This window comes from Lagopus muta, chromosome 12 (assembly GCF_023343835.1).
Source record: "Lagopus muta isolate bLagMut1 chromosome 12, bLagMut1 primary, whole genome shotgun sequence".
Taxonomy (NCBI): Eukaryota; Metazoa; Chordata; class Aves; order Galliformes; family Phasianidae; genus Lagopus; species Lagopus muta.
Window position 1 is genome coordinate 56,455 of NC_064444.1, and position 926,449 is coordinate 982,903.

Genomic DNA, 926,449 nt, shown 5'->3' on the forward strand with positions numbered 1-926,449 from the left:
TTAAAAATGAGTGAGCTGCCCACCCAGCCTTCGTACAATTTCTCCATCAGTGAATCTGTTGTAGGCATCCCACACAAATTAAGAATTACTGGCTTTTGGCAAATAGGGATGATCAGTCCCTATACTGATTTGGAAAAGCCATGCATCTAACTAGGTGACACATTATGTAGAACACTTTACATATGCCATGGGTCTCTGCCCTCACAAGTCCTGCCATTCCCAATTATTGTTTGTTTTTCCTCATTAACTGTAAGCTGTGAGCATTCTCCTCCCTCCAACCTGCTCCTCTTCAGCCATCTCTGCATTATACTGTCCTCTGTACACCTTAACTACCTCTGTTTTTCAGTGCATCAGTTATTGCAGCAGGAAGAAGCAATAAAAGCTTGGAACATGTCAACTGCTATATTCCAAGAGCAATTCTTTCAAAGATCTACAAGTAATGCCGATAGTTTAGTATGCTACCTCTTCCAAAAGCAGAGCTTGTGATCTTTATGCAGTTTTGTCTTCTAATTTTTAGAGCTGTTTCTCAGTTCTACTTACAGCATTTCCTGACATTTTCTAATTAATCAGCTGCAGCATTTCAACACCTATTTTCAATCCCAGAAATCCTATCAAGCAGACTGTAAGATCCCCTGTACAAAAAAGACAGCTGCTGGAGAGGGTCCAGAAGCCACAAAGATGATCAGGGGACTGGAGCACCTCCCCTACAAAGACAGGCTGAGGGAGCTGGGCTTGTTCAGCCTGCAGAAAAGAAGGCTGCGGGGTGACCTCAGTGCAGCCTGCAGTACCTAAAGGGAGCCTACAGACAGGAGGTGAGTCAACTCTTTGAAAAGGTAGATAACAGCAGGACAAGGGGAAATGGCTTTACATTGAGGGAGGGAAGATTTAGGTTGGATGTCAGGGGGAAGTTCTTTACTATGAGAGTGGTGAGGTGCTGGAACAGCTGCCCAGAGAGGTTGTGGATGCCCCGTCTCCGGAGGTGTTCAAGGGCAGATTGGATGGGGCCCTGGGCAGCCTGGTCTAGTATGAAATGGGGAGGTTGGTGGCCCTGCATGTGGCAGGAGGGTTGGAGATTCGTGATCCTTGAGGTCCCTTCCAACCCTGGCCATTCTGTGATCCTGCAGACTTAGCCCAAGTCTTTTAAATGCTGCCTTGTCTTAGTTCTTTCCCTTCCTGAGTATTCATTGACTCACTATGAGACTAAATACGTCCTTAAGTTCACTCAGAAAACAAAGTTTATATTAGCGTTCAGCACCTCTAAAACTGCTTTTAAATTTCACAAGTATTAGAAATAAGCAGTCTACAGTTGATAAGTGCTTTACAAATACACATGAAAACCTTACTTGGAACAATTCTAATTGCCAGGCACAAATTTTAGGAGAGTTAAAAGCATTTGCATCACATAATTGCTCATCTGAAAACTAGCCTGATGCCAGGAATGCAGAACAACTAACTTTATTATAATGCATTTACGTAACGCATTTCAATATTGCATCTGGATAAGAACTGGAAATACTCCAGTCCAGTTGGCAGGTTCACTAGGGGCCTTGCTGATGATTAACTAAGGGAAACGAGGGATGTTAAGGAATAGTTTCTGCAAGACTTCAGGGAAGGACAGAGGTAGATTTCAGAAGCCTAGGAATTTATTGATTACCTCTTTAGTTACAGCACAGGACTGCCGTGGGGTTGCTATTTGCTCACTCACAGTAACTGCTACCACTTCTCAGCAGTTCATCCAGGGCCCATCTGCAGTGGCACCTGGCCATCTTCCAACCTTAATGACTAATACAAATCAACCATTCTGCATAATCTCCTGCCCCCTACAAACACAGAACAGCTCTCCTTTCACCAACTCAACCGGTCTTTCTGGATGTCAGTGCTGGACTTCAGAGGATAGGCTTGCACGCACATAATTCAAGTTGTTAGTCCTTCAACAAAAAGGTAACTATTCTTATGTGAAAAGTCAACTGAAGTATGAAGCAAAATGATCTGCTGTAATCAGTTCTCATGCTGCAACGTGATCTCTGCTACCCACCTTCCAATTCCATATGCAGCTCTGCAGGTTGACAGTAAAAGCTGATTTGAGAACTGCTGTGCCCATTTTTCAAATACAAAACAGTTAAAACACTAAAGAACAAAACACTCCAATAACTAAACAATTTTTAAGTTGTAAATTAATTACTTCTTTCACCCCACCACTGCATTGTCCAAATATTAGGAATAATAAGTTACAAGAGAAAAGGCACAGAAAGTATGCTCAGTATCAGTTATGCAGTCCTGAACTTGCTCACAGACGGCAATAATTTGGACAAAGTTTGAGAATTACCCATTCATCCTCCCCCAGGCAAGCAATGTGGATTGTTCTACCATTCAGATGTTAGTTGTTAATCAAGCATAAAGGAAAAGATTGCCAGAGACTACTTGCTGTCCCCACCTTGGTGGGGCTTTTTAACAAACATTTACCAGGAAACACTGACATAAATCACTAAGGCGTTTCTGCTTTTAATGAAGTATCACTGGAGGAGGAAAAACAAAAAGCAAGAACGACCCATGCTTGAAACACCGAAGTGTATGTAAATGTTTGCCTGGAACTGCACAGAATTAGGAAGTGTCCTTCCTGTACACAGAAGCACAACAAATGAAGGGCACGTGGTGTAGTACTGAAATCATGAGACATGCACAGAATACCATGAACAGTGTTATTTGACAGCTTTATCCCCAGCGCTCTTTTGCTTCTGCTCTGGGTCCTTGTCACAACAGTAGCTGATACAAAGGACTTCCAGAGGAAGACCCCTGAAAACAACTACTTCCAGTTAGGAGCAATGGGCCTGGAGGGACAGAAAATTCTTCCACACAAGTAAAGACAAGAGTTATAAAATATACAACTTACTATACATTAGGTTGTCCCAGCATCACAAGAACAACCTCAGTGTTATGAAAAGTAGAAGAAAAACAAGCACTGAAGTTTCACAGCAGCATCCTCTTCCATAGCACTGCTCCAATTTTAGTTAATGTTACTTCCATTATAGTGGACTCTGATAGATTACAATACCAAGAAACAGCTTCCTTTGTTTTGAATTGTTTCATGCAGCTCAGAATTAAGTATGCAATGATCCTTTCCTATATTTAATAAAAAGGAGGCTTCAGATCAATCAAAACAATGAGTTCTCTAAATTGCTTCCCTTTTCAGTTCTGTCTTCCTTTGGCATAGGAACTAGAGGATATTTTTTGCATCCCTCAACCAGCAGAGGTATCTGCTGTGTTCCACGGCTTACTGCTGGATTTACATAGCTGCTTTTATTCTCATGTGAAGAGCAGATACTCCCGGGCATTCTTGATCCAGCCCAGCAGTGCCTGGCTACGCAGTGCCTTCCAGGCTTCTTGATAATTTAATGCAGCTTCCTTATAGTCCAAGTAGGTTTCCAGAGTCTTCATCCTGACAGAAAACACACAGCAATGACAATTCTTATACTACTCTTTTAGATATATTGTCACAAAATGAAAAAAGCAACCAAACATGTAAGAACACGATAATGTGCTACGAGCTTTTCCATGCCACTAAATGAAATTCTCCTGTTCTTCTAGTCTTCTGAATAAACTGTACCTGCTTTGTAATCTTACTTGGGTTACAGAGTCTGATTCTGCACGTCACTAGGGAAACCTAGAGAGACCAAGGCCTTTAGGAAACCAGTGTTATCAGACACTGTCAGGATTCTTATACAAGAAAAAAAACTTGTCTGTCATGCTTCATACACACTCTTCAGCAACAGAAGTTACCAGTGCCTTTGTGACAATATATTACAGAGAACTTTCATGGTAATAAGAAATGCTGATGCAAAGTAGAAAAGGTGGATAAAGATGGGTGCTTTAATATTTTGCTAGAACAGCTGTGATTGCTGGTTGGCAGGGAAGGGGATAGGGAAGAAGAGTCTTCCAACATAAAATAATGGGAAAGAGCGAGATTAAAGTTAAATATATACACACACACACACACACACACACACACCAAATCATCTCCTTAAAGCGTAAGAGGCTCAGTCTTGGTGCTCTGCTCCCCTTCCTCATGTAGCATCCACTCCCTGCAATCTCAGAACCACTAGCTACTCTGTTGAATGCACCAATTTTCAGAAGACAGAATTACAAGTTCATGGTATCTGATCACTAGTGAGAAAAGAGAACACAAACACCTCTAAAACAGTTTCATCAGGACTTCTTTCATTTCCTTGCACTTTTCCCAGCCTCTTCTCCCTTTGCTGAATGGCATCAGCTGCATGAGACAAAATGTTTATAAATTCAACCCAATATGAAGGGGATATCATGGGCAACACGACCTTCCTCAAGAAAGAGGAGCCAAACTGCTATAAGGAAGCCTAATGCAAGAGGTCTGTGGAGCAGGGCACTAGGCTCCAGAAAAAGTTTTCATGCTTTAAAGCACCACAGTCACCACCACCACCCAAAACACCAGCAGACTGACCAGAAACTATAATTCAGTCTTTCAGCCTTCTGTTATAACAGCGAGATACGCACAGCAAACCATGATATATTACCTATCCTAAAGACCCTAGGGCTGGAAAATGGAAGGCTGTGAACTTGCCTATGTGCCACTGCTGAACATAGGAGACATACAGGTCACAGAATGATTTGGGTTGGAAGGGATTTTCTAAGTTACAGCCCTCTTCCACTAGAGCAGGCTGCCACGGCTCCATCCAGCCTGGCCTTGAACACTCCCAGGGATGGGGCATCCACAACTTCTCTTGTATGCACTCTGACAAACCTGCCTGCACAAACTGTGCTTCAAGGGCATCACTGAAGAGCTAAAAGACCAGCAATTATCTGCATAAGCAGAGCTCAGGAAACAACACAGCTCCAAGGACTGTGGACCTTAACCAGTTCCGATCAGGAGTTGTGTGCTTATACTCCAGGATGATGACCGACGCATTCTTTGGGAAGAAATCATTATACTACCACGCTTCCTACACTTAAAGTGCTTCTAAGATGTTTAAGATTTTGATGCTGTCCTTCATTGTAAATTCAGGCCATGACTTGTATTTGTCCTTTACTCTAGAATAGCTGGTGTCAGATGTTGTTTACATCTTCAGAACAGTTACCTGTACATTCTAGCATGGTCAAAGATCAAAAAAGAATTACAGTACACAGATTTTTGAGCTAACTTAATCTTGTTAAAGGTGAAACACCTATTTTCCTTGCATTTACTGTAGATGCTGATGCATACAGACATATACACATACGTACATATGCATTACACAGACATTTTTCAGTCAGTTGCTAAACCAAGATAAAGATTGATGCCTACCTCATTTCCCTGAATGCTGTTTTGTTCTATTTTTTTTTTTCTTTCCTAAATCTGCTGGCAACTAAATGGTTCTTCAGTACACATCCAGCAGTCTGACCCAATTTAAATAAAACACATAAGGGATTTGTCTAACTTAATTATTCCAATTGACCTCCTTCATGAAAATATTACAGTAGAAAGTAAGAAGAAAACTGAGTTGCTCCTCATGACACATTCTGACCACATTTTTCCATACTCATTATCAAAGGAATGATAACATGAAAGTGATGCAGCAGGTGAGATGGAAGATGGAACCAATAAGAGAACTGAATGAGGCAGCAGTCTGGCTGCAGTAGCAAAAAAAAAAACAAAAACAAAAACAAAAAAAACCCACCAAACCAGAGAGATGGATTTATACACCAGTAATTTCAAGCATTCTGCCTCGAGCAGGCTCTTGGCTTGTTCCAATTTAACACTGCCCATGCTGATCCTCAGAAGAGATGTGAAGAATCAGAGAGAGGGACAAAAAAGCAGAAGCAGATTTACATATAGGAAAAAAGAAAACAAAAGATCATCATAATCACCTACATTAGTTCACTGCAAAGCTTTAACTGCCCCAGTATCTTAGCAGTGAACAAAAGTAAATTAGAGAAGAGTTAAATGAAGTCCTGAAAAAAAAAAAAAAAAAAAAAGCAACTGGACAAGTTGGGTGGTGAGCTAGCACCTCTACTGTACAAACCGAGCTTGTGCAGCCTAAAAATAATGCCACATGTGCAAGTCATCTGCACTTCATCAGAAGACAAGACAGAAAAATAATAAAGGACAAAAATGCCAAAGGAAATTACAAAGCCACTGAACTCAAGAAGAGGCCTGAGGTGAAGTGACTTTATGTAAGGAGCACGTGATCAGCACAAGGAGTCAGCTACTCAACAATGAATCAGGTCATGCTATGTTGGCAGAAAACAGTGATGTAAGCCACAAGCAACTCCTTTGCAAAGGAGAGTGATAATTTTAAACTGAATTAAGAAGAAAATGTGCCCCTCCACACAGCATCATTAAAACCATTTCAACAACATAGGTCATGTTGACATTGAAGCTTTTAAATAAAGACACAGAAGATAACTGCAATCTGTAATTCACAAAACTTAAAACCAAGTAAAACCTAATAATTAAAGATTGAGGGTGCACTTACTATGGCTGAGTTTATCTTCCCTAGTGTCTTAGTGCCAATGAAAGGAAGAGATGGCCTATTTCCCCTGCTCCCAGTCACACATACCTTCTATTTTTACTTATTTTGCATGGGTTCTTTTATTTGCTCCAGCTTTATCTCATCTCACTAGCTCCTGCTCCATCACACGCTTTGATGAACAAAGATTTTCGCATATATTTGACTAAAAAAATTTTATTCAAACTCTTATTAGGAAGGAGAAAGAGATGGCATCTAATATAATTGCTTAAACACCAGTGAGATATCAATAATCACAGAACCATTTGAGGACAGAGGCTTTGAATCCCATGCTGAAGGTAAGTGGTAGCAGCTCACCCTTCCAGAAAATCCTACCTCCTTCCTCTCACCTCCCTCTTTGCTGCCCTTCTCCCAGTTGCTCACTGACATTTGACAAGATTGCTTCGACTCAAGGGGAAAAAAAAATTCTGCCAAGATAACAGCTTGGAAAGGCTTACAGAGGGGTCCAGAAAACAGCACATCTAGAGAATGACAAGGCTCTGTGATCAGAAAAAGAACACATCAGTTCAAAAACAGTAAGCCTTCACACCAAAACAACCTGCAACTTCTTTTCTCTCATTAATACATGAGCTGTTTATCCAACAAGGTAATTTAAAACAAAAAGACTTCCTAACCCATCAGGGATATGACATATTATTCAAGTCTCAAATTTTAACAGTAGATTTATCTCAGGTGACACTGATTGGCAGAGCCTGGGATCAGCAGTGTTCCTGAACCTCATGAAAATAACTTCTCACTCTTAAAGATATTATGAGAATGCATTTACCGGAGAGTGTCTGGTAAGTTCTCCTTTGAAATGCTTGTCACCAGCTTTTGGAATTCATGGAAGAGTTCCACTTTACAGATCTGTGATCTGATGGGAAAAAAAAAAACAACAAGATAAGAAATGCACTTTCACTTATTAGTTCCTTCAGTGTCAGCCCTGTCAGGGCAAAATGCCTCTGCCCAATCCTAAAATGAGCTGGAGATATCACAGCTGAATCTCCCCCCCCCTTAACTCTTCCCACCCCATCTGAGCTGCCCACTAATTTTTTTTTTTTTTTTTTTTTAAACTCTTGATTTAGATGTTACACAAAAAAAAGCTGAATTATCCCAACTGTCCCAGGTAGCACTCTGACAGTTTGCAGAGAACATTTAGCATTATCTAGTAATTATCTAGTATTTCACATGGAGGAAAACAGACCAACAAGCAACATTTTCCACCAATCACTCTGAGATTCCTTGAAGAAGAAATGAGGATAGAAAAACAAAATGTTTATTATTAAGCAACCCCCCTCTAGTAAGTCTACAAATTCCTTATTTGTACCTTTTACTACAAAAGCTCTTACAGAAAGAGAAATCTGCAACAACTAAAGAAGTCCTGCAACAGGCTCGCTTCCTTCAGTCTCTAAAAGTAAAAGCTCTGCTAGCTTTGTCAATAAATAAGCTGTCTTTTAATAAAAAATTATCACAGTTCCACAGCAACACTGTTAATGTTTTTCTTTATTAACAGCGACGAGCAAGACACAGGAAACTTCTCAGCCCCTAAAGCCCTTAAAGAAAGTGAGTTCCTCTCACTTTCCCTCCCTTACACAATATTTACTTATTCCCACTCCTTAAGTTTCTGCTCCAACAATGCATCACACACCACAGTGACCTAAAGGAGAGGCTAAAAGGTAAAATATGTGCATCCAGATATCACAGTATTCTCAAACCTGCTCTGAGAGCTTCCAATCCCCTTCTTTGTAGTTCCTTGCCGAAAGCCATCTGAGGTGACATCCAGAGGTCTCTCTGGAACTGCACTCCAACCGATAGCTGGGAACAGAAGATTGAGAACAGGGGAGACACTCTTAGAAACAAGACTTAACCATTCCCTCAATTTTCTGAGTTCACATGACACCACGCTACTTTCCCAAAGTAATTAAGACAAATAGAAAGAGGACTGTGTTTCTCTTGGGTACACAGGTAAACTCCGATTAGAAAAACAGTAATAAAAACAAATACACACACACTCTTACTCTTCATCTTCATCAGCTCCTTTAAGAATCCATGCCTCTTTAAACATTAAGCCTACAGCTTCACCATTGTCTCCTTTTTAGAGGGATTCTATTCTCTTTGGTACATCCAGTCTAGACAAAGTATGAAGAAACTTCCAAGTTAGATGGCAGCTGCACATCAGTCTGCAAACTACCAGCCTACCTTTATACCTTTACCAGTCATCCTTTGTTTTCCTTATTATTTTGTGTATCCTCTTAATTGCTCTTCATGTGTCATAATTGACACATACCAAATGTACATAGTCATCATCTGTGAAAAAAGTTACTAGCTTATAGTCAAACAAAAATACTTTGGTGGAAGAGATAACAAGTGCCAACAACATTATGCTCTTCCCCTATCCTGACACCTGATTACCATCTTAACCTGTAGTGCTCTGCAGGCTGAAGCTTGGCATGTCCTACCTCACAGCCTTATAAATAACTACCAAACATCAGAAGAAGCACGTTTGCAGAAACAAAACTGACATGCCCAGCCTGCCCCTCTCTAACTGAACAGTAGTATCTTCAACATCTACTGCCTTGAGATAATTTCTGCTCCCTAAATTCTCTCATTCCTCTCTCTTCCTAATGGGTGAAAGAGCTGCATGTACATGAAGTCTAAAGATAATTTTCACAGCTTCTCTTATGATGCCATCCTGCCATTCGAGATACTCAAGAACTACATAATATAAAGCATTATACATTACGCAGACCAGTAATGTATTGTGATTCAGCTATCAGCTACAGTTGCTATGCTCTGCTTGATGTAAATTGTACTTATGCTGTGACTTAGGTGATTTAGTGCTGCAGTACTCCACAAAAGTGAAATCCCTACATAATGTCAAATAACATAAAATACATAAACATTAAACAATCCCTGTATAGAATACCTAAAAAATAAGTTGTCTAGAGGATACCAAACTCCAGAAAGTAGATTAAAACTGACTTGAAATTCAAAACTTTCTCTATTTTTCCCCATTTCTTTCTAGATATTGCAGACTTCAAAATATTAAGTTGAACATGTTCTTCTTAGAAATACTAGCTGCAATGTACCTATCCAGCACATCTCAATATCCAGCTTAAGAACTATGAATTTAGATTTTGATTTTCATTGCTACATGAAAAACTCAATCTAGTATATTTCATATATGCAAAACAGTTTAATATTCACCAACTCCTTACATAGTGACCTAAGTAACCATACAAAAATACTAAAACAACACTTTTTTTTAAATTTAGTACATTTAGACACAGGTTGCCACAGACTATTTTTGCTTAGTTAATTCACACCACTTTTCAATGATGGATTTTATTTCCCAAGTCCCAGTATAAAAATCTTTCCCTTATTGGCACCTACAGGTAATTACAAATTTAGGCATCTGTGAATTCCACACAGGAGCTCTTTATTTCTATGCTGTTTTATCATCAGGTCTGTTCTAATCACAGGGTATCTCCAAGTACAATAGCAGTTGAAGTTTTGAAAAACTGCTTAACCTCACACACACAATCAGTTCCCTCCCCCCTCCTTCCTCCACCAAAAACGAGACCACACTGCTAAATTACAACGTGATTTGCACATTAATTCATTACGATGAAAAAAAAAAAAAGGCAACATCTCAAAGAACTTATAAATAAATAAACTTACAAACTTATAAAACCTTTATTTTTTTTGCTTTTTCTTTATTTTTTCTTTATTTTTTTATATTTTTATTTTATTTTTATTATTTTATATTTTTTCTTTATTTTTCTTTGCTATGCTCTCCTGCATTCCTTCTACATTCAAAAATTTCTGGAGAGTTTAAAAGCACACTTCAATATGGCAAATTTTCTATTGATCGAGAAGAAGGTAAAACTAATTAAAACAAGAAGTCTCAATACTTTTCTTTTCACCCTCAAAATTTTTGAATTGGCTAGTTATTTTTTTGCCTTTCTTTAGATTATATATTCCTACAAATTCTTAGCTCATGCTCTGCCTCTACGTTCCTCTAAGCACTTTCCAGCACTGCCTTCAAATTAGTCTACTGCTGTAAACCACGCTTTGCCTCCAGCACTGCCAGTGAATGATGCCACATTTTAAAGAACATCACCAAATCCACCTAATTTACATTTGAACCTTTGCATACCATTACACAACCAGTCCACGTTCACTCACCTGCACTACAGGGAACCAGTTTTCTTTTGCTGCTCATCTGACCTTGTTGGATGGCCTGACGGCTATGTTCAAACTGAAGGTCTGACTGCAGCAACTGAACCTCCTGAGTGCGAAAACCATCTGGTAACAATGAGATGTGCTGACATCTAAATAAACATGGAGAAATGCAAGCAATTTAAAGAATTGTACTCCAGGACAAGCAGATTCTGCACAATTTAGTTTCACAATCTAAAATGCGTTACATTTTAAAACAGAACTGAATGCAAGCTGCAAAACAGAGGTAAGAAGATCTGGGGACGTTTCCCCCTTCTAAACAGTATCTGTTTAGGCTATGAAAAAAACAGCCACATAGTTTAGTAAGACCTTGTCCACCCTACATAAACTACAATGAACCAATTTTAATGTAGATACAGTTGAAAGCTAGGACAAATCCATAGAAGACAGGCAAAATAAAAACTGCAATATAATTCTGCAATCAAAATGAAAAAAACAATCAGAAATTATTTACACAGTCAACCACACTACATTAACAACATTTTTACAAACCTGAAGGTTCTTAATCAAAGACTAGAAAGTTCCATATACAACCTCAGCACTGTTACCTTCACAAGAACTCAATAAATGTTATTAGAATTTGGGGTTGGACTTGATGATCCCTAGAGGTCCCATCTAACCCATATAATTCTGTGATTCTGTGAATCACTTGAGGAGGAAAAACATTGTGTATGTTTAACTATTGTAGTATTCACATAAAGCAGAAATGAATTAAAGCTAAGGGTCATCTTATCAGATGTACTTTGCAAAGTCAGTTTTCAGACTGTATTTATTAAGTAGCTGATCAGGCACTATTTCTGCAACCTTTAAACATCTGAGCTCTTAAAAATTAGCAGCAAACTCACAAAAATGAAATTAATTACATGGTGAGTGGTCACGTGGCAAAGTCATAGTATTTATTTTCTACTCCTGGGACTAAATAACAAAATGGTGAAAACAGAAACCAACAAAAAAAATATTCCTCAGTATGTTATTTTAAATTCAGCAAAGAAAACTCTGAAAAGCAACATAAAACCAGCACCTTCCTAAAACACCCACATATGAAAGTGTGCAGAAAGTCTACCAAAGTGCTCATTCATTGCCTTGTTAGTGAGACTGTGTAGCAACTGAACAGATCGATACAATGGGAAAGGCGTCACAACAGAGGTTTGATGATGAAAGGACTGGCACAATAGAGGTGGTATAAAGGAAGGGAAGAAACTGCTCGCTGTATCTGAAGATTCCAGGTTCACAGGGGAGAGCTTCACCAAGGAGGCATCTCCAACCAGAGCCCCTTCCCCAGTGGCAGTCGGCACTTCAATGAGGTCTAAGAGCTGCAGCCAGGCTCCGTCCTTCTGGCCCCACAGCTGAACTGCTTCACCTGTGCTCCCAGGGCTGACCGGGTCTTTTCTCCAGGTGCTCAGTGGTTCAGAATGTGACACAACAGTTACTCTACAGACTTGTCTTCAGGACAGAAGTACTTGGGAGCTTAATTTAATTCAAGGAATTCATTATTCAGCCATTTGCAATTTTAGGAATGTATTGAGGACTCTACTATTCAGTTACCTAGAAGAGACAAAAGCTGCTTTTGCTCACCAACTCATCTCTATAAAAGAGGACTTGGGGGATTATTGAGAATATCCTGAGTATAGGCAACTGAATAAATTACAAGCTCTGCTTGACCTTCTTTGAGAAAACAAATTCTGGAAGACAGTGAGAAAAATTCAACTTTACTATGCTAAAAATATCCCAAACCTGTGTTCTTTCAGGCTTTACTTTCTGCTTCTAGAAAAGCTTGGGCAGGTAACAACCTCTCAATGTTCCACAAAGGAATAATCAAGCAGATCCTGAATCTAATGAATTGTTTTGTACACCTTCAAGTCTAATCAGTACTTTGATCAGCAGAAGTCATCTACACAGGGCTACTTTCTTAAGAAGTGAATATTCAAAGTCCACACGTTCTGCAAGTGACTCTGGTGCTCAGTTTGGATATCTGCACAAGCTGTCTTCCATAACTCAATTTCTATACAAGCTACCCAACTTCCAGTGTAGAGCGCATACCTTTCAATAATTGCTCTCTGCATAGCTTCTTGGCTGTATGGACACTTCCCCACTATAACTGCTGACAAATACACTGGATACTGCAGGAAATGCATCAGAAGGGCTCCTTGACATCCCAACACATTCCAGCGAGCCAGTTTATCACTGCAGGACATGGAGCATGTTCTATCCCCACGACCCGGCTTCACCCGTAATAACCCTACACAGTGATACTCTATGCCAGGTATTAGGGTGTCACTCAGCTCTCCAGGTACACATTTTGCTCCAGTTCTATAAACGTCTACTGCCTTCAGTTTGTCAATGCTGGTCTTCTTGTTAGCTGCTTGCATCTCTTCAGAACATTCACAGCACTCTGGACTCACGCTGCTTTCTGGTTCCACAAATACTTGCTGAATAGCCACGTCCTCAGTGATTGTGGAAAAAAATCCACCATCAGCATTCTTCATTCTCTTGATTACATGACTACCTGCCATCTTCTCTGATTTCCTTTTATCTTCTGGGCCCCTATGATCATGGTTACTACTGCACAATACTGATTGTCCAGTTACATCACGTCCATTCACTGATTTAGAAAGATAGTTCTCTGTTCCTCTAATTGGAATAATAGAAGCATCACCACCTAGAGAAGAATGAACATCAAAGTTAGCCAAACAGGTGTCTCATATGAGCTTAACAGATCAAAGCAATGTTATGGCTACTACTAGTTTTCACAAATTTGTACTCAAAAAAAAATTATAATTACTGTAATACAATGATCAGTGTGAAAAATCCGCAGGAAAACCAAATGATACAACCCCCAAAATAATAAAGAAAACACTACCAAATTAGAATGGAAATCATAATTTACATCACTAAAACAAGCTCAAAACCAAAATTCCAGGATGAGTTTAAAGAAAAAAAAAAAAAAAAAAAAAAAAAGCCAAAAACCTGGGAAGCATGTGAGGATAGTAAGTCAGGAAGTTACTATTAAACTTGAAGATAGTAGATTCTGTTCTTATCTTGCATTAATGAAGAAAATAATTACAGCCTATACCAGCAATGACATGAAATTTACAAAAATGTAATGTGTCTGTACTAACTCACTGTTAAATACTGATGGGACATTTAGAGAGTACTCTGCTTTGGTAACAAACTAATGGTTGAAAGAGCACACAAGGAATCTGAACAGCTGAGAAGTGGCATTCCTATGTTTTGCCAACAGGCCTTTATCTCCATTGCGGTGCCATGGTTTTTTGTTTCTTTTCATTCATTAGTTTTGTTGGGTTTTTTTTCCAAACGCTCCAGGAGTGTCTTTTGTAACAAAAGAAAAGGATGCATTCCATTCCGTAAGATGGGTAGAGAGACATAACAGGACAGGAGTATTTATTTATTTACAGGAACTGTAGTAAATGCCCTTTTTTTTTTTTTTTTTGTCCATAGGAATCTGAGTCCAGGAAAACAATTTAAAACATTTAAAGTAAAGTGATCAAGAAATATGACAGGATGTCTAACATTTTCATTACTGGAAGCCAAACATCCCACCATACAGTGAGCAGTTTATTGGGTTTAATGAGTTTTCACGGATCATATCCAGTGAAATAAAATGCCAAACATATCTGTGGAAGCCCAGTCAAGTACCTCTCAGGGCACGTACTGATAGCGTTGACATGAACTACCTACCACCTTACTCCGGAAAGCCTGAAAAAAGTAAAATCTTTTCTGTTTCTTACACTTGGGAATCATGAAATTGGTTCACTCCTAAATACTCACACGGGGTATGACTACAGAAGAAAATAAATACGATATTTGGCTTGAGTTTCCATTTCCCAGTTTCAGTTCCTGGAAGAAAGATGCTGCATTGTTGGTAGGAAGTTGCCAGGCGCATTTGATGGAGAAGATACCTGTTAGACAGAAAGTTTCCAAGAACCATTTATTTCACTTTTGATGCATGGTAAAAATGACAAAACTTGTATGTCCAGTACTGTTTGCTCATTCCTGATCATGTATTTGAGGAGCCAATCAGTTATGCTTCTGTAGTCAGAGAGCATCCTGACATACTCCATAAACAAGCAAACCACTACAACCTTAATGAGAGCTCAAAGGGTTAAATTCAGAACAGTTAACTACCTCCTCACATTGCACAGACAGGACGTACTCCTACCACTCTACTTATTACCAGCCCTGACACTCTATAAGAACCAGTTTAGAAGCAAAAAACTACAAGTCAGATATTTGCTTCTGCCACTTTAGCTCCTTGAACCAGCTTCCTTACGCTTTCCACAGGAAATATCATTGAGCAGATCCCCCTGGAAGGTATGCAAAGGAGTGTGGAAGAAAAGGAGATGACACAGGATACCAGAATTACTTCATCAAGAGCAGGTCCTGCCTCACCAGCCTTGATGTTTTTTATGATATCTAATAATGCAACTAATGCCAAGGGAAGAGCCACTGATGTCATCTATCTAGACTTCAGTAGGCATTTGACATAACCCGCCCATAACACTCTTCTCTCCATATTGGGAAGATATGTATTTATTGGTGGACTGTTCAGCTGACAAGGAACTGGTTGTGAGATCACACCCAGAGAGTGTTTTGTGATGGTTCAATGTCCGCATGGAGACTGGTGACAAGTGGTGTCCCTCAGTACTGGGATGAGGGCTCTTTAACATCTTCATCAATGACACAACAGAATTGAGTGTACCCTCAGCAAGTTTGCAAATAACACCAAGCTGTGTGACTGACATCTCCAAGGGAAGGGACACCATTCAGGGGAACCTAGACAGGCACAAGGAATTGGTCCAAGCGAACCTTACTAATTTCAAAAAAATCAAAGTGGAAGCTGAACATGAGCCAGCAACGTGACCTTGCAGCCCAGAAAGTCAACTGTATCCCAGGGTGCATCAAAACAATTGTGACCAGCAGGTCAAGGGAGGTGGTCCTGTCCCTCTACCCTGTACTGATGAAACCTCACCTGGAGTTGTGTATCCAGATGGGAAGTCCTTGGCACAGGAGAAACATGGACCTGTTAGTGCATGCAGAGGAGGGCCACAAAAATGATCCAAGGGATGGAAAACCTTCTGCTTGAGGTAGACTGAAGAAGAAAGCTCTGGACCAGGCTCTGAGCAACCTGACCTAGCTTTTCATTGCAGTGGAGTTGGACTAGATGACCTTTAAAAATCCCTTCCAACTGAAACTATTCTGTGATTCTAAGCAAACATAGGAATGTATGTGGAAATAGTGAAATGCTACCTTCGACGCCTAGTCATAATGCCAACACTGAAATCACATGAAATAACATCCTACTTCTTTGTAAAGGGTCTCTATAATAACAAGGAAGAAACAAGCATTCTCATTCCTGAAGCTGTCATTTCTGGCTATTTCAGACGTAAGTTAGAAGTTTTTTTTACATCACAACAAACAACCTCAAGCAGCACTGAATAAGAGCACATGTTCATGTCTCACCTCTGGAAGCTCCTTTTGGCCACAATTTCTGCATGACTGTCATTCAGAATGTCTCCTAATGCAAGAACCAAATGAGAAGACACAGTATTAATGAACAGGAGAAAGGTTCAGCAGATTTGCTAGCATTTGAAGGGTTTAACATTGGTATTAGGTTGTTCTAACCTATTTTAAACATCCAATCACTACAAAAGGAGATCAAAACTCCCTTTCAGTCTGTAGCAAGTCCTAAGAGGAAGTCTTAGCAGTAAAGATTGAAGTAAGGAAGGCAATAACTTGACCTTCTTAGTGTTCTGAGTGAACCAGGCAAAATCCATACTATGGATATATATTAGTTTTGTATCAACACAGTTTCAGATTAAAAAATAAAAATTGGAGGAGTCCAGATTTAAGATAACTTTCCTTTTGGGCAAGTGTTATAGCTGCTGTAGCACTACACAGACAATTGGAAATTGTAGCTACTGGATGTCACCTGTCTTATACAGATACTGCAGAGTCATAGAATATATAGAAAAGAAGAAAGAGCTGGCTAGTACCTCTCGTGCCATGCCTTCCTTAACACCGCAAGTATCTTTCGCACTGGACAACAACAAAACTAGACTGCACCAGGTGACAGAAGCACAATAACTTCAGTTATGTTTTGTTCTGCTTTTAGCTATTAAATGTTTGGGTAAGTAGATCTGGGACCTAAACTGCTCTTTTCCACACAAAGCTTATTCACCTTCAAGGCAGCAAATGTTTAAGGCCACTATTTTGTCAAACTCCTGTCTGCTTGCTACGGATAAAGACTGCATTATATCGCCTCATACTTCTGGCTTCAATCCAGAAGACTGACTTCAATGCCTTGAACATTCTTCATTGATTCTATGACATCACCAAGAAGGAAGTTAAGACAAGTAGTCTTGGATTTTACATAATGCTTACCAGTTTTTCTCATTTTGTTTAGTCCAATACATTTTGTTCCAGTTCCGAGAGCAACAACCTCCTTGGTTACTGAAAAAGAAACAAACTGGACAACTATCACCAGAAGCACTGTTCTCATGCACTTATTTTGTTAAAACGGTACAGAAGACTGAATGGGTACAGTAGGGCAACGTACAGGGAGGCAGGCAGCGAGATGTTCCAACTACAGAACTGAACGCAGTAGATACAACCACCAGTGTCATGATCACAAAGTACAGGTACTAGCATCGGTATGACACACTAGGCAACAAGCAGTGAGCAGCAGCAAAAGACTCCTCATATGTCTAAGAAAGAAGTATGAGTTACAATCTGCATTACAGCAACTTCCAAGTGCCAATTAAAGAAAAGAAGATGATGGGGAACAACAGCAGCAGAAAAAGCACAGTGCACCAATGCTTTTACTGCAGGTATCTAGGACCTGCCCAGTCTTTCATCGCTTACTAAATAGCTGAATGCAGGCTTTCACCTTCTTAGTTGCAGTCTGAACAGTATTTCACTGCAACTCTCTTTTTTCAGACAGAAATTGTAAAAGCTCTTACCAGAAGAACTTCACAATAGAGAGAAATGAGACAGGAAAGGGTGTGTTTGTTATTTTAAAATAAATAAATAAATGGGTATCCTGAAGGATAAAAACAAACAAACAAACAAACAAAGAATTATCGCAAATTCACCACTGCCCCTCAGCTTGCAAAGCACAACTCAGTTCTCACCCTGCAGGCTCCCCACATCAGCAGAACCCTCTCCATTAGCCGCAGATTCCACTTTGACCACAGCTGCCAGCAAAGTCCATTCTCTGCTTGGATCTGGCTTTCCCTGCTTAGGGAGTTTGGTCCTATAATGCTCATAACATAACTCAGCAATTTCATCTGCTGACCACATGGCACCTACTGCAAGTGCAGCTTCTGCGCTGGATGCAACCACGGTGACAAGCCCGTCCCCTCAAATCTTGCTACGTTGTTGTACAACACCTTTCTGGGACAGATTCTAAGGTGCTTGCACCTCCCCTTTCCAAACTGTCACGCCAAACAGAAGTTCTCTAGTTTCTCTCAAATTGTTCGGAATAATAATAAACCAAAGCCACGCTGGACCCCGAGCAGCCCACGAGCAGCAGCTGCGGCTGTAAGCCCCCGACGCTCCTATCTCACAGCGCCACTCCCGGCACAGCTCCGAGCTTCCGCCCCTCTTCAGCGGCGGGGTCGCCCACGCGCCCACGACAACAGCTCCGAAGCCCCCACCCCCCGTCAACGGCGCGGACAGCGCACGGCACCGCGCCGCCACCTCCCGCCGAAAGCGCCCAAGGCCGCGCCGCGCTCCGCAGCCCCGCCCCGCCCGCGCGGTCCGCCGGGAGAAGCGACTCTCGCGCAGGCGCAGAAAGAAACAGGCACACGGCAGACACCGCTGCGTTTATTCGTGGCTGCCCCGGGCTTCACACAGAGGTGCCTTCGGCGGGCTGCTCGGGATGCCCCTCCTTCTTCTTGTCCTCCGGTTTCATCGCTGGAAACAGCAGCACCTCCTGCGAAAACGGACACCGAGGTCTGATCGCCGACGGCAGAGCGCAGCCGTGCACAAGTCTCGCGAGACCGCCGCTGCTCTGCCCCGCCCTGCGCCAGACACGGGCGGAGCGGGGCAGGGCGATGCGCCTACGGCTACCGCTGAGCGTGCAGGAGGGGTACGAGGGCCGGCTGCGCTGAGGCGGAGTTCTAAGCCGTACAGCACTACAAACGGCTGTAGGCCCTGCTATTTTGCATCGTTACGGAACCTCATTCCTGTTTTCTGATGCAGCCAGCAGCAGGCACTGCCGCTTCTAATACTCACCTTGATATTACTGGAATCGGTAAGGAACATGGTGAAGCGATCGATTCCCATGCCCCAACCAGCTGTAGGGGGAAGTCCATACTCCAGTGCAGTGCAGAAGTTTTCATCGATAAACATGGCTTCATCATCACCCGCAGCTTTTGCCTATATGAGAAAATAAACAGTAAAGGGTGTTTGCACAGAGCTAGGATAGTACCAGTGCTATTAACTCCTACCAGAAAGGAGGAAGATGTTTGTAGCAGCCATGTCACTGATGGAACTAAGTCCCTCTACAGCCACACAAGTCAGTGACAAAGGAATCTCACACCTGTGAAGTTGTGCAGGTGCACTGTATACGTTTCCAAATCGACCTAAAGTTCAGTTCCCTTATGACCCAGAAGTTTCTTTTCCAGAGTCAGCCTCCTGACTAGCGAAAGCTGTATCTGGAGATGCACGACAGGAGACCGCAATGCAATGAATTGCTTTCAAATGTTTCTCAAGCTCTTCATTGCTTCCGAGTCCCCCTTTAATGCTTGCAGAAACAGTTAAGGACCAGAGTCATTGGAATCACTGCTTTGTTTCATGAAACAAAATTAAGTGATTGTTTATTTTCCTTCAAGAGAAATATTAAAACCCACAACACTGGGATGTTAACTGCTGCTTCTTATGTAAACTTAACAGCCTCCAAATGCTAAAGGTGATAATAATAAATCTTATGTGTAACTATTGAAACAACAAACATTTTGGCTCACATAGTTTCAAGATTCTGCAACAGTTTTAAAGCAAACTACTCCGAGTCTGAAATCCTAAAATATGAATGGACACTCTTCAACTCGATTTCTGCCTTAACATTATATTTTCAGGGAAATTTTCATTCGATACACACAATCAAAGGGCTACAAAGTCTGGTCGTGTTTATAAAGAGACAAGCGCAGCAAACATGCACACAGCATTCTGAAATTTACTATTAACTTATTTAACATAAATTATATTTTCCTGGGCTTGGCAATTTTTTAATCCTCTCAGATATTGCAAAGCCATCAGAAAGAAAAGGAAGAACAGAACTTCTGCAGACTGCACCATCTGACCTCAATCACATGCACACACATGCATCCACGTGTATGCATATGTAACTACTAACAAAACCAGTATAGACATGTAGTTCTACACATTTGTTGTCTTAATAGTTTCCAATATGCAGCTCTATTATGTGAGCCAATTTAAAAGAATTCAGTTCTGAAAATGAGATATGTCATTCCACTCAAACTCTTACTGGACATGGAAAATTATTTAAGAAGCTAGAAGTATCATGTTGTATGACTACACAAAGGCTTTGTTGTGGAAAAATAACTGAATTTCAAATTTCAGGAAGACAGATTAAACTGTCTATCTGCTTTTTTCAATCAGCATTGTAGGTACAAAAAAAAAAAAAAAAAAAAAAAAAGGGGGAAATAAAACCACAGAATCACAAAATGTCAGGGATTGGAAGGGACATCAAAAGATCATCTCGTCCAATCCCTCTGATGGAGCAGGAACACCTAGACCAGGTTACACAGGAATGTGTCCAGGTGGGTTTTGAGGAGAAGGAGACCTCACAACCTCTCTGGCAGCCCATTCTAGTGTTCTGTTGCCCTTACTGAAGTTTTTTCTCATATTTATGTGGAACCTCCTATGTTCTAGCTTGCATCCACTGCCCCATGTTCTATCATTGAATTTCACTGAGAAGAGCCTGGCTCCATCCTCCTGACGCTCACCCTTTACATATTCATAAGCATTAATGAGTTGACCCCTCAGTCTCCTTCAAGCTACAGAGATCCAGCTCCCTCAGCCTCTCCTTGAAAGGGAGATGCTCCACTGCCTTAACCATCTTTGTGGCTCAGCGCTAGACTCTCTCAAGCAGTTCCCTGTCCTTGAACTGAGGGGCCCAGAACTAGGCACAACATTCTAGATGCAGTCTCATCAGGGCAGAGTAGAGCGGGAGGAAAACCTCTCTTGCTCTGCTAACCACAGCCCTTCTAATACACCCCAGGATGCCATTGGCCTTCTTGGCCACAAGGGCACAGTGCTGGCTCACGATCACCCTGCAGTCCACCAGGACCCCCAGACCCATTTTCCCTATGCTGCTCTCCAACACATCAGTCCAACCTATACTGCTACATAGGGTTGTTCTTGTCCAGATGCAAGACTCTACACATGCCCATGTTATATTTCACTAATTTCTCCCTGACCAACTCTCCAGCCTAAGTCTCACTGACTGGCATCACAGTCTCCTGCCATTCAGCCACTCCTCCCAGTTTTGTGTCATCAGCAAACTTGCTGACAGTGCACTCTATTCCCTCACCCAAGTCACTGATGAATAGTACTAATCCCAGTACTGACCCTTCAGGGACTAGATACAGGCCTCCAACTAGACTCTGTCCCACTGACCACAACTCTTTGGCTTCCTTCCTTCAGCCAGTTCACAGTCCACCTTAGATCCAATTGTTCAGACCACGGTTCCTCAGTTTAGCAGCACCAAATGCTTTACTAAAGATAAAGATATTCCAAAGCCTAGAAGTACTACTCGATAGCAGAGGTTAGATTGCTTTCTTGTAAAGGAACTTTGCTGTATGGTAAACAAGTTTTAACCACAGGCTTTCACTTAAGTGAGGAACGCTCACTCTGTGTAACCATAACCCTTTTCATCAGTAGGAACTAGTGACAGATTTGAAAATACTTTTATACATACCTAAATCATTGGTTCCCTATTAGGGAAACATCCTACCTTGGCCTGGTCTTCAAAAAGCTGCCGCTGCTGGAAAGGATCGTTCAGTTCTGTGTATGCATTACACACTTCCTTCTTCATCACAAAGAGCTCAAAGCGTTCTGTTAGTCCCCGTTGAACACGATGCCTATGTGAAAATGACAAATCAACCACACCTTAAATAAAATGGATTTACAAGACTGAAAGGGCATGTACATTACTTTGGGTGCATTACCCATATTTGGCAGCAACAGCTGTCTAGACTAGTCAGCATGAACATACCTCTCCTCTGGATGCTGGGTTTCACAGCTCAGGAACCAAGATCTATATATAGGCTTGTGTCAGAATAATATTTAACTAACATGTAACATCAGTACCTCCAGTTTTTGTTTTTGTTGTTTGTTTTTAAATAAAGTAGGAGTGAAGGACTTAAAAGAATTACATTATGACTGCATATCATACCCTTACCATTTGGCTAGAGGACTCATGATCTGTGGATGATCACAGATGAAAGTTGGGTTGATACAAGTGACTTCGAGAAATTCACCAACTAACTAGGAAAATAAAAGCAAAATACATGTAAAGTACAGCATCACTTCCCAGCACTACCTTCCCCAAACATCCTATTTCCTTTTCTTCACTATAGAAGCGAAAAACTTCAGTAATTCCTGTAAAACCATGAAATGGTTTGAATCCATTTAGCAAACCATAAAAACAAAAAGCTTTAATAATCACAGTAATGTCTTCTTTAAACAGAAAACGTGTCCTAATTGGATAAGAAAAACGAAATTGCAAAACCTGCTAAAAAAAAAAAAAAAAAAATAGTACCATATTTTAATTTGGATATCATAGCACAGGACAATGAGAAAAGCAGCAGAAAAAGCAGCAACTAATGCCACTGATCAAAAAAAAAAAAAAAAAAAACCAACCAAAAAAATGATATTGAAATCTACCATTCAGTAAGGTACATACAAATATATAGTTCTCTTGAACAAAACCAACGAAATTGTCATAAAGCAGATCTGGCTTGGGCCTAAAAGATCCATTTTGCACACTAACATTTTCTAGAGCTCATACTAAGCATGCATCAGTCAACAGCATTTTATTGAACACGACAGGATTTCAACACAGGGAGGTTTCTCATTGTCATGGAGAAATAGCTTGAGTGCATGTCAGTGTTTTCTCACATGCAGCTAAACTTGCTCTGAAGAGACTTCTATTAAGTCAGAATCATTTCAATTGGAAAGGACTTATAGAAATCATTTGTCCAACTTTCCTGCAAGTTAGATCAAGTTGCTCAGAGCCTGGTCCAGGTACTTCTACAGACAGATCCTCAAAGATGACAGCAATACAAGAACAACAACAACAAAAACCAACCAACCGGCAGACAAACAAACCACCTTTACTTACTTTGTCAAGAAGCCTGGCTGTTGTCCTAGGAGGTGGACACTCCACATTTCTCACTGCACAAAGGTCATCAAAGAACCTTCGAGTTTCTGCAATTGTAGACAAAAACTGTAAGAGCCACCCCAGTAACCACATCTTTTCCTTCTGCAAGCTTCAACATGTCTTAGAGTGATTCTCAGGATCTTAATAGTGGAAACATTAATAGCAGAAATCATAACAGAAAACATTAGCTTAAATGTCAATTTCAAACACCATGAAAGTGGTATCTGCTTCTCATCAGTTTACATTAAAAAAGTTATTTTGCATTTTAGAAACCTGAACAAGTTACACAATCTAACATTATTACTGCCAGATATTAGAAAAATTACTGAAAAGTGCACTAATATATTTCCTTAATTCTGAATTCCAAGAATTAAGTAATAGATACACACATTTTCTAGAAATACAAAAATAATCTTATTCCTAACCTGTCATCACAGACATGGAGACTCAACTGCACAAAAGACAGAATAAATAAGAAGTAAAAAGCTGTGCCTCTTCAACAGATCAAAACCTCTTCAGATCATGCCTCCTGAGTATATGGTGTTACATATACTCCACAAAGAAAGAGGCAAGACAGTCAGATCTTGCCTTCATGGCAAGAAGGCTTCACTTCTTTCTGTACTTTTTTGTAAAAGACAAGGCTGGAGAAAGGCAATTCCACATACTGATGCCACCATGAGAAAGTAGGTGGTGGAGTGCAGGCTAAGGGCTTCAGATCTTTACTCCCTTTTTCCTAAGAAAGAATTAAGACATCCATAATCGACATCTAACCTTCAGTTTCAAAAGACTCAGTTGATGGAAATTTCACTCCTAAAGTCTTTTCCAGTTCATCCACCATACTAATGCGCCGGAAGGGAGGCGTAAAATCTACCTCATAGGCCTGTCCATCTTGACCATCTGGATGGTAAGTAATCTTGTAACTTCCAGTAATGTGCTTCACCATCCCTATAAGAGGAAGCTGAAGTTAAGAAGAGAGCATGGAACATAATATGCAATTATCTTTGGAGATTCTTACTCTTTTTTAATTAGTAATGCATATGTAACCTGAAAGCAACTTCTCTGTGATTTCCATCAAATCATGGTAGTCTGCATAAGCCATGTAGAATTCACAGGTTGTGAACTCAGGGTTGTGAGTCAAATCAATTCCTTCATTCCGGAACTGACGTCCAATTTCATACACTCTGTCCAGGCCTCCAACCACCAACATCTGAACAGAAGGAAATGCAAATAAATACTAACACTGTCAAAAGAACAGTGCTCATAACCACTGCATCATCTGACAAATTTGATTCAAGTTTCATTCTGTTAATGCCATTCCAAAGAGTCCACTGTTGCGCAGGAATAATCTTCTCTTCAGTTACACTTATTTTTTTCCCCCCCCCCCCTCCCCCCCCAAAATCACAGAATCACAGAATCACCCGGGTTGGAAGGGACCCCAAGGATCATGTAGTAATGAGAAGTGCCCTTGCTGCTAAGAAGGCTAACATACTATTGTCTGCATTAGGCAGAGTATTGCTAGCAGGTCAAAGGAGGTCATTCTTCTCCTCCAATAAGTGCTGGCGGGGTAACATCATAGGGGGGTACTATGATCAGTTCTGGACTCCTCAGGAAAAGAGAGACATGGTCACATTGGTGACAGATCAGTGCCACAAAGATGAATGACTGAATAGAACGCTTCTCCAATGAGAAAAAGATGAGAGATCTGGGACTGTATAGACTAGAGAAGAGAATGCTCCAGGGGAAATCTTATCAATGTACATAAATATCTGAAGCAATAACTTGAAGACTGAGCCAAGCTCATTTCAATGATAGTGACAGGAAGAGGCAGTGGGCGCAAACAAAAACACAGCAAACTTAATTTGAACATCAGAAAATATTCTGTACTGCACAGTTGACTAAAGAGTGACAAAGGTTACTGTCAGAGGTTGTGGAGTCTCCCTCTGTGGAAATATTCAGAAGCAATTTGGATACAGTTCTGGGTAACCTGCGGTAAGGGTCCCTCCTTGAATACAGCGTTTGGACCAGATGACCTCCACAGGTCCTTTCCAATCTCAACCATTCAGTGATTGTGTGAGATCACAACAATTTGAAGAATATAGGCTTAACCACAAAAGGCTTATATTTTACCTTATGGTAAAGCTCTGGAGCGATTCTCATATACAACTTCATATCCAGCTCATTGTGGTACGTGATAAAAGGTTTTGCCATAGCTCCCCCTGGAATTATATTCATCATAGGAGTTTCAATCTGTAAAATAACAACAAAATAAAGAAAATTAACGTTGGCATAAATGTTTCCAGGCTTCTCCCGCAATAAATGCCCTGCTTTCACCCTTAGGGCATTTTTATTTCTATAGTAGAACTCTATAATACAAGCAAATCAACCAACCACAATTAATTTTAACGAAAATTTTCTGCATTTCATTTATTCTTTGACATATTAGTATATGAAAACAATTCTGAAGGCCACTTCTCCCACGCAGCAAATAAAGACAAGTCACTTAAGCTATTTTGAATTATAGAACATCATAATCATACACCATATAGAAGGGACCCAGGAGAACTACGGTGTCCAATCGCTAACACCACACATGGCAATCTAAGAGTTAAACCACGTATCTAAGAGCGTAGTTCAAATGTTTCTTGAACACAGGCAAACTTGGGGACATGACTGCTTTCCTGGGGTGCCTGTTCCAGTGCCTGACCTATGGCGTAGCAAATAATTTTTTCCTAACAGTCAATCTGAACCTCCCTCAACACAGCTTTAAGCTCACCCTGCAAGGCTTCCTCTACTCTCAAGGGAAATGAAGGAGTACTTAACTCTTGTGTCCAGATCGTTGATAGAAGTATTGAAGATGACTGGCCCGAAAGCTGAGCCCTTGGAAATACCACTAGTGATGGGCTGCCAACCTGGTGCTAACCCATTTACTACACCTCTTTGAGCCCAACCCTTCAGAAAACTATTCACTCATCACCTTGTGAGTGACTCTGTCTAGAAGGATACATTTTGTCTGGAAGGATACAGAGAGAGACAGTACCAGAATTTTTATTGCGTCCATTGCTTTCACTTTGTCTATCAGGCAATGTCATGAAAGGATATTAAATGAGTAAAGTACAGCCTTCCATTCATAAACCCATGCTCATTTTGACTGATGACTGCACTGTGTTTCAAATACTTTTCAGTAACTTGCAGAATAACCTTCACCATAAGTTTATCAGGCACCAAAGGCAAGACTCTGAAAGGTCTGTAATTAGTAGGGCCTGTTTTCTTGCCCCTCTTGGAATTCAGAATAACATTTACTAACTTCCAATCAATTGGGACCTTTTCAGATTCCCAGAATCTTTGATAAAAAACTGAGAGACCTCACAACAACATTGGCCAACTCTTCAGTACCCTGGGTGAAACCCACTGAGCCTTGGAGACTACAACTGCAAAAGCAAAGTCCACCCCAAACCAATATCAACTGGGAGCTTAGCACTTCACCAGACATGGTCCTCCAACCCTGCATTCCAGGGGTTCCAGGGACAATCCCTGGTGTTTAGAGACAGGATAAACAAACAAGACACGTACTATCTCTGCTTTATCAACCCAATTTGTGAGGTAACCAGCCTCAGCAAGTAACAGACCAGTATTTCCTTTAACACTTCTCTTGCTGTTAACACTTGAAAAAGCTGTCTTTGTTATTCAGCACAGTACTGGCCAGCATCAGATGACCTGTGGTCACAGAAATTTTCTCCCTGCAATAGTGAACTGCAGTCTTCCTGTGCAGTCTGACTATGCTTCCAAAGTCCATACTTTTTTTTCTGCCTAAGGTCCAAAGGAGCTCTCTTTTCTGCCTAGGCAGCATCCCAGACAGTACCAGAACCACAAATACAGTTCAACTTCAGAGGACTGAACTGACTGCAAAGTAACAAGCCCTGACAATAAATTGAAGAATAATACAATACTCATGAGAGCATGGCAGTATTTTTCTAAAAATCGAGCGTCTATTTGTCTATAACTTTAAAAAGAAAGAAAAACAACAACAACAAAAAACCTCTCCAGATTCCATTACTGTAAATTAATAAAATACACTGTGCTGAGACAATTGCTCTCACTTCAGAATAACTTGGTATGTGAACTTGAAAACAAAGTATCCCTGAAACTGAGAAGCTCCAGATATGTTTGGTACGCAGACAGAAATAACAAGGAAGTCTTACCTCAAGGAAACCCAATTCATCCAGAAAGCTTCTAATATACGTCACAATCTTCGCACGGGTTATAAATTTCTGCCTCACATAATCGTTAAGAATTAAATCCAAATATCTCTGTCGATATCTAGTTTCCTGAAAGAAATATCTTTAGAACAGGGTAGAGAAAACGGACTGCCAAAAAAACAAAATGAAGGGTACCAATACAAGATGAATGGTTCTTTGCTCTCTTAATATCATTTGCAAACATAAAAGATCATTCAATCAAAACTATCTGTCAAGTCACCTCCAAAAGTGGCAAGTATGACAGGTACCTTATCTTTGAGGCCGAAATGAAGATGAGGCAACATGTGCAGGCATGGGGATAAAAGAGTTACTTCATAAGGAATAATACTCAGTTCTCCTTTCTTTGTTTTCCCAGGATTCCCCACCACACCAATAATGTCCCCACGACGCAGTTTGTTGTTAATACGGAAATATTCTTCCTCAGACTTGTAAAGCCTGTAATTACAAAACTCAGTATAAGCAGTTTTGCTTAAAATTTAACATTCCAGTTGTCTTACACATCTCTTCCCAAGCTAAATTCTTAAAGAAGGTAAGAGGGAAGCCAATGACTGACAACATCCAAAACAAAACATTACTGCCCAAGCCAATCCCAGAACGCAGTTCAGTTTAGAATGCTAATACAAATACTTTTACTTACCTGGAATTCGCCATGACCTGCAACTTGACTCCTTCACCACGAAGATCATAGAAAATCAGTTTTCCTCCAGAGGCACGCTTTGCATGGATACGACCTAAGCAGCAAAACAATGCAGGTCATTGGGAAACGTGTCCCTAAAAGGACGCAGCTGTTGGAGCAGGACCAGAGAAGGGCCACAAAGATGATCAGCGGGCTGGAGCACCTCCTCTGCAAGGACAAGCTAAGAGAGCTGGGACTCTTCGGCCTAGAGAACAAAAGGCTCCAAGGAATGGCCTTCCAGTAACTGAAGGGGGCCTACAGAAAAGTTGGGAAGGGACTTTATATAAGGGCAGGTAGTGATCAGACAAGGAGAAAAGGTTTTAAACTGGAAAAGAGTAGACTAGATAGTAAGAAGAAATTCTTGACTGTGAGGGTGGTGAGACACTGGAACAGGTTGCCCAGTGAGGCTGTGTATGCTCCATCCTGGAAGAATTCAAGGCCAGGCAGGATGGGGCTGTGAGCTACCTGGTCTAGAGGGAGGCGTCCCTGCTTATAGCAGGAAGTTGGAACCAGGTAACCTTCAAGGTCCCTTCCAACCCAAACCATCCTACAGTTCATTGTATGATTCTATGACACAGGAGCAAAAGCCACAATATTACCACTTGTAGAAAAGATCATCAGCCCTGCACTGATCATTAAGCATGAAAGAGAGACAGTTAAAGCCTCAAAACTACTAAGACTGCATAAAAGTTCACACGAGCTTTGGGGATCCTGAAGCCCAAATCACTATCTGATCTTCTGCTTATAAGGAACGTTGCAGTCTGCTCAGTCTGAAAGGGCCTATGTTGAATAGTTCAAAACTGCCCAAGAGGAGCAGCAAGATCAGCAAAATTTGAAAAGAGACCATCCCACTTCTAAAATCAGCTAGAACTTGATTCTATAAAGCAACAGACCATCTTCCTATATCTTAGATAATATCTTACCTGCCACTCTCACTGTGATATCTGTCAGATGATCTCCCGGCTGCAAGTGACTGTACCTCCCTATGAAATCTGAGAGAGATAAGTCTACATGGAACTTGTGGGGGTAGGGATCTTCATTGGTGCCCTTCAGCTGCTGGACTGCATGACTACGGATCTTATAATATTGCTGTCGCAGGAAACAAACAAAACCAAGTGACTTTGTTAGAATTTCAAAATATTTCACAGATTACACATTAAAACACAACTGCTCTGATTTAGGAATATGTAGGTCACTCTCTATTTCAACTACTTATTTCACTGTGAATAAAAATCAAATGTAAATCAGTAACATTTATTTTCAGAACAGTATTAAGCATGTGTCCACACTCACATTTGGATCCAAGCTTTCCTCATCAGCACCAATGTTGTTCTCTGAATCAGCAGCCAAAAAAGGTTTATTTGGATGCTTTTCACTTTGTTCTTTTTGTTTTGCCTCCTTTTCAGCAATTTTTCTCTCAGCCTTCAGGCGTCTCTTCAGTTCACTGTAAAATAAGGAGAAATTGGATGTAGTGCATACCCTGATACTTCTGTAGGAGAGCATGTGGCAAGACTGACAAAAACTGACTGTACAAGCAACCCTATCATCATCCCTCCTCTGCACAAAAAACAAAGCAACGCTTAAGCATGTTTAAGAGTTATCTTTTCTGACCTCTTGGTCTATCCTCTAAAAGATACAAATATCCAGAAAAGGACAAAACCTAGTTGGATACTGTACGAACAAATCTGGAAAAAGTGCCTCTGCGTGCTGACAGATGTCCGCAGGGCCCTCCCTTCCCACGAGCGGTTACGAAGCACGGCTGCCCCACGCAGCACTCACTGAAGGAACGCGCCCTTGCCCCGCAGGAAGCCAGGCGCCACCGAGACGCACGAAGCCGCCTTTACGGCCCGTCCCGCCCCACGTCCCGTAGGCATCCACAGCCCCAGCTCCACCATTCAGGACTTCACGGAGAAAGAGGCGGGGGCGGCCGGACCACCGAGCACCGACCTGCTTCGGCTATGAGGTACCCGGCACCAACGGAGCGCGGGCGCGGCCCTCCAGGCCCAGCCGAAGAGCCGCACAGCAGGGGGGCTCAGCATGGCACGCTCCGACGGATGGTCGAGCAGATTCGCACCCCAGTCAGCCAGGCGCACGGTACGGTACGCTTCACCTCACCTGCCCTGCCTCGCCCTTTCACTCCTTCCCCAGCCCCGCCGGCCCGCCCACCCTCACTTTTTACTGAGGCGCGACTCGGAGTCTGCCAGATCGAGCTCCCGCTCTGCTGCGGCCGCCATCTTCCCGGCTCCTGCTGTGCTTCCGGTATCGGTGCGCTTGCGTGGAGAGCGCGGAAATGGCGGTACCCCCGCGGAAAGTGTTCGTGTGGGAGGACGGCACCCCCATGCGCTTCTACATACGGCCCGGGATGGCCAAACTGCGCCTGGCGCCGCTGCTGCTGGCGGGGGGCGCGGGGCTGTGCCGCGTACAGGAGCCGGGCGCCGTGCACCTGGTGCAGCCTGGGGAGCCAGCGCCTGATGGGGCCGTCTCCACCGAGTACGTGATGGCGTGCGTGGAGAGCCAGCGGAGGCTGCCGCTGGACCGCTACTGGCACAGCGGCCCCGCGCCGCCAGCCGCCTCTCCGCGCGGCCGTCTCCCCTTCACTGAGGCGGAGGATGTAGCGCTGCTGCGGGCCGTGCGCGAGCGGAGCGGGGCGCGGGTGAGCGGCACGGCGCTCTGGAAGGAACTGGAGTGCGCTGGGCTGACGCGGCACAGCTGGCAGGCCATGCGCGACCGCTACCTGCGGCACCTGCGGCCGCTGCACCGGGGTGAGCTGCGGGCGGGGGCCGGGCTGGGGGGTCGGGCGAGGCGCCGTGTGCCGCTGCGGTTCGACGCTGTACGCGCCTCTTCCCGCAGAGCCCCGGCAGACGGAGGAGGCCGCGGCACCGATGGGCATTTTCGAGGCAGCGAATCGGGAGTTTGAGAGCTCCGAGGTAAGCCGGCGTGGAGCGGCTCTGCCGCGGTGCCGAGCGGGATGGTCGCAGAGGTCCTTCCTGGGTGCCGCGAAATGACGGTGAACCGATGCGCAGGACACTTGTGAATTATTTTGTCCTATGATGGCCCTTCCGCTGTGGTGAAGCAGAAGCTTCGTGTAAGCTGTGAAATGCAGTGTATGTGGTGATCAGTGCCTCAGCGCAGCGTGTGGAAGAGGATGCGTGCGCTTAGTTTAATTCCCTACTCAGAGTTACTTGAGGAAAATAACCTGATGTGTTATTGCATGTTAAAAGCTCTATTGGCAGCTTTCACTTGGGGCGTAAAATGTTTATGTATTTTTTTTATACTCAAGTTGTTCAAATACTGCTGTATATTTGATGTTTTTATGTGCTCTTGCAGAATCTTGTTAAGGTGTTGCTTCACTTCAGTCACTGAATTTTGCTGTGTCTCATAATTACCTCATACCTTGTTGAAAGTCATGGTAGAAGATAGTGTTTGCAGTAAAGCAGGAATAAAAGAAGCTTGCCAAAAGCAACCTTGTCTAACTGATGTCTCTTCTTACTTGTAGTCAGGAAGTGACACCACAGACACTCCAGATGAACTTCCTATGCAAAATGGAGGAGGAATGTTTCCAGGTGACACAGCGTCTGGGCAGAAAACTGGACTGGGGAACTGTGCTGTCCCTGCTGCTCAAGAAGAAAATAAACGAACAAACGTTTGTCCTGGTTCCAGCAAGGCTGAAGAAGCAGCACAAATTATTCAGCACTTCATGGAGGAGTTCCACATGGACCTGCTCTCTGTTACACAGGCCTTTCTGAAAAACAGTGGTGAAGTGGAGGCTACTTCATACTATTTGCATGCAGGGCAGCGCCTGGATGGATACCCTGTGTGGAGCAGAGAGGACGACTTAGAATTGCAGAAGGATGATGAAGATGTCAGAAGTAAATTGATAGCAAAATTTGGAGCTGAAAATGTAGCAAGGCGAGTAGCATTTAGGAAAAGTTAAAATAACAAAGTAGAGTAAAATGACTGATCTAGGATCTGTGGCAATAATTTGCTTGTTTTTTTTTTTTTTTAAGTCACTTCAGAATAGTACTTCAGAATTTTCCATCACGCTTGCATTTCTAAAAGTTTCAGAAATGCTTTAAAATAAAGCTTGTAAAAGGTTGTTGTACTGTGTTCAGAATATTCTGAAGTGAAAATGGTAGAGAGGTCCTATCCACTATCAAGTTTTCTCACTGCAAATTTGATTTAAAACTGTATATCTACTATATTTTTTGTGACAGTCTGACCTGTACTTTGCTGTATACAAAGGATTTTGAATGGGGTTGGCTAAATGTTATTCAGTTCTCTAACGAAAGCTTTATTAGTACGCCGTCTGTTACATGTGTCATTTAAGAGTGCTGCAGGCCGCCATGTAAACCCACTCTGCTGGCTGTTTTCATTATCTTTTTGTTGTTAATAGACCTTGATTAGTAGCTGACGTGTGGCAAAGATACCACTGAAAGTTTAGTGGTCCAAAACAAGGGTCAAAAGCATTCATGCAAGAAGACTTATTTGAGGCACTTGGTCTAATGAATCTATGCTGAGATTGGGAATGGCCAAAAATGTTCTCTGGGATGTAGTAATCAGTATCATATTACAGTGGTTTTTTTTTAAGCCAGCAGGCAGTCAATTACCACTTCAATGTGTGTTCTCTAGTGCTAATACTTCAGGATTTGCTTAATAACATTAAATGTGTCATCTGGCATGTTATGATTTTAAAAACAATGATTAGCTCTTCCCTGGCTACAGGTTGAAGAGTCCCAGACTCCTCGATCTAGGTGAAGTAACCTAACATCCATCTCAGACTTGAAGTAAAAAATGTGTTCAAAGTATCAGCTGTGTTGTGTTGGAAGGAGTGAGAAAATAATTTCTAATATATGGTGACAATCTGAAAAATTCTGAAATTGTGCTCTGGACTCTGTTGAAATGTTATTTGAACAATCACTCAAAGCAACAGCTTGTCACTAGTTGTTTATAACTCCTGTAAGTCTGGAATTCAGTCATCCTTTTGGTGAAGTAAAATAAAAGCAGAGGTTGATATTTTTCTACTATTACTGTTATATATTTGTAGCAGTTATATTCACTGTTTGTGCTTATTGCACTGTAGTACACTTTGTAAGATTAAGTTGAATTTGGAAATTGCCAAGTCTAAGCTGAATTCCACATTATCTTGAAAGTCAGTGGTAACTTGGTGCACTGTGACTTCTGCTTCCGAAAATGGATGTCTTGAAACACCAACTGACTGCCTTGTAGTATTGACAAATGTTAACAAAATAAATGCCAGAACTTTAACACTGTGGTGTTTTATTGGACAAGTCATTTCTACTGAACAGTGAGAGTGATACGGCACATTCCTGTTGCTCTGACTAGTTCATTGGGGTTTATATGGAAGACCAGATGGGATTTTAAGAAGAGACTGGAAGATACCATAGCAAATGATAAGTACTGTTTGCTAGATCTTCCACAGCTGGATTCAAAATTCAAGGACTGCTTCTGGCCAGGTTCAATAGCACAGGACTCTTAACCAGAAGCACCTGTTCCAGCTTGTATGGTATATTTCAGCAGTGCCATTACCTCACAGTTCAATGAAATAATCTTGTGGAATCAAAGCTGTTCTAGAACTCAAGATGTATAACACCTTATGTGGCTGCAGCACAAAAAAAGATGGGGCATAAGGCTTGCTGTATCTTATTACTAGTTTTATCTATCTTGGTTGACGTTTCCTGTGAGAATAAGCTCGTCTTTTTCAGGGCAATTAATCATGCCTGCATTGCCAACTTCCAAGACTGCATAAGGTGCTTTTATCTTTGTAAAACTATGTCAAGACGTCGTCTAACGCTGCTAACATTTTAATAGATGCTTAGTGAATTCTTCAGGTATAGGAACTGAATAAGATGACAAAATGAGAAAAAAGCAGAGCTAATGGAAGAAGGATACCTTCTATCTGTTTTGAACTCCTGAAAGGCGCTGCTTGTCCACAGCTGCACTCTTGCGTGTGTGAGCATGTGGCAGTAGCTCTGGTCTCTTTGTTTCACTTTTCCATTAATGGAACTTCGAGCTGTCTCTGTGGTAGGTCAGGTTCACAGCATTTTGTCTCTGCCTTCTTCCATGACAGAAACCCTTTCTCCACTTGGTTTTACTAAGGATACAGCTATGATTCCTCAGCTGTGAGACAGCTTATTTTTCTAAGGTGGTATTGAGGCCCTGAGCTGTTTGTATCAGGAACTCTGCGTAGCCCAAAGAAATACACACCTATCTTCCTTGTTTAACTGGAATAGCTACATTTATAAAGCTGGGAGAGTGAGTAACGTAGCAAAGCAAGTGCCAGAACCTTGAGGTTCAGAATTCTAGGCAGACCATTATCTGGAGTTTGGATATTTCCCACTTACTTCCTTTCATCATTATCAATGAATTCCAGTCTTTCATAACTACAGTGAATGAATTCTGGCCATTGTTAACTAAAATTACCAATGAAAAACAGATTGTATATGCTAGGCTGAAGAGCAACGTGAAGGAGTTTATTTTTAAGTGCCCCTCTGATTATTGAATTTTTCTATCTTAACACTTCATTGCTATAAAAAAGTTTACTCATCTAAAAACTTGCACAATATGAACTTCACATTTGTTTTTAAACAAACTGCACAGATCTTTAGTTATACATCCGCCAACAGATATAGCCAGAGTTTTATCTGTCATGCTCACTGTCTTGAAATGTATTTTTTCCTCCCCCAAAGTTGTTTTTAGTCACCTTTGCTACCACTAATCCAACTGACCACCCTGTATAGTTTTGGTGCTTCCAAAAGAAAAAAAAAAGTCATTATTGTCAGTAGTTGCAGTGGGAAGCGTAGCAGAAGCGTAACAATGAGGCACTGAAATCCATGTTTTTTTTTGTTTTTCCTGAGTTTGCTGAGGAAATGGAAAACAATTTTCTTAACAACAATTTAAGAAAATACATTAAATGTCATTTTATGTCATTTGGTTACCGGAGACTGGAAACACTGAAGTTTTTTTTTTCATCCAACTAAATATTTAATACAAAGAGTCGAGTCCATTGAAAACAAATATGCATAATAAAACTTGTGCTACTCCAGCTAACATTGATCAACGTATAAATGTAATAGTAATGTAGTAATGTACTGAAAAGAGTCTGTGTCTGTGAAGAAACAGGTTTCTTGGCACTTCAACTGAAAAGCTCCTTACTATGACTGCAGTAAAAACTGGCTTCTGAGACTATGCTTTTAGCTGAATGTGTGATATAACCCGTAAGCTAAAGAGATCTTTAGAAGTGCAGCAACTGTGCTCTTCTCTAGTGCTGTATGAATCATACTTCTCTATGCCAGCCTGCCTGCACCAACTTTGTGTAAGTGTCATGTAAAGGAAGGTCTTCACATTCACTAAGAGAATCCCTGGCAGTATCACTCCAATTCTGATAACATACACTATTCCATCCTTTTGAAGAATTAGAACTTTAGTTCTAGGACCACAGATGTCTTCAGTACTGTGGTAATAGTTAATCTGTAAAACTTTTTTACGGTGTGGATGACAGAGCACTGGCACAGGCTTCTCTCCCTGAAGACCCTAAAAGCTGCCTGGACCTGGTCCTGGGCAACCTGCTCTAGGTGTCTCTGCTTGAGCAGGGTATTCGGAGCAGATGGCCTCCAGAGATTCCTTCCAACAGTAGCCATTCTGTGACTGAAGCCTAAATGTTGGGCAGAACATCAGATGTCTCCTCCATGAATCTAGCTTTAAAAGCTTCTTAAAAAGAATACTAGATTGAGATCTAGATCTTCACAATAGAGTCAATATTATTCCAACTTGATGAAATGGAAATTCAGACTTTGGGAAGATACAAAAATATCACATTAAGTTTTTCTAGCCATTAGGAATAAGATCTTAAATTTGATCAACAAAATTTATACTTAGAGAAACCCTGTTTTAGTCATCTCCCGAAATAAACCATGTCCCAGCTGCTTTAAGTTGTTTTCAGTCATGGTGACTGGGGCTGATTGCTTCATCTAGAAGGGAAGAATGATTGGAAGTAAGATTTGGATAGCTACTGCGCCGAAGCAACAATCAACAGCTATAGGACAAACCCAGCATGCATGGCATACTGACCTTGTAATGCATCTGAATATTTCAGTGTGCTAGGCCCTGTCTAGTGGTAAGAGACATGTGGATTCAATGTCAAAGAGCTTCAAAAACAGTGACATTTATCTTGTCCTACACCTGGAAGTCAGGAAAGCCTTGCTAGCCAGTTAATAAGCTAATAAGCTAATAAGTTAATAAGTGGGGTCTGCCCCACACTGCTCACTTACAAGGTATGAATATACACAGAAGTACATGAACAAGCAGAATTTCATGGACAAGAAGAATACTGCAACACTAGCTTGTTAAATCTAAATCATTAGAAATATTTATACTGAGTTACATCAGAAATTGGAAAACACAATCCTCTCTCCAGCTCATATCATCTTTCCTCACTGCTGACAAATTGTACTTCTACCAGATCCCTTTCTGGGCCACTAACTTCCATTTGTCACCTCCTGCTCCACAGTTGTACCTGCAATTTCCTTCCTAACTGCTGCAGGATGGTCTCTTACCTCAAAGGCGTGCAGGATCTGAGACACTGATGCTCGCCTCACTGAAGGTGCCTGCAGAGATGCTTCTGGGATGGGAAGCCATCCACTTCTTTGAGCTTCTACGCTTGGCAGTCCCAGAGCAGACCGTTAACTTCAGATGACTCAGTTTATTCCAAAGTCTAGTCTATGTTGCAGCTACTTTGTTTTGATAGTCAACATAACTGCTCAGCATCTGTGGAAGTACTTTCTCTGCTTTCCTTACCAGAATCAGCACATAATAAAACCTTAATTGATTATCTGTGACAACATCAATAATAACAAAATTCAACTGTAAATTTGACAGAAGAGTCTTTTTCCTGTTATTCGAGATAAGTATCAGTAAGGGTGACTCCTGTCACCCATCAAACACAATACATAGAACCTGGACACTGCTTCTCGCATACACACTTCCAAACATGAATGCAGTCACTAGAGAAGTGCAAAAACAGCTGTGCTCCTAGCAGTGCTGCAAATTAGTACAGGCCTTGGGAAAGTGTTGTAAAAAGAGCAGAGAAGCATTAAATTTGTCCCCACTTATCTTGCATGTGTTAACAGTGTGCCATTTTGAAGATCATGGGAGGAGTTTACAGTTCTCTGTACTCCCAAGATAGAGATGCTTGTAACCTGTCTGTGATTGTTTATTCCTGGTTAACAGTATACATTACAGTAGTAAATTTGCCTAATTAATAAATTTAAATGAGCTGTTGCTTGCCAGTTGGTTTAAGGAAGTGGAGTCAAATTGAGACAGTGTATCAGTGAATTTTTAGACATGGATTTCCCTGCTTCAGACTTTAAAAAAAAAATTAACTAAGCTGAGAATCAATGTTAAAGGGACACTGCAACTTGCGTTTGAAATGGGATCCTCAGAAGGGGCTCTGTGGACATTTTGTTCCACGTGTCTGATAGCAAGATTTCCTCATTTTCTTACAAAGTGCTGTTATAAACAGATAAAAATTCTGTTGTTCAGGTTTAATCTGGATATTCCCATTGAAGATGGAAGAATGACATTTCTGATTGATATAGGAGATAGTGGACAATAGCAAACTCTATGAAATTTTACGGTGATCTTTTTAGGGTACACTTGGATCTGAGAGACAAGATGGCTCAGTAGCAGAGGCAAGCAAACCATGTGCTCAGAGCAGAACAGAGGGTTATGAGTTTTGGTCAACATACACACACTCATACACATACCGGCATCCATTTTTAGATAATCCCTACAACTGGGATTGTCCAATCCCAATTACTCACCAATCCTTGAAAGATGACAAACCACTGAAAAGGAGAGAGAAGGACCATGCCAGCAGGGCATCCCCTCCAAAGGGCACTTTTCCTCTCTCCCACCACAGCTGCTTTCCTTTGATTCTGCTTTGATTCTCCTCAGCGTCTGCAGGGTTTGTTCCACTGCACCCTGTACCCACGAAGCCAGTGTGTGACAGAGCCCAAGAGGAACACCTTGCAAAACAAGTCTTTGCAAAAACAAGACCAGCTACCAAGGTCAGCTCTCTCAACAAAACAAGGCATTTGCAGCCACAGACACAAATATCGGTTCCCTTAAAACTGTCAGGATACTTGTTCCATCCTAGGATCATTCTTTATTCGGGGGCCTTCAGGTCCCTTGCACGTGCCCTAAGACAGGAAATGCTTTCACCAAATAAATAATACAATATAATAATTTATTGTTCTCAACTTTTTTTAATACACTGCCACAAACCTATCTTTCAGTTTCACTATGCATATCAATAGAAACTGTGTTCCTACCCTTTTATAGTCTTAGCACTAGCATGAATTCTTCTCATTCTCACATGAACTGTGAGAACTCCCAGGTCAAGAACTCCTGGTTTGGAAAGCTAGAAGATATAATTACTTCAGCTGAAAAAATCAGTGGGTTCACCCCATCTCAGAAATAGATCCCTATGTGCAGACCTAGGAGTTTTCATTTACAACTATAGCTGGTTTATTCCATTTTTCCCACTATATGGCAAATGAATGAAGACATTCTGCCACCATTGCCATGAATGTTAAAGGCTCAGGCACAGGAATGGAGCTGGGGAGGGGGGGGGGGAGGAGGGAGAGCTTTCCAGAAAACACCATATGCTTATCGTTGTCTCTCTTCCAGCTTTATATGTTCCCAAGTGGCAGCATGACAAAGAATGTTCTCTTCCTTTGGCTTCCATTTATATGTCCTCTTCCATTACAGTGCAGTTGTTCCACATAGTTTCTCCAGTACTTAGCTGTGGCTTGTGGAGGGGTTTGAGCTCTGACACCCAATTCCATTCCTCTGGCAGCCTGTTTGCTTCCATCTACACATAATTCCTCTTTCCCATACACCCCAAACTTAATTTGGATAACAGATTTGCATTACTCCAGCCTGTATTGTAGCTTGAGAGTTACCCTGTGCTGTTGCTGGTAAAACTGTGGTAAGTGCTGCCAGCACTCCTGTAGTACCTGACCTCACCCACCCACCCACTGATATACCTCTACCCTCTTCAGTATAAGTCCACCACCATGCAGCATTCAGAGAGGAGGTACAGAGAGCAGCTTTTCTGCATTCAGAATTTGTTCTGTCCAAACAAAAGATTCAGTGACATGTCTTTCTGTTCTTCTTCAGACTGAACTAGCCGGTACCCCAGTAAGTCCATTGCATCCTTGCACACACTTTGAACTTTTTCTACTTTTTCAAAGGGAAACGTGTTTCTCCAGGCCTCAGATGTGCTCAGTGCGTCTCTGGATCCAGTATCAAATGCTCGTTCTCCTTTTCCCTTCCCATGGGTAATATTGTGCACCCACTTCTGAAGTTCTGGTGTGAAATGGAGTCCTGCAAACCTATACATCTGAGCAGCCTTTCTTAGTGGATCTCTGACAATGTCTTCGTAACGAACTAGCAGGTAACGATCCTTCAGAAAGCTGGGAACAGCCTGGCTGCCTGCCTTGTAAATCTCAACATGGCTTTTGCAGATTTCTTGCATTGTGTTGTAAGGTCCCAGTTCTCCCTTTGCCTTCTGGGACCCCACAACAATGTCACTGTCACGTTTCAGCTCTGCCACTGTATTCTGTCGGGACCTGAACACAGCCCGAGGATCACGGACCAAGTGAATTATTTTGAGGTTCAAGGATGGATCGGTGAGAAGTGGGTAGAGGACCTTCAGGTCAAAGAAGCGAACCTCCTTGATGACAACATGGCTGTAGGTTTTACAAGCTTCTTCCACCTTGCTGAATGAGTATCTACCACAGAGAGTTCTGCAGTTTCCTGCAGAAATTATGTCGCTGCGACTGAAGAAGTCGCAGGCAGGAGGGGAGCACAAGGCTCGGCTTTTCTCCCACTGAAATAAGTCAGACTTTTTCTTCTCGCTAGACATGTAGGCATCAAAAACAGACATATCACAGAGAAAGACTGACCTGACCAGGTCCCGCACCGCCATGTGCAAGACTTTGGCACTGTTCTGGTACATTGTAACCCATACATGCCATGCAGGCTCCATCAGGTAGAAGACACTGGGGTGCTGGCTGAAAAGCTGGCCAGTGAAGGATGATCCTGACCGCCAGGAGGAGAGAATGAGAATGTGGACTGCAGAAGATTTTAATTCCAGGGAGGCACTGTTGCTGCAGGTTAGGAAGTGGAAGCGGATCAGAAGAACAAACAGAACTGCCAGAATCAGAAGCATCTGTATCCTAGGTTTCATCATGGTTGAAAGGAACCTGCAGAGACAGAGAAAGGAAGTTCAGCATCACAGTCATGATGAAGACAACTGCAGTGAATTAGGCTTCTCCCAATCCCACTGCAGGCTCAGCGTTCTGGAAAGCTGCCACAGTACTATGATACTGTGAAAAACTACAGCACATGTTATCCTTCTACAGCCAGATGGAGAAAGAGAGACAGGCCTCCAGGTCTGTGGGGCAAGCTGGAGGCCAGCCCAAACAAAGCAGTGCTGGAGTCCAGTTTCTCACAAAAGTGTACATCACTTTTGTGCAGGCCACAGTTGCGCTGAACTGAGACAGCCATGCCCACATAGATTAGCTTCCTCTTGCTAAAGCAGCAGAGGTCTGAGGCATGACCTAGCTGTCCAGAGTGCAGACACGGCTTATCATGCTCTCTTCTAGGTTCATTACACTACTTAAATATTCCCAGCTAAAATTTCTCTAACCTGCAACCTCCTCCTTATGCCTTGCCTCAATTTCCCTCTGTATGGAAGCCTTCAGAATAATTTGCGTGGAGGCAGGGAGCTGCATCCTCCCATGACTTCAGTTACTGTAGCACTGTGCACATTTCCAAGCGTAGTCACTGCTGCTAACCAACTAGGAACCAAACTTACCTCTCTGTCCAGCATGTATGCATACTTTTTCTTGTCTATCATCTCATGTCCATTCTGTGCACATTTATTGAGGTCAGGCTTCATAGGGCAGCAGTTACCACTTCTCAGAGCCAGGACAGAAATCAGGATTACATGTTATGCTGTGTACTGCCACTATGCACTACCACAAGTTTTATTTTTGTACAGTTAGAAAGGGATCACATTCTTATCAACTCATGGACAAGAAGCCCATTACCTGGTGTAGGGAACCTGCTTTGGCAGCGGGGTTGGACTCGATGATGTCTGGAGGTCCCTTCCAACCCCTACAGTTCATTGATTCTGTGATTCATTTTTTTTGATCATATAAATCACAGACATATAGAATGGTTTGGGACACCTCCCTCTAGACCAGGTAGCGCACAGCCCCATCCAGATGGGCCTTGAATGCTTCCAAGGTGGAGGATTTGCAACCTCTCTAGGTGACCTATTCCTGTGTTCTCACCACCCTCGCAGTCAAGAGTTTCTTCCCAATGCCTAGCCTAAACCTACCCTCTTCCAGTTTAAAATAATTACCCCTTGTTCCGGTCACTACCTGCCCTGATTAAAAGTCCCTCCCCAGCCTTCCTGTAGGCTCCTTCGGGTCCTTGAAGGCCACTATAAGGTCTCCTCAGAGCCTGCTGATTTCCAGGCCAAAAAGCCCCAGCTCTCTCAGCCTGTCCTCATAGGGGAGGTTCTCCAGCCCCCTGATCATCTTCATGACCATCCTCTGGACCTGCTCCAACAGCTCCATGTCTTTCTTGTGCTGGGGGCTCCAGAACTGGACGCAGTGCTCCAGGTGGGGTCTCATGAGAGCTGAGTAGAGGGGTGGAATCACCTCCCTCAACCTTCTGGTCACACTTCTCTTGATGCAACCCAGGATATGGTTGGCCTTCTGGGCTGCAGGCACACACTGCCAGCTCACGTTGAGTCTCTCATCAAACAACACTCTCAAATCCTTCTCCTCAGAGCTGCCCTCCAGCCATTCTCCACCCAACCTGTATCTGTGCTTGAAAGTGCCCCAACCCAGATGCAGAACTTTGCACTTGGCCTTGTTGGACTCCACGAGGTCAGCGTGGGCCCACCTCTCAAGCCCATCCAGGTCCCTCTGGATGGCATTCCTCTAATGTAGGTCTGTAAAGTTCAGTTCTAACAAGAAACATATTTGCATAGTTGTTCAGACCAAGCCTAGTAATAGCTGCAAACAAAGACCATTGTAAAAATAAATCACATATCAGCTTCCTCCTAACAAATGAATACAACATTGTTTACATAAAGCCTTGGCTTCCAAATGAACTTTGATGATATCATTTCCATCTGGCACCAGTAATATCTTTCTTCTAATTCCCAAAAGATTTCCTGGACTATAGTTACATACACAATTAGAAGAAAAAAAAAAAAAAACCAAACAACTTTGTTGAACAAGCATGAACCTTGACCATTAGATACCCAGGCAGATATAAAAGCACAGAAACCACTATTTCTTTGAAAAACTACATGTGAATAGTCTGAATACGTGTAAAAGAGAAAGGAATCAGTTTTGTTGGAAAGAGGGAACGTGCTTTTACTTTCAGCAAAACTAGAGTATGACAACTGAATGTTGTATACATTTCCCCCAACACAAGAAGGACATGGAGCTGTTGGAGCAGGTCCAGAGGAGGGTGAAATAGGTGATCTTAAAGGTCCCTTCCAACCCAAATTATTCCATAATTCTATGATTCACAGCGTACATGGATCATCATTGTGGCTGCTATTGGTGTTTACCTGAAAAACAACCTCAGGCTGCAACCTCAATGGGGAATTTCTTCTCCTATACGAGAAGAAGTGATTAATTTTACCCTGACCAGTCTGCTCCAGAAGGTGAGGAGAAGACCTAAAATGAGTTGTGTGCAGCCGCTGACACAGAATAGAGGAGTAGCAAAGAGAGTTAGAAGTCTAGCAGACATTTCTAGATCTGAAATAAACACTAATCACACACACTTATTTTTCACCACTAGACCTCTTGCTCATGGAATGATGGAATGCTTTTAAACTAAAATCTTAAGCTTAACCACATTATTTTCCTGACAGCAAACATACGGCACCACGAGCAGAGTGATTTAATCCATTTCACCTCGTAGAAGTGAAATATGACGCCCTCACAAAACTGCAGTGTGGAAAGACAAGAATCACTGAGACAATCTCAATTGTAGAGCAAAAAAGGCACACTACTACTGTCAGCTTGCACAGAGATAAGCCAGGATTTGACATAGTAGTGAGAGAGCTGCAAGGCTGGCCCGTGAGTGGCTGCCCCATGCTAGATAAGCAGCAGTTCCAACCTGCTCCAAAAGGGACCTGCTGCCTGCCAGAGCTGAGCCAATGATCAAGATGGTTGCACCTCTATGAGAGCAGGTTTCAGAAAGGGAAAAAACACTGCATGCAACATGGTGGAGTTTTGCTAACTCTAAGCATGAAATCACCACAGCTTTTATGGAAACACACAGAGACATAGGGAGAGCCAGTTCTGACAAAGAAAGAGCATTACAGAAGGCAGCAAGCAGTCCCAAGCACAGGTACGCGTTATAACTGTGGCTGGCACATCTCCAGAATACAGGACTCTGGAATCTATGCATCTGGGAGAAGTGATCATACAGCTCAAACACCTTGCATCATGTGGACTGTGGCTTGGTATTCTACTAAATAAATACCGGGAAAATCTCCAGACCTGCACTGCTACAGTAGCACTGGTGTAGCAATGAGTATCTTGTGCCAGGAAAGCCCCAGAGATGGGTCTTCCATGGCAATGATGGTTGCTCATAGTTTTACTACATCCTTCTTCAATTTGACTTCGTTAGCATTTGCAGAATTAGAATTAGCATCTGCCCATTCGGAGCAGACAATGGCATGGCTGGCACTAGTGGGAGATACTGAGAAGACAGTCTAGAGAAGCAGGAAATACCCTCTAAGACAACCAACAACTTCTGTCTACATGAGGAATCATACAGCACTTCATTTGCATCTATACATCAATAGTACTTGGCAAAAATGATCTCAGACTGCTGAGCACAAACAAAAACAGTTCTGAGCACCACAGCATCTGCATTAGTTACCAAGAAATATTTGAAAATCTCACCTTAGCATATCCTCTTGAAGCACTACCAGACTTGATTCAAGCAACGCTTCCCTGTCATACGTATACTTCAGCAGTACACACTATTTCAAGCAGCCTTACAAACACCTGCACGTGTATATACAGGCACTCAGCCTTCATGCTAGGCTCTCACACACACATGTACTCAGCTCTTATCTATACCTCACGCTACCTCCTCTACCTTTCATTTATGCCTGAGCTCTGAATACTGTGCCTGCCTACTTTTACCTGCCATAAATTATAAGACTCCACCCTCCACTAGAGCAAAGCATGGGAATGGCAGTTTCTTGCAAGAGCACAGAGGTCCACACATTGGTAATAAATGAGAAGAGCTGTGAAATTCATGAGGGCAACTGAAAGCTGATTTTGCTGAGATCTGTTGCAGGCTTCAGAAGAGCCTGTTGTCTTTAAGATGTGGAACAGGATTGTGACCTGCTTGAGTTGATTTTCTGGGAGCTGAAAATTGTCAGAAAGAGGCAGCAGAAAAAGGAGCTGCCAGACTTGTCCTGTTAACAATTCAGAAGGATACTGGAGCTGCAGTTGGGCTGTGCCAGGTAAAGTGGTAAAGAAGAGCAGAGCTGGACTGAGGAAATGCATAGTATTCTGCCACTGTGAGAAGACAAGTCACTTCAGGTAATTCCTATTCCAAGTATAATCTTTTCTTTATGCTTTCTGGTGAGATGTTGACCTCCTGATGGTGCCCTCTGTTCCTGGAGAGCTTACTGTGCTGCTCTGAGGACTGCTGGAGTATAAGAAATAGTAGTAGGAAAAAATACAGGCCTTTTCAGGAGGGAGAGCCTGAACAGGGAAGGGAAGGTCATGTTCACTTTCACTTGCTTCATTACAAACACAGATGGTCAAGCCCTGGTAATTTTGGGTCAGGAAACAAGGCTAGAAGCTGACACTTGTCCAGATACGGCCCTGCAAAGATGAGCAAGCAAAGTTGTGTGCAGTTGGGATTTCAGCTATGTGTTCCTAGTCCCTCACAAACAGCATCTGTAGGATGGATTTGTATGTATCATAGAATTGCTCAGGTTGAAAAAGACTTTAAAGATCATGAAGTCCAACCACGATCTAACCGAACTACCCTAACTCTAACAACCCTTCACTGTACTGTTTCCCTGAGCAGCTAAGTTATGTCCTTAAGCAAAAACGTCTGTAAGAGTTACAAAACTGACATCTATGGTCACACCATTGAGTAGCTCCTCCTGAAGCCTAATTTCTCCCTACTAACACTTGCATGAACAGAGAAACACGAAACTCCTACTCCACCTGTACGTATTTTGCCCAGGACATGCTGGCCCTTTGGCACCAGTATTTAGGCCCCACGGCAGCACTGAACACTGCTGTACAGTGCTCCAGTCACAGAGCTCAGACTTTTCCATTCGCACAGATCACAAGTACGAGCCGCTTGGCTGAGCTTTCCAGAAGGCAGCCTCTGTGCCATAAGCAGTTGCATAGAGGGGAAGAATGTACTCTTCCTTGGAGACAAGGCTTGGGAAGGCACATTGTTCTGGCACTCTGCCCTCCTAGAAACCTGCACATTGTGGAAAGTGAAGGAGAACACTCTGGCATTTGAACAAAAGACCTGCTTCTCCCTGTATGTCTGACTGATAAGCTTTAAGCGACAGATGAAGCAAAGCTTTAAGCGTATAGCAGTCAACGTGTGCTTAATGGCAATTAGCCTCCTACTACTTGGTCTTAAGCAACTTCCTTCCACCTCAAACATGAGGCTGACTGTATTTCTGTTTTCTACTCCATTCCTTGATTAGAAGTGTTTTCTAGGGACTTGGACTTGCAAGCCCTGTGAACTGTCATTTCTTATTTCCCGAAGGAGAAAGGCACACACAGGCACATCTGAACCATTGTAGCAGTAATAGGAATAGAGTGAGAAATAGCATTAAAGGTATGGCCTAGAGATACTTTTTCAGTTCTGTCACTGTAGTACAGGCACCCCAAAGGCATGTCTTTAGTAGTCTGATGAGAGAAACAGACATACTTGGAGAAGGAGAACTAGCTCAGCTGAAAAGCCTGATCAAATTTTGCCCTGTGTTCTTCCATCAAGAGCAGCTGCCCAAAGAAGAGAATATGCTTTCCTCCATGTGCGCTCCCACAGCTGCAGCGAGGTTTGGAGTACTTGATTCACCTATCCAAACACAGATGTTCAAAACAAGTTAGAGTGATGTCCTAGAAGTTCATGTTTCTTTCCATTGACTATGACAAGAGGAGAGGGTGATTTTTTTGAATAGGCATTAGTACTGAAGCTGTGTAATAAAATCAGTTGAGAGTAAAGTGGTCTTTGTATTTCATAGCACCTAGGTTTTTTGTTTTCACTTGTCCAGACATGCTTTGAACTCGCTGGTACTTCTGGCATCTACAGTACTCCCTGGCAATGAGAACATCTGGCTGCACATTGAGAACTACTGCCCTCTGTTTCGAACCTAGCATATTACAACTGTATTTAATAACATCAACATTTTTGTATCAAAAGAGACTAAGAACAATTTCTCCCTATACGCAATCTTTACTGCTAGCCAGAATTTTAGCAACTGCCCTCGCATGCCCTGGAGAACACATTTTCTCTTATTCTGTATTTATATATGAAGCAGGTCATGGGAACAATGCTGCAGAAATCTCTCCACCAATTGCAAAAGGAGCTCTAGTGCTTAAGTCAGTGGAAGAATATTAAGAATACGAACCCTGGAGCCATCTGTCACACACAGGAGCACAGCTTTGTGCAACATACAACTGATGAAAGGCCTTCATACATTCTGTGCCTTTTTCCCCTCTTCTTCAAAACAAACTCCTCCACCTCAAGAGCCGTGCCCTTGGGAACACCCTCCTTTGGAGAAAGCAATGTTTACTTGCTGATAGGATTCCAGGCATGGATGGGAGGTACATTCTTTTTTTAAATGGAAGTTTGTTATCCTGTGTGGCTCAGAATCATGACTTCAACCTTGGAGATTCTCAAAGCTATTGCCTTTTTTTTTTTTTTTTTTTTTTTTTTTTTTTTTTAAATCCTCTTGGCAGAAGGGTGGATTTAGGCTACAAGTCTCACTGTCGTGTTTGCTAATATTTATTTAGAAAGATCAGTTAGTTCATGACTCATGTTTCCTGCATCCCAGATGCATAAAATCAGGAGCTACCATGTGAATCAATGCAGTGACTGTGGACTTGCAAATGCTTGCCACAGAAAGAGATCTCTGTCTCGAGGCAGAGGAAGTTTAGGTGTTCTCTAGCTGAGGTGACTAAGGCTGTAGAGGACAGAGAAAGTTTTTATCTGCTAGATCTGTGACATAAAGCTACAGTGCAGCTGCTCACATTAAGGCCTGCTAACCCCGCTACTGACCACTGGATTTTAGCATTTACAGGGAAAGCCTGGCTCTTTGATACTAGTCGGAAAAAAAAAAAAAAAGAACGAACCTGCACTTCAATTGCTTGATTGCTTGTTGCTTTCATAGGGCTGAGGGCAGCAGAGCAAAGCAGAATTCTTTGGCTTTTGAAAAGAGATATTTTTGGCAGGGATGCTTTATACATCCACTCTCGTTCTCTGGTTGCATTAGAATTGGTTGTTCATAGGAGGTGGAAAGGAATATCTACAGTCAGGCAAGTGCCAGAATGCATAGATGCAATGCCCACACTAAATGCCAGTTAGGGTTGGTTTCTCCTGAGCCAGAGCAGAACCCACTCCATCTGATTTCTAAAATGAGGAACAACAAGGGAGATAACTTAAGTGGTGTCCTACATGAGACATAGCAATTCTCCATAGCAATTCCCTGGCACAGCCTGGTGTGACACTGGATTTCTGTTGCTACAGCTTTTTTCTTGTGTTTGAGATAAACTGTAAAGTTATAATCTGAGTTATAAACAGTTTAAGGTAAATATACAAGCCTGAACTGATACAGTCTAGTCCCAGAAGATAAACTTGATCTTCAGACTTTGCTCCCATTTAGCTCAACTATTTGCCTAAAACGCCAAACAGTTTAGGGAATGACTTGCACCTTACTCATGGAACACTGATAATGACTGGGAGTAGGATTTTGAGGTAATAGGTGCATGTGAGTACAGCAAGCATACAGGAATAATTACCCAGAGTTGCAGTAAGCAAGAGTAAAGATGCTGGCTGATTCTTCCACCCATCCTGCTTCACCCATATGTGAGTGAACCCTTCAGCTGGGTTCTCAGACTGAGGGCTAACGTATAAGACGCAACCACAACCTTGTCCTGAACAGTTGTTAAGCGTAGCTAGCCAGCTTTCAAGTGACAATATCCCTGCTGACAATGAGTCTTGTGTGCTTGTTCGATCAATAGCAAGACTTGGCCCACACTGAGCCTTCCTTTTCCACAGCTCCTCTACTTTCTCATAGTCTGGTTTCAAAATTGCTCCTAGTCACCTTAAGAAAATGCTGTCCCCCGGCCTCCTGCTGCCACTTCCTCTTATACCCATTGTCTTTCCTACAGTCCTGGACACTTCTTGGAATCCTGTCCATATCTCCCTTTGACACACTGAATATTTCCTTCCTCCAATACTCATGGGTAATACTACTGAAGGAGGTCAGCTCATCTGGTGTCAAGTTCTGACAGGGCCTACATGTTCATCTTGGACAAATCACAGAATCACAGAAACACAAGGTTGGAAACGACCTGCAAGATCATCTAGTCCAACCACCCTCCCATTCCTATCAGTGCCACAAGCTACTAAACCATCTCTCATAGCTCCTCATCCAGGCGCCTCTTGAACACTGCCAGGGATGGCGACTCCACCACCTCCCTGGGCAGGCCATTCCAGTGCCTGACCACCCTCTGAGAGAAAAAGTTTCTCCTAATATCCAACCTAAACCTCCTCTGGTATAACTTCTTGCCATTTCCTCGGGTCCTACTATTTGCCTGGGAGAAGAGGCCAGACCCTTTTGCACCACAACCTCCCTTCAGGAAGTTGTAGAGTGCAATGAGGTCTCCCCTGAGCCTCCTCTTCTCCAGACTGAACAATCCCAGCTCCTTCAGCCACTCCTCATAAGACTTGTGTTCCAGACCCCTCACCAGTTTCATTGCCCTTCTCTGGACACGCTCCAGGGCCTCAATGTCTTTGTTGTAGTGAGGGGCCCAAAACTGAACACAGTACTCGAGGTGCGGCCTCACCAGTGCTGAGTACACGGGGATGATCACCTCCCTGCTCCTGCTAGCCACACTATTTCTAATGCACGAGGTTATGTGCCACCCTTTACCTCCAAACAAGCTTTGCACAACCAGTTTCCCCATAGCATTTTGTTCCCCCTACCACTCCTGAGCAATGCCAGGACTTCCTTGGTCATACCTTGATTATCTCTACGCAACTGCCCAGGTTCCAAGACAAACCTAAAAGGATCCAGATGCATTCTGCTTTCGAGTGGAGAGCAGGCTGGTCCAAGACAGTCTCTCACGGTCAAGGGCCATAGCTTCATGGTGGGAGGCACTCAATAACTATTCCAGGCAGCAGCCCACAAAGGAACAGTCAGGACTGCTAGAGGAGACAGTAGATGAGGAGAGTGGGCTGAATCCACGTTCTTAGGGCACCTGGATGCTGATCGCCTAATTGCTGGCAGGTGTGATTGAGCCCAGCCCAGCAGGGCAAATTGTGGTACTCCAGGCAGGTGAGTCTGCTGCCAGCTCCTTTGGAAGCTGAGAACACTTAATTTAATTTCTTCATCTGCCTAGGAGTTCAGAAGTTACTTCATTTCCCTAGGAAGGCATAAGTGTAGCCTAGGCACAAGGTTGCCTCACCGCTTAGGTCTCTGTTTGGCGTTTGTGTTTTCTCCTAAACATGGCTTGCCCAGACAATGTAGAAAAGAGGACAAGCATGCTGCAAGCCTGCCTCAGGAAATACAGCTTGTGCTCCCCAGCTAAGATATAGAGGATGGGTGTGGATCAGCCATTAGAGTGCTGAAAAATTATACCAAAGCACTTGTGACACAAAGGCAGTATTATGTTTACAATAGATGATGGCAATAGAGGAAGCAGCCTTGAAAAATCTAAGTATATTGAGATTTATAAGGAAAAAAGTAAAGAGGCATACGCCTTTGGCTGCTGATTAGGTGCTTGCCGGCCTACGAGGAACCAGAATGACGTTAATCACTAAAGATTAGCTACACGTTAACAGAAATCTCTGGGAGTACTCTGGAGGAAAGAGGATCCATGAAGGAGAAGGATCTGAAAGGAGCAGCTTTGTTTAAAAATGGGAAAACCATTCATTATTAACGGAAATTAAAGCCTCAGAACCCAAGATACTTGGGGAAGAGTTCAAGGCAAACTCGACAGCTGCAGTAGATGCAACACAGTAGAACAATGCAGCAATGTCATGCTGTAAAGGCCTCCTGACCCAACAGACTCCCCATACACCATTCTATTTATCATTTGTCAATTTTTGCCTCAAGCAACTCATGTTATCTGGTTCTATTTTGAGGTCTAGTAACCTCATATCTCCAAAGTTCCTCTCGTTCCCGCACAGCCCAGCTTACCTCTTTTTTTCTGGGATTGCTTTGTTTGAAAGGGAAGGATGTAGCCTGGACCCACAGCTGATGAGTACCTTTTCAAACACTGCTATTTTTCTCACATAGCTTTCTCCTGCATACTGGTACTCAGACTTTGTGCTGGACAGAAGAAGAGTGCACACAACAAAGCAGGAGGTCTGACAGCATGTAATTCAGAGCCAGCCCATTTTTCATACTAGAGAGAAGGCAAAGTCAGCCTGTGAGCTTCACCTTGCCATAAGACAGGTGAAGAGAGATGCAGGTGACAGCATGAAGCACACTGTACATTACTCTTTGAGCCCTGACTACAGCAGTCAGTTTGATGGGCCCATTTTTCCATTAGGCGCCAGGCCATCAGTTCTTTGTACTTTATGGGGCTCACGCATTCAGCCATCAGCAACCTGGGCATGACAGCACATCACAAACATTCACACAGGGAAAGCACTTCAGAGAAGTACCACCTTGGCATTTACTGCCGGAGTGGGAAACACCCACCTTGAATATCTGGAGGTTGGTGCCTGGCCTACATTGGTGCCTACATCACTCTGCTGAGAGCGACTGTAAGGATCAACAAGCAGCAGAGGATGGGGTGAGCTGTGGAGGGGCCCAGCCACCACAGGAAGCTTCTAGGCTCACTGGAATGGGAGCAGTTGGCTCTTGTCTGTACCAGGTTTGCAGGGCCTGTCCTGCCCTGACAACCTGATGAGCACTGCCAGGGTTGAACGGGCTGTCCCATGCTTTGGCTGGTGGTAGGGCAGGCCCCGGTCAGGCAGCTGCAGGGACAGAGACGAACATGGGACACCACAGACTGAACAAGAGTGACCCACTGGGCACAAGCCCTTACTGACACACCATGAGGACTGCCATGTCAGAAGATTTATTAATAAAAAAAGTCACAATAACTTACTCCCTCTGCTGAACAAAGGGCTTGGTATAAAGCACTCTGGCCTCCTAAAGTAAGACAGGTGAGAGGTGTGTGAGTGTCTCTTGTTCTCTGAGATTGTGACCATCTCCTGCCCCAGAGGGGGAGTGCAGGCAGTGCAGGAGCTTCTGGCCACTCAGAGTCAATGCCATGGATCCCAGTGCAGGAGCAGCCAGGTGTCCCTGCCTGTGGCTGGTTTGTGGCCAGCACAGAGACCAGTATGGGGTGCAGATGCAGAGTATATGGAAACCACAGGCATCAGATGCCAGAGGGTGTGGAAGGTGCAGTGGAAAAAGAGAGGTCTGCTTCTTTCTACGGTGCTGAGAGGTCTGTGAAGCAGCAGGACAGCACCTGCCTACAGGCAGGGAGACGTGGTGCTGGGTGGAAGCAGCCCTGCCTGCCACCTCACACAAGGTCTAGCCTGGCAGAGGCAGGAGGTTGGCTGTAGCTACTTGTCACACTCAAGATCCTGGGCCCCCTCAGCACCCTGGTAGTGCATCTCACAGAACTCCTGAATGCGACTGCAGGCTTCCAAGATCATCTCCTCAGGTACAGTGATCACCACACGGAAGAAGTTTGGGTACTCAAAGCACTGAAATGATAAAGAATGAGACTGGCAGATTATTTGGGATACTGTTGGCGTCTCAGAGCCTTGCCCTGGGGCCATATTCTATATCAACAAGTGAAAATGTTCAGCACAGAACATAGAGTGAAGATGGCATGGTTGGACTATCACTCCATTAGATTGTTTCATTCCAAGCATACCTCCCAGCTCCCTCTGTAAAACTTGTTAGTGCAGACATAATGCTGTGCCAGTCACAGGCCAAAGCACTGTATGGACTGTGGAGGAACCATGGAACGGTCCACAAGGAGGTAGGGATTCCTCCCTTCTCTTCAAAGGGTTAGAGAAGGTCAGAACTGGAGAATGTCTGAGGTCCTAGGATTCAATGCAGGATGTAGAGCAGGATGGACATGGGCACAAACATGACTCTCAAGTCTTTAGTCTCTTCCTACAAGTGTGGGGGACTGGAAATGGAGCATGTGAAGGAGCATAGGTGGGAACAGTACCAAGGCCTCTGAGTTACTTCTGCAAGGCGGTATGGGAGTACATACAGTTCAGAGATACAACTCTGCCAACATCTGAAATAAAGAGCAAGTTTGGGACAATCCTGGCAGTCCACACGAGGACTGCTATTGAGTTGGAGCTTCCCAGTTGCCCTCCCTACACTGCACTTGGACCTCACAGGCAGTACATACACACCATTACAGACCATGAACATTACATACTAGATTCCCAGACTGTCCCTAGAGCTCAAGGATGCAAACCCCTATTGCTTCTCTCCTTATGCTTGGGGCTCTCATTGTCAGACTCACTGTAGCTGGCAGGCAAAACACAGACTGCTCCGAGATGAGCCGCTCAGTGAACTCCACATCATTTTCAAATTCAGGAAAATGCTCCATTTCAATTTCAACCTGCAGCAGAATGAAACGTGGCAACCATTACTATATACCATGCTTACCCACATCGCTCAACAATTTCCCAGCTAAGTGCAGCTGTCTGTCCTCAGGAACTTTTGCTCATCATCTGGTCTGAGTTGAACACGAGAGACAAACAGAAACATATCAGTGAAATCCGGAAAATTTTTAAAAAGTGAAGTAAATTTAAAACTAGCTGCCCAAAACTGGAATTTCAGTTTACAACACCTTTATTCAAAAGCTGGTAGCAGGGATACCGGAACCAATTAGAAATGATAAGGGATAAATAAGATAAGGAAAAAAAAGTGTGTGAGAGAATTCTACCCATAATCTACTGGTAATTCCATCATGCAAGAAATCCATAAGGTAAGAAAAAAGGATTGGAGATAAATTAATGAGGTTTTTTTGTTGTTGTTGTTGTTTTTTAAGAAAGCGAGGTCTAGAATCCTATGGAGAAAAGAACTCTTTGTGGTCAAATAGGCGTGGATGATATAACTGGTAAAGTGACAAATAAAATAAGAAATGTTCAGTAACTATTTCTGTGCTGTATTTGGAAAAAAAGAAGACTGTCCCATTATCACATAACCAAAGACTTCTTATGAAAATATTCAATATTCAAATAAAACAGGTGAGAGATAATTTGCATGCAGAAGGTCTGAAAAAGCCAGCAGGAGAAAAATTTTACCAGCTGATTTCATATGGAATAAATGTTTAGATACTATGGAAATACTAGAGGTGTGAACAAGCCTTAGAGCTATCCCTCTGCATAAGCAGCATAGGAATGACTGTCACTCTGGGTAAGACTGGCTACTAGCAAACTGACAAAGATTTATCTATTGAGTATGAGTGAGACTGATGTTGCAGTATATTTCTATTTCTGAGTTGTAGGGTAACCACTGATAACTGGAATGGCATTTCACCCTCCTCACTTACCATGAGGTACATGGCTCCAGCAGGCCGAACAGGGTGGAGGCCTGGGATAGCTGACAAAGCAGCATAACAAAGGTCAGCATTGGACTGAAAAGTAGAAAGGAGAAAGTTCAACAACAGGAGAAATTCTAGGAAGCTGATTAGCAAATGGAAACCAAGTTCTGGACCAGGACTATGAACAAGTTTGCCCACTGCAAATAAAGGGGCAAGGAACACAAACAATATGGGTGATTATGGCCTTGAGTAAGGCAGACATCACTGAGCTGAACTCAGCAAGTCAGGGCTTAATGCTCCACCACCTGGGTCACCAGCTCTAGCTTCAAAGCTGGGCTGCCTGTCATGGCCAGTATTCCTGCCACAACAATAAGCTAGAGAGATACTGATTCCCTCACTCCAAATAATATCTGAGCAAACTACTGACAACCTGATTACCTTGAGGATGCTGAGGGTGTTGTGGTAGAAGTCGGGGGGTGTTCTGTGCAAGATACGTTCCAGTGCTCCTTGGACAATTGTACAGGGTCCTAGGATCCTTTGGCTCAACCTGGTAAGGCCATCCCTGATCTGAAAGAAATATGGTGACATTTGCAGACTATGCTCTGACTGTGTTTCTGTGCTTTTCTAACAGCTCCAAGGCCTACTGTCTGTAAAAGTTCTCTTCAGTAAGCATGGAGTCCTTCAGAACATTTACTTGACTACATGCCAGGTATCTGCAGACTATTTTCACTGTCATTCTCTGTTCCCCAGTTGAAGACTGTAATGCCAGCAGAAATATTCTTTTGAGCTTCCCAGTCTGACTTAAAACAGTTAATATTCTGACTAAATAAAACCAGATCTAATCCAAATACCACTTTACATGTCCGTTAGGTTTGTGCCCACATTCCACACTTCTAAAGTCAACTAGGGAGAATTAACATTAGCTTTTCTGCTCACTCACTGCTGGGTAGAAAGGTCACTGCAGTAGTAGCAGCATTTGCTCTTGTAACATGTATGAATAGCCAAACAAAACACTGGCTACAAGGCTTGGAATTTTGGTCCCACTTTTAAGAGAAAACATATGAGAGCTCATAGACCCCAGAGACTGCTGGATAAACCATGCAGTACCATCAATGAACACGGGAGCTATTTGAGAAGAGAAGAAAGCAGAAGCACACAAAAAAGATGAGAGTTTGGCAAACGAAAGCAAAAGAGCAGTACATGCCTCTATCAGTCTAAGCCCTGCTGATCCACACACTGAAGATAGTGCAGATCTGTTGTCTTGACAGTGACATTTGGCAGTTCTCACCTCGTTACCAAAGATGTCTCTCCTGTCATGGATTAGGATCCAGCCCATCCGCCAGCCTGGGACTAGCCATCGCTTTGCCAGGCCACCACAGGACAAAATTGGCACATTGGTGCTGAGAGTTGCAATGGGTTCATATTTGCAGTCAGCAAACACCTATGACAGGTAACTGTGTTAGGGTTGTCACTGTGTCTCACTGTGAAAACTGGGGGGACTGTGCATGAGACACAAGAAATGAAGCAGGAAATGAAATGTACACCCAGGACAACATATTACAAGCATGGGCTCAGGAACAGTACAGGGAAGAGATGCTATTTGTCACCTCTGAAGAGCTCGCTGCCATGGCCAAAGGGCAAGTGCAGCAGAGAAGACAGGTAGTGTAAGGGTGGAAAGGACTGTGATGGACACTCACCATGTCTCCATAGATCTCATCAGCAAGGATGGGCACACACTGTCTTGATGCCACTGCGGGAGAGAGGGCATTCAGCGTAGTCATCCTGTGTCCTCCAGGGGAACAGACTTGCCTTTTTCTACAGGACCTGGAAACTCTGCTCCAGGGCAGAGGGTTTCTCTTTTCCTCCTACAGGGTGATGATCATTTGGAGGGCCCTTCCTGGCTGAGCCTACTTCTGCTCTCACGTGTAGACCTGCACTGGCAGGCCAGTGCTCAGGAGCCATAGGGCTTCCTATGAACTTTCTGAGGAGCCAGAGTGGAGAAATAAGTGACCCAAGCCACACCGGCCATCTCAGAAATATTGAGACACACATTATATGTGTTCTTGCCCAGAAAAGGCAAACTCTTCATACTGAACAAGCCCAGAGTGCGGTTCAAGGCTGCAATCAGTCATGAGGTAAGAGACAAACCCCTGGACCACTGCACTGCTTCACGTAACACTGTTGTTACATTGCAGAGCAGCAGGCACAGCCTTGCAGAAAAACAGTGATTAAGGCACTGGCAGTTTGGACAAACACCAGTCTGCAGCCAAAGCCCAGATACACACATGCAGTCTTACCTGCCAGGATCTTCTGGAGGTGGCTCTTGCTGAACACCGAGCCACAGGGGTTTGATGGGTTGTTCACAATTACACAAGCTGTTTTCTCATCCACCAGGGACTCCAAATGCTTCAGATCAATTTCCCAGGACTTCTCTGGCTGATGAAAGAAGAAAAGGGGAAGTAGGGTGGAAGAATTGCACTTAATACAGAGAGTGAGGTTTGACAAGGTGCCCAAGGATGCTCAGATCATATTTACGCATTTCCCAGGCAGGGTCAAGATTTTTATTTATTTATTTTTAAGAGGCAGAGGTGTTAGGACTGTCCTCTCCAAGCTTGCTACCACTTACCATAAGATTGTAAAGTTTAACTTCAATTCCCATGGACAGCGCCAGAGTCTTGTAGAGAGAGAAGCCAGGCCGTGGCACCAGGATGTTCTGGCCTGGGTTAGCCAGCACTGCCAAGGCAAGTTCTATGGCCTGGCTGCAGCCACTTGTTAAGATGACATCCTGCAAAGAACACACAGGAATGAGTGGAAAGTGCAACCACTCTGAGGATCCCCAGCCACATGGAATGACTGTGGAGCCTGACTAAAGTTGGGGAACCTCCAACAGTTAGAGAGCTTGACGTCCTTCCAATAAAGGTGGAATAGAATGGTCCAAGGCAGGGAAAGGGAGCAGCAGGTTGGTGTGGAACAAGGCCATGAGCTACCCACAGGTCCCAAGGCTGGAGAGGGAACAACAAGAGGTGGGGCAGAGTCCCCATGCCACATGGTCCAGGCATGGGCAGCAGCAATCTGCCTGTACTGCAGTGGCAGTATCTTGGCTGGACACCGGTACCTGGGCCTCCAATGGTGCCTCTGGGCAGTTGTAATATGCAGCCACTGCTTCTCGACAGGACTGGTAGCCTGTGGAGAGAAGAGCCACAAATGGCAGACAGGTTTTTACAGAACATCTCTCTCTCTCTCTTTTTTTTTTTTTTGCGCTAGGACAAGGTTCCCAGGTGCTTGCCCAGCCAGGGTAAGCCCATTTGTTAATGGCATTGTGTCAGTGTGGCAGAGATTGTTCTGTCTCAGGTCAGGCAGCCTGCAGCCCCAAGACAGGGCCAGGTGTGTCATGAGAGAAGACAGGCCTTGGACAGAGGGGTGGTTTTTGCCCCAGGTGTGCTGGACATGGAACACAATTGAGCTGGGTAGAATGTAGCCAGGGAGATGTTTTTACCCAGTAGGAAACCAAGACTTGTTGCACGACCTTCACTTGTTTAGTGGTGGTACAAGGGCAGCCCTCTCTGCACTGGGTCCTTATTGTCACAGAGAATTCTGTGAGGCAGGTGTGGTCTGTGCTCTGTGTATGCTGTTAGCACTAACTGCAAACAAGGCTCATTCTCTGTAAAGGCAGGGAATGCAAAAGGAGTCCTGGTCAAGGTATACCAGGAGGAATTTGGCTGCAGTCCATGGCCAGGAGATAGTCCTAAGGCTTTCTGTGTTGCTGGAGCCCTGCCTGCTCTAATGGCTCAGGAAGCAAACACAGCTGATTGTGGGAGAATCTGAGCCATGGTTGTATCTCAGGGAAAACACCTTTGTGATGCCTTCTCAACCAGATCATGCAGGGAAGGGCACTCATGGCATCTGAGACATACACATTTGTAAGCTCATGGGACTGCTGAGAAGGGAGCTGCAGAGTGCTACCCGAGGGATGTCTGTGGGCTCCATAAACCTGCTGTGGGGAATGACCTGCCACATGCCTAACCTATATCAGCTTACCTACAGATGGAGCATAACCATTGTAACGTCCTGAGTCCAAAGCCTCCTTCATAGCTCGCGTGACCTCATCATTTGTGGGAAGGTTTCCAAAGACTGTTGGGTCTCCTTTTCAAAGATTGAAAAATAACAAAAATCAGAAAAAGAAAAAGAAAAAGAAAAAAAAATCAGTTCTCGCTAATCTGTGGCAGCCACAGAGCTGTGTGGCAATCTAGCACATTCTGTTGTTCCCCGCTAGCTTTGTGGTTCAGAGCCCTGCAATCTGGCAGCCCCACAGGCCACCTCACTGCTCAGAGGTTTCAGCCACAGCACTGTGCTCACCTAAAGACAAGGAGATCATGGCTTTCTTTGGGTTGGGCTCCACCTTCATGCTGTCTACGATGGCTCTGACAGGATTGAAAGTCTTCTTTGACATTTCAGAAGCCCTGACAGCCCATCTTGGCTTCCGGCCCTTCACCTTTCCCAGTGACATGCTGTTTCCATTGGTCTTGAGATGAATATCCAACAGGGGGACATGATCTCCTTGGCCATTCACTTGGATCAGGTACGAGTCCATCCTGAAAGTTGTTAGTGGTAAATGGATTTCCTGAGCTTGGTTAGTACATGCCAGATGAAGGCTCTGCCTACCTGGGAGGCACTGCCTATCAATCTCCAAAACCAAAACTTCTGAAAGCTGCAGAACTGCCCGCTGTCTATGTGCAAGTCAGTCACTAGCAGCAAGTGAAGTTGTACTTAGGATCAGGAAGGAATGAATCTCCACACACAAATGAGCTCACAATGGAGCAGGAAAGACAGAGGCATTTTCCTGTGCTAGTCATATTGCTTTTTAGTATGAGGGCAATTGCTGTGCCGGAGAGGAGCAGTCCTGCTAAATCATAAATGCATCATCTAGTAGTTAGCAGCATACTGTAGTCATTGCATGGCTGCAGATTCAGTGTTCTGCTGATAGAAGGGCCAGCTATTAACTTGCAGACCCCAAGTTGTAACCAAGTTTGTATGTGTACCACACCCAGAAAGTCCCTCCAGTCTGCAGATCGAAATGTGATACTGTTAAAATTATGCCTTAAATAACAAAAAAGTAGTTCTGATACCATCTTATCAGGATACAGTTAACAGTGTTAGGGTGTAGGTTATGGCAGCACTCCAGTCCAAAACAGACTCCAGACCAAAAGGAAGTGCTTAAAAATCAATGAAGAAATGCTGGTGGGGTCATGAGGGAAATCAAGATGGTGACACAGAATCACAGAATCACAGAATCACAGAATCGAAGGGGTTGGAAGGGACCTCCAGAGATCATCGAGTCCAACCCCCCTGCCAAAGCAGGTTCCCTACAGCAGGTGCTGGGACACCATCCCAGGCAAAGTGCCTGCAATCCTGCCTGAGGCTGGGTAACAAGCAAGGCACAGCAGAGGAACAACTGCCTTCTAGACCTCCGAAAGTCGGCAGGAAAGTGTTGTATGTACTTGAGCATGTATACCCAAATTACCACCTAGTCCAAAACAGCAAAAGCTTAAGAGCTGCTGCTAACCTCAGGAGGAGGTTAGGGACAGCACCAACAGAGATCTCCTTAGCCACCAAGCCTATTCTCAGTGACATCAGAATTGTGTCTTGTAATCCTTTCATCAGCTGCCCATATTCTGTCTCTGCAGGGCTCTTTTTCTCTGCTCCACTAAAAGACAATTCACTGTGACCCATTCCTGATGGTAGTTATGTAGCCCCATCAGCTGTTAGATGCCATCTTCACAGATATTCCTGACATCATAAACAAGGGAGCTAGCTGACCCTCCCAACACTGAAAGGGTTGTCGCATTACCCGGTTCAGGAGGGATTTGCCACATAAACAGATATCTCACTGATTCAGTAAGGTTTGCTCATAGATATGCCCCATGCTGCTGAAGTTACTCTACCAGCAGTGCTTCGTCTTTAAAGCAACTGAGATAGATCTAAGAGGTGGTAGTGATAAAAGAAGACTTAACGTTCCCTACTTATAATGCCTCATGAGTGTCCTTTGTACCAAAAGAAGGGTAACTGAAGAACCACATTGATTCTTCATAACTGCATAAAAACTGAGAAAATAAATGAGCCGCATGTCTCTGTTCAACAGCAGAGATGAGTCCCAGTGTACAATGCACATCTCAGCAGAGCCTTCAAAACACTTTGCAACATGCAGAGGGAAGCTGCATATGCAGGCAAAATAGATGCCTTCAGTGTAGGCAGACAGGGAAACATTCCCCACACATCAGCATCACCAAAGAAGGTACCAGAGGATTGTACTTTACCTTCTAACAGCAGAGAGGGGGAGTCACCAACAAGCTTAGAGGTCCAGTCCCTGCTTTTCATCCAAGACAAATCTTGAGAAGGAATTCCTGCAAATTCTTGCCCATGAAATAAGTCCCCAAACTGGGCGTTGGGACAGAATCCTTTAGCCATTGGCTCACAGAGAGGGCTGCTCTCTCCACCCAAAAACGCCCTCTCCTCTGTAACCACATTCACTGCAAATAACTGGAACATGCCTGCACATTAACTCTTTGTGAGTTAGCCTACAGAGTGCCACAGCTTTGCTTCCTGGAAGCCTTGGACTACCACCCATTTGAATGACTTCGCTCTGCACTGGAAGGCTTGGTGGTAGGGGAAGAGGAAGAATCCCATAGGGCAAAGCCCATATTCCAATCCTAGCATCTTGTAATGCACCAAGAATGGGTTGGTGGACTCTAAAACCAGCAGATAGTAATGGTATGCCCTGCCCCACTTCAAAGGCTCACTTTCTTAATGCTGAGAAAAGACATTATGGCACTGCTACACAGAGGGGATTTTTTTGCCTATAGGATGATGGGAAGGAAAGAAGGCACCAGGAACTGAAGGGTTAAAGGAAGCTCAAGTTACCTTTTGTTGTTGTTGTTGTTGTTGCAATACCCCAGCAAACTCTCATCATTTTGGCAGGTAACAGAGATACTGAAATTCCCTCCCCCCTGATAGAGCTGCAAGAACAAATGATGCCATTACCAGAAGGCCCTTTCTTCTTAAACGATGTAAAATCTATGCTCCCTTTTCCTTTGCCTATTACAAACTGGGGATAAATAAGAAAGTCCATCCACACCCCTCCTGTCTTCCAAGGGCTGCTACAAGTCTTCCTCTACTACCTTGACAGCAAATGGCTGGAGATCAAAGAGCTGCTTAGAGGCAAGAGGCATCCTATTATCTGCTGGTAAACAGACTGCTGACACCTCCATTGCAGAGGTCAGCAGTAACCAACTGTTATTGATTGATTGATTGATTGTGGTCATAGCCACTCTTTTCTTGTGTGGGAGGAAGGAGGACCACCTGTGCTTAGCACATGCCTCCTGCATTACTAGCAATAAGGCTGCATCTCCCCATGTGCTGTGGTGTGACCCTCCCAGCCCTGGTCATGGGTCTGGGGTAAAGCTGCTGGGGAGTTGTGACCTGCTGTTGGCTGCAGTGCTGTACTAGGTGCTGCTGAGGGCACAACAGGGACTGGTGACATAGGTTCTGGAGATGGGCTGTGCCCTGGTGGGTTGCAGCCAGTGGGGCTGGCCAGACACTCCTATCCCAGTTTTACTGGCAGGCCTCCCACAGCAGGTACCCCTAGGGGCTTTGAACAAGGAATAATGCCTTTCAAAAACATCTAACATAGAAATATCTTGTTTTGAAGCTGTTTATATTCTCTTCTGTTGAGAGCTGCACAGCTCTAGTGTTTCTCTTCTTTTTCTGAAGCCTGAAATGGATGACCTTCAGAAGCTCAGGTGTGTCGTCTCCAAGCACGTGCGGGTAATTTTCTCACATCTAGCTGGCCTCATCTCTTGATGTGCTGCAGCCCTACCAGGGTTAAATGTGCTGCTGGGAGGTCTCAAGGACGCTGCTGCATGTTCTGCCTAGCAACAACACTGAACGTGATGCAACCAGAGCTCTACCCATAATTCTGCACACTGCAGTGGGGTGCAGGGGAGGGCATGGTTGGGTGGCCTGCTGCCAAGAGGAGAACGTGGCTCTGGAGGCACAGGTAGACTCAGTTACATAGAGATGAGAACCTGTCCAGACATGGGAAGGACACAGTGCAATGGAGTCAGTGGGTTTATCCTGCTACTGCTATGCCCTTCTCTTCTCCCTGCATGACTCCAGTCCTTATCTGGACAGTCCCATGTCATACAGCCCTCCCCATCACCTTCTGCCCACAAAGCCTCCCAGGAACAAGGCATGAGCACACAGCTCAGCACTTCAAGTTTTTCAAATACAGTGATGCCAATCCACATATAATGTAGCAAAAGAGGTGTCCATATTCTCTGCAGTACATGTTTCTGCAGTAAGGCAGCTGGTGGTACTCTGTACTCCACCAGCCCTCACACACCATCTATTTCTCTTCCTTAGCAGTTCCTCCTTATGGGTTTCTTGTTTTGTCCCTTTTCAGCTCCCTTTTTCTTCTGTAGCATCAGCAATGAAGAAGAAACTGATGATGCTTTGATGGTTCCTTGGCGCTGCCTTGCTCTTGTACAACAACTGCTCCGAAGACAGTTTCTGTGAACAGAGGTCAAACCTACAAAACCAAGCAGTTCCCTCTTCCAAGACGAGCCACAATTATAAAGGAGGACTGACAAATGGCTGCTTGAGTGGAGCATGAATACAACCATTGCTACACTGGCAAATCTATGCCTTCAGTTAGGCTGCAGGCAGGACATGCTCCAATAGAGTTTTGCACATATGCTCTGCACTACCATTCAGGATATGCTGATCCAGGGACAAACACTCAGCTGCTCTGCACAAAAATCTAGTAGGATCAATTACAGGTCAGGTCACCTCAGTAATTACCTCCCTGCATTCTGCTTATCTTTCCAGCAGTTTCTGTCTGCTTCTTTCTGACACTGGCACAGTGTCAGAAACAACAAGGTCAGGAGTGCTCCACTAAATGTCTGTTGCCTAATTGCTGTTTAGACCTTTCTAGCAGTATCAGTCTTTAATAACTAAGCATGTAATTTTTCCCTTTATTTTTTATTTTTAATCAATTTCTTATCAATCTCTCCTATAGATGAACAAACGGCTGTGAAGACTCCTTGGCTCCAGTGAATTTTGTGACTAATTACTGGCTCCCAGGACATTTCTAACTGAGCAAACCAGCAAGTATCCCAGGCTCATGGAGTCAGCAGCACTGGTGACTACAGGCCCAGCAGCCACAGTGAAGGATTAACAGGCCCTCCTAAAGCTGCAGCAAAGAATGCTCCACACTAGTGGCCATGTGAGTGGCTCCTGGGTGCAAGCACCGGGAAGACAAGTACCTTGCCAAGCCTTGTTCTTTGCTTACATCCAGACAAATGTTGCGTAAGTGCATTCCCATGTTTGAGATATGACTTCAGATACTTGTGCTGTTGCATTGTTTATTGAGGCAACTGCCCCATGGATGGCCTTGAAGCCATGCAGGCAAAGACCAGCCAATGAGAATGAGATGGAAAGGAACACGATGGCTCTGTAGGACAAGGGGACAACATGAGCTGGTGGTGAGTGGCGTAGGCAGACTGAGGCACTTTTCTTTCAGAGCACAGAGAGGTCAGCCACTCCCCTGATTGAATATGAGCTCCAGTGATAGAGACCTACAACATGCCCTGCTTAGCTGCTCCAGCAACTCCCCTCCAACTTAAGAAGTGCTGGAAGTCGGGCATGTGTCTTTTTTTCTTCTTTTTTTTTTTTTTTTTGAGGATGCCTAAATCACATCTCTTTTGCTTCAAATTAAGATCACTGCTTCCTGATCATGCCAATGACAGATAGGGAGAACAATGTCTTACCCTTCTCTTGACAGTGTTTTTTTTTTTACAAGTTTGCAGGTTGTTAAAATCCCTCCTTTTTGACCAGCTTGTGAGTTGTTAGCAGGCACTTTACAGGCAAGTGAGAGGACCGGGCTATGTCTTGTTTTGTAGGTTGTATTTCTAGAGCTTTCTTTTGCTGTAGAGAAGTGCAAAAGGGGGAGGAGAGAGCAGAATTTCTTCACATGTCCTACATGTGACATTTATGTTTATACACCCTAGTGATGTTAGCTTTTTTCGCAACAGAATGACACTGTGGACTTGAGTTCAGTTTGTGATTCACAAAAACCTCCCGTTCTTTCCCGCAGCACAGATGCTTTGTCATTGTGCTGCATTCACTGTTTCCATGACTGTTTGCGTGAGATGGTAAATCTGTTTGTGGTGTTCAGCAGGGATTGTGCTGCAGCTCCCAGATGCCTCATGCTGGAGAAGTATGAAGCAGTCTGTGACTCGTTGTTCCTACTTCACCCTGCAAGGTCTCAGGGAGAGCACTGAACCAGGTCAGAGCTCCTGGCCCATGGCAGCCAGGCCTGGCCCTTCCCTCCCCATCACGAGGCAGTAACATCAGGAGCAGCCAGAAACAGAAGAGGAGAAAAAAAAGAAGAAAAAAAAAAGAGAAGCCAAAGCAAAGGTAAACAGAGCTTATTGCTCTCTTCTCTTGAGTGCCACTTCCTGCTTCTTGTTGCTGAGGATAGTAATCCAAAAGGTGTCATTGACCACGTTCAGCTGGTTTACCAACTGTGATAATTGAGTACAAGTGATATAAAACATTTTGGTAACAGTTCTGAATACAGTCAGAGAAACTGAATACAATTGAATCAGATTAGCAATGACCTGAAGTTTGTACCCAGCAGCAAACATTCTAGTAGAACATTGATGTGTCACCAAATCAACAGCACTTCCCAGCTCTGTCTTTTTTTTTAAATAACTAATTTCAGCACATCACAAAATCTGAAGACAGTTTTGGCTCAGGTTGCTGAAGGACCAGCAGCAACACTGCATTAGAAACAACTATTAGTACTCACAGTTATTCAGTTTGGTTGTTCTCATACCTTTCACAGCGATTAACAGCTCTACTAGGCAAAATGGTATTGCCCATGATCCTAAAATTAAATGAAGAGTTGCTGACAACTTTTACCCCCATCCTCTTCCCAGCAGCAAGGTCTTAGTTCTAACATATGAACATGAGAGACTGAAACATGAGAGACTGAAACGAGAGACAAAACATGTGTGAGAGTCTATCGATGAGCATCTGCACAGTCTCTAAAGCCCCCACCCTGGCCTCCACAAGGTTTCTCCATTTCATAGAATCACAGAATCACAGAATGGCCAGGGTTGGAAGGAACCTCAAGGATCATGAATCTCCAACCCTCCTGCCACATGCAGGGCCACCAACCTCCCCATTTCATACTAGACCAGGCTGCCCAGGGCCCCATCCAATCTGCCCTTGAACACCTCCAGAGACAGGGCATCACAGCCTCTCTGGGCAGCTGTTCCAGCTCCTCACCACTCTCATAGTAAAGAACTTCCCCCTGACGTCCAACCTCAATCTTCCCTCCCTCAACTTCAAACCATTTCCCCCTGTCCTGCTGTTATCTACCCTTTCAAAGAGTTGACTCCCCTCCTGTCTGTAGGCTCCCTTTAGGTACTGAAAGGCTGCACTGAGGTCACCTCGCAGCCTTCTTTTCTCCAGGCTGAACAAGCCCAGCTCCCTCAGCCTGTCTTTGTAGGGGAGGCGCTCCAGTCCCCTGATCATCTTTGTGGCCTCCTCTGGACCCTCTCCAACAGCTCTCTGTCTTTCTCGTACTGGGGGCTCCAGACCTGGACACAGTACTGCAGATGGGGCCTCACAAGAGCAGAGTAGAGGGGGACAATCACCTCCCTGTCCCTGCTGGCCACCTCTCTGCTGATGGAGCCCAGGACACCATTTGCTTTCCGAGCTGCAGGAGCACACTGCTGGCTCATATTAAGCTTTTCATCCATCAGGACCCCCAGGTCCTCCTCCGCAGGGCTGCTCTCAAGGGCTGCTCCTTGCAGTCTGTATGGATGCCTGGGGTTGCTCCGGCCCAGGTGCAAAACTGCACTTTGCCATGTTGAACCTCATCAGGTTCACCTGGGTCCACCTTTCAAGACTGTTGAGGACCCCCTGAATGGCATCCCTTCCTTCCACCGTGTCAACCGCACCGCTCAGCTTGGTGTCGTTAGCAAACTTTTCTAACATCACATTGTCCTACAGCTCCTGCCCCCTCTACCTGAACTGTAGAAAAACAAGAATTCATTTTGTTTTGCTTCTGTCTTATCTGCAAACAAGATAGATTTTAAGGCAAGTTTGTAGAGCCCCACTTCATGCAGCAGTGTGAAGTGGGCTGGAGGCTGTTGGCCTGCAGTGCTGAGGCTGCAGCACAGCCCTCTCAGTGTAAGCCTCTCAGTGCTCCAGGCTGCAGATCTGTTGCTGTTTCTCCTGCAAGGACAGAAGTGTAGTTATCTCACTTCGTACAGATGGAGGAAATGCATTTCTGCACCTTTGTGCTGAAACTGGACTTCTCATCATGCATTCAGATACTGAGACCTCCTGGAGTACTGTTTCCTTGAAATTTTCCTAAATACAACAAAAGCACTTCTTTGCAATGCAAACGCTTTTCCAGGCAGCAGTTGGGCGAACCCTGGGAGAAGAGCATTCTCCCTGGCTGTGTTCTGTTCCCCTCTGTGTTTCCCTGTTGCGCCACGTTTATTTTTTTCCCACATACACTCACTTGCCTTCATTCCAGCAACTACCAGCGAACAATGGATCAGTCAGTTTCCTCCCGGCTGCACGGTGACAGCTGCGCTCAGCAGACTCCGGGACAGAGGCAGTCAGTCCCACTGGGCAGCCAGACATTGTTCTGCATGGAAATTGGGCAGCTTGTGAAAATGTCACATTGCACTGCCTGGGGTGGCCTCCAGCAAATAGACACTAATGAGGCCTCTGTGGTTCTGTGTTCATAGATACAAGGTAATGGGACTGAAGAAAATTGCGGGAACACCTCCTGTGGAGTGATGAACCGGAATCCGACAGCAGCACTTAAGGACACATCGCAAGTGCTGACGACAGGCCCCGTAAAAAAGTGCTTTTGTACGACAGGTGGTGAACTTCAGGACCACGCGGAGTTTCGGCGGAACGTGGGTAAAATCCTGGGCCTCGCGCACCGAAGAACAGCGCTCAAGGGAAGGCGGCGCTGCGCGCGGCCCTCGCAGAGGAGCAGGACGACCCCAGGCGGAGGAGCGGAGACGTCCAGCCGCGGCACTGGGCACCGCCCCGCGGTCCTCCACTCCTCCCCCAGCGCTCGGCGCCGCGCGGGGCCATGGCGGACAGGAGTTGCTCTCGAGCCCCGCGGGCGGGCGGGCGGTGAGCGGCCGCAAGGGGATGGGGACGGCCGGGGCTGGGCTCGGCACGGTAGTGCGGGCGGCGGACGTGAGGGACGCAGGAGGGAGAGGAGGGGTTGTGCGGAGAGATTGCGCGGCTCCCGCCGCTGCCGCTCACGCCGTTGTCTGCCGGCAGCGCCGTGCCCGGAGCGGAGCCGCCGCGGGGCCGCGTCGACACGTCGGGGCTGCTGGAGTGCCGCCGCTGCCGCTACCTGCGCACGGGCCGGGGTGAGCGGGGCCGGGGGGAGGCGGGGACGTCTCCTTCTGTCCCAGTGCGGCGGGCGGCCCAACCCGGCCCTGCCTCTGTGCCGGCGCATGGCGGCAGCAGCCCGGCACGCCTCTCCTTGCAGCCTGCTGCCAGCTGGTGGGAGCGCTGCTCGCCGCGCTGATCCTCGTCTGCAGCTCCGTATCCTACGGCTCGGTGGGCGGCTACACGGGCGTCCCCGGCCAGGGCGGCATCTACTACTACATGTACGGCGGGGCGTACAGCGGCTTCAGCGGAGCAGACGGGGAGAAAGCCCAGGAGCTGGACCGGCGTTTCACCCAGCTCAAGATGCCAATAGCCAGGGCGGCGATGTCCGTGGGAGGAGCCCTCCTGGTCTTCTCTTCCGCGCTGATTTTGGTTGGCGTTGTACGGCTACCGTGGCGTTTTCCTGCATGGCTCCTACTGGAAGGCGTCCTGGACACAGTGGTTGCAGGGGGTTTGCTGTTTGCTCTGTACTGTTTCTTCCATCATCTGCTGGGGGTTTATGATTCATCAGTGTGCAAAGACAGAGCACACCTTTACCAAAGCAAAGGCTATCATGGCTTTAGCTGCAGCATGCATGGGGCAGAGATTGCTGCTGGCCTCCTGGGCTGTGCGGCTGTCGTGACATTCCTGCTTGGTGCAGGCCTGGCTGTCAGAGGGTACAGAATAGTTCACAAACTGAAACAGAAGCCAGAACACATGTATAAAGAGTAGAATTACTCCTCTGCTCCAGTAGTAGTCCTGATTTTTGCCAGCCTTGTGGCATGCTTTTACTTTCTTGGGGACAGTGCCTTCTTATTACTATAACAAAGCATTCACCAAAAGCATAGCTCCAAATACAGTGAAACCAAGCTGTTCAAACTTAAATTTGCACTGTTGAATTATTAGCAGACACATACAGATTGTCTTTATCTGGTGGCTGTTCTGCCTCTCCAGCACATATCTGAGAGAGAATGCATTGCTAACTGCTGTTCTTATAAACTCAGTAATGCATAGGCTTTGTCTAAATAGCAAAACTAGTTTTGAATGCTTGCAGCCTAGGAAGATAATTCAGCTTTGGAGAAGCCCTTGTTTCTGAATGTCAATGACTGAAAAGAGAGATCACATACCTGAGCTCTGGGTTTCCAACATCATACCCACATACCCTCCTAGCAGTAGGGTAATTAATGTCAGTAGTCACTCAGAGCACATCAAGTAGCATGGCTAGGACGTGTTGCAGACACATGCTGGTGAACAGCTTCCTACAGCTGAATCTTTTACAAAGGGCCTGTGACTGTCCACTGAGAATGGAACTCTTAAAAGTGAGCATTGAAGCTGATGGTTGCCAATTCCTGCTTTGTAAAGGTCTCTTGGTACTAAAGGGGCAGCTTTAACATGGCATTTATATCGCCATCAGAGACTCCTGAAATAAACTTGTAGGGTGGTCAGCTTAATTTGTGCCTTCTTTTTGCTCCCTTCTGGTGAGGGCACCTCTCTGGATGGAGCACTCTGTTGTGTATACTTGTATACAACCATTTTGCCTAAGAGCCCAGAGTTTGACTCATCAGACGTAAGTTTTAAGAGCTCACAGAGGTGATTTAAGAAGAAGGTGTGTTGTTTGCAAAACATTTTTAGTGTACAAGGTAAGGAAACGAGACTGATTCTGTGTTGTTTATGAACAAATAAAGGTGAATTTTCTCTTCAGAACTTTGTTGGTTTTGTTTGTTTTTGTAGACTCATCAAAGAAGAGAAGACTAGCACCAGATTCAGGTATCATGCTCAGAATGGAAAGCCATTTCAGAGCAGTGCCCACAGAGTGCATTAACCCCGTGAGAATTAATCTCCACTGGTTTAACAGGCCAACTCCATCTCTAGAGGAGAAAAAAAAAATAAAAATCCCCAAAGCAGCATATTAAAAGCATGCTCTGTCATAGATTTACCTCCAGTTTCACCATTGACTAAATCTTCGCAATTTCTGAAGTCATAGAACACTACTGCAACCAGAAATACAAAAGTAAATTCTTCACTGTAACACCTCAGGTGACTGCTGCTTCCTTTTAGCAGCCATATGCACTCAGCATCTGAATGCATGGATTTATGTGGACAGGCCACTGTGGCCCTATTTCTTCTACTGATTCCATACTGCTTGCTTGCTGCACTTACTTCTAAAGAGCTGTGTTATTCACAAGTTCGCAGGGACTCCTCTGGTAGGGTACAGAGAGCTGCCCAATATTTGGTACTGCTAACTCTACTCTCAGTGATCTGCATATACGTTTTGTATGGAAGGCTGACTGAGTAGAAGTAGCACAGAACTCAAGGAGAGGGACCTTACAGCACAACTATGGCTACCTCTATGTGTGATTGGGATATTGCACACACTCCCTCCAGTGCAGTAACAGACTCAGAATATATAGTTAGACAAAAGTAAAAATCTTTATTGCTACGTCATCTGAAAAGTTGATGCAAAAATATTCTTCCTTCCTGAACTACTCTATACAACTGAGTAAAGAATCATCAAAATAATGTTTTCCAGCAATGGTATTTGCCTCTCCAATGCAGTATACACAAAGGCCACATTGCCGAAGGTGCATTCATGGAACAGTCCGTTCCTGTATACTGTAAAAGAGGAATTATTACCACTGCATGCTAGAGTGGGATACATGAAGTGTTTTCCTTTTTAAAACAGAAAGTGTGAAAAAATATTGTAAGAGGAGCGCTGCAATAATTCTTTAACGTGCACTGGGTCATGAGTCAGAACAGCAACTGTTTTAAAATGGAAAAAAAAAAAGGAGAAAAATATACCGAAGTCTTCAGACTGCAATGGAACAGCAGACAATGACTGCCAAAATGCAAGAGGTGAACCTACTGTCCAGGAATGCCCTCTGGCAAGTGACATGAAAGACATCGCCATCCAGGAGGAGTGCAGAAACGTCTGGAAGTCCCAGAGCTTTAACTGTGTCTTCAAATCCCAGGCACTAGAAATATTTCAGGTCTCACAGCAGACCTTCCCACAGAGAGGGAAATACCCACTTCATGGAACTGGATTTTTCCGTCCTGTCTGGTTGAGGACTCTAATCAGATTTCAGCAGTCTGCAGCATCTCCCCCAGGTCTGTTCCAGGCACTGGGCACAACTTTGATGGTATTGCCTTATCCTCAATACTCAAGCCCAAACCAGGCACCAACTGCCTTTACTGGCTCTTTTTGGTAGCTTCTGGTCAGACCAGGGCACACAGGTCAGTGCCTCAGCAAGCCTGTTCTCAATGAGCTTGCTTAGCAATAGGGCCAGAACTGCTCAAGGGATGGAAAGACAAGTTCCACAGCCTAACCTTATTGTGGCCACCTGGAGCACAACAGCTCTGGCAACACTCAATGACCCCACACTGAGAACCTCCAACAGTAAAAAAGAATGGAACATGCTTAGTGGTGTGGCTCTATGGAAATGATGTCATCTGCAAGAGCCACAGAGAATTCAGGGAAGACAGCAGAAGAGGAGAACTGTGAGGTAACACACCTTCTATCCTCTGTTATGAGCCCCCCTGCTAAACTTTCCCATCCACATGTGTTCCCACATATAGCAGTGCCAATCAGAAGCCTGAGATGTATGTCCAGTGTTAATAAGAAAGACAAAGGAAGTTTGCTGTCTTCAGAGAGGCCAAAAAACAAAAGGAGGTGCTACCCAGAATAAGAGCAGCAGTTCACAGTATCAATCTGATTGGAAGCAGTGATGGACTCCACAATTTTACACAACAAGCCATATTCTGCCAAAAATGTTCACACCTGTATAAAATGAGCTCCCTTTCTGCTGCAAAATCAGAAACAGAGCTAGAGAAAAGGCTGAGTAGTGGTTCTATGCATTCCATTTGGAGAAGCAGATCAAAAACTTGCATGCTCTCTTGTGGAGCTTCACTTAATCCTTCCTACTGAACTAGGAGTGACATGTCATGTCACTCATGATGAACTCCCCATGAGACATACCTGTCTCACACAATGCTAACGGTTCAGGCTGGCAAGGACACACTGGATTTTACACATCAGTGCAAGAAGGAGTCCTGATTTGCACTGACATCTACCATTCTCCTAGTGCCAGGTTCACCACAATCTTATTCAGAAAGCAGCTTACATTCCTGTATCAATCCCACACTGAACAGAGCAGGTAGCAGACACTATTGGACTTGACACAGATACTTGGTGACACTGTTGCCAGCAAATGAACTGAAAGTTACTGTCAAATACACTGAGGTGAGCCATTTCTGCATACTTAACATGAGGAGAACCTTAAGAAGAACTGAGTTTTATTCTCTGAAACTTTTCTTTCCTCTGCCTGAGGAATTTAAAATGCTGCTTCTGTGATCCTAAGAGCGAGCATTTCTCTCCAAGTAAAACAGACAATTAAACATGGCCAGAACTCACGACTTTGGAAAAAAGATGGGTTGTTTCATGATTACACCATAACCAGTACAAGGTATATCCCAAAAGGTTGCTCTCAAGTATGGTAAAAATACACCCTTTTTCCCCGAGTGAGAAATTCAAGCAGCTCTGAAGTTTAAGCATAACTCCTGTAGATTTTGTCAAAAGATCTATATTATTGGAATCCCACAGGTTGTCTGCACAGCATCCTTTCAATTCAAAGCTTGAACTTGATCCAAAAATACACAACTCAAGCTCCTCAGAGACCTTGAGAGGAAACTTTCACATTTTCTTCATAAACATAATTAATAAAGAAGAAAAGGCACTAGCCCACATTATAGTCCGAATTATTGCACCAACGCTGTGATGGGGCAGCTGCTGTTCAGCCCTCTGCCAAACAGGGAAGACATCTGCATGCTTTGGAGGCCATAGACTTTTCACAAGATTATTACATAGAGAATCCATTTACCCCTTGCACCAAAAACCTTAGTGGAACCGTGTGGCAGCTGCAGGCTGGGCATTTCATCATTAGTGGGACTGTTTTAAAAACCTCTTCCCCAGTGCTGATAAAGATGTTTTTCAGGTGAAAAGTTGTTTTGTTTTTTTCTCTTTTTTTCCCTTCCTTTTCCATTGAAGACGAAGTAGAAACAGAGATATACTAACAAAGATACACCTCGTTGGTGGCCAAATTTGGCACACATCACAAAATACAGGTTGCTCTGGATTTGGACCATGACTCCTATTTACAGATGCAAGCAAAGACTGTCATGGCTGACAATGCAGTTAATGTTGGTGGAAAAGAGTACTGAAAGCTTCCTCAGCATACAAAGAGCAACCCAACTGCTTGCTAGCCTTAGGGCAATGTACCACTTACACCTCAATTTCCTCTTAGACTGAAACCAGCAGCAACTCATGGTCTCATGTCACATTTTCTGGATACAGGAAGCCTCTACTATGAGGCACACGTGACAAAGGTTGACAAGGTGCTGAGCTGGGTCTGTGATCTGCAGCTAGAAGCAGTAGCTCTATACGTTTCTCAGCCACTAAGTCCAGAGCTGATCCTTCCCATGTTCCATGTAAAATGCAGCAGTAAACACCCACTTATAATCCAGCTGAGTTTTCTCATCCTGCATAGGCTGATCCCATTATAATTCTCACTCTACCCTGCACCAGTGCTCATCAGAACATCTGTACCCTGAATCCTCAAAAGCCCTAACAATACTTACTGGGAAAATCAGCTTCCCCACTCCCTCCCACCTGCTTTGTGGACAGGGTACTGGAGTGCTCTCTCCCCTGGCCCTAATAATAAAGTGCTGTGCTGAAGGGGAAGAGAACAGCTTAAGTGCAATCAATAAAAGTGCTTGCAATTCATGTAGGAAACCATTCTTGGGTCAGCTTCATTCCAACTGGCTGTATTCTTTCAAGAAACAATGAAATCAGGAATTGCCAGGAGGGCCTGTGTCAGAAATATTCAGACTCCAAACACTGCATATTGGCCCCTCAACAGCCTTCCCTTTCCCCCTCCCGCAATACACCAGCCCCTTTCCTGCAGAGCTGGCAGAACCTCAGGCTTTAAGGAGCAAGAGGGAGGCACTGGAATACCTGCCTTCTTTCTAGTGCTTGCATAATTTCCAGACAGTTCTGAACAGAACACAGCTATCTGGGCACTCATAGAACAGACTACAGCAAAAAGTAGACAGCCCAGACCGTAGCACTCCCAGTTTTTTCTCCGCTTGATTAAGGAAGCAACAGATGCCTGTATGCCTTGCAGAGCCCAGGTCCCCTTAGGGGCATGACAGCCCTTGCACGATAGAGCTTCCTGGGACACACAAAGTGGGAGTAGTACTTGTAGGATTACAAAGCTGTGTCAAACTCCTCTGTCAGAGCCACTGCAGGCTCTTCTTTCTGCTCCTCATCTGCTTCATTCTCCTGGTGCTGCTTCATTTGTTCTTTCACTTCCTCCTCCAGATCAGGTGGCACCACAAATTGATCCTCTGGCTCCATCTGAGATGGAGCAGCAAAATAACCTGTCTTCTTCTTGGGTGCCTCTGTAGCTACTTCAATGAGGTTAAGGCTCTCCTCCAAGGGCACTATGGAGCCATTGGAAAGCTTCTTTCCATAGAGACAGCACGTGGAAGGAGATTTCTGCAGTTCACTCTTTTCCTTGACCCCTCCATGTGCAGCTATGCTGTTTATGCTGTTCTGTCTCTGAATGATGAGGACAAGTCCAGAGTCATCCTCTACCCCTGCAGCAGAGGAGCTGTACTCTAAAGCAAGAGGTTCAGACTCCAGACCCTTGCCTTTACAGCAGTGGATGTCCACCTCTACCTCCACTTTACTGCCATTTGACATCACACCTTCCACAGGCTGCTCATCGTCACTATCCAGGCCATTGTCAGACTGGTTACTGGAGAAGGTGGCACTGGAAGGTTGGCGCTGAAAGATGCTTGAGGGGAGCAGAGGATGTAGGCTGCAACGTCGCTCTTGTCGTGGTAGCAAACTGCCATCAAGACCAACAGCATTGTGTTCATCTGAAGCAGTAGAGCCCACCTCACTGCTAACCTCAGAAGCAGACAGTTCACTACTGAACTCTGAAGCGATTCCGCTGCTAGAGGAAGGCGTTGCTGTCTTGGCAGTGGTGGAACTAAATCCCCCAGGGCCTGGTAAAGAGAGACCATGCATCTCACAGGTGCAGTTGTCCTCACTGATGTTCAGATACACCACCACTGCACCTACATTGTCCTGGCAACCGTAGCTTTGGGCTAATGTGCAAAGTTTCTTTGCAGCAGCTAGAGGGTCATGTAGATGGCGCACAGCCGAGACAGCCTCCGTGTAAGAAAGGTGTTCCCACAGTGCCTTGTTCCCTAGAAGCAGCAGCTCATCTTGTACAGTCAGTGGAATGGAACTGACATGTGGCTTGGGCAGGATCCAAGGGTGCAAGTATGTGCAGCCTAGCATCCGAGTACAGCAAGTCACACCATTTACCTTATTGTCCTGCAGACAAGAGAAACAAAGCAGTACAATTAGATCTGGTATTAAATCATTTGGAAAGCACTCTCAACCTGCCCGTGAACTACTTTGGAGTCTTGAGAAATGCCAGTACACAGGTAACATCAGCTACAGTATAGGAGAAAGGGATCCAGGTCCAGGATTCAGTCTAAGTGCTACAGAGTTTAACAGAACACATGGACAGGTTATCCCTGTCAGAATCCCTTCCAGCAGAGAGCCTCTAACCTTTTTAAAGACCCGCAGTGCATAAAGCCAGTACAAATGGCACTGATTTCTCAGTTCTTTACCGACTACGTATTTTCCAGTTCTTTTGAACTTCCCTCTTCCTAGTTTTTAGAAAGTTAACCTTTAAAATGGTTCCTGGAAAATTCTCCAACGTTTTTGCATAAAAAACACTGAACATCTCAGCTTTTTTTTTGTGTAAAACTTCCACCTGTGGCTACCTGATATCCACTTTCATATGGCTCAACAGGCACTAATCCCATAGATGGTCCACCAAGAACAAGAAAGTATGAACAACAGATCACAGATACGTAAAAAACTAATGAAAAGAGAAACAATTTGACCACAGATACGTTAAATGTGACCATGAGCTGGTGTCAACAGAAGAGGAAGGGAAAGTGCCCTATAAGTAACCTTTAGGCTCAGTAAGGACTATCAATATATAATTAACAAGATAGTAATGAGATTGCAGCTACTCCTTCTCAAACCTAGAATCTTCTAGCTCCATCATACACATGTTCAGCAAAGATGAAATAGAGTAACTAATTAGAAACTATAATGATAAATAGTTTTGTAAACAGCTATGCATAAATAACAATGCTTCTACTTTATGCTTGCTTTACAGAAGACTGTCAAACACTTAATTCTGTGCAGAATTAAAACAGAGACGTTCACGTGAATTTTGACTGTGTGCTTACTGTCTATGCACACCAGGCACAAAATCACTCTCTAATGGGAATAACACCTTCAGTGAGTAAAACACGGAAGACATCCAAAGAAAGATATGTGAGTCATGGTTTTCATGACATAGGATAGATCAGATACTTTGAGTTTTGAGAGAAGATGATTTCTCAGGCCCCGTTCTGTTCCTCAGTGGATCTTTTCCACACTCACCTATGTCATGAACAGTATTACGTACCAACCTCCACATCCCCATTTATTTCCAGATATGTTTTCTTTTTTCTCCCCCCTCATCCATGGCATTCTGTACCTGTAATTTTCAGGCTATGATGGGTATTTAAGGAACATGCAATTCTGAACAGCTAATGAGCAAGAGAAACAGAGCATGAAGCAATGGATAAGTCGTCTGAAGACCTTCACACCACCCTCTTTCCTGCAGTGTTATGCAGACTGTGAAGCTCAGAATGGCAAGTACTTGAAACAAGCTTTTACTAGAGGGTGGAAATTGAAGTGAGGGGGCTCCAAACCAACCTCTGTTATAATTGCTTTTTGCTCCTTGATTCTCTTGGCCTCTTCAGTACACTGCTCAAGACTGAAGACTTTGGAGAGGAGCAGCGGTTTTCCACTTCGGCACAGAACAGCTTGGCATGTTCCCACATTGGCCACAGTCAGAGAAAAGGTGCTCGCTGGATCAGCCGTATCATGATGAATATAGCAAAGGACAGCAGAGGAACCCAGCTTCTGCCCAGCCATGCCCAGCTTCCTGTTGAAGGAGAAGATATAGGAAGGCTCCAGACTTCACTACAGGTATTTTGGAGGGCTGCCTCACCCCACCTAGCACATTATCTGATGCACGTATACAGGTCCAAACCAGGACCAGCTTGCTCACAGTCATACCTGTGAGAGACCAAGAAGGTGTTGGACATGAACAGTGTGTCTGACTGCTGAACCTCCTCCAGGAGCACATCAGCCATAGTGCACTGCAGCAGGCGTGGCAGCTCCTCGTTCTTGTCACCATCAAACATGCCATACACAGCCTCCATCCCTTCTGCAAAGCTCCCCAGTGCCAGGGACGACACACACAGCCTGTTAGAAAAGCATACAGGCAAAATTAGTCTGCCTCAGAGGACTGTATGGTCTCCAAAACCACAGCCATCAGTATCTTGCCACGAGTACTGTTCTCACAAAGCAACAAAGCCACTGCCTTGACACCCACCGCCCCACAACATGTTCAGCTGTTGTTTATTACTGGAACACCTGAATTCTCTTTGATCACACTAAGAGAAAAACTGATGTAGTATGCATGCAATAGCAAAAGCATCTGCTAGAGTGGAAAGCCTTGCCCAAGGGTCCTAAGATAGGCATGAGAAACGAGGGTAAGCAACGTTGACACTAAGCAAGAGATACAGAGAGATTAGAATGGATGAGCTACTCAGCAAAACATGTCTGCTTGGATGCTTAGCAATGCACTTCACCTAGCACCTCAGAGACAAAGTGTCAGGGTTCAGCAGACCATGATACTCACTTATTTCTTTGCCCTGCCATCTCAGCTACTCCATGACTCCAAAAAGTAGAAGTGAGAGCTGAGTCTGCTGTGAGGGAGGGCTTAGCATCAATCTTCAGTGTGGTAATGTGACTATGGAGAGAGAAGAAAAAAAATTAATTCTTCTCTCCTAGACGCCATGCTGAACAGCTTGTTCCAAAGGACCATGTCCACTCCAGAATTTTGGACAGCAGCAAAGAGAGGAATTTAAAGTCTTGGCATTCTGAAGATGTCAGAATAAACATGCCAGACACAGCTGGGAGAACTTCCATTTGAGAAGTTTTTTGCCCTGATGATTTGAACCCAGCCCTTTCCCTTACTACAGGATAGAAAGCTTCAGCTGCCTGAGGCAGGGCACACTAAAATGACACAATGTTGTGTAATATACATTGCTATCCCATTTCCTCTCCTGGAAGACTTTCCCTTTCCCATACCTGTCACTACTGGCTTTGCAACTCCATGACTCTCACCTGAAGATATCCAGTGTCTTGTGTTCTAGCACCAGGTTTGCATTTCCAGTCAGGTCTAGCTCTTGCAAAGTAGCTGGCAGTGCCTCAGGGATTAGGATTTCATTTAATTCATTACAACTCAAGTCCACAATCTGAAGTAGAGAAAAAAGAAAAAAAAAAAGCATGATGGCAAAGAACATATTCTCTGTTTTTTCATGTGATCAGTTACCAGGTATTCCAGTGCTCTGTGCTAACATCAGATGATCCCACTACCAATTGTATCCCACAAACAGCTCATGAAAATGATGATGACCTATGAGCCAAGGTCACAGGCAGTGACGATGAATGAGAATTGAGCCATCTTCAGTCAGTTAAAAAAGGCAACAGATCTTGTACATGTTTTTTGTGCCCTCTTCATGAGCTGACTGCGCAAAACATTGAGATCTTCAGTTGCTCTTTTAGCAGTTACTTTTAATTCTCCTACCCAAGCTTCCTCCTGATATCTCATTACCTTTTAGGTAAGAATACCTGTATATGAGGTAAATGCAGGATCTCTGGAAAGATGCTGATGTCATTAGAGTGTGCAATAAGTGTATGAAGTAGCTTGCAGTTTGCCACGGTTGTGGGAATTGTTTTCAGTTTGTTGCCACTCAGATTCAGCTCTTCCAAGTGTTCTAGCTTACTGAGTTTGCTGAAAGGGAACAATAGAATATTGTGTCTTAGAGGCCAGAATTTATCACTTTCTGGACCTGCAGATACAGCATCCACAGAGACATTTCTAATTTCTAATTCATTGGTATGAGACCAAAAGTCATGTGTTTACCTTGCAGGGAAAGTCTGAAGGTTGTTGTTTGCCAGATGCAGGATCCGTAGGTTCGGGTGTCCCACCAAGACAGGGATGCATTGATCTGTGAGGTTGTTATTGGTCAAGTAAAGCAGCTGCAGCATGCTCAGACTCTCCTCCCCTGTACATGCAGAGGGCAAGGACTCCAGGCTATTTGCAGATGCATTCAGGCACCTGAGACTAACCACAGCAAATGCAAAAAAACAAAACAAAACAAAACAAAAAATACCACTTCATCTAAACCACTCCACTAACAGCAGGAAAAGTAGCTATACAGCTATAAAATTGCCTATGCAGATGGAGAAAGAGCAGTAGGCAGGCAGGTCAGACAACAGCGTAACATCCCTAATCACGTTAAGATTTATGAGTCCACAAATGACCATTAGCTACATGTCACTGCAGATGCAGTTTTACAGTAAACAGTGGGTACTGTAAAATAGATGGAGTAAGTGGGTAATAGAGGTAGAAGAAGACTACACAAACTTTTACTCTGAGTCTTTTAAGAAGGGTTGACTCAAGTCTGAATAGACCAACAGCACGGGTCTCTGTTGCTGTTTTTCCTGAGACCTGTTGTATTTCTGCAGTAACATCTGAAAATCTGTACAGCTTTCCTTTGCTCCCAAATTAATAAATTTGTTCTAAAGACAAAACTTGCCAAGCAGTAATGAGACCTTAGAAGCAGTTGCAACTGAAGTTAATACCATGGCTGGCTGTTAGGTTAGGCACATATCTATTTTCCTGTAATTAAATATTAACATGGACTGATTCTCTCACACCAACTGGGTGATTTCTCATAGGACCTGAGTTACCTCATCATAATCTTTCATGCAAATACCAATAAAGCCCACAGCACCTCACAAGGAAAGTCACGCAAATATCTCTACTAGCCTTCACAGCTTCAAAGGCTAACACAGAATACCCATGATACTGTCACTCACTTCAGAGCCTTTATAAAGAGCATCTCGGGGAGTTTAGTCAACAGGTTGTGTTGAAGGTCCAGCACCTCCATTGGAATGTGCTCTAGAAGAGGTGGAAGGCTCTGAAGATTATTGTGCCCCACTGTCAGTTTCCGAAGGCTCAAGCTGCTGAGGATCCTAGAAAGAGAGGGTATGCTAGTTCAGCTTGGTTCAGTCCTCTTCCCCATCCACAGAATGGGAAAAGGGAATATTTAATCACATATTTGACTGTACAGCAGAGAAAAATTGAAGTACGCCAATCCATAAAATACAAACAATGACAAAGCAGAAATATGTAGTAAGATGCTTCAGTCACTCTATGCTCAAAGTGTATCTGCACTTCCCTTTGTGCTACTGCACATAGACTCGAGTTTGTGTGCACATACCCAGCATTCTTTCAGATAGACAAAGAAGAGATGAAAGCCACAAAGTATAGGTTTAAATGCCTCTTTAAACTTGTAGGCAGAAAGAAGCGCTTCCCCTGTGCCAGCTTAGATTCAGAACTTTAATGTACTACTTAGCACTTCTGTAATATTTCTGATGCTGTTACATTTTTCAGAATTATAGTGCTTATTGAAAAGGCCGCGATCCCCATTAAGTAATAACTGATGTTTTCAGAAAGGGCACCTGAACACAATTGGATGCAGCCTAGAACTACCCTGCCTTTTTCAGGGAGGTGATAACTTGGAATTACAACCTGATAGTCCTGTACAGAACAGCTTTGAAGCATTAAATGCCAAAGCTGCATTAGTGCACTGCTCCACATAGGTCAATGAATTCAGCTGCTTTCTGATTTCATAGAATGGTTTGGGTTGGAAGAGACCTCTGAAGCTCACCTAGTCAAATTTCAACGCAGCTAACTACATTGGGCAAAAAGCTATTCAAATGTAAATACACCAATTCCCACACTCAAGCTGACTCATCCAGATCTGGCTTCTCTGTTCACACTGATTGACACCACTTTGGTACAGTTCTATTTTCAGATGATTAAAAGACAACTTTATGGTGATCTATAACCTGTTGTGCAAGGCTTTTTTTATGCTTTAATCTGCTGGATAACCCTGATAGCTCAAAGTCCACGTTAGTGAAGTTGTAACTTGAAACAAGATATACCTACAGTGTTGATGGCAGACACGCAAGGAAGAAATCCCCAGTGGACACAGTAAATTCCAGTACTTAAAAATCTCTAAAAATATTTGAATTTTTAAAAATATGTATTTTGAGTCTGATTTCCACATATTCGTTATGTGTACCACACTTCAAATGTGATCTTTTTTATACAACACGGGAAGGAGCAGCACCTATTAGCGCAGGTCCAAAGGAGGGCCATAGAATCATAGAATCACTCAGGTTGGAAAAGACCTTAAAGATCATAGAGTCCAAACACAACTAACCAGACTACCCTAACTTGAACAACCTTCCTCTAAATCATGTCACTGAGCACCACATCCAAATGGTTTTTGAACACATTCATGGATGGTGACTCAACCACCTTCCTGGGCAGCCTATTCTAGTGCCTTCAACCAATTCCAACCCTTTATGTAGAGAAGTGTTTCCTAATATCTGACTTAAACTTACCCTGGTGCAACTTAAGGCCATTTCCCCCATCCTGTTACCTGTCACCAGTGAGAAGAGACCCTCACTGTAAGCACCTTTCAGGTATTGGAAGAGAGCAGCAAGGTCGCCCCTCAGCCTCCTTTTCCACAGATTAAACAGCCCCAGTTCCTTCAGTCTCTCCTCATAGAGCATATTCTTCGAGCCCTTCACAAACCTTGCTGCCCTTCTTTGGACCTGCTCCAGCACCTCAATGTCCTTTTTGTACTGAGGTGCCCAGAACTGAACACCGTACTCAAGGTGAGGCCTCATCAATGCTGAGTACAGGGCAGGATTACTTCTCTAGTCCTGCTCACCACACCATTCCTGACACAAGCCAGGATGCCATTGGCCTTCTTGGCCACCTGGGCACACAGCTGGCTCATATTCAGCCAACTGTCTATCAGTACACCAAGGTCCCTTTCCATCAGGCAGCCTTCCAGCTGCTTCTCCCCAAGCCTGCAGGGCTGCCTGAGGGGTTGTTGTGAGGACCCAACACTTGATCCTATCAAAATCACCAGGGACTGGCGCATTCTCCTATGAAGGCAGGCTGAGAGAGTTGGGGTTGTTCAGTATGCAGAAGAGAAGGCTCCAGGGAGACCTTACACAGGCCTTCCAGTATTTACAGGAGCCAATAGAAAAGATGGGGAAAGACTCCATCAGGGATTGTAGCGACAGGACAAGTGGTAACTGTTAAACTAAAAGAGGGTAGTTTTAGGTTACATACTAGGAAGAAATTCTTCACTACAAGAGTGGTGAGACTGGAACAGGCTGTCCAGATAATGTGAATTCAGTATTCCTGGAAGTACTCAAGGTGAGGTTGGATAGAGCTTTGGCCAACCTGATCTAGTGGGCGATGTCTCCTACCATGTCACGGAAGTGTGGTAGCACTGGATTATCTCTAAGGTTCCATCTAATCCAAACCATTCCACGGTTCTATCATCCATCAGTAAAGGTAAATTTATACGTTCTCTTGCCTTTGATGCACATAGTCTTGTCTCTTACATCCACTAGAGCATCATTGCTAAGAACATTTCCTATGCCTGCTGCTTTAACTACCTCAACCGTTTGCATTTCTTCACTGTAATCTAGCATCGCATTCACATTTCAACATAGCTGACAAAGACACTCTCATTCATTACAACCACACTCTCTACTAAACACATGCTCAGCCAAGAACATCTGGGCTTTGGTTCTCCCCACAATATCCCTTGTACCTCGAAGAAGTCACTATAAATACAAAACAGTAAAATAAAAAAAATACTATAAAATCATATTCGTTCTTGGCTCCCAGTTACTACTTTGCTGCAGAAGCTGAAATGGGAGCAGGCAGAAAGGAGTTGGCTTATGATGTTTGTGAAAGCTGCCTTTGCTATAAACTACATAGTATCTTCTTATTTAACCAGTGAAAACTCTGGAGTGATATAAGGTATGTTAGTGCTTCATCTGTAAGTTGAGCTTCACAGATGCTACTGTAACACAAAGTTAATTCATAGCAGTGTGTTTTACTTCAGGTGCAAACTTCTGGCAAAGGATAGAACTATTTGGTCTTTGTTAATCAAAATTTGCAAGTCAGTTCTTTCAACACATGAATGCAAAGTACTTTGGAAACTTCACAGAAAAGTTAAGTAGATTCTCTATCTGCACAACAAGGAATAAAGAGGAATAGCACTGCTTCTCTTTTTCCACTCAGCTCCCCATAAAAGGATGTTCAGATATGTACAATAAAATAGTCTGCTGACCTTGATGGGAGCTCCACAAGGAGGTTGTAGCTCATATCCAAAATTTCCAGTTTCTTTGCTTCACAGGCCCAATCTGGAACACACTGCAGCTGATTGCTGAGAAGAGCAAGGGGAAAAAGCTAGATACCAACACCTGATAAGGCATATGCCCTGTCTGAACAGTGCACTGCACTGTTGACAGCTAAATGAAAAATAATAGGCAAAAAATGCACCACAGTATCTGAGCTACTCACACGGCATTTATCTCTTGGCCAGCTGCATAATGCAGTATGATTGGTAGGAATTACTGTTGCAAGGCTCTGATGATCATACTTTTGTTTTCTTTCAAGCACCAATATAGCAGAATCAGCCACCTTATGCTACCCAGCTAACATGCTTCAAATCCAAACTGAGGTGGCAGGTGATCAGATTCCCTATTTTACAGGTCTGACAATCCTGTTACTATAGGGCAGACATAGGAAATGAAGACAGCAGTCATGATCACCAGCACACAGTCTAAATATTTGCCCTGCACATTCTCACCATTCAGCCTAGTAAGTTCTTGCAGGTTCAGTGGTCCTTATTTGGTCTGTCTTGCTGATTATAGCCTACAGCTGAAGGACAGCCAATCACCTAGATAGGTGAAAACAGTTCAGAGGAGCTTCTGATCTGCAACAATTTCATCATTCTTCAGTACTGGGCTTTCCAGTTCTACTATGAAGATGAAATGCCTTTTCTCAATTGCTCTCAACTCTTTCAAAAGCATAACAGTTCCAGGAAATGTCTGCAGAAAATACCAAAATTGTTCAGATATTTGCTTTATATTCTGTGGTGTATAGTCACTTACTGGGCAAGTTCTAGACATGTCAGTTGACCAGGAACCGGATAAACACTGACAGATGTGAGACCTGATGAAATAAAGCAAATAAATATTACCGCAGAGCTCAGAAGGAAAACAGCAAAGCAGCACACAGACTAGCTAGTAAGTGACACTGATAGTCTTTACTCTGCAGACACAATGTTTCTACTCATCTTTTCTAAGACAGAGTTCAAACTTCATACATCTATCATATATCAGCACAGCTTCTCGCTGTCCAGCTCTGTCTGCCACACGAACACCAGAATAAAGGAGAACAGTACTTCTACGTGTGGACTCCCAAACAATTCTCACTGGAAGGCAAATACCTTGGTTGGCAACTCAGCACTATATTCTCTTGCTGTTACACAGCCTGTGTGCATATATCCATAATACGATCCCTATGAGTAGACCTCAGAAGCCCCATCACCTATGCTCTCAGTAATATCAGTAAACATTAGCGTTTTTTGTGAGAGGAGATGTTGTTTCCTTTGTTCCCAGGGCTTGAAGGAAGAAGGCATATGTAGAACATAAGGACACGTACAGTTGTTGTTGGCATACAGAGCCCGAAGGGAGAAGCCACTCAGTGTCAACTCTTTCAGCTTATTCCGCTCGCAGTGCAGCTGCTCCAGGCTACCCAATGAGCTCACATCCAGATATGTCAGTTGATTGTCTCGCAAATCCATGTAAATCACAGAATTGTTCCCCTCCAGAGTGTCAGCTGCTGCTCTCTTCAGGTTGTTCAGCCTAAACACTCAGAAATGAGAGGTAGAGTCAGAAATCAGAACACTGAACACCGTACATGAGTAAGAAAAGAGAAAGGAAGAGCTCCAGCACAGGCTTTCTTCCAAGTACAGCGAGGTGTATGAGTAGCAACAATGGATTTCAGTCTCTAAGCGTGGAAAAAAAACAGTTCCTGTCCACATGGCTAGGTGAAGCAGTTCTACTCACTTCCCAGTGTTCAAGAAATTCTGAAGACCACAGTCTATAAATTTCGAGTCAGATCAACGGATGCTTTCTTAACACTGAGAACATACAAATGCAGAGACTAGATAATACACTGCCTTGTTACAGACAAAAAATTCTTTGTCCCTTTCTGAGAACTCTGCAACTGGCAACCTGGAGGATCTGGAACATACCTCTAGAGAGGAAAAGAAGCAACAGAAGGCTAAGAGAGATCAAAGAGCTACTGAGCTCACAATAACAATATTAAAAGAGGAACTTAGAGTACTAAGTGACATTCTCAAATTCCCACAACAGGGAATTGGAAACTAGGTGATCTTCATGGTCTCTTCCAACCAAAACAATTCTATCATTCAGTAGTTTTGTGCACTGCTCAGCTGACCTTGCTTCTCTAAACAAATCCTGCACATCCTCAGAAATAGAACTCCCTTGAAGTAAAAAGAATCACTAAGTGGGAAAAAAAACCAACATGGGAAAATGTACTACAATATACACAGTTCTCTACTGTAAATAGAAAGTGATGTTCTGTTTCTTTTGTGTACATGTACCTACACACACTCGCTCCTAAATAGATACACAGGTACACACACACTCCCCTACATGGATACAGATGCACACACACACGTTTACTCTTACCTCAGGTCCACGCTTTTGATGTGACTCATGCGGTTCAGCACTGTAAGGTCCAAGTTCTCTAGCAAGTTCCCTGCCATGGCTATTTTGTCTAAAACTGTGAGTTTCTCACAAATCGCTGGCAGCTCACAGAAGTTATTGAAGGAAAGTCCAAGACAGCTGAGCTGCTGTAGACTTCCAAGCTCTTCTGGTAAGGACGTGAGGAAATTCCCATCAAGCCAGAAGCTTTGGAGACTACAGAAGTGAAAGCCAAAACAAAAACCAACCAATCAACAAAAAACAACAACAAAAAAGAAAAAATACATTAAGTAACTCAGTGAAGAATAGTGACTGTCACATTTCATGTTTTCAGTGAGTGGTGTGTGGTTATTTTTTAATGGTACCTAACAGTTAACTTTATTATTGTATACATAAAGTTACTGGAGTGCTTTTATCATTGATATTTTATAGTCATGGAACTGTGTGTACACAATGGCAAATAATTCCTAAATTATAAAGGAGGCAAACTTCTGATTGTGCCAAAATTCAAAAGTTATTTTAAGCAAAATACAAATCTCCACTTGCTTTGTAAACAAAGGATATTTACATAATCATTTGTTTTCTACAAATTAAGAAGAACCCATTTAGCATGCTGTAACAGAACAGGCCTACATGATTGCCCATCCCACAGTAACAACAGAAACATTAAGTCATGGACATCTTCATCACACCACCACTGCAGTTTAATATCACTATTACAGCACTCATTTACAGCAACTGCACCTACAGCACAGCTAAATCACAACTCCTACCACCCTAAAGCTATGCTAACACATTTCTTATACACATTTCCAGCCATTTAGAGAGGAGTATTTTCCAGGGTAGCAAAATAAATTGTTTTGAAATTTGCATAGCTTTTGAGACTCCAATCTCTAAAGTGCAATCCTTTTCTTATGACCATGTTCTAACAAAGAACTTTTCTCAAGAGTGATAGAAAAGCACTCTGAGAATATGATGCGTCCCTATAAAGGATGAGGACTCAAGAGATGTGATGCACATCAAGAAATCATAAGTCACCCCACAACAAAGACAAACCCACAAAGAACTAACCCCACAGAGAGCAGAAAAAGCTTCAACGGAAATATATTCATAGGCTTAGAAGCCTTCAAGTCTAGTTTGGCAAGGTAGCACCTATGATTCAAGACACAGTAACTAATGTAAGTGTCTTCCTAGGCCACTCCACACAGGCAAAATCCATTAGCCATTGTTACAAATCTGGCTTACCCCAGCTATTTTAAAATACTAATAGAATAGAAAGGAAGTCACAAGTGATGACTTGCTATATACCAGTGACTTTTCAAATGACAACCATGTAAACATCTTAACTTTGAAAGAAAAACAAACTTTTCTGTACCTCTTGGGTCTCAGCCTTCCACCCAAGTCAAAACTAGCACTCAGTCTCTGGAACTAACAGGTTGATGAGCACTTAAACTTCTGTAATTAGCCCCTTTACATCAGCTGTGCTACACCAAAACACCAAGGTTTATAACCATAGGAAAAAAAAAGAAAAGAAAAAAGCACTCACTTCAGCAGCTTGCCAATCTGGGTTGGCAAGTGATGAAGTCCGTTACAGGACATGTTGAGTTCGGTCAGAGTAGAGATCTCACACAGCGATACAGGAAATTCCCCCAGTCTGTTATGAGACAGATTCAAGCTCTTCAACTGAGAAAACCTAGAGGCAAGAATTTCAGTTAATTATCAAATATCCGTAGTCTCAAAGCAAACAATCACAAAGGCTTTTGAAGCCTTTGTACACAACGATATGGTCAGCTGAATCGTTATGGCAGTTTTTACACAAATATTATTTTAAGCCACTGATATTTCATATCTCAGTGGTAATGCTGAGAGTGATCAAATACCATGCTTTTACTGCAGAAACAGACAAGAACCTTTAAACCTGATCCCTGACAGACTCTCTCTGAGTGACTATGATTAACTAAAAGAAAGCTCTCAGTTCAAAAAATTTACCTTCCAATAATTATTTGGAGTAACACTCTAAATTTTGAAGTTGCATAATAATACATTAACTGGAATGACTCTAAGAATGGATTAAAAGAGAGGAATACCCATTTAAGGGAAGTACAACAGAAGGCCTGGCAGACCTGTGAAATGGAATGGCAAAGAAGTGCCGACTCCGCACTGAGCAGCCTCAGGATCAGCACCCAGAGGTCCTTGAAAGGATTTCCACACTGAAGTGCCACGTGCTTGGCAGCCATACCATGAGCACAGCTGTGTGCAAGTACTGGGGCGGCTCTCACAATCACTACAGTCCCACACTTGTGCTTAACAAGGTGTTGCCCTCCTATAACTGCCAGGTCCAAATTCATGAAAGAAACTGAGCACAGGCTGGGGCAATATGCAAGAAATTCCCCTCAAAGAGATCCTCCCTCTTTCTAAGGAAAACAAAAGCAGTTTTCCTTGAGTAACAACCTTGCCATCCCAAACATAATCCATCAAAAAAGAATTCATTTAGGAAATTTATAATGTACTCTTCCAAGACAACTGCAAATCTACCACATTGTTGAAAGAGAAACACATACCTCGTTCATAATGTACTTTTTCATGAGGCAAGGCTGGAGCTAAATGACCTTTAAGGATCCTTCCGTTTTCACTTTTTATTTTGAAGTGTTTTCATATAATTAAATAAAACAAGTTTAATTCACCTTCCTTCTTGTGTTGGGGGCTCCAGAACTGGACGCAGTGCTCCAGGTGGGGTCTCACGAGAGCTGAGCAGAGAGGTGGAATCACCTCCCTCAACCTGCTGGTCACACTTCTCTTGATGCAACCCAGGATATGGTTGGCCTTCTGGGCTGCAGGCACACACTGCCAGCTCACGCTGAGTCTCTCATCAAACAACACTCTCAAATCCTTCTCCTCAGAGCTGCCCTCCAGCCATTCTCCGCCCAACCTGTATCTGTGCTTGAAAGTGCCCCAGCCCAGATGCAGGACCTTGCACTTGGCCTTGTTGGACTCCACGAGGTCGGCGTGGGCCCACCTCTCAAGCCCATCCAGGTCCCTCTGGATGGCATCCCTTCCCTCTGGCAGGTCAGCTGCATCATTCAGCTTGGTATCATCTGCAAACTTGCTGAGGGTGCACTCGATCCCCCTGTCCATTTCGGCTACAAAGATATTAACACCAGGCCTAGCACCGATCCCTGAGGAATGCCACTCATCACTGGTCTGCTCTTGGACATTGAGCCACTGACCACAGTGTGATCATCCAGATAATAAACATACTCAATACGTTCTCGTTAAATCACAGTTTCCTTAGATGATTTTGAACCTGATCTTCAATTACAGCAGGCAGATATTCCTTCTCCCAGTTCTTACCTTTGCTACCTTTCATACAAATTAGTTCCATTTTAAGAGATCTAGAGCAGTTCTCAGGTTTTGGAATCAGCAAATACTGGAACTGCTTTCTCAGGAATTCAACGATAGCTTTTTACATGGTACCTGTTCCTAAAATTAAGCAGCTCTTTTTTCTGAGATAAGCAGACTGGTGAGAAATTGCCCTTAAGAGGTAAGGCATTAAATGCAACATCTTAACCAGGTTTTAGAATTCATCCTCCCGCAGTGATATCAAAGCAAACGCAAAGGGGGGCATAAAACTTTCAAAGCTTCCTACTTCTCCTTTTCACCAACATTCTTCACCAGTAAGAGACAGAGGAATGGATTGCTAACCTCTCATTCAAGCTGTATACATGAGTTATTTAGGTGGTAAGAATCCTGAAATCGTGTTCACTGGTTCCTCCCCCCCCCCCCCCCACAGCAGCATAAGAATCAATAATTTCATTTACTGCAGTCATGTTTTCCTTTTATTATGGGTCCTCAGTTCTGGTTTGCGCTCTCGCAGAGCATACTGAGATAACAACAAAGAGATACTGAAACACAGCAACGAAGTCACAATGGGATCTAGCCTCTTTTACAACAGCTCAAACAGGAGCCAGTCTGGGGACAGAAATAGTCCATATATTGCTTTTGCTTGTTTGCAGATTTCAGCTCTATCACCTGACAGAGTCAATGCCAGGGAGAACTGGGTTTCTAACATACCAAATCTATTGTTGACTTACATGCAAGGTCAAGCCCCTTTGCTGATCCTGTGAACTAACAATGCTACATTTTATAAAAAAAGTTCTAGCTCTGTTTTTAACATCATCCAATGTACTTGGAGAAATAGAAAACAAAAGCTAGAATTATTTTCAACAGCTTTTCCAGTAACAATGCATTACAATATATTGAGTATACTTAAGCAAGCTCAGAATTAAAACAAAATTGGACTCTTCTTGGTTCTCAAAGAAATTGCAAAGAATTCCCATAAACAAGCAACTTTTTTCTTACTCATGGATACTTCTTCCTACTCTGTAGGAAGAAAAATGAAATATCCTAGTAACAGGCATTTAGAGATTCAAGATAATATTTTAAAAATTAAAAAAAAAAAAAAAAAAAAATCAGACCTGCAGCTCTGCCAAGTTTCTCCAAATATATTTTCCCTAAAGCACAACGGGATCCAAGCAGCACCATTTGACAGTATTACTGCAGGCTTCCTAATGGTTTTAGAAATTCATTCAGTGACTCCCTTAAATCTTTTTTAAAATGGGCAGTATATAGACATCAACAAACTAATCTTCCTCTGAATTGAGTTTCTCCAGAATTCATTTAAAGCCAATTTAGTAATACTCTTTCACTTACACAATTACAATACACTTCCATGCCATTACACGTTGCCCACTCTCTTAAGAGTCTATTTCAAGTTGCCAAACTAAAACTGGAGCATCGCAGGCCCTCTGCCAATTCCAAACGCACTTTAACAATCAGAACTGAAGTTGGATCTTACAGATCTTCCACAAACTCTTACCAGCAACAGCAGCATTATGCTTTTCCTCACCTTTATTTTGTATCCCTAAATGCTCTCTATTTATCAAGCAGTTTATTAGTTTTTCACCTTACCAGTAGAAATAGAATACCACTCCACAAGGCTCACCTCAGGCAAAATTTAGCATAAATAATTTGTAAAAAGAAATTCACAAATACTGTAAATTGCTGGAAGCTTATACCTGCCTGCACTGCTCAGTCTTGCTTCCTAGTTCCCTCATTTGTTAGAGTTCGCTTAAGATCAATCTTTTACCGTCCCACAACAACAGGCAGTACACTCCCTTCTCTTCAGCCCTGGATGCTCGCATCCAGAACTCGAAATGTAAATAAATAAATAAAAATTCTTTGCGTACCTGCAAAGAGAGCCAAGACTGCCTGCTCCGCTTGATCTCATAAAATTGTGTCGTAGGTTGAGGTAGGTGATGTCTTGACTGTAGAAGAGATGCTCAGGTACTTCCTCAAGACTGTAGCATGAAAGATCAACCATGTTAAGTCGCATAGACACAACCTGAAAGGAAGGAGCAAGAGTTGCAGCTGTGCAACAATTCTTATATGGAAGTTCAATGGAAAACCAAAGACTGCAAGCAGTAAATAATCCACAAAAATGGAAGAATCCCCATATACCCTCCAAACATAGGTAGAGTTCAAGCAGGAAACCAAGTCCAGGGAGTTTGAGTTTATGGGACTTGCTACTCCATGACAAGACGACTAAAAAACTGTATCTGTGGATAAGGAAACCGCTGAGAAAGCAGTCTGACTGCCTTCCAAAGATGTAAACAGCAAAATGAAGCAGCTGACATTGCGGTTCTGCTCTTTATGGTCTACAGAACCTTTCTTTAGCCTACCTATTACTCTGACTTTCTTTTGTTTGCTTGTTCAGGGTATAATATCAGAAATATTAAAAATGAAAAAAGCTTCACATGGTTTTGCAACATTTCAGTCTCTGCAAACATCAGGTCCCCTTTAATTAAATACACTGTCTCAAGGTCTTGTTTCATTTAAGAGTTTACAACCAACTTCAACTTGTACCATATTTCATGGTATATCTTTGAGGTCAAAGAGTATTTCAGTGTTGAGCTATCACCAGCTAATTGTACTTTAATCTGGAATAAGGAAGCAGCTCTGAACAAACTACACTTACCTTGCTGACCTACGATCTCTTGTTTTACTTAACTCAACCCTATCAAGGTAGCCCCAAGTAAGTCTAGGCCACAGGTAATACGGGTATGGTAGTAGAAGCAATTAACAGATCTCTATGGCTGCAGAGCCAGCCAATCCCTGGGGTTTGTTCCAATGAGCTGTGATTAACTACCCTCACTAGGTGCAGGGGGGGTGAAAAGAACGCAGAACTGCTACTCAACACTGCTGTACAGCCAGAGCCCCAGGAGAAAGCTCAAAGAAAGCTTCTGTAATCTCAAGCATATGAGAACTGAAGAAAGCTGGAAAGCATCCCAGGTACTTTCTCCAGCATCACAGTTTAAACCTCTGCCTGCAGACCCAGCCCGTACAACAAATCCCTTCATTCCCTTGGTACCCACCACCCCAACTGCTGCAGTCCCCAGTGCCTCACCGTGGAAGCCTGTCGGTGCCACCGCTGGCACTCCGCCAGTGTTTCGAAGGAGACGTGGTATGTTTGGGCTTGTGCTCCAACAGATGTGAAAGCAAGTGTGTACTGCCGACGTTTCATTTCTTCAACCTGCAACGGGAGGAATGAAAACAAAAGAGTCTACCTAAATTCCAGCAATTACAATGGATCCGAAATCTAGCCTGAAATATTACAACCAGTAACGCTATATTTCAAACAAAACTCTGATATAAGGTTATTTGAGACAAATGCAATGTAGTAAAACCTTCTTAACATCTTTCTGCTGAAGTAGATCCTTTAAGTAATCATCTCCAGGATGCCTAGTCACGCTGGCTAACACTGTGAAAACAGAAGCAAGTGCCTCTGCAAGCATTTTATTAGCCTTAAGACTACCTAGTAGTAGGAAAGGATCATGCAATTCTCCCTGCGCCTGCTGATACAGCCTGGATGAACCCCGTGTGGATAATACCCATCACTGTAACCCCCTTCTTCCTTTCTACGTTACAGGAAGCTTTAAAAAAAAGTCTTACCTTCCCTCCAACAAGAGGCAAGATATGCATCTTCCCTGCGTGGCTATCTTTAACAGAGGACACAATGAGACAGGTACCACAGAGAATTACTAAGCGTTCTGCCCATTTGTGCAACTGAGTCTTCCCTTTGCGTACATTATAGATTCCAGAGAGCAGGATGCGATCTAACTGTTCCATCTGGCAAGGCTTTTCTGAAGAAAAAAGGAACATGAGTGCTTACTCTCCATTTATTCCTTATTTTCAGGTACAAGCACAAATAGCAGCACAGCTGTAACACGCAACAGCAGTTACTGCAAGCAATACATTAAGACAAAACATATAGTAGCACATAAAACAAAAATCTCATGCAGAAAACAAGAGATGTACCTGGGGCAGAAGTGTCTGACAAGCAACCACTGTATGACTTTCACTAAAGTGTTACCACAGTTGCCATGTAGAGCATTTCTAATTTTCAAGTAATTACAGACTGTGGCAAACCTACGCACTTGCTGAGCGTCTGTCCTTTGGATGCGGTAGAAAAGCAATTACAAACTTACTGTTATCTTCAGGGAGGCTGTGTGAAATGCTTTATCTAGACTGTACTGCAGTATGTTTCTCATCTCATTTGGACTTCTAAGACATTTGTCATAACATTAAGCAGAGCAATTGCATGTTCTCCATCGAGCTGTCTTCTCTCCAAGCCACAAAAAGGGTCAAGAGAACTACAAAACTGCTTTTCCTATGATTCTGAAAACTCTTTATTTCAAGAAATGCTTTCTGATATTGTGTGTATGATTTAGCCATCTATGAAGCCAATGACTTGTGCTTCACCTGAGCTCCATCAGATATTTAAAACTGTGGGTACAGCAACAGCATACGTGCACACAAATTCTTACCGCTGTAAAAGCGAATCATACAGCTGAGGTCAGAGTTTGCTGCCTCCTCCTGCATTCTGACAGGGTCATCAAAACCCAACCCAGCCAAGTAGTCATACACCATCTGAAGGGGCTTTTCGGTGGGTTCCAGCCTCCTAGCAAAACACACAAGAAAACAGTTTTACAACTTGAAAAAGATTAAACATGGCTCATTGCAACTGAAGTGCAAGGGATACTGACACATTGCTCTCAAAAAGGTCTGGCAAACACACACCCCTGGGTCTGCGCTTTATGCTTGTTAAGCATCAGTTAAAAACTGCAACATCTGAAGAACTTTATTGCAGAAGGGAAATGGAGAGGAAAAAACTTAAGCCATGAAATCCATGGTTTCCTTTTTGTGACTTGAAATATATCAAGAGGAAACAATGACAAGAAACAATATCAGAAATACTGCACAAAAAATCAGACTCCCAATAATTTAAAAGAAACCCCTATTTTTAGTGACCTAAATATTTAGGAAAACTCTACTTAAATTTCTAAACAAACAAACAAACAAACGTTTCCTGATGTTCAAAAATTTCTGCTTTTGAGTTTGTGCCCACTGCCTCTTTTTCTGCCAGCCCAAACACAAGTTGCTCTCAGTCTTTTTCAGGACCTCTCTTGGGGATGCAGAGGCGTACTTAGAGAGCCAAGCAGTTCTGTAAATATTTAACTGAGGTCTAAGTTATCACAACTTTTTTTTTTCTCCCCAGAAACAGCAGTGAACACAACATAAAACATTAAAAAGAGCTTTCCAGTGTGTTACTGTAAATGAAAAATCTGTGTATCTGTTACCTACAACAGCCAAGCCATTAGAAACTGGAATAAATAACAGATTGCACCAAACAGTGCAGACTTCCAATACAGCAAACCCTGATGTATTGTATAGCCTTCAGAACAGAATTCAAGAGAAATATGAGAGACATGCCTGGATCTTCAAACACCTGGCCTGAGTCTCCTGTGACTACATGCAAACTTTAATACTTCTGCTACTAAAGCCTTGTGCTTGACAGAAAATGGCTTTTCCAGCATGTGACCTGCGGCCAAGCAGCCACAAATCCTTGAGTATCACTAACAAAAAAAACCCAAACAAATAACCAAAAACATTTCAAATAATCTGAAGCTAGCTGTTACACTAAAACAAAACAAAAAAAAAATCACTAAAAAAAAAAAAATATTCAAACACTACATTTTGGTTGCTGAATGAATTGATGTGTTTAGAAGCGTGCACTGAATAATGTAATTCTTGCACATCAAAATTCAGAAGGAACCTTAACTCGTTAAAGGGTAAGCACTTTTCAATAAGCACAGTAATACCATACAGTCACAGAACGGTTTGGGTTGGAAGAGACTTTTAAAGATCATTTAGTCTCAACCCCCTGCTGTTGGCAGGGACACCTCCCGCTAGATCAGGTTGCTCACAGCCCCATCCAGGCTGGCTTTGAGTGCTTCCAAGGAGAGGGCAACCGCAACCTCCCTGTGTAACCTGTTCCTGTGTCTCACCACCCTCATGGTCAAGAATTTCTTTCCAGCATCTAGTCTAAATCTATCCTCTTCCAGTTTAAAACTATCTCCCCTCATCCTGTTCCAACCTGTCCTGATAAAATGTTCCTCCTCAGCTTTCCTATAGGCCCTTCAGGTACTGGAAGGCTGCTATAAGGTCGCCTCAGAGCCTTCTCTTCTCCTGTGGTTGGCCTTTGGCCTTCTGGGCTGCAGGCACACACTGCCAGCTCACGCTGAGTCTCTCATCAAACAACACTCTCAAATCCTTCTCCTCAGAGCTGCCCTCCAGCCATTCTCCGCCCAACCTGTATCTGTGCTTGAAAGTGCCCCAGCCCAGATGCAGGACCTTGCACTTGGCCTTGTTGGACTCCACGAGGTCGGCGTGGGCCCACCTCTCAAGCCCATCCAGGTCCCTCTGGATGGCATCCCTTCCCTCTGGCAGGTCAGCTGCATCATTCAGCTTGGTATCATCTGCAAACTTGCTGAGGGTGCACTCGATCCCCCTGTCCATTTCGGCTACAAAGATATTAACACCAGGCCTAGCACCGATCCCTGAGGAATGCCACTCATCACTGGTCTGCTCTTGGACATTGAGCCACTGACCACAGTGTGATCATCCAGATAATAAACATACTCAATACGTTCTCGTTAAATCACAGTTTTGCAGTACTGAAAACTGTATAGTACAGTAGTATGGTTTACCTTCTTGAAGCAGCAGAATACTCTATTGTGACACACTTATCCCTTTCTCAAGGTAAGATTTAACTCTATTTTTATCCTTTGCATCTTTAAGACCAGGAAGAATTAGTGCTGCAGTGCTGCTGCAGAACTTTAAATGTTAATTTGAAAAAACTAGTATTTTCATTCTTGTCCACTCAAATTAAACTGCAGTGCTCCCTGAAACACCCTTATTTTTGTTTCTCAGTTTACGTGAAAAAATAACGACCAGGTACAAAAAGATCATTTGTAGTAGTATCTATTCAAGCCTAATCCCTGGACCAACATGTCTCTTTCCATAAAAACCTAACTACCTGAAAACAAATCACAAGAGTGTGCTGCATTACTGCACCACCTAGCTTTGGTTGCTGGTGGCTGGAAGGCAAGAGCCTCCCAAAAAATTACGCCTTCAGAATTCTTCAAGTTGACTGCAGAAATGCAGATGCTGTTCCAGTTTTGTTACCTGGCAGAAGTATGTGAGGTCACAGCAGAACCTACAGTTCAGCAGCAGCGCGTCCCTGGGCTGCAACGCCTCGCTCCTCAGGAGACAAAGTGCAGCTCAGTGACATATCCAAGCAAAGTCCTGGTGGGAAGGCTGACGCCTCCCTGCCCACCACAGCGGCTCTCCGGTACCAGGCACAGGAGGGGTGCGCCCAAGGAAACAGCACTGCACAGCCCAGATCTCTCCTGATCACACTCACACGTCCAAAGGGCTTTGTCAATAAAGCAATGAGCAGAAGGGCTTGTTGCTTTCTGATAGTATTCACATCAGGATACAGAGCACTTGATCGTGTGCCTCTGGGGACACTCTGGAGTTGTCACTGGAAAGACTGCCTGTCCCAGTTCTTATCAAGGGCAGTGTGATTTACCAATAAAATCTAAAAGTAGTCTGAAAGCAGGAAACGGAAAACCAAAACCTGTGTATGGAACAAAGGAACATAATGGCAATTTCTATAACAAATTTCTCTGCTAGCATAATCAGAGCTGACAGGTGTGGATGGAGTTTGATGTAGAGAATTACACTTTCCCTTTGAGAAAACACAGTGCACTGTGGAAACCTCAGCTGGCATGTGATCACATTAGAAATGTACAAAATTTACCTTGTACGAAGTGCAATAAATGCTGAGTACTACCACACACAGAGAAAACCACAGCAGGCAAAGCAGCTGCTACCTGGCACAAACAGCCCATGGCATCCACACCAGTATCACACAGTAGGTACTGCCACCTCCACTAAATCAGAGAAGCTGCTCCACTAAGTGAAGGGTGCAAGGATTAACAGAAAGAGAAGCACACAAAAAATCAGCAAGTTTCACAGACTGCTGCAGCTCTTCTTCCTGAGCAACAATCACATTTCCATATCTTCTTAGTTCAAAGTTTTGTTGTCAGGTGTGAGCATCCTAAAGAAAGTAATGAAATTATTTTTATTTAATCTTCTCCTCTGCAATAAAGTACAGTTTCTAAAAAGAAAGAGATGTTCAGAAAGAAAAGCTCTAGCTGGATTACTTAAAGATTCTCAAGGCAATGCTGCACAGGGAAAAGAATGTTCTGACAGAAACTGATTCCCAGTATACGTACTTCAAAGAGAAATGCAGAAATATCACAGGAATCCAACAGTATTGAAAGTTAAAAGGTTTTCTATTATTCTTCTACCTACCGACCAGTTCGTCCAGTCTTCTAAGTCAGGTACCAAATCAACTTTTGCCATGTTCAGGTTTAGAAAGAAAATCACCCACTAGTATTTAGAAGGGAATTCAGTTTTCTGAGAGACAAACATATCAAGTGTAAGATACAATCAGATGCTTCACTGAGTAATTTGTAGTCACAGACTCACTATTAAAGCAGTCAGTAAACTTTTTTTCAAGGAAATTATTATCTCAAGAGGGCGTAGGGATATCTTGAGCGTTCTGTCACCTTCCTGGGGAAATGGAAGCAGATACTACTTGTGATTGCCTCCTACTCCTAACAGAGATGGATACTAAAGCAATACCAATAGGAATTTTTTTCATGGACAGACATCAGAACAGGCTGCACGGGGAGGTGGAGGAGACGCCATCCCAGCAGGTATCTAAGAAACTTGCAGATACTGTGCTTAGGAATGTGGTATAACAGTGGATTTGCAGTGTTAGGTGGATGATTGGACCTGATGATCTTAAAGGCCTTTTCTAGCCTAGATGATTCTACTGAGAACACCCTCACTGGTGATTCATGAATTTATTCTGTGGCAAAGACAACCCAAGAATTACAAAGGCAACAGATGCACAGCAATCAAGAGCTCTCCATAAAATTCAACAGAAGACTTGATTAAGAGTCTAACATAGCAGGAGACGAGTTTAAGGAGCAAATCACAGAATTGCAAAGATTGGAAGAGACCTCAAGAGATCATCGAGTCCAAACCCCCATTAAAGCAGGTAAAGTAAATGTTTGCAACACAACATTCACTTCCAGGACCTGGGCTGCAGGACAAATCTGCTATCTTTGCAAAGACTACCACAAATGAAAGACAGGCTCTTCTCACAGTGTGAGAAGAGAAATTCAGAATTCAAACACAGAAGTCACTTCAAGAACTCAAAAAAAAATTTAAAAAAAAATAAAAAAAAATAAAAAAAAAAATCAAAGCTCCCCTGTCTGAACACACCTACAGGACTTACCTGGTCTTTTTTTTTTTTTTTTTTTTTGATGTCTGCAGTAAACGTAAAGACTTGTTCTTTTCTCTAAACATTAGAAAATCTGTTCTCTGTTATAGCAGCAACAAGCCAGTTGTCTTATAAATACTTCAAGCAACAAATGGAGATATTAGGCTGCCTTCATAAACAAGTGTTAACCTATTCTCCTTTTTTTTTTTTTTTTTTTTAAAATAATAAATCTATCGTAGTTCCTATAATCCAGGTCAGGGAAAGCAAAAAGTTCTGGATAACTTCTTTCAACTGTCATTTTTAACCACGTCACAGAATCACAAAATGGTTGGATTAGGGTAAGGAAACTACCTTAAAGATCACCCAGTTCCAACCCCCCCCGCTATGGCTGGGACACCTTCCCAGACCAGGTTGCCCAGGGCCCCATCCATGGCCTCAAGCACCTCCAGGGATGTGGTAGCATCCACAGCTTCTCTGGGTAGCATAGGCCAAGGCTTCACCAACCTCTGAGTAAAGAATTCCTTCCTGATATCTAAAGCTACCTCCTAACAATTTGAAGCCATAACCCTGTGTCCTACCAGTACTCTCCCTGTCCCTTCCCAGTTCTCTTGTAGGCCCCCTTTCCCGATCCTATTCTTCATACCTCTTTCCCGTTAGTGCTCCTGTCTTCAACCCAATTAAACCTACACTATGTCCTTCTAAACTTGAGATGCATACAATTTAATACTTACATTTCACTAACAAGAAACTATTGCTGCTGTTCAGCTTATAATGTTTCAGTTGCTTAGGCTTCTGAAGAAAGACCGCAGTGATGCCCTTTTCCCTAGCAACTAGAGCCACAACTTCATAATCAAACTTGAAATCCAGAAGCATCGCTACACAGACTTAATGGGAGCTTGTAAAGCTAGAGGAGTCCATAATACACTCAGCATAAAATCCATGCACCTTAAACTCTGATCTGAGGTCTGTTTTCAGCCTTAATTGACTGCAGACATAACACATGCGATACAACACCCACACCCTATGCTTATCTTTATTTACCTCAGAAACTCACAAAAAAAAATTACTAATACAAAAGTACTGTGAAATAACGAACTACTTCTGACTCAGAGAAAACTGCTTACAGCTCCACAATTGTTTAGATTTTCTTAAGATTATAACATCCCTAAAGCAGAATACAATGAAGAAGTATATGAAGAATAGCCTTTACTTACAAAACAAGGCTGTATTTCTGGTTGGAGCAGCCACAAAACCCTCCCAGCTATGCCTTGACTAAGTACAAAAGGCTCAGAACTACTTCATTTTCATGCATTAGGTGGCTGGAAGCTGCATCCAGCTGGCACCTCCTGCCTCTATCTGCTCTGCACACCAACGCGAGTAGGTATGCAGAAGAGCGCTACACGACTAGAGCAAACCCAGCTCCACGCAAACCTCAGCCCTCACCTGACCAGGTCTCCATGAAGCTGCACGAAGAGGTTTTTCCTCTCTTCCCCATCACAGATCTCAGACGCTGGGGTATCCACCGTACAGAGGACCAAGCGCAGGTCAGATAAAGCAGCAGCAGAATCTCCTCCATAAACGTACACGCAGCCTCGTCCAACATCCTCTCTCAGCCAGTCCCTCTCACGGGAACCGAACCGGCTCCTGTTCGGACAGCTCCTGCTTCCGTTGCGCTTCGCGTTTCTCTGCAAAACGGCCAAAACCGGAGCGTCAGTGGCAGTCTTGGCAGTGGCGCCCGCAGTCGGGCTGTGCGAAGGCCCCAGGAGCGGCGGAGCACGGGGGAGCGGAGCGGGGCACGGCGAGACCGCCGCTCCGCGCCACCGGGCGCCGCCTCGGGGCCATTCGCGACGAACGAGTCGGAGCCACCGCGCCCGGGGGGCACGGAGCCGGCACGGAAGGGTCCCAGCCAAGGTCGAGGCGGGCACTGCCCAGACGCGGCGCGCAGTTACTGCCGCGGCCGCCCCCCGCGCCGAGCTGCCGGGAAGGGCCGGCGCGGAGACGCGGTGCAGAACGGCCCCGCTCGGCCCAGGCGCCCTCATCACCTTCAGCACCCGGACGACGCCGCGAGGCCCGGCCCGCCCGCCCCGCGCTCCGACCGCCGCCGCCTCATCCTCCTCGGCTTCCGGCGCCTCCTTGGGCCCCGGACCGGCTTCCCCCATGGCCGGCCGGACCGCGAAACCTCCGGCAGAGGCGGCTGCCGCCCCAGCTCCGCGCGCGCCCCGCCCCGGAAGCGCGGGAACTTCCGTCGGCAGCGGCGCCGCAGCGGCAGCGCGAAGTCGCGGCGTTAAACCGAGGAGCTCCGCGAGCGGTTCGGCGAGTCGGTCCTGACGGCAGCACGGCCTGCGGGCACGAGGCCGCCAGAGCCTTTACCGACCTGCTGTCATCAGTGCAGCGCTTACGAGGAAGGCGGCTGTGTAAATTGGGATCACTTACCCTTCGAAGAAGGAAAACAGCTCTGTACTCCGAAGCCACCCGTCCCAGAACTGCTTTCTCTTGCTTCTGCAGCGTCTCACCAGGAGCCGCCCGAGGCTGCAGCTGCACACGGCGGCTCTGAGCAGCGCTTCGTCCCGCTGGGCGTAGCGCCACCGCGCCGCTTCGCGAGTGCCTGAGACAGCAACCGTCAACGGCAGCCTCGGTCACCTTAATGACCAAAGCCTCGCGCCTGCCCTCAGTCAGCAACGATTCTGGACTTCACACACACCGGCCTGGGGCCCCAGCACAGTTCTCACGCGCTAATTCCTGGCCTTGCTGCTTCCAAACTCTCACCGCCAGCATTCTTTCGTGGCTTAATCCTATTTCACGTTACCTTCAGAAATCTCCCACCTTCCTCCTGGTTTATCTCAGACTGCAGCGCTCTCCGCAGTCAGGACCCGTTCCAAGAAAGGACAAGGGGCTCAGCACCGCCCAGCACAGCAACGGGAGGTGCCTCCGTGCTCTGTCCTGCTCCACGACTTCTGCCTGCAGCTACACACCATCCGCTGACACACAGACACGTTTCTGAATTCCCAAGGAGAGGACCTGGAGAGCTCTCCTATCTAATGAGGAGCTGACTGACAATCAGGCTTACTGTGAAGGTTCCGTGTGTTCCCAGCATGCACCTTCACTGTGCGTGGAATTGTATTGGAAAACACACAGTATCTAAAGTTCCTGTGACTACCATATAGCAGGCAACTATATTGCTTTAACAGATGAGATTGTAACAGTCCTTGTCTCAGTGGCACACGGCATACAAAAGAGACTTCTGAAGATCAGCAAGGGAACCATAACCAACTGCACCTGCAGCCAGCAGGGAAAAACATCTGTTCAGATCTCATCCTATCTGCGTAGCACCTGGACATGTACTGCTGGCAGCAGCTGACAAGCTGTCCCTCAGGGTGGTGTTTGACCTGACCTTTTTTAGGGCTTTTAAACTGCCTGCTCATTTTACTCTCCAAAATTTCCCAAAAGCTTTTCAAACTCTGCCCTTGATAATTTCATATCACTTGACTTTAGCGCTGCCAAACAAGAACTGATAAAGGCTGTTCCACTCTACTTGCAAAAAGCAACAAGGCGCAGTTTTAAATCATGGAATATTGACTCATTTTATTAGTCACTTCGTAATTTGTTTCAACCAAAAGACAGTACACACAGAAGTCTAATGCATTCCATGTAAGTGTTTACATCGGTTATGTAGCTCCTCACTCACCTAAGACTTAGCATTTAAGTTTTTCACATCTCAAAAATAGATTTGTAGAAGTTCGAATGCCACCAGGCTCCCTGCTCAATGGGCATGTTTTTATGTTTAATTTGGTCAGGAGTTGCTGCTCATTTGATCTTGTGGGTTTTTTTGTTTCTTTTTTTTCTGTTCACATTGTCAAGGAGGTGGGATGGTACTCTACGTAAGGGCAGTATTACAACGTAGGAAAAGGAACAAACATGAACAGCGTAAAAGCCCAGAAGAAAGAAGTGCAGTAGGTCCTTCCACTACAGTCCCCAAACAGAAAATGAACATAGAAAGTACACCACCAGACCCACCTCCCAACCCCCACCCTAAAGGAAAGCCATCTTTGCTGCCCCGTCTTGCAGCCAGTGTCAGTGCTGGTGGAAGGATGAAGGAAGTCACCTTTCCCAGCTGCTTCAGAGCCTATCCAACATACTGTATGGGTGGCAGTTCCCTCACTGCTATTGCTTCAAAATGCTGCTCAAGGCCACCCATAAAAAAAATGGACTAAATTAAACCTTAGGATCTTCCCATGCCTCCTCTCCCTTCTGGATCATTACAGCCCACTTTGTCCTTTCCTCAAAATTTATTTGCTTGGAAAATAAACAAACCAAAGGAGACAATTTCTCCAAGCTCCAGCCTGCAGAGCCCACATTATGAAGGTTAGCCACAAATTCTGTATCTTGCTCCTCTTATATCCTCTTTACACTGAAAGAAGAAAACCATTGACCAGACCTAAATTGTTGCATTCCAGTGGAATAAAGGCTCACCTTGTCCCTAGAGTGCTTTCTGAGGCATTAAGTGAGTATTCTCCAGCATGACAAAGCAGCATGAAGGTTGAAAGTACCTACAGAAAGAAGCAATAGTATCTAGCATCGCAAATAAGGAAACATGTAACCTGGCCTTCTTTCTAGAGATAATGTTAGTATTCAATCTCTTAAGAAAGGAAGGTAGAGAGCTCCAAGGACAACAGGAACATTCAGCTGCTAAGTACTTTATGGCCAAGAGACGGTTTCAAGCTGAATGCCTTTCAGGTACACACACCATCTCCCTGAGCTTGACCCAGAAATACGACAGAGTATACTTTCCAAAACACAAAACACATATGTGTACAGGTGGCTGAAGGATCCAAGCATAGAGAAGGAATCTACCCTGAAAGCTTTCCAGAGGCCAACAACAAAATCCACCTGCTCTATAGTACAAAAAACAAACGTAAGAGGGACAAGGTCAGTTGTTTCCAGCCACGCTGCAATAAATTGGCCAGGTGAGGGACCACGTACTTCTTTCTCCCCATCTAATCCTCTGGCAACAGTGCTCTTCTCAGCAAAAAGGAATGGAAAGCTGCAGGTGCACCACCTTTCAATACCACATACAATTCTGAGAAGAATGACACCTTAAGGGTTTTAAGGAACTAAGGCAAAAAACTTCCTGTTAGCTTGATACCTGGGACACCCTCAGAGCCCACTGGGGACTACATTCAAACACACTCACCACTATGGAGTTTGAGCCAGTTGTGTCAAGTAGTCACAGCTGCAGTAAAAAGCAACAAAAGTAAATGCTCAGCATCCAGAAAAGGGCTTTGATTCAGCTGTTTTCTCCAAGACTGCCTGTATCATTATGGTTCCATCTGAGGCACTGCTAGCCCAACCAAGACACTGCAATAACTCAGAATCAGCTTCAAAGAAGTCACACATCACTCTTGCTCGTTTTTAATAACTCTATAATGATGCCAGTTCCAACAGAATAATGAAACTCTTTGGTGAAGGCTCAACCCGGTCCTCTCAATAACGCAGCAAAAAAGCCTTCCAAGAGAAACTAAACTTATTCCACTGGACATATCAAAAATTAAAGTCAGTCCTACTTTATATCATCTATCATGGTTAAAACCAAAGCAGACAGAACAACCTCTAGTGACCTCCCTTGCTATGGATTCAAGGGTAGAATAAGTCTTTGATTTTCCCTAAATACACTGTACACCATGCCTGCAATATTGCTAGCAATGACTGGAACTTAGTGTTAGTACTTTTGCAGACACAAAGGGCTGCCAGAGCACAAAATGATCACCATGTATTTACAGTCCTGCAACAGAAACAGAGCAGATGTGCCATTTGTTTCTTTTGAGAAAGCTTTGCAGCTGGGAGCTGGGGTACCTTCAATTCACCAGCACACTAACGAATGAAGGCTTAAGGCCTATCTTTTCCTCTTTCTCTCTGAAGGGTGCTGAACACCTGAACAGTTTTGTCACTGTGCTTTATATATCCTATACATCACCTCCATGAAAATTCATGGAACTCTACTACCTCAACAACAGTTGACGCTAGGAAGCATAACTGGATACAACTTTAAGCTCAGAAGAGTACCAAACCTTACATCTTTGGATTCAAATACTCCAATAATTGGCTTTTGTTCAAAAAAAAGTTTAGTTCCACTCTCAGTCTGCACCTTAACGAACAGATTTTTCTACAAGGATGAATTAAGTAACAAAATGGGAGAAGGTCTCTTTAAACCGCATGGTCTTTATTTCAGTGCCAATGTTACAGATACAACACAAATATCCCAGTCAGAAGTAAATCAAATGGAACCCAGGGAGTCTACAACAGGCTCTGGAAATTAAACCGGGGAGAAAGTCTGGAATAACTAAGAACAACTCTGCAGCATAGTCTCCGGTGCGTCTCCCAGCAGGCAACAGAGCTTTTGCTCAAAGACTGATCTACAAAATTGAATGTGTCTTTTCTTGCCATAAACCCACAACTAAAGGCTTTGAAATCAACTGTGGTAGAAAACCAGCTGCTTCTTAGATCGCTACATCTCATACATCACCATACCTTCTGGGGAAGCTACAGAAGACTGAATCTCTATGGCTGCAGCCACTGATGGAAAGAAAGAAAATTCAAGTGTAAGGTCTTCATTTCCAAGTACAGCACCAACGCAATTTTAATCAGCCTCACTGGCACCTCTTTCCTGCACTGTCCCAGGTCTGCAGATGAAGTCCCAAGGCCTGACTTGCTCTTGGTAAGTATCACATAACTAAGAGGTGTGTGTATACAGTAATGCACTGAACAGGCCAAAAAAAGCCTCCAGTCCCTTTAGACATGGGGGATACAGTAAGAAAGAGGCAAGGTGACCTAAAATTCTCCAAGTTCCCATTCTGAGCCCCAGATGAAAGTGCCTGAAAATAATCCAGCTAGTAACAATTGAAAACACAACTTGACCATCCCAGGGGAAAAAAAGAAAAAAAAAAAAAAAAAAGACAGCAGAAAGAAGGGGCAGTTGTTCACTTGCTGCAGAGACAGAAAGTTTCCCTGCAAGAAATTCCAGACTTCTCTTCCAACACCAGGCTGCTTTTTCTTTGGGGGTAGAGAGGCAGGGAAGGGAGGGAATGTTGCTTCTGGCTGTGAATGCATGTGTGAGGGAGTGCAGAGTAGCCTCCACAAGCCACCAGCCTCATCAGCAGAGGAGAGGAGATTAGTCTCAACAGATATGCTTCAAAGTCAGCAATCACTTCAGGAAAATTCCTCCTCATCAGCAGGTCTCATCTGTTCCCCATGCCCATGGTGCAGTTTAGGGGACTGCCAAGGATCACAACCTTCTTCCCAGAGTTCTTTTGATTGGGTGGGGTGAGAATAAGAATGGTGCCAGAGCCTCACTGCCAAGACTGAGGGGGGAAGTTGTTGACTTCTGCTAGATCCTGCATTGCTGAGCCCTTGTGATTATATGTCAACTTGATCCGCATACGTAGTTGTTGCTACAAGAGAAAAGGAAACAAACACAAATTCAGGTCTTCAACAAAGGTCAGCATATTTTCCAGCTTCCTGTCCCACATCCCCTGAGAAAACACAACACAGACCCTTCCTCACCACAAAAGCTTGCAGGAAGTATGTGCAGAGTAAGCTATGACAACGCAGATAAATTCTTAATCTAGTAGGATGCTGCTTGCCCACTGTACTTCTCAGATCAAGTAAAGATTTTCTCAGAAAAACTATAGCACAGATTCTGTTCATCTTTCTCTGGGCACTGGCCCTGCTCTCATTAACACCGAGGTCCTTAGATATAACAGTAACGGTCTTGCAATCACAATTAACCATGGAAGAAAGCAGGAGGCAGATCTGACTTTGCTACGCGGCACTTAGGCTTACATGGAGAAAGGTATTATTTCCTGTGCTGCTGACTCAGAGAAGCAGCAGTCTGGAAACTTGCATAGATCAGTAGCACTGGACAAAATAGCCCAAGAAAGACTAGAGATATCATCTCTAACAGTACTTCCTCCTTCTGTGGCTAAATGGCAGAACAGCTCAGACTGCCTTACACTGTTGCTTGGCTGCCACCCAGACACTAGGATGATCTTAATAATAGCCAGAGCACAGCATGCTTCACATTTTCTGTTCTCTTCACTGCTGCGCCCCTTCCCCCCCCCTCCAAAGTCTACAGCAAAATGTGTAGAAAGGGTAATGAAAGAGAGGAAAGGAGGACACAGACAGCTCCAACCAGCCTCTCGCTAAAGAAGTTGTATTTGGTACTGCTCTGGGTAACCAGCCATTGTACAGAGTGCACTGGCCGCTGTCAGAGTATAGCCTTGTTCACCTACTCTGAAGAGTTACACTCTAAGATCTTTCAGTCTGCTCACCATAACTCTTCCCATTTAGTTTCAGTCCAGCGTGACAGACCACAACCACATGACCAGTTTTTACAACACTGAAAAAACACAGAGCTACCTCCTAAACAATAAAGTTGAGGTTGTTTCCTTCAGAATATTTGAGGTAACTTCAACTATCTCATGCATGGGACCCTCGCAAAGCTGAATCTGAGGTCAACAGCAATCTAAAGGACACTAAGCACTGAACACATGAAGAGGCATAAAACAGTGGGAAACAGCAGAGGGCAGCAAAATACTAGCTTGTAGCTCTTTATTCTCAAGGATTCACGGGAGATGGAAGTCCCAACAAGGATGCACATTTCAGCTTATGAGGCCCATATGAGAAGGATACATTCCAACTTCCTGCACTCCACAGGAAAGCTTCTAAATCCCTTATGTTTATAACTTTTAGAACCCACATGGAAATTTATATCAGATTTGTATGAGACAGACTAATTACCCGTATGTCTTATAGAGCCTGAGAGGAGTACATTGCATAGAGACAAGGGGAGATCAGGGCAACTGTGCACAGGAAGACAGTTATTTTGATGAAATCTTTGGCTAAGACTTAAGAATTTCATTTTTTAAAACTTGCACACCAGTCTACTTAATGTCTAGAATAGTGAGTGATAAAGAAATAAATACGTCAGAAAAATGTCAATACTGTCCCAAAAATTGATAAAATTATTTGCACTTTTCTATCTGATTCCACCTCACTGTTAAACCTCTTAAGGAGGACATGTGGGTCATATCCCTCTCTCCTCTCAAGTTTATTTTTATCCTCAGTCTCAGAAACTTACCTATGAAAGCTATAAAACAAACAGAATTATGATAAATAACAGCAAAATACTCTTCCCCTCAACTATCTGAAAATACACTCACAACATATTAAACAACATCACTTAAGAAAATGGACAATCTGGTTAAGATTATGGATTAAGCTATTTTTTGTTATCAACTTTCAAGAAATGCCCCCTGCAGACAGCAAGAAAGAACTTCAAATATATTGAAATCCAAAAAGCAAGCATCTTTCCATTTCACTCCTACACCAAAAAAGACCAGGTTCTGCTCCTCTAGAAAGATCTAGAAACTTGTTTAACAACTATACTGATGCAACAAATATCCACAAAGTCAAGGCTTTTTTAGAGTCTGCTTAGGAAGTACAAACAAACAGAAAGCCAAACCTTTGCCCAGAACCTCCTGTCTTTTACAAATTTTTCTCCAGAATATTTTCGTAGCCCTAAACAAAAACATTCTCACTACAACACAATTTCCCACCACTAAATGCACAACTTCCAGGCAGTTCTCAGGATCACTCACCTTTTGTGGATTCAGGACTTTAATGACCTGTGTAATGGTCCCCGAGTTAAATGCAGGGATGACACTGCTGCTAGGAGACAGAAGCTGCAGTTGGAATGTCTGAAGAACAAAACGAAAGCAAGTTGATGCTTAATCAAGTACAAATATAAACTAATTGATTTATTTGCACTAAAAAAAAAAATTAAGTCCTGCCAGTACACAGACACAAGGAAGCAACCAGTTTTTCAATTCATGATCTGCAAAGAACAAAATATTTGCTGGCCCACCATCTTCCCACACAGAGATCCAGAAGGCACGAGAGATGAGGGCTTACTGCGGTCTATCAAAATTAGCAGTGATGCACTGTTTCAATTTTGACTCTCAGGTGGAACAGCCAACACTGCTCAGCACATCTCTAACTTCAGGAGGCCCATTCTCTGCCTCATTCCTTCCTGTGGCAGGTAGGAAAATTCCAAACTAAAGGAAGAGCATTAGTAAATTCCAGAAGTGAAACTCTGGAAAGTGAATATTTCCCACATTTTAACGCTTCAATCAAGTCCTGCTCTACTACAAACTAGTAGTACCCATCTTCATGTTTCGTGCTGCAGCTAACTCCAACAGGAGACAACTAAATGCCTTAAGGAGAATAGTTAATGATCACTGTGTGGAAGCTCACTTCAAGTTTTACAAGCAGCAGTTCCAAAGGGTTTTCTTTTTTCCATGTATTTATAGCTACAAAGAGTACAGTACATTTCTTAGAAACTAAGAACAAAGAGAAAGGCTTGTCGTGGTTGTTGGTGTGGTGGTTTTTTTTTTGAACCAACATTTTCCTGGGCATAGTTTAGCAACCTTCTAAAATGGTGATTTTAAAGTAAGATTTGATCAGAGCAGATCATTTTAGCCCATCCTCCATTCCATTTATGACTAAACTGAGCATGATGAGAACCTGTTAACAGCTCACCCATGCTGCATGTGTCTGTCTACATTAAAGCACCAATCAGGAAGCACTTGCAGCTGGCCCTCTACCTGTCACTGTAGTTGCCCTAAGTTGCTCTACCTTTGGTACCGCAGCCTGGAAAACAAAATCTGTCATATCCAGCTCTGTGCTGTTGGAGGCTTGTATTGTGATTACGGTGACACTGGGGTTGGTGTTTGACCTCTCAAAACTGAAGTCAATCTTCAGCCCGTTCTTGTTGTATGCAGTAATTGAAGGGATTCCTGTAGAAAGCAAAAAAGTAGCAGACTTGAGAATCTAGACATTGTTCTCAGCATCACAGAACTCATTTCCTTTACCCCAGAACACAAATTCTTCTGTAGATTAAACAACCTCCCCTCCTGCTCCAATGTGTGTGTCACACTTCACAATGAAATCTCCTTTCCGTTACTACCCCTTGTTTCCTCTTCTGCTGTGGCACCTTCAGCTAAGGTTTCAGATGTCCCTAACCTGCAGCAATATCATTGAAGAGAGGCTGTGATGACAGTCCATCAAGCAGGAATGGTGGCTGTGATATCTGGGGTGCAGGGGCAGATACTGGGGAACCTACAAGAAACGTTGGATAATTATTAGATTTTGCTGTCACAGAATGAAGGGTAATTACTCCTCCAACTCAACTGCTCAAATATCAATACATACTATTTCTATATATGAAGCTCTACACATAGCTATTTATGTTATGCCTCTTCTCAGCTTTTATTCAACAAGGTCTGGCTCCTCTTGAGCTAGTAGGCATTCAAACACAGTAATTTCTTGTATCTTATTCTCTCCGTAAATGCTGTGTTCCCAGCACAGAATGGGAAAATACTTAAGTCCCACTGTCTAAACATTGTCAATCTCTGATGCCATCCCCTGATGTCCACCTGTGTGCTAATACAGAGCCTGACAAGAACAGTCATGAAGACAGGGACTTAATAGTGATGAACAAGCCAGCCCTCTCATCTTCAGCGCTCAACCTGACCCACCCCAGGAATGAGGTTACGTAGACTTTCAAGAGATGAAGCCTACTCACCTGTTAGGTTGAGGTCTCCCAGTAGGTCAAGGAGCTCCCCACCAGCAGAGGCTGGCTTGCTTGTAGGTGCAGTGGGGATTACAGGTGTTATATCATTCCCCCCCAGCAAGTCCAACAAATCATTTGCCTAATGAGAAAATAAAAGTTACATATTGTCAACGGTTTATGGGCTGGTCCGTCCCGTTCTTCTCTGACGGACGAACATTCGGCAGATATCAAACCCCATCCCCAGTGCATTACATGATGTTATGGTGTGGAATACTGATGACCAAAAATCATAAAACCATGACACATATTCATATTTCCGCTGATTCCCCCTTACATACAGGATGAATTTCACTTGCCCTCAGATTAAAGGCCAGAGCTGCTGACTAATTAGTAAGGTTCTTAGTTTGGCTATGGTTCCAAGAGATCAAGCCACCGCTTTCTTGGAACCACAGTGATAAGAGTGGGATGGAGCCTGAAGATACAAACAGGCCGGGGAACACATGGATTTATCCCATCATGCTCTTACATTCCCTACAATAACCTCTTCCACACATCTGTTCTTGGCACTAGAACCATCAGAGCAGAAATGTGACACAATTGATCACCAGACCACAACTTACAACGAGGCAGGGACAGGAAGGGAGGCTGCCTCAGTTTACTGTTGAAAAGTCAGTGGCTAGCACTTTGAGCTGACAGGCAATGGAAACTTATGCCAGATTAGTTTCCATTACCTGGCTACCAGGCTGCAATCCAGAGTGTGGAGGTTTGGTTTCCAGTACCGCTGTTTCTGTCTCTCCATTGGTCTGTACAATCTCTGTAGGGCCATTGGTGGTGACTTTCTCCATTACAGGCATTCTCTCAAGCAGGGCTGGCCTGAAAGAAGCTGACATAGTTATACTGTGCCATCTTCTTGGATCCCAATCCAAGCATTCAAAACATTCAAGAGAAGATATACACAGCGCAACCTGCCTCTTCCTTTCAGCTCCATTGCAAGGGCACTGTAAGACTATATGACAGCTGCAGGTGGTCAAAAATGATACCTGACATATTGTGCCAGTGTATATATATTAAATGTCAGCTGACAGTCAAACAATACATCCTTATTTTCTTCCAGTACTGGACAGTTTTCACAGTGGAGCTAGGATAACAAAGCAGATTAAATGACTGAGCAAACGTGGATTAACTGCAGACGCAGGACATCTGACTGCTGTGCTCCATACTCAGTTGGATCAGAAGGTCAGCTGATTGGCTGAAACAGGTAACAAAGTTGGAAAAACAAACCACCATGCTCTCATAAGTCAAATTTAAGTTTCCAGAAAGTGTAAGCTTGGTCCTCAAGAGCACCCTCCTGAAAGCATACAGAAACTGAAGGAGAAGAGGCACAGGACACAGAATCCTGACTTCAACACAACAAAGAAAAAGTCATACAGAGAACACTAGCGTATAATGCAAGAAAAGCCATTACCCTCAAGGACCAGGCCTCAAAGCACTGCATGTAATGTGAATAAGTTACACCGCCAACATCTTTCAGGCTGAATGAGATTTGCAGTGTCAATAACCCCAACAATGGGCTTTCAGACTCTGATAGAATTACCTCAAGTTCAGAGCATAGCTTTGGAAAAAAAAGGTCAGTGGTTCTCTGCACATTTATTCCAAAAGTGTTATAAGATCAGCTTGAACCTAACAACTGGTAAGGTTAGCATGGCAAAAGCTACCTGCAGGCACTTGCTCAGCTAGCACATTTAAGATTCAACACCTAAATCACAGAATTGCTGATGCTGGGAAAGATCATCAAGTCCTACCACAAAGTGAAACAGCCAACTTCAAGCTCAAAATGGGAAAAGCGTTTTGTAAGGGCAAGCCTGTGATCTCAGAACACTTATCACAGGATATACTAAGTTCTTAAAACACTTCGTAATAGACCAGGAAGGGATTGCAGTTCTTGTGTAATTTTACCAGAATATCCAGATTAAGCTCTCTGTATGTACTATGCAGGAGATAAGGGTAGGTTATTAGCCTTTTCGAACACCAAAACTCATCAGTACTTACCTCATGTGATCATATTTCTTGAATAGTGCATTATATTCCACTGCCCTCTGTTGTAGCTCCACATCAATGCTACTGCCGTAAATGGAAACTACCTTCTTAATGCGACTGGGTGGAAAATGAAAGGACAAAAAGAGAAAGAGCACATTGGGATTAGGAGCAAAGAACAAGAAATTAGCATGCGTCATCCAGAAGACACTAACTGACCTACAATAAAGAGGCGCTCTGTGCAACTGATTTGAAATGGTAGTCACTGCTGCTTTCCTCGATTATCTGTGCAACATCACTTCTTCAACTGCTCCTGTTTCTCCTCAGCAGTCAGCAGGTGATCAATATATCACCACAAGGTATACCACACCAAAGCTCAATGACCCACAATCAAGCCATAATACAAAATAAGGCTATTTTTCTTCCCAACAAAACAAATAAAAACGGAAGGAATCCACTGAAAGTAAGGGTTTTCCCTCCCATTAATAAGTTTTCAAGCAAGGATATCATGACATAAATTGCCCACACAGCAGAGGACATCTGAAAACAGTATGAACTGGTGGAAGTCTTTCAGCCTGCAAGCAATGAACTGTAAAAGCCAATAAGATGACTTGACAACAGAAACAGAATATGTCCAAAGAGTAGTTCTACTGAGGCAAACTGATGCCAGCATATTTGCAACAAAATCCTACACAGAACATCAAGGAGAACTCACTTGACAGTGCAGGTGAACCTTGTGGAAAGCTTCATGATGGCAGTAAGAGCGTAGCCTCGTGTAACAGATGCAGACATATTAGATATCAGAACACTTTCTAAAATATCAAGAACTTCATCCTCTGTTACCTGGAAAGGTACAGAAACGTTAGGCTTAGAGAGAAGCTCTGCAGCAAGCCTTCCATGGTAAAAAATTTATCTTGCTTAATGGGCACTTCCTACCTCCCCAGTAACTTTGTGAACATGCAGCATGTATGCAGTATATGAAACAGATATATACAGATGGATGTCTTGCGATATTTTACTTTAAAATAAAGCTCCTGTTTCACATATTTAAAAAAAAGGTTATCAAAATATAGAGTTAAAACCCCAGTTGACACTGTGCAAGCTGGGTTAGAACCAAAAATCACATTACTCTGACTAGCGTAGCTGCATTCTTCAGAGACAAAGCTGGATATGTTTGTGTAGTCCATGCCAGTAGCATGGAAAGGAGCTCACATTCCCAGGTCCACCTCTATCACAGACACCACTAACTGCTGCAAGCAATCCGCTCACATAGCCATCAAACAGATCCAGCCTCAGCCAAGTATACACTGCACCTTCTCAGGCTGTACCTGTATTGGCTCCTCTTCTTCACACTGACCAGACACCAGAAGATCTCCATACTCCCCTATGCACCAGGAGGCCACTTGAACCAGTGGCTGCTGTTGGAAGAATCAATAAACATAAAAATCAGACACCTCAGAGATAAATGCATTCCTGTACAAAAGCCATAAACCACTATTTTCCAGAGCCAGCGTACTCAAATTCTCTATAGCAAAAAAAAACAGAGGTATTTCATTTGATCAAGAATTCCTTAAGAGAAAATTAAAAGAACAAGTCCATAAAGAATACATGTTCACACTGCAATCTGTCACTGGAACTAGACAGCATGATACTGACTTACCTTGATATGTTTAGCAAATATGTTTATTACAGTGTAGTAAGGAAACTTGTATTACGTATTACCTGAGAGTAATCACCAAGGATGGCTTTGTAGAGTCTCTGCACAGTGTAGGCATGCATCTCCACACTGTTAGTTATCAGCTGGATCAGGTTGGGAACAGCATCATCACGAACATAACTTCCTGCCTGCAAGAACATTTATGTATTTGAGAAAAAAAGCAAACTGTTAGGTTTCATTATACAACTACTCAGTAACACCTGACAACTGCTGACATCCTTCAAAGCCACACGATTCATACAGGTTTAAAAGAAAAAAAGAAAAATAAAAAAATCAACCTTATCATCCTCAAGTACTTTGTGACTGACTTTGAGCAAACTCAGATTTGCTGAAGTACAAAACAGCACATTCTCCCAAAGCACTCAGCTATATCCACAGAAAGTCATACTGTAGATAAAAAGAGGATAGGATATACACATAAAAAGTGTTCTATTTCTATGCCACGTAAGAACGAGAACACTATAGAAAAACTTATCTGTTAAATGGAAGACTAAGACAAACTCTGAGGGTACAAAGCAGCTTTTTCATCACTTCTTCAAAACTAGGCTCTATGCCATATCAGCACAGAAATCAGCACTAGTACTAAAGGAAAGATGTACGCTGCTCAACACTTTGTTTTGTTTGGACGCTCCCTCCAGCACTGAAAACATAACCACTCAAAAGAGAAATTAAATGAGCCCAACTAAGTCAATTAAGTGAAAATTCAGCAAGCCAAAACCAGGAGCTGATGCCATATAATTCTCCTAAGTCTGGTAAACTGGATTGGCTACTTACCTGTAAGAGTCTGCAATAGGCAGCCTTGTGAATGTAACTTTATAAATGGTTCTCCCTAGCAGTCGAAGGAATGAAGTTAACTTTAATAAAAGTGAGTCATATGAGAGCAACTCTCAAGGCTTACCAACTTCATATAGAAATCAATTCTATGTTCAGATGAATGCAGGTTTCTCAGTTTCAAGTACCACAACAGCACAGAAAGCAAGACTCACTTTTTAACTTTGCAAATGTAAACACTCATCCAAATAATGTACATCTCCTCCCATTGCCCTGCATCAGAGAACACACTGCCTACCCAAGTTACTAAGCCTTCTTTCATTTGCTGAAACGCTACTCCAGTTCCAACCTCAACTGTGATGTCTGCAAAGAAATTCAGGTAGTAAAAAAGTAACAGTCAGGTAGTAAAAAAAAAAAAAAAAAAAAAAAAAAAAAAAAAAATCAGAAAGCTGCTGTACAGCTGTTACAACGTCACACACAAAAGAGCCAATTTTACTTACTGTTGTTAAGACTCTCATGATCGTGTCTATGTGCCAGCGTTTGGAAGGAGCGTATCTGATAAAAATAAGAAAAGGTTTAGAACAAGAACTACTAGCCTTAACACCAGCAAAAAAACCAACAAAGCCAACAGAACCTCCTCCTGGCCCACCTTTTCCTAGAATAAAAAAAACTTAATCTTTGACCTTTTGTTATTAACATTGACACTGAAATGCTGAATGAATATACAAGCACAGCCATACACCTTACACATACTTAAAAATCAGACTGTTAATTGTAATGACTCAACTTTAATGAGATCATCTCATTTGCACACGTAATCGGGGAGAACACAAGTGGGCATGTGGAAGGGGCAAGGGACCAAGGTGTCAACACAAAACCTGTTCCAAAGAACAGCAAAAATCAATAAACTAGATGGGCTTAACGATATGAGGACTGCCTACAAGGGAACATTAGTGTGCCCCAATGCACTGGTATGTCCTGTCCCTCAGCAGGGGTAAAACAATAACCTCAAAATCAACCCATTCTCCCTTAGGTGTTCAGGAAGGGAGGGGGGCAGACAAGGCAGAAATGCTAACAATTTTGATAACTGAAAAAAAAATTAATCAGCAAATTGATTCCATACTTTTCTGCTGCAAGAAATATTCCTGATGCACAGTCTGCCTTGAACTCCGGCTCACATGAATCTAGGAAATACAGCAACTCCTTCATCATTCCACGAACATTGTTCCCATTAACAAGAGCAAAACTCAGTTCCATCGCACGCCTAGAGTAATGGACAGAAAACAAAGTATATTCTCCTGGTGAAGTAAAATAAATTTGAAATAAAATAAACAAGTCCAGTTACACTCAAATACACTTACCTTTGGGTTAAAAGAGCAATCTTATTATGGAAGGCTCTTCCCACAGGATTAATGGCATTTTCTTGTTCAGGTCAAGAAGCAGCCACCCCAGAAACCATAAACTAGAGTGCAGCTGGGCGAAAGTCCCTAGATACCCTAAGGCTAGAAATATCTTTCAACAACCAGAGTCTGTCAGTGTTAAGGTCCTAGTATTTACAGTTACACGTTGGTCATGTCTGACACAACTCCTCTAAGAAACTTGTACTAGCTACAAGATTTCTTCAGTTTCAGAATTCTTTAAATCCATTTTGTTCTCCATGCATTAAAGTTCTGAACACATCAGAGTTGATAAGCTTTATTACGTCCTGGCAGATGGGCTACGTATCGTTTCCAGAACTCAGGATGGTAGTGCCCTTTTCAAATTCAATTCCTTCCCTGTCACAAGTTGACATCACAATTAGACAAAGTCCTAGCTATCTGACATTACTTTTTGTATATAAACAAAGATCAGAGGCCAGTCCTTGTCCCTCCTATTTGAAGCTTCTGCAGTTGATTGTAGCACAACTCTCCCATCCATTCCACATTTCCTGAAAACTACTGTCTACAAATATTATTTATTCCTGGGCAACCATAACAATTTGCTATGTTAAAATGCATTAAAGCAGCCTCACTAAACAACCTGACTATTGTTTACAATTGAGTAGTCGGTGTAATCCAGAACACAAACACATCAAATATGGAAGGGAGGGAACAACTTTATCAGGAACTTCATTCTCTGCCCATCACTGAGATAGGCTAATAGAATAAGATCCCTGAAGAGCATCAAAAACTTCCAACCATATATTGCTCACATTCAATCATATTACAGGCCTCACTTCCATTACAAAGTTCCTAATAACGCAATTTGATCATATTAAGCTGACAGGTAGCCTTGAAGTAAATGGCAAAGCTATTCTGAATTACACTACACTGACCAAAGTTGTACTTCAATGTTTAAGATGACAAAAAACAGGCCATACTTCACATGTCAACCAAAACCAGGTATGTCTATCTCAAGTTCCAGACCGCAAAACCTGCTGTTTGGGGACTCCGATATCCGGTCAACACATCGCTTCAATGAGAATAGTGCATTGTCAGCAGCACGAGTGTCAGCACAGCAACATCGAGCTCTGCCGATGGATCACTCAAAGGCTTCATCCTCCAACAGCACTCAGACATGAAGCTCTGTTGTTTGCAGCAAGTTTTCCTCAACAGGCATCAGCAAAATGCTTTTGCGGCCTTCCATCCAAAGCCCAGATATGCCTTTGCTGTTCCATAGCCTAACCTCACACTGACTCTGGCACCAAACTACGACAGCCTGACTTGAACATGTAAGATAAAAATTTACCTTTTAGGATAGCATAACATTGTAAAATGGAATTACATTACACCCATTTCATAACTGTTAGAACTAACCTTCCGAAGACAGTTTCAAATTGTTTCCTACTCTACATGTTAGAGTATGTAGTACTGTTGAAAAACCTAGATCTGATTCAGAGACAAATCTGAAGAATGCCTTCTAGCACAAATACCTGCAGCATATCTAATTGGTTAGACAAGGTCAGTATAAGAGGATAAGCAATTCTAAAATAAATAAAATGTGTTCATGATGTAACAAGTTGAATGAAATCCCAGCATGCAATGGTTCCACGCAGTGCAAAAGGGACACAGCAGCCCCTATCACTGACGTGCTTGTTTTATGTTGCACTGGGGTCACCCAGTTACAGAATGAATACTGATAAGGAAGAGGGTATTGAATCAAACATGAGTCTGAAAGACTTGATTTAGACAGTTAAGTGTAGTACTTCACACAGGCCAGTAGAATTGTGATCAACTGATTCAATACTATGAGTAACTGATGGAAACAAGATGCTATGATGAGTGAAAAGAACACAACTGAAGTGATTAAAAGTAATCAGAGGAAGAACTTTATACTGAGGTTTTTGGGGTTTTTTTTTTTTTTTTTTTTTTAAAGAAAGTCTTCCTATAGAAAGATGAATAATGCTGCAAGCTCTCCTACTGTCCAGAGAAGGAATGCAAAACAGGACACAGTTTATAAGCAAATCATCTGAACAATCTAGTAAAATTAAATTCTACCACTGTCTAAATATAATCTAGAATCATTTATTGGAGATTTTAACATTGCTTCAGGATAACGTGACAATACCTGTTTGTCTGGGAAAGAAAAGACCAAGCATGTCAGAGTAGTTTTGATTAGGACCTTAATTTATGAAGGCTGATACTTCTGAGCACACCAGCTCGTCTCTGGGTGACTCCATTTTGGAAATGTTCAGGCAAACGGAAAAATTCTTTCCCCATCAATCCAAGAGGCAGAAAATGTAAAAGCAGCTTCTCAAAGAAAGTGGCTGCATGCTTTCATTACCTTTATTACCTTACATGAAGTAGAAATCAAATGCTGCATTAATACTAGTCTCATTTTCAGCTCTCCAGTACTCCTGTCATTTTCCCATATGTTCTTATCCTGCTCACTCTTCATAGGCTGTCTCTTTCACTGATATTTCAGTTACCTTTTAATGGAGACATCCAAATCTTTCAGGCAGTCCACAATTGTGCTTCTATGTCTCTGTACTGCATTATGGTCTGTCTGCACAGTTTTCAACAGTGATGTCAAAGCCACATATCTGGGATAAGAATATATAAGAAAATACTTAAAGGTAAGCACTCGACTTCACAGAATCACAGAACCACAGAATTGTAGGGGTTGGAAGGGACCTCCTGAGATCATCGAGTCCAACCCCCCTGCCAAAGCAGGTTCCCTACAGTAGGTCGCACAGACTTCTATGCACAAATACACCTACCCACGTTTAATCTTCTTTTGCAACAAAACAGAGCTCTCTTGTACCCCTCAGCAACAAGTGAGGATCTTCCACGAGGCTACCTGGCCTAGCTCCAGTAGGGTTACCATACAAAAGAGTAACACATTTAATGATATCCTGCTGCTCAGACAAGCACCCACCCGAGTTCCTGGGCTCATGCCAGGTGTCTGCAGAATCACAGGAGTTGGAAGGGCCTCGTGGAGACCGAGTCCAACATCCCCTCCCCCCCCCCACTAGAGAAGTTTTGTTACAGTAGGTTGTACAAGAAAGCATCCAGGCAGATTTGAATATCTGCAGAGAAGGACATTCCACCACTTCTCCAGGCAGCTTGCCCCAGTGCCCTGTCATCCAAAAGGAAAGTTTTTTCTCATGTCCTGTCTTCATTTTGAAAAATCAAGGCAAAGTTTAGGCCTCCATATATCACACACAAACTACCAAGCGAGTTAAAATTCCCAAAGCTAGAGCCTTCCACCCATATGATGATTTGTAATACTAATGCCTGCAGATGTGACTTAATTCTGGCAGTTGCAGCAATTCTACGTTCAGATTAAAGAAGTAATGGTTGTGCATTAATTTCTTTGCTGACAGCAATACGCAGACAGAAAAAATAACAAAACAACTCCTTGTCTAATTTGTAAAGTCACCACTGTCCACTCTGATTTGAATGTCATCACTGATCAGATGAAACAAGACAGAATATACACAGAAAACTGAAAAAAAAAAAACAAAACAAAAACCCAACCACTCACCTAGATTAAGAAATCATATTCAGAATTAACTTTACACTCCTAGATTCGACTACTATGAAGGGCAGAGCCATAGTTAAGGTTTTGACAGAGAGAGCACCAAGAAAAGAAGAAAGCTTGTCTGTCACATTCACCCGCTAACAACAATTCCCAGAACACTCTCCTGGAAAGTTCTACTTAGTACAGTCTTAGTGTCATTGCTTCTTAGACATTTTAAGCTGGGCGTAGATGGAGCACAGTTCATGCAACTTACCTAATATTTTTGTCATTGTTTAATAAGAAACGGCCTAGGATGTTAATGGCTAACACCTGCAGAAAAAGTTACAAAAGGTCAGTGACCAAGAAGTCCTCCATCATTGCTTTAAGGTGACTTTAAAGGCAACGTTACTACTGTGCTTCTTGGCCAAAAGCATAACAAAGAACTCTGGAGCCTGACTAAGCAAAGGAAAAACTAAGACAAACATGGTACAGGCTCTCTCCTGTACTCAAGAAAAAACAGTCTTCAGGAAGGTTTTGCTGCCCCTCCCCCAGCCTCTCCTTCCCCTTTTTCTCCCTCATTTTCTTTTTTTCTCTTTTTTACCCTTTTCTCCCCCACCTCCACCCCATAACATTATAATGCGATGGAAAGCACAGCAATAACACCAGGGTAGCAAAGTTCTGGGCTGCAGCAAGTGAGGACAAGCCTAAATTAAATAGTCAGACACAGAAACAATGGAAGAAAAAGCTGCTTACTCTTGGAAGGCCTCAAGTAGGCAGGAATCTTCAGTGAGACACCCTCACCACCACTGCTGACCCTTGAATGAGGACTGGGAAGGGGCTCCAGCCCTTCTGACCACTCAGGTACACTGCATGCACCTGAACTCCCCAGGGCTGGCCCTGCCTTCCCACCAGGTGCTCAATCACTGCTTCAGGCCAGGACACAGTATTTCTGCTACACCCCTTAAGTACACCTTCCAAAGAGGCTATAAGTCTTATCTAGAAGCAACCACAGAGCTTTTTTGCCTCACGTGTCTTCTACAGAAATTGCTCTCACACAAAAAAAGTCACAGCAAAGACAACTTACTCTCAGCCCACTCTCAGATTTTATGTCCATAATAGTCAGCACAGTTTCATAGAGAATGGCATTTCCCACATTTTTACTTGTTTCTGTATTAGTAGCGACCTAGAGGAAAGAAACAAAGTGACTCGATTACCTCTAAAGTGGATCCCCCTTGTCCTGTTCTGCAGAAGAAGCAATGAAACTCAGCAATCCTTAGTGTACCACATCTATAAATACATGCCCCAAGCAACAAAACTCACCCCAGTGTGGCAAGCAGCCACACTGCATATCTTCATCAGTGCTGAATCCAAATGATTAACAAATGAAAAGAGAAAATGTAAGCTGATTAACTTTGCAGGTCTCACCTGTGCAAGTATGTCATTCATTGCTTCACTAGAATCATCATCATTTCGCCCTAGAATCCTTAGTAACCGCAGGATTCGCACCTATGACAGAAATAGAAAAACCTCACTCAATGGAAATCTTTTACAGAAGGGCCATGAAATTCACTGCTTGAGCAGCAACAAAGAAGAAAACAAAAGACTAATTTTCTATTTCAAAGCATAATGCAGATTTGGTTTTATTCTCAGGCGAACACTGTGCTCTTTCTCTCTTCATAGGCCAAAATTGTTACGAGTACATCGAGTGTCAAACCAGGCACATTCCTGCAAGACCAACATTCACTGTTTCTTCTCATTTTGCCACAACTTTGCACAGTACCATAGGGCATGGCAACTTCTTTTTAAACCAGGTGGCTTCCACTAAGGTAGATGAACAGCATTTACCCAGCCTACTCTAACACAACGCCAATCTTCAAATCAACACTGCTGCCTTATGGTAACTATCTTGTCATACTTATGTCTCACAACACAGTACACAAATTAAAACTATCAATGACGACTAGCATCATTTCTTACCTGCAAAAAGGGGTCACTGATCCCAGACACATCATGCTCTGGTGAATATCCAGACATGATAAGGTTCTTCAGAATACGAACTAGTTGGGGAACAAGCTGTGAAGAAGAGAGTTATCAGAAAATGTACCTATTAGCTTGTTGTTCCTTCTGCCCAAGTACAGGTCCAAAAGCAAATCTTGCGTTTGAAAGCAAGTTGTCCTACAGATTCCTCCTTGAAGTTCAGCCTGATCATCTAGAGACTATTATACAAATATCTACAGCTTACATGTTTCTAGTCATTTCCTATCTAAGCTGGAGTCTGAGCACCATATTCCATCTTCAAAGTACTAAATCCACCATAACTTGATAAGCAATACCTAAAAGGAAATATCAATTAAAAAAAAACTCCCATCTTCATGAAAAAGGAGGCTAGGACTGTTGAAGTAGCATTCTTCCAAAACTTTGTTTGGGAGCTTTACCAGGTTAGCTCCAAGTTGATTTTTAGCATACATTCCCATGTAGTATATATCACCTGCTTTCACAGAGCATCAGGCATAAGAGATTTAATCTTTTCAGATACTTATAGGATTACAAGAAGTTATTAAAGATTCCTTTAAGATTGATACTCCATTCACATCAGCCTCACAAGAGAAAAGCTTGGTAATCTGCAACACATTCCCCCACAAGAGAGTAACATGCAAGTGTACTGATCTGCAGAAATGTTCCTGGAGCCCTGATTAACATTTGCTTTGCCTTCTAACATACAAGAATATTATCAGGACTCAGGACAAGGCAAACAAAGGAAAACATTACAGCCATGGAGACTGGTTGAGGGCCCCTTACCAACCTTCTGTACTCAAATTTCACTGACAAAAAACACCAGCAATGGAGTTGCACCCAGTAGTTCTTTGGCAGTGTCGTAAGAACACATACAGGTGGCCATACAATTCTCCTGCTTCCTTCCATGTAAAGGAATTACCCACAGCTGCCCTACATTTAAGGCAACGCACAAAGCCACCAGTGGTAAAGAGCAGTCATAGCTACAGTGTGCATATACAGAAAAAAAAATCCTTCAAAATCCCAAGATGAGGGCTTGAGCAAAGAAGGTTTGTGTTTTGAGAAGGCCACAACAGAGATCCAGGGCTGATATGGGTAAAGAAGCTTATTGATAAGACCAGCACACAAAAAGCACTGAACAAGACAACTGATCTAAGCACACGGCATTAATCACAAACATGGCGTTATCTGGTACTGCATCACGAGAGGCAAACATCACAGACTCAATGTAAGCATGCACCATGTACAAGAATTAAACCTTACCTTTTCGTTCTAACACAGAGCAGGATTCCAAACAGACAAAAGAGACAAAACAGATGAAGCAGGCATTAGGGACAGATCAATGTTATATCATTCATAGCATAAACAACCAAAGAGACTGCTAGAAAAGCAAGTACCTAGGACTTACATTTTGCAGAGGCAGTTTTTTTTTTTTTTTTTTTTTTTTTTTTTTTTTAAACCAGTAAGACTACCACCTATAAGAGAGCAATGGCTCACTCCCACGTGTCCCTAGTCTTTCTTTCATTTTCATTCCTGCTTTGCTGTACACAACCAGGGCAAGAGATGTATGTTGAAGTGGTAAAACGCATCAAGAGGACAAACTGTTTGAAATCCCTAGTGATATACACAAGTCAGTGAAGAACAGTAAACTGGGCATGAAAATAGACAAACCTCTTTGAAACACACGAGAGGAGCAAATGGCCAGTTCTGTTTGATCAGCTTTGATCAATTTCTCCCTTGACCAAAAAATCAGATTAATTAAAAAAATAAACAATGACGTTTTCACAGTCTGGCAGACTTTAATATGGCAGTTATACTGCACAGCAAATTACAGCAATAAATGTTAGGAAATGTGTGGTAAGGTGGAAAATAAGCAAACACTCCTACGAGAGGTTACAGAATTCAAGCGCATGTGCAAGCTTTTTCTGCTTCTTTACAATTAATATACATGCACTTCCTGATGACACTGTGTAATTAGCTATAAAGAGCAAAAAAGCCGAAAAGGAACACCAGCCAAAGAGGGCACTTATTCTTAACTGTAAAGAAAGATTCATACAAACTACACAGTCTTCAAGAGTAATTTTTGTAACTTACCCCTTCTTTGAGAGGGCTAGGCACTCAGCACTCCCTTTTTCTTTATTGTTTTGATAACAAGCAGGTAGCACAATTAAATTCTTCAGTTGTAAGGATTTTATTTTAAAAAGGTGCACACTGCTTTCACTTCAGAAATCAAGCAGCAGCAAAACCAAAACAACACCATGAAAATTAATTCTGCAGTGTTACCAAATTCACACTTACCTTTCTAAAGTGTGCAAGCATGTCTGGGCTTCTCTCACACATCTCCGTGAGGAGAACTACTGATGTGTGTAGAACACCTAAAAGCCACAGGAAAAAGCCTCTTAATTTCATTAGCTCTAGGCAAATAACAAAAATTGCAATTAAATGAAAACAAATCATACAAAACAATCTCCCCTTCAATCTAACACATGCTTCAAAAAAGATGCTTGCAGCTGTGCCCAAGGTAAAGTTGATGACAAAGTGCATGGGTCTTAGATCAGCAACTAAAAGTCAAAAATGGAGACAAACTGGACTTGTATATTGCTTAAAGAAACTTGCATACTAAATACACTGTTAGACAGAAACAAACACGTAAATAAGATTTGAGAAGGACAAACTGTTACATGTTTTGTACGCATTGAGTTTCTCATGCTCCCCAATTTTCTCTTCTGATTTGGATACCCTACCCAGCATTACGTAGTCTGCACTACGCCTTCCTTAGGAGGTCTCAAACCTCAAGTTTGGAGAAAGACTACAGTAGACAGTTTGCTAAAGCCAAACTGTCTATTTGGCAGTCAACTGCCATGTTCTGACTTAGCAGAACTAAGTTAAAACACCTCTGAAAAGTAGTTAGAAAAGCCACGTCAGTTACAAAGCATTTAATTAGATTACAACAGTTGAAAATTAACCACTGGATGTACCGTCAGCAAATCTGCAGACAACACCATGCTGCGTGGTGGGGTCAAGATGCTGGAAGGGATACCACCTAGAGGCACCCAAGACAGGCTCAAGAGGTGGGCCTGTGCAAACCTCATGAAGTTCAATATGGCCAAGTATAAGGTCCTACCACTGGGGTTAGAGCAATCCCAAACCTGAATACAGGCTGGGTGATGAGTGGGACCTGCAGTGGTGGACCTGGAGGCATTGGCAAAGGAAAAAAATATATATATCACACATGGCCTGCTAGTAACGTTTCACTTAACTACTCTGTGTGGAGACAAACTTGCTGTAACATCTACTGTAGGACTCCTAGCACAACCAACTCTTTTCTTAAGGCACATAATCACTGAAGATAAGCAAAAGGACTAAGCCTGTAAAGAGTGAGCACTGCTTGATACAAAATTAACCAAGTATTTTTTGTATTTCTCTTTAAACAATCTTCTGAAGTACTTAAAAAAAAAAAAATGCATTAAAGCAATAACCTAGCAAAAAAGGCAAAATTAACATGAGAATCTATATAATGATCTAAAACAGCACTGAAGGCAGACTCTTTCCTGACAGAGAACATCTCCACTCTGGTAATGCCCACTAAGCAAGTGTCAGATAATCCTATAACACTGCGTTAACTGAAATCACCCAAAAAGCTGAAAAGCACACTCTGAACTTCATTTAGGCAGCGTACTGGATAGAAGTGACAAAACTTTCCCATTGCACCCACTCTGAAATAGGTAAACATTGAGAGTTCCTTTTATCACCTATGCCATATAGGTGCTGCTGATCTGTAGCCATACACGCCTGTCTTCTCAATTACATTTGTTCTCACTGCATAGCAATGGGAAGAAACAAATAATAAAAATATAACTCAGTAAATCCCTCCAAATAAAAGGCTTGTGTGCCATACACAAAAAACAGTATAGTCTTGCTAAGCACGCTCACACATTACCATGGTTCTTTTCATTCAGCAAGTTTTTGGTGGCTGGCAGGAACATCTCCATAAGTTCAGGCACCTTTCTAATAACGTGAACAGCACACAGTGCTGCCTATACAGGAAAAACATTTGATTAGTATGTAGTGCAATGACAAGACATTGAACACCTAGCACAGCAGGAACTACCACAAATTTCATGATATACAGAGGCTTGAAATGTTTGTAGCACATTTTTCCACTCTCTGCTACAAGTGATACTAAACAGCACCACAGAAGAGTTTAACAAAACTTCCACAGTTGAAAAGTAAAAAAGGCATTGAGTTGCAAAGTAACATTTGCACTAACAGCAGTTCATTTGAAAGTTATTCACTTCAGAGCCATGTTAATTGCTATGTGGCTCTGCATTTAATAGGGCTACTTCAACCTGTCTCATTGTTAGGAAGGGAGGGGAATGATAATGCACTGGAAGTGAAAAGTGAAATTTATGTCAAATGCATGGTTTGTTTTCCTTCCTTTGAATATGATCACATTCCCACAAAACAGTTCCCCTTCAGGTAACAGGTCCTATGAAAAACAGAAGTACACTTCAACAAGTTTGCCCATCTTCTCCAGAGAACAGAAGCAAGAGAAAACCCTACTCATTGGAGCCTGAGAATCAAGTGCGCTGCCTCTTCCCAGAATACAGCAATACGTCTCAGCACTGCTGTCTTGCCTAAAATCCCATTATTTCCCCCAACCTTTTCAAGACATAACAACAAAATATATTTAAAAAGAACAAAAGTATAAATACTTTACTGATGCTCTTTCATACTGGCTAACAATTAGAAGTTTGGAGCTAGAGCCTGTGAACAGGCAGGTGCTGGTAATACAATCAATAACCTTAAGGTACAAAGTACCTTAGAAATTACAAACAGATCATCTGTAGAAGGCTAGCCTTCTAGAGGATTACACACATCCTTGCTCCGCAGACATGGGCTTTGGCCTCAACTTGTCTTGCATGCTTGCAAATATTCAGTCAGCATTCCAAGCTGTCTAGCATTCCAGTTATTAGCAAGATATCCCAACCTCAAGTTTTAACACTTAGCAAAACATTAAAAAGTACCTTCTTCCTAAGATAGGAGTTGGATGTTTTGAGGAGCTTTTCAACCTCTCCTGCAAGGTCTCTGCACATTTCTGAAGAGCCCATGCAGCCAAGAGTGCAGAGTGCCAGCCCCTGCACATATTGCGTGCTGTGGTTAAGGTCACTGCAAAGAAGAGGAAAAAAAAAAAAAGGACAGTCAGTATATGAACAAATCCCAAATATGGAAAAAAGTGCATCTGTGTATGGCCATCCAGCCATCTGTACGCATAGCCCAGAAGAAATCTCCAAATTCTAAGCTATTTGGGAATAAACAATATCAGCTTTGAGTTTTCTATTACTTTTATATAGAATCCTCAAAGAAAAAGATTTCAGCAAAACCACCAGGTGAATATCCGGTGCTTGAGCTGAGAGGAGGGAAGACCACAGAGAACTCCATTAAAGCTTACTGTAGTAAATACTGAACTCTGTATTTTGGAATTTGCAAGCAGGAAAGAAATTAACATCAAGTATAGCCTTGCAGAGACTGTGCAAGTTGTCCCAGCATAAACAAGTTGTAGAATAGGCTTTAGCTTCTGGTTTATATGCACTCTGATTTGCAGTTTCTGAATCTTAAGATTTTCACACAGTTTGACTTGCATATTTTTACAATGGCTTTTAATTCTAGTTACCTCCCCTTCCTTCCATTTGACTACTAGGATTAATGAGTGATGAATTGTAAAACTTCATCTGGACTTGGTCGTGAAATAAAACCTTAAAAGGGTAACAGACAATACACATGCTTAATACATTAACCTTAGTATAATGGAAAATAAGAATTTTTGCTAAGACTTACAGGCTGAACAAAAATATTGAATCGGAAGTGGGATTCATATTTACAAACTGAACAGCATTAAAAACAAAATCTATGCAAGATATTCTGGCTCAAGATGGAGGATAACAAAAACAACGTACAAAATAAACAAAACCCACTACTCACAGAGCTTGCAAGTAATCCATACAGAAATGCTGTTAGCCTCTGGAAGTTGCAAAGTGCAATATCCATAAGCAGACACTACTTCTGAGGCCACCCACCAACCATCAACCACTAGGTATGAGACAATACAGCTTCCACACAGCAATTACAACAGCTTTTAAAAACTGACTTCAACCAATTTTCCATCAGAACACCTGGTACTCCTGTCACCACAGCATCCAGGATGCATTCACAAATGTGAAGAACATAAAAATGTGGTTCCTGTTTGGGGGGTGAGTTGGTGACTGCATGACGGGAGGACAGGGGAAGCAAGCAGTACGCAACCAGATTCATACAACATGCAGAAGAGAGAGCATTCTGCATGTAATATATAGAAGTTATGGCAACATGCAAATAAAATAACAGAGTACACCTGCCATTAAAATGGGTTGATTTTTGTTTCCTTATTTCAGCAAGTTTTGGGCAGCAATACGTAACAGTGAATATAGCAAGTACATGCTGCTACACAAGGGTGTCCACTTGTTTTTATGGAAGATCTAGGTTGTGGTGATAAGACACTGATGAAAGCAGACAAAGTGGCAGGCGAGGAAGCAATAAGCTTCCCACCACTAAGTGGGTTGCTATCTCCCAGTTTTGTTTAGCTTCAGCCCGGCTCATGTCAAATTCATCCCACCCTTATCACACAAATTCATTTTAGCATAAGCAATCAAAAAAAGATGTTAATATAGCAGCCTAGTTCCAATGGAAGAGTCTCACAGGTATGACAATTCAATAAAAGAATACTTGACCAAACGTTTGTAGGTCCCAAGGCCCACAGTCTTGTCAAGACTTCCCAAGCACTTTAAGGACACAGTCCAAGCAATCAATCTTACTAATACTTCATTTGCTATTACTCAAGAGGTTTATGTTCGAAAAGTAAGTAAAACCAGACATACCACATACAAGCAGGAAGAAGGATAAAACAACTAGACCCCAGTTGTTCCACTCCTTCTCCCACCCATCTTGAAAAAAGACTGCCCATCATTAGAAACAGACCAATCATCCTTCACTTATCTATAATATGAAACAGTCCTGGTTTAGCAGTACTTCACTAGAAAGATTTTAAAAGTAAAGAAACTGAGAAAAAAACAATCCTTATTTCTCATCCTTTCTTGACCAATTTCAGGAAGGTACCAAGCAGACAGCACATTCCAAGTTGCTGCCTTGCTTCCGAGGAAAATCATACATCAGTACTGTTAGGTCAACCTTAAAAAGAAAGCAGCATACACAGTCTTGACTCCCAAGGTCAAAAACTTCAGAGCTCATCAGCACAAGTAAACAAATAGAACCAGAGATACAGTATTGTAACAGAGGATAACCTGACCTACAGTGTTTTAGCAGTGTTATGAAAATATCCTCTGATTTATTACTATTTAAAAGGTATGTGGACCTTCAGCAATGCTGCATTACTAACTGCATGCCTGTCTCTTTCCTACTTTGTAAGCAGGGAGATCATTTAATTCTTGAATGTGGAATTATACTTGGCACTGGTAAGGTCACACCTCAAGCACTGTGTTCAGTTTTGGGACCCTCACTACAAGAAGGACATTGATGCCTTGCAGCACGTCCAGAGAGAGGCAAGGAAGCCACAAAGGGCCTTACTGAAGAGCAGCTGAGAGAACTGAGATTCTTTAGTCTGGAGAAGAGGAGGTGAGGGAGGAAGGGAGGTGGATCTCATTAGTCTCTGCAACTACCTGGAAGGAGTTGTAGAGAGCTGGGGGTTGGCCTCTTTCCAGATAACAGCAATAGGAAAAAAGGTAATGGCTTTAAGTTGTACCAAGGGAGATTCATATTAGATATCAGGAAAAATTTACTCTCAGAGTGGTCAGGCATTGGATCTGACTGCCCACAGACATGGTGGATTCACCATCCCTGAAGGTTCTCAAGAAAAGAGTAGATGTTGCCCTGAGTGACATGGTCTACCGGGCATAGTGATGATCACAGAATGGCCTGGGTTGGAAGGGACCTCAAGTTCCAACCCCCATCAATGCAGGCAGGGCTGCCAGCCAGTAGATTGAACACTATATCAGGCTGCCCAGGCCCTGATCCAACCTGGTCTTGAACACCTCCATGGACAACCTGCTCCAGCATCTCATCACCCTCTCAGTGAAAAACTTCCCCCAACATCTAATCTAAACTTTCGCTCCTTTAATTCATAAGCATTCCCCCTTGTCTTGTCACTATCTACCCATGTAATAAGCTAAGGGTTGGACTAGATGATCTTACTGGTATTTTCCAACCTGAATGATTCAATGAATGGAAGTTGTGAGGTTTTTTTTGTGGTTTTTTTTTTTTTTTTTTTTTTTTTAAACACAAATGTTTTCTGGTACCCTTACTTCTTGATGCAATTGGTCATAAGAAGATGGACATCCTGTCTCTCATCCAGCAGCAACATGGCACCTAAATACCCAATGCGCTTGTCTGTGAATTTCTGAGAGGCAATGAGCTTGAGGCACTCCAACTGGGGAAAAAAAAAAAAAAGAAAGAATTAGCTGAAACTATTTCTCAACTAGAAGAGAAAGAGTTTGAACTCTGATATTAACTAATTTAGGTCTCTCTCATAATATATTTTTAAAAGTACATTCTATTCCCATTTTGATGATATGGAAAACAAAGGCTGAATGACCAGCCTAAAGATTCCAGCAAGGAAGCAGCAAAATCAATAGTAAGTCTGCTGCCCTGAAATAACAACCCTCTGCTGATCTTCCATTACCTCATACATACCAGATAAGCAGGATCAGAGCACAAAAGAGAAAAATAACACAGATAAGAACTATCAGTTAAGAAAGAAAAAAAAATCCAGAAATCCAGAAAAAAAATCCAAAGATATGCCATGTTTGATAGACCTTGGAATTTTTTTATTTTATTTATTTATTTTGCACTGTAATGGGTACATCTACCCACCAGGGAGAGAATCAGTGCTCTGTTAAGATGTCAACAACAATTTTGATGATTACGATCTGTAACTAAGTAACTTGCTAGGTAAATTTTAGATACAGTCATATATGTCAGTTCCTGCTGTCCTGCAATCTGTAACTTCTGTATGAAGCTCAGAATCTAAAATCACATGCATTGCAGCCACTACAAACATCACATCCCTTCTATCATGTAAAAACGTACCAGCTGTATTCAAAAACATAAAGGAAATTCCTTGGATAACACGCCTAGCTGCCACTTACACTCAGATAACTTCAGAGTTTAGCTGCTAGCTAATTCTTAAACATGTTCTTAGTTCAAAAATACAAACAGTAACATTACTATGCACTGAAGTATCTCACTCTAACCGATAATCAATTACATATATAAGCATATCTCTACTTTCCAGCATGTAACACTATAACACGATGGAAAGTATAATGCTTATAGCAGGGTGGCAAAGTCTCTGACTGCTGCAAATGAGGACAGGCCCAAATGCAGCAGCCTAGACACAGAAACAAAGGAAGAAGATTTACTTACCTTTGAAAGGCCTCAGGTACACAGGGATCTGCAGAAAGATACCCTCACCTCCACTGCCAACCCTTAAATGAGGTCTGGGAAGGGGTGGATCCCGGCCCCAGCCCTTCTCATCACCTGGGTGCATCACCGCATGCACTTGAACTCCCCTGGGCTGGCCCTGCCTTCCCACCTGGTGCTCCATCACTGTTTCAAGCTGTGACTTCAGCATTTCCGCTACACAGACAAAGCAGCAAAAATGGCTTCTCAAAACAGGTAAAAGATTCATCTTCCCACAAGCACACACCCTAAGTTCGTTCTGCAAGTTAGCTAGGGCAGCAAGTAAGCACACAGTGGATATATGGAGGGGATGAGACAAAGCTTCCAATAGATCTACTTTAAAGGACACAAAAAAGGCCCGCATAGGCAAAAATAAAGGGTAGCATGAAAAGGTTTTCACAGTCCTTCACTATAAGGAAGTTTGAACAGAACTGTTTTTGAACAGGGAGATGCGAGAAGTGCACGCGCATCAAGAGAGCAAAGCTATACTGGCTGCTGAAAAACTTGTCAGAAAATTAAATTTAACGTGACAGAGAAAATAAATGCTATGGCCTAGCTACTAACAAGTTCTCACAACTGCACAGAATCAGAACATATAACACTGCTATGCAAGAAGTTGCCACATAATCATCTAGCTTGAGCTGAGTGACCAACTGACAAGGAAAAGATTGAATGAAAGCAAATTCAGTTATCTAAGATTAACCTGGATGAAGAAATACCTCTAAGCAGTAAGATCAGTCATCCAAAGAGATAACTGAACACGCATGAGTGGGCAAGATCAACCAAGAGATAAGGTACATAACACTGTGTATTTACCTCTTATCTTTACAGTGACTGACCCATTTTTTCCCCAGAAAAGTTTAAAAGGCGCTTTCTATATAATGCTCCGCAGAAGTGCAGTGTGGAACCAACGGCCTCACAGCTACAGCATAAGAGCTAAAGAAGGCAAGACAAACAACTAAAAAAAAAAAAACCAGAAGGAAACTAATGACAGATATTTCCAGCACTTTTAAATTTGTATGATATTACTGAAATTTACCCCGCAAAAAGCTGACCAGTTTGCTTCACATGTATACAAATACATGCAAATTAGCTTAGTGCACAGCACTGCTGAGCAACACAATGAAGTGAAGCTCTGTTTAATTAGTAGAAGAATTCTTGATGTCATTATATCCATTTCATTCAAAGGAACAGCAATTAAGATCTGCTGCCTCAGTGCTGTAACAGATACATCAACAAAGCCTGATAATACAGGTCTATCGCCAGATTACAAGTCAAAGTTTTTACTGATATAGACACCTTTCTGACTGGCATTCTTTTGCAGGGGAAATAAAACAAAAAAAAAAGTGGATGCCTAATACCTTCTAATCATAACTCGATTTTAACACGTGCTCAAGACAGTTTGCCATGCACTGCATCTCAGCATGCACTGGCTAAATGTAACACAAGACTTCCTGAATCAAAGTGGAGGAATCCTGTCTTGGAAAGAAGCAGATCAGCCATTTGCTTCTTCTGACACCTTCTCTGACCACTTATTAATGGTTACCTCATTCATAACACTAGCTGAAGTCAAATGTCTGTCTTAAGGATAAAACCAGACAACGGGATCTAACAGCCTGTGGCTCTCCCGTTTTTCATCAAAATGAATTTCCTACTCATTCATGCTGCCACTCTCTGAAACTTCTTGTTTATAATGCTGGACTGCCTATCTTCAAAATTCTACTACTGCTGGAGTGGCATCTGCCTTCAACAGTCCCCCAGCACATTGTTTTGGAGAAAGAATGAGGATCATATAAAATCACCTATATAACACCAGTATCTTGAAAGATTCCTTCCAGTCATAAAAACTGATGACACAAAAGATTTCAACTTAAATAATAATTGCTAAAATCTCTTCTTAGCTTTGGCCAGAAATACAACTGACAAATTATATGAGAACCAAGGCCAGAGGATGGTATGCTACAGTCAGCATAGTTGTTTTCCTGTTACATCAGAGTTGCTACATCTCGAACAACTCTTTTCTCTGGGAGAAGAACCCAACGATGTAGAAATAAGGTGATCCCCCCTAAATTCAAAGTACAGTCCAAACTCAAAGACAATTTGAGGCCCTGGTTACATTATGACTGCAGCAATTGGACAGATCAGCACAATGGAAAAGGCATTACAACAGAGGTGTGATGATGACAGGACTGGCACAATAGAGAGGTGCTATGAAGGAAAGAAGATTGATCACCATTAACAGAAGATTCCAGGTTTGCAGAGGAGAGCTTCACCAAGGAGGCATCTCCAACCAGAGCCCCTTCCCCAGTGGCAGCCAGCCCTTCAATGAGGTCTAAGAGCTGCAGCCAGGCTCCGTCCCTTCTGGCCCCACAGCTGAACTGCTTCACCTGTGCTCCCAGGGCTGACCGGGTCTTTTCCCCAGCTCCTCAATCAGTGCTTCAGGCTGTGACTCAGTTACTGTACAATGACTAATGGGATGTTTACTAACAACAAAAATGAACTGTGCCTCAAACACTAAGCAAAGCTCAACCTGAAGAACATTTTGTAGATCAAGACCCCATCATCTTATCTTTCTTTTCCACAATTTGACTGAGGAACACTACATGGAAAATAAATCAAAACTCACATCAGCATTCTCCAAATCTCTTCACTAAAATGGGGACAAGAAACACCAATCCTTTATTGCTGGGAACAGACCAACTATTACCTGCCTAGAATAAATTACTTCAGAATAAGGAAACTCCTAAATAAGAAACACCTTTAAAACATCTGGCAGTTTCTATCAGGTACACAACTTCAAGATGCCATCCAGAAATACTCATACTTACCAGATTGTAGTTTAACTACTGCTCTGCAAGACACACCTGCAGCAAGGAGCAGACAGCCTGGGTAAAGCAGACTAACTGCAAGTTTCATAACAAAATACATAAGAACAGGTTTCAGACAGGAAGTGTCTTTGTCGTAGTCAAAACTAACTAATGCAGGTTCTGAACATGCACGAGGACAAAACCTCAAAACATCTCAAAGCAAAACTGCTCTAGTTCTGCTCCAAAGCAGCCCACGCACGCAAAACACATGCAGCATACTGGTATACACACACACACTGTAGCAGCAATGAAGACCAACCTACCTGTCCAAAATGTGCAGGGTATCCCAGCATGTGCATGTACAGCAGCTTTGCCACATTTCTGCATCTGTATGTGTTATCTTCCTCTCGGAAGGATGACCGGATAGCAGCACATTCCTTCTGAATCATCTCACGCTCTTCTGCCTGGGTTCTTGCTGTCCGGATGGTCCGGATCAGCTCCCGCAGTCTGATGGGGGCTGGCATCCTCTGGGAGAAGAAAGAGATCCATAAGCCTTCTACTGTACCCAAGAACTTCATAATTGTCTCAGTTCAGCATATTCTTCTTTCTTCCCTTATAATTACATAAATGGAAGAATTTTAAAAAGGCAAACAGCTTCACTAGCATGGTTAAAAGCATACCCAAAGGGCACAGGAATTCAGTGTACCTTCCAGGAACAGAAGTTCTCACAACTGCTTTTCTAGAAGCAGAAACTGCTATGCTTTGAACAAGCTGCCAAGTGAACATAACGTGATTCCCAGTCCAAAATAGATAAGAACAGTACTCAGCAAGGTATGTTCATGTTCTTATCTTCTGCCTCTCACTGAAGAGGTTTGATCCTTGAAATCTCAACAATGTGGGACACAAATCTCCTTTACAAAAAACAATGCTGTTAAATAACTAGCAGAAGTTTTCAGACAGGTACTTCAGAGAGCCACGCTTCATAAATCTCACATACTTGTGCCGTGCATTCTTCTTCCTTTGGGGGGGAAAGACATCAGAAAATGCTGATGGAAGATAATATGAACAGCGTGGTTGCACTTCAGAATCAAAGAGACACCGTACGTTTATTAAATACCAGCCAGAACAATCATTTCTTCAGAGGCAATGTGACAAAGCCTCTCACAGAACTGCATGAAGATGACTTGCTTTTTTTTTTTATTTAAAAAAAAGCACATGCTACTTGAACTTCAGGTAGTTTCATTTTGCCAGGTGATGGGTACTACCTGACCTAGAGAGCATTGCATTCTCCTGAATGTATTTCAAGAGAAAAATGGCTCCCGCCCAAAAAAAGTTTAGGAAGTTCAACTGCAAAACCTAACTGTAGTTTATGCTCAGCAAAGCAGACTTTTGACTTTCATGAGGATAAATCTATGCAAACTTATCTACAGAATTCTTCCATCCATGTTAAACTGCAAGATTAGCTAAGTCATTTTTAAATCACAAAATCACACCAATGTGTAAAAAGTTACTCAACACAGCAGCCCGTCACAGATCATCTGTGTGTCACCATCCTCCTAAATCAGTGCCATAAATTTTAAGTGCTACCATATTAAAGAGACACATTCAGACATTGTGCTGACTGGCTGGCATGGCACAACAGGTTTGACTGCACACTGAATGGGCAGCTGGGAAGCTCACATTCAGCAGGGCAACCCGTGTGCTGCACCAGAAAAACAGACAGACATGTTACAATGAGTAACGGTGGCCTCGCAGACAAGCAGCTGAATGTTGCTCTATGGATCTGAATTATAAACTCAGACTGTTACAGAACTCAATCTCAACACTGCATCTCCTCAGTCAGTCCAACCAAACAGCCCCTCACATTCCAATCGCCCATCTTCATGTCTCAAGAGCTCAAATTCGCAGAGACACAAAGTATTACATTTTGAAAAGTATATGTAGAGATATTTTATCTTCCTCAAAGTACTGTGAAGTGAAGGATCAAGATAACTGGACTCCCCAGTCCTCAGCCTTGCCTCTCCACAAGCTGTAAGATTTCCTCATGTTACTGTGATACAAAACAAATCTATGCTGCCCAAACATTCAGATGCCACACTAATAAGGGTAGGAATGGTGAAAGGGAAGTAAGAAAGCTGCCTCCAGAACAGCATTTGAACATGAGACACAAAAGGCCTTTGAATACTGTAATAACATTCTTTTAATAAGGGCTGTGATGTCTCAAAGGTTTTGAAAATCCTCTGAAAGGATCTTCCTCACACAGCATCACATCCATACAACACAGAGAAATCTTTAATTAGATGGGAATGTTTAAACCCTTAGAACAGAGCGCTGCACTGAACTAACAGAGCTCTGATAGTGGTAGAGCCACAATCTTTCAACAGTAAAGTAAGGCTGTAGGAACATGACAAACAGAATACAAAAACCCTGCTAGGCACCAAGAGCTGCACCTTGATGCACACCTACTGTAATGCCACCTCTGGAGACTGCGGATGCTAAGTGTCATCTTCAAGGAACAGCCACAAATAATTATTCTTGAAAATTGGGAAAAATTGGCAAGAGATTTTCAATACTGCAACAAAATATATATCCTCGAAACAAACAAACTGCCAGCACTCACAAAGCCCCAAAGCTTCTCAAACTAAAGGAAACTTGGTTCTATCCATTTGCCACATCATTTCCTCCTGTTTACATCCACAATAAAATACTTGTTCTATCCCGAGTTAAATATTTTTTAACTACTGTGCAAAAAACCTCTGCCCAGAAACTTGTATAGAAAACTTCAGAATAAGAAACCAAGATTGAACAATTAAAAAAAGGAAAATACTAAGCAAAGAAACAGTTTTAAATGTCTTGTAAAATTAGGTAACTACGCAAGAGTTACTGCAAAGTAAGCTGACATTCCTACTTAGCATGCACTAGATTGCTGGCAGCTGTTGTCAGGATGCACTGCTTTACTCTGCTGTAATTTAGCAAAAAGCAGTAAATATAAGTGCACGATGGCACTGCAGACTGGGCAACTCTGACAACCACAGCCCACTATACAGCCTACTATACAGCCCACCACCTGTCTTTAGGAGCTTATCTTTGGAGGTGAATGTAAATAAAAGCTATGGGATGAGATTTGTCTACCTCAGAATTATTTTGAAGTCAGGTAGGATGCCACCTCTCAAGATTCTATTAAATCTTATAACAACATCTGTTTAGGTTTAGTTTTTGATTTGATGTGTTGTGTTGGTAGAGATCTCTGAGGCTCCTTAAAAGTTCCCCCTAATTAAAGTTGGCCCCTCACTTCTATAGCAGTCTTTAACTAAGATTGCTCTTTGACAAGAACACCATCTACCAACTCTTCAGTGCCCTAAAAGGGCACAGACACAAAGCAGATCAGAAACGCAGTGGCCCTACCAGGTCTGATCAAAGCTCACTCCATTTGATATCCCTGTTTCTCACAGCAGCAGGAGCCCGTGGAAGACTGGAAGAGCCAGGTCAGCACGCATACGTACAAATCTGTTCTACTGCAGACTTCAGCAGCTTGCAGTATAAGAACTTCTAAAGCAAAAAAAATGTCAAGGCCTACAGAGATAAAAATAAAAAGGTAGATCTGTTTTTATTTTGAATCCAGGTGAACTTCTAGAATCAACAGTATTCTGCAAGTCACTACTTAAGTTCCAAGCATAACACATGGAAAGACAGTTCATTCATTTGTTCTGCAGATTCAAGTCCTTATTGCAGTCGATGCTCTCAATAACCCTATGGAGATGATAACAAATTACCTAGTTAGCAATACTATGGAGCTCATCATCTTACACACTTCACACTCCTACCTCATCTTTTCAGTCTGAGACCTGCAGCCCAAAATCGGAGTCATTCCATGACTGGTTACGTTTACTGTTTGTCTGCATGGTCCACAATTCTCCTTCGTCCTTCCGGAAGGACGGGTGGAAAGAAAGCGCCGCGCCCAGCATTTGAACCATGGCTGCGCCACAGCACGTCCTTGTGAAAAAAGGGAAGTCCCTCCTCTTATTTCCCCAGGGACTTTTAGCAGCCTCTCTGGGTAGGGGGTCACTGCAAAGTGCTTTGTTTATGTAACAGTCTGACAAACCCCAAAACAGCCCACTTGAAGCCCTGACCACATCCCATACCCCTTCCCCTTCAAACACCCTTTCAAACTGCTTTTGATAAGCCATGCTTTTGTTGGAAAACAGGGAAGGAACTGAAAATAAAAACACCACTGCAGGCTGTTACAATGGTAAAGATTAACACAGTGGAAGGGCGATACAGGAGTGTAACAACAAAGGGACGAGCACAGATAGAATGGTATTTCAAAGGGAAAGCAGAAGTGCTCATCCATCTCCAAAGATCGAGGCTCACAGGAAGGACTCCACCAAGGAGGGATCCCCAGCCAGAGCCCCTTCCCCAGTGGCAGTCAGCCCTTCAATGAGGTCTAAGAGCTGCAGCCAGGCTCCGTCCCTTCTGGCCCCACAGCTGAACTGCTTCACCTGTGCTCCCAGGGCTGACCAGGTCCTTTCCCCAGCTCCTCAATCAGTGCTTCAGGACGTGACTCAGCAGTTCCCATAAACAGGTATACATCTCTGCAGCCTATAGGCAATAACTTAATCATCATTAATAACAATGTCTCATTAATAATAATCACAGGCTCACTTTGACAGAGGAGACTGATTCCACTCCTTCCACTGCTCTACAGACAGCATGCCTGGGACCCAGCATACCACATGAGGCCATCTGTACATCTGAAAACCAGTGGCATTACTTTCCTCTACTAATGAGAAGCCTTCAAACAGAATAGTTGAGCTTACATGACACAAGGCAGTGTGAGCAGACAGCTCTGGGAGAACCAAGATGGAGCTGGAAAGACGTGGAGCATGGCCTCCTGCACTAAGTCATCCTTAAGTGCAGGACCATCAGGTTACTGATCATCTCAAGCTTCTGCTCCTCAGAACAGAGGAGCTCCCAAACTCTTATCATACAGAGCAATACCAATCTTCTGCTGACCAAGTACGTTTCACTCAGTCTCAAAAAAGCTGAAGTGATTCGAGAGAAAATAGCCTAGATTTTGACAATTCTCCAGGCTAAAGCTAGCTGACCTGCACTTGGAAGAGCCACATTACCCTCAGAAACTTTAATGGCAGCTCTGACACCACTGACTGTATCAGGTGACACATCACAATGGTGTTGACTAAACCTAGAGAGTAAATAATTACAAAATTGGGAGAAAACAAGCCAACAGGGACTGCTAGGGATGACACCGCTACTCCATTCAAAAATATAGCCACACACACAGTGCAGACACATCCGAATGAAGGTGGCAGGGATGCCCTCACAACAGCCATGTTCATGTCCTGCCTGCTTATCTCTGCTAACATTCTGACATCACCAATAGATGTCCCTTGGTCACTGAAGACCTACAGCTTGCAGTGATCAGGAAAGCTAATCTCCGTAAACGCACACCTCGTGAGACAACAAACCAAGCTTCGTGCAGGTATCAAGAGTTAACAAAACCCAAGATTCACATTTCCCACTCCAGACCCCAAGAACTCCTTCAGCATGCTGAGGACGGCACACTTCAGTACTCAGAAAGGTGACCCACGAAGCCATCAACTAAATCCTGTACAATCTCATGTTCCTCTGGATGCCCCCATCCATTAATTTACTATCAAATCCACAATGCGTTGCTTTGCAGGTAGTAAGACATGAGACTGCATACAATTAGCATTGGTAGAAAAAAATCCAAAACAGAAAAGCAATCAGAAGAGCTTGAATGGAGGCAACAAGGTTGCATGGATATTCCTCCAGGATGTGAGACATCCATTTCACACAAGATAGCAACTACCTCACCAGATACACACCTGACCGGTACGCATTTGCAGATGCACAGCTAAGAAAAAAAAAAAACACCCAACTTTTTGAATGAAATGAAAATGACTCCAGTGATTCCCCTTTTCTCGCTTCTTTCAAGAAACACACCTAAGCATCCTCCCCCCTGTAACCAAATCAACACAGAACAACAGGAAACAAACATTTTCCCGCATTCACACTGCCAAGCACTCCATAACTCGAAACTATACCCACTGAGAACAACGACAAGCAACAACAGCAAGACAGGCACAAGGTCTCATGGACTCCATGGATATGCAGTCAGCACTTTTATTAAGGTGCAGTATGACAAAAGGCACAAAGAGAATGAAAGATGACCCCAACAAGCTCCAGAAGATGATTTATTGACAAATACCTCAGATTCCTCCAATAGCGTGAATGAAGGATGGACAACGCGCAGCACGACTGTGCCACGGCCTGTCAAGGCAGCAAAACCTTACGGTGCCAGAATTGTACTGGGATTCAACATGCAAGCATTCAGACTTTGCTGAAGGAAGGAACTGAGGCCATGGATCAGTTGTGTTTACTGACAAGCGCTAATGAAGAACCATACAATCAAAATACGAATAGGATTAAGAATTCAGAACTGTAAGACATAGTAAGCAATGTGCTATAAAATCTGTCTCAATATCAGGAAGGATCTTGAAATTAACACTATGAACCATTTAAAATATTCAGAAAATCAGTCTCAGGTAACCATGAAGCTACTGCATAGCAAAATGCCACTAACAGTAAAGTTGGACAGAACTCCGCATTTCAGAGATGTTTCACTGCACAAGACAACGAACACAGAGGACATCCATATCATCTGGGAATAGCACACCTGAAATTTAACTTTATCTGGCTTAGAACCTCTTTCAAAGTAGCAAGCCTTGTTTTCCAGGGTTAATTAACACTTTTCCTTCCATACAGAACATACATATGTTCTCGCTCCTTCCACGCCAACACAAATAGCTGTGCAAATTATAAAAGCAATCGCCTCTGTAGCAATCGCACAGGTCAACATGACAGGAAAAGGTGTTTCACCAGAGGTGTAATGACAGTAGGATTGGCACAATAGAGAGGTGCTATGAAGGGAAGAAGATTGATCACCATTATCAGAAGATTCCAGGTTTGCAGAGGAGAGCTTCACCAAGGAGGCATCTCCAACCAGAGCCCCTTCCCCAGTGGCAGCCAGCCCTTCAATGAGGTCTAAGAGCTGCAGCCAGGCTCCGTCCCTTCTGGCCCCACAGCTGAACTGCTTCACCTGTGCTCCCAGGGCTGACCGGGTCTTTTCCCCAGCTCCTCAATCAGTGCTTCAGGCTGTGACTCAGTTACTGTACAATGACTAATGGGATGTTTACTAACAACAAAAATGAACTGTGCCTCAAACACTAAGCAAAGCTCAACCTGAAGAACATTTTGTAGATCAAGAACCCCATCATCTTATCTCTCTTTTCCACAGTTTGACTGAGGAACACAGCTGAACTGCCTTCACCTGCGCCTCCAGGTGCTCAATCAGCAGTGCAGGCCCTGACTTCACAGCTCCCATTCAACCTCTTTCCTCATTTTGTTTACAGCAGAAGCACTCCATGCCATTTGTTTGCTACCAATACAGTCCAGAAATCAGGGATTATCCCTGAATACCTGACAAGAACCTAACAGTAGGAACAACAGATTTTTTTTCATACTTTATCAGTTTGAAGGCCTTATTCTTTAAGGCCTGCTTTACCCAATAGCCAGTTATATAAGAAAAGAGTTAGATATCTAACTCAGATTAGCTCCTGTGGCTGGACAATTGGTGCCTAAATTCCTCCCTCTCCAGCTCAGTTAATTCTTCACCAAACCAACCAGGAAGGTATTCCTCCTTCATGCAACTCATTCTTGGTAAACTACCCAAACAAAATAAAAAAAAACAAAACACATCAACCAGCAAAACAAAAATCATAACATATTAAAATCATTTTACTATACATTATGTTTCCAAACAGGTACTTTCTCCTCCCTTGCAGCCCTTTATTAGGTATGTTTGTACTGTTTTAAGTTTGAAGAGTTTACTATCCCCAAAATATTTAAGTATAGAACCTTACTACAAACCTACTTGAGAATACCACAGTATTCAAAGGCAGCTGTTCAGCAATTAACATCTTATGTCTGCAAGCAGCACAAGACCCACGCAAAATACTCAAGTGCTTCAGTCAACCTACATTCAGCTATCAGGAAATTAAGTCTCAAGACCCATGAGCCTTGAACATGCTACCAACTTGAGCTCTACCCCTCTGGAATCTCTTCAGACATGTTAGCCTATGCCTTACTACTAATAAAACCAAGGATTTTTTTTTAATTACTCTTTCACTATATTAATGAACACTCAAAAACAAGCGGTCAGAAAGTCACTGCTTAAGAACTTCTTCAGGACAGAACATCAGTTTTCAATTCCTTAAGGTCTGGCAATGGACAAAGCCCACTGAGGCTCACAGAACTGCCCAGAGCACAATGTGGCTGTCCAGGGGACACAGCCTACGCCTTCTCTTCCAATAAGATACAATCCTGCTTACAGATTCTCCTGTAAGTTGCATTTCCGAACCCAGCTCATCCTACAAAGCAGCCAAAGAATGTACAAGCATGCATTTTCAAACAGATCTACAGTACACAGATTAAGCTGCCCTACCCCCAACTCATGCAATCACACTCCTTAAAAAACAAAATGCCCCATACCCCAGCTTTTGGGAAGTTACATAATTCAAACCTGACCCAACTCCAACTGCAATCAGTAACAGAATTCCCCTACTTGCTTCATTAGAACTGATCGATCCTAACACAAAAAGACAGCAGAAGATATGTCTGGATAGACTGTATGAAAGGAAAATCAGCAGTGGTTGACCAGAACAGACCGCAGGCCTCATCTGTGCAATGCTGCCAGGGGTCTCCACACTACCGTCAGACAACTGAAAAGAAAGTGGCAAATTGGCAGTAAAAAGAGAAATAAAACACTACAAATAGAGATCAGACTGTCGAGAAAAAAATAAGAAAGAGATACTGGCATACTGTTTAGCACTATTAATATTTATACAGAAAACAGCACACTCCTAACCAAGCAGCACCACCATCATCACTAAGGGCAAAGGCAACACACAACAGTTCCTAAAAAGCAACCAACCATACAACATTCAAAGGAGAACATAATTTCTCTTAAGAAAGAACTATTTCCTACAACACAGGGAACTATTAAGTGGAAAATACGGAACATTAGGATAGCAGAAAGAAATTAAAAGGGGGGGGGAGGGGTGCCAAGACAGAATGATAATACAAGGCATTAGAATTACTTCGCATTATACAAAGACCAGCAGGGCCTGGGAAAGAAGTGTGGAAAAACATGACTAAAAACAGGAGCTGAAAAACAATCACAGAGGTTGTAATGGTCCCACGTCCAGCTACACTGAGAAAAACAAGAAAGGCAGCACAAGCACCGTGCAGGCAAGGCAGCATGCGTGCCGCTGCTTTGTGACTAAACCACACACCTTCCCCTACACTGCATCAAAACAAACTGCTGTACCGACAGGTAACTGCCACCTAGAAATGCAGACTTTATCTACAGCACCTCCAAAGCGCCAGATGAAAGCAAATGCTACCAACAGCAGTAATATTAGCAGATATTCACTTGCACTACTCTTTTCAGAGTAACGCTATCATATGTTTGTTTATTAACACCAAAACAACCGATAAAGGAACACAGCTACGTGAGACTGTTTTCCTCAAAGAACATCTCAGTATGATCTAGGACAAATTAACATCACTTTCAGTCAGAAGAGTTTGCCCTCTTATTAAACAAAACAGCTTACCTCTGAAACAGTCTAAAGATGCACATCACCGATTCAAAAATAAGAGCAAACATTCGTGTAAAAGAGGCACGAGGTGCTGTGCTGATGCCTTTAACTTCAGAAGCAATTAACAATTGTATTATACTTTATACTTTATAAAGTATACCTTATACTTTGAAAGTCAACTTTCCAAATCCTAACCCATGCAGTCTGTCTGCGTGTCAAAGAATGGACAGATGCAGCTCCTTTCTGCTGCTCACAGCCTTTTTATTCCATAAATGAACTTACTGATCTCATCAGGTTACAATGATGCTAATTCAAAACTCCTGTCTGCAAAGAGACTATCAGGATTGGGAAGGTTTACCTTTCACCCTCACTCATTGGCCAGGACACTGCCAACAAAAGTACGGAAGAACTCCGCTTCAATTACAGCACCTTTCGGAAAAAAAAAAGGTCAGATCAAAAGTCACAGGGACTTGAGAAAAGAAAGGGAAGAGAATATCCTTCTATTAAAAAAAAAAAAAAAAAAAAAAAAAAAAAAAGAGGGATCCTGAAGGTTATCCCATGCACTAGGGCCAGGAAAGCTGAATGCCCTCACAAACAGACTTTCCTTCCTGTTGTCAGGTCACAGGAATTTAAGTATGTTCCTCTCCTCTTCCCAGGCAGAAGTGAGGGCTCACTACACACTGCCTGCGAGGAACAAAGCCTTCTGCCTTCATTCAGCTCTTGGGTATCCACTGAAATGCACTGTTTGAACACCAAATACGAGCAGGAAAAAGGAAAAGTTTGGTGGTAGAAACGGAGTGTGCAAATAAACAGAGGAAAAACAGTTTACAGAAAGGGGAGGAAGAGCATATAAAAGACCGAGATTCACGCTACTGCATAGAATCAGAGCAGGAAAAAAAAATCTTCAATCTGTCATTTTAAACGCTAGATGAAAGGAGCACTACACAGTGAGAAGCACGTTCTGTTTTGCTTAAGCTGCCGAGTCCCAAATGCCCCTTCGGGTCCTGCACGTGAAACGCCCTTCCGAAGCACTTTCACTTCACTCCGTATTTTTCCGCTCAGACTTCAAGCCTTCAAAACCGAACGCACCACGAAGCACCCGAAAGCGCCGCGGAACAAGCAGCCGTCCCACCATCCCAGCTTCCAAACCAACGCCTACCGGTAAAACAACCGCGGTTTGCCTCGGGGCTTCTGAGGAGGAACACAGAAGGCTCCAAGAAGGATCCGAGCACCGCGCCACCTTCCAGCCGCCGAGCTGAGGCCGTTCCTCGCTAGCGGAACTACCGCAGCGCCGCCGCGTCCTCCGCGAAGCGCCGTGCGGCGTCACCGAGCCCAGCAACGGGGCCGCGCGACACGGCGGCCCGCGCCCGCCACTGAAACCCGAAGGCCGCAAGAAGCGCTGTACCCCGCCTCTCGAAGTCCCGAGACCGCGCGGGCCGACGGCCCGGAGCACCGAGCGGAGGCCGAAGGAACGGCCGCGAGGAAGCGAGGGCGGGCGGAGCACGAGGAGCCGCGGGAGGGCGGCCGGCGGGAGGCTGGGGGGTTCGGCGGGCAGCGCCCCGAGAGCGGCGCGGCGGGGCTCGTGGTCCCGGGCCGCGAGATCCTGCGGGCCGCGAGCGACGCCAACCGAGAGCCCAGCCGGCCGCCCCCGGAAGGAGAGGAGGAACCGGGGAGGGGAGCGGAGCAGCAGCGGGAGGACGGGCGGGGGGACGGGCGCCGCGGCCCCACTCACCGGGCCGGTCCCTGGAGCGGAGGCGGCAGCAGGAACCAGGCATTCAAAATGGCGGCGGATCGGCCTCAGCACCGATACCGCAGGCGGAGGGATCCGCGCGCCGGACCGCTCCTCTCGACCTCCCGGCCTTTGCCGGCGTCGGTTCCGAAAAACGGTCAGGCAGCCCCAGCCGCGGGGGCACCAAGCGAGCGTGAGACTAGCGGCGGCGAGGCAGAAAAGGCCCCGCGCACTATTTTTCCCGGCGGAAGCACACACGGCGTCGGCTCTCGAAGAGCAGCGCGAGCCCCGTGGCAGTCGCTGATGACGTCAGGCGCGGGGCGGTCCCGCGGAGCGCTGCCCCGTGGCGCGGCCCTGTGGGCGGCGCGGCGGAAAGGAGGCGGTGGCCCCGGGGCGGGGCTTCGGGCGGGCGCTGCCGCAGAGTGGAATGCTTGGAAGGTGCGAACTTCACGTACGGGCGGATCGTTCTGAGAGGACGGGACGCGGCGGGACCCGCGTACGCCCTCCTTATGGTGGCGGTCACGTTAAGAGCACGCTCCAGCATTGCCGATGTACCGCGGGTAAATCGCTGTGCCGCCCGTTCTGCCAACAGGAGGGGCCGCGCGACAGCCGAACGTCCCGGGTCGTTTTTGTTTAACGGTTTCGGGGAGAAGGAAATAAAGTGCAACGACTGCACAGCGCGCGCCGGGGGCTGCGGGGAGCGGAGCGCTGCGGAGCCGGAGGGGCTCAGCGCACGGCAACGAGAGGGGGATGTCGGGGGACGCTGAGCTCGGCCCGGCTCTCCCCCACACAGCCTCGGACCTTTTGTCGCCACAAAGATCAATGAACGCCACGAAACGAAGAATGGGAGCCGAGGCAGCACCGGAAGCGGCACCCGCCGGAGCGCGGGGCGAGAAAGGGCCGGGGGGACAGCGACGAATCCCGGAACGGCGATCGGCGCGCGAACCACCCCGGGCCGCCGCCGAACCGCCCACACCGGGGTCGGCCGCGCTCCCGGGACGGTGTTTCTCCTCCGAACCGGCGCCTCACCCGCCCCCGGGCCGCCCGGAGCCGGCCGCGCTCTCTCCCGGCGGCGGTCCGCCCTCGTTCTCTCGGTCGGCACCCTGTGCTCGCCTCCTGTCACCGCGGCAACCGGCGCTACGGGCGCCCCTCGGCGTCACCGCCACTCCCTCCGGCGGCCCATGAGGCGCTTCCGGCGCGCGGGGCCGTGACGTCATCACTGCGCGCGGCGGCGCGGGGAGGGGCCGGGCCGGAGGCGGCCGCGGGCGGCGGTGGGGCCGATGGGGGTCGCGGAGGAGGAGCCGGGCGATGGCGGGTGAGCCGCGGGCCGCGGCGGGCGCCGGGCGGGCCTGCGGAGGTGGGGCGTGGCTGCGACGCCTCGAGCGCGGCCGGGCGGGGCGGGGCGGGGCGCGGCTGGGCTCGGGCGCCCTCTGTCCCCGGGGCCGGAGCTCCGGAGCGGGGCGGGGTTCGGCCCGACCCGGCCGGGCCCGGCGGTTCTCGCTGTCTCGGCGCGAGGCTCGTTCCGTGCTGGCGGCTCGGTTCCGGGTTCGGCGTCGGGTCCGGGGCTTACAGCTCCCTCTGTTCCCGGTGCAGGTGAGGCGGCGGCCGGCGGCGGGGATCCGGGAGCCGGCGTGCGGCAGCCCCTTCGGGTGCCCCCATGAACGAGCGTCGTGGCCGGGGCTGCCGGGACACCGTGGGGCACCATGAGAGCGGGCCACGAGCGGAGCCAGGAGTGCCTCCCGCCAAAGAAGCGGGACCTTCCCGCCGCCAGCGCCGGCCCGGAGGCGGGACGGGCGGGGGGTGCCCAGGCTTCGACTGAGGGCCCCGAGTGGGCCCGGACAGTCGGGTCGAGCGCTGTGGCCCTACGCTATGGCCCCGGGGAGGCGGCGGAGGCGGTAGCGGGGCTGACGGTGGACCAGTACGGGATGCTCTATAAAGTGGCAATGCCGCCTGCCACCTTCTCCCCCACGGGCCTGCATCCCGTGGTGAATGTGAGCCCCCTGACCTCCACCTTCAATGTGACCTCGCCAATAATCCAGCACCCGGGGGTGCCGTACCCTCCCATCCATTATGCGCAGATCCCTCCGACGTCCTTGCAGTTCATCGGCTCGCACTACACGGTGCCCTATGCTGTCCCTCCTGGCTTCCTGCCTAGTCCTCTCCTGTCTCCTTCTAGCAACCTCACCGCCTCTCACATCCCCCACTTTGTGCCATATGCCTCTCTCTTCACCGAAGAAGCTGCTCCTTCCCCCCAGACTACCTCTCCTACCCACAGCTTCAACAAATCTGCTTCTGCAGTCTCTCCTGGCCAGATGCAGCACCATGCTGGGACCCAGCCACTAGATACTGCACCAGGTAGGATTCCTGTTTATTATCAGATGTCTCGCCTCCCACCTGGGTATTCAGGATATGAGACACCTGCAGCAGGTGGAAACCCAGATTCTTCTCAGCAAGACAGTCAGCTGAGTTCAGAGGTAGCTGCCGCCAATGGTGAACAGAGACATCTGGAGCACAATGTGGTGAGGAGGACCAGCGAGGCTGTGGATTCTGCCAGCAGTAAAGCTGAAGACTGTCTGCCAGGGTCTGCAGTGAGATGTGTTGTTGATGGACAGTTTCTTTCAGGTTACCAGACGTTCAGAACAGAGGTTTCTGTGCCAGCACATAGAAGCACGCCAGACGCTGATCTGGAGGTTCAGAGGGTGGTGGGAGTGTTGACCTCTCAGGATTATCATGTTCTGGCAGCCCAGAGGAAAGATGACCTGAGCCCTTTAAACCTTTGCCATAATATCCCTGATCAGCAGGGGGAGTCGAAGGACATTTTGAGGAACACAGTGGAAAGGGGTGCTGCTGAGAAGAGCCAGTGCAGGAGTCCATACGTTGTGTCCCCTGAAGAGACGGTTAGACAAAGACAGTTAACCAAAGGAATGGTGATAGCTAACGGCAAGCCAGTCCTGGTTCCAGCTGGCTCTGAGCCCATCAGGTCTTCCATTTCAGAAGCCCTGGTGAGGCAGAGCCCAATTGTACAGGCTCAAGGAGGCATGCTTGAAAAGGACCTGGCCCAGTTGCAGCCATCCGGCTCCTCTCGCTTGCCTTCTCACTTCATGAAAGGAGCCATCATCCAGCTGGCTACTGGAGAGCTGAAGCGGGTGGAAGACTTGCAGACTCAAGACTTTGTTCGCAGCGCAGAGGTGAGCGGAGGCCTGAAGATTGACTCGAGCACTGTGGTGGATATTCAGGACAGCCAGTGGCCTGGGCTTGTCACACTGCATTTTGTGGTTGGGGAGCAACAAAGTAAAGTAAGCATTGATGTGCCCCCAGAGCATCCCTTCTTTGTGTATGGCCAGGGCTGGTCCTCCTGTAGCCCGGGGCGGACTGCTCAACTCTTTGCTTTGACCTGTCACAGGCTGCAGGTGGGTGATGTCTGCATATCGATCAGTTTACAGAGCATAAATGGCAACTCTGCTTCTCAGGCTAACTACCCTTTCACAGATCAGTTGATATCTACTAGTGAGAGATCTGAAATAACTGCTCAGGGGTCCAGAGAACCATCTGACAGAGCTGCTGAAAGGAAGACGCAGGCAGAAAGGGAAAATGCAGCTCAGAGCTCTAGCGAAGAATCTTCTCAGCCTGAGACTGGCAGTCAGCACAGCTGGACAGCCCCTGGCTTCCAAAGATACAGCGTGCAGGCAGAGGAGCCGCGTCACTCTCTGCTCCGTCCCTCTTTCATTCCCCAGGAGGTCAAGCTGTCTATCGAAGGGCGTTCTAATGCAGGGAAATGATCCCTTTATGGTTGTGAGCTAGAGCATCCCCTGTGGGTGAGCCTTGCCTACATCGGGTGGAGAAATTGCACAGACTTTGTGACAGGTTCACCAGCAAGACTGCTTTCTGCCCCGCAGGACTGGATTTATTCCGGTTCAGTGGCTGACCAGTTCCTCTTGGAGAGTACGAGGGGGCTCCAGTGCCTCAGGAAGCAGCAACAGGCCAGCTGGGGTAGAGAACAGGGATGTGCTCATGAGCTTGCAATGAGAGCATCCAGAGGCTGGGCTTTCTTGCACCTCTCTGAATAACTGATTCCCTGCAGGGCAGGGTCTAAGCATTCAGGGAAGGTAGAGAGATGGGAAAGGCAGACATGGCTTAAGGTAGCAGATAAAATTGCTGAAGATTTTATTCCTCCTTTCTCTTGATGGGGAGAGATGGGTCTCCTTTGGAGTTTAGGGGGCTCTACTCCCACTATCCCCTTTCTTCACACATGCACTTTAAAAGGACCGTTCACCAATGGAGCTCTTGAGGGCAGGACACAGATGCTTCTCTGATGGTTCTGTTTAACGTCTCTTCCACTGAATTCAACTGCTCTTTTTGCAAAGAATGTACAGAGATTTCCACAAATCACAGAAATCAAGAGGAAGGACCAAAAGGATAGATTTGGGTGCAGGTGGATAGAGAACATGAGCACTTGAGATGGGACACAGAATGGGAGACTTCAGTTTCCTGATATGAAATATTTTTATTGTCACCAAAATTATTTAAGTATTTGTCACCAAATCTAATCTTCCTTCCTGTGTTAATAACCTTAAAAACAAAAACCTCTTGGGTGTAAGGCTTTTATGCTTAGTCTACAGGTGAATGGGGTTAGGTTTTTTTTATGTTGTTCTTGTTTTCGGAAAGCTAGAGTAAAACATATTTAGCATTCTCAAATGAAAATGCATCCTTCTACTGTAAGAAGACCGAGACCATTGTGTGATTAAATCAGAAGCAGAACTTTACAGATGGCTAGTTCTTCCCTGCAGGCAGTCTTCTGAATAAACTGTAGACAACGGACGAGTGTTTCTGCATGTGCAGGCAAAGTAGAGATCTGCTAGGGACTCTAAAAATACCACCGCGTCGTAAGGCGTATTTGGGTGTTTTTCTGTTTGTTGTTCTGATGCTGTGGAACTCAGAACAGTCTTTTTCACAGTGAGATTTAACAGAAGTGTTTATTAATACTTTGTCATGGTAATGACACTCCGTTCAGGTGAAGGCTCCTGTAATTACACTAATTTAACCTCTCTGGTGCTGTGATATGACACCGGCTGTAACTGCTTACATAGAATTAGAAAGTCACTATTTTGTTGAGAATAAGAGTCTTCACCGGCTTAGCTCGGGTTTAAGTATTCCTTGTAATACGGTGCCCACGGCTGTGTTAGGTCCGGCTTTTGAGGGTTTCTTTCAGCGTGTGGATCCCTGGAGAGCTGCTCCGGATGTTAGAGTACCATTTTCTGTCTCCCTGTTCTCATCGTGCTGAAGGTTCCTGCCAGGCGTGCTGATGGCAGTGCGCTGCTCCTCTCACCATCTTTCCGCTCAGCTCGCTTGCAGTGTTGGTCCAAATTCCGTCCAGAAAGGTGTCCTCTAAACATCTGGCTTCGGTTGGCTGCATGACGAGAATGTTCTGCACAGGTGCTAGGCAAGCTAGAGAGTCTCCTGAATGGTTCTTCCACAAGTGTGTTTTCCTAGTACATTGCTAGCCGTTTCTATTGCCTTTGAAATGCCTGCATGAGGAAAACAATTTATTTTCAGGCCTTAGTTGAGATATGCTCTGTTCACGCCTTCAGTGTTTGTGCCTCACAGGGTTTCTCCAGAGTGAGGATGCTGCCTGTGTCACGCGTAGCTTTCCCCCAATGACACACAGCTCGTGATCTCATCAGCTGCATTCGAAAATGTACAAAGTCATAGTGATGCTGTCACATGGAGGTTCTGCTTCCTTTGCCTGTGGGAAGGATGTTGTCTTCATGGCACTGTTTGTAAGTGAAATGTCTTGTCTGGGCCCTGATGCCTGGCTGCCACTTTGTGTGATTCACCCTTGCTATTCCTTGAAGTCTTACACAACGGCCTTGGCTAATGCTGGTTAGTATCTCATACTCAGGAAATCCAGGGTGTCTGTGCCAAGACCAGGAGGCAGAGCAGCCCGGGTTCTCTTGCCCTTCTTTGCATGGTGTGTGCAGAGCAACTCAGAACTGTGGTAGGCAGCTGAGGAAGGGATCTTGCATCAAGTACAGCCAATGAATGTAGAAGGGATGTTGCATACTCAGAGTGTTTGCACAGCTGAATGGTGCAGAACCTCTCGTTCAAAGGTTTGGTGAGCCTGCCTTGTTTTTTGTATGTCACTGTACCTACTGCTTGTAGACCTCTAGCTCTGGGCAGCAGTCTGAAAGAGCTGGTGTATGAGGCAAGATGCTGCCGAGCAAGAATAGCTCTGTACTTTGGGCAACTGGAGGGTGGTGCCTGTGTTCACCCTGGTGTTTTCCTGCCACCAGTCTGTTTCTGAGAACCAGTATGGTTCTGAGCTCTTCAGAGAGGACTGAGGTGCGTTAGACCTTGGGGTTTCTATCCAAATTCCCTGCAAGTCCCACTGAATCACACTGCTGTGTGTTTCAGCTGCCAGGTCTTCTACTCTCTGGGAGCAACAGCTGGGGGTGTCTCATGGATGGATGTTAAGATGAGGGATTCTGTCATCTCGGCTGCTTGCCTCAGGGGCTGTTGTCAGAATGGGAATACTAGAGGCCCTCTAGCCCTTCTAAACAGTAGTTGTAATCACTGGAATCTTTCCTTACTGGATTGGGCTGCAACGCTCACCTCCTGCAGTGGTGGTTGTGTCATGTTCAGGCTCTCCCAGGACAGGGAGTGTGAGACAGGCTCTGCTGTGGGCAGAAAGACTGTGAACGAACCCATGGAGGAAGCTTCAGGTTTTTTTAGGTTTACAGGGGTAGGAGAGAGAAAGCCAGGAAGAGATTGTGGAATCAGCTGGTTTTCCAGGCCTTTCTGCAGGCAAAGATGTGACAGGCTTATTAGAGAAATAAACTGTTTTGTTATAGAGAAATAAACTGCTGCTGTTGTGAAGGGAGGGAGAGCTGTGGTCTGTCCTACCTGGAGGAGGAGATGTCCTGGCCTTGGTCTTACCCAGCTTGCACGGAGGTTGTGGGAAGAGTCTGAAGGATGCAATAATGGATGTCTGTAGCCATCTGTTCCATCTCATGAAACATTCCTTGGGCCGGCTGCCCAGCAGAGGCCGGGGCTGCTTCCAGGCCACACATACGTTGTTCCTCCAGGAACGCGAGATTTGCTCCAGGTGACGAGCGCTCATCACTACCAGACTATGCAGAGGAAGCTCTGTCTGGAAAGGAGGAAGGCTGCAGAGGTCCCTCTGCCTCTCCTTTCCAGCAGGTGCACAAGTATAATGCACTTTTCACATTGTGTCCCTGACCCTCCTGTCCCCACCCCACACTTGAAGTCACTTTCCCCAGTAGAAAACTAACAAACAAACTTAGAAAATATTTTAAATGGAAACTACAGCAGCTTGAGTAGCCGAAATGCTAGTTCCTGCCCATAGCAGTACACGTGCCTTTCCCTAGCATCACTCACAACTGCTCTTTGCCTTTCAGGCTGTCTTGGGCCTGAAACTTTGCAGAAGCTGCTCAGATGGCTACGAATGCATATTCTGTACAGAGTTTGGCCCAGGGTGTATTCCATGTAGGGCTTAACACGCTGGTGGTCGAGACTCCTCCGTGATCTTCACGTGTCCACACAGGACAGGACTTTCCCCAACATCCCAGGCTGCTGCTGCTCCACCCTGCCAACGCGCCACGCGCATTTGGGTTGCTTTCTGCCTTTGTGGCACCTCGGAGCCAGGGAAGGGTCTGCCCACACAGATGTGTGGCACTGGGAGACCAGCTGGGCTGCCCTGACACAAGGAGGTCTTTGTAGATAAGTGCTGATCCCTCAACTATAATCCCAGTTATGTAATGGCTGTATTAACATGTAACCAACCGCATTGTATCTAAAGCCTTAGAACTAGTCAGGTGCTCCTCTCCAAACTTGCTCCCACCCCTTTTCTCCTACCTGGTCTTTAACAAAGCATTAATAATTCTAAGGATAATCTCTATTTTGTTGTGCTTTTTTTGTAACTGTTTTAAATAAATCAATTTGTACTGTATATTTGTACTTTTGGTGAGATCCTTTTTCCTGTTTTACCATTTTAAGTCTGTACTTGGCTACACACAGATTGTATTTTTATTGTTAACGCTCTTATGAATATTCCATTTAACTTGTTGACTCTGTAAACACAGTATATATCTATCTATCTATATATATCTATATATAAACCAATAGCTTTTTCTTTGGTGTTTGAGACTTTTTGCTTGTCTGTGGCATCAGCAATCACTTGGATGTGGGTTCTGTGTTCTTACGCAGTGATCTGGGATCTATAGCTTCAGCTATGGTTTGCACGGCAAAACAACACTTCTGCTGGCCAAGCAGAACACACATCACAGAGCAATAGCAACTGCTGCAAAGAGCAGATGGTCAGCTTGGTATAAAAATGGAGGCAAGAATAAAGGTGAGAGATCAGCTCGAAAAACAAGAGGATAGGAAGAGGGTAAGATGGAGCCAAACAGATTCTTGCCAGATCTGGTGGCTTTTTCCAAAGAGAGTGAGGCCAGACTGGCCTCCAGAAGTCATTTCTTTGTGGAGAATGAGAAGTCAAAACAACTTCTGCACACAGATAAAAATGTAAGCTTCAGTAAAATTAATAGCTTTTTGTAGCAATCGCCCACAGGACTGCCTATAAGGTTAGTTTTGTGTCAAGAGAAAAGGAGCACTGTGTACTCCAAATGCAGTTACTGTAAGCACTTAAGTGTGGCCTTCAAAGCGTTCCATCAAAAGTTTTTGAAAAACCAAGTTGTTTCTGACTAGTCTGCCTGAAAGTTTTTGTTCCTTGTTTTACCTTGGATCCCAGGTGAGATTCTTGTGGCCATTTCTGACTTAATGCAGAGACAGCAACTCCGCACTACACAGATGTACTGCAGGCTGTGGCTGGAAATGTCGTCTCCAGGGCACCACATGCAGCTGTGTATCACACCAGTGGCGGGCTGAAGTTTGAAAAGCTACAGCATAAAATTTTAGATGCTCACTCTTAAACCACCATTCTCTTAAATGGAGAATGTATGACCTCTCTGCTCCTTCACTTCCGGTTCTGCGCTACTGTTTTGCCTTTTACAGTTTAAACATACTTAAGTTTAATTTCCATAGCTGCATAGTTTTATAGTTGTAGTAGAAAGGGGAACATTTCCATATAGGTACAAACCACTATTATGCTCTGCACTGGCTGCTTCTGGGCTTAAATTCACTGCTCTCCAGCAGATTTTCCCAGCTCCTCCCCAGTTCAGGACTTCTCTGCATTACTCTCATGGGTTCTGTTACAGCGTAAAAGCAAAAGCAGCTTTCTGTTTACTAACATTTTCCCCAACTGTTCCCATGTGTTACTTGCGGTGATGGCTGAAAGTCATTGTTGGTCACACAAGAATTTTCAACAGGAATGAATTGCTCCATGTGTGACCCATGATCCCAGATGAGCAGCATTACATTTGGCTGTATTAAAACAGAATAAGCTCATTTAATTTTGAAGTCCCAGAATGGCTGAGGTGGGAAGGGACCTCTGGGTCCATCTGGTCCAACCTCTGCTCCAGCAGGGACACCCAGAGCAGCCTAGCCAGGCGGCTTTTGAACACCTCCATGGATGGAGTGTCCACAGCCTCTCTGGGCAATCTCTGCCAGCGTTCTGGCACCTAAAGTACAGAAGTGCTTTCTGATGTTGAGGCAGAGCTTCTTGTGCTTCAGCTTGTGCCCACTGCCTCTTTTCACTGTCACTGGGCAGCACTGACAAGAGCCTGCTCTGACCTCACTGCATCCTCCTTTCAGGTATTCATATTCATCGAATTCCCAAACCTTCTTTAGGTTAAACAGTCCCAGCTCGCTCAGCCTTTCATCACAGGAGAGATGTTCCACTCTCTTAACCACCTTTCTGGCCCTTCGCTGGACTTGCTCCAGTATGTCCATATCTCTCGCTTGCACATCTGAAATGCTGTTTGAATGAAAATTGCCTTGTTTGTAAACTACTAAACTGTTCCCCGCTCACTTTGTCAGCCCTTCCATTACTGAGGTTTCTTAGAATGGGAACTCAGTTTCCTGTTAGCTTTTCCATACTACAAGGAAGCACATAACAAAAAAAAGGGTGTGTGCAGCTATTTCCAGGGAGATTACTTTTTTTTTTCCCCTTGCTTTTTATGGACACAGAATAGTATTTATTCCTGGAGGAATGGTGGACCATCTAAGTCCTTATCTCCGTAACTTATGCTGCAGTAAGCAAGTCTGAGGCAGACTTCTTACCTACAGCAGAACTGCAACAGTCTCAACCCATTTAATGGTGCAAGGGTCCAAGAATAATACAAAGCACAGGAGGTAAAGAAGGGGGCTAAATAAACATGAAACATTAATTTATTTTCCCACTGTCCGAATGCGGTGGCTGACCCTCAGACCGTAGCCCCAGACAGACATCAATCAGCTCCATTCTCCTCCTGTTTCAGAAGGAAGCCAGAACTACCCATGCAGGAGTGACATCTGGGGAGCTACAGCAGCCCCCTCAACACAGAAGCCTGTTGGTTTGCTTGTGACAGACACAGCAGAGATGGCAGTCTCTGCCTGCAGCTCAATGCAGAGTAGTGTTGCTCTGCTCCTCAAAAGTCATTTTGCCCAGCAGTTGGCTCTCCAGCTCCACATTGCCCACTGGCAGCTGGAAAAAGTTCATTTCAGCTGCCAAAGCTGCCATTGCAGAGGGGTCCTGGCCAAACTGCGCCCGCAGCATCATGTCCATTTTCTCCAGGCGCCGCTTCAACCTCTTGGCCTCACGCTCCCGGATGAGCCGGGCCTGTCGCTTCTCTGGAGTTTCGTTGGCACGTTTCAGTCGCATGGCTTCTCGGTCTCGCTGCAGCCGCCGCGCCCGCTGTTCATCCGTCTCCTGCATGCGCTGCAGGCGCTTTGCCTCTCGATCCCGCATACGTCTCACTTCCCGCTCCTCAGGGGTCTCGTTGTCCCGCCGGCTCTTCTTGGCGGTGCGCTCCCGCTCCAGGCGCTGCAGACGCACTTCCAAGGGCTCGTTCTGCCGACGAAGCGCCCACTTTCGCATGCCAGGTGTCTGTGCCTCCAGCAGCTTACGATAAGCAGCACAGTTGTTGCACACTAGGAGGATGCCTGCAGGATACACAGGGCTGTGAAAGGTAATGTCCTTCCCTCTGACACTGGAGGGGCCCTCGCTCTGTGGCACAGGCAGGCGATCTGCACTGAGCACCTCTGTCAGCTTCTCGCTGGAAAGCAGAAAGAGCGGTGTCATACTTGGTACTGACAGAAGAGTCCTCATCTCAGACTACAGGGTGGCTCCTACCAGAGCCTATGACAGAGGCCTTTGCCCCAAAATGTGTCTGAATATCTAAAAATCAAGCAACATTGTATACAGGGGTAGGAATGGGATTTGCCCAGAGCAGTATTTGGATTAGAAGAATGCAAATGCAGGGATTAACCAGCAAGCTGTTCCCCACTTTCATTTCTGTACTTCTTCTTCCAGCTCTATTTGCCTAGTCAGCGTCCTTCCACCAGGCAGGACGTAAATGGAGAACATTTTTGTTTCTGTATGTAGTCCTGCTTTGGAAAAGAGAAGCTGTCTGGGCAGCACAGACCCAGTGTGATGGATTGCTGGGCAAGGGAAATAATGACTGTTCTCTCCTGTGACTAGTGACCCCAGTGCTCTCTGAACAGTGTTACATTTCATACAGCTAAGAAACACCCTTCAAGCAGCAATGATCACAGAGGTTTTAGCAGGTGATGTGGAGCTGCAGGGATGAAGAGATCAAAGGAATCTCAGCCACTGGGGGTGATCACAAACGGTCGCAAGTCGGGCCAAGATATGATTCCTCTGTCATTTAAGGCAATGCACCTAAGCTTTTCTGTGGGTACTCTCACTCACTCACTCACTCACTCACTCACTCACTCACTCACTCACTCACCAGCCAGGATGACCCTGACCTGTTGAATGTGGCGTGGCTGGTGAAGCGTGCTCCACACACTGCACAGTTTGACAGCTGGTCCTCTGAGTGGATCAGGAGGTGTCGCCCAAGGGAACCTGGTGAGCTGAGGGCTCTTCCACATACAGGACACATGTAGCTCTTGGCACTCACCACAGCTGCGGTGTGCTGCAAAACAACCACAGAGCTGTTAGTTACAAATTGCCCAGCTTCCTGCCCAGTCTGAGGTGTGCTCAACGAATAAGGGAAACTAGCTAACTCAACCTCCTGGAACTGGATCACTTAACCAGTAAATCCTCCAGCTGATGGCTCCTAGACTAGCTCAAGACATTTGGGATGTCACAGATCAAACAGCAAGACCTTTCTGCACCTCCACTGCAGTGCGAGAGAAACAAGTAGGGCCAAAAGAGATCATAAGATTTGACTCTTGTTTTCAGAAATGCATCTGAGGAGCTGCTGTTATTAGACAAAGCATGACTGCACTAACAGTAGGCAGCCTCCTGGTGAGGAAAAGTTCACTATGATGGTAGCTAGAAACGATCAGCTTGTACAGTTAAGTTGCCAATTCAGCTCTGCTTTATTCCTTCTTTCGCAGACACAGACGTGCTGTGAAGACTACTAACAACAAAACCTGAGTTCCCACCACAGACTTACTGCAATACTGGAATCATTTCAGAGGAAGAACAGCTGTTCCCACAGGTAGGAACTATGATAAACGGACATAATAAGGAGCTGAATGATCAGCTGATCACACTGAATGGTGTAAGAATTGCTTCCATGTTTAATGTGAAGGAACTGCCTGGTCTCTGTTTGCAATTGCTTGCGAAGATTGCCTTGGGATGGAGCTGTATTCTCCAGATCTGCAGACTGCTGCTTTGCTTATTTTTTTCCCCAGAACTTTCTCTGGACTATCTGCTATAAACTTCAATCACATCCTAGATAGAAGCTCAGTTCTGTGACTGCAAAGATCTGAACAAAGTCAAGCCATGCTCCTTGCCCAGGGTTGTTTCTGACTTTGGGACAGCTGAGGTGCTTAAGGCACAGACATCGCACTACTCAGAACCACCCCCTACCTGGTATACATGAGCAATGAGCTGCTCTCTGCTTTCATACTCCAGCTGGCAGAGGGGACACTTTGACAGTCCCAGAATGGAGTCAGCATTCAAGCTCTCAGGAACCTACAGGAAAGGAAAGCCATTTTGGTGTAAGGCACACTGATCTCCACACAGCCACCCACCCTCCCTTAGCATCTAGCGAGGGACGGCACAATGGCCCAGCCCAGATCGAGTGCAGTGCTCAGTCTTGTTGGGGCTGGTTTGCAGTTCTCACAGTCCAAAACTTCCTTTATTCAGCCTCTTAGCAAAGCTCTTGCTGCCTCAGGAGGAAGAAGCAGAAGCTTCATGCCCTCCACTCGAACCCATGATTTTGCCAGCATGGTGGCTCTAGTGGGCAAGGCCTGCTCTGTAGCAGAAACGAAAGGTACAAGAACTGAAGGAGGCAAACAGACTTCACAGTCATTTTGTCCATGCAGGGGAATAGCAGTTTATCCCTGCTATCTCCTGTTCCTGGCAGCCCATGAACATCAAAACCATCTCCCTTAAACAGGAGATGCTGTTTGGAGGAGATGATTATGGGAACAAGGTATGAAATTAAGGTTACAGAGAGATGTCTAGACAGTGCCCACCCCTTCTCCCTTGGACACTGATGAGACTGCAGTGCGAGTACACACTTGCCTCATTTTCTCTCATCAGCAGGGTTCCAGCTGCAGGTTGGTCTCCATTCTCCAGTTCTTTCTTCACCTTTAGCATTGAGCCATCCTCCTCTGAAGTATGGGAAGAAACTTCATCATGGGTGGTTTCCTCATCATCACTGCCACCTTGAACATAGAAAGCAGTTACTCCAAGTGTCAGGACCTTGACAGCACTAACAGACCTTAATTGCCCTGACCAGCCTCACCTAGGGCCTCCACTCACACTCAAGATCGGGGCCCCATTTAAACTCAGGAGGTACTTCAATCCCCAAAGAACCACGTTAAGTCCCTGGATCTGGCCTGTTTCCTGGCTTTGCTCCATGATCACTAGATTGTCAACAGAGCCTGGTGCTGTCACCATTCTGCTCCGGTGCTGTGGGACTGCACTCTAGTGGTGAGGTTACTGTTCAACCTGCATTGTGGCCATTGGCTCTGGGCTTGTCTTCTCTTAGTGAGCAGTTCTGCTCTTACTGTTGGCTGATAAAGAGCAGTCAGCACAAGAATCAAGGGCTAATTCAGAAGAGAAGATGGGTAAAATGGTCCTCAGAGAATTCCCACCAGCTCTGTAGCACCTAGCCTCACCCTATCAGTTTCTCCAATCCACTACCTTGCAATTACTGGAAGGGGCAGAACTCACTGCTGCTGAAATCACGGTCTTGCAGTGGATGAATAGCTGGCCTTTGGTCCCCAAGAGCTCCAGGAAAGCTGTTTTTCATCATGGCTTGGCGGGCTTGCTCCTCCAGCCCTGCAAAGACTTGCTCCCCTGGCAGCCACAAGGACAAAAAGTCAGATTGGTGCTGTTCCATTATTTCACAAAAGCTTGCCAGAAATGCAACAAGTGTGGGGTTGCTCACCTGCAATGTGCAGACCCTCTGAAGTCACCTCTCTGAAAGCATTTAAATAACCTCTGTGCTTCCCTGCCCTGTAACTCCAGCCTCCTGTATCTGCTAACACAAGTCTAGTCCCCACGTCTCGCTAGCGGTTGTGTATGGTGTCAGGCTGCTCTCTGCACACCCTTTATACACCACTCCAGTCGCATGTAAAAAACCTGCAAGGCTCCACATCTGCCACGTGTGCTCACATGGCTTCCACTTTTACCAGAGGACCAATCTGCCAACAGTGACAGCACAGCTGTAGGTGAGGAAAAGCCACGCAGGGGTGATGACTGTATCCCAAATTGGACGTGTTGCTACATGGCTCTTGTAAATCATTCAGAAGCTATTACAAGCAGCACAACAGTACTGCGACAGGATATTCATACTAATTGCATCAGGGTCAACCAATCACATTAGGGTCTGGAAAGGCACAGACGTTAGTGCTTGCACGATTCCCACATTAGGTTAAACTAAATTCTACATACAGTCTGTTTTTCTCTTTGTAACTATTTGTATCTCGACTCAACAATAGAACAGACAACAAAAAACCTATTAGAAGGCAATTATCTGAGTGCCTCTGAAAGAAAACTTCCTACAACAGTCTCTGCAAGGCTTCCAGTTCCAGGGAATAACTACAGAAGTCAACCACCAATTTTCACATTAAAACAAACAAACGACTTTGTTCTACAGGTAGCGAAGACTTGCTTTTAGCAGTGGATGAGTTACGAGCACTTGGGGCAAGGTGCTAGTTCCCAAACAGCTATAGCTTTTGGATCAGCATTTCTAAGTTCACAGGAACTACTCAAAGCGTAAATGCAGAAATGCAATTTAAGATGCAGTGCAAAGAAGGTCAGAGTGCAGCTTTCAAAGCATTGCCCCTTCTAGGATAGGGCCACAACTGGCATCAATACAGGGAACTGCACTCATAACCCATGGAGACAGCACCAGTCCTGCTACAGGGACAGGTGCATCTCACATGCTGAACTGCTTCAGCCAGCTTTGCCCCGTATTTACACACATACTGCCTTTCTTGTGCTCAGCTCAAAATTCCCAACATTGCTTTAATTTTTGGAAGACTGTAAAGCCCTTCAGAGGCTTCCAAAGTTGTCCAGAGGGGCTGTGGATGCCCCGTCCCTGGAGGAGCTCAAGGCCAGGCTGGATGGGGCCCTGGGCAACCTGACCTCGCGCTTATCTAGCAGCTGGCAGCCCAGCCTGCAGCAGGGGTTGGAACTTGATCATCACTGAGGTCCTTTCCAACCCAAATCATTCTGAGATTGAGTGATTCTACTTCTAACACCAATCACAACAACCAGCAGAGCAATCACGTCTGCCAGAGGCCTTTCATTATAACATACACACAACCACATGAGCACTGATTTAGAGCAATGTGGAGAACCATCCATCAGCTTACAGCCAGAAATGCAAACCGTTAACCAAACCACTAGCTTGTATCCAAAAGGAATCACGGGAGTGGAAAAAACTTTCAAAAGCTCTGTATTTTGCTTATACCAAATTTCTTATTCTACTAATAGCGTTTCTGGAAGAACTTGGAAAAGAGTGCTCAGTTCAGCTACTGACAGACTAGGTCCTACATCAGTAAAGCTTTGGAATTTTAATGTTTGATAGGTACAGGGTTATGTTTTTATTGTCTACACACATGCTCACGTACAAACACACCCCCACCTCCACCCCATTTTGAATACATTTGCATTTCTGTGGAAAGGGAGTAAGACAGGCAACAGCTTTAGGATCACCACTGTCAGAAAGGACATTATGCTCGATATTGACTTCGCAGACTCTTCTCCAGAAGTTTCTTTATTAAATACAGAAAGGGCTGTAGGCTGACCACAACCCCAAAACAAGTCACTGTATTTGTTTCACAAGCAGCTAGAGATGTAGAACAGCGAGAGTCAAACAACTGCCTCTGTTTTGCTTTCCAGTTCTCCTCTCCATAATCTTGCAAATGAGTGGGATGCCAGGAGAGCAGCTGTGGAGGTAGGGGCCAGCCCTGTGGTACTGTGCAACAGGGGCAGTTATGAGTGCTACGATCTGATGGTGTATCAGCTTGGCAGCCAGAAATGATTATTTTCCTTAGCCCTTCCCTTCTTGAACTGTATGAATGCAGGATAACTCTCAGGTGTTCTGGAAAATAAACACATAAACAAACAACCTCACTCCAAAATCCACAAAACAAAAATCAGAATAAACTGCATAATTCCCCTGTCTTCCTTCCTAAACAGAAAAGTCTCTCAGAGATGAGCCACTTCACTCCCTCCTTGTACATCAATTTAACATCCCTGTTCATGTAGGTCTTCTCTGTGTTCCTTTCCTGGACCTGAAATTTGCAAGTCTGTCCACCACTGTGGATCTAATCCACCTGCCCCATCGCTATTCTGGGTTGTCCACACTGCTGTAGCGGTTACTGAAATGAAAAACAACAATTGAAAGTGTTAATAACCGCAGCCCACAGAGCCCTTTAAGAATCGAGGATTTTGATGCAAATAACAACTGTTGCTCAGTTTGATTGCTGGCTGCTATTCTCGAAAGATACTTTCTTTTCAAACTGGGAGTATTACAAGCAGCAGAATTCAAGAAATGCTGAAGAGCACAGAGAGAGAGAGAGAGAGAGAAAGTGTGTGTGTGTGTGTGTGTACATATATATATCAGAGGGAAAAGGAGGGAAACCAAGGATTAATGGGATACCGGGACAACACAGAATAGAGCTAGGAAGTGGTTATTAATTTGATTAACAAATACTGTTCTCAAAAGGTCTAAGCATCACTTGCAAAAGGTAGAAGCCGTAGAAAGAAAAGCAGCTCATGGGATAGCGGAGAGAGGAAACAAAAGCAAACTCTAATACCTGCAGCAGAATTCCTGGCAAGCTCAAGAACAGTGGAATGACCTATAGCTGATGAGTGACATTGCAGCAAAGGACAGGCTTGAAGCAAGATCAGAAGATTAACTGCTTAGAGAGAAGATACTTTTATACTTTAGAGTCTGGAAGAAAATAAAGACCAAATGAATGAAGATACTTCCACAGGAACAATACAACTGCGTGGCATTTTTCAATTCAGTGAGGAATGGGCAATGCAATAAGTATACTTCAGTATTACAAATATATTTCTTACCATATTGTCAGATGAAAGCATTTTTTATGCAGCACATGACAATACAAAAATCAGTTATTAAAAGCCAATTATGTGCTGCACTCTGCCACATGGAAATGACTACAGTGGAAACTATAAGTGGACTGGCAATCACACACAATGACATGCTTATGATAACAGTATTTTTTACTGTTGTTTCAGTAGAATTATGAGTTTCCTTACACATCAAATTCTGTTTGAAGTGGTCTGACTTGTAACCGCACAATTCTGCATGCCAAAGTACTACTGTGCTAAATGGAGACAGCAACTGCTGTTGTGAGAGCAAGGTTAAACGGGGGCCATGCTGAGCCTGGAAAGTAATTCTGGAAAGAGGCAGCACTGAACAAGCCAGGGACAGGAGAATGCAGCTGTTGCTTGCAAAAGTGAATCTGAGAAGGAAGATAACATAGAGCAGCAAGCAAGGAAGAAGTAGGCATCATCCTCTCATGAATTTGTCCTGTTAGATATTCACAGTGGCATTTATGCAAATCCACAAAGCACTTCCCAAGCCCCACAGCCTGCAGATCTGATCCCAATTGCAGACGTACCTGCTGTCCCTTTTATTCCTCTCCTCCCAACAATTTCAGTCCCAAGAAGTTTCAGTAACGTGCCTGCTATGTCTCAGCCTGATTCCTCATTCTGCTGGCTCACCCAGATCTTGGAGATGATGCTCTCTCCGATTTTCCTCGTCATTCACCAGTGCACTGCATGGCAATTCTGGGCCCTCCAGATACACAGCAGGCTAGGTAGACAGAGAAGTCCCAACGATTTGGTGGTGTTCATCATAAGACAGACAAGATTTCCATCCCAAGGAGGAGACATCACCATTGCAATTTTTCATGTATCTGTCAGTCCCCCATTTTCTTCCAATCCTATTTTGCTGCTCTTCATGCCTCCTATCAAATAGTTTATCTGCAGCTAAATATTGCGTGTAAGGTGGTGAACAAGTCCCATGCTTCCTTTCTCTATGGCATACCAGATGCCATACCTCAGCCTTGTGCCAGCTGGTAGCATCTTTGTCGGGTACCTTCTCCAAGACCCAAATTGGTGATACAATCACTTGCATTGCAGATAAAAAAGCAATGATGCGAAAATACCCTGATGACCAAACTCCAAAGCATGTATAGTTCATGTATATAACAATACAAGCTTCTATAGAACATAACTGTTTGCAGTGGAGTGGAGAAGAGAAATTAGCCCACCTAAACACCACGAAAACTCGACATGAACTTTTAAAGCTGTTGTACTCTTTTGTGTCCATAGATGAGAGCCCGTAACCCTACACCAGGGCTGACAGAGTAAGTACATGCTTTATATACATCTAATCTAAACAGCAGAAGCAGTATCTGGGTGCTCTCAAAAGCGAATGTGTGTGGAAAGAAGACGTGTTACTGGCATTGCAGGAGAAAACACGGGATGCATCAAGTTTATCTAATAAAGACAATTCCAAGCAGACAAATCTGTACAAAGCTGTATTCCACCAACTGCTGAACTCAGCACACAGGAAGCAGGAGTGGGAAAGCACAAGTCAGAGCAGCTGCCAAAGTCAGCCCTCAATACTCTGACACTGGCCATCAAGGAAAGCTTTGTCTGCTCTCCCATGCCTAGCATTTGCAGGCTATAGGGCTTTCAAATCAGAAAGAGGTAATTCTCACCAGTACACTCACAGAGGGTGCAGAGCATTAGGTTATGTCAGGATGTATTTTCCTCTAACACAGAGAACAGCATGCATAGATTTCTGTTGCCGTATCCATACAAAAAGGCAGCACAGGGAAACACATAGAGACAGGCAAGCCAGCAGCATCAGCAAAGTGAGGCAGTTGCTACGGCCGCAGCAGTCAGCTCTCCATTCCACAGACCTGACAGTTACCATAGCGGAGCATTTCTTAGGCCTCTCATCTCAATCAGCCTTGCTTTCACATGTCTACAGAAGTGGAGATTTGTTTTTTTTTGTTCAAGCCCAGATTTCAAGCATCTATCCATCCACAAAGCTGGATATATACAAGGGAATAGCTTCGGACTCCCAACTCCCCTCTGTAACCAGCCAAACAAAACCCATGCAGATGCCCCTCTGTAGCTGAACATCCACACAGCTGTCTCCCAGCTACACTAATACCTCACTACAGCCTACCCACAAGAAGCGCTGATGTACAGCACCTTCAGTCCTTTTGCTATCCAACAAATGTTAGGGTCTTGACAATGCTGGAGAAAGACACCTGTCTTCTCAGCTCAGCTCAGCAATGGCCTGACAAATCATATCTGTCCATTATTTGACGTAGCCATTGTCCATTCCCTGCCAGGAAAAGGCAAATGGCTTTATTTACATTATCTGGTGGAAAACTGAGGTGCAGTGAGCTTAAGTGACGCATCCAAGCCAGTCTCTTGAGTCTGCCGCAAAGCAAAGATCAGAAGCCAGGGCTCCCAGACTTCAGTTGTACACTCAGACCACCCTACCTCGAACTTTCTTTGCTATCCAAGAACTGGCCAGAACCTCACTTATGCTTGTGACAGTGTGAACACAAAGCAGAGCTGCAGGCCCTGTGCACACAAACCTGCCTTTACAGAGTTTGTTCAAGCCTATCCCTGTCCTACCTTGTCAGGACACTGCCAGCTCCCCTGGCATACAGAGTTCTTATTACAAGCCCTAGGACAAAACATAGGTAACCATTCCCCCACAAATGGTACCTTTTCATCACTGCCCTCCTCCCCTTCCTCTCCACAACTATCCATCTATGACAAGGATCCCATGGTGCTATGTAACATAATACTCACAGTGAACTTTGTTAGGAGTGGTCTGTTTCCGACGGGACATGTTTCCCTGACCTGGGAGCACAGTGTGTTCGTTCCCTCAGCAGAGGGCTCACCTGAGAAGAGAAGAGCCTGTCACACACACCACTGGGACCTTCTCAGCCACCAGACAAACGCAGCTGAGCGTCTCAGGGTCAATCCCCATCCTCTTGGTTACAGGGCTAAAGCCACAGCCACATTCAGAGCCAGCATCCAACGCAATCCGCAATCATTTTACCACGCACGGGCAGCCCCACCCAACTCAAACTAAGTAATAAGCAATTCTGCACCCGTAATACAAAAAGCTCAGAATGCCCCGCTTCACGAGCGGCTGGGCTCAGCCCAAGTACCCTCCTCCCTCCCATTTGCTTCTACGGCGAACAAGGAACCAGCCTAATGACCTCCACCACCGAGCCGACCCACAGAGGGGCAGAGGAGACGCCGGCCCGGGAGGCCGAGCACCGGTAACCGTCAGCCCCACGCCGGGCACACGAGGGAACCGCCGCCCCGGTGTGAGCGGGCCCGAGCAGCACAGGGACGGGGCACGGCCCTGCAGGCAGCGCGTGCGCGCCAGCGAGGCCGCCCAGACCCCCGCCAGCATCGTCCCTCCGGTACAGCGCCCGGGCGCCGGGGCACACGCCGACACGCCGTCCGGACCCCCCTCGAGCACCACAAAGGGGAAATGTCGGCCCTCACCCTCTGACCGACGGAGGAGAGAATCGATCCCCACGGCTCCCTCGGACGCGGACAAAAGGAGAAACGGAACACATCGGCTGCGGCCGTACAAACGAACGCTGGACACCGCCGGCATCCCTCGACAATCGGACGCCGGCCCGCGGGCACCCCGGCCGCACAGGGCGCAGGCCCGGCCCCAGGCGCACGGACCCCGCTCCCCGACGGAGAGACGAGCGGCGGCGCGCGCCCGCCCGCCCCGCCTCACCCGGTGCCGCCGCCCGCGCCGGGAGCCGCGGACAGACAAAGGGCCGCCGGACAGACAGACGGCAAAATGGCGGCGCCGCCAGAGCGCGCGGCGCGGGCAAGGCCTGGCTGAGCCCCCCTCGCCGCCGCCCGGAGCCGCTCACCTGCGTGCCATGGACGCGCAGCAGGTGCGGCCGGCAGAGCCTCGCTCCGCTCCCCGCGCCTCGGGCGGCGGCCGTCTGATCCCGCCGGGCCTCGCTCCCCTGCAAGGGCAGGAACCGATGTCACGCCGGTCGGAGCGGCGCCGCCCGCGTTCCGAGCTCACGGCCCGCCCGGGGGCGAAGCGCTCCGCAGCGGGGGATCTCAGCCCGCGTCCATTCGCGAAGGCCCCGGGGAGCCCCGATCGGCGCGCGGGGGGGCGCGGCCACGCCGCCCCGGGACGGAGGGATCCGCGGCTGCCAGGGCCTCCCCGATGGCAGCGCGCTGCGCTCCGCCGGGGCCGATGTCGGCGGTGCTTCTCCCGAGGGCTCTCCTCTCTCGCGGACACCCCGCGAGTACGGCCGCCTAGCGCGGTGCAGTCGGCGTGCGGGGCTCGCGGGGAGGGGCGGGGCAGGGCGGGGCGAGGAGGCGGAACGCGACGCTGCCGGAACCTCCGCGCCGGGGCCGGACGGCGGCGGGAGTTCAGCGAGACGTGCGGCGGTGGGGAAAGGAGAGAGTTCCTCCGCCAAGTAACGTAGTCCTTCGGCGCCGCTCTCTCGCGGCCGTCGCCACGTCGCTTTTCCCGGACGCTGCCGCGTCGGTGCGTCGTTCAGCTCTGTTCGGTCTCGGTGGCGGCTGCCGCAGCCCGGCCGTGCCCCGAGTGGGCAGCCGGTAGTCGTCGGCCCGGCAGATCCCTCCGCGCGCAGTGAGACGGTGCTGCGCGCGCCGCCATTTTAGGTGTCTGCAGCCGGCGGGGCAGGGGTGAGTTGGGATGGGGGCGGCGGAGGGGATGGTTGGTGGGTCTGGCTGTTCTGTTCCCACCGCCTCACAGCCGGGGGGAGCCGAGCGGGGCCTTCTGCGCTGCTCTGTGTTCCTTCAGGCGGAGCACCTCTCATGGGGCCGCCCCGGCGGTGCTCAGCCCTGCCCAAGGAAGGTTCACGTCGGCGGGGCGAGATGTTCCCTTAGACGGGGCAGGCGGTGGTGGGAACGGTGTTCTCGGGGGCGAGGACTGGTAGGGCAGCGTGCGGCTCGCGCTGAGGCTTTCTTGCAGCTCTGTAAAGTTATATACTTTATACTATATTTATATATAGTATGTACTTTATATTATATATAAAGTTATATAATATAAGCTGTATATTCAGGTTATGGAAGGGCAGAACTTTTCATTGTGTCAGGTGAATATATAGCAGATTTTTACGTACTGGTGTTTATTTGACTTTAGTGGGCACTGTACGTTGTTGATAATTGCACTGATGTTTGGACAGATTGGCTCAAAGATCTGTATGTACTCTAAATAGCAGTAAATTTATGCAAACTGCTGCCTGTGTGCTTAGAGTTACCATGATCCAAAAGTCTGTTCCCAGTCCATTGGTACAAGCCAGATCTTTCAGTGTTAGTGCTGGGGAAGATTTTTCTTACAAATGTTTCTTGTCACTGTGAAGTACTGTAATTCTGCTTTTTTTTTTTTTTCTAAGTAAAACAGGGACCAGTGTCTTTCTGGTTACTGGTGCCAATGATCTTCCTTTCTCTTCCCCTAGAAACTTCATCATGTTGGGCTCTGGATTCAAGGCTGAGCGCCTGCGTGTCAACCTACGCCTTGTCATCAATCGCCTCAAACTGCTGGAAAAAAAGAAGAGTGAGTATTTGAGGGGGTAGGTGTGACCCCGGATACTTTTGGGGCCCAGGAACCTTGAGGAGAAGATTTATTTTTTAATTTTTTTCCTCCTGGAGTCAGGGAAGTCTTTTTTTTGCTGGCCAAGTATGAAATAGCCTTTGCTATTTGTTGCTGGATCCAAGCCTTGCACTGTGTCTGGGTATGTTGACCCCAGAGGCGTAGGCTGGCCCTAGTGTGGTCTCCATACAGCTTTCTGGCAGGTGTCAGAATATGGTTGACAAGGTGACTGGTGTCACAGCTATGCGCTATATGTGGAAGGGCATCCAAGTTTGCCCAGAAGGTTGTTTCCTGGGCCTTCTGTGCCTACACAGCAAGGAAATTGTGCTGTGGGTGACTCACCTCACTTGGCTGTTCTGCCCTGATTAGACATGGGTAAGATTTACCCTGTGGTTCTGGTTGACTCTACAAGGAAATTGAAGGTGTGGGAGAGTTTCTAGCAGCTAAAAACCTGCTCTCCTTTCTCCTATGAGTTTCCGTGATAGGACTAAGACACAGTTGCTCCACTAAGGTGCTGCTCAGCTTGATGGGGAGAGAGAAGTTGGTGATGGGTGTATGTGTGGTAGGGGCAGTAGCTCTTGCCAGCACAGTAACTGGCCTTGGGGATATGTGCTGCAGCTGAATTGGCCCAGAAGGCAAGGAAGGAGATTGCAGATTATCTGGCAGCTGGAAAAGATGAGCGTGCTAGGATTCGTGTGGAGCACATCATCCGTGAAGATTACCTTGTGGAGGCCATGGAGATCCTGGAGCTGTACTGCGATCTACTGCTAGCCCGCTTTGGCTTGATTCAGTCCATGAAGTAAGCGCTGTCCTCAGGGATATTGTGTGGGAGAGGGTCCAGGCCCCCCTGGGTTGAGGGAGGGGTACTGCTGAGATCAGGCTGGGAATACAGAAGGGCACCTGTTTTTATTTTGGTGTCCTAGGACCTCCAGAGACCTCTCCTTTCCTGGCAGGGAATAATCTGACGCCTAACATGAAGGACTGGGGACATTAGGGCTAAATAGCTGGAGGGCTGCAAAAGTGAAGTATGTGGTGTGGAGATAGGATTTCCTTCTATTATCCTTAGGGAGCTGGACTCTGGCCTGGCAGAAGCAGTGTCTACACTGATTTGGGCTGCACCACGACTCCAGTCAGAAGTGGCCGAGTTGAAGATTGTGAGTAGGGTTGTTTGAGGGTTGTTATGTGTGGAGGGTGGGAGTAGCACTGCCAGCAACCATTGGAAGATTTAGCATTGGACTCTGTCACTGAGGCAGAGGACATTTTTAGGGGCTCTGCAGATGGGGACCTCATACCAGGTTTCACTAGTGCAAGGAATCCTGAAGCCTTGGGAGTGGCTAAGGCTGCTCAGCTGAGTGCACTTGGTGGCAGAAATTTGGGCAAATGGAGGTGGAGAGGGCTGTGGGAACTGCAGATAATGTGGGATATGTGGTGGGGGGAAAGCAAGGATGTATATGATCACAGAGTTTTTCTCCTGCTGCAGGTTGCTGACCAGCTGTGCGCCAAATACAGCAAGGAGTATGGGAAGCTGTGCCGCACAAACCAGATTGGAACAGTTAATGACAGGGTAATGAACTGGTAGAATGGCTAAAGCTGGAAGAACAGATAATCTGCCATGGATTTCTGCCCCTTGTTCATGTGGCTGGTGGCTGATGTTTGTGGCTGACTGTGGAGTTGGGTGGGACAGTTGTGGGGACTGGCTTGCCTCTAAATACAGAAATATGGTGTTGATGTCCCTGTCAGGTGGGACCAAGCTGTCTTGCCTGTGGGTGTAGAGGAGCAGAGCGCTTAGAACCCTGCCTTGTGGCTGCCAAAAGCCTCTACCGTTGCAGTGCTGTGCTGGGTGGAAAGGGCTCCTGAAGACTGTGCTGTGCTCCCCACAGCAGGTGACCCTGGCTGTGACTGAGCCCTGCCATTCTGCACTATTCTTGATGAGCGTCTCCGCACCCTTGTGTTTCAGCTGATGCACAAGCTGAGTGTGGAGGCACCTCCCAAGATTCTGGTGGAGAGATACCTCATTGAAATTGCCAAGAACTACAATGTTCCCTATGAACCTGACTCAGTGGTGATGGTGAGTGAGATGCACGCAAGTCTGTGGTCCCCTTCTGTGTTACAGTGAAATTTCCTGTTAGTGCTGTGGAGCACAAGATCATGGTGTAGCACCAGTTTATGGTAATTTCACTTGGATGTCTTCTAGACAGCCTTAGCATAGCAGGATCCCTTCTACTTCCCGAAGTCCTACAGTTGCTATTGTCTGGTCTCCTTTCTGACTCATTAATAAGGTTATTATCTGTTCTGTCCTTCTGTTCCTGTCCCATCTTTTCCAGTGACAAATGTTGCAGCTAATGCTGTTCAAGAAGGTTGTGATCTGAAAAGTTTCTTCTTTCCTTCCCAGGCTGAAGCCCCTGCAGGCATTGAGGCAGATCTGATTGATGTGGGGTTCACAGATGATGTGAAGAAAGGTGGCCATGGAGGGGGAGGAGGTGGTGGATTTACAGCCCCGCTGGTTGGTCTTGATGGTTTACTGCCTGTGCCGATGCCTATGCCCATGCCGTCAACAAATCCTCCTTTCTCCTATCCACCTCCAAAGGGACTGGTAAGCGCCTTTGTTTTCAGCAGGCCCTTTTTCTCTGGAGAGCTTTGACTGCGATGCCCCACACCTGCTGATAGGAAAGTGTCTGTGCCTCGTAGCTTTATGTGACAGAAGGCCGTCTTGTTACTGTGAGACTAAATGGGATAGAAGTTCTTGGCAGCTGAATGTTAAGCTTCTGGCCTGTCACTTATAATGCTGTGAGACGTGAAGTGTTAGTTTTGCTGTTCTTTAGAATAACTAATAGTCCTGTTAGCTGGTTGCAAGTGACTGTGTCTGACTAATGCCTGAGAATCTTCTCTTAGCGAGCATAAACCATACCAAGTTGGATACTTGTCTGCATGTATATCAGACTTCTACTTTCTCTGACTCCTAGCAGCTGTAGGTGTATTGTGTCCTGTGGAGCCTCTCCCAGATGAATTGGCTGGTATTTGACTATTTAATTTCTCTGTGTACAGGAGAACTTCAACGGCCTGCCAGTGGGAACCTACCAGCCTTTTACTAACATTCATCCACCACCAATTCCAGCAAACCCACCAACATATGAATCTGTAAGTGCCTGAGGTGAATCACCGCTGTAGGCAGCAGAGGGAAACTCTAGAACAGGGCAGTGGTAGCTACAGAAAATACAAGGGTTAAGCACACTGTTCAACTTCTTTGGAGCTTTTGGGGTGGTGCTTGGTATTGATTTTGGCTGAATAGCTGAGTACATGTGATGAGAGAAACTTGCGAAAAGTTCTTTCCTCTGCAGTCAAAACTTGTGAAAGCCAAGACTATTTTTTTTAACCGCATTATTAAAATGATAAGCATTTGACAAGCAGAGTCCACACATCCCATTTTTTGTAACGTGATGGGATTATCACTTCAGTCTTTTTAGGCAGACTTTTCTCAGTCCTTGAGGCTAAGAATGGAGATTCTGGAGTGTTGATTATTTTCTGTATTTTTGTTTCCTGCAGTTTGTCATCATGCCTCTCGTTTTGCTGTTGATGATGCACTTGTTTCTGCAAACCTTGAATAGGAATGAGCATAGCTCAGTATCTGTGTGCACTAGCTGTACAGAAGCCTTTGAGTCCAGGGGATGCAGGCACAGGAGCTGTTAGCTAGGTAGAGATAGGTGGCACTGACCGTCCACCAGTAAGGGAGAGTTCTCCCAGCAAAACCGACCGTGCTTTGGGCCTTTTTCCCACCAATCCAAGACCCAAGATGCCTTTATTTCATCACTGCTGGTCACAAGGGCTTATCTATAGCTTGTGAAAGTAAGCAGTAGCTGTATTATTGTGGGAGAAGAGAACAGTCTTCTCTCGCTCTTGTCCTTGAGAAATATTTTTAAATCTGCTATTGGATATAGTTCATTCATCTGGTTCCGAAATATTGCCAGTGAAGCTGCTTTGATTGACAAAGAGGGAGGGAAATGAAAGCACTGCCTCCTTGGAAGGAGAGTCAGATTCTTCTGAGTGTCCTGGAAATCAGGGTTTGTTTTTTTTTTTTTTTCCTTGGGGGGAGGAGGGGGGAATATCATATGCATCGCTGTGCATGACTGTAGCTGCTGTTGCCTATGAGCTTTGCCTGTATGACTCTGGCATTCTGTGCCCCTGGATGAGAGAGCTATAGTAACAGAGGGTCTTTTTCAGATTGATGAGCCTAATGCTGACAAGGATGCTGCTTCTGCATCGGTGGCAGGTGAGTATGGCGAGGTGTGGGAAACTGGAGGTGGTTTGGGGCTGTGGTTAGCTTGGGGTCTTACTGTCCTTGTAAGTAGGCTTTCCCTACTCGTGGAACAATGTGTACAACTTGACGTATCTTGAGAGCAGAATTTGAGTTTGGAGAGGGTGCTGGTAGCAATGAAGAGTATTTTCTCACACAGGGAGGATCTGAGGAATTTAAGAATTAGAGTTCGACTTTGAAGTTAAACTAGGTTTCTAGCTTAAGCTAACTTGTCAGACCAAATTCAGAAGTTTGCAGAAGAAAATGGGAAAGCAACGGATTTAAATAAGACATTTTTGTAGAACATAAGCAATACATTCTTCAGGAGCAGAAAGAAAAAAGCAGGCACTAAGAGGTAGATAAGTTCGTATTAATGCAGCGGAGCATAGCTGGTGAGAGAGTTGTTCTCTCTCTATCCATCTACCTGAATGTTTGTGATGTGCTTCAGGCACTGTAATTGGATCACAGTTAATCTCTCCAGTCTTGCACAGTGCACTTCTTCTCTGTAAGTTTTGAAAGCATCTGTTACCTCTAGCATTTGATCAGGTCAGAGCAGGTTTTGAACTAAGTTGCCACTTGCTATCTCCAGCAAGGACTCCTGACAATCCTTTGGGAAGTGGTGATGGTGTGTGATGGAGATATGGTTGCAATGGAATTGCTACATCTCTGTTTTACATCTGGGTGATAGGAGCATAAGATACCTTGGTACCTATGTGTCTGGAGGAGGTGGAATTGGAATGGAGTAAATTGGGATGTGCAGTCCAGCTGATATAGGTGTGCAGGAGCTGCAGCTGCGCTGCCCCGCAGCTCACTTGGGGCAGCAGAGTGGAAGTCTGCAGTACGTTGTACGATGGGGTGACCGGCCCCTGGCTGCAGCTCCTTGCAGCCATGTGAACTTTTTCCCCCAGAGTCTTTAACAGAGATGGAGCTGTGTTAATGCTGATCACTGGTACTGCCTTATTGTAGAGCAGTGTTCTGTGTGCCTCTGTCTTTTGGCCTGATTAATGTGATGGTGAGTGGGGTAAAATTGTTGTTTTTTTTTTTCTTTTTTTTTTTCTTTCTTTCTTATTCTAAACAGGGCCTGGACCTAAGCCTGAAGCTTCTCCAAAACCAAGAGTGGGACCTCCTAATACCATTGATAATTTTGTGTTGCCTGAATTACCTTCTGTGCCAGATACACTACCAACAGCATCTGCTGGTGCCAATTCTTCTGCCTCTGAAGACATTGACTTTGATGATCTTTCTCGGAGATTTGAGGAGCTAAAGAAGAAAACATAAGACTGGTTGGGCTATAACTCCAATGAACAGGGCAGGAGCTGTGACTTCTCTCTGAAACACTCTCCCTTCAAATGGTTTCCTGTATTAACCTCAAATGAACACTTCTTTTTGAGCTCTCTTCCTGCTGTACTTAAACCAAATGCTGATGCTTTCCCAGTCCTTTTGCTCCAGGAGTTGAACTGTGGAGACTCTTAAGAGATGAAAGCAGGGAACAGCTCCAACCAATCTAGGTAGCTATAGAGAAAGGCCTTGCTTGATTGACATTCCTGGCTGTTTCTGTGGCAGCTCTGTGCTCTCTTCCACAGAGAAGGGTGATAGAGGTTGAAAGGGCTTTCTCTCATGTTTCTCGTTTCAAAGGGAGTGTTATCTACCAGCTGCCCTGCTCTGCTTTATGGTATGTATGGTCAGGGTGATATATATATATTTCTCTCTGTGGTAAGATTTTTTTAACTAACTGGGGCAGAGGCAGGAATTACTGTTGTGAGTGGACACGGTATTGCCCTTTAGGCTTTGTGCTACCCTAGTGCCGTCCTTCGGCTCCAGCTGGACCTGGTTGCAGTTTGTGTTGGAAACCCCTCCTTCAAACTGGGTGAACACTCAGGGAGCCCACTGCGGCTGTTGCTGTGTTGTGTGCGCGGGGGCTGCTCCACTTTCACACAGGAGCAGCACGGTACTGTTTGCTGCTCCAGTAGTGCGTTCACACAACCTGCTGGAAGTATGTGTGGAGAGAGCAGAGGATGGACCTGCGGGGCGCTGCAGCGTGGGCTGTATCTGCTTCATTGTTGCAGGGTCTCCCAAAGCTGTGGAGAGCTGGTCTTCGGGCATCCGGCGGTGGCAGAGGAGGGTGGCAGGAAGCCTCTGGCGAGATGCAGGCAGAGCTGTTTGTAGAGCGGTGGTTGGTTTCTGTCAGGCGGTGCTGTTCAGGGGCGGGTGCTGCTGAATGCGGTGTACTCTCTTCTGTACTTATCTGTACATAACACACTACTTTTCTTTGAAGTTTTTTTGGTTGATTTGTATCTTAAGATTAGTTCCTAATAAAGATGGGCTGTGAGCAGCTGTAGCTGCGGGCTCCGGCTGCCTTTGGTTGCTGTGGTGCGGCCCTTCTGAGCGTGTGCGCGTCGGAGGGCCCCGGGGGGGAGGCGGGGGCAGGGATGAGTACGTGCGTGTGCGCGAGAGAAGGGTCGGTACCGGCGCGTTACGTCCCGTGGCCGAAGATCCGCCGTCGGGTTCGTGCCTTCCCGTTCTTTCACCCGCCCGGTCTCACCGCCGCTGAGCCACGCGAGCCGTTCCCGCGGGCCCCGCCCCTCGCTGGCGCCGCTTCCGTTCGCTTTCCGGCCGCCCGCCCGGCGTCCTGCTGTGTTTCCATTGGCCGCACGGGCCGTCCTCCGCCAACCGCGCGCTCTGACTGCAGGAAGCGGCTCTGCCGGGGCGGGGTGGCGCCGCGCGCGGGGGGACGCGTGGTGGAGGGCGCGGGTTGGGTGCGGGGCCGCCGAGCTCATGCGGCGGCGCCTGCGGCTGTTGACGGCGGCGCTGGGAGGCTGCGGGCTGCTGCTGCTGGGCTCGGCGCTGGCGGCGGGCGACGAGCGGCTCTACGCCGCGGCGGTGATGCCCGCGCTCCGTGCCGTCCCCCCGGAGGCCGCCCACGGCTTGGCCCTGCGCGCCGCCGCTCTCGGGCTTCTACCGCCCGCCCGTCCCGACAGCCCCACGCTGGTACGGCTCCGTGGCCGGGAGGGCGAGGCGGGGGGGGAGCGGGCGGCAGGGGGAGGCGGCCGAGCCGTGCCCGACGGCGGAGGGTCCTGGCGGGGCTCGTGGGGTGGCCCTGGGTGGGAGGCAGTGAGGGTATCGCGGGGCCGCTACGTGCGGGAGAAACGTCCGGGGCTGCTGCTGCTGCTGCCGCCGCCGTACCGGCGCTTCCCCGCAGGAGGTGCGCGTCCTCGGGCTCCGGTTCCGCAACCCGCTGGGACTGGCGGCTGGTTTTGACAAACACGGCGAGGCTGTGGACGGGCTGTACAGGATGGGCTTCGGCTTTGTGGAGGTGGGAACGGTCACGCCCGAGCCTCAGGAGGGCAACCCCAAGCCCAGAGTCTTTCGGCTGGTGGAGGATGAGGCAGTCATTAACAGGTGGGTTTTTACAAATCGTTGGGAGGGGCTGCTGGTGGTGCGGGAGGCTGAGGGTACCATGGGTGCTCCCGACTGTCACCTGAATGCTGGACTGAGTGTTCTGAGCTCTCCTTGTTGCTCTCTTTTCCTGCCCAGGCCTGCTAAGCACTGGCCTGGCCCTGAGCCTCATTTTTTCTGGTGCAGATATGGATTCAACAGCCATGGCCATGCTGTGGTGGAGCGTAGGCTGCGGGCCCGCCAGGAGGCACAGCTCAAGCTCACAACTGGTGAGACAAGTTTGTAAGGGTTTGCTCTAGGGATTGGCGGAATGGATCTGGGGGACACCAAGCTAGCTGCAGGCCAAAGGAGGTATGCAAAGCCAATAGGGCTCCAGCTGGGCGGTTTCCAAGGGCAGTCTCTCTGAGTGGTCTGTATGGAGACAGTGGTGCTGGGAAATGCTGACTGGGCCAGCTGCTGCAGCAACGCTCCTGTGGCTGGAGGATGGTCTGAGCTCCAGCTCTAGGAAACTCATCCTCACATGTCAGTTTTTAGCTGGTCTAGGACCTTTCTTTGTCCAGTGCTCTGGCCCCTTGGGTGGTGGTTGGTCCCTCTGTACTGGCTCAGGCATGTCTGCATTCCAGTGGGAATGCCTCTTGGAGTCAACCTGGGCAAGAACAAGAGCTCTACAGATGCTGCAGCTGACTACGTGGCTGGAGTCCAGAAGCTGGGCCCCTTGGCTGACTACTTGGTTGTGAACGTGTCAAGCCCAAATACTCCGGGGCTGCGGGACCTTCAGGGCAAGGCTGAGCTGCGGGACCTGCTGACCAAGGTGGGTGAGGAGCACCTGCAGTACAGGGAGGAGAGAGGCTTCCTGGGTTGGTGTGCAAAGCCACCAAGATGTCCTCTGGTCAACTACTGAATCTGTGAGCCAGTGTTGTGTGCTGGAGTGCTCTTCTCCAGGAAGAGGCAGGTGAACAGTGACGCACTGCTCTATGTTCTGCTCCTGCAAGCCACCTACATCATGGCATCACAAGTAACCACAGTTCTGCCTGGTCCCTCAACTCATGTGTGTTGTATACCCCAGGCCCTGTGCTTTTGGGACAAAAGGGCCTGACACTGTGCTGCCTGTGGCTGTGGGTACAGGTGTTGCCCAAAAAACACTGTTCCTTTGTGTCCTGCTGCAGGTGCTGGCAGAGAGGGACATGCTGTCATGTGAGCGTAAGCCAGCCGTGCTGGTGAAGATTGCCCCGGATCTCACAGAGCAGGACAAGCAGGACATAGCTGGTGTTGTGTGTGAGGTGAGGGGATGGGGGCCCAGCACAGTGGTGGTAAGAAGGGGAGGCTGCTGAGAAGCTGGGTGTGTGCACCTCCTGCTCTGCGTGAGCATGGTGCTAGACAGCAGTGGTGGTCCTGGTCACTCTGAAGGGACAGCAGACCTGCAGTTCTGGCTGGCTGGAGGGACAACATTCTGTTTAGCTGTAAGGCTGAGGGTCTGTGTGCATCCCACCAGACTTCTGGGACTGCAGGTAGTGAGAGACAACTGCTGGGTATGTTGCTGGGAAACATCCAGCCTGGCTTGTTTGTTGACCCAGCTGTTCACAGCAGCTGGGACCTTACACTGCTGCCTCCTCCAGGTTGGTGTGGATGGACTGATTGTCAGCAACACCACCATCAGTCGCCCCAGTGGCCTCCAGAGCACACAGCGCCTGGAGTCTGGGGGTCTCAGTGGGAAGCCCCTGCGGGAGCTCTCCACACAGACAGTGCGGGAGATGTATGCCCTCACCCACGGTAGGGGCAGGGCAGGGCTCGGGGTGCATCCTGTCCTCACCCCTACTGTCCTGATTCTGTACTTGCCCACAGGCCAAGTGCCCATCATTGGGGTGGGTGGGGTGAGCAGTGGCCGTGATGCTTTGGAGAAGATCCGTGCTGGAGCTTCGCTTGTACAGATGTACACAGCATTAGTGTACCTTGGGCCCCCAGTGGTGGGGGCCGTGAAACGGGAGCTGGAGGAGCTGCTGAGGTGAGCAAGGGGCCCAGGAAAGGCTGTGGCAGCTGGGTGCCTGCACATGAGCACTGGCACTTTGGGGCTGAGCAGCAGTTCTGGGGCTGCTAGGCTGTCATGCACTGTTTCTGACTAGGGAACAGGGGTTCAAGAGCGTCATGGAAGCAGTTGGAGCAGATCACCGGCGCTGACAGATTGCAGGATCGAGGTCTAGCTAAGAGGAGCCATGGCAAACCAGGAATGGCTGTGATGTTTCCAGAGTAGTTGGGTTGGGACCGAGCCAATGCCCTGGTCCTGGCTCTTGAGAAGGGTCAGTAAGAGGAACTGGGGCTGTACTGGTGGGAAGCTGGGGAAGGGGACTCTGTACTAATGCGACTGCCCAGGGCTATGCTTTTGGCTTTCCTGTGGGCAGTGTTACCCAGCAGAAGCAAGTGGTGGTCAGGTTCCACTGAGGCCAAAAAAGGCCCTGGAGGAAGGCCGGCTGTGGAGTGATAGAACGGTCTTGTGCCCGCCTTCCCCACAGTACTGACCAGAGCCCAAGCAATGTGTTGGGTATCCCTTCTGCCCTTCAGTTCTGGAACCTCTTCAGCTCACTCTGGCTAGTGCTGGGTCACGCACTACAGCCTTTGGAGTGGCATCTCTCCTCGCTTGTCCTCATCTGCTGTCTGTACAGTGCTTTAATAAACCTGTGGGTCCTGATCCTGACCTAGAGTTAATAAACATTTCTCTTACCTTGTCTTGTGTGTTGCTCTGCTGCCACCCCTTCAGCTGCCCAGACTCAAGGGACATGGTTAGCTGTCAGCCAAGGGATCTGTGTGCTGTATTGTATTGTATCCGGGTCAGTGTCTGGCTTCATTGTGATGTTCCCAGCTGTACCTGTACTGGGGCCCTCACCTCCAGGAGATGTCAGGAGCCGTTTTTTCCCCTTGCTCAGACAGCTGTGGTTTTGCTCTATCATTTGTTACGGAAAGGCCCCATTTTCTCACTCCTTTGGAAGCTGCCAGTTATGTCTCTGGGGCTTTTTGGCAGCAACTGCTGATTCACCCTGGACCTCCAGCAGTCTCTTGCCTGTCCTTTAGTGAGGCTGTGTGACTTGGATGTAGTGTTCCCTCTGCAGCAGTTCCCCACCATCCTGTGCCATGGGATTGTATGACAGTGCTGAGCTCCACCAAACCTGTTCATGGTCCTGAGGAGCAGCCTTTCACAAGAGTGGGTATGAGTGCTGACCCATGGCTGTCCGTAACCTTTGCTCTCTTTGGTGCTGTGTACCCTGAACCATTCCCTTTATTTCTCAGATGCCTTGGTTCTGACACAGTGCTGTCTGCAGTTCTAACAGGGATATCTTACCATTGGCTTTCATATGCTGGCTCTGGACGCAATCCTGGGATGCGCTTGTTCACCTGGACTGAAGTTGGTTCTCCTGACTGTGGGGAAGTTGTGTGTCCTACAGTGCTTTTGCCTGTGCTCTGCTGCTGATCTGTGAGAAATGTTCTATGGCCGTGGAGATGTTCTATGCCTTCCAGCTGTGCATTTACCCTGAGCATGGTGGTGCTTGACTATACCAGGGTGTGGGCTGTGATCTGTGCACCCGCGAGCAGACCAGGGCTGCAGCCCATCCTCCGGCCTGTGCTTTCGGCCAAGCCAGCCTCGAAGCAGCCAGACTGGCTCCAGGGCACGGTCAGAAGTCGCTTTGCACCCAGCCGGGATGGCTGCAGAGGGAAGGTGGGACAGCGCTGTCTATTGCTATAATGAAGTTGCACGGCACCTCTCGAAGTACTGTTGAGGCTCACGGCTCCGAGCCATTAGGCCGCGCCGTGCCCTGCACTGCGCTTGGACCCAGTCTGAAGGTTCTCCTGGAGGCGGCCGTGCCGCCCGTCCCACCTGCCCCGGAAGGACTACGCGAGCCGGGGACAGCTGGGCGGCGTCCTGGGCTGGGGCCGCGGCGCCGCCTTTACCTCTCCGAGACGCCGAAGGACAAAGCGCTGCCGGCGGCACGACGAACGGCCGCCGCCCGGGGCCCTTTCCGCCCCTTCCGCTCCGGCCCCGCGTTCTTCCGGTCGCGCCCTCGTGGTGTCGTAGGGTTACCGTGCCGGAAGTCCGCCGAGGGAGCCGCGGGCCGCCCCGTGTAGTGGCGGTTGGACTCTATGGTCTCTGGGACGCCTGCAAGTTCCGCCCGTTCTGTCTATGGTGCACGAGGCCTAGAGAGGTTCTCGCGGACCGCTGTGGGGCGGCCGTGGCGGCGCTCTCGGGGTTGGGTTGCGGTCGCTGAGGCGACTGCTGGCAGGAGGGGGTCGGGTCGGCCCTGCGTGGCGCGCAGCGGCTCCCCGTAGGCCTCATGCGTCCCCGCCGCGGCCCGGCAGCCCGTTCTTCCGCAGCGTGGTAGCGATCGGCGGCGATGGCCGAGGCCGGCGAGGCGTCACTGCACCGGCTGGCCGGGACCGGCCCCGAAGCCGAGGCGGGCGGGCTGGTCCCGCGGGCGCGCAGCGCCGCCGCCGAGCAGCACATCTTCAAGGCGCCGGCGCCGCGGGCCTCGCTGCTGGGCCTGGACGTGCTGGCAGCCCAGAAGCGGCGCGAGCGTGAGGAGGAGGGGACGAGCGGAAAACGGTCCCGGGTGTCCTCCTACAGGGACTGGGAGGAGGGCCGCGACGAGGCGGGCAGCCCCGACGAGGAGGAGGACGAGGAGGATGATCGGAGACGTCGCGGCGCTCGCAAGGACAGGTGGGCTCTCTGCAGGCCGCCGCGCCCTGCTGGTGCCCGGCCGTGAGCGTGGCGGCAGCTGCATGCCGTGTGCTGTGGGGATCTCTACCCCCGGCCCCGGAGAGGGGCTGTGGGATTCAAGTCTCTGGATTTGAGGACGTCTGGGAACGATCTGATTGGTGCCCACCCTGAGTTGTTACGCTAGGAATGTTCTGAGATGCTACCGGGCCTGCAAGCGCCTGTCGCCCTGTGCACGTCACCTCTGCCTCCTGATCTTTGGAAACAGCAGTTTGCTTAGAAGTGCTTATGTCTGAAAGCCAGGATATTGTGTGAGAGAGAGCAATCTCAACCACATGCTTCTACTGTAGCAGAGATCAGGACTAGAATTGCAGGAGACGAGTTAGAAACCAGCTATTCCTCAGCATTGTGGAATGTTTTTAACTTCTGTTCTACCTCTTCTAGGCATTACCGTTCTGTCCATGTGGAAACACCGTCCTACACAGGTGGTGTCAGTGAGGAGTTTTGGGAACGCAGCCGGCAGCGGGAAAGGGAGCGTCGTGAACATGGTGTCTTTGCCTCCTCAAAGGAGAAGGAACGGAAGAAGGAGCACAGTAGGGATCGAGACCATGATCGTAAACGGGACCGTGGTAACTCCTTGAGGCTTTTGTTACTTTCTGCTTAGGTTTCAGTCTTTATTCTCTCTGTTGCCCTTGACTAATGTTCAGTATATTTTTTAGGGCAGATTTGGGAAGTTTGTTTGTACACGGGGCGCCTGAGCTTGTTTTCTGTCCACAGAGGACTGGGACAAAAGTCGTCACAGCAGTAGATCAGAAAGAGATGGCTCATTGGAGCGGAACAGCAGGAGGAGTGAACCAGAGAGTCCCAAGCATCGTCCCAAAGGTAGGAGCAGGACTTGGTAGAGACCTCAGAAGAGATCTAACAAGAAAAGGTTTTTAATTTGAGGGGGGGTTTCTGCTGTTTTTGTTTGTATGAGTGCAAGTGAAGAAGTCCGTGTTTTTTAAGACTTGTGGTTAGAACACACATAAAACTCCATGCTCTTCTAGGATTTTGGGACTGGGAGTGATCTGCCAGGTGTGTGTGAAAATCTGGCCAGTCCTTGCCCAGCGGGGTCTGTTCCGAGTCTGTGTGATAAGAGATGTGGTCCTCTGGCAATTTTCCTTGGAGTTGATGTGTGCAAACACCTTTAGAAGGAGAGCCAATGGGTACCCTCTCTGTGCTCTTTGTTAGGAGGCGTAAAGTGGCCCTAGGTTCTTAGGATCACTGTGTGAACACTTTGTCAAACTCAATCTCCTCTGCTAGATGCAGCCACGCCATCTCGCTCCAGCTGGGAGGAGGATGATAGCAGTTACAGTAGTTCTCGCCGCTCACAGTGGGAATCTCCTTCACCCACACCTTCCTGTCGAGACTCAGAGCGCAGCCACCGGGCATCGCGGGACACGGATCGGAGAGACCGGGACAGGTATCATAGCCGGGTGTGCAATCTATGATCTGGTGATCTGCAGGAAAGGGAAGGGTACATGTAAGATGAATATCTGTCTTTGTGCACTGATTTCTGTCTTGTGCTGTTTTCTCAGGTCTGTAAGGAGCAGGTATTCAGATAAGACACCATTGCCCACCCCGTCCTACAAATATAATGAGTGGGCCGACGACCGGAAACACCTGGGGTCCACACCACGACTGTCCAGAGGTAGAGGTGAGGAGCCTAGAGTGGGCTGCTGAGGCTGGACAGTGACAGAATCCCTGTGTAGCAGAAGGACAGGTTTTGTGAGATTTCCTCCACATGCAACAGCCTGGTGGGGCTGGTGTCCTGTGCTCACCATCTCACCTTCTTCAGGGCGGCGTGAGGATGGAGAGGAGGGCATTGCCTTTGAGACGGAGGAAGAACGCCAGCAGTGGGAGGACGACCAACGGGTAAGAAGCCCGAACAGGGAGCAGGGTGCTCAGTAGACAGCAGGCTCTTGGCTGCTGCCACTTAGCCCAAAGCATCGGCAGGGCCTGGGTCTGCCGCTGGTGTTGCACCTGGTCACGGGTGGTAGTCAGCTTTCTCCCAGTGGCTGGGTGAGGACCAGAGTCTACCCAGCTGGGCAAGCAACGCAGCTGAGTGCTGCATCTCTCTCCTCCTAGCAAGCGGACCGGGACTGGTATATGATGGATGAAGGTTATGATGAGTTTCACAACCCCTTGGCCTACTCCTCTGATGAGTATGTGAAGAAGCGGGAGCAGCACTTACACAAGCAGAAGCAGAAGCGTATCTCTGCACAGCGGCGGCAGATCAATGAGGTAGGGGCAAGATGTGGAGCTGGCTGCTCTGAAAGTGTGGAGGTTGCTTGTTTTGCTGCCTCGAGTGGCCCATTTCTTGGTGGGTTTGGCTAAGAGATAGAAAAAGGTTGTTTTTGTCCTGGTCTGTGTCAAATGAGAGGCTCAAAAAAAACCCCATTGTTATTATGTTCCTTTGGAAAGTGCAGTCCTGCATCTCCTGCATGAGTCAGAATTTATAGTTAGAGAGACTGCAGTAGATGGGTGTTCAGGGCTGCAGGAATTTGGAGGGCTATGCTATATAGGGTGCAGGTGCTACGTTATTAGGACTGTCTGCTGTACCTCCGGTGGACTCTGAGAGCTGCTTCCCTTAGCATAAGAGTAGGTCTGTCTCCAGGCTTTCTAGCATATTCAGCATATGGTAGGGATGTAGATTGTTTACCTTCCATTTCCTTTGAGACAGTTCTGTTGACTGCGTTGACAGTTCTGTGGCCAGTCTCCATTTCCCATACTTGTCTTTAGTTATTTTGTTATTTTAGTTATGTTTCTTTCCTAATGCTTATTTGTGGGCTCTGTAGCCTAAAACCTTCAATGTTGTCCACATTCCGGGCTTGCTTATTTTTCTCTTTGGGTGTCCAAGCTCTTTCCCTTTTGGGGAAGGAAGACCAGCAGATGCAGCATTGGATCATTTCAGTGCTTAAAGCTATGTACCGTAACTGCGGTGTGTATTGTAGTCAGTTACAGATTTGCCTTCAGTAGCTAGCCACTTTTAACTTTCTCTTTTAAGAGTAAGTTAAGCCATCCTCAGTTGGTCACGGTCCTGTAGAGCTTTGCAGCTAGCTGTGTTGCTTGATTTATTGCCTCGGAATTAGTCTGGGTAATGTGTGGTTCTTGGGTTTTGGATAACGGAGGTAATAGTTAAAATCTTCTGATACGTTCTTTCCTGCAGGATAACGAGCGCTGGGAGACAAACCGCATGCTGACCAGTGGAGTGGTTCATCGGATTGAAGTGGACGAAGATTTTGAAGAGGATAACTCAGCCAAAGTGCATCTGCTGGTGCATAATCTGGTGCCTCCTTTCCTAGATGGGAGGATAGTCTTCACAAAACAGGTAGAAGCTGTGGCTAATGGTGCCGACGATGGGGAGCCTTGCAGATGTGAGCTCTGTGCTGAAGCAGTGCCTCTTTCCTCTAGCCAGAGCCAGTCATCCCGGTAAAGGATGCCACTTCTGACTTGGCCATCATAGCCCGAAAGGGCAGCCAATTGGTGCGCAAGCACAGGGAGCAAAAGGAGCGTAAAAGGGTATGCTGAGACCTCACTATATGTGTTATATAATGCCTCACTGCTTTTGTTTGGGCTTTGTAGAATACAAGCTTTGGTGGTAATAGTAAGGTGTTCCCCATATTTGTGTGATCTGATATATGCTGTTAGTCCAGTTCATTCCATTGTCTCACAAGTAGCTGTTGTGACTTTCTTACTCACTGCCTGGGATGTTAATCATTGTGCATTTGCACAGGGGAGTTTGATCCGAAGGGCATTTGGACTGGGGAGAGAAGAGCAAGTGGGAGAATACAGTGTAGCTCAGGCACGGTCAACATTCAGTGTGGTAGCAGGACAGATCTTATCGTGTCTCAGCAAAAGAGTTCTGAGGAAGAATATACAGGAAAGTAGTATATTAGTCTTTGTGGGTGCTTCCCTAGTAGAGGGATTTTCTCTAAAGCTTACATGGTAGTGGTTAGGAAAACATAGATATGTTCATAGTAAACTGAATGTGAAACTGTGAGTGGAAAGGAGGAAGTACTGATATCAAATGTGAGAGAAAACAGAATGGTGAGAGTACCTGTCAAGAGCAGGAAGATTAGCTCTGGTTCAGATTTTTGTATATATAAGTGTAAATTTAATGGAAGGGTCAGCAGCTGAAACAATTGTCTTAGAGGGCTGTTGATCATCCTGTGCTTGTTGTGTCTTTATCCAGACCAATGCCTAAAAAAGTTCTGCCCCAGTTTGCTTGGAAGGAGGAGACTTGACATAGGGAATGGAGTGTGTGTTCTCTCCTTTAGCACTAGGGGATTGAGGCAAACATGCTTATCTAGCCTTAGAAGTAGGACAGGAGGAGAATGATTTTTCAGTCCCCACTGTGGTACTTACACTGCTCTTTGCGCTTCCAGGCTCAGCATAAACACTGGGAGCTGGCAGGCACAAAACTGGGAGACATTATGGGGATCAAGAAGGAGGAGGAGAAGGACGAAATGGTGACAGAAGATGGCAAAGTGGATTACAGGTAGGAGCTTTTGGATGACTTCTGCCTAGCTGGTGGTGTTGTGCCTATGCTGTAGGCAAGGTGTGTGAGGAGACAGCTTCAAGACTTCTCACGTTTCCTTAGGACTGAGCAGAAGTTTGCTGAACACATGAAAGAAAAAAGTGAAGCGAGGAGCGAGTTTGCCAAGAAGAAGTCAATTCTGGAGCAAAGACAATATCTGCCCATCTTTGCTGTACAGCAGGAACTGCTTTCCATCCTCAGGTATGACTGATAGGAGACTGGTCACAGTGCAACCCTGGGGCTTTGGCTTACGTCTCTGGATCCCAAGTGAGAAATTCACCTAGGTATGTGCTCTGTTCGGAAGCTGTACCCTCAGAAAACGGCCTATTGCTTTATGTGATTGATAGCAGCTTTCCTGCCAAAGTAGGACAGCTTTTGGGTGGCCATCCAGAGCTATGAATGAAGAAGCCTGTCTCTGTGGTATATGAATAAATATTGTTTCCCATTCTTCAGGGACAACAGCATTGTGATTGTGGTAGGGGAAACGGGGAGTGGTAAGACAACTCAGCTGACACAGTACCTCCATGAGGATGGCTACACAGACTATGGCATGATTGGCTGCACGCAGCCCCGCAGAGTGGCAGCCATGTCAGTTGCCAAGCGGGTCAGTGAGGAGATGGGAGTGCGCCTGGGAGAGGAGGTGAGTCTGGCAGCATGTGGAGGCGTGCAGCCTCTCGGCAGTGCGTGTGCAGAGCTGTTGAAGACTTGCTGATATCTCTGCCCCCCAGGTGGGTTATGCCATCCGCTTTGAAGACTGCACGTCAGAGAACACAATAATCAAATACATGACAGATGGGATCCTCCTTCGTGAGTCGCTACGAGAGGCTGACTTGGACAACTACAGTGCTATCATCATGGATGAGGCACATGAGCGCTCGCTCAATACTGATGTGCTCTTTGGCCTGCTTCGGGAGGTGTGTGTGAGCCTGGACAACAAGAAGACAGCAACATAGGGCATTTGAGCTGGTATTAGGGCAGAATATTGGCAGGGACAGTGCTTTTCTCCCAGGTCAGAGCAGAGATGATGAACAGAGACTGCCACATCTCTGCGCTTGCTGCTTAGACATCTTGTTCTTTGTTTCTTAAATCTCCCCCTTAGTGTGCTGCCAAAAGTTTGCTGGTATAAAGTAGCTCTAGATACAGAGGTGTTTGCAAGTGTAAGACTTTCTCAGCTGGGGACAGCCTGTCTTTTTAACTGAACAGTGTGTGTTGGTGTACCATGGCATTAGTGGTTAGTGTTTCTAGAGTACAGTGGAAGCTCAGCCCTTTGCTGTTTTTTTTTTCAGAAGTGATGGAAGAAGCCTAGACCCACGTACAAATACCACTTGCTTATTGTCCTTTTCATCTGTTTTCTAGGTAGTAGCACGACGCTCGGATCTGAAGCTTGTTGTCACCTCTGCCACCATGGATGCTGATAAATTTGCCTCTTTTTTTGGGAATGTTCCCATTTTCCACATTCCTGGGCGCACCTTTCCTGTTGATATTCTTTTCAGCAAGGTATGGTCAATATAGTAGGGTTTGTGTTGTGAAGGGGTTGTAAGGGTTGTAACTTAGGTATGTCCCGCTCTGCAGTGATCAGAGAGGAAGGACAAGGGATAGCTATGTTATGATGCAGTCCTATACACAAAGTGTGGCAGGTGGGATTACTGGTGTCTAATGTGAACTGTGTCTTTCAGACACCTCAAGAGGATTATGTGGAGGCTGCGGTGAAACAAGCTCTGCAGGTCCATTTGTCTGGTGCACCTGGAGACATCCTTGTCTTCATGCCTGGTCAGGAGGATATTGAGGTGAGTTGTTTGGCCATGAGCAAGCAGTGTGCCCTTGTGGCCAAGAAAGCTGATGTTATCCTGGGGCGCCTTTAAAAGACGGTGGCCAGCAGGTCATGGGAGGTGATCCTCCCTCTCTACTCTGACCTGGTGAGGCCACATTTAGATTACTGTGTCCAGTTCTGGGCTCTTCAGGTCAAAAAAGACAGGGATCTCCTAGAAGTCCAGCAGGGGGCCACTAGGATGATAAAGGGTCTTTGGGGCATCTCATGGATGAGGAAAGGCTGAGTAACCTGGGTCTGTTCAGCCTGTGGAAAAGGGTTGGACTTGATCTCTTGAGGTCCATCCCAACCCCTGCAATTCTGTGATTCTGAGTCCTATTTTCTTAATCGTATGTTAACACTCCTCTTTGTGTCTAGGTGACTTCAGAACAAATTGTGGAGCACCTTGAGGAGCTGGAGAAGGCACCTGCACTTGCTGTACTGCCCATCTATTCTCAGCTGCCGTCGGACTTACAAGCCAAGATATTCCAGAAGGTGCTGATGTGTTCTCTGATGGGACTGGGCAGAGGTGAAACTAGCACAGGGAAGGCTACTGGGCATGAGGGAGAGGTGCAGAGATGTCTTCTGTGTGGTACTTATAGAGCAAGGGAAAGCATGTGCCCACTTTAACTTCCTAAGAAGTCACCCATGTTGTTGTAAGTTCTTTATGGCTGCTCTGCAGTCTTCCTCAGTGGTGCAGAGGCTGTTGCCCAAGGAATTTGACTGATGTGTGGTATGTTTTCAGGCTCCAGATGGGGTCAGGAAGTGCATTGTTGCCACTAACATTGCAGAGACCTCACTGACAGTGGATGGTATCATGTTTGTTATTGACTCTGGATACTGCAAGCTGAAGGTAAGCAAAGGTTTCCTATACTGTCCATGGATCTCTGGCATTGGGTTGATTGAGCTCTGTGACAGTGACCCAGCCTTTCTCTTTCTTCAGTCTGCTGTCCTTGCGCCCTCCAGGTTTTCAATCCCCGTATAGGCATGGATGCACTGCAGATCTACCCCATCAGTCAAGCCAATGCCAATCAGAGAGCTGGCCGAGCTGGCCGAACAGGCCCAGGTCACTGCTTCAGGTAGGCTCCTTACTGGTGTTTCTATTCTTATCATAATTCATGTCTGGACATCTGGCTACATATTTTTTTCCTCACCGAAGAGCTAGCTGTTCACTGTCTTGAGCCTACTGTGGGTATGAGGTTTCTGGACAGGCCTTGAGGCTTTCTGGTTTGGACCCAGCGTCTCTGCAGAGTATGCTCTCATTTCTTCCCTTGCCAGTCTTCACTTGTGACTCTTTCCATCTTTGCTGAACCAGATGCTTTAATGCTCTCAGGTTAATAGCCAAGTCAAAGGCAGCTTTCTCAAGGCTTTTCTTTGAGGCTGGTTTGCACCCAGGGAAAGACTGTGTTTGAGAGAGGTGTACCTTTGCACTGCAGCCCAGGTGCTCTTATGTGCTGGGGAGGCTGCACGGTGGCCTGAGGAAGAAATTCCTTAGGGTCCTGCTTGTCGGCATGGGTGAGTGCAGAGCTGCTGCTTTGTGCTGTGCCTGGCGGAGTTGGGAATGGGTGGTCATTCAGTGAGGAACACAGTGGCCTGAAGGGGAGGGGAAGGCTCTTGGCATCTTTCCCCCAGGCTCTACACCCAGAGCGCCTACAAGAATGAGCTGCTGACAACCACGGTGCCTGAGATCCAGCGCACCAACCTCGCCAATGTAGTGCTTCTGCTCAAATCTCTGGGGGTACAAGACCTGCTGCAGTTCCACTTCATGGATCCGCCCCCTGAGGACAACATGCTCAACTCCATGTACCAGTTGTGGATTCTGGGGGCCCTGGATAACACAGGTACTGGCTACAGGGGTGGGCTGTCAGCTCACACACAACTGCTAGGACCTGCCCACCTGCTGATTATTACAATATTCCTCCAGGTGGTCTGACCTCTACAGGACGTCTGATGGTGGAGTTCCCACTGGATCCTGCACTCTCCAAAATGCTCATTGTTTCATGTGACATGGGTTGCAGCTCTGAGATATTGCTCATTGTATCCATGTTGTCTGTGCCTGCCATCTTTTATCGGCCTAAGGTACTTGTTTGATCTTTCAGCAGCTTGGCGCCTTCATCTGCACTCTTGACTGACGTGTTCTTTGCTTATTCTTCAGGGCCGAGAGGAAGAGAGCGACCAAGTGCGGGAGAAATTTGCTGTCCCAGAGAGCGATCACTTAACTTACCTGAACGTTTACCTGCAGTGGAAGAACAACAACTACTCTACTCTGTGGTGCAACCAGCACTTCATTCATGCCAAGGCCATGCGGAAAGTGAGGCTGTGGCAATGAGGTTTGGAGAAGGAGCCTTACATGGGAGAGGGACGTGACTGTTGTGTTTCTGTGCAGGTGCGGGAGGTGCGTGCCCAGCTCAAGGACATTATGGTGCAGCAGCGCATGAGCCTTGCATCCTGTGGTACTGACTGGGATGTTGTCAGGAAGTGTATCTGTGCTGCGTATTTCCATCAAGCTGCAAAGCTGAAAGTGAGAGGGGTCTCTGCTCATCTGGGTGATAAGAGACCCTCTCCACTGGGAATGGGTGTGCTAACCTCACTTCTCCTGTGCAGGGCATTGGGGAGTACGTCAATATCCGTACAGGCATGCCTTGCCACCTGCACCCCACCAGCTCCCTCTTTGGAATGGGCTACACGCCAGACTACATTGTATATCATGAGCTGGTCATGACCACCAAGGTAAACTTGAGCTGAGGGCTAGCAGGAAGGGTGAGCTGTGCTCCAAGGGACCTGAGAAGCTTTGCCTTGATAGTAGAATCTAAGAAGGTCCCGTTTTCAGCCTTTCTCATCTCTAGCAACTGGATGTATCTGTGTAGTCTGCAGTGTCTTGTCCCTTTTGTGATGTCTTCCTGGCTTATGTGGGATGTCTTTTAGTCTCACTAAATCCAGGTTGTAGCTTTTGAAGTCAGGAGGAATTGTCCGGAAAGGAGAACTGCCATCAAGAAGTGGAGGAGGGAGGGAGCTGCCATGGCTCTGTCAGTGATGCCCAGGCCCTTGTCATCCTGCTAACTGGATCTTCTGTTCCCGCAGGAATACATGCAGTGTGTCACTGCTGTGGATGGAGAGTGGCTGGCAGAGTTGGGCCCCATGTTCTACAGTATCAAACATGCTGGCAAGTCACGTCAGGTGAATTCTCCTTTCCAGGAGCTAATGGGAGACAAACAGCGGGCTACTACACTGGAAGGGAGAGTGTGTGCCTGGGTGGAGTTCCTGCTGCATACAGCCCCGCTGCACACCTGTTATGGTGGAGGAAGTTGGAGCTAGTTTTTTGTTTTGTTTTTACATAGAGAGATCAGGGTTGTGGGCCTGTGGAAAGTCTGCTGCTGTGCGGGTCTCTACCTGTTCCTGATTTGCTGCTCCTTTACTGCAGGAAAACCGCCGACGTGCAAAGGAGGAAGCATCTGCCATGGAGGAGGAGATGGCTCTGGCTGAGGAGCAGCTGCGTGCCCGCCGGGAGGAGCAGGAGCGCCGTAACCCATTAGGCAGCGCAAGGTGAGTGCTGACACTGTGGGTTTCCTGCTTAAGAGCTGCATGGAGGATCCCAACTTTCCCACAGGTGTTCCTAGTGCAAGAGTTGTTTTCATCTTACACTGATCACCATTGTCCTTTCCTGGCAGATGTACTAAAATCTATACGCCTGGACGGAAGGAGCAGGGGGAGCCCCTGACACCACGACGCACCCCGGCCCGCTTTGGCCTCTGAGAAGGGAGTGCTCATTGCTTCGAGGCATAAAGACTTCCCAGGAGCTGCTGAGTTTTAGGGCTCAGTTCCTCTGACTGCTGTGAGGCTCTCTACAGCCCGTGGCCCAAGAAGGCTTTGATGCTGTGTATTATTTTTGCTACAGAAGAGAAATAATTTTATTTGTTTAAAGGTTGTCAGTCTTTAACCCTTCTGTTGTTTTGTGTCACTTCTCATCCTGGAGGTGAGTTCCAGGCAGAGACAGCCCTGCCAAGTTCTGCAGGGCTCGTGCAGTCAGGTCGTTGCCCTGTAGAGCCTGGGACAAGGCAAAGAATTACATTGACATGAAGGACAAAAACAACCTGTGCCTGACCCAGCTCTGGCCTGGACTACTGCAAAGGCAAGTCTTCCATGACCTGTATCCTGGGCAGGCAGCTGGTGCCTAGCTGTCCCTGTACACAAAAGAGCATCAGCTTAGCACTGTTTTGGGCCAGGTTGACTGTTACTCTCCTCACCTTCATCTGCTCATGATTGTGGTACTGTACGTGTGTTCTAGCCGTGAAGTATGTGTTTTCCACATGCAAGCTGTCTGGTGTGTCTTGAAGATGTCTGGAGGACAGACAGAGGAAATGAGATAAGGTGAGGTGAGGTACTGGTGCAGAGAGACAGCCTTGCTCTGCTGGCCTTGGAGGAACTTGGGTAATCCAGCAGTTCATCTGTCCCATGTACCCCTGTGGGTGGCAGTAAGTGCTCAGACCCGCTCCCCGTGTTCATTACTTACTGGTTTTCGCCTGTGAACTCTGCAGTCTGTTTGACTTGCTGCTGGATCTTGTGGTGTTGTTTCTCATTTGACTGCCTGAAAATGAGATGTAGGCTGAATTAGTTGTGAGAAGGCAGCCATCGGCTCCCCTCTACTTGTGTAAGGCTTCTTACATCTGCTCTTTCACACTCTGGCTGTTATTGATCAGCATCAGATTCCTGTCCTGGTGCAGCCTACTGCTATTAGAACAGGCTGGGGTGTGGGAAGCATGCAGGGCTTTTACCTAAAAAAAACAATACTCTGTGCTGTGTGTGAACTTGTGTGCTCTACTCAGCCTCTACATGCCCAGGGCAGAAGGAAGGTGCATGAACAGAGCTGTGTGGAGGCAGCAGCCTTTGGGGCTGAGCTGTGTCTGCAGTTGCCTGTGTCTTGGTATAGCTGTTCTGGAATGAAGGAACCATTACCTCAGCAGTCTGGACAGAGAATGTCATACTGAGGGCACCTTTCTAGCAACAGAGGAAAGTGGACTACTTAAAGAAGAACAAGATGTTGGCATGCTGCTGCTTACAGACCCACTGCCACCGCCTCCTCCCTTGGTGTTGTCTCTGCAGTCAGCCCACTCGTGGCCTGGCCTTTCCACCTCTGCCCTGCCTGTAGGCCAGGATCTGTCCTTCAGCAGTGCCTGGGGCTCAGGTTGCAATCCTCCTGCCCTTGGGCCGTAGTTCCATCTGTTCTTGGCCTGAGCCTGTCTCATGGCCTTGATGAATTCTTCCTTGAAATCCATCTCTGCGTTGCAGACAGACAGTTCATCTTCCCGTCTAGCCAGAGTTTGCTGAGTGTCCTGGTGCAACTCCTGCCAGTACTGAACTTGGCTGCTCAGCTTTTGCAGCTGCTCCTGGAAGGAGCGGGCCTGCAGTGGCACAGAGGGGTGACGAGACATGCAGGCTTAGCACAGGTGCCTAGTGGGAAGGCTCGGGTCATGCTTACCTCCTGCTGGCTCTGCGCCTGGGCCCTCTGTTGCTTCTTGAGTTCCCTGTGGAGCTGTTGCCTCTCTTCCTCATAACGACCAAGGAGTGGAAGATTGTGGTCTATCTTTCTCTGGGCTTGGGCCAGCTCTGCCTTCAGGGATGCCACTTCCTCCACCTGCATGAAAAAGGGCGGGTCTGGGAGTGGCCAGACAGGAAGATGGAGCTGCACCCCGGGCCAGCGCTCAGGGCTCTGTCCTGCAGCTGAGGCAGAGGGAGCTGCATGGCAGCCGGCTGCATCGTGTGGTTGCCCTGTTCCTGCCATCACCTGCTCTAGCAGCTCTGCCATCTTCTTTCTGCTCGAGGCTGCTTTCTGCTGTAGGTCGTGGATTGTCTGTTTGTGTCTACTGAGCTGCTGCAAGCTTTGCATCTCCCTGGCCTTGGTGGCTGTCAGCACCTCTTGCTGCTTTTCCAGGCTCTGCTGCAGGGTCCGGTTCTGCTCCTTCTGAGCCTTCAGCTGCAGAAAGGTTCCACGTGGGTGGAAGCCACAGTGCTGTGTCACTGCTGCTTCCTGTGCCCTCTCCCTGTGGATTCCAGCTCTGTGCTGCATAGGCTTTGTTGCAGATGCTGGGGTGCCTGGTGCACCAGGCTGAGCCCCCTAGTGCCCGAAACTTGGCTTGCTGCCCTACCTGCTTCTTCAGGGCTTGGAGTTGTTCTTGGCTCTTCTGTAGTTCCTGTTTGGCATGGGCAGCAGCATGCATGTGTTGCAGTGACTGCTCCAGAGTTACCTGCTGCTTCTGCTGCCACCGGCTCAGCTCCATCTGGAGCCACACTGCCATCTCCCTGCAAGCACAGCCACAACTGGAGCAGCCCTGGGTCCCCTCCCTCTACAGCGAGGACGCAGGGCAGGGCTCTGCCTGTGCTGGGGCATGGGATCAGGGCCCACATACCTGCTTTCTGCTACCTCCTGCGGTGCTTGCAGCTCCACTATGCTGCTGTCAGCTGTGTGCTGCATGCTACTCCTTGCACAAGAGCATGGCTGTTCCTCTGTGCACTGCATGGTGCTCCCTGCACTCGTCTGCAGCTGTTCCTCCTTGTGCTGTAGGTGGCTTTGGGCTGCCAGTGACTGTGCTGGGACCTGGGCTGCTTGAGACAGGGTTGCTTGCTGGCACTGCCTCCTTCTGCCCTGAGCTTCTGAGAGAAGAGGAGCAGGACTCAACTCAGCAGCGCAGATCAAGGACACTGAATATCCTCAGAGCTCCTGGGCTGCTTCCTGCAGTGCTCACGGCCCTGTGTGCCATGGGCCATGTGCTACCTGCTCACCACTCCAGAACTGCCTGGGGTAACACTGCCCTGTAAGTGCAACCAGTGATGCCTCAAATGCACATAGACCCTTCTTACCCTTTCCCCTACACTGCACCAGGATATGCAGAGTGCTGCTATAGTATATGAGCATGGCTGCCCTGGGCTCCGTGCTGAAGCTGCCAGAGCAGCAGGCTGCAGGCCTCACTTGTCCTGGCCTCATTAATATAGATGTCTCTCTCCATGCCCTCCTACCTTCCTTAGCAGTACTGTGCCCTGTTGATGTTGTGTCCCGTGCCCAGCACTGATGCTCCTGGGCTTCCCACCTCTGTCTGCAGTGCTCTGTGCCTGCCTGCATGGCCACCTGTGGGAGCAGCACGGTGTTGGGGCATTGCCTGCCAGCTCCTGGCAGTCCGCACGCTGGCACTGTGCCTGAGGCACAGACCTGCTCGAGTTGCTCTGTGTACTTCTCCAGGAGATCATCACTTGCACTGGAACTACTACAGGAATCTGCAGAAGTGGCCTCTATCTGAGCTGTGTCCTTCTGGTCCTGTGGAGAGGTGCAGAGCTGTTTGTGGGCCCCCAGCAGAGTGCACTGCGCCATGCTCTGCCCATGGAAGGGCTGGGACTTGAGATGGAGAAAGCTAAGCTGGGACAGCCTGATGGTAGTGGGCTTTAGAACGGGTTTTTGGTAAAGGGACACGGCCAGCCCCATGGGGCTGCAGCTCCTGGCCCCTGGTCCCTGCCACAGTGCCCTTCCCATGGTGGCAGTATCTCCTGTCTCCCTGCAGCCCTGTGCAGCAGCCCCTAACCCATGTTGGGGTGCAGAGGAGAGCTGCGAGCCCAGCTCCATGGATCCCAGGCTGCAGGTGCCACATAGGGGCTGCAATCATCCAGCTCTGCTCTGTTGAGCAGACAGGCCCACTACAATTGTGTCTGCTTGGAGTGGGAGTGTGGTGCTGCATTCTCACCCTGCGCATGGCAGCTAGAATGTGCCCTGTGCTCTGTGGGCTGGTCACTGCCCTCTGCAGTGCTGTTGGGTAGCAGTGGTGCCTCACTAGGTCTGAGATGGCTGCACGGGACCCGTGGCTGAGGGTGAGGAATTTACACAGCCCAGCCTGTGGCCTTTGCACTGGGCAGCGGTACCTGCTCCATTATTGCCCAGTAATGATGCTTCTGAGAGATCAAGTCCTGGTACTTCTGCTCCACCACATGCTGCTGCAGATGCAGCTGGGCCAGCCGTATGTTGTTCAGGTCCCTGCAGATGTCCAAGTCCACCTGCAGCATCTGTAGGAAGGCTCGTGTGTCCTGCTGCTGTGAGTCCTGGCGTGTCTGTGCCCCTCCATACTGTGGCTCCAGCACTACTGCTTCTCTCTGGCCCTAGGACACAGCGTGAGCAGCAGCTTGTCTGTCTCATGTCTGTGAGTGGTACCCAGCGTCAGCCCACTCTGTAGCCCCTGACAGACACTGGGGGCTGGACAGATGTGCTGCGGGGTCAGGTTTTGGTCAGCAAGCAGCACCGGACTGCTGGGTGCAGACCTCTCCCCAAGTGTGTGTTCAGCCATCTCCTAGAGGTCTCACGCACTATTGCTGCCCAGCTCTGCAGCATGCTGGTGTAACCTGTGGCAACTGTGAAAAATGGTGGCAGTTGCACCAGTGCAGCTGCTGCAGAGCCGGATGCTCCTCCCCAAGCCCTCACACTGTTCCCAAGCCCCAGGGGTGGGCCCTCTGTTGGCACAGGTGATGGCTGCCAGGGCCTCCCCACTGCCTGCCCACCAATCTGCAAATGCACACCCACTGCCTGACACTGCTTACCTGGGACAGAGAGGACTCCATCTCCTGTTGCTGCTGCTGGATGTGGCTGCTCTGCTCTGCCATGGTCACCTCTGCCCCTCGCAGTCCTCCCTGGGTCTCCTTAGGCTGGCATCTCACTTCAGGAACGTCCCTGCATGTGCCATATTCTGGTCACATTCTCTCTGCTGCAGAGACCAGAGCATGGAATAAGACAACACAGACAGCCCTGGGTCCCGTGAAAGGGGGCAGCCAGGGACATCACCCAGGCCTGCTCACACCATTGGTGCTGCAGCTTCCAGGAGCACCTGCTGCCTGTGAAGGGAAGGCACACGGGGCTCACCCAACCCCAGCAGGATCAGTCCCTCCTCTCCAGGGTGCAGGGCCCCAGCGGTGCCTGCAGCTCTCACCTCCCCGCACCACTCTCCTTCCCCTTGCCCATGCTGCATCCCAGGCATGGCATGGCACGCTTCCCACTACAGCCCAGCCCTGGTCTTGTTCTGAGGACAATGCCTAGAACCAGAACCCGGTGACACTGTGCCTGGCCCAGGTTGTTGCACAGCAAACCATCACTGTGCCCAGTGCTGGCAGGGGCTGAACCTTCTGGCAGCCTTGTACCAATCTCAAGTATTCACACCCTCACGTCTCTGTGCCATCCTTGTGCCGCACTCCAGCCACGCTGCCGAGGTGCAGAGTGGAGCTGTGCTTGGTGCCATAGGTGCTGTACCCTGGGATGGCTGCATCCCGGCGTTGCTCACAGAGCTGCACAGTGCTGCCAGAGGAGGGATTGACTGCATCGACAGCGGCTGCTGCTCCGTGCTTCTGTCCAAAAAGGTAAAAGTAACAGGAACAAGTTGTCGGAAATTAAATTTCAATTTCTCCACGCCCTTCCCTGTCTGTGCGGCTTCCCGGCATAGATCAATAGTGTTTAGACAGCCAGGAAGATTTTTTTCCCCTTTTAAAGCACCAGATCAATAGTGGGAAAAAACACAGCACTGATCCCTCTGCTGCACGAGCTGTGGTACCCAAACAGCTTGGGCCTGGCAGCCCCAGCAGCACAATGCCCACAGCACGGGGGTGTGGCACAGCTGCTGGAGAAAATGAGGTCCAAGGGTGCTGAGCACAGCCCTAACACTACTTGGAGGCTCAGGGGTAGGTGTTGTAGCCATGGGTGTGGGAAGGCCTGGAGGAGCTGACCTGATACAGATGAGCTCCCAGCTCCATCTGCCATGCCCTCACCACACTCCGCAGTTCCATGAGTGCTGTTTTAGCTAGGAATTGGCACTGCTGTGCAGAACTGCTGTGCTGAATTTAGCCTTAGTTTCTGCCAGTGCAAGAGAACAGCATTTCCCAGCAGCACTGTACTGTGCCGAGCCATGCCAAACTGTGCCAGGCTGCTTGCCCTCCCTGCCTGCTGCTGGGATAACGTGGGGTTGAAGCAGTTGCTCCGTTGGGTGAGCCGGCACCACATGCTGAGCAGCACTGGGGTTGGAGCCGTCTCTCTTTAATTACTGCCGCAATGTTATTCTTTTCAGTGCCACGTTAATTGAAATTAAACAGCTGCCACATTCTGGCTGGGACAAAAGTGAATCCATTTTCATTCCTCTCTGGTGTAATGAAGACTGACATGCTGTGAGGAAACAAAGGCGATCCAGCTGCTGCCTCCAGCCACACACACACGACAATTACCAGGGTGCCGTGCAGCCCAGCCTGCGCCACTGATGGGCACAGCAGGGAATGCAGTGCCCATGTTCTGGGGGAACCACAGGAACACCGCAGTGAGCCCAGATGCTGAGCCCAGGCCCTGGTTCCGTTTGTTGAGATGAGTTCCAGCCACAGGGCCGTGTGTGGCACTGCCCTTCTGCTTGCCCTTGCTGTCGGGTTCACCATCTCTGCAGGGTTACCCGTCTCGGTGGGCTCACTGCTGGCAGCCCCACATGGCCCCAAAGCCTGAACAAGGTAGGAGCTGAGCAAGGTGTCTCTACCCTGTCCTATTCCTTCTTCTTTTCTAGGACCAAGTGTGTGTTCGTGATGCCATTCAGTACTTTCAGATATGCAAAATGAGGCACTGGTGCAAACCTCATTAACACTCGCCTCCAACATCATTAAGATGTTTCCAAGAAAATTAATTGAGAGACTCATTAAAAATAAATTAAGAAAAATGCGTTGCAGAGCGCCTGCTCCGAGCTCGTAAATCACGGCCCAAAGCTCCCGGCTGCAGCGCAGGCAATTAACAGCGGCCGATTTGTTTTATCCTGACTGCGAAAATTAGAAAGCAGACGTGGAGATTAGATTAGGGACGTCTGTCAAGCGGAACTCGGAGTGAATATTTTAGGATACTAAATAGAAATCGGTAAAACAAAGCCAAGACTCCGTTCATAGCAGGCAGGCAGAGGTGCAGAAGGAGGAAGGAGTGCAGCACAGCATCCCAGGAGTGGCACTGCGGTGCTTCAATGTGCACACACTGCTGTGTGTAGCCACAGCCTGGAGAGCAGCACCCACTGCTCCTCTGTGCCAGCAGGCACAGCCTGCTCTGGAGCTGCTGCACTGCACAGCTGGAACCAATGCAGCGCCTCTGTGCACACAGCCGTCCCCAAAGCCTGGACCTGCGGGTCCCACAGCACTGCTGGACGGTGTGGGGCTGAACGTGGTTCCTCACAGCCATCCTGAGAGAGCGATGTTTAGAACAGTGTCCCTGTTTTTGCTGCACTCTGAAAATCAGGAAAAATCTCTGGATACAGAAGGCATTAAATCATTACATCCTTTGTTGTCTGGTCCCCTTTGTTCAGCCAGGCACAGTGCCCGTGTCCTGAGGTGCAGGTCCAGCTCCCTGCGCACCCTGCAGCTCCAGGCAGTGCTTTAGAAGGATGTCTGTCCATGTATGCAGGACATTTCAGAGCTTAGAAGTCCCCTGCACTTTAACTGCCTTTCTGTGGCAGCTCCTTCCTTGCTGCACCTGCCCCAGCATGGAGGGAATGCTGCCTCTGAGCCATCGCTACTTGTGATTTCAGTTAAATTTCAGTATTTATTGCCTATGCTAATAATGTAATGTCCTGAGAACCCTGTCTGGTTGGTAACCAACTTACTGGCACCAGCGCAGCACACGCACACTGCTGGAAGCACCTTTCCCAGCTGCTGCCTTCCCACCCCTGATCATTGGTACACGGTGCCTTTCCCAGCCCATCCCAGTGCTGCTGCTGGCTCTGCTGGCTCCGTTCTCTCCAGAACGTCTGTTTTGCAGCTAAAATTTTCCATGCTGAGCCTTTGCCTGAAGATGCACTTAATTCAAATGTTTGATTAACCTCCTTTCAACTATTTCTGAGTTATGGAATGAGTGGAAAAATACTCGCATGTAAGAACTTACTGGTGTTAAAAATAACTCTGACCGCAGGAAAAATAGCTGCATTTTTTTCAGCTTAACCAGGCTTCGTCCCCACAGGGCTTCACGCTTCCCCCGGAAACAAACACAGCAGCAACGCCTTTGGGTGTGCTCAGATGGCAAAGCCTCGGCCTGGAAGGGGATGGAGAGAAAAAGGGAAATGGGAAGGGGAAGAGGAAGGCTTGCGAGAAGGGGAAAAGAGAAAGGAAGGGGAAAAGGGAGGGAAGGACTCCCACTTTTTCTCGTCCTCCGTTCCATTTTTTTGGCTCCACTTCATTGATTGCCTTTCCACCTGTTTTACACCTTCCCATCCTTTTTCGGTCTCCGCTTTCAAGCTGGTGAAAAAGGGTGGGGCCAAACTAAAAAGTGGAGGCCAAAATGGGTGGAAGTCCACAGAAGCGCAGACACCGTAAAAGGGCGAGCAGGTGACAAGAGGCTGGAAGTCAGGAAAAGGAGGGAGGATGAACGCGTGGGAGGCCCGAGGCCAGGAGAGGTCTGGGTGAGAGGCAAATGCCAAACAGGACCGGGAGGCCGGAGGGCTTAAGGGCAACCGAAAGGAGCCGACGGGGCGCGGTCAGATCCCCCCGCCCGTCTGTCTGTCTGTCTGTCTGTCTGTCTGTCTGTCTGTCTGTCTGTCTGTCTGTCTGTTCGGCAGCGCCCGGCAGGGGTCGCCCTCGCCCCGCGCTCCCCGCGTTGGACGCGTTGGCGGCGGCGGCTCCTCCCGCCGGGGCGCGGCGCTGCGGAGAGGAGCGCGGAACCTTTGTTCTCCGGAGCCCTCCGGCAGCCCCGCCCCGCGCTCTGCCCGCGCCGCAGCGCCCCCTCCTGGGCCCGCCGGGAGTTGCCGTCTCGATTCGCCGCTCGCGGAGACGGGGCGCTGCCTCGGTCACGGAAAATGCCCGGCGGGAGCGCGGCGCGGCTCAGAGGCGGCTCGCGGCCCGAGCTCGGTACGCTGCGGTAGAGCGCGACGGCGCAGATTCCGTCAACGTTCTCCGACCGTATGGGGCTCCGAGCCGGACTCCGTCCTTCGGATCCACGGGGCGCCTGGTGGGGCCCTGGCCCCCTCACCGGCACACGGCCCGGGAGGGAGCGGCGGTCGCGCGGAGATGTCACATCACATCCCGGGCCGAAGCCGACGGGTGGATGGGAAGGGAATCCCGTTCCATCCGCAGTGCCCGTTGGGTTCGGAAGGGAAAAGAGAGCAGAGTCTCTGGAATCTTAATGAACTGTAAAGGTTATTCCTCTGCCGCTGTAGTGATGATTTGCAATTCTCTGTTAGCAGAAGAGGGTATCGGCTCCAATCACATCTGGGTACCGTCTGGAGCACACTGTGTGTTCGGCTGCTGAGGAATATCAACAAATACAAATTATCAGCAGCGTGGCCAGAGTCTGCAGGGGAGAAATAACAAACGGGGAAGGCTTGCATGGATTTGCATTCTGCAATGAAAATGATCTCATTATTCTTTCCAGAGACTCAGCCAGTTACTTGAAAAATAGGAAAAAAACACCGCAACTCTGGGGAATGAGCCCCTCCAGAGCAGGGAGAGAAAACTGAGCAGGAGGAAACAGCATCAGTGGCAGAAATAGGTGGGAGGCTGGCCCGCAGCATGCCCAGCACCTGCTGGCAGCCAGCACCACTGTGGGAGCAGGCAGAAACACTGAGAGGCATAGGAGTGTGAGAGCAGGTCCTGGTCAGCCCCAGCCCTGCCCAACTGGAGGTGCTCGGCAGCCCAGCCCGGAGCTCCTTGGCAGTGCCCGTGTCCCAGCAGTGCCTCTCCCAGCTGTACGCCATCACAGCGACCACCCCCACCGCTGTTACTGCACTGTGCTTCCGTCTGCCTGTAGGCAGAGAACATAGATAGCCGCACAGGAGCTGCCATGTGTTTCTGTAAGATCCGCATGCTGGAAATAAGCAGAAAGCAGAAATACTGTAGGAAGGGAAAGGAGCAAAGAAAAAGCAGCACTGCTTAGGTCTGGTCACAGAATGCGATGCTTCCTGCAGCTGTAGCCTGCAGAGAGAGGAATGATGCTCCTGGACAGCTACTTCAGTGTCAGCTTTGGGGATTTCCTCCTGCATCAGCAGCAATGAAACAAAAGAGGAACAGGGGTTGAGGGGGACTGCATAAATGGAAAAGACTCCTGCGACAGGGACCAGAGGGAGAGCTCAAACATGAAAGGGGGAGGCAGGTACAGGACTGTAAAAAGAGCCGGAGAGGGATCCTCATGCCTTTCCTTTCTGTAAGGTTAAGTTTCACTCTGACCCTATAGCAGAAATGCTGAGTCACAGCCTGTGATTGAGCACCTGGCGGGAAGGCAGAGCCAGCCCAGGGGAGCTCAGGTGCATGCAATGTACCTGAGTGATGGAAGAGGTGGGGCCAGGATCCTCCCTTGCCCAGACCTCATTTAAGGGTTGGCAGTGGGAGTAAGGTTATTTTTCTGCTGATTTCTGGCTGCTGGTGGCTTTTCAAAGGTAAGCTGTCTGTGGTTGCTGTGTTTGGGCTTGTTCTTGTTTGCTGTAGCATAAGACTGTGCTACTCTGCTATTAATGTTGTACTTTCCATTGTATTATAGCATTGCACTTGCTGGCCCAGGCAGGTGCTTATTCACAGTGGGTTACCTTAAAAAAAGAATTATGTATTGGATAGTCACTGAGACCCTGAGTACACTGAAAGAGGAACTTCTGGGGAAAACCCTGGGGTTCCCTGGTTTCTCCTGGCTTAGCACTGCTTGGGTTATTAAAGAATGGGGACCTATAAGAGACAATGGTTCTGTTATAACTGGTAACTGCTCAGCTACTTGTGTGGCAGGGGATGCTGGCCCCTCTGTAGTAAGGGTCTCCAGACAGGACCCGGGGCCCTGTGTTAGACTGTTTTTTTGGTCCTGAAAGAATATACAGTGAGTTATGGCAGTAGTTGAGAGGGGTGCAGAAACATCAATTATTTGTGGTGATCCAACCACATTCCGGGGAGACAGGGTGGTGATTGGTGGGTTTGGGTGACAGACCATAGAATCATAGAATCACCAAGGTTGGAAAAGATCATCCAGTCCAACCGTTCACCTATTCCCAATAGCTCCCACTAAACCATGTCTCTCAACACTACATCCAGCCTTTCCTTGAACACCCCCAGGGTCGGTGACTCCACCACCTCCCTGGGCAGTCCATTCCAGTGCCTGGCCACCCTTTCTGAAAAGTAGTATTTCCTAATGTCCAGCCTGAATCTCCCCTGGCGTAGCTTGAAACCATTTCCTCTGGTCGTGTCACTAATGACACGAGAGAAGAGGCCGACCCCCAGCTCACTCCAACCTCCCTTCAGGAAGTTATAGAGAGCAATGAGGTCTCCCCTGAGCCTCCTCTTCTCCAGGCTGAACATTCCCAGCTCCTTCAGCCTCTCCTCATATGGCCTGTGTTCCAGACCCCTCACCAGCTTTGTTGCCCTCCTTTGAACATGTTCCAGGGCCTCAATATCTTTCTTGCAGTGAGGGGCCCAAAACTGGACACAGTACTTGAGGTGCAGCCTCAAGTACCATCCTTCTAACCCAGATATGGTTGAGGTTGGGTGTCCCCCCAGCCTGGGAGTATAAGGTGTCTATTGCCCCAGTCCTGGAGTACTGGGCATAGACATCCTTTAGGGTCTGTCTCTCCAGATGACTGTAGGAGAGCTCAGAAAGAGAGATGTGTTAGTATCCTGGCACTGCAGGTGATATTAAGAGGCTGTGCAAAACATGAGCCTATTTGCTTGCCCACTCTGTGTTGGGTTACTAAACCAGTATAGACTTCCAGGGAACCAAGGGGAAATCTCTAGAACAGTGCAGGAACTAGGAAAAGTAGGAATCACAAGATCTGCACGTAGCCTGTATAATTTCCCTGTATGGCCAGTATGGAAGTCAGATGGCACATGGGGAATGTTAGTGAATTACAGAGAATTAAATAAGGTCACACCACCCATTTGTATGCTATACTCAATATTGCCTTCCTGATGGACACAATGAGTCTACCATTCTGTCCTGGACTTGATAAATGCATTCTTCAGTGGTCCCATTCAGGAAGAATCACAAGTTTGCATTTATGTGAGGAAGCAGGCAGTGGACCTTTCAGGTCCGGCTGTAAGGGTATGTGCGTTCACCACCCTACTGACATAACTTAGTGGCACATGACCTAGCAGAGTGTAATAATCCTAATAACATCAAACTGTACCATTCGATTGATGATCTCATGTTGATGTCTGACTCTGTAGTTTGGTCATGGGAAATTATGAAACTGACACAGTGGCCCGAGTCTGATGGATTGAGAATTTACCACCTGAAAATGCCGCCTGTGGGTTTCATCAGAAGCTGCAGCATGCAGGACAAAAGGCAATGTGGGCAGCTGCTAAAGCATGGGGACTGCCCTGCCAGTACAGCTACCTGACATCGTCCAGGTATGCTGAGAATGCAGTGCTTGCTCCAGGAGGAGACCAAGACCGTTGCCTGAAACAACAGCCCATCTTGCTAGAGGACACAGTCCCTTTACAGTGGGCCCTTCCCTCAGTCTGAGGGAGTGAGATATGCTCTGACTTCACTGACACCTGAAGTGGGCTAGTGCAATCCTATCCAGTGCTGAGAGTGAGCCAGGCATATACCATCAAGGCCAAACTTACCAAATTGATGGCTGCCTATGGAACACCTTGTCATGGTTCTATGTTTTTTGTTTTTGTTTTTTGTTTTTGGGTTTCAGTATTCCACATCAAAACATCATGTAGTGTACGGGGCATTAAAGTGTCGCTGCCCCAATCCCAGGTACCTATCCCTGTACATTACAGCAGTCACGGGATCTGGTCCTTCTGGATGGGGGGGGGGCGCTCCCTTGCTGCCTTGCAGTGGGTGCTGGAGGGTGCTTTCCTAGCCATTCCAAGCTTTTCAGGTTTGAATCGGTCCCGGGAACTCTCTCTCTCTTATCTTGTCTGATTTATTAATCTCAATTTCAATTAAATTGTATATATATTGTGTTATCTTGTATTCCATTATTATAGTAAAATAAGTTTTCCTCCATAGATTGTTGCTGCTGCTCTTTTCCTCCCTTCCTTCCTTCCCATTTTATGTCACGGACATAGATTGATCTGGTCAACTCCGTGACACACCTCCAGTCATCGAGAGCGATCAAGGCACTTGTTGCATGAGCACAATGGTACAGTGCTGGGCAAAGGGAAACAACATTGACTGGAGATATTACCTGCTGTATAATCTGACAGGGGCAGGCCTTACTGAATGCTGTAATGGTATTCTTAAGGCTATCCTGAGGACACTACAGACAATGTGGGCATCCCTGCTTAGGATCCAAATTATGGGCACTGATAATTGGGTAAGACCCCAGATTGGCGATGAAAATAATCTGCTCCCTGCTCCTGAAGACCTAGAACCTGTTACCCATAGAATAAAATGGCATAAAGGAAGGACTGCAAGAACATGTCATGATTGTGTTCACCAACAGTGACTTAACTGCAGCATTCATCTGCATTCACTGTTGGGTGTGCTTGTGCTGAATGATAAAAGGTGGGTAAAAGCCACCAGGCTGAGGTCTGCAGGGATGAATCAGCCTCTCAGCGCTGTGGTCATCTGAAGCACATGGAGCAGCCTTTGTGCCACACGGAGCTGTGAGCGGCCCTGTGGCCTGTATAACAGCAGCACTAGTATCTCCCAGAGGAAGGGAAACTGCATCTCAGAAGGAATCCCTGCAGTAAGGGTGACTACAGGAGATGCAGGCGGAGCTGTTTTAGGAGGCTCACTGCCCAAATGCAGGACTGATGTGGGCAGCTCCCCTGCCTGATCTGCGCCTGAGCTTTGCTTCAGCAAAGAGAAGGCTCCCGTGCTCCCCTGCAGTGCTGTGTGGCCTCCAGGGTACAGTGGGTACTAGAGAGCAGATATGCCTGGCAGGGGATGGGGCTGCAGCATTGTGAGGCTGATCTTAATTCATAATGCCTTGTTTTTCAGATATTTAGTAGTTGTCCTTGATTTTGAAGACATGCGACACTGCCAGGTGGTCTTAACCCTGCAAAAGTTCTGGGACATTTGCACTTTGTTTCTTGTGAGGTTTTGCTTGCAGCTCCCGGTACTGTAGCTGTTCCCTCTTCAGGACTAAGTGATTGGGGATAAAGGAAATAAAACCAGATAGAGACTGACAGGGACAGTTCTATGGAAATATTTTCTCAGTGTCCAGGAGCATTCCAAAAGGCAAACTGACTGTTAAAAATTATTAGGAAAATAACGGAGAGCAGATCAGATACATGCCACTGAACAGAGCCATAGTGGAGACTGCATTGTGATTACCATGTGGAACTCTGGTTGGCCTCTCTCAAGAAAAACAGAGTTGGAAGGGTTTCAGAGAAGAGTAACAAGGCAGATCAAATACAAAGAATATCTTCCATATGAGGAAAAGTAGAAAGTCTCTTTAGCCCAGAGAAGAGATGGCTGAAGTGTGACAGGATTATAAAATCAAGTTTGGCATACAGAGTTTGACTGCAGTATGATTTCTCATTGTCCCTTTGATATAAGAACCATCAGTGCCTCCATAAATAAGCGGGTAGTGACTACGAAACAAAAAGCAGATTTTTTTTTTTTAATAAATATGCCCTATGCTGTGTCAAAATGCTTAGCAGAGGATGCGGTGGGTCGTTGAGGTTTATGTGCATTCAAAAAGAGGTTAAGTATCATCATGGGAGAAAAACATCCACCTGCAGTACTTAGATAGAAGACCCTGTTTTTGCTTCTGAGGCCTCTGAGCTGCATGTCGCAGTATTCTGGGCGGTGTGCAGTAGCTGTGTCTACTCGCACCGTCCGAGATGATAGCTCTTGGCCACTGTCGGAGATGAGGTGGGGAGCAATGCATGCTTGCAGCTAATTGCAAACACTTGTTCATACTTCAGTACTCCAGGATCATGTGCAAGGACTGATCCTGACACATCCTGCACTGTCTCTGTATCAGTTTGCTCTCTGCTTCCAAGCATCTGTATCCAAAAAGTCAGGACTTGTAGTGTTGTGCTACTGACCCCTCTGCACTGCCACATCAGGATTCAGTTCAGCCATAGTGCTAGTCCTTTTTCAGAGGGCACAGTCAGCAGTGGCTGAACTGTCTGCAGTGACAAAAGTGTGCGGGGCGGACATAAAGCAGGAGAAACCATGCTGGACTGCATGGTTCCCTGGAGAGAAGGCGGGGACCAGAGGCACTGTGTTCTGCACAGCTAAGGGTTGTGCAGCACGCGCTGCACTGAGCGAGGGCCATCTGAGCCAGCACGCTCCTGAGTTCTGCCCATTGGAGCAGCTCAGAGCAAGGCACAATGCTTAAGCAAGGGTGAGGAAGGCTGAAGTGTAAAGAAACATACAGCAATGGGAAAGCTGCAGTGGCTCTCCATAGCCATTCCCACTCCTGGGCTGGTGGCTTCAATGGACTCTTACGCCCAGTCCTATTCTGACAGCATCATTTGTCAAGTCCTATTATGACACTAGAAACTGCTCTGTTTTTTTCTGCAGCACTGTGATTTCTGTCACGTTTCCCATCTTCATGGGGAATTTGTCTGGGCAGCTACCATTCCCACAAGGGAAGTTCAAATGAATGACTGCATTTCATATTCCATAATCTGATTCCAAATACTCCAGTGCAGATATGCATACTCCAAGAATGAATTACCAAATTGCTCTCATTCTGGAGCAATCCACCATAGGAGAAACTGAAAACAAGATTTTTTTGTAGTCGTACTGAAGCTTCACAGTCAATTTTAAGCCTCTTAGACAGTATAACATTGAATGCAAGTTCCTGCTGAGGGCTATCAACTGCAGTATGTGCCAGGCAGCAGGGACCACCCTGTGCCTTGCCTGCATGTGTCAGAGACTTCCCTCTGCCAGCAGCATGACATAGATCAGAGAGCAGCTTCCTGGGATTTCCCATCAGCATCCTCTAAGATTGCCATCCAGCAGAAGGGATCTGTGCAGTCACAAGGTGAAAGGCAATAGGAAACACATCATCTTCAAAACACACGATGGGATTAGCACAGTCTGAAAACAGCACCATGCTGTCTTCTGCTCAGGTGCGGAGACATGCCACCTGCTGGGACCATGGGGAGGGAGCAGGCTAGGCCTTCAGATGTCACTGTTCCAGGTCAGGTGTGCTTGTAAGTGCGCCCTGGGTAAATCTAAGCGCACATCCTTGCAGCTTCAGTCATTACGTGCCTTCTCACACAGCACCTTCTCTGATGCTGCTGTGGTGTTTCAGAACATCTGCATGACAGAATGGAAGGATATACCTTAAATACTTGTAATTAAAGAAAAGCAGTGGTGTTTTTGTACTCCAAGACCGCAACAAGCCAGGAGTTATTCACAGTCTGTTTGGTGCTGCGGCCGTGTTTTGGCAACATGCCTATGCATGCCGTGCAATGTCTGAATAAAAAGAATAATTTCCATCTTCATCCTGACCTGTGCTTTTGTCTCATCTCCTACTTGCCTTCCACAACTGCTTGCCTCGTGTCAGAGTTATGGAAAACCTCGCAGTGCATGAATGGATGGTTGCACCATAGGTCTTAAGGCATCCAGATGAGTACCCCTTCCATCAGTACAGCTCTTTCTTAAGCTTACCCATCTGCCAACACAAGGCATAGGAGAGCCCAAGCTGATTTGCCCTGGCACCATGCAGAAGAGCTGATCAGCTGGGAGTACAATGGGGTAAGCTTTTGGTGCTGTCCCTTTTGTCAACTAGAGCAGTATCTCTGCTTGGCCACACACTTCCTACTCTGCTGCATACAGTTCTCTGCAGGGGTCTTACACTCACAAATCCTCCATCTTCTTTGCGTGCAGTGATACCCTGACACATTTTTTTATCTTGTGCTGAAAAAAAAAGGCCAATAATGAGCTTCAATGAATATTTATCCAGCATTTTCTGCTTCTTCCTCTGTTAGATTGTCTTGTTTAATGGCAGAGCCTGGTGATCATTCAAATGTCATATTAGGAGCATGATTTTAACAAGGGCAGCTCTGTCCAGGCCTCTTGCATGTGGTAACCTCAGACTCAGCAAGTGGAAAGTGGGGGGAGCATCTCCGCTCTAGCTTGGAAATGCTCCCTTATTTCCAGTTTGTTAGTGCAACATCAGAATTATGGATTCACTTCCTATTTCTTTCCCTCTGATTTGAAGACCGTCTACTGAAAACTCTCACTTAAAAAAACAAACAAACAAACAAGGAACTTTAATATCAAGCAAAAGGCCCAAAGAATGAATTGCTTGTATCAGAAATAAAGCATTTTAGTTCTGTCACAAGCAGAATGTCTCTCCAAAGGCAGCTCTGTGACTCCATCGTTCCTGCTTTCCTCTCATTTTCTTTTAATACACAAAGACTGCATGCTGCAGTGATGTGATTGGATTCCACTTTGGAGCAGTGTAATTGTAAATATTCATTGGAATCCAAGCTAGTTTCCCCAAGTCTCTCTTAAAGGCTCTGCAGCTATACAAACAGCCATGGCTCTGTATTAACCTCATAGCCTGGGGGCTGCCCATTTCTCCACAACCCCAAAGACTTCTCCTTCTCCTGGAGAGAAACCAGCCTTGCAGACCATTTTAGTTGATCCTCTGTCATTTCCTTTATTCCCTCTACCATCTGTGTTGTGGAGCCGGCTCTCAGGCCCAGGTGCCTGGTGTGGTTCCTCCTCAGTGTCTGCACACATTATACATTTCATCTTGCCATGTCACTTTCAGATCCCACTGGCTGTTGTGACTGTGTTTCTAGCCCCATAGAAGCTACTGGCAGTGCCAGGGTGTCTGTGGGAGCTGCTTTGTGTCCTGGTGTATGGTATGCATGCACCAATTCCTCCCTCCTACTGAGGACCTATGATCCAAGTGGCTGCTGCCCCACAGACGGGTGTAGGGCTCTGTGAGCGAGCAGCATCTGAGAAAACTGCACCACTTTTGGTTACTGAGACCAGGTAGGTCAACTGTTGATAGCCAGGCAATTCTACTTCCCCAGCACCACGACTGCACTCAAACACCAAGCAGGCAAAGAGCAGTAGGTTCATACAGCCATCAGGGAGCATAGATGAGACCTTTCCACGGGTCCGACCCACACCTTCACCTTGCCTGGATTCACCACTGCGCAGCAGAACTAAGTGGCATCAAGCTGACCTTGTTTCTAGGTGGTCTTTGATAGCTATTGTGCAACTCATTTGCAAAACAGCACATATAGGAAATTGCACACAGCTAAGAATGGAAATTAAATCCAAAGTTTCTGATAGCAAATCTATACTCCCATCTCTGCTTCATCTACTCATATGTTTATTACCAAGGGTGGAACTGCAATGCTCAGACCAAAGCCCGAGGCACAGCAGCACATGTCTTACAGATGTATGTATCAGAGATTTTGTCATCCATCAACATCCTCCAGGCTCTGCTTGCTCTCTTCAGCATGTGTTAAGGCATGCGTTCTGACTACTGGGTAACCTATGGCCAGATAAGGAGGTAGTAAAAAAGAGAAAATCCAGCTTTCTTTCCACATGCAAGTTCCTAAGAGCAACTCAAGGAACAAGGCACCCACCAGCCCCAGCTAAAGTGTCACAGATAGCTAGATGTATTGCTAACAAGCAGCTCAGAGACTGTCAGCTGTGCAGTTCTGTTGAGCAGCACAATTGCCTAATCCTTGCTTAGTTCAGTTAAGGCCCTGGCACCAAGTCTCAAGCCCACTGCACTGAGGCCCCTGCTCACCCTATGAAACATACGTCTACCTTGGACCATCCCAGGCAGCAGCATGTTTTGGAACACAGGAAGGAGCACCAAGTCATCAACCCAGTATACGTAGGTGAGTGCTAAGGCTTCTGGACAAGGAATCAGGCAGCCCTGTTTGTCCTTCCAGAGAGCCAGAAGAGGACAGACTCTGTGCATTCCTCCAACCCATAGCATCAGTACAAAGAGAACCCTGTACCCTGAGGAGAGAGCTGAAGGAACACCAGTAGTGAGGAAGACAAGCAAGGCTGAATTTACCTGGGAAAACAGCAGTGAGCGTGCTCCTCAGCCAGTCTCCTATGAACAAGCCTGCAGAATCATAAGAATGAGGTTCCAAGGAAGAGGGAAGAATACTCCCACAGATCAATGTTACTATCCAGCACGGGAACATGGGCAATGCATCTCAAGATGGGACACCATTTACAACACAAAGCAGGCACTGAGTCTCATGGAGGTCAGGTGAACCACAGTAGAAAGCAAGCATCCATCCAAGACTCAAGCGCAGTCACTTTCCTAGAAAGAACAATCACCCTGGCAAGTGATATGTTGATAGCACATAAATGCTAAAGGAGACTATGGTGGGGCTTTGAAGAAGACAAATGAGTATCAGGGTATGAACAAAGCTGGGTTTAGAAAATGAGCAAGGCTGGCATGAATCTCAAGAGCTGGATGGCCCATCTTGCAGTTCTATGACAAGGGAACCTATAGGTGCCTTTTCTTCTGTTTGTCTGTCCTTGAAGATCCCCTGTGATGCAGAATCCTTGGGCCCCTGGCAGTCTGTTTGCCTGCTTTGTTCTCCTCTCCATTAGAAGCTGCTCCTAACCTGAATCTTTCTTGATGTAGGATACACCCATTAGTTCTTGGGCATGCCTTCGTGGACATGGAGAACAGTTGGCTTTGTTCTTCTTTCCAGGAGTTTCTTATGTGCAGCTGGTGTTGTGATTTTTCACAGTCACGCTGGAGAGAAAAAGAAAATTCAGCCAGATTAGAAACAAGAGAAAACCTGTCTGGTGGAACTCACCGCCACACAATGAAACAGCAGCTATGAGTGCCCTCTGAGATAAAGTAATGAGGCCTCTGCACAGATAACAGCTCCCAGAGTCAAAACAGCTCTTTGCAGAGAGAAGTGCCTTGTGCTGAGAATGAGCCAATCTCCAAATCAGCCTTTGGAGCGAGCTGCTCTGAACCACCTGCTGTAAATTTCCTGCACCTTTCTCTACAGCTGCTGATGTTGGCTCTGATAAAGACACATTGGCCTAGACAGACACTGTAGCAGATCTTCTTAACCCTTCACAAGAACCTGGCATTGCTTTGGCAAGGAGAAACTTGGACCACAGTTTAAGCAGTCAGTGTGACACATGAAAGCAGGGTGTTCTTGTGAGAGCAGCATGTGATGTGGTGCTCCTACTGCACAAAACTACCCCAGAGCATGTGATGGCCCAGAACAGCACTGTCTCCTCTTGGAGAAACTGTCCTTTCTGTATCCTTCTCCACCACAAAGAAGGACAGCTCAGAGGTAGAGACTGCTCTGGAGAAAGCCCAGCCTTCAACTAAAAAGAATGTACCTGGAAGCCTGGTGCTACACCAGTGCCCGCATGGTCACAAGCTGGGGCTAGATGATGAGACATCCCAGTGGCTTCTTGGAAACTCACCCACTCCCAGGTACAGCAAATTGCCTCTCTACGAGCCACAGTACAATCCGTAACTCCTTTAATGGCTCTCAGGGAAGGGAATGGACCTCTCTAAGACCTGATGCCCAGCCTGGAGCACCAGCAGGGCTCTTGGCATGCTCTAATGCAATGGAAAGCACAGCAGCAACACCAGGGTAGCAAAATCCTAGACTGCAACAAATGAGGGAAAGCCCAAACATAGCAGCCATAGACACACAAAGGAAGAAAAAGCTGCTTACCCATGGAAGGCCTCAGATAGACAGGAGTCTTCAGTAAGACACCCTCACTGCCAACCCTTAAATGAGGTCTGGGAAGGGGTGGAGGCTGGCTCCAGCCCTTCCTTCGATCAGGTACATTGCATGCACCTGAGCTCCCCTGGGCTGCCCTGCTCCCCAACAGGTGCTCAATCACTGCTTCAAGCCATGGCTTAGCATTTCTGCTACATATGGCAATACACCAGTCTTTTGCTGTACAATCCTGGGAAGGAAGGCAGGGAACCCTTCCTTGTACCTATAAACTGAAATCACAGTCCTTTCCCTGCAGCTCCATTTTCCAGAGCAATGAGAGCCATGTTCTTTGGAGCTCTGCTATGATGATTTATCCAGGTCACGGTGAGGACAACTGGCTAACTGAGGTTAACAGCCCTCTCAGTTTCACTTCAAAAAGACATTAGCATGGGGGCTGTTTTAAACAATGACATGCCAAATCCTGATTCATTCACCAGGAGAGCTCATGACCAGGTGGGTGTCTCAGCTGACAGGCAGAGCTGCACTGCCAGCCTTTCCTTAAAGAGCAGGGCTATAATTCACGTTCCTAGTGCTGAATTACAGGTTGCAGACTCCTGGTATGCTTGCCCTGCTACAGGCATCCTGGGACTGCCAGCCCTGGAGCACAAAGTCCCCCATGTGAACAGATCAATCAGCAGCCGCGTTTGGCTCAAACCAGCACATGCAGAAGGGCAGGCCAGGCACATCCTGAGGAGTGAGTTCTGAGAAATATAAAGTGAGGACAGGAAATGGATTTACACACGAGCAGAAGCATGCTGATGGGCCAAAGCTATCTTGGATCATCAGGAATGTGCAGTTAGAAAAGTTCTCCTGGAGAGGGCTACTGGCTCTTGGTACAAGTTGTGCAGGAAATGGAGAAACGTGGGAAAAATTGGCACTACTGGAGGAGATGGGAGAAGAGATCATGCACAGCCAGGTGAGTCTGGAGATGTTTCAGACACCTAGCATAGCCAGACAAGGATGGGGATTGGATGTGATAGACTGGGATAAGATGGGATGAAGAGCTCCCCAGGCAGCTATAGGAACTGGAGTGTCTATCAGCTGGATGGGGTCAGAGGCTGGAGAGAAGCTTGCAACGTATGGGGATGGAGATGGGTGGATTGATGGAAATCTTCAGGAGAATCAGAAAGTGCTTAAGACAGCTCCTGGCACAGCAGGTTGGGGCTGGGTTTGGCAGTGCTTCCTGTACAGCCAGATGGAGACAGAGATGGGACAAGAGCTTTAAGCAGAACTGGATAGAGGCAGAGCAAGTTGTAAGCTGGTGTGGTGGGAAGGACTGCCCTGTTTCTAGTCAAAATCTAGCACTCCCTGAAACTACATAAATAATACAACTGAAAGCAACAGGACAAATGAAAGTATGGTAAAGGCTGACAGAGATGATTTAATGATGCGATTGTTTCCCTAATTAAAAAAAAAAAAAAAAAAGACAAAAAAGACTGGAGCCCTTCTGTGCAGAAGGAGGACAATGGAAAGAAAGCATAAAATTGCAGGTGTCACATAAAAGGTGATTAAAGAATGATTGGTCACAGTCTTTCAATAAAATAACAGTAAACAAAAAGAAGTGACTCTGCATCCCGTGTATGGCTAAACAGTGGAACTTGCTGCTGTGAGACACTGCAGAAGCCACATAATGTCTGGGTTACAAAAATAGTTTGACAAATTATTGATGAGAATTCCTCGAGGGCTGTTAAACACAAAGATTCCAGCCTGGAATCAGGAACCCCTGTAACCACGGAGATAGGAGAGCATCTTTGGGCAACAGTACAGCTTCTCCTTTTTTTCCTCTTTCCAAGGCATGGGCATAAGCTGCTGTCACAGAGCACTGCAGAGCACTGTTCTGACCCAGAAGAATGTTAGACTTTTATGCAACAGAGCTGGATGTGCTTTGATTAAGAATTTTGTAGGAGAAAGGTTAGAACTGTGTTGTTGTATCTGTCACTTTCACACCAAAAGCAAGCAGTTAGACTCACCTGACATCAGCATCAACGCATGGAAGGGATAGGACAGGAAGGGAGTAAGACAGAGTAACTGTAAGAAGAAACAGAAGCATGATTCCTCCCTGCTGTGCTCTCACTGCACAAATCAGTGTATGGATACCAGTATACATATGGAGAAAAAATGTAGGCACACAATGACACACTCACAGATTCATTCATCCTTCACCATTCATGCACACAAGCAGACAAAAGCATGCAAACTGCCAGCAGCAGCCTTCTCCAGCGGACAATCTGAAAACAGGCTTGCAGCATGCAGTTCTGCCCACACGCTGTGCTGTCTCTTCACACACACATACACACAGTGAGAACAAAGGATGACATGGCAGTAAAAGGAACAATATCTAGCTACGTTCCTTCCCATGAAGTGAACGTACCTCACTATCACCAAATCAAGTGAAACAAGCCATTTCCACTTTGAGTAACAAGGAGAAAAGTACCACTCAGATTCTACAATGCTGCTCTCCCTCTGGACAAGGCAGCTGTGCGGAGCTCATTCCGCTGCCCAGCACACAGACCTGATACTCCAGCACCAGTAGCACGTGGCTGATTTAGTCTTCCAGTACACCGAGAATATTGTGCTATCAAGTTTTAAAAATAGACATAATTCTTCTGGTTTAAGGGGTGCTGAAAGAGATTAGAAGCAGGTGTTGTGGAGGAACAATGCAGACTAAGCAAGTAATCCTGCATGGATTTTTAGGATCCACTCTCTTCATGTCCCAGAATCTGTTTGCCATCTGGATCTGATCACAGACTGCGGTCAAAATCCATTAACGACTAAAGGTGCCTGAATGGACATCAGGCAGACAAACACACGGCTGAGCCGACATGTGAGTAGCATGCTCTCCCAAGCCAGATTTGCATGCAGAAGGAATGTGCAGTCTGAGCAGTGTGATTCCTGGCAGCTCTGAAATACAGGGGTTGGAGGAGAGGAGCTGTATGAGGGCAGGGGACCAAGCAGACAATGGCACAGAGATGACAGACACAAACACTGCCCTGCAGGCCTTCTGTCAGGTCTGCAGAGCAACTCCCATTGCAAATGTCTGCTCGTCCTGGAGCAAACTCAGGATTTCAGCTACCCAAGCCTCTATCCTGGCTCACACACATCACTGTTATATAGCTGGGACAGCATGTCCTGCGAGGTGTGGTCTTCCTCCAGCTTCCTACCAGCTGCCCTCTCCCCTTCTCTCTCAGGAGGTGAGCAGCAGGATTAGCATGCAGGACATCCGTGCATTACAGCAGTCACATCTTCAGTCAAGTGCAGCCCAAGCACCTATTCACAGACAGCAGAGCTGCAGCCGTCTCCCCAGTTCCCGGGACTTTCCCTCCTCACTGTGAGTTGACAGACTCCACTTTTGCATCTTTAGCCCTTTGTTATGCTGTCATTTAGACAGGAGCAGCAGATTATTACCACTGCTGTGAATGTATTAAATAGAGTTCCAATACTGGCCTGCCGAGCCAGACCATGCTGGCATCTTCTCCTACCTGCATCCAAGCTTCCTCCTGCAGCTGGTGGTGGCCTCCAGCTCCTGGCTGAGCTGCTGGATCTGGCTGCATTACTGCTCCGGTTCTGCCTGCCTCTGCCTCTGCCTCTGCTTGGTCTGCAGTTGATAGATCCTCTGCTCTTGAGCATCCAGCTATTGACCCGCCCAGGGAAAGAAAGAAAAAATGGAAAAAAAAATCAATTAATACTAAACGGCTTAACAAAACCCTGAACAGCACAGGCCTGATGCTGCTGGGGGTGGGGATTGTCGGGAGGAGACACCCCCCCACACACCAGCTGCAAAAACCTGATGTTCTGGGGACAGGAAGCCAATATGGTAGTTATGATCTGGGTGCACGCCTGTGGCAGCAGGGATATGCCCCAGGAAGGCTGGGAGACAGCTACACAGGATGCCTCCTCCTTGGACATGGGGGGTTGTGTCTGGTGCTCCGGGCCAGGAAGGCACAGAGCAACTGAGCACACCCAAAGTTATAACTGATGGCTTAATAACCAGTGCCTGGTCCAGCCCTGTGCTTCGACTCCAGGCTCTGCCCTGTGCTGAAGGCCCCTCCAGGCATTTCCTGTGTGATCAAAGAAGAAGGGAGTGCAGTGCCTGTGGCTGGCCTGGCCCTCCTGTCCTGCTGCAATAGCAGTGGGCTCGGAGGGCTTGGTATTCTCATTTCTTGGCATTCCCAATTCTTGGCATTCTAGCTGCAGAGAGTTCACACCAGGAGGGAGAGGGAAAGAATCAGGATTGTCAAGCAAAATGCAATTAGCATGACAAGATGCAGATATTGATCCTCCAGAGCTGGCGGTGCTGCTGTGGCCCTGTGACAGAGCAGCTCCCCCGACACTGACCGCTGCCTCCGAGGCACTGCTCCTCTCCACACATGGTGGTGCACAGAGCACAGCAAGGGCACCGCATGGCTCCTGCCCTGCTCACAGCAGGGAGGCAAGAGAAAACAGTGCCCACATGGCCTGAGAATTGGTTTGCTTGGTGCTGCTGGTGGAGGCTATGCCATGCCTGGCCATGAAAAAGGGCCCCAACATGCTGCAGAGCTGTTGCTGCAGGTGAAAAGCACGCTGCTTTCACTTCTCATGGGCTGCAGGAAGCAGCTGAGCTTTCTGGGGAAAAAGACACTCTGCATCTACAGGATCATGAGGATGAGGTAATGTGCGAGGCACAGCACCACATCTTCTTGCCAAGCCTGGTCTGCAAGCAGCCTGGGCAGGAGGAGCACCCCGAGCTCTGCGGGCCCATTGTACTGCACTGAGCCGCGCTGCCTCAGCTCTCCGTGCCTTCTGCTGGCCCTGCTGCCTGTGCCCTCATTGCTGCCGGGCAAGGGGGGCTCTGCCAGCACCGAGGGTACACCACAACAGACACAGCCACTGAGGGCCCTAATTATTGTTCACTAAACCTAGAAATAATTTCGATATTAATTAAATGCTAACTGATCAGTAAAATATATTTATTGAAGACTGTCACGTAGCTGTCAGCATTCAGTAAATACATTAATAATCAGTTTGCATGTAATTAACATTAAATGATTTTAATGTCTACATTAAAGTCATATTGGAGACTGTTATCAGCGCAGTCGCCCGCATTCCTCCAAGCCATACTTTGTATGCATGTAAACCACTCAGCCCCACAGTGAGAAAGGTTACAGCTGTCCAGCATGATGCGCACCAAAAAAACAAAGGAAGCATTTAAATTCTGAGTGGATTTAAGTGTGTGCACATGTGTTTCTGTGTCTGTACTCTGCAACAGTAAAGGACACCTTTGTGTTGAACATGGGATGCTTTCCATAGCTGCTCAGAGGCCTAAAGCTTTACCCACACAGCCAATGTTAGATGGGCTGGAGACGGAGAGGAGCTGACAAGTACTGGGGCCTGACCTGAGGAGTCCTTGACTCCTCATTCTGTTCTCACTTTTGTTTTTTGCATGCACTTCTGCATGAGCACCAGCAAAGCCAGGGGACATTTTAACGTACAGCATAGCATGCAGGAGAAACAGCCCCTGCCAGCTGCAAGGCAGGTGAGCCTGTTCAGGAGGCAGAATAATTCCTGGATGCTCAATGTCATGAGGCTCTCTATCAGCCTTCAAGGAGCAGAAATGACTGCAACAACAGATGTCACACAGCTACATGAAGCAGCATCCGCCTATGGGTCTGAGGTAACTGAAGGGATGCATCCAGCTCAAAGCAATGCTGCCTGTTGGAGCTCACCTCCACACCCCTTGGAGCCAAGCTCACCCTTCCTTCGGCCCCACACAGACCCACAGAGGGCTGTGCTTGCAGCAGGCAGGAGGTGGCATGGGTAGGGAGAACGTCTCCCGCCCCCACTCCTTCTCTCATTTAAGTGGAATCAGTTGTGCCATTTCTGCTTTGCTTTTCAAAAGCAATTACTTTCATGTCATTTCTACAGACATTCACAGAGAGCAAGAGAGTGAGGGCTTGATTATCCCCCCTCCCATCCCCGTCCTGTGGCTTCCGCAGTGGCGGTGAAGTATTAAATTAAATGAGGTGTCTATGGAGCAGCGATGGTTTCAGGTCAGAGGCACTATGGAAAGCTGTATGCTGCACTGCTCCTGTATATGTAAATGGATATATTAAAACCACTGATGTCAACTTGCAGCACTCATCTCCCCTGCTCTCGGGTGATCAAAGCTGATTGCAGAGGCAATTACTGCAAAGGAAAAGAAAATCACGGCCTCCTGCTCATCCCTGAGCTACCGGAGTTTAATTGCTTAGCGTAGCTGAAGCTGCCTCTCCATCTCCCTGGTGTGCACACACACACATGTGGGAGCAGCGCGTGCCTTGAAACACAGACAGGAATGGACGTTTTTGGGGATGGGCGATGAGAGGCACCCCAAGCAAGGGGAGACCACAACATGAAAAATAATGATGCTTAAAAATGAATTAAACCACTACAGCAGGCAAGGCTGTATCTTAGCAAGATGCTCGATCGATAACACCAAAAGAAAGTCAGAGCAGCATAATACATGCCCATAAGCCAGCCTCCCATTTTCTCTGCTCTCTGGTCCTAGATTCACGGTAAGACTTCTTCAGCCTTTTACAAATGGTAGCTAATCAGGCTCCCAAAGCCTTGGGACACTGACCAGCATCAAGTCCCCTGTATTATGGATAGGATGACCCAAACAACAGGTACTGGGGCCTGACCTGAGGAGTCCTTGACCCCTCATTCTGTTCTCACTTTTGTTTTTTGCATGCACTTCTGCATGAGCACCAGCAAAGCCAGAGGACATTTTAATGTATGGCACAGCGCTCGACCAACTCACAGCCCACACGGTTTTGGGAGCCAGCCCAAGCAATCCGGGTGTACCTCAGGTGTCAGTGCTGGTGAGATGTCAGCTCTGGGGGCTGATCTCCTCTGCATTCATCTAAAGGGCTTTTGCAGTGTGGAGAGCGGGGTCAGCTGGCTGTCTCCCTCCATGTGCCCTCCCTTCTGCTGCATACCAGCACCCATCTGTATGCTGGTCCACCACTGAGCAGTGTGCGCAGCTGCCCCAGCACCAGCAGACCTATTGCTACCTCCCGTTATTGCCACAGACCAGTTCCTGACATTGTGCTGTATTCCTGTGGGACTCCCAGGCAGGTATTCGTGCACCCCACGCAGCAGAGGCTCGCAGTGGGTGAGGTGAAGCTAACAAAGGCTGCATCACGCTGACCTGCAGCGAGTTGTGGCTCACGAGCACATGAGGCCATTCAGGACTGTCATCTTGCTCACGTGCCATGTCCACAGCTGGTAACAGGAGAGCTTAGGACACGTAAGAACATACTAGTAAACACATGTTAAAGCTCTGCCTCGTGCCTGAATAGGTACTGACAGCTGTGCTGCTGCTGTGTAAGCATTTATAAAACCACCGTGCTGGCCTGGCCAGATGGAGGTTTTCTGTATATTGGATTAAATCACTGCAGCACCTGATGAAACAAAAAGGCAGCACCCTCACAGAAGCCTTGCTCCCCATATAGCTAACATGACGCTTACTGGAGGATGGGAGTGACAGCCAGAGCTGGCTGCTTTGGAGTGCCTGGCTTGTACCTGCAGAGCCTAGCAGGCTGTCTGGGTGGAGCAGGATGCCTGAGCAGGGAAAAAAAACACCAAAGAGACCTTGCTGAGAAGGAGCACATACTGAAACAAAGCCTGGGCAGTGCGGAGAAGCATGGCTGGTCCTCCCCTGCTGTGGAGCAGCCCTTCCCTCCCAGCTGGGCAGCTGGAGGCATGCAGCTGGTGCAAGGGCTGTGTCTGGCAGCAAAACCACATCTCTGCCTGAGGGGCACGCATCCCTGCAGCTGGGAGACATCTGGAAAGCTGCAGCAAAGAGGGGTGCAGCCAGCAGTGGGCTGTGCTGCCAGCAGAGCATCACAGTTCAATGCCACTGATACTGAGAGGCAAGTTTACAGAGCAGCCCGGAGACACTGCTGCTTCCTTGTGAATTAAGAAATTGGAATCAGCACTGTTAAAGCAGTGTAATCATACTCGCACAAGGCAGACCCCCCAGCAGCAGATTTTTTGCTGTATTTTTATTCTTCCAAATATATGCACACTGCTCCCAGCCTCACTGGGTTCAGTGGCTGTGTGAAATAGCCCTCAACTGAGCCTGGGGAAGGACAGGCAGACCCAGAGAAACAAATGCTGCAATGCATGCCCAGAAATGAAAGCCAGCCACAGCTCCCTTTGCAAAGGCAATGAACTGGAATACCTAATGCTGAGGGCAGAGCAGTCATCCAATGGCATCATTTGGGAACTCTCAGTAGCTCCTAAAACATCAGTGTAAGTGCTATGTTACTTTGTCTTTTGAATTTTAATCCTTTTCCGGTTTTCACTTTAACAATTTTCTCCTGCAGCACTACAAGGTGAGTTAGATTTTATTTACCTTTTGAACAACAAATGAACCCTCTTCTTCCTGCTCGATTCCAGGGCTGGAGCTTCCAGATGCTCTCAGAAAATCCCCAAATCCAGGAGTAAACCCCGTGAGCTGCTCAGGATCAGTGGGAGTTGCCTGCAGTGCCAGCCCAGGGCCTTCCCTGTCTGCCCAGTGGGCTCTGCCACGTGTCTTCCTCCCTTCCTTCCTTCCTTGTGGACCTGTGTTTTCAGCCCAAGGATGCAATTCTGTTGTTTTTTTTTTTGTTTTTTTTTTTACAAGCTGTCTCTTTTTGTTTAGCTGGGAGTGCTCAGAGCCCTTCCCCCACCTCCTCTTCCACTGCTGTTGCTGGTTTTATTCAATTCAACACTTGAGGGAACTGCAGATGAAATGTCTCTGAATCTAAATTGCCCGCAATAGATCTAACAGCCTTTTTCCCACTCCCCCCACCCAAACTCTCCTCAGACAGAACGCTTGAGCTCATTGTCTCTGCCTTACAGCTCTTACTGCTGCAAAACACCAGCACCAGCAGAGGAACTGTGTGACAGGAGCTCAGCACCCACAATCCTTCCTTGTCCAAGCAAAAAGCAGTGTGCACCAAGAGCACTGCCCTACCGGGAAAAGCACAGTAACAAATGGGGCAGAGGTGAACAGTTTCCAAAAAAGCAGCTTGAGTCCAGAAGATCCCTGCGTGTGCCTGTTCTATCCTGCTCACAGCCATGTGTGCAGGGCACTGTGGACAGTGCATTTTGCAGAGCACAGGAACTTGAAACGGCCTCTGGGGTCTTCTGCATGTAAACAACTGACACTCCAAGTTAAGCACAGGCTACTACAGGCTGTCTCAACGCTGCACACAGGCATCCAAAATAAACCTGTGCCCACTGTGTCTGGGGGCCGCAGGCAGGTAGCACACATTTCTGTAGAAGGCACCACCCAAAGCGTGGAGCAGCAAATCCTGGTTGTACCTCTGCAGTCACAGGCAAGGGAGTGCTGTGGCAGCGGCCGAAGGGCAAGGAGGTCATCCAGGCTTAGCAGATAATAGCTCTGGTATCTGCCTGATGAGACAGAAAACATGCTTCTTTAAAATGGAGAACTCTCTTGCTATTGGTTGTACCTTTATGCCAAGCATTGATGTGCTTTGAGCGGGGCAAATGATGCCATGCAGCCAAATGGCATGTGAAAGGACAGGAAGTACACACACTCTTTGTTATGGAGGAATTTAGTACAGTTCTTGCAAAAGAACTATACCGTCTCTGCAGTAAACAAAGCACATCTGCCCCAGCCTTCTGTGAGCTCCTGCAACCTCTGGATATGTCACAAACTGTGCTGGTATTGAAAAGCAACTGCTGCTTGCTTCTGCTGTTGCCCCACTGCTGTCCACCTCCCAGGCTTCACCCTCAACCTCTGCAGTAATGAGTGTGGCACGTGGGATGGTGGAAATGGCACCAGATCCTTTGTTAAGGGAGTTCTGTGGGCCCCTTCCATTCCCATCTGAATGGCCTTTCATTTTCTCCAGTTCGATGTTTGCTGATTGTTCATGCTGTCTGGAGAAGCTTTGATTAAACCTCTTAATTTTCAGCTAAGCTTTTTCTTTCCAAAGGGCAAACCCTTGACCTAAGAGCATAGAAAAGTGGTCAAAAGGAAAAATAACAAGGCAAAGAGGAAGGAGGAGTAAAAGCTGAGAAATGCAGAGGCATTACAAGCTTGTCACTACACACAGAGAGATTCCTGCAGCGGTTCTGGCAAGCAGCAGCCTCTGCAGAGCTCTGGCCACCGCAGGACCAAACACTGCAGCTGCCCACACTGCTGGCGCTGCTCTGCTTGGTTTCCAGGTGCCCCTAAGTCTGCCCCATAGCAGAGAGCTGGTGGATAGCAGTTTCCTTGAAAGGGTGCAGAGGCACTGAGTTCTTCTACCTCCGTGTGCTATCAGTGGACACTTTAGGGCTTGCTTCTGACACTCGGCAGTAAAGTGCACACACAGGATGCTTTGTGGTTTCAAACCATGCCAAGAGGTCAGGCAGTGCAAAGCAAAGACCAGAGAGAGTAACAGCCCTTCAGTCAAGGGCAGATCTGGGTAACTGTGACAGCCACTCTTTGACAAGTTCCTTTCTTGTTTCCTTGACATCCACAAAGCTCTGCCTGGTGATACCTAATCCATTCCCTGAGACTTGGACATAGACTGAATGCAGAACTGCAGTTACAGTCACATGCACAAATGCCATCACCTTCAGTGCTGGGAAAATTAGATGTTTTTTGCCCTTTGGCTGCAGAGAGAAAAATTGAGATATAGGCAGAATATTACTGAACAATAAATATTTTCTGCGTGTAAAAACAGAAAATGCAATGATAACTAAACAAGAATGAAATGCTTCACTAATCTCAAAAGCCTGTTAATCCTGAAACCTAAAGACAACAGTTAAAAAGTGTCAACTTTGCAATTTCTGTGTTATTTGAAAAAAAAGTTTAGACTCTGTTCATTCCACATCTGTGGATGACATCCATTTGCATGCAGATATTAAAAAACACAACTGACCTCTGTCCTGCTCCCCACATCCTCCAGTTTTAACTGAAATTCATTCATAATGCACAGATGGTCAGTATAAAAGTCTCCCTCATGATGAAAGCATATGTTGAGAACAAAAGCAAATAAATGGGGTATAAAAATAAACAAGAGGCACCATGCTGACTGCATTATAGATTTTCATATTTAATTAAAAGAAAATCTGCCTTTGGGTATCTGTCATAGGAACAGAGTCCTGCTTTGGAAGCCACAGCCTATCTCAGATCTGCAGCAGAGCTTGTCGCTGCGGCATCTGCACCCCCAGAAGGGCCTGGGTCACTCGGCCAGTCAAGATGTCACTGCTGTTTGGCCTCTGTGGAGACCTGTGCCTCTCCCCCATGGCAGAGGGGCTGTGGCAGTGTGCAGTCAGTCCACGCGTTGGGGACTCTGAAGCATGACTTCCTACACAAAGTCACGTCATGTAGGAAGACACAACATGAGGTTCAACCAACAGAGGAAATGAAAAGTAGCGTGGATGTGTTCACCGGAAAGACTAAGAAAAGCGTTGGCTTTCCCCTCAGCAGAAGGGGACAGCTATTGAAATGTGATGCCAAGAAGACAGGTCCTTCATAGCGTTTTGTTCCTGTTGATCTTTTAAGATTAACAGCATGCAGAGGGCTATCACAGTTGCTACCAAGTACAGAGATGCAGGATTTCAGACTCAAAACAGGAGCAGAATACAGTTTGATACTTTCGAAGTATCTGGATCTAAGGAGTCCCAGTATAGAGTATGTAAAGAATTGCCTAAAGCAGTTTCAATGCATTTAAGACCTCATGAGCTATTGGAAGACTGACAAACAGCAGTGTCTGGCTATGATAAAGAAGTAGAGGAAAACAAGTCAGAAAATTATAGATCAGCCAGCTAAGTTCCAACTTTTGGAAAACCAGTAACTAAACAATTTCTAAGTACCTGTAAACAACAGGGAGACAGGTAACAACTAACATACTCTCCTGGCTTTCTACAGGCTGCAAGCACAAATAGCTATGGTCATAAATTACATTAGGTAGGAGGTTAAGAAAAACTTTTTAGTGGAAAGGATAGTTAGAACTAGAATTCATCGTCTCAGGCTGCAGATCTGTGAGGCCTCCGTCCTTGCATGCCCTCACTATGACCACACCTGTCAGGAATGGCATACCTGAGACAGCAGGATCGACAGCTAACAGGTTCTCATGTGCCTCTTCTAGCCATGCTTTTCTGTCACCCAATAGCCATTTAAAAATGCTCAGAACAGTTTTGCTGAGGATTGCTGAGGGTTATTCTTCCATGAGAGCTTTCAGACTGGAAAGAGGAGCTGCAAGATAAGAAATACAATTGTAGCTCTCTATAAGGAGCCTGCTATGGGACAGTTACATCACAGGTAATATTTGCAATATCTTTGTCTACACTGTCTGCTGCAAGCTCAAGAAATGCATGCAAACTTAACCAATAATGCAAAAGCAAAGCTAGCGTGCTGCAGTGGAAACTATAGCACAGGGATGGACAAAGAGCTGGGCTTCGTACCTGGACAGCAAGTTTGAGTGCAAAACACAGAATAGTAGAGAGCTCACTAGCTCCTAGGGCTTCCTTCTGCATTTCAAAAGGATGCCCTGGGCTGTTTCAAACCTGGATGATGCAGTTATAGAATTTGTCTTGCTCAAAGATTTGCAGAAATTTAGATGTCTCATTTTGCAGGTCTTTAGGATCTTGCAGCTTGGTGTTTGTTACTCAGGAAGGCTAGGAAATGTGTCCAGCAGTAAGCTCTCAGTTTGAAACAGAAGCTTTAGATTTTGAAGACAGAAAACTTCTTGACCTTTTTTTCCTTCTCCTCCAACAACAACAACAAAAACAACAACAAACTAGTATTTATTTCATCTTTTAGATAAAGGTTTGGAAAAAGCAGTCAACAGGAAACTGATGCAAATCGGAAAGGAATGCATGATTTTAGTAGGCTGAGATGCCTATCACACATCAGTCAGTCTAGCTTTGGCAAAGAACTTAGGAAATTTGGGTTTATGAAGTCTATATATTTTGCACTGAAATGCTGTATCATTTCCCTCTCACTTCAAGCAAAGACCTGAGGAAAAGTACTGCCATTGTCCTGGCAGCTATAGCCATGTCACTATTGAGCTCTAAGCCAGCATGATTTCTGCTGGAAAACAAAAAGATTGACTAAAATAAACTCATTTTGCTAAGTGTCTTGGTTAAGAACACCAGTGAAAAAGATCTCCATAAAAGATCTCCATAAACCAGCTGCTTTTCATATCATTACCAGTGCCATAAGACAATCCTAATTATACAACTGTGTCTCCACGGAAGCAGCTGCGAACTCGTCTGCTGCACTGACTGGCTGTGACTGCAGGCAAGTCGGTCTGTAACCCTGTGCTGAGAGAATGAATAACAAGCAGAAACATCACTGGAAAACCTTCAAGAAAATTGTTATCAGTCTATCTTGAGATTTCCTGAGGAAACAAATTCCCATCTCTTCTCCAAGGAAGCATTTGAGACACAAACATGAGGGAAGGGGAAGATTTGATACACATGGCTGTATCATCCACACAGTTCCAGGCGAGGCCTGTGAAGGCTGATTTATGCTCACTGGAGACCGTGAGTATGCAGGAAAAAAATGAAGGTGGGGTCCATGGCTTTTGAAATTAGTGACAGTGCATTGATGGCTCGCTCTAGGGACAACTGGGGCGTACCTGTCCATACTGAAGACTTCAGGGTACCTGGATGAAAAGGTGCAAAGTGTTGCTGACCACAAACACGGTTTCAGACCCCACTTCTCCATTTCCATGGCTGTTGCTTTAGCAAGAGAACAAAGCTCGGCTCAGTCTCGGGCCAGGCACTAGAGCTGCCTCTCAGACACTGCCCACAGAGCCCAGCGCTTGGTCATGCCGCTGGCCCTGCAGCTCAGCCCTCGTGATGACAGTGCTTCTGAGCAGACAGCACCCCAGCACAAACTGCCACTTATTAAATGCTGCTCTGAGTCCTGCTTGTGCATCTGAGAGAAATCACTTGTCTGGAGGATGACTTGCTGCTGAGATAACATGACTCGAGTGAAAGGAAACAGAGGGGACCCGGAGAACATGAAGACAGATCACAGGAAAAAAAGCTTTAGGGAAACACATTGTAGCAACAAAAGATGCCAGTCTTACCAACACTTTATCAGACCCCCGGGCCAAGCTGAGTGCCCAGGATGAGGAGCTGGGTCCTGCTGCAGCAGCGCCCCCGGCAGCCCTGCATCGTGAGGGAGCAGCTGTGGGCAGCAGCAGCTCTGCAGGCTGCAGGCAGCACCCTGTGCCCAAATGCCCACCCCACTCCTGGGAAGGGCCCAGTAAGGCCCAGCGCTGTGCAGCTGCTCCAGCGCATGTGGCTGAAGGAGTGGGAGATGGCGGCAAGGCCGTGAGTCCCAGCCCACTCCCAGAGCGCCGACGGTGGGGGGGGGGGGGGGGGTTTAGAGGTGAGATGAGAAAATATCGCACCGACAAAATGAGAAGATCGGAGGAAAACCTTAACCTCACTCTGCAAGTCATAACGGCTTTGTCAAAATAAAAGTCAGAGCAAATCCTCCTCCTGCACACCTTCCCACTCTCAGAGCTGTTCAAGCACAGACATTTTCTATTAGCTGCGGACTCTGCATGCATAAGGGAGAGACTCCAGCATAATATCTGCACAATAGCACCTCCATACAAACACTGTGCCAGTAATGGGAAATTTTAATGATGTAAAGCAGCAAGGTCACACGATGTGTCCAGGCAGCCCTTGGAAAGGCGCAGTCTCTCCAGATACTGTGGAGGAAAGCTCAGAATTGCTCTTGGTTCATTAGGCTTTGCCTGAGGGGTTTTCTTCCACTATTAACTACAAACAAGGTTCAGGTTCTTGTTACTCAGTTTCGTGTATGCAATGCAAAAAGGTGAAGGGGAAGGTTTACCAAGAGCCATTTGTAAATATGCTAAAGCAATTCAGAGGCATTGTTTAAATCCATCAGACATCTGCGTAGTAAGTCACCTTAAACAAGAACACGGAGAAAGCTCTGTCAATACAGCAACATCTTTTTCAGCATGGAACTTTTACATAACGTTGGCAAAGAGTCTGCGCATAAATTACGCACAGCAGAACATTTCTTTCCCTCCAGGCGCTGACACTGTGTTCCCCTGCAGCCTGCCTATTCCTCCCAGCTTTATGACCCCAATGAGATGAGCTCTCACTGTTTTTTTTCCTCGTTAGATTTTGATATTTCAAAGCATGGCCTGCTTCTCACTCCCATCTCCCTGCTCCACATTATTAATGAATTGGAAAGCAGACATCATTAGTTTTTGGAGACCATTTCTTTTAAAATTTACAGAACCCTTCATCTGAATCCCTAGAGCCAGTCTGCTGTTCTCATCTTAGAATCTTATTAGCATCATATCTCCTGGATCCTGCCATGCAAACTGCATTGCTATGCACTTTCTAGCACTTGACCCTTTTGCGGACGGAATTAATTTCCTCTTTGAAGATAGAGCAGCATGCTGTTGTGCTTGTTAAAGAATGAAAACTCAAACTGGAAGATGAGAAACAAGCAGATATTCTCAGTTAAATTGTAAGATTTTCTATAGGGGGTTGAGAAACACTGGTCAAGAGAAATCATAGACTGATGATGCTTTATTACCAGAAACATCTCCTAAAAGATCATGCAAATAAACTGATGCTACTCACTGGGATTTTTTTTTTTTATGGTGTGCTCTTTTTTTTTCCAGCATCATTGTTTTTCTCTGTAACCTTTCACATCCTCCACCTGTTTCTGTGTGCAAAATACTGAGATCTTGTTGTTAATGTGAATATTACAAAGAACCAGAATTCACTTCCTGCTTGGGGCAACGAAAAGGTGCTCAAGCTGTATTAAAATGCACAAACAAAAAGAGCCCATGCAAAAACAGGTCATTCTTTACAAGAATAAAATACCTAGCACCACGAATACACTGATACAATGCAGCTAACCCCTCAAAATGCCCAACATTCCTACATGTGGAATAAATTAGAAAATTTAAATTGTTTCTTGCTCAGTTTGCTATTTTTAGTTCCGTAGCTTTCTGTCTATTCAACAATTTTCCCTTCACAATTTTGTTTCTGATGTGCAGTTTTTAGCAGCAATGTTTACTATGACAGTTGTAGAGGAAATTCTTTAGGTTGAAGGCTTAATCCCTTCCATAAGTTCATTAGGAATATGCTAATAAAGAATTGTATAAGTTTATTTTTAAATAATGTGCAAAAGCACAAAACGAAAGAGCACAGAATGTCATAGTAAGGCCTAAGCCTTTACCACCAAAGCTACCAGACTGGACTCGGGAAGCAGAAAGAGTCCTGGATAGCACAAACACGTGCAAGCAGGCTGGGTCACCAGACCACGCTGGGGGCTGAGTGGATTGCTATTTCCCATGGCTTTGCTGTGGTCCAAGTGAAAGGAGCTGGGAGGGATCCACCTAGACTCAGCCACAGCTCCTGGGCAGTAAACCAGGAGTCCCATCAGTATGGTGAAGTAGAAAGAAGAAAACTTTCAAAGTGTGGTGGGAACTGGAGGAAGGTCAACTTATAAGACTTCTGCACGTATCTACTCTGTCCACCAAAGCCAGACCAGAAGCCAGCCCAAGAGATGCTCTTTGCTCTGAAGCTGGGACCTCATTTAGCTCACACAACTGTGAAGTCTTGATAAGTACATCTAGGCACAACAGTGCAAAAACCCTACGTGTTTTTTCACGTGCCACAGTCTGAGTAATGCTGAGTGAATGAGTATCATGTTCATCACCTTATCCACCTCCTCCAAAGGAGCATGAGAACTTCTGGAGAAATGTCACTCTGTGCTTTTGTTTACTACCGGTGTTCTGAAAATGTAGGGGATGTTCATGCAGAGTTCATCAGGCGAATGGCATTAGCAGCAGTAGCACAAGGACCAGACACAGACTGGCAGAGAGCTTATGAATACTACATGAATGATCTGTAGCAAAAGCCATGGGCAAGAGCTAGCCATTAGTCTAGGGCTTAGTAATGCACACTTCAAGTACATTACTCACCAATCCATCAGGCAACCTGCTAAAGAGCTGAGAGATTCCAGCACTTTTAAATTTGTAACACAGTGGCTGGCAGCCTGCACTACATGCCCTAGGTTACAAGGGCATGGAGAAAGACAATTCGTTTTGTGTCATAGCCAGTATTTCTCCTTCTCCTTTTCTGTGTGTACTTAAGAAATGGGCCTTCTATTACCTGCAGATTAATAGCAGAATAATCCTTTGGTATCTCTGTTAACATCAACTACTGAGGAAGGCTTTCAAAGAACTACCAGCCCTTACGGTTTTCATTAGCTGGACTAAGTGTGGAGATGTGCGTGAGAATGGATTTGATTTCTTAATTCAAAAATACTGCCTTAAAGTAGAACAATTACAAAATACTTTCAGAAAATTGGATGTGACAGAGTTTAGGTTGCCAGCATAATTTGGGTCTTACTGTATAAGCATGTAATATGGACTCCAGTTAATGATCATACAGTGCCCTGGATTCAGACAGTCATAAGGTGGATAACGTACACACAAGAAATAATCAGTCAGTATTTCTTTTTCCCTCACACAAAGTGTGTGGCTGAGCTTGTGTTTACTGCACCCTTTTAAAACCTCATACAGAATACTGTTAGCAATTTCCTTGGGGGAATGTCTATGATATTAATCACAACCTAAATAAGACCATTACCAAATCTCAGCACATTCATGAGGGAAGAGTTTTATCATCAACACTTTAAAAATGCAAAATGAATGCGGAAATTCAAGTATTAGATGTGTCCTCTAATTTTAGCTGCTTGAATTCAGGTGTCTACTTCTGATCTGTGAAACACTTAACAACATTACAACACTACAGCATGGACATATTTTGGTTTGTTTTCCTTCGCTGGAGTTAGTCTGGCAGGAAGGAGGAGAGGGGAGAGGACCTGGCGGCATGTGCTGCTGACAACCAGCAAATGGAAATCAGGAGATGAAGAGCAAGTTGCCAGTGACAGTGCAGAAAAAGGGAGAAGATATGAAGAGAAAAAAGGACCCGCAACACTGGGGGATGAGAGCAGAGAGTGGGAGACAGAAAAATGGAAGAATGAATGAGAAATGAGAAAAGAACGCAAGGAAAAGCACGTAGGCAAGGCAGAACTGAAATCAAAGCCCTGTCCAAAGTAAAAACAGCGTCATTTGCGAATCAGTTTAAAATTATTTAACCCAGCTGTTGTAACATCTAGAGCAAAATCTTAATTTGGGTTCAGAGTAGCTTAATTTGGTAATTAATCAATGTGTGCCTCTTTTAAATGACAATAAGAATCTTTAGACAGGATTTCTCACCAGTTAAATATTTCAGTTTTAAAGACAATTCAAGTTTTAAATGGAAGGGTGCTTCAAAAAGAAACAACAGCAAAGACAAAGAACAAAGCACAGAGAAAACAGAAAATTCTTAGTTATAGTAATACAATCAGAAAATCAAAGCTAAAACACTGCAAAAATCCATAAGATTTCTTTCCACCTATTCTAAAGGGTCTGTTGGCCTACAGAATGGGAGGTCTGGGCAGCCCCTCTGCCTGTGACTTGGTTCCTTGCACCCACAGAACGTGCTGATATTGGCACCTTCTGGGTGTTCGCATGCATGGCACAGAAGCATACGCATTCACACCTTGTGCTTCGATGTATAGTTAGCAGCCTACGGCCTTCTTTGCAAGGCCTTAAAATATTCTTATTTAGGACAATTCCAGTAGGTACGTCCACATTTTGTGGGGGTAAATCCCGCAAACGTGTCTGTGTTTGTTCTGCAGCTCTGTGCTGCACTTGGCTGGCTGTGTGCAGGCAGAGCTGCCAAGTAAACCTGAGCAGTGCCTGAGTGCCTGCCAAGCTGTGCCAGACACCTCGCCCTGCCCATGCTGCTCTCTCTTGTCTGAGTTCAGCGCATTTCCTGGTCACTTCCTGTATTTAAAACACCCATCAGTATTTCACCAATTGCTTCTGCATGTTCTCAGTGAAAGAGAAACTGAGGGTGCAAATGGCCACGATCCATCTAATACAATAATCTGCATGGACCTGCATGCTATGGAAAGAAACACCTCAGTCTCGCTTGCAGGACAGATGTGCTTCTGTTGGCTACTGCCAAAGTACAAATTCCTCCAGCCACTTCAAACGAAGGTACCACATTCCTACCTGTAGAGGCACAGCACTCTGCTTCCTCCTGGTCCCAGGCTCTCACTGCCAGAGCTCCTGCACCCCCCAAACCACCTTGTTACAGCCAAGGCTGCCCACAGCTGGGCTCCTATCAGAGCAGCTTGCCTGCAGCTCCACCACCAGCATTTCAGCCATGTCACTGCTGGGGGGCTGCAGTGTGCACCGTGTGTCATCACCTGGGTTCATCCAGGACTGGGCTTCCGTGCACCAATCAAGCAGCTGAGCACAGGAACAGCTACGCTAAGCTCAGTTCACCTGGGGCAGAGACTTGGCACTTCTTTTGCCTTTTTCTGATTGTGATCTGCTTACCTGAATTGAGTATTTGACCAACAAATAAGTTGCTCTTTAAGAAACAACCTGAAACCTCATTTCTTCTTGTTCGATCATTTGCCCTTGTGAGGCTGAAGTAAAAAATAAACCAACCTACTGTTGAAAAAGTACAATGGTAACCTGAATGTGGCCTTGGACTGAGCCAGGTCTTGAGCAGCTACAGAGAAAGTATGTGAGAGCCAGGTTCTGCAGTAGAGCCTTTCTCTGCCCTCTGGCTTATGCACACAACAGAACACAGACTTGAGTCTTTGGTCACAGACCAGCCTGGGATCTTCAGAGAACAGCCTACTATCATCAGACACAAGACTCTCCTGACTGAACCTGTTTGAAATATTCACCACACTACCATCTTGAGGAAAACTTTAGTCCTGCTTCGCCATACTGATCTGGCAGAGAGCTGAATCCAGGCTGCAAGACATGCACTAAGGAGATACTCATGTGTCCTGGAGCACCAATACCAGGGCTGCAGCTGTCCCTACAAAAGTTAGATCACTGCAGCTTGCTTTGATCTGAGCTTGATCTGGTCTTCAAAGCACCAAAGATGCCATTGGCTTTTTTGTCTCTCTTCAGTGAGACACTCAGCTGCCTGCAGCTTGTGCCCCAGATTCTGAGACCAGAGAATAAGAAATGAATTTAACACATGGGCTGCATGTTGGAAATACGAGTCAAAGCAATAGTCGTATCTCCATGTTATAATATATTAATGTTTGCAGTGTGCAAATCGGACCCAGGGATGTAATTTCCACCTTTAAAATTTATTCTGTATCTCTGTTGTCCCTTGCACTTTCTACTTGCTCTCAAACAAGGGAGTCAAAACTGTAAAGAATGACTCAAGATATCAGTAAAGATAGAATTAACGGAAAAAGCAGACCTGGTTTTGTAGAGGACCGTTCCCTAATCAGCCACAGGGTTATGCAGGTTTCCTCCGCTGTGGCAGAAATGAGAAGGGAAGGGCACACAACAAGGAAGCAGGAGCGGTAGGGATTCACCTTGAAGGCTTTCATGCGCATGAACTCACACACACACAGAACAAAAGCAACTCTGCTGTGCCTATGGGGAACCCTCACCCTCAGGCTAACCCTAAAGCGAGCATTAACCTACTTATTGCACCTCTAGGCAATTTGCTGGGTGAGGAAGCTGACAATTTGGGGAGGAAGGCGAGCAGATCTCAGATACTCTCAGCACAGTATTCCCGTCTACTGCTGAAGTACAGCACAGTGAAGGCCTGGTCTGGATCACCTGTATCAGGTCTGTTCTGCCCACCTCACATGTGAGGCAGAGAACAGGGATGTGACCACCTGCCCCGTACAGGAAGCATCCTCAGACTGAAAGAGCAGCACGCCGCCTGTTATGTGGGAGAAGTGCCAAGGGTTCTGCTGTGGAGCTCAGACTCACTCAGGCTTTGCTGGTCAAGCAGCATTTGTCCTTTCTTAAGATTTACACTGTGCCTCTGTACTCAGAAAACCTGCCATTGGCCTGATTGTCACTTTGCATCTTCAGAAACTGCCATTAGTGCTTCCAAGCAGACAAACAACTCCAGATTCAGTAGGTATTGCTGTCAGTTTTAGCACCAGTCATCATGCTGTTGCCCTTGAAACACACATACGTGGATACTGGAGCAGACCATCCCTGTCACTGTCGGTCCGGGGACAGCACCATGACTAGTCAAAGGCAATGACAACACCAAACCACTGAGCTGGCAAGGCAAGTAAGTGCACTGAAACAGGGCACCAGGGCAGACGAAACGTGCGAAAGAGTGACAGCTGGCACGTGGCCCTGGGCAAGCAGGAGCCAGGGCGTGATGCGAGCAGGAAATAGAGTGGGCAGGCAGGTGAGAAGGGAGAGGGCACCAGCTGAGAGCAAGTCCCCAAGCTACAGCAGGAATGCACAACTAAGCTAAGGCTGGCCTTCCCTGGGAGCTTTCTTTCAGCAGCGCTTGTGGCACTGATAGCCAGCACTGTTTATGTACTTTGCACTTGGGATTCCGTGTTTAGAAAAGGAATACCAGGTTCCAAGGAAGACAAACCACAAATAATTCCAGCTAAGAGTGTAATCCTAGTCAATCTGCTCCTTCGGTTACTGAAACATAATGTAAATACTCAGTTGAATTTTATTCCTCTAAGATATTTAACCATTTCATTGCCAACCAGAGTTATGTCTAAACATACAGACCAGTTCCAGTGAACATTGCCTGACAAAGTTTGTAAACAGCACCTTCTGATGTTCAGGACCCATCAGGCTGAACACTGAGAAAGATCCTGATGTTGTTGTCAGACTTCAGCACCTTGCCTTGTTTCTCTCGTGACACCATTCATATAAAACTGCTCAAATTCCTGTCTGCAGTGCATAGACAGTAACTGCCTGTAGCACCTTTGATATTTTTAATCGTGCTGTACAGTGTCATCTCGCCAAAAATTTGTCTCCATTTGAACCCAAGCCCAGTGCCCTGGCTGCCATCCTCCCTTCATCTAGGCCACGAACAAAGGAACTGCATGCTGCAGCCTGTCTCTCTGATCATGTTTTGTTGTACATATTCTCTCTGTCCTACAAGTGATCAGCTTGCTACCATTTAAAGCCCACAGTCAGCTTTAATCTACTTAGCTGGGATTAATGAGAGATTTGTTAAAGATTTGAAAATTTTACACATTTTGCTTACAACTGTTGCTGTCTACAAACATTAGGCAATAAGCCCCATGCAGACAAACTGTTCTTAAAGTCAGGCACATCCATCAGGTGTGTCCAGGCTGGCAAAGCAATGCTGATGGCTTACCTGGTGTTGGCAGACAGGTGCCATTGTGGAACTGTTCAGAAAGCAGTGTTCACACCTCTGCCTGCACCTCATCCTTCCTGTGAAAAAGTGGACAAAGCTGGGATGAAGCTGGCGACTCAGAACATGGGTTACTATGTTGGCTCAAGTTGTCATGGAACTAAAGAAGTGCAGCTGCGGAAAATGAGAAGTGTGTCCAGTGCAGAAAGGTGGAGAATTGTCACTGAAGTCCCTTCCCATTAATAAACATGCAGTAAAGAACGTTAAAGCTTTGCTTAGACTTGGCCTTCTGCAGACAAGACGAGTATAGCGGTCTCTTCCCTTATGATGAGTCTTAAGTATACAAGTCAAGAGGAAAACGATAAGATGGGCTGTTAAGTGGAGAACTGCATACCACTCATCCAACTGTTACTTTCAGTGCAGATGTAAGAGCAGATAATTTAGAAACCCATGGTTAGAGATACATGTTCACCATATCCTTCATCTTTCACACTGGAAACGCGTTCCTCCATGACTAGCTGAGTTTTGCACCGACGCCAACAATAACCATTAATTGTAAAGTAAAAGTTTTAATTATCATGATGCAGCTGAGGTTGTATAAATAAATTCCTCTTAATGAAGAATAGATGCCTTTGATGCACACTCCAGAAGCATTGCACTCATATTTATGTGCTAAAAAACAAACTGCCTAAATGATGCCACGTCAGGAACACATTTCAATAGCAAAATAGATGCCATTTCACCGCCAGCTTGGATCGGTGTGTCAGATGGCATAACTCTATCAAGGTACAGAAAGTAGAACCTGCAGAGAAAGGCCAGTGAAATTCAGTGAAAGCTGCAGTGAGAGGGAGTCCTTCAAATGCAGCAGGTGGAGAACCAGAGATAAGTACTGGAAGGCATGGGAAGAAAACAAGAGTTTGCCAGGTGCACTCTGTTCAGCTGGCAAAAATCACCACCTCTCCTCACTATGCACCCTACCCCTGCTGCCCCCACAAGCACTCCAGGTATTCCTGATGGCCCTGAGCCAGCGCTTTGCACAAGCTCCATGCCAGTCTCAGCTGCCCAGCTAATTGCAGCAGTGTGAACCAGTGCTTCTTCAGTGCAAGAGAAAGGAACCAAAGTGCAGCAGCCATAAGCAGAACAGGCTTTGAAGTCTAGATGTGCTGCTGCCTCTCACTTTGCATGTCAGGATAGAAGACATGCCAGTTTTGCCCTCTCTGTACCTAGTGCTGAGACTCCTTTTGTATCCCCACGCCAGGAATCCCACAGTCGCAGATAAGCACACAGTTTATGAAATCATTTCATTATACTGGAGAAGTTCATTATGACACACACTGTTGGAGTCAAGACCTGTACTCTCCAGGCATACATATCTATTATATAAAGCATACAGAAACACATCTTGTGTTGAAACAGATTGCAAATCAGACAAGCATCAGTTTAGATGGTAACTAAGACACACAAGCACTTTGAAACCAGGGAGATAAACGTGTTGTTTTTACGACTGAAATGCATATTCTCAGGAAAATCAAATCACACTTCTTTGCCCACAAGTCATTTCAGGGGCCTCCCAGAGCTGGGATTCACAACTGAGGACACCTGCCACGGAGTTGCCCCAGCCCCACAGCTCACCCTCTGCACCATGTCCCCACAGAGACTGCCCCTGACTTGCCGCAGCTGCAGTCACAGTGGGGCTTTCCACGTGCAAGCATTATTACTGACCCTCTCCCTGTGCAGATGGCTCAGAGCTGCAGCATCCCTGTATGAAGCGACAGCTTACCTGTGTTCTCCTGATGCTCCTGAGATCTCCAAATATGCAGAACGAACATAAGCCAGACCGGTCTTGGCACCTGTCCTGCATTTCCAGCGTGTTCCAGGGACCCTTTCAGTGCTGAAATAGCCTGCTCAGTGCAGGAAGCTCGAGGTCGCTCTCCAGGGCACTGCCAGCCCTGCGCAGACCTTGCTGCTCTTTGCAGGGTCAAGATGGGTTTCTCATCACAGGTTGCCGTGCATTATGGATGAGCAGCAGTTCCACTGTACTGTGGGAAGCAAACACCTACAACCACTCCCTGCACACACTGCGCCCGTGCAGCCGTGCCTGAAAGGCACAGCCTCCCTGCCGGAAAGTGCCAGAGCGCCCAGACAGATGCAGGGATGGAGCAGACTGCTCAGAGCTGCGTGGCCTTAGAGTCCTGGTAAGAGAGCGGGTCCATCGCCTCCTGGAGAAGTTCAGGGCGAGCGGGTCCAGGCTTGGCAGAGGGAGAAACAGAAAAGAAAACGAGGGGGACGGTGTGGAAGGGCGGGCTGGCTTCTCAGTAAGGAGCATTTCAGCTGCAGGTCTTAAGGAAGACTTTGAAAAGAAAGCGCAGAGCCCTCCTGGCAGGGCAGCTAGCCCAGCTGCCCTCCCCACGTCTCACTTTTTATAAATTCTGGGAAACACTTTTAGACAGACACTGGCACTCATAAATTATACAACTCATTTGCATATTCCAGTCATGAGACATTATGCAAATGTGACCTGATTTGCATAATGGATTCCTCTTGTCGCTTCACTTGCTTCATGCTTTTAAAAAACAAAATGAAATAAAATGAAAGCACAAGAAGGTGGAAGCAATGAGTTCCCAGCCCCGCCGCGTCTCCTCCCAACCGCACCGTCATTCACCGGCAGAGATCGGGGCAAGGGAGAGCGAAAGTGAATAAACAAAGCCCTCACACGGTGCATTTCGCCTGTAATTACGACCATCTAACTTTCCCCCGGTTGAGATTCTTCCCCCCAAGTGACATATCGGAGCCAACTGAGGAAACAAAAACTGCCCTGGAAAATGGCATGAGTAGAAAAGGGCAGCGTTCCCCACGCTCCCCGCCCCAGCACCTCCAGCTCACGCAAATGGGAGCCCTGCCATGCGGCCGAGCTGCCCTCCTGCTGCCCCTCCAGCAGAGCCTGCATCGAGTGCAGAGGGGAGGGAGCACTGGGACTGTTTGTCGCAAAACACGATGGTGACATCTTGGGAAGGATGAGACGGGCGCACATCGGCTTCCCTCCGCCGCGCTCCAAAGACAGAACCTCTGCAGCCACCCAGTTCTGCTGCGGGCGCATCCCTGCCCCCCTGCACCGCACGAGCAGCAGCGCCGTGCCAGGCGGCTGTACCCTGTGGGAAAAGTTAACTGTAATTCTTCAGCTTTTAAAATCAATTAACCCGTGTGTTAATTAACGTCAAGTCGACGGGAGGAGGAGGAGGAGGGGAGAGAGGGAGGGAGGAGGGAAGAAAAAAAAGCTGCAAGGGCGGATGGCAGAAGAGTTGGCACAGTGCCATCCATTCAGTGGCAACGCCACAGTTCCGTGCGATAACGGCAGCGGGTATATGTTACGGGGGCCCTGTGCGCGGGCCAGACAGTGCGGTAACGCTAAGGGAGATTATCCAGACCCCCAGGAGCAAGCGGCGCGCAGCGAGCGGAGGCGCGAGTGCCAGGATTACAGACGAGGCTCTCCGCCGCCAGCCCTGCCTCGGACACGCTCGGCTATGGGCACAGCGCGCCGGCTTCCAGCACGTTTCCCCCTCGAACGTCATTCTGCCGCAGTGGAGCCAGCACAACGGATGCTTTCACACCCCGCGAGACAAAGGCCGTCGTCTCCGCCATGACACCGCGCCGCTCCATGCCGAGGCCGGCATCTTGGAGGCTTCAAAAATAAAGGGAAAACGGCAACGCGGACAATAAGAACAGCAAAAGAAAAAAGCTCGGCAGCAACCCCCTCGTGCCCGTTCTCCGTGCCAGGGGCAACATGGGCATCTGTCGCAGCAGAAGGCGTTTGTGAGGGGCTTTTTTTTTTTTTTTTTTTTTCCTCTCTTTTTTTCGCAAGCTGTTGATGTGTTGCCATTCAGGTTCATTTACAATTAACTCCAAAAAAAGCCCAACCACACCCAGCCCGGGCAACAACAAACAAAAGGGAGCAGCCGACATCCAGAGAGAAGTGCCATCTGAGGCTGCACCAACGCGGGCGACGGACAGTGCCATTCGCCATTCGGACAAGCTGAGGGAGCATTGCCAGCCCTGCGACTTGGGAGGGACCCGAGAGTGGAGCACGAAGGTTTCCAAACAACACACCGAGGGAAGGAAGGAATACCGCTCTCATAGGGCAGGATCACAGCTGCACACAGCCTCTGCTGGGAGGAGAGGGAATGTTTGTAGATAGCGAGATGCCTGTGTATGCACACACACACACACACAGAGCAGTGTGCGTATGGACACACATACACATACACACACAATGCCTCAGATAATTGCAGATAGACGTGTGAGTGTGTGTGTGTGTGTGCAGAGATGTGTGTGTGCTGCATGCACACATACATGTGCGGGGATATATATTTGTGTGCATGCGTGTAATATACCTACACACATGTGAGGAGATGTACGTTTGTGTGCTTGGGAGAGACATTCTCACATACACACACACACACACACAATGTGAGCATACATCCCACTTTTTGACCTAGGTATACACGGAAGACAAAATAAAAATCATACTCCAGCAGCAAGCAGGCAGTCAGAGATTTATCTACATTCACTGCTATCACCAGGGAGATGAATGGGGCCGATCTGAAGCCCTTTGCAAGATCCACTATAGGAGTGAAGGAGGAGGAGGGATGCCACACAGACATGCACAAACTTGAAGACAGAGAGATTTGGAAGGTGCTACTTGTGAAACCCAGGTGGCACTCCGGAGGGTGAGCGAGGGAAAGAGCTGCACACACTCCGCAGGGGCCGGAGGGCTTTTGGAAAAGGGCGTCAAGGGACAGCTGGCTACTTACGTTGTGTTGTCTGCGCTGCTGAGGATCCTGCAAGGTGTTCTGTTGGCACCGGGCGCTGAGCCAGGGAAGGGCACTGGAAACAAAAGGGAGAGACAAAAAATAAAGTCACACAGCGGGAATATTAATTGCCTCTCTTGCGGATTTTACAAAACACACAAAATGTTTTCTTTTTGCTGTTCTTTTTTTTTTTGGTGGATTGGCGCGGTTCCCCTCTGCATGGAAAATACTAGCATGGGATTTACAGCCCAGCTACAGGGCTCGGGATTAACAGTGCTGGCATCTTTTGGGCATATTTTTTCTGTTAATGAATGAGCTTTCGCTGTTAATGAGGAATAATCGTTTGGCTAATGAGCTTTGAAACATTAAGAGAAAAGAGGTTTTTTTTCCCCGTTAATCGCCCTGGTGCGACCGCATGGATGGATTACAAAAGACAGCAGTAGGAATGCAGTACAAAGGGGGGGAAACGTCTCTTGGAGTGGGATAAATGCAGAGATGGGTGATGCGTCCCTGCATCCCTCCTTCCTTCCCTTCCCTCTCTCTGCCAACTGCTATGGGTTTCCATAACTCCGCAATCAAAGTGGATGTTCGGAAAAGATTATTATAGTCAAACAGCGGAGTGTCGGCTGTTAATGTCTCCAGTGTTTAATCATCATACAGTAGAATGGTTTTATGCATATTTCATTTGCATATCATTAAACTGCGTTAGCACGGGACGTTCAGAGCTGGAGAGGTACAAAGTTGGGGGGAGAGAGAGAGCGAGAAAGAGACAGAGGGAGGAAGGTCCCTGTGATGCCTATCTTCAAAAGCAGGGACTTTTTCCATGGTCTGTCTTCTGCTTTTCCTAAAATCATGGTGACTCGGAAACCTTTGAAGTTGGATATAACCTTGGATTCTTCTAATTTCAGCAGAGTGATGTATTAGAAAGGGGTAAACGATGCTGCGTTAGACATTTAAAGGAATACAAGCTCCAGTGGAATGGAAATAGGAGCTCTTTGGGGAACGGACTGGCAGAGCCAGCTGCGGCTTCGACAAACACCACACTTCTTGGTTAATACTAGTGAAGGATACCAGAGTAAAACAAAAGAAATGAAGACAACATATACATTAAGATGGGAATTATATTTCTCTTTCTCTTGCTTTTCTGTTTCTTTTAGAAGACGAAAAGAAGGATGGAACCAGCGGTAATTTACACATTAATTAGCAAGCAGTTGCTTCTTGTGTTTGTTTTCCTTCTCTCTTTATTTTGGAGAGGAGTGTTGTCACCGCCGAAGAGATTAATCAATTATTTGGTAGCTCAGATCCTTCTCCACTGGCACCAATTGGGACGAGGTGGTGGTGGTTGCGGGGGGAGGAACACAGTGGGCTCTTTGTAGATCTTATACATGCACAACATATTAATTGGGGTCTTTATAAAGCTCCCTCAATAGACTGTTTCTTTCGTGGTAAAACAGCAGCTGGTTCGCCACCGTTGGCGACTCTTCAAATATCATTTTTGCTGCGGGCATTTCTGTCGCTGTTTGTTGTTTTGCTTTATTTTCTTTCCCAATGGAGGGGGGCTGCACACACGATGCTTCTGCTGCCCGCTGGTTTTGAATGGCAGACAGACAGACAGTATCGATATCAAGACGATCTCTTGAGCTGAACGCGGAACTTCGCTTCAAAACGAAATGCTGTTTTATATTTAAATTTTCCTCCTCCCTCCCCCATGTTTCTTCTCTTCCAAGTCTTTGTCTCGGTTATGAATATTCAGATGAGCCGTGATGTGATTACACTGTACAATTACTTTCGTCCATGGTAGTAGCTAAGGCACCGAGGAAAGACAGAGCCAGACAAGCTCAGAGCTCATTTGGGGTTTGTTTTCTCCATTTTTGCCCATCTCTGTAGCGCTGTGGCACATGCAGATGTCGCTGTTGTTCTTTATAATTCTTTATAATGATATGCGAAAGCATAACGACCCCATTTGGGTGCACAGCATCAACGATATATTTCTGGGGGGGGCAATCCTGACTGAAGGAATGTCCACATAAATTATTTTTATTTAAATCAGTTGAAGGAGGTGGTGGTGAAGCAGAGGAAGTCACATGAATACATGCATAATGTTAATACGCAGAAAGGTTATTGCCAAGGAGAAGAGTGTTTTCTGCACAGCGCCTGGGACAAACAGGCTCATTAGGGAATAGCACAGCCCACTGCGTGATTTACTTATTTATCATTACTCATACTTAAGCTGGGGCACCAGGCACGCTCGCTGCCTAGAGACTCTTGAGGACCAGGAGCTCGGTGCCTACACCCTTTCCTGCTTCCATTCAGAAATTTCAGCGACATACACGATGGGAGGGGGGCAGGAAAAGAGAAATCGGAGGGAGAATGTGTTAAGTGCCATGCTTCAGTAACAAAGGAGGAGCCCAATGACAGCCTTGCGGGTGGAGTGACAACACGGCAGCGCGTGTTGGTGTTCAGATGCTGCTGCTGGCTCGTGGCAGGCTGCTGTGCATTGCTCCAGGGACAGCAGCAGTGATGCAGCGCCCATGCCCTGCCCTGCCGCTCTGTGTTCTCAGAGGAGCCATCCTCTCCTCCCATCCCGCAGGCACACACCGATGTCGCCAGTATCTAGAAACACTGCTGAGCAGATCCCCAGCTGCCAGACTGAGGTGGTTTCTCTGTCTCTTAATAGTACCTGACAAGGATACGGTATGAGTATCTGTTCAAAGCAGGCTGCAGAGTCCTGAACAAACAGCTACCAGGTCTTCAGGCAGACTCTATCACTAAGGGAGCACCGAGAGCCTCGAAGAGAAGGGGAAGGCTCTCATCTAAGGACTTAACAGGCAGAGGATGCAGCGACCCATAGCGAAGGGGGACTGCTGCCCAATACCGCTTGGAGATTCGTAACTGTGATCTCATCTATTAGTTCTCTGAATCAAGTTCCTTCCTGCATCTCCACAGATGCATTTGTAAAGCACACGCACACACCCTTCTGTAAAGCCACCTGGGAATCTGAGCACAAGGCAAGTCTGCCAGCTCCGATTAAAATTATGACACCAGTACCACCTCTAGGCAAGAATCCTAAATCCAGCCTCTCTGTGCTCACAGTTGAAAACGTGCAAAAATTCAAGGCACAAGGGAAAGTCTGACCATCAGCCTGACTTCGGGTTAGATACAAATATCCTGTCTGTAACCACACAATACTCTTGAAGGCCCTGCTGAGACACGTTACCATCCTGACAAAATGCAACTGGTATGGCAGCCATCCAGACCTCAGAGAGCAGCCCAGCACCTGTGTGCTGCAAGGCACTGAGCTGCTGCCATGAGCCGCAGTGACCTGAGCAGGAGCTCCACCCCATCCACCCGTAGCAATGGCTTCCTGACCCCAGCGCAGCGGACCTCATCAGCCACTCTTTCTATAGATTCTCTCCATTATGTAGCAGGAAGGAGACTACCGATGAGAAAAGTATAGCTTGTACCATGTAAGCAACATGTGTGAAGCACAGTGGTGATGCAGCTTGCAGCAAGAGGCATTGATACTCCGAGATGCCCACACTGCTCTGCATACACTACCAAGGATGCTCTCCCACAGCTTCTGCAGGGCTGTTCTGGCCGTGCAGGCTGCTGCTGCTCTTTAACATGCACAGCTGTGAAATAGGACTACTGCTGTCCCAAACTACTCCTGATTGCAAATCTGCGACCACTGTGAAGTGAATGTCCCCATGAAGACTTCAGAAAGGGGCAGCTGTTATAATACCACAGGAACCATTGCTCTGCTTGTCACTGTACCGAGCACCCTGAAGAAACTGCTGTTTAGAAAAGGAAATTCAAGAATTTATGAAAGATATTGATATTCAAAAAGAAAGAAAAAAAGATTGTTTTGCAAATAGTAGCACTGCTGAAGAGAGGAAAGAAGTGCATCATTCATTTGATATTACACATAAGCAGTTTATTAAAGAATTAAATATTTATAGACTATAAAGCAAGCAGGGCGATGAGTCGCAAACAGCTGCTGAGAAGTATGTTATAAACAATGAGTCTGTCAGTGACTAATAAAGTATGGAGAACACAAATGTTTCATGAGGCCAGCTATCAATCCCCAAAGCTGAGAGGCTGCAAGAGGCACCGAGGTTCCTGCTGCAGTGCAAGCCTGGAGCCAGCACAGGAGGGACAATGACTGACGAGAGATGTGGAACACAGACACATGCTGAGCACTCGTGGGAACACACGTGATTCAATGCCTCAGAGAGATTTAATTTTTCACATTACTTTAAACACTGTTCTATTAATAGGAAATGCAGGAATTTGGGAGTTCAAGGCACTTCCCTCTTCAGTTTTTCCTCTGCATCTACTCTTGCATTTCCAACAAAACTCCAGGCTGTGATTCAGACTGAAATTCCTCTCTGCACAAAGCTCTTTCCTTCCCTCGCAGACATAAAAGGTGCAGACACTTCAGGCACCAGCTTGCCTGTACTGAGTGATGGACAACTCACATTTATAAAGGCATTTTAAAAGAAGAAATAGTTTATAGTCTGGAAAGATAGGAATCCCTTTTTCATTATTAACACTTATTTATTTTTTTTTAGAAGAAGCTGACGAAAGTGTGTACTTCATACAATTTGAGGACATGCCTCATTTCTCAATAGCACACGGACATCAGTCATATTAATTTGGGGGAAAATGCTGCTTTATTACTACTGGAGACGTAATTAAAGTCTCTTCAGATTATTTTTATTTTTCTGGGCCCAGTCCAAGAAATTATTTCTAACGTAGGACAAGCTGACACCTTTGGTCTCTTCAAGGCTGATTCCTATAGCTGTTCTCACAGTTTCAAGTCTGGTAAGATGGCTGAAGCTCCCAAGTGGCCTCAGCATTTGTGACCCTTTAGAATTTACTCTCTTTGCAAGCCAGCAGGATTTAGACCTGCTTCAAGAATCTCAGTCACCACAAATCCCGCTCCTCTGACAATCACTGTGCTGAATATCATCCTCCAAGGCTGCAAGCCAAAGTGTTGTGTGCTGAGACAGCGAGGGGAGAATCCATACAGAGAAAGGAGACAGAATTTAACTGCTGCCTCCTTGCTCTCAAATGCAGTCCCACTGAAGAACCATATTAAATTAACACAGGAGTATGCAGGCTGAGAACCAACTGGGCTTGGAGAGGACAGATTCTGTTTACGTTATTGAAAGAAACTTCATTTTGCCAGCTGTTCTTTCTGTTTTTAGATAAGGTTGTAGATTTTAATCCTCTGAAACATAAGTTACATCTTTTTACTGTTAAAAACCAGTAATTATTCAAGTGTATTTGGTACATCAGACAAAATTTTAGTTTAAAGAGCAACCTTTGCTTTTGTGCGTGGAAATAACTACAGCATGGTTTGGATCTCAGCAGACATTTAGGCTGACAAAGGAGGTATACAGAAAAGCACAGTCCAATCAAAGGCACAAAACCCATTAGTTCCAGATGACTCGTTCGCAACGAGTCCCTCTCTGGAGAGCACAGAGCCTATTATCTTCAGGGATCCCTACAGGCGAGCGAGGCACCTTCCAGAGAGCACCGTCACCAGTCTGATGGAGGACTCAGCCTGCTCCACCTGTCCCAGCACCGTCCTGTGCTGGTGGGGCCCTTCCTATCTTCCCCATCTTCACCAGTTACAGAGCACGGCAAGAATCCGTAAGCGTGTGCTCAAACTACAGCAACACCTGAGCTGGTAAAGGAAAACTCCATTCTACGTTCTCCTTTCTCGCAATCCAGCTCTCATACCTCTTCATACCAGCCTACCGTGACACCATTTACCCCCCAGAGTTTTCTTAACCTCAGTGATCTTAGCTACTGTCTATCGCTCTTCTTACCCACAATTCTAAAACCACGGAACACACTTGGCTTACACGTATCAAGGAGCTTGCCTCCTTTCCATAGACAAGTCTGTTAGTAGGATACAGAGGTCTGTTCCTGTTCCGTCCTCACCTCTTTTGCTGAAGAGTACAGTGCAGAGCTCATCTCCAACTAGCTCAACTCCACCGTGCCACCAAAACGCACCACATAACTCGCTGACCCAGGCTTCGATGCACTTTTCTATTCCATATTCCCTCTGCATTTCTTTGCTCCTCCAGCTGTGTTTAACCTCTGCTTCCAGGCACCCATCAGCACTCATAACTCCAGATCTTTTCCTTTCCCAACTCTTCTCCTTCCACCCAGGCATTTTGGTAGATTTTGAGTTGATTGCAAAACAAGCACTGTTGAATGAAAGCTCCTTACTTCCACTTATTTGCTGTGGCCATGTAACTCCCAAAGGCTGTGGAGTCGCAGGTGGGATGACGGTTAGAGAACAGACAACCTCTGAAATGCGAAGCTTTCTCAAATGTCTTTGGGATTAAAAGCACTGTCTAGTCTCAAGTAGCATGAAGTGCATTACCAAAGGCTCAACAGACCAGCTGGGTCACACCTCCATGAAAACACGTGCTTTGCTGTCCAGTATCTGACATACATCGCTCAGAATATGAACATATTTCAGTGGACAACAAATTGTCTCAAAACACATCATCTCCCATTCTACAGCTCTGAAAGTACCTTATCCCCTATTCTCATGGATTCGGGTATCAAATGCAGAAAATACACAGACACTTCATATATTTTGTTATATATGTTCCCTATGTACATCAAGAGGGCTTTATTTTACTTTAACGGACTCCTTTAAGGAATATTCATCATTCCAGAAGTCTTTGAGTGAGGCTACTGCTGAGCACGTTCCTTCTGTCTGCCCTGCCAGATATATGGCTACAGGATGCTCTTGAAGCACTTGGCACGCATCCCACGCAATCACTGCCTCCCAGCAGAGCACACAGAAGTAAGAGTTCCTTTGTTAACGTGAAGTATGGCTGCCATGTCGCCGGTTGATCTTAACACTGCAATCTTTGATCACTGAGAACAGTTTGAGTCCACCCTGCAGTCCCTGCATCCCAAAGCAGTGCATCCTGAACATCCTGCCCCCTTCATCAAACGCCAGGCTGAGGTTTTACAGTGGCTTTAATCTAATCTGCCTGGATAACAACCGAGGATGGGAAGAGGGATGTCCTGCCTTCCTCCAGCAATGGCATTCCTGCCATCTCCCACATGACATTACCACATGTCAGTTCTCACCCAGATACCTCACTGATGTAGCTGGTGTGCAGCACTAGTACCAGGATGAAGGAGGTGAAAGATCACAAGTTAAAGGCTAGGAAGGGAAGATGACAGGGTTGGAACTTCTCCTTAAACATGGGAGGTCATCTATTTTAAAACAATAGATATTTATTTTAATTTTAACAAGAACATTAGAAAGATCGTTCAGCAGTGGAGAGGCTGCTAATAACTGCCCACGGAGGAACTTTTCTATATCTGGTTGAAAAGATAGCAATTAAGTCTAGTTCATTCCAACCCACCATTTCCCTGTATTCCTATCGTCTGAGACATTTTTGCCTTGCTGGGGTCTTTGAGAAACTCTGAGCAGAGCTTCAGATGTCACATTTGGAAAGAGAACCCCAACGGGTTTGGGGGAGCAGAGGGGTTCATGTGCAGTGGGACAGGCTCTGTGCTCCTGTTACCATGGAGAACATCTGAGACCCTATTCTGGCAGATGGTGACTCAATAAACATCCCTGAGCTTGTCTTCAGTGACAGAGTGTTATTATATAAAAGCTTCCAAATAGAAAATGATCAACGTGCTCTGAGGAGACATTGGAGATGTATCACCTGTACTTGCTAGAAAGAAGAAAGCCAATTTCAGAACCTGCTGTTAAAGCCCGTTGTCCCCTCCACCCTTTTAAACCAACGAAAAGAACATAAAGGACCGACAGGAGAAAAAAGGTAGCTCAGTTAATCAATGGCTTCAGTCCCTTAAAAAATCGTTTCAAACTTATGCTGTAGTTTGGTATGCTATGGTTTCACCTTGCCATTGAAGTGCTCATGAAATACAAAGCAAAGGAACATCAAGGATAAACCAAAGTAAGGTGGGGGGAAATGCTTAATGCTTCAGCTGCTGCCGGTTCTGACAGTGGCTTCCTCTTCCTTGTGGGTACAGAGAAAGGGAATGGTGATACAATAGGAGATGTGGGATTCCAGTCAAGGACTACAGATGGCTGTGTAATAAATAACTCTTCCTCTTCTTCCTCACCTAGCTGCCAGAGAATAAATTCCTAGAAAACAGTGCAAATATCTTCCTGCAACACTCACATTCAAGCCTTTTCTTTGGAGCTGGAATTGTATCTGTGCCTGGTATAAAAGTATTCCAGGTCCTCAACTGCCCTTTCTTGGCTCAGATAATTCTTTCAACTTTAAGACACCCACATTTCACTGGTTTGTCTTCAGCCTTCATTTCTTTCATATGCATTCCTATGTACAAGGTCAAGCTGGGCTTGTGGTACTGTACCCCATCACAGAACAAAGGAAGAGATGAGCCCAATTAACGTGCCTCAGCTTATGGAGATCTAAGTAGTCACTAGAAGTCAGCGCAACTTGTGTAGGACTGCACAGACTCACACCAGGAGCCACACAATCCCAGCATCACTGGGGAAATCGTACAAAGAAGGCCTAAAATTGGTTTCTCCCCTCTTACAAAATGACACCTCTGAGCTCTCAGAAAACACATAATACAAAATCACTGATAATTTAGGGTGGAAGGGACCTCCAGAGGTCATCAAGTTCAGCCTTCCCCTCAAAGCAAGCCTACTCAGATCAGGTTACTCAGGAACTTGTCTGCATACATTCAGCTTTGTCCATGGAGATAACAACAAAAATCTACGTATAAAAATATCACAAAATGAACGATTACTCTGGACTGGTTAAAAGCCCCTGTCTGCTAACACTTAGAGCCAGATGGACCAGAGAGCCTTCGAAAGATCCCCAAGGCTTTACAAACTCCAGGCTCAGGGCAACTGATCTAACCTAGCTGCAATTTAAGCCATAACTTCTTAAACAGAGAAAAGAGATTATTCCCTTCCCCTTGGCAGCAGCTTCTTCATATTTGAAAACTGTTGTCACATCAGCCTTCTCTACTGCTATTATGAAACTTGCACATAAGAGCCAACAGAAGACAGGAAACATTTTGGCATGCTTCCTTTTGTGCTTCTGCTGATTTATCTTGTTAGAAGTATCACACAAGTAACCATTCCAGAAACAATGCTGCATTAGCACCAAAAGCTTTCCCAGGTTGATTCCTAGCCTCCATTTACTTTCACAAGTAAATGCAGAAAATCAGGTTGCTATATTATTACAAAACACCAGGAAAGACCGGTCCAAAATAGCACTTGCCATCTAGCAAAGGGCTCCCGCAGTTTCATTCACGCCTGAGAAATAATCAGTTCTGTTTGCAGAAGGACGCTGAAATGACTTGCTCTCAAGAGGTGAGGTGGATTCCTAAAGAGTTCGACCCTTTGTGATTCATAGTCAACAGATGCTCCTGAACAAGAGCAGGTCAGGTGGTAATCCCCTCTATTTTGTCTGCAGCAGAAAAGCAGCATAAGGTACATCAAGAGTTTGTGCTGAATTCCTGTAGCAAGTGTTTAATTACGTCCAGTCAGATGGCAGCTTGTGAAGTTGAGCATAGGTTTATATCTGCGAATGGTGAAAGCAGACACACGCAGACACAGTACAGTTATGTCTGGCCTGGTTTTAACGGCATGCAATAAAGTATTTTCCTCCAGTACCACGTAAGTAAGCAAGCAGCACATTGCCTTCAAAAAGTCTTGTATGTCCACTGAAGGTCAAAAGGCTTCTGGCTCCTACTTACAGCTCTGTCATATGCTTCCTCTATGACCTGGAACTATCACAGGAGGGTTAAAGGAAGAACCAGGAACTTCAGTAACATTGGGGCATTTCTCAATCGCTTACTAGAAATACTTAGAGGACCTGACTATATGCTGCATTAAAAATACATACATACATATATCAAAGGAAAGGCAGGAAAGTTACAAATTAGCGAAAAAACACATAATCATAATCTCAGAATGAAGAACAGGTGGCTAGCCAGTAGAGCACAAGTGTCAGGGACTCAGCAAGTACAAGGCAACACCAAAGATACACCTTCCAACGTCCAGAACCTTCTGGCTGTGTCCCCCACAGGGGCAGTTGCTGCCCACAGCTGCAGTGCCTGCAGGCTCCCCCTGGGCAGCATCTCAGCTGCCATGGCTGCCATGGCTGGAGGTGGAGCCCTGCACCTCACAGGGCACACATGGCACTGCTTGACCCCGCGTGTCTCCTATATTTACTGTCAGCATCTTTAGTTGGCAAATTATAAATTTTAACATTATTTTTTGTTGTTCCCAATTCTTTATTTTATAAAATACGTGCATATTCTTTGCAGCTTTTTCTGCTCCTTTTTTCATAATAGCTTTAGTACTGCAGTAGGTGGACGTGTCCTGAAAATCAGCAGGTAGAGAAGGAATTGACATTCAGGTGCAATCGCTCAGGGTTCAGCCAGGGCAGAAGGATAAACTGCAATTTCAGTTTGTGCAGATAGAGAGAAGGGTGCCTTTAAACAGATACACTTCTTTCATATTCTAATAGGAAGCAGATCGCATAGAACGTCCCAACTGGGTGTAAAGACCTTGTCTGCTGCCTGCGTCACAAATCTCCATAGGAAGCTGGGACACTAAACAGGGGAGAGCTGCAAAATAGTATTTAAAACACTGAGCGCTTTAAAAACACGCAGCTCCATGAAGATCTGCCGCGTGGTCTCTGTGCTCCCCACAGCTGCACGTTTGGTGTACATGCTCTCACTGATGGCTACTCTCTTCCAGATCAGGGTAGAATGCAGAAAGCAATTCCTCTTCTTAAGATCCACCAACAAAAACAGCCAACCACAGAAATACCAACAGAATTAATATTAAAGCAGAGAAGACAGATACTCAAAGCTCAGAAATGATGAAGACAAGCTGTTTGCATGCACTGCTGTCCCTGCAGGTAAGTCTCAGCTGTTTCCTCAGGTCTCAGCCTTATTCCCTGTGCATGCTGGATGGCTGACAAGGAACAAGCCCACAGGCCCAGGCTGAGTGCCAGTTCTGCCCACAACGAGGCGAGACAGCTGCAGGACAGGACAACAGAAGAGGCAAGGAGCGCAGTGCCGCACCTCAGGTGTCAACGAGATTTTTGACAGGAAAAATAACTGGGAGCACAACTGGTCCTAGACGGGACCTGCAAGCATGTAATCAGATTCTCACTGGTTGAGAATTTCTCCATATTTAGGCGCTTCTTTAACTTCAGACAGTTAACAGCACCCCTGATATTTTTTAGCATGTCTTCCACTATACCTCAACAAAACAAAGGTAACTGAAAGGTCGATGCGCTGGCCTAACTCTCCATGCCTTTTCAGCTGCTTCCTCTGCACTTTGACCAACAGTTACTGCAGTATGCCAATACTTCAGGAGCATAAAGAAAGCGATGATTATGTTTTTCACGTTCATGAAACGACGAGGAAAATGTTGTGATCTTTTTCAGTAGCTGGCCTACGTATACCAAACAATGGATGTCTTCATGTAATAAAAATAGAAGTAATCTGGACTGGAATCTGAAGGTTTGAGGATTAAATCTTGATGATAGTGTAAGGGTGAAAGACTTAACAGGCTTACACTGGAAATCCAGTGTCCATTTCTGGAACAGAAACAAGCAAGTGAAGACATATTTTCTACAAGCAATTTTTACAGTGAAACCTTCATCAAAGCTAGCAGGTGTAGCCAATGGGCAAAAAGTAATGCCAGACTTCAGACAGCTGCTGACAATCTCAGCTTGTGCTGCACAGGTGTGAATTTGATTGCTGAGAGCTCTGTCAAAAAGATGAACACCTTTTGGCACCGGCTTCACTGCAGTCAATGGCAAACTGCAAATCTCGTTACACAGAGGCATGGTAACTCCAAGTAGACTGAAACCACCGCACTGAAGACACAAACTGGTTTGAATGCCTTAGTTCACAAGAGCTTTGAGGGGTCCTATCAGAAAGAATAGCCATTTCAAACTTAAAGAATAAGAATCTGTTAGGAAAGATGAAGAATTAATTATTAATAGCTTTCTTTGATTACAAGTCTTTAATGTATATTTCAAAACACTAGCAGATACGTTCCTGCTGTACGGAAAGTTAGAAGCATAAATAACAATCTAACAACGTACAAGCAGAAACAGGGGAACCACCCTTACCTTTTCCCCAAGCCAGACATCGGAAATGTCATAATCATATCCTACTCTCATCTTGCTAAATTATTGTAAAATAATCTCCAGGGGAAACAAGCATCTCCCTGTAGGCTTCATTCTGTAAGTGCAGTTCTCTGCAAGTCCAGTCATTAACTTAATACATATATTACAAATGTAATTCATCTTTGCCTCTTCTCACTTCCAGAAGTCTTCTTGCCATTCAGATTGTAAATTGGGTGTCATACTCAAAGAGCTGCACAGTTTTCCCAAATCCGTATAATTGCTGGATTCTTTTTGTTCTTTCTCTGTACTATCTCCAAAAGGCATTCCTTCTGTAGGTTTACTTTGCAGTCTTAGATCTCAAACATTGGTTGAATGACCTCCACACCTGTAGCTTTCCCAGGAATCACCCTATTTCTTGGGGTCTGCAGTGGAACTCCCACCTGCCCAGTGTGCCAGCCATGCTGTGACCGTCAGTCCCTCTCTGATGCAGTGCTGAGCTCTGCTGGCCGCATCTCCCCTTCCCCAGGACCACAGGCCATGTGTCAGAGGGAGCAGCATCCCTATGCTGCGTATCCCACTGTGCTGGGGGTGCTGGACACCTGCTGAGGGCATTTGCCAGCCCCAAAGTAAAGCTCTGGGGCTTCATTCTGCAGTGTCCTGAAGTCAGCCCATCCGGGCAGCGCCACCAGCAGTGCTGCTATTGGGGCAGGCTGCATGCCGTGCTGGGCCATGCTTGGGTGCCACGCAGCTCCAGGCCTGCTTCCTACACAGCTCCTCTGTCCACCCAGAGCCAGCGCTGGGCCTAGTTCATCTGTGCCCATCTCAGTCACAGACTGTGAGGAGCCCAGCCATGGCCCCGGGTCAGGACAGTTTCATGCTGCTGACCATCAGATGCTGTGGCCACAGTCTCCACCCGCTGCTGTGCTCTGTGCCTCAGCTCCCCCCTCCTCTCCATTAAGCAGCACCACCTGCCCCATCTGCCAGCAGTGCGCCTTGGCTTCCCCCATTCAGGTGTCTCCAGCTGCCCGCGGCACCTTCTTGCGGTCCATTAGACGACAGACTTCCACAGAACACAAGCACCTCATACACCCACAGAGCCCAGTACAGCCAGTGGGCAGCATGGTGAACACCGTATTTCATCTGCACACTGCTTCAGCTTGTCCTCTCTCAGAAAATTCCCTCTGCTTACGATTTCCCTCAGTCCTACTGATCACTGTTTTAATTTAAAAGGTTTTTTAAAGGATGTGATTTTAATGAGCGCAAGGCTTAGACCAGAAATACTGTATTTCTTTTTCCTGAATGATGAAGTAGGCACTTGGTCTCTCTGCATTGATTTCTAATCTGCCATTTCATACTCTGCCAGTGAGCCCTGTAAACCAGGCTCATTCAGCTGTCCCATGAAGGCTTCCATAAATAAGAATGGCTGATGCTGGTTGAGGTGAAAGGAAGGAACTGATGATCAGAGTCACAACCCTTAATCACCTACGGCTCTTTGCCACAGCAGAGCAGGGTAATGATGATAACAGCAGTAATAATGAGAGAAGATGTGCGTGGACTTACGGAAAAAAAACAAAGCGGAGTTCTGTTCCTCAGAAGCACACACCTCCCCCTTCCCAGGGAGGGCAGAGTGATGGAGAGGCAGGAAATTAAAATGGCAAGGATCTTCTGATAAGAAATGCAAATCCATGGAGCCTTTGCAAGTAGGTTCATACACGACTCATACACAGAAGCACTCCGAAGTGCACATGGATTTTGTCTCATTCACCACGTGCTCCAGACCCAGGGCTGCAGCACAGCAAGCCCATTCCTGCTTCCCGAGAACCCGCACTGTCCAAACAGCACGGCAATTGTGCTCCCTTCAATGAAAACTTCAGATTTCTGGTGAGAAATGTCTATTATTAAAGTGACAAACATCCTTCCTTCCCCAGATGTAAACGAGACATTTATTCCTTGCTACTCTGAAGCAAAATCTGGGTTTTTCATTCCAGGTACCTTTGGTTCAGAGACCATTGTTTAGAATTGTTATCATTATGTTAGCAGAATTCCAAGAATTGTTATTTTCCTTTTCCTCAATGCAGACATGTCAGAGATTTAATTTGCCTGTATTCTGATGAGCCACGTCACACGCACACACCACCCATCTGGGTCTGGCTGTCTGCAGTGCCATCAGAGCAGATCCCCCTGCTCGGCTCTCAGCCACCCTCGCGCCCAACGCGATCATTTTTGCGGAGCCAGAAATGTTCTTTAGATTCATCTACTGCTGTAAAGTCGGAGCTGTAAAGTCAGATCTTTCCCTCTTTTAAATGTGACTAGCTATTTACTCCCTAACAATTCTGCTTCAGAGCTGATTTAGCATTTTTATTGGAATGTGAAAGCTCTTAAAAGAAGAAAAAAAATCTAATCAGGCAGAAGAGATAGAAAACTTGCTGAATTTTTTCTCCCCCCTTCGCACCCCTTCAATCCTATCAAAAGCACATCTTCCATTCATTGCTTCCCGATGTCATTATGACAAGCGGCTACAAATCAATAGCAGAAGCAAAGGCAGGCCTCGCCCGCACTCACCAAGTGATAAAGATTCACTCTCAACCCCGATTTGCTAATAGCACATAATAGCAGCCATTGGCGCCCCGCATTAAATCATACATTTCACTCTGCGTTTATTATGGGATTTTTAAAACTCCTCACCAAATTGGATTTTCTCGACGGTCTCTAATTTCCACATTTATCATTTAAAATTAAACTCCTCAGTGGGGAGGGGGGTTGGGAAAAGGGGAAGGAAAAGAGAAGCTGTGCAGTTCTGTATTTTCCTCTTTCTTTTTATGAAAGCCCATAAATAATCCCAGGTATCATTGCCACCAGCCCTGAAGTGTTATATATATAAAATACCAGAACTTAGGGCTGAATAGCTTTAGGACTCTGCTTACCTTTGAGCGGCTCTGCAAAAGAAGAGGAAATTAAAGAGAAGCCAATAAGGAAACAGATTTTAAGTAAGAAATCCAATAAACAAAATAGTCAGCAAAGCAAGCTGGTATGAAAAGCATTATGGAAAATTACTGCGGGCTTCCTCTGCTGACAGAGCTGAGTAGCAGGGACAGGATGGACCAAAAGATTTAATAACAAACCAACAAATAAAGAGACCAACAGAACCTCAATTCTCTCTTCCAGTTCACAGAAAATTAATCTAGCAAACGAAGCAAAAACTTCAGAAAGTTTCAGCTCAGCGTAGGAAAGGAGCTCAGGCTCCACGAACAGCGCGCAGCCCCAAAGAACTTCCTGCTGCACGAGGGGTGTGGATGACACACCCTGGGGTTTCAGTGATCACACACACGTCGGTAGCACAACACAAGCGGCCAGGGAACTTTCTCTGTTCCCCCTGCCGTGCTCAGTGGATGTGTGAGACATCTGCTGCTCCCACAGCACGCAGAGCAGCAATGCCTGCATTCCTCTGTTGGGGCTGCCCTGAAAGACACATTTGGACTGCAAGGGAATTGAAGCACTGCACGCAGAGACATGAATTTGAATCTAATGTGAACAAAGGAAAGTGACTTCTGAAACAGAAGGCAGCCTGACGATGGCATGCTGAATTAAGCTAGCGCTGCTTGCGACACCCAGCCCTGAGACACAAACCCAGTTGCCCTGCTGTTAGATATCCAGTTAGCATCACCACCACAATTCACACTGCTGTTTTACCAGGACTCTGCTTAAAAGGAGCTGAAGAGTTCTATTTTGGTAAGTTTGGGTTTCCACTGAAGAGCTCCAGAAATAAAATTCCTGATAAGACATTACCAGTTCAACCATCACAAACCGCATCACACAACAACCAACACTCCCAACAACCTCTGGCCTGTTTGTGACTGCACCACTGCCGTTCTGAATCCCAGCTGAATGTGGGAGCAGCTTCTACCTACTCTGAAATTATTCTGTCTTAAAAATATCCCTAATAGTCACAAAATACCAGAGCCTCTCCTGTGAGCTGTTACCTGAGAGCCTCACCGCCAGCTGTTCTAGCCAAGGCTGGCAGTGCAAGCGCTCCCAAGTACAGTTCACCTCTTACAACACAAAGGAACATCCTTGCATGAATTTTCCCTCCTCAAAAATGTTGAAAGCTTTCAGCGGATACAGCGGTTACAGATTTAGAACCTGAGTATTGGCCACCACTCAGTGCAATGTGTCACAGATTGGATCTTCTGTACCTCTATAGAAAGCAATGTCAGAACATGAGCCCTCCCAGTGCAAAAATCAAATCACAACTTTCTGTCTCAAAAGACATCTGTTTAAAATAAGAACACCTGTGAGAGTTAACGTAGGCACAGAGCAGAGGGAAAGAATGAACTATTTCAGGTTAAAAGTTTCTTTAACTTCAGCTGTCCCATAGAGCAAACAGCAAAGACAGGCACTTTCAGTAATTTTAAGGATGTCCTGGGGCCTCATCTCTTTTTTTCCCCGTCTGCTTTTTCTATGGCCTTGCCAATTCGTTTCGAGGTTTTCCATCACCGTTTCATTACTTTTCAGTTGTGTCTACATTCTGGTGTACAAACACCCCAGGTGTTGGGCTCTCTGAACACTCACCCTTCCCATGCCACCCACATATAGCCGTACTGTTTCTTACTGCTCCAGAATCTGAAGTATCCCGTGCTTTATTGATTCATCTAACCATGCTTTGTCACTGATCTTTATCTTTTGCATTCTTCCTGACTAGTGCATCAAAACTGGAAGCGTGCAACACATTACTCTCCAACAGATCTGCAAGGTTTTAAGACCACACAAATTTCTCTCCCAGCCATCATCCCTCTTTCAGTTGCATCGGATGAAATAGCATCCTGAATTCTGTGTTCTGAATTATTACAGTAATGCTGCAGCTCTTGAATACACTGCGCATGGTGACTTCAGAAAATGGCTGCTTCATTCCTAAGCAAAAAAGAGATCAGCTTCTTGTGTGGGAAACTGCTCAACGAGGAACAGTGAACCAATAGTTACTCTGCATAGTCTGACCTCCATCACTGTAGGAACACAGATTAGCCATCACCTGCGAACACTTTGTGTGAGGAGGAGTTCTTTGAAATGGACAGCAAAGTCCAGGGTACCGGGGGCCAAATGGTTCAGAAAAAGAATGCCACAGAAACACGTTTTCCACAGTTCTGATAGGAAATCGCATCCTGGGTTTGCACTTCTGTGGTAAAAATATGACAAAAGAAAGGTGGAACTCGCCATATTATTATAATCAGCAAGAGTTGGAAATTCATCTACAGAAAGGCTAAGCAGATCTATCTCTGCACATGTAAAGAAAAGCACGGACACAGCTTTTGGCCCAAAGAGCACTGCTGTCAGCCAGGGCCAACCATTACCTGGCCCACCTCAGCACAGAGCTGCACTTCCAGCTGGAATGAGCTTTGAGCACTAAAACCTTTTCTCTTCAGGAATCATTCTCCCCAGGAAACTTCCCAGTTACTGTCCGTGCTTGTTTGAACTCCGTTCTCAGACACCTCTCACTTAGAAAAGATGATACACACGACAGTATTTCATACATGTTTTGTGGCAATGAAACCAAACAGATCTGGCTATACAAATGTGAACATTAAAAACAAACAAACCCAACCAAAGGTGATAACATTAACTGGTATTTCAGAACCTCCGGTATTATTAAACCAGTCACAGCTACCATGGGATAGCAAGTGATCTACGCCCAAGCACTGCACTGCCATGCTCAGACATCCCAGATGAGCACTCTGAACATCAGGCCGCACAGGGATGCTTGTGCTCTTTCCTGTTGGCACTCAGGCACTTCATAAAAGAAACTGAATAATCACTGGGCTGATATTATAGCCCAAGGGTCAAAGTAGTACTTGGAACATAAGGCAGCCAAGTTCAAGCCATTACTGCAATGAACACTGAATGACTTACAGAAATGACACGGCTGCCACCAAGCAGACTGCAGGAGGGCATTGAGGGCAGCAGCACCCCGAGAGCCACGCGCAGGATGTGAGGGGCAGCAGCACCGGCCCCGGCCTCAATCAGTCACGTGTGGGTTCTGGCGTCTCAGAGAGACTGGGGCAGCCCTCTAGTTCTTTCACATCTCTGCACTGTGTTTCCACCAGCTGGTACATCTTCTCCATCCACCACTGCCCAAAATCATTTCCCTCCCTCCACTCCTCAGGTGTTCACCTGTCACTCTATAGGTTGTTCCAAAGCCCACACACTGTGTGCAGCACAGCATTCCAGCTGCCCACTGTCAGCAGGTCTTGCTCAGGATTTGGGTCCTGGAAAAGCACATGAAAGGCAAACGTGCCATGTAGACGCACATTCTGAGGTGTACAACAGAAAGAACACAGAACTGAACATATCAGAACCTTAGAGCTTTCAAATTCAAAAGGCGAACAGCCTTTCCAAAACACTTCTTGACTGCAAAACTTAGGTTCAGCAAACATGTAAAATGGTGAAATCTCCCCAAAGTTTGCTTTTATACCTATTTTAAGGTAGCGAGTAAAGGGTTAGACAGAACAGATAAAGCCAAATTCCCATCAGTCACCTTCTTACACTGCTGTTTATGGTATCAGTGGGACAAGGCATGGCAGTCAGCTCTGCCCGTCTCCTTTGGAAGAAACAGAAAAGATAGCAGAAAGTGGAAATTGTAAAACATTTTTCCTTCTCCTACCTCAGGCACCTGAGGCAGTGCCAACAAAGAACGTGCTCGTAACTTACAAAGAGACAAATTTTAAAGCAACCCAGCAACAGCCACGTGTCTGAGTCCTGATGTCTCAGAACACGACGGCTCTGTACCAGGCCTGCGAGGCCAGCAAGCAGACCACCAACAAACGCAGCATCAGCGACACGGAGCACTGAGTTTAACGGGGCACAGCCCGTGATATTCATTAGTGTTTAACATTTCCATGCGTGACCTCAAGGACTGAAGTTTAACACACAAGTAATCAGCTAGCCAGAGGCTGAGATGCTGAGATCCTGCTTGCACTTCCGTGGATCTGAGACAGCCCAGAGACCTGAGCCAGCACACCTTGGCTCCAGCTCAGCCAAGAATTAGACACAGGGCATTTCAGCAACATGTCCTCGCTGCTATAATTTGTTTCTTTCATTCTGTCAGTGCTCAAACTTGTTGACCTTCCAATCATACTTGCCCTTTCTATCCTCATCTTCGCTTTCAGGGAGGATAGCGGTTTTATTGCAGGGCAATTGGGAGTGTTCTCAGTATAGTCATTTGTCTGAGGCAGTTACTGCATTACTGTTACTGATCAAACAGTAACAGGGAGCCAGGACTCAGGTTAAGTGGCATTCCTACTTTTGGAATGCTGAAGGCCAAACAGAAGCACATTATCAGAGCAATGAAAAAACGTCTGCAAATTGAAAGCAACACTGTGCGCCGACTGCCTGCAGGTTCTGGGCAGGGCAAACCTCAATATTAAACACATTTATTGTAAAATGCAAAGAAACCAAAGCAACGGTTGTGCTTTCTGAGAAAGATGAGAAGGCAATCAGGGTAAGGAACGGGGATAATGTTTTATGACTATCTGCCAAAGCAATAGCTTCTGCCATGCCTAAATTTAAACGGATCCTCTGCTGTCTTCTCAATACAAAACTATATACAGACCTCCCAGAAAGCTACAAGATCATCTTCAAAACATTAATCCAGATGAGCTGGTACGAAACTTAGATTCTGGCTAATTGAGAGCATTTTGACGCTTTTAACTGTATGAAAGTTTCCTAGACAATAAGGATTACTTGCATTTTCACATCGTGTATTGCAAGCAAAAAGGTACGGAAGAGCTCATCCAAAAGCGGCATCACTGCGCTGATGCTGTGCCCCAGGAGAGGCAGCGCAGCAGAGGTGCGTGCAGGGTGGGCGCTGCCGCTGCTGTGCGGCTCCGACACCCGGCAGAGCGCCGCTGCCGGCACGGCTCCTCCTGCAGCGCCCCTGAGGGCACGAGAGCTGCTCCCACGGCGAAACAGTGACAGAAATGAAGACCTGTGCCTTTAAAGTTCCTGCGTTAAATCTCTGATGCAGAACTGCAATTATATCAACTTATTCTGCCAACACGGATCCTGGAGATGCATATCCAAACCAGCAAAGCTGATTAGTAGTGCGGGAGCTCCCTGCACGCCGCTTCAGAACACAATTAAACAGAGTTTTATTCAGAGTAACACAGGGGTTACAGGGTCAGAAGAGTTTCCATTTCAAAAGGCAGCAGGATACAAACTAGCAGGAAGGGGAAAGTAAATTACCCAGATTTCGTGCTAGAAATATCACGGGTATTTAAGCAGCTGGGCTTCAATTTCTTACCAAAATTTTATCCTACTGTTTCTAAGGGAAGTAGAATCCAGGGAATCAGTGCAAAGACAAACCTCTCTATGCCTGAGAGATGGTGAATAACTACTGCTCCACCTGCAAGTGCAGATTTTTGCCATCTCACTTCGTACTTCGGGCTTCCTTGCCGCTTCTCACAAAGAAGAGATAACAATCCTTTTGATTTTCTAAATTTTCGAACTTGGAAAGATTAACACAGACAGAATACATTAAAAATCTGTAGAAGAAGCTTCAGCAAATTGATTTCTTGTTCAGCACAGCCTTAAGATACACAGAATGCAGTCTCCTAAACCTACAACCAAGAGCTCATCCCGTTCAGCACCTGGCGTTACTCCACCCCACATCCCGGTCCAGGCGGCCCTTCTGTGGGCTGCAGAGAAGAGCAGCGCTCTGTTAGATTTTATATGCATACGAAATGCAGCAATGTGCAAAGTTTCTGTGAAAAGTGGTTCTGCAAGGATTACCAAAATCATTTAAAATTTCCTTGGATATACTTAGGAGATCAGAGCTGTTGGATCCCACAGAAGCTGTCCAACACCAAAACAACAAACAAAAAACCGCTGCTCTCAAAGAAGAGCCACATTCTTCTCAAAGCAGTTTGCAACAATTCTGACACCTCAGACTAGGTTTCACCACCCACAAAATTACATTCAAAAGGAACATCCCACACCCAGAGTAACTCAGTAGATGCTAAGAGAGAAACTTATATTTTGCAGGAAGTAATCACGTAGTGAAAGTGTTCCCCAGCAAATTCCCTGCACATATTAATTACTGCGTGATATGCAGAATGCATAAATCTCCGCAGTAGTTTCTAAAGAACGGGCCTCATAACGAATGGTTTCCTTTCAGCAGCATCGGCCAGAGCACAGAAAGCAGGATACCCTCAGGTAGGGCTGCAGAACAGCCCCCGCGCTGCTTTCCTCAGCCCCACATTGCCTCGCACCAGAGCCATGCTCGGACGCCCTGCTGGCTAGGCTGCAGCACAGAAGCTGCCTGAGCTGAAGGGACGCCCTTTGTTCTTTGGTTCTTGAAATTTGTCAGCTGCATGGAGACAAACTGGATTTTGCCTTTAATTTCACAGACTCTTCCCTCCCACCTCCTCTCCACAGACCACAACTGCTTTTCCCACGCTTCCTTCCTGAGCTCCAGCCCTTGGGAAAGAGGACAAGAGGCAAAATGTTTACAAGCTGCAGACCATCTCAAGCTGCGCCTTCCCTGAGGTTGGGTACCGACATTCCTGCTCTTTGTTGTACCAACACTGAAGGTCTTCTAAAGTTTGTGGTTTCGAGAGTATTAACTCAGTTTATGTCCATTCGACTGACCGAGACACCCACACCAGAGGCACATCCGTAGGGCCGACGCTGCTTTCCACCCCAAGAGCAGAGCCCATTATAAATAACACTACAACCTTTGTGAAGATGACTGTCCTCTCCACAGCTTGCAGCCTGGAGGCTTCATTATTGCATTGACCATAATTCAATTCATCCCTCGCTAAAAGGTCCATTTCTGCAGCCAACCCCCACCCTGGAAAATACGTCCAACTAATAATTTCCGATTAATGCAGTCAATTACTAACTCTCCCCCAGCCCCTCACTACTACCTGATTGGGCCGTAACGGAAAAGACGCAGCGACTAGCCAGGGAGGAATGGAAACAGGGGTAAAATAGCAATAAAAAGTAATTACATAAAAATGCTAAACATATTACATCTGTTAGTTTGCTTAGCCCGGTGGACTCGACAATTCCAGGTTTTGCTATTGTCCGCCCTCAGACAGACAAGAATAAGAGAAACGGGGAAAGGATCTTTCAATAAGATTATTAAATCAGTGCATGAAAAATAAGTCGTCATTACATTGCAAAAAAGGCAGAGAGAAACTCGCTGAAATTTCTTTCTGCAGATTTGCCTTTGTGATCTGCAAGGTGCTGTTCTCCTGCTTACACTCTGTTACCCTGGCAACGTACTCCTGTAAAATAAAGATTATTAAAGCGCATATGATTATTTGGCTGCACAGTGAATGAGGCAGCCGCTTCTGAAATTCCTTATCAGAGAAATTCAATTTTAGGCCAAATTGTGTTTTCACTGCCTCTCAGCTTCTCCCTCCCCCCGCAATACCAATAAAACCATCATCTCCCCAGCCGTACATGATATTTTGTCACTAACTCTTTCATGCCTTTCCTCTCCCGTTCCAGGTTTTATTTTTATTCTGTCGAAGCAGAATGCTTTCCCTAATTTCTAGACTTTTTTTTTTTCCCCACACTGTTTTTTTCCTGGCAGCTTCAGCCTTCCTCGCACGCAGCCAGCATCGCTCCCACCCGCCCGCACAGCAGCAGGAAGGCGTCGCGTCCTTCCCGTCCGCGTGGGTGCGCGGTGTCGGAGACGAGGGCAGGGATGGGTGGACGGGTCTCGGAGGGGCTGCCGGACCTCTGTGATTTGTGTTTGATCGCGTTCGATCTCGTCTGACCGTTTCCTCACGGCCCGCTCTGGAGGTCCCGGAGGCCTCCGCTCGCGGCTCATCCCAAAAGCGCCTTTGGAGAGCCGCACTCAGCCGGCGGGAACCCCTCCTAGCTACTCTACTAACTGCTAACTGCGCCGTCCCACCGGCCGCCGGCATGGAGCTCCGTTCCGGGCTGAAGGAACCCCCAGCCCCACGCGTGACGCCGAGCGGCCTCCGAAAGCGCCGCTCCGGCACGGCGGCGCCCAGCGACCCGCGCAGCGCCGGGTCAAACGAGACGGAGGGACGAAGGGCGCTGCGGGACAGCAGCGGGACGCGCGGCACCGGGCGCGGGCACTGCGGGGCCTCACTGCTACCATTGCACAAACAGGCTGCAAAGCGCGACGAAGGTCTGAAACGCGCTGTCCCCTCCAGTCTCCCACTACCGTTTTCTCCAGCATCGGCCGGGGCCCCGCACGGTCCGCTCCGCACGCAAACGTCTGAGCGGCCCTCCCCCCCCGCGGCTGCGGGGCTCAACCGGCGCTCACGAACGGACGCCCGGGGCACGCGGCCGCCCCCTTTCCCGCCGCCGCCAACGGCCGCCGCCCGCGCGCCGCCCTCCGCCCGCAGTGCCGCGCGGCGCAGCAGGGGGCGCTGCCGGCCCGCCGGGTGAGCGCAGGGCGGGCCCGGCCGAGCGCCCCGAGCAGCGCCCCGAGCACCGCGCGCCGAGGCCGGGCCCAAAGCGGGGCGGCGGGGCGGCGCGAGGAGCCGCGCGCGAACTGCCAAGTGCGCCAGAGGCGGGAAAGGAGCGGTGCGGGAAGGCGCGGGACTCGGCGCCGTGCTCCTCTCGCTCTGGTGCGGCGCCTCTCCCGGAGCGCCTCTCGAAAGCCGGCTGCTTGCACGGCCTCGCAGCTCGCAGGATCTTTTATTTCCCTTCTGCCGTTTAATTCAAAAACAACAACGAATAACAACGAACCGTTAGGGCAGATGAATGGGAAATGGGAGAGCGCGCTCCTCCCGCAGAGCCCCGCTCTGCACAGAACGGCCCGGGTGCTCCGAGGATTCCAGGTGGTGCTACAAAATCACAGCGACTTCAGAAAGGAAATGAAATCGCTTCTTTTAGTACCGAAGTTGTAATTGTTCCTATTTCTCCCCTCAGTCTTTAATAACTGATCCAACCAATAGTCTCTGTGCAGTGATTGCTGGGCAGCTGCAGCGCAGCCACAAGGACGGAAGGCTTCTGAAGGAAGCAAAGGGAAGATAAAAGCGATTCTCAGAGCTAACGCACTTTACTTTTTTTTTAAAAAACAAAAACAAACAAACAAAAAAAAAACACAGAACAGAGGAGGCACAACAACCCTGGATTCAGAAGATCTGCTGAAGCCCCAGCCTACTGAAGCTTCCCACACCTCCGCTTCTCCCCACCTTAAGATGAGGGGAATAGCCAGCGCCTACCTTGCAGATAATTGTAAGGATGGATACCTCGGGCTGAGAGTTAGTTGATATAACAGAAAAATGCCCAATATTGTCAGCGCTACGTACCCCGCGTCTAGTCTCCAGTTTTGGCACACTCTGCAGAAGATAACTACAGCTAATCAATTAATAACGAGGATGGAATAGGAAAGGAGATCAAAAGGCAACAAGTAGATTTCAACAGATAGAGTACACAAAGTTCCCAGCTTTATGAAGCCAGTGGTTTAGAATAAGTAGTACCGATGGGGAGAGGAAGCTTAAGAAGGGCTATGAGGCAGAGCAGAGTTCCACATCTAATTTATATTAAAATAAATGACAGTGAAGTTCAGCATCCAAATCTAATATCCCTGTGAGGAGCTGACAAGGGTATTCTGGACAGGTGCAATGGACAAAGGGTGCACAGAGCACCAGCAGGACCCCCAGTCTCTCTGAAAGACAGCAGTCTGAAAACTGAACACCCTGCACGTGCAAGGTTGCTGAGCTGCACTTCTTTTGGCCTTCTCAGGTTGTTTCCTGCTGTCAGTGACACACAACACTATTTCCTTGGTTAGCATTGTTCCAAAGAGCCAATAAAAGACCCTTCCTGACACAGGTTTCCCAATACACCACAGTTCCAGAATGAGTGACAGTTAAACAGCTTGCAGTCTAGAAAACCAGTCATGACAGGAGATTCAGAACACAAACTGTACACTTGTATTTCTCAGATGAAATAAAATGAGCTTGTAGTTAAAACTGAATCGGGACTGATACAGTGATACAGAGCACATGTTTTGGTGCTACACTGCCTGTCTTGGGCCACCTCTTATTCACCTGGATTCAGTGACAGTCATGGTCATAGTTTCAAGGAGCCAGTATTACAAAACAGACAAACCCCACAGCTCTACAGGTGATGAACATACCACAGGAGTAAGATAATCTATACAGGATTTACGGAAAAGGGACAAACAGGTGACTGTAAATCCCCCAGCTGCCTATGTTTCTGAGCCTGAACTTTTAAAAGGACACTGGAAAATTGGAGATGGTGCAGAGAAGAGTCATAAAAATTATTTCAGAACTGGAATAACTGCCTCAGAATGAGAGACTTAAGGAGCTCAATCTGTTTAGTTTATTAAAAAGATCAAGAGATGGCTTGATTACGATGTATAAGTACCTTCAAAGGGAGAAAATACCAGGTCCTAAAGGGCTCTTTAATCTAGCTGAGAAAGGCATAACAAGAACCAATTGCTAGAAGCTCAAGCCAGACCAGTTTAAATTAGACATAAGGCACAGAGTTTTATAGTGAGAATGATTAGATATTAAAAAAGCTACCCTATCAAAGGAAGGAGAATTCTTCATCTTTTAATATCTTCAAATCAAGACAGGATGCCTTTCAGTAAAGTAAGCTTGAGTTAAAAAAAAAAAAAATACAACGGGGGGAGGGGCTTAAAATGAGAGTAATTGAATGACTTTTAATGACTTATCACAGGTAAGGAAAGCCTTAACATCTTAATTTGGAATGAAAGCTTGAAATTTGACAGCATACAGCTTTGGCAACAGGTATGCTCCGTTTGCTCTGTGCAAAAACAGCTGCCTACATCTGGCTATGTTATTAGCCTCAGAGAAATATCAGATTACGTATGCCAATCAGAGATTTGATGGCTTAAAAATTGGTATAACTTCTTATTATTCAGTACATTCCATCTCCTATTAGGCCACGTGCTGACCAGACCCATGGCAATGTCACTCCAAACAAACCTGTTGGAGCCCAGAGCCACAAGCATGAAGCCACACTTCGGGCTTGTAAATTAACATTCTGCACAATCAAACAGAATATGGCTGCAGCTGCCATCTATGGCCAAAAACACAGCACCAGCCGTGGGATGAAGTGCTGCCTGCATTTTGTCCCCTTTGCTGGAGCTGGACATTGCAGTTGCCCAAACACTCAGACTAGTTCTGAGACTGAGCTGCTCGCGAGCAGCATTCCCTTCTTTGCACAAACAGAGCACAATGAAATGGTTTTTGGACTTAGAGCTTTCAACAACTCATCTTCCCAAGAATGCTTATCGTTACCCTTGATGGGGCACTCACATTGCTGCGGCAGCCCAAAGCATTTAACCCATCCTAGTGTAAGCTGGCAAGGTAAGTAGATACTCTGTGCCACCCCTGGAGGACAACAAGGCATCTGTCCAGACCTGCCTCATGCAGCTCACTCTGGAGGGCAGTCAGGAACATCCTCAAGTCTCCGATGTGGTTTGGGAAACCTTAAAAAAGTAACCTGTCATCTCACCCCAGGCCTTGCTGAGAAAGCCAATCGAAAGTGGGATCTGTCACAACAGATTGTGTCCCCAAACACCTGAGCCAAGATGGGACTTCTATAGGTAGCAGCGCTAGAGGTAAGGTGGGCTGCTTGAGAACGGTCCACGGAGATCGTCTAAGGATCCAAGTTATGGAGAGAAAATATTGATGATGACATCCACACTTTGTGATAGAAATAGAGTGAGATTATCAAAATCTTTTGCTTCACAGCACTTTGTCACAGGATCTTTGGTGGAAGCTCTAGATTGCCTCAACCGTATGTATAATTGCACTGCAAAAGTCAACTGTAATTTGAAGTCCTTGTCAACTAGCTGTTGTACTTCACCTATTCACAGTATTCTCATAGAAGGATGCTGGCCTGGGCACTGCCAGAAAGTTTTAATGAGACTCACAAGTTTCTGCTCACTTTGGCTGCATTTGGAAGCGCTGTTTGGTCTGAGATACCTAAGATAAGACAACTGTATCTTCTCCAGAAGAGCATGCAGAGAGAGACCACTGAAAAAATAAGCACCATTACAGACAACAGAAGGTACGTTACGACCACTGCAGCACAAAGCAGCCGCACCAATGTTCTTACTGAGGTCTGTATCAGGGCATGCACTGTTCCAGGCTCATTTCCTTGTGGAGATGAAACTCCTTCGAGAATCATGGAGGAGTTGCCTCCAGGAATGGTAGAAAGAAATTCTTTGCTGGTACTAGTGAGCACAGGGATCCAGGGAAATGCATCTGTAGCCACGTTCTCTGATAAAATCTAAATAAAACCTGCTGTCATGACAATACTACTGACCCAAGAGCTGCGGTGAAGCCAGCTGTGGAGAGAGAGGCTCAATAAATACTCAGTTCTTTTGTGCTGAGCATGATATAAGATATGGAATCGAGCCAAAGAAACACTTGGTGCTAGATGCCAAACCATCAGTCTGTTTCAGCTCTGGCAGCAACTGACTCCTGAAAGCAAGTTGCTGAAGGTGAAAAAGAATGGGACCGGTTCCAAGTCTACCACTTAGGCTTTATCACTAGACAATCAGAGCCAGAGTTTTCTGAAGCTGTGCCAGGCACCCAGACTCAACACTTGGGCTTCTGAAGAAGGACTCAGAATCTGGGAGGTCTCTGAGAAAGTAACTGGGAACTACAAGGTGAAATAGCATCGAGATCGTCCTGCCCCAGTTTCTCCCCAGGTTGGTTCTGGGGACAGTAACTGGAAGGACAAGCAGATGGGCATAGAATTTGTGCCACGGGATTCACACACAACCTCATCTGAGAGCTCTGGCGGTTCTCAGCTGGTCAGTGTAACAAAGGCACACTCACTGAGGGACTCAGGGACCGCAATCTGAATTCTCACACCAAGACAGAACCCGGGCATTAATGAAGTCAAGATAAAACTACAACAAATTTTCACTGTGCTGTGGTTTCACCATAGTGTGAAACATCAGGCATATTACAGTCTCTTTTTCAGGGCTGATCTGTTCTACATGCTGTAATGCAATTTCAGTTGACTCAGTGAATGGACTTTTCACCATTTACTTCGTACTCCTGTCATGGTGTGCCTAATAAATCTCAATAAAGGAGGACATTACCTGATACCTGAGACACATTTTCCTTCTTGTATCATGATCACAATACATTTTATTGGCATTATTTAGGCCTTGTCCCAAGCAACTCTTCTCCATGGTTTCTGTTTATGCTCCTCAAATGCTTGTGGACAAGTGTAACACTCTCCATTTATTTTGCCAAGATAAACTTATCTAATTATTTCCACATTTCTTCATAAATCATTACTTCCAGCCCTTAAAAGCATCTTTACTCAGAAAAAATGATTCTAGAAATGATATTGCAGGGTTCCATTTTTACTAATCTCACACCAAGTACTTCATCATTTTTTCCTTTGTATTGGCTTTTTTTTCTTAACCTGTAGATTTTCCCCACATGGCTACTTAGACTGGTAGTTATCAACCTTACACATTTTCTTTCTTCACATTGCTCAGCGCTACCTGAATTCACTTTTGTCATCTCGAATGCAAGAACTAATACCATTTACACTTTGTAGGTACATTTACAAAATCATTTAGTAGCTCACCCAATTTAGCTTACCAGTTGACTCTTTCCTGGTTTGTTACTCTGTCTCTTTTCCCCACTCAAATATATAAGCCATTTCTTCTTTCTTTTTGGCTTTCTGAAGAACTTTTTTATTTATTTTTATTACTGCCCCTCTCCTCTACACTATAAACCTGAATATTCTGTTTTTTGCCCTAATTCCTGGCATGGTTGCAAGTAAATGTCCCTTTGTACCATCAAATCTTGGAGCTACATCAATCACTTCTCCTGTCCTACATCCCCCTCACTACAATAAGGATTACTGAGATGCTCAATCAAATGCAGAGAAGAGAAACAAAATCAGTAAAGAAGCTATAAAACAAGACCTATGAAGGGTGACTAAGGGAACTGGGCTTAGTCTGGAAGAGAAGGCTGAGGGCCAGAGCCCGCCACTCTGTTTAACTACCTGAAATGAGGCTGTAGGGAGGTGGATGTCAGTCTCTTTTCTCACCTTGTAAGCAAAAGGAAACAATAGAAGCACCTCACATTCTGCCAGAGTGCAGCTGTTTAGGAAGCATTGGAACAGGCTGCCCAGGAAAGTGGAGTCCCCATCCCAGGACAGACCGAAGAGATTGGCTGTAGCACTAGGGGATGTGGTTTAGTAACGGGACTCAGTAGGTCAGGTTGAAGGTCTGTTCCAACCTAAGTTACTCTACCTCCTTGCATCAAACAAAACAGCTGTAATGTGCTTACGACATTTCCTGCCTGTTGCAATGCTGTAACATTACGATGTGATGGAAAGCACAGCAGTAACAGCAGAGTGGCGCAATCCTACACTACAGCAAACGAGAACAAGGCCAAACACAGCAGCCACAGCCACAAAGGAAGAAAAACTGCCTACCTTGGGAAGGCTTCAAGCACACAGGGATCTCCAGGGAAATACCCACACCTCCACTGCCAGCCCTTAAATGAGGTCTGGGAAGAGGTGGATCCTGGCTCCAGCCCTTCCATCACTTGGGTACATTGCACGCACCTGAGCTCCCCCGCCTCCCCACCAGGTGCTCCATCACTGCTTCGGGCTGTGACTCAGCATTTCTGCCACACCTGTTTTCTTTATATTAGCATTTGTTTCCTTTTAAAATATTTCTTGCACCTAATTCTGTTTCAGTAGTTGCTGCATTCCTAAAAATGTATTGGAACATTCAGCACAGTGAATTCAAGAATTGTTCATATTCAAAACAAATCCAGAGGCGCTTTTCCTCTGCTCAAACCCCACATTACTTGCGAAGAGCTGCAGTTTCCTCCCTTTTCACTCATCCTTTGCAAATATTCCAAAGTAGATTAATTGTAATGTTCTACCTTCATTTTATTCTTCTGAGAAATTACCCAAAGGATCCTACCAATACAAACTTGGAAGAGGAAAAAAAATCATTTTAATTACCAAGGACAAGATGAATACCAGCACTTAACCTTAAACTTGGATAAAAAGTCATTGTAACATCTTCCATCTCAAATTCCTCATCAGACATTTAAGTGTTCACTAAATTCCAATGAAATCAGGGCTGGGAAAGGTCTGCACTGCTTAAGATCATCTTAAGCGTGGTTTGTCCATTTCTATACAATGAAACGTGTGCAGTGTGCTTTCAGGGATTCTGCAAGAATGTGCTATCATGTTTTATCAACACACAGTACTTACCAAGTGTTGATGCAAAAAGCCCAAAGGAACATGTGTAAACTGACTTCTTCAGAGGAAATCACAAAGGAGACCGGAGGGAGTTCGATATGGACACCAGGAGAAAAATTTGGTCATCAGAAACACTTCCAGTGCTGAACACAGCCAAGTGACTGACATGAATCCGATATGCGCTTGAAAAAGAACGAAAGAATATGAAAGAAATGCAGTGCAGATTCAGCAATTCAGATGAATATCAGGTTGTGCATCTCCATTGCAGCTGAGCACGGATCAGGGATGGTTTGGAGGCTTCACCAGGCTTCAAACCGGCAGTGCTGATGTGTAAGAAGGCACTGAGAATTAGTTAAGGGCTCCTCCTGAGACACATCTTTTTATGTTTTTATTTTAGAGAAGTTTAGTCAAAGACGAATGTAAATAAAACCAAAAAAATCAGCAAGCAAAGCTGAGAGATGAGTGCCAAAAATAGAGAATGGAGTCCTCCAAGAAGCACCTGTGTTATTTCCCCTCAATAAGATTTGTACATTGAAATCAATGCTGCAATGAAAAACATCACAGCTGTGGTTCATTTTGCCTCAAGGATCTCCAGAGTAAATTTGCTTCACCTACAAACAGAAAGAGGATTTTCTCGCCCTCTACCTATGAAATTCTGAAACAAATCCAGTGTTTTCTGGCCCCTTGTAATGCAGTCTCTGCAATCAAAATGCAATTAACAACATTGCTGCTGCTAATGAATAAGCTATGAAAGAATCTACCTCACTCTTACCTAATGTTAATTTTGCAAGGAGAAAAGTGAGAGAGAAAGGCAAGAACAAAAATTACTGTTTTGAGGTCAAAGCAAGCAGTTGCAATACCAACCAGTACGGTAGTTGCTTTTTAAGTGTAATTAGCTGTGGTTAGAAAGAAAATCTCACTAAAGAGAAACAGAGGTCTGCCCAACTTTCAAACTTTCCCTGATTTTAAATTTGACAAACAGATGTCCGTTCTCACTTGCCATTACCACGGTCTTGTTCTGAAAGGCAAGCATTACAATTGTGACAACGAGCAGAGCTTCTGCAGCATTAATGGCACAGAAAACACTTCAAACACGGGAAGGAGGCAGAGGGGCCTGACAGTGCTATTACCAACACCTGTGGGTTGACTACAGACCTCACACAGCTGTGTCTGTGAGGAAACAAGCAACAAAGGCAGGTCAACATGAAGAAACAGCTTAGGAAATATTTTCTATTTGCGCTCAGACATTTTTGTTTGTTTGTTAGTAGCAGCTACAGAATTACAGAATCTTTCCCCATTTTATTCCCAGTATTTTTCCTCAGTTTTGCCTATTAATGCAATCTCTTCCGTCCTCCCAAAATTTGGAAAACAAAGCACAAGCATCCAAAGCAAAATACATCATCTTCTCCTCTCCTCTAGAATAGCACAGGTTGTTCTCAGCATCAGGTCAATAACAACAAAACTAAAAGAGCTTTTCAATATTAATTTTTTAAGTTAGTCCAATTAATGATAACACCTTCAATCTCCATTAAGCTGTATTTTCCAAACATTTTAAAACATTGGATGCAAAATGCTGATGATGAAAGAAGCTGAAAGCTTGCTGCTAAGCCCTGCCAGGAGTGAAAACTTTGTCCCCAGGGAATTGGCTCGCAATTGGCCACGTGATGCAATGTTACATCAACCTTTGTCCTCTTCCAAGGGCTTCCTTTAATCCAATTGTTTAGATACAGCTTGACATTATTATCCCAGATCTCATTACCACATTGCAAAAGAACAGACTGTAAGTCCTGAATCAAGAAAGAAGTGCAGACTGCAAAACATAGAGTCAGTTCTGATATTGGCTAAACTGAAAAAACGGTCTGCTAGCAAAAGCACATCCTTGCTTGGAGCCAAGGGTGGGCAAGAGCAGTGGGAAGAAAGCACCAATATGCTGTCAAGAAATCATAAAGGAAAGAAAGTTCGAAGCACATCTCTGGCTCCAATGTTTTAGATACAATTTGCACTTACCAAAAGTGAAGAAACCAATTCTAGAAGAAAGAATTGAGAGAAAAGAGAGCTTCTGGCTGTGAATGTTCCAGGACTGCAAATGATGTGTTTGGAAAGTGACCTAGGAGACATTCCAGTATGGGAATTTCAAGCTGAAGGCCCTTGGAAAGCAAGGAGCAGTGTCCGTGCTGTCTCCCAGCACACTCAAAAGCTGCGACCCGACAGCCAGCGTAAGTGGGACGACGTGCAGAACAACAGCGTGCTCTTCCATGGCTGCTAAGCAGAAGAGTCATTGCACAACGTTGGTCATTGTCCCTGAAAAGAAGCCTGGGTCCAAGTTTTTAGGTCTTCCCAGCAGTGCAGAGCAGGAAAGGAGGCAGACTGACAAAATCTTTGTAAGATCAAAGATAAGGATGCCCAATGAATCACAGAACAGCTAAGAATAGAAGGGGCCTCTCAAGCTCAGTCCTATCTGCTCTCACTCCCGAGGATCTCGGGACACAAATGATTTCTGGGAAAGATGTGAAGCCAGAGTGAAGATTTTTAGATCTTGCTGGCCTGAAGCCAAGGAAAAAAACACCTAACCTTAAATTTTCCACGCACACATTGTTCTGTTTTCACTGCGTTGGTGCCTAAGTGGTAACTTCAAAAGGCGGCAGTACCTGTCAGTAGCCATCACAGCAGTGCAACCAAACCATTGCTGTGCTACAACTCCTACAGCCCTTTGGAAGTCAAAACACCAGGTCTTCCAAATCATACCCCTGTTTTGACCATGCTCAAATAGCGCAGCATGGATTTTCACAGATGCTCAGAAAAGCTATGGATCAGAAGTGCTACAAACCTGGAACTTTCCACACCAGCAGTGTCATGCAAGGCTAGATGGAAGATTCACATTAGCAAAGATCAAATGGGGATGCCTCCCTCACAGCTGAAATTGTGCTGTGGACCAGATTATCCCATTAGCCCTCCCATGCGAGAAAAACGTACAATTCCCCACCCCTCCTCCAATGAAAAGAACAAAGACCATTGATTTTTCTGTTTATAGAGAAGGAAAAAAACAACCCAGGCAAAGCCCTCAGTCTCTAGCACTTGTTTTAAATAAGGTGTTGGGTTTTTTTTTATTACTGAAACAATTGCATCTCAAACTCTGAAGGCTGAGTGTTCTCTAACTCATACCTGTGTCAGCAGTGACTCCAGGGGACATCTCAGAGTTACAGAAACTTTTCTGGAGGAGGAGGATGTCTGGCATCCGACACAACAGCCTTCTTGAAAGAAAGAGAGGCTGCAAAACTTCACTGCATTAACTGATTTATACTACTGTTCTTGTCTACTCAACTATTTACAGTAAGGGAAAAGTATCAGTCTCTAGGATGCACACAGAGCTGCTGTAGCACCCTGACAACGACTGTATTTTACCATCTTTGAAGCAGTTCTCAGTGCAAATTCTTTACATGAACTGCTGAACAGTTCTTGGTCACTGTGTGAGAGACCTGGCAAAGTACCAGATGGTTTTGTGGAGGTAGAGAGCCTGCAAAAAAGTACAGCTTCAGCTGAACAACTTTCCTTTCAGCAGCACACACAGCGCTATGAGATGCACCGTCAGAAGTCCCTGCAGTCCCGTTAGAGACTGTAGGATCATCCCTGGAGGTGGACAACATCAGGTGACCACGTGGCAGCATTCTATACCTCTGCAAAAGAAAAAACTCACCAATGGTTCCCAACAGTTGTTTCAAGATGAGGAGAACCATACTGCAAAACACTTCTCTGCTGAAGCAGTTGGGTAAGCAGCGTATTTAAAGCTACACTCAGTTTATGCTTAGTTTTACACTTATGCTTAGCCTTGATTTATGCTAACCTAATTTCTCACTGATTTGCAGAACTTGCTCCATTTGTAAATGGAGGCACGAACACTTCATAGGTGTTTCCTCCAGGTTGAGTTTTGCTTCAGTGTTGCAGACCTTCTGGATATTTTCATATTCAGTCTGATGCATCTCAGCATTGTATCACCACAAAGGAGCAAGGTTTGGCCCATCAAGCAAAACTGCCTTCAGCCCATAACAAAGGACCTGAGGTGTTGGGGTTGGGTGGTTTTTTTTTTTTTTTTTTTGGAACTAAGTCAAAACAAATAGAAAAAATTATCGGCAAGTGATTTTCTTGTGGACATCTGAAGTACAGGACAGCAGTTGTGCAACCAGTATTTTGCAATTGCAGAAGTAAATTTGAGCTGTTATTTGTATTTGGCTAAAATTAAACTCTATACTTAAAACAAACAGCTGAAGGACCAACACAAGCGTTGATCTACATTGCAACACAATAAAGACCAGAGTTACCTCAATAAATAACTCAGTGAAGTTCAAAAGTAAGTGAAGTTCAACAAAAAGACCACAGGAAATAAAGGAGTAGTGAGTCAGAACTGCTTTCCTGCAGGAGATACAGGAGAAAACTTCGTCTGTTCCACAAATCTGCTGGTATTGAAATCAAGAAAAAGAAAAGTTTTGGTCAGTTTTAAGAAACTGGCTGCCTCTTTCACCCCCTCCAGTAAATTAGGAACCAAAGCCCAAGGCAGAAGCTAAATAAGTTTGTGTCTGTCTCCATCAACACTTTAAACACGAGATGTGAGAAACCTGAAGGTGGTCGAGGCAGTGGGCACGGCCTCCTGCACGGATACGGGCTTCTCCTTGGAGCCATCAGCAGCACCAGCCATGGGAGGTTCTGTTCTGCAAACAGAACACACCACAACTCAACATGCCATCACATGCTGGGTGCAATCGGTGTGGCATGGCTGATCAAGTCTCATCTCCCTCATTTCTGTTGCCATATCACCCAATGGGAACTTACAGACATGTGGAGGGGGGGGAGGGGGGCATAGGCATCCCTGCCCATGATCCCAGAGATTTCACTTCATATAGATATCCATGATGAAAACGAGTGGCCTTGAGATTCAGCCCTGAGCTGCTTCTGCACATTAATGCCCTTCTGCACACCACACCCCATACTTACAGTTACTGACTATAAGAGCACAAAAATAATATCTACAAAAAAAAAATCTGTCCAGGTTAGGAGCCTCGTGGAAATCATTCATGATTTCACCACCAAGAACTGGAGGCAGCAATGACGCCCCAGTGCACGTGGACAAAGTTACAGGCAGGAAAGCACACAAGAAGTAAATGAACAAACGCAGCCCTCTGGGTACCTGGGATAAGCGCTGACCATAGCACTTAAGGCTCCGTACTCACAACTATTGCATGCAGTCCTCTGCAGTTCAACGGATATTCCTAGATTTGCTTCAGTATTAATTGAATTGCCTGAATTTTAAATTATGGGATACCACTCGTTTCCCATTATTTTGGTGGAGAATTTGGGAATGCAGAGCTGTGCTGTTTGATTCCATCTGCTGGTGTTTCTTTTCTTGCCACTTTACCAAACCAAGCGCGCTCATCACAAGTGCACACGTCACAAGCCTCTCCGCCATCCCACACGTCCCCAGTGAAGAAGGAAGAAATGGGTTGTTGTTTATCTGAGCAAGAGAGACTCTTCTGTTTCTGGATGCAACAAAGACTGAATAGCAGTCTCTTTACATTTTTGTGCACAAACAATATTTCAAAAAAGCTGCAACTGTTTCTAGCAGATTGCACACACCATTCATCCATGTGCAATACTCTCCCATTAGGTGGGACATAAATAGGTTCTACTGTGAATTCCTTCCAAGGAATTGCAGATTAAGCATTCATGCCATACTCACAATGGCAGATAAATATCTGATCTGAAATTTCAGCACTGTGGTGGTTAAAACAGTGAGAGAAAAACAACATTGTTTTGCACTTAGAAACCTGTTTCTAATCAGCTGAGCTACTCCTATGGGGTCAAATAAAAATGATTAGCTTATTAAAAGCATAGCTTTACTATTTAATAAGCAAAAATGATTGAAAATTCTGTTCCAGATCCTGATAATTTTAGTGTTTCTAGTTAAGCCTGCAAAATTGCATTCATTATTAGTGTCTAGATTCATTAACAATTCAATTTATAGATATTAATGCTTATAATGCATGCTTCGCTTGCCAAAACTTGAAGAGAAATTGTTTCAATTAGCTTTCATGGATCATGAATCCTACCGGCTGGGTATTTTTAGACAAAAGATACAAACACATCCCCAAGCAATGCTAATGCACAGCTGGGATTCGTATGTAAGGTCAGCTAGCAGTTTAAAAGGAAAAACAGTAAATGAGTTTTACACAGAAGAGTTAGACAAGAAGAGAACCAATCAAATATTTGCAAGTTGCACTGCTCCTCTAATAAGAGCCAGGATTCCCTGTATTTTCTGCTGTATTTCTAAAAAGTCAGACCAGCAATACATAAACTGACGAGTAGGTTTAAGGATGTTTTCAGCATGTGACTAAGACATAATGGAGACATGTACAGGCCCAAGGCAAATTGTTCCATTCTCATTTTCATTCAGACCAAATAATTAAAATCGGTAAAGATGCACAGAAATAACAGAGAACATGATTTTGCTCACTCCTTTTTTCTTTCCTTAGGTCAGTTACAGTCAGGCAGAGGAAACTCAAATCTGCACATTTTTGCACTGTGCGTGCAACACAAAGGAGCCACAGGGTGACAAAAAGGCACTGGGTTGAGCTGACCAGGTTGTTGGTTCAGGCATATTATGGCCGGTGCTGTGACCTACACACAACCAGAAGGACTGGAAGAAGCCCAAACTGCTCCCAGTTACACTGCACAAGGAAGAGCTGAACTCTGCCAAACACTGAGCACTTGCTCAATTCACTGAAGCACTGTGCATGAACCAAGGAAAGTATGCAGCCCCAGGATAGAGATCAGCGATTTTATCTGAGCACTTAAAGGAAAAGCACCCAGAACGCTTACATCCACATGCTGACCTTATTAATTTAAAAATAAGTTACTATAAGAAGTTTGCTTTTACCATTGCCATAATCCATTAACCTTCATTCTCTTACAACTCTGTAAACACCTACAGAAAAAGAGCGAGATTTTAAATGCAGGTACTCCTAGAAGGTATAACAGGGTAGACCGAATGTCTCTGAACTCAGAGCAAATCCTTGGAGATGAGAGCAGACTTGCTGTTCCTTCCCCCTAGATACTTGAGTATGTGTTGCAAGGACCTCTGCCAAGCAAAAGGCGACAGTCTGTGCCTGCTGCACAGCGCCGAGCTTCTGAAATGGACCATCTGCCAATCCTCAGATGTTGAACCCTCCGTGATCGTTCATATTGCCGAACACCTGAATACGATGCAAAGATGCTGGCTTTGCTTTCATTTTTCTATTTTGGTGGTCCATATCCATTTCCATGGGCATTGTCTCTAAAAATGGTGTTGGAATTTCCAGTTAACTCCCATAGTAATGGAAGCAAAAAAGAGCATAAACCCACAAACCTTAACTTGTACTACCTGTAACCCCAAGTTCATTATTTGACAGCTCTAGCTTGAACAGTTTGTAAAAAGAAGTCAACTAATTGAATAAGCAAAGCGCTTCAAAAATATATCAGAAATGAAATGATAGAGCCAGCCTTACTGCCAACAGCTGTGGTCAGCAATGAAATCATTAGCAATACCACATTACTATTCGAGACCATAACTCATTTGGTTTAGAAAATCCACAGAGGGCCGACTTGCTTTGCCATAAAAAACAGAGCAGATTCCGATTGCGTGAAGATCAGTTCTTTACGTCCCCTGCTTCCTACACACAGACTTCTGTTTGTTTTTCACCAGCCTCGGAGCAGCCTGACTGTTCCTTTGACCATGTGCCCAATCTGAAACCCACAGACCACTCTCCTGTGTTCATCCTAATCTTGGCGATCTCTTTGAAGGTATTTTCAGATTACCAGATTTGCCATAGCTAAGAACCTAAAGTAATCCCAGATAGTAAACATTTTCACTGCAGGCCCAAATTCTGCTATTTTTGAAAATAATTTGTTTCCGACTTTATTTCCCAGGTTCATTTCCGATCTCTATTCCTAAGCACACCCATATCTGAATTGTGATGTTCAGCAAATTCTGTCTGAAACCAAGTATCTGATATTGATGTCTCGTATTTAGAGTTTTGTATAACACCACTCTGCAGCCCACCTAGAAACCAATGGATAAAGATACTCCGAAAGGAAAAGAAGTCTGTATTGTTAGGATTATGGAAAGGCATTGACCAAAAAAAATCAAAACACTTTTGTTGTTGTTTTGTGTTTCAAAACCACCTCTTTCCCTGCGCAAGCCAAGGTGAGATGGTTAAACACAAGGGGGCATGCAAATGACCTCAAACGCTCTAAAGAGGAGTACGGAGTTTTCCCTTCAGCCCTGGGTGAAGAAAAGCAGGGCACGTCAAATTCCGCTCTTATGTAATTGGGCCATCGTGTTCTGACTTCACCTGCGTTTCCAGATGGTCTCAAGATGTTGGTCAATCTACAGCTCCATTCCAGCTGCCTAGCCCTGAAGTGACTAACTGAACTGAGGTCTACATATGAAAGCAACTATACAATTGCATTTCTTTTATTCCGTGCAGATGGGAAAGCAGCACACATGCCATAGCTGTTAAGTACCCAGAAGCAGAATAAAAACTAACAAAACTAAATTAGAAAGTTATGTTACAAGCAACTTGTCCTGCTCCCTTAGAAATCTTTGTATAAACAACTTCCAATCTATCAGCATTATCCTTGTCTATTTCCCATACAATCTCACTGCTGTCAGGTAAGCAATTCCTTTTCAGCAGCCAGCTTGCAGCAATGAAGAGGTAAAGCTCAGAGCTACTGGCACGTAAAACACAGTGACTGATGCAGGGAAAATAAAAAAGAAGACTCAGCCCCAACGGGCCAGTGCTCCCAACTGTTCTGTCCTAACGAGTACTCACTGGGGGACGGCTCCATCTACTGCTAGCACTTCGATGCAACTAAGCTGTCCATCCACCCACAGAAGACCTGGGAAGTGATACATGTGCTGTCCGATTTATCTTCCCCCATGGCAGGGAGTTGGTCACCTAGCAGAACAGCCATCCTACATAGCTGAGACAGCCAGAATCTTCGCATGAAAACAAAACAAGTCATGCACACTGACTGGAGGACAAAGAACTTGTGAACCGTAGCCTGGAAATGGTCCAGTGTCTGCAAAACATCAACAAACTGAAGTATCGTGACACACGAGGGGAGTGGATTGGATCCAGAAGGTGTTTCTCTGAAGCCTACCTCACACAGAAAGAGGGCCAATCCGTGTCCTGCAATACCAGCCTTAGCAGCATCAGAGTTCAGATGGATTTCTGCATGTCACAAGTGATGCATCCCCAGTATTGCAGGATGCAAGTTTCTGCTTGGGGTGTCTACAAATTTACTTGGATTTATTATCCCCAAAATAACAGATGACCATTTCAGACCACAAGTGTTTAAAGCTGGCTAGAAGGAGCAACAAACCCTGCCCTCTCAATCCCAACAAATTGTTTTCTCATGCTCGTTTTAAATATAGTTTCCCTGTTTCCTTTCTTAATCCAGCAAGAATGCAGCTTCCATGATTTACTTCTCTTTATACCACAATTGTTTTTCTGTTATTTTTTCAACTAAAACAAATAGTAAGTGTGACATTCAAGACACAGATGCAATTCCTTACCTTTGGTGAGAACATTCCTTGGTGCTGACTTCCTCCTCCCAGCTCACTTTCTAAAGGAAGGCTGCTGTATGCAGCTTTAATCTTTTCTTCCTCATGCACAGATAGGACAGTTTGAAATACGTATTAAATTTTTCACATCAATTTAATATTTTTCCTGTTTTGCCTTCTTTGGAAAGCAGGAACAAGTTTTAGGCAGAACAATAACACAGATGGAGTTATTAATGAGAAATTATGCTCATAGCTTTTCCGTTTCCAAAGCTACCTCTGTCAACTTCAGATGCTTCTGATACCAAAACACCGTGTTTCGTTGTGCTCACAGTCCTCCCTTGCAGCTGCTGTATCAACCTACTGCTGTTCACTGCGGGGAACACAAAGGGGTCACTTCCACACATTCCCAAGATCTGTAACCATAACTATTTAAAAAGTATTAAAGTCTTTTACATTCCCTTCCTCAGCTTTATCTCACTGTGACTGCTTTGCAGAGAAGATAAGCTGTGCAGAAATTAGAGTGGAATAAACCAAATCTCTCTGCAGAAATGCTCCAAATATCTCTCAAAGTGTTAATTTTAGAATTACAAAGCAACTCAAAATTAAGCCTATTTTTAATACTTTGTTGTTGGTTTTTTTTATTATTATTTTAAATCAAAGAAAAACGTACTTTGAAAGATTCCCATCTCACAAAATCATTGATTTTTAACATGATCAGAAATTCCATTTTTACCTTGTCTCAAAGATAGGAAATGGACATCTTGCAGGAAAAAATAATGATAAAAGTTACTTGTGTTCAGGAATTGCTGCTTAGTTTAAAACAATGACAAACACAACAGAACAGCCACCTTCTGCCCTTCTGCTCCCCCCAGCCCATACCCATGCTGGGGATGCAGGCTCCTTGCTGGTATCTGAGCTCCGGAAAAGGAAGCCACTTCCTCATTAAGACATACCCAACTATGGTCATAACACGGAGAGCCAAAAGTAGTAACAGATTTATTATTACCACAGTTTGGGAATAAAATGGCTTTTTTTCTTTTCTTTTTTTTTTTTTTTTCCTGTTACTCAATCCAGTTAATTATCCATGCAAAGTAAAGTTATTCCTGGCAGCTACAGAGACAAAACCAACTTCAATACTGCCGTGGGTGGAGTGGTTGTTATGCAGGAGAAGAAACAAACTAGTTCAGTAAATTAGCCCAAACAAGATACGCACTGGGATTGGTCTCTAGAGATTCAAAATACTGAATTCAATGCTTTTAGGCTTATGGTACCTTTTATTTAATAGAGAAATGCCTGATCTGGGACTGCTGCACATCCCAGAGATGGTACAAAGAGGTGATTTTCTTCAGAGAGTGCCCTGAGGGTAACAGGAAGAATTACAGAAAGCTTCAAACCATTCCGCTTCCCCAAATGTCCCCGTGCTGTGGATTCTCACTTCGGCAACAAAGCACAACCAGTGAGGAATTTGTGGTGGCTGCTGTCACAAAGCACGGCGCCAGCTCCACACCAGCCCTGCGTTTGCTGGGAGAGCAGGGTCCGGTTTTGGTGAGAGGAGGTCCACGCTCAGACCATGCAGCACCTTTGGGCTCAGCACAGCTCAGGGCTGTGTACCCAACCCACAGCCGGGGCCCTCCGGACGGCCCTGTGACCGCAATGAAAAATTATCTGTCCCAGCAAGTGTCCCCACGGTCACCTTTCACCTCAAAGAGACGTACTGACAACTACCAGAGGATGGAGAGGTGACACCAAAGTCCCACACCTCCAAAAGGCGCACACCGAGCAGGGACTGAAAGCACAGGAAACCACAGAACCCAATGGAAGCACTCGGTCCAGCGGTCCGTGGGCACTGTGATCCCATAAACAACGAACAACGGGAACACAGATGAATACTATGGGAAAAGAAACCTCTTGCATTTTTTTTACTGCAGTAAAGTACAGACCACCAAGAACAGCTTGACTCAAATACCCAGCATTAGTTCCCACACGAGAGTTGTTATTGTTGGCTTCGACACCACGTCCAACAAGAACAGTAAGAACATGCATTCTGCTAATGTTTGAATAACCCTTGCCAACAAATTGATCCCACAGCAGCAAGGAAGTAGGAGATGGTTGCAAAAGATTAAGTGAGAGGTGGAGAGGGGAGACACACGTAGCACTATTCTTTTAGTATAACTGTTCAGTGGGAGCTCTTTTATTTGCTTATTTTAAGTGGTTTGTTTCTTCTCCCTTCTTAAAAAACAAAACAAAAACAACAAAAACAGGGCATTGGTGAGCATCTGTAATTTTACATCCAAGGGAGATGCAACTGCCAGGGAAACAGAGATTCCACAGATGTTAACCCATAGCACAGCCCACATTAAGTAAATCTCTAAATAAGGGCTGGAAGGCACTTTCCAAAGAAAAACAACATTTTTCCAAAGTAGGCAATGACAGCTGTCAGCTTAGCCCCAGTCCAGCAGACAGGCTTCTATATTCGACCGGTTACCCTACAATAAATCCATCCCTTCCATAGGTAAAAACGATAAGCAGGTCACTGAAATAGAGGAAAATCCAGAGTGTCCTCTGTGTGTTACTTCAGTTTTCTTCTCTGAGAGAATGTTTTGGCGTATCTGAATGGTCTTGTAAATGGACCAGTAAACCCAGCTCCTCAGTAGCCCACAGAACCAAGTCGTTGTAGCACTTGAGCATTCGGGGCTCTGATCCTCAGCAGGGTGTGAGGCTGAGCTTCCCAAGCTACCCAAGGGCTCAAGTCTGTGCTCCTGCACAGCACCACACATAACTGCTGTCCCAGTGCCAGTGAACGGAGCTGGAGCGTACGCATCCAAACCTGGTCTGTTGTCTCTTTTCAGTCTGACAAGGAAGCAAACCTGCTGAAAACATAAATTGAACTGTAATTTTATTCTTACACGAACGTTTCTTCTCTAGGAAATAGATAAGCTTCCTTCTCCAGGAACAGGTCATAGCACCGAGGACACTACCGGCTTTTGATTGCTCTCTTCAGGTACCTCCATTCTGCTCCACCCCTCGAGCACATTCACCAGGTTGGCACATGAGCTCCTGAGATGTGTGTGAGTATATGCTGTGCCACAAATGTGAAGAAAACAGAGCAGAGTGAATGATTACAATTACAGTAAGTTTGTAATCATTGTTTTAAACTGGTATGGCCCGATGGCAGCCTGTCACTAAAGAGATTTCACCTTCTCAGTCTTTTACAAACTCTTAACATTAAATGGAGCTCTGTATCTTTAATCGTTGGAGTGATTTTCCAACTCACACAAGTAAACCTTTTCCATAGTACAGTCTCTTTTTAAGTTAAAAATAAAACGCCCAACTATTTTCTTTTTCCCACAGACGAGAACATTAAAACATTGACATTTTAATCTGTTCTATACAAGAGTGAGTTGTGTCAGCACACTGCTTCCAGCTACAACAACAGAAAAACCCAAGTTTAATTAAAGACAGAGTGGAGAAGCTGCCTTATGGTGTCTGAACCACAAAGCTGCAATGCACATTCTTTGTGCACTCACCATCTTCGGGCTCAGCTTCCCTGCGGATAACTGCCTGGCAGAGAAGAAATGATGGCAAAGAAAGGGGAGATGAGAAAAAAGCATCTTTCTCTGAGGAAATCAGAAAGGTGAGAACCATAACTTTCACAAATTTTACCCAGAAAATAGCAATAGCATAGCACAAACACCCTTATCACCAAAACACACTGAAGTTAATCATGCTTGTGTCAGCCCCACCACTTCAGTGCTAGGACTCCTACTGACCCGTGCCTTAACACTGAACGAACGCACATCTCTGCTGACAAGTTCATTTCCCCAGCAAGTTCCACTGACGTCCTGTTTTTAAGACTGGAACCACAAAATCCTGGGTTTCTACTTCCAGGTAAGCAGCAGAACTCCAGGAGACACTGCAAGCAGAACCTGACCCTTCTGCAGGGATCCTCTGGCAGCTCCTGCAGGCTGGAGGCCCTGGGGCTGCAGCAGGAGTTCAGTGGGGCAGCAATGGAGGAGGAAGCCTGAGGAGAGAAGTAGTTCCCTTCCCATCTCCTGCCCGTGAGCTGAAAGACAAAATGTTGGCAAATCTCCGGTTATGTCTACCAGTGCTTCCTCACTACAAACAGGAACACCAAGAGTAAGTTTGCAACATCATCCTTCACTTGCTGGAGAGGATGCAGGGCCCAGCACCATGCTCAAGAAGATGCTTCTTGATCCTGCTCCCAGAACTTAGGCTCTGAAGCAGGACAGTGGCTCCCTCAAGTAGGAGACAAATCAAAATGAGTAGGAGTTGTGTGAACAGCAACAAAACAGAAAGTGGAGATGGAAAACAAGCAAAACCAGGAGAAAAAAGCATAGAAACGCTCTTCTTTACTGAGAGGGTCCACATCTAATATTGTTGGCAAAACTCTGTAAGAGACTATTTCAATTAAAAGAAGATATATCCTGAAAGTGAACCTGGAGGGGCACATATATAAATAAATTGTACTACCAGCCACAGGCAAGTTGTAAGTTATCCTCCGAACTTTGGTTTTTCAGCTGAATAAACAAAATTATAGATGGAAGAGGACAAAAATATATATCAAATTACCTCAAAATTTTATAGATTGCTTTGTGAAATTGTTTCCTGCCCAATTTGTCACAAAGAATAGGAAAGATACGTATATCAAGGAAAATACGTTCACATTCTCAGCCAGTTCCTTGAAAACCAAGCCAAACCACACCACCCGAAATCCAAGCAGTCAAACCCCATTATCACCCAGCTCTCACTCAGACACCTTCAGCATTGCCCAGTTTCCAAATGGTGATGGGTACATGCAGGCTGCCAGGCCCAGCTTCGCTCCCGGGCCGGTGAGGACATCCCTCTGAACAACGTGGAGCCTCTTCTGCCCATGCACACCTTGGCGGACAGAACAGCTCCTGCTGGAATCCCTCCCTGAGGAAAAGATGTTTGCAGTCTCTGCTGGTGGCAGATCTGATGAGTGTGGAAACTGGCTTATACACATACTTTCCACAGCTGGGCATGCTCCTCTGTATTTACATTTCCAAGCGTGTCTACACTGCATGTCAGTCCTGCAATTTTTACTGTGCAGCATCACCATTACCTTAAATCGAGATCTGTGAATGTTGGATTACAAAGAAGAATGTTTTCCCTGTCCTCTTCTTAAGAAAAACAAAATCCTAAGAAAGTCAGTGAATCCAAGCAGAGACTTCAGAAGTCTCCTTTCAGGCAATCAAAGGCAGGATTTTCCAACCAGGCAGCTGTAGTTCATTAGATCCGCCATGGACCGTGAAAGCCACTTGCCAATAGTGTCGAAAGACTATTACTCATTTCAATCTCTCTGAAGAGGACAGCTCTCTGACAAAGCATTAGTGAAAAACAGAGTTTGGGGCTCTGACTGAACAGCTAAGCACACAGAAGGAAGCTCTACACTGAACACGATGCCGAATTTCAAAGGCAGATTGACGTCCCAGCTTTTCGCTTGCAGAGATCAGATCTTCCACATAGATTATAGAGGGAATAAAAATAAGCATGCCATGCGATAATCATCCTATACAACCTGACAGAAGCATATTCCTTAACAGTTTTCTGTACCCGTTGTTAATATCTGCAATTGGCAGGAGGAGAAAAAAGTCAAATCTGCTAAGAACTTCTCATAATCCATAGAAATTAATCAAAAACAATTAAGAAATCTCTGCAAAATTAATAAAAAATTACAGCAAAAAATAATGAGGAAGACTGGAAGACACCCATTTTTTCACTTCCCCGAATTAAATTTCTGCAGAAATAATCAGAAGAATAAGATCTCAAAATGTAGCACATGGCTTTGCCCACCCTCACACTTGGCAACGTCTTCCCCTTTGGTTCTTGCAACGATCTCAGCCCTTACAACTTCTGCTCTTCTGCCTGCAGCTTCCCATTGCTCCTGCAGTGCCGGCAGCAGCACTACTGACATTTTCATAACGGCCTCCCCGGTTCCAGGCAGTCTTTTGCTGTGGCTGCCACGTGCAAGTGATAGATCTTGCACAGAAGACAAGTGCATTTGGTGTCCGGCTGTTACCACAGAGACCACTCCTGTGAATGTTCCAATTGCCACGGCTGAGCACATGAACTCCCATACCTTGTGTGTGATAGCGGCCAGGAAGGGGTGTCAGAAATCCAGCATCTGAACTAGAGGTAAGATGATCTCTCCGTGTTTGTTAATCAAGGCAGCAAACACCCCACCCAAAGCCTCTCCATGTCAGTACAAAATCTGAAGCATTGGGAAGGGCTGAACAAAAATGCTCTCTCCTCATCCCTGAGGAATCAATAACCCACTTTGTGCAGTTCCCTCAGATTCAGTTTTTACAACTCTCTTTTTACAGACCACCAGAGAGAACTCAAATCCCTCTCATTCCTAACATACACCTTACTTCAAAGAAGAAAGTTTACCAAAAAGTGTAATCAGTCATTATGCATATTTGGCAGGGGGGTTGGACTTGATGATCTCTGGAGGTCCAACCCCTACAATTCTGTGATTCTGTGATATTCAGCAAATAGCAAAATCTAATCAAATTACGTGGGGGAATGTTTTGTTAGGATTCCAGAGAAGTGCGGGTTACATCTTACAGGAGAGATGTGCTGCGACACAAGCGATATCGCACACAGATGAAGTTGGCCTTTTCATAATGTTTTTCCCCAACTTAAATACGTTCTCTGAGGAGGACTGACAGTGCGGCCAGCAAGCCAGTAACTGCCCTGCCCAGATAAGCATTGGTGTCCTCTCTGCCTTGGAAAGTATTTTAGGAAAAGCCTTTAAAGAATCTGATGTCACAACAGCTACCTTACATGACCTTGTATACACTTTTTAATAAAGTCGAAATGTATTGTACAGCAGCAAGTAGCAAACAATGATTGCTATTATTGTATGACTGGGCATCAGAGAGAATCCTTTCCAAGAGAGTGCCAGGAAAACTGCATTCGTGGTAAATTTTATGAGAGAAGGATAAAAAACAGGTAGTTCAACAGATTCCTGAAATCCCAGAAGTGGTCAATAAATTGACTTCTGCTTCGCATTATATGAAGAGGCTGTACTTAGCAAATCACTGTGTAAGCCGCCTCAATAACAGCACTCCTGCTATCAAGTTTACTTGCGATGATTCCAACAAAGAAATTAATTTCTTAGATGACAAGAAAAGGTTATCTAGAATGGGGAAGACACACGAGGCAAAAATTTCCACTAATAAAACAAATATCAGACTCTGAACTGAATGTAAAGCTACCTTTTCTTTCTGCTGAAAGCTTTGAAATCCCTATAGCCTCAACACCAGAGCTACAAAGAAAACATCCCTCAAACTGCATTTCTAAAAATAGAAGGGAAGCAGAATGAACCGTCTCTTTCTCAATATATGGCTCACTAGAGCATCCCCTACCCTCAGGAAAGGCCCATAACAAGAAAATAAACACCCACCTGCAATCAAAGTTCTAGACTTAAAAGCAAACGTAACTCAGAGCTACTGTTTAATTTACTCCTTCTCAGTAACATTAGTGCCAGGTAAGGAAAACTCTACACTAAGAACCTTCCAGATTTCAGAATATGCCTCTACCACAACTTATGGCATAAAGGTGTTTCCTAAGACTACAGCCAGTAATAAAGCAGACCCCTTCCCAGTCTCACGTTACTGATTTTGCTCATCTGCTTATTCCCTGGAGATACTCAACAGGTATCCATCACACATCTGATTTTCCATCTGAGTTACCGCATTTATTTTTCATAAATCTTTTCACAAAGGGACACCATTTTACGCCGGGGTCCTCTGTATTCCTCTTACTGAAACACTTCACCTTCAGTTGCTGCTCTCTTCAGGCTTGTCTTATGCGTAAGAACTCAGCAAAATTTTGATCAATGAGCAAAATCGTGTGTGTTTCCAATGCATCTCACCAGGAAGTCAGTTATCAGCACATGAAAACAGGTGTTGACACAGATATGTAAGGTCCTGCAAAGAAGAGCTCTGCCTCCTGCACTGCCCAGAAATGTACTCCCACCACCTCCCTAAAGCTATTCAATCAATTTGAAGGCTAAGAACTGTGTGATCTGGATATCGGTATCAAACAACTAGCCTCAGTGCTAGATGGGTTGGATTACATTTTACTGGAATGATCAACTTCTATAGAGTTGGTTTTAGTGGTAGAATTTGTATTTCTGTATTTCACAGCTGTAAAAACTTACATCAAAATATTAATCAAATATAAACCAATAACATTTTTTTATTTAAAGGAGATACGGTGACTCCGTTAACTATAGTTAATATATAGTTAATCTGGTCGGTCTGACAATGTTCTCAGAGCCACAGAACGGCCAACACAGGGCTCCAGATAAGAAAAAACTGAAGAGAGTAATGTAATGCTAATTACATAAATTTTCGGGAGATATGTTCCTAGATTAGCTTAATTTTTAATCATAAGTTTATTGCTAATTAATAGCACAGATATAGTAGATTTTTATAAGGCAGTTGACTTGATGAAAAATGACATTTGATTAAGAAACTCAAAATCAACATGACACATCAAGTGGGTTAGGGACAGATAGGCCTCAAAACTTATTTGTAGATGAGGCTAAACACTAAGTAAATGTTTCCAGCTTATACCAATTAAATATCAAAACAAAAGAGAATGGGTTATTTTATCCCACCTCTGAGAGCCTGACCATCTCTGTCTGTGCATCAGGGAAAAAGGAGAGTAAGATGATTACTGAACAAATTTACAGACTACGGAATGATGAAAACAAGGATGAGGGATAGAAAGGCATTTAGTTTGCCTGGTAAAGAAGAGTCAAGCAAAGATCATAGTTTTTAATATGGCCAAATGTAAGCAAGCATGTCTAAGCTACACTTAAAGCCTGTCGGCTGTCCTGAAAACAGCGATTCTAAAAGGTCATTGTAGAAGAACATTCAAAAGGAGCTTCAGGGAGATATTGTCAGTGAACAGGACTATGGTGATAACTTCACTTTCAAATTTGCTCCAAAGCTAAAATTACACAAGCAAGGCTTAGCCAGAAAAATAGCACACAACAGATGGCAGCAGATAGGGCCTGATGCAGCACAGAAGACAACAGAGGGCTGGGGGTGGCACAGGGAATAATCCAGAATGTGAGCCACAGAGGTCTCTGCCCTCACTCCCTCTTGGCTTTAAAACAAGCATTGGAGGTTCCAGTTCCCTGCACTTTTCCCTACAGTACACATATACAAATGGAAACAGAAAGCGTTTAAAAACAAAAACAAAACCCACAACAACAACAAAGTCCATATCAGCTCTTCACAGGAGATGCACAGCTGAAGAACATGCTGTTCTGTGTGGGCTGGGACCTAAACCAAAGGAGAATGAGGCAGCACGGATGGGATGACTGGGCTGAAGTCGTGGACACACAGCACATCTGAGCAAAGGCAAGTCTTCAGAAATAACCAAGACAGTGCTCTAATGAGGTACTACCAATAGCATAAGCAGCACATTTCCCTTTAAAATACAAAAGCTTCTAAAATGCCAGTTGCTTCAGTGTCCGCCCAGTCTGGGAAAAGAAGTGGAACTGGCATGGGAAGCATACATCACAAGACACAATAGCCAAAGAAGAACAACCTTTGTGTACTTTGATACATTGCAAGTTACTGTCACCCAGCCACTGCCACTGGCAAGTTCCCTGCCACACACAGCCTTTGATCCCCACTCTGTTAAAGCAACAACCCTCTGCCCCCAGAGCTACCAAGACGTTCATTGGTACAGAAGGAAGGAAGCAGTTGTGCTCCTCCACCCAAGCAGGCTGTTCCATGGGGTGAAATTCAGACACCCGAGAGACAGGGAGGAAGCAGCACGACGGTGTGCCTCTCCGGTCTCATCACACATACACACCCAAGCTCTCCTGCTTCTTCCCTTTGTACAATGCTTTGCAGATAATGCACAGTATTAACATTTCCTTTTTCTGAAAGAAATCTTAAAAAGCCCTATTTAAGAGGAGCAGCTCACATATGGTACAACAAGATGTTCTGCTGTCATCAAAGGAACAAAATTCCACCATAAGTTATACAGCTTTTTTCATCTGATTTATTGAAGTATCATTCAGCACTCCACTGTTCTTCACTGTTACAAACCCACCCGGCTGCTGACAGCCCCACGGCAGGACATGAGACACACCAGAGTGTGTATTGCTTTGGTGTGGCCATAAATGTATGAAAAGGGAAAGAATAACGAAGCCTTAGATGAGTTGTCTGAAATCTCGTTATATCAACAGCACAGCTCCACGGCGCTCTATCACCCAAACCATCCACCTTTATCCATTACAGAAAGCATTTAATACACCTCGCATCAGCTAAACAATGGAAGGCCCGAAACGGTGACCGAGGGAACGCTTGAGATGCACACAGACGTGACAAAGCTGAGAGCTGTACGTGAGCCTCCAGGCACCAGGACTTTAACCCTTCTGTTTGAGCCAGGGGAGCTACACAGCCCTGGGATGGATGGAGCTGCAGAGTGCTGGGCCAGGAGGAGATTCCTCGGGTCTCACCCTGCAACCATTCTCAGCAGGGGCTACAGCCAAACCACATCCAACAGTTCATTGCAATTTCAGCCATTTTCAAACCAACATTATGTCTGCAGCTGTGATTAACCAGCAGTTCCAACACTTTCTGTAGCAGAAATCACCCTTCTGTTAGGAATAGTTGTACACCATGACCGAGCCACCTAGAACCTCCAACCCAGGTTTGTCTAAATGCAGCCAACCCGCCCATGAGCAGGGCTCCAGATGCAGCGATGTTGTGGTTTTCCTGTTACCACCTGCCTCCCTCCAACATCAATATGCTTCAGAGTCCGAAGGGACACTCAAACAAAGCCAGAGGGACAGGCAGGAATCAATGGCAAAACAAAAACAAACAGCTTTCAAATGGTTTCAGACTCTTTAAAAGCATGGAGTTCTTATTTTTAGACTGCATACAAGTCTAGCTCAAGGTGCTTTTTCCTTCATCCCCATGACAGTAGTTAAGTGAATACACCTGCCTCGCCTCCCTCCGTTCTGATGGTAAACAGAAGGTCTTGCATTTAGGGCACAACGTGGAATACTTCAGAGCAGCCCTGTGCCAAAATGGCACATTTCTGAGAGATGCAAAGGTATTCAATAAAAAGCTTTTAAAGGCATATTTTTAAACTTGCAGCAGGAAAGCTTTTCTGTGTCAAGACAGTAATTCTTTTAACAGCATTGATCAAAATGTCATTCTTTTATGAGTGTACAATACCTTTTAATGGCATACAACAAGCCATTAGGGTTATACACCTCCGCATGGCAGACAGCTTACTGGAAAAATGGGAACACCAGCCAAGAGACAGCCACCGGCCTTCATGCTTCTAAGAAGGCAGCTTCCTTCATTTACCCCAGCTCTATTTCACTCCACAAATGAAACGATCCCCAAATTAAGCCTAACTTCTCATTCCTTCCACCAAACAGTTATTTTCACTGTAACCTACTTACTTTCTCCTAAGAAATACCTTCTAAAAATACAATGAATATTCTGGCTTTCTAAAATGGAATTTTATCACCAAGGTCACATCCACTTCTTTCTTCTCTCTGGCAATCGTACTTATCCCCAGATCAGCACTGACTGAGGAATCAAAGGTGGCTGAATTGCACATAATGGCTTTGATTCTCAGCAACAGGAAAAAGAAACCACACGCCCTTTCCTTACACTGAGACTTGGGACAGAATCTGTCTACAAATCATCCAATTCTTTTCAAGTGCACCAACCCTTCAGAAAGGGTAAGAGTGCTGGTGATTGCATTTGCTCTGCTTCAATGGAAGGCAAGCATGGGCTCACCAGATGCATTCAGCAGTGCTTTACAGCCTTATTTTAGTTACCAGGAAGAAAGGGAATGATTTTTTATCAATCCACCTTCAAGGGTTTTTACTGTAAGATGGGAAAATACGTATGGGATTTAATCATCTATGCTAATTGAGCTGTGGCCGCACCAAAGAAACTTTATTTCACTCTTGGAAATATGTATGGATGGTAGCACTACTCAGCTGCTCTTGAGAGCGCACACCTGAGGCACTGGTATAGGCAAATGAAGAACAGTTTCTGACTAAAACTTGGGGAAAGCTGATGAGAAACAGAAAACAGAAGAAATATGAGGCTATGTAAAGCAAAAGCTGGAGCGAATTTAATTTAACCTCAATTAAGAAAAGTTTACCTGGCTGCTGGTTTCTCTTTCATCTCTTCGGTTCAGAAATACGAAGTGCTGCTGTGCCCTGCTGCCACCACACAGCCCTCACTGCCATCGCGTGTAGAGTTTAATACGAGAGTTGGATTTTTCACACCATCTTCAAACATACATAAAGTCAGCTGAAAACAATTTACGCTTCGTAAGATGCCGTCATCTCAAAAGTACCACAAAGCTGACTGGCTTATATCGGCTCCGCATTCATTAATAAGCAGAGCCGAATACAAAGAGGCGTCTCCAGGGGGCTCCCGGGTCACCTAGAAAGAGCGTGACTGTGCAATGGTAATCGGGACCAAAACCCGACCAGAACCACACGAGAGCTGCACACACACAGAACGCGTGTAACAACGCTGCGCTCAGACAGCAGACGGGTCGCGTTCTGGTGAAGGTGATGCTAAGAGCCGAGCTGCAAAACCGCCATCACAGCGTGTGGATGAGGACGGCAGAAGATGGCTGGGATGGGGGGCTGTGCTGCCCATAAGCAGCGCTGAGCACTGCGTGCTCTTACCGCTCTATTTATTGCCTCTGTCCAACCCTTCCCCGCCAGATTCCTCACGTAGTCAGCGACGTGACTTGTAAAAGTGAAATAAAGCTTAGAATGTTTTCTGGAAGGCAATATAACCAGGAATATACAGGACGTCTCAAGCAAGCTGCACGCGCTTTGTGCTTAGCAGGGAAACGGTTTCTCGCTACCACATGCCGTTAATTAGAGCTGCTCTTTCAGCTGCGGTCCAGACAGCGAACGCGTGTCCTGAGCGCGTTTAAAACAAAGCGCGCTGGGTCATTAGATGGGCATTAACTCCTGCACGGCACCTTGGGGTGAAAATTAATTCCTTGTGGAATTACACAAAATTCTATGCAATAAGCACTGCGGCAGGGTAAAATAACCGCCATCCCGGTCACCAACACGAGGGACCTGTCCCTCCTCTCGCTCCCGACGCCGCCAGCGCGGCCCCGACGCAGCGCGCGGCCCCCAGCAGCCGAAGGAGCCGCTACCGTTTGGCGGCGCCCCGCCCAATCCCGAAGAGGGCGACGCGAAGCCCCGCCCCGCGGCACCAGGAAACCAATCAGCACTCAACAAGGGCAGGGGCTTCCCGCCCGCAAATCCTCACGAACCTACTGGTTCCGGACGTGTTGATTGACGTGAGTGTCGCCCAACAGAAGCGCGGCCGCTGGCTGTCGCGCGTCGACGATTGGGCATCGAAGCGAAGGGCTGGCGGCGAAGCTCGGGGGACGCGGACGGAGCGCCGGTTGCCATGGCGACGGGCTGCTCGCGGTTGGCGTCCCGCTGCCGTGGGCCGCAGCTCCCGGCTCGGTGGGCGCGGGCCCTTTGGGAGCTTTTGTAAATGCTGACCTTCTAAACGGCGCGTTGTTGCGGTGGCGGAGAGCAACACAACCGCGGCCCTCGGGGCGGTTCCTCCCACGGCCGGCAGCGCAGGGCCGCGCGGCCGGGCTCGTGGCGGGCGGGACGACCCGGGGCCGCGAGGGCGGCTGAGGCCAAACGCAGGTCTGACCGCAGCCGGGGGCACGCGGCTGTAGGAGGGCCGGGCTGACTCTGTAGCGCCTGGTTTCAGTGATGGGAAGGCGGAGGAGATGGCACGAACGTAGCTGAGGTTCGGGGCTGGGAAACCTGCATGGCTCTATTTATGAGGCCACATAGAAAACCCAATTACCAGAGGGGAACAAAAATGTAACTTACAGACAAATGCTAAATCGTAGGAAACGAATGAGCTCCCTACAAGGCTGCCCCAGCACTCCTGGTAGAGAAGCAGGTATGAATTGAGCTTAGTGGAATCCTAAAGGTGTGAATAATGATGCTGCAGCTGCAGTTCCTTCTGGCCATAGCTCCTCGTTAGCTGGAAGCTCGACTGGGCTGGGGTGTGCTTGTAGTGATGGAGCTGGGAAACAAAGCGAGAGAAAAGCACTGCAGTCTGGAGAAGAAAAGTGATGGAAATTCACTCTCTTTTCCTTCTTCAGAACTGAAGCGTGACAGCAAACCATGAGAATGCCTGGAACTTTGTATTTTCTTTGTAGAGAAATGAAGAACAATTTTGTAATAAAAACGTAATATCCTTTTTGGGGTTTCATAATCAAAGCAGCTTTATAAACTATTTGTGCATGCATACTAACCCCGTGCTAAGCCCACTGGCCTCAAGCACATGAGATGCTTATGAAATAACAGGACAGTTCCTACTGCATGAGATATCTGTTTATTTAGCTCATCAGAAGGCCAAGCAAAAGAATTGTACTTGGTGGATCATCACCAGCACTGCAAGAAAAGAATCCAACAAAAACATAAAAAAAAAAAAAAAAGCTCACCTGGAAAATATTGCTATAAAATAAGTGAGTACATCAGTGAAATACAAGATATTGTATGCATAGGATAATATTGTGGTTCAGTACTGGGAATCAGTTCCTGATTCTTCTTCCATCTAGGATATCACTTTAATGCGTGAAGTCCAGCAATACAGGAAGAAAATAGGAGTACAGTGGGGATTAGAGTACAGTTATGGCCACTGCTGAGCATTAGTCATTACAATAAAACTGCAAAATAATTGCTACTGCACGCAATTGTTTTCCTATTGCTCATAACTTTTCAAAAACTTTCCTACCAGAAACTTTCATATCTTGAAAATGTATTTAGAATGTTTTGATATTCTTTCAGCTGAATTGTTCAAGGGTCAAAAACCTGAAATGAGGCACAGCAGTGATCCACCCCAAAAAGCAAAACCTTCCTCTGTATAGTTTGGCTTTAATTTGCCATTCACGAGCGCATGAAGTTCAGGCTGTCTTTAATAAGCTGACTAAGTCAGGGACATCTGCTGCTATTTGTAGTTGATGTAACTAATGCCTCAGTCAGGAAAAATTCTTTTCTTTCTCTTTCAAGGACACATTGATTTGACCAAGTCTGCAGAAATGCACCATGGACACATCCTGCTCTGGTCACCCACTGCCTGATGTCAAACCTTTGGTGGCCAACCGGTGTAAGGAAGTTCACTAGAGAGCAGCTCCCAGTTTATTTGATTGTGACTAATAGACTAAGCCCCATCACAGTTTGGAATTGAGCCAAGGCCTGAAACTGAAATTGCTGCCTAGTAAGTGATTTGCTCTAGTCAGTGAATCCACAGACTTCCTCCATTCTCCTCCTAGACCTACAGTCTTGACAATGTTAATAAAATAGACCCTTACCAAGGAGAAATGGCAGGAGGCCAGGACGATACATCAAGCTATCTTTCCTAGAGAGTCATCCAGCAGCTTCTCACAGGCACTGTTCCTCTGCCTTTTTGCCAGTCCCTCCTCAGCAGAACCTCAGTGGTTCTGCAGTAACCACAGCAACCTGCCATATGAGCTGGTGATACAGACCCACCTGTCAGCAATCATCAGGTGACGCACAATGCTGGCTTTTTACCACGTGCACATGACTCCACTGCCACAATATGCCCTCACTGAGGCATAACGAGCCCACAGGTGTGGGAAAACCAGCTAGCCAGACTTCAAGCAAAGTGCTGACAGGTGGCAAAAAGCACACTGAAGCAGGTCCGCTCCCCTTGTGCTCCCCCACGTTGGGAGCAGACAGTGCAGAGCTGTACCTGAGGTGTATGCTGGGAATTGCTGCTTGCCAAGAGCAGCTCAAGCAGCAAAACTCCTCCTGGTCTTGGTGCCAAAGGACCATCCGTTATGATGTGTTTGAACCCTGTGGTCAGACTATAGGTGGAGGGCTCCCTGCTGTGACAGCTACACACACACGGGCCATAATAACGTGGGCCCACAGCAGGAAAGGTGCAGGACTGCACAGTGTGCAAGGCTCGACTCACATGGCGGCCAGGAGAGCACTGAATCTGCAAGCTGGCAGCATGCATGAAGGGGGGCGAGGGACTGGGTTGTGCAGGATGAGCAGGTCTGACAGAGCTTAAGTCAGATCAGGAGGGGCCATATTTGGAGCACTTCTCCCCCACACCATCTATCTTTAGTGTTCCAGAATCTTGATGGTTTCCATTTTGAACAAAATCCCCTCAAACTCCATTAGAAAAATACTCCATTACATGAGTAACAGAGTTGCATGGTTGAACACTCACAATGAGAAATGCTATGAAGTCAAGACTGTACACATAGCCCTTAACTCTACCCCTTGCATGTCTGCATAGTTACAAGAGGAGTGATTCCTCACACACAATAGTTTGTAGTCTTTTCAATCTTTTCTATAACCTTGTTCACGTGACACCTTGTAGCACACTCTGTCACGGCAATGCAGCCCAGACAAAGAGTCCATTACAGTAATTTATATGAGAAATATGCAGTAAATCACAATTAGACAACATGCAACTTGTGAAGTAAAATAACAGAATAATAGTGAGGGTAGGCTTATACAGCCACGATTTTAGAATTGGACTACCACATTAACCACTTTAATGCCAATAACACCAGCACTTACATTTCAAGATGTTTTGAAAGCACTGGCCCTAGAGAAGAAGGGAAGTGCTCCTCTCACTTGGGGTGAGCCCTTGGGCACTGCAGATGGGCAATGGCTGCTGGAGCAGCCTGGGGGGAGCAGTGAGGTGCCACACTTCACAACAGAGTGAAGAGCACCTGGATCACAGGATGCACCCGTGTGGAGAGAGAACCAGGTCTAAGCATGGCTGAGCCCTGTGAATTATACACGAGACCTGTGCAACATCCCCTGTCAGGCTTTCTCAAAGGTCTACTTCCACTCTGCTATCTACAGTGAACTAGCTCTTTTTTGTTTGAAAGATTCCACATATTTTCTCTCCTAGCCTGCCACCTGTTTGTTCTCAGGCTGAAACCTGCTTTCCAGAGCACCCAAAAAGCTGCTGAAACACTACAAATGCCTTCACGGGGGACAGAGAAATGATTCTGCAGCACTGGGGCTCCTCAAGGCTCAGTCTGAGCTCTCAGACCCCAGCCAGCTCCATGACAGCATGACCTTGGGGCAGCTTTCTGCAGAGGTAGCCAGAAGCAACTCCACCACCTTCTGTGCTCTAGTGTTTGGGGTAAGATAGAAAGTTGTAATTTCAAGCACTGAAATGATTTTTTTATTTCCCTTCCGCTTCCCGGGGAGCAGTGGCACGAAGAAGAGCATTTGCTGTGATTCCTATGAGGTGTGAGACAGTAACTAATTACTGGAGAAGATGAGATACAGCTCTGTGATTCTCTGGAATATCTGCTAAGCCTCAGGACAGTTTGTATATGTTTGAGCCCCTCCTTGCAAAGAAAAGATAAACACAACGAAAGGCAGCAAGCAAGCAAGCAGCGGCTCTGAGTAGTAACCGGTCTCAGAGTTAATCCAGAACCTGGTAAATAAAGCTGCAGACAGTTAATAAATTGGTCGAATAAAGCCTAGAAATAATATTTTACAGTAGGATTGGTTCATCTAGAGGGTACCTGGTGAACTCATAGGAAACGTGTGGAGAGAGGTAAAAAAGACACTAAATTACCTTCCGCTCTTTAAATTATTTCTACAGATCCTATTGCAGGAGAGAAGGGAGAAATGGCTGCAGAACAAATCATATGAATTCCTGTATCTAACAGTCTGACAGACCCTTTAAAAAAAAAAAAAAAGGGGAGAGAGAAAATGTTAGCATGTGGGGGAAGCAATAAAAGACACATTTCTGTCCCATCCATCAGCATGTCATCTTCAGATGCACGCAAATATTGCTCAGCAGTGCAGAGGACAGGTGAGGATTACCACAGCCCTGCACCAGGGCACCCCAGCAGAGTCGGCAGCAGCCTCGGCTGGCTGGGGCCAGGTGGGTGTGCAGGTGGTGCTCCTGTATGCTGATTGATTTTTGTTTGAGCACAAAGATTTCTAAGTCCTGAGCTGCAATGTCTTCTCGTCTCCTCAGTGTCTCATCTGCTTGATCTGCCATTGCAGAGACTGGCTTAGTAAGAACCCTCGCTGCAGACATGCTGTGTGCAGGCAAGCACTGGTAACCAAGAGCAGGGCCTAGGTGTGTACATAATGTCCTCAGCACTAATTGCTTTGGCAAATGAAGCAGAGCTTGGGGACCCTCCTCCTGCTTTTCATCACCCCTGAATTGAGTGGCAGCACCTGGCACTGCTCTGCACACCTGGACCTGTGATGAGTGGCCAGCAAGACCCCCTGCAGTGTGAGTGGGCACTGCATGCAATTAACGTAACCTACAGATCTAAATGAGGGTGCTTGAAAATGAACACATTCTTAGGAGTCAGTAGCCGTTACCTGGGCTTAGCCAAGGAATGAGAACAGCTTGAGCAGCAGCTGGTCTGATGTGACGGTTCTGGGTACTGAGACTGGGCTGCATACGGTTACAGTCAGCACACTAGCCTCAAAGTGTACAAGAGGACAGTGCATGTGCCTAAACTGTTGGCTAACATATAGCTACCCTGACCCAGAAGCATCCAATTACTGTATTTTAATCCCAAAATACCAGACATGAATATTCAGCCACTGTGGGTTCAAAGCTGCCTGCAGGACATCTCTGTCCCCTGGAAAGCCATGGCCATGGGCGAGAAGTGCAAAGGCACAGCGATAGAAGCCAGAAGAAGGATCCTCTCTGTTGCACCAGTTCTTCCAGCGCCTGCGTTTCCAGTCAGGAGCTGTGCATATCTCCAGGTTGTACTGGTGCCTCTGTAAATTTTTTATGAGAGTGATTTACAGCTCCCTGGAATTATATTGCTTCTCAATGTCATGTCCTGCTTCACGGGACACTGATGCTCCTACCTTATTCCTACGGTGATCTCTCAGGTCTTCAGCAGTTTAACTGTATGTCCAGTGCAATAGACAAAGTGATCCACCTTCACCTGCATCTCTCACACTCGCATGCTCGTGCAATTGCCTTTGGAAAATAATTACAGCGCAGAAGCGGATCCTGTTAGATTAAGACAAATTAAGAATCTAATATATAGGTTTGCTGTCAGGTTGCCAGGGTCAGGGGTCGATACAGTATATTGCAATGAGGCTATAGGTTACCTCTGCCCCAATATTTTATCATAATAAACCAAATGGGGATGAAACACCCAGCAGTAGCCCATAAATCTATTAGCTGTGAACTGTCAATGTCCCATATACCAGGGTAATTTGTTAATTCAGAGCTGGGTCTCTTTTTTCACTAGACCTTGTAAACTCCTTTCTGAAACATCAATAAACCATCTGCTTTGACTTGTTAATCAAACGACTTTATTCAGTCCAAAGCAATTTTTTCCTAATAAAAACAGAGTATTTATCTCCATGGCTATAAAAGAGGATTGTTTTCAACTGTTCACTTATAGTTAAGAAGCACATTTAGTTTGGATTGATTTCCAATGCTTCGGTCATATCTTGTCACTTCCCATCTCTTACACACAGCATCTCAGTTTAGCTCCTCAGCAGGGAAAGCACAGCCTGACCCAGTGCTGCAAGTGGCACTAGAGGAACATGAGCAAGCAGCAAAAAAGGTCATGGAAATCAAACTTTAAAAAGCTAAACACGTGCGGCAGCCCATAGCAATGCTATCCACAGTGCTCCTTGTCCCCTCTGGCTTTTGGGTTGCCCCCAGCTTTCTCCTAGTCTCCAAGCAGACTTTTCTGTGACTGTACCCCTCTGGGCAGTGATGTTTTCATCTCCCCAGTTAGCCCAGACCCTTTTGATGCCATTCTTGCCACATCTCTGCCGGGGCTGATGGGGAGCAGTGCTGCACAAGGGCTGAGGTTGGTGCTGGTCTCTTACCACACTGACAACAGATCGAGGAGCACTGGCTGCTCAACTGCGGACCGCACTCATATATGAATCCACCCCTTCATTCTCCTCTCAGAAGAGTGGGAATAGATGGAATCCATTAGGACAGTTAGTGAAGCATGCAATTCCCCCATGCAGCTCAGAGGGGGAGATAATGGGCAGAAGACCTGGGAATGGGGAGAGGATGCATCAGGGAAGGAGGCTCATGTGAGGTTGTTCTCTCCTCCAGCAGTGTCACAGCTGCAGCACTTACTGAGGTGTTCACAGCCCTCTGGCACGATGCTGCAGTCAGAGCCATTCACACAGGCCTGAGCCCCCTGCTATCACTTCTTTGAGCCCTTGCTCATGGCTCTGGAAGCCTTTGCAAAGCTTTTAGAGGCCACCACAACTCAAAAAGAAGGTGTTTTGCTTCTCTTTGTGCTCAGCACAAGTGAGATGTCTCTGTCCTCATCCCCTTCTCTGTGCCACCTGCTCACCTGTCTGCCAGTTGCGCTCCATCCCACACCGGGTCAGTGCTAGGAGCGGAGGAGGCCGGGGAGCAGCCAGAGGTTCCTTGTGGCCACAATAGGGCCCTTCCCCACCACCAGCCCCATCCTGTCTGCGTGGCACCAGCAGCATCCTGCACTTCTCGTAAGGGCTGCTGCACACAAGAGCAGCATGCAGCTCAGGGAAGCAAGGGCTGAGATTTCTCCTGGGCAGAAAACAAGCATGTTTGCAGATGATTTTCAGAGTTTTCATAGTTTCTAGTGTTCTACCTCCAGCAAGTCCCACAGAAGGGCCTCATGGTGCTCTGCTGCCCTTGCTGAGGAGCTCTGTGCTCCCTGCAGCTGTCCTCCTCTCCCAGCAGCATTGAGGAACCGATGGAAGCCCCTGCCCAATCCATCCTGAGCCTAACCAGAGCCTCCTGTCAAGTGCCTTCCGCTGCAGACTGAGAAGTCCCAGATCCTCCTAATGCTCCCCATGAGCATCTCGCACTGAGCGCAGAGGCGGTTTCTGTGAGTGAAGCTCTGAGCAGCAGCCCTGCTCTGGGTGCAGGCCCTCCATCAGTGTTGGTGCAGCTTCCTCCCCTTGCCCAGCCAGGCAGCGCCGTCTCGAGGCCTCAGGTCTGATCCTGGGGCGGTAAGCAGCCCTGAATGCACGCTGCGAGAACCGCAGCCACCTCAGCACATCTCCGCTCCTTCGTGTGCCACCGAACGTGTGAGGAATGTCCCCTTGAGGCACCTGGGCCGCCGTGCTCTGCTGCGGGCTCAGCCACCGCCTTGGCCCCCATGCGATGCAATGAGCCCCCGTGCCACAGCCCTCGGAGCCCTATGTGGCCCCACATGTGGCTGTGGGTCAACACCCACAGGGGCACAGCCGGGGGCCGTGTAGGCGTCACCCGGTGCTGCTGGGAGCACGCAGGCTGCAGCCAACTTGCCCAGGGTGGGGGTGGCTGCAGTGCTGGGTCCCTGCGGTGCTGGGGGGTTTGCAGCAGCCACGCGCCCTCCTCAGAATGTGCAAATCAGGAGCCCCCCAGCCCGGATCGGAGCACCCCGTAGGGGGGAAGGGGCAGAGAAACAAAGTTATTTATATAATGTGTCTCCCTGCTGAGCCCCTAATGGCTGGCGCTTTTGTTCTGCAGTGGCTGGCTGGCTGTGATGGGCAGGAAGCCGCAGACTCCCTTTGTTCCACGGCCTTATTCAGCAATTTAGATCCATCATAAAAATCAAATATGCATGTTGCAATCGCCTTGCATACAACAGCTCCAATTTTCGCCTTTCTTTAATTTGAACTCCACGGGAGAAAGAGGCAGGGCCAGGAAGCAAGGGGTAGCAGGAGCAGCACTTTGTGTTTTTGTTCAGCAGACTGTGAAAACAGGGAGTAATGAAAATGCAGAATTTTTATCTTTTCCTTGTTACTTAAAAAACTGTGCAGAAATTTTTAATAAAGCTTCTCATGAGGAGGACAGCCTGAGTGGGGAGCTACCTGGATGGCCAGGTAATCCCAGTGCAATGCGCAGCCCGGAGGCTGCGTCACCACGGCTAGGCTGGCCATGAGCTGCCAGGGCATGCGCCATGGTTCCTATTTGCGGGGCTGCTTTCTCCTTCCAGAATGCTGATAATTTTCTGTCCATTCTGATTTGGCTTTGGTCTCCCTGTGACCCAAAGTACCCGCTCTGCAGCCAGGAGGGCGCAGCGGTGCAGACGCTGTGGCTGCAGCAGGTTTGTTTTTCTCCTTGCACATCCAGCACCACAGGGAAAGAAAGGTAGTGACACACTCACCCTGTTGCATGTGTGCTACAGTGAGAATAAGAGATGAAGACCGAACCAGCTGAAGGTCAGTAAACACTAACATCTCCCCAACCTCTGAATCAAAATGCTGTCCAGCGGTGGTGTGGGGCATGGGTTGGCCCTGGTAGCTCAGGGACCAGGTGCAGGAGGGGCTGAGCTCTGTGTACATGCCCACGTCTGCTTGAGCACGTGTGCGCCCGGCTGGGCCGGCAGCGGCTGGCAGAGAACCTCCTCCTTCATGCTGAGAAAAGGCCCTTTTTTGCTGTGACAATTCAATATAATTGAAAGTTTGCTTAGGAAAGAGAGTCTTTTTAACTGAACATGCTCACAGCTGAATCGATATGAATTATACGGCACAGAAGATGCCTAGGGTATTAAAACATTAATTAAGTAACATCATGCTACCATCTAACCAACAGCACAATACCATTTATAGGTACCGCTCTCTTTTCTCTGGGGCACAGAGTGAAGCCTCTTCCATCACCACTGAGGCTGCGGGAGACCCACGGCTCCACCGGTTGCAGCCCCTCCGCCGCCTCCCGGGGGCACGGCTGCGCACAGCACGGCGCTGGCTGCTGCGGGTAGGTGAGGACAGCCTTGGGTTGTGCAGCCCGGAGCTGAGCCGTGTGCTGGGGCCAGGATGGTGGCAGCGCCCGGCTCTGAGCTGCCCCTGTGGAGCGCAGCCGTCTCTGGATTAACTCACCGCATCAGCCCAGGGAACTAATGCACCGATTCTGCAATATACCAAAATAGAAAGTCATTGGAGTGAAATCAGTGTCTTCACCACATCCCCTCTGGCAGAGCGTTAATTAAAATGACTCTCTAGTGCTTTAGATCATCAGGTGTACATTGTTAACGAGCTTGGAGGAGAGAATGGGATCCATATTTGTAGTTTAAGTACTGATGGAGTTAACCCTTCACCACTGCTGGCACAGCCCGCGCCTGGTGGCAGTTTCTCAGAGCATCCATCTGCGTTAGACGAGGCAGCTTTCTTAGAGGACTTCAGATGCCATTTAGCAAAGGTGTTAACACAGGGCCCTACTCAGTTCAGCGGCTGCATCTGCTGCTCTCAGGAGAGGGCCGCTGTCCCTCCAGGCCCAGTGGGCTCTTGCTGCACTCCTGGGCACACGGCAGCCCACGGTGCACAGCACAACTTCTGCACAGCCTCACTGGCAGCTGGTGGAGCGCAAGATTTGTGGGACCTTTTGGCTTTGCCTTAGTCCCTGGGATCAACCTCTCTGTGTCCAAGTCTCCTTCACAAACAAAGCTCCTCTTTGGTTCCTGCACCCGGGGCCAGCCCTGTGCCCTTGCTGCTGGGGGTTCACGCATGAGATTCAGCTCCGTGGCAGAGCCCACGTGGGATTCCGTGGGGAAAACCAGAGGTGAAAGCAGGGACACCCGAGGCATCACTGTGCACCAGATGGCCCTGTGCTGGGCTGTGATGTGGGGACTGCCTGGGCCACCTCTGCAGCACAGTGAGCCCTGCACAGAGCCTCTCTCCTGCATGAACAACAGCAAAGCACCAATTCTGGGAGGGTGAAGAGGCGTCTTCCGGGTGGCAGCTGCTGAAAGCCTGTCCGTAACATTGGTGTCTTCAGTGGCCCAGCGATCATTGCTTCGTTCCTTCTCTGAATCTCCTCCTTGCCTTTTAGGCGATGGCAGTGAAAGGTTATTTGAAAAATCACTCTCGCTCTCCTCTTAACAGAATCGCTGCATGGAAAAACCTTTTTGTTTGTGTCAGAGGTTTGCACGATTCCAGCTGATGCACTGCTCTAAGTTGATCGGCACTCACAGCGTATTTAGTTTGCAGCTACCAGAAGCCATTTACACCTTTCTGAGCATTAGAGAGGTGCTTCCTCAAGCGTAGCTGTTTTAAACTGGAATTCAACCCAGGAATAAATATCAGTTTTACATAATAAACTTACAAAGCTGCAGGTCTGCGAACAACACTGAAGTCATTAACATGGCACAGTGCAAACACCCACACTGGTGACTCCGTTCCTGCTGCAGTCCCATCCTTCTGTAGAAGCTGCAGAATGGATTTTTCCAATTAATGAAAAGGCACGGATCAGCTGAGGCAATCCAGATCCCCACCTGCACAGGCTCAGGGCAGAGAGGAAACACAACGCCTATGCCTGGGATGGGAGGAGGAGGCTGGAGGGTCCTGCAGATGGAGGGTGAGGAGGAACTGCTCACCACTCTCTGCACTGTTCTGTTGGCAGCCGCAGTGCTGCCAAATGCCTGGGCTCAGCACCATCAGCAGAGAGGTGCTCTGTGCCTGGTGACAGACAGCAGTGAGCACAGCCTTTGGCACTTCTTTATCAAGAGCCAAATCCGCTCTTCTCTAAATGTACTTAGTTTTGTCCAGAGTTTTGTCCTTTTTGACCAGTTTTGTGCACCCGTCTGCACCCACGAGCTTTTCTGCCTCTTGTCCCAGCCCCCAGCACGTGCCTGTGTCCACCCCAGGCAGCACTCAGCCTCAGCCACGCTGCTCCCACGTACTCACCGATGTGCAGAAGCCCCTTCCTGCTGTCTGCACCGCTGCATGCCGTGCCAGTCCCTAACGGCGCAGAAGGCAGATGTCCATCTTCTGACGTGGGGAAAAAATCTGGATTTGGTGTGATCTGGGAAGAACAGTGCAGGGCAGAAGGTGCTGAGCACGGTCCCTCCGTGGGCATGGGCAGTGTACTGCTGGCAGCTGCCCATCCTGGAGGAGACGTGTCTCATGTGTGGTTTGCAACTAAAGCTGCAGTGCAGTATTTCTGGCCTGTGCTGGAACATTTAAAATGGTGTCTGACCTACGTCAGCCATTAAAGTTATTGATAACAATTTCCAGTTGTCCTGGAAAAATCTGTCATGTTTCAACATGAAAATGACATTAAAAAACACCCTCCTCCTGGCAACCCCTCCCCCCCCCCCCAAAAAAAAAACAACTGATTTTTTTTAGCACATATAAAGCTGACAAATACGCACCCTCTGTAACTGAACTGACTCATGGAGGGGATGTGTGGTGGGTAGGCTGCACCTCCTGAAATGTCACTGCTCCATGTACCGGAAAAATGGGCCATCCTCAAAAAGCCCCATGCACCTAGCAGTGGAAAAGAGAGCCAAGCTCTTTTGGAAATCTCTGGAAATTATTCAACAAGGAAAAACACACCATCAATGCTGAGCCATTACAGTGCTGCGTGAGCCCACCAAGCTGCCCTTTGCACAGCTGGGGGCCTTTGTCGATGTGTTTGGGTGCGTCTTTCGCTGCCTCGATGGCTGCAGGAGGATCCCCTCCTCGGCCCAGTCTGGGGCCGGGTTTGGGTGACTTCATTGTGTTGGCACCAGGAGTCATCGGGAGTCAATTTCAACTTGCTTTACTCCGTAATTCATGCACTGTTGGAGCCTGAATCCATACAAGTGTTAGTCTCTCTTTTTTTGACATGAAGGTGCTTCAGCAAGCCTATAATAGGCCTCACTGGCTGGCAAGGCGACGTTCTGCCGCACGCACTGCAGTGCCCTCGTGTCCCTGTGGGCTGAGTGAGCCCTGATCTGCGTGCTGGGCTCTATTTCCCCATGGACCAAGGAAGCCCCTTGCAGCCCATCCAAGGACACCTGCATGAAACGGAGTTCCCATCCCACCTGCATTTTTCTTACGTTATTCATTACTGTAGTTATAAATTAGAGATGAATGGTAGCCCCCAGGGCTCTCTGTTGGATGTGGTCCTTATTAACAAATTTCAAATGTTGTCTGCTGCAAGGGGCAATTTTTGGCAAGGAAACTGCAGATTTAACACTCACAGTTTGATGAGTTCCTCCTTGCCAGCAAAAGGATGAGCAGGGAATCAGCTACTCACCTGCCTTACCTTTGCCACCTTTTGCTTTCATAGCGGAAGGAAACAGCTGGCGACTCTAGTTCACTTCTAGCTTACAGGTTTCAAGATGACCCCTACTCATAAAGGCATCGTGCTTTCCCTGCAACTGTTAATTACAGCAGTGCACCCAGAGTTCTTACACAACCATCCAGTAAAATTAAATGCACTCCTATAACGTCTTTTTCATACACAAAGCATCCTGTAGTAGGAACCGCCCTGTCTGGCTCATCACTCCCACTTCCAATTAACGCAGCCCAGCCGTGCCGCCGACCCGCAGTCTGGGTGCTGGGAGGGGAGCGGCCGCACGCCGGCACTGCAGCGGGCTGCACCATCGCGCCCGCCCTGCGCACACCGCCTGCCCCCGACACAGACCCTGCACCGCACCAGCGGGACATTGAGACGAGAGCTTTTGCCCATTTTTTTTTTTTTTTTTTTAATGTATCACAATGAGCAGGAAACATACGTGATGAAATATTTCCAAAGGAGTATATTCAATTACCATCTACAGTCAACTCAACTATGACAACAAAGTCTTTTGTGACAAATTCTTTCCAAGTTTTGAAAGTTCCATGTGGTTTCTGTTTCTGTTCGTCTCCATGAATTTTGGTACAGTTCGAGATCAGCATTGTTACAGTAACAAAAAAAGCTAACAAGACTACATTATAGAAAAACATCAAGAACATCATTTTTGGTTTCACTTGCTCTATTTTTTGTACATTGCAAAGGCTGTTCATACCCCTTTTCACCTCATTTACGCTTTCCGTTCTACCCAAACTCACCCCCCAAAATAAAACCAAAATAAAATATTCAAAGCTTTGTGTTTCACAGTGGGCAGTATCTCAGTGCCAACCAACCAACCGACCAACCAACCAGCCAACCAACCAGCCAACCAACCAATCAAGCATCCACCAAGTAACCGACTGACCAACCAGCCGACAGCCAACCGACCAACCGACCCCATTTCTGCTTCTATTTAAAGGTTTATTTTTTGTTTGCTAAAGCAAAATATATTTCCACGAATGCCGGGTGCGCTGGCGGTGCCGGTGCCTCCTCGCCTGCTCCCGCCCCACCTGCCCCGTGGGCGCGGGCGGCCCCAGCGCGCGCCTTTCACCTTACTGTATTCTCAGTTGCATGAAACTTTGGCCATCTTCACCACTTAAAAAAAAGCTTTTTATTAAAAATAAAACAGAAACCCGCTCAATGCTATGTTTAAAACCGTCTCCTCGCTCCTCGCCCTCCCCGCTCCCGGGCAGATGCAGGGTGTGCTCGGGGCAGGAGGACGCGGCCCCGCCACACGGCCGCCCAAGCGTCCCATGGGCAGCGGCCGCGGTGCGTGGGGCCGCAGTCCGATCCCCCGCCGCGCCGTGTGAGGGGAGGAGGCAGCCTCGCACCGAAAGTCTCTGGAAACATTTACAGAAAATACAAGGAAATGAATTTATAAAACCTTTTAGTGGGTGGGAAGGAGGAGGGGGAAGGAGGAAAGGGAAATTGCACTATGACCAAGCAATATAATTAAAAAAAAACAACAACGAAAACCAACAAAAGAACCAACAAAAACCAAAGGGTTTCAAAGAGACCTCGCAGAACTTGACAGATAAACCTAGTGTTCAACTGTTATCTCGTATCACAGAATCAAAACAAACGAAAAATTTCTATATGGTACAGACAGAGTAACATACAACAGTTAAATGGCAAAAAATATATATATATATATTTCATAGAATTACAAACAAGATAAAATAATGGAAAACCAAAACTGTACAACTTTAGAATTTAAAAAATGTTCATCTCAAACACAGGGAGAAATACAAGAACTTCTGTTGAAAGAAAACAGTTTGTTAAAACAGCGATCGCGTTTCGTGTTCTTGCTTCCGTTTTGACACCTTATGCTACAGCTGATCCTGGCGGGAACGTCGATGTACTCTCTTTAGTATCGTCTACTTAAAAAACAATTAAAAAAAGAATTTGCACTGTGCATTAGCCTAGTCAGAAATATGTACAGCAGTTCGGGATCTGGTCTTTCGTCAAACTAAAACCAAAACTCCGTAAAAACAAAAGAGTCCCGCTAAGAAATGAAAGCCACGTTCGTCTCTCGGGCGCTCCGGGCTCTCGTGGCGGCGATGCACGGCCTCAGCCCGGGGGCGGCGGAGGAGCCCACGTTCACAGTTATCCAAGTTCCCTTTGAAGCAGGAGGAGGAGGAGGATGGCAGGGAGAAGGCTCTCACGCTGTTGGGGCAGAGGACACGGGGGGAAGGACGTCGTTCCTGTTGACGTTTGGCTACACAAGTGGAGCAGCGAGCATCTCTTTATCTCCAGGCTCTGCGTGGTAGCAGCACCGAGTTTAAGTTTCCAAGTCCGGACCGCAGGAGGTGGGGAGCGCAGGCGGCCCAGCACAGCGCCCGCACGCGGCCCCCTGCCGCCCCGGGGCCAACAGCACGGCCGGGGCTGCTGGCGTGCGCTGCGAGTTGTCTCTCTGCTTGCAGAAGAAGCACAGATAACAACCTGGGTACTTTTTTTTATTCTTTATTTAAACTTAGACTTGTTTGTTTAATCAGAAACAAATTCTCAAGTAAAAAGAATCCTTTTTGCTCATTCTGCACCAGTGGTGAAAGGGTATGTCTTTGGATTTTATTTAAAGCATGAATCTTCTTTAGAGAAAAGAATGTAACAAAACCTTGGTTTTTTTTGTTTTTTTTTTTTTCTTTTTAAAGGAGGAACAGAGTGCAGCCTAATTACACAAACGGAAACAAATGCGTATAGTTCAGGAACAGAGTCTTTGAAGCATTTACAAATGAGGAAAAGAAGAGGAAAAAAAAAACAACAACAAAAACCCAACAAGAAGAATGGAAAATAAGAAAGAGATAAGTGCACAAGGGTAACAGACATAGGTAAATCGTATGTATTCGCCTTAAAAAGTTTCAAACCCCCAACAAAAAATATTCTGCAAGGGATCCTACTGACCCCCAAAACCCTTTGAACTTCTTTCTTTAGTTTTTATAAAATAATTATGCAACCACCCTCTAAGAAATGAAGGTAGCAACCATAAGTGGAAGATTACAGGATGGGGGAAGTGGGGATAAAGGTACAAAGGGAGAAAAGCTTGGGCGAGTCAATGGATTGCAATCTATCTGGCTAGGAATGAACAAGACAACATCAAATGAGAAGCCGTCAGCTGGACCATACAAAAGCTAAATGTACACAAAAGGGTTTTTTCTTTTAAATCTACCATACTGCTTCAGTTCATTTCCAATGCAACAATCTACTCAACACCAAAAATGGTCATATCTATCATAAATACAGAAAGTCAGTTGTTTTAAAACTTATTTTTTAAGCTCCGAGTCCTCAACACTCTTTGTGGTTTTTTTTCTGAAAAGTGGGAGTGCTTAACTTTTCCCCTTGAAATTGGCTTCAGCAGAAAAGCTACCCTTAGAATCCCCGAAAAGCTAAAGCAGTTCACATTGTTTTTCTCTTGAATACTTTCTGCCCATTTTAAATTAACAAAAAAAAAAAAAAAAAAAAAAGAAAAAAAAAAGAAAGAAAAAAAAAAGAAGAAAGAAAAAAAAAAATCCTTTTCTGGAACAAAAACAAAACAAAACAAAAAACCCCCAAACAAACAAAAAGAAATTATATATATATATATATATAAAAACAATGATTCTGAAAACAGAACAAAGTGTGAGCGATTGACCTGAGAATAAAAAGACATTACATTTCTTTTTTCTTTTAGCAAGCCATTGGTATCTGAATGCTAAGATAGCAAGAAATTTAAAACTGTAACAAGGTGGGCTGCTTTCCCATACAGTGCATGCCGGCCTCTGCTGTGCTATTGACGTGGGGCGTACTCAGAAGGGGCAATGTACAAGGGGCTTCCGCTCCGAGGACACGACGGAGGCAGCGCGGGCTCTCATCTCCCAGACCAACAGTACCTTCGAAAGGACAAATGTAACAGGTTTGTCTTTTTTTTTTTTTTTTTTTTTTTTTTTTTTAGTTTTATTTTATTAAAAGGAAAGGAAAAAAGAAATGTAAAACCCACCGGCATCGTTATATGGGAAAACAACCCACACTTTTTCTTTTTTTCTTTTTTCTTTTTTTGGTTAGAAGCTTTGGAATTGCAGTTAGTCTATTTTTGAAATTGGTTTGTTATTAACTTTTTTTTATTTAAATTCATTTTCATTGTTCATCTTCAAAGCTTACAATCTGAAGGTGTCCATTCCTACACTAGCTAGACCACTGTCCTTAGGGCAGCCGGGCTCCCGGGGCCCCTCCGCCGGGCTCACCGGTCCATCTGACTTTTGGCTAAGATCCGTGTCAGACTCCTCCGAATAGTCGTCTGTTGGCATCGAGGGCTGAACCCCTGAGGTGCTGCATGAACTTGAGGTAACCGTTGAAGATGAGGAGAGAGGAGGGAAGGGCGGCGGCGGCGGCTTCCCCGGCGGGGCGCGGGGGGCGGCCGGGGGCCAGGGCTTTCTGGAGGCGTGGGGGGAAGCCGGGGGGGGCCGGGGGGGCGGGGGGCTGTCGTTTGAGTGAGCGGCCGACTGCGAGGTAGATGCGGTGCTGGGGTCGGGGGGGCAGGCAGAGTGAGGTAATAGACTGGGGTGCTCTTTGGCGTTTCTTGCTGCTCTTGTGATTGTTCGGTGTTTGTGCGGGGCTGACTCGAGATGCTGACTGAGGGCTTCGTCCCCACACACCGTGCTCTCGCACGCCACGCACTGGTACGAGCCGCTGCCCTGGCCGCTGCCGGTGGGCACGTGAAGCACCATCTCCTGCAGGTTCGCCACAGACTGGCCGAAGAAGCAGAGGGACTTCAGGTGGTCGCTGGCCGCCTCCTGGTCGCCGAAGCCCGCCTGGCACTTGCGGCAGACCAGTTTGTACTGCACCTTCGGGACGATGAAGGGGTCGCAGAGGGAGTCCGCACCCTTGCCTTCTGCTTCGGGCTCCTCGGGGGGGTTGGGCAGGAGGGGGGACACCTCGCGGGGTGCGTTCTTCTGCTCTTCTTGCTTGGGGGGTTCTTTGGCAGGGTCTTTGTCCGGGGTGGCGGCCCCCGCGGGGACGGGGGTTTGGCTTCCTTTGGGCTGCTGCGCTTTCTGCTGCTGCTGCTGCTGCTGCTGCTGCTGCTGCTGCTGCGCCTGCCGCTGCTGCTGCTGCAATGCCTCCTGCAGACTCTGCTGGTATTGCTGGTACTGCTGCAGCAGGGAGCCGGGGGACAGCCCCAGCAGTGCCTGCGACAGCGCGGGGCTGTAGGGAAAGAGCCCCTCCATCCCGTACATGGGCTGCAGGTACCCGCTCTGCAGGGCACCCGGGATCTGCGGGGCGTAGTAGGGGGAGAACCCAGGGACGAAGTAGGGCAGGAACTGGCTGGTCAGCAGCGTGGCAGGGTCGGAGCTCAGGGCGGCCTGCAGTGCCTGGAGTTGCGCCGGTTCCACCGCGTACTCCATGGCAGGCAGTGGGGCTGCAAGGGCACCCGCCGGTGCCTCCCCCTTCTCCTTCTTGGGCCCTGGCAGGGGGTCCCCCTTCCCCTTGGGTGCCTTCTCCTTCTCTTTCGCCTTCTCGCCCTCCTTCTCCTTGCGTGGTGGCGGGGGCTGCTGCTGCGGCTGCGGCTGCGGTGTTGTCGCCGGAGGCTGCTGCGGGGCGATGGCCGTGCCCTGTGCCGGGGTGGGCGAGGTGAGCACTGCCGGGGGCTGCTTATTTGGTAATCCAGAGGTGGGAAGGCCGGGCGAAGGGACGCTTGTGCTGGGCAGGCCCATCAGGTTGGGTTTGGGAGAAGTTAAAGCTGCAAGAGGGAGGAGAGAGAGGTGAGGAGCCAATCAGCACAGGCGGGCAGCAAGCAGCAAGCCGGTGGTCCTGGGCCGCAGGCACAGCCCCTTCCCCACGTGGGGCAGTGCTAGCTGGGCCCTGCAGTGAGCTCGTAATGCTGTGTGTCCCCACTGCCCCACATGCTCATGGCCTCGCACCTGCCACCATGTTATGCACTGCCATGGACACCCGACAGCTGCCCGGCATTGGGCCCAGCAAAGGGTCACTAGCGCTGGTACTTAAAATGTAGGCTGCCCACTCCTCTGTTGCACTCCGTGGTGCTTCTCACTCTACTGCTGGACAAAATGGAGTGCTCTGCAACTGGAAATGGTGTTAAGGAGCCCCTGTCCCAGGAAGGGCAGTCACACTCAGCACTCTGACCCCCAGACCGCCTCTCGGGAGGGAATGGAAGGATACACGGACGAACAGACATCTGCCACCACCCATCAGAGTGGAGTGCCCATGCTCAGATTCATCCTTCAGGAGCTGACTACGCACCCCTCCTGACCTGCAGCTCACCCCACATCCACAATCCTGCTTTCCCGAAGGGACAGAAGGCAGAGGCACATCCCAGTGGGTTCAGTCTGGGGCAGCTGAGCACATCTGGCGAGGGAACAATGCAGATGCATAGGAGGGCTGAAGAGAAGCATGGGGCAGCTCAAGCGTGCAAAGAGCTTTGGAGAAGGGCTGTGGGATGAGAGCTGGTGCTGAGCCCTGGGCAGCCAGGGCAAGGCACTGGGAGGGGACTGCGGATGCAGCTGGGATGTCCCCAGGATGCCTCTCGCTGCTCCCTGAGTGCTCAACTTTCCCTTCCTGTGGCCAGGTGGAGGGCAGCCCATCGTGTCACAACAGGAGCAGCTATACAGAGAATGCCACCTTTGCAAACATGGGTCAGTCATTCACAGCCTGTTCTAGGTGGCCCTGCCTGAGCACAGTGTCTGGACCAGATGACCGCGAGAAGCCCCTTCCAACCCAAACTGTTCTGTGGTTCTGTAAACAAAGGGAAGAAGATCTCCTTATTCCCTACTTCTGAGCAGAGGCACAAGCCCTGCAGAAAGAGCTCAGCACACACAGTGCACCTGGCCTTCTTGTGTAACTTCAGCCAAACTTTCTGAGCTGTTGTCTCCTATACAATGGAGCTGTTCCAGTTCCCTGGGTTGATTCTCTTCAGATGAAAACTTTGTTCCTTTTGTGGAACGTAGCTTGCAACTATGGGTGCCACAGAATGAATTAAACAACTTTGCAAGGATCATTTTCCAAAGCAAATTAGAAGTTGCCTGACTTTAGCTTAGGGGTTTTATTTTCTTTTTTTTTTTTTTTCTTTTTTCTAAACGACGCAGACACAGGAAGGTCTTGATTAGAGAGGATCCAGTGAGGATGGACTTCTTAGGAAACTGAACCAAGTTCTTGTTCTCCTCCACACTTTTCCTTTCAGCTTCCAGCAAAAGCAACTCTAAGTGCTGTCAGCACCAGCAAAATGCAGACACAGAAGAAGGTGCATCATTACCATGAAAGAACAGACACACAGGCTGATAGCAGCAGATAAACGTCACAAGGTAAGGATGGCTTCAAAGGAAACCTATATCTCTAGATTTTCTCTTACTTGAACACTTCCCTGTTCACTCAGACCAGCATTAGCTGGTCTGGCAGAAAAAGCCAGAGACAGCAGAAGGAAACAGAACTGGACCATTTACTGTAAGTGAGACTACAGTTTCCAATTCCTCAAAAATATCTGAAAAACAGTTATTTTGGTACTGATCCCTCTGAAACTCCACAAGGATTAACAGCAGATGTCATGGACAGGTCCTTTTCTCCCACCTGCCCTAAATCGGTGTTCCTCTGGCCACGCATGCAAACAGAAGGGAAATGCTGTGCCACATGGCCCCTAACACTGGTATTGCCAATTTTGTTACAATCTCCATAGACTAGAGAGCGCTGCTCATGGTGACCAAAGTTGGCTGAACAGGCTACATCTAAGGCATTTTGTCCTAGTTGGGTGGTGTTCATGAACCACAAACTCCTAACTAAACCCCATCTTTCTGTAAGAGGCTCTGTGCACACGACTTCTGTTTCAAAATTTGTTGGGGATCTGCCCAACTCCCTGGGGCAAGAACATTGTGTTTTGAGGGCAGTTACAAGCACTGTAAAGCTTCCTCAAGGAAATGGACTTGATTGCTGGAATGTGAGGTCTGCTGGTCCTCCCAGCAGCATCAGACAGCTTCCGGGATTGATTTGTGCTCTCACAGCTGATGGCAGTTGGGACCATAGGAGCCGTCCACCTCTGAAGGACTGGTGCATTACTCACACCCACTGCAGTTGGTGAATGCACTCCCAGAAAGGAAATCCCTCAATATCATTAGGAGAAAACAGAAATAAAACAAAACTTCAATTTTCTCACAGGCACAGCCCCGTACGGCCAATGACTCCACAGCTGGGAACTGCCTGCAGGATCCCACCCCTGCTGCAAATCATTATCACACTTTTGGTCCTTAGAGCTGCAGCACTGGGAAACAGCAATGGCTGCACAGCAACTCCCGCTTTAAGTTGTGCCATTCAGTGAAAGAGGGCAGGAGAGGAGAAGGTTCCCCTTCTGGGCACAGTTTTGAGTGCTGCCGGGAGAAGTGCAGCAGCGGGGCACCTGGGCACATGGCTGGTGTGGGAAGCAAACCCAGCTGCTGCCAGGCTGCTTCACCCTGTGAGCAGCACAAAAGGGACCTGCACACAGCTGGAGCTGCAGCCAATGGTTTGTCTGAGCTGCAGCTGCCCCGTTTATCCCGACGAGGTCTTCAACCAACATCACTCATCCTGAGAACCAAGCACAGGCACCCACAACCCCGTCACACACAGGTCCCGTTTCTGCAGGTGGCAAAGCTGGGGCGGCGCACGATCTGCACAGTGACTGCAATACTACGTGTGCTCCTCTGCCTTCTGGGCGCCAAGCCCCACACTGCTGCCTGCACAGCCGCACTGCAGGAGCCCCTCACATCACCGTGCCCTGTAACACTGCGCTTCTCGTAACATGGCAAAGGAATGACCTCCTCGTAGCATCATGGGTTGGCAGCTAACGGGGACACTGCAGTCTGCAAACCCAGCCGCATGACACCCTCCTGCAAACAGTTCAGTTGTCCGTGGTGTCATCCATACTGCGGCATTCAGCCACAGGTTTTGGAAACCTGTGTGCAGAGCTGGCCTCCTGCGCAAACAGGAGGGGACAAACTTATGTCTCTGTGCAGAGGACAGCCTGGGGAAGGAAGCCAGCAGCAGGGCTGCAGGAAGAGGCAGACCCAGAGAATTCAGTGTGACTGAAGAAAAGCCCTCCTGAAACTTGCACTGCTCTTGATGCTGTATTGAGACAACAGTGATTTGTAAAGGTATAAGTGGGCCTCCACGCAGCAGCCTCACAGATTTCAGATAAGGGTGCATTATGGAGAGGTGCCATTGAAACGGATGTTCCCTAACTGAACAGCCCCGCAAGCCTCGAGCACAGGAGCAGCGGCTAATTCGTAACATTCCTGGATGCACAGCCTTATCTGCTGCGACAGGCTTTGAGCAGAGATGGCCTGACCTTTGGAGCTTTATCTAAAGGCCACAAATAGTCTGTTTGACTTTCTAAATAGCTCAGTCCTGTCTAGGCAGTCACTGATTGCTTTTAACATTCATAGTATGTAGCCCCATCTCCCCAGGACACATCCTGGTCTTTGGAGAAAAATAAAGGCAACAATACATATTGAAGCGCAAAAAAGTAATTTTAGATCTTGTTACAAATTTGGGGTACTAAGTAAACAGTGCAGAGATGATGTGAGATAGCCTGATAATATAATTTGCCCAAGAGATTGTCTTGGCCTATTTCTGGCCACTGAACCAAAACCCTCTGTAAGAACAACAGCACAGAAATATCCTGGCACACCACGATCCCTTCAGGCACACACCTAAGACTAGGACTGAGGAGCAGTAATGGGCAGCAGCCCCAGACAGAACAGCTCACGCAAACTCTTTTCAACACGGCTCAATTACAGTGGACAGTCCTACACCCACAGTGAAGAACTATTTTATCTCTTCATGGGGATGGAGGGAGTTCTATAACTGTGCAAAAAGCCTGTGGAGAACCTAGCTCCTAACAAAGCCCTTCCAGCTAAATTCACTCTGATCTCTTCTGTTTCTGACATGAACATCAGGAACCATTCTACAATGTAATGCCCTCTACTGCTGAAGTAGAGGGAAGGATCATGGCTCCAGGAGAGTGGATCATCTTTGGAAAAGCCAGAACCTGACAAATGCAGTGACTGGACATTTTCCATTTGCCTACAGAAGATATTTTGGAGATAAACTGCGGTGGAGGTAAAAGTGAACACAACCACTTCCAAGGGGAGAGAAAGATGCCTATTTTACACCATGGGTCACTGGTGCTCCCTTTACGATATTACACCCAATGTCAGTGTAACAACACAGTAACTGCAGGCTCTGGTGATGTTACTTACAGTGAGCAGCTCTGCAGTGTAACTAGTCATATCAGCTATTATCCTTTAGTCCAAGGCTTTGATTTGCCTATCCAAAGATTTACCTCCTGGATGACAAAGAAGACTATTTCATTAAAGTGACACCATTGTTTTATTCAGCGGCATCAGCATTCAGTTCCTCAATCTGTTGAAAGAGGAACTTAAGAGATGGCCTGCTGACAAAAAGCATCAGAAAGTCTTCTTGGAGACTGATATCCCCTCAGCTTCCAATTAAGAAGCCAGGAAGATGCTTAGATCGTATTCAGACTTTACAGCATGAACTATAACCCATCATTAGCCTCATCATTAGTACAGTAAGAGAAAGTTATTGTTTCTGGATGCTGTCTAATGGCATTCGATCTGTACCACTACAATACAGAAAACTAAGGCACATGCTGGTATATGTGGTGTAACAGCCCTTCCAGTCTGAGACAGATCAGCCTGTTGCTGAGACAAGACACGGGAATCACTTCCTTGGACATCTCTGCAAACTGAGCAGACCTGGTGAAAGACAACTTGAATAGGGATCATCAGAAGTATGCAGAGAAGTCTGCCATGGGAAAGCAGGTCTGCTAGAGAACATCAACCACTCTGTCACGAGCTGCAGTTCAGATGCGGGCACATCCTGGGGATGACACCAATGCAGCAGGGGTAGAAGGCAGCCCCTGGATCAAGTTTTCAAAGTCTACTGTACTGAACATTACTTCCCACTTCCGATATTTGCTACGTATCACATACTTTCCACCCCTCCACCAGGTACAAGGCAAAACTGCATCCTGAAGAAAATGAAGAAACAAAGTCCAACAACTGGAATTAGGCCATCTGAACAATTAGGCCACATTTCATTGCTATGCACTCCTGTTAAGAGAAATCTTATTAAAATACAAAGCAGATTTATCATATGACTACACCATGTTTGGCTGAGAGAGTATTTGCAGGCAGTGCTCAGCTCGTAGCTCAGAAAACAAGCCACCACCCCACTGGGATTTGTCCTGGAGATCACTACGAGGACATTACATCAAGACACTCCAGATTCTGTTGCCACTACTGCCAGGTACATAACATTTTTCCAATAAACAGTTCAGAATTACTGAAAGCTTGGGATAGCATTACATAAACTGAATTTAATATCAAAAGGAAAGATGTAATGAACAATGCATTCAGCACTTTTGTCCTTTTCACATTCTATTTGGTAAATCAGCTATTTTTAATTTCCTTGCAGACGCATCAGAATTTTTAGTCTTTGCTAATGAAACAGATATGCAGCATGTCTGGATGTTGCTCTACTTCAGATTTTGCTAACAAAACTGAATTCAGGAATTAAAGATGAAATACCCTTTGCTTATTTGCTGTCATGTAAACATGCCTGACTAAGGGGCCACGCACCCTATTATTAGCCATTCTGAAAGGAACATCCGACTGTGGTAAAGATGCATCAAGTTCATCTGCATCTCTGAGCAGTGTGACAATATCCATACCCACCTGTGTTGGATGGAGTGAAGCCTGGTAAGGATGGGCTGTTGAGGCCTGGGAGCAAGACTGGAGGGATGCCCTGTAGTGCTGGATATGCAGCAGGAAGGTTAAGAGCTTGCAGAGGGGTGTTATCGAACATGCCCTGCTGTTGAGCTGCCAGACCAAGAACCTCATTGGCTTTTTTGATCCGGTCCAGCTCCTGCTGAGCCATCAACTGACGTACAGTAGCTGGGTCAAAATACTCCTTTTCCTTATCCAACTGGCTTCCAATGGTTTCTTTAACTTTGGAGATATGCTGTTGAGAGAAGATATGGTCACGTACAGACAGTCGAGCGCTGTACTTGATGCCACACAAAGTGCACTCTGTTTTGGGTCCCTCATAACTTGTTTGGTTTATACCAAAATGCTTGGCCATGCTGAGTTTGGACTTCTTCTCCTTTGCCCTAGCATTCTGGAACCAGACCTGAACAACTCTCTTTGGCAGTCCAATGTCATTGCCCAGGACCTCACACTCCAGCATGGTAGGTGTCCTGTAGTCATTAAAGCACGACTTAAGAACTTTTAGCTGGAGATTAGTCATCTGAGTGCGAAAGCGTTTCTGCCCGGGCCGATCCCCGCTCTCCCCAGATTTGCTGGCCGAACCACTTGCACCAGGGCTGGGTGAGCAGGGATCCGCAAGGCTGGATGTTTCACTATAGTCCACAGTACCTTCATTATCATACTCTTTGCTGTAAAAGCTGGGAGCTGGGCTGACCAGGCCAGAAGACAGCCGATCTTCATATTCAGACATTGCTATCATGGCAGCTTTTGTCAGACCTTCGCTGGGTCCTGATGTCGATTTGGTTTCAGTTACGATCCCTGTTGCGCTGTCGTTGTCCGCGTTCCCTTCGTCTCCTGTTGTAGTGTCTGTGATAGCAGTGTTGACAGAAGAGCAGTCGTCATTGTCCAGTTTTGTTTGGTCAAAGCTCAGGTTGACCGAGGACATGGAGGGACTCTCAAAGTCCTCTATCCCTTCCACCTTGATGGAGGACGGGCTCAGCAGAGTTCGAGGTGACAGTTCCATGCTCTTGTTCACGGGGGAGAGAGGAACGCTCTGACCATCACTGCTAGTTGGTGGCACGTGGGAAAAACTGGTTCCATCGAAGATGTCTCCCTTCATCTGGAGTCCCCCGTCGCAATCTAAGAGCATAGCAGACAACGTCAAGTTGTACCCAGCTCTCTTGGCCTCGTGCCAGTGGCGAGATCGGATGTGAGCTTCAAGAGCCGTCTTTGCTTTAAAGAGAGCTCGGCAGAACGGACACCGTCTGTGGGCTTGGGCAGGCCCCACAGCTCTGAACTGCCCCTTCCTTTCCCGCGCACGGGTGTTCTGAAACCAAACTTGCACCACACGTTTCTTCAAGCCCACTTCATGTGCAATGTGATCCAACATTTTCCGTGTTGGGTTGGAGTCGAGCAAGTATTTCTGATAAAGAATTTCCAGCTGCTCTGGGGTAATCGTTGTTCTTAGACGCTTATCCCTTTGTGGTTCTTCTCCTCCAGTCCCACTGTCATTTTCTCCGGGGCTCGCACTGGCCTTCTCCTCCAGCTTTCTCTTCAGCGTGTTCATTGTGGATGTTGGTGTTGATGGCGAAGTAGCTGAAGTTGCTGAAATCTGTGGTAACGTTCCAGACAGCAGCTGGCTCGCAAGTAGTGGATTACTGGGATCAAAAAGCATGAAAGGCATATCCAGCGTTCTGTCCAGGAATGGAGGATGGATAAACTGGTTTTGTGCACTCAGAAAATGAAGCTGCTGATGCTCCTGCCAGTGCTCAAAGGAAGGAAATGCCAGCTTACACTGGTCGCACTGGTATGGGATTAGCTGCGGAGGTAGGTTTGCCAGCTGTTGAGGGGTGGATGTGTGAATGGGTTTGAGGGAGAGATGTGACAACTGAGATGGACTTGGGCTTGACTGTGACAAGGAACACTGAGGGGGCTGAGGAGGTGGAGGTGGCTGCTGCAGTGAAGAGGGGGAGGATAACTGTGAAATCTTTTGGTGTGCTGAACTTGTCTTCTGTTCTCCTTGGTCCTGTTGCTGCTGAGACTCTTGCTTTGGTTGTACTTGCTTCTCTTGAGTTTGGTTTTGCTGTGTACTTGGAGGTTCAGACTGCTTTGGTTTCTCATCTGTAGCTTCTACTTTAGAACTATAGGTGGAGGAATCATCTGCCTCTGCTGTGAGCTGCAGAAAAGCTGAGGAGGTTGCATTAGCTGAAGATGTAGGCGTGCTGTAAGCTTGTGAGGGCATTGGTGTGCTGCAGGAGGAACTGGCTGGAGTCAAAAGCTCCATTGCATCCATAGAGTCTTCATTCTGGCTATCATCCTGTCCATCCTCATCCTCATCTTTGTAACAAAGCTTTTTCTGGTGTTTAATGAGATCGAAAATGCGCTGAAAGACTAGGCTGCACTTTTTGCACTGGTAATTCAAGTTGCTTGTTCTAATGTATCTGTCATTTGTAAGCTCCCGCCGTTCCCCATCTTTGCCTTCTCCCTGATTCTCATAGTTTTTCCTAGCTTTCTGACGGGCATTCTGAAACCACACCACTATGACACGTGTTGGGAGGTTCAGCAAGTTAGACAGCTGCTCAAATTCATCATCCTTTGGATAAGCATTGGCATCAAAGAAGTCTTGCAGGACTCTGAGCTGGTAGTCAGTAAAGCGTGTCCGGGAGGACCGTTTGCTTCCCCAGTACTCCTGCTTTTGAGGTTCTGGAGAAGGAGGCCGTGAGTCTATCTTCAGTTCTTCCAGGCTGGTAATGGGGGGATTACTGAAGTTGTATGGGGAATCCTTGTTGCGCTGGCGTTCTTTGAAAAGAGTATTTCTGAACCAGTGCTTGATCACCTTCTGGGGCAATCCAGACTTGTCTGCCATCTCTTTGATCTGTTCCTCACTTGGGGAATTGTTAATATCAAAATACTGCCGAAGGACTCTGAGTTGGTCATCGGTGATTCGTGTCCGTGGCCTCTTGTTCTGCTGCTGCTGGAGAAGGCTTGGGTTGAGCTGATGCTGGTATAATTGGGCCAAGTCGGTAGGCAGAGGGTCTACAGGACCAAGCTGGGGTGGCAGCTGAGCAGGTAATGTTTGTAGTGGCATGGTTTGCATCATCAGTGGTGAAAAGATGGGGAGCTCCATTGGCATAGAGAGCTGGGTGAGTGGCACAGATGGCTGGGCTGGTGCAATTGTAGGAGAGGTAATTGGTGGGGCAGAAGTAGGAATGGTAGGAGTAGAAGCTGGCTGAGGAGGTGCTGGAGGCAGTGGAGGTGGGGGTGGTGGAGGCGGTGGCGGTGGCTCTGGGGTCTGAGGCCGTAGTGGGTACATTTTGTCATAGTGTTCTCGGTACTGTTTGGCAAATTTCTCCAACTGCTTAAAAGGAAAGTAATGTTGGTGAACATGCTCTTGGTGGCTCTTCAGGATGAGGATGTTTGAAAAGAATTTTCCACATGTATCACACTCCAGCTTTTCCAAGTTCTCACCTTGCTCTGTCTTGCCATTTTTCTTCTGCACTTTCTGCTTGTTCTCGTTATACTGAATGACAAGCTCAAAGCCAAAGTTTTCCAGCAAGGCTTTTGTGGCATTCCCCCTTGCATCAGATGCAATACGTGGGGGCAGTAAGGAGGGCTCTGAACTGCTGCCTGGTACAAAGTCCTTCTTGTCTTTGGGCTTTAAGTTATCAGGCAGAGACTCCTTAGATGCTGCACTAGTGTCTCCCCTCTCTGCGCTTTCCCGTGGGGTTTCTTTTTCCTTCTCCTTCACTATGGGTTTATTCTTCTTCTCTGAGTGCTGACTCTGCTGTATAAGGACAGAGTGAGGTTGTGACAAGGATAGCTGACCTTGCTGCTGCTGAAGGAGCTGTGGATGGCTCTGTTGAGGGAGCTGAACCTGGGCCTTCAGGTCCTCCAGCAAAGTTGGACCTGTACCGGTCAGTGTCAGTGCACCACTGGTGACAGGCAAACTAACTTCTGGGTTGAGCTGGAACTCAGCGCTGGGAATGTAGAAAGGAAACAAAAGATGCTGCTGTTGTTGAAGCTGCAGAAGGGTCTCAGTGGTCATTGGAAAGTGTGGCAAAAGCGCTGGATTGAAGAGCTGAGACTGCAGGAGAGCAGCTTGTTGCTGCAGTTCCTGCTGCAGGTGGGCCTGGACTTGGGCCTGTGCCTGTGCTAAGGTCTGAGCTTGCTGTTGCTGCTGCTGCTGCTGCTGCTGTTGCTGCTGCTGCTGCCTGGATGCAATCATGTCTGCCAGCTTCTTCCGGTTTACCTCTTTGGGCTCAGAAGGGGAGGAGATATTAGTGCTAACAGGGTTACCTATGGGAGGAATTCCCACGGTGTCACTGGGCGCCTGACTGAGCAGGTTGGGAATGGGAGCGGTGCCCGAATTGCTTGTGTTGGTGGTTGTAAAAGCATTACTGTTGCTAGTGCTCACTGGGCTTGGTGTAGATGAACCCAAGGAGAGACTGCTGTTGCTGCTATTGCCAGCTCCATTACTACTGCCGCTGCCCCCCGCTGCCTCTAGCTTGGCTGCGCGAGCCTTTGTTTGATGTAGGACAGACCTCATATGGATCTCCAAGGTAGAGCTCTGGCTGTAGGCAACGTTGCATGTGTTACACTTAAAGGGTTTGTTGTCGGGGCTACTGGTAGGTTCAGGTTGCCCAGTAGCAGACTCTTGGAGGGCTCGTTTCAGTTTATGCAGATGAGAAACTGAATTGTAATGAACCAGGAGAATGTTCTTTTGCGTGAAAGACTCCTTGCAGACTGTGCATTTGTAAGGGCGAGATGGATCTAGGAATTTCTCCATAGTGAAGTTAGGGCCCTTCCTGAAGGGTAAGGCCCTTTTTGGTTCAGAGCCAGAATCCTCTTGTACTGACCCCGAATCACTCCCTGTCGGGCTCTGCTTATCTTCCAAGTCGCTCTCTTCCTCCTTATCTTCCTCAACTATAATAGTGTGGTCTTCTGCAAGTGAAGGATCACCCATAGCAAGGAGGTCTCCATTGACCAAAAGGCCACCGTACAGCTGCTGAATGTCGGCCTCACTCAGCTCCAGATGGCTGGTTTCCAGGTGCTTCTTCAAGGCCTGAAAGGTTCGGAAGCTGCGCTGGCAGAGGCAGCACATGGTGGCTGCTCGGATCACATGGTACTGGGAATGGAGCTGCAGCTTCTCGATGGTTTTGAATGCCAAGCTGCACTGGTTACAGCGGTACTTGTAGACATGGCGATCAGACACTGGGAGCTGGGGCCGCTTGGCGTGAACTTCATTGAAATGCGTCTGCAGGGCTGCTGAGCTTTTGAACATCTGGTTGCATCCCTTCTTCCAGCAGAGGAAACCGGAGTCCTCCCTGGCAGAGCTCTGATCAGCTGGAGCGGGCTTGGGTTCACCGCTGTGCTCCGTACCTTCCGATGGTAAAAGACTCTTTCCTGAGTCCTCAGAGAGCTCTGTGAAAACAAAATCACAACAAAACTGGAAATTACACTAATGCACAAGGACTGTTTTTTCCCCCCGCTGCAAGACAGGAAGGTATTTCCAACTCTTCACCTCTACCTTCATTCCTTTTAACACCAGCCCATTATCCTCATCACGGCCCAATGCATAAGTTTACAAAATTTACTTTCTTCCCACTTTGAATATCTGAAAATATTCACACATATACGTCTCCTTAGTGCATTTATCACCTTTAATTCTCCCTTTTAAGTGAAGGCCATCCAGCCACCAATCTGTTTTTGCTTTTATTTCTTTGATGTCCTGTCTAACTTCTAGTAAGAAGGTTTCCCCAGCTGAGCACGGTATTTGAATCCTGGTCCCATCAAAGCTAAAATAGGAATGAAATTCATGTACCACTGGTAGCATCTCAAAAGGTGTTGTTTGATGGAGGGAGAAGAAAGAACAAGCACTCGGTTCTCTCTCCAGAGAGAAAATGCACCGAGTGCTTTTCTCATAGTACATTTCTGCCAGAAAAGGCAGTGAGATATTGGCAGAAGCTGAAGAGGGGATCCTACTGCCCAGCGTAGCGTTAGCTGTCCTGCCCACATGAGCACTTCTCCAAGTGGTGCCAACTTCCTGAAAGGGAGCAGTGGCTGTCTTAGCTCCCAGATTCCTCATGACTTGCCAGGAGGGCACAGAAAGTAGACTGACACTGCTTTCCTGCCAACTTTAAGATGAGACGCTTCTGCCCATGCAAAATGTTGTTCTTGGGATGCTCTAATGTCACACTGCAAAGCCACTACTAAACTGCCATTGATTTACAGCCACGTCTTCAAAACACAGCATGGCAATGAGGCAGGTGGGAGAGATCTGAGCTGGACAAGCACTGCAGCAGCTCAGAGCTCCCTGAGAGCAGATGCACTCGAGCTACGGCAGCAGCAGAGGTGTTAGTACAGTCTGCGTCAGCTGCAACCCTTGTGGTTTCCCAACCAGCTCTTTAAGCCCTCTTACCACCTCCTTCTCACTGCTCCCATCTGGTCTCCTTCACAAGGATTTAATACAATTTCCAAGTGAATCGCCATGGTGTGTGAGCTGTGCAGCTCTGAGCTGCCCTGCCTGTCCTGCGCAGGGGCAGCCGGGTGCTATCACAGAAAGGAGACAGCCCCACTGTGCACCGGCCAACTGCGGTCCCTGCGAGACGTCCAGGTACTGGAGATCACCGAGAGGAGATGTCCCCAGCCACAGTCCCCAGCGGGTGACAGGAGCCCGGGGACTGGGGGACACGTGGGCCTCAGCGGCCGCACTCACCAGGCTGCTTCCCCAGCTCCTCGGTGGTGGAGCTCCCGTCCTTCTCCGGAGCGGCTGCTGGCAGAAACATGCTGCTGGGCATCATCACCTCTGGTGTTGTCACCTGCAGACAGGGAGGTGGGGACAAAGGGAGAAGAAAAGCACAGGAAAATATTTTTAACATTTTCAGCGGCAAAATTAGATACCAGCATTGTACAGTCAGAGCATCACTTTGCATAGCTCACTGAAGACTCATGTTTATTAGACAAAGCTCACATCAGTCAAAAGTGTTTCTACAGTTACATTCTGGACATAATTAGCAGTGCACACTTGAAGAATAATCTTATTATTAATATTTTTCCTTTATGTAGAATTCAGACTTTGATCACTGACAATGTTTTGTCATGGGCTGTGAAACTTCTTGTGCAACCAATTAGGTAGATAAGTTGAAAGGCCCACCTTAAGCTGCTGAAAACATAATAAGGCCCCTAATTAAATCATACCTCGTAAAGTACACTGTAATCTTGAACTAGGGAGCATTGCAGCACTGTTTTCAAAGTGTATCGATGCAGGAAAGGGAGGGGCATGAGAAAGAAAAGTACAAATAAGGAGAGAGGTGACAAAGGAAAGGATGAATAAGGAAAGACTAAAAAGACAGCAAATTGTCTGTGGAATAAGAAGCTGCTGGTAACCCTTTCCTTGCTCTGACTGATGTGTTCCCTTTGCTTCTCTCCAAGCGCTGGCCCAGAACGTGCATCATCATTGCTGAACCCTAACCTGAGCACCAACATTTGTGCAGAGCTGGAGACACTGTGGATCTTTGGAAGTCCCAAATGCTTACACTCGTTTTTTTCTGGAAAACCCCCTTTCTTCAGGTCTTCTATCTGGTCACACAAGCACAGCACAAGGCACCCAGCTGGTGGGGCTGTACCTGCACAGGTGGGGATCAGGAGGCCCTGATTCAACTGCACTGGGCACTGACAAACCATGGTGAAACTGCACCTGAAACACTGTACACCTCTGTGGAGGATAGGAAGCCTCCTTTATTGATGTCAGCAATCACCAACCTACACCAGACCTTGGTTCCATTGAGTGAATAGAAGCAAAAGTGGTCTGTGAAAGCCCTCAGAAAGAAGGTTCATGAGTGTCTGCAGCCATCCAAACTGTGCAGTGAGGGATGTGGAGCCACTGTCGCTGCTCACAGGGCAGCATCCCATGCCTACAGCAGCAGCGTGCCTATAGCAGCATTATGCCTATAGCAGCACTATGGCTACAGCACTGCACCAACGGCAACAAAGTGTCTGCAGATGTCTGCAGGGGGGATGGCACTGAGAAATGACACCAAGGGATATTGGGCACACCAAATCCATTCCATTTTACTGTAACCATGAGCACTGATGGCTGCAGGTGGTGGGTCAGGAGATGCCTGAGGTCCCTGTCCATTTGTGGGGCTCTGAGGATGGGGAGAGCCGGGATGCCGAGGAATAAAGGCCCTGACCCTCTCAGCTTTGTCAGCAGGGAGAATGCTTTCCTCGGATCTTCAGGAATTACAAAAAATAGATGATGAGAAATTAAAAAAAAAAACAACCAAAAAACCAACAGAGTAGAAAAAGAATAAAATTATCTAACACCTCAGCTGCACATCATTATAGAGAACTGCGGGCTTTTTACACACATTACAGTAAGGCAGCCATCCCCACCACCAGACTCAGTACGACGGATCAGTAATTGTTTTCATACACTTTAATTAGAAAAACTCAGATGGCTATGAATAATAATGGAAAAGAGAGACTTTTGCACTTGAAAGGTTGAAGTCAATCAAGTGTGAATGACGGCAAAAAAGAAAAAAAAAAAGACACCAATTCATCAGGCCTCTGTTGTCTCGCCGCGTCTTTAATCATAATTCCTGATTGGGATTCAAGAAGGCAGTAAGCAGCGGTTCTTTGTCTGCCTTCACCTTCCGTCAATTAACTCTCCCCGAAATATAATCATCAACCTCACATGCTCCTCTGCATCTTAATCTGGGTCTCCAAACCAATAAGTCCTGCCCTATATGTGTTTAAGTAATTACCTTTATCTACCTGCATCTCTGCAGCCACAGTTCTCACCCTGCTCCCGCCCCTCCCTCCGCACGCACACAAAAAGGCAGAAATAAAAAGGCTGCGGTACATTAAGTGTGCTGCAGGCACAAAAGCCAAAAAGGCGTAGAGGAAAAAGCTTGGAGAGCAGCACAGGGCCCAGAAATGCTGGGTGTGGATGTGGGCACAGTGGTGCAGACAGTGGCGGAGGGCTGCCCTGGGAAGCATCAGCACTGCTTGTTCTGCGGCCGACCTGACTCGACCTGCTGCCATCCTTGGCCCGCAGAGCAGCACCAGCCTTGGCAGCCACACAGCTGCACACCTCCAGCAGTTCTGCACTGACAACGAGCTCCAGCCTCCCAGGTTTGAACCATCTGTCTGTCTGGACTGCAAATATCGTGTCCTGTTTGTGCACGTTGTTGCTGCTTTCAATATAAACAAATAACAAGGCTAGGCAGGGGGCAGGAAGGCACAGTGGGCCACGGTCACCTGGCAGGTAAGAGGAGGAGGGGTGTTCCGAAACACTGTTGTGGTTCAGGGGTACTGAAATCACACCGATGGTTCTGGTGACAGCGAAAGGAGCTCCGTGCTGGGGGCCCTCCTGCCCCTTCACCCGAGAGGCACTGCCAGGGCTGCTCTGAGTGCCCACCCATGGCTGCACTCCGCACTTGCATCCCCAGGCTGAGATTTCCCTCAGCACCAACTGCTCCACCACAGCAGCACATCAGTCCATATGAACTGCTGCTAAAAGAACAGCCCTACAGATCTAAGTCAGGCAAACGTGATTTGTCTCCTTCCTTTCCTTCCATACATACGCTTTCTGCTCTGCTCAGCATTAAGCTGTGCTGCTCCTACACAGCTGCAGCCATGCACTGTAGCCCCTGAGCCACCAGCAAAGCCCTCAGTGCTGACTCCACTCTCACACCACCTTTTCTTTTCAAATGGATCTGAAGGATGGGGAAGGATCTGTGGCTCACTCTTATCTGCTCCTTCCAACGACCCAATGGCTGGGTGTGAATATAACCATCAGGTTCTGTCCATCAGCGCACCAGTGATATGCGTGAGCAGCTTCAGAAATGCATACGAGCTGAGGCCCCGCCGCCCCATTCTGCTCCTGCTGCCCTGCAGCCCATGCCAGGCATGGAGCGCTGCTGAAGAACGGCACTGCCAAAATGGCAGCCTCTGGTGGGACAAATCTCCACCTCCAAGAACGCCATCAGAAATTCAATCTCCTCAAGGAAAAAAGTTCCCTTATGACCACCTACACACTTGGGTACCCCTGTGGTCACTTCTTTGACCAACACAACCCAATGACTTTTTGCCACAAACACCTGGACAGACGCACTGTGTTTCCCTCCCTGTTCTACAAGCACCTCCAGCACACAGTGCTCTGACACACAGCAGACCTGCCAGGCCATGGCTTTGGGAACAACCTGTGAGCCTGCAGATGACACCGTGGCAGTGATGCCCCATCGGCACAGGGTTGCTGAGCAGCGCCACGTCAGCCCCAGGGGCACACAGGCATATTTGTGCCACGTCCAGAAATTTATCTTTGGGTACATGAACAACCAGCTCCATTCACACACCGCATCAGCCTTCTGCTTTCCTCAGAGTGAGCAACCACACAAGTGGCCCTGGAACACCAAAATGGTGCAGCTTTGAAAAGAAAACCTCCAGAAGGGGTCTGAGGAGATACATTACGATCCCCATGTCCGTGCAACCTAGGGGGAAACGCGCCATGCAAGGTTCCCAAACCAGACAAAGGAGGTAATTTCCATTACAAAGAGAGAGAGAGGGTGCTGGAGTGAAAAGCTTCATTAGACTCAGAGAGGCAAAGCGATGGCAGTATACCAAGGTCACTTCTAATTTAGACCATCTAATTGGCAAACATGGCTCCAAATGGCTATCATCTCACAGGGCTCAGAATTAATGAAGCCCGATTATTTTCATTACCTTCATCCGAGATGGAGAATGAGACACAGAGTGAGAGGGAAAGGGGGGAGCGCAAGGGGGCGAGAAGGAGGGAGAGAGAAAAATTGAATGACAACGAAGGGAGAGAGTAATGAGAAAAGACAATAGGAAAAGGGAAAAAATGTGAAGAGGGAGAAGTGCGGACGGCAAGGATGGGAAAGAATCACTGGTGGAGCACGAGAGAGAAGAAAACGATGAAAAGGAAATGCTGGAAACACCGGGAGAGGACTGAGAACAGCAAGGAGAGGAGCGTGCCACAGGCCGAGCCGGGGGGAGGGAGCTCTGGGAAGCCGTCCCTTCTCCCGCTTCAAGCCCATCAGTCTTGTCAATCGACTGAGCCGACGAACTGCACTTCACCCTCATTAAGGGGCTCTCTGCTGGAGCGGTGCGGGCCTGAGCCTGGCGGCGCGGCTGCTGGGTGGGAAGATGGCGATCAGAGCCCAGCGCGGCCAAGACGCCACGCGCTGTAAACCCCGCCACGTCTGTGTGCAGCTGGAGGGGATGAGGGCTCCCGGCCCCCTCTGCACCGCTACACTGCCCCTGGAGCCCTGCCCGGAGCTGCCGGCCGCAGGACAGCCCCCGGGCTGCGCGCCGCTATGAAAGGACAGGGCACGAGCCACACAGATATGAGATGCTGAGCATAAGCAAGTAGCTGTTTCCATGGCAACAGACATATTAGACACTGCAGGTTCCTGAAAGGCGTCTGATAAGGTATTATTAACTGGAGCCTCCTCCAAATGCCAAATGCAAAGACACTGTGTCGAAAGGGACCTTGCTGCCATAGACTGGGCTGCAGTTCACTTGGCAGCACCGAGGCCTGATCCGCACATCAGAGTATGACAGGAACCCACAAGGCAACGCTACGAATGTCACATGCTGCCAGGTTCTGCACAAGACATACGCATCTCACCAAATATTTGCCGTATGAACCCAGAAAGAGCCACACACAAGCTGGATGAGAAGGAGAATCAGTCCTTCTACCCAGACATATCTCTGGGTACAAAGCAAACAGCCAACCAGGGCTACCAAGGCAGAACAAAGAAGGAAGACGACGATCTTCACATTTCTCAGCAGAAGTGCTGCACACTGCAGCAGAAGAATGAGGTCCTACCATAGCACAGAAGATGTGATGACCTAAAAGAGCTGCCACACCACAGCAGTTGCTCTGGCCGTGTCCCTTGGGCACTGCCCTGAGCTCCCAAACAAGAGGCTTCTGTCAGTCTTTGTGTACCTTGGAGGACAAACACCTGTGCAAGCACTAATGCACCAAATCAACGGGTTTGTAGACTGCATGCTCTGCAGACAGCCCAGCCCAAACAAACCATACTCACAACAGCAGAGAAGACACCCTTAGAAAACCAGTTAGATTTACTGGCCTAAGAAAGATGCTCAGCTTCTGTTTACTTATCTCACTGGGTCAAAACATCTTCCTTAAATTTAGTTAGAGGCTAACCAGACTTGTTTACATCCTCAGAAGGTATTTGCACAATTGAGCATGAACAATTAAAATGGATGTAGGTCCCAGATGTCTTTGTGATGGGGCAGTTCCTTTATTTAGATCTATGCAGTGTCCACCAGAGCAGAGCAACCCTTACTTGAGCCTGTGGGTACAGAAAGCTTAGTGAACTGCTCTTGGTCTGTCTTCCTAAGTCTCTTTACATTTTGCTGTTCAGAGGATGCTGTGTGGGACCTGTCACCTTGGCTGGGTTTTTAATGGGTTTTCAGACGTGGTGCCTGCTTGGGTATGTGGGTTTTTCCAGGCAGTTGCAAGCACCTGGTCCAAGAATGGTCACTGTGAGCCTTCACTGCACCATGACTCCCACAGAGCCTGGCAGGCAGAGGGCAGAAAAATGAGAGGATGGGTGGCTCACAGAGCAAAGAGGGAAGACGAGCAGCACAACAGCCTGTGAGGAGACACATGAGGATCAGAATAGTGCTAGAAAGGGAAGACCGAAGAATGGCAAGAGAAAAGCTGGGTAGCGCTGCATTTGCTTGCTTAGTCGATGCCACAGGAAGTGAATTGATAAAAGAATATGAGTATTATGACAAACATGTTGTTATTGCCCTTCGTTATCAGCAATCAGCAAAGAAGGGAGAAACAGAGCTGGAGTGCGGGAAAGAAATCACTAAACTGTCAGGAATTGAAACAAACGCTTGTGTACTTGGTAACAAGTTCTTAAGTGCAGCTACAACCTTGCCTTGAAGACTGCATAAAAAAAGTGCAGAAATCTGACAACACACCCGATGTGTAAGTTCAGAGCGGGTTTTGAAAATGTGTGTTATTAATTCTACCTGTATCTTAACCTGACTAAACACACTAACAAGTGGAAAGCAAACTCGTGTGCAACCCAAGAAAAGAGAACTCATAGAAGAACACGCTGGGCGCCCAAGTGACATTTACAGAAGCAAGCAGACGAGTGCTGTGAATGCAGCCAGGCTCTGCTCAGTGTGTCTGCATCGAGGCGGCGCAGCCACTCGAGGTCAGGCACACAGTGCCCATGGGAGAGACCTGCAGCCAACAGCGTTGCTGGGGCAGAGCACAACACCACCTCTCACAGACGGCAACTTGAACGCCGCTGCTGATTTGCTATTCCTCACTGAGCGCTGGCTCTTGGGATATTCAAACCTCGGCCCCAAGGCAGCACCTGGAGAAGGGCTCCCAAGCACCATGCTGAACCACAATCTGCTGTCTGAAGTTTCTGTTGCCATTAGAAGCAGCACAAGCAGTAACAACCACAGCACAGACACGGGCACAACACTGACAATGTGCTCTAGAAGTGCAGCCCCGGTTCCACCTCCCTTGGGCTAATGTCAATGTATCCCTTGCTTGTTACTCTGAAAAAAGTGAACTGTTACACACAAAAAAAAACACACGTTGCCACTTTGCATGGAGTGATTTCTGACTAAAGTAACAGGTCCATCCTACTTCACAAAATCTTGACAATGATCTTCATTGCGTGAATGAGGTGCCAACCATGGGCTGCTCCACTGGACAGGTTCTCCTCCTGCAGGCGAGGCTGCCAAGCAAAGCCACTCTACTGGTTCTTAAAATCACTTTCTAAGTAGGAACTCGATACCTAATTTCTGTAACGTTACTTTAATCACCCCGGCTGTTCTTCCCAGGAATCGCTAGCCAACTCCTGAATATCTTCCCTCTGCAACACAACCGGCACAGCACATCAGCTGCTGCATCTCCCAGAAGGATCTGTGCAAAATGTAGTCCCATGCAATGACTTCAGCAGTTAAAGGAAATCTGATTTGTTCCAATCTCTTCACAATGAGATTACTCACTCAGCACTGAAATATTGCCATTTGCCGCAACGCCCAAGCATGGACAAGCTGGTCTCTGTGAAGGAAACATGCAAGGATGGGAGAAACCTCAATGACAGAGCGCAGGCAGGCCAGGCAGCTGCCCCTGAGCCTACTGCAGTGAGCACAGCCCACGCAGGTCAGGTCACCCCTTCACTCCTCGCAGTCCCTAGGCAGACAGCAGACACACCTGGCTATGCTGTGACTCACCGTCATGATGAGCTTCTCAACGCAGTCAGGGGACACACTGTGCAGGTGAGTGAGGTGCAGCTGCAGGTGGATCTTGTTGTTGAGCATGTCCTGGCAGAGCGGGCAGCGGAGCATGGGCTGCACCGAGTGCTGGGTCATGGCGTGCACCCGCAGCCGATTCACGTCTGTGTTACTGTACTTGCAGTATGGACACTGGTACATCTGCAGAGCAGAAAACGAATTGTGCAATTGTTACAGCTTTCTTTTTTCCTTACAGCTAGACTTTAGTAATTTGATGTCTTCTGTAGTCAGTTACCACCTTTCACCCTCTTTCATTTATTTTACTCTTTACTTTTGTCGCAGATGAAACAGTTACCCACAGATGTGCAAAATGCCGAGTGCTTGTCCTTACCTGCTCCGATTTGGTCTCTTCTGAAGTTTTTGACCATTTAAAGGAGAGAGGCGACTCAGAGCTGCCGGGAAATGGTACTCGTTTAGAGGATGCTGGAGGCTCCATCAGCTCCTTCTCTGCCTGGCTGGCCGGTGCTGCAACAAGAACAGATTCACATCAGGACATTCCCAAAGAGGCTGACGTTGGATGAAGATGGCGTTACCCTCTACACTGCTGTTTTTTCTTGAAACATGCACTGCCTAGTTGCATGAGGATGAGCACACGGACTAACTCACAACCTACAAAGCCTACCTAGACACAGAAAGTTTGTTCTTAATTATCTTCCATAGAAGGGGAATTGTGTCACTTACAGCCAGAAGCAGAGAAACCGCAGCTGCTTATGCATGCTGCCTACAGGAATCCTGTTAGGCGCAGGATTCCTTCCCCGTGCTTGCCTCTGACTCACAAACGCTGGGTCAGATGTGAAGGCCAACACACCATTCCTGCGAGCAGCTGGGCAGGTGCGGCAGAGCAGGATGCAAACCCCTGGCTCTGAGCACCCAAAGCTTTGCATGCGAACAGCCTGGAGAGCGTCTGCCCCAGGGATGGCTGGAAGCTGTGCAGACTGGGTGCAGGGTGCCACGAGGCCCCAGGAGGATGGCACTGAACTGCTGGGCCCACCCCTGGGAACAGTGCACACTGCAGACGCTTCCCAGCAGTGGTCCCACAGAGCCCCAGCAGTGGGACCCAACCTGCAGGGCGCGGGATGAGCACATCCTGCTGCTTCAGCAATGCAGGAGAGGAACCCAGAAGCCACAACGAGGCTCTGTGCAAGTTAAGGCTCTCAGAGAAGGCGCATACCCTGACCTTTCCCCCTCCCCCGAACCCTGGCAGCCTGGAGTACATAAATTTGTGGGACATCTATTATTTAAAAACTGTAAGGACAAGTATATTATACACAACCCCCGTCTCCTCCTCCCTGAACACACATTCATAACAGTACTTTAATCTGTCTCGAATCGACTTCAAACCCATTTCGCCCTTAATGGGAGTTATTCATTTTCACTTGAAAGGTAATGTATGACAGCTGGATATTTAATATGATGGATTGGCTGCCGATTAACAAGGCACGGCAGCATTCTCAGACCGGTCCCCCATACTCTTCCCCCTTCCTCTTCTTCTCTGGGTGAGCTCACTGGTGTCTGTGCCTTGTTCAGAGGATGCAGTCAGAGCAAAACCCAGGTAAACCGCTTCCTTCTCACAGACCCTTCACTTACAGACACGAGATGTGTTTCAGAGGCACCACATCACAGTAAGGAAAGTGATCTGTGTTTCTGTCTTTCCCTGCCAGGCCTCAGCCCCGAGCTCCAGTCATGAAGGAATAAACTAACTTCGTGGAATCATAGAGTCACTCAGGTTGGAAAAGACCCATGAGGCCGCCGAGTTCAGTGACCCAACTGTAGACACTGTCCCATGGTGCTGAACGCTTCGCACAACCTCTGAAATCCCAACTATGTTTCCAATTTCTTTCCTATGGGAAGCAGCCAACGTACAATTCGGGAGAAGTGAAAAGCAGTTAAAATTTAATTCTACTTACCATTTTCCAAACTGCCCATTTTTCTAAATGCACTTGATCCATCCCTAACTTTTATCCTTCGGAATCAGAACTATTAATGACTGTCCAGATCCCAGAGAAACTGCTTTGTTGCAGTGAACTGAAAAACACACACTGAATATTTCTTCTAAGCGTCATTTTTTTGTGCTGACAGCTCAGATGGGAATTTTAACTCAAGACCCAAGTTTATTGTTGATCAACAGCCAAATTCACTAAGTGACACATTCAGTCCACATCACAGATCAGAGGAATTAAAAGCTCTTTTCTGCCTGGGGAAATGAGGACGCGCTGCTCCTGCAGCTGCAGTTCAGCACCAGGCTTGGGGCAAAGGCATGGCAGGACAGAAGGATATGGGCTTACAGTACAATGTATGACAAGTTACCTATTAGCACTTGCATTATTTTGACCCTCTAAGCGGATTATTACAGATTGCCTGGCCTCAGAGATCTGTGTTACTCCACAAATGCACCTGGAAGCCCCATGCACCAGGACGGTGCTGCCCTACTGGGGCCTTGAGGAGACTTCTCGCACATCTTGGCACCTCCTGCATTTCAGAGGATGAAAGGAAATCTCCCCGGGTGGAATGGGACACTTCCTCGAGTGCAGGTCCTTCCTTCTGCCAGCTGTGTCCCAAGAAACAGATGACTCCTGGTCTGGGTGGGCAGGAGCTGCCTCCTCTACTGCCATCAGCTCTTCTAGCTAACGCACCGCTGACAGCCCCTTCATCTAAACTTCTATCTCCCGACCCAGCAACATAATGGAGAAACCAATTAAATGATTATTAATTCATGCTGTTTTCCGTAAGCCAGAGGTTCTCATCTCCCTGCATTCCGTAAACCAGCTTGCCACTTGCCCTAGAAATTTACAGTGGGGTTTCTGCTATCTCCATTGATTTAGAGAACGGAACGACCCCTCCCCCACACCCAGTCTCTTCCCACCAAGTTCAGCCGTCGGCCTGGGAAAAAGTTTTCCAGCGGGTTGCGGAGCTGTTTTCATCGCACGATGGAAAATAAAATTCCTTATTTGGCGGTGCCTCCCTCTGCTCAGCTCTCCCTGACGTTTCCTTGAAGCTCCCCCCAGCACCACGAGCCCACAGCCGGATGGGGCCGCCCGCCCGCGACAGCCCTGCGCCGAATGCCCGCCAACGCAGCAGCATCCCTCAGCAGCTCTTGCTTTCCTCTGGAAATGCTGAGGAGTGGGAGGACGGTTCTGCCTGCCCCACGATCACACAGCCCTCGCCCCCTGCGTGTGCAGGGCCAGGCCACCCCACACCACCACGCGTGGGGCTGCAGTGAGCCGCTCACTCAGTGCCGGCCAACAGCACGGCATGAATGGACGTGGGAGAGGAACTTCACCAAGAGACCCCGGCCACGCAGCAGCTGTGAGAGCACGGCCTGGGCCTTCCAGAAATGGCACCTGGGTGTAGAGCACCATTACAGTGCTGCTGGTTGTTACTTCGCGTGTTAATAATATATGGTTGGATGTTTCTTCCTGAAACGCTGTCTGTTTACATTCCCTATTCCCTGAAGGTACCATTCGTTCTAATAAGATCTTGTAGCCACACTAACAGGACTCTACACCGCCTGTTGCTCTGCGGTACTTTTTCAAATCTGTATTTGATAAGTAACGCGACTGTATGATAGACAGATGTGAATACATGAGGATCTGCAAGCACACCTTTGTACCCAGACCGTTATCGCTATCTTTCAAAAATACGGCTCTGAAGATGGTCAGATAATTCGTTTTTCTAATGCTGTGTCACACCTGCAGCCCGCAGTGTGTTCCAACCACAGAATTATCACTAAACGTCCACACGACAGCACCCGAAAGGCCCAACCAAGTGCCACGAGGCTGCTCTGCACCACCACGAGCGCCGGGACACTGCACAGGGCACAGCGGCAGCGCCTGCACCAACACACAAACCTCCCACTGCCCCCCAGCATTGGCACCGTGCCGGGGCTCCACGGGGTGCTGCCTGCGGACAGAGCAGTGCAATGGGGAGAGAAATGGTCCAAGCCAGCTGGGCAAGGCAGGGCCACACAGAGACATGAGGAAAACGATTCTGACCAGGCCCAGGGAAGACCTGGTTGGCACAATCTCACCCCACCTGGAGCACAGCAACGCTCCATGCCTGCAAAGTGATGCACTGAAACCTTTCCTCCCAGCAATGATACCTAAGATTATGGGTTTAGAACCACGGGATATCATTTGTTTGTCTCACATTACAGAGGAAACAAGACGTAATCTTTTATATTTACCTATTCCATATGGTTCTTGAACCAGCCATCAATCTGGGTGAATATTACCGTCCAATTCAATTGAATAAATATTTCAACTAACCTACATGAGAGTCTATATCATCTCATTTACTGAAATCAATGTGCAGAGCTTGGGAATGGTATCAACAACAGTACTCCTACCAACTCCTTGAGAAGAGCACGGGAGGGATGGGCAGTGCCAGGCAGCGCTGCAGATGGGGGATCTCCCAGCCAGAAAGGGCACGAGCTCAGCAGAGATGCAGGCAACATGGACTCCATGCGCTGGGGGCATACAGCACAGAAGTGCCTGAGAACAGGAGGGCTGACACAGCCACCAGCCTGCAGAGCACCGCACACCCAGTGCAGCAGCTGGGCCTTGGGGTGCTCCTGGCTCCAGCACGGCCAGTGGTCAGCTGGGAACACGGAGCCCTGCTGGAGCTGGGAGAGGGCCTCCACAGAGCCGTCGCCTCCCTTCACTTCATGGAAACATCAGAATGCATCTGCTGGCACTGTGCGAGCTGAGGGCAGCCCAGCTCTGAACATCAGGCAGCTTCCAGGCAGTCCCAGCACCCCCAGTCCTGCCCCAGCACTCCTCCTTGGCTGGAGCTGGTGCCCAGAAACCTTTCATGCTTTGTAAATCCTCAGGAAAGCCACATTGGCACCAAAGCTCCCGCCTCATCCCCATCCCCATCCCATTGCAAGTCTCCTGCACACACACTCCAGGGTCAAGAGATGCTCCATCACGGCCCCCTGCTCCGCTCCCTGCCAGCTCTCTCCTTTTCTTTGCTCTGGCACCACTGAGCATTCTGGCCATTAAGTGCTCAACAAATGCCATATATTAAAAAAACAGAAAAAAAAGCAGCAGGGGGTGGGGGGACAGTAATAGATTTCCGTCAGGATGTGCCTGACCTGTTTTTTTCAATTTCAGTAATTAGAAAGGCAGTGGGCCTGTAGGAATTATTCATAAACTGCAGGAGCTGTGCAGTATACATTTATGTTAAACATGTCAAATCCGATTGAAATCATGCCTGCCAGCACCATACTCCATAAACACACTTTTCTGCAACAATTTCCCAGCTCTCGGCAGCCCATTAATACCTCCTTTAATAGCAATCTACCACGGATTCGAATCAGGGACGCTCCATTGCACTAATTGCTCTGTGTTAGGTGAGCATCATGGATTTAAAAAAAAAAAAATCATTAAAAAAAATAAAAGCCCTTCAGGCTACTCCTCCAGAAATATTTCATTTCAATCCATATTTTAAATAGAGTTTGTTTCTTGTTTTTTGGGGAAAAAAATCTGATATTCTACATCTACACGACTGACAGTGCATTAAGAAAGTCTCTTTCACAGCTGGGTCACTGCATACCGAAGTGCTTCTCTCCAGCTAAAAAACACACGCAAACATACTCTGAATCTTGCAAGCTTCACACTGAGCTACACGGCTGGGGTCCAGGCTCCAGCTGGAAATCAGTGTGTGGATGTAATCATTTACATCCTGACTTAAAAATGGAGTCAAGGAATGGCCACATTTCTTCTCTCTGCTTGTAAGAAGTCGTGTGTTAATCACAGTGAGCTCATCTCTAATGCTCAGACACTGGGCAGAGCATCCCTTTGCAGCACTGCAGAGGGCAGGACGGCGGGCAGGATGGCGGGCAGGATGGCGGGCAGGATGGCGGGCAGGATGGCGGGCAGGACGGCGGGCAGGATGGCGGGCAGGATGGCGGGCAGGACGGCGGGCAGGATGGCGGGCAGGACCCCTGCACAGAAGGGATGGCAGCTCTGGCAGTGAGGGCTGCACTGCACTACGCTCAGCAGCTGCCACATCCCACTGCCGTGAGAGACAGCAAGCAGGTCTGCACAGACATGGGCCCTGCAGCCATCCCTCTGCATGGAATGCTCTCGGAGTCACACAACAGCTTTGCCTTCCACGAAGCACTGCTGCCTGTGACAAATGCACAGAGGCAGCGTGTGCCCTGCAGAGAGCAAACCGTGCTGCACTTGTACACACCTCGCAGGAGCGATGAAGAGATGTATGAGAACTTAACTGAGGTAACAGGAATTCTTGCTTGGGATGGAGCTCTCCTCTTGTGTACTTTAATGGAAAACGTTACTTTAAAAATTTTTTTGGTTAGGAATATTCTCTTCTAAAATAAGTACAAAAACGAATCGATAAATTTATTCTGCAGCTGAAAACATTTTGGCAAACTTTCAATGAAAGCAGCGAAGTTTCTCCTTTCAGCAAATAGCTGACCCAGCACTGCCTGCCACAGCTGTGCCATAAAGAAGACACACAAACCTGACTCACTCCGGGCAGCCACACGAGGCCTTTTTTTTTAGAAATCTGACAAAAATGATCGCGCCGTCTGCAGTTAAGGAAGCGAGGTACAGACGGTGAGTAAATCGCTAAGGAACGTGATGAGCAAACTGCAGCACAGCACACAGAGGCCAGGTCCCGCAGCCTGCACTCCAGCACACTGCTGCATTCCTGCACCTATCTCCCTCCTTCACAGACCTGCAGCATTCGCAGCCGCTCCGCAGGGCTCCCAGCGCAGGGCAGACTGTGCTGCTCTGCTTGTGGCCGCAGCTCTTCTGATCTCCAGGGAACACTTCTGAGGCACCTTCCCAGAAATTCTGCTCCAGTGTTTCACCAACTGTATCAGGAGACCTCTTTTTTTTTACTATTATCTAACCCCAACCTTCCTCCTTTCCATTTAGGGCCATTATTTCTTGTTGTCTATATCCTGAATAGAGAGATCAAATTATTTTCTTCCATTCAGAAGCACTTTATGCACAAGAAGACTTATTTTGTCCTCCCCTCTTTTTGGGTCAGATAAGCTCCTTTATTCCACTTTCTCCTTAGAGCTGCCATTATACTGACCACGGTCTTTATTTGTGCTGTTCAGCTTTTCTGAAATTGCTCTGCTTTCCTGACACCCAGAGCTCTGAAGCAGACACGATCCTCCAGGGGAGGCTTTCCAGAGCTGAAGAAATGCATCTCTTTCTTATAGTATTTTTATCTACATCACGATTAGTCGAGCTTCATTTTGAGAACGTCCTGAACAGCACCACCAGAAGCCTTTCTAAGGAGAAGACACAAGATGCTGCCTGCAATGAGGCCTTCCTCACACGGAAGGAAATTGGGTCGTGTTGACATGATTTGTTCTTGACAAATCCATGTCGACTGTTCCTCATCTCATTATCTTCCAGTCAGTACTTACAAACAGTTGTTTGGTCAATTCCCAGGAAAATCTGGGGCAAATGAAGCTGGCAGGTGTGCGGTTCCCCAGCCACTCCTCTGCTTACAGATAAATACCATGTCTGTCCCCCCACAGCCCCATCTCTCATTTTCTGGGACTCACAAGAGAGCAGCTGACAGGTTGGACAGCTGAGGTGGTCGCCTCCTCAAAATGCCCAAGGATGAAGCAGTGGACACAGACCTGAACACAGGTGGCTGAACTGAACCCTTGGCAACCTGTTCCTGCGGCTGGACCACGAGCCTTCGTGCAGTGCAGCCAGCAGGGCTGCTGCTCTCTCATGCCGTTGGCGCATTTAGTCAAGATAAAAGCACAGAACGTGACCACTCTTCAGTTTTGCTGACATCAGGGTTGAGCTGCAGACCAGCTCGTGCCCTGCAGTCTTCTTACAGCAAGGCATTGTTTGAGTGCCTCTTGGTGCTCCCTATATCCTGGGATATCCCCATATCCTTCCCTGGCTGCATCTCAACTTCCACTGCTGCATTTTGATAACCTGCATAGGTGGACAGTGCAGATCTATTTTGTCAAGACTAACATAACCCAGTTTCTATTCCCTTCCATGTCTGGGGTCCACAAGGACACAGTGACACAGCCACGCTCTTCAAGGGAGCTTGAAAGCAGAAACAACGCAAGACTGAGGGTGGTACGTGTCGAGCAAATCCACTGTACATAAATGAATTCAGAACCTCTTTTGCTTTCAAGTTCAAGGCTAGTGTTGCTACGCATTTGAAAGCAGGCCTCAAATTCAACAACACACATGCAGAAACCTTGCTGGGGCTTTACGCTTCAGGCTGGCAGTGGCCCTGGGTGCTGTTTGTCCAGATACACACACACAGCAGCCTAGCTGCGTTTTCCACTGTATGTTTTCCTGTGAAGACTTAATGAAGCTGTGAAATCTACCCACGGATTTTGCAAAGAGAAACCTGAGATTCTTACTCAGCAACGTAAAGATTGTTACACACCTACAGTTTGTTTCAGGATGTCACAGATCCAGCAGAAAGCAAGCAGTTAACAGAGCACGAGCACAGGGTCTGCCTCTCTGCTCTTCTGTGTAAAAACCAGAGTTATGGTAAAAACCAGACCATAATAGAAAAGTAGGTTAGCAATCTCTCCAGTCTTAACTACAGGGTGGGGTTTCATGATATGCTTAATCCAGCCTAAGCGCTGTCAGCTGCCAACAAGGGCAGTCCCTTTCCTCTCCTCCAATCCCAGCTGCACATTTCCACTGCCCGTGTCAGGCCCAGCACCACGTGAGAACAGACGAGCTCTGACCTGCGGCCATGGGGCTGGCAGGGAATGCATGAGTGACCATGGCTTGAACTACGTGAGCCTGTTGCAAAGCTACACCCGAAGACTTCACAGCGCCTACATCACACCAACAGCACTGTGCAGCATGGTTGTTTAAGGAAAGAATTTTGCAGAGCAGTGTTCTGCAACTCCCCGCTTTCCTTTCTCAGATTGAAAGATAAAGAGGGACCAAAACCCACCTGTCCATTTGCTCTGGTCCTTGTCCCCTGCACTCTCTTGCTCCTTGGCAGGCTCTTCAGCATCAACAGCTGTTTCATTGGGCCCTTCTGCATCTTCAGTGGCTTCGTCTGAAAAACAAGAAGCAGAAAGAATAACATAAAAATGAAAGTCAAGTCAGAAGATCAAATAACTGCCACTGAGGAACAGAGCGCAACCGCTGGGTGTTGATGCCACCCAGCATTATCCGGTGACCACCTACTAGCTGGTAAAGAAAGGCTATGGAAGATACTGAGGGGAGGAAGTGAACCTGGCCTATGACTGCCACTTACAGCCCCTGCGGTGTAACAAGCAGAAAAACGATTGCCTGGAACGAGAAGGGTCTACTCAACCATGCCATAGATCAGAGAAGTGCTGGAGCCTGATCAGAGCCCTCAGCACCGTCAGCCTCTACTCTTCCCTCATCCCCAGCTCAAGCTCCTAGGAATGGACGGCACTGCACAGCGTGGCCCTGACCACTGAGACCCCCAGACCACCTCAGAGCAACACAACTCACTGCTGCTCAAAGCAGGGGGCAGAGGGCATGGCCCTGACACAGGACATGGGAGGAGGCTGCTGAGGGGCCTTATTTTCATCCCAGCCACGGGAAAAGCTCGAGCACACAGGCAGCAGCAGTGCAAAAGCACGAAGGAAAAACATGAAATGGCACTGCCCAACCATGAACAAAAGCAGCGGAGTGTGGTGGCCGCGGCTGCACGGGGCACATCGACATGGCTGAGCGCCGCTCCATGTGCAGGCACCCTCGTTAGGCGGGACACAGGGAGAGAGACAGCTGTAGCTGCCAGACCTCCAACACCAGGATGTAACAGCCACATTATCATCTAACATCTCGGGTATGTATGTGTAGTGCAGGCAGCTCAGCAGCCACCACGTAATTGACGGGGGCTACATCAACAGTGGGAGGAAAGGGTACTTTTAAGCCATTATATCCTCTTTCAGGCAGGAGAGTTCATAATTTTAACTTGCATTATGGTCATGGAAAATCCAAGGCTATCCTGAGGCTTTATCTGAACTACCTAACTAGTTAAATCATCTCCCTTCACACATCCTCCTCCTAACAATGACAGGGCAAGAAATTGGGATTAAAAAATATATATATTAGGAGACTGCAGATACTCAGCACTGCCCTTTGAGAACGTGGCAACTTAAATCAAGGAGGAACTTGCAGAAGCATCCAGAGATCCGCAGTGATATTCAGAGGAAGCGTTGCGATTTATACTCCACCTCTCTTTCACTTTTTTTTACGAGCTAAAGATGCTTGAGAACTGCAGGGATCCCAGGAGTCTTATCCCGAGAGAACAGATCCCAGAGCAAGAGGCACCTCTGGGGAAAGCGCCTACTGCAGAAAGCCACGTGCTACTGACGCAGAGGTGAGACGAGCGGTCTGCCTTGCGAGACGCGTGGTCAAGTTTGCTGGAGAAAAGGCTGTGGCATCAGCAGTCGGGTTCCCATTTCAGAAAATACTCCATTTTCCCCCCCCCCCACTTCTCCCCCTCCCCCCCCAAACCCACTCCCTCGCTGCCTTCCAAAGGCTGTGGTGCAGGGTGAGAGCGCGGCTATTTAACAGAGGCAGCTGGCGTGAAGAGCAGATTTATGCCGGCCTGATCAAACCCCTTCATTAAGAGTTGTCTATTGCCGCGTTAAACCCTCGCTAAGGACACCCAGGGGCTCCCAGCTCCCCGCCCCGGCTGCCCGCGGGCGCTGCGGGCACAACAAAGGTGCCCGGCGCGGCGGCACTCCCGGCTACGACCCGGAGGTGTCAGCATCGGCATGGCAGCAGGACGGCTGCTGGCTGCCCGCTCAGACGCTGTCTGGGCTCTAACCTGAGCATGTGGAAATAATAGACGTCTTCAAGTGCACTGTCTGGTTTGAGGGAAATAAAATAGGACATTCATAAGCAGTTACACCATCTGTCTTTATACCATCATCATCATCAACAAGGGGAAAAAATAGCTCCTTAAAATGGATGAAAGCCCAGGCTGACAGTAACCGGAAAAATGTGAGCTATGAATACCAATAAAGGTAGAAAATGATTAAAAAACAAGGCTACAAATGGCAACTCCTTCTGCCCTGCTCAGCGTGCAGCCCCTCATTCAAGGCACAGCCTGTCTCACTGGGCAGCCCTTAACAAAGCCACCAGACAGACTCTCGTACCAAGCGCTTGCTGAGCCCTGTCCTGGAAGCAGCTCCTCTCTGAGGATAAAATCTGCCTCCTTGGCTCAAACACCCCTGTGCTGGACAGGCAGGCAGCAGAAAAGCACACCCATGCTCCAAAACCTCCTCCTCCTCTCTCAACTCTGTGCAATTTTTTTTCTGAAAAGCAATTTCTAAAGCAGGATGAGAAGGGAAGAGAGCACAAGATGCATGTGCCCCGGGAGGCCCAGCTGGGCTGCAGGTCAGCAGCAGAAGCTCCGCGCACTGCTGCTGCTTGGCTATGAGCTCAGGCTGTCTGTGGCCGCCCCAGTGCTGCTCTGGGGCTGTGCTGCAGCCGTGCCGCTGCTCCTGGGAGGCTCTTGCAGCTGAGGGTTCTTGTGCTACTGCCGCCTGCACGAGGATGTGGGGCAGGGAAGCGTTAACTCCAGCTACCTCATGACGCTCTTCCAACAGATTTTTGGATGGCTAGATTCAACTTTGCTTGCTGTGCTCAACCCAACTTGTCCTGCAGCCATTGGTGCGTAAAACTGACTCCAGGCATGGCTGGGGGCACATCCTCTGCCACGCCAGCCTTCAGTTGGCCAATGGCACCCAACCACCTGTGCTTTTGCATTTCTTTGGGGCATCTTTCAGACAGAACAATGCCAGTAGCACATCTGGTGAGGAAAGGTCCAATTTTCTACTTGATCCGTTGCACATGCATCATGGAGTTGTTAAGCTCCAGTTTTCTTCCATCTTAATTGTCTGCAAATCCCAATGGCACGCTGCTCCCATGCTGTACTCTAACAGAGCGACTTTTGCCTTTACCTAAAGCCTGACAGCCAAGACAGGAGTAGGAAGAACACCTCATGGTCAACTCCTGAAGGCCAAATGGTCAGTAAGATATGGGAAATTTATTTCCAAATAACAGTGATTCTTTGAGGCTGCAAACACTGCCTGTTAGGATTGTTTCACCTTACAGCTTGAGTGTATTTTCATTATGGGGACTGATAAAAACTCTCCCAGTTAGGTGCTCAACTCAAAGTTGTTCGTCTTAAGAAGTGCCCCAGTCAGGACTGATATCCAGGGGGTGTGATGATCCCGCAGTATCTCAGCTGTACACTGGAGTGTCTGCAGGTCAAGGGCAGACACTGAACACAGAGGCATGGAAGTCCTTCACAAAAGATGTTTCATAGGAGGCACTGGGGGCTCCGGACAGGCAGAGATGCTGCTCTGCCTCACACACAGACGATGTAGGAGCCAGACTGGTACCCTCAGCTTCCCAGCTAAGCATGGTTTATGGGTCTGTGAAGGGTAAGTGGACTTCATCTGCGAGAAGCTCACCAGAGCAAGTCCAAAGCTGTTGCTACTGGATCTGCATGAGGGGGATCACGTCCCATTGAAACACAAATGTTACAGCCTGCCCATGGGTCCCCATGCCAGAGTGTCGCCCACGAGGCACGTGACGTTGCGTTAATAAATTCTTAAAGGAATTTTCCAGCCCTAGGGCATCAGGTCAACAACAAGAGTGCGCAGCTGTAACTGTGGGCAGGCAGAGGGCTGAGGAGTCTGCTCCTCCATCATACAGAACCGCCCCATGCAAATTCCTAGGAAAAGTCTTTTCTTCCTTCGTGAATAAATCATTTTAGACAGTGGCATTTCCTTTTAATTTAAAATTAAAGCAGTCACTATGGGAGGGAGGGAGGGTGAAGAAGAGGGGGAGAGGAGTCTGGAAAATCATGGGCATCTCCTGACATCTGCAGATGTCGGAGTCTCTGAGCTCAGTTACGCACTGAAAATGCGCCCGAGTCCCCGCACACAGCACTTCCACCCCCCTCCGAGCCGATGAAGTTCGTGGGTGTGGAGAACTCAGCAAATGACGACTGGATTCAGACCAGGCTGAGCAGCCAAGACCTCCCCCCTCCTCCCTGCTGTATTTTCCTTAACAAACCCAGATCCCATATCTGAGGGGGTAAGGGGCATTTCAGGGGTGGTGGAATTGTAGCGACGGGAGAGAAAGGGCACGCATTTGCCTCCCCACCCTCCGGCAGGCTCAAGAGCTGAGAAACATTAGCTGTCATGAACCACAATCAAATCAGGTTTGAAATATTTAGCAGTGGCTTGGAAAATGCGGTGGTGCAGCTCTGACAGGCGAGATGTGCAGACACCCATTTTCCATTATAATGGAAATATCAAGCCTGTTCTGAATATGTATAACCTAGAAAAATGTATTGATTTTTCATTCGGCATTAAAAAAATGAAATACCCTGCAGCTGTCAAAAGCCTTTTGTTAAAAGCTCATCTTTCCTGGAATGAGGTTTACCAGAAACAAGTTTTAATTGTACACAGGGTCTTTCCTTTGAAACAAAAAGAATCACTGACGCTCCCCCATTTCAGGGTAAGTAGCCAAAAAACCCCGCAGACAGGCAGCACGGAGACCCGGCTGACTTTTAAGCCAGTGCCGCAGGGAGCGCTGACAGCAGGGCCACGCACAGCCGGCTTCACGGGGAGGGGAGAACACCCCAGCAGGGCTCCACCTGAACCCACCTAACCCACGCCTGTGCACCGGGGGCAGAGAGCACACACAGAGCGTGGCAGGAAGCTGAGCTGAGCCAGCAGGACACGCTGCCCAGAGCCTGGCCAACTGGCTGTCCCGGCACCATGCGAGACGGGCAGCAGCTCCCTGCTTACAGGGAAATCGGTGCCAGCTATCGGCCGTGCTGCAGGCTGCTCCGCGCCACATGAGACCCACCGCGGCCACAGCACACACGGCCATCTCCGCTCCCACTGGGTGACCCAAAAGGCAGTGAGCTTCTGAACTTGGGTACTGTTGCAATCCCACGGCCTTGGCACTGCTCCTGCATGGGGGACGCCCATGCATACAGGGGAATGGAGCATCCTGCCTTCTGTTTCTCTCCCATTGTTTCTGTAAACCCACTGTGCTGGGACTTGTTAGGCGCGCACCGCTGCAGGTGGGTGGATGTGGAAGCTGCTGGTGGCCTGAGGTGGCAACTCGGAGATGGTGAGCCCCTCTGCCTCTGAATGCCTACTGCCTCAGAGTGGTTTTGTGAAAGAAAGATGAAACGGCGCAGGTTAGGTCACAGAGCATCACCCCGAGAACAATTAGGCCATTTCTTTGTAACCAAGTAACCTGCCCCCCAAAAAAAGCTCTCCTCTTCCTAACTTGCAGACTGTTTCATGTGAGGATGAGACAATCCATTCACATGGAATTATTTTTCTGCTCTCCCATATTTCTCACTGTGATCAACTTGTCTGGGGCTCATCTGCAAGGTGCATATGTATATATTCTAATACATTCTATACTATCTCCTAACTGCATCGTTCTACAGAAACTTGTTTACTTCCTGAAACAGACAGCAGAACGCCGAGCAGTGAAAGCACAAGGTACAGATCAAGAGAAGAACACCACGGAGATCTGGCCCTGATGTAAGAAGCTGGTAGGTGAGTCCCAGCACCTGACATGGGGCTGCAGGAAAACAGTAATAATCCTACATGCATATCCTGGATTAACAGCGCTTCCCTGTTTGAGAGGCCCTGTTTGAGAGCACGGTCAGAGTGAACCTATGCTGCTTTCATGACAAAAAGGAAAAGGCCACCTATGAACGTGTCCCAGACTGGCAGAGTCATCCCCATATCCTGTATTTTCAAGGAGGAAAGCTTAGCTGGCTCCTGTGCAGTTACTGATAAGGACAAATGTTCAGGTGAGCAAAACAAGAAGTTTGGCAGCAAAAAACAAAACAACAAGTTCGCAACAACATAAGTTCGCAAACTTATGGCTTCTGTTCCTTCATTTCCTGCTCCAATTGAAAAGTTCAGAATTTTCGGCCAATACAATAGCATCTGTATCACTGAGTATCTCCAGAACAAGCTCCTCGCTCAAAAGAAATAGAAGATCTTCAGCCAGATGCTGACATCTCCTTAAGTACAAATGCTTTTACTAATATGGTTACTATTTTGCATTCAGGCTCTTTATCTGATTTACCAGCTCCGCCAGAGGCCTCGCTTCCGAGCACTCCGTGGGCTTGCGGTGCCCACAGTCAGCATGCAGCGGGGAGGGTTGAAAAAGCCCCACAACCCTTTGCTTTGTAATTTTGGCAACAAGATGTAGCAGCGGTAAGGAAGAGAATAATACACTCCTGCAGTGCCATTACTGTGGTCAGTGTGTGCGTGTGGGAGCGCAAGGGAACCTGGATCTGACAGGCAGGGGATGAGGAAAGGCCCCGACTGCTCTGGAACTCTTCATCTGCTGGGCAAAGCGGGTAAGCACGGTCCTGCAGTAAACATCGCCTGGGAAAACAGCTCTGCACAAACAAGGTCAGCTTCCTGATGGGAGCAGAGCACGAGTTGCTCCCACCCCCTGCAGCCCAGGGGCTGTGTTTATCCAGCAAGCAATGGCTGACCTGGGGCTGGGGCGCAGTGCTGCACTGCCAGGTGCGCTCCCAACTCTCCCCACAGGTCTGGCAGCACAGTGACCAGCACAGAGCACTTCTGGAAGACGTGCGCTCAGCTCCACGTGCAGAGACCGAAAGCAAGAACCCGCTGCTCAGCCAGCACCGACTTCACTCTGTGCATGAGAACAGGGTTGTCTGGGTGTTTCTGTAAACCAGGCTGGATTTTAAGTCAGTGGAGCCCAACAGGGATTTGCCCCCTTTAATTTCAGCAAAACTAGAAAGGTTGCTGCTATTTTCACACATGAAATGTAAAAAAATGGCAAATTCCTTGAGCATGTTTGTAGTGAAGCGTGATGTGATTGTGTTGTCATTTATGGGAAATAATCGCAAGCCCATCTCTCCCTTTCCCCCCATTTTCCAGTCCAAATAACCATGAAAAATTACACTTCAATGTCAGGAGGACAACAAAGGAGGGGCTTTCTCCTGCCGCTTGACGGCTTTCCAGCACCCCCCACTCCTTTGGACAAAAACTACCTTGAATTCTATTTCATTTTAAATGTGATCTAACAAATTCATCTTGACAAGTTCCTCTCTTTTTTTCTTTTAAACAGCATTCTGCAGTTTAACCTAGCTCCAAATCGGAATCAGCTGGAAAGGAGACTCATGCAAATACACAAACACAGATCAAACAGCAAAACAAAAGAAAACACATCTCCAGCTCCAGGTCTGCAGGAAGGGCAGCTCGGCCTCTGAGATGGAGGCAGGCGGGAGGAGGGCCAGGGAACAAAGGGAAGGGACAGTGGGGAGGGCGAGCTGGGAGCAGGTGGGGTAGCGGTGGGGTGACGAGGCAGGACGGCAGCAGAAGGAGTTTGAGGACAGGGGGGTGCAGAGCCCAGTGCATCTTTGGAAACGAAGGGACCACGTCCCTGGCTGGCACTGCCCACTGCCGACCCCACACCAGCACAGGGCCACCAGCACTGGGCTGCTCCCATCAGCCGGCCAGATGCCTGCAGCTGCCCTGCCTCCCCACAGCATTGCTCCTCAGCACCCGTGTGCTGGCAAGGTGCCGCGCTGCACAGACACAACGACATGATGCTGACGCTTCACAACTGCTGCAGGCTTACTGGGCTCTCAGATTTTTAATAATAAAAAAGCCATCCTTGCTACCACGTACAACATCCACGTTGTTCTTCCTCACGCTCGAGACAAGGCCGTATGCTCAGAGAAATTCATCTCACACCCATGGGCTCACTGCGGTCGCTCTGGAGATGGCCTGCAGAACCAGCGACGTGGAACGCAGTGGAGACAGCCTGCGTCAAAGGCGTGAAACTCCAGCGGTGCCGCCCTCATTCACAGCAGTTGTGGCTGTGTCATGGAACCCAGCTTCAGGAGCTTATTTCCAGGGACTAACGCTACTGGACACAGACAGTCGCAAATGCCATGAATTGTGTGTATATGGGGTCCTTCTGGATCAAAAGAGGATCAGTCTCTATGATTCTATGATTCAGTCTTGCATTTTTCTTCATGAACTGCCTGCAGGAAAGGCTCATGGACAGGATTTGCAGGTGGAGTGCGATCAAGCAAGGTGAGACGTTCAGCCTGGTTCTGTTTCATCTCAGCCAAGAGATCGACATCAGAGTGTGACACCATCCAGGGATGGACCCTGCCCCAGGAAACAAGTAAAGCCCAGCTCCTCAGCTCTAAAATGGAAACAGCATTTGTCTGTCCCTCAGAGGTTCCAAAAAGACAAACAGTGGCAGTGTTTGAGGATCCGACACTTCAGTAATGGCGGCACAGCACATGCAAATACAACCACGGAACATCCATGCTTTCATCTGGGATAAAATAATCCCCACACAGAGCTGTTGGGGCAGGAGAAGGCCAGAAAGGGCAGCAGGCAGGGAAGGGGCAGAGCAGTGCTCTGGGAGCGGGGCTGTGGCCAAAGCAAGGGCGCTGCACGCCTTGGGTCAGGCCTGGCCCTCCTCAGCCACTCCTGGCTGTGCCAGTGACTGCAGACAGCCAACAGGAACCGCAGCCAACAGAGCGTGCTGGCAGAGGGAAGTATCTGTGTCCTGATATGTGTGTGTGTCCACGTGGGTCCGGCAGGCCGCCCCCCCACAAGAAGCCCAGAACAGAGAGCTGCTCTTGTGACCCGTACCATAATTCACTGTATTCTTCTCTCTTGCACGCACTGGCTACGCTCAGCACAATCCCAGTGTATTTCTGGTGACTCCTGACCTTGCTGTGATGTTGACAGCTTCCCATGAAGCCGGACCAAACCATTTGGATTGGTGCAAAAAAGAGAGAAAACTAGGCACACTACACACCTCGTGACACAGAAGATGGCAGAGATGCTCACGGCATGCAGTTACACAGCCCTGGAGCTGCCTGTGAGGACACACTTGAGGAACACCACGTCACACTGCAGCAGAGATGACCACGTCCGAAGGCTGAGCTGCCCCTTCCCCAGGTCTGGGTTACTAACACAAACAGAATGTCATTGATTGCTTTTCCACTCTTACTAATAAGCTTTCAGCAGAAGAAGATTTCAGCTTCCTGCAGCCAGCAGTCCCTTTTTCTCCACCTCTCCTGGCTTTGAGTAATTGAAAGCGACTGCAATCTCGGCCCGGGCTCTCCAGTATTCAGCTGTACGGGGAGGTCACGGGGTGTCAAGTGAAGCCTTTCCATTCACCTCCATACCACCAGTACTGCATTAACAGCAGCAGCCTGATCCACAGCCCAGAGGAATGTGCAAAATTACAGGGGCTGCTAACAGCCTCGGAAATCCTAACACAGCTTATCTGCAGCAGGGAGGGAGGGGTGCCAGCTGTGTCTCTGCAGAGAGGCCAGCAAGCTGCATCCAAGCAGAGCCCCAGCAAACCCCTGAATTTTTTCAATTTATGCATGTATATACAAGAAACTACATATTCACCCTTAATATTTTTGTGGCAAGTGAAACACATTCTCTATTCCCATATCCTCTTTCATACAGCAGGGAAGGATTTCAACTCACCATCAAATGTAAGACAAGATGGGCTGTTATGTGGCTGTTTTACCTTGGAAGTGAAAGGGAAGAGCTTGGGAATGCCCCCACAGAGGCCCTGAAGGTGCCTGCAGCTCACAAGCAGCCCAGCCTGCAGAGCAGTGCCCACTGCGGCTGGGAGGAAGGAGTGCTTCCGCCACCCTGGGATGCTCCTCACCCCTGCCATCCCTGAGCTCTGCTCTCTGGGAACAGTAACGAGGGAGCACCAGGTGCTCCAGGGATTCAAAATGTTCCTGGAACCTGGACGAAGGCGCACGTACAGGTGGTGGCTCCAGCAGAGGCCTGTGATAAGAATTTATTTCTTTCAATTATGAGCTCTTGTCCCCAGTCTCAGTTCATCAGCACAGCGCAGCCGAGTCAATGAAAGCTCTGTAATGCAGTAATCAGATGCACAGCGACTTCCTGGAACCGCCGGCTGTGCAAAGCAGCCGGCAGAGCTCTGGAAACAAGCAGCAACTTTGGAGGCAGGTTCCCAACCCAACCCATCTTTCTGCTCCCAGGCCACACGGAGCTCCTGTTTCTATGGCCAAGGCAAATGCAGCCTTATCATGAGATCTGCGACTGTCCTGCTTCATCGGGAGTGGTCGAATGAAGCAGTGAATCCTTATGCTTTGCTTCTACTGCCCATGCACATCCTTCTTTAAAGGAAGGCTTCCAGGGGCACTTGATGTATTTCCAGATGAAGCTTTTGGTTTTGTTTTTTAATGGAATTTGATGTGAAAGATTTGATCCCATCAACCCAACAGTGTTCAGAAATACCCTATTTCAGTCAGAGCGGGAATCAATCCATTGCCATCAAAAAGCAAACATAGGAGAAAAAAGCCAGAACAATCACTGATGAGATCATTTCTGTCCCTAGAAAAAACAAAGCGCTGCTTTGGAGGCCTCTATTTAGGGTAAATGCAGCAGGCAGTACGTCGCAGGAGGAGTGATGAAGCTGAGCATGGGCTGTGACGTCTCCCAGGTCCAGGTGCCAGGAGGCACAGCAGCTTCGCCATTACTGCGTGATGCTGCTGTGCCTCGGGGCTTCACTTGGTTGGTTTAAAATCAACAAACAAAAACATTTCCTCTAATTCTCCTTTCAAAGTGAACTCCAGAAACAGGTCCTGACTTCAAACACCACTCCGACTCCAGCCTGCCACGAGCTCCCCATCCCCAGTGTCGCAGCCGCTGCGCAGACCCATTCCCAACCTCCCCAGGCATTCACCTCTCCCACAGAGCAGCGCGGGAATGCTCACCTACTGCAGCCTGCTCAAGAGCTCTATTGATCCAACATACACTTGGTGCCTTCAAAGTTGTTTATGATCAATATGCAAATTGCCCATGGCATTGATCTGATATTAATTTTCAATTAGGGAATCCACAAGGGGTCTCCCAGGGTCAATATCTAACAACGCAAAGTAACTCCATGGTGGAACAGTGGGAATGACGTTGCCAAGAGCCAGAGCTGCTCCTGCACCGTCAACCCCAGACCTCCCAGATGCTCCTCACACTGCAACTGCCTGGCAGTGGGGATGGCAGCCCGGAGGCCTCCTGGCAGCTCCACTCTAACTGCACTGGGGGACAGTCGTGGTTGTACACAGGGAGGCACTGTGCAGCACACAGCCTGCATGCAAGTGTTTTGTCACCCCGAAGCCAAACCACAACCTCCAGGCTGTCAAAGACAGTGCCACAGGCAGAGGGCAGCCCTCAAAACCCCACACAGGGGGCTCTGTTCGACAGCAATTCATGCCCTTTCACAGATAAGCCCTGGCCATGTGCTCTCCCAGTGCACTGCTGTCCCTCACAGTGGAGGAAGGGGGGACCCAAGCAACACACAGCAGTCCTGCTCACACCCACCGCTGTTCTGCAGGGACCCTCCCCCAAATTGGGTCATTTCCACATGTGCTGGTGACACGAGCAGCAATGCAGATTAACAGCTGGTGGTTACCAACTTAAGGCAGCCCCACTGCAAGTGTTTTTAGACAACAGCCGTCAATATACACGTTGTGCTTTCTGCACGAATGCAATTATTCATATGGAATGTGCAGAGAAAGTATAACACAACAGTGCTCAGAACAGCTCCCACAAAGCTAGACAGAAGGGGTCAGGGTCCAGGCAGAGCACACACGCAGCTTTCCCGTGAAACAGAGGAGGTACACAAACACTGTGCTCTGCCATCAGAACAAGCTAAGTAATCCTGCGCATCTCCAGAGAACACGCTCGAAATGGAAAAGATCCGCATGTGCACCACACAGAGGTTAAAAAAAGGGAAGGCAAAAATCACTGAAATTGCCTTGTAAATGTGGAGAGGTGTGGCCCTTCCCAGAAGACAGAACCATCTCACCAGCCATGCTCCAACTCTTCCTCTCAAGGGGAAGCCATCTGTTTCGCTAAATCCCGCCAGCGGCATCGAAGAGGTGATGCCCCCCTTGCACCGGACGGCCGGTCTGCACACACCCACTGCTCTGCCACTCACTGTGCTAACCGGCACATTAGCTACCCAGGCTAATTGGTTTATGGATAACATTAATTACCATGTTGCTCATTAATGGATGAAATCTTTATTGGTTCCATTGATCAGCGGGACTTGTTAGCCGGCCTCCTAACCAATGGCGGATGTAACAAGCTCTCTTATTGGCATATCAATTAATGCAATCAATTTCTGGCCAGCGGCTGCCATTCGCTTCCCTGCTTGTTAGACTGTGGAAGACAGAGTCATGTCAAGTAAGCATTTATTTAAAGGGTTTCTAATTCTTCTTGAGCTGACTTCCCAGCAGGCTTTCTGCCACACTAGGGTTTTCTGCCTCCAGAGACCTTCCCCTTTCCTCTCACTGCAGAACCAGATCTATAACAGTCACTGCAAACTAAATCATTTCTGTAAAAATATTTATCCAGTTATGCAAGTAGGACAGCAAAAGGTGTCAGATTAAGAAATCAGACCTGTGCAACTGACCTAATTTATCACATTGGAGAGATGGGTAGGAGCATGAGCCCATTCCCAGAAGACACGCAGGGGTTCAAGAGCCATGCCAGAAAGCGTCCCTGCACACAGCCCAGTTTTAATTACAGGGTCAGTTCCTCAAATTACCATGGTTTGCCAAAGAACAATAAGCTCTCAATGTTTCTGCCCCATTCCACCTTCCAGAGCGAAGATGGGGTCTTAGTATCCTCACAAAGCCTTGTCACATGGATCTACAGATCCCAGCACCTGAACTGGTGCCTGCCACAGTGCTGTTTGGCAGCCTCAGCTCCAGTATACAAGCCCTACAAGACTGCGGAGCACAAACGGAGTTCTGACAAAGAGCATTAACCAAGGTCAAACTCTAGGGAATCCTCTTGGCTATAGCTAATCCTGAACAACTGGCTACAAGAGACTCACTCAGTCGTCTCGTATTTTCCGCACTGAACGTGAATCTGAATGGAATGATCCAAAACAGCTGAAGTACATCAGGAATTCAGAGCAGTGAATGTTCACCCATTTACCAAAGACCTGAAAAGGCTCTGATAACAAAGACTGTCCATAAGCCGCTCTGCTTAGGCTCAAGAGTCCTTAAATCCTCTAAGACTTTAGAAGCAGCTCTACTCTACTGAAGTCCAAAAATTAGCGGCATCCGATGCTAGTGAACAGACGGAGAACATGATGACATTGGCAGTGCTGGTGCACTACCTGCAACACAGGATCATACAGCACCTCCCCACATCATCTCTAGGGCAACAAAAGCAGATGAAGAACACTAGACCGAAACCTTCCCCAGCCAGAAACTGAAGAGATTGGTTCTGCTCTCCTGAGAAAGGTGACAAAGGGACAATTTGGTAAAAGAACATAAAATGGGTAGCAGTCTGAAGAACACCAAGTGAGATTTTCAGACCCATTTCTCCCAGAGCAAGAAGGGACTTCAGTTAATTTGACATGAACCAAATGATGTTCCTGTAAGAGCCTCTGCTCTCACTTACAGAGACTTTGTGCTCTCCATCTTCCCAGGCCTCTTGGCCTACCAGATTTCAAGAGCGGAACAAATTCAAAAAGATCTCACATACCATCCTGCTCGGGTTTATTTCCCTCTGCCTGTGGGTGGCCATGCTTTGTAATGATCTTAGCTACTTTCAGCATCTGGCTGCTGAATTTCTAGCTGACATGACGAGACAGCCAGGGGTCATCTTGTATGCCCCAGCACGTGATGAGATCCTGCAGCCCAGGAGGCTGATGCTGCTCTCAGACGTGGGCTCGCTGCCAAAGGAGATAACAGCGGGCTCGAAGATGTGCCACATCAACTGTCTCAATGCAGGAGGCTCTGTTTTCCTTTGGAGTAGGCGTTTGCACTACAGCAGTACGTCTGGTAAACGTTCCAGCAGCCAGATCAAGCTGGAAATGTCAGCAGGCTGCCCAGCACTCCTGGCCTTCATCCCCCTCTTCACTGCTGACCTTGGGTCTGCCTATGCAGCTCCATACATGCAGGAAACCCAGCAGTTAGAGCATCTCCAGGACCTCACAGGTGAAACGCGCACATTTTCCCTGTAGAGTTAGACTTGGTAATTAGGCTGTGGAAATCAGTGTCCCAGAATGTTGCTGTGGCCAGGATTTCAGCAGTACTCACAAACGAGATCAGATAATTAAAGTTAGTATCAAAAGATATAACTGCTAAATCTAACAGAAGAGTTTGAAAAAAACATAAGCATACAAGCTTTAGTATGAACTGCCTTCTCACCACCAGTTTACATGGACACTCTCGTGGCAGCAGGTGAACCTGGAGCTCTTTCCTCACCCTGTGGTTCTCCAGCACTCTGTCACTTCCCAGCCCCTTCCAGGCACACTCTGAGCACCGTTGGGTGACAGCTCATGACTGTTGGGCTCTGCATCCAGCCATGCTCAGGCGGCAGCCTGGGGATCGCGACAGGGGGCTGATGAGCAGCGAGATGAGACATCTTTGTCCATGCTGCACCTCCAGGACCTGAGGTGTGGGGCAGTGTCTGCGAGCCCAGCCCAAAAGACCACCTCTCGCCCCAGTTGCTTTTATAGCAAGTTAATTCAGACTTCAAAATCATCTCTCATATGCAACAACTGCACACAGGTGTTGAAATGAAAAAACAATCGTCACCATGGAAAGACGAACCTAAGCAGAGAACTGTATGTATGCAGGTGTTCTGGAGCTGCTCACCACAGCCCATGGTGAATGTCATTCTGCCACCAGCCTCCTGCTATCCCACCACCATCCCACTGCCATCCCACCGCCATCTCGCCACACTGTCCTGGAGCAGCACAGCAGGTCAGAGTGTGACACGTGGGCCCATGGCAGCTGCCAGGGCAGAGCCAAGTTGGCCCTGCAGCCCCAGTGAGCAACAGCCCTCCCCGGCCACGCTGCTCCCTCCTCACCCAGGTGGCTCTGCAGGATCTTCCATGCCAAACACGGTAATAAATCAAACCTTATCAGAGCTGAACTATAAATCTGTGAAGACTCCGATAATTTCCAGCCCTGGGAATAACACCACAAAAGTACTTTTTAAACTAATTACTCAGATTCCGAAGTGCTGCCCTAATGAGCCTTCCTTCTGCCCAGAACTTACTAAGAGAAAAAAAAAACCCTACCTTCAGCACAGTAATTACTGCTTTCCCCTTCAAACTTCTAACTGGAGATCAATGCTGCATTTTAAGACTCATTGATTTACAATTAGCCTGGCTTTCCTGCTAAAGTGTTTTTAAAGCAGAGTTTACTTTTATTTTATTTTGAAATCTCAAAGATCTGGTTCTTGGATTTTACATCCTCATGAGAGGTGTGCTGGAAGCTAAAAGAGGAAGGCACACATCTGAGCAGAGGAAGGAAAACAGGATTTTTGTTAGGCTGGGACAGAAGGAAAGAAAAGAGACATTTAGATAGCTAAGGGATAAACACGAAAAGAAACTGAGAGGGAGAGAACCAAAGCTAAAAGAAAGGAAGGGAAAGTGGAAAAAGAAATGCAAATGCAAGGAGGAGGAAATGAACTGTGGGCTGGGATAGCCAAGTCACCGTCAGGCAGATGGAGGCACTCACTGCCTCTGCTGTTTATTAGCATCCTTGAGAGAAAAAAAAGCAGCAGCTTTGTGCATCTCTGCAAAACAAAGCGCTAGTTAAAAATAGTGTGTGCAGCAGGGACAGAGCGCCAACGCGAGGGTCCTGGCAGCCCTTGCATTTGTACAATCTGTCCCACGAGGAGAGCAGAAGAAAGTGAAGCAATTAAGAATTTCATGCTGATTGCTTCAAACATGCTTCTCTACGCCACAAAGATAATAGCATCATGGATACATTCGCCTCCTCTCTCCCTGCCTCCTCCTATCCCAGCAGCAACTACTCCTCACCCCCCTGCTGCTCTCCTGGTGGAGAGCAGAGGCTGCACGGAGCACACTGCACTGCAGCCAGCCCAGCCTGCCAACCACCTGCCAACCTCACCACGCTTGGTGCAGGGCTGCTCCGTGCCTTCTTGGCAGGAAATGAGCTACGCTGGACACACTGCTTCAGCACTCCCCGTCCTTCCTTCACCTCCTGGTTCTTCTTCCAAGACAAACATTTGGAAGGTCTGCTAGGATTAGCATAAGCAGCAACACGACAGGAGCCAAACTGGGAAGCGGAGAAGCAAGGAAAATTGCCTACGACCGTTTATAAATTTTGGAGCTGCCACAGCCTGCCATTTCATCTGCTGCTCTCATAACTTTTGTTCTTTACTACTGTCGGGTCCCAGGAGTCAGTGGCAGACGATGATCCCAGAGTGATGAAAGTGAAAAAAAAGAAAACAGAAAAGCCAGTAACATCTCTCCTTTTTTATATTTCATTTTACAGAAAGCTGCTTAGCCCCATTTCAAAGACTAATATGAAAAAAGTGCAATTAAATCCTCGAAAAACTGACAGATCAGCAAAACAAAACCACCCGGAGGAGAGCACGATTGAGCCTCATTAAGAAAGAGTTCAGTCTGTTTTTAAAACCTTTCTTAACACTTAGCTGGGTACCTCTCAGCAGCAACCGCTCCCAATGCGCCTGGCATAATTAGTGTCAGAACGGAAAGGAAAAAATCAACCTAGGAAACAGAAATTAAAACACCAGATTTAAGTGAGAGAAAAGGGTTCAGCTGCAGCAAAACCATCTAAATTCTAACAATAACCTCTCCTTTCTGTCTGCAGCAAAGAGCTACAGCCCCACTGTATGCATAGACAAATACGTGCCAATTAAAAAGAAAAGTGGCCGGAGCAAATCTGCGCTGTAAAATTTCTATCACTAACCACTCCCAGTCCCCAAACAATATCTGCATGGCAGTCACATCCACCCATGAGGTCAGGTTAATGACAGATGGACAGTAAATTACACTGACCTCGACAGCAATTATAACTATCACAGTTGACAATAAGGAAATTAAGATACAGGGACAAATTCTGTGCGCTCTCAGCAGCTGGATCCTGTGCAGGCTGTGCATGCAGACACACTGCCATATCCCACCGCTACATCGCAGCCTATAACAAGAGCTATACAGCTGAGATCTATTATTTCACAGTGGGGGTGGGGAAGAAACGCATGGGAGATAGAAAAGATGGCAGAGAGATGAAGCCATTTTATTAAATCAGGCAAATTCTAATTTATTCTGGGGAGATGGAGGAGAGAAAATGGATTCACTCTCAGCATGCTCCCTCTGTACCGTCTGATCCAATCCCCACCGCCTCGCCAGAGGGGGAGGGGGTGGTGGAGTTCTGCAATTCTCCCACAACTGGGGAAAAAGACTACAAAACAAGGTGATTTTCTGTTTGGGGTTTGAAGCTGCCGTGGGGACAAAGCCTGACCGGGGAGCGTGGGGCTTGAGGGCTTTGCTGCTCAGCTCCTGCGGGGCACAAGCGCTGCCAGGGAAGCACGCCCTGCAGTCCTGCACTCTGCCATGCTTGGCACACACCAAAGCATGCACCTCAACAAGTTCCAGAACTGTCACCATCGCTTTCCTTCGCCGGGTAAGGGATGCTGGGGTCAAAGCACCACGTGGGCGATGCTGCAAAGGTCAGCGGAGCTCCGCAGTGCTCCACATTGTGCTACGGCACTGGCAGCGCTCCTCCACAGCTCTCAGCAGCAACCGCTCAAGAATGGCACCAGGAGCCAGGCCCTTCTCCTGCTGCAGCCGGCACCTCAGGACACTCACGGGCACGGCTGTGCGGCTCTGGCTGGGAGCCACGGGCATCTGCTCTCCTCACCACCCGTGGCTGAGGTTATCTGAAGTGACACTGGGACCTGGAGGCCATCAAGGAGCTCCCACGCCAGGAGATCATGGTGACAGCCAGGTGCAAACACGGCTCATTGCAGGCGGAGCAGCCAGCTGAGCTCCCTGCCTTATGGACAGGGTGACACGCACAGCTGCCCATGAAAGCAGAATAAGACCAGCAATCCCCTCCCTGAAACCACCATTGTTCGTCTAGCTCAGAACAGAGTAAATACTGCATGAGCACATGGTCCCAATGTCCAACAGACAAGACAGCCATGAGGACACTGCAAGAGCCTGAGAAGACACCCACCACCCTCCCCAGGGTTCCCTAGGCCGGTCAGACAAACGTCAGGGTTTGTCTGCTTAGGAATGACAGGCGACTGCACAGCTGCCAGTTCCTCCCAGCTGCGAGCAGGAACAGCCCTTTCCTCCTCTGCCACTGCCCCTGCCCAGCCCCAGCGCTGCAGCTTCCCAGCCTGGCCCAACAAAGCGTCCCCAGCCCCGCTCCCCAGCGCTGGGCAGTGTGAAAGCAGAGGCACTGGGGCAGAACTAAGCCCTGTGCTGGGAGCGAATCCCCCTCCCTGTGCTCCCAGAGAGGCCCTGTCAGCGCCGTGGGGCAGCCCCGGCTCCCTGCGAGGGGGCAGCGCGGAGGGGACGGAGGTCAGGGACGGCGGCCTGGCAGGAGGCTGAGTGGGTTTGTTGGGTGCAAATTCCTAACTGAAGAAATTCCTGTTTTGCATCCAACTCTGGTGTGGGCGATGAAGCTGATTTTATGACTTATTTATTTATTTCATCTTTGATGAACAGAAGGTTAATATAAGAACAACTCCTTGGCAAACCTTTAAGGGTAACTCAAGCGACACTGATGTGAATCAATGTTCCCTTTGTGAACGCATTACTTGGCAGAAACTGGCTTTTTGTAACCCCCTTAAACCTAGCTGGCAAAACAAAAAGAGAAAAAAAAAACGTCCTTCAAACAAAAGGATGAGGTGAAAATAAAGAGAGAGTCGACTGCACTTTATTCTCTTTCATAGAAGCAAATGGATTTGGTGCTTTTTATACATTAATCAATCAATATCACTGACTGTACATCAGCAGCACAGCCAAGTTATGAATGACCTTTCTGGCAAAGAGGACACTTTTAATGCTCATAAGACTGCTCATAGCTTAGCAACTTTCCGAATTTATGCCTGCATGATTACCCCTTGGAGGCAGGCGCCCGTTAGCACTGCACTAGATATGACAAGGTTAGTCCTTTCCAATTTGTGCAGAAGAAAGGAAACTGTTGACTGTGTGCGCGCTCCATTTATGCAGTTGGCTGCTGCCTTCTGGAAGGCAAGGACGAGCGCTGGGTGCCAGGTCGCACCTGGCCTGCCACATTCCTTCAGAGCTGAAGAAACCTCAAGGGCTCCAGACCTGGTGCCAGACTCACAGGCGAGAGTCCCCTTGTGCAAAAAACCTCAGGGAATAGAGGGAGAGAGCCGAGCCCTGAACCAGCTCTTCCAAAGGCAGCCAAGGGACCTGCAGAGCATTCCTGTCGCTGCACTGACGTGAGCACAGCGTGTGCCGGGGCCGGGCTGTGCACAAAGTCCCCCTGTTGTCACTGGAGCTGGTACCGCTGCCCCATGGAGCCAGGAGCACAGCTGCAAGTCGTCCTAACAGCAGACTCTGGGCAACTTCCAACCCCTGTATTCCCTCTTACATTATTTAACAGAAAACAAAAAGGGATTCAGACCTCATTGCCAAGGGGTCACCATGTGCCTGTAAGCTACGGCCCAGCCCCAGCAGGAGCCCAGGAGTTGGGGTACTGTCATGCATGAGGTCCCTGTTCCACAGTGCTGACTTTGAGGCATTCTCAGAAGCGAGCGCAGCCCCACAGGCCCAGAGCTCTGCAGCTGCTCCAGCCCCTCTGCCCAGCACCAGATTCCTCCTCCCAGCACGGGACCCTGGCAAGCCCACTGCGAGGAGCCCATCAGCTTGGTCCTTCCAGGACCATCCTTTTTTTTTTTTTTTTTAAATCACTGTATTCTTCCACTCAATTTATAACACTGCTTTTCCTTTCATGCAATATTGCAGAGGGGAAAAAAAATAAAACAATGGCAAGCGGCACCATTAAGAGTAACATTCCCTCTGACAGTGCTCAACACGTGTCTTATTGGGTATGAGTTACCTGCAGGGGCTACAAGTGGATGTCCTCAGCCCTGGCTCTCAGTGTTTCTCCCCAGCAGTACCCAGCTCTGGAGGGCCTGAAGCACTGTGTCCAATGAGGGACGCTACAGAGCCTCACAGTGCCATTCAGAAAGCACCTATGAGATACGCAGGTGCTTCCTGCCTTTTCAGCATTTTCCTGCTCCTGGTGCTCTGCAATGACCCTGGCCATCCTGGTGAAATTTTCTCTGTCCTCTTCCACCACCGCGGCCCATTCGCACAGGATGGCCTCAGCCCGGCACGCAGCTCCCTCAGCTGCAACCTCCAACCCCACCAGGACTGGAGCAGAATAAACCCTGAGCGATCCTCCGCACCACACACACAAAAGGGGAGGGAGGAAAAGAAAGGAGAAAAGTGAGTAGGTGATGTGGAAAGGAGAGGTGGCTGCACAAGTGAAGTGGAACGGACAGGCACTGTGCGCTGCCAGATTGCCCGCCTGCTGCAAAAGCCAAAATTAATGCCATTGTTTTGCCACAAAGGAGGCAGCAAAGTAGCAGCGGAGGCCAGAGAACAATCCTAAACACCAAGCCCTAATTCACCCTTCCTAACAATAAAAAGGAGGATGGAAAAGGCCAAAATGCTCCAGCTTAATTGGTAACCAAATGAGAGAGAGTAGTTCCCAGAAAAGGAGCGGGAGCTCCCACTCCGCATGAATGCCGGCAATCAGAAAAGCAAAGAAAGACGCTCTGAAGTCACGTTGAGTCCATCCCCACTTTCTGTCCAGGGCCACTCTGTCATCTGTGCCCAGCACTGCACAACAGCAGGGCCCCGCACACACTGTGGCAGGCAAAATTTGGTGGCTCAGAGCTTTAAGGGCAAGGAGTCCCACCGTGGGCCCAGCTCAGGCATCTGGGGGGTCTCAGCAGCACACTGTGCCCAGGAAGGGGCCAGGGAACCCTGCAAGCAGAGTGAAGGAGCCCACACCTGAAACAGCGTGTGTAAGAAACACGTTAGGACACATGGAATGGGACAGAAACATTGAATGTTTACTTCATGAAGTGGCTTCTGATGAATGAAAGGATGAGGAGAGGGTATGAAGCGCTGTCTACACAGAAAAGAAGATTAGAGCTGCTTGGTCTGCAAAGAAAATCAGACAGCCTCGACAAGAGCGACTGAGGTTCAAAGGAGCGGAACCAATACTGTTCTTCTCATCCTCCAGCCTCTGGAGAACTGACAATGAACAGAAAAAAAAATTCAAATTTGGAGCAAATACAGATAATACTTTCTCATACAACTCCCAATTAACCTTTGAAACTCATGGCCTAAGCAATCATGGAGATCAAAACCAAAAATGCATGGCAGCAGCATCAAGATGGTGCCGACAGGAATAAGTAAGAGACCCTTCTCTGAGGGAACTTCTTACTTGTTTACAGGTCCCCAGACTCCCTTCTGAATCAGCTGCAGCTTGACACTGGTGTTGCCACATGTTATTAAGCAATTTCAAGCTCTTGGTGGAAAAAAAAACAATCACAGTAGCTCCAGTTTGGGGGACTTTTTAACCAGAGGTTCAACAGGCCTTACAGAAGGATAAGAAAGCAAATGAAAGGCTGCTAGCAAGTGCATAGGAGACCGTGCCTCTGACATAGTACGTGCAACAACGCTGGGTATGCTGGAGCAGGTTGGGCCAGTCATTACTTCCAGACGTGTGCTGGCTGCTGTGAAACCTCCATTCACAAATCACCCCGCTGATAAGGTACACAATCTCATTTTGCCTATGGCTCTTAAAGAAGAACAAAATCAGTTTCAGAAAGCAAACTCCGTATCTCTTGCAATTAAATCTATACTCCTAATAAATGAACTGCAGCATGAGAGTATCTTCCATGTTCGTGATGCTTCATATGAACAAAGATCTCAAAGCACTTCTTCATTTTTATCAGGCACTCTCTGGCGTCTTGTCAACTAGATAAAGACCACCAGACCTGTTGCTTTCAGAAGGCAGAAGGGAAAGGAATTGATGCTCTGCAGGAATACTCCTTGTTAGGAGGGAAAAAGTGGAGGATGTTCTCTTCCAGTGCTCACCATGACACAGTGGACTTGTGTTGGCCTTCATAGATGATTCTTCTGTATAGAAAAATGAAACCTGTGCCGCAATCCACAGTCTCATGTGTAATAGCAACGAGTTTAAAGTTCACCTTCCAAACAGGGTGGCACATGAGTGTGTCGATGCCATGGGTCTAGGACTGCAAGGACTGGAAAAGCTCCTTACCACCTCTTTCTGCATGGGAAAGGCTTTGCCTGACCAGCTGCGACAGAAGCCTGCTGGTTAAAAGTAGAAACAGTTGGACTGGGAGGACTTTCCTCGCATATTGGGCACTTAAAGGACACCTGTGTGTCCCTGAAGATCTAAAGGACAGTCCAGTAAAAAAGACTCAACCTCTCTCTTCTAACAACCAAGTTGAAGGAATTCACTTTCTCAACCACATCAAAGAGTATGCAGATACTCTTCTTGTTCCATCAGTGAAAGTCTGAATGCGGAAGCGATGTACTTCTACCAGTTCATGTCAGCACTCTGCTGCTGTGCAGCTTTCTGGAGTCTCAGTTCCAGCTTTTTAGAACTGAGAACTGCTAAAACAAATCAGCAATATTTTTTTAATTTCTAAGCAAAAAATCTTTAAAACATCACAATACTAACGCAGTGCTAATGGCTGCTTAGTACCCTTGCCAATCCAAGGCCCAGAGGTTGCTGGTGACCTGTCTGTCACTGTTTGCATTGAACATCTGGACACGAGTTCCCTCTGCAGCAAGAAGCCAGTGCAACTCTGTCTTGTGAAAAACCCATAGGAAGGTTCTGTTCCAAGCAATGGTGTAAATGCACTACGGGAAGAGGAATGAAGGGATCCTGCCCTGTAGTTTCCACTGTGATGAAAAGATGGAGCTGGAGACCAGAAATCCAGTGCAGCTCTACTGTGTGATGAACAGAAACAATGCCATGAAAGCACCCTGTGCACCCATCCTAATCACACAGTTTTATCTTCTGCAGGAAGCATAGATTTGCTTTCTCCAACACGCGCTGTCATGGGCCAGCAAAACCTGGTAGTGCCCCAGTCAGACTCAGAGACAGCTCTGTTTACATTGGTTCAGGTGATCTTTTCTATATAAAAGATGTCAGTTTATTATAAAGGTGCACATTTTTTCAAGAAAAAGGACTTATGAAAAGATACAGAATTACAGCTATACTGAGGGAGATTGCAGCCAGCCTTGTGTACACAGCTCTGAAGAAACACCAACCACCACATCCTCTTTCCCTGTTCTTCCTACATCTCAATGAAAATGGAGAAGGAACATAAGCTTGGAGTTTCTGCCTAGCAGCATCCTGCCAAACCGGTCCCTATGAGCTACCAGTTACTGAGGGAGACTTCCAGAATCAGGTCCAGCCCCCCTGAGCTGGCAAGCTCCTGCCCATCGCTTCCCAGCGCCCTGTGAATGCTTCCTCCAACAAGGAAACTGCAGTATGTTGCTGGCACTGGCAGTGTTTTTGGGTGCCATCACAAAAGTTCCAGTCCTGTTCCTGACCCTGAAGAGCAAAGAACAGCAGCAGTCTCAGAACACGGTTACAAGTCTGGACACAGTGTCTGGCTTCAAGAACAACTTCCATTTTTATGGCCCATCGTAGCACTCAGCCAGAAAGGCTCACTGCTGACAGTGCGTGCAGATGGGCAGGAAACAGCTGAGCGGTGGAAACTGCCACCTTCACGGGGTGCTGCTGTGACACAAACTGTGAGCATGCAGCCAAGGCAAACCTCATCCAGGGGAAACAGCCTCTGACTCTCCTTTGGTGAGAGCCTGTACGACTGACAGGAGATGAGACAGCACAGCACTGTGCTCCCACAGCTGCCAGCAGTCATTCAGCGAGACTCCATGCTGTCAGCTACAGCAAACCCTGGGGCACCACCTGCCAGGTGGGGGTCCTGCTCCCATTTCCCACCTTCCTTGGCGCAGCCCAGCACACCCCTGCATGGCACTGCACGGCTGCGAGGCAGCAGGGAGCCTGGCCCAGCCACTGCAGTGGGCACAGCTGTGCCATCAGGGGAGCGGAGCACCGCCTCTCCTCACTCTCATCCACCATTTGCTTGTGGGCGGGTTAAACATCCTTGTTCTCCTGAGCACGAAGCCTCTGTCCAGCTGAACATGACTAAGGTTTTTTCTTTCTGCCACCATCCCCACCTAATGTGTCACCAGGCAAATTAGCAGCAAAGAAGGAATCAGCACTTTTCTGGTCTGGATCTCCGGCCCCCGCGGCTCAGGTCAACAGCAGAACAGGAGGAAAGGCTCAGAGTTAATGCACCAACAAAAGCATCCAAGTGAGGTAACCCCGAACTCATTAATCTGTTAACACAGAAGAAGGCTTGTTCACCTCAGGTGTATTTAATTTGGAGCCTGGTGATGTAGGCAGACAACAGCAAGTGCAACAATGGCTACAAGCAGCCAAACCTCTAGGAAAGGCACTGGAGAAGAACTGCTCCCATGCAATACAGTGGAAAGGATGGTCGTAAATTAGGGTTGACAGGAGAACACAGTCTGCTGGAACAGTTCCTATCTGTATCCAAACTTTTGGAAGCTTTCCTTTTCTCCTTGCAATGAGAACATAGCAGCAGCAGCTCAGACGCCCTGCCCTGTTCGGTGAAGTGAGGGGCAGAACAGAACCAGCACGGATGTGTGGAGCAGACTTCAAACATGAGCTGAATACGCTGCTAAGATGAACCTTGTGCTGCCCATGCTGACATCTAACCCTTCTCCAATACATCCAGAGACTCGGCAGCAGTATCTACCACCATTCAGCATTCAGCAGTGCTTCCATGGCCTTACAGAGGTCCTTTGGTCTTGAATTCAAGACTGCACCACTGCAAGAACCACCTGAAGTCCTCTGGAAGTTCCCTATTCTGAAAGTGAGAGTAGGAAGAGAGAAAAAGGGGACAGAAGCAGAAAGTGCAGCTGGCACCAGCAGCAGAGATTTTGGTGACCAAACTCAGTACCAAGAGTGAGGGATAGGCACAGCACACAACTTTCCTGTCCCAAAGGAAAGAGCATTTGGTCTGAATGCAGCAGGGAGGCTGCTGACAACTCAGTTCAGTCTGACTCCAGACTTTGTTTTGATGGGGATAAAAACATAGAGTAGGAGAGGGACCAAGATCTTCCCAGTGCTTTGCTATGGCATCTGGTGTTTTTCCCTGTACTTTTTTGAAGTGGAAAGAGCTTTAAGATGCAACCGAACAAGAAAAACATTCTGGAACAAGTCGGCCATCAGAGCTTCCTCTCTTTCTGCTTAATGAAAGCCATGAGCTCCCAATGACAAGTGTCTGCTGGAGCTAGATGGGGAGTTTATGAGATTCCTGCCACGTTTCAGTGATATTACAGCATGCCTTTGGTCTGCCTTCCCCAGCCCTGCTATCTAACCACTTCCTTCCCACCAGGCGCCTCCCATTAGAGTTTCATTAAGCGAATGCTCGGGGGTTTGTGTGGATCTCTGTTACCCCCCTGCCACGCATTACCAGGGGCACATGAAAAAGTCACGATAAACTTTAATAAAAACAAAATTAAAATGATTAAACCTTTCATATCCTTTAGAGATTATCTACACGCTGCTGGTTGGCCAAAACAGAGCTAGGACACAACCGCTTTCTACTGCAAACTCAAAACCAACCCAAAAAATAAATAACAAAGGAAATCTGTTTCAGCCAGATATTAAAGGGGAACAAACTTTATCCCCGAGTTCTTTGAAGCCAGACCAGAGCTCGACTGTCCCATCGTGTCCTAGAAGCACAAAGACAGAAAGATGCCACTGAGACAGGAATAGTGTTCTGCAAAGTTTGGACAAGGGAATACACGCAAGGAAGAATAGCTGCAAACAACGCTAGGGAATGACTCCAAGACAGAGAAGTCCCTCCAGCTTCCGAAGCGACGGACTTTCTTGAATTATGTGGCTTTATCTTCTCATCAGCAGCCTTCCAAAAGAACCATCAACAGCAACCCCAACCTCTTGATGCAAGTGGTTTGTCTTTTTAATCTTGAGAACCGTGAAAAAAACATGAAACTAAAACAGAAGTTTCCACCTGCCTCTGCCTCCATCTGTAAAGAAGAGAGCTTGCTACCTACTCAGGCTCTGAACACATCCTCCAGAGGAGAGGCCTAGGGCAGAAACACTGCAGCTCCCATTAGGAACTTGCTGGAAAGGTAGAAGTTCCTTAAGGCATTCAATCCACACGAAAAATGAAAAAATTCCAGGGTTCAGCAGAACAACAGAGGAAAGCAACAAGCTGCCCTCCTGTTTTAAATGAGCACACATGACATGAAATCTTGGAAAACAAGATGATAATCCTGCATGTGGGGGTATTTGGTGGGGTTGGCACAGAGATCAGAAATGCTTCAGCAAAGGGGAACTGCAAGTTTAATCAGCTTAACCCACATATCGCCATGAGCTGTTTTCCCTCTTTGTTGCTATTTCACGTATGTTATTGCACGGCGGGTGAATGTTTTCTCAAAACAGGACAATAGCTCATCTCACTCCCTACGTCTGAGGACCAGACGACAGGCACGGATTTCCTCTTCAGACAACAAAGCTGCTGCACACCCTGCGCCGCAGGACAGAGCCCGCAGAGCTGGGCGCACACCGCCAGGGCCCGCGGCCCTTCTGGCCCTCTCCCAAGGACCTGCTGAGAGCGGGCTGCTGCACCACGCGCCTCTCCGACAATTTACACACCGATGATTTGGTTGCATTTACATGCAACACTTCAGAAACAACTAAGCAGGCTGCTGCCTTCAGGGGTTTGCAGATAACATATTGGAAAAACACAATATTGGGTTGCAGGAAGAGAGGGAGAGGCAAAAAGCCCTGGAGAAGCTAATGAAGCTGGGCAGCATTTGATGTTTGCACACGGGAGCTCAGATTGTCATTCTGGTTGGTAGATTATTAAATGTGTCAATCAAGGACACGCCTGGAAATGGCAAGGGGAAGCCTGTGAAACGAGGTTAGCTGTTCAACACCAGAGGAAGGAATCCAGTTTGGAGGAGGAGGGGACAACCAGCAGCAGCATGAGGCAGAGGACCATCTGATTATCAGAGACAAAAGTAGTGGGAAGAGGTGGCATGCAAAGATTCTTTTGGGGATCTTCTTGTAGTAGGTGGGAAATCTTCTGCTTATTCCTCAAAATACACCTTGTATCTTCCCTCGGCGAGGGCTGCTTCCCTGTCTTGAAGAGCTGCACCACGCAGGTGTTCCAACCTGACAGGAGCTGCTCCTCTCTGTGCGGGCACTGCAGTACAAATCCTGCACACTGTACTTTGGCACTGTACAAGTAATCTGCTTTGGGAAGTTTTTAATTGCTGTGTGCAATTATGTCCCATGAAAAAGTAGAGAGAGCCTTATAAAAATCTTATTGCTTTGTGAAACCCTCCATTACCTCAATCAGAAGGAGCAGTAACATGCATTTCTCCAGCATTAGCAATGACTGAGTAGAGGGCATCACATATTAATAAACTTGAGTTATTTCAAGCAGAGAGGAATATTATTTGGCATTACCAATCTTAATTTTAAAAGTTTTTAAGTTCACTGGAAGTATGGAGACTGCAATCATGTAACATACACTCCAAAGGAGCTTCTGGTATCCCTGTTGAAACAACACATTAATAATTACTTCGTGCTTGATGACTGTGAATGAGAAGTGCCTTCATGGCTGCCACTCTGCAAGGCTGAAAAGTAACAGGACAGCTCCTCTCCCTGAAAGTTTCCTTCCCCTTTCTACACCATTTGCGTCACTTAATTTTACAGATGTCCTGATCACCATTCCTAAGTCCAGAGCACAGCCACCACGGGAAGGGACGAACTGGAGAGGTTGGATTGGAGAGAAGGAAACTGAGAGTGCAGCACCTCTCGCCTCAAGGGAAGGGTAACTCACTCTGTGAGACTTGCAAAGTCACAGATTTATATTGACAAATGTGTCCAACGTCAAGATTCCCTTCTACTAAACAGATCTAAGAGAAGCCTCTTCATACTGCAAACTGCATCCTGAGTATTTCACAAACAGATCTGCTTCAGATCCCATGGGAATTTGCTTGCATTCTCATTTACCATCACTTTTCCCTAGCAGTGATGCCTCCATTGCCCTGGTGCAGCTACAGAAACTGCTTTTAGGAAAGAGGAACAATAGCAAAGTGTTTCATATGACTCAGAGTGAAAACAGAGGTGCAAGCAACATAAGCACGCAGCTGTCTGCAGCCACCACAGATGAAACCAAGCTGAGTTTGGTAACCACTATTTTAAACCACAAGGGATTTTCTCATCTGGCAACAGTTTTAGCTATATTTGTTTACATACTCGGTTTCATTAGAAACTCACATCCTGATTTCAGGCTCGCAGTCCTTCAGAAGGCTGAACATATGAGCAACACGTGGAGGGACAGCGCGCTCACCTCTGCTCACAGGGCAAAAGGGGAAGAGCTGCTGCAATGGAGTACTCCGTTCTTCCGGGAGCTCTGGGAACAGAGCAGATTTCTACCAGAACAGTTTTACAGTAAAGGTATTCATGCAGATAGCTTATTCAATCTGATCAGAGCAGCCAGTCCTCACTGTGCGCTGCACAGTGCTGGATGCTCCGGTGAGGCCAGGATGGGCAAGGGAGGACGCAAAGGCAGCCATCCTCCTGCTGACACTGAGCTCCAGCTCCTTCCCTGCCCAAACAAAGCGTTCTTTGACTGCACTTGGCTGAGTTCAGCAACTGCTTCCAGAGAGCCTGCCCTCAGACTTCACATGCAAGGACCCCTAACAATGACCTTGTGTGTTGGAAGAGGATGGCTGCTCAGGATTTGGCAGAGATTAGGAGAACTGCTGAAATAGTACATCAAGCACAGGGGGCTGGTTCTCAGCAGAGCATCCCTTTGCTCTACAAAACACATAAAAATTTTTTTCAGAACAAGTAGTGGTATTACTGGCTGGCTTAGTTTGGTCATAGGGGAACACTCCTGTGTCCAGCAGGACAAAGGGGCTCTCCAGAAGTACACAGAGCTAGGAAAAAGCAACTAAAGCCCACTGAAGAGAAGTTATTCTTTCGTTTGCTAGCTATGCAAGATAGTCTACAGGATGACTCACATTGCTGAGCTGAGATGGCAGCTTTTCCACTGGAATATAACATGACTTCAGAAGCTCCGCGCTGGCCTCAAGCACAACCTAAGATCACCACGCTTGACTTTTTTTTTTCCTAAGTATTCTCAGCAATCACATAGATTATATCCATATTACAGTACTCAGACTTCCTCGGAAAAGAAGAAAGGAGCGCACCTGAAAGTCAGGAGCAATAGGTAAAGGAGGAAACATTAATTACAATCGCCACTCACCCTAAGAGAAACAGGCTCAGCTACTGTGTCTGTAACAAACGCACATCCCACAGTTGCAAAGAGCAATGCTACAGGCAAGCAGTGGGCTGCGTCCCACGGCATCCTGCTCCCACCACAGCCTGCGTTACAGAACGGGCTGCCTGCACTCACTGCCTTCTAGAAGGAAACTCCTGCATAGCCTCATTGAAAATTTGGTGTGGGTTCCCTTCATTCTTTCATTTCTATCATTATCTAATGAGTCCTAAGTGCATCCATCCCTACATCTTGAGAAGCTTTCGGTTTTTATTACTGTTTTTTCCTAACCCCCCATCATTAAAAATCAATTAGCTTATGGGTAACATTATACAGATGCCTCTACAGCAAGAGGCTGACATCTGCAGTGGCAGCATCCTGGATACTACAGCAACAGTCCAAAAATACCCCACAGAAGAAAATAAACTCCCACCTCCTAAAGCTGCGCTCTCTGATCAACAAAAGCACTGAATGTCCAGGCTGGGCCCACCTCCCTCCTCCTGTGCAATTAGCACACTTCTCAGAGCAAGCAGAAAAGTTTAATTGTCTTTAATTATCCAGCTCAAGGAGGACTGAATTTCTTGCTTGATGTCCATATAATTTCCCCGACAATGACTTCACCATCCCTTTACTGGAAGTTGAGCGTAGCTTCTTTGCCATAAAAGACACAAAAGTTTCAGTGAGGGCTGTGCTGCTGGCACAAGCAGACACAAAGGTCCTTGTATCTGCAGGCTGCTCTTAGGCTGCTGCATGTGTTTTCTGAGGGGTGGGAGGGAATGAGTTGCAACTAATGTGCAATCAAGAATCATCACAATTACAAATGTAAATGAACAGGCAATTGGCACTGACCTTTGTAGATTGTTAGAGGACTAATTAAGGTATGATCAGACATTCTCTTCCAACAGATTGAGATGCTTCTACACAAGCAAATATCTACATACCACCCCAGAGACAGCAATGCTTTTTTCCTACATGCTTGCACACAGCAGCGAGTTAAGTACACACGGACACACACCGAACCCTGGCACCTTCTCCCTGCTACAAAGCACTGGAGGACGGAGGGGAACAACGTGACTCCATGTACACGGTGCACACATCCTGTTTAACAAAGGTACAGCAAAAGGGCTGAGCTATCTTTTATTGCTCTAACCAACAGATTTATGCAAAGTTAAGAGATGAAAACACTAGCAAAAGCTGGAAGAGTTTAGGGAACAAAAAAAAAAAAAAAAAAAAGAGGTAAAGAACCTTGAAGCAATTCTAGCAAAGTCACAGAAGTCTCCAGATCAGAAAGTGCAACTGTGGCTGCAGCAGGAGGGCAGCTCCTCACCTGGACACACACTGTGCCAGGGCTGTACCTCATTAGCAGCACTGGACCCCACCACCCACACACCCCCACTCCTCCAGGCACAGTGGGGCAGTGTGGTTGCAGGAGTGGGGTGAGGAGTGGTGCCGGCACTGAGCCAGCGCTGAGATGGAGCTGCTCCTGCCTGAGCATGCAGCTCTGCAGGAAGGGACGCTGCAGAGCCTCGGTGGCATGGGCTGGGACTGGGCTCCCTCCTGAATTTATGCCAAAGGTGGAAGAGGGTGAGGATTAAAAAAGGTTTTAAGAGTCTGCAGAAAGAGCAGTGGTAACAAAAGGGGACTCACTCTGGAGAAAATGAAAGCCAATATTGTATTTGTAAGGAAACCGAATTCTAAACAAATATAATTAACCAGAAGAGGAGAGAGAATCACAGCAATGATTACCGGGGAGTAATAGCAGGCATCAAAACAAACCAGTGCACTTGTAATGCAGCACATCAGCAAAAAGTCACTGTCCCTGTGGGCCCCACTGCCAGAGAAGTGTCACAGATCAGAAAAGCACTTTCTACTCAAGGCGTCTGAAACACAGGAAAGATTTTCTCGTGTTATCAGTTATCACAAGAGACTTCTCATCACAGAGCAGCAAGGAAGGTCTGCCTAGCCCACAGAAAGGAGGACAAAAAACATGAGAGGGATACAGCAGAGCCAGCACCACGCCGTACAACAGGCAGAACTGTAAAGAGCGCACGGTACGCAGAACCACGGCACTGGACCCAGGGCTGCACAGAACCCATGCGGGAGCACGGCGGATGAGCGCAGGTGGATCTCGGACCCGAGACAAAGCAAAGGCCTCAGTGGGCCCTGGGACACACCTGGCCCTACCACACAGCACTGCAGCACAGAGCTGCAGCAGAGCAGCAGGCAGCAAAATGTGCAACAGCAGCATCTCACAGCACCGAGAGTCTGAAAGTTTGGAGAACAAAGGAGAGGTCGTCCTGCTCAGAGCAGAGCCTTTGTGCACAAAGAGGGAGCACGGGACGAGGCAGCTCTGGGAAGCCAGGTGCTGCACTGCATGGGGCCGGCCTCGCCTGTGAGATTTCCCCTTAGCAATTAATCAAGATTTTTAGTTTTAAGAAATTACCTTTTTCTAATTGGTTGACAAAACCTTTTCCTTTGTAGCTAGTGAGTTTCTGTACTTGCTACCTGCAATACCATAATCCTGGCAGATGCGCAAAGAGATACTTCTGAAGTAAAAAGCAAACAAAGTTTCAAGATTGTTCTGTGTGTCACAGATGTTGCTCTTTTTGCTTTTAAGAAAACTCACAAACCGTACAACTCTGGGCAACACGTCCTTTCAGAATCGGAATGTTACTTCAGAGCGGAGCATCATGGAGAGGAGAGGCAGAATTGCTCTCAGAGCTCCTGTCCCCTCCAGGACAGCACGCTGTCCCTGTCACTGTGACCTTTGGGAAGGCACAGTGCACGCCTGCGACTCTGCTGGGCCTCCAGGTCACTGATGGGGCACTTTTTTCCAGACAATGTGATTTAATTCCTAATAAAAAATTTCCTGGTTTACTTTGTGTCTGTTTTGCAATTGTTTCAGATCATTCCTACCAACAGGCTTACCAGCAAAGCAACCCAAGTGTTAATTCAAGGGGCATTTCTAAGACCAGCAGGTGTTCTCCTACAGCTGTTTTCCTTTCTCAGCAGCTTTAAGCTCCAATCACTCTTCCCTGCCTCTCACTATGGCTGTTCATTGCAGAAAATCAGCTCTGCAGAGCATTGCTCTGGGAGATCCAGCTATTTCCACAGCAGCCATGGATGAAAGCTATGGCTGTAGCTCAGAGGTTGGCGTGATGACCTCCACCCATGTGCATGCCTGCAGCTCAGGCATCACGCCTGGCAGCACACATAGCAGCCTTCTTGGGTGAGCTCTCCTCCTCCCTCCAAACAGGCCTTCATGAGATTTCATTTTTTTCCCTCACATAAAAAGCTTTCAAAACTTTTAAATGATTAAATAAAGTACAATTTTTGTTTTGGTCACACTCACTGCCTCCTTTAGGGAATTTCTGTAGCAAGATTCATGGTTGCAATCCCCTCCCTTCACCTTTTGCACAAGAAAATGCTTGCCCCATGCCATTCACTTTGCTCACTTGTCAAGAGGAGATGTGGATAACTGGCAAGCACATCTTTCCATTCCCCCCCCTAGTCCTCAGCCACATCTTCCTCCAGGTCTGAAGCGACTGCCATGCTAAAATCAACAAACCAGTCAGACAAGAAGAAGGCAGTGGTGCTCAAGACATCATTTGATACAACAAGAAACATCTATAGAAAGTAGAGTATGCTGATCTGCTACAGTTGCCCAAACGTTTAGACAAACAAAACTTCACTGCTTAAGACTCTAACCTGAACATACACAGTTCTCTACATCAAAGCTGCATTTAGACCTACTGGAACTGAGAGAATCACCTATGAGTACAAAAGGAAGCACATGCATAACTTTAGGGCCACAACCATAAGCCCTGTGAGGCAGAGCTATCTGTGACACCACAAGTACAACAGCGGTCCTGTCACATTCCATACTTATTATTCACAAACAACAGGCGTCATCCCCACAACAGGAAAGAAAAAGAAGGGAATCACTGCACTTGCCAAGAAACAACACAGTTGGCCCTAATGCTGCAAGTCAAACTGTGCTGCACACAAGCAACAGCCTGAGGCTGCTCATGCAAGAGAAGCAGCACTCACCCACATCGGCAGCCGGACACTTGCGGATGGTGAAGATCTGTCCCAGGTCTTCCTCTTCTTCAGGGAGACCCTTCTGCAGACGCTGCAGCTTGCGGAGGCTCTCACTCCGCTGGTGTTTCATGGAGCGCACGTGCTGGATGAGGTTCAGCTTGGCCTTGGTGGAGTAGTTACAGAGGACACAGTGGTAATAGCAGCTTTCACCCTCAACCCCGCTCTCGTGATGCTGAAGGTGCTGTGAAGAACAAAGCAGAGAGATGTGAATTCTGTGCACCATCTCCATTCTCTCCACTGCAAACTGCTAAAAGAGCCACCTGGGAATTAGGTAAGAAACCGCTTTTTCAGAAAGAAACACAACGAGACCAGGACTGTTCACTCTCAAGATACCACATGCTCTTCAGATTAAAAAGTGAGGAAAACATAGCACGATGAAATGAGAAAGATGGGTAGGATCAACTTCAGTGAAAGAAAATACCAGATCCAACATTAAGAACTATTTACAACACAAACATAGCTAACTCCTTCACATTTAAAGCTGGGGGGCACTCAATTTCACGTCAAACAGATACACCCTCATGAGAACTCCGTCCCCCCAGCACACCGTGCTCCGCTCAGGTGCCACCCCGGGGCCCTGGAAGCAGTGCTGGCAGAGGGGCAGCACGCGGCTGGCTGTCAGCAGCAGGGGCTGGCACAGGAGAACACCTGTCAGCCCCTGACGCTGTGCTGTCACACAATGCAGCCAATTTGAAAGTATACTTTGATTGCTTGGCAAAAATCCATCAATTGCTTAGCAGAGACGTCCGCACTGGGACCGTACTAGAGGAGGGAATGCCTATTGCACGTTGCAGACCCCGGGGAGGCAGCAATTGTCTCTTCCAACCATAGAGGAGCTCCCTGCCTGCAGGCATGCTGGTGCGCAGCGCGGCCTCCCTCACTCAGCTGGGGCAGCGGCCATCCCCAGAGATTCTGTAATATTACCCACTCCTGCAGCAAGGGCTCGTCACAAGCATAGGAGAAACAGCTACCGAAGGCACGGGAGGCTCTGGCTGAAGGCTCCTTGGTGCTTCCAGCACAGACCTACGTTACAGCTAAGCGGCAATCCACGCCAGCTCTGACCGTCCAGCCCCAAGAGCCCATGTTTGGCTTCTGTGTCACCTCATGGAACCTTTCCTCACCACATGCCCATAAGCTGGTCAACCTGGATATGATTAATCAAAATTTTTTTTGTCAATCAAAAATATTGTCTACGTGCAGCCAGGACCTTCTGGTAAAAATTCTGACGGGCATTATCTCAGTTACAGCTCAGATAAGATTAAAGACATATTACCCAGCTCTGTGTGCTTAGCTAACACGGAGGAAGGAGAGCCCTCTGAGTCTAGGAATGATTAAAAATAGGATAGGAGCTGATGCTGAGGCTTCTGATTGGGAGTGCAAGAGAAGAGAATAAATGTATTCTAGATCTGGCTAATTAGACTCGCCTCTTTTGGGATCACGATGTATTTAATTAAATTCACTGTAATATTTGAAGAATCCACCAGGGCACTAATCCCACTGGTGCCCTCAGAAGATTTTTTTGCTGTTTTCCCTCATAAGAACTTATTCCTCCCCTTATTCCTATTGTTTGCATGCATTACCCTCTTCCTGAGCCAGAAAAAGAGCAACGGCTTAAGACATGAAAAACGAAGGTTAGTGAAGCAGCCACCAAAGCCGTGCACAGCCCTGCTCAACCAGCCCCGCTCTGCTCTGCTTCCATCCCATTTCTGCAGTAAAACCTCCTCCTGCCCTCCTGCACTGAGCTGAAGGAGGAAGCTGAGGCAGAAATGCATCAGGGACACAACCTGTCCTACAAACACCTCATGTGGGGCCAGCAGGTGTCAAAGAGCTCAGAAATGGATCTTCGGCAAGATGGCACAGAAATCCCAAGTAAGCAATCACAGAACCATCTGGTCATGGGTTCAAGGACGCAACAAGGATGTGGCTCTGTGGGAACCAGAAGCGCAGCCTGAACTGCCAAAATCCCTGCAGTGTGAAGATGCCCCAACCACCACCACCACCTTGTGATATCTTCCTCTGTGGTTCACATCTGTCTTGCAGCAGAGGCCAGAAGGAGACAAGGCACAAAAGGAAGGAGCTGAGTTACTGGAAATGATGGGACACCAGATGTTAAGTGCAGTTACTGTCCATCATAACGTGAATCTTTCTCATCTATTCGTATCACAGAAAACACTGAAAATATTAAACTAGAACTCTGTAAGAAGACAAATCAACTTGAAAATCAAAGAAATACATCGTTCCCAGGAAAACCAACTGACTTCTGTCAGAGAACATTGATTTCTGCAAGTCTGAGCAGGGTGTTCACCTCCCTCCCTTTCAACGATAGGAAACTTCCAACATCTGGTTCTTCATGCATGGCATGCAAAATATTGATCAGCTTTAGTCAAAGCTCCACTTTAAATCAGAGACAGACAGAGGAACGCTCTGATGGAAACCATACGGCTCACAAGTAACGTTTCCCCAGGGGACAGGAGCCGTTTCTGTACGTACACAAACCACAGCACACCACCATACAGCTCATAACACCTTTCCCTGCACACAGATCACACCAAACCTGGCCCATCTTCCATATGAGGAACGCGTGTTCTCTCACGGCAAAGGATGTTGTTCAAATATCCCATCAATCTCACCGGCCATCACAGCTTCCCCCTGAGCTTTACCACAGATCTTGCTCTCTGGAGTTTCCATAACTCCTCATCAGTTACGGAAAGAAAGATCGGTAATTTCCTGCCAACATCAACTACCTCCTCGGACACACTGCTGTGAAGACCTGCGTGCAGTGAGAGCCAGGACGATCCCTGCCAGGCAGAGCTGCATCGCACAGCCTAAGCTGAGCTCCCAGCACATGGTGGGAATGCGGGCACCCAGCAGCACCCAGAACATCTCATTCTGTTTCTCACCTGGGTAGCAGTATTTGGGTTAATTCCATGGCAGAGCCACTCACCAGCTGCCACGCCTGTGCCAGCCAGGATGGCTCCAGCCCTGCCCCAAAAAAGCACCAGGTCAGTGTTTCAGACCAGGTAAGGAAATACCATAGAACCACTCCACCCTCGTTACGTTCTGCGTTTAGCTTGAAAGAATCAGCACAATTAGGAGGATCCGAGTGTAGAAACAGTTTAAATTGGCAGCAGAGAAAGGCAGAGTGCCCACGGGCCAACACAGCCATCCCCACGGGGCTCCACAGGGCACACAGCCCCCAGCAGCGCTCCTCAAACAGGGGAACATGCAGTGGGATGGCACAGACAGGGATCAGAGCACGGCCACGAGCTGGGCACCGAGCAGTGCTGTGTGGGACTGCCGCGCCTCCCCTGCCCCAGGTCTGGCTGGGAGATGGTTTCTGCTAATAAGTAACAGCACAGCCGTGTACACCATATGACTGTGGAAAAGTAACTTTTAAACAAACTAAGGAATGACGTTATACCCATTTTTCTCTCTCTCCACCCCCATCCCACACGTCTCCAAACTGTTTATTTTATCATCTGTCTTTTCCCCATCCAGCACTGCCGCACCCACCATATTTTTCAATAATCGTGGAATTTAATTAAACAGCTGTATTAATCTGTCTGGCTGCAGGCAGTGCTGCTCATCCCCATGCCATGTATGTGGCCTAATTTTTCAGAGATTAGACTGTTTTAATAAAAACAGAGGATTCATGTGGCCACTGCAACACCAGCGATCCACTCTCTGCCCAGCAACTTCACTGGTGTTTTGGTAGGCAACGTTTATCATTTCATGCAATCTCTAAAAACTTTCATATTTTAAACAGAAATCAAACCTTGGTCTGCTCGAGACCTCTTGGTGTTAGGTTCCATACAGCACGAGCTCAATCCCCGCAGTAATGTCGCTTGTTACAGTGCTCTGTTGCTGGAAGCGATGAAAGGTGTTTCCCAAAATCTATTTGCTATGTTCAGTGGGTCAGATATATATCTGAACTGCACCCCTAGTTCACTGAGGAGGTGCAATAACCACTTTGAACCATCTTATGCTTGAAAGGAGCACCACCCTGACCTCCTCCTGTGCACAGCACAGTCCCTGGCCAGCATGGCCCTACTGACCCACAGCAGCCTCGAGGCATACAGACTCACGGCAGCACAGCAGGGATGGAGCACAGCATCAAATCACATCTGGTTCTCTGAAAGCCAATGCCAGAACACAGCCATGCCCAGGAGGAGCTGCTGGAGGCACATCAGCACATCCTCAGAAGAGGAGGATGCCAAGGGGCAGACTCTTCCTCAGTGTGAAGACAGACACAGGTAATTAGCAGGGCTCGGAATGAAGTGCCTCATGCCAGCAAGAGCTGTGCCCAGGATGACATGGTCCCAGAGAGCTGGAGGTGAGGCTGCAAGTTCTCATGGAGAGGAACCAGACCCGCAGCAGACCTCAGCAGTGTCTGCTGCCTCCCCACGCTTCCAATCTGCCACATGAGATAAATCACGCATTCCTAGAAGAGAGGAATTTGAATATTTAATGAAAGTCAGGTGGAAGCAGCTGCCTGATCCTGATCCGTTCCAAGTACTCCGTAAAAGTCAGGGCTGCCCATCCATCTTGCTCTCCTTTCACACCTGTGGGCCTGGTTGGAATTTCCTGCAGCCGCTGGGAGGACGCGCGGGTGCTGGAAGGGCTGCAGTACCGCAGCCGCCCCAGCCCAGATGTTGTGAAAGGAGGAGAAAATCGATTGTCCATACGGCAGGTTCAAAAGACGAACTTCTGCTCCTCTGTATTCCAATGTCCTGCAGTTGTTTACTGCTTCTGAAGAAGTAACGTTACAAAACCTTTGGCTCCTTGCAGCCTCCTCGGCTCCTTACGTAACAGCCCCCCCCAGCAGCCTGCCGATGGCCACATGCCTCTGCACTGCAGCTGAGGCAACCTGGATGGCCTCACAGTGAGCGTCGCCACCCACCACAAGGGCTCCTTGGTATCATCCAAGCCCCTATAAACACCACTACCAGATGAAAACAAGGAGATTCTGCGCAACAAATCTGGATGTTGATTTGATTTTTGGTTTCTTTCTTTGTTTTTCTTCTCAGAAGGCTGGAAATGCAGAACTCTCTCCTGCCAAAGAAGCTGACATACTTGACGCAAGGCCCTGAATCACACAGCAAGGCTCTAGGGGCACTGCTATGAGCCCCGGGTAAGAGCCAGTCCTTACACTCCACCCTCTGAATCCGTATTTTCACATTCAGAAACATCAAGCCTCTTTCCTCGCAGAGGATCCCAGCAGCAGTGCACAGGGCAGCTCAGCAGAGACCTGGCACACTTAGGGCAAAGTCAGACGTATTGTGCAAGGCAGAACAACTGTCAGTATCTCCCAGAGACAGCTGAGCACCCCCGAAGGACAGGAGCTACGCCCTGGGTCTGGACAGGGACACAGGCACGAGGCTGGCACCAGCTACCTCACAACACTGTGGGGTTCCCCCAGCAGCCCCAAGGCCAGCCAGCAGCACCCTGCGTTTGCTCCACCAGCCCTTGAAGCCTCATTAAAAGCCAAATATTGCTCAGCCTAAAGATGGAGAGCTCAGCATGGATTTTACTGAACGTTAAATCAACCAGCAAGCGTAGCCAGCAAACTCTGTGGCACTTTAACTTTAAATAATGCAATAATTATTGAATTTCCTTTTTATAACCGAAGTGCTGGAATGTAAACAATGGGGCTGTAATTGCAGGAAGGGGGGATCAATAGAGGCAATCGTTTTCAGCCATGTTAATTGTAAATACAATTGCTCCAAGATGTCAGCCTCGTTCTTCTCGCTCCCAGAATCATCCTAACGGATGACAGAGTCCAACTTCCCCATTACAGCTGTTCGTTCCTTTAAGAGGTTCTCAATCAGGTCTGATCAATCTGTCAAGATAATGCATGGAGTAAGTAAGACTCTTCCAAACACAAGCTCCCAATCAATAGGCCGGACTTGCTTAATGAGGAGGGGCTAAAGCCCAGAGGGAGGCACAGCCCCCGCTTCGCTCTGCTCCGGCAGCCAACTTCTGCACAGGGCCCTGCTGAGCCCACCAGCTCTTAACAAGGACATTGTTAATGCGGGCTGCGATGAGCAGGTCTCCTCATATTCACAGTCCCCCAGGGTCGGTAGACAAAAAATGACACAGATTAGCAGAAAACAAGCGCCAGAAAAGGTTGAAAGTAAGCTCTCTGCCACACACACACCTTTTTAATTGTGCAACAGACTTGAAAGCACTAATTAATCATTCCTTCGCAGATCCCAGAAGATGAAAATCTGCGTAGGACCAGTGGAAGCCCAACAGCTTTGCTAAGAAATTCCCTGCACACCTGAAGAACAGGTCTGTGGGTTGAGCTGTGCTCACAGCACTGCCTGTCAGCCAGAAAGCTGCTGGGAGGAGAGGAGACTGGAGGGCAGCGGGGTCACAAAGACGCCATTCTGCATCTGTGTTACTTTGTTCTGGTAGCACATGTATCCATCCCTGTACAGCTGGACAGCACACCACACACCCACTGGGCACCAAAGGGAGAAAAGAGAGCAGCCCATCCGCTGCTCACTGCCATGGAACTTCCTTTCCTCCTGCTGTTGCACTACTGGAGCAGTAACCACCACATCTCTCGGACAGCTGCAACTTTTGAGAATTTTCCAGACCCCTGAAATCTTCACAGCTCTCCCCAGGGAGGCACCAGCATAAGCACTGCTATATGTGGAGATGAGCAGAGGAGTGCACGTATCGATCTCACTAATTATAGTGATAAAAAACAAAGCACAGCTGAGAGTACATTTCCTATCAGCTGTTCTGGAAAGTGCTGCCCTCAACCTGTGCTCCTGCTCTGGCCACAGCCCTGCTGCTCCCGGGGGGCTGCACAGGGATTTGCTGCCGCTCACTGCGTCCCTCTGACAAACAAGAACCCCAAAACCTTCCCATGAAGTCTACTCTGCTACAAATGAGGGAAATGACATCAGCTAAACATCACTTGGCTCTTCCTGCATAGCAGTGCAGTGGTTTGGAGATAGTAGAATAGAAACAGCAACACAATGTTCGGCGTGACAGAATCCTATCACTAAAGGCAGGCCAGTCTTCTCATCAGAGCTTTTCTAACTCTGAGCTCCTGGACAGCCAAGAGCAGAGGAACTCCAGAAGCTGCTCCTCTCCAGGCCTCAGGAAAAGCAGCAGCAGAACAGCTGAACATGAAGACAAGGCGCTAACCAAACACAGCCTCAAAGATCCCGCTACCAACAGCTTTTCTGTAACATACTTTGTATGCGTACTTTAAAATAATGACTTCAGGGCAAGTTGTTAAGCTGTGAACACACAGGTGAACTAGAGCAGCCTGTGAATATGGAGAAGCACTGAAAATGGCAAATTACATAATAAAAAGGGCTGGGAGGAAATTGAATAGTCAGCAGGATAAAAATCTGTTGCCCACATTGCAATTACGTGGCTGCTGAGCGATTGAAGAAGGCTTTCTTTAACACAGAACAAGTGGGACAATCCGCACAGGTGATGCATTACTTCCTCCTGCAGCACCAGGCCTGGCCACGCGTTACCCTCAGCGGGATGGCAGAGGAGGTCCTGCAGCACAGCAAACACAGCACTGGGCTGGGAGAGCTGCCACAGAGACGGAACTACTGAATGAATCCCCTTCTGTGTGTGCGGAGACTGCTTTAAGATAAGAAATAAACTAATGCCTGTGAAAATGCCATTTTACACCTTTTGGAAGTGAAGCCATCACTTAAATTGAAATAACATTAATTGAATGTGGAACTTATGCTTTAACTTCACTTGGCACTTCAGATTTCTCTCTAAGCCAAAAACCACATCACTCCTGCAGCAGCTCTTGCTCTGATGCTGCTTGCTCCAGTTGTGTACCTGATTTTTCAACGAAAACTCTGAAGTCAATACATTTTCATAATTCATTACTTCTTTACTTTGAGGTATAATTAGTTATTAAAAGGAATTCCAGAACAAATCAGAGCCCACACGTTATTCTTAAGAACAAGCTGCAGCTTACACGTCCCCTTTCAGTCCCAGCCCCTCCTGCAGCAGGTGCACTCTTCTTCCTCCTTACTTTCTGCACTCAATACTCCTTTAGTAGCAGGAACACTCCTTGCTCCCCTGCAGGGCTCAGACCCCACCTTCATCACGGATAGCACAGCTCCAGGTATTCCTCCCTCAGGGCTGCGATCCACCACCTCAACTCCTCTGAGAACTCCATACATTTCTGCCATCTCAGCTGTGTTTCTCTGAAGGAAGAGGCCACAGAGCACTCTGTGCCCTGCACCGCTGCCCACAGCCGAGGCACAGTGTGCCAGGCAGCTGTGAGGGACTCGTGCCGACGACAGAGCCACGCTGACAACTTGCTCCCTTCACTGAGCAGCCGGGCATCAGCATGCAGGAGGGTGGAGGTGGGACAATCCCCAGGCAGTCCTCCACGGCCCTTTCAAGTTGTGGTTCAGCTCCTGTTGCCCGCAGTGCATCATGACCACCATGTGCTCACACTGCTGCAGGGCTGCCCCACAGGGAAGGCGATGCTGGCAGCATGCAGTGCTCCTGTGGACCTACACACAGCAAAGGGACCATTGTAATAATGCTCCAAAAACCATGTGGGAAATTGAACCAGCCACAGAAAACCACACTAACTTAACGTTATTTAATAAAATACTACAGACATAGATCAGCTCCCCTCGCCCTGTATTTATTGTTTCATTTATCTCTAGAGAAGTTAGAAGCGTTATGATAGACTGAAGATTTCCTTGTTTTCATATAGTTTCTTTATAACTTCCTACAGCAACATACCACACTGAATCCCAACAGATAACCATACAATAACAACAACAACACACTAGACAATTTTTTAATCCTCTCCATAAATCAAAGAATATCAATACCAAAGATGGGTGACACGAGCTCCCTTAACACAGGCCAGCCAGGATGCACATAGGAACAGACCACGCTCACCCCTTACTGCCAGCGCTCCCAGAGAAACACTTCCCACTTTTTTCCGACTAACCGGAGCTCCAAGTGCAACCCGGGCTGGTGAACGCCCATCCTTCTGCCTCGTCACAGCATCCCCAGCACAGCAACACATAAGCCTGGACACAGAGCCATCAGCCCTTCCCAAACACCATCTGCTCAAAGTCGTGAGGATCATCACCACCTTCTGTTTGATTCTCTCCTCCAGCATCCCACACAGCGTACACCTCCTTTCTCAGCACCCCAGTCACAATGGCCACACAGGTCAGCTCAGGACAGTCCTGGACAACGCACTGCCTGCACTCCGGGGCACACTGGAAGTTAGTATGGTGAAAGGAAAGCTGGTGGCAATGCAGGTGTGTAACTGCGATGGTGTAAAGGCACGTGCCCAAAGGAAAGCGCACCAAATGAGTCCAACAAAATGGAAGCAGGAAGAGGAAACGTATAGTAATTCCAAGAGATTGGAGCTGGGCCTTGGATGGGAAGTGAAAACTGATAGGGAGAGATTAAAAATAAAAAAAATCAGTGAAGCCACCCCAGTAGAGCAGCCCTTCTTCTGAGGTACAGCCTGCATGGCTGGGCATCTAAAGTCACAGCCTTTGATGCAGATCCAGCGCTTCTGTATATCCAACACAAGGATAGGAGCATCATTTGATTTCAGACAAGCACTGTGAAGGTAAGTTCATTAAGTGGCTGTGAAACACACAAACAGAACACAGAACACCACAGAAATGCCCATGAGAAAATAAATAATTCTTCATTCAGCGAAAGCTTTGGATTGTATTAGACAAAGCCTGGGGCAATGCAATGAAAGACGAAGATAAAAAGAAATGGAATAATTACTCATTCACAGAATAAGGCAAGAATCCTACTGGAAAATATGTATGGAAGTACTTATAATTAAGAACTAGCATAATGCCTGCACACAAAGGAAGGGCTGAACTAAGGCAACCTGACGTATGATACATTCTGTGTTGAAGATGGTTGTGAGAACTTCCATGAACCGAATGGACACTAATGTGCCTTAAGAATTGTGTAAATAAATTGAGGCAATTGCTCCATACCCCACACCACCAAGCAATCACTCTGCAAGGAAGGCCCCCAGGGGCTGCTGGCGCCCAGCCTCCCAGCTGCAGCCTCTCCCACATTTAACTGGAAGAGCTCTTCAGCCTTGAACAGGCAATGGTTCCTGACACACATTCTCAGGCCCAGATTCCACAGAAAGGACATGCCAGTGGCCCACAGTTCACAGCAGCAGATCTGCTTAGCTTGTGTTATACACACATCCACAAAGCAGCCTGGATCTATGCATGGGTTGATTTTGCCATATCAGGCTGTCAGCCTGTAGGATTGCCAAGAACAGAGGTAATTTCTTTCCATAACCCACAGATGCTGGTACAGTAAGTGCAAATGTGGCCTCAGACATCCTGGGAAGCTGGGGCTGGCACAGCCTCACTTCCTTGCTGCAGACTTTTTCAAGCCCCTCAGTGGAAAACATCAGCAAAGATTGTCTGGTTTTTGTTCCCTCCATCTGACACCCATGCAAGACATCATCCTTAATAGAATGGCAGAAACTAAATTTGTACAGCAAGGGCGGTGAGGCTCTAGAACAGGTTCCCTAGTATTGAGGTTGACACCTCATCCCTGAAGACTTTTGAGGCGAGGCTGGATCAGACCCTGGGCAACCTGAGGCAGCTGTGGTGTCCCTGTTCATAGCACAGGAGTTGGAATAGATGGCCTTCAGAGGTCCCTTCCAACTCCAAGGATTCTAAGTGGCCTGCACTTCACTATCAGAAGAATCACAGTGAGTGTGATTGTACAGAGCTGGAGAGCTGCCTGTGGATGCTGATGGACTCAGCTGCACTGCCAGCACCACGCAAATGGGAAACTGCACCTGAAATAGAAGAGAGCCTGAAATACCTCCTGCCCCCTCCCTTCCCGTCACCCTCCATTGAGAATCACTTTGAGGCCAAGGAGAGCACAGGAAAAAAAAAAAAGAAGAAATCTCTATGCTAGAGCAGATTTACAGGTTGAGCTGTAAGCTTCCTGAGTTTGTATACAGTGCTTTCTTTCAGTGCAACAATAACGCTGATTCATGTATTAAAGTCCTATGTGTATCTAAAGATTAATTCAATTGTCATATACTTCTATAGGGGGACCTAGAGGAGACCAGAATTGCTCTATTAGTTCCCAACTATTCCCTACAGGAGAGACTACACAAAAAAAAAAAAAAAAAAAAAAAAAAGGAAAATACAGATCTCGTGGAAGGCCACTGAAGAATAAAAACCATGATGACAAATGCCTCTGCTGTTTGGTGCCTCTTTGTTTGAGATCATCCACACCCACTTGTATTTGCTGTATACAGGTAAAGAAGCTCCTGGGGAAAGCCTGGTGCACTATTTACTGGTTTTAACAATTCTGGATCTGCAATCCACAATGTCAAGTCTCTGCAGACATACATGGGGTAAATGACAAATACTATGAAGCAGCATTAAGAGTACTTGCTGACTACTGCAATTCAGAAATAAAACGGAAGCAGCAAAACCTTTTGGGGAACAGTGCCCACTCACTGCATAGAAGTGTAAAGAGATGGTAGATGTCTAAATTCTTTTTATTAAATTACAAGTGTAACTGCATCTTCTTTAGTGACCTTAAGATTCTCATTTCTGGTAGCACGTGCGACGAGCTTTTTTGCAAAAATACATGCTGAGAGCTGGTGCCTGTTACGGAAGAGGATTTCTTGTCCTAATAATCCACTCGCCCAGCCCAAAGACAGACATTTTAACAGGTCCTTCTGGGCAATACAGTGAATATACCAGAAAATCCAGGTAAGTCAAAAACAAACAATAAAAATAGTTTCGTGAGAACATATGCCAACAATAAAAGCAGGTGTGCTCCACTGGGGGACCGCAGGAAACATGCGCAGCAGACAGCCTGTAACCTGGACCTTGTAACCTGAAATACACCATCTGCAAGACTCCAAAATCTTTGTTCTCCCTCCACCTATGTCAAATACACACTCAAGAACTAGCTCTGACACCCCTGACTCCCCAAAATGACTTCCAGCAGTGCACAAGCATCATCATCAGCTCAACTTCTAAGAATCCAGCTGGTGGATTCTTAGTGGTCAAGGGCCAAAACCACTCGCAGTGCTGACTCTCTTTGTGCCTCTTCTAGCACTGCTCTCTGGTTGCTTAACACACAGCACAAGCAGGCATACCTGCAGCCACCCATGGAAGTAAAGTGACCCCAGCGGTGGGCACTGAGAAGCCAAGTGCCCTCGCAGGGCTAGGGAGGCCCCGACCCAGGGCTGGCAGCATGCAGTAGAGCCCAGCTCCAGCAAAGGGGCTGCCCGTGCCCACAGTGCCCCCCAGCCCCAGGGCAGCTGCTGCTGCGCGTGCCCCGAGCACGGCTGTGGAGCCGCAGAGCCAGCACCCAGCTGTGAGACAAACGCTGCGCTCCTTCCCCACCAAAAAGCCTGAGGCCTCCTGCATGTACGCTAACCACAAGCCTTTGAGAGGCTCGTGTATTTACAAACCAAGGCATGTTGAAATCAAAGGGGATACCAGATGACATAATTCACATTAAAATGTCAACGGGCTGACAATTTATAGAGCCGATCCACCAAAGGTGGGGGAACTAAGACGCGGTAATTGTTTAATTCCCGCTTAAACCAGCAGCAGCTCTACCTTCAAAGGCTGCGAGGCGCTGGCCCCAGTCATGATGCCAGCAGCTGGTGCCTGGCCAGGCATCGGGGAACAGCGTTAACTACTGATAGGCACTCCTGCAGCAGGGCACCAGGCTGGATGTGGCCCTGAGAAACACTGCCCACAGCACAGCAAGCATCTGCCTCTGTGGCAAGGACAACCTGCTGTCAAGGGCAGAGACTGGTGTGACAGCAGCTGGCAGTGCCTGGCCACGCTGCCCCTACCCAGCACGCAGCACAGGGCAGCCCTGACCTGGTCCGTGCTATGGCACATGCAGTGCTCCAGTCACATTGCTGCAAGGCAATCATTGACTTTCTAACCCAGGTAGATCTCACAGCTTTGCTTCATCCCACTGTGAGATGCAGCACCTGAGCCATCCTGTGCGGCTCAGCCCATCCTACAGGGCTGCTGGTGACACGGCTGGCAGCCTGCAATGGCATGGAAGGAAGGCACGAGAGAAATATGCACTTGTGGGAAGAATGTTACCTGAACAAACCACAGCCAATAAATTTTCTATAAATGCTGGCTAATGCTGTCCCTTTGAGAGCAATGGGAAGGGACTGCGCGGGCTCCAGAGCCCTCTGCACAGACTTGCTGTCTGTACATAAACAGTAACACCTCATTCTCTCTTCTACCTCATTAACTGAAACGCATTAAAACAAGTGTGCACTGGGAGCAGAAAATGAGACTGTTAAACCAAGCTGATATAATCCTCATCAGCTGTGGGAAATGAGAACACATCCATTACACTGAATCAAGTACGCCAACTGTGATTTACCGATAATGTTAAGACCCCGAGAAAGATGCTCTTTCCCTGGACTGCACCTTTTCTGCTTCTTTCACACACACCGTTCTATTGGGCATCTTTGGGACCACATCACCTGTGGTACCCAAAGCAGTGTCAGCGTGTTCCGATTCCACGCTTTGAGAGCAACGCTGTGGGCCTTTGACCCACACCGCAGACAGCTCTGCATGGCTTCTTCCCAAAAGACATTTTCACTAAGCTGTATAAAAGCAGAATAAAATGCTGAACTAGAAGGGCATACACCCAGAAAACATCCCAGAAATCGGGGTATTTAAGGATCAGAGTCTCAAATTGAGATGTTCAGATGCAGCATGACAGTATTTAACAACAGCATCAGTTACCTAGGGTCAGATACACAGCTTAAGCCTTCACTCCGAGCCTCAGCGATACCAGCCTTCACAATAGCGTCAGGGAGACAAAACACTGCATCACACAAAGTCACCACCAGCACTGGGTTTTCCAAAAGCCCCAGATTCTCCAGTTTTGTACCAAACGCAGCAGACTGAATCGCAGACTGAGCCTCAGAGTGGTGACAGGAGATGTCACAAAGACCACTGACCTTCAGCTCTACACGAGGATAACAAACATGACCTCCTGGACAAGATGCGACTTGCTCAAGATGAGAGAAACCTTCATGCATTCATTTTTCTTACCCTGGGGAGATGCAGCAAGGGAACCTGCCTGATGGCACAGGAGCTGCTGGCTGGAACCAGACGGACCACATTTCACAGACAGCAGCTTCAGGCACGCAGGAGTGCACTGGATTTGAACTGCTGACCTTAAAGGAGAGGCTCAGGTTTCCAAATGGTGTTCTCCTCGAGCCGGAGTGCGCTCCTGGAGAACCAGGCAGCAGTCTCCTCTCCCCGACACCTCCACCTCTCTTCAGTGCTTCCACAGCAAGAATGTAAACAATCCCTCTAATACTTGCCACTGCTGTATCAGATGTTTCAAACCAACGGTACACACGAAGCAGTGTTTCTCTGCACGCAGCTTGTTTTGAGCCAAGTCTAGACTGAACTCCAAGGCTTCGCTTCCTGATACAATCCTTGAGAAACTAACAACACATGCCAGGGTCTCAAACAGCAATTTCCAACAGCCTGTGCAGGCATTCTGAACAGCGTCCACAAAGTCTGTTTAACCAGCGTGATGTGTGCAACAGAATCACAAAGAAACAGGCATTTAAAGTGACATCTGTTGGATTAATTAGCTGTGTAATTAGCCTCCCCTCTGTGGAAATAGGCTTTGTTACTGCTGCCTGAAACTTCCCCAGGTGATTTTCTTTGTAACTATCGTTCTCCAAGCATGAGAAAGAAGTGGGTGGGACAGGGCTGTAATGCATATTCAGGAAAAGAGGCAGAAATAGTCTGGAGGCCATTATGCATCTGAAGAGAAGGGACAGCAGGTCAGAGGACCAAACAGACCACGTGCATCAATCTTCGCAGGTTCTGTAGCCTCAGGATGAAAGGAATGGATAAAAATGCAAGGTTTTTTTTTTTTTTTTTTTTTTTTAAACATTCTCTCAAATTAGATCAGAGCATCCTGGCCTCCATCTCCTGCCTCAGCTCTCTGCTCTTCCCACTTCCCCTGCCTGAGATCTGACTTCCAGCCAGCTGCACAACAACAGCAGCCGTGCTTCTGCCCAAGCCACAGCACCCTGCTCCACAGAGCACATTCTGTTTGAGGCAGCAAAGCAATCAGGATCCTGGGATTAACTGCACTTCACAGGTGATTCCAATGGCCAAGTAAAGGGACTTCTTAGAAATCCATGCCTCTATTTTAACCACAGAGCAAAAGAGGGTCAGAAGGGATCAAGACACGCATTTTTAGTGTCAAGACAAAAGCAGTATAACAGCTGAGATGTAAGACAACTCCTACATAAATCAAGCCAGTACCGAAGCAAATATTTTTACTGCAAATTGATCCCAGCAGCCTTACCATATTGTGCCACAACATTGACTGTTAATTCCTTGCAGCTTGCGGCAAGGGGAAGAATTCAAAGTGCAGTTGAGGGAAGGAGTGCTGGAGAATTTTGATACAACTGCAAAAAAAAAATAAATCAACCTACTCCAATGCCTGCTAATTACCTGTGCACAGACACGCTAAGGGCCCCCCAGAGCCACACAGGACAGAGTCCACTCCTCACCAGGAATCACCAACACACTGCCTTGCCACATCTTGGCAGAGAGACCTGCAAACACGCTGAAGACAGCAAGGCACAAAATAAGTATTCACTTATGAGATGGCAGCAGCGTTCTGGGTGCTGCTGTCCCTCCCCAGCCCACACAGCCACACATCAGCACCACGCTTGCCCTCTGCAGTGCAGCTGCTGCCTTGGCAGAGAGGCAAGGTAACCTGGAAACAGGTATCTTCAAACAGCTGCAGCACTGCTTACCAGAGCTCATCCAACTGCACCTGAAGGCACAGCTTTCGGAGAACCTGTTGCACAAGTGTAACTTATTGCCTAATTCAAATTGCAGAACTTGACTGCACACAATGCAGCCCAAGACCAGAAGTTTTAAGGACCGGCAGGTGTAAGAACACAAAGCACTACAGTAATGAGGTATGTATCACACACATATTGCTTATTTTATCGATTTCTTAGGAGACTGAAAAACTAGAACTTCCCATGCTACTTTCACAGTAATTTTTAGAAGTTCAGCTGTTAGGAAATTTTACTCAGAAACAGCTTAGTTATCTAGGAGGGGAGAAGATAACAGCTCTTGTAATCTGGCAGCACTAGCACAGCCCAACAGAAACCAGGAGTCCTTTCCTTGTCACATTGTACAGGTTGGGAAAGCACCCAATGGCATCCTTCCCAGCTTACCCATCAACCCACCATGAGAAATGAACGTTACCAGACAGCCATTATTTAATGGAGCATGCCATCAGAGCCTGCAGCTGCACTCAGTCACCTAGCAAGGGCTGCTGCCCAGCACTCTGAAAGCCTGGTGCCCACAGCAGAAACCCACTGTCCAGGCAGGACCATGGCACTGAAGGCACTCTGCATCGAATGCAGATTTGCAGCAGACACCACCAAGCGTGAGCAAACAGCCTGACAGTGCCACTCTGCTGCCAACTGCAGCCTGGAACAAAGATCTCCTCCACCTACTTGCTCCAGCGCTCCAACCCAGGCTGCTCCAGTCCCAACTGCTGGTCCACAGGAACAGCAGGCTCCTGCCCTACAGCCTCATTACCTGCCACAAAACCTCCAGTCAGCTCTTCTGGCTGGAGCTCCTCTTTACAGTGCTATGTCTGCAGGCAGGAGGGTATGTGGGCACACAATTCTGCATCAGCCTTCACTCACAGTGGCTGACTGTCTGAAAAACAAAATGCAGGTCTTTGGGATCCCAACTGGAATCTCTGGCACAGGTTCACCCTCCACACTCTCCTCTGCGGAGCAACAACTTCCCCCAGCAGTACAGGAGGGACCCATGCCCCTGACTTCATTATGGCCTTCAAATATTTAAAGGGAGACTATAAACAGGAAGAAAATCAACTTTTTACATAGGTAGATAGTGATAGGACAAGGGGAAAGGTTTTGAAACTAAAAGAAGGGAGCTTTAGATTAGATGCCAGGGGGAAGTTTTTCACTGGGAGGGCTGGTAGCACAGCTGCCCAGAGGGGCTGTGGATTCCCAGTCCCTGGAGGTGCTCAAGGCCAGGCTGAATGGGGCACCGGGCAACCTGACCGTGCTTGATCTGGCAGCTGGCAGCCCTGCCACAGCAGGGGTTGAAACTCGATGATCCCTGAATGCCAAACAATTCTATTATTCTGTGAAGGTCTGCTAGAGATTCTGCCACCAGCCCTAAATCAGAGCAATGACCACAGCCAACTTGTCCTCATTTCCACCACCATCGGAGGCTCCACACTGTCAAGCCCCTGCTTAAACTACTTGGCTTTTATTTTTCTTTTCTGTTTGAGCAATTCTAAATCTCAATTTTAAACCTTGCTTTATAGCAAGCTGTGGCTATGTGCTGGGCTAACTGCTGACACCTGATGCCAGACACTGGCTGCTGCTCCAGCTGCAGTCTCTGATTTGTTGCTCAGGTTGCTTTTACACCAGGCTGCTGGCTGCTCGTGGCACAGTACTTACCAGAGAACTGTTGACAGAACAGTCTAAGTGCCTAAAGGCCATAAATAAAACATTCAGCAGGCAGTACTGAGTATTCTCCATAGTTTTGATTTCAGCCCTTCCAAAATGAAGTATATAGAGAAGGTATGAATTTTTTGAATTCTGTACTACTTCACTATTAAACACCTGAAGGAAGGTCAAAAAAAAAAACCCAAAACACACACACCACCACCTCCTCCTTCAGTAGCAGAATAATGTGAAGGAACAACCTGGCAATCAAAAACTGCAGTCCTACGAGGGAGGCTTCTGAAAGGGTTAAATGGACAGCGAGTGGCTTTTGTGTTAAAATACTCTGCTGTCCCAGTAGGGCATTAAAGCAGAACCTGACAACAGGGATTCGGTCCTCCCGTAAGTTGCTTTATGGTAAAAAGCAGCTTGGATCTCTGTGCTGCTGAGCCCGCAGTGCTCTGGGAGCAGCGCTGGCCAAGGAAGGGCGCCTGGCCCCAGCAGAGCCCACGGCCCTCTCAGCCCTGGGACCACAGTGCACAGCTCAGAGAACTTCTGGGGCTGCGAGTCCAGCAGCACTTCGTGCCCAGCCCACAGTTACACACTGTGGTCCTCAGAGTGCTTTTAGTTCATAAGCTCATCCTCCATTATGAGTTCATCCAAGGCCAGAGGATGGCAGAATGAAAGGTTTCAGAGACCAGCTTTAAAACAATTTGGAGGGGAGACTTTTAATGGATCTTTGCTTGTGAAGATGCCATAGGAATGTTAAGTGTATGCCTTGTAGGAAAGCAGTTATAAGCCCCCTTAATCTGCAATTTAAATGGGCTTCCAGCAAAATCCACGTTCTCAATTCAGAGCTCAGATGCTGCATCTGCAGTTTAAAATATAAACTTACAAAAAGAAACAGTCTGTAAATTAAAGGTTAATACGGCTCTAAATCCTCTGGAATATGCATGACAGACTCTGTGGGCACCCTGACCCTACAAGCCCTAAAACACAAACACCGAGGGAAATTTTTGTTGCAAATCAAACCTCAACCACACTTCCCTCTGCCTCTGTCACACCATACAGGTACTTCAGAGCGGGGTGACACCGACTGCACGGCCCTGGCAGCCCCCAATGCTCCCAGAGGGTCCCTGTCCGGTCCCAGCACCTGGGGGCACAGCAGCACCAAACAGACCCCCCTGCAGCATTCTGTGTGTTCAGCAGATGACGACAGATGGAGTGATGTGGAGCATCTCCTACACTTCTGGTAGGCTGATTAAATTTAAAAATAAAAAGAAACAAAAAAGTTTCCACTTCAGTTTCCTGTATCATTAAAAGACAAGAACTTTTTATTTGCATCTCAGTGATGCCAATAATTCTCCGTTTTCTTTTCCTCTCCCTAAAACTTGAAAACCCAAGATATCTTCTTCAATGTCCTTGCCTGGAAAAAACATTGCGCTTTCATACACTGATACCCCACAGAAACACCAACTGTCAGCCAAGCAGAGGGGTGAGATCTCAGCTTTGCCATATTACAGAATTCTGGCCCTGTTATCTCACATTAATGCAAAAATAGTGGCCAGATGTTAATGAACTGGCAATTTGTCATGCCTTATCTCAAAGCATCTTATACATATTAAAGCCAACCAACCCCTGAAGATGACAAACAATACCACAACAGAGTCAGGGACAAGCAGCGTGCTGTCCAGTGTGGATGCCAGCAGATGGGAGTACTGGTGACACAGCAGCCATAATGGGTGCTATCAAGGATCGATCCCCTTCAAACTCATGCAGAAAGCAGCCACTTGCAGTGGAGTTTGTAAGAGGAAACAGGGCAGATGCATAACAAACCTTCCCCAGTTCATAATCAAAGCTTCCAGCTACCAGCTATTTGAGAACCTATGGAGCCAGAGTTTGCATCTCAATTACCATTTAATGAGCACCAATGTACCAGCTCCTCACATATCTGTCCCGCTCCTTTTTCAATCCATCTGCATGTCTGCTCTCTATAACAACCCACATCAGCAATGAGTTCACAGACAAACGATGTGCCACACAAAAGTGTATTTTTCCATTTTAACCCTGTTGCTAATCATACCAGGTGCTCCTTATTTTTCTTTCAGAGTAAGGTGAGCAACTGCTGCCCATTCCTCTGCCCTGCAGCAGCTTGGACCTGTGCATTAAGCTAATTCCAAAGTGTTTTTACTGCCTTCACATAAGTCACTCTATTCAGCTATCTGCCACTTCCCTGGACTTTTGCTAGATGTTCCATTTTTAATCTTACCCAAGATTAATCTCTCTTATTCAGCCTCCACTCTCAAAGGACACAAGCACATTCCCACACGGTGGGCTGTAGGAGACAAGAGCTGCCTGGTGGTGGAAAGGGACTGCCACCACCTCCAGCTGGGTTTGCAGCTGCCCTTCCATTCTGGTCATCTTTGCTCCTTTCCACAACAGCACAGACCCAGGAAGTTTCATTGTTGCTAGTTCCTCCAGTACTGACATTAAGGAGCCTTCTTCCCATTTGCTCCACACCTCCTTGCTAACAAAGAACCCCTCTGAAGGGCATCCTGCAGCCCAAATCCCATCCCACCCCACCTTCTCCAGATCTCATTCTCTGAGTTAACTTAGCACTCGGAAAGGCAGAAAAGAAAGACACCAAATGAACTTGAATGCATGCACTCGGCAGTCTGGCCAGCAATGTCTTTCTTCAGTTGTTCTGTGTTTACACCTCTTCTGATGGAGCTACAGGTTCTGAACTAGAGGTTTGAATGTCTTCTACAGCTTCCTGAAAACTTGGCTCTTGCTCTCGCATTGATCCCTTCTGGAAATTCCACCTGTGCAATAGCTGTTGGGAACTCACGCCTGACCTCTTGCTGCAAGTCTGCATCAGACTTTTGTGCTCAGGAGGACACAAGACTCGCTTCTGCTGCACTACGCCTGCACTCGTGAGGAGTCTGCACAATCCCCACCAGCCTGCTCAAACCACTGGCACAACTCAACCCCAGTGCTGTGCCGCACTCTCAGGCTGTCCTAACTGGGACAAGAGGAGCCCTCCCCACTGCCATCTATCCCAAACCCTCACAGCCACCTCCTGCCATCTTAGCAACGGCATCACGCGCTTACAGCGGCATTCCTGCTTCCCAGGAAATTCCTCCGAGAAAATAAATATCACCAGTCTCACAAAAGAGACAAAACAACATGGGCAGAGGTACAGGTATAGCATTCTCCCAGCAAAAGACAGATAAATAACAGAATTTCCAATTTAGCCCCAGGACTTTAGCGGGACAGTGGGGACTCCGGGGAACAAGAGGACAAAGGATCACCAGACCCCGCTGGTTCCTCGGGCTTCGCAACTGTGCTACTGACATGGGAAGAGGGCGGATGAGAACCATTACGACGTGCAGGACAAAGATGGCAGCAGAATACCAAACCTCCTCCAACACAGGAAGCAATGCAGGAGATGCCCGAAAGATTCACTGGACTACGGGTAACAGCATCTCCACATTTCTGGCAACAGGTAGCAGCAACAGAAGAGGCTCATGGGCAACGCAAGCAGCCAAAAACAGGTAATTTAAGATGAAAATGGCAAAAAAGCAGAATAAGGAGGATTGTGTGTGATAAGCCTAGCATGTACTCTCACCCAGCAGCATCTGGAGAGGATTTTCTCCAGCAGGCAGGGAAGAACTCGATTACATCCAGTTAACTGTGCTCTAAACTGATTATGCATGTGCCAGGCTAATGGATTACATTAGCAAGAGGAAAAATAACATCCAATCAATCTCAATTTACTGCAGACCACACCAAGGCCTGAGAGAAGAGAAACCATTCTGTGAACTACCCCCACTACCACTGCACCTTTTCAGCTATCAAAAGAGACACAGCATTACAACCACTCTGATGATGGCAAGCACTGCATGGAGGACTCAGAAAACAGCCTGCTTTATCCAGAGGTCAAGCACCGATTCCCCTAAAAATCCCAAGCAGTGAATCCTGCCTTCTGCTGTCCTCTACCATTGCAGGCAGGTGAGCTGTTGGGCAGAGCAACACAAGCTATGTTTTATCATAATCTGAGGTTTATCAAAACAAAGAAAATCCCATACTGTGCATTTCAAGACTTTATACAGACACACGAGTAAGCGCGCTGTAACGCAATGGAAAGAACAGCACTGACAGCACAGTAGCTAAATCCTAGGGTGCAGCAGGTGAGGATATGCTTGAATGCTACAGCTATGGGCACAGAAACAAATGAAAGAGTCTGCTTACCCTGAGAAGGCCTCAGGTAGGCAGGGATCTCCAGCAACATACACCCTCACCTCCTCTGCTAACCCTTAAACAAGCTCTGGGAGGGGTGGATCCTGGCTCCAGCCCTTCTCATCACTCGGGTACACTGCATGCACCTGAGCTCTCTGCTTTCTCCCCAGGTGCTCCATCACTGCTTCAAGCTGTGATTCAAAATTTTTATTACACTCGTGTATGGACCACACAACAGATTTCACTATTCTGTGTGTTATTCTTTGGTGTTTCACTGCTTTCACATCAGAAGCAAAACAGGACTGTAGCAACTCTGAGCACTGCCAGGCCTCTTACGATCTTCAAAAAACAACATTTCCTCTTCACCCGAGCAGAGCATTACAGGAACCTCAGTGCATGAGGTACAGGCGTTTGCGCACGCCCTCCAATCTTTTCCTTTCTCCAGCTGCAATGTGTCTAGAGCCCTAGTGCTCCAGTTGGTTCTTCTCCAGCAAAAACCACTACCAATGAAGAGTCTGAACATTTTAGTAATTTAAGAGAACAACGTTAAGTGTCAAAACTCAGAGCTTTCAAATGCATCTTTTGGTCTGAATTCCACACCGTTACAACGGGAAAGATTAACGCAGTGGAAGGGCGACACAGGAGTGTAACAACAAAGGGACGAGCACAGATAGAATGGTATTTCAAAGGGAAAGCAGAAGTGCTCATCCATCTCCAAAGATCGAGGCTCACAGGAAGGACTCCACCAAGGAGGGATCCCCAGCCAGAGCCCCTTCCCCAGTGGCAGCCAGCCCTTCAATGAGGTCTAAGAGCTGCAGCCAGGCTCCGTCCCTTCTGGCCCCACAGCTGAACTGCTTCACCTGTGCTCCCAGGGCTGACCAGGTCCTTTCCCCAGCTCCTCAATCAGTGCTTCAGGACGTGACTCAACACTTAGACACACACACAAGATTTGATTCCTCAGCTGGCGTTAGAAAGTGTTGGTGCAACACTTACGGCCCCAGCTTCCAAGGTGATTTTATTGTCTCAGTCCCTTGCATATCTGAGCAGAGGCACGAGGGAAGACCCAATTGCTTCAGAGCTAGACTCCTGTGCTATGCTGGTTCCCATCACAGACACTTTGGTCTTGCTGGCAAGCTCAGCAGAATTGTATTCTGCTCTTCAACTGACCACCTCCCTGTCAATTTCAAAGAAGTCCAACAATCACATTTCTAGGCAAGCCTTCTGAAGTGGTCCTGCTGACATTCTTCCTCCCTGAATAATGCTGGAGCTGCTCGCTCCTAGGAAAATCCCAGGAGTTTTGGAAGATAATGTATCTGCACCATGATGTGGGTGGGATACTGTACCGCACAATGCCAAGTTTTAAAGTGCATAAATAAAAATAATAGAAACAGTCAAAAAGCAAAAAATATCATCTGCTTAGACATGTCTTTCGATATAAAAAAATCTCACTGCATTTGAAGAAAAGTGGGGAAAAGGACAGACGAAAAATAAAAAAAGTGAAAGAAAGAAGGCAATCAGCAGCATAGCATGTGTGAATGGAAGGTATGCAGCTGCTTAGATTTATGGCAATTCGTACCTGATTGATCATACTAAAGCCATTATGGGATGATTAGAGAAAAAGGTGAAGCTTTAAGTCCAGTGAAAATCAATAGAAACGTCTGGAGCAATTCTGCTGCACAAGTGAAAGGACTATTTACTGTATCCGGAGCTCCTCTTGGGTTACAGCCCACAGGGTTCAGGCCAGCAAGGGGAGGGGGTTGTGAGCCAGAGAAATAAGTCAGGGAGAGGAAGATGGCTATAAAGACACAAAATGAGGCCAAAACAAACAAACACACAAAGGGAGGACGGAAAACAAGATGGCAGTCCCAGGCCAAGTATTACCAGGGATGAAATCCTGCAATGCCTCCAAACTGTCTGCTCATACGCACGATCATGTGTGCACACACACAAGGTTTCTCTTCCCAGCTTCTCCCTTTTCCAGTGTCAAGCAACACTTTCCTTACAGATCCTGGCATTAACATATACAGAGCATAAATACACAGTGATGGCAGCCCTCTTCCACCCTTTCTTCCCTCCTTGCTCACTCCACTCAGCACTCTCCATGCCAGAATAACCCATTTCTTTCAGAAGAGCAAAAGCCTTCAGGTTCTCCTGAAGCATCTCAAATGGGTTAACAATCTACCTTACAGAAGGGAGTAAACCGTGGCTAACAACATCTTGCACATTTTCAAAAATGAATGTCATTTGTTGCACATAAACTGTCATCTGACACACGTGCAATACTAAGACACTGGAGACCCCAATAAAGCATTCTGAAATCAATGCTTGATGGCCAAAGGCTTTAAAGTCTGCAGGTGCTGCAATAACAAAAGCCAAAAGCCTGCATTGCACAAGTGAAACTGGGTCCTGCTGGAGAGAGCTGAGCAGCTTGTCTCCAAAGGATCACAATCCACTGAGGTTCAAAGGAGATCTTCCTTTGTTCCAGCACTCGGGCAGTGAAGGAAGACAAAGCAAAGCCACCCCTTACCTTATAGAGCTTCAAGCTGGCCTCATGCCTCGAGTTTACTGTGTGAAGACGCAGCTTCTCTAGACTGTTGGTGTAGTAGTCACAAGCATTGCATTTCAGATGTACCGGATTCCCAATGGCCACACACTTCAGCCTCCACTCGTTGGCCTTCCCACCCTCCTTGATGTGTGCTACCAGCTGGTATTTCTGTACATGCTTGTCCGTCTTACAGTGGAGCTGGAAGTTTGCCTTGAGCTGCGTGTTGTAGCGGCACAGCTTGCACTGGTATGAGTCTCCCATCACTGCCTTCCACTCATCTTCAGGGAGGCTGCGCTCCACGTTCATGTGAAGGCCCAGCATGTCCAAATTATCTGTAGTGAACTTGTTGCACACAGCACACTGGAAGAGCTTCAGTGATGGGTCATTTGTCTGCGTGAAACTTTCACCCAAGTTCATTAGCTCCTCAGACACCAGCTGTCCACCGCCTAACCGCATGTCCAGGGGGATCTCTCCACCCACTGCACGAAGGAAAAAGGGGAGAAAGAGGTCAGAAAAGCTCAATCCTTCACTTCCCAGAAGAATAGCACAGAGCGGAACATATGCTCCCAGTGCAACTCTTGCACTCACCAAAATCATAGCAAAAGCAAAGCACTGCTGTCCCTTCATTTATCCCTCAGTTCTGTACTATATCTGCAGGGAAAAAAAAGAGCAGCCAGCATGTAAGGCTGGGACAGGACTGCAGCAGCTCTTGCTACCTACCTTGTAGACACCAAGCTCCGAATATTGTCCTACCCTCTGCCCATGAAAGGTGACAAGAAAAGCTCTACTTCTTACAGTGCTTCTGAGAAGGAAAAGTTCCTTGGTGCTGCACTGAAATTCTCTGTGTTCGTATCAGAACAGGACAATACTTTATCCTATTTTTAATTGCTTACTTGAAGAAGCAAGAAACGTTGCCTTGTGCAGTACCTGAGCACAGTCTCAAAAAGGAAAAACAAGCAAAGAACAGACCTTGGCCACAAGTATGAGTATTATACACTTACAGCCACGTGAGCACTGCAGTTAGGTCACCACGCTGCAGTCAGAAGCACGCAACATGCAGAACATGGCACGTACAAAACCCAGTTTGAACAGAGCCACTCAGATCCGTTCTCTCGTCCAACAGTTTAAAATGGCAGCCTTCTAAAAACAGCGTTTATAGATGCTTTGTACATACAACCATTATTACTAATGGGAGTGCAATAACACGTCAAGGAAAACCAGCAAGATGCTTGCTGTCTTTAAGTATCATAGATCTACCCTTCAAACTGAGAGCTGAACTCTGTTCACTTACAGTAAGTGAATACAGCAAGCTCTTATTTCCATCAGAGTTCTCCGAAGTTATGAACAGAGACTTTTTTCTAACATTAACTTTTTATGTGAAAGCACAGGGACCCACCACAAGCCTCTTCTTAGGACCTTTGCTCCACCTTGCTCTCTTTTTCCATTTTGAAGACACTTATGCAGCTTTTCGGTATTCTACTTTGATCTTATGTCATAGCTTGGCTTAAAAATCTGATTTTATCAAAGAAACCTTTAGGCCAGCAGTTACCCAGCCCACCAAAACGTTTCTTATGCTGAGAAACAGCCACCACTGCGAGGCTGCTCTGCACTGGGGCGGGTACCAGAACTGCACGCCAACCTTCCTGAAGGCACGCAGCCACAGCTGGCGCAGGCACTGCATGGGACGAGCCGAGTGCCAGCACCCTGCCCCTCTGTCAACGCAGCCGCGCTCCTCTTTCTCAAATCATTTCTATCTTGCCGTGCCACAGCACAATTCCACAGCTACTCCTGCACAGCTGCTCACCGCACACAGAGAGCCATCACTTGCCTTCCACAGCCCGCATCTCCTAATCACAGTAATTTTTCTAAGCATTCCTCTTAGGACACATCTTGAAATCCTCTCTTCGAATCCATCTATCCTTAAAGCGTCGTGCAGTAAAAACCTGTAAGCAATATCTTCTGATTTATTAATATTCCTCTCAAGCTCAGTTTTGGACTGAAGAGTAAAAATGGGAAAAATGTGCTTGATTTCTAACAAAGTTCACAGCGTGCGTATGAGTTTAATGAGCTAAACTTGTGTCAAGTGCTTATTGACATGGGAAGGGCCTCCCTCCGTGATCCTCAGCTTGAGATTTATAACCATCAAGTGTACTGCTCACAAATCACTTTCCAGGCAAGCTCACAGATGCTCAAGGCCTCGTAATGCACCTCAAGAGGTTTCAGCTAAAGTACTCCCAACTTCTCTCATGCCAGCCTCCCTTACTTCAGCAAGGAGGCTCTGAGTCCCAAAAGGGGTGCATCCCAAGAAACCACCCACAGATGACTGCGTAAGATTACATGCTGCTGTCAGCTATGTTACAAGCAGTTGTCAGTTACAGCGGGTGGCAACTTGGAGCTACTGAAAATGTACCAGACAAGCTCATGTCCTTGACCTCCCAAAGATGCAAGCTGGGAAATGCAATAAAAAAGAAAAAAAAAAAAAAGATAATTACTTTAAGTTATAATCACTTGAGTTCCTCCATTTTCTTTTTCATTTTTTTTAGTATCTTGTGTTGTTGTTCTCTCATATGACTTTCACGTCCTTCTGGACTAATAATAAACTGTACTATGAATAGCTGAAGGAAAGGAGAACATGCATGAGACCAATGAACCAGCAATGTAGTGCATCAGTAATAATAGCATCAATGGATGGACAAGGGCAGAGAGGGCAGAGAGCAGCACAAATAAATTAGTTCAAAGGAAGGCAGGTAAGTGGCAGATCTCTTTTCACATACTTTCTCAAGGCGCTGTGAAAAACCCTCAGCAACACCAAAAACAACGCAGAAATAAGTCGCTTCCATCTGGCATGCCCTAAGTGCTGTGTGGGACTCTAGCATGAAAGCAGAGCTATTACAGAGCGCTGCAGTGGCTGCTGTCAGTCTCAGGGGACATAAAAGCAGCTTGGTGGAGGAACCTTGACAGAAACTTATTCCTTACCCTATTCTAATTCTTGGGCTCAACTTTGTGGGGATAACAGTGTGCCCCCCAGAGTGCCAACACAAACATGATGAATGCTTGCTGTCAGGAAAAATACATTTGGTAATTTATTTCAAAGTGCTTTTGTCAGTTGATGAGAGAAATAATCTTCCCTCCCTATAGCCATTCCTCTTCGGTTTAATGACTCTCCTTCCTCTGTTCAGGCCTCAAATCTTATCTATTGTGCTGGTGTCACAGGGGTGGTTTCAGCTGAGTTTCTTCAGCAGAGGAACATCTACCGAACTCATCGCAGCTCTCAAAACACACTTACCTTTTCTCCTCAAGGCAATACAATACGCAGTGCACCACCTCAGCCCCCAGCTCTGGGAGCACTAGCAGCTCACAGAGCCACCCGGACAGTGCCTACGTCCCTTACCAAAGCAAGCCCAATCCATCAGGAAACGCAGTGAAGCATCCTGACTGCAGTAATAAGGAACACTCAGTGCATGTCAGCTACAACTACTGTTCTATTACTTTCCTTCCAGAACTTTTAGAAAATGAACCAAAAAAAGTGACATACTTTCTTAGGATGACAAAATGTTGTGGAAGAACGCAGAAGAGAATTCTCTGCTCCATCCCTACAGTGCAGGCTCCATCCTTGGTCAACACACACGGGCAGTCCACTGCACTGCAGCTGCACTTCACCGTGAGTTGCAGGGACAGAACAAAGCCCGTGACACAAACACAACTCTCCCCTTACGCACAGGAACAGTGGAAAACCCTTCAATCTCACCTAGAGATGGAGCCATTGCTGCCATGGGATTGGCAGGATCAAGCTGGAATCCACTCATCATGAACTGTGCATCTGAGGAAGTGCTATCCATCTTCAGGTTGGGAAGGTTCATGTTCTGTGCCAGGTAGTACTGGTAGAGCTCGGCCTCGGCAGGGGACGGCAGGCTCCCAAGGCCCAGGTGCCGGTTGTGTTGGATCTGGGACATGTTTTGCTGAAGCAGCATCATGTTGTGCATGTGCTTCTCACTGGTCATGTGAATACGAAGGTTTCTGGCTACATTGGTCTCATAGTCGCACACCTCACACCGCCATGTGGGTTTGGTTTTTGGTTTGGTGGGGGAGGGGGCCCCACAGGTGCTGCCAATGTTTGCTGCTGCAGCGGCCGCGGCTGCTGCAGCTGCTGCTGCCGCCCCGGCGGTGTGGCTGAAGACTTGCTCTCCCCCTCCGTTCTGCAGGTTTTGCATGTTGTTGAGATGCTTGTCAGACTGCATATGAATACTGAGGTTGCCTTTGGTAGTAGTGGAGTAGTTACAGACCTCGCAGCGGAAGGGCTTGTAACCACAGGTGTAGCTTTCACCCCGTGCCAGCCGTGGGTGCGGCTGCCCACTTTTGCAGTAGACACAGGAGCCCCCTGGCTCAGGATGTTTCTCCTTCATGTGCGCCTCAAGCGTCTGCTGGTACTTGTAGTGCCAATTGCACTTGGGACACTTGAGTGTCTTACATGAGTTGCGAGAATGCATCATAGTCATGTGGCCACCCAGCGACCTTGAGGAGCCCAGGACCGTGTCACACTTTGGGCACTCCACGCCACTCCCCGAGGGGCACTCCCCACCCCCAAGTTCACAGAGGGGGCCAGCATGCTGGTGATGGGAGATGTAGCTCCCGTCCTCGCCCTCTGTGCTCTCATTTGGTTCTGGTGCTGTGGCATTGTCTTTATTGGCACTTTCATCGATAAAGTCCAGCCTCCTGCTGCCCTCTGCCACATTGGCTCCGCCGCCCTCATTGTTAAAGCTTAAGTGATTCCTCCTGTTTGCACCATCAAAGACAAAGGAAGAAGCAGAATTAGAACTAGTAGAAGCTGTGCCCCGTGACAGGGTCTGGAGCACGTTAGGCATTAAGGGAGAGTTAGAAATGCTTTGGTTTGAGAGAGCAAGGTCCTTTTTGCTGCTGCTGCTGCTGCTGCCGCCTGCCACAGCCCCAGGGTCCTCCTGGGGCCTGTCCTCCAGTTCATCCTCCAACTCACTTGGAAACAGTCCTTTGCAACCCTCATCATCCTCATCTTCTTCCTCTTCCTCCTCCTCCTCTTCCTCCTCCTCCTCCTCCACCTCCTCTTCTTCCTCTTCCTCCACCTCTTCCACAGGCTCTGCCTTCTCTGAGAGGCTGTCCTGGTCGCCCCCCTCTTGCTTTTCCCCCTCTGCCACCCCAGGGTCCTTCCCCTCGGAGGATTTGGTGGGACTGGAAGCCAGCGGGCCCAGGGGGACTGAGGTAATTGGAGTCTTCAGAGCCGAGCTGGTCAGCCCACCCAGGTTGAGGAGCGCACCGGGGGCCAGGACGCCTGAAGGTGGCGGCTCCGCTCCGCCAGCTGGCCCAGCCTGCAGGGCCTGCTCGCCTTCCATGCGAATGCCACTGAATTTGCCATAAAAACTGTGTCCAGGGCCTATGAGGTTAGCTGTGGAAACAAGAGGGTGCTGAAAGGTTTTGTTTTTTGGTTCCAGAAAGCTGACGAGAGGTTCCTTGTCTTTGCCTATCCCTTGGATGATAGCGGAGATGTTCTTATTGCTAAGAATTTTCCGCTCCTCCTCACTCAGAGTCATTCGGTGGTCGTGCACCGCGTGGGTCACGAACGAGCGGACATACCCAAAGGAAAGCTTGCACAAGAAACACATCAGGATGGGCTTCCTCTTCCCGTAGAGCACAAAGCCATCGAATTTGGACAGGTCCACATTGTTGGGAACATCTTTGGATACGCAGGAGCTTTTGGCAGAACCATCGCTGTTCAGGTAATCCTTGTTGCTTTTGTGTCGCACATCGAAGACGCGGAAGCTGTGCAGGACGGGGCTGATGCCCGCCAGGGCTGAGGTATTCGGGAAGGTCTGGTCTGAGCCCTCAAACCACTTCCCGAAGGATGAGGCTATGTGGAAGGTGTTGATGATCTGCGGGTAGACGGGGGCGGTGCCGGAAGGCTCCCCCTGCTTGGAGAGAGAGTTCGGGAGCAGCGAGGGGAGAGCCCCGCTGCCACAGGCGGCCCCGCTCTGCACCAGCTGGCTGAGGCTCTCCACGATGTAGGCCGAGCCGTCCGGCTGGTAGACGATCTCGCCGGCCAGGTTCTCCACATCGCTCTCCTCGTCCCCATCCTCGCTGCTCTCGCTCCCGCTCTCCCCCCTCAGTGGCGGGGGTGGGCGGGCGCTGGCGCAGCGGTGTTCCATGTAGCTCTGCAGGCCGGCGAAGGAGGCCGCGCACTGCCCGCAGCTCACCTCCTTGCTGGCGGGCTCGGCGCCGGGGCCGGCCGCGGCGCTGCTCTCGGAGACGCGCTCGGGGAAAGGGACCCTCAGGCTGTCCAGGGGGCCGCGGCTCTCCACCGCAGGCTGCTCCATGCTGCCGGCCGTGTCGGGGAGGTGGGCGCTGTTGAGATCAGTCCATTGCTGGTGCTGAGAGATGCCGCACCCATTGTCCTTCCCGGGGATGACGGGCGAGTCACAGCCTTCCATGGCAGGGCCGGCACGGAGCGCTCATTGCACCCGGTACGGCTGGGACCTGCAGGCGGGGAGAGAGGAAGAGAGGCGGGTGAGTCAGAGAGCAGGCAGTTCCATAAAGACCATGCACCACAAAGGCCATGGGCATCCTGCTCTTTGGGATCGTGGGCGATGGCACGAGAACCAATGCCCCAGGTGAGCTCTGGGGACAGAAGGCCTGGTGTAAGACGCTAATGCAGCACCGGGTGTGCAGCCACAGGAAACGAGCGATAGAAACTAACAGGTGCTTGCCCCTGCCATGCTTCTGTAGTCACGGATGGGAGCAGGAAAGGCAAGAGGCTGGTCAAAGCGACCTGGCGGTGTGGAGAACCCCTCAGTCCTTCCCTGGGGGGGATGGGTAGACTGCAGGAGCTGCACTGCCATCCCCAACACTTTCAACCTCAGAGAGATCTTCAAAACAATTTACAGAAAAATGTCTGAGAAAAACTGAGTTAGGATGCTACAAAAGAACAGTGTTGAAGCTTTAAAGCTTTGCAAAAATTATCCTCCCTTATCCATGGCTTCCTAACTCGGACACTACAGTTTTGGGGCTATTCCCCTCTGTTAGCAGCTCTGGGAGCGCAGCTAACATCTTCAGCTCAGCTGCACACATGGAGCTCTAAGGCAGATCATGAGACCCAGAGAAACTCTCAAGAATTTCAGAGTCACAGCATTTTGTATGCACAGGAGATTTAATTGCTATGCTCTGGACAGAGTTTAAAAGGAGAGACGTCAGGAGAGAAACCAAACAGGAAATTCCAGATCTGACAAGGGTCCATCCTGAGGACTGGAAAGTGGTCAGCCCCACACGCTCCAGGAAGCTCCCAGAGATCCTGCAGGACACAGCGGGTGCACAGACCGCCTCTCCCAGCCCCCAGACACAAAGAGATGATGTGAGTCCTTGGGAAGGACGGCCACCTTCCCGCTATTGCTCCTCCACCAAATATGAGACCTGCAGAACTCCCTGCAGCCAGGAGCTGCTGAGCACAGGCTGCACACCAATGTCACAGCTCCACTTGCTGCATCCCAACATGACCTCCTCCTGCACTGCAATCCTAACAGAGCCTGGGCAGAATGGCTGCCTAGAGTTAACAGACCTGTGAGAATAGCTCCCCAAAAATGCTACTGATGTGAGCTGGAGCATGGTAACGCAGACCACAGATCAGCATGAGGTTGCACTGAATTGGGAAGAGGAACACTGTAATTCTGTTGCCAAAAAGCTCAGTTGTCTCAGATGCTGTTTTGCTTACCTTAGCTAACACAACGCTCTGACACTGCCTTGTGACAGCTTTTGCCCTCCCACTGAAAATTTGTCCTTCACTGCGTGCTTGCCTTAAATCGATCCCAGATTCTTCTGCACTGAGGCTGCGTATTAATGTTCCTACGACATGACACGTTCTTTCCACCTCACTGCTACCTTCTGCCTTGAGGACAGTGATCCAAATCAAACAAAAACAAATTCATATTGGGTGAAAAACCGAGTAAAGCCGAACTTCATAAGCCTCATGTTTCTGCTGAGAACACTGATGGGAGTATCTATGCAGACTTCAAAACAATGTAGAAAAAGAGTGCCTCACTTTCAAAACACCCAGACAAAACAACATGCAGTTTACCAGCCTGGACAAACAAGTCTCTTAGGAAAGTAGAAATTAAAAAAGATAAAATAGAAATCATCATTAAGCAGACAGTAGAACTGCAAAGCACAGCAAGCTCCCTGGGAACACGTGCAGATGTGCCACAACATGAACCTGAGCATCTGCAGTACCAAGAACTCCCGATTGGCAGAAGACGCCTGACTGACAGCGGGGCCAAAAGGGCCAGCAGGGCTGGTGGGGCGGGAGGGTTAACAGCCTGATTGCAAAATCAATGTCATAAATGCTTGGTAAGTTACAGGAACATGCGGGAAGAGGAGGCCGCGATTGATAAAGGACTGCGGCTTTGATGCTGCACTGGGGACTTGTTTATTGACAAGAAAGCCGATCTCTTCTCCCAGCCAGGCCAGGCCAGGCAAACCTGCAAGCATTTACCAATTAATTGGTGGGCTTTGCTGCCGCGGGTGGCTTTAATGTGTCTCCCCCACTGCAAGCTAACCAGCACTGGAGGTGCGGCTGTGGGGGGTCGGCACACAGCCCTCAGCAGGTGCAGCATGGCCCTGCACACAGCCCCGCACCTTCTGCCCATCACTGCATCTCCAGTGCTACTTCCAGAAAGCGGTGCCATAGGAGAAGGCACAGATTCATTTCCATTCACTCATGAACCCTAGCTATTTGTTTCCGTGAACTAAAAAGAACAACTCAGTTTGTAAGCAAACCCAGCTTTGAGCAGCAGTACGGTGCCTGCAGCTCACTGTCACGGGCTCTGCCTCCCGTCCGTCCCCAGGCCATCCCCAGGTGACCCGGACAGACAGCAGAGTGCTGAGGACAGCCCCGACCCACACACTGCGCGCCCCCCACCCGCCTCACGCTGTTTATCAGCCAGTCAATAAGAAAAGGTAGTTCTTACTTAAGGAGGCAGAAGTCAACTCGTCAGGTCGATCAGCACTCTGTCTGTAAACACGGCTTCCCGTAAAATCAATGAACTCCAGTTACGGAGAGAGCAGCCTGAGCGCCACAGACTCCCCGTGCTCCCGCGCCGGGCAGTGGGGAGGGCTCTCCCTCGGTCCCTGCTCAGCCCCACACCCCATGGCTGCCCCCGGTCCCACACCGCTCCATGGGCCGCAGGCAGCACACCGGGCCGCTCCGTCCCTGCAGCTCCCCCGGCAGGCCAGAGTCTGGCAGATGGCTCTCCAAAGGCAGGCCGCTGCAGGCCACGGCCGCAGGCAGGGCAGCAGACACGGCGCTGCAGTGTCCCGCGGCCGGCCGGCCCTGTGTCCCGACGCCCCGTGCTGTCACCAGGTGCTGCTTTCAACCACGGCCGCTTCGCTGGCAGCCGCGCTCTGACGGGAGGCAGGCAGAGTGACCCCGCGCTGTCCTCGGCCCCCCCAGCCCCATCTCCCTGCACACACCACAAATGCCATCTTTCAGCCACGCTGCTCCCAGCAGCGGCCGCAGCTCGGGGTGGCCCTGCGCTCCCCCCGGGCGGTGGCGGAGGGAGACGGCGGGAGGAGGGGTTCCTGCTGTTGCCCAGGCTTCCCGAGAATTAAATATGAACAGCCGTGCTGTGTAATTTTAAATTGTTAATTAGCACAGGGTTAATTAGGCGGCCCTTTCACAAGAGGCTGTTTGGCAGTAAACCAAGACTGGAAGCAATGAGGAAGGAGGAAAACAAAAGGAGAAAGAGACAGTGAGAAACTGTTCCCTCTGCTAATGACCCACATGGCACCATGAAAAAAGGGTGCTGAGGACAGGGAAAAGATACAAGCAGATGCATTACATCCACGGCCATTACCCTGGAAGACACCCAGGCGGCCCCCCCTGCTCTTCCCACAGCACACAGCGCTGCCACGAGCGGGGTCTGCTCCTCGCGACCCGTCTGCAGCACACAGCTGGCTCTCTGATCCCAGGCTTTGTGCCGGGGCTGCACAGAAGACGTGGCTCACACGAGCACAGCCAGTGACTGGGCCTGAGCACCGCCTGCTCTACAAAGCTGCACAGTGGCCTCTAAACTTTGTAAATACACGCCTACCTGTTGTGCCAACAGCCACCCCATAAATCAATACCATACACACAGGCTGAGACTGCCCTTGATTAGCTCTAGCGCAGGTGCTGCTAGTTTGCAGGAGAAGAGGAAAGAGGCAGAGAGGACAAAGAAAGCACAAGGGTGAACGTGGGCTTGGAAGCCCTGCACACCCCTCCTTGGCACACTGCTCTCAGCCAGTGGAAATGTCCTCAGAGGGACACAGTACGGCGAGGTGCTCATGTCACAGCATCATTAAGGTTGGAAAAGACCTGTACAATCACCAGGTTCAACCATCAGCTCATCACCACCATGCCCAGTGACTCAACCACGTCTCGCTGAGATGCACCAGGCTCAGGAATGGAGAACAAAACCTTGGGTTGCCCCTCGGGCAGGAGCAAGGCAGTCATCCAATACATCTGGAGTGGCGACATGAACCCGGAGCACCAAAGCCTCCCGTGTCACTTCCCAGCACCTGGCATGCCACAAAGCACTCTTGGAACACGCAGAAAACTGTATATGGAAAAGCACAACAAAAATCATTACTTAGGATCAAGAATTCAGAAGTTAAGGAAGAACAGAATGTATGTTGTTGCCAAAGCAACTTTAATTTTGCTCCACTATGCATATGGATTATGATACTGTCTTTAATTACACGATAACACATTGCCTCACTTAGCAAGCAGTATGGTCACATATGAGGGTAAGACAAAGTTGCACGAGCATGTTGTCACTGTATGAGATTCATACAGTAGCTGTTATCACATAAATATGTGGAAAGTCACTTCCTAGAATAGAAAGATCTTCTGAAATTTCCCAAGCGACACAAGCTGGAGACTCAAGCTTTGCAGAACACAGAGACTGCTTCAATTCCTAGTTTCACAAAATGCTTTATCTTCTAACAAACACAAGATATGCGTTTCAGCTCTTTCCCATTCATTAAGGTGCCAGAAAGATTGGCAGATGTTATTACTACAGCAAGAAATGCTAAGGATTCTGTAACAGGACATGAATTATTAGGATAAAATGGTACATATGAGCCAGAATTTATACATAATAGTGAATGTAGATGCACAGCACGAGTGGTCTCTAGTTACAGGTTTCCACCCACCATATCTGCGTTCTGAGATTCTTCTTATGCAACTTCTAAGAAGAAGACTGAAAATAACGATATTTATTTGCAGAGTTCAATAATTTAAAAATAACTTCTACAGTAATTTTCTTTTTTCACATAGTAGGTTGCATCTTGCACCTTTCCAAGCAAGACAGAGTTGTGTTTTGGCACACACCTGATCACAGGGGAGCTGCCTCATCAACAAATGTGGTTTGCTGAGTATCCACAACCAGGTGCCCATGCTGCCAAGTCCTGAACAAGCTCTTTATCCGGCCTTCTTCCTCTTCTGAGCTTTAGCTCTACCTACTCAAATGCTTTAAGCCCAGCTTCAAAACTCCTGGAGTTTCTCTGCAGACACTGCTCAGTGCCAGACTGTTGTGTGCAGGGGAGATGTGCCAACTCCATTGCAGCAGGAGGGGATCTAGGAAGCCAGGCATGCCTGCTGCGGGACAAAGGATCCAACCAGCAGTGACCCACAGGCTGCATCACACACTGACAAGAGTCCAGGGGCTGCAAGTCCTCACCAATCAGTTTGCTACTGCACTGATGCCAAGAATTCACTGGCTTCTGAGGGATTCAGGCAGGCCTGGATGGGACAAGGGTCCCGAAGAGACTGAGGTAGGACACAGCAGTCAGCAGGAAGGGAAACTCCATCAGGCACCTCTGACGGTCAGGATGGCCCTTGGCCTGCAGGATGGTCGCATGGAGGGCTCATGGCCAGCAGCCAGCAGCTCTGAGGCCGCAGCTGACAGCACGACCAGCGCTGCACTGCGCACGCTCATTAAGAGGGCACAAAGCACAAGCAGTCTTACACCACGCTCACACACATAGGCACAGCAAGTTCCTCAGATCCTCACAGGATCATTAGCATAAACAGCTTTTCAAGCAGCGGGAAGCAAAGGAAACGTTGAACAAAACAGGGCTGAAAGCTGTAGGGCTCAAGCACTTGGCATGAAACTAAGAGAAAGGGTCTCCTTGAGAAGGTGAACCTTCCACATTATCCCCATTTTTTTCTGTCCTTCACACCAGCTGAAGTTGAACCAACGAGTGCACTGCAAGATGGAGGCTGCTTTTCAGAAGGCATTTTGTTATGAACTATTATTCCGAGTTTGCTGATCCCTTTGAGCCAGCTACTGTACTACACACAAAAATATTTATGTAATTGTCAACCCACTGCTATTGAGAACAGAGTAAATCCAGAGAAGTGCCAGAGTGCTTCAAGCAAACAGCTGGGGAAAAGCTCGCTCATTCCTCCAGAGATGCTCTTTGGAGTGAAAGTATTTCATAGCAGAGGTGAACTAGCTGAGGTCGCAGTACTCTCTACAAAACAAAGCAAACCACTGCTATCAGTGGCATGTCATTCACATGCTCCTACGACAGGCAGCTTGTTTTCACATCCTGCAGAAACCTCCCTCCTCTGTGTCAGACAGCAGAAGCTTCAGATTTTGTTTCAAAACATTGCATATTCCTTGATTCTTCAGTTTGCGCAATTCACTCCTTTGCTCTACAACCCCAATGTTTCTTGTCAAACCTGGCTTCCAGCCTCTGCTGCAGCATAAAGAACTACACTCGCATCTGGTACCCATTTTCAGTGCAGTGTTACTGACCAAACTTCAAAAGCAAGCAAACAGCACTTGGGCCAAGCCGCTCCGCTCAGCTGTTCTCTCCACAGTTACTCTGGTCCCACACCTTGGGGAAATGGTCCCACTCTTTCTCTCCCTTATGCCAGTCTGAAGCTTGCCATTCCTCCCCCTCCATTTTTTACCATCGTAGCATGTTCAGTGAGAGCTACAACAGCTCCATGGAGCCACTTCTGCCTAACCACGAATGGCAGCAACATCCAACAGGGCCATGTGCTAGGCAACATCTAACCCACAGAGATGCCCTGAATTGTTTGTAGTTTCAAACACCACGAGGACACCATCTTTGATACATTTGTCTATACTTACACCACCAGATCACTGTTCCCTGTTCCAAGAAAGTGTAGCATTTGTAGCGAGACTACAGGATGCAAACCACAGCAATGAGTCCTGAAAGTGAGAAATTCCAGCTGGCTTTTGCGGCTTTGCTGATGGTTCATCCATTCCTTCTTCCAGTTACTGGACGTGCTGAGCAGTCCCACCCAATGAGAAACACATGGCACATTTGCACTGCTACAGAGAGCTAGCTCCTACAAACCACAGCAGCCAAGCCTCAACCAGCCCTGCAACAAGACTCCAAAAGCAGACGCAGCCAACCTTAGATGGCCCCACTCGGAAGTGAACGCGGTGCCGTCAGGCAGCACTCCCCAAGCGGTGCTCCTCAGCACAGTCTGCAGACTCGCATGCCTAGGGAAGAAGTCTTGCCAACGCTCCTTCCTTTCTGCTGATTTACCCAAACAACACGTGTTCCAGAGCAGTGTCAAGGGCCAAAGAGAGGGTAAGAGTTTGATTCATATGTCATGCAGACCTCCTCTGCCAGGGCTCAGATCCAGTCCTTGTTAGGAAACAGACACCGCCTGGTCCCAGGCACAGCCACTCCTTCCCACCCTCTGGGAAAGCCTGTGGTGCTGCGCAAGCAGAGCGCGCTCAGAGACAGGATCTCATCAGCATGAGGTCATTTGGTAACCATTCTGCTCACTACTGAGACAAACACCACGATCTGCTAGTTCTGAATTATACACCGGTGGTGCAAAGCCACGCTGCAGAAGTCACAAGCACATGTGCTCCAATTCACTACCAGTGAATTCACCACCAGTGTCTGGCACGGAGTTACATTGCTGGAAGGGAATCTTCAAAAATAAATAAACGAAGAGAACCCTGAAACAGGTAGAAAAATTTGCCAGATGCTTGGGAAACCTTCCCAAGAAGGCTACACAAGGCAAACTTAGTAGAACTGAGAGGATTTCCACAAACAGAGCACCTGCAAACTCATCCACTTACAAAACACAGCCTTGCTATAAACTCCAGACACCTTACTTTGTTATTTATGTATTTTCTTTACCTGGGCAAAATAAACCCTTCTGATTGCAGCAACCAGGAGCCAATAACTACACGCCACTCAACAGGCTCAAAGTCTCAAGTTCATGCTCTCTGGGTTCACAGCAGGCAGCTGCTGCATCCCTGTAGCACTTCAGAGCAAACAGATCTCTCGTGGAAGTTTAACCATCTCACAAAGGAGAACTGACACCAATTCAGATAAATACAGGTTTCAAAGCACATGCCCAGTGGACCTGTACAGACTCCCATACCCCGATACAACTGCATCCCAGCACACCTACATGTAGCATCAGGCATCGTCAGAGCTGTCACTTCAGAGGTGGGGAAGGGACTTCCTACTCGTGCTTCTTGGGATCTCTAGGACTGCAAGCTGCTTGCCCTCTTGCTAATTATGGGGTTTTCTTTTTATTTCCTATTACCCTCCTGCTCTCCTGATGAGATTATCTTACCGGAACTGACACAGTTGTAGACTGTAGCCATACATGGAGCCTCTCAGGAGGCAATGCAATTTTATTTTCATTGATCAGAAATCAGCAGGGCAGTAAATGATGGGAAATTCCATTAGGAGAAATATTGGGCAATGAGACCGAACTATCTAGGTATGCCCAAATCCCACAAAGTCCTATCTCAGAGTCCCATCTGGATCCAGTCATCTTTTTTCCTCCCAAACGGATAAGCTACTACTGACTTGCTGTTCTGAATCGCCAACCGCTCTGTTGGAAGTTGAGGCAATGCTGTCAAAACAGCCCCAAGGGTTCACTTAGTTGAAACGAAAGACTTTGGTACACACAACAGTGTTTAGCTCTCCCAGCTCAGCCTAACTGGCTGCTGTGGGATCAATGGGGTTTTATGAGCAAATGTCCTATTCCACAGCCAGCAGGCAGCACCCCTTGCTCAGGTCAGGCACGTGTGAGACGTGCCCACTCTCCAGTGTTACTCAGCTCTCAGGTGGTCCCAAAGGAGCCAGGGAAAGCCAAGGAGAAGGCCTGGCCTCCAGCAAAGCATTACACCTTCACTACAGAAAGAACATTTCCTTTTCTTTAGGGACAGAAACCTCGGGGCACGCACTGCTTCAGTGAAACCCCTTCTGACAAAGCACTACCAGATACTGTTACGAGCCCACATGGACTGGAGCCCAAACTGAGAACCACATCGCAATCCTACCTGAAAATACAATGCACACAGAGTTTTCGCACTCAATTCACATTCCTGGATTAAAATCCTGCCATTACGCATCTCCCAACAAAAACCCTCTCTGACCTCGCCAGCTGTTTCCTTCCTGCTGACGGCCGCGTTGTGCCTGCGCCGCTCCCTCCTGCAGCACGATGCCCCACCAGCACAGCACGGGTTAACAGGAGCTGACCGCAGCACAGTTGTTAAAGTAATCAATACCAGTGAGATACTAAAGCAGCATAAGCCACATTATTGATTGCCAAGCAGATGATAAAACTGTTTATTATGATAATTGCACGGTGCCTGCAAGATGCTTCTAGTGCTGTCTTGAGCTTTTTACAAAAATAAGCATTGCCAGGGGATAGGCTGCTGTCTGAAGACCTCCTGAACCCTGCTTAAAGTCCTCTACTCTGCTGTGCCACAGCAGAAATGCTGAGCTACCTGCAGCTCCAAGCTTGGATGCAGAAGGTCTCATTTCTAGAGACAACCCCTGAGCATGGTGCATGCACTCAAAGCCTGCTCGTGCTCCTACACGCACAGACCTGCTCTTGCTGCTCTCTCGGGCAATGTCTTCCACGGAAGGAGAGCGGGACCAAAACTGTAAGTTCAGTTTTCAGGTCTCCTGATCAGATGAAAATCAAAACTCTTCTATTTCCCACTCCAAAACATTTTCTTCAGTACTTCAATTGCTTTTTCTCTCTACTCTACACTTTCTCCAGTTTGTTTACATCCTTGCTAAGAAGTTAAATAGAATTCCTCTCTCTGAGGCCAAAATTATTGTGCAACACATTGAAAACTACTTTTCAGATGACTGAAATCCAGATATACCCGGCTCAGGAGATTCACCTCTGCAAAGCTGGGCCTATGCATGCTGGCTGCACCTCAAGGAGGATGACACAGCAGCTCATCACCTTGCCTCCAGGTGTCTGCATGACGAGCAGCTGATCTGCCAGGATAAAGTGAGACAACATTCTGACTATGAAGCTACCACGAATACCAAAAGTTCCTCTTGAGCTAAACACAGCAGCAGGCATTAACTGGCCTTCAGCAGACAAGCAAAATGCAAACTGCCAGATGGCATCCGCTCTAGCAAAAGTAACTCTTGCTTCAGGAACAGGAATGGAAACTAGAACGTAAACTGGGCTCCACATTAACACTACTGTCAAATCACAGCTGAAAATGACTTCTAACAAGGCCGGAAGCTCCAGGGTTCTGTCAGCAGCTCTACGGGAACCAATTATGAAGTACAGGTCCCATTATCTCCCAGCACGGACAAAGCTGTGACAGCTATGTTGTAGTATGAACCCAAAGGACCATATGCTGTGGACTGCACACAGTCCTTGGTGCAGAACTCTACTATTCTGGCTGGGTGCTTTCAGGCCATTTGGGTCATGTTGTCCAGGTAATTACGGTCTACATTTGCAAAATAAACTTTACGCCAGTCAAGGCAGTTCTATTGGCCTCAACCTGCATCATGCCAAGAACGGTGCTTCTGGCTGATGCTCTAGCCCCTCTTCCTCTTACCTTCTCCCAAGGGCACTGGGATGACCTCCCTGTTCCCCACCACCCCCCTCATTCCCTGTGCCCCCACGCCAGCCCTTTTCCTCCACTCCCTCCTTTTTAAAGACTGATGAAAGATTTTACTTCTCCACCTTGCTCGCAGAGTAGATAAAAGGTTAATGGCAGAATTGGCAGTGTGATCAAAACTGCCACTTGGAGAGCAAGCAGCTCAAAAGCATGCAGCTGCTGCTCCAGAGATAGGAGATGTGGCCAAGAACTGCTGAAAACTGTCCCACATCACCCCAAAATACCACTGACAGGCCATAAAGCTCACACCGAGGGCTAGGAGGACCAGGGCTACTCCCTCAGACTCCTGTCAGTAATTCTGAAGTTAAAGCAAGACCAAAACAAACCTTTATATTTAGAATCTAAAGACAGGGAGGAGATATTCCTCCCCACCACTCTTTGAAGGACCAGCCACCACCATTCCCTTCCTTTCAGGCCCAGGAGGAGCAGAACAGCTGATGAGCAGCCAGCACCCAGCACCGGTGTCAGGTTCTCCAAGACAATGCATTCTTTGTTCTGCTTAGCAAATCCACCACTATTCACAGCCAACTCCTGCTTCACACCTGCCCACAGTTACAAGCCCTTTGAAAGCCACTTCTCCATCCTAAGCACAACATGCAGCTTGCAGCTCAACTCCCTGTGTCACACGTCTTGGTCTGTGGCCACTCCTCAGCCATAGAGTGAACACAACTCCAGCTGCATGCAACAGCTGGACGATTCGAGGCCCTGCAGGCCCTTCCCAGGCAGGGAGCCACGCAGCAGCAACCGTACTCATCAGGACAAGGGGTGGATTTCTGTTCAACAGCAGCATCTTTCCAGTTCTTCATAAACCACAGCTGACAAGAAACAAAGCAGCTCCAAGCAACGGGGCTTTTATCAGTGCAAAGCACGCTGCTCCCAGCACGGCTGCAGCACCGATACAGGAACCCACTGAGATCAGGGCTGCGGAGCATTCAGCTCAGCTTTGCTGTGCACCAACCACTGCTCGCCCTTCTCTGCAGGCCCTGGCGAAGCAGCCCCCTCCCAGCTTTCCCCCACCCACACTGTTCCCCAGGAGTGACCCCTGTGTGGCACAGCAGCAGCCACCGTGTGAGCGCCGTGCTGCACGCCCTCTCAGACCCAGCACGTGGGCTGCGCTCTGCCTGCAGAGGAGCCAGGGACAGCAGCAGAGCGGTGTCCCAGCACCACTCACTTTTCTTGAAAACATCTGTTTTCATTATCAGTATTGCTTTTAATTAGCACTTAATTAATTAGCCTTAAGCCCTCACACAGCTGGAGGAAAATTCTACTCCTAAACGAACAATTAATAGGTGCACTACGGGAATTTTTTCTCATCTTCAGCAGTGCGTTCCTCAGCAGAGCTGCGGGGTGAACTGCCCAGTGCGGGGCTCATCCCTGGGGCACCTCCAGCCTGCACAGCACGTACAGCCTGCACGGCACACACAGCCTGCACAACCCGTGCAGCCCGCTGTCACCCAGTGCCTGCTCAGCACAAACGGCTCTGCGGCCCGAGCCTGAAGGGCGGAACTGTGGCACTGCTGACAGCAGGTCCATGCATTGCGCTGAGCCACCCCTATTCCTCCCCCGGTCACTGAGGAGGTCAGACAGCTTAATGCCCACCTCACATGTGGAAGGCCCCCGATAATTTAGTTTGTTCAAGAGTTTGGGCAAAGCATAGTCCAAAAAGATAGAGCCCTAGGAGATACATAAGAAAACAGGTCTGTCTGTGGAGCAAGGACCAGAAATAGGGTCTCTGGATCAGGTGTTTGTTCACACAACCAGAACCAAGAGTGCTCACAGGAGCAGCTCCAGCACACTGCCTCAGCCACTTCTGAGAAAGCAAAGAAAAGGGGAAGGTGAAGGAAGCGAACACTTGCAGTGTCCAATGAGCTCAGATACCAATCAGACCACAAAGCACCTAGGGGGAAAAAAGGAAACACACAGCAATTAATTCTTGGCTTCCTGTTCTAGCTGTAGGCAAGGGAAGGTGCACGGTGGAGGAGCCTGCAACACGCGGAGCTGGGACCTGCTCCAACAGCCCAGGGCGACAGCGCTGGCTCCCAACATGGGAAACCCAGGGCGGCTCTCCAGCAGGTGAAGGCTGGGGCGGCTCCCTGGGGGAGGGAACAATGTCAGCATCGTTTCTTCTGACTGTCCTGTGGCAGGCCACACGGCAACAAGTCCCTTAGAGAGAATGGGGGCAGGCTATAAAATACACCCAACTCCTGCTACTGATCTTCAGCTGGAAACTGAAATAGAAGCGAAGCGTCAACAAAGTACAAATAATTTCTCACTCTTTAAAGAATTTCTCAAAGAATAAAAGTAAAAGAAAGCAGGTGGAGAGGAAATAAACCTGTTCAACAACTGAACTAATGTATACACTGGTATAAACAAAGGAAGGAGCTGGAAGAGAAGGACGTGAGAAATCTCTACTTCTACGTAGGCATTCAACAGGAGGCTTAAAATCCAGTTTCTCTTCCCAAAGATAGCTTGTTTCTCTCTCTTTGCAAGGTTCAAACAGAGAAGATACACGAAGAGTAAATCATACCCAACTGCTAGCTGTGCTGCAAGGAGAATGTCAGATTGTTGTGTATGTACAATGACCACAATCAACATCTGCAAAGATGGCAGAAGTCAAACAAGTCACCTTTATGAAACAGAAAGTTAAAAAAACACAACAAACCTCTGTCACAAAATAGTCTGGAACAATGCACACCTTCAAGACTTGTAACTTCATTATTACACCTCAACAAACTTCCAGTTTCTTTCCAACGGCTCCTCATAAAACATTTGTAACGGCAGGAACTCACTCAGTCTAGAGAAGCCCTGCCCCAAGCTGAAGTATGCCAGCTGTCCCTTGGGAGCCAGCCAAGCAAGAGAAGAATACATTTGCCACATCTTTTCCCTTCTTTCAGTTTTCTTCCCCTAGCAGGAAGGCAGTCACAGCATTTATTGGGAGCCAAAGCAGCCCCGTAACACCACAACCGAGAGGACAAGACTTTGGTGAGAGCCTTCAGAGATGGGCAGAAGTGCAAAAGCATCCAGCAATATGCCACTGACCTTGCAGGCAAGAAGTTCCAGACCCCAAACCTAGAGACTGCTAAGAACCCTCAGCCCATTGCACAGGGCATCTCCTTCCAGCTTCCTTCTGCTTGCTCTGCCCAGCCACAAGGCAGAGGCACCAGCTTCACAAGTTAGACAAAGAATGAACTGATTTACAAAACAACTCTCTAATTTACAAACTCTCCTTCTCACCCCACACATCCCTTCCCTGCCAGGCAGGGAGAACCAGCAGGCAACCTGCCACGTTCTTGCAGGCCAGGTTTTAACTACTTGGATAAGTAAGGATAGAGAGAGAGCCTTCAGGAAGCTGAGCGAGAGAAAGCAAGGCCTGAAGGAACCATCAGATCATTCTGTCTGGCGCCCTGCATGTCAAGAGCTAAAAGGCTGCGGCTCTTCGTCAGCTATCCACCGAGATGATCAGTTTGGGAGGCTGGAAAGTAGTTTGTACACCTGTTCATACACTTGTGGGGTCCATTTATCAATGAAAATAGGAAATATACACTTTTCAAAAGTCACATAATTATGCATAATTTTAAAATGCTGAGGACTTTATTGATTAGCTTCTTGTTACAAAGAAGGATTAAAATAATACTACTTGAGGAGGTGTGTTTACATAATTTATATGAATGAAAGTGACGAGACTGCACAAGCCAATCCCAGGCCCAGAAGCCGTGGTCTGAACACCCATCTCTAACTCTGTCAAGTCAACTCCACGGGAATTGAGTCACGACAGCAGTAACAAAGGTTCCTTGAGATTTCAGCCAAGAAGAACGTGCAAGTACAACCAAGCTGGGACCTCCATGAACTCTCCCCTCATACTTCTGTGCACGTCCATGCCAGGAGCTGCACAAAAAGAAAGTGCTCAGAGATGACAAAAGAAATAGCAGCACTCATCTTTCACCTTAGCAGCATTATTCCTGCTTTGCAGAAAGCACCACTCGCAGGGAAAACGACATCCTCTGCCCGGTTAGAAAACAATTTATTTCTTGTATTGAATATTTCTGATAAAGATAACTTCATGGGTCACTTCCCCAGTTTCAGCATTTCTTCAGGCTGTATGTTTCTGCCGGAGGCCATTTTCCACTACAGGAGGTAAATAGCTGAGCAGATCACAGGTCTAAGAGCAGGGAAATGGGCGCTCACCCACCTGCAGCACAGTCCACATGTGTCACCGAACAACTTGGACAGCCCTGAACACAGCACTGTTCAGAGGAACACGTCACTGAGCACTGCTGAAACAGGAGCTCTCCGCTCTGGAGAAACGCAGTAAGCAAAGGCCAATGGCTTACTCAAGTCAGTAGGAACACAAACGTCAGTGAAATTGAACACAAGCCTCCAGCACCAAAACTACACAACAGTTTCCCTCTCCACTGAGCTTCTTTCCTCAAGGATACATGCTCTGGTAACAGCAATAGGCTGGCTGCTTGGAAACAACGTCTCCAGGAAAGCTGAACCCTGCCTGTCCTCTGCATAGTGGTAACCTTCTGCTGACATAAAGACCAGCAGAACCATCCCAATCACCCTGCCTCAATGTCCTTCTGTCTATCCTCAGCTTGATTCAGGTCCTTCCTTTTCAGTGAAGCCAAGAGCCAAATCATAGCAAGAGTCATCTGGAGCCCAGCCAGCCTTGTATTTGATCTTTCAGCTCCAAGGGGACATAAAAACAGCATTCAAGTCTTTGGAACCAGTCCAACCCGCGACAGCAGCATCTGGTGGAACTGCTCCGCCCATCCTTCGCCTCGGATGACGCAAAACCCTTTCCTGGGTCTCTGCAATCTGGGTCAGCCATTCCGGGTCTCCGTACCACCCAATACACCATCTTCTCAGACCTCGACTGAATCTCTTCCTTACACATGACTCTTAAAGGGATGTGATTAAGTTTAAGATATTTTACCAACATTTCCTAAAGTCCATTACTTAATTCCTCTCCTGGACCATATCTTGCAGCAGATAATTCTATGGATGATTCTCCAACCTACTTTAAAATATCTCTTGTAGAAATAGCATAGGATAGCATTGAAAAATACAGCTGGGAACAAAAAATTCAATTAAAATTGAATTTTAACAGACCACAAAGTGGGAATGAGAAGGAAGACGAAAACTAACAATGCATGACTACCTTTTCCTCCCCAAGGACTACAATTCTTGAAAAAAACCAATCAGTGTTTCAGTATTTTGCATTCTGAGATGCACAGAATCTGCAAAATGCACGCATATCGGAGGCTGTTGGGGATCTCTGCCCAGCTAGGCATTCACATGCAGGAGCAGACGCTTCTCCTCCTGCTGCTCGCATCATGCGCAGCACACGCCAGCAGTGCCGCCAGGGCTGGAGGAGGCTCTGTGAGTTTGCACAACGGGAAGCCATGAGCATCACCAGAGGACCTCTACAAACAGTGGAACTGTTTCTCTTCAAAGCAGCCACAGTAAATGCGAAGCTGGATGCTCTGAAAGCTGAGCTGCAAACTGTTTCCCTTTTCTAAGCAGGGGAGATGATCTTGCTGGCAGCCGCTACCCTCAAGTTGAACTGTGAGATCCACAAGGCCTCTGAGCACTGCCCAAAAGCTGATGTGATGGCTCCAAATTCCCCACAGTACCAAAGACAGAAGGGAATTTCCTGGGTGTGATCATAAAGCAACAGTAATTGCAATTCTTACCCTCTGGTCTTCTTTAGAAGCTACACGCTGACGCACTGGAAGAACAATGAAAAACTGGAATCCAAGGATCTCCTGGGTCTCACCTTCATGTCTTCAGGCAGTGAAGTCTCGTGGCTGGATGAATGTACCAGCCATGAAACAAGACAAGCTTTCTGGCAGCAGCCTGAGTCAGAATCATCCTTGTGCTCGTCCTGAACGAGATCCTCTGATGAGTAAGAAGCTGATGTATTGTGGACTGTGGTACAAGGCGACAGTGATTGATTTTCTTTTTAATCACAAACTGCAACTGCCACAGCACAGCACAGCTTGGGCTACTGATCGAGCGCTGCTGGTGCTCAGAACTTCTTGCAGAATTCAGATACGGTACAAGTCAGAGGCTGGCACAGACTCACTGCAGGTAAACCCTGGCACAACAGCCCGGATTAAAGGAGCAAGGTCTGGACACGAGGCAGCTGCTCTGATGAAAGCTCTGAAAGGCGTGGGGGAGCAGACACCAGGCGACACATTGGGACCAGCACCCGATGCTGCTGTGAATCAGAGCACGTGGACTGCTGCCCAATCACTGTGAAACCCACTGCATTTGTGGGCACACAAGTCATGAGTCATGTACCTGCACTTACCTCTGGTCACCTGGTGGCTGCACGGAGCTGGAACATCACCCAGAGACCTGAGCTCCCTCCACACACACTGCCCCTTCCAGGGGACAGAACCGGGCGACGGGAGCCACTGCCACCCGCAGGAAGTGTTCCATTGCAGAACAGCCTTGGCCAGCCAGGCCTGGTGCCCGGCTCTGGGCGGGAGCCCTTCATGGTTACGTCGGAGCCCTTCTCCCGCAGCAGGCAGCCAGAGCTGTCCCCAGGCTTTGCTCCATGGGCCAGGCCTGCTGACCAACTCCTGGAGACAGCTGTGACCATCCTCTCTGTCACCCTCACTCTGGGGTAGAGACTGCTCACTCTGTTTCAGCGTATTTTCCCCCCTTGTTCTTTCTTTAAATGCAGTAAAAGAATACTATTTCTTTAAAAACGGTAATAGAGCTGGTATAACTAAGATGTAAAACTTGAAATGTATTGCACAAATAGAAAAAACAGCAATTCATTCACAGACAGGAATGGCCAAGTACACCTGAGGCAGGTTCAACATCAAGTGCTCCTACCTACCCATCAGCTCACGGGCCGTGCTGCTGCGTGAGTGCAGAATAACAAATGCAGCACCTGCATGGAAAGGGCTGCGAGGAGCAGGACAGACTGCTGCGGTCTCATTAGCTTTATCTCAGTAACAAAGCTATGAGTGTTAAGAAAGGAAGAATAACTGAAGAGGCAGCAATGAGAGGAACCCAAGTTTACCCAAGATGCGCTGTGCACACAGACTCCATATCTTTCCTTACTAACATAACCATCCCTTCCTCAACACCGCGTACGTAGGGAATTCAGGAAGAGATGGGAGCCAGCCAAGATTTAAGAAAGACATGAAAATAGATCTAGAGAAGATGATTCAAAGAAAATGCTGCCCTGGACGGAAGTTACCTGAATGGTGTTACAGACCATGGTGCTCACTAACCTCGCTGGCAGAGTGGGATCTGCTGACAGCGTGACATGGGAACACAACCAATGCAGCAGAAGTCCAAAACATTGCACAAAACAGCTGTGACTCAAGGACCGGAACATTGAAAAAGGATCTAAACTCAGGAGCATAACATGAAAAATAGGAATTTCTGCACAAAATTCAGGATTTACCAATAAGGAATTACAAAGGAGGAGGCAGACTGTCGTGCTTGGCAGGATTGCAGAACTAGCAACAGAGCTCTGAAAAAGGCAAAAAGTGATCCTATGATACCGCTCTGGGTGTTCCTAAAGATAATGGCTAAGGCCACTGCAGGACCTCCATTGGAATTGCCTGGACAGCTGTGACCACATCACACAACTTCAGCTGGAGCAGGTGCAGAGGGCAGCCTGCAGAATGGCACAGGGATAGCTTCAGCACTGGAGCACAAAGGTGTATGATGCGACTGAGCCAGGCACTGGCTGAGAGCAGCTGTGTGCAGATGTGCACACGTGTGCATGAGATTGTGCACAGTGAGGTGGCAGAAGTCAGGAACTCCTCCAGTGGAAGCAGCATGGCTGCAAGCCACGTCCGAGCAAGGAAGCCACAACATCAATATTTAGAGACAAATGCCTGCTCCAGCAGTGGCAGGAGGGAGTCTTAATGACCCAGCATTAGTGTTTCCAAGAAGAGGTAACTGAGGCAACCCTGAATACACAGAAGATCTGTTCTGGCAGATCTACGTTTCCACTCTAGGTAGTTCTCACTGACAGAGCAGCCTTCAGACCGGAACGCTTCTGCTCCAGCAAACCGCTCAGCTCCCATGGACACAGCAGCCCAGGTTTAAAATTGCTGCAAAAGAGTGTTCTGAGGAAACCACGCAGTGAGGAGATGCATAAGATGCATAGCACTGGACGTGCAGCGTGAGCCCTGGTACAGCAACCACAGTGTCCCACAGAATTAACAGTCAACACTTCCCTGTTTTCCCTAAGTTGGGTCTCTGGTGACATAAGTGCTGTAGCCATGGTGCAGGCCTTGGGCCACACTACTGCAATTGCAATAACAGTTTATTGGTTTATAAGTTAACTTTCCTACTTTTCTTTGTTTATTTCTTTTGCTGGGAGATAAGTCAACAGGCCAAAGCGATTGTGTTGTTTATTATGCAATTGTTTGTCAGTTAATATTTGTGTTCCAGCGAGGCAAGGACCAGATAACAGCCCGCGCAGTTCTGCTCTCCATTGCAGACCTAGGGCTGTGCTCCACTCGCTGCCATACGCCCCTGGCTGCTGTCCCGCACGACACACAAACGACCACAAACGACCACAGGCCTTCAGGTTGAGCTCTGCTTCTTCTGGCTCCAACTTCTCCCACTGCAACATGAGAATAATGGTGGCAATTTCTTCTGGCAGCAGCCAGAACTAAAAGGATTAATCTGTTACATCTCTGTAAAAGTACTTCAATAATTAAGAGGAGCAACTGCTGAACAAGATTAGCAACAGACTAGAACAAAATATAACAAGCAACAGGGGCCTCTGCAGAAGCACTGCAGTGCCACACCTCCCGTGGCTGCGCAGCATCCCGCAGCGCTCCTGCCCCTTCACCCCACTGCTGACATGCAGAGGGCATCCGATGCTGATGTCTCCTTTACATTCTGCTCTGCCTTCCACCATTACCACTGCAGCTCTTCTCCATTTGTCACCGAGGCCAGTTTGGCACTGCTTTTTGCTGGACACCTCACTGATTCAAGCTGAAGGAAGGGAGCACTGCTGGAGTGCTTTACTGGTGCTCAGGTCCCTAGGGCTCCCCAACTGGGCTCCCGGCCCCCTGGATGGGCACTTGCTGCAGGACACTGGGATGTGGTAAGGCCATGCAGGCATGAGGGGCGGCAGGGGCAGCGTGCACAGATCAGGCGGCAGGTCAATGCCTGAGCAGCAGCTGGCAGAATGATGTGATTCACCAAGGGCAGTACGGATGCAGGGCAACACACAGAGCCCATCCTACTGGCACTGCCCACCTGAGCCCTGTCCTTAACACATCATGTTGGCGCTTCGTCCTGCACACTGCCCCTATCTGCCCCCCCACAGAGGGCCCCGTGCTTTGCAGACAGTTCCAAGCCCTCAGGAGCAGCCCCAGCAGCAGCACTGCCCTCCCGCAGGGCTGGGCACAGCCTGCAGCCCCAAGCAGCCATGCATACAAACTGCACGCTGCTGAGTATATTTAAAACATGACCTGCAATATGACCTAAATTTTGCTTCTGCAAAATGGAAATCATAGCTCTGAGCGTCCTCCTCGGGCATCACAGTTGCTTTGTTGCCTGCTCTATGTAGGACACTCCTACTTCTACTCCTACTTTCTACTCCTCCCAGGTTTGGGCAAACAAATGGAATACTAAGGGAATGGTGCACCAAAGGGCAATGCTATGGCTGAACAAGAAGAAACTTGTTTGGCACTTGTTTGGCAGCAAACAATTGTAGGAGCTCCTTGCAAGGTCTGTATGGATGCAAGAAGGGCCATTACATCCCACCTGTGCCAGTCCCATAAAAAGAGAAAAGCAGAACAGGAAGGATCCATCCTAAACGCCTTACATGCTTCAAGTTTTCAGGATATGGAACAGAAGGACCACAATCCCCATGTTCTCTCCTCTTCACTGAATATGTGCAAGAAAATGAAGTGCTTTTGCACAGAGTTAATTCCATCAGCTTCCCAGAGGAATAGCCTGCAGGACTGCTCTGCAGGAAGGCCTGTACCTGATGGTACAGCATAGCAAGGCACGATCAGGTTCTCCTCTCCCCACCGCTGAGTGTGCTGGGAGAACCAGCACCGCTCATTCCCTCACACCTGCATCTCTGCAGCCCGGGGAAGGAGCAGGTGTTAAGGAGAGCCCAACAGTGGTTTAGCAGGAGCTGCACCTCTGGGAATGGATTCGATGTCAAGTGTCAGCAAGTAAATTGCTATTGGCTTCTCAATAAGCAGCAGTAGTGAGCTAAGTGTTTCCCTGTGTTGTGCAGGCTCTCTCCGACTCAATACAGTGGTATTGACAGCACAATCACAGAGTAATCCAGGCTCCACTAATATCTCAGCACTTCCTCATTGAAAATACACTTTCCACTTGGACATCAGCCCATTAGCACAGGCTGAGCCATAAGCGTCTCCCCCGGCCCGTGAGGATGTGCAGCACATGGCCCCAGCTGCTGCCCGGAGCGCAGCCGAGATCACAGAGAAGGGCCTCTTGTTCCAATGAGAAGTCACCAATGGAAACAGGATGAAAGGTAATCAAAAAGTCTTTACAACTCAAATCTCTGTAGATTCTGAAAAATTGGTATTTCCTTGCTAGACAACAGAAGTTCATTCAGGGAATTAACTCTCCTCTTGCCCCTTACCCTCCACCTGTCATCCTTCCTCACTATCTTATCTCTAAACTCAGACCATAGATTCCTCCAGGCAGAAGCCTCTCCTTTCATCCACTGAAAGCCAGAGACCTGCTCCCACACCACGGAAATCCCGACATTCAGCTCCCACCTGCAGGGCACAGTAATGCTCCTCTGCTGGCAGAGACACCACGCGAGGGATGTGATGCTCTAAGTCCTTTGGATGCCTTCACCTGGAGAAAGACCCTCGTGCTCTCCTACAGCTGCTGTCACACCACAGAGCATGCATTATCCCTATAACAGCTGCACTAGAGATCTAAGTAACGCCCAGGAAGGTTCCCCAGGAAGCTCTCAGCACATTCTGCACTAGCAGCCACTGCCCTGCGTGGGGACGTCCCAGTGCCTTTGCTGGGGAACAAGAACCTTCACATCGCTTTGAGCCACGGTACTAAAAATCACCTAAGTTATTTGGGTATGGAGAAGAGAGAGAGAGGAAAATATGTGAAGAACATCAGGCCAAGTTAAACACATGTATGTCATGAACATGCAAGAGATCTTAACTGTCTGAGCTGCATGCTTCTCGGTTAACTTATTACTAACTTCCCAGTTACTTCAGCAATGCAGACCACCTTTAACTAAATAGCAGGAACAACAGTGCCCACTTCCAAAAACCAACAACACAAAGATGAGAGCAGGAAACGAAAAGCAGGAGAACTGCCTGCAGAGGGGCCCTCTCCGGCTGTGCCAATGGCCCCAGGAGCTGTGGGCAGCATCAGCACGCAGAGCCCAGGGCAGCAGCACACGCAGCGCTCACCGCTCGCAGTGCGGCTGGCGCAGGCACGCGGCCCCGCGTTCTCCACATTCAGAAGTTGCATTCATGTGGAAAGCTAGTGCCCCACAGCAAACAGCAAAGAGAACGGCCTGCAGAATGGGCTGATACATTCGCTTCTGCTTTAATCTATTTTGGTAACAATAACAGTGAACCCAGTAGGACGGGCCGTGGGGAAGGCCAGCACACAGCACAGCCGCTGCCTCCCACTGCCCCACATAGCCTCCCCTGGGGACCCCCCAGGGACTTCACAACCACCACTGCTGTAAAAACCAGGTTAATGCAAGCGTGCCTTCCTGTTCTGCAGCGCATTCTGAGGTGCTCGGCACGGTGCCAGACCTTTAACCCAAACGATTCCCTGCTCCCCTGTGAGGAGCATCTTCCATCTCACCAAGCCTGCCGAGCATCAGCACTGCAGGCGAGCTCCAAGTCACAGCACTCTGCACTTGGAGCTTCCGCTGCTGGCAGGAAGGCTGTGCTGTTTGCAACCCAACAGGGAGCATTTTTCTGGCAAGGAAACGGTTAATGCTGCTCCAGACAGCGATCTGATAAATGGCTCTGCAGAAAGCAGGTTCTCTCACTTTGAGATATGATGTCACTAACCTTTATTGATCCACAATCAGAGAACTTTGCTTATCTCTCTCCTGTGATATGCTGCCCTCCTGTACTCAACTAGTGTTTAATACACTGCTGGGCATCTTGCACTCTTTACAGCTCACACCACCCCTCCACCAGGGACAGGATTTTACGGCTGTGCCAGCCTGGCCAACCTGTGGGATGAGGCACCACGTGCACAGTGAGCCCCAACCTAGTGCAGCCAGGGCCAAGAGCACAGTCCTCAGCCAGCACCCAAGGGAGCACCATGCCCTCATAAGGTGCTGCTCCTGCCTTTTGCCCTGCATGGCAGCACAGCATTTACCACAGGCCTGCATGCACCAGGCCCAGTGTTTTGCTGCATACACACGAGCAGCTCCTGGAGAACGGCTGAACAGTCAGGTGGCAAAACCTGTAAGTGGAACAATTACATCAGCCATGTGCAGTGATGGGTGGAGAGGAGCCTCGGAGATCCCCGCAGCGTGGGGGCATGTACAGCATGTTCCTGCAAGGTAACACACAAATGTCTATGAGCTACTGATGCGTGCTTTTGGTTTTTATTCTTCCAGGAGAAAAGTCTGCGCCTCAGTGGGGACGAACCAATGAAAACCCCACACGACCAGAGCTGTGCAGGACAGCAAAGAGACACTGAGCCACCACCGCAAGTGGTGGGAGACTGGGAACCCCGAGAGGGTGAGCAGAAAGCAAAGAGATGGACCAGACGAAGACAGAGGTATTTAAATGCAGCAAGGGGTACGAAGAAGTGCATCGGCTGCTCCTACCCACAGCACCCAAAGCAAAGCAACGCCGCCCACATTCGCGATGCGGTGCCACCGGCCGTCGCCGAATGCAAGAGATGGCACAGGCGGATGCGAGATGCAGTGAAACGCTCCAAGGTTTGCTTTGAAGGTTACATGAACCGTTTGTTTCGGTGGATAATTGCTTGAGTAAAGCTTTAGAAAAGAAGTGACGGATTAATACGTTTTCCAATAAGCTATGACTTATTTTATTCTTTACTCATCACCGCCCCCCCGAAGAACCCAACCATTTTGTATTGATGCAGTGCAGGCCTCAGGTCAGGAGCCGGGGCATGTGAGGAAGCAGTGCACTGGCACAGGACAGGCAGCTGTGCTCGGAGCAAAAGCATTCCTTTGGTACTGCCAGAGTTCTGCTCTAGGCCTTTATTTTGGGGACTATAAATAAACTGCTACACAGACAAGTCAGAAAAGAAGAAAATTAGGAAGAAATATCTACTTTGCACAGTCAAATTACCACAAATTACTGTTCTGATCCAGTCTGGTGATTCTTATAGATTCAGACACGCACTGAACTTTCTTTTTTTAATTAAAGGTCTCTTTTGAACTACATGTTTCTTAAAATAGTGAATTACACCCTTCTTCAATTCATGAAAATAAATTAGGAATGCTGTCCGAATTACCAACCTGGACAGAAAGCACAGAAATCCCAAACTTAGATTTCCTGCAAGTCAAGAGACATTTGGATTAGGAGTTTTGGGCTGTGACCTGTTAATACTCCTGCTCAGTCGTTAAGTTCTCACACAGAACTCCCAGCATTTCAGGATTCAAAGCAGCAGCAGCAGCTGCTGAATCACACTCTGTTACTTCAACAGCTGAAATCAACACAGACCAACCAGAAAAATGCTTTGGCAGACAGTGATCCTAAAAGCAAACCCCAATAAACACAGAGATGCTATTAATCAATGCTCTTCATCCCTGTGCCACCTCTCCCTGTCAGCCACGCAATATTTACGACAAAAGTCACCCTGGGTAACTCCTCTGCTTCACAGAGAGGTGCAGGAAGCAGTTACCAGCCTTCATGAACAGAAACACAGAAAAACGTGCTGAATTCCCAGCCAGTTACTGGCTTACAAAGAGCGACGACTGATCTGCCACCCACAGGTGCTCACGAAGTGCCTTCCCCAGCAGCACAGCATGGCATGCAGGCAGAAGCTCCTGCAGACCAGACGCTGTGCCATGGGGCATGGGTAGCCTGGGCTCCAGTCACAATCCCAGGGCCAAGCCAGCCTTGGCACCCTGCACAGCATTGGCTCCCACATGGCCTTCCCTGCACCTCCAGGATCAGTACCTGCTGAGACAGGAGTCTGATGCCCTAAACAGCAGAGAAACCCAGTACCAATCTGCCCCAACTCAGGACACTGCCATCATCAGGGTGAGCAGGATTCAAGTATGTCAAATAACAAGGAACAGTCAGCTGCAACCCTCGAGCATCTTTTAGCTGAGGTTGTTCTCCTCAGTACCAAAGATTTTCTTCAGCTTTCCCATTGTGACTACTCCAGTAATTCACACATCTCTTCAAACAGGGGAGACAACCTCACGCCTAAAAGCCTGGGACTTGTTCTCCACAGCCGCTGCTCATCTTGTGTTAAGTCACCAGAAGTTTAAAGAAAGAATTCAGCCGGTCCAATTGCTCAGATGCTTCCTCCACAGGAGGAAAAAAAAAGAAAGAAAAAAGCCTATGGTGTAAATATATCCCACTGCAGCTCAGCATCTCCCCTCCATTAGGGATAGATCATGAGTCGCAGCAGATCCCTGCCAAAACAGCAGTATTTGGAATAGTTACAATTGTTAATGTACATCCTCTGCGATAACTTCTCAACATCAGGAAAACACAATTCAGCACAGCTGGCACAGAGGGGGCCAGCAAAGGAACTTCATTCCTGGAGGACACGACTTTTAAACAGAAGCTGTTCCAAGAGGCCGCCATCCCAGCCTCACCTACTGGTCCCCACCACCACACTGCTGGAAAGTGAGAACACGAAGCAGCAGTGCGGGGTGTGCTGAAGGCAAAGCACCGAGCAAAGCGCCCCGCACAAGGCGAACAGCACTCACAGCACTGCGCCTCCGCGCTGCAGTCCCACAGCGGTGAGCACCTCCCTGTCCTACGGGGATGCTGCGGCAGGAGCAAGGCTCTGCCCCAAAAGGCAGAGCTTTTTCTTTTCTTTATTTAAAAGGTGCTGCTGGAGGTAGAAACACATGAAAGTCTGTGTAGGACAAGGGAAGGAATTATCCCTCCCATTGATTTTCGCTCTGGGGTATTAGAAAGAACACAGCATTTATCTGGAGATTTCTTCCCAAAGCTAACTACGGACTTTCAAACGTAAATGAGACTTGAAAGGGGCTTATCGGGCGAGCGATCTGCCGCAACCATCATCGCCGAAAGTGGGAGCCCCGGCGGGGAGCTCTGTGATGCCATTGTTCCTCTCCGGACATCTGAAAGCTGCCATTATTGTCCCCGACTTCAAACAGGAGCCAAGAGGGCACGGCCGAGGGACGACGACCGAGCAGGAGCTGCAGGACAGGGCGCTTTCCCGCACACCTTCTTCCCCTCCCGAAACCGTCGCTCCCGTCTCCCCGCCCTCGGCGGATCCCCTCGGCTCGCCCCGCGCCGGGCCGCCACGGGAGCGGGAGGAGACGGGCGGGGAACCCGGAGGTGGCGACGCCCGGCGCGGGCTGGCCGTGACCCCACAGCACCTCCGTGGCTCCGCCCCGGGCACAAAGCGCAGCGCCCCGTGCCGCGCAGCGCGAGGCCCCGGAGCCGGGCTGCCCCCGGCGGCAGGTAGGTGGGAGCCTGTAATTGGTGAGGCAGCAGATTAGAAATATCGGCAGCCTCTAAGTAAGACTTTAATTTACTGGCAGATCAATAGCGCTAGGGTTATATTGGCAAAGTGTCTACAACTCTATTGACTCACGCAATTCCTCTTATCAATTTATCAGAAATCTGGAAGCCAGAAGATATTGTTCGAAGAAAAAAGGCAGCAGGAGTTTGAACGCTTAGCATGGGCTGCCCAATCAGGCTCTCAGCGCTAAGCATTTTACAGCAGATGTATCTGCTGCAAAGGAGGCTAATATATGATATGATTAAGAGCTAACTTGCCTCCCCACATGCCACGCAGCCTTTTCAAGCCGCTCCTCACCTCAGACCTTTGCACTGCACACATCACTACAACACAAGCAGTGCCAGCAGCCCCGATGGAATGTGGAAAACCGGCACTCTGCATCACAAGGTCCTAAATTCGGACCAGCCGTCCAACCGCAGCCAGGCTGAACTCTGTTTCCCATAAAAGGAGCCTTACGGGACTTTCTCCAGCACTGAGCATCTGCTCACAGAGATTCCAGAAAAATCACTCCTTCCACACTTACGTAGAAAATGAGGAGAGGGCAGGTATACCCTCAAACCTTACTTCCCACCCTCAGACGAAGAACTCGACGCACGGGGCCCATTCTTTTACCCCACAGGCTGCCTCAGCAGGAGTGTGGCTGAGCCAAGGATGCAGGCCGGGCTGCTCTGCTGGGGAGCAGGGAAGGAGCCGGGGGAAAGACCACACACCTCCTGTAGCTGCTGTGCCCCTCTGCATCCCCCGGACATCCTGTGCTGTCACCACAGTGAGGCAGGGTACTCTGCTGCATCGCACTTAGAAACCAACCCAAATGAACCCCCAAGTTCTGTCACCAGGAGAGCAGCGCGCCCCAGCCCACCGCCATGCTTAGGGCACGCAGGGGCACTCCCTGGAGCAGGGTCACACAGCCACCCCTGCAGGGCAGCCCCGTTCCTGGCAAGTTACAGACCGGGTGTTTAGCATCAGAACGAGCCCCTGGTGGCCTCCTTTATCCTATTCACAGCCACACTTGGTCTTTAACCGGGGCAACCCGATGCCAGAAAGAGAGCAGCAGAACTGTTTGCATTTGCTCAGTGTTACCATGAGCAAACTCGGGCACCAGGCACTGCTCCGGGCTCTGTGCACAGCTCACTGCTGTCCTGTGCCCTAACAACGGTGCCTGCCGCTGGGGCAGGGCAGGCCACCGTGGAAACATGAGTCTCCCCTCGGCCACATCCAGCCATGCCACAGCACATCTGTGAACATGGAGGAAGGATGGGGGCTGTCCTCGCAATCCCACAGGCCACAGCGCTGCGGAGCATCCATTCTCCAGGGGGATGCCCAGGTCCTGCTGCCAGGGCCCACGCGGAGGGCAGGGAGCCCCCAGCACGACAGTGCTGCGTCCGCACTGCACCCGCGCAGGACAGTGCCTCGGCCACATCTCCATCATCACGGAGAGAGGAAACACGTTGAGCTGCCCTGGAAAGCGGCTCACATAGCAGGTCCTGGGGCGTGGCCTGCAGCTCCTGCCTGCGCACGGCCCGGCCCGGATGCACCCCGCAAGAGACCGGTTCAGCTGTAAATAAAGCTTCAACTTGATTGGAGACCGTCCCAATTGCTTAATGGCCCTCCTCTATTTAAATGCAGATTTGAACTTTTCACCCAGGGTCAGGCAGATGGGAGCCCGCCCGGCCCCAGCAGGGTCCAGGCGCCAGGCCCGCACTGCCGCAGCGGGCAGCCCGACTCCCACCGCAAGGTGCAGCGGGGCCTGGGCGGCCGCCGCCTCTATGGGGAACCGCATCCGGAGGGCAACGGCGACTGCCCCAATGGAGTGCGGTCAGCGCTCAGCAGAAAGCAGAGCTGAGGCAAACCCCTCCGGAGCAGAAATAGGACCGTCGACACAGGCCCCACAGCCACAGTTCAGCCAGGATATCGCAACCCACGGCATTGCCCGGAGCTTCCTCCTCCAGCTCTGTGACAGGTGAGGCTGCCCGGCACACCGGCACAGGCTGCTGCCAGCCCCGTCTCGCCGTGCTGCTGCGTGCCAGCACACCCACCCTCACACCGACCAGGATGCAAAGAAATGAAACCCATGGAAATGCCAACCAGGGGGAGAAGAGCAGGGTAAAGTCAGCGCGTTCTGGAAGTACACACATGTACCATTCATTACAGATGCTGAGTAACAACATTCTGATCTGTACTTTCCAGGGAAAACACCTCTGAGCTGGACTGCAGGATGAGTTCCAGTGCTGTGGAGCCCTTCCCAAGAAGGCCTCCACTAAGTTGCTGCTTTCCTTACTCCTAACACAAAGCTCTTTCATGCAGGTCCTCTGAGCACCAAAGCTGGCAGATGGGTGGGACACAGATGTGGCCCTGCAGCCCGGGGTGGGCACAGTGAGCACCAGGATTGCTCAACTCCTCTTGTTAAGCTCACAACTCACAGGTGCTGTCTTAGCTATCACCCAGTGCACGCCTCTGCTGTCCTCTGCTCTCACCCGGCCAACCAGAGGCAGGCGGCCACCAGACCTGCCCAAGGACACAGCAAAGCCACCAGCACAGCACAAAACCAAGCACTGCCCTGCATTCCCTTAGCCATGTCAGCAGGGTTTACCCCATTCTGGAGTGAACGCCAGAGCTACCTGTGCTCCTGTAGGAAGAGAGCATACTGCACAGAAAAAGCAAGGAAGAGGAGTAGGGAGAAGGCCTCCACAAGTGCCGCTATGAAAAGAAGCAGTGACTTGCACAGTGGATGAGCTTTAAAAAACCACCCATGACAAGTGTGGTAAGAGCTTCATACACCAGGAATAACTGCCTCTCCTAGAGCTGTAATCATCGAGGTTGCTATGAGAAACTGACTTTCTCCCCCTAGATTAATCAAAACCATGTTATTCAGCATGGCATCAGGACAGATCTACAATTCCACATCCCTTTGTCTTGCAGGATATGAAATGGAAAAGTGAAAGTCAGGGCAGGGGAAAAACATCTTCTGGGTCTAGAATCCAACCAATGGTAAACCACTGGGTATAAGAAGACATGCTTCAATGCAGAAGGGCATTAGAGCCAAAAGCCAAGGTAAAATACAGTACCAACCCCTCTTTATTTGGTAGTCATAACGTGATAGTGCAAACAGTAATAAGGGCTTTAGTCTCTACTACAAGTCCCTTGAGCAGCAACCCACTGCTTTCAGCAGCTTTCCTGTAAGGCTTGGAGCACCATGCCCACTTAAATACATTTTTCTCTTGTTGCTGGATCCAGTGCTGCACCACTCACTTCACTGCACCATGAATTCACTCTTCCACAATCCCACTGACTCAGTTCGGAGTGAAGGCGGCTTGGCCTCAAGGCAGGAAGGAGGAAGGGGAAGCCCCATGCTCCTCAGTGGGAGCTCTGAGATGCAGCTCAACCCTCACCTCTGGCCCCGAGCACGGCAAGCAGCTCACCTGCACGCGACTCAGCCCCAGCAGAAGCAAACACCTGCACAGACTGCAAGAAGTGGGAGGGAACACAAGATTAAAAGGAGCAAAATCCTCAAGTACTACAAGCTACACAGATGCACCGTTCCCAGGAAGAGGAAATGCCTGCCTTCCCCTCCCCAAAAGCAAAATTCAAACTCCAAGCTGACGTCAAAGGCCAACAAATTCCACTCCATCCTTGTCATGCCCAGGTCACCAGAGAGTCTCTGGAGCCTCCTGTCTGGGGAGAGCCATTCATCCCCTTGCAGCTAACACTCCCCACTTCAACATTAGAAAGCAAACATCACCTGTTTGGTGAGCTTGGGTTGGTTTTCCTCATCTGCCAAAATGCAAGAGCCTGAGCCTGGTAGCAAAGCACTCACAGCACACTGCCAGCACATCGCAGCCAACCATGGGGAGCAGCCCATGGGGCCAGGCCTCGCCTGCACGGCAGGGACATGCATGCAGGCAGTGCTGCTGCGGGGGGGTGGGCAGGTCAGATGCCTGAATTGGGGAGAATAGAGACCTTTTGCTGAAGCTCCAGGAAGCAATGGGAAAAAACGCTAATTAACTCAGCAGCAAGTTGTTAGTATTTGCATATAAATGCCGCCACAAATCATTATAAACAAGCTAGGACAAGCTGGGTCCATTAGCATACACAAATCCAGCCCGGCCCGGGTGGGTCGAATGGAGGCCCGCTGCCAACTTCCAGGAGGGCAGCGGACAGCAGCCTTCTCTCTGCCAGCACTCCCCTTACCAGCATCAACAGAAGCCACAGGGATAAGTTCTCTGCCCTTGTTAAAAAAACAAAACACAACCACATGCACAAAAACAGAGCAGAACAATAAAGGAGTAGGATAAATTCCTAGGCCTCACTTAACAGCAATGCAACAGCTGGAAGAGAAGTCCTAAGGTGGTGATGCCCCTGCAGCAGCTGTGCTCCCCACAGGGCAGCTGTGCTCCATGCAGTATCAGGGCAGTGCTGTAGGGATGGATGCTGCCCGCAGTCCAGCTGTGCACCGGGCCCAGGCAGGCTGACACCAAGCAGCGAGGAAACCTGGTGGTTTGGCAGTCTGAGACCAAGAGACACTGCACTGCGAAGTTCTTCCTCCAGTGGGATGAAGAAGGAGGCACAAGCTGTAGGGAATACCTCCCACAACTGGCACACCAAAAGAAGGTGCCCCAATGCCAAAAAAGTAACAGCCCAAGCAGGACAAGCCCCAGGAATGTTATTACAGCTTCACAAGTTCACTCTTCCAAACGTCAGAGTAGTTTGCTTTATCACACTGTGTTTCATCGGAGCTGGCCTCCCTGCTCTCCATGCCCAATGGGCTGCTACACAGAGAAAAGGGATAGGTGTTACAAGGAATGGACTACTTTTCCTCCCACAAAAAGCCAAAATTTGCAGTTTCACTGCTGTAGGGTTCTGCTGTTTTTTCCCCTCTCCAACTGGCATCTTAGGATTTAAAAGAAAACTCAAGCAATTACCAGTTTACATTTAGACTTAAGTAAAAAAAAAATCCACCGTCTAATTTTAAACAGGAAACTCTTCCTGGCACGATCCCAAGATCCCTTCCACAGTGACTTTTATGAAACACAAGTTTCTCATCCCCAGCTCCAAGCGCTGCTGGCTCCAGCAGAGCTCAGGCACAGCCCTGGCTGCCGGCTGTCCTGGGACTGCCCCCACCAGAAGCACGGAGCCCCTTCACAAATGGAAAGCATCCATTAAACCATGCCCAGGCAGGCGTTTTCAAAACAGTGTTTAGAAATTCATTACCTCTTATCTGCAGTCAATGAGCATGCCTGGCTTCTTAGAGAGGCTGCAGCATGACACATCTAAATGGGAGCCAAGTTTGAACGATCAAGTAAGATAGAAAGGACGGGCTGCTCCACCACAACAGATAATGCATACCTAAATGGTTTTATAAGAGTATTAAAGTTGAAATATTATAAACTAGATTTCTCTTTCACCTAAGCACAAAAAAATCACAAAAGCTGCTAAGAGCGTCTCCTAGTCTCATGTCCTTCACCACCTTTTTTAGAAGCTATCCTCCTTGTTCAGGCTCTTGAGTGTGTTTGCAGGTGTAATGAGTTTTATTTGTCCGGGCTGGGAAGTCAGTTGTTAAGCTCACGTTTTCACTCCGGGTATGAAGTTTTTCTTCACTAATGACTTAGTACAGAACAAACCACTAAGAAATCTTCAATCTGTAGTAACAATCAGAATCTGATGGCTTTATACAGGAATTGCTCTTTAACGACCAGGAAAATGGGCAGCTATACAAAGACATCCATTACTGTTGGAGGACAAAGCTGAAGTGATGCGAAACTGAGCTGAACGTTGTACAGATGTAGCTAAATCACTATAGCAACTGATGGAGGCAAATTAGTGTAACACCCTACACGGACAATCAAGTCTCAGCCCGGGGAGGACCCAACAAAGCACTGCACACAACAAGCAGGGCCACAAGATGGGGATGCACCAGTTTATTCCCACTTGAAATATTTCAACAAACCCAGTAAAATATTCTCACTTGGTGAGTCTTGAGTCAGTAAGAGTAGCTCTTAGCTACTATGGGCAGCAGGAAGGCAGCAGGATCCCGCACAGGCAGCATCCAATGCAGTCGTGCAGTGCTAGGTCAGAACCCAGCGCAGCCACACAGCACTACAGTCAGAACGCAACGCAGCCGCGTGGCACCACTGCTGCGGCGGGCGGCTCCAGCGAGCTCCCTGCCAGCCTCTGGCACTCAGATGTGTGTGCAGACTGAGCCAGCATCTTGCTGCACATCCTCAACATGCCTGACTTACAAAGACAATAAAAATAGTATGCCAGCACAGCTGACATCCAGGAGCAACATCCAGCCCCAACACAACCTGCCAGGGAGAAGAACATGACACGCGCACATGCAGCCCTCAGCCCTCACGGCAGCTGTGCATCTCCCCGTTACCCCTCCACTACAGACAATGAAACTCCAGAGCACTGCAGCATTAGTAGGAATGTGAAGGACTGCTTCTAAATACTATCTTAAATTGCTTAAATACTAACAAAATTGGTTTTGAAACCTGCAGCAAGAATTTGTTTTGTAACTGCACAAAACGCTAAACAGGAAAGCAAAGGGTTTAAAACTGACTGGGACTATTGGGGTTCCAAATAAGACTACACATACAGAATCATAGAATAGCCTGGGCTGAAAATGACCACAATGATCATCTAGCTTCAATCCCCCTGCTGTGTGCAGGTCACCAACCAGCAGACGAGGCTGCCCAGAGCCACATCCAGCCTGGCCTTCAATGCCTCCAGGGATGGGGCATCCACAGCCTCCTTGGGCAACCTGTTCCAGTGCCTCGCCACTCTCTGGAGGAAAGATTTCCTCCTAACATCTAACCTAAGCCTTCCCTGTCTCAGTTTAAAACCATCCCCTTCTGTCCTGTCACTGTCCACCCACATGAACAGCCGTTAAGCATCTCCAAGTCAGTCTGGCTGCAGAGGAAGAGACATGGAGATAGGCAGGGCAGGCACGGCCTGGACAACAGGCAGAGGCTTCTTCACAGCGATGCTGACCACAGCTACTGTAGAGAGGCAGAGGGAAGCCAAGGGTTTTGTTTGTTTATTTACAGTTGGGACAAAACTAGACGTGACCCAGGCTAAGCAGCTGCTCAGCCATGCCTGCCTCTGGCAGGCGGAGGCAGCAGCAGGCAGCAGGTGGGCACCAAACCTGCAGCAGAAAGCAGCGCACCGCACAGGTGCAGGAACAGCCCAGCTCAGCCTGCTGCTGCACACAGCTCCGCAGGGAAAGCTGCAGGAGAAACTCGTGATCAGAGGCAGGAAACCCCACACAGCTGAGTGTGGAAGAACTGCCACTGCAGATTTCAGCAGTTTCAGTCTGCAGCCACAAACCAAGATGCTTTTTTTTCTTTTTTTCCCCTCCTTTGGCAAAGTTTTTCTAACCCAGGTCCCTTCCCTAAACTATTTCCCCATGCCTCTGCATCAAAGACCCGTGCCAGCAAAAAGAAAAAGAAAGCATCCAAAGCAAGGCTGCTCTGAGCAGCAACTGGCTTCAAGCACACGCAACCACGGCCTTTTTAACACCACCTGCTTCTGACTGCTCTCAGTCCTGTGCACAACAAGGCATCACTAAGCTCTGCACAAGACCCACTTGCCAAGTCTCTGTGTACAGCAGTAAATGACAAATTCACGCACGCAAATGCCACGTGGGTTTCTTACCATGGCATAAACCTGCATGTGGACGTTCTTATTTTGGTTTGGAATCAACCAGCTTTGGTACAGTCTATAACTGCTTCCAATTCAATTAAGCCAAACTAAAATAAACCATTCCTGAACTGAAAATAATGTCCACAGGGCATTCTAATGCGTAAGTAAATCCTTTGAAAAAATAATAATAAATCAATGCAAACTTCTCTAAGTAGGAAGGTTTGCTGGTAAGAAGAGCATATTTGTAACGAAAATCTTTGAAACAGTCAGAATTAGAAACCCAGCGTGGCTTTTACAAGACACTTCTCAGAGCTGAACTGCATTGTTTACTTAAGACAGTTAAAAGGATATCATCAGCGTGAAATGAAGTCAACTTCAAAGTCACACAGTTTCAAGTCCTAAACATGCCACAGCAATCTCATTTTAAGAAAACACATGCTCTATTTTTGTTAAAAGCGTTTCTCTTCCTCTGCTGTGCAAGAGGCTCATACGAGGAAGACGGAACCTTAAAACAAAACAAAAAACCTTTTACAATCAACACAATGAAAACGTTGGAAGTACAAAATCTGTCCCTTCCATGGCAGGATCCAAAGCAGCCATTTCCACCCAGAGGCCCCATTTGACTATTCTCTGCTCCTCCTGTGAAGGACCCATCCCACCATGCTCCCAGTCCTCTCTGTTGGCCCAGAGACACAAGCAGTCCCCAGAGCCACCATCAGCTGCCTGGCGCCCCATGTTCCACCCATCGTGCCTCTGCCCACTGCTGCCATGCCCTCCAGCTCCTGGGCCCACTGCTGGGAAGCTTTTCCAGGGCTACGCAGCCACCAAACCCATCCAGAGCCTACTGCTTGCTCTGGGGCCCCAAATCCAATGCTGGCAGCCCCCTGCAGAAGCCAGGAAAACCAGAGGCCAAAGGCAGAGAACAAATCCCACAATGGAGCGCTACTCCCAAGCACCTCAGGCAGTTCCTTCTCGTCCCGGTGGTACGTCCCACTTGGACAGGTCCGCACAACCTGCTCACTGTGCTCTGCAGAACAGCTCCCTCTGCACAGCACGAGGCAGCCCTGCTCATGCCCTCTGTCTTCTGCTAAGCACTGCGTGCTTGGGTGTTCCTTCCTCAGCCACTCAGCACTGTGCGACCACGCTGTCCCTCCCCTGGCACACCAGAAGGGGCCTGAATGCACTTCTGACAGATGGAGAACACAGCAGACAGCCTATCAGTGCTGAAGGCCAGCAACAGAGAAACCACAAAATCCACAAACTCCACAGGACAGCCATGGCTTCTCGGAGAACCTCATCAAACACATCTCACTGGTCACCACGTCCCACCCAGCAGCACAACAGAGCTGTGACAGAGATGGCCAAAAGAACAGCAGCGACCTCACACCTGCGAAAAGCAGCCAGACCACAGTCTGTGGGACAGAGATCCCAGCTGCAGGCAGCATACACCCCTGCTGAAATGCAAAGCAACACTACGCAGAAATGCACTGGGGAGCAAGCAGCTGCTCAGGGCTCTCCTAGTGGCACTGCCAACAGCTCCCCACAGGAGCTTCAGGCACAGTCAGGAGCTCCGGAGGAACACCGAGTCCTGACCCCGTGAGGCTGAGCCTTCCTCTGCAAAGTGCTGGGAGCACTTCCTTGGGCACCTTCAGAATTTGGCTCTGTTGCTTAAATATCTGCAGTCTCAGGTGGAATCACAACATGCCTGCCATGAAGGGCGCTTTTCATGCAGGGCTGTGCTGGAAGCAGACCCATCTGGTGAAATGCCAGGATCCCGTGCAAACCTCCAGGATGAGGACGCAGGGAGAAGGCTGGTCAGAACAAGCAGCCAAGGAGAAAGCTCTTCAGACAGTCACCGCTGTTGGTCAAGCAACCACGCTGGGGATGGGCAACAGGGTGCGAGGCACTGGGATCCTCTCTGGGGCCAGGCCACACAGCATGCATTCAAGCAGGGGTACAGCGCCCGGCAGTGGAACAGGGACTGGTATGGCTCCCAATGAGCCCGTCCTGAGGAGCAGGAAGGGGCACAGCGGTGCACCTGCTGTGTCTGCATGTGGCTCTGTTGAGGCTCAGACCTCCAGAGCAAGAAGCCAATGTAGGCAGGTGCTGTCACCAGCACAGCGCATAGCCCTCCTCCTCCAAAGCACCCAGAGAAAATCCCCTAGCACAGTGGTGGGAAAACAAATGGGTCTGCAGCACGACTTGATTCTCCTGTGCCAGGAGGAGGAAGGCCCTCCTTCTCCACGGTCTGCAGTGTAACCATGGTTGGAACAGTGCAGCTCCAGGCAAGAGGATATTTACATACCCACCTGGAAGCAGTGGGAGCAACGCATAACAGCTTGTGAACTGTCTGGAGGGAAAGAAAAAAAAAAAGGAGAAAGGAACAAAGAACAAAATGTAAGAATGCAATGATGCTTTGGGAATTTAAGACACGCTATGATTTTTCATAACAAACCCCCACTTCAGTCTCTGCATGTGAACTGAGAATTATCCCACTGCACACTCCAACTGAGGCAAACATTTGGTGCTGTGCCCAAAGTCAGCGTCAGCCCTAACACGGATCCCTTGACTTCCAAACAAGCTCACAGTGTTAAGCTGCTTCCAACTGTCAGTACGGAGATGAAAAACAGCATAAAGAAAGGAACTCGGGGAGGAAGTATGCAAAACTAAGAGAACTAGAATTAATGGGAAGAAACAAAAGAGGAAAAATTTGTGTCCAGACATCAGCAGGAGCTCTCGAGGAGCGAGCACCACAATGCTGCAGGCCCGTATCCCCTGGGGAAGGCTGGGATTCCCTTTCCTTGGTGCCGATGGTTCAGGCACTGATTGTGGCACCCCGCGGGAGCTGCAGGTCTGTGGGGCTCCTTTCTTTGAGCACAGCAGGGCACGAGCGCAGCCGAGCGCCCCCAGGGAGTGCAGGTCCCTGGCCCTGCCCCAGCACTGCCCAACAGCACGGGCACCACAGCTCCCAGGGGCACGGCCGCTGCTCCTGCTGCCGCCCGCTCCTAATGGCTTTATGTAAATTGCACCCAGCTCCTGCAATTTGCTGCACGCATTGCGCTGGGGGGGCTGGGGAGTGCTTGGCGTTCGGCATCAACAAAGCAGAAGGTTAATTTGAAACTCGCAGCCTCGCTGCCGCACGCTGGGCTCTCCCTCGCCCTCCCTCCCACTCTCCTTTCTGTGCAAAGCCTGACATCTACAGTTCTGTCTGGCACAGTCAGGGGCTGCTCGGCACGGCGCACGCGGGGACGCGGGCACGGCAGGGCAGGCGCACGGTGACCCTGGAGCCCAGGCCCTGCTGCTGAGGGCGCTGAGGATGGCAGCTGCCACTCACTGGCCCAGCGCACCTTACACAGCCACTACTGCCATCACACACTGTCAGATGGAAAACACCCAAAGAGAACACCCACGTCATTCCACACAGCAGCAGCGCGCAGGAACTTACTACACGTAGGGCAGCCTCGCTGTGCTGCTCTGTTCACCTCCCAGGGGCTGCGCATAGCGCTCTGCAACACAAGGTACAGGTGAGATAAGCTGTTACGAGTGTGCAGTCTGAACCACCCACAGAAATGGTTCTATAACACCAAGGAGCTGGGCTGCCACCATTGCCCTCCCATTGCTCTGAGCCGAGCCCAGTCCAGCCAACAGCAAACCAGCTACAAGATGCACATAGCACAGCTCTCAACCCAACGATGTGCACCTGACCTAAAACCTAAGCTCTCACCCCAAACAACACACATCTGATCTCAGCTCTCTCCCTAATATTAACATGACCACAACGCTCATCCAAACGAGATGCACCTGGCCAAAGCTCTCTCCTCTATCAGGTGCACCTGGCTGCATTCGCACTCCCACTCCTCTCCTGCTGTGCCAGGAAGGCCAGACCCAGAGCAGGAGCCATCTCCAGCCAGCTGGGACCCAGCCTGTCATCAGATGCACACTCCCAATTCTACACCAAGCACCATGGTTTGCAGGAGGCTGTTGGTGGTGCCATGGGGTGAGGAAGGTTAAGGCTGCTGCCATCCAGCCGGGCCAGCTGCCATCTTGGAGCCAGCCAAGTGGGGTTGCAGGGCCCAAGGTGCTGCAGGCCCACACAGGTCAGCTTCTCTGGTATAGGAGCAAGAGCCAACCTCTTAGTGCGGGATGCTGCCTCCACTGGTGCTCCTTCATCACCTGCATCAGAGGACCCAGCACAGCTCAGCATAGACGGACTTACAACCCAAAGCCAGGAGACCATGGGACTCATCTTCCCACTCCCCAGAAGCATGAGCTGTGCAATTCAGAGCACAACAAAATGTTTTTTTGCCCAAACATTACAGCTGCTCCGCTTTGGCTGTTATTATCACGAGGCACATTTGACACTTGTGACATAATGAAACTGCAATCGCCAGCTGACCACCCTCCTTCCTCACCGCAGCAAAGCTGAGGATGAAGCAAGGCCGTCTGCAGCCACCTGGACAGAACCAACTTTTGTAGCAATGCTGACACTCTGCCCCTGAGGACATGCAGAGCTCACACCTGGTGCAGCCATGGCCACTCGCCGGCCCTGCTGTCAGCAGCGGTTGCTGTGGCGATGGATGGCTGCCGCCTGCCTGGCCCAGCGATGTGCCTGGCACTGCTCGCAGCCGGGCCCGGTGCAGCACACAGCAGCGGAGCATGAGGTGCCCGCAGGCGGTGGGAGCACACCCATCAAGGAGCCTGCTGCCAGGGAAGCCCTCGTCCACTTTTGTTTTCTAAAAAAAAATGCAACAACTGCCTGGGATGTATCTGTTTCTCCAATCCCTGCCTACATAAGAGCCCACCTCAGGAGCAGCCCGACGCGTTGAATCGTGGAGCAGACAAAGCAGGAGGCGGGCCGGGCAGCTGTTCCTGCCCTCACCTCACCCCCGGCATGAGGCAGTTATATTTAGGTACACCACAGCCTGCGGTGCGCAGCCCCCTCGGGCACAGGCAGGACGCACATTTTCCAGATGACAGACCGCAGCTCTGCCAGCGCCGCGTGGAGCTCCGCACCCAGGCCTGCGCACAGCTGTCCCGCTTCCCGCTCATCGCCCCGACAGCGCGGCCACCACGCGTGGGCCTGGACTGAGCTGAGGGCAGGGCCACGGGGCACCGAGCCGCAGGGAACAAAGCGCGGTGCAAGGAGCAGCCTGTGGCCCGGCCGCATGCAGCCCTGCGGCACAGCTACGGCACGGGCACACGGGAGCCCGTGAGGCGCTGCCCTCGCCCAGCCCTTCCCAAGCGTGCCCACAACTCCCGTGCAGAAATTCCGTGGCTCTGAGCAGCGCTCCCGGCCCAGCGCTGGCCAAAGGGCCGAGCGGCTCTCCTGCAGCACTGAGCCCGGCACTGGCAGAGTGCGAGTTGCAGCACGGCCGTGCCAGAGAAAAGTCTGTGAAAAAGGCTGGTGCTCGGTTCTCAGCTCCTCCACGCAACAACGGTATTACTGCCGTCACTGCTGTCATTTTGGAAACCGGAATAAAGTGCGAGCAGGCCGACCTGTGCAGCTGTACACCCATCGGTGAGGTCACCGGTCCTTGTGAGGCTACCCACAGCCCCGCAGCACAGCCCGGCCCCGTTCCACAGCCGCAGGCCGGTGATGCCGGTGGGTGCCACGATGTCCCGGCGCCGCTGCCGCTCGGAGAGAGGGGAACCGCGGCGCAGCAGCATCCCGAGCGCGCTGCCTTCGCTCTGCCTTTTGTTTGCTTTTGTCAGCCGAAGGCCGCCTGCCGAGCGGGACACGGTTGGGGCAGCCCGGGGCCGGCGGCACGCTGCCCTCGCCCCGCGGGAGCCGGCCCAGCCCTGCCCGCCGCACTCCCAGCCGAGGCGGCCCCGCACCGCTCCGCACCCCGTGGACAGCGGCGGCCCCGCACCGCAGGTGTCGGCCCCGAGCGGCTCCCCGGGACGCGGCCGCTCCCCGCGCCGAGCGTTTGCAGCTCTCCTCGTGCGGCCGTGCGGGCTGCGCCGCGCCGTAATGCCCCGCGACTGTAAATCTATAACCGCTGCAATGATTTAGTGATTAAAAACATGATAACATATTGTGTAACTGCAAACCACAGAATCCCTGCCAACTCTCCTCCGAGATACAGGAACAAAAATACTGAAAATGCGTTGCTCGCAGCGGTCTTCCCAAACTCAACTGGAGGATTTTAATAATAATAACAACAATGAAAAAAGAAACCCCGACACCCTGACAGCAGAACGGGGCTGTGCACCACGCAAGGCTGGAAAATAAAATTAAGGGCAGAGTTTTAAATAAGGGTTCTGGCTGTAACAAATTGCGATCTCGACGTGCCTCTCTTTTTTCTCTTTTTAAGTTTGTCGTAACTGGAATAACTGGTCCTGTGTGATGTCTTGCATATTCAAAGTGCTTTGTAATAGGATACGGAGACCGAACCTTATTTGCCTAAACTCAATGGGTTTATTTTTTCCCTTCTTCCCCCCCCCCCCCCAATTTCTTTTTTCTTTTATTTTTCCCTTCCCCCCCTCTCCCCTAAAAGGCGGGGGGGGCAGATGGGGGGGAGGCAAAGGGAGAGCTGTAAGCGGGGAGGAAAATACCTGGGAGCGGGGCTGCGGCGGAGCACAGCGAGGAGAGGCCAGAACTGTCCATGGATCGCTAAAGGCGGCGGTGGGAGCTCTGCCCTTTACGCAGCCGCCGTGACCCTGCTCTGTCCCGCGTTTCCCGGCGCAGATCCCCGCAGCTCAGCGCGGAGCCGAACTCGCCGTGACCCCGCGGAGCTGCGGGCCGCTCCGCTCCGTTCTGCTCCGCGCGGGGCCGCGGGAGTGCGGCGCTGCGGCGCCCGGAGCGCCCCGAGCAGCGCGGGTCGGGCACGGCCCCGGGGCGCAGGGCAGTGCAGGGCAGCGTGTGCGGGGGGGCAGTGGAACAATTGCAAAAAAATTTAAGAAAATTATAACCAAATACAACAGAACAACCCCAAGTGATAAATAATTCACGCTTCCCAAAGCCCTGTGTGCGTGCACACGCACGGCGGCCCCGACCCGCGGACGGGCGGCGCTCCGGGCTCGGGGACGGCGCCGGGGCTGCGCGGGGCGGCGGTGCGGAGCGGTCCCGGCGAAGGAGCGTTCGCAAATATTTAGATAAGCGCCGTGCCGTTCGGCATTAAGTAATTAAGAACTGAAACTGAGCACGGGGCGATCGGCCTACGGCGGCCGCTGCCCTCACCTCTCCCATCCCCCTCGGCCGCATTCTTTCCCAAACGGAGCGTGCCCGCGGAAAATAAAAATCGCCGCCGCTCTCCTTCGCAGTTCCGTCCCGGCGCACATTCCGGGGCCGAAGCTCGGCGGGCGGCGTGGCCCCGGCACCCGGCTCGGCCCGGAACGATTTTAAGTACTTCTTCGCCCCTTTGTTTTGAGAGCGGGGGCTGCGCGGAGCTGAGCGCTGTTCCCGCGGGCGGCCCCGCGCCGGGGCGGGCTGAGAGCTGCGGGCGGCGGCGCGGCCCCATCGCTGCGGAGCGCGCTCCCCGCGGGCCGCCCGCGCTGCGCGGCCGCGGGCCGGGCCCTCCGCCCGCCGCCCATCGATTATGCAGATGGCGCGGGTCGATGTCCGCCGCCGGCCCTCCGCTCCGCGCCGCTCCGCGCCCCCCGCCCGCCCCGCCGGCGGCGCACAAAGCCGGGCAGCGCCGCTCCGCGCCCCGCGGTAAGGCGGGCGGGGCGGGGGCTCCGCGGGCGCGCAGCGGCCCCCGCGGCGCCGACACCTGCGCGTCCCCGGCGGCGGCAGCGGCGCGGGGCTCCGGGCCGGAGAGCGGCACAAAGTTTGCCGGGGGATCCGGGGCGGTGGGTGGGAGCGCGAGGGAGGGGGGGCCGGACCAGCCCCATGCAAAGCAGCCCGGGCGCCCCGAGCAGGAGGAGCCCGAGCGGGGGGACAGGGCAGAAAAGTTGCCACTTACGCGGTCGCTGCTCCGGCGGCGGCGGCGCTTTTAATCCCGGGCGGCGGCGCGGGGGCTACAGATCCCATGCAGGCTGCGGCGGCTGCGGCAGGAGCGCGCTCCGCGGAGGGGGCCGGGGCAGCAGCAGCGGGAGCCGGGGGCAGCGGCCGGAGCCGAGCGGGAGCCGCCGCCGCCGCCGCCGCTGCCCAGCAGCAGCATCGTCGTCGGGGAGTTTGCAGCCCCCCGGAGAGAGGGGGCCGCGGGCGGCGGCAGCAGCAGCGGCGGCGGCGGTCGGGTCGGGGCGGAGCGGCGCGGAGCGGAGCGGGCGGCGGGGCTGGCGGTCGCCGGAGCAGGAAGCGCCCGGACTCAGATCTGATGATTGGGAAGAAAAAAAACTCTTTGGATCTTTATTCTGCTAATTAGTTTCCTGCAAAAAATGGCTGATTAGTGCAGTGCGCATGTGCCTCATTACCCAGGCACGACGGGAAGGGCTAATTAGCCACCTTCTGGATCAATAAGATTCAGCCCAGGCGGCGGGGGAGGGAGCGAGCGAGCAGGAGCGGGCGGGGGGAGCGCAGCGGCGGCGGCGGCGCCGCACCGAAACTTGGGGCAGCGGCCGGCCCCCAGCCCGCGGCGGGGGGGCCCCGCTCCGCGCCGCGCCGGGAGGGGGCTGGCGGCCGCCGGGAGGCTCCGCTCCGCTCCGCGTCGTTCCGCGCAGTTCCGCGCCCCGCGGCCACCTGCCCCCGGCCCCGGGCGGGGCCGCGCCTCCCCGCGCAGGGCAGGGCGAGGACGACCCCCGCCGCCGAAGTTCCCCGGGAGGAGCCGGGAAAGTTGCGGGCGGCGGAGAGAGCACCTCGGGGCGGGCGCCCCGCGCGGCGCGGAGCGGAGCGGCCCCGCGGCATCGCATCCCCGCGGCGCTGGGCGCTGCCCGGCCCGGCCCGTGCAAACTTTGCGGCCGCCTCCGCGCGGGACAGCTGATGGATGCGGGCGCGCCGGGAGCCGGGCTACAGGTTTCACCAGCCAGCGCTGGCAACAGCTTTGTCATTTTCTAAAAATAAGAAGCTAAAAGTTATTGTAGAAGAAGGGGCTTTTTTTGTCCCCTGCACAATATGCCTTTTGTGAGTTTAATGCCATTCTGGGGCTCTCTATAGCCCTGGACAATGGGGAACTCCAGGAGGCGGCTGTGCCTCTGCCTTTTTTCTTTCTTGCTTTCTCTTCCCCCCCACCCCCCCCCCACCCCTCCTCATTTCCCCCCCCCTTTTTTTTCTTTTTTTCTTTTTCTTTTTCTTTTTTTTTTCTTTTTTTTTTTTTTTTAGGCATGGATGCAACATTCCTGCAGTTCCAGCAGAACCTCTGGTTTGATTAAATAAATACTTCTCTGGTGTTACGGTAACATTTTTCATGTTGTGTTTGCATCCATTTGTGATTATTATTTAATTTTTCTATTTTGAGCAGCTTTTCCTTCCTAACCCAACCTTGGCAAAAAATATAGGTGGATGCTGGGAAGGGGGGAATCTCAATTTCAGGAGGTGAACCAGCAAAGAATCTCTGTCCAGGATTCAGGAATATGTTTTCTTCATCCTCCTCTAAGAGACTGTTGTTTTTTTTTTTTTTACTGGCAGAAATGCAGCTGAATTAAATCATCTCTTGAAAATCTAAGGAAGCTTTTCAAATTTTTTTTTCTTTTTTGTTTTTTGTTTTTTTCCCCTCTCTTTTAAATAGTAACCCAAATAATTAACTTCCCGGTATGTTTCATAGCACTGAACAAGGAATGCAGTTGCGGTCAGTTTTTCCATTTGAGAGAACCTTAATGTAGATGTATTTTATAGTGAAGGTAATAAGCTGCATGTTTGTTGGTATTTCACTGAAATGTATCAGGCTTTCTGTATTTCTTAGCGTGGCGGCTGTCGCTGGGATTTTGACACAACCCTTTGGTGGGGTGGGGGGGGAAACAGCGCACGAACGGTTCCTAGAAATTGAGGGAGGCTGTGCTGGGTGCTACTGGAAGCGTCGTGTGTTTTGGAGATATTCCCAGTGCTCAGGTTGAGGTTCAGTGTGTACCACAGTTGTCTGAATATTATAAATGCAGCACTGAGTGTGTACGGTTGAATTGTGCATGCTGTGGGTTCTTTGCTTTGTGAAATGGACGGACCCAGCACAGTGCTGGCTCCAATCTGGCAGCCGCTGCTCCAGATGTTTGCCTGGTTCTGTGGGGCAGGAACTTCTTCAAAAAAAAAAAATCAACACAAAAATACCCAAAGCAAGAAGCCCTCCAGCAGGCAGAATTGTTCAGGGCTGCTCGGTGCATATGGAGGTGCATGTAATGTCTAACTGCTGTTCTGAGTGTGAGATGAAGGTGTTCTGGCAATCCATCCCAGCGTTCGGTGCGACGCGCAGGGAGGCTGAGGGCAGTGGGGACTGGGTGCTGCCTGATATGGTTCTGTGGAGTAAAGAAAAAGTAAACAAGCGGGGAAGGTAGTGTGGGGACCTGTAAGTGATGCTGTGGGAACAGGCACCTGAGCCCAAGCACGCAGATGCAGTCTGGTAGTCTTGTGCATTTTCTTTGCATTTGTGTTGTGCGTTCCAGTTCTGTGTTGCCGTCCTTTAATTTCCCATGACAACATATGGATTCCATAAAGGCAAACATGCCGAAGTGCATCTGTCTGGGTCGCTAACACAAACCAAACCTCCCTCCCCTCGCAGCGCTGCTCCGGCCGCGCGCCGTGCCCTCCCGTGACAGCCGCTCCTGCATTCCTGTCCTTTTATGCTCCCACGGCGATCCCGAGCGCCCCAAAGGGAGGAGGGCAGCGGTCGCGGGGTCAGCGCCGGGAGCGGAAGGGTTAAGCGGGAGCGGGGGCAGCCCGTGGCTGCGGCCCCCAGGAGCAGCCCGGCTGGGGTCAAGGCCGAGGGCACTGCTGTCCCCTGGCGCGGGCAGAGCCGGCAGCGGCTGGGAGGGGAGCGCGGGCTGAGAGCGGGGCAAAGCTTTGCCCTCGTTCTGAGCACAGAGAAAGGCAGGGATCCCGTTTTCCCATTTCTGCCAGGGTGGCAGAAACAGCAAGGTGTGCGTGTGTCCAGGTGTGCAAAGAAGGCTGCGAGCAAGGAATGCCCAGAGAGGCAAGCAGCCCCATGCAGCACCAAAACACATCCACGGAATCAAGAAGCAATTTGTACAGTTAATGGTTGGGTGCAGCCTTCAAACACATGTGTGTGCACGTTTCTCCTCTAGCAAATTTACTTCCATTAGGACTTCTTTGTGCTGGCTGAAAAGACAACCCAGTTCCAAAAATACAGGGAGAGCCCACCCTGCGCTGAGTGGAAACCCTGACAGCCCTGCCTGCTGCGGACGCGCCTTGGTTCTGTCTGTGTGGCTCCATAGATTGGATTTCTGGTTCAAATATCTCTCACTGAGCTCAGTAAAGAGAACCTCTCGGTATCAGAGCTGCAGGAAAAACAAGATTTTTCCCATAAGAAACTTTTTAAAGGCACCTGAATTATGAGATGAACCCCCTCTTTTGTCTTGCAGCACGCCTAATGTATTTGCGCACAGAATCGTATTGTTCATTTATATGTTATTTTGAACAAATGGAACTAAATACCTGTGCCATAAAAGAAAAATTGTTTGTTAAAATATGTGAGGAATAAGAGGAACAATGTCAATGCAGTGCACGTGGCTTTCTGGACATTACTTTTCACAAAGATGCCTGGTGTTTTTGAGATGCACCATAGGGGTGAGCCGCTGCCCCGGCCCCACGAGGAGCTGTGCAGCGATCCTGCAGCAGTGCTGCTCAGCTCGAGGCTCATCCCAAGGCACGAGTGGGCAGACCTGTACGGGTGGCAGTGATTTCTGGGGAGCCTTGGCTGTGCCGCATTGTTCCTGGGGTAGCGTGTGGGGCTGGGATGGAGCCTGTGGGGTACGGGAGGCAGCAGGCTGCCCTGTGTGGTGCTGGGGAGAGCACGTGGCAGTAGGGAGGAGAAGGTTCCAGGCTGGCTTTTAAAATTCAGGCTTTAAAAATTATTGTGGGGAAGAAAATCTCCATAATATCATCCACTTACACAGCCTTGTGCTTCTTGGAAATACGTCTGAAGCATTAGAACAAAGCGCAGAGGGCTGGAGTCCTTGAAGGAGCTCCAAATGATAAAGTCTGCCATTCATTTTAAACACAGCGTGCATTGTGAAAACACAGGTCAATTTGAAGGCATTTGTCAGATTTCCAGTTCCCTCTCCTCCTTTGCAATGGAAATTTGCAATCAAATCCCTACACTGGAGTTGGGATGTCTGCTCCATCGGTTACTACCTTAATGCTCAAAGCACTGCCCAGGTATGCTGCCTTTTTATTCAGGAAGTTTGTTTGCGTGAAGTTGCACACCAGAAGGGGGGAAGGCTGACATGAATTGGGCTGGAGCAGAAGCATTTATTTAGGAGTGGGGAAGGGGGGAAAGTGCAGCTGATGAGAAGCGACTGATTGCAAAGGGCTGCGTGAGCCGCAGAAGCGATCTGATACCATTTAAAGACGCCCAGCAAGAGGCATGGATGGGGATATTCCAGCAGCAGCACGTTCATTGTTGGGATGCAGAAATGCATCAGGGCTTAGAACGGGGCTGGAGAGACGCACCACTGAGCAATCCTGGCAGAGACGTGTGTTCCTTCTGGCAGCACGTCTGTATTGTTGTGGGCACGGGAGAGAGATGGGGGGAACGCACGTATTTAGAACAAATGCGTGCAGGAGGATCTGCGAGAGATTTGGAATGGGGGGGAATGTTCAGGGCAATTCAGAGCACCATTTCCTCTCTTCTTTTGTCTTCAATAGTTTTGTACTCAAATATTAAAATAAACTCGCACATCCACTTTGTAGCCAGGGGGCTCAGTGCAGCCCTGGGGGCAGTGGGGCGCAGTGGGCGCTTTGCACCTCTGCTGTGGCTGCGGTCAGGCTCAGCAATAGCCCCCGAGTCACCGAGCACATCTTCAATGGGACCGTGCTTTTTTGGCAGGCCCTATCACAAGATGGGCAGACGTGTCTGCGATAGAAATAAACACTTGGCATACATCTGTATGTTTTCTTGCTTTTTTTGAAAGAAACGAAGAAAAAAGTCTTGACATTTAATTAGGACACACTAACCTGATAAATATTGAACGTCATTTCTTTGTGAGCTGCTCTGTATGCTCAGTGTATTCTGTGGATGTATTCCACAATTGCACTTGTTTAATGCCTATATCACCTCATGCCTATTGTATTTATGTTGTCATCAATGTCAGATTTTAATTAAACAATTAAATCACTGTCACAGTAATTTCCCTAGAAAACTATTTTAAATGAAAAATCCCACAATAAATGTTTGGGAAGCACCTCAAAAGGAAGGAGAGGAAAATAAGTTACAAAATAAAATTACAATTTGCACTAAGCTAGAAAGAAAAAAAAAAAAAGGGTTTTCAGCACCGAGAAGGATCCTGTTTTACAGGGCCGTGTCCACAGAACCCAGAGCGCAGCAATGGGGCACCGAACCAACGCGCTGCCCTGCGCTGCTGGGGGTTGGGCAGGGACCCCATCGCCCCGGGGTCCGGGCTCCCCTCAGGGAACATCCCTGCTGCCTCTCCTCTTCAAATTATTTCAGATTTAAAATGGAGATTTGCAGCAAGGCCTGCATCAAATTGTTCGATACGTTAAGCACCAATACCAGCTGCACTTATTGTATAGTAACTGTGTACTCAGAGTCTATGCTGTAAGCAGTGGGAAATCTGATCCGATATAGCATCTTTGCTGCACTTAATCAAATAGTTCATCTTTGCCTCTTATACACGCATGTTTTTGTTCCTCTAAAACCTGAGCTTATACAAAAGGTGAAAACGAGAAGGGAGTGTGTACTTCGTATAAAATAAATCACAAATACGAGATGCAAAATTCATCAGACAAGGTATCTGAAATAATCATGCTCTCAAACGTACATTCAGAATATTACCTGCATTTAACATAAGCACATCTGACATTTGCAGCACAGCCTCAGACGTGAGGCGTACTTATTGAAATTCGGATGCCGGCATGTGATTTCAGGCAGCAATGTACCCTGCAGCTAACCCTGACCCTCCCCTATTAGCCCATGTGGCTGCTTTGATTCATGCCCTCTGAGGGCTGGAGCTGGGAGCCAAGCACCAGGGAGCGGCGGCGGTGGAGGCTGCAAGGGCCCGAGCCTGGCCTTACAGAGCAGCAAGGAGGGACGGGGCTGCCTCCCTGCCCCCAGAGCCGGACAGGAATCCCAGGCAGCATTTCTTTTTTGTCTGTACTGCATTTTTATTGGAATGCAGCTTTGCAGATCGGTTCAGCCTGGGATGCGTGTGGTTTCTATCAGCCCTGAAGTGTTTTACAGCTGGAGATGATTTGGGGGGCACATCGAGCCTGTCCGTCTGCAGCCAGGTCTGACATTTGTCTGCTGCTGTCTCTCTAATTCTTTTCTATGTTGCCTCCATCAAGAGGTGAGATTAACTGTATTGCACCGGGGGGGCAGGGGGATGGACGGGCACGATGACACCAGGCCCATCCCTCCCTCCTCTTCATTTTAGCTTGCTTCTTGCAAAAGCAATCCACTAGCAGTGCCTCCTCCTTCTTGCAGCCAGAACGCATCAAGAGCTGCAGAGGTACCTGGTGAGAGTCCAGAACAAAGGGGCAACTGCAGAGCACTGCCTGCGGGAGTCCCCACCACAGCCCTTGTGCTCCCGTTACGAGGCTGGGGCGCACAACCGGCCCCGTATGCAGCCAGCGAGTGCTGGGCTGGTGGTGGCAGGGAACTCCACCTATGGGGCACGAGCTGCACCAGAGCCTCCCTGAGCACTCGGAGCAGCTCCTGCTAGGAGCCAGCCAGCAGCATCCTGCTTTTGTCACGTATGGGGCTGCCATCACAAGTAACTTCACTGAACACAAGCACACAAATACGTATTTTTGTACACTGTAAAGGAAAGGGGAAAACAGATGGGGTTGCACAGAACCTCCTCCAGGCAGGAGTGGCTGTGCTGGAGGAAAGCATTGCTCATAATGACACTTAAGCCCAGACACTTGAATGCTAAAGGTTAAACTTACATTCTTCAAGAAAGGGCTCCTTGCCAGCTTGAACTGTGCTGTGTGTTCACTATTGCCTCCTCCTCCTCTTCATCCACTCTCAATCCACTTTTGGTATTTGTTGAAATAACTGAGGTTATTTTTGTGTTTTTTTTTCCCCTAAGACATGTTCTCTACACCAGTCCTCAGCCTTGTGTCTGTCACAGGGTTAAAAAAAAAAAAGGATCGGTCTAATGCCAGTGAGAAAGCTATGCATGCTTTCTGAGCTGAAAGTTACTGCAGCTTCAACCCAGAGCAGGGTAGTACGAGTATGATTCTCTCCTCCACTGACAGTCCATAGAATTTCATCCTCTAATTCCTGTGCCGAGCTTAATAAGCAGAACATATATTCCAAAAGGCCAAAAAGTTTGTATGGATTTAAAATACAAACTGAAAGGCCTATATAAATACAATAAACAAGAGAGTGGAGAAAGAACTTTCGAAGACAACAGTGACTGTGGCTGGAGATGAAACTACTGGCGATGAATGACTCCAAATGCTCGAGTAAGAAAAGGACAGGCAGGGAAATGCCCACAGAGTAACATCACTGTAAGACAGATTACAGCGTAATATGAAGAAGCACAGATGCTGTGTGGATGCTGCATTTAGGTTCTAATGATCAGAGAGCACCCTCCCCATATACTTTCATGCTTTTCCCCAGGGATGTTTCCCATTAAAAAAAAAAAAAAAAAAAAAGAACGGCAGAAGCATTATGGCTGCCTTTGGAAGCAGCCCCTTCCTCAGCACCACGTCAGTGCTGGAGGAGAACTGCTGGGCTGTGAATGGGGCTCCCCACGTCCTGTGGGCAGCTGGGGTGGCAGGTGGGGGTTTTGGGTGGGATGGGCTGCGGCCCTGAGGAGTGTGGAAAGGAACCACTGTGTGCTTGAGCACTTGAGTGCAATTTTATTCGGGTTCAGACCTGATAAAGGCAGTGACACTCATTTTCCTACTTCCTGCAGCAGGGAACGGGGTGCACAGAACTCAGCATCCCTCTTAAACAGCCGCTTGCTGCAGTGTATTTCTTGGCACAGCCCCGACTGTATCTTTTGGTCCCAGTGGAAGTTCACACTTTTTAATATCTCTTATTGCTTTGCAACTGCTGCCACCAGTCAGCAATCACAAACAGGAAGCGGTGACTCAGCAGAGCCACAACCGCGCACGGACAGCGGCCGGAGAGACGGCCAAACCCTGCCCAGCCCAGCGGGGGCTGAGGGCCAGGCGGCTGTGGGCTGCGATCCCCGGCCCATAGCCTGGCTGCAGGGGCAACGGGACCAAGATCCTAATGCTGTGTGCCCACTGACAGCCAGCATGGGGAGAAGGAAGGGAAGGGAAGGGAAGGGAAGGGAAGGGAAGGGAAGGGAAGGGAAGGGAAGGGAAGGGAAGGGAAGGGAAGGGAAGGGAAGGGAAGGGAAGGGAAGGGAAGGGAAGGGAAGGGAAGGGAAGGGAAGGGAAGGGAAGGGAAGGGAAGGGAAGGGAAGGGAAGGGAAGGGAAGGGAAGGGAAGGGAAGGGAAGGGAAGGGAAGGGAAGGGAAGGGAAGGGAAGGGAAGGGAAGGATCCTGGTGTCACTCAGGGCCTGGAGCAGTGGCTGGGACCAGCCCCAGGAACCACGAGCTCTGGTTTGTGCCCACCGTGGGGAAACAGGACGCTGGTGGCACTGCATGTGGTCCTCTAAGGACCGAGGCAGTGGCTGGGGGAAGCTCCACAGCGGCAGTGGTCTGTTTGCAGCCTGCTCCATCCGTGCTCTAACTGCACTTAGCAGTGAGTTTACTCCAGACTGAGTCTGCGTGAGTGTGTATGAGAGGGCTGAGGATTGGCTGCGGCAGGCGGAGGGCTCGCTGAAAGGCTCGTTAAGGAAGCACTACTGACCACGCAATCCAATTACATAATGCTTCAAAAAATAACTGTGCTGGGAGCCTTGCCTGGGCAGTGTGTTTCGGCAACAGAAAGAGGTATCAGATATCCACCTCCCAACCCAAGGCCGATAGGATATTTGTGCCACAATCTGACACTGTGCTTCAGCTGCAAACTGCTCGAAAGAGGAAACTTACTTCCAGGGGAAATGTCTGCTGTTCCCTTTCAAGGCAGTGCTGCACCCTGCAGACCGACGTTATTTGAGTCCTTGTAAAATTACCACTAATCTCTGCACTCGGAATGCCGTGCATTTTATGGGTCCTTGCTATGACGGCAGCTTTGTTTTGTGGGGTAAAGGAAAGTGCTGAGCTGGCACCTGGCTGTCAGCAGTAGCTGTGACCGCTCTCCCAGCTCAACTCTTGCAGCGTCTCCCTGCTGCTCCAGAAAGGGCACACATAGGGAGGATTAATGGGACCATCCTGTCACACCTGGAAAATGCCTGAAGAAGCACTCCATCCAGCCTGGAAGCACACAGCCCCGTCCTGGACAGCAACGAGAGCGCTGTGCTGCCACTGGAGCTGCAGGAGCAGTGCTCCAGGCCCTTCCCGTTGCTCAGCTCATGCACTGTGCTTGGTGAGCAGCGACTGACAGAACCCTGTCTCCAAGCAGCGCTGTAGTTCTTACTGCAGTTACTAATTTTTACTGTTACTAATTCTATTTTTATTCTTACTGATTTTTATTTTTACTAATTCATTTGCAGTTACTAACTGCCAGGCTGCTCTGAGAGGCAACAGAGTAAAGGCACATTTCTAGTGAATGAGGAAAGAGGCAACTAAGAATATTCCTGCACTTACAGAGCTTCTATACCTGAACTTTGGTTGTTCAATTGCATGATGTAAGTGAGCCTCTATGCACACCATAAGCCCCCAGAATAATCTGTTCCCAGCTCAGAGCACAGCGGGGCTCTGTGCACCCCACTCAGTGCCCCATGCTTTCACAGGTCCACAGCCTCCTCCAGGCCCTGAAAGAAGCAGGGACACAGCCGTCTGGGGGAACAACTGCCTGCAGGCCAGCAGCCTCTGCCTGCGCTGTCAGTGCCATCTTGACGGCTAAACTGCACTTTACAACAGAGCTCAGCATGATCTCTGCCCCTGCATTTGGCACTTCTGCCCCTCATACCCTCACAGCCAGCTCCAAGCTGGGAGAGCTGCCCATGAGAACAACCATGGCAAGGAAAGGGTGGAGGCCACGCTCCAGCTCAGCGGCGCTCCATCAGCTGCCTTCCTCCCAGCTATTTCGAGACTGTTTACCTGGCAGGCGCACATGACCGGCCCTGAAGGAAGCGCTGACATCACCCCGTGCTGTGCCCACACTGCCTGCAGCTCAACCCCTCCTGCACAGCCTGGGGCTGCGCCCTCTGTGCAGGCCAGGGTCAGCTGGGCACTGCTCCCCATGGGCATGCTGTGCCCGGCCTGGCAACACCACTTGGCACTGCCAGGTCCTCCACTTGGGCAGGACTTGGACCACCCTGAACCCACACTGACAGCCGGCTGAAATGCTGCGATGGCGGGCAGAGAACGCAGCTTTCAAACACTAACACACCATTCGTCTGCTGCAATGGCCTTAAAAGCATCACTGCTTTTCCTTTCATCTCCAGCAGCTCTACAAAACCCTTCCCACACTGACGCCAGGTCTGCACACCAGCAGCCCCCGATGCTCGCCATCACCTCCCCACACAGCACGGCCACATCGCCGCGTTGCGGAGCACAGCCACACTGCCTGCTGCAGGTGCTGGGCCCTGCCAGGGCTGCTGGTCATGGCAGCCGGGCTCTGGCCTCAAGCTGCTCTGTGGAAGCTTTCTCGGTGCATTTGGGCACGCGGCCAAAGTATGCAGCTTGAAGGAAATGTTTAATAAAGACGCAGGAGCCTCAAACTGTTTATTTTTCCTTGCAGAAAGGTGGAGGGATGATGTCCCTGGAAACCAACTCCAGAGGCAGGCAGAGGCCAGAGCGGCTGTGGAGCCTGTGGGACCAGGCAGCCTCGGCCTCTCCCTCCCCTCACAGCTCCGGCCTGTGGGGTCATAAACAGTGGGGGAAAAGGCAGCCTGTTAGGAACTCTATTAAGTCTCCATTAGTTAGGTGTGAACTCATTATCCTAATACACTCAGAGGCAGGATTCCACCGGCAGGACATTAGCAGTCTAATAAGCACATTTGGTGCTGGGAGGGACGCACCTCGATGTCTGCAGCACATGTGCAGCCCTCACAGCACTCCAGCACTCCTCTGCGTGCACTGTCTGACCACGCGCAGCACAGCCCCGACCCCACACACTCCTCAGTCTCTTCCTTCCTGCAAACCAACAGCATGCTGTCCCTCACATCTGCTCAGCTTAGAGACTGTGCGCAGAGAGGTAAGGGCACACCAGGTGGCCACGATGTAGGATGGGAGGAACAGAAAATGGCTGTGGGCGACCGCAGGGACTGGGGACAGAAGATGTATAGCCATCGCTGTTAGGAATTTGAGGTGTTTAACCAAAAAGAAAGAGATAACCGTGGCACGAGCGTGCCATGGCCTGCCTGCTCATCTGCCTTCTCCTAGGAGTGATCTTTCACTTGTGTCTGCGTGGGCATTTTCTGCTCTCTGTGACGGGAACTGCCTTCCATTGCCTGCACACTGTGAGGAAGTTACAGCCATTGAAATAACGAGCTTATAGGAAATCGATTAATTAATAATAGATAGGATGCAGGAGCAGGGCTTGAACTGATTGCTGAGTTAGCATAGTAAAAACCTGACCATATGTAGGAAATGGGCGTACTTCTGCAGGGCGCTGTGAGCTCTCTGGGAAGGGCTGAGCTCTGCAGCTGCATGATGCAGGCTGGCTGCCAGCACTTCTGGAAGCCTCTCATCTGTTAGCATCGTTTTCATCAACATACTCGTAAGCCGGTGCACAGCAATGGTCTCATTGTATTTCAATCTGCAAGGTTTTGTACCTGAAGATACAAAAGCACAGCATTTTGCCTGCTGGAGATTCCAAAAGAGGAATCTGAAGCTCATGGCCATTACAGGAAGCCTTCCACCGCTCTCGGTACCCAATGGCCGCGTCCTTCTGCCAAAGCCCTGCTCAGAGCCCACAGAAGACAGAGCCTGCACTATCCTCTCTGTATACTTAATCACACCTCAAGGCTGCACAAAAGCGCGGTCCCCATGCAACTCTCCCCAAATCTAATTTTGAAGCCCATTTGTTCCTAAATAGGGCCAAACTTATACTATTCCCTGAAAAAAACTGTCCAAGATCACAGAAGTATAATTTTAAAAATTATTTCAGGAGGAAGCATGATCTCGTTTCACAGAACTTTGCCCAAAAAAAGTATGAAATTAATGGTATTAGATGCCTAAAAATACTCTTGAGGCTCTGGGACTTGGAAGAAAGGCCTGGCTGCTATTCCTAGCTGCGCCACAGACTCTCTGTCTGCTCTGAAGGACCGGCACAGCAGTAACATGGGGCATGCTAAAAGTGCCCTGAGACAAAGACATAATGAGGATGGTCTCTCCTCCACTTTTTGTCCCATTTGCCCAGTCTGCAGAATGGGAATCATACCGATTTGACTTGAGGAAGCAGAGCATGTATGATGCTTGAGTAAATTCTCCTCATGCACACATAACACCCACATGGAGTACCATGAAACCATAGAGATTCACAGTGGTCTCTGATCATTCTCACTTGCTCTTCTCTCCCTTTCCTACTTCCATGGAATTAACTCAAAAGAATCTACTGCTCGGTACCTACTGCTGAGCGGCAACTACAGTTAGTAGGAAGGATTTCAAAGTCCAGCGTCCTGCAACATTCAGGACTAGAAGTGTACCTTTAGCCCATGGGGCAGGACAGCAGTGCATCCCCCAATGGGATGCTACAGTTGCTTTTAACTCTGGAAAATTTTGACATATCCATATTTTTTTCCATTATGTTTTATCCAAGAAAATCATTTCGTCATTTCAAGACGGTTTTATGAGTATCTCCTCTCACATTGTTTTACTGTTCTCCTGTAAACCAGGGTACCTGTTTCTATGTGAAATGCAATGCAAAAACAGATTAAAAAAAACATCTGTAAAAGTTTCAACAACTTACAGTTGTAGGACACGCAATGATACAGCAGGAGTTCATTATCAAACATCTGAGCTGAACTTACTGCTGGCTTTTGTGCTTACAAAAAAGGGACATCCCAAAGCTTATTTGACAGGATCTCATATCCCTGTAATCCCCTATGTGTTTCAGCCCTGAAATAACTTTTGGCATAGTCATTTAAATTGCAAAATAGAAGATTCGAAATAGCACACTTCAGTGACAAATGGTAAAGTTCATGCCCCAGAGTCGCTCCTTCAGACTGATGGGTTTGTAATCTCACCCTGTCTCTCGAAAGTCTTTAGATCAAAGGCTAATGGCTACTTTGGTACGGGGAGGGGGAAGATGAGGAAGAAAGATGGCAGGGGCAATGGTGGGGCAAAATACGGCGGAAGTTCTGAAAAGATCCCAGATCCTGCAAGTCTTTTTTCATCAGTAACAGCGCTCCAAGATAAATAAAGAGGCAACAAAAATCTCCGCTCATTCTGCAGAAGGAAGACATTGATGTTTCTATGTGGGACTCTGTCTGATGAAATGAAGTATTTAAATGACTTCTATTTACATAGTATTTTGAGAAATAATGCTAATTTGCAGAATTGGCATCTGGGGTACAAGTATACGTACCCTGGGAGAGCACTTACGGAGCCTTTGTGAAGCTAAGTAATAAACACTTTGTCTTCACCACACTATTTATGGGTTGCTTGGGGGCATCCTGCTCTCTCTCTTTCTGCCCCTACCTGGGCATAAAATTATTGTAGAACTAGGCTTTAATAAGGCCAACAGTAAATCTGAATGACCACACATGCACAGCTATTCCCACTTCCCTGATCTCCAGCATTAATTATAAAGTGGAACTGTTTATACAAGTACATACCGCTTTCCTGACTTCTTTCTTGTTTATGTCTAAACCTTTATGGACATAAAACTTTGGAATTTGCTTTTGGAATAAAAGTGCAATTGAAACTGCAGTAACTGTGCTAGAAAACAACTTTGCTATTGCTGCCTCGATTCTGTGGTTTGCTTCTCCCCTGGAATCTCTCCTGCTCAGCAGTGTTGTTTCAGGTCACCTCCTCGCTGTCCTGTCTGGACGGCTCATTAGAAACTTGAGCTCTGGATGGCTCAAAGCAAATGCTCCAGTTTTTCCTCCTGTCTCCTCTGCTTTTCTCTTTACTCTGCACCACTTCTCGGCCCGCTATGAGCTTCCTTGTAGGCTGGCCAGGGGGTGATTTGCAGCGCTCCCTCATGCCTCTGCTGTAAAGCTGTGGTTAAATTCGTCACTCCTTCTATAATGTATTAAAATGGCAGTCTCTTTGTTCCTCTAGATTAGAACACTTGTCTGCGCCCTCAGACACTCTCTCTCTCACTCAGAACTTTCCTAAGAGAAACATTTTTCTTCTACACTAACTTATTACACAAACAAGAGACTTCCATCTGATGGCATACACATGTGTGGATACCAAACTGAAGTAACTCATGCTCCATAAGCGCTGAATTATTCCTTGTCACCCTGGCCTGACCGCTTGTTTAGCTGGGCTGTCAGATTATAAATTAATATGTTTGCTGTTTGGGGCTGAGAACTCTTTTTTTTTCCTATTTGTTCACCAGAACAGATTCCTTATACCCTGGGCGCCATACAAAAATAATAAATAATTATAGTACATAGGTAAGGTATTATTCTTGTCTTTCTTTCCCTTTGTTTTATCCCCTGCATCCTTTGCCCTTCCTCTGATCAATTCATCTTCCATTTATTTTCTATTTCTGTCTGCAGGTTTTACTCTATTATGTATTACTCTGATATTCCAGCCATGCCACGTGCTTCAAAAGTAAAAGTACAGAGGATTTACTAAGTGAAGGCAGGGAATCAGCAAAAAACTCCAGGGGATAAGAAGAAACAATTTCTGTAAAGAAATTAAGAAAGGAATTGAGGTCCTACCTGATGTCGCCTCGTATGCTGAGCTGGATGCCTCGTAACTTCTGTCACATTTCTGTCACTCTTCTCATACAACATAGAAGCACGGAGACTTCATAGCCAGCACAACCACACAGACCTCTTCACGTAGGCAAGTCCTGGTGAATCAGGGTTTGACCCAGTCTCTCTGACAGGTTAGAACAGCTTTTAATTCTGGTGGGCCATGTCGCGATTGGCATGAATCAACTCTCTCTTCATTTCAGTGCCCAGCCAGTGGGAGCTGCACAGGCTGTGCATTAAGTCCGTTCAAATTCCCTTCCTCCTCGGCGAGGTATTCCTACCTAGAAAAAGAAGAATTAAAAATAAGACTGTGTTTGGCCTCTTACAGCCTCAAAATCTCCCAGGGTGTTTGTGCATTCCACTTTTGAGGGCACACTTCTGACCCCAGGTTTAACATCTAACCCCCCAGAAGCGCCTTTATAATAATGATGAATAATTAATCAAGGTAATACTTTGTGTTTTAAAAGTCACAGTATCTTAGCTAATAAAAAAAAATGAAACACCTATTTACTTTTCTCCTTCTTAAAAAAACAAGCAAATAAGTATTTATGGAAAAGCAAAACATCACAGCCTCACACCACTACAGGAAGGGAGCTGTACCGCAGGCCGTCCCCCGCCAGCAGAACGCCTTGCTGACCCAGCGCCCCTCCACAGCTCTGCCCTGCCTGTGTCTGCTGCAGCTCCAGACCAGCTCTAGAAAAGCTCCTCGAATTCTGGCACATGCACAGCTCAGGTGCAGGCTGGGCTCTCATCTTTCTTCCTTTTCCCCTCACGGCAAACACTATGATGTAACCAAAACACAACTGGATACAACTCTAATTAGAATTTGCAAACATTAATCAGACGTTTTGCCAAGAAAGCTGGTCCCAAGGATTCAGGAGAAAACAAGCCACGTATTCTTTTTGTGGATTTCCTCGCACCCCTGAGCTCTGTGCAACAAAAGGGCCGTTCGGAGCTCAGGGATCAGCTTGGTTGTCACAGACAGGACTCAGAGCCACGGGGCCGAGTGCCCAGCCCTGCCAGTGCTGGAGCACTGCCACCCCAGGCAGCTCCCAGGGGGCTCAGGGCAGCGGTGGCAGGACATGTCCTGCTCCCAGCACCCTGCCCCTGACCTTCCTATTCCACATGGCTGTACGTTAGTGATGGGCAGTGCTAGCAGATGGCGAAGTTTGAGCCGGGCTAATTAAACATACTGAGCTAATAACCTTCCATTTTGGGACCGGTATAATTCATAATTCAATGTATTGCTGCTGAGACATTAACCTTTCAACAGCTGGCACGGTGCCCACCGCAGCCTTAGTGCTGACCATCTTTCAGGAAAATGAGTATTATTGTTAAAACAGGTCTAAATCATTCACAGCTTCAGCTTCTGTGTCAAACTGTACATGAAAATAAGTAGTAGGCTGGGTAATTTATTTACCTTTTGGTGGTTATTCTTATGATTTCATATCATATTCTGTGATTAATAAACATTGGCCAAGTGCCATTTTGTTGTCACTTTACCTTTCCATACTGCAGTGGTTATTCTGACTTTCATCTTTAACAGGTTCAAGACTGATGCAGGATTGTTTGGCACAGGCACAAACACTCATTTCAAGGAGGAAGAACTTACTGTAACCTAACTCCACAGCATTCAGCACAATTATTGTGACTACCAACCTGCCACAGTTCTGCATTTTGCTGTAACAAGTGCATCTCTGTGTAAATACTCAGATTAAAACACTTAATAAAAACAATGCACATAGTATATGCAGCTATATGAACAGGTTCTGGCTCAAAATACTGGATAGAAATACTGGATACTGGAAAGAAAGGTAGAAAGTTGAAATCTCAGCAGCCCCTTGTTGGGAACACGACAGACTGAGGGCACCCTTAGCTCTGACTGCTGGGGCCTGGCTGACTGACCATGTCACGTGAAAACAAAACAGAACACTCAGCCTAACCGTCTACATTACAGCTGGCAGTAACATCTATATGGCCTTAGGAAAATCTAGCAATATAAACCTGGCCTTTCTCCAGGCTCCACTCAGCAGGCGACACGGCAGTCCAGCCCTCACTTTCCCCAGGAGCTGACCAACAAAAGCTGGGGTTTTTATCCGTAGGGTGAAACGTCAACACCTGTTTGCCAAGTCTGTCTGCTGTTTATGCAGAGCCAGAAGAGGACAGGGCTCTACAGCTGGAATTTCATCTCATTTTTAGCCAGACTTTGATTGCTCATAGGAATGTAACAGTTTGCCACCTTATTCCAACATCCACTCTGAATTAGAACAGCAGCTCAGTCTGTGGATTTCCTATGCTTTTGCTATGCTGTGCTCTGAGCTCTGCGTAGATACAGAAGCAGAAGCCGGGCTGCTGACACGCACTGGGATCTGAGAACAGAGTTGTGCTCCTCAACTCACAGTCTGTGCTGGAGCAACAAGCACAGCTCTTTGTGAACCCACAGCTGGAGGTTTCACATTTTATTCTATTGCGATTCAGAGATTCCAGACTGAGTAAAAAGTATTAACACAACCCGTGTTGTTGTTGATGATGCAGATAGATATGTAACCTTGATTACATGAATGGTGCATAACTTGATGTCTGCTGGAGTCTGGGCAGGCCTTGGAGGAGTCACGACAAGAGTGTTCTACCTCTCAGTCCAGGTCCCACAGGGTCTCTGACCACCACAGCTGGCAACAGAACCCACCCCTCACAGCCCCTTACAGAACTATGTGAAAAGTGAACGTTCTTCTGCATGCCTCCTTTATACTGTACAGACGCAGCATCAGTCACAAAAAATATCTATTTATAAGGAGACAGCAGACAGCCTCTCACTCCTGTGAGTGCTAACCTGTCCCTGTTGCTCCATACCCACAACACTGGCAGCCATGCCCTGAGCCACTGCACCCACGCTTTGTGTTTTGAGAAGCGTGGCTGAACCACAGTAACTGGACCAAAACCCCTTCAGCTCCTCGCTCCACTGGCAGCATAACGTCCCTGCATTTCACTCCCTCTACTGGCTCCATTTTATACACTGATGATTTGCAAGACCTTAAATGTGTGTAAGCCTGGGACACCTCTGTGTCCAGCTCAGCCGTGGCAGCCTGCTCAGTGCTCCTCCGCATCAGTGCTGTGGCCACAGGGATGGAGCGCGCCCTGCTTCCACTGAGTGCTGGGACATGGGGCACCGCCTGCTCCCAAGCTGAGCTGAGCTCTGGGCTGGCTCTGCTGTCCCAAAAGGGAGCGGGGTTTCACCTCAACAGCTCCGTAATGACTGGCTGCAGAAACACTTGGGTACATACATGTAGAGTCATGACCTGTCATGTGAATGCTGCCCAGGTCTGTTCGCTTTGTCTATCTTCCAGAGAAAAACATGGCATATTAAAATATGTGCCCTGGGCGCCACGCTGCTGGAGTGTCCCACCTGCACTGTCACTGGCACTGCCCGCAGCACGGCACAGCCAGTGGAGGGCCATGCTTCTCGGCAGAGCAGTTACACAGGAATCCCACTCAATCCTTACGGCAGCATCGCTCCTGCTTCTCTTTATCATCACTCAGTACTATTTTTACTTCTGCAGCGATGACTGCACAGCAGAAGGACTCTCATTTTGAGCTGCTCAGGAGAGCACTGTGGGACACGTGCACTGTGCCCTGCGGCTGCCTGCACCGGCTCCCACACGGCCTGGGCTGCGCTTCCGCCATGAGCTGGGAACCTCCTGAGGCTGCCGAGGCTTCAGAACGGGCAAACAATCCTTGAGGGCACGCAGTTTTTTTCTCCCTGGCTCCCTGCATGGGAATAGCATTTGCTTTCCTGCTGTAGTTCCTGTTGAAAAGGAAATTCATGGCAGCTCTCTTCTGTACCTATATTCTGTGAAGGGAAATGGCTTTCATAGGTAGTATTTGAAACAGAAAAGAAGAAGGAAAGAAACAAATCAACTTTAACTCTGTAACGCCTTCTAGAAATACACTTACGTTTCAAAGAATACCAATGCAGAGGCCTGCAGAGCTGGGTGCTTTGCCAGGCAGTCAGAAATATCAGCCTTCTTAGGCAATAATCCCTGGCACATCTAAGCCAGAGCTGTATTCTTGAGCAAGTTCTTGCCTTCCAGTAGCCATGTGATTTTCTGTGGCAAGAATTACTTACTGTAGCTCCTCTCTGAAACGTCCTATCCAAAACATTCAAAACAAGCTTCAAACTGAGCATCTCCACCTTCTGCCAATACTACTTAGGCCAATATTATTGACACTTTACAAGCGGGAGAAATGAGGTCTTTTTTTTTAGGGGAGGCAAAAGCTGCCAGTACGCTGGCACCTCACATCTTCAGTGACTGCCCACCACCAGAGAGAGCACCAAACAAACCAACGTCAAAGCAAAAGCTACCTTCTGCACCATGGTTCTATGCAACTTGAGAGTTCAGGTTTCTAATTGCTCTCTTGAGGCCTTATTACTTGTTGATGAGGTCCTTTTGGGAACAGCATCAAACCTATAATAATAAACACTCATTTCACTGGAAAGTTTGTAACAGCCATGCAGCTCTGCGTCTGCAAACCGGTGCTGTGATGGCATCCCAGAGCAGCCTGCTGCTGTTCCGCTGATGTGTCTGCTCTGCAGCCTGATTAAGGGTTGCGTGTTTCACCTTTGGCAAGGCCCTTGCTTTTCTGCATGTTCCGCTCTGCTTTCCAAGCCCACACAAAAAGGGACTCTCATCCAGGGTTTGTCTCACGGAGCAGAAGTTGCGTGTGCACCATGTGTGCAGGCAGAGCTGTGGTTGGGCCCACGCACTGCAGCCACCTGACGGCTCTCCAGCTTCAGGGTGGGCTCCTCTCCCCAATGGCTGGTGGAGACCCAGTGAACATTTTTTGAGGCAAAAAACAGCCTCAATGTGGATGGATCACTTCATAGTCGACATTTACATTTGCTGAGCAGAACGTGTCAGCACCGCTGCCTCTCCCAGGCTGCAGCTCTCTGCTGAGGCTCCTACAGAATGTTTGCTGGTTCCTGAACCATGGCCAGCCTGAGGCTGTGGTGTCCCCCCGGGGCCGCTCCCTGCCCATGGCATCCTGTTCCCATTGCCAATCAGCACTTGCCTCCTTAATTTTCAGAAACACAAGGTTCTCCTAACTAATTAGTCTGAAGTGTAATTTTGTGTATAGGTATTTTGAAAGCATTTGGAAATAAATGCAGCCCACCATTTTATGGGCTGAGTTTCAGAAGAAGCGGGGAGATGCCGAGGTCCGGCAGTTTCAGGCGGCAGACGCTGTCAGGTCTCCGATCTTGGCCAGCCTTTGCAGCAGGGCGCCAGGTCTCCTTGAAGGCCTCCGTAATGAATCGGCCCGGAGCGAAGCCGGTGTTTATCTCGGCCCTGCCGCGGGGGATGGCTACCTGTTGGAAGGGCTGCGGTCGATGCGGACGAGGGCAGCCGTGCGTGAGCTGTTACACAGGGCTCGGTATCGATCAGAGCTAACGGCTGCCGATAGGAACGTGGGGCGGGCTGACAGCTGAAGAGAGGGAAGGAGGAAACGGCCTCCGCTGGTGGCAGCCGTACAGAGGAAAGCCGATAAAAAGTCAATTCCACTTAACAGAATGGCTGCTAACTAAATATTTTGGGGCTGGAGCTCAGCTTCCCAGACAGTGTCTGTGTGCCAGAACTGAGACATCAGGTGAGCGCAGTGCAGGATAAAGGATGCAGTGACAGCACGGCCTGCCAGCGCAACAGGGAACGCCGCCTCCTGGGGAGAAGACTGGGGGTATCTCAGCTCCCTGCAACCAAGGAGGCACGGAGTTCCCAGCCCCGTCCAGCTGAGACACATCTTGCAACAGCCTGATTCCACCAGAGCCCATTTCCATGCCAGGAGCAGATTAAGGAGCCCGCCACAGCCACCTTCTGCCTTCCTCAGCCTCAGCACTGCTTTGGGCTCCGCTACATTGTATGGCCATATCTTGTAAGACAGCACAAAGCAATGGAGAGCTGTTTTTCCTGGGCCCAACATTCAACATTTAGACAGCGTTTCAGGCCAACTTTTAGGCTGGCTCAGTGCTCAAGGCACCTAATATCAAGCAATTCTCCAACAGTTTGATTAATAGTGTCACAGTCATAGCTTCAGTTCAGGTTCAACCTTTTTAATGTTTCATTATTTTACAAAGTAATAAATCAGGACAGCAGGAAAAGACAGATGTAGGAATGTCCCTGCCTATCCATCTCCTCACGAAGACAATGGGTCAGAGGATAATTGTTTCCAGGGTTGGGGTAGCTGATATTAGAAAGCCCGCAAAGAAGGAGTTTGTAACAGAGCTGGCTATAAAGGAGGGGAAAAGGAAGCTGGAAGGTGTCGGCGTGTCCTGCAGGGCTGGGCTGCGGGTATGGGAAGGAGCCGGTGGGGGCTCCCAGGAGCTGAGCAGGACAAGAAGTCCCATGGCAGAATGCAGGAAGGGCGGCTGCGCAAACGCTGCCCACGTCCCGGAGCAGAGCGGGATGCCATGCACCTCTTGCACAGATGCCACCCAACCAGAGCCAGAGCAGCCGAGCCAGGATCACCACATAGCTCCCTGCTGAGCTCAGTACTGTGATGATGGAATTAAGGAACAACGCATCCTAAAGGAAAAAAAAGCCAAGTTGTGCACATTTGTGCAGATTCTGAAGAGTGGAAAGCAGAACTCACAGTTGAGACTGTGGAAAGTAATGTGGATGATGCAGAATGGAATAAAATATTGACATGTTTTTGTGAGACTAAAAAGTTATAGAGTGAATCACAGAAGGGCTTGGGTTGGAGAGGACCTCAAGGATCATCAGGCTCCAGCCCCTGCCACAGGCAGGGTTAAAAATATAGGAGAAATCCGATTTGTGATGAAGGAGACGGGAAGAGCACAGGAATATGCAGTGAAACAGGAAGGATAAGACTGAAAGTGGTGAATATCAAGCTTGCTTTGTTAGAAGGAGGAATGGAGAACGAATAAGAAATCTGAATGATACGGTGGAAAAATAAAAGGCTACAAAGTTTGTTACGGCACTGTGCTTTATAGGGGATGAAACGTGTGACAACAAAAAGAAGCGGCTGCAGGAATGTGAGTAAGAGGAGATGGCATCTTGGAAAGGATTTTTTGAGTTTAAACAGAGAATAATCATTCAAAAATGGTGAACAGTGAGGAATCTGTAGGGAGGGCGGCATTCTGGTTTGGTCGTATTAAATTGAAAGCTTCACAGAAAAGTAACAAAAATCCAATGAATGCACTTTGCTTTTCTTATCAACTGATTCGTTAAGTGCAGTGCAAATTCTGGGATGGCGCACACAGATGAAAAGAAATTCATGTGCAGCACTGTGAGAACAAGCCAGACAGATGTTTGGAATTTTGGCCCCACTTTGCTTCTTACATCACAGAGCAAAGCAACTGTTACATAGAACAAACATTTTGCCACTTTGCAATTTACTTCAGTTTAAATCTGCTTTTAAATTCCAGTTAGTTCAGTGAAGGGACCTGACAGCCCCAATGCAGAGGCATCTACAAATTATCTGCTATTATAACTTAACCACTGTTAAAAGAGGTGTTAAGTCCTGATTATCAAAACGGTCCTTAGAACGCACGTACCGCGCTCTGGACAAACAGACACTTCATACAGTGAAGAAATCAGGTCTGTATTTCCATATGTTTTCCTGCAAAATATATGCATTTCAAAACTGGACTGAAATCCACACATTAGAGCTAAAGCCTACTTTATTCTGCTTGCTTATCAAGACGCATCTCTATAGGATGTTATATTGTTATGTTTTACAGCTGGCACAGTACAGGAAAAACTAATGAAATCTATTAGACTTACAGTACAAAAGAGGAGAGATTTCTAAGAAATACTGCACAAAAAGCACAGATTAAAAAAATGGAAGCAGCAGAGAACAGCAACTATGTGCCACAAAAGACAAATACAAAAAGCTCTGCTCTCTCTTACAAGACACCCACAGTCCTCCATCTGTCATCTCAGCCCTTCCTCTCCCAACTGTTCTTAAATTAAATGAATGCTTCTAATGGGAGATTTTCTCATGAAAGCTTATGAGAATTCATCCAAAGACAAATTAAAACAATGCTGAAGCAAGCATGCAATCCACCTCTCTAACAAGTTACCTGGCTTCCATGTTTGCATTTAGAGGAGGGGGAAAAAAGCAACAATACACACCCAAATAAGGAAAAAAACATGTAAAGAGCAAATCTTCCACAGGCTACTCCCTGTCACCCTGCTTACAGTTGTGCAGCTGACACTGAAGGTTATACTGCATACGAGCCCACTGTACATCTGATGGGACGACTTCACTCTTTGCAGGCCTTGCAGTTTGAACATTTATAAAGGGATAACTGGCATTAAAACAACGTATTATTTTCTCTTCGTGTAAATAAAACTAGTTCATGCCACTGAGTCCAAAGTGCTTTCAAATCTACTTCCCTACTCTTCAGTGATCATTTCAGTTGCTTTTAGCATCTTATCTAAGTTGAATAATAAGCTGAGACTAACATTTTCACTTTTGTTTCTTGTTAGCTTAATTTTGGTGTTGCTGTGCAGTATTATAATGTTCTGTGTTGGGCTGAATGCATTTAATACCCACCGGCTGCATTCCAGATAGCCACAGTAGCAAAACTGTAATGAAATATTTCTATCAAAACCAGGTATAAAAGAGCACAGTTGCAAAGGAAATGTATCTTAAATTTGGACATAATCATCTGACAGCACCTCTTTAGTAACAGGTCTTCGTTTCCTCTACATTTCACCGTTTTGCTGTCTGAATTCCCAGCAGGTAGGTTCATACCACACGGGTTATTTTCCTAGCTAATAGTCACTCTAAATTTAGGTCTAGCAGCACAAAGGAACTCGGAAGACAGACTGTCTCTGCCCCCGCAGCCCTCAGCTCAGCCAAGGCCGAGGCTGGCAGCTGCTGGCTGATGGACACGCGGCCGGGGCTCCGCAGCGGGCGGCCATCGGGCCCACGGCAGCACGGCGAGGTCTCTCAGGCCAGCACAGCACTCCGCAGTGACCTCGCCGCCAGCCGGCCCTAAGTGGCCGCTGCAGTCACCTCCGCTCCAGCCCTCTATTTCACTACCTTTATTTTGCTTTTCCTGCTCCCTCTCAGCACCTCATCGCAATGCTCAGCTGAATTAAGAGTCTCCTTGGACTTCCTTCACTGTTCCGTTTAATCTCTTCTACTCCTTTCTTGTTCTCTCACTCTTTGCATGATTTCTGCACTCACCATCTTCATTACCAAAGTCACTCGGACCTTAAGAGTTCATCCTGAAAGGTAACAAAGATCCTCCCCAGGCTCTCCTGCCTCTGTTCCTTTCTGCATGTGCTCTTTAGCAGTTCCTTCTGCTGCAGTTCCTCGCTGTTGTACTTAACCACCATGAGTGACAGAAATCCAATGCTGACCACTTCATTATCCGCCGACCTTGTCCCCCGGCCTCCTGCCCCTCCATCTCTCCTGGGCAGCCCGCCCTACGTCACAAGGCCTTGTTAAAGGTCAGGACCCCAAACCATCAGAATCGGTCGTGTTGTTTTACTGTATCACCAGAGAAATCAGGCCTGTCGGATCTCATTAAGCCCTATTTGTGGGTGGAACACCACTCCTGGAGCGGGATGAGCTGCTACCTTTGAAACGCAATCTTCACCAGATCAGATCAGTACAGCACAGGGATTATATTCCACCAGTCAATCTCTCATAATCACTCCCACTCTTATTGGCACGGCTACCGCTGTCCCTGCATGAGAAAGGAAATCCTCTTAAACAAATACTCTCCGCAGGAATAAGGCTTCCCCTCACATCAGGGCCGGGGCTCTCGCAGGACAGGTGCCTGCAGGGGCTGCATGAAGGCTGACGGCGGGCTGGGCGCCACGCGCTGCGATTCCCTGCAGCCAAGCACAGAGCTGTGTCACACAGCACAGCACAGCACTGATGATGGAAACGTGTTAAGCGGTCCTCTCAACGCTCCTGTGAAATAAAGCAGGAACTATCACCGCCGCTCCGCAGCAGGGAAGTGACGCGACTTCCTGAGTGTGACTGAGCAAACGAACGCCCGCGCTGACATGGTGATCGTTCCCAGCCTTAGAAGGACCCTGTAAATCACAACTATTAGTGTCTTATCTGACACAAATGTAACAGGGAGAGAACTGTCCTCTCCAGGCTTATCCACAGTGCTAAGGCAGGAATGATGGTAACGCAGGCGGTGCCCTAAGGAATCTCCTGGGAACGCTGTTAGGTGCAGAGATGCTAAGTTAGGTGGTAAATAACACTGCGCTTCCTACATCAACTGCGTGTTCCAGAGTGGCTACATGTTGCAGAAGGCAAAAAATGATACAAACTTACACGGATTCTGAAGACACTCAGAAATCTGCGTCCTATATGAGAGTAAATCAGAAAATAAACGGAGAAAGAAACCAGCAAAACCCTTAAGAGCAGCATTTAGAACCAGGTCATGTCTGGTCAGGGCAAAGCAACCTCTGCACAATAGAACAGGATGAGGAAAGGCAGCATATTCAGTTCCTGAACTGTACATGCTTCAATTATTTAAGTGACTTGTAACGGCTGCCTCCTCTACCTTGTTGTGGGACCACATCTATATCCTACAATGCATCTGTAAAATTACAGCTTTCTTAGCCGGAAAGCTACCTTGCGAGATGGTGGTTCTCCTGCTCAGGAAGGGTTAGCCACGGCCAGCTGACACCAGTGCTGCTAAAACCAACGGAATACAGATGGGAAAGGAACAATGATTTGAGGAAGGAGAGGCTAGACTTCTCTGGTCTGGGGAACTATACGGGAGCCAAGCCTCAAGATGAGATCTGGATGAGTTTTTATGTCATCTTACTTAGTTTTTGGTATTCAATATAATGTCCAGAAAGATGAACTTAGATGTTGCCCAGTGAGTGAATTACTTTTGTACAGACACTGTCCACATGTGGGGCACGGCAAATTCTAAAAAATTCTTAAAACAAAAAAATCATTAAAAATGAAGAAATACTAAGAAATCCTCCTAGACAGAAAAATGAGAAAGATCTTGGCAGGTTTAACAGAGAGACCTCAACCCACAGCATGTAGCTTCAGTATAATTTATTCAGAGTCCCGTGAGAAGTAGTAACTGCACAGGAACAGCACAGAGGTCAACAAGGAGATACACTGCGACCTCGAAAACCTGAGGGTAGGGCCCAAACCACAATGAAACACTACACCCACTTTGTGTAGTTCTCAGCCAGGCAGGTGCAGTTGCCTTTGTAAGGGACACAGTATGTACGAGAGGTGCAACAGCAAACAGCCTTCACGAAAACCAGCATACGTTTTACTCCAGATTCTCAGGCAGGCTCTGGGAACAGACAAAAAAAGCCTGAAGTTCTGTTTTTTACATAGGCCACTAATTCTGATATTTTTGCATCAGTTTGGGTCACTTGGGTCATAAGATATGAGCTTTCAATTTTGCAAAGTTTCTTCCAAGTCATTCTCCTAAGAGCTCCTTTAATCTGTTCTTAACCAGAAACAGTGGGGCTATCTCAGCTGGCTGCCTTTTAAATTCTCGTGCCCATTTACAGACACTTACCAGAAAGAGGTACGGTTTTCAATAGGAAAAGAAAAGCTGAATTAAGCTAAAGCATGTTTTAATTTAATTTAATTTTTCCTAATACTAAGAATAAACATATATTATATCTGTCATTGCTTAAGATTTCAATATTTGCTTAATTAGCAATGCCAATGAGAATAGGTTGTACCTAATGATGGTGAGCACGTTCCTTTGGAAGGTTACAGAAGAGGCATCTTTCTACCCCAGAAGAAAAGCAGCACGGGATGCTCACTGAGGCACCTTTCTCTGTGAAGCTGCAGTGAATTTGCTGCTTGACTGCAGCACTGAAACTATCCGTCAAGTCTAAAACAGAAAGAGAGTTTGAAAGGCAAACGCAATCTGTGATCAATACCCTAACAAATCCAAAGGAAGCCCCAGCTCCCGAAGGGTTAATCCAGAGAAGAAAAGGCATCCGAATGTTTAGCGAGCTAATGTGTTTATTGACAGGCAGGCCTTTAAGTCCTCAACAGGGAAAAGCGCGGACAAGTGAATGAAGTGAGAGTCAGACAAGCAGGTTTGCTGGAACGCAGTTGGCTTTGTGGCTCTGCTGCATTTTGGATTTCCCCTGTGCCTTCACCACGGTGCCAGGCCAGTTCAGAGCCCACCGAGAGCAGCCCAGCACCTCACAGACAGACCCAGTGGCTCTGGGCACACCTCTGCAGGCCATTCTGTGTGAACATGGCACCCTCGGCATGCGCTGGTGCATCCAGCATCTCGTCTCGAAGACAGCGTCCAAACTGCTGATCCAAATTCTGCACTCAGAACCAGGACCCCAGCGCTTTGGTTGTATGGGGACGGCTGATCACGGAGCACCGCTGCTCTGGCCAGAGCCTCAGCATGACAGCCGTGTGCTGCACTGCAGTTTGGTGCTGGCGGAGCGGCTGCAGACCACCTTAACTCCCCTACACCCAACCATGGGCCGCGGGTCAATGCCAGGGTCAGGGGTCGGTGTCCCGCCTGCTAATGGAGTGTAAGCTAACATTGTCCTCAAATTGCTGGAGTAAAAAGACAATGCCCACCTCCTGCTGATGGCCTTACCCTGGGGGGGGGTATCGGCTTTATTGGAAAACTGCCAGGCTCAGAGGTGATAGAAGTGGCTGATAGCAGCTAAAGACTGTTTGATTGTTGCTGGAGAACTGGGCGGAAGCCGTCTGCAAGGCAGTTCATTGACTGATCCCACAGAGCTGTTTATTGACACCGGGTTTTCCTCACTCAATGGATCTCTTAGGCCCCGCGTGCATCACAGCCTCGCTCTACAGGACAGCAGCTCTGGCCCAGCAATGCACCGCCAGCCCTGGGCTGAGCCTCCCACCATGGCACACTCCCAGCATGGGCTCACAGGGCCGAACAGCGGCATTCACCCCAACCACATGGCCCCATGCCAGGGAACCACGGGATGAAATGGCACCTTCTGCAGAGGCACCACCTGAAACTGCACTGAAAAAACAAGAGAAATTGCAAAAGGAGGAGGGGAAAGACACTACCAGAATTGGGGATAACAGTACTATCAGAATTTTGGTCTGTCCTAGGCTACAGCGCGCATTCAGTTCAACACAAGGCTGAAGGGAAGACTTGTCCTTTGGATGACAAACACCTGGCTGCCGGTACCACAGCTGCTATCATAAAGACACGATGACAGTATACTCCTTACGGATTTCCAAGCCCTACCACGTTGTTCTGCAACTGAACTAGACGTATCAATTAAGAGATGGTAAGAAGAAAAAACAAATTCATGCCCCATCCAGGTGACATCCTATCCACAACACTGACTAGCAACAGAGCCCCATCAGCAAGAGAATGACTCAGCGAGCAGTGCTTCCCCAAAGCCTCAACAGCCTGTGATTAAAGGACTTTAATGATCTTTATGCTTTTTTTCTCTACTTCTTTCCTAATGATCCCTGACAATGTTTGATCATTTGATTACTGCTAAGCACTGAAATGATGCTAGAGAAAACTACTCACTGTAGCCCCAAGATCTCTCACCTGAGTGGTGACAGCTAGCTCCACGCTGTATGATGGCTTCTCCTGCCTTGCCATTTTTTAATAGACAGTTCCAAATTTTGCGTCTGCTATAGAACATATCTTAGCTAATTTTCACATTTTAGTTTCACTGCAGAAATACTGCGTTGTACTGCATTTCAGAAGCTCTCGTAGTTCTGTTCTTGTGTGCGGAGATTATCAAGAGATGCCTGTGTCCCAAGTGCCTATTCAGGAAACAAATAAATACACTGGAAAATTGTTCCCTATAGGCTTGGCAATCTGGTTTAGAATAGACGTGGAGAGGCATGTGAGGAGGAACACCACAGTGGAGAGAAGAATGGGCAAATTGTATATTGGCACCTCTACAGATAAAAGGCGTAAATTGGAAATATCTGCATTTGAGAACTATTTTCTCAAACACCAATGCCACATCAGTGTGAAGCTGTTTCAAACAGTTTTTCCACAAATCACAGCTGAACTGAGAGGCGGGTGGGCTGCAGCAGAGCTCAGCCACAGGCAGAACAGTGCCGCGCTGCCTGGGGCAAGAGGGAGCTGCTTCTGGTGCAAGGAGCTCTGGGCACCACGGCCTCCAGTGAGCATGGATCTCAGCAGCAAGGAAGTTTCTAACACAGCTGTTTCTGCTGCAATTTCCCAATGGCCACACTGGAAGCAAGAGGACTGTTTTGCAATGGCCTTCATCAGTCTGAGATCATCTGCAAGAGCTGGGGACAGCCTGTGCTTCAGACTGCGCAGTGCTGAGCCCAGAAGAGCACTTCCCTTCTGCAAAACCCAGAGTTGGGGAGAGGCAGGGTGTGGGCAGAAGCAATGGAATCACAGAGCCATCGGGGTTAGAAGGGACTTCTGAAGCTCCCCCAGTCCAACCCCACTCCTCCCCCCTCTCCCTCAAAGCAGATCCCTACAGCAGCTTGCAATGTATCCAGTTGAGTTCCCAACATCTCCAAAGAAAGAGACTCCCCCGCCTCTCTGGGCAGCTCTGCCAGTGCTCTGCCACCTTCATAGCAAAGTTCTATCTCATGCCCATATGGAACTCCTTGGGCTCCAGTCTGTGCCAGTGCCCCTTGTCCTGCTGCTGGGCACCACCAAAGCCTGGCCCCATCCCCCTGACCCCTGCTCTTCAAATACTGATCGGCACTGACAGGATCCCTCTCAGCCTGTCCCTGTCTGGAGACGCCCCAGGCCCCCACCATCTCTGCAGCCCCCACTGGGCTCTCTCCAGCAGCTCCCTGTCTGCCTGGAATCCAGGAGCCCAGAACTGGACACGGAAGTCTGAGGGCCATGCAGGGGGCCAGCAGTGAGCTCAGTGATGGGACTCGGCAGCTCCAGCAGCACAGCTCCATCCGTCCAAGGGTGGCACTGAGGCCCGGCTGTCAGAGATGGTGACAGTTGTGGGGTTTTTTTAGCTTTATCAAGGGGGATTATTTTTAACCCAAATTATTTTGCATTGTAAATGTTTAAATCCACATCAAATCCAGATTAATGCATAAAATAGTCCAAGAGGGTATTTACTGGAAAAAAATATCAATAAGTCACATTATTATGGTTAGCTCCCATACGAGTGTTTTAAAAATGGGAAAGTCTGAGATTTTGGCTAACACGTCACTTTAGGGAGAAGATTCAAATAAACCTCTCTCCAAAAGAGCCAAAGTTTAAATGCAAACTGGAACCCTCAGTACTTTTTCACAACATGCCTGGAATTAATAATGCAGATAAATCCTAAATAAATCAGGATTAGTGTTCACTGCATCTTGAGGTTTAATGCTCCATCTGAGGGTGGCAGGGCCGTGCTGGAGCTCATTGTGGGGCACGACGGGGCACTGGGGACGCTGCAGGGCCGTCGGTGGCACACAGCCGTGGGATGGGGCCGGGGGCTCTGCAGCCTGGTGGTTTGGATCCGTGTTCAGAGGTCAGTGGGACTGCAGTATTTCACTGTCTTATCAGCAAAAAGATTACATTTCTCCTCACGGTTAAAGAGCTCAGCCCCACTCTGAAGGAAAACACAACCACGGCCGCCAGCACGCGGGCCAGGAGGAGCCACAGCTACAGGCGCAGAGCTGTGCTGGGCAGCCGCCCCACTCTGTCACGGCCCCACGGTGTCACGGTCTGCTCAGAGCCACACAGCCTGGCCCACACCAAGTGGGTTCCGCTGCCTTGCCATGCCCATGGCCACCCCTTACCTGGGCCCATCTGTCCCTGCTGCGCACAGTGCCCCACACTCAGGTGCTGGACCAGCCGGGAGCCTCACAGTGCTGCAGGCTTCCAAGAAATCTTCTCTCCCATCTGTTTCCTGTTCCTTTTTTCAACACTTCCTCGACTCTCATACCAGCCCTGCGCTCCTTGGAGACAGAAGGCAGAGCATTGCCTTCAGCCCCAGCAAATGGCTCACACCTGCACACAGCAGCCCATAGGCAGTGGGCGCTGCACACAGACAGACGCAGGCAGCGCACAGATCAATGCCCACTGGGCTGGGCCGGCAGCCACGGACCTGCAGCCAGGGTGACTGCTTTAAAAGAAACTTGGAAATGTGACCTTTGGGTGTAATATCTGCCTCCCATGTCATCCTTTGCATGCGATGTGGGAGGTCATTAAGACATGAACGTAGAGCACAAAATGGCACAGCAACACGGTGTCAGAGCCCAGCAGGCAAAACTAAGAGAACGAAACGCCTCAGCGGCCGACACGCTAACAGCCAAGCCTGGCTGTACTTCCGAGAGAAGTACTGCTCACGTGTCTTTAAAAGGAGCAACTTCCAACACTGAAGACACTTGTGTGCAGCATGGATAGGAGCAAACTGTGTAACCTGAAAGCTCTCAGTAGTTCAGAGTGGTTTGCATTTCAGAGCAGCTCACTTGGCACCCCCAGAGCTTCCAATGTTACTCATGTCCTTGCTAAAAGAGGATATGAAAGCGGTTATAAAAAACAGGACTCAAACCATAACAAATTAGAAAGGGAAACATCTGTGACAATTAGTATAAGCCAGAAACTAATCTATATGGCCAACTCATAGGAAAGCCGATGGCATCAAGCCCTATCACTGCTCCACTCACACATCACCGGGAGTTTTGAAGTTTGCCTTTGATTTAAGAAATTCTTGTAATTGATTATTACATACAGTAATTAGCTGTTCCTAAACAGAGGCTGTTAAAATGTCAATAATTGTGGAAAAACAAGTTCCATTCAATAGAACATATCTGGTGCACATTTGTAATCCAGCTTGTTGGCATAAAGAAGGTCACTTAACAGTAGAGATGTAGGCTAAACAGCACCTGTTAAATCTAAAGCTTTTTAAGCTAGCACTCATATCCAATAGTTTTAGAGGAACCGTTTGGAAACCCATCAGTGCCTTGCGGGTAATGCTGAGACGTCTTCAAAACCAGGAGCGCCTCAGGAGACGGGGGCAGCCAGGCTGTGTGTTCACAAAATACCCAGCCCTGGCCTGTGCACTGACAGACAGCACTTCACATGGCAGCAGAGAGACGAAGGATGGAAATACGCTTAGGGCTAATTAGCACGACTGTACTGAAAGCACCGTACTATTAATCGCCTCGGCAGCATTCACTGAAAACGCCTACATCTCCCAGTGCAACTTGTGGAAACGCTGTAAGCCTGCACTGAGCCCTGGCTTCCCAGAGTCCCTCCGAGACATGTCAGGACCCCAAACCGTGTGGGGACACCACTGTGGGGCCGGGTGACAGCTGGGGCTGGTGGGACATGGGGCGGCTCCATTGGCACTGCGGGGCTCGGCACCCCGTCCTCACCTGGGACGGCATGAGCCATCAGTGCGGCTGTGTGACTCTGGCAGGACGGGAAGCCACGCAGCCCTGCACAGCTCAAAGCAAAACTTTCGACAGTGACGCAACACATAGGTGACGTACATGAAACACGTCCCCTGCTGTACCCGAGGCAGAGCAGTGGGCAGCTCTGCTTTGGGAGCCGCCTCTGCAGTGCACTCCCACAGCGGCCAAGAGCGGCCTTTGCTTTTCTGCCTTTTTCTGAGGTACACATAACTGTAAAGGCCCAACTGTGGATAAGGGAAGATGGGAAACAAGGATCGTCATTCAGTCAGATTTTTAAACAGTGTAAAAATTAACCTTAATAAGTGAACAACAATTATACTCAATTTCGGCAAAGCAAATAAGGAATGGGAGAAGCGCTGGCCAGAATGGAGTATAATGAAGCAATAAAAGTTTTACAAAGCAAAATGACAATGGACCTATTTCAGCAACCTGATTAATTGTGATTTTCATGGGTTTTACGTATATACTTAATATCTTTCCTGAAAGGATATGGATTTTTAATGCAAGTATATGTGCTTCAATGAATTGGGGCGTCTGTCTTCCACTGGATAATCATGAAATTAAACACAAAATGAACAGAGAAGGAAGAGGAATCTGATTTGACCAAGGCGTGAACACAGCCAGCCTATGGAAACAATACAATTTTAAAATTAAAATTTTACACTGAACACATATAGATTAAATGTTTTAATTTACATAAAGAAAAAAGATAAATAAGGATTTCTGAAAGCTCTTAATGCAAAATTCCCTAATAGATCAGTTAGGCATTAAAATTACATCTGATTTTTATTTGACTTTTCACAAAGAGTTTCTTTTCTTCGGCAGAAAAGAAATATGAATATTAAAAGGAACTACAGTTATGCTTTTATGAGAAAATTGCTTTCTTATTTGAAATTTTGACTTCTCTGGAGAGATGTCTGTACCAAAACCCCAAAACCGAACGCTGCGTTACCTACGGGCTGCAGCTCCCACACACCTTCCAGGCCCTACATGACAAAACCCTATGGAGCGGAGCCATACAGCACGCCAGCAAACCACGAGCCCTGACCCACGTGTGAGGACACACAGCCCGACCGGTGCTCTGAGCCTGGACTCATTGCGTGCGTTTGGAAACAAGCGCTCTTCCTCCCAGTGCTGAGAATGATTCTGCTCAGCAGTTGCTTCTCACTGCGGACCGAACCTGCGCACCTGCTTCTCTCCAGCGCTGCCCCAGGGCCGGTTCCTGCCGCAGCCACCCAGCCCTGCTGGAGGAAGGCAGCTCCCTGCGGGCCTCGGCCCCCTGCGGCCAGAGCACGGCGGCAGGGCAGCAGGCAGAGAGCCCCAGCCCAGCCTGGGCTGCTGGGTGAGCGGCCTCCCCTCAAATACAAGGCCGGAAGGACATCACCGCAACCCTGCACTGATGGAACCAGTGAGCGCCCAACCTCCCGGCCTGCGGAGCTGCCTCCCTGGTTTCTCTCTTGTGAACGCTCTGCTATGATTGTCTATGAGCCTTCCTAGGTGTCAAACCTCTTATGAAGGAATTTGGCCTTTTTAAGAAAAAAAAACATTTATGAAAAATCTGTATGTCTCTGGAAGTTGCGGTTTCTGCACGGACACCGGACGAGTCCCTGTGTGTAAGTGCTATCCACATCAGATGATCACACTGCGGAAAGCAGAGGAGCTGCCATCCCCTGGGAGCTCTCGGCAGCGCCGGCTGGAGGCCCATCCAGAAGAGGTGCTCGGATGGGAGACGGTCAGTTTTGCTCAGCGTCAAAGAAGAGCTACTTTCAGAAAAACTGAAACGAATTACATTTCAATAACATTTCTGATCTCTGTTTGTCTGTATTGAATTTGTCTTCCTTAGTTGTTCCCTAAGGATTTTACAGCCCAGCACTGCGCAGTCCATGTACAGTGCTACAAAACAACCCAGTTCACACCAATTGGTTTTTGGTGTAATAAACCACGGACAATGGAGTGAGCTCATTTTCAGCATCCGATATCATTAAAATATTTGCATGTAGAAAATAAGCTGCACTGGAGGTAGCTGCCTAATTTGACCGAACAGAAATTGCTGCATGTTTAAAAAGTAGTGCCCGAGGAGCCGAGGGGCTGTAAGTCAGAAGGATCCTGTTACGAAGATGTAACTCATAGACTGACCTGAAAATTACAGAAGCAGTTCAAGTAGTAACTTCCAGATTTGTTGCAATTTTTTTACCATGTAGAAGTTACATTTCATTGGGTTTCCACACAACAAACAGCTACAACAGATGCCTCGTTCACACAGTACAGAGAAGGCATTATATCCTGTGATTTTTTTTTTCATTTTTTGCAGACATTTTCAGCTCTGCCATCTCTTACTTTCTGTTCTCAAGTCAGACTATGCAGCAGATTATGTTTGTGAGTTCAAAAAAAGTATACAGTATATGTATCAGTGTATCAGAGTGATAACAACGTTACAAAGATCAGTACCATCTTCTGGCTCATCTTTCTCCTTACATCCAAGCCCATCTGAAAGATCAGTGCAAGCAGTGATTTCTTGCAAAGCGCACTGTTAAAATCAGCATAATAGTCTTCCCCACACCTCCTCCTATGGGTCTTTCAGCTCTTAACCAACTAATGATTTCTCTTTCCTCTTTCCTTTTTCTCCTCTGGAAAGAACTGGTTCTTGCACTTAGGGTCTCCCTCTCGGAATCCGTAATAGAGCAATAGATTTTTATGTCAGAAGAGATAACACAAGATTTAAGTTCAGTAGCTCACGGTGCAAAGGTCCCTGAATGAGGGCTGACAAGCTCCTGATCTGGAGCTGGGAGCCATGCAGGCTCCTACATTGAGCCTCAACCAGCTTGGGGCTGTCCATGTCACCAAGTGCTGCTGTGCTGCCACTCCTGCACACAGCTGTCCTGCACCAGAATGCACGGGACGATGCAGACACATCTCACGGGGGCTGGCTCTGCCACCCTGCACGCACAAATGCCATTCTGCTCATCTTGCATGCACAACTGGAGCTCTTCAGTTCAGCCCTGCATCATTTCTCACGACAACAGCACTCAACCTTCATTTAAAAATGTTGTGGCATAGATCCCTTTGTCCCCCTACAGAATTTGTCCAGACTTTGGTTTCATCGGGTAAGAAATCAAGGTAAGCTTGTCACTGACAAGTAGACTTCTCAGACCACCACTCCTTGTTGTAGCTCTTCTCTAAACTCTGTGCCGTTTGATCTTTGAGGAACAGTCGCCAAAACTAAACTCACTGATGCTAGCCAGAATTCTGACCACAGTGGTGTAACACTGTGTGTTCTGTCCCTCTGGCACACAGCCCACAGCCCCCCTAGCTCTTACAGTCACAGCCCTGCACTCTGCATCCCCCCATCCCACTGACCGCTGCCCTGGGAAGGCAACAACTTGTAGTGGGGGGCAGCAATCAGGAACCGAAATGAGAGAAAGAAGAGCAGCTGGAAATGCAGAGGATTGGGAAAATAAATAAATATTAAATAAATTAATGCATGCATAATAACTGACTCTAGAGGCAGCATTTAGAGGGAAGGAGAGAAGCGCTAAGGAGCATGGAAAGTTAATGTTTTCCGATGGCATTTAAAATGCAGTATTTTGCTTGGGACTATTTTCTGTGCTCATTCCTTGTGAGTATGTCATCTTCATCTTCATCACCTCCTCACCTCCCTATTTTTGCTGCTGTCCCTTTTACTACACAGACAGCAGTATTTTCAGAGAAATGCATTTTCTTGTGATCCTACACAGCAACGCGCTCTCTAAAACCTGAATCCCTATTTAGATGCTATTGTCACCAAAGCCGTATACATTAACAATTATTATTAATAATAATTAATAATAACAGAATAAAGGCCTTCAACTGAGATCCCATTACCGTTGTAAAACATAATTTACACCAAGTGAATGATAAAGGGCACCACGTAGTTACAGGTAGAACTGAGAGGTGCAGTATTCTTGCTAGGGTTTGACAATGGAACAAGTAATAATGAGGTCAACCCGATGAACGGGTCCAATGATAATTCTGTAATAATCTGTGGTCACCCAACAGGTGTTGTCTCTATGGCATCTACCTAAAAATCGCCTGCACAGGCGTATACTATGCAGATGCACGTATTTCATAGGGAGTACAAAAAGAAATCCAGGGTGATGCCTGATATTAATGCTCTTTGAAGGGGCTAAAACAACGCTTAATTAACCTGTGCAGCGTTAATAACAGAGACAACGCTGAACAATAAAATAAACAGGAAAGACTTGTATCCTCCATCCTGGGCCCGGCTCGCGTTATCTGGCTGGATTCTCCATATGGCCAGAAGGAAAAGCCATCTCCCTTTTGCCCACCAAACCACATATTTAATCCATGTGCTTATGTCAAACTTAATTACAGCACATTTGGCATAAAATAACAATCCACATCCTTGGAGAGGGGAATCTAAGTAGTTAATACATGTGATTGAATGAAATTGCTTTGCTGAATGTTTATGAGAAACCCAAGAGGAGTGAAATGTGGCGGCGATTTAACCCTTTGAATACCAGCTGCCCCTGGGGCACAGGACCCCCTCGCCCTGCAGCATCAGCCTGCTGCACTGTCCTGCCAAAGGGCTCCAACCGACCTGTGCACAGCAAGAGCCCGTCCTCTGAGCAGAAGGCCCGGGATGCCTGCTGTCCCCTCCTTGTGTCCCCAGTTCAGAAGGCACAGAACCAACGCTCGCAGCATGGCCGGCACGTCGGGCGGGGGACCTCGAGGAACAGGGGCTGCGTGGTAATGACAGGAAAGGCAGAGCAGACGTGATGGGGGCACACAGGGAAAGGACGAGTGGCCACGGACAGGATTTTGAACACAGAAATTTCCGAGCAGACGGCAGGAAATGTATTTCATGGAAGCAGGAGGAATGTGTAACAGGTGTCCAGAGAGGCTGCGGGGATTTTAACGCCTGACTGGAGAAGGCCCTCAGCAACTTGATTTCTGTTGGCCTTGCTTTCAGCAGGGCTTTGGGCAAAGTGACCTCCCGAGGTCCCCTCTAACCTAAATTACACAGCAATAACCAGGAAGGCTAGAGATGTGGAGGTCATGCAGTCAACACCTGAGATCACAGAATGCGGAGTAAAGTTTCTGTATAAGAAATGGTTTCTGTAGATAGTGCAGGGGAAGAATAAAAAGCGTTCAGCAATGACCTTGATAGAAGGAGCAGGAACAAAGAGGAAATAGCTGAATGTGGCAAGAAGGTTATGAGCTCTGGTAATGGTCTGCTCCCGCTCTCATACAATGAGAATGGAAAATCTCCTATTAACTTCAGTGACACTAGACCAAGCTCTAAAAGAGCAGACACTAAAGTGGATGACAGCGTCAGAAAATAGAGGAGGAAAGAAGGAAAAATTTAAGTTTCACTTTCATCATGCTGAGCATGAGTTGACTGCTGAAATTCTACTGTTCAGTATTTAAAAAATGAAAATAAATAGTTTGCAACAAATACTGAGGAGTAACCGCCGCTGAAATTAATTGGCTCTGCATCTTTACAACGATTCCATGACGTTCATGTTGCCAGAGACTAACTCCTGGTGATTTATCAGAGTTATCCCTCCCCCTGCCCCGGCTGTAAGGAGGATGACAATAGCCTAACAACTGTCAGATGGCGTGAGCAATCCTCAGCAGTGCACACTATGGACCAACCAACCGAGGAACAAGGCCGGATTTTACATCCCCATCCTTACACTTCTCACTGTGCTGGTAAGAAACACAATTCGTTTGGGCACTGAGAATGCACACATGTATATGTGAGCGTGTGTGCGTACGTCTTAGTGGCAGCAGGTTTATGGAGCACAGATCATTTACAGAGCCTTCGATTTGTAAATATAGACGTTACACAACCACATATTTCCATGTCTTACAACAGCAGTACATGTTTTTTGAAGTTAAGGAGTTTCTAAAAGACAGAGTTTCAGCTCAGGTGGCTGAAACACTGCCTGGCCTAAAGCGCAGATGATATTTTTCGGTATGGGGAAGGTTATAAGAGGAAAATACCAAGATTCATCAAAACCCCTTTGGAGCAAAGTTCTTTCATAGCCTGGGGTTACTGCTAGCTGCTATCACTTGTTGTGTTTGTTGTGGTGTTCTCAGTTATTTATGCCTGGTGAAAAACCAGCAGCCTTTTCCTTTAGATCCACGGGCTGCGCTCCCTTCGCCAGCACGAAGCTGAACGACAAATATTGCGTGTCAACGTGTAACAGCAACTGAGCACTTCAGAACCAACTGAAGCTACGCAACAAAACCAACGATAGCCACCTACAGCTCTGTCCTCGCACCGCTGTCAGCAATACTGCACAGGCGAGGTACTCGAGCACAGCCCAAACCAGCACCCGGATTTTGCCCAAGTCACACAGAAGTGCAGACCTGGAGCCAAAGCTCTGGCTCCCAGCTCCCAGATCAGCACTACACCCCGCAGAAGGTGCTCCCAATGCTTGTCGTAATTACCCACTGTCCCCACCCCTTACTGACTGCAAACAGAATAGTAACTGCCCTGGCATCTCACAGCCCCTGTGAGTTACATTCTGGTGTCTGCCAAGCCTGATGCCCTCTGTGCTGCAGTGTTGTTCCTCTTCCCATGCCTCTGGGAAGCCCCGTCTGATCTGACAGATCCCAGATTCCAGGCAGAGTTTTCCCATGCCATCGTCCCTCAGAATAGCTGTGCTCTTCGTATTTTTAGCAAGACTCTGCTGGGCCAATATGTTTGATTTTCCACTGATCCTACTCTAGTTCACGTCTCGCGCCCAGGCAGTTCTCCTGCATTTCTGCTGATATGTTTGGCAGGGGTGGAAAGGAAGAGGGACACAGGGTGGAGTCTTGAAGATGGTAGCTCTCAAAGCAAGAGCTGCTTTGCATATTTGGAGGTCTATAAAGCTGATTCTGAGAGAGAGAAAGACAGAGAAAGAGGTTTCTGTAAGTAGCTGAGACAATGAGAACAAGGCAGGCACTATGCCAAGCACGGGATGGCTGCCAAAACACATATCATTAGCTTGGACCAGCTATAAGCAAGGAAATGAGAAACATATGTTGGAGAGCAAGGTTAGGAGCGAGGGACTATGGGTCAGTGACAGTCGTCCGAAAACTTTTCCCTTGTTCTTCAGCTGTGGCCCGATGGTGTCAAATGTCACTGTGACAGCCCTCATTTCTCATGACGGTCAGGCTTATTTTGGCCTGCTTGGTTTTTGTTGTGTTTTTTTTTCCCCTCCCCTAATGGGAGTTATTGAGAGGAAGAAGAGAACAGACAAGTACGCCTTTGCTGTTTTTTTCCACGGTTATGGGAAAATAACCTTGTTTGCTGTGATGTTCTCTGAAATCCTCACCTCTTTGTAAAATAACGGTGTCTCAGGATTGGAATTCTGTCTGGCCCTTGTGAAAAGAAAAGGGTGGGTAGTGTATTCCTAAGTAGTTCTTGCTGTTCTTTCTTAAATATAATTAGATGCACCTCATTACCTCAAACTAAAGGCCTTTTGTAGTTCTTCAGGGCTGTATTTCCTGAAAGCCATGGCATGCCATGGCTTGCAGCATCCAGTCTTATTTTATCACATTAACAGCCTATTTTTAACATTTTTACCCTTTATCCAGGCTGTTTTCAAGTGATTTCATTCTTCTCCAAAGACTACACCCAGATGATGCGTTACTCACTGACATTTAATGAAGTGTCTGAAGTTCCTGCTCCCTTTCCCAGCACCATTATGTCTCTCCTTCCTTTGAAGGAGCTTCCACCAGGCAGTACCAGTTGGGCTCCACGATCTTTGTAGGACCCCTACAACTGAACCACCCCATATATTCTGCATTAAAGGACGTTGCTGCTTTCCTCCCAACACTTAAATATTCCCAGGTAGGCCAGCATAACAGGACTCTTAGACAGCATCTCCCAAGAGACTTTGTGTGACTGCTGTTCTGAAGCAGACTGCACTTCAACTTGATAGATCCCCCCCAGTTCCGCAGGGCAGCGCTGTGGGATGGGCACACCGTAAAGTCCCAGGTGCCCTCAGGAACAAAACGCAGACGAGGTTCATGTTGCTCGTGCGCTTGGAGATGTGAGTGTGGAAAGAAATGTGATGAAGCAAGGTTAACCAGATATAAAACACGAGCACCATTCTCCCACCAGTGGAGACTCAAGATAAACGGTTTGAAACCCATTACTTACATTTAAAGACAATGACTTCAGCATAACTTCTTTTCAAACTCACAATCTAATTCCACTTTCTCTGCTGCTTAAAAAGGTCCAAACGTTTCTGCACACCCTCTATTTCTGGAGATGAGAGGGAAGGCTTCATTTGGCTGCTTTCTATAAACCTCAGCCGACTCACTCGTGGTTTACAGTGTGGCTGCACAAACAGTTGCCTCAGCACAATTGCAAAGAAGGCACACTGCAGCCTGGGAACGGCAGAATGTAAGAACAGGCAGGGAGGCCATCGGCCCTAATGCTGAACGTCAGCCTCAACACCTGGAGACGGCTGGACAGAGAGGGCGATGAGCGGTGCGTGCCTCGTGGCTCTGGGTGCTCAGCCCCGATTCTCGATGGCACACGAGGCTGGGCAGCCTGCTGGTCATCTGCTGCCACTTAGGGACACTGTGGGATGCTGCCCTCCCTCGCCATGTGGAGATTCCCTGCTCTGTGAGCAGCATCTTGCCGGCTTGTCACCCACAGTGCCCAGCACAACAGCAGGGCAAGAGAATGAACGTTCTCTTGTGTGAGCAGGGGGCAAAAATGAACAGAAAAGAGGGATGAGAGTCATGAAATCCAAAGAAGCCTTATTTTCCTCTCATCGTATAAATAATTGCTGTGAGATTCTGAGTGATCAAAAATACATTCTCCAGTTAGAAAACACCTAAGTAAAATTAAGTGTGGACTAAGAACGCTGAGGGAAACAATACTGGGTTAGCTCCACTCTGGAATGCATATTTAAGTTTTGCTACATTCTGAATAACAGTTGCAAAGAATTTCAATGTGCAGATGGATGCAGAAGGACTTCCACATTCACTTGGACTTATTTAAAAGATAAACTGGATGCCCCTGTTCACAGAGTGTGAACCATTCACCTCAAACATCACTTCTATGACACAGAGCTGGGGCCTTTGGCACTCCGTGAAGCTGCTGTGCATGGCTGAACGTCATATTCAGGCTCTTCCTTGAGCGCAGATAACAAACTGTCTCTTACCTGAAAAGAGAAGGGCTGTAGTGACAACCACTCTAATGCCCTAAGAGTGGGAGCTCCATCTCCTCCCCTGCCCCAGGGCACTGGAAGCGATCCCTCTGCTCAGCAGGCAGAGACATCCCTGGGGAGGGGGAACAACAACCACCCCTTCCACACAAACAGCCCCACACCTCCCGAGTTCTGCAGTGTGTGAAACACCCAGCATAGGTACCGCTGCTGCTCCCGGCCCCAAGCATCCTCAGGTACCCACCTGCAAGAAACCTGCCATGAGACCACCGGTCCCGATCGATTCTCTTGATCTACAGATGCTGCTTTCCAATTTGTCATTAGAAATAATACAACTGAGTCAGGCACTTTGAAAACACCACAGCTTGCACAATTCAACAATGCCATGCATAGTTAAACCAATCCATTTAGATTTTTGTTTTTGATATTGCCATAGAAGTCAGACTCATAACTACAGAAGATGGACGTGGACTGTAAATCAATACTTGAAAATCATTACATCAAACTATGAAGCCAGGAAGATGAAGGCATGACAGCTGAGTAGCGAAACAGTCCTGAGCCTACTCCCATACACAGCAGGTCCAAAAACAGAACCTATGAACAATTTTTAATTATAATGTATCAAAAATAGGTGTACTCTGTTAACCCCAGGGTCACCTCTGTCACCAGTTTAAATACAAACCCCTGAACCAGGAGCGCGGGCTGATGAAGGCAACATTGCAGGCTAAGGACAGTCGTTCCTTAGGTACCAATTTTAGCAGGGCATGGTGGCCCATGTCTTGGAGCCAGAAGCACAGCTCAAGAAAGGCTACCCACCATTTTGATTATTGCAGGGCAATTTAGAGTATTTGGAGCATATTTACGGACTTACAGTGATCTCAGGAGCTGCTCTCAAGGGCACACAAGAATCAGCTACATACATTCACTCCAGGACAGGAGCAAGTGGGCACAGTCTGTCATGTTGGCCCCTGCACAACCCAGGTATCCCCTAACCAAACTGCAGCCCAGCAGCTGGCTGCAGTCGATCTGTGTAGAAGCAGCCTGGCAAGGCCAAGAGCATATCCCAAATGTGCAGGACTTGCTTGGAAAAATGGAGAAGATGGGCTTCACTCTGCGAGAAGCTCATTGCTTTGGGTAATGGTTTTCAGGCAAGAAATACAGATGGCACCGGTAGCATGTGAAAGCCAGAAAAACCCAGCAGTTCAAAGGAGGAAAGAAGAGACTGTCAAAAGGACTTAAATCAGTATTATTTCAGCATTCATGCAAATGGAATTGCTTGTGAATTGCACTGGACAACTATTCGGAAGATAAATAGGGCTCAGGGCACTTCAAGTCTGTTTTACCACTTTCTACTTTGCTGGGAAATTTCTCTTCTAGAAACCTCTGAATCTATCACTCAACAAGGAAGCCACTTGAAAGTTAGCAGTTGAGCCTTTCCAGGTAAAATAAAAGGTTTGAGGAACATAAATTGGTGGAGCAGGACACGGACATATCATCAGCCCTTCGTACAGGAGGGAAGCCATCAAGGCTGGAATCTCACCGCTGCTCCGGGCTGACGCCACCGCTGCTGTAGCTGTTGGCTGAGCAGATGTCACTGAGCACCATGTCACAGACTGAAGTGCTGCCACGTCGGCCCCTGAGAACACGGCCAGGGCACCGCGCGTGCCGCACAGCTCTCCTGACCGCAGCAGCGGATACGGGAAAATGAACCTGATGATGATTACAATTAAACCCTATTTTAGACTTTAAAAATGAAATAATGACTAGGTTTACAAACAGTTCACAACACAGTTATAAGCAGTGGTGGCTTAATTCTTTATTCCATTCAGTACATTCATAGAAAGTTATATAGAGCAATATTGGGTCCCATGGGAAAAATCACCTTGGTAATTTAATTGTTATTGTGGGCAAGCTATAGGAGAAGTGATTGTTGCAAAAAATAACCACTACTGTCTGGAAAAACTGGTAGTTTTGAGATTGCGACAACAGGGTTTTTTCAATAGGTGTCTTGATGTTTATAGGAAAGAGCTATCAAAAAGAAGGGGGACAAAGGAAGAACACCCTGTACAATTCCAATACCAGGCACAGGGAGAACACACAGCTGTTAAAGGTGCGATGCTCAAACTGAAGTGGGCTGGATCCTGGCTACTCTGGGAACAGCGCTGCGATGTCCGCACAGCAGTGGCAGAGGGGCTGGGCACCAACCTGAGCTGCTGCCACACCTCCTACCCACAGACACAAATGGAAAAGGTCTGAAGTTTGAAATAAATCTGTCTTTCACTGTGCACAGCACGGTCACGTGGAGCAATCATGTTTCATATGCAGCTCCTCCTCCCCCTCTGCAGTGCCATGTTTTGCGTTAGTGATTCTGCATCACCAGAGGAAGCACAGCGAGCACCGGGACAGCAACAGCAGAAGAAGGAACACGATCGGATTCCTTTTGCTGGGATTTGGCAGATAAATGGGAAAGCTGAGTCTGAGAAACTGAAGAAACTGCCAGTAGCCCAGAGAACATAATTTGATGACGTTTTATTCTTAATCAGGTTATAAAAAAAAATTGAATTAAGTTGATTTATTTTGCCTTTCCTTCAGGCTGTCCCACTACAAAGCTACAAAGGAAGGTGGATTAAAATAAAAAAAAAAAAAAGAAAAAAGAAAAAAAAAAGACTTTTACAGAAGCTCAGTGTCTCACCAGTGCTGATGTGCAAACTGAGAGCTGGGGGCTCCCCGCAGCCCCTGCAAGCTGACAGGAGCCGGTCCTCCCTTGGAGGTGAAGGGCAGGTGGGCCGCGAAGGAAAGGCGCCCCGTAGGGCTGCTCCTCCTCCACTGACTCCATCATTCACTCACTGATTTAAAACACAAACGGCCTCCAAGGCTTTGAAAGCTATAATGCCCTCCATAAGCCAAACAACTGTGTTCCGGGAAATCGTAATGGAAATCTTCGCAAAAAGAGCACTTCAATAAAATACATTTCTCAAACAGAAAGAGCATCTTTTGGGCAGAGGTGATAAAGTGGATGAGACTCCAAGCCCGGTTTGAACAATACATTGAGTAAGTTTTCTCTACTCTCAAATTCACAGCAAAGGCACAGAAACATTAAAAAAATCATTATTAACACAGCCGTGATTGATAAAGTAGGTATAGAAACTTCAAAAATACTTTCATCTAAATGCTTTGTTTCCATCCTGTCAGACAAACCCTGAGAGCTCAGACTGAGTTGGTAACTCCAGGGAAAGCACCGATACTTCGGGGAGTGGGAACCGCTTCCACGCTCACAAATGGTCCTGTGGGCGTGAATGGCTCTGCAGCTGCCAGGCCAGGCAAGATGACCTTTCCAGAACTTGTAAAATCAGATCAAATAAAAATAGATTCAGACTTTCTTAAAATGAAACCGCTTGAAAAAGGAGCCCAACAACTGAAACGCTGGAGGAAAACAGAACGTGCCTTAGCAAATATACTTCAAAATGAAATCTTAAACTTGGAGTAATGACAGTAGTTACGTCTCCATCTCTCTTCTCTCTTGCTCCCTGCCATTTCCAGATCACTCTTATCAGAGCTCTGTCAGCCCCTAAACTGACATTTTCCCATCCTGATCATTCCTAGGATAGAGAAGAAGGATTTTTTTTTTGCTTGGCTGATGCAAACAGCAGATCATCCTACAGAGAAACGTCAAGGACAGTTCGGAGTCCTAATCCCTGACCTGGCGGCCCTTTCCTAACTAGCTATTGACATTGAACTTAAAAAGCTGCAAAGCTGAGACGAGATAATGAATTCTGTTTGCTTTTAGCGTGCGGGAGGAGGAGGGTGAGAGAGGAGGAGGAAGGGCTCCGCATGTGAAGGTTCTGCTATGCTGCTGAGTGACTTTCATCTCTTAATATCTGAAATTTATTTAAGGAAAATAACTTGAGAAATAAAAGCTTTTTTCCCCTGGAGTGCAGGTGAGTGGAAAGGACGATACTGGCTAACAGCATTCCTTCTGTTTTCAGAGGCTCTAACAAAGCTACCAGGGAATGAAGCCTGGCCAGCTCACGAGATGAAGAGCTTGCTAAATGTGCGCAGAATTCCTTGTGCTAACTCCACCTTTTGTTGTTGGTTTTCTTTCATTTTCCTTGCTCTGCTTCCTGTTGTTATCCAACTACATAAGATCCCATGAGCCAAAGGGACCAGCTTGCCCTCTGTAACCGCTGTGCCGCTGCCAGAGCCGCGCAGCCACCCACAGCCCACAGCCTTCTTCACTTCCACACCTCAGTGCCCACCGGCTCACAGCCAGGACTCTGAGCTCCTCTGTTCCAACGCCTCCTAGCACCAAGTGCTCTGTCCTGCGGCTCTGAGTTCTGTTCTTTACCCCTTTGGATTTGCAAACAATTATGTGTTGGTTTGGGAAGATTTAAGACAGGGCACTTATTGTATTTAAATTCAGAGAGTTGCTCACCTTCTGCTCCAGCATCACCTACCCCCAAAACACTCCGCTTTACTCTAAGGTGGGAAACAACTCTGTTTTGCTACCATGATCCCAGGAACATCCAACTCTGACTGTCTGCCACCCACATTTTCAGAAAACTGACTCAGAACAGCTGAATGTCACCATGTACATTCCAAGACTTCCTATCTGAAAACAGTGTTTGCTGCTTGTTTTTGATACTTTGTTGCACCTTGATATTTTTACAAAGTTTTCTATTATGGGCTAATTAATCACACCCCAGCAATAATGATTCCTGTATCTGGAGTATTTCCCAACATGGTATTTTTAGAGCTATGTATTCACAATTAATGTAATAATCCTAAGTTGCTGAGTGAAAGCAACACAATTACTGTTACTGTTATCAGAAATAGCAACAAAACCATACCTCTAAATCAGCCCAAATTCTGAGAATGCCATGAAAATGCATCTCCTGTAGATACAGCCAGAAGTGAGCACAGAGCAAAACGAAGCCAGTTCTGGGATGACTCATTAAGGAAAGTGAACGGCTGCACTGAATTACGTGGTGTCGTGTGAATATATTGACTTTCTTCTAAGGCACACAGGATATGCATAGAAAAAAATATTAAACTCCTTTACTTCTTCTGCATCCTTAAGTCATTTTGAAAAGGAGGTATTACTTGGAGAAATCAAATGACTTTTGGTTGCATTCGTCGAAGGATTACTTTACCAGTTTGTTCACCGTTGTGAACTACAAACAAAAATTTTAGCTATTTTCTCCCCAAGTGCTACCACAGAACAATGAGGCTTGGTCTCATCTTGGTCTGAAATGCCATAATAGAAAGTCAGAAACCGTGCACGAAATGCTGGCTCTTGCAAAGTCAATAGGACTTGACTACAAGTTAAAATTCATCTTAAAAGTTTAAATTCTCGCCTTCCGCTGACTATACCTACACAGGAATACTAATCAGGCAAGCATTAACCTCTATGCAACAGAGGGATTAGCTATAAAGGATTACCCACTAGCCCACAAATGCATAAATCAGATCAAAACTTGACAAATTTTGAGATGTAGCATTTTATCAGTCCCGCAACTGACCCTCCTCGAGGAGGAAAGCACAAACTCAAGCTGACAAGTGGGTCTGAAGTAGTTAGTCAGTTTTCTTCACTTGTTGGATATGCCCACCCATTCTTTGGCAAACAGAAAAACAAAACAAAACAAAAAAACCAGTTGCTGAAACAGAGCTTTTCTATCATCTCTTCTCAGACATGCTAATCAACATAATTCATGGTAAGAAGGGAGGAAAATGAACATCCTCGCATGGATATTTCATTGAGATTCTGGTGAGCCTCATAAAGCAGCCTCTTTTAAAAACCATAAAATGAAACAAGACATATTTCTGGGGTTGTCAGCAGGTAGATCCACTGGTTTTGTGGTAAGTAATCTCTTTGGGAGGAAGTCTTTGCTCTGATGTCTGTGTTGAACGTTCCGCGGCTCCCCCAGCCGCACCAGCGCAGGGCGCTCGCTGGCGGAGGAGGCGGTGATGATATTGCTTCTAACAACCAGACTGAAGTATAGCCCGAGGCGATCTTCCAAAGCCCCCTCCAAACAGCCTCTAATTAATTTTAATCCTGCCACTCCAATGAGTCCCAAGAGTGCAGCAACCAAAACAAAAAAAACCTTCATCAAGTCATTCAGAAAAGCTTTGACGGCGATGCTTCAAGATTTCAGAGCTCCAAGCAGAAAGTGCTACAGAAGCTTTTAAATCCGTTTTCCCTTCAGTTTCCTTATTTGCCGTCCTGCACACTGCGGGTAGCAGCACATCCCCACATGCTCCCCCAGATTTGGTCCCACCGCTGCGCTCTGCAGGTCTGCGCCCCACGTCCTTCTGCAGCCCCCAGGCAGAGGGGCTGTCGCAGCAGTGGAAGCAGAACCAAAACGCAGCAGACCAGCAGCAGTCTGACAGCAGACACCCAGCACTACGGCCTGAACGCTCCGTGCAGCTCCTAGCTTTAACCCAGGTGAACTATCTGCACGGGGCAGGAAGAAATGCTCTGAGCTTGTAAGCAGCCCCATTTATTTTGTCACTCTTTTGTAAGAAAACACAAACCCTTGTTCTACTGTTGCCTAGCAGGGTTGTTCAGATCATTGCTCACACAATCAGGTGAATATGAAATTTTGGGAATACTCTTGAAACTCAGCAATAAAAATACCTTGCACCACCTTTCCTCCAAGAAGAAATATAGAAAATAAATTACAAAATTGCTACAGAAGATCTCCAAAACTTTGAGTTTTGGGTTTACAGATGCATGAGAATACTGGTAACAGAAAATGTTTGTAAACAGAACTGAAGTTCATGGAAAGGGAAGCTCAGGTAGGCAGCACAAGCAATTACACTGTGACTGGGATATGTGGAGAATACCTCCTTTTGAGTCGCTTTCCCAAAACATGTATTCCACTGTTGGTTTATTAGATCTGGATGCTTCATGGAAGAATTAAGCTATAAAGGTTTCTTGGCAGAAGGACATGGGTTGGCTGGAGACGTGGGTGTGAGGAGACAGAGGCGTGCACAGTGGCCTGTTAATGACTTAATGGTGAAAGGAATGTGAAGAGGACTGGATCCGAAGCGCAGACCCGCATCCCACCATACAGGTTACAGCCCCGATGCCAGGCACTGCCGTTACTCTGCTGGGACCCGCAGCATGGAAGAAGAGCCTTTTGCCCACGACGGCAATTAGGAGAGGCCTATTGCGTGATTGCTCAGAACGTTGCCCGTGTCCAAAGGGCTCAGAGCAGTTGCGAGTACAAATTCAGCCCCCTGCATCTCAAGCGAACCATGAAGAGAACGAAGAATGCCCAATTAGTAACAGTCTGTGAAGTCAGGCTGCAGCGAATTAACCAGTGTCACAAAGGGAAAAGGTGGCAAAGGAAGGGAAAGCGATCGCTTTTCCAAGGCGGCGCTCAACCATCCCGGCCATCCCGCACCTTCCCTCCTCCCGCCCCACCACCCCCGGGCCGGCACAGGGGTCCCGCGGCCCGGCCCGGCCTTCCCCGTCCTCTGCCGGGCCCCAGCAGGGGTCACTCGGCGCCCAGGAACGAGGAGGGCCCAACGGCCGGGGCCGGGCCCATCCCGCCGGGCCGCGCCGCCGCCCCGGTGCCGGCGCTGCGCCCGCAGCTCTGCGGCTCGGCCCCGCACGGAGCTCCTCAGCGCCGCGAGCCGCCGGCGGCGCCCCGCACGCGGAACGGCTCCCGCCCGAGCACCGCGGCTGGGGGTCCCGGTCGGCTGCGCGGAGGAAACTCCTCGCCCGGAGGCGGTGAGCTCCGGCTCCGCCCGGAGCGGTGGGCGCCCATCCCTGGAGGTGCCCGAGGCCCTGGGCAGCCCGAACTGGGGGGCGCTCGGCCCGCAGCAGGGTGGGCTGGGGGCCCTTCCGACCCCACCGCGCCGCGCTTCTGTCGTCGGCCCTCTGCAGAAATTGCTGGCCTGCCGCCGTGAGTCCAGGCGACATGGAAGCAGAAGGGCCGGTGCCTGACAACGTCAGCGCGGGAAGCTTATTGAGGAAGAAACACGAGTTTACTCCAGTGCTTCCAGTGTGGGGTGAAGACGCCACGGAGAACACCGAGGTGACGGACGCTGCCACAAACACAGGCACCACCAGGACAAATGCCACATGTGAATGTGGCACTGCTGATGATGGAGCCGTGGGGGCACATAGGAAAAAACCAAATCTGATGCCATGGGAGAACTTCAGAGTATTTAGGCTTTCTAAAGCCTACAATTTGAGTAAACGTGCACAGAAACTGTGAAAGGTACACACCTACAAAGGCCACGCAATGCTAATCTTAAAGTTTCAAATTTGGACTGGAGATTTTTGGAAAAAAACTTTGATGGAATTCCTCAATGAAAAGAAAGAAGTATTCCTATCTGAGTTCTCAGAAATGAATCAATTGCTTTGCCTGGGAAAAAGAAATAAATACGAAGGTCTGTGGCAGACACAAGGACTTCTCAGTCCAAATGGTTCCTGTCCAACGAGGGCAGCAGCAGCTGAGAACAGGTTCATGGTGGGAAGTGCGGAGGACTGTGCTGCTCCGCAGGGTGGGGGCAGAGGCTGAGCCCCCCAGCACAGCGGGGCAGGAGGAGCTCACAGCACAAAGGGCCAAACGCTGCCTCAGGAATGGCTCTGCAGTTCTTCCAAGGAACAGAAATACGGGATATTCTGTATTTACACCGATGTGATCCTCATGTACAGCAATGTCTTCTGCTTCCAAGGTCTACATATTCTATCCCATTGAATTCCTGGAGACCTTTTCAGTATTTACACGCTACCTCACTGCAAACAAATCTGTAGTATCTGGAACATTACAAAGTGTCCCTGCCAAATACAGTGATTCATTGCACTGCCTTAATAATGGGCAAGAAAAGAGGCTTTTGAGTTCCGTAACCCATAACAACTTTGAATAGAACAAAGGGCTCTCTCCAAAGTCAGTGAAGTTAATAGAGCTCTTTTCACCACAGCCCAACCTGAGTTTGTTGAACAACTAAATATAAGCTCCCTGCCTTCTCATTCGAGACACTCTCTAGCTGTGGCGATAGTAGCTGTTCATTTTCTGCATACTGCCATAATGAAACAAAATCATAGGAGGTTAAACAAAGACGCTGACGGTCTATAGAGGTGATTGGAACCAATGAAACGGAACCGGTATCGCCTAACCGCCCGTTCCTCCAAATGCAGCCAGCGCTACCCCAGATATTCCTGAAGGATTTTTCAATCCTGTATCTGCTTAAAGAGCAACCATTAATCTATATCAAACAGTTCACTCAAGCACATTAAGGAAGCCATTTTCTCTCCCCCTTTTCCAAGGGCTGCCCAGCACAGCACCCTGCCTCTCTCAGCAGCATGGAGAGCAGCACAGGCAAAATCGCCAAGAGAAAAGCAGCCACAGACCATTCTTTGAACCCAGCTTTCAGGTCTTTCAGGACCCAACAGCAGTTCGCTGTTTTTTATAACTTTTTATTTTTCTCCTTACAGACAGATATATGGAGAGGTCAATTTGCCCTAAATGGTCAAAGTGAGGGACCCTCCCTTAACACCTGAATGCAAACCGTTCTACTTATAACAAGAGTGATTTAATTTATTGGTATTTGTGTTGAAATAAAGCATTTTAATTATCTTAAATATCCACGTGGAAAAACCTCATCAACACTAGGAACTCACTCTGAAGATTCACTGTTCATGAATCTTTCAGCACACAGCTTGTGACAACTTGCTGCAGCTCAACATTCCTCTCCTTTTAGAATCACTTGCTCTCCCTGAGCAGAGGAAACAGGGTCCCTAGGAAACGTGCCTGCACGTTGGTTCCCACCTCACCCCCAGTTTCCATAATTTCAACAAAAATTGAAAAAACAGAAGTCTCAGAGACATTCTGTGTTCCTACAGATGCTGAGAACTGCTTGTTGCCATAGGCAGCCTGGCAGCCGATCAGCCACCCACCTCTGCCAGCCGAGCCCAGCTTTGCAGGGCCAAAGGGAGGGACGAGCTGCTGTTACTGCTGTGGGAGAGACCTGGGGGGCAGAGTGCAGCCTGCATGAATGCCGAGCGCTGTGGATATGTCTGCCCACAGACAAATCGGGGTTCTTGTTCAATAACATATTTCAGAAATGCACAGTAGATTAAGAAGGAGCTTCTGACACTAACAACTGAAGACCAAATTCAAACATCTCATAAAACCTTCAGTCTGCTTCTCTCCACATTTTGTGAAAGCATTATGAAGGACTGGGTTTCCCTGGCACAAGGAGATGCGTTCTGCTGGTTTCTCTTCTTGCCAATAGGAGATAACCTGCTCAGCATGGGCAGTGCGAGATTACTGGGACTGCCAAGCAGGCTTAAGCAGCACTGGATGAGGTTGACTGCAGTCCATAGCATACAAAGGCAGAACAACTACACCTCCTTCTTCATTAGAAGGGTAAATGAGCGCCTAAATCTCCACAGCAGAATGCTCTGCACTCTGATGGGTGGGGGGAGAGACTCAGAATTGAGGAGGAAGCGCATCCGGAACCTCTATACTGCTCTTTTGTATTTCAATTTTCTTTGGCCAGTGGGGATGATTTTATAGCATCACAGCAGAACATTATCTTTTATACTTTGACAAAATGAAACCGAGTCCTTGGGATTTTTTCACCCATTGCTCTCTTGGCTACTTCACTGCAGTACTATTTCATTACTTATTGATTTTTCAGCATGCTGTCTGCATCGCTGTAATTTACACAAGTTCTGATAGCCCTCAGCGATTCTTAACACCTCAGGGTGAGATCATGGAGTTCACTCGAGATACCAAACGTAGGCAACAAGTTCTTCAGAGAAGATGACAAATTGACAAACTTTACAGTCAAAGAGGAAATTTGAGCAGCTGAAGGTATATCATACACTACATTATCACGATATTTTTGTCTAGCTTCATTGAATTACTGCAAATTTGCACCCTAGAAATACTCTCTTGCATATAACAAAAGACTGCAAAAGATTCTTGGGCTAAAACCCAAGAAATTAATAATGCACGTCCTTTATATGGCAGTGAAACTAACGCTATTTCTGTAGTAACTAGAGATAACCCCTGGTCTACAGATATGTTTGTTACCACAGAAAGACATCAAGGACAAGGACAGTGAACAACAAAGTGCTTCTCTTACACTGAGGTAAGCGAGTGTTTCTTCCTTGAGCACTTCTCCGCACTTCTGCCCCTATCAGTAACTCTGAGGCACTCACATATGGCAAGAGAGGGGCTCTCTCTGAACAAAAAGGACAGCCCACCTTCATGTCCACCTCACAAAGCCATGCTGCAAGGATGTGTGTGCCCATCCCATGTTGCTCTGAACAGGGCTTCTTTTGCAGGAAAACTGGGTACTGCTTAATGACATGAGCTCGGATCTTATCAGGGGGTCTGATCCTACCATCGGGCACTGACAGCCCTTCAAATCACCTTAGGAGGTCTGACTTGGTACTGATTCACCTTCATCACTCTTTCTGAGTAAGCAACAAAATGCCTGAGACATTTCAGAAAGGTCCATTCCTGTGCAGTTGGAATAACACCACCAAGAGCGATTTTGACTTTTTACCTTGGCTTCCCTCTCACTGAAATACAACTTAAGGGAAAGAATGTTTTATATGGAAGTCTGAGATGGCTTTTGGGTAAGGTCTGAAGGTCTCACAAACCTTATGCTATGGAGCGATGTTCCTACAGATGCAACAAGTATTTTATTCTGTAGTAAAATAGGAGACTGAATACAGTGATGGTGAAGTACATCCAACATCTACTAGGCCACCGATGCTCTCAACACACCAAAATCCCAAGAAAAGTGAGTTTAATTGCAAAAAAAAACCAAACATAAGACTTCATGTAATGAAAGACGAGAAGATTTTGATGGAATCTTTATGGGCGGCCATTTAGTATACTCTGCCTCCAGCTGCACAGTAAAGGAATGACAAAAGCAATACAAATACCAGCACAGGGACCTTCCATGGCTTAACTAATGGGCTGGACAATTCAATCTCTTTCTTACGGCACCATACGGAAATACGGCCAAAGCTCTCTATGGTACAAAGCAGGAAGATCAGAAATTCCAAGGACAATCTGTCCCCAAGGTGACCAGCGAGGGAGCGCCTTCCAGGCACGGTGCAGCTGGGCACGGCTGTGGATGGGCCGAGACGCCCCACCTGCATGGAGGGGCAGTGCCCTGTGGGACAGCTGGGAATGCTTGCAGGCTGCTGCTTCCACAGGTCTGCCAGGGCTGTCTGTAATGGGAGAGACTGCCCTAAGGAGGCCTTAGAAAAGACCTTGGATATAAAGCAGCACCTGTGAAATTCAGTTCAGAGGCTGCACAGAACCACCTGCCTCTTTGGTTGGGAAGCTCCATGCGGCTCTCCCTTCTCAACAGTACTTCGTTCACTCTAAAATGCTAAGCTGAAATTTAGCGGTTTGTTATTTACATCATTCCAGTGCTTTGGGCACTCCTGCAGGCTGCCACCAGCGCTGGGCCCTGTGATCCCAACCCGCATGCCATGCAGCTCCTCCTGCAGCCCCTGGGCTTCCCTGCAGCACAGCAGGGCAGCCTGTGTGTGAAGGCTGCCTGGGTTCGAGGAAACCGCCGTGATTAGGACACAAAAAGCATTCCGGAATGCTAGAAACCAGACTTAGAAACCGTGCTTCAGCCTCATTTGGACTGTTCTGAATACTGGAATTCTGCATGAATCCCCACAATTCTAAAACTACATTCATTATACGTACGCAGAGTGATTTACTGAATAACTCAGAAAATCGAATAACACATCATAGCTCTCATTCCAGGAACATCAGTGTTTCATAAAACCCAGCTCAAATCTTCAGAAGAGATTTAATTTTGATGTAAATATTTTAAGTGATAAATAATCTATTTTTCTTGATAATTTGTCCCAGTGCTTTACCAGCCAACCCGTAACACCTCCACACCGTATCTCTCAAATTGATCTACAAACTTTCACTGCCTGGTTAAAACCTCTCTGATACAAATCTACACCCTCATTTTTTAAAATCTCTCATTACAAGGAGATTACAAGCATTCTTGCATTTAACCTCAGAAACTTCTCTGGTTCCTAAACGTCCTTTTGAAAGCACGGATGGCTCTTAACACAGGGATCCCTCTGCCAGTGGAGGCTGTCCCCAGATGCAGAAGGGATGACCATGACGGCTTCTCAAAATGAGAGCACTAAAAACACACAGATCAGGGGCAGGGAGTGCCAAGAATGGCTGCAGGTAACAGGTAGCAGGGCACGGCGGGACTGGGCACACTGACAGCCATCAGCACGAAGCACAAGGAGCTGATCTCTGTTTCGATGTTTTTGACGTCAGGGAGAATGAACCAAATCAAACAGCCTTCTTTTTCTTTAATTGCAATTACTGTGGGGGTACAATCCCCAAATAGGAGATACTTGCCTTACCAGGATGGAAACAGACGGCAGCCTGCTCCCCAGCACTCCTGCAGGGGGAGGATGGCAGTGGGTGCTCCGGCACCTGGAGACCTTTTCTGAAGCTTCAAATGTTTCTTGCAAACCCTCTGTAGGTGTCTGTTAAGTGCAGAGTCCTTAAGGGTTTGAGTATGATCAAAATACAGAGCAGCAATCTGATCCCAGGGTGAATAAACAGGAGCTGTTCTTTCATTCTACTTTTCTTTGGGAAACCTGAGCATAACATTAAAGATGGAAAAAACCTTTCCGACAGAATGTCGAAGTTGTGGAGTTAAATAAAAAGTTTTGAAACTCTAAAACCAGGCAGCTCTGTAGTTCCTGGAAGGGCCAGACTGGCCTTGTTTTGCATGTGTCTTTCTGGTCTCACTTAGATTTTATTGTTTTTAATCAAACAAATACTTTAAGCTACTGCTCTTAATAGTGTCCAGAATTTACATAGCACCGTAGCTGCACATGAGGCCAAGTGAATGATATTAGTATTTACTGACTCACAGTACGTTTTATTCCTTTACTTTAAAGTAAAACACGAATGAACTTTATAACTGCATCACTTCCTGACTTTGCTTTCATTATGATTCCAAAACTGTATTACATGCTCTCTGTGCTTTGCAGACGTGCACTTGTGCACTTGCATGTGCGTGCACACCCATACTTATTTACAATTTTGATTGCATGAAACTGCTTATCAACGTTGTGCGAATAATGCCAGGAAAAGATACTCTCCAGAAATCAATATGTTGAAAGTGCTGTTTTAGGGTTGCAGTAGTTGTTGGTTGTGTTTCTGAGTTATTCCTATTGACCTGAGTTCAAAAACAAGGTATTGATTTATAAAGTACCTTCAGTAAATAAATGCACATTCTTTCTGCTAACCCTAATAACCTGTAGCATACAGAGCAGGGTTTCAGCTCAGCTTAGAAAGGCGCTGCACAGTGTGGCAAGAGTTCTCCAAAAGCTGGCAGACTTTTTTGACAAAAGGGATAATGGAGACAGTGCTAAGAAAGCAACGCAACTGACCGGGCTGTGAGCAGAAATTAAAAGAAGGAAAAAGAGGAAACTGATACGGTTATGACTCGCTTAAAAGGAAATCCTGTAAATTATTAATTTAGATTTGTTGTGCATTTGCAAATCACACATAGGAACAAAAGCACCCGGTGGTATAATCCGACAGCACACAATGATTTGCACTCACTTATGACCAGCTAGGAAGCGTTTTTAAACTTTCATGTTAAATGTAGAAATTAACTTCCCTGTCTGAAAGATAAAGCCTATAATAATTTGTAGAAATAGGCTGTAACTAAAACTCAAACACCCAGCAGGTTTTAGAACAATACTGTTACATCTAAATCGCCAGCACTTTGTATGTGAGGGAGAGAACCATGCAATGCAAACTGAGCACCACAGCACAGACCTGCACCGACTGCACTGCCAGCACTGACCCTGGGAGCACCAGCATGGAGCTGCTCCAGAAGAGCAGGAGCAGACATCCCAGCACCACACCCCCGAACCACAGCACCCCCATCAGACTCACAAACTCTGCTTCAGCTGCTCTCCGGTTTGGGACTGTCATAACAGACGTGTTTGTCACCAGCACTGTGCTCCTCTACCACACAGCATGTTTTCAAGAGAAACCTTTCCCATGATTTCTCTTCACCTTATGATGTCACGTGAAGCCAGTTACAGGAAATGAGGCAAATGGGAAGGATAACACAATACTCATGTCAACTTACCTTGCCTTTTTTGATAATCCATTCTTTAAGTCTTCCCTGATATCTACTGTCCCTGGAGTCAACATAAAGCTCTCCCAACATGAGAACATGGCTACTCACTGGGATTATAAATTCCTATTATGGTTGCACTCTTGCCATGAATTGCCACTGCTCTCAGAAGCTGTTGGTTTGGCTGCAAATCTCATGCCAGCACCTCATGGTGCCAGGAGCCGAAGCACAGCCAGCCCAGAGAATCTGAGCGACCAGGCAGGGTGACCTGCATCCAACGCATGCAGCCTGATTCACACAGCACTACTCCTGGCATCGCTTTCCAAACTGAGCCCTTACTGGGAGGTTCTTTCCTTCAAGACCAAGTTTGCATTGCCAGGAAACTGACAACGTGACAACAATAAGGAAGATCGTTATTAAAGTAAGAGAAACAGAATTATCAACAAAGCTCCACTCTCACTGTGTTTCAAAGGATAGTTTCTATTTAGCTCTTCCATAGCATCTTTCATCTTATTTCCCGCTGCAGACTTAAAGGAATTAGACAGTTCAAGAAGGCAAGTTGTAAAAACAAAGCAGAGTGCTTTGCTCTGGAGCTCTTGCTTTGCTGCTGCTTAGAAATCAAATTGTTTAGAAGGCACCAATGCTCATTTGAATTTCCATATATTCAGAAAGATTATGCTGTCTATATATTGTCCTCATTTTTATTGCTATGGAATGATCTTGTCAAAAATCAATCGTTGTTTTACTACCGATCTTTATCTCCCATTACCATGAGGCAAACCCGTACCTGGTGCACAGCTCCAACCCACAAGCTTCTCAGCATGCTGCTTTCCCATGAGATCTGTGGGGCACAGTCTGCCATGCAGGGAGGTGTTCCTTCAGTGCTGGGGGGTTCTGGCAGCCCCTGCACACCTTGTGCCGCCTGCACTCCTTGCACCCAGCCCAGCCCCAGCCTGCTGTGCTCAGTCATTGGCACACAACAGATATGGCTGTTAGCAGGTGTGGGCCTGGCAGAACAGAGCACTAACAGAACCCTGCACAAACACAAAGCATTTCAGAATGCTGCTCATTAGAGTCTTCTGATGCAGCTCATTATGAAGAGAAAGAAAAATGCATCCAGAATTAATGGAATATTTCAGTCAACAGACTTTTAGAACTGCATGTTCATTTTAACAGCATATGAATGTGAAATGACCCACCTGCTCCTATTCCTTTCTTACTCCCCAGCCCTTGTATTACAAAATTTATGATCCTGCTACAAAGGACACATACAAACAAGTGTAAGTCCTCCAAGATCTGTTCTTCAGTGGTTTAATTGATGCCGTGGAAGCAGCAGTGTTTGTAACTCCTGGGAACCAGGACACTTCACAGACTGGCAAACTTTCCAGGGCATAAAATAAATATTCTTATATTCTTTTTTCACTGTGTATACAATCAGCACATAGTTACAGCAACACCACACTTACAAGAGTAAGGCCTTACTACCCCTTCTTAAAGATCTAAATGATTGCATTTCACAGACCGCAAGGCACAGACAAACCAACACAACGCCCAGTTCACCTCCCTGGTCTCAAGCTGTACTTAGCATAGGATCCAAACCGCAGCTGAGGACCCAAAGCAACACCTAAAGAGGAGGGCAGGACCCTACATCCCATATGGGGCAGCCATGACCCACTTCCACACCACGCATGGGAGTCCTCATACAGAGAGACCCATGTGTGTGCGACAGGAGTGTGAGTTCTGCATGTGATAAAATGAAGGGACTGCACTTCCTTTCCAACAGGACTACAGGAAGGTGAAGAAGTTCTGAGTTCTTCACAACAAGGCTCCTTAAAGTCATGCTTGGGACTGCAGCATGAGGACATCCCGGATAGCTCACGACACCTCTGGAGGATTCCTGAGGAGGCACTGATTCCCCCCCTGACAGAAAAGATTTGGCTGCACAGAGGACTGTTAACTCGAGTGATGGAATGCTTCCTGCGTGAGGAAGCAGTTTAGAGCCTCACCAGAAGCACCAAATTAAAAAGTTCAGTTGATGCTACAGTTTCAGAACAGGAAACTAATTACACATGCCTCATAAAGCGTTACAGATGCAACCATAATCACAACAGCGCTGACGACAGCACATACATGACAGGAGGAAGGCCAGCAGCCCGCCAGAAGCCTCCTGCACGCCTTCCCCTCCTGGCTGCCCCCACGCTGCCCTCGCAGCAGGACTGACTGCGTTCGGAGCTGCAGTGCATGTGAGTCACACTCAGCTCAGGGTAGCGCATGTCCCCACGGCCCCAGGGCGACTCCTCATGCTGGAGCTGCTGGGGATGAGCAGAGGCTGAGGCGCACCAAGGAGCTCCAGCTGCAGCATGGGCTGTCCTTGGCTGCTGGGGGACAGCGTGGTGGGCAGCACGTGGCTGCGCCTGTCCACGGCCCACGCCTGCAGCCTGCCTGTGGCCCACAGGCCTCCGTGAGACTTTCGTGCTGCTCGGGGCACAGAGGCACTCCACAAAAGCAGCCCATCTCCCCAGAAGCTTTTCTATGGGTCACACTGATAATAATGTTAGGGCTTCCCTTGCGCTGAGAGCGGCTGGCAGTCGGCTGAGAAGCCTGCAGCTCCTGGACGGATCGATCCTATCGATCCCAGAGGCTCCATGTCATTTCCAGGGGATTTGCTAAAGAAGCTACTTACATCCCTTTTTCATTTTCACCAACTCATTACCAGCTGCGGCTGCTCCGTGCATCCAGCAGCACCTGCAGGAATGACGCCGCCCGCTCCTCTCCATTCTCGTTTCCATACCTTTTCTACAGCAGAACGCGACTGCTCAGTCCAACTGGGCCAGGTCACGCCGAGCCCATCTCCCCCTTCCCATCCCTGCAGACACACACACACACCGTTTTTTCTTTTTTAAAGGGCAGCCCAGCACCAGACTAAGCAACTGATCCCCCGGCTTAACTTTTAAATTAAGACCATTGTAAATTTGGGAACTTGAGAAGAGATAGAGAGGACACCCATAATCCTTTGCAAATGTCAAGTGGCTCTCAATATTGGTTACTTTTCAAAGGTAGCTAGGCTACAACGTGCGACGGTAATGAAAAAGCCGTGTCAGGCCCACTCCATAGGGCTTCAGTCAATATACATAATATTATTGAGCTTTGAAGGGATTACGGATTGTTTCTCTTGCTTCCTGCTATACGGCATCTCCCTGCTCCCAGCCCCGGCGGGTCCTGCTGCCCGCATGGATGGCAGAGCCCAGGACCAGACCCTGATCCCCAACATGGGCACCTCACAGCCTCACTGAGCCCAGCATGCGCTGAGCTTCTGTGAAAACAAAAGGTGAACACTCTTAGAGCCTCCTGTCATTACCGAGACACAAGGGCAGACTGAAAAATGTTTATATAGTTGCAAAAAGACCATACTTCTCAACATACTGCTCCACAGAGTTAATCGATGTGCGTTCGGGCAAGAATTCTGTTACACAAATACCCATTAAATATGAGAAATCATGCTAATCAGTGCTCACCTGGATCTCCTGGGGCTGCTCCCCAGGGCCCTGGCAGCTCTGGCCGCGGGCAGCGCAGTGCCGGACCCCATAGCAAGGCAGCTGCTCCCTGCGCCTGCTGCTCAGGGTCTGCTCTTGCAGGACCAGCCCTCCACAGGGAACACCACAGTCCGGCTTGGCAGCTGAGGCAGGGGACCAAAGTGCTTAACAACTGCCGACACGGCGTCTTCCCACATTTGGATTTTCTCGTTCCGATATTAAAGACAGATTATTTTATTAAATATTGTCAATTTTCTTCTTCAGTACCTTCTGTTCTATACGTATGACTTTGCGGGGTACCTCCTGACTCTCCTTTTTAACAAATTCAAATGTAAGATTTGTTGTCAAAGCTCTGCTCTGAGAAATGAAGAACCTGGGACACCCACAAAGCACAGAACAGGATCTGGCAACTCAGGTACCACCAGTGCCTGTGCTCTTGTCAAGGTCTCCATCGCTGCACGGCAGACAGGGCTCTGCAAGGCCGCCCAGGGACGTCTGATCAGGTGTGCTACGATCCTTCACCACTGAATTTTTATAAAGTCATTTAACTGTAACTACTTTTCGGAGCAAGGTGGTCAAACATGTCATTATTGTTCTCCTGCTATTCTTAGGATACTACATTCTTCAACAAATGAGATGGATACCACGATCTGCAGACTCAGATTCCAGATTTCCAGACTGACTGTGTAACAGATTAAAGTTTGAACACCCAGCTGTTGTATGTGTACCACTTTGGGGATTGTTTTCATTTTAATGGTAATTTTAATTTGAATGTTCAGGCCAAGCTGAACGTTCTTTAGAAATGATCTGTGTCACTCTCCTAACAGTTTCCATAAATAACTGACGGATCTTCACAATCTGACCTCTGAGTTGAAAGATCTGTAAGAAGTTGAAAGATCTGTAAGACTCAGGCAGCTGAAGAAGCACTATCCAGGGCCTTCGTCACTGACACATGGCAGGGACAAAGTCAGATTTCATAGAATCACGGAATCAATATTTACTCCAGAAAGCAGCACGAGCAGCAGTGGTACCACTGCACTCCAGCAGAAGTCCTGGCACAGGGCAATGCCCGGCAGGACCTCAAGCTCACTGCTCCTGACTATGCTTGTCCCACTGGGGCCCTGCTGGCAGATTCACACTGAAAACCACCCCATGAGTAACTTTCCATTTCGTGAGAAGGCACAAAAAAGGGCAAGAAGAGACAAAAGAAATGAAACCACAACAAAAGTGCTTCTGCAGGTTCTAAGCCATTCATCCTAACCACGGCTTCCCCACTTTAGGGGCTGATTCAACGTCTGCTGAATTCAAAGAAAAACCATACAGATATGTCAGCAAATAAAGCCTTTGATTTCAAAGACTTATTTCGAAAAGAAAATGTTATATGAAATGCAACAATAAATAATAATCCAGCAATGATTTTGATAATCCTGCTATCTCACCAGAATTGAAGCAATCCCCACAAAAAACAGTTTTGCCTTATTATAGTACAAACTCCTTTTAAAAGTTCTGGATAAAAATGTAGTAAGATATGAGGATCCAAAACCCAAGACAGTCTGAATTCTTGGACTTGACTGCTCAGAGCAGCACGTAACCCAACAACCAACCTACGTGTTCTAAGTTTCTCTTGTGTCTGATGCCTGTGGAGACAGACACAGAGACAGCAACACAGAGCACTTTAGCTGCTGGTATCCCTTATGTGGTACCCAGAGATATCAGACAGCTTTCTAACATCTTCTAAGTATTGCAATGGAAATCCCATGCAGACTTTAAAGGACCCATAAAAGCACACCGGTGTGGCTGTGCTGCAGGAATCTACTGCCAAGAAACCATGTGAGAAATGGGAGGAGAAAGAACAGAGTCAGGAGAGCAGAGAAACCAATCCAAAGACTGGTGATACGGACACTGCATAGAGAGAATGGGGGAAAAAGGTAATAAGGAGTGAAAAGGCATCTACATACTGACCAGGAGAACTTTTCACTGATAAAACCTCCTTCTAGACCTGTCACTGCAGCTTTCCCCTGGTGCTCCTTGCCCAGTGACACAGGGACTCAAGACTAACCTGCACAGCCTGCAGCTCTCTCGGCACAGGGCTCTTAAGCAAGGTTTTAAAGACCCAGCACAAATAACCCAGATTCACTGGAATAAGTGAATAAAGTAAAATATCGACATTTTCCAGATTGACTGTGCAACAGATTAAAGTTTGAACACCCAGCTGCTGTATGTGTACCACTTTGGGGATTGTTTTCATTTTAGTGGTAATTTTAATTTGAATGTTCAGGCCAAGCTGAACGTTCTTTAGAAATGATCTGTGTCACTCTCCTAACAGTTTCCATAAATAACTGACAGATCTTCACAATCTGACCTCTGAGTTGAAAGATCTGTAAGAAAAACCCCATCTCAATGAAAGGGAATGCAGCTTAAGCTTTTCAAGCCAGTGATAAAAAAAAGCAGCAAGTCCCTGTCAGTTAAGACCAGTTAACAGATTGCTGGTAGTGCCCCTGCCCCAATACAGACACCTCTTCCTCGTAAGTAAAGATGGAGCTTTCAGTTCTGGAGAAGCACAGGATGGGGATGAGGAGGGAGAGGTGTGTGCAGACCTTCACCGACAGAGCTTCAACTGCACCAGGCCGTGGGATGCAGCAGAATGGTGAAGTCATTCATCACATGTATTTAAAGTTGAATTTGCCGATATTTTATGGTATTGGATTTTATTTCTATTAACATTTTATGCTGAAATTACAGAATGATTCGTGAGTACTGAATTTTTGATTGCTTTTACACTTGCTGGGACACTATTAACGTTGATTTACGTTAATAGCACTGTAAGAAGATATTAACAATGAAATTTCCAAAAGCACTTAGCATCCCATAATTGGAGTTAAATGACAAAAAAAATGAGGTGATAGTAAAGCAGAAAGAGAGACAGAATTTTTGACAATACTCCCTCTAAACTGCAATTTTCAGGAACAATCCACACAGGACAATCTTATGAAAGGGTAAAGTCACCTACCAAGGAAGAGAGCACTTCCCTTACTGACTAAGCAACGTGACAGCAAACGGAGATGTGGGTCAGGTCCCACCTCACGCAGGCACTGGAGACGAACTGCAGAGAACGACACCAACATTACGTCTTCACACCAGATGGGTGCCACCGCACCACGTCTGCAGAGCACTTTTCTGGGCTGAAATGCAGGAAACAGCAGTGGGCTGCTGACAGAGGAACAGCACTAAGCAGAGCATCAATCAGCCACGCTCCATCATCAAGGCCGAGAGAGCATGACGTCTCTCAAAAGCAGCTGGGGGAAAACAGAGAGAGGTGGGGCAGCGAGCGGCAGAAGGAAGGTCTGCTCAACCTTGATGCTACATTGATCTCAGAACCCTGAGAGAATGCATCCGGAGAACCGAGGGAGGCCCCCAACACAGCGGCTTCTCGCTGCCACTGCTGCGCACAGCCCTGCGCTTGGCCGGCGGCGGCGGTGGCAGCGGAGCCCTTTGGGCGCAGGGAGAGGCGGCCGAAGGACAGACGGCTCTCGCTCCGCACTCTGGATTTCCTTTCATCTCAAACAATGCTACAACACCCTATTTTTTTATTTTTTCATAAACAGAATTTCCAAAGATTCCACTTTGATATCATTCGTGTATTGTTTTAAAATCTTCTCCTTCCATTAAAAAAGCATCAAAGTGTTTTTTGTTAAAAAGTGCTGCAATGCACTTCTCTACTTCCAACACCTGCAGTTAAACTGCTCGTTTAGTCAAAGCACATGTAGGGCAATGTGACAAACTACATGAAAACTTGCAACAAAAGTAAACTTGAAACAAAAATATTAAAATAGACAAGAGGAACAAAACAAACACTTGATCTGTTTTGAGCAAATCTGGAAAAATGCAGAAAGTCTTTTGTTTAAGTGACAATGTTGTGAGGGGGTGAAGATAGCAACACATTTTCAGCCAGTTTTAATCAAGAAAATACCTACAAAAATGTTATGCTGGACGGAGATCACTGTGCAGATTTACTCCAACCAGGAAGAAGACTTTGTCAGAGTTTTGCTAAAAAGAAATGAGACCAGCAACATTTTACGGTCCGCTAAAATGTGGAGAACAGTCACATCAGGAGCCAAACCGCACAGCAGCGTAATGCAAAGTGCTGACTGACCTTAGGAAGCAAGCATGGAGCGACAGCAGCTGATCAAAGCGATGACGCATTGGGAATGTCATTCAGAAATGACAAAAGTCAAGGAAATCTGAAACAGGATCAAACTCAGCTCCACTTCAGAACTACGGACTTACTGGTTTTATGCTCAGAGGGAATGCAGGGACCTTGCAGCCTAATGACCTCATTCCAAAATTTACGCCTGAAGCTTCTATTACTTCCCCCCCCCTCCCCAAGAACAAATAATGCATAAAGAAAAACATTACTCTTCAAGTAAAGACCTCAGCTGACTGCTGGTGGGGGTGTAAGCTGGCTAACTACCCCCTCCTGAATGGGAACAACCCGTACCCACCTGCATCTGCACAGCGCCAGGTTCCAGCCGTCGGTATGAGGAACCAGCTGAGTAACAAGGGCTTTGGTCTGACAACAGACAATACCTGTACTGGTCAGGGAACGCAGGATTTACTGTCATACTAAAGCAAAAGATGCTTCTGTTTTGAAAAATTAGAAAGGATGTCCCTTTACTAGAAAAATAATTATTTCATTCATAGAGCTCAATTTGGGCTGTATCTATCCTCACCCACTTAAAAACAAAATAAGACAAACGAACCAACTAACCAACCCCACACAGCTCTACCAGCAGGAGCCATCTTTGATGATCTGTCAGCTAACCAAGGAAACAGACCAAAAGGAGCTGGTGCGCTATTAAGTTTAATACACATCCTCCTTTCTCTAAAATCCCAACTACTCGTGCAATTACAAGGTAGTTTTGTGGACTTCATACTCAACCCTATTTCAGTAAGAGAGAAAAGCATAAACGCACAGAAACAGCAAACTTTGGTGGCACCAGCTGATGCCTGTGCTCAGAATGGAGCGGTGGGCAGGCGGCTCAGCTGAGCTGTGCACGGGTGTGTGGATGGAACAAGACAGCAGGTCTGGTATGGTGCAGTGTCACTGTCAGAAGGCTGTGACAGACACACGGCCAAAGCAGCAGCGGAGCAGACTATAAACGGACGTTGAGTAATACGTAAGTAGCTGATACACAAATGGACAGCCAGGTGACAGTGTCAGGGAAACAAACAGAGGGGTGCCAAAGCTTAGAGCCACACAGAACCACGCAACCAGACAACGGCGGGTAAACATGAACACACCAAGTGCTCCCGCTCCCTTTGTTCTCCTAGGTGCTCTCCTCCTGCTGCTCCCACCCCCTGCAGTTGAATGGCACTGCAGCTGGAGGGAACCCACCCACAAGGATGGGAGAACAGCTTTACGAAAGTGGTATTTTTGAAGCAGAAGTACCAAAAAAGGTGGAGCAGGTGCTAGTGAGGTACAGCGAGCACGAACGTTCCCTGTGCACACACACCCCCCTTTGCGGGCTGTGCCCTGCCAGCACACAATACCTGTGCTGCTGTCTACGGCCTGCAACATCTCACCTGGCAAAGCAGAGCCTATTACAGCCCTCCTTGCTTTGCTCAGTCTCTGCTCTGCAGCACACAAGGGAGACATCATGACCGGTTTCTCATGATGGACATGGTGCAGGGTTTGCAGCATGCCCCGGTCAGCCCACCTGCCTCACTCAGACTTGGGGTGCACAGAGCTGTGGCCCTCAGTGGAGCTGAGCTGCAGGGTCTGCTCTCAACTCCTGCATCTGTGTGTACCGTCCTCTGCAAACCCGCTTCAGAGGCCCAGAGCCGTAATTAATCCACGTCACAGCAAAGATGTAGTGTCGGTAGAATTTATGACTGGCTCTGAGCCGCCGTGATGAGCAGGGGTACCTCAGCCCCTTGTGATATAAATGCCTCTGCTAATTGGACTGCAGGAGCTAATCAGAAGCGGGAGGGAGAACAAGCGCCATCGGCCTCCCGGCGGCTGCTGCGGGCTGATAACAGCAGCGGCGCTGCAGGGAAGGACGGCGGGGCTCGGCTGCCATGGCTATGGCAGGGGTCAGCAATGGGCGGCCCCACAATGGTGGCACAGGGCTGTTCGGATGCTCTGCTCTACTGGCAGCAGCCTGAGGGACTGAGCAGCGCCCTTTGCACCCCAGCCTCCCTGGGGCCCACGCTGTCAGCCCCCAGCCTGATAGAGGGGGCCAAGTCCTAAGTGGTCCCACAGCTGTGTCCTCCATCACCTCCAGCACACGCCCTTCCCTGTAATCGCAGGAAAGCCGAGGAGGGAGGGACGATGCTGGGCGAGCTGCCACTGCCCGCTGGCGGGGCAGGGCTCTGTGGCCATGCAGGCCAGCCCGAAGGCAGCAGAGGGGCCGTGCTGCTGCTGGGCCCCGGCTGCAGTCCCAGGCCCCAACCTTTGCCACCTCAGCCTCGCCTCACGTGCAGAGTGGGGCCCCAGCTGGAGGGCTTCAGCCCTGCTCCGTACCCGTATGGAACAGCACCTGCAAGAGAACACACCGCACAGCCTAGCGCTTTTCCACATTTAAGCATTTTCAGCCTTCTCCACGTCCTTCTCATTGCCCCTTATTTTCCTTTCGACCTTTCTTTCTTTCAAACGTGTTAATTTGAAAGCAAATCCCAGAAACGATGACCAGAGACAGCGATCCCTCCTCATGTAAACACTTTTCCATCTTTTTAAATCTTTCAGGAGACGCAACAGAAAACAACCCTTGTATTTATGCAAATTCTGAAGTGGCGTGCGATGATGGAAACAAAACAGAGCTGGACCGCAGCCAAGGCATGGCACTGGCGGGGCCTCTCAGCTGCTCGCCTCCCGATTCTTCGGAGGAAGCAGCTGTAGAGAAATGAAAATACAGAAGCCCCCGCGCCCGCCCGCCCGCGCATGCATTCCAGCACCCGTCACCTCGGAGGCGGCAGGACGCGGGCTCTGGACCCGGCTCTGCAGCAGCCGCTGCCCGGAACACCCTGTCGTCCCCCACAAGCCTCCCTTGTCCCGCGCTCCCGATTCCCCTTTCAGGAATTTACAAACATTTTCCGCAGATCAATATCTGTATTGATTATTCATTGTGTGTGAGTCGTGTGTCTTTGGTGATCCAACCTGGCAGAGTGAGCAGCCAAAGGCTGCTGCAGTTGCACACAAAAAAAATCCACAGAAGGCGAGAGGGACCCAGACCTCGCCGGGCTTACCGCTGCCAGCCACGGAGACGGATGGAGAGGAAGGAAGAAAGAAAATGGGGAAGGCGGAAGGAGGAATGAGGGAACGAGGGAGCTGAGGAGAGGAAGCAAGAGCAGGAAAACAAAGTCACCGGTGGAGAACTGATGCCGGGGCATGCTGGCAGCCTGGAGAAATTTCCAGCCTTGTGCTCGCCGTTCTGCACGCAGATGTGGTGGACTTATTGCTCTGGGAGTGAAAAGTGACTCACAGTTTTGGTATCTGCTACGTAAGAGCATTGGGGGGATTCCTTGGCTGGCTGACAGAAAAGGAAGAAAGCAGCAGCAGAGGTAAAAAACGATTTCTTCCTCCTGTCTTCCTGGGAACGCGGCTCATCCAGGCTGACTGGAGCAGCTCCCTGCTCTCTTATGATATGCAAAAGGAGAATAATTAAAAGCACCAGCATCACTTGCAAAGTGAGTAAACACAAAGCCTTTCAAAACATGCTCTTCAGCTAATGAGAAGCTGTAATTTCTTATACTTAAAGGCAAAAAAGACACTGATGAGACTCAGTGGAGTGTGTGTGCATGCGCGTCTGCCTGTGTGTGCATGTGTTTGCAGATATGAGAGAATCGGTTAATTGTTGATGATGTTTAGAAAGGGGATTATGAGAAAAGACACTGAAATGATGACAGGAAACATCCTGGATCAGAGCCAAAGAAATAAAATAATCAAGGACAATCATGCCTGCAGCTCCGGAAAGCGCCGACTGCTCTGCCAGGGACTTGGAAGGAATTTCCCCGTGCTGCTGAGCTGCAGCTGGAATACGCGCTTGGCACCAGGAGGGAGAACTGCAAAAAGCAGTTTGCTTAGAGCATGAAACAACAGAAGACACAACTATGGAGCTGTGCTATAATTCAGAGGTTAAACAGCTTTGTCTGCTTCTGTATCGGACGGAGACTCGTTTTTACCCACATCTGACCTGGTCTCTGAAAATGCAACTTCCAAAGCCCTCCGAAAGGAAGCAGAAGCTAATGATTCTCCATCCATATGCCTTTCCAGAACTGCTGTGACATTACAAAAACAAAGAAAAGGCAGCTTGAGGAATTAAGTTCTCTTGTGGCTGCAGGATCTGTGGGACCTTACCATGTGAACTGACTCTGCAAACAATTCCTTCCTTAATTCTGGAAATTGGAAACCACTTGCGCCAGGTAGGGGATTGCAACTCCCTGCCTCCAGGCTCACAGGAAAAGCAACAATCATCTGCAATAACAGGAGCAAGCTTTACTTCCCACCTGGGCAACTGATTGCTGCCCTAAACGAATGGATTGTAATGTTTTCTTTCTCTTGGGCTGAGGTTGGGTGGGGAGAGAGGACAGAGGGAATTTTAAGCCTTCTGGTGACTGTTACGTTGTATGTGAGCTACAAAAATGCCATCCCTTTGCTTTGGATGTTAAACTTCGTCTTGCTTTGTTATTACTGAATTCTGGCGAATTACATTCTGGGCTTCTCCAGCAGCAGAAACACATGATCTATTAAAGTGGGAATCTTTGGGGACAAGGAGGCAGAGAAATGAGCCAATCATACATGACTTTTCCACATTTCCTATTTTTCAGCATCTGCAGGAAGCTTTTTGGATGGTATGTATGCGTGTGCACCAGGGAGGGCAGGAGGGGAGGAGAGGGAAGAGGACGTGCAAGAGGGAGAAAGCGCATGGCAGCAGAGCCACTGGGTTTGGGCGTGTGTGCGATCGCTGCAGCGCGGTCGGGGCTCCATGCAGCCACCCCTTCCCGGCGCCCGCTCTGCGCAGACCTGATCTGAATGTTAAATGCGAGAGGCTGGATTAGCATACTAACCAAGCCATGTCAACCCCAGGCAATCAGCAAATGGCCATCTCACTGCCACCGGTGCGGTGGAGCCTGCCAGAGCTGTAACTGTGTCCTTTGTCAGATCGCCTGCTATGCCTGCATTTGCCTTTTGTTTTCCAATCAGACTGCAGACGTTCATGAACAAGAACGAAAGGCAGAGACACAAAACCTATAATGAAAACAAATGATACATTTAAACGGTGTTCAGGCTGAAAGGTGAGGTCTTGAGGCACTGGGGCCAGAAGAGACGAAAATCCTTGCAGGCTGCAGAACGCCCGGAAACACGCAGCGTCCCTCCAGTGCCAGGCTCACGTGAGAGCGCTCCGTGCCAGCGGTCTGTGACAGGATGCTGAGCGTTGGCTGTGCGGAGATTCAAAGAGATGCCAGTAATTGGCCAGAAGAGAAGCCTTAATTGTTCCTGCTCTGGCTGCTGCTGATGTTATAATTACTACTATCACTACTAATGAACTTTAATTAGAAAAAGCGTCAGCGCCTGTAAGCATAAACTTCTAAAATCCTTTCAGTCCCCTTCTGGCGTCCCTCACCCTTGTGAGCAGGGCTGGCCGTGCTGTGGGGCCGTGCTGTGGATGGGGCAGTGGGTGCTCACACAGCTTCCCCTGGCACGGCGCTGGTTACACCAACAGCAGCACAGATGCTGAGCCGTCACGCGGCTCTGGAGAATAAAGCGATTTAACCCAAACACGGCCTTTTCATCAGCATCTATCGAACAAGGGAAGTTTTGAAATAACCTCTACTGCATGATATGTCTGTTTGGGTTTTTTTTAGGGTATTTGTGGGTGCGTCACACGCCACAAAGGCATATGTCAGCAGGATTTTTATGCGAATATGAATGCAGAAAGGAGGAGCCTGTGATCAAGCCCAGATCTCCCCGGGTAGCCTGAGCACACATCAGCCTGAGCCTGACTGATCTCTGCTCTGGAATTCAGGAACTGGGGCCCAGAGACACTCTCCCTGTTGCTCACCTCTAACTGTAGGAACCCAATCCCAGCACCACAGAAAAAGAGCTGCAGCCACAGGAATTTCCTGAGCACTGGAAACCTGTGCAATACATACTACTGGAAAGCAGGAATGTTAACAGAGTGAAACAAAAATGTATTTCAGACTCCTTTGTCATTTTTCCCATATTCATAGTGTAGGCTGAATGATACAGGCAAAGCCTCTTAGGCTGTGTGGCTAACAAGCTATCTCCACTAATTTCAGTGGAGTCATGCTGGTTTACACCAGTCAAGAGCCCACAGCCTAAATGTTTTGAAGACACACAACTTAAAGATGTTATCTGTTGAAGAATTTGAAAGAAAACCTCTCATTACCTGCCACATGCCTGTTATCTCCCAGTAAGGGAAACAATAAGAGAATCAGCTAGTGTCTAAGGAAACCTCTCTAATTTATGCATGGTAGGTACATCAGTGTAGTTTCATCTGCGTTGACAAGTAGAAAAACACATCAAAATCATTAAGTATCTTCAAAATTTATCCTCATCCACAGCAAATCCTTACAATTAAACTTTTAACTGTAAACACTGCAAACAGTGATGAAATGCTTGCTGCTTACCATGGGCCCTACTGCTGGACTACTTATGCTGTGGGACCAGAGAGTTCTGGAGCCACTGGAATAAAATCCAACTTTCACTATAGTTTCTCAAAGAGCCTCTGTGCCAGTTAAAAGAGTATTCTGGGAGATCCCATGAGAACTGCCTGTCATATGCCAGCACATCGCCCAGATGATGAGCTGCAAGTATGTTCCCACTCTATTTTCAGTACTGAAATAAAATACAGGGAAGCTACCATAAAAAACACATTACAGTCTTATGCCAGAAGATCAAGACATACTTAAATTGAAGAACAATTCTCAGAAAATATTAGTAAATAGAAAAGATACGGCTTTGGGGAGCAGGATGTTATACGTGACGTTCCTTAAGGATGCTTCTTGCACACCCCATGACAGAGCCAACTGTAGGCCAAACATGCCAAGCCCAGAAAAAAACAAGGGTTTTCCAACCCCTTTCTTGCCATCAGTAAAACCCACAATGTGCTTCACTGCCTGATTACAAAACAGAACTGCCTCAATCGAAGACAAAGCTGCAGCACAGACGTTTTTTGCCCTCTCATATGGAAGCATGAATTTCTCTGGATGCAGCGGTTGCCATGGCCACGAACCAAACCAGCCCAGCCGCGGTGAAGCACCGCCGGGCAGCACCTGTCCTCTCTCTGGGCGGGGGCTGCTGCTCGTGTTCTGCCTTTCCCAGGATGTCCAACAAGAAGAGCTCTGAGCACACCGGGAGCGATGCCCAGCAGCAACGCCGTGTGCTCAGAGTGGGCCCTGACAGGCCGGCCCTGGGCTGCGTGGTGCCCTGGGAGGCAGAAGGACTTCTGCTGAGCCCTGCTCTGAGGCCAGGCTCCCTGTTGCCCCTTGGGATGCAGGAGGTGATGCCGGAGGGTGCGAACCACAAGTTCTGTGTCCCCTGAAATGCAGCAGTGCTCCTCGCTCCTCCCTCCTCCGTTTCTTAGCACTCACTGAAGAACAGGTGGTCAATAAACAGATAAATGCAATAGCAATAATAAAGTCTATGACAAATGGAGCAGCAGTATAAACAACAGCAGTCTTCTCACCACTGTACACTGAAATCAAAGCCTTCAGTACCAAGACCAAGGCTCTTTGAGATCCAAAGAGAAAAATAACAACACGCAGAAGTGAAGGTCACAGATGCTTACTCAACTCAGACACAGCCTTGTCTTCGCAGAACCAACACTGCTGGTTTTCCTGAAGCTGGTCAGGGATTTGGGCCTTTTCTTGAGGCAAGCGAGCCTTCAAATCTCTCAGCATTTGCCCACATAAAGCTGCACCTGCCTGTGCCAACCAGTTCTACAATTTTAAAGCGTTACAATTCATCTAAACAAAAGCCAGTTCTTGCCCGGATGTTTAGAAATACTTTTTGTCTCTTTTCCAAACTCCAGCCCGAGCGTTAAGTGTTACTGGAGCTCAGAAATATCTCCTACTAACAGAAACTACTACATTGGTATCATCCTTAATGCAGCATCGTTTTGCTTAAACCAAAAACACATCTGAGAAGGGCAGCCACATTTTGAGAATGAAAGTTTCTAAAAATTAAAGCTGAAAAACAGCAGATGTGATGGAAATAGATACATGCCCTGGTTTCCAGCAACTGTATCACTTCTACATGTTTGCCATACAAATTATTTGGATACAATATTCTGATCACCAGTAACACCCCAGGCACAGCTACCTGCCCACCATTTGTGCATACCCACACGCCATAAATCAAACAGGCTTCTGCCTCATTCCCCCTCGCAGTGAGGAACTGCCCATCTAATCCCTTACAGCTTGTTTCTCGCCATTTCTAATTGCAGATGCTTGAACCAAACACCCACAAAGTGTCCCAGCCTGGCCACTGGCTGCCCTCAGTCTGCTCCACTCACACACTGCCCTCCTGTCTCGCCCTCTCACAACCCAACCTTCCCGTGTCCAGGGCTGTGGGTCCCTTCGCACCTTCCTGCTTCCTCTGCTGCAGTCATTAATGAAAACTGTAATAGGTGCGTCCCAAAATTTATTCCATTTGTAGATGTTTTTAAAGAATACAACAATTTAGAATACAACAAAATTAGTATGATAGCATAGAAATGGCACAAAAAGTCACGCAGCGTAATCTCCCTGAAATGTTTGAAACATTCTGCATTTCAGCCTCTTTTATCTTTCCCTTCCATCTCTCACCTTCAGCCTGCTTGTCTGTACCTTCTCTGTTTCATCAATCTTTCCTTCTCATTCTCAGATCAAAGTCGAGAACATTCGTTCAAGCTCAAGGAAGGTGGGTTTGCAGTGTTAATATTCCTCACTCAAATCTCTGGATTCAGTTTACAAAGTCTGAAGACCATCATACACCACACACAAAAGATACAAACGTTTGAAAAGGTTCCTGACTAAACAGGAAAAAGCAGATGCTTTACTTGGGATCTTCTGAGTAAGGACACAAGGCGAATGCTCGTCTTTGCCCAACGCAGAATTTCCCAGGGCTTCAATTTAATTTGTAAAGCTGATGATTCTCAAGAAATTGAAGCATGCACTTACGTTGTAAACAAAATACTTCAGTTAAAAACATATGAAGAAAGCAAGAGAGGAAGCTTCCATAAGGGATAAAAAAATAAATCAAGAAAAGAATCCAAACCCAAACTTGCACCTTTCATTTCTCAATCTAGACAGGTGTTGTGTGAATCCTACCATTAATCTTCCTACTGCTATCAATACTACACAAACACAGCTGTGGTATTATACAGTATCCCAGCTTTTATGAATGACTCTACAATTATTCAAGATGCACGGATAAATTAAGATCAGGTGATTCACAGACCCATTTGGACAACGGGTACATTTTCAGTGCCAAATCTAATGGGGAAAGTAGAGAGAGACTTCCAGACTAGCCAGAAGAGAAGGCTGATTTTTAACTCTGTTTCTTCTGCCAGCACATCATTTACTGTATGTGTTGGAACCCGAATACTTAAGATCTGAAACAGATCATCGGAATATGATTTACTTTCAGCAATCCACATCCAATATGAAACAAGCCAGAAATCTTATTTTCTCATCTTTCCTTATTCCTGTTTGATTAGAGCAGAAATTAGGGATAACTTTCTTGCTAAGATTAAGCCAAGGACACTGATCATTTGGCCTGTCCTCTAATGACAGAAACTAAGAATTAGGGCTGAGACAAATAATTAAGCAATGGAGTCCCTAAGGTAACTCACTCGCCCACACAGAGCTATAACCTGACAAGGCATTGGCTTGAAGACACCCAGAAAAAAAATAGCACATTATGAATGGTCTTATTCAAAAAACACCTCTTCGTTCATCTCACTACGTGGAAAAGGAGAGGAGCTAAGACTACCACCCAGCAAACCATGTGCTAGGAAATACCTCATGCAGATGGCATGTATCAAAAAACAGTCATTTAAGAAATGACTGCCGTTTGAGAAATACAGCCATTTAAGAAAGAGCAAGCAAATATTGCTGCTCCCCAGAATGGCAGAGGATGAAGGACGCAAAGAACTCTAAAATCTGTTTGAGACAGCAGCATGGTTGCATTACATGTAATCGCATCTCTTTTAATCCACGTTATTTGTATTACACTTTCCAGGAGGGCTACCAACACAAAACCTGCTTCTTGAAGGCTTAAGAAAATGAGGTCGTAGATCTCCCTACCTCAGTACGGGAATGCGAAGATCATGTACCAAGATCCAGCACCAATGAGTGGGGATGGAGCGATGGTTCTTACTCAGCCTGGGAATATTTGGTACAAATTCTCCAGATCAGCGCCTGCCAACAAAAGAATATGAAGTACATGAGGAATCCAGAAGACTTTGAATATCACACAAAAGAATCAAAAACTCTGATCACAGTTAGAGTAAACAATAATCTTAATCCGTGGTCAGCTCAAATTCAATCAACGTTCCCAAACGTTCCAACTCTTGCAACTGCAAACAGACACAAAGCACATCTATACAACAGGTCCGTTCTGCGCAGAGCTGCACTTCCCAGTGCATTCTCCAGCTGTCTGCCTTCACACAGAAAAGACTGCACCAGTTTCACACAGGGACTTTGCCAATGAACAACCTGCAAGTTTATCAGTGTCACGGCCTCACTCTGACTTGTCTATCAGCAAAGAAGTTCTGCAGTCTCACTTTTCTGCTTAACCACTGCAGCCCAGCACTGCTTCCATGTAATAAGCAGGGGAGTGGATAACAAAAACAAATACAATGGAGAGTTAGAACACAGACGGAAGGAAGATACTGGAAATAAAAGTTACTTTCAGAAAAATGGATGTTTGTTGTTTCCAGACAATGAAAATGGAACAGGACGTAAATCTAGCAAGTGAAATGCAGAACCATGATAAGGCAGGCCAAGGATCCTGAAGAACAATTGCTAGAGTTAGAAGAGCTAATAAAAACTTCCCAAACACAAAAGCAGGAAGCCTGTCAGTCACCCAGCACAGCTGATGGACGATCAAGGCGCAAAGGGAGGAATTAAGAAAGATAAGGACACAGTAGCAAAATTAAATTAATTCTTTGCACTGACATTCACTATGGAGGAGGTTGGGAAGGTTGGCACACCGGAGTGACACATCACCAAAAGCAGACAGTCCTCCTGCAAGAGTTCCAAAACAGCTCAAATATGAAACTGCCAAATTTTCTTTCTTTCTTTATATCAGAGAACTGGAAGGTGACAGATCTTTAAAACGAGTCTCAGGACCAACCACTGGAACTGTAAAACAGAAAAATCAGATTGTCAGAAGGGGCAAATTAGTAGGAAACAGTGGGGCCTGAATTAGCACACAGGTACACGCTGTGCTCTGGAGGAGCCCCTGCACTGAGGCTCCTGCACACAGATGCATATCCTCCCAGAGAGCTGCACTCAGACAGGATTTGGTCGGACACCATGGAAGCAGATCTTCTACAAGCTTTTCTAGCACTAAATGTTCTTAAGGAAACTAAACTGTCATGGAGCACGGGATTAATGTTCCTGAAAATTCCTGCTAAAAAGATAGGGAAAAAAGGGAATGAACAAAGCATAGTAAGGGAGAGGAACAGAAGATTCTGCACTGTTCCAGCATACTCATAAATACACCAGAAACAGAAGACAGTGAGGTGGAACACAGATAAGGCAGCTAACACACAGTTTTTCAGAAAAGTCACATTTAAAACTGTCAGAGAGCAGCTCCTAAAAAACTCCCAGAAATCGGTGACTGGGAGATAAGATGCAGGCGTGCAGCCCTGATTAAACAGGAACCTGATTCCCAGTCCAAGGAAAGCTTTCACTTGCTGCAGTAAAGGAGATGGGTCAGAGAACAGCAACACTGGCATCATTGGGGTAAAGGGAGAGGGAAGGTTAAGCCCTACGCCTGCACGTCTGTTTTTCTGCACACAGAACAGCATCCCCAGTCCTTAGGGGACCCTTTGAGGAACAGCAGAGAAAGAGAAAGCTCAGACTTCTCATTTTGGCCATGTAACAGGATTAATTACTGAGACTCTGGCAGGTATGCGGATAGATTCCCTCAGTCACTGCCGCCGTGCTGGAGATGAGAGAACAGCCCCATAGCTGCCTCCAGATTAGTTACAGGAGAATACATTACTGCATCCTCTGGCAGATCAGATGAAAGAAGCAGCGTTCCTTTCCCTGCAGGCTCTGCCACACATAGGAGAACCCCCCCCATCTCTGGCTGGCGGCAGGGTGGGCAGCACAGCCCTCCTGCCTATGGGAATCGCTCCCCGGAGCGGGATGCCAGCAGCAGAAACCCCTCAGCAGCCGGGGGTGCTCCGAGCAGGCGGGGCTGGGCCAGCGCTGGGCAGCCCTGGGGCCTCCTGCATGCTTGGGGAGACGCAGCAGGGGCACCCGGGGAGGCGGCCCTGACCCCATCACCCCCCCCCCACACACACACACGTGGGTTTGCAGGAAGGGGCTTCGGTGGGACCGGGGCTGCTCCCCGCACACAGAGCTGCCCACCGCTGCCCTGGGTTCGGGCTGCACACAGGAGCCGGTGCCCAGCCCCGACGTGACACGGGCCAGGCTCCAGGCCCAGGCCTCTCGCCACGCGGCACAGAGCAGCGGGCGGACGGCGGTTGCCTGGCCACCTGCCCAGGGCCGGCAGCAATGCGGGCAGCCCCCGCTCCGTGCGGGTACGGCTCCGGCAGCGCCTGCTCACGCTTTGTCCCGCCGCGTGCCCACACACTGGGCTGCTTGTGTTCGGTTGATGGCAATTAGCAGCGCGCTAAGCGCCGCGTGCCCCGCACTAATTCGGGCGGACGGGCATGTCGAACCCTGCCAGGAGTCACAGCCAGCCACGGGCCAGCGAGCCCCGGACGCTCCTAGAGCTGGCAGGCCTCGCGCAGTGCCCAGGGGCAGGCAGACCTGTGGCCTGTCTGTGCGTCGCTACCCCTCCTGGCCTGCGGAGCTCAACCAAAACATTACGGAAAATTCACTAAATGGAGGGTGCTGAAAATGGAGAGGAGCTCAGCATGCTGCAGGAACAGAGCGGGGAGCGGCCCCTGGCTGTGCCCCAGGGCGAGGGCTCCACTGCACTGCACAGCTCTGCCCGCACTGCGACAGACGGCAACTGCTGGAGGAAAGCCACCCACCAGTGCGGCATCTCAACAGGACATCTAATTATTACACCTAATTATGACAAGGCTGAGAGCTGCGGGTGCTCAGTCTGGAGAGAAGCCCTGGGAGGCCTCGCTGCAGCCCACCGGTGCCTGAAGGGGCTGAACCCTAGTGGAAGAAGGCTCAGGGTAAGTATGAGGGCTGTATGGGCTCTAAGGTCCCTCCCAACACAAACCACACTGCAGTTCTCTTATTTCTAATCCCAGTTTGTAGCTCTTACTGTGCCCAGCCAATGGGGCCTGGCCCAAGGGGTGCGCTGGGCGTGCAGCTGACTTCAAGCAGTGGGCATTTGATCTGTAATTGTTTTTCAATGATTGTATCTTTCCCGTGTTCTTGCTTTACAAGACTAGGTTTTGTACAATATTGAAAATCAATGAAAATGCATGAAAAAATGTTTTTCCTCCCCTTCAGAACCTCAATAGCCTTGTTTGGATACCAGCACTGCTGCTGTACACCTGCACCCCCCCAGCTGCAGGTTACCTGCTCCCACCCAGCCCAGCGCTTCTTTCTTGTTTCCTTAGGTACATGAAAACCCAGGTAGAATAAAAGTGGAGGAAAAAAAACCAAACCATTACTACTGACTATCAGCTCCAGATTAGGATTGGGATATAGATGCTACATGAGGTAAAGAGCATGATGAGCTGAGACTAGGGTAGCTACTTAAAGAGATTAAGGGATTCACTACAGTGTAATTGAAAGGACCAGCAGCCTCACCGCGGCCACTAATAGCTGAAGGAAAAGGAGCCCAGCACCACGCACTCCCCCAGAGACAGTGCAGCTCCCGCCCATGGGTAGAGCTGACCTCCCATGGAACAGAGGTTAATGGCCATCGGTGCTTCAGGACAGCTGTGTGAATGCCTGCCCAAGCCCAGGTGCACCATTGATGGAAGCCCTGCTCTGCAGGAGCTTTCTGCAGTGCAGCACTAACAGTCAGCACAGCTGTACCACTGTGCATGTTTTGCCAAAGCCTCTTCTGGTATCAACCCACACACATCCTCCAGAGCTAACATAATTTTGCCACTCTGGACCACTGATAGGTCTGGCTACACAGTTTGTAATTCTTCAAGAATTAAAGTCTTATCTAAACATATCATTTAACTTTCCTACAGTAAAATAACAACTTTTAAGTAACTCCGTAATATGTTCTATAATCTTTTCTCGAGTGCGTATTATCTTACTGTCACAGTCCCACTTGCCCTCCAACAGCCCAGTCAAAGCAACAGATACGAAGGTAAACACAACTAGGAAGGATGGAGTGCCAGTGGCCCCTTTTCCAGCTCCACAACTTGTTTTTCCAAGCAGCCAGCTGCTCTGAAGACAGGCCATGCTAATTGTGGGACAGTTTGTGTGTTCTTACATGAAAATATTTTTCAGTCAAAGCAATGCATAAATTATTTATTCATTTGTATTTGCGTTTAAATAGTTGAAAAATGTCCAAATTAACCGCTTTGAAAATTGTTCCAAAATTCCCCCCTAGGCTATGACCTTGTGGCCAAGTTTAATCTCAACGCAAATTGAAAGGAGGGTTTTGAGTTAAAACGTCAAATGGCTCTGAATGTGTTTTGCTTCAGAGAACTGACTTATTCTTCTGCAAACTCAGCTAAGCACGCACCTCGAGGACTCAAGTTTGGTTTGCAAACACGACAGTTTTATCAGAGCCTTAATCTGACACAGTGAGGTGGGTTCCCTGATGCTGCTGCTTCTGGACTCACCCAATAACGCACGAAGCTCATCCTTCCTTTTACAAAATGTTTCTAATTCTCACAGTTGTGTTGAAAAGAATTACACGTTAAAAACCAGGATCCAAACAACAGTAGGAACCCCATCAGTTGCACTGATCAGTTCGTGTGTCAGAGCTGACGCCGGGGAGCTCAGCTCACGACCACACGGTGCCTTTCTGCTCCCAGCACCGAGGGCAGAGCTCAGGGCTGATGTCTCAGTGCTGACCCAGCTGCCAACACCGCGGGGGAAGCAGTGGGATTGCTGTGCACTGCACAACGGCTGCTCCCCTTATGTGCTTCTAAGGGCAGTGATTCTGACACATCCCACAGAGAAAATATCCCAGATCCTCCCCTCCACAAACACGGCAGTTTATATAGAAGAACACCAAATTTCTAACGCAAAAAAATTAAAATAGAAATCAGAAGAGCACAACAGGCACTGCAGCTACCTGTAGATAAGGAACCTTCAAAAATGGAAGATGCAAAAATACATTCAATGCCAACCGGAAATGCTCCCCAGTGCCAGGACCTGGGCAGGAGCCCCACACAGCCCCAGCTCCTCCCTGGGTGTGTGCTGAGCCCCATGGCCTTGCAGTGCCCAGCCTGGGGGCCGGCACCACCTCCCCATCCCCAGAGCACTGCCCTCCTGCCTCCCTCCCCCACCAAAGTCCCACAGAGTTCTCATTTCACTATTCCCAAATTCCCAGCTCCCCACAGCCACGCACTGGCTCGCACACTATATGCATCTTTACACCAACAGCAGCAGCAGGGGTACTGCTGTACAAAAGCAGGCACCAAGAGCAAAGATTGTGTCTTCAGTATCTCGCAAGCTCATGCAGTGCATATATATCTTCTGTAAATAACCCGGTGTTTTCACATGGATTATTTAGACTTTCTGATGAAACTGCAGAAATGTCAATGCGGAGTGCGAGCGCCCAATCAGGCAGCAGCTCGCTGACCCCTGCCCTCCTCTTCTGCTGCGTGACTGCTATTATCTTCAAGGGGAAAAACCCTCCTTCTCTCTTGTTATACCTTTTTTATGATCTAGGATTCCGTTAATAATGACCCCGTGTTACATAAAACAGATACATTAATGTCACCGAGTCCCAAACGTACTGAATCAAGCTGACTCCTTCAGAAAGGAAGAAAGTGATGGATACGGGCGAGGGAAGCCTTAATAAGAGCACAGATCCGAAAGATGGGAAGGGCTCCACCAGATCACTTTCTCATTCCCACTTGAAATGGGATACTTAAAGGGCCACACAGGTAACAAAGATCAGAGCAACAGCGAAATGTCTGTGAGCGTGCCATCAAAGAGAGCGAATCGCACCCGTGGTTCTGGGCGGCGCTGGAGGGCTGCGGCCCCTCACACCGCTGCTAATGGGGACGGCTGCTGGGGGCCGGGCCCCCGCCTCCATCTCACAGCAGCAGCGCGGCTCAGGCCGTGTCCCCACCATAGCATGGCTGGGGTCAGCCTGGCAGAGGAGCGGCCGCCCCCGACCCGGGCACATGGCCGGGGCTGTTCTCATGTAGCTGGAGCAGATGTGACAATTAAAAGTGACACCAGGCATTGTTAGTAGTGGAGAAATCTTAAGAAAGAACAATAATCTCTAATCAGAGGTATGACGATATTTAGTGGCAAAGCTATTAATATCTGAAAGCTTCAGATCTTGAAAAGAAAGTGCAGGACAGCCTGTAGAGGCCATCTGCTATAGAACGCAGTGCGGAACAGCGCTGTGATCAGACAGCGGTGCTCAGACGTGCGGTACACAGCCGAGCATCAAAGAACTGCAAATTATATCCAGGGAACACAGGAATGGATTAACGAATTTGTGAGCACTCTCAAGTAGTTTAAAGGAAAAAAACAACGTGGGAAACCACAGACTGGTCACATCCTTCTGGCCAGGCACCGGAGCTCCTTCTATCAGCTGCCATTCGTATTCCCACCTCACTGAATTGGAGAAATGGTAAAATCTCAAGGCCGAGATGAGGCATGTGAAGAGACAAGGCACCTGACATAGAGTCTTACAGAGATAAGGCTCAATCTGACCCAGCAGAAATGAAGGAGAAGAGGAGGGTTCTGCAGAGCCACAGCTCATTTTTGGGCTGGTTTTATTGTATATTACATTTAACGTGATCAGACATGGAGCCCTTGGCAGCCTCCCACCTCCTGCTCAGGGTCAGCATGGAGCATGTTTAAAATTAGCAGCATCTCCTCATTAATGTAGGTAGGTCAGAAGGCAGCGGTGCTGCTCACAACTTAGGCAGGCTGGTCACCTACCTGACAGGCTGGAGGAATGCCCGCTGCCCTCCAAAAAGCTGGGGGGTGTCAGGAAATCTGTTCTTAATGGCAGAAGAGGAAGTGGGATCAAGGCAGGGAACTCGCCATGGTACGGTACGGCTTCCAGAACAATGTAGGAGTTACCTCGTGGATGTGTGTAACAAACAGGAAAAGCCTGAAGCAAAGGGAAAGGTCTGACCGAGGGCTGTGTGCCCTTCCCCTGCCCTGGGAGCTGCAGAGCGCACCGCAGCACAGCCGGAGCGCGGAGCAGCCCTGCAGCAGCTCAAGTGCCATTCAGTCCCATCTGTACAAACAAACCCAAACCCTGCTCCCCTGACACAGATCCTCCAGAGCATTAGCTCTATTAAAATTTGTATTTTGCAATTACTTCAGTTTGCTTTGCTTCCTTTCTAGGTTTTATGCTAAATTACATGGATGGAGAATCAAGCTGCACTTATGAAATCTGTTCTGCTGGGCCATGCCACTGTTAGAACAAATTTCCAATCGTGCGACACAATCACCACCGCTTTGACTGACGGGTTCACCTCAGCCGAGTCAGCACATGGAACAGAGCAACATCCGACACTACCCACTGAATGAACCAGTTCCTCAACTAACACAAAACACTGCGTGCCGGCCGTCCTTCTGAACCCACTGCTGCAGGACACGCAGCAACGGTGAGCTCTCTGCCACACAGAATGCCGGCACCCAGCAGCTATCGCCAACTCCTTCCATCAATTTGGGCAAAGAAGTGGTGTTTCTGGGCCTCCATTCCTGGTTCACCAACAACATACAAAGCGGACACACCAACAGCGACCCCGGAAGCGGCAGGAGAATTAATCTGTGAACAGCTCTCAGCATTACGGACATGCTAAGCACAACTATTTTAAGTACCAAATGTCTCACATGATGGCAGGTAGCAGTAAGACAGCAGCACAACCACACTTCTGCTTTCTCTCATTACTGCGTGGACAATGCCAGCCCTCAAAGTATGCCAGGCCTCTTCCAGATCAGAAGAAAACGTGATCCCTACTCCAAGAGTGCCTAATCTAAGAAGTCAGAGATGAAAAGAGGGAAAGGAACTCAGGATACAAAGGAATCTATGTAGTGACATGCCCCAGCTTGTTATTTTAATTAAAAATATGCTAAGTCCTTCCTTTTGCCTCTTTCAGCCCTCTCGTCCGAGCTCTAAGCCTCAGTCCCAGGGTCTGCCTTGTGTCCTGGGGCTCTGTGCAGGAAGGGGCCCTGCAGCCATGCCGAACACACTGCACATGGCCCAAGCCCTGCGGTGCCTGACAGCAGCAGCACCTCTCTCACCCACACACACACACATTCCTGCACAGCTCCACGAGTACATGGCTGCTCCAAAAGTAATGCCTCCTGTCCTATGGTACTGGCCCACAATACTAGAGGTGGATGCTGGTGGTCTGGCAGCGCAGGCTGAATCTCCCTGCCAATACACCGCTACATTTTGGTGCCATGTGATAGATGGCAGCAGAGGGGTGGTCTGACATAATGGCACCTAACGGGAAGTGCATATGAACAAAGATGTGTCACTGAATTCCTCCACGCAAAAACACAGCATCTAATGATATTCACTGACGCTTGTGAACACTAAAGAGACCAAAGAGTGGGTGTCAGCACAGTGAATGTCAGACTGCATGGGCAACACTTTCTTAACAAGTACGCCATCTTAGCAGCTGTGAAATAGAAGTCACCTCCACTGGTACAGATTGTTACAAGCACTGTGTGCAAGCTCTTGTTCATCACTGTAAAAATGTGCAGCTAACAAAGGTGACAATGCCAAAAAACAATGTAGCTGATAATCTCCTCCATCAAATAGCACTACTGTCTCCTCTGTATCTGTCGTAACATCCACGTAAAACAACAGGAGGCATTACTTTTGGAGCAACCTACATTTTAACCATGAGAGTGAGCAGCAACTGCCGTGCCACTTACACCTTCCACAGCCCCCTTGGCTGAGGATCCCACCCCCCCAGCTCACACCTCCGCCCGCCCGCCAGCCCTGCATCTGGGAACGCTGCTGCAGAGGTCTGACAAGTGGCACACACAGCCGAGGTTCAGAGAGACACGGATCAATACTGTGCCCGCAGCCCTGCACGGAGGGATTAGCCATCCCAGGGAGAGCGCAGACGGCTGAACGTGGGAATCATGACTCCGAATACCACCAGGGGTTTATGAAGCTGGAAAGCAGCCTCCAACCTCCTGCCTCCAGCTGCCCTGGGGCAGCGTAGATTGTCCTCCTGAGGGGGCCAGGCAGACAGCGAGCAGCACGCCCAGTGCCTGGCAGCGAGGGACAACAACAGCAAGGGCAGGGAAAGGTGCTGGAGTGCAGACAGGAAAGGCGAGAGCTGAGTCCTGCGACACTGAGCGAGAGAGCAGGGGACACAGGGCCAAACGCTGGTGACACCAAAGGAAGAAACAAACCGCGGCAATGGGGGAAACACTGCATCCTGTGCTGCCGCTGACATGAGCCTCTGTCTTATACATCCAAACACCACAGGAAAAAACACTCCTGCAGGCAGATACACAGTCAGGACAAGCCACTGAGCAGCAAGCTCACTGCCCCTGGCTTAGCTGAGCTCCTGCATTGTATCAGCCTTGTCGCTCCCTACTGCCCTCACCATGTGGTTGTAGTTGCTCTGCTGGAACTGCAGACGTGTTCTTATTTCTCATTACACTGTCGTAAATGGGAAATAGGGACTGCAGAGGAGCAGAAGGGGAAGTAACTTTCCAAGAGCCCTTGAGGTGCAATGAGCCCTATGGAACACATTCACATCATCAGAGAGAGAGACAGAGCTCCTTAACAATCTCCGCAGTTTTTGTGCAGCTTATAGCCAATATGGGTTTTGCTTCCTGGACAGCTCAGCAAATGGTGACTCTGTGGCTGGGGCTGAGCAGTGTGTTTGGAGTGTGTCTTCACCCCGTGTTCCAGCAGCCCTGTGCTGGCTGTAAGCCAATCTGTGCATTGATTGTCCATGCAACTAGCAATGTCACTCTGCGAACGCAAATGAATTCCTTACAATCCAAATTTCACCCAAGGTGAAAGAAGAGCAATGAGACAACAGAGGAGCAGGAGAGCAAAGCTCAAACAATGCACCGAAAAATGCCTCCAGGTAATTCCAGGTCACACACCTCCATCAAGCGCTGCTTCTTTCTATTTCGCAGCCTGGCTTTTCTCAAGTGAGTTAGCACAGGAGGAAAAGAAGGTGTCGATGCTTCTCAGCACAGCAGCTGAACACAAAGCACAATAGAAAATTAGTGAAATGCCCTCTTACACTTATCTTCCTTAAGCTCAGTCTCATTTATGACCGGAACACTCGCATTATTTCATTTTCCACAACTACTGATACTCGTCAGTTCTGGTACGGCCAACAGCTAAAGCTAAAGGCGAGGCGGAACCCCGAAGCACGGCAGCACATCCACACGTATTGACGCGCTGTGCCCCAGCAGTGCTGCAGCTCAGTTCCACCCAGCACGGGGAGCGCGTTGCTCCCCATGGGGCCATCAATCTGTCCCTACCCGCCCCCACCGCTCCTTCTCAGCATTAACCTAAAATATGGGCCACGCGCCTGCCCCACGCAGCTCCAGGAAGCAGGCCGTCCCCTCCTCCAGCACTGCCATGCAGGCAGTGTGTCACTGCAATTTTATGGCCGGCATTACGGCTCACGCCCCGCGCTGCCCAATCGCGCCGCGCCCAGCAGCACAGCCAGGCTCCTGCCTCCGCCAGCACCGCGACCCCTCCGCCAGCTCCGCCATAAATCTGCCCCACCTGATGGGAGATGGGCTTTTTAGGATCTCTCCGGGTGCTCGGAGGTAGCACTTCTATGAACTCCGTGCCACAATAAATAACGCTGCCCGCAATATGTCTTTGGGAACGTGTCAGCGGCGGCTGTCCTGCCATGAATTTTTATTCTTTCGCCGTCTGGAAGATAGATTCCAGATACAGCGTTTCCCCGCACTTAGTGTCAAATCTCTTTACCCCTTTGCCCCGGCAGAATGACAGGGACCACAAATAAAATAAAATAATAAAAAAGAAGCATAGAAAAAATGGCCTGAGAGCAGAGCAAGCACTAACCTCCCCCTGCATCTGAGCAGCTCTGGGATGACGGCTCTGGGTGGCTACAGACAGGCAGTGCGGAGAGCTGGGAGGCAGTCTGGGTGCACGACGGATGAGATTTCTTCACAGGGATTCTACGCAAAGAAGCGTGAAGATAAAACTGCCACAAAGCACGATGCACACAGGGCAGATGTGGCACACAGGTACCGGTGCCATCCGACCGCTGTGCCACAAATGGGGGAATGCAGAGCTGATCCCAACACAGGACAGGATTTTGCAGTGAAAACAAACCTTAGTGTGGACAAAAAATGCCACATGGAAAGTCCAACAAAATGCCTGCAAGATACCTGCAGCTTTGGCACCACAGATGTGGTGTTGAGGTTAGATATGAAAGGAAGGATGTGTAACAGTTGCCAGAGGGAATTCAATGCAGAAAGAAATAGCCACTGGCACAAAAAAAGGTTGCACCGTTCATTTCGACTGCTGAAAACTAAAGGCAGTGTACAGCAGGGCTCAGCACTACGGCCAGCAGGGTTTGGTGCCTTCACTGCCACAAAGCACAGAGCCCTGCGGCCCTGCAGGCAGTGCTGGGGACCAAGGGAACACTGCCTCCTGCACTGGGAAGGAGCACTGCGTGGCCCAGCACAGCACAGCGGCTGCCTGCCAGGGAGCAGCTCTGCAGAACTGGGCTACGGGCTCCAGGGTGCATCAAGGCCGTCTGTCAGCTGTCCTCTTCCAACTCAATGCCTTATACCCAAACAATGACTCTCTTCCACTTCAGGTTACTGTCTGGGCTGCCATCTGTGGTACGATACTATCTTAATTTGAAGACACTATTTAACTTCATTCACTGTGACGTAAATGCATTTCACACCCCTTACATCTAAAGGACATGAGGACGAATTCTCCGGTACGCTCGCATCAACACACGTGGCAGCTATGACACAAGACACCGGAGGCAGCACCATTCCACCACAGACACACTGCACAGAGCCACATGACGCCCTTTGGAATGTCCCTCCCTGAGTTTCCCAATTCACATCAGAAATGGTGACACCACAGTTGGAACACAAGTACAGGATCTCCTCAGCATCTGTCCTCTTATTTCCACCCTGGGGCCTCAGGGGCACTTCTGGCACCACCATCACACAGTACTGGGCAGAGCTTGGAGCCACAGCAGCACCGAACAAAGCACCTGGAGCCCATGTTCCCCCAAGTGCACAGCAACAGCCGCTGCCATGCAGCAGAGTTACTGGAGGAGATTTACAAGGTCACTGACAAATGCAAGTATTGATTGAGTATTAAAGTGTCTTGTGATTAATACAGCCTTCGAAGTAATTAGTGCAGAAGATCTCTTATATCTCACCATGTTTAAATAATGTATCTGTGCACACGCAGGCCCCCTGTCAATCACTGGCTGAGGCCAAACACCACCTCACCTGATCGCACGTTTGGAAGCTGGGCTTCCTGCCTGCTGAATATCTTTCAAAAACAGCAGCTCTTCCCTAATTGCCTGGGGTGACCTATATCTAGAGCCTCGCAGTTCACCACAGGGGTAGAAAGGAGAAGAAAGCTGGAATAGAGCTGCAGCATGCTATTCCTGAAAGGGGAATAAAACCTGGGAGAAATCAGCGGTGCTGCACAGAACTGGTGTGGGGACCATGGCAGGAACAAGCAAACAGCACTGCTCAGCCCAGATGCACAATTTTCATGTCTGATATCACCATACCATACCATATCATCTCCTTCATTTTCACCAAGGTAAGGGTTCTTCATACAGCGGTCAATAGTAAAACTGGCAATAGTGAAATTGCAGTACTTTCTGTATTCAAAGAAAAGGCTAAGCCAAAATAGATGCGATTTCTCCTGAGTCTCCTAAGTTTTACCCAAGGGAAAAAGGTATTCGACTGACATCACTCCAGCTATTGCTGCGTTGGACTCCCTAACAGATCCCAGAAATCTATAATTAGAATTTCTATTATTAGAATAATAGAAAGCAGGGCTGAAAAGGACCTCGGAAAGTCACTACATTGATCTTGCTACCCACAGGCAGAATCAATTAAACCTAAGCAATCCCGTATTCTGGCATCTCAGACTGGAAGGAGGGGTTGTGCTTCCCTGACAGCAAACTGGGCATAAGTCTTGGTCAATTTGCACTCCCTTGCACCCTCACTGCTTTTCCCACTCCCTGGTGCTGCAGTCAAAAGCCCCACTGCGCTCTGCTGGAGTGCATTTAGTGGCCACCAGGACCTGGGACGGAAACGACCTCCAGCAAGGGTCGCTTCAGTACAATCTGCAGCTCCACACCTCCCCATTCTTTTTGGCGTACCAGGCACTCATCTCACGTCTTCTAATCTCTTCCTCATCATCTTCCTTACACACCTGCAGTCTCAGGGTTTCTCTGAAGCCCACTTAGAGATTGTGAAACATTTACCAGTTATTGGGTAAATAAGGTTGTCAGAAACAACTTTCCTTCAAACTCACTCCTTTTCGAACGCACGCTGATTCCAGCCCCAACAAAGAGAAGAGCTGCACTGCCAGCACTGCCCTACGCCCAAGGTGCTGCTCCCCTCATCCTCAGATGGGGTGTGTGGAGGCACAGGGCAGGAAGCATAAATTCAGAATTTGGAGAACGTGATCAACAGAACTTCTAAAAAATTGTAGTTAACTGTAGCACAGAGGCACAAGGTAGCTGCAGAGATGCGTTGCAGACAAGAGTACGGATGGCGAAGACGCTTCCTGCAGGCCTCAGCCCCCAGCACAGGACCTGGCAACCCTGACCCTCAGCACCCAGCCCGCCTCCTCCAGCACTGCCCAGCTGTGGGCACCCGGCTCCACCCATGCCAGCCATGGTACTGCTGTTAACGGGGCTCTTTCCAGAAAGCTGTCACAGAGAATGTGCATGCAGAAGGCTGAGGCAACTGACAAGAATGGCCTGTTCCTTCCTGAAGCACGCATGGCATGGCTCAGGCTGAATACACAGAAATCAGAGGAGAAGTTCAAATTTGGTGTTTGCTGCATAATCATTTTTTTGTTGCCATTTCATTGCTGCCTATTTGCTTCAGCAGCTTCAATGCCAAGCTAACTTTAGGAGGACAATGCTGCAAAGGGCCCCAGGATACGCAGATCCCTCCAGTTTTGACTGAAATCAGAAGGGCATCAAACCAAAGAGCTTCCTGATCCGAGTTCTGTGTTCAAAACAAAGAGCCTAAAGCACTTACCCCAAAAGCAGGTACCAAAGGTAAAGCCTGGCCACGATTGAAACCCCACTGTAAATCTGGAAGGCAGTCTCACCACCAGCACAGAGCCACCCAAACCCAGCAGCACTCCTGCACAGAGCTCCCAGGTCACAGTGCAGGGCACAAAGCCCCCAGCACCCCCAGCTCACTGCTGCCACGCCGTGACCCCACCCAGGGAGGCTGTGAGCAGTGAGCTGGGTGCTGCACTCCCGTTATTATTTATTTTCTGCTAATAATACATCTGAGGTTTGGATAAGTAAGTAAGAGGAAGGAGAGCTCCTTCTTGGCCATCCTGCTGCCAACAATTAAGAAACCTCAAAGTAATTTTTGAAAATGTCAGCGTCTCATTTAGCAAACGGATAAATAATGAATGAAGCATAATCACTGTCCTGTGCTGGTGGTACAGCTTCGCGGTGTCATTAGTAAACTAACGGTATAATATCTTCGTGTCACAGTTTAATTATATCTTGTAATTAGTTTCAGCAATGGATTGCACAGAGTCAGGCCCCCTGAGCTAAACAAAAGGTAATAGAACTTTCAGAGTCCTCGCATAAATCAATTATGAAGTGTCCTGTGCAACCGGAGGCTTGTTTGCTGTGATTTTATGTACAACGCAGAGGTGATCCCCGCAGCCAGTGGAGGCTGACTGCCTCCCTGCATGGCACTGGAGGGGAACCCACGCACACACTGCAGGCACAGGGTGAGCTGGCACTGCCATCCCCCTGTCATGAGGGAGCTGTGGGTGATGGAGCCGCACCGAGCAGAGCCCCTCGTGCAGCTCCTACAGCACTGCCTCGTGCAGAGCCCCTCGTGCTGCACAGAAGCGCGTGCATACATACCACAGATACAGATGTCCCTGGGCAGCGGTGCTGTGCCACCCTAGCCTACAACCTGTCACAGTTCCAGGGATAAAGAGCCACCTCACTGGAATTAAATGAACAAAACGGTGTTTCACAGCTCAGCCCTAACAGCTGCCCTCACACTGCTGCTCCCCGCCTGGTGCATACATTCCACACTCCTCCTCTGCTCCGGCTGCGTGGTGCTGGAAGTTGCCCACATTACATGGGATGGAGGACAAGGCAAAAATAAATTCAAACCACTCCAAAAGCCTAATTTCAGCCCACTGCCACCTGCAAACAGCAGAGGCCCCAGCCGCAGTCACCCCACGCACAGCAAAGCACTGGGGACACACAAAGGCCCCACCAGGTGCCCGGCCCTGACTCAGCCCACTGCGGTGCTCCTGGCAGTGAGAGCCACACATACACACTGCCCACAGTTGTGCCACAGCACACAGGTCGACGTGCAGAGCTGCTCAATCAGGCAGCCGGAATCCTCCCATTGTGAGCCCTTCAGCAAATTTAACAAAAGGAAAAGCACTGCCTGGAAAAAAGGGAAAAAAGTCCACTCCTCAGAGCGGTGCTGCAATCCGGCTGGTTGCCATGGAGATGTGATGACTTGTTCACATGGCAACATCCCTTCGGTCCAGCACTCGGTGATGGGAGCACGGCGGCGAGCGCAGCTCCACAGCAGCCGGGCAGGGAAGTGGGGCTGAGCAGAGCCACAGGCCGGGGACAACACACTGCATTGGCTGTGGCACAGAGCTGCCTTCCTGAGGCACAGGATGCCTCACTGCTACAGGAATGTGCTGCAGAGAGCACCGAGCTCTGTAAGAAGTGACCTCCGGAAAACAAGACGTGGGTGAGCGTGGGGGAACCACCAGACATCCCACACAACACCCAATGTGTTGGAAAGAAACCTGAAGAAATTGCTGCTACAGCAGTTACGTGCAATCACGTAATTTGTCACTCTCATTAAAATCCCAAGCCAGTAGCAAGTGGTAAATTGGGCAACATCTATCGAGTCGGAATGAATACCCACGACTGCAAAAACATACCAAGGCTACACCTCCTGCCGTCCTTCCAAGAGATTCAAATGCTGTGAGCACGGAGTGGTGACACTGCGGGGAGCACGGCGCCTGCTGCCCCACGGTGGGACAGAGGACAGCAAGGACGGGATGGGGCTCTGCCTTAAGGAGCATGAGCATGACACAACTGACAGGAGAAAGTCTCCTGAAATACAGAATTTGAGAAGAAACGTCTTTAATATAAATTCTACTTTAACTTTGCTGCCTGTTTGTATTAGTGGTATCTTCCCCGCTCACCAACTTCAACAGGAATGTTTCGCTTAAAACCATATTTAGATGATGCAGTGACTCAGAGCAGCAGCAGCCACACATGCTTCACAACTCCTGACTATCTCACTCTCAGCAGCCAAACACAAACCCAGAAGGGCAGTCCACCCACACGAGGACCCTCACTTCCCCCAATCCCACTGCAGCCTCAGCCCACGGCCTCCCCCTGCTCACAGCTCCTTCTATCTCCTCCAGACCCACCCCTATGGCTGACAGCCATGCAGCCGCTGCCCCCAATCCCAGCATGGCTGCGCTGCTCCCTGCGAGGTAACGCGGGCATGGCAGGGTTGGCCGCTTTCATCTCTACTGCTGATGAAACAATAGCTTTGTCCTGCTCTCCAAAACATGGAGCAGTGCTTGCCTCCTTGGATGGCACACTGCATGTGGTAGAAAGGAAGAGAAGCATTCCAGTCTGTCAAGCTATCCTGACAGCCACACGCCTGTTTCCTCCTGAGGACCAAAATAAACACAAAGGGCATGAAGTCAGTAAGCACATGAAATCCCAGAGCTTGGCATAGTCTAAAGCTCTGCATTTCCCAACCAGAAGGCATCCAAGAGCAATCCTTCAGAGCCATCTTGCCATCCCCCTCTGCTCTGCACACAATGTACCTGCTCCATTCCGAGCACCACTCCCTGCCTGCTCTGCAGGCACAGCCAGGCCCAGGGGAAGTGCTCAGCACACGGCACAGCCACACCAGCATGCTGCCAGCTTGCAGGAGCTTTTCCAGAGCAGTAAACGTGTGCAGCCAGCTGCAGGACAGAGCTGTAGCTGTATCTGACCAGAAAAAGCCAAGCAGGCTTCGTGTTGCCATTTTGCAAAGCCTGCTACATAACTGCAGGAAATACACAAGCAGTGTTTTTTTCTTCAATTTGTATCATGCACAAACTTTCAAAGTGGGCACAGAAAGCCCTTTGTAACGTGCTTTCCTCACCTCCTCCTGCTCCACCCCTGCACATTCAGAGCACACCGCCAGTCCCCAGTGGCTCAGCACACACCCACCTGATCTCTCCTTTAAAATTGTTGCTTTTATAAATTGCAATATTACTATTAAATAAATATCAATGTCAATGAAGAGCCGAGAAAAGGGAAAGGTTCACCTGTTAATGGCAACTCTCACTTTATATCGACACGTTACTGGAGGAATTTCAGCCACTTGTAAGAACTCCAATACTGGAAAAGGAGCTCGGAGGCTCAACAGTAACACAACAGGTGTTTAAACAATTCCTCCTACCTACACTCTCATGTCGACTTTATTTTCAAGTTTCACTCAATGATGGAGTTGTTTCTTAGCTCCTTGTGTGCTTAGCCATTTAATTAAAGCAATCCATATTGAATTCATGTCCAGATGCCTTGACCAGCAGAGCCAGATCCTCATTGGCATGCCAGCTGCTCAAAGAAGAGCATGGCCCCGTGCATACTAATCAGAGGAGGCAGTGATTCATCAGCCTGCGATACTGCTTCAGCATCTACAAGCACTTATGACATGTAATTGGTGGTGCATAAGCAAGCCAGGCCACATTAAGAAGCCTACAGATAGTCAGAGATAAAAATTAATGACTTTTGCTTTGTGTAATCCTGCGTGCATCGGGGGGGGAGGGGAGATCGGGATTAATGGACAAATGTAAGTAGGCACAAAGGAACAAAGAGTTTCTCGGCCTTGTTTACATATTGAACAATAATAATAAAAGAAAAGTGACAAGTTATAGAAAAGGCGAGTGTGAATTTTCGGCACGAGTGAGTTGGAAGACTGCTTGCAGTTCATTATGGATGCAGAATTTCCATACTCATTATTCCGAAACAAACCTCCTCAGAAGGCCCTTCTGGGACCAATGGCAGCCGGTTTATTATTCATCTTCTGCTGGTATTAAGGATGTCGTTAGAAGAGCTGCACGGAGCCCTTGCTGCATGGCGCACTACAAGAGAGGGCTGTAACCACCCCGGGAGGAGCAGCCTATTTTTCATGAGACCACGGCAAGCACAGAGCCGGGGTCACAGTGGGGCACGGCTGTAAAATCAAGAGAGAAGAGGGAGGTAAATCAAGGACAGCAGACAAAGACATTACGTTATGTGCCCGTGACAGCAGCTCCTGTAGATCAAGTTCTCTTCAAAATATTCACTCATCAACATTGGCATTTGAGTCTCCCCCTTCCTGCCATAAATCCCCTTTCCCCCCCAACATCGGGAGCACATCCTCCCTAAAACAGTTTTGAAGGAACATGCAACACCCCTATTTTCATTTTTCCTTAACCACTGCTTTCTCTTTTGCTTGATAAAGCCTCAGCGAAATGCATCCATCATGGAGAACAATGCAGCTGGAGTCACTTGAGCCGCCCTTATGCTCAAGGTGACAAAAGTGGGTACAGACAGCAGCGTGGCAGCGAGAGCAGGGACTGCTGCAGGTGCTGCCCAGCCCCACGCACAGGCAGAGCCCAGCAGACCCGTGCTCAGGTGCCACGGCTGAGGGCTGGCAGCAGGGCTTCCCCAGGGACAGCCGGCCCTGGTTTCGTGGTCGTGCTCATTCCCCAGCACGGAGACCAACACCACCCACTGTGCTCTGCAAAGATACGCTTCCGTGGGATTCCCATTTTGGTTCTGTTCTGCCACCGCACTCACCCAAGAGCAGCAGCTCAGTACCTGTTGAATGGAAGTTTCCACTCTGAAGCAGGAAAAGATATTTTAGGAACTATTGATTTACCCCAATTGCATCTCTCCTAGTGCTATGAAAAACTGCCATTGCCATGGCAATACTGCAAAAAAATGGAAAACCCACTATTCTTCAGTGAAGCGCGCTGTTGATTTTAATACAGCAGACAGCAAACCTTTCCCACAGAAGTCAGCTCTGACTGCAGCACGATGCAGAAGCAGTGCTGCAGGAGCAAGTCCTGCTCGGGTGCTCAGCCAGGCGCTGCACGTTCCACCCCAGCACTGTGTGCTGCTGGCAGTAAGCCTTCCTCTGTGAGCTCTGTGCCTTGGAGGAGACAGGGAAGCCCTGGGGATGCCCACAAACAGGGGCAGCCTGCACCAACTCCCACTCCCCACTGCCGTTCCATGACTACAGACAGTTCCTGTGCAGCTGGAGCACGGGGCCCTCCCAGACCTCCTCGGCCGTAAGAGAGGGCAAAGCACTGCGATGTACAGAAAGTGAGAACCACTGCTCTGGGCAGGCAGCTGAGCAGAGCCTCAGAGCTGTCACCGTGTTTAAGGTCTGCGCCATGCACCTCTTATTCTGCAAACCTTGCTCTTTGTTTATTTGTTATACCAGCTAACTTCATCTGTTGTGCAGAAATGTTTACTGAGGTGGCTGCATCCACAGCCACCAGCGCTCTGTTTACAGCTGGGGCTCTGCGGTGCAGCCAGCTAAGAGAGGATTAAATTACACTCTGTAGATTAAGAGTCTGAACACTATAAAACTCATAAGCCATTGTATGCTAAGCAAGAACTTTGACTCCCATAGGAGCACGCAGCAGAGATTCTGCATACACACAGAATACTTGAGGTTTTTGATATTTCAGTGTATCCTTCACAAACAGAGATACGATCAAACTGTTTTGAAATCTTTTATCGGTACAAGAAAGTTAAAGTGAACTGTGATGTCCAGCAATTTCCTCCTGGTTCCCTCACACAGCCGTGCAAGCAGCCTCACTGCAGTGCTGCTGCCCCAGATCCAGGGGCAGGGCTGCCAAACTGGGCAAACACACGCACACATACTTTCACTTGAATCTTTTTCTGGATACTTCAGTGGTATTCTGCTTAAACCCAGGGCAAACAGCAAATATTTGGAAATGCAGGAAGTTAAAGAAGCTCAGAACTATAGTTAGAAATGTACGTATGGATCAGGTACAAAACAGAAAAGATTCAGTGTACGTTTGTGTGTTTGTGTCTGTGCGTGTGTATTTTCAGCTCAGATGGAAGCAGCTCTCCAAGGTTCCACATTATTCCTTATTCAACCTTACTTCCCATTTTCCCTCCATACCTTCAGGAGAGAAGCACCACATCATGTCGGTGTGTTGTGTACACAGCTGCCTCCTGCAGCCTGACAGACCCAGCTGCTAACCTGTTCCAGGGACCACTGGGACCAGATGCCTTGACAGACCACTAACAGCTGTTCCCGGATTTAAAAATGCAAAATGAAAGCATCCTATGCAAAGCTGTTCAAGAAATGTGCGATTTTCTTTATACACGACAGGTTGGACACTTTATGGAATCACAGAATCATGCAGGTTGGAAAAGACCTTTGAGATCCCCAGCCCACCCATCCCACCGTGCCCACTGACCATGTGCCCACACCCCCATGGCTCTGGGACACCTCTAGGGACAGTGACCCCACCACCCCTGGGCAGTCCACGCCAGTGCATCACCACACCTGGGAGAATAAACTGTTGTTAACATCCCAAGCTGACCCTGCCCTGGCGCACCGCGAGGCCATCCCCTCATCCTACTGCTGTTAGCTGGGAGCAGAGGCCGACCCCCACCTCGCCACAACCTCCTGTCAGGGAAGCGCAGGGAGCAACGATCACTGGGTAACTGCCTCAGACAGACAGAAAACGATGGGAAGAGAACCCGAAGTCACTATCTTTAAAGACAACAAGCAGATCTGAGTAATCTAATTTAGGGGAGATAAGAGCCTGCTGGTAGCACCACCCTTAGCTGGACAACCGCCTCCGCTCCAGTGCCAGCCCCACCCGGCAGGTCAGCACACCGGCCCGCAGCTGACGCGCTTCTGAATTGCCTGAGTGCATTTCCCAACAAACCCAGCCTGCAGAATTGATTTCCAGCCGGCCGCGCTGTCCCTAACGCAATTACCCATCTGCAAGCTGGGGCACAGCAGCCCCCACGCTCAGAGCTGCGCAGCCGGGGGGCACCGCCGCAGCCTCCCCGCACACCTCGCTTTTAATTGTTTAAACAGCACAGGCTTCTTTTTTTTTTCTTTTTTCCTTTTTTTGGCTCTTTCTCAGCAGAGAATCATTATATCCCTGTTTAAAGAAGTCTAGAGGGACCGCAGAAGAAACTTTCCCTTCAAGCTTTGTGTGCTAATGAAAAAAATCAAGTCACGGCTCTCTAATAGGTGAATTCAATTTATAAGAAGCAAACACGATCATCTCGCCACCGTGCTGCAGCACAACACACCTCGCCAGGCCGCGCTGCACAAAGGCTCCTGGTGAACACAGCCCAGCACTGAGCCCGGGCAGCCCCCCAGAGATACCCCACAAGGCTGCCCAATGCTACACTCCCCTCTGCCCGCGCCTCACAGCCACAGCATCACAGCCCACTGCAGCACTGCGCTGCAGCCAACACTGCCTGTGCTCCGCCGGAACTGAAAACTCATTTCAATGCACTCCAACACACGGCCGTGTTCCTTAACGATGCTCACGCAGCTCCATCCCCGCACACAGCTCCCTCCTTGCAGCCGCTGACACGAGCTGCGTCGCATCCGAGGATCACTTGGCACACACAGCCAGACCTGAATTTCTCAATGATAAGGTAACCGCAGACTTGTGTACCAACAGAGAACAGCAACACAGACTTCACAATGCTTGCTGCAATTCACACTTTTTTCTTTCTCAGTGAGGGTTTGGATGAGCTCTGGACACCTGGAGGGAACCCCTGAGGTGTGTAATTCTGGGGCACATACAAAACCATACTGGGCCCATGGAAACGCTCTGATGTGGGGCAGTGCTGATGAGCCAAGGGGACGTTCTCCTGCTTGGTTCTGGGTAAGGCCAACACCCCACGACCTGCCAGCGCTGCAGCACCCACTGCTGGCACAGCAGCTCCCCCTATCCCTTCCCACCTCCACTAAGGAGCACCAAAGAAATACAAATGCACCTTCAACTTTTCACAAAGTCCCTAATTCATCTGTGGTGCTAAAAATGTCTTTGTAAACAAAAGCTCTATGCAGACAAAGCCGCCCAACAGGTTTTGTACTGAAGAACCAGTGCATGTGGGAGCTGCGCTGGGCTGTGCAGCCCAGCTCTGAGCGGCAGCATTGCAGGATGGGCAGAGCAGCAGCCGAGCACACAGCAGCACAGCACCAGGCAGGCACGGAGCACAGAGCAGCACAGCACCGTGCCGCTGCATGCTGCTGCCACTGCAGCTGTGGGCGGCCATCTGTCAGAGCCACGGCCTCATTTCCCTTTTCCTGTCTTTCCCCAAAGTAGGAGCAAGAGGGGCCAGATTCCAGATGTATTTTTCATCCTCCAATTAGCGGGCTCCAATTCATCACCCTGAGTATCTCCTGGCATCAGTGCCGAGATTCCCTCCTCGCGCCTGGTAAATCGGTCTTCATTTAAAACCCTCTCTCTTAGCCCTAAATGGAAATCAATTCTGCAAGTTTAGCAAATAGTTAATTACTCCACAAAGAGGATTGATTGGCCTTTGATCACCAGAAAGCTCTGTAGTGCTATTAGTCTTTTTCATCTGTGATTAAACCACAGAGAAAAAGAAACAAAAACTAAATTAGGCTTCCCCTGTTATCCTACAAATATTTAATGACGGGATAATCTCCTGAAGGTGCGGCCAGGGGTGGAGGGGGGGATGCTCCACTCTGAGCAGCCCCAGGCCCTGGTGCTCCCACTGCACTGAGTGTGGCAGCGAACTTTGCAGGAGATGGGACTGAGCTCAGAGGGACACTTTGGAGCACACGCTCCTCTTGGCCTTTTCTTCTTTTCTCTTTGTAGCATATGTTTTAATGAAGATAAAGATTTTCCCAATGGAGACCTGATGTGAATAACAATAATGAAAGCTTTTTTTAAAGTCAGTTTGGGCTCTGCTGTCTCTCCCAACAGAATGAGATGGCGTCCCATTGCTTTGCAGCACTGTGCAGAGCTGTTCCACCCAGCGATAGGATCCTCCCACTCAGACAAATTTCTTACAGCCTCCCAGTACTCGCCTTCTCCCAATTGCAGCCTCAAGCACAGCACACTACTCAGTGGGGTCAGGGCTGGGCACAGGTTTAGCTGTGCTGCTCACCTCCCAGTCCAGAGGATGGGCTGGGAATCTCTCTCATGCACTACTGGTGCAAACCTCAGCAAGCATGGGCAGCAGTGGGTGTGGAGCGGAGCCTTGGGCAGGTGAGAGGCAGCCTGAGCAGGGACAGGGCTGCGAGGAAGGGGATGCAGCATGTGAAGCCAGGGCTCAAGAAGTCTCCCAGCTCGCTATGGAAAGTGGGGAAGTTCTTGTAACTTTTTTTTAGCACCAAAATGTCACCATGGAAAAGAAGCGCCTCCTGACAGGTTTTCAGCTCCTGAACGGCAAAGAGTCCTTGAGGGCCATGCCACGCATCAGGCAATAGCAGGTGTTAATTAGCCTGGGATTGCTACGTAATTGTTGTGCATGTGCACACGATGTGTTTTCCTTTCCCAAAGTGTCTCATTTGCAGAATGTCCCATCATCCCCTGTTGCTCTGGTCCCACAGCCACACACTGACACCTGTCAGGCAGCACCGCAGCACTTGGAGCTGGTGGGAGTGGGACGCCCGCTGCCCCCGCATGCAGAGCTCTGCACAGGGACCCAAAAACCCACTGCACCCACAGCAGTGCGCCATGGGCTGACACAGCATGCTCAGCTCCATGTGGAGGGAAGGATTTAAATCAACACCATGTGAACGCTGTGTCTGCACACCGCCAGAACACGGGCTTGTGCTTCTGCTCCCTGCTGCACCGGGAGCTGAGGAGGCCGGGAAGAAGGGAAGCGTGCGGGCGGCAGAGCTGCGCCATGAAAAGCCGCTGCGGCACCACACAAAGGAAAGGTTTGTTTACACTGTGCCCATCGCAGTAGATGTGGTTACAGAAAACCCTGCCAACAAAACCCCCCCACCAGGGCGTGTTCCTGACATCCCCCTGGCTCCAGGCCCTCACCTAGCGTGGAGGTGGGGGGCTGCTTTGTTTTTTTAAAACAAGGGCTCTGGAACAAAGGGCCGATTTGTGCGGCGCGCTGCAGGGACCACCTATTGCACGGGGCTGCAGACACATATGGTGCGGCACAATAACAAATAAGAACTACAATACAGAAAGCTGCACCCACTTTGCTTGATGCGGTGTTCTCAAAGTTACACAGTAAGAAGCAATTATCCCAAAGTGGCAATTTTATTTGAAAATAACATTTAAATTAAAATGGGCATTTCAGGGCCTCCTGCTGAAGAGTGACACGGGCTGTTCGGGGGCCCACTGTCACTTTGTCAGCTGTCACACGCCGCCTCCTGCTAAATGGGCGCAGTTTGCCTTTACCCTTTATCCAGACTCTTAAAAATGCCGCACGCATTTTCTGAAGACCAAGCAAGTGGGATCGCATCGCTGACAGCTGTTCCGGCCCGCACCCCGCAGAAGCGCTCTGCACAAATCCATCCTTCCCACAAACAATTCACAGAGATAAAAGCCGAGCGGAGCAACAAAGAGCCCCTCTCACCTGCGTGCGCCCAGGGCCAGGCAGCACCACCAGGATGCAGCCCTGCGAGCCGCCTCAGGGCTTCAAACAGCACGTTGGTTCCCACAGCCCAGTGCAGCACAGGTACGCACTGGCAGATGCCACTGCAAGGCAGAAGCAAACCGTGAACTTTCCATAGCGCGCAGCTTGTCTGAACTGATTCATGAAAGTCACTGGTGGCATTGGGCAAGTAACTAGAGTTCAATAGCCAAATATTCAAATATATAAGTATTTTAAAAATGAAAGTCTTTCCATAAAACAATAAAATACAAAGCCAGATCGAAAAGCTGAATGTTTTGACACCACCACAATACTACACAACTGCTATGAGTCATTACTTGATGCAACAGCGCTGGCAGACCCTGGGATCAGGGAGCCTTTGTGCAGCACTGCGGGCCAACAAACCAAAGCCAGGGCACAAGAATGAAACAAGAACAACGCTGTCTGAGCAGCACCTGTCTCACAGCACCTGTCCCACTGCGGCCATCCCTGCACCGCACGCAGCTCTGGGTGACCCCACAAGCGGTGCTGGTGAAGGATGGGTTTCCCAGCACAGGGCTTTGCTCAGCGCTGTACCTCGACTCCCTTCTGCAACCTGAACATGCGCTTCTGTGCTGGATTACGTTTCAAAGACTTTCAGAGCTGTGAGATTTTCACATGTATGGTAATGAAGACTACTTTAATACACAGAGAAGATGGAACATGTGCAGGAGAGCTACTGATAGGAAGTAAATTCTAATTTCTTCCTGCTTTTATTGCTGATTAAAGTCTGGAAATGTCTGTAGTTTGCTCAATTCTGTGTTGTGAGATCTCACAGAAACACTGACAATAGTTTAAGGCATTATCTGATCTGTGAAAGCACCTGTATTTAAAGAGAGGTAAAAGTCTTAACACCAACACATTAAACATGAAAGGGGTGTCTGGTTTACTTGTTCAAAGCAAGAGATTTGCTCCCAGGAGTGACACATCTATTACTAATTAAACAATTAATTTATTATGCAGCGCTTGCAGAAAACAACATATTTGAAGTCTGAAAACATCTGTTAAAGAATGGAAAATAATTTGGATACAAATAATTATCTTCACTATTTTCTTTACACTACAATATGCTTAATTCAATTCAAATGTTTTCCCAGAGCTAAATAACAGTGGCTGCCTCACTGCACGCACAAAGCAGAGCAGTGACGTGCAGTCCTGCTCCTGATCACACCTGTTTGAGTCACCGCAGTGCGTACAGAAGGGACAGACAGATGTGTGCCCACAGCTTAACCTCCCACCTGCAGAACTGGCCGCAGCAGAAGAGGTTCTCCATCAGAAACTCCTACTACCCGTGTCCTGGCCCCGCGCCATGCAGGGCACTGAGCTCCTGCAGTCCTCCAGCCCCAGCAGTGAGCTCCAAGGCACGCTGTCGTTAGAAGAGGAGCCAGCAAGACTTTAACCAAATGCTGCAGAAAAGAGCTGACTGCACTGAACACGAGGGTCACGTTCACTGCCGTGCAAGATCAATCGTGCTGGGAGTTTGAAGCCCAACTATTAGTCAAAATATTCAGTGAAAATGAGACCCACAGAACGGCTCCAAGTACTACCATGCAGGAACACCTCCCCCAGGTTCAGTTCCCCAGAGCCCCCCCCAGCCTGGCCTTGAAGTCCCACACTGCTGAGTCCCACCTTCTGGGGTAAATGATGCAGCTGCATGAACCCCAAGTGCAGCACAGCCCTTCAGATAAAACGTGTCAATTTCCCTCTACCAGATCCCTGCAAATCCCAAAATTCAGTCCATTTTTCTCTTCTACATAACCAAAAATCTCTTGCAAGAAAACCCACCACACATAATATACATCACTGAACCAGAAGAACCAACCTGGAGACCCTCGCCTTCAATTCCAAGCTGGTTCTCCAGGTTACATGCCCCCCAGCCCATCAGCTGGACATGCTGCAGGAGCCACCTTCCACCTGCATCCCTTTGACAGACGTTTCCAATACAGTAACCACTGCTCTTCCCAGGACACCGCTCTTCGGCGTTCTGTAGCCATGCTTCCCCTTTCCTCCCGCCCTTCTCAGTCTTTAGAGAATGCTCTCTTCCTTTCTGTCTCTCTGGGGAGATCTGTCACAGCTCAGCTCTTGGCTCTTCTCGCTTCCCACGGTACCTCTGGGCACTCTCAACCAAAACACAACCTCAGTCATCTCCACGCCGTGCGTTCAGAGGTCTATCGCTCCATCTGAAGGTGTAACCCAGAGCGGCACCCAACACCTCGTCTGTGCCATCGCAGAGCTGCACCAGGCTCTTGCTGAGCTCTCCACCTCCCCTCCAAAGCTTCTTTTGCCATCAGCTTTCTCACCTCACATTTTGTTCCAGTCCTTCTCTAAGTCATCATACTCATATTTTTCCACATTCTGCTTTCCTTCTCCACAAGAACTCTAAACATTTTTTTTACTAAATATCTGCAGTGCAAAAATTCCTTTCCAGGCACCCATCATTTCCCACACACAAAATGGGAAGATGCCCTCTCTGCTCTCAGCATCTCCGGATTCCTGAGAGCTGAGACAAAGATAATCTTCTGAGTTTATCATTCTGACACTGCAACCATCTACAGGTGCTTCAGTTTTTAGTGCATACATAATGTATTTATCTCCTTTCTTTATAGCTCCTTATGATCTGTTCTCTCCTACTTCTCATTTGGTATCTGGAGGCCAATTTTGCCTCTGTATTCTTCTTATCATTCTCCATTACAGCTTTTTAAACAAGTCTTCAAGTTCTCATCTATCAAAAGGAGCAGAAATAAAATGCCTAAGAAGGTAAGGTGCTCCTTCATATTTGGGCAGAGGACAAACGACGACTCCGTAACATTTTTTAACTAAAAGGCACATCACCACCTTTGCATTTTTACAAATCACTGTTTGCATTTAAACAGTTATCTACAGAAACGTTGACACACATGTGCGCTGACCTGCATACACCGCGAGAGTTTGCCAATAAAGTACTTCATGTTTTAAGAATGCAACAGGAGAATTATCTTATGTCCCAGAAACCCCTCCTACGGCAGCCCTGTGTCCTGACTAAAGGCCGTCTCCCAGAAGAACGGGAGCAGGCCCAGTGAAAGCAGCAGCGATTTCTGTAACGCCACACACAGGGAGATGCCCGGTTCCCACAAGGGCAGCTGCACGGCATCAGGAGCACAGCGGTGGAACCCACACTGGTGTCTGAGCTGTGCAGTACCGCACAGAAAGCGGAGACATTGTCAGAAAGCAGAGCTCTCCTGACCCAGCAGCATCCCACCCTACCTCAAACTGCACCATTTACACAGGGAATGAAGCTGTCTATGGCTCAACAAGCAGTTCGCAGTCGCTTGCGGCACCGCAAGGTATCCTGCAAGAACAGGGGCAGAGAAGGAAAATAAGCCTGAACAAGGAAATTCACTCCTAACTCACTTTTTCACTTCCAGCTTTTAAAGATGCTGTGTATATTTTAAGTGAAATCAAAATCACAGTATGGAAACGGCCCAGAGCAGCAGGCGTGGAGGTAAGCACAGCAGCACAGTGACCGCGCTGCAGCTCGGCGAGGATCTGCAGCCCTGTGGCACAAGAAAAACAACCATGCAGAGCACAGCGAGAACTCAAAGAGTGATAAATCGATCTCAGTGCTGGAGAGGAGGGAATGGGGGGGGGAGAGGCAGAGCCATGTGGGGCGGCTCACGGAGCACACGGGTCCAAGGAGCACGTCTGGGAGGAACAAACTGCCTCTGTCAGGGCTCTGGGAGGGAACCCCTGGGCAGAGCCATAAAGAGAAGACGCTTCCAGGAGAAGGATGAAGAAGGACCAGAAAACTTTTCTTCCCTGCAGACGCGCCCTACCGAGAGCGGCTGCTGCTGCACTGATGCGGGGGGGCTCTGCCCACGGCCAACACAGCGGGCTGCAAGGTGTGTGGGGCCGGCCTGGCACGGGCAGCTCCAGCTTCCTGCTGCAGCTCCACCCGCACCAAGAGCTCCTCACGCCGCTGTGTCACAGGAGGCAGCCTTGGTACTTCTGAGCGTGATTAGAAAAAGCCTGGAAAATGGGATCCTCGTGTTCATTATGAGGAAAGTAGTGCTTGAAATAAAGTCCCAAATATGTTTTGTAGCTGCCTTAGATATAATCATTATTAACGGCCTTAAGAGGTGCAAGAAATTTCTATAACTGGAATGTAACAAAGGAACAGAGTACTTGGGGAGAACAGTAGAAAAATCAAGCCCTTTTTTAAAAATATATTTTAAAGGTATACATTTCTTGCAATTTAAATTTACCACCAAACCTCCCAGCTTCTCCCCCAGTGTACCAATTCAGAGCTACTTAGAAGGAAAAAAAAGAAGAGAAAAAGGAAAATCATTAAACAACCCCCCAAAAAGAGGGCTCAATGAGGTCTCATTTCGTTGTAATGAGCTCCAATTTAACATGATCATTATTTCTGACATTAAAGGCCTGTGAATAGTGTCACATGCCCAGAAGCTATTTTTTTTTTACCCTCTAATGCCAGAAATAACAAGCTGCAGTTAAGGGACAGTGAATCAGGGTCTGTAAAATTACATTAAAATAGGAATTTCACTACTGATAGAATGACTCTTATCTAGCCAGCCCTTTCTGAAGGAGGTTTCTGAAGCACACGGTTATCGGATGCTGGGCTGGTACCCACCATACAGCAACAGAGTGCTTCTGCAGAAAGACGACAAAACGCCAACGTCCTCCTGCCCCAGTGCAGAGCTGCCCTCACGTGTCCCATGGTGAGCACAGGAGAGCAGCACTGGGTCAGAGCACGGGCTGAAGCTCAGCACCTGCCTGGATGCAGCCAGCAGTGCACGCTGAGGGAAACATCTGCAGGAACAAAAGGGAAATCCCTTCTGCTGGTAGCACACATCAGTTCCCAGCAACACGAAGGCTGCAGAACCCTAACATGTGAACCATGAACCTACTAGAATAAAAAAAGAAATGCAAATCCAGAAGACTGAAATACCTTTCAAATGTCACAGCCTGTTGCCCACCACTGTTTGCTTGATTAGTTTTTACCACAGTATTACTGAAGCAGGTCAGAAGAAGCCCATGGAGCCACACTCTGGATGCAGATTCTGGTGTGGGAGTGTTTTCTGTATCCATCATCCTCCCTCCCATGACTGTTCTGATACTGTTTGCCTTTTCAACCAACACCAGGTAAGTGTCTGTTCCCAAAAGGTTAACTATCTTTTTCAAAACTTCTTTCTTGGTAAGCATTCATTTATTTCAAAAAAAAACAAACACCAAAACACAACCACAGCACAGCATTGAAAGCACATAAATACCTTTTCCCCCTCACAGGGGCACGTCTCCAGTTACAGACACCTCACTCCCATTCTTACCATGCCAACCTCCTGCCATTCTCCACGCACACTCACACGGTGCCACGCAGTGCCTGCACAGCGCCCAGCACCCCCAGCTCTGCAGGGCTGTGCTGTGCTGCTCAGCACTTTTGGGGATCCAACACGCTGTGTTGTTCACCTGCTCCACAACCCACAGTCCTGAGGACGGCGTCATGGGAGCCCAACAGATCTGTGATGATCAACTTCCACCTACAAACCGGGCTGATTCCCTCCATCACACTGAGCTTATTTGTGCATCCGCGCATTCCATTTCATATATCCCTATTTCTCCACAACAGAAATAAGGTTTACTAGTCTAAAATACTTTACATCACCCTAGAGGCTTTTTAAAGAACTGTAATCACAATCAATTCCTTCAGCGCTGGGCCAATTTAAGCTACAGGTTACACAATACAGTAATTTGGCTATTTTGAATTTGAGTTCATTAACTCTTGGCATCTTGTCCTGACAATTTGTTAGAGTTGTTTTTATTGATTTGTTTGAAAACCTGCTCCCGACATTTTAATTTGAGACAGTTCTTCATACCTATTCCTACTAAAAATAAAAGCTGACACGGAAGCTCTCACAGCTGCTCCACGCTCCCGGCCGCACAGGCAGTGCTGCAGAGCCGCTCACACTGCAGCTCAGGCACTCGGCACCCCTCAGCCCCGGCAGCCTCCATAGTGCCCATGCATTTCAGTCAGAGTTTAGTGTGACCTTCACCTTCTCTGCAATTTGCTCCTCTTTTTGTTTTTTGGCTCCCGTTGCGAATTGATGTTTATTTGCCAAAGCTCACATATCCTTTTCTTTAAATCTGATGCCCACTTAGTTTCTTTTTTACTTAAACTCTTGCCCTTACTCAGCTGTCTTAAGAGCCAGCTTGTTCCCCAGCATGGGCTTTTCACCCCAACCTCTGACACGGTGTATCTGAATTTCCACCATTCTACACAAAACATTTTAATCTTCTAGATGTTTCGTTTTCTAAAGAAATGCAGAAATAAAGAAGTCCTGTCTTCTGCAGTTCCCTCTCAAAGTTGGACTTTGCTGCAGTTTCTTTAGTTATCAGATCGCTCTACATCAGCTGTCACCCATACTATGTCCTCTGCACCACGAGAAAAAATAAATCAGCAACAGTCTCTCCTATTCTCTCCAAGATGTTATGTCACACAAAAGCCATTCACAGTGTAAAACAAGTGCCATCTCTGCACTAGTCTGTTACACAACATTCACACGCAGTCACTGCCTTGCCATGATGGGTCCACAACTCCAGCTTGCCATGAACCATGGGCAGCCACAGGGGCTCACATTACGTGAAGTTGCATTTTTGCCTTAATTAATCCTACTGTTCCCTCAAGGTGTGGCTCTATTCTGTCTCAGCACACAGGAAGGGCCCTGCAGCTGTGTCCCACCTGGTCAGAGAGATCCCTTCTCAGACAGCCAACACCTTGGCAAAGCCCTGCAAATTTCACAGTCTCTTCTTTCTGCTGTTGAAGGTTTTTGCTTTGCTACGAGCAGCCTCCTGCTTTCTGCCATCTTACATTTTCCAAATTGTTCTTCATGGACCTGCTGAATGACCGAAGGGCCAAACCATCGGCAATCCTACAGTGGTGAACAGGAACATATCCAAAACCACCTAGCAATACAGGGCTTCAAGAGATGTCTCATTTCTGAGCTCATCTTCATCTTTTCCCTTCCACTGAGCAAAAATGGTTAAATACACAGCAGACACCAGGGCTACGCACAAAGCAGATCTCTGGGAAGGCACTGTGTTTAGACCCAGAGCCATTACTTAAAAAAATAGCACAAGTGGAGCTGCCACGTGTCCAAATTCCACACATCCAGGAGGAACAGGCTTAATGGGGGAGTATGAGTTAGGACCTATTATTTGCAATCACCACTGAATATGCTGAGAGAACGAGGGATGGAAAGGCTACAGATGCACTTAGGGCAGATTTGGTGCTTTTCACTTCCTTATATCAAGTATACATGGCATCAGATTTCCACACACAGAGTACAGACCCAAACATTAGGGGATGGCTCCAGAATCTGCCAGAGAAAGGTACCAGCTGGTCACAGCAGCCATCTCTCTCTCTCTCTCTGTGAAATACTCCGGGTTATTTTCAACACAACAATGGAAATGCATGCATCCTCATAGAACATATCTGGTTGTGCACGCCACACAACGCAGGTGCGTTCATAACATCTGTCTCATTTGCAATCCATGCAGTACATGATAGCCTGCCTGGTAAAAACTGGAGATGGACAGATTATTTCAGGGGTTTTTTTTGTCCAAGACACACTCAAGTGAGGTGATTTCCAGGTGAAAAAAAATTATCAAATTAATGAATGACCCCAACTCTTCATCCCATGCATTTCTAACAGCAAATGCAAGTTGATAAGCAAGTTCCTGCATGACATGAAGATGTGTGCTCGTCATGCATAGGGAGGCAAGAGGCAGAAGGAAGTGCAAGTTGGTGCACACCAGGGAAACTCTCAGGTAGGTGCAAAACTGAAGGAGCTTTCAAGGGAAGGGGACCCAATTTGTGTCTTCATCGATAATTGGTTTGCTCGCATGGAGTGAGCAGGCGGCTCAGGCAGAAAAGGCACTGGAAGAAAGTGATGGAGTGAAACAGCAAGGGCTGTGATTCCCTGCCTGATGAGTTGGAGAGAAATTGTTAGTAACGGAGGTAGGTCCCAGAGGGATTCATTAAGTGACTGGCCCTTCACAATACCCTGCCACATCTGACCTGGAAACATTAACACTCGGCCAGTTTTACAACATCCAAGTGTGAGCATGTGGGAAGAAAAGAGCACGCATCAGCGAGCAGCGCGTTCTGCACGTATGTGAGTGCACACATGGCCACAAGTCCTGCAGAGCACGGCTGTCCTGCACGCAAAGGAATCCCCGTTCTGCCTGGGGTGAAACATCCAGCACACATCTGTCAGCAGACATGCCCCTGCTACGGCAGGGAAACCCTTCCAGCACCATGCAGCCACAGCTGGGAGCCAGAGGTGGCTCTCAGCAGCCAGCGAAGGATAGGATCAGAGAATCAGAAAGGTTGAAAAAGACCACTAAGAACACCTGGTCCAACCGCCCGCCAACCACCAATACTGACCACTAAACCACGTCCTAAATACTACATCTACCCAAAATAAAGGGCTCTGATGAGCCAAGATTCCAGCACCAGAAAGCTACCTGCTGCAGGAAGCTGTGACACAGGGACAGAGGCAGGTAGGTAGGCGCAGAAGGGGAATTACAACAGAGTTACATGAAGCTTAGCGAGATGCCCTCGATTTCTGTCATTTCATATATAATTCAAAACCGCTCAGCAGAGCTTCATTCTTTAGCTATCCCTGAAACGTGGAGTTTTAGAAATATAGCCAGAAAGAGCCATGTCAGTGCACCAACAGTTATCCAGGGGAAAACAGCGTTCAAGTCTCCATCAGTGATCAGAGCCCACATGAATGGCACTGGCAGAGTCCAGCAGCAGCAGCCACACAGGAGGGAACCAAGAGACATCCCCAGTGTGCTCAGTTTAGCCCACATTAGCCAAATGATTCCTACAAATAAGATGGAATCACCTGTCCAGAACTACATTCCTATCATCCCTATGACTATCGCTATCTTAGTTCTCCTGGAATCAGAGACATTTCACACCCTTCATTCACTTTCTACTGGAATGGAATCACAGGATTTCAAGCATTATCATTCAATCCAAAAGTGTTTTAAAAGGCTTAACAAAATCTTGAGGGCAGAAGAAAAACAAAAAAAAAACAAATAACAGAACCAAACAACTGGCACTACTGTGCAGGAAAAGGGAAAAACACTGCAACTAAGATGCAAAACAGTGGGGAAGAGACAAAGCAGAGAGATACTGGATGAAACTGGCAAGGTGCAGAGGAGAATTCTCTCACGTGCAGAGATAGCTGGCTGCCTGAGAGGGACAGTGCCAGCACGCAGAGATTGGACAGGCACAGGGCTGAGTACCTGAACTACATTACGTAAGAAGGGAGGAGAGCAGTAACTTCTACATTTTGAAACAGCAAAACAAAGGCAACAACACAAACATCAACTGAAATAAGGCACTAAACATGCACAAGGAGAACAGCTGTCCTTCAGTAGTACTTTGCTGGAAGGCAGTCAGTTATTCATAGCCAGGCCAAACTGCTGGGCTCTAGGCACAGGCAGGTTGAGCACACAATACAAAGTCTTGAAAACTTGTTAACATGCAGATAAAGGCGCTGCCTTTCCTATCCATAGCTTTCTTAGGTTTTCTCTTCAGGGCACAATTCAGGACACAAACAGTGCAGAGCTCTGCACCCACACCTGTGGCAGTGCAGGGCCAGGCAGGGCTGCCCATCACCCTCTGACCTCTGCGCTGTTTTCTTTTTTACCTACTGGTGCATAACATCAAATTCATACAGGAAGCTTTTGACTTCAACAGTGTTTATCAAACGTGTTTTGGTTTTTGTGTCCGTCCTCGCCCCCCCAATGGTTCAGCACAGGAACTCTCATTTTGTCACTGGGAGAGAATTCCCACTGAGCAGAGCCACCTACTCTGTCCCAGGTCAGCATTTCTCTAACTTAAGCACATGCCTGATCTAACAAGAGTCTCCTGAATTAACTTGCTTTTATGTTAAAAAAATAAAGAATAAAATAAAAAGCAAACTCTGCTTTGGGAAAACTCTGCCAACAAACAGCTTTTATTGTTTATGTATGACCGCTCTTCTCCCAAAAGCTAAGCTCTCTGTAAGCATTTTTAATGGGCTGCTCTGTACCAGCAGACAATTTGCTAAAAGACAGAGATCAGGAGGACTTGGTAATCACATATTAGTATTTTTTAAAATAAAAACTGACTCAAAGTTTTTTAGTCAATTAAATGCATCCAGCACATCATGTATGTGATGTAATGACAGCTCGAGACTAGAAATGCTTTTGATGCATTATTAACCATAAAAAAGGCATTAAATACCAAAGCTTGAATGCCATAGGGATGCATATTTCAATAGGAATTATTTTTCAATATATGCTTAAAGTTTATTTTGGTAAACAGATGACTGTGGGCTGTCACAGATGGAGACAGATTTACATTTAGTTGAAGTCTTTTTAAAAAGAAGGGCAATAGCTGGACTTGGTGAGCACACAGACAGGAACATAATTCCTTCTTCCGGCTCAAAGAAGGCTGAGCAGTAGCTCAGACACTGCCCCACTTTGGAATATTCATTTCAGGGTGGTGGTTGGGAATAATACCAATAAAACCTTAAAAAAAATGAAGTGTCTCCAAGCAGGAAGCTACAGTAGAGAAACATGCGATGCCATCACCCAATCTGAAGGTGTTACAGCCATACATTCACCCGCTGAATGTGTGATTGGAACCCAGACCAAAGTTCAGAAGCGCTGTAAATGGAGCTGGCCCTTCTGCTGCCACATCCAGCGAATCCTTGCAGAACCCCCTGCCCTGCACGGACAGCATTACAGCCACCTATGGCCATTTATACAAAGCCAAACAAGACAAGGGAAAGAAAAACCATGCAGGAGGACATCTGCCAGCAAATTTCTGCTCTCAGCTCACAAGCATTCTTGACTCTGATTCACAGAATCATTTCAGCTAACAGAACTAAAACCCACTGGAGGAAGGCAACACTTCTGCTGATGCACAGCCCCGTTCTTCACCCTCCCAGGCTGAGCAATTTGATACCTTCCATTCCAGGAGAAGTGTCATTTCTGCATACCAGCATTAGCTATTTACTCCTGATATTCAAATTATGTCATCTGTTTCCACATATATGAACACAACCCTATGTAAAATACTATTAGATGCACATATATTAACATAACTGATTTTCACTTGCCATTGGAGTTCAGTCCTAAAATATCAAACCCAGCCCTATCGGTTTTACAGGGACGTCACGAAAGTGAGGTCTGTGGGATCAGCCCCTTTATGTTTACATCTTCAAACATTTGTAGGCTGTTATCATGCCTTCTGGTACTCATCTCCTTGCCAAGCTACACATATTTAGCTCTTTTAATCTCTCCTCATAAATCAATCCCCTCAGCCCCTTAATCCTTTTTGTTGCTCTTCCCTAATCCCCTCTGCTTTGTTGATATCTCTCAGTGCCGCAGTGCCCAGAACCGAGCTCCATCCCCAGGTGCAGCTGCAGGGCCCGCACTGCAGTGCATCCCCCCCACCCTGCAGCCCACCAGGAGCCCAGCTCCAGCCCACAGAAGCGCAGCAAGGCCGGCAGCCCCCGAGCCCCCCCAGGCCCCTCTCTGCTGGCTCAGGCCCCAGAGGCCCAGCACCATCACATGGAACGCCAAAGGCCCAGAGTAACACACGGTGTGAGCCCCACGCACAGAGCCCTGCCTCAATGCTAACAATTATTCCAGGCCTGCAAGGCCTTTACCCGCTGCAGAGCTGTGGTGAAGTGGCAACTCTGATCTCACAGCTATGTAAACTGTCGTTTCTTTCCCAAAGCGCTCACGCACACGCACTGTTTTGATCAGAAGTGCCAGTTCACCATTTTGCTACCAAAGAATGTTGCAAAAAAGAAAAACATAGGTTAAGTTGCCTTTAATGTTTAATTCATATACAAGAACATATTGCACGTGGCAAAATATAAAGGAAGAGCCAATGTCAGCGGGTTATGCAGACTCTGCCAGACCTCCACTTTCAAAGAGACACAGCCTGGGGAATTACACAAATGGCCTCCCACTGCCCTCTTAGTTTCTTTTTATGGCAAAATGCTTTGCTTTTATCAATTCCTCCCCCTCCTAAGAGTCCCAGAGGCTCAGGCAAAACAAAAGGCAGATGCGCAAAATGCACCCTTCTCTGAATGGAGTGGGAGACTCAATCTGCAGGAAAGCAATCGACGGGTGGAAAGTGCTCTCAAAAAGTAAAAGCTGGTAAGCGTAGCCCATTTCTGCCTGGGTGAAGGAATTCGGCTTAGGCCAAAAGAAAAATATACAGAAAAAATAGGGGACTGCTCTTTTCAAGCCCCCGCAGGCACTGCTGCATTAAACTGTGTCACCCTGGAGCAGGCAGAGAAGGAGCATGACTCTATTGTTGCAGATAACCAGCTGAACCAGACACGAGAAGGAAGCGATCCTGCAGCAGGATCCAGCAGCTCCTCGCAAGGAAAGGAGCTGAGCCAAGTGCAGGCACAGTGCCTGCCAGCTCTGACCCTGCTGCAGGCACCAGAACAGCACAGCCCCAGCACAGACACAGCACCAAAGCTCTGGCAAAACAGCTTCCTTCTGGAAAGGCAATTCCTCCATTCGGGCAAAACTTGCTAAGGTTTCCTCTTGGCAAAAACAGGCACAAAAACAGGAACATTTCTTTCCAGAGAAAATATTTCAGTTTTACATTTCAAAATGATTTTTCCCTTTCTTTCATTAGTAGACAGTATCACAGTCAATACTAAACATGTTTACTTGTTTTCATACAAAGAATTTATTTCTAATGCAATAGTGCCAGCCTCATGCTAATCCAAGACAAGCAGATTCGTAGCAGTCTCTCTCACCTGGCTAATTCAGGTGCCTAATATCCCCGCTCTGGCTCAATTCAGGGTTATGCTCTTATAAGTTTGTAAGAATTTAAGCCAAGCTGAATGTCAGGAAAGAAAAAAAAAAATCCCTCGGCTGTAGGTACTGTACATTTCTAGCTGTGGTTTATTTTATTACTGTTATTGTTATATTTAGATCAGAAGAAATCTCTTCAGCTGCTTTTAGGCTGAAAATGGAAGGAATAAAAATAGGAAGTATTTTAATCTATAAAATCTTCATTTCAAAATAAAGTGGCTGTGCTCTGCCAGTGCCAACTCCCAGAGGCCGGCTGCTGCCTTGCTCAGGGCAGGGTAAGACGGTGCAGCGGCACTCAGGCTGGGACAGCCCCTGTGTGCAGCTCAGACACTACCTTACACCGCCCCGCTACTGAAAACCAAAATGAAACCATCCCAGCACTCCCTCAGTCACAGTGCTGGGGCACCAACGCCGTACCAACACCGTGGCAGCAGCTCCAGGGCAGCGTGCTCAGTGCCAGGCCGCGCTCCCAGCACCCACAACCACAGCTGCCACCACAAATTCAGCGTGATCAGTAATTCCACGCAATGTCTGTAGAAGCCTCAGAACAGATTATGAAAAAGGCTGTGCCACATGCTACATTCCCCACCCCCAAACAGCTGGGTGGGAAAAAAGCAACAGAAGAATGGCTCCTATGGGCAGACCAAAGCACTCCCTTCTTGTCCGAGGAGCACAGTGCCACCTCCCCCCCACTACTTTCCTCTCCTTGTAACACAGCTCTCACAAGAAGCACGCCGTGTTTCAGAGCACCAGCAGAACTGCGTGGTGGGAACCTGCAGTGCAACTGCACCCACAGAGGGACCCAGCAGAGCGGTGCAGGAAGGGGCTGCGCAGTGCCACATCGCACACAACTCAGCTCCTGCACACTAAGCAGGAAACTAAGCAGGATTTTGGGAACATTCATTTTCTGTCTTAGATTGTTAGATGCTCTTATGTAATTTTTGATGGTAGAGAAAGAAATATCAGTAATTGGCAGAGAAAGACATACAGAGGAGCAAGAGAATTTTCCTGCCTGCCACCTTCTCAATCTCAAGATGTCACCAACTCACACACAAAAACCTAACTGAAGATTAAATCTGTAATAATTTGCTCAAAATCAGATGACTGCACAGTCTGTCTGAAGCATTACCTACATAATTCAGTGTGAAACATTATCTTCAACCACGATGTCAACTAATGGTAATGACCAGCATCTCGAGTTTTCCACAAGGAAGAATGTTTGAACTCTGGATTCAAATTGCACACACACACCAAAAGCCTCTTTGGCTGAAGTTCATCTACAACACATTCACCTATTGTGCAGACTGAGTCAAAACTGGCAATCCCAGCCACCATCACTGCCTTGTTATTCCCCACAAAGCCCCTCATCTCCCAGAGGTTCCTGCACTTCCCAGGAATGAACAGAGCTGCCACCTCCAAGCACTGCACAAAGCAAGGAGAAGCTCCTGGCACCCCCACTGCAGGCAGCTTCACATGAAGGAATTTGCTAAGCTGTGGGAAAAGTCTATTTTAAACTCTGGATTCTACTTTTTACAAACATAACCTACAGTCATAGGCCAATAGATACGGCTCCCATTAAAGTTTATTTACACTATGGAATTAATCTGTTTACAAGTTATATTGGGAAGATGCGACTGCGCAGCAATTCATCGCACTTCTGGTTTAATACTCATCATTTAGCGCCAAGTAGAGGAACGTGGTTGAACAGAAGGACGTGAAAGCCCCCAGCCAGGCTGGAAGCATGCTGAGCAGCCCAACGGTGAGCATGTGGCTGTTGTCCTGCTCTGGAGCAGGCCCTGCACCCACCTTCAGCACAGAGCACCGCATGGGTGCGCTGCCAAAGGTGCTCCCAATGCTCACCCAAGTCGCCATCCTTGTCTGTTCTGCAGCTTTCATGCATACATACAACTAACAAAACTGACTGAGAACTGAGATGGTTCCTCTCTAAATCAGCATTTCAGAGAGCCTGCTCGCACATCCTCACAAAGCTTCTTTTTTTCACTGTGGTACTCCACAGAAAAGTATTAAAAGGTTCTACGCTAATAAGAATCAACAGGAAAAAAAATCTAAGTACAAGCACTTAAATAAGTTATCGTCTTTTTTTTGCCATAAATCCCCCAGTTGGGAAATGATAACTTACCATTTGCTGATCGGGCCTTAATCCAATTGCCTTCAGTTTCTCAGTGGATGAAGCACTGCCTTCTGACCTGGCTCACCTTCACTCAGAGGTGACACGAGCCAGCCGCTCTCTGTCCCTCAGCACACAGCTGCCCCCACATCGCAACAGCCCTGCACACGGCGCCAGGCCGCCACGGGGACACCGTCTCACATCACCCTGAGAGAGGAGTGTGGGGGACAGATGGCCACACTCCCAGCACCACGGGCACCTACTGTGCAGAAACATCTCTGATGGACAAATACCACCTCTGGTGACGGCAAGCAGCACGATGGGTCAGGGGGACACTGCACACCCGCACAGCCTCAGAGTCTGGGGGCACAGCTGCAGCACCCGCCTGCTGCCTCGCGCTGCTCTGTGGCTACAGCAGGCCCAGCACTCGCCAGGAGGTGAAAAGAACCCAAATGTATGAAGATGGGAGGGCAGCCCACAGGCTGGCTGGGCACCCACTGCTCACCTTGCTCTCTCCCTGCCACATTAATTACCATCCCATCCACCAGGGCCAGAACACAGCCCTCACTGCATTAGTACTAATTAAGAAGAGTAAGCTTCCTACTGCAGCTGCTTAAATCACTCTCCTCTACTCAGTCAGAGTCGGGGAATGCTGACAATCTCAGCAAGAGCGGACAGCAATGTTCCACAGAGCTCCAGATTGACAGGAGCTGCCTGGCCCAAGCCTTAGGGAGTACAGTACTGCAGGTAAGCAGACCTCGTACACACTAAGTACCATTCTTAAGAATAACACTGAGTACCTATCTGGATACTAATATCCAATGGAATACAGAAATTCTCTGAGCCATCCATGCTTAAGGACTGGGAAAGACAGGACTCTGTCCAGCCAAAACAGGAGAGAAGTCTGGCTGCTGAAGGATCTGTACGGTATCTGCTAAGCAGTTCTGAGATAACCCAGCATCCCTGGGTTTTGCTGACAGCAGACAGGAGAGCTCTATGCCCTGTCTCTTACTAGTGGCCAGCACAGGTGATCTTGCTGTGTGCTTTGTTAGCGCACACAGAAGCAGCTCAGGCTGTGAAGTGAGAAGTTCTCACTCTCAACTATTAGATTTTGTGTTTTAAAGTCTCTGGATTTTTTTCAAATGCCTTTTAAAAGCCAGGAAAAATGACAACGTATAAAAAGAGCATTATTCATACTGCAAAGCAGGAGAAAAAGGCATCTCTCCCTTCTGCCTATCACTGGGATACCACCTTCAATTATCTCACGGCATTACCTCTCTGTAGGACCAGCTCTCCTCACCACGCAGGCCAGACTGTGCTCAGCTGTACCTGCAGCCCTGTACTCATATCCACAGCCCCGGGATGGGGGAAAAGGCTGTGACACCTGCACTGACTGCTGCTGTACAAGGAACAACAGTTTCTGCAAGACGTGGGATTGTCTCTACCTCAAGTACTCGTTACAACTGAGTGGTGGAGGCCTAGAGAGCAATAAGGAGCTTCAGCTGCCCCAGTTCAGCAATATCCAAACCTTTGGCATTTGGTGTATAGTCCTCTGGAATGACAGATGTGTGCTAATCACTTGCTATTATTTTAATTTTTATTGCTGAACAACTTTCAGAATCAATAGAAAACGATGTTCTGCTCCAAAAAGGATGCAGCATGAAGGAAAGCACACTCACGAGCAGTGGGAAACCCAAGATGTGCAAACCCAGAATGGCCAGGGGCCAACGTCCAGTGCTCACACAATGCTGATTTCTCCTTGCACCAGAGGGCTAAATCACATTAAGTCATCCACAGAAGCATTAAATAGTTTCCTGACATTACATTTCTATGTAAGCAGTTAAAGCTGTTGCCATAGGAACATTAACAAATATAGCAATGTGTATAATTGAGAATAAAAATGGACCGGAAAAACAGGACAAAAATGACCCACGCAGCCACAAGGTTTGCGCTCCACACCCGCACGACATGATGTGTGCAGCTGGCACGTGGCAGGGCAGCACCAGGCTCCCACCCCACCAGGCACACAGCCTGCCGAACCCCCAGCTCCCAGCCTCATAAATAGCAGGAACACATGTTCCCATTAGTCACTTGCTGGAGGGGAGCTGTGGGGTATGTGCTGACAGTCTAAGCACTGAGATCTAATTTGAATAGTATTTGCATATTCCAGGTAGACAAAGTGTAACTGTATTAAGAAACACAGGCACGGAGGATGTACAAAGTGAGACAGCAGTCTGACGACATTTACCTGAAATCAAACCCTTCCCCAGCACATTTCCTAATGCGTGTGCCAGGGCCCCTCACAGCTGCTGCTGCCCGGCCCAGCCGGTCTCAGCGAGGCTCTTAATTAAACTTCCACTTGCCAGGAATGGTTTGTGTTTGCAGAAGTGAGGACACAGCTTTCCTCATGGGAACATCAGAGGGCTGCTCCCTCTGGGTAACACCATTTCCTGGCTCCAGCAAGGAGGAGGTATTTCAAGGTAATCCAAATGCAATAAGTGTCCCTCACCGCTGTTGACTGAGCTGAAATTCTGCATGCTATTTCCAAGCATTCAGTTAGGACTAATGAGTGTCTAAAGCTGATGATAGGTCTGAATACAAGCCATCCCTCCTCACCAGCTTCCTCTTGATCTTTAGAAGCTCAGTGATCTCTGGCTGGAGCGTAACCTCTGGGAGCTCAAAGGTTAAGTTTTGGGAACGCAACCAGGGTCTGAGCAAGGCAGAACAGAACTGTGCTGAGGTTATGTCAAGGCACTGCTGAGGTGGGAGAAAGCCCTGGCATTGCACAGGTGGCTGTGGCTGATGCTCCACTTCTGACAGCAGAGAGTGCCAGGAAGGTGCTGTGCCAGGGGCAGGACATCCCCGGTGCTCAGCATCACCCCTGCAGCTCCCTGTGGTCAACAGTTAGCAATTATCAGAACGTGGGCAAATACCAAATCCAACGCATTGCCATCTACCCACTGATCTACTGTGAATCTCCAATGCAAGAAAACAAAAGGCTGTACACACTATCTGCAAATCAATGCTACTTCATGCATTAGAGAAAAAAACAGTCCAGCCATTGTTTTCCCCATAGTTAGTGAGATAATGGTGAAAAAGGTTTTTCATATCCTTACATTCCCTAGTAGAGATAGTTTTATCTTCCCCTTCAGCCAACTGAGGGAACACTAGCTAGGCTATAATCTCGGCACCAAAGTGCAAGACCTAGAAACAAAGTACAGTCACCTGGTAACATCGTAGCAAAACCCATCTAAAACAAAACAAAACAAAACAACTTGGAAGAAAGAACCCAGAGCTTCAACTCAGCCATTCAGCTCTGGAACAAGATTGTAATTCATCACTAATTGCTACAAAAAGACTCAAAAATACCCATCTCAGTTCCTAACACTTCCTCAGATCTTAAAGGTTTGCTGTTATCTGTAACGTTACCCCAGACACTTCTGTGCTATAAACATGCTGAGTTGTAATACCATGATGTGATGGGAAGTACACCAGCAACAGCAGGGTGGCAAAGTCTCCGGCTACCGCAGAGGATGAGCCCAAACGCAGAAGCCCAGAAGTAGGGATGAAGGAAAAACACTACTTACCCTTGGAAGGCCTCAGGTAGGCAAGGATCTGCCACAAGATATACCTCAATCCTTAAATGAGGTCCGAGAAGGGGTGGATCCTGGCTCCAGCCCTTCCATCACTTGGGTACTTTACATGTACCTGAGCTCCCCTGGGCTGGTCCTGCCTCCCCACCAGGTGCTCCATCATTGCTTCAAGCTGTGACAGCATTTCTGCTACACAAGCCTTGCATTTCATTCCTACCCCCACTCAACTATGTGCAAAATACATCCTCTTCTATTCCGTTTAAATCAAACTGTCCACCATAAAATGGTACCTGAGTGCTCCCAGTTCAGAAACAAACTGAGTTCACTAAGCAGTGTGACCAGCTCCTACCTTCTCCCTCTTCCTGGGCAGGAAGCTGCCTCAGATGGACTCTCAGGCGCTGTGCCAGGTGTGCTCACGTCGCATGGGAGAGAGGTGCGTGCTCTGCTCTGCCACGTGGGGCCGCAGTCCTTTTCCCCTGGAGCTCTGCAGGTCACGTGGAGCACAAAATATTGCTGAAACCTTCACCAAAAATGTACTAGCAAAATACCCCAAACCACGCACCGTAAGTACACTGCTGCAGGACAGTGAGAGCACTGGATGCTGCTGCAGTGCTAGGGTAATATGCAAGATGGACATCTGACCCTACACAGTATGAACCTTCTCCTATTCCCCATTTAGGGGGATCACAGAATCACAGAATCACCCGGGTTGGAAGGGACCTCAAGGATCATGTAGTTCCAACCCCCCTGCCCAGCAGGGCCACCAAACATACACATTCAGATCAGGTTGCCCAGGACCCCGTCCAGCCTGGCCTTGAACACGTCCAAGGACGGGGCATCCACAACCTCCCTGGGCAGCCCGTTCCAGGGCCTAACCACTCTCCTAGTAAAGAACTTCCCCCTAACATCCAACCTAAATCTTCCCTCCTTCAACTTAAAACCATTTCCCCTAGTCCTGCTGTTGTCAGCCCTTTTGAAGAGTTTACTCCCCTCCTGGGTGTAGGTTCCCTTCAGGTACTGATAGGCTGCAATGAGGTCACCCCGCAGCCTTCTCTTCTCCAGGCTGAACAAGCCCAACTCCCTCAGCCTGTCCTCATAGGGGAGGTGCTCCAGCCCCCTGATCATCTTAGTTGCCCTCCTCTGGACCCTTTCCAAAATCTCAATGTCTTTCTTGTACTGAGGGCTCCACACCTGGACACAGTACTCCAGATGGGGCCTCACAAGAGCCGAGTAGAGAGGGACAATCACCTCCCTGTCCCTGCTGGCCACCCCTCTCCTGATGGAGCCCAGGATCCCATTTGCCTTTCGAGCTGCCAGAGCGCACTGCTGGCTCATGTTCAGTCTCTCGTCCATCAGGACCCCCAGGTCCTTCTCTGCATAGGGAGGGATCACCCTCCCTATGTTGTTTGTTCCACGTCCATCCACAAGGACAGTATCTGATATTTTCCCCTCCCCACGGAGCACTTCTGCAGGACTTTCACAGAACGCCATTCCTCCCACCAGGAGCTCTGAGCAGAGCCAGCACAGAAGTCCAGGCAGGCTGTGCTGTTAGCAATCTGATCACAATATATTTAAAATAATCTTTTGTACAAGTTCAGAGGGAAGAGCTAAACACTGCTCTCAGCTCTTGGCAATGACTTTTGCAACACTGCAATGAGTTATCACATTTTGACCTTTACATCTAACTCACCTTCTGCGATTTGCTGAAAAATCTTCGACCACCACATAAGCAAAAATAGCACGAAGACTACCAGAAGACAAGTGCAGGTTGTGCTGCCAGCATACAGCAGCAGAACAAATGCAAACATCAGGTATCTGTACAGGAAGCAACTCAACTACTTCCTAGTGTTGGATTTAATAGCAAATTACCAGAGACACTACACATTACTACAATCTGCACATCAAACCAGGCAGAAAGCAACCTGCAATTATACAATTAGATTGATACACAAGCTTCCCGCTAGTGTTTATTTCTGCTGCCAATCACACTGCTTACTGGAAAACAAGGGCTCTCAGCATCTGCCGTGCCTCGCACTTTTTCTCCTCTATTCTTTTCCATTTCGAGGGGAAATCACACTGCACTCCTCCAGCAGCCCGGTGAAGCTGCCTTTGTGATCCCCTCACGCTGAGGCGTGTTCTGGCTGCACAGGAGCACAGCTCTGCCTGCAGTGAGTGCTCCATCCCAGCAGCAGCAAGCTGTGTGAGACACGGCAATGGGATGGAGAGACAAACTGATTTTATTAGCTGATGAAGGCAGCTCATTGGAAGCCAACAAAATCCTTGATTCCAAATGAAAAACATTAAATTTCAATCATATTCTCATGCTCTGCCCTGCCAAAAAAAAAACCATGAGAAGTGAATACAGTTGAAGTTGTTATATCAAGGTTGGTTTCCTCATAATACAGTGCCTGGAGATGAATGAATATCGAACGCATCTCAGATAATTCACAAAAGGTCTGCTAGCTTAAGTTCAAGGCACTTATGATCTTTAGGTCTCTGTGATAGCTTATTTTTCCCACCCAGCCTTTAATGCCACCCTGTTCAAATGGTTCTGTTTTCTGTCTCACAAGCATCGCTCAACTTGCAGACACCTATCAGAGCCTGATGCTATGGCCATACACCTCTTTGTAAAACAAGTCCATGCCCCACACTGATTACAGATACAGCAGCAGCTGTATTTGTACTGCACAGCCAGTCAGCAGAGCCCACAGACACGCACTGACCTGCTTGAGCAGAGCCATAGAATCATAGAATCATAGAATCATAGAATCATAGAATCACTAAGGTTGGAAAAGACCTAAAAGATCACCCAGTCCAACCGTTCACCTATTCCCAATAGCTCCTACTAAACCATGTCCCTCAACGCAACATCCAGTCTTTCCTTGAACACCCCCAGGGTCGGTGATTCCACCACCTCCCTGGGCAGTCCATTCCAGTGCCTGACCACCCTTTCTGAAAAGTAATACTTCCTCACCCTAAAGCCACCCTAAAGAGCCGCTGGACCCCACATGCAGCCCAACAGAACCAGGCAGCAGAGGCAGCGTGGGTGCAGCCCCGTGGGGAGAACAGCCTCACGTTGTGAAGGCAATGGATGCAAACCTGCAGGAGTGTAGTGTGCACAGGACCCAGCCCCACTCCTCAGCTCCACAGTGGGCCAGCTGCATATCAGATCTGTGACTTTCAGCATTTATGCATGCACAGACACAGATGATAATTATTACATGTACTTTGCACATAGATGCAAATAACATTTCAGTCAATATCCCTCTTTTCACTAATTATTTTTAGATTTCTGGATTTTATTTAGCTTTTCTTTTACCAAAGGTAGCCACAAAACAGAGCCTTTCATTCCACAGTAGATGCTCAGAGGTGGCTCTCAAGGCCATGTGCAGCACTGAGCAGTTCAAAGCACAGGCTTTGGGGAGGGCTTCGGCACAGCCCAGCCCTACGGGCAGCACAAACCAGGCACTTCCACTGCAACCCACTCACTCCTTCCTACCTCCAGCTCCTTCCCCTCTCACTCCTTATTCCTTAGGGCCAACCACTATGCTGGGGGATCCCCTGCTCCCACGCACACCTGCAGACCAGCTGACCCTACTGTCGGCAACTGGAAATTCCTTCTGCTCCCCTCCTTCAAGCATACACACGCTGACTTCATAACAGCTGGTCCTCCTTCTGTACATGTGTCAGAGTTCCCATTTCTGACCATTTCTTGTGACCATGAAAACATCTTTGTCAGACGCTACTGTAGCTTCTGCAAGCAGACTGATGGATTCCAATGGAACAGCTCACCAGAGGACAAGCTCCCCAGTTCTCCTACACACGAGCCAGTCCGTGTAACAACAGCCACGTGTCTGCTTACAAGAACACACAAATGCAGCTTTCCTATCAACAGCAACCTCAGAGTTCTGCTAACACGAGTGCAGGCAGATTCAGAAGGCCCAAAGGTGCCCAACAGGCAGTGACACACGACACAAGCCAGCTTGGACGGGTGGGGGTTATTTTACTGAGGTGGAAAATTTACACTCGAATTATGTCACACAGAAATTGTACCAAGTTATCAAAATAGAGGATCTTCACACCAGCAAGCTGCTTTTTCAGATAATAACATTGGGCAACCAAAATGATGCAGCTTTGTGTACCGGTGGGTGCAGCTCTGTAACCCAACAAGGAGGCAGGTCTGGCCTGCAGGCATTCCGATGGGCAGCAGGCCCCTGTAAGAACAAGAGTGTTCTGAAAGATAAATTCTTTCCTTTTGAGCTGAGCCATACAAGGTACTTTAGAACTGTTCTTCGGAATTGAGCTCAAGAGCTTTTCTCCAAAGAAACAAGAACAGTAGAAATCTCCTACATCACCATTTCAACATGAAAAAAATACTCTGGATGTCATTATACACGGGTTTAGGAAAAAAGTCAAATTCAGACCCAATCTAACAGACAACACTTCACGGCATTTTAGAGTCAAGATGGTAATTTGCAATGATACGTAATTTATCTGACTGAAGAAACACTTTAATCACTGAGTAGGATTTGAGCAGTATCTAGACTCTTTAAACCTGAAGCATCTGCACAGCAAAAGTTTGCACTCTCTTGCTTTCCCAGAAACCGCGTGATGTACGTGAAATATGAAGCTTGCATTTAGCACAACGTGGACCCTGTACCTGACAAAACACAGTAAAACAATTCAAGCAGGATTGCTCTCCGGCATCACTGGTGAGTCAGGAAGTCTTGATGATGTTGGAGTCATCACCACCATGATCCTTAGGTAAGACATTAACCGTGTCTTGCAATCTGTCTCACCAAAACATCTTTTAAATGAGACACAGCATTTGGATTTACAGAGTAAGGTGCACTACCTGTCACTTTTGTATCACAGCAAAGCCTCTTCTGTTGGGGATCAGAAGGCCAGCAAGACTCACATCTGCATTTTCAAAGCACGCAGCGATTCAGCCATGCCTGCTGCTTGCTGAAAGAAATCCGGGACTACAACTGAATGCTGGGGCTTGGGAAGACGTGGGAAGGCGAGCACCAGGCGTGGCGTTGCTGCTGCACAGGGCTGCAGTGCCATAGCAGGGCTGCAGTGCCATAGCAGTGCTGCAGTGCCATAGCAGTGCTGCCTGCCTCGGCGCAGTGACGCCTGCACAGCCTCACACTGCTCCCATTCGGAACCACTCAAATCACCTCACGCTCCTTTCCCTTTCTCACCAGGCAAAGAAAATTTTATGTATTTAACAGACATTTAGTAGGCTGCAAACAAACGGATCAAATTGTACTCTTCCATTTTTATCGTAATCTAAGAAGAAAGCACTTACCATCAATGCACAAAGAGCTCAGCCATGCTAGGGAAGAACAGCACGGCAGTAAGAGCAAAGGTAGAAAATGGAGGATGCAGATTATAAAATTCAGTCACATTTTAAAATTTTCTGCTACAATAATTCACTTTATGTAGAATTAATGTGGCTGATTGAACGTTTGTGCTGTAATTTACTTATAATTAACATTTTATGGTGAACAGATTTCACCATCTCCTTCATGCTGTGAACTCTGAGCCATAGGTCAAAAATAAAGATGAAACAGATAAGCACAAAATATTCTCACTGAAATATTAATGAGATTTTAATTTACTACTTTAAAAATACATCTTTCATCAACGCCTGTATATCAAATCATTATTTTAATTTTTTTACATTATATTAAAAATATAATGAACTTTCCTAACTGGTTGAAAGACCCTGAAATGTCTATTGTGAAGAGACAGCTCAGGGGAACAAAAAGGTCCAAACACTCACAGCTATCAAATATCTCAGATGGTGGCTGGATGAGAGTTGGCTTAAACTCCCGATAATGCCTTCACTGTTAGCCGTCAGCAAAATGGGGGCTCTTCCATGGTGCAGCCAGGCAATGCTATTTGTCCTGCTATGACAGAACCTTATCTCAGAGCGTAAGGCCAGTCTCTAATAACATTTAGCTGCCACAAACTTCTTCATGTTTTTCAACACAAATTCCTACATTCACTACTGACGTAAAAGAAACACAAAGCGATGCTTCAAGCAGCCATTCTTATCTTCTAAGGCCAGTTTGGGCTAAATTTAAAGCCCAATAGAACAATGTTTTTATTAGGAAAGACACCACAAGTCACAGGAAAAATACTCTTCTTCATGGTCTAGAAAGAAGAAAACTTGTGTGATATCTCAAATCCACTAAAACGTGTGTTAAAGCTGTCTTTGTTATTACCCAAGGATGACAGACCACATCTGAATAAATCACCAGGCCATCTGCAATTCATATGATTTCCTATACTACGATGTGCTACCAAACAGGCAACTGAGGACATTCCCGGAACGGCCTGGTGACAGAGAATGAAGATACGGGACGACAATGAAAAAGTCAGCAGAAAATCATAAGTCAATGGAACTATTTTATGCTTTTTACTTCCTAGCCTGCACCAGTCCATTCAAAAGGCTCATTACAATTTCAAATGAAAAGCTGAATAACACAAGCATTATAAATCTCTTACAAACAAATACATCAAGAAAAATATACATGTAATTTTCCTTCTTAAATTGCACTGCTTTTTTTGCTAAAGGTTTGTTTGCTGAGAACCAGCAACATTTGTTTTTAGGCTAACACTGCCTTTTTTGTTAATTTATTTAAGTGAAGGCCGGCGTTTTCCTCCTGGTCCCTCTGCAGCTGGAAGAATGCAGAGCAGGTACCCCTCAGTGCTCTCCACACAGCATTAGGCCCTTTCTTTTCATTCCTCCCCACCTTTAAAGGCACGAGGAGCACGCAAGCTAGTTATCTACCGCTGGGAGGAATCTCAGGAGAACTCAGCCCCAGCTTCCTGCAGCACCCCACCACCGAAGGCCTCCCAGAGGTCGAACAGAGTCAGGAAGGGCTCTGGTGGACTCAGAAGGTCCTGTAAGACCCCCCCAGCCCTCTGCTGGTATCAGGGCCACTCACCCAAAGGCCGTTAAAAATAAAGCTTCAGTTTTAAACATTTCCTTGATGTTTCTTTTAGACTGATAAAAACAATTAGTCTATCTGCAGTAATAGCAGAAGAAAAAGGTAACATGGGAACGGCTACCCCGGTGTGAGCAGGGTGAACGCAGTGCTCCGAGCACAGCAAGTAGAACAGACACAAGTTGTGCAAACATGCAGTACAGCCGCGGTCACAGCTGTGTCAGAGCCCCAGCAGCACCTCCGCACCACGACGCACTGCCCTCCGCAGCCACCGGCGCCACGTGCCCTGACAGCTGGGCCTGGCCGGGGCCCATGGGGCACAGCAGACCAGGCTGACCCAGTAGGTCAGGCCGGGCCCAGCACATCGGGTCAGGCTGCAGGGTGAGGAGCTGCAGAGTGGAGCCGCCTGAGGACTGCAGCCGGAGCCGTGTCCCAGCCCTGTCCCCCAGCCATGACAGGCCCTGGAGCGCCACCGTCTCATCCCTACATGTGCTACTAACAGGGGAACCACCCTGATGGACGGCACTGCGTCTCCCAGCATCTCTGCTACCATTTTCTAGCACAGGTTTTTCCAGCACACAGCTGTGCTTCCGCTCCAATACTGGGCTAAGGAGTTGGAGTGGCTTTCACAGGTGTCTGCCTGAAGAGCTGAATGCAAAATCTGTATAAATACCTTAAGTTCTAATTGCTGGATCCCAGAAACAGTATTTGTGAAGTGCCAAAGGAATCCTTTGCACTTGCCAGAACCATTTCAGTCCATGTTCATCATTCGGAACTCTCAATAACTGAAGTGTTTGTGGTGGTTTGGGGATTTTTTAACTTATTTTCTGGCAGATCCAATACGGAGACCACGGAATAGCCCATGCAACATCCACAGTTAAGCAAGAAATGTTGACAAAATTCACAGAAAATGGCAGCATTCAAGACCCAACTCAATGTAAATAATTCACGGCAATAAAAGCAAATGCCACGTTCACCTGCAGAGACATAGAGGTGCGTCTGCTCCTACGGCCTCAGAGCCAGCAGCTGTCCCTGCCACAAGGAAGCGGCAGTGGCACAAATACATAAACACAAACACACTTCAAAACAACAAGGAAATCTCACCAGATGTAGCACATGTCCACTCAGTCCCTTATTTTTTCCTAAGTGCCTTTCCTTAGTGAAAGCCATCAAATATCATTGTGAATTAGTAATAATTTTTTTAGCACTGCTGAAGAATTAAAGCGGGAGAGAAAGGGAAGGCATGCAAGGGAGAGAAAAGAAGGAGAGAAAGAGAGAGGTTAAGCTCAAAGGCAGGGAGAGCGAAATGGACCAGATTATACAAAATTAAAAAGCAAATACGCGCAGACAATTTGTGCCGAGTGATTGCAAGCAATTACAGTCCGGCTTTTCTGGAGGGAAAATTGGGGAGGGGGGGGAAGGTTATTTCAGCTTAAAAGGAGACTTTATTCATTCCTGATCAGCTTCTCCTACTATTCTCTCTTTTATTCTTGGATATCAATTTAAAAAAAAATCACCCTTCAGATGTTACATGCCTAACCCTGGGAATCCCACCCCTGGGCAGAGAGGGAGGATTTCAGCTTCCAATCGGCTCTTTCTATAGCCCTGAAAAAGCAATTTCCTCATAAAGGATAAAAAAAAAAAAGAAAATGAAAAAAGAAAATGAAAAAAGAGAAAGAGAAAGAGAAAGAGAAAGAGAAAGAGAAAGAGAAAGAGAAAGAGAAAGAGAAAGAGAAAGAGAAAGAGAAAGAGAAAGAGAAAGAGAAAGAGAAAGGGAAAGGAAAAGAGAAAAGGAAAAGGAAAAGGAAAAGGAAAAGGAAAAGGAAAAGAAAAAGAAAAAGAAAAAGAAAAAGAAAAAGAAAAAGAAAAAGAAAAAGAAAAAGAAAAAGAAAAAGAAAAAGAAAAAGAAAAAGAAAAAGAAAAAGAAAAAGAAAAAGAAAAAGAAAAAGAAAAAGAAGAAAAAAGGGGGGGGAAGGGGTAAAGAAGGGAAGAATGAAAGAAAAGGAGTGCATAAAAAAGGAAAACCACAACAAGGGCACACATTTCTCTTGGAGGAGAGCTTCAATTTTACTGTAATTGTCTGAAGAAGAGCTGCTTTGATCTGCAGAATTACTACTATGCTTCAAATGCCCGCCTGCTAGTGTCACAGCTGTGCTTGGCATGGCACGCTGCAGCAATGAGGCAACGCAGGCTGTACCCAGCCATGCCCCTCCAGCAGCCCCAGCAGCCCCACAGCTGCACCGTGCCCAGAGCCCCACTCTGCCAAAGCAAAGGGAAAGGCTTTCAGGCCTTCGTTCTATCTCCTGTATTGCATCATTGCCCATTGTTCCAAATTATTTTTCTCTATTATCTAGAACTATACAATCAAACTATACAATGTTCATTTAACCCAAAGAGGATGAAACACTCCAGGGCTGAGCACTGTGATGGTGCTGCACCATCATGCCCCAGTACGGCACACACAGCCCCAATATGGCACACGCAGTCCCCGCTGTGGATCCCCTGACCCGATCTTGGTGCACCCCTGGCTGCTGTAAGAGGCCCACAGCCATACCAACACTCCCTGCTGCCTGCAGGTGATGGCTGTTGGTGGGCCCAGAGTCCCACAGGCACAACAAAGTCCATCTGTTTTCCTATTCTCCTGCCTACGTGCATCTCCATACTTGTATGAAAATATCTTCCATGAACACAGCCCGTGATACTTGGTCTACTATTTTTTTCTCCATTTTTACAAATCCAAATAAGCTGAGGGTAAACGAGATAACCTGTACAGCAGGGAACTATGTGTTGTTTCAGTTCCCTCGCCTGTTTCTTGTGTGCCTCAGCCATTCCGATAAAAAACTTTTAGAAAATGTCTATTTAAGATTACTGAAATTATTTGAAACATCCATAGTTAACGATGGCTCCCACTGCCCGCCCCGCAGGGCCCCACTGCTACACCACCAGTGGGGTGAGGAGCAGAGCAGCCACAGCCACACCGTGCTGGAAGGAAGCAGAGGTAAGTGGCACCAACACACTTCTCCTACATCAGCATGCCAGCCACATACAGCTCAGTATCTTAGGAACCAAGCAGACTGAAAGTGAGTTTGGGATCCAAGAAACTCAGGATTTTCTTGGGGTTTGGTGCACACGTGTCACACTGGAAGAAATCCTGCTCTGTACTCTCACCTTGCTGCTTACAGTTTACCCTAAATGTCCCAGGCTCTGTGAAGAGCTGCTATTTCTGTTTGAAGAATAATTTTTTAACCAAACACAGAGAGGAGTTCATCTTCTAATGCAAGAATTTTTGACCACGAGGCCCAGTGCTGAGGTCCATCACAGACAGCAGGCAGTCGCTGCTGGCAGGATGCTGGTGACCATGGACACCGGTGACCACTCAATGAGCGGCGGCACTTGGAGATCACACAGCTTTCCAGTTTGTAAAGCACTCTGCCTACAAAGTTTTCAAGGTATACGATCTTGACATCTCCCCACTATGATACAGAGAAAGATTATTTTGTGTGAATAAAGGTTTCTAAAATCCTATTTGTGCAATTTTTCTCTGCTTGTATTCAGTCAGATTCCTGGTAACTGGCAGTCCGCCTTCGCGTGAAGTCTGTGAGAAATGGCACAAATAATTTCTTAAAAAATCTCTAACATCTATCTGAAATAGTTTGCCTGTAAAATATGTAGCGTGCACAAATACACCACGATGCGGAGCGGTGCAGGGGATTTATCGGCATTAGTCTGCGATCAGCCACATAAGTCATGCAGGGCTTCACTACTCGTAAGGACTGCAGCCATCTCAAACTCATCAATAACACCTTTAGGCCGCTGCATCCTAGCATGAACGGCACAGCTATCTAAGCCATAAACAGACACGATTTTTCAGTCAAAAGAGTAATAGGCAAATAGCTGGATTTAACTCATTTTGTGTTCTTCAGGTAGTAAAATAAGCACATATTTAATGTACATACCAAAAAGTACAGTCCTAATAAGGAAAGAGTCATATCTCCCAGTTAGCCCATAGATGGCTGTGTTTTGTGTCTGTACAGCTAAAACTGTATGTGCATGCATAAAATACAGATAAATATCTGTAAAGAGATATCTCCATATCTTCAGTGGCCAATGAAGTAGAGGACTGGATAAGAGTAAGACAAAGTACATGATAAAAATAATCCTAATTTCCACACACAGTGATGAACTCAAGTAAAATTACTGCTTAAAAATGAGATCTTGAGGCTGTACCACGTCCTCTCGCAGTGCTCCTAGAGGTTGCCGTTGGTCACTGTTCTTTTGCTTTATTATTTCACTAATTGGTCGTTAAGAAGTCTGTGTTTCTAATTCTGCCTTTACCAGCAACACACCGTGGGTCAGCAAGTAAATTAATCTATCTCTACACCTCAGTCTCTCCAAAAGCGAGACATGGAAACACATATCCATCACTGGGTCCTGTAGGAGCTAATCTGTTAATGTTTGTATCAATCAAGTTGTCAAGAGCTATTTAAGTGCTTATTATTACTCATACAATAATTCTCTCCTTCAGGGCTCTGTAAGTTTGTAAATGCCTCTCTCATCACATAAGCGAAGTTCTTTGGGGGACAAGTGTGCTGATCTGGATTACAGCTGACCGAGCACATCTCTGTTCGTGGGTTCCTCACATCAAGCTCCCACGAGCAAGGCAAAGCATTCCCTTTTTGCCCCCGTGCTACAAAACACTTCACCCTCCCTCATTTCACCATACCACATTCCTTGGCTGCACCAGACCAGGGAATCAGCGCAACTGAAGGCTGTACTTGTGCCCTACATGAAGTGCTACCAAGGGCACAGCCTTCAGGAAGCATCTTCTCCTAAAGGACAAGTGTTACACAAGGGCCTGTGCTACTGCAAGTGCTCTGCCCAGACCCATCCTCCTGTTAGTCCTAAGAACTGCGGGAGAGCTCCTTTTGCCCACAGCAACCTTTGCTCTGCCCACTGCAGCGAGAAGCTCTTCATTCAGGCCATGCAGCACTCAGGCACCTCAGTGAGAGGTTCCACTCTGCCCTGCTCCTCCAGCCAGGTGGCAGAGGGATGAGGCTTTGAGGAACAGCTGTGGTGCTGCCAGAAGCCCAATACCGGGAGCTCGCAGCCACCAGTGAGCGCTGCAGCAGCTCTGCGCTGCCTTGCACAGCAGTGGGAGCCTGCAGGTTTCTCATCCCTTCTTGGTCGTGATGCACCACATTCATGGCAACATCCACCAGTGTACCAGGTCTGACAGAAGAGCTGCTGCTCTTATCCATACAATTCTGCCAGCCGCGAAGACTTGCACAGGAAAGCACAAGCCAGCGGGACTGCAGAGCCTGCCTGCGCCAGGGCTGTGCTGGCAGCAGGAGCTGCCCCTACGTCTTCTCACACAATTAATTCTTTCTGCTGGCACCACTGGAACCAAATACAACTTATAAAACACAAAGCAGATCTCCATAAGAAACACAACTAAAAAAGTGACACTTTAATTATTATCTTTATGCTCCAGCAATATCCCATCAGAACGAGGAGCAGATAACTCAGTGCTGGCTCAGCCCCTCCGCAGCACCAGGAGATGTTGGTGTCATTCGCACCGGGCGCTCATGTGAGTGCAATGCATGTGTATGCAGCCCACAGTTATTTATCAACCGTTTGTGCATGTGCTTTCTTGCCAATTTATTTAATTTATAAACACTTATGTTGCAGAGCCTGAGATGATAGATTCCCAAAGACAAGCAGCGATGCGCTGCTCAGCACCATCCCCACAGCCCGGCCGGCCCCAGGCCTTCCCACACCGCTGCCCACAGAGCTGGGAATCTGGGAAGGAAGAATTTCAGGCAAATCTCCTTTGTGTGATTTTCTCCACAGTGGTCTCAAACAGACCAGATCTTCCAGCCTCCAGAGATCAGCGTAATGAGCCTTTTGCCCACAACAATTGATCCTTGGGATATTAGTGAGATTCTGTTCTGAAACATGTGGCTGCTAATATGTCAGCAAATTATGTAACTTCCAATTTTTTTGTAGTTCCAACAGAAGCTGTGCTACGTGCACAATTACAAATCTCTCAGTAAATTGTGTAATAAATAAACAAATGACTCTGCATAATTACTTGTTAAACAGCTAATTTTCCCACTGCTCCAGCTCTGACAGCCAGCTGTGTGAGCTCCAAGTCCAGCCGTTCTGCTGCAGAACACTGCAGGGTTCTTTTCACACTTACCCCAGCAATGACCCTCTTCATTGCAGAGTAATCGGACCAGGTGGCCTTCAAAGGTCCCTTCCCACCCGAACCACTCTAGGACTTTAAGCAGAATGTATGTTTTCAGTGCGTATCTGTTTATATTTACTCTATGCACCAGGCACAATGGAGGCAAATGGCATGAACTAACCACATGGCTGGATGTGCTGGCTATACATATTACTGACATTTCACTCTTTCTATTACCTTCAAGTACCTTCGGCTACGTGATACATGAGCAGAACAGCAGAACAAACGTGCCTGTGTATTCTGTGAGGTCCAACTGTCCTTTCCCTTCCCTACGCCACATACATGCTTTAAACAGCACTTTAACTATATGTGAAATCAACGTCTGTAATGATTTTGATCTCTCTTTCATGTTCCTGAATAGAGCAGACCCAAACCTCAGGTCCGAGATTTCTGCCCCCTACTTTCTAAAATGGTTTGAGTTTTTCTCTGCCAGGAGCTCAATGTCTGTTCTTCACTTCCAAGGGTATTTTATTTATTTTTGTGACTTTCAGATACAAAATTGGCAAGTACAAATTTAGATAATGAGCCTTAATAACAGTTTCTCCCATAAAGTTACCTATTTATCTCCTATTGCAGTGGTTAAGAAGGCAGGAAAATGATGGAAAAATACAGGAGCGGTGATAACTCGGGCCTGATAGCGAACAATTTAGAACAGTCTTTACCCGTGGGGGGGATGACTGGAACCCACTCACTCCCTGCAAACCCTTCCCAGGCTCTCAGACTCCTCCCTCCCCATGGCAGCAATGTTCTCTGCAGACAGATCCACGTGCTCTCATCTGAACCTCTTGCCCAGACCATCCCAGCCCACACCGCTCACCCGCAGCCTCCACCTCCCCGTGCCTGCTGCCCTGCTCACTCTGGCGGCTGTGCCCTGTAGGAACGGGGCTTCAAGTTAGCAGCAGCAAGGACAGTTCTGCCAGCAATTCCCACATAAACATTCTTCACGCTGATCAAAACCACCAGCAGAGAGGAAACCAGAATCCCGTTCCCTCGCTGCTCTCTCACCCCGTCCTAGAGAGCTGTGGGCAGTCGAGGAACAGCCTCATGAAGTACGGGCACCCTCAGCACCGACAGCAGCAACGTCAGCGTTCACTCCTTAATTATTAATCTGTTCTTAATGGCAGTAAGAAACATATAGCGAGTGCTTTCTTTGCTCAGAAGATGCTGATGCAGAAAATTCTGAAAACCACTCGTTATTTCCCTCTGGTTTGTTATTTACAGAGTCATCCGTGTGCAGTCACGGCGTCCGGAGGAGCCCTGCCTGCATCCCTGCATCCCTGCAGCACTAATTAGTAATGCAATCCCACAAAGAGTGAAGTTGCCCGAAACCTCCCCTCACTCACAATGATTTATGTTCAATTTGTACAAATGGAGAAAATGAGATTTCAAATTTCAATGCCATTTCTGCAATGAGGTGATTAAAAGAGAGAGAGGTATTGCGTTCTACTGTATAGAATATTGATCCCAGTGCTATTTTCCTTAGCAATAACCATTAGCTCACTATTATTTGCAAACCTCTAATGCGAACCTGGAGATGTAATTTACATTTGTGCTTTACTTATTTGCTTTAACAAAACAACACAAAAGCTTTGGGTCTTTCAATCTATCCTCATTGTCAATAAAATTAGCAGTTCATAAAAAAATTAATGTATATGCAAAACCATCACTTCCGTGTAAACTACGCGAAGACTGTAAATGTTGCTCAGAACAAAAGGGAGATAAACTATTAAAAGCCTCTGGCCATTTAACAAATTGAATACCAAGCGAATTAAGATGGAGTTCTCTTTTGTCCCCTTCTTTAATTTCTGGGCCCCTGGGAGCCTGCAGAAGTTTCAGAGCAGCGCGAGCGTCTCCCTGGAGCTGCGCGGGGCGGGCGGGCAGCCGGGTGGCACAGCTCTGCTCACACCCTGCCCCCAGCCCGACTGGCACGGGGGCAGCCTGCACTACATGCAATGGGCACGTGTGGGACCACGGGCACACACAGGGCCACGGCACGCAGATGCTCCCCGGGAGGGCCAAGAGGAGCCACCCAGGGCTCTGCAGGCGGGCGGAGGGCCTGCATCGGGCATCAGCTGCTCCTGGCCTGGTGCAGCCCAGGAGATGAGAACAAGAGAAGGAGAGGGAGAAAGGGGGGGAAAGAAAAAGCTAATGACCCATAATTGCCATGATAGTGGAATAGGGCCCAGGCAGCTGTTTTACATTCCTGGTATGTATAGTATGCAAATATCTACAAAGGGCCGACACAGTTTCTCTATTGTGGATCCTGAGGGTAACCAAATTAGCCTTTGGCAACCATGGTAATTGGGAGGTGCTGTTCCCATTAGGAGTCCTGCAAATTATGAAGAAAAATGGACCAAAGGCTTTGTCACAAATAATAATACCAAGAAGAAAAGAGCAGGCGGCCGTCTTCGCTTTTCTTTCTTTTTCTTTTTGCTTTTATTTCTACATTGTGTTGTTAATATCTCCCTGTTTAGCACTAACAGAACAGCGGCCAGCATCCTGCGGGACAGTCTGGGGCACGGCAGTGCTGGGGGCAGCAGCCGGCAGGGAGCACCCAGCACCCAGCAGGCAGTGTCCAGCGAGGAGCCCCAGCGGGCAGCAGCTGGCAGCCCTGCCGTGCCCACACTGCCAGGCCCAGCAGCACTGCTTCTTCCATAGGACACAGAAGCATGCTGTCTGGCAGCCGAGCTTCTTCTCCCCGACTCCGACTCACACAGCTAAATACAGATTTGTTCTACGAATCGCGCAACTTTGCTGCACAAGAGGCTACATTTTCCACTAATGGTTTGAATTTGTCTTTCACTCTTCCCACCTTCTTTGATCACTCCATACTTCTGAATGCCAGCACGCAGAACAGTTTGATTGTTATCATCTACTAAAAAACTCTTATCTGCCAACCTTCAAGTGGATCTCTGAGCTCAGAAGCCATAGTGGGTGCCAAGGACAAGGCAGTGTCAGTCCCCCCCGCCCTGCACTGTCTGCCGTGCCCAGCAGCTCTTTGGCACAAGGATGCTGCACATGCAGCCCAGGGGACGTTAACTTCTACTCCAACTTTTGCTCCTGTCAAGATTTGAGAAAGCACAGCAATTACAGTTAACGTAACTCTAAAACAGAAAAGAATGAAGCACGTTTCTGATTTACAGCCCAGAGAACAGAATAAACAGGAGCTGAGACAGAAAGAAAAAATCAAATGTTTGACCAGAACATAAAAAACAGGTGAGAAAAAACATGCTGGTAGGAAGGCCAGCAGGGGCATCTCTCATGGCACGGCAGAGCCACGGTCATATGCCAACCAACAGCCTGAGCACAGCCATGTGCTGCTCTGGTTTCTCGAAGTCGATTCAAAGGACAAAACTAAAGGGAGTATCAGGGTGAGCAAACAATCATTTTCAGGATTCATCTGAATTGCAGAACATGGCATTTCTCAGCAGAGAAGCTAATGCTGTCTGATGCAGGAACACAGCGGGAGACCCCCAGGGTCTCACCTGAGGCTTCAGAGGGCCTTTCCCTGAACAAAACCTCTATTTTCTCAATACAAAGCTCAGTCAAAACACACCTCTTCAGGTAAGGTGAAAGCTGGGAATAGCCCAGTGCACACAAGGATTAACTGGCGGTTCTAAAGACACATTTGAGACTGAATCAACTACCACTGTATGCAGTGGCTTCAGGAATCTGTACCTTCTGTACACAGACCTGAACCCCACACAGCCCAGCTCACAGCCCTGCACACAGCCCAGCTCACAGCCCAGCTCACAGCTCAGCTCACAGCCCTTGCACAGAGCCCAGCTCACAGCCCAGCTCACAGCCCAGCTCACAGCCCTTGCACAGAGCCCAGCTCACAGCCCAGCTCACAGCCCAGCTCACAGCCCTTGCACACAGCCCAGCTCACAGCCCAGCTCACAGCTCAGCTCACAGCCCTTGCACAGAGCCCAGCTCACAGCCCAGCTCACAGCTCAGCTCACAGCCCTTGCACACAGCCCAGCTCACAGCCCAGCTCACAGCTCAGCTCACAGCCCTTGCACAGAGCCCAGCTCACAGCCCTTGCACACAGCCCAGCTCACAGCCTTGGACAAGGAGCACAGCAAGCTCTGAACCACAGTCAGTGCCAGCGGCATGGGGACAGCTGTGAGACCCCATGGCCGAGCCTTATCCAATCCACCAGAGAAAGTAGAAAATGAGTCCCACATAGAGCGCTGGCTTTAATTTTTCACACACAGATTGATTCTTCATCTTAAAACCACACTAGGAAGTGCCTTAACCCCAGATCTTTATTTTTTCATCGTTTCCCCTCAGGGCCTCTTTAAATAGCCGGCAGAAGAGTCACTTCCCCGGTAGGTGCAGTTGGCACGCCTGCAAGTGTACTTAAAGTTTGTGTCTGATCAAGTTATGTGTATTGGATCTGAAACCAGTTAGTCAATTCCTTCAGGTCCCTAAGTGGCGATTTGTGGTAATGTCTACATCAATACTAACAGAGCGGTTTGCTAGCTGGTTTACGTAAAGCAAATGTCTGAGGGATGGTAGGGCTGCCTCCACTGTCGGGGAACAGAGACGTGGCTGAGACGAGCAGGGCACAGAGGCAGCTCTGGCAGGAGCTGGGTTCTGCCCAACATATGGCCCACAGTCACCTGCCCTGGGCAGCCCCACCATGTCTCAATCCCACTCTGCTGCACTGCTCTACGTTCACACCTGTCTGCTTTCATGGCAACTGCAGTCCTCGTCGCCCCCAGCTCTGATAACTGCTGGCTTCCAAAGGGTGCAGAGAGGCTGTGAATTCAGACTTTACAAGACAGGAGTATAGGCAGGATCACAGGAGAAAAAGGGGAAAGAAAGAAAGAGATGTTTATTCAAGAGAAGGTTGTGAGAGTATTTGTTTATGGTAAATACATTTTTTAAACTATCAGTACTTTTTGCAGGCATATTAACATATAGCATGCATTATGTTATTGCTTTTTGGGCTAGCTCTTATTTTTATATTCATTTTAGCTGTTCTTTTTAGATCAAATAGCAAGTGATTGGCAGGCATCCTGTAAATCTGAAGGAATGCTTATTTGTTTTCCACCTTTTTCTCTTATATCTTCAGAGATTAGTGCACGTAATATCTTAATGCTACGGCATAAATATGAATGAGAGTGAGAGCGATTATATTTATATACTTGCAGTGCATGCGACAGTGATATCTCTGTGATTAGATGCAAGAGCATGAGGGAAATGCATTTAACATGCAAGGGGCTCCGGGGGCAGGAGGAGGCAGCCTCACGCCACTGGGACCTGGCTGCGTGTCAGCGCTGGAGCCAGGTCTGTGAGCAGTGAGGCCAGCACTGCCAGTCCAGCTGTGACCAGTGCCTCCAAAAAACAACACTGGGACTGAGGATTACCTGCGGTCAGAAAGTATTGTTTTAGAAGTGTCACAGAAAACTGAAATTTCCATCTTATATCTGAGTTGGATTTACTGTAGGTTATGCAATTCTTTTACAAGCCAAAAAGCTACATTATAAAAAACTTTAAATACACAGTAAAAGAGGAAAAACACTGAACTGTAATACTCAAATTGCACAAATTAAGATCCAAAGACCATCTTGATAATCGTCTTCACAAAGACTATGCAGACACCTGCTTGTGCAAATCACACAAATAAGCAGACGTTTTTATGTAGAAAAAGAAGTAGCAGTGGGATGGACCCACACAGAGCAAACACAGATGACATTACTGCAAAAAGTAACGTATGCGCGGCGCCAGGCCTGGGCCCACCACTCCAATGCAGTTGGTTCAGTGTGTGGCCCCCGGAACGCTGCCCACCCCAGGCTGGGGCTGTGAACCCCCCACCAGGGCACCCCAGACCCAGCACGGCACCTCCGAGCTCCTGCCGGTGCTGCCGCCCCGTGCCACCGCGTTCCAGAGCCCCTGCGTTATGCAGGTGGAGCACACGCTGGCTGTGTGCTCTTTGGGATCAACCCAACCGCAGAGAGCTGAGTTCAGTGCTCAAACACACTGCTTCGTGTGTTCCAGAAAGTCGGGCTTTCTCCAGGACACGCCATCACAGAATGGAAAAGCCATCTCTTTGCCAATCAAGAAAAGCACCTCTACGTCCTGCTCTCCAACTGTACAGCCCCAAATGCTCCCAAAGTTTTCTGGTTTGAGTTGCTCACCACATGTGCAATCCCGGGATTTTCATCTGTTCACAGCAGTGTGCTCTCACCGCAGCATGCAGTACTGCAGCAATGACCTGCACTGGAGGTGGAAAGGTGGAAAGGACCGTGCTCTGAGTAACAACTGCACCGGACCAACTACCTGGACACTGCTCAGGCAGGGCCTCAGTTCCTTCCCAAATTTCAGTCCCTGCAGCCAGCAGGAGAGCCACAGCCCCATGCCCGACACCTGGGCCACGTGTGGTGGGTGAGGGCTGTGTGAGGGCCATCAGTATGGGAGCAGCCAGAGGCACGCAGCCACACTGCCAGAGGCGGGAAAGGGAAAAGCACTCATCTAACTAAGCTGCAGTGAGGATCCTTCTGTCTCCCGAGTGCCTCACATTAAAAGAAAATAAAAATCACAAATATTCTTCGATTAACTTCAGAGGTGGATTACAATCAACCCGACAGACAATGGGAAAGGCGGAATTTCATTCGCAGAGCCCAGGTGATGTGGTTCTGAGGGCCCCATCTCCTGGCTCCCTCCCGGACCCCACACCATGAGTCCCTGTGTACCAGATGGGGACAGTGGGAGGAGGGCCGGCACTGACCCACACCGCTCCCATCACAGCTCACGAAGCCCCGGGTAAGCAAACACTCTCCTTCCTTCAGTGAAGCTGAGGCTGCCCAGGGGCATGAGCATGGCCACGTCCTTCCCCAGAGCCAATCCATGAGCACAGGTGTGAAAAAAAAGCAGCCGTGATTTTAAAAAAAAAAAAAAAAATCAAGCAGGAAGACAGCATGAAAGCAGATAAAGAGAGGAAGTGGGCCAAAGGGAGACAAAGCGAGGCGCCAAACCCACCTGGCGAGCAGGGCAGGCCATCCCATCCCTGAGCCCTGCGGCGGGAGGGAGAGCGTTGGCTGGAGAGCGTCTCCTGCGCCGGTGCGGCTCTGAGCGCTCCGAGCCTTCCCTCGCCCCGCCGTGCGGTGCAGATTGGCTGCTGAGTGGCGGGGAGGGGGCGAACGGGCGGATGGTGGGGAGCTGGCTGGGGGGGCAGAGTTTGTGTTTGGGTGTGTTTTTTTTTTAAGCTACATACATCGAATGAAAAACGCTCGGTTTATTCCTTTTGGGTCATACGAGAGAGCCACTGGCAAAGATAATAATGTACGAAGCAAAAGAACGAGAAGGAGACGGAGAGGGAGGGAGGGGAGAAGGAGGGAGGAAGGGAAGGAGAGAAGCAAAAGGCTTTCTATTATTCGGGACACTGGTGATGCACACTGAGGCAGTTGGAAGATTAAATTAAGTATTATATCTGCTGACCCCATTGCCATGGTTACCGGACAGCGGAAAATATTAATCAAGCCAAGCCTTTACAGCTGAACATACCAGAAAAAATGCTAAATATAAGTGTATATGTACGTACTTGCCGCTCTGCCACGCTAATGGGGAGCGCCAGCGACCAAACCACTCGGTACCATCGAGATAAACAAATTTAAAACCTCCTTTACCGCACGGAGAGGGCTGACGTCACCATGCGAGCGCAGCGCGGGAGTGGAGCCTGCAGCACATTGCTCCTCTGACCGATGGAGAAAGGCCAGCATGTGTGTGTGTGCCTGCAGGATGCACACACCACGCACCTGTGCTACGGGACAGCACTGGGCACCTGTGGGGTACAGTGGCGCTGCACAGGGACCACGGCTGTGAGGCACTGCAGCACAGAGCTCAGCACAGCTCCCGCTGCGTGCGAGGCACAGACACCGAGCCTGCAACCCCAAGGCGTGCCAGGCAGCTGCGAGGCAGGCATCGGCCTCCCACTGCTCTTCACATTCAGGCTTATGCCCAGAAGTGGGAGCAGCAGCACAAAGTAAACTGTCTCCTTCAATGCAGGGAGTCACTGCCATCACTACAGAAGGAGCCTCAACCTCTCATTCTCTGCTTTAACTTCTTACTCCAAGGAAGTGCCCATATGAAGTCTTCCTCCCTGTCAACATGTCCACTTCTGCTTTGTTGTCTGTTTCTGTCTTTATTTTACAGACAAGTTAGATGAAACTACTGCTGACTTGCATAATTTTCCCTAAAGTATTCAAAATACATACAACAGCAAGGTGACATCCTTTGCTGTGATCTATTGACATATTGAGGTGCTAGGGAAGAGATACAAGAACAAATTGGAAAACAGAAGAATGAGAAGTCACCAGACCCAATGTGAAAGATGAGCATTTTAAAGGAGGTAAAGATTGAAGCAGTTATTACACAAATAAATGTGTTTTATTTCAGCTGCCTGCACTGGGCATCTGGTGCTGACCGAGGGCAGCATGATGCTGCAGCAGCAGAAGGCCCAGGGAATCCCTCTGGGCAGAAATGCACACACTCATTGGAATTGCTCTAGCACATTCAAGAACGCTGACAAGCCTGACACCTACACCCGATCCGTGTGTGCAGCTCCACACCTCGCATGGCACACAGCAGAGCTCCCAGCACAGGCATAGGGCAGAGCACACTTAGGCACCCACAGCCTGCAGCCGCCCCACAGCCACCCCACACCCGCAGGCTCCCACCCCATGCTGCCCACAACGCAGCAGATTGAGATCGTGGATACAAATATGCATAGAAAGTATTTTTTAGATTATCCAAAACAAACGTTCTGGTTCATTTACAGTTCCGTAAAGACAGAGCCACATTTACTGAAGGCATAAGCAAGCACATCTTCTTCATTTTTAAAATGCTAATGAAGAATGAGATTGTTATTTGTTCTTGGTCTATTTTGTGATTTTAGCCAATAGCTTTAGTGATAATTATCAACTGTTTATGTTTAGATAAAAGCAGCCCATATGGCAACAGCAGAACAATCTGATGTTTAGATCCTCGGCTACATGTTTTCTCTAAATAATATGATTCAATAACTGTAACAAATTATTTCATCAGCCTAAAAGCAGATACCAATATATAACAAGCGAGAGTGCCATTTATTCATTATCTACAAATAATAAATACCTTCCCAAGTACATTTAACGCTCAGGAAACTATAGAAATATAAAAACACAGATATCAACCCGTAAACATTTACGCAAGCGCATTTGAACCTTCACTTCCTATTTTCCACGCACACACACCCAGTGTCGGGCGGGTTGCGCCAATCCAAGGCCCTGCGCAGCTCCGCCTGCACCAACACCGGCCTGCGGCTCCTCTCACTGCGCACCGCCCCCCAAACTCCTCCACCGACGCTGCGCATCTTCAGGGCTCAGGAAGGCCCCTCCTGGGAAGGACCCGGTCGCCAGGCCTCGCTCAGCTGTTCCATTCTGACAACATTTGCAAGGCTCACACGAATGGCACGCTCAACATTACGGCCAAGTGGAACGTACCGCAGAGAAAGGCGTCGGCAAAGCCCTGCCTGGGATTTCCTGCCCCCTTCGAAAGGTCCTCCTGGGGCACGGCCGTCCTGCTCGAACAAAGGAGCAGGCCGACACAACGCCAGGCAGGAGACGGCTCAGGCGCCCGCTGCCCGGCCGGCAGCCCCTGCCCGAGGGGGAATGATTACCCCAGGCTGGCCAGCACGGCCGGCTTAGGGCAGCTGTGTCATATAAATTGTCAGCAATGACCATAAGCACTCAGAGAAACAATTTAATTCCTCACTCCCGCCATCATGGGCTGATATATTCTTTCAAGGTCATTACCCAAGGCTAGGAGGGTCGCATGATTAACGAGAGACATGTCCAATGAGGGCTGCTGTGCCTGAGCAGGCCTTATATTAATTAGACAGAAGGGGTGAAAAATAAGCGGCCCCTCGTTAGGAGGGGCCAAACCCAAACCTCCATGTCTGCTGTACCTTCCAAACCTGCACCCCACCCTGCTCTCTCTCTGCGTAGCAGCTCACAGGTCGGATGCACAAAATAACCTTCTCTCCTCAGCTAAAGGACCTGGGCTCTCACCCCTTTGTTTTGCGCTTCTCCTCCTCCTCCCCTCATTCAATGACTTGCCCCGTGAAAGGACAAAAGACACTGCTCACAATTAACTGTGCCCCTCAGGAGCAAAGAAAAAGACTGTCCCACAGGCTCCAGAACCCATTTGTTCCAAGCAGTCAGAGAAGATACCAGAACACGTGCTGACCCATCACTCAAACTTTGAGCAATCCAATCCTGTTCACAACGACACAAAACCAACCCTTCAGATCTCGCTTTGCAAGCTGAAGCCAGCAAAACTGACAACCACCTTCAAAGTGCAAAAAAAAATCAAAATTAAAAAAAATGCCCAAACTGAAACCTGGGCTGCTGCTAACAATGCTGTCACCACGGAACGTGTGCCTGGGTCAGCAGCAGATGGAAGCTGCCCATCCCTCTGTCATCACCTCTTTTAGGAGGAACAGAAGGAATGATCATACATTGAGATTCCAACGAATAGGGGAGAAACTGAATCCTCAGTAAGCATCCTCAGAGCTTTCTGAACTGTGAGCACATACGCAAACATGAACTGAGGATAGCCAGATACAAGTAAGAATCCTTCAAGCAATTTGGTACCGTTATTTTCTCCGCATTCATTCAGCACCAACAGCAACTTCCAGGCAAGCAGACCTTTGCACAGCTGTACCAGCTCAGCAGGGGCAGCCCTGCAGCTCACCTCCATCCCACGCACTGTGCCAGGGGAAGCCCCTTGCCCCTGCACTATCAACATGGAGGGAAGACCCCCACCCTACCCTTGCCAGAGTACACCATTGGAATGAGGGTGATTGTACTATAGTGCCATACAACTCTGCTGTTCAGGTTTTCTCTAACAAAAAATACAACCATTTTGGACATTTGTCACACTCCTCTTAGATTGTCTTTAGATGTTCTATAAAAAATAGACAAAGATTTTGCCATACTATAGAATGAGAAATAGACAACTGAAGAATAACTGGCATGCTGATGAAAAGCAAATAACAATGCTAACAACAATAAATTAGGGCCCTACAGCCAAGCAGCTCCATAACCTTTATATGTAGGCAGCAAGGGCCCCTTCCGATGGCTGTGGCTGTGACCCAGCCCCGCCACCACAAAGCCCCTCCAAGGAAACACCACAAATAGCATGCCCGCACACACAGCTTACGGTCCTTCCCTGCCCAGCTCGATGGTCCACGTTTCACAACCCTGCTTTCCTCTGAACGTACCAGATGGATTTCTGCCACTCTGCCTCCCAGGCAATGCGTCCCTCAGCTCCTCTCCCTCCTGCTGTGTTACAGGCTTTCGGCACGCCCTGGCCATGCCAAACCGAGTCCATGCCACCAAGCCAGGGAGATGTGCTGTCAGCAAAGACAGCCCAGGACTGGTTACATTGCTTGGAGAAGTCTTTGGACATCACCTCAAACTCAGATTTTCCCATAAAGATCTGGAGATCAGTCTACTCGCTCTGGATTACAACACATGGAATTTAGCTTGGTTTATCCGTTCACAGAGGAGGATCCTCCACCCAATGTTCTCCATGCTCAGGTTCTGCTGGCAGCTCTGTCTGATGCTTATGAGTAAGGATAAAAGTACCTTAAAAGACAACAATGATCTCTAGATTCGCCTGAACAAGAAGGCTCGATTTTCCAAAATCTGTCATTCGAATGTGCTCAATGAAATTACCTCAACAGTTCTGCAAAGTTACATTCAAGTGCTGCTGGCAGCCCTGAGTGACATCGCCCTGCCAGCCCTCGCTGTTCTTGCTGCTCCAGTGCAACAGCCACAGTGCATGCGCACTCACACACACACACAGAGTACCTGGTAACTGCAAGCCCACAGCACCAATGAGTGACACCACGGAAGGGATCTCTATGGGGCAGCCTCCCGAACTCCATTACAGTGTTCTTCTTCTCAAGGGTGTCCACCAGCAATTTGCCTTTAAAAATTCTTCTAATTTCCTTTAAATACCTCTGGTTTGCCAGAAATGCAAAAATTTAGCCATCAGCTCATTCTCCAGTCATCCATCTCTACAGTTACTGTCCCTGTGAAAATGTTGATCGTGGATAAATGCTACATTAGCCCCAAATTCTTTTTATTACATGGGTTTGTATTAGTGATAACGAGAAACTTCCCTGTTTGGTAACTAATGCAGCTTAGACCTTTCCAAGGAAGATCTCTCTTCATATCCATCTACTGCTTTTGAAATCTAGTGGGAAGATCTGCAGATAAATCCCACTGCTTTACGTAGGTACAGGTAGGAACGGTGGCCATGGTGAAGGCAGAGCAGCTTGCACTACACAGTGTGCTTGCGCAGTTGCACATCCACGATTCACATGCAGAACCCACGCACCATGCACTTGCCGCGCAGCCACAACACACAGCTCACACCCTGAGCAATTCTACAGCACACGCAGGATTTGTGTAACCAAATGCAACAGAAGTGGTTTGGAGAGATTTACCAGGCGCCTGTATGCTGAACATCTGCAGACGCGCTCTGTGAGAGCCATTCTAAGAGAGGGTGGAATTCGCCGTGTAAAGGGCATCCTTCAGCACCAGGACTGCCATAGCAGAGCTCCCCGAGGTGACATGAAGCAGAGGTGCCAGGACAGGAAGGATCCTCCCAGCCCAGCCCAGCCCTGCCTCCCGGCAGCACCCACATAACAGGAATGTCACCGGGCACGGCCAGGAAGGCAGCCTGGGGGAGAGGCTGAATCTCGTCCTACTTGTCATGTGCCCCTTGTGTATTAGAGCAGGATTTGCGTTCCATCTATTTAAGTGACTGTGAGTGTTACTGCCTGCTCGCATACAGTATGAAAATACACAGAACAGTCAAAGACATGTAAATACAGACAGAATCCTGTTTATCTGGCAGACCACATAAAGGCTAAGAAATGAAAAATGCACTCACGCCCATCTGACACCCTGGCTGAGCGCAGGCACAGAGCTCTCAGCAGCAGGGGCTGCAGGCTGCCTTCGGGCTCCCTCTCTCCCTCTGAGCGCAGGACTGCGCAGCCCGGCCGCGCTCGGCTCAGAAGCTGCAGTGTGCCTCTCTGCCTCCCCGTGCCTCCCCCACTCCATCTCTCTCAGCCTCATGTTCAGCAGTTATTTTAGCTTAATGTGGTGACATCACAGCTCTCTTAGCGAGATAAAGCCCTCACCGTGAATACAGAATATGGCTCTGGTGATCGCTTCCAAATGATGGGATTTAGGGAGGTCTGATATCTCCTGTTCATCGCTATAGCACTAGATGCCGCGTTCTGGTACAGCCCAACGCAGCGTTACTGTGCGTCTGCTCGGCTCTGCTGCAGTGTGTGGGTGATGTGCAGTGTCGCGTTCTGTGTGGGGAGTGAGATGCGAGAGAGACTCTTCCAGTAAGTTTGCTCCTTTTCAAATAGCAGACACCTGTCTGCTGCAGCCACCTGCATGTGGCAGGGGCTGCACCAGGAGTGGATGGTTCTTGGCTGGGGAGAGGCAAATGCTGGAAGATACCTCATTTCTTAGCACCACAGAGCAGCCAAAAAAGCCTTTGTATTTTAAAATGAAAACACGTTTTTAAAGTTGCCTAAAAACCCCTAAGAAACAACCTTTATCTGTAATTCCTCCACCCTCTTTATCAGATTTGTAATAGCCTCAAAGGTTTTCATCATTTTGTTCTGCATTCTTCTAAAATGGGAAACAAACAAATAGCATATGATATTATAAAAACTTAACAATGGACCAGATAAGGTATGTAGCAGGAGAAAAATAATGCAGTCAAATCAGCTTTCTGTTATTAACAACTGTGCCCCGAGGTCTGTGGGCAGAGTCCCAAAACCGAAATTACCTTACGTCGTGAGGTTACCAATAAAGACAGCTTGGGACAGCAGAAGCGCTCCGTGTTTTCAAGGGGGTTTTAGACCAACATCTATATGATTAACACTTCCATCCGAAGGTTTATTACTTCATTATAATATTTTCCATCATAATTGAATAGGTAAGGCACCTGGCTATTAAATATAAACCCATCCCTCTGGATGATCAGATTATCTCTTGAATTTAAAATCTCTCTGAACCATTAATAACACCTCACAAATACAAGGATGTATGCGGTCCCCTTGCTGAGGACACGCATGCTGGGCCCACGCTGACCCTGTCTTCACACCATGGGGCCAGCACCCAGCTCGCGGCCACTCCACATGGGGGCTGGGAACCCCACCCACCACCAGGCCTCACAGGTGGCTTCAACATCAGGACAGGGGGAGCTGGGGCGTGCTTGGCCACGGCCCTGCATCCCCAGCCTCCAGTGCCAGCACTGTGACCCCACACCGGGATGGCAGGGAATGAAGGAATGAAGTCAGAGAAAGGGGGAGAAGGGCCCCGGCTTCCTCACAGGTAATTAAAGGCACCGCTTTCAAGGTTGCATGGGCAAAAGACAGTAGGGCCTAATGAAGCATCGATCGGCCAGCACTGAGGTAGAGAGGCACTGACATTCATCCAGAGGTAGTCTGGCTGGTGTGAAGCACCACACCAGGAACTGTCTCTGCGCTGTCTGCCCCTCCGTGCCAGCGCTGCACGGCGGACACCCGGTGCTGAGGGCGGGCGCCCGGCCTCGCTCCCTCTGCTCGACCCAGCACCCACAAGGGCACGCGGCCGTGGCAGCTCCGTCCCTGGGAGCCTCCACCAATCAGCGCAACGGGGAGCGCGCGAGGTCAGCCTGGGGACGGGAACCGCAGGGATTGGTGGCGGCGCTCGGGGCCATTTGTAAGCAAAACCTGTGTTATTGCCAGGTTCTCATCCTTCCATCGCTGTCGGTTTGTGCCGGCACCGGGTATCTGCAAACAGCACAGCCCTCGGAGGCTGCTGGAAAACTAACGGGGAGAACTGCACGTATATTTACAGCATTTCTGTGCAAAACAAAAGGAAGAGGGTACTTACATGGACACAATTAAGGCAATTAAGGCCCTGGAGGTGCCGACACAAGGCTCAAGGCTCGCCGCTTGCCCAGCCGGGCGCTGCGCTCCCATTCAGCGCGGCTGCGCTCCCTGTGCCTGCCAGCACTGCCCTCGCCTCACCCGGCCCTTTTTGTGTCCCCAGTGTTTGCATTTGTGGAACGTCTGAATGGCCATAAAGGAGCAGGAAATGATAGTGGTGCCAAGGAGCTAGGGGGGCCGGGGGGAGGGCGCGCATCGATCGCCGACAACTCGGGCATTATCCGGAGGGGATTTGCTCGCGGTCCTGCGCTCCTCGGTGCTACGAGAGGCCCCGCGCTAACAATAGCGTGTCCCCTCGGAGCAGAAAACACAAAGGGAATTTGCTCTGATTCAATCCACACAGTGAGGCCCCTCTGGGGCTAAAGAGGGTCACTTTTACCCTGGCTAAAATAAAGAAAAAAGGCTTTTCCCTCTCGCACACACAGGCATGCACGGCACACACGATCCAAGGGAGAAGGCGGCCTGCCTCCACTCGACGAGGTGCTCGGAAATCACCAGCTTCCGCCCTCGTTTCTTCCACTCGGACTTTAGAATTTGTCAGAATTTGCTAGAAAAAAAAAATTAAATAAGATACGCAGAATGTGATCAAAGCTCAGCAAAGCGGCCCCCTCCTTTGATTCCATTTACTCCCGTAACGAGCGCCTCTGCGAGGGGACCTCTGCAACGCTGCCCCTAATAACAAAGGAGGTGACACCGTTAAGGGCAGGATTATAAACGGGATTTTAAAAGACCTGCGAGCGCCCGGCTACGGGGCGGCTGCTGTGTTGCAGGCAGATTTGTTTCCTCATACTTTGCCTTTTCTGTGCAAAACAGCAGTGCACGTTCTACTTCTAAACCCAACAGCTTTCATCGAGAACAGGTCCGCAAAGAATGGCAGTAATTGTGTGCAACACCTGCCAAAATTAAAAAAAAGTTTTCCCTAAAAATGGCTAAAATGCAGCCGAGCAGATTCCATCTGCATTAATTTGGCCAAACAACAAGATATTGCTGGGGACAAACTCGGAATAAAGCAGCCCGGGTTCCCCGAATTGGCACAGCTCAGCCCAAACAATGGCTGCTTCCTATTCACCTTAACCCAGCTTTTCAAAAGAACATCCCCAGAAACACAAAGCATCAGCGGGAAATGGCAATTTTATGAATCCTAATCAATCAAAGGGCTTATTAACTCAATGTGAAGCAAGATTAAAATCTTTAATTATAAATCGTGCTAAAAGGAAAAACAAAATGTACTTATGGTACATTGAAAATTCCGGATATTAACATAGTTGCCATTATCTCTCTCAATATTAAATTTCCCCTCCCTGCCCTGCAACATGCTCACCTTTTTCTGTTCCTAAAGAACAGAACTGCGGAGCAAACTCATTTTTCTCCTTTCCAGGCTTATTAAAACGTGCTCCTTCTCCCCACACCCCCTGGGTTGCGCTGAGCGGGGTGGGGTACGGGGGGGTCAGGAAACCCCATTACAGCCACTAGGGCAGAGGCGGGGGGCGGCTGTTTATTAAGTGGGCCGAGCCAGAGTTACAGATTATTTTTTTGGGGCCACAATCAAACGTGAAGCATTTCTGCTAATGAAAACGGCATGCATGTCTGTGCAAGTGCGCGTGATTGGCAGGGCTGCAGATTGCTAGCCACAGGAAGGGTCCTTGCTTTAAGCTACGGTGTGAGAAAGGCTATGGGTGCTTTTCTATCAGGCAGACATTTGGGAAATGACCACAGCAAATGTAATCACAGTTGGAAGGGGGGTGGGGGCGGCGGCGAGGCAGAGCGGAGAATGAGATCCGCATGTTTTATTTATTTGTTCAAAGTCACGGCCATCCCATTGTGTGCCCCTCTGGTTCTGTCATGCCTGGCCCCGCAGCCCACCCCCTGCGCTGCCCCATTGTTAGCGCGGCAGGCAGAGCCCAGCAGCACACCTAACTTCCCCGGGCAGGGCAGGACGGAGAGCCCCGTCCATGTAAAAATGAGCCGGGAACTGCACGGTCTGTTTTGTTTGGAGATGTGCCTCCTGGGTAGGAATGGAGCTACCTATTGGCAGCCGTCACAATGCTCTGGCCTCACACATTCGCCCCTCTATGGAAGAAAAAAAAAAAAAATATATATATATATATATGCATACATATATATATATATTTTACATTTGAAATTAAAGATTTTTGCTTTTTTTTTTTTTTTTTTTTTTTTTTTTTTCAAAGGAGAAAGAAATTTCCTTTGGAACAACAAATGCCAGGACGTGCTCAGATCAGGATTCTGGGTTGCGTCCATTTTTTTTGCACAGAATTCCTGCTTCCCTTCTCACTCCGTTCCTCTCAATACATTGTTTCCTGGGGTTTATTTCTCCCACTCTCCCACAACTAAGAGCAGCTTTTCTCGAATTGGGGTTTTTCAGATTTGCCGTCAGTTTTGCGACCGCATTTAAAACCCCGTAACACGGCTCCCTTCTGCGAAGCTTAAGGATAAACAGAGCCGGTTAATCTGAAATACGTTTTTCATTTGAAAAGAGAGGCAATTCTCATCGCAGGTTTCAGAACCGACCAGCGAGCTGCGGAGCGCTCGGAGCGGCGAGCCGCACGGCACCCCTTACGGACGGGAAGGAAGGCACGCGCCCGCCCCGCTGCCGGCGCCGCCCGCCCGCATCCCCAGCTCCGCCGCGGCTCCGGCGGTTCGGCGCGGCGCTCCGCTCCGCTCCCCGCGAGGCCGAACGCGCACGGCGCCCGCCGCCCGAGGACGGGGAAGCCGCGGCACACCGGCACCCGGCTGAGGCCGGCACGCGGCGGAAGGCTCCCGGCCGCGGGAAAGAGAACTTTGATCACGGAACCGAGCCGGAGCAGAAGCCCTTTTTGCTGAGCACGCGTTTCTCAGACTTTCCTTTCTTCCCACAAACGCACGCCCGCACCTACGTACACTTTGCATATCTGCTCCCGTGCTGAATATTTATGCTACATACGGTACACACGGAATACGGGAGACCAGATTATTTTCCGCAGATAAATGCTACGTGCGCTTCCCGGCTCCCACACCGACGTTCGGAGAATTCTTTTAAAACCTTAAATGCCACGTAACTGTGATACTCCTTTGAAGATGATCATTAGACCTAATAAACAGGATTCTGGAGGCACAGATCTCTTCCTCTTCAGCTCTCACAACCGCCTTTCAGTAAATTCAGAAAAGATCCTTTGTGCCTAACTGGGTTTTCATTTCATCACCCTTAAATTTGTTAAGCTTGACTTCTGACACTTTAGAGGCTCAGCCTTTTTTAAGTACGATAATATAATAAATATTTGTGTTGCCGAAGAAGTGACTCTGTCGTGTTATATAAAGCACCGTCCCTTTTTTATTCGTTTGTTATAAATAATTCACACAACTATGTGCATTTTATAAACAACATCTTTAGGAAACTGATATTATCGAACATTTTTGAGGCAATGCTCAGAAACACACACATATGTGCAGAGTATTTATTGGAGGGTATTTGAATCTGTAAACAAAAAATTAACAAAAGCAGAAAAATTAAGATACCCTACGTAGATACTTCTGTTAATACGTGTTTTCAGGCTTCCTTATACAAATTAGTCATCCAAATGACAAAAAGATTTTACAGACTGCAACCACCTATCTAAAATCATATTATTTGCCTCATTTTCCCCTGCAATTTCCATGCTCAGCTCGCCTGGAAGAAAGCAGACAGGTTCAGGAGGTGCGGTGCTGCGTGTCAGTGCAGCGGGAACAGCCCCAGCCAACAGCATTTCTCCTCGCATGTTCCAAAGGAGTTTCAAGTCCTTTCCACAATGTATTTGAAGAAAATAGTTTTGTTTTGTTGTTTAAATTAGAAATCACACAAAGTAAGTGCATCACAATCCAAAATTACTTCCCTTAAAATACTGATGTGCAGCATGATTGGTTCACTTAGAAGAAATTAATATTTTCAAGTTAAATCTAGTATATGGAAACCTCTTCTTATTTTCCAACACAAAACACACTAAAATCACTCAGCAGAGAAATCACACACCTGGGACAAACACGGACATCACGGAACCACCAAAAGACACACGTGCATTTCCGCACATTTTGCTGCCAAGTACACAAGTACACCATTCCTACTCCGTTCCTCGGTCCTCCAGAAACAACATCTAAAGTTAACGAAATGAGCTTTTCTTGTATTGTTAGAAATTGCAGTTTGGAAAAACTTTTCATAAATTCAGTCTGCAACATCCCTCAGAAGCTCTTTTTAACTCTTCCAGATGCCGGGAGTTCCCTGCAGTTTGGCTTTGCAGCACCGAAGCGACCGTAAAATGCCATTATTGTGGAGAACAACAAAACCCCACTTATGTTAGCAGACGCCTCCGCACACGGTAGCGCGGCCGGGCACAAAAAGGCAGCGCGGCGTAAGCGGTTCCCGGTCGGTTAATCCGGATTCACGCCGCCCCGCGCTCGCTGCGCAGCCCTGCCTCTGGGCTGCCACAGGCCTGGCCGGACCCCGGGCCCCGGCTGCCGCCCGCGTCCCGCTGTCAGGGGCCATCGATCGGCCCTCCCGCGGCCGCCCCGAGGCGAGGGCAGCTCCCGCAGGAGGGGCCCGGCCGTGTCAGGGCAGCGGTATTGAGTCGTGAGCCGAATGACTGCTCATTGAGGGAAACGGGTATTGGCGTCCAAATCATCCCGAGACACCCTCGGTAACGCTTAAACAAGTCCGCTGTGTTAATGTCAGGTCGCAGGGGACGCATTTAGCCTCTCTGCTGACCATTAGCCCCTTTGATGGAGTGGCCGATAAACCCGACAGGACAGGCCGGGCAGCACTGGTGGCCGCGCGGGGCTGACGGCACTGCAGGGCCATCCGCGGGCGCCGGGGCGGAGGCAGAGGGAGCGCGGGGCCTCGCACTGAGCTGCGTCACCGGGGCAGCCTGAGCCACCGAAGGAGGCCCAGCAGTCACCACGCCTGCCTGCCTGCCATGGGAAAATCAGCAACTCCAAGTCTTCGCTTTCATCTCTTTACGCGCCTGCTCTACCAGCAGGCCATTTGGGAACCCATTTCCTAACGTCCTTCTATGAGGAAGGACAAAGAGTTTGTCACTTCTCAGAACGAAGAGCTTGCTACATCACTGACAGCACTGTGGATGCAATACTGGGAAGGCAGCTCCTAGGAGTGGTTTATCTCATGCCGTGCTCTTAAAGGCAATCTAAGAAGAATAAAACCAACCCAAGTCCTCCACAAGGAGAACGATTCTTGGGGAAATGAATCACCTTCCAAAACATGCATTTTGTATTCATCAATAAATACAAAAAACATGACTAATAAATTCAACCTTAGCTGTTTTCAGAGAAAGTGTTAATAATTGCATTTATACTATTTGAGGAAATTATATTTAAATCTTTCACTACATGTGAGCTTACCAGTATTTACTTTCTTAAGTTTCTGCCAGTAAAAAGGGCCCCGGGTTTGACAGAGCAAATTTCCCAGCATTTGGAAGCTTTTATCCCAATTTTAACACCTTATCTCTTTTCCTCTAGAGAATTAACTGATATTGCATTAAAACAGAAAATGATATAGAATTTTAAACAGTCCGCACAACTGGAAAACTGACAGAACCTTCAAATGCTCCACTGGCAGGAAACTTCAGCCCCAGCATTCACGTTCCAATACACGGTATATAAGCACATACCTACATTTACACACATCTATATGCTCACATGAACAGCAACTGTACAGTAGCTAAATTTGTCTACGTTTTTTAAATAAAGCCTCTTAACATTAAGTACTGCATCAATTAGAAAAAAAAAAGTAAACCCAACCAGACATTAAAACCACTGCTACTTTCTTTCCCCTGACAGCCCAAAAAAGGTGACACAGCCGAGGAATGTCGGCACGACCCAGACCATTCCGATACCATTTGTATATTCAGTCCAGCCTTAAAAGCTTTTAATAAAAGCTACGTTTTTGTCACTAATGTGTTTTCTAATATTCATAACTTGCTCAAATGTAAAGATATTTTTTAAAAGCCATTTAAAAAGACACAACAGTTTCGTAATACATTTCTTACTAACTTCGTTAACGCTGCACTCATACCAACCAGAAAACAAAAGAAAGCTCTGCTATCCATGCAATGCCATTTGTTGAATGATTCTTGCTGTATTCAGGCCGAGCCCATCTCACACCTGGAGCCTGAAAGCTGCCCCCTGACCAACACTGGTGACATTATTCCTGCATTTTATTTTTCACAATGATTAAAATAATATCTAAAATTAATGGCAATGCCATTATATTTTTCCCTGCAGGTCCTGTTACTTTAAGATAATAAAAACTGTCTGATATCTTCCACGAGTGCGTGCTCTCGGGGCACGAGGGCACACAGATAAGTAATAATTCAGTATACTAAAGGTGAAAATAAAATGCGGAGGAAAAAACCTCCTCCTGCTGCAGGAAGCACAGCCTGGCGGTGCAGCACAGACGCTGGACATGGACACCCCAGGGAGCAGCCCTGGGAGCAGCCCTGGGAGCGCCACGGCCACAGCTCCACACCTCCCACAGCACTTCCCGGCAGCACCCCTCCCTTCTGACATCCAGTGGCAATACAGCGTACGGATATTTTAGATTAATATCTGTGTCAGAACTACACTCTGCAGGAGCAGCACTGCCTCTCTAAAAGAGAAACAGCAAAGCTCCAAAATGGCAAGGTCCCAACCAGATTCTTATCACCTTGCTCACAAAGTTTCCCCAAAGCCATTGTGAGTTTTCCCACGCACAGCTCAGGTGGGTCCCTGCCTTCTCCACCAACTGACCCCTGACCGCACATCACCACGAGCGCCGCAAGCCATCACAGCCCGCCCCATGTCCCCCGCAGTAGCCACGGCCAGGCCCTGTTCCTCCACAGGGCTCGGTGCTGCAGAACACAGCCCCCACAGAATCTTCCTCAGGTACATCTGGATAGGCACAGGTGGCAGCTGAGAGACACAAACACAGCGAAGAGGTCTGAATCCAGCCCTGATTGCCAGTTGTTAATTTAACAGAACGGTTTTGTATTATTAGAGATTGTCCACAGCAAAATTGTGCCTTCTGTGTGCATACAGATTTACACAGACACTGGACTCCACGGAGAAGGAATTGCTTTCCTACTGCTCACACAGCACTCAGCTCAACGCAGCCCCGGCTTCCACAGGAGCTGCTCTGTAGCACAGACAGCAGCATCGGTAACATCAGGGCTCTGGGCATCAGCCTCAGGAGCCCAAAGCACTGTCTGAGTAGCACCAGCCCTAAAGTATCCGCACCATATCCACAGCCTAATGATAAAATTTTCAAATAGAACTGGAAGTAACTGAACTTCCACCTTTGAATCTGCACAGAAATTGCATTACAGCAATCATTTAGCTCTCCCTGTGATAGATAACGTATGTAGAATACAGTATATTCTACCTCAAAAAAAAAAAAAAAAAAAAAAAAAAATCTCGTGAAAAAATTCAAAAATTTGTCACCCCTTATCGCAGAAGGAGCACAAAGGAAAAATGTTTTTAAACACATAATAAAATCCTAGAAGCTGCATCAACACAATCGCTGCTTTTATGACAGCCGACCACGGCACATCTCCCAGAGGGAAGCCCTTCTTCCCTGTGCCCTGGGACGCGCCCTGCCCACAAGGAGGGCTGGTGAGCAGTGACCCCGCGGGCACGAGGCGCTGGCTGAAGCTCGGGGGCACATCTGCAGGCCCCCTCCCTCCACCTCCCGCCGCAGCCACGGAGTCGTGCACCCCTCGCCCCTCTGCCACGTGCTGCCCACGCAGCGCCCGCACGTCGCTCCCTGTGAGCCCACCTCTGCTGCACCACAGCTGCACGCTGCTAATAATTAACTTGTTAATACTTCAAAGTACATTCATTTCCTTCTCCTTTTCTTCCCCCCCCTCTATCTTTTCATCTGATGTCCAAAATCCTATATAACCACTCCACTGTTTTTAATTGCTCATTTCGCTCAACATATTAAACATGCTTACATTCGTGCTTTTTGATTTCATCTTTTGCAAATCACCTGCATGGTCATCTGTTCTCATTTCTGCAGGATGCTTTCATGCTAACCAGCAAGGTCACTGTGAAACTTGTATTGATTTTCTTCCTAAATATCCCACTGTACAAATACATATTTTACCAGCGGTCCTGAAGCCATCCCTGAGACCTAACGCAAATACAAGGCGACGCAGCCGCAAGAGCCTTCGGAACACAGAGTCGCAAATGGACTTCTGCAGATTCCTACTGGAAAAAACTGGCTGCTTAACCCTTTTTTGGCTGAGCGGGGAAATCGATTTTCCAAGGCAGCAGCCACGGATATGAACTGGGCACAGACACTCATCGTCGGGTAATAGACTGCCCGCCCTGGAGAGTGGTCACTGCAGCCCGAGCAGCAGCGTGACATTTATCTTGCAAACGTGCTCAAATACGGTATATTTTGTTTGGTTGATTGATTTTAGCATTCCTTTCATTATTTCAATCCAGAGATATTCAGTATCTTTACTCAGAAATATATCAAATGTAGATTTTCTGAACTTATCACAAAAAAAAATAGAATCTTTTAGCCATCGAGATAAATATCGGACGGGGAGCGCAGCGGGGCTCGGAGCCCAGCCTCATCTCTCTCATGCTCACCACAGTTGAAATACCAGGCCTGGAACGCAACAGAAGAATGCAGTGCTAACTCAGGAATTTCACATTGCTAAATGATTTCATTTCTGCCAGAAACAACAACGTTCTTCCTGTGGCTGAGTAAGGCTGAGTAAGGACCAGCTCTCTCCCTAAGGCCAGGACTAGCGGATCCTCAGGTAAAACCAGACTTCCCTTTTCTCCTAGCTCAGCCACCATCTATGCACCAAAACACTTAAATCTGGATTACAAAAAACCACATGACAAACAAACAGTGTGGATGGCCAGAAAACGTGATTACGTGTGGGACGGTGCTTCGGGCACACATTTATGGGAAACGAACGCTGAGTCGCTGTGCCAGACACAGTCCAAGGCAAAAATGCATGCAGGCAACAGGGAGTTAAGTAAATAATTTTTTTCTTTTCTTTGTCGATGTGTTTAGTTCTCTTCCTGCCAAGACTCATTTCACTCTGCTATCTTGTGAGAGACACATATGGTGCAGTGAAATTGCCATCCAAGAAAGCATGTCCCAGCCTGTTGAGACATCATCAAATAAGATTAAAGCAAAGTAAAAATAAAAAGATAGAACGATTTTTTTTCTTTTTCTTGTACAGAGAACATCTGATGAAAGTCACCGAGGTACTTGAATGCTTCTAAAGGTTTTGCAACCATTTCTTTACTTTGTCTGGTTAAGAAAAAGGCAGAAATAACAACCCAATATCTCCTTTTTCTTCAAGTTAGTGAAAAAATGTGTTTCATAATAAACCTGATGTATATGAATAAAATACAATATTGCTTTCTGTGCATCTGAGGAAGCAACACACACACACACACACACACAAATTCCACAGGCTTTCGTTCTGGTTACCTCTCTACAACCATCTCTGACCCTGCATGCCAAGAAACATTTCTGGGCTGGGACAAAAAGCTGTTCTGTTAATCCAGCCCCCAGAAAGGCACACGCTGCCACCCCCACAGTTGGCTCCGGTGTCACCCTGGCTACCAGCTTTTACACCAAAAAATAACATTCATCATTTGAGAAATACAGACATTCATGCTGCAGCATTAAAGAAGAGAGAAAGAAACTGAAAATTGTTTCCCATTTCCGTAATGCTTGTGAGGGCCTCGGGATGCCAAGTGGACGACGGAGACGTAATGGGCTCTTCACCTCCAGGGTCTCCTCAGTTTCTACGTTCAGAAAAAAGCACGGGGCAAACAAACCCCAGCCAACCTCACCGGCTCCTGCTGGGGCACCTGGGACAGGACCCAGGCTGGGGCAGCTCACAGGGCGCAGCAGCACGAGCTGCTGAGAAGCAACTTGTCAGCTACTCTTCACTGCCTCGAACTCATGCTCTGCAAAGACTCCTGAATCACCGCCTGTCCAGCACCAGGAAAGCACAACAAACGCAGTGCAGGCGGCGTGCTCCACACCACATGGGAACAATGTGGAGTACAGCAGCCTGCTCAAGGCAAAAATGAAGTCGCAAGGGATAAGACGAAGCCAAAAATCAAATTAGCATTGTCAATCACCATAAAACTAAAGTGAGGGGGAGCATCTTAAACATGGAAAACAATCAGCAAAATGGAGCTCGACTCTGGGAACCGGAACTGCTCTGTGCATCTCTTTGCCACCTGTTCCAGCCTGACCCATGCATCTTCAGGCTCTGGTTTCCAACGCGGTCAGAGCTGGACTGCAGGAAAGCAACAATGCATCAGTAGCAGAGATTATCCCTGGCCTTAATAAGCTGTTGTTGGCTTTCATAACAACTGCAGCCTAGGACGAGTCACACCGAGCTCAAAGACAATCTTACCAATAGCCTGGAGCAAGGATTATAGAAACAAGAATCCAAGGGGGGGCAGGAGGCAGCAAAAATCCCAAGGAACAGGGGCTAATGTAAAATCGTTTACATATTAACCTTCTTCCCTTCTGACAGTGGTCAAGTTCTGATTCAAAATACAAATTATCTCCAATTACTTCAAAAGAGGCAGTCGCAGAGCTGTCACTTAACCTTCACCATCTGTTTGGCTCAAAAGCAAGCTGTACAGCCTGCCACTTTGACCTCGCCTCTCTCTCCGCACTGGACAGGCAGCAAAGGAGGAGCCGAGGCCCCATTGTTCTCGGAGCAGCCCCACGGCAGGGCCGGGCGAGGCGCGGGCCATGGGGAAGATGAGCTGCAGGCAGCTCGGGGCGCTGTGAGCCCGCCAGCACCCGGCCCGCCTCAGCAACGGGGGGTGAAAAGGCGAAGGCTGACTCACAGTGCAGGCTGGCTTACAGATTTGTGTACACTTTTCCACCTAGCATCTAGATATACATAGAAAAGCATCAGCTCTTTGAAATGTCTAAGGGAAAACAAGTCCAGGAAATGAAATCGCTTTCTAGGAAAGAGTGTAGCACAAAATGATTGGGTAAACAAAACAAAACAAGGTAGATGCTACGGGAAAGTAAAACTTCCAAGTTCCAGCTGCAGAGATCAGACCAAGGCTGCCCCCCACCACTGCCCGCTGCATGTTCCAGTCTCTACCACGGCTTGGAGGGAAGGCCGGGGCCGAGGGCTCAAGCAAAGCCCAGGGAAGGGGCAGAGGAAAGCCAGGAGCGCCTGCCCTGGCAGCAGGCAGGGGCAGAGCGTCAGAACCCAGCTCACAGCCCAACCTCAAAGACCGGAGGTGTTGGAGTAAAGAGATCTGTCAGGAAAAGAGATTCCAAAGGGCTGCAGAGCACAGTAATAGGGTGCAAATTTTTGAATACTTCAGGGTCTGTGGGCCATTTCTAATGCTTCTGCCGAGAAACATTACAGCATTTCCACTGGCTCTGATCTTTATTTTCAGTTTTATTACCCGCGGCATAACAGCTCTCTCCAAGAGAGAAAGAAAGAAAGCAGATCCCCCTGTAAACAGGAGCAACTCCAACTCCTGAGCGTTTCACACAATGCAGTTCAGCGTGAGGACATCTCCGTTCACGAAAGCAGCTCTGAAACAACCATCTTGTAGCCACGCACACTGCGTGACGTTTGACATCACTCGATGCATGCGGGCAGAGCTGCTCCCTTGCCTTCCCGTCCCGAACCCAAGAGCAGCACACTGCAGCGCACCGCCGGGTGACAAGGGCCGCAAACCTTCCATTTCCATAGCAGATGGGAACAAATCAATTAAGCACACAGCACTGCAGTGCCACTCGTAACGAGTACCCGACACACAGCGCTGAGTACTTTGCTCAGGGGAAGCAAGGAAAGCCTGCTGCAGAGGGTGCAGGATCAGATCACCATCCCCAGCAAGTAGCCTTCCACTCTGTAGGATCTGAATTCCTTTGCTGCTGTTTTTAAAACACAAACGGAAGGCTGAGCTCCACACGCAGCACACAGGGGGCAGAGAGCTCCCTGTGCTCTGTGCTGGAACAGCCTGACAACAGCTGCAGCCACAGTGAAATGTTTAATTTTACTTAAAACATTCTCTCAGGCCTATGTATTATTTGAAGTATAATGTACAGAATTATCTAATGAATTCTCAAATCAAATACTCTCATTTTGCTGCAGGCCATTTCCCGAGAACAAACTAAAGGCACACAAGCTTCTTTCTGTGCCTGAACGTTGAATTTAAACATATGTCCAGTGGACACCAGCTTCTTACAGACTGCCTCTCCCATTCATTCTTCTGTATCTCTGGCCAGCGCAAACCCCCTTAAATTAAAAACAAACAGAGGATCGAGATAACAAAAAAATACGGCAGGACTGCCAAACACAAAAGCACAGAAAGGTCCCTGGGCTGCAGACAGGGATGTGGTGGCAGTGAGCGCGTCGCCTCAGAGCAGCATCTGGCTCTGATTAGGTAACGAGCTGCAGCATCTGCAAACTTGTCAGTGCTCAGCCCACAACAAAGTCCGGCCGCAATCTGTGCTTAAAAGGGAACTAGCTGTTACATTCTGTAAGACAAACATTATCTGTTCCATCGCAGGGTGCCTTTTCATTAAAAGCTGGCTGTAAGAGGAGAAATTAAACGTGCCTGTTACATGTTACTTTTCATCGCAAGGAAAAAACTCTCTGGCTTTGTCAGAAGGCTTTTTATTTGTCTTTCCTCTGTGAAAGGGCTGTAAGATAACAGGAGTGATTCCACAGCCCTCAACAAGCAGCCACTGTGAACCCTGGGTGCTGCTATAATATAAAACTTTGCTGCATTTCTCTCATATGAGAACCAAAACAACGCTGCCGTGCACCAAACTGCACAGCAGGGCTCCGGCCGCTGCCACACCGTGTGCTCTGCGAACACACGGCTCTCAGCTGGCATTTACCTCTTTGCTCCATTTCATAACTGCTGAACTAAAATTGAACCCTCTCTTAAGTATTTATTTACTTTGGCTGTGCATCTGACTAAGACAGCTTCCCTATCTTACTGTTTTTCCTTCCTTTTCTCTCTTGGTGCGTTGGAATTATCCTTTTCTACACTCCCTGTGTTACTGAATAACAGCTGCAGTCCCCAGCGCCTGTGCTGTAACCAGGCACGTATTTATACAGCTCTTTTGGAAAATGAATAGAGAACACCGCATGCCCTGTGCAAGACCAAAGTCCAACATAACTGAGGAAGAACCGAATTACTGAATCCAAAAAGTTCAATTTCTATCCAAACTCACAGATATTTTCAAACATCTAATGAAACACACCTCTGAGTACTTCCAAAAAATATTCTCTCATAAAACGAAGCGTTAGTCCAGCAATACCAGAGACACGGATAGCACACGTCCCTTTGCACCATACTTGGAAACCATCAGAAACCACGGAATGCGCACACGCTGCACTGCAAACAGTTTGCATCTGGAAATATCCGGACAGCCTCCTGCGCGGGGCAGCGCGAGCTGCGGGCAGCCTGAGCGCGAGCCACAGCAACTGCGCTGGGCGGGAGGGAGAACAGCGAGCAGCCACGAAGTCCCAGCAGAACAGGAAAACTCCACTTTCCCCAGCAGAGCGCCAAAACGAGGACGCGAGGTGGAAAGCAGAAGTGTTACAAGAACTGCCCTTTTTTTTCAACCTCGCCATGAAATCTGGCCTATTTATTAGTTGTGAAATACAAACCCCGTTATCAACAATCTGAAGGAAATGGATTGATGTTAAGTGATACTTCAGAATCCGCCCCGTAGCAAAGCCGCCGCGCCATTACAGACAGATAAGCAGAAAATCCTTCCTGCAAATAAAGGACCTCCCCGATGTTCGATAAACCGCGCTGCCGCGCACAGCACGCACCGCGCCGAACCCCGGCCGGCACCCCGCCCGGCACCCCGCCTCCACACGCTGCCGGACGAAGCAGCGGCGCCGAAGGAGGGCGGCCGGCCTGAGCGGAGCTGCCAGGCCGCAACTCGCACTCCTCCTGTGAATGCCACCAGCGGGCCCCGAGATCGCGTGCGCCACGATGGGCGCCACGGCCGCCCGCCGCCTCCTCAGAACTTCGTAAATCAAGAGCGGGAGAGGCTCGATGCCGAGCGCCACCGACCTGAGCTCCGCGTGAGCAGCAGCAACCGCACAGGAAACATTTCTCACAGAAATCGAGTTCTGGGCGACCGGGACGCGGAATGGCGGCGGCCTCGAGGAGCCGGGCAGCCGCTGAGGGAACGCCGCGCCGCGCCACGTGCCGCGCAGCCTGCCGCGCGCCCGGCCGGCCCCGCCGAACCGAGCCGAGCCGAACCGAGCCGAGCCGAGCCCCGCGAGCGGCCCCTCGGCCGGCCCCCCAACACGCGTAACGGCACGCGAGCGGCCGGCGGTTCGGAAGGATGAAATGCAAGTTTGCAGCCGTTGATAAAATCTTTTACTTTCGACATTATAATTGTTTTTCTCCTCTCCAAATGCGCTCTTTATCCAAAAAGGATGGGGGTTGCACAGCTCTGCGCGATTGCTGCCCGCATGGAGGTGTGACGAGAACCGAAGCACAACTCGCACAAAGCGCACGTGAGCGGAGCTGAGGCCGCGTGGAAGCGCTTCCGCCCCGGCTGCGTCCCGGCCCCGCGCCCCTCTGTACCGAGGCCGCCCGCGGGAGCGGCGGCAGCGCCACGCGGCTCCGGCACGGCGCTGCTCCGGCGGCTCCCCGTGCGCTTCGGCTCTGCCCGCGTCGCAGCTTTCTTCAGATGGCCGCGATTGCCATTAAGGCCCGGCAGAGCCGGCGCTGCCCTCAGACCGCGTTCAGTCCTCGACAAAGGGCCGCGCATTTTAAAAGCGACGCGGTTCGTCCGTTGCCGTGATTTATTATTATTTGTATTACAGCGGTACCCGGAGGCCCCGCCAGGGTTCCTTTGTCCTGGGCATTGTACAGAAACACCGCGACGCGCTGCTCGGAGAAAGTTAAATCCAGCCTAAAAGGCTCCAGCCCCGGGCTCTGCCGATATTTCCTCGCTCCGTGCGTTAACCATTTTCACCGTTCTAAGGGGCATCCCAAACCCCAGCATTTCTTTTCCCCGCTTGCAGGGACATCCCTGTAACACAGCGACAGGCCGCAAGCCCTCCCTGCACAACCTGCTGGGGTTTTAGAAAGTATCTGGGATTGAATTACATGCAAGAGGAATTAAACGTGTGGAGATGCTATTAACCAAACAAGCAGAGCTGATCGCTTATGTTATGTGATTCTCACCTCTTTAACTGAAAGAAGAAAAAAAAAAAAGCAAAAACAGCGGCTCTAAATGAGGAAAAAAAAATTCAGAAATCCAGTAAACAAGAAACGTGGTATGGATAGGGACACAGTGTTAGGGTAGGCACAAAGGAAAGGTGCGTAGATGGCATACATCATCCTTGAAAGCAAGAGTGGAAAAGCAGCTGGGGATGATTCACAGTAGATTTTTCTGTAATAACATTCTCCTACGTTTCTTTAGTTGGAAAACTCAGTTTATAGGTCAGTTAACAAGTATTAAAACCACAAGAGAACATGAAACGCACCACCTTTTCCTTTTGATCCTTTTCCCTTTTGGATGAAAGTTTTGAAGTTCGGAATATAAAATCCCTGAATTTTAGTTATGTTTTATGCCCCCGTGAAGGCATTAAAACAAAAGTTTGTGGGCTGAAGAAATATCCCCTAACTAGCAGAGAATTGAAGAAAGCTGTTGTGCCCCACACACCTGTGCGCCAGGTGTGCTTCTGCCCAAATGGAACACCTCATTTACAAAACAAATCTGCCCAGAAAATTACCTGCCCCTCTTGATTGCTGCAAATGGTTTTCATCAACCTGCATTGAACTGTACTGCGTTCCCTCCAAATTTACAGCATCGGGTATAAGAGTCATTGTAGGAGGGGAAGGCATAGAAGCAATGTTTAAAAGCCATTAAATAAATAAAGGGTCCCCGTTGCGCATGGTCAGTGCCTTGGGTGTCCATTCGTTAAGGTAGTTCCCTGCTGAGCGCGCTGCATAACCCACCACCAAGCACAGAATTGGCTTGGCTTAAAGGTTTTAAAGGCCCCGTTCTCTTGCAGGATGCTTCGGTTTTGAAATCTATCAAAGGAATCTCAAAACAAATTACATGGTAAATTATTATCTCTGTTCTGGCCTCCTCTCTACACCCCACTGTTCAGCATGAATGACGATGGGAGAGCTGCCTGTGAAAGCCTGGAGATAAGCAGATTACAGAATGTCAGGTGCCTCGGGCTACTTGAAATTTCACAGCCAAACTTCGCCGGCCGAATCAGTTCATCTCACTAATATGGGTCACAGGCTATTTCAATTAATGCACCTCTAATGACTAACATTTGTTCCTTAATGTGAAAGGAATAAATACAGAGATGCACAAAGCAGCAGTATCCAGCAGAACTCCCTCCCTGCGCTTCTGCTCAGTAACACTGTGTTTACTTTCTCCAACCAAGTAACAGATATGGAGGAAACAGGCTGGCAAAGCATACGGATTTCTTTCAGAGAGAAACCTTTTATGTAGCTTTCCTATCATCACCAACGCGTTTCTGGCAGCTTTCAGTGTCCTCTAGATCCCTGTGCACTGAATAACAAGACCTGATATGAAAACAGAATGCAGAAAACAAATTAGCATTTTGAAAATAAAAGGCATGGCTTTTAATCCTATTAAGATCACGGATTTTTTTTTTCCTAAAGTTCCCTGAAAGATACACCGATGTTTCCATTAACATAAATGCTGAAATCAGCATTTCCTTTGAAAGAAGTTGTTAATATTTGGAAATGGTAGGATTTCCAATCCTAGATTTGATTGTTATTCTATGCTACCCTGTGAGTGCCAAGGTCATGGGGAGATTCACCTGCACACTGAGCTAAATGAATGCACTCGGCCACAATACATGTATAATTTAACATTCTCCTCTCAAGTACCACCATGCATTCCTAAAAATATTTTATTACAATAACAAATTGGTTTCAAAATCATGCATTATGTATTCTGAAATTAGGTCTGCCAATGAAACCCGTATATACAAACATACAAGCAACCATGCAGGACAGAACGCAGAAATTATAGGTTCTAGAAGAGCTGACAGGAACAATTAATTCTTCCCGTAACTCCAAAAAGTCCTTTTTTATTCCTTTAATCTGCAACTTAAAAAGAACAAAACAATCAATTGCTGTGCAATGCATGTAGGAATGGAACAGCGTGTCCATTTCCAGATGTCTTTATCAAAAGAAAATGTTTAACTGCAAAGTGCTCCGTCTATGAAAGCCCCCGCCTGGGAGCTCCTTTCTCACGGGCCTGGGGACACAGCACAGGGCTTCTCCAGTATTTATGGGAGCACTAATTGCGTTTCAAAACTTTACCATTAGAACATTTTTAATACTGTTTTTTCTTCAGATCGAGCTCCTCCCAATCTTTAATATGAATTTATTAAAAACAAAAAACAACAACAACAAAAAACCCTTCTGGTAAATTCTTGATAAATGAAAGTCATCCTCTGCGATTTCTTTTTTAGTTATTTAGCCAGAGAGCTAAAAAATTCATAATATTGCTGAACTTTCAGGAGGAAATGCTGTAACGTTAATGCACTTTCATGATAGATGGTTGCTTCTGATTTGCAAGCTTCATTTTAAGTTAAGTATACATTGATAAAGCATCCTTTTACAGCCCAAATATTCTTTTTTTCTCATGCAAAATAAGCATGTTTCTTGGTCAAGTGACATTTTGTTAAAATGGACTTGAGGTAGCTAGTTATGAATAATTGAGGTTAAAATGTTTCTGTGATTCCCTCAATGCCTTTTTTTATTTTAAAACATTTATATCACGTCAAAAAGGACTTATTCTTCCAAAGGTAACTTTCCATTAAAATAATGGAGAAAAATGACATTTCTAATTGCGATAGCAGCCCCGAGTCCCTAACTAAAGCCAAAGGCTCTTCCCACAGAAGCACGGCGTTTGTTATGGTGAGTTCATCGCTGTGGTGTAAAAATACACGATGTGAAGTGTTCAGACCAGGGCAAATAAGATGGACTGGATGCCCATTGGAGAGCAGCAGCCCTGGCTACGCCTCCTGGCCTCTGTTTGCTGCTGTGCATTTTGCTCTTAATAAACACTGCTATGTTTATTTGTTTTTCTGTTATTTCCTAAAAACAGAGGCTGGCAGATATTCCCATTCATTATATTTTGTTCCACTGTAAACTTCAGGAAATCTCAATAACAACTTGCAAATGCACGTTCGATTGTTATTTCTGTTCCAAGAGGTAACGATGCGCACTATTGCCAGGCGGCGATTTGCAGCACGGCGCCCGGTGAGGCCAAAGGCTCTGCGTCACCTCTGGAGCTTCTGACCCAGCCACCATTTCATAGCATTAAAACCTTCATGCTCTCCTTTTCAGACACGAGTGCAAACGTCGCTCCCCAATTGTTCTGCTGTGATTTCGTTTAGATGTTCTGCTATGATGAGACGTGCAGCTTTTTCAGCAGCAAAATTATGATAAATAATTTTCTCTAATCTAATCAGCAGTATCTGAAAATGGTAAACGTTAGCAGCTTCATCTGTGATTTCTTAAAAAGCCTTTTGTATCACTACGCAGACTGACACATTGAAGCTTTGCTTTTAAAGCAATAATTAAGAAATTGTTGACAAATTAAATGTCAGTGACAATTTTAAACAATTGTAAATGTTCTTCCCCCTTTCTTTTCCGAGGGTGAGAATGACAAAAAGGGAAATCCAAACTGCCACTTAGAGAGGGGACGAGACTTTGTGAATGTTGTTTTTGTACCAAAGAGATGTGATTCATGTAAGAAGCAAACCCCACGCTATGGGTTTTTAACCGCCCTGCCTTGTAATCCAGAGGTTAAATGATTAAACCCATTCCTGCACTTTTCAGTTCAGCTGCAGATACGTTTCCTTGCATTTAGCTGTGGGCAATTTTAAGCTGCGTATGAAGCGCTTTTTTATTTGTTATTGAAGTCCGTTGCCATCTTTCAGAATTGTTTGTTACACGTATCTGAAGGCATACACGCATTATGACAGCACACCAAAATAAAAACAAGATTATAAAAATTAGATATTCTGTTCTAAAATCCGTGTTTGTTTTCACAAGGTGTTTTACTCAACGAAAATTACAAATGGCACTGCGTTAAATCATTAAATACAACCATTATTTTTCTCGTTGCGGCTTAAGGAGGGAACAAAACAAAAATATTTCCCAAATGTTGCTGCACGGCCCCATCGAAAGCCTGGAGCTGCAGGGCTGTGCGGGCCGTGCGGGGTTGTGCCCACAGTGGGGCAGTGCTGGAGGGCTGGGAGCAGCAGCACGCTGCCTCACAGACACACGTGGGAAGTTTGGGAGGCACGCAGGAGACGCGCGGTGTTGAGCGGCTTTTCTCCTCGCTCACTAATTATGCCTCACAAGAAAGGCAGGGCTGCCCGGGCTGGAGGATCACCATTGCGCGCTGCCGCGCTGTTGGCTGTGAGTGTTTTGTGATTTTGCATTCTGTAGCTTAGGTTAAAAGGCGGCAGGTACTGCATCAGCTCACAGAGCCTCTGAACAGCTGCTGGCTGGCAAGGAAACATCTGAAAGCTCAAATGAAAGAGGTTTCTACTTGTTTTTCCCACTCAGGCTCCTGGAACTGGCTGGTGAGCTGCCTGACACTGGGAAAAGCATGCGGGCTCTGAGGGGATGAAAGACAGAAGAAGAAAGCACAAACCCACAGCGCCCCGGTGCCTTCCAGCCAGTTCTGCAGCCTGGCTCCAGCCGTGCCCATGGTGCCCAGCCCCATCCTGGGGAGTTACTGCCTGTGGGGCCCATCCCCAGCTTCTCCTTCCAATTCGCCTTCTATTGAATTTTTCCTCTGGGCTGCTGGACAAACGTGTGGTTTGGATGGAAGTGTGCCACAAACCCTGACGCATCACTCTTCCATCATCATTGTGCATTCGGTCCACGGAAGCTCTCCCTGCACGGAGCTCCCAGCCCGGCTTGCACCGCGTTGCACAGCAAAGCGCTTGGCTACACCATGCCAGCGCCACCACTGCCGTCTGTCTGCCACGCAGACCCACACGGCCATCGCCGACACCGCTTCAGCTGAGGAGCAGCGCCAGCCGCCCAGCGCTCCGGCCATGGAGAGCAGCAGCTCATGCTGTGGGGAGCAGCTCCTTCCGTGCGAATCCAGATGTGAGCTCCACGTGGGCCGGGTGGCACAAGGAGTGTTTTGGCAGTGAGGGCGCAGCTGTGCCTGCAGTGCTGAGCGCCCCGCGCGCGTCACAGAAACGATACTGAGGGAAGCTTTGGTAGCCTGAACACTAAGAAAATAAACCCATTGATTTGATACAAATCTGGTTTTGTAGCAGCATGTGAAAATAAATTTAAAAAGACTTAAAGCGTGTTTTCAAGAGATAAGACACGCTCAGATAAGAGTGTGAAAATGTGGCACCTGAAGAAGTTCTAGGACAGCATCCAGGAAAAAAGGCTTCGTCTTACGTTTAAAATGTGGTTGTCTGCAATTTCCTTGAAATTCAGTAGATGACTTATATCTTCCTGTCTTCTCCTCCATGTCAGTTCTGCTGCACCTTCCCCACTCCCCTACCACTGGAAAATCTTTTCTTCGAGACATAGCAACTTATTAGGGTTTTGCTCATTTTTCTTCACAGCTACGTGGTCTTCTAGAAATATTGCTTCCGTGAATGTTCTTCCAGGATGCCCAATAGGAAAGCAAGATGTATCATTTGCATACTAGCAGCAGTGAGGAAGCAGAAAGGTTCCCTGTCATCAGGCATTTTTGCTCAGCCCTCACACAACGGCTCGTAGGACAGCACGGCCTGAAGGCTGAAGCCCTGCACAGCCACACTGCAGGAGTCGCCTGGGGTTCTCATCTCCAGATTGTCTCCAGAAACTCCTTCCTCAGGATATCAGTTGAGGAAAGTTTTTGCTTCCTTCTTTTTCTCTCAGAACCACCAGCTCTTCTATTTGATGTGTTTTAGGTGAAATGTCAGGCAATTATGGTGATGTACTTGCTTTTATATTACCCTCTCTCTTCCCTTGATGGCTTTTAAAAACACACGTATCCCTTATTTTCTCCCCTGCCCTTGTGTGAGCAGGAGATCACCTCTGGCACAGGTGAATGGAGGGCAGCTGCAGCCATACCTCATTCTCCCAAAGAGACTCCATGGCTACAGTAAATCTAAAGTGCTGTAATTCTCAAAATGATCACATGCATTTTAAATAGCAATTTAGAGTGATTCTGCTGCACATCCCTCCATAGGACCCACACCAAATTGCTTCTGTTTTACTGTTTCTTTTATATGTTTATTGGGGTTGATTAATTACGTAGCACAGAGTCTATAGGAACGAGCCATTTTTCAGCATAACAGGTTTACAGTAAAATTAGATTATAGTTTTATAAATCCCCAGGACAAAAAAATCATATATCCCATATGTGCAGGAAGGGGATATATTGCCCACAGCGTCCTTCTTTACAAGCAGTAGCAGCTCTTTCAGCCCTCCCTTTCTCAAATGGTCCAGTTAAAGAGCCTTCTGTCTGACAAACTATTGGCATGTGCTTGCCACTACATCTCCCTTTATCCTCTTTAGTGTATTTATGTAGCCCCCCGAGGTCCTTTCCTCTTCTGGAAAGGAAGGCCTCTGAGACTTGATAGATGGCACTGCTGTTGTTCAGAGAAATTTGTGGGCTAACAGAGGGTTCAGTGAGCTGTGAGCTCTGTCATCTCTGAACCTGGAACCTAGACATCCCTCTTCCTACGGCCAAGACGTTTCCTTCGCTCCAGCCACGCTGTCCTGCATGAATGCAGACTGAAAAGTGTAATTTTAGATGGAATGAAATGCACCACTCCCAAAGGCCTTGGAAAACCACAGGACTTCTTTTTCCTCTGTTTTAAAGAAAGACAGTGTTTTCTCTTGGCGTTGTTAAAAAACAATTCCCATTTAGGTGGTGACAGGCAGGACTCTGTAATCTGTACATACAATTTAATCCTTTAAAGAATCAGCAGAACCCACATCAATCAAGCCTTCATCAACTTGTAAAAACAATATTTTGATTCAATCAGATTCAAAGCCCCGAAATTTCCAACTAATTAATGCAGGGTCACTCGGAGACTGCGAAGCAATGGCTAGCAGAGTGGTCAAATATTTACCCCCAGACACAGTAGACATTAGGACAACCAAAGGACCTGAAGAGTGGGCAAGAATAGGTAATGTGACTCTCGCTGCAGCAGGTTTCATTCACTACAACTATTTGGATAAAGAATTATTACCGAGCAGAGGAAAAAAAGAAAAAAAAAAAGAAACTAAAGCCTCTGCCATAAGCAGCATTCTCACATCCCGCTTAAGGGCTGTTAAATGGTCAGTGACCCAGGCAACATCCTTCTCATTTTTTGGATTTTAACATGCATGTCTCCAGACAGTTGAGTTGTTTTGCTTACAGTCCTTCCTTATAGCACTCACAATAAATTACATTATGAGAACACAGACAGCAAAGAATTACTGAAGAGTCCGAGCCACCAAGACCTCTCGGCCTACTTTGTGTTCCTAGAAATGCATCTTGAATTCAGCTCATTCCTCCAAACACTGCAGAACACACTCGTGCCGTGCAGTACGGCTGCACACACAGCAGGTGCCCGTGCTGCTGAGCCCCACATTTCGGGGGCAGCTGCAGTTCGTTTGTGCAGCTTTCAGCTCTGACTCAGGAAAAAGATATTTTGTGTGTTCCACTCCAAAGCTAAAATTTCACTGATTCTTTTAAAATGCATTCATTAAAACAGTCATAATTTGTTAATGCATAATATCTATAATCATGCATATATGCGCACATGGGGCCTGCATGCAGCTGAGTGCATTCTTTGACCCTGCGTGCGTGTGTAAAGACACATAATGTACACCTACTGTGCGTGCGTGACAGCGGCGGGCAGGCTGTGTGTCAGGGAGAAATAAGAATACATCAGCGCAGGTCTCCACAACACCCTAGCACTAAAACCCACAAATCCATCACGAGAGAATTTCTGACGTCTCCTGGCAGAGGGAGGTTCTGAAACGCAGCCCAAGCGAGCTGCTCCAGCTCATGGCCGTGCACTGTGCTGCACCGCCGGCAGAGCCTGCATCGTGGGCCCCATCGGCTGCTGGTGGGACACGGCCCCTGCCACAGATCCTCCAGCAGGTGAGGATGTCACTGCACAAAACAATGGAGCAGTTTCCACTTCTCCTTCAAGATTCCTTTTCAGTCTTGTGCTTTTTCACATTTCGGTATTTTTGCTATTTGCACTCCAGAGCTACGCAAGGGACAGAACCCGATTATACTTTGTATTACGTTGCTATAGCTTTTGCTTCTCTGCTTAAATTCATCATACTGAGATATGTATTCTGGATAGATACGACTTCAGATTAATGACTCTGCAATTAATTCTTCCTCACATAAGAAAGTTTTTGAAAAGTTTCAGAGCAGCTATGTAGTAATTCACCATTTTTACATTGCCCGTGTTTTGAGACAGCCTGGGAAGGCATTCCAGACCCTGATGAATTTGTTGGAAGCCATTCAGCAGAACCCATGCTGATGGAACTTCTCTGGAATGCCCATCGGTGGCTGGGAATACCAAATATATGCCGGAAGGGAGCCCTCTCCAACACTACTGTAATGCTAGGAGTGGTAATAATAGCAGTGATAATTATAAAGGAAAGGACAGAGATCCAGGCAATTCCTCTTGAAAAGAATGTGTCAGGGACTCGTCACTAATCTGTCTCCACATGCATAGGAAGGAGCAGACCAGTGGCCCTGGGCTGAAGGAGCAGTTACCTGTTCTCATCTCTCATATCTCTCATAAGAGAGATGTCTTACAACAGAGAGGCAAAAATTACCGCACCTACTTAAAACGTGAGGCGCAACAGCCAGCATTAAGGCATCTCCTCTCTAACGTACATTATTAGTACTACTCAGCATCATAAAACAACATCAGAAATCCTATTTACTTTCCTGAACTGCTGTGATTTCCTTCTATTTTCGCACCTCACAAACCACCAAGGAAGCAGGCTCAGGCTGTTCTGAGGCAGTTTCCCATTCTGTTCTCAGGCATTACTGCAGTCCTGGTGCGTGGGGATCCTGAATTTATTCAGACCTTAAAAATTGCAGCCACATATGTCATTTTTGCACCAGGTTGACCTTTTCAGCAGACAGGCCATTCTGGCACAGGCAAGGAAAAAGCAGCAGGGCCACCTGCTCCATCCATCCCAGGAGCTGGGGGCTGCACGCAGAAAGGAGCGCAGTGCTACAGAACTGCATTGTTCCCAGCTTCCTGAACAGCCAGCCCAGAAAAACGTGCAAACTGCTCGAATCACTGCAGGCTGAGAAATTCTGGGATGGCAGCAGTATCCCTTCTGTTTTTCTTTTTTTTTAAAACGAAGGATCACACTGTGGAATCTTTCCGATCCCCAGCAGTTTCTGTCAGTGTTCTCCCTGCAGGGTCAGGCTGGGCGCTGCCTCTGTTCCCTGCCCACCTTCCCAGGCTCAAAGGCCAGTGGGAGCTTTCGGAGCAGATGCTGCAGCTGGAGATTCAAGTGGTGACAGGCAGGCACTGATGAACATACCTGCCATATATCCACCTTTGGAATCCGCAGGCTACAGGTTCCCATAAATATTTCAATCAGAAAATGACAAAAACGTTTTCCAAATCTGAGCCATTGAGGAGAGACAAGAAACTAACCAAAACCACTCTGAAAGGTTTCTAGATGACTACAGAGACCTTTGCTTCTCCTTTAATTTGCCATATTGCAGCTGGTAAAGGAAGAAAGAGCTGATAAACACAACAGGGCCCATTCCCACACCACTGATCCATTCTGTTTGGAGAAAGAACTGATAAACATACTGACACACAGAAAGCTCATTACTTGCATGGACAGAAAACTGAGTTATTTTATCTGCTGATGGCCACAGTATGCACAAACCTACAGAACTGGAAAGGCTCAGGACAGTACATCACTATGCACAGGGCTACTCTGAAACAGCCCATAAGATGTCAGGAATATCGTGTATGTTTTCCTTTCATCATTCTTCTCTTTGGATTTTACTTACACTCCATTCTGCCCTCAGACTGAGGGTAATACACTGAGGATGAAAAAGAGCACATTCCGCGGTGTCTCTTGGAAAGCACTTGAATAAATATTAATATATATTAATATATATATCTATATTAATATATTAATGCGCCCTACATTGGAATAGGTACAAAGCAGTGGGGACGTCATCAGAAAGAAACATCTGTCCTGGAGCTGTTAGCACCAACGCAGTCAATGTTCTAAACAACGATTTTCACGTTGAAAGCAAATTTTCATACTGAAACTCAATTCTTTTAGAAAGCTGTTTCACCTCGGATCTGAACCCAGCATCCGATCCATAGCTGTTTTTCAATACAAACATTTGGGGAATTATTCTTAGACGTATTCAAAGAACTTTCTTTCCCTTGGCATCATTCCTGCAGCGCTTCTGCAAACCAGAACAGCCCCGTGCAGTGGGATGAAGCTATTTTTAAACTGTACAATACAATAAACATTAACAATCACCAATAATTTACAAGGTGTCCCGGATGTTCGTGATCAAATCAGCTCACAGAGGGAAGTTCTTTCTTCCAACATTTCTGCCACTGGTATTTACACAAGTAACAGAAATTAAGGAAGTCCCAAACTCCTGCTGGTGAAATACTTTACCAGAAGACAAATCACATCTTATTTCAAAGCAAAGCGTGCTGCTGATATCACTCTTCCTACTTTTCTGTCTCAGAGCTCCTCCAGAAGAGCGGGTGACCGATACTGTACCAGAAGAAACTCATCCTCACGTCTCTGAGCTCCGTCCACTCCCTCTCTTTTCAGCATCACTGTGCACTTGCAGCCTCTGCCTTTGGGTTGTCCCAATTACTTTGCCAGCTTTCTCCCCCAGAATCCTGCAAGGCCATCAGGTTTGTCGCTTACCTTTGGACGCCGCATCACGCCGACACACTGCCCTACTTCCTCTGCCCAGCACAGGGGTTGCCTCGTGCTTCTGCCTGGGGTCAACGTTTCTGCCATCCTGCCCTGTGCCACTGCTCCCACCATTACCTTCCCTTTAAGACAGTCCTCACACCTCTCCATGTACCTTCAGTCCCCACTTACTGCGTCTCTCTCTTCATCCTGCCTCTACAGTCAGCATGTCCTCAGCAGCTTTATTTCTACCATCATGAGTTTTGTATCAAGAATTGCCCTGGAAATTAGTTTTTATCTCACTGTCTAGAAGACTTGATTATTTTCACCCCCCACCAGGAAATAAAGAGCTCAAAGGAACAGAAGACAGGCACGTGCCAAGACCAAGGAGCTCATTTCTGTATAGGCTTGCTCGTTTTTTTCTTTATGATCCTCTCCATATATCTAAAACTGGACCATAAGCTCTCTGGGGCAGGGCTTGGCTTTTCTATATGCTCCAGTGAAACGAATTACATAATAAAAATAACTGATGTTTGAAATGTAATTGGTCACAAGAATTTGCAAATCAGTAAGATAAAACCAGAACAGCTCCGTAAATCAGGAGATGATGAATTGGCCCAGAGTAAAATAAGCTGAGCAGCCCCTGTCAATATGTCACAAGAGCGTATATTTACAATTCAGAGGCACTCTGCCTTAGTGCAATTTGCAGATTTCTGATTCTAATCTCCAAAAGCAAAAGACTCATCATAGAACAACAGCTGGATTATGAGCACAGGGGATCTAGAAAGCACTCGCACACCTGCTCAGAGGTTAACGTTTGATTTCTCTATTGCACGGTCATCTTGGATGGAAATAACCAATATACAAAATTAATTCCTACTTCTCAACAGTAGCTGCAACTATGAAAAACTACATGCTGCCAAAAAGCAAGTAAGGAAGCAAGCCAAATATTGCTTCTGCCATGACTAAAATTTGACAATGAAATCACACGACTGTAGGAAAAGAACACCCCCCCAAATTAAAAAAAAAAACGTATTAAAAATTAACCTTTCTCTCCAGCTGCAGTGTACCCCCTTTTAGATGTTAGGCGTAAAGAGGTTTTGCAGTGCACCAGGTGTCTGTGGCACTTTGGCCACAAGGCGCTGATGATTGCACAACCGAAAGAAGCGGAGGCCGCGAGGCCCTGAGGGTGCAGCCAGGCGGCAGGGATGAGCAGCGCTGCTTTCGGCCCCCGCCTCGGGACTCAGAGCTGCCATGTTCTCCAGCCAGAACGCGGGAGAGCGCTGACCCGGAACTCCACCACAGTCGTTTCTTAAGACTCGCTTCAGCAGATCAGAAACGCCGTCTTCCCAGTCTGGTTAAAAAAGGTGGTGGTGTCACACTGAGAAGTGGGACCTGCATGGCGTCTGCATCGCCGTCTTGGACGTAGCTGCATCAAAACCATCCACATACCAACAGCAGTGGTTTCAGATGCAGAAAAGGCACTTGGGATTTCTCAGGATGTACAGATTTCTGCAATGCTGGGGGAGGAGATGAAGGGAAGAGGTGCTCACAGCCAGCGTCAGCGATGCCCCACAGCTCTGCCTTCCTTACCTGCTGCCAACCTCACTAGCAGTGACCTAACACTGTCAGTTCTTTGTTTCTCGTACCTGTATTGACATCTGTAATGGAGAAAAAGAAGCATTTTCCCTGGCGAGCTGTAAACCCAACTGCCTTACAGAGAACCCAAACTCTAATCCTATCTACATGACTGTCTGCTGTGCAAAGAAAAGCGAGCCCGTTTGTGAGATGCTTATTTACCTAATAGACTATAAAAGGTATCGAGGGAGTCATTCCATTCAATTGGGTCAATCTTAGGTATGTAAATATGTATTTAAATTTGGTAAATATGTACAGTATTTAGAGCCTGTGAAGAACGATTCTTTTGTGGAATGAGGCACCTATTTCAAAAGGGTTTACACTGCTCCAGGTAAATTAAACTCCTTCACACGCCAATAATGAAAGCTGAAGTCTGCTGGAAAAAAAGAGATGCCCTCTTTTGTTAACTGACGTGAGCAAACATTGCAGAGCTTTGCAGCATTCTAATTGTGGTTATTAATTAAATGTATTTCAATAAGATTAACTTAGGGGATTTGATATAATATCTAATTTTAAAGGTACAAATAAACATTAGTTTCACGTGGGAAATCATTCATTCCTGAAAACAATTTCATTATTTAACACACGTTGGCCTTCTTGCATGAATCCTAACTATGGAAAAAAAGCCATTACAGACACATGTATGCATTTCCTCCCCTTAGCCTCAAAATGTGAAAAATTCCCAAAAATAAAATTATTGGTAACCTTTTCTTGTTTGTTCATAGGGAAAAAATATAATTATGATCTTGGTGCCTTCATCGGCCTCCAGCTGGAGTGCCTCACTGGAGAATAAGTCTGTTGGTACCAAATTGCTGCTCCCACTGCAGTCTGGCCCTCTGTGTGCTGTGCAACGATGTTAAGTGGATCTTTGTTAAAGAAATCGTTTTCTTAAAGAGTTCCCCAGCAAAAGCATCAGACTGCTTGAAACGCATCTGTTAGGACTCCACACAGAACAGCTGTGCATAAGGACTTTAATTGGAGGCACATCTACCTGCGCTCAGTTTTGCAGGAGCCCTTCCAGCAGCAGGAGAGCAGGGATGGGGTTCTGGGAGGCTTCACAGGGACGCCGACGGGCACACCTGCCTTTTGCTCATGCAACTTACCAACGTGCAAATGGCATTTCAGAACTTCCCTTTTCACAGCAGGAAAGCAGCACATCAGAAATGCCCATCCTCTTTGGAATTTCCAGACACGGTGTTTATAAACAGATTTTATCTACGTTTTCTATAGCACGTTTATAAACACACATTGATAAAAGTAGGAGTTTAAAAACACGCGTGAAATCAAACAGTAAGTTTACATTTTATTAAACGTAAACTATACCAATGTATTTCTAAATACAGTAATTGGAAATTCTTAATTTCTGTCTCCCAATGGGCTTGTGACAACCAGGTAACGGCACAACTGCATCTTCGTATGCCTGCCCCAGCCACATTCAGCAGTGCTGGTGTGGGGAGCACGGTGTGTGAGACGGCCCACGTGGCTCAGGGGATGGACCTAACGACTGAAACTGCCCAAAAGCATCCATAATTTTCTTTTCCTTTCCATCATTTCCTTTGCTCCTCTTAATGGAACAATGGAAAGCACACCGGCCATATCCAAACCCAGAAAGAACGTCTTTCTAAGTTCTTATTTTAACTGGGACTCAGCCCTAAGCAAACAGGAACAGCTGAGGAGAAACTCGCTGTCTGTCTGAGGCCTCGTGTGCATTCAGGAGGTTCATACAATGTATCTCCATACATAGCAGAGCTGAGCTTCCCCACAGCACGGAGTGGTCCTTCCCCACTCAGAGGTGATCCCCAACAAGTGAGGTCCTCACTCCCACCGCAGTCCCTGTGTCAGAACGCAGGGCTGTGGTCTGGTGCTGGTGGCCGTGTGTGCCCTGCAGTGAGCAGCACTGCTCATTCCCTGCATAGTTTCGTGCTCTGTCAGTGTGGAGAGAATGTGGGACACCTAATATTAGTATCATAATAAATCAGCTTTTGCAATCAGTCCCGACACCTTCAGCTGACTGCTGTTTTCCATTAGAATCTTCTCTTAGATCAAGTTATACAATGAAATTCAGCTTTCTGCTGCCTCCATTTTCAACAGATTATAATGAACAACACCTTCCATTTGCATAATACCTTTAGTAGCGTGTCAGGGAAGAATAAAGTACTCTTTCTAACAAAAGCCTGCTAAGAGTAGAAGACAGAGAAATCAAGCAAAAAAAATCTTATGAACTACTATTGAATTTCAACATTCTGCTTGCTTATCATATCATATAAATAATTCAGACTCAGAAATCTTATTTTCAGAACTGTTTACTGACACAGCAGAAACCCACATGAGGGGTTGTTGCTGTGTGTGAGCGCACCCCTGCACAGACCCGGGAGCTGAGCGAGGGGGACATCAGCTCTGAAAAGCTGGTCGTGAATTAACTGCCCTATAATCAACAGGCACTGAAGTCTTTGTTTCAAACAGTTAAATCCATCGTGTTTAATTTTTCACGCTAAAATGGCTGCTTATTGCAAAAAAAAGAAGGATTGCACTTCAGAAATGCAGCGGTGCTTCCTCACAGCTCTCCCACAGCCAAGCACTGCATGGAAGGGACCTGCGGTGTGGGGCTCACCAGAGGCTGGAAAATGGGAGGTGGGGGCAAAGCTCCTGTGGAGAAACATATCTGAAATCCCCACAACTGCTCCTCAAAGCGCCTCTCACACCTCCACACCGCGCAGCCACCGCTTTCCTCAGCGCTCAGCAGAGTATGACAGACATCCCTGGGCTTTCTTCCCTGCACACCTTAAATACTGCTAGCAACCATTACACCTCTTACAGTGAGAAAAAGCGTTGAGTGGAAAGTTTTGTTACTTAATGTAAGAACGGTTCGGGGAAAGACATAAAAGCTATAAGAAATTTTAAATGCAATTATCTTAGATTAGAATATTTGGCTTGAGAGATCTGCAGGGTATTGTTTCTGATAAGACAGCCCCACTTGACAAAGGCTGTCACCACTCCAGGTCTCTCTGCTGTCAACTAAAGATGAAAGGACATCACAAAGAATTAACTTCAGCTTTTAAACATTTTGAAATGTCAAAGAGGTCATAGCTGATCTATTTCCTCATACAGCATATTCACTTGATGAAATTTGTGGTAACAATGTGTTTTTACTTTTCATTCAAATTGGTCTAAAATCCCAGTAATTGATCACAGCCTAATGAGAGCTGACACGGCCCGGCGCGATTGGCCGAGCTTTGTATCAATCACAGCTGCTGCAGGTCCATGCTGTGCATATTAGACTTTCTAATAGCACTAATTGGTGACTGCGGAAAAAAACCTGCTAAATCTCCCAGTTTAGTTTCCAGAACCATTTATTTGGTTTCCAGTTACACCAAAGCCAATTTGAGCCCTTTTACAACGAACACCTTCCCACATACAGGACCCATTGTTTGTGCTTCTCGGCAGCCGTCTAAACAGTCCTTAAAATATTCAGTGAGATGGCTCCAAATTATGAAGTGGTCCACCCTGGGAGATGGCAGAAGTAAAAGTGGATGCGAAATATTTGTATTGACCTTTTAGAAGCGCTAGCCAAGGAGGTGGAACACCTTACAGCCATCTTATGCGAGGAGAGGCGAAAATTTTAAACCTTACTAAAAAACCCCACGTGACCACGTTTGCTAGAAAGTGATTTTATATTTCCAGAACACACTGGCATTGCTAAATATGAAAGTCGTCGGTGAAAGCAAGTCAAAACACTGCGGTATCATGCTAATTCTGTCCCCCCACCCCCTACGATTTGGAGAGAAAGGTCAACAGGGCTGTCACTTCCCTCTAACTGATGCTCAGAGGCCGTGTGCACTGAGCATGATGCATTTAAAAGAAACCAAGCAATCGGCCATTTTCTGCATCAACTGTATTAATCATAAACCCTCCATCTTGAGCTAAACCAGACATTAGGTGTGCAGGAAGGAAGACAAAGTTTTCTCCCTGCTTGAAACTGAAGATTCATTTCCCATTTTGGACACGTTCCTTACGCTACGGAAAAGGGTAATAATATTAACTGCAATTTGTGAGATAGACTGCCGAGGAAACAGGCATTTAGCTCCAGATAAAACTGAAGGAGTGAAACCTCTGCTCATGATAAACAACAGGTTGACACGTATAAGAAACCAGGTGCAGCAAGCACTGGAGTGAGGCTACGGGCTGGGAGTGTGGCTGCACACCTCATTTCTTCCTGCATTCCACATCATTCCTGCACACACTGGAACCCTTAACCACAATATATGACTTAAGGACACATATCCGTACGTACAGAGGAGAGAATATCTGACATCAGTATATGGAAGATGGAAAGTGGCACTGAGCAGTCTGGGATATTTTGTATTTCAAATCATCGTAATAAAAAGAACAAGAGGAGATAAAGCCGAGAACTAAAAATGCTGAGGTTTGGAACAAACCTTCCTAAGTATGGTGTTTGTTCCAGCCTGAGACAAAAATAATCCTGAGCGTATTACCAGGACTCTTCAGCACTACTTCATATATTCCACTGAGCCATTTTTATTTGCTTAGTGGAAATAGCTCAGGAGAAACACCCATCACCATGTTTCTCTCATACATTTAAAACAGACGGAACACGCAGGAAAACATATTTTAATAAAGCTACAGTCTGCATTTGCAATTATATGCTAAAAATGAAATAATTTACTGTACAATTACTTAAATATATTTCTTTAAAGCCACTGTTACACCCCAGGTAAATTTGATCCCAATTCAATTAGTCATTGGCATCAGTGGCACTTAAGCCTCTAATTATACTGAGTGTCATCTCACTGCTTTGCCAAACACAGACATCTGAACCACACATTTTATCACTTTGGTCACCCTGTTAACCAACAAGTTCCTTACACAAATTACAAAGCAATCTATGCAACTGTATTTTCATAGCCTATTTGTGAGGCATGCATTCCCCATTCTCACCCTTATTTAATTGATATGCAAATGTGGCTCTCGGAAGCCATGCACTGAGTCCAGGAGGAGCGAATGGTGGAGCAGCGTGGTGTAAGATTTTCAGTGCAGCAAAACCAAATTGCACCAACACTCCAACCTCCTTCAGACCGCAAGATAAGAACAGGAGTGCATGAATGCACGATTTATCTCACAGGTACCAACCCGTATTTCTCTTAAAGTAAACACGCACAAGACTTAGTTTACCACCGTGCATATACCAAGAGTTTAGATCGATGGGCAATGCCACAACCCCCCCAAAACCTCGCACATCAGAGCTAGGCGTCTAAAACAAAATACACAGCAGAGGTTCTCCACATCCCTCTCTCTCCCTGGGCAGTTCTTGTACGGAGAGAAGCAGAACAGTAACTGTTGGTATTTGGTCAGTCGTTACCTGCTTAGAGCTTACTGGTGAGCTGCGCAGTGATCCTGCCTGCGCACAGAAGCAGATTTTATGACGAGGAAGGAGCAGCCATTCCCCAAGGCAGCCTCAGCCAGGAGCAAGGAGCTCCTGAACTACCAGAAACGTTTTTAGTGATTCTTTCAAAATTTCTACCAGGGTCTCAAGAAAAGAAAAGAAATAAAGATCAAAATTCTTAACACGTGAAGCATTTTGGATAAAACCAAGCCCCTGCAAGGAGCAGGGAGGTCCCTAAGCTTTCTCACTTTCTTTTGGGGGCTAAAATGTATTGCTCTGAACTTGCAAGCATTTTGAAATAGAGATTTCTAAAAAAGGAGGAGGAAAGTCTTTGAAAAATACAATTTCCTCATCATGTTAGATTTAATGGTAATAATGCACATTTTTTATTTTCAGTCCTATGATAAAAAGCCAAATAAATTAGTGTAGAGGGGTTTCACATACTGCAGGTGAACTCCAAAGCCTCTATTTGCTAATTAAAGGGGTCTGAGGTTAACCAGTTTAGAATTTCTTTGATTTACATAACCATTTTTTATTCAGTGAGGGAACACACTGAAATTAATGATGAGGCACACCTTAACTGTGAGTTTTATGTTCTGTTTTTCCACTTGCCCAAGATTTGGGTACCACAGTAGCAGGCATCCCAGTATTTGGGAAAAGTAACACACATCCAGTGGAATTCTCATGAGTCCACAGCACTCCCTGAGCCAAACAGGCAGAGCAGATTCTCTGCCACAAAATGTAAGCAAAGAAAACCTGAATTTACCAACAGCTAATAAACAGAGCCTAAAAAACATTCACAATGGGTACGATTTGTGTTAGTAGCTGCTAATCCTGCAGTGTTCAGTACTGCAACAGAATCACCACGGTGCTAACAGCAAGCACGCAGCTGCTGCCTCACAGTCCTGAGCCGCTGCCCTCTCCGCTGTTCTGCTCACGCTCGCTCTTCACCAGGACCTTCTCAAAGCCCAGCCTGTGACTGCAGACCCTTCCTGTGGCAGTGTGCAGATATGAGCACACACACACCTGGTTACACTGCGCGCTCCTTGCAGTTGCGTACTTTTAGAACACGTGGGCATGCATGCACTTGCTTAGCAGAGAGTATGACAGGGCTCCAGTCCCTGGGTTTGAGGTTCCACCAGCACAAACAGCAGCAAAATAACAGTGAGATAATCCAGCCACTTACACATGGAGTAGACATGCTGGTTTAATTACATTTCCACTATCATCTTCCTTCCACAATCTTGATGTTCAGAGATCCTCCCTTTTTCTTTTTAGAGTACAAGTTATCTCGAGGTAACCAAAGTCCCATTTAAAGGCTGATTTTTATCAAATGCTTTGCAAAGTTGAGAGGAATTTAATTAAAGCATTCAAATCTGCTTTACATTATCAGCCTCCATAATCATTTTTCACCTCCAAGTTTTCCGGACGAAGCAACTCCCAGGAATCCCAACCGCTGGAAGTCTGACATGGGCTTTGTTATTATCGATATGATCCTTTCTTGTTTACAATGTATAACACCCAGAGGGCTATAACAAACCCTGGTCCACAAGGCAGTGAACGATACACAAATAAATAAAGCCACAAGGCAGATTATTTGCTGGTATACAGCACCACTGCTTCCCTGGCTTCAGTAGGGTTGCTCGTACCGGTTTAGTAGCCAAGCCTCCCTCCCAGAGCAGTAACACGGTGATGACAGTGCTCATACAGCTCTATCCATCGCAATCCTCATGAAAGTTTCTAGGCACTCATTAATTAGACCTTCTAAAACTTTTGCTGAGTTAGCGATGTGGAATTGCAATAACTGCTCACGTCCAACACCTCCACTACCAGGAATCTCAGGGAACAAAACACCATCCTGCTCTCTACCCACTGTTATTTCCTGAAGCACCAAGGCGTTCCCCAGAAATCTTGGAGCAGCGCTGCACTGCAGCCAGGCTTATTTCAGACCGAGCAGGACGCAGCACGAGGCGCACGCTGCTGCAGGTCCATCTCAGAGCCCTGGTTTCCACGGGCCTCAGAGCTGTGCTCCCTTACACACGGCAACCAAAGTTCAAAGTGCTTTAGTTGATTTCGGCTCTCAGTTTGACTTTTTCTCCTGTCTGCTTTTATTTTTGTATCAGACCAGAAGGATTCTTGAATGGACGCAACCACAGGTAAAACCGCTTCTTCCCCAAACCAGACAGACGCGCCAGCAGAGCTCAAGTCCCCTCCTGGTGCCAGCCCCTGGTCAGCCCTTCTGTGTTAACCAACCAGCGTCTCCTTGGAACGTGCTGTGCTCAAAATTGGGTTTACTCTTTCAAAAAGGAGACAGTTGGCATTAAAATGACTTGTCGGAAAAGCATATTATATTTTTGAAGTGCAACATATTTTTTTCTCTAATTCAAAACTGCAAATGTTAAACTTAAAGACTCTTCATAGCACACGGCAGTGACAGGCAAAGCTCCCAGAGGGGTGACTGCCTTCAAAGACAGGTAAATGAGGGCCCATATAAAACAGCCAAGTATTGATGTTGTAGTAAAATTCAAGAAAAACACATTGGCAGACAAGTAAATTTGTCACTAATAATTTAATGTAATTTCCCTAAAATGGAGGTAATAGGTACTCAGGGAATACACCTCCAGGGTTTACATCAAATGTGCACGTGGAAAATTGTGAAATAATATATTTTTTTTAAATGTAGATGCTTTGGCTGACATGTTAGTTTATGATGAAAATTGTTCTCCTGAAATGATAAAGGGGAGGGAAAAATATAAGCCTCCAAACATGTACAACTTGTATCTTCTAAAACCATCCCCAAAATGACAACTCAGATACAGAGACTGCTGAACACCGAGATCGTTTGTTTGTGTTTTAGTTTCCCCTTTAAAATGATGGACTGCAATTACCAAATAGTAATGAACCAATCATGTTGCAAACACTATTTCCTGTGTCATTTTGAGTTATAGAATCTAATATCAAGCTCATTTAAAATATTCCAAAATTGCATATTTTTCTCTGCAGTGAAGTGACAGCTCAAATTGTGTTTAGTTGCAACCATATGACCATGAGCAAATCAAGTATAAAAATTTCATTTTCTCTAAGTGCTAATGCAATATTTTTAGCTCAGCTCCTACAACGGTTTGCTTTGCCCTGCACAGGATGGTGCTGGATGCAGCTGCAGCACCATTATCAATTATAACGCGCTTCCTGTAAATTTTAAATAATGCTTATACATGGCTCACGTAGGTAAGATTCAGAGGAAGAAAGCAGAGCAAAAATCTCTGCTTCTTCAAACAGATAGTGCTATTTTCAGCTATAAATTGAAATTTCACCATGCAGCCTTAATATGAAGAAGGTCTGCATTTTTTTCTAGGGCAATAAGAAAACAGGAAAAAAAAAAGAAAACAAGAAAGAAAAGCTGCAGCTGCCAGAGTTTGGATACCAAGCAGAAGAGGAAATGGAATCCAGAAAAAGTAGTACGAGTTGATATGAAAAACAGAACCATAGAATCCCCATCATAATGTAGGAAATGGATGAAGATAAATAGCCCCCAATAAAGAAGGCATTATCTGCAGCTACTGCAGCCTGACTTCGCACCGCTGCTGCAGGAAGGCGGCCCGTCCCCAGTGCTGCGCTGTGTGCGGGACTCCGTCCTGCTCCCGCCTGCTGCACGGCGAGCTGCTGCTCTGCCTGTGAAGGAGCCGATCAGCCATGAAACCTCTCCTGCATTGCAGGGCCCGTACGAAGACGTTATGTGAAACAAGACTGCAAAACAGTATTTGCCAAAACCTCGTCGCCATCAGGGCCTCATGCCGCAACCCGGGCACACGGACCACAAAAGAAAACTGTCGTGGGAAATCAAGATACACTTAAATCTTTCTGTCCCGTTTGCCGTCAGTGAACATCATGTCCACTGCCTTTTTCTTTGCAAGCACACGAGGTACTCAGACACCTACACAGAGACAGAGCACCCACAACTAAGAACAACACGTTAAGCTTCCTCTGCTCCTCTCCTGACCATCTCTGTGCTGTTATAACCACAGGGTATGGAAAAATCTTACCAGTGCAGCTGGTCAGAGCAGGTAAGCAACACACCCGGATTCCAGGTGTTTTCTTCTTAAATGAGAAAGCCTCTTTAATGCTGCATTCCTGGTGTTTATGGCTCCTACAAGTAGTAGGACATCTGAAATTTTTGTAATACATTTTGAGTTTAATAAGAATAAAGGCACCCCATTTTTCAAAAGCAATAAAGAAAGGTGTGCTGGCCACAAAGCCAACCACTGAACCAAATGGGAAGAACCAGCACAGGTTAAAAAAAAAGGGGAAAAGTATGAATATTTCTGAATATATGAACAAGGTAGACAAAAAAGACAGTTCACGTGTCACGTTGAAGTGAAGATGCACATAAGACAATAATTTTAAAATGACAGTTAAAAAATGAAAATAAAGCTGTCATTTTTCTTCCTCTGGATTGGAGGAATCTGGGAAAGAGGAACAGAGCAGAGATTTGGTGGAGTCAAATAGAAACCAAAGTGTGTGACTGAGAGTCAGCTGGCCCCACCAAGGCTACATGGAGTAGAAAAGGGCACCTGGTGTGTTTTGCGAGCTGTCATAAAACATTTTAGGTTCGTTTTTGCAACGTCCAACTAACAAGTCTTAGACCTGAGCATATCCTTGTGCCTCCCACTTGCTACTTTCTCCTGCAATTCCAGTTCCCCTTTCAGACGTTGCCCTGAGCACATTTTAGCCCTGGATCCTCCCCAGCTCCTTCACACCTCTTCCTCCCGCAGCACCAACAGGGGAATGCAGCATCACACTGCAACTAATAGAAGGCAATGATATCCAGACAAAAGACATTTTAAGCTATAATTTTAAATAAATCCATCGCAAGCAATGAGCATTTTGCTAATAATGCTTTAGAATCCAATTTTTGTCACTTGCTCAAAAAACACTGAGGTAATCGTAGATCAGTATGGGCCTCTGCAAAATATTTAATATCTGGCCCTGGTTATTCCTCTCCTTCCTATAATATATTGTGTACGAATCCTTTCCAGAAAGCAAATGGTACGATGGTAGCGCTGTGAAACAAGCTGACAACAGCCAGGAAATTGAAAGTTCAGGCAGAGGATTCCTCCTTAATTTACACCACTGCTGAGAGGGGTAAGCAGGGACCGAGTTAAGGACAGTGGAGGGCTTAACTTTTAATTTCCTGGATGTTATCATTTTAAATAGAAGCCCTGCTGTTATTTAAATCTATCTGTGAAGGAAAAGGAAGGTAAGAAAAAGAAATTAAGATTATTTCTTTGAGCAACAGAAGCTGAATGGTGTAAGCAAAATAACCACCACAAACCAAGCTGAGCAGCCAAGGCGTGCGAATCTCTCTGATGATGTTGGATGCCAGATGGCAGCTGTGGCCATGCAAAGTGCAGCCAAGCCCCAGGTCCCACACATTCACACTCACTCTGCAGTACAGGGCTGTGATCTCCATGCAGCCCAGAGCCTGCTCAGCACTCACACGGGCAGCGGCGCTGCTCTGGGGACCTGATGGCTCCTCTGCTCTAGCCCAGCTTGTGGCAGCTCCTGGTGCTCTGCCAGAGGCCACGTGTTGCTGACTCTCAGTCAAGGCCGTTTTCCTCCAGATCTATGCTGAAAATCCACATTTTGTCACCAAATGTAAACAGGCCATTATCTTGGCGTATGTTTTGCAAAGAGACATGGAAAAATTCACAAAAGATGTTGCACTGTGCTCAAGCAAGTTCTCGACCTGCCTGAGGCCGGGTTCTGGAGCTTGTGCTGGTACTGAATCCCCAGCTGAGATCCTCTGTGCTTCTACTAAGTTTATACATTAAAAAAAAAACCCACAGCAATTGATGCCCAGCAATTTACAGTAACAACTGCCTGGAACAGAGATAAAAGCAGTCTCATGAAAATGAAATTAATAGGAAGGGTATTTTTAAAGTTTGATGAGTTCTTATATACTGAGTATTTCAATACCTGTGTCTCACACGAGAATGAATGACATTCATTTTCATAGGAAAATGTTATGAAAATTGATTCTGAAAAAGGTATAAAAGATTAAGGGAAAATTTTCAATTTGATTACTTCATTAAAAACGTTAAATAACAAAAGTAGAAAAATGGGAGCAGAAAGCCCTCACAATTTTTCACAAACTTCACAGTAACTGCAGCAGATGAAATGGGACTTCAGAAGTGCCAGCACAGGGAGAGTGGTTCAGGAACGCCTCTGATTTATTTCCCTCTCCTGCACAAAAGTGCTGACATACATCTTGAAGCGCATTTTGACACATCATTGTATACTACACCATTTACTCCATAGGTAATTGTACAATTTCCACTGGAAGAAAATTCTCAGGTCTCATTGAAAGAATACTCCTAGTAATGGATGACACTTGAATAATTAATTATGCCTCACCATTCTTCTGGGCCCAGACTCAGGAGTTAGCTTCTATGCTTCTCCTTACACTGCTTTGTATTTTTCAATGTTCATCTTTGTTATAAAGTTGACTTTTTAAGTCCTAAGGCTTAAATTTCATCTTTCAAAAGCCAAGAACATTTCTTGTCCTAAATCACGGTAACGTGGAACAGCCTGCAGTTCCTACATTACATCAACTTTCGGAAATGTCATTGCTTTATACTATTTGAAACAACATGGTTTGAATGCTGAAATGATCCCAAGATCCACCAAGAATGCTGAAGAATGCTTCCCTTGTCAGTAAGGTTTCAATTCCCATTTTATCACGCTAATCGTTAATGTACAATCAATAAGATAAACTATTTAATCCATAATATCACCAACATCAAAGCTTTTACTTACACGTTTGTAAGCCTTACGTCAGCCCCACCTATAAAGAAAGCTCACAAGTTACGTATGTCATTGCTGAAGTACTGGGATCAGCAGGGCCACCAGTTAAAGCACCATTACACGGCAGGCCACTTAAACAGTGATCATTCCTTACTCAGCCATCTTCCCATTGCTCAGATATCAATGTCACTGCTCTGCACGCACAGAGAAGGGCAGAGAGGCAGATAGGCAGGAGCATTTGCCATGACACGCCGAGTGCACTGACTCCTTTAGGAGTGCAGCAAGCTAGAATCCGTTACTATCCACACTGTGAACCAAAGCTGGGAGTAGTTACACATAACTTGCTTACAGAAAGTCCTGTCATCGTGCCCTGCAGGAGATCACTAGCAATGAATTGCTGTGGACTGTTAACCAGTCATCTTTGAACTATCTACAACTGATGGGATAGTTAAAATTTCCCTCTGAACTCTTGGGCTACAACACATTGCAACGCACGAGGCTCTTTACTTATAACTGGTGGGTTAGAACGCTCCCCTACTGGTAGGTCTGAGTCTCCTTGGGGCGGGGAAACATTACAAAAATACAAAGGGCCACTCCCAGCCCCCCATAAAAATGCTGAAAAACAAACAACAAAACCAGGTCTGCAACCAGCTGGGAAAATATTCCAAACTCTCTTTAAAGTTTGGCACTGAATGAAAATAGCCAAGCACCAGGATACGGAGAGATGAGCAGATACATTTTAGCTAGCATCGCTTAGTCTGTAGCTGCAGGTAAATACCTACATCCAGGACTTCAGAGCTATCCTTTACTTTGCAGCATGCTGGCAAGGGTAGATCGCATTGAGATACTCTCTCCTTCCAGCTGTGCAGGAAACAGAGCTGTTCTGCTCAGGTATGTGAACCGAGGTCTGGCTGCCTGGCACAGGGCATAACGATGCCTCAGCCATTCTGTAGATCATTTAAAAATCCCATGGTACCACTCTGCTGAATATAGAAAAAAACCCTTCCCTTTCATCTACAAGAAAGAAGGTGATATCAAAACAGCCCTTTCCTCTGTGCTCAGTTTCCAAAGTACCTTGGTGCTACTGGCTGTGCACCAAGTCACCATCAGAACTGCAGGGGCACACTATAAATCACGAAGCGATATCACACCACGTAAAAAATGCCAGCTGTTGCTTTCCATGTCACAGCCGTGCCATTGGTATATTTGTCAAGAGTATGCTTCAAGAACGACGTGTCCATTGTATTTTTAGCATTTAAGTACCTACTTCTGCAGAAATGCTAATGGCAAAAGCTTTGACAACACTTCTGCCCCATGCCACTTGTCGTTTTGCATCGTTTAAGGTCATGGCCTTTTATGTAAGGGTGGAGAGGCTTTCAGGCATTCTTTCATTTTGGAAAAAAATACACTTCATACGTACAAACTGGATACAAACAAACATACAAACAATGGTCTTCAGTAGGGAGAGTTGTTAGCGGTGGGAGAGAACAACAGAAGTACCACCTATTGAAAGTGACATCTTGGAGGACGATGCAGAAAGGGAAGGAAGAGGAATCCAAGGCAGAGCCGAGGTCTGGGCAACACAAGAGTCTCCAAGAACACACAGCCTAGCTCTTACCATTAGAACTTATTCCAGCATTTCTTCCTTCCTTCAGGAAGCTGACATTAAACAATGGGTTTATCAATACAATATTAGGATCTCCATTAGGAATCAGAAGTACGATTTCTAACAATTTCTAACTGACCAAATACAGGAGCAACGCAAGAGCTTATTCCAAATCAAGAATATAAATTAGTTCATTAACAGAAGGCAAAAGCTGTCCCCACACCACATGATTATTTTTACCAAGGTAATTATAACCAGCACTTCAAGTAGCAGAGTCATATTTCGTTTCTGGCTTTGAACTAAGAAAACATACTGTAAAAAGTAATTGGCTTCTATATCCAGCAGGAAAGTAAAGACAAACTGTAGAGTATGTTCAAAACCACAACATCTGGTTATAGTAATAACCTAATAAAGAGAGAATTCTAACTGACTGATTTCCTTCTGTCATTCCAAATGCCAACAGAAGAGACGTGTCATCAAATATTTTTTAGTCCTTCAACATCAGAGTGATGAACTTAACAGATCAATTTATAGTCACAGCCTGTTGAAGTGAAAGGTCTGCATCTGAGGAGATCCCCATTGGAAAAGGAAGAACAGTACCATGAAGGGCTGTGTAAGCGTCCTGAATTCTGAAACAGAAGGACTCCCACGTCCTGGTAACCTGCACCACTTGAGGCAAACTTTGTAAACTGACAGGCTGCAGCATCCAGCAGCAAGTGGGACAGTTACACGTCAGTGGAAAAGCAGCAGAACAGCAGAGCCAACTCTACTTCAGTTACATGTCCTGAGAGCAGGGGCAGAAATAAGGGCTGCACTACCCGGCTGCCCAGGACTGGCACAGCAAACACTCATCTACAAAATCCTTAAAAAAAACACTGTGTAAAACAGCATAAACACCCAGATCCATAGAAATTATAGCAATAAAATGGGCAATTTTTATTTTCAATTCGCTAATAATTTCTTAAGAAACTTTGAGTGGTTTTCCCAGTTAGAGAGCTGCTTTGCTATGAAAAGAACAGGTATACATGAGAGGAACTGAGGAGCAGCCAACTGACGGTACTTCATGTTTAATTTTCCCAAAGTATCTTTCTAAGAAAGCTGCATAAACAGATGTTAGGATAAGAGACACCACATACTGGTGGAAGGGAGCAAACGACATCTTAGCCAGACATTCTCCAAATCATCTGTGAACTTGAGGAACAAAGAACTAGTTTCAAAGTTAAAGGTGGCAATTTAGAGCGTGCCATTAAGGAAAGCATCCAAATCAGAGAACGAGCAAAACAAAAAGGATCACAAGATAAAAATCTGATCCACTCAAAATTATTTCTGTTCACTCCTTTTCTACCACAGCCTCGCCCCCAGAATACCCTCCTTCCATTCCCTTCAGCTGGATGGCAGTGTCACTGGAATACCCTGAAGGACAGTGCTGTGAGCCCTGCCTTCCTGCTTGCACGGACCAGGACCAGGCAGTGCAGCTGCAGGGGCTCACAGGAACACAGCTGCCCCCCAGCATGGCTAAAATGTGTTCAGGTGGAACTGTGAATACTGAAGTGATTTCCACTTCTACGTCCTTTTCAGTGAAACAGTTTGTCCTGTGTGAGGAGTAATTTCATCCTCGACTGTAGAAGTTCAGCTCTTGCTGCCTACATTGGTGCTTTAAATTGATTTCCACATTTTAAGACAAAAAAATTCCCTTTGTGTTTATTTTTGGAGGAAACTTTTCCTCCAGCACGAGAAGAAAACTCCTTTGCACCAAATAAATGTACATCCCACGCTCAGAGAAAATGCTGTGACAAAGGGCGTGAAATGTTCCTGCTATACAACGAGTCTGCAAAAATAAATCACAAAGAAGATTCTTTTGCAGCCATAAATTAACAGATGTGATCATTTTTGCTTTTTGAAAGAACAACGTTAATCTTCACAGATCATCTGTGAGCAAAATAATACCTTTTCACGAGGTAGGACAGGTCCTCAAGATTGCTCTCACACACTTGATCACAGAGAAGAAAATATGAGGGTAGGTACATGCTGGGATATCATCACCAGCAAATTCTTGAGATACCTGAGCAGGTCTCCCACAAATGAGAAACGTGCATGAATTTCACTTTGTGTGCACGTTCATCAGACAGCACGCCTACCTCCAAGTGCTCTCATGTACAAAAGAAGAACTGCTTAAAAAAAAAAAAAAGGGCTGTTTTTTTTTCTTTCTGACAAACGGGCATGAAATAACAGGCTGACATCTGCCTCTGCGGGTCATTCCAGTCAGGCTGCTGCATGTCAGAATTCAAACTGCTCCATCCATCAATGGCAGACCAAAAATTAACGTAGCTTGGAAACTCTGCAGCGAGACAGTAACAGCCCAATTTAAAGTCTGACCTTCGGAGAATGGTGGGGTAAGATGGAAAAATTATTTCATGCCCTGTACCAAAGCCAACAACACAGTTCAGAGAGATTTTCAGTTAAGTTTTTTTTAATATATGAAATAAAGTTTGCCAGAATATAGCCATTAAACTGTGATGTCGGATAAAAGAAACATTACAAAGATTTCTAATTTATAAGGTAATATCAATTACGTTTGCAGAGTTGCAGTTTTATGGCATTTAGAATTTTAATTTCTCTGAATTACTGATTAATACGCAAAAGAAAATCAAAAGAAAACCAAAATCCAGCTTGCATTCAGCTTATAAACGAGGCTCTTTTCTTCCTGATTGGCTGTCTAGAAACTACAGCTCATCAACCTGAAAACAACTGATGGAAATAGGCTGCAGGTTCTGCCAGATGTAGAACTTCTCATCAAACTAAACAAGAAGGCTGCAGAAATAAGCACCACATCCACACGAGACAACTGCTCGTGCTTTCTCAACATTCCAGCATTGAAGGATTTTGTAAAGCAATCGATCCATAAGTTGTCTAAGAATCAGAGGCATGCAGAGCAATGCACAGCAGCGCAGATCTGAGGCTCCATCAGCCTCCCAGCTCTGTGCTCTTGTGTAACAGTGACTGACCCCCTGGAAAAGCACCTGTCACGACTGCTAATTGCTCAATTTGCTCATTTCAGTGGAAGCTTAATAACACGTATCTCATATTTCTATTTACTGTTGTAAATAGCAGAGCTACAGTTGGATTTTATCAAACTAGTTGAAGTTTCAAACTATTTCACAGTAAAATTCCCTAAAACTGCCAGATGCCCTCTACACGCACACCCCAAACTTGAGAAACATTTATTTTTTATACTTCAACATCTCTGTCTCCCAAGCTTTTATCTGGAGGTGATCTAAAAAGTCCCTTTGTTGTTTTCCTCACGTGTTTTTCTAACATCACAAACCACTTCCCCTTGGTAAGCGCTGTTCAACTTTGCAATAGAATCAAAAGATGTCATTAGCTAATTAGAAGAGAATAGAATGGTTCGGTACAAGAGGGTGACAAAATGACAACCAGCAGGCATTTACTGTAACAAGTAAATACGATCCTGCTGCACCGCACAGCTTTTCAAACCTGCAAGTCAGCTTTCCTCATCACGTACATTAAAATTCCATCTAAGCAGAGAACTTCTCACCTAATCCATAGCGTTTCCCAAAAGTACACAAAAACTGGAGTTTGCAACAAAATCATTCCGTTATATTTTTTATTGCATGACTTCAGAGCCAGTGAGATACCAAAGCTGTGACCCACAACCGTTACCATCTCTTTTGGAAGAGCTGCAGCTGGCAGCAAGGAAAACTGAACAATTGGCTTAGATCTAAACATATGCTTTAATGGAATTGTACAGCCATCAAAGAGTGAATGGAAGGAGCTGATCTCCTTATGGGACAGCGACAAAGGGATCAGTGAAATTCCAGGTTCCTGAGAGACTGCCTCAGAACCACTCCGATTTCACACTTGGTAAACCGGGACAGCAATGGAAAAGAGTTCTATCTTAACGTTCAGTACAATAAAAAAAATCAAATTATCAAATTTGCACAATAATCTGCCAGCAAGCCACAGGTAGAATCTGTCAAGAAGGAGCTGAGTACATCTAAAAGCACACTGGCCCGAGTAATCAGCGTGGGGATGTTGTGGGCTGGGAGCCAGCAGGAGTCAAGCTCCACACCAAACACTTCCCAGTGTGTGGGATGCTGGCAGCACCCGGGGGGACACAAAGGCCAAAAGAGAACAACCACCCCATCGACCAGCAGGGCAGGAGCCACTTGGAAACCAGGAGCAGTTTGGAAATTATTGGTTGTATAATATCTAAATACAAAATAATCACACTAAGGAATGAAGAGACAAACTATTTCAGAACTACGAAAACAAGAAGTTCAGAAGATCTCTTTGTAACGCAGAGAATCGAATGCTCTTTGTCAGAAAAAAGAACAGGAAACTGGTTTTGTGTTACTGCTGATGAGACCAATATAGGAATACTGCACAGCTCTGATGTCCAGCACCAAAAACTGGAGAAAAATCCTTACAGAGAAAGAAAAAAGAGCCATATTTAGCTTATCAAAAAGCAAGGATAAAGGTACAAAAGTACCTCCACGTACTGGATAGTAAAAGATTGTGTCTCACCAAAGAACCCAGAACAAGGGCCAGCACCCAGGGGCTGAAGCTGAGGGAAGCCAAACAAAAAGGCATATGCTTTTTATATCTGCCTGAAAAGCAAGGAATGGCAGAACCTTCCTGTCTCAATGTGGGTATCTTCAGATAAGTTTAAACAGTACAAGAGATACTCTGTTTAAATGCAAGTTTATAGGTTTAATATAGAATTAACAAGACTAATTTTGCCAGCGTATGTTGTACAGGATGTCATTAGCTGATTTAATACTCCCTTCTGGCCTTAAAATCTATAATCAATGAAATAATCCATTAGTTGCCCTTTATGGGTTTCTCACATGTTCCTGTGAAGAACCCGGAGGAGCGCAGCCAAGGAAGCGTTTGCAGAAGGTGCTTCTGGGTCTGGAGCAGTAGGGAGCTGAAAGACTGCGCTCTAATTATCACTGAGAGAATATATTGGGCTGCTGAGCAGAGCTGTAATGATGTTATGACCAAATATGCTGGCAAAGGTTTTGCAAGCTATTAAGAACTCTGAAAATTTCAAGTTATTACAGGCCGTCTGACCGGGACAAGGAATTATTTTCTACATTTTATCTTCTGCAAATGACCTTGTTTTAAGCTTATAGAAACAAACAAAAGTCCTCAATTCTTGCAAGAATATTAATATTAATTATAATTACTGGCGACTAGTTACATCTGAAAAACACGTTTAATAAACCTGATGGTTAGCGCTGGCAGTAAGCACGTGCAGCTCTTTACAGTATCCTTGTATTTTATTCTCCAAATAAAACGTAATTATTACAAACTGGAGAAATGGTGCCATTATCCCATTATACTAATGGAAATTATTTACTTTTTTGTTTGTTTTCCACAGAATGCACGTGGTACACGGAAACAGATGAATTATTTCTAACTAGTCCCAGGACTCAACAGCACACAATCAGTCCACAGCTTTCTTGCCAATGAATTGGATTTAATGAATTGCAATTATTTTAAGAGGAAAAAAGTGTTTATTTATTAACATTAATCACCACACTAAGTTAAATTATACGGAATATCTCCCACTTCTCTCAAAGTAATCACAGCTGTAGTCAGTATCCTCCTAAAGGAAACTGTCAAAACGAACAGATCTCTAAGTACAGCTCTGAAATAGCTGACTGAAGGGTCACACCTGAGAGGAAGGTATCACACAGAATCACAGAATCACAGAATCACCCGGGTTGGAAGGGACCCCAAGGATCATGTAGTTCCAACCCCCCTGCCTAGCAGGGCCACCAACATACATATTCAGATCAGGTTGCCCAGGACCCCGTCCAACCTGGCCTTAAACACGTCCAAGGACGGGGCATCCACAACCTCCCTGGGCAGCCCGTTCCAGGGCCTAACCACTCTCCTAGTAAAGAACTTCCCCCTAACATCTAACCTAAATCTTCCCTCCTTCAACTTAAAACCATTTCCCCTAGTCCTAAGGTATGCTCAAGGAAGTGGGAAAAATTCATACGTATGAGATGTACTTTATTTTACTTACAGAATTGTTTGGAGAACAAGAAGCAAATCGAAATTCCACCCTTCATTCTCATGCATTTCTGAAGGACGTGGGAGCAAGGAGTGCTGACAGAACGGGATGAAGCCGCACACACGGCACGCAGTGCTCACTCACCGCACGCGGTTCGACAGCACAGCGCCTCGGGGCGGCTGACGCTGCTGCCACCCCTCACTGACTTTCCCCATTTCGGCCTTCCCTTCTCTCTGTGTCACAGCACAACTAAGGGCACCCCTGGCCCTGTCCCAGTGTCTGCGGATGGGATACACCAGAAATGAAGACAACCGCTGCCACAGGCTCACTGTTCCATGTACCTGCTCACCCCCACCACTGCAATCTGCAGACTTCTCTTACAGCCTTGCAAAAACAAGTCTCGTTTATTTACAAAATAGCATTTCCTAACGCAGCCAACAAATTAACCTATAAATATTTTGATTGCAACTATTTAGAAGCAAACCTCAATTCACAGCATCCCCCCATATGAAGACCCTGTGTGGCTGTGCAGCATCTCAACACCTCCATGTACACCAACAGCAGAGAGCAGTTCTGGATGCCGCATAAAGGATCCATATTTTGGAATATGTTGTTCAGTCCAAATTATTTTCTCTCTCATCCTTTAAATTATTCATGTAATACCAAGGTTCTGTTTTTAAGAGCAAGTCTACTCCTCAAAAACAAAGACAAAATTAGCCACAGAAAAGAGCAGGAAACAATTAAAAAATAACCCCAACATTAAATAAAACTGTTAAATATAAACTAAATTTATATTCCACTTCCCTAGCATTTATGACTACGAACACTCAGAGTTAGGAGTATTGTCACTAGAAACATTCTACAAATTTCCCTCTATATATACATATAGATACACATACATATATGCACACTCATATAGGGGTTGGTTTTTGTTAAGTTGAAGCTTAGAAATAGGGTGGGGGGAGGGAGAACTGAGGCCATTATTCACTAAATAACATAGGAGATTTTCAACACTACATTATGGTGAAAACCAGTGACAGAATACCTGCAAAGATATAAAAGAATAGAAGGAGAGTGGTACAACAGTTATCTTTACACAGCTGCGCTACTAATTCAGATCACGAGTGCCTTTGTTGGATCAGCAGCAGCAGTTTTGTACCAGAAGTGAAGGGGAGGAACAGAACGATCAGATCTTGTTCAGATGTAGCAGCAATGTGTGAAGTTGCCCGCCTTGTATGAGGGATAGGAACCCAGAAATCCCATTTCTCACGCAGAACGTTATGCATGTCTGTAACAGAGCCCTTTTTCTTTTCTTTTTCACTCTCTTCCTACCTTTCCTTGTCTCCAGAAAATTTCACACTCCGTAAGAGAGGAAACAGCCTGGTCTGCTGACTGGGGAAGTTTTTGCAACACAGACAGAACAGCGAGTGTGGTATCTCTAAAGCACTCAGAACACGAATTGCTTACTGCTTGGGAAGCCCAAGGAAATCAGGTCAGGACAACCAAGTCATTCCAGACTGGTGCTACAGGAGGAAGCACAGCTCCCAGGACACGCTGCACAGAGCTGCTCCGCTCCGTTCTTCCATGGGACTGAGGATGGCACTGTGAGAATCTGTTGCAGTTCCAACCAAGCACGTGTGCAGACAACCTATGGAAATGGGAACCTACATGAATTTATGATGTACGGGCTGCTTCTCAGCTGCTACTTTCACCTACGTGAAACGGCCACGTTTGTGCGTGTTTGCGTTTCTATTGCCGTGGAGCAGCCATGCATGATGCATGGGATGTGCAAACCAGATTTATGCAGGTTGAAATATTTCAGTATTTGATTCTTGCTCTTGACAGAGAGCAGGGCCTCCATTGAAAGCTCATTTAATAAAAATAATGCAATGCAAATGAACCCAAATCAGAAAAATTAGATTGATGGAAGTAGCTCGGTCGCTGTAATTACACAAGGTGTATTATTTCCTAAATTCTCTTTGCATTAAATATATACCATACATTTATCAAGCATAATTAGCAGTTTAGGTGACAAGGATTTGATTTTCCTCCTGCAATAAAAATCCCTCTACACAGGTACGTACTTCAGAAAGGCAATACGAACATTTTCTCACTATCACTGTTTACTTCTCTAAGAAAAATGTCATAGGATCAAAGAATCAGAGGGGGAACGCTATTTAGGACTTTAAAAGCAGAAGATGAGGAAGATGGCGAGGTCAACCTTCTGTGGATTTCATAGGCATAAAATAGAATTATATCAGTCAAAGCTTTTAAGGTTGTTAGTCAAATAAATCATATTTGAAAGCAAAATAATTGATGATTCCCTAGTACAGCTTTGTTCCTTCATAATCAGCATTTCATTTTTTCAAATAAAGAAATAAACTGACGAACAAACAGCAATAGAAACAGAAATTAAAAAAGAAGCTGTGACAAAGCCAGATGTGCTCTATAGGCATTCCAGTGAAAGCAATGGGTTTGCAGGAAGGCAGACGGAGCACGCTCAACAAAAATCTCTAAAAGCTCTTTCTTTTTTCTTTTTTCCTTTTGATAATTTACCTCTGTCTAAACCTAATTTAAGAACATTCTGGAGAACATCTTAAACCACAAAAAATTAAAGCGATGCTACATGGAGTTGAAGTGTAAGGCGAATATTAACACGCTATTCTCAGATCTTTACTGATACTCTTCAAGCTGGTTTTCTGATTGACAGTCTGTTTTCAATCTGAATTTTCTGTCTTCGGTTTCCATTTCTACTTATCTTTCTTACGTTTTCTAGGCAAGCTCCATCCTTTAGAGCAGCAGAAGTTCCCTTTCTTTGCCCAGGACTGTACCAGCCAGTACAGTAGGTCGTATCTTCCCACTGTTCCAAAGATGAGCTAAACACCTGACACTTCTTATTCCCATATAAACTGTGTTGGTTTTTACGTCTGGTGAACAACCAGATCAAAGTTGTGGCGACTGACGTTAACTGCACACAAAGCAGCCCCTTAAATTGTAGGCACACTGGAAAAGAGGCAGAAGGTCTGAGACAGGGTGCACTGCTGGGTATTTCCACAAGTAACATCTACAATAACGTTAAGTTACTGAACAGCCGACGCTTTCCAGGTCTATTTAAATTACCACGGTGTCGATTATCTCACACCTTCCACTGAGGCACGCAGCCCTTTGTGGCAGCAGCCAACGAAAGCCAGGCTGGGCAGCACACACTCATCTGCCTCCATAACACCAGCACTGCCCTCCTGCTTCTTTCTCCACCAGCAGTTTTCAGCAGAACCCAGAGCCAAAAACAAGTGCTCTACCCTTAACCGCAGGTCTGCCTCTCTCTGTGTTAGCACTTGGTTTCATTTATCTCTGCTGTATGCCACAGGGCAATTCAAAGGTTATTTTATACACTCTAATCTTAATGTTCCTAGATTCCTTCACTTTCTGAAAATAAATTTAACCAGAAATGTGTTTGCTTGTTTTTAAACATATTTGAAAAAGCAAAGCATGTTTCCAAAGCATTAGCAAGCTGTAAACTCTGGATCTGTACAGAACTCGAGGTTTTCCAGGTTGTGTGTTTCAGGTTGGTTAGCATCATGTCCACCCTGACTGAGAAGGGGAGAGAGAAAAGAGTTCTTGCAGGTTGCATAGCTCAGGTACATCTCTATCTACCTACAAGTAATGTATTTATTGCACATGCCTCATGTATATTATTATTATTACAAAAACACAGCTGGCTTCCCACAGATGCCATCAGCCATCAGGACAAGGGGCATCTTGTTTTATTTCCATGAATTTCAATCTATGTTTCATGGACACAGAAGTGCCATTTTTCGCAAAGAAAATAGCAAAATATTGAACACACAAGCTACAAAACCTGCCTGGCTCCACCAGAACGTACCTGGCCAGACGTCAACCGTCAGTAAGGAGGCGCAGGTACCAGCCCCAGAGAGCAAATATTTGCAGGACAGGACACAATTTACTAAGCAGAGGCACATTACGAGCTATTAATTACATTTAAGAATTTCATTAGCCCATGCAGACACTTATGAAACACTTCTGCTGCCTTCGCACTGAAATGAAATGTGATGACACCAGCCACACTGAGCTCTCACACCAACATGAAAACATTTCCAATACAACAGAGATAAGGGAGCTTCATGCTGGGCTGGGTGGGGAGCACACGTGGGGTTTTGTTTGTTTTTCAGGCTGTGGATTTTTTTGTTTGTTGTGGTTTTTTATAGCTTCCAAGATAATATAAAAATAATGGCAGAAAGCACTTTCAGTTTTTCCTCTCAAAATCCCCCAGGATTATATGGGGACCTCAAGTCAAAAACCTTCACTTTAGAACAATAAATAAATAAACCCGCTAAAGCCTTCCCAAGGCTGGCCAACTGTAGCATAAGTAATGCAGGAGGCTGAGAGATGCCAGATAAATTTGATTACTATAAAAGATGGGAATATGTTTCTTTCCTCAGAGAATTCACAAAAAGGGGTCAAAAACAAAGCAGCACTGAAAGAGAACAACTTCACTGCACCGGAGCTCAAGGCGACAATACGGAACATTCGGTGGGAAGGTTTTAACACGGGGGTGCAGATGCCTCCTACTCTTCTATTTCTGAAAAGGGAAAATAGGAAAGAGCCCAGACAAAATGGGACTCTCTCCCCCTTTTAGGAAAGTTGTTCTGATCATTGTGTCATCAATTTAGCAAACAGTTCAAGAGCTGCTTTCTTCTTGCCCATTCGCCCAATCTCACAGTACCTCAAGCATGTTTCATTAGGAAAGTAAACCTTTCACTTTATGCTATTCTTCCTATTTGCCAGATTGCCAAGTCATTTATATCGAACACATTCAGAGAACATCATTAGGAGAGAAGATCTCCCAGACTTTCCTCATTAAGGGAAGCGACTCGCTGCTAATTGTTACAGCCCTGTGTAACGATGAGATGCAGGGATCACCTGAGCGCACTTCTCCAGCTAAACGACAGTCCCAGTTTCACATTGCTACAGTTTTCCCCCATAAATACCCAAGCTCTTACAACAGCTAACCTCTCTGGAGTCACCTCTTCCTTCATCCACCCTAGCCTTGCACTCAGCTTCTTCCCTTACGCATGGTGCCTGTCATGCTGTGCTCAGCCAACACACCCACACCCCAGCTAAGGGCACCCTTGCAGCGAACAGGAAAAGATATTCTTACTAGATACTATTAGATTTCACCTATTTTCATTACTTTTTCAAAGTCCTCCAGTTCTTTCTATTTAATATCCCAAACTTTACTCCTAAGAGCATCCCTCAGTCCTGTTTCAGTAAATCTGTTAGCAACTTTTACAGAAAGCTTACAAGAACAAAAAGTTGATCTCTGAGGAAAAATTAATTTCCACTCAGCCCAACAAATTCCTTTTCAGCACACAAAACCTCCTTATTCATACCACACTTCATGTACAAGCTTCATCATCTGCATCTCAAATAAATACTTTCCATCATGGCATTGTATTCGACAGGACAGGCTCACAGCACTTTCTGATGGTAATATATTCTTAGTAGTAAAGGAAGAAAAAGTTTTTATGAAACAGTTTATGGCAAGTTCATTACTGTAAAATAATGATACTTAAGCTCAAGTAAACGTACAAACACCCAGGAAACTTCCATGGGATGCTGACTGATACGGCATCTGAAGAGATTTTCCTAACACACCATTGTTAAAGACTTATTGCTTTCAAAGACAAGCACAGGAGCGTTCCTCATTAAAGACTGGCACGCGTCTGAGATGGTGTGAGAACAAAGAGCCTCTCGCAGCAGCGACTGTGCAGACCACAGCAACGGTGCTCACCGCGCGTCAGCTGGGAAGTTCTCATTTCATACATCATTTACAGCGTGCTGCAGTGATCCCTGAAATCTGCCTGTGCTATTACATAAAGACCTTTTCCCCACCCACAACATTCATCCGGGAGTGCAAATTGTTAGCTGTTTTGGTGAGAGTTATTTCTGCCGAAATTTGAATGTGCCACCACGGCATGGATGTCAGAGAAGCAAAGCATACTCAGTAGTACATAATGAAGACAAAAGCTTATATTCTCATCAACGATATGGCATATTGTATTTGAATACAACAAAATTAGATGATACAGTCTACATCATAAGTGAATCTACTGTAGAAAAAATACACAATAGCAAGAAATGAGCTAATGCACATGCTTGCCTCAATATTTTTAAGCACAGATTTGCATTCGTATCCCCTATTTTCAGAAATTACCTTCCCAGGACAGTGACAGACCCACAACAAAGCCTCTCCTTTCAAAAACGTATTTGTGCAGAACACACCCACATATTCTGCAGCCATTAACACAGGTAGATCGCTTGTTTTTGCCACTGTCCCAGATAAATTATGAAGATTATCATTGATTATAAAGCCATTGCTGTTGGCATAGTCTCTAAAATAACTGAACTCCATCATTCACCAACCTAGGTACTGAAGACTTAAATTCGCACCACGGCCACAATTCACACAACTTCAGACTGAAAGCTGAAAAACGAACAACTTTTGCATAGAATTCATTTCAGTGTTCCTAAATACTTGCACTCAGAGCTCAGCTTGGAAACAAAGAAGAGAGGCTTTCTTACCGTGTGCAAAGGCCTTCTGGGCTGGAGGGTGTAGCAGAGGGGAGAAGGGCTGCTTCCTGGGCATTAACTCAACAATTGCACTTCTTGTTCAGGATAAATCCAGAAAGTATCTAGCACAAATAAACAAAAACACAATTTTAGCTCAGTCTGGGTGGGAACAGACAGGTATTTTTCTTGCTACTTGACAGATAAATTCTTCCTGGTCTCCTTTCTAGCCTAGAAGTAAAGGTGTGCTCTGTGAAGGCAGCCACAGCACCAGTCTGGCACTGCACTGCAGCCAGCACAGGGAGAGCAACAGCGAGGCACCCAGCAAACACAGCCCGTCCTGCTGCTCCCTAACGCATGGATGCAGGCATTGAAAACGAAATACCAAGTTGTAACAAAAGCTGCAGAAGGAAGAATATGTTTGAAAAAAGCACCAGTTAATATTTTCAGAAAGATAAGGCCCCGGAGCCAATCATTATGGAACATACGAGAGAAGTACTAAATATAGATTATATCATTCTCCTCCTTTTGTGTGTCAAAGCCATATCTTAATTTTGTTTTCAAATCTGCCAATCAGGGCATAACTAATCACACAAAAAACATTTCAGCTTTCAAACGTCTGTCACACGTTAGGATCACCCACATCACACCGACGTTTCCAGAGGAAAGTGGAGGGGTGCGTGGACCATCTCCCATGGATCCCTCACATCTCTGCCCTCCAAACTTCATTATTCAAATATTCAGATACTCTTAAGAGTGAAAGGATCCAGCCAGCAAACTCCTTCTCTCTGAAAAATGATTTTGCTGAGGAAAAGCAGCTTCACACAATAGTGGACTCTTGCATTTCCTTCTAGAAGAGTGGGAAAGAGACTGCAGGGTTTGCAAAACAGAGGAGACCAGAACAGGTCCTGGAGTCAACCATACAATTTTAAACGGTCCAAACACACCCCTGTCATCTCCAAACACTGACCTATATCAGGTTTTAATCTCAAGTCACATCCCAAATTATTTCTAACAGCGAGAAGTGATGTCATCTGCAAGTGACATGATAGGTCTCTGCCCTTGGGCTGCATGCCTGGGGTTCCCCTGCTCCTCTGACCTTAGCTGTAAATCCATTCTTATTCTCTTCTGATGTTTCCTGAACTGAAGGAGAGAAAAATCTAGTGGGAGAAAGCGGTCCCTTGTAATGAAAGGCATTTCTGCCATGACACGAGGAGGGGGCCTCAGTGGTGCCCCAGAGTTAGCTGTGCACACAGCAGTTCCACCTCGGTACAGCTGCCCATCAGTGGGCACCTGAAGGGAAGAATACTTTCTGGAGTGCGAATTTTTCTCATAGTAATAGATACTCATAGTACCTATTAGATTGAATAAAGAGCTTTTCACCACATCTACAGCCACATCACTGCAATGATGTGGAAATTGTCTTCAAAAATCATTGTTTGGACACAGTGAGGAAAGGTATCAGCTCCCTACTATCAATGCTTATAGTTCAATATGAACATACACAGCACTGCCCCAAGTTCATTATGTATTGCCAGGGTCTGCAGCAAGGAAGTCTCATCACTCCTGAAACGTGCCTTCACAAAGTGTCAGTAATTGCTCACATTACACACTCATACACCCTCCTTCTGTTACGCCAGAATACTTCTGCATTTGATGCATCCCTGAAAAAAATAATTTTAAGTAAATGAAATGTCAATCTACCATTACTTCAATATTTCTATTATTTGTAACATGTCAAAACACATGTAATATATCAAAATATGGTAAGGCATACGAACCAAATGGCTTTGAGTTCAGACAATTTCTGACGGTAGCACAGCACAAGAACATAAGAAAGGCTCTGAAATCTCAGGTCATTCAATGAAAGTTTGCAGAAAGCTCCCTAAGTTCCTGCCCAGCTGCAGCGAAACAGCCAGGCACAGGAGGAAATCTTTTAGTAAACATTACATAAATACAAGTGGCTATCTAGTTACAGTTACACAGTAAGTACCTAAATCTGCTCCTCTGCATTCACAGCACAGTTCCTTGAAAAACAGTTTCAGATACAAGCTATTGACATTGCAGTATCGTTAGCTGAAAACTTAAAGGGAACTACATGTACCAGCATCACTGTAACAAAAAATGCAGGGAAAGAGGAGACAGTGCTTCTGTACAGTCCTCTGGTGGAGGCTCCACGGGCTGCGCCACATCACAGAAGTGAAGGCTCTACAGTCAGCACATCGAGCTTCACAAAATGAGTTCACCCAAAGAACATCCAGCACTGCGTGTGCCAGCACACGGACAGCCAGCAACAAGATTTGTCTTAACATCTAAGAGCTACAGAACCAGCACAGCTGATAACACAGAGTGTGATAGAAGTGATCTGTGATGAGAACCCCGCAGTCACCTTTGGCACTTCTGCCCTGGAATCTTCTGCATAACCTTGAGTTGCAAATGCTTACCTGAATGGAGCAAGCAGGTGTGGCAGGGCAGATCCCACAGTAAAGATCTACAGCCCTAAACTGTTCCTCCTTCACTGCAAACCTCTCAACTCAAAAATCAATAAGATATTGAGTAATAAACCAGAAGCCAGAAAAATTCTCGGGAAAAAAAAAAAAACAGTTTGGAATTGTGAGTCATGGAGCTGCACATTTCTGACACAAGTTCACTAAATGAAAACCTCATTAAAGCTTTAGCCAAAATTTCTAACTCATCAAAGGCCCACGTTCTGAATAGCAATGAGTTTCATGAAAAAGAAGCAATTTTTCCTTGTCTGCATGTCTGTAAAACATCTCTTGGGTTACAAAACCAAATCTGATGACACTGAAAAGTCTTTCAGGAACAAAGACAGACAAGTAAAACAACTACCAGATCTCTTTAATTCCATGCAAAAGTGTCAACAGCAAAATCACTGCATCTCTTCCGTAGCGGAATATTAAACAGTTCATTAATATCCATTTTCCCTTCTTCTCTTTTCAGAGGCTACTAAAATTGTTTCTGTTTGATTTTACATGAGTGAAACTCCTCCCAAATGAAACAGGTACAAGTGTCTTGAAAGAACATTCAAGTGTACATCATTCAAGACCTTGGCAGTCCCTATCTCCGAGAAACAACAATAGCATCCCACTAACAATGACTTGCTTAACTATTCATTTTTGTAAATAATGGAACTGAAAATTATCTAGTGATGGATTTACACTTTTACAATGCATCTCAGGGATGAAAATGAATAGGGATGCAGAAATTATGTATATTACAATGGGTGACACACAGAACTTAAGATTCCAGCTAGCTCCACAGAAGAACACAAGCTGGAAAACAGCACTACCATTTTTAGCGTTTACCTTTGTCTAATATTACTCTGAGATATCCTATACATATTGTTTGTATTACGCTAGCACTTAAAGACTCCAATTAAAATCCAAACACAGTTATATTAGGCCACAGTAGTATGAAAATCACAATAGGTGTCACAGCCATTTTAATCCAAAACAACCACAATAATTTGCCTCTTTCTCAGACACGCCTTCCTTCCCATTGCAGCTGCCCACGGAATCTAACATATCAGGTCTTATGGTGAGGAGGAGTGCTAAAAGGATCGCCCCGGCTGTCTCTTCGGACTTTGCTTTATTTGAAAACCACATTACTGTTCCCAGTGGAGGCACACGGCCGCGGAGCACAAAGCCGCTGACACGAGGCTTGCTTCCTCACCACCTTTCCTGAGCAGAAGCCCACGGAACCACAACAGCCTGCAGTCCTTCAGCTGAGAAACCCCGCTCCCCTGGGGGGTAGGACTGCAGTTTTACAGAAAATTGATACATTTTCATTTTCTTCTCATTGCTCCTCCTTCTTAGGATTTTTTTTTTCTTTTCTTTCAGCATAAGTACTGATTTTACTAAATAGACCAATTTACCTTACTGTAGGCTATCATTTTGCTATTAGTATGCTTGTACAATGAACAATTTAGCCTGGGAACTAGGTATATCTGTTAGAAAGGTAATCTAAGTTACAGATGCATCTTTCACATACGCCTTGCCAGTTGGATAATTCAGCACCCGTTTGTTTTGACTTGGAGACGAGGATACCTCAAATTAACAGTTATCGAAAAATAAGGTCATTCAGAGGCACGAAATTGACAAAGCTGACAACTTCTCTCACAGCAGCACTAATAAGCTTCCATTCAAAGAGAGTTGATAAAGATTATTATAAACAGTTTTCCAGACACAGGACTTTAGGAGACAATATATAAATATTTTAAATGGTAAAATACAGGTGCTGGCTTTTTCTGCACCGTGTCCAGAAAATCTGCACAAACACATCAAATTCTCCACCTAGGGAATTTACTTTATTGTTACGTTTGCATTTAAAACAAATGTACGTGACCTATTTGGGGCTAATATAACTAAAAGGAACCTATTTGTTGTTTATTATTTATAGAAGATTCACTTCAGATTAGGCCTTCTGCAGACGTGTGTATCTGTGTGGCACCATAAAGTGTCTCCAGATATCTCCCAGCACTAAAACAGACGAGGAAATGACAAGTTAGGATGTATCCCAGTACGCACAGTATTTTATAAAAGCTAAGATTAAAAGCTGTTTTTTCCTCTTCAGAAAGGCCACATGAAAGAGCTAGCACCATGGCTAATGCATTGACCTTCTGTGTCTGATAATGACAAGTTCAAGTTCCAAGAGTTGGATAAGACGTGGAACTAAAGTAAGTGCACTCAAGCAACGAGTTCCTGCTCTGACAGAATCCCACTCACAAAACCAGCCTTCCAGAAAGAACGAGCAAAACAAATATTATTTTTTTATATATTTAAGCATGGACTCTTTCTATACCAGCATATCTCAGAACTATTCTCTTCAGTCTAAGGCACTGATGGTCCCTTTTACTTTTTCATAGCAGATTTGAAATTATTTCACACAAGTAAGAGATGGTAAATTTCTAAAAGAGAGGTGTAAAATTGCTGCTCGTGTGTACAGATTCTTATTTTCAGCTTTTTTTTTCTTGTAAACAGAGAGAAAAACATAGAAAATCATGTGTATCACACAAGAGAGGCAGCGTCTATTCACAGCCAACCAGGAAATCAGAACTGCATTTTCACACGACAAGCAGACCTCCTGAAGTGAACTGCTCTGGAGATCTAGCATGTTTTTCTTTTTAGAGGGGGATATGTGTCTGTGTTTAGCACATTATATTGTAAATAAATATTCAGAATTACACATGGATACCATAACACCGCTCCGCTTAATTTTTGAGGGAAACAGTAAAGGCTAGAAGACATGCTGGGGCTCAGCTTGCTGTAAATCAACATACCTGTCAGTTCTTAAGCATCAAATCATACCCAGAGCTGTGCAGGGAGTGATCCTCACCTCAGCCAGCACATAGGACAGAACGTGAGCGCAAAAACAACACCGCTCCAAAAGGAGCTCCTTCAAACATGGCTCTTGAACCGGCATTTTAATTTTCTTCCCATGGCCAGTCTGAGCTCACCTCAGAAACAGACAATTATTTAGAAAGAAAAATTCACCTTATGCACGTCCAAAGCTTTGGTGCCTTTCATTCCAGGAAATTCATGCACACAAATTTTTTTTCTTCCTTGGAAAAAAAAAATCAAATTAAAAAAAATAATAATACCATGGTACTGAGTTAAAAAAAAAAAAAAAAGCGCATTAAAAGAACACTAACATTTCTAAAACAAGAGCTCACGCTGAAGTTAAGAAATGGCCACAATTAAACTTGTCCAGGAAGACAGATTAAGGTCAAACATGTCTATTAATTCTGGGTACCCACTTTAAACCACCTTAGACCTATGTTTTATATTTTACTTTTTCATCAGCACAGCATTTCATAACTGCGCTGACTTCAGCCCAGCACAGCCCAGGCTGCACAGTGCCACAGGGACAGGCAGCCGAGGGCTGTCAGCTCTGTGCAAGCAGTCTCTTGCACAGGCAGAAAAAAAAATCTGAATTTTAAAGAGGCATTCAGTTTATCTACTTGCAGCCCCTACTCCTTTCCCTGTTTGCTACACTGATTTCAGCTTCCACTGCTCGGCTAGCCAGACCTTCACAGCAGCCAAATCCAGACCACCAGCCGTCACCCCCATGACTTTTTCGCACCCAGGGACAGCCCCTCAGCAGCACCACGTCCCCACACCCCGTGAGCACAGCCGGGCCGGCCCCTATCTGGAAGCCGGGCACCCAGCCGTGGCCTTCTGCAGTGCTCAGAGCACCGGCACGTGCGGCTGCACAGACGAGAGCGTCCCGCCCTCGCACCTCCGCTCCGCCGCAATCACCTCCCTCGGCGGTACGGGCCAAAATAGAACGAGCGGTGCCGCTTAACGTTGGCACCACGTGCCGGTTGAGGCCATCAGGACAGGGCACCGTAGCAGCCCATGGCCTGCTGGGGCGCCCACAGCCCGCCCTGAGAAAGCAGCCTGCGCCGTGGGGCCGCGGCCCTCCCCAGGCCGTGCTGCGAGCTGCCGCCTCACGCAGGGGCGCGGGCTGAGCGTGGCACCGCCTGCAGCCACACCTGGGGATTCTGCCATAGGGGAAACCACGCTGTCAAAATAAAGGATGTATTCGCACTTTGTAGCACGTTTTCTTTGGGTTTTGATACATCTCTCACTAATTCTAATTATCAAAGAGACTTTCTTTCTAAACAAAGGCTGCTGCTTCCTCATCCAAGAGCGACGTTAGGATGCTAAACGAGGAATGCGATCAGAGCGCCTTGCCAAACAAAGGGAGAAGTCAAACACAGACACTTGTGATTCCCCCGCTGGATCAAGCAGAGGGAGAGGAGCTGCAGAGAAAAAAAGCCGACGTTTCAAACACGTTTCTGTAATCAACAGTTCCTGCAAGCAAGGTTCAGAAAATTACAGGAAAAATGATCTTTTTCTGTAAATATCCCTTGTTGTTTTCTTGTTTAAGGTGACTTTTTTTGTTGTTTTGTTTTGGTTTGGTTTGGTTTCTTTTTTACACATCAGTCTTCGGCTTTTTTTCTTCATCTTAGCTTAGAAAAAGGAAAAGCTATCCTGAAATTTTACAAAATTTGGCACAGTAAATTACAGTCTGTCATGTAACTTCTTCTTTCAGATAAATTCTGAAGTGTCTGTTATGCACTCAAGATGGAACGATTTCTGCTATTAAGAAAATACATTTTTCCTAAGACATAAGTTATTTGTTAATAGGTCTACACACTCATTATGTGAAAACACAGTCTTCTAAAAGCTTCTTATTTTCTCAATAAATTGGATATTAAATAGTTATTTGGACAATTTTAAAGTTAATGTTTATAACACAAACAATAACAATCCTTATAAAAACAGTTACTTCCTAACACCAGCACCGCTTTCTGCTTCCACTAAATGAATGCACCTTTGCCATCCCAGTCTACTCTGATCTGTGCAGCGAGTTTGAGTCCTCAACATCCGTTAGGAGAGACGAGAGAGAACTCTGCTATTCCTTATCTTGCTGTTCTTCATGCTTAAACTTGCAAGGCAGTGTTTGCCAACCAACATCAGTGTTTTTCTTTCTTTCCTCCTTCCTTTATCTACTTGGCTCTTAGTGCCATCACAGTTATTTGGAGGTGTACAGAACTCCCATCACATATATTCTGTTTACAAATAAGCATCTGCAGAAGGTGAAGCTAAAATCATGTCAGCAGAACACAGTTAAAGCTAATGCTTTAAGGCAGATAGCATGGAAACAAGGCAAATAATGTCATCTTTGTTTACTAATAGCCATTTCCCTCCCAGTGCAAGAGGGTTACCTTTCTTACTTCCTCTTATTCCTTTATTTGGTAGAGATGCCAGACAAAGTCTCAGTGTACTTTTAAGTCCTATAAAGTATATGTTCAGGTTGCTTATTCCTTCTCATCTTTCTGTAAATGAGAAACGTCACATTTTGCTTACACTCAATGATGCTAGTTTCATTTCTTTCAGAATATGCTTAAATCTTCTATTTTGGATCAGGTTCTTCTTTGCATTCAAAGTTATTCTAAAAAATTCTAAGTATTGTAATGTTTGATACATTGTTTTAAACCAAGCATGGTAAAAGCCAGGAGGTGATCTTCCAACCTGCACACGAAACTCGCACTTCTTCTTCCTATGAGCGTACACAAGACAGGAAACTGCAGAAGAAAGAAGCGTGGAGTTTTTTGTTTGTTGGTTGGTTTTTTTGTTGTTTCCATTTTTAATAACTCAGGCAGTAAGCATTTGATAGCAACAGCTGCCAAAAGTGCATAAGCAAATCAGGTTTAAAAGGCAGTGTCCCAAGGTGTATCAGTTTCTTAAAGCCATCTTTCATGAAAATTAATTCGTTCCAGCCTGAAACGTGGCTTTGACACACCTATGAGCTACTGCAGGCCGTCCACACACACTGGCTCACCACCAGTTTTACTGCCAGAGGAGATCAGGTCAGAGATGGCTTGTGTTGTCAGATCAGTCACTGACTTACCTCAATTGCCTTTGGCAAATCATTTAACCTCTCTGGATTACAGTTTTTATACCAGTAGAATAGATCTTCATCAAGGTAGGAGGAGTTTAGCCCATTAATTAATTAATGTAACTATTAAAACGCTCATACTTTAATACCAATCTCCATCTACTCTAATTATAATTCTAATACAATATTAAAAGTAACCAAAACAAAAACCAAAAAAGCCACTGCCTAGTAGATAGAACTGAGCTGTTTCTCTATAGGTGAGAGCTATTTCAAAGCAGCTTTCTGCCCTGTGCACCTTAATGACGACAAATTAAGGAGCACGAGGCTTTCCGTTTTCTTGCAGCTCATGAGTGGTAACAAAAAGCACAGCAGCCTTTGTCTGGATGTGACAACTTGCACGCTTTGGAACACTGCTGTAGGTTTTAATGAGCTAAATTATTTAAAAATATATGTTGTGAAAATTCTCGTGACCTGAAACCTGACAGACTGTGTTTGGGCCTCAAACGGAATGTTCCTGCCTAGATCTAACCCTGGAAAACAGAGTATATCACAGAAATGCTGACAGAACATTAGCTACACTGAAGTGTGCTAACGGGTACCACTATAATACACTCTATTCCAGGATAATTTTTCTTTTTATTATTTCATTAAGTTGTATCTCACTAAAGTTCCTCCTAGGATCTCTCTACAGCACCAAATTTTTCATTGAGAAAACTATAAATCATGGGCCTAAATTACAATTTAATTATAAACGCCTTCCCTTCTAATGCTGCCTGGGACCTTTTACCCTCCTACATAATTCTAAAAAATGACCCCTGTCATAATTTCCTTCACTAGAATAATATGCAGAGATCTAATCCTGAATCCTGCTGTCTTATAATTTAATATAAGAGGTAATTATTATTCAAAAGATAATGTTGCAGATATTGAAAATATTCTGAAGTTTAAGTCTAAAAAAACCTCGACTTGGTATGTAAAAGCCTCTTATTTGACTCCCATAGAAAAGGAAGTAAATAAAAAGGTTTTAAGATTGCCTGCAAAATGCTAGCAGTATTATTTGTAGCCGGAATTTGTCTACTATAAATTCCATAACCTCTGAACTACAGAGAAGACACTCACACACACAGAGCAAAACCAGGAAGGCACCAGATCATTTATTATTGATTTCTGCTTTTTGCCATAGGTTAGACAAAAATTCTTCGACTGCTGCTCTCGAGCTGAAAAAAATATTTGAGGTGGCTGTGCATTGCTGGGTGCAAGGAGGTGCTCATCAGCCGGAGCAAACAAAGAAAAAACCTCCTTCTTACAATTCAGATTTGATTTTAAATTTATCACAGCAAGGCACAGCCATGCTTGTCCAAAGCATCCCTGCAGAGGAGAAATTTAATACTATTAAAACTTTAAGGAATTCATGCTTCTTTTTTTTTTTAAGTCAGAAAAGCAAAGCCTCAACGTCAATTCATCTTGCACACGAGACAGTGAATTTAACCGCGTTCGCAGAACACAGCTATTACTGCCTGTCTCCATTCCCTTCACAAAGACCTTGACCTTAAAATCTTGTTTTTTCTTTTTCCTAAAACTGAGATTTCATCAATTAAGAAGTGTTTTCTCTTTAGCCAACTCCTAGGTTATGCAAGAACATCTGCCAAAGATGCGATCTGATCGTACAGATGGAGAAAAGAGGTCAGGATGTGCATAAGGAAAAGGACTTGGCAGAAGGAATCCCAGAACATCCTAAGAATGAAATTCAGAGAACAACTGCAATCCTTTTTCAGTCACAAATTCAGGGAGCGTGCCCCACTTTTTTCAAGCAAATGAGATACGAGATGAGCTTCCTTGCTCCTAACTGTGTGCAGCACCATCAGTAAGACCAAATAAAACACCGCAACTGACAGATTCAACATCCTGAAGAGGTACAGGCCAGTGAGGTGAGCAGGAAATGGGGTTCACAAGAGGTAATTATTGCCCATGTTCACCCTTCCTAGGTGAGGCAGAACATCACCATTCGGCTCAATAAAAAAATCAAACTATATATTGTAGAGCACCAGTTTACTACCCTCTTTGTTTTTGCTTGGGGAGCAGTTCATTTAAGATGTAATAAATTGAAGGTTTTTTCCTGTCCTTCCATAAATCTAGGGACAGTGCAAATGAGGTGTTCCTCATTACGAAAGAAGAAAAGGGGCTCCCTAGGTAGTGACACGGACTGGTAGCATTAAAGCACTCATTAAAAGGAGCTCTGTTCTTTTTTGTAATAAGGAATATTACTTAATAGCACTACAAGCATGGTTCACTTCATATTGCTGAAGTGAGCTTTTGGGGTGCAGTGAAGAGTAAAAAAGGAGAAAGTACCACAAACATAATAAAATAAAGAGATGGAATTTTGCCTGTAACAAATTAATAATAAGTAAGGAAGTGTCATTGTCTGCCTGTATGTAACAGCATTGCTTCGTGCAACAGAAAGATGTAAGGATCTCAGGGGATTTGTGGAAGATGCTAGACTATACTTCCAAATGAACAAACAAAACCAGAGTAGATGGGCACAGGTAGACAGACAGAGATTGCCAGCAGATGATTTTCTAACGTGGGGATCCAAGAAAACACAAAGCTGAAGCAATTTGGAAGGAGAAGTGCTACTAGCAAACCAGGATGGGTTACTGTGATGGGGGATGTACAGCACCAAAAAGAACAGAGTGGAGCAACAAGAACAGTAATTTTATATTTCCACTTCCAACAAAAGTCTCTCCACAACAGCAGAGGTAAAGGTTTGGACATTTAGAGAATCTGAATTTCATCTCTCTGGGGATCAGAAGTGAAATTTCAGTTGTAGAATACCTGTTTGCTTTTTTCTGTGCACAACAGGAAATCTCTATCAAACACACATATTAGATACGAAGCTCATACGTAAGATACGAAGCACACGAAGAAAGAATGATGCTTCCCCTCTGCTGGCATCCTGTCTCATGTGGGTTCACCCCAGATGCTTTGGAAGAAGACAAAAAAAAGGTCTGGTGATTATCTTTGCATTTGCATTCTACTCTGTAATGCCATTTGCTTCAGAACCTACAAGGCTGCGTCTGCAAGTAACACACCATGGCTTCCCATTGGACACAGCATTTCACAAGAGGGTTCTGCAGGAAGCTGTGGTTTGTACTGCATCAAATCCTCCCGACCAACCTCAGGATTGGGTGTGCAAAACAACACTTAGAGATGAAGGTCAGAAAACAAAGGCACTGTGCAGAGGGAACAACTGGAGATCTTCAATTAACTTTTTTTTTTAAACTTTTGCAATCCTTGTGCCATTCAGAAAGGAGAATAAGGAGCGTTAATTGAGCAGGTATTATAGCTGTTGGAAGTGTTTTTGTTATAAGTCAATCACGTTGTCAAAACCATGATTAATCTGAGTAAGAGCTTTGCCTGAATTAGAAATGAAAAAACTGAGTTTACGTATTCCATTTACATTACATGTACATTAAGTTTACTTTAGAAATTATATTTTCAAAAAGCTATTGAAATCAGTAGGAAAGCACAGATTTTGTTTCTGACAAAACTTTCCTTTTGCAGCTCCTGCTCAACGCAGCCATCAGCGTGAGCAGCGTCCAGGCTGCAGTACCACAGCACAGCTTAGCAATGACTTCTGGAACTCTCCTCTCTCTTGCTTTTGTTGTCAGCACGTCTGTTTTGCATAGAGAATGTTAATAAAGCACTGCAAAGCACCTAGACGTAAGTTCTTCACAGAAACAAACTTATTTCACACAAATGAACTTTCTTATATCTGTGCCTCAAGCAATTTCTCTTTTCTTCTTTTTCACCAAATCAATTTTAGTATTCATTCACAAAAGCACACTGAGGTCACATCGCTTCTCAGAGCAGAAGGATGACGAGGTCTGAAACCAACAGCAGGGCAGCTGGCTGAGAAACTACACACAGATAACACGGCACCTCCGTGCCCATCTGAAGCTGTCCTGCACAACCTCATACAGTTTTCCTGGTCACCTCCCTCCTCTGTCAGATTACTGTGAACTGCACTGCCACCATGGAACCCAACGTCTCACAGGTTTCTGCTGCCTGAAAGTTCAGATAGCACGGTCTTTGCTTTACGATTCAGCTCAGTACTGCAAACACTGTAAAGAGCCTGGGTTGGGGCAGGCCCCTGCCAAACCTCCTTTCACATCTCCCTCCGTTTTGGCTCCAATAAGTATGCCCTAAATACAATTCTTCGGATATACACCTACACTCACCTAAACCACACTTCCTTGGCATGCTTTTAAACAAAGCAGCCATGTGAGACTGGCAGAAACCTCCCTAAAAATCAGGATATGTGGCATCTGCTGCTTTGTCCCTGGCCGCAGCTGTTACTCTGCCACAGAAGTTGGTGCTTTGGAGAGACAATGCTTCTTCTGACAAATCTGTACAGTTTGTTAGTTATTCATTTCCTTGTCATCCTCCCGGCGCTCGCAAATACTTTGGTTATTCCAGAATTTTTGCAGGAAGTGGAGCTGAGACGACTGATCTGCAACTGCTGTCCAAACTCCTCAGCTCCTGTTTAAGTCAATGACACTGCATTGCCTTCCAGTATTCTAACTCCCTTGCACAAGTTTTCAAAGACAGCCACTGCCTGTTCTGAGTTTAATCCAACTTCACACATTCCTTTAATGAGGTTTGGAAGTGACGGTTGTAACAGCATCTATCTTGTACACTTTAGCCTGTTTTTACTCTATTCAGAACTGAGATCTTATCCATTTGGCAAGTGCATCAACTATGGTAGCTGTTGTCCTATAGATGACCTTTAATAGAGAGGGATACGAAAACATTTGGCTGTCTGAAAATTATCATTTGCTCTCCACTGAATGGAGATCCCACGCTTTTCTTTATTTTCCTATTCCTGCTATTGTTCTTAGTACCATTATCTTTGCTTTTTTAATGCATCTTGCTGGCTGGTTCCCATTTCATGAGTTGGCCTCTCTGATTTTATCAGAGCATGTTTCTGCTGTACTTTAACACTCACTCAGCAAGGTGGTTTCTTACACCTTGCATCCTCCCCCTGCTCTGGGATATTTTGCAATTGATAAAAAGATTTCATTTATATAATTATTCAGACTTCAGATCTGAATAACCCCCTGTAATTTTCATGTTAGACATCTGAGATATTCATGGTTGCTAATTATCCTTGTCTTTTAATTGTGTACTGAACTAAAAAACCTGCTAGCCTTTTGCCTATGATGTCTTCTGCATTCCTTTTGCATATTCCTTCTCCAGACACAGTGGTAAATGCTGCAACAAGAATTTGGTTTCTTACAACAACAGTTTTCACTGTTTTCCTGTCTGTAACTAGAGGCCACACCAAAAAAGGGAAGAAAGGACAAACAAAATCTCAGGCTCCCAGCTGACAGCAGCACCCTTTGTCAGGGGTCCGAGAACACCCATCCTTCCAACTTTACAAGAACAGTTTTGCACAGGGAACCCGGCCCCAGCACGTTTCTCTCACATTTAATAGGCCACTTTAGTAGCACGTTTACTTACTCCTCATCAAACAAGGATAATTGACAGCTTTCCACCCCTAGCATCCCACTCCGAGAAGGCAGTTTCCCCAGGAGCCGCCTTGTACAACCTCAAACACTTTATTACTGGTCAATTTGGGTTTCCTGCCCGCTTTAAGTGGCAGTGCTGAGGGTCTCTAACTCTCTCGTGTCTCGCTAATCAATATAAGCAGTCACTTCCACGGCATTTCCCTGCTACTCAGCAAGAGGGGCAACGGACTGCCACGGGCTGTAAATGACTGGATAGCTTTACTGTTGCATCACAAAGTAACTCAAATTTCAGAAACAGGAGGAAGATCTGACTTTCTGGCTTCTTTTGAGCTTCTCTCTGCTTCTTGCTGTGACAGCACAGAACGCCGTTGGCTGGGCTCCATGGCCGGGACCTGCTGTGCCCCTCGGCCGCAGCACTGGCCTGGCCCCACCGCCAGAGCTCAGGCACTGCCCTCAGAGGAGAGTGGCAGAACATTCTATCGAGTGTCGACCACAGCTTTACAGCCCCTGCACTACGGGTATGAGAAAGTTAGGATTAAACAATTATTGCCTCAAACTCACACAGTAAAATTTGTTTATGAGGTAAATTTTAACAAGAAACAAACAGTTAGTGTTGTTTATAAGCAAACTCAAGCTGTAAAAACCAGGGAATGCTTTGTAAATGCCAGCCCACGGGCCAGATGAGGTCCTGGGGGGAGCTCCCTGCTGTCTGCAGCTGGCTCTCACACGCACTCAGATCTGACCGGTTCCAGCAGCCAGGTGCAATCAAAGCCAGGCGCAGTGGTGAAAGGCATCTTCATTTGCTGCTAGTAAAGAGCTCTTCTCATGGGTCTTCCATTGCACGGAATGACCTCTCAGTAACATCCATATGACAAACGGCCACACTGGCTACTAAAAGATACATCTATTATTTAGTAACAAATAACATCAAAAAGACTGCGCTGAACACAACACCGGTGTGCACGAGGCCGTGCCAGGCTCCACCAGTTGAGCCGAGTGGTGACCAAACACCTGAAACCCATCGCCAAAGCTGATGGGCGCTGGATGTGTCAGGGCTCCTGGGCTGGCTCACGTGGGAGCCGTCCCTTCGCCTCTGGGACCTCCGCAGTGTGCAGGACCTGAGGAGCACCAGTGAACACTGCTGCTCTCGCTGAAGTCCTCACGCTCGGTGTACTCTGAGAAGGAAATACTCCTTTTAGCTGATCCAACTTTACTAACCCTTAACAACAAAGAAACAAAAATCAGGGTAGGGGGAGAGAAAGAAGGAGGAGGACGGAGGATGTAACATTCTTTTTGACCGCGTGCTAAAAAAGTATAAATCCTTTAAAAAGCGAATATACGCCTACTGCAAAGCACTGAGGTGAAAAGGGAGGTCTGAACATCCCTGCTCCCCCAGGATCTCTTCAAGCGAGCGTGTTTCTGTGGTGGTTGCCTTGTGGTTTCGTTGTTCACTACAGTTTCCCAGAGCCCTATATTTTACTGAAACATAAGTACAGGCCCACCAATTCGCTGACAAGCTGATCTATTGGCTCTAGGACACTGAGGGGAATTATGCTCCTGCCGCCCTGATGCTCTCCTTTGTTTAGAAAAAGAAGAGAGAAAGAGAGAGAGTGGAAAAAAAAAATCCTCAATCGTTTAGTACAAGTCATTTTACATGCTGGGATAATGAAGTATAAAAATGCCTTCAAAGGACTGATTTCCTACTTTTAACTCACTACCAGCCGAGCTCTTTGTGAGGCCCTCTGGAACATGCATTCCCAGCCCCACTCAAACAAAAGAGCTGCGAATTCATTAAACTATTTAATTATGCCTTTTTATTTTTCTCCATTAGCAAGCCCTGCCAGTACAAAGTAAATAAAGCCACCATGGTCTTTCCCCAGCAGACACACTGACTGTTTTTATTCTTTATTCAGTTTACAATATAAAGGGCTATTTTTTTCCCCCTCCTCCTATTCTTGGCTAGTTTCCTAATACAAGCCCTACAAACAGAAGCATCCAACTGTACATGCAATGCATGGAACTAGAGAGCAGCAGCAGCACTCAGCATTGCAAGCACATACCCTAGACAGCTTTCAAAGTACCAGCAGCCAGCGGCAGCCAAACAGCACTTTACAGCCAGGCGCGGAAAAGATATTAGCTTTTTTTTTTTATACTCTAGTAAATTTGCTTTTTACATCTATTTCTTTTCAGAAGGGCTTGTTATTGAGCTTACTGTCCACAAATTCCATTGATCTCAGGCTGTGACTCAATCCATATGCTCACGCTTTGACACCAGCACAGCAAGCAAGCGATACAAATCCTGTTCAGGCTACAAACTTATTGATTTTATAGATTTCCCCCAAAGTTGTGATAATGATATATCATTGTTAAATTTGGTAGAACAAACTGCTTTCCCAATCTGTCAATGCGAGCATGAAAACCAATTCACAGCCTTGTTTAGAAGGCTTTCCCTTCAGAAGAATAACTACTGCTAGCGGAAGCAGATCACCAATACCAGCCGCTGGCACAGGCGTGATGGATGTTACCCTTCCTGCTGCCCTTTGCTGACCTACAGCAGCCTGGGCTCCCACCTCACCTCCTGGTTATGAGAACCACCCTCGGTTTTCAGCAGCATTTTTCAAATTCATTATTTAAAACTTGCAGTATATGTAAACCACAGTAATAGCTTTTAAACATATTTCCTCTAAATATTTTAGATGCATTAAGACAACAAGAAAATTGATTTCTAACAAATCATTTTTGCTTGCTCTACTCCAACGCTCACACAAATGACAAAGCTATGCTTTTCCCTTCCATGGGAGGGAGACAGAATACTGACTCAGAGGAGCATCTTCACTTCTTGCATCATCACAGCTTCTCCATCTGACAGTGGTGGGAACAATGAAACATTCCACTTCATAACAAATGGCCTCCGCTGTGAAACACAGTTGGGCATTTTCCTCATGGCTTCTTTCTGCCAAAGCAGAAACTTGATCCGACGTTCGTCTCCTCACCAAGAGGCTTCCATTCCAGAGGTATTAGAACAAGGAAACTCAAGCTGTTTCTCAGGTTCTGAGAACACAGCATAAGCAGTACATCCATCCTTATGTGCTTATCATACCACAGAAAGGCAGTCATCAAAAAAGTCTGCACGGTGCAGAAGATGCACAAAAACTGTAAACAGCTGTTGTGTTTTTAACAAACCATGAAACAGCTCTAACAAAATGGGTTAGTGGAATTACAATGCATGCTTTCATTCACACATTCTCCTCAACTCTGAAGCAATTATTGGCACTCCAAAAAGAGAATTCAGGAACAAAAAAAAACTTACCAAAGAAACTGAAACCAATCAAGAGTCAAGAATTACAGTGTTAGAAAACAAAGATTAGGAAATCAATGTGAATAAGTAGTGCCTCTGTTGCATACCTTCTCTTTCCTACCCCAGCCTTTCTATCAGCTATTTCTCCCCATTCTCCCAGCACACTCCTGCTCAGCACAGAAACAGCAGTTGGTCTCATCTGACATCGTGCCATTAGCTCAGCACACAGCACTGGGAGAGTTCTCACAGGTTCTCCCAAGACTTGCTGGTGATGGCTCCACACACATCTGCCCTCACATCCCGAGCAGTTAGCCGTGCTCCCGGGACGACGCCTCCGAGAGACATTCATGTCTCCTTTTGCTTTGATTTAATTCAAGCTGATAGATGCTGATCTCCTTTACCTGCTGCGGCTCTTTTGAACTTTCTGAATGCCCTTTCCAAATACGCCTTTATGAACTTCAGGGCGCTTTACATTTGAGCATGTGCCCGCAGTCTCTGTTGCCTAACTTCCAACTACAGTAAGGAATGGTTCCAACACACTCCTCACCTGTCTATGGTATTTCTGCTGTTTTTCTCACTACAGCAGAACTGCCGGGCTGACAGGTGATAGAGAAGAGCCCAACGCCAGTTCTTCTGTCTTTGTGTTGCTGAGGAGCTGTGCTTCATGCTCACCCACCAGCCCGTAGGCAGGAAGCGGTATCACAGCACGTCTGCACAAAAACAAATTATTTGTTGGACAGAGGAAGTACTGCCAGTAACACACGAGGCATTCAGATATCCTTTGTGTGAAGAAAGTGAAGACCTTAACAAAGACAAGTGTTATTACTAATCTCGCTTTTATGATGGGAAAGCTGAGACCCGGTGAAATTGCAGGATTTGCCCAAGGTCCCATGAGAGCAGTGATAATGTAATGCACCGTAATGATCTCACTATCAGATAACAAACTTTATTTTCCTCTTCTTAAAAACGTTCACAAAAGGAATGCCTTTGTGATGAAAGGCAAACAACACCACAGGATCTACCAGTGGTCATCCTACATCTTCCAGAGGAAGCACGGGTGCTCATAAGAAAACCATTCTATTCAGCTATCTCCTTCCTCCCCATTCCTTCTGTTCAAGCTCTGCCTCTTTGTGGAGCAGCTATGACTCTCATATCCTCTATTGTTCCTTGCTTACAAGACAAATAATGGCATTTCCCCAATCAATCGGAGCAACAGTAAAGGCATCACGTGCTCCTCTAGCATATTTCAGATTACCTTTCACACTACGTGATATATAATTTATATGCCTCCACAACAGGAAAAATCCGATGGTGATACTCAGTGGAATTCCCAGTCCGGGTAACGCAGCATTTGAGAGGATTCCCAGAACCACACGTTGCAGGTGATTAGAGGAGAGAACTGCTGCCTGCCAGAAGGGAACTAAATAGGCAACTCTGAATGCGGAATCAGAGTGTAAAGTTATCTGAAGAATATGAGATCATCCTGAAAACTATCTTAATTCATTCTTGGCCCCCCAAAAGCAGTGGATTTGGACAAATCACAGAACCTTAGCCTTCAATTAATGTTTCTTGAAAAACTGGTCTATCCTTCCTTGCATCCCACTCTCTCACTTTCCTCCCCTCCCCCCCTTCCTCCCCCCCCCCCCCCCCCCCGTGAAAAAAAAAAAAGGAAAAAGAAGAAAGTCCTTCCTGATAATTGCACTGGTCCAAATGTGCAGGGGCTTTCATACAGAATGATGGCTTCCCTTGTCTCCTGCATTTGTTCATCTCCTTTGGGAGGAGCAATTTACAGAAAGCATTATCGATTTTTGCCATAATAGGTACAGAGATGCCTCACTGTCCCTGCTCAGCCAGCTCACTCTCTGCATCACAACTGTCAGGCCAGTTTGTGAAGCCCGTCATTATTTTTTTTCAAGTAAATCCATCATGGGAGTGGGGGAAAGTGATGAAAATAAAATTATTTTCACCTTGCCATAAAAAAGAATGGCCATGTTCCCTAACAGAAATAAGTGCAAATGCTGTCAACTAAGAGAGCGGAAGGGAAATTCAAAGCAACTAAAAGCAGGCTGGGGGAGGAAGGGAAGGGAGGAGGGAGTGCGAGGAGGCATGGCAGTAGCTAATTTACTTTGAACACATTCTGGAATTTTCCTGTTAAAGCCACTATTTACAACTCTTCCAGTTCTTCTCCATGTTCATTTTTCTGGAAGCACTGAAATCCATCCTTTCTGCAGGTATTTTCTTGGGCTTTTAAGGTGTTGAGGAGATTGTGGGTTTTGCAACGCCATTATTAAATATTATTGGTCTGCGGGATGAAATCTGCCTGTAAACCTCCCTCTGAATACAGACCACCCACCTGCTGCAGAGATTACCAGTTGCACTCTGCTCCTTTGTGTACAGAAACGTTTGGGGTTTCTCTCCCTCTCCCCGTTCACTGGGGCAGGCCAGGGCCACTAAACTCATTTTGTCCCTGATCAGCATGTGAATGTTGAGGGACACTTACTCCAAATGCTTCTGAAACTCAGAAAGCCTTTTAGAAATTGCATCTAAAAACAAACAGTGTCCCCCCCTCCCGCCCCTCGGCTGCATTACTAACTCCCAGACAAGTCCTTTGGTATTCATCCCTCCTCCTCGATTAGTTTTTGCTGTACTCTTCATGTCGGTCACTTATCTCACATCTTTAAGGTCACAGGCTGCAGTACCCTATTCCAGCGCCCCGGCTTGTTTTTTATTCCTGAAGACAGCCTTGTTTTGGGCTCAGAGGGTTTAATCCAAGAATTGGCCCTGGATCTAATTCCCAGATCCTCAGTTCATTAGCCATGAAAAGTGATAGCTGCTTAAGATTTTTATGAGACATTGTTCCAAAAGCGGACCACAGAAACTGCACAATTGCCTGACACATTGTACAAAGCCCTGGCTGCTTTGGTACTGACAACAAGGAGCTTGATAGCAATCAAACAGCTTAATGAGAAGCAGCAAGTTTGCTCTTGGTAAGGAGCAGGGAAGCTGTGAAGTTTGTTTCCAAGTGGTGCTCCCTGTAAGGATGCTTTGGATAAGATTTAAATGGCCAGAGCCCTACTTTAGGAGGTTGGCAGAGGGGTACACACAGTGGCCTGGCCTCTTCCTACCCGCACTTGCAAACATTCCCTCATCCAGAGCTCATCTGTCCCATCCCTCCAGGCTCTTCAGCACACCTAGATATGGATGCTGAAGTTAGCTGTACCATTCCTAGCAATCGGGCCAGGAACACTGGCAGAAAGCTGCCAGACAGCTGCAAGGAAATGTCAAAGGATTTCCTTCAGTCAGGCTGTAGCATAACCCCAGTCACCAGTCCCATACCCAGGCAACAACAGGGACACAACAGCAGTCAACACAAGGCGAGATGTTTATAAGCAAAGCGGACACTCCGCTGAGTGCTGCATTAATACCAATCGCAGCTGTATTGCTGAGTGGCTTGGGAACCATGAAGGGCCAGCAGCAGGGCTTCATACCACACTGCTTATTCACTTCTTGTCTTTGGACCCACAGCCATTGCACCAACTGCCTTCAGTGCTCTGCAAACATCTCTGAGCAGATCCTCATCAGACAGATTTATGTAGAAAGCTATATACCAAAGTGTAAGTTGTACAGGAAGCAGTTGGCTGCTTCTTAGAACGTGCCTACTGACATACAGTAACGCTGCTGCTTACAGTACACAGCAACTTTCATGAGAAAGCTTTTAAAGGTCAGAGCTGGGGCAGCATTGGTACAGGGGCTCGTGGGTCTGTGCCACCCGTCCCCCACCACCAAGCCCACTGCAGACAGCAGGAGCTGCATGCGCCTGGAGTTGCTACAGAAAATCAAAGACATCCTTGGCTTCTCACTAGAAAGCAAAAAATAAGCTTTGTAATATAGATCAAGCGTATCAAGAAATTTTAGCTCATTTATTAAACGTAGAGAACGGCTATTACCGCTATTTATCTAATACGCTCTGCTGTGCAAACAACAGGCCCAATTTCAATAGCAGGGTAATTCTGTCAATGAATTACCATCCTAAGGGAAAAATTACTTTAAATTAGTTTAGTTTGTTCTTTTGCTCTAACAAGTACATTCTAGATTGTAATTGTTTTTAAATCTCTGCTCTCTGGTGTGGACGCGCTGCCGGAGCAGGTGGCTGCCTTATGGCTCTCACCCCGCCAGCATCGCGCTGCGCTTAATTCATACATATGTTCAGACACATGCATCTGCACCCACAACAGATGTATGCACAAAAGCACACAGACACATATGTGGCTGCTGTTTCATATAACAAGTACAGTAAAAACATTAGGATGAGGAAAATTTGGAAAACAGCCTGCAGAAAAATAACTTTCACTTTAGCTTTTAATTTTAAATACATTAAATTAGCCACGATCACAGGAGAAGTATGTGGTGAAACCAGATGAGTTCAAGTGTTTGCCGACCTCACGTTTACATTTTGGAATAAATGTTTTCCCATTCCACGAGTAATACAGGCAAACTACCCTCTGCCTTTGGAACATGCTAATAGCATCGAGTGTGGCTGCAGCCAAAAATGCTGAAAAAATGGCAACTTCCTACCCAAAGATTCTCTCATGCATAAATGGGTTCAAATGCATTGATTTCAGTAACAGAACAGCTATTTACCAATTCTTGGCCAGTCAAGGCCAATACAGACGTCAGTAAACGCGCAGCGCCGCATTACGTCGCGTCTGACCCCACAGCACACTGAGCTCTGAGCAGCACCGATCCGCCGGAACCAGCGCCATGCAAGAGTCCGTCAGCATCTGCAAAGCAACAGCGCTCAGGCTGCTGAACAAAGCAAACCAGAAATGAAGTCTGATCCTGAGCACAAGCCTCAGTTTGAGAACTGGCACAGACAGAACCAGTGGTGATCTACCTGCTCCTGTGTGAACTGCTAGAGATGCAAGGATGCAGCTCCCAGTGTTCCACCAACGCTCACAGGACATTGGCTAAAGCAGTGTCAAGTGCTGGCAGTTGTCTGACAGGACAGATTCCTCTAGGCAGAAGATCTCCCCACCACAGAGCAGACAGGAAGCACACAGTGCACGTCCCCGCGTGGCACCGCAGCGTTCCTCCCTGTGCTTCACGCCGTGGCACTGGACCTGGCTGGATGTTAGCTGTTGCAATCACCCACACTTATTTTAAGAGCAGGAAGCAGGATTTGTTTCCTGCATATTTTTCTACACTCTGGTCTTGTGAGAGACATGAACCCCACTGCTGGTCAGCATGCACTTTAGCAGATCCTTTTGCTCTCACGTTTATTGAAGCCTGACAAGATGACGCTACAGTTCGAAGCTAGCCTTTAAGCACGCTGTTAACATTAAGAAAACATAATGTAACAAGGAATGAGGAGAACTGCTCGCCTTAGAAGAGTTAAATAGAATTGGAAGTGTAATTTAAAGGAATATTTAAACATACACGTAAGGCAAGCAATGCACTCTCCTCTCAGATAAACATCTATGGATAGAATTTCTTTGGTTTTGGTGGAGCAAACTCTGGAGAACTAGTGAAAGATTTTTTTTTTTTTTTAATGGAATTAAAATAGGAAGGGAGTATACAAGAAAGTGGATTATTTGTGGAAAAACACTCTCTGGCCTGAATGCTGGGGTAGAAATGAAGCCCGCTGCGCTTTCTCTGCGTTCAGCCTCTGGCTGTCCAGCTGGTAACCAGATCATGTGGAACACAGCCCTCTGAAAGGTGGAAAAAGATCTGAAATATGAAGCACTGCTGTTTTTACTGCTAATTCTATAGAAAAAAAAACTATAAAATATTAAAGAAAGTATTTAAAAATATATTAAACAAAATTTGTACCATAATAGCTTGACCTGACATCAAAATGCAGCTTACAGCTTGTCTGTCCTGAGTTTCATAGTGTGGATAACAGAGGAACAGGCAGAACGTTCCACACAGCCTCCAGCGTTCAGCAAAATAGGATTTGGGCTTCGTTAAAACAAATTCCAGGTGGAAAATCGGGCATGCTGATAAAAGCAGTGCAGGAAAGAGTGTTAGCTCTGATAGGGTAGGATGGGTATTGAATTCACTCTTTACATTACAAGACTTAATTAAAGAGGTTGACCTGAGGACCCCAAACAGTGACAAGCTAAGATTGCCATTTCTGGTACAATGTGGTATTACTAAATTCTTTTTAATATGACTCCAACTGGGATGTATATAGAATATCCTAATTCCGGGCAGAAGCACAGACCACATTCTGCATTGAGGCTCACAGATGAAACGAAGCGCGCTCAGATTCTGCGCACAAGCACTAACATGTATGAGCAGAGACCAGCTACTGCAGCCATTCTATATGAATTTTTTAATTAATCTGAATGCTTTTAAGTGGCTTCCTGTAGTCATGAACATCATAATCTCTCCAATTCTGCTTCTTAACCAGAAGAAGCCCCCATGACAGGATAGGTGCTTGGGAACATCCCTACTCCTCGAACCAGCATGCACACGGTCTGTGGTACAGCGTTAACAACACCCTGTCAGCAGTTACGCTTGCAACAGTTTCACTTACGAAGGAAACAAAAAAGGGCTTAATTCCATAGACATTCCAAAGACAAGCTCTTCTATCATTAATTTTGTGGCCTGAATCACACTCCTGTGCCCACTCTGATACCTATGTTCAGAGTCAATGCCCATCACTGTGCTCCTGTAAGCCTCCAAGAAGCTGCACAGAGCCAGTTCCAAACTGAAGATGAAACGTTCCTTAATTAGGATTCAAGGAGAAGAAACCATGGAGAGAGGGAGGAGTGGTGATGAGCACAGGTGGTCACTGTCAGCATGGCAATGCGCTGCGCTTCTTTCAAAGTGCAACGGAAAATCAGTTTTCCAAACCAACGGCAATGTGTTCCCTCACCTTCAGCAATGCCTTCTGCACCCCCACTGTGCCCGTCTCTGAAGGAGTCTGTTGTGCCTCAGGAAATGTTACTTAACCAAAATAAAGCAAAGATGTAGAGAAAACCTTGGAAGTCATAGAACTGACAAGATATGCAAAAGTTAGGGTGTAAAAAAAATACTAAAATGCCATCTTTGCCCTTTGGTAGCCTTCCTTCAGCAAGGCAGGCCCCAGTCAAAACTGTGGAAAAGGATTTTTGAACACAAACATATTAAGACTAAAAACATCTGGTCAATCAAATTTACAACTAAAGAAAAAGCATAGTAAAATTTTACTTTGTTTGAAGAATAAAGATGCACTTTTAAACACTTCATATACAGCACTGAAATTAAGGTATGGGTCTATGCTCAGTCTTGCTTCAAATGCGAGACTGAACAGGGACAAGCAGCAAATGAAAGTGAGCCTCTTAGCTGTACACGTCCCTCATCACTAAAGAGATCCCTAAGTGCCAAGTCACCCTAAGCCTGGGCTCACGCTTTCATTTCAGTGAGAATCACTCACTGGCACACACCTTGTCATTCCTGAAGGGATTGCCTGCTGCGGCCTCATTTTCCAGAGGTTTGTTCTCTCTTTGGTGAATTTTTTGCGTAGTTCAACACCTTGAGTTTTCCAGTGCCTTTCTTCAGGAATCTGGTGTGATGTTAGCCAGAATTCTTCTTTAACTCAATGATTTCCCTTTCCTGTTATTATGCCATTATTTATATTGTGGCACCATCTGCAAGTTCTGTGCCAACAGAAGAAATGCCTTGAAGACCTAAGCTACAGCAGGGTTGACATACAGACAGCGTTTTTGTCAAATTAGAGTAGTTCTGTTTTAAAGGACAGAGAACAAGTCCACTGCCTGACCACTCCAGAGCTGACCAGAAGTTACAGCACATTACTGAGGCCACTGTCCAAATACCTCCTGGACTTTGACAGGCATGAGACACCGACCACCTCTCCAGGAAGCCTGCTTCCCATGTCAGACCTCCCACACAGTGAGGACATTTTCCCTAACGTCCCGCCTGCCCCTCCTTGGCACAGCTTTGCACTGGGGCACAGGCTGCTGGCGTGGGCATGGCACTGTTCCCAACACCCAGCAGGCAAAGCTCGCAGCTGTGATGCCAGCCGAGGGAGAGTCCACCTCCAAGCTGAGGCTTCTGAAAGTAGAAACAACAACATAACACTCACAGAGCACGAGGCTCGAGGTGGTATGAAAGTACTCTGCTTTATCAAAGTATGGCATCCCCATCACTTGTGCATCGAGCCCTTGATCACTTTGTTCTCTGCAGCAATACACCACGTATGTTAAATTTAACAGGGGTACCAGATCATCTGCCTTCCATGTAGATTTGGGTCATCTTTTATGGCTTGCATGCATACTTGAGGGTTTAAGGACCAAGATTCTTCAGAAAAATTCTCACTTGGCTGCCTAATTCTGAGACGCAGCTCCTAATAGAAAAGACCTTACATTCTGTACCTGAAGTGTAGTTGGATTTACAGGAGGTTCATACCATGGATTCTATAATACACACTTTTGGTCTTCTGCTTCTTCCGTCTGACCATCTGTGCAAGGTTTTCTGAACTATACAGTTGACAATCCTTCTCCAAACTCATGTGAAAACATCTGCAGACCCCAAACTCCCCCACAGAAGTCACACGACACGCAGCGCAGCGGTCCACATCTCGTAGAAGTATGAGCTGTCTGCCTTAGGGCATTATGGATTCTCCTAATCTCATCTGAGACAAGTACAAAATGCACATCTGACTTTTCCCTCCTTTAAATTAACCGACTGATGCAAAGAGAAGGATTCACAGCACTGGCTGAGCCTTCATAGCTGCTGCTTCATCTCCTGCTAGGTTTTGGTCCCGCTTTTCAAAAGGGCAGGATGAAGCTAAGGATGGGCTATTTCCTGTTGCTTGTACATCTCACATGCAAACCCCTGATGCTGAAGGGTATAAACTTCTATTTAATGTGACTTTGAAGCCAATTTCCAGAAATAACAAGCACGTTCTCTGACCAGCAATTCTGAGTTACTGCCTGCGCTGTATGACAGAGACAACAGGCACATTGCAACCCCGCTCTCAGCTCCCCAGCACTGTCTTTCTCCCAGCCCTGTGCTAAGCTGCAGAGAGAAACTCAGGCTCTGCCACCTCCCACAGCAGGACAGCACCAGTGTTGGCCCATCACAGCCAACAAACCACCCCAAGCCCAACCCTCTGCCTGCAGTTGCTATTCATTCATATTTAAGGTGTTTTCTTCTCATCAGAGGAAGATAGCAGTACATGTCTCATCCCTAGACAGGGACAAAAGGTTGCTATTCTGTGCTACAAAGACTTCATTCTCAGCACTGTGCCTCAGAACAACTGAAAATGCAGGAAAGTCTGTACAAATGCTCCACTCATTGTCCTACAAGATAACCGAGCCAGAGGACGATTCTACCTGAACACGGCCATGCAGATGGGGAGCGCTGGGAACAACAGAGGGCTGCTCCCAGAACCAGTAACCCACGCAGCAGCAAAGGGCCACCAAACGGCACGCAGGGTATTCCCACAACCGCTTCAGGGAGCACCTAGGACAGACTAGAACAGCTTGGCCTTGTAGGCTTTGGGCGAGAGAGAGCCCTGCACACCCTCAGCACGAGCCGAGCGGAGCCCACCGCGCACACTGCCAGATCAGCCTTCTGGGGGAGCAACCCACAGAACCCAGAGTCGGGTGCCGGGGGGCACAGGGCAGGAGCGAGCAGAGCCCCCCTGCGGGCAGAGCCCCCCACCCGCTATAGGTGTCGCTGTGGGCCCATGCAGCGCACCTGGCGCAGCGCGGCTGTGCGGCACGAGCGCCTGCAAATTAATGATGTCAGCCTGTCTTCATATATCAAGCTAATTTGAAAGGGCTTTAATTTTCTTAAAGGATAAAAAAAGGTTTCTTTGCTAGATTAAACTTACGATTGTCATTCATATATTGTTTATAAGGTACTCATCTCCTCACTCTGTATTTTTTTGTTTTTGATTTTGTATACTAGTTAGCAGTGAAGACTTGTCTGCGTGTATCAGAAGGAATAAAGAGAGAAATGTCCTTAACTGTCAGTTTTAATAAGAGGAGTCAACATGCCTCTATTCAGGTTAAATATTGCCCTGTCACATTTCAATAGAGTCAACAGATTTTTTAAAGAAAAGTCAAAAGCACTGTGTTTGCAAAAAATAATAATAAAAATCCCTACCCCCCACCTCCTTGTCATAGAGTGTCAAAGCCTTTCTTTATTTGGGGGGGGGGTGGGGGGGCGTGGAGGCAGGACAGAAAATTCTTTTGTAAAATGTGAAAAATTACTACTCATAATTGGCACTGACATGAAAAAGGTTGGGTTTTTTTGTTAGAAAAACAAAGAAAATCTCTAATTTAATAATCACCTGCAAAGTGTTATTGTGATGGGAACAAAAAACACACAATCAAAGTCATCTCTTTTAAGTAACTATAGTGTTTTTAAGCAATCACTGCACTTTACTGCAGCTCATACACATAAACCAATGATGTGCAAAGTATAACAAGACACTCCAAATGACTGAAGTAAAGTTCCTCAAATAACAAGTGACAGGCTACACAGAAGAAGAGCAAGAAAGGCTGTGCCACGTAAAAAGCAGTCACCGAAAGGAAGTCAAGGCAGGAGACTCCGCAACAACCAATACACCAAAACCAGACGAGGATGGCAGGGCGCGAGCTGCCAGCACCCCTCACGGACTGCACAGGGCCTGTCCTGTGTGCAGCACTGCGGTGCTGCTGGGAGGAGGCAGGGGATGATCCTACAGAAAAAGAAGCCCCCCAGTGCCCCACAGTCTGAAGTTCTTCATCCATCTCCCGTTTCAAGTTGGAGGCCATTATTTGAATTACTTCAGCTCCACTCCCACTGGTGAGGGGAAACACCGACTAGAAGCTGCCTCCCAGTTCACGCTGCATAAATACCCAATCACGGTGGAACACAAAGACACCAGAAAGGAACACAGAGGTGGAGACCTTGCACAGTGCTGGAATGTGGCCCTCTGCAGTTCTGCCCTGGGACGAGCTCTGGGGACTGCATAAATCCCTAGGCTGGACGAGGCAGCAGGGCAACAGCCGGGCAGCACCGTGCCTCGCATTTGGCACACACATGGGGTTTGGCAGAAATCCCACCGCCTGCATTACTGCTTATGTGCAAAGTTCCCAAAGCAAAGCTCACATAGGTCAGTGACGCCAAAAGCACCTCTCCCAGTCAGGTAACTCAGATCCCTGAAACTCAGGTGGTTCCCAAGATTCGGTTTTACAAGCCATCTGCCAGATGCTTACATTTCATTTTGCAGACAGTCTAAATTTCATGAAATGGCTCCAAGATTTATTTGGTGAAACCAAACCCTGCTGCACATAAAGCAGGGCCTGAGTGAAAAAGCAGAGCAGTGTCTCTGTCCGTCCTTGCAAAGGAACGCAGTAATGGAGACACATCGGGATGGTTTTTCCATCCTGCTGAGAGTACGCTCCCTTTGGAGCCTGCCTCATTATTTACAAATTTGATAACCAGCAGGCTCGCTCCACACGGGCAGCCTGCCAACTGCCTGCCAGGAAGCACAGCTGGTAAGCAATGCTGGCACACACAGTACTCTTCCTCCCAGCTGGCACCGCAACACCAGAGCCCCATGTGGCTCAGAGCAGCAGCAACTGTTCTGCACCGTGCTGCAAGTCTGGCACTCAGAAACCCCAACCCGGCCACAAGCAGCAGCACTGAGGGCAGAAGGGGGCTGCTAGGGACCGGCTGCACGGACGCCAGGCGGCTCTCTGCCCCGAGGCCCACAGCACTGCTCTGCAGCAGGTACACATCTTTGCTTGGCAATACATTCTACTCAACCTGGTTCATTTCTAAGCTCACATTCAAGTAAAAAAATGTTTTCAGCACTGTATCTTCTGTACATGAAGGTGGGTAAAAAAATGGAGCTGGTTGGTCCCTCCCACCCAGTGTTGGGCTCCCGCATCTCACAGCTGAGCGTTTCCTGTCATTACAGCCACGGGGACCTGCTCTCCTGGGAAGTTAATTTTCCTTGGCAGTTTTCTCAAATTCAACCCCTCGTATGCTTTTCTAAAGCAGACACTGCTAGTGTGACTTCATATAAACAGACAACAAGTATTTCAGAAATTAATCTTCGTCAGACAGGCTTCATTAATCTGTAAATTACTCCAGTTGTACATTAACCCAAAGGGCATAGCACTGAAATCCTGTGATGTCTTCTGACGTACAAAAGTAGTTCCAAATTTGCAGTCATTATCCAAATGAGCCTCTTGATAAGTCAAAAGCAATCACGTACTTGGTTTGTGAAGAAATCAGCAAAGAAATTTCACTAAATCCTTATCTTCACATGTAACATACGTTTAATTGCACAGCTCCATACGAAGCGATGCTCAGTCACGACTTCAGTACACTGAGGCATTATGAAATACCCGGCAATGCCCACACTGACAACTGCTGAATCCAAAAATATTCAGCAGTTTGTTCAGAAAATCCCCCCAAAATGACTACATCAGCAGTTGGACTGAAGTGGCCTGGTGGCACGCACCACTCACTAAGGCTTTCTCCTCGGTCCTTCCTTTTCTATCATGTTTACTACTTTTCTTCTTCAATTTTTTTCCTTAACTTAAACCATTTCCATCTTTCTCACGATGATACATACAAAATGCTTTTTGCAGTGTGCCCAGAGCTGAGTTGTTTGAGTTCAGGGGTGCTTTTTCAGTACTAAGATGAAAAATGGCAGAAAATAACCCGGAATTTCTCTCAGTGGCTATCAAAACCCTTTCCCTTTGCATGCTTGAGCACACACACAGTTTACAAGCAGAGGTAGTTTCCCCATTGGCATCCACAGCCACAACATTCTGGCGTGCAGCTGAGCGCTGCCATTCTTGGTTGGGTGCAGTTACAAAGTCTCATAAAAACCAACACGTGCATGGCGGTGACTTTTCTGTCTCCAGCAAAGCTTGGAGAGCTTTGCTTTCAGTGCCAGCACTGTTCTCATAAAGCACAACCACTTTTCCATTTTTTTTTCTCCCCGGGTATGTAATATTTTCAACTTTGGAACAGCCCATTTGACTCTAGCAGGAATCCAAAATGCTTTAGCAGGAACAAAACTCTTAAGAGATTACTGCCCAGCACACCCTGGATTAAATCTCACAATTAGGAACTCAATTTGCATTCTCAAAGTGAAATTCATTGTTACAACCACAACTGCGGTTGACACAGTACAATAAGCTATTGTTGAAGTCATTCCTGCAAAAGGTCACACACTTAAACCCTTCCATTTCTCCTGACAACCCCTCAGGAAGGAGCCCTACGCTGCTCCACGCCAACAGCCGCGCTGACCGCCTGTGTGGCCACAGCTCCCCCAGCGACAAACGCAGCTCTGGGACGAGGCAGAGGCTTCCATCCCGGCACAGTCCTGACGTTTGGTGGGAATAGTTTCCACCTCCACCAGAGCATCTGCTGGCCAGGATCTAGAATTCCACCTGGCTAAGATGCGCTGACCTACAGCTCTCCTCTATGGATTGTCTCTGCTTAGCAGCTCGCCACGCACCTGCTGCTGCATCCCACCTCCTCCCAGAAGGTTCCAGGCAGGGTTCCTGGCACAGCCTCACGTGGGCTCACAGCATCCCACCTCCGAGGACCGCACATCTCCTCACACTGCACCGACCCGTGCTGTGGTACAAAGCCCAATAAACTTGGAGCACGTTGTTACTCAGCTGCACGTGATGTCAGTCTTAAAGTTATCCAGAGGTAGGATTGTCATGTTCATAAATCATTCTATCGCTGAGCAGTGAAAGAGGGGAACCTCCTGGTTACGGTTTTACTATAAATATCTCCTGTGGAGAAGATGCAGGCTCAACAGAATTCAGCTTTTAAACTGCTGCTAAGAATTACCTATAATTCTCCCCCCCACCCTTTTTAATCACACTAAATATGGTCACAGAGCAGGGTGGGAAGCGTGCGGTCCATACAGCATCAGCAATAACTCCTTTCTGTTCTGCCAGGCTTTGTGTCACACAGAAGGCATAATGTCTTATTGATGAGCTGATATTAAGCTATTTCTACAGTGTCAGAGCACAGTGACTCCTTTTCAGAGAATTTTTCAGAGAATTTTCCATGCAGCTTTGTCCAAGAAAAAGCACTTGGAGGAAATCAGCTACATTGCACAGCTGCTGCACGCAGACTGGTGATGCACAGCTCTGCGATGGAGCGGTGCAGGGCTTTGTCCGAAGCCCATCAGAGCCAAGGAAGCGCTGCGTGTGCTGCCACAGCCTCCCGCCTGTCTCCAAAAAGGAATTATGGCCTTCAGCATTTCTAAAATTACGTATACTGCATTTTACATGCATTTTCAGGTTATCAATTAGAGATTGCTGCTCTGTCTTTTCCTGATAGGTTGATATAAAATTCACTTTGGTGGCAAACATGATACCTTTGTGGATACTGCTGTGACTGATACGACTGAGTACAATTAGTGCTGCTGCCACGAGTGAATGTCATCCCAGCGTCTTTTGGCCCTGGAACATGGAAGTATGTTTACAAACATTTTCTCTCTCCTTCCCAAAACATTCTGGCTTGCCCCCCAAACCTGGTGATCTGATGAAGCCATTGCTAGTTCTCGGGTAAGACAAAAGGTCCCCCAGGACCTCGACACAGCAGCAGTTGCCCTTGCACTGCACAGTGCCTCTGCAAGTCAGTGAGTAGAGGTTCAGAACTGGTCCCCTCCCTGCAAACTCTGTTGAGACTGGATTTGCTCTCTGGTGAGTAGGAAGACTCACTGGGTTGAAAATCCCTCCTAGTATCTCACCTAAGAGCACACAGGGGAACTCTGCTGCCACGTACCCAGGAACAGGAGAGAAACCAGCACAGAACTGCTCCTGAGCTTTTCACTGGAGGGATGGAAACATGAAGTCTTGTTATACGATGCTGTGTTACTAAAAATGCTCCTCATAGATTTGCTCACACTGACAATTTCTAAATGTTCCTTAAAAGCAGAATCAAAATAGCATGAAAAAAATCTCATTTCTTCTGTATGTATCTATTTATTCATTAAAAATATATACATATATTCCTGGTCCCTTACCTCCAGCACAGATCAGAAACCAGAGGGGTGGGCCAGAGCTCAGTGGTGTGAGCCAGTTTCTGCTGTGGTGAAATTTGGGGATGGCATGGTGGCAAGAGACAAAGCTCCCTGATGGCTTCAGAGAGCTATAATCCACCTAACGAACCCAGTTATCGTTACAGCTAGAAGCAGATGGGAGACTAGGACTATTTTTTGAACAACATCTAGAAATTGTCAGCGTGAGCAAACCTATGAAGAACATTTTTAATAACATCATCACACAGTGAGATTTCGTTTCCACCCCTGCTGAGCAGCACAGGGCAGTGGCACACAGCACGCCGTGCAGCCGCAGCACACAGCCCAGGTGGGACTTTGTGCTTTGCCCTCACTTCCTGAAAGCAAAGGGTATCCTGAACTGCAGAAGTATTATTTAAAATTAGTTTTGTTTCTTGAGCTTCTATTGTATGTAACTAAAATTTAATAGGGAAAACCCAAAGAAAATCTGATTGGTGCTTAATTTTTAAATTAATCTTGCTCTGGTTTCAGAGCATGGTTGCAATTTGCAACAAAATCAAACTCTGTAACATTTCTTAGAAAAAGCATTTCCATTCCTTGTTTAGCTTTATCATTTGCACGTGCAAAACTAAACAGGAAGAGAAATGGTAAAAGGAAAAAAAGTAATCTGTAAATAAATTCTGTATTTCTTCTTCTCCCAGGGTTTTGCACAGATCTGAAGTTCCACCCCATGTTTCAGCCTGTAAGTACTTAAAGCACAGCATTTAATTTTTGTCAATTTCCCCACTTGCAAAATTTTACTGTATTGGAATTTAACATGTGTTTCTCTGGATAAACCTCACAGAATGTTTAAATTAAATGCTATCATTTTTTAAAGTCTGAAGAAATCCACAAAATGAAAGCAATTAAAAACAGATAGTGTAACTAATAGGTTCAAGTTAGGTGTGTAATTATAAATATATTTTAATTAATTTCCTGCTGCATCCTAGTTATTATCCACATCTCACGGGAACCCATTTGTGCTCATTTGCCAACGGGGGAAACAAACGATGGTGCCCAGGAAGGAGTGTGTTTCACCACCCGACGTGGGCAGCCACCACTGCTCTGCTGCACCCAGCAGGCCAGCAGTGCCCAGCGCTGCTCTGCAGCTCCGCTCTCACTCCCATTCTTCGGCCTCTGTGAAACTTCAAAGCAAGTTTCCTTTGTGCCCCATAAGCCTTTCAATATTCCAGAAATTAGCTACGTACGCCTTCCTCGAGGACTTAAAGCAACCAGAACTCAACAGAATCTTCGAGATTTGAAGTGCTCTAAGTGCATTAAGCAGCACCACAAATTTCATTTCTGCTGCACAGCATAAAAGAACACACACACACTCACCTCCCGGCATCGATTCCAGAGAGTTCTTCCCACACCTGCAAGAAGTGCCAACCCCCTGTGTGGGGCTGGGCACACCACTGCTGGCACAGGCCGTGCTGCCCACCAGCAGAGCCAGCACACCTGAGCGCGGGCAAAAGCAGCAGCAGCACAGCAGGCTGCAGAGCGCCAGGCTGCACCACGAGCCAGCAGCGAGCAGAGCATCTGCAGCACCAACTGCCTTCCCACCCCTCCGAGTTGTAGGGATTCTCCCTTTTATTTATAGCACAGAAAATACAGATTTTTAAAGCCTCCACGGATGTGTATACATCTGGTTTGGCCATGACATTTTGCAGAATTACTACAAGTGATCTGGAGAACACACTGCACTTCCCCCAGCCGCACCATGCACGCTCATGCCACCAACTCCCTCAGCTTCAGCTGGAACCACTGCACATCCCCACATGGGAGAGGCACAACACCTTCACAGCAACACAGTGTTTCCATTAAACCATCTGCACGTCCTTTCCTGGCTCAGTCCCTTTACATCTTCTCTCCTGCTCTGTGCTGTTTTCCCTTCTGCCTGGGCACAAGGGTGCACTCCTTTATGCAGGGTATCATTCTGGTACCCAACACACAGATTTCTATTTTCTTCAGGTTCCTAAAGTTGTTTTCTGTTGCATGTGCTCTTGTCCCTCCTGACTTTGAGTTTACCCAGGTCAGCCATGTCCTGCCTATGTACCTTCTCCTTGATCCTTAAGGAAAATATAAATCCCAACTTAAAAGTCTCATGGTGATTGCCATACGTTGCCAACCTGCTAGTTTTATCTTTTTCTTGTCCTATATTTTAATAGAAAATATAAAAAAAGATAAGTTTGTTATTTATCACCTACATTATATATTTGATATGCAGCTCAAGACAATTCCTCTTCTCTCACTTTATCCCGTTCTCATGAACCTTTAGAAGGTACCTGGCTGCTATTAGGAAAACCACTGCAGGAATTGCTCTGTGCCTCACAGAGCCAGGTCTGAGCCGGCTACTGAACAGCTGCTGCACCAGCAGCCTTTACACTGGAAACAGGGAAAGTAAGCAAAAATAATAGGACCGAATGGCTTGTATAGAATATTAAGCCCAAAATCCAAGCATATGGTGTATCTACATTTGATCTCAGTACTTCCATCACACACGGAGAACACCGAGCACCACTCAGCAGCTCTGTGAGCACAGGACAGGACTCCAGTGCGATTCATGGTCAGGAAAATCAGATCTGCTGCCTGCAAACAAAATAAATAATTGCACTGCAAGCAGCACCATCACTCCTCTGCTACCCAGAGTTTTGAGATAAAAGCACTCAGACTAAAAAAAATAAGGGAAAAAAAAAAGGGTAAGCATTCCTACCAAGGACACCCATAACCTGTTCTGGATCTTAGGAGGGGGGAAAAAAAATCTATAAATACAACAGAGACTTCTTTATTGCTGTCAAGAGCCAGGAAGGAGGCTTTTTGGACTGGAATATCATAAAGATAAAGAGCACCTTAGAACAAAAGCTTTCTGCAGAAAAGGGCAGTGTTTACTCTTCCAGTTTGAGAGCGTTTGAGGCAATCTCCCTTCTCACATTAACACTTGTTTGCACCACAAAAAGGTGTTTTTAAGGACACTGCAGCCAGTCTGTCAGACACCCAGGTGCCACGGGAGCAGTGCCAGCCAGCACCTGGCCAGGCAGAACGGGCACAGGGCACCTCCAGCCCACTGCCGCCCATGGGCTATTACTGCATTACTGCTTTTTTGTAAGCTGGACAGGAAAATAATGCTGCACAGCGCGAGATGAGTGGGAGACACAGACACTGCCCGCAGTTTGATCTGGGCTCAGGTTGGAGACAGCACCGCTGCCTCCACCACCTGGCCTGTGCACCGAGCCCCTATTGTATTCAGGCAGCAGAGGAGAAAAATAGGGATATTAACCTCTAACACTGATGAAAATAATAGCCACAATAAAACAGGGATGAAGAACACAGCGGCAGTAATTATTCTGCTCTAGTTTACCCTGGAGTACATAGAGGAGGCAGGAGCTGGCCGAGCCCCTGCCCAGAGCCGCACAGGAGGGCACAGCAGCGCGCAGGGGCAGCCTGCAGCCCAGCTCCTGCATGGGGAATTCCTGCAGAGCCGCCTGAGCAGATGAGAGAGGGCTGGAAAAGCAAACCTGTAACACAGAAATGGACCTTTGGGGAGTCCTGCACGCACCGCGGGGATTCAAAATACTTCCATTTGTCCCTGCTGCACGCTGAGCAGTGTGCCTATGCGGGCAGATGGCATAACCGCATCTGGTTGATGTATAAGCACACACTGCCGAACATCAGGGCTACGACGTGCAAAGAGAGGAGTCAGTGGATGGGTTTTACACATGGAAGAGTCGTGATCACTGCTACCAAAAATCAACTGCTTCTTTTCTCCTCCCCTTTTTATTTTCTCCCCCCCCCCCCCCCCCTTTTTTTCTTCTTTCTTTTTTCCAAGATTCTTCACATCTGTAATTAATTTTTGACATATATGGCACAATTTCCTTCCATGAGTTATCTTAGTTCTTCTCCGGTTTAAATGTCACTCTTCTTTGAAATCTCCTCATTCAAAAATCAAGTTGGATCTAATAAAAAATTCAAAAGGTGCATCTAATAATAATGATATAATAGCAGCAAAAAACACGCACCTGCATTCATGCCAAAGAACAAGGGATGTGAGAGACAAAAATGTAGGGAAAAAAGAAATTAGAGGGAAAAAAAAATCATGATATTGCTGAAGTGCTGCTCTCACACTAAGACCAGGGGGATTGGGATAAGGCTAAAGTTAATTGCATTTCCAGATGACAAACCTCTCACCTCTGAACTGAATGGCTCTTTATAAAAGCTATCAGTAATAAACTGTAAATCTCAGCTATGATTGCAAATAAAGGTCATCCCTTTCATGCTGCCACTTTCCCAGGCCTTATTATATTCCTGTCTGAACCTTTCTTACTTCTTAAGGTACGCTAGCCGCCCGTATAAGCAATCAGCAAGGCTTTTTGATTTTATTTTGAAAGACACAAGGCGATCGGATTTACATCCTGGCACCTCGCTTATCCAAAATAGAAAACCACTGAATTCTGACAAGAAGACACAATCCTGCTAGCAGAATTAATCTTCATCTTATATTAATGCAAAGAAAGGCAATCCCCTTCCTCCTCTTCTCTCCACTTCTGAAATTCACGTTCCCTTCTCCACTGGCACAGATGGGTGCCCCCAGCTCTGCTCCCTCCCCACACAGTGCTGCTGTGGCCGCAGTGTGGGGCAGCCAGACCCCGCTCCCCACTGCTCCAGACACCGAGAGCACAGTGGGGACCCCCCGGATGTCCAGGACTGCACAGAGCTCCACAGGGACACACAGTGCTGGCACCCAGTCTGCCCAGGAAGCAAATCTCCCAATGCAAAAAAAAAAGAAAATGGCATCAGCTCAAAGAATCACAGAAGCATTAAGGCTGGAAAAGACCTCAGAATCACTGAGTCCAACCACCCACCACCACCATGCCCACTCACTCAGTCCCTCGCTGTCTCACATGTGACCGTCAAGAACTTAAAGTCTTTGCTTCCCAATGTGATGCTGAGAGAAGATGGACCCTTCAGCGCCAACATACACGGAGCACTGAACAAACAGCTCAGGGAACAGCAGGAAGTCCATTCACACGGCTGTCCCACCAAGCCCCCGCACAATCGCTTTCTTTTCAGGAAGTCTTCTACATTTTGTTGGGGCACAATTTCAACCAAAGAAATGCCAAGACTGACAAAAAGGAGAGCAGACAGCATGTAGAAAGGTAAAAACAGCCCTTCTTCTGCAGTCCCTGAAGAATGCCAGAATCAGAAGCGAGTACCCAGCCTGGGAACGGTGCTCACAGGCCCCAGGTTCATGAATCACAGAATGGCCAGGGTTGGAAGGGACCTCAAGGATCATGAATCTCCAGCCCCCCACCAGCAGCCCTAAACTCCCTCACTGCCAGCTGGAGCCAAGGAGCAGCTGCATTTGCACCCACAGCCAGGGCCAGGCCTGCTTCAACATCTGCCAAAGTTCCACAGCATTTATCTTTACAGACAAGATCTACTTAGAGGCTGACAGCCACGACAGACTTGTTAATTGAAGAGGCATAATGAAACACAACCTGCAGGTTTATAAGGTGAACTGGGAATGGGAGAGTCCAGACCAACTTTACAGAATGCTTTTGCTTGCGGCACATGCGAGCAGGAGATGTGGGGAGAGCAGCAGCCTGATAAGCCTGCTGTACCCTTAAACGGGAGGAAAGAGGCTCAGATTGCACAGCCATAGAAGTGACTGGTGTAAGGAACAAATAGACTTGTCTATGGGATGGGATAATTATCTTCCATATCTTCAGGCTCTTGGAAAACGTGACAATGGCAGATCTGAATGAGGCTTCTGACAAGTCCCAGATGTAGTCAGGTCTTTTTTAGTTTAGCTTTTAATTTAAACTGCTCATTTTGAAAGTGATATACTGATAGCTCCAGTTGGAGGCAGGAAGTAAGCACTTGCTGAGAGCTTGAACAATGTCCCTCACTCATAAATTGCACTAGCCCCAATACATCACTCTCCCAGCCCTGTGCAATCCTGCCAATACCCCACACTCCTATCTCCCCCATCCCTGAGCTCCTGTCTCAAGCACAGCACAAAGGCAAGTTGCCAGCCCAGGAGGTGCTGCCAGGTACAGCGATCTTCTCAGCACTTTGTTTCCCCAGATACTTTGTTTTCACAGACACCAACACAGCACATGCTCCCTTCTCTCTGCAAACACCTTTGTGAATGAGACAGCAAGGGCACACCAGTACTGCTTCATGCATACAGGCTTACCTCACCTGGGCACACTTACACATCTAAGCATCGCTGCTGCACAGGAGTAAGGAACAGGGAGATGATGCATGGGCCATGGGATTCATTGCTGCTCATGGGTTTCAGTTCCTTTCATTCTCGGCCAAATAATTTGATATGGGACAGTTAGTGGAGCAAGCTGAAGCCTGAGCACTGCAGAAGGCCTCACTTCGCTGGAAGCAAACATCTTCCCCAGCTCCACAGGCCCAGAGCACACTCACCCACATTTCACCTCCCATGCCTTCTCACATCGAGGAGCTCACATCTCATTCCACACTTCTCCTTTAATGCTCTGTTGAAATGCCCAGAAAAATCAGGTAAGCCTTGTAAAGTAGTTCCAGGCATTGGCTGGCTGCAGCACAGGATAATCAAGAGCTTCCTTAGACCAGAGCATCCCTACTTCAGGCACACTCACCAGACATAAACCTAAGAAAGCACCTCATGTTGGTAGGCTTCCTTTCTGTTGTGCCTCTAGCACCGGCCCCATGCTTGCAGTACATCTCATTTAGCACTCATGAAGGTATGTGCTCACCCCCAGGGAATAAGGGAAGTATGTTCGGGGGTATTTCTACATCAAAATACGTGAGGGATCACAGCTTAATGGAGCTCTGGGGGAAGCTGGACAGAAAGGAGTCCCAGTTCATCTGCTAAAGCTATCCCAGCACATGCCAGCTGACCCTGCTGTGTGCTCCCACTTCCTCTTTCACCTCAGCACAGCCCTCCCTGCACACAACACCCGCTGGGAGCCCCCACGAGCCAGGGGTCAGCAGTGACAGCTGAGATCAGCCCTCCAGGCTCCGGGGAGCGCTCAGCACAGGCATGCAAGGGTTTATTTCTGGTTTGCTCTGCGCAGACAGAGTTGCCCGAGGTTCTTCTGCTGAGGACAACTGAACAAGCACCTGGGCAAACAGGCTTTAAAACCTGACTTTGCAATGAAATGTGACTGTCTCTGTTGCGTCTAAGGCCAAATGCTCTTGACATGGAGGAGAATTAATTTGAGGTCTTACTGTAAGAGCCACAGCCTGAGAGGCTGCTCCTGACAATCCCTGTCTTTCTGCGAGTTCTCATCTCAGGGATTAGCGTGGCTCCCAGTTAGCACATTAACTGCAGCACAAAGAACAAAGTCTTCCCCAGCAAGGGGCAGCCATGGACCATGGCACACCTACTGCAACGAGCAAGAGCACGGTGCAGTTATTTGGGAGGGTCACATCACCTCACACCACCCCCTGAACAGTAAGAGCAGGGAGCCTTACCCTGGACTGCAAAGGCTGCAATAAATACTTGGAACAAAAATTGCTGCATGTGACAAGACGGCACACACACACCCACAGGCTTCCCTCCATGCAGGCTGCAGCAGCCCTCAGGGCTGGCAGAGGGACCTCGGGTGCACGAGGAGCCCGAGATGCCACTGTTACCCCATGGCATCAGCAGCCAAGGGGTGACGAGGTGTGTGAACCTGCGCTCTGGACAAAGTAGCTACAGATCACAGAGCAAGCTTGGAACACAGAACAATTACTTTAAATAAAAGTTACACTGTATATGAAACATCCACGCATTCCTGAACCCTCACAATCCATGGGACCACCGAGAATGAATTTAAACCTCTGCTACCACTATATTTCAAGGCAGCGGCACCCAAATAAAATACTGAAACATAATCAGTCAAGAGAATACTTCAAGCTTAAAAATACCTCCTTTCTTGAAAATGGACAGTAAAGCCCTAGGCAACATAGCCACCAAGGTTTTATTACGAAGTACATTCCAGAATAATGGCTGAAAGTCTTGGGAATGCAGTGGATGAAAGAAGTAAACAAGCCTTTTTCTATCCCTTAATGATAAATTAAAAAGCAGTACTTTGCTGTTCTGCCTCATCTTCTAATCACGCTGCATTCACACCCCTATAGTTAAGGTTTCGTAGGTATTCCCATCAAAAACACCTACTGCCAAAGGTTTTCTATTTCCAAGCAGTAGACGTCCATGGCAGCCAACACAATCAGGCGAAAATCTCACTCCAAATCAAAATTCGAATTAAATTTTGAGAAGAAGCACTGCCTGATGTTACAGCTGTGCTTGCTGAGACCTACACCCCTCACACTGCCTGTTCAGAAATTTAAGTAATTTCAAAATGCGGCCTTTTGGGATTTTAAGAATAATAGTGGAAATACTGCATGTGCTGTTGCTGCAGTCAGATAAGGAGCCAAATCTTAATCCTGCCATGCTATCTTGCCTCGGTGCAGATTATGTCTCACCACATCTGTGTACAAACGCTAGAACAAATAACAAACAGACACTTGCCTGAGAAAAGAGGAGATTTACAGGCTGCAGTGGGAAACGGTATCAGCTTAACAGTCTCTTAAGAATTTCTTGATTAAGAATACAGTTTTGTTTCTGCTGTCAAGCAGGTAACACTGAAATATCAATAAGCATGCACAGCTGTTAATCCATTCTTTTTAATGAGATAATTTTGATCTTTCAGTTTTGTCTCCTAAACTTATTTTCAGAGGCAGATATAATTTCCAGGCTCTGAAACCAATTACCCACTTGCACTTATTTTATTTTTCTTCCCCCCAGAAACATGCTTGCCGTATTAGAGAAGACATCAGAAAGTAAAAAATAATAATCTCACTTCCTCCTCTCAAAATGAAGGAAAAAAAGGTGCTATGGATGCATACATCAGCTGGGGAGCTACAGACAGGCCAGCCAGTGCCTCTGCACAAATGCCCTCCCTCAGATCATCGTTTGTTAACACAAAATCACATCCAGAGCCGAGCAGCACTGCAGCAGCGCTCAGTGGCTCTGGAGACATGGGCACGGCTGCCCTGCCCTCCCAGTGCCACCGCTGCTCCCACCCCACGACTCCCCTCCAGCAGCCCCACCTCAAGCCCCCCCGTCCTGGGAACAGCCGCACTTTGGGGCACAGCCCCAAGTTCCTTCTGACCATTAAAGCAGGGGAGAGCCATGCTAGCAGAGTACGTGGCACAGCCCAACACCTGCATCCCACAGCTGGTCCAGACTGGTGTATTCAAATGCAGTTTGAGGCAAACTGACAGCAACGACAATACGAGATACAACTAGTGTGCGACACAGCATCCCTATCCTGGGCGTTATTTAATCGTAAGGAGCTCTCTATTCAATATTTTTCACAACCTTTCCTCACGTCAGAGCGCATCTTTAACCAGATGCAGTGCAGAAACCCACCCCACCCTCGTGGCAGTCACAAATGCCCTCTCACCCTCACCTCCACCCAGACAAGTCAGCGACATTAAATCAACAGAATACCTCAAGGTGGAAAAGGAAGAAACAACTAGGGACAAAATAAAACAAAGTTCTATTAATGCTAACTACATGTTTCCTTTTGTGTTTATACTGCTGCTCCCCTTAACCATCTCCAGCTGGGGACAGAGCAGCAGCTCACCACCTCTGCTACAGTGGGGCAAAACCCCGACACAGAGGGGACTGCTGGTCTTGATAAGCTGAAAACGAGGTAAGAGAAGAGCAGGAAGTGAACCAAAAAAGGATTTTAAGTAACAGCTGGCAGCTGAAGAGTTAACCACAACCTTCTTTCTTTTAACACAGCCTTCTGTAGTAGCTAATGAAGGTAATGAAATATGACATGTAGTTTGGCCCTTGACCACGGAGCGCACCTCCCTCCCCTCCGCCTCGTGAACAAAGCCAGAACAGATGGAGCTGTGGCTGCGGGGTCGGGCTGGCGGCCGCTGCCCCACACGGGTCGGGTGGCCTTGCCCCAGGGCGGGAGTCAGTGGGAGAAGGGTGCTCACAGCAAGGTGGGGCACAGGGAGCAAACCACATCCATCCACAGGGCAAGAGCAGCACCAAGGTCTGCTCCTTTGGACATACAGCCCCATGAGCATCACCAAAGGACACATGGAAATCAGTTTTATGTACCGGCCCAGTTATCTGCTGCTGGCCTAAACATAACAAAACACGCTCACCAAACAAAATGATGGTGAGCTATTGCACGAGCAGAGGAGAGGCTGCACACTGATAAAAACCGCTCCTCCACCTCATGGCAGCAACCCACCACGAACAGCCAGTCCCTCCTCAGCAGAGCTGGAGGTGGGAAAGCCTTCTGAAGGGAAACATCCACCAAAAAAGGCTTCCAAGTTCTCAGCTGTTACAGAAGCAAATAAAAAGTTCCTCACCCAACCCTTGTGACCAACCAGACCTCTGGAGAGGAGTGGGCAGCTCCTGGCCCACACGGCCCCCAGAAAGGCTCCATTTGTCTCTGCCAGCCCAGTCCAGAGCCCCAGAGCACACAGCTGTGCCCCAGGCTCACCACAGCCACATAGGTGACACAGCAGCCACAGCTGGCTCCTGTTTCCTCAGCCCTCCCAGAGGTGCTCACCTGCTGGCCCATCTGCATGCAACACTGATCATTAAAGGAAAATCAGTTTGCCTTCTGCTTTCTCACTTAGTTGCCCATGGACTGATCAAATTGCCAGAGATCTAAGAAACAAAACCTGAAATTCAGAATAATCCTGGAGAAGAGCCATTCAAGAAACTGCTAAATCAATAGATGCAGCCAAAGCGTCCTCCAGGCGAGCTGCAGGCTCAGCACAGTGAGCAGGGTGCCCATCCCATCGAGGTGAGGCAGAAGACACTTGGCTGAAGCATCCCCACAGCCAAGCCAGCCCTCCTGCAGCAGCTCCTCTGCAAGCTCCCCAGCAACATAATTTGAGGGATTTTTTTTTTTTTTTAAAGTACCTATAAAATAGTAAGGTATCAAAAAAATCTAGAAAATACTATAATTAAATTTAGTTTTTCAACCTTAATCTGTCCCTCTGTTGCATATGCATTGTTATATATGCTTGAATTATATGCTAATTCCCTATTCCTCTACAGGAGGCTGAACCCATTTAGTGAACACAGCGGAGCATGCGATGGGTTGGTGCTGAATAACAAAATCATCTGCTGGTTATGGAAGCACAGCCTTGTCTGAAGCCAAATTTGGATACATAACTTATGTGTGTGACCTTACCCACGGTGCCTTTGTTGCTTGCACGTAAAGAGGGGTTAATTGTGATTTATGGTGGCTTTACACCACACAAACAACACTGTATTTCACAAGGAAGATGTGAGGGTGTTTTCCCAGCTGTGCCTCAAGCACTTTAAGGATGGATCCAGCATGGGCTCAGCCTCACATCCAGCACTGCTCGGCGGCCAGGTGGTAACGCAGAGCTGGAGAGAGGGGATGGGGGTACAGCCAGTGCCAGGAGCACCACAGCAGGCCAGAACCCTTCAGAGGATGCTGCAGAGGACACGGGCCAGGGCCAACACAGTCACAATGAGAGCACACACTGGGGCTGTCTCTGCACACCAGCACATCCAAAGCTGCTGGGTTTGGCCACTTGGCTTTGCGCTCTGGTAGCCTAAAGGTGTGTGAAGCCACAGTGCCCAGATGTGACACGGGGCACACTGGTGAGCCAGGCCTTCAGCCTCACTAGCACAGCAATGGAGCAGGGCTGCAGCGGGCAGGAGAAATCCCCACGGCCCCGGCAGCACAGAGCCACGGGGAGGCCTGGAAATTGATAGCCGGCTTCAAACGTTATTTATCATTCGCAGCACAGACACTGACATGGGCCTTTTGAAAGGGGATACTGTACCTTTAACCTTGGCTCTGCACACACGGTAATTTGGGATGCGGGCCCCAGTTCATGGGGTGACCTTTCAGCGGGCGCAGGGGGAGGGGCCGTGCTGCACTTATTTATGAGGCGGTTGGCAATTTTTGACATCACATGCTAGCCCCATTATTCACATGCTACATGACACGAGATTGGCCCTTTTAATGCAACAACAATGCATCAAAAAATCTGATTTTCTGCTCTGACAGCAGGCTTGTCCTCCTTACCTCCCCAAAACATCATCTTTCCAGGTTAAAGGCCAAGGAACGTGATTTAAAAGCACACTGCTTCCACCAAACGTGGAGCACAGCCCCAGAGCAGCCAGGTGCTGAGGCTGGAGTCCTCCCCATCCCCACACAGACAGCTGCTGTGACCCCAGCACAGTGTTCAGCAGGAGGAATTTCTCCTCCCCACATGTAAGAAATGCACCACGAACTTATGAAGTCTACAGTCATCATTCCATCTGAAAGCAATTCCCTACGCGCAGCCTGAAGACTCTGCTCTGGGGTCTGCTGTGCTGTACACACACCCCACTGAGATCAGCACTGTTTGTGCATGCAGCTGGTGGCACTGCCAGCTCAGTGACCATGCAGCGACCACAGCACAGCCACACCACACAAGGAACTGGCCCACGGAACTGAGCTCTCCTTCTATAGAACTTGAAATATCCACTAATGCACTTAAAGATAATAAAATACAGTTCACAAAAATGCACTGCAACGCATGTATATTAAATCACTCATCAGCTAATTCCACAGAGAAAAGAAAACGGTTTGTATGTTTAACTTTTCCAAATATCCTTTGTTGTGGGCTGGCAAAGAGTCATTTTAAGGCAGTTGATTTATATTTATAAAAGCATTTCTAAAATCACTACAATTCCTTTACAAATCTATCACATGATGATGTGAATGACACTGATCCCAAAATATCATTACAAGTCAATAAGTGGGGCTAATTTTATCAATATTTTTTATCAACTCCAACAGTGTTTCCTAAATGCACTGTCAGAAGCAGACATAATAAGTATTAGAGAAAAAGCATCTTGCTAGCAATGAGTAACTTCACAGGTCCTGAGGATGTTTATTTGATTTTTAGGGCAGAATCGTAGGCGTGCTGCTCCTTCACCCAAGAAATAAGATCTATAGAAGCATTTCCACATTCTCCACCACTCAGTGTGCAAACAAAACAAAAACCAAACCCTCCGTGCCCTGCCAGCCCTGTCCCCTTCCCCTCACTGACTGGGACTTGAGCACTTCCCAAGCCAGACACCACTGCAGACTGGAAAGCTGTGACCTAAATCGCCTCATAGCTATGGGGGACACCCATAAGTACGTGCATCTGCCGTGCTCGGGGACCCAGCCCAGACCCGGGGAACGGCACAGAACCCCCCCAAGATCCATCTCTGGAGCTCCGCACAGAGGCGGCACAGCTACCAAAACCTGAAAGTCCACGTCCATCTTTGGATTAAGCTGTGGGGGGCATGCAGGGCCTTAGTTCAACACACAGCAAAGTTGCTGTTGTGGCAGAAGACTGAGGAAACTTGTGCTGTCTCCTGTAGTCACACCATGCCTCACTCCAAGCTCTTTCCCCACAGCGCCAACTGCATTCTCCATCTGGCTCACTGCTCTCCACTGCAGAAGTGCTCACATCTCAGGAACACCTCATTAATGGCTGATGGAGCACTGTGCAATTCTCACTGACAAATGATGGACCATCAGCATTATTTACACTTCAATATTGTTACTGTTACTTCGGAAAGTTTTAAACACACGTACTTCTCATGCTCCATGGGCTATTCATCAGCCTGTTCTGCCTTTTTTGCAGATCACCAGCCTTTACACACCCAGCACAGAGCCCAGCATACACAGCCCTGAGCCGTGCAGGTACTGCTGCGCTGGTGGAGCAGGCAGGTTTACGAGCCAGAGCAGAGAGAAACATCTTCAGGAAAATCCTCCTCCAGGAGCGGGAGGCAGAAAATCCTAAAGCGGTATTACATTTTTTACAGATTTATGTGGGTTTTGAAGCCAAGTTCCAAGACTGGCAGAACACAGAGGGGGAATTATTTTCTTCTTATTAAAAGAATGAGAAGGCCCAACATTGATTTTGTCCTTCATCACCACACAGAAGAACTCCCAACTACCACACGGATGACGGTATGGATAATCACAACACCATAAATCAAAGCGAATGTATTTATTAGAGTGACTCTCTTTGTTGTCCATGTGTGTGCTGTTTGTTGGCCCATACTGTTATTATTTTAATTTATGGGTTGCTTTTCTCCACTCCTTCCTGCCCCCACAGTACCAGAGCCTGTCCACAAGTTTTACTCACGCCGGTTAAAATCAGCATAATGAAATGTCACAGCAGCCCGACAGCTCTGTGAGGACACTGGGGCAGCACACCGTGGGACGCTGCCCGCAGGCGCCCTGCCGACCCGGCCTCACCCCGCAGCACTGCCCACCGTGCTGGGGACCCAGCAGAGGCAGCTAACGAGAGCAGCCATGCGCAGGAGAGGAGCCTTTCCCAGCTTAACAGGTCTCAGTGTAATTAAGTGCAATAATTTTAACCAATTTGCAAATCCCACCTCATCTCCCATTTGGTTATAATCACATTCTCATTATTAATAATGCCATACTTCCGTATACTCGGTGCAACGCACAGTGGGATGATGGGCACGAGGAGCAGCACAGAGCTTCTCTCAGATCCCATCTGCCCCAGCGTAATTTAGGCCAGCCTTGACAACCTCATCTGCAGCCGCTAATGACAGCACGGACCCCAGGGAGTTCCCAGGCACAGGGATCCCACTCTGCCACCCAGAGCATGCAAACCTATGACTTGGGTGCTTGGAAAGCAAGACACCTCCCCAGAATTCCTGCTTTGGGGTTCTCCGTTTGCTCTCTGCTCTGGTTTCTACCCTTCTGGGCTTCATTGCTTTAACACTCTTTAAAAATAATGACATTTGGGGTTTCTCCTTTTTCAAAAGCTGGCTGTGCATGGCAGGGCCTGAGCAGCACAGTGAAAGGCTGGCAGGGGCAAGTCCCCAACCCCTTCCTCAAGTGATTTGAAAATGTACACCTGCAAGCCGCCAGGACAAGCTGCAGCATAAGCCTCATTCAATAACAAAATATTTGCTGTAACACATGTATTTAAGGAGGACAGCACTCGGTCACCAATGACCAAAATCCTGACCCCTGAAGTTCTCTTTTCTGAAGCCCCTCAAAGCGCTTCCAGCTGACCACAGCCCATCGGCAAACAAACACACGGAGCAGCACCACCATCCTCACGCTGCAGCCATACAAGCACTGTTCTTTGCTCTTTTGAGAGGAGAAGCAAGCAGCACTACATAAACACCCGTCCCTGCTTTGGGCAGTCACGATGCAAAAAACAAACAGCCCTCTGACAAGAGGGGGCCCTGACACATGGCAGGAGCCAAAGGAACAACTCGTACCCACCTCAGGAGCAGGGGAACACACAGTAAAGAGAGGACATCAGAGAGCAGTATGGTTTGAGTTCACATCCGTTGTTCTGCGGATAAGTAAGGGCAAACACCAACAGCAAACCTCGCGCGTCTTGGCACCTCGAACAGTGCAATATTTACCTGTGTTGAGGTCACAGCTTGCTCCCAGACACGTTGATCTCTCCTTAATGAGAATCCTCCCTCAGATGTGAGCAGCACACCTCGAGGCCCCGCAGCCCCACACGGCAGCCTGTGGCTGTGCACCCCCTGAGGACGCAGCCCCACACATCGGCCTGAGGGGAATAGGCCTCCACACGGAGAGATGCCAACGTCCCCTGGGAATCTCAGACATCGCTGACAGATCCTCACAGGAGAATAGAAGAAAACAGAAAATCAGGAGAAAAAACAGCATCTCATCTGATCAGATTGGCCCCAGCCCTGTGAGAGGCCCGGCCAGAGCAGCGGCCCAGCAGGGCCCTGCACACAATGCTGCGGGGCCACAGCGAGGCCTTAAGGAGCAGCTGGAGCTGCGGCCTGGCACAGGCTGTGGGAGCCCAGCTCAGCTCCTTCACAGGGCAGCACAGAACCGAGGCTGGCAGTGTGCAGTGTGCAGTGCGGGGCGTGCTGCTGGTGAGCTTCCGACCAACGAGACCTGAATTGAGGGCACCTGCCCAGGGAACCAGAGCATCTGCACAGTGCTCAGTGCTGCTAGGAGTGCCAGCACAACAGCTGATCCTTCTAAGACTCACAGAATGTATTTTTATCAATATTATGATTAACTCTCCACAAACCAATAGAACAGGCTTGCTTTTAAAAAAAGAATTCGCCCCCCTTCCCTCCAATAATTGCCTCAGTCTTGGCTACAATGCAGAAAAGGACTTATCAGGAAGAGTCCACAGGAAAGCCATGAAGTGTACAAAAATGGATAAAGAAAACTTGTAATTACCCAGAGCCTACTTATGCAAGAACACATTTGGACAAAAAACACATGGGTGAGGCGGAAGGGGAAGAAGGTGGAAATCAAGAGATCCTCCCACTTGTCATCTTTTAATACTAAATACAGGGGACAACTAAAGAAACTGATGGTTTGACTTACATAATGATCCTAAAGATCTCTTCCAACCTAAGTGACTGTATGAAATCCGTACACATCACTCTTAAGAAGGTAAATGGAAATAAGAACACTAAATTTCCACAATATCTCTGAGTGTCCCTGCATCCCTTCTCCAGCAGCAGTAACCTGTGTGTTCCATAATGCTGCTGTCTCCGTGAGACTTCATAATGCCACACGGGTGCCATTAATAGCTGTTATAAGAATTCTCAGCTCTTCTGGTCCTAACCAGAACCCCTCAACTCCCAACACTCACTCAGAAGCAATTAAAAGATCCGGTTTTGCTGCCTCTGTTAATTCTGACCTCAACAGATGGAGGAGCTCAACACCAACCCTTCTTCCCTCTTTATCAAGCATATACATGGCACAACAGCACTGCTGGGATACTTTCTACAGACAGTTCAGCTGAGGCACACGGGAAGGGTAAGCACGTTTTATTACAGCACACAGGCAAACACATGCAGTTGTAAGAACTGAGTTCAGGAGCTCCTGGCTCTGGCCAGGCTTCAGTCAGACTCTCCTGATTTAGGAACTGGGGGTGGTAGCAATTGGAATTTAGAGTGCCAGGTCACATAACCGAAAGACTTGCCCTATCCGTGTACTCCACAGCTACGGTGAACACAAAACTGAATAGAGGGGCCTGTATGTCAATACAGGGAAAAGCAGCATAGCTAGGAAACAGAATTTGCTCAAAATAGCAGATTCACAACAAAACTGGAAAAGCAATGCAGGAACAAAACCGCACATTCTGACAACATCTACTATTACTGAGTTTACTTTGCCGTTTGATTTCAGTGGGTTTGATTTTGTTTTTTAACGAGGTCAAAGGCTTGGGTTCACGGAGCTCCTCTGCTGCCCAATGGCCGCCTGTGCCTCCGCCCACAGCAGGGCCTCCCATGTAGCTGCTAATCCACTCGGATGCTCAACAGCAGAGCCTCGAGTTTTCACGGATTTATGCCCTACGCTGCACACGGTTCCGTCTGTTTCACGGTTATTGTTCTCACCAAGTCTACTTCATCATTTAAATTATTAACAGCAGAATTACACTGACTGAGATCTCCTGGAATAGACAGCTTTAAAATACCAAGGCTTATACTGTATTGATACAACTGAGTGGAACAGAAAAATCGGAAGAAATTTAGATTTAAGGGTCATTAAGCAATCTGTGCTTTTTCCAATTATTATTTTTTTCTTTACATAAGAAAAACACACAAAAAAAGTTGGAAAAGCTCCTGTAGATGGCCATCTGCAGACTGCCACACATACGTTCAAATACCTTCACGCAAACAGTAGCCTGGAGCTGCCTGATTGATGTGCCACACATCAGAGCGCACACCATCTTCAGTGCTTCCTGGCTCACCTCACTGCTCTCTGGCATGGCTCAGGGCAGCAGTGCATCACATGCGGCAGAACCCAGCAATTCCTCCATAAGCTGCAGCCACGGAGCCTCTGCAGCCAGGGCACTTCTCTTTTACCAAAGGGGACTACAACATCTGCAAAGCATGGACCTTGTAGCAACACGCATTGCAAAGATGTAAATTTCACACCACTGTAAATCAAACCCAATGACACAGGTGGGTGAAGGAGGAAGAGGACAGGAGCACAGAGGAACTTCCAAGGCCCTAGTTCATTGATTCCTTCACTGTCACTTTCTCATTAGGAAGAGAAAGTTTCCCACCAGCCTGTTATACACCTACTGCTGCCAAATCATTCAGAATACTAAAAAGAAAAGTGTTAGAATGACAAATTCTCTGTAATTCACAGGGTTGCAAGCCAATTCCCCTCCCTTCTTTGACTATATTTCTCGAAGGCAGAAAAGTGACTGTGAAAAACCAGTTCTGTTTGAAAAAGGAGCAGAAAGCCACCTGCTGTCAGGGACAAGCCCTGTGTTGCCCCAAGCAGCTCTCCCCAGCCCCAAACACTGCCAGCAGAGGCAACTGAGCTGGTCCCAGAGGTAACAAAATTCATTAATAACAGACTAGAGAGTGCCCACATTCAGATCACACATATGGTTTGAATACAGGGAATTTGCTTTTCCCATGCACTGCATTACACGTTTATACTGAAATAAAAGCCATTTTTTCACCGAACTTCGTCTAGCATAATTGACAGATGGCTCCGATTCAGAAAAAAACCAATCAATGTATTCAAATAGTTCCTACCCAGGCCATGTTGCCTAGTCTTCAAATATTTTGTTACAGACACACTTTTTTAAGATAAGTTCCATGCAGCTTTTCATGGGAGATTTTCTTTTAAAAATAAGACCTAGCCTCCTAAAGCAACAGTTTCTCCTCAATTAAGTCAACATCCAACAGTGGTTCCACTGTGCTAACAATGAAAGCTTCATGTACAACAACGAGTTCTTTTCAAGCCAAAGGAAAATATATTTCAATCACATCACATACCCAAAACCACACCACTCCACTGCTCACTCAGCTTGGAGAGGTCCAGGTTACAGTTGGTTCAAGGCAGCTCCTCACAGCCACCAGGTGTTAACAGCACCTGAGCACACAAGTTTAATTGCAGGCAGCACACATTGAATCCATAATAGAAAAAAAAATTCTCACTTGCACGGTGGGGTAGAGGAGGAGACAAAATGATTGTTTTACAGGGACTTTGTATCATCATTCATCAAGGAGTAAAGACTGAGGTATGCTCTTTCACTAGTGCAAGGCATAAGAAATCTCAAGTCACAGCTACAGGCCCCCCTAAGAAGCCTTCCACAACTGCCACAGGCACCAACTGCCCATAAGGCGATGCTTCCAGCACTCCAGAGCACAGGTCCCAAAACAACCAGGCTGAGAATGAACCGCTTCACACAACTTAAGAACAGCAACACCTTTAATGTTTGAATGATTTGTGTTGCACAAAGATATTTCATAAGAGAGAACTGTGGGGAGCAACAAGAGATAAAAATTCCAAACATACTTTGCTTGTGCCAGCACAGCTCACCCTCTCTGCTGGTTCACTACTACTCATGCTAAGCACTTACAACTGCTCTATCCTTACTTTTATTCCCTCCCTCTTATCCGAATGACCTTCCTGATAAATTGCTTCAGGACCTGCTCCTGTGTAGCATCAGGTAATATTGATCCCATCAACTGTTGTGCTCCAGCAGCTGATGCTTGTCTCATCAGCCAGCAGGCAAAGGAGCTGCATGTGGGCCTCTGTTCCAACAGACCTAGCAGGAGCAGCAATAAGGCCAAAGGAATCACTGAACTCCAGAAATGCAAAATCCAAAATGAGCTCTTTTATGGATAGGATTCAAACATCAGAAGTGCACAACAGAAATGTAAAGTGTGATTCTTCTTTACTTCCTGAGAAATAGCAAGCTATTCTTGTCTTTACCACTTTTCTCTTTCCTCATCTCTCATAATTAGACGTATTACATCAATGGCCAACCGTCAGCTCTCAGAAGATCTAGCAGAGAGTGGGCTGCTCTATGCGTCACTCATCTGCTGCTGAATAAAGCATTTTTTCTCCTCCCGTCGTAATGACACTTCCAGTTGGAAATAGCTGTATTTTCTTGGAATAAATCAACCCAACAGAAAAAACCCTGTAGAGGTTCATTACAGAAGCACAGAGCTGAGGCCAGAAGGTATGTCTGGAGGTTGTCTGGTCCAAGACCCCTGCTCAAGCTGGGCCACCTGCAGCAGGTTGCTCAAGGTCATGCTTAGCTGAGTTGGAATGTCTCTAAGGATGGAGACTCCTCCACCGCTCCAAGCAACTTTGCCAGTGCCTGGCCACCTTCACAGCAAAAGAGGTTCTCCTTTTTGAAGTGGGATGTCCCATGTTTCAGACTACGTCCATTGTCTCATGCCTTTCATCTCACATAACGCATGGCCCTGACGGTCCCCATGCACCTCGTGGCCTCGTGGCAGCAGGGCACGGGCACTGCTGGGAGTGGGGGGTGGACACTGGTGTGTAAGCAGGTTGTTCTGCTCCTAGAGGTGCCCTTCCAGGCACACAGGCTCCTCAGTTTGCTTAAAGTTGGTACTAACTTTGAAGAGCAGAATCTGAACAGTTCCTTTCTTTTACTGTTATCTATGCAGGGAACAGTGGCTACTCTGTAAGAAGCCAGTAAGGAGCACGGGCCAGCCATGCTCAGAAGCTATCTGTGGGGAGTTCTGCCGCTATTTGCTTTTTCCGTCTGTGCCAGAATACGCGCACTTTCAATTCAAACGAGGATCAGCACACAGCTCCTCCCTGAGCACACAGCTATGTACAGAACAGGTTCTGGAAGCGACAGTGGGCAGTGCCAGGAATGCTGAGAGTTCCAGCGGCAGCACTGGTGCTAAAGCCAGCAACAGGAGATCACCGTGGAAAGTAACCTGAAGTGTATCTGTGCCTTGTTCTCTTGCACATCAACTTTTCCTGACTGTATCTGTAACAAGAGGGGCAATAATTACTTCACACGGTCCATTCTATCAGCATTCCCTGCACTGCCCACAAGCTCAGCATTAGCTCCGCACCGCACGCAGGAGGCAGAAGGCCACCAGGAGGCTGTGTGCCCACCTCCCTCTGCCCCTGGGGCCGCTGCAGCCGGGAGCACACGCAGGATCACAGCACAAAGCATTAGACATGCTCTGGAAACCCTTTGCCCAGCTGCTCATTAGTACTGCATTAGTCTGTAAACTCGAGCGCAAAGCGCCTAGTTCAAGTTGCTCTTTCTTGATGTACTTGAAAGGTCCTGTGAATTTATGGCAGGATAATGTGGAGCACAGCACCTATTTATGAGTTGATCATTTGTACGAAACCCCCCTCAAAGCGCCGAAGGTTACCATTCGACCACGAGCTGCACTTAGCTGCGCAGAGGGCAAGGAAGCCAAGTATATGAAAGTTAAAAGCATTAATAAAAGTGTGACTTATAAATTACTTCATCTTTGTCACCCTTTTTGAAATGGGGTGAGAGAGGCCAGGGTAAATTTATTTTTTAAGTGCTTTCTGAGACCTGCAAGGGTCAGCCCTGAAATGCTGTACTCTATAAATCATTCCATGCCTATCTGATAGATGTGAGTGCATCATAACATTAACAAATATTGATTTGTTTATCATTTGCAATGGTTTATAGCTTAATGCAGACTTTGTAACATTTTTAGGGAGAAGAAACTTTAATCTGAGAGAATGCAGAACAGAAGATGCATCGGCCGCAGGAGGACAGAGCTGCCTGTTGGTTCTGCTGCCCGACCGTCACTCCATGCACACTGCACTCCTATTACAAAACCAGTTATTTCACCAGATGGCTAAAATTTTCAGGCATTTCACAAAACAGCTTGTATCGCTGCTCAGAACAACAGTGAAACCCTGCATTAGGGGCGCTCTGCTGAATCACAGCCACGAGAAGCAGAAAGTGGCAACTGCAGCAGGCAGCGGTGCAGGGATGCCAGCTCTGAAAGCTGAGATGGGGGAGCAGGCAGCACAGCGTCACCCAGCCTGGATCCCACCACCTGGCGGTCGTGAAGGTCAGAAGCCATCTACAGCCACTCCACACAACATCGCCTTCTGGTTTCCACCCATTTCATGAAATTACCAAAACCGGCCATTTCACCGAAGGGCGGGACGTGTAACTCGTGCACCATGGAGCGCTATGTAACGCCCTGGAGGCACAACACAGGCACGCTCTGCAGCGCCTCTGACCTGCTGCCAGCCCTGACCAGGGCCACCCCCATGGCCAGCCCCAGATTTCTGCCCAAAATCGTGCAAGAATCGGCCCAGACACCCTGCAGGCAGCCTGGTGGGTATGGGGCAGTGCTGGTGTCACTGGCTACCTGCGGCCACCGCTGGCCAGCACCATCCAGCAGCACAAGGGAGCTGCTCTTCCAGCACCCAGCCTGTGAGACTGAAGACCTGATAAAACATGGCAGCACCCACGTTTTTGTTTTCCACTTAGTTTAATATTATGCAGCAGGTTGTAAAGGCAGGGAAGACACCTGGAGCAACAGAAGCAAGTTGGGAAAAACTGCAATAAAAATCTCATTAACCTAATGAGGGAGACAAACTGTACGGCGAGTCTCCTCCTGATGCTTTGCATCATTAGGCATTAGGGTAAAAACAAACTTTTTCATTAAGCAGCCACAATAAAAACTGGGTTATTTTCTCTCCCTACCCCCTTTTTGTTTTTAATAGCACAACTCTTTGCTTTTATTTATTTTTGGAACTTGACAGGCTTGATATCCAATTTCTATGCAGAACCACCCACTATTCACATCTCAGAGAGCTAATGAAGTGTAATAAAATTGCCCCAGGAGACATGTATATGGAGACATGCACAAACTTTTCACGAGAATACTAACTGCAATTTCTTCAGGTGGGAAAGTAAAATTATGTAAGATAAATGAAAACAAAATCAAATAAACACCAACCATCAGCAGTGAAACTCCATTTGCAAAGGAGGAGCACCTCCACTCCTGTGCCGCCGTCAGCATCGCTCCCGATTCCGCTCCGCTTTTCAGTGAGCAGCCTCTGCTCGTTAGGAAAAGCGGAGCCCAACAAGGCCGGGTGAAACGGCGCTGTGCCAAAGCAGCAACCAAGCGCTGGTAACACGCGTGCCAGATCACCAGGCGCGGGCGGCGCAGGGAGGTGGCACCAAGCACTGTGCCATGCTGTGCCGTGCTGCGGGCACCGGGCTGCGGCAGCGCCCACACCGAGCGGCTCTCAGCCACAAGGCCCTCTCCTACCAATTACAGGTCGTCAATATTGACTATCTGAGGGATTTCCATGCTCGGGAAGCAAATTAGAAACTCAATACCTGAACTATTCCTAAATGCAGTTATCAACCTCAGAGTTTTATCTCATAAAACCAATTCAGCTTAGAGTTTAATTCTATTAAATTAGGGCTTAGAAATAAGATTTGCTCTGAGAACGAATGCATCATTAGTTTTAAAATGCAATATACTGAATCCCAAAATGTGCAGCACTACAGTCTGAAGAACAAATGAGTAGAGATGGCACCCACATGCACTTCTCCCGAAAAATATTTACCGGCCTTGGAGGAATCTGCCAGCTCGTTAGGCCAGCCGGGCTTTTGGTATACGGGACGTCCCCCTTCTTTAGGGAGCGATAATCCTCTTGTGCCTCTCCTTGGCACAAGTTTTTCCTTTGTTCTTAAAACCTTCTTATTTCAGCAGCTGACAGAGAAAAAAGAATCAGCATCCTCTTTCTTAATAAAAATGCCACAATGAGATCCTGTCGGGCTGGTGCCAGGCGTGTCAAAGGAGCAGGTACTAATGCAGGAGACCTCAAGAACTACCCGTTTGTGTAAGTTCCAGCCTATGGAAGAGTCACGTAGGGCTGTTTTTTTCAAATCAGACTTCCAGTACATGAAAAGTACCCTTCCATGGGGTGCATGTAATCTTTGAATAGGGCCCTTAGTTTCCTGTGGTATTGTATTAAAACGCATGTTTGATACAATAATACAGGGATAGAATATGTTCAGAGAGGACGAGGTAGCCCAACGGTGCCTGTCCCCTTGCATTATGAACCGCTGCGCACACTTTCATGCCGTAGCAGTCGAGCAGAGCGAGCCCAGCGCATGCCTGCAGCGTTAGCATTACGTGACTGAGACCTGGGAAAAACAGAAGGAAAAAGGCAAGCAGCAGCCCAGCGGCACGGGAAGTCCTCACCAGGAGTAGGATATTCTGGTGACACGTTTCACTGCAGATTTTAATCCAGATGTGGTATTTGAGACGAGCTAATGGAAGCGGGAGGTTCCTGCCCAAGCCTGGCCATCTCCTTCTGCATTTAAAAAGTGCTGTTTCAAAAGGAAATAACGATGTCTCCAAACAGCACTGTGTTGTGAATGAGCAATCTGCACTGTGCTGCTGTACCATCATAAAGTAATTGGTGGCCCATTGTCTCACATGTAGGCTGGGTTAAAGCTTTTAGAGATGTACTTTAATACATGTTAATTTGCTGGTTTTATTCAAGTGGACTATAACAGCTCCGTCCTAATAAGAAGTACAAAAATAAAACTAACTCAAATGATCTAATTATGATTTTTGGTAGCAGAAGACTCACGTGGAATACGATCAACGCTATACAGCCTGAAATACCTTCCAGTAAGCATTTAATGTAGCAATTAATTCAAAAATGCATGGCAGAGCTGTGGAACTACAAAGGCAAAACTATCCATGTCCACCTGGCCGGTTAGCTCAGCAGCAGCTCTGGGGTGCTGCCCACACCATCATCCTCCCTCCAGTTGGGATCTGGTCTTACAATGTTGAGCAAATGGTCAGGTAATCACGTTTGTACTTTTCCATATGATTTTCCTCTTTCTTAATTTTAAAATTATATTTAGATCAAAACTCCTGTATTTTATGTGATTAGAAGCCTTTCTTTACCATATTCCATCTTCAGCAGCAGCAGCAAGCAGCTTCCCACGTGCCAGCAGCATTCCACCAAACAGTGCATAGCTGCACTCCAACCTGCATCTGCTGTACTCGCTTTGCATTCAGTAGCACAATCTACTCCAAACAGCCAAACAGAGCAGCTTGCTGAGATGCTACAGGGCTGCTGACATTTAGAAGTCTATTTTCAGTCCTATTTTACATAAGCTTCCAAAATGTAGCTTATGAGAACACAAAAATCGGAGAGAAGACGGGCTCACCAGTGTCTCTGGAAATGCCCATGACCTATTTGCAGCCATAAAGAACAGGAAAATTGTATGGCTTTGGCAGCAAAGTTACAGGAAGAGAAGAGCCAACCCCAATACCAGCATAGGAACCCAAAGGGACAGCCACCATGAGTGTGGCCTTGGGAAGGGAGCTGCAGCCCGGAGCCACCAAACCGTGCACCGCTGCTGTGTTCTGGTAACGCGCCACGTCTGCTTGATTCCCCGGCCCCAGCAGATGCCCAGGGAAAATCCTCCGGGCTGAAGTGCAATTCCTTTTCCTGACTACTCCTAACATGCAGCAAAACAGCCAGGAAACAAAGTGGTGTGATAAGTGTAGCACAGGGTAAATATCAACTTATGCATCTCTTAATGGTGTGCTGTGCAAAAATCTGTAACGAGAGAATCAGAAGAGCGGGGGAAACAGCCCCAAAGTTTTTAAAAAACACCTTAAAACGAATCGGGATGAATCGAGGCATTACCTCAGTGGAGGGGTTAAAGGAGAAAAAAAAGCACCTGAGTGAATTCAAGGCTATTAAAACTGACCGTGTTTGTGGATAAGCCACAGCCATAAACTGCCCATTGATACTTTACATTTGGTGCGGCTCTTTCAGCCTATAAACAAATTGTAAAAGATGGCAACAGCTAATTTAAAAAATAAAAAGCGAAGTGTTGTGGCAGAGCCTGAATTGAGTCTGACAGTCAAGGTCACGTAACTTTTCGCTTTTATTTAAAGACATTGCTTTGATTACTGAAAAATAGTGCACGATGCACACGCAAGTCCGAGGTCAGGACAGCCGCCTGTGCAGGCAGCAGCGACGGCTCACTGTCCGCTGCTTTAAAAGGAAAAACACCAATAATTGCTTAAATTGCCAAACGTTGTGTAATTACCGAGCTGCAGAAAATCGTCAGAAATCAGTGGTATAATTTTTTGAAATATCCTTTGAGTGTCAGCCTTATGCCCCAAGCAGCCCTGTTATGGCTGTCAGTGATTCCCAGAAATGTTAGGGAAATGCTTGCTGCTTTATTTCGCGCACATGAAAAAAGCCTTCGCTGCATTATTTTTAATTACTTAATGGCATTTGTATTGTCCCGAGCCTTTTACCACAAACTTTGGGAAAAACCCTTAAAGGCAGCTCTGAAATTCACTACCTGTCAGGAAATTAGTTGAGGCTGCAATGCATGTCCTGTGCGGAAGTACCGCACGCACAGAAAGGATCTCCCATCCGCCGCAGCCCTCCCGGGCCCATTAAAGCCTTCGTAGGTGGATCTCACTTACATCTTCGTTTAAAAGAAAGAAATACGGGTTCTGAACAGAGCTCGAGACTATTTGATGTTCAGCCTCTATTGTCTTCAAGGCAGACCGGCACGAAAGCTCAGAATTAAACAGCCTTTGAATATAGTTTTCATGGAGATCATTGGAAGCGATACGAAATGCAGCAGCCCAGCACACGGGTCCAAGCTTCCCACATCCATCCGCTTTCAAAGTTTATAAAATGATGATAACCATTTGTCATGGACTTTTTATAAATTACGGGCAACAATCAGCCCTTTTCTTTATCAGGACCTGCAGCTTTCCTGGCTCCTTCCTTACTGCCACACACAAACAAGTTCAAACGCTCACATTTTCCCAAAGAAACAGCTCCTGGAGTCACCAGCACTGCTTTAACCAACACAAAGACGAGGAGCCAGGATTCTAATGGTACAGAAAGGTGATCAGTGGGGAGCGGTGGGAGGTGATACATCACACTGGGGAGCAGAGGGCAATCCCCCCAGCTGGCCACAGCTCCAACAGCATTCCTCAGGGCTTTGCTGGATGCCTCCTATGGGTTATGATGCACAAGGACTGGGATACAGCCAATGAACTTTCTGGCCTAGTAGCAGATCTCCATGCAGGCATCTTGGCTTGAATCTTTAAACTGAATGCTTTTTTCAATGCAAATAGCAAACAGTTTCAAAACGTATTCTTTCACCATTTACTGTCCTTCTCATTTTACACCCTTGTTCAGGATGTGTGAGCTTTGCCACTCTTTGTTACAGAAATGAGCTGTAGAAACCCATCACATTGCTCTGCATGTTCCCATCTCACCATGTGAAGCCATGCCCAAGGACGGGGAGCAGGAGCACAGGGCTCCTTCACACCACAGATGGGAAAACAAAGTGTGAAGGAACAAAAAAAGCTTTTTCCAGCACAGAAAGTACCTGAGGTGTATTTAGACCAAGTGTAGTTACTATGGGCTCTTCTGTCACTACGTCCTGTGGTCACAGAATCATAGAATCATTCAGGTCAGAAAATACCTCTGCAATCCCCAAGCCCAACCCATCCCATAATGTCCATAACCACATCCCTCAGTGCCCATCTCTGCGATCCCTGAACACCTCCATGTCCAGAGCACAGCTCTGCTCCACTCACTGGTTCATCCCAAGGCTGGAGCTGCCCCACTCCCTCCAGGTGCCATCTCTGTGCCCAGCATATCACCCACAGCACTGCTGAGCCCCAAGGAGGGGACATGCAGCACGAGGGCTGTGCGGAGCACTGGGGATGGGTGCTGAGCATCACTGCTGCAAATCCACCCTGTGTTCCCCACCTCCCACATGGTCTGACTTTGGAACCCACGCTGGTCCATCCCCATTGTTTTGCGAAGCATTACATACAATTTTCTTCAGATAAAATTCCTACCCTATATGGCAGATGAACATTTAGAGCTACACCAATATTTTAGTTCAGACCAGCGATACTACTGTTATTAGAAAGAAATAATTACTATCTAAAAAATAATTGCTTATTGGCAGCAATAGTTTGGAAGGCACAGGAAACAGACACCCCACAAACACTGCAGATGCGCGTCTCCTCTTTCCACCCGCAGTTGCATCGCCTGTACTGAAATTTGGAGCAGTATCGTTTGAGGAGGTGCATTTAACACTTTTTGTAACTGCATTTAGGCAGAGCTGTCACTTGAGAAGATTATTTTAAAAGGGGATCATGAAAAAAACACTCAGATAAAATAGCGTGTCATGCCAGACTCATTGTGCTAAATATATTTCCTGCACACTTCGCGTTTTTGCTTCACTGTTCTCACACCAGGGCGTGCGGTGCTTCCTCGCTCGGCAGCACTCCCTGCTGAGCCTGTGGCAAATTCCAGAACACAAAGCACAAGTGGAGCCAGGGCAGCACTGCAGGAGGAAACACCCCAAGCACCACCAACCACTGCAGAAAATCAGCTAAAGGCGCCTGAAGTGCCAGCACTTGATGTGGCAGCCCTGCAGGCAAGGGTGAGCGCGGCACCTGCACTCACAGTCCCAACAGCACCCCGAGCTGTCACCTGGGGACACCCGGCTGTCTCATGGGGACACCGAGCAGCCACGTGGGGACACCGAAATGCCACATGGAGACAATGAGCTGCCATGTGGGGACATCGAAATTCCATGTGGGGACACTGAGCTGCCACATGGAGATACTGAGCTGTCACATGGGACGCTGAGCAGCCACGTGGAGACAGTGAAACTTATGTGGAGACACTGAGCTGCCACACAGGGACACCGAAATGCCACATGGGGACACTGAAATGCCACGTGGGGACACCGAAATGCCACGTGGGGACACACTGTCAGCATGCAGGCACAGCGGTGCTCCCCGACCGCGGGCATGGAGCGCGCTGAGCCGGCAGCAGTGGGGCCCAGGGCACCTCCAACAAAGCAGCGCCTGCAGCCAGCCCTGCAGCCGGCTGTGCACTATTCATCTCCTTGTTCAGATGAAGGCAGGATGCATAAAGAGGAGCGAGAGAGAAAAGGAGCAAAGTTATAAAAGGAAAAAGGAGAAATCATAAATTAAAAGAGAGACAAAAAGCTCTTCTGGACATTTTTTTCTGCGCGAAGCAATATGGGAGGAGAAGCGTTGAGCATCACTGTGTTTCTTCATCTAATGACACAGAAAATCTTTCCTGCAAGTAATTCAAGAAAACGATCTCCAGAAAACATGAACAGCAACGCCAAATTTCTGGCATTAGCTGAGCTCCCAGAAGTGCCGCTGCTGGAGGCTGGCGCTCCCTAGGCGCATTGAGGCAATCTGTGCGAGGGGAAAATCAGGAATGGGCAGAGAACGCAGCACCGTCCTCCCCAGCGCCGCTTACCTGGGGCTCAGCTCACCGCAAACCTCATTTCTGAGAGAAAAGTCCCTGCGACAAACCCAGCGCTGCCAAGGGCCGTTTGCCGACTGGGAACAAAGATCCGATCCACTTTAACTCGCCAAACACTTTGCCACTGTTTTATATGCACTGCATCCAAGGAAGGGAGAAATAAAGGAGAGATTTTTAGGTCAAACGATTAAGGAGAAAAGGGATTTAAACCACCAATTTTTTAAAGTTCTAATTGTTTGCTTATTGACACCAATTTACGTGGAGCCTCTTAGCGAATAAAGGTTTTCACAGTACATGGCACTTCTTTATGTCAGTTTTTAGCCATCATGTCACAGCCCGGCTTGAAAAGAAGAAATGCTGAAAACTCGTAGGCCAGAAATGAACAGCCTATTAAGATCTGAAAAGCTGTCATCCCCACTGAAAAGACTTGCGTCAGCCACTGAGGATATATTTTAAACCGCCTGTCCGCAAGAAAACTTTAATAATGCAGCCTTGCTCTAATGTCTTGTGAGAGGAGAGGCAATTTTACTTCTTCTATTAACCCAACGTGATTACAATGGCTTATTTCATGGAATATTAAGTTCAAATTCTGCTCCCTGGGAGGACAATAAAAAAAAGAGTGTGCTTATGACATTGCCCGAAATAGCCACAAGGACCGCAACTCCTTGGTGCTTTTAATGCATCCAAGCAGTAATCCACCTTAATTTGCTAATGGTTAAGTAAATTAGCAACAAAATAATAAAATACAAAAAGGTATCAGCACAGAGGTAAAGTGCTTTCCTCTAAAAATATTAAAATAACAAAATGATGTTTGTGTGGAGATGGCAGTGGCCGTCAGCCCCTTCTCTCCCCCCACCAGGTCAGGGGCAGAAATAAACTCCGTTTGTCGGCCGGGCTGAGCCATGTGGCAACGGGACGTGCTGCGACCACAGCTGGAGGCTTCGTGCCAAGGGAAGTGTCTGTCACCGCCAGAGCTACCTGCAGGCTGGGGCTGCTCTGTGTGCCATGGGCTCAGCGCTGCGGGTGTTGGCCCTGGGGCAGCACGCTGTGGGCATCCAACTGGCAGTGCTATGGGCATCGAACTGCAGGCATCATATGGTGGGGAGCATGCTATGGGCTGCGTGCTATGGGCTGTGTGTCATGGGCTGCGTGCTATGGCCACCACACTGCGGGCATCGCACTCCGGGAATTGCACTGCAGGAAGGCACTGCCCACCCAAGGGGCCACGGCCGCCCACTGCACACCAGGCGCAGGAGCCCCGCACACCATCCTGATGTGACTGGGGCACTCCTGCCCTCACAGCCGGTGCTTCACCCGCACTGCCGCTCTGACCAAACACGCAGTGCTGTGGGTGCAGGTGTTCCCTTGCTGCCCCATCCTGCCATGCGGGGCTGAGGCCGGGCACAGGGCAGCAGTGGGATCCCCACCCAGCAGGCTGCGCTTTGCCTCCTGTCCTTTCCTTCTCATGCCTTCTACCTACAACTTTTTCTTCTTTTTTTCCAAGGGTGGAAAAAGAAATCATTTTTTCATTAAAAAACAATTAAGTATACATGAATGTATGCAAATAGCTGGTGCAATTCTAAACAGCCACCGTTTATTTTTTCTACCTACCGCAACAATTTCAAAGCAAGAAGGCGAACTTAAAGAAATACATTCGACATTGCCTGCTGTGTAACATGAGGAGACTCCATAAAAGCAGAACAATATTTATTCCTCCTTTCCCTAACAGCTCCCTGCTTTATTGGGCCTGTGTTCCAAAGTGATCTGATAAGAAGGAGCGAGGCTAAATGGCAAATGGCAAACATCCCAAATCGCAACCTGATGTATTTCCCCAGCCCTGACCTTCAGATAAAAATCACAGAAATCTGCAAACCCCACCAAATATGCAGCTCCGCACGCTTCCAGCGCTTTCAGACACAACATTCGGGGGCAAAAAAAAAAAAAAGAGGAAGAAAAAAGAAAGAAGGGCGTTGCTATTTGGAAGCGCCCGGCCTTCCCTCCCTTAGAATTTAAGGCTTACGGTGGTGTGCAGCACATGCAGGGTGTGCAGAGCCTCCGTCGAGCCGAAGGGTTTCCTCCATCTGCGGGCGCACAGCTGCCTGTCTGCAGCCATCAGAGAAACGCGCTGCGTGCAAAGAATTTATCCCACTGCTATATTATAGGTATATTTAGGGAAATACTTCAAACAGCAAAAAAATTTTGCACTGTGAAATTAGCTAAAATCATGACAACTGTAAGAAAAAAATTATACGGACAAAATTTGGGTCTGGTGGAAGAATTCTTTGATGTCTGGATTCCAATTTAACCCCGACTGAGTTCTAAGAATCAAACGACCAGAATATCTCCCACACCCCGAGCCTCCCTGTCACTGCTCGTCACCGTTTCATTCCGTTCCTCCCAGCCCCGCGCCCGTGCAGGACCCGCTCCCACATCTCCTCTCTGGGCACGGCTGCTGCCAACTCCCCATTCAGATATTCATTTAAACACGCGTGATAGCAGCAGAAAATACACGTAACAATATTTTCTTCACCGTGCACCTGCATTGTTCCACGGCACACGTGTAGGTCGGGCGCCGAGCGCTGAATGTACAGCAACATGTGCACATGTGAAATCTAACAAATATTTTTCGTGGCGAGAAATGCCGCGTCGGTGCCCACACAGCAATGCAGTGAGCGTGGACAGCAGCACGGCTCCTAAATCAGAGCGCAGGCAGAGAACAAAACCTGCTGCCATGCACACAGACGTTTCGGTGTCACTGCGCTGCCCACAGCAGGGGGACCACGCAGCACGGACCGTCACCTTCGTTTTACACAGGGACAGCAGCACGGAGCCTCCACCAGCCGTACACATTGTGTGCTGGATAAATAGCGTCAGCCCCTCCACTGCTGTGTTTTGCATAGAAATTCACTTTTTCTTCAGGTACTGAACCGCTTCGTCCTATAAAGTGAACCGAGCTGCAGGATTTTTAAAGCGGTTCTAAAACATTAATAATATATCTGGGTTGTTTAAAGAATATTTCCAAATAACATGAAATATTCAGGCTGCCCCCCCCCCGTCCCCACCCTCAGCACCATAAAAAGATAAGATTTATCATGAAATGTTTGAGGGATAATCAGCCATTTTTGGCCAATATATTTTAATATTTATATACCTGACATAGCTGAATATAAATGATACATCAGGATTTTCCATAGTGCGTGGAATTTATACAATTAACCGAGCGATCCCATGGCTTTAGGGCACGCAAGGTGCAAACAACGCTGCAGCGCTCTGCTGATTATTGTTATAAATCTTACAAACCACGCAGACGTTCAGGTGCGTTTTGTTTACACCGTTTCTTTTCAAATATTATATAAAACAATGTTATTTATCATTAAAGGAGTTTCACTTTCCCACTGCATTTATTTCACGAGCTCCAATTATATCACTATTTTAAAATACACTTGGCAAAATACACGTCTGAAATTTGCAGCAAAATTTGACCATTTTCACGTTATTTCTAAGGATTTTTCAATCTAGCAACGAGGAAAGATTTAAGCATTATCCGTACCCGAAATGTCTGATCAGAAAGAAGTTGGAGCAAGAAAAGCATTTGGCTGAGCCGCAGCGGCAGCTCGCAGAGCCGAGCAGTGCTGTCAGCACCCACAGCCCCGCTGCTGCTCGGACAGCAGTTCTCAGCCATATCTCAACAATCAAAAATACCGACTCTGAAAAGCTTAATCTGCAATTTTGCAGAAGAGAAAGCACGAGCAAATAAGCAGGTTTGGATTCTATAATGCGAATGCATTTTTCCTTGGAAATAGCTACACGCTCTGTGTTTTTATTCCTCTTCCATATAAATGCAGGATCACTGAGGGTCTGGACTTACAAATAAAAATTCCTAAAAACATGCCTAACCGCTTGCAATGCTACAGTATTGTTTCAATTATTTTCATTGGGCCGTGCCCGTTTGTTGAGGTGCTGGAGCCGCCGAATGTGAAATCCGAAGCACGAACGGCTCTGAGCTGAGCTCTGAAAATCACGGGGTTGTCCACCCGTTAGTAAAAGGGAACGGAGCGCTGCAGCTGCTTATCAAATCAGTTTTATGTTTCTGAAATGAGTTCCTGCTGCTGAGCCTGAATTCAGAGCCGGTCAGAAAAAACAGATTGATGGAGCCCCAAACAACCCCTCGGAAAGCACACCAAGGTGCTCCCCGCGCACACGCGGCCGCACGTGGCAGAGGGGTACCTTTGTTTGATACCTACGGAATCAGAGCGCGCTGCCTGCCTGGCTCTGTGTGTCCACGGGCAGAAAATCCTGCCCCAAAAAATTATAACTGTGTACATTTTTTTCTGCAGATTTTGTTTGCTTTGCCTCAAGTAAACAAGCAGCGTCCCTCCTGCTCGCTCTGCAATATCGGCACTCGGGTGTCTTGCTGCTATTGTTTTTCATTCAGAAAGCACACGTATTGCTTGCTGAGCACAATTCCATTTCTTCTGAAATTTACATTTTTTTCTGCAGTTAAAACAATTGAAGAAATAAACAGAAAAGGACAGTGCTGCTATTTACCATCCTTTTCCACATTGATACAAAAGCAGCCCAGCGAGAGACCCACAATTTTTTTTCATTTTAGTACTTATTGACCTGTTCAATGGTTTCTTTTAAATGCACCTAAAATATAGCAATCTGGCACAGAAATGCAGAACTGTCTGCTGCCTTCAGACATCGGCAGTGTTTTGTTGCAAATCTGACGGTGTTAAAATCGTATCGGCGGTGCCAAACAGCGCTAAACAGGAGCTGCAACTTTATTTTTAATGACGACTTTAAGGATCGGGGATCAGCGAGGTGAATGTAAAGACTGTTAATCTTAAATTTCTACAACCCCCAGTGTCAGGGCAGGCATGTATGGTGCATCAAGCATAACAAGACGAAAACGAGGAGGTGTTGGCGAGGAGGGGGTCCGCGACACTTGCTTTTCTTGAATCCCTCTGAATACATTTCACAATTCATCAGTTTTTGTCTTTCCTGCCACGAGTGAGGACAATCAGACCAGACACCCATTAGATTTTTCATGCAATTTTTTTTTTCCTTGTTCGTGACATGTTGGCAGGGAGGATGGCAATTCTGAAATCTTACCAAATGAGAAAAATGTCAGAAACGGAACTGACAGCTCGTGGTTACTATGGTGATAGGTGATATTGAAAAAAAATAAAATAAGACTCAGTTAATTCAAAAGGAATCAAGTTCAGTATTTTTAAGCCAGCTGATACAGATGAAAACTTAATCCCGACACCGGGATGTTATCTCGTTTTAGCTAAGAGGCAAAGAAACCATTTACTTGATTAAACAATTAACCGGCTCCAACTAAAAATATACAAAGGATATTATATTGGAAGCAAAAACTAAAAATATCTGCATTACGGATACGCTTTTCAAAATGAAACAGAAAGAGCAGATTAGGAAAAACAGCCTGCCCGTGGGAGCTCTGCAGATTTCTCCTCCATAATCACCGTTACCTACACAGGGCCGGTGCTCCCGTGTCACTTTTAGAGAGAAAGAAGTGGTTTCATTCACTGACAAAGAGCAGCGCGGGGGGAAGCGGAGCTGCTGACGGATGTCCTCCGCAGATGGGCGGCCGTGCAGGTTCTGCAGGAACCTGGATATCTCCATATTTGTGTTTATGTATTTTATGGGCTTTTTAAAAATTCCCCGGGGAGCTCTTTACCGGGCCAAAATAACGCGAGATCTGGTGCTCTCCTGGTACTTCCAGCTAGGAGCTGAAATACTGAAATACCAGGAGAACATCAGATCTCGTGTTATTTCAGCTGCATTAATGGCTCCCTGAGGAATTAACAAAGCCCGTGAAAAACAAACACAAATATTTGAGGCAGAAATATAAATGCTGGAGTATCCGCCGCTCCCACAGACTCACCGCACGCCTGCCCTGCCCTGCTGCATCTCACATCTCAAAGGGTTGTGTCACCAGCCACGTGGACAATTAATACCAGATTGCTTTTTTTTTTGCCAGCCACCTCTGTGTTTTGGTGCAAATCCAACTGCTTTCCTCACAGTCCTCGAGGAAAATAATTTTAAAGCAAATGCTTGTGAAGTTTTAGGGACGCTGTCGCAAAAAAAACAACTTTCCGATTGCCAAAACCTCCACAGTAAATTGAATTCTGAACGTGGTCCATGGGTGGATGTGTGAAGAGCCGTGTCGGGAAGCGCGCTGAGACAAAAGGCAGCTCGGGTTTTGGAAGTTTATTGTATTTCCATATATGTGTGTTTAAGCTGAATCACAATGCCATCCCACATTTGAAAGGGACATTTAACCAGGCTAGAGGAAAGCACTGCAAGAAATCAGGTCTTTCCAGATCAGCAAATATGGAGAAAAAGCAGCATTCTTATTTATAACCATCAGTTGGTATTTAATGATGGAGAAAAAAAAAAGAAGAAAAAAAAAAAAGAGGAAAATACCCTGGAAAAATGCAGCAGCTCCTGACAGGTTAGCGGCTCAGTGCGCACTGGGCAGACTGCATTGCCATCTACTGGGAGAGGGAAGGCAAAATCCCACTAAAACAGCTTGTGTTTCAAACGGCTGAAAATTAACTGGAAAAAAGCCTAATCCAACATTCGGCACCGAACAAAAAGCAAAAAATTGACGCTGAAACATCAGATCCTTTTATAGCTCATTATGTGCCACTTCTGCCATCTCCTCCGGCGCTCCCTTGCTTCCCAGGCAGATCCTGACCCTGCTCCGTCCTGCTGCTCTGCAGAGCACCTCAGTGGTGCTGGGAGACCCCTGGACCACCAGGACGGGCAGGTGGGATGCAGGCCCTGCGTGGGGCTGTGCAGGGGAGAAGACACAGCCTGGCCAGGCCCAGTGCTGGGACAGCAGCCGGGCTGAGCGGCGTGTCATCGTAGTGCAGCCTGGTCCCAGCACCCACTGAAGCCAAGCAGCTCCACGCTCCTAAGTCACATCAGTGCCTCTCATCTCCAGTCTTATCATCCGCATTTTGGAGCCACCCCAGGGCTTGCCATGCGGAGCAGCAGATGCTCACACAGGGCAGACTGCCTCCTGAACACGCACCAACACACTGCACCAGGTAAAGAGCAACAAGGGGGAGAATCCACCACTGCCTTACAGACGGCACACTGTAAGGGCAGCCGCTCCCAGCTGCTCCCCGCAGCCCCCAGCTCAGCCCACCCGTCGCCCTGCAGAATGGTGCCCGCTCCCTGTGCCTGGACCGTCGCTGCCACCAGACCTGCAGCGTTCTCCTCAAGGACGCACAGAAGCTTTCAGAACAGCAGTGGCCTATAAATATCAATTGTTTCTGAAAGAGTTTCAGCCTACACCCACAATGCGGATCCTTCCCTGCTCACCGCAAGGAATGGAAACGATGCCACCCTGCTCCCAGCCCTGAACACGGGAGCAGAGAACGCTGGAACGGTGGCTGGGTTGGATGAGCCCCTTGTCCCCTCGCCACCAAACAAACGGGGTCACAAAGGCCGGATGCTCCCAGACCATGCTGAACTCTGTCCCCGTAGCTCAGTCCGTCGGAATCAGCAGTTCCTAATGAGAGCTCTGTGTTTCCAATGCACATAGGGTTTCTATCAGGACACATTTTCATCCCGGGTGTTTGTAGACAAAACATCTCCCCCACTATCAATGATGGCTCCCACATCTGATCGCATGTACTACTGCATAAAAGTGGTTTGGGGGGAACATCAAAACAAGTTCTTTTATACTTGCACTAAAAAAACCTTGTCTAAACAACAGAATTATGCTAAGAGTAAAAAAAAGCCATTTTAAAATAAATGCAATTGCAAAAAAAAAAAAAAAAAAAAGGGGGAAGGGATCTGGGAGATAAGAGAATGATAAGATAAATAAACCAAAAAGACAAGATATCACAAACCTCATTTTAAGATAAAAACCAGTATAAATAACTGCTTGGGACTGTTTGAAACTGTTCATTATATAAGAAAAGCAGAGTCTGTTTAGAATTGGAAGCCTATGGAAAAATACAGAGCAAAACTACTTAAAATTTTGTATCATGTGCCGACTGAGAACATGGCAAATCCAGTGCAAGGAGGTCTGTCATCCAAGTGTCAGCCCAGGATCTGCAAAATGGCCACGTGTACATACATACACATTGAAACGGAACCTATTTTTACATAAATTTCAAAAATGCTTTTTTTAATGTGGTCTACAGCATCGCTGGACATGGAGACAGAGGTGCAGATCACAGCAGACAGCTGATGTTAAGCATTATTAAAAGAAAATGAAAGCATTTTATTCTCATCTCCTTTTCCCTTTACAAAATTACGGCAAGGAGTAACACTGCCATAAAACTTCCACTGGCGTGGGGGGTTGTTGGTTATCCCTCAACATTTTTAATTTAAAGCCAGACGTTGCCTTTTTTCACACAGAAAATACGATTTGGAATTCTGGAGAAACAGGAGCCATGGCAATCTATTGTTTTGACGTATACATATGTATGTGTACGCACACACACACGTGTCACAACATGAAGCACTGCAGACGGGCAGGCACTGCTCAGACAAACCCACGGCATCGCTCAGACCGAGGGAGAAGCAGAGGTCACAGGAAAAGTGGGAGATAATACGGAAAGAATAAAACCACGATTAGAAACATGTAATCACATAAACCAACTGCACGTGGAAATAATGGCTTCAAACTGTTTTCAGAGATGTGTGAAGACAACAAAAGGAGAGCCCCGTTCCAGCCATGCCTCCGACGTCTCCCGCCGGCCCCGCGCCGCCGTGGGGCACCACGCAGCTCCTGTCACCCACGCGCAGCTCCCGGCGCAGCGCGGCTCTCGCCGGACCACACAAACTCGCTCATTCAGAATAAATCTGCACAAACCCCAGCAGTTTCAAGGGACGCCGCCTGTGCGGTCCGCTGATATCTCAAAGAAACGAGGAACTATTTTCACATCTCATTCACGTAATGGATGAGCTGCAGAGCCGACGAATACTCTGGAAACCGTTCAGTTTGTCACATCTACATGAAAATTCTTTGATACTTCTACATTAAGCTTTCAAAGCGGAGCTATTTCGCCAGCCCACTGTATATACATTAGAGACCACGATGGTCGCAGAAGGTCTTTGTTGTTGTTTTTTTTTTGTGGCAAAAAGCATACGTGAATAATCCGGAATGAGCGGGTCGGGTCAGCGGCTGCGGGGTCAGAGCGGGGCTCTGTGCCACACGGACACCTCGGAGCAGCCCTGGGGCAGGCGGGCAGGAGGGGCTGCTGTTCTGCTCAGCTTCTGCACGTGGAGCTTAACCAGCCCTCCAGAAACGCACACACGTTGGGGTCTACTTCTTATCTTGTTTATACCATTTCAATACAGCCGAGTTCAATGAAATTAATCCTGATTTACAGTGGTGAGAGAGCAAAATAATGGTTCTAAGTGGTGTAACCTTTTACCATCTTTCAGTTGCCAAAGTCTACCAGCTGTTAAGTCTATCAATTTTGCTCTTTTCATTTTTTCAGGCACGTTCTACCTCCAATTTCTGCTCAAAACTCAATTCACTTCAGTGGGATTTCTGTGCAAGGAGCACGGCTCGAGCGCGGGCGCTGCCACAAATCTGCTGCGGCTCTCAGCAGGCGTGAGGCCGAGCTGCAGCCCCAGGATGGGATGAGGAGGGGAGGAGGTGTCCGTGCAGAGCCCCCCGTGCAGCAGTAACACATGGCAAGGTCTCATTTAGCACAGCTCCTTCGTTTAACAACGTGCACAGCTCTCTATGCGTTCTCGTGCCGTTCACTTCCAACGTCCATTGCAGAGCAACCTGAGTTATTAGTGCTGCTGGCTATGCTTGAAAACCCGTACTGACCCCGTTTCAAGGAAAGCGGGGGTAAATTAGTGATGTCATCAGTGGAAAGCACAATATTTTTGCTGTCAAAGATGCTTAAAAAGCTATTTAAACAAAGGCAAGAAAAACACCTAACTGTGAAAGTTATACAGAAACATGATCACCGAACTTTACATTTAGGAAGAATTAAGCTTTTAAAGAGTTTTTTTTCCACTGAAAAAGCCTCTAATGGTAGTTATCCAGGTGGCCCCTGGATTTATTGTTGGATTTCGCTTTGACTGCTATGGGGTTCCCAAGGGGACCATCACGTCAATAATTTCTAAGGCAACATTTTACTCCAGGTAACTGAAATTCCTCAGAAGATGAGAGCTTCAGCTTGGAGAATCTCGGATCTCGGATCTGAAATCACTCATACTGACTACACTAGAAATTCAAAAATAAATTACTATATAGCCTTCTGCTTTCAGCCATGTCAGAGGTCTCTCTCTATGTATTTATAAACATTCTTTATACAACAATCCAGAAGTTAATTCCCCTTCAAGCTATTAAAACAATACATTTAATTATGTTCATAAGGAGTTGCCCAGGACACAGCCAAAACCCACCACGACTTCAACGTGTATTTCATATTAACACACTTTTCTATTCTGAAAAATTAGTAATGTAGGTCAGACCCCGTCTTCATTCTGGAACTCCCTTCAGAGCGGTCAACAGCCCCTATTTATAAGGTCTGGGCTTTTGTGGAGAAGTCTATAATGTCTATTTTTGGTCAAGCTTAAAGGAAAAAGAAAAGGCACAAAGGTCTCCTGGTTTCCAGCACACAAAGCACATTTTGCTGTGAGGAAAAGCCGAGTCGGGCTTCTATCTAGACTAAACAAATTTCAGTATAAAATGATAAATGAATCGAGGAACTTACACTCTCAGATCCTAAATTATATTAAGTCACTGATTTTATGAAGCCAGAAAAAGGTCATTTCATGATACTTACAGCTACGCTAAATAACCAAAATTTATGCGATGATTTTAATTGTTAGCGTACTCAAAACCTTGAGAATCAATACAACTGGTAGCAGATCAGAGAAGTTAAACTAAGATGCAATTGTTCCCTGTAAGACCTATTACGTTTAATATCCATTGGCCGTGTTTGTTCCGCAGGTCACGTAGAAAAATAAATGTGCTGTATTTCTTGCATTTGGTTAAAGGAAAGCGCCTAATGACACGTGTCCACATCCCCAATGCTGTCCCCGTGCCGGAGTCTATATGGGCTGCCTTGCATAAACCAAAAGCCATCTGTCATAAATAATAAACACACACCGCGTGTAAACCCACCACCCCTCCTGCTCCCCAAAAGGGAGCCGTGCAAAGCAAGGTCTGCCCCAAAATATTCCTGCGAGTTGCTAAGTAGATATAAAAGAACACAGACCTGAAATAATCTGCAAATAACTGTAACATAAGCCCTGAAAAATGCTTTTGGAGCCGGAGAGAGGGGGAAGGAATGCTTCCAGCGCCCGGAGTCAGCCCAGGCGCCGAGCAGGGGCGCAGGGCTGGGGGATGCCGCTGGTCCTGAGTTTATTTTGTAAATTTGAGAGATGATTGCTACAAATCTTATTTAAATCAAGCTTCCTTGTGAGTATTTTCTTGTAATTGAACAAGTGTTGAACTGCACCGGGCTGTCACAGCTGTTACAATACATGAACCACACGTACAGTAACAGCTTTCGTTCCACATTTTTGCGGAGCAGTTTCCATAGCACTATGATCAGGGCGCGCATATTGTTACACCCCTCGCAGACTGGAAATAAACTCTGATGTTTAGGTCGCTTTCTCCAAGTGCATCTGGTACTTAAATTTCCTGAAAAAACATCAGCGGGCGACTGCGATGTAGGACCAAAAACTGCCGGGGTACAACGCCTCGTTTCGCTTCTTATAAATTAAATTAAACTCTCTTAAAATCCTAACTAAGCAGCATGCTGGTCGGGAACATGTTGTGCAATATGCATCTATGTTAACTGCCATCCCGAATTAAACACTATGGCAAACTTCCTATGCACAACAACATGCAATGTAACCAGGCTTCCCTTTGCACCATCACAGTGCCAAGCAGTGCTCCCACGTCGCTGTTGCTCAGCACAGCACCTCCGCACGCCCAAACCGTGCTGCTGGCAGCAGGCAGAGCACAGCCACTGTGCCGCTGGGAGAATAAGCACGGCTTTGCCCACTGTGATGGAGAAGACCTCACGAGCACTTGCTGGCACGGCCGTGGCTCACACCCTGCTGCCTCCACGGACCCGACGTGCTCCCACCCATCCCTCGGAGGCAGCAGGTTGGGAATTAGTGACATCCAGCAATGCTGTTCACTTTAAATTTTAATAAGAAACAGAGACATCTTCTCTCTCTTTCTTTCGCTGTTCCTCCCTCTCTTCTGAGAACAGAAGGCTGCCGGTGAAAGGAATGGAAATCTGGAAAGAATTTGGGGTGGACTGGCCAACCCCCTTTCATTTCCTTCAGATGTTTACAATCTAGCACCTTTCTGAAGACAAAGATGGGAAAAAAGCTATTTTTCCTTTTGACTGAAGGGTGAGACAGGGGGGTATTAAAAACTGATCAATGTAATTTTTTTCACAGAAGTATTTGCACATCTGTGAAATAATGTAATTTATGAAAAAACTCTTTTTATATGACATTCATGATTACAGCCTGATCTGGAGAATTATTCAAATATAAAATTAAATACTCAAAAACTAGCTGTGCTGTGGATGACTGAGACTTTCCCAGCTGTGCATCGCACTTCTGTAATTCTATTCACAGTGCAGAAGTGGGGCTCTCCAGCTCTGCCCGAATCTCTCGTAAGAGGAATGCTGCATTTCCAAACAGCTCTGCGATCGGCCGCTTCGTGTTTTGTCCCCATTACCATCCCAGTTGTTGGGTACGTTTTATCAGACTGTCCCCCCCTCCAAAAAAAAGAAAAAGAGGAATGTGTACGCACGGAAAGCGCTCTATAAATTATAGCGTATTTTATTATCACAGGGCTTAGGGAAAAATTGGCTCTTAAGAAAGGTTAGAAACCTTTAAAGTGAATTCTTCTGTTTGGCTGAGCTGGCTCTGGTTAATGGGCTCCACCTGGGCCGGCACCGCTCCCAGGTGTCACTGCGGGGAAGGGAACGGCTCTGCTCCCTTCCATCCGTCCCCTTCCCGTCCTCGGGGCTCCGCTCACTTCCAGCCGCCCCAGGCAGCACCGCACGGCCACGCGGCCGCAGCGCAGGCTCAGCTCCACACCAAAGGGCACCACTGCTCCCTTACCTGAACCAAACCCTCGCTACAGATGCTTGGTGGCTTTCCTATTATCTACAGGCTACAGATAGCCTAATCTTGAAGCTACGTGTTCTTTCCCATGTGATGAGCCAATACTTTGATTAAAAGGGAAAATACCACCCTCAAACCAACCGAAACGCCACGGTGTAAACTGGCCGTTAAAAGGAAGCACCAACAAACGGCCACGTCAGTACCAGGAGGATCTGCAGCTGGAGTTGAGCGGGGAGAGAGGAAAATAAGGGATAAGATATTGTTTCTGCTCCCTAAGACAGACGGACTTTAATAACACTTAACAGAATGATGCACATTAACGATCTCAGAAAGCACTTCTTATGCCTCATCCATCATGCGGAGGAGAAAATGAAGCCTTCGACAGCATTAGGAATTATTCTAGATCTTGTCAGTAATTCGCAGCTTCTCTGTAGTATCGTAACACAAATTTGTGTGTATGAGACACTGACCATTAATCTAAGGGCTTTTTTTCCCTCTCCACGGCGTGCCGAGAATGTATCAATTGTTTTGTGGGGAAATCTCACAGATGAAGCCTTACTAAATAAAACACGGAAGAGGAAAGAGATATAGACAGAAACATAAACAAGGGGAACTCGGAGACAAATTATTGTCCTTAAAACAAAAACAAAAAAAACACAATAAAATCTCCATATATGTGTTTTCTGAATGAGCGCAGCAGAAAGCAGCCGGAATGTGCATGACTATAAAGTTGTGCTCACACACACACAGACACACTGAATTTTCTGGGAGGCTTTTTCCCCCTTTTACCAGAGTGCAGGAAAACCCTCATCTCCTCCCAGGAGAGCCGTGGATTTTTACACATAGCAGCAAAACAAATTTCAATACAAAGTGCCACACCGTAAATAAACGAGGGCTTTTGGCAAAGCCTCTCCTGCAGCCAAAGCCGCTGATCGCAGAGCTGTTCCACCGCAGCCTGCACTACAAAGGGAAAAGTCCATAAATATCTGTACAGCAAACTCCTCAAAAAACCCCTGTGAGTACACTCCAAATTCATTCCTATACACGCGGCGTAAAGATGAAAGCTAATGAGTTATATGAAGTTTATGATAAATTAAAACTGCTCTGCTTGCAGAGCCCATACAGCGAGCAGATGGATGTTTACACGGCCGTGATGGAGCGCTGCGCAGCACAACACTTGTCAGCCGGAATGAGGCGACTCTCCTCTGCTGTGCAGGAGCTGAATCGTCTCAGGAAAATAAAAGGACGGGATTTGATCAAATACTAATCAGGCAGCAATAATCAGCGGCGCAGCAGCCTAAAACGTACACTATTTTATCTCTATTGAATACTGACATACATCCAAAAAGTCCTCAAAGAAACTTGGATTTAGATAATGTATTGTGATTGCAGCAGATCTGCGGGATTAACGCCGTTCTCCATCTTCAAACAGAATAAGGACGAGCAGTTCTGGTTACTGCACGTATATTTGTATGTGAAAGACGTGACAAATATTTTTGGTTACTTAGAAGCCCACGTTTCTGTATTTTCAATTTTTCCAGACCAAAGACTGGGAAAGTGATTTGACAGTCACAGGTAATTACAGATTAAACTCATTAGAAATTATAAACGCTCATACAGTCTGCTAAAGCCCCGGACAAAACCTGGAGATCAGAAATCCAATAACGGAGCATCGATGTCTCTAACGGCCGGACAGATGCTCAGCACACGGCGCTCGTGTCGGGAGCGGAACGCTGGAGATCACAGTCTGCATTAAATAACGAGGCACTGCTGTCAGATCACATCATTCGTATGAGCTGGTTTAATCCATCTTTGCCATTAAATTACATTCTTCGATAATTGTATAATTTTGTTGTTTATTCATTTTGCATAACACGGAAAAAAATTGAAAATAAAGATAATATTCAGATGAGAGAGGCTGCTCCGAGCCGCTCGGTACAGCCCTCAGAAAGGATCACTGTCCAATTGACACACATAAGCAGCCAGGACTGCTGCCACAGAATATAAATGTAAACAATGCTTTCAAATAAAATATTATCAGCAAGCTTTAATTTGGGGCTTATTTAACTAAATCACAGAGGGAAATACTGCAGAATGGTCACCTCAGAGACGGCACCCAGAGAAATGCCCTGTCCAGAATGGCAAAAGGACAGCCTGTGTCTCCCCGCTCCGTCTGACCCGGGAGGACAACAAAGAATCTGGCATGAATATGGATTTTTATAGAGAGTGCTGCTGGTAAACATACCAAATAAAATAGAGTGGATTATTCTAAAATAGTTTCTCCCTGACTCTCCATATGTTTAATACAACATTATGAAAACCTGTATATAAATCAGAAACACACTCGGCCCATACAAAATTCTTTCTGGCACAGTAAAAGGCAGGCAGGTTCCAGCAGCAGCACACAGACAAACACTGCACTCCTCCAAGCTGCCCTGCCTGCCTGCAGCCCGCACTCGCCAGCACCGAGATAAAGACCCAATCTGCTCATCAAACACCTCCGGGCTCGGCCATCTAATAGGAACAAATTGGCAATGACTGCCCAAGCAAGTAACACAGGCCCACTGATTTGTAGATTGATACTGATGCCTAATGATCCCCTTGGGCAGATCAATAGCAACAATCCTCATCCCTGCCTTTCTTCTTTATTGGCACAGAGGACCCGGGGAGCGGCAGCCGCGTGCTCCCCAGCACAGCCACAGGGCAGCGGCCGCTCCTCTGACGGTGGTGGAGGCCACGCACACCCGGGGGGTAACCATGCAGCCCCCTCCCTGCTCCCAGCCCTTAGCCCCAGCCCTGCTCCTGGCTGCTCCAGCCCAGGACCCGCTGGCAAGGCCAGTCCTGAGCAAGGCCACCACCGCCACAGTGCTGCTGGGACTGGCCCAGGCCACACGTGCCGCCTGGCAGCACCCAAACACCACAAGTAAGGGGAAAACCGGCACCGCCAGCAGCACTTCTTAAAGACTGGGACTACTGAGGACATGAGGGACACGAGGCGCTTCAGTGGCACGGAATGGGGCCACGGCCTGGTTGTTGGTTAGGAAACCAGGGCGCAGGGCAGGAGTGTCTGCCCTGCACATTGCTGTGCTGGGGTCACACTGCACCTCTCCCCACGGGGCGCACTGCAGCCACTGGGCAGTGTCAGCACAAGGCTGCTGGCCGGGCACCGCGAGCCGCTTCCATCTGCTCCTTCCCACTGCACCCCTTACAAGAATTAGGGTTTCTCTGTTTATTTATTCATCTAGTGAGTACAGCTAGCCCATTTGCAGATCCTTTTAAAGTCCCTGGTAATATCCAAGAAAAACGAATCGCGTTGCTTTGCCTTCCTTTCTGCAGTGAATTAACAGTGGTGATGCTGTGCAGCTGTGGAAGCGGCCACTCACAGCTTGGGCTGCAGCACAGCTGTGTGGCAAACCGCCGCGGCGAGAGCCGTGGGCAAACCAGGCTGTCAGGGTACCCAGCCAGTGGGTAAGCAAGCAGCACAAAAAGCCATCTAAAAGTTTGCATCTGCCGAAGATGAAATACCAATCTCACAATTAGGGCTGCGATGTCACCCGAGGGCCCTCAGCCCTCTGCACAACCCGGGCTCAAACCCGGCCCTGCTCAGCACAATGCGGTCGCCCCGCGCTGCTTTGTTCAGGTGCGTTGTCCTTAAAACGTGGGAAAGCAAAAGGCAAAGGGCAAAGCTAAATTCTGCCTACTGCAAATTTCCAAAACACCTCTGCAAGAGAAGATTTTCTTTTAATACCAAAACCGTCTTTCCCATCTCTTCTCCCACCTCGCCGCACATCGGCAGGTCAGTGGGACCACGCTCCGCTCCCTGCGCCTCACGCAGCCACCGAGCCCCGCGCCGCGCCGCCGAACGCGCGGAGCCGCTGCGGGGGATCGCGGCACCGCGCCGAGCGCTGCGCGTTTAACATTTAAATTTCCCACTCGGAGCGGCGCGAACCCGCAATCAGCGCCGCTAACGAGGCGCGTCCCGCCGCCCTCGGCTCCCCCGGCCCCGCACCTCGGCGCCTCCACGCGCAAACGAGGGGGAACCGCCCCGCACCCCGAACCCCGCGCGGAGCGGAGCGAGGACGGAACGAGGCGCGGCGGCGCGGGGCCGCGCGAAGCCGGGAGGTGGGCAGGGAGCGCGCACGTGGCACGGAGCGGCCCGCGTCCATTTGCATATTCACATGAGCGGCGCTCGGAGCGCTTAAGCGGCGCCGAGTTCAGGTGCGCTCCCGCCGCCCCCGCCCCGCTCCGCGGCCCCGACGCGGCGGGAGGAGACGCGCCGAGGGCTGCGCTTACCTCCGCCCGGCTGCCGCTCGCCCGAGGACCCGCCCGGAGCCGCCGGGGTTTTTGAGAGCCATCCTTCGGGGTTCGGTTCTCCCTTCCTCTCCTCTCCTTCCTCCTCCTCCTCTCTCGGTGTTGTGGCTTATAAAAAAAATAGCGAAGACAACTCCATGTTGAGCGAGCAGTCAGGGCACGGCGAAGTCTGGGGCTACGGGGGGAGGGAGGAGAGGAGGGAGGGTCACAGCTCCATGCCTTACAAAAGGGAGCCAAAAGCCCGACATTTTTTTAATATCCGACACGAACGCTGCCGTGCACACACACGGAACACACGTGCGTGGGGCGATGCGTGCAGCGCTAATTAGATTTTTGCCAAAAACCAGCGAGGTTTGGGAGGAACGCAATTAATGCCACGGCACAGAGGTAATGGGGGGACCCCGTCCCCAGGCTGTCCCCGCAGCTCCGCGCAGCCCTCTGCCACGCTCAGCATCACCCACACCACAGTGCCCTGGACCTGCTCAAAGCAACCACGCTGGAAGCCAAGGAGCGCAAATTAATTGCCATAGTTCCTAGTTGTGGCGATGGCAGGGACAGAGAACCAGGCTCCCCGTGCAGCCGTCACCCCGCAACGTCCCCAGAGCCCTGCACTGGGTGCCCACGGTGCAGGCCGGCACTGGGCCCCAGCACCCCGCACAGCCCGCTGCCAGCGGCCTGCCAGGAGGGTCTGCCCGCACGCACAGCACACATGTGCAGCACTTCTCCGACAGCCATCGCTGTTCCCAGGAGCGATGCAGGGTTGTGCTGCTGCCCAGCACGAGGTCTGGACCAGCAGTGCACACCTCGCACCGTAATTGTAGTGAGGGCGTGAATTAAAATAGGTTTCCTTATACTTTTTTTTTTTTTTTTTTTTTTTTTTTTTTGCATGGAGAATATTTAGGAAGGATTACATTTATTTTTGCAATTAGCAAAGGCAAATTTCCTCCAAGCAGAACCATCACACACCACGCTCTGGCCCAGAGGACGTTTTGATGGAGAAGTCACAAAGCCCTGACAGTGGGACCCTGCGGCCAGGCAGCACCCAGGGCTGCGCAGGGCTGCAGTGGGGGCACCCAGCAGGGTCAGCGCTCAGCACAGCCCAGACAAAGGGCGCTCCCTGCTCTGACGAGATCGGGGCAGACACGCTCCGTACGAAAAATAATTTCTCTGCCTTCGTTTTTCTTCTTCTCCTTCAAAGGCAGCAGGGAAGCAGCCTTTTGTGCTCAGCTTGGCTGTCAGGGAAGGAAGGGGATTTAAGGACCTGACCACCGAGCTGAGCTGTCCTCCACCCAAAACATATTTAAAAAAGAAAAAAAAAAGAAAAAAAAAAAAAAAAAGAAAAAAAAAACAGAATAATTCTTTGAGGAGACTCAAAGGGTCCCTGAAATAAAGAAGAAAGGAAAAAACATCCAAAACATTAGACACAGAAACATTATATTTCAATATTATCATATGAATTAAATGTAATCCTTGAAGCGACTATTCCCAGGGGTCACATATTAGGCCATTTTTTTCTTTTTTTTTTTTATTTAATAGAGGTCATCCAGGCTGAAAAGCAGAACCCAAATGAAAAGCATCTTCAATGTGGTTATAACATGAGCTGCGCGAGGTCAGGCAGTGTCTTGTATGGCCTCATAAAAAATACATAACCAGACAGCCTAATAGTATTTCTTTGCATTCATTTTGGGATGGGAACTGGCGGCTGGGGGAGGGGCGGCGCGGGGCTGGCGGAGATAGGAACATATAAAACCCACATATACATTTCCATAATGCGCAGCTTTTAATACATTTCAGTTAGGACGAAATGAACATTCGTTTTAGCAGATGCCTCGGTGAGCTTTTTTTAAAGGAACAACCGCAGGTGCCGTTGCTGCAGCCCTTAAAGCAGAGCTGGCACTCAGCGTAACGCCGTGCACACGCAGGGCACACGTGGGGCACGGCGCTGCGGCCTTCCTCCCATCAGACATTTCTGAGGCGCTCTGTCGTTTGTCCACGCGCAAACACCGCCCGATTAATTTGACTTATTTCTCTTCCGAAAAGAAATACAGACGGAAGAACCCCACCGCACGGCGCTGCTTTAATTCGCGCTCGCAGGGAGGGCTCTGCCGGCACGGAGCGATGCGGGCTGTGGAGATGTGCGGGGTGGGAGAGGGCGGGAGAAAGCAGAGGGCGGCGAGGGGCTGCGCAGCATCGCAGGGCGCTGTGCTGAGCGCTGCCCCGGAGCCGAGCGGAGCCGCCGGTGCTGGGAGCGCTGTGCTGCGCAGGTGCGCCCCAGTCCGGCACTGCGGAAACAGCGCTCCTGGTTACGGCCCATCCCCGGCCTGAAATTTACTGCTCCTCTGCATTATTAAAGAGACAGCTCGTGTGCGCGATGGGGGAGAGGAGCCGGGCGGGATAAATAACTGCGCACGGTTTTTTTAATGCTATGTTTGTGCTCTCCGTAGTCTTTGTATTAAGATTCTGAGCATTAAAACACGCTGGGTTAATAGGTTGTTATTCATTATTTGAATTATTTTCAAAAATAAAATCTGGTTTAGAGAAAGAGGATTTTTTTCCCCCCGTGCTGACAGGCAGGAAGGGTGTGGGGCAGCGACTGCCCCATGGGATGGACCCCCCAGCAGCTCCAGCAACAGTGCTGCACACTCACACGGATGCTGAGCAGGGTGGGCGCAGGGATCCGCTGCTGGGACAACCTGGGGGCTGTGGGACAGCGCACAGGGGTTAAGATCCCACAGCAATTGCAGAGAAATGTACAACTCAGAGATCGGTGTGGGTAGAAATGAGCAGTGTTTGTCCCTGCTCCCCAGACCCGGCCGCCTGCTGCTCATCCCAAACCAAACCCAGGTGGGGTGCAGCTCTGTGGGCACTGCAAACATCCTGCAGCCATAGGGTCAGCACCCAGCTGCACCACCCGCACTTCCATTGGCACAAGGCAGACCTGAGGCTGTGCAAACCAGCTGAGCTGCTCATCTGGGTCACTGCCATCTCTGAACCATGGGGCACCGGATGGCTTACGTGAGTCCCGAGCCACGGAGCGAGGCCCTGATCCCAGCCTGGACCCAGCAGCGTCAGTCAGTTAAAGCTCAAACATTATTAATTCTGTGCAGCAAACCAGCTGACTGCTCATCGGAGATGTCTCTGTGAATAGTGATCAATGATAAGAGAACCCTCCAGGTAAACCCAAAGCAGCACAGAGCAGCTCACCTGGGTTGCAGTAGCACATGTTTCTGAAGGCGGGAAGTGGGCAGGGTTTGCTGTGTCCCAGTATTTTATTATCAGAGATTCCATGCAATCAGTCACTGGAGGGGTTTGAGGGCACTCTGAGGAGAACATGAGAGCACAGCAGCGCTTCCACTGCCCATACCAACTGCTTTCTCCCCCAAGTTCAGAGACAGGCACTCCCTGGAAAGGTCCACGTGTTCAGGTGCTGGCAGACCCAGCATGGCAGTGGGAGCCAAAGCACAGCAGTGCAATGGAACACACAGAGCAGCTGCATCGCTCCGAAGCGGCGCATCGTGCCCATCCTGCTCAGCGGGGGATGAGGGGCAATCCAGAAAATACTTTGCATCTATATACAGTGATCACCCAGAGCTGCATCCCAGACACCATCTGAGCACTGTTTGTAACTCCTCAAGCCACGCTGTGCTTATCACAAACCGACCACAGTGAGTTTTTACCATAGGTGCACAGAGTGGGTTTCAATACAGAATATGCAGGTACGTTTACAGTAGTGGACAGCAAAGTAAAATCATTGCTTCAGAGCAGAGGGACAGCCACCAGCCAATGCAGGAGAATGAAAGCCAGATTTCTGTTAGTGCCAAATAAACAAGGAATTAACATGGAGCCCTGGACAAACAGCAAAGCAGGAGCCTCGCTGACCCTGCTCAGGTATTCTCGTCTGGCATCTTAATTTCCCAAATCATCAAAGCAGCCAGTGAGGCCTATCAGCACCTGAACATGCAGATACCTGTAACCACGGTACATCTATGTATGACCAAAGTATAAAGTTGCTGTTATCAAAGTACAGCTGGCCTGGCCTGCAATGTACGTGACCGTTTTTGCATATACGTAATGTTAATCAAATGTCCCTCCTGTAAGCCATGATAATAGCAACGACTGTGACACTCCACGTTCCGGTTGGAATATCCAAAAGTTTTCGGGTAAATCCGAGGTGTGGAGGCTCCCGGGGCCGTGTTAAGCAGCTCTTGTGCTCAGCCTTCAGGTGGCAGAGCTTAAGTAACGAGAGTGTTAGAACCGTGACAACACTCTACTGGATTTAAAAATACAATTTTCAAAACTGATTGCCAAACTCTGATCTCAATAGCATGCCAATTTTGTCAGCTCTGCCAGCTGATCCCATAAAAAGTGTTATTTCTCTGTATAAACCCAGGTGAAGTTCGGCATCCAGAGAGGAGCGGTTTGACTCAAGGGCCCCTAATCCCCGCAGCTCCCGTGCTAACACTGAGTGTTCTCTTGAAACAGCATCAAAAACGCAATTATAGAAACAACAGCCAAAATTATTTCTTGCATAACAGGATTGTATCAGCTCCAATGTGCCACATTACACACAGCGGTGGTGAACCTGCTCCATGTTTAGCTCTGTATCTCCTGTTCAGACTGCTGCAAGCAGCATGTGGGCAGCAGGGACAGGGACGTGCCAGGTAACACTGCCTGCAGGCAGCAATAACCCAGCCCAGATGTCACCCAGGTACGGCTGGAGGAGGCGAAGGTAATCTGTGGGACTCCTCTGCTCCCACAGAGACCAACTTGGGGCAGTGAGAGTGAATGAGTGAGAGACTGAAGATGTGGCGAGGAAGGAGGTTGGTGACACACACCTCCCGCCTGGGAACAAAGGGCAGGACAGGCCAAGAGCAGCAACCAACTCCACACCCCAAAACCTGAGAGCCTCTAAAACCACTGTGTGGCACAGAGCAGGCACTGACAGCACATCACTGCCGTGCCCCTGCTGTACTGACAAACAGAACTTCTTACAAAAAGTAAAATAAAACCAGTAACTAAGATATCCACAATAAACGTATGGGTGCATTTTAAGGTGTTCTTCTGGGAGTCAGAACATTGGATTGCTTTCTTCAACGCAGGACTTACCCGATAAATTTTCTAAGTAATACCATTCTCAATTATTAAAACACAGCTCGGGAGGCTTTTAGCATCCAGAAAAGTACCTAAATTTTTAAGTCTCCATTTGTGTCCTAATGAAAGCTGTGAAGGGGCTTCGGGCTCTTGTTGGCTCCCCGTTCCTACCGCAGAGCTGTCAGAGGGATGGGTGCCCTATGGCGAAGGCACCAGGTGCCCCATCTGCCCCGACCCCATTGCCTGACACTCCGGTGGGATGAGGACAGTAATTCACGTCTCTCAGGACTCCTCTACCTCAGCTATTTAAAACAAAACTCTGCGAGACAGGGAGAAAAATTTTAGCTCCTCTCAAACCAGTGGGTTTTGGCACCAACTTCAAAAGGAGAATTGTAGGCTAAACAAGTTCAGGTATCTGAATAGTGAAACACAGATCTTGGCTGTGGTCTCTAAATGCTGTTACCATGCTAATAATGTGGTGGCATATCCAAGACTACACTGCAGCCACAAAAATGTAAGGTCTTTGTTTCCAAACATCTGAATGCTTCCAGACCCATCAACATGGAAAAACGTGCCAGCAGCTCTCCAGGTCTGGTGTCACAGAAGCACTTCCTCCTCCTCACTTCAACCAGAGGTGCTCAGTGGTGCGTGGAGGATGAGCAGAAGGAAAGCAAAGATCACCACTGGGGTTCAGGCCCCAAAGTACTGAAATTGGAAGCAAGAAATGCGGAGAGCAGGAGCCCAAACATCACTGCCCCAGGGAAAGCTGTGCTGCGCAGTCACCTGGGTGCCGAAGCATCTGCAGGAGCAGCCCGGCTGGCATGAATCCTGTGTTCGTGAGGCCCCCACAGCACGTGTTGAGCACGGCTCTGTGCAGAACAGAGAGGTTCCTGGAAAAGATCCTGGGCCCCAGCCAGGGACGTGGGTGATGCGCTCAGTGTTCGTCCTGCCGGAAGAACCAACCAGCCCAATCCCTGTGTGTCCCTACTGCAGCGCCCTGCTTCCACACGAGGAAGCCTGCAGATGGCCAAACAGAGAGCCAGGCCATCACTGCTTCCAACCAATGCACTAAAAAAAACACCTCAAGCTCTGCAAATGGTGAACTGGCAGAATCATAGCACCGTTTTTTTGTTGCTGTTGCTTAAGTAGTTTAAAATTAAATAGTCAAAATTGCAATTCTACAATTAGGAGATGGAATAATTGTGCTCATTTTTCAAAACCACTTTCAAATCTAAAATATTCCACTTCAGCTAATACAACAGCACTACTGCTGTCCTCCTGTCTTCATAAAGGATGCGGGTGTTGTTCTGCTCTGTAAATGACACAGAGTAATTCCGGTTGGATTTTGAAAACATTTGCAAGCTGAGGATTACCTTAAAAACACAAAGGCAAGGACATGAGACATCCACAGCTGCGACTCCCCAGATGACCTTAACTTGGAATAAGAAGCCTTTGTCTGATGGAGTGCAGTGGTTCCCTCGGTTCAGGCCAGCAGACCACTATACCCCGTGGCGGATTTCTCTGAGTCACCTTGTGGAACCACGCAGAACTGACTCATTCATAAATTTTACTGTTTCACGTAATTCTATAGCGTACCGTTTGGGAGCCAGCAGTTTGGTTTACAGCATTTTGAAGAAGTTGAAACAAAAAAGCCAATTATTCCAGATGAAGTGATTCATCCGTAGAACTGCGCTGGTGTAGGAGGTGTAACTTTCCTACATAAACAAGCCCCAAACAGCACAAGTCCTCCTGAAACTCAATGGTACTTGTGTTCTCAAGTCACGCAGATGCTTTGGAAAACATACGCATGCGTCTTATTCTTGCAACTTCTGAGGCTGTTGAAAGATACAGGGAAATAAAAAACAGTGGGGCACCCTGGAGGACAGCATCAGCTTTCTGCTGTGCTTGGTGGTCCCCCGCTCCCTCCCCACTGCCACCCAGAAGTGCCGGGTGAAGCAGAGCGGCTTTATGGGAGGTGCCTGAAAGCTTGGAATGAGAAAACTTCTGCAGTGAGTGCTGTCTTGTGGTGTCATGTCCCAAGCCAAATATATCCCCAGTAAAAGTCAAGCAAAAAAGCATCGTTTCCAACCGCAGCAGTGGTGGGGATGGGGATGCCACAGGCCACAAACCGCTCCCATGCTTGCATTTATGTCAGTCAACAGTCAGCAAAAACTGCACCACTCCAGATGCAGAGCACAGCACCCCGGCACTCAGCCTGCTGCTGTCTGCCTTCCCCGCCTCCCACTGCCCGGCCCTGCCTTGATATATAACCTATAGGAAATAAACATACAATCTCTCAGAGGGGAACCAAGAAGGGCATTCCAAGAACAAACAGTCAGTTAAGCATTATCTGCAACTGCTGCGCTTACATCTTCAAACAGGAAAGCACAAAACTTTCCCTTCAAACAAAACAGCAGCTTACTGGTGTAGGTGCTGGCTGACAAGTCTCATGCACCACCGAACACATGTTCTAACCAACCAGATGATCGGCCCTGGAACTGTAAATACTGGAGGGTGTTGGCACTGCATCTTTGAAGAAAGTTACAAAATATACACATAGCACATACGTTCTACTGCACAGTTTATATAAGCTAGAAAGTCATGGCATTTGATGAGGTCAGTTTTTAAACAATGACATGGAAATGTATACAAGGAAAAATATTCCCAAAAATAATGTAAAGCTAGATATGGTTAAACAAAAAGCAAACCTCAGTATATTAAAAAACTATTGAAGACCACTGACCATTTACATCTCAGTGATCTGCTCTAGATGACGGAGATGATAACGCGACCTCAGTCACACCAGGCTTCCTCAACTTCTGAATGCACTGAAGTAACAAAAGCACGTTTCTTAAAAAAGGTACTCTGTGTAAAAATGATTGTTTAAATGATACTAAATACATCTTGCAGTTCTTTACACCTTATATCAAATACGATTGTACTTGCTTTCCATATCTTTGATTTTTAAATGCCTGGGGAAACCAAGAGCATGCTGGATAAGAGTTCCCTATCAGTGGCAAATGCTTTATGTTCATTAAGCTGAAATACAATTAGCAGAGCTCAGCTGCACATCGGTGAGCTCCCGCTTCCACAAAGCTGAGAACTGCAGAGACTCGGACAGGACTCCCAGCAGCACGTCCCCATGGGCTGTTGGCTGCAAAGCCAAGCACGGCACCCGCAGCCGGCGATGGTGGAGGAAGAGCCCACGAGAACCAGTGCTGGCTGGCTATGCAGGCAACCTTGTGACACGCTTCTTTCTTTCAGAAGAATTAAGACCTTCCCTTGGTTTTCAAAGGAACTGAACAGTTTGCTGGGTGAACTGAGCTCTCCCCGATCATTAACCATGTCTGCATTTCCAACTCCATCACCACTACTTTCTTCAGCATTCCCTGCAATACCCCTGGGAAGGGATTATCACAAACGTTACCAATCTTCTCCTTTTCATCATCAACAAGATTGCCTTTGCAGGAGTCAAAAATAGCTGGGCTCTCAAAAAAGATTTTAAGCAAAATTTGAATTAAAATCATTCTCTTAGCATTTTTCTACTTCTGCATTTCACTGCTAAACTTGTATTTGAAATTCGGTATCTTTGAGGTAATTAATCTGAATTGGTTAGATACTATATTTACACCTTGAAGTATTACTTACCAGCTACTCAAGATTCAAAACCCTCCCTCTCTCCTGCCAGGCTCTGCAGACCCCTCTTGCACAGCACTGCGAGGGCTGGGGGACACCAGCAGCTCCCAGGGCCCTGAGCCGCAGCCGCACTGCCCGCGAGGAGCTCCGCGCGTGGGCACCTCGACAGCAGCACAGCAGCTTTGAAAGCAGCTCGAGACCACTTTGCTTTATTGTTTCTTTGTGCGTGGTTGGATCATTAGCCGTTTGTAATCTCAGATGGTAAACCAAATACGAGTTTTATCTCTGACAAAATCTTTTCTAATTAATTTGTCATGAAAGCAGGAAAGATTACCAAGAGCCAAACTTTGCTTTGTGTTTTTCAGAAAGGCTTCCCATGCCTGCATCAAGAGTAATACAATATAGAGTTGAGTTTTTCATTAGTGTTTGTTTTGTCTATCTGACAACCTACAGAAAAGCAAATAAACTCACAGGTACGCACTGCTTATGTTTTCCTAATGGTAATAATGTACTCGAAGTCCCTTCCCGCTCAGACTGCTGGTTGTCACCTCTCCTTCTTTCATTCTATTAAGCAAATCCTGTGATACTGTAGAAGGCCATTCCCATCAGCCAAAAAGTTCAACTAATCCCTAATTTCCTCTGTTAGCTTTGTACCCTTCCTTCCTGTGTTGGATTTGGGATGGGCCTTTTGGCTGTGAGAGGAGAACACATTTATACTCAAGGCACTGAAAGTAGAGAATACGTGGATTTAGCACCGAATAACTCACATCTGGAAACACGAAGCCAGGACTTCAGGAACTTTCGCTTTACATCTGACCTGACTACACACATCAAAATTCCCAACGTACATATGGTGGTATTTCCCAAAGCTACAGTTATTATTTAAAAACTGATCAGAAGAAAGGATTTAAGAGCAAATCAACAAAACCCACCAAAGTAACATACTGAACGTGCGAAAAAGCAGTTCAACAAAATGAAAGGCGACAACTTAGGCCAAAAGGTGTCTTGGTTTATCAGCAACGTACAGCCAGCCTGCAAGCCCCACGCACAGCCCTGTGTCCCCAGCCTGCACGTTGCCCCCCGCCCCTTTGGGTGAGGGCCGCGCGCCCCAGAGCTCGCAGGTTGGCGGAGGACACAGATAGCAGAGATGCTGAAAGGTCTCTTTCCACATGCAGGGAGCAGTGGGGGCCGTACAGCAGATATCGCGGTCCCAGTGAGCGCAGGACGGCACCAACCTGTGGCCACCCCCCCGGCCTCCATTTGCCGGCAGCTGGCCCTGAGCTGACACAAAATGGAGGCGAGCGGAGCAAGGAAGAGGAAGGAAGGGAGGAAGAACGGCGCCGTGATTGGGAGGGCAGCAGAAAGAGAGATTGAGCGAGACAGGGAGAATGTCAGAGCTCAAGTCTGGCATTTGCCTATTTAAATTCAATCATGCAGCCCTCGCGGAGCTGGAAATGGATGGCCTGCGTTATGAATTTCTGATCAGACGGCTGATAGGTTATGAGCAGGGACGTAATCCCATTGAGGAAGCCTTTTTTCCCAAGCGAGGGCAAGCAATAACTGCCCTTCAGAGATGGCTCTTTGCTTTGCCCTTTTTATAATTTTTTCCTTTTCTTAAAAAAAAAAAAAAAAATCCAAATAAGCATTTTTATGATGATAAATGTGTAATAATGATTCATTCTGCCTGCATCTGAAATGGGATATGCCTTAGCAAATCAGACATGCGCTCAAAATAAACTGCCATATTTTTTCTTTTTTAAACCTAATTAGAATTCTCTCCTTCTCTAAGCTCATTTTGTACTAACACTAGTGATCTCAAAAGAAAGTGAAAAGAGCAACACATGTGTTGGGGCTGGTATTTTTAATACCCTGTAGGGTTTTCAACGTTTTATAGTTTACCTTTTTTAACATGATGTGTTTACATAAAAGGATAAAAAAAATGTCCTCAGTTGGCAAGAATTGCCAACGTACAATAGGATGAGACAGAAATCATTGCACAAGCCAGCGTTTTCCTACGTCTGCCCCTATGACGTCTTTCAACACTGCTTTGTGTTAAGGTGAACGAATCAAACCAGCTGAGGACACAGACTTACAGCAGCCACGTTTCCGGTGAAGGGAGGATGCGCACTGAGCTCAGCATCACACAGCAACACCCGGCAGAGCTGTGCTGAGCCCCAGCCATCACCAGCCCTGTGCTGCCGGGCGCTAAGTCCAGCGGGCATGGGGAGATGGACATCCTTGAGGAGGGTGAGTGTAGGGAAATAATATCTGTGGGACCAGGAGGGCTGAGCAGTATCACTGCATCGGTGCTAAGCAGAAAGTTGCTCTTGGGACCGAATCTTTAACACACTGGATACAGAAAGAAAATCTGTAAAATAGTTTGCATGTCTCCTGATACAAGAGACATGCTGCAATTCAGTAATGCTGTGGTGTCCCACGCTCAGCCCAAGGAGAGCAAATAATCACAGAATCATTCAGGCTGGAAAGGACAGCTGGGACCCCAAACCCAACCCATCCCTCCCCCCACCATGCCCACTGACCACGTCTCCAGGTGCCACATCTCCACATCCCTCCAGGCACGGTGACTCCAGCACGCCCTGCACAGCCCGTGCCACTGCCTGACCACTCTTTGGACAAGAACCGGAACCTCCCCTGGTGCAACATGAGGCCATCACTTCTTGGGGCAAAGCCCTCCTGAGCCCATAAACCATGGGACTGCAGGACTACAACTCACAACCTCTGAATTTCAGACCATTTCGTTCACATTTTTCCCTGCTAATGCACTGCACACTGACCTGCCCCCGATGCCAGCACAGAGCGCGCTCGGTCGCTTGCTGCCCCAGTGGTGGCTGCAGTGTGCCAGAAGTTACAGCGTGCAGAAATAAAAAAGGTATAAAGCGATTTTCCACCCATCTGATGGCATGTCATAACTGCAAAGACTTTTTGAAATCCTGCATGCACAACACGAGGCTCTGACAGAACTCCTACACTGCAAGCGTATGGTGTGTTTGTCCTGAGGAATGCAAAAGGCTGAAAAAGCAGTGCTTTGCCCATCTCATGTGCTCCAAACAGTTAATTTTGCTCAGTATCCTCACACCAAAATGGGCAAGAAACCTCAGAGCTGATAATTATGAAATAACATGGCCACAGGGGAGTTCCCTCCCCATTACCATTGGTTAGGGATTGTCTTATGTCCTGGAGCGGTAGAATGTTGATTATTTAATTGAAATTATATATATTAGCATGGATGTTCTTGTTAGCCATAAAATAAAACATCTAATATTTTCAATCTTGTTGCATCAACATCTTGTGGCAATGAATTTTGAGGGCTAAAAGCACATTATGTGAAAACATCATTGTTTAAATGTACCTCCTCTCAGTGTCACTGCCTGGATTCCAGTGTTAGAGTAAGAAAAAGAACGTGAGAGGCAACAAATAACTGCCCACTGACCTTCTTTCTCTCTTTTTATTTTGTGTTGATTTAAAAAAACAAATGCATTACCTGAGGTAGGAAGGCATTACGCAGCACATCCCCAAACTTCTTTCATCCAGCTGCTCAGAAAGACTCTGTGCTCCAACAGAGCTTCAAGCCAAGCACGGCTGGTCTCCTTGAGGGGACAGGACAGATCAGTTCTCAGTGACCAAGTAAAGTTCCACAAAGACGTCTGTTTAATTACCCATGTTCTAATCAAACACAGGGCTCCCTGAGCTGGTGATTACAAACACTGCCACTTGTATTTGCAGTATCTGCTTTCCATATTTATTTGGTAAATCAAAAATACAGGTTAGCAGAAGAAGTAAACCTGCAATAATAAAGGGTCTTCTTGTAAAAAGCTTTGAGTGTTTTTGTTAACTTACTATTAAATTTAAGCTCAGTGTTGCTAACTTTCACTTCTGCAGCTAATAACATTTATATTGCAATCCTATAATTACATTAACAAAAAAGGCGAATTTCCCCCATTTCTCACCCTATTACCAATATTACCACATTAATGGTATATTAGCCAGCAAAACTGCAAATTGGGTCAACTCATCTTCCGCTGATAGGGCACAAGTTTGTAAATTAGGCACCTTTGAAGTTTTCCGGTGCTTTCTGTGCAGCTGGAGGAGCAGCTGCCCATCAAACTGAGGGAGGGCAGGAGCACACGCTGCTGAGCTTCCCTTGTGGCTGCGGGGCCGGGAAACAGCAGCCGGAGCCCCACATCCCAGTGCAAAGGGAGAGGGACAGGAATCGGGGCGAAGGAGATCCCAACAGCAGCTCCAACATCAACCACCCATCTTTGGAACATTCGATTTATGCAGCGGGAAGGAGCCATCAAAAATGTTCCATTTAAGAACTGTAAAGGCTTCCGGAGCTAGTGGAGCACAACAGAAACACTCAGTGATAAAGGACATCACAGCCCTTTATAAACTGAACCGGTGGTTTCCCAAATTTAATATGCATGAACAGTGCATGCGAGTCCTCTTAAATCCAAGTACCAAACCCTGCCTGTTTAATAAATCTCGCCAGTACTCCACTATTAGACAGGGGATTAAAACTAATCTATCAATCCCAAAACCAAGCACAGAGTGGATTAAAATGCAAAACACATGAGAGTATGAAGATGCTTAATGCTAAATAACAAACATTTCAATCACAGAAATCATTTTTATCTTCTTGTTTATGCTAAGTAGATACTATTAGGCTTAATATCTGTATTAACACAAGTGGGGGAAGAAACAGTTTTAAGGAGACCTAAATACTTGCACGCGCCTGTATTGCTTGCAGCAGACGCTCTCTTGTTGAAAGAGTGCAGCACGGCGTTTAAAATAATTGTTTACTCTGCGAGGCCGGCTCAATGGTGCTTGACCTGCTTCTATTTTTTTAACCCAAAGCAACGCACCCATAGGGTCTTAAGAAAGACAGAACTCAAACCTGTTATTTGCATCATAATATCTGAATATCGCATTACCACCAACGCTGGTGATGTCGCAGATGTGAGACTGCCATCCTGATGTTCAGTTCAGCTTCCTGATGGACTGTGAGCTGGGGTGCTTTGTATCTTTTTTTTTTTTTTTTAAAGAGTAAATGAAAAAGACCTCATCCAGCCACGGCATAAATATGAGATGCAAAATGAAGGGAGCCAAGCACAATTCCACCCCTTTATCTGAAACAGAGGAATGACCCAATGCAGTTCACCTGGTGCTTCACACCTCGTCCAGTAATTCACCATTGTCACTCCAAGTTCACAACCACAGGCTGAGCTCCCATTTCCTAAAAAGAGCCAAACACCTGCCCAAATCCACCCACAGCCAGAAACATCCCAAACCTGCAGAACCAGACCTTTAACCTCCATATCTGAGCAAAACTGCCCCCAAACCAATGAGAAATCACATGATTTGATAAGAAATAATGACCATCAGGGATTTGTTTGAGGCCACCATCACACGCCTCTCACTCGCAGGCTTGAGGGTTGAGAACTGATGTCTGCAGATGTGGAAGTGGCGCATTAACCTGGTGCTATTATCGCCAGCAGAATGTCTAACCAGGGGAGGCGAGTGGCCGGCGCGTGTGTGGGGCCGGATAATGTCTGGAGGGCTCAGGCTATAGCTGGAGAGGGAAATTTGGTGACAGGAGAGAAATCAAGAAAAGCCACCCAACCCCCACCTCCACACATTGACTGGTGCTGGTGGTGACTTGTCCGTGTGTTGCAGCAAGGGGCGATGGTGCTATTCAGCTGAACAACACAGGGAGGCTGCATGGTTCATGTTTATCCTTGCATCAGGAGGTAAACAGTTTTTTTCTGAAGTGCCATCGCTCAGTGGTCCCCAGAATTCTTTGGCAACAGCACACATCCTAGGGGTTGGATTGAACCCCCTGCCGGAGCATTCAGCCCACGCCTTCACAGTGCCCCACGCCAGCAGCACGGCCCAGCCAGCAGTGCTCTCCAAAGCACGGAATGGTTCGGTTCTGCTCTTTAAAGGCATTTTCGTTTTTCCCACTTAATGTAATGCTCAATACTGAAGCTGCCAAGAGCGAGGTGAGAAGTCAGCGTCATTACAAATAAACAGCTCACGGTTGTTAGCAAAGGCTGTACAAAATGAGCTAATGACATTATCATCAGTAATTGTGGAAGCGCTCATCAAAACACCATTTGGAGAGAGGAAATACCCTTGGCCATAGTAACACAGCTGGGAAAAGAGCTGCTGGGTGGGCAGGCAGCCTGTGGGCGGCAGAGGGGCTCAGGGCAGAAGAGAAGCAAAGCAGTGCCGTCACCTCTGAGCACGGAACACCTTGGAACCTATTGAACAGCCCCGCATTGAGGCAGGTCACCCAACGTGCCATTCAGCTCATCCCAGTCAGTTCCCAGCAGCAAGCTGGGCAGGAGCTGTTTTCTCCAGGAAAGCACCTTGTGGCAGGCAAGCTGCCAAATGCAACCGAAGGGACTGCTGCAGGTGTGCCCACGTGCATCCAGGCGCAGCACGGAGCCACTCACCGGGCGGCAGCACCCGCACTGCTGTGTGCCCACAGGTGTGGGTCTGCAGCTGTCAGCGGTGCATTTCCTACACGTTGTGCGGAGCTGCACAGGCAGAGATCCCACAGCACCTGAAGCCGGCTTTTTTCACAACCGGCTGCACAGCCCCCATGCTTTGGGAGCAGCACATGGCACCCCAAAACAAGGCGCAGCACGTGCTGACCTCGCACAGCGCGGCCCCAGGGATGGCCCTGTCTGTCCCTGCACCGCGGCCCCGGAACAAAGGGGCACGTGGGACCCCGCTGCGCTGCCGGAGGAGCAGTGCAAGTGTGGCAAAGGTTTATGAGATTAATTCTTATCTCTCCGGGCAGTGGGTCAAGTCAGAACCGTCATTCAACCAACTCTATGGATAATCTCCCTTTATTACTTTCAATCAAACTAAGTGTCTGCAATCTGCAGTATGGTTACTAATTTATTGAAAGAAATTACTTGTAGGGCTTGATTATATAATAGACGAAATAGAAAATAGTCTGGGGTGCAGCCACAGAGTTTCTCTGTCTCTGCAGAGCGGCGCGCTGTGAGCACCAGGCTGTGCTCTGTGAGCCACTGCACAGACAGGAGCGGACATTGTGCCTGTCCACTTCCTAATTAAAATAAGAGAAAGAAAGAAATGCGATTAAGGCTACACTTGGTACTGAATCTAAAAAATTGCCATTTGCAAATATTTAACAAATGCTTTTTGTGGAAAATCAGATTTCCAGCCTATTCTTGCTAATGGAATTCTGCGGCAGCCCCTGGACAAAACAACGTAAAGCTGCCGGGATTGCGGAAATCATTCTCCTCCAGTGATGGATAATATAGCATGAGGTTTTGCTTGGTTTGATTAATTTCAGAATATTGCAGAGAAGCTGCATAATCCCTCAGATAGCACAGAAAAGAAGGAAGACATGATGAAGGAGGATAAAAGCGCGTCGTAATGAAGCGCAGGCTGTTTCATATATTACAGAGAAGCTCAAAACTAATGTTATTTTGTTGAGCAGTGGCCACAGTAAGGGCCAACACTGGGATGCACTTTGCTGATGCGACTACATGATGTGAGCGGTTTGGGTCTGAAAGCAGAGAAACCTGCTCAGCACCTCCACAGCTGCAAGCAGAGACAGAGCAGAAACAGAAAATGCACGTTTCCTTTTCTCTGCTCACAACGGCCATTATTTATACAAGTACTGAATATGGAAAAGGCTCTGACAAATTTACAGTGCTGCAAATGGATGAGGAATGGATGAGGATGACAAACGATTCTGTGAGGGAGGCAGAGGATTCCCTTATTAAAGCATCAAATCTTCCCCTAAATATCACACAGACATCTTCGCCTCAGTCGCTCCGCTCACACCAAAAATTACCCAAACCAATAAAGTCAAATTTTGCTCACGGATAAAAACTGGAAATTTGTCTGCTGTTATACTCTTAATTTCCACCGCGTAACTCGGCTTTGTTGTTTTGTTGTTGTCGTTGTTTTTAATTCTGTGCTTGAAACCCATTTGAAATCTTTGTTTATAGAAAATAAGAAGAAAAAGAAAAGCTGAAATGCAACAACAAAACCCAGAACCGCCTCCGGCTCCGCAGCGCAGCGCGGCCCCGCAGCCCCCACTAGCGGCCGCGCGTCCCCACGGCTGCGGCACCGCACGGCAACCGGCGCCCAGGGCTCGTCGGCCGCCCTGCTCACAGTCCAGCCCCTTCTTCCCGCACCCGACCCAGGAGAAACGGAGAGCGAAGAGTTCTCCTGGCTGCGCCCCGGAACCGGGCACGCGGCAGCGGACAAAGCGTGGCCCATAATCCCCGCAAGGCAGCGCGGGCAGCCAGGAGGCGGCAGTTCCAGCACAGCGGTGTGCTCTGACAGCACTGAGCAACTGAACCCCTCTGCTTCGGCCCACGATGGAACACGAGAGTAAAAATTATTTTAATGCTAGGAAAAGAAAGTCAGAAGTAGTTATTAGTGGGTTTTTCTGAAAGTTTTACCGCTCAGCGTCAGGTCTGCAGATGAGTCATTTTGGTTTCAAAATGTTTCATCCAAGGAAGCACGAACCATTACAAGAACATCACAAACGGCCATCGGGACTTTCTACTGTTCAAATAAAGCAGGAGAGCCTCAAAGCTGCAGAGAACAAGGCCAGGCCTCGTTCCTTTCACTGTGTCCTCGCAGCCCACCTTGGGGAGTTTCATAGGCACAGACAGAATTAGAAAGGTGCCTACATTTAAAGCGTATTCTTTACATCACGAGGATCTGCACAGCTGGAAAACTCAGATGAACAGGAGGGCATTCTGTGTGGGTGGAACAGCCCTGTTCTTGGGGCTCCTCTCATTTCCTGCTTCCACCTCCTGTCCTGGTTTGGTGGTGCTCGCTCAAGCAAACTGCAAGCTGTTCATTTCAACCTCTCTATTTCTATGAAGGATTAATGTCAATCCTTCACCTTTCAAGATGGACAAACAGACAAAAAAAAAAAAGAGAGAGAAACTGGCCATGTCCCCATTGCAGTGCATGAAGGAATCAAAGCCAAGCAAATGAAGGGCAATCCTAACTGATGCTCTCTGAAGGTCTCCAAAGAGATCAGCACAGCTTTTAGGAACTAAGGACACAACTGAGGACTCAACTGGCTTCCCTCATCAACACCTTTAACGGTGACAATGCACATCTGCAGCCACTGGAACTGAGAGCAGAGCAGGGAAGAAAGGCACCACGTTCTCCTATGGTTTCAGCTCACCGGTGGGGCAGCGCTCACCCAATGGGTTCCTCCTCGGGTCACAGGGCTGTCTGGCTTTTGGAAATGGATTGGAGAGACAGGCATGCCCTCAGCTGTAGTTGGAGCATCCAAGGATCCCTCCTGGCTTCAAGTTGTAATGAACAGTTACCTGTTGGGGCACAGAATTCTGTTCTGCGCTGCTAGAAAAAAAAAAAAAACTAAGCCGAAGGAAATTTCGTTACTGAAGGTATCTCAATTCGTGACTTTACTCATGTGAGCAGCTCCTTTGAAGTCAACATGATGACTCGCATGTGTAACTGTTTGCGGGATCAGACACCCAGTTTATCATTTCTCAGTTCTGCTTCAGCACTGAAGGATGATGAAAGTCTTTCGGTGGCACCGATTGGAGCCCGCGAGGCCCACAGAAGGAACTGACTTTGTGGGAGGGGTGCATCAAGGAGGGCAAAGCCGTCCCAGCCATGGAGCAAAGAGAATCTTCCAGGAGCAACGTGTGGGGCCAGGACTGCAGCAAGGAAAGTTACCAGGGAGGGATGTTAGAGAGAGTGAGGCTGAAGCTCTGTGGCCAGAAAAGTCCTGTTAGTCACACACAGTGACTGCATCATGAATGCTATAGGCGGCCTGAGATAATTCCTCTTCACTCAGCGCAGCCCGGGCAAGCCAAAAAGTTGGACAGCCATGATGTGCAGTATGAGCAACGAATTTCAAACATAATAATGTATAATTAGAGGTGATTCAGAGCAAACCATCAAGAACAATTAGGGGTATGGACACGTGACAAAAGACTGAAAGACTTCTTTAAAAAACCTTAAATAGCCAGTAAGTAAGAGGAGGCAAAATAACAGCATAGAAGACAACGAATAACCTACAGGGGTAGATCTGCACCTGGGCTATCTCATGGCATGAGTACCTGGGCATCCTCCTCAAAATTAAAGGTGATGCATTTGAGACCAATAAAGGGAATTTCTTTCCACAAATTCAAATTAAATTTGGGAACTCCTCAACTCCAAACGCACCGAGCAGAGAAACACATGAGGAAATGGAGTAGGCATTTACACTAATATGAAAAACATACAGAATTACAGCAGTCAGAGGTGGGAGATTGTTTGTTTGCTGTTGTTTTGGTTGGTTTGCTTTTAAAGAAATATTACTGCCCTCAAGTCCTGGCTTAATTCACTTTCTGGTCACGGGGAATCCACAGGAAAAAGCAGCCCATGGCTAATGTGGGATCCGTTCCTTTTCTGCTGCGTTCACCGCAGTCATGGAGGACGAGGTTGGGGCTGAGGGCCACGCATGGCTCTGCAGACCCAATGATTTTGGCACCCGTTTCTCCCCACAGCCCCTGAGCTTCCCGTCCCCTTCCTGCTTCACCTCCAGCGCCGGGTGCCGGCGCAGCAACGCGCACTGCAGACAGCGCTCGGAATCCCAGGAAATGGGATCCACATGAGAAAACATCCCCCTAGCTGCCTTTTTATTAAAGCTTGTCAGAAAGCATTTTCTCCCCTTACTTGTATGGAAAATAAACCCCTGTCCACTTAGAATTGTTTTGCTCAGCTTAATCAAAAACGCAAAAAGAAAATCCGCTTTCAAAAATTAGTTGTTGTTTTTCATGTTTTGTGTTAAAGGTCAAAGATTTTCCATCAGGACAGATTTTTAGGCAAAAAACACCATTTTCTCATAACACCATTTGTAGCCTGGAACGAACCACAAGCAAAGACTTTTTTCCAACCATTTCTTGCTCCTCAGCTTAATTAGCTCCCAGGTCTTCCATTGCTCTCAGCACACAGCACAGGACACAGAAACGTTCCCTGCAGCCCTGAGGTCGATCCCACTGCACTTTGGCAGGGTTTGCTCCAGCATCTCTACCAACACACACGGTGCCCAGCCCTTGGTAAGCAGAGCAGGGGGTGGTGCTTTCCCAGGGCCACACACCACAGCCCCGCCGCCACGCATTAGTGGGGATATGGAAGTTTGGGAAGAACCCGTGCCTGGCACTCAGCCTTACTTCCACTCTCCCAGTACCAATATGACTTGCCTGCAGCTCTAAAGGAGATCAGAGTATTTTCAACTTATCACAGCCGTGTGTTGCTTCCCAGTCGCTTCCCATCCAAACACATCACACGCTCCGTATACCTGCAGCACTTCTGCAAAGACCAAGTGCTGCCAGCAGAACCCCAGCAGCAGCAGCCAGCTGCTACACCATGCCACGCGTGGCACATACAGCACACAGCACACCACGTGCAGCACCTGGCTCTCATTCCAACAAGAGCTCTGTGCACCGGGGCATTGCCTGCAGGCCGCTGCCATTCGTTTGGTTTTGCTTTTGTTGGGAGCGCTGCCAGCACACAAAATGAAATAAATACATAAGGAGAGCTAGATGAGATATAAGCCTGACGTCCATCAGTTTCTTGATGGTCTGAAGTTGTATTTTTGCATGGAAGTCAATAGAATTCCATGCAGTATGCGTTTTTCCAGTGGATGCAATATTTCCAAAAAAAAAAGCTATAAATAAATTATTAGTTGGGTAAAGCTGCATTTGTTCTTAAAGGAGAAGAGGATCAAAGTGAGGCAGTGCGAGAGAGAAAGCAGTGGATGTGACTGGATTAGGCTGCAAACACCTTTAACTCTCCTTTTATTACTGCACCTGTTAGATTCATTTTTAATGATTTTTAACCTCATAATTTTGTATTTTAAGTCTTTATTAAATCCCATCCACCTCCCTTGGGTAATGCATTTTGATATCTGTTTGTATATTCACTTTGGCACCTGGATGGTTGTGGTAAAAAAATCCTTCCGTAGCGCATTTAACAAGGCAGAGTCTGGAAAGAAAAAAGGCTCTCTGCAAGTCAGATGGAAATCCCTCGGGTTTGGCCTCAGAGCCGTGGCGCAGCGCCCGCTCCAGGTGAGCCCCAGGCACACAGGGCCGCCAGCACCGGAGCCCTGCGCTACGCAGCCCCATCTAACACAGGCCGATGCAGAACAGCCAGAGCAGCCCTGACCCCAGGCTGCAGGGCAGCGCCTTGCCTGGTTCATAGAGTCACCACGGCTGGAAAAGACCTCTCTGGTCACCGAGAGTTGATCATCAAGAATTTGGAGATGTGGCACTGGGAGACACGGTCAGCGGACATGGTGGGGGGCTGGGATCGGACCGTGTGATCTCAGAGGTCTTTTCCAGCCTGAACGGTCCCATGACTTCTTGTGCCCAGGCGGGCAGACGGCTCAGCACGCAGGCAGCCCCAACACACTGAGCCCACTGCCAAGGGCTGGGAGCGACAGAGGGGGCCAGGACTGCAGAGCTGTGCTGCGGAAGGCTGGAGAAGCCCCAAGCAGTGGGTGGAAGGGAGCCATTTGAGTGCTGCTTTTCAGGCGTACGGCAGTTTTCTAGTCTGCTAATAAAGGTGCCGCACTGCCCACGGAGGTGGCTGGGGACACGCAATGGCAGCAGCAGCAGCACAGGACCGAATTCCTGGTGCCGCATTTCACCCACTTTATTTTCCAGAATTAGCGGTGAGAGATGAGCTGAAGTCTCCTCATCCCCCCCAGCCCCACTGTGTGCCGAGGCACTCAGCTCTCAGCAGGCAGAGCTCCGGGAGCCCTCAGAGCCCACCTGCAGGGCTGGGAGCCCTGGCTGCAGCTCGGCGCTCAGCCCTGGGTCTGCTCCGAGAACACAGGGAAGTAATTCCCCTCGAGCCCTACAGCTTTTCTATAGGCGACGCATCCAAAAAGGGTTCTAAATGTAAGAAAACAAGTATATAATTACATAATTAAGCAGATGCACTGCAATTTTTCTTTTATGTTACCCTTTATATTTTTAAAAGGCAACAGGACAGAGCTGTGCTAAAAAGCAATAAAGCACGGGTAATTTAATACCAAATTACATCCATATTGAAAAGTTTACATGAAGTTGAGAGCAGACAGAGGTCAGGTTTTCAGCAGGACTGCCTTTAATTGCGGCCATCAGTTTTAGCAATCCAGATCTCCGGATCAAAGAAAATATAATGCTTTTCCTCAACGCTGAATAGTGAAAGCAGACAGTAAGCATGGCACTATCTTGCACCAAAAGGTCATAAAAAAGATTATCAGAGGGGGAACATGTCTTGTATTCAGCACACATGCACCATACTGTATATTTTTAATAGTTACATTTTTCTAGCAGATTTTTTTAGCAACCAGGAACGTAAATTACAAATTTTACTACTAGTTCTCAAACACGCAGGGTTTCTCCTGTCCTCTAATAAATGTGCCATCTTTGTCTGCGTCTTTTTCATTTTTTTCTGTTGCTCTCAATCATAACTCAGCCCAGCAAAACAATCCCTCCTTCCTTAGGGAGGAGATGGGAGCTGAGATGCTGCCTTCCTTCCAAGGGGGGAGGAAAAAAAAAAAAAAAACACAAGGAAGAAAAAAATCAAATGAGGAGTAAATTATCGGCAAATCAGATAGAAACAAGTTTCCTAGATCTGCAGATCCATTGTACAAATGAAGCAATTTCATCTCCGCTGGCTCTGGGGGGTGGGATTTAAGTGGCCAAGGGGGACCGGCGCGGGACGCGAGCAGACGGAGCATCACAACATTTGCATGCATAGACCACTCCAATCTGCACCAGGAGACTACTTGTGAGAATCCATCTTTTTTCACTTAACAAGATACAAAATATAAAACACATTTGCCTCTTATTAAGCCTTTCTCATAAGTGGTTCCAGGTCCACCATTTTTACAGAGGGGGAGAGGGAAGCTGGGTGCTCCCCCGGGAGTTTCACTGGAGTGACTGAGATGAGGTGCAGGCTGGGAGCCTTTATTGCTTTTTTTTTTCTTTTTTTTTTTTTTTTTCCTTTTTTCCCCTCTTCTAAAAGCACAGAAGGAATAACATTTTAGATCATTAGCATGTACTTGGTGCCCCTGCTTCCCTCCCCGGCCCCATCCCACCGCTCTGCGCTCACCCCAGGGCTGTGCTCCCCTTCTGAGGAGCTGCCAGGACTGCCCTCCGAACCCCAGAAGGACCTGGGCCCACCGTTGTGTTTCACATACACAGAGAATTCTGCTCGTGTTTATGAGCACACAGGCCCACAAGCACGCAGCACGCTGAAGTTACTTTCTGCTGTGTTAGTGGTTTCTGTTCTGCTTTTTAAATATTTTTTTTAAAAATCTGATCTGTTAAAGAAAAAAACAAAAGGGTTCGTAGCAGCCTCCACTCACAGCTCTGTCACACAATCAGTAGCATTTTCATCGTCTCTACGCTTGTTAAATATTAGATACAATATTAAAATATTGAAGGGAGAAAAGAAGGCTCGGCTCAGCCAAGATTTACTGCACAGAGGAGGTGAGCCAGGGGTGTGCTCTGCAGCCAACAGTGGTGAGATGCTGCTCAGATGCTGCTCACTCAGCCCAAAAAGAAAGAACCAAGCTGCTCCTCCACGTGGAGATGAGGTGTTAATGAGAACTCTTCAGAAATAAACCCAAACAGTTCACACTGCAAAGGAGAGCTGTGTCCTCCCTCCCAGCCTGCCCTAAGGAAACCTGGGGCATGGATGCTGCCTGGGAGCCGAGGCTGAGAAACCAACCGGCCTGTGCTTCTGTGCCAGAGCAGCACTGAAAGCACGAGGCAGAATGCTGTTATCCTCCTCAGTAATGGTCAGAGGGATGGAAAACAGAGCATGTTTTGGAGAGAGAGAAAACAAGGAAAGAAAGAAAGCAACCATTGCCTCTGCTACGTTTGGCACCAAAGGCTCTCAGGTATTTCCAACACGTCTTTCACAAATCAGATAATAGCACCATCAGGGTTTTTTGGGCAATAGAGCCACAGTGCTACCTGGCCAATCACACCAGGCTCCAGCAGCACAGACCCTGCTCATCTCTGCATTAAAGGGGGAGAAGAATTGGGGCACACAGGGACGTCACCTCCCACCCACCAAACACAGCACCCTCACCGCCCACAAGCACACCTCATCTCCTGTGCCGTCCTCCACCACCATCAGCTTCCTTCCAGCAGCCATCCTCAGCGCTGAGAGGAGGGAAGCAGAACTCTGCCCTGCAGCTCAGTCACCCTGCCAGGCACCCAGCACAGCTGCAGGAGTCGAGAGCTGATAGCCAGCACAGCCCCACCTGCTCCAACGGCAGCAGGAGCACCCAGGTGCTGATCACCCACAGCCTCACCAGCTCACAGGAGTTAAAGATGAAGGCAATTTCTAATCCTGGAGAAACTCTCACACAAAGTGGCAGTGATGGTGTTGTTGCAGACTCTTACTCAAGTCTTCAGCTGCATCGTTATTTTGTTTTGCAGAAGTACACTCTTTTTGTCTATTAAGCTTCCTCTATTCAGTATCTTAGTATCATTAAATTGTTCAGCATGACTTCAAAACTGGGATTTGCTCCAAACGTTCGGAGAAACCAGGCTAAAACAGATGAAGATAACAACGGAGGGATACAAGCGCAAACCTCAGTCAGGGGGACTTCCCTCTGACCCCTCACGTTCCCTTCTGTCACCCGACAGATGCTTCAGAATCCACTCCCACGGCTTGTTGTGTGCAGGCATTCACGTGATGCTCAGGAGGGTTTGGGGCAGGAGCAGGGACAGAATAACCTGGGCAGGATACAGGGCTGGGAGTTTAATCCCTTTGTGCCTCAGCCACGTAATCCATAAAACAGGGTAATAATACCCACTAATCTCAGTCGGCTTTAATTGATTATTTGTTAAGATCATCAAGAACCTTAGCAGGAAGACTTTAAAGACCTGTGAAGTCTACTAATTGTTTTATCATTATAATTGCTGACATATTATCTGACTTTTTCCCTTCTCCTTCCTGCCTCATACACCAGGGATGTTGCAAGGCACGCTTTCTGCCTTCTTCCATCTCCCAGCGCCAACACCACAGGGCCACATCCAGGCTGAAGTCTGGGGGTGCAAGGAATACGCATAGTTTTAGCAGTAGATCCATCAGGGTTGTGTCCTTCTGTTTAACTCATTATGGAGAAACAACAGTGAAAACAATACGGCACAGTCCTCTGCTGCAGCTAATGACAGCAAGCAAGGAAGTGCTGTATTAAAATGAATACAGCAAAGAGGAGATGATAACGTTGCTAACAGGGGGATTCTATCTGTAGCTTTTCATCATCAGATCTCAGAAGCCCTGCAGCAGAGCGCGAGCTTTTCTGCGTTCACTTTAACATACAGGTAAAGGCAATGGTGCAAAGTCAAGTGGCGGAGATCCAAGCAAGTCCCCAGGTCAACCTTAATGAGGCACTACTATAAAAAGCTACGACTGTTTATCACCGTTAACACAATAACAATTCCATGTTTATTAATATAATACATATAATCATATTCAAACCATATGTTTGTCCACACATGGATTCATAGATGTTTTTAAATCACTTGATCCAAACTTTGCTGTAACCACACTCTCATAATATTCATCCTCTGAGCTCTAAGGCTTGTCACAGCCCTGAGCAGGGATGTTTCCTGCCCAGGTTACAGATAGCCTGAGATGAAGAATTTACCAGCTCCTCTGGTAACATCTCAGTGGAACGGCTACCATTAAAATACCCGTGCTGTGTTCCTCACCTGAACATGGGGGTAGGAAGCTGGGCTTGCTCCATGCACACATACATGTCCCTACACAGGGAGGAGTTTCATGCAAACTTCTGCAAAAAGAAAATTAAAAGACACTTTCTGTACAGCACTTTTGGGCAGCTCTTTGTGGATGGCATTTTAGTGCTTTTAGACCCAGAGAACAAACGACCACAGTTTGTCACCAAAGCCCACCCAGAGCAGGATGCTCTGGAACTCTAGGGTGAAGGAGTTTGCATGGTCATGGCAGCACGCGGTCACTGCTTTGCTTGTCCAATATCAGAGGGAAGGTGTTTTGTGGCTGGTGCATTCGGAGGAAGCACAACCGAAATGACTTCTATTCCCATTCAATCTTCTCAGCTCGCAGAGCCAAAGCCCTCCATGCAATGGCCAACACGAGCACCAACGGCCGAGCGCCGTGTCTGCAGGTCTGCACGCAGTGCTGGGCCGTTCCATTCACACCACGCACGCGGGCGGGCTGTGGAAGATCTCATTTTATTATGGCCTCAGGACACTGAGCTAGAATTGGTCTAGCAGGAAGGGAAAAGTTATTGAGCCACAAGCTTTCTCTCAGATGGTTTTCTCTTCAGAAGTTTACTTTACCTCCCAAATTAAATTTTTTAGTAATATTCAGTACTTTTTTTTCTGAAAAACCTTAAGTTGTAGCAGTGTGTCCGCAGTTATTTATTACCTGCCTTGTGGTCAGAACAAATATGATTTTGTTATTCCATGTTGTCAATAGAAAAAGCACATATGGTTTTGGTTGACAAAATTATGATAAAATTCACTGTATCCTAAAAAATGATTGAAAAGTTTGCAGATGGTTTCTGGGCATAGTAGGGAGGGAGAGGATTGAGTTTCAACAAAAGACGTGCCAAATTTTTTTTCTCTTCTTACTGTTCACCCTGTTTCCACATCCCAGATTTTTTCTTATTAGATACTAGGGTAAAGCAGGTATTCAATCCAGAAGTCATATGTTTCTCCTTAGCTTTTGGCATTCCATCACACTTTGTCATGTTCACATTATGTTTTACCCAGGTTCATTCACAGATAAACAACAAATGACATCATAAGCCTCGAGTCACAAACAGCAAAACACAAAGAACGACAACCTAAAGAGCGACAAAACTGCACTCCAAAATTTTCATATTTGAGGAATGCTGGTTTGAGGCATTTGCTGAAGGCTTCAAGTCAGTCTAAACTTTGTCTTCTTTTTTTTTTTCCCTTAAAAACCAACCCCTGTTCTGCCACTTCCCAGGGGACAACAAGGCAGAGAAAGGGCCAGGCGCTGCCCGCCCAGGCGAGACATTCGGTTATTTCTTGATAGCATTGGTAAGCCCCTTCCCTTCAGCTCTGCTCAGACAGTAAAGCCAATCCCTTCTGTGGGCTCCCAGTAGCTGCTCGCAGCACTTTATGCATCTGTAAAAAAAAGACCCACGTAAACTGTGCTGTTTGTGTTTCATCTCCAAAACATCATACAGAATCACCTGTCATTTGTAACACGCGTTTTTTGTCTTCATCTTTCTGGAGAAAACATTTGCTTAGCTTTCTGCTCGCACCTGAGCCCTGCAGTGATGGTCTGCAGGCTGGGACGGCCCTTTGGGTGTTTATGGGAATGGGGGGATTTTGATTTCACCACTCTACAGCAGGAACCGAGCCGGTTACTAAAACAGCTCCTATGTGTGAGGTTACGACTCGCCTCACGCTCTCCATTAATTTGGGAACAGACTTCCACCTGTCGTGGCCATTTTTCTCTCCCTGACACTTATGGCAGTTGACGATCTGCTACATCACCACTTCCACAAGCTGCTTGTGCCGCCGTGCACACGTGTGCCTGGAGGTCCATGCCTGCTCCGTGGCCTGGAGAAGGGAACCATTTTTGCTGTACAATGATGGATAACACAAGCTGCTCAGCACCTGTCTCAGCTGGCAGCGTGTCGTCACCTCTGTTGAGCCCAACGGTGCCCACCTGCTGCTGCCCTGCTGCCCGGCGACCTCTGCGCAGTGGCAGCAGCCCTAACAGCTCTGACCATTGTGAAGAACATCTGGAAGGTGTCATCTGAGTGTTAGTAATGCTCCCTGCCATGAGCTATGCCTGAACATGTTGATAACTTTTCCAACGTGGAATTCATTTTTTATAACAGGATACACGTGGAAGTTCATGTTTCAGTGGTGGACAGAAGTGGCTCTTTTCTTCTTCAAAAAGATTTGTGACCTCTTCTCCAGGCTACTGTAACATGATTTATTTGGGTCTCCTTTCACCGGCCACGGCATTACCAGAGAGCGCTCTGGCTTTCAGCTGCAAGTTAACGAGGGCTGTGCTCCATGACCAGCTCTGAGAGCTGCCAGAACGGCTGCAGGGCTCCAGGCTGCGGCAGGGCCATTGGAACTTGGCTGCTGGGCTGGGCAGCGGGGGGCATGCACTGCTGCCCACTGGGTAATGCTCCACATTGCAGGGCGAGGGCGCTTTGTACCAAAGTGCACAGAGGAATTGCTGGGAAACAGGACAGCTGATGGACAGCTGGAAACAAGATGGGAAAGAACAGGGAGCCTGGGGAGCAGAGGAGCAAGCAGAACTGAAGCAGGAATGTAGCAAATGAGAATAAAACTGCACCAAATCTTTTAAGAAAGATTTTGGTTTACTTTGAGATGGAGTGGTGAGAATACGCTTTGCTCCCGTGCTGCTCCCATCCTCGTTGCTCCAGGAAGCCACCACGTGGCCCAGTGCTGGAGACGTGAAGCAGGCTCACCCAGCTACCCTGCCCCATCCCAAGGATCCCAGGTACACACAGTGAGGCACCTTTTGTGCACAAATCCCTGAAGTGATCACAAAGCAGCACGCTCCACATTTCCATGCTTATTTCCAACACAGAACGTGACCTATGTGGGTTTTATATCAATCTATTTTCTTATTCGAGCACTTATTAAAATAATCACTTTAAATGTCACAGTGGTTCCAGACACATGCAGCAGCTGGAAGATGTTCAGCAAGAACTCAGAGAAGTCCTCATGCAACCCCACGTATTGGACACATCTCCAACACGGCGCACGCAGAGAAGCTGTGAGCCCTTCATTCTGAGCCCTTCAGCTTCCCAGGGCAGAGCCGTTCGTCCCTGCTGCCACCCAGACCTGGATCGGTGCCCGACATCAGCACAGTTCCTCAGGGTGATGCTGAAGCCAAGGGCCCGCAGTTCAGAGGGAAGAATTCTACCCAATAAACCTTTCTGACATGCAATAAAATAACACATTTATTTACTTGCTTGAACCCACCAATGTGCTGTTCATTTCAGTGATTGATAGAATTGGGTTATAATAAGCATACTTTATTATTGAAAAATTTAATTTAAGGTTTAAACATAAAACAAATGGTATTTTGAAATCTATTTTAATGAAGACTATCAAAACCATTCCATTGCCATAAGGGAAAAATTCTGTCTCCATATCTGTTATGTATATATGCATGAAATCTTCAGCCTACAACTCTGAGTCGCCTGTCCTTCTATCAATCCATCATTCTGAAAATAGAATACAGAAAGCCTTATTTTTTCACTTAATTTTCATTAAATTCTTGAGGGAATTAAAATAACACAATAATGGGCAAATTCTGCCACTACAAATCCAAATGACAGCAATGAATCTACTTATGGGCAGAATTTGGCCAAAACTCCAGCTAGGATTGCCAAAAACAGAGCAGATACCAATAAAAGAGTACTTAGAGTTCAAGTATGTCAGGCAGGTAAATAATATACTGTGAGTTCATACAGGAAAAGGAGCGCCTTCAACCCATTGCACAGAGCAGCAGGCTGCCAGCAGCACCCGATGCCATCCTCCTGCCAACAGCCCCAAGAGGTTCTCCTTGCAGAGGAGACACGGGACGGCTGGTGGGCCTCGAGAAGGTCCAACAGCAAAACATCCTGTACTCAGAGGGCAGTGAGGCACTGGCACAGGATGCCGGAGAACTGTTGGTCCCAACTGTCGGCTGGGGCCATAGGCAGCCTGATCTCATGGTTGGCATTGCCTACGGCACGGGGGTGGGAGCTCGACGATCGCTAAGGTAGCTTCCAATCTCAGCCATTCTGTGGCTCTGTGATAGAATGTCCAGCCCAGTGCTCACCGCTGCGTTCTTTGCAATACAAACTCTTCCTGCTACACAATTAAGGAGCAGCCCTCTCTCAGGAGCGGGCCCAGCTGTACCACCACGCCGTACACCGGGTTAGTGGCCCGTTGCTGAGGGCCAGGTGCATTTGGGCAGTGCCCAACGTACACTCGGAAAGAATGTGCTGGAGGATGCACACAGAAGAGCACATGGTGCAGCTTCCCCTGGCGCTGCCCAGAGACCTGCCAGCAGGCAGTGCGGACATCGCTTCCCCATCTCTAAAGGTGACACAACGAGACCCGGCACCAGGAGGGCTCTGCTGTGGGCACACGGCCCTGCAGTCCTGTCCTGGGCAGTGACCCCAGCACAAGGTGAAGCCTCTCCGCCCTGCACTGCTGGGGCTGCCCGCTCCCCTCTGCCCCCTTCTTGTTCTCAGATGCTTGGTGACGGGTGATACCTTTTTTACCTTGAATTCATTTTAAAAAAATAATTTGGGTCTGCCTGCTCGTTGTAATTCCGTGTGTCAGCCAGGCGGTAGCCATGCGCTGAAGTTCAGGGGGTGGGAATAATAGAATTGCATTAAGGATGCCGGGAATGCTCTCATTCACATTTTCCTTAAATTTTTTAAATCACCTCAAACCATGGCAGAACACTAAAAGCGGAAGGTGCTGGCCGGATTCCTGCCTGATAATTTTTAAGTGATTGTCTGAATTCTAATTGGAAGAGCTCAGCACCCGGTAAACCAACAGTCGTGGCTCGGCGGGTCAGACCTGCAGCGCATTCTGCCTTTTTGCGGAAAGGAAATTTATCTTTTGAAATGACTTATTCTTCCCCTGGATGTTCCTTTGATGCAGGTCTATTGTTTCAGTGTAAAGAAAACGTATTCCTTTAACAGGTTTATGCCTTCAATGGAATTTGTGTAAGTAGGTTCCACTGCACAAACACAAAAAGCCCTAATACATGCAGGCTGGGTCTACATCACGCCGTCAGATGTCAAGTTTGATGGCTGATGGTACTTACACAGATTTACACAACAAAAAGTACATTAAAAGGACGTTAAGATTGTGAGTCAAAGTCACAAAAGCATGGAAATTCACATTTCAGGATTTAAACATCCAATATTGACATGGAATGCTGAATATTAAAATGGTGTCCCATTAGAGTTAAGGTACTGAATAATTTTTAATCTAGACTATTAATTTCCTGAAATTTGTTGTTCTCTCTGCCTCTTACGGCTTTCACGCTTTTAATTAAGTTTTTGTTGTGTGTATGTCCTTGTCTTGTAATTTCAGAGTTGCTCCTTCTGCATCGAGTATAATTACATAATATATGCTGCATGTGTGATAGCTTAATTAGAAATGTTAACCGCTATATGTATTGAAATCATAAAAAGCTTCATGAAACTTTAAGAGTAAATGTTTCTACATATTTACTGAGGCTTACAAATGGTTGTTTCCAGTATTATTCTCTAATAAAAACAATTACACCCAACATCAGCTCAACTCGGAGTCAAATTATGAATAGTAACGATAATTAGTACTTACAGAATGCTTATCACCACGGTGTTACCGTTCCCAGATGGAACAGACAGATTTGGGGTTAGGTAACGTGCACAAGGGCTCGCTTCTAGGCAGCGGAAAGGGGGGGAAGCCCCGCTCAGAACGGCACGCTCCAAGCAGGCTCAGGCAGCAATATTAAACTGCTCGCTTTGATCGTTTGACCCCCCTCCCCCATGTGTCTGGCATTATTCTTACAAAACCCTGCAAGGATCCAAACCTTTCAGGCGCTGAATTGCTGTTAGGAGATGGTGGGCACTAAAATAAACGGGAATGGAAGGTGCTTAGGAACACGCGCGGCCAGAACGACGTCAAGTTAAAAATAATACAGTAAATTGTGTTTTGAAAATTTTTTGTAACGTGAAAAAAAAATGATTCCCAAGTTTACATCTCTATGCCAGTCCTCACCCCGGCTTGAATTCTGCTCAGCGATTTTATAAGCCCTCGGAGCAGAAGCATGCAGCAGAACAGCAGCGTGCTGTAACTGCAACCAGCAGCCTCACAGCCCTGCGATGGCAGCAGAAATGTGCAAGAGAAGCCAGTGGATAAAAGCCCCAACGTGATGACTGCTTGCTGTGCTCAAAGGGGCTGGAATAGCTCACGAGGAGAGGAGCACCCAGAGAATGGCGCAGCGCAGTGAGATAAAGCAGGAACCACCGCCTGGAGTACAATTTACGTTTGCTAATTCCATTTCTATCTCACAGAAGGAGGCTCCATCTTACACAGCGGCGCAGCCATTTTGAGCTCACCAGGAGCAAACGAGGCAGCACAGAGCACCTTCCTCCAGTAAACCATGATGCTGACTCAGATGCTCAGTATTGGCCAGTAGATAATTATGGCCAACATCAATTAAAAGAGGCGTTTTCTTAATATCTCACAACCACTCTGCAATGCCTGGACCAAAGGCATTGCCGCCCTCCAAGAGTGCCCCCGGGCCAACATGTTGGTGTGCGAGCACTATGAGCAGCTCTGGGAGGAGTTTCTGTGGGGCTCCTCGTAGCCATGAGCTGACATCCCCCACACCTCTCTGGTCATTTCTCAAATATTGTCTTTGGAGGCTAGGAGATGTTGATTAATACTTAAAAATAAGTTTTCTAAGGTGTGTTACATATAACCACAGAAGCATTCAGGTTGGAAAAGACCCCTGCAATCCCCAAGTCCAACCCCAACCCATCCCACCATACCCACTGACCATGTCCTTCAGTGCCCTCGAACACCCCCACAGACAGTGACCCCACCACATCCCAGGGCAATCCATGCCAATACCTGACCAGTCTTTCTGAGAAGAAAGTGTTCCTAATATTGGAGGGCACTTTATTCCTTCCAGGTGTCCCTCCCTGTCTTATTTATGGTCTCACTTTTCTCCTCCGCGTGGAAATCCTTGCTAGCTTTTAGCCAGCTGTAAGAGATCGGTAAGAAGCATTTGTAAAGGGAAAAAAAAAAAAGTGAGTCTTTTTTCTGACCATCCTTTGCCAACCATATTAGGGGGAGCGTTTCCTGGCTTGGAACAGCTTTGCAGCACCTCGCAGCTGACCTGTGAGCAGTACGCCGTGTGTTGTTACACAAACAGCCAAAATACAGTCACGTCTGATAAACCTGCACTGCTGCCTGAGCCTTTCCATCAGGAACCTTCCCATAAGGGAAAAAAGAAAAAAAGGAAAAAACAAGGCAGAAGAATGTGAATCTCTGTTCTCAGGGGCTTTGGGAGAATCGCAGCAGAAAGCCCAGAACCAGCAGATCCCTCATCATCCCCGTGCTGGGGGTGTTGGGGCGGTGCACCACGGGGTCCCCCCACATGGCACCGTGCAGCTGCTGCAGCGCTCCCATCCCTCCAGCTGTGTGCAGCTGCCTCGTGTCGAGCTGCCGGCGCAGGGTGCAGCCCCCAGAAGCACAAGGCCCCGCAAAAGTTGCTTGAAAGAAAAAGACCCTCGGGTTGATCACAGCGCGGTGTCAGCCGGCAGCGTGCGCGCTGGAAGCTCTGCCCTGCCTGCCTAACGGCAGCTTATTCCTTTCCTTACACTGTCAACCATTGTTACTGATTGTTAATAGCATTAATATTTCCATCACTTAATTTATTTTATTAATCCCATTCAGGTTTACCATTACAGCATATGAACTGTAAATAGCAATAACAATGCCATCAAGGTTAATATCGCCGATGCTGAAGGGTATTATGCAAAGCGCCACGCTGCAGACCCGCGAGCTGGGGGGGTTAAACAAAGGTCTTGTGCAGATTTACAGAGCGGCGCTATCTGGGGAAGAGGTGAAGATTTAATACCAGGAGCCTCCTTTAAATTTCCCATAATGTCCCTTTCTATCCCCCAACTGTAAAAATATCGCAGAGAACGTTCTTAAGGAACGGCGTTTTTATCTTAAATTATTAAAAGTCTAATGGTGGCTCCAGCTCCCTCCTAACAGCACAGGCACTGCAAACAGGCAATTTGTCAGCGCTCAGAGCACAGCACAGGGGTGGGGGGAAGTCACACAAAGGAGGAGGTAAAGGTCTGTCCGGGGAGAGCAGAGTCCCCTCTGGTCCCAGTGGCACAGAGCACAGCCACCTCCCACAGAAACCGAGGGTGAAAGTTTTCCAGCAAGAAAAAGGTCAAAATACCTCCACGTAAAAGTGGCACCAGCACTGGTGGATCCCAATGGGGAAGTGAGGGGATGTGGCACCGTGATGGGCTGGGATGGCACGGGTGCCTGCCTTGCAAATATCACTGGGGAATAAGGCGGGGGGGGGAGAAATCAGAATGAAAGTGGAAATCCTACAGAAACGCAGGGAGAATGCAGAAGGCCCTCATACAGAGGGCACTGAAAGCAGCACTTTGGGGAATTCTGCAGTAAGGCTCCATTTGCACCTCGAGGATGGATTTCTTAAGGCTACGGCCTGCGTCAGCTTCCTACGCCTGGACAGGGTGATTTAGCATTCACACCACTTTATTTGGGAGAAATCTGTAAAAGAGTTGGAGCTGTAAAATACCTTTCTGCTCATTTTTCATTGCTGCAGCGGCTGTTAAAGCACCGCTCGCAGGGAGAAGGCTTCGTCCTGCGGTGGGAAGCGGCCCGCTGGCACGGCCCTCCTTCCTTTGTTACATCTGCCTCGCCTTCCTCCAGGAATTAAATTAGATATACAGGGGAAAAAAAAGAGAGGAGAGGGGGGAGAGGGAGGGCAAGAGCGGGAGGGAGAGAGGGAGGAAAAAAACGGTGCAGGCAGGCAGGAATATATTTCCTATGTCTGGGTAAGGGGAAGGATCCGAGGTAATTGCTTGCTTTTCTCATTGTTCTCAGCTGCCAAGCCGAGATTCATAGAGTGTCTGCAAAGATCGCTCTCTTTTTTCTTCTCCTTCTAATTCTTCACTCCCCCCCTCCTCACCACCAGACCCCCAGCCCCGATCCCTCCCTTCCCGGTGCTTATTCCACCCCAGGAAAAAAAAAGGAAAAAAAAAAAAGTAATTTGTCTGCTTTATTTATGATGCAATGAAGGTATGCTGAACGCATCGGGATAACCTGACACTGGTCAAACTATCTGTCAGCAGAGAAGAACTGCCTTCATACTCCAGCGAGTGCATAATTTAACCATTGCTCCTCCGCGGGGCAGCGCGGGGCCATCCATTCATGGCAGCGCTTCTGTCACCGCGCTGCGCACAATAAAAATCCGTTCTGTTGCACCCAGGCAAAAACTGGAATTTGACATGTTTTCAATCAAGCCTTTATCTTCTCATTTTCGCCAGTCATATACAGATTGTCTGCATGTAATAAAACTTCTGCTTGGAAAAATATAAAATGATTTGAGATATTCATAGGAAAGCCGGGTCCCAAAACAAGACGGAACGCACAAATCTGCCAGCAATGAAACCAATTCGGGATGGATTTAGGACCCTGAGAGACGCAGACAATTGGAGGAAGCAGCAGTGCTGTGGGTCGGGTAATCCTGCACCGCTCCGGGAAACGCAGCCCATGGAGCACGGGGAGACCTGGAGGAGGAGGGAGTGGGAAAACTGCAGCAGAAATATTGGCCGTGCAAACCACAGATTGAAATAAAATAATAACATTAACCACAGCGGGGCTTAAAAACAATAACAGATAAACAATCTATTGGAGCCCCGCTGAAACAGGATGGAGCAAACAGGGAAGGCAGCAGTGGTTACACTCCCCCATTTTACAACAGCCACGACACTGCGGTGCCCGTTGCCACATCCACCAGGTCCTGCAGCCCCCACAGCCCCGCTGGCTGCTCCAGACCCAGATCTGGGACCAACCGAGTTTGAACAACTCAATTTTTCCTTTTGCCATCAAAAACAATGGTGAGGATTAGGCCCTGAGCCACAAGCTCCTGCGCCACGAAGCCCCGCCGGGCAGGATTTCCTGAATATGGTGGATTTGAGCACACTGAAAATATTCCAATGGTTAATAGATGACAGAACAAAATATGGAAAAAAAGATTTTGACATATAATGCACTGCATGCAATAGGGATCAGAAAAGGAACTCCAGGAAATAAGGAGCTTGATGAATAGGTTCTGCCTATGATCCTGTTTCTTTCTGATGCACACCAGCGTTTGCCTTTGCAATGTAAGGAAGCAGAAAAAGATTTTATGAATGGGAACAGCTAAAGCACAGGGAGTGCAGGCAGTGCGGGGCGGCCAGGCTGTGCCCTGCACCCAGGGACGGCAGCCCAGAGCCCCAGTTCAGCCTGCTGGGCCCATCTGCATTGGAATGGGCATTCAGAATTGATCGCCGTTTCTCATTTTATGATTATTTAGGAGTCAGCCCTTGCAGTCACGTTGTATACTCTCTCATGACTAAAATGCATGTTAAGATAAGAACAATGTATTTGGCAGAACAGAAAAACAAAGATATATATTGCATACGAGGAATCCATTTATGAAAGAACAGATCCTGCAGCAGATCTATCTAACGAGACACAGCGCTGTTTTGCCGTGGTTCTGGGAATCCCACTGCTGCACAGACAGACGAGTGTGCACGCATTTGTTACACCAAAATTGCTCTCCAGTAAGCAGTACAGTTGGAAACAACCCCCTTTGCTTTCCTGCTCACCTCTATTTTTTCCATACACAACAAAGAAACAACACAAAATTGCAATTTGCCCACATCTCTTGTTAATCCACAACCACTTTAAAACATGACACCACAGATATGGACAAATTCAGCAAGCTTTAACATTACTGTAAAATTGCAACTCAAAATTAGTTAAAACAATTTAAATTTGTTATGTAAAAGCCACAATGAGACTGAACAGTTCTGAGTCCACTTTTAACTTGAGCCGAATTATTAAGGCTGCCAAAAACCTGCAAACAGACAGTAATACCTGAGACACTCATGTTGATTTAAAGCAGAAGCCCTAACACCACCATCACAGTTCTGGGCAGGTTGTTGCATCTCCTCAAACCCAGAGTGAAAGCCGGCCCAAATAAAACTGCAGGCCTTCCCTGCGAGCAGTGCAACACCAGTGAGTGCTGCTGATGGCAGAGTGCTGTGGCTGCTGTTGTGGCTGTGCACAAGGCTGACCCCAGAGCGCTCTGGCTGCAGTCGTGGCCCCACCTGGCCCAGCCCCAGAGCGCTGCCCACATTAAAACAAAGCAGTGTCCCAGATGTGCTGTCACCATAACCCTCCCATCCCTCCTCATCACGGAGTGAAGGCACCTTGCACTGATGTAAGGGGATTGGCTGCAAATCATTTTACTTTAATAAGTGACATACAGCAAATGGAAACCTGCTCTACAGAATAAAAGAATTTCTGTTCCCATTTTGAAATGCTTGGATTTTAAAAGAAAATGAGAACGCATTCTCAAAGAAAAAATAAATGAAAAGAGAGAATAGAGCAAATAGCAAAGGGAAACTTGAAGATCAGCGTCACAGCCCTCATTAGCAACGGAGAACGGCTTAAGTCGCCGTTCCGGCAGCACCCCGGGAGGTGACCGCGTGCGCGGCGTCGGCGTCGCCAAACCCAACGGCACAACGAGGACGGACCGCACCGCGGGACGCTTTCAGCCTTCGATGCCCTACGGACGGGGAAAGGCGCACGGTGACCCCGCGGCGGTTCCGACGCGGTTCCGACGCGGTTCCGACGCGGCCGCGGGCCGCTCCCCCGGGGACACCGCGGCACCCCGGGACCCCCCGCCCCGCCCGTCCCGCCCCCTCCCCCTCCCGCCGGGTGCGGCGGGGCGCAGCGCGGCGGCGGTCCGTGGTGAGCGAGCGCCCCCTGCGGGCAGCGCTCCGCGGCGCTGACCCCGAGCACGGCCTGACCCCCGGCGCGGCGCCCGGCACGCTCGGCCTTGAGATGGCGCACCGAGCAGCGGGGGGCGAGGAAGCACGGGGCGTTTTTTTTCCTACGTTACCGATAAATTATTCTCCCCGTTAATGGCCCGTGAGGGGAGCCTGAAAAATTTGGTATGTGATTCTCAAAAACGTGCAGGAGGCGGCTGGGGGGAGCGGGTGCCCCCAGATGCCCCCGGAAATATCTATCCCAAGTCCAACAGAAGGCGTGGCCAGCCCTTGTGCCCAAACTGAACCCAGACCGCATCCAGGATCTGAAATATTAAACGACCAGGGAAAAAATGCAACAAAGAGCAACTTCAGATTACGTGCAAGCACGGCGGAGGATTCCCAAACACCTCCCAGCAAAACACAGCCACGAGAGCGTGACCGAATAACAACCCTGAATGTCACCGCCCCAACCAATAATGGAAGCACGAGCGGCCCCTGATCGCCCTGCAGAGCTCCAACCGCTCCGCGCTCCTCACTGAGCTGCACGCTGCTGCCAGCACAGCACACACACTCACACTCACCCCTTTCCCCACTCTCCCAGGGCCTGGGAGGATTTTTCTGCTAGTTTTTTTTTCCTTTTCCCAGAAGGGAAAGTGTTTGTATTACAGGGTATGAAAGCAGTCCAACATGCAAGCATATTTAATTTGGAAAATGTGTGCCTAAATGCCACTTGTTATGGGATTAGTTAACAGCTGCACGGCTGCTACTGTGGAAAGAATTTTTTCCAGAAGTTAAAAAAAAAAAAAGGAAAAGAAAGAAAAGGATTTAACTGAGAATTGATATGCACCATGTCCCAACTTTCCCTGAGCATTTCCAAGTGACATCCAGCTCTCAGCTCTCTATGGGGCTGTCCTCACTTCACTGTCAGCTGAAGCTCTCTGCACTTCCATAACTCCTCTCGAGTTGGTCGGCATAAAGCAGGAGCCGTCAGCACTGGAAGGCAACAACCAGCTGCCAGGCATGCAACAGGCAGCACAGCACAGCACTGCACAGCATAGCCCTGCACAGCACTGCAGAGCACAGCCCTGCACAGCCCTGCCATTGTGAACAGCCCCGGTGTTCCACGGTGTGCCAACAGCACGGCACAGATACACTCTAGATGAGTCATTAAAAACACCACCCTGTCCTGAGTGCCCTACCGTGTCCCCCAGTGATAAGCGCTATTCGTGAAGGAGAATCTCACTGTTCACAAATCAGGCAATGAGGCACACCTACAAGTCTTCCATGTCTGTTCATACAGCCACAACCTCCCTACACAACAGCTGAGACGTTTCCATGCAGGTGCCAAGCAGCAGTGCCAGGGCTGCAGCACGCCTCCTCCAGCCCGAAGTGCTTCCCATCGACATCACACCCTGGGTCCCCCCAAGAGCAGCCCCTCTCCTCCTGGCCAGGAGACCCAAGACAGCAGGCTGCCCTAAGCCTTTGGGATTGAGCCCAAAGCCAGGCTGTCAAGATGGGGCCCAGCGCAGGAGCGACTCTGGAGTGAGCGGTCCCAGGGCCACCCTGGAGAAGCCTCCACCAGCTGTGGTTGGGGGAGGCCCAGCAGGAAGCTCCGGGCATTCGGATTTTTGGCCCAGCATGGTTCTAGTCCTGCTGCAGCTGCCCTGGTTCCATGACAAACATGGTGACGAAGGACAGTGCCACCTAACGCTGCGGGTATTCCCATGATGTGTATATCAGCAATGAGACAGAGACAGCCACACCATATGGCAGAAAATCTCTGTGGCTGTTCCTTTTGGATACCGTACACTGATTGCTTTCGTGTCATACACACAAATATGATCATGCTGTGCTGACAGATACTCTGCAATTACAGGGACAAAGATGGACGCTGTGCAGAGGTTTTCTGCAGGAAATGATACCCTGCAATGGAGTGGGGGGTCATTAGGAGCGAGCTCCTCCAAGCCCCATTCCTGCTGCACCACTCTGCCACCCACAGCAACATCCCCTGTCCGAGCCCTGCTCTCCCTTCCTCACAGGCCCAAAGGACCCCGTGGTGTCACTGCAGAGCCCACACATGGGGAGGGGACCACATTGTCATGCACATCCCCTGCAAGGATCCCCAGCAGCAGAAGTCATGTACAGCTGTGCCAGCACTTCAGGTGGGGAGCAATGTGCAGAAGCAAACTGCAACCCCCTTAATTGTGTCTTAAAAGGGTCTGAGGTGGGTGTGCTCAATTTTTCTCAACGCTACAACAGAATGCTCCCTTTCCAGCATTCTCTGCTAAAATTGACCAAAGAAAAACACTGTTTCCAAAGCGCGAGCACTGAATCTCCAGCACGGTGTGAGGAAGCCTTCTTACATTTGCAGACATTTAAAATCAGGGCCACTTTAAGAGAAACACATTACATGTATGCTCTGTCAGCTCAGAAATGAGAGGCATTTACCCTTGAGACAATAAAAAGGATCTGTTAAACCACGCCAAGAGGAGCACGGAGTTCCCAGTGCCAACCTCCAGTCTGGCAGACGCTGCCGGGACACCCCCTGCACGGCTCACACAGCGCTCACAGGGCACAGTTATTTCCACACCTGAATCTGACATTAAAACTGAAGTCGCATTAAATAAATAAATTCTTCGCAACAAATTCAAAAGTTTGTGCAGTTAAAAAATTGTGTATGGGTTGTATTTGTGCCAATATTCTTATTAAATGGTGAAACTCACGCATACATTTAAGAAAAGCCCCCTGGGCTGAGCCACAGCTGTGTCCCAAAGCAGCACTGAGCTCATCACTGTGCACAGCACTGCAAAGGGGTGAGGAGGCAACAGGGACTGCAGGGAAAGGGCATGCAGGGCACAGCATGGGGGGGCTCAGGGGGGACGGGGTCACCTCCCCTCCTGCCTGCACAAAGCAAACCCCAGCTGCTAACCATGCGGAGTGAGAGCTGTGTGCTGAGATCTGGGGATGTTTAAAATATATCCTCAAACATCTTGCTGAGCGAAGGCAAGGCAAAGCAGAGTCCACCTCATACACCAACCTTCAAGGTAAAATTAATTATTAAATGGTAAAGCCAGGACGCGGAATGATTGCTATCAATATTTTAATACTTTCACTGCTAATTTCATTCTCCCTTCATAATCTGCTTTCTGAAAAGGCAACAGAGCAACCGGAGCATTGGCAACGAGCGCCCAGCCTCCGTGGGGTCACTGTCTGCAGCAGAGCACAGAAGTTTTGTTACATACATTAACTACATTGCATATTTTATACACCCGCACCCTGCAGACACTCAGGGTCCAGCAGGGGGGCTCTGAGCACTGGCGGAGCTGTGGGTGTCCCTGTTCATTGCCACGAGTGGGGCCAGGTGGCCTTTAGAGGTCTCTTCCAATGCAAACCATTCCGTGCTTCTATAATTTTCTTCGCTCGGTGCAGCCTGAGCAAGCCAAAAGGTCGGGCACCCATAAACTCTGAGGCTGAAAAGCGCCTGCATTTGGGGTTCGGCTTCCAGCAACACGGCAGGCAACGTCACCCCCCCGAGGCAGCACGAAGCACAGCAGGGGCTCTGCTTTGCACCAACGCCAAAACTTGGACGCGCACCTCCCTGAGCATCCGCACAGCCAAGCACAGATGCGCACCTGGGAGCAGCTGAGCGCTGCGGGGCCGAACCCACACGGAGCGGGCACCGGGCATCCCCACTGCCAGGCAGGGAGTAGCGCTGCCACTGTATTTACTCATTATTAGTCTAATGAGGCTGTTTCCCGGGAGTTTAATTACCATAATAGAGACAATTCCTTTCTTAACCCTCTTTACAGCTTGGAACAGAAAGAGCCCGTGAAAGGGCAGTGAGGAACACGAGCGCCGGCCGGGAGGTGTCATGTTGGAAGCTGCTGGAGCAGAAAGGCAGCGGGGCCACGGCACGGGCTGCCAGCCCTGCGCCACCGCCCGGGGCAGTGCGGGACGGGCTGCGGGAGCGCGGGGCATTCGCGGCCCTTTGAAACCCAACTCCTCGTCATTTTCCATTTGCTGTTTACTAATGGAACCAGATATGGCAACGGATTTCATTCTTTCTTACTTCCCCCCCCCCCCCCCCCCCCCCCCCCCACGCCGATTGTGCATTTTTTTAGACTTAAATCAACATATTTTCCATTCCATATTCAGCAAGAAATCAGAAAATTAAATGCTTTTCTTTTTTTCCTGGTATTGCTAAGAAATGTTTCCGCAGTGTTGCCACAACACATGCAGAGATTCACCGTGCAGCTTTACGGGTCTGCTGCCCCACAAAGACAAACCAGATGGCATTAAGGCAGCTCTGCTCGGCAGTGCCAGCCCGCACCAACATCTCGCAGCAGGGCAGCTCCCCCTTGCAGGCAGGGATCCCTGCACTACAGGGCAGACAGCAACACAAGCCTCCCTCGCACGTGGATGAAAACATAAACAAAAGTCGCTCTTCAAAACAGCGTTCTGGGATAGTGGCAGCTTTCTGAGGGCAGAGCCGGCGATCCCAGCAGGGCTGTGGGTCCAGACCCAGAGATCTGCTGTGTAGCATTGCGGAAATGAGAATCGTTAAAAGGTGGAGGCAAAGGGACAGCGAGGATGAAAAGCAGCAGATCTAAGAGAAAAGAGGCAATCAATGGAGGAAACAGCGCAGAGCTGGACCAAACAAACCAGAAGTCTCTCTTAGACTGCTTCATTCATCCTTAGGTTCCACAGACAATATACTACGAAACCAATTTCTACAAAGGGGCCCCATAGGAAAGCGCAGAACGGCCTTGAGCCGGGGCCCAGGTTCCAGAACAACACAAGTCCGTGCCTGGTTGTCCTCTAATCCACCACCTCACGACCAACCCTCATCCCAGCGCCAATACCTGCGCACTGCCCGGCCCCGAGCCGGAGACGTCCCAGTGCCGCCGGCGACACTCGGGCACACGGTGGCGCGCCAAGGGAAGCGCGGGGCTCTGCGGTGCCCCACGGTGCGGAACGAACTCAACACCTCCCCTGCAGGGCTCGGCACCCGGCAGCCCGAGGACTGCGCCGGCTGAGCACGTGCCGACAGAACTCCCGCAGCCCTCAGCAAACCCAGCCATAAAACAAACGCGCCGGTAACACGCAGCACGCCTGGCTCCACGTGCGCTCTCCTCCCTCGGTAACGGCTCCCGAGCGCACAGACCGGACTGCCCCGAGCGGAGCGCTCCGCGACCCCGCACCGCCCGCACAGCGCCAGGGGGCAGCCGCGTCCCGCAGCGAGGGGCGGAGCGGGGCGGCACGGAGCCGCAGAGCGGGGCTGCCCGCATCGCTGCCCGCATCGCTACCCGCGGGCGCTTGGAGCTGGGGCTCGCGAGCGTTTATCGATTGCCTTGGCGGGGAAACGTTGTTTGGTTTGGGGCTCGGTTGGGCTTTTTTCACTTTTTCATTCAGCCGCAGAGCTGCATAAGAAAGATGCGTTCAATCCATATGTAACGCTTCAGAAAATGAAAGGCGGCACAAACGGGGCAGGTGTCAGCAGAGGGAAGGTCTGACGCTCTTCCCAGTAAATTTTACCTACTTCTCTCGCACCATCAATATTAGGAAGAAAGTAAAAGAACTTTTTAAAGCCCAGCCTCCCCCAGACCCTCGCGTGGTGCCCAGCAGCAATGCCACATTCCCACAGAGCGGCGGCCCTTGGTCAGGGGACGCTCCTTTGCCACCAAGCGGACACAGCAGCGGTCACAAAGCAACATCTAGAAAGTCACAGCCCAAGTGCAACCTCGAGCTGAACAGCACGCTGCGTGCCGAGCTTTCTAAAGCTATCGGCAAGGTAAACAACCTAAAACTGGCCTCCAAGCTGCTGTGTACCTGCTTGGCTCCACGGGCACTCTGCCTTCATCCCAGTTCCTCATCCCCTGCCCTCACCACGGGCACGGCCCTGCTGGTCCCTGCACGCTCTTTGCCCTTCTCCTGCCCTCTGCGGGGCCACCAAACCCACCCCCACTGCCTCAGGGCAGCGCCACCACATCGCACGGAGGGGGAAAGGGGAATCGATCATTGAGTCCGATTTTAAAAAGGGGAAAAAACACACAAAAACAAGAAGGAGGAAACTGACAAAGAGACTCAATCAAACCAGAAGCGGCAAAGGAGGGAAAACAGGCGGAAGACAGCAGTTGTTTCCTGAACCCTGGCTAAGCAGGGGGATCAAAATGGGGGAGGCACCAAGAGAGGAGCAGGGATGAAAGGGAGCGGCGGTGAGAAACAGAAGGGTACGTGAGTCTGAAAACGGCGAGAAAGAACAAGGAGAGAAGGGGAGAATGGAAACCTCTGATATCAGCAGGAAATGTTGTGATTCTGAAGATGAAACAACTCGCGGGGAAAGAAATTGGGAAAAAATCCCCGTGTGTGTTGCACACAGTGAACCCGAGCAGCGGCGGCCGGACGGCACGGATGGCACAGTGCCCTGTGAAGGATTCGCTGCGGGAAATGACACCCCTTCATCGCACCACACTGTTCAAAGACTGCTCCTGCTCCAGCTGCAGACGTGGCTTAAAAACCCGAGGCGCAGGCCCACTCCCCCACGGGCAGACGATATATTCTGTGGCCGCAATATTATTGCCATAAAGGGAATAGGAGAGATGGGGCACGAGGGATACTTAAAACTTCCAAACTCATTTGAGACAAATAACTGGGGACACGCTAGGAGTTTAAGAAAAGAAACACGACGGCCTTCTTACTTATCTCTGCAACGATGACAGCAGTGTTTATCGCGCGCGTTTCCACTGTCCCCTGGCAGGCTGTGGGCTGCATTCCTTTGGCCCGCCGCCAGCGCATTAGGAAGAAACGCCGGGGAGAGGGAAGGAATACATTTACCAGAAAAAAGCTGCATTCCTTCCAACCTTTCTGCAGCTTCTTAAAAAAATACAAAAAGCCTCCTTCAAACTGCTCAGTGCCATACCAATTTCCTGTGTAGACCTGAATATTAGCGTATGTTTTTCTGTGTCTCCTAAGTTTCCCAAGTTACCTAATGCACGCTCAGCATGGAGCATTTTTAAATGAGTTAGTCTTTATTGAATTATGATTTCCAGCAGTCACTAATAACAAAATTCAAATTGCTCCAGCAGACGAGGATTTTGAGAATGCTGAGAAGAAACTGAGTTTTTAAGAGAATCTCGAAGAGCCACCCACTGCTTGTGTATAGTAACCGTGAGCCTCTTGATGGAATACTTCAAATAGTTAATTAGATTTACTCAAAAAAAGAAAAAAAAAGAAGAAAAAACCCTCCGTCATTAAGAGTTACCACTCTGGGAGACACTTGATAAAGGATTGTTATTGCTGTACCTACGGCTTAGTCAAAAGTGAAGCTAAAAAAAAAAAAAAAAAAAACTTCTTTTTTTTTAATATAGTTTCAGGTTTTCCTCACACTGGCCCTGCAGTCGGTGTGATGCAATTAGCAACACATCCAAAGGGGAAAAGGGAACTTTCATTCCATTAGGACTTTTTTTTTTTTTTTTTTTTTTTAACCTCAGGAATTCCTCCAGGCTGCTAAAAAGGTGTTTTTTCAAGCAAGGAATAATAGGGACATTTAGAGACCATGTGCAGCCACCATCCGCGAGGCTGAGAACCACAGATCACCTGCAAACTGAATTTGTTCTATTTTGTTAACCATTTATTTTGTCTTTACTGGCTGTTCAAAGGGAAGTGCGATAATCCCACTGTTCCTCACTTGCTCAGCAGGGAGTTTAATCTAATAAAGCTATTACAGCAGAATGGATTAAAGCAACGTGAAGCATTAGTAATTTGAGGAGCAGTTAAAGAATGTTAACGCTGAGACACTGCGCGTATTCTCCTAAAAACATTATCGCAGAGATGAAAGCAGGGCTTCTACTCAACGTGTCATTTTTCAGGCTCAGAATTTAATTCTTTCAGTCTCCTCAACCAGATGTTTACAGTGCAGAGCAAGATGCTGCCCATTACTTCAGAACTGCTGAAACCACAGGCCGACCGGAGCGGGCAGGCATCGCCTTAGCCCAACTTTTGATTAATCCCTCTATTATAACAATGTCTTTGTTAGAAGGAGACACGTGTGACCAGACCGTCCGACGGGGCAGGCAGAGCCCCGTGCTGGGCTGGGCCGGCCGTGGCACAGACCTGACAGGCAGCAGCCAGCCCACAGCAGGTGCCAGGACCGATGATCTTTAAGGTCCCTTCCAGCCAAAGCCCTTCTATGATTCTGTGATCTGCTGCTCTATCACAGCAGATCTGTATTCCTGATCTGTATCTATATTCCTGACCAGCACGGCCAGAGGATGTCAGTCCCAGGGGTCTGTGTGGGATTGCCCCAGAGGCCCGCAGTGGGACTCGGCCGTGGCTCATAGGAAGGATCGGGCCCACGTGCCTCATCTCAGACTGGAAACTGCTGCCCTGAGGGCACAGGGCACATCTGGGGAGACCTCACAACGTGGCCGCACCAGGACACAGGGCAGCCTGAAGCAATGGAATCCCCAGCACAGTCACCGGCACAGCATCAACCAGCACTCATTTGGCACTCACAGTTCCCCTTCTGATTTTCTTCACCAGACTTCCTGTAAAATAAATATTTAACCCAGCTACACGGCAGCACAAGTAACGGCACTGGCAGCGGGATTTTTTTCTAGGAACTTTTGGGGAAACACAAGAACTGGACCTGAAGCAAGAAAACAGCTGGCAGCTTAAATACAGAAGAAAGAAAGAAAAAAAAAAATCTATTGCCTGTCCATAATGCAAGTTCCTCCACTTAATTTGGTCACTGGTTAATTTGTTTCTTTGTTTAATATGATAGAGACCCCAGGGATCAAATCATTCACATTGAAATTATATTAGTACTTTATTTTCGTCATTTCTGATTGCTCTGAGCAAGCACTACAGGATAGTTTGATCACTGGATACAGAAAGTTACCATTTAATTAATATGAAAGGTGCCTAAATTTTGAATAATATTGAAGAAAAAAGCCTTAGGATGTGGCAGGAGACTCACATATATTATTAACTCCTACTGCTGCATTGACTGTCAGCTTTTAGGGGGCACTTTGAGACGTCAGCTTCAATCTGCAAAGCCTTACATTGTTCAGAACACTGGTCAGAAACGCCCACTTCTCACCAGGCACAGCCACGATGGAGATGCTCTGTGTGTCACCAGGGATGCTGTGTGACAGGGCTGCCAGAGGCTTTGTGCCCACTGGGATGGCACCACTCTTCGCAGGCATGGTCTTGGCTTCAAGGGCCAATCATCAATGTCAATTAAACAGTAAGTTTAAATCAGATCATTCCATGAAGGTGTATTGATAGTCCGAGAATCATAGAATCATTCAGCTTGGAGAAGACCTCTACAACCTCTAAGTTGTAGACAAAAGCGTGAGGGTAATTAGCACGAGAGGATAACGAGGAGAGCAAGCAAACTGGGGCAACTGGCAACAGGATTGGAAATGAAAAAAAACCAATGTTAATAAGTAAAAATAAATTCACTTTAGAGGCAAAAAGTTAAAGCACTGTGGATTGACAGTATTCTAAATGAATAAAACTGGAAAGCAAAGCACGCTGTCGGACTGTCCTGCAGCATGCACAAAAGCAGAGGCTAAAAACAGCGTGTTTTTCTAATTAATTTAATAGGTTTAGAAAAGGTATTAATCTCTGCACCCTAGGATTCATGCCAGCCTCTAACCATCTGAGAGCAAAAGATGCACATCTGAGGAAGAGATCGTGCCGCACCAGCGCTCCCCCCGGACCAAGAGCAGCCGGCTCCAGGCCAAGCGCGTGCCCTGCTGAGTGCGGAGCCCAGCAGCCCTGGGGACGAGGCCAGCAGGCACCGCCTTCTCCCGCGGCACACGCAGGTCCTCACCGAGACCCTGTGCATTTGCTGCAAGCAGGAGCAGCCCTGGCACCGCAAGGCAGCCTGCTGTGCCTCAGCAGGAAGGCACGTTATTTGTGATCCCAGGGCTCTGCCTCAGGAGGGTTGTTGCAGCGGGGTCCCAGCCAAGGGCTGCTTCTGCTCTGCTGCTCGTGCTGCTGGATCTTCATGACTCCCCACAGAGCAGTGCACTCGTGATGGCACCGTCCCTGAGCTCCTGGCGTGGGCGCTTAATCCTCGGTGCAGCAGCACGGGGAAAGTACCCAGGTATTTCAAACGAACCTGCAAAGTATTTTTACCTAACCCGGATGCCTTTCATTTTGCCATCCACTATTTGTGAATGCCTTGTACCATCTGTGCGCTTCTACCTGCTTCCATCATCCTTCATGGCTTACAGGCACTGTTTACTTGGCACGTGCCCTCTGCAGCTTGCACACACACAAAACAAAAAGCAACCGAACAGCCGGCTCTGACAGCAAACAGAATTTGATTCTATCTGTCCATTTTATTTTTTTCTTTTGTTTTGTGATATATTCACAGCAGTGATATGTTTGGCTTCCTTGTATGAATGGTTCCTTTCATTAAAAACATTAATTATTTCAACTTTAACGCCTACTGAGGCTTTCAAAGTCTAAAATGCTGCGAGCTATGAGGGACAAAAAATAAGGGTACTGTTAAAAACATATATTATAAACGGTTCCTTAAACCCTGGTGTGGGATCCTTTTATCATCCCCTGTGCCGAGGTTAGCAGGTTATTAACCTGCACCCCGGGGGAGATGGGATGCACATCAATTATATCAATTGAATAGACAAATGAAAATCAAATTAAAAATTTAACACACGCAACCATAATTACAGCACAGCGCTTCCAACAGGAATTCCATCTGAGGAATGAAATGTAGAAATGCTTTCTCAATTTTAGCTGAAATCCACAGCAACAGGAGAAAGCACCCAGAGGTTGGTGACCTGATGGCACAGGAGGTTTCGGGGCGGCCCGTTCCCAGCGGTGTGACACCGTGCCACAGCCTGCCAGCAGCCCTGCACCTCCGAGCGGCGCATTCCCAGCACAGAACCAAGGCTCCCCTGCTCCCCTTGCTGTGCAGAGCTCACAGTGAGAACCGCAACTGGGTTTGCACTGACTTGCAGAACATTAAGAGTTGCAAAGCCCTAAGCACCTGCCCTATTGCTGCCTGCAACATCCATGAGGGAGAGCAGCATCTCCTGAATTTCATCTGTCACACAGCAAGTCTCAACATCACCATTACAACCTGAGACAAGGAAACCTATGCTTAGATTTTAAACTGTACAGTTCTGCTCCTCCGGGTGCCATACCCTGCATCACCTCTGTGCCTAAGGGAAAAGAGCATTCAGAGGCATCCTTTGGAAGAAGTCTTTCCTATGTCTGCCCCCCCCAAGAATTTCTGATTGCAATTTTAGACTGAGACACAAAAATATTTAGCTCATTTAAGTAATTAAGTGTGTTTATATTGTGTAATTACACGTATAAAAACAGTTGCAACCTGCCTTCCATGCTATTTGCACACCACAGCAGTGTTCCTAGTGAGGTTCCCCAGTGACTGCTAGGCTGGGTCCTCCCCTGCCACCGCAATGGGAGTCAGGCGTGAGAGGTGTGATGGGCACAGACAGGAGACTTCAGTGCCTGCAGGAAAGGGCAGGGAGCAGAGAGCGGGCTGCAAAGAGCAAGGAGAGGACAGCCAGGACCTTAAGAGAGCTGCAGCGATGTAAACAGGTTTGTTCCCTGTTTGCCTGAATAAAAGAATGCAAGAACAGCCCTTTCCCAAAAGGCTTGTGTCTTGAGACTAACAGCAGGCAGCTGCAGACAGCTGTAACATCTGCCTTTGAACAAGTGATCCATTTTGAGGTTGCAGAAACCAAAACCTCACCAGAAGCTGCACCAACGAGCACCTCTAGGACTCCCACAGAGGCTCAAGGAGTACAACAGAAATTGTGTGGCTCCTGCAGATGCCAATCAGGGCTTTGCCTGACAGGGCAGAACCTCAGCTACGCCTGAGCAGCTCACTGCTCAGCAACACAGCAAGCAAGGCCAAGCATGAGATAGCAAGTCGGGAAGCAACCACGGCACAGGGATGGAAAGGGATTTGGACGGATCTCCTCATTGCCAACAAACATCATGTATGATGTTCTTTTCTTGCATTTGGTTTCAACACTTGTGAGACCAAACACTTGTCCCTTTCACATTTCCACATATCATCATCCACCCAAGCACCACGCAGTTGCTGTTGATGACAGAAAGTATCGGCGTGACCCAAGGGAAAACGTGTGTTTTTAGCACAAAAAAATAGAGCGAGAGAAAAACACGACAGAACCAAAGCCTCCCCTTCCCTGCACAGACATGGCAAAGCCTCTGCCAGCAACGTTCCGTGGTCTGGCAGCAGCAGGACCCACAGCAGTGCCAGCCCACAGGCACGGTGCTGCCTGCACAGCTCAGCACAGGGCCAGCTGCATGGCAATGGCTCCAGTCATCTTAAAGCAAAGTTTGGGAGGAAGCAGAAGGCTCCGCTGCTCCCTGCGGGTTTGCCTGCACCTTTAGCACTTCATCATTTGGAAGCAGAGGACAATTACTCAGAAACAAACACGGAAGGAAAGCAGCACAGCGACAGAGCTGTGCCATTTTAATGCTATTTCTGTCTATATAAAATCTTCTGTAATTTGTTTACGACTCCCAGATTCAACAATAGTGTGCAAATGCAAACCCATTTATGTTAATGTCCCCTCTCTCTCAGATCAGATTCTGAATAAAAATTAGGTAAATACTCTGTTTGAAAATATACAAGATGAGAACTAGCTGGGAGGGAGCAAGAGAACCTCCAAATGCACCATCCTATCAACTGCATTATTTTTTTTTTTTACTTAATAACTTAAGTGTACTGTTAGTGAAATTACAACCTGCTTGTGACACAATAAATTTACAACAAAATTCATTCCATAAATTATTCAATTTGCTGACTGCAACTACACTGAGAAATATCACCACGAGCAGATGATTAGCATGTGAAAGGAAAGCCATCTCTAGACTGAAACAATCACTGTCACACCTCCATTTGAAGATGCCTGGTGGAGTTTTGTAAAATTACCATTAAGAATACACATTTAAGGCTTTGTAGTTTCTATAAAAGTGTTAAGTATTTGATTTACATTAGATTCATTTGTTCTTTCTTCAACTGTCTCTTTTTCCTACAAACTATAAACGTTTCAATAAATGCTGGCTCAATCAAGTGTGCATTAAAACAAAAGAATTTAAGCTCAATAAAAGTGATGAATCAGAACTAGAAGTGAACCTTCCCCTCCTGCCCTCCCCTTGCACACAGTTGCTGCAGCAGGAGGAACAGACAGATTCATAGCAGAGATGTGCAAAAGTGGCATGTCCCACATGGCCATGCTCTCATCAAGAGAGAGACCAGGGCCTGAACCATCGGCATGGAGGCTTGAAGCCCACAGGAATGAGGAACAATTTCTCACCTTGATAAAGAGAGAGCTGGTGAGGAACGTTCCCATGCAGCACCATATCTTCAACCAGATAAACAGCAGAGCTCTCAACGGACAGAACTTGGCATCTCACAAGTTAACCTGAGCCCATTTCTTCTGACTATCCACTGAATTAAAGTTTCAGCAACTAGATCAGCAGTCTTCCCAACAACGAACAGGAGGATAACACCACTAAATGCAAACAGAGATGCTGAAGCTCTGACAGCACGCACTGCAAGCATGAGCAAAACCAATGGAAATGCTTTCCCAGGCTGCTGAGATAGTTTTCCCAGCATTTGTAGCTCTTTCCGAGCCAAACAACCACTAGCAAGTAACCAGGTTTTAAATATCAGTAGGTGAACCCGCCACAGCTATATATCCCATACACCATTACAGCATAACACTAACATCAATTCTTCACAGCAACCCCTTAAAAGTATTGCAACATAGTAAGAAAAAGAGTCAATCTTCCCCTACTGCTCTCCTTATATGCTAATTGTCTTTCATCCCAAGATGGGGGAGTAACTGCTCTGAAGGCATCCCTTACCTCTCTGCCAAGCAGCCCACGTCACAGCCAGCTGGGAGCTGATGGATGAGTTGTAAGCAGCATGCTCAGGTGATCTGGATGAGTTTATCAAAATGCCTCCATCCAGCCCTGTGAAAAGTAGACATCTTGTTGTTAGAAGCATTTAAATGGCTCCCAGCATCTTCACCTCCTGCTGGGTTTCCCAGCTAGAAAAATTCAAGTTTATGTAAAGAATTTGTTTTCCTGGAAGGGAGGAGGAAGAATTCTTCTTGCATCTAGGCATCAAAAATTAAATTTTTAGACAGTAATTTTTAAAATAAATCCAACAGCAGTTCCCAGGTAAATCAAAACTCACTGCCATGACAAAATTTCACTTCTACAGATAGGAGTGTTTAAAAATAATAGCCACAATTTTAAAGCCAAATAGTGACATTAATCACTTCCTCATCAACTGTTCAGTAATGTTCACTAATGAAAGGAGAAAAAAAAAAAGTGTTCTAGAAGCAGTGACCACAGGGGTAAAAAAAAAGGCTTTTTGTTCCTTTACCCAGAAACTTTATTGGCTCTAGGTAAGACTGCACTTCTCTGTCCATTGACAAATGGCTTTATCTTCTCTTACACTGAGTTCATTATCAGCACTCAGACATGTTCCCTAACTCCTTCTCAAAGTCTCTCCCATCTGAAAGCAGTAACTTACATTATTCATAAGGATAATCGCAAATATGCAGAGAGCTACAGACATGTAATGGAGAGGCTGGCTTGTATCCGATCCAAATTCCATGTGCTTCATGGAGCTTACGACTCTCCCATAAATTCTGCTGCACAGGCATGCCTCCATCCCAGCCACTCCAGTCCCAGAGCAGTGGCAACCTGGGAGAAAGTTGTCATGCTCCCTCTCACATTTTATTTCTTCTGAAAGGTGGAAGCCCAATAGATGTGTTCTGCCACCTTCCCAAGGATTCTCCAGTTGTCCTTGCACGCTGCCTCCTTCCTGTACACAAGGCACAAGGGGCATTTGCACCCCTAAAGGGATTCTGGAAGTTATGTGAAATACAACACTTTTAAGAGCACAAGGAAAGCAAAACCAAGTGACTGTGGTGAAAAGGCCAAGGAAAGTCAGCACCCTGCTTAGCACTGACTACTGGACTGCTTCTCTGCAGTTTCTTCACGTCCAGTGGTGAAAAGAAACCTCTTCTCATCTGTGCTGCAAGGAGCAGCTGGGCCAGCAGAGCCCCATGCCCATTGCTGCAGGCTCTGATTGCTGGGCAGACCTGGGGGTGAAACCAGCTGAATGCACCTGGAACGGCCAGGGCCCAGGGCAGCGCCAGCAGGGCGGTGTTAAAGGTCAACAGGTAGGAGGGCAGGGACCCTGAAGGTCACGAGCTCTCCCACGGCAGGGGCTGTGCACTCCTGCATGACTGGAAACATCCCATCCTTGGGGATATCATTGTTAAATAAGAGTAATAAAGCAACAGATTAAGAAGATAGAGACATTTCTAAATCCCTCAAACTCGAGACCAAAAAACATTCCTTCTATTAAAATTCAAACCCACCCTGAGCAGATTCTTGTCATCAGATGCGTTCTAATAAGGAAGAAAGAGATGACACATTCATAGCCACAGTAACCAGTAATAACTGTGTAACTTCAGCAGAAGACAGAATCATGGAGACATTAATAAATGATGAGATCACAAAACATCTGGAGAAATGCGAGCTGATATAAAAGTAGCCAGCAGAGTCTTACAAAAGGGTAAATCTCGTTTGACAAATCTGCTGGAATTTTTTAAAGAGGTAACGCAGACTTCAGACAGGAAGAAAACATTGGACATAATCTATTTGGATTTTAAAAGGCTATTTGACACATTGCAGCCCACAGGCTGGTGAATTAAAGCACCGCCAGTCAAAAAATGCACCAACTCAGAGTGCACAAATAAAATGAAGGCAGTTAACAGCTTGGTAGCATTAGCAGTGAAAAACTGGGGGGGGAGGGGGGCAATTGGGGCATCTTTTGTTCTATGTGTGAGATGAAGAGAAAGACATCACAGCTCAACCAGCCAACCAGATGGATCACATCACAGCATCATCGTGTGGAGAACACAGAGCAACGTACTGCATAATGGTCGCAATACTCATTTTGATTATACAGTGAGGAGTTTTAATATCAGAATCTTTATGAACAACGATGCCTTTGGAAGAGACAGCAGTAGTAACTGGGGCGGGCTCTATGAATGGCAACAATGCATTCCATTGTACACAGAAGAAGAAAAAGAAGAAGCGCACAGGAGAAAAAGACCCATCATAAGATCTGCCTAGATGCTCTGGCCCCTGCTCCAGGTAACAGCCACAGCTGTGCAACATCAGCAAGCGGGTGACCCATCATCATGGGCAGACCTGAGAGAGGCTGCTGCCCCGCAGGCACGTCTCACCTGGCTGGGTGTGCAGCATGGCCTGGGGCTGGGGGAGCTGCAGGGGAAGGCTAATGCAGAATTCACCCTTGGACATAACACACAAGTCTTGATCCTGTTTTCTGCTTCTCTGCTGCAACACACTGATCTGATTATTCTTTGGGACAAAACATGGAAAAAAGACAAGTTCTTCCTGTATAAAAATAAACTATTCAATGTAGATGTCCAAACAAATATATGCATATAGAACAATCATTCTGCAAAGCATTTTGTCATCTCTAGAGATAAGGAACAAGTATGAAATCAAGCCTCTATTTCCCACACTAATCCATGTTAATATTGCCATTAATAGCACTGATCTCAGCTCAGCTGCCCTCATGGGCTGGGATCTGGTGGCTGGCCGTGCCAGGAGGATGCTGTGAGGGCATCCTGTAAAGGTGCTGTCAGAGCATTCTGGGACAAGATTCTCCTGAGATGAGACTTTAGGTGCAGCCATAGTGCAGGGGAGCAGAGGATCTGCATAAGTAAAGAAATAAATGTACCAAGGCTTGTTTTCAAACACAGCCCACAGGTGCAGCAGGCTGCTGAGGCAGCAGCGCAGGCCTGAATTTCAATTTTTATTTATTATTTTGTTGTGCTCCCTGTATTTTTCTTACAGCACAGAGAAGGAAAAAAGCAATTTTCAAAAGTTTATAACTCAGCTCCACTGCAATGAAATGTCATTTGGGAGACCAAAAACTGGGGAAAGAAGGACATTTATGGCAAACCTCCATCGCTGGTGCTTTTTCTTCTCTTTACAGATGTCTGTAGAAAACACCAAGAGAATTAATGCTTACAGAAAAAAAAAGTCACCAAAATGCCACAGTGGAATATGTTAAGAAATCTCAATACTGTACACACCTCTCTATTTAAGTGCACAAAGATGGAGGTTAACATACAGATGCTTGTTCCTGGGATGGAAGGAGGTACAGGGTTTGGGGCCAGGGGATGAGGCAGTCCCAGCCCTCATTGCAGCATAGCATTGCACTGCAGCAGGCTCCATGTTGGTTGGCAGCATCCCAGCCACATGCACTGGTGGCAGCAAGAAAGAGAGGAACCACTGAGGTAAGCAGAAACTGTAATCTAACAGCCATGAGCAAAGCCATCCCAACTCTGTGCTGTTGAAATAAACGCTGAGCTGCCAGCAAAGCACAGAGTGGGATGCACGAGTCACTGCCCTGACCATGACAGCGAGTTTGCACAGATAAAAGAGCCGAGAAGCAGCACCTGCACCTTGGCTCAGCACATTTGGGTCACACTGGATCTCAAACACTGCTCAGAAGCACTGAGCTCCAGGGCACTCAGAGCAAGGCAGAGTTGTACCCTCACACATTTGGACATCGTGTCGTTGTTCCTAGCAGTGAGCCCAGAAGCCCCTGTCCTGTCACTGAGCAGCAACCCCCTAAAAGATGAAAATCTGCCGCAGCCGGACCCACGAACGGCCACACTGGCTCCAGCCCTGTTCCCACCCTCACACCCATCCCAACCCATCCGCATCCCCAGCTACGTCCAAAACCATCCAGCACCATCCCCACCCCACAGCTGCTGCACAGAAGTCACCAGTGCTGCGCAAGAATGGCCCAGAGGCACCAATAAGTGTGGTGTGAAGCAGGAAGCAAGACACCAAAACAAGGATGTGCATGGTGACACATGAAGCAGGAGGTGCATGTGGAGTGTGGCATCCTTCCCAGCCACAATAGGGTCTTAAAATAACTCCTACAGAGGCTTTCTCTGTAAAAAGCAGTCAGTGAAAAGTTACACTAATTTAAACAAAATTAATAAAGAAATGTTCTGCTTCTTTTTATCATCTTTCTACCTCTCATCATTTATCATGCAAATTAAATTGCAGTAATAGGAAACGTAAAGAAAACAAACTCCGTAGTATATTGAAACCTCTATCCAGCTAGAGATAAGGGTGAATATTAGAAGGAAAGGTGCAGAAAATTAGCTGTCCATACAATAACTGGGAGGGAAACTGTTTTATTTAGCCTGGAGGGATTTTTGTTGCCAACTGACTAAATTAAAATCCAGTCTATTATACCCAGTATCATACCAGAAAACGCCTTTTCCTTGCACTTTTAGATAAATTTTCATTGATCTCATTTTATGCATGATTACATTTTTAATGAGATGTACAATATTTCCAAGCTCATTCTCAATGCCTTCCCTCTCTGCTGCCTGTGTTCCCTGTGCCCCCTCCCACCATGCACGCTCCCTGCCTGTTGGATTAACACTTCTGATAAATTGCTAGACCAGAGAGGAGCATTACCGAGATGAAATAAATTACTTCCATCTTTTGCAGCTCCAAAGTCGTAAAGTAACCTTAAAAATGCCCGATGTCTAATTATGCCACCTTGCAATTCCTTCCCAAAGCAATCATTTTATCTCGTGTAATGATTTTATTTGTTATCGGTAACCCCGCGCTGCACACACTGCTGCTAGGAGTCACCTTCCTCACAGCAGCACCGACCACAGCAACCAGTGCTCTCCTGGAACCCGGAGCTCTGCGGCAAATAAAGGAGTTTTTAAAGGCAGAGAACAAAGCAGGTGACCAGCCATGAGCTGGCCTGCTGCCAGAGCACGGGGATCTTGACTTTAAAATATTAGGCAATAATTGATTTTCAGCGTTGAAAACTTGGCTCATTCCCAGAAGTCTTAAACTTTATTTTCTTCCTTTGACTATTTTTGGTAGAGTCATTCCCTTTAAAACAAAGGGGGAAATTGCAGGAGCAAAACACATGAAAACGCTCTGCTTCCAGCCCACCATTAACTCCTGGCATTTTATTTCCAATCTGGTTTGAGGGTAAATTTGCTGTGGATGGGATTATTTGTCCAGCAGCAGGCAGAGGTCAGAAGCCCTGTACGGCCACAGGCGATGCCTGAGAACACAGCAAGAAGAGAAGAGAAGGGTGGATAGCAGGGAAAACTTCTCTGAAAGAACAGTCAGGGAGGAGCTCAGGTTGTGCAGGGAGCGATGGGGTCACCCCCAGGGGTGTCCCAGATCCGTGCAGATGTCCTGGGAGGGACGTGGCTGAGGGCACGGTGGGGTGGGGTGGATCTGATAATCGCAGAGGTCTTTTCCAGTATTTCTTTTCCAACCTTAATGTTTCTGGGATCCTATGAGAGGAAGGGACAACGGAGCAGCTTCAGCTCAAAGTGAAGCGTCAAGAGGGCATTAGGGGCTCAGACCTGGGCTGGCAGATGTGAGGATGAGTAAAACATCCTGCAAACAATCAGAGGAAAGAAACTTCGATGTAAACCCACATTTCATGAAGAATTTACCATTATCCAGCACTGCTTTAAGGATTACTTCTATCAGAAGGCTCCCAGCACACTGACAAGATGGGCAATGCAAATCCTGCCAGATGTGTAAGGCCATGAAGAAAAATGCTTTCCTGCCCTCCCAAACAGATGAATGGGACCATTGCATTACCCATGAAAAATTATTGCTACCAAACCAGCATCATTATAGGCATCAGAAAATGGGAGACTGAAATAAGAGCCAGAGTGTGAGAATAAAGGAAAACGTTCTAGAAAGGCTTGGAGAGGAAATATGCATCAGAGGGCAACATCTGACTGTCCAGATGTACCCCAGTTTCTATTAAGCTGTAGCTGTGAAGGACAGACAAGGTGTTTTCAGGCCTAAGTGACAGGTCTTTGTGATGGGCCGAAATCCAAAAACTGTAGAACTTCCACAGCTGAACTCTACCAGGGAACCATTATAACAAAGCACTGCAGCTCAGCTGCTGCAACACACAAGCATGCAGAGATACACACAGCCACGCACTGGGATGCTCTGTAGATGAAGCAGATGATGGACGAGGGTCAGACTAACAAAGAACCATCCCGTGCAGCCTGAATGGGCTGCACATCCATGGGTAACTCTTAGAGATGTGCTTCTTATAGGCAAGGCAGCTCAAACCCATCACAAAGCAGTAAGGGCAGACCAACAGAGCTAACATTTTAAATACAAAAATCTGCACATTCATGTGGCTTCCACATGTGCCCAACATGTCCATACACTACTTACACTCATTCTGGCTGCCTGCATTTCATACGTGGCTTTTTAAGCAAAATATTGTAAAACCTAAACACAATTTCTCCGCATTAGCTGCTACATGTGGTCCTGTATGAAATTTAAATCACTGAACCGCCACTGCTTCCTCAAAACATTGAGGTTTGTGACAAGATTTTGTATGGGAGTAACGTTGGGTTAAATGGCAGGCCCATCGCAGCGGTGCCCAGGGACGTGAGCCCTGTGCCAGTGTCCAGGTGGGACCCTGCACAAGGAGCACTGCAAGGTGGGCTCTACCCAGAAACGCATCTCTGGACACCGCTGCTCGCAGCAAACGTCCAGGTGCGATCCACACCAGTGCCTGCTGGGACCAGGGCTGTTTTCAAAATAATCCCAGACATTTGGCAGGAAAACTAGCAGAACTGCTGGTGGACTGCGTGTACCTTTTAACACACAAAAGCAATTACTGCCTCCACTTAAATGGGTCTCCAAATGGACCCCGTCCATCGGCAGGGAAGTCGGAGGGCTTGAGGAAGTTTATGTGTAGGGATGCAAACGTCGGGGCGGGTTGGGGCGAGCACAGTGCCGCACAGCCATCCCAGCTTGCGTCTCCTTTGACATAGGCACGACCAATCCCACACCCTATTATTGCTGCTACTGCTTTATTAAAATGCATAAAGCAGCCAGAAGCAAAGACACCAATAAATTCTTCTGTAAAAGCAGAAATGTTTTTTTCAAATGGCTCCCTTAGCACTAATAATCACAGCTCTCTTATGTGTACTTGACTCTGGTTAACCTTTTTCTGGCACTTTTTAACTTCTCCGAGTCAGGTACTAATATGGAACTAATGTGGGGTTTATTTTCCCTATAGGAATAGCAGAAAGAGCACTGCACATTATCGTAATCACGCAAGCTCCTTCCAGAAACTGCAGGACTTTAGATCAAAGCATCTGCATTATGGCACAGGAAAAGAATTTAATAACAATTGTGGGACTAAGCATTTTTTTAATGTTAAGGGGTTTTTATTGAATATTAATCCTATAAAATGCTCCTGAAAGTTGGCAGAAGGAAAACTGATGTCCCAAATAGTTCCCGTGACTGTCCCCATTGTGGGGATGCAATTGCAGTGTAATCAAAATTCATCATGCCATTAGCAGAAGGACAACAGGAAAGGAGACACTTTCTCCCATATCATGCTGCTTGAAACAATACGAACTGCGAAAACAGAATGGAGCACGTAATTGTCAGCTCTAGCTGAGCACTTACAGTTTGCATGGCTTTTTAGTTCATAGCTTGCAATTTCTTTCAGTACAAGTCATACTCAATATCTGCACTTTCAATTGTACCTCCTATTAACGATTTTCACGGTGAGGATATCAAAGGGTGAGAACATCTCAGCAAAATACAGCATGTTACCAGACCATATATTCTACTGTCACCTCATCTGGCTTTAAAACTCCCAAGCAATTGCGTTTTCTCCCACATCTCTGAGGGATACTTGCATAGTCACATGGAATTCACGACTGGTTGCTTACTTCCCTATTATGACATACAAATTTCTTTTGTTAAATTCAGCCCTCACCTCTGGATTATGAGATGGGCATCCTGCAAGACAACACCACTCCATTGCTGTGCACAGCCTCTGGCATTCCTGGCACTGATGTGTCCGCTCAGCCCCTGCGTGGCCAAGCTGCAAGAATTTAACTTTCATACCCTCTCTTAAGTCACCTTCTCAGGTCCCCAGTCCTCACTGCTGCTCACAGAAAAGCACTGAGTTGGTGCTGCAGCACAGCACAACCCCAGCTGCAGCCCAGGACAGGGACACCATTGTTTTCCTGCTCCTTAGTGTGACTGTAGCTGCACTGCTCATTTTTCTTGTAGGACACCTTAAACTTGTACCAAACTTGCTGTCTGTTGTTACCCTGCAATGTCTGTCAGCACTGCTGCAGCTCAGGCCCCTTCCTATTGAATGTACCTATGATGGATTATTACTTTCATACACAGGCAGCAATACCATCTGTATTTTTCAAGGCTGAATTTCATTTTTCTCCTTCCCACTTTTATGAACAATTTGACATCATACCTGTATAAACCTCCTCCTCGCTACTCCTCATTCTGCAAGATCAGTCCAATGACGTTTACTTCATCACTCGAGCTATTAAAATATATTTAAAAAAATGCATAGAATTAATTTAGGATCAGTACATGGCTGTACACCAAATCTCATTATAAAAATAAACATTTTGCCTTTACTGTTCTCAGTCTTCATCATTTATTGAGTCTTCCACCATGGCACACAGAACTTCCACCTACACCCCCAGAACCAGCGCTCACCAGCACTCGGAGAGGAACCCTTTCTTCTAGGTTGGGCAACTGGGAAAGTGTCTGCAGACAGGGAAGGTTCATGCAGGAAATATTACTTTTCCTCCCCTGCCAGACCTGTTGCAAGCAGTTAACAATTTCTGTATCAGTATCACCACAAATACTGGGATAGGACTCGGATCAGGTCCAAGCTCCTTACCACAAGACCCACATCTACAGGGCAACCTTGAGCCCCTGCACATCACTTTCGTAGCACCAACATTTTTTTCCTACTAAAGAGCACTCAAGAAACTTCAAGGCTGCTGGTGGGAAGCTGGCCGTGTAACAGCCCTCTACTCAAGGCCAAGGCAGCCAGTTTTCAGGAGATGAACACACAGCAGTCTCAGCCTTTCCTGCAGGTTTTGTGTGGCTCAGAAGGAAGTGAATGCATTTAACCCTCCAGTACCAGGCTGCAATATTTCTTTATTACCTTATCCATAAATCTCCTGAGCATTTCTCTTTTAAACATTCAAAGAGAAAACTTCAGAGCAACCTAAAGGTAGGCATCTTATTGTAGTACGAGAACAAATAAAACAAAAGATTACCATCCTGACAATCTGTTAAAAAAATCAAACCAAAAATGCAAGAAGTCTTGCCTGCATACCTGTTTTAATGTAGCATGCAGGCCATCCGAGATATATAAACAACAAAACCTCAAACACTGTCGGCATCTGAGCGTTTTAAAGTTGCTGCAAGGCAATTTTTTTGCAAGAAGCCATATGATTATTTGTTCTTGAGACTCTGAATCAACTTCAATCAACTGATAATTCAATCTCCATTTCCAGAGAGCAAATCTCACACTTTCAGTTTTAATGCTAATGAGTGCTGCTAGTGAGATGCTGCCCAGCTGGCCTGAAAGAGGCTGGAGTGGAATCCCTCGCAGAAGTGGAGGAAGATGCTCACATCCAGGTGCCAAACATAGGACAGAAGAGTTGGGCACATCAGCACCAAAAGGAATTCCAAGGACTGAACAGATTACTGTTAGAGCGAGATGGCCGTGTTACAAATAAGGGTACAAACAGAACAGAAGCACTCCATGAACACTGTTAGGAAACACCCAGACAGCACTCCCACACGGGATGAAGGCAGCGAACCAGCCTGGTGTACTTCTAGCCAAGGGGAGCATCAAGCTAAAACCTGACAGCCCCTGGATGCCTCGTGCTGCCACATGGCAAAAGAGTTGCCAGGAGAGATCTCTGATCTGCCAACGTGAACTGAAAAAGTTAACAAGGGTCATTGCAGAACAGTGGAAGAATGTGAGATTATACCCATGCTCACAGAGAGCAGGCGAGACGACTTGTAACGACAGATTACTTAACCTGACATCAATCCTCACCAGAAAGTAATGAAAGTTAATAGAGAGTTTGATCAATAAAATATTAGAAGATGGGAATAAAATTAACTCAAGTCACAAATGTTTTGTACAGAGTCTTGTCGAACAAACATTGATTTTTAGCTTTTGCAGCACTGTCGGAATCTGAGCCAGAGCCTCGGGTGCGGGTGGCTGCCCCAGGGCAGTGGGTGGGGGCACCGAGCCCCCCGAGCAGCTGGTCCCAAGCAGAGCCTCACTGCTGGACAGAGGTGAGAAGGCAACAAGCCCTGCCTTCCATAGGTAGATCTTGGAGAATTGGGTCACACCATCAATAGAAACACACACAAGACCCATTAAAACACACAGTGCATGGGCCTGCTGTACCCTATCAGCTCTCCCCGTCCGACCAGGTGGGCACAACCACCATGGGCTGCAGCACCCCAACACACAGACAAAACCAGAAACAAAACAGAAGTTTGGCCTCCATCTCCCAAAAGCAGGAGATCATCTGTAAGTCTTAGAAGGTGCTTCAATCCTGTACTGCGGCCTGGCTCCAAGCTGTGCAGAAGCAAAAAATAATGGCTTTTATTAGAGGGGATTGAGGCCGGCCTTTGGCAAGCCTTAGCAGGAGCTTCTGAGGAACAGAACCCTGTGCTGGGCAGGGGGACTGGAGCCAGCGAATACAGAGTTCAGTGCCCAGCTGCTCAGGTACACGTAACTTCAGGCTAATTTTTATCAGTTAAATAAATTCTCCACAAGCAGATTTGCAACACGTGCGACTGACTCAAAGTTGTAATTAGAAGCAGAGAATGATGAAGCTGAAAAGAAAGCCAGGGCCAGTCCAGGGACCTTCTGGTCACACTCTGTAACCATCATGGGGAGGCCTGGCCTAGCACATGGACCCCCAGCAGCCCACCAAGAGGTGCAGCCACGTCCTGGGAGGGCCCCGGTACCCCCATGGCAAGCAAGTGGTGACACCTGGGTGCAGCCAGGTCCCCACAGGGCACCACAGCCTGCTGCAGCACTCCCACCCACAGCCGTGTCCAAAAGCACAAGGAAACAGGATCCGGCAGCTGCAAGAGTCAACTTCAAAGACAATAAAAGACATAACATTTTATTTGCCTACTGCTTTTTAACTTCTCGGGTCCACTCAGGTAAGACTTTCAAATTTTTAATTAAAAATGAAAGCACAGCAGCTTCTGCAGTCATTTCTCTTTGAAGTTGGACATTTAAGCACAAAATCTGTTACCTGTAGACTTTGCTACAGTTGTGAGTTTTGGAAAACTCTGCCCAACACGTCTGCCCAACGTCTCAGCAGATCTGGATGTGTATTTGGTTTAAATCCAGTTTCATTTTAGCTAAAATTATTCACACGTATTCTTCCAGCAATTTAAAAACCATCCTGAACTCCACAATGAATTCTTTTCGCATTTGACATTTCAGCACGACGGATGTTTTTCCTATCACTGTGACAACGGTCTCCTTCCAGCTCAGTCACGGCCACTGCAGCTCAGTGCCTCCTCTCTCGCACACTGCTGCCCAGATGTGGGGCACAGCTGCCCAGATGTGCACTGGGGGAGGAGGGCAGACAGCCCCCCCCCCACATCTCTAATGGCCGTGTTCCTTCCTAACCACGAAAGAGTACTTACACCCTGTGTCATTCAGCGTAATGGGATCCATCATCAACATACTATTTCTGCTGGAGGACTGCTATAATTCATAGCTGAAAGAGCTGGAACTTTTGAAGCCTCTCCTTAATTTTCAACAAAAGGCATTTGGTTCCAGGGAGACAGACGGGGCTCTTAAGAGCTGTTACCACCTCCGGTAATTACAAAAGGACAGAAGGGGGAAACGAGAGAGAGGGATATGAACAAACTGGGTGTTTGTGCAGCGCGCAAAGCAGCTCCTCAGGTGCCGGCGTGGGGAGCTCAGCCGTAACCACTTCCAGTTGGAAAGAAAATTGAAGGAAGACGGAAGCGAGGAAAGGAGAAAATGCAATTAGAAACAGGAAAGAAGTCCACCGTAATGTGTTGACTGGAACACTGCAAAATACAGGAGAAGAAAAAATAAAGATAGAAAATGTGGCCTCTTGTGAAAACAGCCCCAATTTGAACGAGTCAAACTCTTAAGCAAGCTTGGGAGCAGCTGACACGCTGGAAGCAGGAGCTTGGTCCTGCTCCTGGGAAGTGGATAAACGGCAGCCAATCTGCATTTCCTTACAATCCTTCACTTGGTGTGCTTTAAGTATTACTGGAAAAACAAAAATACTTAAAACAAAAGAAATGGGCTGAGCAGAGCCCTAAGAAATTAAATTATTCCAGCAGCAATTATTAGTTCTTAGTTATGGTTACCCTGAGTAATGTAGTAAACACATGGACCATACACACAGACTAGGAGCAGGCAAAAGCATTTTGCCTCGGAGAGAAAATTTAAGCTACGATTTGATGATGACAACTGAGCACCAAGGTGAGAACTGGGCAACCCGCAATTAAACACAGCCCCAGCACAAGGCCAGGGGATCAGCAAGGCACAGCTGCCTTCAACCTCCAGCACCCTGCCCCTAACCCTGAGCTGGGCAGGACAAAACACGACGACCGGCCTGTGTGCCTACACAGCAAGTTACCCCGGGCTGCCTGGTGCCAGCAGTGCTGTGGGAGCAGCAGAGCAGCCTCTGCTCAGAGCCCCGCAGGGCCGTGCAGCACACAAGGGGTGCTGCAGTAACACAGCACAGGGCTCCGTCCTCTTTATTTTTTAATAGAAGCCTTCACGATATGGAACTAATTATCGCCATCTGCCGTCCCATACTTATATTTCCTCCCTCACAGCTCATTCTTCAAAAACTCAGTAGCTTCCTCCCTTTACATTTGTAAATGCTGTTGACTATGGATAAAATCCATGTTTACTTTGTATTCAGGGCCCATAGGAAAGCTTGTTTTAATCATCAGCAGATGTTACATTCTGCTCTGCTGTGCTTGGCACACAACTTCAGAGAGAAATAAGAAAAAATCTTTATTTTAAATTTAAATTGTAGATTGTTACAGACGAAATAAAATGCCAAATTGTTATTGGAAACAATATGGCCACTGTAATAACTATAACTGACATTTACTTTTTACAATTATAATTTTTTTTCTGGTGCCGTTTAGCACAAGATGGTTTCCACATTTTGAGAAGGACTTTTTCCCCCTTTCCTCTGAAATGATTTGCAATCAAGCCACAGACATTTGTAATTTATTTTTATTTAATACTTTCCTACGAGTTTATGAAATACCAGGATTATTATGCTATATACAGTAGATAGTTTTTGAATACATACCCTCCCTCCGGACTCATATTTCCATACACATTATCCCTCTGAACTCATTTATAAACACCCATGATTCCTGCAGAGCCCGCTATAAACATGCAATATCTCTGCAGGCTGTTCCAGCCCCGCGGCCCTTTCATCTCCAGCTTTCCTCCGCTTCTGGTGAACCCACTTCATGAATTGGTGCTGTGCTCACTGCTGCTCAGAAGCAGAAAGGATTCATGTGTTTGTGCAGAGAAAAAGCTGCAACATCAGCCATGACCACACCTGGCTGCAGAGCGTTTTGCCCAGCTCAGCACCAAACCTTTCAATATCCGCAGCAGCAAACAGCACCTGTCCGCTTTCTTCCTATGGAACCAAGATGCACAGACCCAACATCCACCACATGAGCCTGCAGAAGGCCACAGCATTACGGCCTGAACAGCACGAGGATGTCACAGAGGTAAATGAAAGGCTCGTAATGGAATTCAGTGTTCTTTTACAATTAAAAATCACATTTTTAATGGGAGAAAAGCCGAGCACTGAAAGTAATGGGCATCTCATATGGTCAAATCGAACTGCCAGGGGACTGCTGCCTAACTCCCAGGCTTTAGAGGAGAGATGCAGCATTCTCTTCTCCACCCTTGACAAATGCACCCTTGCTCTGTTCGCAGCCTATCTGAAGCGTTACAGCCAAGGTAATTTTCTTCATCCATCACCCACAGCACATCACACGTCCCCATAAGAGCCACGGCCTCTCCTCCCAGGCAGCTCACTGCTCCTCCTCATGGCCACAAGCACACAACACCCAGCTCCCAACCTCCAGCTCCCATCCCAGTGGGTAACCAGGCAGAAAAGCAATCCCAATGCTGCAGCAGAAAGGTATTCCTGTTTCCATCTGTGTCATGCTCAACACAGGCACATAGCCGTACCACTAAGGTATTATTCTGTGACGTTATAATTCTAGGTAGCTGCACGCTTCACACCACAAGACAGTCCCTAAGCATGCTTCCCAGCTCTGTGAACCTGTGCATCAGTGTCTGTGGGTTTCTAGAGAAAGCTGAGCTCAGAGCAGGGGGAGGCTCTGCTGCACCTGCCTGGTTCAGTGTCAGTGCAGCTTCTGAAGGTGCAGTTGTGGGGCTTTAAATATGAGATAACGCATTTTACAGAAGTGCAGAAGTGCACACACAACTGTTCAGATGTTGTACGTATTTGTGTAAATATTAACCAGAAGCGAGTTTTAACAGATTCACAAGAAAGTCTGAGATCTAAAAACAAAATCTCATGAGGAAATAAATCCTTTTCTCCTAAAAATTGCAAACTCCAGCACAATGCAAACCAGCTTGGAAGGCAGCAGACTTCTATTTTACATCACTAGCAGATACTGTTATGAATTAACAGTTCATTAGGAGAAAACCTTTGCAAACCATGAATCTAAAAAGAAAGTCAGAGAAACTGTCATCTGCAATTTCCAGTGCACGAATAAATCTCCTGAGATGTCAGCAGACCGAGTCCTCAGCAAGAGCCAAACAAACAGGTGTCCCCCGGCCTCCTGACCTGTGACATCAGCAGTGCAATAAAACTCCTTCCACTCAGGAACAAAACCATTTGGTACTCGTGCATGGAGTAATACCTGCTTCTTAAGGTACGGAAACACACATAACAAATGCCTCCTTACATCCCAGAAGAAACAGAGACCCACGCTGTGAAGTATTCCCCATTGGAATCCCGTAAATCATGCAGAAATTTTACTTGCCCTGGAACAGCTTTGAAAATCTGTTTGTGGCTCCTTGCACATTTTTTTTTTAATGTATCTGGTCCATTCATAAATGAAATCCCAATGGAACAGTCTCTGTACATGTTATTTTAGAATAGATTTAAATTGCAGGCAGATTTGCTCTGAAAATTAAATTATTTTTGCACTTGAAAAAACTCTTCATATTGCCATCTCTGGCTGTAGGTCTGGAAGTTCAGGTGTCACCAGCTCTCCACCATGGGGCCAGGCTGTGCCACCACCACACAGCACTGTGCCGTGCCCTTGGATGCTCTCCGCACTCAGCAGAGCAAAGCTCAGACTCACCTGCACTTCCCATGGAGCAGGGAAATCACTGAAAATCTTTCCTCTTTTTGAAATCTTAACCAATAAAGGAGAACCTTGCGGAGCCAAGTGACGGCGCTGTGTCTGTGTGTCACACACACCGCCTCTGCCCTGGGCCTGGGGGAGCTGCCAGCCTGCAGCTTCTTGTGGAGAACCGTGCTTAGGAGACACCACCGATGGAGGTCATGCACGGAAGAGGCAAAGCCCCATGTGCTTATTCTCATTCCAGAACTTAGAGCACAACATGGAACCACATCACAGTAACCATTAAATGGCTGCGTGATGCCCTGCATAAAAAGCCCTGCTCATGCAGTCGGCTGCTCACATTTAATGTCATTGACTGCCTCTCTGTCCATCCATCAATTCTTCTGCACTTGAAAAGTGAAGTCAATTTGGAAAGCTCTTCCAAGATAACCTTCAAAGTCATTTCCAAAAGGAACGCCTGTGATGTAGGCTGACAGCCCAGCCGCTGTCGGCGCTGTGTCTTTGTGATGGCAGCTCATTGTTCTCATGCTGCCTTGCACCACTCCTGTGAGAGGAGCAGCTTCCTGGCGGCACGCGGTGCTGCGCCGTTCATTGAAACCAAGAAGCCTTTATTTCCTTTGTCACCTCCCTCAGCGCCTCGCAGTTCATCCCATCGCTGCGCTTTCATTAAGCTAATACAGTGCACACACATTGACACGGTAAATAGCAAATAATAAAACAGACCACATTAATGTTGTGACATTCTCAAAAGGCAACAAAATTAAAGCTGGGTTCATCGTTCCAGCCTTGCATAACACCTTGTGTGACACGGGGTGCCACAGCCGCATAGAGCACTGCAGATGTAAGGGAACAGCGGATAGGGATACGCAAAAAGGCAGAACTGTACAGGATTTTTTTTTTTTTAATATATTTTTTTCTGACAGCTCATTCCATTATCATTTATTTTCTGTACTTTGGATCATCACTGAAGAAATCCCATGTTCAGACAATTCGCAGTGATGGAATAAAACATATCAAAAACAGTGAACTGCAGGACTGCTGAATTATTCAAGAAACAGAAAATTATTAGAGGTCATGTTTATTCAGAAACAAAAGTGCCTTGTTAATTCACAGGACCCTACACACTGCGATGATGTGATCTGACACTCTGCATAATACAGGCCACAGGAATTTTCTGTATTACTTCCAGTTTGAAGCTCAATAGTTGCACTTCAACTGCAGCTTTTAGAAAATTATTCTATCTTGATTTTAAAATATCCACCATAATGGCCATTAGGCTGTTCCAATGATTAATCACCTTGCCTGATTAACACATGCATTATTTCTAGACAAATTTTTGTCTACCTTTAATCTTATTCACTGAATCTCATTATCCCTTTTGTTGCTAGTTTTTAGAGCTCTCTGCTCTCAAATTTCCCTCTCCTGTGTAAGCACTTAGTGACCACGTTCAAGTCACCCCATGTCTTTCTGATAATAAAAAGAAGCTTGGAGTTTGGTTTTGGTTCGTTTTGGGTTTTTTGATCTGTCACCATAAGACACATTTTCCACTTGTTTAATCATCTTCCTGAATTTTCAGTGTGCCCTTTTCATCACCCTTCAAGTGTTGACACAGGACAGGGACAGCATTCCAGAGGCATTTGCAGTGGCACAAAGAGAGAATCTCACAAACCTAAATCCTGCATGGCCAAACTCAGATCCTACACAGCATCCTTCAGGTCATGCTCAACAGGACTGCAGCAGTCCCCAAGCACTGGTATTACTGCAGAACTCTCCTTGGTTTGTTGCAGCAGCTGCCGTGGGACAGACCCTGTCCCAGTCACTTCTCCTGGGCAGCCCATAGCGCTGCAGCTGCTGGGGCAATGGGAGAGCCAGAGGGATGGGAAAGGATGCAAACTGTGGCTTCTAGCTGGAACTGGACTCCTCTAGAGTTTCATTTCAGTCCACACATATATTTCTTTCCTATCAGCCATAAAGCAACAAATAACAAGAAAATAGTCTACAGAATACATGTCATAATGCCTCAAAAGCACTGATCACACAACTATTTCTAACTCTTTTTAAGGTCCCAAAAAGGAAGCATGCTTCTATTAATCCACGGATCAGCAAGATGACCTCTTATGGCAGCTTTTGAAACCAGCAGCATTTCTCAAACCCAATACATCACAGTTGGATGGGGTGATGGAAGCCTACTGGGCTGCAGACTGGCTGTGCTGGGGGAGCTGGTGGCACGAGGCTGGCAGCTGCTCACTGTACAGCCCTGCCCCACATCCCCATGTTAAGGGCAATGCCATTTCACAGAGCATTGAGACCAAGACCACAAAAACACAACAAGCTACATTCTACACTTACGGTATTTGAGTTGCTTTGATTGGAAGGAAGCAGACTGAAATTCCTATTAAATTATCTCCTACGTAACCCTGTGGCTTTGAGACCTTTATGTCTCCTATTTGAAGGGGAAGAAGAACCAAATGAAAATAGAAGTCATAACCACCAGAAGGAAATCGGTGAGCATCTCAGGAACTTCCACTATAGAAAAGCCCTGCTCCATCCACCACTCCTGCCACAGGCACCAATGCTGCAGCCGGGCACACCTGCAGCACTGCCAGAGCCACGTCCCACCCCTGGGTCAGCCCCAGCAAGCAACAGAATTGCCCAGAGATGGCTGCAAGTTCTTCAGAGGAAGCAGCATTCTCCTACAGAGAGCCTGACCAAAGGCACCACCTTTCATTTCTTACAAATAGACAACTTTGAAATGGATTCTCTAAAATTATACCATTTCTTCACATCTTAATTAATGCCAAAAGCTTTGTTTTCTTTCTAGTAATGCATTAGAAAGCAGCTATTAATGTAATTTAAGTTTTGTATGGAGCAGCATTTGTTTTCTATTAAAAAAAAAAAAAAAAAAAAAAAAAAAAAGTAGTTCTGAAATCCTGGCCTGTCAACATCGCTTAAAACATTCCCATTCCATGCCTCTACCTAATAAATTAAACCAGAGTTTTAATTGTGCCCATGCTTTGTGGTTCCTGGCAGTACAAAACGATCTTCTGTGAACGCACGTCCCAAGAAATCCTACTGAGTGATTAATTACTGGTCTGGAAGATATAAATATGCCTTTCAGCAAAGACAGTATGGACTGCTGGAAGCATCAGCCCTACGTTTCTCCATAGATCTCCTTCACCCAGCCCACACCTTTTTAATTCAAACAAGATTCCACCTTCAGTATTTATTGGCAGCACAAAAAAAACCCCTTCTCTGCCCACTTGCCTCACTTAATAATACAAAGTACATTTGTTTGAAACTGAGGAACATGGGATGCATTTATTGGTACCTTTAAATTTCTCCAAGCTTTCCTCCTAAATGAGCCGCCCAACACGGCGCACGCAGCCGGCGCCCAGTGCTGAGCCGGGCCCAGCCTGCTCCCCACCTCCTCCTGCCGCTGTCCCTGCTCGCACCGCTGCTCTCTCACTGACCTTTTCCTGCACCAAACCCGCACGGAGGGAATCCTGCACTCTCCGCACTCCGCCCCGTTTGCTGTGCAATAAACGTGCATTTTGCCGTCCCACAGAAGGCCGCTCCAGCTGCCCCAGGATGCTCCCAGCAGGCGAGGCAGCGAGCGGTGCCCTCTGCCACAGGAGGAGACGAGCGGACGCCCATCTCCGTGGCATCAGGGCTGTGGCACAGGGTGACGCTGCAGGAGGGGAGATCACTGCTGAACTGCCCCAAGAGGGGAAGCGAGGGATGGCGATGCAGCTCGGCATTCTAAGAAACACCATTTATTTCAGTACAAGAAGGAACGAGGCCAAGACTAACTCAGCTCTTAATGCTTTGAGAAGACTTTTCCATAGTCAAGGAACAGACTGAAATATGAAAGGGAAACACGAGCCTGTTTTCAGAATAGAAGACCAGAGTTTTGCAACTCTGAGCACCAAAATTCACTGAAATCACCATTACCATTGTGATTGCTCATTAACAATACACATCTTTCAGCTGACGTTTTTCATTTGGACCTTGTGAAAACCACAAATCAAACATATGTAAGGAGGCAGCTAACTTCAACAGAGGAAAGGTCTTTAAAAAAACAAGAAAGAAAATAAACCTTTGATAAAATAATTGCTTCTACTGTTATTATTATTTTTTTTTTTTGCTATTGCTTCAAAAACAATTTCTCTTTCTTTCTTGTTCATCTATCTGGTGTCCTGCTGGTGTGCAGATGAAAGGTCCGGCCTCTTTAAAATTTCATGCAGGGCTCTTTAGAACATCTCGGTCTTAAATGCCCATGGCAAAGACAACAAAATGTAACAGTAAATGGAGCACAGATGAAAAACCCTGTTTATGTACTTTATAAAGGTAGCTTGTGCGGCATAAGGTGTATTTTTACACCAAGCACAGGGGCAACAACCATTTTTAAAAGCACTGAACCACACAACTCATATTGACAAAGCACTGACCACAATTCAGCCTCACACACAAAAAAAACTTTAACTTATCAATCCTAGGTGCTGTACAGCTATGTTAGCTGAGAGGAATATCACTTCCTCCAGCTCCCTGAATGGAAACTGTAGCGAGGTGGGGGTCAGCCTCTGCTCCCAGGTTACAGCGACAGGACAAAAGGCCGGGAGGGGATGGCCTCAGGGCAGGGGCAGGTTGGATATTAGGAAAACATTCTCCTCCCAGAGGGCAGTCAGGCAGCAGAACAGGGAGTGATGGGGTCACCGTCCCTGGGGTGCTCGAGGACTGTAGAGATGTGGCACCGCAGGGTGCGCTTATGGGCACGGTGGGGTGGGTTGGTGTTCTCAGAGGTCCTTTACGACCTTAATGATGCCACGATTCTAAGAAGCTTTCTTCTACCCTCAGAGCAGAGGCTCTTCCAACACTGCAGCAAGCAGACCTGAAGAACAGAGGACACACACTTGTGGGTACTTCACAGGGTGCAAAGTGATGACCGATGGGGATGACAGCTGTGATGGGGACACGGCCCACACAGCACACACAGCTCTGAACAACCCACACCACGGGCGACCACCAGTGGTGCTCCAGCTCCCTTCTGGCCTCATGGCTCTGATTCTGCACTCCAGTTTTTGCTTTCCCACAAATTCTGGAGCTAAGGCAAAGTAATCTCTAAGTGCATTCATTCATTAAAGTTTACCATATTAAATTCTCTGACAATTTGAAAATATTTCTCAATAGCTGTGAGCATGTAGAGATCTACACTCATTGGCACAGGTGGTCCAGACTCATACATGGATCACACAAACAAGGTGCTTCCAAACTTCCCAAAAAAGGTCCCATTTCCTTTTCTGGAAATAGGGCCTCTTCCTGTTAACATGACTACACTTCAGGAATTCTGCCATTCACAAATAACAAAGTTTCACTAAAATCAAGACCACAAGGCATCACAACCTTTTCAGAGCCCAGCACCCCTGCATGGAACAACCTTGCAGACAAAGGACGACATCAACGTGGGTGAGTCATGGATGCTCAGAGCTGAGTCACGGTTTATAATAAGAGGCTCTCTGTGGCCACGTGCCTCCTTCACACAGTGCTAATAAGACCAAAATGGCCCCTAATTGCATGAGCCACAATAGAGAAAACGATTGGCTCCTTGAGTCAAAACTGAGTGCGCACATCCAGAGCAAAACCTCATGTGACTCTGCAGCCATTTTTTGTGAAGGTATCAATGGGAATATAAAGCATCAAATGTGTGCATTCCCAAACAACTAAAGAGCTGGAGAAGCCCCTTTGAGTAGAGATGAAGTTGAAAGGAATGTTATTTTCACACTAAGATACAGAAATCCAACAGTCTTTGAACTGTTTAAAGAAACATTTGAACAGATAGCAGAGAAGGAAAAAAAATCAGCTTTAAGGAACTAAAGAAAGCTTAAAGGAACTGAAACAATGAAAGACATTAAACCAATTATGGTTTTGTATCAACTCGTAAAAAATTCTTCATGTTTTAAAGCAAGAAATAACACATCTGCTTGGAAAGTTCTATTACTTAATTATGACACACATGGAGACTTTCAAAAGATCTCTGGGTGTGCTGCTGTGGAAGGGATTAATTGAAGATCAATTGCCAATACTTTCAATTTGCATTCATTTTGCAATTTCCCAAAGCCCCGACTTCCTGCTTTCCTGCTCACATGCAAAAATCTGGCTGGCCAGGGAGCAGACGGACGCTCCCAGACACCAGCAGCTCTCCAAACATGAAAAACCCATCAAGTATGTCTTAACACGAGATGTGCTCCTCACGTCCAGGCACCGCCCCATCCAACAGCGAGGGCCGCACTGATGAGGAGACACAGGGTGGGCAGTTAGGCAGAATTTACCTATTTCCCATAGGCGCTTCAGGCCTTCCACTGGGTCTGCCAATACCTGGAGGAGAAAAATAACTGGAAAATACTGCAAGAAACAGGCAGGACACAGACTGCACTTGGATACGAGGTAACCTCTCCACAGCCTGCGCACAGCTGAGCCCTTCAGGAATGGCGGACACCCTTAAGGAGCGATCTTAAGGCAGACAAAAGGCACTGCCGGAAGCGCCAGCCCCAGCACGAGAGCTGTGCTCCGCGTTGGCTGTGAGCGCAGCCTTACTTCTGAGCACGTGGATTGCGGGCACGTGAACGAGTTTTCTGTCAAAGCGATTTCAGTGGCTCTGCAACGAGCTTCCCATCAGCTCATCCAGCACAGCCCAGCCGCCAGGCTTCTCGAAACAAAAGAATACATTTTTCTTCTCAGACACATAAAGAAAAATCTTATTATGCTTTAGTGTACATCTATGATTAGAATAACAGAAGGAACAATTTATTTGTGAAGAAAAAGGCATAAGAAAACAACACCCAAGCCTTTATAGGCTGGGATAAAAGCATTTTAGCAAGGAGCATTTTAAGAAGTCATTAAACTCATATCCATCACTTCCTGAACCTAATGTCTTTCTGCTTCTTCTCTAGTATCTTCAAAAAAAAAAAAAAAAAAAAAAAAAAAAAAACAACACAGAAGCAGATCAGTAGTATTTGGCCTGTCACAGACTCATAATGAATTAAAACCTTGCACATTTAATCCCGTTAGAAACATTCCCACACGCCCTGGTGACAAAGCGCACGCAAAGCACAACGCCAAGAGATAAAGCACGTTGAGAAGTCCACACAAACAGATTTTTAAGGTGTTTTAATGCAAGTTGGATGGCAGTGCTCCATTTTCCTGCCCCATGCAGTAGCAAATTAAAAGTGAGCATCCCGGGATTTGTAAAATCCGAAGGTACTCAGCATCTCCCAGCAGTCCCACAGCAATACTGCACACATCCCTGCTAGGGCAGGCTTCAGCAGCCCCAGCTGAGCAGCCACCCCCAGGCACCGAGCTCTGCAGGCACAGCACGACTCCCAGCACGTCCCCACAGCAGCACAGACAGCACTGGTGGATCAGGAGGTGCAGGGGCTCACAGGGAGGAACTCAGCAGCGCCCAGCCCTGATTGTGAAAGGTGGAGCAGAGCTCTTGAGGATACCGCTTTGGAATGCATTCCTTTTTTGGAATGATAACACCAAACAAGGAGCCCAATTTTTTTTTTTTTTTCCAGATTTTCTGCTAGATTAATACTCATCCACACGAGATACCCAGTCTCAGATTATTTCATAAACATTAGGAGAAGAAGAATGCACTGACTGCATTGACTTAAACTTCCACTGGGCAGAAGCACCTCATGCCCTCCCAGCCTCCACTCACTGTGCACCACCAGTACAGGCCAACCCCACACTGCAGACCTGAGTTCCAATACAGTACAACAAGCACAAAGAGACAAACAAGTGAGCCTTCTCCTCCGTATTTTTCCCTGCTTAGACTGGATTCACCACTAGGAAAAAGACAGTTATCCCTGCTCCCAGCAGTACTTAGATAAGCACACACAGAATGCCCACAGGCTACAGTTTTTCATTTTCCTCTTGGCCGATCTACAACTAAGCTGCCAAAATAAACAAACTTGCCTTCTAGTCAGGCTCAAAATGAACCAGCAAACTGAATTTTTATGTCATAAAAGGAAGCAAAAAAATAAGCAGCAGCAGCTAAAATGCTTAAAATATCAACACGTTTTTTTCCAAGAAGGAGGAAAAATAAATGTATGAAGACAAGTTATTAAGCAGTGCTTACAGATGGTAATTACTCAATCCTCAATGCATCTGACACAGTATTACAATTACAGACTTCATTCTAAAATCACCAGAGAAAGTTTGGCCCTGTGACACCAGGGAACAAAAAATAGATTTTCTAGGTCAGAAGAGGAAGCAGCACATATTTCGGAAGCCACCTCATCCAACTCATTCTTTGCAGAGCACCAGCTTCAATTAGCAACACATTTTGGAGTAGCATTTTTGCTTCCACGCAGACAGGACAGCAGAGCCAGAGCCCAAAATCCTTTGGTTGCAGGTGACCATTAAAAGATACCTGTGCTCTCCTCCCCTGAGCCTCATCTGGAAGAAAGCACAGAATTCAAATATTTCCATTTGTGGCCAACCCTGTGGCAAACAGTAAGATAAAAGATGAGGGAAAAACTACACAGTTTGCTCATTCTTGGCAGTGAGAATCACAAACAGCTGCTGGATCTCAGAATACAGTAGTGAGCTCTTCTGCACATCTCTTGCAACAGCCAAGTCCTGCCTCAGCTTACCAACACCTGCGGCATCCCACAAGCTGTGTGCAACCAAGAGCCTTCCAGGCAGCAGCTGCAGGGACCACCTTGCACCAGAAACCCAGGGGAAGAACCCTGACCTGCAGCCACAGCCTCAGTCCTGCAGAGGACTTCTCATCACCCTACCGCCATCACAGAACCACAGAACTGCAGGGGTTGGGAGGGATCTCTGGAGGTAATCGAGTCCAACCCGCTGCTAAAGCAGGCTCCCAGATGGGCCTTCTGTGCACGCTGGAAGGCTGAGGGCAGGGGATTTGGTGTCACACAAAGAACATCATCACTGCTTGAGCTGCACGGCCAGGATAATTTCCCATTTAATCTCAGAGAGATTTTGGCTGAAGCCTACTTCTGACATTTCCACAACTAGAGGTGTTTGACACTGCATACCTAATAACATTCTTTTTACTTAGCATTTTTGTGTGCAGCCAATAACCTAGACTAAAAAGTAACATTGATGTATAGATACAGTGCACTACCAAACCCAAGATTTTTCTGCTATAGTGTTTCATTTGCATACTGAGGTCATGTGGAGTATCTTTCCCTTTATAGGATAACTAAAGGCAAAGAGGAATCTGTTGCGATAACATGCAAATAAGTATGGTGCATTCATACGAGACCAAACCGCCGAGTAATAAGAAGGAAGGAAAACTACACAGCAGGACAGATATTTCCAGCATTAATGTAACATTTACACCTGCTGTGCAAACGCAAATTCTGTGTATGTGAATTAACACTTGTTCTTATTTTTCTCACCTTTTTTATAGAGCAGAAGCCCTATGTGCATCTTTACTTGAACTGATATTAAGAAGCACCCTTAACTGCAAAGATTATTTCTATTTCTATCCACATGTGGAAAATGGGGTTGTTACAAACAGTTCCTGGGGGGCATTTTAAAAACTTGTGCCAAAAAATAAGAAATGTCAGTTTGCTTCTCATCCTTTTATCGTTACAATACCTTAAAAAAAAATAATAAATCACTTCCTCTAAATGCTCATCTAAACACAGGTAAGAAGGACTAAATCAATTTAATACTAGCTTGTCCATCAGCTTTTCCAGCAAAGCTCAACAAAGAGCTCTTGGACGTTATGTGCATGGAGACTGCTCTCTTACTTCTTACCTTGGTTTCTTGCACCAACATTCTCTTAAGGCTGATCCTCCTTAAAGCAGCCCTGCACGTGCCATTGGTTCACACATTTATTTCCACAATTAGTCCTCCCACAATCTTTAACTAGTTTCCTGTAGGTAAAAATTTTAACCTTTATATTTTACCTTGTTGGTAAAAATATACCTTTTTCATGATAACCTGATATGTTTTAATGTCCAAATCGACACTACGAAAGCAGACTGTTCCGGAAAAAACCCACCACCACCGGGGCAGAGCATTGCCAAGCGTACAACTATCACAGCAAACCTCAAGCAGATGACTGCACAACAGGTCGGAGGCTGACCCACTGCCCTCCTTTGCTTAATGTGTGCCACTCAACAACAAAAGGAAGGCGTTCTGCACCCTGAAGGTCCCCTCAGGAAATGCATCACTAAGCTCTCCGTCTGGTCCCCGGATGACAAAGGGAAAACAGCGCTCAGCTTGTCAGCCATGCTAGGATGGTCTCACGGAAAATCAGAGCTGCAACCACACTGGCAGCATTTTTTGATGCACGAGGTGAATGGACTTCAGACACAGCTGAGAACCCGCCAACATTCACAAGTGCTGTGATGTTTCAACGACACACCTTCTTTGAGTCGGGCTTTAGGGTGGTATGCATGTGCCCAACCATGAGATTACGCTCTTTCAAAAGCACATCTTTCAGTTCGTGCCTTGAGGCATTCCCTGTTTCTTCTGACACACCTTCACAATCTATGATCGCCATCTTCTATTGTTCAGACTTATAACATGGCCATCACCCAAGTCTCATTTCTTTTTCTCTTCCATCAAATCTAACTTGTTCCTTTGTCCTGCCTGACATCATTAGGACACAACTTTGCCTTTTCATCCAACTAGATGCCTTGACCATGTCTTCATCCTATAGCTTCACAACTCCTACAACCTTCTTCTCCATTTAAAAAACAGCAACTAATCACTATCTTGACTCATTTATGTTAATGTAAGAAATCCATCTTGTGGGAATCAAATGTGGTTTCTGCATTAGAAACATATTTTTTTAATTTCATGATCTCCGCTATCATAGTTCTTTTTGGGAGTCCTACTTCACTTGGGGAAGATCTCTGATAGCTTACATCACTTATCCTCTAGATGAACCTTCCCAGGAAGGCACACTCTGTATATAGGTGTATAGATGTATATTTTGTCACACACTGCAAAAATATCCTGCACGAGAGCAAACCAGAGAACAAGTGATGGCCTCCCCCAAGAAGCGCCTGAAGAGACATGGGAAGGCCTGGCATCATCCCCCAGTGCTCTTTGTGCAACGAAGACTTCAAAGAAAATCACTGTATCAATACAAGGAGAGCACTGAGACAGCTTGGAAACAACAGGATGGCTGCTGACTGACCAGATAGCAAATAAAGTAACACGTAAATAACAAATGTAAACCTTCTGATAAGACTGTGAACCTGGAGTACGCAGCCAATGGGGAAACAGGGGAGGGGGGGAGGCAAGGGGGAGAAAGCAGGGTCTAAAGGCTGTCATGTTGTGTCCATAGGCGCTCCTGCTTGCGGGACACCGCCATTGCAATCGGAATAAAATCTGCTTTTATCAGAGATACCATCCTGACAAACATTACTTGGGTATTTCCAACAATCTTCACAGCTCTATTGTTTACCCTCTTCAATATATATAAAAAAAAAAAAAAAAAAAAAAAAAGGATGCATCTTTATTTTCAAGCTGTTTCACCATTTACTGAGTTTGGAGTTAGCAGAAGGCCCCACTGTTTTGCTGCTGTTCCACCACTGAAATCCTCACCTTAACATCACCGAAGCTGTTTGCCAACTCATTTCAAAGTACTTTCACCTTCTCCTATCACACAGTTGTTACATAGGAGCATCTCAACAAACAGATGCTCATTGCTCCCATGGAACCAAGCCTTTCTCAGGATGCCTGTCACAAGCCCACAGCAGACACAGCCATTGCTCCTGGGCCTGCTGACAGCGTCCCACCGTCTCCCTTCTGTCCATTGTCTCCACCTGCTGCCATGAGGGTGTCTGCAGGGCAAGCACTGCTGAGGAGCCACCAGCTGGGCAGCAGCTCTTGTGCATCCCACAGCACATCTGGCACTCACTCATCCTCACAGGTAATTTTTACCGAATTCAAGAGAGGCTCAGACACAATACACTTCACTTGTTTACACTGCACCGCTTGCTATGAAGCGTATGTAAATCATACTTCAATCGGCTCAATAAGTAGAATCCAGATGCTTTCAAATTTCTGGTATTCTGACAGAAGCAGTGATAGAGGAGACTTCATTACCTTTGTTCAGCTAATTAGAATGAAAAGAAACTTGCAATACTTCTTTGCCAGCGTGAGCATTAGTGAACATACAGTAAGGCAATACAGTACCACGAGAAACTTCTCTGACAGATAATTTTGTCTTTTTGAAGTCTGACACAAAGCAGGAATAATTAGGGTGATAAAGTCAAAGCAGCCCCAGTAAATTCAGCTAAATCTGGTATCAACACAGCTGGGATACTTATTTGCATGTTTAAATTACTCAAGTGACTAATCTTATAATTTCTTTTTCAATTGCTGAATGCCTCACTTTTAACATTAGCCCCCTGAGAAGCAGAGACACAGTGCATGGTGCTGGTAAAGTTTAAAACTTGTTATTTTAGAAGATTGTCATAATATTGCATACATTATCTCTCATTTAATAAAAAATTAATTGTGCATATAATTTGATGTCAATAATTTGTTATATATATCTAGAATGCATTAATTTGTTGGGTTTTTTTTCTTTTTTCCCTGGAAAATAAGTTACATTCTTCAGGGTTCCTGGAATAAATACTCTAATTATCGGAGCTCTAAGTTTTGCAACATTTTGTCTGCAGTCTTCCTATCCAGGACAGCACCTATAACCACCAAATCATACCCTTTCACTGCTCTCAATGTGTCCTCAAACGTGGCCTCCTGTTCTTGTCACAGGAGATGAGGACCTAGCTTCATTAACAGAGTTCTGATGATGGCACCCATCCAATACAGAGACGAGAAACAACCACGGAAAGCCACGACAAGAATAAACAGCTTTTAGCTGGCATGGAAGGCAAAGCTCTGATTCTTTTCTGTTGGGGTGCAGCTTCTAGAAGAAAGCCAGATTTCTGGAAACCATTATAAACAGTGATCACAGTAGAACAGGACTCATTTTCTGCAAAAGCTGACTCATTATGACCTTCTAAAATGTCAGAGTCCATGCACTATGCCAAAAAGCCAAGCTCAACATTCTCAGTACATTTCCTTACACCAGGGCAAGCATTCAGCAGTAGGCAGCACCCAGCAGACCACACAGCTAACGCTGATTTGCTCGCTGCTCACAAATCAGGTGAGGACAGGGTCCCACTGGTGGGGGCACCATCAGCATAGTCCTGTTCTCTGAGGCCTCCACAATACATGGGTTTCAGAAAAGAAGAGATCTGGCAGGTTTTACTAATAACCTGGATAGATCCTTTTGTCACTGTGAGTTTCGTACATTGACCTCCTTGCAACAGAACCAAGCTTGCAATACTGCCCCAGCTTAGCATACCCTTCCATAGACACAGATGCTATGCGTCGACTTCAATAACAGACAGCAGATGGGCATGGAAAACATCTTTAAAAACATTTGGGGAAGAAAACCCAACATTTTGTGACATCACTGCCAATTACTGTCCCTGGCAAGGCAGCCTCTCAACCGTTTATTGGTGTGCCATCTGGTTTTCCATCTCCTGAGGGGAAACAGTGATCTCAGGAACTTCCCGATGAAAGCAAAACTCACTCCCTAGGATCACAGCAATGACAAATTATTTCTGTAGAAATCAGAAGAAAATATTTTCTAATGTATTCTTCTGACACGTTCTTTCTTTCCTGTTTTCTAACGTGATTCTCTGTGGATCTCATCAAAGCCTCCAAAGAGAACAGAAAGTTCACTGGTAACAGTTCTCAGTCCTTCCTCTGGTGTGCTCCACAGCACCTGGAGACATCACGCCCAGCTGCCCAAGCACTCAGTGCCACTGGTGGTCGTGCTTCACAGCTGCAGGATGCACCTGGAGACCCCAGCAGGAATTTATGGCTTCTTTCCCCTTCTCACACACAGTAGTGCTGCTCGGATAAATAAAGCAGCCACAGAGCTATAGGCCACACAAAGCCAAAATGCTAGAACTAGTCTTCCATAAGTTCTGCTCTGCTGTGATTGCACATTCTTTACTTCTGATTTACTTATCTTACTTCCCCTAGTCAAACACAACAGCAAGACTTTCAAGAAGCCTGTTTCTGCTCAATTCCTTGTTACCCTGCTCCTCTATGGCACAGCAGACAGGGACTTACACAAACATGACAGTGACATAACAACCCAAAGCCCTGGCTGTTTCATGGTGCTGACACTCCTTCCCTTCAAACAGCGAACAGAAGCAGGGCCCAACTCCTCCACAACCATGGAAACAATTCCCTCTCCAATACATCCAAAAACATGTTGCGTTATTTTATCAAAGGTTCCATCAGGAGTCATTCTTGCACCAAAGGAAGCATACCAGGCGGCAAATTTTTCCACTGCAAATAAAAAACAACCTCTTTAAGTGCCAATAAATATACAGCTTCAAACGGGTGTTAAAACCACCAAAACACAAACATAACTGACATTAGCTTTCTGCATTCCGAGCATAAAGGATTATTCTCTTTACACGAGAACAGAGCAGGTTGCACAGAACTGCGCTGAGTTCCTCGTGCAAAGCTGTGATGTGAACAGCCAGCACCTAACGCTGCTTCTACGAGAACTGCACTGAATCTGGTGAGCCTCTACGCAATCCTAACGTAACATACAGATGACCTTACTAAGCTTCTCTGCCTTCTATAAATTACAGTTAACTGTGTGTCATTTTAGTTAAGTTCCCAACTTGCTGTGGTGTATTAGCATATTAAAATTAACTCTGTGGGCTGCAATCACTTTACCTTAATAAGCTGACTTACCAAGACAAATTTGATAAAATTATAGTACCCCCTCGTGGTGTTACCTTCATACCCCAGAAGAACATTTCTTATTATTATATTCTAAAAAAAAAAATAAAAAAGTCTTCTATCAAAAGCTCAGTGGATAACTAATTAACCTTTTCCAGAATCCAATAAGAGCAAAGGGAAATTAAAAGGTCTATCACCAGAATCTGAGAATGGATGAGTTAGAACAACATTTTTCCATAAGCCAAGAAAGTAATCTTTAATAAACCCTCGTGCATGTCACATCAACAAAGATAGCATGCAACGCTTTAATATGAAAAGCACATCTGAGTAATTGTCTCCATGATGCACCTCCAGTAAAGGGTTTTTAGGTGTTCTGAGGTATTTTTTTCTTTTTTTAAATGAAAAGCAATCAGCTTATTGATTAGATAAACAACCTCAGATGCTGCCATTCAGTGATTTTATGTCACCTTGTACAGTGCTTTCCTCACTACACTTAACTATGGCATTTCATTGTAGAGCCCCCCTCTGCAGAACTCTTCAGTCTCCCGCCTCCTAATAACTATTACACATACACACAAACCGATCACATTTTCATTCAATAGTCCTAAGAAAATAAAGTAATGACAGATATTCAAAATGGGACAATGGGACAAAGGAAAAGTACGTTTCATATTCTCTATTCTTTCTGTTTTGATTCTGGAGGGATTACAATTTCATTCTTAAAAGCATTACGTAAATCAGTCTCCTTTACATATTCTGTTAAACACCTGCAGACTAACACAGCCATACAGCCGATCAGAAGCACCTTTTGAGAAGAGCTCCTGGTACCTAAGGGCTCCCATTGCCCACTCCGTACCAGTAATAAAAATGGCAGGCTAATTCCAAAACATTAAGTGTAAAGACGTTCTTTAGACTCTGTATATTGTGGGGTTTTTTTTATACTTTACAAACAAAAAACCCACACTTGTAAAAGCAGAGTTAGCCTGGGATGGGTTTTGCTCCCCAGAGCTGGGACAGGTTGGACCCAGCAGCAGAGCCGGGTGTGTGCAGGCAGGGCTGCGCTGGGGGAGCAGTGGAGAGGGGAACCCAAGGAGGCGAGCAGTGGGACGGGGCAGCCAGGCTCAGTGCCTCAGCACGAGTTGTCATCCTGCTTCAGACAGTGCGGGAAACAAGCACGTGTCCCTGTCATAGATGCTCCAGTGCAACATAATCAATGCAGCACAGCATCGAGAACAGCAGTAAATTTGGTCTATAAAATGCAGGTCTGTGCTGCGTGGGATTTACAACTGCCTAAGTGTGGAAATAAAGTAAATACATTTTAAGTTCCTGTTAGTTATGGAAAAAGCTTTGAAAAACTGTAATGCAGTACCAATAAAGTTTCTGTAAATGCTATTCTAAAATGTGCTTTCTCTAAAAGAAAATAGTTGCCATCGGAGATTCATTTTATTTGTTTCCATATTTTTCCCCTCTCAGGCTTCCAGCAAAACGGCAGATGAAGTTTGTTCTTCAGAAAGAATGCATGTTTCCCCGATTCTCAAATTGTGACAGTAGGGCGTTGGGACAACAGGGGAGGAAAAGGGTCCCATTAATAAGCGTTGGTACCCCTAAAAAAGAGAGGAACCAGTCCACCTGAACACGAAGGAGCACTTCATGCTTCTGCAGTCCTGGCTTGGCTGGCACAGTGATTCCCTGACATTTTATTGTAGGAGAGTCTGCTGCTAAACTCAACTGCCCAAGTGCCTGGCAGACAGGCCTCCAATTGGGTTTGACCTGAGATAAAATACGGAGGGGTGTCTTCAGTGCAATTGTATGTCATGGTTAGGGCAGAAGGGTCCTGACAGAACTGTATCAAATCTGAGTAACTGAGTATTTAGGCCTGAAAGTTTTCTCATCAGCACCACTGTAACTGAAGTACCTCTTCCTAATGCTCGGACCCGCTCACAACATCCTGGTGCAGCTCACACAGCCCCGCAAGGCCTGTGGCACCATGGGCACAGCTGCCCTCTGCAGCCCGGGCACGAGGGGGCCGGGAGCTCCGGGGAGCTGCTGCAGCAGCACCGCCTGCAGGGAGCACTGCTGGGTGGGCATCTGATGTGGGCAGGACAGACGCGGCTGTTAACGGCCAGCGATCTTCATCTCATCGTCTACCGAGCGCAAGGCGCCATCTTCCATTATGATGGACGCAAGCAGAACAATGAATTACCTCCATGCTCCGTGAGAAATGAAGCTTTGTATAGACAAAATTGCATACATTTTGGGTATTTAATTACAGGTTAAGGGCAGGAAAAAAAGAGGAAGCCTGAATGAAATATGCTGCAAGATTTTATCCAGGCAAGGGAGGCCCCTCTGCTTAACATACACAGCTATTAAAAATTTTTCGAGCAAATCACACGGAACTGCATCTGCAGTACACATTAATTCCTCCTTCAAACAGAAGCAATGATGATAATATCCTGGCTTCAGAACAGACTGCTTTAATTCCCCTTCAGCTCTCAATTCTGCCTCTCATTTTCCTACCGACTCTTAGAAATTCTATGGAAAGACACTGTTGTTAAACAGCAGCGAGTGTTATTCTCACAGCAGTGCACACTAATCATAATTCAGGTGGTGTCACGGAAGGCTGTAAGCTCTTAGCTGAACGTATTCGAAAAATGAAGTTTGTTTTTTTTTCCTCAGAGATCTTTACTTAAGTCAGCATGGAACTCTTGTAAAAGGTAACTACCGATAAGTCACAACTACCCAAGGAACAGCCTTTTTATTTTACTTTTTCTTATTTGTTGCTCACCATGACAACATAATAAATGAGCCCTGAGAGACCAGAAGTGCATAACTATTTAAAATGTTCTATTTTATCTTTTATTGTATGCTTCCAGACATAACAGTCATGGATCTATTTTTTTTTTTTTAATCGCCTTCAGTTTCTCCAAGTAAAATATTCCATTTTCAACTGCAGCATGCAATAATCAGAAATACACCTTCACCACTATTCTAAATGACAGTTTACAAAACTAGTCTTAATTTTGTGACTCGTTAATAATTACTTGCTCCTGTAAAAGGAAACCAACAGGCCAACAGTTTCAACATCTGCTTTTTCAATTTTTGTTTGGAGTTCTGTTGGATGTCTCTGTATTCTTTCATACATGACTAATAGGAAAGATACAAGACTAATAGGAAACATAACTGCAACTTCACTTATGGTTGGTTTCGGTTAACAGATGGTCTTTAAACTATCCAACATAAAAGCATTCATTTTAGAAAAACTGACCCCAAAACTGCTTCATAAAATAAAAGGTATTTCAGTGGGGTTTTTTTCCAAAGCTTTAGGCTCTTTCAAGACACTACAGCATAAAGAGGCCCCAGGGTTTAAAAAAAAAAAAAAAAAAAACAACAACCAAAAAAACCAACTATGAAACCTTGTAATTCCCAACTTTAAATATCAGAGACTAAAAGCTTTACAATGCAGCAAGTATCAGAAGTGCACAGCTATACATGAAGGTGTGCCTCCTAGACAAAGCCTGTTCTTGCTAAATTTCAAATACCAACATAAAACTACAGCAGATCCCTCTGCTACAGATTGCTACAATAGGGCAACCAAAGCCACCTTCTTCCATTAGCACAGCACTTGTGGGGGGGCCTTTGCTGTAACACAGCTGCTCCCTCCTGGATAAGGCATCACGGTAAGTCAGCCACCAACAAACACTGACTGAACGATGTGCTTTCAGGGACATACAAGCTGGAGCAGCATCATACCACAAGTGCTACTTCCACACTGTGTATTGTAGAATACAGCGAAGACTTGTCCCACACGCACTTAGCACGCCTGACCTCACTTTGGATCACAGAATCATAGCATGGCTTGGGTCAGAAGGAACATCAAGGACTATCAGGTTCCAACCCCCACCACAGGCAGGACCACCAACCTCCAGGCAGATGTGCCTGCAGTCCTTTGCTCAGGGTTTTCATTCGGACAACATCGTGTTGGAGAGCAACGCACGGCTCTGGTACGAGACCAGCCTGCTTGCAGCATACTTTTTCTTAAAAACCCTCTGTTGACAAAGGGAACCGAGAATAAAACCAAAGAAAAAGCTGTTGTCCAAAGTGCCTTGGAAGCCCATCCATCACACCCTGAGTACCTGGGGACAAATGGGTTCTGCTGCACTACTGCAGCTCTATGGGCATCACAGTGGTGCTGGTAAATACAAACAAGGTTTGATGCTGCTGCCTTTTTTCAAACTCATTCTTCCTTATGTTCCGACAGTGTCACAACTGAAGCCAAAGCATTAAACAAAACCTTACCTAGTTTTAAGCTAAGAATTAGGATCATACTACTCAAAGCTACATTAAAAAGTACTTTTTGCGAACCTGCTCTCCTACACTTGTTCTGAAGATTCCTGCACAACAGCACCAGACAGCTGAGCACAATTGGATTTGCTGCTTTTGCCAGTCAGCTGCCCAGCATCCAGCAGTGCTTCTCACATCTGGAAGAGACCAGAGGTGGCAGCACTTACACGGAGCAGACAAAACTGGCTTTATTTATATGCATACACAGTCAGACTCCGAGCCCTCGCTCACATTTACTTTTGCAAGGCGTTCCTCCCACACCGCTGTGTCTATTAATGAAGTACCAATACAAGTCATTGATTTTTTTTTTTTTTTTTTTGTATAAACAAGAGCACTTTCCCTCCTATTTGCTTATATTAAAGAACAGCCTCCAAAAATTCACCCAAACAAGTTTAGAAACAGATGAAGTAACAAAAATTCGCGAAGTAGCACTACGCCTCCAGAGCATGGCTCCTCGCTGTCAGGAGAGGACTTTTAATTCCTTTCTAATCGCAATTTCACAAGCTTTGCAGAGGTCTGTGATCACATCAGTTTAAAAAACAAAGCAAAAAAACCCTGCTATGCTAAAAGGTGCTGTGAAAAAATAAATAATACAAGAGTTTGCACTGGAAAAAGAGCTGGCAAATAAACCTAAGTCGACTTTCAGAAAGTCTGTTTTTTTTCCAGATGCATCATCAGCATCTGCATGTTCGCCATTTTTCATTTACAAACGGAGTATCAGAGGAACTCAGCCAAACTACAAGCCAAGAAGTCCAACGCACATTTTTAAAAACAGGGAATGTGTCTTGGTTATAGAACAAAAGAACTCATTTTATCACTTGGCTTTACCGCTTGAGAAAATGGCTCCTGGTGTGCTGAGCGCCATGATAAATGTGCCCCCTCCAGATCTTTATTGCCCTTGTAAATCAAAGGACTGACAGCAGTTAATAAGAAAGCTTTTGAGTGGTTTTGAAGTTTTGCTTTGTACAAATAAAATCTCATATTAAAGAATTTGCTGGTCCTCAAGGTGTGGAAAAATGAGTAGGACCAGAACTGTTCTGCATTTTTTTTTTAACTATTTGTTTCCACAATTTAAAAAAAAAAAAAAAAGCAAAAAAAAAAAAAAAAAAGCACATTTTTAGCAAAAAAAGAAGAATAAAGTACTGAAACTGCTGTATTGAAATACAGAAATCAGAGCCAGTGGTTTAGTTGTTAAAAACATCTCTGGCATTTCTATACCCTCTGATTTCTGGACAGAACCACAGAAATTCTAAGTGCACAGCATCAAATCTGGAGGATTTTCCCCACAAATTTGCACTAGATGTCGACAATTCTTCCACAAGGATTTGAACTGCAGGAAATGCCAATTCTACATGCAAAAGTAACTGGCCAAAATTCCACTGTGATACTATTTGTGGAAGGATAGGATTGTAACTGGATAACACACAGATATGGCCAAAAGGTCTTAAATTCACCAACAGCAACTACTGGGATACTTGCAGCTGATCAACCACAGTAATCAGCACAAGTGTTCCTTCTAGATGTAATTCTGTAGATGCTCCACAAGGAGCCAAATAAATGACTGCAACACAAATATTTAAAGATCAGATTGCAAAGAATTGTACAGATCACTTTACAGTTACAGATTAAAAGTTTATTTTAAGGCATTTGGCTCTAGAACAGACACTTGGAATAAGTGGTCATTGCTTCTGAAGACCTCCAAATCGGAGCAAACTGATACTTATTCTGAAGCTTGGGTAAGTCCACGCTCCATGGCATCATGCTTTGAGCCTACAGCATCAGCATTTCGTTGAATTATAGTTTAACCAAACCAAATTAGAACTAATAATATTGTGGCGGCTTTCTGTTTTCCTTCTGTGGCTCGTGTTACCCGTTCCATTCCAGGCAGCATCATTCCTCCCAAAGCCCAGTCATGGAAATCTTTGCAGGAAACTACAGTGACGTGGATAAAGCTAAACTTATAAGGAAATAAATATTGCCCGTTTGAGCCGGTAGCATAAAGACATTATGCAACAAACTACTGACGGGTCTAAAGACTTCTCAAGTGGATTTTAAACACATCTTAAACAGCATCTCAATAAAAATACATTCTCATGGACGCACTGCTTTCCCCTCCTCCCCCAATCCTTCTGTCTTGAGAGAACAACATCAGGATTTTCTTTACAATCAAACAAAGCCGGAATTAAAGGCACACATTAAGAAGTGTCATTTAGGACGAGACTCCAAAGCATCAGGCATCAATACTTCCCAGCTGTGAGGATCCTTTGTAGCCGCAGTCCCAAGGACATCCCTTAGCACTGGCAGGTTCTGGAAAGCCACAGAGGAAAAGCAGGTCGGGCAGAAGCGTCACTGCCTCCTGCACAGCCCACCCTGACCTGCCCACACTCCCCAGCTGTGCTCTTCCCTTCAGGTATGCAGAGAACCCTCTGCTTGGGGAAGGTTCAGCCAAACTTTTCCCAGGCTGAGGCTCCTGATGGACCAGCAGCAGCGCCTGGCCCTTCTCAGACAAGATGGAAAAACTCACAAAGCAGACCGCAAGTTGGGAGGGCACAGCCATCCAAGGCTTCGCTCCTGGGCCTGATGAGCTGCGGCTAACTGCAGCATGCTGGTATTTTCATTTAAAGCACAGTAGTGTTTTTAACTCTCACAGCTGGAAAGAACACCTAGAAACACAAAGCAAATGTATTCTGTAAACACATGCCTTCCCCAGCCTATATGTGGCCATCAGGCACTTTTGTGATTCTATAGCAGTCATCTCCATTTATTTTTTCTCCTTGCTGTTACAAATTCACGCTGCCCTCTGGCACCAAAAGCTGCAGGTGGAAAGGACCAGGAGAGAAATAAGGCCACTGCAAGTGTCCCTTAGCCACATTACCAGGGCTTTGTTAAGACAGCATTAGTCAAATTAGAAAACAGCTGGCAAGCATGGACTCCATAAAGCCATGGCTGAGGGCTGCCCAGAGAACATACCAGCATGCCCCTCTGCTAACAAGCACCTAGGCCCAAATGTGACACAGGGCATTTTACAGAGTTAAAAAGCACGTTTGAAGAAACATTTCACGGCTTAGAAAAGCCTGCAGAGATGTCCTTCTGTGTCACCAATAAGCATAAACCTGCACTTACAGAATGCCAACAACATCTCGCAAACCACAAGGAAGAGAGAAGAGCAAAAGGTGAGCTCTGAATGAAATGAATTAAGAACTCGTGTACCATTCCAGACTGCGAGATTTTCTGCCAATTAACTTTCTTCTGAAACGCGGTCATAAGCGGCAGTAACTTACATAAGCAGTGGTGGGATTGCTGCTGAAACACGGCACATGCCCACCTCCACCAGCAGCACCAGGTTTCTCTGCCACTGACGTTTCCCTTCAGGTTATTAAGGTCTTTATTACAGGAAGACTGGAGGTTCCTTCAACATTTCTAATCATTGATCTTACTTTTAAACTATTTTTCGGCAATTCTCTGAAAAGTTATATTTGAAAAGAAGAAAAAAGCTCAACAACAGACGCGCGATCGCGTGTCCCATTCCAGGAGCCTCCCCTCGCCAGGGCTTGCTTACAGCAGGACCTCTCCAAACTCTGAATTTCAGATCAGCAATCATGAATCAAAACATAAATAAGTATTGATGTTTGCCACTCTACAGTTAAATTACATCAAGCATCGATGCAATCAACTCATTAGCTGTTTTTTATTGAGCACCAACATTCATTACTTACTTTTCAATTCTTCAGTTAAGCAACATATTGCCTGTATTCCCAGCCTCCATCTACCATCTGATTAGCTCAATAATACTGATAATCTTCTCAAGTCAAAAGAGCCGGGAAGGGAAGTAACTGAAATCCCCATGAGCAGACTCAATTTAGTCTTTTGTGTATAACATCAATACGCTAAACTACCAGCAATGCAATCCGGCAAATGAAACTTCAAATGCGCTAAGTTAGAGAGTAATTTTAACAAAAAGTCACAGCAGGTCATTAGAACACCCCTTAATTGTCTCTAGATCGTACTCCGTTATCCTTCAACAACCTTCCTGGCATGCTGAGATTTTAAATCTCTTCTGACTGATGTAGGAATCAAGAACAGAATTGAAGTGCGATTGTTGCATACAGTCTGAATGCCAAAGGTCGGAGCAGCTCACTGGTACGCCGGCCCACCGCTCCAAATTTTATATCTTTTCTGTCCCTCAGTTATTGCCCGACATGATTTAACAACTAATTCCTTATTTAACGATGTCAAAGGTTTTTAGGAAATTGACTGTATTTCACCAACGATATATTTCTTCTTGATTACAGAGCGGTTAAAATGATTTTAAACCAAGGCAGCAAAATAAAGCAGTAATAAAATCAATAGAAGGAATGTTTTAAGCACCTTTTATTAGGTAATGGCATTTAAAATATCCGTAGCTTGTAACGGCACTTAGGATATGCCCAAAAATCAATGAGCTAAATTACTTATTGAACTAGTTAATTTGAACAGTGAGTTTTATATGTATATTGATAAAACAAGCTACAGGAACGCCGGCCGCGTTGGAATTCCGCGGTCAGAGCTCTCCCTCTGCTGGAAGAAACCTCCGCCAGCTCCACCGGAATTCCGCCCGAATCGCCAAGTCGGCGCCGGGCCGCGTAACGCCGGGCAGCGCCACGAGAGGGCCGGGCTCGGGCTGCGCCTGGCGGGGAGCGGCCGGGGCGGCGGAGCGCCCCGAGATCCGAACGGCAGCGCGAGCTGCACGGCGCCACGTGGGCAGGGCGGGGAAACGCGCCGAGCAGCAGCACGTGGGGAAAGTGTAGAAATAAGGACCGTCACCGAACGCGTCCTCGGGGGTGCGACGCGGAACCCTGGCGGCTCGGGGCAGCGCCGGCGCAGGCCGTGCCGAGCTACGAGCAGAACGGCGCCGGGACCGGGACAGAATCGGGGCCGAACGGGAAGGAACGCCGCCACGGCAGCGGGGAACGGCGCGGAGTGCCGCGGGCAGCGCCCGCCCGATGAGAGCCGCCTTTCAGTAAAAGCGGCCCGCTTGGCGGGAAAGGCGGGAGCCCAGCCCGCGTCTCGCGGTGCCCGCGGGAGGTGCCGCCACAGCTCCGGGCCAAACCGCCCCCCCGACTGAGCCGCCGAGAGCTGGCCCTAAGGCCCCCCCGCCTCCACCGGAGACCCCCTCAGAGCCTCCCCGAGACGAAGCCCGCCCGCTCCGCCCATCTTCCTCCCCTCCGGCCCGCCCCTTACCTCACGCCGAACGACGCCACTTCCCCAAGATGGCGCCTCGCCGCTCGTCACGCACACCTCCTCAAGATGGCGGCGTCCTCGCCGAGCGGGCCCGCCTCCCGCCGACCTCTTCAAGATGGCGGCCCGGCCCCGCCCCGCCGCGGGGCAGGCTGGGAGCGGGGCCTGGCGGCGGGGAGCGGCCTGCGGCGGGCTGGGAGTGGGCTGACGGCGGAGCGGGGCCGGAGCGGGCCGGGCGGGGGACGCCATGCCGGAGCTGGCGGTGGACCGCGTGGTGGTGCACCCGCTGGTGCTGCTCAGCGTCGTCGATCACTTCAACAGGTGGGGCCCGGCCGGCGGTGGGGCCGCGGCGCTGAGTCACGGGCCCGAGCCGCGCCGCAGTGTGAGGAACGCGGGGCTGCGGGGGGCAGGGTCCGGGCGATCGCTCGGGTCGAGACCCCGAGGCGAAGGGAGCGCAGCCCGCAGCGCGCTGGGGTGGGCTCCGTCCTCGGGAGGAGGAAGAAGGGTGCTCGGACGGCAGCGGGCCGCGGGCGGGCCCTCACAGTGCGGGGAGCTCTGCGGACGCGGTGGGGGGAAGGGGAGCCCGGAGCCCGCTGCAGTTCGTGCCTTAGCTGCCGAGCGCGACCCTCTGAGCGGCGGCGTCGTGCCGCCGGTAGCCGTGCTGCAGCCGCTCACGCGGGCACCGGCGCAACTCGGAGCCGCGCTGCGTGGATCCCCGCTTTGCGGCACAGCGCCCTGCTCAGCCCCGCGCCGAGCGCCGCCGCGTTCCGAGGTTTGGTGACGAGGGCACCGGGATACCTTTCTTTTAAGAGTAAAGCAACAGTCGGCGACCAGAAATCACGGTGCCCCTAATTCTGTTCTGCCCGTGCGCCGGGTGCTTGGCGTGCCCGTGGCAGAAGCAGCCGCCGCTGCCCGGCTGTCTGTGCGGGCTGCCGTGTGGGCGCTGACGGCGTTTTCCCTTCAGAATAGGAAAGGTTGGGAACCAGAAGCGCGTGGTGGGCGTGCTGCTGGGCTCCTGGCAGAAGAAGATCCTGGACGTGTCCAACAGCTTTGCAGGTGAGTTGGGCGTCCACCCTCATTAGGACGTGATTTAAAGGCTGCGCTGTATGTTTGTCCCTAAGCCGCTGTGCCAGCTTACAGGTCCTCCTCTTGTACAGATCGGCCTGCATCAAAGTCGAGGGATCCCCTGCTTTAGGAGGGGCTGGACTGGGCGATCTCCAGAGGTCCCTTGCAGCACCCGTGACTTTGTGATTCTGTGAAACAGCTGCCTGCTGTTGAAGTGCCCCATTGGAGCCTGCCTCTCTCGGCAGCCTCCCTGCAGCACTGCAGTGTGCCATGCTCCAGCAGCAGGAGTAAACTTTTTTTGAAGCACTGCTGAATGTTTTGCTGCACTGGACACACTGACCTCTGCTGAGCGCTCGTGTCTCAGCTTGTGGAACACCTCTCTGCCCAGTGCTCGTGTGGCCGTAACCGCTTATGGGAAGATGTCACCCTCAGATTTTGTCCAGTTAAAGCGCTCCTTCCCCCTTAAAGCATGTTCTCAATGGTGTTGAAACCATTTCCTCTTACGTACCTTCATGTGATATCAGGAGTAATTTTTGGGTGCACGGCTCTCACTAACCCACTTGTGTTAGTTATATCATTTCCTCCCCGGTGGCACTGCTCTGACAAAGCAGAAATATCTCAGTTTGTTTATGGAGTTCCACAGTTGTAAGGAGTTCTCCCACATGATGACTTTTTTTTTTCTGTTTTTCTTTGCCAATTTTGGAAGATCTTTTTTTCCCTTTGAGTTGAAAAGAAGTTTGGGATTTTTTTGCTACTATGATGGCCTTTCAACTTTGAAGCTTTAGTATTTCTGTAAATCAAAGTGCTGAGAGCACTGTTCTCAAAACCAGCAGTGTGCCCTGTATGCATGCTAGCTGATAAAACCACTCATCCTTTACTCAGGGGTAACTGGTCCTTCCCTAATGTGCCTCTTTATGTTCTACTAGTCTGTAAAAGCGTTGATGAAATGCGTCCTATGGCGAAAGCTCCTTTTGCTCTTTGTTGATCAACAAACTGCAAAGTCTGCTGGGATCCTATTTATCATATCAAATGTGTATGCATACCATGCAGTTACTGTTGTGCAGGGGAGAGTTTCCCTCTGATGCTTTGATGTTGGCCACCGAGGATAACTTTTAGAACGCTTTGCATTTTATTCCTCTGTTTTAAAACTGCTGGCAGTTAGGAGAAAGAATTGCACTGTAGTTTTGCACTCACGGCGTAACATTGCAGAGCAGTTGAAACTGATTAAGATCCAATTGCCCCTAGCAGCCAGAGCTATCTTAAAACATGGTGCTTCTACAAATACTTTTAGTCAGAAAATTGGTTTCTTAAATATTGGCATTTTATTTCCAGTACCTTTTGATGAAGACGACAAGGATGATACTGTGTGGTTTCTGGACCACGACTATCTGGAGAACATGTATGGAATGTTTAAGAAGGTCAACGGTAAGTTTAGGTTGCCTTGCATGGATACACTCCTAGAAACTTTTAACTTTGTCCACGTGAGAAGGTGCATTCATAGCTAAGCAGGAAATGATGTGCCCAGGTAAGAAGCCTCTCCATGCTAATTCCTTATGTAGCTTCACTTTGCTAATGGTTTTCCAAGGGTTAATTTGTTTAAGTAGTTTGTGTTCCTAACACATTCGTTCATACCTTATTAATTTTCCTACATCTGATAGTTTTGTATCTTCAGAATTAGTTAGATTTCATAAATGCTGCTGTTTCTAAAGAATTACATATGTTTCTCTTCTATAACTTCTGTGCAGATTTGCCCTGAAATTGTTTTTATGAAGAACATATTTGGGGATTATGTAATATTTACAAATATTACAAACTCATGTTTTCAACAGTAATTCTATTACTCTTCATTACTTCACTTGAGACATTAAAGTTCAGTTTATATATGACATTCAGTCATAACTTCAGTTACCATGAATTTTCTTTGCTCTAGCAACAATTCAAAATGATTGAGACATTTGTGAAACAGTTCCTGTTTCTAGAGTTTTTGTATCTTTAGATGTCAGAGTTGCGAGTTGACAGATGGCTGTTATGTGAATTACTGCATTATATGAAATAGACTCATTTAATTAAGAACCTTGGAGCAGTTATTTCTGTAAAATGTCTTCATTGCTAGCCATGCAATTGTTTTGCCTCCTCTGATTCATTTTCCCCTGCCTTACATTCATTTTCTGCATGCGTCAGATTGCTCATTTGCTAATTCAGTCTCCACCCAAATACTTCTGTTGTTGTCTTGCTGCACAATTCTGATTTTAGAATCCTTTCTGGTTTTGCTCAGCTAGAGAAAGAATAGTTGGTTGGTACCACACAGGCCCTAAACTGCACAAGAATGACATTGCTATCAATGAACTGATGAAAAGATACTGTCCAAACTCTGTAAGTGCTGCGCTTTGTTTGTTTTTCTTTCTCTAAATGTGGACATGGGAATCCTTGGCCCCTACTTTTGTAATTGTTGATAAAACTTGTGAAAAAAAACTCACAGCAAAGTATTTTAAACAGCTGTAGATGTCTTATTTCAATGCTTGGAGTTAACACCTCTGTATAGCCTGTAGTGTGAAGGTGTTTTGTTCCAGTCCTTGAGTAAAACCTGGTATTCTGTGTTTTGTTCTGTTTTTCCATAAGGTGTTGGTGATTATTGATGTGAAACCAAAGGACCTGGGACTGCCCACAGAAGCTTATATTTCAGTTGAAGAGGTTCATGATGTGAGCACCTAATGCTTTTCTGTGCCTTCCTAGGAAAAGGTTTCCATTGAAAGATGAGTGTTGGGATGTCTGTATGTTCAAAAGGACATACGTCCCGTGGCACTCATTTGCCCTCTGCATAGGTGATGTTACATTCCCTGCTGAGGGCCTGTGTGCTTCATCCTGACACTTCTGCCCTCATTTGTCCCATTGCCTCTTTCTGGTTCTGTCGCGCAAATGAGACTCAGTTCATCTTACGCTGCTTTGGCACAGTTCACATTGCCCCCCGTTTGTGGCTGAGCCATTTGTGCTGCCCAGTCCGTCTCTTTGTGCCCGTAGTCAGCTGTGTGCTCAGCCTAACCCTGTGTCCTTGTGTTTGTGCACCTCCAAGGATGGCACTCCAACCTCCAAGACGTTCGAGCACGTGACTAGTGAGATCGGAGCGGAGGAGGCAGAGGAAGTTGGTGTTGAACACTTGTTACGGTAAACACCTTTAAGATGAGAGCTTTCTTGTGAGACTCACACAGCAGGGAACGTGGTCCATCTGGCATCTCCCAGTGCCAGCTTCCTGGAGGAAATGCAGAGCTTGTGGAACACGCTGCTTATGTTCTCTTAGCAGTCTCGCTCGGCATGTTCAGCCATTGCTAGTGAAAGGTGTAACTGCCCACTGAAACTCCATCAGATGATGACAGCTACATTGTCATCAGGTCAGAGCTTTGAAATATCGTGCTCTGGAACCATCTCAGCCCCTGCATACATCGCAGAGCAGGACTGAGTGGGACCATGGCTGCCGGAGCTGCAGCTGGAAAACTGGCAAAGCTTGCCAGCCAGGAAAAGAGCAGCCACCTCATACAAACTGCACAGCCTTTTCACCTGTTGGAAATCCTGTTGGCTTCTTTCTTTCTATCCCTCTAACTGGTGGTATCACTACTATTTCCAAAGACAGCATTTCTGCACAAAAGCGTGCGACAATGACCTATTTTATACACGTTTTCTAATGTAAATCAGCTTGATCTCATTCTTTGACTTGAAGTGCTCTGTTTAGTTGTACTTCATCTGTTCTTGCAACTGCTGTTCTTTATAAACAGGAAAGTCCTCTTAGTGAATACTCACAGCTTGATGAGTATGCAGCAAACATTCTAATGTCCAATCTTTGTTACCATGTTTCAGAGACATCAAGGACACCACGGTGGGCACTCTGTCCCAGCGGATCACAAATCAGGTCCATGGCTTGAAGGGACTGAACTCCAAGCTTCTGGACATCAGGAGCTACCTTGAGAAAGTAGCCATGGGCAAGCTACCCATCAACCACCAGATCATTTACCACCTTCAGGATGTCTTCAACCTGCTACCGGATGTCAATCTGCAAGAATTTGTCAAGGCCTTTTACCTGAAGACCAATGACCAGATGGTGGTAGTTTACCTGGCTTCTCTTATCCGCTCGGTGGTTGCCCTGCACAACCTTATCAACAACAAGATTGCCAACAGGGATGCAGAGAAGAAGGAAGGACAGGAAAAAGAAGAGAGTAAAAAGGAGAGGAAAGATGAGAAAGAGAAAGACAAGGAGAAGAGCGATGTCAAGAAAGAAGAGAAAAAAGAGAAAAAGTAAAATGTGTAGTTTTTTTATTTGTAAATTAAAAAATCTTGTAAACTAAGTCACTTTGCTGCTGGGTTCTTTTCCTTTGTAATGAGAAGTGCTCTGCTTTTTGGTGCTTCGATACTCATTGCATTCACTGTAACACGGCTGTATGGATGGACTCAGGGTGGCAGCTGTAGGTGGGTGCTGTGTCCAGGGTGGGCTGAGCTGTACCAGTGCCTGTGGCCAGGAGGCAGCAATGCAGCCAGAGGAGGCCCCTAGCAAATGAATTTCTGGGGGTGGGCTGTGCCATGCTGGCAGCAGTTTCCCACAGTGCAGCACAAGTATGGTCTACTAAGGAAATAATAACCCATTGCAAGTGCTGCTGATGGCAAAATGATGGGATGCTAGCTGGCCCCTGGTGGTGTGAATAGCAGGCTTATTTAGTTCTGCTGTGTTGGATTTTTTCTTTTTGAACCAAAAGCTGTAATTCCCAGGGATGCTGTTCTCATGTGCCTGATTTCCATTGCTGCCTCACAGCTGTCAGCATGGTACCCCAGCACCGCACACAGCATGACAGCATCCAAGCCCCCGTGGCACCACATCCCCATGAGGGTGGTGCCACCGTGCTGTGCCAGTCATATCCACCCCTCCCGCCCTGCCTATAGCCCACTAATTACAGAGGACACGTTCATCATGGCACCCAAACGTAGGCACACAGCCACAGCACCACAGCCAGCCAGCCATCCCAGAGCCATTTTTAACTAAGCATGATTACAGGCTAAGAGAGGCAGGCAGGCGCTGTGCCCAGCCAGACCCTCAACACAAGGAAGGTGCCTCCATGTGTGCACAGAAAAACAGATGGAATGTATGTATGTATTCATGGAAACAAACCTAGAGGCCAACTCTGAGCAGAGCCGTCCCTGCTCCTGAAATGGGGGAATGCAGGGTACCCCATGCAGTCGCCAGACCAGCATTGCTGAAATCCTGCACCCAAACCTCCAGCCCCATCACGGGGAGCAGGGGGCTGTCCCTGCACTGTGACACCAGCCAGAGACGCACCGTGAGAGCTGCTTGTCTTTTATTGCACAAGAAATCGGCATCACTGAGGCAGGATGGTGCAGTACAAAACGCTCCAGTTATCGGTCAGAAGCTATTGCAGAGCTTTGTGTCCATGATTTCATTTATGTACAGATATACACACACCAGTGCTTGCTCACCAGGGCCCTGTCCTAGAGCCACAGCCAGGACACCACGGCCCTTCACCCCGGGTTGTGGGCAGGGCCTGATCCTGCCCGTATCACAGCTCTGGAAACTCCTGGCACAGCACATAGGGGTGGTCGAGCCTTGCACAAGCTGCAGAGCACCAGCTCCCAGCACTTGCTCTAAATACCAAACAGCACAGGGCTGCACTGCACGCTGGCACCTCAAAACGTAGTAGCAAGGTGGAGCATGGTGCCAGGCCCAGCCCTGCCTGCACCCTACAGCCCTCATTGCAGACACCCAAGTACCTTGCTGGGAGCAAGATATGGCCCAAACACAAATATGTCTTTATGAGCACCTGAGTCAGCTCAAGAGCCACTTCTCATCCTTAATTATCTACTGAAACGCCACAGGAAGGCTGAAAAAATAACAGGAGGGATAGCCTACACCTAAACCAGATCTCCTTTAACTAAGCCTGGGAAAAGCCCCAGCCTGGCTCCTTAAGTCAGGGCTGGAGTCCATCAGTGGCTCTGTGCCACATGGGGAAGAGCTGAGTACTGCTTCAGGGAGAGGGGCAAAATAAACTGCAGAGAACCTTGGGGCTTGGCTTCAGCACCTCACTCAGAAGCTGCTTGTGTCCATTTCCAGGTGCACAGCCATTTCCCACAAGCAGGGACAACCCCACTAACATGGAGCAGCCTCTGGGACAGGGAGTGTAGCCCACAGCCCCACGCAGCACCCATGTCCCCGTGTCCCGGCAAAGGGACAGGAGCTGTGGTGCACACTGTGTGCACAAGGCTGGGTTTGGCCCTTCCTCAGCCCCAGGCTGAGCAGGGCTGGGCTTTCGCTCCCACTTTCCCCTCCCAACTTCAGTTTGGGTTGGGAAGGACACGTGAATACTGCCCCAGGGCTGTGTGTGCAGACCTCACACAGGAACAAGAGAACAGAATCAGCACCACCCGCACCATCCCACAGGCAGCAGTGCTGCGAGCACCGCCGGAGCTGCTGGGAGAGCAGCAGGGCTCCGTCACTCCTGGCCAAAGCCTTCCGTCTCCTCAATGGCATACAGCAGCTTCTCCTTCAGCTGTTCATAGCTCTTGTACGGAGGCAGATCCAAGCGGTTAAAGCTGGTGAGACAGGGTGCTGTGAGTGGGGAGGGAGCCCAGTGCTGCTGCCACCCTGCTCCCCACCAGAGGGTCCCCTCCCACGGGTCCCCCCAGCAGCTGCATCCCATGGGAGAAGGGCATACAGGCAGCTAGACCCCCACGCAGCCCCACAGGGACACCAGGAGCTGTCCCCATGTGCCCCACACAGCAGCCACTCACCACGTATGGCTCCGAGGCAGCCACGTCTCTTTGCCAACTTTATCGATGCAGAATTTCTGAGGCCCGTTGCTGCCTGTTAATGAGGAGCAGAGCTGATCTCATTACATGTCAGGAGTTGGAAAAGAACTCTGACCTGGCCCTACAGCCAGCAGAGTGCCTCAGCCCTACGATGCTACAGCACACGGGGTCACAAACCCAGAGCTGTACTCAGAGCCTGCTCTGAGCCCTTTACAGAGAGCATCCAAAGGGAAAGCAGAACAGTGTTTTCCAGAGCATGCAGTGACACAGCACAGAGTGCAAGGTGGGTGGCTCAGCAGTGAGCACTGAAACGCAGATCCTCTGCAGAGCCACAGGACCAAGCGGTCTGTCTGCACACTTCCAGGGACCTGGCTCAGGAGGTCTGAGTCACTGAGGCTGCTTTTAACAAATGGTTAGCCCTGGACAGGCTTCAGGGGGCTGGAAAAAGGCTGATATGGCAGTAAGAACAACCGAATGGGTTAAGTGAGCTGGTACACATCAGTTCCAAGAAAACAGTGGGCAGGCTGTGAGGGGGCCTAAAAAGCAGCAAATTAAAGGGCAGACACAGAGTAATGCCACGCTATGGTTTTCCAAAAAAGGGGTTTCATAGCACACACACACACAAAAAAAAATCAAAAAACAGAATCACAGAATCATAGGGGCTGGAAGGGACCTCAAGAGATCATACAGTCCAACCCCCTGCTAAAGCAGGATACCCACAATAGATGACACAGGTAGGCATCCAGACAGGTCTTGAATATCTCCATAGAAGGAGACTCTACAACCTCCCTGAGCAATCTACTCCAGTGCTCCATCACCCTTACCATAAAGATACTCAAAAAAAAGAACAAAAAACCACTCAAATCTCATTCAAAATGAGATTACAAACTGGGCTGACAAAGTTAAGTGGCACAGTTCATGCTAAAGGAATTTGTCTCAGTACAGCACCAGTGAAGCAACAAAGCACACTGCCTCACTCAGATGTCGCTGCAGCTTCATCGCTACCCTACTGGAATGGGAACACGAACACTCAGCCCCAGCAACCAGAGCCAGGCATGGCCACCATCCCCCTCCCTGCCCAACCTTAGTATGGCCACACACCAATGAGCTCTGCGAAGCCCCCGACAGGCAGGCGGCACGTTCCAGTCACAAACTGCAGCAGGCGGATCCTCTTCTCGTTGTCCATCTCCTTCACCACCTGCAAGCACAGGGAGGAGGATCCCCATTACCCCACAGCCTCAGGCAGTGCCTGGCCCTGAGCATGGCACATGAAGGCTCTGGGGCTCACCTGCCAGAACCACTGGATCTGTTTGCTGTTCTTGGTGTAGTGCCGGTAGATGGTGTTCTTCTGCCAGTCGTTCATGTCGATCTCCTGCATGCCGCACAGCATCAGCTGGGGATGGACGACAGTCAGGGGGATGGAAATACAGCCCCATGTTCACGCTTCACAGCACTGACTCCTTTGGGGCTGTGCAAGGCACAAGCTCAAGCAACAGAAGCGAGCAAGGGAATTCCTCGCCTCAGATGAGAAGTGTTCACCAAGAGACCCAACATGCAGCCCTGCAGCCCCTGCTGCCTCAGGTAGGCACACCTCTGAACCAATGGGTGAAATCAGAGGTCAGGGCTGAGCAGAGCTCACACACCCCACGGGCACCACAATGGCCTGCCTGGGGCAGGGCCTGCTCACCTCCAGCTCCTTCTCATCAAAGTACCGCAGCCACTCGAGTGGCACCACTTCGTTGAAGCCGTCCAGGAATGCCTTGGTTTGCTCCTCCACACCCCGTGTGAACCTCCAGTCCGTCAGCAGCCTGCGAAAGCAGGCAGGGGTCTGTGTGTGGCACCGGGGCTCTCATCATCTTTTTCACCCTTTGTGATTCCACGACTCCCTCCCACTGCTTCCCAGCCCACGAGCAGCAGAAGGCTCTGAGGATGGAGCAGTCACCATAGGGTGATCACCAGCAGCACCACGGTGGCCCCAGCAGCCCCCCAATACACAGGCTGGCGAGCAGCGTGGGACGAGGCGAGGAGTTGCACCCTCTCTCCCCTCTCCTCTTCCTGAGAGTCCTGGCAGCCACCCAGACCACAGGCAGCCAGACCGCAGTGCAGTGCAGCGCCAGCTCAGGCTCGTCAAAGCCACGTAGCCAAGAAGGGGCCACGTCCCCAGCCCCACTCTCCCACCCAGTGCTGCTCCGAAGCCAGGTGCCCAAGGGGGCATCAGGACCGGACTCACATGATGTACTCCTCCTTGTTCTCCTCTGTCACCCGGATGCTCTCGCCGCCCTCTTTCAGCTCATGGGTGGTCACCTTGCCCAAGATCTCCATGTCCTGGATGAAGTAGAGCTCCAGGCCACACTCCTCCAGGCTGTTCTCCCTGCAAAGGGCACCAGGATGTGAGGGGCCACAGGGGGAGCACTGTCACGCCCCCACAAAGCCCCCGAGCTTGAGGCACTCACTTGGTCCAGATGATGGAGTTGTAGAACTCTGGATCAATGGATTCCAGGTCCTTCAGAGTGGGTCGCTTGTTCAGCATCCGCTTGTAGAAGGGCAGTGTGAAGCCGGTGTCAATGAATTTCCCGTGGTACAGAGCCTACAGGGCGTGGGAATGGAGGGTCAGGGGGACCAGGATGGCTCCTTGCAGATCACGGCTGAAACCACAGCATGGGGCTTGCAACCCCTTCCCCTCCCCACCATGAATTCCACTGCAGCTCCTTCTCCCCTCACAGCTCTATTAAGAGCACTTGTTTAAACAGAGCTCTGCCGTGGCTTCCCTGAATCCCTGGCTTCCAGGAGCCTAAGGCAAAGGCAGCCAAAAATAATGCAGACGCTTGTCTAGAACAGCCCAGCGGTGAGTAATAGTCTGGAGTTTTATTGGGATCCTGCGAGGCGCGGGGCAGGGCAGGGGGATCTGGGCAGGGCGCAGCATTTTGGGCAGACCCTGCCCCATCTGGTACCACTGCAGCCCTATGCCCACCAGGCCCTGGGGAGGGTGAGAACACAGGAGGAGCCAAGCAGGGGCAGCTGGAAAACCTCACACGGGGCTAAAAACAGCCCCAGGAGCTGCAGAGCCGACAGCACCAGATGGCAGCCAAGGGCCTGGAGGCACGGCCTTCAGGAAACTGCGACCCCAGCCTCATGGCCCAGCCCCAGCCCTGCAACATGTCACCTCATGCTGCCGTGGCCACTCTCCTCTGGGCACAGACTAAGCAAGAAAATGCTCAGAGGAGGTGACCCTGCCAAGCAGATTCCCCGGCCCCAGGCTCTTACCATGGCAATGAAACGGCCGATGAAGCGGAAGTATGTGAGGTGGTCAGGGTTGATGGAGGAGGCAGGGTTGATCTGCAGGCAGTAGTTGTTCTTGCCGGCATACTCAAAGAGGCAGTACATGGGGTTGAGCACCTCGTGGGACAGGAGGAAGAACCACTCCCTGGGCAAGAGGAAGTGGACAGTGGTGAGCAGACATCAGCACCTGGGGATGCCACGGGAGGCTTTGCCCCAGCAGTGGGGACAGCCCCATGACCATGGAGCACAGCTGCACAGACAGTGCCCGGCTCCTCGGGGTGCGGGGCAAGCACTGAGCCCTGGTCTGAGTATTGGGCAGCCCAGGACCTGGCCACAAAGTGCCTTTGGAGACATCAGTAAGAAAAATGTAGCTGCATGAATCCAGCCTGTCAAACATGTGCACACACATACAGTGCCCACAAACATCAGCTATCCTTCTCTACAAACCTCTCCCCTACCTCCCAGTTTCCCACTCCAAGCAGTGGGGAACAGGCACAGCCCCTCACTCTGCTCCCCCACCGCTGGCAGTCCTCAGACGCAGAGGCAGCCCCGGCATCCCGTCCGTGGTTCTACCCTGTGGTAGAACAGCATGACGTAACCTACCATAGGGTAAAACCACTGGCAGGACACAGAGAGATGCAGGCAGCAGGAGCCCTGCCCACAGCCAGCAGCAGCATCACTGGGAAGTAGAAGGTGGGGAGCAAACTGCAGCACAGGTTCTGGGACAGCAGAGGCAGTGCAAGCCCACCACTGAGCTGGACATCCAGGAAAGCTGGCCAGGGGACAACAGACAGTCCCTCTGGCTGGAGGCGCAGCCCAGTGCCACACAGCACCATCCACTGGGTAGATGGTAGAAGCCAGCAGCACATTTGCCCTGGCACACACCGCCATCTCAAGAAACACCAGTGCCTATCTGCAGGCTGCAGGGGGCAGAGGCAGCTCAGCCCGGTGGCCGCTCTGCACTGGGGGTTGTAGGAGAGCCCAGCTGGATCTGCAGCCCTCCCTGTACAAGGGATAGGGGAGCGCAATGCCTTCCCAGAATTTACACTGTTCTCACCTCCTCTGCCTGAGCAGGCATTGCAGGAGGGCCAGGAACCCTGAGACTCCTAGCAGGCCTCATGCCATGGGGGGCGCACCCTGCCCCACAGCAGACATGTGGCCCCACGCTCACCTGGCGATGCCGCCGTAGTCCAGGCCCTCCTCACCACGCATGATGATGTAGAGGCGGCGTCGCAGGTCATAGGGCTTCATGTTCATGATCTGTGGGGGGGAGCAAGGAGCACATCACTGTGGGATGCTCAAAGGGGGACACCCCCACAACCCCCAGGGCCTCCAGACATCCTCACCTGCTGGAAGGAGTCCTCAAAGAGAGTCTGTCGGGAAACACTGATCTTCACGTGGCTGGGCAAGGCATTGGACTGCAAGGCACAGACACGAGGCCATATGTGGGCTGGCACAACAGTCCCACATCACCAGCCCACTCATGAGCACCCCCCATCCTGGGGGCTCAGCAGCCCTCAGCTGCACTACTCACGTGGCAAAGGAAGCGGAACTGGTGGTACTTCCAGCGAAAGCTCCGGTCATAGGCACCCGGTGATCCACCCTGCTTGCTCCTGCAAAAGCAGCACCAGCATGGACTCAGGGCACGGCTCCAGCACGCACTGCCATGCCCACAGGTGGGAGATGACCCCCACTGCATGCAGGGAGCTCTCCTCCATGCAGTGCAAGGCCCTACACTCACCTACACCCAATGTTGAGCGTCCCTGCCACAAAGCAGGCGGATGAGCTGTGAACGAGCGACCCCCAGCCCCAGCTGCAAGCACATACCCAGACTCAAATCCTGGCCGTGGGTCCTTGAAGGTGGTGGTGCGCGTATTGTGGTCCACAAAGTAGCGCACGCCCTCATTGGTGTACTTCATCTCCCAGCCAGGAGGCAGGGGTGGCTCCTGGATCATCCTGTAGGCAGAGATGGGGTCACCACACTGCCACCTGGGAGGTGTCTCCCTGCTTCATGCCGCTCCTCCTGGAGACTGCCTTGGACTTTCGCACCTCCAGCACCACGCTTTTGATTCTGGCTCCCCAGCCTAAGAGGCTCAGCACCCTCACAGCCACGTTTCAGTGCTCGGTGTCCCACCACAACCATCAGCCCCTGCTCTTCCCACGGGCACCTACCCCTGTGTGCGAGGGTCTTCCCACTGCGTGGTCCGCGTGTTGTGGTTCACGTAATACACCCGCGCATTGTCCTGTCTCTTTTCTAGGAGGAAACAGAGGAATAGCCGTAGTTGGAGCGCTGCAGGCACTGGTGTCCCAGGAACAGCCCTCCCTTCCCACCTCTCCACCTGCTCTGCTACAGTACATATGGAGAAGGCAGAATTAAAAAAGCAAAAGTAATGATTTGTAAAATTACATTTTCTCCATGTGCAGAAGCTGCAGTGCCTCTGGGATAGGCCCAGGGTCCACAGGGGCACCCTGTTGGGGCCATGACCCCAGGGATGCTTTCTCGCAGCCCTGCTGTCAGCACGCACGCATGCACACACCCCTCTCTGTTGCACACAGCCATAAAACAAACACTGCTCACACCAGCACCACTGCTGCCCACTGCTCTGCGCCTGCTCCGCTTGCCGTGTCCCCATCACCACATGTGCTCCCAGCATAGCCCCACTCCATGCTGGCAGGGACGCTCTGCACGCACTCCCTGTCCCCCCCTGCTCGCTCTCAGGCTGTGGGAGGGAACATGGCGATGGCACATTCCTGCCCCCAGCCCTGCGGATGCACCAGGCATGGTGATCGGGTGCTCCAGCACTTCTGCTCTTGGCTCCAGCTGCCCCAGGGACCCCCATCCGTCTGCCTGGGTGCAGGCACTGGGACAGGGCAGCCCCCCACACCCCAGTCCACCCTCCTACTGAGATGCCTCCCTCAGGATAGGGGCCATCTGCACTCTGCAGATGGCACTAGGGCCCTTTTAAAACATCCTGGCACCCCACATCCCTCAGCTCCCATTAATGCCACCTCCATGTCACCAGACCCTTGCTGCTCCGACCACCAGCCCTCTCTAGCTCAGTTTCACCAAGGTACCCCCACATTTTTGGACGAGGCTCAAGGACAGCAGCAGCACTTGGGGACACAGCTGCCATCCTGCTGTGCCTGGGGGTAGGGCACCCAGGGGCACTGCGTGGCAGCAGGGAGAGCACTGAAGGTCTCCAGGGCCGAGCAAGGAGTTGGATCCCTGTTCTCTGCCCCAGTCCAAAGAACAACCACAAACACTTCTGCATTCAGTAGCTGAGAGAGAGAGAGCTGGGAAATTCTCCAGGAAAAGAGAAAAAAGGTGGAAAGAAATGGGAAAAAAGCTGGATTTCAAATCAGAGATGGAGCTAACTATAGGCAGACAGCCCCACATGCAGCAGAGTACAGGGAGCGTTGTGTCCCCAGATGGGGCACACACCGAGGCAGGAAGGACACACAGATGCATGGAGCATCTTGAATGCAGCAGGGCAGGCAGGTAAGGGGCTCTGTACTTACCCCAGCCAGGAGGAAGGGGACCGAGAGGATCATTGTCAGACGGGGCACCGGACGGCTAGAGATGAGAGAGGGCAAAACACAAAATAAAAAGCAGGGCCAGGACAGGCAGGAACAGCAAGGCGCAGATGGAGGGGAGTCAACAGCCCTGCTCCCCACTCGCCTCCTATTGGCCCACAGCTCCCAAAGTACTTTAAAAAAAAAAAAAATCAAAACAAAACAAAAAAAAAAACCAACAACAAAACAAAACAAAACAATTGCATGTTCAGGGGTGTTAAAAAAAAAAAAAGGAAAAAAAGCACAACCTAAACAGAGGTTGGGGGCAGCACAGGGAGCAGCGGGACCATGTTGCAGCTCCAGATGTGCACGGCCGCTCAGCTCCCGCTGGCCCGAGCGGCTCTCCCCAGCAGATACACCTCCAGCCTCCTCCAAGAACCACACACAAGAGGGAAAAAATATCGCAGGCCTTTCCAATGAAATCATTCCCACAAGCCCTGTCCACGCCCAGCGCTTCCTGGCGGGGCCCGCACCCCCCTCCTCCCGGGCGGCACGCAGGGCCGGGATGCGCTCGCACTGAGGGCACATTCATGGCCGCGCAGACAGGCGGCTCCCGGCCCCCCCCCAGCAGGTCGGGGCCACACAAAGCACCTTTCTTGTGCCGGGCGGGCGGCCTCACCCAGCCTAAAGCGGGGGGTGCCCCAGGCGCTGCGCCCTGGTTTGTGTTAGCCCACAGCTCCAGGGACGGAGGCGCAGCCCCGGCAGCCGGCGATTCAGTGCAGGAGTACGGAAATGACTTTGGGGTTCAATAAGAAACGTGTTGTAACACAAAAGGCCTTTTCATCACACCTCTTGAAGCCCAGACTCAAGAGAGGGATCAGCATCCCAGCCCACCTCCATGGGGATGGGGCACGACCACCACTGGGGCACCAGGGTCGCCTGCCCGCCTAGAATGGGTGCCAGTACTTAGGGGCCAGCCCAGCACCCCAGGGATGCTCTGGGGTGCACTGGGGCTGAGCAGCCCACACCTCTTGGCTTCTCCTCTTGCAGCAGGATGAGTACAGGAGAGGCCCCAGCACAGCACGGTGCACCTCGGGTAGCTCCCTCACTCCCTGCCCAGAGAAGAAACTGAGGAACGTCCAGGGCTACCGCCTCACTGTGACTTAAAAATAACCAATTCAAACCAACAGAGCAGAGAAACAAGAGCTCGGCGCAGGGCCCCGGGGAGATGGCAATCAGCAGCTCCATGATCTGCAGCCTCCAAGCACGGCCCTGTGCCATGAGATCCCTGGGTGCACGCAGTGCTGCTCCCAGGCAGTCTGCTGTGGAGGGACCCTGCTGCAGCACCACCCAGAGGGGGCTCTGCACCGTCAGGAAGGGAGGCAGCCATCACTGGGACCAAGAGGACAAAGCAAAGCACAGAATCCCTGTGGAGAGGAAGGCAGAGCAGGAGCCATCGCTGCTGAGAGCAGAAAGCTCAAAATGAGAAGTACAATCATTTCATCAGGCTAAATTTGGAGTGCGAGTCCCTCCCTCTGCACTTCACAGAACACAGCCAGGGTGACTCGCGCAGCACTGGAGTGGCTCCAAAGGCGCCTGGCAGAGAAGTCGGTGCCAGATCACAGCCCAGCCTCAGCAGGAACCCCCTCCTCTGCCGCCTCTACTGCCCCCTCCAGCTCCATCCACAGGGCCTGGAGAGACTGCCCAGCTGTGGGCAGCAATGCCCATCCGTGGGCAGCAATGCCCATCCATGGGCACCCCGGGCACAAAGCCGCTGCCTCCTGCTGCCACCCAGCCCCCGGCTCTCACCTGGTACAGGAATCTTTGGCTGAACTGCTGCATGGCTCCCTGCAGCTGGCTGCGCTGGGACTGCCACTGCTCGTAGTTGCGGACGTACTCGGCCGTGGGGCGCTGCCACGTGGTGGTGCGGGTGTTGTGGTCCACATAGTAATAGCGGCCCCTGGGGTCCACGCGCTTTTCCCACCTGGAGGCACCATGGCAAGATGTCACTACCTGTCATTGGAAAAAGGGCTCCCTGGGCACTTGCTGCCCTGTTCCAGTGCTCTTAGAGCTGGATGCCCTCTTCTCCAAGGATTCCACACCCTACTGTGAGCAGACCACCGTCCCACCTCCTCCAGCACTCCTCCTGCTGCTGCTCAGAGCCCAGCGCATGGCACCACGCTGCCGAACAGCCCTTCAGGAGACAGAGGATCTGGCACACCCCTGCTGAGAGCACTGCAGCAGCAAAGGACAGTGGTGACAACCAGCACAGACCCAGGTTGCACCTCATGCTCACCTCACACGCCACATAACTACTCAGTGCTATCACTGTGTGAAGGCACAGGGACTCGGAAACGCTCCATGGCATCAACACCCTCCAGAAACACAGGTGAGAAAAGCAGCCTCCAAGGGAGGAATACTGAGTGCTGCTGAGGCTGAGGTCCCCTCTGGGGACTGATTTCTCCTCTCACACTGACAGCAGGGGCTGACTTCCCACAGATTAAGCACTGCCCTCCAACGCAGGGGCTTCACTCCCAGCCCCAGCACAACCAAGTTCCTGCTGAAAGGGTTCCTCAGCACAAGGTGAGCCCTGCCACAAGGGCACACAGAAGCTCTGCTCCAAGTGAAGTGAGGCACCATGGTTGAGATGTAGTACATGTTCTTCCAGGAAGGCTGGCACCTGGCAGAGGCAAGGCACCAAGCAAACACCTGCACTGGCACAGGCTGCCCAGAGAGCTGTGGGTGCCTATCCCTCAAGGTGTTCAAGGCCATGGATGGGGACCTGGGCAGTGTGAGCTGGAAGGGGCACTGAGCCCACAGCACAGGGTAGGACTGTGGGAGCTGTGAGGTCCCTTCCAACCCAACCATGCTGCAACTCTGTGATTCTAGAAGAGGAGAGAAGGAGCACATCTGCGGCCCTCCCAAACCTGTCTTTTCCTGGGAATAGCTTCCTTCTGAATACTAGGCAGCTTTTAAGCTGTTGGAGGACCAGCAAGAGGCAAGAAGGGCTGCAGGAATCACGGCTCAACTGAGGGCAGCATGTGAGCATGGGGATCCAGAGCTCCCAGGACTGGTTTGTGTTTCAGGCTCGCTGCTACGCTGGCTGTGAAGCACTGTGCTCCTTCCAGCTGTGAGCTAACCCAGCTAACAGCAGTTTGGCTGTACTGACTTCTCTGCTTCTGGGGCACAGAGAAGAGGTGAGAACTCAACAAGCTTCTGGAAAATGCATGGGCCCTGAGGGCTACATGCAGCCCCTGTGACCCAAGGACTGTGTAAATCCTGCAAACAAAAGGCTGACCCTCCCCCACCAATACAAGTTCTGCAGAGATCTCTCCACAGGTTTCACAGAGCTGTGCAGCATCATGTGTGAGAACAAGCACACCCCAGGGCAGTAAGAACAGAGCTCCCTCTAAGAAGATGCAGTCCAGCTCCAGGCTTGGGGCACGTGGTGTGTGTGTGTGTGTGTGTGTGTGTGTGTGTGTGTGCCCACCCAGAGCTCAGCCCTCCCACCTCACCCCACCTCCCACCTGCCCCAAGGCCCTTACCCTGGCGGGAGCGGTCGTTCCCACGTGGTGGTCTTGTTGTTGTGGTCTACATAGTAGACTCTACCATTTGGCAGCTCCCGCTGCTCCCACCTGAAAGAGACGATCACAGTTGGTACAGGCAGGCAGAGAGCCCAAACCCCAGCATGGCAGAGCACAGATCCTGGCAGCAACCAGAGCCTGCTGCTCTCCATGCCTGCCCCACAGAGCTCCAGCACCGGGCAGAGCAGGTCCAGCAGGAGACATGCAGGAACCTGTGCTAAGCCAGGGTAGCAGAGGGGCTCGGCTGGAATGAGCATCAGGGACCCAGAACTATCCAGACAATGCATTAACCTGTAAGGGCTCCCCAGGGACCAGTGGGCCAATAGTAATTAACAGTCAACTTATTAAGAGTTGCATCTGGTGGGTTAGTAACCTCTCTCCTTGCACTGCTTAGCTACAGAAGTTTAAGCTTTCTTTAAAGCACAGTATGACAGCAGCTCTTTGGCTCACTATATACAGAGCAGGGGTGCTGCAGTAGGCTGTGTGCTGATGACAGGTGTCTTTGGGAGCACAGATCCCTGACTTCCTGCAGAAAGTAGGAGAATCAGTCACTTCATTCAGGTGAAGATTTACATCCATGTGTTTTTGTTTTGTTTCTTTTCATACACTTTTAAAGTAGAACTTTCAAGTTTGGGCTGGGGCTGTGCTCCCCTGGCAGCCCCACTGCTGCCAGACACCACGAGGATGCAGTCCTCCAGGGAACCAAGAGCCATGGGGTAGCCCAGTCCTGCACAGCACTGCAGCCATTCCTCAACTCCATTCACTCATTCATGGAAGTTTACGCTCTGGCAAACACAGAGTCCCCATGCAGCACCACGCTTTGTCAGCTCTTACTCTGCAGCACACAGCTGCCAACAGATCAAGTGTTCTCCTGCCACGCTTCTGCTCCCACAGGTCTCCCTCCCAATTCAATCTTCGGTCTCAATTAATCACTACTAAAAGCCCTGGGAAATTAACCTACTCAATTCTGTTGCGCTGGCAGCTGAATGGATGAGGGCTGGCAGGCCCACACAGCGCTCTGCGAAGGTGCTCCAAGCACCAGTGCCCATCATCTGCAGCACTCCCACTTTCCCCAAGCCCCCAGGGTAAGACATAAGCCCAGAGCCACACGCACCATGACTGCAGGTCCATGCATGGCACAGCTGTGCCACCGCTCTGAGAAAGGCTGGGAGCTCTCAGCCCCAGTGAGCACCATGTGCACCGTGGGAGAGGCAAGCGGAGGCTGTGGGGCAGTCCTGCAGTCCAAACAGAACACCTTCCTTGTGTAAGAAACCACAGCAGCGTGCCTGCTGCCAGGCACATAATGCAGCTCTTTGTGCGCGCAGATGAGGCTGTGTGCACAGAATGGCAGCGAGCGCCCGTCCCTGCATGGGATCACTGCTGATAGGAACCAGATGCGGGGCCAGTCGCTCTCGTGGCCCTGCTGTCCCTTGGGCACCCAGGCAGGAGGGCCAGGGCCCCACGCTGAGGCTTTGGGCTGCTCCCACAGCACAGCCGCTCCTCAGCAGCCGGGGCGAGGGAGGGCTCCACACACAGCTGGGGCTGGAACAATCCAGGACACCTTCCAGAACCCTCCAGCCCCAAACAGACCACTAGTTGTATGTCGCCTCTGTGCTCAGCACATCTGGTGCAGATGTTCAGAGAGAGCTCTCTGGGCCACATAAAGAGGTACGGATCCCCACATGAACCCAACATGCTGGCACTCCACACGCAGCCCAGCCAGCAAGGAGGAATGGGCTTGGAGCTGCTCCTGCTCTGCACAGCGTGAGTGCTCTCCCTGCTCCTGGGATGAAAGAAGATGCTCAGAGGAGCCCAGGGAACAGGCAGCTTTCTGGTGGCTTCTTAGGGACAGTGACACGATGGCTCCCAGCAGCTCTGCAAGGGACCTAGTGATCTCCAGGGCTGGTGAGGACTGCACAGTGCCAGAACAGTCTGGTTTGGTCCACATGCCTCCTGCCTGAGGCATCACTGTCTCCTGCAAGCCAGATGCATCCTCATCCCATACTGGGCCCCAAACCACGAATCACAGCAATCCCCCAGTGCAGTGAGCCACCCAGAGGCAGCTTCCTCATGTTGGGAGAGATCCCCCAGAGCTCACTTATACCATTCTCAAAGCCATGGACATTCCTGCAATCCCTGCTTAGCAGAGGCAGCAGCCTCCAGCTGCCCTCACACAGGGCTCACGGCCTGGCTGGATCCAGTGCTCCACTCTGGATTCACCTGGGAGCACCTCAACACTCAGAACCCACCTGAGCAGAGCAGCCACTACAGCTCAGGCAATGCATGCAAGATGCTGCTGTTCTCCTCTCCCACTACAAATCCTGTGGTAAGAAGTAGGGAGGGAAAATGAAGGCCCCTCTCTACACCAGGGGGAGGAGTATCCACATCTCTGCACCTCAGGCAGGCAGAGGTGGGGAGGAGAGCTCCCATTTGCCCAGTAAGCACAGGAAGGGGCATGGGTTGGAATAAAGACCTTTTTCAGAGTCCTGGACTTTTCCAGCTGCCTGGAAACAGGAAGCGCTCAGGCTGGAGAACAGTAACCCTCACACACCCCGCATAAAGGCACACTGAGCCGTTAACCCTAATTACCTGTGACTGACACATCAGCGAGGCCCTGACCTTCCAGGCATCGGCTTAGCCAGAGGAAAATAAACAGCTCCCTTCATATGAATTCGAGGCACTGCAACCCCCCTGTGCTGCTCTGCATTTGCAGTCCAGAGCAAAGGTGGAGGAAAGGTGGAGGATGAGGCTCAGCTTGCCCCAGCCCCAGCCCCACTTCTTTCCAACGCCCAGCAAGACACAAAGCAGCCAGAGAGGAGCCCCAGTCCCAGGCCTTCCCACAGCACCACAGGGCTGGCACAGTGAAAGACCGGGTTTTACCTTCCCAATGATGACTCTCTCCCTCTCTCCCAGTAATGCCAGAAGAGTCCAGGATCCAGTAGCACCAGACCTACAAACTGAGGGAGGATCCCTCCCAGCTCCCCACAGTGCCCATTTCTGTCATGTTCCACTCTTTAATATCCATGCCCCCCTTTCAGGAGCTCCCTGCAGATCCACAGTCTCTCTCTATCCTGTTTTCTTCCCACTGAACCCTTGAGCAGCCACAGGAGCTCTGAGGACATCGCTGCTCCAGGCACCAGCCTTGGGAGGCCACTTACAGTGGAGATGCGATTCACTGTTCACTTCCCCAGGGCCCCACAATGGATACAGATCAGAGTCCTGGCCCAAAGCAGGAGAGAGCAGTCCAGCAACACAGACAGACCCAGCTCTGGCTGGACAGGACAAGCTGTGTCAGAGATGGAAGACACAGATCCCCATTCAGCAGAACCAGACAGAGACAGCAGGTCTTCTTGGATGCTTCTGCACTCCCAGCAGCACCCCCTCTCTGCTCTAGGCTCCCTTCCCAGGCTGTCCTCACAGCCCCTTGCAGGCCTTCCCATGCCCTGAGCTTTGCTGAGCAGGAAGGTCATTGCTGCTGAGCCCTGCTGCATGGCCCCAGCTTCCAACACCCATCCCCTCTCGCAGCATAGAGCAGTGTCCCAGCAGCTCTCACACTGCCTCCAGGGCCGTGTCTTCCTCCTCCAGTATCCCCAGGACACTCAGCCACACTGCCCCATTAGGGAACAAGAGCCTCCAGCAGGAGGAGGCAGAGCTGCTTACCCGGGGGGCAGAGAGTCCTGAGCCTGCACTGCTGTCCGTGCCTGCGGGGTGCTGGGTGCTGCCTCCTCAGCTTCTGTGGAGCCAGGCAGGGCAGGAAGGGTGGATGCAGCAACAGAGCCCTCAGCTGTGCTCAATGTCGCTGCAGCCAGCGTGGCTGTCCCCACAGCTGGCCTTTCCTCTTCCATGTCCGCAGCTCCCACCACATCGCCGTTCACTGGGAAGGCAGAGGGCAGAGATATTAGCACCAAGAACAGCACTGGCTCTTCCACCACCCTGGGGCAGCCCCACAGCCATGGTAGTGGTGGTGGCGACAGGGAGCACACAGTTCCAGGCCAGGCCAGGTCCCACAGAGCCCCTGCCTCCATCTTTCCTCTTGAGATAAAAGCAGACAACTGCATTTGTGCTCAGCATCCCTTCTGCTGCCTGCAGGTGTGCTGTGGGTCTGACATGGAGGCCAGAGACAAGGAGCTTAGGGGCAGCCTCACAGCATCCCCACAACAGGCACTGCTGGGAGCTGAGCGGTGCTGATTCCACTGTGTTTGTGGAGAGAGGAAGGGACTGAGCAAGGGAAAACCGCAATGAAAACTGATCAGGAGAAAAACGTAGACCAAAAGGATGAAAGGAAATTTGCTTGATGAATATTTATCAGCTAGCAAAAAAAAAAACAGAGCTTGACAGCACAGCAGAGGATAACTTCTGCCACAGCCACAGTGAAATTAAAGAATTAAAAACAAAAAGGGATGCACATAGAGCTCCATAAATCAGAATTAAGAAATGTAAAAAGCTGCAAGCCCAAGTTTTGTAATAAACACTGCACAGTAGCCAGGTGTTTACTGCTGACAAGCACTAGGAAGAGGATTGAGGAGCTTCAAGCAAACTGTGCCAATGTTCTGAGGGAACCTGACTCAGGTGACTGCCCTGCAATTGCATTGATCTCAGTCCTGGACAGAACAAGGGAAAAGATTATTCAAAGTCCACTGATAAGGACTCAGGGAGGAGTAGGGCTGGGGCCAAGCTATGCCATGGAGAACGCATGCCACACAGTAACTTCCTTTTCTTCTCAGAAGAAATTACAGCTATGGGCTACAAACATAACTGGCAAATTCTTGCAGCAGTCTGCTCCCAAACTGCACGCACTGACATCAACAGAATGTACCGAGCGGGGAGGAAGAGGAAGGCTTCTGGAGGCATGCTGAGCGTGACACAGCATCCAGCACCACCCCCAGGCAGCACCTCCCATCCCGAGGTGTAACGCCCCAGCTGGCACGCTGCTGAGAGATAAACAGCAACAAGGACAGCGCAGCCATAAAGTCACTGGGAAGGCTGGGGCCGGGCCAGCACAACGTGTTGCGAAGCGAGCAGAGCCCAGGAACAGCGCCGTGCCTGCGGGTGCGTCCCAGTGGGGCATGGGCCAGGCAGGCAGCGGCACTGAGCAGCACTGGGGCAAGCCAGGAGTGCGGGTTGAACTGCTGTGTCCCACTGCAGCCCTCTGCACCCTCACTTCCCTCCCAGAATGGATTTTGGCAAAATGGAAATTACAGTGCTCCAGGCTTTTCCAAAGTAATGAAAAAAAAAAAAAAAAAAGGAAAAAAGTCCTCCTGGGTTGAACCAAACATTTCCTTCTATCCAAAACAAAGCATGCTGCTTTTCCTTCAGGTCTCTGACAAAAGCAAAAGTAAGGACAGAACTGGCTGCAAAATAACAGTGCAGGGGAGTAGGAAATACCTGTGGTACTGGTGTCACCCTGCTGCCACCTCCCACCCTACAGCACCGCACCATGTACTCGCCCAGGATGTGGGACATGGGACCCTTGCTAAGCCCACAGTGCCAGACACCATCCTACCATCACGTCCCTGGGCTGCTGCAGGCTTCCTGCACTACTGGGCAGCTCCAGCACACCAGCAAAGAAAAGCTGGTGAGCTGCTTATGGCTTCGTAGTCACACACTCACCAGGTCCAGTCCCTGCTCCACAGGTTATTCATGGCTTTGCGGACAAGCCTAAGAAAGATAAGGAAAACTCTTCCCGAAGGTATTGCTGGCATAAGACTGAGTGCCCCTCTGGGGGTGGGTTTGTGCCCTCTCAGAGAAGAGCCACAGAAATCATTACAGAGAGACAGAACAGGTCCCACCAGTGAGCCTTAAGGAGCTGCCTGGCTTATCAAAGTGAAATCAACAGTTCTTTTTTGGGAAGGAATCCCTCAGCACTACAGGACCCTTTCTCACAGTAGAAAACTCCTTTCCCCCTCAGACCTCACCCCCACCTCTGCCCACCCCACACCCGTCGCAGCAGCAGATCCCTGCCGTGCTCACCGGTGCTGCTGGCGGTGCCGTTGGCCATGCTGCTGGCTGTTGGGCTTTTGGGTGGCTGCCGGTGCCGGCTCCGCGCGTTAGGACTTTGCTCCCCGCTGCCCGCACCCTGCCTGGAGGCCCCAGCGGCGAGGCGGTGCGTCCTACAGGGGAAGAAACAGGAGGTGAGGCGCAGCTGGGCCTAAAGAGAGCTGCCTGCCCCGACTCCATGCTGCTGCTCCCCAGGCGCAGACGTCTGCCTGCCTGCTGGGATACAGCAGCACATACCTGCCCCAAACCTCAGCTCTCTGAACCTACACACGGGTCCTGGCATCCCACCCCCCACGTCAGAGCCCACAGGAGACAACTGCTTGTGTGCGCAGGGACGATCACACCCTGTTGCTTTCTGCTCCAGGAGACCCCCAAGGAAATGCTCACAGCAGCCATGAGCCCCGCGCAGAGACAGGTGGGGATGCTGAAAGCTTCTGCCTATGGTGCCAGGAAGGAACAGCTGGGAAAAGGCAGCACTGAAACAACTGCAGCCAGAGCCCAACTTCTCACAGGGATGCTCAATGAGGGAAAGGGGAACATCCAGCAGCGGGGCACCTCATCATGCACAAACACCAAGGTGAGAGAACTGCTGACCGAGGGAACACTCTGACAGACCCCTCGGTGTTCACTCTGTAATGTGGGGCAGTGAGAGCTCTGCACCACTGGGAAGAGCCTTCTTCCCACCTCAAGGCCTGGGGAGTGCAGGCAGAGTGGGGCCACTCCCGCCCAGTGCAGTGCAGCGCTCACAGCCACCGCACCAGGACGCGGGGATTAGGGCTTGCTTTGTTCCAGCCAACTTCTCCCCTTAAAAGGGCAAAACCTGCAGACTGTCCCCACTTCCCAGGGCCAGGCCGAGCTGGGAGGGGACAGCAGCTTGGCAAGGGCAGGGCACAGCATCGCTCATGCCACCCACGCCAGCTCCAGCAAGCCCTTGGATCCTCCCCATGCTCCTCAGGGAGCAGCTCGCAGCAACGCCAGGCGGAGGAAGGGCTGGGAAGAGACACGGGAAAGCAGAAAGCAGCTCAGAGCCAGCCGGGCTGCAGGACCCAGATCTCTGTGCCCATCCTTAGTTGAAGCAATGGATGGATGAATCCTGTCCTCACCCTTCTTGCTGCAGATGAGCTAAGCGCTGCCCACAGTTTTTAGCAACCAAAACAGGATGTTTCCCTGCTGCCAGCTGGCCGCACAGGGTTATCAGGCCTGAATTAGCCCGCGGGCCGCCCAGCCCAGCCCTCCTACGAGCGCTCCCATCTGGGCATTGTCTTTTAATAGATGCATGGAAACAAACCCAGTGAGGCCACGTGACAGAGGCTAGACTGGGAACAAACTCTTAAAATAGGAATGGGGGAAAAAACAGCAGCATGCAGATGGGAACAGGCAGCAGTGCCGCTGGGAAGGAGCAGGCAGGGACAGCCCCTTGCCCTGGTGGTGAGCATAAGCCTCACCATCCCCTTCCACCACCCACCCCAGGCCACGACAGAGGGAACAGGTGCAGCCAAAAAGGGCAGTGGTGTCAGCCATCAAGGCACAGCCCTTCTGCACAGGCTGATGCAGGGCACGCAGAGCAAGGCACATCACCCACGCTCACCTCCAGCCCAGGTGTGAAATGCTGGAATGGATTCCATCCCCACGACTCAAGCACAAGACGCCAGGAGCCACTGAAGTGCCAGGCATCCTCATTCAGGATGCAATCTGGCAAATGGCAGCTGGAGAGGAATTCTCCCTGTCCCTGAGAGAGATGGCTGCCTTCTCCCCACCACATCCCATGTCACGCGTGGTGCTGGGAATGGGGACAGAACAGGTACCAGCACCTGGAGGAGCACCTGTCACCCCACACCAACCAGCAGCACTGGTGCCTGGTTCTGAAACCCCAAATCAGTGTGAGCCCAGCCCAGTTTATCCTCATTACCCAGCACCGTGCTTTGTGGATCAGCCAGAGAATGGGGCCCTCACAGGGGGATGGGGCTCACGGAGCCAGAGGTGCTGCTTGTCCTCAGGGCTACTCATGCCCATCACCAGCTAAGCTGTAGGCTTTGGATGTGATTAGGTAGTAAAAGTTAACGCAGCAGTGCACTGTAGGAATAACTGGGGTCTGCACTGTTTGCAGCAGGTGACAGCAAAGTCAGGGGGCAGCACCCAACAGAGCTCAGCCCACCAGCCCAAACCCGGAGCAGACTACTCCATTCCATGCTGTCAGGAGGGGCCTCTTAGGCCCCCACAGAACAAATGGAGATTGTGGCAACCCTCTGGGCACCCACAGCACCAAACCTCAGCTGGGGGCCTCTGGGCTGTTTTCTCTTCATGCAGAGGGCTGTGGAATTTCACACCCCGTCACCAAGATTAGCAGCAAACCCCAAGATGACATTTGCTCAGAAGAAAAAAGAGAAGCCCTGAGCAAGCAGTTTCCCTTGGGGGGACAGTGTAGAAATAGTTGAGGAGCAAAGAATGAAACTTTTCTTTCCATCCTGACTGCGAGCAAGTTTGCCAGCATCCATCACCAAGCCCATGAAAATAAACACTGCTCTGCATATAAACAGAGTTAACATCAAACAGCATTCTCACGTGCAAAGGACCTGGGGAAGGCAGCTGACTGTTCCGGGTACACACAGCCATGCTCTGCCCCATACAGCAGTGCTACACTAAAATGTTGAATTGTTCAGAACAACCTACATTCAGATGAGCCCAGAATGAAGCAAAAACAAGTGATAACGTTTCCCATGCCGTGATTTGTAACAACTTCAGGCTGCCACAGCTGGAAGGTCTCCGGAGGTCCTTTCAGAAGCACCAGCCAGGACTTAGCACACTCATCTTGCATCCTCAGAGCTCACACCAAGAGCAGAAACTATTCACTACTCACAGGCAGAAAGCAATGGGGAATGTGAAGCACCCAGTCTCCAGGTTGAGCATCCCAACCAGTTCTTCTGTTCCAGGCTCTCCAGCACCGGCTGAGAACTGCTGCAAAAAGCAGCTTTTGCTAGGACAGAGATCCATCTCATCTCTGAGATGGCGTTAATACCCAGATAGCAGGAACCAAGAGGAGAGCAACAGGGCACAAACTGCGGTCAGCGATGCGTCACCACTCCCCTACCCCAAACAAGCGCTGTACGAAGAATGGGATCACTTTTTAGGGCTAAAAAGCATTTCTCTCCTTCACTCCTCTCTTGTATGCGCCCGGTAGATAAAGAGGAGCAGAGGAGCTCCAAGCACAGAGCTCCTTACCATGCTCCCGAAGCCTGCAGGACACACGGAGCCCCTTACTGTGCAGGCTGCAGGCTCATCACTACAGGCACACTTTAACCAGAGTATCTGTATGGGCTGCTGGGCCACTGCCACACCGTAGAAATATAAATAGGCATTAAATTCAACTCCATGTTGACAGTGTGACACGTCCCTCAATAACCACAGCTCCAAAAAGGAGCAGCTCTGCACCACTCCATTCCAGCAAGAAGGCAGGGACAGGCACTGTGCCAGGCAGGGTGGCTGCTGCCCAAGCATCTCATTTCCTTTGGAAGTAGCTGTTATTTCCCTATAGCTAGGCTTGCTTTGCTTCTCTTGCTCTCCCTGGACCTTCTGAAGCATTCTCCTGTGACCACCACTATGGATATGGTGCCTACCAGTCTGGCCCAGGGCCATGCTGCAGGCAGAGGTGCAGCACCCACCACTGAGCAGCCACTCAGTGAGAGCCCCATTGCCAGGACCAGGCTCCTTGCTCTGAGTGCCAGTCCTCCCCACACACCCTGATGCACCATTCCCACGCCTGCCAGCAGAGCAGTTGGGAGAAACTGCCTGGGCAATCACAAAAAACTGCCTGATATGCCTTAAGAAACAAATATCTAGGGAGACACCGGCCATCTGCACTCCAGCTGCATGGCCACCGTGCCCAACTCTGCTGTCTGCACCCAGCCCTGCCCTAAGTCTCCTGTGTGCTGCTTTGCTGGGAGATTTGGAGGAGTTACCACGTCCTTGAGCCACAAGGACACTGCTCGAGTGCCCCCAGGGGCTCAGTAACTGCCCAGTGATGGACTGGCAGGTGCTGCTCTTACCTTGATCTGCTCCCAAAGCAGTTTGTGGTAGCAGACTGATGTCTGCTCTCCGTGGCTGCAGCCATGCTGCCGGGGTCCCGTCCAGGCACCTGGGACCCTGGGTGGGTGAAGAAGTGGGTAAAGAAAACAACTATAGCATTGATTAGTTCTACCTTCATTCTTTCCTGCCATAAAGGAGACCTAAAAGCACAACCGCTCTCTGCCCCCTATCCACCTCGACCCCATCCATCAGGAGTTCTGCTCCCTTCTGCAAGCCTGAGCTGTGGCTCTGCCCATCCCACTGGAACCCACAGCTCTAAGTATGACTGTGGGCTCTGTCAGCATCATCAGGGCCCCCAGGTTTTAGGACCTGGATGACCCAGCAAGGCAGAGAAGGAACAGAGAGAATGCAAAGCAGTGCACTTCCCAGCATGGGCTCTGCTTACTCCCTAGGCAGCCTCGAGCAGTCAGACATCTGTCCATGCCCCTGCACATGCTCCCTCCCCACGCAGAGCCCTTTTTTGAGTGGTTCACCAAACAGAGAATGTGTTTGCACAGCCCAACATGGGAAAGCTATGGAAGGGGCTGGACTGCTTGAACATTGAGAGGAGGCAGGCACGATGCCATCGACACTCCTGTTCCTGTGTCCCACCACACATCAGCTCCCACAGGAGCCTGGAGCAAGGCCAGGGCCTTACCTGGGGGAGCAGGTGGCTGTCGGCACTCAGATGTTTGCTCAGGGGTGCTGGGGGCCGTGCTGTCAGCCCCGCTCCTCTCCCCGCCGCTGCTCACCGCCTCGTGCACAGAGCTGCTGCATGCACGCGGAGCCGGGCGGCACTCACCCTCTGTCACAGCACTGCCATTCGGCAGGCTTCCCAGATCAACAGCCGGCCCATCCAGGAAAATCGTCAGCTCTCCACCGGAGACAACGCTGCCTTTGTTCTCCGTCTGCAGGTTCAGGGTCAGCTGCCTGTTCTCCACTGGGGGAGACGAGGAGACATAGAGAAAGAGACCACCGGTCATCACCTGGGACCTGACCACGATGAAGACATCATGTCCCAGTCCCCTGCAGGACCAAGCTCCCCATGACCCCAAAGGACTCCCAGGGTCAGCTGTCCCTCCAAGCACAGGCAGCGGCCCCACACCTACAGGCACCCCACAGTGCCCATGAAGGACTGTCAGTCTTACAGCCTGCTCCTAAGGAAGCCCCCCTTCCTCCCCTCACCATTTTCCAGCCACTGGGGCAAGGCCAGGCCCCTTCGTCCCCTCACATGGGGACATGGCTGTGACAACCCAGACCACAACAGCTCACAGACTCAGATCTGAGGCTGTAGAGAGAGACGGGGCTGGATTCATGTACGAGGCAGGAAGAGATCCATGCCAGCACAGCCATCAGATGCCTGCGGCACAGAGTGGATCAGCAACTACGTGCTGAGATGCCTGAAGTCCTGCTCTGCTGTGGAGGAGCAGGAGCATTCTTCAGACTTGGGTTACTCTTCTTCCCACCTAGAAAAGCAGCAAAAGAAAATCCTAGGACCATCACTCTATCTACACCCCCATGTATCTGTTCTACTGAGCCCAGAGCTGCCCCATGACATACAGAAATGCTTAGCCCCAGCACTGGGCCACCTCTGCACCACCTCAGGCCAGGAGGCAGCTGCCAGCTCCACTCCATCGTGAGCCAGCCTGGCTCCCAGTGCTCAGCAAGACTTTCACCAGCTGCTGTTGCTTCACCCACAAGTAATCCACCTGGGGCACTGCCTGTCACGGCTGCAGCCACAGAGAAGGCAGCAGATGAGCCATAGGTACCATGTTCGAAGCAGGGGCTTCACAGCTGCAACAAGAAGCAGAGCCTGCCCCAAATCACTGACTGCTCCCTGTCCCAGGGTGGGCACATGCTGCACGCCCAGCTCTCCAGGGGCCGTCCAGACAGCAGTGAACCACATCCCCAGTGCCGCTGGGGGAGCCACCAGCTCCCAGGCTGGTAGAGAACAGCACAGAGGCTGCCTGCACGCCTTCCATGTTCCCCCGAAACAGAAGCACAATGGCACCATCAGTACCACAACTCACACAAGCGCGGCCGTGCCCCAATTGAGCCAGTAGGACCAAAACACCCAGCTCCGCCACACAGGGCCAGAAAAATTTGGCTGCCCCAGTGCGGGACGCCAGCCCAGACACTTCCTGACTCATTGCTCAAATAATATTTTTATTATACACGGATTGCTCATGACACAACGGCACCATTTTTAAGCAACCTGCTTCACCCTGTCTCGCCGTGAGGATGAGATGCAGTACCCACCCATGGGAGCAGGAAGGGAGCATGTTCCCCACAGACCCCTTGTCCTGTCCCCAGCTCAGGGCGAGGGCCTGGCAGGGGCTGCAGGAAGTATCTCCACACTGCACCCGCAGCCCAGTCAGCACAATGTAGTGCTCAGGACTGGAAACGCTCCCCAAGCCCAAGTCCCCAGAACCCGTCAGCCACACACAGCCAGGAAGGGACACAAGCAGGCAGAGGAGGAGTCACTGCACTGCGGGGGCACTGGTCAGAGACAGGAACCCTCTCCACTGCCCTGCCTGGATGCAAGGCCTGGAGACAAGCGAGCGTGGAGCTGCCTGGAACCTGTTGTGCGCACCTGCTGTGCCATGCTGGGTCTCTGACATCCAACCCCAAACCTGGTGCCTGGGACTTGTGAACAGAGGGTTGCAAGACAGGTCGTTCGTGAACATCACAGATTCTAGTCCCAAGGAGGCAGATGCCCTTGGTGCCCAGGGCCCTCACCTCAGGGCACGGCATGGATGTCGGTCAGAGCTGATGCTGCTGCTCGTTTCCCACCTGCCATCACATAGGGCTCTTGGTTAAGCCCGGTCTCAGCCATCTGCATAAAGGTGTTATTCTCCAAATCTGCAAGGGGAACGGATCTCACAGATCCTTCTAAGAACGTGAGACAGAAGACCGAGAGCCAGCCTGCTACCGAGCACAGCCAGAAAGCAGAACAAATCCAGACCCTGTTTCTCCCTGCCTGCTCCGAGCCATAGGAACGTGCCCTTCCCCCGAGCCGTGCGGAAGTCACGCCCGCACACACCGGGGGTCTCCTGCGCCCCTCCTGCGAGCGCCCCGCAGCCGCAGCCGCACAGACCCTCATTGTGCAGCGCCCGGCCCGGGGGGACGGCAGCACGGGAGCAAAGACGAGGTGTCTCCGAGTAGAGGATGTGAACACGAACCTCCCAGCCGGCCGCCTTCTCCCCCTCTCCACCCCCTTCAGCTTTTTTAAAGAAAATAAACACCAGCAGAACCTTCCATTCACTGTCCCCGTCCAGCACGCGGGACGCACAAAGGGACATTGCTGCTGCACCAACAGAGGGTCCCCTGAACGGCCAAGCACAAAGGCTGCCTGTGTCCTACCGGCTGCCAGAATGTCAGAGGGATTATTATTATTTTGGGAGGGGGTCGGGGGTGATTTGGTCCTGAATGAGGTCTCAGTTCAGCTACTTCCAGTGCCCTGCGTGCGGCATCAGAGCTGCCATTTAGTGGTGGCGAGCTGGAATTCCCTCCCAGCCCATTAAGCGGATTTACAGTTCCACCCTGGTAGCAGCAAGCACAACTCCGGGCTGAGCCCGAGCCCCCCGGCACCCCGGGAGCCGCCTGAGCTGCACAAGCACTGAGGAAAGGAGACCCGCTGCCTCTCACCTCACAGGGAAGGCTCCTTTCTCCCACAGGCAGACAAAAAAGTTTGCTCACCTCTCACCTCCTACAGCTCTCTTCGCACCATTCCTCTGCATGCGAATCCCAGTTTTCCCTCAAACAGTTCCACATGACCAAAGCTGCACCCTCCACCACCTAAAAAAAGCCCCACACAGAGCCACTGACACAAAGATAAGCAGCTCCTCCAGGCTGACCCAACAGCCACTGCCACGCACTCTACTCAGCAATCTACGTGCCCCCCCTTAGCGCAGGGCAGCAACACCACCATCCCATGGCACACGCAGGGTCCCTGCAGCCATGGTCCTCTGGGAGGAACCTGAGGGGAGCAGGACATTCTCCAGCTATCCCACAGAGCAGGGAGGAAGCAGAGTTTAGGAGAAGTGATCATCTTTAGTCCTATAGGAAAACCAGTCTTCCCAGGCAGTGGAAGATTAGTCCTTGCTGCTGACACAGCCTCAGATGCCCAAGAATCACTGACAACTGTGCCCACTCCACTGCCACGCAGCACAACCAGGAGGACCTCAGACCTCTTTTCCCCTCCTTTTCTCTGACCAGGACCACTGCCCCAGCAGAGACAGTGCATTAAGCATTCACTGCAGCCCATCTGACTGCCTGCTTTCACCACTCCTTGGTGAAAGAGCCTTTGCTTTCTGGCCACGCAGAATTCCTGTGGCAGCATATTCAAGCAGTGGGGTCAGCTGCAGCTTTCCAGAGGTTGGGGGTTTGGCCAGAGGTGCAGAAGAATGGAAAGAAAGGGCTCTGCAGGATCTGTCAAGTCCTGGCATATGGTGCCACTTGAGAAACAGGAGCCTGTTGATGTAACTTGCAACCCGAGCTGTAAGCAATAAAAGCAAGCACTTTCATCCATGAGCTGCAGCCCAGCTTACTGGTGTCCCTCCAAAGCCTGCACAGACATTCACCACTCAGCTGCCAGGGACCAGCAAACAGCAGCACCAAGATCAGCTTCCACCCAGACCGCGTCGGGGGCCGCCCGGGGACACTGCTCCAGCCACACCAAGGAGCTGCTGGCACCTGGGAACAGCATTACTGCTGGGGGGCCCAAGGCAGGGCTGTGCCACCGAGCGCAGGAGGCTGTGCCTTGTTTTCTGTCCTTAATCCCAGCCGAAGACAGAAGCATGCTCTCCCCTGAGCCCCAGCACCGGCCACATCCTGGTGGAACAGCCTGGGTCCAGCTCCCCGTAGGCTCTCCCCATCACCCAGCCTCACTGCAGAGCTCTTTTTCCAGGCTGCAGGCCTCAGAGCTGAGGCTGTTCCACCTGGAGTGACGCGTGCTTGGCAGAAGGTTCGACAGCGAGAACAGAGGGAGCCACGGCTGCTCCTGGCAGTACGAGCCCTGCAGACACTGCCACGAACGTCACTGGAGATGAGAACACCACCCCTGCTGGAAAACACCCATCTGCCCAAAAGCTGAGCCACGAGAACAATCCTTCCACACCAAGTAAAGCTACAGGAATACAAACAAAAGATTGCAATTATGCTCACACAGCGGTAACTTACAGAAAACCTCACTAAAACCATAGCGAAAAAAACCCAAAACTAACAACAACAAAAAAAGGTCAGACAGCAGCAAGCTGCCAGCCAAGAGCTGCCTTGGGGAGGACACGTCCCTGCTCAGCACCTCCCAGGAGCAAAGAATGAGCTTGGGGGCTTCCAAGAAGCAGACAGCACTCAATACAGTGTCTCCCTCAGCAGGGGGACTTAGGCTGGATTAAGGCATCCCTTGTCCAGCTCAGGAGGGTTTAATCCCAGCTTACTTGTGTGACCTGGCCAACTCCCTGGTCACCACAATGCTACACTCTGGAAACGGCTTCATCTCCTCAGCAGGCAAGGCAGGAGCCAGCAGCCAGGCCACAGAGCACACCAGGACCAGGGCAGGGTCCCTGCGATGCAGCCTTCCCTCCAGAGGAGCAGCAGCAGCCTGAGGCCCACACAGAGCTGGAGCAGAGCCACGAAGGCTGAGCAACAAGGAGCAGGGCCCAGACTTGGTGAGACAGGCAGCATGCAGGAGTGTCCACCCTGTGGCAGCACCTCCCCAGCAAAGCAGCACTCTGCAGCTTTAAGAGTCCTCCCTCCTGGCCCACGGTGTCAAGGAAAAATCTGACACATTTTTTCTGCCACACGTTAACGAATGAACTAGAACAGCCAGTTGCCTTTTCCATTCAATTTCCACACAGCCCCCTGGGACACCCACTAATGAAAGGGCTGATTGTGCCCTGCCACAGGAGCGGGCAGGTAGGGCGGGAGCAGTGGCACGACTCTGGGAGAAAGTAGGAGGGAGCACCACGGGGCTGAGCCCCCAGCACAGGCAGCTCCAGCAGCCCAGCCCTGTGCCTCCAGGCACCAGCCAGGTCCTCACGGGCTTTACAGCACGACTGCAGCAAACGAGCTCCCCATGTGTGCCCAGCAAGGATGCAGCGATGCCAAGGCCCAGGGGCACGGGGCAAGCCTGCCCCAAGGAGCGCTGTGGGGACACTGCTGGGACTTTGTCACCCGCAGTAGCAGTGCCAAGGAACAGCCCCATGTAGGCCTGGCAGAGGCCAAGCACACCCCATTCCCCGCTGGGCAGAGGCTCCTCTCTCCCCCCCTCCCCATACCAGCTCTGTGTTCTGTGAGAAGCAGAGCTTTGCTTGGAAAAGACAGAGTAAGCCTTTTCCAGCCCCGCGCAGCAGCTTCCATGGCTGAGCCTTGAATGGGTGTCTTTATGCAGAAGCTGCTGCCACAGCCACACTCCAGTGACCACAAATGGCAGCAAATAGCAGCAAATAGCTGAGGGTTTGTGTTTCCACACAGCTCTGGCACCCCGGCTAACGCAAATCTGGCTGCTGTCACCCAGCACACAACAGTGCCTTGCTCCCTGCTGGGGCCACTCCTGTGGTGTGGGGAGACCCCGGCCCTCAGCAGGGACACAGGCTCCGCACAGAGGCCAAGGGACCCACAGCAGCTCTGGCCAGGCCATACAGACAGACATACATTTCCCACCACTCTTGAGCAGGTTCCATAGGCTGACGGAGGCGGTGCCCAGCAACTCGTTCCTCAACGTATGGCAGCTCCACACCTTCAGGTCCAGGTGACTCTGAGCCGTGACATTCCTAGAGAGAGAACAGGAGAGGGGCCATCACCATGGCCTCGTCCCTTCTCTCTGCTCGGGAGCAGGTAGTGCCAGGCCTGCCAAGCCAAGGAGCAGAAGGGATGAGGGGAAGCTGCAGGGTGACAGGAGACCGTATCCCCTTCCTGGTGACACTCACAGCATCCTCAGCAGGGGCAAAGCCCTCTGACATCCAAACAGCCCTAGCTGATGGAGCTGCATGAATCCCCCCTAAGGGCAAGGTGTGGGGGCAGGGGACAGCCCCAGCCCCACGGCACAGGGTTAGAGGGACTTACAAGATGAGGATCTCATTCCACAGCAGCTCAGAGCTCCCCATCTGCTTTCCCGTCTTCTTGGTCTCGCTGGGCAGCCCATCGCCCGCCACCTCCACGTAGCAGTTCATCCGTGACTGTCGGTTGTGGGCCTTGGGCTTCACGGACACCACTGAGTGGGACAGGCAGGGGTCAAGCAGCAGCCCCACAGCCACAGCCCCTGCCCCAGCCCGAGGACACTGCCGCACATGTGCGCACCCATCTCTGCCACTGATGCTCTGGGGAGGGGACAGCATTGGGCCAAGACGGCCCTGGTCACGCTTCATCCACTCCCATTTCACCCCACAGACACCTACCATCCCTGCTCAGCTGCTCCCAGCCCCAGGAGCCTGATGAGAAAACCCATGCTCTATGACAAGCCAGGGACACAGGGGATCTGCAGGAGCCAATGGAAGGAGGCAGTTGGCTGGGGTGTACTGCTACGCTCTAGATAGCTGTGCCTGGACCAGAGGGCTGCAGACAGTGCTGGGACACAGCTCCCGGCATCTGGAGCCATCTCGTGGCCACTGCAGCACAAACACCGCCGTGACAGCGCTATGGAGCCACATCCCAGCAGAGGAGGCAGAGCCCCCCACAGGCAGCGCTCTGCTTCCAGAGGCCTCCAGCACGAAGGCCTGGTAAAGACTGCATGCACCACGGAGCCTGGAACACGGCCCCTTCCCACCAAGGTACCCCAAGGTCTCCTACCTCGGTGCATCCACAGCTCAGCTCCCAGCCCTGCACAGGACTCACCTTTCACAGAGAGCTGGGACTTCTCGCAGGGTGGCCCTGCCCTGGCCCTGCTGGAGCTCGCAGAGGCCATGTCATCACCCCTGGCCTGGAAGGGAGAGAGAGATGGGGACTCAGCACCAAGGCTGAGCTGGGGCCCAAAAATATACTGTGTCCAGCACTCCACACAGCACAAAGAGCACTCAGCCACTTGGGGCAGCAGCCTGCAGGCAGTCTTGTGAGCAACTCCACCTCACCCCGACCCCAAGGCCGCTGCTGTTCCTGGCCATAGGGACAGAGCAGCCTCCAGCACAACCGAGCACTAAAGCCTGCAGGTGAGGGCAAGGCATGGCACATAGCATCCCTTGGAAAGGATGAGACAGCAGCATCATGAGCTGGGTCTGCTCACAGCACAGCAAAGCTGCATGTCCCTCAAGGATAGCTCACCGGGCTGCTGGGCACCAAAATACCATGGAAAAGATTGGTCCCCTCTATTCCAAGACACTGCAGAGCTGCAGCTCAGTGGGCAGGGGAACTGCAGCCGCTCCAACCGCAGGGCCGGACCCCAACACAGCCTGCACCTTCCCAGGCACTCACCACTTCCTCACTCTGGGGCACTGCATCACTGACAGCGACCACAGCACTTCCCTCTCCCCTCTCTTCTCCAGGAGGAGAGGCTGAGGGAGCTGGGATTGTTCAGTCTGGAGAAGAGGAGGCTGAGGGGAGGCTGAGTCATTGCACTCTATAACTTCCTGAAGGGAGGTTGTGGTGAAGAGGGATTTGGGTTCTTCTCCCAGGCAATGAGCAGGACACAGGGTAATGGCTGCAAGTTGTATCAGAGGAGGTTTAGATTGGACAGAAGGAAGAACTACTCTCAGAGAGTCAGGCACTGCAATGGCTGCCCAGGGCGGTGGTGGAGCTGCTGTCCCTGGCAGTGTTCAAGAGGCGTCTGGATGACGTGCTGTGCGATATGGTTTAGTGCTTGTGGTGGCAATGGTGCTGAGGAGATGGTTGGACTAGATGATTCCAACCTTGTGATTCTATGATTCTATGGCAGAGGCAGCAGTTTTTCTACTGAAATGCCTGACTATGAAGGAAAATCCCAGGGTCAGGGATCACGCAGGAGCACGAGGTGCTCAGTCTGGCCCCAGCAGTCAGCTATGGTATCACGCTGCTCTCACGGGGCCCTGTCTCAACCTCTGCTAGCTCCTTTTTAACCCCTCCCACAACACAGGCTCCCCACACCCCTCCTGGTACCAGCCTGGCACAAGGCTGAGCCTAGGAGCCTAACACAGCCTTGCTGGGAACTTACTGCTGGGCTACACGAGACCAGGTGGGGGCCCGGCAAGATGCCCTCCATCCTCCCTGGCAGCTGGGAGCCAGCTTACAGACTGAGGTCATATCCAAGACAGACTGCCTTGCTATTACAAGCTATTCCAACTCCGGTGGGAATTCCAACTCCAATTCAACAGATCACCCTCCAGGATATTGCTGGTTGACCCCCCCAGTTCCACATCACCACTCACTTCATTAGAAACATCAGCAAGTCCCACAGAACGCAGCCAGCCCGCAACCAAGCCCTGTGCAGGACGGAGCAGTGAGCTCTTCCCCAGGGCACTTCCTGTGCCACCGGCAGCGACCCACACTCCAGAACTGCCGTGCCGGGACCTGGGGATCCCTGATCCTTCCTCAACTTCAGGCACCGTTTCAGCCCTCTGCAGCCATCCCACACAGACACAGCCCCAGGCTTTGCTGGGGAAGCTGACCCGGCAGGGATTCATAGTTCGCTGCACTCATTCCAAACCCTCACCACACGCAGCCCTCGCGCTCTCCCGCCACGACCTACAAAGCCGCAGCGCCAGTCAGCCGAGCGCAGTCACCGAGCGTCCCGCACTGCGGAGCGCCAGCACCGCCCGACACGGGACGGCGGGAACACGGCCGCGTTAGCGCGGCTCCTCGCTGGTGGCGGCTACGAACCCTGCCCCCTTCTGCCCGCTTTCTCATCCTCTGATTCTCACTTCACCTCACGGCACAGCAGCGTAGGGGCACCCCGGGCCCTCTGCTTCCCCCGCGCCCCTGTAGAGCTGCAACGCTGCGCTCAGCCCGAGGCCGGAGGGGTCGGGATCCTCACAGAACGCGCACGGTCTCTGGGTGCCGAACCAGCGCCCGGAGCCCCTCGCCCAGCGGTGCCGCCGAGGGCAGGGGCAGTTCCCGGACTCCGGGTTGAGCCCCGGCGCCGCCTCCTCAGCCAACGCTGCCGCCGCCACCGCAGCTCCCACAGGCCCGCCGCTCCTTCCCACCCAGGCCTCGGCCCCCTTCCCGGCCAGCCCCACAGCCGGTGCCCCGGGTCGCCCCGACGGGCTTCCCCTCTGGAGGCCAGCAGCCGCCGCCGGTAAAGCTGAGCGGAAAGGCTCCCCACGCTCAGCGACCACCAGAAGCGACCGCCAGACCCCGCCGCTTCGCGCCGCCCGGCCCTCACCCGCCTCACCGGCAGCCGCTGCGTTCCCGCTTCCGGCTGCGGCGCCGCCGTCACGTGACCCCGCGCGCACCTGACCGCACCGCCCGGAAGTGCTCCAGCAGCGCCGCTCCCGTCGGGCTCCGCGCGGCGCTACGGGGTGCGGGGAGGGACACAGCGGGCATGGCGCGGGTACCGCATGTCGTGGCTGACGCCGGCGCGTTTCTGAGCGGCGCCGCGCTGCAGGTACGGACCGAGGGCTCCGGGATGGGGGGAGGCTCCGGGCCGGGCTGAGCTGACCCGCGGCCCACCCGCAGGACGTGGCGCAGAGTGTGTACACCGTGCCCGAAGTGCTGGCCGAGATCCGGGACCGGCGGGCGCGGCGCCGCCTGGCCGCGCTGCCCTACGAGCTGCATCTCCGTCGCCCGCGGGCCGACTTCGTGCGGACGGGTGAGTGCGCGTGGGGGCGGCGGGGCCGCGTGCGGCTGTGGGGGGTAACGGGCTCCTCTCCCCCGTGCCCGCAGTCACCGAATTCGCCAAGCGCACCGGGGACTTCCCCAGCCTGTCGGCCGCCGACCTGCAGGTGTTGGCGCTCACCTGCCAGCTGCAGGCCGAGACCGCGGGGCCGGGCAGCGTCCGTCTGCAGCCCCCGGACAAGGTAAGGAGTGGGCTGAGGAGTGGGGATGGGCTGCAGGCACTGCTGAGCCTGGCGCTGCCCACAGGTGCGGCTCAGCTCCAGCCCGCGGCACCCCGAGGCCACGCTGCACCTCGCCGGCTTCCACCTGCCTGCCAAGGTATGGGGTGTGACGGGGACAAAGAGGGGGCGTGGGGGGTGAGAGGAATGGGGATGTGGAGCCTTGGGCTGCTGTGTGTCCTCCAGCACAAGCGCCTGCGGAAGGGCCAACAGCAGCAGCACAGCCCCAACAGCAGCACAGAGCTGCCCGACAGCGCCGAGTTTGGCTCCTTCCTCTTCTGGAGGCCACCCCTGCCCAGCATCGAGGATGAGCTCCAGGAGATGTTGGTGAGGCTGCTGTGCTTACTGCCCTGCATCCCGGCTCCTTGGCGTACACAGCACCAACTGCCCATCTCTACAGAAAACACACAGCATCTCCAGCAGCTCAGTGGCCACCGATGAGTGCCAGAGCTCGGAGGATGGGGATGGTGCCGAGGAGGAAGAGGATGAGGAGGAGGAGAGTGATGATGACAGCGAGGGCTGGATAACGCCAAGCAACCTCAAGCAGGTCCAGCAGGACACGGGGCACTGTGACACTGTGCCTGCCGACGTGCAGGTCGGCTGTGTCACCACAGACTTCTCCATGCAGGTGAGTGCTGCCTCATGGCACTGGCTCCAGCCCCCAGCTCGGTTGATCCCACACACGTACCATACAAAAGTCACCCTGCGCTGCCTTCTTTTGTGTTCAAAGCTGCCAGTTCTCCCCACAGCAGAGGCCTGCACAGAGCCCATTGGCTTTGCTGCCTTTGGCTTCTTGCTGCCCGGGCAGGCAAACCTGGGTGGAGCTGCTGGGCTCATGGCCTCTTGCTTTCTCCCCCTCATGGCAGAATGTGCTGCTGCAGATGGGCCTCCACGTGCTGGCAGTGAATGGCATGCTGATCCGCCAGGCCCGGAGCCACATCCTGCGCTGCCATGGCTGCTTCAGGTGCAGACACAGCACCACCAGGGCAAGGGGCAGTCTCTGGGGATGGGCAGTAATCCCACTCCTGGGCTGGGCCTCTGCTCTGCAGCCCAGGGAGTAGTAAACCTCCTCCATCTCTGTCTACCACAGGACAACTTCAGACATGACCAAGGTCTTCTGCCCTCACTGCGGTAACAAGACATTGAAGAAAGTTGCAGTGAGCGTCAGTGAGGATGGGAGCCTCCACATGCACTTCTCCCGCAACCCCAAGGTGCTGAACCCACGGGGACTCAGGGTGAGTTGCTGCATGGGCTGGGCTAGGTAGAGCTGTGGTTGCCTTCTGGATGTTCACTTACTGCAGGGACTCTCGAGCTTCTTTTGCTGAGTTCTCTATAAACCAGCAGTCACTGTGAAGGTCCTCTAACCAGGAGTTACCCCAGAGGTTTAACAGTCTGTTCTTTGGGCAGTATCCGCTGCCAGCGCCACAGGGAGGGAAGCATGCCAACAACCCGCACCTGGTGGAGGACCAGCCCTTCCCACAGCAGCGGCTATCCCGCAAGGCCAGGCAGAAGACCAACGTCTTCGACCCCGACTACATTGCAGGGGTCTCTCCCTTTGCAGAAAATGATATCTACAGTCGCGCAGCCAACCTGCAAATCCGGGACATGGCACTGGGTGCTGGTAGGAGGCGCCTGAACCCCAACGCTGTGACAAAGAAATTTGTGAAGAGAAGATGAAGGGCAGTTCAGGGCCTCTGGCGGTGCAGTTGCGAGGGAAAAGGAAAGGTGGGCTGCCTGGGCACTGCATGGCACCTAGTGAGAGCAGGAGGGTGAGATGCCTGCAGCGCCAGCACCCAGCCTTTCCTTCTGGGCTTCTTCAGGTGTCAGCGGGGCAGGCAGCAGCAGGGGCAAGGCTCTGGGTGTGTGACATACTGACCCTGACTGCCTGCCAGACCCAGCACACATGGAAGGTGCTGGCTACACTGCTAGTGGGGTATAGGCATTCCTGTTTATTTCCAAGGACGCCATGTTGAATGACAGCAATGCGAATAAACATGAAATGCTACACCACCATGACTCAGTCGTTTTTCCACTGAAGGGAAAGCAGGGCTGTTGGGCTGCTGCCCACCAGCAGCACCCTGGGACGATTTCTATCAGGGCACTCCCTGACAAGCAGATATGAACTGCAGATTTTACAGCCAACCTTTCTTGGGCTCTGTGCCCATCTGCACCTGCACAGCAACCCAAACCACCCCACCTGCACTGCACGGCTGCTCCTGCAGCTACACGCTGCTGGACGTGAGGCAGGGTACCTGCCCACAGGGGGAAGGGGAGGTCAGGGGTCTGGGTGCACGACCCTGTGCAGGTGACAGCCCTTGGTTCTAGGGCAGACCCATGACATAACACGGGGGGCTGGTGGCTCCCAGGGGGCTGAAAACAGCACGGGGGGGGGCGGGGCTCCCCGAGGGCAGCGGGTGATGTCCCAGGCAATGGGTGCTGGCAGGGACACGGCTGGAGACGCGCAACGGGCCTGGAATCTCGCCTGCGAGCAGCGGGGCGGCACAAGTGAGTCTCGGTACCGCACGCCCCGCCTCTCGGCCGGCCCCCCGGGTCTCAGCAAGCCCTGACCGAGCGAAGTTCAGCCAGCGTTTGTACTGGCCGCGAGCGGTGTTACGGCCTCGCTCCAGTTCCGCTCCTGGGAGCCGAGCCGCCCCGGCAATGGCAGGTAGGTGAGCACTGGTACCGGTACAGGCGAATCTTGCCCGGTGCCAGTGAGCGGCACCAGGGCCTCGATGCTACTGTCTCCAGCTGTGCTTCCCTCTCTGCAGCACCGATCTGCAGCAGACAATAACTGCGCCACTAACTGCTGCCTTTGTGGGTTCACGTGGCCGTGGAGTTGCAGCTCCCGGCACGGATTGCCTGGGGCAGCGGCAGGGTGCTGGTGGGGATTGGTTGGGGGACAACTGTAAGGGGGTCTGTGCAGCATCCACGGGGCTCCGCAGGGCAGTGTGGACTCCCAGGTTCAGCCACGTGGGTCCGTCGGCCCCGATGCTGAGCAGCACCCTCCCCACAGGCCGCAAGGCGCTCATCGTGCTGGCGCACCCCGAGAAAACCTCTTTCAACCACGCCATGGCAGCAGCAGCCAGCAGCGCGCTGCGTAACAAGGGCTGGGAAGTCACCATCTCAGACCTCTATGCCATCGGGTTCAATGCCGTGCTCTCACGGCGCGACATCACCGGTACGAGTGCAGCCATCGTCCCCACCAGCCCCCAGCTTGTTCCTCCCTGAGCCCCCACCCTCCCTGCAGGGCCCCCCAAGAACCCCGAGCACTTTGTCTACGAGATGGAGATGGGGCATGCATGGAAGGAGGGACGCCTCAGCAGCGACATCGTCACCGAGCAGAAGAAGATTGAAGCGGCCGACCTGGTCATCTTCCAGGCAAGACTGCGGTGCAGTCTTCATTGCAAGGGCTGAGGGGGAATTTGTGGGGGGTGGCTGGTTTTGGAGGGGCTGTTTCAGGGGGGAAAAATAGCAGCAGCGCTCACTGCCTGACCCACCCGTGCCCGCAGTTCCCACTGCAGTGGTTTGGGATGCCAGCCATCCTCAAGGGCTGGTTCGACCGCGTTTTCGTCGACGGCTTCGCCTATTCCTTGGCCAGCATGTACGACCAGGGGCCCTTCCAGGTAGGCCTCGGGGCTGTGGGGGAACACGTGCTGGCCCTGCAGCCCCTGCCTCTCCCCTTCCCGTCCTCAGAAGAAAAAAGCCATGCTGTCACTCACCACCGGCGGGATGGGGTCCATGTACAGCCCCAGCGGCATCAACGGCGACATGAACGTGCTGCTGTGGCCCATGCAGGTAGTACGGTCGGGGCTGGGGACAGCGTGGTACCAGGGCACCGTGCTGACAGCTCTTCCCACCCCGGTGGCAGCGGGGGACTCTGCACTTCTGCGGCTTCCAGGTTCTGGCGCCCCAGATTTTCTACAGCGTGCGCTACGCGAGTCCTGAGGCGCGGGCACAGATGCTGAGTGCATGGAAGAGCCGCCTGGCAGCCGTGGAGCAGGAGAAGCCCCTCAGCTTCGTCCCCAATAGCTGCTTCGAGATGAGCCTGGCCGGCGGCTTCGTTCTGAAGCGCGAGGTGCTGGCGCAGCAGGAGGGGCAGCAGCACGGCCTGTCGGTGGGGCAGCATCTGGGCAAGGCTGTGCCCCTCAACGAGCAGCTCCAGGCCCAGAAGTAGCAGCCAGGGCCTGCGCCCACACTGAGACCCAGGCCTGGCCTCACAGCACCGCAGCAGGGGGCCGCAAGGGCAGCCCCCACACTTGCATGCACTTGTTTTTCTGTGTTCTCTTTCCTGACATTTTTCTGTGCAATTTTATTCAAAATCAAGGCTTCGGGGCACAAGGGAAGGGCTTGTGGTTGAGGCTTGCGTGAATGCAACGATAAATTGAGGTCCAGAACCTGGAGGTGGTGTGCTCTTCTCTGCCCCCATCAGGCAGTGCAGACTCAGGCCCAGCTCTGCTGTGCAGCTGGGGGGCTGCCCCCTGCCCACCCCTGGAGCTGGGCAGGAACCCTGGGGACCACTGACACCAGGCGGCCCCACTGCAGCCAAGGCCACAGCCTCAGGGACTGACACAGCCCTGATTTCCAGGTCCCTGATCTCCAGGTCCCGTCATGTCCTGGGAAGCCTCAGCACCCTATCCCTCACCTCCTGCACATGCATCCACAGAATGGGCCATGTAGTGGGGCAGTATTTGAGCTGAGGAGTCTGGATTGAAATTCAAAGAAAGGGGGCTGAGGGCCCCTCTGAGGCAGCAGCTGTTACTGTAAAGAAGCACAGTGCTGGCTAAGCCATGTGGGGCAGGGGGTGGGAGGCCTAAGATGGGAGGCTCCATCCATAGCAGCGGGCATCGGATTATCAGCGTGGGCAGCGAACACTGCATGGGACTGAGCCCAGAGGGAGAGTGAGGCTGTGCCAGGCTGCGGGAAGGATCGCCTCTGCTCCCTTTTCTCACCCACTCGGAAGCTGAAGGACCATGACGGTGACGCAGCTCTCTGGGGGCGGGCTCTGGGACGCTGAGGACGTAGCAAGGAGCTCGGACTTGGATGCATCATTGAAAAGAAATGCTAACAGGAAACTGAACACCCACACAGCAATGCACACCAACACACGCCCCTTCCTCCCACAACAAGCAAACCGGTGCCACGTTTCCTCCTGTGCTACAACAGGGTTCAAGGCTCTGATGTCTGCTCCAGTATCGTACAGCAGTGCATTCTGTCAGAACTCAGGGTACGTTTAATGTTTTTGTTTCTTACCTATGTTGTAGTTTTTCCCATCCTGGAGATGCACAAAGCCCATATTGCCACGCACCGCAGCGCTCTCTGCACAAGCTGTCTTCTGCCAAGTTGTATCCCCATTATTTTTCCAGCTTGCGCATCCATCTGAAAATTCCAAGAAGGAACTACCTCAGATCACGCACTGTTTCCCACAAAGCACCATCTTGATCAAGCTGACCCCTCAGAACGCAGCCACATTTACCAAGGCATACTTTCAGTTACATTAATTGATTGTATTCGCTCGTCTATTCATTCTATCTCTTCTATCTATTCTATCCAGCTGAGCACAAGGCAGATCCCAGGCCTCGGCCTTGCTGCCAGCTCTGCCTGAGCTGAGTGGGGTGAAGCCACTGCCGGCCCCACAGGAGAGCCCAGGGATGGGACAGGAGAGCCCAGGGATGGGACTATGGGAGACCGCAGAGGGAATCCCCACCTCAGGCAAATCATGAATTACCTCCTTGAAATCTCTGTAACCCAAAGCTGGTTTTTGGGTAGTAAGCAACTTTGGACCTAAGACCGCATAATAACAAAGAAACATTGGAATTGTTCCCCCCCCTGCAGAGTGTGTGCATGACACGCTGCCTCTTTCTATGCAACAGCATAAGGCATGCACCAAGGGCACAAACCCATGCACCCATGCACTTTTGTCTTTCCAGACAGCCTTTTTTTTCCCCAGCAGGGAGGTGTCCTTGAAAAGAACCACAACAGGACTTTACACTGCAAAATGAAAACTTTCATTGTTTTATTCTTGACTGCAGCTGTTTACAGAAATATAGTTGCGAGTATACAAATGTCCCAATAGAAGCAAAATATTTTTATTTTTTAATATTCAACATGTTATCACAGGATAGCTAAAAACATAGATGCAAATGAAATATCCCCCTCATAGAACAAACCGAAAGCACTGGGGATCAGTGCTTTGAAAATCCCATCTACGAAAGCCATATACACAGAAATGCACAGGGAATATCTGGTGCTACTTTCACACTGCAGGACAAGGGAAAAGGCAGCTCAGCGGTTGATCAGTGCACTGCAGGAAAACATGGCAGAAAAGGCGGCGCGCCACAAGACAGACGCGGGTGTTAACAGAGGTAGAATGCTCTGATCTGAATGACTGCGGAGCTTATTCATCATCAGTGAGCTTCAGTAAAAATGCAGAGTTGTCTCATTTCAAACAGCGTTCAAAATTAAAAAGCTTCAGCAATGCTGTGGGCTTTTATGCGGGACACTGGAACTTGCCTCCAGTTCTATGATTCCTGCGGGGAGGCAGAGCCTGGGGGCTGCAGGGCACAGCAATGCTGCCTGGCAACCTGGGCCAGGGGCACAGGGCAGATCCTCACCAGCTTACAGGGGGCAGCTTTGCAGACTAAGGGAAGATAAGGCAATTTTCATCGTCTGAACACAGGACCCTTTCCTCACCTGAATTACAACTAACACACACAAAGCCTTCAGTGGGCTAGGTGCTGAAATTTTGGAGGCTAAAGTGAGTGCTTGCAAAGAATCTCAGTGAGTATCTCTCAAGAGGCAGTGAAATCCTCTTGTTCCTCCCCTCGTCCCAGCACATTGATATGTTATGAGCAATTTCATCAATTGTGATAGCAAAAGCTACAGATCTCCATCTCCAGAAGCAGTGGAAATCATCTCAGAGAAAAGAAACGAGGACGCTACCTTCCGTTTAGCAGAGATGCTTTGACAATACCTGCACCAGGACAACAATATCTACAGATCAGCCTCATGCCAAACTGAAGTGGGGTCGATCAGATTTGGCCTGAGGAGTCATGGTGGACAAAGCACACGCTGCTGAGCTTACAATATGGGTTTCCTTTTAGGGAGCTCAACTCCTCAGACAACCTGCAGGAAACTGGTGTGGGTCGGGACAGTGTTTCCCATAGGGCGGAACTGGGGGGGGCTTTCACAAGGCTCCTATGAGACAGTGCTCCAGATAGCAACTACTTCAAAAATAAGAACAGCTTGAGAGATGCTCCCCTTGCATGCAAGCATCGGGGCAAAGAGAAGAGGAATGCCTACAGACTAAGCCTCAGCATCATCACCCAACTGCAGCCCACGCTGAGCAGCCGCCAACATCCCTTGCTAGGCAAAGATTCATAAGCCCACGGTAAGAGCACTGCTGGTGTCAGCTGAGCACAACCCCACTGCTCCGTGCCTGCAGGAGCGGCTCGGAGGCGCAGGCAGGAAGCAGTGCTGCTCTAGGAGAGCGCTCAGAGCACGCAGAGGACACGGGGGTGTGGGCTGACCCGGCTCTGCTGTCGGTTCACACCGCATTTGCAACTATTAATAAAAATATACAAAAATACAAAACTGTATAGCTGATTTCAACAGCCACTTTAACCCCACAGACATGAGTGACCTTCAGAAGCAGAGACGGCTTCTGAAGCAACGCTACCAACAGTGCCACACGTACAGTACTGAAAGGTGTCCTGCAGCTACCAAGGAGCTGCTGCAAAACCTCAGGAAATATGAAAAAATGGATATAATTCAAGGTAATAAAAATGTAAATACAGCAGTACTCTACACGTCTACTGACTATTTATAATAGATATACGACTCCTCTATATACATATATACAATCCTCAATATACAGGCATTGCCTATTTACACACCTACACTGACTGTACGAAAGGAAAGGCCTCTCCTCTCCTGTGTAAGCCCTCAGCTGGCTGCTGCCACACACAGCCAGCAGAATCCACCCGAATGGGAAGATGAAGCACTCTCAATCTATCCCAAAAGACAACTCCAAATTAGAGAGACAGCCCCCGAAACAAATGAACACCTTCCACCTACAACTCACGGATGAGCGCATGCAAAGCGGTTCCTTCTCCTCCCTCTCGCTTCCATTGCTCAGGTAGGCCTGCAATCCTTAGCACTGCTCTCCTGTAATAACTCTGAAAAAATAAACCAACATCATACGGAGACGTGAGACTGACAAACAGGCAGGAAAGTCCTCACCAACTCTTACTGAACGCGCACTGCACGCCTGCACACGCGTTGGGCAGGAACTGTGCTTAGCTTTAGTCTGATAAAAGCTTCTGATTTTGATTTGAAATAAGCCAAAATCCCACTCAACCTGCGATTTCAAATTTCCTTCAAGTCAGACACAAGTTTCCCACTTGTTTGGTATTCTTTCTGAAGACTCCAGACATGAGCGAAGAACTGTTCAGATGAGTTTAATTCTAGAAACTACACCATAAATTCTACCAATCTTTCCTTCTGATCCCATTACCTGAACCAGGGCAATAGCCATCAGTGCAGCTGCCAGGTGCTCAATGTTTCCAGATTAAAGAAAGCCTGCTCAATTTACAGAAGTTTATTGATGTTTCATTCTATCTTAAAACTGAATTACTCTCCATGATTTACAAAAGTAATATACATATATATGTACACACTCATAATGGAACAGCTGGTGATTAAACCTCTACTTGGAAGCAGTAAGGCTGGAATTGTTTCTTGAGCTATTTTGATGTTAAATATCAAAGCACTGGGCTTCATAAACTGCTGGAAGAGTAAGCAGCAAAGGAGCAATTTTAATTAGAAAAAGGTGGAGTTGCTGATGGAGCACAAAGCACCAATAACTTCCTGCCAGATGTTAGCTCATTACTTTGTGTATTATGCTATTCATACAGCGTTTTGTTTGCTGTTTCTTTTTACTTGTAAAACAAGGTACAGGCAGACATGAACCCAAGGCTGGTGGTTAGCAGATACACCTCTGTAGCCTTTTATCTGTGCCAATAAATCTCTGTTCTGTAAACCATCAGGCACATAGGCACTGGGCAGACAGCAGAGCATCTACAACTGGAGGAACAGCCCACGTTTAGGACGGAGGCTCAGATGGCTTCAGAGAGAGCTCAAGCAGCAAACAAACACAGAAAACCCATCAGAGTAACAGCTCTGTTTTTTCACTTTCCACCTAGAAACATTTCTTGCATTTAACTGCTGCCTTGTGTATGATAGTGGGTTGTTGGTTTTTTTTTTACAATAATGCTAGGAACTTCAAATGTTCAGATTAAATGTCTCAGTATCTCCCAACTTCCTGCAGCAAGAAGGATTGGATGTGATACCACCACTTCTCAGCTCCATGCCAGCCAGCATCCACCCGCCCTCAGTCCAACAGGCACACCAGCATCAACGTGCACACGAGTGAACAAAGAGGTTAAAAACACAGAATAAGCTCCAATTATCAGCATCAACTGGTTGTCACGAACGTTCAGGACTCTGATAGCAAACCGATGCAGCTCACACTGCTCTTGTCTCTTTCTGCCATGAAATCCTGCAGGCTGCCCTTAAGCTCGTTGTTGGCTTATCAAAGCCCTCGTTACAGCTGCTTGCAAGCAGCATTTCCAGCACTAATCAACCACTGAGCAATCTTTTCCTTCATAAGACAAATAGCTTTTGTAACCAAATCACGTGTCCAAAGTGTTGTACATTTAAACATTGACCTAAAATGAAACGAGATAAATTTCAACACAATAAATGAAAGGTGTTATCCAAAAGTGAAAAATGTGATAGCACAGCCCTTTTTTTTTTTTTTTTCCTCTTTTTCTTTTTTCTTTTTAAATAAGCCACCTAACATGTGCACACCGTTCAAACATTCCCTTCCCTGGAGCTGTAGCAGTCTTGGTATAAAGTTCTCTTTTGGACACCCAACTTCTGAATTGGAAAATTGGTCCCTGGTGACTTGGCACTGACCAACAACACTTCAGCAAAAGGACACACCCTTCAGAACAACGGAACAAACTGAAGCAGCATACAGGTGAACGTGTCATTCCTATTACTTCTTCTGTGTATGGAGGCCCCAGATGACACCCGACAGTTTGTCCTGGGACTGGGATCCTGCAAAGCCACCAGCTCATCTGTAGGTAACTGGCTATCGACTTTCACAGCCATCTGGAAGCTGTTTCGGTCCACAATTCTCAGTCTTCTATGCATCCTCAACTAGCATTTAGTCCTGCGAGGTTGCTATTTTCGTGTCATGAACCATAACAGGGTTTTATTAATATTTGCTCTTAGCAGAAAAATATATATATATAAATCACAGGAAGAAAAAGTATGGTTCAGGGTTACAAAGCAGCTCTGGGCAGTACGAAGCAGGGAATTCTTTTTATCGTGATTAAAATTTTAAACATTTTAGCATAATCATAAATTAAAAGTTAAAACATAGAGGCACTAATAATAAAATATTAAATAGACAATGATAGAGGATAAAAGCTGAATGGCTCATTCTGAACGAAAGCCCGTCCTCCGCTCTACGCCTAACTGCTACGGGGCTCTGCACTACACTGAACTGCTGAGTGACAGACAGCACCGCACGGTGAAGCTTCTCATAGCCAGCTGGAACAAACCACTGCCTGATGGAATGGCGAGAGATGAACAAGTTATTTATGCTGCAAAAAGTACTTAAATACTCAATAAAGACATAACAAACCCCACCCCACCCACTGTTATCAGACGCCACGTTGTGGTAGAACATCAGACAAACTCACAAATTTACCACAAAAATGTGTGGCAAAAAGAATATTTTATATATATGTATATATATAAATTTTTATATTTATGCCAATGTACTCACTCAGTACAAATAGCAAAATAGTATACCATTTCCTAAATACAAAATATAGCTTTCCAAAAAAATGAAACACACATTAGATATAAACCATCCAAAACTTGAACGATTGAAAACTGTATTCAAAATTAAATGACCCAGAGCAGGTCTCTTTCTGAAAAGTTCCCTTCATATCGGCAAGAAGCCTTACTACTGAAAACGTAATTCAATGCCTCTCAATGAGAGAGAGAAAGAGAGACAGAAGAGAAAATGAACGCTGTGACAGACCGACAAACAGGAAGAACCATCAAAACAAACAGAAACTCTACACGGCTCAACTAAGCACACGAGTTAGGGAAGAAACACAGTAAACAGACGAGAGTAACTTAAAAACCATTTACAGACTATCCTTTGTTATTTAAAATAACAAAAATGAAATATGACGTGATATCAACTACGCTATACCGAGGCATAATAGCCATACATGACAGCTGTTGGGCTCTAACTGCGTTAACAGCTTTCTACGTGCAGAAGGAGGAGAAACAAATATCCGAATGAGGCTGTAGTGAGATTTCACAAAACCTACTGGACAGTTGGAGCACCCAAAAATTCACATGCCTCACAACACACCTGCATGGTTTGGAGTGGGTTGGCTTTACATTCTGTAACGAGTCGATGTCTGACAATCTAGAAGCTGTGCCTAGGGGACTGTCAGGAGCAAAGTAACACTTCAAATTCGCAACGAGCTACAAAATGCAGCAGCTCAGGATAAACTGAAATTTTCAAGAATGTGTAAAAATGATTTAATTTCCCCCCATTCGGAGTAAAGTCAAACAGAAGATTTACAACAGCAACAGCTGGAAAGCAACTGGTGAAGGGGGATTCCCACATTTGAAGGGATGCAGAAAAATTGCTCCCTCTTTCCTTAATCTTTATTTCTCAGAGCCTGTTTGACCAAGCATTTTAACAGCACAAGAGTTGGTGCCATGGACTCCTAAAAGCTGCTTCTGATCTTGAAAGGGAGCAGGATATTTCTAACACTTCCAAAAACATAATACGAAACTGAGGAAGAGAGAAGGGAAAGCATAAAGAAGAACAAAAAGGAACAAACGAGTTTGAGAATGAGAAATGCAGCTTCAACTCGTTCTGACCCATCCAGTCAGCATGGGAGACCAAAAGGAGTTGTTTCGTCAGCCAGGCAGAATGTGCTTTTCAAGTTGAAGGTGTTTAAGAGGTTAAGATTTTTAGAGCATAATTTAACTGAAAGCTCCCCTCTGTTTCTTCCGTCTGTTAGAGCCACCAATCCCTTGCTCTGTGTACAGCTACATGTAAGAGACACGGACAACCGTTACTCACGTTCTAGATGGGAAGCACGCACCTCTGTCAGGCCAACCACAGCAGCAAGCAATTCTCTGCTCATTTGTTATGTGTGTCAATATTTTCATTGCCCCTACTGCAGTTAATAAATCAGAGTATTAGCTCTCCCACTTAACTGTAGAACACCCAGTCCCTTCACTTACTGACAGCTACGAGTCACGATTTAGGTCACGGGTATTTGATGTTTCTGCTTCACTAGCTTTTCAAAAGAGTCAAAAGAGGGGATGTGAAGAAGGAAGAGAAGGGGAAAAAATAAAGTAAACACGGTAGTATGCATTACCTTCTAACAACAATAATAACTGACCAGATATGCTTTAAATTCAGAGAGCATGCCGCTCTCGGCGGGCAGTAGGAGTCAGGTAACAGCACAATCCTACGCCCCCATAGAACAAAGCATAGCTTTTCAGCATTATTGGCACTACGAATCTTGAATCTCAAATAGTACAGTCATAGCCTTAGGTGCTAGACACTGCAACTGGCCACATGTGTGCTCTTAGAAAAGAGGGCCACTTTTTGACAGAAGCAATCAGTTCCACGCTGCCTAATCCAGAGTCACAAGGTCTGAGAGGATCCAGGAAGTCATCGCCTCTTTCTTCTCAGAATTTCTGCAGAAAAAATAAGCAAGCAAAAAAAAGTTAGACCTAACAGAAATCATCCTCCTACTCCTGCACAGTTCCTTCCTCTCATCTTGAAAACGTCCTTTACAAGCAGACATCAAACTATGAGCAAAGATCAGAACTGCACACTCTCTCATACAGCAGGATTGCCTTTTTTCAAATCAAGTTCATAATTTCACCCAAAACAATTTCACTTCAGTGAAACTGGATGGAATTTAGGATGGCAACTCAATTTTCTAAAGCCAGGTAACATACTGTGGATAATGCTATATTCTGGAGTCCTCCTGTTCTCGGTGCAGCCAAAGGCTCTTTCACCTCTCTAGAAAAGGCATCTTCTAAGAGCAGAATGTTTCCTGCTCGCTGCTAATCCTGTGATCTCATTTTTAACAGACTCACCATGAGACACACTCAACACCCATCACAGTCCTCAGAAACTTGATGTCAAGTTACATTATTGTAACTCAGAGGCCCAACCTCAGAACAGTACAGACTTGAGCTGTGTTGTTTACCCAGGAAGCCATATGCTTTTAGCTACAGCCATATTCCTTAATGTTTGTCTGCCAAGCTGTCAGTGATCCACTCACTCCTTCCTACTGAAGTACTACACTATAAAAACAGATGACAAAATATACAGCAATCAAACAACAAAACGTAGCCAACTGTTTCACAGAAGTACTGACCTTGGACTATTTTAAATAACTCTTTCTTCTACCTGCTGATACGATACTCTCAATTCATCATTACTGATATCTTAGCTGACCCCCTGAAGAATGGGGATACACTCCAACGAAAAACTTGTGAACAGAAGTATGTACAGCAGGAAAGAACCCAGAAGCACAAACACTCTACTTACTTGCCTTTCTAAAACGAGCCGGTCATATTGTTCCCCTGGTTCTGCAGTGAAACAAGCAGATCATCTATTTTCTCAATATTCTGACTGGGTGCCATAGCTGAAGGTAGTGGAGAAGTCTCAGGTATCTGCTGGGAGAGAAGCGCTGGCACGGCTGCTTGTCCCTCGCTCTGCGGCTGACCTGGCTGACTGATAGCCATCAACTCATCAGGCAGTGCAGCCGGGCCAGAAGGCAGCAGCTGGCTACAGTCTGTTAAGTAAAGAACAGCAAGGCAATTTCAGTTTGATTAATGCATATAATGAATTAGCCAACTTCTTTCTACCTATCCCTACTGACTCTGTAGGATGTTGCAGGCAGTTTTCACGTCACCACCTTTGCTCACTGCTCCCTACAATTCCATGCACGGGCTCAAGGTACGCACACTGAATTATGGGCTCTGTATTTTGACCAAACGCTGTTAATATGTCAGAGAAAAGTATTTTGCTAGAAGAAAAACAAGATGTGTGACATAAGAGAAGCACTAAGTGTGCCCACTCTCTGTCTTTGTAAGTTACAGATGTGTCTTTTTCAGGTCAGTCAAGGTATCCTCTACCTCTTCCTACAAGTCTGCAAGAGTTCACACAGCAAGACACTTAGGTACAGCCCTGCAACTGCTCTGTGGTTATCACTTTCTCCCCAGGTGTTTCATAAGATGTTACAATCACTGCATCTGTTGCTTTTAGAGCTTCATAGGTATTCACACCCTTTATGGACAGGTGAAACGATCTGTATCCCAAAGAACTTACAATAGAGGCTAGATTCAGAGAGGAGATACAGAAAATTGCAAGCTTATAAACTCAAAGGGGTTTCAAATATACATCAATGGATGCTTTTCTGAACTAAGCAGCTTCAAACATCTTTCCTTTTCAACAGTGTGTGGAAACTCATTGCAGAAATCACAGAAACCAAATGCAGCATGAAGATTAGTGGAGCTGTCTTTAAGAGAACAACCATATTTCTTTCTCTCAGTGTGTGTATATATATATATATATGCATATATATAAAGAATGTTTGTATACACCTTCTTAATAATATATATTTTATAACCATATATCTAGATGCACACAGTGTTGTATGCTGTTTCTGTCATATGCTAATTCTAAGGATAGGAAAACCAACAGACAGTGAAGCTAAGAGTGCTCTAGCATTGCTAAAAGTAACGTCTGTGCTCAGAGCAACAGGAATAAATACGTATACTCAGCTGTACTGCCACATTACTTTTTGTTTTTTAATTAAACATAATAAAAGTGCATAAAAGTCTTGCAGACTCCCATCAGTAGCTCTTCTAAACTCCCAGTCAGGCATCTACCACTTACTGTTTTGAATGCCAAACAGGAATATTCCTGAAGTCTGCTGAGATGAAGCAGGAGAATTCTGCAGCTGGTTGATAGCACCCCCTGCTGTGTTATGAAATAAAGAAGCTTGCTGCTGTGGAGGAGAAGCAGTTCCTTGCATTCCTGCCATGCTGTTTTGAGAAGAGTACATTGGAGACTGCTGCAGATCTTGCTGGCTCATGCTGTTCTGCAAGGCAGACATGGAAGCTGAAGAGATGAAGAGGGTGACCTGTTGCTCTTGAGAACTCGGTGACCCTTGGACCAGCTGAATCTGGGGTGAGTTATGGAAGATGGCTGGCTGCTGTGCTTCGGCCTGGCTGGATCCAGGATTCTGCAGAGAAGACACTGTAGTTTGACTCTGAAATTGCATGGGCTGCTGTTCCTGGTTTATTGGCGCCATGTTAGTCTGTGGATGAAAAATGGACTGGCCCTGTTGTTCCTGATTAGTAACAGGGTTTTGGTTTGGGTTAAAAATCATGTTCTGCTTTTGAGAAGCAATTGTACTCATTGCATTTTGATTACTGAACATCATGTTCTGTTGCTGCTGCTGTGGCTGTTCTTGAGACGGAGGACTGCTCTGAATAGCAACTATTGAATGCTGAGGCTGGAAGATAGCTCCTTGTTGGTTCTGGGGAATTGAACTGGACTGGATGGAGCCTAATGGTACTTGAGGCTGAAACAAACCTTGCTGAGCAGGCTGAGTCTGTGGCTGTTCCTGGGGAAGCATAGAACTCTGGATATGAGATATCTGTGTCTGCTGTTGGAAAGAAGTTGGTTGCTCAGTGTTTGCTGCTGCCTGAAGAGGAGAAATGGAACTTGGGTTCGTAAAGAATGACATCTGCTCCTCTTGAGTTGCTGGGTTGCTAATTGAAGTCTGGGAAAGGAACATGTTGGCAGACTGCTGATCTTGAGGAACTGAAGAGCTCTGTAATACACCCATGGTGCTCTGCGAATGGAACATTGGACGCTGCAGTTGATCTGACGAATTAGTATTGGTCTGGTTGTGGACAATGGAATTTGGACTGTGAAAAATGGAGCCTTGTGCCTCCTGTGATATATTCTGAGTATCACCAATAGGATTCTGAGAGTGAAAAAGCTGAGCCTGTGAGTGTGGAGATTGCTGCATAAAGTTTGCAGGCTGAATAGACATGATTTCTCCGCCCTGCTGGAACAGACCACCTGCTTGCTGCTGAGCTCCACTCGGCTGAACAGTCATCATGTTTTTGGTAGATGAAAAGAGATTAACTTGAGATTGACTTTCTCCACTGTGCTGCATTTGAACCATGGTCTGAAATACAGAACTCTGCATCTGTTTACTCTGTCCTGAAGCTTCCTCTCCATCTGCAGAACTTGATGCCTGAAATATAGCAGGTCCGTTGTTGTTGACCTGCTGCTGAGCTGTAGAATTAGTCTCACTCCCAGAAACACCGGGAGACGAAGAGAATAATTCGCACTGCATTTGCATGTCTTCGCTCGTTGATAACCCACTCATTAGATGAGAAGCCTGCTGGTAAACAGGTGACTGCTGGAGGGCTCCATTCCCCGAAGTTGTTGAAGAGAACAAATCGGACTGCATCTGTGTAGCAGCCTGGCAAATGTTTTGCTGGATTCCTATCACCATTGCTGCAGAAGTCTCCATTGCCTGCTGCTGCTGCTGTTGCTGTTGTTGCTGTTGCTGATTGGACAATGTATTTTCGGTCTGTGAATGAACATTTTCACCTCTTCCAGGCAAAAGGTTCTCTGGTCTGGAATGGACAGCTGTATCTGACGAGGAAAATATCCCAGGATTTACACTATTTTGTATCTGACTAACTTGCTGAAAGATATCTGCATTTAGCTGATCTTGAACATCCTCATTACTGTCAGACCCAGAAAATAAAACAGAAGATAACTGTTGTTGAGCTTCCAGTACCTGCTGCACCAAGTCTACATTTCTACTGCTGCCTGTGGCAGTGTTAGTTGGAAAATTTCCAGCCTGCAATTGCTGTATAGTGTTCTGCAACTGACTCACACCACTCGCTGACGAGAAAATACTTGATGAAATCTGTTGCTGTAACGCCTGTGCTGGTTCTGGTAGCGTAGATTGTTGCTGCTGTGAAGCATCAGCTAATTGTGACAAAGTGACTACTGTGCCATCTGACTGCAAGACTTCTCTGGTTTGGGAATCTCTTGTTTGGAACTGTGCAGCTTGCTGCAATAATGTGTCACTGTTCTGCAGCTGACCTGGAGTAGAGACAGATGAAAAGCTACCAGGCTGGGTAATGTCCTGCGTTTGGATAGTAGTTAGAGTCTCTGGATTATAAACCTTAGGCTGTATTTGTTGCTGCTTTTCATTTTCAGAAGGTAAATGGGAAGCAGAAGTTGGTATGCCAGGCATACTGCTTTCTAAAGTTTGCTGAGTTGGTCCAACTACTTTCGAAGCCTGAAAAGAGCAGTGATACATTAAGCAATTCACATGCTTTATCAAGTTGCATTTATACTATTTCCACCAACTGATAATGCTTAGGAAAGACAATAAAGTATTTGATGGCTGTGCATCTCTACACACATAACTAGTTATGCAAGCAAATGAGTGAGAAAATGGGGAAATGCTATCTCAAGACGAGTCAAGTGAGAATTCAATGAAAGCAATACAAAGCAGTGATTAACATCCTTGCAATATTTCACTTATTTTGTGTCACAGGACAAAAAGAACATTCATCACAGGAGCACTGATCAGCCAAGGCAGGAATGTAGGAACAAGAGAGAGTTACTTTCAAAGGAAATTGTCTACTGCTGTAATCGTGCCCGGAGATCACACGGCCAGACTGATCTTGGACACTGCCATTTTCTCTGTGCATCCTCTCCTCCACTTTGCACTATTAGCTGATGGTCAGCCATACGATTATCTTCAGATCACAATCCAACTTACCTTGAAAACGGGGGGAGATCTTTTTTCTGCGCTTACTTCCATTGGAGACACATCTTCATTCTTAATCATACTGCTTGGCATGAGCGGAGTTATCAAGGCACTAGGAAGAATATTTACCTTCTCCAGATTACAACTGGTGGCTTTCGTAAATAAAAAGGAGAACGAAATGTAAACATTCACTCTACAAAGCACAAAGGGTTTCTAGCACTGGCCTGCTTCCCATTTAACTTCTTAGCACCACCGTAAGAGCTCAAATCCCCATATAAGATGCCAAAATGCAGAGATCTCTACAAATATACATCAAATAATCCTAAGAAACAGCAAAACTGTTCACGTTTTCTTTCTCTTGTTCTTTCTGGACCAGGATAAATAGCCACCAATTGTCTTAAACTGCAAACATAAAAGCTTACCATATCTTTCCACAAAAAATTTAAACCATACTGTACTTTCCCTGTACTCCATTTCAATTTTAAAATGTCTTTTTTTTCCAGATACATGTGTCTCACTTCAAGGCACTCAAAACACTCAAAGCACTCAAACTGTGTTTTTGCTCTGTTAAAGAACTAACCAAGTGAAAACTTGATAAATCTGCACGCCAGCTGACTAGGAAGAGCAAGTTGTTATTTTGCCTTTGCAGTGCCTTTCTTTCTTTCTGAAATAGAAAGGTGGCTTCTTGACATGAATCAGATCTCCTTACATTCATTATTCCTGATCCAGATTTTAAAAATATATATACATATATATTACATAGGCTGAGACCTTTGCAGTAAATGAAATGAGCTTTCCCGACTTAAAATATTGCTGAAATTATTTGAGCTTAAAGCAAACCAATGGGAAAATCTGTGAAGACCACAGACCTGTAAGTAGTTTGTAAGTAGATTAAAGAATTAATCTTCCACATAGAAAACCTGCATACCCTGAACAAACTCAGATCTTACAATAACACGGCAGTAAAGTTTTTGCCTATCCGTACTGACAGTACGCCACGTCCTACGTCACAGTCCTCACATGTTTATTCTGCATACAAGCAAATATTCTCCCCGGAAGTGTTATCGTCTATCTTTGGTAATAAATCCTCAGTCATCAGCACACCAACACAAATCAGCATACCAACAGCCAAGCAAACTCCTCCCCTCCTGTTCACCCACACCTTTGGGATGGCTCCAGGAGCACAGGCCACGTGGCCCGGGGTGCTGGGCTGTGCTGCTGGCAGGGAGTGCAAGCTGAGCAGGAGAATCCCACCCCACGCCTGCCTCAGGGCAGCCACTCAGACACAGCAGCCACAGTTATCAAGTTTTCCACTCTTACGTGTTTAATCATGTAGTCTTAACTGGAAACAACACAAACTTTACACTTCAGTAATTAAAACTCCAGTGCCATACAGGTGAGGTACTAGCAGTAGTGTGCTGCTTCACAGTGACACACTTGGTTGGAAAAATGAAAAAAGAAACGAGATTAAAAATGAAAAATAGTTTTCTGCTTTTGAAAACTGTTGTTGGTCTTGGTTTATACGTCTCTGAGATTGACTTATTTTAGAACTTCTGAACTGCTATGACGTTTTCAAAGCAAATACAGCCTTTCCCTTTTCTCCCAGTGAAACTGGAACCTGTAACCATCTTTAACCATTCACAAACAATGCTAGATGACTACTGCTCTGTTGGAAGGACGTGCATTTCCTTAGGCAGAGACTTGAACTACATGGTTAGCCACACTCACTCCTCTCTCCCAAGTTTACAATTCTAAATGTTGCCCTGAAACATAACTTGCTCTTGAAATCTTTCAGATCTACAGTCTTAGAACTAAAAATCTGAAATTGTTTTGGGAAGCAATCTGTTGGTTTTTTCACTTACACAGGTGCAATAACTGTATAAGGAATATTTACAGACATCTGAGACAAAGTTTGAGTTCGCCCATGATAAGAACAGAAAGGCCCTTAAAGTTCAGGATGTAACTGTAGGCAGCAACAGATCATTTGTCTGAGGCTGCAGTACATGATGGCACCTGTATTGTGAGTTCTATGATATTGTTCCCAGTGAAAGCAAACAGGAAGGAAGCAGTGTTCACTGGATCCCCACTCGCTCTGTATCATTTCAGAACAGAGATGAAGGATAAGCTGGGACATGTAGAGACAAAGTACATAAAGCAGACAAAACCGTCTGACCTAAGGTTCACCTCCAGCCTAAAACAGATTGAGTAGGTGCAGGAATGAAGAGTCAAAAAAAAAAAAAAGGCTAGAGGAAAATCCACACAAGGGTAGGACAAGTTCTCTCATGAACAAAGGGATGAGCCAATAGGAACCACACGTGAACAGCAGTGTTCCCCTCATGCAGTTGCTATCTCATCTTGGTTAAGCCTCCGTACTAGATCAGATAGATGTCAGGCTTGCCCCGATACATTGGCTATTATTATCCTTATCTTTTTAATCTAGCTACTAAGAAGTCTTACCAATCCTTTGATCAGCTTGTTTCATTGCCCTAAACCCTTCTGCAAATTTCTCCCCTATTACGCTCTGCAGGTTTAAACTCATCATATCTTGCATTATCCTACCTAACAAGTTGTAAAGTCGACTTGTAAATACATCCCCTGTCAAGGCCAAATGTACAGCTATTAACTTTAAACATGAGCTTCATGATTTTAACCTGAAGCTATGGATTCCTATCAAACTTGTGATCACATTGTTAATTTGCTTACCTTTCAATCTGCTTCCACCAGAGCAGGCTATGGAAATTTCCATTGACCTTTGTACACTGCCATAGTCTTAACAACCAAGAAATATTTCTTTCCTTTATTTCAATATAGAAAGGATCAATTCAGTTAAAAGCCAGGCAAGCCTACAAGGTTCTCCCTTGGAACAAAACAACAAACCTTGCATGGACAGAATGACAAGAAAGAAAACACCACTGAAGGAAGTAAGCTGAAAATGCCAGACTTTGCTTTCTTACTAGAGCCACTGCAAGCAGCCATAAAAATCACTGGACAGCTTCAGTCTCTAATATTACCACACCATTATGACCGTAAGGAAAAGTACCAATTTAGTACGTGAGGGCTTTTCAGTGCTCTGTTCTTCTAACCTCCCCCCGCCTTTCTTCCTTTTAAACTTCAACTGACACCACATAGCTTCTAAATCCTTTGTACCCACTGTCCTCTTAGGTTTCTCTCCTCTTCTTTGTAAGAGTATTACATGAAGACTGGGATGTTGGTTCCGAGGCCCAAAAACAATTCTTTAAAAATTATTTTTGCTGAGGTTTTTGCTCTGCTCTCTCTCATGTCACAATATACTTCAAGGAATACAGCTACTAAGTGAAATACTCAGGATTAGAAATCAAACCCCACTGTAAGAACACTGCCAGATTTTATAAGTGCATACACAGCTTCTCAGGATAGCTGATTCATTCCTGCAAAATTTGGGTGGGAATTTATAGTTCAATTATTAACAACAATGATAAGAATCAATTTAGTACCTTTTATAGCCTCTTCAAAAGAACAATGTTGGGCTGGGCTGGAGATTTCCTTCTTCACATTAACATTCAGAGTACCAGCTGCTGAGGCAAAACACATTGAAAACTTCCTTATATTAAAACAGCAAACAAACAAAAAAAAATCCTCAAAGCAAACTCAGTCACTTTGGCCTTAAAGCAACTCAGCTTTTTTGAAACTCATGGAAGTGCTTTGCAGCGAACACACAGCTCACCGACTGGGAACCGCAGTGCCCACAATATCACTTTCACTTCCAAAAGTGAAGAAGCCAAAAGTGACGCCAGCGACTGCACTGCACACTGCCATGGATGAAGCAACAAAAAACACCTCACGAATCTTCACTCCATGCAGTAAGAACTGGTGCTGTTTTTTCTGTTGCGTTCTGTATGTAGGATGCCTATATTTTTCCTACTCAGCTTCATTTTGAAGCTTATAGAAGAAATGCTTAAAAGCAGCTGCTACTGATACCTGTGAATGGATTTTGGTGACAGCACCATGCAGATGAATAATGAAATCTAAGGGCTTGGCTTTCCTCGCAGAGTAAATCTTAACCACCAGAGGAGTTTGAAAAGATCCTCATTACCTAACATTTGTTATATGGACTGTGAGATCAGGAAAGAAAGGCTGAGCAGGTCACTGCCCACTCCTGCCCCGGTTTCCCATTTTACATACATGTATCTGGAGTGTAGGTAAACTGCTGCACGTCGTGCGATCGCCCAGCGTTGGTCACCACGTAAATTCCCACAGAAACAGCTGAGGTTATTCGCTGGTCGTGATACGGTGGCACTTTCACAATAAGGTGATTCTGTAATGCCAAAAACAGCAAAATCATATCAGAAACCTCACTTTGTTACTATTACGACTATCTACCTCCCTCAAAGCAAAGAAACAGACTAATAAAACACCAGAAAGAACGGGGGAAAATGTTCAGTGAAGTCAGTTGGTAACAGTTTTGATTTCATTTTGGAAAGTCAGAACTAGTCCTCCAGAGTACATCAGGAAGCCAGGAAGCTTGTAATACCACTTTTACTTTTCATTTTCACAATAGAACTGCAGGTTGTATTGTGTAACAGCTTTCATACAGCCACTATTTCATAGACAACACTTCCTGGACATCAGATTTTAAAGTGCTTTCTATCAGAAGCACAGAGCTGCAGCACAATCAAGCTGTGCCTTGCTCCAGTTGACACAAAGTTGCACGAGAAGCATTTCTGCACACCAACTGGTTGGTGTTACTTCAGACAGATTTTAATTGGGATCTGTGCATTTCAGCTCCTCATTTTCACACTGATGGGTCGCACACAGAACGTCACTCATCCAAGAAGCTCGCAGTCAGGCTGGTTGCCAGCTGCCTTCTACCACTTCTCCACAGAGCAGTTCTGTACCAGGTTACAGGCACGTAATTAACTTTTTTTTAAACTGCAGTACCAAGGGAAAAAAAGCAGATCCATCAGAATGAACATCTCATCTTTGGAGAAAAGCAACGGACTGCCAAATCACAATCCCAAAAGAGAAGCTTGTTACTAGAGCACAGAGGCAGTCCTCCTAGAGAAGAAATGTAATTATTATGTCTTTGTTACAGCTCTTCTGTCTTTTGGGCTCGCTACAAATTCCTTTTTCAACAAAGGAAGGTAAAATCTTTCTACATTTTACATCTTTTGCTGTTAGGTTTGGGTTTTTTTGTTTGTTTTTCTAGTGTAAGAACTGTCAACTGCTTGTGGAGTGGCAAAGATGAGAGACAGAACAGTGTCACAGATGACTTAATTGTTTTAAAGTTATTAGTCAGTTTAGTACAGAAAATACAGAAAGTCAAATCTGAGCAAAATTCAAGAAATTAAAAGCACTAAAAATACTAACTGCTCTATCTTTTAAAATTCTATTTCTCTTCCAAACGAGGAAAGCTCTGTCTGCCTTTCCCTTATTCAGCAGCACTGACTGAAAACAAAACCACTGGGTACATTTTCCAGCTTTCATCAGCGTGAGCCACACACAACACCTTCAGCAAAAGTGACATCTTCCTAAGCTCCATTTCCCTGATTCTATACTTTGCTTTTTATTTGTAATAAGCCACTGATCCTGGAGCATATTTGCCAAGACAATGACTTAAAACCTAAGAATCAATGATTTGATCATGCTAAAAGGGAGTCTGCAGGTCATAATAAAAAGAAAAATATTAAGTAAAAAAAAAACAAAGCAGTAGTAAGTACCTGATGAAACAATTCCATGTCTATTTCAGCTTCTGCCTTCCAAGAATTTTCATCTAAATGAAAGTTAAAAAGCATAATTTATTGCTCATCCATATAAAGCGATTTATTTTAGTGCCCTTGATTCAGTTTGTCAATTTGTTCTCTACAGCTACTCTGTATGAAACGACGTAAACCCCAGCATGCTCTCTCCCACAAGTTGTTGCTTTCACACTGACCAGAAACATTCTCTTGGAAAATCACTTTCGTTCCTTTTAGAAAGTTCTTGCCAATTAGAAAAACTTCCTCTTCACCCTTCACCGAACAGCTGTGCAGGCTTTTCTTGAGGATCTCGGGAACTCCTGCTGGTTGAGCTGCAATTGACAAAACACGGATCCTGAAGTCCAAGAAAACATCAATATCCAGAAAAACGAGCTTTCACTGACAGGATTATAACTTTCTTATTTCACTTACGGGAAAGAACAAAACAAATCCTAAATTTCTATGTCTACTATTTCATTTCTAAATGTAACGACTCTAAAAACAACACGTAGGTAAATGACCCACAAGTCATCTTTTCCCCTTTCTACTGCATTTTTTAAACCTTTCAAACAAAATTTTCAGCATTTGAGCTATTTTCAAGAGCTATATATGCCTGCTAATATAAATCCTTGCTGCAGCCACATCTCTTCCTTTGAGGACTACAGCAATCCGTGCCCCCTGAGCCAGCAAAGGGGATGCAGCTTACCAATGCACACCCCTAGGAACCTCTGCCTCTCCAAAGTCAGCAGCCGAATCATGGGCTGTAAGGTTACAAATGGGTTGTGCTGCAAACTACTTCTGTGCTTCTTAAAGCACAAACCCAATAAAACCACCTGTGCCAAAGGAAAATGACCACCAAAAATAGCTGAAATACAGAAGCACACTTGAGTGCATAAGCACATTTTTGGAACCCTCCTGGCAAAGAATCTGAACTTCCCTCTGGGCTCTTGAACAAAGAAACAGATTTTTAAAATAATGCATTTTGACTTTGTCACATTTAATATGCAACAAAATAAATCCAGCTCCTAGCAGAGGTTGTTCAGCCAGCTTTTCTGTTCTCCATAAAATCCTAGTGGTGTAAGACTGTACTTGTGTTTTGCATTCATGTGGCCCACTTTCAGTGTTTAATAATAGTATTCTCTTCGCTTACTGCACAGAAGAGCATACATACCACAACAGTCCACATTATTTAATGACCTTTCAGAAAGGATTTTTCTACAACTGCTGAAGCAGGCTCCTAGGCAACCGTTACGCAGCTACTAAATATGCTCAGTACACATGAACTTCTCAATAGAGAAACCAGATTTAGGTTTGCTATCAAATTAGTAAGGCCTACACTTCAAGCAGGCTTCGTTAAAGAGCCTGCATCTCACGACTGCAGCTCTGGGAACACTATGAATACTGCTGTCAGTGGCACGGAATCATAGAGCCATAGGGGCTGGAAGGGAACTCTGAACCCCCCTCAGACCAGCCCTCCAAAGCAGTTCCCTGCAGCAGTTTGCACAGGGAAGTGTCCAGGTGGGTTCCAAATATCTCCAAGAAGGAGGCTCCCCTGTCTCTCTGGGCAGCAGTGCCAGGGCTCTGCCACCTTCACAGGACAGAGGTTTTTTTTCCTGTTCAGACGGAACGCCTCGGGCTCCAATCTGTGCTCACTGCCCCTTGTCCTGCTGCAGTGCTCACATGTGGCTTCCCCAGGGCACAGCAGAGGAGAGGAGAACCTCCCTCACACTGCTGGACACTCTCTTTCTAATGCACTTGTATAATCATACTAAATTCCAAGTACAGAGAAAAAGCTCTCCTATCCTCTTGTTCATCAAGAAATACAAAGAATTTAAAACAGCAATTGATGCATTATTTTTCCTATCTTTTCTCCGACAGGTGAGCAAAATTTCCTGTAACTGAAGCAGAAGCTCTACTCTGATTTCATTTTCCACATTGGTCAGCATAACCTGAACTGTCAATGCAACCATCTGTTCTCAATGCTAAACAGAGCATTTTAATAAATAGCTGTAACAAGTTTAATTCTTGCACTGAACCAGAACAGATTCCCCCTCTGGCTCAATGAACTCCCACATCTGTACAGAGCCATGCTTAGTAACTTATGACAAGTCATCTCCATCACTGAACGCTGGCAGATGGAAGTGACACTACAAAGAGATTAAAACCTGTTTTAAAGTCATACGATCCCTTCAAAGAAAGCCTGACAGAATTCCTCATCTTTTAAAAGGCAAAAATGAATTTAATAACAGATTAGCCATTTTGTAACTACCTTTAAATATTGGTCAGTCATATAACTAAGACCCTGCTCCAAATTAAGATCATCCCATTTGATTTAAGCCATAGCAATTCTGAAATAATCACAGATTAACACAGCTTTCATTTTGTTCTTGGTTTGTTGTTTTTTTTCCTTACTCCTTCAATCACACCAAAACCCAGAGTCCTCTAATACCAACATTTTGCTTTGATACTCACTGCACAGAATTGGGGAAGAAGGTGTCTGCAGAGTCAATGTGGAACCATCTTTGCGAGTGATGTTGACACGAAATACCAGCCTGGCACGTGTGCTTTTTTTCTTGGAACCAGCAATCCCAATCCTAGCTTCGACATCAGCATTTCTCAGCTTCAGTATTCCCACGCAATCAACCCTGACAATAAGAAGCAGTTGAGAGTTTAATAAATTCAGCATCTTTTAAAATCTTTTCACTTGTTACGCAAGCCATAGAAAGTCACAATTATTGAAGTAACCACTGAAATATTATTAATTATTCACATGGAAATTTCTGTATAACCTTTCTCATTATATACTGGTTTTCAATTCATCCCTACTTAATCTGGATGCCAAATCATGGGAGGAAGGAACATGAAAATACTATGAATAGAAAAGAAAATGCCATACGAGAAAGTAATTCTGGTAAGCATTCAATTTATCATTGGAGATCTTTATACTTTTATTCCCTGGACCAGATCTGGGCTTGCAGGGTTATTAATGAAAAATATTCTGGATAATAGTAAAACAAAAAGTTTAGGGCAGTAACTGTGGGCCTGGGATAAATAGATACAAAGTGTGAGGGTGAGAGAGAGCAATGCCATGCCAGCTTATAGAAAGACATGACAGGTGCAAAATGATTTAGAGGAAAAGATTAACAAACAAAAAAACAGAAAAACCCCACAGCCTGATGTGCTTTAAGGAAAAGAACACTGACTCTGCCAGGATCTCAGGCCTTACATCCAAAAAGTACACAGGGCATCTGATACAGAATTTGAGCACAGCAAATCTTTGCACTGCATGTCACCCAATGAGGAACAGCTTGGGAGTAGAGAGAAGGGGAGAAGAGACAGCAATTCCCAAGTGGCAATGCCACTGCCTCAGCAACAACTACAGCATCACCACTGACACACCAGGAAGATTCCTGAGGCATTCAGGTATCCTGTGGGAAAACAGCTAGACAAAACTTGTCTTCCTTGGTAACTCATTTCTTCCAGTATCTCCATGCTTACAGGGTTTTATATTACCACTTGAGGGCAATCACAAATTATTTTAAGGGGTAGTTTTTGCTTATGGGAAAATGTTATACAAAACAAAAAAGCCAAACGATCCATCAGACTGAGTTCATTCCTCCTGAGCAGCAGCACACACAGCTTAAACGCATCATTCATCTACGTCCAAGATTTTGCCTGTATCTGACCAGACAAGGTCTGTAAAGACAGGAACGCACTCAATTTTAACAGCTTTCATGATAAAGAACCACCTGACAGGAACGACTGAAATGGAACAAGCACAGAGAGGAGAGAAAACTCAGTTTAACCTCCTTGTCTAAATGTCCCAGCCCTTCTGAGGACTAAAGATCCTGCTATTCTCCTTTCCTCTTCTGATAACCAGTTTCATAGTTGCTAACTGAAGAGGTATCAGTGGAGCCAGTGACAACTTCATGGTTCACGTGAAACTTCAATGTGCAGGTTATTCTTTAAACAGCCCACGAAACTCTAATATAACAAAGTCCACAGAAAAATTCCTACAAAAAGATGAAACATTAAGCATAATAAGCAGAGAATGGGATTTAAATGTTTCTCTTATGCTTGCAGCTTTAACTAAGTGCCTGACGTGTGCTGAGATGCTCATACTTCTAACTGCTAAGCAATCCAATGGAGAAAGGAAAATCAGTCTCTGAAAACAAACAAGTTAAACGTATATCTATTTTTTAATAGGAACTACTCACGCAAGTGTCATATTGTTGCTAGGGTCCAGTCCCACCTCAATAACAGTGGTGCCCTCGATATCCACCTCCTTACAGGGAGTGGTGTTTCTCCCAGTAACCCGGCAGGCCTGGTAGAAGCCATGCGGTTTCACTCGGCCGGAGTCATTGCCCACGAACACCTGCAGCACCACCGGCTCGTTGTGACCTTCCAGCTGAAACACAGCAGCACAGATCGGATAGTTCAACTGACCAGCAATGTCTTAATTAAAACAGGGAGCCTTTCATGCAGCTGAACTTGAAGTGAACCTACTCCCAGCATTGCTGGAAACAAACCAAAGGTAAGCATGATTTTTTTTAAATCTAGTTCATAAATGAAATCACAGAACTGCAGGAGTTGGAAGGGACCTCAAGAAATCGAGTCCAACCCCCTTGCTAAAGCAGGTTCCCAAAAATAGGTGGTTAATGTCCTTTGTTCTGCTGTTAGAACACACGGGTGAAATGAATATCAATGTATATAAACCAGCTTGAATCCTATACGCCTTCACATGGAATTAAACCAACTCCAACTTTTACATCTCTAATGATCCCTCACTCCCACCTGATCTTTAACAATTTCCTCGCCTCCTCCCCACCAGCACTGACATGATTCTATGACATCCACCAGTTAACTAAGAAGAAACTTGCTGTGGCTGACTGTGAGGTACATGAGAATGTGTTGGTCAGTACATGCACGCAGATCAACCAGCTAGCAGCTTACATTCTCATGATTCAACTGATCAATTAGTGTTGTTGTAATTGTTGCTAGAGGATTTCTGGGTGACAACATTACATTTTGTTCTAGGTCTGGAAACATAGTCGATACTTGCAGAGGGGAATAAAGCCCAATCTGCAGTAGTAAAGTGTATGGGAACTGCTAAGTCACGGCCTGAACCCTGATTGATCACCTGAGGCGAGCACTGAGTCAGCCACAGCAGCACAGGTGAAGGCAATGCAGCTGTGCTGCTGGAAGGCATGCAGCCATCCCTCCTAGAGCTGTTTAAGAGCTGGCTGCCAGTGGGGAAGGATCTCTGCTGGAGTGTTGTGGGTGAGCCCAGCATAAGGGTAAGCCTTCTATTTATTCTCTTTTGTTATCATAGTCTACTTTGCCTAACTCTCGTGTTTATTTTGTGATTATAACATCCTAATATTCTTTGATTATACATAAGGTGACAGCAAAGGAGCGCGGAGTCCCCCAGAGGATCTCTCAGAGTAGTTCCTGATAGACTCAGAAAACTTAGTTTTGGAGTTCTTAGCTGGCTTGTAAAACCATTAGCAAACACTTGTAAGATCACAGTATGCCTCCCACGTCCAAATGGAGCCTCGAGTTTAAAGCAGGTAGCTGGGTTCTATGCTACAGATGGGCCAAGCCAAAAGACTTCTGGAGGTGGCCCATCACAGGCTCACGTGTATGCAATCAGGTTAACAGCAAAGGGCTCAAAAGCCCATGGCTTCCATGAAGTACTTTAGCAAGAACTTTACTAAAAGGTGATGTTTTCTAACAGAAGCAAGTTTCTCAAGAATACAACAAATGCAGTTTTCAGACTAAGTCACTGATGGATTTTTTTGCTGCATTGTCCAAAGTAATTTTGTGTGCAGGGTATGAACTAGTTTGCCTGCTGGTAAAACAGCTTGAGCTTCCAAGGAATTTTGTAATGCGAGACTCTTCCAAACAGAAAATTTTCACTGACGGGTGCTAAAGAGTAACTGGGAAAGGAATTAAGAGGAAATTCAGACAAACAAAGGCCTATTAAGAAAGTCCACATAAACGAACACTAAATCGCCATAGCAACAGGAGTATATGAATGGATTCTTTTCTTATGAAACTTTACTGGACTTCCATATTACCAAAGAGGATGGAGCAAAGTGTTGGAGATGATTGCAATGCTGAACTGATCTTTAAAGACAAGTGCATTTTAATACCCTGTAAACAGCACAAATTTGTTTTCCAGGCAGGCCTTACAAACTTTTTTTTTTTTTTGTGGACCTAACAAACTAGCTTGTATAGAGAACTGCATTGCTGCTTTCCTAAACTGGAATAACTAAAGAAAAGTATCAGAGGAGACAGCTTTCATTTTTCTTGTCATTATGTGTGACAATCAGAAAGGTCAACGGGGTGAAAGGACATACAGGAATGCAGCAGCAAAGGGACTAATCTGAACAGAATGGTGTTACAAAGGAAAATCGCTCACCTGCCCATGAACATCTCAGCTCACAGGAAGGAGGAGGGGAAAAAAACAAAAACAAACACACCCACAAAGGTGAGATCTCCAACCAGAGCTCCTTCCCCAGTGGCAGTTGGTCCTTAAATGAGGTCTAAGAGAGATGCAGCCAGGCTCCACCTCTCCCAGTCACTTAAGTGAACTGCCTTCACCTGTGCTCCCAGGGCTGACCAGGTCCTTTCCCCAGGTGCTCAACCAAGTGCTCAGGATGTGACTCAACAGTTACCATGCTGTATGGTAACAGCTGTGGTTACTTGCTGAGCCTGCTGCCCTCACTTCTCCCACGGATGCATGGAGGCCGTGTACCATGTTTCCCATTTTCCATATTTGCCCACACTGACAATCATCCTGCGATCACTGCAACTCTTTGATGACCTCTGACACCTCAGCTAACAGATCCTTATGTGGATCCTGATACTTATTAAAAAAACACACAACCTTTAACTGTTTTTTGGAATGAAGCTTTGTTTTACATTCTTAACAGTAAGACATAATGATGACCCAGCAGCAGCGACTGAACAGTTACGGAATTTTGCTGTCCTACTTTTGCATTTTTCAACTTTCCGCTATTTGTATGCGGTTCATTTAATTGTAGCCTAACAGCACGCATTAGGGATGAGGCATCGTTGCCTTGACGTGAAATTTCCCACCTCTTGTAATGCTGTGATGCAAGGAGATGTCCTTTCAATTCAGCCTTCCTACCCTCAAGAAGACACCACGCCTTATCTGAACTGAACCAGCTCCCACCTACTGAAGTATCCCTCGAAAAGGAACTTTCATATCACCTAATCCTGAACAGCCTACCTTCACAGTTGGAAAACCTTGTTGTGTTCGGTCTTTCACTGAGCCTCGGCTGCCTTCAGTCAGATAACGAGCCCTGTGCTGGGTTTCCGGCTGCACCACTATCTTCAGCTCCTTCCCCTCACTTTTGGTTGGATACTGACCACACAACATTGGGGTCTTCTTCCCTCCAGCTCCTTTCTGGCTCTCCGACGCTCTGAGAAGTCAAAGCAGACCGTTAAAAAGATGTTAAAAGCAGCTCCAAAAACATCACAGAAAAGCTATAGAGGTAAGATGTGTACATTAATGGACGGAGGATTCATAGTTGAGAGATTTCTCCTTCTGACACAGAAGGAAACCTGCAGGATGAAGAGCAATGGTGCTTCCTTGCCTCTTCCATCCAGTGCAAATAGGAACTGCTTTTTCAAAGAGTAAACATAAAGGAAGGGAAAAGCAATTAGCATTAAACTATATTAACAAATAGGCTTATAACCTGCTGTTTTCATAGTACTTGATACAGCCTATTATTACTGGAATAAGCCATTTAACTTCTGTTAAAAATATGCATAGGTACACACACACACTAAATGGATTTAAGGTTAAATGATACTTGAAATAGGAAAACAGCCTCATGCCTGTCTCCTCCTGACCTTGTATATCCATGCAAACTCAAATGCTAGTTTCCGTTAAAACACCTTGATAAATTTATGTTTAAAACAAATTACTTGTAGTAAAAGGCTCCAACGTAATGGCACAAATTGTAAAGCTGCAGTATATGCAAAAGAGTGTTTCTTTGCAGGTGTGCATGTTAAGATGTACCGTATTGGCTGAGATCAGTTCCATAATTAAAACCTGAATGAAGAAGCCCTCCAAAGCATAACTTTTTGGGATCCAATTCTTTGTTCACTTTAAAGCATAAGGAAAGGTAACTCTTGATTTTACATAGAGGAGGTTTTTATAATTATCAAGTCCAATAAGCCTATCGAACATTAACAAATGTAAATGCGCCAGAGCAAATGGGACAGAACAGAAAAAGACCTCAATGAGGTTATGCAGAATGCAATTCTGTCATTATTTTTTCTTTAAACTACCAGAAAGGCATTTTTAAGTGCTAATCAATCGGAAGAAGGCAGCTTTACGTCAGAAACCAAAACCTTGTTTCAATGAACAACACACAAGTAACTTAACAAGGACTTTTTTTCTGAGGGAGAAGGGTGAGAGAAACGCCTTCTCTTCAACAGTACTGAGAGCTTTGCTGCTGTCTTCACCCACTGTTTGAGCTTGCTATGGACCTGACTCCAAAGCAGCCTGTAGTGCTCTCTTCCCAACTGCTGGGTGACTTATGCTAATGAACATCACAGCTTTCCTACAGCTGGTGCACAACGGAACAGCACGAGGCCTCGCACTGAGCACAGCTCCTGCAGCAGAAGGACCTCCTGTGTGTGCAGGGAGGCTCTGTCCCCTGAGCCCCCACAGCCCTCACTGCCATGCTGCAACTTCCACTAAACTTCCAAAGGTCTGCAATGCACATCACAGAGCGCTAAGTGCACCTCGGGGAGCTGCTAGGTTTGTGCTGAGCCTGAACCTCACTTTCTCTGTTCCTTAGGTTAACTGTGCTCGAGGCAAGGTCCCAGACCTACTGCTCCTTCTTCCTCAGCTGCCCCGACCCCATCAGGCCTGCGCCAGCAGCTCACAGCAGGCAGCCACAGCCGGAGGGAAGGAGGCCCACGTGGCAGCATCTTTCTGCCATGAGTCCTGCGCACAGCGAGGGGCAAGTCAGGCTGCTGGGAAATGCTGTGTGAAAACAGTCCTTACTGTAGGAACATAAAAGGGACAAAGTGTCTTCAGTGTAGTGTATACAAAAGTTGTGATACGCTAAGAACGCTGTAGTTAACAGCGCTGTGCTCTTTACTTTTGTACAAGCCAGGATAAATAGTAATTGAATTCAAGCTTGTTAGATTATCATTTATCTGTACTTCCTGTCAGGACATTGCTCCAATGCACAGTCATCAAAAGGAATACATTTAGTAACTGTTACTCAATGTCTTTTTTCTCATTCAGAACTTCAAATTACACAGCTGAAGTTCAGCTCCCATAGGGGATGTGAAAAGCAGCACAAAGGGTGCTGCCTTGGCCTCCGCCTGGACCCACTTCACTGCAGTGAATGCAGCACACAGACTGCTTATGCTGACCTTGTTGCACTTCAGAATTCCAGGTAAATAAATTAATGCAGAGGACTGTATAGAGAATTTTGAAGGGAAGAGTCAGAGAGGCAGCCATTACAATGAAATTCACTTTTGATATCAAAAATACAAGGTTCTACCAGTGTGACATTGACTCATTGGCCACTGCAGCACATCATCAGGTTTTCCTGGAAGCACTTTGCTCTTAAAACCAAGTTACCTTCGTTGTCAGCATACTAACATTTCACACCTTGCAGCATTTACATGAAGGGATGCTGCCTAAAAATTACTTGGAAAGTCTTCCCTCAAGAAGCTTTAAGAGAGAATTATTTTCAGTAAGATTAGATGATGAACATGGAAGTAATTTTAAAGATTTCACCAGGATTTCTCAGTGCTCTTACTTGTCAAATTATCAGGATATATCATTTACACATCCTTTTAATTTAGTTGACTTACAATACTAGTAGCCATGCATAGACAAGTAGTAAAAATAATATTTCACACACACACACCTTTATTTATTAGCTTAATTGTTACCAGACAATGTCTCCTCAAAGCTAGCACTTCTTTTCTAAAATACAAATGGCAAAACCCATGATTCTATTAAAATAGATTTCAGGAGTTAACGTTTGTCTGGTCCTGCACTTGCATCATGGTTGTTCCAAGTGAAGACCTGAAAGTGAAAGCGAGACCAAGCATGACTGAAATCTGAGAGTCTTTGTGCTAAATCACTGTTAACTTATCTATTTTCAAAAGGCTTTCAGAAATTCTAAGAGTTTCCATAGGAATAAATTCTTTTTTCTACATCTGAAAGGCAAACTGAAGTCTCTTTTGAGACAAACTCTATTTCCACTTCACAAATCAGCAAGTGTTCTTTCCTGGCTTTCTTCTTCAGGCCCAACGTAAATGACCTTCTTTGGCTGAACCCCATCAGGATGGAAAGTTTTACAGAAAGTTTTAAGAGCCACTTCTGTGACCTACATTTGTCATGCTAAAACTGCATTCTCTAACTACAGAATTAACTTTCTCAGTATCGTAGCTATTACTTATTGCAAAGCTCTTGTTTAAAAGGACAGTTCTGTTACATAAGATTTTTACTTGTTTAATCTAGCCTGTATGAGGCACTGAAGATTTATGCTTGTCCAACCCCCTGTTCACAGGATACTGATGCAAGTACTGAAATGCTCACTGCTTAGCCCCTAACGTTTTAGGGAATGCTATACTCTTGTGATGCTTTGGATTGAAATCTCACACACTGTTCCTGAGTTTACCACGTCTCCTCTTTTTGCCACGAGTCACACAGTTTTTGCCTCCTGATAGTTTCTTCCCTTTGTAACTGACTGAATGACCTCCTTTGTGCTCGGTGGCAGCAGCTTCCTTGTTCCAAGTAACCACGCTAATTTGCTTCCTAGGTTCTAGCAAGAACTAATGTTTTATTTCATTATAATTTTCAGTTGCCAAAATAAGAGATGCTGAGCAGCATGAGACAAGCTTAAAGCATTTGTCACAGACACCGAAATGATCTCTGCACAGTTGCAGTGCCAAAGGTTTGAGGAGAGCAGCGGGTGACAGCACCAGCTCCTGGTTACCGGCTGGCTCCTGTGCCCAATGATGCCCCTAGCGCAGGAAGGAGCAGCAGCACACTCTGGAGAGTTTCTCAGACTCACTTTCTCACAGTGAAATTTTAAGTATGGAACTGCAGTGACCCTGGGAATACAGACTCCAGGCTCTTTCCCTTTGGAATATGAGAAGATCATAATCTTTCCCATCAGTCAAACTTTAATATTCACCATGACTGTGATGAACATTAGAACATACTGCAAGCACACACATAAGAACAGAAACAAAATAAATAACTCCCCCCCCAAAAAAACAAAAGAAAATGATCAAATCTTTCCACCCGACCATCTTAAGAGTATTAAAAAAAGCCACAAGATAAAAAAATATATATATATAATCAACACACTAAGCTGATGGATATTTCTTCTTTAAGCAACTACTGAAATGCATTTAATGAACAGTGTGAAGTGGGAGAGATGAGAGACCACCACCCAGGCGTGCCCACATAGACACACACATGCACACAACCCAGAAGCACAGAGAGAAACAGGATTAGAGATTTATTTCTGAAAAATCAAATACAGAAGTGAATTCACAAGTAAAAAAAAATTGAGTTCACCATAGAATCTTAACATTTTAATTAAAAAAGGCTATGCTAATTCAAATGATGAGAAGTCTTTACAAGCCATTCACTTCTATCACTCTCTCTCTTTGAAAATAGAGAAAGAGACGAACAAGAAGGTAAAGTGCACAGACTGAAATCCTCACATAAAATACTGCCGAAGCAGTAATGTTTAAGGTGCGTCCGGTCCACTTCTGCCTTTGTTTTTACACACAATAACATTTTCATGGTCATTTTATAAATGGGATTGTGCAAACTTTTAGGAATCTTGCGTAAACAACAACACAGATGAGTGCATCAGTGCTCCTCCAATTGTTGTGACCAACTTTAGCTTTACCTTTATTTAAAGATTGTTAATCTTTAATGTTTAAACAGCTAAAGTCTAGTGAGACTTTATCACGGGCTAGGATGCCAAAGGGAATGGCAGAGAAGGGAAGGAATTTATGTGAGAACCTGAGTAGAAGGTTGATGGGAAGGGAGTTTTATTAGTTTGGTTTTGCATATGGTGATAGAACTTTAAAAAAAAAATGCAGATACCAACCCATTTCCTGCTTTTGAGTTGCCTTTGCTGTCCGTGCTGAGCTGAGAAAGGACATAGTGAGGCGCTTTGGCACTGTCGGCATCAAATATATCCATGTTGGACTCTTCGCAATCTCGGCGTTTGATCCCTGGCCTCTGCTTTGGATTTCGTTTGCGTGATTTACGTGGCACCTCAGTGTTATCATTGTAGGAACTGGTACTCATGTTACTGAAGTTGGAGGGTGAATCCTCCATCCACATACTGCAGCTCTGTTCTGATTCCAATCCACACCCCTCATCCTGGCAGGACATCCGACTGTTGTCCAGCAAGTCCTCAGGTGGTGGCGAGATGTACAGCACTGTGTGTCTCTTCGGCGTTGACTGCTGCTGCTGGACCGTGTTACTGGTTAACTGCTTTTCACTTACCCCTCGGTTACTTACCCCCACGGCTGAGGAGCAGCTCTCCACTTGCATAGCCTTGCTGTCGGTGACTGAGGTAGAGTAAATGGTAGGACTGGAAGAGGTGGTAAAGGAGCTGCAAGCACCGCCCATGGAGGAAGAGGAAGGAGCTGAAGAAGCATCTGCGGTGTACAATTCAGAAGTAAATACAAGACACATGGTTCTGTGTGTGTGCTGGCTATAGCAGTCCCATTGAAGTAAAGTGATTTATGAACGGATTTCTTTCCCCCAACAAATATTTGGAATTTGGAAAGCTTTGGACTGTAAGCGTTCAAAGCGGTGAAGCCTCGCCAATACGGTACTTTGGAAATGTCCAAATCAGACTTAACGCATTGTGCCGCAGTCAACTTCTCTTAGAACTTACAGTTAATTCAGAAAAAATGGCTGCAAGTAAACAGAGCTTTCATTGCCTCAGCTGGACTGATTATTTGTGTATAAGCCATTTCATGTAAAATAATGGAAGCCCCAATGCAAAATGCTTATAATCCACATTCGATGCCAATTAAACCATTTATCAATGGATTTTATTTTATTTTTTGAAAAAGACGGGACTGTGCTTAGCCACAAAATATTAAAATAAGTTTCTAACCTATGAAGCAGAGAACTACAGGTCATTTTTAATGCAGACACTCCCTGCTTCAGAGGCAAATCCTGGAATAAAAATATGAGAAAATAAATGAGAAAAGAGCTGCTGATTATTCCATCATAAATGAGAAATAAAATACAAAATCAACTGAGTTGGTAGGCAAAATGGAACTGGTATCAGTCGCTATGACAGCTGTTCATTTTGCAGGTTCAAAGCAGGGATGAGAGATCTGGACTGGTGACATATTGACTTAAGACAATGTGAAATTTCTGTAGTTTGACTCCTTCAGTCTCAAGTCCTGCATTAGACTTCTATCAGACGTCATTAGGTGAATTCCCTAAGCATACAGAGACAGCTTGGGAGAGTCCTCCAACAAATTCACGTTAAGCAGGGCACTTTAAGCAGCACGATCGTGACTCCTCCGGATGCCCCACAAATGGAGCAGTTGTAGAAATACGAAGGGCAGCAAAAAGATCAGAACAGAACCCTGAAGGTGTCTGGAGGGCAGTGCAATCATTTCCACTGAAGAACGTTAATGGGCAGATCAGCTGAGAATGCAAGCTGACGTGTTTGAGAGGAGGCAGCAGGAAGGACACAGGTATTGATTTCAGCCAGCTGTAGCTCACTAAGGAACAACTGGATTTTTTATCCAGATTTTAAGTCCCTAGGGAGGAGATGCTGTTTTCTTTATTTCTGCCCTGCTAACTACACCTCACACAGTGAACACAGACTTTAGACATAATCTAATTTTGCAATCAGTTGTTGATAAGACAGTGCGTTTGGGCAGCGAGGTACTGCAGTACAGGCGATGCCTGTTGTGATGAGGGACATTACACTTCACTTTTTCTCGAGACTTCTCTTAAATCCAAATTATTTCTGAAAAGGCTTAAACGTAATTGAACTATTTTATCCAGTGTAAGCCATTTAAGAGTAGCATAAAAATTACATTCAACTACAATATCTACTTAATTAGCAGCAGAAGTCAGAAAATCTTCCTACAGTCTACATGTTATTTACATGGGTCATCCATGATTGATGAGGAAGGCTTTTTAAACAGGCATTGGTTTCTTACAGCTTCTCTGTGCTAAATAAAATTGAAAGTAAATCAAAGGTATTTCACATTGGAGTCAAGTGAAATGCAGTGGTTGTTACAGAGCACAACAAATCAATTCTGCTTTTATTCACACAGGGAGTCCCTTCCTCAAATCTCCCAGAGAAGCAGGAGCGGATGAATGATACCAGTTCCATTTCCCAGTTTGTTCTTTGGCAAATATAGCGGCTGAAATTGGAGAATTCAGTCACTTTGAACTGCATTCCAATTTAAAGGCAAATTTATCCTTTATATATCATGCATTAATGCAATGCTTTTTTTCAGAAACATTTATAGGATTGGCAAGAACTATTAAATCCAGATATTAATTTCAGTGACAATATTTAGAAGCTGATTTGCAGCCACTTTGAGTTGAGACTGTTGCTATTTGTGATGCTTCCTTTGTTTTGTTAAAATAGAATTAGTTTCTATTCATCCTTTATGCACTCAAGGAAACAGAAATACGTGCTGTGTTTGCAAACAGAATACATGGAGCGCAGCGATGCTGGGCCGGGCTGCTGAACAGCAGCATCTCCCCTATGTAAAAAATGGCTTCTGCTCTTTTTAAACAGCTGAAGCTGAGCACAACGCGTGTTACGATGCAGCGTACGCAGAGCTCAGGCTTTCCTGCCCCTCACAAAGACTGACAAATGCTTTCGGAAACGTGGTTTGATTTCCATTGCTGCTGTGCGGAGCCAGGAATTGGACTCAGTGTTCCTCGTGCGTCCCTTCCAACTCAGGACATTCCACGGTTCCACGGATTAAATAATTACGAGCACTGAACCAGGCAGCAGGGCTCTAGGATCAAAAGGCTTTTGCTCCTCTATAGGGAGCTTGATACCAAGGGTGGCTTTGTTTGCAATAAGTACTGGAGAAGTTCTGGAAGGGCCTTTTTGGAAGGCCTATGGGGACATCTGTCACACTTCACTCACAGCCCTGCGTTGTGCTGAGTGCCTCACTGTAAATCCAGAAATGCAAGTTGCATTTTGCCTTCAGATTCTTAAAGAATTTTTTTTTAAATCACTGAACGAAATACTTTTCACTATGAAGCTATTTTAAAGCTGCTAACACTTCCATTATTTTAGGATGCAGCAGTTAGAAACATTTAAGTTACTACAGCTATTTCTGCCAAGTTCCCAATGCAGTTTCTTCTCCATCTTTTTTTCCTAAAGTTAAAAAACATGTATGTGTATGAATGCATGTGTTTTGCCCTGAGGAAGGAAGGAAAGAAACAAAATGTCCTTCACACATTGGTTATATTCTCCTCCATGTGTCAGACACATCCCAGTGCACCAATAAAATTAAATTATGTACACATAAGCATCGAGATGAAAAATAATGGCAAGAAAACCTCTGTCTTCAGCCATCCATATTCTCAAATGAATGCCACTACCATCCAGAAACATGCACGTGTAAATCATGTACAGGCCAGCGCTGTCCCTACTGAACCAGCTAAAACATGTAAGAAGGAATGACAAACACCGAAGCCAATTAAACAAGCCAGCTATGTTAGAATAGCCAAAATTTAAAATAGGAGGATGAATTAGTAATTCTATGAACATTTTAAGTTATACAAACTGTGTTCAACTGTCAGTATTTGCTTTTTCTCACAGGCAGGCCTTTAGCCGACTCATTTTCCTTTGAGCCAGTAAACAAATAAATGAGATCAACCAACTAAGAATCCACAAAAGTTACTACAACACACACAGTATTGCATCTTTCACGTGGCTCCCTCTGTTACATTAGTTTATTCTGAAGCCTGTGACTACACATGCGTATCTGACACCCACAGGGGGTCTCTTGGTTGAATATGCTACGTTCAAAAACCAACTTTTCCTACAGTTTGTGGTCATTCAGTCTCGCCTGGCACTGCTTGGTGAGGTGTGAACATTTTGCACTTCCACTTTTTAAGGAAGGAAGCTTTCCCCAGTATGCAGAGAACAAACAAAATACAGCCATCAGGCATTCAGTCTGACAGCTATACCTGGTCAGCGGTCGCTCAGGTGACAGTGGAAACAAACACGCCTTGCCCAGTTCAAGCATTTCTTTTATTTGAGCTTTACTTTCCTTGGACACAGTAGGAAATAGTTACAGGAGGCTCTTTCACTTGCAGTTTAACAGTGCTTGCAATGACAAACATGTAGTTTCAACGAGCATGCACATCTGGAAATTTAAGACTGAGTATGATATTTTAACATATTTTCAAAGTAAGAATTGCTTTCAGAGCAACAACACGGAATAGAAGCCAAGTGCACATTATGGCAAGTACGAGGCCACAGTACTGTAAATGCAACATGCACCAGCTTCACAAGGCTTGGTCTTGAATTAATAGAGTGTGAGAGAGAACTACTGCCACGTTAGAGCAACCTCGAGCACTGCTGGCACTAAACCTCCTGAAGCTACTGACTGCCATCTCCATGCCACGTGAGACAGCTGAAATAAGTAGTGCAGAATTTGTCTTACATGTCTGTTTTTTTTCTCTCAGGTAAAGTGATAGCAAACAGTTCAACGGAAGGAGCTTCTGCTTCTGTTTTGGACAGCAGAACTTGTACACCAATCAATAATTCTGAAACATGTAAATGAAAGGCAGAAAGGAATCAAGAGCTAATAAACTGATTAGTGCCAGAGCTCAGAATGCAAGTAAAGACAACCTGTAACTCTGCACTGCTCCTAGAAGGACTAAATTTCAAAGCAATCTGAGTTGTTCCATTTTGCATCTGCTTTCCAGAAAGCCTAAAATAGGGGCCTACTGGTCCCAAACATTTACCTGACTTTGGGGAAGTCAACAAAATCATATTCACAACCAAGAGACTGAATAATTCAAGCTCTGTCTGAAATCAAAAAGCAGGCAGTGAAAGAAGGGATGCAACACGCATGTGGCACAAATGCATGCTGCTAAAAATCACAGGCTTGTTAAATATCAGAGAGTAAGGGAACATGTAGCAAAGAGCATCCCCATGAGCAGATCAGCGCAGTCTTTTTCTTTTCCATAACAAGCTATTGTAAAAGAAAATGTATTACCTCCTGAATTGCCAGCTAAGGCAATGGCATATATTTCTATATCTTATTATCTTGGGAAGGCAAACAAGGCATTCAGCCTTTTAAAAAATGTCTGAAAGGGAGAAAAAATTAAAAAATCACTTCTTGGCATTGAGGAGACTTGTCTTTGGATAAAACTCACGTGGAGCCAGAAGCCAACCCTGAAATCCTTGTTCAGCCCAATCTACAGATAGCATCCAATACAAGGGTTACCAAACCTTCCAGAACGAAGTGCCTTAATGACACCTTTTCCTTCCATCATGGCTAGAGTGCAACGCAAATCATTTCTCAGCCTGGAAGCTCCAGAGGAGATATTTTTGTTTCTAGAAGTGTTTCTGCCACCTGTACGTGAACAGCCAGGACAAGCACAGAGCCATTGAAGGACTCACCTTTTTCTAGCCTGCATCCCATGTGATCCACCATTGTATTCCAGGAAACAATTAAGCACAGAAATGGAAACTCCTCACATAGAATGAGGTTAGGGTCACGTATAAGTTTAATGTGCAAAGTATACTCTTATTAAGTTTGTTAATTCATCTAACATGTCATGTTTTTGTAAGACTTGTTTATTCATAGAACTACCTAACACTGGAGGAAGTGTCAGTCCAAAAACAAGGATACTATGTGCAAAATTTCCAGCATCAACCCTTGTGTTGCCAAAGGCTTTCAGGTAAAAAAACAGAACTTGCAAAGTGGCTGCAAACCTGCTTTCGATACCTCACATGCCAAACTTGGGTTTCTACTTTTCTTGTTCTTGTATTACTGATGTAAAGTCAACAACTTTTCCAAAAAGAGTTTAGTTTCAAATCAGTATTAACCCACTATTTAGAAACAAAAAAAAAAAAAAAAAAAAAAAAGGAAAAAAAAAGGAAAAAAAAGGAAAAAAGAAGAAAAGGAAAGAAAGAAAAGAGACTTATGAAGAAGTCTGAAAACAAGACCGACCTATACCCTGGGTGAGATTGGATGGGTTAAGTGTCTCTGGCACTATTTGTCTTCACTATTGACAGACACTGTCACACAACCCACCACTCGATGCCTGTCTCTGAATGGCGAAGCTAGAATGCAAGTTAAGTGTATTAATAGAGAAAAAAAACTAGCATCCCAGCAAATATAATAAAGCAATCCAATTCACCAGTTATTAAAAAACACTCAGATTCAAGATAAGTAGGTTAATTTAATTTACGTTAAGCCCAACAGTGTAAATTCCCCTTACATTCACATGCTGAACCAAGCAGTGCATTATACTTTGGGTAAATACATCAATCAATCAGCTTTCATTATCAGTGACATCCACCATTACATTCACACTCCAGTTCGGGCATCCCAGCAGCACTGTTGTTAGTGGCTCAGGCCCAGCTCAGCTCCTGCCAGGCAAGGCAGAACTCCAGGCCCTCAGCTGCTCTCCAAGCTCCCCTCAACTCCCTGTGGCCCGAAGACAGGCCTGCACAGCACATCATAGGTCCCACAAAGCGCCTCTCAAGTTAAGAATCTGCCTCTTTCGTTCTTTAGGTCCACGGTTGGTTTTTTCCCAACGAATTAGGAATTCCTCTTGGCCTTCAGGAAGTCTTCAATGCTCTTACAGCAAGTGCCTGAATCAGAGTACACTGAGGATGTTCGCTTTTTACCTTCTCTGACTCGGTTATCCATCATTAATTGAGGAACAAGCAATCCTCAAGCCTTTTTTGATGTAAGAACGAGAGCCATTTAATGCAAGAGTTTGTTGTCAAAAACCTCTCAGAATGGTAGAAGCAGTTTGTGTCTGACTGGGCAGCACTGGAAAAGTGGGATTTGTTGGCTGTGTAAGATTCGGGAAAACTGAAAATAAAGCAAATTTAGAAAAAAGATCTAGAACAAATCTCCGTGATCCTTTACATGCAGTTATCAGAGAGCTCTGCTCCACGCGGTGTGGCAGATGTGTGCTCAGTGCACAGACCAGCCCACACAGCTACACTGCTCTCACTGAAGCTAGAGAGCACCCAACTGGTTTCCATAAGGCAAGAATCTTCTCCTTTGGTGTCTCCTGGGCACAGACACTCAGCAGTCTGCCCTGAGGGACCCACAGCTCGCAGGGCACAGCTCAAAGCCTCAGTGCTGCCAAGTGAGCATCCTGTGCTGCTCTGCTACCACAGCGAAGATGTGTTTATAGAGCACCTGCCTTGGTCTCATCCTGCAAGAAAGAAGTGCTTGCCACAACTGAAAGAAGCACAGCGTGGACAGACATCCCTGAAGGCATCCTCCTGGGGGCTACAGGAAGGCACCTCAGCTGGGAGCGGTGGGAAGGGAAGGGAAAAGCCTACAAAGAAATGGAAGTTTTTACAGACATTGGAGATCAACTACAAAGAAGCAGCTTTCTTTTTCTGATAATTTGTTTACAGCGTGTAGTCATAAGCCCAGTAGTGGCACCGATCTCTTTGAAATTCTTTGAAATTTCTGGTAATTATTTCTGAATCAACAGGAAAAACTGACTACTGACACCAGGAAGGATGACAAAGTGAGAAAACATTTTCAATAAAAATCTACATTAAGAAGCTCGACTAACTATTCAAAAATAAAACAAATCTTCATTTTGAAGTATTAGAATCTTCAGTTTGGAAATGATGCAAAAAGCCTTATCTTTGCAGGGGAAAATGACCCATATCCTTAGCACTCAGTGTCTGCCCACAGGTAATCCAAATATTTATCTATTTTGCTACAGTAGCATCTGAGAAGCAAAGCTTTATTTTCGTAATTAAAATGACCAGAAATGCTTAAAGCAAGATAACAGCTCTTTGATCCAAAAAGCTGAATTACTCCTGTTGGGGACAAGTAGTTTATCCCTTTATTTAAAGAGGAGTATAAGATTGACACAGAAAGGTAAAATTTTGTCATTCCGAACATAAACCTCTAGGATATAAGCATAAGAAACATGGGAGGCAGAAAAATTCAATAGGTAACAGATAAACTGTATCTAAACATGAAGATACAAAAGAGTTCAGTACACACATCTCAATGGCAAAAAAAAAATCCGTTCCTCTTCTTACACCACCACCACTCCTTGTGGGGAATTCAGTTTCAGATGAGAACTCAAACCTGCCAGAGTGACACGATGCAGGAAAGAAAACACTATCCTGAGGAGCAATATGAAAATAGGGAAGGATATATTGGCCTCCGTGGTAAATGCACAGCAGCATAAGAGAGCATCAAGTAGCTGAAGAAGCTCCTTCCAAACTCCATTACAGCAAGAAGGAGCAGATGATAAGAAGATGGAACAGTTTTCTCAACGAGGGCTGTGAAGGTTTGAACATTCCTGTCTCTGGAAATAAAGAATGAATATGCAGTGCTTGTCTAAAGTACACGGCTGGAAATACTTGTGAGCCAACCCCAAAAGACAAGAACAAGGAACTGATCTACTAACGAGAAAGACACCTTTGAGGAAGGACTTAAATGAGCAGTTGGTATTTTAAGCATTGAAGCACTTCCTCAGTACATCTTGACCAACAGGAAAAAACTGGTCAACCTCTACAAGCAAGTGAAAAGAATCAAGCATCCCTCCTTACAGCCGGAGCCTAACACTGTGCAGAAGGCATTGGTGAAGCTTCAGCCACGCTTCTTTCATGCAAGACATCTCCAGGCACAGCTTACAGTAACATCTCTCAGCATGACACCTTCATGTACTTCAAGAGTCTGCACAATGATTCACGTTCAATGTATTTATGGTACCGCATACCAGGCAAAATCCTATGCCCTGAACAAAGACACCTGCGATGCAAATAACAAGCCAGAGAATGCTTTATAGGGGTGAAAATCAGATCCCTTCTCTCCTTTCTGCTTTCCAGAGGTCTAACAGACTTAGAAGCTTGAGATAGCAGCTAAGGTTGTGAACATAGCAGCTCAAAATCCTAGAGTTCTATTAAATTATACTTGCCTGATCGTTATTGAGAGAGTGGGTAATAGCACTTTTGTCTAGATTAACGAATATCAGATACACATTTATTAACAAGTTAATGAATCCAATCAGCAACATTCCATTTTAGTACTTGTAAAGCTGTTCTGTAAATTGCAAGACAAATTTCAAAATGGAAAAACTAGAAGTCTGTCCCTGAAAGGTCATCGCAGCTAAAACCATCCTGCTCCTCCAAAAAAACCAAGTTGTTCACTGCAGCAACAGATCTACCTCCATCACAATATTTTCATGGAACAAAATCCCCCAGAATAGTGCCTGACAGAAAAGCCTTGAACAAGCTGAGCTTCAGGCATGTACTACCTTGCTGTGTTTTGAGAAGCAGAGAACAAACTATATTACCTACTACAGGAGTAGTAAAAAACTTTCATCCCATAGGACCGTTCCTGACGGCACAATCCTCTCATTATCAAAAGGACATCTGTGATAGACTTCCACACAGTGTGCTAGCAGAACTTCTTAAAGGAAGGCCTGGTTTGAAAAGAGATAAATGAGAATAACCTACAGCACTATGGAGACTAATCATCATTTCTCTGCCACTTCCAAAAAACGGTGAAGTTTTAGAACAAGTAAGGGCTGACAAAAACGACAACAAAGAGAGGCACTAAGCAGGGAAAGATTTCAGAACAAACAGGTCTATGCCACAAGCCAAAGACATTTCTCCTCCTCATCCTATCATCTGTACAGTGGCAACTACCTGAAAATGCTATTAAGGACATGAAACACACAAAGGAAGAGCCAATCGTGGTGTTTAACAGTAAATTTTAGACTCATGTTTTCCTGTACAAACAGACAGACATATATAAAGCCCAGGCTGATTTCCTTCTTCTTTCCTGTTAAGAAATTAAAGCCCAGCTAGACTTCTCATTATAACAAGAGGCAGGGCTTGGTAATGCAGTAGTAATTCAAAGACACTATAGCAATCGTAAAGCAATTAGTGAAAGCAGCAGGACCCAATACACCCATGTATGTAGAAACGTGGCACACCTATGGCAAGAGTGCAGCTGAAACACCTGTGTTCGGTTCTGCTGAGAAAGATGAGGTTTGGCTGCAGAAGAAACACACAGACAACCCCCCAAAAAGCAAAAGCACTCCTGGGATTCCGAAAGGCAGCTGAACGCTGGGCAATGCACGGCTCCAGGGCAGCTGCAGGCCCCAGCACTGCCTCAGAAGAGCTGAGCTCAAAGCAGCTTGGAGGAGGAACCAAAGGCAGGCAGCACCAGCAGGAATCTGGGGGAGGGGGGACTGACTCCGATGTCACTGAGGAAAGTGTAAGCTCCCCTTTCTTGCTTCTTCCTTCACCTACAACTTTGGTACACGTGCTTTCTCTGTTCCTAAAATTTGTCCCCAGCTTCAAAGAGGAATGAGACTTGGCATCAGACTTACAGCAATTACCAAGCACCACTCCATCCGTGATGCATATGGAGCATTTTCCCCTTCCTCCTGACAGGAGGAGAAGGAGCTAGGGCCGTCCTTTCAGCTCGGTGCTGTGCCTATATTTTGGATCATCGTCCACAGACTCGCCTTCCAAGTAAACAGCTATCTAAGATGCACTTATCACCACACGGTGGAGGACAGAAAACCCATTAACACCTTAAAAATATCTGGCAACATTCAGTGGCCAGAATTCTGAGGCTGTGTGCACGGAGGCCTTTAAAGGCAGCAGCCACGCTGCTTTGGGCTGGGGCTTATCTCTGCTCACATGTGCACACAGCACAACCGGCTGTGGAATTATCCTGGTCATCACAATCATATGTTTAGAAAAGAGCAAGATTCAATTGTTCTTGTCCTCACTGTGGTGGAAAGTGACATAACCAATGAAAACAAAACCAGCCTCTGCTCTGTTTTCTTAATTTTTTTTCCCAGCAACGAGGAGGACTGTAGTTTCTTGTACTTGGTGCTTCCGATCCAAACTGAATGGCACTCAGATACTTAACTGTCTCGTCACAACACCGATGGAAGGCCTCCAAAGCCAGAGCTCAGCAGACAGTGTAAACTACCACAAAGCGACAGCCACCTTTTCTCTCTGCTCCTTCCTCCTCATCTTACTCCTCCCCTCGTGCCACCAAAGGCACTGTGCAGCCCCGGCTCTTGGCTGAAGCAGGTCCCTCAGCAGCACTCGGATGAAAACCTGTTCTGTTGGCAGTGGGATCAGCTCAAAGTCTTTGTGAAACTTCTATACCTCTGACATTGAGAAGTGTTCTTAATTGAATGAGTAAATGTCCTCCTTTCAGTGTTTGCAAATAAATCTCCACAGTATTCTTTGCAGTTTTTCATTGAATAAAATCTTGCTGCAGTTTAACCCCAAGATAGCTAACACGTTCTTGGTTTTTTTAGAGGAGCTGGACTGGCTGTTAGCAGACACTAAATACCTGAAGGAAACAGACCTTTAGTTCCATTCACCTCAAGTGTTTAAGATTTCTCTGTTAGAAACAGAATTAATTAGCAGTTTGTGTCTGTCTGTGGATTTAGAGTGTAACAGGGTTTGTGGGTTTTTTGTTAAGATCTGTGTCGCTACAGGATTTGGTCGCTGCTGTATCTTTGAACAAAACTGATCTTTAAGTACCTTGATTTTAGAAATATATGCCCAGATTATTTTTGAATAACTGCTACAAAAATAACAAATTCTTTCAAGATAATTAATAAAAACATATTTTTCTTCAATGCGATTACTGAAGTTCCACTGTGCACAGTTAAATCCACAGGTTCTCTCTGAAGAAGTCTGGCGAAACATGACAGGTGAGCAGTGCTGTAAAGTTTTTCCAACAAGTCTACAATCACTTTAATTTCTCATCAAGATTCCTGTGCCATGCAAATGTGGTAAACGTTATCATATAAATACTTAATGCATATGAACTTGTAGAGAGAAAAAAGACTAAAGCAGCTATCAGAATCCTTATCTCACACACACACATTTTTCCTCAGGTAACTTAAGGCCAAATAGGAAATTGGAACATGACTCTGTAATGGATGTGGGGATCAAATTATGAAAAACAAACAACCAGCCCTCATCCAGTGATGATGAAATTTATCATTTTCCCCCTTTTTCCTCATTGCACAGATGTTCAGTAATCTATAGCGGTTACTGACAAGAATTCCAGATGCAAACCAGCACTAAGACTAACCTCACAAATGAGAACTTTGCCCTTAAATGCTGACCTTGTTTTTAATGAAGACCAATGACAGAGTCTTTAGATTGAAGTCTAAAACATGGGAGTAGCTAGAGAAGAAAAAGATAAAAAGGTCGTGCCTCATTTTTACGTGCTGACAGTTAGAAAAAGAAGTAACTTATCAGTGTTATAAATGTGCTGTCCTGACTAATATTTCACATTCTCATGCATTTGGGCATTTTATAATACGTTACACTAGAGAGCTATGTCAGAATGGAGTTTAAGTACTAAGCTTCCTCATCAGGCCTCTGAAAAGATAACACAACCTTTCTTCCTCCCTATAGCCTGAGAACTCCCATGGCCCCAAACAATCTCCATTCCTTTTTTTTTTTTAATCCTCACCAGAATTCATAGTTCTACAGCTGGTCAGCATTTGGACTCAAACAGGTACGAGTACCTCTAACGACAGAGTGCATGCCAGGAGCTGAGGGCTGTTCTGAGTAATAGCAGAATAGGAAAATCAATAACATCTACAGATAAATTGTATGTGAAATACAGCAACTACTGACATAGCACACTTCATTATTTAAATCACCTAGTTTGTTAGATTATATTTCCTACGTTTTCACAAAACTTCTCCACAAGCCTTTTACAACCAAAACTTTGCCAGCACTGTTCATGTTGGCCAGAACGTTACAAACCTTAACAAAGCAACAGAATAAATGAGAATGCTTACCAGCAGCAACTACAGCTGGAGGAGGCGAACCTGCCTCACCACCACTTGTTTGGCTCATGGATGCTACAGATGTTTCTCTGGAAGGTGGTAACTGCAGCTCCTTTGGGAGAAGATCATAGACAGATTCTGTTGGACAGAGGAAAGGAAAAAGTTTTAATAAAAAATGTATTCCTGATCAGTAAGAGAGAAGATAATGTATTTGTGTAAGAGATATGAACAATGACTCAACATTTTCAGAACCTCCCTAAGAAGTTACATTAAGTACATAGAGATCTCAGCGTCGCAGAATGAAGTTACTTTGGAAAACAAACCAACCATGGGAACACGAGGACACACATTCTCAAGTCCAAGACAAAAAGATAAAAATTTGTTCCAACAAAGAAATAATTCATGAACTTCCACTGAAGCTGTACTGGTTTAGAATGAAAGAGATGACAGCATATATCAAGAAATTCACGAGCATTGAAGGCAAACATGCACTCAGTGCAAACTGTGCAAATGACTTTCAAAGTAAGAGACTAATTTAGTATCACCATCTCCAGAATATCCTGCAAGGTCTTCCCATGTAATAAGTGTCAGTTCCCGTTATCTCAGATCCCTTACTTCCATTTATTTGCAGCATTTTTCTTGCCTCAGACTTCTCAGTAAACTGCTGCAGATACTGCAAAGCAAGCAAGCTCTACCAAGAACGCTGGTGGTGACCCTGCATCGCACCCAGCACCCCGATCTGTGCAGGAGCACCACCTCAACACCACTGCACGTACACCTTTCCAGGAGGACACAAAGAACGCGCCCAGCGTGGAGATGGATGGATGTCTTTACACTCCCTGGCTTGCAAAGGGAGCACGTGTGGCCCTGGGGCTCTGTGCTCCTGTTTCCCAGCCTATCTGAGCGGGGCAGACTGGTGAAGCCCAGGCAGGACAGCCAGGAGTCGGTTACTGCTGCAAGCTGTCGCTGGCACTCAGCTTCTGAACTTGCAACATAAGGCACTAAAACTTATCAGGAAGGTTCATTACACCTTCAAATCAGCTTGCATACAGGAAGGAGTTAGCGAGAGACCCTGGCAGCGCACTTACAACTGATGTCAGGGCTTTTCACCCTCTGTTCTCCTTCTTGACCTGCAAGGTCAGTCCTGATGCACAGAAGCAAAGTTCCAGCAGAGGACAGACATGCCTTCACACCTTTTAAAACCCAGCTGGCGTAACTCAAGCTCCCAAGCCTACCTCGAGCTCTGCAGGCACAAAAAGGCAGCCAGCAGTGCATATTTGTAGGAGGTGGTTGGTTGTCATGCCACATTCTGAGAAAGCTTCCATGAACCACAAATCCCAAGCAGTTTTCAAAGAAAACGTTTACTTATTTCCATGTTGAACGCCTCCTATAAGCTTGGCCAGTGCAATAGCTGTCAATATGACGAAAACATCTCCAAATAAAATGTGGCATTTGGAAGCCATGAGATGTGCGTGGGTCCATTTCCTGCTGAACCACAGACTGTCTTCAGGATGAGGATCTTGACCCAAAGGCCGAGATTGCTGCCGCAGCAACAGAGGCCCCACAGCATCGGCAGCCGCGCAGCTGCCCCCGGTGCACAGCAGCCCCCAGCAGGGGAGCAGCAGCAGCCCCACAGCCACAGGCTGCCGGGTATATTTTTATCTGCATGTAGAATACATGCATACATTTTCACTTCTCACTGTTGCCTCCCAAGACATCCTCCTTGAGAGGACCGCTCATCGTTATAATTCCAACATGACTCATAAGATATTGGTGTTAGTTACAAAGCCTCGTTCCAGCTAAGTAATTAGGTGGGATCGAGCTTTCATCTTATTTAAAATATGTATTTTTAATTCTCAGAAGTGACAAAGGCATGTCAAATCCGCTGCTCTAAAGGGATGCTCAGAACCAAAAGCCCCAAAGCAGTTTCTCACGGAACAGATAATTTTAGCACAAATATGACCCACAACAAGCACAAATACCATCTTTGTGAATAATTCTAACAATATGATAGAGAGCACGGGGAGGAAAAGCAGGCATTCAAACTGAAGCACATTCCCGAAAATCACAAGACCATTAAGAGCAAACCTTTAATTTCATGCTTCATTGCTAAAAGACCAAGCGACTCAAAACGGCCTCACCCACAGCAGCCGACTGCTATCCCCACACCTGAACACTGCGCCAACAAGTCCAACGTCACATCTAAGCTAAGGGGAACCTCCTGGATTTTCCTCAGCACAGCTACAGCTTTGTGAGCTAACGCACATCTCTCAGGAGCTGCATTATTGAGAACCACCCTGCAGAACTTCCCTTGGGAATCTGAAAGGGTTTGGGTACCTTTAAGAAAACCTGCCACATCAAACCTGCTCCTAACACATCAGACTTCAAATGAAACTTTGTGTTTTCACCTAAACACAGGCCAGTGTTTATATATGCTGCACTATAAATAGCATTAAAGCAGAAACTGACAAATGCCAGAAAGATTAGCCTTACTGCAAGGAAACCGATTCTTCCCGGGGGATGCAGCTTCTCCCCATGCTCTGCCATACTTAAACAGCTCAGGCTCCTTTCTTACTGATCAGCTCGTTACTGCTGCTATTTGGTTTTCCTTTGGTTGTTTCTTTGGTAGTGGAGTGGGGTTTTTTATTTGTTTTTTAACACACACACTCTCCTTCTGCCAGAATTTTGCACTTATTCACACGGAAAACATCAACAAGAAAAAGCAGTTATCTAAATGTAGCACTGCATTTGAAAGCAAAAATAATTTTAAAAAAATTAACATGAAAAATACGTAAACAGAATTGCTGTTTTCAGCAGGCACTGTGCTGAATGAAGGAGTCAGGCTGCAGTCAGCTGGCAGCACCAGTGCCTCCTAATTTACTGCTGGTTTTAAATCCCCTTGGAGAACGCACCCATTGATCTCGAGTTTCTGTTCTTCCCTACCAGCAGCTCCATGTATACCCAGCATTTTCCCTGAATACATTTTTTTTTTATGCCAGATAGGAAAAGAGGAACCTGCATTTCAGGACTGTTCTTGCTGTGAAGCATAAACAAGACGGGCACACCAGCCCAGCTCAGCAGCAGCCCTGAGCCGCTCACATCCATCCCCACACAGCCACGCTGCCAGCTATCCCACCCCACTCACAACCACCTCCCAGATCCCCCCCCACCCCTCAGAATATCTCCCGGGACCCACCAGGAGAGCCCAGGCTTCACACATTCTAGTACTGAAATCAAGGACACACAGGGACAGGCAGATTTACACCAAGTACTTTAAGCGTCGAGTTTCTTCACCCGCCCTTTATCCAATTATCCCAGCACTGTAATCTCTCTGCAATCAGCTGCCCGTAACTTTGATGTTGCTGCCAATAGCATTGCCACCTCAGAAAACTGCACTTCACGTGGCCATCCTGCCAGAACAACAGCCCAGATCCCGAGTCCATAACCAACCCTGCAAAATTTCAGATCCTCTGCGAGCATACAGCTAGAGGCAGCCTAAGCCCCTCAGAACTGAACGTTCCTCTCCCAGCTTTGGATACGTCCCACAGAAAAATCACTGGTGTGCTCACCTCCCGGTGACACCGGACAATTCCCCTTTTGGGCAGGCCCCCATTGTCAGAAGATAAACCACTGCCAGGTAAAAGCTCTCTCATTAAATATGAGCCTAATGCTGACACGGGGACAGATGCTCCTGCTTCAAGTAAGTGGAAGGTGGGAAGAGGAAAGAAGCAGTTTCCTCAAAACAGTTCATGAAAGGAGCTGAAAACAATCGGCGCAGCTGTAGCCCAGCAAACCCAGCACACCCAGAGCCAGCATTGCCTCACATGCAGCAACTGCAAGCCTTCTCTGTAGCTACTCACATGGAATGAGCCTTGAATGACTCCTCAGTTACATCCCCATAGAAGTTCCAGCTATACAGATGAAGAGTTGTGATCCCAGCAATTCAGTGCCTCGCTGGCTCTCACTGTGCCAGAACTGGTTCATGACGCTGCAGGAGGACTCATCTCCTCCCCAGGCTCTGTGAGGTGGCTCGTTGGGTGCAGCTGAACCACCACAACTCCCAAAGCACAGCCAGGCCATCCCCAAAACCCTCAGCCCCTTCCCAAAGTGACAGCAGTGCCCTGCGTGCAGAGCAGCCATGCAGGACAGCACGGGGCACAGCCGGTGCACTGGGGGCACACAAGGCATTCCCACAGGCTTTTTGCCTTTAAGGGTACTGGAAATCTCTTACCACTTCCTTGGCCTTCTGAGCAAGGACAGTCCTTGTGTTTAATAAGCTGCCCGCACCGAACGGCTATCCACTTCATCCCCACCAGTACAGTTCTCCTCAACATGGTTTAATACCCATGCAGATTTGGCTGCTTCTCCCGAAGCCACTTCCTTGCTGTAGCATATGACAGTCACACCAGAGATTAGACAAACCTTGGTGCTCTCTTCTAATCAGCTGGCAGCATGCTAGCAGAAATCTCTTCTAATGAGGTACTCCAAGCTGATCAAAAAACAAGCAAGCAAACAGGCAAAGAGATGTTTACATGGAACTAAATCAAAAAACAATTAGAAGTACACAAACATGCAAGTAGCTCCAGCTGTAGAGGCTGCAAGGGAGGAAAGTACAGTGGAGCACACATGCTCTGCAAATGAAGGACACTGGAGAGAAAGTGAAAAAAATTAAACCACCAAAACCAGTGTCCATGCTGCATACATCCCCAGGCAGCATAAAAAATCAGGTTCAAAGTGCCCGAGCACATACAGATTTTGTGATGCTCATCAACTCATGCTGAAGTGTAGGGTTTGGAGCTAAACCTGTATTGCAAGGTCTCTGCTGTCACACCCCACTCCAAAGTCAGCTGCTGTTTAATGAAGCTCTGTGCGCAATTGAGGTCTTTCAGAAATGTTTGTAGAAGGCACTAAAACCAAAATCTACGCTGTATCTGAAAAGTCAAAGCTTCTGATCCTTTCAGAAGAACCCACGTTTTTGTTGGTTGTTTTTGGTTTGCTTATTTTTAACTTGAAGTCTGGTTCTACCCACAAATCCAGTCTATGACAAACAATATAGTTGCATACAATAAACCCAGTCACTAAACAACACCACAATAGCTCAGTTCACAAAGGGTTCTGAAAGGGAGGTGGGAGTGTTACGTCAGCTCTAAATACTCAACACACAAGCAAAGCCTTGCTTTGTAACAACATGTTAGCGTCAGGAGACCCTGGTGGATTTTTCTGTAACAAAAGCTTGGGTGTGGGAACACTTTCAAGCAAACTATTTCACATCAGGAAGAGCCTGCAGGAGACGATCAGCTCCCTCCATACATACACCAAGGGAAACCAGGTCTTCCCACATCCCCACGTATGGTTTAATTGAACAAGTTCAGTTCTTACAGTACAGAATGATGTGCGCTGCTGCAGGGATCGTCTGCACCCAGCCCATCTGAGCTCAGGTCTGCAGGGAGATGCAGGCAGGCAGCCTGAGGCTTTGTGCCCCTAAGTCAGCAAGGAGAAGCACTACAGCCACGCTGAGTGCACACCTCCACACACTACAAATGGCACAGGATTTGTGCACAACCAGCAGAAGGTGCAAGCCATCAAGCTGATAGGCTGGGGCAGGGAACTCCTTCACAGCCTTGATGCATACATCCCAAAGCACATTACGAGGCTGTCAGCACGATTTCTCCTGTCTGCACAAGCAGAAACTGAGCCACAGGCAGGCAGCAGCTGATGAGGCTGCGCAGCCACCAGCACGCAGTGGGACACGGCTGTGTCCATGCAGGCCGGTGCTCAGTCTGCCGGGCAACACCACAGCAGTGCGTACACGACACCTCTGGGGGTGTCTCAGAATAACGTGATTAAACACAGGACTCAGCTCAAACCAACGCTTCACCAGGTGACAAACACGTCTGGGTTATGTCCTTCCCCGTGCACGTACTGTGAGGAACGCATCCTTCTGAAAGGAAGGCATGCCAGCTGTGCTCCAGGCACTCGCGCCGCTGCCTTCCTTCAGCTGCACCTCCAAGCAGACAGCAGTGAAAACAAGCGATAGAACTTGCTGCCTCCCTTGCGTTGCATCATCCACGCCACGAGCAGTGGCTCTGTGGATGGCAGCACAGCCAAACGCCGGGAGCGAGTCCTGCCACCAGTGCTCCCATTACTGCCAATACTGCAGAGCTGTACTGCCGCTACAGCAACAGTGGCAGGTTTTCAAAGAAACTGCAGTGTATACAGGGCCGTTTTACACAACCAAACATCAAATCTTCCTTCCAGTTCCCTCTGGCTTCAGACAAAAGCAGCGAACCCTAAATCAACACGACTTGTGAGCACACAGGGAAAGGCAGATGCCATCGCTCTGCCCACAGCAGAAAACTTTGATTAAGAAGCTGATGTTGGTGAAAGTCCCCTGTGAGCAGCAGCAGAGGAGCTGCACTGTGCTGCTGACACCGGCATAACGCACAGCACACGCTGCTGAGCGGGAGGAGCTCTGACACACAGCTCCTCTGCTTTGAACAGGTCCATCAGCAGCATATGATGAACCAAGTCACTGGAGTTTTACCGCAACTCCTCCATTGCTGCCTCTCGTACTGAAAAATAAATACGTGAAATCCAAAAGGATTTTTCCTCCTTTTTTAAAGCTGCAAGTGTTGAGACCAAAAATGCTCGTATTAGAAGGGTAACTGTGCCAATAATTTATACCTGAACAGAAGTCACTTACTGCAGCGTTCCACCAACCTTCAGAAAAGCTGTTAATCTCAGCATTCAGGGTTCTGCTCAGCAGGGTAGGGTTGAGAAATTAATCCTTTTAAAGTTGAATTTCAACAACTGACAAAGGCATGTGTTAGCTGAACTCTATTCATGGCACACGTCCAAATATCAAATAAAGCTTTCCTGGCTGTGTTTCAGTCATCCTCATTCACAGCTCAAAGAGTACTTTTATAAATGCAGACAGACAGTATAAATCCTGGGTCTTGTTTGCATCCAATTTTACAAATCTCAGAAAGACAACAACTTTATTTAGCGAGTGTCACTTCAAGAAATGGACCGGCACTGACTTACTAAAAAGTCTGTCCTGTGCCATTGTAAATTCCAGACTAAACTCCCAGAACTCAAAAGAAACAAATAGAACACAGCGGACAAAGCAGCACAGCTGAAGAATGACAGCAGCACAGAGGCACGGACCCAGGCGGGCACCGCTCAGCTCCACAGCCAAACCAGCCCATCACCTCTGACTTTGCTACGTCTGAGGAGCAGCAGTGTTTGAGGAGGCACGTTGCTCTTAAACAACCCAAAATTGAGAAGAATGAAAAGAAAACAACCCAAAGCTGCCATATTTTAATTTTCCAGCATGCAGGAAACTGAACTAAGATTGCCCTTTGGAAAGAGTTCAAATATGATAGGTATGAAAATTAAGGAATTCAAACAACCCTATTTTTCCAGGTAACAACAGTAAATAACAATGTTATAACAGCAGCAACACTTTGTGATTCCAAGCAAAACGGAATGGAAAGCATACTTGGTTTCCTCCCCATCTTCATTCTGCCACTAAAAAGCTTCAACTTCATTTCCCAAATGCCCACATATTGAATGTCCAAAGCACAAGTATTAGCAATATCTGCTTACCCACCACTTTACAACATTGATATTGTGCCAAAATCAAAATCCACCAGAAACAAAGGTAACCAGGAGCTCCAGCCGGTTACCTCAGTTCTGTAGGTGCAAAGCATTGCAGACAGAAGTCCATCTGACACTCCACACACTCTCGTATCAGGACAGTTTCTCAGTCTTTTCAGGTTAGCACAATTTCTTCCAGTGGGCTTGTTTTTGCCATCTCTTACATTTGCTGTACAACAGCTGTAACAGCACCCACTGCTGTGCCAGCAGCAACAAAAAGACAGATGCACCTTTTCCTTTTGAGCCATACCACAGTATCTGACCTCAAAGAACAACAGCGTGCAAGAATTCAGACTCTAAATACATTGCAATCAGCTCTCAGATGCAGCATTTCATAGTGAAGACAGGCCTGGAGGCCGCATTCATGAGACTTGGCCTGTTGCAACGTTTCCTCCCACAGCACCATCCTCCATTCCGGAGCCCACAGGCCATCAGCACAGCCCCTGGCTCACTTCAGTAAGCTGCTGACATTAAAGGGTGCTTTCATGCACCTTCCCCAAACTGAAGAGCACTTATGCTCCCTTACCATCACTTTGGTTCCTAACTACAATTCAAGTACTATGTTTGATGATAAAGTGGGAAGCCAAGCCAAACATTCAACAGCAAAACGTGGATAAAAAGTTCTTTTCTGTACTGCGGAGCTAAAACCCCCAATGGAATCAGAGGAAGAGGAGCAGTGAAAGAATGAGTGGTGTAACTAGTCTGGAATTGCCAAGTGGTAGAAAACATAGGGATGGTAATGCCAAATCAAACTAAACAGAGATAGCTTTTCTCTGATAGCAGCAGACTACAAGGAAAGGTTAACAAGAAGCACTAAGCTTTGCACAGAATCCCCTCCAGGCTCTACAAGCAGCTGCAGACTGGCTCCCTTCCTTTGTGCTTTGCTGAGCAGGTGCATCCCTACAGATCCGACACCTCGACTCATTGATCCTTTTACCACCCAAAACATCCATCAGCCATTTCTGAAATTAAACAGCATTCCAAAAAAAACCCAAAACAACCCAACCAAATAAATCTGGCTTTAAATCACTGCCTGCTCATTGCACTGGGCGTCTCTAACTCTGAAGCCATGAACACTAACTAAAACAGCAAGGCCTTTTTATCTGTGCTTTATCATCCATGACCCCCTCCACTCGATTCCTTAGTTTTGCATGTGCAACACTTTGTATGTGCTAAAGCTCGATGAGGATCCATGGAAAGATAATTTAACAGCAGATAAGCCCGCTGGGGGTTAGAGTTCATGGGGTAATCAGCTGCATGCAGATAACGATGCTTGCTGGACACCCCAGCAAAAGCTTCCGGGGACTCAGACGTGCCTCACTGAGGGCCACCCGCTGGAAGGGAGCAGGGCATCACAGCCTCCCCACTGCTATACTGAAGACCTCTCCGGCTCCATTAACTTGCCTTTCCCTACTGAACTTTTAAGGGAGGAGCCTCGTTCCCAGAGTTCCTTCAGCAGGTACTGGCATCCACTGCATCAGGCACCTGCTGCCACTTCCCAGGGCTTCAGCTTTCTTTCCTTTACATGTTAAAGCTTAATTCAGCAAACATAAAAGCCTGCAGATTCCCTGGCTCAGGGGTAGAAAGGTAATCTTCTGAAATGAATTCTTTTGCTATTGCATTAATGTACTGGAATACCTGCACAGCAAGCAGTACTTAATTTTACTCTAAACAATATAATCCCTTCCTTGCTGCCACACCTCTGAAAGCACCTTTTCTACTGAATTGGCAGCACGCAACTTAAACAAAGTGCTGAAGATTAAACTGAATCTTTTCAGGCCACAAAATAAGAAACCAAATGATTTCCCCATCAGATTGAGGAGCAGCTCCATCCCAGGTACAGCTCAGGTTTCAAGGTGAGGCAGAAGGCCCCATCCAGAATACAGATGCCCTAAAAGAAAAACAAAGCCAGACTTATACCCAAAGGAAATCTGCATGTAGGCAAAGGAAGGGCACATGCTCACTCAAACATACTTACAGCCAAGAGCTGATGGAAGTTCTACCAGTAGCAAACACAGAGAAGAGTTTAAAACTGCTGAATGGGGGCACAAGCCTGGAGCACCAAACCCCACAACACAGAGAAGTCAATTGCAAAGGAACACGCTTCTGCTGAACACGTGTAAGCGCTCTGCTAAGGGAGCAGCAGGGCTCCAGCTTCCAGTAGGGTCCGAACCTGTCAGATACCTTCAAGACAAGAGGCAATAGGAGACAAAACCCACACATTGCCTACAGCTTCTGGGAAAATAAACTGCTACGTTCAAGATGGATAACTCACCCCAATAAGAAGAGCAGGTGCAAATTGACACTGGATGTGAACTGCTGATGTGAGAGCTCACAGAAGTCCCAAGAGCAACAAGAACACTTCAGAATTCACAGCCTGACATGCACGTGGGCCCTGAGGACGACCAAGGGGCTGAAGCAGCCCACACAAGCAAGGCTGAGGATGCTGGCCATGGCAGGATGAGGCAGGACAGCTCCGGGGGTCACTCCTGCCTGCCCCACTGCACACAGCACCTTGCACAGCCACCATCAGTGAATGGTGTATGAGCAGATCGTGTTCCTCTATGCACAAGGAAATACAAACTGCCATCGGTTCATGGAAACTACTGAACTCTGCAGCTTATTATTTTCCAATCACTCTGTAATGCTGCTATCAAAACTTACAGATTCTTCTGCTCAGCAAAGCCATAGAAAATACCAGGGCTCCAGACAATGCGACCGAAACAAGTGGTGTGTAAGTGGCTGTTTGTCTGAACTGGAGCGCAACTCCAACAAGCAAAAACTCTTTTTATTGTTGCCTATGAATCTTTCTTTCCTACATGCCTCATCTTGCCAAGCACTGGCATTGATTGCTATCTGTCTGCCTTCTGTTTGCCAAACAAACTTCACCACAACTCAGACCTGCCTTTAATAACAAACCTCTGCATTATTTGGTACATTGCACCAGTTTCATAAACTTTGCAAGGTGACCCCAAATCCTTTCCAATTATTTACAAAGCAACTGCAAAAGCTCTCCGGCTGCTGTTGGGACGGCTGGCAGATGGGACTGGGAGGGCAACTCCTCAGCACATCCACCCCAATGGCAAAGCATTCCCTTCACTGCTGCTACTCAGACCAAGAGCCACAGGGTGAATACAGAAAGTAACTAAGAATACCATACAGTGTAGCAGAGAATAACCATCACGTTCAGGAGCCCGACCCCACGGCCCTACAGGTCCCTTTCAACTTGGGATGCGATTCTACGAACAGATGCTGATCGTTTACATTTCAAGCCCTGCTGAAGCGCCGCATGCTTTTGCAAACAGCAGCTCCTTTGGATTTTACCACGTGCCCAGCAGTCTGCTATGATACAGTTCAAAGTTAGACCCATGAGTTCACTGCAGTCAGTCTTCAAATCAGCTGCTGTACTTACTGATGAGAAGGCCAAATCTTATCCAAAGAATATCCACCCTCATCAGTTTACTCTTAACATAAACACAGGGAAGATAACACACGTGATAAAGCACAGAGGGACGAGCACGTACCTTACTTCACCTGCACTTTGGCCACTCACCAATTCCTGCTAAGATTAGCAGCGTATCTGAACTTCAGAATGAGGTCAGGCCGCTATCTTTTGTATGAAAGAAATTACTACTCCTTCAGAGTCTATTGAAGTCTATGAGCAATCAAAAATGTAAGAAAAACAAAGAAAAAACAAAGTTTCTCAAGCAAAACTTAGTACGAGGAATGCAAAGAGGCAAAACCTCGTGTCCACAAAGTACATAATGGACTAAAAAAGCTAAAGATGAAGGCGAGAGGAAAGGAAAGCATTGAGAAAGACTTGCTTCCTCTGCAGCACATCAGCAACAAGGGAAATCTGCACAGCAGACGCATGCAGTTTTCCAACTTCTGGCTCCCGAGAAACCTGCGAGGCAGAACGCAGAGCGCAGCAGGGGGCAGGCAGGGCAGGCATGGAACAAGGAGCACCTCGTCCTGACACACAGCCACATGGCTGGCAGCTCCGCCCCAAGGCTGGCCTCCCCAGCACCCAACCCCAGCCCTCAGTCGCCCCATCTTCTCTGGATACACCACAGTGTAGCTGCACAGATGAGGGGCAGAACGTCAGAAAACCTGACTCAAAGCACAGTGTACTCCGAGACTGGTTTCCCAATCCCATTCGTTTGGAGACATAAGAAAACATTGCGTTGGCACAGTGTGTGGAACTGGGTAGGAACACGCAGCAGAGCGAGGGGCTGTTCCAACAGAATTTTCTAATTCTGGTGAGAAAAGCTGGGAATTCAAAACCCTGCCCCAAATCCAGACAATTGTTTCGCAGCAACATGCTCCACAGCTCTGATTTTGAAGCCAATAAGACAGATGGACTCGAAGGAGAGTCAGACATGTCCAAGGCTGGCAGAACTTACAGGGCTTTGGAAGAACTGTGCTCTGGTCACCATCAGCCTGCAGAAAGAACCACCCAGCCCAGCCTGTCTGCTGCAGCACCTTCTTGGAGCTCCTCAAAGAAGCTAAAACACGTTATTTCTACTCCTGAAAACTATTTGTTCTGATTTGTTTTTTGTATTTGTTCTGAAGTTCAGAAGTAAAAGCAGGCTCTTGCTGCTTTCATAAGGCATCTGTTCCGCTCTTCTTTGATCATCCATTGCCTTGCTAGAGTTACTTCTTGCATCATGGAAAGAAAAAAAATTCTAGTAAAAAAAAAAAATTGCTACAAAGCGTATGGAGTGCGCCAATAAATCCCAGTGGGCACAAGTAGATCACAGTCACATAGGCATGGAAGGAAACCGAGTTCTGACTACGTGACATATTCAGGGCAAAGGAGCTATTCAGGAGACCGCTCACATTTTTCTTGGTGCTTCCAAGCTCCAAAAAGCCCTGCAGTTTTACAGGTATTCAGATACGAAAAACAAAACGGGGGAAAAAAAAGAGTAAGGAGCTCTGACCTTACCTGCTCCAGTGAAAAGATGCAATTTTTACTATGCATTACTTTTTAGCTGTTCAGAATGAAAGCATTAGCTAAATTAGCACATTTAATCAGTTCAGAGTTAGTGCTTGACATTGAATGAACTGCTTTGATTGCAATTTTGTACCTCTGCCTGTTCATAATGAATAGTTAACTTTGTTATACTTGAATGCTGCATATGATATTCAACCACAGAACAACCAGCCTCAAGGTTTTTGGTTTTACACTTCAGTGATTTTTCTACTGCGTTACCAATCTGTGTGCATTTTGGGTTGTTTTATTTCAAAAAGGACAGTATGTTACATAAAGAGCAGAAGACTGAAATTGATCACTACCTCTATTATCAATTAGCAGACACCATCCTTTGACAACGGTCACAAAGGATCTACTTTCAGAAGCATTGGTGATGTATGCACACCAAAAGCCAGCTTTCCAGTCCTCAGCACTGCAGGGATGAGCTCCAGAGCCACCGCTCAGCACTCACAGCCCTGGCAGCCGTGTCCCCAAGGCCGGGGATCCCACAGCAGGGATCCCAGCTGCTTGCTGGGCACGCTGAGCCAGACGTGGGCCCACCCTTCCCACAGCTAGTTTCCACACGTCCCTTCCTTGAGTCAGAGTAAGTCATTCAAGGAGACCCACAGCAAACTCCATCCGCAGTCATAAAATCTTAATTTCTCTTTCTGAGAATGAAGAAGGGAAAAACTGAGTTTGTTTTAACATGATTGTTCCCCAAGCCAGCAGTTCAATGTAGGGCTACAGAAACATTGGTGTGAACAGAGCAGTGAGGAAGAGAGAGGGAGGAGATTGTCTGAACTCAGCAAGTGCAGATGCATGCGAGCTGCAAGTACAGAAGTACAAACTGGAAGATAAAGCTCTTGGGACACGCAAAGGAAAATGCTCTCTTTCCCAAGCTAAACATGAATGGGAAAAAGCACCCTGAAAAGAACAGTCAGAGCAAATTTTAAATCAATGACTCTCTCTTTCAATTGCCGTTTCACCTCTCGGCTGTGTGGGTTCAGAAGTTATGTTGGACATTGTGACAGAAACACGAGGACAAGAATCGGCACTGAAGTGGCCATGCAGAGAGAACGCTAACGCGCAGCGACAGCGTGCCAGGTGACGTAACAGCCCCGGGGAGCAGGCCGGGCCGTAACGACCACAGCAGCCTCATCCCAACTCTCCGCACACTCAAATATAACCTCTCTTCTTCCCTAAGAGCAGGCGGCATGACTTAATCCGAGCGCTAATACTCTTCTGCTCCCCTTTCAACCAAGCCAAGCACAAATACTAGGAAGCTTCATTGACCCCCTGGAAGACCCCAGTCCTCCTGCTTCACTCCTGCCCAAAACACCTCCGTGACCGCAGCTGGCACTCACATGCAGGCACCAGGCAATGCAGCCACACTCACAACCCAGGGCACGGAGGAAAAGCCACGGGGCAGCCTGTGAGCAGGATCCCAGCTGTGGGGCAGCACTGCCCTGCTCCCAGCACAGCCTCCCCACCAGCACACAGCTCTGGACGGACCTCCTTTATCTCATCAGTTGTACTTACACTCTCATCCAGGATAAGTTTATCCAGAGCATAAGTGAGCGGGATAAGTTTATCTGTACCCATCTATAAAATAAAATGGCAACCAAGTGTGTCCCAATTAATCAGATAGCCACTAATATCTTTTCCAAAATCCTGCTAAAATAATGCCAACAAACCATGCAGCAAAGAGGAGAGATTAATTATTTATTCTGCATAAGTATGCCATCCATTCTAACTTCCAATTTAGATCAAAACGCATTCCAAACTAACATCTCCTTGATCGTTCACTACTACAAGATACAGAATGCAAATCTTGTTTTAGGGTCTCCCCCACCGCTCTGTCCAGCTCTCCACACACAGCTCCTAGGGGCACTCCCAGCACGAGCCATCCCTCTGCAGGCTGTGACCCCACAGCAGTGCCCCCAGAAGAATGTGCTCTTGATGAACCAGTTTGAGAGGCTCTTCCTACCTGAAGCTGACACTCAATCATCCCATTAAACCGAAACAAATCGAAGATGTTGACAATTCACAGCAAGGTGAGTGAGCCCACAAGTTCTGTGCAGTTAAGCACGAGCCCTTGAGGAAACCTCATTCTTAGAGAGAACACCTTTATGCTGTGATGCTTTACAGACTGTTCTAGTGACGCGCTTCTCAAATGCTCAAGACAACCATTCAAATGATTATTTAAATTGACTTCCTCACCAGCTGTATTTTTATTTTCTTTCTTTGTTAGAGCCGCCTGCTTCGACTGCTGTGGCTAGAGCAAAGCCGGGTGGACACGTGTACGTCAGGCCACAGAACCATAAAATACACCAAGCTGGGGAGAACCCATCGGGACCACGGAGTCCGACAGGGCAGCTCCAAAGCCCTGCAGCAATAGGGCTGTAAGGAGCACAGAGCGCCGCCCGGCAACGGCAGCTGAACGGCCCTGGGCAGCGAGAGCTCTGAAGTTGTACTTTATTCGTGAAAGTGTTTTTATTTCTTTTAGTTCCAGCGTTACCGACACGTGCCTCACAGTTAACGAGCATATTAACGTCAGCTCCAAAATTCCTCAATCGAAATAAATCGAAAAAAAATCCCACTTCAATCCCTCCTCCAACGTGAGGCACCGCACAGCCGCCCCCCGTGCCACACAACGCCGTCTGTCCGGCCGTGCATCCCCGCACCGCCGCCCCTCCGATCATTTCACCCAACCCAGCGACGTTACGGCCTTTTCAATGACCGGAGCGGCGGTCACAGCCTTCGTCCCGCCGCACACGCCGGACGCCGCCGCTCCCCCGGCCCCGAAGCCCCGCTCCGCTCCCCCCGCAGCGCCGTTCCCCGCCGCAGGCCCTGCGAGGCCCATCCGCATTCCCGGGCGGGCCGCGAGCCCCCCGCCGCCCCCGCGGGCAGAACCTGTCGGGACGCATTCTTGAGGCGGCCGCGGCCGGGCCAGGAATGCGGGCGGGCCGAGCGGGCCCGGAGCCGGAGCCGAGCATCCCCGCGGCGGGCTGCAACGGAGCTCAGCGCGGCCCGCCGTAACCCCCCCCCCCCCAAACCGGCCCCCACGGCCCCGCTCACCCTTGGAGTAGAGGGACTTGGGGGACTCGAGGTCGAGGTCGGCGCTGAGCAGAGAGATGAAGTCCGAGGGCATCGCAGCTCCGCGGCCCGGCTGGGGCGAGGGGGGCGGCGGCGGGAGGGGGCCGGCCTGGGGGGGGGGCGCTGCTGCTGCCTCCGCCGCCCCGGGGAGGGGAGGGCGGGCACCGGCGGGGGAGAGCGCGGCGCTCCGCTCGCCGCGGGGCGGACCGGGTCGGGCCAGGCCGGGGGCTCCGCTCGCCGTCGGGACCGGGCGCCGCCGCCGCCGCCCGCCGCTGACAGGAACCGGCCGCCGCCAACGGAACGCGCCACCCGCCCCCTCCGGCACCTCTCTGCGCCTGCGCGGGGCCGCGGGGAGGGGGCGCGCGCCAGGAACGCCGGCGCCGCCGGCCCGCGCATGCGCCGCGGAGGGCGGGGAGACAAGGAGACGGAACGGCGCCGAGGCCCGGCCTTCTGCGCCTGCGCGGAGCGACCCGTGAGGGCCGTCTCGGAACCGCGCGGCGAGGGGAGAGGTGTCGCGGGAGCGAGCGGCGCGAGGGAGGTCGTGCGCATGCGCGAGGAGGGCGGGGGGGCGGCAGGCGGAAGAGCCGCGGCGGCGGCGGGGGGCGCGGAAGCGTCTAGAAGGGGGGGGAGGTGGGGCCGAGGGGCCTTGCGCGGAGGCGGTGAGGGGAGGCGGGCGGCTGCGAGTTGTGCGGCCGGATCCGGGCTCTCAGAACCGCGGAGATACGGGTGCGCTCTGGAGAAGGCAACGCAGGGCCGCCGAAGCGCTAAAGGGACCGGGAACCCCTCCTGCGAGGAGAACCTGAGGGAGCCGGGCCTGGCCTGTCCTGCCTGAAGGAGGCCCGGGGTCTCGTCGCTGTGTAAAAGTACTGGAAAGAACGTGAGGAAGGGAGAGCCGCGCTCTTGTTTGTGCCAGCCGGAGCCAGGAGCGGAGGCAGTCTGTGTAAATGAACACGGGAGGTTCCCCTTGCCCATCGGCAGCACTGCTGTGCTGCGCAGGGACGTGGAGACATAGGCTGTGTGGACTGCATGCAGATCTCCACGGCTGGGGACCGGCGCGGTGACCCCGAGCAGAGCGCCGAGAGCTGTTCTGTGCGGAGCAGAGCAGGACAGCGCTGTGAGCAGGCACCGTGCGCCCAGCCTGCCAGGGGCTCTGGCATCCCTGGGGTGCTGCAGCTCCTTCATGCCAGCAATTAACAAACTGTCTGCAAGCCAGCACCTTTGCTGTGCTGTCCTGAGAAGGTGCTGCCAGCAGGTGGTTTGCAGTTAGAGGTGAAGCACATCAAGACAGGCCTAGGGATAGAGCACAGATGACAGCACAGAATGAGGCTAAAAGTGGGAGAAAGAGAATTAGAATCCTGCAAGACCCCAGCTTCACCCCAGACCCAGGTGAGCTTTAAGCTGTAAGGGCAGCTACAAGGTTTAATCAAATCTGTCCCTGTTTGTTCCCACCAGTTGCAGGGTCCCCGCTGTCTGTGGTTCTGGGCTGTGTGACCAGCAAGTGAAACCCAGTCTGTGTTCCTTGCCGAAACAATCGGGACAGCATAGGAGGAATTCAGACAGTTCCTCTTGGGGGCTGGAGAGCACCGCTGGCTGGCACAGCCCAGCAGGCTTAGCACCAAATCCCTGAACATGGCTGGCTTTCGGGGACTGGTAAGATTTGGGGGTTGCCTGATGACCCAAGTACGCGCACAACAGGGTGAGCTCACTGATGTGCAGGTTGATGTAAGTGTTGCCCCATCTGTGTCAGTGGAATCCGGAACAGAGATTTTCTGATCCTGTGTGGCCTCTCATGGCCCGTGCAGTACTGGGCACTGTTGGTGACAAATCCAAACGTGGGAAAGGCTGGAATGCCAAAGGGTGTTGTACATTAAGAAGTATTTATCTGCATTTTCCTGTACTTTTTTTTGACTTTTGAGCATTTTGTGTGCTTAGCTTTGGAGCGCACCTAGCTTGAGCCTGGACTTGCAGCTCCAGGCAGATTTGCTGTGGGCTCTTGGTGTTTTGCAGGTTCTTTTCAAATGGTAGTTTGGCTGATGGGGAAGATATTCAGTATCCCAGAAGGGGGAACTGCAGGCGGTGACTGTAGTGGAAACAGTGAGTGCTGCTATAGCTGTGCAAACTGCACAAACAAGGGAAGTTTAAATAACAAAGAAAAGGAAACCTGCAACCTGTTTGGAGCAAAAGGGCCCACAGTTGAGTGAACACACTGATGCATTTTTTCCCCAGTGGTCACAGCAGAAATTTATAGAATGACAGGTTCTGGTCAGGGATGCTGCCCTTGGCATGTGGAGATGCTTGGCTCCATCCTTCCCCACTCCACTCCACTCAAAAGCCCTTGTTGGACTTGAACTTAAAGGTCTTTTCCAATCTTAGTGATTCTGTATGGAGTAACATAGATGAAACACAAGAAAATCTCAGCCAGTTAACTGCCAGGCACCAAAACATGAGACTCCTGTTAAAATTTATGTATTGTGTAATTAAGGTATTTTCTTGTTTTATAAGTAAGCTCTTCTCCCTGTGTAAGCAGTGGATAGCAGCAGGTGTGAGTGGGAAGCAGTCTGCACAGGGCTTGTGTGTGTACATTGGCAGGTGCATGCGTAGTCACTAGCCCTGCTTGCAGTGTCTAACCCTGTGTAGGTGTTGTATTTTTCATCTGCATTAGAGAGCTGTCAGAAAATAATTAGGCTCTTTCAACAGCTGCCCTACTCCCAGATTACTGCTTCCTGACTCATTAGAGCTGCTGAGGTTGGCAGGAAACTTGTTCAGTAGTAATTTCTGCCAGCAGCGTCCCTGGAGATGGGGCAGCCTTGTGTGTGACACCAGCATCCACTTCAGCCTCGTGATGGAGGCACTGGGCCGCTGGAGGCCAGTGGGTGGGCTGCTATTTACCAGATCGTCAGTGCTGTCATTAGCAACAATCAGGAGTTTCCCGTTGCTCTGATGGCTGCATCGGCTGGGCACATCAGCTGGGCACTTGAGGTGTGTGTGCCATTTATGGACTTCCCAACTATTTGGCTAATCGGGGTTTTGAAAGGAGTAAAGAGTGGGACTATGTGACCCTAAGGATGGACATTCTGTCCCTGAAGAGCTTCAGAGCCACATGGCAGCTTCATCTCATAGGTGACTGGTGCTACCAGTTCCATTGGTCCCCAGATTGTGTCAGCTAACATCCAGGACCACAGCAGCCAGTTCTCACTGATTTTCCTTGCCCACTTACTGCATCAGCAGCTGTTGTTTTGTGCTCCCTGCTGTTCTGCTCATTTCTGGGATGCCCCAGCCAGGTACTGCTTCCCATGCAGCTGCTGCAGCTCCCATGAAAGCTGCAATTAGATAAATTCTAGATCTAGATTCTGCTGACAGCTGTGGGTGTGGGGAGACATATCCTTTGTAAGTATTCATGTAAATAAATGCTATGTTTTTGTGTCCGTTCCATCTTCCTGCTGAAAACCCTTCTCCCACATACATGGCCATGATGGTTTGTGTTGTCATGCGCTGCTGGAATGTTGGCAAGCACGTGGTGGCACGAGGCAATGCTCTGCTGCCCAGAGCTCATCCCGAGCACGCAGCCATGCTGTCACAGGAGCAGACCTTTCGGCACTTCTCTGACAACTTCTTTGCTGCTTACTTGTCACACTTCCTGAGCAGGTGACTGGAATTTATCAGGGCCTTTCACTACACCTCTTCTGTGATTATAAAAAGTCAAATTATTGTTATTACAGCATTAGATACTGTGCAGAATCAGCAGCTGCTGACCAGAGAGCAGGCATTCATGAAACCGGAAAGACAAGACGGTCCTCAGCCACATAAGTGCACCGCCTGGCCACGGAGATCTGCCTTACAAATAAGTTTAGGACAGAAGGAGAGTGATTGCACAATGTTTGTTAACTGGAAGCTTGAGTATCATCCATGTTTAGACCACGATGGAATGAACGCTGCAGAAAACCCCATTGGCTCCCCCCGCCACCAGATCTGGTCAGCATTGCTCACACATTGTTTGTCCAGAAATTGTCACTTTCCTGGCGCAGTGCAGGAACAATCGTGCTGCTTGGTTACAATGCTCTGAACAAGATCTTTGGCAGAGGCTCACTTTTAACTGATGCCATCTGAAGGATTTTTTCCTCTGACAGGAAGGCAAATCCTGCGTCTGCAAAAGCTCGACACTTTCTCAGCTTTAACTCATTATTAGTTTTAAGCAGAACAACTGTCATGGCCAAACGTTCCCTGCTCAAACCACTCTACATCCATACCCAGCCATTTTCAAGAATCCAAGTCACAGCTCCACAGCTCAGGTTCCTTCTCAGTGATGTAGCTCAGCTGATGCTGGCTCCCCTTCCCACAAAGCTTGGTGCTCCAGGAGACCAGGGTGGGAAGCAGCAAACAGCTGTTGTGCTTCCCCTGTCCTTTGGGCTGGCTCTGTTCATCTGGGGGCATATGGAAACCCCAGGCCTTAAATGCAGAGGATGAGAGCTGCTCAGATTTATAACACGTAACAAATACTTGAAATTCAGAAACAGTAACAATAGGTGGATGCCCAAGAGTGCAGTAAAACTTGATGCTGAACACCAAAGGACTAATTCTACACTTGGTGTCTGCTGTAGACAGCATTATACACTTGCTCACTGCACACTTATTTAAGGAGGCACAGCCCAGCTCACCATACATCCTTCACAGTGGCTGGTGCTGCAACACCGTGACAAACTGCACCTCCTCTCCATGTTGTTCCATTTCTCAGCTAATTGCAACACGTCTGGAGCTCTCAGCCCTCCCTTCCTCCGTATGCCTCAAGTCCGTGTACGGCAGCGTTCTGTGCTAATAAGGAACTGGGGCTCACAAAGAGGCAGGAGCTGCCAGCGTTCAGCTCTGAGGTGCTCCCAAGGCAGCTTCAGCACTGTGCTGCTGACTGCACACGCTGCTTCCATGCCCATCTGCAGTTCTTCACCTCGTAGCCTCTTCTTCACCTGCAGAAAGCCTGCAGCACGTGCCCTCCCTTTCAGGGAGTTTTCTGGCAGGACAAGAGCTGATGCAGCACCTGCATGCTGCAGCTGGACTAAAGCCAGCCCCAGCAACACAGGAGTTAAGCACCAGTACACAGACTTGGGATCCTCCTTTTTTAATCCTCACATAAAATGGGTAAACAACTTTGTTAATGCCTCCTTCATGTGCTGAGCACTTCCAGGCCTGCTGGCCCCACCACTTGGTGAGCCACAGGAGATGGGGGCTGTGCCCAGCAGGCAGCATCCAGCACCTGAGATCAGCAGAGCCAGTGCCCTTCAGAGGAACACTGATGGCTGCTGCTCCTAGCAGGTGAATTTGGAGAATGCTTCGATGTAGTTCCTGCGGTTGAAGCTCGAGCCCCTTGAGCTCTGATGGCTCAGCTTGCCTGCAGAAAAGGAGCAGCTGTTTGGCAGAGGTTGCTTTTGCTTTCCACAAGACATTCAGAAAGGCACTTAAAAACACACAGGTGCCACACAACAGGCCTGGAGGTCTTTCATGGGTAGTTAAAGGATTTGAAAGGAAGCAACAATAGAAAAAAAGCAACGTGGCAAATGGGAATTCAGCAGAAGTAGCAGCAGGACAAGATCTGGTAAGGGCAAAATTTACTCAGAGCAGTGAAAATGCAGCTGAATGCAAAGAGCATCAGGAAAACTATATTTTAAAAATGAAACGGTGTCAAAATGCAGGTAAAATTATGCCTGTGGAGAAGACATTTGTTACCATCACACCAGCCAGCACCCAGCAGCTCCTTTCCCTGGTTCCTAAAACCAATCCCTCTGACTGCTGCAGAGGGCTCAGGACTCTCCTGAACTAATTCTCGTCTCAATAAGATGTTTGAAAAGCATGCCTTCCAGCTTTGAAACTTCAGCTTTATAGAGAATCCATTATAAATCTAGCTGAGCTGTTTCCACAGTTAATGACCTAATGATAAATGTGCAGAATTACCTGCTTCCAGTCTGAACTGCTCTTGCTTTTAACTTCAGCTTCATCCTCCAGATCAAAAAGCCCTTTGACAAAGTTTCTATTCCCCGTGCAACAACTTCTGCACTGCAATTTTGTAACCTTTTCTTCGATAAACTACACTGAGCTCAACTGTCTCACCATAAATAATGTTTTCCAAGCTTTTAATCATTTACGTGTTTTTAAAAGCCAGAGGCACAGCCGTAGCATTCATTCCCTGAAGCAGCAGTGCCAAAAGCAGGCAAGAGCTCCCACTACTGCAGGAGAGGAACGCACTCAACCTTCACCCCGCCGTCACGCTCTGCCACCTCCTTGCTGTGATGCACTGCACGCCGCTCAGGACGCGGCCTGGCGTTTCCCAGCACCAACAGCTCTGGCGGCCCGGTGCCAGCGGCTCCCCTCAGCCTGCAGCCCGCTTTGCAGGGGAGCTCCGCCTCCTTCCAGGCGGCTCCGAACAGCTCAGCTCACAAACTGCTCCTTGAGGGAAATCTGGAACGCGCTCACCGAGCAGCTCTGCCCTTCCACTCTTAAATCAAATCCTTCCCTTTTGATTTTGACCTCGTGGTTTTTGCTTTAATTCCATTCAACCATACAATATACCTTGCACTATCAATTCAACCAGAAGCCCAAGCAGTTCAGCTAATCTCAAATATAAAAATATCAAGTTAGACTGATAGGTCTATTTTCCACGAATTTAGGTTGACTTACCCACTGTAAGACCTGTAAGACACTATGGCCTGTTACCTTTAGCAATACACCTAAATAGAACTACCCAGGTCTTTCCTACTAAATATTCCTTGGCACGTTTTTATCTTTTTGCTATACTCTCATTAAAATGAATAAACAAACCAGACAACCAAACCA

General features: G+C 47.5%; 20 protein-coding genes and 1 non-coding gene across 50 annotated transcripts; 9 read left to right on the forward strand and 12 right to left on the reverse strand.

Moving 5' to 3' along the window:
* Positions 1–2,478: 2,478 nt before the first annotated feature.
* Positions 2,479–18,497, reverse strand: ADAT1 (adenosine deaminase tRNA specific 1). The gene is made up of 9 exons (XM_048958940.1): positions 17,912–18,497; positions 17,163–17,231; positions 16,242–16,296; positions 14,550–14,680; positions 12,801–13,419; positions 10,707–10,852; positions 8,234–8,333; positions 7,306–7,392; positions 2,479–3,436 (listed from the first exon to the last, which is right to left on the reverse strand). The coding sequence occupies exons 1-9, from the start codon at positions 18,078–18,080 to the stop codon at positions 3,304–3,306; spliced, it is 1,509 nt and encodes a 502-aa protein (XP_048814897.1). The 5' UTR covers positions 18,081–18,497; the 3' UTR covers positions 2,479–3,303.
* A 92-nt stretch (positions 18,498–18,589) lies between these two features.
* KARS1 (lysyl-tRNA synthetase 1) lies at positions 18,590–30,383 on the reverse strand. Of its 2 annotated transcripts, none has more exons than XM_048958939.1 (14): positions 30,292–30,383; positions 29,413–29,563; positions 29,043–29,208; positions 28,081–28,174; positions 27,692–27,878; positions 27,387–27,512; positions 25,315–25,434; positions 24,232–24,394; positions 23,959–24,132; positions 23,149–23,234; positions 22,207–22,292; positions 21,760–21,886; positions 19,017–19,160; positions 18,590–18,714 (listed from the first exon to the last, which is right to left on the reverse strand). In XM_048958939.1, the coding sequence occupies exons 1-14, from the start codon at positions 30,351–30,353 to the stop codon at positions 18,628–18,630; spliced, it is 1,773 nt and encodes a 590-aa protein (XP_048814896.1). In that variant the 5' UTR covers positions 30,354–30,383; the 3' UTR covers positions 18,590–18,627. The 2 variants fall into 2 exon arrangements, with proteins under 2 accessions (XP_048814896.1, XP_048814895.1); XM_048958938.1 differs by lacking the exon at positions 30,292–30,383 and adding an exon at positions 30,067–30,267.
* A 3-nt stretch (positions 30,384–30,386) lies between these two features.
* LOC125699424 (TERF2 interacting protein) lies at positions 30,387–32,123 on the forward strand. The gene is made up of 3 exons (XM_048958949.1): positions 30,387–30,881; positions 30,970–31,046; positions 31,616–32,123. The coding sequence occupies exons 1-3, from the start codon at positions 30,410–30,412 to the stop codon at positions 32,051–32,053; spliced, it is 987 nt and encodes a 328-aa protein (XP_048814906.1). The 5' UTR covers positions 30,387–30,409; the 3' UTR covers positions 32,054–32,123.
* LOC125699423 (carbohydrate sulfotransferase 4-like) lies at positions 32,106–51,407 on the reverse strand. Of its 3 annotated transcripts, none has more exons than XM_048958947.1 (2): positions 50,660–51,407; positions 32,106–40,406 (listed from the first exon to the last, which is right to left on the reverse strand). In XM_048958947.1, the coding sequence occupies exon 2, from the start codon at positions 40,391–40,393 to the stop codon at positions 39,260–39,262; it is 1,134 nt and encodes a 377-aa protein (XP_048814904.1). In that variant the 5' UTR covers positions 40,394–40,406; positions 50,660–51,407; the 3' UTR covers positions 32,106–39,259. The 3 variants fall into 3 exon arrangements, with proteins under 3 accessions (XP_048814904.1, XP_048814903.1, XP_048814905.1); XM_048958946.1 differs by lacking the exon at positions 50,660–51,407 and adding an exon at positions 49,480–50,651; XM_048958948.1 differs by lacking the exon at positions 50,660–51,407 and adding an exon at positions 46,165–49,473.
* A 125-nt stretch (positions 51,408–51,532) lies between these two features.
* Positions 51,533–60,554, reverse strand: TAT (tyrosine aminotransferase). 2 transcript variants are annotated; one of them, XM_048958941.1, is made up of 12 exons: positions 60,308–60,417; positions 58,350–58,585; positions 58,032–58,136; positions 57,109–57,176; positions 56,620–56,778; positions 56,291–56,429; positions 55,691–55,743; positions 55,282–55,434; positions 54,432–54,560; positions 54,003–54,086; positions 52,968–53,066; positions 51,533–52,185 (listed from the first exon to the last, which is right to left on the reverse strand). In XM_048958941.1, exons 2-12 carry the CDS (start codon positions 58,582–58,584, stop codon positions 52,042–52,044), a joined length of 1,368 nt encoding a protein of 455 aa, XP_048814898.1. In that variant the 5' UTR covers position 58,585; positions 60,308–60,417; the 3' UTR covers positions 51,533–52,041. The 2 variants fall into 2 exon arrangements, with proteins under 2 accessions (XP_048814898.1, XP_048814899.1); XM_048958942.1 differs by lacking the exon at positions 58,350–58,585 and having other exon boundaries at positions 60,308–60,554.
* Positions 60,555–61,940: 1,386 nt separating this feature from the next.
* Positions 61,941–70,260, forward strand: MARVELD3 (MARVEL domain containing 3). The gene is given in 6 exon segments (XM_048958952.1): positions 61,941–63,356; positions 64,225–64,466; positions 66,821–67,215; positions 67,217–67,319; positions 67,322–67,465; positions 67,588–70,260. Coding segments are annotated over 4 exon segments (897 nt in total). The 5' UTR covers positions 61,941–63,356; positions 64,225–64,466; positions 66,821–67,176; the 3' UTR covers positions 68,199–70,260.
* Positions 70,261–70,374: 114 nt separating this feature from the next.
* PHLPP2 (PH domain and leucine rich repeat protein phosphatase 2) lies at positions 70,375–100,891 on the reverse strand. Its single transcript, XM_048958642.1, has 20 exons — positions 100,818–100,891; positions 100,550–100,721; positions 99,560–99,801; positions 93,243–93,376; positions 92,368–92,558; positions 91,823–91,948; positions 90,606–90,760; positions 86,906–87,052; positions 85,345–85,575; positions 84,290–84,492; positions 83,737–83,797; positions 82,911–83,006; positions 79,558–79,713; positions 78,599–78,799; positions 78,304–78,466; positions 77,797–77,927; positions 77,309–77,419; positions 76,681–76,869; positions 76,315–76,546; positions 70,375–74,865 (listed from the first exon to the last, which is right to left on the reverse strand). The coding sequence occupies exons 1-20, from the start codon at positions 100,889–100,891 to the stop codon at positions 73,726–73,728; spliced, it is 4,155 nt and encodes a 1,384-aa protein (XP_048814599.1). The 3' UTR covers positions 70,375–73,725.
* Positions 100,892–104,312: 3,421 nt separating this feature from the next.
* AP1G1 (adaptor related protein complex 1 subunit gamma 1) lies at positions 104,313–145,283 on the reverse strand. Its single transcript, XM_048958341.1, has 24 exons — positions 144,969–145,283; positions 133,859–134,062; positions 129,573–129,697; positions 126,246–126,387; positions 125,159–125,255; positions 123,517–123,593; positions 122,482–122,490; positions 121,183–121,278; positions 120,631–120,711; positions 120,290–120,388; positions 119,480–119,535; positions 118,172–118,285; positions 115,388–115,528; positions 114,765–114,819; positions 113,499–113,621; positions 113,105–113,194; positions 112,492–112,619; positions 111,792–111,896; positions 110,474–110,615; positions 109,755–109,881; positions 109,193–109,288; positions 108,806–108,966; positions 107,770–107,868; positions 104,313–105,561 (listed from the first exon to the last, which is right to left on the reverse strand). Exons 2-24 carry the CDS (start codon positions 134,057–134,059, stop codon positions 105,460–105,462), a joined length of 2,466 nt encoding a protein of 821 aa, XP_048814298.1. The 5' UTR covers positions 134,060–134,062; positions 144,969–145,283; the 3' UTR covers positions 104,313–105,459.
* Positions 116,729–116,815, reverse strand: LOC125699517 (small nucleolar RNA SNORD71). Its single transcript, XR_007379597.1, has one exon. It is a non-coding gene; the product is annotated as a small nucleolar RNA SNORD71 (small nucleolar RNA).
* A 920-nt stretch (positions 145,284–146,203) lies between the features above and the next one.
* On the forward strand, positions 146,204–152,931 carry ATXN1L (ataxin 1 like). The gene is made up of 2 exons (XM_048958097.1): positions 146,204–146,280; positions 146,559–152,931. Exon 2 carries the CDS (start codon positions 146,669–146,671, stop codon positions 148,742–148,744), a length of 2,076 nt encoding a protein of 691 aa, XP_048814054.1. The 5' UTR covers positions 146,204–146,280; positions 146,559–146,668; the 3' UTR covers positions 148,745–152,931.
* A 285-nt stretch (positions 152,932–153,216) lies between these two features.
* Positions 153,217–166,920, reverse strand: ZNF821 (zinc finger protein 821). 9 transcript variants are annotated; one of them, XM_048958102.1, is made up of 8 exons: positions 166,491–166,919; positions 165,394–165,485; positions 163,273–163,363; positions 159,238–161,617; positions 158,584–158,726; positions 157,924–158,028; positions 156,852–157,018; positions 153,217–156,136 (listed from the first exon to the last, which is right to left on the reverse strand). In XM_048958102.1, exons 4-8 carry the CDS (start codon positions 159,404–159,406, stop codon positions 155,482–155,484), a joined length of 1,239 nt encoding a protein of 412 aa, XP_048814059.1. In that variant the 5' UTR covers positions 159,407–161,617; positions 163,273–163,363; positions 165,394–165,485; positions 166,491–166,919; the 3' UTR covers positions 153,217–155,481. The 9 variants fall into 9 exon arrangements, with proteins under 9 accessions (XP_048814059.1, XP_048814058.1, XP_048814062.1 ...); XM_048958101.1 differs by having other exon boundaries at positions 159,238–161,897; XM_048958105.1 differs by having other exon boundaries at positions 159,238–159,363; positions 163,170–163,363.
* Positions 166,921–167,159: 239 nt separating this feature from the next.
* Positions 167,160–174,825, forward strand: IST1 (IST1 factor associated with ESCRT-III). The gene is made up of 10 exons (XM_048958112.1): positions 167,160–167,286; positions 168,063–168,160; positions 168,815–168,995; positions 169,263–169,350; positions 169,677–169,760; positions 170,154–170,264; positions 170,589–170,789; positions 171,242–171,334; positions 172,415–172,463; positions 173,566–174,825. The coding sequence occupies exons 2-10, from the start codon at positions 168,073–168,075 to the stop codon at positions 173,763–173,765; spliced, it is 1,095 nt and encodes a 364-aa protein (XP_048814069.1). The 5' UTR covers positions 167,160–167,286; positions 168,063–168,072; the 3' UTR covers positions 173,766–174,825.
* Positions 174,826–174,951: 126 nt separating this feature from the next.
* DHODH (dihydroorotate dehydrogenase (quinone)) lies at positions 174,952–178,603 on the forward strand. 2 transcript variants are annotated; one of them, XM_048958108.1, is made up of 8 exons: positions 174,952–175,475; positions 175,687–175,886; positions 176,070–176,152; positions 176,507–176,694; positions 177,050–177,163; positions 177,500–177,653; positions 177,726–177,885; positions 178,011–178,603. In XM_048958108.1, exons 1-8 carry the CDS (start codon positions 175,263–175,265, stop codon positions 178,129–178,131), a joined length of 1,233 nt encoding a protein of 410 aa, XP_048814065.1. In that variant the 5' UTR covers positions 174,952–175,262; the 3' UTR covers positions 178,132–178,603. The 2 variants fall into 2 exon arrangements, with proteins under 2 accessions (XP_048814065.1, XP_048814066.1); XM_048958109.1 differs by having other exon boundaries at positions 174,954–175,475; positions 178,004–178,603.
* Positions 178,604–179,782: 1,179 nt separating this feature from the next.
* On the forward strand, positions 179,783–190,879 carry DHX38 (DEAH-box helicase 38). The gene is made up of 26 exons (XM_048958095.1): positions 179,783–180,585; positions 181,027–181,211; positions 181,360–181,464; positions 181,885–182,044; positions 182,160–182,278; positions 182,420–182,496; positions 182,710–182,865; positions 183,791–183,952; positions 184,036–184,143; positions 185,010–185,122; positions 185,225–185,362; positions 185,615–185,801; positions 185,890–186,075; positions 186,518–186,658; positions 186,838–186,948; positions 187,347–187,463; positions 187,714–187,821; positions 187,935–188,047; positions 188,601–188,809; positions 188,893–189,047; positions 189,124–189,279; positions 189,355–189,489; positions 189,573–189,698; positions 190,050–190,145; positions 190,390–190,511; positions 190,637–190,879. The coding sequence occupies exons 1-26, from the start codon at positions 180,263–180,265 to the stop codon at positions 190,719–190,721; spliced, it is 3,693 nt and encodes a 1,230-aa protein (XP_048814052.1). The 5' UTR covers positions 179,783–180,262; the 3' UTR covers positions 190,722–190,879.
* Positions 190,880–190,917: 38 nt separating this feature from the next.
* Positions 190,918–199,466, reverse strand: LOC125699034 (adenylate cyclase, terminal-differentiation specific-like). Its single transcript, XM_048958098.1, has 10 exons — positions 198,880–199,466; positions 195,540–195,703; positions 194,871–195,104; positions 193,373–194,274; positions 193,112–193,283; positions 192,445–192,939; positions 192,030–192,367; positions 191,479–191,553; positions 191,213–191,306; positions 190,918–191,013 (listed from the first exon to the last, which is right to left on the reverse strand). The coding sequence occupies exons 4-10, from the start codon at positions 193,480–193,482 to the stop codon at positions 190,924–190,926; spliced, it is 1,374 nt and encodes a 457-aa protein (XP_048814055.1). The 5' UTR covers positions 193,483–194,274; positions 194,871–195,104; positions 195,540–195,703; positions 198,880–199,466; the 3' UTR covers positions 190,918–190,923.
* Positions 199,467–305,082: 105,616 nt separating this feature from the next.
* ZFHX3 (zinc finger homeobox 3) lies at positions 305,083–815,998 on the reverse strand. Of its 6 annotated transcripts, XM_048958822.1 has the most exons (16): positions 815,923–815,998; positions 784,631–784,702; positions 776,110–776,217; positions 645,951–646,060; positions 640,815–640,995; positions 520,140–520,253; positions 460,598–460,914; positions 401,203–403,955; positions 397,437–397,933; positions 373,102–373,333; positions 339,693–339,800; positions 331,096–331,229; positions 330,705–330,905; positions 323,158–323,260; positions 316,413–321,863; positions 305,083–310,411 (listed from the first exon to the last, which is right to left on the reverse strand). In XM_048958822.1, the coding sequence occupies exons 8-16, from the start codon at positions 403,907–403,909 to the stop codon at positions 308,832–308,834; spliced, it is 11,013 nt and encodes a 3,670-aa protein (XP_048814779.1). In that variant the 5' UTR covers positions 403,910–403,955; positions 460,598–460,914; positions 520,140–520,253; positions 640,815–640,995; positions 645,951–646,060; positions 776,110–776,217; positions 784,631–784,702; positions 815,923–815,998; the 3' UTR covers positions 305,083–308,831. The 6 variants fall into 6 exon arrangements, with proteins under 6 accessions (XP_048814779.1, XP_048814780.1, XP_048814784.1 ...); XM_048958823.1 differs by lacking the exon at positions 640,815–640,995; XM_048958827.1 differs by lacking the exons at positions 460,598–460,914; positions 520,140–520,253; positions 640,815–640,995; ... (2 more) ...; positions 784,631–784,702; positions 815,923–815,998 and adding exons at positions 406,436–408,061; positions 410,900–411,823.
* Positions 815,999–816,058: 60 nt separating this feature from the next.
* Positions 816,059–821,318, forward strand: PSMD7 (proteasome 26S subunit, non-ATPase 7). Its single transcript, XM_048958843.1, has 7 exons — positions 816,059–816,240; positions 816,884–816,975; positions 818,317–818,409; positions 819,260–819,357; positions 819,604–819,684; positions 820,055–820,146; positions 820,834–821,318. The coding sequence occupies exons 1-7, from the start codon at positions 816,167–816,169 to the stop codon at positions 821,270–821,272; spliced, it is 969 nt and encodes a 322-aa protein (XP_048814800.1). The 5' UTR covers positions 816,059–816,166; the 3' UTR covers positions 821,273–821,318.
* Positions 821,319–821,446: 128 nt separating this feature from the next.
* Positions 821,447–854,595, reverse strand: WWP2 (WW domain containing E3 ubiquitin protein ligase 2). 4 transcript variants are annotated; one of them, XM_048958838.1, is made up of 24 exons: positions 854,509–854,595; positions 852,054–852,138; positions 851,286–851,433; positions 850,875–850,993; positions 844,879–845,160; positions 844,202–844,298; positions 840,132–840,271; positions 837,822–838,035; positions 834,123–834,212; positions 832,387–832,561; positions 830,584–830,638; positions 829,237–829,318; positions 828,892–829,020; positions 828,599–828,677; positions 828,411–828,482; positions 828,236–828,324; positions 827,050–827,209; positions 826,239–826,372; positions 826,016–826,156; positions 825,473–825,593; positions 825,074–825,178; positions 824,887–824,983; positions 823,768–823,840; positions 821,447–823,569 (listed from the first exon to the last, which is right to left on the reverse strand). In XM_048958838.1, exons 2-24 carry the CDS (start codon positions 852,121–852,123, stop codon positions 823,470–823,472), a joined length of 2,772 nt encoding a protein of 923 aa, XP_048814795.1. In that variant the 5' UTR covers positions 852,124–852,138; positions 854,509–854,595; the 3' UTR covers positions 821,447–823,469. The 4 variants fall into 4 exon arrangements, with proteins under 4 accessions (XP_048814795.1, XP_048814798.1, XP_048814796.1 ...); XM_048958841.1 differs by having other exon boundaries at positions 854,518–854,537; XM_048958839.1 differs by lacking the exon at positions 854,509–854,595 and adding an exon at positions 854,053–854,498.
* Positions 854,596–854,597: 2 nt separating this feature from the next.
* Positions 854,598–857,188, forward strand: NOB1 (NIN1 (RPN12) binding protein 1 homolog). Its single transcript, XM_048958842.1, has 9 exons — positions 854,598–854,730; positions 854,802–854,934; positions 855,009–855,142; positions 855,207–855,278; positions 855,365–855,505; positions 855,579–855,806; positions 856,045–856,142; positions 856,269–856,413; positions 856,586–857,188. Exons 1-9 carry the CDS (start codon positions 854,668–854,670, stop codon positions 856,853–856,855), a joined length of 1,284 nt encoding a protein of 427 aa, XP_048814799.1. The 5' UTR covers positions 854,598–854,667; the 3' UTR covers positions 856,856–857,188.
* A 524-nt stretch (positions 857,189–857,712) lies between these two features.
* Positions 857,713–859,576, forward strand: NQO1 (NAD(P)H quinone dehydrogenase 1). Its single transcript, XM_048958844.1, has 6 exons — positions 857,713–857,843; positions 858,192–858,356; positions 858,426–858,556; positions 858,688–858,801; positions 858,872–858,973; positions 859,047–859,576. The coding sequence occupies exons 1-6, from the start codon at positions 857,837–857,839 to the stop codon at positions 859,350–859,352; spliced, it is 825 nt and encodes a 274-aa protein (XP_048814801.1). The 5' UTR covers positions 857,713–857,836; the 3' UTR covers positions 859,353–859,576.
* Positions 859,577–861,174: 1,598 nt separating this feature from the next.
* Positions 861,175–919,738, reverse strand: NFAT5 (nuclear factor of activated T cells 5). Of its 9 annotated transcripts, none has more exons than XM_048958831.1 (14): positions 919,613–919,738; positions 903,916–904,041; positions 890,978–891,536; positions 886,096–886,288; positions 883,055–883,245; positions 881,310–881,482; positions 879,035–879,169; positions 878,820–878,872; positions 877,285–877,417; positions 876,597–876,677; positions 873,136–873,275; positions 870,207–872,646; positions 868,854–869,100; positions 861,175–867,988 (listed from the first exon to the last, which is right to left on the reverse strand). In XM_048958831.1, exons 1-13 carry the CDS (start codon positions 919,683–919,685, stop codon positions 868,862–868,864), a joined length of 4,536 nt encoding a protein of 1,511 aa, XP_048814788.1. In that variant the 5' UTR covers positions 919,686–919,738; the 3' UTR covers positions 861,175–867,988; positions 868,854–868,861. The 9 variants fall into 9 exon arrangements, with proteins under 9 accessions (XP_048814788.1, XP_048814787.1, XP_048814786.1 ...); XM_048958830.1 differs by lacking the exon at positions 919,613–919,738 and adding an exon at positions 908,135–908,183 and having other exon boundaries at positions 876,597–876,674; XM_048958829.1 differs by lacking the exon at positions 919,613–919,738 and adding an exon at positions 908,135–908,183 and having other exon boundaries at positions 868,858–869,100.
* Between the last annotated feature and the right edge of the window lie 6,711 nt (positions 919,739–926,449).

Coding starts and splice junctions, on each gene's coding strand:
- PSMD7 (XM_048958843.1), top strand. CDS start 816,167: ATGCCGGAGCTGGCGGTGGACCGCGTGGTGGTGCACCCGCTGGTGCTG. Junction 819,358..819,603: donor AAAGATACTGTCCAAACTCT/GTAAGTGCTGCG, acceptor TTTTTCCATAAG/GTGTTGGTGATTATTGATGT. Junction 819,685..820,054: donor CAGTTGAAGAGGTTCATGAT/GTGAGCACCTAA, acceptor TGCACCTCCAAG/GATGGCACTCCAACCTCCAA.
- ADAT1 (XM_048958940.1), bottom strand. CDS start 18,080: ATGTGGTCAGCAGATGAAATTGCTGAGTTATGTTATGAGCATTATAGG. Junction 7,393..8,233: donor ATTGGAAGCTCTCAGAGCAG/GTTTGAGAATAC, acceptor TTTTCCCATCAG/ATCACAGATCTGTAAAGTGG. Junction 3,437..7,305: donor AACTTACCAGACACTCTCCG/GTAAATGCATTC, acceptor GTTTTCTGTCAG/GATGAAGACTCTGGAAACCT.
- AP1G1 (XM_048958341.1), bottom strand. CDS start 134,059: ATGCCAGCCCCCATCAGACTGCGGGAGCTGATCCGGACCATCCGGACA. Junction 126,388..129,572: donor ATGACCAATTGCATCAAGAA/GTAAGGGTACCA, acceptor TCTTCTTTGCAG/TGACCTTAACCACAGCACGC. Junction 111,897..112,491: donor AGGTTCACCTGCACTGTCAA/GTGAGTTCTCCT, acceptor TTTTCCACCCAG/TCGCATTAAGAAGGTAGTTT.
- DHX38 (XM_048958095.1), top strand. CDS start 180,263: ATGGCCGAGGCCGGCGAGGCGTCACTGCACCGGCTGGCCGGGACCGGC. Junction 182,497..182,709: donor AGTGGGAGGACGACCAACGG/GTAAGAAGCCCG, acceptor CTCTCCTCCTAG/CAAGCGGACCGGGACTGGTA. Junction 187,464..187,713: donor AAGCCAAGATATTCCAGAAG/GTGCTGATGTGT, acceptor GTATGTTTTCAG/GCTCCAGATGGGGTCAGGAA.
- WWP2 (XM_048958838.1), bottom strand. CDS start 852,123: ATGGCCTCTGCGAGCTCCAGCAGGGCCAGGGCAGGGCCACCCTGCGAG. Junction 838,036..840,131: donor CGGCACCGCCAGCAGCACCG/GTGAGCACGGCA, acceptor CTGCCTTCCCAG/TGAACGGCGATGTGGTGGGA. Junction 832,562..834,122: donor GAACGACCGCTCCCGCCAGG/GTAAGGGCCTTG, acceptor TGGTGCCTCCAG/GTGGGAAAAGCGCGTGGACC.
- KARS1 (XM_048958938.1), bottom strand. CDS start 30,158: ATGCTGAGCCCCCCTGCTGTGCGGCTCTTCGGCTGGGCCTGGAGGGCC. Junction 28,175..29,042: donor TATCACAGTGAGAGTGGCAG/GTAAGATATTAT, acceptor TTTGCTGCTTAG/GTCGTATCCATGCAAAGCGT. Junction 18,715..19,016: donor CCGATTCCAGTAATATCAAG/GTGAGTATTAGA, acceptor CCGTTTTCGCAG/GAGGTGCTGCTGTTTCCAGC.
- NFAT5 (XM_048958831.1), bottom strand. CDS start 919,685: ATGCCCTCGGACTTCATCTCTCTGCTCAGCGCCGACCTCGACCTCGAG. Junction 881,483..883,054: donor AGCAACAATATGACACTTGC/GTGAGTAGTTCC, acceptor TCTTATTGTCAG/GGTTGATTGCGTGGGAATAC. Junction 873,276..876,596: donor TTTTGAAGAGGCTATAAAAG/GTACTAAATTGA, acceptor TATTTACGAAAG/CCACCAGTTGTAATCTGGAG.
- LOC125699034 (XM_048958098.1), bottom strand. CDS start 193,482: ATGCAGTGCACAGAGGAACAGCCATGCTCTTGTGCAAGGAGTAGCATG. Junction 193,284..193,372: donor CAGGAGGTAGCAGAAAGCAG/GTATGTGGGCCC, acceptor GGGCTGCTCCAG/TTGTGGCTGTGCTTGCAGGG. Junction 192,368..192,444: donor AGGCGCAGAGCCAGCAGGAG/GTAAGCATGACC, acceptor GTGCCACTGCAG/GCCCGCTCCTTCCAGGAGCA.
- NOB1 (XM_048958842.1), top strand. CDS start 854,668: ATGGCGCGGGTACCGCATGTCGTGGCTGACGCCGGCGCGTTTCTGAGC. Junction 855,506..855,578: donor ATGAGCTCCAGGAGATGTTG/GTGAGGCTGCTG, acceptor CCATCTCTACAG/AAAACACACAGCATCTCCAG. Junction 856,414..856,585: donor TGAACCCACGGGGACTCAGG/GTGAGTTGCTGC, acceptor TTCTTTGGGCAG/TATCCGCTGCCAGCGCCACA.
- NQO1 (XM_048958844.1), top strand. Junction 858,357..858,425: donor CTCACGGCGCGACATCACCG/GTACGAGTGCAG, acceptor CCCTCCCTGCAG/GGCCCCCCAAGAACCCCGAG. Junction 858,974..859,046: donor TGCTGCTGTGGCCCATGCAG/GTAGTACGGTCG, acceptor CCCCGGTGGCAG/CGGGGGACTCTGCACTTCTG.
- IST1 (XM_048958112.1), top strand. CDS start 168,073: ATGTTGGGCTCTGGATTCAAGGCTGAGCGCCTGCGTGTCAACCTACGC. Junction 169,351..169,676: donor AAGTGGCCGAGTTGAAGATT/GTGAGTAGGGTT, acceptor CTCCTGCTGCAG/GTTGCTGACCAGCTGTGCGC. Junction 169,761..170,153: donor TTGGAACAGTTAATGACAGG/GTAATGAACTGG, acceptor CTTGTGTTTCAG/CTGATGCACAAGCTGAGTGT.
- ATXN1L (XM_048958097.1), top strand. CDS start 146,669: ATGAGAGCGGGCCACGAGCGGAGCCAGGAGTGCCTCCCGCCAAAGAAG.
- LOC125699424 (XM_048958949.1), top strand. CDS start 30,410: ATGGCGGTACCCCCGCGGAAAGTGTTCGTGTGGGAGGACGGCACCCCC. Junction 30,882..30,969: donor CCTGCGGCCGCTGCACCGGG/GTGAGCTGCGGG, acceptor CTCTTCCCGCAG/AGCCCCGGCAGACGGAGGAG. Junction 31,047..31,615: donor GGGAGTTTGAGAGCTCCGAG/GTAAGCCGGCGT, acceptor TCTTACTTGTAG/TCAGGAAGTGACACCACAGA.
- LOC125699423 (XM_048958947.1), bottom strand. CDS start 40,393: ATGATGAAACCTAGGATACAGATGCTTCTGATTCTGGCAGTTCTGTTT.
- PHLPP2 (XM_048958642.1), bottom strand. CDS start 100,891: ATGCTGGCGGTGAGAGTTTGGAAGCAGCAAGGCCAGGAATTAGCGCGT. Junction 92,559..93,242: donor TATGATTCGCTTTTACAGCG/GTAAGAATTTGT, acceptor TTTTTTCTTCAG/AAAAGCCTTGCCAGATGGAA. Junction 79,714..82,910: donor CTTGTGGAGCTCCCATCAAG/GTCAGCAGACTA, acceptor CTCTCTTTCTAG/GATCCTCAGCAGCTTGAGCC.
- ZNF821 (XM_048958102.1), bottom strand. CDS start 159,406: ATGGAACAGCACCAATCTGACTTTTTGTCCTTGTGGCTGCCAGGGGAG. Junction 158,727..159,237: donor AGACCGTGATTTCAGCAGCA/GTGAGTTCTGCC, acceptor TCTATGTTCAAG/GTGGCAGTGATGATGAGGAA. Junction 156,137..156,851: donor AGCCACGCCACATTCAACAG/GTCAGGGTCATC, acceptor TCTGCTTTCCAG/CGAGAAGCTGACAGAGGTGC.
- TAT (XM_048958941.1), bottom strand. CDS start 58,584: ATGGACTCGTACCTGATCCAAGTGAATGGCCAAGGAGATCATGTCCCC. Junction 55,744..56,290: donor CCTCCAGAAGATCCTGGCAG/GTAAGACTGCAT, acceptor TCTCTCCCGCAG/TGGCATCAAGACAGTGTGTG. Junction 53,067..54,002: donor CTGGAGCCATGTACCTCATG/GTAAGTGAGGAG, acceptor ATTCTGCTGCAG/GTTGAAATTGAAATGGAGCA.
- DHODH (XM_048958108.1), top strand. CDS start 175,263: ATGCGGCGGCGCCTGCGGCTGTTGACGGCGGCGCTGGGAGGCTGCGGG. Junction 175,887..176,069: donor GATGAGGCAGTCATTAACAG/GTGGGTTTTTAC, acceptor TTTCTGGTGCAG/ATATGGATTCAACAGCCATG. Junction 177,654..177,725: donor GATGTATGCCCTCACCCACG/GTAGGGGCAGGG, acceptor ACTTGCCCACAG/GCCAAGTGCCCATCATTGGG.
- ZFHX3 (XM_048958823.1), bottom strand. CDS start 403,909: ATGGAAGGCTGTGACTCGCCCGTCATCCCCGGGAAGGACAATGGGTGC. Junction 373,334..397,436: donor CCAGCTTGAAGCTCTATAAG/GTAAGGGGTGGC, acceptor TGTTCTTCACAG/CACCTTCAGCATCACGAGAG. Junction 323,261..330,704: donor TTGAGAAGCTCATCATGACG/GTGAGTCACAGC, acceptor CCCTGTCTGCAG/GTGACAACACCAGAGGTGAT.